At 38.9% G+C, this 1153433-nt stretch overlaps 1 protein-coding gene, 5 long non-coding RNA genes and 1 pseudogene across 15 annotated transcripts; 4 read left to right on the top strand and 3 right to left on the bottom strand.

Moving 5' to 3' along the window:
- Nucleotides 1-18274: 18274 nt before the first annotated feature.
- LOC143657877 (uncharacterized) lies at nucleotides 18275-28203 on the top strand. The gene is made up of 4 exons (XR_013163004.1): nucleotides 18275-18662; nucleotides 24243-24451; nucleotides 25316-25402; nucleotides 26085-28203. It is a non-coding gene; the product is annotated as an uncharacterized LOC143657877 (long non-coding RNA).
- Nucleotides 28204-203537: 175334 nt separating this feature from the next.
- Nucleotides 203538-235473, bottom strand: LOC143657875 (uncharacterized). The gene is made up of 3 exons (XR_013163003.1): nucleotides 235375-235473; nucleotides 205387-205491; nucleotides 203538-203639 (listed from the first exon to the last, which is right to left on the bottom strand). It is a non-coding gene; the product is annotated as an uncharacterized LOC143657875 (long non-coding RNA).
- Nucleotides 235474-334179: 98706 nt separating this feature from the next.
- LOC143657874 (uncharacterized) lies at nucleotides 334180-338627 on the top strand. Its single transcript, XR_013163002.1, has 3 exons — nucleotides 334180-334485; nucleotides 336998-337067; nucleotides 338519-338627. It is a non-coding gene; the product is annotated as an uncharacterized LOC143657874 (long non-coding RNA).
- An 84614-nt stretch (nucleotides 338628-423241) lies between these two features.
- Nucleotides 423242-1131639, bottom strand: MAGI1 (membrane associated guanylate kinase, WW and PDZ domain containing 1). 7 transcript variants are annotated; one of them, XM_077128773.1, is made up of 25 exons: nucleotides 1130724-1131639; nucleotides 677684-677800; nucleotides 558237-558356; nucleotides 544549-544755; nucleotides 533088-533289; nucleotides 523972-524054; nucleotides 519477-519512; nucleotides 511117-511174; nucleotides 508586-508698; nucleotides 506428-506520; nucleotides 500039-500221; nucleotides 498883-499503; nucleotides 465946-465977; nucleotides 456137-456353; nucleotides 452510-452593; nucleotides 449479-449570; nucleotides 447931-448123; nucleotides 445557-445850; nucleotides 441946-442149; nucleotides 433924-434017; nucleotides 433706-433766; nucleotides 432517-432660; nucleotides 429570-429708; nucleotides 427480-427568; nucleotides 425381-425543 (listed from the first exon to the last, which is right to left on the bottom strand). In XM_077128773.1, the coding sequence occupies exons 1-25, from the start codon at nucleotides 1131034-1131036 to the stop codon at nucleotides 425487-425489; spliced, it is 3846 nt and encodes a 1281-aa protein (XP_076984888.1). In that variant the 5' UTR covers nucleotides 1131037-1131639; the 3' UTR covers nucleotides 425381-425486. The 7 variants fall into 7 exon arrangements, with proteins under 7 accessions (XP_076984883.1, XP_076984884.1, XP_076984887.1 ...); XM_077128768.1 differs by lacking the exon at nucleotides 427480-427568 and having other exon boundaries at nucleotides 423242-425543; XM_077128769.1 differs by lacking the exon at nucleotides 427480-427568 and having other exon boundaries at nucleotides 423242-425543; nucleotides 441946-442113.
- On the top strand, nucleotides 499188-523695 carry LOC143656959 (uncharacterized). The gene is made up of 3 exons (XR_013162652.1): nucleotides 499188-499512; nucleotides 517552-517626; nucleotides 523617-523695. It is a non-coding gene; the product is annotated as an uncharacterized LOC143656959 (long non-coding RNA).
- LOC143656958 (uncharacterized) lies at nucleotides 932296-945821 on the top strand. 4 transcript variants are annotated; one of them, XR_013162650.1, is made up of 4 exons: nucleotides 932296-932371; nucleotides 934069-934245; nucleotides 937841-938020; nucleotides 945661-945821. It is a non-coding gene; the product is annotated as an uncharacterized LOC143656958 (long non-coding RNA). The 4 variants fall into 4 exon arrangements; XR_013162649.1 differs by lacking the exon at nucleotides 945661-945821 and adding an exon at nucleotides 941364-941509; XR_013162648.1 differs by lacking the exon at nucleotides 945661-945821 and adding an exon at nucleotides 940098-940601.
- On the bottom strand, nucleotides 993676-995899 carry LOC143656957 (rho GTPase-activating protein 28 pseudogene; annotated as a pseudogene).
- Nucleotides 1131640-1153433: the final 21794 nt, after the last annotated feature.

The raw sequence follows: 1153433 nt of genomic DNA, 5'->3' as shown, positions 1-1153433 counted from the left end.
ACCGAGACAGGAGAAGTGAAATGAACCTAACACAGGAAATGAAGGAGAAATTCAGATGCTATACTCCCAGTGCCCCATAATTGCTGGGGGTGGGACGTGCAGAGACAAAAAGGGCTTCAATCAGTGAATGTACCTGACTTCACTGTGGAGAAATACGCACTTGAAATCAAATGCTAGTGAGTGGGTAGAGAGGACTCCACAATCTGTACCCAAATATCCAAACAGCCCAAGGGGTTCACCCTAACATACCAGTTAGCTCATCAGGGTAGAATTCCCTAAATTGTAAGCCACGGTACACTATTTTTCCCCTACATTATTAATCTCCTCAGCACTCTGAGCTAGTGCTTCCAACAGCAAGAACCTTCAATTTATAGGATAAATTCACAGAAGAATATTTATTGCAGGTAAGGATAGTTAAAAAATATTAAATGGTAAAAAGAGATGTTAATAACCCATTATGAATATGCATGGCATACAGCTACTATAAATTTTACTCTACTTTTCCACATGTGCCATGACATAGAAAAGGTTGGAAAAGTATTTGGGCAACTGTAGATCATCCTCACATTAAAAGTAAAGTCCAAAGAAAAACGGGCTGAAGTGTGGCGGTGGAAGGCTAGTTATTGTAAATAGATGCGCTACAAAATAGGTGTGCTAGAAAATATGGCTCTATGAATTAGGGAAAAGTAAAGCTAAATAAAGATGTACATTGTATCAGCAGTTCCTTGGGTCATTAATTGATTAAAATGCATTGTGCCAGTTTTCCCAGCACCATTTGTGAAGAGACTATTCTTTTCCAATTGAGTGATCTTTGTCCCCTTGTCAAAATCAATTGACCAGAAATGTGAGGGTTGATTTCAGGGCTTTCAATTCAATTCCATAGGTCTTTATGTTTGTCTTTGTACCAGTACCATGCTGTTTTGATTACTGTGGCTTTGTAATAAATTTTAAGATTGGAAAGTATGAGTCCTCCAAATTCATTTTCTTTTTCAAGATGGTTTTAGCTATTGAGGGTCCCTTACCTGCCATATAAATTTGATGACTACTAGGTCATAGGGTAGTTCTACACTTAGTTTTCTGAGGAACCAGCAAACTGTCTTTCACAGTGGCTATACCATTTTACATTGCCACTAGCAATAACTGAGTATTCTTATTTCCCCACATCCTCTCCAACACTTATTTCCTTTTTCTTCTTTTCCTCTAATATCAGTCATCCAAATGAGTATAAAATGGTATCTCACTGAGTTTTTGTGTGTGTATGTGCTGTAGAGCGGGGTCATAGTTCATTATTTTTCCATGTAAGCATCCCATTATTACAGCACCATCTGTTGAATTTTTCTTTCTTTGTTTTGCTTGTTTATTTTTTTGGAAAGTACGTGGATGGGGGATTGAACCTGGGACTCCTACATGGTGGGTGAGAATTCTACCAATGAACTACTACCCTTGCACCCCCTCTCATTGGTTTTGATTTAAATCTCCCTGATGGCTAATGATGCTAAACATCTTTTCATGTGCATTCTGGCCATTTGTATATCTTCTTTGGAGAGATAATCTATTCAACCCTTTTGTTCATTTTTAATTGTGTTGTCCTTTTGTTGTTAAATTGAGAGATTTCTTTATATTTTCTGGATGTTAAACATTTATTGGATATACGGTTTTCCAATATTTTCTTCCATTATGAAGGTTTTCATTTTACTTTCATGATAAAGTCCTTTGAAGCACAAAAATTTTTAATTTCTATGAGGCCCCATTTATCTATTTCTTCTTTTGCTGCTTGTGTTTTGGGTGTAAAGTCCAAGAAACTATCACCTAACACAATGTCGTAAGATGCTTCCTTATGTTTTCTTCTGGAGTTTGAGAGCTCTGGCTCTTATATTTAGGTCTTTGGTCCATTTTGAGTTGATTTTTGTACAAGGTGTGAGGTGAGGGTCCTCCTTTCTTTTTTTTGGCAAATGGCAATGCTATTATGAGTATATACCCAAACTAACTGACAGCAGGGACTCCAGTAGATATTTGAACTCTGATGTTCATAGTGGCATTATTCACAATTGCCAAAAGATGGAAGCAACCCAAGTGTCCATCAACTGATGAATGAATAAATACAATGTGGTATATATATATATATATATATACACACACACACACACACACACAGTGGTGTATTATTCAGCCGTTAAAAAGAGAATGAAGTCTTGATTCATGTGACAACATGGACAAACCTTAAAGATATCACGTTGAATAAAATGAGCCAGAAAAATGGCAAATATTGTATGAGATAACTGATTTGAAACAATTAGAATAAGCAAACTCAGAGTCAGAATCTAGGTTACCAAGGGACAGGGTCAGGATAGGGAACGGGAAGGGAAGGCTTAAAATGTACAGGGTTCCTATTTGGAGTGATGAAAGTGTTTTGGTAATGGATGGTGGTGATGGTAGCACAACATTGTTACATAATTAACAGCAGTGAAATACGTATCTGAATGCGATTAAAAGGGAAAATGCTATATTGTACATATGATAACAAAGATTTAAGAAAAAAACCCATGGAACTATGCTACACAGTGAACCCGAACTTAAACCACAGACTATAGCTAATAGCACAATTGTAAAAATGTGCTATCAATTGTAACATTCCACACCAATGCAAAGTGTTAATAACAGAGTGGTATATGGGAATCCTGTATTTTACATGATTGTTCTGTAAAGCCATTACTTTTCTAGTAAAGAAAAAATGCATTGTGCCTCTCCAAAAGCAGAAATAGCATGAAGTTATTATGCAAAACTATCTGACCATAGAATATTATCTTTGGAAGGTGTTGCTGTAAAGTCATCCTTTCGCTTATTTAGCAACATAGGTGAGAAGCAAGATGCTATTCTTTCTAATGGACTTCTTTGAATGTGATAAAGAATGAGTTTGTCTCCACACAGCTGATCAGTCCTTTCCCATGTGATGATCTGGTTGTCTCCACACTGACTTTTCTTTGTGTTATGGCAAGTGATGAACCTGATAAAGCTGAAACTACTAGTGTGTATCAGGGGCTTTCATCAAACAGAAGGAATCTAGAGTCTTTGCAAAATGACCTCTCAGAACTTAGAACTGGGCCAGAGCTGGAGAAAAAAAGATAATGTATTTTCTCTTTTTCTCCCCAATGCATTTTCTTCCCCTGAAGAAAACAAATGGGCTCAAAGAAACGAATGAAGGATTGCGTAGAAATACCTTAATGGCATTTCCATGACTTGCCATATAAATGGGCAATAAGGCATAATTATGCATGCACATTTGTGCTGGCTTGAAAGGATGTATGTCCCCTAGAAAAGTCACGTTTTAATCAAAACCCCATTTCGTAAAGGCAGAATAATCCTTATTCAATACGGTATGTTTGAAACTGTAATTAGATCATCTCCCTGGAGATGTGATTTAATCAAAAGTGGTTGTTAAGCTGGATTAGGTGACAACATGTCTCGACCCATTTGGGTGGGTCTTGAGAAGTTTCTGGAGTCCTATAAAAGAGGAAACATTTTAGAGAATGAAGGAGACTCAGAGAGAGCAGAGCAGAACAACATAGCCACAAGAAGTAGAATCTACCAGCCAGCGACCTTTGGAGATGAAGAAGGAAAATGCCTCCCGGGGAGCTTCATGAAACAGGAAGCCAGGAGAAGAAGCTAGCAGATGATGCCATGTTCATCATGTGCTTTTCCAGATGAGACAGAAGCCCTGACTCGGTTCACCATGTGCCTTCTCACTTGAGAGAGAAGCCCTGAACTTCTTCGGCCTTCTTGGACCCGGTATCTTTCCCTGGATGCCTTAGATTGGACATTTCCATAGACTTGTTTTAATTGGGACATTTTCTCGGCCTTGGAACTGTAAACTAGCAACTTATTAAATTCCTGTTTTTGAAAGCCATTCCGTTTCTGGTATATTGCATTCCAGCAGCTAGCAAACTAGAACAGCATTTATATACTCATTACACATTACTGATTTTATACGGCCCTTGATTTTCTTTACAAATAATGGAATATAAATATTCAGTCCAAGGGGTTGTCTACAGATGTAGTTTAGTTGAATTGTAACAATGTCTAAATTGACTAAGAACATGGCTAAGAATTATGTAGCTTGCTTCCTTCACTTTTTCTAAACTTTTAGGTAGCCTTTTATTTTAGAGTAACGGAAACTCCAGCCATATGAGCAAAATTCAGTTGAAGATTGTGTGCCAAAAGAAATAAGAACTTAGCATTTTATTTTCTGTTCCTACTTCCACTTAGAAGGTTTATTTTTCCCCAAGAAACACATTTAAAAGGATATAAAAGTGGCTTTCTACTTTTGGCCAGAAACAGAAAATGAAAGACAATGGAGAAAAAATATTAACTCAGCTTTTCCAGAACTGAAATAATGTGTGATTTTTGCTACTTCTTCAGCTTTTAAGACCAGGTCTGGTAGAATGCTTAATCCATTCAGATGGTGAATCACCTTCCTCTGTGGGAATATTAATGCCAAGCTAAAATTTCTCCATATGAGTAAAGGTCAAAAATAATAAAATAAATACAGCAAAGATGGCTAATAGATTGGTAAACAAAATATTCCTTCTCTACTCCATTAATTCTTCATTCGTCATTTGGAGGTCCTGCGGCTATAGCAGTGTATCATTTAAATGTCACCTTCAGGTGTTTCACTGAAGCATAATTAAAATTGATGTTGTCATCTGGCATTTCCTTGTGCAATTTGTCTAACTCCTTGCAAATGGCAAAACAGAGCTCTTCATCATGTTGTCATCCTTCTTCAAGGAACTGCCCAAGGTTTCCTCAAGGTGCTCTCGAAAACTATTTGACTGACTGGAAGAGAACTTAAGGGTCACCAAGTTCACTGCAAGAATTTTTTTGGCAAGGTGTCCAAGTGGTCCATCTGAATGGCTCTCCTGTGACAGTGAATTCAGTACCTTCAAGAAATTCCATTCCATCGTTGGACAGCACTAATGAATTTTTTAGGAAGTTTTCCTAATATTTATTTAGACCCTCAAAAGATCATTAAGCATTGGAAATGAGGCTATGCATAGGCAATAAGGTACTATACCTTAGTGGAGTTCAGCGTAGCAGCAGGGAAGACACCAAACTAGTAAATAATGACATGGGATGAACACATCAAGAGGAAGTAACCAGTGCTGTGGATTTAACCTAGGGGTCAGGAAGGCTGCCCTCTTGAGGAAGTGACATTCAAGAGACACTTTCTGGAGGCTGCTGAGTGAAGATGGGACTGAACTAGGGAAGAGGTATGTGCTATAGACCACTGGAAGTAAGAGCTAAGCATCTGCTTTCCATCTTTCATACTATTGTCCAAATGTTGACGTTAGCTTTACTAACTTCGGTTTCCTTCTTGGAAGATTATTAAGATTCTGTTTTCTACTATTGTTGTTTCTTTAGAAGACAATGATTAAAAATAACAGCTAATGATTACTAAACATTCACTTTGTGCCAAATCCACTGAATTCTCATGCAATCTTTTATTTTATCCACATTTGAGGAAAACTGGGGTTCAGAAGATTAATTTTTGTCCAAGGTTACCTACCAGGCAATGGCTGAGCTGGGTCAAAACCTGATCTGAGACCCTCAAGTGCAGGATTCTAACCATTGTGTTGGAGTTTCTCCATGTTCAGATCTGTAAATCGTGTCATCAACATGGTAGGGAGAGGAGAGGTGGTATTTGTTAAAAAGACAGATTCCCACACATCACCCAGCTATTTTGAGTCTGAATCTCCAAGGATATGGTCTGAAAATCTGCATTTTAACAAGTTCCCTGGGTACTTTCCATGCATTTGAGAATCACTGAACTTCATCCCACTTCCATGCACGTGTCAAGAAAGGAAGGAAAGAAGGGGGTGGGGGGGATAGAAAAAGAAAAAGAAGAAGAAAAAGAAAAGACTACAGATTACTACAAATGCAATTTACAGTTTGTGTCTATGGTCTGGGTTTACTCTCCTGCCTGTTTGATAACATGCTGCAATGCGGGACAGATTTTCAAACTGCTAATAATTTAGCTTCGTGAGCTGGCAAAAGGTCTAGGAAGGGCTCAGAGAGCTGCTTATTCAGGCTTAGGCCAAGCTGTGAAAAGTGAGTCTTTTTCAGAGGAAGTGAGATAAGACAAAACTTACAAAAACATTCAAACATCCTGAGTGTTCAAAAGGCCACTGGCAAAATCTATAGTCTAATGTGAAGTGAGCTAAACAAACACATTACTGGGCCATCCAGGAAACGTGAAGCAGATGCCTGGAAGTGGGATGTGTGTTTTGCAACCTGGGTAGAAATATCCTGGGGAGTGATGATATGGAATCAGACACAAAGTTCAGATTAAAAACATCAAGGGGACAAAGGCAATGGACAGCATATCTAGGATGAACAGGAGGTGATGTGGTCAAGTGGCTCAGAGCAAGTTCAGGGTAGAAGAGAAATCTGTGCTCCCATCTCATTTAAAGGTATATGCCTCCGGTTTCCCCTCTTCATTGGATTATCTGATGGTAACTTTTTAACAACGGAAATGGTGATGGACACCCATCGACCAATTCCAGAGCTTTAGAGTTTTTGAATACTGAAAAGACTACGGTGCCACCTACCCCTCTCATTATGTAATTTTAAATGAAAACAATACCAATTCAAAATATGTACAAAGGAAGTTAAGTTCAGCAACGTTCCAAGTTTTCCTCTGAGACTCATTCAGTGCTTTTTTGGAAAATGCAAAACAGCAATTTCTCACACACACATAAGCACACACGCACACACACAAAGGTTTGGGGTGGCTTGCTGCAGCTCAACATGCAATCTCAATCCAGTAAGGCAGTAAGCAAAAAGTGTTTAGCACCAAAGCGGTACTCACTGTGTGCTAGTTATTATTATTCTTAATAACAGCAATGCACATTGATGATAGCATTTACTACAGTTTCTTTCCTTTTAAAAGAAAGTTAAAGCTCTCCCTTCTGCAGACACAGTTTTGTTAGCATTTTATTATTTGGCTGAAAACAGCTCTGCAGAGATGAGGAAGTTACCCCTAGCTTTCCAAGCAGTCCCTTCTCCTCAGAATCAGAGTCCAATTCTCTGACATCGTTTCCTATTTAGTTTTTTTCTTAGATCACTCCCTGGAATCTATACTTATTCCCCTAAAATATCACCCCAGAATCTATACTTTCCCCGTCACATCATGACATTTAGTTATCATTTTTGTTTGCTTTTAATTAAAGAAACACAGTTTACACTCATCCAGGAATCATTTGCTGAATGTCATCTGAACTCTTGACATTTATTTAGGAAACAGCATTTTGTGGAGTTTTTATGGCTTGAATAGTTGATGACTATCATCATTCAGGCCCTTCTGAAATGGGAGTTTATTCCTCTCCTTTGTAAGATGATACCAGTCAGGTTATCCTTTAACTTTGGTGTAGCTTTATCACACTGAGATTTCAACGACACTTTGGATTTATGTTATCAGTAATAATCAGGAAAAGTTATAGTATATTTTAGGATAACTACATTTATTTTTGTTATGCCATGAAAATTTACGTACATTTCCTCAACAAACGTTCCTTCTTGGGAAGTTATTGCTTTTGTTAACAGCAATTTTTAAAACATTGCTGTTGTCATAGAAATGTCTAGTTTTTATTATAAGTGAATTTTTCCAGATGTAGATTGGGGTACATGCAAGGTATCCTTTAAGGGGGAAATAAAAAGCAATGACAAAAACTCTCAGCCACTATTTCCTTTGTTAAAACGTTAAATCCAGGTAATTCAGTTCTACCCATGACATTAAAGGTGCCTATTTTTGTAAAAGCTCATTTAACAGCAGGAAAATTGGACCTTTCGTTATGATGCCTAATGATTCACAGTTATTAGGGAACTGTTTCACAGAATGAAGCAGATTTGATTTGTCGGGGAAGTTTGCAATGCACAGCGTGCATCTCTTAGGATCTCTAAGAGGGTGAGGGATTTCAGTCTTGAGAATTGTATTTGGGCTCCAAACCGTCAAGTCCCACTTTCTGACCACCTGTCAGGGCAACTGCAAAACTGGTAAAGAAGTAACCAATGTGAGCTGAAGCAAGACATCACTGCCCATGAAAAGACTGAGGGTCTGTCTGTCTGGAGCTCAGTTCCCAGAAACAGGGCAGAAAAGGAAAAGAAACACAGCAATAGTGAAAGGTAACTGTGACCAAAATGCACACAAAGCAGAGAACAGCTTAAAATGTTTTTAATTGCATAGGCACATTTTCTAGGTCTGTCTTGGGATGGCTGAGGTTTCTGGTCTCAGAGCATGTCACTGAGGGCTGTCAGAAGATTCACCTCTGTATGCAATTGTCCTTTCCACCCGAGTCTCTCTGATTCTTTCATCCAGATCTATACAAAGGGCTAGTTTTAAGAAATCTTGGAATGGATCATTCTTTAATAAACTTATATGGAGCACCTATTCTATTCTAGCCCTTGGCCTAGAATGATAAGTTCCATATTTTCTGAGTTTTAAAATACCATCCACTAATGCCTTTGGGGTGGAAGGGAGCACTATGGTGATACACTTATTTACTATCAGATGCATCCCCTTTTCAGAAATTCTAACATTTTTTTAGGGGAAAAAGTCTGTCTTAGAATAGGGTGCTTGTGGAATATTCAAGAAGACAGTGGGACTAAGAATATGACTTTTAGAATCAGACCGACTAAGTTTAAATCCTATCTTTGTCATTCATAGATGGGGGAACTTGAAAACGTTATTTTCCATCAGCCTCAGATTTCTCATTTTTAAATTTGGATGACAGCAATTACTGTAAACTTTTTCGGGGTCGGGGAATGGATGCTGAAAATAATCTCAGTAAAGAATCAATATCATCATCATCATTGTCATGTCATCATCACATAGTTTTTCTAAAATCCGGGCTGAAAGTACAAAATGTGAGGGTAGTCAGCATACTGGGACTAAATGAGCAAGCAAACAGTGATTAACAATATACGTTCTAGAACTCCAGACCTGGGTTTTAGTCTCAGCTCTGCTACTTCCTAGCTGCATGACCTTGAGCTTACTTAGCCTCTCTAGGCCTCAATTTTCTCACTGGTAAAATGGGCATAACAAGAGCACTGATTTCCAAGAGTTTATATGAGGATTAAATTAATATACCTAAAAACACTAGTCTAATGCTCGGCACACAGTAAATAATAAACATTAGCTCTCTCTGATGTTATTATCATACTATACTTATTAAAATATAGCATCAGAGAGACTAGGATAAAGCCCTAAAAAGCCCCAGCATTTAAAGGGCAGGCAAAGAAAGAATTACTCCTTTAGGAAAGTTAGATTTGTTTAAGTAGAGGGGGAGTTCGGTCTCTATTTGTGGCATGTTTGTAAAACATGTCGAGGGTCTGATGTAGGATGGTGGTATTGCAGAGGGATGAGAGAACATCTATTCAAAGGGATTTTTTACCAGGAGAGATCATACCCACCAGAATGGCCATAGTCAGAACTTAACAGCTCCTCTGAGGAGGATTTGCTGCCCTCGGGTACTTACAGGGTGCCTGGCACAGTGCTAAGCCCATTACATCGTGACTTTAATTCTCGCCACTATCTCCAAAAGCACCATCCACATTTAGCAGATAAGGAAACTGAGCATCAAAGGGTATGACTTCTGTAATTTCCCATAGGTAGCAAATGGCCAAACCAGCATTTCATTCCAGATCTGCCTTCTGCTAAAGCCTGGGTTCAAAAGCAACGTGCTATGTGCCAATCCTCAATGAGGCAAGAACCCAGTTCACATTCAGCAAAGACTTTTGTGAACCCCTATCTCTGGCCTGAAAAATCTCTTGGCAAATACCGCCTTTAAAATGTTTACAGAATCAAAGGGTTCTTTAATGTCTAATGGATTTGACACATTTATATTCATTTATTTTTAATTTGCCAAGGAGACCCAAATGATAGCTCAGCATCTGATTTCCCTGATCTTTTCTTTATCAAGTTTTCAAGTTATTATCAGTGTATCAAATCACAGTAAAATCCATACAAAATTAAGTCAGAGGCCAGGACTTTCCCTGACCTTAACCTCTCTCTGTTTCAGATTCTATTTTTTAAGAAAAGCCAATTCAAGTAAGAAAATCACCTCTAATATATTGCTTGCTGCCTTTCAAAAATATGGGTATGTATAAATCAAATGACTGCCACAACTGTGACATTGTATTCAATTTACCACTTCCACGGCAATCCCTAAACTCCATTTGCCTTTTGGGTGAATTCAGTCATGCCCAGTGGGAGAGACACAAGCAGTTCACACCCTGAATATTTCGTTCTGGAAATACTTGACATGTGACACACTTACTGTCGACTCCTTAATAATTAAGGTGTTATAGCAAGTTGAAATGCCATTTCAAGAGAGGCAATAGGCAAAAATAATTTCTTTTTATAAAATGGTTATCACGTCAACTGTAACTCTTTAATACAATGAAGTGATGATCAAAAGTGGTAATCTATGTGAATCTGTTTCACACTATATAAAGTACTTTATACATGTAAGGAATTATTTTTGTTACAAATGGACCTGCTTTACATTTGATGTTACAAACTTGAAAGAACCATGCATGAGAAAGCGATTCATGTACCATATTAAAATCTAAATTAAATTTTTGACTTTTTCTTTTAGCATACTTACAATCTCAGGAAATTGGCATATGTGATTATAAGTTTGAGGGAATGATCTAGAGCAGGGTTTCTCAACCTCAGCACTGCTAACATTTTGGGTCAGATAATTCTTTGATGTGTGGTACTGTTCTATGCATTGTTGAATATGTACCAGCAATCCTGGCATCTACTCACTGTATGCCAGTAGTACCTCTACCCGTTCCCCCACTGCCCCAGCCCCCAGGTCATGGCAATCAAAAAGTGTCTCAGACATTTCAAATGTCCCCTGGGGAACAAAACTGTCCCAGATTGAGGACCACCGATTCATAACCATGGGGTGGGAAAGATAAAGTCAGGCATATCAACATGGTAATAGATTGAAATTTCCCCATTATTTCACAAATCCGATCAATCAAATTTAAAGTTCTATAGAGAGCACACACTAATGTGGTTGACTGCTGAGGCTTTTGGGAAATTAGCCAAACTTGGCTAAATTCACACTTGGAATTATGTCAGTATGGGGACCCAGAAATGAATGAAAGTAAAGGCAAATGATAGGTGGCTTTGTTTCCTCTGTCCCAAATGTCTAATCATTTTAGTGTAAAAAAAGACAAATATCTAACATCACCCACACACAACCAAACATACTGCACACACAATCTCTAAAACTTCCAACCTCCCATCTTATGGATGACATAGCAAAAATTTACAGGAAATCAGACTCTTGAGCAGCAATTCTTGTTTCTTTTTCTTTGGGGAGCAGGAAACACCATCAAATTCTCAACCTCTGAGAAGAACTTTCATCAAAGTTATTTGCTTTTGCTACTTTTTAAATAAGACACCGAAATCATTTGGAGATTCAGAGATATGGGAAATATAAAATATGTGTCATGCCTGGCACTTGGATTGCATCTTTTTCCTAAAAGGCCACCAAAGACCCTATATTTTAATTAAGGCTTCAAATGTAGAGTGGGGAACAAAGACGTAGATTAAGTGATTCGCCAGAAGTCACACAGATGGAAAGTGACAGACTAGGAAATGAGGACCAAAGAGATTTTCGCGTCCTTTTTCCCAAGTTATTTTTCATCCCTCTCCTACCTAATTTGTCTTTTTTTTTTCCCCTCATTCTGCTTTCCTGAGCTTATTACTGAGGTTTCTGTCAACACAAGTGCTTGGCTCACACAGATGCTCTATAAATATTTATCACTCAATGAAAGAAAGACTAAAGCCACAGACACCAAGGAGAAGAATGAAAGGAACTTGCTCTCGTGGCTATTATTTGCTTTAGAAGAATTTGGCACTGTGAATCGTCCTTGTGTTTAAAGGTAAAAGCGCTGACTGGCATCACTTTAAATGCATGATTACAGATCTCAAATGGAGGCCGTCAGAGCCCAGCAATCCTACTCTAGGACATCCCATACCCTACATTCCCCAAAACGACTAGTTCATGAGTGAGTTTTGGAAACTCCACAGATATCTGTGGTAGGCAATCAGCACCTGAAATGAAAACAACTATACAGGTAGATGTCAGCACAGCACAGCTTTCAGTTTTTGCTTTTGATAAAGCGTATCTAAGGGCAATGGAACATGTGAAAGTCAGACAAAAATCTCCCCTGGAGTTTTAAAATTCACAACTCTTGAGACTCTACACATTGTCATTTGAAAAGAGATGCCATACCTTCCTTTCTTTTCAGATATTGCATGAGGATAAGCACAGAAAAAAATCAGAATCTCATTATGCTTGATATTCTCTGCCTTCTCCATTCAACCTCGTGTCAAGGAAAGGAAGAGACCAAAGGCACACGCCCCTCCTAATGTTCTTGCCTGAGAAGCTCACAACCATAGTAACGCTTGGACCGCTCAGCAATACAAACACACATGAATATCTGCTCATTGCTATATTCATCACAGATACAGGCGCTTTGGTCCCTCACAGTCTTTGACAACTGACAGCTCTGAACATCACGGTAATGTTCTTCCAGCCTCCCTAATTGTTATATCCCCTGAGAATGCTTAATGGAATTCATGCAATGCTATCGATTTATACAAACATTTCACATACGTGTCAGCTTTGATGGAGGTCCAAATGAGTACACGGGAACAGATAAGTAAATATATCTCACTTTCGCTCCTCTGTGCTGCTGCATTTCAACTATGGCAATTGCCCACTGTCTCAGTTCCCTGTTTCTCCTATAGTCCTTTCCCCAGTCTCTCTCCTTCCTCACACAGAGCATGCATTTTGCAGTTGGATAGTTAGTTCTAAAATGTAAATCAGACCATGTCACTCACTGCCTTGCTTAAAACTCCTGGGTGCCATTCCATTGTCTGGGATGATCTGGTTTGTTTCTCCCTTCCCAACCTCCACTTGAGCCACTCTCCCATTGCCCCAGGATCCTCTAGCCATCGCTTCCATTCAGCTCAAGCTCTTGGCTGTTTCAGGGTCTTCATGCCGGCCACCCTGCAAGCCTGAGTAGTTTCACTTGTCTCATTCTGCACATCTGTCTCCATTCAAACAGTAGCTCCTTAGACACAAATCCCCTGAGGACATTTTCTAAATAGGTCTCCCATATATTCTTCATGATGCTCTAATCACTTTCTTCCATAGCCACTATCTCAAGTGCAAATACTTGTTCATAGCCAGTTACTTTTAGTTATGCATTTCCTTTTCTCTCCTCTGTAGCCCCCAAAGATAAGAGATTGTGTCTATTCTGTGCCCTGATGTAGAGCCAAGCATCTAACTGGGCCTGACATGTAATAAGCACAGATTTTGGTTAAATGCACGAACACATATCATTTTCGAGAGAGGATGACAGCTTTAGAGGGACGTATTTGCTTGAGAGGAGACCAAATTTAAGCCATGATTATATATACTCACATAGTCCCTTGTGTCCTTCCTGCCCTGCCCTCCTGCCCTTAACCAAGTACAGGCTTTACAGTGTTTCCTAACGTGGTGAGGCTGGAGAAAGCCCCAAATCAGTCCATTGTTAAAGTTTCATCCACATATTTTGACCTTTGTATATTTTAAGTGAAATCTAACGTAATTCATTTATAGTCAGTGAAAATTATTTCATCTAATTGCCCTCAAATTATTTTTAAATAAAAACTTTACTTTGCTGACACAGGAAATTGTAGTTTGTTAAGAATAGATGGCCTCGAAGCCAGAGAGGTTTGAATTCTACTGCAACCTCAAAAGCCACAAAAATGGAAGAAATTCAGAAGTCAAATAGGCTCTTGTGTCTCATCTACAGGATCCCACATTTTGTTCATCTTGGGAAGATTTGTGTGCTACCAGCTCCACTCCGATGGTGTTTGCCTGGTACTGACGCGTAATGCGATGTGTAGAAGGCAGTTTTCACAGCCACCCCTTTTATAGCCTTTTGAGTTTCTAATGTAACCTTTGAAAACAACTGGTCCAAATTCCATCTTGTCCCAGACCCACTCAGACCTCCTCTGCATTATGTTCAGTTTGAGGACAAAGGAAGGTCAAGAAGGGGCATTGAGCAAGATGTGATTCGGCCAAGAGATTGCAGCTGCTTTGCAAGCAGCCATCCAGAATGGAGATTTTTATTGTTATTTCTATTTACCATTTAAAAAAAAAACTTTTAAAAACACTTATGGGCAACACCAATGTCGCTGCTTGGCAAAGCTGAGTCAGAAAATTTAATTTCCCTGCATACAATTTAACCCATTAAAATTAGCCCTCGACATTCATCAGGGATACCTCCTAATAACCTGGTTAGCCCTCAGATATGCAAAGACAACTACTGCCCTTAATTTGTTCCAATAAATACAGTAAGAATTTAATTGAATAATTTACATGATACCTTGACGCTGAATGAGAGTTGTATGCAGGTAATCTACGGTAAAAGAAAACAGACCTGTCCCTGGAGTCAGACCTAGCCTTCTATTTTAACGCTCTCATCTGCAAAAGGTTTTATCCTGACCTCAGTTTTCTCACCTGAAAAAAAAAAAAAGGAGATGATATTAACTTATAGTTAGAGGGCTACTGTGAGGCTCAAATAAATTAATAGGGATCAAATGCTTATCACAGTACCTGGCATATATTACATATACAATAAATAGAAGCCAGTATGACTATAGCTATTTTTTTGTCTCAATAAGGAAGAGGAAACAGCCAGCTATGTAAGATAAATTCTGGGTTTCAGGTTAGGCTCATATAATAGTTAGACACACACAGGTAATGCATCAGCCTCGATACACACAATTTAGCAAAACACTGAGCGCCTCCATGGCATGAATTTAGGGGCTACTTTCAAAGACACTAAACTGCAAATGTCAAGTGTCTACTATTGTTATTAACATTATGTACTAGAATTTGAGCTATAAAACTAATTAAAATTCAAATGCATACGACAATTTTTTCACCCGAATTGGCAGTTTCCCTTTGCTGATCTCCTGTTTGCTAAAATATGAGAAATGAGGTATTCCTGTGCATTTCTAGAGGGAATATAACGGTATAACCACTTTGGAAAATGGTAAAAAAAAAAAAAAAAAAAAGTATTTAATTTTAAAGCTTGTGCATCTCACAAGCCTTCACTGTTTTGTATTTACGAAAGAGAAACATCCACACTCAGGGAGACATGTACAAAACCTTCAGAACAGTATGCTATAGAATAGTGAGAAACTGAAAATAGCTAAAAGACTCTTTCCTTTAAGCAGGGAAGGTTAATTCCTATAAAGATGACTTTAAGGGTGGTGTGACAGTGGCTCAGCAGGCAGACTTCTCACCTGCCATGCCGGAGACCCAGATTCGATTTCCAGTGCCTGCCCATGCAAAAAATAATAATAATAACAATAATAATCTTAAATATTTCAACAGCTTAACCATTCAGTGTGAAGGGTCATAGAGAGCCCCCTGTGTGGTGATTCAGTGAGCGAGCTTTCTTTCATCGTGTGGCTCTGCTACCACCTAGGATCTTGGAATTATCTACTAGAACCTTTGCATCTCGCTGGCACAGGGGTAATAAGAAAGAACATGGAAGATTTCACGTGTTGTTTTTTTTTTGTTTGTTTTGTATGCTGTATGGTAGGGATCACATGTCCTTCTTTTTCCATGTAAGTATCCCATTATTGCAGCACCATTTGTTGAAATTTTTACTTTTTCTTTGTTTGTTCGTTTTTGGGGAAGTGTCTGGGCCTGGAATCGAACCCAGGTCTCCCGCATGGCAGGCAAGAAGTCTACCACTGAACTACACTGGTACCCCCCCTTTAGTGTGGTTCTTATTGATCAGATCTCTGCAATCTATTGGACAGAACTCAGTGACCTGGTCACACCACACCTAACTGCAGTGCAGTCAGACATAGGCTCAGGAAGAAAGCGAACCAGAGTTTGATGAAGAACTACCCAGTTTCTAACAAAAAACTCTACATAAACATTAAAAGAATGACATAGATGTATGTTTACTAGCAACTGAGATTTCTAAGACTTGCCAGTGAGTCAAAAAATAAGCAAGTGTCTTCCTGCATCATATAGGATGAGTTTCCTGGAAAGCAGACGCTGAGATGGGGTTTGTATTGCAGGATGTTTATTAGGAATATTCTTGGGATCAACACCTGAGGAAGCAGAACTCAGCAGCGGGAGAAGTTGAGCTGCAAGCAAACCCCAACAGCAGCAGCCTTACGGGGAACTCTAAATCTAGTGAGGCCATTCTAAGCTATCCTGAGTTGGGCCAAGATGGCAAATTACATTGATCAGTCACTGGAATGCTGGCTGCCTGTGAAGGGGTGAAGCTGAGGGTGAGGTGGAATTATGAGGTTGAGGCAGCCCCTGAAGAGGCTACAAGCTGAAGATGCTGCTGACAATATTTCCAGATGGAACAACCACTCCTTCACTCAAGTGGGATTTGGGCAACACAACACATAGCTAAATGCTACAGATAATATATTACTTACTGAAAAAAAAAACACAAGAACATGCTTGCTTCCTCTGACTAAATTTCTACATAAATACATAGAAAAAACCTGGACAGATTGAGCAACAGACATTTTATATATTAATAAAGTATCAGGGCGGTTGGGGCCCTTTTGAGACAAAGATCAAAGAACTCCAACCATGTGCCATTTTCCAATTTTTTAATTAAAAAAAGACGATGAATTAGTTTTTTACTTTAGGCAATTAGAATTTAATAAAATAAAATTGTATTTGAAATGTGCTTATTGTGCAAGCATCACATCAGCATGTGATGAAAATATTGATCAAAACAAGTACAAGTAGCAGGAACTGCCATCTCAGAAGGGTTTCCTTAAACTAGTTCTTATTTATTCATGGACTGATAGACTTTCCTTCTATTCTTTCTCCCACAGCTTTTTGGCCATTTCTTTGCTCACTAAAGTCTTCATGGAAGGGTGACTGGGGTTGCGGGCTCCAGGTGTGGGGAGGAGAGGAAGGAAACTAGAATCAGCAATTTCCATTACTTGCTAGCAACTCTGGTAAAGAGTTTTGGGGCGGGTGGTGGTGGGGATATTGAAAGTCAGTTATGTAGATTATCTGAGCCTGTCAACCATCCATGTTACACTCTCCTCCCATTAGCACAGACTCAAGAGAATTGACCATAATTGCATTTGCAGGGTTGGTGACTGAAACAAGATTGTTTTTGATGATTATGTGGCTCCAATTAAATTAATTCCTTTTTCTTCCAAACGGCATATCCTAACAGGGCATTGGAGGAAAGAGGCATTTCCTATTACATTATCACCTGTTACATACGCATACATCTTTCATGATCAGAGGGTTAATCTGGAAAAGCTAAGACAATTTCCTTGAATTTGAAGAGGGTATTTTCTCCTTTGTTTTGGTCTGGTAATAGAAGGGTTTATTTGAGATCTCTATGGAGAAAACTGGTATAATGTAATCAGTGGAGGGTCATTCAATAAATATTTCAATAAATATCTTTGGAACTAAAACTTCAATATTTTATAATATCAATGTTAAAACCCTACCCTTAAAATCTTTGCCTTAACTGTTCACACCGGGGTTTAACCAAACAATTCAACCCAATCCAAAGATGAACAGTTTTCTTTTGAAATTAAAATGCAGGATTGGAGTTTGGTCCATGCAAAAAAAAATTAAAAAAAAAATGCTGGGTTGGAAATGAAGCTTGGAATAAAATTCAGAAGACTGGGACTCTGATTCACATGGCCATTATTTCACTTTGGGATTTTGAGGCAAATCTGACAGTCTCTCTACCTCAATTTTTCCAGCTATAAAATGAATGGGCTAAGAAAAAATTAAGAACAATAGTTTGCATGTATTTTTGTATTCATGATTTTACCCTGATATTGATATTAATTAGCTATATTATAGAAAGGTTTCAGATAAACAATAGTTACTAACTAGCGAATTCTAGTCAGAAGAAACTGAATCTCAACTTCTTCATATTGTCAGTTTGATATCAGGGATGCTAAGTGAGCTCTCCAAGCTTCTGCTTCCTCATTTGTTCATTTCCCACTGGATCATCGTAAAGGCCAAAAGTGGTAAAAAGCATTTAAAGTACCTAGCACAATGACTAGGACATAGCAGATCCTCAATAAAAGAGAGCTATCACCGCATCTCAACTATCAGCTAACCAAAACTTTCTCTGTTTTTCTCCTTTTCATAGGAAAAACACACATTGTAAAATAGCATTCTTCAAAGACAATTTGAAGATGTCTGGGAATTCAAAAGGCCGAAAACTCCATGAGTTCATCGCAGCTTTCGTTAATTCACTGATCTAAAGACAAAAAGGAGAGACTCAACCGAGTGCCCAAACTCATTTCTGATGATTTCTTCCATCCTACCCTTACTGCTTCTCTGGGGGTGGTGTGTGCCTGTGAAAAACATCAAAGTTGTCAGGAGCAGACTCAACTTTCAAGATTGGAATGTCAGAGGAGAGTCTTTAATTCCCCAAACTAGAAAGGGCTTGGTGTGTAAGACTTTCCAGGTCTACAGGAAGATACAGCCAGGATAGAGGAACTGACAGGGATAGACAGAACAAACACCTTGGATGAATGATATATTCAGAGGGACCAAAGGATGGTAAGAACAGACGGTGACGCTAGATAAGAAGCCAAAAGGTACAGATGTGTGTTGCACCAGACACTAACTACATCCTAGAATGTCCTAAATTACAAACTGTAATAGGTCACGGGCACTTACACAAAAGCAAGAGATTTTCTTTCTTGTTTAGGGGTAAAGCTCAAAGCATGAGAAATAGCCCCATTAGAAAGTACGAAGTGTTATCATGTGAGTTGGCACCTTTTAGATCTGAATTTGGCTGATTTTACATAGAGCAAATACCACAGTTGTATACAGGTATTTCTACAGAGGGGTACAGGTATTAAAACATTTCGGAATTCCCTTCTGTTGTGAATAGGCTATTAAATAATATGTCACTGGATGTGGAATAAAAAAAAAAGGGTTCTATTGCTCACTAGACTATAAGCTCCAAAAGGGCAAGGATTTTTGTCTGTTTTGTTTGTTATTTTATTCCCAATTCCTAGAAGATTGCCTGGTCTTTAGGCAGACACTGATCACTAACTATATGTTGAATCAACTAATTGGCTGTGAGGCTTTGGGCAAGGACTAGTCCATCTATTGAAACTGTTTCCCCATCTGTGAAATTAAAAGGTGAAATTACTCTGTATGTTTTTTAACAGGTAAACAGGTGGTTTTTTTTTTAAACAGTTTTATGATTTTATGGGAAACTACAAATGAAAAGTGGTTATTGTATTTTTCATCTCCATTACCTATCATAATTCTTCATTCAGTCCTTGCTTCATCCAGTATTTTCTATTCTAGTAAGACCAAGAGGAGAAAAGTATCTCTGGTAGTATATAAGATGCCTTCAGTAGCCCAAAGATACATATTATTTCTTTTTTAAGAGTCATTTGTTTATTTTAATGTGCATTAGAAGAATATAATTAACTTCTAAAAGCTGTGTATGATAGTGTTGTAGAGTGTACTTTCCAAATAGATTTAAATTACAAGCAGGTCATCTTAAAATATTTAAGTAAATTATAATGAAGGTGGTTCCCATATACAACAGAACTCACAAACAGTCACCATCTGAAAAATAACATCTCCATCAGTGTTTCTGGCTTATATTACAAAGCTGATTTTGACTACTACTCTCAAAGGAAATAAATCACATCTAAAATGACCATACCATTTATTTGGGTGCTCTTTAGTGCTATATTCCTATTTGTGTTGAAATAACTGCCTTAGTTGTGCTTTAAAAACATACTTATACTGCTTCTGGTCTTAATGAGCTAAATGGTATTGAATGAGTGCACCCTCCCCCTCAAAACAAAAATTAGAAAAATGGATAAAAAATGTCAAACCATTGTTTTCAAACAATGAACAACAGGCAGTACAAGACTGTGATCCCCAAGAGAAGGTAAACAAATGACATGAGGCCTATACTAGCCTGAGTTTTTGCCCTGAGATACTTTTCAGACTACTGCTCAGAGAAGGGGAAATGAGACAGAACACGGGTCATTCTGAGTAGAAGAGACAGAGGTCAAATACTGAGGAAGCTGAAATGACTGCAAGTCAGAGTACTGGAGATTAGGGGGCTAAACTGAGAAATAACCTCTGAAATAAGCACAAAGTTCCCATTGAGTTGTTGTGTGAATAGTAACTGTGGGAGCAAACTCCACAGGCTGTACAAAGAACAACTACTGGAGAAATAACAATTTCTGGGGAACTATAAACTGAACAATAACGAGACCTCTCAATGGGCTGAGATACATTCAAGTTCCAACCAGCTAGAGTAGAGAAACATCACTGAATATATGTTACATTTAGTAGAGACACCAGAATGTCCATCATTGGTGAGGTGAAATTATTCCTAGAATCAAGACTAATCCATATCTGTACTAACAGAACTTAAAATGAGTCTCACAAGGATCAAATTAATCCATATGAAACAAATGCTTGCCAAAACAAAACCCAATACTCTTTAAAGGAAGACAACAAAATCCAGATACTTGATAATTTGTATTCATAATGCCCAGCATTCAATAAAAAATTACTAGACACGCAAAAGTTCAAGAAAAAAAACTTTTCTGCATAACCAAGAGAAAGATTAATCAACAGAAATAGACCCAGACATGACAAAGATGATATAGTTAGCAGACAAGGGCTTTAGAGCAGCTATTATAAATACATTCAAGTAAATCGGAAAATCTGAATGCAATGAGAGAAATGGAAACTTATGCATTTCAAAAGAACCATTAAAAAAAAGTTGTCACAAATTCAAAGAAGATATTCAAAATATAAAACAATGGAATCATATCCCGAATATAAAAACTCTTATGCCAATAATAAAAGGACAATGCACTTTCTTTTTAAATGAGCAGAAGATTTTAACCTACAGTTCACAAAAGAAATATGAATGGCCAGTAAACATTGGAAGATATGCAACATGATTAATCATCACAGAAATGCAAATTTGGACCACAATAAGATACCACTAAAATGGCTAAAATTTAACAGACTAACATTACCAAGGACTGATGAGGATGCAAAGCAACTGGAAAATCACACATAGGTGGTAAGAGTCTAAAATGGTATAGGGCACCTTAGAACACAGTTTGGTAGTTTCTTGTAAAATTAAAAATACACTTGCCATATATGATCCCATTAATTCCTCTCTAAAGTACGAACTCAAGAGAAATTAATATGTACATCCACATGTATATGATTGTTTACTGACACATACAATGATATAAATATATCTCAAAAACATTTTGCTAAGGGAGGGCCACAGTGGCTCAACAGGCAGACTTCTTGCCTGCCATGCCAGAGACCCAGGTTCAATTCCCAGTGCCTGCCCATGTGAAAACAACAACAACAATGAAAACATTTCACTGAGTAAAGAAGCCAAGCACAAAAGAGTACATTCTATACGATTATGTTTGTATGAAGATTTAAGCAGGTTAATCTGTACTGATAGAAAATGTAATGATGGCTGGCTGGGAATGGAGTGGAGGTTGACTAGAGGGGCCCAAAAGAACATTTTAGTATGTTGAAAATTGTATGTCTTGATTTAGGTTATGGTTAAATATACTCATGCATATATCAAAACTCTTCAAACTATACACTTAAATTGGGTACATTTGATTTGTTGTATGTAAATTATACTTCAATAAAGTTAACTGTATACAAAATACCATATACATAATCCTATATATGGGTATATACATTCAGAGGGTAAAGTTATTGTCAGTTTCCACCAACAGACAATCTTTTTTGGCATCAGGTAAATGCTATTCTATGCTTCTCCTTTTTTACTGCTGTTAAATTATGACTGTGCACATGGCACCTGCATCATGTTGCCTCACCAGCACAGATCAACATTACAAGTGACGGCTGTTGCTGTGACAAAGAATACTCTCCGTTGTACAAAAGGAACACTTTATAGACTGTTCCCAATTGGGCAGCACACCCGTGAAAGCTTGTGGCACAGCAGTGTCCATCCATACAATACCAGAGACCCCTGGGTCTACAATTTTCCAGCTCATATGAATGCCATAATGCATAAACTAATTGTTCCTCATGCAGATCTTTAAAAAAAAAATCTGCTTTTTAAATTCTTCTAAACAAAGCAAACTAAAGGGTGTCTTCCCAACCCTGTGCTCCTGAATGCCATGCATTGGTGAAGGGATGCAAGAGGAAATTTAGAGTATAGGGTCTACACAGCTTCTCAAGCAACAACTCTAACTATGCTTTTCATGATCTGAAAGCCTGTGCAGACCAAAAGTTGTGGGTTTTGGTGCCAAGAAAATCAGTTGTGGGGGTTCCAACCCATAATCCAGAAGCTGAAAGTGTGTCAACTTTGTAGTAGTAACCAGGAATAATTCAGTTCTAAAATCTTTGCAGAGTGCGAGGCAAAATGAATGTCAATAATATCAAACAGCCAGAAAACAAAAGTACTTCATGAGTTAGCAACAAGGAATAAGAGAATCTTAACAGATGTTATTTACAGCGTTATTGTTGATGAAGTTAGTAACCTTTAGCAAGGAGACATAGAATCAATAGCTGCCCGAGTGTTTGCAGCTGCAGAAATTTAAGTGGGAATTGACCAGGAAGTCAGGTGTAAGCGCCACTGGCAGAATATTTAAACCAGATGGAAAAATTTAAGGTTAATTTTAAACTTGACCAAAAATGTGGAAGAATAATGATTTCTTCAATTTCCTAGAAAAATTGGACCCATGCTTATGAAAAATATAGCAAATTTAGAGAATTGTACGTTGATGGATTCATGGAAAGGACATTTGGGTATTTGAACTGTGGCTTTCAAAGTGCACAATGCGAAAAATATTTTTAAAAATGTAATGCATGCTTTTCTATTTATCAATGTGCCATCTATTGCCCTGCTTAGATTTAACAGTGTTATTGTTGAGATGATTATCATACAGCCTCCCAATTGGAGCATGGTATATCAATGTGCAGACTTAATCAATAGACTAGATAAGTGATGAGGCCTAAGGGAAGAAGCACATTAAAGCTCAATCCCAGCACAATGAGTCATTAACACTCTTGGGAATGTATAGCTGTTAAACAAAACAAAGAGACCGTATTGCTCAGTGAATTCAATGGGATTTAATGGGAATTTCAGAGTAAATTTATTTTTAAGACGTGTAAGAAGCTTAATCATTCACAGAGCTTCTTCTACTCCATAGCAAATCAACCCACCACATCTTTTCATTTATACTGATCAGTTTGTATAAAGGATTAGGAAGTAAAAGAATGAACTTCAAGTAAAATGATCCTTCTTATCTTTGAATTTTGTATTTAAAACTCCTTTCACAGTCACCTATAAATCTATATTATCTCTGCTGTCACAACTTAATAGTGTATCCTTGTACTTCAGGAAAGTTTGGGGTGTTCAGGATGCTCGTATTTACAGCAGCAAAACACCTCTGAAAACAAAAGCTTTCACCAAAAGAAGAAGATGCTATTCAAGGACAAAATGATAATTTTGGGTAACTTAAGTTACTTAGTTCCACAGAATGCAGTCATATGTATATCCTCAAACATTGTATATTCCTGCTCCAAAATGTTTATTTAAAAAGCAATAGCAAATAAACCTTGATTTTTTACAATTTTTGCTATTTATCCCCTTACCTCCTCTTGCATGAACATCGACTTAATTCAGAGAGAGATTAGGATTGTGTGGATTTTAAAACCAGTACTATTTAATTTTAGACTCAAGCTCCAAATACAACAGCATCTGACTCAATGAATAATCAAATAACATTCCATAGTCTCTCACTTTTGATTCTCTTATTCAGAAATCACAAATAAAACAGTGCATTCAAACTAAATGAAATTAAGAGTGACTTTCATGAATGAGAGATAAAATTTTTATCAATGACTATTAGAGTAGGGAAAATTTGATTGAGAATTTGAATGCTCTGCTATGCACACTAGCTCATTCCACGAGACCATCTCTATTGTTGACTGCCTACATTTGACCCAATAATAATAATAGCAACCACAAGTACAACTAAGATTTTTTTAGCTGCTTTATCTGTTCAAGTCACTGTTCTAAATCCTTTGCATATAATTCTCTCAATAATCCTGTTAGTTATCATCATCTCTATTTTGTAGTTGAAGAAACCGAAGAACAGAGAAAAATTTATTTGCCCAAAGTCACAGAGCTAAGGAAGAGATGAAGCAGGAGTTTAAGCCTTTGCATACAACCCCCTCTGTAAATGCAACTAGCAGGGGTGGGTCCATGAAGTAAAACCTGTGGATGTCCTTCAACTGAAAATACCAGCCAGGCTGAAAGAGTGAAAACCTAGTCAACTGATGATGTGGTAATGTTAAAATCTTTCTATGTTCAACTGTAGCACTGAAAAAAACCTTTCTTAGGGTTAGTCTACATGAATTTGTGTTATGGGAACAAATCTCAAAAGCATGGTAGGGTAAGTTTTCAAACAAGAAAGAAGTTTTAGAATCACTTTCTGGTGGCCCCTCTTATTGCTGAAAAGCATTCTCCATCAGAAAGTAATTTTTGAAAACCACCAACAGTTTAAGACTGTGGCTCACTAATGAGTTTGCCCAAAGATAATGGATTTTCTGGCCTAGAATTATGGAGTAGGGGCATAATGAATGCTTGAACAGGGACCATGCTTGGTACTTTATATGTGGTATGACATATAAGGTCGGGAATGATGCCCTTTTTACAAATTTGGAACCAGTTAGGATTCAAACCCCTGGTCTAGCCAGTCACAAAGCTCCAGCTCCTTCCACTATTCTATGCTCCTAATCCTATCACAGAAGTTCTAAATTCAGAGTTATCACTGTCCAAGATGAGACAATTGTCAGTGTTCCAAGATAGACATTTGGGCTTTGGAAAAGAAAACTACCAGTTTTTCACCCTATTTGAATTTCTTCCTTTCAGCTTACAGATGATGTTTACTTTAAAATGTTAATGTTTGCAAACAAACTGAATCTAGTGATATCAGATTAACTATATTTTCCAAATAAACAAGGTGTAGGAGGACTGGGAAAATAACCTGATCTTGTTCTTGAGATCAGAGATGCTTAAAGGCATGTGTGAAATGTCCCCAAGAGGGAAATAGTCCCTATGTGGTTTTTGGTTTTTTTTTGCCAGTTCAATTCCATTTCTGTTGCCTAATCACTTTTCTTTTATCGCCAAATATTACATATTTACACAGGTGCTGATTTAATTGTTTGGAAGCAGTCACTGGAAGCAAAACTGTGTGTCTCAGCTTTGGCAATGCAGTCCAGCTGGGGTCTGACAGGTAAATAATTACCACTAATCAAAACCTAAATGAATCCAAGACTCTTCAAAGTCAGTTGTGGAAAGGGGGCAGGAGTTATAAATGAACTGTTAGGAATATCAGGAGAAATAAGAGCTGAGCAGTCTAGTCTTAGATGAAAACAACAAAGACAAGAGTTGAAAATCTGAAAGATGACTGCTGTCAAGTGTATTATGGTGCAAAGACCTCTGGCCCGGCCTGTTTTTCCCCCATTCTGGCAAAATTAGCTTGGGTGCCTTAGACGCCTACCTGGGTCTTTTAAACTGAGTTAGATGATAAGCTAGGTCCTTTTCTGTGCTCACAGCATATGATTTCATGATTCCATTATGAAGATTTCAGATTCTAGGTGTTAAAAGGAAAAAAAAATCTACTTTTTGCATCAGTAAATATATTTTGAAATAATAAAATTGAGAATAAACACATTTTCCCTTTAAAAGCAAATCATAGGTTCTGGGTGCTTATTAAGTGAACAGACTTAAACTGAGGGCCATCCACAGTCCAGGAGCCAGCAGAATTCAGTGGAGATTTCCATAGAGTATTATCAAGTATTCTGTCCCCCACGCCTGAGATTCTACATGGTGTACGCAGGAGCTTTGAGGACAGTTGTTTAAAAGTCAGCCTGGGCTAGCTATAGAAAGCTTTGTTTTTTTTTTTTTTTTTGCAGGTCATTTTTTTCAGACTCCTGGTAATGAAGAAAACAGGCCTGATAATTTTCAATAATATTCTCAGGAAATGCATGGTCTGGAACTGCAGCTTTCAAGCAGTTGACACAGAAATCCAGTTTAATCAGAGTTGATGGCGATGCCTGAAGACACCTTCCGTGTTTGGGGGCCAGCCGGGAAAGCTGGATCAGCCACAACAATGCTGTATTTTGACTGGTTTTCATCAATTTGACTCGGGTGGGATTTTTTTTCCTCTGCCTCTTGTAAAAGCATTTGGCTTCGAAGCAGAGAAAGAATTTTTTAGTTGTATCTCAAAGTACTCCCTTTCTCTCGTAAAATGTGGGTTGGAGGATTTACCTTTTGGTTTGGCTATCTGGCTAGAAGTAAGCAAAAGTCCAACGCATCCAGGGGAAATATAACATGACCCCTTGGTTTCTATTGTTCTCTCCTTTATCCTGATATCGTGTAGACCTCTTGGTGCTGAGCAGAATTCTCACCAGGGCCTTGAATGAGGGTTCTGGGAGCAACACATGTTCTCTTTTGTCAGAATGAGCACCCCTAATATCATAAGTCAAAGGGAAAATACCAACATCTTAAGAAAATGGTTCTAACTAACTGAGGTCTTCCAAGATGTGATGCTATGTGCTGACTCAGGAGAAACATACAGCAACATGCTGAAAACATTTGCAGGCTTGGGAAATAACTGGTTTAATAATTCAGGCTGCTTTTAAGTTACAAAAAAAAAAAATAATACATAAAAACAAATAGGCCTCCCTTTCCAAAAGAGATTTTGTATGGCAAGCTGCTCCCGAAATGGAAAACCCAGAGCTTGCAATCAGATGCAAATTCAGCTTTGTGAAACTCCTAATTGACAAAAATCCTCACCACCCCATATTCCAAATGGACAAATGGAACTCTTTTATGATTTCATAATATTTAGATGAAAAGTGAAATAGTCAAGACCCCAGAAGGATTTTCATCTGGGTGTTATACATCTCAGTACTTCCAAGGGAGTTTTCAAAGTATTCCACATTCCCAGATGATTTTAGGTTTTTTTTGTTGTTGTTGTTAATTATTATTACTTCTCACGGTAGGCACGACCTATAGCAGGGTTTTTCAGCCATGGCAATATTGACATTTTGAGTCAGAAAACTTTTTGCTGAGGGGCTGTCCTTGGGAGAGGAGGGACAAGATTGCCACCAGTTGAAAACACACCCACTTTTCCTTATTCAGTCTCAAATGCACTCTGAGAGGTAGGAACTATTATTAACCTCCTGGATCTTCCTAGTTTATAGATAATGAGGCTTAGAGTGGGTTAAAGTGACTTGTTCAATTTCATTATCCAGGAAGCAGCAAAGACAGGACTCTTCATCTTCTAACCCTATGAATACCCAGAATCTGAGTTGAGCAATTTTGTAGATGCTTCTTCTGTGGTCTAAGATTTCTCAAAATATAGAAATAACAAAAGCTTTCTTGGAAGAATCACAAAAGTGGGTCTAATTCAAATTTCCTCCCCATTCAGAGATGCTCACTGGAAGGCAGGAAAGGACCACATGGTTAGTTATACCTGGAGGCAGGCACCTGAGCCATACCTAATTGCTTCCAGTTGCTCCTTGAAACTTACTAGTCATTGCAGATACTTAAATGAATAGATAAATTTAAGGGCTGGCCAGACCTAACAAAAGGCAGACTGTCTTAACCCTGGTTGACCACAAACACATTGTGACAATGCAGAAAGAGAATGACCCTGGGAGTTAAGTACACATAAGAATTTGGAGAAATTGTATGACCTCCTTTAGCTTCCGATTCCTTATGTGCTAAAAGATAGTCTTAATTATCTTGCAAGGTGGTTATAAGAAGCTAATGTGTACAAAGCCCTGATTCAGTACTTGGTAGGTGATAGGCACTAGATATATGATAGCCATTATTCCTGTGATTCATTTAATGGCTGTGAGACACAAAAGGAGTCTTTTATTTTCATGAGGGGTGGGTTGAGAGAGGGACTTGGTAACATTTACTGAGTTTTCACTTGAATAAAAAGCCAGTAAATATTCGCGTAAAACACTTGGCACACATGAATTATTTCATTTCACCTGTGAAGTCCATTCCCTGCTGGTTATCCTAGGCACCCTTTGTTGGTTTACTTCATTATCTGTCTCCCTCACCTACAGAAGCACAAGGAAACATGTCTACTTTAATCACTGTTGCCGCTCCGGTGGTTCATATCCAATTGGTGTTCCATCAGTGTTTGCTGAATAAATGAATTCAGAATCAGTGAAAGAAAGATTCCACTAGGAATGATCTTTTACCTTTTTCTTCTATCAGGCCCTCTTCATTTTTTCATACAGCATCTCAGATTCATTCATTGCCTGTTATTCCTACAGCCACCAGCCTGTTCCGAGCCTCCTCACCTTCAGTTTGAACTACTGTTGCCACATCATAATTGTCATATGGCTTCTAGTCTCCTCTCACATCCATCCATGCCCTTTGCTGCTGCCACAGGAAACTGCCTTGCACAGCCCTGCCAAGGAAACTCAGATGGAGCATTATTGTTGACGGTCCAATCCAACCTTTTCCGACTCAGAGCCAAAGCCATTAATCATCAATCCCCTGCTTGCCATGACAAATCTCACCTTCAACTATTTACCAATATCACTGTCTATTCCAGGCAGACCATTATCTACTCGTACTGTTTGGCATGTGGATATCAATTCTTATTTAGCACATAGTTTACAAAATGTCTTCTATGTACAAGTTTACAAAATGTCTTCTATGTACAAGATATTGTGTTATGTACCAGAGCTATAATAGTGTGATGTTGAAACTGGTATGTACCCCAGCAGAGATCATGTTCTTCTCATTCATTCTTGTGAGTGTAGACCTATTGTGGGTCAGACCTTTCGATTAGGTTATTTCAGTTGAGGAGTGCCCCCAGGGCAGGTCCTAATCCTTTTATTGGAGCTCTTTATAAGAGGATAAAAGACTAAAAGACAAAGATTACACAGAAAAAGGCCCCAGAGAAGCTAAAAGAGATAAGCTAAAAGAGAGGGCACATAGAAACACTGTAGTCAGAAGTTGGAAGCAAGGAGATCCAGGAGAGAAGGGAGAGACCAGCAGATGTAACCATATGACAGGCCATGTGACAAAGGAACTGAGGATTCCCAGGAGATGGTGTTCAAGAGGAGGTACTGTCCTGTTGATGCCTTAATTTGGATACTTTTCACAGTCTCAGTACTGTATACGTGTAAGTTAAGAAATCCCCATTGTAAAAGCCAACCCATTTCTGGTATATTGCATTTTGTTAGTTTTAGCAAACCAAAAGAAACACAAAACACAGTTTCTGTCCATATTTGGAGCTTAAAATATAGTTAGGGTAAAAGCACTGAAACAATTACAATGCAAAGGCAATCAGTATGAAAGGTATTGTACACGGTACAAGTAGGGACACCTGGAAGGGTATGTGCCCCACATTTGGGGGACCAGAGAAAGCCTCCCAGGGGAGGTAGGATACAGTCTGAAACCCAAAAGATAAAGAGAGCTTTTCCAGGAAAAATGGCATGGGTACTTGGTGGTTAGGCTTGTTATAATTTGACATTCGTTCTCATTTTGTATGTAGTCACCTAGTTTTAAGAGCCTCACTGACTATCTCAAAGTTGATGGATTATATCCTGCAAAGATTTCTGAAGATGGATTGTTTGATGCATTTTATTTTGATCTTACCTACTACATGACATATCTGGATGGCAGGAGAGAGGTGAGAAATTGATTCCCTTGAACACATTCTCAAAGAGTGACATATTCTCAATCATATATTATGGTAATATATTGTCAAATACTTGTTATGGTTAAAATGAAAACATGTTGGGGAGGCAGCAGTAAAACAAAGGTCAGTCTGTTCAGTACGTGGTTGAAACATCAATGACCAGCCCATGGAAAACTAGAAAAGATAAAGTCTGTCACCATTTGTGACGCCTACTCATTACCAACAAATATCGCTGCCCTCCTTTCTCCATACATCTTATCTGCCCCTTAATATTGGAACCTGGTGATACTGTTCACCTGGCTTGTGCAGCTGGTCATGATTATTAGAGCACCTAATGAGTGTCAAATACTTGTCAAGGGGCAGGGCACATAGATTAAACCAATAGAGGTTATTTTTATTCTGTCCACTTCGATTACATTTGTTGATCCACTTTGATTTTGCCTCTGTGTTCTAAAGGTATAATTTGACTCTGCACACTAAACAAGAACTAAGGTCAAATTATAAACAAGCCTAACTACCAAGTACTCTTAAATGATGAAAAATGGAACAAGACGTGAATTTGATTTCACAGGTGAAGTGTGGATTCAGAATTAACCAAGATGATAGATATTAAGAAATCTTCCTTGGTATCACCACCAGAATGTTCATGGCATCCAGCAAGATGTCACAATAGCCTGGATAGGCTGGGTGTACAAAGCTTTTTAACAACATTCGCCTTGATTTCTAGTTTAAGTTCACTCATCATTCTGCTCCAAAACCTAGTTTCTAAAGGGAATTTATCCACCAACATCCAGTACCAATTATGCTGCCAGTGGAACTCCCATGGAGAAACAGCTCACATAACTAGATGGCAGGGTGGCTAAGTGGGACAGAGTAGTCTTCAGAGGGGGACAGACTGGATTTAAATCCTTGTCCCACCACTTTTGAGATGGTTTCAAAAAATTGTAAAACCTCTCAGGCCTCTGCTTCTCCATCTGTAATGGGAATAACCAGTACTGTGACGATGCATCATAAGGATGAGCGATCATGAGAGCTATATGCCTAGCACAAGCTTGGAAGAGAAGGCATTCCACAACAGTAACCATGACCAGGCAGCATTTGGGTGAATTCGTTTCCTTGAGCTGAATCACCATCTCCTCACCCCAACCAGGGGCCTATGAAAAACTGAGTTTTAACCTGGAAAGCTACGGATTATACCACCCCGACACACCACAGGGAAGGCTCAGCCAAATATAGGCCACCACTTTCTCTCCAACAATCTCCACTGCAATACAAAGCCTTCCTCACAGCTTGGCTGCAGCGAGTTTTATGCAGAGATTTTCAGCATTTTGACCACTGAAAATGTCATGAAATCATGTTTTGAAACTCCTATTTATCAAACAGATGACATTTAGCAAGTAATATATTACTTCTACAGACAAGAAAATGTGATGAAAATCCAGTGTATGAGCAATGAGAGGCAACTGCATAGGGGAGATGTGGGAGAGGCATTTAACTCTTACTTCAAGAGATAGGAATGGCTTTCTGGAGGAAGTACATCAATCCCAGGACCTAAAGGATGATTGAAAGACAACCAAGGAAGAAGCTGAAGGAAGAATGCTTTGGACAGAGGGAACAACATAGGCAAGTCTTACAGATGAGAGAGCAAGGTGAATTCCAATCAAGGAAAGGTTTGTGTATGGCTGGAGCATGATCTTCCTAGTGGATTTAGTCCTGTGATGCTTCATGTTTAGCAAATGTTTGAATTCAATTAGCCTTATTGAAAATATCTCCCAGATCACTATTGCCGTCACAGACCACTAAGCATTTGCAGAACCCCAGCTGAGAGTTGTAAAGGGTTCTGAGGTCAAACAAATCTGAGCTAGCTTCGCAACAACACAGTTGAATGTCTACACAACTATGTGCAAGTAACTTGTTACCTTTGAATCTTAATTTCCATAGCTATGATAGGAGAATAATAGATATCTCCATGTCAAGTAAGGTGACAATTAAATTAAGGGATGACTGCCTATTTAAGAAGCTACTATATGCCCTGATACATGGTAGGCACTCAATAAATGACAACATTAGCCATTGCTGACCCCTGAAGTCTGTAAACTTCCAACTGGCAAACACTCATATAGTGCCTATGGTCAGAAACTCAGGTGTATCAAATTTAGAGTTTTGTTTTGGACACCAACACCACTCCATTAACAATTTTACAGTGATAATACTTGCTACTTATTTATTGAGTACTTACTATGGACCAGGTACTGTAGGAAGCATTTATCTTAAAATTCTTATTTAACCTTTACAACATTCATCTGAGATTGCCTGTATTTAACAAACTACTGCTCATATTTTCTACAAAAGAAAAAAGTTCTTGAACTCCAATACATTTTGACATTTAGGGTTAAACAGGTTTATCTACAGAAGAGCTTACTAAATGCTTTAATCTGACAATATGCATCATCAAATCCAGGATAGAGGAAAATAGTCTAAAGAGTTTTCCAGGGATGGTCTAAAGAGTTTTCCAGGGAATTTGACCATGAAATCACTTTTTTGTTGGACACACACTGAAATCTGATTTAGGCACAATTTATGAAAGGCTAAAATAAGAACTACCAGCTTTGTTTTATACCTGAGAAAGCTAGGGCTCATAGAGCTTTAGTAAATTCCCTAAAGCCAAGTCACACAACTAGCAAGTAGAAGGGCCATGATTTGAAACCAGGTCTTTTCTAACACTGGAAACCACACTCTGCCAAAGGACAATTACTGTCCAGTTAGTGCCAATTCTTTGAAACCGTTTAGATGCAAAACATAGGCTGCTGTGCTAAAGCCCTGACAATTACGGGTGGAATGGCCTCCTGAGTTAAAACCAAAGAAAATCTCAGGGCACCAAGTCAGGAGCCTGAATCTTAAAGGATGATGGGGAGAAGAGAGAGAGAGAGGAACAGTCCAGCTTCCTGGATCCGCAGAGTTCATGTTCTCCCATTGTTCAAAGATACTAAGTCCTAGACAAAGAGCTCAACTACATACATACCTTATTATTGCTGTTTGAACTCTGAGCTGTTTCCCACAAGTCTCACAGCTCACGCCCGCCTACATAGCCCAATTCTTCTACATACCTCTCACTATTTCAGTGGTGCTTAGTGACAGCTTGCACCTGGCTGTTCCCTCAGCAAAGACAACTCCAGCCCACCGCTGAGCATATTGCTAAAGTAAATAACTCACTTAGCCTAAACCTAATAATCCCTCTACAAAACTCAGAGAATATGAAAAAGAATTACCCCCATCTAGTTCCCTTGGCATTGTGGGAACAGGCAAGATTTTCATTTATTCCAGCAGCCCATATGTCTGAAGGTCAAACAACACCTGGGCATTTCTTTGAAATAAACTAATTGAGCCTGGATGATTTAGAGTCAGTTTCGCTGAAAGATTCATTGGATCACCAATGGGAAGGCAAGACCTGCTTTTGAAAACTCTGGATCCTTCCAATTCCTGATTTATCAAATGGCAATGAATATCTGATGCTGGTCTAAGATCAAAACTGGACCAAACTGAGTAAAGAGAAAGAAGGGAAGATTTGCTTTCAAGCTGCTGTGGAAAGGAACATTGGTCCCAGGTGTTCAGGGTGGTAACAAAATCACAGCAGCCAAAGGTAAATCAGCAGAGGGAGGAAAATGAAGTAGTTTCCAGTCCTAAGTGTGCATACAAAGCACCTGGGAAGCTTGTTGGCAAAGCAGGCTTCCCAGCTGGGCTTTCTCTTTTGTTTCCCTTGTAGCTGCTTTTCATGAAACTGTTTGTAGGAGCAACATAGAATTAAAACATACAGCGATCAGTTTGATGAAAATCAGTTGGTTGATTTGGTGTGTGCACAGGAAGCTTCCACCTGAGAGCAAAAAGTGGGCCTAGGGATGGAAGACTCCCTCTAAGTTTAGGTTTGGCCTCTTGATTTCGTAAACCCATAGGCTCTCGTACCTTGTATTTCTATGTAGCATTTATTGGCATTGTGGTAAACCATCTGTCCACTGGGCCTTTACTATCTCCTTCCCGCCTATGCTGTCTGCTCCCTGAAAGCCAGGCCCATCTTGATCAGCACTGAGTCACCAGAACCTAGCATGGTGCCCAGGACATCTGGGTGTTCCCTAATTATGTGCTGAATAGATATATGAATGGCATTAGGAATCATTGACTAGGCTAAGAAGAAGTTTCTGGAGCAAATATGCTAGGAGATGAGTAAGTTTTGAAAAAAAAAAAATTGAGAATTGCCCAGGCCTTAATTTTCACCTAATAATTTAAACATGTTAATTCTTGTCAATAATTACCCTATTTCATTTCAGCTACACTCGACCATTATGACTGAGGGAGATTATGAAAACTGGAATAATTATAATAACAGTGCAGTAATAATAATGATGACTATTGAAGATAATGTTTATCGAGGCCTTGTCTGTCTGTCCTGTGCTAGGCTTTGTTCATATAATATCTCATTTAATTGGTTCAACCCTATGAGGAGGTATCCCCATTTCATAAAATGAAGGAACTTGGAGCTGACTTGAGATTTCCAGTCTGCCTATGCTCTTACAGTATGCTGGTCTGTAAGGGAAACTTAATTTACTCATGCATTCATCCAGTCAACAAATATTTGAGCACTTGCTCTGCTCTAGTATTAGACACTACATACAACAGCAAGCAAAAACAGACACTGGCCCAACTCTTTTGGAGTATACAGTCTAGTGGAAGAAACAGATGTTAATCATCCATATGAGTAAGAAAAAAATAGAGGTGTTGTAAGTGTTATGAAGAAACAATATATGATTTGGAGAAATTAGTCAGAGAAGGCTTTCTTAAGCTAAGACCTGAAGCAGGAGCAGGCATTAACAAGGGAAAGAGGAAAAGGAGAAGTATTCTTGGAAGAGAGAAGAAGCATGGTAGTATATGAGGGAATGAAATAAAGGCCATGAGGCTGGAATGGTGAGCGGTAGAAATGTTTTAGAGCAGTAGTATATGTGAAAATATATATCACACTCACCTGGATGGCACATTAAACTGCAATCTGCATGAGCTAATCTCCAGAGTTTCTGGCTTAGTAGACTAGGGGTAGAGCCCAAGAATTTGCATTTCTAATACACTCCCAAGCAATGCTGATGCACTGTAAGCCTACGCTTTGAGAATCATTATCCCAGATTATGCAGCACCTGATAGGCTCATGGGATGGAACTTTCACTTTGTTCTAAGAAGAATGAAGAATCATTGAAGGATTTTAAGCATGGGGTGACATGATCAAACTTATATTTTGAGTAAAAAATCATTCTGGATCCAGGGTGGAGAAAAGACGTTAGGGAGGCAAGCATGGGTCCAGGTAGGTCAATAAAAAGGTATGTTGCACAAGTCCAGAAAAGCAATGATAGTGACTTGGACTACGGTGCTGGCAGAAGTAGATGGTTACAAGAGAGATTTAGGGGTTGAAATCAATAGGTCTTAGTGATAAATAAGAAAGTTATGGGAAAGACTAGCTCCTTGGCCTCTGGCTTGAATGACTAGACAGATGGCGGTGCCATTCGCCGAGAAAGAAACTCTGGAAGAGAACCAGGCCTGGGGGAGTAGATCATGAGCTCAGTCCTGGACCTGCTGAGTGTGCGGTGCCTCCGAGGCATTCAAAAGATAGCAAGTAAACAGTTGATATATGGGTCTGAAGTTAAGTGGTGAGATCAAGATTGTAGATATCCATTGTGAGTCATCTCAGTACATGCAGGATATGGAATTATGGGTGTGGATGAGATCAGAGATCACCAGGGTAAAAAATTAGAAAAAGAAGAGGAGAGGGCCTAGGACCTCCAACATTTAATGGCTGAGTACAAGATGATGAACCTACAAAGGAGAGAGATAAGGTACAATAGGAAAAAATCAGGAAAGAATTGTGCCTAGCATTCAAGGGAAGGGAGAAAGCAGTAGATAACAAAGCCAAACGCTGCTCAGAAATCAGCTAAGATAAGGGCTGAGGAATGTTTTTTGGATTTAGCAATGCAGAGGCCATTGGCTACCATGATGAGAGCTAATATGCAAAGGGAGAGGGGAGATATTGGGAGTGGACTATAGTTGAAGGCGTGTGTTGGTGGGTGGGGGGAGCGTTGTTCATCCCCAACCTTCAGTTAGTATTGTTTTCTATTCCTTCCCTCTCCAGTGATAGCCCAAACCATTTTTTCCTCTCCCTTTCATTGCCAAATGAATCAAGAGCTCACCATTTCCATCCTCACCTCTAATTTATCCATCTACAACTTCAATTTGACTTCAGTTTTATCATGTTTTTATTAGACACCAAATCCATTTTGCGTTTGTTGTACCAAGCCACAGGAATAGTGGCAAAAGTTTACCTGCCTTTAACAAGAAATATTTCATCTCTTATCTTTCACTAAAGGAGATCTCAAGAAACAGGGTCCTATGTCCTGTTCTTATTGGACAATCATGGTGAGATTTATCGACTAGGCCAGTGGAAGGAAAAGGTAATATAAAGTTAGATGTCACACAAGTCTTTTAGTTACAAGAGGACTCTGTCTGCATGTCTAGGAGAGAAAATAAATATATTTTCTGGTCCAAATCACTCTCTGCTGAACAAGAAACTTAGAGTATGAAGTTCAGAGCCAGTTAAACTAAACCACAAATCTTGGCTTTGCAACTTACCAGCTGTGTAACCTTGGGCAAGATGCTCAGCCTCTCTGAAACTCATATTTTATTTGTGGATAAAATAAGCACAAGGTTTAGATATGGCAGTAAAGAGTGTGAACAGCACTTAACTCATAATATGCAATTAACACACAGGAATAGTGACTGGAGAGGTAGTTCTGCAACCATAAAGGAGAGAGACAGAGAACAACCCTATAGGACTGTACTGTTTTCCAACAGTTCTCCTTAAATCCTGAATATTTATTTTTTGGGCTTTTCTACACTAGCCCTTTTTGAAAACTTTTAACTCCACTCACCATGGATTAAAACTGCACACTTTCAGAAAGACCGTGTAGAAGTTACTTTTAAAGTAAAATAACCTCAAACTTATATTCTCTTGAATAAAAACAAGTAATTAGGTGGATTAAAGAGAAGGGGAAGTGGGTGCAGGAGTAGTTCAGTGGTAGAATTCTCATCTGCCATGCAGAAGGACAAGGTTCAATTCCTGGCCCATGCACCCCCCCCACCCAAAAAAATTCAACAAACAGTACTGCAATAATGGTGTAGTCACATGGAAAAAGAATGAAATGTGACCCCCACTATACAACATGCGAAAAAATAAAAGAAGGGGAAAATATATTCATTAAACTTGTAGGTTTTTTTAGGGTTATGCAGATAAAACAAACATGAGGGGAAAAAAAACAAGGCATGACCTAATAAATTTCTTTTGCACAAAAGAAGCAAAACAGATGATGAAAGTGTATACCGTTCATGTATTCGTTTAATAAGTCAGTTCTGAACACTTACTCGGTACAAGGTTCTGGACTATGATCAAAACCAAAAGTAAGAGATGTTGTTTTAAACTCTCATCCTGCCAGATACAACCTTGACGCATTACTTAGAGTAATCAGTAGGTGGGACGCCAATGGGAAGAGAAGAGGTGTACTTTATGCATGGATTTTCTGCAGTGGAACAAGGAAATCACATAACTGCATTGAGATTTCTACATCAATTCGCTTATGCGCTTCTGTCAGTCAATGGCAACAAAAAATGTTATTCAGAAAAAATTTTCTATTCAGTAACATCACTATTCAACTCATGAGAATAATATTACTAAGACTGACAGTAATAATAACAATGAGGAGGAGGAAGACGATGATGTGAGCCTCTACGTAGTATTTAAAAACAACACGCGTGCATTTACCTGCATTATCTGCTAGACCCTGGCAAAAACCTCCCAAGATAGAAACCATCATTTTCTCCATTTTCTAGACAAGAAAACTGAAGCTATGATGAATCAAGAAATGTGTCCAAAGTCTCATGGCTTAAGTAGCACACAACTAAAACGTAACAGCATGTGCTCTATGGTGTAACTGCCCTTTGAAAACTAATTTGCTTTGGGTTCCAAAAAAAAACCCAAACAAATAAAATGAAAACAAGTTCTAGATTTTTTAAATTCCACATCCTCATTTACCTCGTACAGTGACTTTTCAAAGGTCACAATGATCCCTACAAATCAAGTGTGAAATGTCATTTTTCCCTCTACCACCCTTAAAAAAATTTTTTTTAGCTGCTCTGCAAAGCTGCATTGATACCTAGCTCAATTTTCACCCTCCAAAACAAGCAGGGAGGCCCCCATCTAATTGGCCCTTGAGAGCATTCTGCAAATTAATCACTTTGAATCCTGAAGCTCAGCAAAGAAGTTTCTCAGTTTAACCCCAGAGCAACAAACATTTCTGGCACCAAAAGAAGACTCTCCCTCATTACAATAAAGGCCTCTGAAAATAGCTGAAAGGAAATGGTGAGCTCAGGTGCTCATCTAACACTTATGGCCCTGGAGATCTGAAGAAAAAGGATAGTCTTTCCTTAGGGTAAGGTTTTTCATGCCACAAAATTTGTTGTTTTATTGTATCCATTGTCGTTTTTCAAAGACAGTGCCCTCTCCCAAAGGAAATTTTTGCCTTTTATGGGCTATTTGGAATTTTTACAGAGATGCAACTCTGATTAGCTAAGCATTGGACTCCTGTACTATTTGGGAGTTTACTTATTTAATATAGGATCTAACCATTTCATGCTACTGCTTGTGAAGTTCTGACGTTCTCTAAAAGCACAAAGATCCTACTTTCCATTTAGCATACATTACAGTGTCTTTAAACCAAGGATATTCTTGGTTCAAATTTGAATAAACATTTGCCACATGCCAGGCTCTATGCCAAAGCTTATACATACTATTACTTTTATTATCCTTAGGGACTCTTGGAAGAGGGAATTAATGTTATTCCTGTTTTGCAGATGAGAAAATGGTTAAGTAACCTGCTCAAAAGGTTGACAAACTTTGAAGCTGGGTGATGGATATACGATGACTCATTAGACTATTTTCTCTAATTTTATGTTAAAAATTTTTTATAATAAATCATTGTCTAATGTGGTTGTTCCTACAGAAACTTCTAGGACCAGAGCTCATGAATGGAGCCTCTGGTTTCCAACCCTGTCAGCCTGCAAAGTCTAAGTTCAAAAGTATGACCATCCTGTTGAATACTGTCCAGTTGACAATTTTAATCAATGTCTACCTGATGCCAAAACAACTTCTTAGAAAAGCAAAACTCAAACCAAAAATGAGTCAATCCATTTGATGTGTGCAGCAGCAGGCAACCATCCTAAAATGACTCTTGGATTGAAATTCCTGGGGGTATCTAACAAAAAAAAGCATTTCCTGGTGAAAATGGCTGGCTTTGCAGACCTATCAAAGCTGAATGCTCACCATGAATAGGAGTTTTTTTTTCCCATAACATTTGTGGTATAAACAGCCCCTTCTTAATGGGTATTACAGGCCCAAGAACAGCAAACATGGCATCTGGCTACAGTCCCAGCATAAAATGAGCTCCACATTTCCTAGTTATTTATCCCTCAAGATAGAAACCCATATCAAATAATGAGTGGGGGATGTTTGAGACTGGGTCTAGATGATCCTTTTATTAAACACCTAACAACAATACATAATTCATGTTTCTATAACCAATCACTATTGATTTTATGACTTTCTTCTTCTTTTACTTAAAGAGACATATACAAATGTTTTTGTTTTCTAATTGAAAGGAATGAGTTTATTTTCTTTTGGTAGAATCTTGTAAGGCCCTGAGTTACATGCTGACATTTTCACATTTGGCAAACCACACCTGGCAACCCCTGGCCTCGGTGTACCCTGACATCATTCTCTAACAATTATGGACAACATCTAGCTGCAATTGTTAGAGACTTTATCCCCATGCATTGCCATTTCATTATATCCTTGAAGAAACATCAGGTTTCTCCTTCAAGGGGAGGACGAATTGCTTAGTTTGTACAAAAAAAAAAAGAAACCTCTCTGTACAGTTTAGGAACATAAATGGAAGTGGGGGGGGCGGGGAGCTGTTGGATTATGCTCTTTACTTATTGCAAAAATGGCTTATTCAAATTATCCTTCTCAATGGAGACCCCTCTGGCACTGTGGTCTCTGAACAAAAGGAAAACATTTTGATTCACTGAGGATGCTGCTAAATCAGCCATACAAAAGCCACTTTCTTGGTTGAGTCTGTTATTTCATAAAAATCCATCCTAGATATCAGTCATTTAAATGTTGCAAAGAAAGGATATTAAAAAGCCTGACTGACTCCTGTTAAAATAGATGACTAAAAATTGATATATTTGAGTGAACTGGTTATGTTGGCACTACGGAGGTAGAATCTAAAGCTGAGCAAAGATTTATCCTCCATCCTATCCCCACAAACAGTGAATTTAGTCAAACACGTCGGTGCAGTTGTCAGGCTTGATGTCTTAATCCAGGCGTTTTTCACTTATTAAATCCTACATCCCTTCCTACTACAGATATTCCATTACACAACTGACCTCTGCACACAATCTGAAAAATATTAACATGATGCCCCCACTACAATATAAAAGGGAAATAAGCAAAATTAGTTTATAATAAAATAACATGCTCAGGCATAGTTACACTAGAAGAAACACTGGTGCTTGCATCCACCTATGACATAACATTTTGGATTTCAGAAAAGTTGGGGCACTCAGAATATTGCCCAACCTTTTCCTTTCCGTTTGACGTTTTCAAATCATAACTAAATAAATTTGTTTATATATACATGTGCAGAATTACCATGAAGGTGACAACCACACTCTCAAGCTGATACATCTGTATTTTGTTGGCAACTCAAATTTGACCAGTGATATCATCCTAGGTGATAGTGGTGAAGCTTGGAAGGAAATCAGCCACAACCCACCCTGTCTAGCTGCATTCCTGGAATATACAATGACGTTACACCATTCAAACACACAACATGCATGCGTGCTCACACACAAACACATAAAGAAGAAAAACCTATCCAGATTTTTCAATCAAATGAATGTCTGGCAGGACATTTGGAAGTCTTACATGGTGCAGGAAAATTTCCCATTTTGTGTGTCCATCTCATACATTGCAGCATGACTAGAATTCCCAGCCTCTACCCACCAAATGCTAGTTGTATCCCCTCAATTGTGACAACCAAAATCCTTCTCACAAATTTTCAAAAAGTCTGTTGATGGTTGCATTCTCTTCAAGAACCAATGTCTTAATGGAAACCCCAAGCCCACACTCCATGATGCATTTCTGCACAATTCATGCTGTGATCTTCCCCAGCTACGCCCTATTTTCATCTTCTTCCTTGATAGATCCTTTATCCTTTTAGAAATCAGACAAGTTGGTCCTTCACCTTTGACCTGGCCGTTAACCCTATTAGCTAGACTAGAGCTTTGCCACTTCTGAATCCCCACTACATTTATTATTTCTTGGGTGCATCACAATTAATTGCCTATTAACCCATGCTAATATTTGAAAGTTTCATATGCACATGTTTTATGCCCCCAAATCAACTGTAAAGCCCCTAAAAGTACTGTTTTCAGTACACCTCTTAGCACTGTTTTGTGGAGACATATGTGAACCAAGGGTAAAGTAATAAAGATAAAAGTCTGGGGAGTGGGCTTGGATTTGAAATTTTTGGACATATGACAATGCAAATTTGTATCAATCCAGACTGTAAATCAAACTTTCAAATTATTATTTTTCCCAAATGTTATGGCTATGTACATTTGCACTGATCCCAATTCACCATGTCTGGTGGTCCCGCTCATACCCATTTTGACCTTTTTTCTACAACTCTTAGAAAGTAAACAATCTTTCTCTAAAGTAGTTATTTCTAAAAAGGAAGGCTGTGTATACTACCTGTGTCAGAAGCAACTTAGATATTCATTAAAAGCCAAGTAAAACAAAACAAAAGGAAAAAAACTGGGTGTTGTCTCTTGGAATCCATGTTTTAGAAAACACTGTGATGTGTAACATACATTCATTCAATCAAGTTCATCCCTTAAAAAACACAAATATAAAGGTATTTATCTATGAATCCTGGAAGTGAATGGGCCTTTTATATGAAATGGGGAATCTAGTCAGATGATAAGACAGCCTCTAAATCCAATCTTAGAATCATCCAGGCCACAAAGCTCCTGAAAACTAAGCCATGAGGAGTGGAATCATTTTGGCAGCTGATTTTAAGTGATGCTGCCTAATTTATTTCAAGACTTCAATTATTTGGTTTGTGCCCATTAGTTCATCATTTTTTTTGTATTTTTGATGCATCATTCTGCTAATTGAGACCTATATTTCACTCCCTGATGTATTTAAATTCAAACACACATTTGAAGAAAATAAGTCCGTGCCAAAAGTCCATCAGGAGACAGTTTCCTAGGGGATAAACGAGAATGGGATACTTTCCTGAATTGCATTTCTTCTGCTTAATTGGAAGCTACAGGAGAGCAATGACTTAATCTATTCTGAATGCAACAATGGGCCCCCACCCCACCCCTAAGGCCTGGCACAAATTGGGCAATTTATAAGTACATATCAAATGAATGAAACATTCATATAAAATATAAGGCCTGGAAGATACAACGTTAATGACTAGTGATCACCCACTCATTGGATAAATATTTGTACGTTGCCCAGCTCTGTGACGTCTCTGCCCCTGTCCCAGTGACCACAACAGCTACATGTACAGAGCATTTCATCTGTGTCAGGTGCTGTGCCGAGTGTTTCACAAACATTACCTCACTTAATTCTCATAGCAGCCGCAAGGAGGCAGGTATTGCTATTCCCAGCCCTGGCCTGTCTGCCTCCAAGGACTGTGCTCTTACTCATGGCCAACTCTGTTCCTGGTTGGGGTAACTGGAGATGTGGACACAATGAAAGACCATGATCAGCTTGCTGGAGGTCAGACAGGCAGGAGGAAGTGTCGAGACGCCAATGTTAGTTGTGTAAGGGTGAGTTCAGAACCAGGAGTGATGGTAGAAGGTACAACGGAAGTGTGGAGGTTGAGGTCAGTCCGGAAAGAGCTATGGGATATGTCAAGTAAGAGGAGGCATTCTGGAGATGGAGACTGAAGCTCACAGTTGGGGGTAAAAGCCCAAAGGGAGGAAAAAGACAGAATAGGTGACTCAGGGGCTTGTAGGGGATTCAGCTGAAACTGCACAACCCCCAGGAGGACCACATAATGCCTTATGAGTTCCCTGCAAAAAACTCACAGGTACCTCACATAAGCCTGTGTCCTTTGTTCTCTAGTTCAGCAGACCAAATCCTGTGAGTCATGCCCTGGCTCCGTCACATCTGTTTTCTTCACCCGCTGTCTGCAGATACCCAAAAGGAGGGTGGATGAAAGACGAAAATGCCTTTCAGGGCTTTACTACAGTAGGCTGGGCCAACTATACTAATTGATTAGGGAAACCTCTGGAATTCAGGCTCAGTTTGGAGAGTCACCAAGAAGTGGATTACAGCTCAAGGGAGCTCATTCGACACAATCTCTGCACTGTGGCAGGATCAGAGCTGGATCTGAGGCCAAAGCTAATGGAGGCACAGGCTCTAGGGGAATGCTGGAATGTTTACCTGGTAACCCCTGTCTTCTGCCTAAGTCTGCAGGATCATGGATGCCTTTCCTTCTGCCTCTCTCCCCACCATGAAGAAATGGCCTGCGGCCTCCCTGCTCAGGCCTGTGTAAGAAAGAGGAGTAGGAGACTCTGGGCATGGATGATGAGCGTGTAGGAGTGTATGCCTCTGTCAGGCTCTGGCAATAAGCTAAATCCCTTGCTCTCCAAGAAGTGACTCTCATCCTCTAATAAAAATCTCCAAATCAAATTTAACATAGAGTAGCCTAGAGAAAAGGGAATAGGGGCACCAAAGCTATGTGCCAGGTCCAGTGCTAAACATTTTACATGCACCATCTCATGTAATTATGAGTACAACAACCCCCACGACGCAAGCACCACTGTCATCCCCATTTATAGAGGACAGAACTGAGGCAGAGCAAGGGTAAGTACAGTAAGTTTTGCTATGCTTTAAAACTGCAAATTTGTTGCAACGTGATTGATAGTTTAGCAAACAATTTAAGCATACCATTAATTTCATGTTTGCTTATGCACAGTTCCCATTGGGCGAAAACCTAGGTGAGCACAGAAAATTGCACCATGCTGAAAGCTACGCAGGAATACACAAACACACACACTCACATCTGGTGCTACAACTTTCTGTCTGATTTCAGATGACCCTCCTTCTACCACTTCATGAAAACTCACAAGCTTGCCTCCCTTCCAATGCCCACTTCCACAAGAAAACTTCAGGTCTTTTCCAAGGTAAAGTGCCATATTTATTATAGTATTTTTGCATTTTTCAGCCATTTACCAGGTGGAAAATTGTACTGCCATCTATTAGTTTCCAATCTTTATTTTTTTATGTGTTACTGACAATGTTTTTGAGCCTCTTTACTCCATTTTTTTCGGAAGCCTTCTGAAGTATTTATTGCATGATTTTGCATAGTACAGTGATTCTTAGGAATGCATCTGCTGAGTCAGAGCATGACTGATTGTCATTTGCCAAAGGCCACGTGACTAGCTGAGATTTAAACATGGGTCGGCTAAGGGACCCAGTCCAGCTTTTTAACCCCCATATTTTTCTGCTTTGATATACATGATCTCTTTTAGTCCTCGTAGCAACTGTAAGAAGGTCTCATTATTCCCATTTTACAGTTGAAGAAATTAAGACTCAGAAAGTTGAGTAATTCACCCCAAGAAACCTGAGTTAATAAGTGGCAGCTCTGAAATTCACACTCGGGTCTATTTTCCTTGGAAGTACTTACACAGATCCAGATTCCAGCAAGCTGTGTAAAGGTTCTGGTGAAGATTCAGCTCTACATAGCTCAACTCAGCTTGACTTGCTATTGGCTAGGTCCTAATAATTTAGGGTCATGACCTAAACTATTTATTCATTCACTCACTTTCCTGGCTCTTTTGTTATTCTTTCCTTCCTTCATCTACTATTTATTGAGCAGATATTATGTTCCCTCTGTCTGGGATCTTTAATTCCAGTAATTAGCATTTAGGATGTACCTTACTCATGCCCAGGGATGCCTTTCGATTAATCTAGGTCCCTCTTGCACAGAGAGGAGGTTCCCTCATTAATAGCTCCCTCTGTCTCTTCTTCCAAACACTTACCACTAGCACTGGTTCTTTCTAAAGAGTCATTTGATATTCATCTTCCCCCATTTGATGTTAAGCTCAGTGAGAACAGATCACGTCCATTCTTTCTATATTTCCCAGTGCTGCTGCACTTGGCTCACAGTAAGTGCTCGAGACATATGTGAATGCTTTGCTCATAAGTGTGGATCCGGCACGGATATGAAAGACACTCAGAGTACTCAGAACACCTTCACCCTAGACAGGCGCCTCTTCAACAAATAAAGTTTTAAAGGTTCTTGAAATTCTCTAGCTGGAAGTATATATATCCCTGTAATGTGTGCACAGAAAGACTGTAAAGAAAAAATAGCTGACAGACAGAAAACTGATCCACAACAGCTTCTATAAACGGACCATGAAATAATCAGGTTCCTTTTATTTGTTTCTGGATGGAGTCCCAGGCAGGGAAGATAACCTTCGCCTCAGAACAATGTGGCGCATCATATGTAAATGTAATGAGATGATGAATTATTCCGGTGTCATTATGCCCATGATTTATGGGGAGACGTTATCTGCTAAAAGCCCAGACTGAAAGAATATTGATTTCACTTTTACTGAGACAGCCATTTAAAAGTTTTTAAAGACAGCAAAAGATTGTTTAAGAACTAACTTCAAAAAGGCCAGTTCCAGGCTATATGGGGGAAGGGAGGAAGCAGAAATTGTGATGTAGCTACTTTAAAAGCCATTTGGGCAAAATGAGGCCCTCTTGCTACACAGTCTGCTGTAACATCTTGTACTTCTGTGCAGCACTTACCTGCATTCTCAGAATTTTATACCAAATTCTGTATCAGGACCACTTCTAGGTTCAAAGCCGAGTTTTCTTTGTTTGCTGTTTTCTGGACAAACACTCTCTTTTATCTCATTCTCAAATTTAATTTGAAATCCAGAAGCAGTAGGATGATCTTGTTTGGTAGTAGTGGCAGAGGTGATGGTGTTAGGATGTCCTTCCCCTTTCAGCTCTAAATGAAACAACTCAATTTCCTAAATCACGTTTCTCATGCTGATTAGTAAATTAGGTTCTCCCTAGAATAATCAACTTTATTGAGATATAATTCTCATATGAGAATCATTCAAAGTGTACAATTCCGTGATTTCTTAGCATATTCACAGAGTTGTGCAATCATCACCGCAGTTCATTGTAGAAAATTTCCATCACCCCCCAAAAGAAACACCATACCCATGAGCAGTTGCTCCTCCAACCCCACACCCAAATCCCCCAGTGCTAGGCAACCACTAATCTAATGTCTGTCTCATGGAATTATGCAATGTAAAGTCTTTTGTGTCTGGCTTATTTTACTTGCATATTGTTTTCAAAGTTCATCCATGTTGTAGCATATGACAGAACTCCATCCCTTTTTATGGCTGAATAATATTCCATTGTATGGATATGCTCCATTTTATTTATTCATTTATCAGTTAATGGACATTTGGGTTGTTTCCACTTTCAGCTATTATAAATAATATGGCTATGAACATTCATGTACAAAGTTTTTATGTGGACATGTGCTTCATTATTCTTGGATATGGATCTAGGATTTGAACTCTATGCTTAACCTTTTGAAGAACAACCAGTTTTCCAAAACAGTTGCACCATTTTAGATTCCCATGAGAAATTTAAAAAGAGTTCCATTTTCTCCACATCCTTTCCAATCCTTGTTAAAATCTGTCTTCTTGATTATAGCTGTTCTAGTGGATATGAAGTGGTATCTCATTGTGGTTTTGATTTGCGTTTTTCTGGCACCTAAACACATTAAACATCTTTGTATGTTATTGCTCATTTATGTATCTTTTTGTAAGAAATTTCTTGAGATCCTTTGCCCATTTTTAAAGTGAGTTGTCTTTTTATTGATGAGTTGTAATAGTTCCTTATATATTCTAATTCAAGTCCCTTACAGATATATTTGCAAATATTTGTCTCATTCTGTGGACCATCTTTTACTTTCTTGATTATATCCTTTTGAGCACAAAAGTTTTTAATTTTTATCTATTTCCAATTTATCTATTTTTTCTTTTGTCATTTGTGCTTTTGGTCTCATATCTAAGGAACGATGCCTAACCCAAGATCACAAAGATTTACCTCTACATTTTCTTCTAAGAGTTTTTAGTTTATCTTTTCTATTTAGAATTATGTTTTGACTTAATTTTTATACATGATGGGATGTAGGGGCCAATTTTATTCTTTTGCATGTGGATATCAGGTTTTCCAGCACCACATATTGAAAAGACAGTTCTTTCCCCCACTGAATTATCTGCCAACCATTGAAATAGACTGCCATCCTTGTCAAACATCAACTGACTGTAAGTGCAAGGGTTTATTTCTGAACTCTCAATTCAATTTTATTGATCTATTTGTCTCTCTTTATGCCAGTACCTCACTGTTTTGTATAATAGCTGTGAATAAATTGTAAGTTAGGAAATATGAGTCCTCCAAGTTTGTTCTTTTTCAAAGTAGTTTTGGTTATTCTGAATCCTTTGAGCTTTCATATAAATATTAAGATCATCTTTATAATTTATGCAAATAGTCACCTTAGATTTTGAGAGTATTCCTTCTTTTTCTAGTTTTTGTAAGAGTTTGTGAAGAATTGGCATTAATTTTTATTTAAATATTAGGTAGAATTCATTAGTGAAGTCACCTGGTTTGGGCTTCTGTAGGAAATTTTTTACTTCCTATTTCAAACTCTTCATTTGTTATAGGTCTGATCAGATTTCCTATTTTTTTCTTGTATTTGTATCTTGATAGAAGTTTTTCCATTTAATTTAAATTATCTAATTTATTGGCACATAGTTGCTCAAAATATTCTCTTGTAATCATTTTTCTTTCTGTATAGTTGGTAGTAATATCCCCTCTTTCATTCCTTAACTAAGTAATTTGAGTCTCTCCTTCTTTTCTTGGTCAGCGCAGCTAAAATCTTGTCAATTTATTGTTCTTTTCTAAGAACCTTGGGCATGAGAAAAAAATTAGAAAAGTAATGATTTTAGCAAGACTCTCTTAGTCATCTCTTTCTCTTTCTCTCATCTTTCTGTTAAGCTGCCTGCCTCTGTTTGTATTGCCCCAAGCTGTTAGGCACAAATAATTGTTGGTTGATTGCTCTGTTATTTTCATCAATTCTCTGCGGCATAAATTGCTCCATAGTCTGATCCAATTAAATCTAGCCACCTATACAGGATAGTATTTCTTCTTCTTCTTCTTTCTGTTTTGGGGGGTGTATGGTCTGGGAATCAAACTCAGGTCTCCACATGGAAGGCGAGCATTTTACCACCGAACCACCCACGCACTCATGCAGGATAGTTTTTGAGTCTAGTCTTTGAGGTTTGTTCCAATCCTAGGAGAGCTCTTCTTTACTGCTTCTTCCCCTGGTTCTCTCAAATAAACTAGCCAGCCTATGGTTTGGCTTGCTATTTTCTTGCTGTCACAACCTTCTCATAATTCTTACCACCAAAATCTCCATGCTTTTGAGAGCATTCTTAAGCTTGATTTTCCCACGCTTTTTCCCAAATAAAGTCAGTTCCCTTGTGGAAGGTTTCAAAGCTCTCTGTTCTTATGGCCTGCCTTCCCCACTAGACAAAACATCTGTACCACTGCTTCAGACCACTGTGTGGACAATGGCCTGCTTCTCTCAGAGTCACATTTGCTTTATCAGAAGGCCCCTGGGTATGTGGGCGGAGTGGTGGTGGTGGTAGACACGGGTCTTCCTGGCTCGCCTTTGCTGGCATGAAACCTCTGCCTTTCAAGTAACTTGATAAAAGGATGATCAAGGCTCTGGTACTCTCAGCCTGCTGGACCTGGGTAGAAGAACGGAGCCCCTAACGTCTCAGTTATACATCCTGTAATTTATCCTCTGTAACGCATGTTTAGGGGGGTCAGAAATGCTGGCAGTCTTACCATTCATGGGGAGATATGCAGCCCATGAACAGAAGCTCTGGGACGGGAGTGCCCAGTGTCTTGGCCACATCCACCTGGAGTGGAGCTTCTGTTACGTTGAACTGGAGGTGGAGGAAGGAGAGAGTAGGCTATGTCTCAAACACCACAGATGCACTATTCTTACCAAGATTTAGCATTCTTACCAGATCCTTAAGATTTAATAGATTTTCTTAAATAAATGTTTCTTCATTTGCTGTATATCCTTAGGACAATTTCCAGAGACTTCAAATGGTTTTTAAATAATTTTTTCCATGGTTGTTTGACAGGGAAGAGGGTATACAGACCTCCACATGCTGCCATTCTGGAAGTCATTTCCAGCATATTCTATTTTAAGTTTGATTTCAAATGACTTTAGGCAAAACATGAACTGTTCAGTTCCCCATTCATCTTATTACTCTGTATTATCTTATAACAGGCTGTTTCTCATATTTTTCTAAAGTCCTTTCTAAAATTGCTACATGCTTCTCTACCACTATACTCTTACTCTATTTTTTCATTGCCTATATCACTATTCAACTGTATATTTTATATTTATATAAATATTCCCCCTTTAGAATATAAACTGCAAGAGAGCAGGAATCTGGTCTTCATTGTTTACCAATGTATACCTAGAGCCTAGAACAATGCCTGGTAACTGTTAGATGCTCAAAAAACACATGTTGAATGCACTTTGATTACCCTCCATCTGTCACAGGCACGGCTAGTTGTTTCCCAATATCATTCTCTTCTTCTTTAGGAGTTACTAATCACACCCAGCAAAAATAGTGTGGTTCTCATATTTAATGCACTTTGAATGGCCATGTGACAATATTTCGACCAGTCAATTAAAAATGGAAGTGTTGTGTGGAACTTCCAGTGAGCCTCTGTATTAGTTTCCCATGGCTGATACCAAAGTAACTTAAAACAATACACATTTACTCTCCTGCGGTTCTGGAGGTCAGAAGTCCAAAATCAATCTCACCAGGCTGAAATCAAGGGGACAGCAAGGCTGTGCTCTCTCTGGTAAGGGAATACCCATTCTTTGCCTGTTCTAGCTTCTAGAGCTGCATTCCTTGGCTCATGCCTCCTTCCTCCACCTTCAAAACCAGCAGTGTAGTAGAACCTTACTTTGGTCATCACATTGCTTTCCGTCTCTCCTATAGTCAAATCTCCCTCAGCCTTCCTCTATAAGGACACTTTTAAGGTTACACTGAAGACCTAGCTGGGTAAACCAGGTGTATTAGTTAGGGTTCTCTAGAGAAACAGAATCAACAGGGAACACTTGCAAATATAAAATTTATGAAAGTGTCTCACGTGACCGTAGAAACGCAGAGTCCAAAATCCACAGGGCAGGCTGCGAAGCCGATGACTCCAATGGATGGCCTGGATGAACTCCACAGGAGAGGTTCACCAGCCAAAGCAGGAATGGAACCTGTCTCCTCTGAGTCCTCCTTAAAAGGCTTCCCATGATTGCATTTAGCATCACTAATTGCAGAAGACACTCCCCTTTGGCTGATTACAAATGGAATCAGCTGTAGATGTAGCTGACGTGATCATGACCTAATCCTATGAAATGTCCTCATTGCAACAGACAGGCCAGCGCTTGCCCAATCAGATGAACAGGTACCATAACTTGGCCAAGTTGACACCTGTCCCTAACCATGACAGTCCACCCCTTGTCAACTTGGCACATATATATATATATATATATATATCACCTTAGACCATACTTAATTTCCAAATGAAAACAAATAAGCACACATTTTTTCTTTTACCTGACAATACTCAACTGTCCTGCATATAACTGGAAACACATTAAATCTCTCCAGAATAGCGTGCAAATCCTTGGGCAACATTCATTCTTAAACTTGATATCTTACAACTTAAATAGTATAACACAAACAAAACAGCATTACAGTCCTCGTTTCTGTAACTGATCACGTGGTCGAAGTTCATATTTATCACTACCTTCTTCCACTACCCATTCCATGTTCCCTTTCCCCTCAGCAAGCACTTCAGCTGGCCGTGGTTCTTTGCCTGGTGGGGTGACCCAAACTTTCATTCCTGAAGTCTCAGAGCCATTAGTGGTCCTGCCTGGATTGTGTTGTTGCAGTTTTCTATTGATTTTGTTCACAGGGCATGGTAGTACTAATAGACGCCCCAGGGGATCTCCTATATTCCAAGAAAACTCTTCTTTACCTCCATTATGTAGTTGCAGTCCTACTTCCTTCTGATAGTCAGGGTCAATTACCCCAGACAATAATGTAATCCCCTTCTTGGTGTGTTGATCCAGAGGCATAAGTAGCCCAAAGTGGCCAGGTGGCAATCTTAACTTCCAGTTCAGTGGTATCATTGTTGTTTCTCCTGGAGAAAGCACACCCCGTTTTGGAACTAAAACCTGTAGACCAGCAGAACTCAGGGTAGCAGGGACAGGAAGCAAAAATTTTCCTAGTGGATCACTAGGAGTAATAGTGAGTGGCACCACACCCATTTTTCAGGGTCCCACTCCTTTCCAATCAATGCCCTCACTTTAACGGCAGACACCATGCAAGACTGAGATTTCAGTTTACGTTGTAAAGTTGCTACTCTAGCAATAAGATTCTGAGTCTGATTTTCAGAGATCTCAAGTCTACGGCTACAGGAAATAAAATTTTCCTTCAGGATACTCATAGAAACCTCTTCATCTTTCAGACGGCACTTAAGCTTCTTGTTTGAAGCCTTAAGCCCATCCCTTTCACCCTTTAACGTAGACAGTGTATCTAACAACAACCAACCAACATCTCTATAGCTCTTATTTCTACAAAACTCTGTAAAGGTGTCAAAAACATTATCCCCCAGAGTCTGGCTTCGTATAAGCGAAGCATTAGGAGAATCGAATGATGATATTTTGACTATCTCCTTTGCCAACTCAGTCCATGGATTGGGAGTGTCATTCTGATTACGGGAATCAGAGTCCTTAGTGTCTCTGAGCCCAGTCAGAGTAGAAAACCATTCATAAAAACCCATTTTTAAGATTCTGTTCCTTAAGACCCCACTCCTGGTACCAAGATGTATTAGTTAGGGTTCTCTAGAGAAGCAGAATCAACAGGGAACACTTGCAAATATAAAATTTATGAAAGTGTCTCACGTGACCGTAGAAATGCAGAGTCCAAAATCCACAGGGCAGGCTCCGAAGCCGATGACTCCAATGGATGGCCTGGATGAACTCCACAGGAGAGGCTCACCAGCCAAAGCAGGAATGGAACCTGTCTCCTCCGAGTCCTCCTTAAAAGGCTTCCCATGATTGGATTTAGCATCACTAATTGCAGAAGACACTCCCCTTTGGCTGATTACAAATGGAATCAGCTATAGATGTAGCTGACGTGATCATGACCTAATCCTATGAAATGTCCTCATTGCAACAGACAGGCCAGCGCTTGCCCAATCAGATGAACAGGTACCATAACTTGGCCAAGTTGACACCTGTCCCTAACCATGACACCAGGTTAATCTCCTAATCTCGAAATACTTGATTTGATCATATCTGCAAAGTTCCTTCTGTCATATAAGGTGACATTCACAAGTTCCAGGATTAGGGCATGGGTACTTTGAAGGACCATAATTTAGCCTTAACATAGGCTCAATCAGCACCATGATTTTCTTTGTCTAATAAAATGTAGAGAAAAGTGAGACTGTTCCACTTTCCACCCTAGGCCTGAGAAGTCCTTGCCTCTTCTGTTTGTCTTGGATCTCCACCTTTGATATGGGAACAAATCCAGCAGAATCCAGCACAGCCTATTGGAAAATGAGGGGTACATGGTCCAGTCACCCCACTGCCCCAGACAAAAGCCTGACAATCACTGGAAATGAGAGTGAGACCAGCCTACATCAACCAACTGCAGCCAACCTGCAGTCAACCACAGATTCATGATCAAGCCCAGCCAAGATCAGCCAAATCAGCCCAGATCAGCAGAACGGCCCAGCTGACCCACAGACCCTTAGGCAATAAAGGATTATTGTTCTAAGACTCTGAGTTTTGGGGTCATGTGTAACACAGCAATAACTAATTGATAATGCTGCCTCAAAGAATAGCATCAAAATGTGTTATATACAGTCTTGGCATAACAAGTAATTTTGAACTATCTTTATTTTTCACTGCATCTAATTGTGATGTGTTCAAGCTGATAGTATGCTAGATAATTTTAAAAAATAGCATGAATGAACCTTTAAAATTTTGATACATAAGTATTCAGGTTAATATATATAAGAAAACATTAATTTTTCTATGAACAACAGTCCTATGAGGATTCACCCTAAATAGATTATTTAAATCAAATAAATACCCCAACTTAAAAATATTAAGGGAACAATGGTACAGGTAGTAAGGAGAAAAGTTAAATCTGTGAGGTGGGAACTGAATGCCTGAATTTTGGGAAAAACTATAGGAAGGCAGGTGACCTGAAGTTGGCTGTAGCATTTAACACTTAACCAGGGCTCCTTGCCCGAGTGCTTGGCAATCCTTGAAGAAATTATATCCTTAAGTCTGGGATAATAAAACTAGCACGAGGCATGTTAATGAGACGCAGCAAGCAATTGTGTCAGATAATTCGGTTTTCGTAGACCTAGACCTGTATCTGTACGTGGTGTGTGTACGCAGACATAGTACTTAGTATTTGCCCAAGGACTTATCAGAGGATCTCATTACCCTTCACAGGCTTTAATTAAACCCCACAATACCCCTGATGAAACAACTATTATTTTAGATGGGTAAATTGAGACACTCTTAATCAAGGCTCCTCAAACTGATGAGGCAATCTGCCTAAGGACAAACAGGAAATGATTATCTAAGTTGTGAACAGAAGCCTCTAGTTTTTCTCTCTGGTTTTGATTCCACCTTCCCGTAGAGCCTGAGGGAGGAGAAAATCACCTCCTTTTAACCACAGCGTGGGATTGTCTCTCTACCTGGACCTTTACTCTTATGAGAGTAGGAAAGAATTGTGGCCTGCCTTTTTGTTTTTCTTTGGTCACGGATAAGTAAGTTTCTTGTTCCTTCCCATAGAGATTATCCCAGACAAAGGCCTTTTTCAGTAATGTTTTGGAATGAGCTACCTGTTGAATTGAGGTGGGTACCACGACTCTGTTTTTAGGAGCATTTTTTTAAGCCCCGCTCTTAAAAGGTTTGTCGGTGTAAACAGACTAAAATCTGTGCGTATTCCTTGCCAGGGGTAATGATGCATAGCTAAGCATTATCTTTGTCTCATTCCAACTTCCCATAACCAAGGGTTCAAATCTGTTGGGTCAGCTTGGGATTTTGTCTTCCCATGTTAGATAAATAGAGCCTAAGACAGTTGACCACATTGGACTTCTTGGCTAAGACTTTGGAAAGGTCTCAGATGTTGGTTTTTAGAGAAAAGTTGTTGAGTTTACCTTGGATCACTACATCAAAGCTAAATACTGCTAGGTAAGCACCTCTTCAAAATGACAAATAATATTTTCTTTTTTGGAAGTTTTTGCCAGAATTTTTTTCTTTAAATAGAAGCTGTGCATGACTGTTTGTCTAGGATATCAGATTAACTTTTTGTGTTGTTCACCTTACACTGAAACACAGACACACACACACACATTTGAATTGTTCTTAATATACTCTATTACCTACTTACATCTTTTATTAAATTCTCATTCAAACCTGGAACTGGTGACTCACAGAAGCTCAGAACAAAATGTGACCAGGAGCCAATGGGAATGTTAGAAGGAAGATGGCTAAGATTCTAATCGTGATCTTTCACAACACTTTCCTTGACACTGGAGAAGTCTCTCAACCAATCTGTATCTTAGGTTTCCTTACATAAGCTGAGGCTAACCATCAAATCACTGCTCAGCTCATATGGCTAATGTGAGCAGACTGCATGTGAAACTCTTTTGTGAACTGTGGTGAGTTATGGAGACATAAAGGGTTATTTATACATGTAATGATTCTTGGTACATGTATTACTTAAATGTTAATGTATGCTGTCAAAGTTGATCCGAAAAAAATATGTGGATTCCTAAATAACTGAAACTCTTCCTCGAGCAACACTGCTTGGTTTCGAGTAACAGAAACTTCTTAAACTGTCTTAAACAGAAAAGGGGGATTAACTGGTTTGTGGCAGGGCTAGATTCAGTGGTCAAGGACATAGCTGTTACTTTTCTCTTTGGAGCAATGAAAATTGTCTAAAATTGAGAACAATGATGATTATACAACTAAGTGTGGATATTGTGAGATATTCTTTATTTTGGATAGAATATAGGCTATGTGAATTTATCTCAAAATCTGCAGATTCAAAATAAATGAAGAAACAGAAAGATTCAAGCACTAGAGAAAATGTGGAGATAGAGGTATACCTAGTCAATGTTTTAGGGTAGCAGAATGGTGCAGACTCTGCAGGGAATAAAGTAAGGATCCAAAGGAGGCTAAATAGAAGTTCATCATGTGTTTAGGTAATCCCATTACTAGGAATATATTTGGAAGAACTGAAAGCAAGGACTTGAATAGACATTTGCACACTGATGTTTACAGCAGCTTTATTCATGACACCCAATAGATGGAGGAGGCCAAAGGGTACATTGGCTAAGAAGCAGAAAGGTGAACTATGGTGTATACACATGAGGGAATATTGTGTGGCTACAGAAAGTAATGAAGTCATGAGGTACACAACAAAGTGAATGAATCCTAAGAACATTGTGTTGAGCAAAATAAGCCAGAAACAAAACAACAAATACTGTCTGGTATCTTTTAGAAAATAAGAAAATTGGGGCCTAGACCATAAGCTCTTATAGCAGTCACATTTATTCCTGAGCTTTAAATGTTATTTCTAAGTTCTGAGGTGCTGTACTCTTTGTGTATAATCTGGTATTTCCCTGGAACTTTGGGTACCTATGTGACATTTAAGACTAGATTACTGCAGCTCTGAAAGTCAGCATTACTCCATAAAGCAGCTGTTAAAGAAGCCAAAAAAGACATCAGACTTCAATTATTGATAAGAACAAATCTGATCTGGTTGGGGCTAAGGTAAATCAGAATACAGGATAAAGGATGATATTGTCTGTATTTTAGATCTTCCCCCTCTGTGTGAGAACAAAGGAAGAAATGTTTATTTTGTCCAAAATTTATATTTTCTATAGCACATAATCTAACTTAACCTGTCTGGCCAGTCCAGTTAAAAACTTAAATACATGGAGCCTAGAATAAGGAATGAGATCTTGTAAGTCTATGTAGCTTAATATAATATTCTGATACATTCCAGAGTATGCTGGGCAGATAAATTAAAAAGTATTTGCAAAATCCCTTAAGGGACTGGAGAGAATATATGGAATTATTAAACTTCCCAACCTGGGAAATTCCTAATACTCTCAAGCATTAGGGACTCACAAGTTGATAGGCTCAGCCCTAGATCTTGAGGCTTGCTCTATGAAACTTATTTCTGTGACAGGGATGCTAAGCCTAACTATAATTATGCCTAAGAGTCACCTTCAGAGAACCTCTTTTGTTGCTCATATGTGGCCTCAATCTCTCTAAGCCCAACTCTACAAGTAAAATCATTGCTTTCCCCACTACATGGGACATGACATCCAGGGGTGTGAGTCTCCCTGGCAATGTGGGTCATGACTCCCAGGGATGAGCCTGGCCCTGGCACCATGGGATCTACAAAGCCTTCCTAGCCTAAAGGGGGAAAAGAAATGTAACAAAATAAGGTATCAGTAATGAATAGATTTCAAAAAGAATTGAGAGGTCATTCTGGATGTTACTCTTATGCAAGTTTCAGCTAGATATTGCAAATTGACAAGGTTTGCCAAGTCCCAACCAATAGTGTTCCTGAAAACCTTAAAGAATACCCAGGGCCTTATCTGAGTCTCTATAAAAATACACTCACTAAATTTATTTTTCATAAACTTAAAATCTCCAGATTGTTCCTATGCTAGATAAGCTTTGGAATCCAGTGGTATCAGTCTCTCCAAGAACATCAACCAGTTGTATTCCGCTAACCCATGATATCAGCACCCCTTCTCAGCATGAAGAAATTAGAGCAGTTATTGCCCAAATATCCCTGAAGATTGGGAGAAGGATAAAATGAGAGTTAGAACCCTAACAGAGAAGATAGGATTTAACAAACGATTGTGACTACTGAATCATTGTATTGATATTTCTTGTTAGTCTTTAGTATATTAGAACAGCTAGAGGGAAATACCTGAAATTGTAGAACTGTAACCATTACCATACTTTGAAATTTGCTTTATACTACTTGCTAAACTGTACTTTGAAATGTATCACTTTTCTGCATATATACTTCACAATAAAAAATGTTAAAAAAAAGGAGATATCACTGGAATAATGGAGTTATTATTAATTTTGCTCTATGGGTTAATAGCATTGTAGTTATGCTTCTTTTAAGTCCTTATCTGTTGGAGATACAATCAGTAGCATTCATGGGAAAGTGAAATGATGTCTGAGATTTGCTTCATAACACTCCAGCAAGGGAAAACAAAATGAAAGAAGCATTGGTGACAGGAAAGTGATATATTGGTAACATACTGATAATTGCTAAACATGTGTGGTGGGTACAAGGTTGAGTGGGAAGTTCATTATGCTAACTCTGTAGTTTCATCTGTAATTGAAAATGTTCATAATAGTCCGTTGAAATATAGTATTTTAAAGTGCCACCATCACATGAGTCACTATTTCTGCATCCTTAGTGCTATCTTCCTCAGTTGGCCTTTCCTCTAAGGTGAGCTCTCTCCTATGTTGATAACATGGGATACTCTGGGCTGACATTGTCATTGTAGCTAAAGCTCTTTGGGAAACGATAAGGGCTTTTTTCCCATTATCTACAGCAAAATTCCCAGCAGGGTCTAATTGGGCAGACTTGCGTGACATGCCCATCTCTGAACTAATTACTGTGGCCAAGGGACAGAGCAGTTCTGATGTGGTGGCCTAGAAAACAGAGGACTGTATAGTAGAGGGGTTATATTGGGCTAGATGACCCGAGTTCAAATCCTGGCTCTGGCCTGTGACCTGAGCAAACTATTTAACTTCTCTGTGCCTCAGTTTTCTCATTTGTAAAATGAGGATAATATTAAAAGCACCTATCTCATGGTGTCACTTTGATGATCAGTTGTGCACATCAACTGATTAGAACAATGCTTGAATATAGGGAGCCCTCAATAACTATTAAGTAAATGCCACACTATACCATCTTCCAATTCCATTAGGAAGAAGAGTGACGGTACTCCCATGGTAAACACACTGAATGAGTATCTATGAGAAAAAGGAGCGTCAGATTCAGACAAGGGGGCTTGAGAAAGCATTCTGGACAGACTGTAGACTGCTATACTTTGCCATCATAGCCACATGCTTCCCTGGTGTAGCAAATTGTTTCTTCATCGAGAATTAAGAAATAAACTTCATTCTAATTCTGGGGAAATGCCCTCAAAATCCAAATTAGAAGGGTGTAAATGAGTGTCACTTTCTTAGATGACATTCACAACCTCTCCTAGGAATATTCATTTGCATTCAGGTAGAGCATTCATTAAAGTTAATCTTTTCTATTATTAAAGTGAACTTGGGAGGATTTTAACTCAACATCCCATTGGCTATTTAGTCCTTGACTGAAGGAAACTGAAACCTCAATTCTGCTCTAAAGCCATTTAATTCTGATATTTCATTAATTCTGATAGGTTCATTCTATCTTCTCTTAAGCCCTCATCCTAGGTTGTAAGTATATTAAGGGTGAGGCCTGCCTTAATCATCTTTTTCTTCTTTAGCATATCTGGCACAAAGTTTTTGCTTATTCAAGTGATGTTAATTGACTTGATGCCTCACTTTGGGGATGTAATGATAAATGAGAGAGAAACAGGCTCTGCCTTCCCTGGGTCATATTGTTTGGTGGATAAAGGGGGCGCTTTTGAAAAGTATTCAGAATCCAGTGATATGAATGTCAGGCTAGAAAAATTCAAGAGACAAGTGAAGCCATCTCCCTGAGTCTAGAAGTCAGTGATACTCTCCTATGGAGAGGTAGTTAAGGAGAAATGTAAAAGAACTGGCCTGGAGTAATGATTGGAAAACAGAGAAGACTCTCCAGGCAGAAGGAATGTATGTGTTCGAGGGATTCTGGGGATTGGGAAGATCTGAAAGTATATCAGTGAAGTGTGAGTGTACAGTATGGGAAGGAGAGTGGCCAGAAAGCATTCAGTGGGCTTCCTCTCAACAAACTAGTGTTTTACCAGGTCAGTCAAGGGACACTGCTTGTCTATGGCTCATAATGTAGGGACTCTGTCCTTTCCTACCAGGTCTGGGACATTTTAGGTATAACCCAGATGTGCTGGCCATGAATGAGAATGCCTCTCTCAGATCCCCACTGCAGGGAGCACAGTCGGTCATTGGCTGGAGGCTCTGAGCTTTGATTCATCACTTCCTTTATGCTGAGGCCATTCTTGTCACTGGCTCCCAACCAATGACAGAACGCAGCAGAGATGCTAAGGTAGACCTGATCCTGTGAGATGGGGCTCCTCTGATGGGGCTTTTTTGGCTCAAGCACTGCCCCTGGTCTTGCTGAAACATTATCAGAGGAACATTGCGGTCTAGACTCTCCCTACCAGCCTTCCTTCTTTTCTTTTTCTCTTCAAGGTTAGAGCTGCACTGCAGTCTGATGGCTTGCTCCACCTCCTCTAGCGCTCTCCCCACTTTACTTCATGGTTATTTTCCCAACAAAGTGCTCACATACCTAATCCTATCTTGGTGTCTGCTTCTTCAGAGGATCTGAACTAACACTTCAGACAACCACATATGTATCTTATCCTGTAAACGAGAGATGGCACAATCAGTTATAAATATTTTTCTCCTGTCAGTCAGTTAAGCATATACATGGAATCCCAAAAAATATTTAGTTAGGTTCTTTATGCTTGAGGTAAAATGATTCAGTTTGCAAAGGCCATGTAAACAAAGACAAGAAAAAGAAGAAGAAGAGGAACAGATAGGTAAAAGGAGATGAAGAGGGGAAGAAGGAGGTGAAGGAAGAGGAGGGGAGAAGGGAGAGAGGGAATAGTAGGGCAGGAAGATGGGGAGGCAAAGTAGAAGACAACTTAAACACAAAGAAAGTTTGTGCTTCTTTGGGGAAGGGGAAGGAAATATATAATGGTCTTATTAATTTGGTTGGAATGACAATCCTTTGTCTTTAGAAGGCCCAGTCTTCTCTTCTAGAGCCAGGTTCCACCTCTATAATATAAGGGAACATATATGGCCACTTAAATATAGGACAGTGGGAGGCACTCTTAAAAGAGCAAAATGATACATAGGGAGAAAGCCCATATATCATTACAGAGATGTTTAGAGAGGTTAATTTTGGGAGTTTAAAATATCTGATAATTTTATAGGAATTTCTTCTAGAAAAGATCACATGGGATTATCTTTCCCTATTTCGTCACTTAGGATCCAAATATCCCTCCCCAAAGATTCAGAACCAATATATGGGTGAGCTGAAAATGATGACAATGCATTCCTGACATCAGACACAAGACCAGGGAAGACTTGACCAGGGAAGGCAGGTGTGAAGATGCTAAATCTGCACTGCCCAATATGGTAGCCATTAGCCATTTACCTTAATTAAATAAAATTAAAAACAGTCCCCCAGCTGAGTAGACACAATGCAAGTGCTCAATAGCCACACGTGGCTAGCAGCTATTAGAGTGGAAAGTGCACACCTAGAATATGTCCATCATCACAGGAAGTTCTATTGGAGAGAGTTGCCCTAAAACCAACAAAGGAGCAGTGGGGAAAGGAGAGGAATGGGTGAGTGAGGGTCCAGGGAAAGCTTGTTTCCTGACAACTGAGGGGCTTGCCCTATGGTTGGCTCCATGCCAAGACGAAAGGTCAGGGACAGGTTAAATAGATTAGAAAATTCCCTCCCACATAGCTGCCCCGTCATGGGTTCTCTTTGGATGGGATTATATAATTTGAACCTTAAGTTTAAATGTGTTAAATATTCTTAGGTATTCTGTGTACATGCAAATAGAAAAAAAATTAACTGGCTGTGTCATCCTTTCATTCTAGAACAGGTTTTCTCAACCTGAACACTGACATTAGGGGCCAAGTAATTTTTTTGTTGGGATTACCACCCCTGCTCCAGTTGTGACAACAAAGAAATGTCTCCAAACACTGCCTGATGCCCCCTGGGGGGCATAATTACTCCAGGTTGAGAATGACTGTTCTAGAATACGATCTATGGTGTCTGTAATATATGAACCTACCTGGGCAGAAAAGTAAGTGTGACCTTCTATCCTCAACCGTAATCAAGCATTGGCCTGTGACTGACCTGGAAAAATGGCACTTTGCCCAGAGGAAGCTTAAAAAATACTTTGGTTCCTGGAGGATGAGCTAACCTCATAGCAGGTACTTGAAGAGGGAAACCACTACCACACCCCAAATGCCTGTTGTGTATCATGACTGAGACTGACTCCTCTAGGGTGAAGAAATCATATGATTTGCTGTGTCAGATGTGTAAATAACACAAATATGCATTTCCCTTTTTGGTGTCAAAGGATAAATTTAGAATAAAATTCATTGCCACAGTCATTTAAAAATGCATGCACACTGTCAAAAGTCTAAATAACTTACATTTTTCATTCCCCTCTAAAAATGAAAGGCACCAAATAATACAAACTCTCCTTTAACCTGAAGATTTTCATATTCAATTCTAACTTGAAAGTATACCTGCTGACATCCATGCTTCATGAAATAATTCCTGTATAGTAATTATGTACCTTGAGTAGAATTACCAATGGGTTCGTCTTGAAAACTTAATATATTCAATGGGAAGTACCTTGGGAATTTTCGATTTTGCTGCTGTCAAGAAAAAAAAAGTATTAACCATTCAGAATAGGACAGTCACATCAGATTTTCTGCATAAAGAAAATCACAACTAAGACATTAAGATTTAAATAGATTGCTCTCCAGAGCTGACAATATCACTTCCGTTGTCTTCCTCTCTCCTTGAAAAACTGTGTTCCTGGGGATAAGGAAGGTGTTCTCCCAGTACTTCTTATATTAGGTGCTCAATAAATTATTTGCTCCTGAATAAACTAGCTCAGCAGTAAGCTGCTGAGTATATTGCTATAAACTGGGACCAGAATAAATGAGTCTCTTGATTTCCAGCCTATGTCAATGTCTAACACAAAGCAGTATGGGAAGAATGATGGATAAAAAAACTGTGTCAATTTGTATTTAAGGGACCAAGCATATTTTTAGACTCCCTGTCTCCCTGGTTATGTCCGTGGTGACCTTGCAAATTCCCTAATTTTTCTGAGCTTCAATTTCCCCAACAATAATATCAGACTAATAATAATGCCATATTATTTTGCAGTGTAAATGAGAAAATCTAAACAAGGGTTTTAGTACACTGCTGTTGCAAAAAGTCAGTTATTATATTTACAATTTACTTTACCCATAGAACCAAAAATATTTTTTCATTCTTTTTTTAAAATGCCACTTTTTTTAACTGCTGCTTTTCTTCTTTTTTAAATCAAACTTTTCAACACAGTGTGAGAATTACAATGAATTGGGAGAACTAAAAAAGCAGTCTTTTCAAGAAATTTATATGTTATTTAGAGATAATTATAGTGGCCACTTTCTAAGTAACAATCTCTATATATCCTTGAAGAAACAAAAAAATCAACCCATGACAAGTATAGACTGATTTTTAAGAAGAGGTAAGGCATAAGTGGCAAAGCTGTATTTAGCAGCTGTTTTATAATACAAAGCTGTATTATTAGGAATGTAATAATCCTTTTTTAGTATTAAAATGATATTGCAAGGACAGTGCAATGGTGGCTCAGTGGCAAGAATCCTTGCCTGCCGAGCTGGAGACCCGGGTTCAATACCCGGGTTTGATTCCTCAAGTCTGCCCATGTCAAAAAAAAAACGTATTGCATTGAATTTATAGATCAATTTGAGGAGGATTAACATGCGGATGTTACAGAGTCTTCCCATTTAAGAACACATTTTCTTATTTAATTAGGATTTTCTTATATATTTCAAAAACTTTTAAAATTTTCTGCTTATTTCTCCTTAAAGGCCTTACAACTCTTTCCTTATGTTTGATTCTAGCTGCTGTGAAAATTTCTTTTTCTTTATTAGAGAAGCTGTGGGTTTACAGAACAATCATGCATAAACTACAGGATTCCCACATACCACCCTATTATTCAGACCTTGTATTGATGCGGATGATTTGTTAAAATTGATGAAAACACATTTTGCATTTGTGAGTGGGAAACTATTGTTATTGCTATGACATTTTCTAATTGGTTAAAGCAAGAACAGTATTGCTTTTATTGATCTGTATCCTGCAAACTTACTGAGCTCTCTAATAACTGCTAAATAGTTTACAGATTTTCTTGGATTTTTTTTTATGTTGATAATTACATGCAAATGAAAAATAAGTATGTTTCTTCCATTTTAATCTTTAAATATTTTCCTTTTCTTATCTTATTTAATTGGCTAGCATGCCCAATTAATATTAAATGCAAATGCTGGTAAAGGGCAATATTCATCTATATTTTTTCCTAAATTTTTAAAAGGAATGCTTCTAATATTTAATGTTTCTATTATGTTTACTAAAGTTTTTGATTTGTTAATAATATTATGTTGTTTTGTTACTGGTATAAATTAGGCTCCATTGCAACAATCAATGCCTCTTAATTAAAAGAAAAACATAAAAATAATAAAACATAAACTTGCAAGGATTTGTACAAACTTCCAAGTAACTGTCAGACACTTAGTGTGAGTCATGCCCACATCTGCTCACCAATCCTGTCCACCAGGTCCCTGAGTGTGGTGGTCTGTCCTGCATGTTCCGAGTTTAGTTCTCTTCCCTCTTTCACCTTCAAATGGACCCTCAGAGGTACATGGATGGTCCTTATTTTATTTGATTTTATTTTTTGTCTCTTTCTGATTTCCTGGCAGATATTCACAGATGCTGTCCAGGCATTCTTTCTTCTCAAGTTCCCAGTCCTGCCCTCACCTTCGAGCTCCAGCACACCCAATGTCTGGCTTCATACAGCTGGTCACCAGCAGCCTTGTCCACAGGTCAACCTGGTCGGCTCCTGCAGTAAGAAAGGACTTTCCTTTTCCTTTGTTGCCAAATGTAGGGCAGAAATGAACCTCCATGCTGGAGCCTTGAGGGAATGAACTCATCAGAAATCTTTCAGATGACTAATTGCTTCAAGAATGGCTAGACCTTCTGGGGCCACTCAATTCAAGAGCAAATCCTTCCAGTAGCACTTGCCAAGACATCAGTTTCTACGACTGAAAAACAAAGTGAGGCTTTGATGAGCTGTTCCACTTGCCATGCAGTTGGCCCACTCTCAGGGTAGGGCATTTTAGATGGTGTCCTAGAAGGCCTTTCTTTAAAAAAAGATATTTCTGAGATAAAAGTAATATGTGCTTATGCTAGAATTTCTTAATATAGAAGGTATAAAGATGATACTAAAATCAACAATAATAATAGTAATAGTGACAATAGGTAATGTTTACTGAACACTTACTATATGCTAAGTTCTCAGCTGAGTACTTTATAAGGAGCATCTTTTGCAATTTTCACAAGTGAGAGGTAACAGCAACTAACATCGGTATACTTCCTTCCAGTCTTTTCTTTTTAAAATAGACTTTATTTTTTAGAGTAGTTTTAGATTTACAGAAAAATTGAAAAAGATAGTACAAAATGTTCCTATAAACCCTGCCCTGTTTTTCCTGTTATTAATACTGTTCTAGTTTTGCTAGCTGCTGGAATGCAACACACCAGAGACAGACTGGCTTTTAATAAAAGGGGATTTATTTCATTAGTTCTTCAGAGGAAAGGCAGCTAACTTTCCTCTGAGGTTGTTTCTTACGTGGGAAGGCACAAAGCGATCTCTGCTGGCCTTCTCTCCAGGCCTCTGGGTTCCAACGTCTTTCTCTGGGGTGATTCCTTTCTACATCTCCAAAGGCCTGGGCTGAGCTGCGAGTGCTGAGATGAGGTATGCCCAGCTGCTTGGGCTCTGCTATGTTGCGCTTTCTCATTTAAGCACCAGCCAATTAAATAAAACATCATTCATTGCAGCAGGCACGCCTTCTAGCTGACTGCAGATGTAAATCAGCAACAGATGAGGTTCACTTACCATTGGCTCATGTCCGCAGCAACAGAACTAGGTGCCTTCACCTGGCCAAGTTGACAACTGAATCTAACTACCACAAACATTTTACATTAATACAATGCATTAATTGCAATTAGAGAATGGATATTGATATTTTATTACTAACTATGACCTATGGTCTATTTAGATTCCCTTAGTTTTAACTTAATGCCTTTTTTCATTTCTTGGATCCCATTCAAGACACAATATGACATTTAGGTGTCATGTCTTCCAAGGTATTAAGATGTCATGTCTTCCAAGGTAGTTTCTCAAACTTCCCTTGTTTTTGATGATCTTATCAGTTTCGAGGAGTATTGGTCAGGTATTTTGTGGGATGCCTCACTACTGGAATATGATTGAGGCTTATCTCATGATAAGACTGGGTTAAGATTTTTTTTTAATCATTAATTGAAATTGAATTGTTTGATTATTTTTCTGACAGTAAGATGATCATACATTCTCCTTAATTTGCTTTTGCAGTAAATTATATTATCAGATTTCAAATGTTGCACTGTTGGGAGTCCTTGATACTTTTACTTCATTATAATGTATTTTTAAAATTGGATCTATAATTTTCCTTTCTTATACTGTCCTTGCCTGGTTTTGTTCTTGCTTTTGATCATGTTCCCCAGGAAACAGACTCCGGGGTAGACATTTGTGTGCAAGACATTTACTGGAGAGGTTCTCAGGACCAATCTGTGTGGGGTATGAGGACAGAGAGAGGAGCAGGATGGTGATATGGCCACCATGGAGATTTCACCAGATGCAACTAGGATGCTCGGCGCTCTGGAACTACACTAGGTGATTCAAGAAGGCCAGGCTTCTTTGCGTTGTATCATTGCATCTGTCGGTATAATTGCATTTGTCAGTTATCAGATATGGGTTGTCCCCAGGAAGAGAATGTGATCTTGGCCAAGGCAGCTCCCTTTGGCCAAGAGTACTTTCAGGGAAGGGACAAAGCTGCAAGACCTCAGCTACTACCACTCCTAGCTGGAGAATGTATGTCTTGGCGCAAAGTGGGTCCTGGACACTTAGCCACGACATCCACTACAGTTACTGTCTTAGTTCACTGGGGCTCCTATACTAAATACACCCACTGGTTAGCTTAAACAATGAGAATTTATTGTCTGACAGCTTTTCAGGCTAGAAGTCCAAAATTAAGGTATTAACAGTCCATTTCTCCAAAGTCTGTAGCATTCCGGTGGTGACTTGCTGGCAATCGATCTCTGCCTCCATCACGTGGTGATCTGTCTTCCTCAGTCTCTCCTGCAGCTTCTATTCCTTCTGCTCAGTCATCCACCTCTGTCTAGATTCCCTCTCTTTATAAGGTCTCCAGTCATATTGGACCCTGATTCAATTTGGTCTCACCTTGATAGGACCTTCAAAAAGTCCATTTACAAATGAGTTCATACCCAAACGACTGGGGGTTAAGGTGAACATGTGTTATGGGGACATGATTCAATCCCCAGCAGTAATCAAGAATACACTTGTCTCAAAACAGGATTTGGGGAAGAGTCTCAATTCATAGAAGGGAAAAGTTATCTATTCTCTGCACGCATGGTAAAACCCTGCTTGAAACCATCTGGCCCGTGAGTATGAGGCTGTGTGTAAGGGGTTGGTAGTCGAGTAAGGCAGAATTAAGAGTGGGGAGATGTTCAGTCCTAGAAAGTACTTTAACAGCTTTATAAATTCTTTTTCCTCATCCAAGACAATTTTGGTCAATTGTATTTTTTCTTGGAAAAATAGCAGTTTTATCCAACTTATATTTATTAGCATAAACTTGTTCTTAATAACCCTAACAATATTTGAAGTCACTGTTCTATATTTAATGTTGTCCCCTTTTCTTTTCTCAATATTCTTTTTTGTGCCTTCTCTATCTTTGATTCTCAGTTTTGCCAGATAGTTGTCCATTTAATTAATTTGATCAAAGTACCACGCTTTATTTTTGTTGATCATCTCTATTACTTGTTTCTGCTTCATTAATGTTTGCTCTTATCTTTATTAGTTTCTTCTTTCTACATTCTTTGGGTTTACTCTGTTCTTTTTCCAACTCTTGAGTTGAGTTCTGAGTTCATTACCTTACAATTCTTCTTTTGAAATATTTACATAAGTTTAAGGTTTACAAAGTTTATCTCTGAGTACTAATTTAGCTGCATTGAATATGTTTGGATTAAATGCAGTAGAAAGTGTCAGTTGCTTTCCAGTTTCCATCGTGCTTTTTTTCCTTTCATAAAAAATCTCTCAAGCTTTACAAAGATGAGCATATGGCTACTCAGCTAGGGATAATATTTCACAGCCTCTCTTCAGCTAAGGTGGCCATATGCTGGGAACAGGTAGGGACCACATCCACCAAAGCTTTTGTCCCAGGAATCTCCGAGGACTAGGTCAAATTTGAAAGGATAAATGCATTGCAGAAACTCCAGTGTTGGCAAACCATACAGATTTGCCTAGTTTTGAGACCTATTTGTCAGGCCAGAAGAGTGAAGGAAAGGGTACTGGCTAGAGCCTACCACTGCTGCAAGGGAGCTTGGGAAATGTAAACTTTAGCCTGGAAGTCAAGTGTCCAGGTGAAATGTGGGGAGTCTACTATGGAAAAGAGAATGAATGGATATTTGAGAACCATTTACTATATCTGCCACAACAACACAACAACACAAATGCGATGTGACCATGTGACTTTGCTGAGGGTGATGGCATGTGAGCAGAAATGATGTAGGCATCTTTCACTTCATATCTTTAAAAGGAATGAGTAGCCGTTTCCTTCCCTTTTCATATTCCCTACTGGCCAAAAATCCCCATGATGGCAGAAGCAGGAAGTTATGCTGGGAACAGAAGATGAAAGGAGCATGTTGAGGATAGTAAAACAAGAAGCTGGGAATCGGAGAGAAACAGAACCTACTTAAAGTCCTCCTGGAGAATCAGCCTGTTAGACTTCCCCAGCCTGAGAAATGGGTGTCAAACATGACCACAGTGTACCCTCGGGTCTGGCCACCGCAGTGTCCCAGCAGAAAGGCAGGGAGGGAATAAGATGAGTGGTGCAGCCAAGCAAACTCTACTTTTAGACATAATGTCTTATTTTATTTTGTTTTTCTTTTATAGGAGTGCATTTACATATTTCCTGCAAATATTGCTTTTAAAAATCCAAAAGATAGTACCATCAAGGAAGGGAGGGGAAAAGGTGGGGAGGGAGGAAGAGGGGAGGGAAAAGAGCTCCCAAAGACTGCCTGACAAGCTATGGTTACAAAAGAGAAAAACGTAGCATCCTGGGTTGTGACATCCTGAGTGATAAGGATGACACCCAATAGCAGACACATACAGTTTAGCAGAGTTCCTAGGAGCTCTGACACACCTGAGTAGATCCTGCCACACCTCTTTCTAGCATTGAAACCCTAGGGAGGCCTCTGTTTTCCCCAGCCCATGGGGTTTTCTGACATTTTAATGATATTGTAATTATAAAGTGTTTATCATGCCTGGCACATAGTAAGTACTCAAGTAGCGACAGCTATTATTATTAACAGAACTTTATAGCCCTTTTTGGCACCTTCCTGAGTCTGGAATCTTTCTCTATTACTGTCTCAAGCCCCTTAGCCTCTATCGTCCTTTTTTTTCCCCCTCACTACATTTAAAGTCTTGACCTACAGCTGCCACCGAATTCTATCAGAATTTTACTATCAGAAGGTTCCTTAAGTTCAATGAATCAGCTTCTATAAAAAGAAATCAGTACCCAGTTTTATAGAAACTAAAGGCTCAAAATTCTGCAGAACAGCTTCACATTTGATAGCAAGTACCTGCGCTGTGAGCATGTCATGGTGAATATTTGTTTCTATGGTGATCTGCACTGAACAATAGGGTATTCAGACAAATAACAGGATGTCGTGGAAAAAAATATGCCTTTACTTATTAATTCTTAACTCCAGGTGCCCTCTGCACCTCTTGGCTCATCATTAGATCAGAGTAGTTATTATTATTACTGAAACATAAGGTTAACATTTCATCATCAGCGGGGTTAAAATTTGCATACTTCTGCATAATTCTTGTGCACAGCTGCTTGTGTGCTCCATCTTTCATCTTGATTTGCACAATTCATCTGGAATTTCTTAAAACTGGACTATTCATAATACCACTCTTGAAAGAACTTCAGGGGGAATGTTGAGTTCAACATTTTTGCAGCATCCTTCACGTAAATAAAAAACTTCAGAGCTGCTTAAAGACATGAACAGTTTTGACTGAAAAGTCTAATATTGACCACATGGGCTAAATGATTACAGAACAAATTTTTCATTGCATTATAAATCTGCCAGAAACAACAACAAAAAAAGCCATCAATCTCTCCTTTACTTTCCTTAGCTTTTCAAAATTACCCCTTTTCCTCCCTTGTTTCCAGATAACACCAGAATGCCCAACATTGTCACAAATTCTATTTGTCAATGACGTGTAGCTGATAAACCGGTGAAACTTGAAGGGAAATCACATAAAAACTCAAGCCATTTTTAAAAATCAGGATTGATTGCATGGCTAAATGACTTCCATTTTATAGTCGAATCAAAAGAACTAGGTCAACAGTCATTACATGAAATGAAGGAGAGGCAGCACAATAAAGTAGTTTAAAGGAAGAGGATCTGAATTCTAGCTCTGACTTTGACTATAACTTGATTTATTTCCTTCAGCAAAACACTCAAATTTGCATCAGTTCGGCCTCTGGGTTCTAAGTAACAAAACCCAACCTAACTGGAAAAAAAAAAAGCAGAGCGACTTACTGGCTCATATAAAAAGTCCAGGAATATATTCGGTTTGGGAGTAACTGGATCCAGGTCCTGAAATGATATTATAAAAAACATGCTTCTCTAGAGATGGGTGAACATTAGCTAATGGGGTTGGACTCCAATGTAAGGGAATAGATAGGAGCGAAGGTGGTTCTCTAGCGGGTCTAGAAGTAATATTACCATATTGAAAGTGAACAAGATTGAAAGGGGTTGTATAGACCTACGTGTCCCACTGACTTCCACTAGAAATATGAATGAGTTCTCGTAAGAATTACTTCAAAGACATGATTCTTGCATAAAGAGTGTTTGAGTCCAGGGTACAGGGGGAAAACTGCTATTGCACGCCATGAGCTATGTTCAAAAGGAAACCGTCAGCACTACCACAGCAACAGCAGAGGTAAATAATGGGGGGAGGGACAAGAGTTAAGAGGAGGTTTAGATTTCCTATTTGGCCAGGTGTGTTTATTGGTTTTCTGTCTCTTGGAAACAATGAAATTATCTAACATTGACAATGTTGATGGACTGTGGACTTTGGGCCCTCTATATGATGTCCAGTGAATACAGGTGGCTGAAGGATGCACTGATGGAGAAATGGATTGGTGAACGATGGTGTATACTTATGAATGAAGGTTGTACTGCTACAAAAAGGAACGATGTTGTGAGGCATGCAATGATGTGAATGAACACGTGGGACACTTGGTGAGACAAAATAAGCCAGGAACAAAAAAACAATAATGGTATGGTCACCTTTAGAAAATGCTTTTAAGAAAACAGGAGCCCAGATTGTACACTTTTAGAGCAGACATATTAAGTCCAGAGCAGTGATTATTATTTCTGGATTTTGAGAGGCTGTTTTATATATATAACCTGATATTTAGAGATAAGGATGAAGCTGAACAGGTTGGGGTTAAAGTAATGCAGAACATAGGGGTAAGGAAGACAGTGTCGATATTTTAGAACCTCACATACTCTTTGAGATCAATGGGAAAAAAGTTTATTTGGTCTGGAACTGAAATTTTCTGTAGTGCATAATATTATTCAACCTATCTGTAGAGCTCATTTGAACAACTGAAACACAGGGAGCACAGAATAAGAAAGAGGTCTTTTAATCCTGTATAGATTATTGTAGTGCCTGGAAACATCCTAGAGTATGGTAACTAGATAATCAAAAGTATTGACAAAGTTCCCTGAGGGAGGGAAATATTTATCCCCTGATGCTGTGTAAAACCTTTCGGATACCCAAATGAATAGGCCATGCCCTCGATCATGAGACTTACTCTTGTGAAACTTATGTAGGTAGTGGAGAAGCTTAGACTACCCATAGGCATGCCTTAAAGTTACTTCTGGAGGACCTCTGTTGTTGCTCAGATGTGGCCTCAGTCTCTCTAAGTCCAAATCTGCAAGTGAAATCTTTGCCCTCCCCCCTACATGGGATGTGACATCCAGACCTGAAAGTCTCCCCGGCGACGTGGGAGAGGAACTCCCAGGGATGAATACAGACCCGGCACCGTGGGATCAATAATTACATCCTGGCCAAAAAGGGGAAAAGAAGTGTAATTAATAAAGTATCTGTGGCAGAGAGCCTTCAAATAGAGTCGAGAGGTTACTCTGGAGGTTGCTCTTATGCAAGCTTCAGGTAGACCTTGCTACCTATCATAACCTGCCAACCCCCAACCAGGACCATTTCAGTCAATCCAAAAGAACACCAAGGGTAATATATAAGATTCCAGGGTTCCAGGCACTAGAGTAACTTTCCAGAAACTTATAACCTGCAAATGAGTCCCTGGTCCAGATAAGTCCTGAAATCTGGCACAGCCTCTCCAGAACATCAGATAGTTCCGTCTCCCTACCCCATATTAGGGACAGACCCTTCCAATATAAAAAAATTAGAATTGCTATAGCTCAAACACCCCCAGAGAGAAGTATAGAAAGATCAAAGGTGATGGTGGAATTATACATAGAAGATAGGACTTAACAAATGAATATGAATGCTGAATCATCAAATTGATATCTCTTTTAGTCTCCAGTATTTTAGAGTAGCTAGAAGTAAAAACCTAAAATTGCAGAATTTTAACCCATGTCAAGGTCTGAAATATGTTCTACAATTAATTGTGGTGCTGTGTTCTGAAATTTATAGCATTTTTGTATATATGTTATTGTTCACCTAAAAAAGAAGGGAAAAAAAAGTCAATTGTGATGATAAAAAAGTATTTAAACCCTCTAGCATCCTATATTCTGGAGCAGCTAGAAGGAAAATATGAGCAGATTGTATGGTAGCCATGACAAACTCTGGTATCTGTCCTGTAACCACTTTTTGAAGAATGCTTTGCAAATATTGCTTTTTTATTCTTTGCTTTGTATAGATGTTATAACATACAATAAAAAAGCTTAAAAAAAAAACATGCTTCTTCCCATCTGTCAGCTGCCTTTTTTATTACACTGGTTCCTCTCTCAGGCAGACTTTCCACCTGCCATAGGAAGATGATTATCAGCAGTTCTAGGGCATGTCTGTTAGCTCAGCAATCCCAGTGGACAGTATTGTCTTCCTAAGAGTTCTCATAAAAGTCCCAGTGTCTTTGGGGAACCCCTTTGTATCCCAAGCCCAACATCGAACCAATAGGAGGGTACAGATCAGCCAGGTTAGGCTACATCATCTGCATACCACATGGACTGAAATTTGGGTGGGGTTATTTGCCCAAAAGTAAATTTGGTCATCAGGATACTGTTACTCAAAGAAAGGGGAATGGGTGAATGGGCAGGGAAAATAACAGTCTTCCCCTCCAACCTCTCTTGACTCTCAAAGTACTCAAAACAATGAAGAAAATGGAGTTGATGTTTATACAGCTTTTTCCTCCACAGTTCAAAATACAATATTCTTAAGGTTCTTCTCGAGGAAGAGACAGGTGATTGAAACCCAATATCCATTCTCCCACTCTCCTTTTAGTGACAGGTGTACAGCTGCCTAGCAAGCAATTTTATTTCCCATACTCCTTTGTAGGTAAGTGTGGCTACATGACCGATGGGGTAGGTGGAACATCGGCCCTCAAAGACATCTGGACTTTGCAGATGTGGTTAAGTTAAAGATGCTGAGATGGGGAGATTATCCTGCCTTATTCAGGTGGATCCTAATGCAATCACAAGCATCCTTATAAGAGGAAGGTACAGAGAGATTACATACAGAAGAGGAGAAGAGCAAGTGACCACGGACGCAGAGACTGAAGTGATGCAACCACAACCATGGAATGCCGACAGCCATCAGAAGCTGGATGAGGGGAGCTACAGATTTTCCCCCAGAGCCTCCAGAGAGACCACCACTCTGCTGACACCTTGTCTTTCGCCAAGGGAAACTGATTTTGAACTTCTGGCCTTCAGAACTGTGAGAGAATTATTTCTGTTGTTTTAAGTCACTAAGTTTGTGGTAATTCATTTTAGCAGCTGCACAAACTAATACAACCGAATTCTGACCAATAAAATGTGTGCAGAGGAGAAATACCCAACTTCCAGCTCATGTCCATCAAGGGAAGGATGGTACCATCTCTTCCTTTCTCTCCTCTTTCCAGTTTGCTGCAATGCAGATGTGGTGCCTATCTGTCTTGGGCCACCACCCCTATGTGAATGACTGAAACATTCTAACATGGCAGAGCAACAAGACAGAAGGAGCTCAGGTCCCCTACACCCAGTCCAAACTGCCATTCTTTAGGGATAAAGAAAATTTCAGCCCTCATCTTCCAATGTAAGAGAGAAATAAAATTCTATCTTGCTTAAGCCACTTTATTTTGGGGTCTCTTATAACAGCCTGTTTTAGTTTGCAAGTTGCTGGAATGTGATATAACAGAACTAGAATGGCCTTTAAAAAGAGGGACTTAATAAGTTACAAGTTTACAGTTCTAAGCCTATAAAATGTCCAAACTAAGGCATCCAGGTAAAGATACCTTAATTCAAGGAAAGTTGATGGGTACAAAACACCTCTGTCAGCTGGCAAGTCAAATGGCTGGCATCTGCTGGTCCCTTGCTCCTGCGCTCCATTGCTTTCAACCTCTGTTCTTATGGGAGTTCCTCACTTTGCTTCTCTAGGGCTGGCTTTCATCTCTTGCCTTTGCTTGGCTCTCTCCAGGTTCTAGCTTGCTTAACATCTCATGGTAATATCTGCTGGGCATTAATCATCTCCAAAGATCTGTGACTCTATTGTCCAAGTATTAGCATCTGTATCAGCTCTGTGCTGAAGTTTTTGTCAACTCTGTCATTTCTGGTATTTCTCCAAAATGCTTCCCCTTTTAAAGATTCTAGTAAACTAATCAGACCCATGTGGAGTGGGTGGAGTCACATCTCCATCTAATCAAAAGATCACACCCACAATTGGGCATGTCACATCTCTGTGGATATAATCTAATCAAAAGTTTCCAACATACATTATTGAATCGGGATTAAAAGAAACGGCTGCCCCAAGATGGGATCAATATTAAAACATGGCTTTTCTGGGTACATAATACTTTCAAACCAGCACACAACCCCTCTATATCCTAACTCAATCATCATTTTTGTCAGTCATTAAGAGCACACCTCCATCTACAGGGAGTAAAGAACCAAGCGCCTTGCTCCTGCGCTCAGAAATCTATCACCACATTTAAACCAAGCCTGCTCTTCCACGAGCTGCTCTCTGACAGTGACTGGGCCTGGTGGGGAGACTGAGGCAGGCCCGTTCCTGGGAGACATGGAACTCACTAACAGCCATCTTTTGCTTAAGGACTCCCTAGTGGCCTTGTGGAAACTTCCTTAGACTACACAGTAGTCTAGGAATGTCCACCCAACCTTACTTCCCTCTTGCCTTCACTCAGGGTCAGACTTATTTCTCATTTGATGGTGCACCCAAACTTATCAGCTCCCACCTCGTCTTCTCTCACAGGTGTTTCTCCTAATAAAACCCTGAATCATGTAACCTCACATCGGCATCTGCTTCTCAGATTAGCACACTATCTTTTCTAAAAAATTCAAGAATAATGAGGTCCTCTTGGAAAGTAAGGGAAAATAACAATGATCTTACCATGCAGTAAAAATTAACTGCCTATAAACATATTTTGTAAACCCAAGATATATCTCTGTGAAACCATGAAGGAAGATCTGGCTGTCATATGCTACTTTTTCCAAAACAACTTCTTGATTACTTCTAAATTATTTCCTGCCACTTAGAAATAAATAGAAGGGCAGCAGAGTTTTTTCTCTTTAATATATGCAAGCTCTAATAATATAAAAGCTGCAGGTTATTGATTATTCTAAAAAACTAAACGAAAAGTGAAGTTTCATCAGTTATCCAACTGGTTAGTCTATACATCAAACACCAGGATTTGGGATGACTGACTTTTTCATTAATCCCCAGCCTGATTTAAACTAATGTAGCTGCAGTCCATTGGCTCCAAATCTCTGCACATCTGCATGTTTTTGTCTTGGTGGGTGCTAATCCCTCAGCCTTCATGTGTGAATGTCTACACCCCTGTGAAGCCTGGCTTAAGCTCCTCAATTAGACATCGTTCCACTCTGTTCCAACTGATGGTTTGCTCCTTCAGTTATAGTTTATTTTTTCTGATTAGTATGTCTGTCTCCTGGATTGTGATTTTTTTAATTCATTTTAATCATCTCATAAATATTCCTCACACCATGACTGTCTGCATCACACATTTGTTGGGCTGAAACAAACATGAAAGAATTGAGAAGTGGGGTGTGTTGATATTGCTGGAGACAGATACTTTTTGAAAAGAACTGGCACAAAGCTTGGAATCATCCCTCCAGAAGTGGTTATTGGAATGAGAAAAAACATCAATGAAAGGAATTCAAGAGAGGAAATTTCTGCTCTTGACACGAAACACAGCAGAGGGGATTGAGAATGATGAGTTCTAATCCTTCCACATGTGGCATAGTTACAACCATGCCAACGAGGGGGACACCCTCAGAAGCATGCCTGGATAGGGGGAGTATTCTGTAGGGGAGAGCTTTGACCTGGCTTTATGTGCTGTTTTTGGTCTGTTTTCAGAAATTAAAGCTTTTCCACTCCATTTCTGAAAGCAGGTTAGATATCCCTTTTAAATGATGGCAGTGGAGGACTGTTACTGACATAGCTCACAGATATGCATTCCTGAATATCACTGTGCTATGCAAAACCGTGCAATAAAAACCCCTGGGCTTATGGGGAAATTGAGATTAGAGGCACAACACGCAAAAACTGCATCTGTGGCACATTAAAAAAAGATAGGAACCTAGTAAAAATGGCTGACAGTGGCACACTTGTTAAATGGTTAAGAAATATATACAAGCAACCATAAATATGGCATTGTACCTTGTAAAAGGCCTCAAGTGTGCTGGATGCTGGAAGTGTTGCAGCTTGTGAGTTGAAATGAAGTGGCGGAAGGGGTATCATCTGAAATGGATGGAAAACCTTCGTTCCAGATGTGGACGGGTGTGCCTCATCACACGTGTGGCGAGCTGAAACTGAGGCTGGTGGAGGTTTTAGTTGTGAGCGTGTGTGAGCAGTTCACGCATTCCTGCGTGGCTTGGTTCAGCTAGGTGGAGTTTTCTGTGTTCGCCTAGTGTTTCCTAAGGATGAAATCACATGTGAGCAAACGTGAAATTATATTCAAATTGTTCCCAAATATATCAATGCGATTGGAACAAATCTGCACTTTCAAATCAAGCATTATAACAGAACTGAGTGGTCCTAGTTCATCTCCCTGTACCTAGTCTGTGACCTAAGAAATGACAGTCCCTTCACTAAACGCTCCTCGATTGTCTCTGTTTCCTATCAAGACATCTAGAGAGAGAATAAGCAGAATCTGGGGACAGAGAACTCCAGCAAATATGGTGGGGGTTGAGGAACTGAGGTGCTTGAATAGACTATAAGAAATACCTACTAGAAGTTACCAAGGAACTTTGGAAAACACTGATGTCTCAATACAATTTTAGTCCCTTCACGCTCCATACTATCTACCTTTGCAGTCCCTACCACACATTGCCTCCCCAGCCCATTACATCCAACAACTGTGTATTAATGGGGTACATGGTGGGCAGGGTATGAAACAGGAGGGGAGTGGCCTGTGGAGATGAAGTTGGGCAGAAAGGACAGGGGTCATGGTCGCTGAAATCAGAAACTGGGACACAAATCCCTTTCCCCAGAGTCAACCAAAAAAAAGGTGACCTTTGAAAGAAACCAGGCCATTCACTTTTTGCTAGTATGTGAATAGGGTCTATTACTTTCATCAGACAGTTGGGCTCCATATATGGGAAAAGCAAATACGGCTTTTACTTCCACATTTTCCAGCAAGAAAAGCTTCCCGACAACACTTTTCATTGCAAAAGCACTTGTTCTACAAGCCACAAAAATTTAGGAATGAAAATATTCAATTATTTCTCCCCTCAACAAGCTTTTTATTTTTAACGTGAGTCAGAACAGAAATACAAGCTACTCTTTGCCAATAATATTGCATTAGTTGAAGAAGCACACCTACATGAAGGGATTATTAATCCTCTAAAAAGCCTTGGCAGAATTTGATGAAAGCTAAGTGTGTTTTCACAGATGGCTGTGCTATGGTGCATTTGATTTGAAAAATATTAAACAAAGCAGTACACCATTTCTGTTTTATCCCCTGAAAACAATTATTGCTTGAAAAGGTAGACAGACAGGATACAGTTAACAAACAGAGACTAAAGAGTTGTCATCAGGTTAGAAATGTTCTGGGAAACAGGGCAGGCCATGGTGGCTCAGCAGGTAAGAATGCTTGCCTGCTATGCCAGAGGACCTGGGTTCGATCCCCCGTGCCTGCCCATGTAAAAAAAAAAAAAGATGTTCTGGGAAATAAATGAGGGCCACTTTCCAATAACATGACTAAAATGTAGAAATGAAAAATTTACATTGCAGACATACACATACTCATATCCCACATTTGATGAAGCAAGAGATAAATGGCCCAACATTGACTGTTTTTACAGAAATAGGACAAGCCCCAAAAGAAGAGAAACAGAACATATTTCCTTTCACATAAAGAGCAAATTACACATAAAAAAAAATTCACTGCTCTCAGTGCAAGATTCAATTAAAAAAAGATGTCTGGCTTTGACAGGGCAAATTCCAGGCATAGTATATTTTCACAGAAGTTCATCCTAAAAGAAAGATTTGAGTGCTACAGAAATCTATGGACTTTTTCACTGCTTGTCATAATTGCTCTGTAATACTAAACGTGGATTTCTACCTTCTTTGTGCATATTTTTCCCCTAATGGACCATGCAAGGAAGTACATTTTTGACAGAATATTTCCTTTCCTAAAATCACATTGTATAATAACTGCACTGTAACATGGAATAATAAATACTGCCTTACAGCAATACTGTACAGTACAGTGTTTACTGAGGGAAGAAGCAGGTAACGTTACTTGAGATTTCAGTGTGTGCGCGTGGCTAAATGGCAGGATGAACTATGGAAAGGAATGCCAGAGGCAGCTTGCCATGCCCCATGCAGTGTGGTAGGGATAGTGCAAATGGTACTATTTAAACAGAAACTAATTTTGACTCTGTAGCATCCATTTCTATCTTCAGAAACGTTAGGGGTGAGTTATTGTCTTCATTTTGTTCAAGGTTCAAGCTGACACAAAGAACCTGAGAAAGTTACACAATTTTTGAGCCAAAACCTCTGCACACATTTCCCTCCATCTTGCCACCTTTCATCTACTTTATACAGAATATCATTAAGGGTTTCTAGACATCATGTTCTGGATCTTGTTATAATGCTCAGAATGGCTGTCAGCGGACCGGAAAAGCACTCCAATAGCCAGGCCTGAACTGTGCAAATAAATACACTCATTTGGGTGTTATCAAGCTGTTCCATTTGTCTTATCATTTCATTCTTTAGTTGACATTGTGACCCTTGGAAAGCCAAAGACGGTATTTCTTCAGTTCTTTACTCCTGACCTCAGGGCAGTATGGCCTTTACGCTCTGTCCCCTCTTGCCCTTCAGAGATAATTGCTTACATTTTGGTGCCTCTATTACATGTGTTTCAACCTGTTCTCCAAACGTTAACTGTTTGGGATTAAAATAGTTTCTAAGAAGCATTTTCAGCCTGTCCTTGAACTCCTGCCAAATCTATGGCTCTCCACAGAAAGGAAAATGCTGAGCATAAAAAACAAAATGAGGATTAGTCAGAAAGAGATAATAAACAGCACATTATTGCATGTGGCAGAACCAAAGAAAAAAAAAAGTCTCTGTATTTTAATGGTTTCACCATGACAACCATTTGCGGTCTTAGTAAAAGTAATAGGAACATAGGCCTGTGTCAAGAAGCAAGAAAAGACTGGAAGGAAGCTTTACCATGTATATCATATCAGACCATTGATATCACTTATATAAGTAGAATAAGAGAGTTCACTTAAGTATTCCCACAATGCATTACTTGCAATGGGAATATTAATAGCAGTAATAAGTGATGTAAAAAATGATGATGGTGAGAGTAACAAAGCAAGGAGTTAGATTTGGGTCTTTGGAACTCCGGGTCTCTTAATATTATGATAATGAAGGGGCAGAACAAATGCTACCCAGACCTTAGTCAGTCCGGGCAGGTTTGAATGGAGACTGGCCTGGTTTCTACCTAGAAGGGGGAGGTGGTAGTAGAAGCACCGGGTAAAATAGTAACAAATGTCACTACCACCATACATTTAATCTTTCAAAAAACAACTCTCCAAGGTCAATGCACTCTTATCATCTTCATTTTACAGATGAGAAAATTGAGGGACAGAAAGAGAGACTAAGCAACTTGCTCAAGGTTACACAGTTGATCAATGGTGGGGCACAGATTTAAACCCAAGTGTTTTAGTTTGCTAATGATGCTGGAATGCAATATCCCAGAACTGGAATGGCTTTTTTAAAGGGGATTTATTAAGTTACAAGATTACAGTTCTAAGGACTTAAAAATGTCCAAACTAAGGCATGTACAGAAAGATACCTTAACCTCCAAGAAAGGCCAATGTCTGTCATATGGGAAGGTAACATGACTGGCCGCTGAGGTCCTTGCTCCAGTTTGTTGCTTCCAGCTTCTGATCCCAGCAGCTTTCTATCCAAGCCTCTGTGGGCCCTCACTTAGTTTCTCTGGGGCAAACTCTGGGTTTCACCTCTTCGCTGAGCATCTCCCAGGGTTAGAGATTTCTACTCTTCAAGCGTCTGTATCCTGTTTGCATATGGCTTTTCTAAGCATACTCCAAGCATCTCCAGATGTCTGCTTCTGAGCTTTCCCCAAAATGTTTCCCCTGTTAAGGACTCCAGTAAACTAAGAAGACCCACCTTGAATGGGCAGAGTCATACCTCCATCTAATCAAAATTTCCACCCTACTATATTTGATCAGGATTAAAAGCACATGGCTTTTCTGGGGGTACATAACAGTTTTAAACCAGCACACCAAGTAATAAGCCTCACAAGAATCCCTACTCAAGCACACTATCCTGGCCACAGGGATGGGCTGGGAGGCTTGCTCTTGTGCTCCATGCACAGGAGTCATGGAGAAGTAGGTATTTAGCCAGTCACTCAGACATTTTTTCATACATTCAATAAATACATATTGAGCAACTACTAGGTACCTGGCACCAATGCTAGAGGTTGGGGGTTTAATGATTAATAAGCAGATTAGTTTCCCGCTCTTTTGGAATTTACTGCCTGGTCGGGAAGGTTGGTGACAAAAACCAGGCAACTACAGAGATATGGAAGGAAAGACTCTCAAGTGGTTCTGAAACTTGGACATGCCTCAGAATCGCCTGGCAGGCTTATTAAAACACAAATTGCTGGGTTCCAACCCCCACAGTTTCTGAGTTAGTAAGTCTGGTTTGGGTGTCAGAATTTGCATTTCGAGCACACTCCTAGGTGATACTGATGCTGCTACGTTAGGACCACACTTTGAGAACCCCTTTTCCAAAAGTTATTTGGTTAGGGGAGACATTTCTTTTTACTGCACTGTGCGTATATTGGGGAGTAATCCTATGCTTTGGAATAGTCACTGGCCTAGAACATAAATCTGAGTCCTGTTAGGAAATAAATCTCCCATTTTGCCTTAAAATGTCAACATGTTCCTTGGGATGGCCAACACATCCAGCCTCCAACAGCCATTGACACGTATGGTCAGATGGAATGGGCAGCAGAATAGATAAGTTTCGATAACACAGAGTTGAAAAGAAAAGTAAAATATGAGTCCAGAGTGTGATGGCTTGAGCACATTATTGAATCATCTGCAGGTAGCATTAAAGACATCGACACCCTAAAGGGACAGGTGCTAAATGGAAAAGAGAAACCACTGCCGGGAAATTTTTTATTCATCAATCCAAGAAACATCTCATTCTTACAGGTAATGATACACCATATCATTGACAGGGCGATTAAAATCGTCTCCAATTTCCTGGGTCTAGTTCTAGCACATGCAGAAAAAGTATTATCTATAAAAGGGGGATTTTCCAGACTCACAGCCTTCTGTCTATAGGAAAGATATGTAGCAAGAGTGAAAGGAAGTATTGGGAAAGAGCCAATGTTTTCTGAAAACGATATGTAGATATAATGAGCAGCCTTATCTGTGAGGAGAAAGGTATGTGTACGTGTGTGCATACACATAATTTTCCTATCAAAAGCAAGTGGATGGATTAACTGCTACAGGAACAGGAAAGCTTGCAATGCTAAGTTACAAAATGGTAATTCGGGAAGGTGGGACAGCAGTGTTTGCATTTAGCTGGCCCACCTTCCTGGTCAAGTACAATGAATTTCTAACATCAAGATGCCATTTTGTTGTGCTCTGCAAATAGTCATACAAAAAAAGCCAAGAAAAAGCACAATTAGTTGGGCAAATAAAGACTAAGGCAAGTGATGCAGGGAATCATTTAGGAGTTGGTTATCTATAATATCAGCTATCTGGATCACCTACTCCTTGTTCTGATCCAGATAATTAAAAGTTAGCTACATTTGTCAGTAACCAAGTTTCTAAGCTGCCAACCCAAGGGCCAAACCTGATCCATAGATGGGCTTTGTTCGATTGGCTTATTTTGCTATTTCTTAGCATATATATTTTTTCTCCATAAATAAAGGCTTTTATTGACTACAATGGATTGCATCACTGTGGAAACAATAGGGAAACTTGGATTTTTTTCTTCTTAGCTTTCTTTTTCCTTATTAGAGAAGCTGTAGCTTTACAGAACAATCATGCATAAAATACAGGATTTCAATATTTCACTCTAGAATTAACAGGTTGGTGTGCTTTTTTAAAATGTCAACTTATTACTTTCTATAAAATCTTTTTATTTAAAAATAATTATATATTCACAGAAAGTTGCAAAAGTAGGATAGAGAGGGCCACCGCATCCTTTACCCATTTTCCCTCAATAGTTACAGCTTACATGATTTTAGCACTATATTAATGCCAGCAATTGACATTCGTTCAATTTGTGGACATAATTCTATGTCATTTCATCCGTGTATGTTTGTGCAACTACTATCAAGACACAGAACTCCTGTGTTACTACTAGGGTCCCCTGTCACCACTAGGATAACCCTCGTGCTATTGCTTTATACTCAACATAGCCCATGGCCCATGCTCTCCTCCCAAATACACACAACTGGCACTTTACAAGGACCAAAAACAATTCAGTGGAGGCAGGATATAATATTTTCACCGAATGGTGACTGAACAATGATACATCTATAGGCCAACAACAATAAAAGAAATACAAGAGAAATTTCACACGATAATACAAATATTAACTCAAAATGAATCATAAGCATACATGTAAAATGTAACTCAATAAGGGTATTTTAATAAAATATCGGAGAAAACCCCTAGAAACCAGAACTTGTTGAAGAGTTATTAGATATGACAATGCTGGTGTACTTTTTATTTTTTTGTACACCAACATATATTGCAACATCAGCCTTATAGTACTATTTCACTTTTTTAAAAACTTTTCTGTTATATAACATAACATATATACAAAGCAAAGAAAGAAAAGAAAAGCAATAGTTTTCAAAGCACTCTTTAACAAGTAGTTACAGGGCAGATCCCAGAGTTTGTGTCATGGGCTGCCATACAATTCTTTCCGATTTTTCCTTCCAGCCTCTCCAGGTTGATGCACTTTTAAATGTTGACTACAAGTAGCTTAGGTGGCACCCTTGATCTGGTGGAGCTGTACCCAATATTCTCTAATATATTTCGCCTGGACTGGGTGACAACTTTAAGCCACTGGGTGGTTCCCCGGAAAGGCCTGAATTTTCTGTCCCTGGATATAGTTTACAAAATCTACCTTCAGTTCCTTGGTTACTTTTCTACTAATTGTAACTGCCTCATATTTTCCCCCCTTTCACTACTGTAAAGGCCAGATTCCTGGGTAAATGAGATAATACGATCAGATAATATTATCATATCATATAATAGGGAGGAAATAATTTTCTCAGCAAAAATGCAGCATTACTGTGTTATATAGTTTGTGGAACGGTATGTACTTACGGCCTCTGTTGAATAGGCTGGAAAAATTTGAGCTGATAAAATTGGTCAAGATGAAACTGGCCAAAATCAGTCAGTCTCGATTTTATCACCACCAAACACAAATTAGCCAAGAGAATCTGTTGGGTTTTAGAAGGTACAGTAAGGACATTTAAAAAAAAAAAAATCAAGAAATGCCCTGAGGCATGTTCATTTTTATTCAGTAATGAATAAGAAATCTACTATAGTCAAAGCAGAATTAATGGTTTAAAAACAGCTGGAAATACTGAAACAAAAATCAGCCTACTTACTTAATCCTTAAAATGGTCAAAAGGGGAAGGTGGGTTTGAGAGCTGGCAGCTGAAGGGACGTGAAATGCTGATGTCAAGAATTTGTGACCAGTCACTTGTAGGCCATTCACACACAGCCACAGCAAAGCACACGTGGCAAGCCTCACTAATTAAGAATAACTGGGGTGAAGGCCACTGGGAATCACTGTAAAATCTGCAATGAGGACACTTTAAGGAGATATCTCAGTATTGCTTTCAAGAGCAAAGACTAACAGCAAACTACAAGGTCCCACTAGAATTGCTGCAAGATAAAAATCATTTGTATTTAGCAAGCTCATTATAAGTGAGGTTGTTTGGATCACTTTAAAGCACTTTGATTTTAAAAAGCTGAATACAACTCCTCCTATTGTTCATTTGGCCCTTTCCTTAAAGATGTTAGAAAAGTTTACTTTAGTCCAACCTGTGTTCTGCATGATAAATTTCTCATTAGCAGTGTCCAACTTATTTGTTCAGCTTATCGAAATTGTCCCATTGATCTTATAAGGTCTTACTGTTACAGTTAGGGAATGGTTGAAAATAGCAACATAGCACGTGTGTGTCAAATCTACTCTTGATATCATCTATATTTCTGTAAGTTTTTAAGATTGAATTAGCTGGAATCTAGGAGGTGAGTCCGGCCCTGAACTTTTCATTTCGTAGTTTTCCTCCTTGGGTGTGCTGAAGTTATAGACATCGTGACCGGGGTTGCTCTTCACTAATCAATTTGCTGGTGGCTTTTGAACTAATAGAGGATTTATCTGGCAGCTGGTTTACCATCATTTATGTAGCCAAACGTATTGCGGACAGGAAATCCGTGTGTATGTCCAAACACATTTTGACATCAGCTCTTAATCAAAAGGGGTCTTAATAGAATTTCCAAGTCCAAAGTATGTGTTTATTTCCCTACCCAGTGATTTTCAAGAGCGAGGTGCCTATGAAAGAACACACTCATTCCAGAATATTTGCAAACGTCCTTCTGTGTTTGTTTGGGGTCAAAGTATAAATGGTTTGCTCAGAGATCCCAGAGAACAAGACTGCCTGGGATTCTTTAAGGAGAAAGCAAAAGAACTTCCATCGAAAGTGTCTTTGCAGTACCAGGCTCTGGATGATGAGTTTTGTGTTTGTATTATGTGAAATGTCGCCTTTTCAATGAGCCTTTGCTGACCACTCTATTTAAAATCAAAGTCCCTCCTACTTAATTTCTTTCATTAGCGTATAATATAAACTCCAGTATAATATAAACTTTTTCTTCTTCCAATGGTAAAATCAACATGTAAGAGCTTCTAATAGTCCTTAGCATAGTTATTCTATAAGAACATGGGGAAATTCAAATAATTGTGCAATTTATGCATTTATTGTTTGTTTTTCCCAGCCAACAGCTGGCAGCATATGGTTATTTTGTACCCTCTTACCTCCTTTTGCTTCTCAGTCTTATTTGTGTAACAAATCAATGAAATATACTGCTGATCAGCTGTTACTTATATTTTAATGAAAGTAAAAATGCTGGCACCTTTATTCCCATACAGAAATCCTTTCTGATTGATGTGAATTTAGAGTTTTGCAGAGTGAGTTACTTTGTGATTTTTATAATGTTCAAAGCATAACAGAAAATGTCAATCTGATTCAAGAAAGAATCTCTGTGGTCATGAACCAAGGCTAAAAAGAAAAAGCCATGCTGTTTTAGTTTGGTTTTCCCAAACAAAGTCTGGAGGTAAACCGCAGCTTTTGACCAAGTATTAAAACATTTGGAAAACTGACCAAAACAGCTTACACGTAAACAGCAAGAGATTAATACTGTGCTTGTGAAAATGACTTTGAGTTCTGTGAGATTTCACTATACAAAAAATTAAAGTGATTTTTCCCAGAAATAAATAAAAGGAAAGTTTGTTACCAAATCCTTCATTTACCTTTTTCTTAACAACAAAAAGAAAAAGAAAAAGAGGCAGACAAAGCAATTTTTAAAAAAATAATGAAAGAACCTTTAAGGAAAGGAGTGGTAATGATGTCTAAAAATAGAGAAATAATGTGCTATGAAGCAGGAACTAAAATATTCCAGTGGAATGTAAGGAAAAAGCTGAATGAAAGATGAAATACAGTATGAAACAGAATCACGAAATGGTCAGGTACTGCATACAGAAGCACAGGAATCAAGCTTGAGTCAAACACTGCAATAATACAAATCTAATTCTACGTGAGTCTCATCTCTGCTATTTGTTTAATTTTATTCTCCTCTACAAATATGGAGACAGCTGTTTCCCGTTTGACACAATTATCTTTGTTTCAATGCTTTGGAAATGTTCTTTCAAAAGTTCTGCAGAACTGACCAGAAGCCTGAACATATTTTAAGTTGCAGAACTTCTGGATTTCTAGACAAGGAAAGCATTTCACTGGAGGCCTTGAATCTAAAACCTAGAGGACCTGAGAAGATGGAACAGAACACTCTGAGTTCCAAACTCAGGATGAGTAGCAGAAATCATATACCCTTGGAATTCAACAATCTGACCATTAGTTTAATTATAACATCAGAGAAAAATTCACCCAAGGCGTCAATCCACTCCCTGGCTAGCAGCCAATCAGACTGTGTTTCTGGATTGTTTGAACTAAGATATCCAGACTCTATAGTCAGATGTTGATAGGCACTAGCACATAAAGTTAGGTAGACTTCTGACTAGTGGCCACAGTAGGCCGCGTCAGTCAAGAGACAGAGAAAATTGAGGAAGTCAGTCAAAAAAGAGAAAGGTGAAAGGAAATAAAAAGGAAAGAGATAGAAGTGTCTTCCATTCCTAACAACTTTTCAGCTTCAATCTCCATGAAGACCCAGTGTCTGTGTTAATAGACAAACAATTGTCAGTATTATTGAGCAACAGCAATACACAGGGCTTTGTGTACACACTGTTTCATTTCCTCCTCAAACAGACCTCTGGAGTAGGAACTATTATTATGCCCATTTTACATAATATAAAACTGAGGCCTGGAAAGATTAAATAATTTGCCCACACAAGTCTCGTGGGCAGTGACTGGTAGTCATAGGACTCAAATTCATTTCTGTCTGATTCCAAAACTCACGCTTGCAAACCCGACTCTGCACTTTTCATTGTATCCTTAAATCACCATGCTCTTTACTTCAGCAAGCTTGAAAGTTGTTTTTTACAGACATCAGCCATCCCTGATTGAGACAGAAATGAAAGAGTTCAAGAAGCTGTACGAGGAGGGCACCCTCATTAGGTACTGAGGGTGTAAAGTGGAGGCAGTTTTGTGGCTTAAAACTCCATTATCTTTGGGTATAACGATTCAGTTTTAATATTTTTTCCACTTCCCTTTCCTGCATTCTAGATTTTTATATTAGGCATGCTGCTTGGTAAATATAGACTTGCTGCTAAACTTAGTGTTCTGTTAACTCTCCCCAACAGTGTTCTGACACTTTTTAAAATTTAATGCAGTTTTTTAAAGTGGATAGGAGAAAGACAAAAAGAGAGAGATTGTACTTGTAGTCATAAAGCAAATGATGCTGAGGAAGTTGGATGCCTATGTTTACTACCAGTAAATGTCAGAGGACATTTACATATGCCAAATTCTTTGGGTGTGTGTCCTTCAAACTGTCCAGATGCATTAGAGGAATCCAGCATGATGATGGTCACGCTCTCTGCTCTCTGCTTCCCTTCTGTCCATCACACTGCCTGAATATAAGCACCAGTTCAGTCATTTAAATGCAGTACTACATCTGCTTTTTGAACAAGCTATCTAAAAGATATTCCTTTCCACAGACTGGATTTCCAAATCTTTCCACTGGCTGTGCTGTTTTTCTGTCAGAGAGAAGTGAAGAGAAATTTGAAGGAAGCTTGGTAGATGAGAAAGAATATTGGATTTGTGCCGGGACTGGCCATGGCTAGCTATGCATCCTTGGGCCAGGACTCACCTGATGAAGTGTAAAAACATCAATTACCTCACAGGGTAAATGAGCTTCTAACTGTGATAGGAACATAATTGGTTATTATTAGAATCTTTAAATGTTTAATGGATTTGTTGGGTGATTGTTACAAATCTCATCAAAGAAGAGTCACTTTAAACTCCCTCTGAATTGAAGGAGCAAATGCAAGTATTCATCACGTGGCCACTGCGTGCCCGGCCCATGCTTTCCCATGTGACAGCCTCAACGATTCTACAGTAACCCTTTCAGTTTGCAACTTCTGATGCACAAAAGAAACAGACAAAAGGCAGGACATCAAGATCCGAAGCTGAATGCCGTGAAGGGTACCCCCACTCTCTCTGCCTCGGCATCCTCAGCTTCAGACCCCTGCGGGGAAGGGGAGCAGGTGGCGGATGGAGAGGCTGCCCCGGACTGCCAGCGGGTCCCGGCAGACACAGGTGGCGGTGGGGTGGGGGACCGTAACTCCTTTTGGTTAAAAATTATAATTTCATTGTCCTAATCTCACATTCTTCCATATTTTCTATAACATTAGAGCTAAGTGCTTCATAACATATTGATACACATATACATTTGTATGAAACGATATTTAATGAAAGAATAATTTTTAAACAATGAGACTTTCAACAGAGAATATCTGAGTATTCGATGCTCTCCTCCCTCCTGGCAGGTGAAGAGCCGATCTCTAGGGAAGGACACCCAGCTTGAGGACATTCGTCATAATTTAGGTTCATCACCTCCTCGTGAAGGGAAACAAAATTGCAGAGCCAAACCAAGGGAGATCAAAACCAAAGGAGGGGGTGGGCCACGGTGGCTCAGTGGCAGAGTTCTTGCCAGAGACCGGGGTTCGATTCCCCGTGCCTGCTCACGCAAAAACCAACCAACCAACAAACCAAAGGAGGGGATTTTCCAGAGGCAGAGGGTAAGGGTGTGAGGAGCTGAAGAGCAAATGCCAGAAACTGCATGTGGGTCATGGGGATGAAGTCAGGGTGGGCAGGGAAGCTCAAAGGAAGGTGCCATGGTGAGCAGTGGGCTATCATAGTCAGAGCCCTCACAGGTGCCAAGGCACAGGCGATGTGATGGGGCTCTGAGCCCGGGGGAGTAGTCACAAATGCATGTGTGAGGCCTAGTGAAAGATGGAGAGTAACTAAGACTATGGAAACCATAGAATTTATCACCCAAACAAGGTCAGGACCATTTCAGGAGTAAAAAGTGACACTCGTACAAATTGCAACTATCTCAGGCAACATGAGACATGGGGTTCTCTACTCCAAACAAATAGCCCTCTTAATGCTTTGGCTTAATGCTGGCCCTAAGCAAGCCACTAGAAGCAAAGAGTTAAGGATGTGGAGTCAAATGGCCTTGTTCAAACACAAACACAGCTGCTTACTGGCTGCATAACCTTGGGCAGATGGTTTAACTACTTTGTGCTAACATTCCCCCCCAGTAAAGTGAGGATACTGGTAGTACCTGCCTTCTAGGGTTGCAACGAGACTGATGGAATAGTTCACGTAAAAGGCAGAGCACAGTGCCTGACACACAGAAGTCACCCAATACTAAACATTACACCATTATCATCAGCATCATCATTATTATTGTAAATGTTATTATTATAATAAATTTGATAGATCATCCCATGCAGGTATACAGACACTACCTAGGATCTCAGCTGATGAGCATTTAACTCAAATGCCTGGGGAGAAGGAGGAAACAGGGGAAGGGAAAGTAGCAAAAGTTTCCTAGAAAAAAAGTGACATAACACTTTGAAGACATTTATCATAATTTGGGCTCATCAGCTCCTCACGAAGGGAAATGTTTGTGTATTAAATTTTATTCTACCATTTTATTAAAACAGGAAACTCTAGATGATGAGACAATCCTTTAGTTGGTTTCAGAGTTGTGACTATCCATGAAACTACATGAAATCTTCCTCTTTCATTTTGATGTTTCAGAAACTCAATCTGACCTCCCACCACTTTTTTTCTTTAGCTTCTACAATTTATGAGCATTCACCATGACAGCACAAGTGAAAATTCAGCCCTGATGATGGGTTGCAATTGTTAAGTACCAAATGGAATGCGAAATGCTTTGTGTAAAGTATTTCATTTACTCTTTGAGCAACTCTATTGGGTTGGTACTATTACCTTCCTCATTTTACAGGGAGAGCACCAAAACCCTAGAGAAGTTTAGTATGTCACTCTGGGTCACAGAGCAAGGAATCAAAATTTGGATTTAAACCAAACTCAAGCTCCTAAACCCTCCCATAGTGACAGAGTTACACAATTAGCTGCAGCCCCTGTGTTCTCAGATTAGTCACTACGAGTAACACTGACCAGTTGATCTGGGATCACAAACATGTATTTCCCCACTGAGGTAATGTCCTCAAGCCATACCCCCCCCACCCCCCCACCCACTCAAATGCCTCGTTTAATCTCACCATGGAAGGTTTTACTTAAAATCTGCTGTCCCCTCTATCAATAATTCCCCTGCCTTACAGGATGTTCTCTCCCTGGCCGCAGAAAGAAGATATCTGTTTGATTTGAATCTCTCTCTTTACAATCCCAGCTTAAGGGGATACAGGTGAAGACAAGAAAAGTAATCAGCTGAAAAGACAAAGTTCTTGGCTCCAAATTAAAAACAATTCTGAACACTCCATATCTGAAAAAAACGTGCAAATGATTCCTGGGAGGGACTCGGAAAGAGCTTGTCCTTTACAGTAATTTATCCATTGTCAGCCTTTAAACATCGGTGGTTTAAAGATGCATGCTGTTCTTTTTATGGAAAGCATGTTCCAGTGGGAACAGCCGCAGCAACTTATGACGACTCCAAAATCAATTGCAAATTTCATCTATGCCTGAAATCTGGCAATGGTGTGTGTTTTTTATATAAAATGATCTTAAATGAGATAATATGGATAAAAGCCAGTGGAAAGTTAAAAGCTGCTTATACATGCAAGGTACTATTATTATTGGAAGAACATTACTTATGTAATGCATGTCAACCTCTTATACAGTTTTCTTCTGGAGAAATGGGTTATGCCTTTAAAACTATTTCAGCAAATCTGACTTTAAATCAAATACAGATGGACATAATTTTCATACCTCTTGTTTTCATTCTCTGAGTGTTGACATATTTCAAATGGGTTAGTGAATCCATAAGGCGTTCAAATTAAGCAGTAGGGTCTTCTCACTCCAGAGCGCCATCACCAGCTCTGGCTCATGCAGTCAGCTAGGAAGAGAAATGCAGAAAACAACTCAATTATTACCTGCATAACCTTTTCAACTCAGATCCACCTAATCTGAAATTTCAATTGTTCTACTGAGAGTCTGTGCTGAAGTTTTCCTTTCTGTTGTCCCTGATCAAAAGATTTGCCAAACAAATCACAGAGTAAATAAAATGGGAATTAGGAAGAGAAAGTTAAAAATTCTTTTTAAGTTTTGAATGTACCCACATGCAAAAGAAAAGGAAATGTGCAGATTTAATATAGAAAATCACAGAGAACCTAAATTTAAACAATTTTTAGTGGTCATCCTAGAGTGCGTGTGTGTGTATACATATATACACACACACACATAAACACACAATTTGTCTACCTTCACATGACATGCAAACAACTGACAACAGTTTTCTTCCAATTTCTCTCTCCTCTCCTTCTATTGTTTTAGACATTTTACCCTTTCATATGCAATAAATAAAAAATCTATTAGTACTAGCTTTAGACAGTGAGTTATCTTTTATAGCAATTTGCAATAAGAAAACAAAAATTTGTATGTATCTTCATTATGCCATATCCAGTGTTCCTTATTTCTTCATGCAGATTGAATTTTTGTCTAGTATTTTATTCTTCTGCCTGAAGAATTTCCTTTAACATTTTTTGTGGCACAGGTTTGCCAGCAAATTAATTCTCTCCATTTTAATTCTTTGAAAAACCCCTTATTTCTTTTTCATTTTGGAAAGATGTAGAATCTTGGGATGATAGGTTGCTTTTTTTTTCTTTCAATATTTTAAAGCTGCCACTCCATTATCTTCTGGCTTGCAAAGTTTCTGATGAGATGTCTCTTGTAATTTGTATCTTTGTCCTCTGAATATATTCTGGCTATTTTCACTTCCTTCCTTCAAGAATTTCCTTTTAACTTTGATTTTTAGAAGTTTAAATATGATGTAGGCTAGGTTGTGTGTGCATTTGTTTTTAATTTATCCTGCTTGATGTTTTTCATATTTCTTAGATATGTACTTAGGTGTCCTTCCTTAGTTTTAGAAAATTCTCAGTCAGATATTTCAAATATTGCTTCTACCTGTTCTTTATCTCTTCTCTTTCTAGAGTTCCAATCATAAGATGTTAGACCATTTGATATATCCCACAGTGGTAGGATGCTCAGTTCTTTTTTATTATTCTTTTTTTCCATTTGTGTCATATTGGGTAATTCTATTGACCTATCTTCAACAACTTCACTGATACTTTCTTTTTTTCACCTCAGCTGTATTGAACCTATCAAAGACATTCTTCATCTGTTTTTCATGTCTCGCAATTCCGTTTGATTCTTTCTTATCTTTCCATCTCTCCACTGAAGTTCATCATCTGATATAGCATATTTTTTATTTTTTCCATTAGAGCCTTTAATCGTATTTATTTTAAATTCCTCATCTGATATTTCTGACAGAAGGACCTATATGGGGCTTCACACCTTCTCCACAGAGGTTATTACCCTCCTCCATGCCTGTATCACAAAGGAGGATTCTTCTGAACTCTGGCTCTGCCTCCAGGATTTCTCATGCGTAACTGGTGAGAGTCACGAAAAAAGCCTCTGAGTGGGCTTCAAATCCCCTTTTGTATGCACCTCTTGGGAGCTCTACATTCTCATATGAGCTTAAACTCTGACCCATTTCTTTAAAATTTTAGCTGAATTTGTTCCTATCACTCCTTGGTGGTTTCTCCATAGATTTCAGATCAGCTGGTTGCCCTGAGGCCTTTCAGGGAATCAAGGAAAGTTGTGTGTAGCCTCTGAGAAACTCCACCGCATTATCATGAAAGAATAGAAGTGCAAAAGCCAAATAGCATTTTAGTATTATTATATGAGTGGTTTTAACTTTGTGGACCCTCTAAAAGGGTACCAGGGCCTTCCATCAGCTTTCCAGGCCACACAATGTGACCAACTACCCTACGTGACCTGAGTTCCACCCGCCTTTCAGCCATCACTCCCAAAGCTGTCCAACCGTCCTCCCCACACTGTCACACTGGCCCTTCTGTTGCCAGCACACCATGCTGTCTGGTGACCTAAGCTTTGGCTCTCACTGTTTTTCCCACTTAGAATGATCTTCCCTTGGCTCTTTGACTTGCGCTTATTGTTCTCCAAGCTTCAGTTTGAAAGTACCTCCTCAAAGAGGTCTTCCCTAATCACCCTGGTCTAAATAAACCTATAGGCACATATTCACACTAAGACATTTTTTAACCCAGAACACTACATATTTTCTTCCATCAACATAATGGGGAATTTTGAGTTGTACATATATCAAGACAGTAGAAATTTATAAAAAATAAATTTAAAATATTTTTAAGTATGTGGATTCTCAATCTATTTACTTGCTCATTTTCTATCTCCTGACTTTTCTGCTTCTTTGCCACAAATTGTATGAAAATAAAATATCAAACTATTTTAATGATAGCATTGTATCAATCATTATCAAGCTAACAGTGCTACTTAAAATCATCAAAAAAAAAAAAAAAAGACCCCTACATGATTGATTTCTTGGCCAAGCATAGTTAACATCCCAGTTAAAGTGCTCTTTGAACTGGTTTTAAATCCAGGTCCAATTGAACTCACTTCAGAGACATGGAAACATGGCTGATAATCTAAGATATGATTTCAACACATGATAAAGCAAGGTTGTTTCAACAACGTGGGAGGTGTGAATACCTGAACAGCAAACATTGACTTTTTATATCATACTACCAGGCAATTTTTTTTTCAATAATCTTTGGCTTACCACCCTTAGGCAATGTGAAAAACTAAAAGGGAAGTTTCAAGCCAAGAGGCTGTTGGAAATCCCCTGGTTTTCAATACTGCTCTAGTTGGATCCCCAAAATGATATTTTGACAAATACGGATATCAGGAGTTAATGGAGACTCCAGAACTAAGCAAAATCCCATTATTAGGTGCCTGATTAATCTCATGGTGATTTTTCCTGTTTAAAAGTAGAAGGGAGAAGAATCACAGTTGTGTTTCTTTCCTAGCTACTAAAACATACATGACATAATGGGTTGGCTCAACAACAGGAATATATTACCTCATGGTTTCAGAGGCTAGAAGGCTTGGTTCCTCCAGGATCGGGGAGGCTGGCATCCTTGAGCTCCTTGTTTTTTCTGTCGCATGGCAATGCACATGGCGGCATCTTCTATTTGCTCTTCTAGGTTCCACTGACTTCTCACTTCTGGGTGCTACCCATGGCTTCATTTCTGTGTCCAATTTCCTTTGCTTATAAGGACTTCAGCTATATTAGATTAAGGTCCACACATTCAATTTTGGCACATCTTAACTAAAAACTTCTTCATCAAAGGCCCTATTTACAAATGGGTTCACACCTGTTTTGGTTTGATAAAGCTGCCAAAATGCATATACAAGGAATGGACTGGCTTTCACAATGGGGATTTATTAACTTACAATTTACAGTTTTTAGGCTGTGAAAATGTCCAACTCAAGGCATCAGCAGGATGATACGGGGACTATGAAGACAGACTGTTGCAATCTAGAACACTTCTATTTCATGGGAAGGTGCATGGCTTATGTCTGCTGGTCTTTCACTCCCAGATTTCATTGCTTTCAGCTTTTGGTTCCAGTGCTTCCCTCTCTGAGCTTCTGTGGGTCCTCTCTTAGCTTCTCCAGGGTTTTTCCTCTATGAGCTCCTCGTAATTTCATCTCTCTACCTCTTTATGTGTTTTATCCTCTAATAAAGAACTTCAGTAAGCAGATTAAGACCCACCTTGAGGCAACTCTTCAGTTGAAATAACTTAATCAAAAGGTCCCACCTACAATAGGTTTGCACCGACAGGAATGGATTAAAAGAACCTGGACTTTTCAGGGGTACATAACAAACCACCACACGGCCAGGGGGGGATCTGAGCATGCCTTTTGTGGGGAACACGATTCAGTCTCCCAACAACAGTTCTTTTTGCAAATTTGGGTTTTTGGTAAATTAAATGCTGATAATTTTTAGTTTGTTTTTCACAAATTGAGCTGATATTTTAGAAACAAACTTCTACACAACCAATGTTACTGATCACTTTTTTCTTCAGCTCTCTCATTTAAAATGTATGTTACCACATTGAACCTTCTCTCTAAGGCTTTGATAAGGGCATACATGGGGAAAAAGGAAGAGCAGTGATCCATGTCAGTCTTCAATGATATGAAAAATCTCTAAACTTAGTTCTAGAGAAAGGGCATAATATAGTGCAAGCTGAAAGGAAAAGACAGGAGAGAGGCTTGAGGGAGAGTATAGAAATGAAGGTTTAGAGTAAAGGTAACTAAAAGGGTAAAAAGAGAGACAAAAATAAGATATGACATATAGAAACCAAAGGATAAAATGGTTGAAGTAAGTACTGCCTTTGCAGTAATAACATCGAATGTTAATGGATTAAATTTCTCAATGACATAGATTGGTAGAATGGATGAAAAAGTATGATCCATCTATATGCTATCAACAAAAGACTCACCTTAGACTGAGACACAAATAGGTTGAAAGTGAAATGTTAGAAAAAGATATTGCACACAAACAATAACCTAAAAGAACTGAGGTAGCTATACCACTATCAAACAAAATAGACTTTAAATGCAAAACTGTAATAAGAGACAAAGAAGCACACCTTATATTTATAAAAGGGGTAATCTACCAAGAAAAAAGAACAGTCATAAATCTATATGCATTAACCATGGTGACCCAAAATACGTAAGGCAAACACTGGCAAAACTGAAGGAAGAACAGACATCTCTACAATAGTAGGTGGAGACTTCAATACACCACTCTCATCACTAGTAGAACATCTAGACAGAGGATCAACAAGGAGACAGAAAATTTGAATAATATGATATATAAACTAGACCTAAGAGACATATATAGAAACATTGCACCCCAAAACAGCAGGATATACATTCCTCTGAAGTGCCCACAGGTCATTCTCAAGGACAGAGCACATGTTGGGTCACAAAACAGGTCTTAATAAACTTTAAAAGATTGAAATTATACAAAGCACTTTCTCTGATGATAATGGGATGAAGCTGGAAATCAATAACAGGACGTGAATTTAAAAATACACAAATATAAGGAACTTAAAGAAAACACTCTTAAATAATCAGCGGGTCAAAAAAGAAATTGTAAGCCTAATCACAAGTAGCTCGAGACAAATGAAAACAAGAATACAACATAGCAAAACTTACCAGATTCAGGAAAGGTAGTGCTGAGAGGGAAACTTAAAGTTCTAAACACTGACATTAAAAGAGAAGAAAGAGCTAAAATCAAAGACCTAACTGAACGGCTGGAAGAACCAGAAAAAGAATAGGAAAATAATCCCAAAACAAACAGAAGGAAAGAAATTACAAAGATTTGAACACAAATAAATAAAATTAAAAACAAAACAGTAGGGGAGGTAGGGCAAGATGGCAGTGTAGTGAGATGTAGAGTTTAGTTTGTCCTCCAAAGCAGCTAGTAAATAGCCAAGAACTGTAAGGAACAACTGCTGGGGGGTGGGGGATACCAGTGACTGGACACATGTACACCAGTCTGGAATGGGTGAAATGACTGAGATCCCACAAAGAACTGTAAGTCTCTCAAGCCATGGAGGCTGGTGCACCTCTCCCAGAGGAATGGCAGCATGGTTCCCCAAGGGAAAAAGAAACAGACTCTATTAGGAGCAAGGAAGGTGGCTCAACCAAGCTCTAACAGTGGAATTCATTAACATATTTGGACTGCTGAGAACAGGCTCCGAGTCCAGATAAATCTGGAGTAGGCACTAAAAGTACTAGGAGTTTTTGCCCTGGCAGAGAAGGGGTGGGCTGATGGGGAACAAAAGAGGTTTTTTTCAGTTGGAAAGCACAGAATACTGGAAAAAGGCTGGGCTCCAAGAAAAAGTGGGCACACAGAACCTGGGGATGCACAGAGCCATATACCAACTCTAGTTCATTTGGCAAGCCCAGGGAGCTGGGGTCTGGCTCTGAAAAAGCTCTCTTTCTCTCTCTTTTTATTCTTCTTCTTAACAGCTCATTAGATAGAACTTCAAGCATTCTGAGGGCTATAGCACTGCTCCAGGCAAAGGTGGAATTAAGGCATGTCTGAGAGACAAAGTAAATAGTCAAGTGAATGGGGGTAGTTCCCTAACGTGTATATCTTCCCCAAGGAAAGGAAGGCAGGACCCAGCTCAGGAGACAGTCCTCCTTCAGGGAATTCAGGCACCAGGGGCTGAAAAACAAAACAGAAGCAACCAAAACCCCTCTTCTACCTCAGCCATCGGATCAAAACTATACCACTGGCAGGAGAGGCTGCTGAGAATTAAAGGCATCACATCATTTTAAGCTAATGGGAAGCTGCAGGCTGACAAGTGCCACATGTTGAGCAGCATAGGAAAAGCACAGAGTCTAGAGGCTTCATAGGAAAGTCTGAAAACCTGCTGGGTCTTGGCCTCAGGGAAACTTAATACTGGTTACACCATCCTCCTGAGACATGGGCCTTTCTGGTATGGAAAAATCTGACTTGGGTCAATCATATCTGAGGAGAACCTCCTCAAAAAAAGGTTCCATACTGGTAAGGTAAGAACAAGAAAAACAAGAGCTGAAAAATTCTGATCAGTTAAACAGAAGCTATGCTAGAGGTCTAGAATAAGCTTAACTGAATGCCAAAGAACAGATAGAGAAGGTATACTAGAGGTCTAGAACAAGTCGAACTGAATGCAAAGAACAGAATGTCAACCAACAAGAAAACCCTAGGTAAAAGAACACTAAATGCCTAGACAACAGCAAAAAAAAAAAAAAAAAGTATTTCTTGTAGAGCCAGTCTCTTAGTCATAAACTCTCCCATTGCCTATTTATCTGAAAATCTTCTAAATTCCCCTTGTTTTTCATCCTAAGAAAATTGAAGATATGACCCAGTCAAAGGAATAAACCAACATTTCAAATGAGATACAGGAGGTGAAACAACTAATTAAAGATGTTAGGAGACATGCAAAATCACAACAAAAATCAAGTCAATGAGTTGAGAGAAGATATGGCAAAAGAGATGAAGGATATAAAGAGGATATTGGGTGAACATAAAGAAGTACTCAAAAGTTTGAAAAAACAAATGGCAGAACTTCTGGGAATGAAAGGCACAACAGAAGAGATGAAAATAACAATGGAGACCTACAACAGCCAGTTTGAAGAAAGGATTAGTGAACTAGAGGACACAGCATCTGAAATCCTACACACAAAAGAACAGATAGAGGAAAAAAATGTAAAAAATATGAACACGGTCCCAGGGAACTGAATGGCAACATGAAACTCATGAATATACATGCGATGAGCATCCCAGAAGGAGAAGAGAATGGAAAGGGGCAGAAGGACTAATGGACGAAATAATCACTGAAAATTTCCCATCTCTTATGAAAGATATGAAATTTAAGATCCAAGAAGAGCAGCATATCCTAAACAGAACAGACCCAAATAGACCTACTACAAGACACTTACTAATCATGTTGTCAAATGTCAAAGAGAAAATTCTGAAAGCAGCAAGAGAAAAGCAATCCATCACATACAGGGGAAGCTTGATAAGATTATATGTGGATTTCTCAGTAGAAAGTATGGAGGTAAGAATGCAGTGGTATAATATATTTAAGATTCTGAAAAAGAAACACTGTCAACCAGTTAATTCTATACCCAGCAAAACTGTCCTTCAAAAACAAGGGGGAATTTAGAAGATTTTCAGATAAATATTCAATGGGAGAGTTTATGACTAAGAGACTGGCTCTACAAGAAATGCTAAAGGAAGCACTACAGGCAGATAGGAAAAGACAGGAGAGAGAGGTCTGGAGGAGACTGTAGAAATGAAGACTATCAGTAAAGGTAAAAAGAGGATAAAAATAAGACATGACATATAAAATCCAAAAGACAAAATGGTAGAAGAAAGTACTGCTTTTACAGGAATAACATTAAATGTTAATGGATTAAGGATACATGGGTGGTTCAGTGGCAGAATGTTTGCCTTCCATGCAGGAGACCCAGGTTCGATTTCTGGACCATGCACTCCCCCCCTCCTCCAAATGCTAGTGGATTAAACTCCTAAATCAAAAGACATTGACTGACAGAATGAATTGAAAAAACAGGACCCATCTCTATGCTGTCTACAAGAGACTCACTGTAGACCCAAGAACAAAAACAGATGGAAAGTTTTGAAACAACACAGCACAAACAACAACCAGTAAAGAGCAGCAGTAGTTACACAAAAATTTGACAAATTTGACTTCAAATATAAAATAATTAAAAGAGACAAAGAAGAACACTATGTATTAATAAAAGGAACAATAAATCAAGAAGACATGACAATCATAAATGTTATGCACTGAGCCAGAGTACCCTAAAATACATGAGGCAAACACCGATAAACTGAAGGGGAAATAGACACCTCTACAATAATAGTTGGAAACTTCAATTTACTGCTCTCATCAATGGATAGAACATCTATCCTATTGATCATAAGGAAACAGAGATTTTAAATAATATGATAAATGAACTAGACTTAACAGTCATTTACAGAGTATTGTACCCCACAACAGCAGTGTATACGTTTTTCTCAAGTGCTCATGGATCATTCTCAAGGACAGACCATACACTGGGTCACAAAGTAAGTCTCAATAAATTTTACAAGATTGATCATTTATTATTCCTGAATCATAATGAAATGAAGATGGAAATCAATAACAGGCAGAAGGCCAGAAAATTCAAAATATATGGAGGTTAAACAACACACTCTTAAACAACAAGTGGATCAAAGAAAAAATTACAAAATAAATCAGTAAATGTCTCGAGGCAAATGAAAGTGAAAACACAACATATCAAAACTTAACGGGATGCAACAAAGGTAGTACTGAGAAGGAAATTTATTGCCCTAAATGCCTATATTTAAAAAGTAGAAAGGACAAAAATTAAGGAATTAACTGTTCACCTGGAAGAACTAGAGAACAAACAGCAAATCAACCAACCCCAAAGCAAATAGAAGGAAAGAAATAATGAAGATTAGAGCAGAAATATATGAAATTGGGAATATGAACAGAATAGAGAAAATCAACAAAATCAGAGGTTGGATCTTTGAGAAAATCAATAAAATCGATGGACCCTTTAGCTAGGCTGACAAAAAAGAGAGAGAGAGGATGCAAATAGATAAAATAAGAAATGGGAGAGGTGACATAACCACTGACCCTGCAGATATAAAGAAGGTAATAAGGGCAACTATATGCCAATAAACTAGACAACCTAGATGAAATGGACAACTTCCTAGAAAAGCAGGAAGAAGTAGATGATCTCAGCAAATCAATCACAAGTAAAAAGATTGAATCAGTCATCAAGAAGCTCCCCAAAAAGAAAAATCCAGAACCAGATGGCTTCACATGTGAATTTTACCAAGAATTCAAGAAAGATTTATTGTCAATCTTGCTCAAACTCTTCAAAAAAGCTAAAGAGGCAGGACTGCTACCTAACTCATTCTATGAAGCCAACATCACCCTAATATCAAAGCCAGACAAAAAGATACTACAAGAAAGAAAAATTACAGGCCAATCTCTTTAATGAATATAGAGGCAAAAATCTTCAACAAAATACTTGAAATTGAATCCAACAGCACATTAAAATAATTATACTCCATGACCAAGTGGGTTTTATTCCAGGTTTGCAAGGCTGGTTCAACACAAGAAAATCAATTAATATAATACACCACATCAATAAATCAAAGCAAAAAATCACATGATCATTGCGATCAATTTAGAAAAGGCATTTGACAAAATTCAACACACTTACTTGATGAAAACACTTCAAAGGCTAGGAATAGAAGAGAACTTCCTCAACATGGGAAGAGAATATATGAAAATCCCACAGCTGATATCATACTCAATGGGAAAAGACTGAAAACATTCCCTCTAAGATCAGACAAGACAAGGATGCCTACTGTCAACACCATTATTCAACATTGTGCTGAAAGTTCTAGCCAGGGCAATAAGACAAGGAAAAGAAATAAAAGGCATCCAAACTGGAAAGGAAGAAGTAAAGCTCTCACTGTTTGCAGATGACATGATACTACATCTTGAAAAATCCCAAAAAATATACAGCAAAGCTACTAGAGCTAATAAATTAGTACAGCAATGTGGCAGGGTACAAGACCCATACCCCAAAATCAATGGTGTGTCTATATCTAATGAACAATCTGAGGAGGGAATCAAGAAAACAATCCATTCACAATAGCAACCAAAAGAATAAAATATTTAGTTATGAATTTAACTAAAGACACAAAAGACCAATACACAGACAACTACAAGAAATTGCAAAAAGAAATCATGGAAGACCTAAATAAATGGAAGGGCATGCTGAGTTCATGGACTGGAAGACTTATAAATATAGTGAAGATGTCAACTCTATCCAAATTGATTTATAGATTCAATGCAATATCAATATTTAAAAAAATAGCAGGCAGAGGGCCAGAAAATTAAAAAATATATATGGAGGCTAAACAACACACTCTTAAACAACCAGTGGGTCAAGAAAGAAATTACAACAGTTATGAGTAAATATATTATATATATATATAATATATGTATATTAGAGAAAATTAACAAACCAAAAGTTGGTTCCTTGAGAAGAGCAATAAAATTGACAAATCCTTAGCTAGACTGTAAAAGTAAAAGAGAATATGTAAATAAATAAAATCAGAAACCAGAGGGGGGCACTACTAGTAACCCTACAAAAATAAAAAAGGATCATAAAAGGATACTATAAAAAACAATGTGCTCCCTCCCCCTCTCTACATGGGACATAACTTCCAGGGGTGTGGACCTTCCTGGCAACATAGGACAGAAATCCTAGAATGAGCTGGGACTCAGCATCAAGGAAATGAGAAACCTTCTAGACCAAAAGGGGAAGGAGTGAAATGAAACAAAATAAAGTGTCAACGGCTGAGAGATTCCAGAGTCAAGAGGTTATCCTGGAGGTTATTCTTACTCATTAAATAGATATCACCTTTTTAGTTAAGGTATAATGGAGAGGCTGGAGGGAACTGCATGAAACTGTACAGCTGTGTTCCAGTAGCCATGTTTCTTGAAGATGATTGTATAAAGATATGGCTTTTGCAATGTGACTGTGTAATTGTGAAAAGCCTGTGTCTCATGCTCCTTTTAGCTATGGTATGGACAGATGAGTAGAACATATAGTTTAAAAATAAATAAATAATAGGGGGAACAAATGTTAAAATAAATTTAGTAGATTGAAATGCTAGTGATCAATGAAAGGGCAGGGTAAGGGGTACGGTATGTATGAATTTTTTTCTGTTTTCTTTTTATTTCTTTTTCTGAATTGATGCAAACGTTCTAAGAAATGATCATGATGAATATGTAAGTATGTGATGATATTGTGAATTACTGATTATATATGTAGAACAGAATGATCATAGGTTAAGAATGTTTGGTTTGTCGTTATATTTTTAAAAAATTAATAAATAATAAAAAATAAAATAAAATATAAAAATAGTATGCCAACACATTAGACTACTAGAGGAAATGGATAAATCCTAGAAACACTTAAATAAACTACAGTGACTCTAGAAGAAATAAAAGATCTCACAGGCCAGTTACAAGTAAAGAGATTGAATCAGTCATCAAAAACTTCTCAACAAAGAAAAGCCCAAGAGCAAAAAGGTTTACAGATGAATTCTATCAATCATTCTAAGAATAACTAATATCACCCTACTACCAGAGCCAGATGAAAATACTGTAAGAAAAGAACAGGCTAATTTCTCTAATGAATATGGATGCAAAAATCCTCAACAAAACATTAACAAATGGAATCCAGCAGCATATTAAAAGAATTACTCACTGTGATCAAATGGGCTTTATCCCAGATATTCAAAGATGATTCAATATGAGAAAATCAATTAATCTAATCTACCACATTAACAAAATGAAGGGTGAAAGCCACATGATCACCTTGAATGATGCAGAAAAGGCATCTGACAAAACCCAACATACTTTTTTGATAAAAGAAAATCAAAAGATAGGATAAAGGGCATATATAAAAAACCCACAGCTAACATCATACTGAACAGCAAAAGACTGAAAGGTTTCCCTCTAATATCTGAAACAAGAGAAGGATATCAACTGCTATGCTTTTATTCAAAATTGTTCTAGAAGTTCTAGCTAGGGCAGTTAGGCAAGAAAAGTAATAAAAGGCATCCACACTGGAAAGGAAGAAGTACAACTTTCAATATTTTCAGATAACCTGATCCTATATAAAGTTCAAAAAAACTACAACAAAGTTACAAGAACTAATAAAACAGTTCAGCAAAGCGTGCTAAGTGGTTCAGCAATGATTGTTAGTAATGACCAATCTGAGGAAGAAATTAAGAAAAAACTCCATCTACAATAGCAACCATAAGAATCAAATATCAAGGAATAAATTTAACCAAGGACGTGAAGGTACTAACATGCACAAAGAAAAGTACAAAACATTGCTAAAAGAAATCAAAGAAGACCTCCTAGATAAATGGAAGGGCATTCTGTGTACATGGATTTGAAGACTAAATATTGTTAAGATGTCAAGTCTACCCAAATTGATTTACAGATTCAATGCAACACCAATCAAAATTACAAAAGCCTACTTTGCAAATTTGGAAAAGCCAATTACCAAATTTAATTAGAAGGGTAAGGGGCCCCAAATAGCTAAGAACATCTTGAAAAGAAGAATGAACTTGGAAGACTCGCACATCCTGACCTTAAAGCATATTACAAAGCTACAGTGGTCAAAACAGCATGGTACTGGCATAAAAACAGATACATTGGCCAATGGAATCAAATTAAGAGTTCAGAAATAGACCCTCACTTCTATGGCCAGTTATCTGTTAAGACTCCAAGTCCACTCAACAGAGTGGTCTCTTCAACAAATTTGTGCTGTGAGAACTGGATATCCACATGCAAAATAATTAAAGAGGACCCCTGTATCACATCTTATACAACAACTATCTCAAAATGGATCAAAGAGCTAAATATAAGAGCTGAGAACATAAAACTCCTAGAAGAAAATGTTGGGAACATCTTCAAAAACTTGTGATAGGTGGTGATTACTCAGACTTTACACCCAGAGTGCAAGCAATGCAAGAAAAATAGATAAATGGGACCTCTTCAAAATTAAAACCTTTGGGGTTTCAAAGGACTTTCTGAAGAAAGTGAAAAGGCAGCCTGCTCAATGGGAGAAGATATTTGGAAACCACATATGTGATAAGAGTTGAATATCCAGAATATATAAAGAAATCCTACAACTCAACAGGAAAAAGACAAACAAACCAACTTAAAAGTGGGCAAAAGACTTGAATAGACATTTTTCCAAAAAGAAAATACAAATGGCCAAAAAGCACATGAAAAGATGCTCAATATCACTAGTAACTAGGAAAATGCAAATCAAAACCACAATGAGATATATCACACCTACTAGACTGGCCACTATTGAAAAAACAGAAAACTACAGTGTTGTAGAGGATGTGGAGAAATAGGAACACTCATTCACGCTGCTGGGAATGTCAAATGGGCAACTACTGTGAAGACAGTTTGACTTAGTTTGGGAAGCTAAGTAGAGAGTTTCCATATGATCCAACACCTATTCTAGGTATATACCACAAGAACTGAAAGCAGAGACTCGAACAGAAATGTGCATGCTGGTGCTCATCACAGCATTATTCACAAGTGCCAAAAGATGGAAGCAACCCAAGTGTCCCTCAACTGATGAACCGATAAATAAAATTTGATATATACATACAATGGAACATTATTTGTAAGAAGGAATGAAGTCCTGATGCATATGCCAACATGCATGAACCTTGAGGACACTATGTTGAGTGAAAATAAGCTAGATACAAAAGGATAAAGATTATATGATCTCACTGATATGAACTAATTAAGGTAACTCATAGAGTTATAATCTAGAATATAGGTTTTCATATTCTAGATTATAACTCTATGAATATACTCTAGAATGGGGGTGGAGAATCAGGAGCTGGTACTTAATTTGTGCAGAATGTCCATTTAGGTTCATTGTAAATGTTTGGAAATGGATAGCCGTGATGGTAGCACATTTTTGACAGTGTTACTAACTGTGCTGAATTATATTTGTGAATGTGGTTGAAAGGGGAAGTTTTGGGGCTAGTATGTTACTAGAAGGAAAGTTAGAAGTTAAAGCATGGGACTCTATAACACAGTGAACCCTGTTGGGACAATGGATTGTAATTAATAGTATAAATATAAGAATGTTCTTTCATGAACTAGAGCAAATGTACATCTCTATTATAAAGAGTTAAATAATAGAGTAGCATATGAGAAAAAATGCACCTATTGCAAACTGTAGACTATAATTTACAGCAATATTTTGATATTCTTTCATTAACTGTCATAAAGGAACGACACTGATGCAAGGCATCAATAATAGGGAGTGTATGGGAATTTTGTATTTTTCACATGACTTTTCTGTAAACCTAGAACTTCTCTAATTAAAAAAAATAGTATTAAAAAAACATTATGCTAAGTCAAAGAAACAGACAAAGTGCTACATAGTATGTTTCCATTTGTATAAAATCTAAATATAAATTTATAGAGAGAATTAGATTAGTAATTATGTAGGGCTGGGGAAGGGTATTAAGAGGTGACTGCTAATGGGTTGGAATTTTTCTTTCGGACTATTGAAAATGTTCTAAAATTTGTTGTGGTGATGAATGCACAGCTCTGATTTACTAAAAGCCAATGGTAGTACATTTTGAATGGATTGTATGGTATATGAATATTTCTCAATAAAACTGCTTTAAAAACAACAAAATTCAATTCCCAGATTGCCTTACATCTAGGATGCAGGCTCATGACCTGGCCTACGTCAATCAAAGCCCCCCACGCCCCCAACTCAGAAGTGAATCACCTAAGGAAACGGGTTCAGCACAGGCTTCTAAGAGGTCCAAGTTTCCAGTGGCAATAGTTACCAGGTCACAGAAGGGACAATGGTGGCAGGGAAGTTGTCTTTTTAGCATCTAGTTCAGTGGCAAGTGTGATAGTAGCAATCATTTCTCCTTCAAATTAATCTGAGACATAGTTCTGAAAATTTCTCCTGAAAGCCTACCCTAAAGTCTGATTTTCCTACCTTCCCAACGACTCTGTGCATTATCTAATATAATTCAATAAGTCCCATTTCTTCTTAAAAAGGGAAGAAAAGAGGTAAATGAAGAACCAGGAAAGAGCCATGCCACAGAAGCCAAGATGGCGATTTCAAGGAGTAGACAGCAGTGTCAAGCAGTGTTGAGAGGTGCAAAGAAATGGATGCTGAGTTAGACAACGTGGAGGTCATTAGTTACCTAAATAAGATCACTTTTATTCTGTAATAAAGGTAGAAACCAGATCAGAGTAAAGTTAAAGAATAAATGGTGATTTCTTGGATCAACTTGATGGACTAAACACACATCTAATTCACGTTTTCCCAAAACCTCAGTAAAACCACAATAAGGGAGATTTTTAAAAAGGCATAATCCTACAAGGATGGGAATAACAGAAGAAAAGACAATAGCAACAAAATTTTTGGAAGCTTGAAAGCAGATGGATGAATGGTGACTGTCTTAGCAGACTCGGGGAAACTAAATTCCAAGCTAGTCATAAAGAAACCTGAGCACAAGCAAATTTATACCACAGAATCCTCAAAATGCATAGGAATAGTAGCAGCAGCCAATAACTCAATAATTGGGTTTAGTGAAGATTACTCAAAGGAAAAGAACCTGGTGAAAGCTGAATTAAAAGCGGTTAGATTCCAACATTCTACACTAGACTTCCCCTACCCCACAGATGTCAAGGGTATCTTTTCTATAGAAAATAAAATAGAGATTCTTTGGATTGGAGGATGCAAGACATAGTTGAAAGAGTAAATGCTACACTGAAAATAAGGTAGATTAAATGACCATATGCATATTGAATGCTGCATACAGAGACTTAGTTACCCTTGCTTGGCTCCAAGATCACAGAGAACCAGATCCTTTTCCTCCAGACAGGAGATAGGAAGAAACTTCCCTGAGGAACCTGACCAGGTCAGGAAAAAGGACCTATGCATTCTGACACTGAGCATTCATCCAAAAATGACTCACTCATATCCCGTGAAGTTGAGAAATCCCATTTACATCCTCAAAGCATCCGATCAGTTCAGTCCCCAACTCTTAATAATGAAAACATGACCAAGAACACTGACATTTAGAAATTATCTAACACAGAAGACAGAGACCATTAAAATATAATGAAAAAGCTTGATTGAAGTCCTGTGTCTACCTACCATCAAGAAATGAGTTAGCCACAAAATTAAGCTTTTCTGCTTTGACTAGAATTATATCAACTGACAAAACTGAATATCTTATGATGATCAGGGACCACTGGGATCCTCAAGGGATGACTGATTAATCGAAATTAAGAATCCGAATCCAATGGTGATGGTAGCCAACACTGTGAATGCAGTAGGCACTACTGAATTGTAGGCTTGAAAGCTGAAAAAACAGAAACTAAGTGGTACACATGCTACCATAATAAATATTTTAAAAGAATAAATAAATATTTATATATATATATATATAAAGAAAAGAGACTTGGAGGGAACAGGCAATATACAAGGCAAATAAACTTTAAAAAGTTATCATTTTAATACCTTCAGAATAGTAAGAGAAAAACATGAGCGAGACAAATCCTCTTAAAAATGAAAAACAATAGCAAAAAAATGAAAAATTCCACAGAAGGACTGGAAGATTAAGGAAATTTCTCAGAAAGTAAAGCAATCCTAGAATGAGCTGGGACTCAGCATTAAAGAAATGAGAAAATCTTCTAGCCCAAAAGGGGGAAGAGAAATGAGATAAAGTCTCAATGGCTGAGAGACTTCAAACAGAGTTGAGAGGTTATCCTGGAAGTTATCCTTATACATTATATAGATATCACCTTTTTAGTTAAGGTATATTGGAGAGGATGGAGGGAAGTGCCTGAAAATGTAGAGCTGTGTTCCAGTAACTATGCTTCTTGAAGATGATTGTATAATGATATAGCTTTTGCAGTGTGACTGTGTGATTGTGAAAACCTTGTGTCTGATGCTCCTTTTATCTATGGTATGGACAGATGAGTAAAATATATGGATTAAAAATAAACAAATAATGGGGGAACAAATGTTAAAATAAATTTAGTAGACTGAAATGCTAGTGATCAATGAAAGGGAATGATGAGGGATATAGAAAAAAATAGGGGAAACAAAGGCTAACATATATTGGGTAGATGGAAATACTAGAAATCAGTGAGAGGGAGGGGGTAAGGGTAAAAAACAAAAAAGAAAGTAAAGCAAGAAATAAAAAGTGAAAAACAGAAGAGAAAAAAAAAGAAAAGTAGAAGGACAGTTCAGAAAGTCTGACTTTCAAGAAATAAGAGTTCCAAAAAGAAAACAAACAGATGGGTAGAAATTAATCAACAAAATAATTGAAGATTTCCTGAAGGATATGAGCTATCAGTCTGTAAACATACTCAATGTAAAAGATGAAAAGAAATATAACACTGGGGATAAAGTTAGATTCTACAACTTTTCAGAGGAAAATAAAGTAATAATAGCTCAGATTCAAAGCATCACAAAATCAGAATGGTTTTGGACTTCTCATGGCAGCACTGGAAGCAAGAAGAATGTGAGACCATTCCTTGAAAGTTCTGAAGAAAAATGACTTTCAACCTAAAATTCTATACCTAGTCAAACTATCAGTTAAGTCTGAGGGTCAGGGGATCATTTTTAGACATGCACATGCTCAAAATATGCACCCTTTCTACAAAAGCTACCAAAGGATATATTTCATCAAATATGAGAAAATAAACTAAGAAAGAGGAAGAAATGGAGTAGAGGAGATCCAATCACAGGACAAAGGCAAAGAGAAGAAACCTGGAAGTGCAGTGAATGGAGACCCTTGGGTGACAGTCATGTGCCAGAGACAGAGGACACAAGTCCAGATTGGACCAGTGTAATTCAGTAGATTAAAATTCTGAGGCTGTCATCACCAAGAACCCTGCTGCCAATGTATCGTGACCTACGGCGAAGGTTCGAACCCCATATTCTTAACTGTATTTGGCTAGAATGACCAAGGTGCTGATGAGTTCCTGTTCTCTTCTCTATCCTTGCTGCCTGGGTCAGCTGAAGACATTTTTTGCTCCACAAAACATTCTGCTGTGACAGACTCCTGAGAACCAGGAATCCATGATTCACTTAAAAATAGAAAATACATAACCAAATCCTTTGACCATATTTCTGCTGACATTAGAACCCCTTCCAAAATTCCCCTTTGTTTCCCTGACCCTCTCCTGTCCATGCCCACTGAATTCCCCAGGGAAGTCAAATGCAGTTAATGACCCAAAAGTGCTGCTGAATTTCTCTTTTTCCGAGCTCTTTCACTCACCTAGCAGTTTGTGTTTGTGCTCCAGTTTTTCAAAACCAAACAACAGGTTAAGAATACATGGGGACAGATGTGGAGCATGGTGTGCTCTCCTGACTGCATTACCCTCTCTTCTCCCCACTTCTTCTCTCCCTCCTTTCTCCCTTCTCATTTCCTCTCTCTCTTTCTTTCCCTATCTCTCTTCCTCTATTTCTCTTTTCTTCCTTCCTTCCCTAAAAAAATTAAATTAATTAAATAAAGAATGCAAATAAAGGTGCTAAATGCAGGTGAGCAAAGAGATGATTAATATGAAAGTCATAATACGCTTACTTTGGGGATGGGGATGGAGGTGGGGGAGCTTAATTGGGAAAGGAAGCACAAACGGGTACTGGTATGAATAATACATATGTCTTAAGTTGGAAAGTGGGTTCAAATGAAAATATTATTTTTATTTTTTAAGCTGTATAAATACAATTTGTACACTTTTGTATATGCAAAATATAATTGAAAAAATTTTAATACTTGTTTTATCACAAAAAAGGAAGGAAGAGAAATTAAGAATAGAAGTTACTATGATTTACTGATGAAGGGAAGCAAAGAAATGAGGTAGTAACCAGATGAGGACATTAAGTGAAGGGAAGATTTTATTATGATGATAAATTCAAAAATATGTTTCCATACTGAAGAGATTCATTCAACAGAGAGTTTAAAAACACTGAGGTCAGTAGGAGAACCCAAAGCCAAAGTCCATTTATACCAACCTTATTACCTATCGCTCCTTAGTACAAACCCTCAACTATAGCCACTTGTTCCATTGTATATAGTTTACTTGAAAATGCTTTTCAAAAATACATGCAATATATAGATACATGTAAATAAATTAAATCCAATCTAAACCAGGTGGTTGGTTATATGTGAAGAATGCTGATAAGGTCAGTTAGCATTTGAAAGGCTCTGATCAGGAGTCCATACTCCAGAAGCAGTTCCACAGCAAGCATTTCAAATACCTCTATCAATATCTACATCATAGGATTCATGAAATGATATGATAACTATTGGAAATAATTTTTTCACTGGTGAAGTAAATGGTATTTAAAACAGGTAGTAAATTTAAAAATTATATATAGGCTCTCTCCCCCTTACAAAAATGAGAGGTGTAAGGGTCTGGTGAGCACAGTAGCCTAGCAAAGTCATTGCAGTCGTGCCATGCAGTCACCTGCAGGCCTAGGTCATAGACATTTCTGCTGCATAATACAGTGAAGTTAGTGAATCCTACCACTAGAGCATTGCCACATTTGTCTCACAATAACCTTTTCATGCAGGATACTGGTTGGTGAACTTAACAGAGAACAGGATTAGCCACAGGATTACAGATATCTTGCCTGCTTGATCATAAATGTTTATACATGCAGCAGAAATTGACTTGAGACTTGCTCTCATTAATGACATGCCCTCTGGTAGAAAAAGTTGTTGGGGAAGAGACATCTACTTCCCACCTAGCTCTCATTGCCAGAACTTATCAATATTTCCTGAAAGATAAAGGTGAATGAAATATTTCCTTTGAAAGACAAAGGTGAATGAAGCTTAGGTCGGTCTGCAATTCTTGTCCAACTTATTCTCTGGATAAACCAATAGTTAAGTATATTGTCCAAACTGATTCAAACGCCATCCTTTTGGCCTCAGAACCCAAACTCTTAACCATTATTGTGGTAGGCAGGACAATGGTTCCCCAAAGACGTCTATCCCAGGAATTTGGGAATGTGATAGATTATGTGGCAAGGGGGAATTAAAGTGGCAAATGGAATTAAATTTGCTAATCAGGTGACCTTAAAAATAGGGAGATTATCTACAACTACTTGGGTGGATCCAATGTCATCACAAGGGTCCTTACAATGGAGGAGAAAGGCAAATGAGGAAGATGTGACTATGGAGGAAAAGCTAGAGAGATGAAATATTGCTGGCTCTGAAGAGGGAGGAAGGGACTACAAGCCAAAGATTACGGGAAGCCTCTAGAAGCTGGAAAAGGCAAGGAAATGAATCATTTCCTAGAGCCTCCAGAAGGAACACAGCCTGTCAACTTCTTGATTTTAGCCCCACTGATACCTGTGTCAAATCTCTGATCTAGAGAATTGTAAAGTATCTTGCTTAAAGTAACTAAACTTGTGATATCTGTTACAGCAACCATAGGAAACTAATACAACTACACTACTCCCAAACTCATTCAAACAATAAACACAATTCTCTGCATATAAAAAGCTTTAAAAAGTAAATGTGTGAATAAATATATATTTGTTGAATTTATCACAACTACCCTCATAGGTGGAGGGAGGAAGGAAAATATAAAAATATAATTATCATAAGGAAAAATTATTTAAAATTGGATTTTAAAAAGAAGTAGGAAAGCACCATTTTTAGAGACCAGGAAACCTGATACTAGATATTTTGTCTAGAAATGCATGTGTGACTTGGGCAATTCTTTTAATATCTCTTGGCCTCAGCTTTAATGTTGAAGAATAAAGGAATTGGACCAAGTCATCTTTGATTTCTTTCTGGTTTTAGACTACGTTGTTAGGTATATTTTTCTTTCAATTTATTTGGATCAAATAATGTACATAATATTTTCTGAGATAGCCAAAATATATCACTGTGAACTGTGCTAATAAACAGATCCATGATGGAATGCGTAATGAAATACTCAAAACCGATTCTAGCTTGAGATATCCTGAGGTATCGTCCTTTCATTTTAATTGCTCCTGCTTAGTGGCTTGCAATTCATCTCAGAAACTGATCACACATAATTCAAGGGCGTCGATCATATTTCTTGAGTCTATATGTTTGTATAACCTCAGTCTCTAATGAGTACGCAGAATAAAAATTTCTGACATCTCTTTCTCTGCTGAAAAATAATAGCCGTCTACCTAATAGTAATGATATTGGTCTTCTGATGGCTAGCTCAGTATTTTCCGGTTTCAAATAAAAATTGCTTTTATGTAGTATTTTGCTAACAGTACTGTTCCTATAAAATATAATGGGAGAGTGTGATGGGGAGAAGGGAAGGGATAGGGAAAGAGTAAGAGAGAGACAGTGGAAGCCACAGTTGAGGGGGCTGGAAGAGACTTGAAGCTATTTAGCCTTGTGTGTACAGTTGACAGAACCATTTCAATTTTTCTGAGTCATTTAGCTCCATCTTGAATTAGGTTGAGATGAAAAGAAAAGATGAAAATTAGATGCAGAGAAGTAAGCAAAGCAATCATTATGTGCAGAAGAGTGGTGGCCTCAGCATTAACCTTTGCTGCAAATGTTTGGGCAGACAACATAATCTGGGCACATCTACAGCCCTCAGAGCCAAACAGCATTGTCTATGATGAGAAGAACATGCAGAAAAAGGGAACCCCTGCAGAGTACATTTAATTGTTTTTTCAGCAAGCAATAGGATTACATCCAGTTAGATTTGTGGAAAGCACAGCCAAGAAAGTTTTCCTTCTTTGTATATCTTAAATAATGAAGAGATAAGGGTATGGGAGAGGGCAACTAGAAGGAGGAAACTTTATTACAGAAGGAAGCATCATTGAAAGACAAGATAAAAAAGAGGTATGGGATAATAGAGGTTTCCTAAAACAGATGCCTGAGCTTACAGTTGCCAAGAGATGTGGCAATATGTATTATTTAAGTATTTGTATGGTTCAGAGAATATAATAAGAATGAGGGGGGTTGGTGTACAAGAGAGGTAGGGATGGGGCGGTAAAGGAGAGGCTTCGAGTTGCATCTGAGTAAGCTGGACAAAAGATGAAAACTGACATAAATTCATTCACCTTTATCAAGATCTTTCAGGAAATATTGTTAGGTTTTGGGAATGAGAGCTGGATGGGAAGTAGATGTCTCTTCCCCAACTTTTCCTACCAGACGGCATGTCATTAATGGGGGGCAAAAGTATAGGCTAGGAAGAAAATGGAAAGAAAGATCAAGGAGAAAGGGAAATAGGAGGAATAAAAAGTGAGTTGTAGAGAGAAAGAAGCCTGAAAAACATTAAAAAGAAAATAAAAAAAGAAGAGAAAATGGAGGCTCGCTTTCTGTCCTTGCAGTGGCACACATTAGCACATTAATGATCTATCTTTACATGTCTGATTCATCATTGCCTCTACTTTCTCTTTCTTCTCAGGTTTTCCCACCCCAAAATAGGGAAAGAAATCTGACAGAAGAAGCCTCCAGTCTCCCCTTTAGTTCCATGATGCAAGGGATGCTGGTGTGTCCCACAAAGAAAGCAAATGTTGAATTCTCTACCTTAGGTTCTGTTACAATGCTGCATACAACTGGGTCCCCCAAAAGGAAATCAGGGTGCTGTTGTGAAAGATAATTTGGGGCACCAATGTCCACAACAGAACCGATGATCTCAGGTAGTCCTATCTTTAATTATACTCCAGCTACTCACAACTTAACTTGTGTCACAGATGTTTATTGCAAACTGGCTATCAATGGCTCTTCCTCATTTCCCAGTCTCTTGGAGCTCAGCTGGGCAATGAGACCACCTTAGGCCCAGATGCTAGTAATGGAAGTGATGTGCGTTGTTGCTCGGCTGATGGATTAATAGTAAGAACGAGACCTCCATGAACTTTCTTTTTTGTTGTTGAAAAGGCTGAGGAGGCTCTATGTTACAAATGATGCAGATACAAAACGGTGACACAAAAATGCAAGGAAAAAAAATCTCCCAGAGTAAAAACAATATATTTGGAGTGTGTCTGGGGAAGGGTATTACATTGGGTTAAAAAATAAAGGCAAATTTCACTCTTTATATTATGTGGTTTCAAATTTTTTGCATTTAAAAAATTAAAAGCAGATTTCAGATTTGCAATTGAATAAAAAATCTTTTAAAAACTATTAATTATGAGTTCTTCTGAGAAAATTCAGTTCAAATGAAATGGGGGAAATAAATGACTAAAAGCAATACACAAATAGTTTCCATCAACGGCTCACTGTCAAGAATGGGCATATTTTTCAGGGATCAGTCAGGCCTTTCTATGATTTAGTGGCTGTTGTTTGATCAATGGCTGAAATGATAGAGTAGAGAGCTTGCTGATTAAGTTCATGGATAAAGTTATGTTAACTAAAACTTTGGGAGCTGTGATTAAGAACCAAACTGGCCTGTCAGCAGTGAGCTATGGCCAAGTGTGGGGTGTGAGTGTACTTGAGAGCGAAGAATGAATCTCTCAAGGCTGCAAGGGTCAGACAAAAGCACATCAGTGCCTCTGGGTTCAGTGTAAATCACACGCCAGATGAATGTCTGGAATAAATGGTGCTGCTTCAACAAATGCAGCACCGCTTGGACATTTCAAGTGTAAAAGAAGACAGGAGTGGAAAGAAAGTAACATAAGCTCAGGTCTTGCTATGTACAAGGTCCTCAAGCCCCCAAAATATTTATCAAATATGATGGATTTTATATATCAGGAGCCCCATGCCACACGTGTCACTGTCCTCATGGAGTTTATATTCCAGCTACTACTTTTATTCTGATGTCTTATCTGTCTTGGTCTCTAATTTGACTGTTCTTTTAAATTCTTAGTATGAAAAGTTTGGTCCAGGGATTAATAGCAACAGACTCGCCTGGGAACTTAGAAGAAATGCAGAATCTAAGGCCCAATCCCAGACCTACAGAATCTGAATCTGCATTTTAACACATCCCCAGTGGTTCACATGCACATTCAAATATGGGAGGTGCTGCTCCCCTATACCATTTCTACCTAAGTAAGGAGCCACCTCTACCTAACTAAGGAGAAAGCCTCCTTACTTACTTTGTCAGTCCACCCACCTTTGTGTGCGTCTAAAAATAGACAGACAAGAGATATGAGAGGCTAAGCTGAAAGACACAATGAAGAGCATAGCAACAAGGGAAAATGCAAAGCAAAGAATCCAAGCAGGCAGATATTGTGGGTGACATTTAGAAAAAATGTAGAGTCAGGAAGGAGAGAGAGAAGAAGGGCAGTTGCAAGTAAATACAGAGAGATATGGGAAAAGCAAATTTGAAGTACTGCTATACACTGTTAGGTGGGACCTCATTGGCATTCTCTGAGGGACTTTGAAAAAAAAGTTTTAAGTTCTAACTATTTTAGGGTGTCATTACTTTTATACAAAACTGGAGCGATATGGAACACAATGGACCCTGGCTTTATATGGGTTACATATTTATAGGGTTTTTTTTTTAGGTGGGAGGGAGGGGAAGGCAATAAAAATATAAGACCACTCCTATAATGTAGAACCACGGGGTTACCATTCTATACAATTTCCAGAACAATGTTTTTCATTGTTTCACAATGTTTTTGTTGACTTTCACAGACCTTTACACTGAATTATTTAATGATACTCCACGGGAACTAGATACCTAAGTAGCTGTAATTTAAAATTTACCTTAGCGAGCGAGGGACAAAATAGATCCTTAAAGCTGATTTTAGCTCTGTATTCCTATGGCCAGTGTAAGTGAAAATAAGTGAAAACAATCCCCAACTTGTGGAAATAAAACAGTGATAAGACTATTTCAGTGTGGATTTCAAGCCAAATGAACTGTTTGGGCATCAACTGTCATTATTCTTTCTATGTACCCAACAAAGAGTATTGATTTTGAAGACTAAACAAGTAAAGGTGGCAGTGGAAAAAGAAATTCATATACCACTTTATAGACTATTATAATCCCAGCATTTGTAGTTGCTGTGCATAATCTGTGCACATCAAAAACTTATAAAACAAAAGGCTTGTCATGGAAAAAACCTAGGTAGGGAATTGGAGAAGTGATGGTCCTCCTGGGAAAACAACTCTCATTTATTTTAAAAACCATTTTCAGATAAGGAAAAAACAATCATAAAGAAACTCCTTGGCTCTTTTGCTCTTTTGGTGTTTGATTCGAACTCAAGTTGGGGGTTCTTATGCCAGCAAAAATAGAGGATGAACAGACATCTCTCAGAAGAGGAAATACAAATGGCCAAAAGGCACATGAAGAGATGCTCAATGTCCCTGGCCATTAGAGAAATGCAAATCAAAACCACAATGAGATATCATCTCACACCCACCAGAATGGCCATTATCAACAAAACAGAAAATGACAAGTGCTGGAGAGGATGCGGAGAAAGAGGCACACTTATCCACTGTTGGTGGGAATGTCAAATGGTGCAACCACTGTGGAAGGCAGTTTGGCGGTTCCTCAAAAAACTGAGTATAGAATTGCCATATGACCCAGCAATACCATTGCTAGGTATCTACTCAAAGGACTTAAGGGCAAAGACACAAGCGGACATTTGCACACCAATGTTTATAGCAGCGTTATTTACAATTGCAAAGAGATGGAAACAGCCAAAATGTCCATCAACAGACGAGTGGCTAAACAAACTGTGGTATATACATACGATGGAATATTATGCAGCTTTAAGACAGAATAAACTTATGAAGCATGTAATAACATGGATGGACCTAGAGAACATTATGCTGAGTGAGTCTAGCCAAAAACTAAAGGACAAATACTGTATGGTCCCACTGATGCGAACTGACATTCGAGAATAAACTTGGAATATGTCATTGGTAATAGAGACCAGCAGGAATTAGAAACAGGGTAAGATAATGGGTAATTGGAGCTGAAGGGATACAGACTGTGCAACAGGACTAGATACAAAAACTCAAAAATGGACAGCACAATAATACCTAATTGTAAAGTAATCATGTTAAAACACTGAATGAAGCTGCATCTGAGCTATAGGTTTTTTTGTTGTTGTTTGTCTGTTTGTTTGTGTCTTTTTTTTTAACTATTATTATTATTTTTATTTTTTTCTATATATAACATTCTATATCTTTTTCTGTTGTTTTGCTAGTTCTTTTCCTAAATCGATGCAAATGTACTAAGAAATGATGATCATGCATCTATGTGATGATGTTAAGAATTACTGATTGCATATGTAGAATGGAATGATTTCTAAATGTTGTGTTAATTTCTTTTTTCTTTAATTAATAAAAAAATGCTTATAAAAAAATAGAGGATTTTGTATTTACTTAAGTATAGGCGTTGCTGCTTCATTGCCTACGTGTAGTGACATGCAATCCTGCTTGACTCAGGTATATTACCATGGATTTAATTTCAAAACAATTCCAAAGACCTTCAAGGGACAAGGTGTACCTTCTCTGTAAGGTAGTGATCTAATTAGTCCACACCAAGAGGTCTTTGCACACACACACAAATGCTGGAGGGTGGTAAAAGTGGTGAACTTCATCAAACATGGTACATTTACTCACTTTTTATAGGAGTTTTTATCCTTAATTACTGGTGTGGATATCACTGAAGTCTTCCAGATTAAAAAACAGAGAGAGAGAGAGAGAGAGAGAAAGGGAGGGGTTACTGATCTCAATGTGCTTTCCCCAAACCTTACCTATCAAGGCTGCAATAGTTCAAGTGTTCACAGACTCCAATTTACACAGATGGTGAAGGTAAGAATTTGTGTTGGCTTGGATGCTGCTCCGAAAGCTCACCACATAAACCTCTAAGTCATGAGCACCTGCATCTTTAAGAAGACTTTTAAATCCTCAGGCCATGCTCCACTGTCGGGGTATTTCTCTGGCTCGGGGCATCAGAATATGAACTCTAATTACAGTTAAAACACTAATCCTAGCTACTGATCTCCAATCCCTCAGCTGCCAAATCCATTGCAGAAATTGGCCAAAAGTCAAGGTCAGGGAGTTTTAAGGGAAAATAAAATGCTGAGAGGTAAAAGATGCTGTCCATCTCCTGCTTAAATGGTTTCTCATAGCTCTTGGGATTAAGTTCAAAATGCCTGGCATGAGTTACACAATTCCACACACCCTGGGGTCTCCCAAAGCACCAGCTCACTTTGTACTGTCTTTCTCTGCTGCTCCCCCACCCCCCATGTAGGACATTTGCTAGTTAGTTCCTTTTGCCTAGATCACTTTCCCCTCCCCACTGCCTTTCTCACTTTTTCTCCTTCATCCTTCAAGTCACAGTTTAAATGCCAAGTCCTTGGGAAAAGCCCACCTGCAATATCCAACTAGGTAGTTTGCTTCTTCTGATTACAAGACCCCACAGGACCCCAAACTTTTCCATGATAACATGTCACAATTGCAGTCTTGCTGTTACACATGTGATTATTTTCTAACTGACTCCTCTCTTAGGCCTTAAACTCTTTATTCCCAGTAGTACAGCGTGCCTGGCATACAATGAGAGGCTCAATATCCATTATATGGGATGACTGAATAAAATGCAAAAGAGATATGAGTCAGCCACTTTAATATTTTTATCAGTACCACCCTTAGCACCCTTCTTATCAATATTGAAAATTCTTGTTTTTGAATCTGTCTTTCCCATTGGACTATATGATCTTCAGATAGAAGGCCCTTGTCTAACTCAGGGTCTGGCATATATAAAGTAGCTCAAAGATAAACTGCTTGGGGGAGAATGGGGGAAAGACATGAAGCCAGAAGAGGGGTGATAAGGAGGAAGGAGAAACGGTAGGAATGTGGTAAAGAAATTAATAATGGATAACATTTCCAAGGACTTAAAAGATAATCATAATCTAGATTATTTTAATAAATCTTTAAAACAAGTTAGATGAAACACAAATACAAGAAAAAATGCATTATTGAAACCTTCCTTTGAAAGAATAGGTGTCTGCAACCCATTCAGAGCTCATGACAAACAAATGTGGCATGCTGACATAATATATAAATAATACTGATTAAAAAATTGTTTTTCATGGAGTAAAGAGTGCTGTACATATTTATGAAGACAAACAGAAGGCACAAATTCCTGCTGGTAAGCCTCTATTAATAATTTTGATTTCAGGCTGATGCTTTTTTTGAGGAAAAAGACTGGACTCTTGAGGGTATCTAAAATAGCTGGAAACCAGTTTATTACCACTGGTAATAGGTTCTTCTGTGGGTAAACTTGTGTTGTCACTTGCTTTGAATAATATGAGGACCAGCTGTAAATGGTGCAAAATGCAGACTAATGACTAACTTTTCACATACAAAACTGAGACTTGCTGAAGGGAACTTCTTAGGTGGCACCAGATTGTTAGGCTAAATTATTAGCTGATTTTCATTAAAAGTGTGAAAAGATACTGTACTTTTGCAAGATGGTACCCAGAAAGCCACCTTGTCTTCCAAATTTTCTGCAGAAAATTTATTGCTGATATTCTGTACTTTTACAAGATGTGTGCAAAAATATATTTGGCTATGTTTAATAGATGGTCCATTATAGAAGGTCTTTAATCATCTTATGTATCTTACTGATGATTTCAATTTTCCAGGACAGTATATATTCACTGTCCTCAAGGAAGATGAACATCACTAATATTTCCCACCATCTTGTATTCTTATTCCCAGATTATATACTTTTATTGACGATCTTATGCTTTTTAGAAAGAAAATGGAAACTTGGTGAAATCTCTCCTTATTAAATACTCCATTCACTTTCAAGAAAAGATTTTGACTATCTTGGCTTGACAGTCTCTTAAATCATGCCCAATGGAATTCCAATGCAATTCATTAGTCAGATTTTTGCCAAAAACAGCCCAAAGCTAAATTCTACATGAAACAACAGTTGATGTCAATGATTTGAATTTAGACATGATTCTGAAAAGTGGCCACATTTGAACCCTATGTCATAGAAAGGATACATCACAGCAAAGCTGGTAACCCTAAATCAAACAAGATTCCTCCTTTTCTCTAGTCCCACCCCATATCTAGTCCAACACCTAGTCCCATTCATTTTACTTCCAAAATATATTTGCATCTGCCTAATTCCCACTATCCTGAGCCACCGCAATGGTCTCCCATCTGGCTTTAGAGCCTACATCCTTGCCCTATTTCATCTATCCTCCACATAGCAGCCAAAGGATCTTTAAAAGCACAAATCGGATCATATCACCCTTCTGCATATACCTTCAATGAGTTTCCTTCGCTTAGGATAAAGCATGACTGTTCACCCTTGCCCAAAATGCCTTGCCTACCTCTCCAAACTCATCTTGTAGTTACTCTCTCAGTTTTTTTTATATTTACTTTTAACTTTAAAAATTAAGATGTATTAATAGCAATGCACACACTTGCCCTGGCATGTTGTAGGGGCCCTGACCTACAGTAATAAAGGCATTCTGGGGGTGCGAGGGTAGCTCAGTGGTAGAATTTCTGCCTGCCATGCTGGAAACCCTGGTTCGATTCAGGGCCCATGTGCTACCCAAAAGCAAACAAACAAGCCAAACAAATGAAAAACCAAAAATAAACAAACAAAAAAAGCAACAAATAGTGCTGCAATAAGGGGATACTAACATGGAGAAAGAATGAAATGTGACTCCACCATACAGCATATGAAGAAAAAATAAAAGGAATTCTGCAAGAAAGGTACACAGAGATACCCTCCTGGGTTTCCACTGGTTTCTACATATTGCAGAGCATGTGTAACTTTCTATCTCAAATTGTAATTATGTTACCTACTGCTAACTAAATTAACTCAAACAAAATGGACAATGTAAGATAATTCTGAAAAAGAAACTGCAGTTTGAAGATAAAGCTAAAAAGGAAGTGCAAGCAACCAAAGAAAAAGGAAGAACTAACTCTTCATTCTCCAAATAGAAACTTTCATGTTCAAAACCATTATGACCTAATCAGATTTCCCAAGAAGACACTAAAGAAAAAGAAAATAAATTACCAACAGAAGCATTTGAAATTATTTTCAGGTTTGCTATTGTTAATGACGATGCTTTCCCAATATTGAACATTGAGATAGTAGTGATCATTATAAAGACAAAATACTTAACAGAACATTTAAAAACTAAGCATCTAAATTACTACTAATCATTTCGCTGTTAGCAAATAAAGAAGAATTATTTTTTAAATATTTATTTTTATCTTTCTTATCTTTTTAATATGTTTTTCTCTTTAAACTTTTTATTTTGAGATAACTTTAAACTTACAGGACCAGGACAGATGCAAAACTAATTCAAGCCCAATATAGAGAACCCCAACACATCCCTCCCCCACCCTCCATCCACCAATTTTAACATTTTGCAACATTTTCCATATTATTCTATTTCTATATCTGCTTTCTCTATCTATCTATCTGTCTACCTACCTATCTATCATCTATCTATCTATCTATATCTATCTATCTATCTATCATCTATCTATCTATCAATCTATCTTCTGAACATTGAAGAGTAGATTGTATACATTGGGTTCCTTGAACATATAATACTTCCATGTACATTTCTTAAGAACAAGATTACTCACTTATGCCCTTAGGTGCAGTGATGACTTACATATTTATATATTAGGGGCCCCAAACCATTGATTTATCATTATGTTTTTTGCATTTGCCTTTTAGATACTGCAGGAAGTAAAAAGTAGAGTTATCAACCAAAACTACAATAGCACTGGCATTTATATGACTTTATCTTTACTGGAGATCTTTATTTCCTTGAGCATCTTGGATATATATATATATATATATATATATATATATATATATATATATCTTTCACTAAAGTTGGGAAGTTTTCAGCCATTCTTTCTTCAAATATTCTCTCTGACCCTTTCTTTCTTCTCTGGTACTCCCACAGTATCAATATTGGTATACTTGATGGTGTCCCATAAGTTCCTCAGACTTTGTTCACTTTTCTTAATTTTTTTTTTTTTTTTTAGCTCCTCAGACTGAATTCAAGTGTCTTATCTTTAAGTTCATTGATTCTTTTTCCTGCCAGCTCCAACCTGTTACTGAATACTACTGGGGCTTTTTTTTTTTTTTTTTAATTCTGTTACTGGCATCTTCAGCTCTGTTTGGTTCTTTTCATAATCTCTATCTTCTTATTGATACTCTCTTTGTGTTCATCTATTGATTTCCTGATGTTGTTTAGTTCTTTCTCCATGCATTCCTTTAGCTCTCTGAAGATACTTCGGACTATTTCTTAAAAGTCTTTGTCTGCTCTGTCCCAGATCTGCTCCTCTTCACTGATGATTTCTGATGCCTTAATCTCTTCCTTTGCATGGGCAATTGCTTCTTATTTCTTTGTATGTTTTTTAGTCTTTTGTTCACACAATTTGATATTGTGTTAATTGCTAGAATTTAGACTCTGGGACATCTTTCCTTAAGCCTGAACCCAGCTAATGTTATGACAGATATTTCCTTGAATGACAGGAACTAACAAAAAATTTTTTAAAGGTTAAAAAAAAATAAAATATCTTTCCCAGACTTTCAAGACTGGCCTGTATCAAATAGTTTTATTACAAACATTTCCAGGAATGACAGGAATGAACGAAGAAATGAACGAACTAACTAACTGGATGGATGATTGGACAGATAAAAGAAAAGATCTTTTCCAGTCTTCTCAGATTGACCTGTATAAGTGCTCTCCTTCAGAGCTTAGTCATACAATGAGTTTAAAGGACAGCCTGAGGCAAAAGCATAGGGACTCCCCAGTCTTTTCTGCATATGTATCTTTTCCTAGGCACACATGCATGCATGGCCCTAGATACTTCACAAATTTACACAGATATGGATGTCACTATTCCCTTAGGAATCAGTGTTTCCTCATGACCCCAGGTGCTATCCTGTATGCCCCATAGCATGCACTCCTTTGACCCAGACAACTGTGATTTGACTGTTCCCCTATAGTTTTCTGTGGGAGAGCTCGGTGAGCCATCTCTAGACACAGAGAAAGTTTTTAGATGATGAGCCATTGATAAGCATCCTGGTTCAGTTCTTTAGTCTGCCCCCAAACAGACTGGCACAGATGTACACACACCTAGTACATACTCAAAGGTCACTCTGCTTCCTCTGGAACTAGGACTAAGAACCCACACTGAGAGCATGTCCTGGCTCTGTACTAAGCTGGCAAGGGGATGGGGAAGGGGCTAGCAAGAGCTCCAGAGATGAAGTTGTCATTTTCTTGATTCAGCACTTGCCCTATTACTGCAATCCTTTAACTGCGCCCTGGAGCTTTAAGAAAGGTATTTCTGCCAATATGTGCTGGTTGTTCAAAGCTTCCGTAGGTGGACAGAGTTCAGGTGTATTTCACTTCCATATCATTCTTTCTATTTCTGTCTCTATCTATCTTGATCAAGGAGGCTCTGCTCCCCAAGGAGGCACTGAAGCCCAAAGACAGAAAGAGTTTATCAGTACGCACAATGCAAGGGGCTAGATGGCCTAGGGGTCCAAAAATCTGTCTCCAGGAGTTTAGAGGCTTCAAGGTTTTTATGGATTCAGACAAGGGAAGAGGGAGTTGTTACCATTACCATAGTAAGTATACACAGGTCTAAGATTATGCTAGAATGGCCTTTAAAATAGTAGATATAAACAAGGATGAGACTAGGCTAGACTAACTATCACAATAGCAAGTATAAATAAGGTAAGACTAAAGACTAAGCTAAAATAATTATTACGAGTATGAAGAAGTGTGAGACTAGTTCAGTTTCAGGAATTTCAGGTATTAACTTTTTCAATAATATAGAAAATAAACATCTATATAATGATTCAGCAACCATGATTATCCCTTAAATCTTAATTTTCAGTTAAAACTCCCTCTTATTTGACAATTCTCTCTCAGGCTTGAGGGATATCTGGGGGATGACTCTTCTAATTTCTTCATGCCATAAATGGGCTTTGACATTATGGGGGAGAGGGTTAGAATTGGTTGTTGTTTTTAGAGAGACTTGTACTTCTAGGTTTTACAGCTTATCTGGCATTGGAACAATCTGGAAGCTTTAAGTCTCAGGGCTTAACTTCCCTGCAGTAAAGACAGAGGTGTAGGACTCTGGATATGCTTGCCTGTAGCACCTTACAACTTCCAGACCATTGACTGTGATGTCCTTGGCATCTCCCAGGCCCAAGATGATCAGGTAAAGCATTTCAAACTTCAGGGTAGAGAGACCATTGAGAAAATTACAGCTGTTTCCCAATCTTCCCCAAATTTCTAATTCATGTTTTCCCATAGAAGCAGTGGCCAAAGCTGCAGATCCACACTGAGCATGGACCTGTGCCACTGGCCTCATCTTCAATATATCTTTTTAATGCAATTTTATTGAGATATAGTCACACACCATATAATCCACGCAAAGTATACAATCAGTGGCTCACAGTATCATCATAGTTTTGCATTCATCACCACAATCAACTTTAGAACCTTGTCATTACTCAAAAAAATTAAAATTAAAAAACACCCAAAACTACCCAAATCCCTTATTTCCCCCATTATTTATTTATTTGTTTGTTTATTTATTTATTTTGTCTTATTTTATTACTCATTTGCCCAAACACTGGATAAAAAGAGGTTTTTATCACAAGGTTTTCACAATTACATGGTTACACCATAAAAGCTATATAGTTATACAATAATCACCAAGAATCAAGGCTACTGGATTAAAGTTCAACAGTTTCAGGTCTTTCCTTCTAGTAATTCTAATAAACTAGAAACTACAAAGATTATTTCTTAAAAAGTTATAAGAATAACTTCCAGAATGACCTCTCTACACAATTTGAAATCTTTTAGCTACTGAAACTTTGTTTCATTTCTTTTACTTCTTTTGGTCAAGAAGGCTTTCTCAATCCCACAATGCTGGGGCCAGGCTCATCCCTGGGAGATATATCCCACATTGCCAGGGAGTCTTATACCCTGGGAGTCATGCCCCACATAGTGGGGAGGGTAGTGAGTTTATTTGCAGAGCTGGCTTAGAGATAGAGACCACAACTGAGCAACAAAAGAAATTATCTTAAGCATAATTATAAGTAGCCTTAGCTTCTCCTTTGCAGGAATAAGTTTCATAAGTACAGCCCCAAGATTGAGGGCTTGACTTATGAGATTGTGAGTCAGGAATTCCCCAGGTAGGGAAGTTTAATATTTCCACATTTTCCCACAGTCCCTCAAGGGGATTTTGCAAATAATTCTTTTATTTTCTGCCCAAAATACTCTGGGATATATTGGGATATTATATTAACCTGTAAAGACTAACAAAATCTCATTACCTATTCTAGGTTCCATGTAATTATGTTGTTTAACTTTTTCATACAGATTAAATTAGACAGTGTGCTACAGAAAATATAAATTTTGTACCAAATAAACATCTCTTCTTTTGGTCTCACAGAGAAATTGAAATTTTAAAATACAGTCAATATTGTCCTTTATCCTGTTTCTGATTTACCTTAATCCTAACCAAGTCCATTTCATTCATATCTATAATTAAAGTCAGATCTCTTTTTCAGCTTCTTTAACAGTTGCTGTATGGTGTAATGTTGACCATCTGAACTGCAGAACTCTAATTCAGAGTCTTAAGTGTCACACAAATATCCAAAATTCCAAGGAACCATCAGAAAATACACAAAGAGCTCAGCATCTCAGAATTTAGAAATATCAGTTAAACTCAGGAATAGAAATGACTCCCACAAGAGCTTACAATCTAGGAACCTTTACAATCAGCCTTATTGAACTTTCTGTACTCCTTAATCTTTGATTGCTCAATTTCTGCCCATGTTCTATCCCCTGGTAGCCTATGCTCTTGACTTTAATTCTCAGTTTCCTCATTATAGTTAGTCCATATTAGTGAGGCCTTACAAAATTTGTCCTTTTGTTTCCAGCTTATTTCACTTAACGTAATGTCCTTAAATTCCATTCACCTAGTGCAGGCCTCACAACTGCATTCCTTCTTGCAGCTGCTCCATGTTCCATTCTACATATACACCACAGTTCACCCTTCTGTTCCTCAGTTTGATGTACCCTTAGGCCACCCCCATTCAGTATGCAATTTCCACACCAGCATGCAAATGACCAATTGATCCCTGCTTTCAGTTCTTCCAAACATGTACCTAATAATGGGGTTGCAGGGTCATTTGGCAACTCTATACTTAGCCTCCTATGGAACCACCTCATTGCCCTCCCGAGGGGCTGCACCACTCTATTTTTCCACCAGCAGTAAGTACATCTTTCTCTCTACATCTTCTTTAGCACTTGTATTTTTCTGTTTATTTTTTAATGTTTCATTCACACACCACACGATCTATCCTAAGTAAACAATCAATGGCTCCTGGTCTAATCACATAGTTATGCATTCACCACCACAATCTATATGAAAACATTTCTACTACTTTCTCAAAGAAAGAAGAGGAAAAGCATTTTTTAAATAAAGAATAAATAAAAAGGAGAAACAACAACAGCATCAAGAATCCCATATCCCTTCCTTATATCCTCTCTTATTGACATTTAGCTTTGGTATATTGCCTTTGTTACAATTAATGGAAGCATATTACAATGCTATTGCTAACTATAGACCCTAGTTTGCATTGATTGTATTTTTTCCATATGGCATCCCATTTTCAACACCTTGCAATGTTGACACTAATTTGTTCTCCCCCATGTAAAAACTTTCTTATATTTGTACATTTAATCACCATCATTGCCCACTCTAGGTTTCATTAAGTTTTACAGTCCCAGTTTTTATCCTCTATCTTTCCTTCTGGTGTCATACATACTTTCTTGTAGAGCAGGTCTCTTGTTCACAAACTCTTTCAATGTCTCTGAAAATATTTAACTCTCCCTCATCTTTGAAGGACAGTTTTGCCTGATACAGAATTTTTGGTTGGCAGTTTTTCTCTTTCAGTATCTTGAAGATATCACATCACTGCCTTCTCATCTACATGGTTTCTGCTGAGAAATCCACACACAATCTTGAGATTCCTTCTATGTGCTGGATTTCTTTTCTCTTGCTGCTCTCAGAATTCTCTCTGTCTTTGACATTTTACAATCTGATCAGTGAGTGCTTTGGAGTAGGTCTATTTGGGTCTATTCTGTTCTGAATATATTTTTGATAAATGTAGTAGCATATGTATATAACTTACAAATAAAATAAATGTGACTATATTAGGTTCCCCTTCCAAAAAACTTCTTCCATTGGGGAAGATCAAAAACATTTAGACACAATTGAGCTAGTTTATGCCAGAATCACTTCTGGAACTTTTAAAAGGAAAGATTCCTGAGATTCATATCTGACCTCCTCAATCAGAGTCTTAATTGTTGGATTCAGGAATCTGAATTTAAAAACAGATCCATAAGTGATTTTGATGTGTACCTAGGATTCATGAGTTCAACACAGATTTGATAAACACTTTTACGTGCCAAGCCCTTTCTGGATGGTGAGGAAGCAGAAGTGGACAAGACTAACAAGGTCACTGCTCCCGTAGTGTTTATATTTTAATAGGAGATAAAGAAAAGCAAACAAACAAGAAGATACTTGACATTGACAAGTGCTGTGAGGTATATAATAAATAAAGCAGGGTGTTATAAAAGTCACTTGGTTGTCAAGACATCTTGGGTGTCATGTCACGGATATGACATTCAAGCTGAGACTCAAATAACAAGAAGGAACCAGTTATGTAAAAATCTTGGGTAAGAGGATTGTAGCCAGAAGGAACAACCAGTCCAAAGTCCTTGGCTGTCAACAAACTTGGCAAATTTGAGGAAAAGAAAGAGGTCACATAAGCAGCAAGCATTGGGGACTATAATAAAAGATTAGGTCTGAGAGGAGAGGGGAGTTCTTGTCTGCTTTATAAGCCAGGCTAAAGAGTTTGGGTATTATTTTAAATGAGATGAGGAGCCATTGGAGGGTTTTGCTAAATTACGATACGATCAGATCTATGTTTTTTTAAAAAAAGGTGCCAAAATGACAGAAGATGAGAACCACTCTAAACTTTAAAACCCCAAGTCAAGCTCAGAACCAAAGAGAGAATAATATCTGGTTGTTAAATGAACTTATTAACAATGAAGACTCAATAAGCAAAGGAACAAAAGAATAAATTGACACCGGGGTGAATCATGGCCCATAGACACTCACTTCATATCCATTTGTGACCTTTCTAGACAGAAGTCAGGATGACTGACCACTCCTGCTCTGGATGCCGGCCAGCCTTGGGCTTGTGTTTCAGACAGAGTGCATTTTATGATTAATCTTAATCCTCCTACCTTCCGTGGAAGTAAATCATCTAAACGTTTTACTCAGGGGAGGAAAGATGGTAAATGATCTCTCCAAACATCCCCTTTAAACTTCTTTCAGTGAAAGCACATTTCCAAACCCACACATTTACGTGGAAACTAAATGGTGGCAACCCCTGTGTCCGTCATCACTGAGCAAAGGCTGTAGCCACAGACCAGCTCTCTACCTTTCCTTCATTTCCAACTCACTATAATCCAGAGCCTGAAGTTGGCCACCTTAACATATAAGATTGCTGTGGTCTCTTACTTGAGTTCTCAGGTACCTTCTTTTGCTTTTCTAGGCTTATTTTTTCATTCTTGACATGGATGTCTCTGTCTGACTTGCAGAGCTCCTCCCAGGGTCTGTCTAAATGGCAAGCTTCTTTGATCTATAGCCCAGTCAAAGGTAGGATCTCTATTTCACACATCTAGTGCAGGCTGTCTCCCTGTTGAAATGAATCTTTTGCCTTTGCCAGGTCTAGACAATGGGAGTTGGAGAGTGTTAATCTAAAGATTCACCAGACACCAAGTCGTAAATCTGCCCAGGGGTAGGCAGACTTGTGGCATTTTCTATTTGCTCCTAAGAAGACTCTAGGCTCTATTTGATCTTGCATTGCCTTTGCCCCTGAAGGACTGATTTACCCACAATGTTGAAATGTAGTTCCTTCAGAGGATCTCACCCCCCAGCAGAGGTAGGAGGGAGGAAAACAGCACTTATCTCAGGAATTGAGTCAGAAAATCCAAGGAGAGACCTTGTACGGAAATATATATCTAGTTGTTCTGAGGTGTTTTGTTCTGCAATAGAGTAAAGGAAAGGGACATTTCTCATTTTATAGTCATGTTCCCTAATGAAGTGTTACTGAGATTTCTCTAATCGCAGTATCCATGCGTGTTAGTTTTTGTTGTTTTTTTTTTAGTCTGAGGTAGGGTGAATGTTCTCAATAGGACCCAAACTACAAGGTGTTTACAAGAAAATGCTACTAATAAGCTAGATATCAGCAATACAGTTTCACAAAATCCAATTGTAAACTAGGAAACTGTAAAGTTTTCCTGTATACAAAATGATAGATGAGGCAATTGTGCCTGCAAAATCAAAGGCATCATTATATCTTGTCTGCAAGCACCATGGATAAATGATTTTCCTTGCTAAGTGATTTTGTATTTTTGTTTTGACTTTTGTTTCCCCTGAGATTAACTGGATTGTCAACGTGTGTGGCTATAGACTTAAAGGCCTCCTTCTCGCTCTCAGATAAATCTTGGCCATACGAAATAAGTTCCATCTCTTAACCCTTTCTACTTGTTCTGCCTTAAGAGAATGCCGATCTTAGGACGCTGGTCCTATGGACATGACTACCTAAGACAACTTTCAGTTCTAGAACTTGGTCACTAGTAGGCAATTCTCTGTATCAATCAAAGGAATTGTTTCTTGTAAAGCTCCAGCTAGACCCTGGACTCCTTTATATTCCTAGGTTCTTTCATGTGCTGTTATTTAAAATGGCACCCCAGAGTGTGCAGAAAGAAATGTTTTAAGTGGCAAAAATGAACTGGTAATGGCTTCTCAGAACTGTGTGTTTAGAAGGATTCTGAGGCTACATCCTGCCTTACCAAAAAACAGTGCCAAGGTCATCTGGTCTGACTTCTATGAGAATCGGAAGTGCACAGGGTTAACCTTTTGCAATCTGTCCTTAATGTTTGTTTTCTATTGACAGACTGTCCTGAATTAATGTCCATGCCCATCACTTGTTAGACTCTCTGAATCAAAGATTTTGCTCCCATTTTTTTTCAGCTTACCTCCACAACATGGGATGGACCCTGGACAGTCACTTCAACCTCAGTTTACCTGCAATATGGCTTAATGATAGTGGTCCAGATATCAGGCAAATTTTACAAGTAATTTGTATTGGGGTAAGCCAAAGTGAGAATGTCATCATGAATTATGCTTCCAAGGTAATCATTTACATTTTAACTCAAGGTTTGGGCTTTAATGGACACATGGAATAAACTTTCCCACACACATAAGCATGCAGAGTTTTGTGGCACATTACCTAATACAAAAATGGCCAGTTCTACCTTATTAAGTCGGCCCTGAAAATGCTTTCTGACTTCATCTTTGTTCATGAAAGCAATACTCAAGAAAGTCTTATAACCTCAGGATTAAAGTCTTAAAGAAGTGAGTTGTCAACCAGTGCCCAGAATAAAGCAGCATCTTTTAAGCACACAGAAAAGATTTGAATTTCAATGTTTACTGCAGTACAATTTGCCAATTAAATCTAATTCAACATTCCACATTAAACACTCATGAAGATTTCAGCTGTTTAAAAAATTGGTAACAAGAAATATAGCTTAAGAACTTAAACTCCTATACAAAAATACCTCGAGAGGAAGAGGAAATATCACATGTGGCAAATACACATCTGTATTCAGTACTGTAAATCATGAAACAGATTAGTTAATTATCCAGAAACATATAAATTTGTTCTCTAAATTTTTCTCCTCATGCACACTCCCTCCTCTGAGTCATTACTTTATTATTTTCCAGTGAATGAAATGTCTTTTCTTCAAACACTTTACCATCTGGGAGGAGTTGGCACTGAAGAAAAGCTTTCAGAAAGGAGAGAGTTTATATCTACCAATCCTAAATCAACTGGGTAAAGTTGAAAACTTCTGTTGAATCACAAACAAGTTTCCTTTTTGTGTAAACCAGTGGCTATTCGCCATTTTGCAACACCCTCTTTACTGTTCTAGAGCAGAATTCACAGATAAATTAATTTACTGTCATCGAATAAATAATCCCTGTGCTGGTTTGAAAGGATTATGTACTTTAGAAAAGCCATGTTTTAAGCCTAATCCATCATGTGGAGGCAGCAGTTTCTTTTAATCCCTATTCAGTACTGTAGGTTGGAAACAATTAGACTATCTCCACAGAGATGTGACTCATGCAAATGTGGGTATTATTCTTGGATTAGAGGGAGACGTGGCTCCACCCATTCCAGGTGAATCTTGATCAGTTTACTGGAATTCTTTAAAAGAGGAAGCATTTTGGAGAGAGGGCCAGAGTCTCCAGAAAGCCACAAGAACCAGGAGAGCCCACGTAGCCAGAGACCTTTGGAGATGAAGAAGAAAAATGCCCCTGGGGGAGCTTCATGAAAAAAGAGGTCTGGATGGAGAGGAAGCTAGCAGACATCGCCGTGTTCACCACATGCCTTTCCAGTTGAGAGGGAAACCCTGAACTCCACCAGCCTTTCTTGAGTGAAGGTAACCTCTTGTTGGTGACTTAATTTGGATATTTTATAGACTTGCTTTAATTGGGATATTTTCCTGGCCTTAGAACTGTAAAATTGCAACTTAATAAATTTCCCCTTTTAAAAGCCATTCTGTTTCTGCTATATTGCATTCTAGCAGCTAGCAAACTAGAACAAGCCCCAACTGAAATATCAAGAAAAATGAAAAGTAAAGAGCAGTTAACCATATTATACTATGCATTACAATATTTGCATGCTTGAGTACTCTACTAAAAATCATACTAAAACAATCAGGTGATTCCATCTGTCATAGGAACACAAAAGCTACAAATACCCCCAATTCTTGGGACAACCAATATTACACCCACAAATTTCCACACAGCCTTTAGGAGGAGTGCTGCTCTTACTCCAACCCATTGTTTCCACAACACTGACTAGTCAGTTTAATAGTGTCTGTCTGTCTCTCTCCCTGTTTTGGTCTTGTTTTCTGGCTTTAGTCATTCTTTGTCTAGCTAGTAGTGTCATAACCATTGATAAGACCTTGAGGCCACAATCCCTAAGTGTGGTAGTTAGATTCAGTTGTCAACTTGGCCAGGTGAAGGCACCTAGTTTTGTTGCTGTAGACATGAGCCAATGGTACGTGAACCTCATCTGTTGCTAATTACATCTGCAGTCGGCTAGGAGGCGTGTCTGCTGCAATGAATGATGTTTGACTTAACTGGCTGGTGCTTAAATGAGAGAGCGCAACGTAGCACAGCCCAAGCAGCTTGACATACCTCATCTCAGCACTTGCAGCTCAGCCCAGGCCTGTGGAGATGCAGAAAGGAATCACCCCGGGGAAAGTTGTTGGAACCCAGAGGCCTGGAGAGAAGGCCAGCAGAGATTACCCTGAGCCTTCCCATGTAAGAAAGAACCTCAGATGAAAGTTAGCTGCCTTTCCTCTGAAGAACTAATGAAATAAATCCCCTTTTATTAAAAGCCAGTCCGTCTCTGGTGTGTTGTGTTCCAGCAGCTAGCAAACTAGAACACTAAGTTTCTTCATCTCCATTTCTAAGTGCAATTCTCTGTAAGTACAATTCAAATGAACAGAGCTCAGAAACTTGCTCAATCCTATGGCCTCCCATATAATCTCATTTGTGAAGGAAAATGGCAAAGAACAAAGGAAAACAGAAAACAGCCTATGGCAGAGACATTCTGAAGTTTTGTTTTTCAGGCAGAAGTTACAAGGTTTCCTCCACTCCCCATGAACTGTGTCTCTGAAACCCCATAAGACATCTTTTTTATAATGTTTAAGTCTAGACTGCTGCTTGCTAGTGTCTAAACGGTCAGTATCTTTCCTTAGTTTCTACACTGGATTCGATTCCTCACTAGGAAGAAAAGATTCTGAACTGCTCATAGATCACCTGTGAAAGGAGGATCGGTATGGGTAGAAATGCTTTCATTTGCTCTGTAGAGGGATAAGTAAATTCGCTTCATGAGGCTTTACTAGGCTTAATGCTATCAAGAGAGGGTGGGATAAATGTTTATAGTAGCATTATTTATAAATGCCAAGAGATGGAAACAGTCCAAATGTCCATCAACAGATGAGTGGCTAAATAAGCTGTGGTATATACATATGATGGAATATTATGCAGCTGTAAGACAGAAGAAAGTCACGAAGCACATAATAACATGAATGGATCTTGAGGACATTATGCTGAGTGAAATTAGCCAGAAACAAAAGGACAAATGCTATATGGTCTCACTGATATGAACTAATGTTAATGAATGAACTTGGAGAATCTCAGTTAAGAACATAGGTTATCAGGAGATAGAAATAGCGGACAGATTGGGTCATTGGTGCTGAAGGAATACAGATTGTGCAACAGGACTGATTGTAATAATTCAGAACTGGATAGCACAATAATATAAGTACACTGAATGAAGTTAAATGCGAATATGATAGAGGGAGAAGGACCTGGGGCACGTATGAAACCAGAAGGAAAGGCAGAAAATAGAGACTGAGATGGCATAATTTAGGAATGCCTAGAGTATACAATGATGGTGATTAAATGTACAAATTAAAAAAAAAATGTTTTTGCATGAAGGAAAAAAAAGAGACAGGGTGGGATAAATTAATCTTTCTGGGTTGTTCTTAAATTACCCTGGAATAAAAAATCACTCTGAATTGCTTTTCTGGTGATTCATAAGTATAAAAGGAAAAAAAATCACAGCATGACTGAAATGTCAACAATATGCTCCCTTCTTAGCTGTAGATCTGTCATGAGATCTCGTCCTTCCTAATGGTATGGATGCTGTTTTACATTTCTATAGCATTTTCAAAGTGTCATTGGACATGCCATGTACATCACCTTACTTGATCCTTTAGAGCAAGGGGATAAGATGTAGGTATTATTAACATCACTTTAAAGATGATGACTCTGATGCTGAGAGAAAGGTGATTTCTCTAAAGCCTCTTGACTACTAAATGGCAGTTCAAAGGGAAGGATCCAGGTCTTCAGGCTACTAACACCTTTGTTATTTCTACTCCACCACTGATTTGCAAGATCCCTTCTATCCCTGGGATAGTTCACCTCCTGAAAAGAATGGAGAATTTACAAGACCCTCTAGCTGGCAATAGCTAAAAACAAGAGTGTAACCCACATTCCATAACTTCAATTTTGGACAAGCAGACATAGACATACGTGTGTGATACCAGGGCCCAAGTTTCACATAAGGTAGATTTCAGAAGGGTCAGTTAGTGTGTAAGAGTGTTGCCTGCATTAGAAAAGTCTTTGTCAATTATTTTTTATACTCCACTGTTGTCAGGCTAGGAGCTTTACTTCAGGCTAACTGTCCTCATGGTCACAAAATGACGGCTGCACACTTCATTTTATATGCAGATGAGAAGAGACCCAACAGAAGAGAGGCTGTTTCTTCCTGAGTTTAAGACCGAAATAGAACCTTGTTCTGGAGAAACTCTTTCTAAGAGGAACCCCCAGGCAAATTGTTCGCATTTTTCATTGGCTAGAACTGGATCTCATGCTGCCCTAAAAATAATTTATTGGCCAGAGCAGTAACATTGCTTGATTGGCTTAGATGAATTAGGATTTACTCTTTGGCTGGAGAGAGACTCCTCCTTCTGAAAGGTAGATATTAAAAAAAGTTGGGGTTCTATTAAAAAGGATAAGAGGAGGGGTTCACAGGTGGTTCAGTGGTAAAATGCTCACCTTTCATACTGGAGACCAGGGTTCAATTCCCGAACCATGTAGCCCCCTCACCACCACCCCCAATAAAAAAGGATAAGGGCAGTTTTTTCCCCTTCTTCCTTCCTTCCTTCCTTCCTCCCTCCCTCCCTCCCTCCCTCCCTCCCTCCTTCCTTCCTTCCATGTGGGAAGAAGGCAAACAACACTATTTGCTACACAGGACTTCTAGAAGCTAATAAGAAATTTTCATTTTCTAAGTTTTCTCCTTTTGAGAATTTCTCAAGCACTTCTTCCACACCCCCCACTTTCCAAATAGCGCAGCTTACTTCTCTTTTAAACTGCATTCTATTATACCTTTATTGTTTATACAGAATTTTCTCTTTAATTTCCTTTTCTTTGGGTCTGTCAACCTAAGTCATCCAGGGAATTTAAAAGTGCTCATTCCATTGCTAATTATTATCAATAGTATCAATAAATTTTAGAGCCGCCTTTTGTTGAGGATTTACTAAGTGCCAGGCATTGCTCTAAGTGCTCCACATTTATTTAACCATCCCAGTATCCTCAGAGGAAGGTGCCGTTTTGATGATTTTTCTTTGACAGATGAAGAAACGACTCTCTGAAAGGTTACCAGACTCCCACAGGGTCACACAGCTAAATGTAGGAAAGCAGATCCTTAAACCTGTGCTTACCTGAACTCCATAGTCCATATTATTAATCATTGTTTTGTTTTATATCATCTTTCAGGGTAGGGTCTATAGTGAATGACTTGGCATAGGTGTTTATCAGCTTTCATTTTTATAATTACTCACAGCCCCTGGCTTCCTAACAGTTCAGTAAGTATGATCATTATGACATTTTATCTACCCTGCATTCCTGAGAACTGGGGATGAGCTGGAATCTTACCACCAAGGCTAAAGGTTACCAGATGAGTGAATCAGAGGAAGACTGACTCCTAGGCCAGCGTTCTCAACAGTTGATCATGAAATGACTACCTTATCCAGGACACAAACCATTCTTCCATGAAATTTGGGGTTCTTAGCATCATCATCTCAGTAACCTCCTCACAGGTCCCTAGTAAAAATTAGACAATCACATCAACTTTGATATAAAGAAGTAGAGCCAATGAGGGAGGAGTATGGTGGTTTTTCCATGGTAAACAGACAAGTCAGAGCAAATGCACAGGTACCCTAGTCATAACTGTATCAAATGCCCCCTTCCAGATCCTGGTCACAAGGTCTTTATACTTTCTGCTGCTTCTGATAAGAGAGGAGTAAAGAATCTGAATTCACATTGATCACAGGACAAGAGAGCTTATGTCACATCTGATCCCCCAGATCTCAAAAGAGCTTCTGGTTAACTCAGTTCCACTAAATCAGACAAAATGATGCGGTGGTGCTGGGGAAGAAGATAAAGTCAGGAGAGGTAAACTATGTACCGACTGCTCTAAATGTGGCCAGAGGCTTGAGAAGAAAAGTATCCTTGCTGATGGGTGAGGTGGGTGAGGGCAGTTTCTCTGTGGGAAAGAGGTCCCCACACATAACAGTTTTCTCTCCCTAGGTATCTACTAGGCCCTTGCCAAAAAGTTAGCTTCATCACAGGATAACGCCAGTGTTCTAGGATAAGATCTATGATTTGCAAGTGGAGGTTGAAGGGTGAACCACAAGGTCTGTCACCAAACAAAACACAAATCCACTCACCCACTTCTTTTCATCGGTATCTCCTCTTATCTTGTCCCTTTCTTATCTCCAGTTCCTAGAAAGTACTGGGGATCTAGGAGATGCTCAAGAGCTACTTCTTGATTGACTGAACTTAAACATGTATTTCCCCAGGGCAGGCTCTCTGACTCAGAGTGCATGGAGTTCCCTAATATAACTTCCTATAGCCTTGTGGCACTCTGTGTCTTAAGATTATTTACTTAATTATTTAGATGTATTTACTGGATGCCTGTCACCCTCACTGGACAAAGACTCTGGAAAAACAAGGATCAGGTCAGTGTCACTCTCTGCTATATCCTCAGAGCCTAGAAATTGGTATGGCACATGCAGATGCTTCATAAATAACTGTTGACAATAGATGAGTGCCCTCATACATTGCGTAAACATAATATGAAGCTTTTGGTGATTCAATTCCTTATTCTCATAAGCTAATGGTCTTACAGAGACACATGGACATAAGTGCACTTTTAGGACAAAAAAAAACTACTGTGCAATAACAGCTGATTGGATTTGAAAAATTTAATGATACCTACTTTTTGCCAAATGAATAAAAGTACTGAGCCTCAGGGAACTGACAGTGCAATATGGAATATGGATCACTCATCATCTTGTGGTGTATATTTTTTACTTTCTCCCTTTAATAATAGAATCCAAGTGTTCACAGGACATAGGGCTACCTCACAGAAAGGTCTCCCTTTGTCCCTTTTGTCCAGTCTCCCTTTAGTCAAGTGTGAACACGTGACCAAGTCTGGTCAGCGGGATGTGAGCAGCATGCACCTGCTGACCATGTCTTTAAAAGGACGCTGTTTCCCTCTCCCCTTTGCCTCTCCACCCCTTCCAAAGGCTGGGAAATCACGGTAACTGCAGCTACTTCCTTAGGCCTGGAGAGGGTAGTCCCATAACAGCATGGCAACAGCACTCTGGACTGTTCATTGTTGGACTGTTTTGTGAGAAAAAAATAAAACCTCTATCTTATGTCATTATATGCTCGGGTCTCTCTTTGTTACTACAATTTGATATATATCCAAACAGTGGTAGTAAACTATTACAATACCCTATGTTAATTTCAAGAACAACAGCAATGACAAAAGTATAGAAGTAGCTTAATATTCCCAAAATATGAGGGTCTAAAGATGAAAACTACATATCATCGAAATGACCTCTAACTCTTCCAGAAAGCACAGTAAAAGGCAATATTCCACATGGCCTTTAAATGACCCCTCAGTTTATTCCTCCAAATGGTTGAGGAAATCTTAATTCCTCCTGAACAAGGTCTCTGGCTTCTCTGGGCATAATGGGGAAACCCTTGGCAATATTCATTCATTCTTCCTCTGTGCTTTGCCTTCACACTGGTTTAACTTCATCTACTGCCTACGTACTATGAGTGAAGCCAATAGAGTTCTTACCAAAGTGTGTATGGTTGAATTCATGTGAGTCAAAGGGCATACAATGGCCCTCCATCAAGATTGCCTAGAGGACTCAGTGCTTATTCTGTCTCTAGAAGCACATGCAGATTCCACATGGAAGAAAAAAATAGGTCTGTCCCTATTTATAGCATAACACATGATTCAAGAGGTTTAGATCACTGCATTTGCTAAGGCCTCCTATCTGATCCTGCCTTGGATAGTTTTGTATGTCCCATCACTCATAGGATTTCTTTGGAAGTTGTGATAAATCTCAGTAACCACAGTTGTGGGTGTGTCTGCGTTGATTGGGACCATGCATTTGGGGCATGTGTAACAGGCTGTGATACAAGATTTTTAAAATCACTGGCAGAAATTATTTCACATTGTTGACAATTAACCACCTACAAAAAAACCTTTGTAAACTCCTAATTTTAGGCAAGTGGACCTTATTTTGTGTAACACACTCATTCTGTTAATAATTTTTTTAAATGCTTATGGAAATCTAATTCTAATTTGGGCAATTATGGGGAAATTAGCTGTTCAAAAAAAGCATAATATGTCTGCTTTTGAAAGAAGCCATCACCTAAATGGCGGATATTTTAATTTTTTCTTTGTGCCTATTTAGTTGGCTTAGATGATGATTATTACCAGGGAATTCACACCCTGCTCTGAATCCACAGTGGTGAGCATTTCATCTCAAAGCAGAATCAAACATCTATAACTTAATTTTCTCCTGATAGCTCGTGAAGTTGTTGTCAGGAATAAGTTGAGACTATGAACTACCTAACCCAACAATCCTATTAGGAAGGAGCATTTCTCTTCCCTGTGGTAGATTGTCAGCACAAATGCATACCCCCTCCCCCACCACACACAATTCTGTTTCTCCTGTACTCACATAGCTTTCCTCCCACCGAGAGGAGAAGTCTATGGCCTTTTCCCTGAGTCTCAAATGGCCTGTTACTCCCTCTGACCCATAACAGCAGCAGAAGTGATGCTAGGTGACTCCTGGATCTACCTCGTAGGAGAGTTGATGTTTTCTGCTTTTGCCTTCCAGGAATCAGCTGCCATGTAAAGAAGCTTGGTCTAGATTGTTGTATGATGAGAGGCCACAAGAAGGAACAGAAAGAGAAGGTCAGTCTCCTGCTCTTCCAATTCCCCCAGTAGAGATGCCAGACATGAGTGAAGTCTTCTTGGATCCTCCAGCTCCAGGCACGTACCCCTAACTGGTACCACGTGGAGCAGAGACTTAGGCTGAGCTGGGGCCAACTTACAGAACTATGAGCAACGAAGTAGTTGTGTTTATTTGAAGCCACCAAGTTGCAGGGTGGTTTATTACCTATCCCAGCTAACTAAAACAGATGAGGAGGCCGAGGCACAAAAGGCCACACAGCTAGTTAACAGCGAAGCTAGGATTTGAACCTAGGTAACCAGGAATCAGAAGCTACATCTATGCTAGGCTGACTGCTTGAATATAAATAAAGAGCAAAGCAGAAGGAGAAGGCAAGTCAAAACCACAGCCTAAGAAGAAAGTACAAATAAAGGAAGGGAGGAAGAGAAAAAGACAATAAACAAAGCAAAAAAGTAGACTGGTTCAGGAATCAGATGTAATTGAGTCAAGAAAAGTATAAAGGGGTGGGCCGCGGTGGCTCAGCGGGCAAGAGTGCTTGCCTGCTATGCCGGAGGACCCCGGTTCGATTCCCGGCCCCAGCCCATGTAAAAAACAAACAAAAACAAACAAAATATAATAAAACAAGAAAATGTTTAAAGATGTTTCCCTTTCTTCCTCCCTTCCTTCCTTCCATCCTTCCTTCCTTCTCTCTGTCTTTCCTTCCCTTCCTCCCTTTCTCTTAAAAAAAAAAAAAAAAAAAAAAGAAAAGTATAAAGGAAACAGCAAGGTTTTCACCATGTATTTTTGCCCTTTAACCCCTACCTGAGGCAGGACACATATTTGCCTTGATCTTCTTGTACCTGTACTACCCCTTAGAGGTCCCTTAGGAAAGAAAGCAGTAAAAAGCTTGAGTTAAGTAGATCCAGATTCAAATCTCAACCTCCTTTATTTTAGCTGGGTGCTCTTGTCACATCATTTAACATCTCTCAGCTTCAGTCCATCATCTATAAAATGGACCCAATAATTCATCTAATTCATAATTCATTGTAAGAATTAAATCAGATAATATGTTTGCAGGGATTGGTACATGGTTAAATCTCAATAAGTGGAAGTTCTTATATTGATGGAAACCTACTCCCCATTGTGGCCCAGAAACATTCCTCCTTCCTTCTGGTGTATTTTGTTTGGTTTGGTTTAAAATCTTCTATCCACAAATCCATGTGCAGCACCAGCCACCAGAAGCCTGTCCTCCCACACAGCTGTAGGCTAGTCCCTCCTTGTACACACACTGCAAAACAGCAAACCTGCTTGGCCTATGCAGGGTAAAGAGACTCTATTTTAAGCCCCCAACTGATTGCTAAATCTGAAACTCCCCCTTCAACTCAAAAATCTCATTTCGCATCTCCTGCCATGTTAAACAGTAAATAAATTACCCCCTGATCAAGGCAAAAGCTCTTTCAAAGTTTCCTTCCCTTTTTTTCTTCTCTTATCATCAATCTTTGTTGCTAGCCAGGTCATTTTTTGTATAATGACATCTAAGCTCTCTGCTCCCATGGGCTTCTGACACAGTCTGTTCTCTCTTAGTCTGTAATGCTGCAGTCCTCCCTCTCTTTTCCCATTATCTCAAATTCCCAGACCTCTAGAGTGATACCAACAAGCCGACAACTCACTTGGCTGCCAGACCTCTTCCAAGTACTCATTAATTCCAAGGGGTAGAGAGGGGTATCACAGTGTACAAGAAAATGCATTTCCTTTCCTTTGCTTTTCATTTTCCAGACAAGATGCCTCCACCTTGGAGTGGTTGTGATGGATTGGATTTTACCTTCAGTTATTATTCCAGCATGCATACAGAAAGCATGAGGATCCCAACTCCCTTGATTAATGTATGCATTCACCCTGAGAGGGCTTTCGTTTTTTTGCTCCTAATCACTGAATCTTATGGAAACATTTGCACAATACTGTAAGAGACCATCTTCCATCCTGGGGTGCTAGTCTTCTCCTGAATCTTAGACTCAGCTTGGAGCGTCAACTTCTGAGCTGGAGGACTAGGAAGCCATCCTGCACCTTAAGTTTCACGATGAATTTTTCAGCTGGTTCTTGAGCTATCACCAGAAATGTGACTGGCCCAATCCAATGGTAACGTCTCATATTTCCAGTGCATAGAAACCATTCCTACCAAAAATACAAGTAGCAACTCCCAGGTGGTTTCCATAGAGATAGAAAGGGTATTTTACTCAGGCTAGAAAAGGAGAACAAAGTCCAATGACATTTGCTCACTCTCTAAAAAGTAGAAAAACAACAGATGTAAAGACAAATCAAAGCTCTCCTAACAAACCTATTTTCCTTAAATAGATGAGAGAGATGGAGTCCCAGATAGAACTAACCTAACCTTGCTAAATATTAGAGAAAAGCAGGGAGGTGAGATGAAAGTGTCAGAAAGAAATATGAAGATAATATTTTTGCTTCAAAGTCATTTTGCCATATTTTTATCACAAAGTATATAAAAATTATAGAGTAGGTCTAGGAAGGGGAGGAAGGGCTTTATTTGTTCCTTGAAAATCAGATCAAGCCAGCCAAAACAAAAAACTGAGGGCCTTCCTTTCTTTGGGATCTGAGGCACTGAGTATGGAAAAGTAAGGAATTCAAGTCAGGCCAGGACCAGGAAGCAAGAGATAGATGAGCTGCAGTCTCTCTCTAGCTGAAAAAAAAAAAAACAGACTCTTCTATCGGCAGCTTAATACCTGAGACACTCCCCTCAGGGGGTGTGATGGTTGGGTTCTGGTTTCAACTTGGCCAGGTGATGGTGCCCAGTGTCTGATTAGGCAAACACTGGCTTAACCATTACTGCAAGGATATTTCATGGCTAGTTAATAAGGCAGAGGGCTGGTTTATTAAATCATCAGTCAGTTGATTGCAGCTATAGCTGATAACATCTATGATCAACTAAGCATGTGTCCCCTGCAAGCGAAATTGAATTGGATTCAATCAGTTGAAGACTTTCACGGGAGAAGAGGGAATTTTCACTGCTTCTTCAGCCAGCCAGCCTCTCCTGTAGAGTCTGTCGAGACCCTTCATCAGAGTTGCCAGCCCTGCAGCCTGTCCTACGGATCTGGGACTCTTGCATTCCCACGGTTGCATGAGACACTTTTGTAAATCCTATATTTACAGATAGCTCTTGTTGGTTCTGTTTCTCTAGAGGACTCTGACTAGTGCACAGGGATTCCCATGTGTGCCTCCAGTCCCTTTCTCCTGGCCTACCCACATACAACTCCCCACTTTCCACACCACACTTTGATGCCTTGGGAACTCTGCTCACATTAGTTCCTTTTCTTGAATCCCCACATTCTACTACGCCAGTACTGTCTCAATCCCTTGAAATCCCATTGGTCCCACATGGCAGTTCAAAGGCAATCATCACCTCTTTGAAGGCTTCTCTGGTGCATCTGGCTACAGTGAACTGTTCCTGCTTTACATCCTATACCATCATCATCATCACCATCACTACCGTCATCACAGCTATCACTTATTGAATGCTGGTTTTTACTTTTTTTTCTTTGTGTTTGATTATGCAACAAACATTTATCATCTTGTAATTACCATCTGCTTCTTTGTGGACAAGAAGGTGGGTGTGAGGGATTAAAACAAAATAAAACTCTTACTCCCAAGGAAGCATCTATCAGGAATATTATTGCAGTCACCACCATCATTACTGTAGCCATAGTAATAGTGATAATTATTCATCTGTTACAGATACTTGATGGCAGAGACAGTTACCACCCACTGAAAATTCATGTGCTCTCCCACCTTTCCCTGACCTCTGTAGTTAGGCAGGGGGCTCTGTGACTAGCTTAGGCCAATGTGCTTTGAGCAGAGGCAACAAGTGTCCCTTTCAGCCTGAAGATTTAAGAGCTGGAGAATGATGAAGCCATCTTCCCTAGCTTTTTCTTTTTCTGGCAGCCATATTTTGAGTTGGCAATGTCACAAGATTGGGGTGATCTAGATCAAGGCAAAGTCACAGGGAGTCACCTGGCTCATATCACATTTTGAGTAAATGAAAAATAAACCTTTGTGGTGTTATATATCTGAGACTGGGTGGGGGGTGGCATTTTACTAGCATAGCAAACAGATGTAAAGATAGTGAAGCAATTTGCTCAAGGTGGGAACAGAACCAAATTCCCTCATTTGTTTGATCAGATAAAAATTAGAACAAAATACCTAATTGGACAAATGTAAAAACTAATCAATAAATTAAATGATTTCTGAGAGCAAGCAACTACTCTCATTGATATGGCGACTGAATTTACTATTAAGCTAAATCTAAATGAAACCAAAAAAGTCATGGTGGAAGGGCAAATTGGAATCTTTCATAAACACATTCACAAGGTTGCTTCTCTCTCACCTTTTTTTCTTTAATTATGAGTCACATTTGCACGTATGCCATTGAAGATACTAACTAGATAGAGAGTATTACCCTAGTGAAACAACAAATTCTTGATATTAAATTTTTGATATTAGGGTATTTTATTTATTAACATATCCATCCATTCATTCAACAAATATTTTACAAGTGCCCACTATAGGCTGAGGCAGTGTGAATATTTAATGAAAAAGATAGGTATGATCTCTGCCCTCAAGGAACTTGTAGCCTAGTGAATGAGGGAGACGGTGCCCAGATGACAGTATGAACGGGCGTATACCTGAGGTCACTGACCGATGTTCCGAAGAAAGGGATGTGACTCTATGAGAGTGTGTGACTACAGAACCTAACATGGACTGGGAGTCTGGGAAGAGTTCCTGGAGAAGGTGGCACATGAAGGAGGATCTAGAAGAAGAGTCAGAGTTTAGCATGGAGTAGGGGATGGGAGAGGAAGATAGCATTCTAGATAGAGGTCAAAGTATGGGTGAAGGCCTAATACTAGGAAGTCAGTCCACCCTGACACACAGCTGGACACAGAACTGGGCACTCCGCTGCTCAGTCCTCCCTCCACGGCATCATGCTACATGATGGTGTCACCACCCTTGCCACTTTCCTCCCGCCCCATGAGGACCACCCATCTTGCAATACCAGGTTTTCTTGGTATTTCTTGCAACCAACATGGATTCAAAGTCACACTGACTTCTGTCACCACCTTCCCCTTCCTTCTCCCGAATTCTAAGGAAGGGCTGTCCCCTAATACATTCTCTCTTCCTCCATCTTAACAATAAAGCATAGAAGGTAATAGTAAACCCTTCTTAGTTTGAAGTGATTAAATGAGTTAATTAAAAAAATAGACAAAGGATCTGAATAGATATTTCTCCAAAAAAAGAATATACAAATGACCAATAAGCACATGGAAAGATACTTGACATAATTAATAATCAGGGAAATGGAAATCAAAATCACAACAAGATACCACCTCACACTCATAAGGATGGCAGAGTGTTGGCAAGTCAACAAGCGTTGGCATGGTTGTGACAAAATTGGAATCCTGATACACCACAAGTGGGAACATAAAATGGTGCAGTTGCTTTAAAAAACAGGCTGGCAATTCTGCATATAATTAAACAGAGAGTTAACCAGATGACCCAGCAATTCCACTCCCAGGTATACACCCAAGAGAAATGAAAACATTATGTCCACATAAAACCTTGTACACAAATGTTCATAGACGTCTTATTCATATTAACCAAAAGGTAGAAACATTACAAATGTCCAGCAGCTGATGAATGGTCACACAAAATGTGGTATATTCATACAATGAAATATTATTTGGCCATAAAAAGAAATGAAATTCTGATATAGGCTACAACATGGATGAACATAATGAAAACATTATGTTATGTGAAAGAAGCCAGTCACAACACAGATATATTGTATGATTCATTCCATTCATATGAGAGTCCAGAATAGGCAGATCTACAGAGACAGAAAGTAGATCAGTGGTCGTTTAGGGCTTGGGGTGAGGGTGATAGGGGTGATAGCACAGGAGTATGGGGTTTCTGTGCAAGGTGAAGAAAATGTTCTAAAATAGACAGTAGTGATGGTTACACATATCTGTGACCATGATAAAAACCACTGAACTGTACACTTTAATGGCTTAATTATCTAGTGTGTGAATTATATCTCAATAAAGTTGTTCAAGAAAAAGAAAAATGATTAAATGTAATGTACGTAAAACATAGCACAGATAGCACATAGCATATAATAATGGTTCTGGAAATGTTATCATCACCACGTTTATTAATTTTTCAAGGCCAATTTAAACACAAGAAGAGTAATAAACTTTCTAGATGGCTCAACAATCAACTTTGTCCCATTCACAAATATTACAACCAAATAGTAGGTGAAATGGCTCTAGATCTGTGCTGCCCAATAAGGTAAGCTACTAGGAACACTGACAACTAAATTTAAATTAATAAGTGAAAAATTCAGTTCCTTAGGCACACTAGCCACATTTAGCACAGATTTAGAACCTTTCCATTATTGCAGGACATCCTACTGGACAGCCGTGTCTTCACCTTTAATGCTTCAAAGCCTAAAATGGAGACTTTCCAGAGACAAGGGCCAAGATGCCAGGGTTGTGTTATTTTCCTTTAAACTTATCACAAATCTCCAATGATGCACCAGTAAATAGACATTTAAAAAATCACTTTATCTGTGGTAAACATGAAAGTCAGATCTTATCACAACTTCAAGTAGAATAGCTACTGAGAATTTCTCATCTATAGCTGGAGATGTTAAAAGCCATAAAATGGAGTGTGTATTAACTATGAGAATACCAGAGTATGAATAGCTTTCTTAGCAGTATCCACAAAAATGGAAAGGGCTTTGGATTTTATAAAAAAAAGAATCAGTACAGCTATATGTAAACCCAGGCCCAGATTCCTTCCAGAGTAGGAAAAGACATTCTGGTATAACATGTTGACCACACAAAGACATTTTTAACATTCAGCACCTGGAATGGATTAAAAACTCATAGGGGATTGTAGCCAAATCAGGGAAAATAAAATAATAAGTGATAGAATAGAAATCAAAGTGGCAATATAGTTTTACAAGTCTCCAGTTAGATGTCACCTAGAATGCTTTGTTCCCTGTAATTGCCCTATTAAGAAGACATTACGCAACAAACAGCTCAAGAGACAGCCCATGATGTCTCCAATTTTGATGTAATTTCTGGAAGCGGAAAGAGTATAGTAAACAAGTCACCCCTGTTTCAATCAAGAGCGGGATATCACAGTTTGAGGAAAAGAAAATCAAAATAGAGAGAAAAGGTTCAGTTTTCTACTACCAGAGATGAAATTCAAAAGGACAATCTAATTTTGAAACAAAGTCAAAGCCTCACATACACAAAAAAAACTGTTTGGACCATAAAGTCATAGTGGTAGGAGCAGAGGGATAGATCAATGGGGTTTAGATCCCCCTGAGCCTTTTACAGCAAGAAAAAGGCCTGACAAGGAGAGATAAGGCACAGACACATGCTTGCTGTAAACCCAAAGGGGTTAGCATGGAAGCCCAGTGGCCTCTTCCTGCCTCAGGCACAGTCCACCAGCAAATGAGTGCTTTAAGGATAGAGAAAACCAGCCATGGTACCTGTGACAGTGGTCCTGTCAGGATTTCCCCAACCTTGGGAAATGATTCAATCACTTTACTCATTTGTACATCAACTTTTATGGACTTCAGGGTTATTTTCTTTCTGTCTTATAATGGCGTGGGGGGCAGGGGGCAGTCTGGAGAGCAGGCCTGAGTTAATTTGTTTTCTTTGATACCACCTTCCATAGAGCCCTCCCCTGGTAGAGGTAAAAATGTAAAAAGAAATCAATACAAGAAGTGTTCTGCACAAAGAGAGGGGTCAGAGAAAGACACTCAAAGAAAGTGCCTTCCTTTGAGGAGAAGCCCTCTCAATACAAATTCACTATTGCCTCTCCTACAGCTCAAAGAGAAGGTGCAGTGATTTCAATATCACGAAACCCACTTAAGTCTCCACATTCCTTTCCTATTATACCTGCCTCCCGCTTGGAAAGAAGCGCTCACTTTGTTTACAGAGAGGGTTTCTGTACATGGCAAGGGGACCTCAACTCAGTGGCATGAGGCAGTCAGGAAACATGCAGTACAACTCTGAAATATTTATGAAGTCAGATCCTGAACTGGTCCTATCACCATTGTATTGTACAGCAGCTATCATCCGCCTGCTGTCTGTACTTTTAAGAAACACTGTTAATATATTGCATGACTTGTTTCTGGATGCCCCCTTGCTACATAAAAGGGCTGGTTTCTCTATCTGAGCAATCAATTAAAAAGTATTTGTTTTAAGATGGCCTATGCAGGTTGCAAGATAATGAGCAAGTTCCAGGGGCCAAATTCAATGAGGAACCTGGAGGTTGCTGTGGTGTTAGAAAACAACTTTAAAGATATTATAACTTTTAAGTAGAAATCCTAAGAACATGCATAACCTAACTGATCACAAAGAGGTTGCCATTTCTAATGCATGTTGATACAAGATCAGAGTAAGTGACCATCTAGTGTAAAAGAGGTTCCAGGTTTAAATCAGCCAGGGCTCCTCTCCTGGAACTTCAGAAGCCACCTCTGGAGGGCCCCAACCCCCATTCCTTTCTAGGCTTTCTCTTTTTTTAATGTCTACATAGTCATACACCCAGGCCCCTGAGAATATCCAAATAAGGTTATGAGGTATTATGTTCTGCTACTCTTTGGCACTCATTTGTCTACATGTTGTAAAGAGCAGAGCACACAATCTTTGCTCAGTTGTGATCCACAGGAAGGACATGATCCACAGGTAAATTCAAAGATGAACAATTCAATACTAACAAGAACAATAATCCTAAAAATAGCAAAAATTACTGTTGTGTTTACTAGGTGCCTATCCTATGCACTTACAAACGTCAATCCCGGCAACAACTCTATGAAAAAATATGGTTCTTACCCCTATTTGAAACATGAAGAAACTGAGGTACAGAGAGATTAAGTAAGTTTCCCAAGGTCACGTATCCAGGCAGAAAGATTCCAGAGACTGTGCACTGACTGTGCACTGACTCAAAGGGACATAAATATAACTGCATTTCTTTCTCCCTCATCACTAAACCACCAAATGCAAAGCAGATAAGAGTAGAGAAAGAAATTTAAATTCATGCAAAGATATTTTTAAAAAGGAAACCATCTTCAGACATTGGTATAGAGATGACCTTTACTATCAAATGACTTGAGATACTTCTTTTACCAGTACTAAGTTCTGCAAAAGGTATACAGCAAAAATTGTCAATGAGAGCCTGCGAGCTGGCAGCTTCTGAATAAATATTCAATTTGGCCCATACAGTATTTTCAAGATTTTAAAATGTCCTGCCCAAATAGGAAAATTGAAAAATCTTACAAAAATATCCAAATTTCCAACTTCTCTAAAAGAAGCAGGTTTGCCAACATTGGACAATCCTTCCTCATGCAACACTTGGTGAGAATTAAGATGTGGCTTTGTCTTCAGATGCAGCACATACTCTAGTTTGCTATATTCATCCCAACTTCCTATCACATTATACCTAGCAAATTCACTCGTTTGCACTTTCTACTGGGACACTGTGAAGCATTTGAGCATGCAGACCCTGATTTAGAGGAAAGAAGAAGTTATAGAGAAAAGGACACTGAACCAAGAGGCTAAGAAGGGGCTGTAGTTCAAGCTCACCTCCCATGTACTCATTCCTGAGGCCAGGTTAGATACTGTGTAAGGTTGTCTAAGTTTTAAAGCTCAGATAGAGGATTACAGATTAGATGTGATGTCAGTGCAGTGAAAAGTGAACTTGTCCATGGTTTCAAAGTTGCCTAGAACAGACTCTCCCTGTGCACTCCCTGATAAGGAAAAAAACCGGCATGGACCTTGTAGTAGATAGAATAATGATCACCCAAAGTTATCAGATCCTAATCTGTGAAACTTGCAAACATTACGTTATTAGGAAAAGGGGTCTTTGTAGAAATTATTAAATTAATGCTCTTGAGATGAGGAGATGATCCTAGATCATCTAGGTGGGCCCTAAACCCACCTAGATGCAGGGGGAACTATGACACACACACACAGAGAGAGAAGAGGAGAAGGTTACCTGAAGACATAGGCAGAGATTGGAATGATGTGGCCACAAGTCAAGAGATGCTGGAATAGGCAAGGAACAGACTTTCCCCTAGAGCCTCCAGATGAAATGCAGCCCTGCCACACCTCTATTTTGGCTCCTAAAAGGGTGGTTTCAGACTTCAGGACTCCAGAACAGTAAAGGAATAAATTTCACTCTTTTAAGCCACCAAGTGCATGGTAACTTTTTGGAACAGCCCTAGAAAATTAATCCAGGGTTGCTAGATAGGATATTTGTACATTGCTGGGGCCTGAGAGGCAGTGCCCAACACATTACTTCTCACTGGTATATGTGGTAGATTGAATCATGTTCCCATCAACAACAATTTCAAATCCTAAGCCCAGTCCTGTGGGTGTGAAGCCATTTGTAAATAGGACCTTTGAAGATGTTATTAGTTCAGATGTGGTCAAAGTGAATGAGAGCCTTACTCCTATTACAGCTGAAGCCCTTATAAGCAAAGGAAACTGGACGTGGAAGTAGAAGTGAGAAAATGAGAGAGAGATCATTGTATGACAGAGGCAGAGATGCATCTACAAACCAGGGAATCCTAAGGACTGCTAACAAGCCGGCACCAGAAAGCTACAGACTCTGGGAGAAAGCAAGGCCTGTGGATACGTTGATGTTGGACTTCTAGCCTCCAAACTTTGAACTGATAAATTCCAGTTGGTTAAGCCAATTAGTGTGTGGTATTTGTCATAGCAGCCCTGGTAAACTGAGGAGTATTTCATGTACTCCTCAGGAAAGAGACATAACTCCTCTTTTCTTTCTGCAATGCGAATGAATTTTTTGTTTTCTATTTACTCACGTATATATGTACAAATTCATCAACTCATTAAACAGACACAGATGAAACTCTGGGCACTGTGCACACCTACAAAAGTGAAATAGGTAGGTGGGGACCTATAGTTTACTTTCCCAAGGACTGCCATTGTCAGCCCTGGATGACTGACTCATCCCTTCCCTGGACACCCCCAACTCTCCACGGAAATTACCATATGTTTCACAAAATACTGAAGGTGATGGACTTTTTTAGGGAGAAAGAAGAAGAGTTAGGACTTCATGTTAAGATCAGACATAAGACAAAACCTGGAAGGCAGAATAGATTCAAGAAGCAATCCTCTGAAATCACAGGGAAGTCTTACTTCCTTACTTCCTTGATCTGTGGAGGATTTGGACTGAATCTCATCAGGGCATCAAGAGCCCTTTGATGATTTAGCCCTGATTCCATTTTCTACACAGAATGACAGAACATCTGGATTATGCAACCTACATTCTGATTCCAATCTCACAATCCCAAACTGCCCAAGGCAAGGACCTGCATCCAAGAGGGCATAATAGGGGCATCTGCTCCATGCATCTGCCCCATTCCACAGACAGGAAAGCATGTGTCTCCATTCCACTTCAAGGTATCCCTCTGAAATTACAGGAGCTCTGTGGTAACCATGAGATTTTATTTGAAAGACTTTTTCTTAAAAACATTTGAAAACCACTTAGGTTTCAAATCCATCTTAGGAGGACAGCTCCTTAGATGAAGGGAGAGATTGAACTTGTGACTTGGGCCCAGTGTTCCTGCTAGATATGGAACCTAGAGTAGAAGGTAAAACATATGTTTCCCATGTGAGGAGTGGACTGTCAAATGACTAGAGCTCTTGGTTTAGGCCACATGAAGTGCCAAATTTCGTGGAGGTGAGCAGTGGGTTGATCAGTGTTCTATCCCAGGACTTCTTCTCAGGGCCGTCTCACCAAGCAGCTTCTAAACAGAGCCTATGCCCATTAAATCCCCTGTTTCCAGATCCCTGGGCTTAGGGTTCCCTTCTCTCTCCTTTTCTTCCCACGGACTAACTCTCAACTACCCACCATACCCCCAAACCTATTTTCTTTGTTTAGCCCAATAGGAAACTCCCATTGGCTCATTTAAAGCATAATTCAAATTCTACGTACAGAAATACTTGATTGTCATTCCCTGAGTACAAGGAATAGAATTCTTCAATGCCACTCCCCAGAAGCAAGAGGAAATATTTGCTTGCCAGTCTTCAGGAAGATACCGCATTCCTAGCTGGGCTAAATCACCTCTCCCAGAGCATCATCATCAACAGCCACAACAGCGCAAGACCTTCCAGATTGAAACAGGTTGAACCTTTACCTCCAACTGAACTTGGGCTGTTTATGTAACTCCACCCTCTGGCTAAGCCAATTGATTTAAATGAAAATATTACCTTTTTTCTTTTTTTTAAAAGTTCATTATTTTTGCTTAAATAAAGTTAAAATTTCAAACTGGACCAACAAGAACTTCCTCATAGATTAGCCTGTTCACAGGCCAGAGGACAATAAAGGCTATAGCAATACCTTGAATTCAGACACATTTGAATCCCAGTTCAGATGCCAGTTTAGATTCTTAATTGATTCTTAATCGGATGTTCTTGGGCAAGTAATTTAACTTCTAGAAGTCTCCACTTTCCAAACTAGAGAATGGGAGTGATAACCCCTATCTCCATGGCACGGCCTAGGCAATACATCAGAAGTGATTTATGCACCAGCACTAGCCCAGTGCCTAGCACGGAGCAGGGGTACATAAACAATAGTTGTGCTGTGGCATGGAAAGGGCAAAAGTTAAAGCAGGGAGAGGTAGCTGTCACCAACTGCATTATAGTTTACCAGAGAACCTGGGGAGACTGAAATTTCAGCTGTTGGCCTAGAGCATGTTTTAAAAAGATATTTGGGACAATAATACCACAGAAATATATCTTTTAAAATCCATTGTAAAAAACATTGATTCACTTGGCAAATCTATCTTGAGAACTACTTTATATCAGATAAAGCGTTAAGCATTGGGATTACGATGTTGAAAAAGATTCATTTGGTTTTTGTTATGGAATTACAGAGGAGCTCAAGTAATAATATTAAATTAGGGGAAATACTCAGGAGACTATAGGAAGCTCTGAAGTGGTTGCCTAACAAATTCCCTGGGGTGGAAAGAAATTTTTCCCAAAAGTAGGACCGTCTCAGCTGAGACGTGAACCACAAGGAAGAACTAGCAAGATGAAGGTGGTGGTGGGACATAGCAGGTAGAAAGGTCCAGGGGCAAAAGCAAACAGGGCCCTTTGAAAACACTGCAAGAAGCTGACAAGTTCCTAGAATGCAAGAAGGGAACAGATCAGAAGCAAGGCTGAGAGCTCAGCCTTATCTAGGCCAGGTGAAGTAAGGAAGACACAGTCATGAGTGAGGATTTGATCCCAACCAAGTGCAATGGAAAGCTATCAAGATGATTCCAGCAGAAAAGTGGTCTGTCTTTGGATGGTGGAACTATGGAATAGGTTTTTTACTCCTTAAACTTTCTAATTTAAAAATATCTCTGTAATGAGCAAGTACTATTTAGGTAATTAAATTTTGTTCAGCCCTTCACTTTAAAAAGAAACTACATATAAAATAAGCTCTTTATGGAGGGGAGGTCAATGATCTAAACATCCTTAGCATTGGCAAAAAAAAAAGCAAATCCACAGTATAAAATGGAGAAAATGAGTAAACAGCACTTTTGATCAATGTGTCGATAGGACCTAAAGGTGTGAGTCGAGACTTATCTCAGGTGAGATGCAGACTAGGCTCTAGCCGCTCGGGGAGATGTTCTCAGAGACCACTTACTTCAAGATGTCAGAGAAAAATAGCTGGAAGGAGGCTCAGAGACCACCTAAGTGGTTTTCAAATGTTTTTAAGAAAAAGTCTTTCAAATAAAATCTCAAATATAAAGCAGGTAGAAGATGATTTACAGTTGCACTGGGAGGGAAGAGTGGTAGGGAACCCAAATCTTGCTGACTTGATCTCCTCTGTTTCCTATAGTTAATTCCACCCCCATAACTTCAGAGTCCCTCAGAACAACTTGAAATTTATTAACTGATGAAACTGTGGCCCATACAGCAGTGGTCAGAGGCACAGAGCACAGGAAGGGATTTGCACATCATGGGTTAATGCAGAGCAGGGATGAGATACCACACCAAATACCATACCCAGCTTATCCTACATTCCTTCTGGCTTCCTTCACCCACAAAATGGGTAAAAACTTTAAATTTAAATTTAAAAATTGCCAGAAATTAGGGTATTCAAGTCAGCAAATAAGAGGGACAGCTAAAGTAGGGCATATCTTTATGGACCTCCCAGGCAAGTCTGCAGGAGGCCACATATCATTCAGAAATGAACATCTCCAACAGCTCTGTATTAGTTTGGCTCTCATAAAGTTAAGCAACGACAATTACCATGTAACAGGGGAAAGCTAAGGCCAGTTGTTTGTTGCATAACTAAGTTGCACAAAAGTTTTCATCCCTAGGCTCAACTCTTCTCTGGATAGCTTCTTCTTCTTCTTCTTTTTGATTGCTTCATTTTTAAGGCAAGTTCTTCCTATCTGGTTCAAAAAGTAGTCACTGGTGACTCTGAGTCTAAGTTTCTTAACATCTAAGATCCCAGGAAACAAATGTAATTCTTGCCTGATAATCCCAACAAAAATCCTCTGGAAGACTTTGATGGGCTAATTTTAGGACAGGGGCTCATCCATGAGACAATCAAGTGATTGGGGAAAATGTGATGCCTGATTAGCAAAGAGTCTTAAGCCCACAGATGGAGGCTCAAAGTGGAATTGTTCACACTTAGGGTGGGGGAAGGACTGGGAGTTGGAGAAAGGTAGTTCCCTAAATGGGAACAGGATGCTGTGCTCTAAGGAATGAAGAAGAGATGCTTGGTCAGCAAACACATGACGTATCTATGATATTTCATGCCTATTATAGGTCATTTCCTACTTGCTGAAAGTGGGACTTCTTGTGTAAATGGGTATATTAAACACTGCTCTTTATTGATATGAATAGTTAAATATTGCTTACAATCCTACTTGAATCAAGCTCCAACAAAACTAGGGTGTGTCAACTAGAACAGTAGTGAAGTGAAATCAGCTGAATTAAAAGTGTTTCATGTTTTGCTTAGATATCAGATAAATACCAAATTATTTCTGAACATGCATATCCTAAGCCTGATACTAGCATTTATTCCTTGTCCCTACAATGGGTAACCATAGCAAGAAGGAGCATTTTGATGCATATTGTTAGGTGTATCATGTCCATCTTTAGGATAAATAAAAGTGTGCAAAAGTTCTACACAGGTATGAATTTTTTAACATAAAATGGTATGGATTTTGACAAAGACGACCCATGGAAAGCGTGTGCATATCTATAATTATAGTAAGTTTAATTGTTAATTTTTTAAAGGAATATACTATTTTCCAAGCACAGGAAAACACTTAGCATCTGCCTTTGCCTTCTCAACCCATGGGTGTAAGTATAAGGATGAATGCATATTTCAGAACTAAAGACATTTCAAATTTTCTACTCCTTGGGTTTCCAAAATACTCTCAAATTTCTTCAAAGGTTTATTCACAAACAGAACTAAAACATAATCAGAAAAGGCTGAAAGAAAAGCTCTAACCCAGGGACATCAGGTGGCGTTTGAGAAGCACTTTAATGACAAAGCTGAAATCGACATCTGTTAGCACCTTTCATAATGCCCCCTGGAAAAATGCACTGAATCCATTCAACTCTTGGCATCCAGCAAGAATAGACTCTCAAGATTCAGCAACTATTCCATGACCTAAACAAAAGCCATGGAGTGGCTCTGATGAGGAAAAAGGAAAACAAAAAGAGCCAAGATGAAACTCACCTCTCATCTCTTTGCTTGTCCTGCCCTAAAGGGAAAAATGACAAAATTAAAGCAGGCTAAATCGCTACACCAGTGAACCATGGGTCAATTCAGGACAAGAGAATGACATCTGTTAATGTTTGGGGATGGTGACATTCCCCAGGGACTTTTAGAAACAATGCCAGCTTTGAAATAGTGCTGGTCACTTTTTCCTCCCAGATGCAAGCATAATCCTTCAAACTTTAATAATAGGAACCAAACCTCATGCCATACTTAACATGGCAATATATCCACCTATGCCTTTGCTAGGAAGAGAGTCCATTTTTAAAAAATAAAAGTTTCTCAGCCATGACAATAGAATACAACAGACTGAAAAATACTTACTGCAAGTAAATGCAGATACTGGATTGCCTGAAGCTTAAAATTATATCTTCCCGAACCCAGCCAGCTTAGCAGAATCTTTATTCACATTTGGAGTTCTCCTTCTATATAGAGCAATCCAAGTTAACCCAGAAGTACTTAAATATGTTTCCTTTCTCCTAATAAAGCACATATCTGTACCTCTCTATGGAAAATACACTCTAAGAGAATATTCTGGAATACCGTGGATGTTTGTACATTTGCCTCATGTCCTCTAGTCTTGCTTGTTTAGAGCACATTTACTGAGAGCCTAATGGATGCTTAGATATTTGTACAAAGATGAGCAAAAATTCCTAGGTGGGCAAGTTAGGGAGATAAACACATGAAGAAATGATTACAACCCTGGTAACTGTGGACAGCAGGGGATCAGAGAAGAAAGGGAGATTGATTTGGTCAGGCAAAGGTGGCATTATTAGGAAAGGGTCAATGGGCAGGTGACCTTTGACCTTAGTGAGTTTATTAAGAATTCACTAGGTAGAAAGTGGTGTTGAGTTGGAAGGGTCAGAACAAAGAGTAGGGAGTGTACTACAGACTAGAGAAGACAAGTGGACTTCATCTCAAATCCCAATTTTAATTGATTGGGAGTGACTGCTCAGAGTGTGGTGTTGAAAAAGGCTGTGAGGCTGTGTGATGGGCATAACTGAAGTCCCATCCATCATCCCTCAGCCATCCCTGAGTTCACCTGCAGCCTCAGTGAACAGTTGTTTTATATGCTGCCAGTTTTCCATTTCTCTGTCAGCTTTCTGTTTCTCTGGTTGTTTGAGAGCCCAAGGGAAGTACTGAAGATTGAACACCCCTCCCTTCCCCCAGGCAATCTTCACTCACTCCTACGAGGAGTAGGAGTCAGTGGATAAATACACAAGCTTCTTCATTCGTCAACGGGACAATTCTGAGGTGCCTCGTAAACAATCCTCATAAGCTCCCCAGCAGGATTGAATCCCAGTTACCTACAGCTGTAACCCACTAAATAAAATAAACTTCACTGTTTATCTCTCTTCCCTGATACATTTTCCTCACTCCCTCATTTATGCTTCCTGAGATCACTTTTCAAACATTATGTATTAGTTTTCCATTGCTGTGTAACAAATTATTCCCAAATTTTGCAGCTTAAGATAACAACAAAATTTATTATTTTCAATGCTTCCTACAGGTTAGAAAACTGAGAGTATTTGAGTTGAGTCAACGTGGCTCAGGGTTGCTCATGAAGTTGCAATCATTTGAAGTTATGAATGGAGCTGAAAGAGCCACTTCCGAGATGGCTCACTGGGATGACTGGCAACGTGGTGCTGGCTGTTAGCCGGCGGCCTCAGTTCTTACCACATGGGTCTGCCTGTAAGGCTGCCTGAGGGCCTTCACGCCAAAGCAGCTGGCTTCCCCCAGAGCGAGTGGTCCAGAGAGAGCAAGGCAGTAGTAATGATGTCTGTTATGACTTAGAGTCAGAAGTCACAGATGATCACTTCCACAGTATTCTACTGGTCAAACTGGTTAGCCTCATGCAGTTTGGGAGGGAATTATACAAAGGCACAGCATACAAGGAAGGCTAGGATCATGCATGCCCATCTCGGAAGCTGGCAATCACACTTTATTTTCGGGTTTAGCAGGAAAGGTTGTCCTGTTCCATTAGTCATATCCACCATGAAAGGGGATCTGGAAGTGCTGTCACGCCTGCTTGCTGGGGATCCATTATCCTGAAATTCCTGGATTTAATCCCAAAAATTTCAGAGAGTAATTGGATTCCGACCATAGCCTGAAAATGCACTTTCATTTGGGCACTAATTGTTTTAAAATTAATCCAACCCCAATTTCCTTCCTACTAATTTATTCCTCTTTTTGAGACTCTTTTGCTAAGCAGGAATAGAATAATACCTTTCTGTTTTACTCTGTAACATTTCCAGATCTTTCTGTTGTTTATGACAATAGTAGACAACTTCAGTCACTAATACAAATACAAAATTCTAAACACATGGTTCCTTCTAATTTGCAATTTATATGCGTTCTTTAGCAAAAACCAGTCACTAGGAAATAGGAACAGAAAATCTAAATTACCCTTCAAGATTACCATATTCATAGCCACATGGGAATACCACAGTATAAATCACATCTAAACAAACAAGTTCTTCCCCAGTTTCCTTCAGATGTATAAATTATAGCAGATAATTCAGTTTGCAGATGACAGTTCAAAGCCTTCCTTGCGGTCCTCTAGTGACAAACCTAAGATAAATATGTCCAACATAGAGTACCTGTCAAAAGGCCACAAGAGGTTCACCAGGGGGAAAGTTACACTTGATCTATATGTTTCAACCTCTCCCTAAAATGACTTGTCAATCCACAAAATGAACAATATCCTGAGTTTGCGACCAGGACACGTTTAAATCGCGATCCAGTTTCATCATTACATTTTCTCAGGTACCACCTCAATTTTATTAGCATCATAAATGTAAGCAAAAAAGCTAGTAAACGCAGAAGAAAATATAAATATTTATGTATATGGGCACCCCAAATTAAAATCTTGAAGTTCATGCCTGAAAATGTAGAGCTGTATTCCAGTAGTCATGTTTCTTGAAGATGATTGTATAATGATACAGCTTTCACAATGTGACTGTGTGATTGTGAAAACCTTGTGTCTGATGTTCCTTTTATCTACTTTATCGACAGATGAGTAAAACAGATGGATTAAAAATAAATAAATAATAGGGGGAACAAATGTCAAAATACATTTAGTAGATTGAAATGCTAGTGATCAATGAAAGGGAGGGATAATGGGTATGGTATGTACGAATTTTTTTCTGTTTTCTTTTTGTTTCTTTTTCTGAATCGATGCAAGTGTTCTAAGAAATTATCATGATGATGAATATACAACTATGTCATGATATTGTGGTTATGGATTATATAACAAGAATTGAACGATCATATGGTAAGAATGTTTGTATTTGTATGTTGAATAAAAAAATAATTAATTAAAAAAAAACCTCAAAAATAAAATCTTGAAGTTCAAATGTTGACATTTCCTACATGCCCCCTCTTTTTAATGATGCACCTGGTTGGTTTTTATGGTAATTAAAAGCACCTCAGCAGGATATTATCTACGTATAATATATTCTTGTGAGCCGCCAAGAGGATTAAAATGTGTTAAGAGTGTTAGAACAAAATGTGAGCATTAAATAAACAGAGATGTTTACCTGGATAGAAACAGACTGGGCCAACAAGAAATGCAACACAACAGTTTCAAGTTTAAAGCTATACCCGTTGCCCAAAGGCGCAACTCTTTTGGTGATTAACATCTTTTATTATGACACTAGCTGGAAGAGTCTAAGTTTTCCCTTTTCAACAAGACACTATTCTCCTTTTAACCATTCTCCAACTTCAGAAAAAAAAAAATAGCTTAACCTCTGAAAGGTATAGGCTTTATTGAATATGCCAAGAGAGACATATTTTAATTAATTTAACCACAGCAAAATCTCACAATCTAAAGCACAGCCAGTACCAGGCAAACAAACTATCATCTGTTGACGGTAATCCGTGGAAAGAACCAGGCTGGACAATTAAGGATCTTAGAAAAGCCTTTTTATTGCTGCTCAAGAGCAGAATCATCAGGCCTGGATTCTTCTGCCTTAACTTCCATTTCTCTTTGCTCTGTAAATCCCAGCAGGGTGTAAAATGGCCAAGGTGTTTCAGCTCTACTTAACGGTGAATCTCCATACGGTGCTTATGAAGAAATCTGTTTCCTTTGTCTGGCTTCTAACAGTGGTATACGATGATTACATTTTGTTTAATATATGTATGCTATGTTGCAAAACGTTTGGCTCTTTGAAAAACAAAAGTTATAAAGAACCCAGTTCTACTGAGTCATTCATCCACACAAGACTTGAGAACATTTCCTTGAGGATAGCTGGAGTAATGCCTTCTTTCACTTTTGTATAACAGCTTTGTTGAACTATAACTCATGTAGATAAAATCCACCCTTTTAAAGTGTACGAATCAGTGTTTCTAGTATGTTTACAAAGTTGTGCAACCATCATCACTGAATCTGAACCTTTTCATCTTCCCCAAAACATACTGATCAGCAGTCACTCACAACTTTCTCCTCCACCCAGTTCTTGGCAACCACTAATCTATTTCGTGTCTTTATAAATTTGCTACTTTGAAATTTTATAAATAGAATTCGATAGTGTATGGCCTTTGTGTCTGGCTTCTTTCGCTTAACATGATATTTCAGTGTTCATCCATGTTGTAGCATATACCAGTAGTTCATTCCCTTTTTTTTTTAGTAGTTTATTCCTTTTTATGTCTGAGTAAGATTCCATTGTATAGATATCACATTTTGTTTATCTATCCATCAACTGATGAACATTTGGGTTGTTCCACTTTTTGTCTATTATGAATAATGCTGCTATGAATAGCTGTGTTAAAGTATTTGTGTGGATATATGTTTTCAATTCTCTAGACCTAGAAGTGGAATTACTGGGTCATTTATTTAATTTTTGAGGCACTGCCCAATTATTTTGCAAAGTGAATGCACCATTTTGCATTTTCATCAGCAAAGTCTGAGGTTTCCAGTTTCTCCATATCCTTGCCAACACTTGTTATTATTTGTCTTTTTTGGTTATAGCCACCCTAGTGGAAGTTAAGTGGTGTCTCATGGTGTCTCATGTCTCATTTGCACTTCCCTAATGCAATGATGTTGAACATCTTTTCATGTACTTATTCACTATTATACATACCTTTTGGAAAAATGCCCATCTAAGTCTTCTGTTCATTTTTTAAATGGGTTGTCTATCATTCAACTGTAAGAATTCTTTATATATTTTAAATTGTAGACCCTTATCAAATATACGGTTTACAAATATTTCCTCCCATTTTCTGGGCTGTCTTTTTACTTTATTTACAGTGTCCTTTAAAGCACAAAAGTTTTTCATTGTGGTGATGTCCAATTTGTCCATTTTTTTCTTTTATTATTTGTGCTTTTGGTGTCTTATCTAAGAAACTATGCCTAGTCTGAGTCACAAAGATTTAGATGTATTTACATTTATGTCTATGACCCATTTTGGGTTCATTTTTGCTTATAGTGTGAGGAAGTGATATGACTTCACTCTAATGCATGGGTATCCCTTTGTCCCAGCATCAATTGTTATATTCCCCATTGAATTGTCTTGGCATCCTTGTCAGAAACTCAACTGACCATTTCTCTCTGAACACTTAATTCTATTTCACTGATTTATATATTTATCCTTATGCCAGTATCATATAGCCTTATTTACTATAGCTTTATAGTAAGATTTGAAATCATGAAGTATGAGTTCTTCAACATTCGTCCCTCTTTTCCATCATTGTTCTGGCTACATTCTGGGTCTCCTGGACTTCTTTATGAATTTTCAGATCAACTTTATAACTTCTACAAAAACAAGGTAGTTGGGATTTTGAAAAAACTGCACTGACACTATAGGTGAATTTAGGGAATATGGCCATCTTAACAATAGTAATTCTTCCAGTTGATGATATGGGTATTATTTTCCATTTATTTATACATCCTTTAAATTTGATGAATGATATTTTCTAGTTTTCTCTATAAAGTTCTTACATTTCTTTCAATAAGTTTATTGTTAATATTTTATTCTTCTTGGTGCTATTGTAAATAGAATTGTTTTCTTAATTTAATTCTCATATTTTTGAAAGTGTAGGGAAATACATTTGATTTTTGCATATTGATCTTGTGTTTTGCAACCTTGCTGAACTCCATTATTAGCTCTAATTGTGCATTGTTTGTTCTGGAAGATTCCTTTGATTTTATATGTAGAAGATCTTGTCATCTGTGACTAGATGTGGTTTTACTTCTTCCTTTCCAATTTGGAGGTCTTTTATTTCTTTTACTTGTTTAATTGCCCACACTAAAACCTCCAGTACAATGTTAAGTAGAAGTGACGTGAACAGACATCCTTAGCTTGTTCTGTCTGGTCATAGGGGAAAAGCATCAGTCTTTCATTAAGCATTATGTTAGCTTTAGGTTTTTAGATGGCCTTTATAAGGCTGAGGAAATTCGTTTCTGTTGCTAGTTTGTTGACTGTTTTTATCACATTAAGGTATTAGATATTGCCATATGCTTTTTCTACATGCACTGAGATGACTGTGTTTTTTTCCTTTATTAATATGATGTATTATATTCATTCATTTTTATATGATGAACCAATTTTGCATTCCTACAAATTCCTCTCTTAGTCATAGGTATAATTCTTCTTATATGTTACTGGATTTGGTTTTCTAGTTTTCTTTTATTGTAATGCCTTTGTCTGCTTTTGGTATATTACCCTTCTAAGAGGATAATACTGTCCTCTTAGAGTGAGTTGAAAAGTACTTCCTCCTTGCCTATTTTTAGGAGTTCAAGAAGAATTGGTGTTAATTCTTCTTGAACCTTTGGTAGAATTTAGCACTAAGGCAATCTGGTTCTGGACTTTGAGTTGGAGGTAGATTTTTGTGTTTTTATTACTAATTCTCTTTCCTCATTACAGATTTTGTACATTTCACCTAAGTTACCTAATTTGTTGACTCAGAATTGTTCATAGTATTCCCTTATAAATCCTTTTTATTTCATTTTCTTTTTATTCCTGATTTTAGTCATTAGAGTCTTCTCTCTTTTTTTTTTATCATAGTCAGTGTAGCTAAAGGTTTGTCAATTTTGTTGATCTTTTTAAAGAACTAACTAAAGATCCCAGAAGCTTTGGTGTGTGGTGTTTTTATTTTTATTCATCTAAAGTATTTTCTAATTTCCCTTATGACTTATTCTTTTATCCATTATGTGTTTATGAATGTGTTATTTCAATTCCACATATTTATGAAGTTTCCAGACTTACTTATGTTATTGATTTTTATGTCAACACATTATGGATTTCAATTCTTTTAAATTTATTGAGACTTGTTTTATTGTCACACATATGGTCTATCCTGGAAACTGTCCCACATGCACTTGAGAAAAACATGTATTCTCTTTTGCTATATGGAGTGTTCTATAGATTTCTGTTAGGCCTAGTTGGTTTATAAGTGTTGCTCAACTCTTCTATTTTTTGTTGCTCTTATTCTTAGTTGTTATATTCATTATTGAATGGAGAGTATTGAGGTTTTCAACTATTATTGCTGAATTGCCTCTATTTTTAAAATCTGTAAGAACTAACCCTACTTGAAATGCATATTAATGTTTTTCATCAAATTTGGGAAATTCACAACCATTATTTCTTAAAATATTCTTTCTCTATCTTTATCTCTTTCCTTTTTCTGGGATTGCAAAATGTGCATGTTTGTATGCTTTCCCACAGTCTCTGAGGCTCTTTTTTTTTCCTTCATTCTTTTATTCTTTCTATTCCTCAGATTGAATAATCTCAATTCACCTGTCTTCAAGTTTACTGATCTTTTCTTCTCCTACTTCATGTCTGCTTCTAAGCCATCTACTGAATTTTTCATTTCAGCTATTGTACTTTTCAACTCCAGAATTTCTATTTCATCCACTTTAATAATTTCTACTTACTGATTGATATTCTTTACTTGGTATGACATCATTCTCATACTTTCCTTTCATTCTTTAGACATCATTTCCTTTAATTCCTTGAACTTATTTACAACAGCAGGCTTAAAGTAAGTCCAATGTCTAAGCTTCCTCAGGAGCAATTTCCACTGACTGTTTTTTTCTCCCTGTGCATAAACCTCACTTTCCATTTCTTTTAATGTCTCTTAACTATTTTTGAAAATTAAAAATATTTAAAATACAATAATGTGGCAAATCTGGAAAGCAGAGCTCCTCTTCTCTCTAAGGTTTACAGTTGTTACTGGGTTTTCTTGTGGTAGCTGCTGCTGCTGTTGATATATGCTTGCTTAGTGACTTTCCTGGACTAATTCTGTAACGTCTGTGTCCTTTATCATATACAGCTACTGAAGTCTCTGCTAAGTTAGCTTAATGGTCAGCTGATAGGACAGATTTCTTTCAATGCCTTGAACCAATTAGTCTCCTGGCATTTGGCAAGGGTTCTGTTTGTATGTGTCAGGGGTCATCTTCAATTATCTCATGCGCAGTTTATAACTCTGCTTTAGCCTTCACTTCCTATTTGTGAAGAGCCTTAAGGTCAGCCACAGGTGGGAGATTAGGACCTTACCAGGTCTTTTTTAGTCATGGGCACAGATCTGAACATGTATATGGCCTTCTAGATTTCCAGGAATATGTCAAAATCTTTCAAAGTTCCCTAGGGCCCTCTGATTCCCCAGCTTTTCCTTTTAAATTTTTGGTCAACCCCTTATTAGACCCACTGGTAACGCCACCTGAGGAAGCTACAATATTAAACATTTAACAGTGATTGCTTTCAACAAGTACCTAGGGATAGTGCTGTTCAGTCAAAGTAAACTCTGAGTCAGGTCAAATAATAACAAGCCTGAGGAACAGAGCTTTTCAATAAGCTTCCAGAAAGGCCAAGTAGTGACAAATCTCTGGGGATGGGCTTTTAGGAAGCTCTAAACTCATTAAGTCCCCTCCATTGGCTTCTCAGCTGCTGGTTTTCAGAGCTATCATAGTGCATGGATTCTGTGGCTTCCAGATCTGGGGAAGGGACTAACAAATTAAAATGCCAAAAATCTCACTGTTCTTACCAAAATTGAGTTGTTTTCTTTGACTGTTGCAAGTCTAGTTAATTTCCAGAGTTGCCAAAAGTTGATTTTGATACTTTTCTGCTAGTGTTCTCATTTCTTTTGTGGAAAAGTGAATTTTTGGAAGTCCTTACTCTGCCATTCCAGAAGTTTGCCCAATGCCTTGTTTTCAAGGTTCCTACTCCAGAATTCTGAAAAGGGTTCTCAGGATAAGATTTGAGCCAGTTTCCTTGGGGGGGGAAAAGTATTCAACAGGAAGTAGGCAGGTGGAATAGTTGTCAATTCTAAGAAATAACAACAACAAAAAAATAATACTGTGCCATTTAGCCTAAACTATTGGAAAACTTTTTTGTTTGACTTGTACTTCTATGTTTTCACTTTGCTCACTATTAGTTGAAAACTTTGTACTTCTAAGCTTATTTTCCCTTTGCTTGATATTAGTTCAGAACCAAATGGAATTGGCAAATAAGAGTTCCAATATACTAAGCATGAAATTCCATAATTACATTTCTGCATGATATTCACTGGTGAAAGTGAGAAGTGGTTAATTATCTAATTTTGTTACTTTTTCCATGCTCAAAAGATGTCTCAACTGCTGTGCTACCAAAGTGAGGCATGTTGTGGCAGGTATCTGAGATGAAACAAGATGGTGAGAAAAATTAAACTTTCAGATCTGCCCTAAAACCCTTCACCCTTTATTCTGATGACAACATCTCAGTGAGTGCCTCCAAATTCACTAAACAGAGGAGGGGAAAAAAATCCCTGTGCTGGTATCTACACATATATTATTAGAGTCTGGATTTTGTAGGGATCAAGCCATTTTTTTTTCTTATTAAGAATAGGACTTGATTTCCAACTTCCAAGCTTATGTGGAATATAAACATTTATGGAAAGTGCTGTATGGAATAGCAATGTTTCAATACAATTACTAGATTTCATGATGTGTAATGCAGCAGCTGATGGCCTCCAGGGAACCCATCTTTATCACTTCTCAAATTAATTGGTAATGTTAACACAGAGCAGCAGATATTGATTCCCCTTCAGGTAAATCCAAATGGCAGCACTTCTTCTTCTATATTTGTGGCCCAGGCACCTTACCCAACAGCTGCTTTGGTGTAATGGGAACAAACCAAGATTCTCAACTTAGATATGGGTTGGCTCTGAGGCAGAATAAAGGTGTACTATGTTCCTTTTCTTTTTTTTTTTTTTGATTCAGCTAATTGCTGAATGACATTTTAATAAACACCTGAGGTAGGACAAACCCGCTATTTATAGAGCAGAGAAGCTGCAGAGAAGAATTTTGACCATAGAATCAAGCAGGAACACCCTGACACCAAGAATGGAGAAAAAAACACCCTGATCATGGCATATCTGAATTCCATAGCCAAAAGACAGCAAAAGTTCTACCCCTTCTTATAAAAGTCAATTCCAAAGTCTGGTGCAAGAATAATTCCCCCTTTGTGCTGCTAAATCCTAATTAAATACCTCAGTTAGAAGATTTTGATAGTTCTTTGCTCTCATTTTTTTGAACCAATATTTTAGACTGTTGAGTTGTGATCTTCCAGCAAACTTGTTTCAAGATAGGCCCTTTCATCTTTTGAATGGCTTTGGGGCATCTTTCTCAGTGCCAGAAACGCAGCCATCCGTTTCACAAATGAGGCCAAATGATGACATGACTTGGCCTTCCTTTCACAAACTTCCTTCCTATCAACAGCATAGCAGGGGATGTTTCAATTACATCCCATGCCTATAAACTGTCTCTGTAAATCTCAGCACACAAGAAAATCCATAGATGTTTCCAGAAAGTCATAGAGTTCCCCTATTTAATGATATGCTGAATACAGTGGGGAAAAGAAGTGTAGGCAGAATCTGCTTATATGCCAAGTGTCATTACATTCCATTGGCCTGTTCTCCTACCAAAGATTAAACCATGAGAGGAGACAATTTTCTTCTGAGCAGGAAGTCTTTCACCAATATGACCCTAAAAAAAATCACCCAAGCCTTCAGTCTCCTTATATGTAAACTGTAATAATAACAATACCTACCTCAAAGGGTTGTCAAATGGCATAAGTTAATATAAATTACCTTGGTGCCTGGTTCCTAGTTATTGCACAACAAATGGTAACTCTGAAAATAACGAGGATTAAACTAATGGTGGCACTAACTGATGATGCTAAGAAGATGATAACTGTCGGTTAACAGATAGAGAAATTTAGCTCAGAAACTCCCAAGCCTTCTGCTCATCTCCGTTCTCTCACCCTTAAAAATGTTCTTTCGTCAGCACTCAAAGAGTTCAAACCGATCCAGACAGAAAGAGAATATCAACAGTTTAATGAGTTGAAACATCTGTAATTTAAAGAAGACTGCAGCCAAACAATGAGTGAAGTACTCAGCAGGGTGAATTGAGGTGCTGGAGCATCTTTCCAGAGAAGCTTTTTATGGTAGCCAGGGAGAAAGGAGTGAATGAGACCAAGTGAAAAGTAGGAGAAACAGAGCCCAATTTAGAGCACACCTGGAGAGAGGTCTTTGTGAAGCCGGTTCATGAAAAGCACTACAATGAACACTTTTGTTGCAAGAGCTGAGCCACCGAGACGTTTGCCCATGTCAGGTTATTAAACCATGGCACAAAGCAGCATAAAAAAGGCAGCTTTCCCAAATCCTTCACCCTTCACCTTTCTCCTCTTAGTTTTGTAGATTGATTTCATTATTCAATTTAACTTTTCAGTCAATTAAGATATTTCTTCCCTGAACTAGGGTTATCCTACTTCATAGATGATACTAAAACTCATTTGAAAACTAAAGAGGAGCATTTAATTCCAATTCATATGGAAAAGTGCATTTATATATATTGTGAAATAAAGCAAGATTTGAATTTTTTAATTAAAATTCTGAGGTTTTGATGGTAGAGGTGGTGGGGTTTGTTTCCACTTGAGTTCAAAAGTGAGGGTCTTGAGACTTAAATCAACTATTTAAATGATTAGTTAACATAAGAAGGGCTAATCTGGTAGAAGAGGAATCAGAAAAAGTTTAAGGACTTGAATTCAAATCCCATCTCTGGCTCAAATAAGCTGTTACCTTAAGAAAGAATTTAATTTCTCCATGCTCAGTTCTCTGAGAGAGCTTGACAAAACATGTGGAAAGTTACTTTTAGCCATAATTTATTTTCTTTTATCCATGTACATGCTTAAATCCTTTTTTTTTTTTTTTTTTTTTTTGGTACTTTGTCCTGGAATCGAACCCGGGTCTCTGGCATGGAAGGCGAGCATTCTACCACTGAACCACCTGTGCACCCAACATGTTTAAATCTTGATACATACAAAATGCAGGAATATGTCAAGGTAACAGCAGAAGCCCCCATTCACTACCCACTAATCCCAAGGCTAATGTTTGCATGCATTCATATACACGAGATACAGGCATATTTGTTACCAAAAAAAAAAAAAAAAAGATTCCACTTGTCAACTGTTATGCAATTGCTTTTTTATGCATAATATTATTTCATGAGCTTCATATCAAGTGAGTCTAGGTAAATCTACCTTATTCCTACGTTGTAGGAAGTGGCATGGTTTATTTAACTTCTCATCTATTTGGAAATATAGATTATTTCTATCTCTGGTTTTTAACTGGTGCAAATAAGGCTTCAGTGAACATTCTAGGACAAGTCTTTTGTACATTTAGGCTTAAGTCATTGTAGACAATGGCCATTATTGAATACTTCTAAGAAATTTATATTTCTCCTCTAGACCCTATTTTTAGGTCAAATAATGTGTGGAAAGCATTAGCAAGTGACTGTGAATGCTATCTCCATTAAAAAAAAAAGGAAGAAGAAATAAGGATCCAAGTATAACAACATTTTATTAAAAATCTGACAGAAACCCCCAATAAGGCCTGCACAGGGGTCTGCAGAGGGTGATGATTTAATATCATCAACAATGGGATTTAACCTGTCAAATCCCTCAGAATTTTAAAGAAATGTTTAGATCTTGATGAATGGGAATAATAACAAAGTAATGGTGTAGGGGGGGAGGGGAGAGAGATGTTAATAACCTGAAGAACAAACGTGCAAAGCTCAGCTGAGCAGAAAAATCTTCTGAATGACAGAACTGAGCAAAGAGAATATTCAACTTCAAAGTCAAAACAACAAAAAATTAACTACTCACAAGAATTTAGAAGTAAAGATTGACAGTTTGCTACAAAAGTTAATCTCCTGATTCATGTTTAAAACACTGACTCAATAGAATATCATCACTTGCAGTAGTGCCTATAAGCTCATGAAATTTTGCTACTGGAGATTTCACAACTTCCTGCATTTATGACCAAAGGACCCTGAAAAATGAGATGTAATTTTAGTTGCTCATGAGCCTCCAACGCGAACACGGGGTTACATGATGTCCATGAAATATGATCATTAAAAACAGTAAAGTTTACTGCAAAGGAAATGGAGACTATGACGGACAGCATATTCACCTGTCTCTGAAGGTGGAATATCAACTTGAAGAAGAGAAAAAAGGGTTACAATGATATGAACACCATCGTATTTACTTCCAACAGTGTATTTTCCCAACAATGCCCATGTACCTTCCATTTTATTTACTTGTGCGCACCAGACTTCATCTCAAAATGACACATTTCCTAAGTATAAGGGAATATTTTCAAATGCATAAATTATTTCTGCATAAAAATTTTATGTGAGGGAGGAATAAGAAAAGTATGATGAGAAAATTACCAAACCCAGACCTTTGAAGTGACTCAACATATTCCATTGTTCTTGAAGAAACTTCTCTCACGTGGGGGTGACCAGGCTCCAAGAACCATTCTGGTCTCATCAGTCAGTCACCTCAACCAGAGTACTTCTTTCTTTATAGCAGCATCCTTGAAAAAGTTCTATAATGTGCCTGGCCAAAGAGCCCAGGGCTGATAGTTTCACAAAAATTATGGCATTTATAAGTCTGAAATGATTTTCCCTACTGCGCTCTGAAAAAAAATCCCACCTCTTAAAGAAGTCAAATAGAAGTAACTGAAACTGAAATCTTGAAGATTTCATAATATTCAATCCTTACTTTCTCAATATTATACTTGTGAACCAAAAATATTCTATAGGCTCTAAAATTTCCAATGTTTCAGATTTATATCTGTTAGTGTGAAATTTCCAAAGAGAGAAGCTGGTATATTTTCTATAAACATCACAGAAATGCTCACGTTAGGCAAAAAATATTTCACTTATGTCTTCAAAGGAGTTTGGATTCTACAGAGCACCTGCTTTAAAGAGTACTCTGGCCTGGACGTTTTCTATTTGGTTACCTGCCTGATTTTGCACCCTGGTTTTCCTTGTGGAACTGACACCTCCACAGTGTTTCCAAGAGGGGTGCTCCATCAACTCCACAGCTCCCGGGCAGGCATGTGATCCAAGATGGACCCATCACAGCATCACTGTCCCAGAACCATCATGATGGGATGGACAAAGGAACCCAATCCAGGCTGGTTATGGCCAATGATGTTCAATGCTAGGGTTATATTTAGGAAGAGAGAAGCTCTTTTTCCAAGGGGCTTGTTTTTTTTAATTGATGCACACCTTTCCAAGCAAAGTTTCCCCCACAAAAGACATGGTCAGTTCCCACCCCCGGTCCTGTGGGTGTGAACCCATTTGTAGGTAGGAACTTTGACATTATTAGTTAAGGTGTTTCCAAACTGAAGGTGGGGGACTTTCTTCAATATGGCTGAAATTCTTATATGCTAGGGAAATTGGACATGGAAGGAGAAGCCATGAGAATCTGGAAGCCAGAAGAGAGATGAGAGGACATCACCGTGTAAAGGAAAAGCCAAGGAACTCCAAGGATTGCAGCAGCCAGTCCCAAAACACCATAGTCTTTGGGGAGAAAGCATTGCCTCATTGATGCCTCAAATTTGGACTTCTAGCCTCAAAACTGTGAGCTAATAAATTCCAACTGTTTTTGCCAGCCCGCTTTACAGAATTTGTTTTAGCAGCTGAGAAACTAATAAGCAAGCCTTTCTCTATTGTGCTTTTGGCCTCCATTTGTGGGAAAGGTTGGAAAATGAAATCAACTTCAAACTTGGATACTTCACTTTTTTTTCTGCTTTGGTCATTTTCACCCTCTTCAGGTTCCTCGGCATTTTTTTTCCCTTTTAAATTTTACTCGTCTCCTCTTTCCATATCTTATGTTTTTTTAGACCCACAGTATCCAGGAACCACTGAGGGGGGGGATGCTTCAGAAGGGTGAGGATCTAGGTACCACATGAAATTCAGTTGGAGAGTTTCTCAGTTGTTTTTCATAAAAACAACAAAATGAAAAATAAATAAAACAACTACAGTCACAAAGCAGACAACCCAGCACTTACATTCTTTTTTCTGAAAGGCATCCTACAAAGCAAAGCAATTTATCAGCAACATGAGGTTTGTGTATCAGTTAAAACTTTTTCTGGTGCGTTAAACTGTACACTCAACTTGACCTGACTTATGCTAAAACAAAAGAGAAGCTATTGGTCCACGTATAAGAAATGTCCAGCTAGGGTTTGGCTTCAGGCACAGCTGTATCCAGGATTCAAATTATGCCATCAAAACACAGTTTCATCCCCTGTTCGCTCTTTCTTCCATTATGTTTTCTTTAAAATCAGGATCCTTGAGATGGCACCTAGAATGTCTGGGCTCAAGGAAAAGCATAATGCAAATTTTTCATTGTGCCCCACTGGCTTTGATTGAATTCATTCATTCATTCATTCTTTCTTTCTTTTATTCCTCTTTCTCTCCACATAATTGTTTTCTGCTTACAGGCGCATGGCTGATAACTGAAGATGGCCTCAGATCCCAAGTCTATATGATTTTCCTACTCATCTCTCCAATGTTAACTAATTCAATCACTATTGTCCTGATTCTAAAAACCCTAGAGAGGTTTTTTGGATAGGCCTCATCTTATATCTACCCCTGGTCCAATCAGATGTGGCTAGAGGAGGACTCATGAAGGCTTCTTCTTCCAGGCTGTGAGGCAGACTTCCTGAGAAAGGAGAGCAGCAAAAGAGGAACTGATCGGCCTCTCAAGCATAACATAGCACCTGTCACAAATGCACACACCTTTCAAAGCCATTTAACTTCCTTCTGTTACACCAATCTATTTTCACATGCAGTATAGAAGTGGAGAAGAGATTGCTCAACTCTCAATTCAGGCTGGGCACAATTCCCACTTCCAGCCTCTCCCATGTGCTCTAAAAGTTCAAACTTCCTCACAGACCACTGAAGAAGGGTCAGTAAACCTCTGAGAACGCTCTACATGCACATGAATCAAGTAAAAATCTTAGCCAACTCCAGCTTAATTTCTAACTGGTACCAAATATATCAGATACAATGAGTTCAAATCTTGGCGCCACCAAGTATTAGCTCTCTCACCTTGGGCAAGTCACTCAACTATCTCCTGGCCACATTTTCTTTGATGATGAAAGGTAACCCTCACGATCTTTGTGATCCTCTTCCATGATATTCTCTGTGCCATGCCTTTCCACACTAGATCTCTTGGGGGTATTTTCTTATACTTAAACGCCTACTAATACTCTAGGATTCCTACTACCTGGTAGCCCCCAAATGATGACATGGCAGAGCGAAGGGCATCAGCATGCAAATATAAACCTGAGTTCTCCACCCAGCCCTGATCCTAGTCCCAAAGTTGCCTTGAGAAAGCACTAAACTGTTGGATCCCCAGAATGTCACCTGTAAAGTGAGAGAATTGAAGTAATTGTCTTCATGTTTCCTCTCAGCTCTATTCTAAGAACACTCCTTAAGTGCAACAATTATTTTAAGACTGGATTTGAGGCAACTTAACTGTTACCGTCATGGAAAAATTAAGATGCCTTTGTTAGCTACGGGAAGTGCCAAAATACTGTCAAATATGGAATTCTCTTGCATAAATATGGCTGGAGGGAAAAAAAAGAGAGACCTACCTACTAGAAAAGCTTCTGATAAACTCTGTGAGGTAATATCCTGAGAGGACACAGTTCTCATTAAGACGTCCTGGCCAACACAGCAGGCGGAGGGAGCGTACATACGCCATTTTTCCTTATAATATGTTGCCGGTCTTTCATGGATCTGTGTTGTTTTCCCTCCCTTGTTTCCATTTATTGGTTAACTACTATTTGTCTCCTCGGCCTGGTAACAAGCCCATTTGTGATTCATAAAATGGATTCCCAAGCAATCTTTGTTTTGTTGGAGGTAGAGAAATTGGCTTGCTGTAACTATGGCCTTCTGGGTTCTGATGGAAGCTTACCTGAGCAGCACATTACGTCTGTGTAAGAAGCAGAGCAGCCCCTAAGTTGCCACAGCCGCATATCTGCAACAAATAGTAGGAAAATATGCTTTTGTTTAAGAATCATTTTCACGTCACTGCCCAGGCCTCTCCGCAGAAGCAAATGCCATTCTGTCACTGTTTTCTCCCTAACCAGTACTTGGGCATAAATACAGTTCCCCACTGCATCAATCACTGTTTTGTGGACACTGCATTCTCAAACTATCCTAGCAAAGAAAGGAGTGGAGATATAGAGTTTCAGCTCTGAACGAGTTTTGAATATGGGCCCTGTTTTTGAACCTAATCATGTCTTCCACGTAAAGAACAAAAAGCCAATCACAGGGTTTCCTTCTATAGCATTTTCATAGTACTCCAGAAACTAAAATTCTTCTCTGAAAGAAACTCCTAAAGAGAGTTCATTATCTCGGCTTACTTAAAAAGGCAGATTACCCCTAGCATTCAGAACAAAATAGTGCCCCCTGCAGTTTCTGCAACAGCCACATCCTCAGCTTTGGCAAATAACCCTAAGAACCACTTGTCAGTTGCAGGAAGGAGGAGGACTGCACATCTGCCCTCCATGGATGGAAGCCTTAGACAGGCTCAGCAGATGCTACTCATGACAAGGAAACGCCCTGCTTCCTTCAGGGTCTGCACAAATAACAATGTCAACTGCTAAGAGTCTTGTGCTGATTTTATCTGGCTCAGGGCTGTGAACCTCTGGAGGCCGAACTCCCATCTGACTTTCAGTGTATAGCTGGCAAAGGCAGCCACTGTCAGCCTTCCAAGTGCTGAGACTCCCCCGTGACTTCAGCAGTCTCAGATCGGCGCGGCGCCCGCCGCCTCCCCGGCACTGCTGGGAACCCTGCAGGCTGTGCGTCAGCAGCACCTCGGGGACGCAGCGCGACCCGCTGTCCCAGGGACTCGCGAGGCAGCAATGCCGCTGAGCAGGCCGGCAACTTCTCTAGTGTGTGAGGGACACTCAGTGGGCCTGGAGGGTCAAGAACCTGAACTGGCCTGATGTCATTTGCTTGCCTTGTTATCCCTTTCAACAACGAGCTGTTTCCACCCCCTGCTCCATTCAATTCCCACTCATTAGGTATTTCCCGGGGAATTTGGTGGGAGGCGAGAAGACCCTTCACGTTGTCCATCAACCTACCTAAGGGGATGAAGTAAGGTGGATGATAATCTGGTCCGTCTCTCTTGATAAGGCTGATTAAATAAAGACCTGAAAAGGGCTCTGTGAACTTTAAAATGCCATAGAAATAATGATCTCTATCATATATTACATTCTTCAAGGGGCTAGCCGCTGCTAACAACCTTGCATATAACATCTCATTTGATCCTCAAAACAGGCTATGAGGTCAGTGGCACTAGTAGACCCATTTTACAGAGGAGGAAACTGAGATTCCCAGACGGTAAATCACATCACCAAGGTCACACACACGTCAAGTTGCAGGGGCCTAACTGAACCTATGTCCATGTGATCCAAAACTCAGCAGTGCTGCTTCCCCAAAAACAGAAATCTGAGTTGTTAATTAGCAATTTATAACGAAAAGTACAATCAGATCTTAGAAATGATGCTCAGAACCCTGAGAAAACGGAGATTTTAAAATATGAGCATGACCTTTGCATCCATAAATTGTCTCTCACCTCGATGACTGGACATGGCCATTAACATATATAAAATGATTTACGATTTTGTCAGCGTTTCCACACAAGCTGCTTTGTTGGGCCTTTCCAATAATCCTGTGAAAACACGAGGCAGAATTATTATCCCGACATTCTAGAGAATGCAACTGAGGCTTAAAGAAGCTAACTGACATAGCAGGTCCGATAGTTTAGAAAGAAAAGTCTCCTGATTCTCAGTTCTCAGTGTTTCCAGCTTCCCTGAGCTGCCTGTCTTAGAGAGTGATGGTAACTTCAATCCTTCCACATTCTGCCTATGACAAACCTGCCCTGTCCTTAAGATCTGCCATCTTCCTTCCTGATTAATGACATACCTGTCCTTTCACTCAGGCATACATCCCAGGTACAGGGTTAGATCATGTGCTTGCAGTAATCCTCCCTGCTTACTCATATGTAACAAGTGGATTCTTCAGACCACACCCCAATTTTACTTAACCTGCTGAAAGTGATGGCCAGTGGAGAGAATTATAAGACAGAAGGGATGAATGAGAATTTGGCAGACCAAACATTTGGAATTGATCTCACCTAAATTGGTTAATTTATGTTTATGAAGTCACTTCAAGACATGGGTTAGCTCTCTCGCATGGCAGTGAAATGACTCCCTAACAATTTCTATGGCACCCAATCTGGCCACTCAGATGGATCCTTCATATGGAAGCCTGCATGAGCACACAAAAAAGCAAATCTCTCTCCTGCTTTAAGCCCTTCAAATGCTTCCCAAGCCTTTTAGGATTAAGACACCAAATCCTGACACTAACACATGTGACCCTGGCTTAACTATCCAACTCACTCAGGCCATCCCCCTACCCCTTTCAGTTTTTAAGTTTTCCTGGCCATTTTTCTGGTCTTCAGAGTCAGCATTCTGCCCATCCCCTCTAAGTCTGCATCCCATCCTGGGTTTAGACTACACCAACCCCAAAGGTGTATGGGAATAGTTGAGAAGAGGGATGACAAGATAAGACCAGGGGCAGCTACATGAAGGTTGGGGGTGGGGGACACAAATAAATAACGAGGGAAAAATCTGATGTAGTGCTGTCATTTGTGAGAGACTCTTACATGGCATTTGGAATTTTACATTTAGGGAACAAGAGAGAAGGCATCATATTATAAAGTCAACACATAAGAGTAAAAATAATATTACATCTTGCTAATGTAGAATTTCCTAATTTGGAAGTTTGTGTTGAGATTCCCAGAGGGCAGCAATTTTGCCTCTCTGCCTTGTCCCGAGGACATTTGGCAATGTCATCACAATTGGGGGATGGGGCGTTGCCACTGGCATCTAATGCACAGAAGCCAAGGATGCTATTAAACACCCTACAATGCATAGAATAGCCCCCCACAATAAAGCATGATCCAGCCCCAAATGTCAGTACGGCTGAGGTTGAGAAACTCTACCCAAAGTCCACCTTTTCATTGGCCAAGAACAAAAGCTTGCTAAAGAAATTAATAGCCTGAAAAGACTACAAATAGAATTCACACTTTCTCAAGTGCTTAAAGTTACAAGGCTTGCTTTCATCAAAGAGTGGTCTTAATTATTGTTATCATTATTCCACTCTGTAATCACCCAGAATGCTTTGCTCGTGTTAAGTGCTTGGCCAATTGGCGAATTGAATTGCTTAAATGCTTTCTCTTCTTAGGAATGCTTTTGTCTGTATTACAGGATAGAATGCAAATTCAATTCCCTAGTCATAGGACAAATATTTACCACAAACAATAACATTCCAACAGTTTGAATCTCTAGGAGCTAGAATGGTTTCTGCAAAAGAAATTGTAAGCACAAATGCTCAGCTAGTATCTAAAGACCCAATTGCTCATAAGTCAGACTGCATATGCACAAATTACCATTTTCTTCACTTGACAACTGCTGTTTTTATCTTGACACATCCACTTAAAAATTATTTCTGACAAGACTCTTTTAACAGCCTTAAATCAGTCTAATTAAAGGTAATACATTTTCACTAGAAAAGTGTCTGGAAATTATATAGTATTGCACAGTTCATTTTTTTAAGTCAAGTTACCGAGTGCATTAGCAAATGCCAAAAACACTTTCACTGGCAAATGGCCTCCTATCAAAGGAAAACATTTCTAATACTCTCATGGAAGTTCCTAACTGCAAAGTTGTAGGTGGGGGAAAAATGTTTGGAGAGGTTTCCTGTTGTATATTAGCACCATGGCTTCAAATATTACTTTATGAGGCTGGGGTAGGCAGCTTCTGATACCACCTCCTGGAATCCACACCCTGGTGTCACTCCTTCCCCTGAGAGTGGACTTAACTTAGTGACTAGCATTGAACAAACAGAATACAGCAAAGATGATGGGGTATCATTTCCGTGGTGAGGTTATGAGAGACTGTGACTTCCATCAGGCTAGTTCTCCTCTGTTGCTGGCACTTTCTCTTGCTTGCTGCCTGGCTGTGAGCTGTCCTATGGAGAGGAACACATGGTAAAGAACCGAAGATTACCTCTGGTCAATAGCTCATGAGGGGCCGAGTCTCAGTCCAATAGCCCAAGAGGACCTGAATGTTGCCAATGAACAGATGAGTTTGCTTGGATGCGAATCCTTCCCAGTCTTGAGATGACTGCAGCCTAGTGAGAGACTCAAAGGAGAGGACCCAGATAAGCTGCACCTAGATTCCTGACCCACACATTCTGGGAGATAATATATATGAAGTCAAATTAAGCTGCTGAACATTGGGGTAATTTCATGTGCCGTGATCTATCACTGACATAAGGCACAATCCCAAATCTTTCCCCTGATTTTAATCTCTTCATTTCATAACACACCCATATTTCCTATTCCTTGATGGATCTTTTTATTTTCCCACCATGCTCTTAAATGGTTCTGCATCTCTTTACCCTAACACTAACATTTCCCTCTATCAGTTACATTTTTTGAAAGCATGTTCCTTGACACTCTTTTTTTTCCCCTTTCCCAAAGCCTAAATGAGTGGAAACAGAAACATAATCCCAGCCATCTGGATTCAGAGCATTGCTATTTTTTTCTGCATTTACAATCCTACACTCAGACCTGATCCCCTCAAAGTGTCCCTGCATCCTTCTCAAAGACTCTCACATCCCTCCCCTTATTGCTGATTGCTTCCTTATGTCAGAACTACTGCAATTTTATATATATATATATCTTGTCCAGTCTACGTTGCACACACCAAAGCCAGATTACAATACCTAAAACACCCCTTTTCTCATTTTACATTAAATTTTTGTCTGAAAATGTATAGAATGCTCATTTGTGCTTGGAAAATCACCTTTGACCGGACAATTCAATCTGATGGCGCACCTGGCATGCCAGTTTCTGTCCCTTTTGTGCCCCTGACCTTAGGAAAACTTGACTTCTAAGGTTTAATTTTTCTGAGCCTCACAGCAAAGTAAAATAGCACGGCCAATTTGATACAATACATCCGTCAAGGCTGTTGGTGCAAGGCAGGTCCCTGGGTAGCAGACTCTAAGATGGAGAGTACCAGCATGAGAGAGTTTAGTAGGAAGTCCTTCAAGGTTAAAAGCTATGGTGGGGAGGGAAGGAAGCAGGATTACACAGCTAGCAGAGCTGGGCAAAGATGCAATCAGACAAAGGCCACAGCCTATTTATAACAGCATCTTTATTCAAAAGAGCCTAAAACCAGAAACAACCCAAATGGCTATTAACCAAATTGTGGTGCATTCAGTCAAGGAATAATATACAGCAATAAAAAAAAGAACAAACGACTCCTGACCTCAACAACATGGATGAATTTCACAGGCATAACATTGGCCGAAGAAAATCGGATACCAAAGAGTAATTACTGTAGGATTCTATTTATGAGCAGTTCAAGAACTGGCAAAACTAATTCGTGGTGAGAGAAGTCAGAACACTTGTTTCCTCTTAAAGGAAAAGGGTTAAGACTGGCAAGGGCCATAAAAGAACTTTTAAGGGGCTTAAAATTTTGTGTATCTTCTTCTTCTTGGTGGCAGTTATATAGGTGTATAGATGTGAAAAATTTTCAAACTGTACTCTGAACATTTGTGCAGTATATTGGATGCATGCTATACATTATAAGCAAACAGTAATTACCACAAACAGAAATATATCCATCCACCTCGTCCAACCAGCTGAAATGGCAGTCAAATTTAAAAAATAAATTTTCATAGCCATATAGCTATATACATACATGTACCCATGAAATATAGTGCATGAAAGAAACACACCAGTATATCAACACTGGTAATCTCTGGACAAAAATTGCAGGTAATTTTTATTTTCTCTTTTTTAATGATTTGACTTTCTAAAATGAACACTATTTTTTGTGTTAAAGGAAAGAGTGACCATTCTTTAAAAGTGTATTATAGTTCATGGAAGCATGGATTGTAAGAGAAAGGCAAGGTTGAAAGTGAGGAAGAGACATCAGAAAACCACTTAGAGGGTTTGCTAAGCATCAAGGGGAAGGAGCCATCTTTTTCAGACCAACATGAGAACGGACAGTGGTGCAGGATGCCAATGAGGAAAAGATGCCAGATTAAAAGCAAGCTGAAAATGACCCAACACAGAGGCCCTTCAAGCTGACAACACATCAGATGGCAACGTCCAATCTGAAGGAACACAGCCTACTGCTGACAAGTGCATAGGGATTTCTGGTAGGCAGAGACAGTGGGGCTGTCCCAGCAACATGGTGCCAATCTCCCAAAAGGCCGAAAGAGCGCCTGCTCGTCTGACAATAAGAGCCGCTTCCTGTGGTGGCAAACACGGCAGCCGCCCCCGGGGACAGGTGGGAGAGAAGCAAAGCAAGAAGGCCATTTAAGTCATTTTCAGATGCCAGAGCAAGCGGCATGTCAGCCACGCTGCCTGGGAATACCCGGAGCAAGCCGTAGTGAGAGGGAAAGAAAGGGTGTGAATTTGTCACATTCCAAAGGCTTCTAGCCACTCTGTCTACCGAAATCATTTCAGGATGGTCAGACTATTCCCAGACCCCTTTTTGGCCAGCATCATGTTCTCTGCCCGTGCAACTCAGGTTCCTGAATCCCCAGGGGCAGCCGAAGGAACACAGATACTTCAATAAAGAGTTTTTATAGTAGGAGGGAAAAGTTTCCTTTCTCACAAAGAGCATTGAAAGCCCAAAAAAAAAAGAGAACATTTAATTTCTTTCTTATTGAGTAGGAGGGGGAAAAAATTTTAAAGGATTTAAAGATTTATGTTTGGAAAAGGAAGAGAGAAGCATAGCAGCAGTCGTGAAAGAGGCTATTTGCCTTGTGTAAGCAAATACGGCCTTGTGATCTCAAGCACTAGTACTGGCTGTGACCTTGGACAATTTACTTCTCTGCACCTAAGCTTCCTCTTGTACAGAGTGGAGAGACTGAGAATACCCACTTCCAAGGATGTTGTGAGGAATAAATGGGAATAATGTATGTTGTGTGTACTAATGCAATGCTTGGCGCTTAGCAAGCACTCATTAATAATCTATTTTACATGGTACATGCTACTGTGATTATTGTCAGCAATTACCACTACGACCTCTTTCTCAATTCCATTCCAAGTGTAAAGTCTTCTTTTTATACCCCTTCTTGAAGACCCTTCTTCCAGAAATTGAGTCTAACCTTATAAACCTTACAAATACACACATGATAAGGGCTAGCTCAAGTCAACTGGCGCAGTAAGGTCAGAGTAAGTGGAGGTGGCGCAGCACACAGCAAACCCACAGAGACAGAAGCCTGGTTCAAATAAAACTATGTAAATCTGCCTGCTTGGTTTTTCCCACTGTGCTGTCATTGGCATCTGGACAAGTAAAGTCTGGTGTGACTGATACACCTGATCCAAGTACCTCAGTGTGAGGACACCCAGATGTGTTCTTTAATCACAAAACCCAAGAGGATGATAGAAAATTACTGAATCTATATTCTGCAAGGAGATCCACATTCTATAAAAACTGGTAATAAAAGACATGTAGTCTCTAGTCCCTCCTCACTGAGGAACTGATGGCAACATTTAAACAATGGAGTTCTCATACTGTGACTGGTAACAGAAACGATTCACTTTGTTTAGGCATCTTCTACATGTAAAGCATCATAGCTAAAGTAGACTGTTGGTGCCAGGCTGCCCGCAGTTCTACACCAACTCCAATATTTCTAGATGTGTGACTTTGCCACACATTTTTTTCAACAGGAAATGGGATCAATAGTAGTACCTATCTCGGAAGATTATTGTGAACAATAAGTAGACATTATAATAAGTGCCTTATTATTATAAGTAATATTAGTGCCTGGCATTCAGCATGTAAATATTTAGCTATTTTTATTAATTATTGCTCAATGGACTTCTATTACTTTTTAATTTATATATTTTTTGCAAATTGCAAAAAATATAGATAACTAAAAGAGAAGAAAATGTAAAATCTTGTTATTCAACCTCTTAGAGATAACCACTGTAAACATTTTAGAAAAGTTTTCTTCCTAAATATACAATTTCAAAATCAAGACCAAACAGTATGTGGTAATTGTAACCTAATTTTTCTTTTCACTTAACCATAGCTTATGAGGGAGAAATCTCATATTGTTCACTTAATTAGACTTTATGAAAAAGATACTCATCATTAAATATTATCTTACAATATTATTGTGCCTGAATGCAGAATACTGCAATGAATAGGAATATTTATTTAACCAATTTCTTATTGATGGATATGTAGAAGATTTTCTAATTTTTTAAATGGCTGAATATCCTAGAAGCTAAATGTTTATGCAGATTATGGTCGTATTTTTAAGATAGATTACTAGGAATGGAATTCCCAATATCCAAGGGAAATAAACACTGCTGAAGCTTTTGATCTGTTCAATAGGCCTCAATTGAAATGCATTATATCTCCCAAAATGGTCTTTAAAATTGCGGCTGAGCATATGTAATGCTATAGTTCTTTGTCTCTCCAGCCAACAGAGTTCTTTTTCAGTTCCATTATGAGACCAACGTTTTCTTCTGGGTGGCAGTGGGAAGAGATTTTAAAACTCATCCTGTAGAAAAGAATCCTTTTCTGTTGCCTTTGGAATTGGATCTTCTTCTATGCACAAACAAGAAGCCCACCATACTTATTGTGCAATTTCTGGCATTAGCATCCCTAGATGTTCACTTTTAATTATTGAGGCTCAGGATTTTGTGGGTTTTGCCATTTACCAGTTGCATGCTCCAAGAGAATGAAAAGCTTCAACTCTCCTCTTGACCATCACTCCATTTTCCATTTTCCAATTTCTAGACCGGTTTGCTACTTTTTTATAGGCACAAAAAATTAAACATGGAAACTTTTGAAACTCTAACCAATCTATAGACTGGTGCATGTGGAAAAAGTCCTCTACTGGCTTCCTCCTAAATTTAAATCTCAACTCCTTAAACCAACATGCAAAACCACAGAAGATCTAGACCCCTGCCAATCTCTCCTACTGCACCTTATGCCTTTCTCTCCTTTGCCTACCAATCTCCACTCTTACTAAATGTTCCTCAGGTCTTTGAAAACTTTAAGCACCTTCGACGCTAGAGCCTATGTATGCATGAGCTGCTCCTCTCTGCTTCTGGTCATTCAGATTGCAGCTGAAATAACAACGCCTTGCAGGCCTCCCCTGGCCACCCAATCTTAAGCTGCCTCTCATTTACTCCTTCTTATATCACCCAATTTAAGCCTCTGCTGTACACTTGTCACTCTGATCTTGTAAAATATCAGGGACCTTAGCTGTCTCATTCTCTGCTCTATCCCCAGGAATTAATGTCCAGCATATAGTAAGTGCTCAATAAATATTCTTAAATTTTTGTTGAATGTATTATGAAAAACATTGGTAATATTCTGCTTAATATTGCCAGAAAAAGTTTAAATTCTAGAAGGAGAGAATGCTATAATGAGAATAAGGTAAACCTCTGGAGGATCTATAGATATTGAATATGAAGAGAAGTATAGGGTTTTAAAAGCAGAAAAACTCCCTTCTGATTATCAAAAAGGGATGGTGAGAGAGTGGGAGCAGGAGCTAGAGAGGAAGAAAAAGGAAGGAAAGAAGGATAAAAAGGACAGAGGAAGGAAGAGAGGGAGGGAGAGAGAGACGAGAAAGGGAAGGAAAAGGGAGTGGGAGGAAAGAACGAGAGGAAGAAGAAGGAGTAGGATGAGGATGAGGAGGAGGAGAAAGAGTGAGAAAAGTCAAAATGGGTCTTTGAAAAGCTTTGCAGAGGCAATGAGCCACATCTAATGTTCCCACAGGAAAAAAAAAAAGAAGAAGGAAGTATTATAATGCCAGGCAACCAAGAAGAATTTTGAGGAGGAATTTGAACTGAGCTAGTAGAATTAGAAAATGATTTACTAATAAAAAGAGAAGGAAAAGAAAAAAACATAGCAAAGCTTGAACAAAGACAAGTAGAAATAAAAGTGCATGGCTGCTTCAGAGATATTGCAGGTCATTGTGTGGGGCAGGTACGGACGGAACGAAAGGCGACATGGAAGGAATCCTGATGGTTGAGCTTACATATTCAGCACACTCATTCCCCAACAGCAGTTCCAAGGCCGGCCAATTCTGATCTGTAGCAATAAGAGAGGTCAATCATGTAACACACATTTTTATTGATTTTTATTCCAGCTCTTCTCTCTTCTTTTATTTTTCTTAATATCTTTATTGAGCATGCAATTCACCCATTTAAAGTTTACAATCGATGGAGTCTAGTATATCTACAGTTATGCAACAATAACCACCATCTAATTCCAGAACATTTCATCACCCGCCTAAAAACCCCTGCACCCAGTAGTAATCGTTCCCCATTTCCCCCTCTTCCCAGGCACTGGCAACCACCAATCTACTTTCTACGTCTATGGATTTACCTGTTCTGAATATTTCATATAAAGGAATCCTACAAATGGAAGCCTTTTATGTCTGGCTTCTTTCACTTAGCACAATGTTTTCAAGGTTCATTCATGTTGTAGCATGCATCTGAACTGCAGTCCCTTTTATAGCTGAATAATATTCCACTGTATGGATATACCACATTTTATTTATCCATTCATCAACTGATGGGCATTTGAAATGTTTCCACCTTTTGCCCATTATAAATAACTATGCTATGTACATTCATGTACAAGTTGCTGTGAACAAAGTTTTCATTTCTCTGGTAGTAGAATTGCTTATTCACAAGGTAACTCTATGTTCAACGTTTTGAGGAATTTTCAAACTGTTTCCCAAAGCAGTTGCACCATTTTACATTCCGCCAGCAATGTATGAAAGTTCCAGTTCCTCACTTCCTTGCCAAAACCTATTATAGCTGTCATTTTGGCTATAGTCATCCTGGTGGGTATGAAGCGATATCTCATAGTGGCTTCTCATCACAGTTTTGATTTGCATTTCCCTAATGACTAATGAGGTTGAGTATCTTTTCTTGTGCTATTGTTCATGCCATCTGCCCAATCCATTCTTCATAGAAGCAAAATTATAGTCTTTAACCTAAGTCAGGTCTCAATACTCTCTTGCTTAAAATTTCTCAGAACCTACTCTATCACACTTAGATTAAAATTCAAAATCCCTCCTACATTATACAAGGCCTGCTTGATATTACAACTCACAATTATTTTACTAATTTGAATGTTTCATTTTGGGATGTGTCAGTCTTGCCCATTCAGAAGGGCAGAAATGATGTCTGCCTGTCTGCCATGAATCACCATGCCAAGAGCAATGCCTAGCATATGCCAAAGCAAATGCATAGAAAATTAGTAAATTAAAAAATAGATAATTCCCCCCAAATATAGCTAGAATATGCACAGTACTCTATTAATGAAAAGTGTCAAAACGTGTGTCCCTCATCTATTTAGATGAAATAATATTGGTGTATTAACTTCTCTCATGCAGAAAAAATATGCATTAGCCAATCTAGAATTAGGGAATGTAATGGAAGTAGACATACTGTGGTGAATTCAATTCACAGCCTCTAAAGAGTGTTGCCTGCTGCTGTGATATTTTCAACCAGCATAACTCGTGTATATATGCTGTTGATTCATAACTCAGCAACATAAAAAAGAGAATAAATTAGCCAGACAACAGGCCTATTATCACTATACAGATTTATAATGCAGGTTTTATTGCATAGATTGTGTTAAGGGACAGACTCACATTGGTAATGGCCAATGAAAGTGTCAGTACATACGATGTGAGTCTGTCCCTTAACACATTCATGGATATTGTGATTCTTCCATAAGTAAACCTGTTCAATAAAATGTAAAAGTCATTTTGAACCATACTACAACGTTTAAGGTTTTTTTGGGGGGGAAGGGGGTTGAGTTTGCTATTGCCATGCCCTAAGAAATTAGTTTAAAGTAATGGGAAGCTAATAGAGAAAAATCAGCCATGACATGTAACTTTAAAATAAAACATTATCAGTTTGAGGATTTGTAATCTTTTGCATGGAAAACAATTTTTCCCTTTGCCATTTTTTAACTTTTTAAATTGCAAAATATAACATATATACAAAGCAAAGAAAGAAAAAAGCAATAGTTTTCAAAGCACTCTTCAACAAGTAGTTAGAGGACAGATCCCAGAGTTTGTCATGGGCTACCATACCATCATCTCAGATTTTCCCTTCCAGCTGCTCCGAAATATAGGAGGCTAGAAGGAATAAATATTTTTTTTTATCATCACCATCAACTTTTTTTTCTTTTTTGTGAAAAATAACATATATACAAAAAAAGCATTAAATTTCAAAGCAGAGCACAACAATTAGTTGTAGAACAGATTTCAGAGTTTGGTATGGGTTACGATTCCACAATTTTAGGATTTTACTTCCAGCTGCTCTAAGATACTGGAGACTAAAATATCAATTTTTATGCTTCAGCAATTCATATTCAGCAATCATATTCAATCATTAAATCCTACCTTCTCTGTATAGCTCCACCATCACCTGTGATCTATCTATCCCACTCTTTAGGGTATTTGGGCTATGGCCATTCTAACTTTTTCAGGTTTAGCATGCATCTGAACTGCTGTCAATAATTTGGGGTAGGGAGATGGAACTAGCTGATGTTCTGGAGAGGCTGGGCCCTCTGGGTTTCAGCACTTATCTGGTCCAGGGACCAACCTGGAGGTTGTAGGTTTCTGGAAAGTTACCCTAGTGCATGAAACCTTTGTAGAATCTTATATATTGCCCTAGGTGTTCTTTAGGATTATCCCCTTGCCATCTTAAATATATAATTTTGAAGATTAAAAAACAAGAAACAGGAAATACCTCCAACCCAACCCTGATTGATCTGGTCCTTCTCAGAGCCTGCTATTCTATGTATTGGTCCCCAAGAATGTGCCTTGTTCTTTAATTGTTTAAACTTAAATTTTACCTCCCCTATAAAGATTCTAATCAGTCTGCTCTGTCTTATCTTGAATTCATCCACTTCCTTCCACCTTCTCTGTCACCCCTTATTTTTTGCCTGGACCATTGCAGCAGTCACTATACTTTCCTTCCACTTACCCTATCCCCATCCTATGCTCCCTTCCTCCTCTCGAACCCACTCTCTGCCTATCTAAATCTGTAGGATGGATCACTCATTCCCCATTGTTATTGAATGAACCAATGAATGAATTAATGATTAACCCATAAGGGGAGGAGCAGCAATTCTAATAATCTTCTTGCATGTATGAAGATCTGTTCATATCTTCAAAACAGTACTTTGATGAAGACGGGTGAGAATTATTATTATTTCCACTTTGCAGGTAAAGCAACTGAGGCTGGGACTGTAGGATGGTTTGCTCAGTGTTACATGGCTATTTGGAGGCTGACAGAGCCAAGATTCTAACTTGGATTTCCCATTTCCCTGTTTGTGCACTTTCTTTCCATGGCTCTGTGTTGCCCTTGCCTCCTTCAACTTAAACATACAAATACACACACACACACATAAAGAGCAATTCAAGTGAAACTAAGGTGCCTAATCTCTTTCGAACCGAATCTAAAAGCTTTTTATGTTTTTCTGTCTTCAGACAGAGAAGCTATTGCTTAAACAACTATGATAGCAAAAGGTTACAAGTAGAAGATTATTCCATTTTCTAAGCTACAACTAATCATGCTGTCGCCTGAACCAACCGAGAAGAAACTCCCAATCTTAGAACATGCATACAACTCAAATTATCAGGAAAGCTGTTGAGATAAGAAATCTATGATCTCCTTTCTAAACAGGTGATTCAAATTAATGTTCAGCTGAGTGTATCTAGAAAATGGGAAAGATTAAAAAGCTCCTTGTCATTTTTCTTCCTTTAGAGCAAGTTATTAAATGAGGCACAGCACTTTGTGAGGCCTGTTTTTCCTGCAGTTCACAGAAGAAGCTTACAACATGATGAAAGCACACTCTGATTAGGCAGGGCAAAGGAGACTAGAATTTAGAGAGGAGACTGGAGAAAATGCAGTAACAAATAAAATGGGGAGAATCACACGGTATCTCATACCAAAATACAGAATAGAAGGCAGCCAGGGTGTGCAGTGCAGCAAAACTATCTCTCTGTGGCATCTTATTTCTCATGAAACATCATAATGTCGTTCTCAGCCAGGATAAGAATGACACCTGCATCCTCTACACATGGCAGTTGCATAAGTACAAAGGAAAAAACACGTCCCTGTGTGGAGCTGGTTAGTATATGGAACAGTTTCTATAATTCTGGTCTAACAGAGAGCTCTGGAACTAATGGGAACTAAAGGGTAATTGAGTCAAATTATCCCAAGACAGAAAATAAAAATATCCCAGTACAGAAATTTTTCAAGTAGAGAAAATAAAAAGGATAAATCAAGGCTCGTGTCCAAAAAAACGAAGTAGAAAATTCTTCCTCTACACCACACTCCTTGTCCCAACCATAGTGGCATACCTTTCCATCTTATCTTTATAATTTCTGCTTTTTTTGGTACCACACCCCCCCACACTTCAATTCTTATTCTTTCTTGAAGCTCTAAGGAATGGGCAAAGAGGGTAAAAAGCAACTTCAGATGCCTAGGTAAGTAGAAATAATAGGAGTGCTGATATTCCAGGACCCTGTCTATGTCCCATTTCCATCATATGTCATTCTTCCCTGGAATCCTATCTTTCATCAGCTAGAAGGACCTCTATCAGTTCTTTTAAACATCTTGATTCCTTGGGAACTTTTAAAATGTTATCTCTAACAGGAAAACATCAAAGGCACCACAGCAACACCAGGGGTAAATAATGGAGGGAAGAACAAGAGTTAAGGGAGAGGTTTGGATTTTCTATTTGGTAAGGGTATGTTTATTGGTTATCTTTCTCGTGGGAACAATGGAATTATCTAAAATTACGAGTGTTGATGGATTGTCGACCTTGGACATTATACATGCAGCCCAATGAATGGAGGTGGCTGAAGGATGCACTGACTGAGAAGTAGATTGGCAAATGATGGTGTGTACATAGGGCCAATAGTGCGCTGATGCAAAAAGGAACGAAGTTGTGAGGCATGCAACATTGTGAATGAACCTGTGGGACATTTGGTGAAGCAAAATAAGCCAGAAACAAAAGAGCAAATGATGTATGATGTCATTTAGAAAATACTTATAAGAAAACAGGGGCCTAGATTGTAAGCTCTTATAGCAGTCACATTTAGTCTGGAGTGGTAATTGTTATTTCTCGATTTTGAGAGGCTGTTTTATATATGTATAACCTGGTATTTGGAAATAAGAACAAAGCCAATCAGGTCAGGATTAATGTAATTCAGAACACAGGGGTAGGGAAGACATTGTCTATATTTTAGAACCTCATCTACTCTTTGAGACCAAAGAAACAAAGGTTTATTTTGTCCAGAACCTACATGTACTACAGCACATAATCTAACTCAATCTGTCTAGATAGATCATTTAAACAATCAAACCACAGGGAGCCCAGAATAAGAATAAAGGCCTTTAATCCTATATAGCTTAATGTAATGCCTGGATACATCCCAGAGTATATTAAGCAGATAATCAAAAAGTAATGGCAAAGTCCCTTGAGAGATGGGAGAAAAAATATGAAACTATTAAACTTTACCACCAGGGAAACCCCTGAGACTGTGTCATATATTTGTGACACCCAAATTAATAGACCAAGCCCTTGATCTTGAGGCTTGCTCTTGTGAAGCTCATTTAGGTAGCTGAGAAACTTAGCCTACCTATAGGTATACCTAAGAGTTACTTCTGGAGGACCTCTTTTGTTGCTTAGAGTTGGACTCACTCTCTCTAAGCCAAACTCTGCAATTGAAATCATTGCCCTCCCTACTGTATGGGACATGACATCCAGGGGTGAAAATCTCCCTGGTGGCATGGGAGATGACCCACAGGTATGAGCATGGCCCTGGCACCGTGTGATCAACAATGCCATCCTGATCAAAATGGGGGAAAGAAGTGTAACAAATAAGGTATCAGTGGCTGAGAGAGTTCAAATAGAATCGAAAGGCCACTCTGGAGGTCACTCTAATGCATACTTCAGTTAGACATTGCTACCTATCATAACTTGACAGACCCCAACCAAAACCATTCCAGCCAATCCTAGAGCACACCTAGGACATTATGTAAGATTCAACAAAGGTTCCATGCACTAGGGTAACTTTCCAGAAACCTACAACCTCCAGATGGGGCCCTGGACCAGATAAGTCCTGAAATGGAGAACAGCCAGCCTGTCCAGATCATCAACTAGTTCCATCCCCCTATCCCATATTATCGACAGCCCCTTCCAACATGAAAAAGTTAGAATGGGCATAGCTCAAATACCACTAAAGAATGGGAGAAAGATCAAAGGTGATGGTGGAGTAATACAGAGAATTTAGGGTTTAACAAATGAATATGACTGCTGAATCATTACATTGATGTATCTTTTAGACTCCAGAATTTTAGGGCAGCTAGAGGTAAAAGCCTAAAATTGTAGAACTGTAACCCATACCAACCTCTGAAATCTGTTCTATCACTAATTGTTGTGATGTACTTTGAAATTTATTGCTTTTTTGTATATATGCTATTTTTCACAAAAGAAAAAAAGTTGATCGTGATGCTAAAAAGAAAAATAACATTAAAAAAAAATGTTATTTCCTCTTCCTGGCATGTTTTACTTCCCTTCTCATTCCTAGCTAGTCATTCAGGTCTTTGTTTCAACAGAGGTCTTCCTCAGCTGCCTGCCTCTAGCCTACCCCCCATCAGCACCCCACCCCGTTCCAACCAGACTTGATTAGTTTGCATCATCTTACTCTCATGGTACTTATCACAGAAAAAAAAATAATTGATGAAGTAATTATAATTATGTACTGTTTGTCTATTCTGTTTGGGCACTCCAAAAGGACAGGAATGGTCTACTTGTGTTTACTCCTGTATATCCAATATCTGGCACACAGTAAGCACTCAATAAAAATTTGTTGCTCTATTGGCTGTTTCCTTCAACATTTCCCAACTACATCATACCGAGTTGTAAGTTCTCTGTAGACTGACTTGAAAATGAAATACAGATGAACAGAGGGAGGCTGTTAGACACTCATGATCAAGATACAATAGGACTGGTCCTACACCATAAAAACCTGTCTTGCTGACCTGTACCACCATCCCTCCTATGGCATGGCTAGAAATCTAGGAATCATCTTCAACACCTGTGTTTCCCTCACCCTCATATCTCATCCATCACCCAGGAATGTTAACATTATCTCTTATCTATTGACTATGCCAACAGCTTCCCACTAGTCACCACACTAGTCCCAAGACACTACTTTGTTCCAGCAATACCTGTCACTCGCTGATCTCACCACTTCCCTTTTGCCCTCTTTCCCTTCACTCTCCACTTAGCAGCCAGGGTGTCTCTTGTGAAACAACTACCATGTCACAGTACTGCCTGCTACTCATACCCTTTCCTTGACTTCCTATTGTTCATAGATAAATAATAAAAGCCTTAACTGATTTATGCAGCCCTCCCAGAGCTACCACTGTGTGCTAAGCCCACCTCACCTGGAGCCAACTCCCCATGTGCTCAGCCACCTGCCATCTTACTGTCCCATGGGCATGCCTATCCCTTGGTGTGACATGGCCTTCTGATGCTGCTCCTCTCTGCTCTCTGAGTCTTCAGTGCTCTCACTCTCCCCTCCCTCATTAATCCCTATTCATTCTTCAGATTCCAGCTCAACTGTCCTATTGGGGAGCGTCTTCTCTTACCACATTGCCTCCCCCAATCTGGAGCCAGGAAGGAAAGAAGGGAGGAAGGAAGGGATAGAGGAAGGAAGAGAGGAAGGAAGAAATAGCCTGGGCACCCTTTGTGTATTCTCCAAAGCAAGGATGGCAAAATTCCAGGCAGGAGCCCAGCATCAATGTGTGAACTATGCTAGAAGGTTAATAAAATGGAGTAGGGAAGATTGCATTAAAAATTTTAAAGCATATGAAACTCCAGATTGGTCAAACAATATGTATGCCTACTTTTTTGTAGCTCATAATTTAGGCCTTTGAGGAGATTATTTTAGGAGGGTCATCATCCCAATCCCACCTATTTTTAAAAAGCTGGATACCAGAGAGAAAGGAGGGTATGGGGAGCTGACAGGACCCCCAAATCTCTCCTCCCAAGACCTCTGCTTTCAAAATGCAAGTAGCATTCACAGGGAGCAAAGAATATGGATATAACTCTAAGTAGACCCAAAGAGGGCTGTCCCATAACCCAGGGCCTGGAATGCCCACATCAACTTACTATTCTGACTCATTTCATGAGGTTGTAATGACTATAAGAGGTTTAAAAATTAAACATGTGGTATAACCCCAGAAATTCGTTTATTCAATTAAAAGTTTAACTTTGTAACAATAGTATGAACAAAAAAACATTTCCTAGGAGCACAAAGAGAATTGTGGCTTTGAAATTCCGTCTTTTATCTTCATGGGAAAAGCAAAGGCTTACAGGCTGAAAAAAAATGCTTCTTTTTGGTAAACTCACAGAACTTTGCCTATTACTTCCCCATGACCTCAACTGTTTTTTGCTAATCTATGCCTTGACCACATAGAAATGTTCAAATGAAAAATTAAGGTCATTTTCATTTATCTTGTTCTTTCCTGTGAAGAGTCCTGGGTTTGCATGTGATTTTGTTAGAATTTTGCCATTGCAAATCTCTGTTTTACTTTAACTCCAAATCACCTGATTTTGATTTTCCCTTGCCATAAATCTGAATTTTTATTACATTTTATCTGGGATTCACAACAGATGGGCTATGAACCAAGGAAAATAAAATGGAGGGAAAGAAAAGATAAAATTATTGGGCAACAAGTACACAGAAGAGGACAACTCTTGATTAGGAAATAAGGGATGGGGATAGGTAGTCCCGGTAAAACAAAACACGATCTGACAACTATTTTTAAATGGGGGAAAACATTTTCTTAATAAAACCATAGAAATGACTACAATTATCGCCATAATTGTATGGTAATTACGCAGTGTTGCAATCCTGGAAGAGAAAAGATTTCTTGGCATTATATCAACTATTTTTTATGCCCTGTCTTTCCACTGCTCTCCATATACTCCCTGGTAATAAACCAGGGCAGGCATTTTCAATGATGTTAAATCCACAAAGTTCCACGTACTCCAAAATCGCATTTTTTCCTGAAAAAAAAAAAAAAACTCAACCAGATACTTTTACCAGCTTTGCAATAGGGTTATATGAAAACCAAGGCCCTACCACCCCAAATCTGATTCTAACCCATCCAAACCTAGTGGAAGTACAGGGTAGCATAAGTCAGCTGACTGGGGAAATATGTGATAGATGGAATTATGTACTCCAGATGAAAACATGTCCTCAATCTTAATTCCATTCTTGTGGATGTGAACCCATTGTAAATAAAACCTTTTGAAGACGTTATTTTAGTTTAGTTAAGATATGGCCAGCTGAATCAGCATAGGCCTTAACCCAAATTATTAGGAAGACTCATAAAGAGGATGAGGAAGGACAGAAATCAGAAAGGAGAAAGCATTATCTTTGTGATGGGAGGTGGAGATACAAGCCCAAAGATTGCCAGCCACCAGGACCAGAATGCTACAGAATACAGAAAAAGCAAGCCCTGTCGATATCTTGATTTTGGATTTCTTCTAACCTCAAAACCGTGAGCTTATTGCTTGAGCCAAACAATTGTAGTAATAAATTGACAAACTAAGCCAAAGGAACCTACAGTTTTAAAAGTTGTGCTAAAAATTCACGACTAAAGGCAGAAGAGAAATCTATACTGCCATACAAAATATTTTAAAAGGAAAAGCTTAATTAATCATCTATGTATTATGCGTATATGGATGCCAAACAATTTACCTGACAGGTATACATTAAAATAGTTGTCTTATCCCAGAGTAAGCTGGGCAGAAATTAAAAAGCATTTGCAAAGTCCCCTGGAGGGAGTGGGGGAAAAGGCGGAAATATTAAACTTCTCCACCTAGGGAGGTCCTGATATTCTTGCAAGTATTGGTGACTGCCAATTTGATGCGATAGGCCCTAGATCTTGGGGACTGCCCTCATGAAACTTATTCCTGCAAAGAAAAAGCAAAGTCTATTTATGATTATACCTAAGAATCACCCCCAGAAAACCTCTTTGGTTGCTCAGATGTGGCCTCTACCTCTAAGCCAACTCCCCAGGTGAATGCACTGCCCTTCCCCCTCTACATGGGACATGACTCCCAGGGATGAGCCTGGTTCTGGCATTGTGAGAATGAGAAAGGCTTCATGACCACAAAAGGGGCAAGAGAAAGAAACAAAATAAAGTTTCAGTGGCTGAGAGATTTCAAATAGAGTTGAGAGGTCTTTCTGGAGGTTATTTTTATGCAGTATTTGATATCCCTTTTCAGTTTTTGGTGTATTAGAGTAGCTAGAGGGAAATACCTGAAACTGCTGAATTATAATCCAATAGCCTTGATTCTTGAAGATGAAGATTAACCATAGAGCTTTAAAGTGTTAACATGTGAGTATGAAAACCTTGTGACTGACACTCCCTTTATCCAGTGTATGGACAAATGAATAAGATAAAAAAAGACAAAAAATAAATAAATAAACAATGGGGGGTTCAGGGATCATGGGATATTTTGGGTGTTCCTTTTTACTTTTATTTTAATTTTTATTCTTATTTATATTGTTTATGGAGTAATGAAAATGTTCAAAAATCTATTGTAACGATGAATACACAGCTTTATGATGATAATGTGAACCACTGATTGTATACTTTAGATGATTTACATTTCAATTTAAAAATCATTGAAGAAAAAAATAGTTGTTTTCACATTAGGCAGCTGCTATCTAATTTCTATAAGATCCTGGTCCTGTAACAATTTTCTAAAGTATATTATTGTCTTATTTTTTTAATCCCTTAGCAGAAACTCAAGAATGGATATTTACTGCCCTTATCTGATAGAAGAAACCCATCTCTCATGAGAAAAGCAACTGATATAACTTGGCTTTCTAGCAAACCAAAACTTCATTTCCAAAAATGACTGGAATACAGGTTTCAACAAACAGAAAATGTTCAGATCAACAGCCAGTTGGGTTTTTTGTTGTTGATTTTTAGGAGAATGTGCCTCTTTTGTGTTAAAGGTTCATTTTGTCACAAGTAACAGAAATTCATTGAATTTTGCCGGAGGTTAGGGGATTTACAAGAATATATTGTAGCACTCAAGGGCAGGAAATGGCTCAGAAGGTATGGACATTAGCAAGCCAGTAAGAACCAAGACAGCCAATATCTGGAGCTCTTGACCTTGTTGCATGATGATGTGTCATTTCTGCCTCTCTACATTTTACTTCGATCTTCTCTCTAAAACAGCCTTCTCTGGCACTCCAGGCATACATGATAGAAATTGGCTACATGGCTTAAGAATGTGTGTCCCCAATTCAAATTATTAGACAGACCACCTGTGCTGGTTTGAAGCTATTATATACCCCAGAAAAAACATGTCCTTTAATATTCATGCAATATTGCTGGGTGGGCGCTTTCTGGTTGTTTCCATGGAGATGTGACCCACTCAATTGTAGGTGGTAACTTTTGATTAGATTGTTTCCATGGAGATGTGTCTCTACCCATTCAAGGTGGGGTTGCTTACTGGAGTCCTATAAGACGGAACCATATTGGAAAAAGCTTTAGAGTCACCAGAACCAACGGAGCCCACACAGCCAGAGAATTTGGAGCAGAAGGAAAATGCCCCTGGGAAGTCTTATGAAATGAGGAGAGAAAGATAGCAGGTGTCACCATGTGCCCTTTCTGCTGAGAGAGAAACCCCAGACTTCATCGGACCTTTCTTTGGAGTTAAGGTGTCTTTCCATTGATGGCTTAATATGGACATTTTCATGGCCTTAGAACTGTAAACTTGCAACCTATTAAATTCACCTTTTTAAAAGCCATTCCTGTTCTGATTTATCACATTCTGGCAGCTTACTTACTAATACACTACCTTTCCTGACTCTGGATTTCCCAATGGAATCCAGTCGGCTCAGCTTGGATCAGATGTCCACACCCAGAACAGATGCCCAGCTCCCCAGCTTTGGAAAGTGAGACAAGTTTTCATGCTAGACAACCTGGAACTACCCAGACAAATTATGTATACATATTTCCTATAAGCTAGTAATTCTGCTTCAGGGATAATATTGTACCGGTTCATAAAGGGATATGTATAAGAATATTCTTATACATTGATTGTCATCATGAGAAGTTGGGTGTCCATTACAGGTACATTTGGTTAAGTAAAATGTAGCAGATACATGTCATGCAGTATCGTAGCTAAAGTTAGAAGCAAAAGGGTTAGCTGTACGCATAGACACATGGGGGATATAGTTGAGTGCAGGGCTTTGTCACCTACCATGTAAGCCTCACGGGGTACAGACCAGAAGTCTCAGCGATCAGGGCTTGTCATGGTTAGGGACAGGTGTCAACTTGGCCAAGTTGTGGTACCTGTTCATCTGATTGGGCAAGCGCTGGCCTGTCTGTTGCAATGAGGACATTTCATAGGATTAGGTCATGATCATGTCAGCTACATCCACAGCTGATTCCATTTGTAATCAGTCAAAGGGGAGTGTCTTCTGCAATTAGTGATGCTAAATCCAATCATGGGAAGCCTTTTAAGGAGGACTCAGAGGAGACAGGTTGCATTCCTGCTTTGGCTGGTGAGCCTCTCCTGTGGAGTTCATCCAGGCCATCCATTGGAGTCATCGGCTTCACAGCCTGCCCTGTGGATTTTGGACTCTGCGTTCCTACGGTCATGTGAGACACTTTCATAAATTTTATATTTGCAAGTGTTCCCTGTTGATTCTGTTTCTCTAGAGAACCCTAACTAATACATCTTGGTACCAGGAGTGGTTCTTAAGGAACAGAATCTTAAAAATGGGTTTTTATGAATGGTTTTCTACTCTGACTGGGCTCAGGGACACTAAGGACTCTGATTCCTGTAATCAGAATGACACTCCCAATCCATGGACTGAGTTGGCAAAGGAGATAGTCAAAATATCATCATTTGATTCTCCTAATGCTTCGCTTGTACGAAGCCAGACTCTGGGGGATAATGTTTTTGACGCCTTTACAGAGTTTTGTAGAATAAGAGTTATAGAGATGTTGGTTGGTTGTTGTTAGATACACTGTCTACATTAAAGGGTGAAAGGGATGGGCTTAAGGCTTCAAACAAGAAGCTTAAGTGCCGTCTGAAAGATGTAGAGGTTTCTATGAGTATCCTGAAGGAAAATTTTATTTCCTGTAGCCGTAGACTTGAGATCTCTGAAAATCAGACTCAGAATCTTATTGTTAGAGTAGCAACTTTACAACGTAAACTGAAATCTCAGTCTTGCATGGTGTCTGCCGTTAAAGTGAGGGCATTGATTGGAAAGGAGTGGGACCCTGAAAAATGGGATGGTGACATATGGATTGATAATGATGTTGGGGGTGAGGTTGAAACCCTAGACCATGCTGAGCCTTCTTTAGATAACCCTGTAATTCTTTTCATGACCCACCCCCACCACCCCTCATTTCTTCTAGACCTATAACTAGACTAAAATCCCAACAGGCCCCTAAAGGTGAGGTACAAAGTATCACACATGAGGAGGTACGTTATACTCCAAAAGAACTGTGTGAGTTTTCCAATTTATATAGACAGAAATCAGAGGAATATGTGTGGCAATGGATTTAAAGAGTGTGGGATAATGGTGGGAGGAATATAAGGCTGGATCAGGCTGAATTTATTGATATGGGCCCACTAAGCAGAGATTCTGCATTCAATGTTATAGCTTGAGCAGTTAGAAAAAGTGTTAACAGCTTGTTTGGGTGGTTGGTTGAAACATGGATCAAAAGGTGGTCAACATTACCTGAGGTTGAAATGCCAGAACTGCCCTGGTATAATGTAGATGAGGGGATCCAGAGGCTTAGAGAGATTGGGATGTTAGAGTGGATTTATCATGCAAAGCCTGCTCTTACACCCCAGGAATGTCCAGAGGATGCACCTTTTACCAGAACAGTGAGAAATAAGTTTGTGAGACTAGCACCATCATCCCTCAAGAGCTCTGTGGTTGCACTTCTCTGTAGGTCAGATATTACTGTAGGAACTGCTGTCACTGAGCTGGAATCCTTAAACACAATGGGGATGACAGGATCCCGAGTTGGCAAAAGCCAGGTGGCAGCACTTAATCACCAAAGACAGGGTAGACGCAGGTATTATAATAGACAACAAACTCAAAGGAGGCATCAAAATTATATGACATGCAGAGATTTGTGGCATTGGCTAGTAAATCATGGGGTACCTAGAAATACAATAGAAGGGCAGTCTACTAAATTCTTGTTGGAGCTGTATAAACAAAAGAGTTCTATGTCAAGGGAACAGAAGGCTAACCTGAATTACAGAAACACAGAGTCACAGCCCCTTAATCAATTTCCAGACTTGAAACAGTTTACAGACCCTGAGCCCCTTGAATGAAGGGGAGGCCAGGTCCCTATGGGGGAGAAACATGTTACACTGCCACAAATTTATACTGTTAACCTTCCTCTAAGTCTTCCCCAAGGAGACCGACGGCCTTTTACCAGGGTAACTGTGCATTGGGGAAAAGGAAATGATCAGATATTTCGGGGATTATTAGACACTGGTTCAGAAGTGACATTAATTCCAGGGGACCCAAAACGTCACTCTGGACCACCAGTCAGAGTGGGGGCTTATGGAGGCCAGGTGATCAATGGAGTTTTAGCTCAGGTCCGTCTCACAGTGGGTCCAGTGGGCCCCGGACCCATCCTGTAGTTATTTCCCCAGTTCCGGAATGTATAATTGGCATAGACATACTGAGCAACTGGCAGAATCCCCACGTTGGTTCTCTAACTCGTGCAGTGAGGGCTATTATGGTGGGAAAGGCCAAGTGGAAGCCACTAGAACTGCCCCTATGAAGCAAAATAGTAAATCAAAAGCAATACCGTATTCCTGGAGGGATTGCAGAGATTACTGCCACTCTTAAGGACTTGAAAGATGCAGGGGTGGTGATTCCCACCACATCCCCGTTCAATTCTCCTATTTGGCCTGTGCAGAAAACAGATGGGTCTTGGAGAATGACAGTGGATTATCGTAAACTCAACCAGGTGGTAACTCCAATTGCAGCTGCTGTTCCAGATGTAGTATCATTGCTTGAGCAAATCAATACATCCCCTGGTACCTGGTATGCAGCTATTGATCTGGCAAATGCTTTTTTCTCAATAGCTATTAGTAAGGACCACCAGAAACAGTTTGCTTTCAACTGGTAAGGTCAGCAATATACTTTCACTGTCCTACCTCAGGGGTATATCAACTCTCCAGCCCTATGTCATAATCTTGTTCGCAGGGACCTTGATCGTTTCTGTCTCCCACAAGACATCACACTGGTCCATTATATTGATGATATCATGTTGATTGGACCTAGTGAGCAAGAAGTAGCAACTACTCTAGATTTACTGGTAAGGCATTTGCGTGTAGGAGGATGGGAGATAAATCCAACAAAATTACAGGGGCCTTCCACCTCAGTAAAATTTCTAGGTGTCCAGTGGTGTGGGGCATGTCGAGATATCCCTTCTAAGGTGAAGGATAAATTGCTGCATCTGGCCCCTCCTACAACCAAAAAAGAGGCACAACACCTAGTTGGTCTTTCTGGATTTTGGCGACAACATATTCCTCATTTGGGTGTGCTACTCCGGCCCATTTATCGAGTGACCAGAAAAGCTGCTAATTTTGAGTGGGGACCTGAACAAGAGGAGGCTCTGCGACAGGTCCAGGCTGCTGTGCAAGCTGCTCTGCCACTTGGGCCATATGATCCAGCAGATCCAATGGTGCTGGAAGTGTCAGTGGCAAATAGAGATGCTGTCTGGAGACTTTGGCAGGCCCCTGTAGGAGAATCACAATGCAGACCCTTAGGATTTTGGAGCAAAGCCTTACCATCTGCTGCAGATAACTACTCTCCTTTTGAGAAACAGCTTTTGGCCTGCTACTGGGCCTTAGTAGAGACTGAATGCTTAACCATGGGCCACCAAGTTACCATGAGACCTGAGTTGCCTATCATGGGTTGGGTGTTGTCTGACCCACCAAGCCATAAAGTTGGGCATGCACAGCAGCACTCTATTGTAAAATGGAAATGGTATATACAAGATAGAGCCAGAGCAGGTCCTGAAGGCATGAGTAAGTCACATGAAGAAGTGGCCCAAATGCCCATGGTTTCCACTACTGCTGCCACATTACCTTCTCTTTCCCAGTCCAGAGCTATGGCCTCTTGGGGAGTTCCTTACAGTGAATTGACTGAGGAAGAGAAAACTCTGGCCTGGTTGCCAGATGGTTCAGCACGATATGCAGGTACAACCTGAAAGTGGACAGCTGCAGCATTACAACCCCTTTCTGGGGTGTCCTTGAAGGACAGTGGTGAGGGGAAATCCTCCCAGTGGGCAGAACTTCGAGCAGTGCACCTGGTTGTTCATTTTGCTTGGAAGGAAAACTGGCCAGAGGTGCATTTGTATACTGACTCATGGGCTGTAGCTAATGGTTTGGCTGGATGGTCAGGGACTTGGAAAGACCATAATTGGAAAATTGGTGACAAAGAGGTCTGGGGAAGAAGTATGTGGATAGACCTTTCTGAGTGGGCTAAAAACATGAAGATATTTGTGTCCCATGTGAATGCACACCAGAGGGTGACTTCAGCAGAGGAAGATTTTAATAATCAAGTGGATAAGATGACCCATTCTATGGATACCAGTCAGCCTCTTTCCCCAGCAACTCCTGTCATTGCCCAATGGGCTCATGAACAAAGTGGTCATGGTGGTAGGGATGGAGGTTATGCATGGGCTCAGCAACATGGACTTCCCCTCACCAAGGCTGACCTGGCTACAGCCACTGCTAAGTGCCCAATCTGCCAGCAGCAGAGACTCACACTCAGCCCCCGATATGGCACCATTCCCCGAGGTGACCAGCCAGCTACATGGTGGCAGGTTGATTACATTAGACCACTCCCTTCATGGAAGGGGCAGCGATTTGTTCTAACTGGAATAGACACATACTCTGGACATGGGTTTGCTTTCCCTGCACGCAATGCTTCTGCCAAAACTACTATCCGTGGGCTTACAGAATGCCTTATCCATCGTCATGGTATTCCACATAGCATTGCTTCGGATCAAGGAACACACTTCACAGCAAATGAAATGTAGGAATGGGCACATGCTCATGGAATTCTCTGGTCTTACCATGTTCCCCATCATCCAGAAGCAGCTGGATTGATAGAACGGTGGAATGGCCTTTTGAAAACTCAATTACGGTGCCAACTAGGTGGCAAAAACTTGAAAGGCTAGGGTAATGTTCTCCAGGAAGCTGTGTATGCTCTGAATCAGCATCCGCTGTATGGTGCTGTTTCTCCCATAGCCAGGATCCATGGGTCCAGGAACTAAGGGGTGGAAATGGGTGTGGTGCCACTCACTATTACTCCTAGTGATCCACTAGGAAAATTTTTGCTTCCTGTCCCTGCTACCCTGAGTTCTGCTGGTCTACAGGTTTTAGTTCCAAAACGGGGTGTGCTTTCTCCAGGAGAAACAACAGTGATACCACTGAACTGGAAGTTAAGATTGCCACCTGGCCACTTTGGGCTACTTATGCCTCTGGATCAACACACCAAGAAGGGGATTACGTTATTGTCTGGGGTAATTGACCCTGACTGTCAGAAGGAAGTAAGACTGCAACTACATAATGGAGGTAAAGAAGAGTTTTCTTGGAATACAGGAGATCCCCTTGGGCGTCTATTAGTACTACCATGCCCTGTGATTAAAATCAATGGAAAACTGCAACAACACAATCCAGGCAGGACCACTAATGGCTCTGAGACTTCAGGAATGAAGGTTTGGGTCACCCCACCAGGCAAAGAACCACGGCCAGCTGAAGTGCTTGCTGAGAGGAAAGGGAACATGGAATGGGTAGTGGAAGAAGGTAGTGATAAATATGAACTTCAACCACGTGATCAGTTACAGAAACGAGGACTGTAATGCTGTTTTGTTTGTGTTATACTGTTTAAGTTGTAAGATATCAAGTTTAAGAATGAATGTTGCCTAAGGATTTGCACCCTATTCTGGAGAGATTTAATGTGTTTCCAGTTATATGCAGTACAGTTGAGTATTGTCAGGTAAAAGAAAAAATGTGTGCTTATTTGTTTTCATTTGGAAATTAAGTATGGTCTAAGGTGATATATATATATATCATATATATATATATATAGGTGCCAAGTTGACAAGGGCTGGACTGTCATGGTTATGGACAGGTGTCAACTTGGCCAAGTTGTGGTACCTGCTCATCTGATTGGGCAAGCGCTGGCCTGTCTGTTGCAATAAGGACATTTCATAGGATTAGGTCATGATCACGTCAGCTACATCCACAGCTGATTCCATTTGTAATCAGTCAAAGGGGAGTGTCTTCTGCAATTAGTGATGCTAAATGCAATCATGGGAAGCCTTTTAAGGAGGACTCAGAGGAGACAGTTGCATTCCTGCTTTGGCTGGTGAGCCTCTCCTGTGGAGTTCATCCAGGCCATCCATTGGAGTCATCGGCTTCGCAGCCTGCCCTGTGGATTTTGGACTCTGCGTTCCTACAATCACGTGAGACACTTTCATAAATTTTATATTTGCAAGTGTTCCCTGTTGATTCTGTTTCTCTAGAGAACCCTAACTAATACAGGGCTGCTGCAGGATATTGGACAATAGCTGATCTTTTTCAGCAACTCCTTTGAAGATTATCCTAGGGCCAGAGCACAGTTGGGTATGTCATGGCCTGTCCTCCTGGAAAAGGGCTACCCCTTTTTAAAGGATTCATGAGAGCTGCCATGCCAACAGGGACAAAATAGACTGTGCTTGGGTGCCAGCTGTTCAGGAGAGTCGCATGTACATAATGATAGCACCTGGAAAAACTGGTGGCTAACTATATGCAGCTCCTCCTGCTGGGGAGAGGGGAGGAGCTGCCAATGCCAGCCAGCTTATGACCTGTGAGCTAGAAGACAATGACTAGTTCATTAAGTAAACATCATAAGTAAACAGAGAAGGGATGAGTAGATAAGAGGGCATGAATGATGAACAAACAGAATGAAAGAAGCCCTCACATGAGGCAGTGATGATAATGTAGCAGAAACTGAGGGACACGATTATCTGTAGCCATTATATACAGACACATTTTAAAACAATAATAATAATAACAGCAGATAAATATGGCTGCAGTTGCTGAATGGCTAATGTTCTCAGGCAGGCTGAGAAGGCAACCTCAAAGCTATATGCAAAGACCCGTCACTAATCATTTGTAAGAACATTAAATCCTGATCGTGAACCAGGAGTGAAGGTTGTTTTACAGTGGAGGTGAATGACCTTTAAATAACAGCCCATCTTTACCACCAGGACATTTTTCATCTTCCAGTGGATTGCAAGGAAATGGGATTAACTCTTCTTTTCTTTCAGGGTGATAGTGACGGTGGGATCAAATATCCTCGTGACCTCAAAAATGATATAAGTAATACATAAGTAACTGCAAATGTAATGTTTTGCTGTTGTCAAGGAAAATCTTGTTCATAAGTATTTAAGCATTTGTAGAGAAGGGAGGCGGGGAGTATCTGGCAAGTGTTTTAATAAATCACCACAGCTTGGAAATGTGTCTGAAGGCACATGACATAAATTGATTTTTAGATTTCTTATCTTAAAGTTTTGAACATGCTCAAAATCTGTAAGAACATTTCTATTTCATTTCTCATCACTTCTTCAGATCAACTTGAAATTAGTCAAAGGTAGACTAACAGCAGACAGCATCTTTGACTAATGAGGAACAGGGCAAATTTCCCATGTCAGAGGACAATTACACACTTATTTTTAAGTATTAACTTTCAAATTTTACACCAGCTTATATATCCTACTGTTGGCTAGTATAAACAGACCAGGGTTGCTACAGGGAAGGCTCAGTGGTAAAAAAAAAAAAAACATGCTAATTGAAGCCAAGTTGGGGTTGGGGAAGCAGATAAAAAAAAAAGACTGCTTTTCTGCCTGGAACTTCAGGGGCTCTCAGAGAACAGAGATGACTGGATCTGCAGAACAGAGGCCCCCCACCCACCAACAGGCAAGTGAAAGGTCATCAGTTGAATGATGAATAATGTCATGGTGACCCTTCACTTGGGTCTCAAGACTCCACAATTTATAGTTTGGTTTTTATGTGACCTGTGGGAGTTTATAGAGAACTACTAGTTCTCATTAGAAGACTTCTCTTTTTTTAGCTCTAAGTTTTTTATAGGTCATCTCTAGCATTCCTGCGAATGGCACTATTTTTGTAAAACATCTCCACACCCAAGAACATGGCTGAACAAGGCAACCCTGGGTAGTAGGTACTATGTATTTCTGAATCCTAAATCTATTAGTCTTCTTGTCCAGTGCTCCTTTACCATTAAACCCTTCCCTCCCCAACTAGAAAGCCAGTCCCAAACCCTTCGCCTTTAGTCCCCAAATACGCAACTGTCTCTATTCTTCTCCTGATTTGGGCTTTAGAGCTTTGCTAGGGGACTGCTAATAGTAGCATGAATTAACAATGTGAAAGAGTCAAAAGGTGCCAAGATCTTAATGCAAATATTGTCAACATGACCGGCATACTGATGAGCAGACCTGGTACTAAGTAGCATCTGTTTTGCCACATCAGTGCCCATGTCACTTTGGTTGTTAAATATTTTAGCATCAGCCTGCACATGGCACTTGTTCAAGCTACATATGCCATTCTCACACTTCCTTGCCAGTTTCTCTCTTTCCCTATTCCAACCCAAAACTCCATGTCATGAATGAATCAAAGCCCAAGTGAGTCACTGTGATCAATGAAGGTGGGTGGTCACCTGCAGGACCTTACAGGAAAAAAAAAATACCCAAGGACCAGAGCTTAAATTGTCACTATCATAGTTCTCAACGCTTGTTGCACATTAGAAAGTTATGTGGGAGCTTTTCAAAAATACTGGTGCCCAGGTCCAACCCAAGACAATTAAGTTATATTTCCTGGTAGATACTGCCCAGTAGCAACTGACCTTTAAAGACTTTCTAAGTGATTCTAATGTACAGCCAAGATAAAGAAAAAAAACTGGTTACCCTTTCCAGATAGAATACCCTATCTGTGCTTTAGCTAAGATCTACAATGCTTAAATCAAAGGAAAATTATACAGAATAATTTCAGGTGCTCTAGGTGATGGGGAGAACTATTTTGGACCAGTGCATATCACATCATGTAATCAGTTTCTTCTTCCATCTAGGCATGTGTTGCCAGGATTGTGTCTTAAATTTTCATCTTACTTAACCAACAGGGAAATCAGACAGGCTGAAGACTCTGATGAGATGTATTCTTGTACACACTGGTGTGTATCTGATGACAGCCTTCTCTTGGCGGTTCTGTTCCTTCGTGGAAAAGCCAAATCCATGGCACTGTACAGCTAGACACTAAAATACAAAAGAGGCAAAGCCTATACCCTTAAGACTCTCTACCTTTTCATATTTGATTTACCCAACTTAAGTTTAGTTCATGCTGGTACTTTTCATATTAAATTGTTTTTCCCACAATCTTATATTTTAAAGTACTTTGAGAGGCCCAACATTAAGTTAGTCGCACAACAGAAAAATTGGGGGAAGCAGACTCCCTCTCCCAACATTTTGCTAACATAATTGTTTTTTATTAAGTCAAGTTCAAAATGAAAACCATAGGGGCTTTCCATTACAAACATCCATCATCAGCTACGTTGAAGGCATTCTCAGAATCCTAATAGAAGCCTTCCCATGTGAGAGCAGAGACACTTGCATGGAAATTAAGACATCTCAGAAACATTTCTGAGGAGCCAGGTTGAGGGGTGAAGGTATGGGCAAAGGGTCATTAGGCTAAATGGCTAAAGATGAGAGAAATGTCTCTCTAAAACAGCATTTCTTTTTTCTAATTTAAGTTTTTCTGCATATCACCAGGAAATTCAAACATTTGTTTAATTTTTTATGGCTTTGGCATTTCTTCTTTCAGTTACTTTTGTTTGTAATTGTGCATATTTTCTATATTGATATCTCTGCCTCCATGTCAAAGACCACACACCACACATAAAACAAAAGTTTTCCCCAGAGTGAATAGTGGTCAATGGGATCTTTCTTTGACACCAAAACTGCCATATATTTTCCTAACTACCTGCTATAAAACTAATAAATGCAGCAATCATTCATTCTACTTAGCACAGATACTTACTGGCAGTACCTGTTAAAAGGATGAGCTTATAGAGTCGAGCACTAGCTCTTCGCACAGCCATCACTTATCAAATGTTAACTATGGGCCAAGCAAAGTGTTCTTATTTTATCTTTTTTTTTTTGCATGGGCATGCACTGGGAATCAAACTCGGGTCTCCAGCACAGCAAGAGAGAACTCTACTTGCTGAGCCACTGTGGCCCGTCCAAGTGTTCTTATTTTAAATCTATTCTCTTGTTTAATCCTCACAACAGATATCATGCTCTTTATTTCACATCTGAAGACACCAAGGTTAGAGAGGTTAAGGCCATACCCAAAGAATGGAATCCCAATTTGTCTCACTCCAAAGCCTATTAGCTCTCCATAACAACTCTATATTCCTTAGTAGGGCAGAGACTATTAAAGAAAATCAGCAAGCAAATGCAAGCACATATTTTCTATCCTCAATCCTTCCAGGGCCATCCTGAAGGAAAATGGGGAAGAAGAACCATTCACATTGACCATGAGCTCTCAACCTAGTCACTACTGACATTTGGGGCAGGATAATTCTTTGCTGGGGTAGGATCCGGGACAGCAGGAAGACGGCAGAAGTTGCTATCCTGCGTAACGGCAGGATGTTCAGCAGCTCCCTTAGTCAGCAGCACACCCCATCAACCAAAATTGTCTCAAGATATTGTCAATGCACCCTGGGGGAAAATCACCCTTGAGAACCACTGACACTGAATACACTAAGACTACAGATTGTGCAAGGAGAGCAGCTCTGCTCTATCCCATCTGTTACCAAAAGGCTACAAATGAAAATCCAAACAGAGTGAGTCAAATCAAAGGCAAATGGATGCAACTGGGAGAATCAAGGGGTTTCGACCTCTTCTAAAGCCTTTGAGCACCCATTAGATTAACAGGGTCAGTGTACTCATTGCCCCCCAAAGTCAATTAATCATAACCACTTTACAGATAGCTGCTGCTCACATTCTTCTGAGAAGCAGTCCATTTGATGTCATCTTGCAACGCCTGGATAATGTCTCACTCTGGGCAATCCACTGTCCACTCTGTGCTGTGGTTTTCCTTCCCCATCTTTCAAAGGAGGAACAAGAATGGAGGCAGTAATAGAGAACCATTGGCAAGGGTGAAGTTTTGAGGTTGATGTACAAAGTCTTATGACTAGTCTGGTTTCCTTCACAACATAAAGATAAATCCTGTTGTACAAAATAATTTTGTATCATGTGTTCCAAGGACTTTTGACCAAGCATTATGCAAATCATTGATGCCCCCAAGGAAACTGGCAAAAATAAGCCATAAAAGGTAGCTTTTAAAATCTTGGAATGCTATGGCTCAAGTTGGAATTAAGATCCTGAGAGGATCTATGTAATGAATTTTAACCTGAGCACTAGGCTATGTTAACAAAACAGAGTAACCATGACACAGATTTAATTTATTTGTTGGTCTTGGCATACTCATCTTTTTATCTCCCCAAGTGTTGGTCCTGGTAGAACCACAGACACTTTCAATCCCAGTTCAAAGCAATACCTAGAATGAATGCAAGCCATTTCATTAACAGTTGATAACAAGTAAAGAAGGAGGGGGACAGGAATGTTCCAAGATTACAAAGGCATTTACTCAAGAGCAACTCTCCAGCAAATCCACCTGCAATTCGTTTTATTTCAAGCAGGCTCAGAATAGTGGGTTCTTCAAAATTACACACAACACTGAAAAGCTTCATAGCTTCACTTTTTCATGGTCCTTTTGCCTCTGGCTATTACTGTTCTGTCCTGGGAGGTTTGGTCCTCTTGTTGCCATACCAATGGGATGCTACTGGGTTGGCGGCCAGCCACTGTGGGCCTGGAAATGATATTCATGTACATGTACACCCTGACACTTTGGGGTCCCAAAAGAACCCAGATCCATAGTGCCCCTGCTAGAAACAATTCCAAGGGTTTTCCTTCAAATGAACTATAGCCTGGATGCTAGCTTGGGTTCAGAAGCTCTCCCTGCCACTGAATTGGCCCTATAGAATGAATTATTTCAGGCAGAAGAGCCTCCTTTGAGCTCAGGACCTCTCAGCTCCTGCCAGATGACTCAAAGGATGAATCTGATTTTTCCTCCTTCTTCCTAATCTTTCTTCTGATGTTCAGGTCATGTGCGTGTCTCACAAACATTTTTACAAGTAGAAAAGAAAAGACAAAGCTATCCATTCTCTTACCCTGCCCTTTAAAACAGTCTTCTGTTATAAATAAGATGCTTGGAACTAGAAAATAATCATTGGCCTATATAAGCACATCTGAAAACGTGCAGCTTTTCCTTATTCTATGGCCATGCCATCTGCTAGCTTCATTAATAGCTGTGGGTTGGCACGTTTTTACCCTTGTGCCTGGCATTTGTGGTTGATAGGTTGGGAGCACTCATGGCTCATGTAAACCAGAGAAATCTCACAGCCCAGTGTGACCAGTCTTGTGAGAGTGTGGCAGCCAACAGAATACAGTCCAGAAATCAAAAAGGAATTCACAATATTTGAACTCTCACCCATTCACCCAATGACATGCAGGAGGAGGAGCCCTGTACCTTGGTTTATCTGCTCATCCCTTCATCCTCTGCTATTTTCCACAAGCCACCAGAATGGCAAATGGAGGTCGGGCCATGGTATACCTCTGATTAGAACACTACATCTCACTCAGTAAAGCTAAACTTTTACCACGGCCTCCATGATTTGGCCCATGATCAGCTACATCACTGATTTCTCCTCCTACCATCCTTCCTTTGCCTTCTTGGTAACTCCAACTCAGCTTTCTGGCTTTCTTGATTTTATCTGAATGCACAGAACAAGCTCCTACCCTTATTTCCCTCAAATATCTACTTATCAGGTAGGCTTTTGCTGACCAGCCACTAAACCCCTCTCCAGCCCCCCAACCCAGATTATTCTGAGTTTTGTCATATTAACATTATATATTAATCTGTTTAATTCTTGGTATTCTCACAAGCAGTGGGGACAACCAAAGCAATAGGCTGAGCCCCCAATCTTGGGGTTTGTTCATATGAAACTTAACCTTGTAAAGGATAGGCTAAGCCTACTTAAAATTAGGCCTAAGAATCACCCCCAAGAGAACCTCTTTTGTTGCTCAGATGCGGCCTCTCTCTCTCAGTCAACACGACACACAAACCTACTGCCCTCTCCCTCTCTATGTGGGACATGACTCCCAGGGGTGTGGACATTCCTGGCAATGTGGGACAGAAATTATAGAATGAGCTGGGACTCAGCACCAAGGGATTGAGTAAATTTTCTTGACCAAAAGGGGGAAGAGAGAAATGAGACAAAATAAAGTGTCAATGGCTGAGAGATTCCAAACAGAGTCAAAAGGTTATCCTGGAGGTTATTCTTATGAATTAAATAAATATCACCTTTTTAGTTAAGGTGTAACAGAGAGGCTGGAAGGAACTGCCTGAAAATATAGAGCCATGTCCCAGTAGCCATGTTTCTTGAAGATGATTGTATAATGATATAGCTTTCTCAATGTGACTGTGTGATTGTGAAAACCTTGTGTCTGATGTTCCTTTTATCTAACTTATGGACAGACGAGTAAAACACACAGATTAAAAATAAATAATGGGGGAACAAATGTTAAAATTAAAAAAAAATACATATATTAATCTGTTTATCTTTCCCCCCTCTGAAAGGTAAGCTCTAGGAGAGTAAGGATTTTGTCATTTGGATGGTTAAGGAAGGCTTCTCTGTGGAGGTGACATTGAGAAGAGAGCTCAGTGGCCCCCTATGACATGGGGGATTGGGCTGGGGAAGAGATAGGCTAAGTCTACTTAAAATTAGGCCTAAGAATCACCCCCAAGAGAACTTCTTTAGTTGCTCAGATGTGGCCTCTCTCTCTCAGCCAACATGACATGTAAACTCACTGCCCTACCCCTTTCTACATGGGACACTATTGCTTCGGTTGTCCAGTCAGGAGGACAAACGTGTTACTGGACAAAGGGTGTTGATTCTTTTGCCTGACATGCTCAATAACCAATTCCTGAGACATCAGGGTTTCAAAGAGATAAAGTTATTACTAGGCACATAGTAGAGAGCAAATGGCCTAGTAGCTCAAAATCTGTCTCCACGAACTGTAGTAATTCTGATAGTTTTATTAAAGAAAAAGATGGACAGGGTTTAGGATAATGAGCACAGTGGCCCCAGACGAAGTAATGAGAGGTGATCTAATTACTGAGCATGTGCAGATTGATTACTTGCTTAGTCACAGAATATATGTAAGCAAATGGTGGAATGAGGTATAGGTGACTTTTGCACTAAAGTCCAAGCTACTGAGTATGTCAGGAGGGCCCGTTTTGGTTAGACTGATCTCAGCTATCAAGATAACTTTGGACTCGGGGTGTGTTAGTTCTGGGCTGACCCAAGACCCTTCATTAATAAACATGAGGGGCTGTCTTTAGTGATTACAAGACTCTAAAGTTGAAAAACTGGATAACTAGGTAAAAATGAAGGTTAGTCACAAGGTTTTTACTATCACAGAAGCATAAGAAAGGGCTATAGAATCATTATCAGAGATCAAGGCAGCTTGATTACAATTTAGAGTTCAGGAATTTCCCTCTGTCTACTCCAAAATACCAGAAAGCAAAAAGGAATATCTAGGTAATGATTCAGCAATCAAAACTATCCCTTAAATCCTGATTTCTCAGTTACAAACATACAGAGGCGATGGAGATAGGGCCACACTTGGCAATTCTGAGAAACAACAGGCAAAAAATTTCAATACATTTTTTGATATTTAAAAAATGTTGGCTTCTCGTCCCCCTTCCCCCCCCCCCAAAAAAAACCAATCTTCTCTTGCAGATGCCATTCATTATATTTGAAAGAGATAGATGAAGGCTTTGATTCATACGCGTTTACAAATTCCTCTGAGCCTGCATCCTCTATTGGGAGGTCTGTGAGACTCATAGGTATTTTGTGAAAGACAATATGTCTGGGGAAAAGAAAACCCAGACTACTAATTTGTCCCTCTTCTAGCCCCCAGGAAGATTCTTAGCTAGACATTAAAAATGTTTTCTCCCAGTTTAAATCGATTTCTAACCTTTTTAGAAAATTGGGATTACACAAATGAAGTGTCATCTTGACCAATAGGAAAAAGACTGTTTTATAGAGAAAATAGGCTAAGGCCAACTTCTCTGGAAAAGAAAAAAGCACAGGCCTTTCCTGGAACAGCTTCAGTACTAATTTGTGGTTATTTCAAATCTCTGCATTACTGGATGCATTTTCTTTTATAAGGGAGAGACAGGATTAGAGTTTTTGTGATTCTTAAAAATGTAAATGAACTACACATACCAAGTTTAGCTTGGAACAAGAAATTGTCCATCTACTTGATAATACCTTTGGCATGGATGGGAAGATTTAGGCCAGACCTCTGTGATTTGATTATGCCAAAAGATCTGGGCTGATCATGCTTTTAAGAAGCTTTGACCTTTCTCTGTACCTCTGAATAAGAAGCCCTGGGGAAAATCAGGCCCATCCATCACTCAATGTACAAGAAAGGATTTTATAAGCCATTTCACCCCAAGGTGATGGCAATTTAATCTGCCACCTCTCCCCCAGATGCTTGCGTTGCAATTTTTGTTTTGCTGAAAATCTTAAGCATCTGCTATGAACCATGCATTCTGCCCACTGATAAAACATGACTTATTGCAGAGACTTTCATTTCAATAGGGTGAAGTTATTAGGATAGAGCCGGGCAGGGGTGGGGGTGAGGTGGGGCTCATAAGTTTGAAAAAAATATTTGCAATCTAACTATTAAATAGAAATTATTTGTAAATCAACCTACATAAAGAAATTACAGCTGAACCAAAATCTATTTAGCTGGTGGCTTTGTGCCAGTTGAACCCAGATCCAGAAATCTAATGCTTCTGTCTCCTCTTGGTCCTTTAACCTTAAGAGTGATAATAACTTTCTGCTGTTGCTGTATCTGGATTGCCTCAATGACTCCTATTGATATCTCAGCCTCTACAACGAATTCTCTCCATTGCATTCCCTCCACTTTAAATATATAGAGTGATTTCTGTTTTTCTGGCTGGATCCGGGCAGATAGACCAAACATAACATTTCCAAGGTATAATGAGGTACAGCTGGTATTGAAAGTCAAGTCTGTCTCTATCCAATAGCCATACTCTTTTCTCTAGTTCTTAGTGCTTGCATAAATTAACTCATTCACTGTGAGCTAACTATTGCATGAAGAGGTAGATAAATACAGTTCTAAAGCAAAGGTTTACTGCTGACAAGGACCTCAGAGGTGCCCTCAGTTTGCACCCTGCATTTACAGATTAAAGATGTTAAGAGGATTCCCTTCACAAGAGTCAGCCTGGTTCTCTGCTCTCACTGCATTTGTGGTCATATAGTACAAAAGGCAATGCACTGAAGGGATGTCTCATGGCCTTCAAATCCAAAAAGTGAATCATGAGGCTCATCTAATTTTAGGAAATTATAATGCACATTTACTATAATATCAGGAGAGGGAAATGCTCTTGGAGATAGTCAGAGGGGCATCTAAACTCCATGATGGTCACTACCTTAATTTTCTTTTTTAATATTTTTATTGAGAAATCTTCATGCACAAACATGGTGTACAATCAATGGCTCGCAATGTCATCACACAGTTGTGTATTTATCACGATGATCACTTTCTAGAACATTTGCATCACTCTGTTAAAAGAAATAAAAAGCAAAAAGAGAAAATTCATACACACCATAACCCTTACCCCTCCTTCTCATTGACCACTAGTATTTCCATCTACCCAATACATTTTACCCTTTGTCCCCCCTATTATTTATTTATTTTTTATTCATATTCTTTTACTCATCTGTCCATACCCTGGATAAAAGGAACAACAGACACAAGGTTTTCACAATTCCACAGTCACATTGTAAAAGTTATATCGTTCTACAATCATCTTCAAGAATCAAGGCTACTGGAACACAGCTCAACAGTTTCAGGTACTTCCATCCAGCTACTCCAATACACCATAAACTAAAAATAGATATCTATATAATGCATAAGAATAACCTCCAGGATAACCTCTTGACTCTATTTGAAATCTCTCAGCCACTGAAACTTTATTTTGTCTCATTTCTCTCTTTCCCCTTTTGGTCAAGAAGGTTTTCTCAATCTCTCGATGCCAGGTCCTAGCTCATCCTGGGATTTCTGTCCCACATTGCCAGGGAGGTTTACACCCCTGGGAGTCATGTCCCATGTAGAAGGGAAGGCAGTGAGTTCACCTGACTAGTTGGCTTAGAAAGAGAGGCCACATCTGAGCAACAAAAGAGGTTCTCTGGGGATGACTCTTAGGCCTAATTTTAAGTAGGTTTAGCCTATCCTTTGCAGGAATAAGTTTCATAGGGCCAAAACCCCAAGATCAAGAGCTCAGCCTATTGATTTGGTTGTCCCCATTGCTTGCAAGAATATCAGAAATTCTCCAAATGGAGAAAATGAATATTACCTCCTTTCTCTCCAGTTCCCCAAGGGGACCCTGCAAATACTTCTTGATTCACTGCCCAAATTACTCTGGGATATACTGGGGCATCACACTAACCTGGACAAACTAACCTGCTTTTCTCCTTCTTCAGGACTGTTACTGTTCTTCAGTAGGGTAATAAAGATATCTATCATAAAATCCACCTTGCATCCTCCATATCTTCCTGTATCTTATCAGCAGAGGAAGAATGGAAGCATATGGTAGTGACACAGAGTACAGCAGGGAGTTAGTTGCTGGGAGAATGAGCATATTTGATTTTAAGACTTCTGGGGTTTAGATATACCTAGAAGGAATTTAGTGAGACACGCATAGAGCAGGGCTTTTGTTTTGTGTATGTGAAGCTGAGCTTGTCAGATTTTAAGGTTCTAGGGTTTTAGACATGTTCTCTTGAATATACTAAACTCCACATTTAACTGTGCCAAACAAAGAAACTGAGGTACAAAGAGAACATGTTCAAAGTTACACTCCAAATTTGTTGCAAATGGAGTTGATGAAATCGGCCATTCAAATTTTCTCAGATAGAAAAGAGATGACTACTTCACCAGGTTTTTGTTAATAAAACATTTTAACCATTTATTTACACACACATACACACATCCCTCATGACTGGCAATTTCAAAAGCCTTGAGAAATATACTGCAAATGATGGCATGAATGAGATTAGACAAATTAAGAACACAGAGCAATTCTATCCGTTGGAATATCTTCCCTAAGTAAAAATGATGACTTACACAAGAAAGAGAACCTCTGAAGATATACAAAATATACAAGACCTTGCTCTCAGAAGAAACAGCCTGGCCTGTAACTGAGCAAGTATACTGTTCTTCCAAATGAGTACCACCGAGTCAAAATAAGGAAACAAATCAGCAAATATCCCTATGTGTAATTTCTCAGTATTAAATCACATCTCACTGGGATTTTAACAAAATAAATTGATAAATCTATCTGGTTAGTCTAGAAATTTTTGGGGGGTGGGGTGGGGTGCATGGTCCAGGAATCAAACCTGGGTTTCCCATATGAAAATTCTAACCACTGAACTACCTGTGCACCCATTCTAGAAAATTAAAACCTCAAAACCTCAAGTATTGGACTTTGACTTTACCACCTTTCTGTCATGCACACTAGAGTCTCAGTCAAATCCTGATCCAACCTGAGAAGATTAATAACTAAGTGCTAAATAAATATACAGAACTTTTTAAAAATTCCCATGTGATGGCTTTAAAACTTGCCCAAAAATTCTTTGACAGTCCTCTCACCTGAGGTGAAGTCTTATTCCGCTCCCCCTAAATATGGCTTACTTCTAATGAAGAGAAGGCTGTAGCAGAAAAGCTGTGTGATTTCTGAGACTAGGTCCACAGAAGGCACTGGATCTCTCTTCCTCCCTCTGAGGACATGGGCCTCTGGAGCCATGGAGCCACTATGTAAGTCTGCTAATCCTACAACTGCTGTGGTGAAGAAATCTGGTGGCGGGACACCTAGAGAGAGAGATGTGCAAGGATTTCCACCCATTTGAGTCTTTCCAGTCCAGACACAAAATATACGTGCCTGAGTATAACTCTAGCTCTGTCACCCTCTGACTGCCACTGCTTTAGAGTTCCGAGTGAGAAAATCTAGCTTAGCCCAGTCAGCTCATGGGGTGTGAGCAAGAATAATAATAACGGTTGCTATTTTATGCCATTAACTTTAGAGTGGTTTGTTATGCCACAATAAATAACTGTATGGCCCTAAGAAATAAATTTTTGTCTTCCTAGTTAGTGGACATCTCTTACTTTTTAGGCCCATAGGATTTCCCTTCCCCCAATTGCGAATGCTTGAGCAGGAGCTGTCCACTAGGTAACCCTGAATCCTCTGCCTCAGGAGGTAGATGTGTGGTCCAACCTGGCTACTCCGATGATCCCACCCTGAATGCAGCCACAATCCAACACAAGGACACACGATCCAGCAGGACCAGGCAGACACCTTTGGGAAAACCAACACAGACTCTGGGGAAAAGACGTGTTGGCCTTTTCTCTCAATTCTCTAGCTTTGGTATGGCAGCTTTGCTGACAGGAGGAAGACATTCAGTCTGGGAACAAAGATAGGACAGGAGAAAGCAAATGTAGAGACAGAGGTATGGAAAGCAAGGGTGAGAGGAGGCAGAGAGGTAAGGAGAGTGATTGAGCCTTAGAACTAAACTCATAACTTAATAAATTCCCTTTATAAAAGCCAACCCATTTCTGTTATATTGCATTCCAACAGCATTAGCAAACTAAAACAATGCCAATATTTGAACCCCTGTATCTGGCCACACTCAAAACAGGACCCACCTCTTTGGACTTTTAATACTTACAAGTTCATAAAGTCTTTTTTCATTAAGCTAGATTGAATTTGGTTTCTGACACTTGAAAAAAGAGTTATGTCCAATTCAATGATTCTTTTAAGGGGAAAAAAGGGGGGCAGAATGAGCTAAGGAGATAGATACAATTGTAGTTGGAAACAAATTACAATTATAATTATTCATATAAATTCTACATGCTCATGCTGAAAAAGTAAATATGTATTTCATTTTTAATATACACAACACACTTAGTCCAACCAAAAACAAAAGAATAAAAAGTACAAAACTGGAGGATAAGGACAAAGAGTGGAATCTAACAATTAAATATTACTTTAGGATGCAAATATTACTTTAAGGCCCAACTGTGGCTAAAACTGCATTTTTTATCTTTGTGGGCTAGGTGTCCAAGAGCAGCTGAGGTGGGTTCCTTGTCTAAAAGTCTCTCAGGGGTGCCAATCAAGGACTTGGCCAGAGCTGAGGTCTTATCTGAAGGCTCAGTTGGAGACGGATCCCCTTCCAAGCTCACTCATGTAGTGGTTGGCAGGATTCATTTTCTCATGACAGTTGGACTCAGTTCCTTGCTGGATGCTGGCCAGAGGATTTCTTAATTCTTTGAAACTTCTCCAAATGGCAGCTCACTTCATGTCAGCTGGCTTCAATCAGGATGAGCAAATGAGAGCATGAAAGAATTACAGCAATCCCAGAAGTAATGCCCATCACTTTGCCCTAAGGCACATCATGGGCCCAACCCACCCTCAGAACAGAAGATGGGATTACACAAAGTATGAATACCAGAAGGTAGGGACCATAGAGAACCCTTTTAGGAACCATCTACCATGACCCTTCAGGGAAAGTCTCATTTCACAAAGGGCTTCCATACTGAGGCCAAACTTAGATTCACAATGTTATAGAGTTTCTGGTACAGCAACTAATGATGGTAGAAAAAGCTTCTTAGTAAAATGAAGGAAGGGGTTTCCAAAACTCCAGATTTTCTATATATTAGGGAATTTCTACCTCTATTTGGTGACAACGAGATTTGTCTTAAAGTGGTATTTATCTAAGAAGAACATTCTTTTTATTTAGCTTGTAGATGACCTGCTAGAATATGGATGAAAAGGAGATTATCACAGTGCTAGAGCTTGTCTAAGTCACAGGTGGACAGCACCAGAACGTTTTGAGTCATCACACAAAAGCCACAACCTTCTTGGTCTAATCAAAGACAAGCCTTGGACCTAGACCTTCCTTTCCAAGTCGCTGAGGCCACTCTTCCCTGGCACACCCACTGAGAAACATAAGTGCATTGGGGTCTGTAGGAGGAGCAATAGTTACAGCTAAGAGGGAATGAATTTGTTGGAAGCGGAAGAACATCACAAGGTATCTACTTATCAGAAGCATTTGGCCCCCTCTATTTCAAAAAACATTCATGCCTGCTTCTTTCAAGCCACTAATTACTCCATAAAATCCTGTTTGGCTATTGTAGACATGTTCCCCTAACTAAAGAAATCTGTAAAACCAAAACAACACCATTAGAACAGCTCTTTGTTACACTTTAGAAAAGACTATGATTATTCATATTTGGCATGAAGGAAAGAATGATTATTTGCATAAAAATTATTGAATGTAGAATTGTAAAAGAATCTTTAGACTTCTAGAAATGGTTTCACTTTTTTAAAAGAGGTATGGATAGAAGAAGATATTTACCATTTTTAAGTGATTTATCCCCACATAGAAGGATACATTCCGTATTGTGCATGTTTACGACTTATTCTTGAGTAAGTGCTTCCACTTTCCCATGTGTGAAAAGGCAGTTTGATTGCCCCTGAAGAACAATAGGCACTTGTCAGACCTTTTTTGTGATGTGTGTGCCTGTTCCCTGTGTGAGAAGACTAAGGGTGAGTGAGAGAATAAAGCAGCAATAAAGGATTGCTACTAGCAACATGAGAATTTGCTCAGCTTGATTCAAGTTCTGATGTATTATAACTGCTCAAAAAGTATACAGAGGGAGATGGAAGGGGGGAAAGTACACAGAAAATAACCTGCCATTGACTTATTAAACTAGAATATTTGATCTACAGAGAAATATTTGATTTTAGCAGGAGCTCTATTACAAAACTGTCTCCCATCACCAAAATACCAATGTAGGAATCAACAATTTCTGGTTGGTTCTGACATTCAAAGTTGTAACCAACCTTCCTTAATATTCCTTTCCAAGCTAGTTACTAACAATAGGAATACAAAGTCTAAGCAGTTTTAATGTTCCTCCCTCTTATCTTTCCCTTTGACTCAAAGAATGGAAGCAAGGCAGAAAGGGAAAAGTGTCTCTTCCCTGTTGTCTCACTCAGTTTTGTTCATGGGAAGCATCTGAGACTGGGTGGGTGACCACTGTAGTTAGAACAGCTGTCAAATTTTATAGCTAGACAGGGGGTGGGCCACGGTGGCTCAGCAGGTAAGAATGCTTGCCTGCCATGCCCGAGGACCCGGGTTCGATTCCCGGTACCTGCCCATGTAAAAAAAAAAAGCAAACCCACGGTAAATTTTATAGCTAGAAAAAAGACACTATGGGTCCACGCTTCCAGGAACTGCAAGATGGAAACAACTCTTGAAGACATTTTAAAGTAGCATGCTTGAATATATGCTTCAGTTGGATATAGTTGTGACAAAGGACATCATAGCCAAAAGCTTGGATTATTGGTCTTAACTGTCAGATCTTCCAACTAGGATAAGAGAATCTTATTCTCTCTACCTGTCGATAGGCATATCTTATTTGTCTTTTCTGTAGCCCGACCTCCTGTGTTGATAAATGGTGCTTAGTTACATACTACAGATAACTTCCTGTCTGGACTCAAATTATTCTCGCCAATTTTGCCCAAAGCCCCAGAGTATGCATTGTGGATATCTCCAAATCTTCCTTCTATTCCTTCCATGCTGGGGAGCAGACAAACAGGGTGAAAACCTAGACCCATTCCAGGTGAGTTGCACTGTGGTTTCCCAGTTTGACTTTTCACAGAAGGAAGCATGGCAGCTGAGTGCATAGGTCCTGACATTAGAGAGACTGGGTTCTAATTCCAGTTCTGCATGTTCCCCTCTCTGAACTTTATTTTTTCATCTGCATAATGGGGATAATGATGGCACCCACCTTATAGGTATGTTGAAAGGGTTAAATGAGACAAGCTACGTCAAGTGCCTTTTTTATTAGAGAAGATGTAGGTTTATGGAAAAAAAATCATGTAAGAAGTACAGAGTTCCTAAATACTCCCCTCCATACAAACAGTTTTCCCTATTACTCACATTTTGCATTAGTGTGGTAGCTTTATTACAATTGATGAAATAATATTATTAAAATTCTACTATTAACTGTAGTTTAGAGTTTACATTAGGGTTCACTCTTCGTAATGTTTAGTTCTGTGATGTTTAGTTTATTTGTTGTTTTTTTTTTAACTTTTTAAATTGTTTAAAATAACATATACAGAAAACAAAGAAAGAAAAAAGCAATAGTTTTCAAAGCACTCTTCAACAAGTAGTTTCAGGACAGATCCAAGATCTGTCATGGGCTACCATACCAGCACCTCAGATTTTTTGTTCTAGCTGCTCCAGAACATTGGAGGTGAGAAGAAATACATATTTTTTTTATCATTGCAATTGACTTTTTTTACTTTTTGTGAAAAATGGCATATATACAAAAAAGCAATAAATTTCAAAGCACAGTGCAACGATTAGTTACAGAAAAGATTTCAGAGTTTGGTATGGGTTACAATTCCATAAATTTAGGTTTTTACTTCTAGCTGCTCTAAGATACTGGAAACTAAAAGAAATATCAATATAATGATTCAGAAATCATACTCGTTTGTTAAACCCTAAATTCTCTGTATAACTTCACCATCACCTTTGATCTTTCTCCCACTCTTCAGAGATATTTGGGCTATGCCCATTCTAACCTTTCATGTTGGAAAGGGCTGTCAATAATATGGGGTAGGGAGATGGAACTAGCTGATGTTCTGGAGAGGCTAGCCCCTCTCCATTTCAGGGCTTGTCTAGTCCAGGGATTCATCGGGAAGTTGTAGGTTTCTGGAAAGTTACCCTAGTGACTTTGTAGAATCTTAGATATTGCCCTAGGTGTTCTTTAGGATCGGCTGGAATGGTTTTGGTTGGGGTTTGGCAAGATATGATAGGCAGTAATGTCTAACAGAAGCTTACATAAGAGTGACCTCCAGAGTAGCCTCTCAACTCTATTTGAACTCTTTCAGCCACTGATACCTTATTTGTTACACTTCTTTTCCCCCTTTTGGTCAGAATGGCATCGCTGGTCCCATGGAGTCAAGGAGAGACTCATCCCTGGGAATCATCTCCCATGCCACCAGGGAGACTTTCACCCCTGGATGTCATATCTCATGTAGGGGGAAGGACAATGATTTCACTTGCAGAGTTGAAGTTCTACAGTTTTTAAAAAATTTTTATTCTAGTAACATATATACAACCTAAAATTTCCCATTTCACCACTTTCAAATATAGAATTCAGGGGTATTAATTACTTTCACAACATCGTGCTATCATCACCACCATGTATTACCAAAACTTTTCCATCACCCCAAACAGAAGCTCTGAAACAATTAAGCATTAACTTCCCACTCTGTATTACCTGCTCCACACCTACTCCTCCAGCCCATGGTAATCTATATTCTAGTTTCTGGTTCTATAAATTGGCATATTCTAATTATTTCACATAACAAGCTCATACAGTACATACAGAAGACATTCAACACATGATATAACATTGAAATATAGTAGGTGCTCAAAGCAAGGCAGCAGGCATAATCATTAAATTGGTGTTTCAGGGCTAGTTGTGACTAAGATTCTGGGAAAACAGCATCTTTGTATTCAGAATCCAAAAGAAGAACTAGAGAATAACAAAGTTCAAGGCTTCAAATGGGAGTGCACAAATTGGCTGGAAAGAGAGCTTTGATGGGCAAGAGAGGAAAGAAGTGCCAAGCAGCCAAAGAGCTGAGCAAGTGTGCTGTGTGCCCAGTGGCTATAGTGCTTACAGGGCAAGGAAAAACCAGATTTCATGAGCCTGTTTAGTTATTCTTCTCCCAACCTCTGATGAGTCTGAGGAACTGATGAGGCCATAACAAAGTCATAAGGTCATAAAAACTTAGAGTATGTTGTATAAATTTCTTGTTTCAAAAATGGAAATAGAGCAAGATGAAATGACTTGCCAAGGTCAGGCAATGGTCGGTGGTAGAAGCACTGATGCAATAAAAATCTCCTGAGAGTCAGGTCAACATTTTTTTAATCTATCAACCAGTTGTCCAATTAGCTAGACTATAATCATTAAAGTATTCAAGGTAGCATTACCAGCATGTCAACTTTCATACAGAAACAAATCCCAATTTTAATCATTTTCTATTGAGAAGGGAAATGTGGCACCACAAGATCCTTTCCATGAATGAGAAAGATAGCAAGCAATTATTATTTTGCTAGAATTTCCAAACCAGTGAGTCATCGAATAGAATGTACTTATATTAGGGCATCAGGCTATCTGTAAAACATTCATAGAACACATACTGGACACAGGCAGAGTATGGAAGGGTGGGATGCTGGAATACTTAAGAAAAATGGTTCTAGCTAAACCTGAAGAACTAATAGGTGCTCTCACAGTCCCAAATTTGCCTTTTTGACCCTTATAACTGTCCCCAGAGCTAGGATCCAAAGACCTAAATTTCAACTCTTATGTTTACTAGCTGTGTGTCCAGGACCAGTTGCCTAAACTCCCAGGACTCCATATTTTGCTTCTGTCAATAGGAGATAATAATATTTGACTCACAGGGTTGTTTTCATGAAGCATGAGTCAGAAATTGCTGACAATGTCCAGCACAGTGCCTGGCCCAAGGTGTTTGACACTGCCTCTCCCCATCCAGATATATCCAAAGATACTCATTTTGTGGAAAAGTAGTAATTACCTGTTCTTCAGTAAGTCTTTCCTAATTGGGCTTTGTTTTGTTATAATGATTTTTCCAAATTAAACAGAGAGCAAAGAGCTGGTTTAGATTACAGAGTCACCACAAAATAGCTCAGCCTGTAGATATGACCTATTTTTAAGCTGCCACAGCATAATTGGGAATATTTTCTTTGTCTTGGGAAGGAGCCAGAGCTGAAAGCCTTGCCTCCTCGGCTTTGTTGGTCATTATCAGCAAAGGGAGGCACTCGGACAGTACAGACCCAAGTCCATGCTTGGAAGTTTCCTTTCCTCCTACCTTTCTGGGGTTCTTCCCCAGAAGATTTGCTTAGTACGTTGCCCAATATTACTGACATTTCCTCTACTTACAATTAAGGTCCCAAGCAAGGTCATCATAAGTGCTTTATGATCCTACTGATGGAACCGCTAATGTCATCTATTGGCAGTGAGGAAAGTTGGTATGCTTTTGATCCAGTGAACAGTTTTTTTGCATTCTCTAACAGTCTGTGGTAGATTGTCTCCAAAGATGGCCATTAACCCACATTATGAGAAATACTAAAGGAAGTTCTTTAGGATAAAAGCAAGTAAGCCCAGGCTGTAATTCAAATCCACACACACAAAAAAGAACGCCAGTAAAGATAATTATGTAATTACAAAAAAACATACGAATGCATATTTCTTCTCCTTTCTTCTTTTAATTGATTTTAATAGTAACTGTAAAAAACTATGTATATAATTATATTGTAGGCCTATAACATATAGAAGTGAACATGTTTAACAATGAAAGCACAAAAGATGTGGGTTGGAGCTAAGTTATACTGAAGTAAAGAAATGACACCAGATGGAAACTCAAATCCACAGAAACAACTAAAGAGAACCAGAAATGGTAAATAAGAATGCTAACATAATAAATTCTGTAAATATATACTTGCTTTTCTTCTTTTTCTTATTCCCCTTTAATAGATAAATAATTATATAAGCAATTTTTGTAACAATGTATTTCTGGGCTTGTAATATATATAGATGCAGTATGCAAAACACTAATAGCACAAAAAGGGGAAGAGGGAAAAGAGTTGTTTAGGAGTTATGTTTCTATGTCTCACTGGAATTAAACTTGTATAAATATAAAATAGATTCTAAGTTAAAATGTATAGAATGATAAGCCCCATGCCAACTACTAAGAAAATAATTCCATAAAGATCATTAAAATATTACACTAGAAAATATTCACTTAATACAAAAGAAACCAGTAAAGGAGGAGAGAGGGCGAAAAAAAGACATGAGACATATAGAAAACAAAAAGTAAAGTGGTAGACATAAATTTGAATGGACTGAACAATCCAGTCAAAAGACAGACTGTCAGACTAGATTTATTTAAAAGCCACAAGATCCAACTATATGGTGTCTACAGAAGACATACTTCAGGTTCAAAGATACATATAGGTTAAAAGTAAAAGGATGGAAAAGATATATTATGCATAAACCAACCATAAGAAGGTTGAAGTGGCTATAATAATAGACAAAACATACTTTAAAATAGAAAGTATTCCTAGAGATAAAGAGGTGTATTTTATAACAATAAAAAAGGTCAATCCATCAGGAAGATATAATAGCTATAAACATATAGGCACTTAACAACAGAACCTGAAAATACATGAAGCAAAAACTGACAGAATTGAAGGGAGAGATAGACAATTAAACAACAGTAACTGGAGACTTCAGTATTCTCATTTCAATATTGGATAGAACAAATATGTGAAAATTAAACAACACACTCCTAAATAAACTATGGATCAAAGAAGAAATCATAAATGAAATTAGAAAATTCATTATGATGAATGAAATAAAGACACAGAAAACCAAAACTTATGGGATGTGGCTAAAGTGGCACTTAGAGGTAAATTTATAGCCATAAATACCTACATTAAAAAAGAGGAAAGATCTCAAATCAATAACCTAATCTTCCACCTTAAGACACTGGAAAAAGAAGAATAAATTAAGTCCAAAGCAAGCAGAATGAAGTAAATAATATTAGAGCAGAAACTAATGACATAGAAAATATATAAATAATGTAGAAAATCAACCAAAGCCAAGATGGGAAAGGTTTCCCGGGGGAGGGGGGTGCAGGGCCCCTGGATGATAAAGGGATATGAGGTAGAGAACAATGACTTCCTAACCATAGCCAGCACTGAGACCTGAGACCTGTGAGACAGGTATCTCTGAGTCATCCAGCCTAGCCCAGTCAAAAGCTGATACAGGTTCATAAGAGATCCAATCCCACACCAAATGCAGCCAAATAACCATCCAGTCAACCTACAGAATTTTAAGAGGTAGCATACAGATGTGTTAAGCCATTAAGCAGTAAATAAATGAAAACAGTTTTAGATTGAAAGTTTATAAGTAGAGGAACAGCTGGTATAGTAAAGATTGGCTGAATCTCAATCTCATTCCTCTAGAGTGTTGAAGATGGAAGGCCCCTGATATTCTGATTCTGTGATCTTAAACCGCCAATGGACGAAACTAGATGAGAGTTAAGTTTCTCCAATTGAAATAAAGACGGTGGTAGAAAAGCACCCAGAAACCCATATATTTGGCCTCTCTAATCACCCCTCAGTGGTTTCTGGATCCCACTTCCAGAAAGTTTTGAATATCCAAACCATTCTTAACACCACTTGATGATCTGAGATTTAGGTCAATGCTGTAATTTGTTACAGAGGAGAAAGACAGATACCTAAATTGTATAAAAAGTTACTGGTTAAGTTGGAATCAAAGTCACATCTTCTGACTCTTATTCAGTACTTCATCATCAACACCAGTGTGTTTTTTTAAAAAAATGACATCATTTCCTGCTCTTCTTTTGGGCTACTCTTAATGGTTACAGGCCAGACAAAGTGGAGTCAGACTCTCTTACTAGCTCTGAAAACTGAGAGAAGAGTATCTAACCTCTCTATGCCTTCTATGTATTTCCTGTGAAATGGGGTAAATAATAGTACTTTATCTCATAAGCTTTTGTGAGGATTATGTGAGTTAATTCAAACAAAATTCTTAGAAAAGACAGAAGCACGCATAGGCTATTCTTTTTTTTTTTTTAACATGGGCAGGCACCAGGAATCAAACCCAGGTCCTCGGGCTTGGCAGGCAAGCATTCTTACCTGCTGAGCCACCGTGGCCCGCCTGGCTATTCTTATTATTACACAATTCAGACCATATTTGGGATGGCCTTATAAGCCATCTCAATTTTCTTTTAGACTATTTAAATCAATTCCTTTCCAAGGTACTCTTCAAATCACATTATAAGTATTAATTTCCCTCTACTAAAATGCTAGACTTTGATGGCCAAAAACTGTGTTTTATTCATCTTTATATACCCAGAGTATGGTGCAGCATCACCAAATAGCAGGTGCCTGATAAATATTTTCTGAATAAATAAATGAATAAACAAGTGAAAAAAAATCTGCTTTTTATAACAAACACAGAAGTCAACTTGCTCTTAGCTCCTATCTGATAAATATTCTCTTTCAATGTCACTGATGGCTAAGTTTTGGTTCACAAAAGGAAAGAAAGTTTGCAAGTCAATTATATTAGTGAAGAATCACTTATCATAGCATCCATAACTGATTTGCCATTCTTTAATTAACACCTATTAGCTAAATTTTCCAAAAAGCTCTGAACAGCAATGCAAAGAATCAATTAATTTCCAAATTACTAGAATATAAGCCATCTTCAAGCTAAAGGTGCTTAAGAAGTATCAGGGCATGCTTTGAAGAAATTTGAACAACCCAAGATTTCATGATTTGTCAAAACCAAAGAGCTGGAAAGAAGCCAGTGACAAATAACCCTGAGACAATCATCCTTCGTTAACTTGATGGCTGTAGAATCAGCTTGATGAGCACCTGGCAAACTACAATGGGGTTACCTATTCTTAGTAGCTTGTTCTATCTTCCAATTTTAGCATATTTGCTGAACTGATGCAAATGAGAAGATAAGCTGCATTTCTGGAACAATCAGCATAGACTCCCAAGGGCTAATGAGGTTCAGTTGCTGGACTTGCAACAGAAACAATCTTTTAATTATTACTATAATGACAATAATTAATAATTATAATGATAAGTCATTTTCTAACCATAGGGTAAAATCACTCAACACTTGGAACTGACACATATGCTTAGTTAGGACTACAGGCTCAACATTTTAGCTGCTTGAGTATCTGGTAGTTCTCCTATCACTTTGAGAAAATGAGCTTGATGATTTTGAAAATTCAGTTCATACTGAGTTATAGAATCCCAGAGTCAGAATATGAAAGCTAATAAAATCATCTATATTCAACATCTTTACAAGAGATTGATATGCATAGACATGGGAGTATGTCTGAGATCTATTATCAAGTTGAAAACAATAAATTGCAAGACAAGATCATAATATCAATTTTCTGCAAAAAATAACCACAAAAATAAAAATGAGTAGAAAAAATGTTTTCTGGAGAAACATGTAATCTAGAAAATAAATATTATGGAAAAACCCAGAAGAATGTACACTGAAATATTGGCTGTGATTATTTTTGAAAGAATGAAGTTACACCGTGATAAAAATAGTGCCAATCATTCCCCTTCCCTGTACCTATGCTACTTGCAATGTAATTTTTGCAACTCTTCCCATCAACATTTGGAGTTATTTCTCCCCTACTGAATAGGGCTTGGCCTGGTGGTTTGCTGTGTCCAATAGAACAAGCAGGAGTGAAGATGCGCCATACAAACTTAGGCCTGAAAAGGCTTCCACACACTCTCATAGGACACTATTTATTTACTTTGAGAACAAGCCTAGGCTAACCTGCTGGATGATGAAACACACTTATCAGAACCCCCATCATTCCACATGACAGCCAGGCAACCACTAGATATGTAAATAAGGCATCTTAGACCAGTCAGCTCCTAGCCAATACCAGTCAACCACAGACAAATTAAAAACCTCAAGTGAACGCCCCGCAGCAGCCGACCAGCCCGCCCTCCTTCTCCCCTCTCTTTCTCCGCCGGCCCGCCACGCGGCACCCACGCCCCGCAGCAGCCGACCCGCCCACCCTCCTTCTCCCCTCTCTTCCCCCTCCTGCTCCGGCGGCTCTCCAACCACCACGGTGCCCTCTTCCGCCTTCACCGGCTCCTCCGCCACCAGCCTCGACAGCCTTGCCGCCCTCACCTTTCCTCCTCCAGAACAGCTACTGGGGGAGTGGAGACAATACAGAGCAGCTCCCGGAGTCACAACGGAGATCAAAGGGACAGCGTACCCCATCCTGGAACGGCTGACTGTCTGGGAGAACCAGCTCCGGTGAGAACACCGAGGGACGCGGGCTTTCCTGGGCGGGACGGCAAGCGGCCGGAGTCCCTCCCTTCCTCCGTCCCAGGAGGAAGCTGGCAGAATTGGGCAGGCGGTCCCCTCAGGCCACGGCGGCTGGCGTCCCCACCACGTGAGGCCCCCCAGACCAACTGAAAGAGTTGGGTCAGAAATCCCCAGACTGCAGAGAACGGTGACCAGGGGGTCCCTTCCAAACACGTGACTCCCCGGTCCGCCTGGGAACAGTGCACTCTCCCGGGCTGCGACAGCTGGCGCCCTTCCGCCACGCTTGGCGCCCCGGGCCGACTGGGAAATTTGGTCGGGCGCTCTCACGTGTTGCGGCGGCCGGTGAACCTCCCCGCGTTCGGACCCCCGGGCCGGCTGGCACTCTTCCAAGACGCTTCGGCTGCCAAACCTCCCCTACGGCGAGAGTTTTCCAGAGTTAAAGGACCCACAGCAACTTTTACTGGTGGATCCTGTAGACAAACGTGTGCCACGAGCGCCACCTACTGGGCAGGATAAGAAAAACAGAACCCAGAGATTTCACAGAAAAATCTTACAACCTGTGGGGTCCAACACTCAGGGAAATCTGACTAAATGCCCAGACGCCAGCAGAAGATAACGGATCACGCTCAGAAAATTGAAAATATGGCCCAGTCAAAGGAACAAACCAATAGTTCAAATGAGATACAGGAGCTGAAACAACTAATGCTGAATATACGAACAGAAATGGAAAACCTCTTCAAAAACGAAATCGATAAATTGAGGGAGGACATGAAGAAGACATGGGCTGAACATAAAGAAGAAATAGAAAAACTGAAAAAACAAATCACAGAGCTTATGGAAGTGAAGGATAAAGTAGAAAAGATGGAAAAAACAATGGATACCTACAATGATAGATTTAAAGAGACAGAAGATAGAATTAGTGATTTGGAGGATACAACATCTGAATTCCAAAAAGAAATAGAAACTATCCGGAAAAGAATGGAAAAATTTGAACAGGGTATCAGGGAACTCAAGGACAATATGAACCGTACAAATATACGTGTTGTGGGTGTCCCAGAAGGAGAAGAGAAGGGAAAAGGAGGAGAAAAACTAATGGAAGAAATTATCACTGAAAATTTCCCAACTCTTATGAAAGACCTAAAATTACAGATCCAAGAAGTGCAGCGCACCCCAAAGAGATTAGACCCAAATAGGCGTTCCCCAAGACACTTATTAGTTAGAATGTCAGAGGTCAAAGAGAAAGAGAGGATCTTGAAAGCACTGAGAGAGAAGCAATCCATCACATACAAGGGAAACCCAATAAGACTATGTGTAGATTTCTCAGCAGAAACCATGGAAGCTAGAAGACAGTGGGATGATATATTTAAGTTACTAAAAGAGAAAAACTGCCAACCAAGACCCCTATATCCAGCAAAATTGTCCTTCAAAAATGAGGGAGAAATTAAAACATTTATAGACAAAAAGTCACTGAGAGAATTTGTGACCAAGAGACCAGCTCTGCAAGAAATACTAAAGGGAGCACTAGAGTCAGATACAAAAAGACAGAAGAGAAAGATATGGAGAAGAGTGTAGAAAGAAGGAAAATCAGATATGATATATATAATACAAAAGACAAAATGGTAGAGGAAAATATTATCCAAACAGTAATAACTCTAAATGTTAATGGACTGAATTCCCCAATCAAAAGACATAGACTGGCAGAATGGATTAAAAAACAGGATCCTTCTATATGCTGTCTACAGGAAACGCATCTTAGACCCAAAGATAAATATAGCTTGAAAGTGAGAGGTTGGGAAAAGATATTTCATGCAAATAACAATCAGAAAAGAGCAGGAGTGGCTATACTAATATCCAACAAATTAGACTTCAAATGTAAAACAGTTAAAAGAGACAAAGAAGGACACTATATACTAATAAAAGGAACAATTAAACAAGAAGACATAACAATCATAAATATTTACGCACTGAACCAGAATGCCCCAAAATATGTGAGGAATACACTGCAAACACTGAAAAGGGAAATAGACACATATACCATAATAGTTGGAGACTTCAATTCACCACTCTCATCAATGGACAGAACATCTAGACAGAGGATCAATAAAGAAATAGAGAATCTGAATATTACTATAAATGAGCTAGACTTAACAGACATCTATAGGACATTATATCCCACAACAGCAGGATACACCTTTTTTTCAAGTGCTCATGGATCATTCTCAAAGATAGACCATATGCTGGGTCACAAAGCAAGTCTTAACAAATTTAAAAAGATTGAAATCATACACAACACTTTCTCAGATCATAAAGGAATGAAGTTGGAAATCAATAATAGGCGGAGTGCCAGAAAATTCACAAATACATGGAGGCTCAACAACACACTCTTAAACAACAAATGGGTCAAAGAAGAAATTGCAAGAGAAATTAATAAATACCTAGAGGCGAATGAAAATGAAAACACAACATATCAAAACTTATGGGACGCAGCAAAGGCAGTGCTAAGAGGGAAATTTATTGCCCTAAATGCCTTTATCAGAAAAGAAGAAAAGGCAAAAATGCAGGAATTAACTGTCCACTTGGAAGAACTGGAGAAAGAACAGCAAACTAATCCCAAAGCAAGCAAAAGGAAAGAAATAACAAAGATTAGAGCAGAAATAAATGAAATTGAAAACATGAAAACAATAGAGAAAATCAATAAGACCAGAAGTTGGTTCTATGAGAAAATCAATAAGACTGATGGGCCCTTAGCAAGATTGACAAAAAGAAGAAGAGAGAGGATGCAAATAAATAAGATCAGAAATGGAAGAGGAGACATAACTACTGACCTCACAGAAATAAAGGAGGTAATAACAGGATACTATGAACAACTTTACGCTAATAAATACAACAATTTAGATGAAATGGACGGGTTCCTGGAAAGACATGAACAACCAACTTTGACTCAAGAAGAAATAGATGACCTCAACAAACCAATCACAAGTAAAGAGATTGAATTAGTCATTCAAAATCTCCCTAAAAAGAAAAGTCCAGGACCAGACGGCTTCACATATGAATTCTATCAAACATTCCAGAAGGAATTAGTACCAACTCTCCTCAAACTCTTCAAAATAATCGAAGTGGAGGGAAAACTACCTAATTCATTCTATGAAGCCAACATCACCCTCATACCAAAACCAGGCAAAGATATTACAAAAAAAGAAAACTACAGACCAATCTCTCTAATGAATATAGATGCAAAAATCCTCAATAAAATTCTAGCAAATTGTATCCAACAACACATTAAAAGAATTATACATCATGACCAAGTAGGATTCATCCCAGGTATGCAAGGATGGTTCAACATAAGAAAATCAATTAATGTAATACACCACATCAACAAATCAAAGCAGAAAAATCACATGATCATCTCAATTGATGCAGAGAAGGCATTTGACAAGATTCAACATCCTCTCCTGTTGAAAACACTTCAAAAGATAGGAATACAAGGGAACTTCCTTAAAATGATAGAGGGAATATATGAAAAACCCACAGCTAATATCATCCTCAAAGGGGAAAAACTGAAAACTTTCCCCCTAAGATCAGGAACAAGACAAGGATGTCCACTATCACCACTATTATTCAACATTGTGTTAGAAGTTCTAGCCAAAGCAATTAGACAAGAAAAAGAAATACAAGGCATCAAAATTGGAAAGGAAGAAGTAAAACTGTCACTGTTTGCAGACAATATGATACTATACATCGAAAATCCGGAAAAATCCACACCAAACTACTAGAGCTAATAAATGAGTACAGCAAAGTAGCAGGCTACAAGATCAACATTCAAAAATCTGTAGCTTTTCTATACACTAGTAATGAACAAGCTGAGGGGGAAATCAAGAAACGAATCCCATTTACAATCGCAACTAAAAGAATAAAATACCTAGGTATAAATTTAACCAAAGAGACAAAAAACCTATATAAAGAAAACTACAAAAAACTGCTAAAAGAAATCACAGAAGACCTAAATAGATGGAAGGGCATACCGTGTTCATGGATTGGAAGACTAAATATAATTAAGATGTCAATCCTACCTAAACTGATCTACAGATTCAATGCAATACCAATCAAAATCCCAACAACTTATTTTTCAGAATTAGAAAAACCAATAAGCAAATTTATCTGGAAGGGCAGGGTGCCCCGAATTGCTAAAAACATCTTGAGGAAAAAAAACGAAGCTGGAGGTCTCGCGATGCCGGACTTTAAGGCATATTATGAAGCCACAGTGGTCAAAACAGCATGGTATTGGCATAAAGATAGATATATCAACTAATGGAATCGAATAGAGTGCTCAGATATAGACCCTCTCATCTATGGACATTTGATCTTTGATAAGGCAGTCAAGCCAACTCACCTGGGACAGAACAGTCTCTTCAATAAATGGTGCCTAGAGAACTGGATATCCATATGTAAAAGAATGAAAGAAGACCCGCATCTCACACCTTATACAAAAGTTAACTCAAAATGGATCAAAGATCTAAACATTAGGTCTAAGACCATAAAACAGTTAGAGGAAAATGTAGGGAGATATCTGATGAATCTTACAACTGGAGGTGGTTTTATGGACCTTAAACCTAAAGAGCACTGAAGAAAGAAAGAAATAAATGGGAGCTCCTCAAAATTAAACACTTTTGTGCATCAAAGAACTTCATCAAGAAAGTAGAAAGACAGCCTACACAATGGGAGATAATATTTGGAAATGACATATCAGATAAAGGTCTAGTATCCAGAATATATAAAGAGATTGTTCAACTCAACAACAAAAAGACAGCCAACCCAATTACAAAATGGGAAAAAGACTTGAAAAGACACCTACCAGAAGAGGAAATACGGATGGCCAAGAGGCACATGAAGAAATGCTCAATGTCCCTGGCCATTAGAGAAATGCAAATCAAAACCACAATGAGATATCATCTCACACCCACCAAAATGGCCATTATCAACAAAACAGAAAAGGACAAGTGCTGGAGAGGATGCGGAGAAAGAGGCACACTTATCCACTGTTGGTGGGAATGTCAAATGGTGCAACCACTGTGGAAGGCAGTTTGGCGGTTCCTCAAAAAGCTGAATATAGAATTGCCATACGACCCAGCAATACCATTGCTAGGTATCTACTCAAAGGACTTAAGGGCAAAGACACAAATGGACATTTGCACACCAATGTTTATAGCAGCGTTATTTACAATTGCAAAGAGATGGAAACAGCCAAAAAGTCCATCAACAGAAGAATGGCTAAATAAACTGTGGTATATGCATACGATGGAATATTATGCAGCTTTAAGACAAGATAAACTTATGAAGCATGTAATAACATGGATGGACCTAGAGAATATTATGCTGAGTTAGTCCAGCCAAAAACTAAAGGACAAATACTGTATGGTCCCACTGATGTGAACGGACATTCGAGAATAAACTTGAAATATGTCATTGGTAACACAGTCCAGCAGGAGTTAGAAACCGGGTAAGATAATGGGTAATTGGAGCGGAAGGGATACAGACTGTGCAACAGGACTAGATACAAAAACTCAAAAATGGACAGCACAATAATACCTAATTGTAAAGTAATCGTGTTAAAACACTGAATGAAGCTGCATCTGAGCTATAGGGTTTTTTTGTTGTTGTTTTTTACTATTATTACTACTTTTATTTCTTTTCTCTATATTAACATTTTATATCTTTTTCTGTTGTGTTGCTAGTTCCTCTAAACCGATGCAAATGTACTAAGAAACGATGATCATGCATCTATGTGATGATGTTAAGAATTACTGAGTGCATATGTAGAACGGTATGATTTCTAAATGTTGTGTTAATTTCTTTTTTTTCTTTCTTTCCGTTAATAAAAAATAAAAAATTAAAAAAAAAAAAAGAAAGAAAAGAGAATACCAAGACCCAATTAAGTATACTTTCAGATGCTGAGCCAAACTTTATTCCTTCATGTGTGATCTTTACACTTTCATGATCATTCTCTCCATTTACTTCTGGGTCTTTTTCACTTGCAGCTCCATCTATCTGAAATATTTGAGCAGATTTTTTTTTTTGTTAATCAGGATACCAGGCCCAGTCACATTTAACCTCTTCAGAGAAGCAGTCTCTACCAATCTTCCTACATAGTCACCTCCTCATTACTCTATCCTCTTTCCATTTTGCATTTGTTTTAGTGCACCCATTGCAATATGGAATTATCTTAATTGTTTGTCTGTTTTCCTACTAGAATATGAGTTGTAGCATGCAAGAAAGTTGGCTGATGTAAACACCTGTGTTACTAATCTCTCGAATAATATCTAGATGCCCTTAGTAAACTGTTGGAAAAATTAGTATATTTTTCAAGTGAAATTAACATTGCCTTTCCTTCTTTATCAGAATGTCAGAGTGTCTTTGAACATTCTCAATGTTCTTGTTCTTCCAATAGATATGTGTTTCTAAAGATCTGTACAATTTTTTGTAATTAAAAAGAAATAAAACAAAATTGTAATTTTGAACTATGTAAGATCTGTAACTACTAATTAAGAGATCTATAAACCTTAAGCAAAAATAAAAATCTCTATATGTAGCAAAAAAAAGAAAAATTAAAAAACCTCAAGTCATATCTGCTAAGCCTGGGCCAGATCAGCAGAACTATCCAGTTAACAGGTAGAGTCAAGAGAAATAACAATGCTTATTATTTAAGCCACTGGATTTGAGTGGGATTTGTTACACAGCAACAGCTAAATGATACATATAAACACAACCTCATCTTTCTTTTCTGTAATTCTATAATTATACATGTTGTATTGCTTTTTAATCAGAAAACAAAGTAAAAATTTTAAAAAACATCTATCACTTTACAGAAAAGAAACCTGAAACCCGGAGAGGAAGGAACTTGCCCCCTGGTTAGAACTCTGACTGAAAGTGACAAAACCCTAATTCAGAGTTTACTATAACAAGCTAAGTTACTGATTCACAGTACCCTGAGACCCAGGGGATACATCTAGTTTCAGTAATGGTTGAATCTAGATGGTCAATCCATATTTTTCTGAAATACATTTTTCTCTTCTTTCATATCTCTTTTTTTTTTTTTTCTGGTTTGGCTTCATTCTCAGGCAGATGATTACATGGTCAACTGTAGTTTTAGCACTCTCCCATGAAAAAGAGAAATCTTTCCTAAAAGTTCTAGCAAAGTCTCAATATTCTCACTCCCTTTGGTGGAGTTTGGATCACACACTCATCTCTCATTCATTCCCTGCTGATGTGATTGTGCGAACCTGTCAATAAGCCCATCCCTCCACCAGCATCAAGACCTAATGGGTGGGAATGAGAAAAAGGGAGTTCCCCAAATGAAAACTGGGATACTGTTTCCCAACAGAGGGAGAAGTGAGAGCTTGGCAAGGAAGATGTACAGAGGATCATGATCCCCAAGAGCAAACATTTAGTAAGTGGCCAAGTTAAGACAAACACCCAGATCTTCTGATTTCCAGCACAGCACTGGAAAATGCCATCTTACATATTTACATGATGTGGTTGTCTTAGTTTCCCTAAGGATGCTGCAACAAAGTATGACAAAGTAGCATAATAGGGTCACTTAAAACATCAGAAAGCATTTTTTGGAGAATGGGAGATTCAGAGAGAGATTCAGAGAGAGCAGAGCAGAACGACATAACCATGAGAAGCAGAGTCCAGCAGCCATCGACCTTTGAAGATGAAGAAGGAAAATGTCTCCCGGGGAGCTTCATGAAACAGGAAGCCAGGAGAAGAAGCTAGCAGATGATGCGGTGTTCACTATGTGCCTTTCTAGCTGAGAGAGAAACTCTGACTGTGTTTGCCACATGCTTTCTCACTTGAGAGAGAAACCCTGAACTTCATTGGCCTTCTTGAACCAAGGTATCTTCCCTGGATGCCTTAAATTGGACATTTTTATAGACTTTTTTTTTAAATTGGGATATTTTCTCAGCCTTAGAACTGTAAACTAGCAACTTATTAAATTCCCCTTGTTAAAAGCCATTCCGTTTCTGGTATATTGCATTCCGGCAGCTAGCAAACTAGAACAGATTTTGGTAACAGAGAGTGGGGCTTGCAAATACCAAACATGTTGGAACAGCTTTTTAAATGGATAAGGGGAAGATTCTGGAAGAGTTGTGAGAAGCTTGATAGAGAAGGCCTAGAAAGTTTTGAAGAGACTGTCGGTAGAAATGTGGACTCTGAAGATACCTCTGACGAGGCCTTTGGCAGAAATAAGGCATGTGTTATTGCAAACTGGAAGGAAGGCGATCCTTGTTTTAAAATGGCAGATAATCTGGCAAAATTGACTAGTGGCTTTGACTGGAAGGCAGATTTTAAAAGCCATAATCTTGGATATTTAGCAGAAGAGATCCCCAAATTAAAACGCGGAAAGTGCAACCTGGTTTCTCCTCACAGCTTATAGTGAAATGTGACCGGAGAGAGATAAGCTGAAGACTGAACTCTTGAGTACAAAGAAACCAGAAATTGATGTCCTGGAAAATTCTGGGCCTCTAGAAATGGAGACCCTAGAGAATAGTGCTCCATGTGAGGATTTAACCAGATGTGGAACCAATCAGCCATCTCAGAGAAAGCCAGGACCAGACATGGAGTTATCCAGGAAGGATTTGTGGAAAATCCTTATGTCTGATGGGCATGATCCAAGGCTACTGCATAGAAAGCCAACGAGAGTGCTGTGGGACCTGGATAAACAGAGCTGCTGCCAGTCTGGACTGGGGGGTTCAGAGAAGGGACACATTGGAGGAAAAATAACTTCAGAGGCAAAACCTTGGAGACTGAGGTCTGAAGTCAAGAAGCCTTGGTTGAGGAGAGTGGACCCACCCAAGCCCGTGGAGAGGGTGAGTTTGCCCCGAAGGCAGAGGATGGGCCTTCCACCTCATTGCAGTGGAAGAGTCACGCCGCCTCAGGCCTTGGAGAGTGTGAAGCACATTCCTTGGTGTTTGGGGACAGCCTGGTTGCCACCATGTGGAGGGGTTGAGTGTGTGCCCCAGAGAAGGCAGAGAGCCCCAGTGCGGACCCAATGCTTGGAGAGGATGGAGCCGAGAAAATGGTGGTCTCCCCAATGTCCCCCAAGGTTGTGTTCGGAGAGAGGCAGACCTCTGCTTAGGGGCTTGGAAAGTGTGGGACTGTCACTTTGAGAAGCCCTGATGATAAATCAGGGCTTTATCCGACTTTGAAATCTAGTGGACTTTACCCTGTGAGTTTTCGAAACTGTATGGGTCTGGGGACCCCTGTGTTCTTTCCTCCCTATGGAAACATGTATATGTATCCCCTGACTGGTCCTCCTTTGTATGTTGGCAGCAAATAACTTGTTATAAGTTTTGAAAGGTTCAGAGCCAGAGAACTTTGCCTTAGAACAGATCATGCCTGTAACTAACTTTGATAGGAGTTTGTACTGTTAAAAAAAAAAAAAAATCAGAAAGTATACTGCTTCACAGTTCTGGAGACTAGAAGTCCACAACACAGTGTCAGCCATACTTCCTGTGAGGACTGGGTGGCTCTGGCAGGGACTTGTTGCAATCAATGATGTTCTTAGGCTTGTCCCATAACTCAGTCTCTGCCTCCATCACATAGCTGCCTCCTTTCTCTCTCTCTCAGTCTCTCTGCTACTGATTGTGCCTAAATTATCTCTTCTTAAAAGGACACCAGTGGGCAGGCAATGGTGGCGCAGTGTTAGAGTTCTCACCTGCCATGCCAGAGATCTGGGTTTGATTCCCAGTGCCTACCCATTCAAAAAAGAAAGAAAGAAAGAAAAGGGCACCAAATAGACTGGCTTAGGGCCCACCCTAATTTATTGTGGTCTCACCTTAATGAATAGCATCCTCAAAGGTCCTATTTCCAAACAGGATCACATTCACAGCAGGAATTAGGATATCTTATAGGGGGACACACTTCAATCCAGACACTGGTATATTCATCTCTGCCCTGCTTTCTTCTTATCTGGTGATCAGTAAAAAAATATTATGACATGTTCTGCAGCTGTGAAACCTCATAGCACAACACTGTGCTTTCACACATTAAAGTGAAATAGGCATAGCCCATTTTTGGGAAAAATTAACTACTGAATGAACGAAACTATTCATTCATCCAGGAACTATCTTGTGGCTCCAACCTTAGTCTGTTCCTTGACTGTATCCACCTATAAATGGAAAGTAATACAAACACCCCAAAGGGGGGTTACAGTTTAATTATCATCTCACAGTCCATCTGTATTGCAGACCCTCCCAAGTATAATGAAAGACATGTATTATCATAACAGAGGTATAGGGAGGCCCTAATTTGATAGATGGGATAAACTGAGTATGTGAAAATAAAAGACAGTTTTAAATAGGCTTTTTAAAATACTTGAATAACCTTCATGTCTTTCTCCTACAAAGTTTCAAAAATTGACATATTATTACATTTGCCACAATCTCTCATAGCAAAGCCTCTTAACTCTCTTTTAAGTAAAAGAAAATAAGACCCAGAGAGGCAAGGTGACTTGCTAAGTTTCACTGTTTAACTAGATATGTGTCAGCTCTGATTACCCAGCAGTGGAAAGGATTCTGGCACACAAGGTGAGAGGTATGGAGACATTTTTATGCCATATATTTTGATATCATATTGATAAAGTTGGTACATTTTGGATAATATGTTATGTTCTCATCTACCGAATAAACAGTCTCCTCTTCCACTTCATTTGGTAATTAATCATGGGCTGTCTTGATAGAATTTCTTCTTTGGTTATTTTAACTGGGAATGCAATCTTTTTACTCTAACTTTCTCAGGTTTTCTGAATCTCCCAACTAGACACAGTGCCTTGTGGACAGAGCCTCTGTATTATGCCAGCAAAGACCAACAGGTTATTCCCGGTGTGCCAGATCTAATCAACTGCTGGTAATTGATGGGGCGTTGGGAGGTTTGATGCCACAGCTCTGTGGGAAAGAGGGTTGAAGCCAACTGGCAATATCTGCCATGGGTTTCGTATGGCAGTGTGGGGTGACCCCAAGCCTGCCAGGCACCTGAACCCTTCTAACCCCAGACCCCAGCTACCTTCTCCTTCAACCCTACAGCATCATGTCTTTAAGGAAACACTGATTTGTATTCTTTATCCAGGATCTATACCTTTTTATGGGCATGGATGAATAAATGTTAGGTTCCTCGTATATAAACAGGTATCCTTTTAAAAAATCAATTTGTTTTCTTTTCTGATTAAAAAGTTATGTTTCGTGCCATAAATTTACAAAATGAAGGGAAACTATTATTATAAATATAATAAAATAAATAAAAGTTATTGTAATTATATTAGCCTGAGTTAATCACTTAGAATATTTTTGGAGTATTCCCTGCCAGTCTACATATTTTTTTCTATTCAGTTCCCCCCTCACCAAAATTCAGTTCCTGCCTATATGCATGTTTGTATGTATATATTATATGTGTGTGTGTGTTTTGTTTTAATCACTTAGTATTGTATTTTGAACATTTTAAATGTCATTCTTCAAAGAATGTGTTTTACTAAGTAATATTTCTTTATAAAGATTTCCTTGTGGTGATTTTCAAATTGAGGCTTAAATTATATTAAAGCAGATTGATTTTGATGATTTTGATAACTATTTATTACTTGAAATACAGAATTTTCCAAAGAGCAGTGGAACTTCTTGCTGCATCATTACTTTAAATGAAACATTTTCAAAGGGTTTGCTTCCAAATTGGAAAAACATATTTAATTCAAACCCAGTCTGTTAAGAGTCTTCCTTGCTTTTACTTTTGGAAAAACAAATGATCTTATAAGGAAAAGGATATTAATAGTTAGGTTTTGTCTGTTATTGGATTTATGATCTAGAAGCAGATTGTACCTTTTTTTCTCTCATTCAATTGAGAATTTACACTTAAGAAATCTGATTATCCCTTCCCAATCCCCCACCCCAGCTTCCCAGTTGCCTTTACAGCTTCCACATCCTTGAAGTCAGTGAAAAAGAGGCTATTTGTTATCAGTGGTGAATTTTACATTAACCTCGTGGCAGGCTACACTCTCCACCTTTTATCTGGGGCATGTCCCATAGAAGAGGCTCATTGAGGATAATGTTGGAGAGCAAGAGCTGGAACTTTCTAGTAATCATACCAGGTAGCTCACTTATAGGCAGAGGAATGGGGCTTTAGGAAACTCTTTAGTTTTAGACAGCAAGAAACCATTCCTATTGTTTCATGGACATAAAAAAAATAGTTAAACCCAGTATTGGTTGTTTTTTTAAAGGATGTGGAGGTATTTAAAGTTGATCTACATTAGTGGTTCCCAAATTTAACTGTGCATAATAATTGTATAGGGACTTGTTAAAAATTTGGATTTCCAGACCTGCTAAATCAGAATCTTGGAGTGAGGGTAGGAGGAAGCAGAGAATCTATATTTTTAAAGTTCCTCAGGTGACTTTGATGCAACCTATAGGAAACAAAACAATTATAATTGAAAATCTCCACAAATGACCTGCTATTTGGACTGCTTGATGACAAACAATTGAATAAATTATCTTGAAGAAATAAAGTGAGGTATTTTCCCCCAAGTCAGCTAGTATTTATTAAACATTGTGTTCAACTGTGTCCTAGACCAATGATTTGTAATTCTTTTACTTTCAAATGATGTGGCTCTGATAACTGGTCCTATACACAGATCCCAGAAATTTCTATAATGTCCTCAGCAACCAACTTTCACATTCAGTAAACAGGAAATAATCAGGGTTACCATCCTGATGACAGTTTCAGTCAAAAGCAAAGAAAATTGTCATTTTTGTTGGCCAAAAGCGCTTTAGACTGGGAAATGTACAACACCTGGTTGACATTTTGAAACACTAAGAATAGGTAAAGGATCTTCAGGCATTTTTCTACCCAAGAGAGTAGTGACTATCAGCCTGCAAGGCAAGAAAAGTAAATGGCATATGCTTACTTTAAGAAACTCATAGGAGACAAGAATTGTCTCAGGAAACAAGAAGGAAAGAATATAAGATACTGCCTGATCAAGGGCTAGTTTGGAAGGAAGGACCCTAAGTACCAGAAGAATTTGGTGAAAAGGAAAACTGTATGAGATTTGGTCTCTGTAATTACATCAGTCTTGCAGATAGGAACTTGCCTACAACTGAGTAATTTTTCATGATTTTTCTTTTAAATACCATCTCTGGAGCCCGGAAGGGTTAACATTTTTATTGGCTGATAAATTGGGGAAAACTTTTTGAAAGCTTGATTTAAACCATAAATCAATCAGTTAAAACTCTCAACATAAAATTCATTTTAAAAAGCAATTATAATTCACCTTCTCCTTTTGCCTAAGATAAATTTTCACCCCAGCAATCCAGTTGCAAATTGTCTATAAGATGTCACTTTCAGAGTAGTCTGTCACTTGTAATAAAGAGGAGATTTTGATAGTTGCCCAACATTGTTTCTCTATGCCATTTTAGAAGAAAAGTGGGATTAAATTTTATTTGACTATAATGGAATCATTCCCTACTCAATATTGCTGTGGTATAAATATATCTTAAAATTAAATATGACTTTAGAGGTCAGAGTCTCCACCATAGAAAAGGGCACCTAGGCGGGCCGCGGTGGCTCAGCGGGCAAGAGTGCTTGCCTGCCATGCCGGAGGACCCCGGTTCGATTCCCGGCCCCAGCCCATGTAAAAAACAAACAAACAAACAAAATATAATAAAATAAGAAAATGTTTAAAGATGTTTCCCTTTCTTCCTCCCTTCCTTCCTTCCATCCTTCCTTCCTTCTCTGTCTTTAAAAAAAAAAAAAAAAAAAAAAAAAAAAAAAAAAAAAAAAGAAAAGGGCACCTAATCTGAGCCTAAAGAAACCCTAGAAGTTTGTGAGTTAAACTAGCGGACAGAGGAAATACATTACAGTCAGAGGGAACAGATATGCAAAGACTCACAGGCTTGTGAGAGAATGGCACTGTTTTAGTTTGCAAGCTGCTGGAATGCAATATACTTGAAATAGAACAGCTTTCAAAAAGGGAATTTATTAAGTTGCAAGTTTCTAAGGTTGTGAAAATGTCCAAACTGAGGCATCAAGGGGAAGATACCTTAACTCCAAAGAAAGGGCCGATGAAGGTTGGAATTTCTCTCTCAGCTGGAAGTGCACATGGTGATGTCTGCTAGCTTTCTCTCCTCATTTCATTAGAGTCCTTCAATGGCTTCTCTGGGCCTCTGTCCATTCTGTTAGCTCTGTCAGTTCTGGTGGCTCTCATGGCTCTAAAACTTTTTCCAAAATGACTCCCTCTTGAAGGCCTCCAGTAAGCAATGCCACCTTCAATGGGTGGAGACACAACTCCATGGAAACCATCAAATAAAGTTACCACCCACAATTGGGTAGGTCATAACTCCATAAAAACAATCAAAAAGCTTCCACCCAGTAAGATTGAAAGAGGATTAAAGGACATGGCTTTTCTGTGGTACATAATAGCTTCAAACCAGCCCAGGCACATTCTGGGAAATAGCAAGTAAATTACAATTACAATGGGGAGAGCACAGGTAATGACAGGACATGAGAATGGAAATGTGGCCTGAGTCAGACTGCAAAGGCTGAAAAATACCTAGTGAGGACTCTGAACTTAAAGCTGCAGGGCACCAAAGACATGATCTCACTTGATCAAACAGACATTGAGTGGTTTTGGAGTCATCATAAAGGAGAGATAATAATATCTACCTCATAAGATTGTTGAGATGGTTAAGTAAGTTGGTGCTTTTTAAGAATTCAAGATGGTGCCTGAGCTACTCTATACACATAATATATGATAGATGTTGCAATAATAAGAATAATAAATAATTATTCATCATCATGGCAACTCTTTAAAGGAGGTGTTCTAGTTTGCTAGCTGCTGGAATGCAATATACCAGAAACAGAACGGCTTTTCAAAGGGGGAATTTATTAAGTTGCAAGTCTATAGTTCTAAGGCCATGAAAATGTCCCTGAGCTGGTTTGAAAGGATGTATGTAACCTAGAAAAGCCATGTTTTAATCCTAATCCCATTTTGTAAAGGCAGCCATTTCTTCTAATCCCTATTCAGCATTGTATATTTGAAACTGTAATTAGATCATCTCCCTGGAGAGGTGATATAATTGAGAGTGGTTGTTAAACTGGATTAGGTGATGATATGTCTCCACCCATTCAGGTGGGTCTTGATTAGTTTCTGAAGTCCTATAAAAGAGGAAACATTTTGGAGAATGAGAGAGTCAGAGAGCAGTGAATGATGCAGCACCATGAAGCAGAGAGTCCATCAGCCAGCACTTTGGAGATGAAGAAGGAAAACGCCTCCCGGGGAGCTTCATGAAACAGGAAGCCAGGAGAATAAGCTAGCAGATGATGCCGTGTTCATCATGTGCCCTTCCAGATGAGAGAGGAACCCTGACCATGTTTACCACATGCCTTTCCAGGTGAGAAAGAAACTCTGACTGTGTTCGCCAAATGTCTTTCCACTTGAGAGAGAAATCCTGAACTTCATCAGCCTTTTTGAATGAAGGTATCTTTCCCTGGATGCCTTAGATTGGACATTTTTCAGCTTTAGAACTGTAAACTAGCAACTTACTAAATACCCCTTTTTAAAAGTCACTCCGTTTCTGGTATATTGCATTCTGGCAGCTAGCAAACTAGAACAGTCCCAACTCTATAAAAATGTCCAATCTAAGGCATCCAGGGAAAAATACCTTGGTTCAAGAAGAGTGATGACATTCAGAGTTTCTTCTGAACTGGAAAGGCACATGGCAAACATGGTGGTGTCTGCTAGCTTTCTCTTCCAGTTTTTTGTTTCATGAAGTTCCCCCAGGGGGGTTTTCCTTCTTCATCTCCAAAGATCTCTGGCTGCATCAGGCTCTGTGGCTCTTTCCAAAATGGTTCCCTCTTAAAGGGCTCCAGTAAGCAATCCCACCTTGAATGGGTGGAGACACATCTCCATGGAAATCATCTAATCAAAAGTTACCACCCACCATTAGGTGGGTCGCATCTCCATGGGAAGAATGAAAAAGCTCCCAACCAGCAATATTGAATGAGGATTAAAGGACATGACTTTTCTGGGGTCCATAAATTCAAATCAGCACAGGAGGCAAGAGAGGAAAGGAAAATTTGAAAGGGCTTAAGGACTTGCCTAAATTCCATCAGATAGTTAGTAGAGAAGCTCTGAACACAACATCAAGTTTTGTGACTCTAATACCAGTACTCCCCCTCTTTTTGTTTTTTTTAACATCACAATGTGTTGCCTCCATAATGTCCTAAATAGCCAGTACCTTTTCTTCCTTACTTTAATGCAGACAGAAAAATACAACCCTCTAAAAGATACCCCCTCCAACCTCTCCGGGAAAACATTGCTAAAAGACAAGAGTCAGGTTAGTCATTAGGTTGGTTATAAATAACATCAAGGAAAATGCTAACAGCAGCAGTCTTAATAATGGTATTAACAACCACTAACTTTTATTGAACACTTGCTATGTGCTAGGCACTGTGCTAAACATGTTAGACGCATTATACCATTTAACAACTCCCCAGATTAAATACTCTTTTACAAAAGGATAAAAGAAGTTCAGAGAGGTTAGACAACTTGCTCAAAGGTACAAAGTCAGTAAGTGATAGGGCCAAATACAAGCCCACACCACTCCTAAGCCAATATTTTTAGCCTCCGTAAAGATTTTGTCCAAGTAATCCAGATAGGCAACCCTGACAAAAAAAGAAAATTCTACATTCTGATAAAAGTTATTATCAAGTATAACACAGACTTTGCTGAGAGCTGATACTTCAGTATTAGTCCGAAAAAACAATGACTTATTAGGGCACAGAGTAACCCAGGCATGTTGCAATTCAATCTCTTGCAGGATGATATTCTATTTAAAAGGCGACAGAGGGGAAAGTCTCTTCACCAATGTCACAGGCAGGTAGGAACCTCTGCAGCTGAGTATCACCACCCAGCAGTGTGTCTAAGGCTGGTGATGAACGGAAGGCAAGAGTGACATTTACTAAATCAGTCTACATCCTCCATGCAGAGGAGTGAGAAGCAATGGTAACCAAGAGAGATTCACTGAAACTGCTTCAGCAATCTGTGAAGACTTTGTTCCAGACTCACAGCGGGGGAAAACATACTTAAATCTTGCCTGCAGAGCACTCCAGGAATTAAATCTATCACATCACTGTAGGGGGAGAGAGAAAGAAATCAGCTCTGCAATTGCGTGCTGCATTGAGCGACCAGACACTGCTATCAATATTCAAACTTCCCCTGGATGTGTAATGAGATGCTATCAGCAATGCCTGGGCATGCAACACAGTACTGGCCAATGGGCAGGAGGCTCCATTGGGCAGTTAGCAGGATTTTTACAGTAGGAAACAGTATCAGTGCACAGGGGGCAAGAGGAGGATTTGGTTTAAAGTCTGCAAACTGTAAGAGGAATAAAAGCAGGATTCTAAGAGAGAGAATACATTGCATCCATCCTCCCTTGGGATCACCATTGCCTCCCTAAACTGAGAGTGAGCTTGCTCTGAGGTTCAGTCTCCTGTACAGTGGAGGTAGGAGAGATGTATGGTAGTATTGTGGGTAGGGGAAGATTTAAAACTTACCACCACCCCCTCTAATCTTTTAGCCTACATCATCATCATCATCATCATGATACATTCTAACATTTATTGAGCACTATGTGTCAGGCACTGTCTGAAGCCCTTTAAGCCTATCAGCTAATTTAATCCACAAAACAACCCTCTGCAGAGAGAGGAGACTATTAGTATCCCTATTTCACAGATGAGATTTTAAGGAACTTGCCCGGGGTCACCCAAGTTGCACATGGCCGTACAAGGGCTCTGCAGAGCTTTAGAACCACCAGACTAGACTAACTCAAGGGCCTAAACTTGGTTGTGCTCTCAAAGCTCTTTGCTAAGTTGCTATTTATCTATAAAGGGTGATATCAAAGCATTATTTTCCCAGGTCTTTACCTTCATAAAATTTATCACAATCTGGACGTAATCTTATTTTCTTCTTTGCTTACTTATTATTCCATTTTCTCCAATAGAGTGTAAGCACCAAAAAAGGAGGGATCTTGTCTGTCATGTTCACCAATTTCCATCAACATTTAACATCATGCCTGACATGTATACATATTCATTATCTCTTTGTTTAATCAATGTTTGCCATTGATACTCTGATATAATTGGGCATACAGGTCATGAATTTCTCATAGGTAGGAAACAGGTTTCATTTATCTACATGCCCTATGGTCTAATTCAGGACCTGGCCCATAGTGAGCAGGCAATGAATGCTTTCTGCTGCGTGGTATCATTTTAAGAGCAGACACCTGCTTTTTGGAACAGACAGACCTCAGCTCAGTCACACATTATCTATGTGACTTTGAGAAAGTTACTTGAACTCTGTGTGTCAAAACTGCTTCATCTATAAAATGGCAGGATTGTTGAGAGAACTAAATAGTCAAAATCCTGGCACATAGTGGCACCTTAAGATTATTAGCAACCCCTTTTGAATGGAAGAATAAATGGATAAATGACTTTGCATATCTAGTATGACCATGTGGCCAGCTTCTGTGGGTAATCAGCAGCAAAGATGAGGCAATAACTCTGGTGTGCAACAAGACAGCAAAATGGCACTTAACACCTTGAATTGGGCATGGAGTAGGGTTAGGGTATGGAGGTGGGGGAAGTGGTATAGTTAGGAAGGCTAGAGCAATAGACCAAGGTAGAGATATTGATCACAAAATATTCCTGCATCACATCTTTGTCCAATTGAAGCAATATCATATAACTAACATGCCCCGACACCTAGTCAGCATTCAATAAATGGTAACCATCATTAGGCCCAAGGGCAAATGCAGTCTTACTGTTTTCCACCAAATAGCAGCCTCTGCAGGAACCGGCTGCCCCATCTATTATAATCCCATTATTCTCCTTTTCTAAAGGAAATTACTTTAAGCTGGAAGCCAAGTCCTACCAGCCTTACCCACCCCATCCAAAGACACTATTTAAAAGATTATGAAATCTCTCTCCTAAAATTGTTCTCCCGTGTTCTTTTCTTTATCTTTCTAACATGATTTTTCAAATTGCTGTATTTTTTCATATATTTTAATTACACAAGAAATACATATTTATTGTGAAAATAGAATGAAAACAAATATAAACAAAGTTAAAGAAAACATAATATATATTTCCAACATTTTGTTGTCTCGGTTAGGTAATTGGCAATATATTACCACTATAAATAAAGCTGAGAGGACCATCTTGGAGTTTAATTCCTTGTGCATATCCTTTATTATTACATTAAGACACATTTTGAAGCAGAACCAACTGAGCTGTTTATTGCCAGTTTTGGTTGCGATCTCAAGAGAAGGCTGAGTTAGAAATCAGGTTGAACTAGAAGCTAAAAATGTAGGTCTACCATCAGGGAAGTGGCTAGATAAATAGAGAAAATTTGACCTTCCTGATTTACATCTAATTTCCCCTGAGACTGAATCTGTTCTGGGGTGTCTCAGCAGTAACATTTCAAAATAGTACTTGGGAAATTCATCTAATAAAAATGCCTGAGGAGTGCATTTCCGATTCCACAAATTGTTTTTCCCCAGGGTTTTTCTGCAGAGCTGCCTGTAGGTCTGAGGTCTGAAATGCCCATAGGAATCGTGATCTCTCTACTGAGCATAAATTCCTTCACTCTTTGAGAGAACTCAAGCTACTATTTTAGGTACCTTTTGCACAGCCTGAGTCCTGGGAAATTGTATCAATTTACCAACAAGGAAGGCAAACTAGTTCAAATTGGTAATTCCAGTGATTACAGAAAGCATCTCTATGGAAAGAGACCAGATCTAACTCAACTGACCACACCTATTTTAACAAAATATTTTCTCTAAAAGCAAAGTGAAAATTAGAAAGAAAATCAATACTGTATCATGACACAGAAGGACCTTGCAGGACTTGATGTTAGTAAAATCTTACCTCTTGTCTACCAAGAAAACGTGGCCACTGATGGATAAGTTCCCCAAAAGCTGAAAAAAGAGATGAGCATTTCGGGAGCTCTAAATCAACTCGGTTATAAAGGCACTGAATCATTTGTGCCGCATTCAAATTACTTATGATAAAGAAAAGAATGACGTGGGTGCTGACCTGGAACTAAAGGCGTAAAACGGTCTCCACCTGGCTCCAGGAGAGCCTCTACAGAGTGATTGTGACACTATCTCCAGTTTCCAGACCCAAAATGGAAGTCTGGGTTCAAGACTTCAACTGCCTTATGTTGTTCCAAGACTTTTGTCCAATAAACAGAGAAAAGGGGAAAAAGAGAACTCATGTTGTCATCCTCTTGTTTATAGTACTTGGTCTGCTAAAATGTTTATTAGGTGATTTCTCTGGGACACTTATGGGAGAAACCTGAAACTAAGAACATTTTAAAGACTGCAACCTAATTGTTTTTAAATGGGCAGAAGACATAAGTAGGGCACTTCACAGAAGAGGATAACCAATAGGTATTTGAAACGGTGTTGTGCATCATTAATCATTATGGAAATGCAAATTAAAACCACAATGAAATGCCACTACAAAACCAACCAATAGCTACAATTGGCTGTAACTAGTAAAGCTGAATATGTATATATCCAATGACCCAGTAATTCAGCACTAATATATCCTCCAAAGAAATGTGTTCAGATGTGCACAGAAAGGCATGCCCAAGAATGTTGCTAATTTTTAACACCCACGAAATAGAAATCAACCCAAATTTTGTCAAATTAGAGTGGATAAAGTGTGTAGAACAAACTACTACTACAGGCATCAATATGGATGAATCTCCCAGACATAAAGTTGGGTAAAACAAGCCAGATACAAGGGAGTAAACACTGGGTGATTCCATTATATAATAATCAAAGCAGGTAAAAATGACCTTGGAGGTCAAGATAGGGTTACCTTGGTGGGAGAGGGGTAATGACTCAGAAGGGGAAAGAGAGACGCTTCGGGGATGCTGGTCACATGCTGTTTCTTGACTGGTTACACATTCTATTTCATTGACCCATACTTAAATGTAGTGCCCTTTTCTGTGTATACATTACACTTTAATAAAAACACGTCTGACCTTTTGAAAAAGTTAGAAAGGGAGATGTTGATAAATAAACAGGCCATCTCATTTTATCAGGTGAAGAAAAAGACTGACTCAAGGACAGTGGTTTATTTTTGTTTTTGTTTTCATCAAGCAACCAGCTTTACTCTAAGAACTCAAAAACTGTGACCAGTTGATACGAGCATATGGCACAAAAAACTCAAAAAGTACGAATGGGAATAAGGTAAAAAGTAATTCTATTTTCCGGCCCTACATCTCAGCCACCGGTACCCTTCCCTGTCACAGACAGTCACGGTGACCTGTCTCTCAACTTACTAGGGCTGAAATTCAAACTCTTAGGAGAGCCCTTGTTTACAGGAAAGATCCTAGTTGCCCTGTTCAGCTTCATTCTCACCAGCGAAGGGGAGAAATGGCTTTTCCAGAAAGGCAGAGCAAACAGCCTCCTCTGCTTTAAAGATGCAGCTTGTAACTGGCAGTCGGTACCATGTTCATTAAAACGTGGCTCTTTAAAACTCCTTTTTAACTATTTACATTTTCACTTTAAAATGTTAAAAATACATTTTGTTAAATAACAGCATTTGGAAAGACTGAATTACAGAACCTGTTTCCCTCCCCATCCCCAGCAGAACCAGTCAGGGAAATTTTACGGCCCTGAGTGTAACATGCACAGCTTCTGACACCCAGAAGAGGCTGTGAGGTTGAGATCAAGGCTGAACTTTCATTTCTATGTTTCTCTACTAGGGGACGTTCTCTGAACCTGGTAAAGTGCTGAAAATCACAAGGAGGTGGCACAGTTTCTCTTTGAGCAGGAATCAGACCCGGTGCTGACCCATGACTGCCACTGATGGTTGACGATCACTCTTCCTTTGGGGAAGGAGGGACAGGACGCAGTCGGAGTGGTTTCTGACTTAATTTAGAAAAGTGAACATTTGGAGAGAGAATCTTTTTTTTTCTTCGAGATTTATTTTCCTTTTTCCAACTAGTTTTGCTTTTCTTGCTAATATCCACAGATCAGTTCTTCAAGTTTTTAGTTTTGTTTCCAATTCTTCTCCTTCTTCTTTGTAAATGTCTCTGTAAATGGCTGAATTATTTTTCCTGAAGTTCAATCAAGAATCAGTTGGGGGCGGGCCACGGTGGCTCAGCAGGCAGGAATGCTTGCCTGCGATGCCAGAGGACCCAGGTTCGATTCCTGGTGCCTGCCCACGTAAAAAAAAAAAAAAAAGAATCAGTTGGTTGCTCCATAGCTGTCTAGATCTTGCTTCCCAGTTTTGTTGTTGTCTCTATTTTGTGTGTATGTGTGTATCATAAAATGTGCTATTTTAATCACTTTTAAGTGTACATAAATGTGCTATTTTAACCATTTTTAAGTGTACGATTTAGTGGCATTAATTGCATCCTCAATGTTGTACAGCTGTCACCGAAACTGTTTTCATTACCTCAAACAGAAACTGCATCTTTTAAGTAATAGTTCCCCGTTCCTTCTCCTCAGCTCCTGATAACCTTTAACCTACCTTCTGTCTTTATGAGTCTGCTTATTCTAAATATTTTATATAGGTGGGATCACGCAATGTTTATTTTGATGTGGCAGGCTTATTTCATTCAGTATAATGTTTTCAAGGTTTATTCATGTTATAGCAGGTATCAGAACTTCATCCCTTTTTTATGGATGAAAAGTAAATATTCCATCCACATCTTATTCACCCATGCATTTGCTGATGGACACTTGGGTTTTTTCTATCTTTGTCCTACTATGAATAATGCTGCCATGATCATTTGTGTACAACTATATGTTTAAGACCTTGTTTTCAGTTCTTTTATATATCTAAGAATGTAATTGTCAGATCATATGGTAATTCTATAATTAACTTGGAATAATACCCAAACTGTTTCACAGGAGCTGCATTATTTTACATTCCCACCAACAATGCACTGAGTTCCAATTTCTCTACATCAACATCAGTTTTTATTTTCTGGGTTTTTGTTTTGTTTCGTAATAACAGAAATCTTTATGGGTGTGAACTGGTATCTCACGCTTTTCATTTTTATTTTCCTACTAAATTATGATGATGTTTTTCTTGTGGTTTTGGCCATTGGTTATTTCCTCTGGTGAAATTTCTATTCATGTCCTTTGCCAACTTTTTAATTAGGCTGTTTGTATTGTTGAATTTTAGCCACTCTTTATATGTTCTTAATATTAGACCTTTATCAGAGATATGATTTATAACTATTTTCTTCCATTCTAAAGGTTGTCTTTTTACTTTCTTGAGCATATCCTTTGATGTACAAAAGTTTTTAATTTTGAAGAAGAGAAGTTTATTTATTCCTTTGTGACCTGTTCTTTTGGCATCATATCTAAGAATCCATTGGCAAACCCAAGTCATGAAGATTTAACCCTATGTCATCTTCTAAGAGTTTTATGGTTTCACTCTTATATTAAGGTCATTGATCCATTGTGAATTAATTTTTTTAATATATCATGAGTTAGGGGTCTGTGGTAGTTAGGGTCAGGCGTCAACTTGGCCAGGTGATGATGCCTAGTTCCTGTCAACTTGAATCATTAGCATGTGAAATTCAGCTATGGCTGATTACATCTGCAGTCTGCTAAGGGGAGTGCTTTCCACTGTGAGTGATGCTTAATTTAATTAGCTGGAGGCTTAGAAGAGAGAAATCAGAAGAGAGCTTGTCATGATTGGGGACATGTGTCAACTTGGCCGGGTTGTGGTAGCTGTTTATCTGATTGGGCAAGTACTGGCCTGTCTGTTGCAATGAGGACATTTCATAGAATTAGGTCATGATCGCGTCAGCTGCATCCATAGCTGATTCCATTTGTAATCAGCCAAAGCGGAGTGTCTTCTACAATTAGTGATGCTAAATCTAATCACGGGAAGCCTTTTAAGGAGGACTCAGGAGACAGGCCCCATTCCTGCTTTGGCTGGTGAGCCTCCCCTGCAGAGTTCATCCAGACCATCCATCGGAGTCGTCAGCTTCACAGCCTGCTCTGTGGATTTGGACTCTGCATTCCTGCAGTCATGTGAGACACTTTTTATAAATTTTATATTTGCAAGTGTTCCCTGTTGATTCTGTTTCTCTAGAGAACCCTAACTAATACATCTTGGTACTGGGAGTGGTTCTTAAGAAACAGAATCTTAAAAATGGGTTTTTATGAATGGCTTTCTACTCTGACTGGACTCAGAGACACTAAGAACTCTGATTCCCGTAATCAGAATGACACTCCCAATCCATGGAATGAGTTGGCAAAGGGGATAGTCAAAATATCATCATTCGATTCTCCTAATGCTTCGCTTGTACGAAGCCAGACTCTGGGGGATAATGTTTTGGACACCTTTACAGAGTTTTGTAGAAATAAGAGTTATAGAGATGTTAGTTGGTTGTTGTTAGATACACTGTCTACATTAAAGGGTGAAAGGGATGGGCTTAAGGCTTCAAACGAGAAACTTAAGCGCCGTCTGAAAGATATAGAGGTTTCTATGAGTATCCTGAAGGAAAATCTTATTTCCTGTAGCCATAGACTTGAGATCTCTGAAAATCAGACTCAGAATCTTATTGTTAGAGTAGCAACTTTACAACATAAACTGAAATCTCAGTCTTGCATGGTGTCTGCCGTTAAAGTGAGGACATTGATTGGAAAGGAGTGGGACCCTGAAAAATGGGCTGGTGACATATGGATTGATAATGATGTTGGGGGCGAGGTTGAAACCCTAGGCCATGCTGAGTCTTCTCTAGATAACCCTGTAATAGTCTGCCCTGAGGACATAGCCACCCCACCTCCAGCCTGCCTTGAGGAATTGGCCACCCAACCTCCTCCTGAAGGGATTAGCCCTAAAGTGATTAATCCTGTTTCACCAGATGAAACTGCAAATGAAGGCCCTGAAGCAAATGGCTTGGAAGATATTTCTAATTCTTTTCATGACCCACCCCCACCACCCCTCATTTCTTCCAGACCTATAACTAGACTAAAGTCCTAACAGGCCCCTAAAGGTGAGGTTCAAAGTATCACACATGAGGAGGTACGTTATACTCCAAAAGAACTGTGAGAGTTTTCCAATTTATATAGACAGAAATCAGGGGAATATGTGTGGCAATGGATTTTAAGAGTGCGGGATAATGGTGGGAGGAATATAAGGCTGGATCAGGCTGAATTTATTGATATGGGCCCACTAAGCAGAGATTCTTCATACAATGTTATAGCTCAAGCAGTTAGAAAAGGTGTTAACAGCTTGTTCGGGTGGTTGGTTGAAACATGGATCAAAAGGTGGCCAACATTACCTGAGGTTGAAATGCCAGAACTGCCCTGGTATAATGTAGATCAGGGGATCCAGAGGCTTAGAGAGATTGGAATGTTAGATTGGATTTATCATGAAAAGCCTGCTCTTACACCCCAGGAATGTCCAGAGGATGCACCTTTTACCAGAACAGTGAGAAATAAATTTGTGAGACTAGCACCATCATTCCTAAAGATCTCTGTGGTTGCACTTCTCTGTAGGTCAGATATTACTGAAGGAACTGCTGTCACTGAGCTGGAATCCTTAAACATAATGGGGATGACAGGATCCTGAGTTGGCAGAAGCCAGATGGCAGCACTTAATCACCAAAGACAGGGTAGACATGGCTTTTATAATAGACAGCAAACTCAAAGGAGGCGTCAAAATTATATGACACGCAGAGATTTGTGGCATTGGCTAGTAAATCATGGGGTATCTAGAAATACAATAGCAGGGCAGTCTACTAAATTCTTGTTGGAGCTGCATAAACAAGAGTTCTAGGTCAAGTGAATGGAAGTCTAATCTGAATTACAAAAACACAGAGTCATGGCCCCTTAATCAGTTTCCAGACTTGAAACTGTTTACAGACCCAGAGCCCCTTGAATGAAGGGGAGGCCAGGTCCCTTTGGGGGAGAAACCTGTTACACTGCCACAAATTTATACTGTTAATCTTCCTCCAAGTCTTCCCCAAGGAGACCGACGGCCTTTTACCAGGGTAACTGTGCACTGGGGAAAAGGAAATGATCAGATATTTCGGGGATTATTAGACACTGGTTCAGAAGTGACATTAATTCCAGGGGACCCAAAACGTCACTCTGGACCACCAGTCAGAGTGGGGGCTTATGGAGGCCAGGTGATCAATGGAGTTTTAGCTCAGATTCATCTCACAGTGGGTCCAGTGGGCTCCCAGACCCATCCTGTAGTTATTTCCCCAGTTCCAGAATGTATAATTGGCATAGACATACTGAGAAACTAGCAGAATCCCCATGTTGGCTCTCTAACTCGTGCAGTGAGGGCTATTATGGTGGGAAAGGCCAAGTGGAGGCCACTAGAACTGCTCCATCAAGCTAAATAGTAAATCAGAAGCAATACCGTATTCCTGGAGGGATTGCAGAGATTACTGCCACTCTTAAGGACTTGAAAGATGCAGGGGTGGTGATTCCCACCATATCCCCATTCAACTCTCCTATTTGGCCTGTGCAGAAAACAGATGGGTCTTGGAGAATGACAGTGGATTATCGTAAACTCAACCAGGTGGTAACTCCAATTGCAGCTGCTGTTCCAGATGTAGTATCATTGCTTGAGCAAATCAATACATCCCCTGGTACCTGGTATGCAGCTATTGATCTGGCAAATGCTTTTTTCTCAATAGCTATTAGTAAGAAACAGTTTGCTTTCAGCTAGCAAGGTCAGCAATATACTTTCACTGTCCTACCTCAGGGGTATATCAACTCTCCAGCCCTATGTCATAATCTTGTTTGCAGAGACCTTGATCGTTTCTGTCTCCCACAAGACATCACACTGGTCCATTATATTGATGATATCATGTTGATTGGACCTACTGAGCAAGAAGTAGCAACTACTCTAGATTTACTGGTAAGGCATTTGAGTGTCAGAAGATGGGAGATAAATCCAACAAAAATACAGGGGCCTTCCACCTCAGTAAAATTTCTAGGTGTCCAGTGGTGTAGGGCATGTTGAAATATCCCTTCTAAGGTGAAGGATATGTTGATGCATCTGGCCCCTCCAACAACCAAAAGAGAGGCACAATGCCTAGTTGGTCTTTTTGGATTTTGGTGACAACATATTCCTCATTTGGGTGTGCTACTCCAGCCCATTTATCAAGTGACCAGAAAAGCTGCTAATTTTGAGTGGGAACCTGAACAAGAGGAGGCTCTGCGACAGGTCCAGGCTCCTGTACAAGCTGCTCTGCCACTTGGGCCTTATGATCCAGCAGATTCAATGGTGCTGGAAGTGTTGGTAGCAAATAGAGATCCTGTCTGGAGCCTTTGGCAGGCCCCTGTAGGAGAATCACAATACAGACCCTTAGGATTTTGGAGCAAAGCCTTACCATCTGCTGCAGATAACTACTCTCCTTTTGAGAAACACCTTTTGGCCTGCTACTGGGCCTTAGTAGAGACTGAATGCTTAATCATGGGCCACCAAGTTACCATGAGACCTGAGTTGCCTATCATGAGTTGGGTGTTGTCTGACCCACCAAGCCATAAAATTGGACGTGCACAGCAGCCCTCTATTGTAAAATGGAAATGGTATATACGAGATAGAGCCAGAGCAGGTCCTGAAGGCACGAGTAAGTCACATGAAGAAGTGGCACAAATGCCCATGGTTTCCACTCCTGTTGCCACATTACCTTCTCTTTCCCAGACCAGAGCTATGGCCTCTTGGGGAGTTCCTTACAGTGAATTGACTGAGGAAGATAAAACTCTGGCCTGGTTGCCAGATGGTTCAGCACGATATGCAGGTACCACCCAAAAGTGGACAGCTGCAGCATTACACCCCCTTTCTGGGGTGTCCATGAAGGACAGTGAGGGGAAACCCTCCCAGTGGGCAGAACTTTGAGCAGTGCACCTGGTTATTCATTTTGCTTGGAAGGAAAACTGGCCAGAGATGCATTTGTATACTGACTCATGGGTATGTTGCTAATGGTTTGGCTGGATGGTCAGGGACTTGGAAAGATCATAATTGGAAAATTAGTGACAAAGAGGTCTGGGGAAGAAGTATGTGGATAGACCTTTCTGAATGGGCTAAAAACATGAAGATATTTGTGTCCCATGTGAATGCACACCAGAGGGTGACTTCAGCAGAGGAAGATTTTAATAATCAAGTGGATAAGATGACCCGTTCTGTGGATACCAGTCAGCCTCTTTCCCCAGCAACTCCTGTCATTGCCCAATGGGCTCATGAACAAAGTGGTCACAGTGGTAGGGATGGAGGTTATGCATGGGCTCAGCAACATGGACTTCTACTCACCAAGGCTGACCTGGCTACAGCCACTGCTGAGTGCTCAATCTGCCAGCAGCAGAGACTCACACTCAGCCCCCGATATGGCACCATTCCCCGAGGTGACCAGCCAGCTACATGGTGGCAGGTTGATTACATTGGACCACTCCCTTCATGGAAGGGGCAGCGATTTGTTCTAACTGGAATAGACACATAATCTGGATATGGGTTTGCTTTCCCTGCATGCAATGCTTCTGCCAAAACTACTATCCGTGGGCTTACAGAATGCCTTATCCATCGTCATGGTATTCCACATAGCATTGCTTCGGATCAAGGAACACACTTCACAGCAAATGAAATGTAGGAATGGGCACATGCTCATGGAATTCTCTGGTCTTACCATGTTCCCCATCATCCAGAAGCAGCTGGATTGATAGAACGGTGGAATGGCTTTTTGAAAACTCAATTACGGTGCCAACTAGGTGGCAAAAACTTGAAAGGCTGGGGTAATGTTCTCCAGGAAGCTATGTATGCTCTGAATCAGCATCCACTCTATGGTGCTGTTTCTCCCATAGCCAGGATCCATGGGTCCAGGAACCAAGGGGTGGAAATAGGTGTGGTACCACTCACTATTACCCCTAGTGATCCACTAGGAAAATCTCTGCTTCCTGTCCCTGCTACCGTGAGTTCTGCTGGTCTACAGGTTTTAGTTCCAAAATGGGGTGTGCTTCCTCCAGGAACAACAATGATACCACTGAACTGGAAGTTAAGATTGCCACCTGGCCACTTTGGGCTACTTATGCCTCTGGATGAACACACCAAGAAGGGGATTACATTATTGTCTGGGGTAATTGACCCTGACTGTCAGAAAGAAGTAGGACTGCAACTACATAATGGAGGTAAAGAAGAGTTTTCTTGGAATATAGGAGTTCCCCTAGGGCATCTATTAGTACTACCATGCCCTGTGATTAAAATCAATGGAAAACTGCAACAACACAATCCAGGCAGGACTACTAATGGCTCTGAGACTTCAGGAATGAAGGTTTGGGTCACTCCACCAGGCAAAGAACCATGGCCAGCTGAAGTGCTTGCTGAGGGTAAAGGGAACATGGATTGGGTAGTGGAAGTAGGTAGTGATAAATATGAACTTCGACCACGTGATCAGTTACAGAAACAAGGACTGTAACGCTGTTTTTTTCATGCTATACTGTTTAAGTTGTAAGATATCAAGTTTAAGAATGAATGTTGCCTAAGGATTTGCACCCTATCCTGGAGAGATTTAATGTGTTTCCAGTTATATGCAGGACAGTTGAGTATTGTCAGGTAAAAGGAAAAAAAAAGTGTGCTTATTTGTTTTCATTTGGAAATTAAATATGGTTTAAGGTGATATATATATAGGTGCCAAGTTGACAAGGGGTGGACTGTCATGGTTGGGGACATGTGTCAACTTGGCCAAGTTATGGTAGCTGTTTATCTGATTGGGCAAGTACTGGCCTGTCTGTTGCAATGAGGACATTTCATAGAATTAGGTCATGATCACGTCAGCTGCATCCACAGCTGATTCCATTTGTAATCAGCCAAAGCCAGTGTCTTCTATAATTAGTGATGCTAAATCTAATCACGGGAAGCCTTTTAAGGAGGACTCAGAGGAGACAGGCCCCATTCCTGCTTCAGCTGGTGAGCCTCTCCTGTGGAGTTCATCCAGACCCTAGACCCTACATTGGAGTCGTCAGCTTCACAACCTGCCCTGTGGATTTGGACTCTGCGTTCCTGCAGTCACGTGAGACACTTTTATAAATTTTATATTTTCAAGTGTTTCCTGTTGATTCTGTTTCTCTAGAGAACCCTAACTAATACAGAGCTCAACACAGCACAGCCCAAACAGTTCAGCCCAGACTTGTGGAGATGAAGAAAGAAATAGCCCCAGGAAAGGCCGCTGGAATCCAGAAGCCGGGAGAGAAGGCCAGCAGACTTCACCATGTGCCTTCCCATGTTACGGAGACCCTCAGATGAAAGTTAGCTGCCTTTCCTCTGAAGAACTATAAATTTTTAACTAAATAAATCCCCTTTTATTAAAAGCCAATCCATCTCTTGTGTATTGAACCAGAGAGGGCAGCTTTGGTAGGTTAAAACAGGGTCCAACTTCATCCTCTTGCTGTGGACATCCAGTGTTCCCCACACCATTTGTTGAACAGGTTATTCTTTTCCTATGAAATACACTTGGCACCCTAGCTGATCATCAATTGCACATAGTTCAGTTTATCTCTGGACTCTCAATTCTATTCCATTAGGCTACTTGTCTATTCTTTTGGAAGAACCACACTGTTCTGATTGCTATAGCTTTGCAGTATATTTTGAAATCAGAAAGGATAAATCTTTCAACTTTGTTTTTCAAGATTGCTTTGGCCATTTGGGGCCCTTCACAATTCCATACGAATCTGAGGACTGACTTCAGTTTTTGCAAAAAATAAAAAAGCGCTGTTGAAATTTTAATGGGGATTTCATGTAATCTGTAGATCTCTTTGGGTAGTACTGACATCATGGCAATATTAAGTCATCCAATCCATGAAACAGAGAAGTCTTGTCATTTATTTAGTTCTTTTATTTCTTTCAGTAGTGTTTTGTAGTTTGTGTTTTTGTAGTTTTCAGTATATGTCTTTCACATGCTTTATAAATTTATTTCTAGATATTTTATTCTTTTAGATGCTACTGTAAATGGAGTTGTCTTCTTAATCCCCACCCCCCACTTTTCCCTTTTCATTGCTGATGTATAGAAACACAACTGATTTTTGCATGTTGATCTTTTACTCTACAACTTTAATGCATTTCTTTCTACTAGCTTTCTTATGGATTCAATGGGATTTCTATATATAGGTTTATATATTCAAATAGAGATCATTTTACTTCATCCTTTCCAACTTGGGTTCTTTTTATTTCTTTTCATTTCTTTTTCAAATTGCTCTGGTTTGAACTTCCAGTACAATGTTGAATGAAAGTGGTGACAGTGGACATCTATGTCTCTTCTTCCTGATCTCAGAGGCAAAGCTTTCAGTCTTTCAGCATTATGATACTAGCTGTGGGTTTTTCATATTTGCCCTTTATCAATATAAGGAAGTTCCCTTCTAATCCTGGATTACCAAGTGTTTTTATCCTTTTAACAAAATGCATCAGTTGAAATAATCATGTGGGGTTTTCCCTAGTTTATATTAATGTATTACATTAATTAACTTTCTTATGTTGAACGACTCTTACATTCCTAAGATAAATCCCACTTGGTCATGGTGTACAATCCTTTTAATATGCCATTGGATTTGACTTGCTAGTAGTCTGTTGGGAATTTTTGCATCTATAGTCAAAGGAGAAATCTGGTTTTGGTATCAGGGTAATGCTGATACCAAAGCATTACCTCATAGACAGTATTCCCTCTTTAGTTTTTGGAAGAGTTTGAGAAGGAGTGATATTAATTTCTTCTTTGAATGTAAAATTCATCAGTGAAGCTAAGTGGTAATGGACTTATTTTTGCTCGGAGATTTTTAATTGCTGGTTCAATCTCTTGTAATATTTCTGTTGTAATAGTTCTACTTGTAATTCTACTTGAAATAGTTCTGTTGAGATTTTCTATTTCTTGAGTCATCCATTTCATCTAAATTACCTAACTTGATGGCATACAATTGTTCATGGTATTCTCTTATAGTCCTTTGTATTTCTTTAAGGTCAGTAGTAATGTACCCACATTTTTTTATTTTATTTTGTGCAAACTCTTTTTTCTTTGTCTGTCTGGCTAAAGTTTTGTCAATTGTATTGATCTTTCCAAGGACCCAACTTTTTGTTTTGTTGATTCTCTTTTTTTCCTATTCTCTATTTCACTTATCTCTTCTCTAATTCCATTTTATAATTTCTATCTCTTTATAATTGCTACTCTTTTTTACATATATTATTTTATATATTATTTTCCTGATTTCCTACAGTTCTTTTTTTAAGAAAATGATTTAAGAAAATTTTTTTTTCAATTTTTTTAAGATTTAAGAAAATGATTTAAGAAAACTGACCAACATCTTTGATTCATAAGTCCAGTGCTGGGTTTCCTGAAGGATAGTTTCAGTCACATTCATTTTTTTACCTTGTAACTGGTCTTCTACTTCTCAGGGATTGCTGATTCTTACTTGTGGAGGACTGGAGCCATTCATTTGTGGCATTTCCAAACTATTTTTTCAAGGTGTGAATATCTTATTGTGTGTGGTCCCTGAAGTTTCTATTTCATATATTTTCACCATTTAAAAGAAAAAAGGTACAGTGGCTCTTTAAACCTTTCAATAGCTAGCCCTAGTGGGAACTGCTGCAACCCCAAAAATCCAAAACCAAAACCACAGCAAACAAGCCTCTGAGCTGGTTCCTCAAAAACATACCAGATCTACCAAGATATGCAACCCCAACCTTTTGGAGGACAATGTCCCCACTACCTGCCCTGGCACTATCCAGCAGCTCCAAGAATGGAGGTGGCCATTCCCAGAGCTACTACAGGGCTGATGAGTGGGGGGTGATTGCTGGTTCGTGCACACTCTCACCTGTGTAAGTCAGCAGTTCCCTTTGTGAAGCAGCCCCAAGGTTCTTTTAAGTTTCTGATCAAGTTCCAGGGTTGCAAAATAGTTTTCACCTTATTAATTTTTTGGCGGAGGAACTGACCACTATAACTCCCTGTTCTGCTATTTTGAATGACAACCCAAGGACAGCTGTTCTTCTAATTATATTTTATTTTGCTCACTAAGTGTGTGGGTAAACACATTGCTGGATCAAATCTTGTTCTTTAAAGAGATCCTGTGATTAATCACTTTGAAAAGGTCCTTGCTCTCTAATTTGCCTCATCTATGAACTAAGATCTTTGTTCACAAAGTTTGCTTACTAAGACATGCACCTGAACTGCTTCGGGTCTTTTGCTGTTGATCTAAGTTTTTATTTTTCTTTAAGTTAAGCTATATTTTCAAATAGTCTCTACATTTACTACCAACACTTAGCTGAGCCCTGCAATAGCCCTGCAGTGCATGCTCTTGGCCACAAAGACCCAGAGCTTCCAGGAGCCTCATCTCCTGGAACACTGGTTTTGCTCTCGAGTCAACAAATATTTTTAAGCCTCTACTATATGCTGGACATTACCCCAGACATAGGATACATAGAAATTAATCATTCATCAAACACTATTTAATATTAGAAAGTGCATATTAAGGAGACAGCATAGAAGAGTGCCCAATAATAATGATATAAATGGTAGATAAAAATTTTCTGAACACTCTTTGGCTCTGGCCAGTGTTAAATACTCTTTATGTACATCATGCCATTTAATCTTCACAACTCCAAGATTTGAGCACTATTAATATCTTGAGATAAAGATGAGGAAATTGGGCCATATAAAGGGCGGAGTTTACAAACCCACACACTCTATTATGACCATCTATAATTTTAAATCTATCCTCAACAACTTCTCCAAATAAAAAACTTTCCTTTCATGCCTGCCAACTACATGCGAAGCCCTTTCCCATGTAGTTTCTTACTTATTCTTCCCAGTAGTCTAATGGTCTGTTTAAGATCGTACTCCCCATTATACAGATTCGGATACTGAGACATAAATAGTCTAATTATCATGCCCAAGTCACACAGCTTTTCCACAGCTGAGTCAAGATCCAAACCCAGGCAGGCCTACTCTAGCATTATACTCTTTACCTCTCTGCTCCACTAGTTCTGTGTACACAAGCTTTGATTTACACAGACGTGGGTTCAAATCCCTGTGCTGTCGATTTCTAGTTCTAGGACCTTTAGAAGGTCATTTACCTCACTAGACCACATGGTCTTCATTGGTATAAATGAGTTTACTGATGGTACCTATTTCATAGGTTTATTGTGGGAGTAAAATTAAATAAGACAGTGTAGCAAAAGCTCTTGCACAAAGCTTGGCATGGCATAGAGACATATCTAATAAACAGTAGCTATTAGAATCAAACTAAAATATTGGCCCACCAAATCAGGTTTCTGAAAGAAAAATTTATTAAGTGTTAATGCAATATTTGGAAAGTGTATGAAAATGAACCAAGTAATAGAGTCATTTGGTAAGTACATAAACACAGAATTACTGTTAAGGTCAATTTGTCCCCAGTCAAACCCAATTTATCATATTACAAAGGGCTAATTGAGGGCTTCTGTTCTGTGACGTAAGCATGTCCTCTAGTCAATTTTTCTCTGACCTGCCTCTCTCTCTGAGGTATAATCTTCAGGCTTCCTTCATTCCTCCCAACAACATTTAAAATGGGAAATTATGTTATCACATTATACTAAAAAAATTTGGCAGTCTTTGAGAGAAGGAAGGACACTCTGAGATCATTCCATCTGGTGCTTCTCAATCTTTAATGGACAAACAAATAATCTGGGGACCTTGTTAAAATGCAGCTTCTGATTCAATGGGTCTGGGGTGGAAACTGAGATACTGCATTTCTAAGATGCTCCAGGGTGATGCTATGCTACTGGTGTATGGACCACACTTTGAGTAGCACCACCATGATAGAGCAATGGTTCTGAATGTCCCTATACAGTTGAATGACCTGCGACCCCTTAAAAATACTGATACCTGGTCCTCAACTCCAGCCCTGAGTTTCTGATTTCAGTGGTGTAGGGTGCAGCTTAAGCAGTGGAGAACTTTCTATTAGATGGAACAGGAGTACATTTTTAATGATGTATTCACAGATCACAAGTGCAAAGCATGTACTGTGATGCCGAGAAACAAGAGAAAAGATATTTACACGAAAAATAGAGTCCAAAGTGCTTTCTGCAAAGTGCTTTCTAAACTCTCTTAGCACAACTGCTTCTTATTGGGCATGTACTATGTACTTGGCTAGAAGATACATATATTTCACTTGACTCTTATGACAACCACTTGGGCTAGGTATTATACCTATTCCAGATGTGACACTCAAAAAATTAAGCAATTGCCTGAGCTAACATTGATAGAGAGAGACAAAGCTAGGATGCAAACTGATGGCTAAGGTCTAGTGTCAACTTGGCCAAGTGATGATGCCCAGTTGTCTGATCAGGCCAGCACTGGCCTGTTGCTGCAAGACTATTTTGTAGTTGGTTGATAAACTGGAAGGCTGGTGTATTAAATCATCAATCAGTTGACTGCAGCTGTGGCTGATTACATCTGTGATCAACTAAGGTGTGTCTCCCACAATGAAGATAATCCAATCAGTTGAAGGCTTTTAAAGAAGAAGAGAGAATTTTTCACTGCTTCTTCAACCAGCGATCCTCTCCTGTGGAGTTTGTCCAGACCTTTCATTGGATCTGCCAGCTTCACAGCCTGCCCAACAGATTCTGGGCTCTTCCATTCCCACAGTTGCATGAGACACCGTTATAAATCTTATATTTACAGATATCTCCTGTTGGTTATGTTTCTCTAGAGAATCCTGACCTATACACAAACCCATATCTATCTGATGGAAAAGTTTGGGGATGTGTAAACTCATATTTAAAGGGTATGATCTGATGAGTTTTGAAATATGCCAACATCTGTGAAATCACCACCACAATCAAGAAAATGATTTTATCTATCTGCCCCAAAAGTTTTCTCATGACCCTATGTCACACTTCCTTCCCTCTCCCCATCTTGTCCCCAGGCAACTATTGATTGTTCTGTCACTATACCTTAGTTTGCATTTTTTAGAATGTTATATAAATGGAATCATAGAGTACATATCATTTTTTTGGCTGCTTTCTTTTACTCAGCTTATTGAGTTTGAGATTATTCCAAGTTGTTGGATATATCAGTGGTTCATTCCTTTTTATTACTGGAGTAATAAATCCATTGTATGGATATCTCACCAGTATTTATCCATTTTCCTGTTGATGAGCATTTGGATTGTTTCCAGTTTAGGGCTCTTACAAATAAAGCTGCTATAAGCATCCATGTAATATCTTTGTGTAGACATACATTTTAATATCTCTTGGCTATACCTAGAAGTGTATTGGCTGGGTCATAAAGCAGCTCTATGTCTAACTTTTTGAGGAACTGCAAGACCATTTTCCATAGTGGCTACATCATTTTATACTCACCCAAGGCATATAAAGCTCCAGTTGCTGCACATCCTTGCCAGCACGGTATGGTTGGTCTTTTTGACTTTAGAAATTCTAATGGATGCATAGGGCTTTTCTCTTTTTCATTTTAATTTGCATTTCCCTAATGACTAATGCTGTTGAGCATCTTTTCATGTGCTTAAGATTTCATATTCACATTGCTGTTTCTCAAACAAATACCATGTGACCTTTTTTAAATGAAAAAGTAAAATCTCACCAATTCCCAAAATTTACTTAAATAACTTTTATAATGATATTTATTTTTGTTATATTAACAAAATACATTCCAGCATAAACCAGGCAAATATTTATTTTACTTATAAACTTGATACAACTATAAAAATACAAAATTAAATCCAAACAAAACTAAAAATTCACACTAATATAAATAGTAGGAGAGACAATAATGTTTGCTGACCTTAAATGACCACTTGCAAATTTACTTTGGTTGTACATATAGTATCCCCATGATATTAGGTGATCTTCCCTTGGCAGAATTTGATCAGTGTGTAAGGTCTTTCTTTACTCTTGAATCCTTGACTTGTGACAATCAAAGTAGTTCTTCTTGGCTCCAACACAGACATAAACACAAATGCAAATGTGAGCACTGACATTGCATGGCAGTGCTTGTTTATAAGGAAAACCAGATGATTCAGAATATGCTCATTTTGCTTTAGTTAGATTTTCATCAAAATGAAAGCACAATATTGAAACACCCTCAGAGCAAGCAAGTTACACAGACACACACACATCAGGACTATGAACTCATGCTTTGGCACACACCCTAATTAGGAAAGCTCCATTCTATGTTATGTTGTCCTACACCATCTTTATTTGACCACATACCCCCCCATCCTCCACTGGATATAGATCCAATACCCTTTGCACTGTTTCCAGTATTAATGACTCTTGAGCAATTTTCATTTCACAAAGCTTTCCAAGTACACTGTATTACTTAATTCCCCCAAAAAAATCCACAAGAAAGGCAGTGTCACTACTTAGCAGATGAGGCAAGTAGCCTCACAAATTTAGGTGACCTATCCCATGTGTACATAATAGAACTTGATGGAGTTAAGACTCACGCTAGAGCTTCCAAGTTCAAGTTAATCTCTTTTTCCTAAAGCACATGATTTCCCCAGCATTATTACTAGGAAGAAACATTCTGGAGAACATACAAACCTGGGGCTTTTTTATTAGCTCTTCTTGTGATCAAACAACCAAATGTTTTCCACCCATTTCATTTTCACTAATCCAAAACAGACCTCATACCCTTTTCCTTCCAATCCATGTCTATTTTTCTTTGGTAGACTCTTGGTCCTCTTCAATAGGAAACACAAAACCCCGAACACACAACTGCATATGACAAAACCCAGCTGCCACCCACCATGCAGCTACTGTTCATCACATAAAACCAGGACCCCTTTCTCCTCCATTCTCATAGACAAGACCTTGGCATATGTATAATCAGGTCAACTTTCAGTGTCTCCATCTCAGCATATTCACAAGTTTCATTAAAGATGACACATTTTTTTCCAGGTGGAACTTTTCAAATAATGCTCTAAAAACAATTACAATAAAACCACAACATCTGTCATTCATTGACCCTTTGTTTCATGCCAGGCACTGTCCTAAGGGTTTGCACGTGCCTCATCTCCATGCCACGAATACAATCTTACCCCCATTGTGCAGATAGTGAAATGAGTTTAGAGAGTTTAAAAAGATTGCCCAGTATCAGACAATTAATATAACTTGCAGAGCCAAGATTCAAACCCTGCCTTCCGTGCATCAATAAGACACATTTATCATTATGCTACATTATCTCTGAGGTGTCAGTGCTGATTCTCCTAAGCTATAGGGAATAGCTCCTTCCTCTGGAAATTTGTAGGCCTTTCAACTATATGTCTCTTATGCTACTTAGCATTGCTGACCTTGCACTATCATTATTTGTAAGTTCTGTGTACTCCTTAATGACAATATTTGTACCCAACTTTCCTTGGGACTCTCACACAGGGCTTAGCACACAGCCTTACCTATAATAACCTTTCAGTTAATGTCTTTTCAATTTTTTGGTTGATTGGCTGGTAGTCTAGCTGACTGGAGGATGGATGGATGGATGAGTAGATGGGTGGATGGATAACAGTCTGTTGCTGTCAACTGCCCAGCAACATTACCTCCTTCACGGAACCCACCCAACATCAGTATCTATTGATGTAGTTCTGTATGAAGCAGTCAACCATGGTGCCCACTCCACTCCCTGGTTATATGGACCAAATTAGTCCCTCATTTTCCTACAGTAGCAATTTTTTCTTGAATGGGTAGATGACCCAAGCAGATCCTTTCCCCATAGTCAGTATGGGAACAGATAGAGAGAAGTGCCTCTTACAGGTAAAATGGCTTAACTGGGATAATGTGATTCTGGAATGGTTAGAGATCATTTTTCTTATCTTGAAGAGAGAGCATGCAGGTAAGCTGAGGGAAACAAAGACCTAACAATATATTTCGAGTACCTGGATGCAGCCATATCTGAAGCGTGAATCCCCATCAAACTTACCAGTTAGTGAGCTCTGTTTGGCTTGTACTCAATTGGCTATAAGCCACTTACAACTTCAAATATCCTAAAAATACAAGAAAACAAAGACCTAGATAAGGACAATATTTTATTATAAATTATAACTCTTAGTGTTTTTACCATTATGAAATTCACGATGGTAGGAAAACTTTAAGAAGATAGACATACTATACATGAGCTTTATGCATCTTCTCCTTATTCACAGGTCAAATGACTCAACAAATCTAAGACATTAGGCACTCTCATGGGTCCTCCCCTCTCCCTTGTGTTATTCTCTTGTACATTCTTAAAATTTTTATTGTGAAATATAACACATATACAAAAAAATCAATAAATTTCAAAGTACATTTTGACAGGTAGTTATAGCACAGATTTCAAAGTTTGGTAAGTGTTACAGTTCCAATTTTCAGGTTTTTCTTTATAGCTGCTCCAAGATACTGGAGACTAAAAAGAAATATCAATATAATGATTCAGTGGTCATACTCATTTGTTAAATCCTAACTTCTCTACTATAATTCCTCCTTCTCCTTTGATCATTCTCCCAATCCTCAGGGAATTTGGGTTATGCCCATTCTAACTTTCTTCATGTTGAAAAGCAGTGTCAACAATATGGAATAGCGGGATGGAACTAGTTGATGTCCTTATAGAGGCTGGTACCTCTGGGTTTTAGCACTTATCTGGCATAGGAACTATTAGGTCAGGGGAATAAGGGAGGGCTCTATGGCTGGACTCATGAAGTCACTTCAGAACGGAAGGTGAATTGTTACAACCAAGGTCTTTACGCAGCAAACATCGGCTCACTCATTGCTCAACAGACATCTGACCACCCGCTGCTCAACCCACTAGCATAATAATCCTTTGTTTAATGTGCCACCCCTTTCATGCCATCACCTAACCCCTGCCCTTAAAAACTGCACTCACCAAAGCCCATGCGCAGACTCACCTCACTCCATCTTGGGTTTGGTGAGCTCTGCCCAGGAGCGCAGCCAAAATCATTTCCTCTACTTTCCTTTCTCTCAAATACCTCATATCTTAAAACCTTTCATTTTGGTGCCGAAACCCAGGAGAGGAGCGCGGGTGCTGCCCACCCAGCCAGGGGCACCCCAGCTTCCTCTTGCTCTTCCTCCACATAGCCAGAGATCAGGGGTCCTTCAGCCCACCGCTGCATCCATCACTGATTGGGTAAGTCCCTCCCCTCCTAGCTCAGCTGCTGGGTCTCGCAGTTCTGAGAAGAAGAGAGCCTGTCCATAAATTACTCTCCAAAAATCATGAATTCACGTCAGGTTCTCTCCCGAGGGCTGAGATGAACAGGGACACCTGCAAGCCTCACACCATTTTTCCAGGACTCGAAAAGTCGTGGGGACACCCTGCTTCTCGTTTCCCTCCCAAACTCAGGTCCAAATCCTGAATGGGACTTTAAACCCACTCATAAGAGCTTTCAGGACTCTCAGGGCGTTGGGACGCTGATGCCCCTGGGCCACTCCTTTGTTCTTAGAGTCATTTCTTTGTTCTGTGAGACCTCTCAGCCTGGGCAATAAATCTTCTAAAACCCAACCTCTTACGCCTCTAAGTTGCCTACTGGCAAACTCATCCACACTGAATTTGCTTCTAGACATTCGGACAAAGCACCTCTCTTACTTTTGTAAAAAGGCTTGGCCACAATACCAATTGGATAATGGTTCTCATTGGCCTGAGGGGGGGACTTTCGATTTTAAGGTCCTTAACAACCTCCGTAATTTCTGTCAAAAGAATGACAAGTGGGCCAAAATTCCTTATGTCCAGGCTTTTTTTCTCCTGCACTCCCAACCCTCTCTCTTTTTTTTTTTTTCCATTCTACACATATAATCAGTAATTCTTAGTATCATCACATGGTTGCATATTCATCACTTCTTAGAACATTTGCATCAATTTAGAAAAAGAAATAAAAAGACAACAGAAAAAGAAATAAAATGATGACAGAGAAAAAAAAAGATTATACATACCATACCCCTTACCCCTCGCTTTCATTTACCACTAGCATTTCAGACTAAATTTATTTTAACATTTGTTCCCCCTATTATTTATATTTATTCCATATGTTCTACTCTTCTGTTGATATAGTAGATAAAAGGAGCATCAGACCTAATGTTTTCACAGTCACAGAGTCTCATTGTGAAAGCTATATCATTGTTCAATCATCTTCAAGAAACATGGCTACTGGAACATAGCTCTACATTTTCAGGCAGTTCCCTCCAGCCTCTCCATTACATCTTTTTTCTTTTTTTTATTAATTAACGGAAAAAAAGAAATTAACCCAACATTTAGAAATCATACCATTCTACATATGCAATCAGTAATTCTTAACATCATCACATAGATGCATGATCGTCGTTTCTTAGTACATTTGCATCGGTTTAGAAGAACTAGCAACACAACCGAAAAAGATATAGAATGTTAATATAGAGAAAAAAAATAAAAGTAATAATAGTAAGAACAAAACAAAACAAAACAAAACAAAACAAAAACCTATAGCTCGGATGCAGCTTCATTCAGTGTTTTAACATGATTACTTTACAATTAGGTATTATTGTGCTGTCCATTTTTGAGTTTTTGTATCTAGTCCTGTTGCACAGTCTGTATCCCATCAGCTCCAATTACCCATTATCTTACCCTGTTTCTAACTCCTGCTGGACTCTGTTACCAATGACATATTCCAAGTTTATTCTCGAATGTCGATTCACATCATTGGGACCATACAGTATTTGTCTTTTAGTTTTTGGCTAGACTCACTCAGCATAATGTTCTCTAGGTCCATCCATGTTATTACATGCTTCATAATTTTATCCTGTCTTCTGACCCTCTCTTTGTACTCCTTGCTCCACAGCTCAGGTTGTCCTAGCCAAGGAAACTCTCAAACCCTCCTTCTCCTCTGACAAGACTTTCTCCTTTTCTAAACCCCTGACTCATCCTTTTTCAAGTGACCACTGTCTCCACGAAATCCTTCCACACAATCCCCTCCTCCCTCACTCTATCCCTCTCTCTCCGGTGGTGCCTCAGACGCCATCTTGCCCCTTGCCTTCTTCTTCTGGTCTGGTGGAGCCTCAGCCGCCATTTTCTCTCTTACTTCCTCCTTCTGCTCCAGCTGCACTTCACCTGCCATCTTATCTGTCCCCATCCTCACTTTCCACTGTGCCAGCAGCACTCCTGCCGCCATCTTATCCTCCCCTTTCATCCCCATCCAGTCCCCCACTGTCTTCAACAGCCTTGCCCTCCTCACCTATAAGCTCTCATACCTGCTCAAAGGACTCTTTACTCTGTCCACTATGGGAAGTTGCAGGACCTGAGAGATTAGTTCGAGTACACACCCCTTTCTCCCTAGCTGACCTCTCTAATATTGAGAAATAGCTAAGTTCATTCTCCAGCGACCCGACCACCTATACTAAGGAATTTCAATATCTAGCTAATGCCTACGATCTAACCTGGCATGACATTCATATAATCTGTTCTTCTTCCATAACCCCAAATGAAAGAGATTGTATTTTCAGTGCAGCCAGGGCCCATGCTGACCAGGTCCATATAACTAACCACACCATGCTGGTAGGAGCCAAGGCAGTGCCAGACCAAAAGCCAGGGTGGGAATATCAGCTTCACACTCTAGCAGGAAGGAATGGGCAAATGAGGCAAAATAAAATGCTCACCTGTCTCATAGTGGGTATGCAGAAAGCTTCACATAAAATAATAAACTTCCACAAACTAAGGGAAATCACCCAAGGTCCTGAGGAAAACCCGGCAGCATTTCTGCACCAACTCCCAGAAGCCCTCTCTCAATACACCCACTTAGACCCTGACTTGGAGGCTGGTAAAACTGTATTAGCCACACATTTTATATCAGCCCCAGACATAAGGCGCAAACTTAGAAGAATTGAGGATAGTCCTTAGGCCCCTATTCGCGACCTGGTAAATCTGGCCTTTAAAGTTTTCAATACACGTGATGAGTTGGAAAGGGCGGAAAAAAAGTCCCGAGACCGCCGAAAGGCAAACTTACAAACCCAATCCCTGACTGCGGCCCTGTGGCCTACCACAATGGAGAAGCTAGCTTGGTTATTACCCACCTCGTGCTCAAAAAGGGCTGTCTTTCTTCCTCTCCTAGTAGGCATCAGCCTAACTGCCTTGATCGCAGCCTCAGCCACAGCGGAAGGGGCACTAGGACACAATATTCTAATGTCTCAAAACTTTGAAACTCGACTACAGATAGCTCTAAAATCAACAGCCAAATCTCTCTCATCTCTAGAATGCCAACTCACTTCACTAGCTCAGGTAACTCTTCAAAATCGATGGGACTTAAACCTGCTGACAGCCGAAAAAGGCAGGACGTGTATATTCCTCCAAGAAGAATGTCACTGTTACATCAATGAATTGGGTCTGGTAGAGCAAAACATTCAAACCCTAAACAAGCTAAAGGAAGATTTCTATCACAGGAAACAAGAAACCTTCTCTGCCCTAAACTGGTTCTCCTCTCCACTAGCAGCATGGCTTCTCCCACTGCTAGGTCCAGTTATCTTAATTTGTCTCTTTTTTCTCCTAGCTCCTTGCCTCCTTAACTTCCTCAAGGGTTGTATAAGAGAACTATCCTGAGTAGCAGCCAACCAAATGCTTCTGCATCACCACCTGCCAACCTCACCAAACTCCTACAGCCAGCCTCTCCTCTCTCCCTGACCCTAACAATTTCAGCCCATAGCCCCACACCATCCCACTACAGCAGGAAGTAGCTAGAAAGATCTCAATGCCCTACTATCACAAAAAGGCTGGAATGTTAGGTTGGGGGAATAAGGGAGGGCTCTATGGCTGGACTCATGAAGTCACTTCGGAACGGGAGGTGAATTGTTACAACCAAGGTCAAACATTGGCTCACTCATTGCTCAACAGACATCTGACCACGTGCTGCTCAACCCACTAGCATAATAATCCTTTGTTTAATGTGCCGCCCCTTTCATGCCATCACCTAACCCCTGCCCTTAAAAATTGCACTCACCAAAGCCCATGCGCAGACTCACCTCACTCCATCTTGGGTTTGGTGAGCTCTGCCCGGGAGCACAGCCAATAAAGCACACTCACTTAAAATCATTTCGTTTACTTTCCTTTCTCTCAAATACCTCATATCTTAAAATCTTTCAGGAACCATCTGGACGTTTTAGGTTTCTGAAAAGAAAACTCAATGCATGTAACTTTGTCAGATCTCAGATAGAGTCCCGAGTGTTCTTTAGGGTTAACAGGAATGATGTTGGTTGGGAGTTGGCAAACCATGGCAATTAGCACTATCTAGCTGAAGCTTGCATGAATGTAGCCTCCAAAACAGCCTCTCTACTCTGTTTGAACTCTCTTAGTTTTTGTTGACTTATTTTGTTACATTTCTTTTCCCACTTTTGGTCAGGAAGGCATTGTCAACCCCACAGGGCCAGGGCCAGGCTAATCCCCGGGAGTCATGTCCCACATTGTCAGGGAGACTCACATCCCTGGATGTCATGTCCCACATAGTGGGAAGGGTAATGATTTTACTTGCAGAGTTGAGCTTAGAGACAGAGAGGCCAAATCTGAGCAACAAAAGAGGTTCTCAGAAAGAAAATCTTAGCCATAACGATAGGTAGACTTAGTTTCTCTGCTACAGAAATGAGTTTCATAACAGCAAGCCTCAAGATCCAGGGCTTGGCCTATTAATTTGGGAGTCCCTAATGTTTGAGACAGTATTAGGGATTTCCCTGGTGGTAAAGCTTAATAGTTCCAAATTTTTCCTCCTGTCCCTCAAGAGACTTTGCCAATACTTTTAAATTATCTGTTCAACATACTCAGGGATATAGCTGTGTATTACCTTAAGCTATACTGAATTACAAGCCCTCATCCCCATTCTGGGCTCCTTTTATTTGAATTTTTAAGTGAACTATCCAAACAGGTTGAATTAGATTATGTGCTATAGAAAATTTAGGTTTTGGACAAAATAAAACTCTCTTTCTGTGGTTTCATACAGTAGGTGAAATTCTAAAAAACAGACACTGTCATCCTTTACCCTGTATTCTGATTTACCTTAGTCCTGACAAGATCAGCTTCGTTCTCATCTCTGATTGAAACCTGATCTCTTTTTAGTTTATTTAACAGTTGCTGTATGTAGCAATGCTGATTTTCAGAGCTACAGAATTCCAACTCTGAGTTTTGGGTATCATATAGTTACCCAATGTTCCAGAGAAATTCCAGGTTATACACATATAGCACAACATCTCAGAATCCAGAAATAACACTTAAAGCTCAGTAATAAATGTGACTGCTATGACAGCTTACAATCTAGATCTCAGTCTTCTTATAATTATTTCCTAAAAGAAACCATACAATAATTTTCCTTTTGTTTCTGGCTTATTTTGCACAACATAATGTCCTCAAGCTTCATTCACCTTGTTGCATACCTCACAACCTCATGCCTTTCTATAGCCACACACTATTCCATCATATGTATACACCATAGTTCACCTTCCTGCTTCTCAGTCATTGTACCCTTCAGCCACCTCCATCCATTGGGCATGATGAATCATGTCCAAAATAAACATTCCATGTCTCACAGTATCCTCACTTAGTTGTACAATCATCATCACTCTCAATTTTAGATGATTTTCAACAATTTTCATGGCTCCAAAGAGAAAAATAACAGATAAACACACTCTCACCAAAGGGAAATTCCCAAACTCCCTTTAACTCTTGTCCCTCCCCCTCAATTATTTACCCCTACTTTTGCTGTGGTACTGGTGATAACCTTCCTGTTAAATATAGCCCATAACACGCAAAAGTAGTTTTCCCCCTATACTCCTCTACTATTGACTTTTTGTACAAGATTCATGCCTTTGAGGTAGTTCATGCAAGAAATTATTTACATTTGTAAATAACTGGTGAGATACATGGCTCTATGTAACCCCTTTCAATCATATTCACCTTCAATATGGCAATATGACTTTTAAACCCACTAATGACCTACCATCACTTCTATCCATTTCCATACATTTAAGTTCAACCTCATTAGGTAACCATTCACATATTTCTAACTTTGCTTATCTCTATATCCCCTATATTCTATATTATAAGACTAGAATTTACCTTTACCAGGGTCATATTAGAGAAATCATACAGTATCTAGCCTTTTGTGTCTGGCTGTATAAGGTCCTAGGGCAACTCAGTATTTAGTTTTCTCGTGAACCACCAAACTGTCTTCCACAGCTACTGTAACATTATAATTCCCAACAGCAGTGAATAACTGGTCCAATTTCTCCACATCCTCTCCAACATTTGTAGTTACCTATTGTTTGTTTAATAGCAACCATTCTTATAGGTGTGAGATGATATCACATTGAAGTTTTGATTCACATTTCCCTTATAGCTAATGAAGAGGAACATCTCTTCATGTGTTTTTTTTTTCTTTTTTCTTTTTTTTTTTGTTATTTGTATTTGTGCTTTGGAAAAATGTCTATTCATAAGTTTTTTCCACTTGATGACAGCGTTGTTTGTTTTTGCTATTGAGTTGTATGATTTCTTTATATATTCTGGATATCAAACACTTATCCAATATGTGGTTTCCACATATTTTCTCCGATTAAGTTGGCTGCCTCTTCACCTTTTTGACAATGTCCTTTGAGGGACAGAAGTATTTGATTGTGAGGAGTTCCCATTTATCTATATTTTCTTTCATTGCTTGTGTTTTGGGTTTACATTTAAGAAGCTACCTCCTATTAGTAGGTCTTGTTTCCCTATGTTTTCTTCAAAGAGTTTTACGGTAGTGGTTCTTCTATTGAGGTCTTTGATGCACTTTGAGTTAACGTTTGTATAGGGTATAAGGTAGGGGTCCTCTTTCATTCATTTGGCTATTGATATTCAGTTCTCCCAAGCACATTTATTGAAAAGACTATTCTGTCCCAGATTAGTGGATTTGGAGGCCTTGTTGAAGATCAACTGACCATACATTTATTGGTCTTTTTTCACATGTTCAATTCAATTCCACTGAACAATATGTCTATCTTTGTGCCATTACCATGCTATTTTGACTACTGTAGCTTTATAATAAACTTTAAAATCAGGAAATGTTAGACCTCCCACTTCATTCTTCTTTTTTATAATATTTTGGGTTATTTGAGTTTTCTTTCTCTTCCAAATAAATCTGTTAACTAGCTTTCCAAATAATCAAAGTAGGTTGTTGGAATTTTGATTGGTATTGCATCTATAGATCAATTTGCATAGCACTGACATGTTAATGACATTTTACCTTCCTAACCATGAGTATGGAATGTCATCCCACCTATTTAGATCTTCTTTGATTTATTTTAGCAATGTTTTGTAGTTTTCTGTGTACAGGCCCTATATACCCCTGGTTAAGTTTATTCCCAAATATTTGATTCTTTTAGTTGCTATTTTGAATGGAATTTTTTTCCTTAATTGTCTCTTCAGTTAGGTCATTACTTGTGTATAGAAACATTACTGATTTTTACACATTAATCTTGTCTCTTGCCACTTTGCTGAATTTGTTTATTAGCTTGAGTAGCTTTGTCATCATTTTCTCAGGATTTTCCAAGTACAGTATCATGTCATCTGCAAATAATGAAAGTTTTACTACTTTCTTTCCAACTTTGATGCCTTTTATTTCTTTTTCTTGCCTGATTGCTCTAGCTACAGCTTCTAGCACAATGCTGAATAATAGTGATGACAGTGAACATCTTTGTGTCATTCCTGATCTTAGGTGAAATACCTTCACTTTTTCACCATTAAGTATGGGATGCCAGCTGTGGGTTTTTTCATATATGCCCTTTATCATATTGAAGAAGTTTCCTTCAATTCCTATCTTTTGAAGTGTTTTCATCAGAAAAGGATGCTGAGTTTTGTCGAATGTTTTTTCAGCATCAATAGATATGTTCATGTGATTTTTCCCTTGGAATTTGTTAATGTGTTATTGTATTACATTGATTGATTTTCTTTTGTTGAACCACTTTTTGCATGCCTGGTATAAAGTCTACTCAGTAATAGTGTATAATTCATTTAATGTGTCATTAGATTTGATTTGCAAACATTTTGTTAAGAATTTTTGCTTCTATATCTATTAGGGAGATTGGCCTGTAGTTTTCATGTCTTGTAGCATCTTTACCCAGTTTTGATGTTAGAATGATGTTAGCTTCATAAAATGAGTTAGGTAGTGTTCCTTTTACCTCAATTTTTTGGAAGAGTTTGAGCAGGATTGGTGTTAGTTCTTTCTGAAATAGTTGATAAAACTCCACTGTGAATCCATCTGGCCCTGGGCTTTTCTTTGTAAGAAGATTTTTTGACAACTTATTGAATCTCCTTACTTGTGATTAGTTTGTTGAAATTTTCTATTTCTTCTTGAGTTAGTGTAGGTTGTTCATCTGTTTCTAGGACTTTGTCCATTTCATCTATGCTGTCTAGTTTGTTGGTGTATAGTTGTTCATAGTATCCTTTTTTTTTTTTTAACTTCTTCAGTGTCCCTGGTGATGACCCTTTCTCATTTCTGATTTTATTTGCACCCTATCTCTTTTTTTCTTTATCAACCTACCCAGGAGTCCATCAATTTTACTGATTTTCTCAAACAACCAACTTTTGGCTTTATTGATTCTTTCTATTGTTTTTTTGTTCTCTAATTCATTTATTTCTGCTTTGATATTTGTTTTATTTCTCATCTTCTATTTGCTTTGGGTTTAATTTGCTGTTCTTTCTCTAGTTCCTCCAGGTGAACAGCAAAATCCTCAAATTTTGCTCTATCTTCTTTTTTAATATAGGCATTTTGGGCAATAAATTTTCTTCTCAGTTTAGGTTCTCTGTTTCTTTATTGATCCTCTGTCTGGTTGTTCTATCTATAAATGAGGGTGGTGTATTGAAGAACTCCCACTATTATTTTTGAAATGTCTATTGCTCCCTTCAGTTTTGTCAACATTTGCCTCATGTACTTTGGAGCTCCTTGATTGGGAGCATAAACATTTATCGTTGTTACTTCTTCTTGGTGAATTGTCCCTTTTATTAATATGTAATGTCCTTCCTTGTCTCCTAGAACATCTTTACATTTAAAGTCTATTTTGTCTGATTGAGTATAGCTACTCCTGCTTTCTTTTATTCACAGCCTGCATGGAACATCTTTTTCCATCCTTTCACTTTCAATCTATTTGTATCCTTGGGTCTAAGATGAGTCTCTTGGAAGAAGCATATAGACTTATCATATTTTTAAACCCATTCTGCCAATCTGTATCTTTTAATTGGTCAGTTTAGTCTGTTAGCATTCAATGTTATTACTGTAAAGGCAATTCTACTATCTGAACCTTTGGTTTTTATTTGTCAGATCCATATATTCTTTTCCCTCTTTCTCTTTTTATCTTTTAAGTTACCCTTACTGATATTCTCCAGTTCTGTGCCCTCTTCCAGACCTCTCTCTCCTGCCTTTTTCTTTCAGCCTTCAGAACTCTCTTTAGTATTTCTTGTAGGGCAGGTCTCTTGCTAACAAATTCTCTCATTTGTTTGCCTGTGAAAAATTTAATCTCTCCTTCACATTTGAAGGGTAACTTTGCTGGATAAAGAATTCTTGGCTGAAGCCTTTCTCTTTCAGAATATTAAATATACCATGGCAGTGCCTTCTTGCCTCCATGGTGCCTGCTGAGTAGTCTAAACTTAGTCTTATGTGACTTCCTTTCTGTGTGGTGAGTCATCTTTCTCTTGCTGCTTTCAGGACTTTCTGCTTCTCTTCAGTATTTGAGAGTTTGATTAGTATGTGTCTTGGAATGGCCTATTTGGATTTTTTTCTATTTGGTGTTCTTTGGCCATCTTTGATTTCCATATTCATGTCTTTTATAAGGGTTGGGAAGTTTCCCCCCATTATCTCAACTAATCTTCCTAGACCTTTACTCATCTCTTCTCCTTCTAGGACATCGATGATTCCTATATTTGTGTGCTTCATGTTCTCCATCATTTCCCTGAGACCCAATTCCAATTTTTCCATCTTTTTTGCCACTTGCTTTTTTGTGCATACAGATTCAGTTGCGGTGTCCTCTAGTTCGCTTAATCTTTCTTCTGCCTCTTCAAATCGGCTGTTGTGTGTCCCTTGTATAGTTTTAATTTGTTCTATCGTATCTCTGTGAGATTTGATATTTTTCTATTTATTCTTTCAAATTCTTCTTGATGCTCTGCTAGTGTCTTCTTGATATTCTTTACATCATTAGCCAACCTACTGAATTTATTTAGGAGATTAGTTATTCCAAATTGTGTCTCCTCCAGTGTTTTAATTTGATCATTGGCTAGACCATATCTGCCTGAATCTTTATGTTCTTTGTATTTTCTGTTGGCTTTGAGGCATTTGATTATCTTAGTAAGGTTATTTTGAAAGTTGATTTCCTTTGCTTATCAACAGTTTTCATTTGCTTGGGTTTTCACTGAAGGTCTTTTTTTGCTTTTTGCTAAGCCAAGGCCCAGACCTCATGCAGAAGACACAACTCTACTTGAAGATCTGTTGAAAGCTAGATAGACAAGCAGTTTGCCAGGCTGCACTTTCTGCATCTTCCCAGCAGATTGCGCTCTTGGACTATTTATTCCCCTCAGGCACATCTCTTCCCAACTGCAGTAGCTGAAGAGCAGGACTCCAGCCAAGACACTGGTCTTGGTGTGTACTGAAAGCTGCCATCCCTGGGCTGGTGGCTAGGCAGTGTGCACCTCAGTGGAGTATCCATTTGTGGGCCTGATGAGTCTGGTGGTTCCAGGCTCCCATTTGAAATCACCTTGGACTGTGGGACAGAGTATTTCAACTGCCCCCGCCCTCAGCCAACCCAGAAAAGCCTGGCAGTGTGGCAGAGCTTGTCTTGTTTCCTTGCCTACACCTCTCTGCCTGTGCATGCTTGGGGGCTCCAGACCTCTGTGGGGAAGGGGAAGTAGTAGTGGGACCCAATGAGTCTCTTTTGCTCACCAATTGTCAGACTAGCTCTACTCTGCCTCCTCTCATCCTCCCAAAAGGAGGGCCTCCAGTCTCCACCAAAACAGGCACCCACAGCAGCCTGTCTCAGGGGTCAGAGGCAGGCACTGTGCACTTGCTAGAAGGTCTCTGTGCACAGATGAACCAAGTCTGCTGGCATCCTGGTTCCCCATGGGAGCTCCGAGCTGCAGAGCTGAGAGGGAACATCTTCTAAGCTAGCTGCAGAGACTAGCTGCACCCCGCTCCTTTGGAATCCACTCCTTCCTATGCACTGCCATTTGCCCCAGGTGAATTCATGACTTAGCTCACTCATCCTGCTCTTTCTACCCCAATTCCTCAGTGTTTTCATCCAGGACCTCCTTATGTAATGTAGACAGTCCTCTCTGGTCACTTGCACCCTGGAATTGCAGTCCCAATCATTCTTCTTTCACTTCATTAGTTGTTCCATGGAACAGGGGTGAACTCAGCCTATTCTATTCTGCCATCTTCCCAGAAGTACTCTCTCTTGTACATTTTTAAAAGGCAATTTATTTTCTCACCTAAATAAAAAGTCAAGAAATAAAAGTGATTTCAGGAAAAGCTTGATCAAACAATATCACCAAGGACCCAGCTACTCTCTCTCTTTTCAGTTGCCTTCCTCTATTGTTGCCTTTACCCTCAGACTTCCCATGGTGGGCTCTTCATAGCTACAAGCTTTGTATTCATGGATGCAAAATTGCTCCAGGTGTTTCAGAATCACCTCCTCATACCATAAGATCTAGAGAAGGAAGAAGAGTTCCTTGTGTCAGATTCCACAAGATAATTTGGTAGGGGGGATATTATCAATCTCCCAAAATTACATGCCTAAGTACAGAGAAGCTATTTTTTCCAAAACATTATCCATGTATTTTACCATAAGAGGGCAAGATACACACACACACACACACACACACACACACACACACACACAACACACACATAAAGGGAGAGAGGAAGGAACATGAGTAAGGCAAAAATTAACAGTTGTTGCACTAAGTGTGAATGGAACATGGATCCATGTGTATTATTTCTCAACTGTTCTATATGTCTGTAATTGTTATAATAAAAACTCTGTGGGAGAAAAGAACATGTGGATATCATTAGTGCTACTCGCCAAATGTTTTTAGCTCTCTGCTTTCCAGGCACATGAATCCTTCCCTACCTCTTTGGATCTAAATGTCAACAAGTGACTTGCCTTGGCCTATGAGATGTGAGCCAATGTCACTTTTGAAAGTGGTCTTATAGGCCTATTTGTGATGTTCTGTAAGGGAAGATGAACCCTCCCTCAACCTGGGTCTTATGTGAGACTACATAAGAACAGCCCCCAGAAAACACAATGGACAAGCGTATGAGCAAAAATAAACCTTCCTTGTTAAGCACCACTAAGAGTTTGAGATTGTTTATTACAGCAGCAAAACAGAGGTCCATCCTAACTGATATAGAATAGATACTGTACAGAAAAAAACAATATTCTACCATCTAAAAGCCAGGAAAGTTTAACCTTGAAGATTCAACCTCTAAAGACCATTCTCAAATAGGAGCTTTCAAGCACACACTCAGGGCAGGCTAAATATATTTTCTGTCTTTTTGGATGATTAATTAAATAGTGGCCCAACATCAAACAACCTGCTCACTCTTTTAAGATATTTGTGCTGTTAAATATTATCAGGGTCTGCAAAATGTGGCATATACATACGATGGAATATTATTCAGCAGTAAGAAGGAATAAATGCATTCCTGATGCATGCGACAACATGGATAAACCTGGAGGGCATTATATTGAGTGAAATAAGCCAAACGCAAATGAACAAATATTGTATGATCTCACTAATATAAACAAAGTATATAACAAGCAAACTCATAAAGTTAGAATCTAGAATATAGGTTACCAAGGAATAGAATGGGGGAAGAATGGAGAGTTGATGCTTAAATTGTGAAGAATTCCTATTTAGGTTGTTGTAAATGTTTAGAAATTAATGGAGGTGACAGTAGCACATTACTGTGAGTATAATCAACAGCACTAAATCATGAGTGTGGATGTGGATGAAAAGGCTGTATATGTTACTAGAAAGAAAGCTAGAGGACAAAACAAGAGACTGATAAGCCCAGTGAACCCTGTGGTAGACAATGCCTGTTGTGAACAATACAAAAATAAGAATGTTCTTTCACGAACTAGAATAAATATATGTCACTAGTACAAAGTGTTAGTAAGTGGGTAGTATACAGGGGAAAATATACCTAATGCAAACTATGGACTGTAGTTAATGGTAATATTTTAGTTTTCTTTAAATATAAATAAATCTATAGTGGTTAGTGGTTCTGTAGGGCTGGGGAAGGATAGAGGGATTGAGTGGTAACTACTTAGAGGTACCGAGTTTTTCTTTTTGGAGCAATGAAAATGTTCTAAAATTGACTGTGGCGGTGAATGTACAACTCTGTGATTATACTAAGACCCAATGGTTGCACACCTTAGGTGGATTGTATGATATGCGAATATATCTCAATAAAACTGCTTTAAATATATTGTTGGGAAAACTCTTTTAACTGCTGTATCTCTTTCTTTCCTAACCACCAAGAATGTATCCTAGATCAGTGTTGGGGCAGACATCAACCACTTTTACAAACTTCTAGAATCTGTCTTATTAGCTCGTTGCCTGGTGATTCAGCAATGGGGAAGAGCAGCCAGCTCACTAATAAGGCAGATGCTACCCATTAATTCTAACTGAGAGACGAAGAAAAGGGGAAATGTACTTGGCCCTTAGGAAGTTTCCAAGGAGAAGTTATAATAGGCAAGTGAAATTAAAGTGACTTTGCCAGCAATACTGACCAGAGAAATAAAATGACTTCTCTTTACTTCTTAAGAGGAAATCTTTCTTGCCACAAGCATTACTTGTGGTGGGAAGTGGCACTTGGTGGGCTACTATTGGATTTTTGTTAAGTGGTTCAAGCAAGCTCTCCAAAGACAGATCATTTAAATGTGGAGAACTCACCTAGAGTCCAGATTCAACCTAGAAAAAAGTTTCTCTGAGAACAGAGAAAGAACAAGTAGAAAGCGTGATGGATAGGTCTGTATTTTTTGGAAGGGAAGGATGACAGGGAGAATTCCTGGTCAATAATAGATCCAGGATAGCTGCAGCAACTAAGAAAGCCCTGACCCGTCTTTGAGACCCCACCCCCTGCTACCTCTCTGCAATTCTCTTAGCAGCTCTGTCTGAAACATTCAATATTCATCTGAACTGATCTGGCAGCTACAGGATCTAGGACAAGTTATCTTAAATCTCTAAGCCTCAATTTCCCATCGATAAAACAAGGATAAAACTAATGTAAAGATCAAATAGAATAAAAATGTACAGCTGCTTAACAAGATCTATCATATAATAAGAACTCAGCAAATGTTTACTGGTTATAATAATTTTTGTCTTCCTTAGAGGGGCCTCGTGTATCTTTACAAATGTGTTAGTTGGCCTTTTCCTTTATAATTCTTCAAGGGCTCAAGTCATTATTTTCTCTCCTCTTTAATTCAAGGACATTCAACTATGTTGCAGGCACTGTCCTCAGAAAAATATTGGTGACAATGATGAATGAGACAGTATCCTTGTCTATTGAGGAATAGACAATACACAGGATGTGATGCAATCTGTGCTAAAAGGGGCCATGACACCACAAAGGAGGGGCTCCTGTGTCTGCCTGGGTTCCAGCAGTTCTACTCTGAGTAATGGATAAATGAATGGCTTCCTCTTGTTAGGCGCAATAGGTCCTGCAAACAGCATTCCATAGGTATGAGGAAGCTAAAACAAAAGTCCCCCACCCAGATTTATGTGCTATAAAAACAGTCCTGAAGAAGAGATCACCAGGGGGCAGAGGTAAAACCTCAGCTCTAAGGCATTAGGACTGGGGGCGTGAGACAGGCATGTCTCCATGTTTTCTTGCTTGTGTATGGGAGCTACTCACACGGATAGGGCTTTTATTCTAATAGATGTTTTCTCAATGCATGCTCCTGTTATAAAGCTTCGTTTGTCAATCCCCCTGCATTTCAAATTTGAATTTATTGCTTCAGTAAAACCTGTATACTATATTAGCATGACCATACATCTTGATTCACCTGGGACAGTCCTGGTTTATGCATGTTGTCCCAGTGTAATTACTAATAGCCTTATCTTTCCTTCTCAAAAGTGTCCCAGTTAGAATGCTAAAATATTATTATAGGGACGTCCTAATGTTAGCAAAGTTCTAAAACGTAATAAGGTTTAAAGTCGTTATGCTAAAAGTGCCTTAAAATTATGAGAAGTTGAACCCATTTTCAATGTCATTCATGTCATAGATCGACAGAGTTGCAGAGGTAATACAGGTAAGTATTTACTGCTTACTGAAAAGCAATTATGTGCTAATGGCTTTCCCCATTTTATTTCATATGTAAACTTTAATTTCATTTTAAGTCAGTTTCTACAGTTATGGAAAGTGAAACACAAGGCAGGATAGTGACCTGCTGAAGAGTCAATCATCGGGGAGCAAGAGGAAGTATACTGTGAAGGGAAGACAAAGTCAGGGTATCCAGGAGGGAATGCGGAGGGCACCAGAGGAAGAAGGAAGGGCAGGTGAATAAATACAAAGTAAGACACTGAATTTTGCTGGATTCAAGGCTGATCATACTCCTGGGCTTGCACATGGCCAGAAACTGGAGCCCCGGAGGCTTTCTGACTCTGGAGCTTGACTCACACATTCAGCTTAGAGGCTTACACAAAGCCCTCAAGTTCACTGGTCCTAGAAGACTGACAGACAGATCTCTGCATTACTGAGCTTCTTCTCACCTCAACCACGTGTCCTCTCTTTTTCAGCTTTGGAATAACATCAAGTTATAAAAATATACAAGACTTCTAAATTCCAAGAGTCATTAAACATATATTCTAGAGTGGCCATGCCCTACAAAACACTGATATGACTCAGTTGCTGAGAGCTGACTTCCTATCCCTTCTACTTTGGGAGTCTACTCCTTAATAGCATGAGTCGTGGCCAGCAGATCTGAGCATTGGGTGGGTTCTAATCGTGCTCTTGTTCCCATTGCCAGTAGCACCAAACTCTCATTTCCAACATTATGGTTATTCTAATCCCTCCAGGTTTCCACAATTAATCACATCTTCATAAGGTTTAATTTAACGTAACACTGCCCTCTTGTGCCTCAGCACACAAGGGGCCTTTTGGAGAAAGATTTATCTTTAATTAAAAATAAAATTAATAACTTGAGCACACTAGGGTGTGGTATATTTCTTGCTTCTCTTCCTTCATCAGTTATTCCATCACTGATAACTACTGGCCAAAAAAATCAACTCTAAGGGCAAACTTCAACATAACTCCACATGTAATTATTTTAAAGTATTTTTAAAGTAGTATATGGATGGAAATAGCAGGAATCCAGGCTGTACAGAAATGAGGAGTACAGGAGAAACTGAGTAAGAAATCAGGAAATGAAAAGAAAGTTATTAAATAGACTTGCCACAGCTGGCTTAGTGATTTCAATAGACTTGGTTAATGGGAAAAACAATCAGAGAGAGCCCATTAATTGCTTTTCTGCTGAGTGCTTTTCCACATCTTCATGTTTGTGGGGATTAATTAGAAGTCCCAGTCAAAAACCTAAAACTAAACTCAGAAAGACAGATCAGAGAATTCAAAAAACATGGTGGCATGCTCTGGAGACTTCTGATTGTGTCTCATATAACTGATGGTCAATGGTTCTGATTTGGAAACATCATTTCCAAATTGTTGTTTATTTGGAATAAGTAATGTAAGGGCAGAATCCAACATCAAATATGCACAAATTGCCACTCTTTTGAGCTCGAAAGTTTGGTTTTAACAGTTTTCTCTTGATTAGCCAGTATTCAGGATTCTGGAAAAGAACTGACAGGGAGGAAAATGATGCAGAAAGTCTTGAAAATTTGAAGCAGAAGAGAGATGGCCTAGCTGACCTCTAAGACAAGGAGATAAAGACCAAGACTGCCTACGCTACATCTCTGGAGGTGTACATCTCACTGTCGCAGGAACAGAGCTTCTGAGAATTGTTCCATTTTCATTTAGTTTTCTATATCCAGCATCCATCTCTGTGATTATCTCAGAAGATGGACCTCTGGTCAATAATGGATGTCTGAGGATTGGGTACACAGTAGAGAGTGGCTAACATATACTCAATGTGCTTTTGTCCCCTTCCTTACTCTTAGATCATACTTTACTTTCCAACAAGATCCTTTTTATTACCAAGTCCAGAAATTTCAGCTTGGCCAAGGCTCTGGACATACCCATGTCCTGAACTACCTTTCCTTATGTTATCTTTTTAAAAAGTATTCCGCCCCCTGCTGGTCCATTGTTTCACATACAACTTCGTCAGGTGTTTCATTCCTCCTTGTCGGTTCCAGGACAGACATACATAAAGTGCTCCAAGAGTGTTTAATAGCTTAATCTTACCTAGTTTAGCAGGTGGGGATAGATGCCCCTGAGGAAGTGGATAGGGGAAAAGGAAGGGGTGGGATAGGAGAAATCATTTCTGTCCAAGGCACAGCAAGGGTGAAAATTAGAAAATACAAGACAGAGCTCAATTTTTTTGGAAGAATTTTAAACTTTGTTAAAAAGTGAATAAGAGGCGGGCCACGGTGGCTCAGTAGGCAGAGTTCTCACCTCCCATGCCAGAGACCCGGGTTCGATTCCCGGTGCCTCCCCATGCAAAAAAAAAAAGTGAATATGCAAGAGGGGAACAGTGTTATAAGATGAGTCTGGGAAGGTCTATTTTGTTCCCTTTTTCAGGAGTGACTAAGCATTTTCTCATCTTTATACTCTCAGCCTCCTTTTTCTTTACCCATCATAGGTCCCTTCTTGTGACCCAGAAAGTTCTGAGCCCTCAACTCACTCCACCCATTAAAACCACCTCAGTCACGCAGCCTACAGAACTCAGAAACATGCATTGAGGAGGAGTAGGAGACTGCAAAAGCTTGGTGAGGCAGCATAAGTTTCTGAAGCCTCGGCAGATTACAGAGCCAGGCGGCCCGAGTTCAAATCCATACCTCCACTGAGAGCTTCCATCCTCACCTGTAAAATAAAAACATTAACAGTACCTTCCTCCCAAGGCTTCTGTGAGGATAGAATGAGATAATAAAAGTAAGATACTTAATACAGTGCCCAGAGAGCAATAGCACAATAATCTTTGCTATTATAATAAAGTTCATGCTATTTGCATTTCATTCGTGGGACAAACCTTTAGACAGGAGGAATCAATTCAAGAGACAGTTCAGGTAAGTCTGAACTGGAAAAGGATATGCATTTTGTTCATATTGGAGTCATGAAGATCATCTAACCAGACACATTGAAAAATCAAGTTTACTATCTGATGGAGCAAAGCAGGACACTTTATAAGCCACGTAACCTACTGTGGACAAAAATGACAATGTTTATTTTGGAGGGGGCACTGAAAATATTTCTTTTTTCTTCTTCTAACTTGCTTATATTTTCTGTAACAGGCATGAAATGGTTTTGCAGTAAGAAAAACAAACATGTTTTTACAACTAAAAAGAAAAAAAACCAATCACCCTTCAGTGGATTTTTCATGGGCTTGGACACTCACAATTCTTTAAGAATTTTGTACCAAATTTGGATGTTAAAACCAACTTACTCCCTTTATCATATATAATGTACATTTTTCATTTGCAATAGTATCTATTACTAATAAACATAGAACAATCATATTCACCCCCCAAAAAAATTATTTATGATGTACCTATGTCCAGGTAAAAGATGATTTGGGAAAGGGGGCAGAGACTGATCAAATACAGAGATTCAAGCCCAGAAGAAGAAAAGAGTCATTTCCACCTCACAAGGAGGGAAGGGATGAGTGCCCTCAGAAAGTAGGGGTCAGCCAGCAGCTCTCAGCCTTCAAATGCGTAAGAGTAATGGAGAAAGCTTAAAATAAAACATGCAGATGGCTCTGTCCTACCCTTAGAGATCCTAATTCCTTTGATCTGGGGCTAGTATTTATGTTTTACTTAAAGGAAGCTGAGCTCATTCTAATGTGTGGCCAAAGTTGAGGACTACCGGTAGAGCTGGACAGATATGGAGATTTAGAAAAGTATATGGTTGTTTGCCTTGGGAAAGAATGAGAGGGTGGCTTCACAGAGAAGACAGCATTTTGTATGCATGTAGTTGTAAGACTAATGCTACTGTAACGTACATGTGATGTCAACCACATGCCCAGGGCCAGATAACCTCACAATTACTGGTCACTCTAAACTAAAGAAAGAAATAGACATGGCACCACCCAATGTAAGATTTTTAGAGATATTCAAGGACAATGACAAACTCAATACACAGGGAAGCATTCGATACTCCATTAACCAAGAGTAAAAACACTGCTTGATGGAAAATAAAGACTTAAACCTGTTGGAACTTTAGAATTTGCACAACTCTTTAGTTCTAGAACTACAAAATGGTAAAATGAAAAATCACATCCTATTGTTAGAGAAACATAATTTTCAGCCTTTCAGCAGAGTGTGATTCCACATGTCCAGCTTGCCATAGGGTCAGGAAATTCTCAGTTATTATTGGTGCTCCTCCCCTCCCAGGGTTATGGCAAGGTCCCGGGGTCTGACCCAACCCTAAGCATGACGGGGATTGGAAGGGGGCACTGGGAGGGTTACTCTGTTCATTAGACATGACCCACTTGGCTATGCTGCTTCTGAGGACAGAGGCTCCATAGCTGCCATACTCTGCTGGGGACATAGGAATCTGGAGCCACTGTGCTTATGGTCCCATACCTAGGGATGCTGGGTCCCTCCCCAGCCAGAGACAAGGCCTTAGACAGATCTCATCTCAGTGCCCCCTGACCTTCAAACATCTTCAGGCACTACCAAGTTCAAAGAAATACTCCATTTCTCTAGATCTTTGACCTCAAACATACTCCCTTTGCCCTACAAATTTAGATCCTTAGTTCCATTTCTTCTATGAGCTTAGAGGCTTCAAACAGGCAAGAATGAACTTGTCTTTGGGCAATTTTGACAGTCAATCCAGTGGGTTAAAAACCCGTTAAGGAAATATCAAGGCCCTACTTGCTTAGAACACAGAGACTGGGAAAATACAGGCAGAATACAGAACAACACCATTTTTAAAATATACCAAATTTAAAGAAGAAATCTTTTCAGTGACATGCCATACCCTGTTAGATAAAGTTAAAGACTTTGACCTTTACTGGCAAGACCCATTATGATGACACTCCTGCCTAATAAGTTGCATAGTAGTACTTTTCAAACTTTAATGTGCCTAAAATTGCCTGGTGTCTTATTAAAATACAAGATTCTGATTCAGTAGTTTTGAGCTGGGATCTGGGATTCTGCATTTCTAACATGCTCTCAGGTGATGCTGAGACTCCATAAATATGACCACACTTTGAGTAGCAAGGACCACAGCCTTCTCTTCAGAGAATCCCACACATAATCCCTCCCCACCACCACATCACACAATGCAATCAGTGCTCAGTGTGTAGTGGAGTTAACTGCCTCAGAACCACCTTAAAGCCTTTTATTTAAAATACTAGTCTCCTGGATCTCATCTCAGATTTACTGGATCAGAGTCTCGTAGCAGGCCCAGGAATCTGCCTTCTGATTCTTACCTTTAGTAGCTTTAAGATCCTTGGCACAATCGGGAGAATCTACCTCCAGTGTCCTTACCCAGCATCACTCCTCCACTGCACTCTATACTCTTTATCCAGATTATTCCTTCTAATTCTTCAGATGTCAGTTCAGGTGGCTTCCAGTAGCCTTCTTGACTCACAGTCAATCTAAAATGGGTACCCTTCTGTTCTAGTTTACTAGCTGCCAGAATGCAATATACCAGAAGCAGAGTGGCTTTTAAAAGGGGGAATTTAATAAGTTGCTAGTTTACAGTTCTAAGGCCAAGAAAATGTCCCAATTAAAACAAGTCTATCAAAATGTCCAATCAAAGGTATCCAGAGAAGGATATCTTGGTTCAGGAAGGCCGATGAAGTTCAGGGTTTCTCTCTCATCTAGAAAGACATGTGGTGAACATGGTGTCATCTGCTAGCTTCCTGTCCTGGCTTCCTGTTTCATGAAACCCCCCAGGAGGTGTTTTCCTTCTTCATCTCCAATGGTCGCTGGCTCGTGGACTCTGCTTTGTGGTGCTGCATCATTCTCTGCTTTCTCTGAATCTCCTTCATTCTCCAAAATGTTTCCTCTTTTATAGGACTCCAGAAACTAACCACGACCCACCCAAATGGGTGGAGACATGCCTCCCTTAATCCAGTTTAACAACCGCTCTTGATTTGGATACATTTCAAGGGAGATGATCTAATTATAGATTTAAACATACAGTTTTGAATAGGGATTATTCTGCCATTACGAAATGGGATTTTGATTAATACATGGCTTTTCTAGGGTCCATACATCCTTTCAAACCAGCACACCTTCTGTGCTGCTTTCAAGCATACTCTGTGAAGAAATGTGATCCTAATGTTCTATCTACTTGTATGTCTCCCTCACAACTTGTAAGCAACTTGACAGCAGCAAATTCTTTATCATTTATACATGACCACATAACCCAGTACTAGGGATAGCTAAATGATAGACATTGTAGATGTAGATATACATAAACACAAAACGTGTGTGTGTGTGTGTGAATATATATATATGATGAATAAACCAAGGACAGATAAAGCTTTTGATCTGCACACTTGTAGAAGTTTTACTTAAATGAAATTCTTCTCAGTTGTTTAAAATAATGTTTCACTAAATCTTGGCAAAGAACCCCAGCGAAATCACCATGCACATTCACCAACTTCACCAACAGTACTTCAGTGGTAGAATGCTCACCTGTCATGCGGGAGACCAGGGTTCAATTCCCCGCCCATGCACTCCAAGAAAAAATTCAACAAATGGTGCTACGATAAAGGGATATCCACATGGAAAAGAATGAAATGTGACTCTCACTGCACAGCATACAAAAAAGAAAACCACCTCACCAACAGATATCATACATCTCAAAAGTGGGATGCTTCCTCCTAAGGAGGATACTGAGCCCTCTAATCTAGCCTCCAATTGTTCTAGAGAGGTGACAATACTCTGCTCCAAAGTTTTGGAGACTATCTTCTGCAGTCCTGCACCTTCTCTCATTCACCCTTACATAGTCCACAAAGCACAGCTTGGTTTCAACCACCACAGCGACAGTGGTGTCACAGAGTAAAACTGCAGCCTCAGAACAGCTACACTTTATTAAGTATTATCTAAGATCCAAGAACTCTACTATTCACTTTTGCATTAAATAGCTCTTATACACTGCATAATAACCCTAATGTGTATTCCAGATGAGGAAACTGAGGTTAAAGAGGTTATGTCAGCTACCCAAGTCAGACATCTTGGAGGGAGAAGGACCTGGAAGCCCAGGGTGGTCATCCTCCAGAGGCGAGGCTCTTCACCTCTATGTCACGGTGTCCCCCGGCAACATGCTCTGGTTACCCACTGGCACACCGTTCACAGCCTTTGGGAAATTCATCTGGGTAGAACTCCGGATTTGCCACCATTTCACTGGATGACTGCTGGGAATTTCATCATAGAAAATTCTGACAGAAGAGTCTCTGTATTACTTCTTAGGGTGTAAATCACACTCCACTTAGCCCCAGCTCCCATCCAGACCTCTGGGATCGTCCCTCTACTGAGCAGCTTGGATTTCTTCACTTCCATGTCTCACTTTCTTAAAGCAGAGAGAAAAAGTCAACATGTGTTTTCATGGTCAACATATGGTATATTAATCTAACCAAAGAATTCTGAAAAGCCTACAGGGTCCCCAGTCTCAAGGTGTTTTTCCTAGTGTTATTTACAATTCTTGGAAGGATGATACTTTTAGGGGTGAAAATCCATGAAGACAGTGACCTTGTTCTCTTGCTGGGCAGCTGAGGGAAACCCACTCAAACACTGAGGCCCCCTCTCCACCTGAGATTTAGATTAACTTGGTTAAAATTCACAATTACGCTGGCCTCCCAGTTATTTCTATTGTTTCCCTGTTTCTACTCAAACCTCAGCTCTTGTATGTGTTCTGTTTCACTCCTCATCAACCCAGATGAGAAATTCAGCCTCTTTCCAGTTTCTGCAAAAGCAGTCCAAGTGTGAGGAAAACATATGGAAGGACTGGGGATTGACAGAGCAGTCACCGAGGAGAGCTGGCACATCATTGATCCTTCTCCTTACTGCTCTCACCACTTACTGCCCAGAGAATGTCAACGTAGTATTTCTCTGTTATGCCAAATAAATACCCCCAGAAACTGGTGCTTGGCTACCTGGCAATATTACCCACTTCTGATTCCTAACAAAACCCCGAAATTTTTAGGGATCCACCTATACAAGCAACTATGTGTTTCAGATGAGATACTCCCTCTCCAGCTCCAGGACAGGCCTGCCTTGGTAAAGTAAAAGAAATTCTCTTCTCAGTGTTGGGTACAAGGAAACGGCTTATGAGCCAATCCTGAGCAATGGCATGTGAAGGAAGGTTGGCTAGGGATCTACTGGGAAATGTTTACTCATTCATAGGAGGTAACAAAAAGAGAGATTGGCTCTTTCCTTCCCTCAGCCATGCTGGTTGAATATGACACCTGGAACTGCAACAACCAGCTTGTTGCCAGAAAGAGAAGGAAGGTCACTGAGAGGATGACAGGGCAGAAAAATGGAAAGAACTCATCTGAGAGAAATAATCGAGTGAATTCACCAAACCCATTTTCTTTTCCTCCTGGCACACAGTAAGTCACAACAGACCAGGATCGTGTGGGGGTAACACTCTGAAGACATGGTGAAGATGGGGGAGCAGGGCCCGGCAGGGGAGCCTACAACATGGAAGGAGCCAAGGTCCTCAAATATAATAGAGGCCTCTACTACCGTTGAAGGGGAGCCTGAGTTGCATGATGTTAAGCCACTGAGACAATGATCAGGATTGGCTTGTTAAAGCACACGGCATTACTTACTCTGACTAATACAACCAAATTCCTTGAGCACTGAACCACCCACCCCAAAGCCCTTCTACTTCTAGCCCTTCTATGATCCAGGAACTGTGCTAATCACTTTCACATTAAATATCTCTTATAAGCTGTATAATGATCCTAATGGATGTTCTAGATAAGGAAACAGAGGTCAACAAGATAATATTTAAGAGATAATACTCTCAAGAGATAATAACTTGCTTAATATTTAAGCCCATTTGGAGCAGGACATTTGTTATTTCCACCCCAAATCATCTGTATAGATGATCATCTTTCTGCAAATGCTACTTTAATATTTCTTAACATATAAACCCATCAAGATGTTCAAAGAACAACCAGGATCCACTCTGTTAAAGAAGGTCATTATGGTGGTTTGAAGATGTACATACCCCAGAAAAACGTGTTCGTAATTCTAATCCATTCCTGTGGGTATGAACCCATTCTTTGGATGAGGCTACTTTAGTTGGGTGTGACCCACCTTAATTAGGATGGTCTTAACTCTATTCCTGGAGTCCTTTGTATTCACAAACAGAATGAATACAGACAGAGAGAGACAAAAAAAAAAAAAAAAAAAAAAAAGCCATGGAAATAAGAAGCTGAAATCAACAAAACTTGGGAAGAGAAAGGGGAGAGAAGTAGATGTTGCTGGGTGCCTTGCCACGTGGCAGAGGGGTTAAGGACCACCAGCAGAGGGTTTTGGGGAAGAAAACATTGCCTTGATGATGCCTTGATTTAAACTTTTTCCCAGCCTAAAAACTGTAAGTAAATAAACTCCCATTGTTTAAAGCCCCACCCATTTCTTGATATATGCAAACTTACATAAAAGTACATACCATATTTTAAACACTGTCCAAGGTGGTCTACTTTCTAATCTTTACCACGTGATTGTCCAACTCCTATTGGCAATATCTGTATCTGTGGTTATTTCCGCTTGATGGGTCTGGTGACTTCTCTTCTAAACAGCATCCTCTTCCAGCTAGACAGGGAACCCATGGCAATGTAGGACTTAATAGAAAGAATCCTGGAATATTTCTCCAAAATAAACCCACTGATCAGAAGTCCTTCAGCAGTTCCCTCTGATCTAGTGATAAATTAGATTTTCTCCAAAGTCTTATCTTCTCTGGTCTTGATTCAATGGCTTCTCCTTAGGAAGGGGGTCTTTGAGTAATTCTCCCTGCCTTCCCTTGCAACTCACTTTTATCCACCCCTGGAGGAGGCTTTACGTGGCTTGGCTTTTTCCCCAAACAGGTGTTTCTTCCTTCTCCTCAGCCTGGGGCTCCTTTGTCTCACCTGGAGTTGATATAGCAAGGGGCTCACCCACATGCTACAGGCTACCGGACTACATCAAGTGGTCTTAATGCAACTCTCATGCCACTTTGGCACACATGAGGCTGATTCAGGACATGTAGAGAGGAAATAAAATATTTCTAACAAACACCTTATGATATTTTCCCTTATAAAATTCAACAAGATTTTCAGAGTTCCAGAGCCTGCACTGAAACTCTCCTTTCTTACTCAGTTCCCAGATCAGAGTTCACCACTTCCTCCTTTATGAATCCTATCATGGTACCTATTATCCTTGATATGCTCATTGAGGCAGCAGAGTGTAAATGTTAGGAGCTTGGACTCTGGAGCCAGGCTACCATGGCTGGATGCCTGGTCCTTCCATTTACTGACCGTGTAACCTTGGACAAAGTACCCTCTCTAGGCCTTAGTTTCCACATTTGTAAAGGGGATAATAATAATGATACCAAGTGCCTATGGTAGTGGTGAGCATCACTGAGGGAACACACTTAACTTGATTAGAAGACTGCTTGGAACAGAGTAAGTGCTTAGTAATTACATGTTGGCTGCTATGCCTATATTTGTCTCTGCTTTCCTCTTAGATTGTAAGCTCCTTGAGATGTCAGGAACAAAATATTTTCCATCTTTGTATTTCTGGTGCCATGCCCTAAGTAGATGCTCAATATGTGTTCAATGAATGAATGAGCAAATGCAAGAGGAATAACAAACTGAATACATTTCCAGGTGTATATATGGCCAAAAAGCAATTTTATTTCCTATCAAAAACCATAGCTTTAAAGTCAGAGAATTCTATTCCTTTTGTCTTCTGGCATACCCCGAGTTAAGCTTGGTTAAGTTTTCTCTGCACCTGTGAGCTTTCTAATGTCAAACTCGGTATTTCAGTCCTTTCCTGATCCTACTTCCTCCCCTCAGCCCTGTCCCTTAGCCCAAGTGAAAAAACCCTACCTCTCCAACCACAAGGGAGGGGTTAATTATAATCATATGCTGAGAACATTAAAAAGATAGTGTAGAGCTCATCTTGCTATGGAAGGATGTTTATCATAAACTGTTAAATGAGAAAATAAAGTTATACAACCACAGTATGCCCATTTTGGTAAAATACACATTGTATACACATAAATGTCGAAATCTGTGCTTCTCACCTGTGGCTGCATATTAGAGCTTAAAAACTTATCCATAATCAGGCCCACCCCAGACCACCTGAATCAGAATTTCTGGGGGTTGGGTGCAGGCATTGGTATTCCTTAAAAGCTCCCCAAGTGACTTTAAAGATATAAACCAATATGTTATCAGCAGCTGTTCCTGCCTGGTGAGATTGCCAGTGGCTTTGTTTTCTTCTCTATCCTCATCTTTTTGTTCCTACTACAAACATGTATTGCTTTTGTGATAAGAAAAAAAAAAGCATATGCAGGGGCAGGGGTGGGGGTGAGTTCAGGTGATTTTACACATTGGCGAGCCCTACTCCTGGAAGGGAGGGAGTTGGAACGCTTTCCAACCCTGCGCTGTTAAATTGTATTTCCACAGGGACTCAAGGGGTGGGGTGGGGGAAGGGCAGAAACATCACTGCACTGGAAATCAATGCCAATGAATTCAGAAAGAATTAAACAATACGCGGCTTGCTCGAAAATCCTGGACTCACTTTTGAAGTTTATTAACCTTCTTGCTAGCTAAAGACCAGCTTTAACTGTCAACTGCCGTCACCACCCGCACCAAAAGAAGGTATGGTAAGCCTGCAAGTCCCCTGACAGTCCACAGAGCCGCCTGACAATGAAGCAGATGCAGGGCTACTATTCAGACCAGCACATTAGATCCTGTCTGAAATACAGAGTTCGAAAATAATCTCTGAGTCATGTCTCTAGGGCTCAGGATACTCCTAAGTGTAGGCAGGCATATAGGTAGTAAGGTGGGCAGGGAAATCTGAGAGGCCCCACTCCTAACATCCATGGGGCCTGGAGCAAGAGAACAAATAGCACCCACACACTGTGGCCACTCAAGAGTCACCAATCAAATGAGCAAATACTTATGTAAAGTAGGTTCTATCCCCCTTCCCTGAGGAAGGAGGGACTATTTTACCAAATAGTCCTTTGGTAAAAACAAAATGGAAAATAGGTATAAAACCACGGATTTTAAGTGACAAGTCAGTGAACTATCAGAGATGATTAGATTTAAATATCATTGCATAGGACTGGGTGTTTTGTCAACAGGCCAGCATTGCTAGCATGAGAGGTAAAATAAAGATGTGTATTCATAAAATTATTTGGGGTCTATTTAATAAACAATTATTTTATCAAGATTTTCATATAATGTGTGCCCTATTGACAGTAATGCTATAAAGGACTAAAAATAAAATGTAAATTACATTCAAAGTACACATAATTGAGAATATTTCTGCCCAAAACTTATACTAATGTAAATGCAAAATGGCAAAAAAAATTAAATTTATTTATTTAAATAACTAATAATTATTTATTGTTTTGTTATTATGCCACTTATTTATTTATCATTAATTAGTAAATAAATTTAATATTATTTAAAAGGATTGTTTCAAATTTGTTTTTCTTCTAAAATATTTTAAATTATCTACTAAAATCAAAAGGCAAATTTTAAAGTGGTTAATGCCTATCCAAATTTTTAATCAAAACTATTTAAACAAAACAGAAATATTTAATTTTGTCACATCCAGTGAAATTTTATTAAATATTTGTATAAAATTACTCACCTGAAAATGCAAAGAATCAGTTATTTGCTTCACAAATGTTACATCTAGTGCTGCATATATACAAATTTAAGAGTAAAGCTCCTTGTTTAACGTTGTAAATTATTCCTTAGCTGCTTTATGTAACTGTTGTAAATCTGGAGCTAAATCATGAGTGACCCTAAAACAAGACCCTCATTATGCAAAACTTTATTATTGCATTTATGCTATCCAAAAGGAAGAATTTAACAAATAATTTATCTTTTCCCTTAGCTGAATGCTACTGTCATCTAAACCCTCCTACCCTGAGAAGTAAGATCCTGCTCTAATGTCAGCAACAACACAATCCTCAAAGCTGTGTGGCATTCCCACACACTCACCTTTAGTTTCAAGGACTTCAGCCAAAGAGATGTGGTAAAACTGTCCTATGAAGCTGAAAAGTGCTAGGCACAGAAGTGGATGTTTAGGGTTACAATTCTCCCTGTACCAGAGTTGAGACCTGGATCATGAGTGACAGATGTGCCCACATTCATTTTATTTGCTTTTTATCTTTTTTCTTTTTTTCTTTTTTTAACATGCACAGACACTGGGAAACGAACCAGGGTCTTCAGCATGGAAGGCAAGAGTTCTGCCACTGAGCCACCATGGCCCCCAAGTTCATTTCCATAAGTGATTTATGCATGTCTGAGTATGTGTTTGTGATATATAGGGCCATCCAAAGTGCAGGGCCAGGTCAAGAGACTTTTCTTGCCCAGCTCTAAAGGAGAAACTGCACCTGAGGTATGAATGAAATGTCAGGACGAATTATTTGCTCAAAAATATCCCCTTGATGAGGAATGGGATATTTATGTAGACTCAAACCGTCTCCTCACAAAAATACTTATAATTACAAAGAGGGAAAGAGAAACTATACAGTGGAGAAACTTAGAAGCTATCAACTCAATCCACTGATCGAAGTAAGAATGACTCATAAGAAGCAATAAGGAGGGCCAATGATATGCAAAGTGAATAGCATCAAGAGGAAACATCAGACAAACCCGAACCCAGGGAACTACACAAGATAACTAGCTGGTGATATTCAAGACTGTCAAGGTCATGAAAGCCAAAGAAAGATGAGGAACTGTTCCAGACTGAAGGAGATTAGAGACAGGACAACCAAATGTAACCTATGGTCCAGGATTGGAGCTAGAATGGAGCACATATATTTATTTATTTATTAAATGATTGTATATTTATTAAATGGTTGTCATTTTTATGTTAATTTCCTAATGTTGTCTGTTATATTGTGATTATATAGGAGACTGTCTGTGTTTAAATCAAACATATTCTAAAGTATTGGGAAGTAATTGGGAACAAAACCTGCAACTTAGTCTCAACTGGTTCAGGAAAAAAGTTCCCTATACTGTTTTCCAACTTTTCTGTAAGACTGTAATTTAAACATTGTTTTTAAATCACTCACTCAGGGTCTATAATGACTGAAATTATACTATTATTGGCTTCATTTAAAGAAGATTATCTTTCCTAGGTTCCTCTTTATAAACTATTAATATTTCTGAAAAGGATTAGCACTTTCTATTATTCATTCATTCCACAAAGATTGAATTCACCCATTCAATAAATATTTTTAGCACCTTCTATGTGTTGGACACTATTCTAGGCAGTAGGAATATATGGGAGAGCAAAATTAGTCATATCCTAACTATTTTAGCTTTTTGAACCAGTGGAGAACAATTTAATCCAAAAATCAAACAAATAACTATAAAATTCCAATCATGACAAATACTACAAAGAACTGTGAGAGTACCTGATAAACCCAGTTAATTTTTCTTAGGCTCTGAGGATAAAAGGATGAATGGGATACTACACTTGCTTTTAAGTAGCTTCCAGCATAAACGGTAAAAGAAAATATAAGTGTATAGTGATGTGACTAATAAGAGTGATGTGAAAAAATTACATTGGGAGCTCAAAAGAGAGGTTGGCCTTAACATAAAGATCAGATCATGAAATAATTGCTCTTGACTCAAATTTTGAAAAATGAGTTAGCAAATAAGTTCATCCCCATTCAAGATGTTCCAATGAGCAAAGGTATTGGAAGAATGAGCCCCAGCTCATTAAGACAGAGGTAAATATCACAGTGTGCCTGGCAAATATACGCATAAAAGAGTGGTAAGAGCCATGGCTGCAGAAGCAGGTTGGGACTGGATTGAAAAGTACCTAAAATGTAGCCTTTTTTCCAGGCACATGGAGCTACTTTAAGTTTGTAAACAGTATAAAATTGAGCCACCTCTTTATTTGAAAGGGATCTTTCAATTTGAAGGGATCTGCACTAATCCACAGAACTGAAATTTCACAATGTTGAATGAATAAATGATAACACCTTGCATCTCAAAAGTTAACTTGAAAAGACACCAGAGAAAAGTCTGAGCTATAATCTAAGCTTTATCGCTGATGCAGTTTTAAAGGATACCACTTCATTTACCCAAGACACACTCGATTACCAGAAAGGGCTGAATTGTCCTGACTCCCACCCCCCAAGGATATTCCATTTATGCCTGAAATTAGATCTTCCCAATCCTTTCCACAATCCTCTTACCAAGAAAATGTAGGTTTCTATGAGAAATAAGATACCACAATTTCTATGGTCATTTTTTATAAATGATGACAGTTTCTAGAAATCAATTCAAAAGGGGACACATCAAAGTAGGTTAATTTAGAAACACAACTCAAATTAGTATAAGCAAAAGGGCATTTGTAGGATCATATAAATAGAGAATTAAAAGGCTAACAGAGGGTGGGCCACGGTGGCTCAGCAGGCAAGAATGCCTGCCTGCCATGCCAGAGGACCTGGGTTCGATTCCCGGTGCCTGCCCATGTTAAAAAAAAAAAAAAGGCTAACAGACATCAGGCACAGTTTGATGCAGGGGTTCAATAAAAATTATAGGAATTCATCTCCCCCCATTTCTTCTAGCGTCCTAAATCTGCTTGGCTTCATTTTCAGACAGGCCTGCTCTTCCTCTTCAGAGTGGCAAATCACCAGAGGCAGCCCCACATTCACATCCTACATAGTCAAGATTCTCAGTAGTAAGAACAAGTCATTTCTCATAACACTGGTACAGAAGTCTTGGAAAAGACTCTTATAGAACTAAATTGGATCAAGTGCATATCTATAAACCAGTCACAGTGTCCAGGGGTACAGGTTAGTCTAATTAGAGTTTCTACCACTGACTAAATTGCTTCCTCACAGGAAAAAAAAAAGCTCTGTTTCCAGAAGGAGCAGGAGTATGCGGTGCCAGGCAAACAAAAGCAGCAGCTGCGGTACATGTTGCAATTTGCTCGTGCTCTCCATTCCAACCCCATTGTAGATGCCCTTCTGAATGTCAGTGGTTGGAAAGCTAAGAAGTATGCATGCAGACTCTCTCACAGCTCAGACTTTGCATGGCCTAGTTCCTGTCACCAGACATACTCGTTCAAAATTCAGTAGTTTACGTTGCTTATTCTGGCAGGTGCATTCATGGAAGCACTTGATGAGATACTTCAAGATGACCCCCAGCTTCAAAAGTAGCAAGAAATAGAGTACAGGGCATCTGTTTTGCTGGTGAGGGTCATAGATGAGGCCATCTGGTCTTAAAGCAACACTTCTGCAATACAGGTTTAGAGACATTTCAGGGAAGCCTAGCCCAGAGCCTCTTCCTCTAGTCCTTTCAATGATTTTTTAAGCCTCTAAGTCCTGTATATCTAGTTTCTTTTAAAATCAATAGATAACTTTCTGTTACCTGCATCTGAACTCTAACCAACATGGTTATCCATTACAATTTCTGAGCAATGCTCTACAACTGAAAATTTTCTCCTGAGTTCTTTACTTAAATGCCAACATTACAGAATCAGCCTTAATGGAATCATTCTGTACCCTCCATGAACTTATCCCGTCATCAATGGACTCCAGCAGCTTTAGAGGCATTTTATATTTGGACATCTCACAGTTCACTAATTCTCTTGTCATCTGTTAAAGTTATATGTTAAAAGATCTTTAATTTTGATTATTATTGTAGTTTTCAGTCTTGAGTATCTAGCTAGTTTTTAAAAAAAAATACATTGTGCTGACATCATCAACATGGAGAAGTAAAAACAGCTACTAAAATTCTCTCCCCAGAGACTCAGCCAAGAAAAAAAAAAAAGGACAATTCTTACTTGTCCAGGACTCTGGAGGAAAGTAAAGACTGAAGAAGGATCCCATAAACACTGAATCAAAGAAAGAGAAAAATATCAGTAAGAAACTTCTGTCCCAGATGGCTGGTCCTCTCCCTTCCTGCTCACTTGGTCGCACACAGCTTGAGAAGTGTCCAGAGGCAGCAGCCAGGAATCCTCCCACTTCCCCCTAGGGACACAAACTATAAAACATCTCACAGCAGCAAGACAGATTCCCACCTACATACAGACACACAGAACAAAGCCCCAGAGACTCACAACAAGACTTAAGTCATTGGGCAGGGCAGAATACAAAATGGCAAAAAGGAAGAATTTCCAAAATGAGGAATTAAGGAGGGAATGGCAGACACTGACATGTCAAGGCCCAGGTCAGTGAGGGATGAAGAGTCTGAGAAAATGTGAACAGAGTGTGTTATTCCAGCTCCAGGTCCCAGTGCCCATCCCCTACCCTTTAGGGAAAGAGCAGTAGGCAGCCTGATCTTGCTTGGGGGACAGCTGCAGATTGTAGTGTCTGGAAGAGTCCTCCACCACAAGCATAGTGGGGGACAGAGCTACACTGTGAGCCAGTTATTAGCCAGAGAAGTGAGAGCACAGGAACCCTGCAGTTTCGATCCCACCTAGTCAGATGCTGCAGAGCTCCAAGAAATAAAATAAAGACAGCCACCTGCTGGGCAGCCAGAAAATACACGGGAAGATCACAGGGTCTTCAGAGCCTTTCCAGACCCTATTCCAGGCCCATCAGAGCAGGTCTACACCCATTGCACAGGTACCCAGCCCTGCTTTGGCTAAGTAATATGGACAAACCAACTGTAAAGCAGTGCTCTAAGACAAACCCAGGCAACAACTAAATCCTAGACAAGAGAGAGAAACTGACCTTCAGAATAGCCCCTTAAGATAATCAGATGACCAGATATTAGCAAAAAAATCACAAGGCATTCTAAAATTCAAGGAATGGCTTGGTCAAAGGAACAGATCAAAAATTAATCAAAGATATGCAAACAAATCTACTGAATCAATCAAAGAAATGAAGGACACTGTGTATAAAGAGATACAGGATATTAAGAAGATGCTGGAATAACATAAAGAAGAATTTGAAAGAACACATGACAAATAACAGACCTTATGGAAATAAAGGACACTGTACATGAAATTTAAAATATATTAGAGACACACAACAGCAGATATGAAGCAGTAGCAGAAAGAAACAGCAAGCTAGAAGACAGTGAACAAATTCTAACAAGCAGAAGAACAAATGGAGAAAAAAATGGGAAATTTTGAGCAGGGTCTCAAGGAAATGGGTGAAACACAAAGAGCGCAGACACATTATGGCTGTCCTGGAAGGAGAAGAAAAGGGAAAAGGGCCAGGAAGAATATTTGTAGAAATAATGGCTGAAAATTTCCCAACCCTTATAAAAGACATAAATATGCAAGCCCAAGAAACCCATTCTAGTTTGCTAGCTGCTGGAATACAATATACCAGAAATGGAATGCTTTTTAAAAAGGAGAATTTAATAAGCTGCAAGTTTACAGTTCTAAGGCTGAGAAAAATGTCCCAATTACAAGTCTATAGAATCTAAGGCATCCAGGGAAAGATACCTTGGTTCAAGAAGGCCAATGAAGTTCAGGGTTTCTCTCTCAAGTGAGAAGGCACATGGCGAACATGGTCAGGGTTCCTCTCTCATCTGGAAAGACACGTGGCAAACACAGTGTCATCTGCTAGCTTTCTCTCCTGGTTTCCTATTTCATGAAGCGCCGCAGAAGGCACTTTCCTTCTTCCTCTCCAAAGGTCGCTGGCTGGTGGACTTTCTGCTTCTTGTGGCTATGTCATTCTCTGCTCTCTCAGAATCTCCTACTTTCTCCAAAAGGTTTCCTCTTTTATAGGATTCCAGTAAGCTAATCAAGACCCACCTGGAATGGGTGGAGGCATGTCTCCACGTACTCTAGCTTAAAAACCACTCTTGATTGAATCACATCTCCAGGGAGATGATCTAATTAAAGTTTCAAACATACAGTACTGAATAGGGATTAGAAGAAATGACTGCCTTTACAAAATGGGATTAGGATTAAAATATGACTTTTCTAGGATACATACATCCTTTCAAACAGGCACAAAGCCCAACATACTTCAAAAAGATAAAGATGAATAGACCCACTCCAAGACACATACTAATCATGCTTTCAAATACAAAGAGAAGGAGAAAATTATGAAAGCAGCAAGAGAAAAGTGATTCAGCACATATAAGGGAAGCAAAATAAGACTAAGTGCTGATTTCTTATCAGACACCATGGAGATGAGAAGGCAGTGGTACAATATATTTAAGATGGTTAAAGAGAAAAGTTGCCAGAAAAAATTCTATATCCAGCAAAGTTGTCCTTCAAAAGTATGGACAAGTTTAAAATATTCACAGATAAACAGAAGCTGAGAAAGTTCATTAATAAGAGACCAGCTCTACAAGAACTGCTAAAGGGAGTTCTGCTGGCTGAGAAGAAAAGATACAAGATAAGTCTGAAAGAGGGCAGAGAGTTGAAGAGGATTGGGGAAGGTAATGTAAAGGATAAAAATAAAAAGAAAAAATAGATCTGACAAATAAAAACCAAAAGCTAAGATGGTTGAACTAAGAACTGCATTTACAGTAATAACTTTGATTGTTAATGGATTCAAGTCCCCAATCAAAGGATGCAGATTGGCAGCACAGATTTTAAAATATGATCCATCTATAAGATGATAACAAGAGATTCATTTCATACCCAAAGATACAAAAAGGTTGAAATGAAAAGAAGGAAAAAGATACCTTTTCTTCCTAATCAAGCTGCCCAAATACAAGGTAAGCACTGGCAAAACCTACGGGAGAAACAGATGACTCTAACATAGTAGCGGGAGACTTCAAAACACCACTCTTTCCAGTAGGTAGAATATCTAAACAGAGGAACAAAATAGAAACAGAAAACTTAAATAATAGATAAATACACTAGACCTAGAAGACATATATAGAACCCCAAAACAACACTTCTCAACTGCTCATGGAATGTTCTCAAGGATAGGCCACATGCTGGGGCACAAAACAGGTCTTAATAAATTTAAAGAGATTGAAATTATACACAGCACTTTCTTTGATCATAATGGAATGAAGTTGGAAATAAAAAAACAACCAGAGAACCAGAAAATATACAAATATATGGAGGTTAAACAACATGCTCTTAAACAATCAGTGGGTCAAAGGAGAAATTGTAAGAGAGAATAGTAAATATCTTAGATGAATGAAAACAAGAACACAACATAACAAAATTTATGGGATGCAGCAAAGGCAGTGCTAAGAGGAAAATTTATAGCCCTAAAATGCCTACATTAAAAAGAAAGTACTAAAACCAACCACCTAACTGAACAACTGGAGAAACTAGAAAAAGAACAGCAAACTAATCCCAAGCAAGCAGAAGGAAAGATAATAACCAAAATTTGAGCAGAAATTAATGAAATGGAGAATAAAAAAAAAAAAGTCAGTTATTTGAGATGAGGAATAAAAATGGCAAACCCTTAGCTACACAGACAAAGACAAAAAGAGAGAAAATGCAAATAAATAAAATCAGAAATGAGAGGGGGGCATTACTATGGACCCCGAAGAAATAAAAAAGATTGTAAGTGGTTTCTATGAACAACATAATGCCAATAAACTAAATTTACATAAAATCGACAACTTCCTAGACACACAAATACTCACTCAAAATAACAGACCTCAACAAATCAATCACAAGTAAAGAGACTGAATCAGCCATCAAAACTTACGAGCAAAGAAAAGCCCAGGACCAGATGGCTTCATAGGCAAATTTTAGGAATCAAGGATTCCAAGAAAAATTAATACCATTCCTGCTCAAACTCCTCCAAGAAACTGAAGAAGAGAGAAGACTACCTAACTCATTCTATGAAGACAACATCGTCCTAATACCAAAGCCTCATAATGCTACTACAATAAAAGAAAACTTCAATCTCCTTAACAAATACAGATGCAAAAATCCTCAACAAAATTCTTGCAAATAGAATCCAATAGCATACTGTATTAGTTAGGGTTCTTTAGAGAAACAGAATCAACAGGGAGCACTCGCAAATATAAAATTTATAAAAGTGTCTCATGTGACCACGGGAAGAGAGTCCAAATCTGCAGGGCAGGCTGTGAAGCCAATGATTCTGATGGAGGGTCTGGACGAACTCCACAGGAGAGGTTCGCCAGGCGAAGCAGGAAGAGCCTGTCTCTTCTGAATCCTCCTTAAAAGGCTCCCAGTGATCAGATTAAGCATTACTCATTACAGAAGACAGTCCCCTTTGGCTGATTACAAATGGAATCAGCTGTGGACGCAGCTGATATGATCATGATTTAATTCTATGAAATGTCCTCATCGCAACAGCCAGACCAGTACTTGCCCAACCAGACAAACAGGTACCACCACTTGAACAAGTTGACACATGAACCTGACCATGACACATACTGTGGAGGGCCAGGAGCAATCAATCAGGCCCAAGCAGGGAAAGTCCCCACAACATTGGGGTGGAACGTCCCCAAGAGTTAAACAATAACCAATATTAGGAAACTAAGAGAACAGGATGCATTTTGGCAACGGCTAATGGTATTCTTCTGTTTCTATGATCCGCTTGCTTGCTAGCAACTGCAAAAACCACAACATGATTTTAGCCTTTATGAGCACACCTTGAAAACCTCTGAGGGCTGCTCTCTGAATCCTCTTTCTTGGAGGTTTCTGAGGCAGTCGCTGGCCAGCTAATAAAGACTCCAAATTGGCTTGCAGTTTTGAATTATGTGATCTCTCTTTTGGTGCGCCCCACAACAATACCAAAAGAATTATACACCATGACCAGGTAAGTTTTATTCCAGATATACAAGGGTGGTTCAACACAAGAAAATCAATAAATGTATTACACCACATTAACAATTAAAAGGCAAAAGCTACATGGTCATCTCAATTGACACAGAAAAGGCATTTGATAAAATTCAACATCCTTTCATGATTAAAAAAAAAAACACCTTGAAATGTAGGAATCAAAGGGAACTCCCTCAATATGATAAAGGACATATGTGAAAAACCCACTGCTAACATCATACTCAATGAAGAGAGACTAAAATATTTCCCTCTAAGAAGAGGAACAAGAATGATGTACACTATCAGGACTGCTATGCAACATTGTGCTAGAATTTCTAACTAGAGCAATCAGACAAGAAAAATAAATCGGAAAAGAAGAAGTAAAAGTGTCACTATTTGTAGATGACATGATCCTGTACTTAGAAAATCCAGAAAAAATGACAAAAAGTTACTTGAGCTAATAAACAAGTTCAGCAAAGTGGTGGGATACAAGATCAACATGAAAAAAAATCAATGCTGTTTTTAGATCTTAGTAATGAGCTATCTAAGGAGGTAATCAAGAAAAAATTCCATTTATAATAGCAAATAAAAGAATCAAATATCTAGGAATAAATTTAACCAAGGATGTAAAGGACATTTACACAGAAAACTATAAAACATTGCTAAAACAAATCAAAGAAGACCTGAATAAATGGAAAGACATTCTATGTTTATTGACTGGAAGGTCAAATGTCCTTAAGATGTTAATTCAACCACAATTGATCTACATATTCAATGCAATACCTTTTTCTGTTACTGTTACAAAGGCTGTAGATTCTTTTGCCTGATCTACTCAAATGACCAATTCCTGAGATACCAGGGTTTCAAAGAGAGAAAAAGTTTATTACTAGGTACATAACAGGAGATCAGATGGCCGATGAGCCCAAAATCTCTTCCCCAAACTGCAGTAATTCTGATAGTTTTATATCATTAAAAGATGGGCAGCCTTAAGGATAATGAGCACAGTGTGTCCAGATGATGTAATTAAGAGGTGATCTAATAACTGTGCATGCACGGACTGATTACATGCTTAGTAACAGAATGTTTGTAAGAAAAGGGGAGCCTTAATATGATGATGGGAGTGATTTTTAATATTATAATGAGGCATAGGTAACTTGTAGGTTAAGGTCTAAACTATTCTGCATGTCAGGTGGGTCCATTTTGGCTAGATCCCATCTCAGTTATCAAGATAACTTTGGACTTGTGGTGGGTCCTTGGCTGACCCAAGATCCTTCACTAAAAAACATTAGGGGCTGTCTTTAGTGATTACAAGACTCTAAGGTTGAAAAAGTGGATAACTGAGTACAAATGAAGGTTAATCACAAGGTTTTTACAATTACAGGGCCAGAAGATAAAGGCTATACAATCATTATCAGAGATCAAGGCAACTGGATTACAATTTAGAGATTTAACGTATTTCACTGTCTATGCCAATATATCAGAGAACAAAAAAGGAATCATACTAGTAACAATTCAGTAATCAAAATCATCCCTTAAATCCTAATTTCTCAGTTACAATTCCACAGACTACATGCAGAAATGGAAAAGCTAATTATTAATTTTATTTGGAAAGGTAAGTGGTCTTGAATAACCAAAAACATCTTGAAAAAGAAGAATGAAGTGAGAGGTATCACACTTCCTGACTTTAAAGAATATTATAAAGCCACAGTCAAAACATCATGGTACTGGCATAAAGATAGACATATTGATCAATGGAACTGAACTGAGGGTTCAGAAATATACCCTAAGGCCTATGGTCAAGTGATTTTTGATAAGGCTCCTACATCCACTCAACTGGGACAGAACAATCTCTTCAATAAATGTATTGGGACAACTAGATACCCATAACCAAAAGAAAGATAGAGGACCACTATCTCATACCTTATTCAAAAATTAACTCACACTGGATCAAAGACCTAAAAATAAGAGCCAGTACCATAAAACTCCTTGAAGAAAACTTAGGGAAACATCTTCAAGATCTAGTGATAGGCAGTGGTTTCTTAGATTTTATATCCAAAGCACAAGCAATGAAAAAAAAAATACCTCCTCAAATTTGAATACTTCACTGCTTCAAAGGTCTCTGTCAAAAGGGTGAAAAGGCAACTAACTCAGTGGGAGAAAATATTTGGAAATCACATATCTGATAAGGGCTTAATATGCAGAAAATACAAAGAAATCTTACAACTCAACAGTAAAAAGACAAACAACCCAACCCCAAAAAATGCGCAAAAGACATGAACAGACATTTTCCCAATGAGGAAAAGCAGATGGCCAAAAATCCCATGAAAAGATGCTCAACTGCACTATAGCTATAGGTAAATGCAAACCAAAACCACAATGACGTAACAACTCACACCTACTAGAATGGCTGCTATTAAATATTCAGGAAGCTACAAGTGTCGGAGAAGATGTGGAGAAATTGGAACACACATTCACTGCTGGTGGGAATGTAAAATGCACAGCCCACACTGTTGAAGATGGTTTGGCAGATCCTGAGGAAGTTAAGTTGAGAGTTTCCTTATGACCTGGTAATCCTGCTACTTGGGATACACCCAGAAGATCTGAAAGCAGGACGTGAATGGGTATTTGCACACTGATGTTCATATTGACATAATTCACAATTGCCAAAAGACAGAAACAACCCAAATATCCATCAACAGATGAATGGATAAACAAAATATGGCTTACACATACAATGGAATATTATTCAGCAGTAAGAAGGAATGAAGTCATGAACCTTGAGGACACTGTTAAGTAAAATAAGTGAGACACAAAAGGATAAATATTATATGATCTCATATTATAATACATAAACTCATAGACATAAAATATAGAACATAGGTTCCAGGACACAAAATGAGGCTAAAGAATGGGGAACGGTTGCTGAACATGTGCAGAATATTTAACTAGTTGAACTTAAACATTTGGAAATGGAAACTTAAACATTTGGGAGCCGACAGAGGTGACAGTAGCACATTATTGTGAGAATAATTAGCAGTGCTAAATGGTATGTGATTGTGGTGGATAAGGGAAGTTTAGAGTCATGTGTGTCACCAGAAGGAAAGCTGGAGGTCAAAACATGGGAATGTATAACACAGTGAATTTTGTGGTGGACAATGTTTGTGATTAACTGAACAAATATAAAAAAGTTCTTTCATGAACAAGAGCAAATTAACTTGTAACTCTGTTATAAGGAGTTAATGATAGAGGGATATATAGGAAAAACTATACCTATTGCAAATTATACACTATAGTTAAGAGTAATTTTTTTTTTTTTCCGCATGGGCAGACACCGGGAATCAGACCCAGGTCTCTAATATGGCAGGTGAGAACTCTGCCTACTGAGCCACAGTGGCCCACCCAATGGTAATATTTTGATACTCTTTCATCAACAGTAACAAATGTACCACTTCAATACTATGGATGAATAATAGGGGAAATGAAGGATATGAAAGGATATAGATTTCCTTTTTAACTTATTTTCTAGAGTAATGAAAATGTTCTAAAATTTTGTTCATGGGGATGTAGCATGTGCTAGTTTGAAAGGATTATATGTCCTAGAGAAGCCAAGTTTTAACCTTGATCTATCTTGTGGATCTTTTAATCCCTATTCAGCACTACAGGTTGGAAACTTCATTAGGTCATCTCCATGGAGATTTGACTCACCCAATTTTAAGTATTAAACTTTCATTAGAGAGAGATGTGACTCCTTCCATTCCAGGTGGGTCTTGATTAGTTTAATGGAATCCTTTAAAGAGGAAACATTTTGGAGAGTCCCTTTTTTTAGAGCTACAAAAACCACGAGAGCCCACCCAACCAGAGTCCTTTGGAAAATGTCCTGGGGGAAGCTTCCTGAAATAAGAAGCCTGGAGAGAAAGCTATCAGACATTACCATGTTCACCATGTGCCTTTCCAGTTGAGAAAAACCCTGAACTTCATCAGCCTTACTTGAATGAATATAACCTCTTATTGATGCTTTAATTTGGACATTTTTAAAGACTCACTTTAATTAGGACATTTCCATGGCCTTAGAATGGTAAACTTGCAACTTAATAAATTCCCCTTTTTAAGAAAGCCATTTTGGCAGCCAGCAAACTACAACAATGCATAATCATCTGATGATACTGTGAGCCACTGATTGTATACTTTGGATAGTTTGTATGGTGTGTGAATTTATTGCAATAAAACTGCATTTAAAAAATTGCACTAAAAAAAGAACATTGATTTGGATATTTAAAAAAGAAATAATTGTCATTTATCCAGTTTCCTGATTAAATTTTTAATTTTCCAAGCATAGCTGTTTAAAACTGTGTTTGATCTTTTCACACCAGGGTAGGGCCTAGCCCTATCATTTGTGGTTCTGTCTGTATTCCAATCATGTTGTCTAGCCTTCTTGCCTGCCTGACTATATGTGAATTATGTGGCTATAAATATATTAGAAAAAGTGTTTGTGGAAATAATTTGAGAACTCAAATCATGTTACGTTCCTCCAAAGAGGGTTTTTCACTTACTTTCATCAAGTTACTAGAGGGATGAGGAATCTACAATCACCTTAATCCAATTTTAGAAACCACCCAATAACTAAAAGATGGGTTGCAGACTCTAAGAGAGCAGTTTTACTTGTGGATCACCTCTCATTTCTGGGAGTAGCCCTTTGTGGTCCCAATCCAAAGCATAGGGATTTTCCTAGCAACTCTACTCTTAGTAGGTCCTGAACTCCAACATTTGTCCCCTTCATCCCATAAGCTTATCAAAAGCTTACCAGAAGCAACTCTCAGCACTCCAACTACCTCTTCCAGAATCACCAAGTGTAGCCAGAATAAGATTGGCCAAAAATGCTGGGTTCACTTCTCTGGATTCTTTTCTATCTCTTCTTTCTTAATCCAATGAGTCCTAATTATCTTGTTAGCTCTCTAAAACCTTAAAACAGATAGATTATATTTATATATATATATATATATATATATATATATATATATATATACACACATACATATATATATATATATATATATACACATACATATATATATATATATAATTTTGTTTAGCTTTTCTAGTTGTCATTAGTAGAAGGATTGTTTCAAACTTTTCAAACCCAGTCTAACTCAGATTAGTTAAAGATTCAACAGAAAGTTGGAAACTTGTATAGAATGATTCCATTATTGCACCCAAAGTGGTAGAAAACCAGCCTGAATACACTCCAGAGACAAAACAACCATTTCAAAGAATGTAATAACCAAGAACCTTTGTTTTCTCTCCAATGTTGATTGAAAACTCATGTCAAGGAGCACTTCTTTCATGGTGAGACAGACAGTTCTCACACGTAATAGGAATGACCCCATTCCTGACAACTGCTCTGCTTTTTCCTCACTCCTAACAAGCCAGAAGCTTCTGGAATGATTCTCCCTGGAAGTTTTTTGTGTCATTTCATTTTTAGTTTGGCAGGGCAGAAAAGACTTGTTTTTGGTGAAAGTAATTTCCCCTCAGTGAAGAACAATAAAAGTAAAAGTAAAGAGGGCACTTGACTCAAATGTGCTTTGCAAAGAATTTAAAATTTAAAAATATAAGAAACGTTATCATCTAATATATTTTGCTTTGGCATTTTGAAAGAAACGTTCCTCTAGTGGAACTTATACCTACTTTAAATATTCATTGAAAGTCAGACCTGGTCTCAGGCTAGATCTCTTAATAGTCACTTGAGAAGTTATTTGCTTCTGTCTTGCTACTGAGGGACAACAATCACAGAGCTTAAGGCCATTTGGATGGTGAAAAACCACAAAGTAGCACAGAAGAAAACCCCAGATTTTCTGGCTTTGCTTTATGGGCAAAATTTTTCATTCCATTCTACTAGAAACAGAGTCCCTCAAGGCAGTCCCTCTGGTAGATTCATTATTGCTGAGAAATCAGAGAGTGGTTCCCATGAACTGCTAAGGGCTGCAGCATTGACTGTATTTATTAAGCAATCAGGGATAAAATGTTCATTGTAATATTTCAAAATTCACAGGAAATGTTCCATGGAAGGCAATAACTTTTAACAAGTTGGGTGGAGTGCTGCTAGGGATGCTGGTCATCAGAGTTGCAGAGATAAAAGGTTACTTTTCTGCAGTGCATAATCTAATTCAACCTATCTGTATAGTTCATTTGAACAACTGAAACACAGGAAACACAGAATAATCTATAAATAAAGTATAGATTATTGTAATGCCTGGATGCATCTTAGAGTATATTAAGCAAATAATCAAAAGTATTGGCAAAGTCCTCTGACGGATGGGAGAAAGAATATGGAACTATTATTAAACCTTACCATCAGGGAATTCCCTGATACTCTGTCAAACTTTAGGGACACCCAAATTAATAGGCCAGGCCCTCAATCATGAGGCTTATACTTGTGAAGCTTAGGTAGGTAGTGGAGAAGCTTAGACTACCTATAGGCATGCTATAGAGTTACTTATGGAGGACCTCTGCTGTTGCTCAGATGTGGCCTCAGTCTCTCTAAGTCCAACTCTGCAAGTGAAATCATTGCCCTCCCCCTTACATGGGACATTACACCCAGGGGTGAAATTCTCCCTGGCAATGTGGGAGATGACTCCCAGGGATGAATCCAGACCTGGTACTGTGGGAGGAACAATTACATCCTGACCAAAAGGGGGAAAAGAAGTGTAATTAATAAAGTATCAGTGGCTGAGAGAATTCAAATAGTCGAGACACAACTCTGGAGGTTGCTCGTACACAATCTTCAGGTAGACCTTGCTACCTATCATACCCTGCCAACGCCCAACCAGGACCATTCCAGCCAATCCTAAAGAACACCTAGGGCAATATATAAGATTCCACAAGGGTTCCATGCACTAGAGTAACTTTCCAGAAACCTACATCCTCCAGATGGGTCCCTGGTCCAGATAAGTCCTGAAACTTAGAGGACCCACCTCTTCAGAACATCAGATAGCTTCATCTCCCTACCCCATATTAGTGACAGACCCTTCCAATATGAAAAATTCAGATCTGCCATAGCCCAAACACCCCTAAAGAGAGGGGTGGAAAGATCAAAGGTGCTGGTGGAGTTATACAGAGAAGAAAGGATTTAACAAATAAATATGAATGCTGAATTATTAAACTGATATCTCTAAGTCTGCAGTATTTTAGAGCAGCTAGAAGTAAAACCCTAAAATTGTGAAATTGTAACCCATGTCAAAGTCTGAAATATGTTCTACAACTAATTGTGGTGCTGTGCTTTGAAATTTATAGTTTTTTGTATATATGTTATTGTTCACAACAAAAAAAGGAAAAAAGTTGATGGTGATGATAAAAAAGTATTTAGCCCCTCTAGCCTCGAATATTCTGGAGCAGCTGGAAGGAAAAGTATGAAAGGATCATATGGTAGCCCATGACAAACTCTAGGATCTGTCCTGTAATTACTTGTTGAAGAGTGCTTTGAAAACTATTGCTTTTTTATTTCTTTGCTTTGTAGATATATTATACAATAAAAAAGAAGTTAAAAAAAAAGGTTACTATTTGTTTTTAATGAGAGATCTTGCAATCACTGACAGGGAAGTGTTAAGTAGAACAATGAGACCATAATTGAAGGACTGGAAAATTAAAAGTCAGATAAATGAATGTCAAAGAACATAAAAATCTAGGACTTCGAAGGTCAATTTTTCCAAATGGTTATCTGTTGGAAAAAATTTTTAATATTTTTCCCTAAAAAACTGGAATAAAAGCGAGTCCTATAACCAGCTTTCTCACTTACTGGTCGTATGAGTTCAGGTGCACGTTGCAGTCTTTATACACCTGTTTGCTCTTCCCTGCAATGGGGTTAATCACAGTTACCATCCTTACAGGGCAGCTGCTCATAAAGAGCTAAACAAGTCTTTGGCAACTAAACTGTTATTGTTGATATTATCAGATATTATGAAGTTAATTTGCCATGAAATCCAAAGTACAAATGACAAAATGAGGTGGTCCCTCGAGACACTTATGTTAGCCAAGGAGGAAGGATGCACAATATTTTGAGATAGGTTTGAAGGCAATATGATAAAACATCTTTCCATCAAAATCTACCACTTCAGAACCAGAGATGGGAAGGAAAATGCCTTGCTGACATTTCCCTTTGAACTGCTTTTTATAAAAAGTTTCTTTAAGCAAACAAAAGCATGAAAGCCAGATTATAGGAGCTGAATTTTATCAACTTCAACAGAATCCAGGATCTATGTTCCTGGATTCAGTACGCAAAGGTGATTTTGCTCTCAGACTTGCCTGAGAGAATAAACTATATTAAATGACTTAGCCTAGAGCGCTTTGTACAAGCAACTCTGGGTTCTCCTCCCATTTCTCTGACATTTATGTCTTCATATCCTTGGTGAAGTTCTCTACATCTACTCCCCTCTCAATCTTTGCACATGGCAGGACTTCATCTTGATTGGCTTAGACAGAAAAGTTGCTTGTATAACTGAAAAAAAAGTCCAAGTGGTGTATGAGCTTCAGCACAGTGGAATCCATCTGCTCAGATGATATCCATCAGGAATCTGCTCTTCGTCATGTCCCAAATCTCTTTTCTTAGATGGTGGTTAGCTCTCCTCACGGAAGCAAGTTTGCTACCAGATGCTGACGCACTTAGCAACCTGCACAGAATGAGAAAGTCCCTTTTCCCAGTACTTCCATCATATGCCTTAGAGCTGAATTTTATTAGATTGACTTCGGTTTTGTGCCCATCACTGAACCAATCACTATGCTAAGGGGGCTGAGCACACGTCTTAGCCAGACTTAAATTACATGTCTACCCCTGAGAACAGGAAGTGGGATCTTTCCAAACTATCTGAGAGTAAGGATACAGTACACCAAAAGAAATGCATTCTCTTAGTAGAAGGAATACTATAAAGACAAAGTAGCAATTACTACATAGACCAGGTCTTCCCTGGTCTAGCCTATACCTTCTTTTTCCATCCCTCTGGATACTTCCTGCCCATAAAAGCAAATGGATATGCTTCCTCATCTCCACCCATTTACAAGAGTAATCCCCACTCATCTTCTAAGATTCAAAATAGCTATTACTTCCACCAAAATGTCTTCCCTGATTGCTCACATTATGACCAACACATGGTACATTAGGAGCCTTCAATGATCCTACAATTTCTTTTGCATCACTCTGTCACTGCTCTTACAAATTTATGGAGTGTCCTGCTCCTGGACTAAACTCCTTGAGCACAGAGACTAAATACCTTTAGATCCCCTGAAATTAGCAGTATCTTACATATAGTAGGCACTCAATTAACCATCACTGAGTGAATGAACTGATTGAAGAAATTTCAACAAAAGGCAATCCCAAACCACAACTATATGCGCACACACACACACACACACAGGTGATGCTCAAAATAGCTAACGATCTGCAAATTCATGAACCAATCAGAACTGATGCTGACTGCAGAATAGGGGCAGAGACCTGGAGGCACTCAGCAACAGCCAAGTGTTGCCACTGTAGCTGGGAGATCCTGGTGGGATACAGGGATTCCAGGTAATAGTAAGAGCAGCACAGCTATTAATCAAATACTATGGAACTAGTTCAATAATTCATCAGCTGGTACAGTTGTACTGTTGGTTACTTGGTGATTACCAGCTATGTATGTGTCTGTATGCATTAGCTGTATTTAATATGCACATATAAGTATAAAATATAAGATTTCTATCAGTTTGCCCTTTATGCATTCTCTTATCCAAACTATTCTACCAATATCCAGGCAGACTTCTGGGAAATGTATCTTTGTCTGGAAAGATACAATAACTCCCTTTCCCATTATTATCTCCATCAAAGAAGCATTTTCTCTGATTTCAGCTCCCAAAGCAATAGCCTCAATAGATCCCTTGGAGATGACTCAAAGATGATGCCAGTCTCAATGGCGCTTGCTCCTCTTATAAGCTGTCTAGTCAAACTCATAGCTTTCCCCCAAACCAGCATTCATCTCCCAAGGGGATCCAAAACCCTCCTCTTAAAAAGACAGAACAAACATTAGGAGTCTTAAGTTACCTAATGGCTACCAGGGCTGGGGAAACATTCAGAGAAGCTAATTTTGCATTCACAAAGGAGGCAGCAGTGGTCAGATCCTGCCAGTGGGTAAATTCACAACATATAATTCTTTCAGAATGAGATATGCAAATTAAATCAATTAAATCCTGGCTGTGCTTGGCCATTCTAATATGCACACTCACCACCGCATTAATTGAAATGGCACTGAAGGAGTCTTAAATTCAGGGTAATAAGTTGTGTCTGAGATAATCAACAGGCAATGCATTCATATTAGGGCTGAGTAGGAAGCTCTCATTCTAAATCATATGAAAATCCAGCACTTTGGGGAGAGAGGCTAGTCATGTGGTGCTGACAACCAAAAAGGAACTCCATTTTTTCAATTCTCTTGACAAGATGCACAACTCACTCTAGAGAGGAGTTGCCTTTTTTTTCTCTCTTTCTTTTTTTCCAGGCAGGCAAGAGGAAGAGCAGTGGCTGAGATCCTGACTTAGGAAGAGCTAAAGGGAATGAAATTGAAGAGTACAACTGGGACAAAGTTGGAAGTCACCCAGAAAATGTCTCTACCACAAACCAGTACCTTATTTTATAAATCAAAATCTGATCAAGTAACTCTTTGTCTTAAAGCTCTTCTTTGACTTCCTGTTGCATTTTTAACAACATCCCAAACTTCATATCCCAATCTAGTTGGCCAAGCACAATGGTTCCCTTCCTGCCTCTCTGTGTCTGGGTGCCCAGTCTCCCCATTCAGCGTACACTCTCCTCCCCCACTTACTAATTCTAGTCACCCTGGCTACCTTTCAGTTACTCAAAGATACTGAGCTCTTTCCTCCCTCAGAGTATTTGCAATGTTGTTCCCTCTGCCTGAAACATTCTTCCCTTTTCTCTCCAGCCTCAATGCTAGCCTCTCTGTATGGCTGGCTCTTTCTCTCTCTTGCCCCCACCCCAGCCCTACCCTTTATTAGAGAAGTTGTAGGGTTACAGAGCAAGCACACATAAAATACAGGAGTCCCATATAACACCCAGCCGCCTCCTTCTGATCTCACTGATTCTACCCTAAACATGATCTCTTCATCAAGCCCTTCAATGACCATCTTACCCATAGAACGTTCCTTCCCTACTCAAAAGTTCAACTCATCTACACTGCATAATACCACCTCCTAAAAAAGAAAGTGTGATTGATACCTTCTTCTGGGTTGACTCAGTATCTTCTTTCGCTTTTTTTCATGAGATTAAGAAACAGAAACCCCTACTTTTACCTTGACCACTGCAGTAGCATGGAGACAGTAACTACTTGGAGATCTGATCCTGCTGGGATCCATTTCCTCTGTCAGCAGGCACACTCCAAAAGGGATAGCACTCAAATGGCAGGGGATCCACTTGAGCTGATTTGTCTTCAATCCAGTCAACAAGGTCAAGTAATTTAGCCTAATATTTAACACCACTTGTTTTGCTAAGTACAGTCTAACAGAGTTTAAATGGTCTAACCCAGGGAGCACTCTATGTAAATTGATTGGTTGAGAACTTTGATTTCTGCAATGAAGACCCCACTATTCCTACATGATTTATTGAGCCATTGGTCAAAGATTTCGACACCCTAAATGTGCTGGCATTAATATGTAAGCTATCTTCCTATCTCTCATCTTTCTGTTCTGCTTTTTGGAATTTTTTTTGTGGGCTACTACCTCTGGTTATCCCTTCCAAGTGCCCTAAGCATCCCGATCTCATTTCATGTTCTTTCCACACTTCTCAGCTTTAACCTCTGGATTATTCAAAGAGGCCTTCATAGAATTGCCACCTTACTCTTAACCAACTCTGCCTCCTAATCTGACTTCACCCATTTTAGCTTTGTGAATGTTCTTAATATGTCTGATGGCAGCTTCCCATTTTTCTCAGCTAACTAGCCTAACCCACTTAATCAGATCCACCTTTTGCAAACAGACTCACTTTTGCAAAATGCTTGAGAAAATGTTACAAAAGAATATGTATGTATAATGAATGCCACTATTCTACCAAATATAGTCATTAATGTGGTCATTTTGTGCAGTTGCCTTTTTTTTGCATGGGCAGGCATCAGGAATTGAACCCAGTCTCTGGCATAGCAGGTGAAAAATCTGCCCATCCTTGTGCAGATGCTTTTAAATGTATTTTTAAAACAAGAGTATTAACTTGTTTTTATTTTTAGCCTTCTCTGGGGTTAAAAAGTGAAGTTTGGAGGAAAATAATAATCTATTACTACTGTTGTCATATCCTATTAAAAAGATACATTCTCCATACTAACACTAACACACAACAATAAGTGCTATTCTAGAATTATCTTCCCCTCTTTCCTCTTTCTATTTTGCCATTTATTCCCTTTAACAGTCAGTGTTCCAGGCTTTAAGAAACTGAAACCAACTCTCAGTGTCTAAAGATTGAATGGAACCTATTGAAAAGAAAACAAGGACTCACAGAATCAACTGGAGATTCAAAAATCAGGACTGGAAAATGTTAAGGAATCACAGGACACTGAGAAGCTGAGTTTCAGGAATATTTTGGGCAGTTACTGCTGACACAAACCTTTACAGGCAACCATGCCTACTGATGCCACCACCACTGTAAGTGAAGGCTAGTGAGTTCCCCATCTATTGTGTCATTTGCTCAAGATTTAAAGTAGTCGTTGGTGAAGGTAATCAATGGGCTGAGACTAGCTCATGAGCACATACCCTGCCTGCCAGGCAAAAGCACCCAGGTGCTCATTTCCCAGGCTGTGGGGGTATTATCTGTCATCTCGCAGATAGAGCCCTCCCCAGGAATTGCCCTCCACTGAGGGGCGGCGCCTCTACTGGGGCAGCCTGCATTCCAGTGCCTGATTCATACAGAGATACAAAGCCTGGCCCCTGTGCCTCAATTATAAGGATCTTTGAAGGGCCATGCACAGCCTCAGAGCTCCTTGTGGGATGGGCTGACATCTCTCTGCAAACTTCATCACAGTTCAACTCCTCTCGTTGCCCAATCCTGCTTTCCTCACCCCTTACAGCTGTTGTGCCCAGGTGTATTCCCTCAGTGAATCACCTGTAGACAAATGTCTGCCTCAGTCTGTTTCCAAACTATGACAGCCCCTCTCAGTTTCCCCCAAAAGAAGGCCACCTAATAGGAGATTCAGTTGTAACTAAGACAGGACTTGCCCATGGACAACCAAATAAAATGGCAAATTTCCATTACATATGCAAACACTTTTCCATTTCCGATCAGACACCACACTTAACAAGCTAATAGAGTTCAATTTATACTTCTATTTAAAAAAATCTATCACATCAAATCCTTTTCTTTAGCCCCTCTCATCCTCTCCCTTCTATTATGAGAGAGAGACAGAGAAAGAAATGCTCAGAAGTGAGTTTACTTCTGTTTGTTCTCATGGTTTGTTCTCTTCTTGTAATTTCTTCTTCCTTTCTTTCTCTGCCTGTAAAAATCTTCCCTATTCTTATTTATTAAACCAAGCTCACATATTTGAAGAACACTTGAATAGTTCAGAGAGCTTCTATAGACTTCAACCTATTTGAGCTCACAAAACTGACAGGAAGAAAGCAGAGCAGATATTGTCATTCCCATTTTACAGATGGAGAGCCCTGTTTTGGAAGGTTCGATAACTCCTTCAGATACCTTCATATCTCCTCCATGATGTCCTCTGAGAATGTTCCAGTACACTGCAGACCACAGTGGTTCTAGCTGGAACACTAAGCGTAGTTCCCAGTGTTGGGTCTGGTTTTCCAGGTATTTCTAACATGGCTGTGTTTTGTTTCTGTCCAGCATGCCCATTTCCAACATGCCTCTCCTCTGCCCCAGGCTAGTTAAAAGCTTCCTGAGGGTCAGCGCTTTGCCTCTGCTCCTACCATGGAGTCTGTGGTTCCAATGGTAAAAGTTTAGAGATCCAGGGCCCAGTCCTGGCTTTGACACTTCCTTGCTGGTTGACTTTGAGCAGGTTATTGAACCTTTCAGAGCCTCTGACCCCTTATACCATTCATACACAAAAGGAGGAATACCCACTTTACAAAATCAATGAGATAATTAAACAGAATGAGGCAGATGGAGAAACTTATATTATCTGTCACACAGTGGCCACTGAATAAGGGATCATTTTTCCTTCATTTTTACTTGCACAGTGCTAAGCACACCTCAGTCATTTTAATGAATATTTTTTTAACTTACTATTATGAGAAATGATGGAAACGGTCATACTAAGGAGAAGGGATGGGCATTGGACTTGAAAACAGCCGCTAAAAATGTGTTTAGAACTTACTGCACACAAGCCCAAATTTAAGTTTCGGTTACATCACCTTTTACAAAGCACCACATAATCTCTTTGCCTTTCTCCTAACCATGCATCCCCAAAATGGCCTACTTTGTATGTCTGTTATTGTTACAGACTGTCACAGCCCATTAATACGTATTGCATTGTCCATGGTACTTAAACACAGTATTTTAAAAACCAAAAGCAACTCTCATTTTAAGGATGCTGTAACTTCAGCCCAGCACATAACTGATTGTCTAAAGCCACACAGTCAAAGAGTTGCAACATGGAAACTCCCAGGGAGATGGCCGAATAGAGTAGCTCAAGATTAGCCCTGCTCTGCAGAAAAGAGAAGGGACAGGAGGGCGACTAAGGCAGCAATTCGGGAGTGTGGCTGACCTGGGAGAGCCTTCTGCACCTCATGGGGCAGCCCTGGTTGCAGAGGCCAAGGAACTGAGAGGCAGAGGCCTGGAGCCTGGCAAGGAGGTGCAGAGCTGTGGAGCCCACAGGAGTGTATGGATGGGAGCCGGGGACTAGGAAGTAAGCCAGGCCATGCTCCTTGGGCATGCTACCAGTGCAGCCCCGTGACCGGCAATTCACCCCATACCCTATGCACCCAAACCCCATTACCTGCTCCCATTCCCTACACTCCAGCACCCCCACCCTACCAGCCCCCACTGCACGTAGCTGTCCCATACGCCCATCCCAAGTGCAGCCTAACCCACCTCTCCTGCACCCCTCCCAAGCACTGCTTTCCCCTCCCTGTTCCCAGAGGGCTGTTGCCAGCACATAAAGGTTGTGGGCACTAACCTTCATACCTAGGCTACCCCTGACCCCCGCCCATAGTGTTGCACGGCCTCACCCTGCCCTCCTGAGCTCTGCATATCAGTTTACGGCACTCCCAGGCCTATGCATGCACGTGGGCCCCCAATCACATCATTTAGCTCTGGGGACTGCACTTTACAGCAGTCCTAGAACCGTGCACGTGCATAGCCCTCAACCTCACTTCCCAGCTCTGAGAAGGTGCTGACCTGTGTAGCCAGGTCACATCTGCCCCAATCCAAAAAGGCATAACACCGACCTGCTGCCACAGCTCTATGCATGTGCACAAAGGGCCTCGTGCCTTAGACCAGCGCACACCAGGGTTACACCTCCCAGACCGGTGCACCTACATAGCTACATCCTCCCTGGCCTCTGGGCACACACATTCACAAGCATCAATGTAACATCAACAACCTGTGCCTATACCTGCCCTAAAATAAATCACCACACTGAATGCCCCACCCCATACCCTGCCCCCTGCTGTACCACCATCCCACAGACACAAGGCCTTAGACTACTGAAAGAAATCAACTCTCAAAGTAAATCAATCAAGATATTTAAATGCCATGAATACAGCAGAAGATCACTAAGCATATCACAATGCAGACAGATATAGCCCCACCTAATGACCAAATTAAAACACCAGAGGAGACACAACATTAGAACGAATCAAAGATGTTCATACAACTCTACTTAATAAAATAAGTGGAGCAGCAAATGACATTAAGGAGATTAAGAAGATAGTAGAAAAGCATAAAGAGGAATTTGAAAGAATAAATAGAAAAATTGCAGATATCACAGAGATTAAAGAATGGTTGACCAAATAAAAAACATACTAGAGGCACACAGCACCAGATTTGAAGAGACATAAGAAAGAATAGGTGATACAGAGGACAGGATAATTGACTTCAAAGACTCAAAACAGCAAATGGCAAAAAAGATGGAAAAAACTGAATTACATCTCAGGGAAATGTTAGACAAACAAAGCGCACAAATATGAGAATCATCAGTATCCGAGAAGGAGAAGAGAGGAGTAAAGGGCTAGGAAGAGTAGCTGAGGATATAATGGGGGGAAGCTTCCCAACCCTCATACAGGACATAAATACACAAGTCAAAGAAGCCCAATGAACTCCAAACAGAATAAATCCAAATAGGCCTTTCCCAAGGCACATACTAATCAATCTGTCAAATGTTGAAGAGAAGCAGAAAATCCTTAGAGCAGCAAGAGAAAACAATCTACTACATACAAGGGAAACAAAATAAGACTGAGTTCAGCCTACTCAAATAGCACCCTGGAGGCGAGAAGGCAGTGGTATGATATATTCAAGATCCTGAAACAGAAAGACTTCCAGTCAAGAATTCTGTACTCAGCCAAACTGTCCTTCAAAATTGAGGGAGAGATTAAAGTTTTCACAGACAAAGAAATGGTGAAAATATTTGTCAACAAGATACCAGCCCTACAAGAAATACTAAAAGGAGAAGGAGGTCTGGAGAAGGGCACAGAATTGAAGAGTACCACTAAGAGTAATTCAAAGAATGCAAAGAGAAAGAGGGAAAAGAATATATAGATCTGACAAATAAAATTAAAAAGATAAGATGGTGGAATCCAGAAACACCTTTTCAGTAATAACTTTGAATGCCAATGGGCTAAATTTACAAATTAAAAGATACAGATTGGCAGAATGGATTAAGAAACATAATCCAGCTATATGCTGCTTACAAGAGACTTATTTTAGACACAAGGATATGAATAGATTGAAAGTGAAAGGATAGAAAAAGATTCTCCATGCAAGCCGTAACTAAAAGACAGCAGGAATAGCCATACTAATATTGGACAAAACAGACTTTAAATGTAAAGACATCATAAGAGATAAAGAAGGACACTACTAACTAAAGGGTCAATTCATCAAGAAGATATAACAATCATAAATGTTTATGCTCCCAATCAAGGAGCTCCAAAGTACATGAGACAGACATTGGCAAAGCTGAAGGGAGCAATAGATGTTTCAACAATAATAGTTGGAGACTTCAATACAACACTTTCCTCTATAGGTAGAACAACAAGACAGAAGATTAACAAGGAAATAGAGAAGTTAAATAACTTGGTAAAATGAATTAGACCTAACAGACATATATAGGTCATTGCACCCCAAAGCACAAGGATATACATTCTTCTCTAGTGCTCATGGAACATTCTCCAGGATAGATCATATGCTGGGGCACAAAACAGGTCTTTATAAATTTAAAAATACTGAAACTATTTAAAGTACTTTCTCTGATCACAATGGGATAAAGTTGGAACTCAATAACCACCAAAGAATGAGAACATTCACAAATATATGGAGACAAAATAACACACTCTTAAACAACCAGTCGGTCAAAGAAGAAATTGCTAGAGAAATTAGTGGCTATCTGGAGATGAATGAAAATGAGAATACAACTTATTAGAACTTATGGGATGCAGCAAAGGCTGTGCTGAGAGGGAAATTCATTGCTCTAAATGTCTATATTAAAAAACAAGAGAGAGCAAAAATCAAGAACTTAACAGCACACCTGAAGGAACTTGAAAAAGAACAGCAAAATAACCCAAAGCAAATAGAAGAAGAGAAATAACAAAGATTAAAGCAGAGATAAATGAGTGAGAGAACAAAAGAACAACAGAAAGAATCAATAAAACCAAAAGTTGGTTCTGAGAAAATCAATAAAATTGATGGGCCTCTAGCAAAACTGACAAAGAAAAAGAGAGAGAGGATTCAAATAAACAAAATCAGAAATGAGAAGGGATAAGTTATCACAGACCCTGAAGATGTAAAAGAAATCATAAGAGGATACTATGAACAACTATATGCCAACAAACTAGACAATTTAAATGAAATGGACAGATTCCTGGAGACACACAATCAAGCTACACTGACTCAGGAAGAAATAGAAGATCTCAACAAACCAATCACAAGTAAAGAGATTCAATCAGTCATCAAAAATCTTCCTACAAAGAAAAGCCCAGGGCCAGATGGCTTCACAGGCAAATTTTATCAAACATTCCAAAAGAATTAACACCAATCCTGCTCAAAGTTTTCCAAAAACATGAGGATAAAGAAACTCTACCCAACTCATTTTATGAACTAATAATCAATTTAAAATCAAAACCAGGTAAAGATGCTATAAGAAAGGAAAACTACAGGCCAATCTCCCTAATAAACATAGATGTAAAAATCTCAATAAAATATTAGCAAATTGAATCCAACAACACATTAAAAGAATTATACACCATGACCAAGTGGGGTTTATACCAGAAATGCAAGGATGGTTCAACACAAGAAAATAAATTAATGTTATATAGTAGATTAAAAAACTGAAAGGGAAAAATCACATGATCATCTTGATTGATGCTGAAAAAGCATTTGACATAATTCAGCATCCTTTTCTGATAAAAACACTCCAAAAGATAAGAATCAAAGGTAACTACCTCAATATGATAAAGGATATATATGAAAACCCAACAGCCAGCATCATACTCAATGGAGAGATTGAAAGCTTTTCCCCTAAGATCAGGTACAAGACAAGGATGCTCAATGTCACCACTATTATTCAGCATCATACTAGAAGTTCTAGCTAGAGCAATCAGGCAGGAAAAAGAAATAAAAGGCATCCAGTCTGCAAAGGAAGAAGCAAAATTCTCATAATTTGCAGATATGATATAATACTTGGAAGATGCTGAGAAATCTACAGCAAAGTTACTTGAGCTAATAAACAAATTCAGCAAGGTGGCAGGATATAATTTTAATGTGCAAAAATCAGTAACGTTTCTATACACAAGAAATGACCTTGATGAGGAGTCAGTTAAGGGAAAGATTCCATACAAAATAGCAACTAAAAGAATCAAGTACTTAGGAATGAACTTAACTAGGAACATAAAGGACTTGTACACAGAAAACTACATAACACTCCTAAAAGAAATCAAAAGAGATATAAATATGTGGAAAGACATTTCCTGCTCATGGATAGGAAGGCTAAATATAGTTAAGATGTCAATTCTCCCCAAATTGATCTACAGATTCAACACAGTACCAGTCAAAATACCAACAATCTATTTTGAAGGTTTGGAAAAGCTAACTACCAAAGTCATCTGGAAGGGAAAGAGACCCAAAATAGCTAAAAGCATCCTAAAAAAGAAGAATGAAGTGGGAGAATTAACAGTTCCTGACTTTAAAACCTATTATAAAGCCACAGTGGTCAAAGATACTGGCACAAAGATAGAAACATTGACCAATGGAATTGAATCGAGAGTGCAGAAATAGACCACCAAATCTATGGTCAACTGATTTTTGACAAGACCCCAAATCCTCTGAACTGGGACAAAATAGTCTTTTCAATAATTGGGCATGGAAGAACTGGATATCAAATAGCCAAGAGAATGAAAGAGGACCTCTATGTTATACGCTACACAAAAATTAACTCAAAGTGGACCAAATACCTAAATATAAGAACTAGCACCATAAAGCTTCTAGAAGAAAATACAGGGAAACATCTTCAAGACTTAGTAATAGAAGGTAGCTTCCTAAACTTACACCCAAAGCACAAGCAACAAAAGAAAAAATAGATAAATGGGAGCTCCTCAAAATCAATGCTTCTATACCTCAAAAGACTTAGTCAAAAAGGTAAAGAGGGAGCCAAATCAATGGGAGATAATATTTGGAAATCACATATCAGACAAAGGTTTGATTTCCTATATATACAAAGAAATTTTACAACTCAACAACAAAAGAACAAAAAAAAACCCAATTATAAAATGGGCTAAAGATATGAATAGGCATTTTCCTGAAGAGCAAATACAGATGGCTCAAAAGCACATGAAAAGATGTCCATTTTCATTGGCTAGACGGGAAATGCAGTTTAAGACTACAATGAGATCCACATCACACCTATAAGCATGGCTGCTATTAAACAAACAGGAAATTATAAATGTTGAAGAGGATGTGGAGAAACTGGGACACTTATGCATTGCTGGCGGGAACCACAATGGAAGATGGTTTGGCAGTTCCTTAGGAGACTAAATATCAAGTTGCCCTATGACCCAGCAAAAGCACTACTTGGTATATACCCAGAAGAGCTGAAAGCAATGACACAAACAGACATTTACACACTGATGCTCATAGCAGCTTTATTCACAATCACCAAAGGATGGAGACAAACCAAATGTCCATCAGCAGACAAGTGGGTCCACAAACTGTGGTACATACATACAATGGAATATTATGTAGCAGTAAGACAAAATAACTTTCTGAAGCACATGACAAGATGGTTGAGCCTTGAGGACATAATGCTGAGTGAAATTAGCCAGAAACAAAAGAATAGACACTGTATGATTCCACTTTTATGACCAGCATAATCAGATAATCAGAGCCTTCTAATACAGAATATAGGGGACTTAGAGATACATAGTAGCTAGAGATGGGTGAACCGTTAGCTAATAAGGTTGAACTTCAATGTAAGGGAATAGATAGGAGTAAAGGTGGTTCTCTAGCAGGTTTATAGGTAATATTACCATATTGAGGAAGAACAAGATTGAAAGGTGTTGTATAGACCAACATGTCCCACAATTAACACTAGAAATATGAATCAGTTCTTGCAAGATTATTTCAAAGATATGATTCTTATACAAAGAGTGTTTAAGTCCAGGGTACAGGGAGAAAACAATTATTGCACACTATAAGCTATGTTCAAAAGGAAACCATCAGCACTACCACAGCAACAGCAGAGGTTGTTATAATGGGGGGAGGGTCAAGAGTCAAGAGGAGGTTTAGATTTCCTATTTGGTGAGGGTGTGTTTATTGGTTTTCTTTCTCGTGGGAACAATGAAATTATCTAAAATTGAGAATGCTGATGGACTGTGGACTTTGGGCCCTCTACATGATGCCCGATGAAGGCAGGTGGCTGAAGGATGCACTGATGGAGAAGAAAATTGGTGAACAATGGTGGATACTTATGAATGAAGGTTGTGCTGCTACAAAAAGGAGTGAAGTCATGAGGCATGCAACAATGTGAATGAACATGTGGGACATCTGGTGAGACAAAATAAGCTAGAAACAAAAGAACAAGAATGGTATGGTCTCCTTTAGAAAATGCTTATAAGAAAACAGAGGCCTAGTAGTAAGCTTTTAGAACAGACACATTAAGTCCAGAGCAGTAATTATAATTTCTGGATTTTGAGAGGCTGTTTTATATATATATATATATATAATCTGATATTTGGAGATAAGAATGAAGCTGAACAGGTTGAGTTAAAGTGATTTAGAACTTAGGGGTAAGGAAGACTGTGTCTATATTGTAGAACCAGAGATACTCTTTGAGACCAATGGAAGAAAGGTCTATTTTGTCTAGAACTGAAATTTTCTGTAGTGTATAATTTAATCCAACCTATCTGTATAGCTCATCTGAACTACTGAAACACAGAGAGCACAGAATAAGAAAGAGTTCCTTTAATCCTGTATAGATCATTGTAATGCCTGGATACATTCTAGAGTATATTAAGCAGATAATTAAAAAGTATTGGCAAAGTCCCCTGAGGGATGGGAGAAAGAATATGGAACTATTAAACCTTACCATCAGGGAATTCCCTGATATTCTGTAAAACTTTAGGGACACCCAAATCAATAGCCCATGCCCTCAATCATGAGGCTTACTCATGTGAAGCTTATGTAGGTAGTAGAGAAGCCTCGACTACCTATAGGCATGCCTATAGAGTTACTTCTGGAGGAACTACATCTGTTGCTCAGATGTGACCTCACTCTCTCTAAGCCCAACACTGCAAGCGAAATCATTGCCCTCCCCCCTACATGGGACATGACATCCAGGGGTGAAAGTTTCCCTGGTGACCTGGGAGATGATTCCGAGGGATGAATCCAGACCTGGCACTGTGGGATCAACAATGTCATCCTGACAAAAGGGGGAAAAGAAGTGTAATTAATAAAGTATCAGTGGCTAAGAGAGTTCAAATAGTCAAGAGGCTACTCTGGAGGTTCTCTTACAAAAGCTTCAGGTAGACCTTGATACCTATCATAACCTGCCAACCCCCAACCAGGACAATTCCAGCCAATCCTAAAGAACACCTAGGGCAATTTATAAGATTCCACAAGGGTTTCAGACAATAGAGCAACTTTCCAGAAACCTACAACCTCCAGATGGGCCCCTGGTCCATATAAGTCCTGAAACTTAGAGGGCCCACCTCTCCAGAACATCAGATAGTTCCATTTTCCTACCCCATATTCGTGACAGACCCTTCCAATATGAAAAATTAAGAATTGCCATAGCCCAAACACCCCTAAAGAGAGGGATGGAAAGATCAACGGTGATGGTGGAGTTATACAGAGAAGAAAGGATTTAACAAATGAATATGAATGCTGAATCATTAAATTGATATCTCTTTAAGTTTCCAGTATTTTAGAGCAGCTAGAAGTAAAAACCTAAAATTGTGAAATTGTAACCCATGTCAAAGTCTGAAATATGTTCTGTAATTAATTATGGAGCTGTGCTTTGAAATTTATAGCTTTTGTACATATGTTATTTTTCACAAAACAGAAGGAAAAACATCTATTGTGATGATAAAAAAGTATTTAAGCCCTCTAGCCTTGTATATTCTGGAGCAGCTAGAAGGAAAAATATGAGAGGATCATGTGGTAGGTAGCCCATGACAAACTCTAGAATGTTTGTCCTATAGCTACTTGTTGAAGAGTGCTTGGAAAATTACTGTTGTTTTTCTTTTTCATTTCTTTGCTTTTTATATATATTATACTATACAATTAAAACATTTTTAAAAAAAAGAGAAAAAGCAGCAGCATGAGAGCTAAAATTCAGATTTTGTGAGTTCAGAACCCATATCTATTCCTCTAGTATCCAAATAAACCATGTCACTCTCCATAATCAGATTATCCCTCAGAATGACGGTTAAGTCTGGTTGTGCCTGAAAAAGAAGAGATTCATATCAATTTCACTGTAGCAAAAGTTCCAAGTCATTTGGTCACCAGAAGTGGGAACTCCACTCAGGAGGAAATTTATTTAAATGAATCAGGAGTATCTTATGGAATCTCAAGGCTCTTGAGAAACTGAGAACTGGAAAGCTGACTGAAACAAAGGAAGTTATTTTCCGTTTCCTTTCCATTGTTTGGCATCACATTGTCTCCTGGTCTCACTTCTGCTTCTCTACCCACATGTACACATTCTTATTCCCGCCTCAAATCTAGCTTTCTTTGCTTCTTCATAATCATGATCAAACACATGTTTATCTGAAATCCCTTATACTGCTTCTAAGTTCTAATACCACCAACTAACTTTCTTCTTTGTGTCCCCATTCAGGTATCTACCCTGACCCAATCAGCTAGACTCACGGAGGAGCAGTTAGCTAATGCAAACATCGTTGCAGGATTTCACTTCTCTATGCATGGACAGGGGCAATTTCTTAGAGAAAAGGAAACCCAAAAGAAGCTACTAGAATAACTTTGGATATTAAAATGACTTCCTTGTCTCAAATATCTAACTTCTCCAAACATCTCAAAGATAACTATCTGCTTATGCATTATGGCAATCCATCCAAAATGAAATATGGACTCTTTTGTGCTGCAGGCTCGGGGGTGTGCAACTCGCATCTCCCTTCAAGAGAGACACTGACACAGAGAATGTAATTAGCTGACAGTCTCCAGCTTAAGGTGTCTCAGTATCTGCTCAAATTTTTGAGCCAAAGCCACCGGATTCCCCGCAGAGCCCAGCCAATGAGAGCACAGCAGTGATACAGATCTCAGCAGCACTGGATGTCTCAATAGGCAATCTTTGCACAGGAGCTCTCTGGCTAGCCAAGACTTTCTCAGAGCTAAACAGGCATACCCTGAAGATACTGCAGGTTCAGTTCAGGACCACTGCAATAAGGCAAATATCACAATAAAGTGAGTCACAAATTTTTCATTTCCCACTACATATAAAAATTATGTTTATACCAAATTATAGTCTATTTAGTATGGAATAACATTATGTCTAAAAAATGTGCATATCTTAATTAGAAAATTCTTTATTGCTAAAAAGTGCTAACTATCATCTGAGTCTTCAGCAAGTCATAATCTATTTGCTGGTGGGGGGTCTTGCCTCAGTGTTGATGGCTGTGGTTGCTGACTGATCAGAGTGGTGGATGCTGACGATTGGGCTGGCTGTGGCAGTTTGTAAAAAGACAAGAATGAAGTTGGCCACAGGGACTGATTCTCCTTTCACAAAAGATTTCTAGATAGCATGTGATGCTAACTGATAGCATTTTACCCAAGTAGAATTTCTTTCAAAATTGGAGTCAATCCTCTCAACTGCTGCCACTGCTTTATCAACTAAGTTTGCGTAATAAACTTTACCAGGAGCATGTGCCTTCTCAGGGAACCATTTCCTTTGCTCTTCCATAAGAAGAAGCTGAAGTGTTATTATGAGAGTGCAGTAATTCAGTCACACTTTCAGGCTGCACTTCTAATTCTAGGCCTCTTGCTATTTCTACCACATCTGCAGTTACTTCCTCGACTGAGTCTTGAACCCCTCAAAGACATCCAAGAGGGTTAGAATCAACTTCCTCCAAACCCTTGTAAATGATGATATTTTGGTCTCTGCCTATGAATCACGAATATTCTTAATGGTATCTAGACTGGTAAACCCCTCCCCAAAAGTTTTCATCTTACCTCACCCAGATCCATCCGAGTGAATCCCTATCTATGGCAGCTATAGCCTTACAAAAGTATTTCTTAAATAAGACTTGAAAGTCAAAATGACTCCTTGAACCATGGGCTACAGAATGGATGTTGTGTTAGCAGGCATAAAACTACCTTAATCTCATTGTAACTCCATCAGACCTAGCAGGTGACCAGGTGCACTGCCAACAAGCTGTAATATTTTGAAAGGAATCAGATTTTACTGAGCAGTAGGTCTCAACAGTGGGCTTCTAATAGTCAATAAACCACATCGTGTATATATATATGTGTTTGTATGTGTGTGTGTGTGTTTTCAGCCAGCCTTTTTTATTCCGTTTAAATTTATCTTCTGTCTGGCAGAGAGGATAAGTTCAGTAAATACTTGAGGAAGGGAAGAAAATAAATAAATAAATTTATTTTTATTCCATTTAAATTCTTAAGGGCCCTAGGATTTTCAGAATGGTAAATGAGCACTTCCTTCAACTGAAAGTCACCAGCTGCTTTAGCCCCTAACAAGAGAGTCAGCCTGCGGAAGCCTTGAAGCCAGGCACTGACTTCTCTTCTCTAGCTATGAGAGTCGTAGATGACATCTTCTTCCAACTGAAAGCTGTCTCATTTACACTGAAAATCTGTTGTTCAGTGCAGCCACCTTTGATTATTTTAGTTAAATCTTCTGGATAACTTGCTGTAGCTTCTGCATCAGAACTAGCTACTTCACTCTGCATTTTTATGTTATGGAGATGGCTTCTTTCCTTAAACCGCATGAACCAACCTCTGCTAGCTTCACCTTTTTCTTCTGCAACTTCCCTACCTCTCTCAGCCTTCCTAGAATTGAAGAGAGTTCAGGCCTTGCTATGAATTAGGGGTTGCCTTGAGAATGTTGTGGCTGGCTTGATCTTCTATTCAGACCACTGAAACTCTCTGTATCAGCAATAAAGCCATTTGACTCTCTTCTCATTGGTATGTTCACTGGAGTATCATTTTTAATTTCCTTCAATAACTTTTCCTTTGCATTCACAACTTTGCTAACTGCTCTGCTCAAGAAGCCTGTCTTTCAGCCTTTCCTACCTTTAGATTTCCTTACTAAGCTTAATCATTTCTAACTTTTGATTTAAAGTGAGAGATGTGTGACTCTTCCTTTCACTTGACTGCTTAGAGGCCACTGTAAGGTTATCAATTGGCCTAATTTCAACATTGCCATGTGGCAGAGAATACCTGAAGAGAGGAAGAGAGATGGGGGAACAGCTGGTTGGTAGAGCGGTCAGATACACACATTTATCAACTAAGTTCGCTGCCTTATATGGGCACAGTTTGTGGCACCCCAAAACAATTACAACAGTAACGTCAAAGATCACAGATCACCGTAACAGATACAGTGATAATGAAAAATTCTAAAATATTGAGAGAATTTCCAAAATGTGACAGAGCCATGAATTGAACAAATGCTGTTGGAAAAGTGTCACCAAAAGACTTGCTCAATGCAACGTTGTCACAAACTTTCAAATTGTAAAAAATGCAATTATCTGCAAAGTGCAATAAAACAAGGTACGCCTGTATTGTAATCTGAAGTTCATTCTCCTTCCTCTCCCCTCTTCTTTCATAGATGTCAGACCTATTTCATGGTCTCAAGGCTCTCCCTGCCTATTCCTGCTCCCTCTCTTCTTTACCTTTCATAGGTTCGACCCCCAATAAATCTCTTGCACTTCTAACTCCATCTTGGGATCTGCTTCCCAAGGAACTTGACATAAATAGCTCTAACTGTACACAAATGTGTTCCCCCATAATCCTCAAGAGAAAAGAGATACATGTATGTGTATATTCATGTGAATAAACCCCTCTGAAAGCTTCCTTGTCACCCCTAGACAATTTTAGCTCTTCTCTATCCCCACTGCAGCTCTTATGCCTCCATTATAACACTTAGCACGTTGTGTCATAGCTGTTTGCAAGTCCACGATCCCAGTACGAATACATTCTTTAGAGGCTAAGGGCATTCCCTTATTTATTTCTGTATCTCCAGTACTTCTCAAGATGTCTGGCAGAGAGGATAAGTTCAGTAAATACTTGAGGAAGGGATGAAGAAAGGGTAGAAGGGAGGGTTAAAAGATGGGAATCATGTTTGGCAAACCTCAGCACCTGGCTGATGTTCAAAAACACTCATCCACAGACTGCCTGTATTACAGTGGTCTGTCCCTTCCTGTAATCCACCCAACACTTACCATATGTATACGTGTGTGTGTGTGTGTGCGTGTCTGTGTGTGCATGGACAGGGAGGAGAGGAGAGCGAGTTTACTGTGTGCCAAATGAGGAGATAATGTGTGACTTATGCATTTTGTCTCCGTCCCGAGCATTGATTCACACAGGCATTTGATTCTGTTGTCCCCAGTTGGTCTGCATGTCTTCCTGGGCACTCACCCGTCAACAAAGCATCCCTTGCACACTGCAGAGTTTGGCAGATGTGCAGAGGGACGAGCATCATCACTCGGGAAAATGGACATTTCTGTCCCTGGCTGCTCTCCCAAGATGGCACAGGAAACACCCCACTTAATGACTCATTAGTCATTTTCAGGTATAGCCTGAGTTTTCTCTTCACTAATTATGTTGACCTTTCTGGAGGCAAAGATTTACACTGTGAATATATTATCTCTTTCCAAAAGCATCTGTTTGTAAATGAAATGGTGTTATGGTGCCTGGGGAGGTTTGCAGACGTGGTGGCACAAGCATTCTTTCCATTTGGAGGATTTTAATCACATTTAAGTCATTTAAGTCTTTATAAACAATTGTCCCAATCATTTCAAAACCATGGGACCTGCTTCAAGGACAAATACTACTAAATACAGCCCAATTTTACCTCAACCTTAAAAATTTGCTTTCTTACTCATACTTGCTTTGGACAGATTTTTGAGTCTCAGAGTGGAGTGACCAGTAAGTAATGGAGATTGCTTCAGTTCAGTGTCCCTTAGCAACCGTAATTTCACTTTCCTGTTGCCATAACAACTATAGCATGAACATCAAGGTCATCAAACCCACTGAGCCTCTTTCAGGAAGCTGAGGCTCTCACACGTTTTCCCAGCTTCTCCTCTCTGTCTGCTCTCACAGGAGATGTTTTATAGGAAATGACATTTCAGTCTCTCTTCTGGCACTCCACTTTACTTTAGAAAGCCATCTATTTAAATAAGCAAGACAATCCATAATGAAGTGGATAGAGAGACCTTCCCGCCGAGATCGATAGAGTCGCTATAATCTGGCGTTTGAACCCTGCTACGCCTTTAAATGGTTTTGTTTTAAAAGAACACAGAGACGCTGTGGGAAGGATTTTGAAATTCTGGAAGTGTTGGGTTCTGGGAGGACATTTGTCACAATTTTGATCATTTACTTGGGTCCTCAAGGTTGCAGTTTCTGGAAAAAGAGAGGGAAGCTGAATTTGATGATGTCTAACGTCCTTTTCAGTTTTCACATCCTGTAAATCTACATTTTCATCAACACAACACATTTTGCAAGGGGTGGCTTTCTTTTTTTTTTTTTTTTTTTTTGGTGCATGGTCGGGAATTGAACCTGATTCTCGTGTGAAAGGCGAGGATTCTATCACTGAATCACCCGCGCACCCTACAAGAGTTAGCTTTTAAGTGGTAAGCCAGAGCTGGTCCCAGCAGAAGGAAGCTTGACTACCTCTCATAAAACCACTGGCCTCACGGAACAAAGGCGAATGGCCCTTCTTGAGATGAGTTTTGTGTTTATTCCCTTGTGTGCATGCGAGAGTTGGCGCACCAGAAATGTTGAATCACCAGGAATAATTATGCAGCAGGGAAACTTTCCCTTCTTTGTGTTCTCTTGGGAAGTATAAATAGTCCACGTTAAAAATGGCTCATCACCTCAGCTGTCATTCCAAGTTCAGAAGAATTAGCTAGATAACATACTTGGAGATAGTATAAGTTCATAGTTCTATTAAGATAGATAAAGAAATCTCCCAGTAAAACTAGCTGTGCTTTTAACTGGGAAAGAGGCGTCTACTTAGACTAGCTACCAGAGATGGCTCTCTACCCTCACCAACATATAAACCTTGAGAGGCTGCCAGGGGGAAATGTGGTTCCAAAAAGGCCACTCACATAGACAAATATTTTATGTTTGGGGAAAGGGCAAGACAGGGAAGGCTACTTCCCAGTTGCCTCTATTTCACTCAGTGCCTTCTCAGGAAGACAAAAATGATTCTTGCAAATGAGGCAGGACACCTGGAAACTAGTCAACTGTCTCCTCCTGTAGGCAGAGAGATCTGAATACTGGGTATTGCAGAACTGGAAAAATGACAGATAGACAGCAAATGATAAATTCCTTATAAAAATGCTAATTAAAAACCAGTGCCTGGCACATAGTGGACTCTCAATAAATATCTCTACTATGAATACATGAATCCCAATATAAGTAATTAGTATGTGCTGAATGGAGGCAGAATATATTGACCACACTGAAGAATTAAACCAAATTCATTCACTCAGTGATGACCCGTACCATCATGTCCCACATTTATAACTGACACACCATTCTATGCTTCTGAGCGCTCTGCCTCCCTCTCCCACTGGCCTTTTAAGCAGAAAATTTTATAGGTGAAGAAACTGAGGCAGGCATTAAATAACTTGATGAAAATCAAATGACTAAATTCCCGACTCCCAGACCAGTGACTTCACCCTGCAGTGAAAGTTTTTCTCCAAATGGGGATGAACTTGAAAAGAGAATTCCTTACCTACAAAGTATTGTTAAAAAAAATACTTTTTTAACTGAGTGCATCAGTTAGGATTCTTGGCTGCAAGCAAGAGCAACAAGCTGTAAACACCTTTATTGAAAAGTTGTATGGGAAGGATACAAAAGGATCATTATTGATGGGTGGCTTAGGGAAGGTATAGACTCTGGGAGCCAGTTTGCTGGAAGCAGGAAACACAGTAACTCCTTCCTCTCAGTCTGGTCAGAACATTGGAGGTGACTCCACTATTATAGTGGCCATTGCCACCAATCACAATAAAAACTCCCCCATTTTCTCTATGCTTACAGCACCCATTCAAGAATTAAAGACCCAGAAGAGAGTATCTGATTGCCTGAGCTCAGGTCACATGTCTAACTCCTGGCCCTTCCAGAAGGCAAGTCAAGAAGGAATCTGCCCACCCCTTCCCCCATCCCATAGTTTCTGTAGCAAAATGCTGGTAGATGGACGCCCCACAACCAAAAGTTGAGAAGCAAGTCTAAAAAAAAGCTTTCAGCAAAAGGAAGGTGGATGATGACTGAGCTAATGAAAATCATCAGGTACCTGCAACTCCAAGTTACAGATATAATCTATTGTCCAAGAGAATTTTGCTGGGAAGTTAAAGCCTAAAAGTAGGCTTGAAAGCTGGGTCACCTACCATTACTGGAACCCTTCTGAGGATCCATTTGGTAACATGGTGAAAACAAAGGGTAGACACATAGAATCCTAAATTCTGGCTGATCTGAGATGTGTGAGCATTGCAGGAGAAGACATCTTAAAGCCTGCTTTAAGAAATAAGCTTCTACTAAGGTTAATGTTAAGTCCCACACCACACCACATTTTTCATAATGCCCTCTCAATTCAACCCACCTCGCATTGCCACAATAAGCTCCAGTTGACAAGGACAGAGGCGTTCTTATCAGGAAAGAAGAGTAAGCCAGCACAATTAACCTTTACCTCAAATTGGAATTTGTCATTGTGGGTCTCAACTAGCGAGCCCTTGGATGGCACAGTTAGTTGGCTCTTTTGGCTAAGGCTTGGTCTATGCCTTGGCTTCAAGAATACTTACCAGACCTAGAGGTATTTTGACACCACAGGGGATAACTTAGCTTTGCCTACCCAGCACCCTTTCTTCTTCCTTCTAGAAATGGTATCTTGGTCCCAGCTGGTGGGAACACCTCCTCTACTCTAAGACCACATTGCTCTGGGAGGGTTGACCACACCAGCCCTTGATCCAAGGGTGGGCATGACCAAAACCTGGACAACTCACATAATTCTTCCTCCAGACAACAGTTGGCTTAGGAAAGGGCGTGATAGCCAAGTACGGTCAAGGATATACAAGTTGGGACTTTTGATGGAAGAATTAAGAAAAATTACTTCTTTCTACTTTGATAACTAAACTATGAGGATGCAAGCCTGTAGCTAGTGGCAGTCTATTCACCACAAGGATACAGACAGCCTAAGAATGAAGACAACAGAGAGAAGCAGGGCTGAGAGAGAAAGAGGCAGATTTTGATCCTCACTGTTGGAGTACCTAGAGACAGTGTCTCCTGCGTTCATTTCTGAAGCTACACCTGCATTTCCAGGTATCTGAGTTGATAACTCCCCTTTAATGACTGAGCTGGTCTGAGGTGGATTTCTGTCCATGCTTGTTCACCACCATATGTGGACAGAAATATAAGAAAGATAAATCCATTCATTAATTCACAAGCTTTTACTGGTTACTTACCATGTTCCAGACAGTTTGATAAGTACTGGGAATGTTCAATGTGCAAAAACAGACATGGGGGTGGAAAGAGACATTAGTTAAGTCCAAACACACAAATACACATACACTGAAAAACTGGAAGAAGTGCTAAGCAGGGAAAAGAGTGCTATGAGGTCATAAAGAAGGCCGGTACAACTACTACCTAATCACAAAAGAAGACTATGAAACGTCTGAAGATGAAAGAGAGTGCTGATGTCGGAGAGCAATAAAGGATCACTTCCAGGGGACACCAAGGGGAGTAAAAAGCACATTAAACCTGCAAGCTGAAGCCATGTCACTCCAAATTCATTTGAGTATCCCTCTTTTTAAGGCTCCTCAAAACAGACTGTGGATATAGCTGAGAACAAGGAAATTTCCACCTTTTAGAGCAGGGAACATGTTCTGAACTCTGAACAAAGGCATTTCAGAGAGAAAATCCCTAATGGTCAGCTTGTTTTCAGTAAGGGTCTCAATGAGCATGTGCCCCGCAGTGTGATCATGAGGCCCAGCACCCGGCGAGGCCAATGGGAGTCAGAGGAGCACCATAAGGTACCGACTGTCATTGTCTTTATGATGCTCACAGCGTTTGTACAGAAGAAACAATGAAGGATTCAGCTTATCCAAGGGCACAGTTGTATACAACAGATAAATCATGTTCAGGGACAGTGATTCTCAGCAGAGTAGTAAGGAGATGCAGAGTATTTGAAAAAGCATTCAATAGTACAAACAAAACTAAAACTTTGTTAAAAATCTGGCTGGTGCAGATACACCGAAGACTGTGAAAAACATTGAGGGACTGTGGGTTTTAAAAAGGGTTAGAAATTCTTCATAAAGAGGCATAAGAAGATACAACAGTAATGGAAGTCCACACTGGCTGGGTACTAGTGTTTTGGGGTCATAAAGACCAGGTTTCAAATCTCAGCACTGCCACTCATTAGCTGGAAATGCTGGAAAACTAGGAAACTTGCTTCACTTCTCTGAACATCAGTAAACAATCAAGATAATAATAATGCCTAATTTAGACAGTAGCTGTGCTGACAAAATGATACAATCATTGGAAAGACTTTCATGTCACCTGGTGCACAATAAACGCTCAAGACATTTTACTTATTATCAGTGCAATTACTGTTCCGGACTTCAATGAATGGGGAAGGTATGGACAGATGTGATTCTTAGGTAGTAGTTACACTGCAATAACAGTAGTTAATTTGCATGGGAGTAATGATTTGTGGGCCAGGCATTATGTCAGCCTCAGTCAAAGCAAAATGCAGAGATGCTATTACTAACCCCATCTAGCAGATGATAGTGGTGATGTTCAGAGAGGTTAAGTTACTAGTGGAGGCTCACACAGCTGATAAGTAGCAAAGCAGGGACTAGTCCTAGATGGTGAGACTCAAAGTTTCAATGCTTTACCACGATGCTAAACAGTTTGAGGTGGGTGCTTCTCAAATCTGTCCATACTCAGAATCATCTGCAGAGATTTTTTTTAAAAAACACTTTATCGAGGGCCCACACTCAGAATTTCCCACTCAATAAGGCTGGGACTGGGAGTGGCGGGGTGGGGAGAGATGGGAATCAATATGTTTAAAGCTCTCCAGGTGATTCTGAAGATCTAATGGATTTAGAAACCCCAGTCTTAGAGGACTAGCAGGGGAGCTAATTGCAAGCCCCATGGCGTTTAAAGTAGATTGTCCCATGCCTTTCACCAATACCAAAGATTGTTTTCCTATGGTATTAACTTACTGGGCACAATAAATGTGGACTCATTCCAGTAGCCAACTCCCTGTATCAAACCCAAAAAAAATCGTTTTTTTCCCAGACTTAAGGGTCATTCAGATATCATTGTTGGTTCCATTATAAATCACAAGTTGCAGCTTGTGCTAACGGTCCTTTAAAATATTTGAGCTTCCTAGACTGATGAAGCCTGTGGCCTAGCGGGATTAATTTATCCCACCCCTTCCCAGAATGTTAGGCTGGGCATTAATAACCATTCCTGGTTCCCTGGATCATGGTCAGGTACTGGCTGTTGTTCACCCAGTCTCTCAGTCATTGCCAAGGAGATGATAAACATTCTCCATGTGATTCAAAGCAAAAATGTTCCTCCCCCAAGCCAGTTCAAGCAGCAGAGCTAACTACTTAAGTGGTCTTGCTGTGTGCCTGGCACAGACTCACTATAACAAGTAAAAGCTCTATGTGATTTTCTGGGAACACTGAGAATGAACTTTGCTCTCATGAAGCCGCCTAGCCAAGACTGGAGGTTGTTTCCTACAGTTTGTAAAAAACACACCAGGGCTGAGGGAAGCATGCATGTGCTGTCAGTTCAGTCCGAATGAAGCTATCATTTTCACCATAGGATTCCTGCAAGTCATTAAAGATGTGCTACCCAAACACAGAGATGAATAACTCAGGCAAATACATCCAACAGCATCCAGGTCTAAACTCCAAGTCAGGAAATTTACATGCGTGGAACCATTCAGCTGCTGAACTCTTTTTCCTCCTTTTCTACAATGACTTCCCAGCAATCATTGCTGCTGCCTACAGAGGCAATAAACCTTGTTTAGACAAGTGTTTGAAGCACATTGTTCATACAACAATGGAAAGAGAGACACTGAGCAAAAACTCTGTGCTTTGACTGATGTGAGATACAGCCTAAAGTGACATATTATAAAATATTTAGTTGAAACAATGCACATAGCTGGTTCTGTTATGCAAATACAAACACCAGCATCATCAAAGCAATTTTCTCATTATCTGCTTTTGTTGTGTTTTTTTGTTTGTTTGTTTCGTTTTGTTTTTACTATTGCTTTTGCTTCAGCTTTCCTGATAGGGTGCTTTTTGGGACTGCTTTCACTGGCTTCCATGTGTTTTTAATAAAGATGTTTAACTCTATTCAAGAAGTCTAGGGGTAATGCCCTTAGAAATTATTTTAAAAAACGGTTTTAAGCTCACTTTCTGCACAAAGGAAGGTCTGAAGAATGAGGCCGCGGAAGTAATGCTATTTTGGTGGCAATTTATTTCAACCTGCGAGACGGTCTTTCTACCATCTTTGGTGTTTCTACAGGATGTCTGTGGACAATCAGGAATGGGAATTGTCTTCCAGCTCCACCAACCACTCCCCTGCCCTGGAAAAGGTAGTTAAGACAAAGGCCCAACGTGTAAAATACCCCACCCCTGAATTTCAGATGAACAAACCAACCAAGAAAGTCAACGTAAGCAGGTGAACTTGAAGGGATACCATTTGAAGGCTTTTCTATCCATATTTTCAATTTCACTCCATGAACGTGTTGAATACAAGTACGTGATATTATTCATGTGTCCTCAAACTTTTATTTTTTGTGCCAGTGGGGAAAGGTATTTTCTTTTAGTAAGAGTTATTTCCATATTTTTACAATCTATTCCTTGCCTGTATTCTTCTGGATTAATAGCACAGTCAGGATTCACTTTGCAGGGCCTCTAATTCTCAGTGCTGCAGCAGTTAAACACATCCAAGTGACAAACATGTCTGGAGCACATGCTTTTTGAAGAGACGCTGCGGGGGTGGGGAGGGAGAGACCGAGGGTGGGGGGGAGGAAGGAAGGAAGGAAGAAAAGACATGCATTTCATCTCAAGCATGAATTTCGGTCTTCTTTCAAGCTTATAAAGGATAGGCATTCTGTTCACAGGAGTCACCAAATTATTTCAGTATCCCCGTTTTCCAAGATGTTGTGGCAACCTCCCAGTTTTTTGTTGTTGCTAGTCTGTTTGGGATATTTAAAGCCAACAACGGTCTCTGTGTTGCAGGCAAAGTTGGCACAGTTGTTAAAACCAGAATAAAAGAGGCAGAGAAAGGGAAAGAGAACGTAGTGAATGATAGTTGGCACTTACCTGTGCTTCCTCCTTCTCCTTTCTCAGCCACCGCCACCTACCTTTGGAGAGCCACGTGTTTCTGAAAAGCCGACTCCACCCCAAGCAGCAGCTGAGCCAATCAGCACATATCCTCCACCTGACCCTTGATTGGTTCGGCAGTGGGTATTTGTATTAAAAATGATACAGGCTTGGCTATGAATGGATCAGAGACCCTAAATTTACAGTGATTTCAACCAGATCCAAGTTGTATTTCTCTATCACAGAAAGCTCAAGCGAGCAGCATGGCTGTGCGCTGAGGAGTCATCAGAGGGCACGGGCTCCTTATATCTTGTTGCACTTTTATTCCTAGAGCACTGCTATTGTCTGCGTGGTCCCAAAACTGCTTGCACCTAGGAGAGCTTCTGTGTCCCTCTTCACTTTTCAGGCAAAACACCAAAATTGGACATCATGCTTTCACTTACCTGTCACTGGCTAAAACACAGTCCTATGGCCACATCTAGCAGCAAGGGAAAGTGGAAAATGGAGGCCTTATTCAGACTCTATTCCTAAGGAAAAAGGGAGAGTAGCTAATTGGAGTCAACTAGCATCTTTTTTTCTGAGATGTGACCCAAACTCTTCTGAACCTCATGATTTGGTTTGGAATCCAGAAAAACAGGTGCATATCTTCCCTCTCAATGCCTGGTTTGTCAAACCGAGAACTTGAGTGACACTAGCTATTTTTTTTTTTTTTTTGCAGTCATAAGTAAACCAATCTTGGGACAAAAATGAAACACAGAAGAAGGAAGAGTCAAGCAAATTCCAAAGAGAAGTATCTCCTGATGACAATGTAAACTTTTGGATTAAACCACATCTGATGCTCTCCCTATCTCAGGACTTTTCATTTACGTGAGCCAGTAAATTCTCCTTTTTTCTTTTTATTTATTTATTTTTTGAGGTAGTTTGAATTAGAACTTTTGTATTTTGTACATCCTAACATGTACGGATTGAGAAAGAGATGGGAGACTGAGATTGTGAGACAAACACTGGAAGATGCCAGATAGTCATTGACTCAAAAGCATGACAAAAGTTCCTCTTAGAGACATGAAGGCTGTACACTACTTAGAACATCTGAATATTAACAAAAGCAGGGAGTGACCCAAATATGATGCAAACTTCTTAGAACAAAGCCTAGATGACAAAGAATAGCTGATATTGAACAGCCAGGAAGTATAATGTTGTAAGTAATTCTTTCCAAAGCTGATAGTGTGGACTAAATTCTACTGTCAGGTCACCCTCTCCCCCTCTCTTTTTCTAGGAAAAAAAAATGTGTTGAATCAGATGATGCCCTGAATATAAAAGCATTATTAGCTTAGCAATTATTCAAGATCAAAGCCTTGGGTACATGCCCTTGGCCTTGATTCTTCAGCAAACTCTATTGCGTTGGTCAAAGTGAGACCTTGAAAACTAGCTTTGTAAACTTCCAAGTATGCAGTCTAAGGCTTCATCAACTCCTGGCCCTGAGGACAAGACCAAGCACTTATGATCCTTCTGCCCATTATTTTTCTCTAAGAACTTCATCAGGAATTTATAAGCAAAATTGACAGTATTCAGCAGTGCGACGGTGGCTCAATGGTAGAATTCTTGCCTGCCAGACCAGAGACCTGGGTTCAATTCCTGGTGCCTGCCCCTGAAAAAAAAAATTGACAGTATAAATTCAGTTTAAATAGGCACAAATTTTAGGAAACCACAAAAGTAGTTTATTTTTTCTATAAGGTAACTCAAAGTTAAGTAACACAACATGTTCAAGTAAAAAGTAAGATGTAAGAAAAAAATGAGATGGAAACTATTGTGTTCTTCACGGTTACAAATAAAACAGAGGTAGAGTTGGAATTTAAATTCACATCTACTTGTCCTAATAGACAGCCCACCTAAAATTCTTTCCATTTTGACTTCTATAATAAGAAGACATATGGTAGAGGTAGGTGTTGATAGAAGTATGGCTTAAAACTGATATTCTCCTACTCCAAAGGGTCGTTATTGGGTACCTTTTATGTATTTGATACTCCAGTAGATATTTTGATGCTTCTTTGTCTCATGATTCCAAGATCATTGCTGTAGCTTCTGGCATTATATCCACAGTGAAGAAAGGGGTAGGGGAAAGCACTGCTTTCCAAGTTGTCTTAGCAGGCTTCCCCTTATACCCTACTGGCCAGAAGTGTGTCAGTGGCTATCCTCCTGCAAGGGTAGGTGGTAAAGGCACAGCTTAAACCAACCATGATTTAGTGATTGACACTTTACTCCCCCTAATAAAATCTGGGTTTTGTTTTTCGAAGAAAGGGGTTTCTGTGTCTCTCCATAAGAAAGTTATAGGTTCTCCAATTTAGTTCCTACAGAAAAGCACCCATAAAGCACATTCCACACCCATCAGCATAAATAAAACTGTTCTAGTTGCTAGCTGCGGGAATGCAATACACCAGAAACGAAATGGCATTTAAAAAAGGGAATTTAATAATTTGCAAGTTTACAGTTCTAAGGCCGAGAACATGTCCCAGTTAAAACAAGTCCATAGAAATGTCCCATCAAAGGCATCCAGGGAAAGATACCTTGGTTCAAGAAGGCCGATGAAGTTCAGGGTTTCTCTCTCAAGTGAGAAGACACATGGCGAACACAGTCAGGGCTTCTCTCTCATCTGGAAGGGCACATGGCGAACACGGCATCATCTGCTAGCTTTCTCTCCTGGCTTCCTGTTTCATGAAGCTCCCCGGGAGACATTTTCCTTCTTCATCTCCAAAGGCTGCTGGCTGGTGGACTCTCTGTTTGGTGGCGCTGCAGCATCCTCTGCTCTCTCTGAGTCTCCTTCATTCTCCAAAATGTTTCCTCTTTTATAGGACTCCAATAAACCAATCAAGACCCACCCAAATGGCTGGAGACATGTCATTACCTAATCCAGCTTAACAACCACTCTTGATTAAATCACATCTCCAGGGAGATGATCTGATTACAGTTTCAAACATACGGTATTGAATAGGGATTATTCTACCTTTATGAAATGGGATTTTGATTAAAACGTGGCTTTTCTAGGGTCCACACATCCTTTCAAACCAGCACAGCATCCAAAGTGAAACACGGTCATGATAACTGACAACTGAGAAGAGTTACCATAATTGTCTAGTTTCCATCTCAGAAATAAAAAATTGCAAACGACCCACTGGACAAACATCCGCCTGCCCACTGGAAGACTCTAACCTTATTTACATCATTTCTCAGAGGCAGATGAGGGAAATTTGGCTTCGTCTTTATGAAGTCTCTTAAGAGACACCAACCAATAAAACCAGTTGGCAATCCAAAGCACACTGTCACTGCCCCACACACTTCTAACCTGACTTCACCCATCACATGACCGCACTGCCTGATGTTTTCTTCCATGGTAATTCAGCACCACAGGTTCTTATAATTCCAAACTACAGATATCAAGCACATCAAAACAGCATAATATTGAAGGTGGATTTGATTGAAAGGGGTTGTCTAAAGTCAATCTCACTGATTAACCTTACAAATGAAACTAAGTTCATGCCTGCACTACTACTAATACATGACACCTGTAGAAAGAGTTAATTAAAGAGTGGTATATGAGGTAAAATTACCTATTGCATGCTATGGACTATATTTAAGAGCAATACCTTACTAGTACCACAAAATATTAGGGGTAAATAATTGGAGGGGATAAGGGAGATGGGGTGTTTGGGATTTTCTTTTATTGTGTGTGTGTGTCTATCTTATTTTTCTCTTTGGAGCGATGAAACTTGTCTAAAATTGAGAGTGATGATGATTGCAACACTAAGTGAGGATATTGCAACACACTGTATAGTTTGGCCAGAATACATGGTATGTGAACATATTTCAATAAAATCTGCAGATTCAATAAATAAGTAAATAAGCAGAAAGTGCTGGAAAAGATGTGGAGAGAGGTAAAGCGATTCACTGTTAGTAGGGAAGTAGAAAGGCCACAGGAAGCTAAATAGAGGGTTGCCATATGATTATGCGATCCCATTACTAGGAATATACTTGGAAGAACTGAAAGCAGGGATGCAAATAGACATTTGCACATCGATGTTTATGTGGCATTATTCATAAGTACCACTGGATGGAGGGGGCCAAAGGGTTCATCGACAGATGAGCAGAGAGTGAACTATGGTGTATGCACATGATGTAATATGGTGCAGATAAAGAAAGGAATGAAGTCCTGAAGCATGCAAAGAGAGGAATGAACCTAGAGGACATTATGTTGAGTGAAGTAAAGCATAAACAAAAGGACAAATAGTCTATGGCCTCATTTAGAAAATGCTTATAAGAAAATTAGGATCTAGATTGTAAGTTTTATAGCACTTATTCCTGAGTTTTAATTCTTATTTCTAATTTCTGAGATGCTGTGCTCTCTGTGTATAATCTGGTATTTCCCTGGAACTTTGGGTATCAGTGAGACACCCGAGACTCAGAGTTAGAGGTCTGCAGCTCTGAAAGTCAGCATTCCTATATACAGCAACTGTTAAAGAAGCTGTAAAAAGATCAGACTTCAATTAGAGATATGAAGCCGATCTGGTTAGGATTAAGGTAAGGCAGGATACAGGGTAAAGGATGATATTGTCTAGATTTTAAATCTTCAACTTATATAAGAGCCCAAAGGGAGAGATTTTTATTTTGTCCAAAATTTAAATTTTCTGTAACACACTAACTTAACCAGGCTGAACAGATTATTTTTATAACTTAAATACATGAAGCCTAGAGTAGTAAATGAGATCTTGTTATCCTGTATAGCTTAATGTAATACCCTGATACATTCCAGAGTATTTCGGGCAGAAAATTTTTAAAAAATGCTTTGGGGGCCTGGAAAAATATATAGACCTATTAAATTTCCCCACTTGGGAAATTCCTGATATTTTCTCAAGCATTATGGACTCCTAATTTAATAAGCCATGCCCTCGATCTTGAGTCTTGCCCTTATGAAACATATTTTTGCAGTGGCAAAGCTAAATCTACCTATAATTATGCCTAAGAGTCACCCCCAGAGAACCTTTTTTGTTGCTAGGATGTGGCCTCTCTCTAAACCAAACTCTGCAAATAAACTCACTACCATTTCCCTTACATGGGGCATGACTTCCAGAGTTGTAAGTCTCCTTGGCAACATGGGACATGATTCCCAGAGATAGACCTGGCCCTGGTACCATGGGATTGGTAATGCCTTCTTTTTTTTTTTTTTTTTTATTAATTAAAAAAAGAATTAACAAAGCAATTAGAAATCATTCCATTCTACATGTACAATCAGTAATTCTTAATAACATCACATAGTTGCATATTCATCATTTCTTAGTACATTTGCATCGATTTAGAAAAAGAAATAAAAAGACAACAGAATAAGAATTAAAACATTAATAGAAAGAAAAAAAAAAAAACCTATACCTTACATGCAGCTTCATTCAGTGTTTTAACATAATTGCATTACAATTGAGTAGTATTGTGCTGTCCATTTCTGAGTTTTTATATCCAGTCCCGTTGTACAGTCTATATCCCTTCAGCTCCAATTACCCCTTCTCTTTTTTTTTTTTTTAATTAACGGAAAAAAAGAAATTAACCCAACATTTAGAAATCATACCATTCTACATATGCAATCAGTAATTCTTAACATCATCACATAGATGCATGATCATCATTTCTTACTACATTTGCATCGGTTTAGAAAAACTAGCAACATAACCGAAAAAGATATAGAATGTTAATATAGAGACAAAAATAAAAGTAATAATAGTAAAGTCAAAACAAAACAAAACAAAGCAAAACAAAAACCTATAGCTCAGATGCAGCTTCATTCAGTGTTTTAACCTGATTACTTTACAATTAGGTATTATTGTGCTGTCCATTTTTGAGTTTTTGTATCTAGTCCTGTTACACCGTCTGTATCCCTTCAACTCCAATTGGCCATTATCTTACCTTGTTTCTACCTCCTGCTGGACTCTGATATCAAGGACATATTCCAAATTTATTCTCGAATGTCTGTTCACATCAGTGGGACCATACAGTACTTGTCCTTTAGTTTTTGGCTAGACTCACTCAGCATAATGTTCTCTAGGTCCATCCATGTTATTACATGCTTCATAAGTTTATCCTGTCTTAAAGCTGCATAGTATTCCATCGTATGTATATACCACAGTTTGTTTAGCCACTCTTCTGTTGATGGAGATTTCGGCTGTTTCCATCTCTTTGCAATTGTAAATAACGCTGCTATAAACATTGGTGTGCAAATGTCCGTTTGTGTCTTTGCCCTTAAGTCCTTTGAGTATATTCCCAGCAATGGTATTGCTGGGTCGTATGGCAATTCTATATTCAGCTTTTTGAGGAACTGCCAAACTGCCTTCCACAGTGGTTGCACCATTTGACATTCCCACCAACAGTGGATAAGTGTGCCTCTTTCTCCGCATCCTCTCCAGCACTTGTCATTTTCTGTTTTGTTGATAATGGCCATTCTGGTGGGTGTGAGATGATATCTCATTGTGGTTTTGCTTTGCATTTCTCTAATGGCCAGGGACGTTTAGCATCTCTTCATGTGCCTTTTGGCCATTTGTATTTCCTCTTCTGATAGGTGTCTGTTCAAGTCTTTTTCCCATTTTGTAATTGGGTTGGCTGTCTTTTTGTTGTTGAGATGAACAATCTCTTTATAAATTCTGGATACTAGACCTTTATCTGATATATCATTTCCAAATATTGTCTCCCATTGTGTAGGCCGTCTTTCTACTTTCTTGATGAAGTTCTTTGATGCACAAAAGTGTTTAATTTTGAGGAGCTCCCATTTATTTATTTCCTACTTCAGTGTTCTTGCTTTAGGTTTAAGGTCCATAAAACCGCCTCCAGTTGTAAGATCCATAAGATATCTCCCTACATTTTCCTCTAACTGTTTTATGGTCTTCGACCTAATGTTTAGATCTTTGATCCATTTTGAGTTAACTTTTGTATAGGGTGTGAGAGATGGGTCTTCTTTCATTCTTTTGCATATGGATATCCAGTTCTCTAGGCACCATTTATTGAAGAGACTGTTCTGTCCCAGGTGAGTTGGCTTGACTGCCTTATCAAAGATCAAATGTCCATAGATGAGAGGGTCTATATCTGAGTACTCTATTCGATTCCATTGGTCGATATATCTATCTTTATGCCAATACCATGCTGTTTTGACCACTGTGGCTTCATAATATGCCTTAAAGTCAGGCAGCGCGAGACCTCCAGCTTCGTTTTTTTTCCTCAAGATGTTTTTAGCAATTCGGGGCACCCTGCCCTTCCAGATAAATTTGCTTATTGGTTTTTCTATTTCTGAAAAATAAGTTGTTGGGATTTTGATTGGTATTGCATTGAATCTGTAAATCAATTTAGGTAGGATTGACATCTTAACTATATTTAGTCTTCCAATCCATGAACACGGTATGCCCTTCCATCTATTTAGGTTTTCTGTGATTTCTTTTAGCAGTTTTTTGTAGTTTTCTTTATATAGGTTTTTTGTCTCTTTAGTTAAATTTATTCCTAGGTATTTTATTCTTTTAGTTGCAATTGTAAATGGGATTCGTTTCTTGATTTCCCCCTCAGCTTGTTCATTACTAGTGCATAGAAATGCTACAGATGTTTGAATGTTGATCTTGTAACCTGCTACTTTGCTGTACTCATTTATTAGCTCTAGTAGTTTTGTTGTGGATTTTTCCGGGTTTTCGACGTATAGTATCATATCGTCTGCAAACAGTGATAGTTTTACTTCTTCCTTTCCAATTTTGATGCCTTGTATTTCTTTCTCTTGTCTAATTGCTCTGGCTAGAACCTCCAACACAATGTTGAATAATAGTGGTGATAGTGGGCATCCTTGTCTTGTTCCTGATCTTAGGGGGAAAGTTTTCAATTTTTCCCCATTGAGGATGATATTAGCTGTGGGTTTTTCATATATTCCCTCTATCATTTTAAGGAAGTTCCCTTGTATTCCTATCTTTTGAAGTGTTTTCAACAGGAAAGGATGTTGAATCTTGTCGAATGCCTTCTCTGCATCAATTGAGATGATCATGTGATTTTTCTGCTTTGATTTGTTGATATGGTGTATTACATTAATTGATTTTCTTATGTTGAACCATCCTTGCATACCTGGGATGAATCCTACTTGGTCATGATGTATAATTCTTTTAATGTGTTGTTGGATACGATTTGCTAGAATTTTATTGAGGATTTTTGCATCTATATTCATTAGAGAGATTGGTCTGTAGTTTTCTTTTTTTGTAATATCTTTGCCTGGTTTTGGTATGAGGGTGATGTTGGCTTCATAGAATGAATTAGGCAGTTTTCCCTCCACTTCGATTTTTTTGAAGAGTTTGAGGAGAATTGGTACTAATTCTTTCTGGAACGTTTGGTAGAATTCACATGTGAAGCCATCTGGTCCTGGACTTTTCTTTTTAGGAAGCTTTTGAATGACTAATTCAATTTCTTTACTTGTGATTGGTTTGTTGAGGTCATCTATTTCTTCTTGAGTCAAAGTTGGTTGTTCTGGCGGGCCGCGGTGGCTCAGCGGGCAAGAGTGCTTGCCTGCCGTGCCGGAGGACCCCGGTTCGATTCCCGGCCCCAGCCCATGTAAAAAACAAACGGACAAACAGAGTATAATAAAACAAGAAAATGTTTAAAAATGTTTCCCTTTCTTCCTCCCTTCCTTCCTTCTCTGTCTTTCCTTCCCTTCCTCCCAAAAAAAAAAAAAAAAAAAAAAAAAAAAAAGTTGGTTGTTCATGTCTTTCCAGGAACCCGTCCATTTCATCTAAATTGTTGTATTTATTAGCGTAAAGTTGTTCTTAGTATCCTGTTATTACCTCCTTTATTTCTGTGAGGTCAGTAGTTATGTCTCCTCTTCCATTTCTGATCTTATTTATTTGCATCCTCTCTCTTCTTCTTTTTGTCAATCTTGATAAGGGCCCATCAATCTTATTGATTTTCTCATAGAACCAACTTCTGGTCTTATTGATTTTCTCTACTGTTTTCATATTTTCAATTTCAATTATTTCTGCTCTGATCTTTGTTATTTCTTTCTTTTTGCTTGCTTTGTGATTAGTTTGCTGTTCTTTCTCCAGTTCTTCCAAGTGAACAGTTAATTCCTGCATTTTTGCCTTTTCTTCTTTTCTGATATAGGCATTTAGGACAATAAATTTCCCTCTTAGCACTGCCTTTGCTGCATCCCATAAGTTTTGATATGTTGTGTTTTCATTTCATTCGCCTCGAGGTATTTACTAATTTCTCTTGCAATTTCTTCCTTGACCCACTGGTTGTTTAAGAGTGTGTTGTTGAGCCTCCACGTATTTGTGAATTTTCTGGGATTCTGCCTATTATTGATTTCCAGCTTCATTCCTTTATGATCTGAGAAAGTGTTGTGTATGATTTCAATCTTTTTAAATTTGTTAAGACTTGCTTTGTGACCCAGCATATGGTCTATATTTGAGAATGATCCATGAGCACTTGAGAAAAAGGTGTATCCTGCTGTTGTGGGATTTAATGTCCTATAAATGTCTGTTAAGTCTAGCTCCTTTATAGTAATATTCAGATTCTCTATTTCTTTATTGATCCTCTGTCTAGATGTTCTGTCCATTGATGAGAATGGGGAATTGAAGTCTCCAACTCTTATGGTATTTGTGTCTATTTCCCTTTTCAGTGTTTGCAGTGTATTCCTCACGTATTTTGGGGCATTCTGGTTCAGTGCGTAAATATTTATGATTGTTATGTCTTCTTGTTTAATTGTTCCTTTTATTAGTATATAGTGTCCTTCTTTGTCTCTTTTAACTGTTTTACATTTGAAGTCTAACTTGTTGGATATTAGTATAGCCACTCCTGCTCTTTTCTGGTTGTTATTTGCATGAAATATCTTTTCCCAACCTTTCACTTTCAACCTATGTTTATCTTTGGGTCTAAGATGTGTTTCCTGTAGACAGCATATAGAAGGATCCTGTTTTTTAATCCATTCTGCCATTCTATGTCTTTTGATTGGGGAATTCAGTCCATTAACATTTAGTGTTATTACTGTTTGGATAATATTTTCCTCTGCCATTTTGCCTTTTGTATTATATATATCATATCTGACTTTCCTTCTTTCTACACTCTTCTCCATACCTCTCTCTTCTGTCTTTTCGGTTCTGACTCTAGTGCTCCCTTTAGTATTTCTTGCAGAGCTGGTCTCTTGGTCACAAATTCTCTCAGTGACTTTTTGTCTATGAATGTTTTAATTTCTCCCTCATTTTTGAAGGACAATTTTGCTGGATATAGGAGTCTTGGTTGGCAGTTTTTCTCTTTTAGTAATTTAAATATATCATCCCACTGTCTTCTAGCCTCCATGGTTTCTGCTGAGAAATCTACACATAGTCTTATTGGGTTTCCCTTGTATGTGATGGATTGTTTTTCTCTTGCTGCTTTCAAGATCCTCTCTTTCTCTTTGAGCTCTGACATTCTAACTAGTAAGTGTCTTGGAGAACGCCTATTTGGGTCTAATCTCTTTGGGGTGCACTGCACTTCTTGGATCTGTAATTTTAGGTCTTTCATAAGAGTTGGGAAATTTTCAGTGATAATTTCTTCCATTAGTTTTTCTCCTCCTTTTCCCTTCTCTTCTCCTTCTGGGACACCCACAACACGTATATTTGTGCGCTTCATATTGTCCTTGAGTTCCCTGATACCCTGTTCAAATTTTTCCATTCTTTTCCCGATAGTTTCTGTTTGTTTTTGGAATTCAGATGTTCCATCCTCCAAATCACTAATCTATCTTCTGTCTCTTTGAATCTATCATTGTAGGTATCCATTGTTTTTTCTATCTTTTCTACTTTGTCCTTCACTTCCATAAGTTCTGTGATTTGTTTTTTCAGTTTTTCTATTTCTTCTTTATGTTCAGCCCATGTCTTCTTCATGTCCTCCCTCAATTTATCGATTTCGTTTTTGAAGAGGTTTTCCATTTCTGTTCGTATATTCAGCATTAGTTGTCTCAGCTCCTGTATCTCATTTGAACTATTGGTTTGTTCCTTTGACTGGGCCATATTTTCAATTATTTGAGCGTGATCCGTTATCTTCTGTTGGCGTCTGCGCATTTAGACACATTTCCCTGGGTATTGGATCCAAAAGTTTGGGAGATTTTTCTGTGAAATCTCTGGGTTCTGTTTTTCTTATCCTGCCCAATAGGTGGCGTTCGTGGCACACGTTTGTCTGCGGGTCCCACCAGTAAAAGGTGCTGTGGGACCTTAAACTTTGGAAAACTCTCGCCATCCGGGATGTTCACTGGCCGAAGCGGCTTGAGCCGGCCCGGGGTCCGAACGCAGGGAGGGTTGCTGGCCGCCGCAGCCTGGGAAAGAGCCCGTCCGAATTTCCTAGTCGGCCCGGGGCGACAAGCGTGGAGGGAGGGCGCCAGCGGCAGCGGCCCGCCCGGGAGAGTGCACGTTCCCGGGGAGTCACGGGTTTGGAAGGGGCCTCCCCCACCCGTCACCGTTCTCCCCGGCCTGGGGATTTCCGATCCAATTCTCTCAGTTGGTCCGGGGGGCCGCGTGTGGTGTGGGCGCCAGCCGCCGCGGTTTCAGGGGACCGCCTCTCCAATTCTCCCAGCTGGCCCGGGAAGGGGGAAGGGAGTGACTCCGGCCGCTTGCCGTCCCGCCCGGTGAAGCCCGCGCGCCTCGGCGATCTCACCCGAGCTGCTTCTCTCAGCCAGCCAGCCATTCCAGGATGGGGTACGCTGTCTTTTTTATCTCTGTTGTGGCTTTGGGTGCTTTCTGTATCGTTTCTACTCCCCTAGTAGCTGTCCTGGGGAAGAAACTAAGATCTGCGCGTCTTACTAAGCCGCCATCTTCTCCCTCTTCCTGATAATGCCTTCTTGACCAAAAGGGAGGAAATAAAGTAAACAAAATAAGGTTTCAGCGGCTAAGAAATTTCAAATAGAGTTGAGAGGTCATTCTGGAAGTTACTCTTAAGCAAGCTTCAGCCAGATATTGCAAATTGCCATGTATATCAAGCTCCAACCAACAAAACCCTAAGAAATACCTTGCGTTCTATCCAAGATTCCATAAAAGTTTTACTTTTTAAGTTTATTTTTTCAGAAACATAAAACCTCCAGATTGTTCCTATGCCAGATAAGACCTGGAACCCAAATATACTAGTCTCTCCACGTACCTTAACCAGCTGTATTCCTCAACCCCATAAAATCAACACTGCTTTTCAGCATGAAGAAGATAGAATGGTCATTGCCCAAATACCCCTGAAGATTGAGAGACTGATCAAATGAGAAGGAGGAGTTGTAACAGAGAAGTTGGGATTTAACAAATGATTGTCATTACTGAATCATTATAGAGATATTTCTTTTTAGTTTCTAAAGTATTAAACAGCCAGAGGAAATACCTGAAATTGTTGAACTGCAATCTAGTAGCCTTGATCTTTGCTGATGATTGTATAACTATATAGTTTTCATCTAGCAACCATGTGATTGTACAAACCTTGTGACTGATAATCCCTTTAGCCAGTGTATGGTTAGATGTGTAATAAAATACATACATGCATGGGAAAAATGTGGAATATAAGGTACTTGGAGATAGAATGAAGCTAGAGAAAGGGGTGTGGTTGCCTAATATGTACAGAATTGTTAACAAGGTTGAATGTAAATGTTTGGGAATGGATAGGGGTGAAAGTAGCTTGTTCTTGGGATTATAAGAAATAGTAATGTGTTGTAGGTGAATTTGATTGAAATGGGTTGTTTAAAGTCATAAATCACTGTAAATGTAAAAAAAAAACAATAGACAAGTATATGGGGTTGCAAACTACGGACTATCGTTAACAGCAATGTTTTAATAGCCTTTCATCAACAGTTACAAATTTACTACACCAACAGTATGGGTCAATGATAGGGCCAATAAAATTTACCATTATTTTAAAAAAAAAAAGAAAAACAAAAAAAGAGGATCCATATCTCACACCCTATACAAAAATTAACTCAAAATGCATTAAAGACCTAAACATTAGATCTAAGACCATAAAACTTTTAGAAGAAAATGCAAAGAAATATCTTATAAATCTTATAATAGGAGGCAGCTTCCTAGACCTTACACCCAAAGCACAAGCATTGAAGAAAAAAATAAATAAATGGGAACTCCTCAAAATTAAACACTTTTGTGCACCAAAGAACTTCATCAAGAAAGTAAAAAGACAGCCTACACAATGGGAGACAATATTTGGAAACAATATATCAGATAAAAGTCTAATATCCAGAATATATAAAGAGATTTTTCATCTCAACAATAAAAAGATAGCCAACCTAATCACAAAATGGGCAAAAGACATGAAAAGACACTTCTCAGAAGAGGAAATACAAATGGCCAAAAGGCACATGAAAAGATGCTGAACTTCCCTGGCTATTAGGGAAATGCAAATCAAAACCACAATGAAATATCATCTCTCACCCACCAGAATGGCCATTATCAATAAAACAGAAAACGACAAGTGCTGGAGAGGATGTGGAGAGAGAAGCACACTTATCCACTGTTGGTGGGAATGTCAAATGGTACAACCACTGTGGAAGGTAGTTTGGCAGTTCTTTAGGAAGCTAAGTATAGAATTGTCACATGACCTGGCAATACTAGTGCTAGGTATCTACTCAGAGGACATGAGGGCAAGGACACAAATGGATATTTGAACACCAATGTTTATAGCAACATTATTTATAATTGCAAAGAGATGGAAACAACCAAAATATCCATCAACAGAGGAGTGGCTAAACAAGCTGTGGTATATACATACAATGGAATATTAGGCAGCTGTAAAACAGAATGAAGTTATGAAGTATGTAACAACATGGATGGACTTTGAGGACATTATGCTGAGTGAGATTAGCCAGGAACAAAAGGACAAATATTGTATCATCTCACTGATACGAACTAACATTAATGAATAAACTTGGAGAATTTCAGTTAAGAACAGAAGTCATCAGGAGATAGAAATAGGATAGATATTGGGTAATTGAAGCTGAAGAGACACAGATTGTGCAACGGGACTGATTGTAAAAATTCAGAAGTGGATAGCACAATACCACCTGACTGTAGCACAATAATGTTAGAACACTGACTGAAGCTGAATGTGAGAATGATAGAGGGAGGAGGCCTGGGGGCACAAATGAAATCAGAAGGAAAGATAAATGATAAAGACTGAGATGGTATATTCTAGGAATGTCTAGAGTATATAATGATAGTGACTAAATGTACAAATTTAAAAATGTTTTTGCATGAGGGAGAACAAAGGAATGTCAATACTGCAGGGTGTTGAAAATAGAGGGAAATTAATATTTAAAAACTTTAACTTCTGTGTGAGACTAAAGCAAAAAAAGTTTATTGTGTACAAAATTTATATTTTGATTAGTGCATTTTCTAATATAACTTATGTAGACAGCTTAATTGAACACCATAAGTACATGGAACCTTGAGTAGGGCATGAAATTTTGAAGGTTTGTCCAGACTGATGCCCTGATAAGTCCCAGAGTGATTTGAACAGGGAATAAAAATGTATTTGCAAAGCCCCTTTGGGGGAATGGCAAGAAAGGGGGGAAGCTCAAAAAAAAATTAAAAATAAAAATAAATGGGGGATAAGGAATATGGGAGGATTTAGATTTTAATTTTTATTCTTATTTCTGTCCTGGAATAACGAATTTAAAATTGATCATGGGGATGTATGCACAACTATGTGATGATACTGTGAGCCAGTGATTGCATGCTTTGGATGGCTTATGTAGTGTGTGAACATAGCTCAGTAAAACTGAAGAAAAACAGCATATGATTTTAAAATGTTTTCATTATTCTTCAAATTTGATGATCTTTTGTAATGATTTTCCATTTTGTGTGAGCCAGAGAGTCTTTGGAGATGCACTCTATAACGACAATTTTTCACCAGTGAACAAAAGCACAAGACAGACATTAAAAACAATGAGTCTTCTTCTCAGATGATTCAACTGAAAGCACAACGCAGAGGACTTTTTAAGTTAATTCAGAGAAAGCAGATGCTTTTTAAAAATCCCCTTACCACTGAAGTCATGAGGCAATGTGGTGTATTTGAAAGGGCAGAGAGCATCAGAATTCTTGAATTCTAAGCCTTGTTTGTCCAGCTATAAGCTCTACACCTGAGCTGTTTTCTGCCAACACCACAGGTTTAGGTGGTGGGCACGAAGTTGACCAAAAAAAATCATGGTATGTTTGTGGAAAAACTTTCTAAATAGCCACACTTTATTGTTACTAGTATGTGAAATGCATTGCAGTGCACACTACACTTATCTCATTAGGGCTCAATTTACCTATCACATAGATTCTAAAATTTTTAGTTGTAAAAATGGTTTGTCTCCATTTTACAACTGAGGAGACTGCAGTCAGAGGAGCTAAAGTGATTTGGCCTTACTTCTGTCGACAGAAAATCATAGAGCTATGATTCAAATTTGGGTCTCTATGGCTCTTTCCTCTAAGGCGTTATTATTTTTGTTTCATCATGATAAGAAAAGAGAGAACAAAACGAAAGAATGAAAAAAATACAAGTCTCTGCATTTATGTTCTCTGTCTTGTCCCTTCCCAAAACACCTCACCATCCTTCAGATTCGCTCAAGGAAATATTTTACCCAGCAACTTGCCTCAGCACTTCTGCCCCCACCCCCAAATCAGTTATTTTAGAAACACACACATATGCACCCACCTACATACATACACAGATAGATAAATGCACATCTACAACACAGTCCATTTTAGATCTTAGAGTGTATGGTGAAATATCAGAAGGTAAATAAAATGGTTGAAACAAACAGGAATTGAAAGTATTACTTTTATTAAAGGATTTAAATTGCTGATGCTACACAACTTTTAGAAGCCCATGATTATGCGATAAAGAAGCTTATTGACATTTTTGGATAGATGTGGGAAATCAAAGAGTTGGGAATTACAAGGATAAAATTATGCAGCCTTTCTAAAAGTGAGGAGGCAGCAGGGAGAAAAGAGCACATAAGCTAGGGAAGTCATTATAGTAGGATACCTGTAGCCTCAGAAAGCGTTCTATGACTCTTATAACACCACATTATAAAGTTAGAGATTTAATACTCACAAGTCCATTACAGATAGGATCTTTACCATGCTGGAAGTAATTGAAAAACAGAGGCATTCAATTGACCGCTTTATAGCTGCTTTGATTACTCCAGGCTATTTGAAGAGCTGAATTCTGAAAGGATTTGAAAATAGAACATACCAATTCTGATCAACTAATTGCCAATGAAAAAGTATGAATTAACTCAGCAATTATATACCTGGTAAAAGAAGTCCCAAGAAACAATTCTGAAAAAAAAATGAAATGAATTTACATGGGGTAAAAGCTTCTTCAATGGTGACAGCCCTGACTATCAAGATTTTAAGCCTGAGTTTAAAAGGAGGACAAGAATAACTTTTAAGTTTGACAATCTTTAGACAAGTTTACCACTCTCTACAAAATAGATGTCAGCTTATTAAGATATGATATTCCACTGCATATATGCTTTCTTCACCTACCAAAACAATTGACATCAGATTTGTCTCACAATTTTTACCTAGATCTTCTCTTAAGGTTTGCATCCCATTCATTATCTTGGCCATTGTGATGGTTAGGTTCATACGTCAACTTGACCAGGTGACGGTGCCCAGTTGACTAGTCAAGGAAGCACTGCCTGGCTATTACTGCAAGGACATTTCTTGGATTTAAATCATCAGTAGGTTGATTGCGTCTATGACTGATTCCATCTACAGTCTACTTAGGAGAGTTTTTTTCATCAGTGCAAGATGTTTCAACCAATCAGTTGAAGGCTTTAAAAGGAGTAGTGATGATTTTAGTAGTCAGAAGAGGAAATTTTCATCTCTACTTCGACCAGCCAGCTTCTCCTGGGGAATTGGTCAAAACCTTCATCAGAGTTGCTAGAGAATTCAGACTCATGCATCCTCAAGTTGTGAGACACTTTTGTAAAATTTCATTATATTTATAGAAATCTCCTGTTGGTTCTGTTTCCCTAGAGAACCCTGACTAATACAGCCCTTGTCTGATGATTAATTTATGATAAAGCAGCATAGGTAGACTCATTCTTCTGGAGCTATAGGTAGCTGGTCACTTTATAGAACTTGTTAATCCAAGAAGCTGATAAAACTGAAAATAGAGATCAATTACAAATGGATTTTGATAATTCTTGATTAACAGATCTTAATGTGTTATTAAAGACAAAAGTCCAACAAGTATCTATTGAATCTCTATTAAGGTTGCCTACGTTAAATAAAGGAAACCCCATTAAATTTGAATTTCAGATAAGCAATGAAAAATATTTTAATTTAACTATGTCCCATGCAATATTTGAGACAATTTAGAATAAAAAAAGTTTTTGCTGTTTATATGAAATTCAAATTTAATCAACATAATGGTTGGTTTGTTTTTTATTTTTTTGTGTTTGCTAAATCTGGCAACTCTGCAATTGTTAGTGTCCCATCCTACCTTGGGATTAATTGCTGAGTGGATAAGTTACTAAAAAAATGGCTTGTTTTGAAAATTACCGTGGAAAGTCTTTTATATCACTTGAAGTCAAATCTACTTGATTTTATAGCACTGTAGCATCTCTCAATGAGTCCAAAACAGATCATTTTTCTTCAGTGCTGAAAAAAGTTCTAGGTTGAACACAAGATGAAATCTTTAGATTGTATTTAGGAGGCGTGTTGTATAAAAATACTTTATCTTTTTAAGATAATTTCCATCAAAATAATATAGGTACATAGTTTTAAATATCAATAGTACATTTAAAATAATGAAACATTTAAAAATAGCATTCCTCTGTCCAACCTCTCTGCATATTTCAGAACAATTCTCAACAAGCAGCAGCCCTTAACTCTTCTAATTGTTTTCCTCAATATTTGGCTCTATATTTATAAATAACATTCCTACACTATTTGTACTTAACTTACCATTTGCATATATCATCTCCAGATTCCGTGTTATTTCTGAGTCTATCTGTACACTATGATCATGCCTTCCTCCTTGGTCAATCCCTCATTATTCCTGGATTCAATCATTTTCATCACTCTCTCTCTTTTTTTTTAATTTTTCAGAGTTTTCTAAGCACAAACTATTAATATTTTCTGAATGCTTCAGTATTTCTGCCATATAACTATGAACAGTATTTACCATTTGCTCAAACACATCAATTTTATTTTTTTCCCTCCCCAAAGACCTCCCTCCCAGAGCTTTCATCTATTTTGCTGCATTCTGGCCCTTTCTTTCTAGACCTACTGTTCAAGTGACATTCTGGGTCTTTCCCTTTTCAGTTTTCCTGTGTAGGTGTGCTTATTCCCGAGTTCTGTTTGCTGTTGTTATTGCTCCTGTTTATTCCTTGCTTATTAGAGCATACTTTCTAGAACCTTCTTAGGAAAGGCTGCCCAGAAAGTAAATATTCTGGATCCTTGTAACTGTGACAATTCCATTCATATATTCATGACTGATAGACTGAGTAGGATTCTGAGAATTTTGTTGCTCTATTGGTCCTAGTCTCCAGAGTAGCTGATGTTGGGAAATCTGATGCCACCTGATACTCTGTTCATTTTTGCAGTCAGCTGTGGACATGCTCAGAATGGCAAAAAACATGAATCACCCAATGCACACATTCCCAGCTGCGGCTGAACAAGGCAATGCTCTGCCTTCTTGTTTCAGTTCTCATACTGTAAACAAGTACCTTTTGTGGTACATTTACTGCCACATTTTCACATGTTCATGCTTTTTATTGGTGATTTTGCCATTTAAAATGTCCTCTAGGGCGGGCCGCGGTGGCTCAGCGGGCAAGAGTGCTTGCCTGCCGTGCCGGAGGACCCCGGTTTGATTCCCGGCCCCAGCCCATGTAAAAAACAAACAAACAAACAAAATATAATAAAAACAAGAAAATGTTTAAAAATATTTCCCTTTCTTCCTTCCTTCCTTCCATCCTTCCTTCCTTCTCTGTCTTTCCTTCCCTTCCTCCCTCTCTAAAAAAAAAAATAAATAAAAAAAAAAAAATAAAATGTCCTCTAAGCATAGTGCTGAAGTACTATCTAGTGTTCCTAAACACAAAAATACTGTGATGTGCCTTATGGAGAAAATACATGTGTTAGATAAACTGCATTCAGACATGAATTCTAATACTGTTGGCCATGAGTTCAGTGTTAATGACTCAATAACAGATATGTCAAAAGATGTCTTTAAACAGAAACATATACATAAAGCAAAGTTATGTAACAATTGGTCAGTGGAAACGTGACCAGAGACTTGCAGATACCTAATGCGCTATTTCCCTAGGAGTGTTAATTAGTTAACACTAATAAGTGTTAGTGGTGATTTTATAGACTATAACTGGTGAATAATGAGAATCAACTGTATATAGATAATATTTTTTCAAACCTTTTCCCTATTTCTTAAACCCCTATTCTTCGCTTCTATCCTCGTGATAATTTAGTGGACAAGTACAGAGTAAGGAAAGACGGCTAATATTTAATAAAGGCTTAGTGTGTACCGGGCACTTGCAGCTGATTTAGGGGGCTACCATTTCTGACATCCAAGGCTGCCGTTACCCAAGTTCTTCTCAAATGCTGCTTTGTGAATGGATGATGAGAGTGACTCCAAATGTTCTACTTTATGTAATGTGAGTAGGAAGAGAAGGCTTTTGCTAATAGTCCATCAGAGCTGTATCAGAGACTTTGGAAAAAGCTTAAAGAGCCACAACAGTCCACACAGTCAGAGACTTTTGTAGATAAAGAAGGGAAACGCTCCCTGGAAGAGGCATTCTTGTTCGTGAAACAGGAAGCCTAGCTAGCACACGTCGCCATGTTCGCCATGTGCCTTTCCAGTTGAGAGAGAAACCCTGAACTTCATCAGCCTTCTTGGACAGAGGTTATTTTTTCCCAGATGCCTTATATTGGATATTTCTGTAACCTTGCTTTAATTTTGACGTTTTCACAGCCTTGGAACCGTGAACTTGCAACTTATTCAATTCCCCTTTTTAAAAGCCATTCAAAAAGCTGTATCAGAGAATTCTAGAGCATGTGTGGGGTGAGAATGCAGTAATAAATGGAGTTTAGAAGCTCCTAAATGGCTAGGGATGCAACACCAGTGGGGAAATAATATTGGTACTGGACTACAGCTCAAGGCATTGGCAGGAGGCATTGGGGAGGGGAAGGATGGAGGATGCTGATGGCGAAGAGCATGGAATTTGGTGTGCCAGGTCTGAGTTTGAGTTCCAGCTTGCATGTCTTCTCACCATCTCTGGCTCCAACTTCTATGTAATGCTGAATTCTCCATCACTGCTCTGGGGCTCACTTTTGCTTGTGCTTTTTCCTTCAGGCCACATTGGACACCACCCCAATACCTGCACTTCACAAAGTATCCTGGACAAAAGATAATATATGGGTTTCTCCATGGTTTTTTTAGAAGGAAGTGATGGGGCAACAGAGAGAAAAGGGGTACTTAAAGCACATCATAGAAATTGACTTAAGGTAGGATTTTGGCTCTCTATGTTTTCTTTAAAAATCCCTCTGCAACTACTGCTGGCCCTTTACTTCTTTCTAACCAATTTGTTGATTTTCTTTCTCCCAGAGAACCCGTTGCCTTCTTTCCACAGCTGCTCCTGAGTGTGCTATAGTTTTTACTTCATTAAGAGTAGACTTTAGCTCTCTTTGTTTTAATTTTCTATCCTAAGGAACTGTCAGAGACCATCATTTTAATGCCCTATTAATGTGTTTTGTTATATGAGAGATTATCCAATCCAAAAGAATTGCTGCCACCCCTTTAATAAAGAACCTTTTTGTTTTTCTCACACCTTCACGTAGTGTTTGCATTTGTCTAAATATTACACGCAGACATACATACAAGTATAGAAAGAAAGAGAAGTTTGGAAAGGTATTTGCTGGAACACTTAACAAAGATGAATGTAAGTTATCTCTGTAAAGTGTTTTTGGAGCAGAGCTTTAGTTTTCCACATTTTTAGAGAATGTATCACTCAAATAATGAGGGAAAAAACTATTTTCATTTGGGAAAAATAAGTAAGTTAGGTATGTGTCAGGTAAGTAATAAACAAAAAAAGTCTAAATAGTGGGTGGTTCAGTGGCAGAATGCTCACTTTCCATGTGGGAGACCCGGGTTCAATTCCTGGACCATGCATCTAAAAAAAAAAAAGTCTAAATAGAGCCATAGGGAATTTTAAAAGAAAGAACAGAAATTTATAATAGAGGGTGGGGAGTAAGTCATTATCTTGAAAAAAACCAACTCATTAAAGTAGTAACACATTTTACTTAACATTTCCATAACAACAAAACTGAGATACTTAGTGCCTTTCATGGAGCATGTATTAAAACAAAAACAAAACTAGCTTATGGTTAATGAAAAGACTGAAGGGGAGGAAGTTAACTCTAAGACCTGCAAAATCTATGCAGTCTGGAACTGCATTTGTTTAAGAAAATGGGTAGCATATATGTCCTTTCCCAGTTTACCTCCTCATGGACATCTCTGAATTTTCTGCCAGATTAATTCACCTCAGAGAACTTTCTTCTAGAAAAAAAATGTTAAATATATTAGCCAACTTGGTGAATTTTGCAGAAAATGATGATTATGTATGTAATCCCATATCCAGTATAGACTAGAATAAAGGCCAAGATTTCACTGCAGCAGTTGCCATATGCTCACCTCGTTTCTCCCATGTATGCTGAAGTTGATGGGGCCATGGGAAAAGCATATAGATCCTCCCAAAGTTAGAAATAACCTCAAAAGCTAAAAAAAGGGAAAAGAATAAGGTATAAGTCAAATAAAGGCAGAAAAATTCCTTAATTTCTTAGCTTTTTTTCTAACTATAAAAGACCAAAGTTATTAAAGATGATCCTTTTAAAAAGTTGATGAGATGACAATAACAGACCAGGTTATTTGAACTAATTCATCTACTGAAAACAACTGAAACCGCTGCATTAAATATTTTAAATCCTCTTAGCATCAAAGACTCACAAAACACGAAAGAATTACCAAAATAAGTCAGCAAATGGGAAATGTCAGAAACAATTTAGCTCTTGTGGTAGTTAGATTCAGTTGTCAACTTGGCCAGGTGAAGGTGCCTAGTTCTGTTGCTGTGGACATGAGCCAATGGTACGTGAACCTCATCTGTTGCTGATTACATCTGCAGTCGGCTAGGAGGTGTGCCTGCTGCAATGAATGATGTTTGACTTAATTGGCTGGTGCTTAAATGAGAGAGCACAGGTAGCACAGCCCAAGCAGCTTAGCATACCTCATCTCAGCACTCGCAGCTCAGCCCAGGCCTTTGGGGGTGCAGAAAGGAATCACCCCAGGGAAAGTTGTTGGAACAGAGAGACCTGGAGAGAAGGCCAGCTGAGACCACCCTGTACCTTTCCGCATAAGAAAGAACCTCAGTGGAAAGTTAGCTGCCTTTCCTTTGAAGAACTAACAAAATAAATCCCCCTTTATTAAAAGCCAATCCGTCTCTGTGTGTTGCATTCCGGCAGCTAGCAAACTAAAACAGCTCTGAAAACATTTGCCAATCTGGAAGAAACTGCACTGTCTTTCTAAGGCCTTGCTGGGTGGCAGAAACAAAAATTAAAGTCTGGGGCCCATTCAATGTTGTATGACTAGTACATCACCTCCCATACAAAGCTGATTTCAAAGGGCTCCAACATCAGGAAAAGGATAAACAGTGGTATATGTAAGTCCCTCTCCTTCCATCCCAGTGGTGCAGGAAGATTTGTTTGGCACTAAGCAGAGGAGGAGAAATTAAAGGAAGAATGGAGAAACAAAGAAAAATTGTTCTTTAGAGGATGTAAACTATTGGTGAACTCTCTCAAGGATCTACAGTCCCAATTTTATAGCACTTAAGTAGTCCAAAACATATTATAAACTGAGATTTTAATTTAAAATGGTTCTTTAGTTAAATGGGCAGCACATAGGCACAGACAACCAAGGACATAAGGAAATAATACACCATGCGTGTCAATCAGAGGAAACAGCAGACATCTAAATATTTCAGATATTGCACTGATCAGACATGGATTATTAAAAATATGGTCTTTCTATGTTCAAAGAAATCAAATAAATTTGGAAATAAGTGCAGAATTCAGGAAGTATTTTCAAAGTGAAGTAGCAGATTTGGAAAAGAATGAAATTGAATTTTTATAAATAAAATATACAATAAGGGCAGTGCGATGGTGGCTCAGTGGCAGAATTCTCGCCTTCCATGCCGGAGACCTGGGTTCGATTTCCAGTGCCTCCCCATGTTAAAAAAAAAAATTAAACTTACTGTATAGGTTAGGCAACAAATTGGGTGAAAATAGAATAAGTTAACTGGAAGAGAGAGTAGAAAACAATTATCCAAAATTCAGCACAGAGAACAAATAACTGGAAAGGAAATGGAGGCTCTGAATAAAAGGAGGATAGAATGAGAAAATCTAATACACACCTAATAAAATTTCAAGAAGGAAACGTAAAAGAGAACGGGACAGTTGCAACACTTGAAGAATTAATGAAGAGAAAATTTCCCAGAACTGGTGAAAGATATTAAACCACAGAATCAAGCCAAATAATTCCCAAATAGGACAGTAAATTTTAAAAATCCTCATGTGGACATATCAGAGTGAAAGTGCAAGAAACTCACATTAAAAAGAAAAATTTAAAAGCAAACGAATTTATTTAAAAAAAAAAAAGAAAAGCAATTAGACCGACACCTGATTTCTCAACATATCCTTAGTGTATTAAGTGCAAATAAATGTCAACATAGAATTCTATAGCCTGCCCCAACCAAAATCTTTCAAGAGCAAGGAGGAAATAAAGACATTTTTTTTAAAGAAACAAAAATCAATACCTTTCACAAAACAAAATTCTAAAAGACCTCAAGCAAAAGAAAAATGACCCCAGATGGAAAATATAAAAGCAAGAAGGAATGGAAGGCCACAGATGTATAAACAAACAAACAGAAATGTGAAGGTCTTTTTCTTTGAAAACAATCATATTTAAGATTCTTGGAAAAGATTAAGAACAGCAGCAAAACTTTAACTTCAAGTAATAGAGAGTTGTGTAGTTGATTTGGGACTTCCAAGCCTGGTTAAAGATAATTTTTAAAATTGTTTTTTAAAGCTTTGCAGAGAAAGAAGGGCAGGATTAAAATATATATTTTTGAGATTTAGCAAGAAAGATCTATCTATATTTTCCCCAAGATTTCTATTTTCTTAAATTTTATATTTTTCTTTTTTGATAATATTAGCATTCCACTAGAATACATTGACTTTACTGTTATAATAAGGATTTTGGTAGAAAAGTACTAATTAAAGATGCAAAAACACTTTTCTGCAAATTGGTCATGATTCCTTGAAGTTTAACTGTTTAAATTCCATGGCCGAAATTTTAAAAACACAAATCAGATCCTGTTACTTCCTAGCTCAAAATCCTCCAGGGTAAAAAAATTACTTTTGTCATTGTGTTAATTGTCCAAAATCGTGTGCTTCTAGCCATGTCCTACAAGGACATGTGCCGGCTCCTGCCTGTGTTTGCATCTTCATCTCCCAACACTCTCCCCACACCTCACTTTCCAGATGCACAGCTCGGTTTCTGGTGCTCACTGCAAGTGTGGGCCTGCTTGAGGACCTTTGCACATGCTTTGATTCGGCCAGGAATGCTCTTCTGATAGGGTTCTGATTGTGGCTGGCTTTTCCTCATCTTTCAGGTTTCATTTAATATCTTCTCCTTCAAGAGGCATTCCCTGTCAACCTGTCTAAAGCAGCCTCCCACGGTCCCCCTCATTTTACATTCCAAAAGTCCGTAGGGGGGTAGTGGAGTGTGAACATAATTAAGGGACTTGAGACTAGTGGTAGAAATCAGGCTCCTATGGCCTAAAATGCTAGCGAGCTCTTAAAGAATAGCAGGAGCAAAAGTCTTGGGAATAGGTAGTGAAAACACCACCAGCCCCTTCCCCGAGGAATCCTCCCTAATTGCTCCCAAAGGAACTTTGAAATCTCCTATGCTCAACCCAGCAAATGAGGTACTAGCACTGGCCCCAAGAGAACCATATACATCATCAGCATTCAGAAAGCTTTTATAGTATGAAATTCAACATTCTTTTTGATCATTTTCCCTGTAACTTTTAAAATTTGTGTCTAATAATCATGTAAAGCACAAACTTATTTATACATTAAAAGTGGTTTCATGAGCCCAAAGGAAAGGTCCTCATTTACATATGATGCTTGCTCAGTCATTCATTTACTTGTTGACTAAATTATTGTGTTCAAGTGTCAGACTCTGGGGACATGAAGCCAGGCACTTTGTTTAAGGCTTCAGCTCTGTCCTCTAATAGTTAATAATCTAATCTAATAGTAGCACTAATATACATGCAAATAACCTTATGGTGCAAAATAGAAGAATTAATCTAAGACAGTCTCTGAAAGTGCAGCATTTATTTCGCACACAAATTACCTTACTGTTGAAGTTAATGTTTGCAAATAAGCATAATTGGAAATTTGATGAAATGTGTTTCTGTGTATACCTCCATCCCCAGTCTAGCTGAGTGACCTTGGACAAGTTGCAGAGTCTCTGTCTGTGAATCTCATTTTCCTCATTAAAAAATGGAGATAATAATATCTAACAGTCTTAGTTCTTTAAATGCTGCTGGAGTACAACGTACCAAAAATGGAATGACTTTTAAAAAAAAGGAATTTATTAGGTTACAAGTTTACAGTTCTAAGACCATAAAAATGTCCAAACTAAGACATCCAAATAAAGATACCTTAACTCAAAAAAGGCTGATGTCTGCATATGGGAAGGCACGTGGCTGGCGTCTGCTAGTTCTTGTTCCCAGTTTCGTTGCTTCCAGCTTCTGATGCCAGTGGTTTCCTCTTTAAGCATCTGTGGGCCTTCACTTTGATCCTCTGGGACACAACTCTGGGTTCTGGTTTGCTTAACATCTCATGGGAAGACACGTAGCAAAGTCTGCTGTCTCTGCATCTCCAAATGTTCATATCTAGGCATCTACTCTCTCTGTTGGCACTCCAAGCATCTCCAAATGTCTGCATCTCCGTCAGCTCTGAAATAACTGTTCTCCAAGCATCTGAGCATCCTTCAAAATATCCCTTTTAAACGACCCCAGTAAACTAATCAAGACCCACCTTGAATGGGTGGAGTCACATCTCTAATCAAAAAGCCACATCCACAACAGCATGTGTCACATCTCCATGGAAACAATCCTATCAAAGTCTTTACCCTAAACAATAGGTCTGCTCCCACAAGATTGGATTAGGAAAGAAAGCATGGCTTTTCTAGGGTATATAATGACTTCAAAGTAGGACATTGCATAGCAGGATTCTTTTATGTTGAAAATGTAAATGCTTGTAACGCCCATTGCACAGTGCCCAGAACAGAGTAAGTGGAAAATGTTATTAGTTGCTGCTTCTGCAAAGACAACAGCTGCCCAAACAATATTAACCTCATGGGTAAAGTAAAGGGTTTGTATACTACAGGTATATTTGAACTTGGCAGGTTTATCTTTCTCCTTCCAAAGAGTCTGGATCCCTAAACTTTCCCTAATGACTCAATTCTCATCAAGGCAAAATGTTTTATGTAAGTAAATGCTATGGAGACTCACAGCATAAAAAGAAACCAAATTAAGTGATTCTTTAAATATTTTTGCCATTCATGGAATCAGCTACGTGTGTTTTGTATTATCAAGGTTGGTCTTCTAGAATCAAACTGTTACTGTACCTCCTTACTATGAACAATTCTCCAATGCTGAAGATTATTTTCTAGGTCCTTCTTTTTTTTTTTTTTTTGCATGGGCAGGCACTGGGAATCGAACCCAGGTCTCCGACATGGAAGACGAGGATTCTGCCACTCATCCACCATCACACAGCCCTCTAGGTCCTTCTTTTAATAGTCATATTTCTGTTTAGCATAACACTACTTGTATTCACGTGTTCATTCATTCATTAAAAAATATTTATGGAGCATCTATTAAGAGACAGACACTGTTCTCTGTTTAGTTTTACTAAGTTTCACCAAGATAGATACGGCTCCTCATTCCAGGTGACTTAGTCATGGCTACTGTTCCATTCAAAGTCCAAAATGTCTCCCCAGATCTTTCATATTATGCATCTTTATGGCCAATCATTGTAAAATCTCATTCCTTAAAGATGGCCTACATAAGAACCTAATAGACTTCCATCTATATTTATAGAATACAATTCCTTAAGATTATTTTGATTTCCACTTTTATTCTCTAATCCATAGTTCCTCAAATTAGTGGGCCCCAAGATGGTCAGAGGTATTAATGTTTAATTTTGGTGGTTGTAAATTGCCCATGTCAAAGTTTGACTGAACAGTAAGGCATTCCTCTGACACGAAAGAGGTCCTAGTGAAATGTGATGATGACACATGAAAAGCAAGCTTCCATGTAAATTCTCTAGAGTTTTCATCAACTCAGCATATAGGAGAAATTGAATATCTATACAAAGCACATGTTTATCTGAAACATATGCACTAACACATGAGCTATCATTTCACCAAGCAAGATTCTTAAGTATTTTCATGTTAGAAGACATTAGCAGCACTGAACATTCACTACATAAATTAAAGCCGTTTACTACATGGGAAAGCAGTGGGTAACTCTCTGCACATCTAAAGAAGTTGTCACCAAATTTCCCAGCTCTCTCTCACTGTTAACACTGGCCTTGGAGGATTCCCCTTGAAAGACTAGTATAAAGTCTTCTGTACATGATGGTTTTCCCTTATATAACATTCAAATACCAGGTATTCAGAAAAACCTTAGCGAATTTGTAGGAAGAGTTCAAAACATGTTCTGTTTTAGATGTTTACCCTCTTGTTCATGGAGAGATGAGATAAGTGCATTTTCAAAAGTTCAGTAATACTTTTTCAGAAGTTCCGCCCAAACTCCTGGAACGCTGAGGATTCTAGGAGAGATGTCAATTCCTTCCAGCCTAGCAACAATGAACTGCCTAATGTATACTCAGGAAGTCAATTACCCTTTAATCATCCACCATCAATTCACAGCCCTGCCATGTAGATAAAGCCTATCACTGTCACTCCACTACTTGTCAGCCAGTAGGGATGCCCTCGGATGCTCGCTGTTTGGAAATTCTCTTCCTCTCACTCTGGCTGTCTCTTAGGTTTGTCTGTCTCCTCAATAATCTGACTGAATGCTTGTCTTGTATCTATTTCTATTTCCACCTCTTTCCTTCACTGGGTCTGCCTCTCTCTGTCTTCATGTTCTTCTCCTCTCTCTCACTCTCCCTCCCTTTCTCATGCAGGTACGTGCATGCACACACTGTCCATGGAATTTTTAGCTTTTTTTATTAACCCCAACAGAATGATATATGTCACCCCAAATTTCTGTATGACAAATTTTTATATAGAAAAATTTCAAATTATTAGAAAACAAAATTCAAATACAACTACAAGGCAGTTTTCAGAATCCTCAGCACCCAGGATTTGATATGTGGACCCAAAACTATGATGAATGCTCCTTCTCATCACTTAGACCAGTGATCCAAAGTGTCCGTAGAGGGACCTTCAAGTCCACAGGTACACCTATCATTGGGTAGAGGCTAAATAAGTATATATTTGATATTCAAATTGCTATTATTTCCAAATATATGTAGGTCAAGGTTTTTAAAAATAGAATCCATGCCAGCCAAAAGTGCCAGCCAAAAATTTTTATCTGAAAAAATTGTCCTTCAAAAATGAGGGATGTTGCTCAGATGTGACCTCACTTTCTCTAAGTCCAACTCTGCAAATGAAATCATTACCCTCCCTACTATATGGGACATGACATCCACGGTGAAGGTCTCCATGGCAATGTGGGACATGACTCCCAGGGACGAGCCTGGTCCTGGCACCGGGGGATCAACAACATCAACCTGACCAAAAGGAGGAAAAGAAGTGTAACAAATAAGATATCAGTGGCTGAGAGAGTTCAAATAGAGCTGAGAGTCTACTCTGGAGGTCACTCTTATGCAAGCTTCATTTAGACATTGCTATTTATCATAACTTGCAAAACCCCAACCAAAATATTCCAGCCAATCCTAAAGGACACCTACGGCAATATATAAGTTCTACACAGGTTCCATGCATTAGGGTAATTTTCCAGCAATCTACAAACTCCAGATGGGTCCCTGAACCAGATAAGTCCTGAAATGGAGAGGGGCCAGCCTCTCCAGAACATCAGCTACTTCCATATCCCTACCCCATATTAGTGACAGACCCTTCCAACATAAAAAAGTTAGAATGGGCATAGTCCAAATACCCCTAAAGAGTGGGAGAAAGATCAAAGGTGATGGTGAATTATACAGAGAAGGTAGGATTTAACAAACAAGTATAATTGCTGAAACATTATGTTGATATTTCTTTTAGTTCCTAGTATCTTAGAGCAACTAGAAGAAAAAACCTAAAACTGTGCAGTTTGTAACCCATACCAAACTGTTCTACAACTAATTGTTGCACTGTGCTTTGAAATTAATTGCTTTTTTGTATATATGTTATTTTTCACAAAAAAGTTTTAACAGTCAATTGTGATGATAAGAAAGTGTATATTCCTTCTAGCCTCCAATGTTCTCGAGCAGCTAGAAGGAAAAATCTGAGGTGATCGTATGGTAGCCCATCACAAACTCTGGGATTTGTCCTAAAACTACTTGTTGAAGAGTGCTTTGAAACTATTGCATTTTTCTTTCTTTGCTTTGTATATATGTTATTTTATACAATAAAAAAGTTTTTTTTTAAATGAGGTAAAGTTTAAAATATTCACAGAGAAAAAGAAACAGAGGTTTTGTCTATAGGAGACCTGTCCTGGAAGAAATACTAAAGGGAGTTCTACAGTCTGAAAGGAAAAGACAGTAGAGAGTGCTTGTAGTGGAGTAAAGAAATGAAGATTATCAGTAAAGGTAACTAAAAGGGTAAAGAAAGAGATTCTACCCCCAAAAAAGATATGACATATAAGAACCAAAGTATAAAATGGCTGAAGAAGACTTCCGGAGAAGATGGCGGCTTAGTAAGATTCGCGGGTCTTGGTTCCTCCTCCAGAACAGCTACTAGGGAGGTGGAAACGATACAGGACAGCTCCCGGAGCCATGACAGAGACCAAGAGGACAGCGTACCCCATTCTGGAACGGCTGACTGGCTGGGAGAACCCGCTCCGGTGAGATTGCCCAGGGGCACGGGCTTCCCCGGGCCGCGGTGGCAGGCAGCCGGAGTCCCTCCCTCCCTCCTTCCCGGGCCGGCTGGGAGAATTGGACAGGCGGTCCCCTCAGGCCACGGCGGCTGGAGTCCCCCACCACACACGGCCCCCCGGACCAGCTGGGAGAATTGGATCGGAGATCCCCAAGCCGTGGAGAACGGCGACCGGGGTCCCTTCCAAACACGTGGCTTCCCGGTCCAGCTGGGAACGGTGGATAGACACTCCCCCAAGCCGCGGCAGCTGGTGCCCCCCCACCACGCTTGGCGCCCCGGGCCGGCTGGAAAATTTGGACAGGCGCTCCCCCAAGCCGCGGAGGCCGGCGCCCCCCCACCATGCTTGGCGCCCCGGGCCGGCTGGGAAATTTGGACAGGCACTCCCCCAAGCCACGGAGGCCAGAGACCCTCCCCACGTGCGGATCCCTGGGCCAGCTGGGAGATTCAGATTGGCACTACCCCAAGCCGCTTCGGCTGGCAACCCTCCCCTACAGCGAGAGTTTTCCAAAGTTAAAGGAGCCACAGCATCTTTTACTGGTGGGACCCGCAGAGAGACGAGCGCCATGAGCGCCACCTACTGGGCAGGATAAGAAAAACAGAGCCCAGAGATTTCACAGAAAAATCTGTCAACCTGCTGGGTCTCACACTCAGGGAAATCTGATTAAATGCCCAGACGCCAGCAGAAGATAACGGATCATGCTCAGAAAATTGAAGATATGGCCCAGTCAAAGGAACAAACCAATAGTTCAAATGAGATACAGGAGCTGAGACAACTAATGCTGAATATACGAACAGAAATGGAAAACCTCTTCAAAAACCAAATCAATAAATTGAGGGAGGACATGAAGAAGACATGGGCTGAACAAAAAGAAGAAATAGAAAAACTGAAAAAACAAATCACAAAACTTATGGGAGTGAAGGACAAAGTAGAAAAGATGGAAAAAACAATGGATACGTACAATGGTAGATTTAAAGAGACAGAAGCTAGAATTAGTGAATTGGAGGATGGAACATCTGAATTCCAAAAACAAACAGAAACTATAGGGAAAAGAATGGAAAAATTTGAACAGGGGATCAGGGAATTGAATGACAATATGAAGCGCACAAATATACATGTTGTGGGTGTCCCAGAAGGAAAAGAGAAGGGAAAAGGAGAAGAAAAACTAATGGAAGAAATTATCACTGAAAATTTCCCAACTCTTATGAAAGATCTAAAATTACAGATCCAAGAAGTGCAGCGCACCCCAAAGAGAATAGACCCAAATAGGCGTTCTCCAAGACACTTACTAGTTAGAATGTCAGAGGTCAAAGAGAAAGAGAGGATCTTGAAAGCAGCAAGAGAAAAACAATCCATCACATACAAGGGAAACCCAATAAGACTATGTGTAGATTTCTCAGCAGAAACCATGGAAGCTAGAAGACAGTGGGATGATATATTTAAATTACTAAAAGAGAAAAACTGCCAACCAAGTCTTCTATATCCAGCAAAATTGTCCTTCAAAAATGAGGGAGAAATTAAAACATTTTCAGACAAAAAGTCACTGAGAGAATTTGTGACCAAGAGACCAGCTCTGCAAGAAATACTAAAGGGAGCACTAGAGTCAGATACAAAAAGACAGAAGAGAGAGGTATGGAGAAGAGTGTAGAAAGAAGGAAAATCAGATATGATATATATAATACAAAAGGCAAAATGGTAGAGGAAAATATTATCCAAACAGTAATAACACTAAATGTTAATGGACTGAATTCTCCAATCAAAAGACATAGACTGGCAGAATGGATTAAAAAACAGGATCCTTCTATATGCTGTCTACAGGAAACACATCTTAGACCCAAAGATAAACATAGGTTGAAAGTGAAAGGTTGGGAAAAGATATTTCATGCAAATAACAACCAGAAAAGAGCAGGAGTGGCTATACTAATATCCAACAAATTAGACTTCAAATGTAAAACAGTTAAAAGAGACAAAGAAGGACAATATCTACTAATAAAAGGAACAATTAAACAAGAAGACATAACAATCACAAATATTTATGCACCGAACCAGAATGCCCCAAAATACATGAGGAATACACTGCAAACACTGAAAAGGGAAATAGACACATCTACCATAATAGTTGGACACTTCAATTCCCCACTCTCATCAATGGACAGAACATCTAGACAGAGGATCAATAAAGAAATAGAGAATCTGAATATTACTATAAATGAGCTAGACTTAACAGACATTTATAGGACATTATATCCCACAACAGCAGGATATACCTTTTTCTCAAGTGCTCATGGATCATTCTCAAAGATAGACCATATGCTAGGTCACAAAGCAAGTCTTAACAAATTTAAAAAGATTGAAATCATACACAACACTTTCTCGGATCATAAAGGAATGAAGCTGGAAATCAATAATAGGCGGAGTGCCAGAAAATTCACAAATACGTGGAGGCTCAACAACACACTCTTAAACAACGAGTGGGTCAAAGAAGAAATTGCAAGAGAAATTAGTAAATACCTCGAATGGAATGAAAATGAAAACACAACATATCAAAACCTATGGGACGCAGCAAAGGCAGTGCTAAGAGGGAAATCTATTGCCCTAAATGCCTATATCAGAAAAGAAGAAAAGGCAAAAATGCAGGAATTAACTGTCCACTTGGAAGAACTGGAGAAAGAACAGCAAACTAACACCAAAGCAAGCAAAAGGAAAGAAATAACAAAGATTAGAACAGAAATAAATGAAATTGAAAACAATAGAGAAAATCAGTAAGACCAGAAGTTGGTTCTATGAGAAAATCAATAAGATTGATGGGCCCTTAGCAAGATTGACAAAAAGAAGAAGAGAGAGGATGCAAATAAATAAGATCAGAAATGGAAGAGGAGACATAACCACTGTCCTCACAGAAATAAAGGAGATAATAACAGGATACCATGAACAACTTTACGCTAATAAATACAACAATTTAGATGAAATGGATGGGTTCCTGGAAAGACATGAACGACCAACTTTGACTCAAGAAGAAATAGATGACCTCAACAAACCAATCACAAGTAAAGAAATTGAATCAGTTATTCAAAAGATTCCTAAAAAGAAAAGTCCAGGACCAGACGGCTTCAAATGTGAATTCTACCAAACATTCCAGAAAGAATTAGTACCAACTCTCCTCAAACTCTTCAAAAAAATTGAAGTGGAGGGAAAGCTACCTAATTCATTCTATGAAGCCAACATCACCCTCATACCAAAACCAGGCAAAGATATTACAAAAAAAGAAAACTACAGACCAATCTCTCTAATGAATATAGATGCAAAAATCCTCAACAAAATTCTAGCAAATCGAATCCAACAACACATTAAAAGAATTATACATCTTGACCAAGTAGGATTCATCCCAGGTATGCAAGGATGGTTCAACATAAGAAAATCAATTAATGTAATACACCATATCAACAAATCAAAGCAGAAAAATCACATGATCATCTCAATTGATGCAGAGAAGGCATTTGACAAGATTCAACATCATTTCCTGTTGAAAACACTTCAAAAGATAGGAATACAAGGGAACTTCCTTAAAATGATAGAGGGAATATATGAAAAACCCACAGCTAATATCATCCTCAATGGGGAAAAATTGAAAACTTTCCCCCTAAGATCAGGAACAAGAAAAAGATGTCCATTATCACCACTATTATTCAACATCATGTTGGAGGTTCTAGCCAGAGCAATTAGACAAGAAAAAGAAATACGAGGCATCAAAATTGGAAAGGAAGAAGTAAAACTATCACTGTTTGCAGATGATATGATACTATACGTCGAAAACCCGGAAAAATCCACAACAAAACTACTAGAGCTAATAAATGAGTACAGCAAAGTAGCAGGTTACAAGATCAACATTCAAAAATCTGTAGCATTTCTATACACTAGTAATGAACAAGCTGAGGGGAAAATCAAGAAACGAATCCCATTTATAATTGCAACTAAAAGAATAAAATACCTAGGAATAAATTTAACTAAAGAGACAAAAAACCTATACAAAGAAAACTACAAAAAACTGTTAAAAGAAATCACAGAAGACCTAAATAGATGGAAGGGCATACCGTGTTCATGGATTGGAAGACTTAATATAGTTAAGATGTCAATCCTACCTAAATTGATTTACAGATCCAATGCAATACCAATCAAAATCCCAACAACTTATTTCTCAGAAATAGAAAAACCAATAAGCAAATTTATCTGGAAGGGCAGGGTGCCCCGAATTGCTAAAAGTATCTTGAGGAAAAAAAAAGAAGCTGGAGGTCTCACGCTGCCTGACTTTAAGGCATATTATGAAGCCACAGTGGTCAGAACAGCATGGTATTGGCATAAAGATAGATATATCAACCAATGGAATCGAATAGAGTGCTCAGATATAGACCCTCTCATCTATGGACATTTGATCTTTGATAAGGCAGTCAAGCCAACTCACCTGGGACAGAACAGTCTCTTCAGTAAACGGTGCCTAGAGAACTGGATATCCATATGCAAAAGAATGAAAAAAGACCCGTATCTCACACCCTATACAAAAGTTAACTCAAAATGGATCAAAGATCTAAACATTAGGTCTAAGACCATAAAACAGTTAGAGGAAAATGTAGGGAGATATCTTATGAAACTTACAATTGGAGGCGGTTTTATGGACCTTAAACCTAAAGAAAGAGCACTGAAGAAAGAAATAAATAAATGGGAGCTCCTCAAAATTAAACACTTTTGTGCATCAAAGAACTTCATCAAGAAAGTAGAAAGACAGCCTACACAATGGGAGACAATATTTGGAAATGACATATCAGATAAAGGTCTAGTATCCAGAATTGATAAACAGATTGTTCAACTCAACAACAAAAAGACAGCCAACCCAATTACAAAATGGGAAAAAGACTTGAACAGACACCTCTCAGAAGAGGAAATACAAATGGCCAAAAGGCACATGAAGACATGCTCAATGTCCCTGGCCATTAGAGAAATGCAAATCAAAACCACAATGAGATATCATCTCACACCCACAAGAATGGCCTTTATCAACAAAACAGAAAATGACAAGTGCTGGAGAGGATGCGGAGGAAGAGGCACACTTATCCACTGTTGGTGGGAATGTCAAATGGTGCAACCACTGTGGAAGGCAGTTTGGCGGTTCCTCAAAAAGCTGAATATAGAATTTCCATACGACCCAGCAATACCATTGCTGGGTATCTACTCAAAGGACTTAAGGGCAAAGACACAAACGGACATTTGCACACCAATGTTTATAGCAGCGTTATTTACAATTGCAAAGAGATGGAAACAGCCAAAATCTCCATCAACAGAAGAGTGGCTAAACAAACTGTGGCATATACATACGATGGAATATTATGCAGCTTTAAGACAGAATAAACTTATGAAGCATGTAATAACATGGATGGACCTAGAGAACATTATGCTGAGTGAGTCTAGCCAAAAACTAAAGGACAAATACTGTATGGTCCCACTGATGTGAACCGACATTCGAGAATAAACTTGGAATATGTCATTGGTAACAGAGACCAGCGGGAATTAGAAACAGGGTAAGATAATGGGTAATTGGAGCTGAAGGGATACAGACTGTGCAACAGGACTAGATACAAAAACTCAAAAATGGACAGCACAATAATACCTAATTGTAAAGTAACCATGTTAAAACACTGAATGAAGCTGCATCTGAGCTATAGGGTTCTTTTTGTTTGTCTGTTTGTTTGTTTGTTTGTGTCTTTTTTTTTTTGCTATTTTTATTTTTTTCTCTATATTAATATTCTATATCTTTTTCTGTTGTTTTGCTAGTTCTTTTCCTAAATCGATGCAAATGTACTAAGAAATGATGATCATGCATCTATGTGATGATGTTAAGAATTACTGATTGCATATGTAGAATGGAATGATTTCTAAATGTGCAAATTTCTTTTTTCTTTAATTAATAAAAAAAATGGCTGAAGAAAAAACTGCCTTTGCAATAATAACTGACTGTTAATGGATTAAATTCCCCAAGAAAAGACATGGATAGGTGGAATGGATTAAAAAAAAAAAAAAAGCATGATCTAACTGTATGTTGTTTACAAGAGACTCATCTTAGACTCAAAGATACAAGTAAATCAAAAGTAGAAGGTTGGAAAAAGATATTCCATACAAATAGTAACCAAAAAAAGAGCTGGGGTAGCTATACTAATATCAGAAAAAATAAATTTTAAATGCAAAACTGTTAAAATAGGGAAAGAAGGGCACTTCTAATAAAAGGGATAATCCAACAAGGAGAAATAAAAATCATAAATATTTATGCACCTAACCATGGCACCCCAAAATACACGAGGCAAACACTGACAAAACTGAAGGGAAAAAAATAATGAAGCCAGAAACAAACATCTCTACAATAATCATTGGAGCCTTCAATATACTACTCTTAACAGGAGAACATTTAGACAGAGGATCAATAAGGAAACACAGAATTTGAATGATATGATAAATAATCTAGACTTAACAGACATATAGAAAAATCTCACCCCCAAAAGTACATTCTCCTCGAGTGTGAATGATTCATTCTCCGGTTTAGACCACATGTTGGTCCACAAAAAGTCCCAATAAATTTAAAGAGATTGAAATCATGCAAAGCATTTTCTCTGATTATAATTAAATGAAGGTGGAAATCAATAACAGGCAGAGAACTGGAAAATTCAAATGTATATTAGTTAAATAATACACTCTTAAACAATCAGTAGGTCAAAGAAGAAATTGCAAAGAAAATCAATAAATACCTCGAGATGAATGAAAATGAGAATACAACATATTAAAACTTATAGGATGCAGCAAAGGCAGTGCTATGAGGGATATTTATAGCCCTAAACACATTAAAAAAGAAGAAAGAGCTAAAATCAAAGCCCTAACTGTAAACTTGGAAGAACTAGAAAAAGAACTGCAAAATAGTTCCAAAACAAGCAGAAGGAAATGATGATCAAATAGGCTTTATCCAAGGTATGAAAGGGTGTTCAACATTAAAAAATCAATTAATATAATACACTACATTGATGAAAAGAAGGAGGAAATCCACATAATCATCTTGATTGATGCAGGAAAGGCATTTGACAAAATTCAGCATCTTTTCTTGATAAGGACATTTTGAAAACAGGAATAAAAGGAAACTCCCTAAACATCACACAGGGCATACATGAAAAACTTATAGCTAACATCATACTCAATGGTGAAAGACTGAAAGCTTTCCTTCTAAGATCTGGAACAACACAAGGATGGCCACTGTCACCACTGTTATTGAACATTGTTTTGGAAGTTCTAGCTACAGCAGTTAGTTAAAAAAAAAAAGAAAGAAAGAAAAAAAAAAAAGAAATACTAGGCATCCAAACTGGAAGGGAAGAAGTAATACTTTCACTACTTGCAGATGACATGATCCTATATAGAGAAGTACAAAAAAATCTACAACAAAGCTACTAGAGCTAATAAATGAGTTCAGCAAAGTGGCAGGATACAAGATCAACACACAAAAATCACTAGTGTTTCTATACACTAGGAACAAATAATCTGAGGAGAAAATCAATTTAAAATTCCATTTATAATAGCAACTAAAAGAATCAACTATCTAGGAACAAACTTTACCAAGGATGTAAAGGATTTGCACACAAGAGAAAACCAAAGAAGACCTAAATAAATGGAAGGTCATTCAACATTCATAAATAGGAAAGCTAAATTTCATTGACATAGCACTTGTACCCAAATAGATTTACAGATGCAATGTAATCCCAATCAAAATGCCAACAGACTAGCTTGCAGAAATGGAAAACCCAATTATTAGATTTATTTGGAAAGATTTATTTGGGCTAATAGCCCAAAAATCTTTAAGAAGAATGAAGTAGGAAAACGCATACTTCCTGGCTTTAAAGTATATTACAAAGCCACAGTGGTGAAAACAGCATGGTGGTACTGGCATCAAGATAGTTATATTGACCAATGGAATCAAACTGAGAATTCAGAAATAGATCCTCACAATTGCAACCAACTGATTTTTGACAAGGCTGCCAAGTCAACTCAGCTGAGAAAGAATAGTCTCTTCAAAAAATGTTGTTTGGAGGATTGCTATCCATCTGCAAAAGAAGGAAAGAGGACTCCTATCTCATAAGATGTACAAAAATTAACTCAAAATGGAGCAATGACCTAAATATAAGAACAAGGACTATAAAGAAGAAAATGTAGGGAAGCATCTTTAAGATCTGATGGTAGGAGGGGATTTCTTAGACCTTACCCCCAAAGTACAAGCAACAATAGAAGAAATAGATAAGTGGTACTTTCACTACTTGCAGATGACATGATCCTACATATAGAAAGTACCAAAAAAAGTGAGAAGTATTACTTCTCAAAATTGAATACTTTTGTACTTCAAAGAACTTTGTCAATTAAACAAAAAAGGAGCCTACTCCATGAGAGAAAATAGTTGGAATCCACAGATCTGATTAGGGTTTAATATCCAGAATACATAAAGAAATCCTACAACTCAGTGATAAAAAGACAAGCAACACAATTAACAAATGGGTAAAAGAGTTGAATAGACATTTTCCAAGAGGTGATACAAATGACTACAAAGCACTTGAAACGATGCTCCACATCACTAGCTATTAGAGAAATGCAAATCAAAACCTCAATGAGATATCATTTCACATCCACTAGATTGGCCACTATTAAAAAAAAACAGAAAACTAAAAGTGTTGGAGAGGTTGTGGAGAAATAGGAACACTCATTCATTGCTGATGGGAATGTAAAACGGTGCAGCCACTGTAGATGACAGCTGGTCCATCAACAGGCACTAAGAATAGAATTACCATATGATCTAGCAATCCCACTACTAGGTACATGCCCAGAAGAATGAAAGTAGGGACTAAAACAGACATTTTCACACCAATGTTCATAGTGCCATTATTCACAACTGCAAAAAGATGGAAGCAATCCATGTGTCCACCAACTGATGAATGGATAAACAAAAGTGCAGTATATATATATATATATATATATATATATATATATATATATATATATATACAATGTAATACTATTCCACCACAAAAAGGAATGAAGTCCTGATGCATGCAAAAACATGTATGAACCTGGAGGAATTATGTTGAGTGAAATAAACCATACACAAAAGGGCAAATATCATATGATCTCACAGTTATGAACTAGTTGTAATACACCAACTCGAAGAGTTAGAATCTAGAATATAGGTTACTAGGAGATAGGCTGAGGTTAGAGAATGGGGACTTGATGTTTACTTTGTACAGAATTTCTATTTAGGCTGATGGAATAGGTCTGGAAATGAGTGGTGGTAATAGTAACACTTTATCATGAATGTAACCAACAGCACTGAACTTTAGAGGTGAATGTGGTTAAAAGGGGAAATTTTAGGATGTATATATTACTAGAATAAAAATTAAAAGATAAAATTTAGGACTGTACAACACACTGTATCCTATTTTAGGATTTATTTTTCCTATTATTTAGGATTTGTTTTTCATATATTATAACAAGGTGTTAATATTAGGGTGGTATATGGGGGAAAATACACCTAAGGTAAAGTATGGATGATAGATAATAGTATGATTTTAATAATCTTTCATCAATTGTAACAAAGGTAACAACTGTTAAAAATATATATAGTATTAAAGAAAAGTGCCGGCATCAACTCTAAATGTTCCACACAAATGCAAGCTGTTGGTAGTGGGAAGCCTGTATTTAATCATGATTGTTTTATAAACCCACATCTTATCTAATAAAAAATGTAAAAAGAGATGCTAATAGTCGCATACCCACTATAATATGGAAGCTCACAAAACATTTGATAATTAAAACAGTGCAAATCACTGTTTTAGAGGCTTATAAATTCCGCCTACAGGCAACTTGTTATTTTACACTGCTGTTATTTTTCAATCTTTTCTATAATATTTGAGGACTATTTCTGATATAGTCCAAATGAGCTCCGACTCCATGCATTTTTAACATTTTCATTGTGAAATGTATACACAAAAAAGTAATAAATTTGAAAGTACATTATAACAAGTGGTTATAGAACAGATTTCATAATTTGTATGGGTTACAGTTCCACGATTTTAGGTTTATCCTTCTAGCTGCTCCAAGACCCTGGAGACTGAAAGACATATCAATATAATGATTCAGCAGTCATACTCATTTGTTAACTCCTATCTTCTCATCACCATGCATTTTTATCTTCCTGAATATTACCACAAGAATCTCTTATTTTTCTAATATAGCCTATTAAACAAACACTCATAGGAGAGGATAAAGACATGATGTGTTTAGCAAATAGTTCATTTTATTCTCTATGATTTAGTCCCACAGAGGAGCTGTGTTAGAGAGAAGGTTGAAGAGGTTATCTATCGTTTGCTTCTCAATACAGGATGAATTGTGTTTGGATTCAACAACCCCCAAACAGCTAAAGTATAGGAAATAGTCAAGGTTAATTCAAAGTAAATACTTCACTTTTAAATGGAATTGCCATTTAAAACATTTCTAAAAACAAATGATTGCTTGGGAAATGAGTGCTTGAGCAGGGAGTAGAATGCACAAATGGGTTTATTATCAAGGATGTTGGCGTAAGAAAACAACACAAGACACTGGATGCAATTGTCCTTAAATTTCCCCAATGCCAAAAAGGCAAACCTCTCAAATTGCCCTTCTAGGCTTCCCAGAATGAGGCACCAAACTTTATATAAATCCTTATCTTCAATATTCTTCAACAGCCAGTTTATCTTTTCCCTTCTTCCCTCAAAACAAATATTATAATAACCTTCCACGCTTTTGCTACTATGACAGACAGAATTCAAAGTGATTCCCGTGATCCCCAGCCCGTGGTGTTCACATCTTTGTATAACCCTCTTCCTTTGAGAATGGGGGGAAACCGCAACTTGTTTCTAACCAACAGAATATGGCAAAGGCGATGGGATGCAGTCCTGTGATTATGTATTTCCTAAGCTTCCATATTGTTAACAGATTCACTCTGAAGTCTCTCTCCCTCTCTCCATTGTTGGCTTTGAAGAAACAGATTGCTGTGAACCCTCAGCTTCGAAGAAATAATTCTTTCAACAACCTAAGAGAACTTGGGAGCAGATCCTTCCCGAGTCAAATTTTGTGAGTTCTGAGCAGGAAACCCAGTTAAGCCGTGCCTGGACCCCTAACCTGCAAAACTAGAAGGCAATAAACATATGATGTGTTAAGTTGTTAAGTTTGTAGTAATTTGTAATACAACTAGGATTGAGATATCTTTGTTTAGAGTATATACACTTTTATTGATAGCCTGTCCCTTTGTCAAGGACCAGATCCTGCATCTATCCTTTGCCTTTTTGTCACCTAACAGATGATAAATAACCAAAGTTCTCCGTACCAGATTGTTTTTCAACCACTTCTTAGTGGCCTTTTCCCATAAGGGTCACTCTGAACCTTGAAGTCTCACAGAAAGCTCACTTTGCATGTTTCCACAAGGATTGCCATGACTTCAAATATGCACTTATGTATTTCACCACCTCTGGCTAATAAATCCTTCATGAACTTTTTGTCCTGCTTCCCTGGGCCTATGACTCAACTCCCCCCTTGTCTCCAAACAAAGACAATCTCTAGCATCTCTTTGAACTTTAGAAGACTCCTAGATTTAGACTTGTGACCTGGTGTCTTCTTGGCTCTGAACACAGACTAATTTTTCCAACTGACCAAACCCTCTCTCACAAACTTGAGGCTTGATTATGAATCTTCCTATCAGTAAGCAAAGTTCTCTAATCAATTCAAAAAGGCCATTGTCAATATACCCTGGAACAGGCAGCTGTGAAACCAGCCCCTCGTCAGACACTGGGCTGCCTTTTAAACAACTCAGTGCTCAGATGTGCAAAAAAAAAAAAAAAATGAACCTCAGTTTGAGTCCACATCCTGACTATGACAGAAATGTGATGCTCACACGTGAAAAGAGGGCTTTCTGGTAAATTCTTCAGTTTTTATCAACTTCGAAGATAGGAGATATTGAATATCTACTCAGAGACATATACAATATCACATGAACCAAACAAAAATACTGGAGCTGAAGATCAAAATAACTGAAATGAAAAATTCCCTAGAGGGCTTCAGTGGCATAACGGAGCTGGTAAAAGAATCAGTGAACTCAAAGACAAGACTATTGAAATTATTCAGGCTGAGAAGCATAAAGAACAAAGAATGAAAAAAAAAGTGAAAGAGGCTAAGAGACCTGTGGAACACCATAAAACATACCAATATGTGCATTATGGGAGTCCTAGAAGGAGAAGAGCAAGGCTGAAGGAATATTCAAAGAAGTAACGGCAGAAAACCTCCAAAAGTTTTCTTTGACATGAATATACACATTGTAAAAACCCAATAAAATACAAACAGGACAAAGATGAAGAGAACCACTCCTAGACACATGGTAGTCAAACTGTTAAATGCAAAGGACAAGGAAAGATCTCTGAAAGTTGCAAGAGGAAGGCAATTTGTTCTGCACAGGAAAGTCCTAATAAGATTAAGTGCCTATTCCTCATCAGAAACCACGGAGGAAAGAAGGCAATGCGATGAGATATTTTAAATACCGAAAGAAAACAATTGTCAACCAAGAATTTTATATCCAGCAAGACCATGCTTCAAAACTGAGGAAGAGATTAAGATGGTTCCAGATAAACAGAAGCTGAGGGAATACATCACCACTAGATCTGCTCTACAAGCAGTGCTGAAGGGGGTTCTTAGGCTGAAATGAAGTGGATTGAAGGGGCAAAAAGAAATAAAGATGTCCAGTAAAGGTAACCATATGGGTAATTACAAAAGCCAGTACTATTGTAATAGTATTTTTTGTATGTAACTCCACTTTTTACTTCTTACAAGTTCTAAAATGCAAATGAATAAAAATAATGATAAATCTATGGCTAATATATAAAGATATAATTTGTAACAAGTAAACAAAAATTGGGGATAAGAGGGGTAAAGAAACAGTGTTTTGTATGCTTTTGATGTTGTCAGTATCAAATCAAATGTAACTGTTATAGACTTAATATGTTAAATGAAAGCCTCATGGTAACTACAAAAATAATATCTGAAAAATATATGCAGAAGGAAATGTGAAGAGAATAAAAATGGTGCACTGCAAAAACAAATCAAATAAATACTAAAGTAGGTATTAATAGAGGAACTGAGAGACAACAAAGGTATGACTTACATAGACAAAAAAGCAAAATTGCAGAATAAAGTCCTACATTATCAGTAGTTAATTTAAATGTAAATGAATTAAACTTTCCAATCAAAATGCAGAGATTGCCAGAATGGGCGAGAAAGTATGACCCAACTATGTGCTGTTTACAAGAGACTCATCTTAAATTAAAAAACTCAAGTAAATAAAAAGTGAAAGGATGGAAAGAATATAGCATGCAAATAGTAACCAAAAGAGAGCTAAGGTAGATATACTAATATCAGATAAAATAGACTTTAAGTCAAAAACTTTTACAAGCTAAAAAGGAAGTTATTATATAATAATAAAGGGGTCAATTCAACAAGAAGACAATTACAAATATATATGCACCTAACAGCAGAGACCCTAAATATATGAAGCAAATATTGACAGATTTGAAGGGAGAGATAGTTTAAAATTAACAGTAGGAGATTTCCATATACCACTTTCAACTATGGATTACACATCTTATAAATTATCAATAAGTAAACAGAATACTTGAATGATACTGTAAACAACTAGACCTAACTGACCTAACATATATGGAATGTTTCACCCAAAAAGAGCAGAATACATATTATTTTCTACTGTATATGGGTCATTCTCCAGGATACACCATATTTTAGGACACAAAACAAGTGTTATTAGATTCAAAAATATTGAAACCATACAATGCATCTTCTCTGACCACAATGGAATGAAGCTAAAAGTCAATTACAGGGGGACAACTGGAAAATTCACAAATATGTGGAAATTAAACACATCACTTTTAAACAACTGATGGGCCAAAGGAAAAAAAAGCCCAAGAGTAATTAGGGAATAACTGGAAGCCAATGAAAAGGAAAACATAACATACCAAAACTTATGGGATACAGCCAAGGCAGTGCAGGGAGGGTAATATTTAGCTCTAAATGCAATGGACTGCATGACACAAACTGTGAAAACTGAACGTTAAACAAGAAAACAATGAAAGTTAAACAATGGACTATAGTTAAATGTTTACATTAAATAAGAAAGCTCTCAATTCAGAGACCTAACCTCACAAGTAGAGGATCTAAAAAAAGAAAAGCAAACTAAATTCAAAGCCAGCAGAAGGAAGGAAAAAAACAAATATTAGAGTGGAGCTAAATGAAATAAAGAGTGAAAAACAAGAGTGAGAAATCAACAAAGCCAAAGGTAGGTTCTTTGAAAAGATCCATAAAATTGACAAACCTTTACTTAGCTAGACCAACAAAGAAAAATAGAGGCTGCAAATAACTAAAATAAAAAATGCTATGGGGGACATCCCTACCAACCCCAAAGAAATAAAAAGGTTCGTAAGATGCTATAAACAATTGTATGTCAACAAATTAGATAGCCTAGATGGGCTAATTCCTAGAAACACACAAACTACCTACACTGACACAAGAAGAAATAGGTCTCAACAGACCAATAACAAGTGAAGATATCAAATCAGAAACCAAAAATGTCCCAACAAAGAAAATCTGAAGACCAGTGTCTTCCCTGCTGAATTTTGCCCAGAGACGAATTAACACTAATCCTGCTCAAATACTTCCAAATTTGAAGAGGAGGAAATATTCCCTAGCTTAGTCAATGAAGCCATAGCACCCTAATAAGAAAGCCAGATAAAGAAAATTACAGAAAAATATCCTTCAATTTCCTCAATAAAATCCTAGCAAACCAATTAATAACTTTGAAAAAGTAATTAATGTACCCAGAAGAGCTGAAAGCAACGAAACAGACACTTGCACACGGATGTTCATAGCAGCATTATTCACAATCGCCAAAAGATGGAAACAAACCAATGCCCATCAACAGATGAGCAAATCAACAAAATGTGGTATATGCATCTGACGGAATATTATGCAGTAGTAGGACAAAATGATATCCTGAAGCACATGACAAAATGGATGAGCTTTGAGGACATAATGCTGAGTGAAATTAGCCAGACAAAAAAGGACAGATGCTGTATGATTCCACTTTTAATACCAGCATAAAGGTATAATCAGAGACTTATAATACAGAATACAGGGGACTTAGAGATACATAGACGCTAGAGATGGGTGAACCATTAGCTAATGAGGTTGAACTCCAATGTAAGGGAATAGATAAGAGCAAAGGTGATTCTCTAGCAGGTCTAGAAGTAATATTACCATATTGACGATGAACAAGATTGAAAGGGGTTGTTTATAGACCTACGTGTCCCACTGACTCACACTAGAAATATGAATGAGTTCTTGTAAGAATTACTTCAAAGACAGTGATTCTTGTATAAAGAGTTTTTAAGTCCAGGGTACAGGGGGGAAACTGCTATTGCATGCTATGAGCTACGTTCAAAAGGAAACCATCAGCACTACCACAGCAACAGCAGAGGTAAATAATGGGGTGAGGAACAAGAGTTAAGAGGAGGTTTAGATTTCTATTTGGTGAGGGTGTGTCTATTGGTTTTCTTTCTTGTGGGAACAATGAAATTATCTACAATTGAGAATGTTGATGGACCATGGACTTTGGGCCCTCTACATGATGCTTGATGAATGCAGGTGGCTGAAGGATGCACTGATGGAGAAGTAGATTGGGAAAAATGGTGTATACTTATGAATGAAGGTTGTGCTGCTGCAAAAAGGAACAATACCGTGAGGCATGCAACGATGTGAATGAACATGTGGGACATTTGGTGAGACAAAATAAGCCAGAAATAAAAAACAAGAATGGTATGGTCTCCTTTAGAAGATTATTATTTCCGGATTTGAAAGGCTGTTATATATATATAACCTGATATTTAGAGATAAGAATGAAGCCAAACAGGTAGGGGTTAAAGTAATTCAGAACATAGGGGTAAGGAAGACAGGGTTGATATTTTAGAACCACACATACTCTTTGAGACCAATGGAAAAAGGTTTATTTGGTCTGGAACTGAAATTTTCTGTAGTGCATAATCTAATTCAATGTATCTGTATAGCTCATTTGAACAACTGAAACACAGGAAGCACAGAATAAGAAAGAGATCCTTTAATTCTCTATAGATTATTGTAATGCCTGGATACATCCTAGAGTATATTAAGCAGATAATCAAAAAGTATTGGCAAAGTCCCCTGAGGGATGGGAGACAGAATATAGAACTATTAAACCTTACTATCAGGGAATCCCCTGATACCCTGACTTTGGGACACTCAAGTCAATAGGCCATGCCCTTGATCATGAGGCTTTACTCTTGTGAAATTTATGAAAGTAGCATAGAAGCTTAGACTACCTGTAGGCATGCCTAAGAGTTACTTCTGGAGGACCTCTGTTGTTGCTCAGATGTGGCCTCAGTCTCTCTAAGCCCAACTCTGCAAATGAAATCATTGCCCTCTATCCTACGTGGGCTATGACATCCAGGGGTGAAAGTCTCCATGGAGACATTGGAGATGACTCCCAGGGATGAATCCAGACCTGGCACTGTGGGATCAACAAGTACATCCTGACAAAAGGGGGAAAAGAACTGTAATTAATAAAGTTTCAGTGACAAAAAGAGTTCAAATAGTCGAGAGGCTACCCTGGAGGTTGCCTTTACACAAGATTCAGGTAGACTTTGCTACCTATCATAACCTGCTAACCCCCAATCATGACCATTTCAGTCAATCCTAAAGAACATCTAGGGCAATTTATAAGATTCCACAAGGGTTCCAGGTACTAGAAGTAATTTTCCAGAAACCTGCAACCTCCAGATTGGTCCCTGGTCCAGATAAGTCCTGAAAACTAGCCCAGCCTCTCCTGAACATCAGAAGTTCAATATCCCTACCCCATATTAATGACAGACCCTTCCAATATCACAAATTTAGAATTGCCATAGCCCAAAGACCCCTAAAGACAGGGATGGAAAGATCAAAGGTGATGGTGGAATTATACATAGAAGATAGGACTTAACAAATGAATATGAATGCTGAATCATTACACTGATATTTCTTTTAGTCTACAGTATTTTAGATCTGCTAGAAGTAAAAATGTGAAATTGTAACCCATGTCAAAGTCTGAAATAAGTTCTATAACTAATTGTGGTGCTGTGCTTTGAAATTTATAGCTTTTTTGTATATATGTTATTATTCACAAAAAAAGAAGGAAAAAAAAGTCAATTGTGATGATAAAAATGTATTTAAGCCTTTAGCCTCCTATATTCTGGAGCAGCTAGAAGGAAAAATGTGAGAGGACCGTATGGTAGCCCCTCTGGGATCTAGCCTGTAACCACTTTTTGAAGAGTGCTTTGAAAACTATTGCTTTTTTATTTCTTTGCTTTGTACATATGTTACACTATACAATAAAAAAAGTTTTTAAAAAAGTAATTAATGTAACACACCACAATAATAGAATGATGGGGGGGGGGGCACAATTGTCTCAGTTGATGCAAAAATGGCATTTGACAAAATCCAGCACCCTTTCCTGACAAAACGTTTCCTGACAAGAACGTTTCCTGACAAGAACGTTTAGAAAACCAGGAAGAGAAGAAAACCCAGATGATAAAGGGCATATATGAATAACCTAGAATTAACATCCTACTCGATGAAAAACTGAAAGTTTCCTCTCTAAGATCAGGAATTAGACAAGGATGCCCACTGTCATCACTGTTATTCAACCTTGTACTGGAAGTTCCAGCCAGAGTAATTAGGCAAAAAATAATAAAGTATATAATAATATTAAATGAAATAAAATAAAAAGCATCCGAACTGTAAAGGAAGAAATAAAACTTTCCATGTTAGTATATGACATAATCCTATATAGAGAGAGTCCTGGAAAATTTACAATAAACCTTCTTGAGATAATGAATGATTTCAGAAAAGATCAACATGAAAAAATGAGTAGTGTTTCTCAATACTAGTAATGAACAAATTAAAGAGGAAAACAAGAAAAAGCCTATTTACGATAGCTACTAAAACAATCAAATATCTAAGAATAAATTTAACCAAGGATGTAAGAGACTTGTGCACAGAAAATGACCAAATATAGTTCAAAGAAACCAAAGAAGGTCATAATAAATAGAAGGACACTCTACATTCATGGATTAGAAAACTAAATATTGTTAAAATGCTAATTTTATCCAAAGCAACTTAAAGATTCAACACAATCCAATCAAAATTCTAACAGCCTTCTTTGCAAAAATGGAAAAAACTATCGTCAAATGGACGAGGGAAGGGAAAGAGACCCTGAATAGCGAAAATAATTTAGAAAAAGAAGAATGAAGTTGGAGGACTCGCATTTCTGATTGTCAAACATATTACACCTCAACTAACAGTATTCCTGGAAACCCTCTGGAGTTCTCTGGGCTCTATCTAAGCCTCTATAAGCACTTTTCTTAGTAAACTTTATTTTCTCAGAAATATAAGGACTCCAAATTGATCCTGGGCCAGATGGGTCCTGAGGCCAGGAGGTAACAATCTCTCCAGGAACAACAACCAGGAGCATTCCTCTGCTCCAAAAGGTCAACATCCTTCACCAGCAGGAAGAAGGTAGAAACGTCATTGCCCAGATATCCCTGAAGATTGAGAGAGAGTGATCAACTCAGAGGAAAGGGATGTAACTGAGAAATTGGAACTTAACTAATGACTCTGACTACTGACTCTTCATATAGATCATTCTTTTTAGAGTCTAGTGTTTTAGAAGAGCCAGAAGAAAGTATCCCTGAAGATTGAGAGAGAGTGAAAATTGGAACTTAACTAATGACTCTGACTACTGACTCTTCATATAGATCATTCTTTTTAGAGTCTAGTGTTTTAGAAGAGCCAGAAGAAAGTATCTGAAGTTGTTGAATTGTAATCCAGGAGCCCTGATCTTTGACAATGATTATATAACTATATTGAAAAAAAAAAAAAAGTCAGTTGCCCAGGTTTCTATGGGTCTACTTCTGGATGTTTTGTTTGGTTTTGATATATATCTGTCAATGTTACATGTCTTGGTTAACCCACGTCTATTCTAAGTCTTAAAATTTGGTAGACTGCAATACTAGTGGTCAGTAAGAGGGAGAGGTAAGGGGTATAGGTTGTTCTTTTTATTTCTTTTTCTGGTCAATACTGATGTTCTAACAATGATCATGGTGATGAATATACAACTGCGTGATGATATGGTAAACCATTGATTGTATACTTTGGATGGTTTGCATGGTGTGTGAAGATATCTCAATAAAAATGTATAAAAATTTTAAAAATGTATTACAAAGCTACAAAGAAAGCATGGTACTGGCACAAGGACAGACATATAGACTAATGGAATAAAACTGAGAGTTCAAAAATAGACCCTCACATCTATGGCCAATTGATTTTTGACAAGAATATATATATTACACTCAATGGAGAAAGAACAGTCCTTTGCACAAATGGGGCTGGGAAAACTGGATATGCATATGCAAAAAATAAGGGTGTTGTCCCCCACCTCACACCATATACAGAAATTAACTGAGAATGGATCAAAGGCTGAAATATAAGGCCCAGAAATATGAAAGTCCCAAAAGAGAATATAGAGAAGCATCTTTGGGACCTTATATTAGATGATGGCTTCTTAGACTCTAGACAAAAAGTATGAGCAACAAAAGAAAAAATATATAGATAAATGGGACCTCCTGAAAATTAAAAAACATACAAAACTTTTATGTACCAAAGGACTTCATCATGAAAGTAGAAAGACAACCTATAAAATGGGAAAAAAATATTTGGAAACCGCAGTTCTAAAAAGGTTTAATATCCAGAATGTGTAAGAAATCCTACAACTCAACAACAGAAAGACAAGCAAACCAATTTAAAAATGGGTAAAGGAATTGAATAGACATTTCTCCAAAGAAGATAAACAAATGGCCAAGAAGCACAAGAAAAGATGCTCGACATTATACAAGGAACTACAAATCAAAACCACAGCAAGATATCATTTCACACCTACTAAAATGGCCACTATTAAAAAAATTAATGTGTTGGAGAGAATGTGAGTAATAACATTCATTCATTGTTGATGGGAATAAAAATGGTGCAGCACCATGGAAAAGTTCTGCAGTTCCTTAGAAAGTTAAACATAGAATTATCATATGACCTGGCAATCTCACTTCTAGGTGTATACCCAAAAGAATTGGACACAGGGCCTCAAAGAGATATTTGCATGGCATTATTAACAATTGCCAAAGAATGGAAGCTACCCAAGTGCCCATCAACAGATGAATGGATAAACAGAATGCAGTATATACATAAAATGGGATATTATTCAGCCAAAAAAAGCAATGAAGTTGTGATACATGCGAAAACATGAATGAACCTTGAATACAGCACGTGGCATGAAATAAGCTAGACACAAAGAGGCAAATATTATAGGATTTCGCTGATACAAAATAATTAGAAAAGCAAATTCATAGAGTCGGAAATCAGAATGCAGGTTATCAGGGGCCTGGATAGGTGACGCGAATGGGGAGTTAATGCTTAATTGGTGCCGAGTTTCTTTCTGGGGCAATAGAAAGGTTTTTGTAGTAGATGTTGATGATGGCAGCACAACATTCTGAAAGTACTTAACGTCACTTATTTTTGAATGTGGTTGAAAGGAGGAAATTTTAGGCTGTACATATGTTATTAGAATAAAATTTTTAAAAAGCAAGCATAGGATTACACAGTAAAAAGAGTGAACCCCCATGTTAACTATGGACTCTACTTAATAGTATAGATTTAATAATATGCTTTCATTAACTATAACAAAGTTACCATACTAATACAAAGTGTTTATATTAGAAAAAACTGCATGCATAAGGGTGGTAGTATGGGAATTCTGGTTTTTTGCATGATTTTTCTGTAAGCCTACAACTTCTGTAATAAAAATAAACTTAAGTTCAATTCCTGGCCCATGCACTTCCCAAAACAACTAAACAATTTTTGTTGAAACAAAAATTCAACAAATGGTGCTGTAATAACTGGACACTCACATGGAAGAAGAATGAAATTTGACCCCGCCATACAGCATAAAAAAATAGATAAATAAATACATTTTAAAACAACTTATCCAAGTGGAATTAGTGATCCATTGCTGTATAACAAACTACCTCAAAACTTAGCAGCTTAATACAATAACATTATTATGTCACAGTTTCTGAGAGTCAGGAGTCTAGGCATGAGTGAGCCTGGCTCAGGGTCTCTCACACAGTTCAATTCATGCATTGGCCAAGGCTACTGTCATCTCCAGGAATGACAGGGAAAGGGTCCGCTTCCCAACTCTCGGTTGTTGGGAGGATTCAGAGCTGTTGGACTGAGGGTCTTGGCCCTCCACTGACTGTTAACTGGACACCGCAGTCAGTTCCTTGCTACATGGGCCTCTTTGTAGGAAACTCAGCAAAATGAACAATGAAAAAGAGCCAGATAGAGGGTGAGTAGGATAGAAGTCGTGGCCTTTTCAAACCTGATTTCACAAATGCCATCCCATCACTCTTGTCACATTTCACTCATGAAAGATGTCGCTAGGGTAGGGAATTACACAAGGGGGTGAATATCAGGAGACAGGCATCTTTAAGAGCCATTTTAGAAGTTACCCGTGGCTCAAGGTTACACTGCTGCCAAGGGACAGAACACAGATAAGTTCATCATTTCTAGTATCTCTTCTCTGCTCTACAGCATCTTTTATCTGCTGTGTGCCTGGCTAATATTCTCTCCTTTGCCATATATATCCATCTCATAGAAATTGGAGGCCTACCCTGTGTCAGGCACTGTCCTGGATGCTGAAGGACTGCAGCTAATGAAGTAGACAAGTTGGGGGAAACCAACTGCAAACAAGCCCCAAATTAGAAATTCTGTCAGGTGATCAAAACAGGGTAAGAAAATGGAGATGCTGAAGATCTCTCTGAAGATCTATGTACTATATCCTTCATACAGTACTATGTATGTATGTATATCCTTCAGGCACATGGGAATAGCAAATGCAAATGTCCTGAGCTGGCAGCATGCCGGGTGTGTCCAAACAACAAGGGGGTCATGAGATGAGAAAGGAGGGAGCAAGAGCAAGATAAGCTCAAAGAGGTTTGCAAGGCCTTACAGACCTTGGTAAAGATTTGCCTGTTTTCCTGTAAGTGTGATGAGAAACTATTGGAGGGTTAAAAGATTTCTTTTCAAGACCCAGACATGTATTGAAAGTCAAGTATTATGTAAGCCTCCTTCTGACCTTCACAGTTGTCCTGACTCTAACAGTTTTTCTTTTATCCCTTTGAAGGGAAGGAGATCTCGCAAGCACTTGACACCCAGCAGGGTTCACCATGACAAACCTAGTTTCCTTGCACCAAGGCTATCACCCCTTTTCTCTTCTTGGCCAGGATTCATTTGTGAAATCAATAGCAAGTTACCAACAAAAAAGCAAAGAGTATTTTTTTCATCTTTTCTTTTCTAAGCAAAGTCTTGTTTATTTCTCTGAACAAATACCATCCAGTTTGACCAAGAACACACAAACATTAGCTAAAACTAAGTCCAAAGCTCAGTAAGACAAAAACAAAGATGAAGCCACTCAGAGCACCTGTGTAAGCAAAACATTTCCACACTGTCGAGGATGCACACATAGGAAGTTCCTTATATTTTAGAGGCTAAATGTCACCATGTGTATGTGATGGTTTGAAGCTGGATGTACACAGAAAAGCATGTTCTTAAATCTAATCTGATTCAATTAGAGGCTATCCATTGTAAGTATGATCTTTTGATGAGGCTACTTCAGTTAAGGTGTGGCCCACCTCATTGAAGATGGGACTTAATTCTGTTACTGCAGTCCTTTATAAACAGAATGAATACAGAGAGAGGGAAAGAAAGACACAACGAAATAAGAGTCTGATAGCAATGAAACCTGGAAGAGAAAGGAGAGACTAGCAGATGCCACCATGTCTCATGCTATGTGTTGGAGGAGCCAAGGATTACCAGCAGCCAGTCTTTGGGAAGAAAGCATCACTTTGATGATGCCTTGATGTGGACACTTTCCAGCTTCAACTTTGAGTGAATAAATTCCCATTTTTTAACAACCCAGTCCATTTCCTGGTATTTGCTTTAAGCAGCCTAAGAAATAAAAACATTATGTTTCTAGAACCATATTTCTCACCTCATCCTCTCCTTTAGATTCAGAATAATTAGATCCAGAATTTTGATGCTCTTCAGGATAAGCATAAAGCAGGATTTACCAGCCTCAGTTCTACTGACATTTGGGGCTGGATAATTCTTTATTGTGGTGGCTGGTCTTGTGCAGTGTAGGATGATGCCAGTAGCATTTTCCAAGCTATGACAGTGAAAAATGTCTCCAAACATTGCCATATGACTCTTGGAGAGCCAAATTATCCCAGCTGAGATCTGCCAGCTGAGGTTTGTGCCCTCTCGGAAGTTACTGATCCTCTTTGGTCTCAGTTGCTTATCTGGAAAGCAGGTATAACATTATCCTACATGCTGAAGGATAGGAAGTTGGATGTTATAATTCTCCAAGATCCCTGTCCAAGATTCATGCTGAAGTGGATATGTGATACTACGTGAAAAGTTACATTAGATTGAGAACATCCTTATTAAATTCTGAACTGCTTAAAGTCAAGAAATGAATCGTATTCAGCTCTGTGTTCCAGTGTCTAGCCCAATGTGGGATACACAGCAGGTTCTCAATAAATATTGACTTCGCTATATTTAAATATCACCCATTCTATTCTTCTCATGATTGGCTCTCCTGGATCTCTTGTGCCTAACGCATAGTTGATAATAAATACTTAGTAGTGTTATTTAGTATAGAACTAAAATAAGTTCCTATGTTAATTCAAAAATTGTCAACTTAACCAACATTTATTGACCATCTACATTGGAGAGATGAGTACAAATGGAACACGGCCCCCATCCTTCAAAGAATTATACAACAGTGGTACAAGTCAACCTCACATTATCATATGAGATGCCACCACATGAGAAATGTTACAGATGAGTCGGTGGTAGAGGGTTCCAAGGATTACTCTGCATAGCTCTGTCAGTGTTCTCATGGTATTGATTCCCAGAGTAAAGTACTTGCAGAGAACTGAGGCAACTATACTGCATAGAGACACTATTTATATAGAGATATAGTTATTCTGGCCAGATCTATTCACAAAATGTATGCCATATTTCCCCACCTTCCTAGCTGTATTGCATGCTTAATTGAATGCACTGATAGTTTCATCTTGAGTGCCAACTTTGATGCATATAGATTTGATACATATAGATTACCAAGAGTAGCTAAAAAGGATTCAGAGGCTCCATTTACATACATACTCAGTTAGTGTTATCTGCCATGGACCAGCATGTAGATATTATGGGTTACTTTCAGGTATTGACCATCTATTCTTTAATCTTCGAGGTTTCATTATAAATATGGTTCACCTGCTCAGGAAAAGACAACACCATCATTCTACTTGCTTGGGCCAGAATCCTTGGAATCATCCTGGACTCCTCTTTCTTTTATGCAGCACATCTAAATTGTCAGAAAATACTAATGTCTCTGCCATCAAAATCTATTCCCTTTCACTGATTCCACCCTGGGGCAAGTTACTATCATCTGTTTTCACCCCGTACTACTCTCCTTTCCATTCGCTGTTCCCTGATCCTGCCAGGAACCTTCCCAACACAGGACTTCTTAATTTACAGTTCCCTCTAACTGGCATACTCTTTCCAGCTTGATCCCTCATCTCATTCACTTTCTCAGTGAGGCTTTCTCCGCCCACCTGCTAAGAGTGAAAAATCCCATACCCCCTTCTGCTTCCTATTCCTTTTCTATGGCTTGTGTGTGACACTTGTTACCAATTGTCATCTTGTATATTTTTATTATTTATTTGCTTAATGAGACATCCCCCCACTAAAATATAAGCTGCACAAGGGCAAGTATTTCTATCCATTTTGTTCACTGCTCTATCCCCAGCAACTAAAACAGTGCAGACACAAGAAAGTTACTTAATAAATATTTACCAAATAAAAGTGTGGCTAAGTAAATGAATTATCAGGGCTATAATTCCATGATACTCAGGGATTATTGAAGATTTAGCAAGCTCTTTGTCTCTACATTAAATGACCTCTATACTAAAGTGTTTTAGGCACATCACTATAGCCAATGAGTCAGTCTAGAGCTGCACTGTTCAATATAGCAGCCATTAACCATATGTGGCTATTTATATTTAAAATTTAACTGATTAAAATGAACTAAAATTGGAAATTCAGTTCCTAAGTCACACTAGCCCATTTCTGGTGCTCAATAGCCACCTGTTGCTAGTGGCTACTGTATTGAACAGCACGGGTATAGGATATTTCCATCATTGCAGAAAGTTCTGGAGCATTCACTCTAGAGCAAAGGTCTAGAGCAGTCACTCTCACTACCCCAAAATGATTACTTTATCTAATATGCTGATTTGAGAGATTACCTAAATCAGCTTTTAAAATCACACTCAACAAAAGCAAACTGAATATCAGTCAAGGCCCAAAGAATACTCCCATGAGATTTTGTACCTGGGCTTTCTGTCTGGCACTTTAACCATCAGGACCTTTTCTTCCTTAGATCTGGCTTTTCACTGATGTTCTAAGTGCTGAGTTTGTTGGGCGGATGAACTGAGGTTATGTGAAGTGCTACAGTGTTACCTCTACCACATAAAAATGTCCTCCTTTGCCCAAGAACTCTATTTTGCCATCCTTCAAAAACAAGAGACTCATGGCACACCTGTCAGAAGTAGAGGAAAGAATAGAAAAAGATTCTCTTTGTGGCTGGAGAGCATAAGAAGGGTAAAAAGATAGGAAGTAAACGAATTCTGAAGATAGATGGAAGGACAGAAATATTATAACTTAAAGGGTAATTGACACTGACATCGCGGGACTAATAAGTAAGAGGAATGTGGTGTATACTTAATACTTTACAAGCAAAGTATTCCTACCATCTTAGAAAGAAAAGACTCATCAATTTAAATGTTAGTAATGAGTTTTCACTTTAGTATGTATGAGACCCAAGTCTATTCCTTATTTGGCACCTCCCTTATATATTATCCCCATCAGTCTTTAAATAATCTAGCAAAGCCACATGCAGAAATCATGGTTGGCAACCCCCCTGGAAAGCAATATATTCCCCTGACTACCTTCAACTCTCTCTGCCCTCCTTAGGACAAACTGATCTATCACTGCTGAGGGAGTCCCCACTTCAGCATTTGTAACTGTCACCTTCAGGAACAACCTCAGTCTCTCTCCTTCTTCTTTGCTTTCAGATCTATCTAAGAAACTGTAACTATTTCCTGATTGACAAGTCTTACAAGGGTTCAAGGCTAATATCAGAGGTTGAGTTTGAATGAGCTCCCAGTACAATATGACCTACTTTTAACCCTACTAAATAACTGAAAGAAAAAATTAAGCAAACTTCTCAAAAAACAAACTCAAGATATCTTTTAATTTACAATTACACCACTATTTATTTTGGAAACATACCATGTTTTTCTGCTCCTCATTTTTCCAGTCTGAGGAACGCTTGTGTTATTTCACAGTCAAAATGTTTCTATCCTTTTCAGATGGCCAAATTTTAATATGGTGACTTTTCAATATTTAATGTTTGTTTCTCTAGTAACACTTATCTCCTAAATTCCATCCCATAATTGATTGGTTCTTCTGCTATCTATGCTCCAATTCTAAATTTTAGAAGGCTGATGAGTAGATCTTTGAGGATTGTCAATAAATAAGTCCTGTTCATCTTTTTATGTCCCACATGGTGCTTCATGCAGAATGTGACAGCGAATTGGTATGCAATTCCTGAGTGAATGACTGAATATCAGAGTAACTGCACGAAGAAGACCAGTCTTGGCCTGTGAGTCTTCACTTTGAGAATGCTCTCAGACCCTGCTGCCAGGACGCATTTGCTAACGGGACTTGGTTATTGTGTACCGGCTTGCCTCCGTGTAGTAGTAACTGGCAGCAGATGGAAGATAGGTACAATGGGAACACTGAGGTATAACAGATAAATGACATGTCCCTGAATAAGCAAAAAAACAAAAAAATAATGTCTCTCTGGACTTACCTCATTTCTTTCAAGCAAAAACCACTTGCAGTAAACGGCATGTACCTGAGCACAAAGAAACCTGGGGTGCTCCCTTTTAAGCCGCATATTGGCACCTGGATAATTCTGACCAGAAGTGGCTTTCAGTCACTCTTTTCTGCTGGTTCTTAGATAGCAGAGGGAAATGCAGTCCAAGATCTAACTTAGCAGGCCACTGTGCAAATGCAGATGCCGAAGTGGCTGTGTATCTGAGATCCTGGCAAAGCAGACAAGTGTTAGGGGTACAAGAACGGTGTCTGTGGTCAGATACTGGCCCTGCCACGTGCTAGCCATGTGACTAGGCCAAGCGATCTAACTCCTCTGCACTTCAGTTTTCTTTTGTGCAAAATAGGGTTGTGGTAAGGATGGCACAATTGATAGTGTAAAGCCCTAAGAATATAGTGCCTGGCATAAAATAAGCCATCAAAAAGTGACTGATGGGCGGACCACGGTGGCTCAGCAGGCAGAGTTCTCACGGGCCATGCCGGAGACCCGGGCTCAATTCCCAATGCCTGCCCATGCAAAAAAACAAAACAAAACTGATACTATTAGTATAATGACAATGATGATGATGATGATGACGTTGGGAAAACCATACTTTTGTTATTGATTCCCTTTCTAGAATATGGGTGTTTATTGCTCAGAGCTGGATTTGTTCATAATCCATGTGTCTTATTATGCAATAAAGATCAAGGAATTCCATAGCATTTCCACATATGCCCCCATGGGTGAGATGATTCTGTCTCACAGTTGTTCTGGGCTGCCAGCACCAAAGTGAGAGGCAGAGGAATATATTGCTTATGAGTCACATAGGTGTGAGCCTTTATCACTCATTATCTAGACAACGTGGACAAATTAGTCAACCTCACTGAACTTTGTTTTCTCTTCTACAAAATATATAGACAGAAAAACAGAGTCTGTTTTCACAGTGCTGATGTGAAGATGAAATAAAATGCTGTATATAAATATTTTAGCCTTTGGTACAGAGGAATTGTTCAATATAAGATAGATATCATAATTTATCTTCCTGGTTAAAATGCTGCTGGGACATCAGTCTGTTTCTATATTCATCAAATGACTTTAATTCAAATAATTATAGACTCTTTGAGCTGGAATGGATCACCAGGATCATTTATAATGATCATTTATAATGCTTCTTTCTTTACAGGTGAGAAAAGTGGGAAGTGACCTGCCCAAGATCATACAGCAGAGTAGAGACAGAACTGAGTATAAAAGCTCAATTTTTCTGCTCTGGGGCTCTTTAGTCAACACGGGACTGATGCCCTGCTAGAATACAGTCCTCCTCATTCTCAGGCACTTTTCTGCATCATAGCCCACTGTAGCAGACAGCTTCAGTGCCCTACTCATGGCCCCTTGGCATTTGCCTCTCAGTTGATGGCTTTTTGCTATAAACTCTTCAGATGGAGCATTTGATCTATATTCTACATTGTCTCCGAAGGGTCCCCCCTGGGATTGAGCTCCAGTTGCCCACAGAGGAAGCCTGCTCACTGAAATTCTTTGTACTGGCATCCTGCGTTTCCCTGTCTTGCTTCCTCATTACCTACCCAGTGTTTCTTAGGACCACCTTCCAAATAAACTCCTTGTACTCGGTTGCTTGCCTCATGGTTTGATTCTGGGGCAACAGAATCTAAGACACCCACAAATAGGATGATTGTTGGGGAGAGGGAAAAGTTGGAAGAAATAAATTACAAGGGAAAAAATAGTATAAAATGAAACACTTTGTTAAAAGGGTACATAGGTACACTCTGTGCACCAAAGATAGTTAAATCAGAAAGGGCAAACTGGTTGTTGGGAGCTTACCAGACTAGACAACCTCAAGTTCAAATACTCTCACATGTCTCTGGGTCAGACCTTCAGTCAACGGCAAAGCCACCCTACTCCTTCCATGGAAGTTTGGCAGCACAACATAGCACCTCTCTCCATCAACAAGTATCCACGTGCCTGTCATCCCATAAAATATCCTCTCCATTTCCCTTCTCCCCTAAAAATCTGCCTTCCTGCCATATAGTTTCTGCGCTGGTTTGAAAGGATGTATGTCCCCTAGAAAAACCATGTTTTAATCTAAATTACATTTCATAAAGACAGAATAATCCCTATTCAATACTGTATGTTTGAAACTGTAATCAGATCATTTCCCTGGAGATGTGATTTAATCGAGTGGTTGTAACATGTCTCCACCCATGTGGGTGGATCTTGATAAGTTTCTGGAGTCCTATAAAAGAGGAAACAGTTTGGAGAATGAAAGAGATTCAGAGAGAGCAGAGAATGCTGCAGCACCACGAGCAGAAAGTCCACCAGCCAGCAACCTTTGGAGATGAAGAAGGAAAACGCCTCCGGGGGAGCTCATGAAACCAGACCCAGGAGGGGAAGCTAGCAGATGTCATGTGCCCTTCCAGCTGAGAGAGAAACCCTGAACTTCATTGGCCTCCTTGAACCAAGGTATCTTTCCCTGGATGGAAGCCTTTGATTGGACATTTCTATAAACTTGTTTTAATTGGGACATTTTCTCAGCCTTAGAACTGTAAACTAGCAACTTATTAAATTCCCCTTTTTAAAAGCCATTCCATTTCGGGTATATTGCATTCCTGCAGCTAACAAACTAGAACAGTTTCCAAATGGAAATTCCTAACCTCAGGAAACTCAGTCCCCATTTGCCTTCCCCAACACACACCGGTGGTGAGAGATCTCAAGCTTTAGGGTCAGACATGCTGGTTTCAACTCCAGGCACCAGTGCTACTATTAACTAGAATAAACTATTTTACCTCTCTCAGCTTCAGTTTTTTTCATCTTAAAGTAGGGTAATAATACCTGCCTCAAGTAATGTGATGATTACACATCACTTGCAATATACCCAGGGGCATATGGAAAAGCTCAACAGGCAGCAACAACAATAATTGCTGTGGGTGTGCTGCTGCTGCTGTTACAGGATGACCCACTTGTTTCCACCAGCATGGCCTTTACAGCTCCTGGATGGCAAGCTGTCTTCAGGTAAAGGATTACAGAAGCTAGCCTGCCTCTCCTTTCATCAAGCTACTGAAGGAGAAGGGAAATAGAGTCCTCTTAAAATAGAAATAGCCTTAACAAACCTTCAGGGAATGGGGCCAAAACAAAACCAACGGCCTCAAGAAAAAAAGCTATTGTAACAAAGTTCAAACCTCCCTACAAAAAGGAAGCCTGGTTTCTGCTTCTCATTAAATTTCTCTGAGGTTGTCTAAAGATATTGACGAAATGATGTCATTTCTCCTCAGTTATAGTCATCATCAGGACAAAGCAAACTCAGACAAGAAATTCAACAGGCTGATGAACACATGATTTCTGTTTCAAAATATGACTGTCATTGAGTCTGAATTCCTCTCTTTTGCAGTGGGAGAAGTAAGTATTATTTTAATCCTACATAAGCCCAACTCACAGAATATGCAGGAGTAGTGGTGGTGGAGATGCCAAAACCTTCTTCTTGAGGGTAGGCTAACTGCCATAACAAGTAGACCCTAAGATGTATGATAGCGCAAACACATTAGAGGTTTATTTCTTGCATGGCTAAAAGTTTTAGTGGGTAAACAGGGTGGTAGAGGCTCTTTCCCTTGCAGTCATTCAGGAACCCAGGCTGGGGGGAAGCTCTACCATCTTCAGTACATGTCTTCCAAGGTTTCTTGGGAGTTGTCTCCATGTGAGCCACCAGGAAGTGAAGGAGTCTGGAGGAATATGTATGGAAGATTTACGGGCCAATACTGAAGTGGTGCACATGTGACTTCTGCCCATATTCATTGGCTAGAACTCTAGCTCATGGTCTCACATCACCAGATGGGAAAAAGAAGACATGGATACTGTGCAGTCAATAATTTCTTCCACAGAACCCCAACTTTTGATTTATAAGCCATGACTTCTAGACCTAGCCACCAACTAGCTCTGAAAAACCAACTCAACATCTTCGAGTCAAAATGAGAGGCTTGGACTATTTTTATAATGTTTTTCAACATGAATGAAGAATGTATGAAAGTCTCCTGAAGGAATTTCTCAAACTACACAGTTCCCTCTGGCCTGACTCAGCAAAGAAAATCCCAATATGGCTCCTACACAGGCATGTGTCACTGGTTGAGAAATACTTGAGTTGAGCTTCTGGCACTGATAGGGGTGTGGGACATCAGAGGCATGCTGAGGAGGAAATAAGCTGACAGTAGTTGATCTCTAAGGTTGCCTCCACCTCTGACTTTCAACAATTAATATTCATGTATATAAAAACAACACAGCAGTTTTTTTTTTCCCTAAAGGACTCTCATTTCTGCAGAGGAGAGTAGAAGCTGGAGGCTTTGCTTGTCCAGCATGCTCATCCCTCTGTCTTCTTCTGGTCACAGAATACTAAGATCTGAAATCAACACTGAATGCAAGAGATAGATCCCTGATGACATTATTCAAGATCCTGAATTCAGTTGTGCCTAAAGGCGGCAAATGTCTAGACTTCCCGGTGTTATAAGCCAATAGATTTTTTTTTTACTTGTACTATGTTGAATTTGATGTCTGTCATTGGCAATCAAGAGTACCAATACAGATTCTTTGGTTAGAAGCAAGCTTTGGCTAATAAAAGCATAAGTTGAATGTAAAATAAATTTAAATAAAAGGGTCTTAGGACAACGTGAAGAAGCAAAAGAAGAATGAAACAATCAGAGAAGCCTGGGGGCAGCAACGTGAGGTGCTCACTCACCTTTCCATTTTGTCAAATGACCATTTGGCTCCAGCACCTTCCATCAGTGAGTATCTCCATTTGAGGCTCCAAATTCCTTGAAGAAAAAAATCTGGTTGGCCCTACTTGAGTAAGGTGTCCTCTTAGATTGGGGCTGCTCAACCCTGGTACTGTTGACCCTCAAGGCTGGGTACTTCTTTGTTTAGGGGCCTGCTTTATCCATTGTGGAATGATTAGCAGCATCTTTGGCCTCTTTCAATTAGATGTCAATAGCACCTCCTACCCAGTTGTGTCAACCAGAAATGTCACCAGACATTGTCAGATATCCCATGGTAGGCAAAATAAGCTGTGACTGTGGTCAGATAGCACCAGTGCAGCCACTGGGAGAGATTTGGTGTGAAATGGGCAGCCTTGCCAGTTTGTGTCTACTAAAACTAGTTCTCCCTTGAACTTCAAACTCTCACTCTCAAATGCCTTCTGGATGTCACTACCTGGATATCATAATACCACAACAGATGCAGTATTTCCTCTTGAACCTGTTTCTTCTCCTGTTTGTACTATCTTGATGAATATTAACATCCATCTATCCCCAAGTAGAAGCATGAGTATCACTTTAGCATCTTCATCTACCTCACCCAACTTCTATATCAACAAATTCTGTCTAGAGTGTCTCAGAATTATCTCTTCATCCTAATTTCCACAGTCTTAGATCTTGCTCACATCATCTTATGCGGGACTTTGACAAGACTCTCCTAATGGGTCTCTCTTCTACCACTTCCCTTTGTTGACCGTCTTCCTGTCAATGGAGTGATCTCCCTAAATATGAATCTCATCCTAGCATTTCCCTGTTTAAAACATGGCTTGTTCCGAGTTCTTTTAATGACCGAACCAAATTGTGAATAACCCGTTCCCTGTCTTGCCTTAGATTGTTTTTTTCCATTTTATTCTCCTCTCTTCTCCCTTCCTTATTCCTTATGTTTCAGCCATACCAAGAAAAAAATGTTCCTTCAAATATTCTTGTTTCCCCTTCTAGTAAACTCATCCTCATTCTCATGTTACTCTGTGATACCATCCTTAACACTCTAGGGAGAGTTGTTTATTCCCTTCTCTCAGCTCCTACAGTCCTTCTTTAGAACATTCAGTTTGTAGAGGTGGAAGGAGTTGCTTTTCTACCTGCCCTTCCCACAATAGCTTCCTCAGGCAGCAGTGATATCTGGACATAGTACAGGGCATCTAGCAGGCAAAGAAAAGTTTTGCTGAATGAGTTTGTCCATTGAAAGTTGAAGCTATTACCACCAGACAGCACAGAATTTTTAAGAGCATGAGCTCTAGAATCAGAAAGGGTGAAGTTCCAATCCTGTTTTTTGCAACATACTTGCTATGTGAGACTGGACAAGTCACCCTGCCTCTCTAAGTCTGTTTTCCCATCTGTCACATGGGGGTGAACATGCTGATTTCTACATCAGATTGTTACGAAGCTTGTGAAAGGAAGTCAGCTCTTCTATGCACTACCCCAGTGCCTTCTTAGCCTTGAAGAAACATTAGCTGTTATTATTCTCATCAACACCATCATTATACACTTATGCTCTGTCAAAAGGCATTCAGGGCCTCTATTGAAAAACTACGACTGACTTTAAGCAGGAAGAACAACAGAAAAAAAAAGCTACTCAGACTGTAAAGGATGTGGCCTGTGGCGCGTTGCCCAGTAAGGGCTGTGCAGAGGGGACTTTAATGGAGGCTGAATGTCAGCACGATGCCAAGCTGATGTGAGGCTTGGGGATCAGGGCATTCCTCGATCAGAAAGTGAAGACAATCACGTGGGGATGAGAGATGCAGCTTTCCTCCCCTAACTGTCCAAACTTGGGTAATATCTTTCTAGGCCTCAAAGTTTTCTCATCTATAAAGTGAGGACAACATTACCATATATTCCTTCCAGGACTGTGGGGAATTATAAATAAGGCATTTTACTGTCATATCACTTTGCAAAGCTTTAAAACTCAATTCAAGGGGGTGCAAGGATGGTTCAGTGGTAGAATTCCCACCTGCCATGTGGGAGACCCGGGTTCAAGTCCCAGAGCCTGCCCAAGCCAGAAAAAAACAAAACAAAAAAACAACAAAAAAAATTCAATTCAAATGTAGAAGCTGTTGTATTTCAAAGTCAGTTGTAATTGCTCTTCAACAAGAATCTGGGAGATAGGACCGAGCTGAGGCAACTCAGCCACATACAGGACCAGAGTGCTCAGAGATTTAGGCTGGACACTCAATAATGTCACTCAAATAATTTACCATCAACAAGGTCAAAGGCTGATGGGACCCATTATCAGTACACCCATTAAAAGACATCTTAGATTCCTCTAAGTTTGCCATTTCAGAGCTCCAGGGAGAAGTGAGGGGCCTGAGGGTTACACAGGTAAATAGTGCCAGAAGCCTGATTAGAACTCAGTTGTGGGCTGTCTGTCCCCTGGAACTTGGGGCTGGGGTTTTCACAGACAACAGATATTCCATAGCTAAGGTTGTCATTAAAAACGCAACAGCCCCTACTATGTGTCAATCTCCTTATTAGGCACTTTACATATTTTATTCTTTTTTTATTAGAGCTGTTGTAGGTTTACAGAGAAGTCATACATAAAATTTACAGAGTTCCCTTATACCACCCTATTATTAACACCCTGAATTAGTGTGGTATAATTGTTACAATTCATGAAAGAATGTTTTTATAATTGTAATATTAACTACAGTCCATCGCTTACAATAGGGTTAACTGCCTGTGTTGTACTACATACACCATCCTTAATCTTCCCCAAAGTCTAAAATGTAGGTAGTATAAATCCCATTCTGTAGGAAAATTGAGCCCAGAGAGGCTCAGTGATTGTGAGCATAGTATAGAATTGGAACGGAAGCCTTGTTCTAAAACTCAAATTCTTTCCACTGTGTGACCTCATGTTCAATACATATGACCTCCTTGAAACATTCGTTGCCTTAGTCACTTTCTCATGGTCTTGGATAATTTAAATTTTGTAGCCAAAAATACAACAGTTGCTCAAATGTGATTCAAAGAGCTTCAGTACCTCCCACAAGCTGAAGTTCTCAGAGGGATTGTGGAGGGGGAATAAGTACAGCTTACCTCCTAAGAAAATGGTCATTGATACCAGGTGAGGCTGCAAAGAGGCTAGTCTGAAGGCAACTTTCTCAGCCAGGGCCCAGGTTGACAGGCAATCCCGAATAAAAAACTGAAGTGCTCATCTGCACACTGCGAGGGCTGCCAAACAACTAATTCATTAAGAACTAGACTTCGCATAGGGCAAAGCATGTGACTTTTGATTGGGGCCAAAGCCAACCCTGCAGCCAAAGCTCTGGAACCTTCTTCCAAGGAGAGAGCAGGGTCCTCTACTTTATAACCGTGGGAGTGTCCAGCTGGGCTCCCTTTGACAACCAGCCCTCCTCAGAGAAGATCATTTTCTTGGTAATAATGGCTATTCACTCAGCACCAGAAATAATAGTAAACGCATGGAGGGGAGGGGCTTGGGGAGCAGGGAAGGAACAGAGGAAAATCCATGGAAATGGGCAAAGCTAAAGAATGCCCAATGTTAAAATATAAAAATGCCAAGTCTTTGAAACATAAAATTTGAAGTCATTTTAAGGTACCAAAAAGTCAAGAAGGAAAAATAAATGGCTTTTTTTTTTTTAAGGTCATTGCTTTTGCAAGAACAAAGGACACTCACTATTTTCTGTTCATAAAAAAAAAAAAAGCACCAGGAATTCATGCTGTCTTTAAATTAGGATAATCATTTCAAGGCTTCCTCTGTTATTGCCAAGTTGGTGCTGAAGGAGACTGGTAATTTTGTCTTGGAGGGAAAAGCTACAGAGAACTGGAGGTTACGCAAGCAATTAATCCATTATTGACAATGGGGTTTGCTGATAGACTGACAGCTCAGGCTGCTTTGCATTTCCACCTCACTTATATTAACCATTTGGGGCTTAGAAAAAGAATCAGAGATGTATAAGAAATAAGTATTTGTTAAGGGATCAGAGAACCTGGGTTTTAATGGATCTAGAATTTCTACACAGGAAGGAATCTCAGTGTGTGTGGGCCAGTGGGAGGGGAGTGGAAAATTGGAAGGGGGAAACTAGGAAAAATGTCTTAAAGCCATATTTGCATAATCAGATTCACAGCTTTGCTTCTTACTAAGTCATGTGTGACCTTGGGCAAGTTATTTAACCTTGCCAAACCTCAGGGATCTATCAACTCTTATTGAAGGCTTACTATGTGCCAAGCATTGCTCTAGACACTGAAGAACCAGCTTCTACCTTCAGGGAGCTTACATTCAATGGGGGAGACAGACAAAAAACAAATATATACTCTAATGGCATAAGTAAGTTGTATGAGGGAATAAAGAGTGATGGGGAAGAAAAAGGGAAAGGTGGTTTTGGAAAGAAGCACCCATTGAGAAGAAAGTATCTGAGCAGAAAGCTGAAATAGATCAGAGTTTCTCAACCTATTAACACTATTAACAACATTTTGGCCTGGGTAACTCTTCATTGTGGGGACTGTCCTGTGCACTGCAGGGTGCTTAGCTGCCTCCCTGGCCTCCACCCACTAGATGCCAGTACCACCAGCTCCTTCCCCAGTTGTGTCAATCAAAAGTAGTTCCAGACATTTCAAATGTCCCCTGGGGGCAAAATCACTGTTGGCTGGGAAGCACTGGAGTACAGCAAGGAGAGAGTAATACAGTTATTTAAAGGGTCCTCCATGTAGAAGGAAGAGTAATGCAAAGGGACTTATATGGAAATAAGTGGTTCAGAAGAACTGGAAGAAGTCTGGAGTGATGAGACTGCTGAAGGAAGAGAAGAAGATGGGGGGCTGCAGATGAAGTCAGAGTAGTAGTGAGGGGCCAGATTGCAAAGGGCCTTTCAGTCAGTGATAAGAGGCTTGGATATATTCTGAGTGGCAAGAGGAGCTACTGGAAGATTTGGGCAGGAAAGGGTTTTGACCCAATTTATAGCCTGAAAGGCTCGCTCTGGCTTCTGTGGAGAGAACTGACCCTGGGGAATAGAATGGAAGCAGTGAGACCAGTTATAGAGGCGTGCATAGGCAGCTAAGCTAGAGATGAATTATCTTTCAGATTTGAATTAGATTTTAATGGAAGACCAGACCGAATGTGACAATGCATTGGAAAGGAGGAATAAGGGGAAGAAACCAAGTAAGTGCCCAGTTTAGAGCCTGAACAACCATGCCGGGCTGCTGGAACTCAACAGGGCTGGGGAAGACTCAGCAAAGCAGATTTGGGAGGAGGAACCAATCGTGTCGTCCTGGAGATGTTGATTTTTTGACATGGTTCTCCAACATTCCAGAGGGGGCTGTGCCCAAGACTTGGCACATGACAAGGTCTCAATTAATGGGGACAGGAAGAAGATGAAGAAAAACAGATACCCTTGGACAAAGGAAGCATAAAATAAATTCACTTTGCAAAGGTCTGTGAACTGTTCTTTTAAATTATGCATTTCCCTCATATGTTTCAATTAAGCAAATTTGGGAAGAAACTTTTATCTGTGCCATTCAACCATGCCTTTTTCTCCAATATTTTTAGGCTAAAATAGGATAAGAGATAAGAGGAATGTGTTGAGTATCTTAGATCCATGAGAAGCATGGTTAATCTTCACTGTACTCCCTCACTTTATTTATTAGACAGTAAATCAGTGGCAGAGTTAATTGGAACTAATCTGTTTACAATATTTTTATCTATGATTTCTTACATTCCAAGGATTACAGACTCTGACCTGTTGACTACAGAGACAAGTGATTTTCAAGGAGTTTAAGGGTGACATTTATATTTAGAACAAGCTGGGCCCCCTGTTGTTTAGAAGAGCAATTGCTCTTGGTCATTAATTAAATAAACCCATGCTGGTTCTCTCCATGCAGCATGCTGGATACATGTGTCCATATGCAAACCACCTCCATACCAATCGGTGCCTGCCATTTGGAGCATCTGCCCTTCCAGCTTCAGGTTTTCACTTTTAATTTGAAATTGTTTTCTTTGCACTTGCAGTCTTAATATATATGGCAAATCTCCTGCAAATATTAGAACGTGGACTTCTTGGTGAACCTTAGTTTTACATTCTCTGGAGCAGTGGTTGGCATTATTTTTCAGCAAAGGGCCAGTTAGTAAATATTTTAGGCTTTTCAGGCCATATGATTTCTGCACAATTATACAAATCTGCCTTTGCAGTGCAAAAACACCCATAGACAATACATGAACAGATGAGTGTGGTTGAGTTCCAATAAAACTTAACTCACAAAAATTGGGCATGCATGAGATTTGGCCCACAGTCCACAGTTTGCCAACCCCTGCTCTGGAGGGATAATCTCTTCCAGATGTCACCCATCTCTCTGTAGAGTAACTTTCATGCACACAACATAGGCCATGTTAAGACAATCATTTAGTGCATAGTCTTCTGATATGGTAAAACACTATAATCACATATGGGCAGAATCATAATACCTTTTCCTTTCAAGTTTCATGGTAGGGACTTGAGCATTTATAATTCCAATGGAAGATTTGGTACCAGTATCAACTGTATCTATGTATAAAGTACAATGATACTGCACACAAATCACTTCAAGACCTGGGAGCTTAAAACAACAGTCATTTATCACGTCTCTCAAGTCTACGGATTACCTGAATGGCTCTGCTGATCTGGGCCTGGTTTGCTGATCTTGGCTGGACCTGCTCATGTGTCTGGCAATCAGCAGGCAGATTGGCTGGGAACTTGCTTGTGTCAAATGGCCTTGAACCTATTGACTTGGCTCTGCTCCACATGCTCTCATATCCCCCAGCATACCAGCCAGGGTTGGTTTTCATGGCATGGATGGATTATAACCATAAGCAAGACCAACTGTGCAAGAAAGCAAATGCATGTTCAAGGCCTCTTGAGGTTTTGGCTTGCAACCTTCACTCCATCACTTCTGCTGCATTCTATTGGCTAAAGCGAGCCACAAGGCTAGCCCAGAGTCAAATGAAATGGAGTTATAAAGTTACAGGATAAATGGAATGAACACAGGGAGGCTATTAATTGGGATCACCAAGCAGTCAAACACTGGAGCTGCTCCAGTACAACTCATTACTGGCTCACTTCCTCAGGATTGGAAAATTTCACAGTATCATCCAGGGGGAGGGAAAGTGGGGGGGAAAGGGTAGAGAGGTATGGGAATAAGGGAAGAAATGGATTCAGATTCTTTGAAAACAGGTGCTCCAATAGATCAAAGTTTATAAAGTAGCTGAAAAGCTGGCATTGTTTATTTTGTTCCATTTAACTGTGTTTAAGAGAAGTGCTTTATAATTTCAAGGTTGACAGTCATAGGATATATTTTTCCCCCAAAGTTAGAACTTAACATAGAAGAGAAGTCTTAAGATGGCCTAAAATACAACAGTTGGATGGGCAAAGAGTTTTTGACAATAATTTAGCCTCGAGTTTAAAAACACACAGAGTGCTATGCTCCCCACATTTGTCCAGACAGCACCTTCTGTGGGCACATGATCCTTACTGTTTGGCCACCTCAGTGGTGTGGACAAAAGTCTTTCACCAGAAAAACACATCAGAGATGTTTCAGTTTCCTTCTAGAAAGCTCCATAGAAATTATATTCATTAGAACCCTTAGATTGCAAGTAATGAAACTAACTTGAGCTAACATTAAACAAACAAACAACAAAACATAAGGATTCAGGTTGTCTCTCACAAACTATGGACATGGATGCAGCTAAATTTTAAAAAGGGCAAGAAATCTTCCAGAAATCAACCAGGTACTCTCCTCTCATCTCTGTCTATCTTAATTCCACTCTCTGCATTTAGCTTTTTCTATTACTTTGCCCATGTGGTGGGAAATGGCTGTCCAATTGTTTCTATGTCTTATTTTTCTCAGCTCAAACTGAGCTAGAATATTTAACTCCTATTTCCATATTCCTGAGAGAGTCATTTGATTGGTCCAAGTTGGGTCAGATGGCCACTCCTGGTCCAATCACCTATAGCCATTGAATGGTACAGAATATAAATATGACTCCCAGGGACCCTTCTTTGTGGATGAAGGGTACACTTTAAGGGCTATTGAAAGTTATACAGGCATTCCTCCAAAATGCTTGTGATTGAAGTTCTCTCCACTTTTATGAATAGGTTGAAAAAAAGGAGGAAAAGAGGAAATCCATCTTGTGCTATCATAAGGCATTCCAAATTCTCTTGATTCTGTGCATCCTTCAATTCTTTATGGTTTTCTGTCCATCATGCACAAATGGCTGTTACTGATCTAGCACAGTGAGGAAAGACTATTAGGATTGAATACAGTCTTAGTTGGGGGCCCCCAGCAGCAGACCCTGAGTCAAGAATTTGAGTGCAAATAGCTTATTGGGGTTTGACTCCAGTACAGGATTGAAGAAGTTAGAGAATAGAAGGAGACCATGAATGGTGAGTTAAGCAAAGTACCACAGTGGGCAACTGGGGCCTAATCCTGCTGGGAACCTCTGAGAAACAGTACAGATCATATTCCCAGAGTGTGTGGAGGCTTGACAATCATTGGTTGAGGGCTGCTGGGGTTGGGGGTGCTTAATTCCTGGGCACTGCCATCCTGCTGCTTGCATGGGAAGAGCAGGGTGTGCCGGCCACCGGAAGCTCACAGGCACTGAAATTCAAGTCCTGGCAGTTGGAAGTCCAGCTGCTGTGCACTGAAACTTGCCTGCAATAATCATCAAAGGGAGTGGGTGTGATGAAATAGGGAGGGGCCGCAATGGCAGATGAGCTGATCTACTTTCTAAAAGACTCCCTCTTGGAGGCAGGCAAGCATAGAAGCAGTGAGACCAATTAGAAAGCAATTGTAGTAGTCCCAGCACAAGATGCTGATGTAAAAGGCCCTTAGTTGTGGAGATAGGGAAAAGTGGTTGGCTGTTGGAATGAATATAAGGAAGAGTCTACAGGAATTACTGATGGATTAGGCTTGGAAGAAAGAAGTGACAAGGATAACTCCAAGGTGAGTTTGCTTTTGCTTATTCTTTGTTTTGTTTTGTTTGGCCTTGAATGGAAAAAATTTTGTTAGGAATGGGAAGTTACTCAAGGCCAGGGAAATAGCAGAAGCCAATGGGTTTAGGGGAGTGCCATGATAAGCTGTCTCATAAGACAGGATGCCTGGAGTCTCTGGAGATGGGACCTGCTGGAAAGTTAGGTTGGGGTCGGTTGGGAGGGGCATACATTGCCCTTTTTTTTTGGCAATGTGTGGCCATCAGAGGCTTTTACATGGAAGAGCTCCACGATCTAATCTTTAATAAGGTTATTTTGACAAATTATGGAAATTGGATTATCTAAAGAACAACTACAGTAGCAAGGAGGTCCAGTTACAAATCTAATATAACCCTTAAAGAGTGAGATGATAAGGACAGGTTTAGGGGAAAAGCATCAGTAAAGGAGTGAGGAGGAGAGGTTTGAGAAGCATTTCAGGATTGCAGAAATAGAACCAACAGAGCCTGTGCTTGCTTCAATGTGAAGGTGGAAGGGAAAGAAGTGGGTCAAAGAAGGCTCTGAGTTTTACCACTGATTTGACAGAGGGGAAACATTTCCTGAACCAAGAGCCACAGGCACAGAGACAATTTGAGGAGAGCTCATTTTCTCTTAGACAGAGTTGCCAGATAAAATGCAGGAGTCCCAGTTATATTTCGATTTCAGACAAACAACAGATAATGTTTAGTATAAGGTAGATCCTACGCAATATTTGGGACATACTTATACTAAAAAATTATTCATAGTTTATTTGAAATTCAGATGTATTTTGGCATTGGGCATTGTGCATTTTGATTTGCTAAATCCATCAAACCCACTCTTTGGACATGCTGAGTGTGTAGTCTCTGTGGGACACAGCAAGCAGAGGGAGATGTAGGCAACTTATTTGAGGGAAGAGGTCACTGCTAGAATATGCACTTGAGAATGACATATAGAGAATGATCCATGTCATTGATTCTCACACTTAGTTCACTTTAGAATCACCTAGGGAGCTTTAAAAAATTCTAATGCCCAGAGATTCTGATCTAATTGGTTATGGTGCAGTCTGCATGCTGGGAATTTAAAAACAAACAAACCAACAAAAATAAACTCCCCCATGTGATTCTAATATACACCATCGCTTAGGAGTCACTGATCTAAGTCATGAAATAGATGAAATCATCAAAGTGGAAAAGAATGCCAAAATGGCTCCCTGGGGAGCACCAGGGTTCAAAAGGCAGATAGGGACAAGGAGACAACCAAAGGGTGATGGAAAGGACCTGTCAGAGAGGTTAAAAGGCAATAGCAAAGCCAAAGGGAGAGAGGCAAGGAAGGAGATGGTCAACTGTGCCCAGTGCTGTAGAAAGGAAAGGAAAGCTGGATTTGTCAAGTAGGACAGGTAGCCTCTGCAGAAGGGTTCAGTGTGGTTGCCCAATTGCAGAGGTTGAGCAGAGTATGAGAGGTGATGAAGCGGAACTCACCACCTGTCTTATTGGCATCCATAGGCATCCTTTAACTTTTATCTCTTCATCTGAAAAATGGTGAAAATGCTGCCTTCCTTTCTAGCTTCTCTGGGTGACTAAAGCCAGGTGGGAAAGAAAAAAACCAAAAATGTACAGTGAAATTTCTTTTTAGCTCAAGATTCTGGAAAAAATAAAACATTGACTTTGAAACAGTCCCGGCACCATCCCTTCCCAGCTCTGCAACCATGGCCATGATAAGTAGCCACTGTGAACCTCAGTTACCTCATCTATAAATTGGTGCTAATTGTACCTGTGTCAATAGATGTTGTGAGATTAGATAGGGAATGGACAGTGCTTGGTGAATAGCAGGTCTCTCTCTCTCACTTCCCCCCTCCCTTCTTCCCTCCTTCCTTCTTTTTTTTGGTGTTAATACTTTTCATTTATTTCCCAAATTAAAAAGGGCTGTGCAGATACAAGACAGTAGTGACAATAACAATGGGGATGGTTACAAGGGAAGAAGGAAGCAAACTCCAAAAGAGCTAAAAGATACAGTTGGCACAGAAAATAAAGATTTCCCTGACACTGGCTGTGCCCTACTTGAGAGACTGAACACAATTTTGTAAGTATGCTTTCCTCTTTGCAGGAGAGCAAGAGCGGGAGTGAGACAATATGAATGAAAAAATATGCCATTTCTCTAATTTTTTTATTCGTGTTTCAGAGCAGAGGTAATACCCTCAAGCCTTCCATTGCTACTAAGGGATTTTAATTTCCCCTGGGGATGTTTTTCTCCTCATCTCACCATTAAAGGAGAATCTCAAAATAGCCTTTACAAATGAGGTTTGCATTTTTCCACTGGCCACTACTGCTTGTAACACTATGCCTTCTCCTGGGTACTGCAGACAAGTGAGAAGGCAGGTGGATCAAAGCCACTAGTGATGGCTAAAAAGGGCCTAATTTGCCTCATTATTTAAGAGTTAGAACTCAAAGTGGACTTTTTAATCTTCAAAGACCCTTACAAAAGTTAACTAATTAATCCTCATAACACCTTGTGCAGCATGCATTACTATTTAATGCAAGGTGAAGTTTCAGTTGTTGACTGAAATTTAAATCAAGACCACTTAGTGCAAAGTAACTGTAACCAAATTTAGGATGGCTGTAGATGTCACAAGCTATCCTCCAAGAAATTTAACAGATTGCTTCAGCAGCCATCAGAAAAATAGAAATAAATAAAGGGAAATTGTCTACTGAGATACCCATTGTTTCAAAGAAACATTCAAATCAGCGTCTTTGGAAGGAATGCGGCCTGATCTAAAAGTACCACTTTTGCAAAGTTAAGGCATCCATATTCTTTGCAATAACTCCCCTAACTGCAAGACCCCAGCAATCTTTCATTTGGCTTAGAGCAGGGTTTCTCAGCCTCTGCATGGTTGGCATTTTGGGCAGATAATTCTTTTCTGTAGGGAGCTGTCCTGTGAATTGTAGAATGTTTAGCTGCTCCTTAGATGCCAGTAGCAAACCCACCTCCCACCCCAAATTGTGATAATCGAAATGTCTCCAGACCTTGCTAAATGTTCCCTGGGGGGGTAGGGGTGGGAGGGCAAAATTGCCCCAGTGAGAACCACTGACTTAAAGAAGAGATAAATATTTTGCTACAGAAATGCACATATCCAGATGACGCTTAAAGATTTACCAGGAAAAGTAATTTGTTTTGTTGTCTTCCCTGGGTCATTTATTCTTTCATCCAAATGAAGAAAAGCATTCCAGATTTTCCCAGGCATAAAGGATCTTGGGTGTGTATGCACACAGAGGGTTCTTTTTAAATGCTTGGAATGATGAACTCTGCATTTTGGTAACTGGATGCAAATCCCCCTGTACAGCTCTGGGTAGTGGCGTTGGGGTGGCTGTCTGTGGCCTGGAGCTTTTTAAACCTTCCCAGATTTCCCACTGACAATGCTAATTTTCATTGAGAGCTTGCAGCCCACACTGGACATTTCTGGCATCCTCCAACTTTATATCCTCAAATGCCAGATTCTCCCACTTTCTAGCTCAGCAGGGAGAGAAGCAGCTAAAAACTGTGGGCTAGTGAGAATGTGGAATTGGATACCAGCCTTTAAAAAATCAGTTTTCTCACCCCCTCATCCCTCTCCATGACAATTCCCTCTGACTTGATCCCTCCCTCCCCCTCATCCTCCTATTCCCCCTTCATCCTCTCGCCCCCAGAGAGGCGAAGGGAAAGCCTTGGACTCCTTTAAACTTTAAACCAAGGAGAAAGAAAACGCCTGTTCTAGTTAACCTAAAAACAAAACAAAGCAAAAAACACAATGACAAAACAACAAGAAGAAACTGTAAGGAATTATCCCATGCCAGACAAAGCTAAAGTAGATTAGGTGTGGCAGATGCAACTATAAAATAAAATTTGGCAGTAAAGAAAGCACAAGAATACTCAATGGCCTGGCAAGATCTCCAAGGTGTATTAAGTAGGAGAAAACAAATAACATTGTTCATCAATAAATACATTTTCGTGCACTTATCATTTTAGAAGCCCACAAACAAAAATATATACATGTATCTATGCTTTTAAGTTCTTGCACATGTACAAGCACATATGTCTGGAAGAATGAGCCACAATTTGAAAGTGGTGGCTAGCTCTGGGAGAAGACTCAGAGGGAAAAGGGAATCAAGAGAAGCTTTTGCTTTACTTGAATTTTTGTTTGAATTTGGTAACAGACCTAATGTAACAGCTATTACTTATATGAGAAAAGCAAATTTAAAAAATGAAGTTTTTGTGTCACCTGCTTTCTCCAGTCTTCTCAAAGCCACAATCCTGTTCTCAGGAATGCCTACACTGGGCCTCTCCTAAAAATACATAAAATCATAGAGACTATGGAATTCTTTCTGGTCTAAAATCTATACGAGGACAAGGCTATTTCCCAAAATTTGAGCATAACGATCCATGATAGAGTGGGAAGAGGGCACAAAAGAGCTGCATCTTCCTTAAAATTCAAATTGAAGTTTATTAATTGGAAGGCAAAATAAAAATGTTATCAGTCTCTGGGCAAGGACGTTTGAGGTTTCTCATTTGACTCATTTCAATGGAAACCATGAAGAAAGAATCAATTATTAATAGAAATGAGCAGTGAAACAAAGAACAATCCAAACAAAACACACCAAAGTGATAACCCCCCACAAAATAGATTTAAAATTAAAGCCAAAGGGCAGTGCAATGGTGGCTCAGTGGCAGAATTCTTGCCTGCCATGCCAAATACCAGGGCTTGATTCCCGGTACCCCATGCAAAAAATAAATAAATAAATAAATAAAAATAAAATAAAACCAAAATAGGTTGAGGGAACAGAACACCATAAACCAAACTGGGTGATTTCATGAGGTTCATTACAATTCTCAATAATCCTGCCCATCCACCTACAGGAAGTGTTTTCCTGTATTACAAGTTTCAATAAGACCCATTAAAGGAATATGACTGACAGCAAAAGATACTTCTAGCCTAAGAGTGTTTTCTATAACCCAAGAGTTACATACCTTTTGCTCCTTTGTAAAAACCAAACCAACAGATGCTATTCCCTTCACTTACTTGTGGTGATTCTAATAGATCTTAGGATTTTGAGATGTTAAATGCTGGCCATTTTCACTGTAATTGTTGTAGGAGCTACTTTAGCAAGGTGGGTCACTTGTCTTAGGTAAATTCCTTATATCTTTCTTTTCTCTTCTGTACTGGGTTGCATATGCCTCCATGCCACCCCCCAATTCATGTCACCTGGAACCTGAGACTGTGAATTGATTTGGAAATAGGGTCTTTGCAGATGTGAATAGTTAAGTTCAGATGAAGTCATACTGAAGTACTTGAGCCCTAATTTAACATTACTGGTGTCCTTATTAGAAAAGGGGAAATTGGGGACAGAGAGGCCAACACGCTGTGACGACAGACACACGCTTGGGAGAAGGCGATGTAAAGATGGAGGCAGAGGCTGAGGCTATGCAGCCACAAGCCAGGGAAGGGCTGCAGGCCACCCCTGGAAGCGAGGGAGAGGGCTCCTTTGGAGAGAGCATGACCCTGCTCACACCTTGATTACGGATTTCTGGCTTTCAGAACTGTAGGGGAGCCAATTTCTATTTTTGGAAGCCACGAACTTTGGGGTAATATGTTATGGCAGCCATAGGACATGGGTATAGGCAGCAGGTTTCTCTCTCTAAGGCTCACAGATACATTCCAGGCCTCGCTTTTCTCTCTCGTTTCAAATTGTGGAGATAAATATATATATATATATACAACATACAATTTCCCATCCCAACCAGCCCAAGCATACAATTCAGAGGGATTAATCACACTCACGACATTGTGCTACCATCACCGCCATCCATTACTAGAACTTCCTTATCACCCCTATACCCATTATGCATTACTTCCCCATTACCCCTCCTCCCTGCTCCTAGTAACCTATAACACACTTTCTGACTATGAGTTTGCATATTCTTATTATTTCATATAAGTATAATCATGCAGTAACTGTACCTTTGCATCTGATTTGTTTCACTCAACATGATGTCTTCAAGGTTCATTTATATTGTCATACGTATCAGAACTTCATTCCTTCTTAAGAACTTCATTCCTTTTTAAAGGCCTTTTAAAAATAATATTTCATTGTATGCATATATCACATTTTGTTTATTCACTCATTGGTTGATGGGCATTTGGGTTGTTTCCACCTTTTATCTAAGGTGATTAATACTGTTATGAACCTTGGTGACAAATATCTGAGTATTTCAATTCTTTTGGGTATAGATCTGAAGTGGGATTGCCAGGTCATATGGTAATTATATACTTAAATTTCTAAGGAAGCACCAAACTTTTCCACACAGCTGCACCATTTTACATTACCATCAACAATGTACACAAATTCCTATTTCACTGCATTCTCACCAACACTTGTTATTTTCAAGTTTTTAAAATAATAACCATTCTAGTGGATGTAAAGTGGTATCTCATTGTAGTTTTGATTAGCATTTTCCTAATGGCTAACCATGTTGAGCATCTTTTCTAGTGCTTGTTGGCCATTTGCATATCATCTTTGAAGGAATATCTATTTGAGTCCTTTGCCCATTTTCTAAACAGTTTTTATTGTGAAATATATATACACATAAAAAACAATAATTTTCAAAGTGCATTTTAACAAGTAGTTACTGAATAGATTTCAAAGTTTGCTATGGGTTACTGTCCCACAATTTCAGATTTTTCCTTCTGGCTGCTCCAAAATACTGGAAACTTAAAAAATACCAATATAGTGATTCAGCCATTATATTCATTTGTTAAATCCTATCATTTGTGTTATAGCGCTCCCTTCTCCTTTGAACCTTTTCCCAATCTATAAGGGTCTTTGAGCTATGCCCATTCTAACTTTCTCATGTTGAAAAAAGGCATCAACAATATATGATAGGGAGATGGAATTGGTTGATCTCTTGGAGAGGCTGGCCCCTCTGGGTTTCAGGACTTATCTGGTCTAGGAACCCTGTGGAGGTTATGGGTCTCTGAAAAGTAAACTTAGTGTATGAAACTTTTGTAGAGTCTCAGTTAAAGCCCAAGATGTTCTGTAGGGTTAACAGGAATGATATTGGTTGGGGTTTGACAAACCGTGGCAATTAGCAATATCTACTTAAAGCTTACATAAGGCTTACATAGCTTCTGGAATAGCCTCTTGACTCTATTTGAACTCTCAGCCATTGATACCGTACTTTGTTATATTTTTGCCCCTTTTGGTCCAGAAGGCAGTGTCAATCCCACAGTGCCAGGGCAAGGCTCATTTTCAGAAGTCATTTTCCATGTTGTCAGGGAGACTTTCACCCCAAATGCCATGTCCCATGTAGGGGGCGAGGATAATGATTTCCTTGCAGAGTTAGGTTCAGAGAGTGAGAGAATGGTCACATCTGAGCAACAGAAGATGTTTCCTGGAAGGAATTCTCTTAGGTAGGTTTAGCTTCTCTGCTACAGAGGTAAGTTTCAAATGGCCTTTGCCTATTTTTTAATTGGGAAACTTTTTCCTTGGAGAAATATCTATTCAAGTCCACTTTAAAAATTGGGTTGTCTCTTTTTGAGTTTTAGGAATTCTTTATATATTCCAGATATTAAATCCTTATCAGATATATAGTTTCAAAATACTTTCTACCATTCTTTTGGGTGACTTTTCATTTTCTTGATCATGTCTTTTGATGAGCAAAAGTTTTTTATTTTGATGAAGTCCCATTTATGTTTTTTCTTTCGTTGCTTATGCTTTTGGTGAAGGGTCTAAGAACCCATATACTAATGCAATGTTTGAAAGATATTTCCCTAAAAGTTTTATAGTTTAACTCATATATTTAGACTGTAGGTTCATTTTGAGTTAATTTTTGTATACAGTCTGAGTTAGAGGTCCACTTTCATTCGTTTGCATATGGATATCCAGCTTTCTCAGCACATTTTTTGAAGAGACTATTAATTGCCCACTGAGTGGACTTGGCATCCTTTTCAAAAATCAGTTGGCCATGAATATATTTGCTTCTCTCTTTTCCTCCCGGGCTATGTCAGATCTTTTGTTCCCTCCATTCCTGGAATAAACCACACTCCCTTTGCCATGAGGTCTTTGTCAAGGTCTTCCTTTCTTCTTGGAGACTCTTCTTTCTTGGCTACTTTCTTTGTGCCATCCAAGCCAGAGCAAGTTCCCCTTTTATAGTTACTTATGAGCACCACTCGCAACTCCATAGATCTTGTCACAATTTAACTCAATTATTTAATGTTTAGCTTTCTTGCCAAATGCTAAACTTAAGGGAGGATGGGGTTTTATTGCTTTTATTCATCAATGAGTGTCCAGCACGGTACCTGGAAAATAGTAGTTTCTTAATACACATTTGCTGCTGAAGTGCTTTGTACTGAGATTATTTTAAGGAAATAATGGAAAGAAAGAGCTTAAGTCAATTAAGGTATAATTTCCAAGGAGTAGTGGAGAACCTGCCTTAAAAAATTCTACAACGAAGGGATGGCTTTGGGGAGCATTGTGAAATCAGTGGGTTGGAGAGATGGATGAAATCCTCACTGGCCTTGCCAAATTCAGCAACCAAAGAAAGTACATTGCCTAGAGTTCTGGATTTTATGACTACTGCAGTAGTATCCTTGAGTTCCCCTCTTGTTCTGAATCAGGGCTAGTCATATCAATTTCTGTACTGCTGGCCTGGACCAATGTTAGTCTCTTGTTTTAATACCAGAGCTTCTAGGTAAATTGCAATTAATCCCAGAAGCATTTTCCAGGAATTTTGTTCACCTAACATTTTAAGGCTTATATGTCATTCTGGTCTAGGAATGTCACACTCCGTCCATTTTGCCAGAACCCACTTACTTTTTTCAGCCCCCAAGTTCGTTACTAAATAGTTGTGGAGAAAAAAAAAAAAGCATCATAAATGCTTTGGAAACTAAGAACACCCTAGAAAACAATCTTTCTTCCTCGTGACTGCTAATTGCTAATTATTCAATATTCTCTGATTCTTTGGTGAAGTTTTAACATACCATATGCTCTATTTAAAAAATGCATCAAAATATTTTTCAAACAAACTTAAGTGAAAGTACTCTGGCTAAACCTTAGTTTAAATAATAGTGTTCTGATCTCTTCTTGTTGAGAAGTAGTGGTCTCTCAATTACCCTCATTAATGAGTAGTTCACTGATGACAACAGTATAAAATAGAATCCACAATTAATACATATAAATTCATTATGTTTATATTTGGCTAATAACTTCCCGGAAATAGAAAAGGTTTTTAGGTGACTTTGGAAAGATAATCTCAAACCATCTTTCCTTTGAGTTGCTGCTAAGTTGCAAACTAAAAAATGGCAATAACAGACACCCCATGAAGAGAGAGAGGGGCAAAGCAGACACATTCAATCCCACTCAGGCTCTAAGTTTAAAGCAGATGGAGCATGTATTGGCTGACACTTAGAAACTCCTGGGACATTTCCAAAACCCAGGCCACACCCCAGACATCAGAATCTCTGGGGGCCAAGCATCAACGTTTTTTTTTATCCCACCCCCAAGGGGATTCCAGTGTGCAGCCAAAGATATGAACCACTGGTTTAACAGTGACACTGTGCTTGGTAATCTGATGGGAAATAAATCCTATAGTCTGCAGGCACTTTACTAAACACAGCTTGTTCCAATAAAAGCATGCCTATTCTCAGTACTATGTCATCAGAAATATAAAGAAGTAGGAGTCACAAGTAACACAATTTATCCCTTCCTAGGTATTTAAACCAAACCACTCAAAGACACCAAGTTCTGTGTAAAAGTTTGTTGCGGCATATTTTTGTAATAGAAAATGTGTTCATAGAGGACTAAATTAATTCAGTTAAATAAATTATGATTACCTTCAGAATATGCACTAAGGGCCAGCTGAACACTGCATGTACTGAGATTCTCCTATGAACATGTTCCTGTTCCAGGGACGTGGAATTCATTAGAGTTCAGAACAAACATCCCTGCCTTCATGGGACTTATATTCTAGACAAGGCTAACAACATAATGTGCAGGTCTCATAATATCATTTCGAAAAATTGAAACGTGGGGTCGCCCTGTTAAAAAATTGTTAAAATGTCAAAACGAGGACAGCAGAGCATTAAATGTGGGCCCTTCTGAGATGGGACCCGGTGTGACCGCACAGATGCCATGCCATGAAGCCGGGCCTTGATTCTATAGGAGGGAAACAGGCTATAAACACTAATGATAGATGAAGATGTAAATTGTACAGCATGTTAGAAGATGGTAAATGCTATAGAGGGGGAAATGAGTAGAGCCAAGAAGGGAACCAGTTTGCTTTTTAAATAGGGTGGGCAGGATAGGTTTCCTTGGAACAGTGAGATCTGAACAAACACTTGATTGAAGTGAGGGAGTCAGCCGTGGGATATGAGGGGATGAGCATTCAAGGGAAAAGGTCTACTAGAGCAAAGGTCCTAAGGCTGGAGTGAGGCTGGAGCACCCTCTGAGGAAGGGTCAGAGGAAAGGAGAGGCTGAACCACATAGGGCCCTATTGCCCATTAGGAGTACTTTAACCTTTAACTTGACATTCTAAAAGCTGCTGCTGGGAGAAGTCTGTGATTTGGCAAGGGTAGAAGCAGGAAGAACTGTGAGGAAAGCACTGTAGAAATCCAAGAGAGGGAAAAAGAAGACAGATGGAGAGACACTGAGAACACAAAAGGTACATGAAATAAATAACATGTTGCTATATAAATTGATTTCCTAAGATGAAAAAATGTCCGCAATATATGACAAAGGAACAGTCCATTAAATAGTACATGCTTAATGGCCCATTCATTTTGCATAAAAACAACCCCCCCCAAACTATATCTACACATGACACAATGTCATTCTTTCAATAAATAGCTGCTGAGAGAATGACTAGAGTATCAAGCCTTGCCTTATTATTCGTGTAGGAATTAGGGTTCTTCCTGAGCTATTTTTCCTTCAATTCTGTGATCCTAAGGGCTCAAAGATGAGAATTTACTCCCTGAGAGATACATGTACTTGAAACAACAGAGCTTATTGGTGGTGTTAAGTTCCAGGCTGTGTAGACTATGCCCTTCTATTTCCTTGAGGGACGGTGACAACGATGACTTTTCATACCGAGGGAAAGGTGGTAGAGTGTTAACAGTCTAATGAAATACTAGAGTTATTTTGTATAATGCTCTGGTTACTACAACCTTGATCAAATGCACTTACTTTTTGTTTTTGCATGGGCAGTCTCCAGGAATCGAACTTGGTCTATGGCATGGCAAGTGAGAATTCTGCCACTGTGCCACCATTGCACTGCCCTCAAATCCACTTACTTTTAAAGAAATTTTGTGCTTTGGATCCAGAACACCTAACACCTGAACTACTGACTTGAAACCACTCTACTCCCGCCCTGACGGAGACGGTAAAGCTTAAAAACATTGCTGTCCCAGACAGCCAAAGTGGAGCTGGCCAAAACGTCTTCACAGTAGACTCCCCCCTGCTAAAGAACCCCCTTTTGTCAGTTCCCTTCTTACAAGCCTGTCATGACAAAGCACTAGAATCCTCTTGTACTGCACACCCACAATGGTAGTAAGGAAAATCGCCTGGATGGACATGAAAGGGCTCTTCCTTTCCCGATTAATGCAGACCTCAGGTGGTCTTGGATTGACCACCAGCAGAAAAATCCTGACAGCTGTAAGAGTCTCCGTACATTATTTTTGGTGTGGTCATTTATGGCAGGCAAAGAACCTAGTGTGGCACCAGGGCTTATAAACAGTTTCAATTGTTTGGCCAGGGACTGTTGATCCATTCCTTCTTTAACAAAAGAGATCATGCGGAAGTGAGCTGTGTCCATGATTACCATGTTGGTGACAAAATAAAGCAACATATAGAAAAAGAGATGGGTTGTAGAAAGGTCTACTATTAAACACAATACACTTTTGAATGTCTGGGAGCTTAGGTTCTGTAGGAAAATCCTAACCACTAAGCTATGCTAAAGGACCAACCCCAAAACAATGTGAAAGAAACCTAAACATCATTAGTATATGACCAACAGGGACACAGATGAACTCATTCACTAACTGGTTAACTTTTCCGTCCAGTATGACTTAAGAGTATGCCTAACACCACATACATCTATCTCCAAAAATTATGCTTTCAGGGTATTTTTCTCTCAACTTCCACAGCATAGCCTTTTCCTTTCATGTTTTGAAACACTGGCAAGTGTAATAATACTGGTGAGGTAGCATGAGCCACATTGTTAACTTTATAGTTAAAACAGAAGACCTTCTTCCTCATTTTAATAGTGAAAAAATAATTATCTTTTTCATTTTGACTGGCCAAATAAAATTGCCAATAATAATAGCGATTTTACTAGGTCAATGGCAGGGGTAAATATCAATTGACATGCACAAAATTCTCCTTCAAACAAAATTCTCACTGCCAGAGGTGTGCAGAGCACTTTGCTTTGATTCTCATCAACTCTATGGGGGATCCCCTCTACAGATGAGGAAACTGAGGCTTATGCTGCAGTCAAGGAACTTGCCCAAGAGCACACAAGGAGGAAATGATGACACTCTTGGTTTCGCCAGGGTTGTTTTTTAATACCCGAGTCCTAAACTATACAGGGCTTCTCAAACTCCCATGTGTGTAAGAATTACCTGGGGGCCTTAATATGTGCACGTTCTGATTCAGGTCTGGGGTGGGGCTTGAGATTCTGCATTTCTAACAAGCTCCCCAGTGACGATAAGGCAGCTGGTTCTATGACCACACTTTTTGAGTATCAAGACCCTACAGCACTGCAAAGCCCAATGCACAGGCCTGGCTCTGTCAACAGAATAGTGTGATATTTCGTCATGTCAGGGTCAGGCACCCTCAAATGATTACTTACCCTGGTACACTTGAGACAATATGGAGACAAGAAAGATACAAATCCAGAAGCAACAGTGGTTATGGAATGCATACATTTCCATGTATTTTTACAGTAAAAATGCATTAAAAAACCTTTCACAAAAGAAACTTAAAAAATACAAGTAGGGTGTTGAGTTCTCCCCCATACCCCTAACATTCTTTCAGGCATCAACTGTGTAACAGGCAGAGGGGAATTCCTAAATGGTTTGATTTAATCATACAACATACTCATCCATCATCTTTCATCAAGACATTTACATGAAGTGGGGGTTAGGGAAAGTAGGTTCACAAGAATCAGTCTCCAATTTAAGGTTACAGTAGTTGAGAGAAAACTAAATCTTTCTGCTTAATGCATAGTCCCTGTACAGTACAGTATTTCCAAAACAAATCTGAAGTATGGAATTCAGGTGAAATTGCCATGCCAAAAGTCTTCAAGGACTGAGACAAGCCCTGGTGGGTAACACAACAAATTTAAAATGTCAAACATCACCTCTGACAACAAGTAAGACATCAAGATGTTAATCCCAGGATATACTCCAAAAATCCAGCTTGATTTCATTTATATAAAAATCTGGACCACAATTAAGAGCGTCAATCATTTACCATCACAGATTTTGCAAGAAGTAGTGAGGAAAACCCTAGCAGTGGCTCTTTTGGAATAAAATCTCCAAGTTGTTGGCAGGAAACTGAACACAGTTTAGCTGTATTCTTCCTCAACCTTACTACTACAGCTCAATGCACGCATTGTATGGAAAAGTTTTATTTGATAATAAAAATAGCATTCACAGACCTTTCCTTCCTTTTTAGCGACAGAATGTACATTGTGTCTGTTCCAGGAAACGAACTTGTTTTATGAAAGTCCATGTCTACAGCTACTCATTCTAATGTGATGTATAAAACCATAAGTCAAATAAAGCTATGAACAATGTAATATTTATATGTGCATAGTGTTTTATAAAAAGATTGGCCCACATACTGCTTTTCATCAACACAGAAAGAGCATTAAGTCCATAGCACACTATAAGATATAATGAATGAAAAACAGAAAATGCAAACAATTGCTTAATAATTCACAAGCAAGCTTACCATGGAGGGAATGATGATATTCAAACCAACCAAAGCTTTAGAGAATTACTTACACAGTCCCCCATTTTAAAACAGCTTTACATACCTGATTTAGCTTACATTAAAATATATTCCCATGAATCAATTTGTTCCATATTCAGAAATATAAACACATATCACATTCCTCACAGCTAAATTTTTGTCATAAATTCTCTTTTATACAAAAAAAAAGGCAACAGTTGTTTTTTTTTTTCAACAGGCTCTATTAATTACAATTTTTAACTCTGTACACACAATGATTGGCTGGCTTTCTTTTTTTTTTTTTTTTTTTTTTTTCCATTTTTTACAGTACCATGGGAACAACAGTGATTGACTTGCAAAGCTTTGTGGCTGTATGGAAAAATGCCAAACAACAGTACTATGGAAATACACAATGTACTGTAAGCAGCAGTTTGCCGTAGTGGCCCAACAGGTACAAGCAAACATTTTTGGCTCAGCTAGGCAGTAATCCATTTAAACCACACCCCAGGGCTACAGCAGACCCAATCACACCTCCTGCAGGATAGCAAAAGAATGGATGCTTTCAAAAAGAAAACTTATGTTTCGTTCTGCCATCCAAAGACAGGGTCATGAGGGCACAGGTTTCCCAACCAGATCTAGAACCATTGGGATCATTTCCCTTCTTCCTCGCCAATTATCCTGGAGACTTTTGTTTTTGCTCAAAGTGAAATCAATATTTTTAAGCATGAGTACCCCTCTGACTCTCACGTCTTTAAATACCAACAGAGAGAGGTTCCTTCCACCAAGGCTCATTCTCTCATCCCCCACTTGGTAAAGGGCAACCACTAGCTTGTGCTAAACAGAAGGAATGGACATTCCATATTGGAGAGTTCTATGCCCTGAAACTGGGCAACGGTGGCCCCATTGACTATTTGGCATCAAATCAGACAAGACAACACAGAAGAGTGTCTTTTGTCCAGTTCTTCTACAGGTGAGCTGCAGGGACCTGCCTTCAGGAGCTCTTATTAGACGTGGGTGATGTACCGAACCGGACATCTGTGCTGGGGCTGGGTGTAGGCCATGGCAGCCGACATTCTCGCTTCTGTGCCTTTCTAGGGTCAGGGTGAGTATAAACTGTTTTCTGAGCCAACTAAGAATCAAGAACATACAATTTCTTTGTGCTGTGTAGTTTTTCTATAAATATCCTTCATTTGCCATAGTAGTCTCTTCAAACAGTTTGCTTAACTTCAGTGTGGGTCATCGGCAATCCTCATGCATAACAGAGTCCTTCTCAGCTTTTACTGATTTAACTTTGCTATTCTGCTCGTAAGAAAAGTTCCTAACTACAGTATGGTACTAAATCGCTACATAACAATCTGTATTGAATTTATTAAACTTATTCAATAATTTCCCTTACTTAAGAGAACATTAACAACAGCCCCATTTAACCAGGAGAGAAAAAGACTGCCCCAAAAAGGGAACAAGTCTTGACAACTCTACAATTTACGTAGAAACAAAATTTATATCCCTTTGGGCCAGCATTTGGCAAATAATTTCCAAAAAAGTATGCATTTAAAAATACTTTCTTTAATATGATACATCAGGCACAACACTTTCATATATATTTTTTTCTTATAAGATTTCAAATGCATAAAACATTTGTTGCTATTCGTAAGATCATTAGGTGTCAGGTGCTTCATTAAGTAAGAAAACGAAATTATTTCAGGTTTGTGACCTTCCTCTTAGAACCTTTGACACGGTAAAGGCTGGAATGTGGTTCAGAGTCTCAGATACTGAGGTCGGTGCTGCATTCTTTGTAAGGTCGCCTCCTTGGCTCCGGGGGGTGTCTGGAGCTTCGGCCTCCATCCTGTCTCAGGCTCACTTCTTCCCTTTCGCGGTGGCTGACTTTGTCCTCTCTGTTCCTTTTCTCAAGTGACCGCTCTCTCCTTCTCTCGGGGGACCTGGTCCGCCTCCGGTCAGTCGATTTCGCCCTCCTTTCAGGCGAATTCCCTCTCCTTCGCTCTGGAGACCTTCTCTGATCCAAGAGTCTTTCGAGAGACCTCCTCCGACGGCCGGGTGAGCCATCCCTTCTGCGGGCTGGTGACCGCTCTTGCCTCCTCTCGGGAGAAATCTCTCTTCTCTTCTCATGCTTCTCCCGCCTTTCCAAAGTATTGTCAGCACTCCGGGTGCCTTCCTTCCGCTTCTCTGGAGATCTCCTCTTGGGCCCATTGGTCGCCATCGGCTCAGGTTGTGTTTCTCTCCGTCCCTCTGCGGCCCGGTCCTTGGGTCGACATGTCCCACTGTCGGGTTTTTTAGAAGTTCCATTCCAGGTGTGGTGTTCATTGGGTTGTCTGCTGTACTCTCTGCTGCTTTTCGGGTCTTTCACGTGTGCCCGCTTTTCCCCATGCTGTGATGATTTGTGAAGATCGGGTGGATAACTGGACTCCAATGATGAATGCTGTCGGCAGTGGGCTGGCACCGCTCTCATTTCCGGAACACCTTGTGGACCGGTGGAGGGGCCGTTCCGGTCGCTGCTGGGGTCTGCAAGGGAAAGAAATGAGAGCGACAGTTTGGTACCAAGGAATTTTGGCTCCTGTCACCAGACCCACACTTGAGATCCCATTAGTCACAACTAACAGAGAGCTGTTAAAGCAGTCAGAACCGAAGCCATCTGAATCTCGGTTAATTCAAGGATAACTGCAACTACTTAGGATCACAAACTAGTACAGACTAAGCTTTCAGCCCTGACCCTATTGTTCTCCATATTCAAGGCATAGATCATTAAAGAACTTAAAAAATCAGTCATAATTTTAGTCTTTAAAGGCATAACTCAAATAGCCTGTCTAGAAATATCAGAATTTCCCCATCTTAACTATCCATTGTTCTTCCTTCCCTACCCACCAACCCTCCTCCCTTGTTCACTGTCCCGCAAACCCCCCCACCCCCCACCTCCCACCCCAGACCCAATGAAAGAAAATAGCCTTTCAGGAACACCTGTCTTGATTCACTTAATGGTTATCTGGGGATACTGATCTGGAGGGACATAAGGGAACTTTCCGAGGGTATGGTAATAGACTAGACCTTGGGCTGGGTGGTGATTAAATGAATGTATATGGAGGTAAAAATTCACTGTGTTGCACACTCAGGATTTATGCATTCACTGTATGTAAAGTATATGTCAACTGAAAAAAATTAACCCAGGGTGGCAGGGAAAGGAACTTACAGAGGCAAAATGTTAGCCAGATGTTGATGCCTGGCAAATGTGAGTATAATGTACATGAAGGCCCATTAAATCATTCTACTTTTATGTATGTTACTAAACTATTTTCCCTATTTTTGTTTAAGCTTAAAGATACGGAACTGTTTTTTATAGAGTTTTCTGATAGCTAAAATGGAGGGGAAGAGAGGGTGTCAGGCACACATGGGCCACAGTTAGCATTTTTAAGTTTAGAGGCACTTTTCTTCCTGATATGCAAAGCAGCCATAATTGTATTTACAAGCTACAGAGCCACTTACAGCATCTTCTAACAGCAAGATGCCTGTGGAATTAAAATCAGGCAAGCCCAAGAGGGCACCTATTTATTGCTATGAAGCCATTTGAAACGACAATGCAAATATTACAGGTAACGCCTGGATTTACAAAGCAGGAATGCTTTGTTGCATTCCTGACCCAAGTCATCATTCCATTCCATTCCAGGCAAGGCACCCAGCAGTGAAATGCTGCAGTGTGGTGGAGGGCAGGCTAGTGTGACCGCCACAGAGAAGAGGTTACTGTGGGTCTCCTCTAAGGATCTTTCATGAGGCAACAAGGTCAATAGCAAACAATTAACATGTTTCCTGAATGTCCTTTACCATCACCTAGGGCAGGCTTACCAAAACCAGGAATATACTCTAGAGCAAGAGGTTGGCAAGCTTTATTCTGTAAAGGGCCAGATATAAAATACTTTTGTCCTTGTGGGTCATGGGTTCTCTGCCACAACTGTTCAACTCTGCCACTGCTGTGTGAAACCAGCTGTAGACACTATGTAAAATAAGTGGGCACGGATGGGTGAAAACTTTACTTACAAAAACAGGGTGGGACTAGATTTGGCCCGGGGGCTGTAGTTTGCTGACAGATAAATCATCAGCCAGGAAATCTCATCTTCCTGTCTAGCCAAGACTTATCAACCTAGGTGAGAGCTCTGTGACCTAAGGTTCTTTCTACATGTTGAGTGGGCTCCTAGAATTAAAGCCATTTTAAGATCTGGGTGCAGGAAGGTACTTGGACCACTATCATAGACCTAACCTTGGATTTTCTTACCCCTACTTTTAAGACAAGGGAGAGCAAGACTTTGACAGGGTCAGCAGTGTACTTACAATTCAAAGAACGCAGGGTGCTCAGAATGAATTGCCAAACATATCAAAATAGAGCTAAGCAGAAGCAATGAGGAAATTAGGCCACAGCACAGAAACACCTAGTATTGATTGAGCTACAAACCGTAGTTTGATTATGGCCCATAAGGTAGAAGCAAGCCTCCCCGAGCTTTTCATTTCTCATACATGCAGCGATATTAGGAGGTATCATCGCTGTGGAAGGGAGGGCCCAGCACCAAGAACAGTCAGAGAGAAAGAGAAAGAGAGAAAGAGAAAAAGTTGAACGTTTAGATTCCCTATAACAAAGAGGAAAGAAAAAATAATCTGCATTTGTTAACATAGGGCAAAGAGAGTTTATTTGTCCAATCAGTCTAAGGCAACACTCAATAAGGCTGCAGAGACTGCAATCAGAACAGTGACGTTTTTTAAACAGCCATAAAGTGACTCAAGAACCCAGACAATGGATGCATCCTTTGTTTTTTTTTCTTTTTCAAACACCTGGAACAATGACAGGCTGGCATAAGAGAGCATTAACAGTAAACAACAAAAGAACAAAGTTCCCTCCCTCCCCCACCCCAAGACCGCAGCAATTAAATTAAGTACAAAAAACTCATTACAAAAATAGCCTCACAGAGAAGCAGGTTCCAATCAAGAAAAATATTGGAACTTAACATATTATAACCCATTTGTGACTCTAATCAATAGAATTAGAGAGATTTAGTCCAAATGATACATGGAAACTTTACAGCAGCACAACCCTGGTGTGTTCAACCCTTCTTGGAAAACCATATATTTAAATGATCTTTATTTTTAGCCCAAAGAACATTTGTATAGCGTTGGATTTTCATCCTCAGTGCAACAGACACAGGTTTTGAGAAGGTACACAGGTTACGGACGATGACTCTCAAATGAAATATTACATCCACAGAAGCATAGGGAAGACAGAAAAGGGAGACAATGTTACACAGTTTCAGTGGCATCCATACACCTAACGGTCAGAAGTTTAGTACAGTGCAAAGTCATCGCATCTTAGTGTTGACAAAATACTTCCAGTGTGGTTGGCCATGTCTAAAGGGGCCTCACCTGATACCAGCCCCTCACCTTAGACTCCTTGCATTTTGCACCTGTATGCATGTCCAACACCTGGGAAAGCTGCCCTTCAGAGGAGCTCAACTATTCCTTGAGTTGCTTCAGAATGAAGCATCTCATCGAGTCCAAAAATGCAACTGGGAATTGTGCAGAGTGACTTTCAGAAAAGAGGGTGATGACAGATAAATCCCTAATAAAGGGGACCAACGTATATAGGGACCATTCAATCACAGTTTCTATAGAAACTTTTGTAGACCTTTGGTTGGGGAAAAAAAGCCCTACATCTAGGGCATACTTTTTTTTTTCCTTAATTTTAAACAAGAATCTCAAATAAATAGGACATGATTATTATAATATACAACATTTTCCCACTAGGATACTAAGCTATGTAAAGATCATTGCCACCTATTCAAATCATGTCTACAGATATGACAAAGGAACTCTATGTATAACCTGGCTTTCCTCAAAGGAAAGGTATAGAAACATGTTTCCCTCATGATGTGCACTGGGAATCTATTTCACCCTTTATCATTTAAAAACATATGGCTAATATATCAACAGTTTTTTATTCATAGTAGAGGGCTCACGTGGTCTGGTCTGGGGTGAGGGACAAGTTGGAGGGGACAGAGAGGAGTTGTATATAGAACATAAAGGAGGTGAGTGAAGCCCCCAGATCATCTCAAAATTGCACGTCTCTTAAATAAAGACATCAAGTAATCAAAAAAGAAACAAAAATTGTGCCTCAACATATCACCCAGGAAACCTGCTTTCCTGCTTCTTAAAAGGAGTATAGTCATTTTGTGCTAACAATTGTATCTGAGAAACAGTTTGGCACAGTTCAAACAAACATTCCTTCGCTCTTGGTCGGACTAGACAAAATGTTCTGATTATCAGTAAGGGGGCTCTAAAGATCTTGTCTTAGGCCATGCCCCAGTCCACGTAAGCAAGCAAAAGGATGAAATGTGTAGAGATTTCAGAACAAGCGAGGCAAATAATCACATGGTGGGAAGGCTGGTAAGACACTGGTGAATAGGGGAAACAAAAAGAATTTCCTGTTGCAGTTCTGAAGACAAATTCATGGAGTCATGCCAGGGAAGGAAGGAATGTTTTCATAGTTTGACCCACCATATTCTGGTACCGAGCCGTCTCCCCGCTTCAGAAACAGACGCACTCTGCGACCACCGTTCTTAATCAGCTCTATTGCTCGAGAATGCTTCATATTTTTGGTGGTCTCTCCATTGATCTCTAAGATTTCATCACCAATCTACCAAAGCAAGAAAGAACAAAGTGAGAAGGTCACAAAGGATTTCCACCAGTTACTGAGGTCCTTTACCATTAAAAATTCTTGCATTTATTGAGTTGTCAAATGTTTATTGAGCACCTATTATATTCAAGAAAATCTTCAATTGCTTAGGAAGTAAGAAAACACAAAATTCCTTGCCGTTATGGAGAGTACATATTAATGGGGAAAGACAATTAAAAGAAAATTAGAAAAATACATCTATGCTAGATAGTTATAAAGCTAGGGAGAAAAAATTAAAGCAGTAAAAGGGAATATTAATTGTTGAGGGAAGGAGGATGTGGTAAGTAACTTCTAAAATGACCTCCAACGATTCCCACTTTCTTGTATTCATGCCCTTGTTTAATCCCCTCTCTCTGAAGGGGGGTTGGAACTGTGACCTGTTTCTAACAAACGGAATAAGGCAACCATGATGGGATGTCAGTTCAGAGGTTCAGTTACAAATGATATTGGCTTCTGCCGTGCTTCGCCTCTGTGGCTCTCTCATTTCTTTGTACTGATAGAAGCCAGATGCTATTCTGTGAACTGTCCTATGGAGGCCCATGGTAAAGAATGGAGGGCAGCCTCCAGCCAACAGCCAGGGAGGAACTGAGTCCTGCAATAACCATGTGAGTAAGCTTAGAAGTGAATCCTTCCACAGGTGAGCCCTCAGATGAGACGGGGACCCCAGCAGACATACTGACTGCAGCATTCACTATGTGTCAGCCACTATTCTAGGCAGGGGAGGTAAAGCATTAAACAAGACAGGCCTGATCCCTGCTCCCATGAAGATTTTATTCTAGAAGGCAAGAGAGGAAAAGCACTGGCATTGGTGTCTAAAGCCTTGAATCTGAATCCTATCACCTCTTAGCTAAGTGATCTTGCTCAAGTCCCCTGATCTCCTGGAGTGTACTTTCTCTTCTGAATTAGGGGGTGATAACAACCCCCCTATGCCTACCAACCTGTAGGAATCAAACTGGGTAACACAAGTAAATGTGTCTTGTAGACTATATTGCATTATGCAAAAGATTACGATATGGTATTTCATTCCATCAATAATTTCTTAAAGTGATTAAATGGAAAGGAAAGCATATCCCACATGTTTGAAATTTAAATGAAGAATATATGCCACCGTATACCTTCAATGGTATATGCACAAATTATTTGAGGAAGTATATATATATATAAGAAACCAGTATACTACACTCTCTGACCATGGAAATTATATTTTTACTATATATCATTTTTCACTGTCTAATTTTTCAAAAATTGTATTCAGTCTACTTTCTCAGTTCAAAAAAAAAAACCAAACCAGTTAAAAAAAAATTCAGCCTGAAAAAACCTAAAAATTATGATTGTGCTTTAAGTACATAAATGCTTTAGTTCCTCATGCTATTGGTTACTTTTTTCCCCCTCTTTCCTCTCAGGCCCAACTTCTTTTGCTTTTTTTCCTTTCCTGATCCCAATGCCTTGATTTCTTTTAATTTTTTGCAGGCTATGGCCGCTGTCTGAATTTATGTGACCTATCTTTCATGAGATGATCTTTTCCTCCTTAATATCTAATTTGCCCAGGAGAGAGAAACATTCATACATAGTGACAGATATTAGACATCCAAATGGAAAGCCGAGTGGACTTTGGGTATTTGTGCATTTACGTTTCTCAGCTTTGACTGCTACAGAACAATCTTGAGTATTCACGCTCTGTAGCATGACTTTGCTGAGGCAGAGAGGCACTCTCCCTAAGGCTAGGGTAGGACACCTGATGACTGACTGGAGAAAGAACGGAGCTCCCTACCCAGCACCCACACGGCCATATGGCTCTCCTGCCTTCTGAACATCCTGGGGAACACAACAATTCCTGTGAGTTGATGTGCTACCTCACGAGATTCAGCACAAGAACCAGGGAAATGGTATTCAGAATGTAGCCAGCCATGCCAACATGTTCATAAGTGATTTTAATCCTTCATTTAACCTCAAAGTATTGGAAGGACTCATCTAACTGTAGGACTACAACTAAATGCTTTAGTGGAGACAGACATGTGAGGGTCAGCGTCATGTGCTCAGAGGATCTAGAAAGCTATAAAACAATGTAATTCTTGTGAACATAAAGGGTCTAATCATATATATCAAGAAGTCACTGAAAACAATGAAAAGACAAACAATTCCATTTAAAACAGGCAAAAGACTTGAACAGACGTTTCTCTAAAACGCATATATAAATGGCCAGTAAGTATATGAAGATGCTCAACATCATTAGGGGAATGCAAATCAAAATCACAATTAGATACTACCTCATTTCTACGAGGATAGCTATTATTAAAAAAAAAAGGGAAATAAAAAGGGTTTATGAAGATGTGGATCCTGGTAACCTGTAACCTACTTTCTGTCTCTGAATTTGCTTATTGTAGAATCCTACAGTATTTATACTTCAATGTCTGGCTTTTCTTGCTTAGCATAGTGATTTCTTGGCTCATTCAGACCGTAGCATTTATCAGTACTTCATTCTTTTTTATGGTTGAATTATATTCTACTGCATGTTACCAGGACCAGGAGCAATGGGGAATTATTGCTTAACGGGTATAGGGCTCATGTTAGAGGTCATGAAAAATTCTTGTTGATGGAACTTACCTGAAAATGCACATTTAAAACTGTGCATTTTCAGATAAAATACTGGAATGCACACCTAAAAATGGTTAGAATGGCAAATTTTGCATTATATGTTACTACTGCCAAGGGAAAAAAAAAGTCACTGTAGATGACTTATTTGCCCCCTACTCCAGACTCCCTACTTACCCTCATCTTTCCACACCTCTCTGCAGGACCGTCTTCTGCTAAGCGCAGAACATAGAGGTCCATGTTATACTCTCGGCCCCCTCGAAGGCTAAAGCCAAATCCTTTGGCTCCTCTTTCCAGTTCCACAGTGTAAAAATCTTGCTCCTGTTTAAAAATATTAAATTCAATGAAACTTTAGTAAACAAATAAAAATATTAAATGCAATCAAATATATTAAATGCACCCAGTGCCTCATGCCTGATGAATGCCAGTATAGTGCCCACCATTACGATGCCAACAGACCTCCTCCACACACAGTGCCCCGCCAGAAACACCAACGGACTTTAAAAGTTCTGAGAAGGCCAGAAAAAGTAACCTATTAACTTTGCATTACCTAATGTTTCCCAAATTTGTTTCACCTGCTATTTTTTGGAGTGGTCCCCAATTGCAATCCTGAGGGACATGCACTTAGCTTTATGGGTCTCACTTGCAATTCAAAAGTCTGAAACATACCTTATCAAAAAGACATTTTCTTGGCATATATAAGTGTAAGAACACTATGAGTAGACATTAGCTGTTCTGTTCTCTCTCTGAATGCCAATCCTTTTGATGACTATAGCTTTTCCTTTTGGTTTCTCCCTCCCCTTTCTGCCCCTCGCACCCCCCAAAAGGATATTTAGGATTATTTTTTCAAAGATAGTAAAATAAACTAACATTTCCTAGACAGCCAAATGTGAGTACATACCTGGCAAATCACCTTACAAAGGTTATTTATTTCAATTGACAGTGTCATTCAAAATAGATTTGGTAGCTCCTTATATCCAGGGTATGGGCAGATGAGTAAACAATATGGATAAAAATTAAAAAAAAAATGATGGGGGGACAAAGGGTAAAATAAATTGGGTAGCTGGACATACTAGTGGTCAATAAAAGGGAGAGGTAAGGGGTATGGTATGTATGGGTTTTTCTTTTTCTGGAGCGATGCAAATGTTCTAAAAAATGATCATGGTAATGAATACACAACTATGTGATGATACTGTGAGCCATCGATTGTACACCACGTATAGAACGTATGTGTGTAGTTTTCTCAATTAAAAAAAATAACAATAAGCTATCCTAGAAGGGAAAAAAGTAGATCTGGTAAAAACAGCTTTAGAGAGTTGGAAGGAAATGTGCAAAGCAAACAGAGGAGAAAAAGAGTAGGCCTCACCTGTGTAGCCTGGGGTGCTTTGAACTCAAACTGAGATTCCTGCTTTGCTTTGGTGGTACTCCTGCCAAAGCGAGAGAAAGAAATGTAAAGTACAACCCATGGGGAAATGGGGAAACAATCAGGAATAAGCCTAGTCATGCCAGGAGGCACTATTTCCCTCCCGCCCCCACCCCCCACCCCACTTTAAACTAAGAAAAGAAACCCCAGTCCTGCCTGACCTTGTCTCCTGCGCCCCTTGCTGAGCAGGGGTGTGTGTAGTGGTGATGGTGGCAATCTTCTCAGCATTCGTCAGCAAGGTAGCATTTGATGACTCTGCAGAGTGAGACAGAGCACAAGGACGTGGAAGCCCCAGAGAGCACACCTCAAAGCTCAGTGACAGGTGTGGCACCTCCGCAACTATTTCAAGCTGTTCTGACTCGAAATTCTAAGCAATTAGGAATTTAAAGAACCCTTCTGAGATCGTCTCTGATGTGGCCCACAGATACCTCCATTACCTTCTCCCAACCAGACATCCCTGCAGATGAAGCAGTGAGTTGGTGAAAGAGAATGCTTCTCTAAAAGTGTCACTCAGGTGGGTGTCTCTCACTCCTCCCATCACTTTAAAATGGCAGTCGCATCAAAACGCTGCACCTCACCAGAGTTTTACAGGCTGATAATAAATCTCTTTGCTAACATTTCCTGTAATTTATGAAAAAAATTTAGTGAGTCTGCTTGATTTCCTTGTGTGAATATTAAAATAGGAAGTGTGCTAACATCTTGTTAAATACACACACGCATAATATCCACTTTCTTCCCCATGGCTTTTAACAAGGCACAACTAAAAAATGGGAAATTCCTGACATCTCGTCTAGTATTGCTCATGAAAGATTAATAGAACTTGCATTAGTTGGAACCAGAGTTTGTAAATATAAGTTGTATAAATCATGAAGCCACCCTAATGTAATGAATATGATTATATTCTTATGTAAATTGACTTTCTTCCCCACTAACCACATTCATAAGCAACTTCATTAATCTCCAGAAATCTGGAGATCCAGAATTGGAAAATACCCCATGCGTGTGTCTATAAACTGAACACCAAGATGCATATATTAAAATGTAATCATTTCTATAGAACTGTAATGAGTTCTTTTATTATCTCTATATTAAGATGAAGGCATGATTCTTGAAGACGACTGTGTAACTATATAGATTTTACAGCAGGACCACATGATTGTGAAACCCTTGTGTCTGATGTTCCTTTTATCCAGGATTTTTTCACTTCTATGAGTGAAAAAAAACAAAAGGATAAAAAATAATAGGGGGCAATAAAGTGTAAAAATTGGATAGATTGAAATACCATGGATCAATGAGAGGGAGGGGCAAGGGATACAGGATGTATGAGTTCTTTTTTTTCTTTGTATTTCTTTTTCTGGAGTGATGCAAATGTTCTAAAAATGACCATGGTGGAGAATACACACCTATGTGATGATACTATGAGCCACTGACTTTATAATATGGTTGGACTGTATGTGTGTGGCTATTTCTCAATATAAATATTAAAGAAAAAAGATCAAGGCATGTGGCAATAAACTATGAGCAAGTCATACTTTGAATATTTTCAAATGTGATATAAATTTTCTAACCAAGAAATGCTAAACATGGTGGTTAGGTTCTCAGAGTAGCCTATAAATATCTATCTGATTCATAGCGTACCATGAAATCTAGAAGTTTCCAGAAGCCCTATAGCTCAAAGTTGCCCCTCCAACATTTGCTGAATACCTGTGTCTACCCATCTTATATAAGAAAATTTAAATGGGAAAATATGTTAAGTTTTCTTAACTAGGAGGCCTGGAATGCATCTCTCCCCACTGGAGTCCTGGTACAAAAGACTGCCTTTAAATTCAACTATTTGTGGCCTATCTTGCATTTTTATTTCCTCAGGATATTACTTAGCTTGGGTCTGGCTTCCTGCTATTTTAATTCCATTATACACAGTAGTTAAAAACATGAGCTAGAGATTCAGACCTCCTCACCTCACTCATTATTGTGTATATTATATTCCTCATTTGAGAAAAGAGGATGAAGATGATAATTTCCCTTTCACAGGTAAAAGGATATGAAATGTTTAGTACAGTGCCTAGCACAAGGTTAGCACCCAATACATGTTTACTGCTACTACCACCTTGCTACTTCTGCTATTTTTTAGTTTTTACTGTAGGAACTTGTGGACATTACTTAAACTCTCTGTAAAATCAGAAGATTGAAATAGGATTTAAGAGTTTATATTCCAGCCATAAAACCCATTATTCTTACAGCTAAGGCTCAACATTTTATTTTTTCAATGTAACTCGACCAAATGAGTTAAGCGAATCCTAGATATGCTTTAGGACAGTTTTCCCACAATCTGTCTTATCGAATGTTTCTACTGATTCTACGGTGAAAAGGAACTGATAGTCAATTAAGTTTAGGAAATGATGCATGAAACAAAGGTAACTGTTTTTATATGTCTGTGCTCTGTTTTTCCCGTGGGACTTCTCGGAGCCATTAATATGCCAATATGTCTTGTGACCCTCCAAATGGGGAATAAGCGTGTTTCTCACGCTTATTGAAGGACAGTTTAGCTTAGTGGTTACAGGTCAGATTCTGAGTCTGGCTATCTGGCTATCGAGCTCTGCATCCCAGGCTCTGCAAGTTTCTGGTAAAGAATTAAGCAAAGTTAAACTTTCCGGGTTTCAGTTTCTTCATCTGCACACTGGGGATAACAGACAGATCTAAGACTGGGTGCAAAAATTTCCTGAGAAGAAAGTATCTGAGATAGTGCCTGGCACATAAAAATGGCTCAACAAATGATTAGCACATTTTTTATTGGTTGCATATATTTATTACTGTCATTACAACATTAAAAGCAAACTATTAGTGCATCTTTTATGATTGTCATTATAATGTTGAAACTAGAAAATGTTTTTTTCAGAGCCTTTGGAAAGACACTAACTCCTTCATATCACTCCCATTCAAGGGCAGTTAACTGCAAAATCAAAGTAATAAATATAAATGGTATTTCATAAAGTGCACGCCACTGTACAAATAGGCTGTACAGCCTGTCAATATGGTTTGTCACAGCTTTCACAAGCACATGTATGGGTCCTTTAAGTGAACTTCATCTGCATATTTTCATCATAATTAATTTTATGGAGACTCTCTAGGAAATCACAAGAGTGCTTGGGCCATGGGGTAATCATAATCAGGATACCAGAAAGAAAAAAGTGACCATAATTATTGAATTGTACAGAAGTTTCCCTTTAGAGTTCTTGGGCACTTTTGGTAGCCAGAGTTTTCCAGGGAGATCACATCCCATGCTTAAACATTTTTATATTTCTACTGCTTACATGATTAGATGAGATATAATAGATAATCACTCTGTACAAAGAGAAATATATTCCTTTATCAATTTTCCCCATTTTGTTATTTTTTTCCATTGAGATTTCTATGCAAATCTTTTAGGGGTTGAAGCTTAACTTCAAGCACTTTTATTAACATTTAATATGGCCATGTCTACTTGAGCTCTCCTTTCATTGTTTTCCCTGGTTTATGAATCACTACCAGTTACTGAACATTTAAAATATGCCAAACACTGTACTAAGTGCATGACCGTATGTATTTTCATTTAATTCTTACAACACAATGAAATAGGTGCAATTATTATCCTCATCTTACAGATGGGGAACACTAAGGCTTAAAAAAGGTAAGTAACATGACCAAGAGAGCAGGTAGAGGTGCTAGGAATTAAACCAACAGCCAGACTCTACAGTTTCCACAATCAACTTTTAGTCTTTTACTGTTTACATGAGAATTATGTATCAGTATCATGGAAATCATACCTAATTGGTACATTCCTTTAAAGTAAGCAATGGTTTTATTACATTGCATAGAACTGTCAACTTCATTAAGCACAGTATCATAGATTAATTAAAATACAAAATTCCCTTCTCTGATTGCATGGGTCATTCTCAGAGCAGCAAAATAATTTTTAGCACAACCTAGATGTTCAGGAGACTTTTATACTACCAGTAAAGCCAGACTTACTTAAATGAACTTTTAAGTCTTCATGTGGAATAAGTCAAGATTGCATCTGCTACAAAGCTCTCTAGCCTTTTAAATGTAGAGATGAAAACGATTATCACAAATTTATAGTTCAATCTTAAAGCAAAATTTGCCCAACATAATAGAAAAAATATAAAATGAGGACCTGAAATGAAACAAGAATACAAGCACCCTGGCCTTCCAGCAGCAATATTAAATGGAGTTTCAACTGATTTTTTTTTGCATGGGCAGTACTGGGAATCGAACCTGGGTCTCTGGCACAGAAGGACAGAAGGCGAGAACTCTGCCACTGAGCCACCGTTGCCCTCATGGGTTTCACCTGATTTTTAAAACTCTAAAAAAGATGGATACACTGGGTATTTTTACCATAATTCCAGAAACTACCCTACATATTTTCTAAACAGTGTTTATACCTATTTTAGCTCTCCCAGAGAAATCAAAATGGATATATTACTACACTTTCCTTAGCAATCGTATATCAAGAAGAGCACATCCCAGCTCTGAAGGCATGATGGTGGTGATGCTGACATCAGGAGCAATTATCTTGGGTGTCAATATAGCTCTGTGACAAGCAATCACAATTCTAACCTTGTTCTCATGTTAACATCCTCAGCCTACTTTATGGGATCCACATTACAAAGCCAAGCAAATTAGCAAAGGATACAATCATTACTTTCATAAATATTTTAATGTACAACCACTTATATAAGAAATATTTGAAAGAAATAATATGTGAAAAGTTTTGGGAGACTTTTAAGACATGTCTTGTGGTAACCCTGATCCTTGGGTCTGAATATAAGCTAGCTATTGTAGCCACAGCACCTTCTATCAATGGATTTAAACTTACACTGTTCCATGCCTTTGCTGTGGAAACAGCAATATCTGTGTTGCCAAGCCCTATCTCTTTTATAAGCAAACACTTTGAATCTGAGTGCTCTGAAGTACAAATTTAAGGCCATAATTTAAGTAATATATTTTTAAGCTCATAAATATTTTCATTATTTTAATTTGATTCAACTTGATGGGTCTATGTTAGCCTGACTGGGTTAGGGTCTGCCTGGTCTGATTAAAGTCTCACTCTCAACCTGACTTCCTGGGGATTTCCATAAAATGCAAGTGTATGAGGCATGTGTGGTTTGACTTGACAAATTTCCAGTGCAGGTTCAATACTGTCACGCTTATCTGGGTCTTTTGAGGCTGCTGTTATATATGTAGTAACCCTTTGCTCTGTCTCAGAGAAGAAAAGATTCTGCTCCCCCCTCATCTTTGTCCCAGAGATTGTAAAAGCAGAGATGGGAAGGGTTCCCTTGCTCTTGGCAGTCCAGGACCTGTGAAGGCAGGCCTTCTGACAACACTTTTAGGCCAAATAAAGGGGAGACATGTTTCGGAGCTTTTGCTGGGGGAGCATGGCAGAGATAAGAGAGGTGAGCAAGGAATGGTGGAAATGGAGTCAGGGCAGTTAAATGACACTGGAGAAAGAGTAAGACGACTAGTGACAAGAAAAAGAATTAGGCAGCATGGGCTTGATGAAGAAGGGGATTCAGAGTGTGCATAAAGTAAGTGGACATCTGCTTAAAGCACCTCCCAGGGTTCCTGAGAACAGTATCTTAGACAAGACGCATTTCTAAGAGCTCAGAAATCGCTGTGAAGTTAAGAACTTCAGCTTCTTCATTAGTATCATGAAACAAGCTGGGTTTTGAGATAGTTGGTGAGGTAAGTTTTAGAGTGAAAGATATGACGGGAACCAGAGGCTTCCTAATCAAGGGGAGAGCACAGACGAGCTACAATGTCCACCCTCCTTTCACCAAGAGGAAGTGAATCTGGCAATATTTTCTCTACATCACACTATAACGGCCACTTGCTGACTTCTAGGTATTTGCAAAATCCTCTGGGACTGCTTCAGCGTCTCTTCAGAAATCTGCCTCTCCCTGCCCCACCCCACCCCCCATAACTCTAATTTCCAAGATGGCAGGCAATTTCTGGCCCCTTTTAAGAGATGAGCATCACAGCTTCACCCTTTGCCAGGCGTGATTCCCTTTCCCTGGCCTCAGACTTAACAAAGTAACTGATGATGAGTTTTATTATCATAGCAACCCACTCTTGAAATATCTTGAAATGAAATCACATCCTCAGCAGAACAAATGCACTGCCTTTAAATGTTTGTTTCTTCTGACCAAGGTAAAACATAACATGTCTATCTGAATTGTGCTTTTTTTTAAATACTGATGTTTAAAAAGTGCCCCTTTTTTGGTCAACTGTTGCTGGATGACCTCTTGTATTATATTCCTTGGTGTTCAGGTTTTCCAAAGATAGCTTCAATTGTACTTTATTAAATTGAATGAAAACATACTATGTGCACCATATTGTAAATCACTCCTTTGTGTTTGTCTTTCTTGATTTCAAACTCTTTAGCTAAACTCTTCCCTCAAGGAATGCTTTCTTTCCTTCCTTCCTTTCCCTGGGGCAGGGTGAGGGAGTGGGGGTTGTTACCATTCCTATATTAAGTCTGACCAGATCCAGCAAATGAATCCCTGTGCCCAGTTGTTTTGGATTAGTCTTTTGCAATCTCTCCATGGCATGTAGAAAAATGTGTCTAAATTTATTAACTACATTTGGCTCTCTTAACTATATGTCACTTTACTTCTCTGGCTTCCTTTATCCTTTCCATTAGGAGCCTAAGTTCTATCATCTTGTGATCACTTTCCTAAATTGTAATAGCATTTCAGAGTAGTGAATTGGTGGAATGGACTCCAGCCCAGATGGTAAATTACTAACCATGCATCTGAAGCAGAGTGAAGCAGACCATCATTCAAGGAGCTATTTTTTTCTCCACATTTGGTATGGGATATTTTTGGTTCAGAGAAAGTTGTCCATACTTGGAACCAATAATTTGTAAATATTTATTGTTCAGTTTTGGATTTACAGTCTCTGAAGGGTATGAAATACATCATGCAAATTTTCAACCATAAGACTTGCTTTCCAACCTTAAGTACATTTAAAATATGCGTTTGGTGAAATACTGTCAGGTAAAAGCTCTGATTTTCTAATTCTACAGATCTATATCATGGAACATTTATCACACTATCTTCATAAATCATATTTTTCTCTTGAGAGATGCTCATTGATTTTTAGAAGATATATTTTAATTTATAGTATTTATGGAAAGAATTTTAAAAAGGCATTAAAATATTTTGGGACAAGTATCATTTTCTTTCCAACAGCAAAACCTACTTAGTCAATATTCTGGACTTAATTCTCTACAGACTCTACCCTTATTAATATTAGTGTATCAAATACATTTTTATTAAATATGAATAACAAAATGAGTGTTGATATTTGTGCCAGGTAATTTTCTGTGGGAGGGGGCTGTCCTGTGGACTATAGGGTATTTGATGTGTCCCTGCCCTCTACCCACTAGATGACAATAGCACCCATTTCCAAATACTGCCAAATGTCCCCTGTGGGACAGATTCAGTCCCTCATTGAGAAGCACTGGTATAAAGGAACTAAAGATTTGACCTTAACCAGCCAAACAATCAACCAACCAAATGATCAAGCAACAGAAAAGACCTAACTTAATGTAAATATAGCCTATCAAAATTATAGAGATTTAATTTTTTCTTCATACACATCCCAAAATTAGGGACAAATCGATTAGGCATAAACACTAAGACTCTCCTATTGAATTAAAAACTTTGACACGTTCACTTATTCTGAAACAAACACAGCATTGGCTGTGCCTTGCCATTATGTAGGTTTTGCGTAGTTCAATTCATTTCAGTGACTGTTTAAAATAAAAAGTCATAATGAGCTCCAGATAGGATATCAGGAAATCTTTAGTGCCTATATTAAAACTATTATATGGTTTTAAAGACAAAGGTACCAAAAGAAAACAAACTGGGGAAAGTCGAAGATTTTATGAAATTTTATACCTGCAGCAAGACAGTGTCACACAAAGGATTAAGTCAAAAGGCAAGGTGTGGTTTAGTAACAATAGCTCATGTTTGACGGGTTCCTTCAGTTAGGGATGTGCCTACCTCTAAGTCAGCAATATTCAATTACATGAATACACTAATGAGAGAGAGAGTGTGCAAGATAGATAGATAGATGGATAGATGGATAGATAGGTAGATAGATAGATAATAGGTATACTTTACCATCCCCAGGAATGATGCGGAGGGTAACTGTGTTTCCCGCTTCCTTGATTAGGTTGACAATGTCTGAGTGGGATTTGTTGGTGATGGAACATCCATTTACTGCCAAGATCCGGTCTCCTACTTTCAGCTTGCCACAGCGGTCAGCAGGGCTCCCCTCAATAATCCGACCTATTTTGTGAGGCATAGCCACACATGCATTGCCTGCTTTGGTAGTGAGTTTAAATTTTTTTTAAGTTACGTGGGAATATAGTGCGGGGAGGAGAAAAAGGGTTGAAAAGGGAAAGAGAAGGTTAAGTGTTAATTAATTAAAGCATTAAGCAAATGTTATTAAAGGAAAGCTGTGCACCGATGGTCAAAACATTGGCAATAATCAGGGTGTCTGCGTTAAGAAGGTACTGCCCTGCAAGTATAGCTCACTGCTGCAGTCCTTTCCTAATTCAAAAGTAGGGGAAAACCCCAGCTTCCCTCCTTAAATCAATTACAAAATTCAGGATATTCAGCAACTTCAATGACTCTCAAGAGTCCAAAAATAACTTGCTGTTGGCTTATTTTGGGACTGCAAATGTGAAACCAAGAGCTGAGATGGATGCTTTTACTCATTCTGTGTTCATGTCACTTCATTTTTGCCAGCTGTTGTTCAAGCTTCTGCCAATGTTTTGTTCTTTCTCCATTTAGAAAAAAATAATCACTAGGTGTCTGGTGAGGCATAAGGGTCTGCTAGCACCAAAAATTCAATCTGAAAACACCTAATGGACACTTAGGCTTTCTGCTTTCCCTCCACAATGATGACAGTTTTAGACAAAAAAAAACAACAACAAAAAAAGGCATAATTATAAGAGATGAGTCAAGACAGCACCCAACCCTGCTTGCTACCTTTCTTTCCTTTTATGACCTTTGCTCATTCAGCCTATTTCGTGTGCTTTCAGAGTAGGGCCTAACTGTTCATTAGCTCTGAAAGCATCCTCTTTCCCCACAAAAATCCCCTTAAAGGAATATGAAAAGCTGGTACCTACTCAGGCTTAGTACATTGATCAAAAACTAGGTTCAAATAATTCCTCATCCTTTTTCCTTCCTCATTCTCAGTTACTTGACATCTACAATATTAAAAACCAGGAAAAGTCCATTTGAATAGGAAGATTTATCATGCACTTCCAAGTGCTCTACACTGCACTCAAGAGCACTGCTAACTTCTAGAGAGAGGTGGGAAACTGGTTCTGAAGCCCGACATGGGGTTTCTAGCTAACTGAGTCTCAAGTTTCTGATGCATATTTGCCTATCTTGAGACATCTTTCTGGAGACTCTGAAAATAGTTATGCAGTTGAGCCACCTTTTCAAACGGACAACAAAACTGATTTGGGAGACACAGAGACTGAGTAGGCTCTTCCATCATAACTGGACCATAAGATGGAATAAATATAAAACGTGTGGGAAAAATGCACTATAATCCCTTTGAATTTCAGCAAATTTGCCTGAAAACTGGTGTCACTGGATATAATGCCAAGGTTAAAGAAGAAAAATGAAGTAAACAGTCTATTGGAATCCAATAGGCAGCTGCAGTGGAAAGCTTCCATACTCAAGTTCAGGTCTTGATTAAGTTTAGCCCATCTCCAATGACATGTTGTCATGTTCCATGAGGAAGGCATAAAACAGCAGGTATGAGGCAAGCTCTGAATAGCTCAGAACAGAAATCTCATGCAAAGCATTAGGAAGTTTAATTTGTTCATTGTAAGAGCCAAAGGAAAACAATCAAAGACCAAATTGTGAGTGAAGACATTCAATATCCATTATACAACTCACAGCTTGTCACTTGACATAGTGGCTACTTTTCCCTAGAAAGAAAAACTGAGAATTCTGAAATCCTGAGAATATCACAGGATGCATGGGAACCGTCAAGTTGTAGACCTGAAAAAAATATCTTGGGATTTCTTTGTCCCCGCACTTTCTCTTTGTTTTTAAATTCAGCACAAAAAGTCTAGAAAAATGAATTTAAAGTGCACATATATACATACATACAAACATGCACACACATACAACCTTGCCTTGAGGTCAGGTCATCCATCCATGACATGCTTTGATATTATTAAATATCTTTATTAATGTAGTTCACAAAAGCACTGTTAGTAACGGGCATTTGTTACTGCAGCCACACATGCACAGACCCAGCTGACTCACTGTCTTCTAATTAACAAACCTTAGGGGTAAATAGCTTTAGCAGGAAGCAACTTCACATGGACTAAATAGAGGTTAAGTTAGTTCTACTGGATCAGAATGCTAAATAGCTGCTGCACCTCACTGACCCTAGCTTTCCAACTGGGGCCCTTCACTGGTCATCAGACTTCATGTGGGTAAGTAATTTTGGGATAGAACTGAGGTAAATTTTAAAGTCTGTGCAGGCCTTGCCCTCTCATATTTCACATTAACTCACTGATGTGCTTGGGAGCTAACAAATGACTTTTTATCTAATCAGGAAGGTGGATCTTTGGGGGGGGATTTATCCATCAATAATCCATGTTAATGGGAAACAGATTCATAGATTGCCAGTTTCTGGAATCATCTAGGTTCCTATATGTCTTCTTTGTTAATTAAACCTTCTGAGAAAGTGACAACTGTGTTTCCCATACTCTGTGGAAACTCCAACATTTGGAGGAGGTAAGAAAATCACTCTTACCCGAATTCAAGGGCAGCAAGTAAATGGTTCGTAATTCAGATTTTAACTAGATTCTTAACCAAACAAGAGTTCATAACAGTACTTAAAATGGGAAAAAAAATCAGCAGGGATAAAGCAGAGAAATGATAAAGATAAGGTAGGAAGGGCATTTCATGAATATTTTCACTACTTACTAGTTACACCTCTGTTTTATCAAGCCATTTTTATAACTATCTGCTCCTTTAAAAAATTCTTGGCCCTTCTGGGGCAACTGCTATCAACAAAACTCTACTCAGGACTTTCAAAAGTCATTCTCTGGACAGAATGATACTAAATTTGGCAAAATGCTAACAGGTGGTAGACCTAGTATCGGGGCAGGGGTTACTTAAAGTTCTATGTATTGTTTCTGTTATACTTTTGCAATTTTCCCATAAGTCTGAAATTATTTCAGAATAAAAAGTTAAAAAAAAAAAGTGCCTGCTGGAATTGGCAGTGAGAAGGTACCTGGTGTTTTACTGAGACCAATAGAGAGAGAAAGCCAGACTATATGATGTGGAAAGTCTTTATGAGCTACTTATATTCTCCTGTAGCCATCAAGCTTCTTTTTTATAGTTTTCTAATAAATAAATATCCACTTTTTTTAAAAAAAGTCACTCTCCGGCAAAAATTTGACATTTTTCACTGTCAAAGGGTTTCTTTGCAAATTTCACACCGATTTCATATATGTGTGAAAGCTATGTTGTGTAAAAACATTCAGAATGGAAGTTGAAGGGTTTAAAAAAAAAACCTCCAAAAGGGGGGAAAAACTACCAAATAAACTCCATCCCTAATCACGATTTCAATTACCTGAAGCAAAAAGCAACAGCATTTCTGTTAAGGAGGTTTTGGCCATCTTTCACTTGCAACAGAACCCCCGCCCCCGGCATCACGTGGAACACTGGGGAAAATAATTGTCAGCACTTACCAAAAGTTGTGCCCGCCTCAGGCCTGCTCACTGAGGACACGATGACGAAGCCGAAGCCCTCGTTCTCCCCGCGCCGGATCTCCACGTCGTAGGGCTGCACCACCGCGCTCACCACGCCGCTGCCCCTGCCGCCGCCGCTGCCGATCCCGCTGGTGCTGCCGCTGCCGGAGCTCACGGTGTTCAAGGAATTCTGGCTTCCCTGCGGGGTGCGTTTCTCTTCCGTCAGGGAAGCTGGCTGGTTGCTACTGTGATGAGATGAGGCTGGCGAGGGCACCTCATTGTCTGTTTTGGGGGCTGCAACAGAGGGATTCACCTCTGAATTACCTAACTTCACACAAAAACGCGCCCTTCCACCCCTTCGGCCTTCCTTCACCTCGGTAACATACAAGAAGTCAAAAGATGAATGGCGATAACAGGGCGTCTGGCTTCACAGAACTGAGATACAGGGATTTCAACCCACTTTTCCTTCATAGGTACCTACTGTTCAGTATCCACTGACACGGATCCCATGTAAGCATAAAAAGGACTCGCAAATACGGTATAATTTACAGCATGCTGCCTGTCAGTATCCACCCTCAGATTCCACTCTGCAGGAAGAGAAGCCCACTCTGAAATACTTTCTGCTGCACAAATCAAAGAAACACTTTAAGTGTAGTTGTGGGCCACATCAATGATGACCGCCCCTTTGCTTGGAAGTTAGGACCTTAGCTGCACAGTCATATTGTCATTACCCTCAAGTCACATTTTTGCCTGGATTTCCCAACAACTTTTCTTTTGCTTTTTCCATCAGGGAAGAGACTGCAAGTTGCCTGTACCATGAAGGCTGCAGTATTATAGGACTCATGATGTCACCACTGGTCAGACATATACTTGGTTTCTCTTCCTTACTTCCAGATGTCAGTTTCTATTCTGATCACACATGTGAACGCATGAGCCTTCTTCAGAATTAAGTCATCATCCCAGTTTTATTGCCGTTAGGTGACAATGAGCACTCCTAAACAATAGGAGCTGAAATTGACTTATGGTTTCATGCCAAAAACAAAATGGGTTTTGAATAAGATTGTATTTATTCCTGAGAGCTTCTCCCTTCACAGATTTAGCATGCCTCTCATACAAAGCCAAGTACCCCAAATACGTAAGATTTAAAATAAATCTGAAACAAACAAAAATCACATTGCCCTATTATATTCATTTGGGCCAGGGAAGTCCAACAGTTTTTATCTTATCTAAAAAGTCTATTCAAATTAATTGTTACTTGATGCCTGGAATATGACATTAATAAAGATTTTGAGACTAAAAATCAGCTCTACAAACATAATCCATGATTGATTAAAATTGTTTTCTATGAGTACAGAAGGGTAGACTCTCATACCCAATCTGATAACTTAATTCTGAAATTAATTATATACGATTTGAATCTAAGTAATACTAGTTTTTTTAAACAAGGGTGCCAATGAATTTTCTCTAAATATGTTTAATTAATATTAATGTCATAGAGAATTAATAATATTTCATGTCATACTTCTTCAGTAATTCAAATGATATGTTGATTCTGTCTCTTCTACATTTTCTAGGATCTGTTTCTTCTACATTTTCTACATCTGTCTTGAGTGCTTTGACATGGGGGCTGCAAAGATGAACCATCAAGGTGTGTGCTTTTGAGAAGCTGGTAAACCACTGGAAAGGACAGACACACAATTACCCATCTCAAAATGGTAGATTCTGATATACAGGTAAGTCACGAGTCACAATAATGGCAAGGAGGGAATGTTAAAGTCTGAGGGTGGTAGGAGGAGGGAATTTCAGAGGCTTCACAAAGAAGATTAGTTTGAGCTGGGCCTTAGAGGATATGTCATACTTTGAGAACTAGAGAAGTCTGTGGATTAAAGGGAGGAGGAAGGAATCAAAGATGACCTGAAGCTGGGCAGCTCTGTAACTTTCTTGCAGAGAAATGAAAATCTCACTTTAACATGAAGGATAGTCAGCACAGAGTAAAAAAAAAATCACAGCATGAACATGAATATTCTTCTAATTTGAAGCTACAGCTCTTGCGACTTTCATAATAATGTCTTTTGTTGAGAATTATCCTCAAACCAGAGGATGATTAATTATGGTTGAAATGGAGGTAAAATATGTTTCAACTTGTCGCCTTCTAGAAGCCTTTGCTGAATATGCATGAGTGACACCTTACAGCACTTTTGAATGACAGGGGTTTTACAGAGTTTGAGAGAAGCAAACCATCGGAAAGTTTGAGCTTGATCACATTTGCGAACATTTGTTAAAACAGATACTTGAGGAGGCAGAGAGAGGAAGAGGGCCTTTTCTGCGCATAAAATGACAAAGGGCTGTCTGAAGGAATGAATGAAAAACATACCTGCAAACACTGCTTTACGCCGCACTGTGAGGTTGACGTGGCCTTGCTTGGCGGCTTGTTGCATCAGCTGGACCACAAGCTGGTGTGATTTTCCAATTACTGGTGTTCCATCCACACAGATTAATTCATCCCCAGACCTCAGGCGGCCATCCGTATCAGCAGCACCCAGCGGTACTATGTGACCGATATAAATCTGTTGAGTAATTGGACAATGGATAAAACATTGCCCTTTTGGTTTACTATTACACCGATGGCCTTCACGTCTCCAAGAACAGTTCAATTCATTCATTAATGCCTGCATACATGCAACAAACACTTACCGCATGCCCACTTGTACAAGGCATCGTGCTAGTGGTACAATTTTTAAATGGTGGAAAAAACAACTATTTCTTGCTTGGTTCCTTGAAATATATCTGTTGTTTGCTGAATAACTCACTCTTTCTTTGTCCCCTTTCCAGAAAAAAAAAAATCAGTATACTACCTTCATTTGCAGAATCTTTTTTCCTTGTCTATTTATGTCAAAACTCTCCTTTCATAAAACTCTACTACTAATACTACTACTATTAATTTTCTTTAAGGTCCAGCACTGTGCCAAGAATGCTGTTGAATGAATGAATGAACCAAGAAACTCTGGTTTGACTTCTCCTCTTGTAGTCTTTAAGCATGCAGAGCTGATTTTAGTGTCCTGCTGTTTTACAGTGTTCACTGAACTTTAGCAAAGATATTTGTGTTTTCCTTGCCTTCCCCATAGACAATAATAGTACAACCACCTTTATATGACACTTACAGTTTACAAAAAACTTCAATAAAATAGTGGTTAAGAACATGGGCTTTAGAGTTATATGGCTTTCCAGATCTTCATTTACTAGCTGTGATCTTGGGCAAGTTAATTGGCCTTTCTGTGTCCATGAAATTGGTGGCATCAGGCCCTAATAAATAATAACTATTATTATTATGAGGGTGTTAGCAATACTTATCTTTAGTTCTCATTTTTCCTTTTAAAAGAATCCTGTGATGTTATATTATGCTTACTGCACAGCTGAGGAAATCAGGTATAAGGAGGTTCAATGTCTGGTACAAAAATGCATGTCTCCTGACCCTTGTTCAGGGTTCTTTCTTCATTTTTATAAAGACAGTTCTCTTGCTTTCTCTAATCTCTCACAATGCCTGGCAAGTGCTCTCTGTGTGCTAGCTACTCAATATACAAAGCTACTTTACTGTGGAAGCTTTAAGAGAATTGGCTAGAAGGAAGAGACCACTGTTTTTTTTAGTTGATGCCTATTCCTGTTTTGTTTCCTTAATCAGAGCTGCAGCTTTTGCAGCTGCATCTGTTCACAAACACTAACAGAAACTTTTAAGACAGGACCTTGTCCCTTCTTCCTCAGGACAAAACGAACTCCACGAAGTCCAATAACCCACACTCTACCTGAGATGAAAGAGTCACTGTTGTACCTAACTGGACTCAAATCCTGGTTACTTGTCATGGCTTCCAATTTATTTTGAAGGCTAAGGAAACAACACTAGGAGAAAGGCAGACAAAAGACTCACAGGTTCCCCTGGTTCATTTCCACCCAGAATCCTAAATCCAAATCCAGTCTCTTTTCTCCATAGGAAGATGTCCTGTTCTTGGTAATCTGGAACTGCAGAGAGGGGGAAAAGGAAGAGAGAGATTATTTGTCTAATGAAAGGCATCATACCCAGAAAGTTAACCCAATGACAGGACAGTACATGTGGTGCCTGGGCAGATGCAAACTTTCCAACACAGGCATGAAAACAAAATGACCTGGATGGGTGAAATAATGGAGGACAACAGGTGAAAACAAACAGGGTGAAAAGTCACTGAGCCCTAATTTTTTTGAAGGACTAATCACTGTTTGATAAGTCCAAATTAAGCCCAAGACATTTTCTCCGACTTAATTAGAAGTCAGTTTTGACCACTCTCCTCAGTAATATTGCAAGGGGGATTACATGAGTTAAAATTATACTGTGCTGCATCAGCAAGTGGGTAACCATGTCTAGGAAGAGAGTTCATGCTAAGTCCGAGTAACCCCTAATGCAGAGGCTAGTTCTAAGGATTTAGAATTCCTATTAAGTTACCCAATGCTTTATTAACCACAGGATGCAAGAAAGCAATTTGAGCTATAGAGAATTTCAAAATTTTTTTTAAGTCACTTAATCAAGACCAGTGATGCTACTAATTTAATTGGTTAGATTTTTTTTTCCAAAAAAATTACTTGCTAACGTCCTAATATTTCCAAATTCACAAAGTTTAGTATGATTTCAGCACTATTACCAAAAAGTAGCATTCCTTCCTTTTAAGATCAATAGTGACAAAAATGTTTTATAATAATGAACTCTATCATCATTAAAATGACTAATTGCTTTACTCCAGAATTTGCCTATAATCTTTCTACATTCTAAGTATTAATTTATTATCCAACTTGGTATTTCACTTTTAAATCTCAGCAGTGGACAAAGGGTTTTAAAAACGACTATCCCATTGTTAAAAAGAAAATTAATTTCCATAAGAAAATGTTTAATGTGCATAAAATTATTATATACCACTATATTAATAACTAAGGTAATCAGAAAGAATTTTTCTATTTAATTCTTTTCCAATCTTTTAACATGTATAAATAGTGTATTCTGGCCCATGAAAAGGTTTATCTTTTATTTAAAGAGAAAAAAAATAGAATTTAGCTGCAGTGAATTCCAAAGGAGATTTTCAGATAGTTTCCTACACACTTTCTGATTTATTTAATTAACTGGATTTTGGGCTGAAGGAGTGTTGAGGTCTGAGAATTTTGTTCTTGTTTTCCCCAATTCTGTACAGTGGGATAGGAAAGAAGGCAGTTGCTTAGACTTCAAGTTGCTGAGAGATGTCCCTTTTCAGTGACTCACTCCTGAGCTTAATTGTACAGTAAATGAATATGCCTGGAGAAAAGAAACTAAATGAGCAGGTAACTACAAGTCAGAGGTGCCTGCATCTGATATTTTTGCTTGAGCTATCTTAATACCGTGGTCTTAAATGGGTTCATTTTATCTAATGCTTTATTATAATTGCTGAGACTAAACTGCATAGTGCCATGGAATATGGAGCTGAGCTACATCATAGAAGTACCATAAATACAATTTGAGAATAATATTTTCTTGTGCACACTAAGGTAACAATATTTTTCTTCTGTTTGAGTAGCTAGCTAAAGGGTATTTGCTATAATAGCCTCATTGAAACAACAAATTAAATCAAGTTATGTCTCTGTCTTTGGTTCACTCAAGCAGGAGGATTATTGCCAAAATAGACCGTAGTGCTTTGCAGACATCACTAGGCTCCTTGCAAAATCTTCCTTAAGTCTTTCTGAGTGTGTGGCCTTTCTGTGGACAAGGAAGTAGCCTGTACAGAGACTTTCAGCTCACACCCATTTTTCTAAGCATCATTTAACACAGGAACATTTGCCCATCTCCCAGTGGCACAAATGTAGCAAGTTCCTGCCTTATGTTGCTCATTTAGGTGCAAGCCATAATGGTATGGGAGGCTGTAGGCAGAGACTTACTTTGGCTTATCACACAGTCTTAGTCCATAGGAAAAAAAAACTTACTTCTATCTGAGAATCATTGGTAAAATAGCAAACTTATTTACAGAGTTTTCTGTCGTAGAGGACAATGCCCAGTGGCACCAAGGATATTAAAGATGCCAACAAGTCAGGACACACAGACACAAACATGACATGCCAACACACGGACATGTTACCAAGAAAGTCTTTTGGCAATTTAACTCTGGTGTTTGAACAATTATACTCTTCCACCAACTAAATGCCATTTACCCAAAATAATAATCTTGGTGATAAATTTATGTTAAAACAGATTTGGGGACTACAGAATTCCTCTTTTCTGTTTCTTCTGGTGCCCACTTTTCACAAAGGTATTGAGGTTTCTAAACTACTTCCCCCAAACTCAACTTAGTTTCTGGCAGAGTTTTTTAGAAATAATTTTGAGGAAGCAGCAGGTTACAGCCATCTTTCTGATACTGGCATCATTTTTTTTTTTTTTTTTTTTTTTGAGTGGGACTAAATCAAATACAGCTAAGAAAATCTTGTCCAGTTCACTTTTTTTTTCTTTGCATGGGCAGGCACCGGCAATCGAACCTGGGTCTCCAGCATGGCAGGCGAGAACTCTGCCTGCTGAGCCACCGTGGCCCGCCCCCAGTCTACTTTTAATCCCTTGTGTAGGGAACCATATGAGCAGTTAAGTTCTTTTGGAAACACCAGTGACAATTCATTAAAGCAGTCAAAAGACTTCCTTTGATAACTGGAAGGAATGGAATTCCCAGGCTTGAAGAGAAACTTTCTGCTGACTCCATTTCTATAGATTAACAACAGATTTCTAAACTTGGCAAAGACACAGGTTACTTTTAATTTCATCTTGTCTTTGGTCTACACTTGGTCAACAAAAGACCAAAGCACCTTTCTTTGTGGCATTTATTTTTCTTCCCTCCCTTTTCTGAGCTTCTCCTCAGCTCCCAGTGGAACACTGAACAGGATGAATAATAATGGAGAAATAAAAGTTTCCAGCTGAGTCTTACTCTGACATTCTCCAAAATTCGTGGAACTGATTTCTCTCTCTCTCTCACCCTTGCTCAATCCTGATGCAGGCGAAGGTGACATAGCTGGAATATCAATTTCACAATTTTGCAAAGCTGAATGTATGTGCTTTTTCTTAGTTCACTTTAATTTAGTTTTGACTGATTAGGAATGTACAGTTTAGCTTTCACAGTAAAGGCCATGGCTGCTAAGATTAAGGTTTGATTCTGTTTTTTCTTTTATTTTGGTGTTTTTTTGCATGTAATTGTATAAGTGAGAATTTCATAAAACTACCATTACCATCTTAGACTCTTCATATTTCACTATACCTCCAAAGTACAGTGTAGTATGATTTTGTCTTTGGTCTATACTTAGTCAACATGCTTTAATCATGTCATGAACTTTAGGAAGTTTGTCTGAACATTTATTTCCTTAAAAAAAATTAAATATACTCATGTCAGTGCTACACTACAGCATTTATTTAAAAGAGTATCAAGCTTCTGATGGAATTCATACTTGTACATTCAGGAGACATCTAGGTAGTTTGAAGCAGCATAGTCTTATATTTAGAGACATAAATCATCAAATCTGTCAAAAGGTCAAACAAATGCACAAATAAGAACTGTCATAAAAGCTCTTAAAATATAGATGCACACGCAAACTACTTAATCTAATAAAGGAACCCATTCACCACTTCCAAATTTATAAGCCTCTTTCTCCCAAGCAGGACGGTTTTACAATATTGGTTTATTAGAGAGCTTTGAGTTTTTCTTTCCAAACTGTTTTGTGAACAAAGTTTCAATTGCAAGTTTATAGTTTTGAAGTAAACACTGGATACTAGCTGGTTTCACTGAACATTTACTAGTAAGAATGTATCAGTGTCATTTTTAATGGCATGCACAATTGTTACATTATCTAGAGAAAACAGAAAATAAGTGACATGACTTTTAAAGGACTTCAATGCTTGCCTTTGCTTTTAATTAAACATTTAAACCCTTCAAAGGATTCATTAACACCATCTTCAATTCAGACTGATTCATTTTGTCACTGCTGTTTTAACAGATGGCCATATTAAGAGGACGGTATTTTGCAAAGCATTTAGACTATGCAAAGGAATTTGATCAGAAACCGTAATATTTTTTTGCATTGCCTTTGACAGTAAAATGAAATAAAAGAAAAACATATTTTCAATGGAAAGGGGGATAGTATGGTACAGTGAAGGTGCTGTTGATGTCTTCAATTTTTCTGTTTTATCTGGAGTACCTTGCTCATTTGAATAGATGTTTTGGGGGAGGTGAGCATAGACTCAAACCTAAGAAGGCTACACGTTCTTTCCCTACTGCCCCAAAAGACAAGATACAAAACAACCTATGGGAATGGCAGAAACTGATCTGTGGATAGAGCAAAATAGTGATTAAAAGACAAGATTAACGTAAACTCATTTGTAGGTACTGAGTAAAGAAGGAAATCTGTGATAAATGCAGAATAATTACCATTGGGGGGAAAATTCTTATCATTATCCTCATTTAGTAGTGAGGAAGAAATCTATGTGAATCTTAATGTCAATTAGGTTGCTACTATCACTCAATTACGGAGCCTCCAAACACTGAAAAGAAATTGATCCTCATTTGTGCCGTTGCCATATCCTATACTTTAGATGGTAGAGAAAGTTAAAGGAACCAAACTGGCACCATTCCAAATATTTAGTGTGGCTCCCAGCTGAGCAATTTCAATGCTTAATGTAGCTGGGTGTGGCAAGATCATGTCCTGAAAACTTTCTGTAAAAACTGGACTAAATCCCAACTTCCTAGAAATTTTCTTCCATCAGGGTGAAAATGGCATTTGAGCTGGAGCCTTCTATTAAAGACACATTAGAATTATCTGTCAGTCCCTGATGCTCCCGTCTGCCCTTTGGATCATGATTTATCTCAAAAAAATTCCTAAATGGAAAACTCAATCATAAATGTGGACTGTATTGAGAAAAGCAGGGACACGGTCAATAAATCAATAGCTCAACATCCACTGGCGTTAGGCCTCGGTTTGGATGCACCACACAATCGGAGAAAAAGGTGAAGTGAATGTGAGAATGTTCTTCTTTGGAAAACACTCCTCCATTGGGCTTTCATCAATGAAGTCACTCCAGTGAGTGAGGACAGACGCCAGGTTCACACTTAGCGTCTCCTGTTTCTAAGGGATAGTCCAAGTGGAACATCATTTCCTTTGCTCAGGCCTCAGGGGTACACTAGAGGTGTCCGTCCAATCCAGGGACTAAATTAATCCTTCCTCATATCATCTGGCTTTGGTCACATACCGAACCCTTAGTCAAAACGGTCTATTGATTTAATTCCACGCACTAGTATAGAAAGAAGGCAATGGTATTTCCCCCTTAGGGTAAAGGGTAGTGGGAGCTCTGTCTGACTTCTCATAGGTGGTAATCGGCCAGCCTCCAAGATGTTGAGTCTGACCCAATAGTGTGGCAAACTTTCCTTCTCAGTCAGGTACGTTGACCTCACTCCCCCGTTTGGTTTGGAGCCCAGAGGAATGGAAGCCTCCCAATACGTGCCTCAGCCAGCAAAGGAAATGCCAGGTGGGTGGGTGAGAGGCTGAAGCACCTTACACAATCTGTGCGTCATCGCTCTCCATGGAGGCTCTGCCTAGAGGATGGGCAAAAAGATTCTCTTCTGTCTTCTAGTTTCTCTTAGACCCTTCACCAAACCTGGCCTCTTCCCTCGTTATACATTCTCTCCTACCCCATGCCAAAAAGGGAAAATGAGGTGTATGTACAGCTTAGTCACTACATCCTGATCAAATGTACTCACAGAAAGACATCAGCAATGGCAAAAGCTAAAGAAGGTTCAATTCAATCACCTAAAAGCATTTTAGGAACTTTAACTGGTAAGATAAATGAGTACTTATTAAAGTGACTATTTTTTTTAATCATCTTGCAGTAAAAAGTAGGAAATTAAACATACGAGAATGCTGTGTTTATAAAAGCCAAGAAGTTAGAGAATATACTTTCACGAGCTCATATTTATGAAAAAAGTAAAGCTAGGAAAACATATTTAACATCTATATAAATAATATAGCATAAATCTCTTACTGGTTTTTTTCCCCTTTTCTTTTTGGGGAGACTGTTTAGAAAGACTGATAATGCTAAGAAATTACCAGTATTTCTAAAAAAAGTCAAGAGCCCACTAAGAAAGCATTTACTTTCTTCTCATTACCCCGCAATCCAAACCGATCGCATCCACGCTCTATTGTACAGCAGAGCTCTTTCACAATGCATGAGCTCGGAGTGTGCCACCGTCTCCTCCCAGGGAAGAAATCATGGGACAGTACCTTTTATCTGCCACTTCTTCCAACTGGAGGGAGACAATAAATCCATTATTATCCAGGTCATTTATTTCACGACCTTCCACTTCTACCTCCATCCCAAACTGAAGCCATAATGGCATCTCCACGAATACCCAGCAGATCCTACTCGCTACTCTGAGGTGCTTTTGCCTCTCACTTGAAGATACCTATGTCTGGTTTACAAACTGAAAAATCTTGTATTTTAAAATAGCCTCAAAGGGAAAGGTGGAACCATGGGGAGGGGCCTGGGGAAGATAGGAGTCAGAGCTACTCACGGCGGTTTTCATACATGCTCCTGGACTGGGCCCAGATTTTAAAAGGATCTGGTTTCTTCTGCCCAGAAGTGTCGGTCTGATCTGGAGCCGGGCCCTCTGCGAGCGGGTAGTCGGGAAGCACCTGTGTGCTGTGGCTTGGGGATGCTGTGTGCAGGCTTCGGTGGCTGGAAACACTGTGCTGAGAACTGTTCTGGCTGTCTTTCCTTTCCAGTGGTTGCTGAAAGCAATAAGTGAAAGGGGCGAGAAGAGAAGATTATTATTATTTCTCTGAGTGGGTGTTTTCCACCAGCTTGTCTTGATTCAGCACTTCTGAACTCACATATGTAAATATATCAACAATAGTTTGGCTTCTACCTTTCTCCAGCTAATGCTGAATGCAGATAAATCCCTAGGTGATTGGCACACAGATAGATGGGCGGGCCAGATGGAAAGACATAATCACAAACCACACTGCTCTCTAGGCTGTGTCAGGAAACAAATCCAATTTTCATCATAGGTTGTTAGCTAAGACACTGAGCTCATCTATTACAAGATGCATCCATTTTAACACCGTCATTTTCTTGACAAAAATATGTGACACAAGATATCATGAGTGGTTTAAATGTAAGGCAATAATATCCAGACAGAATACAATAAGGGCTCAAAATGTTCCTTTGGCATTTTTCAAAATCTTTCAAAAATAAAACACCCAATTCCTCTTTATGAGTTTGCTATCAGTTTTTCTAGATTAGAAGAAACTCAAGGGCAGGGATCAGATCGTGAAAAAATCATGCCTAGCATTCTATATTCACTGGTACTTATAAGAACATAAATAATTATTATATGAATAGTTCATTAAGAATACTTCTTAATAGATTTGGCAGGAAAATTTCACCTTTTCAACTCTTGATGCTACTCTCACTTGAAAATCAAGATCAAACTTTTTATATGGGTTGACCTTAGGTGATCAACCTTCTGAGATACACATCTTGTCCAAAGTCCAAGCAGTATTTCAAATGAAAAGAGTTTCATTTAAATTTCAACTGAGAAAGCAAGTTCATGTTCATTAAAACCTGCTCATTAAAAACTCCTTCCATTTTATGTAATGCTGTTTGTTTGGATGAGGATTAAATGGAGAGCAAAACCTAGAGGGAGGTAAAAAATGGGCATGCAATGAAATCATCTTAGTTCTTATTTTTTCCAATAAAAGAATGTGGTAATCCTAGGTGCTTGGTTTCCCCCGTCCAAAAAAAAGGGATGGAGTGAGGGGAGGCAGGATATTCAATCCTGGAATCACAGCTCCTGCATAACAGATTATCATGTCACTATACTTGCCTGTGACATCCTTGACTCAGAGGTTCCATTTCTCTGCAGCACTTTAGAACACCAAAATCTTTCACCAGGTCCTACAATCAAGCCTATCGAGACAATTCTTCCTTATTCTTTCCCCAAGAATCCTCCATCTTTCTTTCCCCATCCTGCTGGAAATTTCCCTCTACTTTCTCCCCTTCTTTGCTTGAAAACAAATATTTGAAGACAGTCCAAGGACAAAAACTTCATTTGTTCTTGATCATTACAGATTACAGATTTGAATACATGTTTTGGCAAGGACTTGAAGTTGAGAAAAATTTGGCACATGGTTGATGAGGCTACGGTAGATCATTTAAAATTATAGTTTGTGTGTCAGTGGGGGAAACTGAAGAGCATATAAATTAGCGTAGAGATTGTGGTAAAATGCATGAGAGGTTTACGTCACTGAGATTGAAGAAGTCAACATGCTCTGGTGAAGATGCAAGGAAATACTCTGATGTCTGGGTGGGGCATAAACAACATCCATAACCTCATTTCCCACTGTTCTGAGATAATTTTAGCGATAAGGCACTCAACTCAGACCTGGATGGATTAGCATTCCAAACTGGGATAGAACCTGCCTTTGACAATTTAAAAAACAGTGTCTTCCCACAGGACCTGGGTTCAGCTCTCAGAGCAAGATATCCCATTTCTGTCCCCAGAAGGGCAATGCCTGCCTTCTTGCTTCTCCTGGAGATATGATGAAGATTTTCAGAATCAAAAAATTTTAATGATAAATATAATTCTTATTCTCTTTTGCTTGCACATGGGAATTCATTTTTCTCTTCAATATAATCTTTAAAAGCGTCCAGTTATCAAAGAGCAGGTATAGCATCAGTCCATTTTTGGTCTGCATACAAGTATAAGCAGAAAAAAAGTGGGATTACGGAAGTTTTTTTCTAAACCTTTAAATTTATACTTTCCTGTACTGCCTACATTTTATTTCTATAATGTACACAGAATACTTTCTATCATCAAGACAAAATTTACAACTGTTTTTATTTTGAAATGAATCTTGGTTAAGAGAATTAATGGAGACTGTGGCTTTCTATTTTTTACATTTTAGTAGTGTTTTATTTTTGTCCAACTCTCAGGAAGGCAAAGACATTTCAATGTAAAAGCAAATAAGTCACTAAATAAAGGACCTCAGGGCTTACCCTAAAACTGTGGGTAAACAACTTCCTTCAAATGCCCACACTCTCTTGGTTCCTCAAATGAGTAGCAGATTCCAGATTGCAGAGTTGGTCCAACAACACTGAATTTATTTTCCAGTTAGAATAAATCTAACTGTTGGAACTCAAGTCTCCTTTGTGTCGAGATTATAGTACATAAAGACTCACTGGGGAATGCAGAGTGAGCTGGCTGCAAGTTACAGAGGGAAACACTCCCATTTAGTGCCTTTTGTGGGGTAATTTAGCAGTTCTTGATCCATTGCCTCCAAAGTGGGAAAGGAGTGTATATATGCATCCTCTTGGACTATTACCTCTTGAAACCTAACTTGAACCTCTTTCACTGGATTCCTCTTCTGGAATTGGAGAAAAATACCTTTCTGGTAAAACTGCCCCACTGAGAGATCTGATTAAAGTGCTGGACCTTTGTCCTGCAGAAAATGCACATGCGCTTCTGTGCACACACATGCACACGGATTCTGAATGTTACATCATGGATTTCTCACACCAAAGATCTGGATTCCATCAGTTTAACCTAAGAGATGGCTCTGCCACAGAGAAAGTGGGCAAATGAAGTCTACTGGAAACACCTGGACTATTTATCAAATTATAACATCCTTTCCTACCTTCCCAATAAATGACTCTTTTATGTCCAATTTAACATAAAATAACAGATACAATCTGGAAAGAGCTTGGCACGACCATCTCAGTAAAACTGTATCTCTGTGGCCCCTTTAAATGCAATCTAAATTTTGTCCATGAATTGCAGAAAATAAAAGTAAAACAGCATCCTGAGAATGTGCTCTCAAAATTGCACTACCAGCAAACTATCACTAAGTGGCATATTCGAAGCCTCTACTAATAGGTTAAATATACAATACTTTAGAAGCTTGTTGGATTTTCTCCTTAATAATAGTTAACTTCATTTTAAGTTTCTTCTCCAATTTAATTATGAACACTACTTAATCTGAAGATGCACGCTATGTTTAATATCTTGTTGACATTCTGAGTCTTTTGAAGCTATGCTGTTTGTCTAGAGAAGTTCAAAATATTCTTTTTTATTTCCATAAGTATGCTAATTAGCTATGATGTTGTCCTTTACCTGGTTGGAGCCCAGAATTGCCCAGGAGAAAGGCTGTGATTATCTCTAAAATGAAAGTCAACTTGTTCACCTCTTCAACAGTTTGGATTACCTCCCAGAAGATTTGAGTATGGGAACAGATTAACTTTTGAACTAATTACTAATCTAATTGATCAGATTTGCATCTAATGTGATTGTCTTTTAGCTCATTTTTCAAGGTAAGAAAATGGTCCAAAGACAAGTATCTATAGGAAAATATTCACTTTCAAGTCTGTTAAAGTAACCCTAGTTATACTAAGAACATGGATAGGTAGTGAAGCACTTAATACACCTCTGGCAAAACATGCAGACTAGGCCCTCCTAACTGACAACTGCAATAAATTTAATCACTCATCTAATAAATACATATTGATTTTATGTATTGATTTATGTATGTACCACATGCTAAGGGATACAATGGGTGAATAAGAAGGCTATGCCTCTTAAGCTCTAGGAATTTATACTTGAGTGTGAATCTGGGTGGGGCACTCTGTCTGTCTGTAGATGGATATTTCTCAAATAGTCACTACAGACTGATAACATACTGCAGCATCTTTTAGATTAGGGGTAAGGAAAGGTCTCTGGAAGAACAATATTCCATTAACAGAAATAGCATGTGTCAAGTTTCTGAGGTAAAATTGAGCTTGGAATGTTTGAAGAAAAAAAGGTTTAGTGTGGCCTGAAATGAACTTGGAGACCAGATAATGCAAGAGCCTTGTGGGTCCCTGCAAGGCATTTGAGGGGGGACTCTATTAATGGGCTTAAAGTAAAGATGTATCATGATCCAATTTACTTCCAGAAAGCTCAGTGTGGCTACTGGGTGGTGAATGGGTTGGAAGGAGAGAGGCCAGACAGGAGGCTATTGCTGAAGTCCAGGTAAGGGACATGAGGTGGTTTATACTTGGGGAATAAATTGACTTTAGAGAAGAATAAGTAAAATAAAAAAAACATTCTGGTATCAATTCACTGGGTACTGCTGATGGACTGAATGGGGGAGAGGAAGAAGATGAGAACATCTTGGGAACAAGGATATCCACCTCCCAGGTTTCCAGCTTCAGCAACTGTAGGTATAGGGGTGTCACATATTGAGATGAATATTCCCATTGCTGACTACTGTCATTACTTTGATATTTCTGAAGCAAGAGTATTATTTCTGAATCTTAAATAAGGGCCAACTAGGGAGAAAGAAATAGGCTTGATCTTGAAAACTCCATAAAAGTCCTTGGTCACACACTAGTCATGAATATCTGTCACAAGGCTCCTTTATAATAAAAAGCTACCAACCTCCCCAGAATGAATGAGTCCCTTAACTGCAGGAAATCGGGAAGATGCAATGGTATTTACAAATGAAAATGGGGGAAAAATCAGCCAATCAGTATTTCACAGAATGATTTCACAATGGAGGTGCTTATAAAGTGAACTGAAAACATATGCTCAGAAGAGCAAATGAATACAGATAGCACTTAGGAGCTCAAATGAGGAAAAGAATTCATGTGGCTTAAAAATGTCAAATTGATCCATTTTAAAGCAAAATTATTTACAGTTCACTTATCTGCCAAGACTGAAGTCCAGTGCAGCAATTTTCATGGACAACAGGAAAAATTCCAAGTGCTGATGAAGTATTAGGCCAATGTCATTAAAGGTTGTGTAAAAATCAGAGACTCAAATCCAAGCCAAAGCAGAGGACAGTCTTTTTTGCCTCTTTCTTTCATCATTGATGGGTCTAAGTCAAATGATTTCTTCCCAAAAGGCATGCGAGAAGGGTTAATGGAGAAGAAAAAGAAGGTATTGATTGGATAGGAAAATGGATTTCAGTTCACACCAAATGTTTTAGAAAAATCTACAATGGCAAAATCTATTTCCTACAGCTCCAAAAGTTGGGAATATAGGTTGCTGTGGGAGGCAAGAGGTAAGGAGACTTGTTTAAGTAAACCTAGTCCTTCTCCCATCTACTTTCTTCAATTTTGGGGTGGGGGTGGGGGGTTGGTGAATGGTCCAGGAATCCGCATGAAAGGTGAGCATTCTACCACTGAACCACCCATGCATCCTTCTCCCATCTACTTTCTCCTTGTGTCTCACTGTAGCCTACAGGAGCTTTGAATGGTTCTATTATTATCCTGGTTGTCAAATAGGCAGCACTAGGTAAAAGAAAGAAGAGCGGTGCAGAGACAACCAGGCAAGTGTGAGAGAGAGGTAGTGTTCACAAAACTGAGTGATTCACGCCAGACTCACCATGCACATTATCTAGGTGTTTATATTTCTCTTCTACTTCTCTTCATGATTAGTTTTAGGCAATTTCCCTAGCTTCTCTTCCAGGAGAGAGACAGAGAGAAACAGAGGACAATGAAATGGAAACTGCCACTATTGCTAACTTTTGGCTTGCTACGTTTGCTACAAAGAGGCTGCTGAAGAGCTTGTCTTGCACACCATTTAGTATCCCTACATGAAAACTCTATGCGAGAAGATTTTTAGCAAATGGGGACATTTTGTCTCCTTAGTGAACATGGCATGCTTTTTCTTAAATCTGAAAATAATTCCAAGTAAATGATGTGTTTTCCTATATTGCCCAGACTGTTGGAGAATTCCATAGCTCATTTGTACCATCTAAGTTCATCTTGGATCTTTTTTTATGACACTTGTATGATTATTTAACTTAGGTTATTATAATTCAGACCTGAATGAATTTTATTATGTGTGCACTTGGCTCTATGTTATATTTCTGCTTTATTAACTCTTAAAAGTATACGCTCATTGGGGGCAGTGTGATGGTGGCTCAGTGGTAGAATCCTTGCCTGCCATGCCAGAGACCCAGGTTCAATTCCTGGTACCTGCCCAAGCCAAAAAACAAACCAAAAAAAAGGGAACACTCATTGGATTTTAAGCCTATCAGGTAGGGTCTGTATAGAGTTATCTACTTATTTGGCTATAGTCTGTCCCTCCAATGAGAGCAGGAATGTGTTCTGCTTTAGTTCCTGTTGTACATTGACACTGGGTCTGGCACACAGTAAATACTTGTTGACGGAATGAGTGCAAAAAATAATTCTGTTGACTTGTGACAATGAATACTTTTTTTGAAAGAAGCAATAAACAAATTGTAAGTTTCAAGAAGAAAGGTACCATAACCATCTTATTAGAATATTGCCAGAACCTCACATCAAACATTGACAGTTAGCAGTTCTGAATACTAGTTTGCTGAATTGATTGATGAACTGAGAGATGGGCAAATGGATATGGTTGGACAGTTGGACAGGTAGGAGGGTAGATGGATGGATGATGGATGAATAGGCTGATGGATGGACAGAGGGTTGGATAGATGAAGGGAAAGGGGAGGGAAGATTTGAGAAATGAACTAGTAGGGAAAGAGAGTGTATAGGTTGATGATGACTTAAAACTAAGGGTTTGGTGTGATATTTAGAGTTCTAAATTCTCACACACAAGATCCTTATGTGTGATTTAGACTGAGAGTCTCAGTTAAATTTTTCCAGGCAGGATAATTAAGTTGGGCCAAGAAAATCTGTTTCCCAGAGAGGTCTAAAATCTGACAGCAAATATGTCTTATTTTTGTCTCTGCCATTTGGCAGAAAAATCCCTGATGTTATGGAAGTACAGGTATTAAATTAATAAAATTTTATTAAGATACTGCCATTGTCCACAATGAGTATATAAACCACAAATTCAACATTTAAACTAAATCTAGTAGGTGAAATTGCTTATTAAGAGAAGCTCGAGGGACTATCCAGGAGGGGAAATCAGATATAAAGACAAGTCCTTCTGTTCTAATAAAAACCCAACTACTTAATTATTGAAAACATTTTTAAAAAAAAAAGGGCAAAAGGAAGCTGTCAGTAATGTGAGCCAACATTGTCAGGAGACTCTAAGAAAAAAAAAAGAGCGTGTTTCCTGGGTTGGATAGCATATTCACAGAAATACTGGTAAATCTAAGTGTATCACAACTCAGGCACAATCTGTGTGCATTTAACTACGCAGCCTGCGTAACTGACCCCGGCTGTCATTATGTGAATAGCTTTGTGGAACCATGACATCCAGCTTCCCCGTGGATTCTCTCTGACTCCAATAGAAAAATCCCATAATCATCTGTCTCTCTAGCAGGACATCAACACAATTCAAACTGGGAAAAGGAAACAGCTTTTAACCCACCTGTAAAGAGCTCCCACTGATCACAGATGTTAGGGATGCTTTACTGGCAATAGCAGGCTTTGGCTGATAGACCCCAAATTTTGTACAGCAGCTGCCAAGGTGTGCAGCAATACTGAGAAAACCATCGAACCTGTCCTGGCACAGAAAACAGGGGAGGACAAGCCCCAAGCTAGGGACTCATTCTTTTCAAACCCAGCAACACATCACTCTTTTTAGCTTGTGGTAATTAAGAGCCAGCAGACTGTAGGCAAAGCAGTTGAAAGCTTTTTTCCTAGGAATGCAGCCCAAGTAATTGGCTTGTTGCTTACTAATGACACAGCTTCTACAAAAATAAACTGTCATCGGGAATTCTCTTAAACTGACATGGTGAATGCAGGCTCTATCCCTGTTTGATACCATTTGAGTCAGCAGGTAATTCTGAAACACTTTTAGGGAAGAAGAGATGTGAAGGATCTAAAAAAAATCCTTTTGCACAGTATGTTTAAATAGGAAGCAACACAAAAAAGAACACCTTGCTAACTGATGTCATGTTACCTGTGTAAAACTCCTATTTCCCCCCTCAATATGCATTTTTGTCAAGGTTCCAAACCATGTGGGGTGTGTAAAATAAATTCAGGCATCAACATAGCATGCTTGGGGGAGGGTTCATGCTAATTCAAACTCATGAGACACATCTTCCAGATTTGCTTCTACTTTTCTGAAGGCTGAATGAGTTTCTGACAATGACCCAGTGACAGACAGACAGACCCCCCCCCCCCCCCACACACACACACACCAGCCACTGGCATCTCTGTGTCCCAATGTGGGGCACTAAACAGCACTTTTCTGCCTAGACACTGACACAACCTGACAATGGAGGCAGCCCTGAAATTACATGTTCCAATCACCACAGCAATATGCCATTGGAAGCACATTAATTATTGCAGGTTTTTCTCTTTAGAGAATTTAGGAGCTGGACTTAAGAATTCAGGAAGCTCCCTCTCTCACCTCCTTAATAAACTTCTGTCTCTTGCTGCCAAGCTGAGGGACAGGTGGAAGGAAATCAGCTGCAGCACCGTAAGCTGCGAAGTTTTATAGGTTTTCTTTACCCAGATGGCAGAAAGCTGCAAATTTCTCACACACCCCAAATCTTCTAAGCCACATGTAATCATCCCTTTTTATCCTAATGATAATAAATTGGGAAGCCCCATCCATGCAGATCAATTTCACATGCATCTGAGTTCTAGATCTTGAGTTTTTAAGTAGAATTTCAATTTGTTGTCAGTGCCCAAGGAGCAGAAACCCATACCACCAAGCAAAAGCACTATAGCCTCTAAGCTATTAGCTAACATGTCAACTAGGTAATGCATCTTCAGGGAAACCAGATTACAAAGGACAGCAAAACATTGATTTTTTTTTTTTTTAAGAATCCTATACCTGCAGCATAATGCTGCTAAAGCTTGCAAAACAACAAAGGACATTTCTACAGCAAGGGATTGTCTCATCTTAGTGCTGGGGCAGGGAACATTGTTGCATCTGTGAATAGACATATATATGCTGGCAAGACAAAATTTTTTAAACCCACAGGTTATTTACTTTATAAATAATTTGTTATTCGGTGCATAAGAAAAAGCTCAGGGAGAAAATATACCCATGTGAATGGCTGGGAACACCAGTTGAGAGGAATGCTACCCAGGAAGAAGGTGGAGCTTTTTTTTCCTCTCCTTCTCTCAAAGGACACAATACCATTTGTATCAAGTTAAAACACCTAAAACTCTTCATTAAAAAGAGAGCTGTGTTGCATTGACACAGATTCCAAATATGCATTCTTTATCCTGGCTCCTGCACCCTGCCCACAAATCACTCTACAGTTAAAGACAAGCCCCAATACCTTCTACACCAAATAGATCCCCAGAACTTAATAGAATGAGCCTTAGCTCCTGTTTCCCCATTCACTGTAACACACATTTAGTGAAGTCAAACTAGACAGCGTCCCCTCCCACTCCCAACCCCCAACCCCCAAAACAAGCACCAAGTAACTGACAAGTCCTTACCGACTTTGGGCTCTTCTTGGGAACTGGCAGCCCTGGAAAAAATGCAACAAGGAGGGGAGGGAAGGGGGAAGAAATCATTAGCATATAACTGTTACCTTTTCCTTAAAGAACAATCCCCAGGTGTTTCATGGCAACCTAGCCATCTGCAGAGTTATGTCAGATTTCTCCCCAGCATCGGAGTTACCAGGCTGTTCATATCGAATCAAAGCAGAGGGAGGAGGAGAGCGAGAGGCAGGAGATCTATCTGCATTAGCTATGCTGACTTGTACTGCAGCAGCCTGGAGGCTGGGAAAAGAAATTCACAGACCTCAGCGGCCTGGGAAATTGAACACTTGGACAGAATCTCAAATGCTCTTCTGGATTATGAGAGACTTAACTTACAATTAAGTCCAGGATATTTCCTTTCCACAGGATCCACTTGTCAATTGAAGCGGACCAATCAGGATCGTGGAAGGGGCATATATTTAGTTTCAAAGAGTACATGGTTAAAATTAATTATTTTTCCCTTTCTTTTCTTTTCTTCCTTTTAAAAAAATCTGCCTTTCATGGGAAGAAACACCTTCTTCATCTGGATGAGCTGAACACTAAAACAAAGAAGATGTTCTCTTGCCAGCACAAAAGGCTAAAATATGAGCACAAATCCAAGTTGGTCTTAGATACCCCCCGGATCACAGGCACATCTCTCCATGCCTGTCAGCCAGGCAATCTCTATTCAGCTTCTTGGAAAGGACTCCAGCCTGGACTGGCCCCTCAAGGGGAAAGCATGTAGTTCGGGACTGAAGGACAGAAATTTCACAGCACTAAAAAGAAAAGATAATAATGGAGAAAGAGAAAGGCAGAGGAAAGAAAGGTGGTCCCTGCACCCAGCTGGCTCTTCAAAAAGCCTGAACTCCGCAGGAGGACTCAGTCTGGAAGAGACCATTGATCTCTCACTTCTGGGAGAATCAGCAGCAATTAGGGGGCATATTTAAGGGAAATCTTCCACCAGGGTAGTGTAGGACAAGAAGGCTAGAAAGCAAAATAAAACACATATTGGATTGGTGTTTCAGAAGTAATAGTTTCTGCCAGCTGCCCTACCCTCCTTTTTGTTTGGGGGGGGGATTGAGCAGGGGTTAGAATGCAAAATTCAGTGTCTATCCGTATAAAGCGCAGGAGACGTACTTGGGAACTGATTATTTTGCAATGGAAATTTCAACCTTTTATAGAAGATGATTCTTGTGTAGCGTGATGATTTCAACTCTTTCGGAAATGACTTGTCAAACCATGAGTCCTGCTAAGTTCAGCGCAAATAATACAAGGGAGTGGAAGTGGGTGAGTAAGGAAGAAGCTGCCCAAATGAGCATGGCTAATGTGCCCACTGCAAGTGACGCATGACAAGAATGACTCATCCTAAAAGGGGTCTGGGGGCACTCTTCTGCCACTGCACATCACATCACCAGAACGTCCCTAGAGCACAAGGGCTCTCTCACTTCTCTGGCACAGGAACATGGGGGCTGCTTCTTAAAAATGCAGAGTCCCAGGCTCTACCCTCAGAGGTCCAGGAATCTGCAGTAGTAGCAACTATTCCAGAAGATTCTGATACAAGGGCTTTGAGAATCACAATTAGGGAAACTGTGATCGAGTACAAAGAATAGTTCTCTTCCAAGTCCGGTAAACTCAGGCAACCTTTAACAGGTCATATTAGAGCCCTCTCTGCCTCAGTTCCTCCACTTATGAAATGGAGATTATAAACCTCACTTTATGGGATTGGTATGATAATTAAATGAGACAAAATGCTTGAAAGCGTTGTACCTGGTACAATGTAGTCTCTCAAATGTCCACCCCTGTCACTTTCCTTTGGTAACTGAAATCATTCAAAAAAGATGTAGTTATGGTATCTTGTACTAAACTAATTTGCTATATATATTAAAATTAAAAAAAATTCTTGGGGAAATATTTTACCCATGGATAAGAATAAGTATCTTGAGCAATTTGGATATTTCATAATTCTTAGAAATAATTATTAGGTGGTTTTATTTGCTCATTAATTCAGTACCCTTAAGGCTTTTTATCAAATTATGTTACTGTGGGTCTACTGCATACACTTGAAAATGATATATTACATTTTTAAATTCTAATATTTTCCTAATTCAGATTGACCTTCTTGGTTAATTGGGAGGAGCAAAGTTTAACTGCATTTACTTTTTACTGGACTTGACTCTGCTTGGGATCCTGATGACCTCTACAAAAACCTGGAACAAATGTTCAACTAGCTAAGAGGCAGGGAAAATGGTGTCAATTCACATTTTGCTACTAATCATTTATACGACTCTGGGACAGTCTTAAATCCCCAGTCGTTAGAATTGTCATATATAAAATAAAGGGTGAATTTCAGTCTCTGTCAAAGAGAAAAATTCACACACACCTCAAAGGTGCATGTACAAGGGTGTTCTCTGCAGTGTTGTCTGCATAAAGGAAAGCTGGAAAGCACTAGAAGTTCTAAGTAAACTGTGGGAGAGGCAACTTACAAAGCAGTCTGCAGAGGTTAAAAGGAATGAGTTATCTTTACAGGTAATGACAGGGATGGTTTCTGAAATGTAATGTTGAGTGTAAATAGCATGCTACAAAATGGCAGGCATATTAAACATACACACATCCAAGTTTTCCTTCCTGTGGTATATAACAAATGGATAACAGAGTTATTTTGGGGGTATGGATGTGGGGTGGGGTGGGTGAGTAGAAGGGATGTTGAGCAAGGGCAGGGATTGGAGTGCTAGTTTAAAGAAACTTTAGCCTTAACTAGGATTCTTTTTAAAGACGATCATATTCACATCTCACTGAGATAATAAAATATTAATTTATAATAAGCATTAATTAATGACTCTTCTACTGTTAAATGCACAAAACCACCCAGACAGAAGGCTATATGGGTAAACAATTAAGGTCTGTCTCTTCTGGGGAATGAGTCTCTGGAATACTCCAAAAGGTCCCAGCTTAATTGCCGCAGTAAATTATCTTACAACGAAGAAGAAAATAATTTTTTAACGTAAAGAAGGATTTGTTCATCTCTGCTGTCGAGTTACAGAAAATCTTGGTTTTTAAAAGCCATACCTTTAACAGGAGCCAAAAGAAATGGGTTATGACCACAAATTAATATTTAAATAGTCAAAATCAAGAGACTCAACTTGATTGCTTTTTAAAAAAGAAATCAAAGGTTTGCTTTAGGTCCATATAGTCATTAAATCTTAAAATGTAATAAATAGGAATTCTAGAACAAACTTTAGTATTGCAATTTATAATTTATTTTAGTCAAAACCATTCAGATGGATTGAAAACAGCTAGGAGACCTAAGGGAACCCATTCAAAAGATCACCATTCCGCAGAATCCCCTAAGACGTAGAACTCATGAGATATAAGCATTGTCCAGCTAGAGTTAACTGTAGGCCACCCCATCCTTGATGTGTTATAAGCATTATCCCACAGTTCAAAGCATGCCACTGGCTTTCCGTAGACAAATATATGCTTTGTGTAGCCTGAGGCAGCAGGAAGTTGTATTAACTGTTACCTTTTACCCAGGAGGCATATGGGCAGAAATATCACCTGTCTTATGGGCTCATCTCAAGTTAGAAAGGGGAGTTTTCAGAAGAAGCAGAAAGAATTCACCATCTGCTCTTAGAACCCAGAAAGCAGCAAATGCTACTTCAAAGAGATCCCAGAAAACTTTTGCTGGGAAGTGTATATTGGAAGTGCCAATCTAAGCACGATCTACAGGGGTGAGAAAAAGCTTGGAAACTGAATCTCTAAAGTTCCCTACGAATAAGGTGTCCCCTTGGAAAAACAAATGGCAACTTCTCTGCTAGAAAACGGGACCTCAATTAACCAATTAGCCAATTAACACGAGGAGGAAGAATCTGTTTAAATATCAAGGCCATCAACTATGCTACAGAACATGTTCTCATAGAACTAAATGCTAGGATGTTATTCTTGACGAAATTTTATAATAGGTGTACACAAATAATTCATATGAGAAAAGTACAAATATAACACAACACATATACATTTGGAAAGGAAGTCTAGAAGGTTACACACCAAAACAGTGATTTCTTTAGTGAGATCATGGGTGATTTTATTACCTGTTTTGGTATAATCTACGATAAGAAAAGCTTCATTTATTTATAAACATACACATACATACAGATCCACACAGATAACACAAAACAAAATCTATATTACCATTTAAAGTAAGATGAATGTTACAAATTTCACTTTTTAAGTCTCAACAACCTTTTACATCCTCCAAGAGTTGCTTATTTTTTTCCTAAAATGAATATATACATAGAGTTCTTTTAAGCACCCTGTTAAGATGAGGACTTGTGCCAGTACTACAGAATAAATGGAAATAGGGAAGAAGTAGAAAGTTCAGCTGGGCTATCAGAAGAAGTCAAACAGAATCCAAGTGTTGTCATTTTAGCACTGAAATTAACAACACCTGAATTGCTGAAAAAGCAATCAGACTTATCTGAACCTAATTCCCCCCCACCCCCACCCCAAGTTTAAGAGAAGTGATAAACCAACCAACACCACTGAAAGAACTAGGAAAAATTGTGCCAAGAGCTTTGAAAGAGTGAATCCTAAAGCCATGTCATATACAAAGTAATCTATAAATAAGAAAGAGTGTGAGTTCTCCCCTCCACCTCCCATCATGGTACTGACTGGTACTGACTCTCCTTTGCACTTGGTCTCTGGAGTTGAACATTTTAATTGGAACATTTGGGTTTCCTCCTAAGCATGCTACCGAATGCTATGTCACCAATCTACATGCCACATGAGAGTCTTCAGAGTTTTGCAAAGCAAAATGCTGCATTAAAAATTATACTGAGCTGGATCAATATGATATGAGAGGAGGACAGATGGATGATGATGATGATGATGATGATGATGATGATGATGATGATGATGATGGATTGATGGATGGATGGATGAATGGATGGATGGATGGACGGGGAGGAGGATTTTTTTTTTCACAGAGACCACTGAAAGGGGAACTTGGTCAAGTCAAGGGTTAGTCTTACATACCAAAGAGGATACTACTACTCTAATACTAACCAAAAATTACAGCTAGCATTGACTTGGTTAACTCATCATTACTAGTTTGTACTAAGGAAATAATCAGAGACTCTTGCAAAAATTTATATAAAAAGATGTTCACCTTAGATTATTTAAAGAGGCTAAAAATGGGAAACAATATAAATTTCCAACAAAGAATGAGCAAATAATTGTATCAATAAGATGGAAAATTATGAAGCTATTAAAACTGAGTATACTACCATACTGCTGCTGAGGAATATTTAGTGATGTGGGAAAGTGATAATGTTATAATACATGAAAAGCAGGCCAAGAACTGCATATAGAATATAAACTCATTATTAATAAAACTATACACACACATATGCAACATATTGCAATACAAAATTCTAGAAGGAAATATATTAAAATATTGTTTCATAGTCTTTTAGTCAATATTTTTCATATTGTCTAGATTTACATATACTGCAGTTATAATCATAAATAGCTAAGCATTATTAAACATTGCAACCAATATTTACATATTGGCCTTAGAGTACTGCTCAATGAAACAACAACTGGAGCTTGTTCTAGCTATTTCTTGGCTCGATGACTACCAGTACTACTGCAGTGTCTGTGCTGCTAAATTACTGGGCCATGGTCTTGACTGAAAATGGGGTAAAAAGCTGTTATAGCCTCTCTCTAGCAAAACTGTCTAGAAGCACACAGTTTTGCATATAATTTTAGGAAGTCTTGAAAAGAGACTCGAAGAAGCCCATCTATTGGGGCTTATGGTCTCTAGATTAAATCATCCGTATCTGAGCACACTGGCATGGTGTTAGAAGGAATTCCTAGGATGACATTCACTTCAGCAGAGTTTTTTCCTGTATCAGAGCAGCATATAAAATACTATCTGCAGGGCGTGCAAGTGTTGCTCAGTGGTGGAATTCTCACTTGCCATGCGGGAGACCTAGGTTCGATTCCTGGGCCATGCACTTTCCCCCCCACCCCCCAAAAAAATTCCATGAATGGTACTACAACAATAAGATACCACATGGAAAAAGAATGAAATGTGACCCCCACCACACAGCATACAAAAAAAAAAAAATACTATCTGCAAATACAGAGAGGGGTCAATAAGAAGAATTAAGCAGAAGATCAGAAAAGGAAAGGTTCATTGCTTGCTTCTCCCTCTTCTTTGCTAGAGAGAGATAAAGAATATGTGCAAATAAAAAAAATTATGGGGAGAGAAATGTCATTAAAGAACACACTAGTACACTAATATGTATCAGCAAAACTGCTGCTGCATGAAAAAAATAATGATACTGGTAGGTAATGTTTTTTTTTTTTTTTTTTTACTTTTGGTTAACAGAGCAGTATGATGCTGAGACAAAAACATATGCAGTTCTTGGCCTGCTTTTCATGTATTATAACATTATCACTTTCCCACATCACTAAATATTCCTCAGCAGCAGTATCGTAGTATACTCAGTTTTAATAGCTTCATAATTTTCCATCTTATTGATATAATTATTTGCTCATTCCTTTTCAGAAATTTGTATTGTTTCCCATTTTTAGCCTCTTTAAATAATCTAAGATATAGCCTCTTTTAATAATCTCCACAGAGATGTGGAGAACTGTAGGAAAGAAGAAATGATACTAATCTGTGATTTCCCCAGGAAGGCAGAATTGACAGGCTGCTTTGGTATACCAATGGGTCTGAACAATTAACATTCATGGCAGTAACCCTCTGAAGAAAAAAAAGCCATCTGCATCATTCCTTGCCAAGTAGATTTTTTGCTTGTTTTGTTTAATACATAATATGTAAACCATGAAATAAATTTAAATTGCCCTCTTCTTACCAATAATATACCAAGAACAGTCCAAAGAACAGAAAAAAGAAGGCACAGCTGCCCTAACTTGTTCCACTGAGGGCAGGAAGGAAACGAGGGAAAATTCACTCACTTATTAAACCACATTGTGCTGAAGGGGTCTACTGCAGGCCAGGAGCTGGCATGAAATAAGGCAATGCCTGCTTTCATTGTGCCTACATTCTTTGGGGGAAACACATAAAAGACAACAACAACAAAACAATTTCAGAGAGTGGTAATGATGGTGATAAAAATGAAACAGGATAATGGAACAGCGGGCCTGGGATGCACAGTTGTTTTGTATCAGGTAGTCTAGCAAGTCTTTCTCCGGGAAACTATTTGAGCAGAGACGGAACTCACGAGAAGGATCCCATTCCGTGGCAATTCATTCGTGCTCTGCCTTATGTCTAGCAAAGCATTCCTGAGGAAATAAGGATAAATAAGATATGACCCCTGTTCTGGAGGCGTTCATAGTCTGTTTTGAAAGAGAAAGAAGCAAAGCAACAGTTATAATTCAGTGTGTTCAGTGCTAAGTGCCATGAGAGAAGGAAGCACTACTGCTCTTGGGAGCAGGAAGTAAAGAAATCTAATATGATATGAAGAAGAGGGCAGAGGGGATGAGTTGAACGCTGAAGGACACCCAGCCTTTAATCATGGGGTTGAGGAGCTGGAAACAACCTGCAATGACTGATGCTTGATTAAACAGTGATGATGATTTTTTTAAGGCTTTTTTTTTTTAAGCTAAATCACTGTGCTAGCATAAACTCAAGGCCATGTTTAAATCAGAGTACATTTTCATTGAAAGACCTTACAAACACTATCTACCATAAAATGGAATCCATAAAACAAGATAAAAAAATGGTCCTACTTTGGACATCTTTGATTTTTTTCCTTTTTCCTCTGGCCAAATACCATCACCAACTCTGCTTTGTAGTCTTTCGATGCAAATATAATACGAGCTGCCAAGAGCAGGAGCAACAGACCTAGTATCTCCACAAAGATGAAGGCATTCTTTCCTTTGAGGACCCAATAATGGTCATTATGAAATACTGTGGCATGTAATTTAGAGGGATGCTTGGATTTTAGACGCTTGGGAACAAGTAGCTCCCAATGCTGTGTCAGCTGGTATTTTGTTAAGAAGACTAAGAATATAATTGTACAGGGTTTTACAGATGGAGAAGTTTGCTTCAATTACCTAGTACCCTGGACCCACTGACCTTTAAGTTGTTGATGGTGGACCTCTAGTACTCCATGAAGCTGTATGCAAACTTTTCTGACCGCTTTTTTTGTATATTTGAACAATTGTAGTTTTCATTATTCATAGTGGGCTTTGATCCAAAATAAATTAAACATCTTTGAGTGAAACTGTACCGTTTATTGTTGAAAAGCACAGTTTTGGTATCCAAACAAGCCTCCTCTCAGTTCCTCACCTGACTGTGTAACTTTGGCCATCTTATCTAACTGATTCCTCAGTTTAGGTCCTGAGCAGGAATAGATGGCTTGCAAGGCAGGAGATTGCTAATGGTTTACAGAGCCTTTCGCGTCAAAGTCATAAGCCTTGGAAGGGCACAAGATGAGGAAAGACTCCAAGCCATCAATTCCTCGGGCTGCTCCAAGATCTGGGTAAGATGGATGATGGTCCTCATCCAATTCCTGAAAAATACATGTTCACTTCAGAAAAGGTGCCACTGAAATGAGTTGGACAGTCCTGTTACTATCAACAACTTGTAAGTTTACTTTACAAGGTGGAAGACTTGGCTTCCCTTAACAACAATAGGCCTTCAAAAGCAAGGGCTGAATGCAAAAATAAATAATTAGATCTTGCCATTGATGCACATTTGCTTCTCATAACTGTTCTCTGAGTTACATACTAATACTATCCCTATCTTACAGATGACAAAATTGAGGAATCAGTTAGATAAGATGGCCAAAGTTACACAGTCAGGTGAGGAACTGAGAGGAGGCTTGTTTGGATACCAAAACTGTGCTTTTCAACAATAAACGGTACAGTTTCACTCAAAGATGTTTAATTTATTTTGGATCAAAGCCCACTATGAATAATGAAAACTACAATTGTTCAAATATACAAAAAAAGCGGTCAGAAAAGTTTGCATACAGCTTCATGGAGTACTAGAGGTCCACCATCAACAACTTAAAGGTCAGTGGGTCCAGGGATCTCAGACCAATAATTACGATGTAATTTTAGGAAAAGAGTTTCCTTTCTACAGATAGTAAATATGCATTGTCAATTTCTAAAACATGTCCCTGATATTTTACTCCAGGTCACAGTTCCCAAATCAGTGTCCAATCAAGGCTACACATGCTAAAAACATAAGAAGAGTCTCTGACTTGGTGGTAATGAAGCAAGTCCTTAAAGCTACGCAACTAACAGGTTGGCTGGCTACCAAGCCCTATGAAGGAGAGTTTCAAAAAATGGGTAAGGAAATTTTCTAAGCTGCAAATGTATTCTGATACTACCTGATAACAAGATTTTTTTTTTACTGGAGGTAGGGAAAAGATGGAATGAGTCCGAGTAGAGTGAGTTACAGTGTCTTCTCTCCAGAGTGAGAGCGGGAGGCAGGGCTGCTGGGGGTAGGAACTGTCAACTTAAAAAAGACACTAATTTGGCATGATATACCAGGAGGCCAGGGAATAGTCCACCCAAGATCCACTTTTAAAGGGTGGAATTAAGCCAGTTTCTTACAAGGTTCCTTCTGCGTGGGTGAAACATTTGCTATTTTGGTGTGTAGGCGGAGGGTCCTGCTTCAGTCTATAAATGCCTCTACCTCTGAGGAAGATGCCTTCACTGCCAGGTTTAACAGCTTGATTCTTCTACCACCTGTATTTCAAGTCTGAACTGCTCTCTGTACAAATGCTTAAGGGTTGGCCCTGTTACCCATCTTTCTCATCAACAGTCACACAGGCCCCCTGGGATAGGAGAGACTCCTTATAGCCTGGCAGTTCTTTCAGAGTTTCAGTTTTGATTTCTAACTGCATAGGCTTTATTGGTGTGTGTGTATATATGCATATGTGAAACAATAGCTCAAAGTAGCTTGCAAGAAAAAAAAGACAAACTGAAAATGATTTCTCTTTCGGGTTTGAAAAAATAGGACATATGGACTCTTCCAACCCCACTCCTTATTTTAAGGTTACTGGCCCCAAAGGGAAACCTACTCCTGTAATTGGTGCCAAGAAGTTTCTAAGTAAAAAAATGCATGCCAGGACCCCTTTTCTTCAGGATTACTGACTTTTAGATCAGTTCTTATTCTGACTTTTTTTTTTTAAGCAATGTAAGTTAGGCGCAGGACAAAGAAACAGAACCAGAAGAGTATCCTTAACTTGATTTCTTTTCTTTTGGTGCATGGTCTGGGAATCAAACCCAGGTCTCCTGCGTGGCAGGAAAGCATTCTACCACTGAACCAGCCTGAGTACCCTTAATCTTATCCTTACAGAACAGATATCAAACTCCTGCAACTAGGACCCTTCTTGAGGTTTCTTTATTTCTCTCACTTTATCTGTCTCTTGAAATGTATCCTGAATCCATCTATATCTGCCCATCTCCACTGCCCCAAGAACCTAAAAACTGGTCTCCTTGCTTTTATCTTCATCCATTATCTGCAGGGAGACCAGAGACATCTTTGTACAGTATAAATCATATTACATTGTCTTCTGACTAAACACCCCTGGGCCTCCCAATACAGTTGCAATGAAATCCAAACTCTCCTGCATCTCACAAGGTCCTCCTTGATCTGTCCCTGCCTGTTTACCTTCATCTTCTATTACTTTTCCCCTGGTCCATACACTCCAGCCAGGCTGGCACCCTCCAGTCCCAGACTACTCTCTTTCCTTCTTCCAAGCATTTTCCGTGGGTTGTTCCCTCTGTCTGGAACACGGCAACTGCACATCTATGAGTGGCTGGCTCCTTCCTGCCACTCAGAAAACTCCCCTTAAATGTCACTTCTTCAGTCATGCCATCCCTGACCAGCAGAACTGAAGGGACCCATCTCAGACACATTTTATTCATAGTACCCAGTTTCTCTGTTTTTCATGGCCCCTATCATTCTCTAAATTACCTCATTTGCTTACTTGTTTGTTGTCTCTATTTCAGGGGCCTGGTCCACCTTACTAGCCTGTCCCTACCTCTAACTCACAATTCAATGAATGTGCTTTAAGTGAATGCATCAATGTGTAGCGCCTACGGAGGGAGTCTGTATCTTGAGGGCTGCAGGAAGAGCTGATGAGGCAAAGGGGAAGGGCTGCTTGGCCTTTCTTTCTATCACCATCATCTTTGCAGTGATTATTTAACAGCTCTGGATCCTGGATCTGCTCCGTGATTTACTGGTGAGCTGCCAGCTCAATTCGCAGCTGCCTCCCTCCGTATTGAGAACCAGGTTCTGCTATGCCACCTTGTGTCTCCACTTCCCATCACAGGGCTGGGGTCTGGTCGCAGAACTAACGGAAAGCTCAGAAGAAAACTGAAAACCCTGACAATTCTCAGCCCTAGCAAATGGATGTATTATCAGGGACTCCTGGAGAGTCTAAATCACATTTCAGTTAAAGACACCTTCGTGTCTTGCCTTATAAAAGCAACTTTTATTACAACACTGAATAAACGGTCCCAAATACCTCACCCTTCCCCACAAAAAAGCAAACAAACCCTTGATGAAAAAGAGTATTTCTGGTAATTTTCTTCAGGCAAATTCATGAATCTCTTGAGCAGTTATAACAGCCTCACTGGTGTGACAAATGCTTTCTTGTCACAATGTACTCTTTCAGAAAAGGAGTGGAAACTTCCAGCTTGCTCTGTAAGGGTGATTATCATTTGGCCATTTCAATTATCTTTATTACTGAACTGCTTAATTGCAATGGGGTCACCCCTGGCACCATATCAAACTCTACTCTGATAGCTTAGATTTTGGAAATCATATTAGCTTTAGGAAGCACAGGTCATCGTTGACAATGGCTAGGCAACCCCACTTCTGAGCTCTGCATCACTGCATTATTCAAAGTGTCTGGAAGTCAGACCTGAAGAGCCATTTACAGAAGGGTCAGGTTTTTCCAAAGATCAAAGGACATATGATGAGTAGCCCCATTTAGCTCCCATGGAGATATTAAATGTCTTCAAAATCCTCTTGCTGAAACAATATCTGAATGGGTCTCAGTGATTTTGTGAATTACAGAGGAAAGAAAGCTGTTTCCTTGACTGTCGAGTTGCAATGAATTGCTGCTCCATATAGCTATGGGAGGCAGGCAAAGCTTATGCTTTGTTCAGGTTTCAGTGAGTCAATTACTCTTTTGCCAACTGGACTTACTTAAAGGCAGAGTACAGGATTCAGCTTCCACCTCTCCTGTCTCTAACACATATGTTGTCTCACTTGGGACAAATCTCAGTAAGAAATAACTTTTACGGGTCAAATACATTTAAAGATGCAAAGAAAATCCAAGGACTGTGTGGCCACTTAATGAAACATTTTAGCTGGGAATGAGATGCACAACAGGATGCTCACTGTCCTGAAGGAGGTACACTGCTATTATGGCAGGGGAGAGAAAGTAGCAGAAATTCACATTGGAAATGAAATCCATGCTGACCCAGTAAGCATTTAAAGTGAAGAAGATATTCAAGTTTCTCACTGTAGAGATCAAGTGCCAGGATCCTTTTTGCTTCCTCTCCTGTTGGATTTTGTCTGTTTTCTGAGTCCCTAATCAGGCTTGGTGTTAAAGCAGATGGACACCCTAATATAAGCAAGCAATTTATTTAATTGAAAATGAATTTTTAAAAGCTGACATGAAGTTCCTGAGACTGCTTTTTATATCTAAGGAATCAGTCATAGATATTTTGGGGTGCTTCTTGCACAGTGGATATGCAGAGTTCACCCAGTTTTTCTCTTGTTTTTGGATTTAACATTCTCTGGGTTACCCCAATAACTTAGAACAAAGAGAATTTCATGAAGGGGTCTGACCAATAGATGCTGAGAAAATGCAGAAGCAACAACTAAGAAGAAATAGGGAATTTTCACATTAAATTTCTTCTATGCAAATTCGACAGAAAATAATCCATAATCTGATTTCATTTATGCATTAAAAAAAATAGAACACAGCATTTCCAATAAGCAAAAATAAGATGAGGAACAAAGGACTGAAAGCAATGGTTATCAATCAGGGTCGATTTTCGTTCCCCAGTGGACATTTGGCATTGTCTGAAGACATCTGCACTGTTACAATTTCTGGGGAGGGGAGGATGGCTGTAGACATGTAGTATGTAGAGAAAGGACAGGAATGCTGCAGCAAAGCAGAGGACAGCTCCTCACCCTCTGCCCCAAGCAAAGAACAATTTGGCCCATAATAAAAATAGTGCCAAGACTGAAAAACACTGAGCAAAAAGCAGACTTCCCTTCCACCTCTAATCGTAGTCAAGTGAAAGTTGCCCAGTTGGCTTAACAGGGGCATACAAACTACATAACCACAGAATCCCATGAATTCATAGGCAGCAATGCTCGTATTTTTTTAATGCATTCATCTGCCACTTTGGTGAGTGGTATCTATGACATAGGCAAGTACAGAGAACATAAGTCATTCCTAAATTTAGAAACAATGAAAATATCTAATGAGCACAGACGTAATTCCAACAATCTCTAGATGATTTTTAAAAAATGGATTAGTGTTTATACAACTGCAGGAAAACTTTTTCAAGCAGGTTTTTTTCACATAAGTTCATCATGTCAGGGTCCCCGAATATAACAAATGTCAAAATACAAACATAATAAAAACTCAGGTTACCGAATAAGGTGAGGTGACAGCGCACACCAGGGAAATAAAGGGATTCCTTCTATCACGCGTTCTTTTAACTGGCCTGGTGTTACAGCTCCCTAGCTGTCATTGCTACCTTATGATACCGTGCAAAAAGATCTTTTGACCAACTTTGCCTCAAATATTAAAATCATGAAAATGGTGTATTAAAATTTTTCACAGTAAAAATAATATACTGTATGAGATTTCAAGGAAAGATTTAAGCACAGGAAAATGGGGAGAATGTGATCCATTGCATTTTAAATGTTTATTTACATGTTGCTCATCTTGAATGAGACATCAGTACAGTGCTGAAGTTCTTTGAATGAAAAAGATTTATTGCATATGGTGAAAAAGAATTTTAAAGGTTGAGAACATCAGAAACATAAAAAGGAACAGTACTAAGGAGTTTGAAGGGAACTCAGGCGACAACTTGGCATGAAAAGGTGTATTCCATGTTGCCAGTAGAAACACAATATTCCTAAGGACCCAATGTTATATTCAAAGATGGTAAGAACCCACAAACCAGATTTCCAAACAGAAAGGATTACATTCACATATAGGTGGCATGATTAATATCTGAGCAGGATTACAAATAGAGGAGGTTACAAGGCATAAATTGATGAACATTTAAAAATCTGCAGGTGACAATGCAAATACGACTCACTAAGCACTATGGCAAATACTTAACTCCAGATGGTGGTGGAGAATATGTGATTTAACTGGAAGGGACTGAAGGAAGGTAGAAAAATAATAGACAGGGTCAATACTCTGCCTCAGATAACAGTTTTGAACAGTTCAAAACTGAAAAATGCTTAGAATAGAAGGTAGGAAGCTACCACTTGCAAAAAATATAAACTCAATGGAATAAGTTCTCAAAACTAATACAAGAGAAGGGAAAAGGTCACTGCAGAGACCTTCGACATGGGAGACACCATTCAAAGGATGTGGTAACTAGTCAATTAATTTTCATATAGAAGCAAAGGACAATACATTCCAGAGTTCAGACAATAACGTCTGAAGGTATCATTACACTTTTGTAAAATATGAGTGTTTTAGCCACATCAATGTATCTTATTGCTATCTAACTTAAATGCCTTCACACATACAGTTCTGAGGTCTCAAACTCAGCTGCCTGTGGGGCACAGGTAGGTAATACATAACAGTGCACAAGTCCAGAGGTAAGATAAAATGAAATGGTAGCCTGGGACAAATTGGAATTGTTGAACTCAACTAAATTCATCCAATTTAAAAATAATTTTTAAAGCGACTACTAAAAAATACATGAGTGGGTCATGCCAGCTACTTACTGCCCATGGACCACCAACTTGCAACTCTGAATTACTCACTCCTATACTTCTAAGCCTAGCTCTAGCCCTGAGGTTCTCATCTGGGGGGGAATTTTGCCCCAACCCTATGGTGCCAGTGGACAATGGGCAATGTCTGGAGACGCTGAGGATTTCACAATTGGGGGGAAGGTGCAAGTGGAATGTGAGTAGAGAGTGGAGATGCTGCTAAACATCCTACAATGTATAGGCAATGCCCACTATAAAGAATCATCTGACCCAAAATGTCAACAACACGTCCTGTCATTCAAAAGAGACTCCTGTGCCACGACTCTTCCTCCCTCATTCACCTCTCATCCATATCCGTACTGCACAGATTCTGACATTTTAAATACACATTTTTAGAAATAAATATAAAAATACTACCGTGTAACCTCAATTGATTCAACTGACAAGAGGCCTCAAATATATGGAAATTTCCAAAGTTTACTTTTAGGAGAAAAAATGATCAAATCCAGTCCCATTTTCGGTATATTTTATATACACTGCCTCCAAGGCCAGAATCCTCCTGTCATATGTTGTATCCCATCTCCTCTCGCCTTCTTTAAGACCTCAGTCATGCAACAATGCTTCTCTGTCTCTGCATCACTAGCTTCTCCTTCTCTTCTGAGTCAATCCTATTAGCACAGGAGAATGCAGCAATGTTTCCGATTTAAACTCAAAACCAAACAAAAACTCCTCCTTTGAGTCCACACTGCTCTCCAGTTCGTCCCACTTCACAGCAGCACATCTTGAATAACTTGTCTAAACCCACATCCCACTCGCTCACATCCATTCCAGGTAGACTGCATTCTCAGCACCCGGTGAGCCTGCGCTCCTAGAGGGTACCACACACAACGCCTCTATCCTCCTAAGACTCCCCCAGTCCTGCTACAACCTCCTCAAAATCTTTCCTTCTTCTCCATTCTCTGATAGCACATCCTCCAGTTTTCTGTCTGTACTGGCTGTTTTATCTTGGTCTCCTTCGCCTCCTCCTCGGCTGAATGGTGATGGGCTCTAGGGCTCCGTCCTGACCCCTTCTCTTCTCTTTCCTGCTTTTCACTAAGCAATCTCGTGCAGCCTGGTGGCTCTAAACACCACCTTGCTCAGCATTTTACAGACTTTTGTGAATATGGTCTACAACAAAAGATATATTTTATGATACACGTATACACACACATCTAAATATATGTGTATGTGGATGGATGGATATATACACATACACACAAGCAAGTTTTCATGAAAAAGTGCTTATAAAGCAGACACAAGAGGGCAGATATTACAAATTTCACTGAAATTAAATACTAAAATTTGAAAATTCACAGAGACAAAGTATACTACAGGTTACCGGGGTTGGGGGTGGGTAACGGGGTATTAATGCTTACCGGGCACAATTTCTGTTTGGGGTGATGGAATAGTTTTGGTAATGGATGGTGGTGATGGCAGTACAGCATTGGGGATATAATTAACACCAGTGAACCGTATACTTGAAAGTGACTGAAATAGGAGTGTGTATGTATAATCACAATATACGTTTTAAGTCCTTATCTTTACAGTTGTTATGCACTCTGACATTTTCTATTCTATTTCACTTTCAAGAAGAACACTGGTTATAACCCAGTACACTGACTTCACTCCCTAGTAATGGGTCATAGCCCACAGTTTGTGAAATACAGATTGATATATAATGACCCACAAATACATATCTCCTACCTCAACTTATCACCAAACACCAGACCCCAGTCATCTACCTATATTTCTGCTCCACCTGGATGTTAAATGGGTATTTCACCATGAACAGGTGAGAAAGTACCCTTGATTCCATAGCCCAGGCCCCACCCACGCCTATCCTAGTTCTCAAATCTTAGCGCATGGCCCCTGCGTCTACCCAACCACCAAGATCATAATCCCAGGTATTAACATTGGTTCTTCCCTTTTCCTTTCCTTCTTTAGCAGGGTGTCAGCAAATTACAACCCCTGGGCCAAATAAAGATTTCATAGACACAACCACACAGAGTTTTCTACGTAGTGTCTGCTAAAAAGTCCAAGTGGGGTGGTGATGACAGAAACCTTATGGCTCACACAGACGAAAATATTTACTATCTGGCCCTTTACAGAAAAAGTTTGCTGAGTCCTGATCTCCAGTCAACCTATCAAGTTCTGCTGATGCTTCTCAATACATCCCCAATCCATCACTACTCTCCACCTCCACTGTAAACACCCCAGACCCAACTGCCAACATCCTTGCTGGAACCACTGCAAGTTCCTAACAGGTCTCCCCCTTCTACTCCTGTTCCCCTAAGATACATTCTCTACATATATGCCAGAGATATTGTCTAACAAATGAGATCTTGTCTCTTCACTGCTTGGACATGGACATGATTCTGGAAATGAAATTCTAACCCCTGGTCCTGGTCCCCAGTCTCTGAACTCTATCACCACTCACAATTCTTCAGTCACCACAGTCTCCCTTCGTTTTTCTTTGTACCAACTGTTTGCTCTTCCTAGAATATTGCTCCCTTCACACTATAGCCCCCTTCCCTGGGGTCACTCAAGTTTTGCCATCTAATCCAAAGCGGTCCTCTCCCCTTGACAACAGCATGTCTGCTCACATCGTCCCCTTTTATTTTCTTACTGGCACTTTTCTCTGGCTGATATTTTGGTGTTCTTATGTTTATTTCTGCCCTTTCTACCTTTCCCTTAGAATAAAAGCTTCACGAGATCAGGATCCCTCTCTACTTCTATCACCTACACACTGCCTGGCACATGATGTTAATGAATGAATGTGTTCCCCCCAAAAACGGGAAAACAAAGCATCTTCTTTACATTCAAGTTCAACCCTAAAGGTGGAAACTCAGGGAGATAATTCTGTAGCCTGCTAGACATGCCCAGAATTCTAATTGGAAAGACCTACACTCTTCCAGAAACATGGAGGGGCTATCACGACTCCTTAATGAGAATTATAAATCACACACACATTTATAATAAATAATGCACAACAGCAAGTAACTTGGTGCATTACATCTACCTTCAAGGAGGATGAAACATTGTTTTACAGAAATAAAGTAGAAATTTTAGCTAGCTACTTTGAGAACAACTTTGCATTATGAATTAAATTTAGGAATAAAACTCAAGTCCTCCAATCAAGTCTAAAATACGTATAAAGGTTAGAACAAATAATGAAGCCTGCTTAGGCTTAAATACTGTAAGACCAAAACCATTAAAACAGAAAAAGTTTCTTAAGACAATGACAGTAAGGGCTAATTTATATGTACTATATAATGAAAGACAGAACCAAAATAGAGAGACATTTTTATAGTTATCATATCTCCTACTGTAACATATCATAAATATAAATGTGACCTAACATTCTATGAGGAATTCTCTTATAAAATCCTTGATAATTTCAAACAACGGCAATAATCAAAATAGCAACTTAAAAGTGATTGACCAGAAGGCTCTTCAATAGCAAATGCGAACACCATCCTATTTAGCACCCCGGAAGTACTAGGACGTTAGCTAATTTTAACTTGAACAACTTTTATCAACTAGGAAGATACTGGGCAACACACTGGATCTGGCAAGATGGCTCAATTTCCGATATTATTAGAAAAACTGAGCACTGTTTCTCAGAAGTTGGTTAGTTTGAGAAAGAAAAAAATGCACCAAGGTCTGACCTCAACATCTTCCCTGTAAATTGCTGATAGTTCAAGTAGCAGATTATACATAGTTTGTATAAGAATGTAAGTTGAGTTTTTCTTGTGTTTCAGTTTCTTTCCCTCTTTGGGTTAAAAGTATATTCCATTAATAGAATAATTTAAATTAAGCTCCTTAAGCAACATCAGCCCAGTGTAAAGGATGAGATGCCTCCCAGTTAGATAGAGGCCTGAAATTCCCCTCTGAAATTCTACGACACTGTCACAGAATAAGAGTGCAGACCAACGGGTGAGTTTAAACTTCGCAAGTCTTCTAAGCTCTCTGAGTCCCAATTTTTTGTGACCCCTTAACATCTAGTTAACACATGTAAAGACTTAGAACAGCGCCTACACATGGAAAGAATTTTAAAAATAGGACCTATTATCGTCTGTATAAAAAGAAATACTGTAATCATGAAGTTGTCTACAATTCCATATTTTTATTCTATTAAAAGGTTAAAAAAAAGGGAAAAGGTAAAATAAAGCATATTATTTTCTGAACAGGAAAAGAATAAAAATCTCTATAGCAGCACTGCCCAAATGTACCTTCTGTGATGACAGAAATGTTCTATAACTGCCGTTCAGTATGGTGGCCACTGTGCCTTTGAAATGTATTCTGTGGGACTAAAGAACTGAATTTTAAACTTTATTTAATTTTAGTTAATTTAAATTTAAAGCCACCCGAGGCTACTGGCTACTGGACAGGACACTGGAAAACATGCGTGATTCACTGATGCTCCTGTATCTTGGCCAAGTGCCATGCTCAGCAGTGTAGGCGCTTCTCATCTGGAGCAGCCTGGACCAGAGAGCCCAAGTCCGCACGCAGAATCCTGGCTTTGGATTTCAGGCTCTGCCACTTTTTAGCTGTGTGACTTTGGACCAATCTCCCACTACCTCTGCTTCCTCAGCTATAATGTTAATGCTCACCTCAGAAAGTGTCCTGCAGGATTAGCGCTTATTGAAAACAATGAATCTGCTATTAGTTAGTTTTTTCATTCAACATCTAGAAAGCTGAACACCTGCGAGGTGCTAGTACTGTTTTAAGTAAGGGGATAAGCAGTGGACAAGACCAGGTCTCTGCTAATGTGTAGATCACAATAAGTACAGATACCACAAGGAAGAGCAAAGGAGTAGAAAATAATGGTTGGGGATGCTATGTTATTTCATATTGCGTCTAATGAAGGGACATTCTAGCAGAGGCCTGAAGGAAGTGAGTGAGAGCGCCATGGGGCTATATGGAGGAAGAAAAATGCAGACATAGGGAAAAGCTCATACTAGAGCCAACACAAGACTAACTAAGAGTTTACTCTGTATGATGGAAGCCATTTTGAAGCAAGGAGTGACTTGATCCAATTCACTTTAAATCAACTCCAGCCACCAAGTGGAGAATGGACTGTAGGACGCAGTGAGACCCGCTGTGTGGCCGCCACATGTCTAGGGGCCAGATGCTGAATGACAGAGGCCATAGGATGCAGTCTGATCCTGCATGTACTTTGAAGCTAGAGCTGACAGTATTTGTTGATGTAAAGGCAGATGATGCCATGGCTATTAGGATATCACTGCAAGCCACCTGAATTCCACTGTTGGAGACCCTGCAGCTCAGTTTGGAACATTCTGACAGTCAAACACTTAAGTGGTGCAATTTGCAACTCATTCCAGAGTCCAAGACCAGAGGGCAAAGAGAAGAGAGCCTTTAACTCTCTGGTGTACAGCTCACTGTGGTTCTAATTATGATGTTTTTGCTTTATTTCAGAAGGAAAAATTCTAAAACCACACACATACAAAGAGGAGTGAACATGAATTATGTGCTTAGATGATGAGATTAGACATTGTTTTTCCTTTCCGGATCAATGATAATTTAACGAACTAAGTATCAGTAAATCTTGATGAGAATTAAGTGGCAGCATTTTGCCCCTGCACTTAAGATTTAATTCATTCGTTTATGTATAAGATACAATCCACAACAGTTATGAGGTGGATGCAGTTTCTTGTCTATAAGCCAAGAGACTGTGCAGAATAGTAGTTAAGAGTAGTCTCTGGAGCTATAATACCTAGTTTCAAATCCTAGCTTTGCCACTAACCAGCTGTGTGATTTTGGTTAAATTGCTGAACCTCTCTGTGCCCCACCTTCCTCTTCCTCCAAACTAAACTAATATCGTACTTGACTAAGAGGGACAAGAACTAATTCTAATTCTTAAGAATTATATAGGTAAAATGTTTAGAAGTATGACTGGCACATTATGCAAGTGTCAGTTGTTTTTATACTGGTGGTTTAAGCAAGAGGAGTTTTATACATGCTTTCCTAAACAAAACCTTTACTTCATACTTATCAAACTTATCTAAGGAGTTTCAACAACAAAACATGAATGTATCTTTCTCTTTTTGTTTTTCTGCCTAGCAACAGAATCAGCAGTTACTGCCTTTATTTCAAAGGATCCCACTCAGAATCACATTGCAAACTGGTGGTATTTCCAAAGAGACTACTACCGTGGGGTGTTGTGGGATTTTATTTTTACATGTGTGTTTGTGCAAATGCGAGTGTGCATGTGTATGTGGGGATATTGCTTGGCGCTACAGTAAAATGCCTGATGCATAAATAATTACTCAATAAATGCTAGCAGTTTACATAACATTATCATCACCATCATTTTCATATTTCATTTTACCTCTCTATCATGCTTCTAGAGTTTTGAAGTGTGACTATAAAACGATATGATTAATTTCTATTGTGACTTATGGATCATGTTTCATTTATTCAGCTAGTATTTACTGAGAGCTTATGACAAAGCGGGCTCCTCGTGGGGTGGCGGGGATACGGAACTGAAATCTGGACACAGTGCTACTCTCCATGGATGCTGATGTTTCATTAATTTATAATATGAATAGGAGATTACTTGGTGACACACCCTAAGCATCCTGTGTACAGTGTGTGCAAACTGGAAAGCAAAGCAGAACTTCCCACACTGTTGTGATGATCTCCAAAAAGCCACAGGGAGACTAATCAATGAGCATGCCCCAAATCAAGACCTCCTTTCTATTCTCTTTCTCTGATGCAGATAAATATAAAATAGAGGAGCTGAAGTGGACCTTAGTGAAACTGAAAAATCTGCTGCTTATATACTAGACTTTATAAAGAAGAATGTTATTCCCAACTGAAATGATTTTTATTTTATTTTTGCATGGGCAGGCACCGGGAATCGAACCTGGGTCTCTGGCATGGCAGGCAAGAAGTCTGCCACTGAGCCACTGTGGCCTGCCCTGAAATGATTTTTAGATTTAAAAACTTATTTCCCCCCAAGTTATAAACCACAGAATCAAAACTAGAAGGAACTGTGGAGCAGGAGCCTAAAAATGGTGGTGATTCTGGCTGTCCCTCGGAATTATCAGTGGAGTTCCTGAAGAAAACAGATGCCTGGACGTTAACCATTGAGAGTAAGATTTTGTAGGTCTGGGGTAGAGCTCTGTGGGCTCTTTTAAAAAAAAAAAAACTTTTTTTATTTTATAGTATAACATATATACAAAGCAAAGAAATAAAAAAAGCAACAGTTTCCAAAGCACTCTTCAAAAAGTAGTTACAGGACAGATCCCAGAGTTTGTCATGGCCATACGATCCTCTATATTTTTCCTTCTAGCTGCTCCAGAATATAGGAGGCTAGAGGACTTAAACACTTTTTTATCATCACAATCCACTTTTTTTTTTTCTGTGGGGTCCTTTTGCTTTTAAATAAAAAGCCTTCCCCACTCAGTTGCTTCTGAAGTTTGGCAGCACTAAAAAGCCCTGATTTTAAAAACTGGCATAATGTTGCCCTAATTAATTGACATTTGGAAAAATGCACACGCAAGGTAGCATTATTATTTCCAATGTTTTCAGAGGGTAAACTAAGCTCAGAGAAGGTAACTGACTTGCTGAAGGTCACACAATAAGTAAAAGAAGTAGCCAGGACTCAGACTTGCATCAATCTGGCTCCAAAATCTTGGGGATCTCTCCTCTATACAATAGTGAGATTATTTTTGGCATAAAGGGGCCCCTATAGATTATTTAATTCAAAATATCCATGATTTTGATAAAGAAATCAGCCTCAAGACTGGAGTAGTAATAACAAGCTCTAAGTTACACATCAGTTGAAGGGCAGATTTTGAATTATAGGCCAGCTGCTGGCACTAACAGATTCAGCTTCCTTTGTGTTACAAAGGGAAAACACATACTCTTCACTTTCACAGTTCAAAAACACAAACTTCTTTAAACAGTATTCTAATTAAACACAAAGTCATATCTTAAAGAGTGTCACATCTACTCATAGGTGTGACTTGGCGGAATTTTCAAATATTTTACCCAGAGAGTACAGGTAATATTACATATAAATAATAACTTCTAAAAAAATAAAAAGACCTTTATGTGGCAATTGATATATCTTTTGTAAATTAAAAAAAAAGTGTCTATTAAATAATCACTTTGCAGACTGATTTTTTTTAAACACCTCAAATAAGTCTCTAGACTTAACACATCAGTGTTAAGGGAAAAGCTTTCTGAATGCAAATGCCATGTAAAAATAAAATAAATAAAAAGCACTCTCTCAACTGGACAGCAGAGGGAGAAGGAGGAAATACACAGTAGATATACTGCAAGCTAGGCACAGGAAGAAGGCTGTCTTTTAGGAGCAGGGAGTGATGGCAGAGACATATGCACAAGGTAGGCTTCTAAACAGACCAGGGATGGCCCCAGATGCCTGGGTACAGGCACTCCCAGCAACTTCCAAGCCTGACCCAGGAACAGTTCTGTCCCCTGAAATGTCCAAGGCTATTTCAACCTCTGCTTGCTTTAGAGATGGGTAAAGAAAAGAGAGAGCAACTAAAAAATAATAAAGATGAAATGAACCAGATTTAGATATGAAAAAATATAAAAAAATGAGTTTGGGATATTAAGAATTAAAATAGAGGGACAAGGGCTGGGGGTTCTATGAAACCAGAAGGAAAGATAGAGGATGAAGACTGAGACAGTATAACTTAGGAATGTCTAGAGTGGACAATGATGGTGATTAAATGTACAAATTAAAAAATGTTTTTGCATGAGGGAGAACAAATGAAAGTCAACATTGCAAGGTGCTGAAAATGGATGGTATACAGGAAAAAGTAAAATAAATGTAAGCTAGGGTCTATAGTCAACAGTAACACTGTAACATGTTTCCACTGAATGTAACGAAGGCATTATGCCAAAACTAACTGTTGGGGGGGTGGCAAAGGGGAGGGTATGGATTCTTTGTGGAAGGAAAGGAAATGTCTTCATGTAGATTATGGTGGTGAAGGCATGTCGGATTGTATGATGTGCGAATAAAACTGTTTAAAAATGAATGAGAGAAACAAGTGATAGAGAAATGTGGAGAAAGAGATGTACCTATTCACTGTTGGTAGGGAAGCTGAGAGGTGCAGCCCCTTGGAGGGCAGTGTGGTGGTTCCATGGGAGGCTAGAGGTGGGGTTGCCACATGATCCTGCAACTCCACTGCTCCGTATATACCTGGAGGAACTGAGTGTAGGGACAGGAATGCACATTTGCACATTGGTGTGTCTGGCCGCAGCCTAAGGGTACAAGGGCTGAGGATGGAAGGGGGAACTATGGTGTAAACATACAATGGTCTACTGAGTGGCCACAAGAAGGAAGTTGTGAGGCATGCAACTAGGTGTTTGAGCCTTAAGGACTATGTGTTTCGAAATGTCAGGAACATAAAGACAAATATTATCATGCCTCACTCATATGGATTAACCATAATTTAAAAACTCAGTGAACCGAAGTCCAAGACCATGGGTTATTAGGTTGAGGCCTACTGTAAAGGGTCCTGGATTGTAAACTCTTACAGCAGTCACATATATTCAGGAGGTGTAACTGTTATCTCTAAATTCTGAGATACTGACTGTTTGTATATAACCTGGCTGTTTCCAGAAACGTTGGCTATTTATGTGACACCTGAGACTCAGAGTTAGAGCTCTGAAGCTTTGAAAGTTAGCAGTACCCCAGGAACTGTTCAAAAAGTTCAAAAAGGGATCAAACCTTGAGCAGAGATATGAAGGAAGCTGATCTGGATAGGTCTAAGGTAGAGCAGAATACAGGGTAAAGGATGACATTGTCCATATTTTAAAACTCCAACTTTCTGTGTGAGACCAAAAGGGAGAGATGTTTATTTGGTGCAACATTCATATTTTGGGTAGTGCATTACTTAATTTAACTTGTATAGTCAGTTTAGTTGAACACCATAAGTACATGGAATATTGACTAGGGCATGAAACTTAATTGGTTTGGTTTGCCCAGGTTAGTGTGATGTCCTAATATATCCCAGAGTAATTTGGGCAGAGAATAAAGAAGTGTTTCCAAAGTCCCCTTGTGGGGCTGGGGAGAAAGGAGGAAAGATTCAACTTCCCAATTTGGAGAATTTCTGATATTCCTGCAAGCAGTAGGGGACAACCAAGTCAACAGGCCGAGCCCTCAATCTTGAGGTTTGCCCTTATGAAACATATTCTGCAAAGGATAGGCTAAGCCTACTTAAAATTATGCCTAAGAGCCATGCCCAGAGAACCTCTTTCATTGCTCAGATGTGGCCTCTCTCTCTAAACCCTTCCCCCTACATGGGATATGACTCCCAGGGGTGTAAATCTCCTTAGCAATGAGGGACAGGACTCCCAGGATAAGCTGGGTCTCAGCATCATGGGTCTGAGAAAGACTTCTTGACCAAAATGGGGAAGAGAGAAATAAGACAAAATAAAGTTTCATGGCTAAGAGATTTCAAACAGTCAAGAGGTTATCCTGGAGGTTACTGTTATACATTACATAGATATCCCTTTTTAGTTTATGGTGTATTGGAGTGTATTGGAGTGGCTAGAGGGAATTACCTGAAATTGCTGAGCTGTGTCCCAATAGACTTGATTCTTGAAGAAGATTGTATAATGGTATAACTTTTACAATGTGACTGTGTGATTGTGAAAACCTTGTGTCTGATGCTCCTTTTATCCAGGGTATGAACAGATGAGTAAAAAAATATGGATAAAAAGTAAATAATGGGGGGATAAGGGTTAGAATAAATTGGGTGATGGAAATACTAGTGGTCACTGAGAAGGAGGGGTAACCATAATACGAGTCTTTTCTTTTTATTTCTTTTTCTAGAGTGATACAAATGTTCTTAAAAATGATCATGGTGATAAATATACAGCTTTGTGATGATACTGTGAGCTACTGATTGTACACCATGTATGGAATGTATATGTGTGAAGATTTATCAATAAAAACTTAAAAAAAAAAACAATTAAAATAAATGCTACATGCACTGCCAGTTCTGCCCAAAGTAGAAGTCTGTTGTCTAAAACATAGAAAACTTCATCCTAGAGATCTGAATTCCTGAGACTCATGGATGGAGTGGACTTAATGAGTTTATCAATTTCCTCACTTGGAGTTATGACAGAAATGAGATTCATTAAAAAGAATCATGGAAGTGGCTATTTACTTTCTCATTTAACCTAGCTGCTGTCTTTGTTCCTTCATCAAACATTCTCATTATACCACCACCACTAGGAGGGATAATTAAACTTCAGCCCTGTTTCAAATAACTAATATATGGCAGGAGCAAATATATTTATATGCTTTTGCAAAAGATTAATAGTAGCTGGTACTAGCCTGAAAAGTGCAGATGTACAAACTTTCTATACATAAATCAAACACAAGACATATGGTATATTTTAAAGACTGCTGATGTTAGAATGATTTTAAATTACTGGGGTTCTGGAATAAACTATGTCGATGTTGACTAATGTGGCAATATATTCTGGATTGTTCCATGCTAATTTAATGTTATAAAATGTAATGACTAACAAAAGGAAGGTCTTAGGAATTAAGAAGAGAGAATGCAGACATCCAAAATCAAGGAGTGTGCTTCTATTAGTTGTTTGCTCCTTTGGTTCCAGTAAACGTTGAAAATAAGTAAAACTGTAATGAGATTTTATTTTGCTGATTTTAATGGAATAGAAAAACTCAACATGTTGGTAACAAAAAATAAAGGAGCAACAAAATGAGCTAGGAAGGCAGAGTGGTTTGTGACTGTCAGATGAGCAGTGGCTGAATCAGAGCTGCTCTTGAGGTACCAAAAACTATTTATAAGTTTGCAAGTTGTTGGCCACACTAATCGGCCAATTATACGAAACCCAGAGTTATTCAGAGTTAAGTAGGGCATAGCACCAGAAAAAGTGAACTTCTTAGTCTTACAGTGGGCTGGGGCACCTACCTTAAGGGGAAGTGGTAGAGATGAGCCAGGTGTGAAGCTGATTTGCAGGATGTCTGCTCTTAAAGTAAGGGCTCTGATTGGAAAAGAATGGGATTCTGAAACTTGGGATGGGAACATATGGGTTGATAATGACAGTGGGGACATTGAAACCCTGGATTCTTCTGAGTCTCTGCTAGATTGACTTGTAAAGATCTGTCCTGAGGAAAGAGCCACCCCATCTCAAGCACGTCCTGAGGAAACAGCCCACCCAGTCTGGAGCCTGTCCTGAGGAGATAGCTACCCAACCTCCATCCTGAGCTGAGGAAAGAGCTTCGGGACCTCTAGGCTGCCTTGAGGAAACAGCTTCCCGGCCTCCAGTCTGCCCTGAGGAGTCTGCCATCCAACCTCCACCTAAAGAGATTAACGTTTCAGTGCCTGTTAAACCTGGGGAAACAGCCCTTACCCTCTGCCTGAAGAGATTAATCCTGCTTCACCTGCAAACGAATGAAGAATGAACTGCAAAAAAATGCCCTGAGGTAATTAGCTTGAAAGACACTTCTAATACTTTTCATGACCCCCCCCCCCCCCACTCTTTCTTCAAGACCTATAACTAGACTAAAATCCCAACAGACTCTGAAAGGAGAGGTACAAAGTGTGACCCATAACAAGGTACACTATACTCCAAAAGAATAGCCTGAGTTTTCCAAATGATATAGATAGAAATCATGGGAATATGTTGGGAATGGATATTAAGGGTGTGAGATAATGATTGAAGAAATATAAAGTTGGATTAAGTAGAATTTATTGATGTGGGCCCACTAATCTCTGCATTCAGTGTTGTAGCTCGAAGAGTTAGAAAGGGCATTAACAATTTGTTTGGGTGGCTGGCTGAAACATGGATCAAAAGGTGGCCAACATTGCCTGAGGTTGAAATGCCAGATCTGCCCTGATACAGTGTAGATAAGGGGATCCAGAGGCTTAGAAAGATTAGAATGTAAGGGTGGATTTATCATGGAAGACCTGTTCATACACCCCAGGAATGTCCAGAGGACACACCTTTTACCAGGATGTTTAGGAATAGATTTGTGAGACTAACTCCATCATCCCTGAAGAGCTCTGTAGTGTGCTTCTCTGTAGGGCAGCTATTACTGTGGGAACTGCTGTCATTGATCTGGAATCCATAAAAACAATGGGGATGATTGGATTCCAAGTTGGCAGAAGCCACGTGGCAAAAATCACCACACACAAGAATGGGCATGGCTACCATAATGGACAGCAGACTCAAAGCAGCAGTCAAAATAATCTGACCCACAGAGACTTACCACGTTGGCTAGTATATCGTGGGGTATCTAGAAGCAAAAAAGATGGGCAGTATACTAAATTCTTATTTGAGTTGTATAAGGAGAAGAATTCTAGGTCAAGTGATCAGAAGTCTAATTTGAATTACAAAGAGAGAGTCACATCCCTTAATCAGTTCCCAGACTTAAGACAGTTTACAGACTCAGAGCCCCTTTACTGAGGGGAAGGCCATATGCTCTTGGGGAAAGATCCTGTTTACACTATAAACCCTCCTTCCAGCCTTCTCCAAAGAGATCTATAGCCTTTTACCAGGTGATTGTCCATTGGGGAAAAGGAAATGCTCAGATATTTCATGTGTTATACTAGATACTGGTTCAGAAGTAACACTAATTCCAGGAGACCCAAAATGTCACACTGGTCCACCAGTCAGAGTAGGGGCTTATGTAGGTCAGCTGATTGATAGGAATTTTAGGTCAGGTCAATCTCACAGTGTGTCCAGTGGATCCATAAACCTATACTGTGGTTATTTCCCCAGTTACAGAATGAAAAATTGGAATTGACATACTCAGCAACTGGTAGAAACCCCACACTGGTTCCCTGACTCATAGAATGAGGACTATTGTGGTAGGAAAGGCCAGGTAGAAGCCACTAGAACCGGCCCTACCTAGCAAATAGGAAATCAGAGGGGATTGCAGAGATTAGTGTCACTCTTGAGGACCTGAAGGATGCAGGATGGTGATTCTCACCACATCCCCATTCAACTCTCCTATTTGGCTTGAGTAGAAAACAGATTGGTCTTGAAGGATGACAGTGGATTATCATAAAACTTAACCAGGTGGTGACTCCAATTGCAGCTGCTGTACCAGATGTGGTATCATTGCTTGAGCAAATCAACACATTACCTGATACCTGGTAAATAGCTATTGATCTGGAAAATGCTTTTTCTCTCAAAAGCAGTCAGTAAGGACCACCAGAAACAGTTTGTGTTCAGCTGGCAAGGCAAGCAGTATACTTTCACTGTCCCACCTCAGGGGTACATCAGCTTTCCAGCCTAAAATAATAATCTTGTCCACAGGGATCTTGACTGTTTCTCCTTCCCATAAAAGACATCACACTGGTTCATTATATTGATGAAATCATGTTGATTGGACCTAGTGAGCAAGAAGCAGCAACTACTCTTGACTTATTGTTAAGGCATTGCCTGTCAGGGGATGGGAGATAAATTCAACAAAATACAGGGGTTTTCCAGCGAAATTTCTAGGTGTCCAGTAGTGTGGGGCATGTCAAAATATGTCTTCTAAGGTAAAGGATAAGCTGTTGTATCTGGCCCCTCCTATGACCAAAAAGAGAGGCATAATGCCTAGCTGGCCTCTTTGGATTCTGGTGACAACATAATCCTCATTTGGGTGTGCTACTCTGGCCCATTTACTGAGTACCAGAAAAGTTTCTAGTTTCAAGTAAGGACCAGAACAAGAGGAGGCTTTGCAACAGGTCCAAGCTACTGTGCAAGCTGCTCTGCCACTTGGACCTATGATCAAGCAGATCCAATGGTGCTGGAAGTGTCAGTGGCAAATAACGCTGTCTGGAGCCTTTGTCAGGCCCCTGTATGAGAATCACAACACAAGTTCTTAGGATTTTGGAGTAAAGCCTTACCATTCTCTGGTAACTTCTCTCCTTTTGAGAAACAGCTTTATGCCTGCTATTGGACCTTAATAGAGAATGAACATTTAGCCATGGACCACCAAGGTATCATGAAACCTGAGTTGCCTATCAATGGGTATTACCTGCCCCACCAAGCCATACAGTTGGGTGTGCACAGCAGCACTCCATCATAAAATGGAAATGGGATATACGAGATAGGGATCTAACAGGTCACGAAGGCACAAGTAAGTTACATGAGGAAGTGGCCCAAATGCCCATGGCCCCTACTCCTGCCATATTACCTTTTCTTTCTCAGTCTAGAATTATGGCCTCTTGGGGAACTCCTTACAGTCAGTTGACTGAGGAAGAGAAAACTCAGGCCTCATTTACAGATGGTTCTGCATGATATGCAGGGACCACCTGAAAGTGGACAGCTGCAGCACAACAGCCCCCTTCTGGGATGTCCCTAAAGGACAGTGGTGAGAGGAAATCCTCCCAGTGGGTAGAACTTTGAACAGTGCACCTGGTTGTTCATTTTGCTTGGAAGGAGAACTGGCCAGAGGTGTGTTTATATACTGACTCACGGGCTGTTGCTAATAGTTTCACTGGATGGTCAGGGACTTGGAAGGGGCATGATTGGAAAATTGGTGACAAAGAGGTCTGGGGAAGACGCATGCAGATATACCTTTCAGAGTGGGCAAAAAACATGAAGATATTTGTGTCCCATATGAATGCGCACCAGAGGGTGACTTTGGCAGAGGGAGATTTTAATAATCGAGTGGATTATTAAAATCCACTATGGATACAAGCCATCCTCTTTTCCCAGCCACTCCTGCCATTGCCCAAGGGGCTCATGAACAAAGTGGGCATGGGGTAAAGGTGGAGGTTAAGCATGGGCTCAGCAACATGGACTTCTGATCACTAAGGCCAACACAGCTACAGTCGCTACTGAGTACCCAATCTGCCAGAACAGAAACCCACACTCGGTCACTGATACGGCACCATTCCCATGGTGATCAGGTTGGTACCTGGTGGCAGGTTGATTACATTGAACTGCTTACATTATGAAATGTGCAATGACCAGTTCGAACTGGAAGAAGCACAAACTGTGGATATGGGTATGCCTTCCTTGCACACAAAGCTTCTGCTAAAACTACCACTAGAAATACTTTTGCTTCCCTCCCTGAAACCTTAAGTTCTGATGGTCTACAGGTTTTAGTTTCAAAATGGAGGAGTACTCCTTCCAGGAAACACAGCAATGATTCTATCGAACTGGAAGTTAAGAATGCCACCTGGTCACACTGGGCTACTCATGTCTCTAAATCAACAGGCAAGGAAGGGGATTACTGTTCTGGTGGGGGTGACTGATTTTGACCATCAAGGGGAAATAGGACTGCAATTACACAATAGAAGTAAAGAAGAGTTTTCCTGAAATACAAAAGATCCTCTAGTGCATCTCTTAGTACTATCACGCTCTGTGATTAAAGTCAGTGGAAAACTGCAACAATTCAGTCCAGGCAGGACCAATGACCCAGAAACTTCAGGAATGAAGGTTTGCTTCAGCGCACCAGGCAAAGAACCAGTCAGCTGAAGTGCTTCTGAGGGTAAAGGGAACATGGATTGAGTAGTGGAAGAAGGTAGTGATAAATATGAACCATGGGACCAGTTACAGAAAGGAGCACTGTGATGGTTTGGATATTTCCTCCGTGTTTTGATATAAGTACGTTTGAATTTGTACATAAAGCAAATATTTTGTTTTCCTCTTATTAATGATATAAGTTGTTATTGTTCATGTTATAGTATTTAAGTTACAGGATATCAAGTTCAAGAGTGAATGTCACCTAAGGACTTGCACCCTATTCTAGAGAGATGTAGTGCGCTTCTGGTTGTACACAGGACAGCTGAGCATTGTTAGGTGAAACACATGTCTGTTATTATGTTCAAGTATGGTTTAAGGGGATGTATATAGCAGTCAAGCTGACAAGGGGTGGACTGTAATGGTTGGGTTCAAGCGTCAACTTGCCCAGGTAATGAATGCCTACTGGTCTGGTTAGGCAAGCACTGGCCTAACATTTTCTGCGAGGATATCTCCTTGCTGGTTAATATACCAGAGGCCTGGTTTATTAAATCATCAGTCAGATGATTGCATCTGTGATTGATTACATCTATGATCAGCTAAGAGTGTGCCTTCACAAGAGAACCCAATCTTAATCCAATCAGTCGAAGACTTTTAAGGAAGAAGAGAGAATTTTCACTTTTTTGTTCAGCCAGCCAGCCTTTCCTGTTGAAGTGATCAAGGAATTTCATTGGAGTTGCTAGCCTCATGGTAAACTCTACAGATTCTGGACTCTCACATATCATGGTTTCATGAGACACTTTTATAAATCTCATATTTACAGAGTGCTTCTATTTGTTTCTCTAGAGAACACTGACTAATACAAATAGATTAAATGGAAAAGTTGAGGGCTTACTTTAGATAAAGTGATCAGAGCAGCCCCCTCTCAGGGGAAAAATAAATGAAATTGAGTCAGTTGAGAGAATAGTTGGGGAAAGAGCTTTCCAAGGGGAAGGCCCAGGAAGTGCAATGCCCCTGAGATAGGAAAAGCCTTGGAGCATTGAAGAGACAGAAAACAGGCCAGTGTGGCTAGAACACAATAAGGAGGGGAAGAGAGTTGTGAAATGAAGTGGCAGAAGTGTCTGGAGCCATGTTATATAGGCTGTGTGGGCCAGGTTCAGAAGACTTAGAAGTTAAAGGTTTTAAAACCGTTAAAGTTCTTACAAGGCACAATTTGCTTAAATTCTGAAATAACACTCTGGTTGCATATGTGCAACATAATGTGTAAACTGCCTTCCTTATTCTAAAAAGGTTAACATTTGGAGAAATCAGAAGGCCCCTGAATGTGTTTCCAAATTTTTAAATAAAACAGTACCAAAGGAGTAGACATAAGAAAAGCCCTGAATTGCAATCTGAAGACCAGGATACTAAGGAACGGGTTTTGGATTTAAAAAAAATAATAATAAAACAAACCTACTTACCTCCTCGCTGTACCAATAGTGTGACCTCATTTCCCTTCGGACATTCAATCAGCATATCCACTACTTGGTTGTGAGTTAGGGCTTGCACATTCTTCTTATTAATTTCCACTATAAGATCCCCTTCTTTCAGGCCTCGGCACCTTGGACTGTCAACAATCTGTTTCACTCTTTGGCCGCCACCACCAGGACTGTCTGCGATAGTAAAGCCAAAGCCCATTGGCCCTTTGACTATATGAACAGTTATGAGCTCTGGCTGAGTGGCTATGGAGGAAGCCAATGAGACAGTATCATTAGGGTAACCATGGGAACCGTTTGAAGCCACATCAGCAGGGCTGCTGGGCCTGGCATCTTTCATGCCATTGACTTTGCCTGTTTTACTACTGTGGCTGGCTGGCGAATCGTAAGTCTCTTGCCCATTTACGATGATTGGTTCTTTATCCAAAATGGCCACTGAGGTCACCAAACTTGTATTGGGATCATCTGGGTCAAAAGGCAATGGATAACCTCGGCAGAGTTCAAGGTCCACGCTGGCACCAATGGGAATGGACTGGAAGATTTTCACAACTTGAGCATGTGTGTGTCCCAAAACACAGGTGTCATTTACACTGACGATTACATCCCCTGCAAAAGGTAAGAGTGTGTTGTCAAAAACTGCACTCGGAAAACTTACATCAGTATATGATATTATGTTCTTCCCATCTGAATCTGAATGGAAACTACATTTGGAGGTGGTACTGTAGCACTCAGAAGCTACTCTATTACTTAACTGCTAATAAGGCATTCTTTTAGCATTTAGTGTTTTCTCTGATAATGAGATATATAATCATTGAGAGAAAACTGGGATTTTTTCTAAAAAAACTCTTACTGAAGAAATCCAAGTTTAGAATTCACTTTAAAAAATCTATCTGTATTTTTAGTAAATTGCTACTTTACTATACTCAATATCACCCAATTGGTCTCCCAAAGTTAAAATAACTTCAGAGGTTTTAATCTATAGCAGGAGATAAAGTTATGTAATGGAGGAATCTGGCTCATTCTCAAAGTTTTTAATGAGTATTTATAAATCTATGAAACCATGAGGCTGTTTGGTTTTGTTTGGGTGCTGGGCATAAATCTCATCATCCAGGACAAGCCTGGGCCCAGGTGGTCAATCTACCTGTTTCCATCTTGCCATCCAATGCAGCAGGCCCATCTAGGACCAAGCTCTTGATCTGGAGAAACTCATCAGGCTCGTCCCCTCCAACGACTGTGAAGCCAAAGCCACGACTGCTTTTCCGTAGTTTTGTGTGAATGAATTTGCCTTTCAACTCAGAAGGGTTTCGTGTAAAAAAGGGTTTGCCTGGATTAAAACAAACAAAAAGAATCCACAGGGAATGACATCATGAGTGAAAAAGTGAATTAAAAAAAGAAATGGTACATAATAGAGATAACTCTCCAAGCTCATGTGCTGGGGCATTTGTACACCGGTGTCTTAAGAAACTCTTCTCTTGCTTTCAGTAAGAAGGGTGTTCCTAGGCCCCTTCAGTGAAGGAGGGGACACCGCACATGCTGCATGTCAGCTTGAAGGGCCAAGAAAAGACTCTAAACAAGAATGACAGAGGTAGCAATTGCCTGACAAACCTCCTTGGTTTCTGTTCATGTAGCTTGACAGCGATTGAACTGCCATGGGATTCTTCCCAGGAAATGGAGCAGGTCTTTGGTTTTGTTTTGATTTATATTTCACAAGCCTAATGTGCTGCCTAGGCTGGAATACCACTTGTGAAACTATTTGGAGCAAAACTACTTTTTAATCAAACAGAAAATTCATTCTGACGATGCAGAGATAAAACCAGGAAACATATGGTCACATATAATAATCTGACAAAAAATGTAGAATCACTACTTTTCAAAATTAAAAGAAACATAACTTTACAATTAAATTGAATCTGGATTCAATTGATTTTACTATGAATTTGCTTCTTTTAACAGTTTATAAAATAATTCGGCTATGTCCATTGTTAAAACTTACTGTTTAAAAAAAGCTTGGGACGAACATGAGTTAAGAGTGGGGCAGGAGTAGTACCCCAAGAAAAGTCAGGGGATGGTTTTCACAAAAAAAGTAGGGCAGGGAATGGATGCTGGAGAGTAAAAGAATAACAAAAGTTCGGTACAATAATAATAAAAAAAGGTTAGGTCTTGTGGCTCAGGATATTTTTAAAAAACAAACAGCTAAATAAACTAAATAGTTATAACAAGAGTCAGTTTCAAAATCAGCTGTTATTATTCAAAATAAATGAATAGATAGATTGCTAAATAACTTTCAAACCATCTACCTGAGGTCTGTTTCACTTTCTGGGCATATTAATGAATAACTATTTGGACACAAACCAAAAAGTTTTTATTAGTTGGAAATGTCTCTGTAATTAAGAAATGCAATGGAATTCCTCTGGTTATCTCAAATAGCAGACATAATTCCATGCTCATACTCTAGCTTTCATCCTCCTAATTTCACTTCCTATCTCCTGCCCCTTCCACAGCTTCCACATTTGCCCAGTTTCTTTCCTGCTGAAAATGGTATCAAGAAAAGAAAAAATAAAAAGGGAGAAAAAGTCCCCACACAGCCCTGCACTGAGAGGCTGGCACCCAGGCAGGAGAGTTATTTTTAGTTAGCTCTATCTAAAAGGCCTTAAAAGGTCTCTGGGCATACATACAAGTTTTAATTGCATATTTTAAAAGTTTCTGGCTTTAAAAAAGGCTCTTTTAAATTGCCTGTAGCACAGTGTTGCTCACTAACCTCTCTAGTGCAGTTGTGAGGCTGGCTGGGACCTGACAGATGAGAGCCCTGTGAGCGTGGCTGAGGACAGACCAGGCCCGTCAGCATCACTGAGGCGGGTCACCTGCCAAGGTTCCAGGAAGGTGATGTCAGCTGCAGGGGGGGGGCTTATGGGGAGGTAGTTGCCAAGGCAATTATCAGAGGGAAAATGAGAGTGATAACTCCCGAATTTCACTTTGGGAAGGGAAGACATGAGTGGGTTACATTCTTGAGGCAGAGGTAGCGAGGTAGCTCAAGGAGTTTGAAGGGAAGTACATTTCAGTTACACACAGACATGACTGCCTGTCACCAACCCAGTGAGACCTTCCCTGATTACCTTTTCTCAGCGAGTCCTTCTCTGACAACCTTATTAAAAACTGCAATACCTCCTCCAGTACCCATTTCCTGCTTTATTTTTCTTCTTAGCATTTATCATTATAGAACACACTATATGAATCTAACTTCTTGGTTTGTTTTGGTTTGTAGTCTGCCTGCTCCCACCAATATACGCACGGCAGGAATGTAAGGTCCATGAGGCCAGGGAGTTTTATTTTTAGAATATCGCCAAGTACATTTTATGTGTTCTGAAAATTTTTTGTTTCATTATTAAATGAATTAATGCACAAAGAAATGACATTTGATATGTCTTTAAGAAGTCTGAAAATAAATGATTGCTTGTTTAAGCTATTTACCCTTATTAGAGGCAAAATTAGAAAATGAGAAAATGTGCCTGGAATTTATCGGAATGATTTTTTAAAAACCATTCGCATATTTTGTGCTTAGAGTGTTTACCACTTAATAGAGACATAAGGGCAGTGTGATGGTAGCTCAGTGACGGAGTTCTCGCCTGCCATGACGGAGACCTGGGCCTGCCCATGTGAAAAAAGAAATACAGTCATGAGTAGAACTCTGAAACGATATGAGTGATTTCTTTTTCCAGTGCATAACTAAGGAGGGGAGAGCAGAGAGTTTCACATTTATGCACATTTTATTACTTTTCATGTATGGGTAAGTCATTAGTTAATACAGTTTTTGGAAAGAAATGCTTGACACACCCCAAGCAGAGTGTGGAGTTCTCTGCTGCAACTCAGCGGTATGTGGGAGTTTTAAAAGAGATCCTAACCTCTGTTGACTAGTCACCAGTTTTTCATTTTTAAATATTTTTATTGACAAATCTTCACACACATATAGTCCATACATGGCGTAAAATTGATGGCTCACAACATCATCACATAGCTGTGTATTCATCACCATGACCATTTTTAGAACATTTGCAACACTCCAGAAAAAGAAATAAGGAAAAAAGAAAACACTCATACATCCCGTACCTTTTACCCCTCCCTCTCATTAACCACCAGTATTTCAATCTATAGTTACTAATAACTGGCTGATTATGAAAATCACCTGAGTACCTTTTTAAAGTGTACTCATTTTGAGGTCTTACACCCTAGTCTCACTGAATCAGGATTTTCTGGGTCTTGGCCAAAAAATATCTATACTTAACCTGCAGATGCTTGTTTCCCCAACAAGGCTAGGACCATCCCTGGCACTAGTATCTGAATACCCTAAGCCAGTGCTGTCCAACAGCACTTACTGTGATGATGGTTTTGAAATGCTCTGTGTGCTGTCCAATATGGCAGCCTCTACTTGCACACGGCTATCAAGCCCTTGAAGTGTAGCTAGTGAGACCAAAGAGCAGAATTTCATTTAGAAAATGCTTACAAGAAAACCAGGGCCTAGATTGTAAGCTTTTATAGCAGACACATTTAGTCCGGAGTAGTAATTATTATTTCTGGATTTCGAGGTTATTTTATATATATATACATATATAACCTTATCACATTTAGTGATAAGAACAAAGCAGATCAAGTTGGGGCTCAAGTAATTCAGAACACAGGAGTAAAGAAGACAATGTCCATGTTTTAGGATCACACATACTCTTTGAGACCAAAGGAAGAAAGGTTTATTTGGTCTGGAACTGAAATTTTCTATAGCACATAATCTAACTCAACCTATCTGTATAGCTCATTTGAACGATTCAAACATAGGGAGCTCAGAATAAGAAAGAGGTCCTCTAATCCTGTATAGCTTAATGTAATGCCTGAAAGGAAGGAAGGAAAGGAAGGGAGAGAGGAAGAGAGAGAGGGAAGGAGAGTAAAAGAGAGAGAGAGAAAGAGGAAAGGAAGAAAGAAAAGGAGGAAAAGAAAGTAAAAAAACAGAAAAGACAAAAAAAATACAAAATGAAAAAGCTTAAATGGTCTGAGCCAGAAAAAACTATTACTAAGGACAACCGGAATTCAAATCTGTGTTCTATTACTTACTGACTGTGGCCTTGAACAAGTCACTGAATATCACTAAACCTTGTGTGTAAAACAGAGGTAATGATGATAACTACCTCACGTGACAGTTGTGAGGAATAACCATGACAATTAAGTGCTTAGGGAGCTGCCTAGAGCATAATAATAGCTCAATAAATTATTATTATTATTGTTTTGATGATGGTGGTGGAATAGATGCAATGAAGTGGTGGCTGCAAAAATCTCCCAGCTTGAACCTGGAGAGTTTTCATACAAGCCTATCTCTTTGAGGACCATCACTTACTGGGATGATAGGTATGCTCTTGATCAGGGGAGAGGTCAGTTAAGCTATGAACTCTGCAGAATCAAATTAGCTCTACAGTTCTTTTTCTTGACAGTACTATCAAGGATCTAGATCAAAACATGCACCCTGTAGGCAGATAACTGTGAGTTGTAACCAATGAGGCTGAAGTCCAAGGTGATGTTAACAAGAGAAACTAGAGTCAAAGGGTGTGGACTTCAACTGGTTTCCTGGATACAAATTACATTCCAAAGATAATGTTTGAATGAAGAGAATCAACATGGAAACTATCCAATAAAAGGACTGTGAGAATAAGTGAGAAGAGTCAGGGAGAGTTCAGTAAGTCTGAATTTTCCTACACCACCATTAGTTTCAAAAGAGACAAACAAACAAACAAACAAAACAAACAAAAACAAGGCCTGGGAGAAGGAAAAGAAATTATTGGAGACGAAGTTTCTGCGCACTAAGCATTTGGCATCTGGAGCATGATCCTTTAAAGCTTTATTCTCTACGGAAATTCTTTAAGGAAGCCTGGCTGGCTATCATGTTTGCATGCATACATGCAAGTATATATATCATTCTACTCAACAATAATTTCAGCAGCAACTAAATATCAAGGGATTATGCCTGGTTTAGGGCGTCCCACAGTGAAAATTACATAGTTTCCTGCCTCTAAGGGATATAAAGTCTGATGAGGAAACTATAGTTAAATAAATGGATGTGTAAAAAACCACTAATTATACACAGTTAAATTTCTATAGATGAGAAGTATAGGATTTTAGGAGTGAATGATAGAGTAATCTAGGAAAGACTAGGGTATAAGGCAAAATCACTCTGATATTTAAACTGCGACTGAAGAGGAGTAGGAGTTAGCAAATAAGAAATGAGGGAAAAGACAGAGGGAACAGCATATGCAAATGCTCTGATGTGACCCACAGATTTGCTGGTTCACGGAACCAAGAAGGCTGGTATAACCAACTTACGGTGAGTGAGGGGAGAGTAAGGTGAGAGGAGGCTGCAGAGGGAATTTTATATCTAAGCAGTCTTGAGGAGGCCACAATCATGTTAGTATTAATTAGTATTTTCCCTCTTTATTCAACTATTTTCACCATAAAAGCTGTGTCCAAGCCAGAAGAAATTATTTTACATAAATCAGTATCACTAATAATCTCTTGACAATAACAGCTAGCAGGGAAACAGTTTATTATGAAAGTTGTACTGGAGGAAGCAAAAACATAGAAGAATTATTCTATTTACCTCTTTTTATCTAAGAAAAATTGTCTTAAATTATGTCTTAAAACGTAGAGAGAAAGGAGACAAATTTTACAGTCTTTTCAATGTTCCTGTGTCAAACATTCCCCAACTTTTAACAAATACAATGCTAGTTCTACTCCTCTTATTTAAAAACAAAACTACTCTAAGAGTAATAAGGCCTGAAAGAAGCAAGATTCTGGAGCTTCCATTTTCAAAAAACAGTGTCTCTAGAGGACTCTCACCAATTGTGAATGTAAATAAGTGAGACCTGCTGAGACATCTTAAAGTATGCATAAATGCCAAAACTGGCAAAAACAGAGGATGAGAACTTAAAATATAATGATATCAAATAATTCACATTCACAGGAACATCTCAGTCAGAAGCAATCTTGAAATACTTAATGCTGAGTAATTTATGTTGATCTTTTTAATGTATTATTCAATATTTGCTGTCTCCAAATCAGTGTTTCTCACCCAGGGATGATTTTGCCCCCAAGGGGACATTTGACAATGTTTGGAGACATTTTTGGTTGTCACAGCTGGAGGTGGGAAGGGGTGGGCAGAGGCCAGGGAAGCTGCTAAACCGCCTCCCACAACAAAGAATTATTCCACTCAAAATGTCAGCAGGGCCATGGTCGAGAAACATAGGTTTAAGCAATTTCCAGTAAGTAGTTCTTATTTTTAGAAAGTTTTAGAAAGTTGAGGAAATGTATTTAGGAAAGCTTCTTTTCTTTTTTGGACAAGTCTGATTAACAATATTTTTGGAACTTTTTAAAAAATTACTTATGGTTTTCACTATCAAAGGAGTGACTTGTGAGTTATAAGACTCCACTTTTTAAAGTACCTTTAAAAAGTTTAGATTTTTGAGCTAAAACCATGACGCAATTATGAAAACACTTTACCCTGAAGTGGAGCTTCTCTGGCAGGCTCCGTGTTGCTTGGGGGGTGGTTTGGAATAACAGGAGGCACAAGGGATGAATGGTCTTCTGTCCAATCTATAAGAAAGAGAAGACACACTTTAATGTTTCCCTTCAAATGGCTGGTCAACTTACTCAGGACTACCTATTTCTTAATAAGAAAACTACCCAAACCAATAAAATTAGAGGCAACTACGTTAGATTAAAAAGGAAATTAGAATATGATCGCATCCTATGTTAAGGATATCAGGATCTCACTCCTCTTTCTGGTCCAAGAGCTTTGGGAAATGAAATACGATGGAAAAAACAACAACAAAAAATTATAGTTCTTCTGGCTGGAGAGTCCAATATGAGACCTAGTAAGAAATATCAGGAAAGGTGTAAAGTCAACTAAGGCCAGCCCAATAGGGGAGAAATGTCTCTGATCCAACTGGGAGTTGGACTGGGTTGCTGGTGTCTCTTGGATTTAGGTAGTAAAGGAGGAATTCAGTAGTTTTTCAAAGGTGCTGTCTTCTATCTTTTCAAGTGAAATTCATGTGGGATGATTATCGATACCCCTGGGTCCTACTGTAGCCTTATTCATCTTGGAGACCCAGAAGTAAATCACAGAGTAACCCCTGAGATTTACTTGAGTCACTTTCCATCTCAGCTAACTATGTTGAATTGTACACTCCCACTCCCCAAACTGCACTTTCTGATGTAACCAAGTTTCATCAGTTCAGGAAAAATAGAAAATATTTTTTGAAGTATAAAACAAATTTAAGTAGAGAGGAAAACTTTTTGAACGATTGGGCAAATACACACAGACCTGCATGCACAAATATTTTAGAATGGTCTATGGTGGTGGTTGGTGAACTATGCATGGCCCATGGACCAAATCTATCCTGCTGTCTGTTTTTATATAGTCTGTGGGCCAAGAATGTGCTTTACATTTTTTATGGTTGAAAAAAAATAAAAAGAATAAAATTTTGTGGCTCATGGAAATTAAATGAAATTCCAATTTCAGTCTCCACAACAAGTTTTATTGCAACATGGTCATAACATTCATTTTACATATTTTTCTGGCTGCTTTCATGCTACAATGTTAAGTTAAATAGTTGTGACAGAGACCCCATAGTCTGAAAAGCATAAAATATTCACAATCTGGCCCTTTACAGAAAAAAAAAAAGAGTTTAACAATCCTGGTCTGAGGTCTTTATTTAATAATCCAATAGTTTAATAAGGAGTAGTGTTTTATTTGATATTCACATATTAAACCTGTTTATTTTGGTACTAAGCCTATATTCTAAAAGCTGACAATGAAAAACTGGGAAGAATCTAAGCATCTATTAATAAAAGGATGTCTAAATAAACTAAGACATTCATAAAATATATCATGTAGTTATTAGAAGTTATAAGGTAAATCTATATTAACCAACATTGAAAATGTACATGAAATAAATTTAAGTTAAAAAGGTCTCAAAACTAATATATATTAGTATGATATATATAGAATCCTTATATAGAGAGAATATTATCTATATATTTATATTATATGACCTAATTTTTGTTGAAATAGTCATATTTGAATAACCATAGAAAATGCCGTACTCAGTCTATCACTGAGAATAGGATTGTCTTGAGCAGGGGAGAATTTAACATTTTACACCACTGAATTTTTTTTTTTTTTTTTTTAGTGAAGAATGAATTAACTTCTAATTTTTAAAAAGCACTTGAAAGCACCTAATATTTCTAAATTAAAAAATGTTCATGCCCAATAATTCTGCTTAAAATAAAAGTACAAAAGGTGGTTTGGAATTAGATACTGTGTGCTGGGTAAATGCTGCTGGGGCAAAAAGATTCTTTCACCTTCAGAAAGTTCTCCACTCTAACGACAGGGACCAAAGCTCCTTTGAATGAAAGTGGAGATGTGCTGCCGCCCCCACCCCCTCGGCGTGAGGCACTCTGGGTTTCCCGGATGGCCCTAGCTGAAGCTGCGTATTGCTCCCGGCAGGACGCCAACTGGCCTCCCAGACTTGGGCACTTCAGGAAATCCACTTGATCACCGAGGCAGGCTCTGGCCACACGGGGGTGTCAGCGCCCAGGCTCTGCCTGGCGCTCCTCGGCCCACATCTCCAGAGAAAGCCACGCAGGGGAAGCCAACCTTCTGGCGGCGGCTGCTGGGGGGGCGGCGGCTGCTGCTGCTGCTGCTCGATCTGCTTCTTCCGTTTGGCTTCCAGAACTGGGTTCTCATATTGTGTCTTCCTGTTGATGTGGCTGAGGAGAAAGGCAAACTGAATTCAGTTAGGAAACATTTCATCCCATGAGCAAAATGCCAGCAAGCCAAGTCCCTTGATTAGAATTAAACAAAATGAATGTTCTGAGATGGTTAGTCTTGTGCCAAAACCCCCTGCTAGGGAGAGGAAATAAAATTTAATAATTACTTTATACTCACTGCTTCTCTATCCCAGGTACTGTGTTATTTGTGCAAATCTTAAAATCTTCAATTAATGCCATGATATAGGTTCTATTTTTATTCATATTTCATGGGTAAGGAAAGCACATTTTTGAGCAGTAAGGTGTATAACTTGCCTACCATAACACAGCTAGTAGTGGTAAAACAGGCTCGCAAGCTTGGGTCTTCATGCTTTCAAATCCCAGATTTTAAGACTGACTTTCCCCAAAGGTCCAAAGTACCAATTGACCGTGGAAGCTGCTTTAATTCAACAGGAGGCAGATTATGGAATTGTGGAAAAAATGAGGTTAAAGCTGTACCAAACAATGTCAGAATAGCATAACTTTCCTACAGTCTGTTTCACAGAAGCAAAAGCTTTCACCCAAACAATTAAGCTAAAAGGACTCCACTGAAATCTGTCAGCTATTCTTATCAACAGACACAGAGGCAGGATTAAAAGTATAGGCCTGAGGCAAAAGACCCCAAATAAAGCTAACCCAAGCAGATATAATGTGTTTAAAGTGACAAAAACCCAGACAGATGTTCCCAAAACTAAGGTCATGGCAAAAAAGTACATACACACACACACACCCATATGAATACATACATATACTTATTTTTTACCAAGGTCTTATTTAGTGTCTGTGCATGTATATGCATGTATATAGGAATCTACAAATATAGACAAACTATGTAAAACATACACATACACAAATCTACACATATTCACATATGCTTATTTTCTAAAATCAAAATTACACTTTCTTAGCAGTTTGGCAACAAATCGGTTGTGCAATTATTTTGAACTTTATTTTTAAAGCTACATGAATGGATTAAATCAGGCTTGTAGAATAGGTAAGGCAACTGATTATCATAGTCCTACTTCATTATTTCCAAATTCCTTCTGTGCAATTTAATTCTAAGAAACAGTCTAACATTTATAGGCATGTGGATGTGAAAAGACCTAGGAAGGAGAATTGTATGTTAAGAATCATTCTCCCCTCACTTGGTTCTTCACACATCAACACTTTGTTACCTGGTCCTTTTCTCTCTCAGTGCACACACTAGTTGAGGGAGAACTCAAAATGAGACTCCAAATGAGCAGAAACTGCACTGTACACCTCGAGGAAGTTGATGCATAGGACATATGTGGAAATTTATGTTACGAGGGTCAAAGAAACAACCGAGCTTGTCTCTCTGATGCCCGGAGTCATCAATTCTTCTTGGTAGGTAAAGAGAAGGCAATGTTAGTGTTGTTCAAGCCCCCATGCTATATTGAACTCATGGTTTTTTACAGTAAGATGCTGAGCATTTTATGGACCAGGATTTTCACGTTTACATCACCATGGTATTACAAAAATGACTTTTCCTTGCCAGCCGCATGAGGGAGAGAGAGCATGCCAATTTATTATTGTGGCATGGTATGATTATGATTCCAGAACATTTATATGGCATTTGTTTCTTCCAAAGGACCTTTTATTAGCTGTTTCTCAGAGGTGATGATACAACGCATATTTTTCAAGTATTATCTGTTAGATTTCTTTTATATTCTGTTATTTCTTATATATATTCTATCAATAGAAAGTTCTGATGAGAGAATGAAGGGCACGCCCAATTCTGGAACAAGGCACACAGCCATGAGGAGATAATGAGGTTGTGAGAGTTTTAAAAATGGAAAATAGGAGCAACAATTATGGTCCTTAGACAAGCGGGTAAGAAAGGTCTTGTCGCTTAGGCTGGTTCACAAGTCCCTTCTTAATCTTGGCAACATTTCAGAAACTACTAAAATTCGTCTAACCCTTTTAGACAGTTTGACTGAATAATAATCACTTATTTAAAAGTTCAGAATTGGAAAGCACAAAAATTGGGAAAAACAGGCCCTCCTCTAGATAAACACCCCTGTTTCTTCGGTCTATTGAATCCTTGCTTTTCTCATTCATTCATTCAACTAATACTTATTAAGTATCTGCCATATGCCAGGATATGCTGTGCCCTGGCAAACAAAACAGACATGGATCTTGTCTTCATGAATTTTGTTTGTTTGTTTGTTTTCCTTCATGAATTTTATAGCATCATTGTTTTTAGATTTGCTGAATATTCTCTCATTCATTAAAATACACATATTTTCATTAAAAAGTTAATATTATATTCTTATTTACTTTCCTGCCTTACAATAATGGTAGGCTTTGTTTGGCATAAATATGCATAAACTGAAGTATGGCTTGTTAATAGATACTTACTCTACATAGTAGACACCATAGACAGGATCCTCAATCTTTTCCCAACCAGCAGGCAGTTCTGAAAAGTAAGAGGACATTTAGAGCGAGAACAACATATTGTTGAAGGGCCTGTGTATTTTCAACAAGTGAGTTAGGCATAAAGAGAAAGAATCTTAAAAAAGCCTTAAATACAATTAAAACATGCATCCTAGCCCTTTTTGTAGAGCCACGAAAAAGCCAGCAGATGCCACCATGTTCACCGCGTGCCCTTCCAGCTGAGAGAGAAACAGTGAATGTCATCAGCCTTCTTGAACCAAGTTATAAGAAAAAAAAATAAAAAGGCAGACTTCCACATTGATCTACAGCACTTTAAAGAGAAAAGTCATTGAGCAAAAGTGGATGTGGAATGCTCTCAAGATACAGTGGGATTCCAGAATGACAAGAATCCAATCTGGTCAGAGGTTCTGAGCAGAGAGACAGCCCTTGGTTCACAGCAGGGCAATGAGCAAGTTCAGAAAGACCCAAGACATCTCCTGGTCAATTGCAGGCAGAGCAGAGAGGCCCTACCCACTGCAGGTTCAGTGGATCAAGTGTGGTACTGGGAACAGAGACTGGGGAGCTGGATGGGAGCAAAAGCCTTGGGAATTAGCAAGGCTGAGTCAAAATAAGGCTCTAAAGAACTCCCTGGACCTCACATTCAAGTTGTATGCCACACCCAAGCGAAGCTTGGAAATCCCCGGGCTAGGAGGACTCCTGCTTTCATGGACCTCTTCTGGAACAGGTTCCACAGTCACCTGTGCACACCCACATCTGAAAGACACTTGTGTCTGATAATACAAGACTGGATTTTTTCCTTCTCTGTGGCCCAACCATTGCCTTAGGACTCTAGAAGCCATACCCATAGATACTGTCTAGTTCTGATAAGAAACCCTTAAAGTTAACCAAGATGGTTGGTACAGCAATGCTTAACCAAACCACCACAGAGAAGGTGAACTGTAAGGAAGGGTGGAAGTGAAACACACAGGTGTGCACCATGCCAGGCAAACTCCCGTTGGAAACATCCCAGTTTTAAAGTACAATGATTATTCCCTTTTCAAACAGATCCAACAAAAATCTCCCTTAAATAAGAATTGTCATGGGGCATGAGAATGAGATTATTTATGAAGAGTGCGCTGAGTCATAACTTTTCAGGAACATCTACCTAATTTGACTGTGACCCTCTCAACTTCCTTGGACCATTCTGTTCTTGGGCCAGTGATAGTGGGTTTGCCGGTTTGAAACTGTTGTATACCCCATAAAAGCCATGTTTTTAAATTGTTGATTTAATATTGCAGGGTGGAATCCTTTGATTAGATTGTCTCTGTAGAGACTCACCTACTCAATTGTGGGTTTGACCTTTTTGATTAGATGGAGATATGACTGCCCATTCAAGGTGAGTCTTGATTAGTTTACTACAGTCCTTTTAAAAGGGAGACATTTTTAAAAAGCACAGTACCTGAGAGCCAACAGAGATGCAGATGCTTGGAGTGCTAACAGAGAGAAAAGATGCCTAGACACGGATGTCTGGAGATGCAGAGCCCAGCAGATATCCCATGCCTTCCCATGAAATGCTAAGCAAGCCAGAATGCAGAGTTGTGTCCGGGAGGAGCTAAGTGAAGACCCACAGATGCTTAGAGAGGAAACCACTGGAAATAGAAGCTGGAAGCAACAGAACCAGGAACAAGGACTAGAAGACATCAGCCACATGCCTTCCCTTGTGGCAGACATTGGCCTTTCTTGAGTCAAGGTATTCTTCTCTGGATGCCTTAGTTTGGACATTTTCATAGCCTTAGAATTGTAAACTTGTAACTTTAAAAATTCCCTTTTAAAACTCATTCCACTCTGTCAGGCAACACAACAAGCAAACGCATCGCCCTCCCCCTCTCTATGTGGGACATGACTCCCAGGGGTGTAAACCTCCCTGGTAACATGGGACAGAAATCCTAGAATGAGCTGGTACTCAGCATCAAGGGATTGAGAAAACCCTCTTGACCGAAAAGGGGAAGAGAGAAATGACACAAAATAAAGTGCCAATAACTGAGAGATTTCAAACAGAGTCAAGAAGTTATCCTGGAGGTTATTCTTACGCATTTTATAGATATCCCCTTTTTAGTTTAAGGTGTATTAGAGAGGCCAGAGGGAAGTGCCTGAAACTGTAGAGCTGTGTTCCAGTAGCCATGTTTCTTGAAGATGATTGTACAACGATATAGCTTTCGCAATGTGACTGCGTGATTGTGAAAACCTTGTGTCTGATGTTCCTTTTATCTACAATATTGACAGATGAGTAAAAAATATGGATTAAAAATAAATAAATAATAGGGGGAACAAATGGTAAAATAAATTGGGTAGATGGAAATACTGGTGGTCTAAAGCGAGGGAGGGGTAAGGGATGTGGTATATATGAGTTTTTTTCTTTTTATTTCTTTTTCTGGAGTGATGCAAATGTTCTAAGAAATTATCATGGTGATGAATACACAACTATGTAATGATATTATGAGCCACTGATTGTATACCATGCATGGAATGTTTGTATGTTAAGAATGCTTGTGTTTGTATGTTGTTTGTCAATAAAAATATTTTTTAAAAAACCCCCCAAAAAATCCAAAAAAACCCCCTGCATCCTAACTCCTAAAAGTGTGCATTACTTTAATTTTATCAGTACATTTTTCTACATGAAGAGCAATTCTTTATTAACTAATATTGCACACAAGAAAATAAAGCTTAATAAAGGCAGTCCCAGATGCCTTCATTCTAAATCACCTATTATGTTAGGTTTTAGTGGAAATATAATTAAAAACTTCCCCTGAATGCCTCGTTCTTATTTAAATATTTAGTTTCTTTTTTATTTCTTGACTACCTTGCCAAGCAAGCAAAAATGGATGAAAATTAATGTTTCCTTTCATTTTCAATATGGTAGTGTTGTTTTGCTCTCCCTGAAATAAAATTAAATTTGCATCTACTTTGCTCCTTGTTCCTAATAAAATGAAATGGCCACACGAAGACAGGTTTTTGAATTGCACATATCTATCACTCAATCTATATTTGGATGGGCCCTCCTACTCCTTTATCAATGAGATAATACAGGCCCTTCTCTTCAAGCAGCGGGAAGATTTTGGTCTTTTAAGTGGTGGTAAGGATGACAACTTCCAAAAACTCAACCGTGCTCTATTAGAATACATCTCACTTTGTACCTTTATAACTTGCTAACAGTAAGTTCTGTTACAACAAGAATCTATTATGGGAAAGTCCATTGCAACAGATTATTTTACTTGGTGAAAGAAAGTAATAGGTTGTATTTTGTGTCATTAAGCAATCCTCTCAGGCACAGCAGCAATTATTCAACTAAGTTTCAAAGCCACCCAGGTACATATGCAGTTAAGGTAAGCTTATATAACACCATACACCAAAATGAATCATTATTCCTGAAGTAGCTATTAAGACCAACTTGACCAGAATACTAATACCACTTAAAATATCATTTATTTTTAAGTACTAGATATTTTTTAATTCAAATAGTGACCATTTCATCAGGGCACTGGACTTACATATGCCACGGACAGTTCCAGACTGAAATGGATGCATGTGTGTGTATACAAATAACAGACTAATTACTCAAAGTGTATGTTCTGTTCAGATTTGGCTGTATGTCAAGAGACATTAATTTCATGGTTTTTGCTCCACATGTTACTTGTTTGCAAACAAAGAGACAGGTTTCCCCCTTTTCTTCTAAATAAAAAAAAAACACTTAGCAGGTTTTAAAGAAGTCTTTGAATTCTGGATGACATAAGCTACTAGAAAATGCAGACAGGTCCAATTTGCAGATGTTGATACAACTTGGCATTTTTATATGCTGAGTCTTGGGGACCGATGCAAATGGGATGCCTGGCAAATGATTTCCCCTTACAAAGCTGGAAATTACCATTTAAATGAAAATGAACCAGGAAAATATTTCCAAAGAGTTGGAAAATAGAAGATTAAAAAGTGCAAATTGGTGCAGAGTCACACATTTGTTCTGGTATGGGGCAGAAGCATGGGTGACTGTGAGGGGAGCATACCATGTTTAATTGAACCAAACCTTTTGTCAAAATCTGCAACCTAAATATTTGACCTGATTATCTTTAGGTAATACAGAGAAAATATTAATAACTCAATTCATGCAATTATTAATTTGACATACATTTATTGTCTACTGTTTGCCTGAGTTTGTGTTAGGCACCAGACTACATAAAGATAACTAAAAGCGCACTGTCTAAGCAGACACTTCAAACAGTGTACAGTAAGAGCTTCGATGGAAGTATGAGGATACGAGAAAAGAAGCTACCCCTGGCTGTTGAACTGTTTCTGCCTCAAAATTTTCTAGAATTGAGAAGTGGGGTCAGTCAGCTGGTATTTCTGAATTTGTAAATTTAAACACATTTTCTGCAAGAGATTAGTACACTTCCGTTTTTCTAGCTAAAACATTTTAAATTGAAAAGATGGATTTCTCACTTCCAATGTGGTGATTATCTTAATAACAGGAATTAGTCTCCTAAAGCTTAAAAATAGAAATGGGTCATCAATTTAAAAAAGGAAGATGTTTGTCCTAGAATTTGCCATTGGATTCTAAAAAAACTGATAATAGCAGAAAATATTTAAGCCCAGGAAAGTATTGTGTTAAAATTTTTTTAAACAAATACTCTGAAGTTTAACGAAGAGCCACCCCCTATATCCAAAAACTATTAGGCAGGAAATGAAACTGATGAGACAGGAGGCAGCTAAGATGCTTTTGGGGGTTGCCCAGATCTGAGATTGAGCCATAACCCTACCACTTCATAACTCTGTGCCCTCAGACAAGTTACTTAACATTTCTGAACCATATTTTTCTCCTGGTCTTACTTCAAAGGTTGCCTGGAGATGAAATGAAGGATGCCTGTAAAACACTTAGCATAGTATCTGGCACATAGGAAGTGCTCAACAAATGGTGACTGTTGTAGAAAGAGCCAAGGGAAGAGAAAAGGTTTGTATGGCCCGCACACTTGCTATTCCTGTCTGAAAATCGTAAGCTGCATTATGGTGTCACCACAGAAGCAAATACTGAGCAGTCATATGTTATAAATTATTTTCGAAAAGATCTGTCAGCACACAGATTGAAAGGCACTTTCAAAATCAGAGCTAAGTTTCCAGACTGTATACTTAGTTTGTTGGGAAGTCTGGCTTGGTTCTTACTATGTCTCCTAGTTGATTTTACTATATAAACATCATCTAATTCCAAAAGAAGGTCCTGAAAGTGCTTTTTGAGTCTGGGGAGATGTCTGCAGACAACATGATGAATTCTGCAAACCAAAAATGCATTATGGAGCTACTGATCCAGCTCAAACAACAGAATTCAGAAATGACAACTCTATAATCAAATGATCTGTGTCCAACACCCAAGCCAACCACCCACGCCTCTCAGAGGCAGATTATAGACAGAGATTCATTGTCACATCTGGAAACACATTGTTCACAAAAAAAACTGACAGTTGCTATTGTTTGAAATTAGGACCTGCTTGTTAAGAAAATGGGCAAGAGCTTGCCAATATAATCCGGAGTGAACGCAACAGAAAATGGTGAGTGTGTCTGTGGGAGACACTCGTTACAGAAGACAGGTGTAGGCAAAAATCAAGGGTCATATTTTACCCTACTTACAAGGACAATCGAACCATTTCTATAGTGCAGAGCATATTCTTACCTTATCCCATAATAAAGGGGAAAAAAGAGGCACTGAAAAATCCAAAAAAAAAGGAATAAATAAATCATAAAACTGGTAATAGGAACAGCAGGTGCTCATCACAGGGATAAATTTTAAGACACACACTCATTAAATCTCCTCATAAGGATTATGTGATCTACTCTTTTGGCCTTTCTTTACAGACAAGAAAAGGGAAGTTAAAAGAAGTTGAATAACTTGGCCAAGGTCACCTAGGTAGAAAGTTGAGGCGGTGGCATGTGAAGCCAGGCAAACTGATTTGTCTCAGAGACAGCTCCACCACTGCACCAAACTGCAATTACAGCTATGGCTGAGAGCCAGGAAACCATGCAGATATAAAAGTTCATTGTTCATTACTTAATGGGTATGGAATTTTTGTTTGGAATGATGAAAAGTTTTGGTAATAGACAGTGGTACTGGTAGCACAATCTTGTAAATACAATTAATGCCAGTGAATTGTACACATAAAAATGGTTAAAATGCCAAATTGCAAGTTACCACAATAAAGTTCAAATAAATATATACATATGTGTGTATATATAGATATGGGGGGGGGGGGTTAATATGTCCATAAAAAAGACTTGTAGAAGGATGTTCCTAACAGTTTTATTTATTTGCCCCAAATTGGAAATAGTCCAGATGCCCATCGACAGGAGAATTAATAAACTGTGTGCATTTATACTTTATAGGAATTGCAGGGAATGACAACTGCTATACTCAACAAAATGGATAAAGCTCAAAGATGTTACACTGAGTGAACAAAGGTAAGAAACAAAGAGTATATATTGATTTATTTATATAGAAATCCAGGACAGACAGAATTTACAAGGTGGAAAACCGTTCTGGTGGGCAGTTTGAGGAAAGGGATTGACAAAGAAGGGGCACGAAGGAACTGTGTAGTGATGGTAAAGCTCTATATAGTCACGGAGATTTGGGCTACGCAGGTGTATGAATTTGTCAAAACTCATCAAATAGTACACTTAAGATCTGCACATTTAACTCTATGTAAAGTTTACTTAATAAATAAAATAATAAAGTCGTATTCAACTCTTGATTTTTTAGAGCCTTTAACAGTATAGGAAAATTTCCACAATATAAGTTATGTAGGGAAAAAAAGAAGCTTCTTTCCTTAAATGCTCCACAGTTGAATTTCCATAGGCATGAAAAAGGCTGTGTGCCCTCAAGCACAGCTGACATCTGCACTGTCTGCCCAGTGGCCACCCAGGGCCACCCACACATACTATTCTGGTTGCATGAGTGGTTTAAATTGGTTCAACAAATGATTAAGGCATGCATCTGGGGAACCCAGTTCCTTTTTCATGACTTTAAAATCACTGGATTAAGAAATTCTTTTTTTTGATAAAATTAGTTCAAATTGTTCTGCTACATAGGGTTCTCCTCAAGTCATTCCTACCATAATAGCATGAGGACAACTTATTAAATACCTTTAAATAGATCAATCAATAGTCACCACTCATTACGCTGGTAGAGCCATCAATTACAAGAGAATACGCTCCAGGCATTGAGAAAAACAGCACTAAATTCTATTATATCATAACTCTAGTCAACCATAATTAATTAACTTCATCTACATAAAAGAAAATAAATAAAGCTGAATGAAAGCAGTAATCAGTATTAAATATATAGTTTAGTTCTTAAGGCAATCTCAAAAATGCTGGGCAGATTCAATCATCTGAGGACAGTTATATTCATATTGATGCTAAACAATCTTCTACTTCAAAAAGAAATACTCAGATCAGTTTTCAGTTAGGCAAGGTTTTTATCTCCAGTTCAGTGGACCTTGTGCTTCCCCATCTAGCCTTCAGTGGATGCAGCAGATGGAATACAAACTAATTTTAAAATTGTTCTAAGCCGAACATAAAACATTTAACTTAGCAGGAAAAATAATTCAATATAGTCCAACAGCAAAGATAAAAGACTGGCATTATCTTCTAATGTAAATTATTTGTAATCTACAGCAGCTAGAGTAGTCAAAATTTGATTTACATTGATAGTATACTCTATGAAAATGGCGCACACAAACACAGCATCTCATGCTCATGCCATGCCATTCACAAAAGCAACCAGGTTAACTTGCGGCCCATGACTTAACACAATATTAATGCTTATTAATTATTCCATTAATCAGTGGAATTATTTTAATCCTGCTACTCCTACAACAATCCTTAATTTAGTCGAGTGAGGTTTTTGTTTGTTTTGCATTGTTTTTCTGTATCATCCATGTTATATAGCCATTCACACCAAACAAATACGAAATGAGGCTCAGCCAGATTTGATGAAAGTTCAGGCAGCACAGCAAACATTTCAGTTATCCTCCAATCCTCAATTTACAAGACTATCTATCACCAAATTGCTAACTTTCATTCTAGACCCAATTCATACAGACTTTTTCCTTGTAGACACAATTTATTGCAACTCTGCACGATGCCTGCAGTCAGACACATGGGTTTTAAGAGTGACCTTTCATGGATAAGCTAAAATGAAAATCAAAGCTGGAGAAGTACAAACTAAAGGAACGGAGGACCAAGCAATTCACTGGAGACAAGTCATGCAGGGCAAGTCATGCAGCAGCAGAAGGCCAGGGGGGGTTTACCTAGTTCACTGTCCAGCTCCTCGGTGTGTACCCCTTCTTCTCCAAAGGAAGAGCAGGAATGAGACAGAAAAGAGAAAGAAACATTCAGACACCAGCACCAAGAAAGAGACTCCCCGTGGAAAAAATAGCAGCAAATACATCACTTTACCTTGTCCTTACCTGCATGGTGGCTTATTTCATTGGCTTGGCTAGTAAACTCTTGCCCTCAGTGTAAATCACAAAATGGTAAGAGCTTATATTGGCAAAATAATTACATGGCTCATTTCCTTGCATGTCAAAATAGCATCTGATTGGTTGTAAAAGCTGGCAAACACTTTTGTGGTGTAAATGTTCGTAAACGGGAAGTCACTTATTACAGACCTTATTTCTAACAAAGAAAACCGTTAGGTCTTTGAACATCCGTCCTCCCAATCCTTCAACAATCTTCTAATTAGTGAGGCAATAGCACTTACAATTAAAGCATCATTTATAAGTAATAGTGCTGCCTATAAAATGAAAGGTGAGGTCAGATTGAGAAAGCTGATTGTAAAAGCAGTTGTACTTCAACGTCTTTCAAAAGGAAATAGAGGGTGGCCCATGATGGCTCAGCAGGCAGTTATCACCTGCCATGCTGGAGACCCGGGTTTGATTCCTGGTGCCTGCACATGCAAAAAAAAAAAGGGGGTGCAAGGGTGGTAGAATTCTTGCCTGCCATGCCGGAGGACCCGGGTTGGATTCCCGGCCCATATACTTACCAAACAAACAAGCAAACAAAAACAGAAACAAAAATTCAGCAAATGGTGCTGCAATAACGGAATACTCATATGGAAAAAGAATGAAATGTGATCCCGCCATACAGTATACAAAAAAAAAAAAAAGAAGCTAGAAAAATTAATTACATCGTGAAGATGCATTTCAAAGAAGCAAGTAAAACTCACTGAAGGCCGCCCTGAAGGTGCACTGGGAGGCAAAGTTTATGGATTTTGTGTTTGTGTATAAGAATTCTAAGCTAAACAACTTAGAAATATTAGAATGAAAATGTTCTCAGATATTTCAGTAAGCAAAACAAGTCAAGATTCTTTCCATTCTTGACCTCTTGCTATCAGTAAAACATTTTATTATTACTTAGAAGAGAACAAAGGACAGAATATAATAAAGTCTCCCCAGCTACAGAGCAGGTGGCTGTCACCTCCATGACAAACTCCACAAATACCAGGATGGAGCCTGTTTTCACCACTGCAGTACACCTGGGGACCAGTGTAGCCTCTGCTACATGGCAGGTGCTCACTAAATCTTTCTCAAATAAATGAAGGAAGGGGAAAAACAATTAAACATAGACCTGGTATCCAACATGACCCCACACACCCTACAAATTCTTGATTCATATGCAACAATAAATTATGTGCCACAGTAAGGGCAACAATGAGTTCAAACAATAAGGTTTAAAAACAGCACTGTTACTTACAAGGGGAATTAGATTCACAGAAAATCTTTCATAAAAATGTCCACTTGAATATTATCTCCTTTAGATAATATTAGATGTCTTTGGGCATTTTCTCATTTTCTTAATAATTATTTATTGAGACCTACTATGTGCCTAGACATTCTATGTGCCTAGAATGCCTAGAATGGCATATATAAAAGTCACTCAATAACTATTTGTGAAATGTAAGCTTTTCTAAGAAGAGGGAACAGCACAGTTAACTGCCATGGAGTAGAAACTCAATGAGGACCAGTGGGGTGAAGAGCAGTGAGGAGAAAAGAAAGTATGAGAAAGGGCTGGGAGAAGCATATTAAGAATTTGAACTCGGTCTGAGCAGACCAGAAAGCCACCAAACAGGATTTAAGGGGGTGGTTGGTGACAACATAATCAGGTTTACATTTTAAAAGATTGTTCTGGCTTCAATGTAAGAATGAAAGTGGGCAAGAGTCCAGGTAGAAGATGATATGACTGGTACAAGGGTGGTAGAAATCAGTGAATAGAGTCTAGAGAAATTTAGGAGGTAAAATGAACTCAAGTTGGTTGATAGGCTTGAAAGGGGTGCAAACAAAATTGATAGATCAAGGACTTTCTTAGTATGTATGACTCATAATCCTCAATTTATGTAGCTAACACCCAGAGATGACTAGATTATTTTGGTGGGGGAAGGGGCAGTTAGGGATGGGAGAAAGGAATCATTAGTTTACTTTCAATCAGACTGAGTTTGAAATGTCTTTGCGACAACCAGTTGGCATTATCATCAACCAGGCAGATTAAAATACTGGCCTGGAGTTCAAAAGCAACGTTAAAGATTTCTAATCAAACTAGACACCTAGCAATGACAACAGGAGCTGCAAACATCCCAAAGATCAATGCTTCAATTTCCTCACTTTTCTGAGAAAAGGTAGAGAAATATAAAATGTTTACAATATTTAAGTAGATGGGTTATATTTCATGTGCATATGACCCATAGTGAGTAGACAGAAATATGAGAACAAAATTGAGGGCCATAACGTAATTCTGCTTTTATGTCACGACATAAAAAAAATAAATAACACAAGATAGCTTCATATTAATTGGCAAAAGGAAATGAGGGCATGGAAACTTACACTTGTCATAGGGTATAATCTGATTGTATTTTAACATTGTTTATGTATAGATACACATAAAATTTAAACTAGAAATAGAATATATAAATTCTAATGTTGAAGTTGTAATTACTAAACAAACTGCATTTGGTGTGATATATACTTGCTACAAAGGAAATAATATTAACACAAATGACAGTTCTAAGAATTAAAAATTACTATATTTGTTAACAAAAGCATTCAATAATTTTATTAAAATATTTTTACTCCAGTAACAGTTTTTCTCAGTGAGAGCTACTATAGTCTCCATCACCTATAAAATTATATTAACAGGCATTTCCATACATTCCCAGTAAAATCATCATGGATATTGACACTGAAGGCCCCATGGTAATAAGAGTGCTTGAACTGTCTTAAAAATCATCAGGCATTAAATAAAGATTAAGTTTTGTTCCATGATATTTTATGAAGTTTTTTGAATGTATTGTAGTGTTCCTATCCTTTAAAAAAACTGGTCACCTACGTATTATATATGAAATAGAATGCTTGAATAATCAGGGCAGTCTATCAGCCCCTAAGTATGCAAAATGACCGAGGTGGCTACACCTATTCCACCTTCTTCAGGAATAGGACTGACCAATGAAAATAAAGTGAGCTTTTCAGTCCTGCCTTCTAACTCAGTAGGATTTGTATTTCCACTTGAAGTCACTCAGATAAATAAGAAGCAACAATTCTATGTTCATTTAACGTAACCTGCAAACCACATATAACGGAAGGATCTTGAGGTACAATGTTTCAACAGTACTACATTTTCAAATATTATATTACACTTTCAAATACTGTTTTATATTACACTTTAAAATAAAATAGTGGCTTGTTATTTTCAAACAAATATCAAATTTACATATATGACAATTCTGCTCCGTAGGACAAACTAATAAAGCTTTATCTTGCCATAAAATATGTTTTCAATAATTACACTACTATTTCAAATATAAGAATTGAATAATGAGCAGCAAAGCAAAATATTTCCCTTTTAATTCATTCATGTAATAAAGTAATTTCTGTGAGGATACTGTGAAACATTGATTGTTTCTTTTGGATAGAATATATGCTGTATAAGTAATTTTAAAAATTGCTTTAAAGTGATTCCATAGAACTTGGGGTAGACCTCAGTGTATGGAAAAGAAACATACTTGCTGTGTCTCAGTATTTTTATTTTGGGGAAATGACTGGAAATCCCAAAGTCTTGAAATAAATCTTTTTAACAGTCACTCTTACAGCCAATAAATTATTTTCTGAGATTAATTGGAGTAGGGTTGTGGATAGTACCTCAGCCTCTTTTTAGAATAAAATACTTTTCAGATATTTGGAATATATATCCTAAGTTTACAGTGAGTCTCAAACAAATCAAGATCTGCTTTCCTTACCCCTACACTGGGGAAATAACAGAATTATGAAACGTGGAGTTCCAAAAATGCTCCTGATTTTTTCCCTAAGACCTTCATAACATAGGGTTATGATCCTTTTTTTAAGGATCCTTTAAAAAGTAGGTGTAAGTGACCAGAACATCTTTGGTTTCTACATTCTTAGACCCTTTCTGGAATCTTCTCCAAATTCCTGAAGGCAGAGACTATATCTTCATTTGAACAGTTTCTGACTGTGCTAAAGGTATGTTTCTAATGGAGCTATATATATATATATATAATATATATGTATGTATGTATATACACATCTTCTTTTATGTATAAACATATTGTTCTTTTGAAAAATTCTACTGATTTTCCTACTGCTTTTGTAAACCAGCCTGTATTTACTAGAAATTAGATTGCAGAAAAACAAAAAAAATCATTGTTAAAACCTGGTTGACCTTGGCACAAACTCCTAAAAATCTGTACATGGGAACAGGCACCAACTTATTAAACCCAAGACATGCCTAGTCTCTTACCATCATCTTCACACTCTTCCAGAGGCTTCTGCTGCTTGTTCAGGCACCGAGGGTCTAACCAAGACGTAGTTTTAGTGTTATGGCTGCAAAACAGAACAACAAAACAGAACAAGAAATCTGTTTGAAAAGGAACAAAAAAAAAGCAAAAAGCTCAATGACAGAAAAATTACACACTGTTCCACATCTGTTCAACCAAAGCAAACATATTTTCCAATGGTAACCCCAAAACAAAAGATAGGTTGAGTTTAGACTGATAAAATGGCTTGAGGAAGATCCTCAAGCTTAAGGTTTTTTTAACCAGCTCAAAACATGCTAGATATAGTATATCTATATATTATATATTACTATATCTACCCCATATACTAAAATGCAACTTTTTTACTGAAAGCTAAAATACACGTTTTATTTTTATCCAGTGAATTTCAGATGACACCCCTTGTCTACACTGTGGGAAAAAAAAGGTCTTCACAATTTGCCAAAAAGTGAACTCCAATTTATTTTAAATTTGTCTATGGCCAAAATCCTGGATATTGGAATTCACAAGGAAGACAGCTATTTCACTCTTTATATTACATATACTACATAAGAATTCTCATGGCAGTGTGAACCTACTTTGATTCATTCAAGTGGTTCAAAGCTACTAACACATATCATTTAATCACAGAAACCCAAATTATGCCTTAGACATGGCAAAGGCAATCCAAAATTACTTATCATAAATAGGACCTGGGTCAAGAAGAAGCTTGGAGAAATTCAACATTTTGCAAGATGCATTCTGGTGGGAAGCGTCTTAGTAGACACTAGGGTCAGTGGAAGTTTGACAGTGTAAGAAACATTCCCAAGATCGCTCTTCATCATGTTAGAAATGTCCTAGGGATGACTGGAAGAATTCAGCTTTTGTGCTTCTCAAAGCAGATCACGGCACGGGGACAAGGTGCTGCTTAAGCCCCCAATTCCCTCTCTGCAAGCTAAGGGGACTGAGCAAAGAACTACATGTCCAGTAGTTCTGGCTACAGACCAGAAATGAACACCGAATTTGTTTGAAAAATAAAATTCTTTTGAAGTTTAGATTGTGACCAATTTTTTTTTAAGTTTGAATTATAGGGTATAAGCATGGGGAAAAATTACAAAAATTATTTTAGATTCAAATCTTATTAAAAACATATGGCTCAAGTGAAAAATGAAATGTACAAATGTATACCCACATTATCTAAACTGTGGTAAAAGAAGAAAAAAAAATAAAAGGCAATAATATTACAACCACCATTACCACTGTTTGTGAAGCTATTATTACCAGGATCTGTTTTAACCTTTTACATGTACGTTAAAAGTTAATTTAATCCTTATAATAAGCATGGGAGGGAAGTATTACTATTAAAATTACTCTCTATTCTACACATGAGAAAACTGACAAAGAGGTGAAGAAATCTGCCCAAGGACACCCTCCTGATAAGAGGCAGATCAGGGAATCAAACCCAGGGTGTCTGGTATCAGAACGCATGGTCTGTACAATTCCCACATACAAAGATAATAAAACTGGTCATTGCTGGAAGGGAAGATTATGCATGGATTTTTTTTAAGTTTTTTTTTTTTTATTTTGAGATAACTGTTAATCCACATGCAGTCATAAGAAAAATGTATAAAGAGATTCCACATGCTCTTTATCCAGATTCCACCAACAGTAGCATCTCACAACTACAGTACATCACAACTGAGATAGTGCCACTGACGTGTTCAAGGCGTAGAATACTTCCAGCGTTATAAGGATCCCTCATGTTGCCCACTTATAACCACACCTGGTTCCCTTGGGACACTTCCCCCATCCTCTTAAACCCTGGTAATAACTAATCTGCTCCCCATGTCTGCAACTTCGTCATTTAAGAATATTATATATAACTGGAGTCATCCAGCATGTAACGTTAATTAGTTCTGTACACTGCTGAGTGGTATGGTAGTCCTTGCTATGGACGTACCTGAGGACATCTGTGTTGTTCCTAGGATCTAGTTTTTGCAAATGAATTCGTGTACAGCTTTTTCTGTAATCACAAGGGTTCATTCCTCCGGGATAAATGACCAAATGTGCTATGTCTTATGGAAGTTGCACGGTTAGTTCCTCAGGAATCTGCCAAATTGTTTGCCACAGTGGCTGTCCCATTTTACATTCCCACCAGCAATATATGGACGATCCAGTTTTTCCACATCCTCATCATCATCTGGCCTTCTAACTTTTTATTTTAGACATTTTGAAATGTGCAGTGATTTCTCCGTTGCGGTTTTAATGTGCATCTTCCTAATGGCTATTGATGCACAAATTTTGATTTGCTTATTTGCCTTTTGCAGAACCTCTTTAGTAAAATGTCTACTTATGTCTTTGGCCCATTTTCTAATTGTATGGTTTGGTTTTTACTGTTGTGTTTTGAGATGTCTTCATATATCGTAAGATACAAGTCCTCTGTCAGACGCATGGTTTGCAAACATGTTCTCCCATCTGTAGCTTGTCTTTTCAACCTCTTACCAGGGTCCTTCACATGACATCAAATGTATTCATTTTCTCTTTAATACATTATCGTGCTTTAGATGTTAAATCTATCATGCTTTAGATGTTAAATCTAAGAATTTTGTCTAGCTCCAGATTCTCCAAAATTATAGCTCCATGTTTTACATTGAAGTCTGTAGCCTATTTTGAGTTAATTTTTATGTCAGACGTGAGGTTTGCTATGAATTATTTTCTTTTTGCCTCTAGCTTTGACACCATTTATTAGAAAGACTATCTTCTGTCACTGAATTGCTTCTGCACCTTTGTCAAAAAACAGTTGAGGCTGGGCCACAGTGGCTCAGTGGCAGAGAGATCTTGCCTGCCATGCCGGAGAACTGGGTTCGATTCCGGTGCTTGCCCATGCAAAAAAAAAAAAAAAAAATCAGTTGGCACATTTGTGCTTCTATTTCTAGGTTTTCTATTCTGTTCCATTGATCTATGTATCTATCCCTGCACCAATATTACAGTTTTGACCGTAATCTTTTTGCGTTTTTTCTTTTTTTGTTTTCTTTCTTTTTTTCATATACAATAAATTTGATATTTGGTAGACTTATTACTCCACATTTATTCTACTTTTTCAAAATTGTTTTGTTATTCTAGTTCCTCTACTTCCTATATAAATTTTAGAATACACTTGCATATATCTAAAAAAAGGCCACTGAGATTTTCAAAGGAATTCCACTAAGTCTATATATCAGTTTGGGGAGAACTGGCATCCTTACCATGTTGAATCATTCAGTGGTATGTCTCTCCATTTACGTCTTCTGTAAATTTATAGTTTTCAGCATAATTATGTACTTGTTACTTTAGATTTCTACTCAAGTATTTCTTTTTCTTTAACTGTAAATTATATTTTATTTTTAATTTCAGTATCCACATGTTTATTGCTTGTATATAAATATATACTTATATGCCAATTTGCTGAACTCACTTATTAGTTCTAAGAGTTTGTTTTTTGTATGTGTACATTCCTTGGGCTTTCCTACATAGGTAATCATATAATATGCAAATAGGGTTAGTTTTACTTTTTCCTTTCTAATCTGCATAGCTTTTATTTCCTTTTCTTGTCTATTATTAGCCTGGCTAGAACCTCTGACACCATAACTGTTGAGTAAGAGCTGTGAGAGTAGACATCCTTACCTTGTTCTAATACAAAAGAGGAAAGCATTCAGTTTTTCATCATGAAGAATAATGTTAACTGCGGGGGTTTTAAAGATGGTCTTTAGAAGTGAAGGAAATTTCCCTCTATTCTGATTTTTCTGAAAGTTTTCATCATGAATTGGTGTTGAATTTTGTCTAATGCTTTTTCTGTATCAGATTAGTATGTATGGCCTTAAGACGTACCTTCTTTAGCCAGTTAAGATGGTGGGACACATTGGCTGAATTTTTGAATACTGAACCAGCCTTACATTCTTGGAATAAACCCTACTTGGCCAAGGTGGGAAATTTCTTTTTTTATATATTGCTGAATTCTATTTGCCTGTATTTTGTTAAAGATTTTTTGCATCTGTATTTATGAGAGATATTGGTCTACAGTTTCCTGTTTTTTAACTGTCTTTACATGGTTTTGGTCTCTAAGTAATACCAGCTTTATGAAATGAATTGAGAAATGTTCCTTCTTCTATTTTCTGGAAGAGAGTATCTAGAAAAGGTGTTAATTCTTTAAGCAATTGGCAGAATTCTCTAGTGAAATCATTTGGGCCAAACGATTTCTTTTTCAGTATGTTTTTAAATTACAAATCCAATTTCCTTAATGGTGGTAGGTTCATTTAAATAATCTATTTCAGATGTGGTAGTATGTGCTTCTTTAAGGATTAGTCCATTTCATCTAAGCTGCAAAATTTATGTCTATAGAGTTGTTTGTAGCATTCTCTTATCCTTTTGATGTCTTCAGTGGCTGTTCCTAACATTAGTAATTTGCATCTTTTTATTTTTTTGTCAGCCTTGCTAGAGGTTTTTCAATTTTATTGATCTTTTGGAAGAACTAGCTTTTTATTTTATTGCTTTTCACCATTTTCTTTTCAATGTAACTGAATTATGTTCTTATCTTATTATTTCCTTCCTTCTGTTTATTTATAGTTTAATGTGCTCTTCTTTTTCTAGATTTTTGAGCTGGGAGTTAAAATTATTGACTTGAGACTTTTCCTCTTTTCTAAGGTGTATGGTGCTATAATTTTAACTCTCATCATAGCTTTGGCTATATCCCATAATATTTTGATATACTCTATTTTCATTTTCATTCAGTTCAGTGTATTTTTTTTCAATGCCCTTGAGACTTTCTCTTTAACCAATGCGTTATTTAGAAGTACGTTATTTAGTTTATAAGTTTGGACAGTTTCCTACTTTATGTGATGTTATAGTCATTCAATTTCTTCTGAATAATGTTGGCAAGCTATATTTTTCCATCCTCTTATTATCAACTTACCTATACTGTTATATTTAAAGTAAATTTTTATTTCAGAATATAGCAGGATCATGTTTTTTAAACTACTCTGCCATTCTCTACATTTAATTTAATTTAATGATGACATGTTGGAGCTTAAGTTTTGTTTTATTTTTGTTGTCTTCTGTTGTTCCGTCTGTTTTTACCCTGACTTCTTTTTCCTGCCACTGCGGGTTACCTGAACATTTTTTACAATTGTGCTTTAATTTATCTGTAGTTCTTTTGAGTGCATTTCTTTGTATAGCTTTTTGGGTAGTTGCTTAAGATATTACATTATATGCTTATATATATAACTGGTCACAACCTACTGGTATTATTTTACCAGTCCAGGTGAAGTAATGAAACCTTATTTCTCATCTGAATTATTTCACAAGGCAATACTGGCTTGTGAATAATGGCCCCCATGAAGTGTCTGCTGATGTCACTTTGACTAGGAGGGGCGCCACCCGCTGTGGCCTCCAGTGACACCACCGGTGGGTGTGAAGCCCTGTTCTCCAGCAAGCTTTCTTGACACCACCCCAATGTGGAGGTGCAGGGGCGCTGCCTTATAGCCAGTCTGGGGTGGAAATTCACAGGATTCCCATATAGTCTCCAATGGTTTGGGGGGAGGTGTGGGGTCCTAGGAGTTGCTTGAGAAAGCCTGGTGGCAATGAAAGCCCCAGTTCCCTCTGATACCACGCCTGTAGGGGGAGGGGCTGGTGTTGGGTACAGGCAGGCGAGGGTGTGGTCTAGGCTGCTTCTTGACCTCTGCTGGCTTGGATAGGGGTTGATGGCTACTGTTTTTACTGTGCTGTTTAGTTGGAGTGGAAAGATTGTTTTCTAAACCTTCTCTTTCCTGTTGGCTTCTTCTCACGGGTTCTTTTTTTTTGGGGGGGTGGGAGGGGCACATGGTCTGGGAATCGAACCCGGGTCTCCAGCATGGAAGGCAGGCATCCTAACCACTGAACCATCCATGCACCCCTCATTCGGTTCTTTAGTTGGAGAGAGGAGTTTTTTTGTTGGGGCTTTTTTTTTTTTTTTCTCTTTTCTGTGCCTGTTGTTGTTTCTGGGCTGCTGGAGTCAAGTCTGAAATATACGAGGTAAAAAGAAAACTCAGCAAATTCACCACTTTGTCATTCCCTTGAGCTCAAGACCCCTGGCCCATTTACTTTCCTCTCTCCTCCATTCAAGGTCTTCCTATATTTGTATTCTACATAGCATCTGGGGTTTGTAGAAAAGGTGTTAATTCTTTAAGCAATTGGCAGAATTCTGCAGTGAAATCATTTGGGACAAATGATTTCTTTTTCAGTAGGTTTTTAAATTACAAATCCGATTTCCTTAATGGTGGTAGGTCCATTTAAATCATCTATTTCATATGGGGTGGTATGTGCTTCTTTAAGAATTAGTCCGTTTCATCTAAATTGCAAACTTTATGTCTGTAGAGTTGTTTGTAGCATTCTCTTATCCTTTTGATGTCTTCAGTGGCTGTTCCTAACATTAGTAATTTGTTGTACTTCATGAGAGGAATAAGAAAGGTATGTTTCCTCCATCTCCTTGGTAGCAGCAGCCATGCTTGATCATTTAAATGTTAGTTTTCTTTTCCAGCTTTTCCTAGATTTTTCGACAAATGATAGAACTGAAATTTATATATATACAAGCATTGATGTATATACATCAGTATGTGAGAGCATTGTGTGTGTGAATGCAGTCCCATACTCATACTTGTATGTGTGCATTGTGCATATGTGTATATATAAAACCATTATTGTCCTGGCTCTGTAGAAACTTAATTTGCTATTCAATGTAAGAAGTTCTAAGACAAAGTTTTTGGAATGAAGGCCATCTAAACTCATTAACCAAAATAACATAATTTAGGCTAAAATATAAATGGGGTGTATCTAATCATTTAATGTCTACAGAATTTAATAGCTGCAGACCAAATCCCATTGCTGTCATAATCAGCGACATTTTGTATAATTTTCTGTTAAATATTAGGCTAGTGAAATATTTGCCAATCATCAGCTAAAAACTAATTTAAGTTTTGAAAGCTGGGCAAATCACCACACTCGGCTGTAACCCAGTCACTGTTTTGGGGATTAGTGTCTCACTGACCATCAAGACATCCAAACTTCTCTTTTCAAATTCAAGTCAGTTTTGAGCAAAATTATTATTACATTTTCCCCCAAATTTTGGCGTTTCACACATTATTCTGTATCAGGAAAGGCTCTATTTCACTTCCCTCTTCTTAGCACCACTCTTTTTTTACTAACTGACATAATTTCAAAGCAATTTATTGTAAAAAGTAAGCACAGCATCTTGCGTTTATAAGGGACATCCATTTTTATAACAATGATTAAATTCCTCTGGAATAAGCCAAAGATTATGAAGATGATAATGATAATGATAGTAGTCACTAATTAGTACTAGCCTAAGTGCTTTATATCCATTACTAATTCTCAGGACAATCTGACAAGATAGATGCCTTTCATAATATCCACATCCCTCACTGGGGAAACCTGAGAGGCAAAGAGTTCAACCCAAGTTCCCAAGGTCATACAACTAGTAAGTGGTGGAAGTAACATGACTTTAAAGGCAAGCGCTTAACCATTACCTGTCTCTTCCCCCCAGGAAAAGACTACACCTTCCACCCCTATCTTTAATAAATATTTGTCATTGACATGAAGACAGGGGCCCCTTTCCCCTGGTTGGAGAAAAACACAGAGGATCTAGTTTGCTTACACTAGTCTTCCCATAGTTTTGTAAAGAAGGTGTTTCAAGACCCAAGTCTTTTCTCTCTTTCTACGTCTTTAGGGAAATCATACTTTCTTATCTTCATTGTTTCTCCTAATTATAAAATATATGCTCAGTGTAAGGAATTCAAACCTCACAGAAATGCAGAATGAAGTTGAAAACAAATTCCTCATTTAACTCAAACCCAACTAAATTCTTTACTTAACTCAAACCTAACTGTTAAGATATACTTCCATATTTTTTTCTATATATAGAACTATATCTACATATTCATAGAAGCAAATGTACAGAGATAATACATATACCATATGTGTTTAAATTCATATATTTTACAAAAATGAGATACTACATGTATTCTTCTACAGTGCCCCCCTTTTTATTGTTCACTTAACAGTGTATCTTGAACTTCAACCTATGTCAATGTAGTAGATTTACCTTATGATTTTGTTTTTTCATAGTATAATTGGCCGTTTCATTTTTCTATTTCAGTAGCACATAAAATAATGATAAGTCTAAATGATAAAATACTAGTGTGAAAATACAGACTTTTAAAGAGCAATTACTGGTTAGAAAGCTCACATATTATAGGTTTTGCAGAAAGTTTTCAATTTTATATACATAAAACAGACACATGCACACACCTTTTCAGTCAAAGTTATACCTTAAATTTTTAACTACATGGGATTTATGTTGTGGCAGGCTTTTCAAATTTATGCATTTTCACACTTTAACCTGTACACCTTGCACCATGCATGTATAAAAAATTAAATTAAAATGGACCATAGTCCTAAAGATAAATTGCAAAATTATACCACTTCTAAAAGAAAACATGGCTGAAAATCTACATGACCATGGGTTAAGTGAAGTTTTATAAGCTACTACACCAAAAGTCCAATTGAAAATAGGCTACATCAAATTAAGAACTTCTGCTCTTTCAAAGACATAGCTAAGATAATGAAAAGAAAAGTGAGCCTTGGAGAAAATGCTTGCAAATCACAAATCTGATGAAGGAATAATTTGTGATCAAAATATATGAAGAACTGTTAAATCTCAATAATAAGAAATCTGCAACTCATCCAGAAAAAAAAAGAGCAAAAGATTTACTTATTTCTAATGACTTAATATATTCTCTACACACTATACCATAAATTATATATACCTTAAGTTAAGTATGTAATCCTTTTACGGAAATTATTAACCTTATGCTTCTTTAAGCTCTTCAGATTTAACAATTAAGATGATATGGCTTATTACCATTTTATGCAAAGCTTCTTAAACCATATTAAAAAATACCATTAGTATGTTATCAATCCTTTTAGATTTAATTTACATCTGCAGCTGCTAGAGGGATGGAGTGAAGGGGAAAAGAGAATGAAAGAATCATGTAGAAATAATAGTATACTTTACTCTATAAAATAGACTTCTCCATTTTCGGTATAGGCCATCTCCCAGTTCTCAGGTAGAGGACCTAAATTATCCTCTGCAGAAAGAGGTAGGTATTGAGGGAACTTCTGCGAAGGGTCCGTGATGGGAGCAGCAGTGATGCTACTATTTGCAGGTGGCACCGTTGGCTCTTGGAGAGTGCGCTCGTCTTGGTCACCAGAATCGGCTATTTAATCATACAGGAGAAAAAAAGAAAAAAAGTATTCATCAATCACACTTCAAAGCTTGGGAAGTATACTAATATACCCATTCTCTTAAAAGCCCTCATCTGTTCCTAATTGCTGGCCATTGACTATGACATCTGTTTTATTTGCATGGATATTCCTTTGACAGAAAGCATCAAAAAGATCCATAAAATTTATCTATAATGAAAGAGAAAACAAAATACATTGCTCAGAGATTCATAACTCAAACCCTAAAGTCTCAAACTCAGTAGGCCAACAAATCACATATCTGAATTGCACTCTCATTCCATAGGCATTATTTTGTTTCATCATATACAAGACTTTTGGGAGCAAGCATAAAGTACATACTAAAAACACAGATAAAGTGGCATTACTGTCTAATTTTACATAACTTATTTAAAATATTTTTGGCAAACACTGGTAAAGATCAAAGACTAACAAATCTGGAAAGTACATATAAGGTTAGACGAGAAGACAGCTACACCAGTGAGTCAGATTTGAGTCTCTTTTAGGAAAGTGAAAACCAAGACAGCCCCAGAACAGTGTCGTGTGGGCAGACTGATGCGACTTGGGTCTTACGAGAAGGCCTTAAGGATGCATCTTCCAGCCTTCTTAGTAACTAGAAACTAGAGGTGATGTCATCAAAGTATCCACAAATGGCGCTGTTGACATTCTGATTTGAGTTTTTATAGACGCCAATGATATTAAATGTCAGCCTCTATGGGGCTTTAAGACATAATAATCAGGGATGTAGTTATTTTCAATCTCCCAGAGTAATTCCCTTGTAGACATTTCAGACTTACAGCAGACTGAAGAACAATAAAAGACTGTTTTCAATTATTTTCTTGACGAGTAGCTCCAGATGGCACACACAAAAAAACTAAAGGTAACCCAAAAGTTCTTGGAAGATACGCAGAGCCTAATAAACAAACTTCACCAGAGCCCACCATCTTTAAAGAGGCTGTCTGTGGTCCTTCCCTGCCCCATATCCATTTTCTCTTGTTCTGGTACTACCTCTCAGCTCTCCCTTGGGGAATGCCTCCCTTTGCTGCAGGTCCAGGTGGGGACTGGCTCAAACCCAGCTCCACCTTCTGCGTGGGCCCATGCCGCACTCCTGCCAGTGAGCAGTTCCTCCCTCACTAGCCTTGGTGACTGCTGCAGCCGTAGGCAGGTGAGCCAAGGCAAGCAGCAAATGTCAACACTCAAAGTTTTGCTGTTAGGAACAAGCAAGCCTCCTGAAGGTGGGGTGTTAAATTGATAGTGCTGGTGCCCATCTTGACATGACATGGCAGGACCTGCCTGAGAATTAAGCCCACACAGAGAACAGCAGAGCCAACGCACAGACAGTTGCTTAATATCCCTGATGGAGCTTCTGATTTCATCCCTGAAATCAAGTTCACTCCTGGTTTCTTCAGTTCAGTTGCTTGATCCCCCAAATCCCCTTTCCTACTTAAACCATTTTGAGTTAGTTTTATAGACTGCATCTAGGTGTCCTGATTAATTAAAAAAACAAACAAGCAAACAAAAAACAGCTATAGATTTGAAGGAAGAAAAGGAAAGTAAGCCAACATAAAGGAGAGGAACATTATGACATTACTAATCAATAACAAAGTATATTTAATTGGGCAAGATTAAAAGATTGTCCCTGAATTCTCTAGGAGCAAACATGTATTCATTTCTTGCATATCTTTGGAAGGTACCCTTTTCAAATTTAAGTATATATAAGAATCACCTGGATAACTTATTAAAACGCAGACTTTTGGCTCACTACTCCAGAGATTAGGCTCGGGGTAAGATTTCAAAAGGTTCTTTTCTTTCTTTTTTTGAAACATTTTTTATTGTGAAATATAATATACATATAAAAAAGCAATAAATTTCAAAGTACATTGTAAGAGGTAGTTATACAAAAGATTTCCGAGTTTGGTACAGGTCACAGTTGCACAATTTTAGGTTTTTCTTTCTAGCTGCTTGGGGATACAGGAAACTGAAGGAAATTATCAATATAATGATTCAACTGTCATACTCATTTGTTAACTCCATCTCTCTGTTATAACTCCTCCTTCTCCTTTGATTCTTCTCCCAATACTTAGGGGTATTTGGGCTATGCCCATTCCATACTTTTCATGTTGGAAAGGGTGTCAATAACATGGTATAGGGGGATGGAACTAATTGATGTTCTGCAGAGGCCGGCCCCTCTGGATTTCAGGACTTATCTGTCTTAGGAACCCATCTGGAGGTTGTAGGCTCCTGGAAAGTTATTTTAGGGTGTGAAACTTTTATAGAATCTCAGATAAAGCTCCAGGTGTTCCTTAGGGTTGAAAGGAATGGTTCTGATTCCTTTCAACCCTAAGGCAATTAGCAATATCTAAGTGAACCTAGCATAAGAGTAGCTTCCAGAATTGTCTGACTCTGTTAGAACTCTCTCAGCCGCTGATACCTTATTTTGTTACATTTCTTTTTCCCTTTCTGGTCAGGAAGGTGTTGTCGATCCCACAGTGCCAGGGCCAGGCTCATCCCTGGGAGTCATGTCCTACGTAGAGGAGAGGGTAATAATTTTCCTTGCAGAGTTTGGCTCAGAGAGAGAGAGGTCACATCTGAGTGACAAAAGAGGTTTTCTGGAAGCAACTCTTACACATAACTATAGTTAGGCTTAGCTTCTCTACTACAGAAATAAGCTTCCTAAAAGCAACTCTCAAGGTGGAGGGCTTGTTCTCTCTCTAAGCCAACTTGGCAGGTGAACTCACTGCCCTTCCCCCTATGTGGGATATGACTCCAGGGGTGTAAATCTCCCTGGCAATGTGGGATCTGACTCCTGAGCTGGGACCTGGCATCACAGGAATGAGAGAGACTTCTTGACCAAAAGGAGAAGAAAGAAATGAGACCAAATAAATCCTCAGTGGCTGAGAGATTTCAGAGTCAAGAGGTTATCCTGGAGGTTATTCTTACGCATTGTATAGATAGCCTTTTTAGTTTATGATGTCTTGGAGTGCCTAGAGGTAAGAACCTGAAAACTGTGTTCCAGTAGCCTTGATTCTTAAAGAAGACTATATAACTATATAACTTTTACAAGACAACTATGTGATTGTGAAAACCTTGTGTCTGATGTACCTTTTATCCACCTTTTATCCTTTTATCTGTATGGACAGATGGGTAAAAAAATTAAGGATGAAAAATAAACAAATAAGGGAGGGAGATAAAAGGTAAAAACTGGGTAGATTGAAATACTGTGGGTCAGTGAGAGGGAGAGGTAAGGGGTATGGGATGTATGGGTTATTTTCTTCTTTTTCTTTATTTTTTTTTGAGTGATGCAAATGTTCTAAAAGTGATCATGGCGAAGAATATACAACTATGTGATGATATTGTGAGCCACTGTATAATATGGTTGGACTGCATGTGTGCAAATAGTTCTCAATAAAAAATTAAGAAAAAAAGGAAAAGAAAAAGATAAAGGGCTTAGCCTATTGATTTGGGAGTCTCTAATATTTGAGACAGTATCAGGGATTTCCCTGGTGGTAAAGCTTAATAGTTTCCAATTTTCTCTCCCATTCTTCAAGAGACTTTGCCAAAACTTTTAAATTATCTGCTCAATACTCTACTCTGGGATATATCCAGGCATTACATCAAGCTATACAGAATAAGGAGTCCTTATTCCCATTTTGGGCTCCTTGTTTGGGTTGTTTAAATGAGTTATCCAGACAGGAATGAGTTAGATTATGTGTTATAGAAAATTTAGGTTTGGACAAAATAAAACTCTCTTCTTTTGGTCTCATACAGTAGGTGAAGTTCTAAAATACCAACAATACCATCTTTACCTAAGGTAAATTCTGATTTACCTTAGTCCCATTCCAATCAGTTTTGTATCTCTATTCAAAGTGTGGTCTCTGTTTTGGTTTCTTAACAATTGTATGTAGCAACAATTGTATGTAGCAACGATGACTTTCAAAGCTGCAGAGCTACAATTCTGAGTCTCAGGTGTCACACCAATAGCCAAAGTTCCAGGGAGATACCAGATTATACATATATAACACGGCATCTCAAAATCTAGAAATACCATTTTCAGCTCCAGATTAAATGTGACTGCTGTAAGAGCTTATAATCTGGGCCCCAATTTTCTTAAAAGTGTTTTCTAAAAGAGACCATATAATATTTGCTGTTTCTGGCTTATTTTGCACCACATAACGTTCTCAGGTTTCATTCACCTTGCTGCAAGCCTCATGATTTTGTTTCTTTCTGTAGCAGCACAATATTCTATCCTATGTATTCACCACAGTTCACCATTCTACTTCTCGGTTAACATATGCTTCAGCCACCTCCTTCCATTGGGCACCATGGATAATGTCCAAAGTCAACAATCCATGTCCCACATTATCCTCATTTATTTGTACAGCCATCAACACTCTCCATTTTAGACAATTTTCATTGTTCCAAAGAGAAAAATAACAGATAAACACACTCTCACTGAAAAGAAAATCCAAACCTCCCCTTAACTCTTGTCCTTTGCCCCCAATTATTTACCCCTTGTAGTGTTGTGGTCCTGTTGATGTCTTCCTGTTAAATATAGGCCATAGCCTGCAATAGTAGTTTCCCCTATATCCATCTATTATTTACTCTTTGTACAAGATTCATACCTTTGAAGTAGTTCATGCAAGATCTAATTTATATTAACAGTGTTAATCGGTGGGATATATGGCTCTCTACAACCCCTTTCAATTATGTTCACCTTCAATATGGCAATATTACTTCTAGACCTATGAATGAACTGTCTTCACTTCTGTCCATTCCCCAAAAGGTTCATTTTAAAGCATTCAGGTGATGGAGACTCAAGAAGTCCTAGTTTCAGTCGGGGCTTACTCCCTTCTGGCTTTGAACCTGCTATGTTCCAGAATCCCCAGAACTCTGGTTTTCAGGAGGGGTTTTGCCTTGTGGCCAGTGGGGCAGTGTGGTGCAATCACAGGATACAAAATCCTGTGTCCACCTGTACCAGATCAGAGACCCAAATGAGCTGTGTCTTGTTGGAGCATGTGTGCCAGTCTGAAGGCAGCAGGGTACTCAGTGACACACAATTAGTGTACCAGAGAACAGTGGACCCAGAGATGCCGGATCACGGATTTTTTTCAAGAGAAGGCAGAAATTTGAATGTTCATATAAATTTCCCCATTTTTCTATCATGCTTCCTTTAAAATATAACACAGCCTGGCATAAGCAAACAATGAAAGGGAGTGACGACAAGCACTGACTCTGGAGCCAGACTGCCCAAGTTCAAATGCCGGCTCAACTATTTAGTAACTTGACAATTTAACCTCTACAAGCCTTAGTTTTTTCAACTGTAAAATGGGGATAATAACAGTACCTACCACATTGAGTTATGGGGAGGATTAAATTAGCTAATTTATGTAAAGCACTCAGAACAGTGTCCAGCACACTATTTAAGTGTTAGTCATCATCATGATGTCATCGAAATTATGATTGTTGATTGCATATTATTATCGATTACAAATAAGAGAAAAAGTATAGGTTTTTTGACATCAGACCACAAACCACGTCATAATTTTGTCTCTTTTTTAGCTACATGATTTTAGAAGGGACTTTGCCTTTCTGAGCATCAGCTTCCTCATCTGCAAAATGAGCACAAAATGCACATCATGAGAACTGAAGGAGGCTGGAAATGCTTGGAGAAGTCCTGATACCCAGCCTGTGCTCAGTGAGTGCTTGGTACCGACACCTGCTATGGGAATACAAAGGCCCAAAGTCAGTTATCATACTTTATACGATTCTGAAAGCCAACAAAACATCAAGCCCACAGTCGGCATTCAATAACTTTATTTTCTAATTTTAATTAACCCATTTTAGTAGAAACTAGGTTAAAAGGAGAATGGCAATGTCAACGGGTGGGCCATTACATATGAAATGAGAAATGACCATAGCTTAACATTGAGTAGGTACAATTCATGGTTAAAAAAAAATAAATTGTCCTGTCAGTGTTCAGAAAATTCACCTACATGTAGCTCCGTGGGAAGGTTTCCAAGTAGTTTTAATTTCCTGGAAGGGAAAGAAAAAAATCCCTCCAGCAAATAGACTTTATTTTAAATTATACAAATATTTGTTTTTATTTTAAGTGCCTTCAGTGTCTTCTTTCCAGTTCAACAGAAATTTAATCAATCCCATTCTCTGAAAGAAAACAGAAGGTCTGAAAATGAGAGGTCTGAAAACACAGGACAGACTCAAGAATTCACAGCCTCAATCATGGCTTTGACTTTGACACATATTTTGATTTCAATAAATCCTCTACTTAATTTACCAAACACTTGGGAGTGCTCCTACCAAACCACCTGCCCCCCCCCCCCCCACCAACTTATGAAAGGGTGCCCATGAATCCAAAGAGGACAGGTAGCTTGGAATACTGGAATGTGGACTGGAATGGGGTGACAGAAAGCCTGATTTTGCCATTGTCTGGTAGTATAACATGCATTGTGCCCTTTTAACCACCCCATGCCTCGGTGCTCTCATCTGAAAAATGGGAGTGGTAATACCTGGGTTACTTATCTATCAAGATTTCTAGGAGGTTTACTGGATACATGTGAAAATGGTTTGTAAACCATAAATAAAACAGACAACATTTTTATTCAGAGTAAATCAGAAGCTTCAAAGCATTTGCACATACACACACACCCATACATGCATACTCTTGGAGACTTCTGATGGTGACTTTAAGAACTTAAGCTCAAAACAGAAAACATTTCTGGAGCTTATTTTAACTTATAAAATGCTTTTAGATGATGTGCACCCTTCTCTCTGATGCGTCATAGAGCTGAGGAACTTGACTTAAAACACAAATGCCATACTGTATGAGCATACAGTGTCTAGAGGCAGACTTTGTGGGCTGAAATGACAGCTTTGACACTCAGTGGCTTTGTGGTATTATATATCTCTGGTATATGCATAAAGAGCTTAACAAATGCTTGCCATATAGTCAGCACCTGAGAAACATTAGCTGTGGCAATAACTATCATCAGTTGACATTCCAAAGCAACGCTTTATCACTGCCTGCCACTGCAAGGAACTGTCAGCAACCAGTGTTCCACAATGGGGGGAGAGAAGGTGCTGTTTGGAAAAAAGTCTACAAACACATGTAAATAATATTTTGATATTTCTTAGAAGAGGTTAATGGATGAACCAGCTGCTTTTTAGTTTGGTGATTTGCTATATATTTTCCAAGTAGCATATAATGAACAAAATGCTTTTACAAAACATTTTCTTATGTGTTTGTTTGTTTCAATAACTGTATGCTCTGAGTGTTCTCTCTCTCTCTCAAGGGTTGCCTTTAGGTCCAAAACTTGAAACTAAAATTTGTTGCAGTTTGGCCACAGTAGGAGACTGTCCTACTGTCTTGTGATCAGAAGTCACTGCTCAGCTTCTGCTTCAAGCATTGGCTGCAGGAAGCAAGTGCGGCACCTACCCAGGGGGCTCTGGCCATTAGGTTCCCTTTTTTTGTCTGCAGAGATTCCCAATGTAAGTATGCTATTTAAGCAAAAGACCCTAGCAGAAGAGAGCTAAGAAACTAGCAACCACATGTCATTAAAAATATTCTGGTAAATATAATTTTTAATGTCTCCATAGTGTTTCTACACTTGGATATGATGTGCATGCTTTTATCAGAGATGGCCAACCTGGAGCCAAGATCTCAGTATGCTATTTTCACTCTATGCTTCAAATGGATGGTAGAATGCTCCTTAAAATGGTTCAAAGTGCAAAATGCTTTGACAAAGATAGTTTCATATACATATCACAGGCTAGATGGGATCAGTTGTTTGAAAGAATTAGTATAAGTTAGTGTTTGGGAAATTGCTGGCTTTCATGATTATAGCTTTGCAAGGGAGGGGACATTCATTCAGCAATTACTCCTTTTATATTGAATGTCCCATCACATGTATATCTCAAGGACAGGTCTCTCAGTGTATCCTGTCGGCCTTCTTGGTGTTAAGACGGGAACCTGAGGGATTCTAGCAGGTGCCACCTGGCTTTATGTTGTGCAGATACTGCTGATTACACTGATTTTAGCAATGATGATTTTAGCAATGATGGCTCAGAAAGTGTTTCCTTGATGCCAAGGTTACAAGTGGAGATTTATGGGGTGAGATTTTCTGAGGCACACCTCCTAGGGAGAGACACTTGAGGAAATGCATCAAGCCCTACCTCTACTTTGTTCTTGCTTTCTACCAAAATGTTTACTTAAAAAAATAGGGGACAATTAAAGGCACATGTGCTTCTTCAGAACCACTGTCTGCTTGGAAGAACTGTCTCACTATAAATCACCCCAAGGTCTCCTGTTTCTGTTCCCACATCTATGTTTTAGATTATATAATGACTATCATGAATTGCTATTCTTATTTGTTGAAAGATAAAAATTAAAGTATTGCCTACTTTTTCTTAAAGAAATACAGAATTTTTTTTCCTAATTTGCTTTCATTTTGGTGAGGACTATTATAAATGGATGAACTAATTATTCCTAAGTGGATGAAATCAGCTCATTTCAATAAACATATAAGGAAGAAATGGTAAATTGCATCTAAATACTGCAACTATAAATTAGTCACTGGCCTAACCCACTGAGAAAATGGAAATTATCATGGAATCAAATTCTCAGAGCTAGAAGCGGGAACTTGGAAATGACGTAATCCCAACCAGTCATTTTACAGATGATACAGGTTAGATATTATGTTCAAAATAAGGCAGCTGCAACAGCCAAACCAGGACAGCAAACTGGGTCCTCTTCCTTCTTTATCTAATGCTTCTTGTAGAAGGGATGGGTTACTGTTACAACAGTAAAGCCATCAGAAAATTTTTTATTGTCACCTTGGAGAATTTTAGGCTTCTGAGATTAATGAATGAGAAAAATCTCAGAGAAGCCCATATAGGCTGCAGTCAGCAACCAACCAACATAAACTTTTTCCTAAATGTTCTAATTAGAATTTATATTATGGAAAGGAAAATGAAGAGTCCACTGGCCTCCCCCTTCACTGGACGCAGTCTAATAAAGGAATGACTGAAATGTGAGGATGACAGAAGGCCACTATGATGGAGAAAGATTTCATCTGCTGAAAATGGAGAAATTGCACATAGCTATAATGCCAGGATAGTATAAGGAAATATTTAAGTACAGGAAAAATAGAAGATAAAGGACGTTTTTTTAAGTCATCACATTATAGACTAGAGTTATTCATGTCTTACGCAGTTATTACATTTTGAGTTAATACATAAAGTTAAACCCTCCTACAGTGAAAAATATTCTTGATTGACGGTGCTTTACTGCAAGAACCCAGGGACCATACATCCCGGCCTCTGTGAACGTACTTCCTGCAGTTGTGCAATACCCACCGGTGTGGCCTTACTCGAAGGCTTTGTCCTTGACGAGCCCTTTATAAAATTCAGCACGTCTAAGTTAGGGATCAGATAGCCCTGAACGTAGATAAAGATATATAATACACGCAGTAATAAACGCTATCCAATATAGGACGTATATGTAAGAAACAATCTTAGAGTATTCATTATTTAACCCTTTTTTTTTTTTTTCCCTTTTAGGGCACATAGTAAAATCTGCATAAGTTCACTGGACATATGATCCATTTCTACCATATCTCCATTTACAAGGGTTATGAGATGGAAGGATGTTGCTAACCCTATCCATATAGCATCAACTGATATTAAGCTGTTAAATCTTCATATCTCTCTTAATAAGAAGTCACACACAATTATGCATATGCTTCAGGGCCAAAAAATAAAGAATCAAGTACAAACAGCTTTATATATATATAATTTTGAAGAGAAATTCTTCAACACTGATTACTCCTGACTTCTTTCTGCAGACATTTCCCCCTCACTAAGCCCATTTACAATATTTGGGTGAAGTTCGACTTTCTGTGAAGAAGCATGAAAAACAGACTAGGAAAAGGACAGCCTACTGTGTGTGGTCAGAGTAGGAATTTTGGTGATGCTACAGAATTCCCTGAGAATGGCAACCTTCTCATAATGCTTTGCAAAAACCTCCCTACCGACATGGCATCCGGGGTGAAAGTTTCCCAGGTGGTGTGGGAGATAACTCCCAGAGATGAGCCTGGCTGTGGCACTGTGGACTCAACAAGGTCATCCTGACCAAAAGGGAGAAAAGAAGTGTAACAAATAAGGTGTCAGTGGCTGAGAGAGTTTGAATGCAGTTGAGGGGCTCCTCTGGAGGTCACTCTTAGGCAAGCTTCAGTTAGACATTGCTACCTAACATAACTTGCCAAATCCCAACCCAAACCATTCCTGCCAACCCTAAAGAACACCTAGGGAGTTAAATAAGATTGTACAAAGGTTCCATGCAACAGGATAACTTTCCAGAAACTTACAACCTCCAGATGGGTCCCTGGACCAGATTTAAGTTCTGAAATGCAGAGGGACCAGCCTCTCTAGAACAACTAGTTCCATCCCCCATCCCATATTACCGATGATATTTCATATTATCCAACATGAAAGATTTAGAATGGGCACAGCTCAAATACCCCGAAGGAGTGGGAGAAAGATCAAAGCTGATGGTGGAGTTATGCAGAAAAAGTAGGGCTTAACAAATGAGTATAAGTGCTGAGTATACTTATACTGATGAGTATAATCAGTAAATGAGTATCATTATACTGATATTTCTTTCAGTCTCCAGTGTCTTAGAGCAGCTAGAATTAAAATCCTAAAATTGTTGTGATATGCTTTGAAATTTATTGCTGTTTTGTATATTTTTCACAAAAAATAAAAAAGTACATTGTGATGATAAATGCACAGCTCTATGACATTATTGTGAACCAATGATTGTACACGTTGGATAATTACATGTATGTGAATATATAATACATATCAATTTAAAAAATAAATAAATAAATAAGAGACTTAAGGAGAAAATGGAGTTTATAGAGAAGATAGGATTTAACAAATGTGTATGACTCCTGAATCATTATATTGACATTTCTTTTAGTCTCCAGTGTCTTGGAGCAGCTAGAAGGAAAAACCTAGAACTGTGGAACTGTAATCCATATCAAACTCTGAAATCTGTTCTATAATTAATTGTTGTGATATGCTTTGACATGTATTGCTTTTTTGTTTATATGTTATCACAATTAAAAAAAAAAAAAAAAACATGTTCAAAAAAGAAAACAACCTCCCCACCGTCGCCTTTTCCCAGGTCTGTTGAGGTGGGAGCACGGCCTGGCCTTTACCTGTAAAGCTACTGTTCATTTCAGGAACGTCATCCTCCTCCTCATTCTCTGCGTGGACTATGCCAGCATTTTGCATATCATTGTAGGACTTGGTTCGCTTCGGGGTCGACTGCTTGGAGCCAGACTGAAGGCTTTGCAAGGCATCCGTTGTGATCACTTTCCCACTGACTGGCTGGCTAGGAGGTTTGGGTGTCCCATAATAGTTTCCTAGGTGATGGAGAGACACATTTGCATGTATTAAAAAGAATACTTTTTTTGCCCCCAAGACTTCATATCAGAATGTCTCAGCACATAGAAAAAATTAAACTGGAAAACCAGAACAAACTGTATTTCATTTCTGGAATGCATTAGAAAAGATGTTTCCTATCCAGCTAGACACTGAATTAAGAGGCAGAGAGGAGAGCTGCATTGTTTTGGTACAAGAAGTCTACTAGAGCTAAAAACAAAGGCAGCAGCACTGAATAGCAAAACTACATCCTCATCACATTTGAATTTCAATTGGTCACTTTTTACATATTTGCATAGTATAATGCTGAATCCAATTTAGAGCGAGTCCCACAAAAAATAAAAAATTCATTACTGCCAGCACCCTTACGGGCCTAAAAAGTTGAGATCACCTTCCCTTAATAAGGGGCTCTTCAGGGAGGGAACCAGGGCAGGATTTAAAAAAGGAGGACAGTTAACACCACGTGGCACCTTTCTAACTGAATGGCAGGCTTGACTCCAGGGTCATGCAGGGTGGAAACAAACCTTTGCCAAGTTTTAACAGAAAATTCTGTGTCAGGGGTGGCACTCCTTATGGGTCACTATTTTAGGAATGGCCCATCTTTGCTTTCAGCTACTTTTTCCCAGAGTCTGGTTGGGGTCCTACTGTAGGTTGTAGAACCCACTCTGAGTGGTGCATGGATTTTTGCATTTTAACTTTTGTTTTTAATAGAGCTACAGATTTTTCACTGCACTAGAAAAATCTAACTAGCAAATGATGGCAGCAATATAAGGTTTCCTTTTAAAAACTAAATAGAAGAGTAATGCTGATTTTTAGCTTAAATAAGAAGGAAGATTTTTATAAGAAATTAATAATTGAAAAAATGTTAGTGATAATAGTACAACAGTTTCCTTTTGAAAACTTATGTTAAAAAGTATGCAAAGAAAACACTAAGTAAATAATAAATATTATATTCAGATGTGGACAAAATCATGAAGGTGATTCATGAATGACCAAAGTTTGAAATACTTAACTTATAATCAGTAATAGCCAGTGATTACATGATAAAAAAAAATCAACATTAGAATGCCAGTGATTCATTCGCTGTTTTTGCCTTTTAGAGTAAGGTTAGGAACATAAGAAATTATGCTGAATCCATCAATAAATTGTAAGCACTGTTTGTAATTCTATGCTTAGTAAACCAGATTTTAAAAATTATAATAACCTTGATTATGTTCTTTCTTCCCAAAGATCCATGCCCTCCACCCATTGACCTAGTAATGCATTAGTCTGCATCAAACACATAGGTGGTGAATAATTTGTTTCTACTAAACTTTAGACTTAGAATTAAAATTTCTTTTTTTAAGAGAAGAAGGCTTTATACTATTTCTTTAAAACACATTTTTAATGAATTGCCAAATTTATGAATATACACACACTGTGCCAGTTTAAAACTATTATGTACCCCAGAAAAGCTATATTTTAATCCTGATCCAATCTTCCCGGCCAGACCTACTGTTTAGGATGGAAACCTTTGATTACATTGTTTCTGTGGAGAATGATCCATTCAATTGTGGGTGTTACTTTTTGATTAGATGCAGATGTGATTCCACCATTCAAGGTGGGCCTTGATTGGTCTACTAGAGCCCTTAAGAGGGGAAAGATTTTGGAGAAACCTCAGCTGCAAATGCAGACACAGATGTCTAGAAATACAGAAGCCCTGGGAGATGCCAGGAGCTGAGAGAGCCAACAGAAGCGAGACAGGAACCAGAGGCCAGCAAACGTCGCCAAGTGCCTTTCCATGAGACACTAAGCTAAGAGATGAAACCCAGAGAGTTGCCTTGGAACAGCTAAGTCAGGACCCACAGACACCTAAAGAGGAACCCACTGGAATTAGAAGCTAAATGCAACAGAACCGGGAACAAGGACCAGCAGACACCAGTCATGTGCCTTCTCATGTGACAGCCAACAGCTTTTCTTGAGTCATAGTACCTTCCTTTGGACACCTTAGTTTGGGCATTTTTATGGCCTTAGAACTATAAACTTATTACTTAATAAATCCCCATCATAAAAGCCATTCCATTTCTGGTATCTTGCATTCCGACAGCATTTTAGCTAACTAAAACAGCTACTTTCTCTGACAGTGTGTAATGGTCTATGTCAGCAGGAAAATTCTCAATGCATAAATTCGAACACAATAGGCTAAAGGGTTTGAATTTGAAAGCGGCCAGGTAAAAATCTGATATGCTCACTCTAATGGCTTACACTCAACTCAATCACTATATGCACCAAGAAAGAGCAAGAAAGTATTAGCACACGTAAGAATCAAGATTCATCTTGCATCTCTAAAGAGGTTACACCAAAAAATGTGCCACGCTTCGGCAAAGTTGTAACTGGATCAAAGTGTTGACTTTTTATAAGGTAAAGATTATCTGTGACATTTAGGAAAGTAAAATGGCTTGAAAAAACAAAACAACAAAAAAATCAATCACTACGGTGAACACAAAAACACATACATAAAGCTATACTAAATTTAATTTTAGTTCCTTCCAATCACTATTATCTCAAAATATCAAGTATATTGTAGTGATTAAATTGAAGCTGATCGTCTACAAATAAAAATGCTCCACTCGAAGATGTGGCTAAACGGAAAGGGCCCTTTATTTACAATTTTGTTATTATAATTTTATGATCATATCATTCATTTTCAGTGCCATGAAACTGAACAAATTAACACAGTCTCAGTTTATGACAGAAATGAATATTTAGAAAATAAAATTTATACCTAATTTGATAAATATGTGTAGATTTCCTAACATCTACACATCTGTTAAGGAGGAAATTTTGTACCCTATGAAAGATGGATTCAAATCTTAATCCCAGGTTCCTGTGGATGTAAACCCATTTGTAAAGAGGAACTTTTAAAGATATTATTAGCTAAGATGTGGCCAAACATTATCAGGGTGGGCCTTAATCCTGAAGAGTGAAAGTTTATAAAGAGAAGAAATTCTGTTACAGTCAGTCAGAGAAAGCTACAGGAAGATGTCAGAAGGAGAAACCAAAAGCCAGAAATAGAAGCCTGAAGTCAGAAGAAGACAGAGACTGCTGTGTGACCAAAGCCGGCCATTACCAGAAAGCCATGGACCTGGGAGAATGCTGACATCTCGGTTTTAGACTTCAAGTCTCCAAATGTATGAGCCAAGAAATTCTTGTTGTTTAAGCCAATCACTGCATGGCTTTTGTCATAGCAGTCCTCGCAAGCTAAGACAGGACCCACCCTCAGTTTTCAAGTTCAGGGACTTTCTTAGGTTAATAGATGATTAGCAGATTTTTCAATAGCAACCATACACAGCTCAAAACAATCCATTTTTTCACAGTTTGCTCCTGTTTCTGGAAATGAGTTTAAGATTGATTGGAGATAGATAATGTACATACTAGGTTGAACCACATGAAACGGCTACTGTAGAAGACAAACTGTTGAACATCAGCAATTTCATGTGATTCCATCTAATGTGCAGGCATAAACAATACTGGGAGTCTCAGTACATGTAGTCAAAGAGCTTGGAAAAGACAGCAAGGGGTTCAAATCCCAGCTTCAACCACTAACTAGCCATGTGACATTGGCCAAGTCATTTAACCTTTTTTTTTTTAAAGTCTTTGTCCTCATCTGTAAAATAAGGATTCTAAGGGTCTGTCATCTACACAATTGCTATGAAGATAACATGAGATAGTCCATTTAAAGCTTTTACACCATGCTAGATTCTGGCACTAGACGATACATGCCGTGAAATGGTGATAGAGTTATGTTTCTAATCTTTAAAATGAGGCTAATTACACAAGGATTAATAAAATAATGTGTGTAAAGTTCCTGGCACATGATAACTGAATGCCATTCTTTTACTGATGCAAAGGGATAAGGCAAGTAAACCTGCCAAGGACCAAACAACCTTGGGCTTATACTCAGTACCGCTAGTAATTCCCTGTGAAATGGCCACGGTAGCACTAGCCCATACCATCTTACAGGATTATGGTGAAGATTAAACAATGAAAATTTTTTGAAGGCACTCTGTAAACTATAAGGTATGATTATTCAAATTTCTCCAACATGTTTTATTTCCCATATTGTAACAAATAAGCTTTCCAGCACAGTGAGTACAAACTCCTTCACTGATGGTTTTTTTCCCCACATATTGTTTAAAAATAATTTGGATTTGTGACCAACATTTAAAAATTATATGTTTCAGACTTGTCACTTGACAAACTATAAGCTTGGGTGCCCCATCCCTTATAGGCAGCACCAATGGGCAAGTATGTATCAAATCATACTAATGCCCCCCCCCCCCCCACAGTCACTAAATTCAGGACTTCTGCGAACAAGTTTTAGTTTTGCTCCAACCTTTGTTTCTGCCCCAGCCCCTTTCCATGCCAGACAAGCATCCTGGACTTAATCTGGAAATAGTGCCCTAAGGCTGCTGCAACCCAACAACCATGAGTGGATGCAGGGGCTTGGACAGAGGCAAAAGTAGGGAAACCAAAATCTTTAAAAACTTCCCAAGAATTTACACAATTGGCCTTTAAGTGAATTGATCTTTGCTGAATTTGTCTTTGGCCCCTGCGCTTTCCGCCAGAGGGTCCATGCTCTGAACAGATTTTACGGCAACAATGGACAACATGAGCCCAGCGCTCTCCTGTTTGCCACTGTCACTGCAGCTCTTCCTGGTGCCTCCCAGCACCTTTCACCCTCTATGCTACCTGCTTGGCTCCTCAGGCATTTGGGTTCATGACTCCCACCTTCCAGAAAACTCCCCACCTTATCAATAGTTTCTACTCGCTTTCAATCAAGCAAATTCTAGCCAAGGCAGAAATACATCCCTTACAGATTCTGTGTGCTGACTGTATCTATCACTTAATGGTATTAAATAAAATTCATCTGCAGAATTGCAAATGATTAAACATCTAATTTGGATCATCCCTTGGCAGGCTGCACAGTTCCTAGGAGACACAAGCCTGACGGCCCCACAATCTCCATGTTACCCAGTGCACACTTCCTGAGATGACCGGGCTCTCTCCCAAGTGGTAATGTGTGTGTGTGTGTGTCTGATACTATTTTCAGAACTGGTTCTACAATAAAACCCAATAGGGATGGTGGCAAGGGAGGGAAGGGGAAGGCAGGGGAAGATGTAAAAGGAAGCTACTGCTGGCCTTAATTACCAGGCACGCTCTCTAGCCAGGACCAAGCCAAAGAAAATATTTTCTGACAAAGACTTTCACTCCCAATAAGGCAAAAATTGAGGTTTTTTTTTTTTTTTGGGGGGGGGGCAAAGGAAAAGCAAAAAATCTTACTCTTTTTAAATGTGCAAGGCACAGACATGTACACAGGATATAAAGGCATGAACATAATAAAGCATATCTGCTTTTGCCTTGGCCTTAAGGCCAGGAATAATCTGACCCTTGCTAGCTCTCCAGGCACGCTTCACAGCTGCCCTCCCCTTGCTCTTTCTGTTCCACCGCCCCTGGTCTTCTTCCACCCCCCACATGCAAACAGGGCCCCCTGCAGCTCACAGCTTTTGCACAAGCTCTTCCCACTGCTCTCTGCCTCACTACTACCTGCTCATCCTCAGGGACAGTGAGTGCCACTGTCCCCAGAGGCTAGATCAAAGCCGCCTTTATGTGCTTCCATGGAACCATCCGTCTCCTACCCAAAGCCCCTTGCTATATTTGTGAGATTGTTTCATGAATCACTATCTACCATTTACCCTAGACTATGAACTTCATGAGAAAGGAACCACAGCTATTTCTGTGCACTATTACATCCCCAAGCCCTGACACATGCTATCACTTGGTAACTCTTTGCAGAATGAAGGAATGGACAAGTGGAGATACATGAATTCAAGCCTGGGATCCTCCTAAACACGTGTGCGTGGATCTGGTTTTTAATAGCATGACTCACAGCAGTTTCATTTCAGTCCATCAATTATATCTGGATTATCTTAGATCTGCATCACTTCACTTTGCCATTTGTTTGCTCAACCTAGGATGGTGTCATTCATAAAACTCCCATCACTTTCTCTTCACCCTTCTTTTTCCTACCTGCCCTACCCCATTAAAACATGATTTATATACACGCAAGGACAATAAACCAAAGTCTTACAATTAGATGTCTGCCCTTGCTAGTGTCATTTGGCTTCAAATATAAGACCATAAAAAGCAATATCAGTTAATAGTTTGTCACCCTGAGGTACGGACTCTCTCCTTCCAGTCTCAATTCCCATGGAGTAAAGTAAACATAATAGTAGTAAACATCTGTTTTAGTTTCCTGGCTGTGAAAACAAATAACATGCAATGTTTTGACTTAAACAATGGAAATCATTGCCTTATGATTTCAAGGCTAGGTGAAGTCTAAAATCAAGGTGCCATCTAGACAATGAAAGCTTTCTTCCAGAAGACTGATATTGTGATACTGGCTGCTGGTGGCTCCTTGGTCCTGGGCTTTCTGTCACCTGGCAATGTACATGGTGGCCTCTACTGGCTTCTCCTTTCCCTTCTGGCTGCTCCCTCTGGCTTTGTCTCTCACTGCACCCTTCCCTATAAGGCCTTCAGTCATAGGGTTAAGATCCCTCCTAATTCGGCTGGGCCACATCTTAACTGAGTAGCCGCATCAAAAGGTTCCATTTACAACCACACGTACCCACAGGAATGGATTAAATTTAAGAACATGTTTTCTTGGGGTACACAGCTCCAAGCCACCACAATACCATATAGGATTTTTATGAAGATTAAATTAGTGTTTGTAAGGTACTTAGCAGTGTACATAACATAATGTTAGCATAAAATAAATAGTAGCAATCTTAAACTGTGCCTGATGTTGTAGGCAGACAGTAGCTCTAGGATGCAGAAGAGGATATTATTATCAAAAGATATATTCAAAGAATATTATCAACAAGTAAGTTTAATCGTACACCCATACATTCACCAATTCCAATCTTTAAAATAATCCTAGAAGAGTAGGCATTGATATTCCCATTTTCAGATGAAGAAAGAAATTCACACAATAAGTGATAACTGGAATTGAAACACAAATTTGTATGCTCTGAACTCCAGGAATCTTTGGGGATCTCTGGGTAAGAAATTAAGCAAAACTTTCCTCACCCCTTCTCTTCCTCAGGTATGCAGAGGAATAGCCAATTAAGCAAAGATTCCATTTAGTTTCTTTCCTTATCAACAGAACATTCCATGGCATGGTTTGCCAACAGAGCTTATCACAACAGAAGGCTTCTAGGGACTGCCAAAGAATGAGACTCCAGACTGTCTCATTTTCCTCAATGACAAACAAGAACCCTCTTCACCCCTGCTTTATCTCTGTTCCCCAAAAAGTATACCCTTGGCAGCTGTGTTTCCAGACCTTCTAGGAAGCAAAACAGTAACATTATTGAATGTTGACATCCCTCTTCCTAATTAACATGCAGAAATATGCAACCCATAACTCCAATTTGAAATGTCACACTGGCATTGCACTTCCATGCTGAAGGAAAACCTTTACATTTACTCAAAGCATATAATCAGCCTCTTCTACCCAGAGGTATTTGTATAATGGGCATGTTTGGAGCCACCCCCCATTGAATAGTTCAGCCCTTGTAAACTCTCCCCTAGAGAAGTCCCAAGGGCTGGCTGAGGCAGCAACCTGTCTTGCTGAGCAAAAATGTCAACAGGAAAAAAAAAAAAAAAAAGAAAAGGAAGGCAAAAGGGAGATGGTTTGGTTGATTTATTTCAAGCACCATATCAAATAAATTAGCTCAGTGCCACAATTAGCAAGGAAGAAAGACATGCTTATTTCTTGCCTTTGCCTTGATGTGCACTGATGCTGATTCTGTTCAGTGATAAAATGAGGAGAATGCTCAAATTGCAAAGCAATGATCAATTACAAGACCCACTAGCAAATTCTATGCCCTGACCTCAAAAGAGTAGAGGAACGGCTTCTACTCTTTTGGAGCACAACTACCAGTGTTCTAGCTGGGGAATGGGAAGTCTCGTAATAAGAGTCTCTGGCCCATCACCACCACTTGATCCTGTTTCAGTGTTTCTTACCTTAGCAAATGGTACACCATCTATCCAGTTACACAAGAAAGAAACCAGGAGTTATCCTAGGAGGCTTATCATCACCTGCTGCTCCTATCCTCTTCTCACCATAGCCAATGCATCAAGTCCAACTTTTCAATCATGTTAATATTTCTAGTGTCAGTTGACTTTATTACAACCACCATCACTGTAGTCGAAAGCTAACTCCAACGAGGGTTGCCAGATTAAACACAGGACTGGGCATTCTGAATTTTTATGTATAAATCTAGTGACCCTAACTCCAACTCACCAACTCACCTAACTGAGATCTCATCTCAATTACTACTTCTCCAAGGAGGCTTTCCCAGCCTCTGTAGAGATCATATCTCCCCATCCTATGGAATTCTTCATAGAACTTCACAAACTTAAAGCTATATATTTATCTGTGTGATTATTTGAACAATGTGTCTCATCTACTAGACTCTAAGACCCATAAGGAAGGTGACCATATCTATCTATTCTATTTCTACTCACCATTTTATCTTTAATGAATAAATGGATAAATGAGAAAACTAGTGATCAGTCTACAAAAGAAATGCCAGTTTCCAAGCAGCAGATGTGGGAAAGACCTGCATCCACAGTGTGGCCCAGTTCACAGGGTCACAGCCCTGACTGCCACATGACCTGGATGGGGGCCTGTGGCTAGGTTTTTCCCCTAATTCTCTTCAGTGTTTTAGACCAGTCTCGCTCTCTGGACCTCAGCTTATTAATTAAAGAGATTATCTCAATTGCGTTTCCAAGTCTAAAACCCTACAGTCCTGAAAATAATCCTAAATCTCAACTATTGGGCCTGAAAGAAAATCCTATAGGTTACTGGGTCTTGAAGTTTTCTGGGATAACTTCCCCTGCCTGCCATATACAAGGCCACTGAACGTGCCCCAAAAAGAAAATCACCACCCTTGCACAGGGACATCTTTGTGAGGAAATGAAACTGTTCATTTTTAAAAGAACTTGACTCAAAGATCAGCTGCTCTGCTTTCTGAAGACTGTTGGGTGAGAAGGGAAGGATCTTCTTAAATAAAGGTCCTCACTCTTCCTTTCTGAAACTTTTATTTTATAACTATACAGCAAAATATGGCAGCCACCAGCAGTAAGTGACTTTTTTTTTACATTGTAAAAGTAAATGTAAAAAATTACAAAGTAATTTTACATTCAAGTTAGTTTAAACTGAATTTAATTTAAATTCTGTTTCTCAGTCTCAATAGCTACATGTGGCTAGTGGCTTCCATACTAGACAGCTCAGAATACTGAACATTTCCATCACTGCAGAAAGTTCTACCACACAGCACAGCTCTAAAGGAAGCAAGATGGGGTTCTTTCCCCTTACACTCTACTAGCCATCCTTCTGACCTCCTCTTGGTTTACCTTGTCCCTGCACTCTGGATTTCAAGCTTCTGGCCCATGCTGGCTTCTAAGGTAGAACACCTGCTATGATGAGCTTCTAAGGTGATTTGACATAATCTTCCGACAAGCGTCAGTTCAAATGCCACCTCCTCAAGGAGTCCTCCTCTGATGGTAGATTACACATAGGACCCTTGCTATAGGCTTTCCTGAGCATCCTGTAGTTCCCCTTTCAGAACATTCATGGCTTTTCTTGAAATTACTTAAATTTAATTTGCTTCACAAGACTGAGGAGTTATAGAGTACAGACCCTAGAGCCAGAGAGCCTGGGTTTGAATCCCAGCTCTTTCTCTGAGCCACATGAACTCTGGGCCCCTTCTTTACAATGGGGAAAACAGTATCCACCTCACAGGGTTGTTAGGAAGGTTAAATGAGAATTAGTGCATGTAGGGGCACCCAGAGCACAGCATGCATTGCACAGTGTTAGCAAAAATAAATGAATAAACAGCATAAGCTCCTTCAAAGGCAGAGCAGCTTTGATCTTCTATCCTATTTTTCAGCATAATGTCTAACCCAAAGTAAGTGCTCAATAAATACCTGTGGAAATGAACTATACGTGCTTAGAAAAGCTTACTTTAAAATTGCAGTGCTAGAAACTTACCTTATTGAAACTCATAATGGTCACAGAGATATTTGTTAAAGGAAGCTCACTGCAGCACTGCTTATAAAACCATCACCAAAAGGGGGTGGGGAGCAGGCAAGGGCATCCTAAATGCACATCAACAGGAAACTGCTTAAATAAAGTATGTCTACCCATACACAGGGTTACTGTGCAGCATTTATAAAGAACAAAGAAGAACTGTATAGGGAGAAGTGGAAGATCTCCAAGATATATTAAATGAGACGAACACGACTAGAGTGAAATAAACAAGATTACATATGCACATATTGCTTATGTTCAAGTTTTCGGAACACTAGATCCTTTAACAATGGTAACCTTTAGGGAAGGGGAAGGCAACTTTCCCTCAGTCTTAAATATTTTTTGGTTCTCATACTATTGAAATTATGCTACCATGTACATGTATTGCCTTTATTTAAGAAAATTTTAAAGTTTGTGTTGTAGCCGATTTTTGCTCCTTTGGTCCAGGACAGGCAGAGAAAAAGAAATTCAAGGTGGGGGGAAAGACGCTGAGTGGCTGGGAAGTAAATGAAGCTATTTTACTGGTAATCTGCTGCTGTACTGACTAAAAGAAGGGAGGGGAAATCCACTAAGGTGGCGACTGCAGACCAGTATGTGTACATCTAAGTGCTAATGCTGATGGAGAGCTTTTACGTGCTAAACCCTTCGCAATTATTGTCTCATTTAATCCTACCTTTGAGGAAGGCATGAACATTATCCTCATTTAACAAAGGGAAAATGGAGCCAGGGGGCAGTGAGGAACTTGCCTGAGGCACACAGCTCAGTAAGGGAAGGGGCTGACATTCAAACTCAAGCAGGCCCATTACAGAGCCTGTCCACAAACAACAGCAGCTGCCATGGTGGGGCTTGTCCAGGGGAGGCAAAGACAGAGGAAGCTCTCTAAAGAGCTCTCCAGCCCCATTTCTATGCCAGCACCTGGCATTTAATAAAAATTCCATTTGCTTTCAGCTTATACGAGTCAACATAATATACTCTGGTCACTTCCAACAAATTCTGAGTAGTCTCATATGGTAGGGAAATTATACTGCTAAAAGGTCAAAGGCTGAAAAACACTGTATAGTCAAATGGGTTAAAATAAAATAAAAAAAGGAATAGATAATCCTGGGCACAGGAAAATTTCAAGTCCAAAATAACAAAGTAACATTCACAGAACCAGTTTTAAATAAGACAATTAGAAATTCTCTGAAACTGTTTCCCTATGGCAACACACCAGGAAAATAGGCTGAAATACTAATGGGTAATTTTCCATGACTTTTTAGTTATATCCAGGATATTCTTGGTGTGTTCAGAGAAGTGTGTGGGATTTGAAAGTCAGAGATGGGTTTGGTTGCAGTTCCAGCATTCCATAACAAGCTATACAGCCTAGTAAAAGTTACTTAATGCCACTAGGTCTCCTCGGCATCTCCGTCTAACAACTGGGTGATAATTATAGCCATCTCTGTTGCAATGATGGCATTAAATGACTCCACCTCTCATATCACTTGTCACATAAACATTTCAATAAAATGAGTCTACTTTCCTTCCTTTTTTCTTAGACAATTGTTGCCTCTAAGTCACAGGCTTTTCCAGTTCAACCTGCTATTCTTTCTCTTTGCATAATCACTCCCACCCCTAACCCCTCCAAAAATGCAAATAGATGGCTTGTATATCAGGGAACTCAAGCTCCCCAGACAGACATAATGACTGATTTCAAATAAGAACAATCCATTTTCTGCTAATGAAAGACAGCACATATTTGCTCTAAAAAGGTTCACATCTAAAGGACAACATGTCGAAGAAGCTCCTGGTACATCCGCTTAGTCCTGCTCCCTTCCGTCGCTTTTTTCCTGGACCTTAATGCATCTCTCTCACTTTGGGCATTCTCAGATCCCCTCCCAGCCCACCAACCACTCATCACATTCCAGTGCCTCTAGGGCGCTAAGCAAATTGGTAATTGAGAATACTTGGAAATTACTCATGTGCACACAATAAGGAACTTCTTAACATCTCACCACTGTCCAATATCTATTCACAATTTGGAAAAGAGTATTAATAGGAGGAAGAAGATAACACCTTCACCCCTTTCCTCTGCAAATAATATCCAAACCAGGAGCAGTTTATCTAAGAGTCATGATCAGCATTTGACTGTTGGTCACTGCCCATAAGACCAGCTATGAACACGTGAAATTTAGAACGTGTGTAACAAAGTAACAGTCTTCTTTATATTTACTTTTTACGATCTAATCTTTAAAATACCCCTGTTGATTGTCCAAAATACCCAAAATCTGAAGAGTTTAGAAAAAGGTACACATAATCTAATAATGTGACCAAGTTAATAATTTGACCTAGCTAACTGATGTCCATATTACACCAAGTCTGTCTCAAATGATAACAACACTCCAAAAAGCAATTAAGCCATAATGTTGTTTTAAAAATATGTTAACTTTAATGTTTTCCCCACATTTGGCTTTGAGCAGGCAATCTATTTGGGGGAATCTCATCTTTTGGTATATTTTCACCTCTGTGAAATAATGTTTGTTCAAATACTCAAAGCAGTAGTATTTTGAAATATCAAAAACAGAAAACGACTATAATGTTTATCCAGCAAGAAGTTAAAAAATTTATGCTCTGCTAATACAAAGGAATTATATTATAACTAAAGGAAAACAAGAATTGCACTATCACTGAAGTGCAAAGACCTATAACATATATTGCTAAATAAAAAGAGCCAGGTATCAAATAAGAAATAAGAGCACAAGCTCATATGTGTACACACATACACATAGTTATTTATTTGTATTTATATAAAGAAGTCTCAAAAGAGAATAAAAGAAACTAATAAAATTAGTTGTAGTATTGGGGGAAAGGAGAATTAGGAACTGGGCAGGTGGGAGACAGGTGTACAAAGGAGATTTTGCTTTAGGAACCATGTCAATTATTGTCTACTCAAACAAGTACACTGGAAGCCCAAATAATGGTAAAAATTATTTCCTCAAGATAAAAACAATGAACACTACCCATAAGGTCATCTTTTGTGATTAACTATAATTCTTTCTTTTTCTTCTTTCTAACACCATACATATGGATATTAAAACATAGATACACCCATCTAAATTAAGAAATTCAGGAGAAAATTTCTGGAAGAAAAAAAAGAAGACACAATACTATTTTTAAAGAGCGCCACAAAGCCTCATCCCATTATTTTCTTATTATTAATCAGATTAAGGTAAACTGCAAACTCTTGTTTTTCATATCTCCCTAAACCACAGAATATTTTGCTTTACATTCTTTGGAATCCCTGATGTGCCCAGGACAGGGGCATCATTGGAGCTGTACAAGTAAGCTCACCTTCATAGGTGCCAACTTCCAAAAGAGTTCCGCTCTGCTCGAGGTCCAAGAACTCCTTCACAGTCAGAAAGTTATAGTCCACGCCAGGCACTTCTCCTTCTCTGGGAGATCGGGTTGTGCCTGCAGCAGAAAAGACAAGAGCACAAGACACTCTCAGTCAACCAAACCAGGAAGCGCCAAATCCAGGTGTAATTAAAATAACCTGTTCAGTAGGCTGGAGTACCCAAGACTCTGCCTGACTTCTTTGTCCAGACAGGGACCTGGTAAAGGGAATTTTTCCTTTCTAAGATAACAGCATTCTCACTTACACCCACCCAAAGCTTGGGACCCCCAATAGGAGAAATAAAATCAATTCAGATAGGTAACCCAGGAAAAGTTTCACCATTTGTTAAAATGCACTGAATTAAAAAAGTGAACCAGATTTTATATAGACAACATTCACAACCAGCAGCGTTTAGGACGCCAGTAAATACTAAAAAGTTATCTGCCTTAAGCTTATAAACTAAGGGGTTTATATTTTCATCACAGGCCTTGGAATTCTTGTGTTCGTCAATACATCTGGCAAGTTCTAGCATAATAAACCCTTTGAAGAAAATGACAAGCAGTGCATAAACATATCACTATAGAAATGTGATCACCCCAGATCTGTGGCTGGACATTTCCCAGGGATTAAAATGCTGCTGTTCTCCTTGTAATTAATATGTTTAGCAAAAAGGAGGCCACCCATAAACTCTGACTGGAGAGAAAGTACATTGCATTTGCTAGAAAATACCCCCACTGATTTAATCTGGCCATCTTCTTAATGATTAATATATAGAACAATTGCTCTTTTGAAATAATATAGAGTATTTAAGTCAACCAGCTCACGTGTTAGGCTGGGGCCTCAGCATTTTAGACCAATCTCAGCCAGAAGTTGTGGAAGCAATGGGGAGAATGCGGTTTACACACATACCAAGAAAATAAACCAAGAAGCAATCACATAGTGCATATTAAGAGAGTATGCTAAGTACTAAAGGGGGATGAAAAAAACCCCATGATTTCTCTTCCTACATGCAAATTAGGAGGCAGGAGCAACATGGCTCAGTTTGTAAGGCACCGTTACCTCTGTGCTTCTTTTTATTTCTTTGTATGCTGTATGGCGGGGGTCACATTTCATTCTTTTTCAATGTGAGTATTCACTTATTGCAGCACCATTCGTTGAATTTTTGTTTGGTTTGGTTTTTTGTTTGCTTGTTTGTTTGTTTTGGGGAAGTGCATCGGCTGGGAATCAAACCTGGGTCTCCTGCATGGCAGGCGGGAATTCCACCACTGAACTACCCTCGCACAACCCCACCTGGGTGCTTTAAGGTATATTTTCCTATCTAATAAGCAGGGATTTTTCCCTCTTCCTAGGATCTCTTCATTGAACTTTAAATGAACTAAATAAGCAACTTCTCTAATGACTACAAGGCTCCTAGCCCTAGGCTGTCTCTGATCGCTTGCTGATGTCAATGGCCATGGCCATGCACTGACACTGGATGTCAAAACACTCGATGTTGCGTACTTTACTCAGGCTAAATCAAACTTCAAATGAGCCCAATTTTCTATAATTTGAAATGGAAGTTTTAAAAGAGTAGCAAGTTGTCCACAGAGTGGTTCTGTTACAAATGTTTACTTATTGTATACTAGGTCTTTCCGATTAAAGAAGTCTGCTTACAAAATGTTGATAAATGTAATCAAACTTTCCTAATTTGTTCCCATTCCTGGTTCTCCTAGGAGACAATGATGAATCCCTTATGGTAGTTTATAATTGCTAAATTTACATCTCAAGTATCAGGTACACAGTATATGCTTGAGAAACAAAGACATTATTATATAGTGATGAAGAACAGAGGTCTGGATTAGGGCTGATGGATTTATGGACTGCTTCCTCCATTTGTTTTGGCCGTGTTCCTTGGATTCTGTTATTTCTCAGTTTCCTCATCTACAAAATAGGGATAACAATGGTGCCTTTAGGACTGTTGTATGTATTGAATAGATAACCCTTTTAGAGGGCTTAGCCCAATAACGGTTAGTAGATTAGAGTTTGTGCTATGGTTACAATGCACTGATAGAATCTTACAGTTAAAACCCCACTATAATAATAATCATCATCTCTGGTATTATATATGTGTATGTCATCATATAAACATCATTATATATTTTGCTTATTAAGAAATTATTTACTGAGGCTGCAATATGTGGCAGGCATTGATTTAGGTCCTGGGAAAACATGAGTGTACAACACAAAGCCCACAGACTATACAAGACAGAAAATAAATATGTATATGAATAAATACGGCATATAATTTCAGGTAGAGAGAATTCTGTACAAAAACATAGGTTAAAGGGTAACAGGTATCTCAGAGCAACACAGGTTAAAAAATGTCTTGCAGTAAGAGAGCAAGGTAGGGAGTGAATACAGGTGATGGGGAAAGTCCTGGCTAAGGACATGCCATTTAAACTGATGAGAAAAGCATCCTAGGCAGAAGGAATAGCAAAGGCTTTGATGTGGAAATAGACTGGTCACCTTAATTGCGCAAAAAGGTCAGCGCAATTGTAACAAACTGATGAGAAAGAGGATGGAAATGCAAGCAAGGGACCAGATTATGGAGCCACAGATTACACTTCAGGTTTTATTTCAGGGATGATGCGAAGCTAGTAGAAGGTTTTGGGCAAGGTTGTGCCATGATTCGCTTCTAATGTTTAAGAGACTATTCAGTGGTACAGAGAACAAGTTCTGGGCAGAATGGGGGTGGGGTGGGAAGGCAAAATCAGAAGCAGAAAAACAAGTCAGGTAGCTACTACTGCATCCAGGTGAGAGGGAATCAGAATGCAGACTAGAAGAGTGGGATGGAGGTGGTAGAAGCAGCCAGAGTTCTGTTATGAAAGGTCAATAACTTAGATAGCTGCAAAACAGTCCCCAGGATAGACGCAGTGTAAGTATGTCAGTTCATCACATCGCGCTAGGTCTATATCTCAAAGACGGACCTAACAGGACCTGCTGATGGGCAGGATGAGGTGTGCAGGAAAGACAGAAGAATAAAGTGGCTTCGTATTTTTTTAACCTAGGTAAATGGGTTAAATCATTTAGAGATCAAGACAACGGAGGGAAATGGTTTTACAAGGAAAACAGTCAAGAGTCCATTTCTGGACACGTTAGGTTTGCAATGCCTCTTAGACACGCGGGTGCAGAGAGACCTAGTAAATGTAACTATTTGGGCAGAGGTGGGAACATGAACTTAGAAGTGATCAGAAAACCACTGGCACTTGCAGGTAAGAGACAGAAAGAGGACATCTAAGGGAGAGCACGCAGAAAAAGAAGAGGTTTGGGTTGAATACTAAGATTCTCTGGTTTTAGAACCAGAAAAGGAGGAAGATCTCAGAGGAGACCAGGAAGGGGCAGTCAGCAAGACAGGAGTCAAGGAGGAGGGTGCGAAGTCTTGGAGCCAAGTGAAAAGGCTGCTCAGCTGGCTCCTTTCAAGACACAGTCATCATACTGTTTCTCATCATACTGAGAAATACCAGTGCAATGCAAGAATAGAAAGAACCTGCTTAAAACGACCTGTAAAAGAATCTGTCCTGAGTATGTTCTATATGGCATCTCTCATACTAACCACTACACCAATATTCCATTAACTTAATCCATTTTCCCTAAAAGAAGATAAGGATAAAACAAAACCAAACAAAAGATGTGCTGGTATTTTTAAGTCTTCCAAAACCAGACAAGACATTTTTTTTTCCTCTTTCTTTAGGCATCTTATCTTTGTCATTTCTTTCAACCATGTCTTCAGACCCAATCTGTCAGATTTACTTTAAAGACAAAAATCATTCCTGCATCTTAATTCCCTGAAAGGATTCTTAAGAATCAACAATGTTAAAAATGCAACAATTTAGAGGAAAAATTAAACCAGCAGATAACATTTTCCCATGTAAATAAATATGCTTAGAATGGCCTTGAAACTGCAGGCAAAGGGGGTAGGTGGGCTGATAAATCTCCACCTACAAAACCTTCAGGGTTTATTACCCAGACAGAACCTTCCCAAGACGCAAGGCTAGCAGGAGGTTGACTCCCAATTTTCCTGTGAGCAACCTGCCCAGGGTCTGGACCAACACGATCCGACTATTCAGCGGCGCTAGGGAGCAAAGGGCTGGGGGAGGAGACCCCGCCTCCTCTTTTCTTGTAACAGAATGACGGGCTGCCGGCTGGACACACGCCTGGCAGATGGTATTTCAAAGGGTTTTCAAGGAGCCATCTGGGGTGGGTACAATTATTACAAACCATGCTTCTAACAAAGCCAGAAGGGTTACTTCCTGACAGAAGAGGAGTAAAACAAATTCTGTCATGTTTCCCAGAGACAGCATATTAAAAAAAATTTTTTTTTAATCTCCAGGATGACAAAGCAGAGTTTTCTTTAGCTTTAACACTGCCTCTGCTTGTCTAGCTAGAAATCAGCCCAGCAATACTTTACAGCTTTAAGCTAATAAACATATTGCCGCCCCCCCGCCCCCCCCCCCAAACAAAACCCAGATCTAACACTAGAAAAAGAATAAGGTCTTTCCATTTACTGGACACAGCACTAGGCAAGGTATTACCATACTCAATTCTCACAAGAAACTCTGAAGAAAGGATTATTATACTCATGTTACTGATGAGGAAGGTGAGCTTTTGATGGCCAGAGAAGAGGGAAGCTGGGCAGAGCTATGATTCAAACCCAGATGGTCTGACTTTTCAGCACCCCTCATTCGAAATCCTCATTGTCCAAAGAACTTTCCGTGAGGATGAATGTTTTCCACCTCTGTGCTTTCTAACGCAGAGGCCACTAACCACACGTGGTTATTGAACACAATCTGAAAAGTGGCTAGACTGACTGGGGAACTGAATTTAAATTTTTATTTAATTTTAATTATTTGAAGTTGAAATAGCCATACGTGGCTGGTGGCTACCAGATTAGCCAGTGCTGCTCTCCACCATGAGGTTATTTTCTGTGCTGCCCAGCAATAAGCAAAGGCCCCAAAGCACTTCTGGCTCTCACAATAATAACAAGCAACCATTTATAGCCAACAGCAACATTCTTACTTGTACAGGGAACCCTTACTTTTAAAACTCATATATGTTTTGATAAAGGATCTAGTCAAACCCTATTTTGTCCTAGAAATTTTTGTTGGGTTCTCACAGGCTTGGTTCTTTCAGAAAAATTGTCTTAGAAATTTGGGGCAGCATGGTTTGAGGGGGAAAAAAAACTAAGTCCCAAACAAAAGCAGCTCTCCAAAACAACATTAGCAACGACAACAACAAAATGATTACTTATGAGTATAAGAATGCCTGAATGAAAAATGGTGGATTCACTCAGGAAAATTCTATGGCCATGTAAAAGAGCGCTTACATCTACATGCACTTACCAGAAGGAATGTCTGTGACATACAGGTAAGTGATCCAACCAAGCTACAGAATAAGGTATAAAATATCATGGCATCTTCTTAGAAAATAGAAAAGAAAGTCCTATATATATGCTGCATATTTTATGTGTTTATATTCACAAAGTTAAATAGCCAAATGTGTAGAAAAGTGCTAAAGCAGCAACAGTGGTAAGCTCAGAAGTGTGGAATCAGCAATGGGAAAAGATGAAATGAATATCTCTTTCTTTAAATTTCTTTCATACTCTGAATTGTATCAATGAACCTGTGGTTGTTTTGGAATTTTATAAAATAAATTAATTAAGAACTCTTGAAAGACCTGTGTCTTGGACTTCCTACTCAAATATCTTTGACATTCGAATATTTGAATAGTTCAATAGTCAGTCCCTCCAAAAGTGTTCAAAGGAATTACAGTTTCCAAATGAATCACACAAATATGCCCCAAGGTTCCCCATCTCATAGAAAACCAACATCAACACCAACACTTACCTTGAGCTATTATTTAGACTATACTACAAATAAAGTGGAGGAGAAATTGTTACTATTTTTCTACCTAATTTGTCTTTAAAAACCTCAAACTCTTCAGATACTTAAACAGAGTTCTTATTTAACAAAAAAAAGTGTCAAAGAACCTACTAGATTTGCACCAAATTAATGAAGACCATCGATACTTTCTGCCACCAGATCATAACTGAATTAATTAATTTTATCTATGCCCTACTGAATGGCACTGTATGCCTTAGCAATGTCCCCAAAAGTCTGTCCAGAAAAGGTTGAGTTGCTACTTGCTTCTTATGTACATTTTATGGTTCATAAACTTTTAATGTTTTTAACCTGGATTGAATGACCTTTGGGGGAAGAAAACCAAAAGTGACTTTTCTTATCAAATTCCATAAACCATGGCTACAGAAAGGAAAGTGTTCTCACAGCTCATTTAGTTCCCCTTCTTATTATGGAAATTCTCCTGTAATGTCCAGTTAGAACAGCAAAAATATCCTAATGGCAAGGCATGTATACGCCACTTCCCACTGTGCCATATTCCCAACACCACCAGGTTTAAAGACAAGCTGTCCACGTTAAGATCTCACTCAGCAATAAACCAAATGATCGCAAGGCCAGATTGTTAATACAAGAATCATTACTCCACCAGGCCCTAAAATTAAGTTATTAATACTCAATGATATCACCTGCAGTTAAATAAATCTGGATCCTGCATTGTACTCTAAGACCAAGACTTTAGAAAACGATAGCCACGTCTCAACTCCTCTGTGATAAGGAAAGACAATCATTTTCTATAATAAAACCATTGTTTATACTGCTTAAAATTGGTTAGATATCCAGGAGAACCTCAGCCTGTTCATTCTTAAGACAATGGAGATGGAGCATCGTAGTACATGTTATTCCTCCAAATTCACTCAGTCACCTACGATTGCCAATCAATTTTTGCTATATCTAGGAATCAGCAGCAGCATTTATTCAACATTTTCTTTTAAAATCAATCTGCTTTTTAAAAACAAAGATATTCGTGTAAAAAGGAAACATTTAATTACCACAAATTTATTAGAACAGCTTTTTTTAAAGAAAAAAAAAAACATGGGCAGGCACTGGGAATCAAACCCGGGTCTCTGGTATGGTGAATGAGAATTCTGCCTGCTGAGCCACCATCGCACTACCCTAGACTGGCTTTTTAAAAAAAATTTTTTATTGTATAGCATAACATATATACAAAGCTTAGACTGGCTTTTTTTTTTTTAAATCTATTTTATTTATTAAACATACCAACATACAAACACAAACATTCTTACCATATGCTTAGTAATTCACAATATCATCACATAGCTGTATATTTATCATCATGATCATTTCTTAGAACATTCGCATCAGTTTAGAAAGAGAAATTAAAAAAAACAGAAAAAAATTCATACATACCATATCTCTTACCCTGCCCTTCCACTGATTACTAGCATTTCAATCTACTAAATTCATTTTAACATTTGCTTCCCCTATTATTTATTTATTTTTAATTCATATGTTTTATTCATTTGTCTATAAGGTAGATAAAAAAGCATCAGACACAACGTTTTCACAATTGCACACTCACATTGCAAAAGCTATAGCATTATACAATCATATTCAAGAAACATGGCTACTGGAACACAGCTCTACATTTTCAAGCAGTTCCCACCAGCGTCTCCATTACACTTTAACTAAAAAGGTGATATCTATTTAATGCATAAGAATAACCTTCAGGCTAACCTCTCCACTCTGGAATCTCTCAGCCATTGATACTTCATTTTGTCTCATTTCTTGCTTCTCCCTTTTGGTTGAGAAGGTTTTCTCAATTCCTTGGTGCTGAGTCCCAGCTCATTCTAGGATTTCTGCCGCATGTTGCCAGGAAGGTCCAAACCCCTGGGAGTCATGTCCCAGGTAGAGAACGGGGAGGGCAGTGAGTTTGCTTGTTGTGTTGGCTGAGAGAGAGGGGCCACATCTGAGCAACAAAAGAGGTTCTCTTGGGGGTGACTCTTAGGCCTAATTTTAAGTAGTTTAGCCTATCCTTTGTGAGGTTAAGTTCATGTGAATAAATCCCAAGACTGGGTGGGGGCACAGTCTATTGCCTTGGCTGTCCCACTGCTTGTGAGAATATCAGGAATTCTTCACTTGGGGAAGTTGAATTTTCCCCCTTTCTCACCATTGCCCCAAGGAGACTTTGCAAATACTTTTTTATTCACTGTTCAAATCACTCTGGGATTTATTGGGGCATCACTCTGGAGAAACCTACAAAATCTCACGTCCTACTCAAGTTTCCATGTACTTACGGTGCTCAGTTAAGCGGTCCACATAAGTTATATTAGGAAATGCACTAGTCAAAATATAAATTTTGTACCAAATAAACATTTTTTGCTTTAGCCTCACACGTAAGTTGAAGTTTTATAATATTGATTACCTTCTATTTTTCAACACCCTGCAGTACTGACATTCCTTTGTTCTTCCTCATGCAAAAACATTTTTAAATTTGTACATTTAGTCACCATCATTATACACTCTAGACATTTCTAGATTATACCATCTCAGCTAGACTGGCTTTTAAAAACATTTTACAATACCAAATTTTGGCTAAAATGATGAGCAACTGAAACTCTCATCATACATTACTGGTAAAAATGCAAAATCATAAAGAAACTTGGGATAAGTCTGATAGTTGATACATATACCATACGACCCCAAATTTCCACACCTACCTATTTATCTCAAAGTAATGAAAATCTAGGTTCACAAACAAATCTGCATACAAATGTTTATAGCAGCCTTATGCACAATTGCCCCAAATTGGGAAACAATCTAAGGATACTTCAACTGGTAAATGGTTGAACTGTGGTACCTTCATACAATGAAATACCACTCAACAACGTTATAGATACAACTAAGATGGATCTCAAATGCCTTATGCTAAGTGAAAGATAAGCCAAATTCAAAATGCCTTGTACCACATGATTTCATTTATAAGATATTTTTCTATAAAAGACAAAACTATAGGGATGGAGAATAAGGTATTAGTTGCCAGATATGGGGGTAGGAGTTGACTATAAAGGGGAGCACGTGAGAATATTGGGGGTGACAGACTGTTCAGCATCCTGATCATGGTGGCAGTCAAATGATGCCGAACATTTGTCAAAATATAAATATAAAGCACAAAGAAGTGAATTTTATGCATACATAGGTTTTAAAAGGAAACTTATCTCAAATGGAGAATCAGTTTCATTTGCAGAAACAGAAAGTATCTTGAAAAATAAATGTAACAAAAATAAAATAATGCCACTTCCTTTTATTCGATACCTAAAGTTCTGAGACTGAGGTCTGCATTTCCTTATTACAATTAATGAGCACTAGACAGACTTTTAAGACCTTTAAGAATCAGAGATTCTTTCACATAATTATAAGGATTAAAAAGAAACTGTAAAGAAAATCTATTGCTCAGTATTGGCTTAGATATTCAAGTAGCATTTAAAACACCTCCTAAAATCATCTCACATCTTCCTAAGATCATCTTGAGAATACTAATCTAGGCCCCTAACTGGGAAAGCGTCAGCACAGAGGTTAGGAGCTTTAGTTTCAAACTCTGAAAAATCTAGTTTTGAAGTTCAATTCCATCCTAATCTCTGAAGAATTTAGATTGCTGAATGTCTGCAGGTCTCAGTTTCCTCACTTGTGCTATGTAAATAATAAAAATATCTACATCAGGGTTCCGAGTGAACACTTTATGAGACCAGACCTATGAAGCTCATATCACAGAGTCTAGAATGGAGCGAGCACCCTAAACTAGCACAAGGCTGAAATCCAGCTGGCTTTGACATGGCTAGCTTTGAAATTGATATGTGAATTTCAAAAATACTCTAGAGACATGCTGAAGGAGAAAAATCTCTATGCTTATGATTTAGGCATGTTACTTATTATTTCATATTCATGCAAAATATCACTGAAATCAACCATCCATCCTTCTTTGGATTCCAGGCTTCGGTTAATACAAATTTCTCTGCTGTGGCTGGACGTTCACCTACCTGTTTCCTATATCAATCCTCTCTGTTTCAAAATTAAAAAGGATGGATCGTATGTTCTACAACTAAGCAAGTTTGATGTTTTTAGCCAGTAGGAAAAAGTTAAGACTCCTTGGCTCTGAGTCTTGAAGAACTTGCCCTCTACTCATCGGTCCCCCAAGTATACATCTCAGAGGAGAGGCAATTGCAAACATGTTTCTTTGGGTATTTGCCTTTTTTAAATTGATTTTTTCATCTTAACCCCATAGCAAACACCCATAGGTGTTGCACACCAGAATGCATAATGCATGTTTATCTTCCTGTTTTTTAAGATTTTAATTAAAAAATCTCACTTCACGAAAGCTCTTCTTTTTAATTTTATTTTGTTTTATTGATACATATTATATATTCCCATAACACGTAATCATCCAAAGTATAGCATCCAATCAATGGTTCACAACATCATCATAGAGCTCTGCATTTATCATCACAATCAAGTTTTACTTCTTTTTTTGTGAAAAATAACATATATACAAAAAAGCAATAAATTTCAAAGCACATCACAGCAATTAGCTGTGGAAGAGATTTCAGAATTTGGTATGGGTTACAATTACGCAATTTTTGCTTTTTACTTCTAATTGCTCTAAGATCCTGGAGACTAAAGGAAATATCAATATACTGATTCAGCAATCATACTCATTTGTTAAAAATCCCACCTTCTCTGTATAACTCCACCATCACCTTTGGTCTTTCTCCCACTCCTTAGGGATATTTGGGCTATGCCAATTCTAAATTTTTCATGTCGGAAGGGGCTGTCGATAATATGGGATGTGGGGATGGAAATACTTGATGTTATGGAGAGGTTAGGCCCTCTGCATTTCAGGGGCCCATCTGGAGGTTGTAGGTTCTGAAAAGTTACCCTAGTGCATGGAACCTTTGTAGAATCTGATATAATGCCCTAGGTGTTCTTTAGGAATGGTTTTGGTTGGGGTTTGGCAAGTTATGATAGGTAGCAATGTCTAATTGAAGCTTGCGTAAGAGCAACCTCCAGAGTAGTCTCTTGACTCTATTAGAACTCTCTCAGCCACTAATAGCTTATTTGTTACACTTCTTTTCCCGCTTTTGGTCAGGATGGCGTTGTTGAGTTCACAGTGCCAAGGCCAGGCACATCCCTGGGAGTCATCTCCCATGCCACCAGGGAGACTTTCACCCTTGGATGTCATGACCCACGTAAGGGGAGGGAAATGATTTCACTTGCAGTCTTGGGCTTAGAGAGAGAGAGAGAGGCCATACCTGAGCAACAAAAGAGGTCCTTTGGGAGTAATTCTTAGTCATACCCACATACATAAGCTTCAAAAGAACCAGCCTTAAGACCAAGGGCTTGGCTATTGATTTGGGTGTCCCTAATCTTTGTCACAGTGAAACCTCTGTTTACCAAAGCCTTTCTATCAGTACTATTACTGGTTACCATTTGGTATCCTTACAGAACTAAGGTCAAAGACTAAAAGTCCTTTTGCTGTAAGCATATGTTCAAAGGATTATAACAAGTCCACTAAGTCCACCAGACCTGTGTCCTTTCAAATCTATATTCTTTGGGAACAAGGATTTGGGCATATCTTCCCAATATATATATGCCCCACTACCTTAGGGCATATCAGAAACAAACTGAGTATTAAAGGGAAGAGAAAGAAGAGATAGAGACAGAGGAAGCACAAGATTAGGCAATCATGTATGATGGCTGCAAGTAAAAAGTAACACAAAACCATAAAATTATTAATCGCTTCTAGTTAGTGAGCACTTACTATGCGCCAGGGAATCACTACATGCTTCCCACAGCATAGTATTCTGGTGCCTGGCTAAGAGCAAAGGTCTTTAGATTTACTACTCTAGCTAGCCCTTTCTACTGAATGCTTAAACTCTTTCATTCTTCCAATTGTTTCTAAGGTACCTAGTATGTGCCAAAAACTGTGTAAGGTGATGGGGTGAGCAAGACAAATATGACTCTCCTATCAGAAAGCCTAAGGTTTGTGGTGAAGATAAAAGCAAAGAATTCCAATAGTGAACAATAAGTGATATGAAGGTGAAATCAGAGAAGGGCAATCATATCTGAGACCTAAATGTGAGAAGACTTGAGAGAGAGAAAGATGTCTTAAAGAAGCAGAAGAAACTCCAGTGTGATAAGAGGAAAGTTGGAAAAGTTGGTCGTGATGCCACAGAAGTGAGTGAGAGAAATTCCGTGGCTCGTACAAATTGTTGAGGGGGTTAGAAAAAAGAAACAGTGGAGACAGGGTGCAAAAACCCAGCATACTGGTGATTCCAGATGTGAAAGTCTGGAGACTCAGAATATGCCTCAAACTGCCTGTCAATGTCAATGAGCATTAAAAAGAATCACACACAGCTGTGTTGTGCCTCTGCAGGACAGAGCTGAGAAGCCCTTGTCTTCAGAGAGCTTGGAACGGCTGGGCCTGTGTCCAATCTGAATTGATGCCTGGTTATAAATGGGAGAGAAAGTAAAAGAGACCTGACTGATATCAGCCTTATAGAACATTACAAAACAAACAGGAATAAAAAACAAAACCTAATCCTAGGAGGACAGAATCCAAGTTTTAAAGTTGTTGATAAGCTATATAATGTTCCATACATGGTGATCTACAAATTACCACTGTCTCATTCACTTCACAAGGAAACTTTAAGAGGGAAGAGGATCACAAAGGGCAAGGCTAAATTGATCATTTAGAGAAGCACAATTTTGACTAATTGGGCATTCCCACTCTCCAAACCTCCCAACCATGACATCAAAGGTCACAAACAGTACCCTCATCTTTCTAGTCCAGATTTAAGACAGAATGCACAGCAATTACATCCTGAGTGGAACACTGCCAGGCTGTTAGACAGCGGGTATATGCTGATGATTATTTTACTCCAGCAACTTCTAGGAAGCTGGGATCAGACCATTTCAGGTTCCATCTTACATGTATGAACTTTATGTGATGGAGACACAGGAATCTCATCACAAGACCACACCTAAACCTTTGAAATAAATAAGGGCTTGGCATTTGTTCCATTTTGCTGATGATTCAGAAAAGTGGCCTACATACTTGAGATGGGAAGAATCCAATCTGATTTTCATTACCCAATTTCTAGCTCTTCTCTGTCACCCACTGTGACTAAAGATAAGGGGGTGGAAGGAGACAGTTTGAGTGTCAGATCAAAGCGTTTAGGTACTTTGCCAATATATCCTTTTCCTGGAGGCCTGTGTACCCCAGTTATTATTTAGAAGTACCAAAATGTTATTGTGGGACAAAAGACAATGTGGACCCTGCAGACTGCCAAAGGAATTGCATTATGATACATAAAGAGGGTATCTATCTATGGGAGCCTTCAGCAAGAAAATGGCTTCCAATAATAAGTGAAAGCAGCAGCTCAGAATGGAAACAAGTAGTATAAGAAGAACAACATTCTGGTTTAGAACACTAAACTAGTTTCGTTTAGAACTAAAATTATGTGATTAACTTTGCACCATGCCTTTTGATGCACTCAATGTCCTTATCTACACGACAAGAAGGATATCAGCTACCCTGACTGCATCACAGAATGATTATGAGACATAAATCAGTTCATGTGCAAGGACACAAATTCTTTGGCGAATTTAAGACATTTAAAAATGTTGCTCAGAATAAAAATCTGTATCTAGGCCAACATTTATACCATACATGTATTATCTCATTTAATCCTTGCAACAACCCTATCAAGGAGGTAATATTATTATCCTCACTTCCTAGATTAAAAAAAACATGAACAGAGAGATTTCATGAGCTACCCCAAATTTACAGAGCTAGTAAGTGGAAAACCCAGGATTTTATAATCACAGAACAGTGAGTGACAGTGGGAGACCCTGGAGTGGGGTAGGGGGTGGAGAGTGTTAGAAGCTGCGTTTTCATGGCCCTTTAGTTAAGATTAAACCATCAACTGCCCTCAGTAAAGGCAAGGGGACCTGAGGGAGCTGGGGGCAGAGAGAAAAGTTGATAAACCTTCCCTTCCCCATGATGTCCTTGATCCCAAATGCAAGCTCTTAGGAACTGTCTTACTGCCTCTTAACCAGAGTAATGAGGCAAATTAAGACAGAATCTATTCACTAGGTAAGAAAACTAGTAATTGAATCTGAACATTAACCATTTTCCTCTTTGGTTAAAAGAGGAGTAGGAGGGAACTTTGGGACATACAACTCACAGAAACTCTGCATTCATTAAAGACTGCAAAGTGAAAATTCTCAGTCACTGATTCATTTCAAACTGTTAAAAAGCATTCAGGAAATAAAGGATAAAAGTCTTCAACACTAAATAAATGCTTATCAAAAATCAATTTTTGAGGATTATTTGGAGGCATTTATGCTCAGAAGGAATGTGGAAAATCAGTAATGTCACCTTCTAGCACAAGGTTTATGACACAAAGGGATTATATCACACAGATTTTCCCCATTACAACAGGTAATACTTTTACATTCTCTGAATTACAGCAATTGTTTGTATAAAATGGAATGAGCTTTTTTTAACAATTTCAACCAGATAATTTCAAAAGCATATGAAAGAAAAATGATTATTTTGGTGAAAAGCTGCGATTAAGAAAGAGTATCAAGTTTCCACAAATAAAGTGACTTTGCAAGCCCAGTGTTGAATGTTTCTGATATTTGGCAGCTTTCTTCTGTAGTTTCAAAGAAAAAAATTCAGGAGCAACTTCTAATGGGTCCATGTTTTTTGGGGGGGATAAGAAAAATATTCTAAAGTTAGATACTAGTGATGGTTGCACAATTCTGTGAATATACTAAAAACTCCGGAATTGCAGACTTTAAAAGGGAGAGTTATAGTATGCAAATTATATACCCAGAGCTGTTAAAAATCACATTACATTACATGAGGTGCACAGGTAAACACAAAGTACTTTCTGTCCTCAAGCATACTGTAATTTAGTGTAGGAACTATTAAAAATTTCTATAAATAATAATATAAAACATAATTCATTCTTCAACAATTTAACAATGGTTTCCATTAGTCCTCCCAATGTAGGAATTCAGAGGATGTGCAAAATCAGAAATCACTGACCATGTTTGGTTACTTTTCTAAAAGTTTCAGGGGTGTGGAGTTCTCCCAGGTTGGTCTATTGAGTGAGCTGAGATCACAGCTCTGGTATTCACAAACTATGGGTGGAACTGTAGCCAAGTTAAACCTTTTGGACCCTGGTTGCCACATCTCTCAAATGCGAACAATAATAATTTCTGCCTCCCAAAACTGTGTGAGGATGACAGAATATATGTAAAATGCTTAGCTTGGTCATAACATGCATTCAATAAACAGCCTAACAGCATCATCACTACTATACACTTTTTCAAGGGGAAGAAGTGAAAGAATGTAGCTTCTGAACCTGTATTATATTGCTGATACTGAGCACAGGCTTTCCCATAATATTACCTAGTTTTATTCTCCCAAGACAGGGGTTTTCCCTACCATTAAACGATATGCCACTGCCCTATTCTTTCATCCTTAATCACCAGTAGAACCACTTTTCAAAGTCTCTCACACAAATGTACACCACACCCAACCACAACTCTTTGGATTATTTACCAATAAGGAATCACACAGTCAAAATATTCTGTTAATATCAAAATTGTCATTAATCATTTGTCGTTAGGAGGGAGCACCCATCTTTAAGAAAATGACTATTCACCTGAATACAATATCTGAATTTGAAGACCTTGGTTTATTTCATGTCACCATAATATTCTTCATGTGATTAACTCATTCTAATTTAATGAAATGCAATATTTGTGGAGCAAGTGCTATTTGATTGGATATAAAGAGAGAAATCAATTTACGCTCTGCTCCACTGAGCACAGAACTACTGTAAGAGCAAATAGGATGGATAAAAGCACAAGGGAGTTTCTGTTGATCAGTGGTCTCGGCTGACCTGAGGCCAAATAGGTCTCAAAGGCTTCACCAGTGAACTGCCAAATATCCATCAATATGTACATTTCATTTTGGCTCCCAACAAGTATGCATACTGCTAAGTCAAAAAAGCAAAAGTGAATATCCTGTAGAGTGGGATAAAACATGCTGAATGAAATATGAGAGGGTGGGTACAACATTAAGCCTACACCAAAGAAAGACATACTACCATACTAGTTGTATTTTTCCCTACTACCTTTACAGCATAAATGCAATCATAGTAAGAACAGTATAGTTTCTTCCAAATGGCAGTACAGTGCTGAAGAGTTACCGATAGAACAGTATAAACTCTGCTAAGTTCTTTCAATTTGTTAGCACATGCTTTTCCCCTATTTTTTATACTGTATTCACCATGAATTTTAAGTTTGGCACCCAAAACATTTAGAAAGTATCTTGGGTGGTACAATGGTGGCCCAGTGGCAGAATTCTCACCTGCCATGCCGGAGACCTGGGTTCATTTCCCAGTGCCTGTCCATGCAAAAAAAAAAAAAAAAAAAATATATATATATATATATATATATATATATATATATATATATATATATCTTATGAGTAAAAACCTGAGCTTTTGAACATCACTTGAGTCCCAGGCAAAAGCTGAACTCAGTCCTGGGGCTCTGTCACTTAGGTTTTTCTCCATAAAAGATGACGGCAGCTCCCCAGAAAACTGAATTACAGCCTTGACCCTCTTCAATCCCCTACTACACATCACCTTACCTAGTACTTGTCAATTATCGTTGTAACTGTAAGTCACCATCCCACGCCCCCCATGCCCCCCCCCAAATATGGACTTGGAGCAACTACAAAATCATCCAGACCCAGATGATTATATCCTCATTTTGATTAGTTCATTTCTCATTGAGCAATTATATTCTCATATTCTTTACAGCTTCTCTGGCCTCAACTATGGCTCACTTTATGTATGGACTACACTTTCTAGATAGATGAGTCATATTAATCATTATTTTTCATTCTGGTGGTCAAGCCAAATTGAGCTTTTAGAGGTGAAACGAAAATTTTAAAAAAAATAACAAAAATCCAATTACTAATGCTTCTAAACATTTGCTTGGAGTATGCAGACAGTGAGGAAGAGAAGTTTGTGCTAATGTGACAAACCACAGTTCTAAAAAACTGATTTTTAAAATATTACTTCATTAGGATACTCCATGAGGTATTAAGGATGTTATTGGAAAATTAGTGGCCAGTTCTTAAAAAAAAAAAAAAAAAAAAAATCTTTATTATAGGTTACTTTGAATAATTATTACATAAAGAAAATATATTTCCCTCTACCTTCAAAGACACATCACTCCTTTTTAAACAGACCATATTTCACAGATATCAGGTGAGTGCTCTGCCTTCTAAGGTGGCTAAATCATTATTAACCTAAGAATGCAAATTATGCCCTCATCAACTGTACAAATTGGGCCTAATACGAGTCCAGGTGAGAGACAAATCAATGAATCTTTATTAGAGACAGAAATTTTTAAAGGATTGAGTAAATGCAATGACGTCTTAGTTGTGACATATGAATAAGCTATTCTTCTAGAAAAAAATTGAGGTGTTTTGTTTGTTTTACATCTGTTAACTGCCATGTCACACACTGCTTATTGGTTTTCACCCTTGGTTTTCATCTAATTTGTCATCCTTGTCAACAGTACTTGCTGATTAAGGGCAAAGAGAGGGTAGCGGCAATCTTCTTTCCTCCAGTTGGCGGTGGGGTGTGACCGCCGTTAGCCCCCTATCAGCGGGTGAGGACCTGGCAACGTGACAGACGGCCCTGCAGCTTTTATAGGGAGCTTTCACTAGACACCTGCCTTTCAACCCATTTACCTAGCAGTTACTCTCTCATCTTCTGGGAAACCCACATATTTGCCCCAAGGGGAGCGAAGAATTGAAGAACAATAAATCCAGAAACTCTTGCCACGGCCTTCACAAAGTTTCTGGGAGATGACCACTCAGAAATTAGCTCCCTCTACATGAGGTGAGGGGATCAGAATAGGAGAAATGATTAAAAACAACTTCTTACCCTAGGCTTTAAATTCTGGCTCATTAAGTAAGTATAATAATAATAATTAGCAATAGTAGCAGGAGATGTTGAATTAAAAATAGTGCTCTAGGACTTCCGGAGAAGATGGCGGCTTAGTAAGACGCGCGGGTCTTAGTTCCTCCTCCAGAAAAGCAACTAAAGAAACAGAAACAATACGAAACAGCTCCCGGAGTCACGACAGAGACCAAAAAAGACAGCGTACCCCATTCTGGAACGGCTGAACGGGTAGGGAGAATCTGCTGCGGTGAGATACCCGAGGGGTGCACGTTTTCCCGGCTGGGGTGGCTGGCGACTGGGGTCCCCTCCACGCACGTGGCTCCCCGGTCTGACTGGGAACATTGGATAGCGGAGCCCTCCTGTCACGCTTGGCGTCTCGGGCCAGCTGGGCAATTTGGACCGGCACTCCCCCAAGCCACGGCCAGCGACCCCCGCCTCCACGCGCGGTTTCCCGGGCCGACTGCCCCGCAGACAAACGACCGCCACGAGCGCCACCTACTGGGCAGGAAAAGAAAAACAGAGCCCAGAGATTCCACAGAAAAACCTTTCAACCAGCTGGGTCCCACACCCAGGGAGATCTGATCAAATGCCCAGACACCAGCAGAAAATAATGGATGACACTCGGAAAATTGAAGATATGGCCCAATCAAAGGAACAAACCAATAGTTCAAATGAGATACAGGAGCTGAGACAACTAATGCTGAATATACGAACAGAAATGGAAAAACTCTTCAAAAACCAAATCAATAAATTGAGGGAGGACATGAAGAAGATATGGGCTGAACAAAAAGAAGAAATAGAAAATCTGAAAAAACAAATCACAGAACTTGTGGGAGTGAAGGACAAAGAAGAAAAAATGGAAAAAACAATGGATACCTACAATGGTAGATCTAAAGAGACAGAAGCTACAATTAGTGAACTGGAGGATGGAACATCTGAATTCCAAAAAGAAACAGAAACTATAGGGAAAAGAATGGAAAAACTTGAGCAGGGGATCAGGGAACTGAATGACAATATGAAGCACACAAATATACGTGTTGTGGGTGTCCCAGAAGGAGAAGAGAAGGGAAAAGGAGGAGAAAAACTAATGGAAGAAATTATCACTGAAAATTTCCCAACTCTTATGAAAGACCTAAATATACAGATCCAAGAAGTGCAGCGCACCCCAAAGAGAATAGACCCAAATAGGCGTTCTCCAAGACATTTACTAGTTAGAATGTCAGAGGTCAAAGAGAAAGAGAAGATCTTGAAAGCAGCAAGAGAAAAACAATCTGTCACATACAAGGGAAACCCAATAAGACTATGTGTAGATTTCTCAGCAGAAACCATGGAAGCTAGAAGACAGTGGGTTGATATATTTAAATCACTAAAAGAGAAAAACTGCCAACCAAGACTCCTATATCCAGCAAAATTGTCCTTCAAAAATGAAGGAGAAATTAAAACATTTATAGACAAAAAGTCACTGAGAGAATTTGTGACCAAGAGACCAGCTCTGCAAGAAATACTAAAGGGAGCACTAGAGTCAGATATGAAAAGACAGAAGAGAGAGGTATGGAGTAAAGTGTAGAAAGAAGGAAAATCAGATATGATATATATAATACAAAAGTCAAAATGGTAGAGGAAAATATTATCCAAACAGTAATAACACTAAAAGTTAATGGACTGAATTTCCCAATCAAAAGACATAGAATGGCAGAATGGATTACGACCCAGCAATACCACTGCTAGGTATCTACTCAAAGGACTTAAGGGCAAAGACACAAACGGACATTTGCACACCAGTGTTTATAGCAGCATTATCTACAATTTCAAAGAGATGGAAACAGCCAAAATGCCCATCAACAGACGAGTGGCTAAACAAACTGTGGCATATACCTACGATGGAATATTATGCAGCTTTAAGACAGACTAAACTTATGAAGCATGTAATAACATAGATGGACCTAGAGAACATTATGCTGAGTGAGTCTAGCCAAAAACTAAAGGACAAATACTGTATGGTCCCACTGATGTGAACCGACATTCGAGAATCAGCTTGGAATATATCATTGGTAACAGAGACCAGCAGGAGTTAGAAACAGAGTAAGATAATGGGTAATTGGAGCTGAAGGGATACAGACTGTGCAACAGGACTAGATACAAAAACTCAAAAATGGACAGCACAATAATACCTAAGTGTAATGTAACTAGGTTGGAACACTGAATGAAGCTGCACCTGAAATATGGTTTTTTTGTTTGTTTGTTTGTGTGTTTGTATCTTTTGTTTTTGTTTTTTTCTTTTTCATTTTTATATATATATATTATTAGTATTATTATTTTAATTCTCTTCTCTATATTAACATTCTATATCTTTTTCTGCTGTTTTGCTACTTCTTTTCCTAAATCGATGCAAATGTACTAAGAAATGATGATCATACATCTATGTGATGATACTAAGAATTACTGAGTGCATGTGTAGAATGGAATGATTTCTAAATGTTGTGTTAATTTCTTTTCTTTTTTTTGATTAATAAAAAAAAATTTTTAAAAAAATAAAAAAAAAAATAGTGCTCTACTATTATCACTGCCACCAAATATTTATTAGGTACTCATTATATACCACACATTGTGCAAGTACTTTGCATCTCTTTTTCCCCTGAAACCTCGTGATGATAGAATTAATATTCCCACTTCTCAAATGAGGAAAGTAAGGATTGGAAAGGTCGTGGTACAACTAAAGAGGGAAGAGAATTAGGATTAAAAGTCATATTTTTCTGACCCTGGAGTCCAAGTCCTAAAGTTTTATACCACATGCTTCATGCTTCACTCACTCTACATTAAATATGTTCTTAAACTCTCCAGGCAGGATCCTGCCCCAGGGCCTTTGCACTTGCTATTACTCACACCTGCCACACTCTTTCCCCAGTAGCCACTCTTTCACCAGTCTTATGGATGCTCCCAAACTTTCTACAAGGCTTTGCTCAAACATCACCTTCTGGGTAAGGAGTCCCCTACCTTCTTATTTTAAGAAATGACCCTCTTCTTCCACCTCCCCCAAGCCCTGTTCTCCCTATCCTGTTTTATCTTTCTCAAAAGCATATATCAACATCTGTGCAGATTATTAGAGTCGTGTCTCAGCTCTAAATCTACCCTTCTGTACTCTGCCCATGATGCTGGTGGTAGGAGTATGCAAATTATATTCCCCAAGATTCTTGCTCAACAGGCAACTGAATTGAGGGAGTCTGGGAAGTGGGAGGAGTAGAGAAGAGACCTGCCTCTTAGTGCTTGCTGTCTGTTCCTGTCAGTGTGTTCCCAGCAGAAGCCCCTCACCCTGGCAGTAGCAATTGGTTACTGTGCACACTGCATGAGGACCAGTCTCATCACATCAAGAAGCATCTGCACCTAAGGGACAGGACCTCCTCCTCATGGATCTGATGTCTCAGCTGGGCCCCTCCTCTGATCTTCCAGAGTATAATTTCCACAACTTCTTCATTTCGATCCTCCTACCTTAAGACTGGAAGTTGCTTCCAGATGTTTTTGTGTGTATGTGACCTCTGCGTTGCCCTTTTGCTTTTTCAGATCTCCACAAGCAAGTCCCAATAAAAGATTCCATCTGTTGAAATACCTAGTGCAATTTCTGTTTCTTTGACTGGACCCTGCCAGACATACCTGATAAATATGTTATCATTTTACCTATAAACAAAGTTCAAAGTATCTTTCCTTTACATATGATGGAATATTGTGTGGCTAGAGAAAGGAACGAAGCCATGAGGCGTGCAATGAGGTCAAAAACCATGAAGGCATTATATTGAGCAAAATAAACAAAAACAAAAGAAAAAATATTTTATGGTTTCTTTTAGAAAATACTTATTAGAAAACTGGGTCCTAGATTATAAGCTCTTACATCAGTCACATTTAATCTGCAGCTTTAAGTGTTCTTTCTAAATTCTGAGATGCTGTGCTATATGTGTATAACCTAGTATTGTGTGATACCTAAGACAGAGCTGGAGCTCTGCAGCTCTGAAAGTCAGCATTCCTATATACAGCAACTGTTAAGCCAAAAAAAGAGATCGAGTTTTAATTAGAGATAAGAGTGAAGTTAATCTGGTTGGGAATAAGGGAAATCAGAATACAGGGTAAAGGCTGATATTGTCTATATTTTAGAACTTCACCTACTGTATGAAACAAATGGAAGAGCAGTTTATTTTGTCCAAAACCTACATTTTCTGTAGCACACACTCTAACGTAACCTGCCAGTCCAGTTCAGTTAAACAACCTAAACACATGGAGCCTAGAATTGGGAACAAGGTATTGCAATTCTGTATAGCTTAATGCAACACATAGATACATTTCAGAGTATGTTGGGCAGATAATTTTAAAGTATTGGTAAAGTTCCTTGTGGGACTGAAGAAAGTTCTGTATTGGAACTATTAAACTTTACCACCCAGAAAATCCCTGATAATCTCTCAAACATTAGGGATTCCCAAATTAATAGGCCAAGCCTTTGATCTTGAGGACTACTCTTACCAAACATTTCTGTAACAGAGAAGCGAAGATGGCCTAAATAATGCCTAAGAGTTACTTAGAGAATCTCTTCTGAGTAAATGAATTTCTTTTGCTCAAAGGTGGCCTCTCTTTCTCTAGGTCCAGTGCTGCAACACTTGTTCTCAGAATCCATCTACCGCACAAGAGAAAGCTGGAGGCACCCATGTGGAGAAGATCTGAGGCTTCTACATGAGAATCCCAGCTGAGCTTCCAGCAGGCAGCAAGCACCAACTTTTCAGCCACTTGAGTCAGCCACTTTTCTAGCTCTAATTGTACGACCCCAGCTTACTTTAGGAGAAGAGACATGGCGTTTCTCAATGAGTCCAAGCGAAATTGCAGATTCATAAACAAAATAAATGATGACTGATGTTTTAAGCCACTAAGTTTTGGAATGGTTTATTATACAGCAATAGATAACAAACAATTCATGGTGGCTTGGACATGAGAAATTCCTATGGACTTAACTGGGAGACATTATATTAACAAGGAAAAGAATTCGGACATAGGGGTCATGAGGACCTGTATTTGAACCCGGTTAATCAATTTAACAGATGACCTTGGGCAGCTTAACTGATTTTTCTGAACCCCAGTTCTCTTTTCTATAAATGGGAATGATAAGGACTAGTCCCTTGAGATAGTTACCCTGAGGTAATATATATATAGAATGCTGTGCTTGGTGTCTGATATTTAACGGGCTCTCTAAAGAAAACTGGGCTATTAATAGGAATGAATTTTCATCATTTTAAAGATGGGACCATACCAGTGATTCTCAAAATGGGCTTTTCTGTGGCAAGACTCCCTGATTCCAATTACTTTAAAAGCCCAGACGTGTGAAGACTTAGTACCAAGAAAATCAAGAACTATGGCTGACTAGCCACCTTCTAAGCATCAATACTGCTTATTAAGATACCATAAGATTATCTGCCAAATTGCCTTTCAGGATCCTCTTCTGCCTGGTAAAGTATGGCAGTGATGCAAAAGCACTAACTAAACAGTATCATTCTCAGCAAGACACTTTCCAAAAAATTCAAGACCATCACTTCTATTTTGGCAAAGACTTTTAGCCAACTTAGCAGAGAGCAAACAATTATGACACCAATTTATGAGAGTTTATACATGCACAAAGGAAAGGTCATGATTTTATCACACTACCCGAAATCTTGCTGATAATTAGTGCAAACTGTACTATAAAAACTCTAGATGTTAGATGTACTATCTACCAAAAAGAACAGAAGGGAATTCAAACAGAAGGCCCACTTCACAACTTTATTAACCTGTGCTTGATGACAGATCACTGCTCTAGATATTCACATCCCATTCACCCTTTATTACATAGATTACACTGAATGGAGAGCTGATTTTCAGAGCAAAAGTCTTTGTGGCATTTAGCCAGAAGCAATAAAATTCTGACCTAACAGTTATAGCAAAACAGAGAAATCTACTACCATCTATCTCTCTATTAAACAACCTGCCTTCAAGATACATTGATAGAAAGGACATTGGAAGGGAATGATGCATAAAAGCTGTCAATATAGCCCATGATTTAGGGGCAAGTAGGACAGATGTTTAGAATTGGCTTAATAAATATTTAAATATGTATGCCAACATGCCATTAGTCTGTGAAATATAGATTTCAGAAAATAGCGACTTAAGGACTGTATTTATTTACTGAATAAATACACAATACAGTGAATATTCATGAACAATGAAAAGTCACTATCTTAATGTAAATATGCATACCTGAGCCCGTGAGTGATTTAGCTTCCTATTTGGAGGTTGTGAGAACACGGTAAAGGCTGTATACCCTTCACCATATGTTAATGAGTAATTTAAGGCATAAGAGAATTGTAGAGAGTAAAGTTTTCATTTTAAACTGCAAAATAATGAAATGTATTAGAAAGTCATTACAAACAGTAGGAAAACTTCTTATTTTGCAAAGAGACCACCATTTACTCACTGAAGCATAAACCAAACCTTTCATTTCTTTTCTTTCCTTTATAAATGTGTAATGCCTTTATTCTTACTGCTTATTTCAAAAGGACCTAATGTATCTGGGATATGTTCCTCTGTCATTTCTTCCATTATTCTTCTTTATAGCTTCATAACTATAAGGTAGCAATGGGTTGCCAAACCCCTCTTTATTGCTACAGAGAGGTGGCTATAAAGAGAACATATTGTCATAGCGGAAGGAAAAACACAAATAGAATAAATAGAATCTCATCTCTCTCACTCTCACAATGGCCTTCACCCATAGCAATGTTTTCTCCCAGAGTGTGCTCTGTAAAAATATTAACATATTTTCAGCAATAAAGGGATCTGGGTCAAATAATTTTGGAAAACACAAGCTTCAACACAATTAAAATTCTTTACCACAAGACTTCTCAAAGACTTTAATATGCTGATATTCATTGGGAGGTTCTAAAAAGGATAAATTGTGCTGTGCTTAACCAACTCCTTTACTGACCACCTCAGAAGACTAGTGTTCCTTAGGGCACACGTTGAGCAGCACTAACAAAGGCTGATGAAGTTTGAGTACCACTTTCCCTAAACAGTAGCTTACATGCCCTAAAAGGTAGCTTACTCATAATTTATGAAATAAGGGAGACATTCTCAACCTAGGGGAAAAAACAACAAATATACACCTAATTCCATCAGTCACCTCTTTAACGCCCTCCAATGGTTTCCCAAAGCCTACAAGATACAACTCAAATTCTGTGCAGTTTTTCAAAGATTTTCCATGACCTCCAGATTAGCACCAAGAACCCCAGTTTGAGCACTCCAAGCCTCCCCACCTCCCCCACCCTTACTTCCCCAGGTAAATGCCCCCATGGCAGAGAATACCTGGCTAATTCCCCTGAATGTGCCATATAGTATGACTGTCTACATCTGGAGACCGCATACTGGCATTCCTCTACCAGAACACCTTTCTGTCACTAATCCCTGTAGGGCAAGATGGGAGAAGTCCCATATGTTCTTTTGGCTTTAAGTTAAGTTTCAATATCACTTCCTCCAGAACATCTTGCCTAATACACAAAGATGGGGTGCCATGACTATCAGTTTTCATTGTACCCACTCTTTTCCCACCCCTTAGGACTTACTGCTCCCCATTAAAATTACCTGTTTACTTATCTCCTGAACCAGAATGTATATTCCCTGGGGCAAAGGATGGGGTCTAGGTAACGTGTCATGTCTACCAAAGGGTCTTCTATATCACAGATACTCAATAAAGTACATGAGGTCACTCAATATGTATGACAGCCCATAACAGGCAGATAATAAACTGTTGCTGAACCAATACATGCCTGCCATTTTATCTCATGAGTAGCAAACGCTACTGCAGAGGCTAGGAAGGCTTAATGAGATAACGCTCTAGTCTACGCCATAGTGAAGTCCAAGAGAAGGTCAAAGTGAAGTCACTACAAACACTATTGATTGTAGCCAAATGGAACAATATGAGCTAGGTCAAAAAGGAGAAGAGAGAGGAAGGGAAGGAGAGAAAAAAACACATAAAAGAAAAAAGTAAGATAAAGAGTGTTATTGTTTTTCCATTTAAAGAGAAGTTCAGTAGGAGAGTAACCATGAGATGGGAGGAACTACTGAGTACTCTCCCACTGGTTCCTGCTCCACATGCATCTCAAAGCGAGTATTTTGCCCCACGGAATGTCAATAAGAGAATTTCAAGGGAAATCTAGGCCTTATGCAACCATTTTCCTATATGCGTGAAACCAATCCATATGTAGATAGAATGACGATGCAGCTAAGTCCTAAGAAAGAATTCTTCTGCTGTTGGCAAGAACTGGAAATAGCGGCTCTAAATGAAATCCAACACAAATTAGTCACAGGGGTTAATATATCCTTTCCATATATTTGTATCTTTCAAGATGACAAGCGTAAGTGCTTCTAGAATCCAAGTCCTGGGCAATTACACTATGGAAGATTTTATAATATTCTATTTTTCCTGACACGAACAGAAATTCATATCTAAAGATCATATAAAACACAGACATCAAGTTACTACATGGTCAGTTAAAAAGCAGATCATCAATGAAGCTTGAGAAAGGAAGGGGAGAATTGACAAAAGAAGAGATGGCAAGGGGGAAGGAAGAAAGGAAAGAGGGAGGCAGGGAAAGAAAAAGGTAAAAAGGAAAGAATGGTGGAGGGAAGAAAGGAAGGAAAGTTTGGTCCTGATCTTTGGAAAAGTTTTCTTATTCCACAGCAAAAAATTTAATCTATACCCTCAAACCAGAAAGCTTAGTGCACAATGGAAATAGACAATACTACACAATGGAAAACATATGTGTTCTATCTGGAATCAGTGGAGTCTCTTATGGATTACAGAAGAAAAGAACTGCCACACATAAAACACAAGTGCTTATTTCTAGTCAGAAGCTTATAATGAATAGAAGATTTCTCTTACAGGGTGCTTGGCACTACACAGGATTTAAGAAACAGTAGCCTCTGGTTGTATTTCTGTTTTTGCTGATAGAAAAGTGATAAGCAAATTTTCAAAGCAAATGCTGAGGCATTGTTCCATTCCATACTTGACTATGCTAGAATTCAAAAGGACCAAGCAGAACGAAGAAGTATAAAAACTGAACAAATGTGGCCCACTCCAGAAAGTGTCAACCCGTTCTGGTCTCCTGCCCTGCTATGTGTGCATGTGGAAACAATGAGTAATATCTAAGTATGTAACCCCTATTGCAGAACCAAGAAACTGAGCTGAACTAGAGTGTGCAACAGGTGGATATGTGATAAATCTGGCCATGTGCAGTCCCTTGTGGCCACTCAAGATCTAATTCTCAGCTGCATGGAGCCCTCTCTGGAGGTCAGAGCTCATCCACAACACTTTGGCCGTGATGAAGGGAAATGTAATAGGAAAACTGGCCAAACTCCAATCCCAGACCATTAATAATCTACAAACTGCACTGTTCAGAGCAAGCACTCAGGATCTCAGGTTTTGAAGGTGTAGCCTTACATATGTCTTCCAGAAATGATTACTTTACAATAGAGGTTCATTTGTGCTGTTTTCTACAAATGGTTTCTCTCTCCGTGAAGTCTCACCTCCCTCAGTCATAATTCTAAACGTCAGTTTGGAGCTCCATTCCTAGACTCAAATTTAAACATTCTCATCTCCCTACAATGCGTCTGTGGTCCCTTCCTACCTTCCTGCCATCAATCAGCAACCTCCCAGATGCTGACATCCTTTTACCTGAAGTTGAAGTTGGCTCACATGCAAATTACCTTCCCAGAAGAATTCTGAACCACCTCTCATAGATGGGCATGCACTGAAAACAAAAAAAACATACCTTCCTCAAATTTGCAGCTTCTGTCAATACTATTCTCACAAACCCCATTGACCCTCTGTAGATTTTTTTTCCTCTTCTCCCCTAGAGTATATTTTTGATTGGATATATTATCTATTGTATTGAGATGATCTGCAGAGAACAAGTGACTAACCTTTTGTAAACTCTTAGAATGTGTAAAATTAAGATAAGCATGTGATATACAAAGATTTCATTTTCACCAAAGGATAAGGAGTAATCTGAGAAATGTAAATGCTGTGCTTAGAATACTGATTTTTCAAATCCACTAAAGTAGCTTCTAGAAGGTAAAATATGCTAACTTTTCATGTATACTGCTCTGTGGAACATTCCCTTATCTTTTGTGATTACACTTACAGACAATCATCGTGTCACTAATATACAGTAGAAGAATATGCCTAAACCTTAACATCCTCAGGGTCAATGGTGAAAATCTGCTTATTCACTTTACAAATATTTACTGAGCACTAAACCCTGTGTCTTCTGTCAGGGATACAAACAGACATAGTCCTCTCCCCACCCCATGCTGACTTTTCTAGGGAGGAAATAGTTAAGGACTTCACTCAATCAGTCAGGGGGAGACCACACATTTTAGAAAATGTGCATTTAGAAAACAGCTTCCTAATCTTTGCAAAAACAACAAAGAATCTTATATATAGTTGTTTTTTCAAGAATCCATCTCTTATTCTCCATTTCCATCATAATTTACATTACCCTAATTAATTAGACCTCCAAGTGAGCTCTTTCTTCCAATAACAGAGTGGGATGTTTGATTATTTGTTTTCTTTCTTTTTCTCCTGCCGTCCTTGCAGTTCAGTTCACTGTGAAGGTGTTGTTGACATCTTTACTTTTTTTTTTTTTGCCAAAATAGCTGTTTGAATTAAGGTAAGTTGGGAAGTTATTGCCTGTAAAACAAATGGGGCGTCACTGAAATGGCTATTTCTTGCTTGTATATCATTTGAAATTTAACAAAGTCAGGGAGATAGATCCCCTGAGCATAGCTCTAGTAAAAGCTCCAGCTCTTACTAGCAATGTAATGATGCTACCAAGCTGTCCAGAATTCTTTATCTGCATGCAAATTAGTTCATATGTGCTACAGCTGCTATTACGACAGTATTAAAACATGAATTTGATAATGACACCGTCCTCTTTATGGAAACACGGTTCAATTACTCTAATAACACGCTGCACATACCTGCAATTGTTCACCAACTGAAAAGCCAAATTCTCTCCTTGTATGCTTAGACTCCTTACTTTATCCACGCTCTCTTTAAATAAATACAAGAATAACCAAGAGTGGAATTTCTAGACTACCGATTCCAGATCTGACTCTTACAGTGCTGTGATAGGAGTTCTCCCTCAACTGACAGTGTGGTTAATTGGGTGATTAAATATTCCCACAATTCTCTAAAGGTTGAAAAATTAAACCGCCATCAAACGTACAGCTGTTCACTCCCCGCTTTGTCTTCAATTGTTAACATTATGTCCTAGGACCTGCCATCAAAGGCCACCAGCAAGCAAGGGTGAGAAAGGAAAAAAAGAATTTCAATTCCTTAATTCTAGGCTTAAAATTTGTGCATAAAATCAAGAATGCAGACTTTTCAAACCTAAGAATGATCACAGTATTTCAGGAAGGCTAATATTCATGCATATTCTCCTCTCCCCCATTTGATTTTTTAGATCTCTCAAATAGCAGTTCGAAGTCATAGCTTTTAGCCTGAAATTAAAGAGGGAAAGCCATGCCTCTCTTCTCCTATCCCAGGCCTCCTTCCAGGAAGCTAAGCCCCAGCCCACCAGCCCCAGCGTTTCCATCACTTGCTGAGAGCTTGGGATGTTACCACAGGGCGACTTAGCCGGTCTCAATCACACATTGTAACTGTTTTCAAAGTTAATCATGTTTCAGGGAGATTCTAAATACCAACTGGTATCTTTAAAATAGGGGGAGTACTAATCTTTACATAAAGTTATTTTTAATAAACTGCCTTTTTTTGGGGGGGGGTTGACTGAACAAAAAGATTCAAAGATTTTAAGAGGATCATAAGTTAAAGTTCATTCAAAACTGCTTATAATTCCTCTTTTCTACTTCTATCATTCGCATCAAGGAAGAACTGAAATATCTTGAAAAAAACGGCCTGAAACTTGGACTGAGAGTAAGACTTACAGAAATACCACATTTTCACTTCACCTTTCCTTTACTCCATGTTAACCGATATACATTCATCAAAGCCCAAAATTCATCTAACCTATCCTTAGAACTAATTTTTTAGTGTAGTGCAATAAATGCCTATGCTACCTTACAAAGCTGAAGTCCTTCATCCATTCACCATACAGATTCGATATATACTCAGGTGCCAGGTCCCAAGGTCACCAAGGACAACAAGGAGATGTGGTACCTGTCCCAGGGAGAGAAAGATCCAGTGAGCCTGGCACTCACAGAGACTGCCCCTCTCTGTGTGAGACACTGGACTGGTTATTAAATCACCCTGTGCTTCAATTCCTGAATTTGTAACATGAAGAAAATGCTCCCCACCACAAAAGGGTATTGAGATCATTTAAATCTGGTAACCTAATAAAGAACTTTTGCACAGTGTCTCAGCAAATACTAACTCTTATTTCCCTCCTTCCTTCTCAAGAGAAAAATTCACCACTGTGCCAATACATCACTTTTAGCCATCCAAAGTATTGCCATCAATTAGTCCCTAATCTATCCAACTAGGATGCATTCATTTCTGAAAACAAAAAAGTGAAATGAAATAATGGAATTTTTGCCCCCATTTTAAAAGAGAAAGGTTTTGGCTATCTTTTAAATTGTAGTACAATACATAAGATGAAATTCACCAACTCAACCATTTTGATGTGTCCAATTCCATGGCATTTAGTAAATTCACAATGTACTGGAACCAGATGCATCACTACTGTTTAGTTTCAGAACATTTCATCACCCAAAATGAAATCCATACACATTAAATAGTCAATGCCCATTCCCCTCTCTCCTCAACTTTAGGCCACTACTAATCTACCTCTATAGATTAGTCTATTCTGGATATTTCATATCAATAAAATCATACAGTATGCGGACTTTTGTGTCTGGCTTCTTCCATTTGGCATGCTTTGAGTTTCATCATCTTGTAGCATACATCAGCATTTCGATTTTTTTCATGGCTGAATAACACTTCATTGTATGCGTATACAACAGTTTGCTTATGCACAGATCAGCTGATGGACATTTGGGTTGTTTCCACTTTGGGGTTATTACGAATATTTGTGTATAAGTTTTTATCTGAGTGCTTTTCCAGTTCCTTTGGATATATACATAGGAGTGGATACGTTTCAAATATGTTTAAATATATACAGAAATAGATAATTATAATTAGACACAAACATAAAACATACAAACACGTATTTATGCACATATATACATAATAATATATACACTAGAAACACACATATGTAAACACAGCAGCTAATTTCCAGAGTAGTAAACCTTTACTGTATGCTTGGTTAAGGCCTTTCCCTCTCCTTTCTCCATCATTAGCTGAATTGTTGAATCTTGACCCTCCTCCCACTTTCACATTTGTAATCTTTTAAATGACTTTAAGTGCTCTCTGTACCTTACCTGCTAATATATTATTCTTACCTATATCAGAGGGCTTCACTCATATTAAGCATTCAGTAAATGTTTGATGAATGAATGAACTGATGAAGCTGTTCCTTGCATATAGGAAAGATATAGTGAGTATGTGTGGTAAAATCAGCTCCATAATCCCATGCAGTGTTAAAATAGAGAAGGTCAACCTTTAGTGTCACTTACTGAATACGTGTCATCAGTGTTATGGATATCATTAAATTAGGTAATTGTTAGATTGACATTGATTTCTCTCTTTCATCACAAAACACTTCCAGAATGATCAAGCACGGTGGTTAAAAATACAGCTTTGAGGGTGCACGGGTAGTTTAATGGTTAGAATGCCTGCCTTTCATGCGGGAGAACTGGGTTCGATTCCTGGACCATGCACCCAAAAAAAAAAAAAAAAAAAAAAATACAGCTTTGGAATCTTCACTGACTATGTTACTCTTAGCATTTACTAAGTTTCTACTTCCCCCTCTGAAAAATAAGGGCAATAGTATGCATCCCTCCAAGTTGCTGTAAGAATTGAATTAGGTCAAAGAGACCATTGTTAGATTTTCTAAAAAAATAATTTTACTCTCAGTGGAAAACCACTGGAGAATTGAATGGAAACCATTGGAGCAGAAAATGAGGTGATTCGATTTAGATTTTAGAAATCTCCCTCTGGCCACTGTGGAAATGGACAGTAGAGGGGCTAGAGTAGGAACAGAGAGATATGATAGGAGGAAGTGCAGATTTATGGGAAGAGATGATGGTATACGTTTTAGAATTGTTGGTAGTTGAGAGAGTGCAAAGTGGTGAAGTGTTAAAGTGTCTGCCACATAAGTAATGTTCAATCAATGGTAGCTCTTACTGTTAGGTAGGTTCCAAGCAGGTATTAAATCTCCCTCTTCTTTCACTTAAATTCTCCCAAAGCACACAAAATATCTCTGGGAAAATCAATTCTAACTGATGCAATCTAAACCCGTGATTTTACATGTATATACTGATGAATCTCAAATGTATACTTCCAGCTAGGGTTGTTATCTGACATACAGACTTGTCTATTATCCAACCACCTATGCGAAATCTCCGTTTAGATCTCCAAGACATCTTCGAATAACCATGGCACATGCATAAGACAACACTGGGGGATGTGGCATATTATTTGGGATTGAAGCCTAGCAGTCCTTAAAAATTTTTAAATTTCACTCCCTATTCTTCTTACTTGCTGTCCTCTCCCCCTCTTGTCGTAGACCGCCCATTTCCATAGCCCACCACATAACCACTAACCTTTCCTGTTATGTTCAAACTCTATCCCTAACCTAACTTCTGCCCTAAGCCTGGCAACTGCTTCTTAGCTTGTGTGATTGGCCACCCTCCCCTGGAGTCCATGCCCTAACTCCACCTCTCCTCAAACTGTATATAATCCGGGGCTCACCGAGCCTCGGGGTCTTTTAGCTCTTGAGCAGCTATGGCCTAAGCTTAACCATTATAATAAAACAAGCTTTGTGCTACAATTGGTCTCTGCCTCAAGTCTTTGAGTCCCTCAGTGACTTCGGTCCTGAGCGCCAGCGCTTCCTCGGGCCCCACAGTCAAAGCTCGAGCAGTAACTCAGCAGCAGAGAGGTCCCCAGCTGTCACCATAAACAACGGTGACAGTCCCTTCAGGGGGAAGCTGGGTGAAGGAACCCTCCATTATTTTCACAGTCACATAAGTCAACTTATTTCACAATAGTTATTAATAATAATAATTTTTAAAAACTAACATGGTCCAAACTGAATGACTATAGGTTTCTTGTCCAATTCCAAGTTACTTTCCCATCTCAATAAATGGTGCCATCATTCACCCAACTGCTCAGGTGACAAGCTTAAGTTGTCATCCTCAAGTGGTACAAAGCAGTGTTAAGAGGATATGTCTTAGGGCCAGACTGCCTGGGTTTGAATCATAGCACCTCCAGTTTCCAGCCAAGTGACTTGGGGAGGTTGCTTGACCTTTCAGTACTTAAGTTCCTCATCTGTAAACTAAAAATAAGACACAGCAATTATAGCATAGATTTATTATAAGTGAGTCAATACAATAAAGTTTTTCAAGTGGTGCCCAGCCTACTGTGAGTGCTCAGAAGATATTAGCTATATTATTAATTCCCTTTGCCTTACATCTACATCCAACACGCATCCCAAACTTGACCACTTTGCACTCTCTCAACTACCAACAATTCTAAAACGTATACCATCATCTCTTCCCTAAATCTGCACTTCCTATCATATCTCTCTGTTCCTACTCTAGCCCTTCTACTGTCCATTTCCACAGTGGCCAGAGGGAGCTTTCTAAAATCTAAATCGAATCACCTCATTTTCTGCTCCAATGGTTTCCATTCAATGCTCCAATGGTTTTCCATTGAGAGTAAAATTAATTTTTTAGAAATTCTAACAATGGTCTCTTTGACCTCATCTCACTATACTCATGTATTTTCACTAATTTCCAGATATAATGGCCTTGAACAAATCAGGGGTTTTGTTCTCACTGTTTGTGAAAAGGACTGCAACTTGACCTCCAGTATTCACTCTCTCATTTTCCCATAGCAATAAAAATTCTGTATTTTCACAAGCACATGGTGTCCTGGAATACAAACTGTAGCCCAGCCTACCTTGTGGCTAACTATAACCAGGTGACTAACTTCTAACCAATATGATCTAAGTAGAAGTGTTGGCAGGAAAAGACTGTAAGTAGAGAAGGAGGCATGTCTCTCTTCAGCTCTTCCTTGGTCAGACTGGACACAATGCAAATATGGTGGCTCAGGCTTGGGAGGCCACTTTGGACCAACAGGTTAGAAAAATGCAAAGCAACAAGCTAGATGCAGCCAAAACTACACAAGGCAAAGAAACGATGTAGAAGGATTCTGCATCCAGATGACCATCAAGCTGCATTATTAGTTCTGAATTACTTAGCTTTGGACTGCTAGCTTGAGAGAAAAACACATACTGTACTTTTATCCTGTTTAGCTATTTTAATTTGACTTTTCTACCCGTTTCTCTGCAGAACAATTTTCCTCCCAGATCTCTGTGGCTTCCTCTTTCTCATTGTTCAAGTTTCCCCTCTAATGGCACCACCTCAGGGAGCCTTCCTGACCACTCTGGTTCTACAGGACCTTTCCTCCTCTCTCCAGCCAGTCACATGACTTTCTGATTTTTTTCTATGTGGCACTTGCAAGGAGAAGAAATTATCATATTTGTTTCTTTTTCTGTCTGACTCCGCATAAAAGTAAACGTTCTAGGAGTTTTCTGTACCTCCCAGGACTAACAGCTCCAGGCATGCAAAAGGAACGTAACACATGATCTTTGACCGACTGACTTACAATATTTGTGAATGGCTTGGTTTTGTGTTTCTCCAAATACTAGGTGGTTTTCTATCTCATCACAAACTAGCAGATTTGATGCATTTTAACATTTCTCGACCACTTTCTGGGTGGAAAACTGTGGTGACCTGGAGACACAAAGATAAATGAGGCTACCCTCAGGGCTCCACAGTGTGACAATACGGTATGCCACATTTCTCAACATAGCACCAAGGGATAAATACTAAGTTAAGTTAACATTTGCTCTGCTATACTTAGAAAGAGGTTCAGATTTTACCCATTATTTTCATGTTTGGACTCAGTTTTGAAACATACTGCAAGCATTCCTTTAATGTTTTGACTATCACAAAATATGAATATCTTCCAAAAATACAGTTTCAAAATGTCAATAAACACTCAATTGTTGAAAAATTCTGTCATTGCACCATCGTCCTTTCAAAATTACTTTTCAGAATGCAAACACTTCGTCTCCTTAGAATAGTGAGCAGTAAGATGCTATCAACATCATACGGAAAGCAAAATACAACATCTTTCTAACCAGACCAAACACTCCCACAAGAGGGAGCTCCTAAAAGATCTCCTCCATCAAAACATTCTCTGGGCATATAAATAAGGAATTATCCATATGGTTAAGGCCATGTCTTGGTTTAATTTTACCTAAAGTGGAACGGAAGTTTTGAAAATGAAGCCTTCAAAGCTAGTGAAACCATCATAAACACTACATCCATCCAATTCGAAAAGTATACACTACCCTCCAAGAGCACTTACGGAAGTTTGTATCACTTGTATAAATTCTTGACTTGGGGTCTTTTTTAAAAAAATATGATCAGTAGTATTCCTATTTCCAAATTACGTTATGATATGGAATACAGAACATATTTAAAAAACACAACTTACTATTCACTTTAGACAGTATTTCAGAAACGGAAGGCACTGCTGATTAAGAGAGGAGACCATGGAAAGAAAATGACCAAAATCTGAAATGGGCTGAGCCACATGACCTCGGGTAAGTGTCCAGCTAACCATCCCCAACCCTCAATTTCCTAAGAGCTGAGATCAGGAATCGAGGTCACAGTTGTGGGCATACAGTAAGCACTCACTGTGGTGGCAGTGAGAACAATGGAGATGAGGACAAGAACGAGCCAGGATTTGCTTCCAAAACTCAGGCTCATTTCACTATCTCTTGCTCAGTTTCCTCTTTCTTGGTTGCCAATCTCAATCATCTAGAGAAGGCTTCAGTTCTGATTCTTATGGGGCAGAAGCTGCAAAGCCTCTGGGGGAGTGAGTTTGTTCATCCCCACCACCAAGGCAGGTAATTTGGGCAGCAGAAAGGAAAGAGATTGAATGGAGGGGAAGTGCCAACTCTCTGAGTGGGGGACAAGGCACCATATGGCTCTGCAATTAGGGAGGAAGAAGACTGCCAAGGGCAAAAATAACCCTGGCAAAATCCAATACAGCTGATGGAGAAGTCAGCCCAGGTCAGCTCCTTCTTGTGTTGTTCTAGTTCCCTAAGAGACTGTACTGCCACTCCTTATCAAGAATCTGAAAAGGATTTGGAAGATCAAAAGAAAGTCTTGATGATAGCAGAAATTTCTAATACCGGGTCATTAAAACAATTTTTCCTTTTTCCTAAAAGCCTGGGGTACGAACAACTCTTCAAAGAGAAGATCAGCTTCAAGAGATGATCATCATTACTGGGGAGGCACCTAACAACCTCACTCTCTTCTATAAAAGAAAAGCGGCTGAACGAGATGAGATGCTTTGTCTCCTCCAGCTCTGAAATTTGAGGATTCCAAAATTATGAGTTTCTAACTGCAGTCAAGGAGCCCAGAGACAGCAACGGAAGAGGTGGAAGGAAGCCAGGTAGTAGAGTCACCATGAGCCGAGTCTATGCTCATGGAAAAGAAAAAGAACACTGAAATATTTATAAGGATGTAAGGGAATCTCAACTGAATTTCTAAGTATAAAGGTACATTTCACACCAGACAAAAAACAAACATGGCGATCTTTTAAATCCATAAGGCAATGCCAGCGCTAGATTTCTTTCTCTTTCAAGAATGAAACTATCAATGGCATTCACATAAAATCATTCATGCAGGTGAAATCTATTCTTACCCACTTGACTAAGGTGGAAGATTCAAATTTAAAAAGAAAAAAAAAGCCAAGGCTCGTCTTTGGCAAAATGAAGATTAAGGTTTCTTTAAATAGAGATCAGTTAGGAAATCTCTATCTTAATTATGACTCCTCTGTATTTTTCTGACAGCTTCTAGTCAAAATCACCCTCAACTGCTGCTGGTTTGGTTAAGAGCAGCTGAAGAAGCTGACTTGGATTCAAGGAAACTGTTGAATTAAAAACAAAACAAAAAAAAACACATCAGCACTAGAATCACACCAGGAGGGGAACAAGAGAACTGAAAACAAGCAGAAAAAGCCAATTTATGTCTCTCTGTCCTGCTCATTCTAGGACCTTTACCCAGTGTGTGGAAAGGAAGGTGGCATGGACTATATTATTTAAATGTTTTTCCCTGACCTTTAGTCAGTACATACTGCTGATTTTGTATACATTATATACAGATACACTGATGCTTCACTACTATCACTGTGTCCTAATCTTCTCTCTTTTACTAATCCATAAAACAGTGAAGGCAGAATTCATCTTTGTATGAGAAACAGCTCCTAGTACATAGTGGCTTCCTAGCTTCTAGCACTTTCCACATAAGAGATTCTAAGGAATTTTGTATGGGACAGTATGAGTGAGATGAAAAAACAAGTGATCCGTTGATGGAATGCTTGTTTTGGAAAAAAAAAAAGCCCTGAAAATTCTGCTACAGCTTCCCCTTCCCGGGGGATTCTACGAAAAGACAATGAACCTTCTGGCTGGCCCCTTTGCAACAGCTATAGAGGTAAAGTGAATAAAAAAGGACTTAAAAATCTTTCTGGAGCACTCAATCTTTTTAATAGTGTGGGAATGAATTTATCTTGGAAATGTACCATTTTTTTAAATCTAGCCTCCATTCCCCATTTTTCTGCAGCCTGTGCCAAGTTTCAGAGTCAGCAGGTGATCCTGATCTAACTATTCTCCCGCCAAAGTAATAATTTCAGGGATGGTCATATCACCCAGGTTAATCCAGTTAGACTCAATCTCAGGATTTTGGTTGCAACCATTGAGAAAAATAAATTCACTTTTCATGGAGGTTGCTAAGCTGCAAGGATGGAAATCTAGAACTGCTAGAAACAACTCTGTCCCTACCTATCACAGATGAGCCAGAGAATGACACTAACACAGCAGAGGCTAGAGCTGAGATACAGAGACAATAATACTTTGGGTATGAGAATCCACTATGCCTGAAACCAAATATACCTTAGGAGATTTCATTAGGTAAGGCAATTAATTCTCGTTTCTGCTTGAGTCGATTTGAGCTCAGATTCTGGCCCTGGCAGTGGAAGGAGTTCCAAGTGAAACACAAGAGTTACGAAGGAAAGGTTTGCAATGCCCTTTACAATATATTCCAACTGACTTCTATAACCTCATCTGCTCTCACCCCCCTCCCCCATTCCATGCATTTTATGTTCTAGGTGCAGTCCAATATATATGGTCTATGAATAGTCCATACATATTTATGCCAACATGCCCTTGCTCATGCTATTACCTCTCCCTATGGGATCACTGCTCCTTTCTCTGCCATGCAAACTTCTACTGTTACCACAAAGGTCATTTCTTCTGTGGAAGCTACCCCAAAACACAAAAGCAGAAACAACCAATCCTTCCTCCATGCTCCTATTTTGCTCATGATTCTCTTATGGCATTTGCCACAGTGGATTACTGTTACTTATTCATGTCTGTCTCTCCCTGTTTGATAGTTCCTACTCAAAAACTATCTTATTCACCTTTGTCTCCTCCAAGCTTAATATTCTCCTTGTGGGAAGGAGAAAGGGATGAAAGGGAGGCAGGGAAAAGGGATGGATCCTGAATATAAGTCTCCAAGATCTGGAGATACCTTGTATGAAAATGAAAATCAGTAAGTTCAGGATTAGATTCAAATATTTCCAAAAGAAACTTCCAACCTTTTGCCTTACTTTGAAGTATCACAAAATGATGAAGAGAATAAAAGGGGCCAATCATTGTTAAAATAATCATCAAATTAGGATTCTATACTCTCCTCAAAACTGTTGAAAAGTACATACTGAAAGAGACAGAGAATGAAGTTAATGATCTTTTAAATGCAATCACAATTGTTTCTTCCCCCTCTGCCTTCTTCTTAAACCTACAAGTTAAAGCATAAGATGAAACCAGAAGGTAGCATTACTGGGAGTCAACAGAGTAATGAACTTAAGGTCACTATATTCTCAACATGGTTAACAAAATACCACAACCAAGACTAATGTTTTAAGAGGACATACTCAAAGATAAATACGACGCTTTCAGGGCAGTGACGAAATACCGATCTCTTTCTCACCCAAAAATATTTTTGTCACATATTTTAAGCATTTGTGAAAGTAAAAACAAATAAACAAAAAAATGTATCCTGAAGGCTCCTACAGGTAGAATCATACATTAGCCTGGTAAATATTTGTAATATTGCCAAAACTCTTAGAAATCTAGAAAATAAAATCTTAGGGCCATCAAAAGAAGCATGTAATTGAGCTGAGGAATTAATTACAACCTCAACGTCATTCTCCTCACTGGGTAAGATCTTCCAGGCCTTGTGCTGTCACCGAACCCCACATGGAGCAAGATTCATGTCACAGCCAGATGCCGGCGGAGGGCAGCAGTCAGGCGCGAAGCTGCCACTTTCTCTCCATTCGGTCCTTGATATTTTTCTTTTATGAAACTAGACTCACAGGCCAGCTACCATCTGAGAGAAAACTCTCTTCGCAATATCGCTAAGGGGCCATCTGAAATGGACAACCCATTCTCTAGAGAACAAGGGCAACGACATAAAGCCGCCTGCGTCCTTTTAACCGGGGTCCACCTTTGTGATTGTGGGCCAAGGCACATGAGCAAGGAAACGCGCATTAAATAACTCATTACAGCTCAACTCCGACCAAAAGCAGAGCCAGCCTGTCCTTGCTATTCCCCCACACCGAGGACTGGATTCCTTGGCGCTCTGGCAGACCGTGCACAACTCGTCACGAAATGAAGAGGGACCCATGCCTGTACCTACTTTCTGGAAACCGAAGCAGTCTCTCCTAAATACAAATACAGTTTACATACCAACGGCATCTGATTAACCTCTCACCAGCAATTTTGACCACAAGTGCTTTTTCTTTCTTAGCGTCAGGAACCTAAGGGAGGAGCTCATCCTTGATAAGTTCCAAGGAGGCAGTGTGGTGAAATGGAGGGCTGGGAATGGTGAGGGGCTTTTGAACAAAATCCTGATTTGAGTATAAGCTCTAGCACTTATGAGCTATATGAATTCAGGCAAGCAATGTAGCCTCTCTTGGTTCCCCCACCTCCCAAAAAAGAGCATAGCAGCTATTTCATAAAATCAGTGGAATATTAAATAATATACAGAAAGTGCTTATCACAGAGGTGAGCTCAGAGGCAGAGCCACAAACCACAAACAGGAACAACTTTGTACTTAATAAAATGTAAGCTATGATGAATATTCTGGAGCAATTAACACAAGCGACAGGAGAGACTTCTTCAAACTTATTTGTCTTTCTGTACCACTTGATCTAAAATAGCAACAAACTCCTTTACCCTCTATCTTCTCACTCTGCATTTTATTATATCCTAGCATAATCACTTTTTGGCATTTTACATTTATTTGGGGTTCATTTTCTGTCTCTACTCTCTATCATATTAAGACATGGTTGAACACACTGCTATGTACTCAGTTCCTTAAAATATTGCCTGGAAAAAAGTAGGCCCTCAGTATATATATTTGTTGGATGTCAGAACTTATATTAAAAAAAACAGGGGTTTATAAATTTTTATATTGTTTCTTTATGGAGGGATGTATTTTATTAAGTGGATTTTTAATTCTGCAGGTTTGCTTCAAGTCTAAATAAGATTATCATCTACTTATTCTACAATTATTTACTGGACAGCACGTTTTATAAAGCTGCCTGCTAGAGGCTGAGAGAGGTAATTATTATTTGGAGTCTGTCTTTAAGAGATTTCAAGATAACACAGTTGATGTGCATTGGGTTGTATCCTCAATGCATAATTCCTCTGGTAACTGCCCCTTTCCCTCCTTCTACATGTGACAGCAGAAGCACCATGACCGGAGAATGTAATAACCAGTCATGTGAGAGGGAAGGAGGAAGCAGATGTGCAAAGAACAGCAGTTAGGCAGGGCAAGGACCTCAGAGACCCCTAGGGTTGGGTGAGCAATTCCTGATTACCAAATGTTACTCAATCTCTGGATATGTACAGCATACATATGTATGTACAGCAAAAAAAAAAAAACAATAATAATAATAAATAGACAATACAGAAAGAGAACTTTAAAAAAAGGGATATACTTTTGAGGGGACATCTAAACAAAATAGATCTGAACATATATTAAAACATGAAGATGTTTATCTCAGATATTTAAAAAAGAATAACTGATCAAAGACCACCAGGCAAACATGCAGTTAAACAAGTAGAGTTTATCACTCATTGCAGCGAGGGAGACTCAGTTCACCATGAGGAACTGAGCAGAGTCTCAGAAAGAGGGTCTGAGAATTTTTCTAGGTTTTGGCTTGTGTTGGGTGGTATTAGGTGATTTGGAGGAGGATTTGAGGAAGCAGGGCTTTGCTCTGGGCTGGAGGCTGCTAAGCAGAGGCAATTCAATGATCAGGTATCCTAATAAATCTTATCTAGAAGGAGGGAGAAATGAAACAATGTTACATCTGTGACTGGCAAGCTGCAGCAGTTACTCATATTAGCCAGGATGGTGGGATACGTTCTCCTATTTGTGGTCTGGACAATTTTCATTGTTTTGTCTGTCTTAAGACATGATTATGGAGTGATCTTGTTTTTCACCTGATCCATCACCAAAATATAAGCAACACCGAGGCGCACCTGACAGTATCAGTCTACTTCCTGAACGTTAGGGTGTATAGGCAGACAGACACAGACACACACACACACACACACACACACACACACAAGAGGCCTGCTGTCAGAAACATTCATAAAATACACTGTGATTAGTGTGATCTCTAACAACAAACATAGTGCAACTAGGATTGGGGTTATTTTGTGAATTAAGTAATACATAGGAATGTGACTTATAAGTTATAAATTGCCATTATGTGTTAACATGCTGCTAAAATCTTCAGCATCATTGTCATTTATACCAATCCCTTCTCGTACAGAAGGATCTGTGTCTTTTAGCGGCTGCAACAGAAACATGTGCATTCATTGCAATTTACCAAGATGGTCAAGGATGATGAAATTAAGACCCAAATCTTAGAAACAGACATATACTGAAGATTCACACGCAACTTTTAAAATATACAATGCTTCCTAACTCTACTGTGATGCACTTTATAAGTCCATAAGAAGGAAAAAAGTTTAATACCTATCCCAAAATACAGTAACTCAGAAAGACTTAGAATTGAAGGAAGAGCTCCCAATGGTCAAAGCTGGAACAATTTGAAGAACAAAATAAATAATACAGTACTGAATTATAATCCAAAGCATAAATACCCATGAATTCACACTGATATACGAATGAAAAAAATAAATAAATTTGTCTTAGAAATGAATTTTAAGTGATACAGGTAAATATTCCCCCCTCTAGGAGGTGAAAGTTAATTCCCCAAATGTCCTCTTCCCTTGAGTGTGGCTAAATCTAGTGACTTGTTTCCAAAGATAGGAACAGAGGTTGGAAACAGAAAAATAGTAACTGTACAATGGAAATACCTGGCAAGCATCAGATGTTAAGGTTAACATCATGAGGGACAAGTTTCTGTTGCTAGCATGTACTCCTGCTAGCACATGAAGAGAAGCAGACCTTATTTGTGTGGTATCCTTTCCAAAAACTCATAATCCCAAACTAACTACGAGAAAAACATCAGATGAAGACAAACCAAATACATGACCCCCCACCAAAATAAATAAATAAATAAAACCTGACCCATACTCTGCAAAACTGTCCAAGTCATGAAGAACAAGAAAAGACTCAGAAATTATCACTGATTGGAGGAAACTGGGAAGTCATGATTAAAGGCAATGTAGTATCTCAGAGGACTCTGGAACAACAACAAAAAAAGAGGACATTAGTGGAAACCTAAAGAAAACCAAATAAAAGTGTAATGTTTAATTAACAGTACCAATGCTGGTTCCATAGTTTTGACAAATGCAAAATGGTATTAAAACATATTATCATTAAGGGAACTGAGTGAGAGGTACACAGGAACTACGTACTCTCTTTGAACTTTTCTGTGAATCTAAAATTATTCTAAAATAAAAAGCTTATTTTTAAACCCCCCCCCAAAAATGAATTAAAGGAAAACATGGACAAAGGTAAAATGGCATATTGTTCTTAACTTACTTTCAATGGTTCAACCAAAACAAAACAAAAAAGATGGAGACAGAATGAAATAAATGAAATAATATTTACATTTGGGGTATACTGATATTAAAAAGATGATGTATTAAACATATACATACACAGAACTTTTAGTAGCTTCTTCTTGTATTCTGATAGGTTGTCATGTACACTGGGGAGCACATTTTGAAAGTATGTGTAAGATCCTTCTCAAAGGCCATCTTAAAGCAAAACTTACTTACATTAGGACTTGCCTTTATTGCTGTAACATTATAAATTCTTAAATGACTCAGAATCTAGCCATCCATTCATGCTAAAATAGCTATGGAGCACCTAAGAAGGAAGAAGCATTGTGTAAGGTGCCAGAGATCCATGAAGACTGCTCCAAAGAATTACAATAGAGTCTCCCCCAAAACATCTGATGAGCAAAATTCTCAGGCAGTTTGATACACCATTTATCATACAGTAAATTCCATCTAGTACATCTCCCCCCAAAACGCAGATATATATTCTTTTAAAAACTATGCTTCAATGTTCTAACAAATGATTGTGGTGATGAATATACAACTATGTGATGATACCGTGAGCCACTGATTGTATACCATGTATGGGATGTTAGTATGTTAAGAATGTTTGTGCTTGTATGTTGTTTCTCAATACAAATATTTTTAAAAATTTAATCATGGAGTTCATTCATTGTGGATTGTTATGATTATTATCATAAGCATAGGTTATGATTTCTATTGCAAACAACAGAATTCACTCGGGTTAGTTTAAGCGGATTTACTAGAGGATGTTAGGTTAGCTCATGAAACTATGCATAGAGCTAGAGAAAAAGACTCATTGTTAAACTTCTAGGAATAATATCCAGACTCACTCTCAGGATTGGTCTCTGCAAGAAAAGGGCCTTTCAGAGAATAAAAAAAGTGTTTGCAAAGTCCCCCTGGGAGACTGAGGAGAAAGGAGTAAATATTCAACTTCCCCATCTGGGGAATTCCACATATTCTTGCAAGCAGTGGGGACAACCAATTCAGTAAGACTGAGCCCTCAGTATTGGGGCTCGCCCCCATGAAGCTCATTCTTACAAAGGAGAGGGGAAGAGTCACCCCTGGAGAACCTCTTTTGTTGCTCAGTTGTGGCCTCTCTCTGTAAGACAACTAGGCAAATGAACTCACTGCCCTCCCCACTACATGAGACAACTCCCAGGAGTGTAAATCTCCCTGACAACAGGGGTCTGACTCCCAGGGATAAGTCTAGGCCCAGCATCATTGGAATGAGAAAGCCTTCCTGACCAAAAGGAGGAAGAGAGAAACAAAACAAAATAAAGTTTCAGTGGCAGAGAGATTTCACAGAATTGGGAGGTTAGCTGGGAAGGTATTCTTACGCATTTATAGATATCCCTATTTAGTTCATGGTGTAATGGAGTGGCTGGAGGAAAGTGCCTAAAACTGCTGAAGTGCGTTCCAGCAGCCCTGATTCTTGAAGAAGACTCTATAACTATATAGCTTTTACAGTGTGACTGTGTGATTGTGTAAATCTTGTGTCTGATGTTCCATTTAGCTAGGGTATGGAGAGAGGAGTAAGATAAATACATAAATAAAGACAAAGAATAAATAATAGGGGGAAATAAATAGTAAAGATTAATATACTATGGTCAATGAGAGGGAGGCGTAAGGGGTATGACATATATGAGTTCTTATTTTTTCTTTTCATTTCTTTTTCTGGAGTGATGCAGATGTTCTAAAAACGATCACGGTGAAAAAATGTGCAATGATGCTATTGTGAGCCACTGATTATATGACATGGTTGGACTGTACATGTGAGGATGTTTCGCAATAAAAATATTTTTTTAAATGCTTAAATGGCTAAAAGGCACATGAAAAGATGTTTACCTTCATTAGCTATTAGGGAAATGCAAATCAAAACCACAATGAGATATCATCTCACACCTAAAAGCACGGTCACTACTGAACAGGAAACTACAAATGCTTGAGAGGATGTTGAGAAATGGGAACACTTACTCACTGCTGATGGGAATGTAAAATGGTACAGCCACTGTGGAAGACAGTTTGGCGGTTCTTCAGACAACGAAATACTGAATTACCCCATGACCCAGCAACTCCACCACTCGGTATATACCCAAAAGATCTGAAAGCAGGGACATGGACAGACACTTGCACACTGATGTTCACAGCAGCAATTTCCACAATTGCCAAAAGATAGAAGAAATCCAAGTGCCCATCAACAGATGAATGGATAAACAAAATGTGATATATATATATATGATGGAATATCATGCAGCAATAAGAAGGAACGAGGTACTGATGCACGTGACAACGTGGATGAACCTTGAGGATATACTGCTGAGTGAAATAAGCCAGACACAAAAAGACATTTATTGTATGATTTCACTAATGTGCACAAACGAGAATATCTACTCTCAGAGTCTTAAAATGTAGACTATAGGGTACCTAGATACAAAAGCTAGAGAAGGGAAACCAGTTACCTAATATGTATAGAATTGTTACTGAGGTTTAACTTAAATGTTTGGGAATGGGTAGAGGTAACGGTAGCTCATTATTGGGATTATAAGTATTAGTACCATATTGAAAGTGGTTGTTAAAGTCATGTATGTCACTGATTAACACTTAAAATATAAATGAATTCTTGCATAAACTATTACAAATGTAAAGAAAACAATATATGGGTATGTGGAAAAAACACAGCTATCGCAAACTATGGATTACAGGTAACAGTATTATTTCAATATTCTTTCAATAACAGTAGAAAGTTTACCACACCAAAATTATGGGTCAACAATAGGGGGATGGGGGCATGGGAGGATTGGGTTTTAGTTTTTATTCTTATTTCTGTTCTGGAGTAATGAAAATGTTCTAAAATTGATCATGGGGACGTATGCACAACTATGTGAAGATACTGTGAGCCAGTGATTGTATACTTTGGATGGTCTGTGTAATGTATCAATATATCTCAATAAAATTAAAAACAAACAAACATATTTATCATTCCATCAAAGGGCTGTAGTACTTTACCAAGGCAAGGAAATTAAATAGCTTATAGTAAAGGGACAATGAGAAGGGTGAGTTACACAGAATAAAAATAAGGGCAAACTCAGGGAAACCAGATCCTCTGGAACATTTTTGTTCTTAGTTAGTGTAGTAATATGGTGGAGAATGGTGTAAAAACAGTCAAATAAAAACCCCAAAATTCCTTCCCACCTTTGCCCTCCAGTCCTTCCCTGGAGGATTTTTATATGCATGTACACACACACCCTCTAAAAAACATAGATAGCAACTAGTTATTGATACTGTTCAATACCGTGCTAAATATATTATAGAGATTCACTCATTCATTCAAGTATTTATTAAGCTACTACTATTTAGCAAGCACTGTTCTAGGAGCTGCTGAAGACAAATCACAAAATTCATCCCCTTGTGGAGTTGAGATCCTGGCAGTTCCCTACATACCAGCATATTAACAATGACCTCATTCTTTCTATAGCTGCACATTATCTGCTCCACTGTAAGCATATGCCACAACTCATTTAACCAGTCCCTCGTGATGTGCATTTAGGTCATTTTCGCGTTAACACATTCCCTTTTTTTTTTAATAAACATTGGTCTTATACCATCCTCTTAACTGATAAACAAATATTTTGGCCAAACCCTGAACAGTCGTTTAAGACATGGCAGTCTGTGCAACACTGTATTTTGAATGTTTCATTCAATGATCTATTTTCATTTAACTAACATCTAGAAAACTACATCAGGGAAGAGAGCAAAATTGTTTAACTAAGTTAAGATTCCAGTTGATTATTTGTAACAGTTTAGCAGACTATGTTACAGTTTTTAAGAGCCTATGAAGAAAGTAAATGTCATAGTCAATCCAGTTTTTTCCTTGCACATGCAACTGTTAGGTGCGGTGCTAACTCTTCCAGCTGGTTTTCAGACAGCTTTAAAATTATCTTTGAAGTTTCCCTAACCATTAAAAGTCAGAGTGATTGCTTTGCCAAGAGAAACAGCTCTTATTGAACAAGTCAGAATTCGCTGAGTCTTTATAATTTCAAATGTAGATGTAGATTGTGTGCGCACACACACATAAATGTGAGTGTACATGCAAACCTTTAAGCTAATATTTGTGGAGGGTCTACAACAGATTGCATGCAACGTAAAACTGAACCATCATTACACCAATCACAAATTCTGTAAAGGTTGGATCTAAGACTCAACATATATCTATTTGACTCCACAGTTATTACCTCAAGGTATTTCAGGTTTACTGCAAACCTTCTGAAGAGAGGCAGGCTTAAGTGCATGAGCTCTGGAGTGATACTGCCTGGATTCAAATCCCAGTACAGCCATGTGGTGGCTGTGGACACTGGAGAAATAATCATGCTGTGCTTATCTCTTAACTGGGAGTGATAATATCAGGTGGAGGTACGTATTAAAAGTGGCCCCTGATTAGGCACTCCATAAAGCTCCCTGTTACGATTATACTGCCCATAATAATTCCAAAACAGAACTGCAATGAACTGTTTCTAGCTGGCACACAAACCACCACCAGAAGATGGCAGGGCCGAGCCTGGGGTTGAAATACACTATGTGTTGTAGAAAAGACCAAACATGAAGTTTTATTAGAAGAAAGGACCAGGTTCAAATGTGCAGTAACTGTCATAATTGGCCACACCCAATACATCTTCAAGCAAAGGTCTTGAATAATGCCCCAGCCTAGGCTAGAACCCACTGGCTTGGATCCAGTTTGGTCCACATTGCTAGTTGCATTTTCTGTGAGTAGGCAGTGAAGCCAGAAAACTAAAGTCACAGGAAATTTGGGGGCATCCCGGGGAGCCCTCACAGCTTCACAGCAACCTTCTGTCCACAGATCAAGAATCCCCACGGGGAGTGAGGGAGCAGCCGGCAGACAGCTGGCCAGGTAGGTGTGGGGTACCCTCCTATCCCTCCTCCTGTGTTGGGGATCTCAGAGGCTGGGGGTCAGCAGGGAGAAAGATGTCTCCACAATAGGGCTCGCACAGAAGGGCCTCCCCCTTTCATTCTCTCTCCATTTTATCCAGCTGAAACCAGCTTTATGCAAACAACACTCTCAAAGAGGCTCAAAATACAGACTACTGGTGGGCCAGAGTGGGGAGTGGAGTGGAGGGGACGAGTCAACAGTTTAAGTGGCAGCAGGCAAGTGAAGTGGGGACAGCGGGAATGGGAGGCAGCCAGGGGGAAGAGACCCCAGCTCTTATTCACTAAAGCCAAACTAAACGAACCTTCGTCAGACCCCCAACCCTAAGGAGAGGGTGTCTGGAGGAAGCTGGCCGCTCCGGTCTCCTTCCACCTGACCGCATGTGGCAGCCACAGCTGGCCGACGAGCGGGTCTTGCCGCTCAGCTGTGCGGGCCAAGATGCTTGCCCAGAAAACATGGCTGGCTGGAGCATCCGCGACACGAGCGCGGCGCGCGGCAGCGGTTCGGGAAGGGATGCAGCCGGCACCCGCGGGCTGGGGAGGCCGGAGGCGGAGAACTTGAACGTCTCGGCTGGAGGCAAGTGCAGCGTGCTCCCAGCCGCTCCCAGACAGGGCTCCTTCCTCCTCCTTTCCCTCTGTTTTCCTTCCTTCTTCCTTTTCCTCCTTCCCCTTTCCTCATCCCTTCCTCGCCTTCTTCCTTTCTCCCTGACCTCCTCCCTTCCATCCGCTGTCACTTCTCAACCCAAGGACAAAACGCGCCCGCCCGCGCCCGCTCGAGGTTACCTGCGGGCCCAGAGCAGCCCCGAGGTCCGCCTCGGTCAGTGCCGGAGCCCAGGCGCGCACTCAGCCGCCGCCCGCCTCATCCCCGCGCGTCTGAGCGGCCCCGGCGGCAGCTGCTCCTTTTATGGGGCCCGCAGGCAGGAGGCTCAGCCCGGGCGGCCCGGCCCGCTCGGGCAAGCAGCGGCGTCAAAGCGCGCTATTCACACTCAGGGGCCGGGGCTGGGTCCCCCCGGGGGGTGCGCGTCTTCCCGCCCGCCCACGTCCACTTGGCCTGGGGCGAGGGGTGGGGGGTGGGGGACTATACACGGCTTTCAGGGCGCCTGCTGGGGGAGGGGTCACGTGGGCTGGCCCGGGGTGGCCAGGAAAATTTGGGCCCACTAAGAGTTGCTACAGTATGGGAAATCGACCTGCCATCCGGAGTCAGATGTGGAAATGGGGGTCAAATGGGAGAGTTGGGTTTATTTTTAAACAGGGCTTGAAAAGAGTTTTCTCGGCAGTAGGCAGAAAAAACCCAAAACTTCCATCATCATCATCAATAACACCATTATTTTACTTATAACAATTAATAAATAGCAACTGTCGTTTTATTAAGTAATTACTAAGAGACAAAAATATTTTCTTCCAGTGCATTTTGAAAATGTTGTGCTATTCCAGGCCACCACCCCCAGTTTCTTTAATACAAACCTAATCATATTTTTTGCTCAATTACATGGAAACCTGTTGGCTCTCATTGCATAGGATGAAGTCTAACCCCCTCAGCTTAGGCTGTAAGGCCCATAAAAACTATATTCACCTTACTGCCCAGAAGCCCTAGAAAGGGATAACTATTGTCTCTCACTTTGCATATGAAGAAGATGAGGCTTAGAGAGGTTAAGTAACTACTCAAGGTTGCTCAGCTGAGAAGTGCTGGAACAATGTTCCAGATCATTCCAAGTCCAAGTCCTAGATCTTGGCCTCCACATGCCTTTTGTAAACTTTTAAGGCCAAGTGTGTGTGCCCTGTTAAATACTGGAAGATATTTCACCTCTTCATTGCAAGGATAACAACTGAAAAAAATTTTGGACTCACAAGACCAAGGGAAAAAAGTTTCAAAGATCCCCCTTTGACTCTGTCATCTTAGGTCAGCTCTTCCTTTTGATTACACAGTTTTAGTTCCAATTTCAGGCTGACTGTGGCAGTAGTGAGTGGGGCACTCATGGGAAGTAATTTCACTAAACTGTGACTGGCCTCCAGCATGCTCTTATCCCTACATGTGACAGCAAATCATTACCGAAAGAGGAAGCCAAAAAGCAATTATTTGATATACTTTACCTAATATTAAGATGATTTTTCCATGTGAATTACAGAAACAGATGACAATAAAATCCACACTAAGGGTCTGATGCAGGCTTCCTTGCAAGGGTATGGGAATATATGAGCCAGAAGAGCGAAGAACAACAAACTTACTTCTGCATCTTTTTAAAAAAAAACAACCCCAGGAAGGATTTAAGGACATGAGGGTTTCCCCACAGCAAGGATATTACAGTTTTCCCATGTGGAGTTCATCAGAGGACCAGGCTACCCTGATTCTGATAAGATGCAGAAAATAAATGTCCAAGTGGTAACTCCAGAAGGGGGAGGGGAAGAGAAGAGATGAGATATTCCTGTTGGCGTGAAAGAGATCTTCAGTTCTGAACAATCACATTAGGTCATTCAGGAGTGTCCGTAGTAGGTGGTGTTCCTGCTGAGAGAGTTCTCAAGAGCTGAGTGCTAGGAGGCAGGAAGCCTGTAATTAGAAGCCCTGAAGCACGCATCCTCTGGTGAAGAGGACTGGAGAGCAGACAGCCCAGGTAATAAGTGTGTGTATGTAAGAGACAGTGGGGAGGGAGAGGAAAGGAGACATGGGAAGGAGTGTGGGGCTGTGCACTCTCATTTCTATTTCCCACCATTACCACATAACTTCTTGGTTGCCAACATGCCACGTCCTAGGTTGTGCTAACTTTCAGGGGATGGGAAAAGGGAATTGAAAGCAAAAGCAAACAACAAATCCACTTTACAGGACTCCAAAATATGTGAGTCAGAGAAAGAGATGTTTGACCCCACATCCAAAAGAAGCCTGTGTATTTCACACAGAGTGGGAGAGGGGCTTCTCCTTTGAAGCAGCCAGCAAAATTCCAAGCCACTCTTAGGTTCTGAGCTATGCAACTTTGTCCTTTCATTTGCACTTGTGGCTGATTTTCTTATGATGTCTTCTCAATACTGGGGGTAAACGCCACTGGGAGCAAGAAAATAAGGACTCTGTGGTGATGTCACCATTCTTTTGTCCATCTCTGCTCATATATATTAAAATAGGCTTTCTTTGAGCAAATCTAGTTTTTCTGGGGTCCTGAGCCTTTGAAACACTTACTTGGGGAGAAGTCTGTGAAAAATGACATTTGCATCTGACGGAAGGGGTTAGTATGGCAAATCTAACATAATCCTTTAGTCACTTGGCTTCTTGAAACGTGAACCTTCTGACACAGGCCACCACATCGGTGCCTGTGCTATGCCTTGGGAAGGGTTATAAGATGAATTCATAGATATATGTAATATATTGACCAATGGGTATCTTCTGTTCACAGATGGTAAACAAAATCTAATTCATCTAAGGTATGTTTAGTCCCCACATCAAACATAAATCGCTGTTCTGGAAGCTTAGTTAAAAAAAAAAAAAAAAAAGGAAGGAAAAAAGATGCCTTCATTATAGTTCATTCAATTGCATTATCACCATTCTACCTCAATCAAACCACTGGGGTTTCTTCTCAGCCTCTGAAGATGGATGGAAACATTAAGTCTGACATAATCTCTCGATCAGCTCTGCATGGTATAACAATATTAAGTCATAAGTTTAGAGTTTGAGTAGCTAGAGGCAGTTCTGACATCAAACTCAACTGGCCACCCAGAATTTATTTTCTCTGTGGTGGGTATGACTCTTGTCTTACATTTTGGTGGCCGGTATTTATTTTTTTTAAATGCAAACATTATGGCCCTAACAACAAACAGGATTAATTTGGTAGGGCTTTGAGGTTTTTTCTTAAAAATAACATCCTTTTCCTTTCATTCATTCAAAACATAATTTTTGAGCACTGCGTACAGGCTGCGTTATTCCAGGTACTGGGGATGCAACAGCGAACAGCCAAAGGCCCTGTCTTCATGGTAATTAATCCCTGTGCATGACTGGGCTCCTGACACCAATACTGCAAGCATATAGAGCTGACCCACAATTATTAGCCTTAATAATGGGTAGTATAACAGGAAATTCAAATGAAAGAAGAGCCCATAAAACTTTGTCCTTGCCTTCAGGATATGCTGTGTATATTTTTAATTGGATTTCTAATTGGTTTTTAATATGAATATAGTTACACATTTTTAGGGTGAACAAGGTTTAGATCTTAGACTTTGGAACTTGGCTGTTCCGTGTGGACAGCAACAGTACACATGAACCTGCTGACCTTGGGCAAATTACCAAAATTTCACAAATTCTCAGTTTTTTCATCTGTATTGTTTAATGGGGATAATAAGAATACTTTTCTCAAAGTATTACTGTAAAATTAAGTGAGATATAGGCAACTTTGGCTTAGTGCTATATTTCTCAAACTTTTTTTTCTCATTTCTTTCCCCACCCTTCCTCACAAGGGGACTCTGTAGATATCTTTTTCCTAACCGATACCCCCACCCCTTTGAAATTTTAATACCGAAGATACATGACACTGTCTGTTAAGGTGTGATATGTCCATCTGTGCTTTATATGTTAAAAAGGAAGATTACTTTTGAATCAGCAGCAAATAAAACAAGACAAAAATCCCTAAAATCACGGCTATAATCATATTCCAGGGATTTCTCTCCTTTTCAGAACAGCTAAGGGAGCAATACTGTAGGTGGCCTTATGTAGTACTGCCACGCTACACGCATATGCGCCCATCCTGCCCCACAGTGGATGCTGCTCGCGGACAGGGGATAACTCCTGTTCTCTCCCTTTCACTCTGGGAGCGGCTAGGGAAGCGAGCCTGGTACAGAGCAGATCTTCGATAGGTAAGATGAAGTGCCATTTAAAAAGTACGAATGCCCCTTACCACAGAGCCTAGCACAAAGCAGGTATTCATATAACATGCTTCTTGCCTAGAATTCAAGAATGATTAGCTGTTGGTCCTCTTGGACTCTCAAATGTTATCTGTTCCTAATATACCATACTTAATTCTGTGACAACTTAGAGTGTGTGTGTGTGTATTTGTATGTGTGGGTGGGTGGGTGAGAGTCTGTTAATTAGTTTTAGAGGTAGTGGGAAGGTGGAATAGAGCCTTCAAGTAATATATTCTAAAGGACCATAAAACTTCAAAAATAAATTAAGCTGAGATTTAAAAGATTTCATCAGCTTGCTTTAAAAGACAAGAATGATAATCAAGAGAGAAACACCAAGAATTCCCTTTCATACTTCAGCAGACTTCAGCTACTACTGCATGAATTAAAACAAAAAATCAAAACCTGTCATATGGTTCTAAAAATGCAGGATGCTTTTGTAAATCAGAGAGGAATTACGTTTTTTCCCCGGCAAAGACCTGTCCACTACTCCCGTTACCTGAGCCACGTGATACATTTACTCACTGCCTGCGCAATGATCTTTCTAATTTCAGGGTCATTTCTGTAACGGATTCCATAAATCTGATCCTCTTTCAGAGATGCCTGTATCAGTGAATGTCACCTCCATCCATCCCACTCTAGAAGCCAGAACCTTAGAAGTCATTGTGGACAATTCCTTCACTCCATCTCTAAGTTCTGACACATTTTCCTCCTAAATATATTTCAGGTCCCTAAACTACCATCTCTGTTGCCAATGCCCTTATCCTCCATGATCTTATGTTGGGACTACTGTAGTAGCTTCCAAGCTGGCTTCCCTACCTGTAATCCACTCTGCTCACAGCAGGCAGAGAGACCTTTAAAAATGAGAGCGTGTATATCTGATTATGTCATTACCTAGCTTTACTTTCCAAAGAACAAAATCCTTAATTTGACCCAAAAGGACATGAATGGTTGGGTCCCTCTCAACCTTTTTCAGCATCACTTCTCAGTACATGATCCAGACTCTTTCTGTTCTATCCACACTGGTCTTTATTTAGTTTCAAAACACACATACTCATGACCACCCAGGAAAGCCTCCCTACCAACATCACCCCTCTCTCCTCCTACTCATCCTAGCTCAGCCTCAACTGTACCTTCTCAGAAAAGCCGTCCACTAATCCCCCAGACTCAATGACCTGGTGACCTCCTGGATGGCCTCTACAATTCCCATTTTCTGGGATTCAGATTCTTGTGCAGTTCCCACCCACAGAGCATCAAGAGAGAGGTATGTGTGACCTCTAGAATATGGCAGAAGTGATGGTGTGTCACCTCTGAGATTAGGTAATAAGAGACAGTCACTTCCAGCTTGGTCAAGAGCACACTCTTTTTCCCTCTTTGCCCGTCTGTCATGGGTGAGCCGAGGCCACGTAGAAAGTAGCCCACAGGGAAGCACACGTCATGAGGACCTGAAGCCTCCCACCCACACACGCACATCAGGGAGTCTGTAAAGTGGTCCTTTGTCCCCAGTCAAGCCTTCAAGTGTGGCCACAGCTCCGGCCAACAGCTTGAGCCATGACCAACCAGTTACAGTGCTGCTGGAATCCTGATCCTTAGGAACTCCTGAGAGAATAAATATTTGCTGTTTTAAGTTGCTAAGTATTGGAATAATTTGTTACATAACAAAGGATAATCAGGATACTTGGTTAAATGCTCCTCTCATACCATCTCCTTTCTTGCACATTTCTCAATTAATAATTTTACATTTGGTGAATATCTGTCTCAAACATGTTGTCTCACCATCTCACCATGACAATTCCCAGAATTTCGTGCCAAGTACAAAGAACACCCTTGAAAACATTAGGTGACTGAATTAATTGTCACAGTCCTATGCCTGGATGACTTCTCTCCAATTATTTAATTACCTTGCTAAATTTCCTTTTGGTAGGGAGTCACTATAGGTAGTGTGAGTTCTAAAATTAGTCATTGATTAATGTGAGATGTCCAATGTCGACAAGTCCCCCAACCACAGCCTTATCTGCCATCAATTTCACTCTGCACTATGACATCAATAGGAAAACACCCAGAGCCAAACTGCCTTCCACCGGAGTCAATTAATAACAATAAATTAGTATCTGAGCTAGGTCTAGCCAGATTGTAGACTCTCTGCTATCACTGACTACAGATCTACTGAAATCCAGGGCACTAATCGGCTTTCTCACCCTTGAAGGGTAATTGTCATTTTTCTCCATGTTAAGTACAGTACAGTATCTTCCCAAGTGCTAGAGGTTGAAGTATCAACACCTCTCAAGGGGACCAAATGTTCCTCTCCGGGTCTAAAAGTTTTCATTTTTAATTGACTTTATTGCTCATGGATGATGGATATTTGTTGACCTGCCCTCTGCAATGTTATGACAGTGACCAGTAGTACTACAACCCAAAATTCTTAAAGCTGTAGATAGATTTTATTTTTTCCCTGCACCATAACCTCCTTGCCACCTTTCCCAACTCAAGCCTTGTGGTTAGAGAGAAAGCCCATGCTTCACTCCCAAAAACCATGGCTGTAGAGGGTGGTGTTTCCCGGTTTTGTGTGAATACACATTTTGAACTGGGGTGCCTGCTTTAAAAAATGCAAATTTAGGAGCACATTCTGGATCTATCGAGTCAAAATGTACAGAGGAGGAGCTTAGGTACCTACATTTTTCACAAGTATTTCAAGAAATGGACTATATTACGGGAAAAGGAACTCATGTGGAAAATCTAATACATGTTACAACATGGATAAACCCTGAAAACTTCATGGTAAATGAAATAATTCAGACACAAAAGGACAAATATTATATGATTCCACTTAACTGAACTATCCAGAATAAGAAAATCACAGGGACAGAAAATAGATTACAGGTTAACAGGGGATGGGGAGGGGCGTGGGGGATGAGTAATTATTACTGAATGGGTACACAGTTGTGTGGGGATGCCAAAATAGTTTTAGTAATGGATGATGGTGATGGCAGCATAACAGTGTGAATGTAATTAATACCACTGAACTGTACCTTTAAAAATGGTGAAAATGAAAAACTTCATGTTATCACTATAAAAATTGAAAAAAAAGGAAGAGGTAAGGGAAGGAACTTTTATCAATTTAAAAGTTGTGCTGCTATGATGAAAAAGATGATGAACGTAATAAACTAGAAAATTAAGAACCCCTCCCCTCCCCCCAAAAGTCACACGTGACCTAAAATCAGTTTGTAATGATCTCACGAATGCAAATATTTAATACACATGACAGAAAACTGAGGACAACAGTGAACCTTCTAAAGCATAAAATTTAGGAACTTCATTCTGAAGTACTGCTACTCTGCCAGATTAGGGTTCACACAAAGAATCAGAAAGGACAAAGTATAAAGGTGGGGGTGGAAAATGGCCGCACGATGAAAATAACAATACTCTGCTTTGAGTTATTTTCAAATAACTGACTTTACAAAGGAACTGACTTTACTATCTCCCAACACCTTGAGAAGGTGAACTTTTCAGGTAAATTACTAGAAAAGATAACATAAAAGATTTTTTTTCTAATGTCTCTTGTTATAATAAAAAAGAAACTCTGTTCCAAAGCAGAGGACTGAATAATCCTCTACTTTTCCCAGCCACTTTTATCATATCATTGGTCATGGTGAAGAAGATGTTTTGACCCCAGCTTCCAACTTATTTTGCATAAACTTACCTGAAAATTTGAGGGACCTTTCCATGTGATTGGCTAATTCTGCAATACTTTCTGTTTCCAAAATGCCAATTATATACATGAAAGTATTCATCTCCACGCTACTTAATTGTTTTTACTTTGCTCTCTGTTGAAACATATTTATCTCTAACATTCTTGTGGTGCTTAGTATGTGCTGAGCACTGCAATAAATGATTTAATCATTGCGTCTTTTAATCAGCCCCAAACCCCCATGAAGTAGGGATTATTATGCCCTTTTTATAGATAAGAAAATGGAGGCACTGAGAGATTATGAAATTTGTCTAAGTCCACAGCTCATGGGTGATGAACCAGGATTTGAAACAGATCCGACTTCAACGTTTGTTTTATTAGCTAAATACCAAACTCCATGTATACAGAATAAAAAATTAGTGTCTTCCTACTGCATATTAAAAATAGTTTTAATACAAAATATACAGCAGATTCTCTAGCATATATCAATGTTGATTACCTACCACTTCAGCAAAAGTGACACATCACTGCCACTAAATCAGTTTCTTTTAAATTAAAAGTATTAATCATGATGGTATAATGAAAATTGTACTCTTGTTACCTATTCTACTCTTTAACAAGAAAAGACTACACTGCTAGAGCAAATTCTAAAGACAGTTCTGGAGTCTAAAGCCTTGCCCAAATCCTCTGCTTATGGAAGATTTTCTGCCACAGTGCTCAATAAAGTTAATGAGAGACATGAAGCAAAAATCTGCGTACACCAGGGAAATTGGGGTGAAGACTGCTCAGTGATTTGTCCAGGTAAGAACTGCTAAATTAGCTAGTTTAAGCATCAAAGAAAGTGACCTATAGACATAAGTTTTTGCATCAGCACAAATGAAGCCTACCTTTTGAAAATGTTCATGCCTGAACAGCATTCCTTCTGTAATGCTTTATCAATACAAAACAACCAGTATGGCAGCAGATAGAGAGAAAAATTGAAAAAAAAAAAAAAAACCCTCTTCAAGACATTTAAGTGCAATATCTGGTGCTTTCCCCATTTCTTTAATATGCCTGAGGTTTTTTATTTTTTTTACTCTAGATTTGATAACTCCAGGTAGAAAAGGCTTGTATAAACCTACAAATACCACAAGAAAATCACAGAAAGTATTACAATGTTTTTTTCTACCAACAGTTCTTTACTTTTGGCAGAGTTTTGAGGTATAGAGATTATTTTAATAAAGTATTTTGAGACGTGATATCCCCCCCCCCCCCCGCCATACTTGTATTATCTTCCTTAACCTCAGAACCACCATGGCACCCAGTTAGAAGATCTATGTCTGGACAAATGGAAGAAAGGGCTCTCTGTCCCTTCTAGGGAGGGTATCAGCAAAGGTTTGAACCTTAAGGAACAATCCAAAAATTCAGACAAATTGAAAAAGTTCTAACTCAATTACATATTTTTACAAAGAAATACTACCACACAAAAACATCAAAACCCAAGAAGCAAAATTCAAGGAAATGGTTTTTAATCCGGGGCCAAAGGATGCGTGTTCAGGAACAAGTTCTAAAAGACCCATGAAACTTTGACATCAAAGACCCAACTCTGGGATATGCCCACATGGGTACAGGTTGGGAAAGAGGAATGATGACAGTCAACCTATTATAAAAGGCATCTGAGAACCCCCAAATCTGTTTTCCTCTAAAAAAAAAATCCAGAATGTTCAAGCTGAAAGGGATAAGAAATTATCTGGGCCAATTATCTTAAATTATACATGAGAAAACTGAGACATACAGATGTGATATTCATTACCTTCACTTAAAGAAAATCAACACGTTTCTAACTTTTGAAATGAAGCCACTGTTTTTTTTTTTAAAAAAAAACTTTAACAAATTTAGATAGATTCAGCCAAAACATAGTAGGGCAAATATCCTCACCTTAACTTCAACAAACCTGCATATATTTATCATATTTTCTATAAAATAAAATTATAAAATATACCATATTTCATCAAATCTAAGGCAATAATTATAATTTATGAAGCATTAAGACAGGAAAATACTACTAATTAAATTATGACATGCAATTTCAGTTTCTGAAATGCAAAATGTGGGAAAATTATACATCTTAGAATTGATAAAATATGGTACTGGGAAATATGTTGTGCCCTGATTTATGACTCTTCAAAAAACAAAATTTGGTAAACTTCCTTTTGTAATAGTTAATAGATAAGAAAGATTCTGTGGAATTTTTCATACAATAAAATCTCCCTTTCTAATACATTTAGGACCAGTGTATGTGAGTAAATCAAAAAAGATGCACAAAGTAAGAAATCATAAAAAATTATTCACACATACTTAAAACATTTTATTTTAACGAACACGTACACACACAATGTTCATTTTTCATCCATCTTTTAAGGCATAGTGAGAACTTTTTTTGAATGTAGATTTCCTGTTTGGGGCTCTATATGGTCTTTCTTGATATAAACCACATTTCATAATTCAGAGTCTATGATTTCCCAAATTTCGTTTCTTAGAAAATAGAGTGACAATGAAGAGAAACCTGCAAAGCAATTTGAGTACATTTAATTTTTTCTGATTTCCCCTTTATATTTTACAGTCCTTACCTATACCTAATTTAAGAGCAATTTTAAGAGACTGATCTTAATCAAAATGTTCCTAAAGCATTCAAATAAATTTTCAAGGAAATAGCAGCTTTCTTTTTTCCCCCACATATTTCATTGGTTTACATATTATTAAATGAAATTATTTTATTACAGTAACACTACAAATGGTATAAACAGGTTTGGGAACAAACAACAGGATGTTGGAAAGCATGCAACCCACAGTGGGTAGAGAAGTGTACAGGAATACACTGGATTCTTGTCCCCACGTATTCAAACTTCTGTGAAGTCTCCACACAGATTAAATAGGGTTCACCTGATACCATGGGAACTGTGATGTGTGGTTGCTGAGACTAAGTCATAAAAGACATTACATCTTTCTATTTGTTCTCTCTTTTTGGTTTCTTACTCTTGGAACATCAGCTGCCATGTCATGAGTTCACTCAAGAGCCCCATATGGAGACATCCACGTGGCCTCCTGCCAACAACCAACATTAATTAGCCACACATGTGAGTGAGGCCCCTTAAAAGGGACCATCAAACCTGGTGAAAACTTTAGCTGACTGCTGCAATCTGAGCTGACATCTTGACTGCAGTCTCATGAGAGACCTGGGCCGAGAACCAACCGGGCAAGCCACCCCCAGAGATAACACATGTTTACGTTTAAAACAACTAGTCTTGAGGATAAGCTGTCACAGAGAAGTAAATAACTAATACAATAGTTCACTAGCCACAGGCTGTGGGCACCTTTCAGAATGAAAAGCATATTGGTTAAATGGTGATGCCTTAAGAAAGCTCATCTTGAGTTCTTTACTACTGGAGGCTAAAAACTATCCCTCTATTTGTGATACTCTTTCCTTTTCTCCTAATGCCACAGTCAGCACTGAACCAAAGATTGTAAGAAGTTAAGGGACTGTGATAGCTGTACCAGCAAGAAGCAGGACTCAGTTGAAAATGAGTGAGACTTGTACCCAAGCGGAGATTGGGAGGAAAGGTGGATGTGGGAAAACCAAACCAACTCTTATTCTTGAGTTCATGATAACCAACTGGTGTTCACAGCCAACATTATTCCACCTCAGCCTCCTCAGCTTTCCTTTCTCCCTGTACTACATCACATCTTCAAAGGTCTACTCCAGGAAGGAATCAGCCCTTGGAAAAGTCAGGCTCAAAAGAGTGGGTCTCTGAAGCCCATATAGAAATCTGTTTCCCAACAGAACAAAATAGGGGCAGAAGAAACAAGGAAACAGCAATCCAGAAGATCCCTACATTTTAAAATATCCAATCCAGTCCATCTTTATATGCAAAAAAAAATCAATTATCAGAAACTATTGAGATGCTATTCAAATCCTGTGGTCAAGGTTTAGTTTAGTAAAACCATTTAGTGAAATGCAAAGTGGGCTAAGGCACTTCATGAGCATGCATTAGGGGAGCAGGCTTTCAGATCCTCAAAACTGTCACAAGGAGCATGAATGGGGTTTGAATGGTAATAACAGAAATTGATGCCATAGTTCTGATACGTCAGGTAAAAAAATGTATTTATTTGTTACAGTTACCCTGTAAAGGCAATATTATTATTCCAATTTTATAGTTAAAGAATTAGAAGTAAGAGAGATTAAACTCTTACCTCAAATCACATAGTCAGTCTGATTTCAGCGCACCCATTTTTTTCTGCAATACCCTACAAAGGAGTTGTCCTTCCCTTTGCATGGTTCTGGAGAAGAGGCATTCAAACTTCTCACTCCCTGGGATGCTGGTCAATTTCCTTTAACTACCTGCCAAGTCCTCATGTGACAAGGAGGGTAGAGAGAGGATTTCAGGCAAAACTGAAGAGGGAAATCAGAGCTGAACTCTCAAAATCAGGAGCCTAAGTTTGATTTTAAAAACATACATAACTCCCCCTTTACTTCTTTGGCCCAAGGGACTAAAATTCACTAAGGCAGCATAGAAGGTAGAGCAAAGAACTGAATTCAATACTCAACCCCACCTCTTTTAAGCCAAGTGACCTTATTGAATCAGCAACACCAACATATGGGGTTGTCATAAAGGTTAAATGCAAAATCTATAAAGTGGTTGCAAACAGCAAGCATCCATTACCCAAATGGCACCAATCACTATTATTATCAGTGCTTATGAGAACAAGTTTTGTAATCAGACTGACCTGGGTTTAAACTCAGAGACAGCCTCTTACCAGCTGGGTACCCTTGGGCAAGGCACTCTACTTTCTTAAGTCCCAATGTTCTCATCAGAAAATGGGACTGATGATTGTGCCTGTTTTATTGGGTTATTATGAGGAGCTGTTACAAATTCAATACAAATATTGCTAACAACTAATTCATTGCATGCTTATTTGTATCAGAATACTATGTCAAGTCCTTATATTCATATTCATTATCATAGTGATAAGCCTTCATAGTCATTATCTTCTCACCTGCTAAGGGCGGCATTAGTGCTTAGAACTTGGGAAATCGTTAATAAAGACAGCTCCCAGCAATAGCAGCACCTGGTAAGAACAAGTAAGCACTTTGCAGCTGAAGGCTCGGCTCCTGGGGAAGAAGACCCTGTCCTAGACCCCACCAGCCAAATGCACAAACCAAGGCCTGAGCACCTGCAAACTCTTTCATTTCCTTCCTTCCTATCAAAGCTGCCCCCAGACTAGGTGGGGAGAAATAATCTGGAATGGAGTGTAGGTTTGGCAAATGACCTCAGGAATCCTGGAACAGCTCCCCAGCTTTAGAGAGACTACAAAAATAGATAACAAATCTTTTAAGCAAAAAAAAACAAAAAGGCAGAACGAATCTATTTTAAAGATTTTTTCCTTCCTTTTTACATTCATAATGTGTTTCACAAGTGCCCTGATTTTGGTATTTCCACACTGCCATCTTCTGCCCTTGTTTTTGGCCTCCTTCCACTTCTAATTCTGATTTTTCTTGTTTGCTGAATAGATCTAGCCTAGGCAAAGAGACAATTAGATGGCACAAGAATGAATGAGATTTAAAAAAAAAAAAAAGACAACTTAGAAACTCCATGCACAAATCTTGAAATAACTGTGGACAGGAATTGTCATACAATTTATAATACTAATAATGTGAACAACATACATACATATACACACACACACTTAAATAAATAATAAAATAAAATTAATGAAATAATGAACCATACAATGGCTATTTCTGAATCCCTTAGGAAATTAAAAATAGGTATTGCCTCTTCTTATTTTCAATAGTAACCTATAGATTTATTTGCTTAACATTTTGATGGCCTATAATCGTCCAACCTGCAGTAGGAGCCTTTACCAGAGGGACCACTTGTCAAAAAATGACTTTAAAAGGCATCACTAATATTTTATTGTCTTTAAATGTCAATGAGAGATTAAATTTATTGGCTCCTCACTGCCAGCAAACTCACCACTAGTAGAAACACAATGTGTTTCCCAAGGCTTTACACCAAGTGAGGTGCCTAATTAAAAACACAGAAGAGCCACCAACTGCATAGCCATAATTGTAGTTCCACAAAGAATCATAAAAACAGTAGGACAAATGAACTGTTTAGATACTTGGGAGATCCTCAACTTCTTCCCAAACCTGGGAATTCACCACCTGGCACCAACACAAGCCTACACACACACACACACACACACGTGCATTTGCACTCACATACAGACACGCATGCACCAGAAACCCATTTAAGGGTCAAAACGCCACTAGTGACAAATCTGCAAAAGAGTAAAATGTGGACAATTTAAGACACTTTCCCCATTCTTTTTCCCTTATTATCCATGCTGTGGCCTGTATTATTAGGCAAATCTCTCCAAGAGGAAACAAATATTTTTATTAAGTGCCTATCATAGAACTTGCTATTAATCCAAAATATGCAACCAAATCTAGCACATCAATTACCAATTAGAAAGTCTGTAAGAACATTCAAGACAATGTTTCAAATTTTTCACAAATATTTACTATGGAACTCAGAAAAAGTGCAGTGGCCATTTGCATTCGTGGTTGTTAGGTCAAGGTGTTTTGGTTAGTTTAATGTCTTAGATCCTCACCTTCTCCATTCTGACCGCGTGGTTCAGTATGGGCAACACCACCCTCATTAAGAAACACTGTTTGGAACAACCTACAAAAATCGGCCTCATGGCAAGGACCTGAAAGTCTGTCACACAATGGACCTGGAGGAACCCATGTCGTAGTTATAAAAACTGGCAGAGAAGAATGTCTCAATATTTTATGTGGAAAAAAAGGATAAAAAGCAAGTTTGGCCAATATATAGCACTTGTTACAGATCTCTATCTCTATCACTGAATTGTAGAAAGTGGTTAAAACAGGACTTTTCCTGTTGTATATAGATTGCCACAGTAAAAAATTTAAAACCTTTCCTGGCAGTATGCAGAGTGAAGATTAGTCAACCAATTCACTATGCCACTTAAAAATAGTTCAAATTTTACATGTGATTTGAATTTGGCTTTAAGAGACATGCAGATATTCTTGGGATTTAGATGTTTTCAAAATGTTGTATGTTGGACTTAGAAAATTAAACCATAGCATAAAACAGAACTGTTTCCAAATAAAGTACATGAAAATGACCTTCAAAGGAAAAAAAAATGAGGGGAAGGATATCAATATCAATAGGGGGAATTAGGTGCCTTCTATGGTCCCCATTTTGCTTAGCTGTAATTTCTTTTCACAATCAACACAAATGGTCTCAGAAATAGTTGCACTGAGAGCAAACAGTAGTAAAGGCAAAGTACACATTTCCTACTAATAACCTGGAAAATCTGTTTCCAAAGTTGCTTAAGGTTTTGGTTAAAGTGACACATTAACTCAGAGGTCAGTTTTCTCAAGTCAATGCTACTACCTGGTTTTTTGACATGTGGGTCATACACTTGTGGCTCAGAAGTTTAGGCACTTAGCAAAATGCAGCCAGAGTACCATACAGCTGTTTTAATTAGTGGTGCTTCTCTAAAAACAGTCAAAGTTGGCAGAAGAGGTCCAAGACACTCAACGATTTTTGAGGCCTCTGGTACAAAATATCCAAAATAGGTTATTAAAAAATTTGGTATAATTTAAGATACATTAATAGAAATTGTATCTATGAATCCATGTGGTGTGCCATATACACTCATCCTTTGGAGATAATACCAGAAATCTAAATCTGAGGCCATTTGTGCTTTATACTCCTTCAACATCTACCCTGGCCCAGGACAAACCCTTACAGTATCATTAGAAACCTTGATTGTACCATCTCCCAAAAAAGTCAGGCTGGCAAGCTGATGGATAAAGAGGAGCAAATGCCTTTACAGAAGGACAACTACTAAAATTAAAAAAAAAAAACAAAGGCCTACTACTAAAAGCAGTGAGAGAAAGATGTATGATTGTGTCTCTAACTATTTCAACGAATCTAACAAAATAAGACTGGAAGGAGGAAGAGAAGGAAGAGGAGGAGCAGGGGAAGCAGCAAGTAATTTTCATACATTGCTATAACATATTCCACTGGCATGTTTTCACATTTAATTTAGACTGAACACAACCCGAGCTGATCTCTTTAGCAGCTGAATATCTCCTCTGAAGGGATGTCAGGATATAAATCCCCTCTCAGCATCCATGCCAACACCAACCTGGACACTTCCAAAAGCATCAACCTGGAAGGACCCTATTGACCAGAGGGGTAGTAGTTTATGTGAAAAAACTATTGAAGAAAGGGTCAAATATCCACCTGAAGCCCATTCTTCGTTAATTCTTTAAATATCTGGGTAACTAGGAGAAAACATACTTGTTAGCGAAACAGGACTTGTTTCCCCATCTCACTTCTCCTCACCTCCCCACTTCATATCTCAAGCTTTGCAGCAATGAAAATAAAATAATTTTGACTGGAAAAACAAGTTCTTTTTTCTTTTAAATGTTCATAGGAGCTTAGAGGGGCCTTATTATATGTATCCATGCAAACCACGTGATTCTGTCAGGTAAATCCTTAACCATAATCAAATATCGGCACATAATGGAATCATATTGGAGAAATGTCAAATCGGGAAGTCACTGCACATGAGCAGAGAACTTTGACTTGATTACACCCATGCTCTGCTCAGGTTGGCTGATCTGCCAAAAGATTTACCTTCTATAGGTAAAGTCTGAAATGTGTTATTCACTCATTCTGCGTCTGCATAGCGGCAGTCCTGTGTTAGATGCTCTATGTTGGCACCCCAAGGGAGAGGACTCATTACCAAGTGTGCTTTAATGTTTTAGGTATGTTGAGTATTAAATATAAGTGCAGGATCTCATGAAATATCCCCATTAATGCTCCATGAATTTCACTAGATAATTCGCCGGGTCTTCAAGTAGAAGGAAGCCTATCTGATTGGTATGGTTTCCAGGGTAAATTACCTCCTGCACTTTCAAGGTTTCCATGACCTATAGCAGTGATTTATATAATAATATCCATGTATATTTTTATTATCCATATGGGGCAGGTGACATAAAATGGCAGCTCGTGTGCTAAGTCCAGCCAGTTTAGAAATGTTCAGTTTGCCTCACATAATCCTTTAAATTCTTCTTTAAAATTAGGTGCCAATACTTAAAAATCGAGATGTTATTGAAAATAAAAATCCAAACGTGCAGTTTGTCTTAAAAAATTGGAAAGGTCTGACAGCATACGGCCTATTTGGCTGCCTGGCAATGGTTGCCTGAAGAGAGAAGTTATGCCCCTTTTACTTGCTCTCCAAAGGCCCCCATCCCCTACTGTCTATCCACATAACATGTTTCATTTATGTATGTCAGAAGATCCCAGCAAGAGGTGTGGAGATTGCTTGTGGGCATGAACTATGACTTTGAGGTCTCTTTTGAGTCAGAGCATCTTATCAGTACCTATAAAAGCTGCATACACTCAGGGAAGGACATGACATCTTATCAAGCTTAGGCTATTAGGGGTGGCCAATATATGGATGCATGAAGCATAGAGCTAGATGGGTAGAAGTAAGAAAGCCAGGCTGTATGATAATTATAACTAAGACCAACATATTGGGATTCATTACTATGAGAAGCCCTAAGTTTTCATAGCACAAAAAAGGCTCACTCTGGTTGCGTGGGTGATTGAAACCCTGTGCTCTCTTAACACTGGAATGTCCAATTTTTGAGCAGAAGTTCTGGACCTCTCTCAGGGCCTCCTACCAGAGCCACTTCTTAGGGATGGCCTCAGTGACAACTGGTAAAACAAAGATCCTCCTTCTCCAAGGCAACTAATGGATCTTCCCAGACAGCCACCTAGACATAATATCCTGTAGCTTTCTATCCTACCCCAAGGAATATGTGAGTGGCATATATTAATAGGAAAATTTAGTTAAGGAAGATTAGTTTTATGTTGGATATTCTTTTGTTCTACTGAATAATAAATAGAACTTCTGGTCAGTTTCCATATTATTTTACATCTAATCCAGGTGAATGAATGGAACGTAGTTCACGGCAGGTCTTAGATTGAATAGATTTTAGAGGGCACTGGGAGCGTACTACCTGTCCCACCAGGAAGAACTTGGAAAATATGTGGTATGATTGTGGATGGTAGATGCTGCTGGCATTTAACTTGTAGGGGCAGGGATGCTAAATGATCTCTGATACTTGAGATAAAATCACACAATGAAGAAATGTCGCAGCTAAATGGCAATAAGGCCCTCAATTAAAAGGGAAAAAAACAAATTATTAATTTATGTTAACTGGCACCTGTAGCTTGTAACCCCAGATATACAAGCCCATCAATGTCAGAGCATTAGACTTTGGGTCCCAAGACCTGTCTACAAATATAAACCCCTTGCCTCCACAGGCAAGCCTATAACCTGAGTCTGTTTCCACATCTGTAAAATGACATCAGCCACCCCTAAAGCCTGATGATCAAAGTGTTTTTTAAACTATAAAGCAAAGCACACACTTACAGAAATAATATTCTGTTTTTTTTTAATGAATATATGTTCACTGCTAAAATCAGAAAATACAGATAAAAGAAAATTCAAATCCTCTATAATTCAGAAATAACCACACTTTACAGAAATTAACAATATTCAAGAACACATTATATCTTTTTCAACTTTAAAAACTTTGAAAAAGGGATCAGACTTCAACTAAAGATATGAATGAAGCTGATCTGGATAGGAATAAGGTAAATCAGAATACAGGGTAAAGGATGATATGGTCCATATTTTAGAAGTTTAACTTCTGTGTGAGACCAAAGGGTGAGATGTTTATCTGGTGCAAAATTTATATTTTGGGTAGTACATTACCTAATTTAACTTGTATGGTCGGTCTAGTTGAACACCATCAGTATAGGGAATCTTGAATAGGGTGTGAGATTTTGTTGGTTTGTCCAGGTTAGTGTGATGCCATGATATATTCCAGAGTAATTTGAGCAGCGAATAAAGAAGTTTTTGCAAAGTCCCCTTGGGAGACTGGGGAGAAAAGAGGAAATATTCAACTTTCCCATCTGGGAAGTTCCATATATTCTCACAAGCAGTGTGGACAACCAATCCAATAGGCTGAGCCCTCCATCTTGGGTTTCACCCCTATGAAACTTATTCCTGCAAAGGATAGGTTAAGCCTACTTAAAATTAATCCTAAGAGTCACCTCCAGAGAACCTCTTTTGTTGCTCAGATGTGGTCTCTGTCTAAGCCAACGTGGCAGGTGAACTCACTGTATTACCCCCTACATGGGACATGACTCCCACGGGTATAAATTTCCCTGGCAATGTGCGACAAAACTCCCAGGATAAGCCAATAGTATCTATAGGAAAGTGGGTATACTTTTTAAAACTCTTAAAAATCATATTTACTTTTGTTACCTCAAAGAAAATAAATAGAAAGGTAATCTCTTTTTCCAGAAACCTATAAAGCAGTTTGCTTTTGATTGTTTTTTCATTGAAATTTTAAGCATGAATATGTTCCGGCAAATGAAAAACCCAAATGTAGTTACTCACAGTTGCCTGGGCAATTCCATTTAAAAAATTGCCATGGTTGAAACTAGGGGCATTTTTTCCCCTTCATTCAACTGGCTGCAAAATATTTCACATAACTTTATATTTGAAACTAGGGGCATTTTTCCCCCCTTCATTTGACTGGTTGCAAAATATTTTACTTTACTTTCTATCAAGGTAATACAAATGTATAATATGTATTTTTCCTCAAATTTTGTATTTTGGAAAGCATAGAAGAAAATAAGCGTTCTTTGAAAGGTTTTTAAAATCATTAATCTATATAATGAAGGCATATGACTCAAAGGAAATGTTACAAGGCTACTTATTAGAATATTCAGATGATTTTCAGTTGAATCCCTAGCCAAAACTTGAGAAGAATTATTAAACAGACCTTTTTATTTAGTAAATTTATTAGATGAACCTACCCTTCAAAAGCAAATGATGATAAAAAAAAATAAGCAAATGATGATTACTAGGATATACTATGGGTTTAGCAAGAAAAAGCTATTCTCAGCCAACTTCTTTAAGAAATTCTCAGGGTTATTCATTACAAGTGATAGGTCAAAGAATGTAGCAAATAGTATGCAGAGTTCAAAAAGGCGTTTGCTATGGTTTCTTCTTATATCCTTAGCAAAGGATAAGTCATGGTGACTGGACAATCACACCTAAGGGTACTTATTGGTGGATTGGTTTTGGGAGATCTCACAAGTCCCCATATTTAGCTTTATCCCATTTAAAGATGTTTGCATATCTTAAATAAAAAGACAAATGGCATGTTTACCAAATGTTGTTCTATGACAGTTCTGATTGTTTGATGCATAAAAGGAGTTTTTAAAATCATTTTCTCAGTTTGCATAAATATACCCAGCCTCATAAGAAAAGAGTTTTTTTTTAAAGCCTTATTCTTTGGGTGGGAATAAAGAAAAAATATATAATGCGTATACAAAGGAAGGGAAAATAAACTTTTGGGAAAGAGGGATAATAAAGGATTAACCTTAATAGAGAAGTAACATAAAAAAGAAGAATGGTACTATTCCCATTTAACTTTGACTAACAATATGAATGAAGCAGGTCAGGCTAGTTTATAATTTATTGAGCATTTGCTATATGCACCAATACTCAATACTCAATACTTTACCAGGAGGCACTCTGGTTATTCCCATTTTTATGGATAAGAAAATTAAGACAGATTAAGGTCGCATCATATTAAGTGACGAGAGCTGGATTTGAATCCCAGATAGAGAAAGCAGTTAATGCAACTACCAGAAGCTCTGAACAAACTAAGGACATTGGAGGGATGGAAAGAAAGTCAACATTTCTAGAGCACAGTGTGTGATGCAAAATGAGGGGAAGCAGCATGACCAGTTGGGGAGTTGGTGCTGTCCACCCCAGTGGAAGAAAGAAATTTCTGCCCCAAAAAGATGCCTCACAAGGTCATGAACATCTTTCCTTCAAAGCGGTCAAGCAGAGGCAAGAGGTCACCCGTCAACCATGGAGACAGGACTCAGTATTGAGCATAAAGCTGAACTAGGGACCTTGAATTTCTTTAATTCTGTAAGTAGCAGCAGTAGTGGTAGTAAAAATTATCATTTATTGAAAATGTGCTATATGCTAGTTTCCTTATATTATCTTTTATTCTTATAACAATCTTACCTTATAGATCATATTATACATGGGGAAACTAATGGCCCACAGCAGTCAGTTATAGGACTAGGATTCAAGGTCAGGTGTGTCTAGTGACAAAGCCCCATGCCCACTATACCATATCCTCCCAAAAGAGCAACAGGAACATTTGATTTGCTAAATGGTTTTAGTGAGGAGTGAACATTAGCAAAAAAAAAACGTCTTTTTTTCTCTAATTTACACAGTTCTCAGAGGTTTAGCCTATCCAGGATTTTTTATTTAGAGTTCTGTATTTTTCTCATTTAAAAAAATGTTACAGATAACATGAAATCAACTTAATCATTCTATCCCCATGCTCCCATCACATTCCTCAAAGAGCCAATACTGATTTTAATTCACACCTTTCATATGAAATAGACAAATAGATGTACATACACACACATATATATACGGTGTGTTTTTTTCATCAAAATATGATCAAATTGCACATACTGCTCAACAACTAATTTTTATAGTACAATTTTAGATTTAAACAAAAACTGAGCAGATAGATAGTATCAACAGTATCACACGCACACCCCCATGGCCAGCACTTCCTCTATTATTATCTTGTATTAGTGTAGTACACTTGATATAACTCATGAACTAATGTTGATGCACTATTATTAACTAAAGTCCATAATTTAAGTTTCACTCTTTGTGTTATACAGGTCTATGGTTTTGATAAATAGAGAATGATATTCAACAACTTATTTTTCACTTATTATTACAGATATCTTTAAAAGTCCTTTAGAAGAACAAGAATACAAGCATACCAAAATTTTGGTCTGGACATAGATGCAAAAACTCCAAAGAATATCTTAGCAAACTGAATCCAAGAATAAATAGAAAGGATAACTCATCATGACCAACTGGTGTTTATCCAAAAAAGCATGATAGTTTAACATCAGGAATCTATCAATATCATTCACCATAGTAATAAACTAAAAAAGAAAAAAATATATATGACCAAATCTCAACAGACACACAAAAAAGCATTTGACAAAATCCAAGGCCCTTTTCTGATAAAATTCTCAGCAACGTGTAGAAGGGAACTTCCTTAATCTGACAAAGAACATCTACGAGAAAACTACAGATAACATCATATTTAATGGTGAAAAGGTAAAAGCATTCCCCCTAAAATCAGGAACAAGACAAGGATATTTCCTCCCCCTAAATCTGTTCAAAATTGTGTTGAAGTTCTAGCCAGTGCAAGAAGGCAAGAAAAAAGTAATAAAAGGCATAAAAATTGGAAAAGGAATAAATAAAACAGTATTTTTTCTCCAGATGGCATGATTATTTATGGCAGAAGTTGGCTAACTACAGCCTGTGGACTGAGAGCTCACTGTTTTAAATAAAGTTTCATTGGGACAAAGCCATCCCATTCATTTATGGCTGCTTTCACCCTTCCATGAGGAGGTGAGTAGATGTGACAAGAGACCATATGGCCCACAAGCTTAAAATATTTAAGCTTCCTTAATAAAAATATCTAATTTCCTTGCAAAAAGTTTGTTAATACCTGATTTATGTAGTAAACCTGATAGACTCTACAACAAACAACCTACCAGAACTAATACAAGTGAGCTTAGTATCATTGTAGAATACAAGATCAACATGTCAAAACCAATTATAGTTCTACTTACTTGCAACCAGCAATCAGAAATTAAAACACAAAACAGTATCTAAAATAACACTTGGGATAAATCTGACAAGAATTGTGAATGAATATATAAAAGCTACAAAAAAAAATGCTCAGAGAAATTAAAAACTCAATTAGGGATCCATAACTTGTTCATGGATTGACAGGTTTTCTTCACAATGCCAATTCTCCCCAGATTGATCTACATATTTAATAAAATTCTAATCAAAATGTAAGCAGAGCTTTTTTGTAGAAATGGACAAACTGATTCTAACATTTATATGGAATGTCCAAGACCTAGAATAACCTGAACAAGTTTGAAAATGAAAAATGTTGGAGAACTCATAAAACTTGGTTTTAAGACTTATTATAAAGCTCCAAAAATTAAGGGAGTGTTGTACTGACATAAAGATAGACAAATAAATCAATGGAAGGAAGCACAGAAATAGACCAAGACATATTTGGAGAACTAGTTATTGACAAAGATGGAAAAGCAATTTAGCGGAGAAGGGAAAATCTCTTCAACAAACAGTGGTAGAACAATTGCATTTTCATATGAAAACAAAAAGAACTTTAACTCAAAATTAATCATAGAGGTAAAACTAAAATCTAAAACTACTCTCTTTATAGTAGGAAACATATGAGAAAATCTTTTTAACCTTGAGTTAGGTAGAAATTTCATGGATACAACATCAAAAAGGATGATCCATAAAAGAAAAAAGTGATAATTTGGATTGCATCAAAATTAGAACATCTTATCTTCAGAAGACACTATTAAGAGAATGAAAATATTTGCAAATCACATATCTAATAAAGGACTTTTCCAGAATATATAAATAATTTTTATGAATAAGAATTGTTACCCAATAAAAGAGAAACAAAATGTTTGAATAAGTATGTCACCAAAGAAGGCATCTAATTGATAAAGAAGTCCATAAAAAGTCTCCACACATTATTAGTCATTACAAAAATGCAAATTAAAATCACAATGAGACACCACTATGTATCATTACAAAGGCTAAAAATAAAAGAATGACCAAAGCAAGTGTTGGTCAAAATGTGGAGGAACTGGAGTGCTCATATACTGCTAGTGGGAATGTAAAATGATATAACCACTCCGGAAAATTTTTCAGTTTTCTTTAAAATTTGGAATGACCATATGAACTGGTCATTCCACTGCTAAGTATTTAATCAAGAAAAATGAAAGGATATGCACATACAAAGACTTACACACAAATGTTTATAGCAGATTTATGTGTAACTGCCCCAGCCTATGAACAACACAAAAGTGCATCGACAATGAGTAGACAAACTGTGGTATATCCATATAATGAGATACTACTCAGCAGTAAAAACTAATGAATTATTGCTATATACTACAACATAAACTGATCTCAAAAATTATGCTTGTGAAGGAAGCCAGAACCCACTTACCCACCCCCACTTGGAAAAAACAGCATATATTGTATTAAAAAATTCATATAAAATCTAGGAAAAGCAACTTAACATACAGGTACAGAAAAAAATATATCATTGGTCATAAAGAGATGAGTAGGTACAAGGAAGTATGTGAGGGAGGGACATCATAGATGCACAAGGAAACTTTGGGGATAATGGATATGTTCATTTTCTTGATTATGGTGATGTTTCCCTGCTTGAATACATATATGAAAACACCAAATTATACACATGTACAGTTTATTGTACATTAACTGTACATCAATAAATATATTTTGAAAAAGCCTTGAATGAATATCTAACTCTATTTGTTTTCCTATTTACTTTATACATATATACACATACCGATGATTTTATGAAACTGTATTTATAGCATAGATGCTCAATATTTTTGGCAGTCTTTTGTTTTATGCTTATTTTCCTCCCAACTCTCCCACGTATCAAGTTACAAATATTAATAACCCAGGCAAAAATAATTTTTAAGCATCTTAACACTAGTCCTCTGAAAAACTTAGCTGAAGATACTAGGACAATTAACAGAGTGAAACACCAGTGTCATGATGTGTGCCAAACTAGCATGAAATTAGAGAACACCCATGGCCAATACCATGCAGACAATGCTAATTAATCCCTGCACCCTTTTTCCCTGAGCCTGGAGGAGCTTAAGATAAGAGATGCCAGCTCTAATTGCTTGGAACTGGTACCAAAGATAACTCTCCTTGCCATTCCAGAGGACTGGGGAATTATGCTGATGAAGATGGATAAGTACTTTTCTATCCACAGCTGGCTTTCTCTGGACAATTTTATTGCTTCACTAAAATCAAGGAAAATGGGTTTTGTATTGCTGCCTACATTTAGTTTCGCATTTAAGAATGTTTATAAAATGGTTCCCTTTAAGAATCAATTTAGGACTCATATTCCAGGTAGCCTTCTATGAACTAAACCCAGTTCAATATAAACTTAGCCTTCTCTGAACCCTTTGGTACTAGACTGTGTGCAATACAATGCCACTCAGTTATGTGCTACTAAGATTATTCTCTGCACCTCACTTTTCTACAGAATAGTGGACCTGATACCTACATCTATATTGCAGAGTTATGAAGATGAGAAATGATATATGGTTACCACTTGGAAATAAGCTCTATGAACACAAGGCTTTTGCCTGTTTTGTGCATCAATGTACCTATCTTAACACCCAGAAGGGTGCCAGGCACACAGTAAGTGTTCAATAAAAAGCTATCAAATAAATGAATATGTAAGTAGCTGTTCACATAAAAAGGAGGTGACTCTATGCACATAGCTAATATTCTATAAGAAGTGAGCCACTTCTTATAGAAGACAGGCACCATGGATGCTATTTTTGTCCCCGAAATCATGTTTTACTCAGGGGCTCTAAAGTTAACGTCAAAACAAATATAATACGTTGGGCTGGAACTAGGGTGACGTGAGTGAAGCACTATCCTGGGGTGCAAAATTTAAGGGACAACCAAAAGAGAGAAATAATACCTTCATGCAATACCTTTTTTTTTTTTAGGTGCACGGTCCAGGAATTGAACCCGGGTCTCCCGCATGAAAGGCGAGCATTCTACCACTGAACCACCTGTGCAACCTACTTTCATGCAATACTTTTAACAATCAAAATTGATGCAAAAAAGTTTATGGTGAACAAAATATCCAAGTTTTAAATACAGACAGGATCAGTAATGGCACCACACAGCCATACCAGAACCCGAAGCAAAAAGAAAAGTCAGTAACCCTGATCCTGTGTTTGTTTAAAATTAAATTTGATTTTTAAAAATATTGCATTAAAATATTATTTATCTCAAGTACCAGACCTTTTTGGTACCCCTTAAATTTTATGCCCAACGTTAATATCTCATTCATTTCATCCTAATCCTAACCCTGCATGCCAATCAAAATTGCCCTTGAAAAATCCCTTGAGCTGTCACAAAATATAATCCTCTATTGTCAATAGAGTCAACAAGGCAGTTTGTCACCAATGTTGGAATAGATCACCATTTGTCCAGGTGAGCCCTGGGTGAAGAAGTTGCTCTATGTTCAAGGAGCCACGATGTAACCAAAGCAAGTGTGTGTATGTTTTTAAGCATATGTTTTTAAACATCAGAGTCACTCTCAGCTCAATGAGATTCTGATGCAATGGGAGGCTCCTGAGAACCACAGTATCGTGCCTTCCATTTCACCCTTAGTCCAGGGCACAACCTCTAAGGCAGATGGATTCAGCTACACTATTTCCTTTGTCCACGTACATCCTTCGTAGTGTTCCCTGTCTGCTCCTGTCTCTCCATGGCACCGCCCATCAGCCACATACACATGAGACATTTGCATTGTATCATTTGAATGCATAAAAAACGTGACTCTCCTGGAAACGGAAAACTGCCCTGCTGACCCTTGGCTGTGCGCCTGGCACACCTGCTCGTGGATTAACTGCTTCTGACTCTGTCCTCAGGAGACTCAACTCCAACAAATCGCTAGTGATTTTCTCAGGCCGCCAAGACAAAGGCGACTCTGGCAGCCAGGCTTATGTGTTCCTTTTGCTTTCACTAAGTACCCATACCATGTTGCTTCCCACAAATTCACAGTTTTAGCCTGAGATGAAATCGCACCATTTCTGCCAGGAATCATACACAGAAACATGGTTCTGTTTTGTTTCTGGACATACTGTATTTGATAAAATTAGAAGGAAGACACCATACCAACATTTTCACAGAAGAAAGAAAAAAAGGATAAAAAATTAACCAGCTATGGGGGGTTGGGGGGGTGCGTGGGTGGTTCAGTGGTTAGATGGCCCGCCTTCCATGTGGGAGACCCAGGTTCAATTCCCAGACCATGCACCTGCCTTCCCCCATACCCACCCCACCCCCCAAAATTAACCAGCTGTAGGAAAATATGAGAAAGCTTTTTTTGCAGATTCCAAATCTTGAGGTATAAAATATCCTTTCCTGTTTCTCTTTGTCCCTGCGGGTGGCATCTAGCCAATTACCTACTAATATAAGAGTTGAATGCAATTTCCATTAAATGTAGTTGTACCTGCATGAGACAGTCATGGGGAAGAATGAAATCTCCCTGGTTCAAGCCTTTCAGTGAATTTGAATGGATAGTCACTGCAAGCTCTTTTTTCTCAAATCAGTTCCATTTTTGGGGTCACTGATATAAAATTCGGCCTTGGCACTGAGCCTGCCACAGCAGAAAGGAGGATGGGTAATTATGTTCACGTAAATATACACGAGAGGGACATTCTCCTAGCAGCTTAGATTCCAGCAGTTCATCCTGGGTATTTTCCAGATGAGGAACAGAGGCTTAGAAAGACCAGATGACTTATCTTGGGGGGGGGGCACACTGAATAAATCCCCACCCAAGACATTTCTGCTCCCTATGGCGGGACCATTCAAGCCCAAGGCCCATGTCCGGCCTTATGTAATTCTTCCCAGTGGAGGGTGGAGTGGCACCCTACTACCCACTTCTTTAAGAAATGCTGTATTATACATGTTGCTTTAGAAACACAGCCAGGAGTCACAGAGTCATCAATGCCAGAACTTCTAAAAACATACAGAGAGAGACATGGACCGACAGTGATTCATAAAGAGCTCACTCAGTACAGGTACATAAAAAAAAACCCAGTGAAACTGGCCAAGTTCACTTACATTCTTTCTTAATTAATTAATGTCTCTTTTTACTAATTACAAAACTATAATGATCTCACAAGACCATTAGCTCCCCGAGGGCAGAGACTTTTTCTTTCAATGGCCCATCGCCAGTCCAGGTCTGAATTAAATATTGAACAAACATTTCCTGAACACATGGGAATAAAAAAAGGACAATAAATCGATTCATTGAGAAAGTCGTAAAAATAGGAAAAATATTTAAATGAAGCAAAATGGGCCCAACATTTCCCAACACAGAGGTAGAAACTGTTACAATTTTCAAAATGCTTTCTAGACTACATTCTGTTTATGTACATCAATGTTTTCAATATAATTTGAGATTGAGCCTATATAAAGAATTATATACCCTCCTCACAGCTTGCTTTTCACTTGAACCTGTCCTTCAGTTGTTTCTTCTTTAACTCAAATGCAGAGATAGATAAAGGTACCAGAAATGAGTAAGCTGATGCATAGTGGCCCAAAGTCAAACAAGCACCAGAAGTCTCTCCTAAACTTAAAACATTTTAATAGTATAAGAAGGATTCTTCCAAAGCAGTTCTTCTTTACTCCTTATATACAGGTCATTTTTTTCAAATAACAGGTCAAGAAAATAGTGGACTTTGTGGTATTCTGTGCACAGAAAGGGAAGCTATCTTTCCACCAAAGGAAAGACTGAGAAATGAAGGTAAGGACCAGGAACAAGATATGGCAGACAATTTTGGATATCAGATTATTTAAAAACCTCTCAATCTGACAAATGGTTTCTGTAAGAATGAGAGATTTTGTTTCAAACTGTTTCTCTCACACTGTGTGCACACAGTTTCTATATGCTAATTAATATATTGAAATTCAGCAGACTTCCCTGTCCATATTTCTACTTGGATAAATAATGGACATTTACGCTTAATATGCTCAAAGTTAACATTAATCTTCCCCCTTCAAGACTGTTCCATCTGTAACCTGCCCCTTCTCAATAAATGATGACTCCCTACTTCCTTCTGGCTCAGGGCAAAAACCATGAAGTCATCCTCTTTTCCTCTCTTTCATGCCTGACCCATCAAGCCTCTGCCTTTGGAAGAGACCAATAAATTGGACTACTTGTTACCCACTCCGAGCAAGCTCACCTTAATAATTGTACCAGCCTACTATTGGTCTTCCTGCATCCAATATTGGCTCCCTGCTGTCTAATCCCACAGAGCATCCAGAATCATCCTTTAAAAATGCTGCCCCAACACAAGGGCAGCACAAAAGAGTTTATTTGAGCGATGGGATGGCTCTGTATCTTGAGGGTGGTCGTACATATACAACTGCATGCATTTGTCCAAACTAAAAGAACAAAGCACCAATAGGGAATTTACTGTACGTAAAAAAAAATTTTTTTAAGTATATCTAAAAAATCAGACTGCAGAACTTAAACCTATTACCTCTTTGACATCATCTCCTTTGCTCACTTCAGCCAAGCCACACTGGCCTCCTTGCTGCTCTTTAAGTTGGGCATATCCCTCTCTTACTGACTGTGCACTGGCTGTTCCTCTACTTGAAGTGTGTTTCCTTCCCCCACATTGAGCCCCCACCCCCCACCCCGATATCTGCAAGGCTATAACCCTCCCCTCCAATTCCGGCTCAAATGTCACCTTTCCATTGAGGCCTTATTTAAAATAGCCATTCATCTCCCATCAGCACTCCCAATACTCCTTACCTCACTCTACTTTTCCTTTTCCTTTCAATGTATTTATCAATTACAGACAGACCATGTAACATATGTTGTGGTCACTGTCTGACTCCCTCTTGTCCAACCCCAGCTGGAATCTAAGCTCCTTAAGAGTAGCCATCTTTCTTCTATTCAACAATATATATCCCCAGCACTTGAAAGTGCCTGGGACATTGCAGATGTTGAATAAATATCTGCTGAGTACATAAACATGCACAATTGATGCTTGCTATATGTAAGACATTGCATGAGTCCCTATAGTAAATTCAAAATGTAAAATAATACTTATTATTCTGTTAAATAAATGGGTTGAGCTACATAACCCCAAGTGCCCCTCTAAGTCAGAAATTCATTCCAAGTGAATTTTTTTTTAACTGTTTTATAGGTTCCACCAGAATGCAAGCTCCATTAGGCAGGGGTTTTTGTGTACTTTGGTAATTGCTGCATTCCTCTCAGTCAGTGTACGGTACAGAATGGCTCTTCACATTAGTGAATAAGGAAGTTCCCTGTGGACAGGGAATAAAACCTGATTTTAACCAGAAAAGTGCAGGCATGCAGGAGAAATGGAGCACTGCCTAGTTTCCTTGATGCCAGCCTGAAAAGCACAGGTGGCAGCAGTACTCACACACCTCCTTCCATACTCTCAGGAATATCAGTGAAAGAGATGATTTTTAAATGCTAAATATGCTCTTGCCCTTTGGAATTCCTGTTCGGCGCATCACATCAAAGAGAGTCTCGCTGATGTTGACATGCAGGTGGATTCTGAGTATGAAAATTAGGTCAAAGAAGACTTTTGTGGAAAGCTAAGCTTCTCCAGAGAAATTACTGGGATTTTCTGTTGCATCCTGACCTTGTTACCTCATTTCTCTGCCTTGAACTTCACACCAAAGGCTGACATAAGCCCAAATGGAAGGGGCATCAGCCATCATCCACCCCAAGCCACACTTAACTGTCATAACTCTCAGAGGCTTTTCTGCAAAAGCTAGTTTTCTAATGGGTAGGCTAATCAGGAAATTGACACTGGCATGAAATAAGACTTCAACTTCTACAACCTTTAGAATTATGAATGGCATTGTCACAATCTTTTAGCACTGCTCAATAAAAAGACATAATGCGAATCACATGTAATTTAAAATTACGTACATTACATTAAAAAGAAGTAAATTAACTTCACATTGCATTCTATTTAACTCAACTTATCCAAACTACTATCATTTCTACCTGAAAATTAGTATAAATATTAGCAATGAGATAGTTTACCTTCTTTTTTCCATACAAAGTCTTAAAAATCTGTTTTACACAGACAGCACACCTCAATTCAGACTCATCATATTTGAAACGCTCAAGCTGTCACTTGTGCTAGTGGTTACCATCCCAGATAGCCCAGGTCTGGATGTTAGGTGCTATCCTTTGGGGATGCTACTGTTGGTCTCAGATTCATACTACTTAAAAATTTTAAACTGATTTTAAAACCTCCTCTCACCTATAAGCCATCTCTTTCAGTATCGTCAGCTCTGAAATACACTTCTTCCAGGCAGTTAAAGCAGCGTTACAAAAAGGAAGTGCTGCTAAGTATGAACGGGGTAGGTACCCTGTCTCTTTTATTTGCAAATAACATGTGTGTTTCTCTGACCCCCTAACTGGAACCCATTTCAATGAATTTCAATGATTTCCTTAAGTTTCTTATAGTGGTGTTTCTTATTGCTGACTGAAAGGTTTTTCGAAACAGCAAAACCAATGAAAAAAAGATAAACTAGATGAACAACAGAAAGGGGTTTGGAAACAGGAGAAAAAGTTCAAGTGCATTTACACTCTCATTATACTTGTACCCCTGTGGGCCAGATCTGTTCTAATAGGCAGAACAAAGATGAAGCTTAAGAAGAACAAGGCTCTTTAAGGACTCAAAGGAATGTTCTCACTGAGTTTTTAATGAAAAGGAACTAAGAATACATTCAGGTTAGGTGGTAATTCACCACGTGAGAGTTGCTTTGAAAATCTGTACCAAGAAAAGCTCTATCATTTTGTCCTTGAAGGTGAGATTATTGCTTCCACTAGCCTCTCTAAGGTGAAATGGATCACCAGAACATGAAAGACTGTTCAATTTGGAGAACTTTCCACAGCAACAGTGGTGTGAAGTTTTAGCTGGATGGAACATAAAATAACTAACACATCACAGGGCATTCAGATGCTCACATTCTCTACCCCTTTTTCCATCACTCATGGCCTCACAAAACTGCTTTTGTAAAAGAAAGCAAACTGGCTTAAAGTTAACATTCTCCCTTGCAGTGGAAGTCCAGTTTCAAGTAGTGCTCAGTCTTCAGAATGAAGAATCTGCCCTGATTCTAACAACTGACTCAGCAGAGAACAGCTGGAACAACGGTTTCCAGAAGGCCAAAATTAGAATTGGTGAGGTTCTGAAAGTAGCCTGGCCAAAGTTAGTGATTTCTTTAAAATTGGGTCAGGTCATATAAACACAATTGTTACATCTACTGGCCCTGCTTCTTGGAGAAAGGAAAAGACACACTCATGATCCTAGAAGCTGCCAGGAAACAACTGGCACCAGTCTCAACTGAACTGAGTGAGAAGTTTATAGGACACCGTTGATTTACTCTGCAATTGCTTAATATCACATTTATCCAGAAAAGAAACCTGAGAATGATTTGCAAGTCTTGGCCCCTTTGGTCTTTGAAAAAGCAGAGAAAAGATGAAGGAGAGCATATTACGTCCCTACAAATAAATTTTAAGTGTGTGGATAAAAAAGATACCAATGATTATATCACTAAAATAAACAGAAACATAATAAACACCCCTAGATTCTGGACAGCGCTTAACAAAACTATGTTTGTCATATTCTTGGTGAATCAAGCATGAACAGTTCTTATTCTTTCATTAATTGATTTATTAATTCACCCAATTCATTCAAGCCTTTCATTCACTAGCAAACTATGCTAAACAGCAATGCTACCATAGTAAATTAATCCAGCTCAGCAAGGACCTGCCTTCACGAACTTTCTCTATCCATCTGGGGGAGGCAGACATGGCTAAAAAAATTCACAGAAGTCAGCAATACTGATAATGTTTGTAATAAGAACTATTATTTAATGGGTTCCCACTGTGCGTCAAGTTCTAAGCAAGGGACTCATTTAATCCTTCAAACCATCAGCAACTAGATGTTAAAATCATTTTAAAGATGAGATAACTGATTCTTACAGAGGTCAAAGGAACTGCCAAAGTATTTCAGAAAGTCAATGTCAAAGTCAGGATGTAAGCCTAGATCTATCCAAATCTATCATAAATTTAATGTTTGAAAAAGATATCATTTGGTGTTTTTTTAAATCAGCAGGTAAACCAAGGTTTAGCAGGATTGCTTGATAGTTTGTGTATTCAATTAAAATTTATGATTGTAAACTACCCAATTAAAAAAAATGGGGAAAAGATTTGAATAGACACTTCACCAAAGAAGCTATACTGATGGCAATAAGGCATCAAGAGACATTTAACATCTTTAATCATTAGAGAAATGCCAATTAAATCACAATGGGATACCACTACAAATATTAGAAAGGCTAAATTTTTTCCCCTTTTTTTAATTGGCAATACCAAGTGATGATGACGAGGCAGAGCAACTGGAACTCTTTGACAATGCTGGTAAGGAATGGTTAAAAAAATGGTACAGACCCAGCAATCTCACTTCTAGGTATTTATCCAAGTGAAATGATCACAAACACATCTCCAGCACCCATTTGATTCTTTCCTTTTCTAAGCCTACTTCTTGCTCTCTTTGGAGGGTCCTTTAGTGACTTTATTCATAATTGCTAAAAACTGGGAATAATCAGCTGTCCTTCGGCTAGTAAGTAGATAAAAATACTGAGGTGCATTTATACAATGAAGTAATATGTAACAATATAAAGGCACAAACTATGATTTGTGCAAAAAGTGATGGATCATAAATTAATTTTACTAAGTGAAAGAGCCTAACTACAAAAGTCTCATACTATATCATTCCATTTATAAGAAATGTGGGAAAAGGCAAAATTATTAGGAACAGAAAAGAGATCAGTGGCTGCCTGGGAGTATGGAAGGGGTTGACTACAAAGGGGCAGCAGGAAAGAATTACTGGAGGTGATGGAACTGCTGTTATCTTGAATGAAGTGGTTACAAACTTTTGCATGTGTCAAAACTCAGGACTGTATATCAAAAAGAGTGAATTTTATTGTAAATAAATTTTAAAAGTGAATAAAATACTGACTCTAAAGCTTGTGGTTTTAACATTAAAAATTAAATGCCTCTCAAAGATACATTACAAATAATTTTAAAACTCACCTAAATTACATCCCAAATTACAAAAAGCGTTTGTAATGACAAAACGTTGGAACACATATATATTTTCAATCTGGCAAGTAACAGATTTTTTTTTTTTAACACCTCACTGGTTGGCAAGCAGAGCTATTCGCCCCAACACCTTTGTTGCAAATGCTGGAAAATGCAAACACAGTGCAGAGAGCTACTGGGATGAGGCGGCGGTGGGGGTTAGTGCTGGTTTCTCCTCAACCTATAATAAACCACAAAAGCTGCTCTCTACAGAGAGGAAAATGCCATGAAGCTGCAATTTTCCAGAGGCATGTTGGCTTTCCATGAAGGAAGACACACTATAAGAATACACCCTGGTCGACTGCCCCAGAGAGTTTCCATCCTAATCTACCACTGTGGAAGTGCTTTGCTATCAAGATCGTGGTTTCGCCTGTCTTTTGACATACCCAATAAGATCTTGCTGGGCCCCAAAGCCTCTCCTCATCTTGCTGCTTTTTTACTGTCACTGGCATATTAACTATGTCCTCCCCCCACTTCTTTGCATTACATATTACAACACAAAGAAACTAAACTAAAGCTCTCAATCAGCTAGTAATTTTACAAAGCATCTGGCAAGCCTGGGAGAAGCTCACCTTGGCAGTGCTGGGGGAGCAATATATCTGGATCTCAATTCACCAGCACACATTGTGTTCTTTCCCTGGGGCTCTAAGCCTATTCTTTCACTTTCCTTAGAGGCTCCTTTCCTGTGCAGCCCAAAAGCTCTGGCTCATCTGCCTACCAAAGACTTGCTAAAAACCCATATAACAAGCAATTCAAAGCATGAAATGAAAATTGATGCTTTCAACTCCAGTAACGATAAAAATGGGAAGCTGCCAGAGACTCTGTGTTCCTTCATCTTCAGCGTTAGTTTTCAAGAATACAAATACCAGCATGTTACAGGAGATAAGAATGGGGACTGGGGTGAAGCATTCCTCCCTGAACTTGACCTCATTAAGGCAAAGCTTTTGCAGTAAAAGACAAGTCTGGTAGGGTTGTATTAACAACAAAAAAGAAAAAGTACAACCTTCAGAATCGACATTCACCAGAGTAGAGCTGACAAGCAACACCACTATGCTAAAGACACACTGAAACAAAGAATTCATTTGAATCAAATCACATTGTTTGATCTGGACAACCCCGATGAAAGCCTGACCACTCTGAAGGAGAGATACACAGTTCAGACTTTTATCTTTATATAGTTTAAACATCTGTAAAATGAGATAGTTGAGCGAGAATAAAATTTCAGCAATCTCCAGCAAGCAGAAAAATAGAGGAGGTAATCTATTAGCCGTCTTCCTCCACTAAAATATAAGTTCCATCAGGGAAAAAAGTTGGCAATCCTTGTGCCCTTGGTACCCAGCAAAGAGCCTGGCCCATACAATGTGCTCACTGCATTTTTGTTGAATGAATGAATGCATAAGTGATAGCAGAGGACACAATAAATTTGCTTTGTTCCAACCCTTGACTACCAAGTTCTGTAAATTAAAAATAAATACTTCTACACCTACAATGTTATTTCCTCATAGACAAGGAAGGCCCACACACCCACACAAAATGTATGGGTCACCGAACTTATCTTTGAATTTATATTTTATATAGTGAATTAAGAAATGTTTGCCTGAAAAGAGAACCTTTAAGACAGTAAAGAGTTTCTGGTGATGCTATCTAAGAGTTCAGAGAAGGGATAGATCAGTGTGCAGGAAGCCTTCTGAAAAGTGTGGACATGAAGCAGAACCCTGAATGGCCAAAGATGAAAACTGGGAGAGATGAGGGTTCACTTCTAGGAAACGCTAATAGGCTGGGCAGTGGGATAAGGTGTTTCTGGACTTGCATGGATCAACAAGGTACCACGGAAACAGGTCCACACTTAAACGTGCCATTTGAACACCCATATCCTACGTGTAGGCCCGGATAGCCCACACTGCCCTTTCTCCACTTCAATGTCCCCTGTGACCTTCCAGTCTAAGTGGTCACCCTCTCCTGGAATGTGAGTGTCATCCTGGCCTCCTGTTTCCCCCTTACATCTCCAGCCCCTCACTAAGGCCTTCATGTTTTCTCTACTGTATACTCTTGGATCTTCCCCCTTTCTCCTCAGCTTTCATTTGGGTTCATGCTTTGGCCATTGCCTCCATATTGGCCTCCCTGCCTTAATTTCATCTCTCAGATCAAGGGATGACAAATGTTTTTGTGTAGGATCAGAGAGTAAATAGTTTTAACTGTGGAGGCCACATTCTCACTGCTACAACTATTCAATATTGCTATTGTAGTGCAAAGGCAGCCATAAATAATACATAAAGAAACGAGTGTGTTCCAATAAGAACTTTGTCTATAGAAAGAAAATAGGCCAGATTTGTCCTGAGGACCACAGCTGGCCAACCCCTACCTTAGATTACTGCCAGAACAGTTTTCAAGAAATACAAATAGGACAATGTTATTCTCGTGCCTATAATCTTACCTCAGGATAAAGTCCAGACTCTTTGGCAGAGAGGGCATATGAGACCTCCATGTCCCCTTCCTCTCACTGTCCCTCACAGTTTTTCAATTGCATATTCAACAATGAATGGCTGCTTCCCAGAAACACCAGACTCTCATGCCTCAATTTGAACCTGCTTAGTTTCCATTCCTTGAATGCCTCCACTTGTCCATCTGCCAGACTCCCATCTGTCCTTCAAAACCAACCACCTGTGGTTCCTCTCCATGATACCGTCCCTGAGTTCTAGACAAAGTCAGGCCAGGTTCTCTGCTGTCCAAGCATCACTGCATATTTCTTCTACAGTTCATGTGACATTGAACTGTTATTGGCCATATTTGTGTCTCCCATCACTACCAACTTCACTGGACCTTTTATGAGGGAAAAGGCTGTGTCTTGTACATTTTTGTACCCTCAGAACTGAGCACAATATCTGGCAATATCTGGAATAACAACTATTAGTTTGGTTAGCTTTAAAAAATCATAAAAATGCAAACATGGCACTCATTCAACTTTTTTTTTTTTTTTTTTTTTTTTTTTTTTTAAAGGAAAGACAGAGAGAAGGAAGGAAGGATAGAAGGAAGGAAGGGAAACATTTTCTTGTTTTATTGTATTCTGTTTCTCCGTTTTTGTTACATGGGCTGGGGCCGGGAATCGAACCGAGGTCCTCCGGCATAGCAGGCAAGCACTTTGCCCGCTGAGCCACCGCGGCCCGCCCACTCATTCAACTTTGTATAACTTTAAAGAAATCTGAATACACTGAACACTCTAACTACCTTGGTTGTGCCAACTATTTTAATTCAATACTTGCTATTAAAAGTTGTCCAAATGTCAGAATGAGCTGTTCTTTCTGAGGATGATATAATTCAAAATTCCCCCTTATAAAAGGAGAGGTGCTTTAAAACTGCTACTTAGCTATCTCCCCGTTAGTCTTTAATTAGTTGCTTGAACAATGCTGAATATATTACATCCTCTTGCAGAGAGCTAAATCCTCAAGCAATCAGTTTGTCCTACCAAATATGACTTCTGTGCCACAGTAGGCAAACCTGCAAAGAGCAGGGCAAATTCCTATGTCTTTCAGCAGCTGGACAGAGACTCTGAGGCCAGAGGACACATGAGCTCATAGTATAAAGACTGCGCAAATTGTAAAAAGCATAACTAAGTAGGAAAAATGGCTTTTTACTGATAATAGTAAAGACTGATAATATTCAGTTTTGGCAAAGATACAGGGAGACGAGTTCAGTTTTACACATTGATTATTCAGCTCTTTCAGAAGAGTAATTTGAAAGTACTTTCTAATCTTAAAATATACACACCTTTTAACACAGGAATGCCACTTTCAGGAGTTTAATCTACAGAAAGATTTTCAAATGGGCATAAAGCTGTGCAAGGATGTTCCTTCCATCATTGTTTCTAACAAACAAAAATTAGAAGCTATCTAGAAACCTCTAGGTTGGCCACAACTGGAGGAATGGTAACCTAAATTATGGTCTACCCATGTTCTCCATGAACTCCACACTCTAAAGCCCACTGCCTTTCTGACAACCTCTTGCAAGTCTAATAAATATCTTGAATACCTTATGCTCAAATAGAATTTCTAGTCTTATATGAAAACATGATCCACCCCCAGCTTTCCCCATCCAGCAAATGGCAACTCCATCCTTCCAGTTGTTCAGGTAAAAGAACACCTTGGAGTCATCCTTGACCCCCCTCTTTTGCTTAGCGCCGCCCCCCCACCCCCACCCCGTCTAATCCATCAGGAAATCTTGTTGGGTCTACTTTCAATATATATCTAATCTCTTCTTACTACTGTTCCTCTGGTCTGGCCACCATCATTTCAAGGCAGGATTATGACTATTCTTTCTACTTCCACCCCTTCATATATCCTCAACGCATTACTCAGTGTGTGCCTTTTCAAACGCTAATTGAAAGCCTGCCAGGACTCTGTTTAAAACCCTGTTACAGCTCCCCATTTCACTCTGAGTAAAACCAATGAGATTAAAATGGTAGAAAATGTTTGGCATGACCTGTCTGCTCTGCCTTATACTCTGATCTCTCCTCCCACATTCCCCCACCCCCACTCCCCGTGCTCTCTTATTCCAGGCACTCTAGTCTTTCAGTTAGTCTTCAGACAACACAAGTAAAATTTCTGCCTCAGGGCCTTTGCACTAGGTGAACTTTCACCCAGATATACACATGCTTTCCTTCCCTAAGTGTCTTCAAAGTTTCTGCTCAAATGTTATTTTTCCAGTAAGATCTGCCCTGACAATCCAATTTAAAGTCACAATATTCACTATCTCCCCACTTTTGACCCTCCTCATCCATTTTGCCTTTTCCTCCCATATCATTACCACCTTCTAATATACTAAAAAAAATTATGTGTTATGTGTACTGTTTACTGTTTGTCTTCCCTCACTAGAACCTAAACCCCATGAGGGATCTTTATCTGTTTTGGTCAATGATATTCCCAAACAAGCAGAACAGTTTCCAAACACATAAATATATCTTAGGGGTATGGTAAGGATGAAATAAGCCAGCCTAGAACAATGTGTGACATGTAGCAATCTAATAAATTTGGGTTCTCAGTTGATATTAGAAAGAAGTAAGCACACATGTACTGATGTGGAAAGTTGTCCAAATATTAAGGCAATAAGAAAAAGTAAGCTGAAAAAAAAAAACACATGTGTAAAGTCAAATATGCAGTATTGCTGATGACAATGTAAAAATGGAAAATGGTTAAATAGATAATACCACCCCTAACCCCATACTTTGGGACATGGGGTTTTGTCACAAAAATTAGGTAGGAATGCTTGTATTCTCATATTAAGATATCCATTTCAGGTGGGAAAAAAATAGTTTGCTGATTAAAAAGGATATAAAATGTGATGCCATTTTCTTTGAAAGAAAAAAAGCAAAGTTGTGTGTGTGTGTGTGCATATATAAATGCAGAAAGATGTGGAGTGAAACATCAAATTATATACATAATAGTTACTTTTGATGAGTGGGACTGAAGGGCGAGTGAGGGTTAGCATGTAATTTTACATTGAATTGCTCCATTGTGCTTGACTTTTTGCAAGCAATCAAGCCAACTTCAGCTTTTCCAACGACAGTAATTTTTAGGAACAAACGTCTCACAGCTGAAAGATTTCATTTTAACTAATCATTTCAACCATAGGCTCTATTCTCTGATCTTATTAGAACTATCTTAACTAAATTAATATGGGTTCTCACATAAGCTCCAAGAAGAGGAGAAGATTTTGTTTCATACACTGCTCCACTGCTGTGCCTAAGTGCCTAAGTGCCTGATATACGGTAGGCACTTAAATATTTACAGAATAAGTTAGTTCTAAAAAGAGATGATCTCCTGGTAAAAGTACAAGTATGAGCTGAATGATCTAAAAAAGCTAGGAAGAGAATAGTGAGGCCTCTACAAACTGGATTGTCTGGGCTTCATAAAAAGGAGTTGAATATTCTATCCTTTTTTGCTTCCCTTTCAGGTCTTCAGCTATAATAATTACATATTTTTTTTAAAGCAATTCTTTTTGGCATTGTTCCATGACTTAATTGGAAAATTACGGCACTAACTGTCTTATAGGCAAGAAATGTCATACAGTTGTTGTCAAATTTGTAGATCCCCACTGATCTAATCTTTATTCTAACAAAGAAATATACCCAGTGCAATAATTCAGACCCAAGACTACTACCATGTGAAAGGTTGCAGGAATTGGAGCTTCTTTCATCAGGGAAGCGCCACCAACTTTTAAAATTAATTAAACACTGCGCGGAGGTTTAAAGGCTTTTTATTTCCAAAGGAAGTATAGGATAAATTATCTAGTTTTGGAAAGGAGCATGTATGATTAAATAAAAAGGAAAAAGTGTTTCCTTTTTGCATTTTTAAACAGATTTTTTCATGTATTTGTACTTTTTGCTCTATTTTGGTAATAGCAGCTTCACTCTAAGAAATAATGCAAACAGCTTAACAATGATTTGTCAAAGTTCTTGATCATCCATTCATTCATTTATTGGTCACACTTCATGTGCCAAGCATTGTGCTTAGAACTGGGTATGTAGAAAAAGAAATGACAAATTTCCTCCACAACTTAAGAGTGCTAAACCACGCAAAATGAAGTTAGATGTACAACAGTTTTTTTTTGTTGGTGGTGGTTTTTAGATACCATTTCAGGCCTTTGTCTACAAACAGTAAAACTTTAAAAATCTTTACTCCCATGAATGTTCAGCCTAGAGATTCATTTTCAAGCCCAACACTACCCCTCATGTCTAAAATCTTCTCAAACATCTTTTTAAAAGTTAGGTAACACTTTCCCCCTTCCGTTTTTATTCTTCAATCTGACAGCCTATTGAAATTTGAGAGGTGCTAATCTCAATGGAAGATGGGATAAGAATAAGCAACAACAGCTCAAGGACTGTATTAGAAACAAATCCAGATATCTAGTTGCAATTCAGTTATCAACTATCAAGAATATTTGGGAGCAAATGGATTTAGTGCTATTTTTATCAACATGGGACCACAAGTTGAACAGAGTGGCACAACACACAACTCACTGTCTAAAAGCATCACAAATTAATTATGCAGATATGCTGAAGGCTAGCAATGGGCAGACAGTCAACGAGACTTGGTGAGCAAGGGAAGGCAGGAGCTTTGCATTTATTATTGATAACACTTCAAAAGCCTAAAAGTCATGGAGAACTTGCTGTCAGTCAAACACGGCCATCAAGAGAGTTGCAGAATTAACGGTGGGCATTATTGCCTTCTCTTCCCACCAATCTTTTCCAAAAATCCTATGACAGTTTTTCTGGTGCCAGTGGGTATCTATACTATAAGGATATGATTACACTCAAATATGTGAGGTCCCCATTAAAAAAGAAACCTTTTAAAAGGAAAAAGAAATGAATATGCTGAGAAAATGTTGATTACCAACTTATCTGATTTTGCCATGGTGGTGAAGAAACAAATAGTTAAAGAACATTGATTATTTTAAAGTTAGCTTTTTTTAGTATTATCATCTCTACTTTTATTTTTAACTGGAAATCCTTTAACCTTTAATTAGGGGCATCTCCCATATCCTTTCTCTATAGAAACTCTAATAAGCTAACATTATAAAAACATGAGTAAGGCCTACTTACTGGAATTATTAAATAGATAATCTTAGTTTGTGTCACATCACCTACTTTATGTGACATAGCATAGGATCAAACAAAAAGTACAATTCAATTTTTCAATACCTGGTGTCCATCACCATGCATGTCTCTTTTGCACACATGGAGATCACATTCTCTCTCCCACCCACATACATTGGTGAACACCTCATCAGAAACCTCTATGAGGTGCGTCTTGGCAATATCAGCTGTAGTCACCACCACTATGATACCTTTAACTCATGGTTAAGGTTTCTGTTCTTATACATAAGGATGCCAAAGAGCTATAACTGTTTATCACAAAAACAGTCCTAGGTACAGAAAAAAATAAAGTGGTTCAAGGAGACCCTTTCTGTTAATGAAAACACCATGAAACTGTTATCTGCAATGTTTTCAATAACCTGGGTTCAATGAATTCGTAGCTCCAGCAGACACACCACAGAACACATCACAGATTGCCTCTTTTGACCACAGTGAACTTAAAGGGCAGTGAGACTCTACCCTCTCCTGGAGAAGGGCATATAAGAAACACAACTGCCCATGCTTTTGCTTATCAAGCAGTAGCAGGTAAGCCTCAAATCAAAAGGTAATAACAGATGGCTTCAGGAGCCATAACTGCGTGAAAAGAACAGACAAATTCTTAACTCTACTACCAACACAACAAACCCAAACACCAAAACCCAACATTTTTTTTTTAAATGCTGCCACAAAATACAACTGGAAAGATGCCACCTAAGAAACTACTTAGAGATGCACATAGGAAGCCTTAGGCATCTTAACTAGGTGGGATAGGGTGGGATGGTTTAGACAGGAGTGTCCTCAGCAGGGATCCTTTCCCTCTTCACTACCCCCTTTCCCAGAGCCAGAAGAGGGAAGGCACAGGGAGGCAGAGCAGGCTGCTTCTGTTTGCTCGGTTGAGAAATGGAGGAATCAAGCCTCTGTTGATACCATTAATCTGCTAAAGCTTTCAACAGCACTAAAATTCATTGGCGAGAGATGAGCTGCTTCTTGTTGACGAGTTACTGTGCAAGTTAAATCATGAAAAGAATCCAAGAGCACATCCAATCAATGCAGACTTCCAAAGTTATCATAAGACACCAATTTTCAGAAGGCATTAGCCTTACAGATGATAAAAGAAAAGCTTTATTCAGCTAAGAAACACATTTTCCCAGAACCAGAAAGACAGTATGTTATTCTGTGGATTACCATGTGCATATACATTTAATGTTTTCAAAATTAAAACTCACAATGATCTCATACAAAAAGCTTTTAGTCATTTGAACCCCCAACAAATATGTCTGAACCGTCTGAAAGCACTGAGTACTTGTTCAAGAGGAACAATAAAAAACAAGCAAACCACCATAAACAGAAAGGGTTGCTGGACTAGTACACACTCAAAAACCGTCTTCTAAATGATTCTCAAAGGTTATAGCCCTGAGAATAGCAAACTCTAGGAAAGAGAAAAGGTACTACATCTCTCATCCCTATAAACAGACTACACACATCCTCTAATAATTCGGCTTAGGCAAAAACCCACTCCTCTTTTTTTTCTTTAAACCCACTCTTTTGTGTGTGAGGCAAAGTGTCTACCAACAGAGTGGAAAAAATACCTTCCTTGCACACTCCATGCCCCCTAGTAGCAAGGTCAGTTAGGCTTAGGACTCGGGAGGAGGAAGGGAAGGACTGCCCTCCTACCTCTTTAAAAATCCTCCATCCTTCTAGGCTTGGCACATTAATTTACAAGAAAATCACCAGGTATTCAACTCCCAAGCACTCTGCAAATCAGACTCTAGATTTCTCTATCTCTATTTTTTGGAGTTCCAGCAGACATGCATATCTTACCTAGATAAGACAGTGCTCTGATACATGCATGTTAATTTCCAGGAAGCAAACTTAAAAAGCCTTCTTATTTACATTCTTTCTGTAAAAAGTGGTAAAAGGGGGGAGGGAGGGAGGGAAATCGCAGTTCTGCTCTCCTTTATTTTCCAGGGAGCTTGCAAAGCCCACCAAATGTAAAGGCATTTGCCCACCGCAAGCGGGGAGAAGCAGATCTCCCTTTCCCGCGCCTTCCCCAGCCTGGGTGAAGGAACAATGCAGCAACATGCATTTGCCAACACCTGCTGGAGCCTATTAATATGCACGGGGACGTATTGATTTTTCCCCCCTCCCTTCCCCTGCCCTCCACACTGAGCAGGCTTTCATCTCCTCCTTTACCATCCATCAGGAACTCATTTCGCCGCCCCCCTCCCCCTCCCACCCCCAGTCCCCATTCAGCTGAGCCCTTCACTCCCAAACCCCAGGCTGACGAGCACACTTTGGAATGCACTTCATTAAGATTTAGCTGCCCGATTCCAACCTGCAATGCGGAGGAGGCAATACAAAGCGCGCGCCACACTTCCTCCAGCATCCCCTTCAAAAGCCCCATTGTTCGCCAGGCATCTGCTCCCGAGCCTGGCCTCTCCCTACCCACTGACCCCAGATTTTTTTTTTCTCCGCCCCCTCCCTCTCCGCGAGGCCAAACGGGCCTGCCCGGTGAATTAAAACGCAGCCCCAGCCATCTGGCCCTCCCGAGCTGGCCCGGTTTCACCCTGCCCCTCCTCCCTGGTACACACACTGCCTCTTCACCTCCATGCACGCTCCCACAGCCCCAGCGCAAACCTCCGCCTCTGTCGCCGCCTGCCTGACCTCAGGCTTCCTCCAGAGGCAGAGTCCAGAGGTGGCCAGGGGGCTGCGGGGGATGGGAAGGAGTAGCTCAGGGACCACTTATACTTGCCTGAAAACCCCAGCCCAATCGCCAAGATTAATCCTTCCCTTTGTGAGCCTGAAAGAGCCTCCCACAACGCTGGTCCTCGGCTCTGCAGCGCCTGTAAGGAGAGGCGGGGGTGGGGCTGGATGGGATCCGAACCCCTTCCTTGGCGAACTGGGGGCGCGTCCGCCACCTGACCACAGAGCGGTTTCGCGAGGGAAGAAGGCGCTGGCAGGAGGAGCAGCTGACAGTGCGAGAAGGGAGAGATGCCCAAGCTTGCGCCTTTTATATTACTGGCGACATTTCTAACACATGACAACAATTTCCATCTGTATTTAAGCCGGGAGTGTGAAAAAAAAAAAGAGCATTACATCACAGAGTCCGGGTTCCTAGAGGCTGTTGGATGGATATCTAGGCCAGAGGGATTAGGGCCGCACCTGCGGAGGGGGGCGGGGGCAGAGCAAGGCCCGCCCTGCCTCTCCCCGCTGGGACTGCCAGGTCCTCATCACCCGCGTGGGCCTGGGGCGGGGGTGAAAGGCGGGACATGGCATCGCACCGTGGGGAAAGATACTGAGGGTGCATGAATGGGTGTGTGGGTGGGGTAGATGCCGGCAGGAAGGAAAAGGATCCTCTTTCTTGGTTGGGAGTGTAAGGCTGACCTCCCAAAGGCAAGAAGCAGAAGGCTTCCTAGTCCCTTCTGGTGGGGCCAACTTTTACCTCTTCCCCGCATCCGTAGGGAATTTCAAAGATGCTAACTCTGATGTTTGGAATAATTGTTTTCCTTAGATCTAAAATAAAGGTGATGGGTAGGCATAGAATATGAACCTGAAGAAACCACTCTCAAGGAATTGAGACTTCAAGACTTAAGGGTAGAATTTTGGTTGGGAATCAAATAGTTTCTTCACCGATTTCTCTATTGCATTCCAAGTCACTTATATAAAAGAATCTCTATAATTTTTTTCTTAATTTATGAAGAAAAATTATGAAGAAAATTAACAAAAAAAAAATCTGTTATAGCCCAGCGGTATCATCTCTCTTCTGTTTCTTATGAGTCATCCCCTCATCTTCCCATTAGTGAGAAAACTACTGAGGGACTTCTGGCTTTGGAAAGGTAAGTGTACTTGATTGCTGAATGATCCATCATTGGCAATTACTGAAGCCACTCCTTGTAGTAGACAGAAAATGTCACAGGCTGAGTCTGCCTTTTTGGTAACTCAAGCATTCCACAGTCAAGTGCAAACATCCTTTATTAATTAGTTTCTACAATTTGGGCAGGAGGCAATAAAGGGGCCAGGAGATTCTCTGAGAGGAAGAGTGACAAGAAAATAGGGAAAGGGGGGGGGTAAAGGAAGCAAAGGTTTTCTTTTCTTCCTGAGATGGAGGGAGAATAGGGGCGAACAGAACCAAGATTTAAAATGGATGTAGGGCCAGATTTCAAGTGATGTAAAGCAGTTTTAAGGAGAAGGGGTGAAAGGTGACAAGGCACAGAGTCATTCAAATAACAGGGTAACAGCTCTTTCCCTGGAACGCAGTATCAGATGGGTATCGCAGCACGTGCACAAGTTCTCGAGCAATCCAGGGGCCTGGAAGCACTACATTCCTAATCTTCCTTGTCCTTTTGGTCACTCGCAGTGAGTGGTTAAAAGACTCAATTCTGGATTCTAACTCCATCGCTCCACTTTCCAGCTGTGTGGCTGTAGAAATGTTATTGCCAGGTGTAGCCCTGTTTACCCATCTAAAAAATATGGGGAAAAATTTGTGCAGATAATACACGCACAGTGCCTTGCTCGGTCTACAATACATAAAAGGTACTTAAAGGATGTCATCTAGTATTATTAACATTATTATTAGGGCTTTATTTCTACATAAAATGCCTCAACAAAATGAAAGCACCCATCCTCTACTTCTGAGGCAGACTGCAAACTGAGGCAGCTCCAAAGGCTTCAATTCGCGAAATGTATACACCAGAGCTCTGAACACAGAGAAAGTGAGAAAGACGCCTTGGAAAACATCCCACCTACACCAGCCTTTTAAGAGGCGTCTGCATTTAAAAAAGATTCCTTTGCATCATTCTCATTTCACATCTACTTTTAGGAATGTCAAAAGGCCTCAAGAGCTGAATGCAAATTATTTGTTTACATTTTTTAGAAAGACTAAATTTAAGGAATGGTTTCTTTTATCCCAGGTACATACCCATGTGAACACTGACATCATTTCCCCTCTCAGTCATCATCAAAAAAAGAAAGGAAAGCAGATTCTACATAAAACCTTCAAAAGCCCTTAGGTACAACCTAATGCTGAAAAATGGAATTTATATTATATTAGATTTCCACAAGAAAATGATTGTGAAGTACAAATTAAATTGCTCCTTCACAAGGAAGCTGCATAGAGACTACACCAAAGGGAACAAAAAATACAAAAGCCATCAGCTTTATGAAAGAAAGAAGGGAACTTTTATTCAATAAGCATTCAAGGATGTAGCTTTCCAATCTTCAAGAGGGGAAGAAAAATAGCCTTCATTTGGTTTGGAAATATGCCTAACAATAACAAATTATATTTAATCTGAGCTCCAAAGACTAGGTTTCTCTATGTACAAAGGAAGCACAAGGAAGACATTCCATGGAAATCTACTCCATTTTCAGCAGAGTATACATACTCAGTCTCAAAAACTAAGGTTCCCAGGGCTTGTGTGGTCTCCAGCAAACCTGCACTTCTATGACATGCAAAAAATTAAAAACAATAGGACCTAATTTAGCCTTCCTTCCTGGGTGACTGATTTCTAGAGCTCAAGGTCAAGAGCACAAAGTTCAGAGCAGGAATTTAAGGGCAGACACTTCTTTACCTGCAATTTTTCACAAACTGTGAGAAACAGGCTAAGGAATTCCTCTATTGAACATGTTCCAAGCCCATTAGAGAAATGATTTAGGAAACAGATCAATTAAGTGTTGAGGAAAAATTAGCTACTTGGAAGGCAGGAGAGCATCGTGGTTTCAAGGGTAAGATCTGGGGCAAGCTAAATGGGTCCAAAACCCACCTCTAGCTCTTATCTGGTGTGGCAACAGCCTTTATCTTGCAATGCCTCTGTTTCCTCATTTGTAAAATAGGAATAAAAAGAGTTCCTGCCTCTATAGGGCTGTTGTGAAGACTAAGTGAGTAAATATAAGGCAAGGCAGTTAGATGAGTGCCTGGAACAAAGTTCTCAGCATGTGTTAGTTATTATGGCCATGTCAATCACCTACTGGTACTTAGTTGTGGATTTTCTCTAAAAGCTCACGCTGTTTATGTTTTTTTATAAATATTTATTCAGCACATACCTAGCACCTAGCACTGTTGAATGTAATAAATAAGCATAATACATCTATAGTGTTGAAAAGAATGCTTTAGTTTTTTTTTGGTTTGTTTTAATAGAAACGTCCTTTTGATAAAGTTATGTTGAACTGATAAAATTCAGGAAACATTCACTCACTAAAATGTAATAATAATAGAAGTCAAAGTCAAAAAAAAAAAAGGGCAAACAGAAACACTATCTGCAGAATGTATCCAAACCCTACACAGAATTATAGCCTTAAATGCATTACAGAAGAAAGGCAAAAAAAAAAAGAACTATGCTTTCCACTCATGAAACTATAAAAATAAAAATGATACAAACTTAAAAGAGAGTAGAACCAGTGCTGGGACAATTGCATCACTACATGCAAAAGAATGAAGACAACTATCTCACATCATATGCAAAAAATAACTCAAAATGGACCATCAACCTAAATGTGAGATATAATTCCATAAAACTTTAGAAGAAAACATAGCAGTAAATCATCATGAACTTGGGTTAGGAAATGGTTTCTTTAGACATGACACCAAACTATAAAGCTACAAAAGAAAGATAAATTGAAATATATCAAAATTTAAAACTTCTGTGCTGTAAAATACACCACCAAGAAAATGAAAAAAACTCCTAGAAGGGGAGAGAATATTTGCAAACCATATAATGGACTTGTATCCAAAATATATAAGGAACACTTACATTTCAATTAACAAAAAGAAAAATCATGCAATTTTTAAAATGAGCATAGTATCACAACAGACATTTCTCCAAAGAAGATATACCAGGGGCCAATAATTACATGAAAAGATGCTAAATATCATTAATCATTAGAGAAATGCAAATCTCACCCATAATGAAATACCCCTCAAAACCACTAGGATAGCTAAAATAAAAGAACAAGTATTGGTGAGGCTGTGGAGAAACTGAAACCCTCATAAATGGTAATGTAAAAGGGTGTGTCCATTTTGGAGGACAGTTTAGTAGTTTCTCAAAAAACAAGCACAGAGTTATCAAATCACCGCAATTCCATTCCTAGGCATGTATCCAAAAGAAATGAAAACAAATGACCACCCAAAAATTTGTACACAGATGTTCACAGTATTAATCATAATAATGGTTGTGCAGGTTTGAAGCTATTATGGACCCCAGAGAAGCCATGTCCTTTAATCCTCATTCAATATTGCAGGGTGGGATCTTTTTTATTGTTTCCATAGAGATGTAACCCATCCAATTGTGGGTGGTAACTTTTGGTTAGATGGGTTCCATGAAGATGTGTCTCATTCATTCAAGGTAGGTTGCTTACTGGAGTCTTTTAAGAGGGAACCATTTTGGAAAAAGCTTCAGAACCAACAGAGCCCACACAGCCAGAGACCTTTGGAGATGCAGAAGGAAAATGGCCCCAGGGAAGCCTTATGAAACAAGAAGCCAGGAGAGAAAGCCAGCAGACATCACGCTTTACTAGCTGAGAGAGAAATCCCGAAAGTCATCAGCCTTCTTGAGCCAACATATCTTTCCCTGGACGCCTTAGTTTGGACATTATTATAATTTGCCTTAATTTGGTTATTTTCACAGCCTTGGAACTATAAACTTGCAACCTAATAAATTCCCCTTTTAAAAGACATAATTTCTGGTATATTGCATTCTGACAGCTTTAACAAACTAAAACACTGGTAAGGATCTATATTTCTCTTAAATGATGAATAGATAGATAAAGATGGTATAGTCATGCACTGGTATATTATTCAGCCAGCAAAATCACCAAAGCACTAATACATGCTACCACAATGATAAAACTTGAAAGTATTATGCTAAGTGAAAGAAGCTAGATACAAAAAGTCACAAGTTGTATGATTTCATTTACATGAAACGTCCACAATAGGCAAAATTCTAGAGGCAGAAAACAGATTAGAAGGATTGGCAGGGGGAGGGGAGAGGGATTGGAGTATGATAGCTAATGGATGCAGGCTTTCTTTTGGCAGTGATGAAGCTGTACATTCTAATTCTAAAGTTAGATTGTGGTGATGGTTGTAAAACTCTTGAATATACTAGAAAACACTGAATTGTATAGTGTAAATGGATAAATCGTAGAGTATATGAATCATATCTCAACAAAGCTATTTTGAAAAAAATGTAGAAGGAATAAATAATGAAAATAAGGCAGAGTATTGGTAGCAAACCATGTGCAATAAAGAAAAAAAGAAAAATTTTCTCTGAAAGGACTGACAAGATGCAAAAAACTGAAAAAAGAATAAATAAATAAAATTAGGAACAAAAAAGAGGAATTACAAATACAAAAGAGATTTATTTTTTCATACAAGAGAATACCATGTGCAATTTATACCAACTAATTTGGAAAATCTAGAAAGAAAGGATTATTTTCTAGAATAATAAATTAATGAAAGTATCTTAAGGAATATTAGAAAAGTATAACTAAAATGAAATGGAAGTCAAAGAACTATCCCTTCCCTACCTCTTCCCTGTTCCTACAAAGAAAAAAAATATATGCAGCAGGCCGGTATATCATGAATAGATTCAACCTATCTTTAAAGAAGAGTTTTGGCACTTCAAGAAAACCCAAAGAGATCGGAAATAGATCTCAAAAGAAAATGTTAAATCATGACCTATAGCTACTTCCAGGAAAAACTGAAGAAACCAGTATGGGAGCGGGATGGTCAAAGGCGTCACTAAACTTCACCGTGAAGTTTCTATTATTTTCATATAAAACAGGGTGGTGCGACGGTGGCTCAGGGGTAGAATTCTCGCCTGCCATGCCGAGACCCAGGTTCAATTCCTGGTGCCTGTCCATGGAAAAAAAAAAAAAAGTATGTGGATTGCTTGTATAATAAAAAGTTAATCTGACAACTATATGGAATGAAAAAATTAAGGTATTAATTTGCAACTTGGATTAAAGTTTATCTTTCAGGTTGATTGAACCATGGAATATGGATAAGAAGGAGGCATTGTTACCATCTTACGGGCAACTTATTCTAACTGTAGAACTAAAGCCTCTTAAATGCTGGACTGACGAGCCTAAAAAGAAAGTCAAACCACATGTAATTAAAAGGAATAGCATTGTAATGTTATAATACTAAATTATTCTTAGTTCTGAGGCACTATTATTATAAGATATAACTTTGAATTAATAGCTTTTCAGGGGGGGAAGAACTACCACTTAGATATATATCAGTTTTAAGATGCATCTTGTATTCAAACATATCCAAATTTGGGGGGGGGGAGTGCATTTAATGATGATGTATGACAAAGGGAGCCACTGGTAAAAACGAAAAAATAAACATTCTCAAACAATAACAATTTAGACTGTGTTCTTTGGATTTTGCAGCAACACTGTGCCTGGATAATGATATTTAGTTAGATACTGACATTAATTTATAATGGTTGTTTAAGGAATAACAAATATTGTTAGAAGAAGTGGAAGAAAACAAAATGTCTCAATATATCTAAAGCTTTAAATTTATCAACTAGACTGAATATAAGATTAGCATAAACAGAAAAATGATAATGAAGTTGGTATTAATGTTTTTTGCCTGCGTTATGGAATATGATGACTTTCTTATGATGTCAAAGACAAATGATAAATCATTTCAGTGATTTGTACACTCATGGAGATGGGCATTTTTCATATGATAACTTTGATTTTCACTATGAAATAAAAGACCAGCTTAAGACACTACTTTCCAGATGGATTTTAACTTGAATTGCTGCAAAAGTGTGATGAAGTGCCCCCCAAATAACTCCACTGACAACTCTCTGCCTTTTGTTAGTCAACTGGGAAACCAAAGAAAATGAGGAATAAACAGAATTCCTATAAATATAAATTTCAGCAAGAACTGGAGTGTGTGTCACTACTCTAACAGTACTTCCCTCCAGGATGCTAAAGACAACCATCTTGTTGGCTGGTACTTAACTAAGCATTTTATAGATTTTCCAAGTAAACACATAATAAGCAAATCTCCAGTTGTTATGCCAGAAAATGCTTCATGAAACATTAACTTAAGATAGTTAATGAGAGAATGATTATTCTTCAATGAGTCCATCAAAGATCAAAGTTCCAGAAAATTCAAACTTTCACTGTACAAGGGATGTGGTAAAGATGACTCTTTAAATTTGTATGATTAGTCCTCATCACAACTGGCCTCTTTTACAAGATCACATCTTTTCATCTTTAAAACTAGGCAACCTGCACTGGACCTACATTATCATCGTTCTTCTTTAGGGCTGTGATTCTCCGTGGCTTCAAAACACAACTTAGGACCCCCAACTGTATAATCACCATGTACATTAGAACTCTCAACTGTGGAACTTGGTGTTGTGTTCACACACTAGAAATGAGCTCCTGAATAAATCTACTACAATGAATGAAGGATGTACAAACTAGAGATTTGACATTTGCCAGGGGGTGTGTTGTGAAAGGCGGTTGTGCTTCTCAGAGGTCAGGCATCACTGTAAGAACTGTTCATTTTCCTGCAGATAAACAAAGACTCAGTGATGGGCCCAAGTGTTGGCAATAAAAGAAAAGTCACTGGTTCGTTTCCCAGTGCCTCCTCACGCAAAAATCAAAAACCGGCACTGGTAGACAAACCAGACCCTTCCTGAGGTACCTGCCCTACCTTTACAGTGTGGAAAAGGGCTTTCAACAGATCAGAGTTAATGAACAGGAGACGACAAATAGATCCACAATATTAAACTTACCATGTTAATGCTCTCATCAGAATTCCTTATGTTAGTAAATGATAAACTGTCCAATTTGGGCTTGGTGGTTGTTTAGTTATACAGACTTATCTCAGTAGCAATTGCTCTTGTAAGCGTCAAGCATTTTTGCAGCAGAATTACAGAGGTCAAACTGAATTAAAGCCAATTTTTATTCATAACACAGAGGTGAGGTCTAGCAAATCTTACTGTGTAGCAAGGAAAGTTATATTTAAAAGAACCCTTTGTCCTCCTCTGCTACTTCATTCTGCCCACTAAGTCGTCATCATTAAAACCGAATAGACTGTGCATTCCTACTTATTAAATACATTGATGTACTTCCACAGTTTGAGCACGTACTATATGCACCAGCCCCCTGTTAGTGCTACTCATTTCTTATGCCACTTAACCCTTCCCACAATGCAATGTGGATCATGTTATAGTCCTGATTTTATAAAGTAGAAAGCCTCAAAGAGGTAACTTAACCAAGATCACAAAGCCAGAGAAGGAAATGGTTAAACCCAGCCAGTTCTGCCCATACCCAAAACCCATATTTCCTCACCTACCATCACACTGTGCCTCCGAGAGCCCTCAAACCTGAGGGACCTGCTTCTCCTGACAGGTTTCCTCAAAACACATGTTCTGGGCAACACTGATGCAGGTGCTTAAGCCCAGTTCCAGTAACTGTGTGAGCCACTAGTTGTTTTCCATTCTGACTCCCCACCTCTGTTTTGGAAATCTATGCATCAATCACAGTAACATAACTCACTTCAAGATGGTTTGAGATCATCCCCAACATACATGAACCCAGCACAGACATGGACAGCTGGGAACCAGGCCTCACAGCAAACAGCCTGGTACCTACACTTGTTCCTTACACGGCAGAGGTGTCTTATCTCCTTCCTCACTTTCCTGAGACACTGTTCTATGAAACTGCTCATGCCTCCGGCCCTAATGCAGTTTCTCACTGGTCCAGGCAAAGGTAAAGGCAGACATTGTCTCCATTACCAGAAGTGATGTCCTCAGCATGTTCAGTACCATTAGCACCCTCACCATCACTGCCACCAGCATCACCTCTAACTCCCTGATGACCACTCAGCAAGCAGCCGCCACATATGACCTGCTCACAGAAGGTCCATCAGGGTGCTAGGCCTCACAACAACCTCGTAAGGAAGTGTGCTGGTTTGAAAAGATTTATATACCCTAGAAATTTGATAGGTTATCTCATCGGAGATGAGACTCATCCAAGTGTGGGTATTAACTTTTGAGTAGAGGGAGATGTGACCCCACACACCCCACGTGGTCTTGATTAGTTTACTGGAATCCTATAAAAAAGGAACCACTTTGGAGAGAGTCCTCCTAGAGAACGAAGAGAGAACTGCAGAACCACAGAAGAGCATGAGGCTGAGAGTCCATCAGCCAGAGACCTCTGGAGATGAAGAAGGAAAATGCCCCCAGGGGAGCTTCATGAAAAAAGACGCTGGGAGAGAAAGCTAGCAGACGTTGTCACCATGTTCCTCACGTGCCGTTCCAGTTAAGAGGGAAACCCTGAACTTCCTTAGCCTTTCTTGAGTGACGGTAACCTCTTGGTGCCTTAATTTGGACATTTTATAGACTTGCTTTAATTAGGACATTTTCTAGGCCTTAGAACTGTAAGCTAGCAACTTATTAAATTCCCCTTTTTAAAAGTCATTCATTTCTGGTATATTGCATTCCAGCAGCTAGAAAGCTAGAACAAGAAGGTATTGAGGAAACTGAGTCTACAAGAAGCTAACTGACAAGAGAGGAAGAGGAAATAAATAAATAAACCCAGTTACTATTCCTCCATGTTCTCCATCACTACCCAGCTGGGTAGATTCCTTTATGGAAAGGTATCGTTTATTTTATTCTGTCCTCAGAAACTCACATACGATTATCATTTGTCTCAGCTGTAAGGACAAAAAAAAAGGATTGATATGACCTCCAGAGTTCCTTTACAGCAAATCAGTCACTGGTCTAGTGTGTGTGTGTGAAGAACAACCAGTACTATGCATATGGCTACTATCTTTCCTTTTGTACTACAAATATAAAAAGAGAAAGAGGATATAGGGAAAGAGAAAGAAGGAAAAAATGTTAAAATATCTTAATGGCCTGTTTTCTGATAAAAGAATGGGTTAAAAAGTATTTGGGTATTATTCACTGATGCCATCCTTATGTTTGAAACCATGCTTAATGACTAACAAGCATTTCCTCAAGTCGTTCTCACTACAATCTATAAATCAGGTTATTACCAGACCCAGTCTATAGATGAAGCTCAAAGAGGTTAGATAACCTGCCCAAATGCAGCAAATAAGCAGCAACAAACCCCAGTTCTTTCTACAGATCAGCAAGAAAAAAACTAATTTTTAAAAAATGGGCAAAAGACTGGAACAGAAGCTTCACAGAAGAGTATATCTAAACAGACAATCAGCGTTTGAAAAAGTGCTTGATATCGAAAATCACAAGATACCCCTACACATCAGCAGGATGACTGATAGCCCACTGTTGGTGAGGATGAGTTGCTTTTGCGGCTCTCACAGTGCAGGCAGGAATGCAAATTGCTACAACCACTTTGTAATATAGCTTGGCCATATCTATTACAACTAAACATATGACTACACTGCGATGCCACAATTTTACTTCTAGGTGGAAACTGAGTACACACGTCCACTTGCATAAAAATATTCACAGTACTAGCCAAAAAAATGGAGTCAATTCAAATCCACAGAAAAATGTATAAGTGGTTTATGGTCGAGACATACAATGAAATACTATCCAAAAATACAAAAATTGAACCTTTGGTCTATGCAAATTACATGGATGGAGCCCACCAAGGTAATGCTGGCAAAAAAAAAAAAAAAAAAAAAAAAAGGCAGAGAAAGAGTATTGCATTATTCTATTTATATGAAATGCAAAATTAATCTAAGGTGATGGCAGAATTATGTTTACCTCTTGGAGGGAGAGGATGTATTTGATGGGAGGAGATAGGAAGGAAACTACTGTAATTCTGAAAGTATTTTTTATATTGAGTCAGATAATGGTTATATGGATATATATATATATGAATAAAAATTCATTGAGTTATCTACACTAAAGATTTGTATAACTTACTACATGTATTTTATAAATTAATTTTTTTAATGTGTGTACAAGAACCCAAGTGTACCTATAGCCCCAGTAATTGTCTGTAACTACCAAGCTGTACTGCCACAGTCCAGAATAAGGGAAAAATGGCTAATTTATGGTGGAAGGAAGGAAAGAGAGAAGGAGGGGGAAGAAAGAAAGAGCAAGGGAAGAAGAGGATGAGGGAGTGAAAATGTTGATGAGTTACATTAGAATAGGCTTCTGAAGCATACAATGTGAACTCAGAACAAAACGGCAAGTATTATTTTAACAAGCTAATTTGTTCAACTACTCCATGTTCCTTAGTGATGCCCTATTTTTTTGTTATCTCTGACAGTTTGTTTCTCAATTTGTAAATTATCGACATCTACAGTGAACTGAGAAAGTACAAAATCCCTCTACTGGATCCCACACTGCAGATTTGCATGGCGAATTTAATTCTGAAGTGATGCTCAGTGCTCACCTTTCAAACACTTGCTTTTGGGAGGACTAGAATTGAGCAATAAACATGAAACTCAATCAAACGTATATTAGCCACAACCTTTTATCTATTGGGCCAAAAACATTTAGATTCTGAGAGTTAGCTAAACTTCCGGCAGAATTTCATTCAGCTGAAGATTTCATATGTTGTTCTATTTTCAAGTCATATCATATATAACTTTTATCTACACCGCATGTGATGTTTTATCTCAAAATTCCAGTAAAACAGATATGGATTCCCTCCAAATCACTAATTAAATGATGTTAAGACCATGTAAAACCACTTAAAGATGGAAATAGGGAACTGTGGCCCTGAAATCAATTGATGAGGTAAACTAAGACTACAGAAATGTAACTCCAACAATCCTGTAAAATCTGTCCGCAATGATCTTATGAGATGGGAAAGGAGAAAGAGTCAAGTTCCTTCATGTATAGCAACTATGATTAGAAAGACAAAGTAATGAATCTTTACAGGTTAATTGCTTGCCAACTTTGAAAATAATTTCATTTCTACTATAACCAAATTCTGTCTCATTTTCAAACCAAAGTTCTTAAGACAATAATAGTCCTTCCATCTAATGGACTGTCCTCACATCTAATGGACTGTCACAGGAGTAGATAAGTCCCAATACTTCAAATGTGGTAACCTCTGAAGAAACGGTCCAAGGAATAAAGTGTTTCTTCTGATGAGAATGACAGGAAATACAATGAGTAGGTAAGTCCTGCTAATGGACTGGGCTTCTGGCAGTGCCCATCTTGCTTGCTCTAGATGGTCCTTAGAGACCTGTCTTTTAACCCCTTAGGCATCTTCCTTTAACAAGCAAATGAAACTGCATTTAGAAGCAGCCAGGCCTTGATCCAAAGGAAACATCCCACAGTATCCTATACCTATCAAGGGTTGGCAAAATGGGGCAGAGCAAGGGGTCATCTGTCTCAGCCCTACTATTCATGAATGTCCTCAAATTTAGACTTTTGTTTTTCTCTTCAAATAAAATTATATCTACTGCTACAAATACAAACTAAAATGAATGAAAGATAGTTAAACATGTGGCTTATTACCAGTTTATACTGCCTTCTGTGTGCTTTGAGTTGTATACATCCTGCAATTAGTAAATTGGACAACTATCCTGCATTACTGTGTGTATGGTAAAGCATTAATTAAACACTAATGTTAAAACCACACACTGACTTTGTTATAGGTGTGTTTGGTTTTAATGTTTGGGAGACTCAAAAATGGACATGATCTCTCGATCCTTAAGAGACCCATGAGGAAGAAGTGCTGGCCATAAAACTAGATTATCATGGGACTGGGCCTGGGGTATTAAAATACTTAAATGTATCTACTGTACCCCTAATAAACAGATTGCTTTTTAAAGAGAAAATAGACCTAGAGACGCTAAGAGGAGACACTTGCCCAAGCCCCTTAGGTAGATGTTTCCTGGTTCTCTTTAGGAAAGAGATTTTGCTGCTTATTCTTTTGGTTCTTCTTCGGTATTTATTTCACTCCCTATGTCTCTGTAATTAGCTGGTCCCAAGACTGAGCTTAGAGTCCCATCCTTGTATGTCATGTAGCCCTGAGTTTACCCCATCATGTGCTTACCATAAGCTCCCTGAGAGCAGAAAATGGGACCAGCATACAACATACCCCTAAATGCTGAGCACCTCACACTCACACTGTGATACGTTTGCTGAATGGAGAGACAAATGGAATAAATGTAGGACGGTTGTATGATTAGATGGATTAATGGAAGGATAAAAGGCACAGTCGTTGTCCAATAAGACCCAATTCTAAAACAATTTCCATCCATTACTTAGCTGCATTAAGAATGGCGAGATCATTTGATATTTCTGTTGGTCTCCAGTGTCTTAGAGCAGCTACAAGAAAAAACAAAAAATTGTGGAACTGTAATCCATCCCAAACTTTAAAATCTGCTCTATAACTACTTGTTAAAATGTACTTTGATGTTAAAATAAATTTAGTAGATTGAAACGCTAGTGATCGATGAAAGGGATATGGTATGTATGAACTTTTTTGTTTTCTTTTTCTGAATTGATGCAAATGTTCTAAGAAATGATCATGATGAATATACAACTACGTGATGAAATTGTGAGTTATAGATTATATATCAAGTATGAAATGATCATATGGTAAGAATGTGTTTGTATGTTTTATGTCGAATAAAAAAAAGACTTGAAAAAAATATACTTTCAAATTTGCCGCCTTTTTGTAAATATATTTCACAATTTTCAAAAAAATGTTTTAAAAAATGTAGAGATCTTATAATTAGATTGCAATTGGCTTCCAGTGATCAGTTATCTACTTGGATATTATCCCCAAAGAAGTAAGGCACCATATATCAACATATTTGGGGGATGGTATGAGACACGTACCTCCAAAATAAAATGGCAATTAAATTCTCATTCATTTTTCAGGCTTTATATCTAGCTGAGAGTATCTGCTACTGCATAAGGCCATGCAGTCCGACAGCTGACCAGAATCAAGAGTGCCATTCATATCCACTGCAAAATGAAGAGTGCCCCTGGAATGGTTTAATGTAGTGGCCTTGTTAGATCTAAGAAGAAAAGGTAATTATATTGGCATACCACAAGAACAGTACAAAGGACATGTTTAATTACCAGTTTTTTCCCTTTTTGCTTGTTCTTATGTTCTCTAGAGCTATAAATAACAGGCAGTATGAGCCACTGGTTAAAAGTGAAAGTTTTAGAACTACTGTATGGTTCAAATCCCAGTTCTACAACTTGTGAGCTGGGTGACCTGGAACAATTTATTTAACTTCTCTGTTCCCAGCTCTCTTTGAATGGAGAATAACAGCACCTATATCACAAGGAACATTATAAGGATTAAATGATTTACCATATGCTATTACAGAACAAAACTTAGCACATGGCAGGTGCTCAACATACGGTAACAATAATATATGCCTAGAATCCCATTAACAGATACTTAGTAGACATTTAAAATATATTTTCCCAACTTATTTTATAAATATATCTATCAATACCTGTAGTTGTACACATACATGGTCTGAGCAGAGAAAATATGGTAGTTACCAGTGGGAGTGCTAATGCTTGACAGCCTGGGTTCTAGTCCTATTCCACAGCTGTAAGGCCTAAGTAAGTCATTCAATCTTACTAAGCCTCAATTTCCTCATCTGTAAGATGAGGATAATAGTGGTACTTACTTCATATGATTTCCACAAGGATTAAATAAAAAACTGTAATAAAGCACTTAGTATATCCTTAGTATTCCATGTTAGATTATTTTCTTAACATTTTTTATTGTGAAATATAATATAAATACAAAACCCAAGAAATTTCCAAGTACATTTAACATGTAGTTATAGAACAAATTTTCAAGTTTGGTATGGATTATAGCTACACGATTTTTCGTTTTTTCTTCTGGCTGCTCCAAGACACTGGAGACCAACAGAAAAATTACCCAGTTTCATCTATTATTAATATTTTAACTTATTGGTTTGTCATTCGTCCATTCTTCTACAGAACGCCCACCACACCTCTTTCCATAAACACGTATAATTTATTTTTAACCATTTAAAAATTTTTTTAGCCATTTATGTTAGGTTGCATTCAGCTAAAAATAGGGATATATAATTGGTTAATTTTAAATACCAGAGGAAAATGTCACTGATTGGCTAATAAGATCACTTTATCCTGTTTATGCATGAAATAACACAAATGATATTTTCTTGCTGTTTAAATTTCTTGCTATTTTGGGTGGTTCATTCTACACAGACTTCAGATGAGACAATCAGAATGCAACCCATTAAGTATACTCAACTTGGACCTTAGCATAAATGCTGACAGTCTATTACAGAAGCCAGAAATTTTATTTGTACTTATTGAACATATCTGATACAAAGAGATCTATTTAAAAATACATTGTTCTGAATGAGGCGGATCTTATTAGGACTAAGATAAATCAGACTAAAAGGTAAAGGATTATACTGACTATGTTTTCAACATCAACTCCTGTGTGAGACCAGAGAAAGAGATGTTTATTTGGTGTAATATTTATATTTTCTATAGTTCACTATCTAATTTAACTTGTATGGTCAATTTATTCATACAGCATAACTACAGGTAAATTTGAGTAGGGAATGAGATCTTATTGGTTCCTAGAGGTTAGTGCAATGCCCCGATACATCCCAGAGTAATCTGGGCAGAAGACAAAGAAGTACTTGCAAAGTTCCCCTGACGGACTGGGAATAAACATGGAAATGTTTTCTGTAGTTCACTATCTAATTTAACTTGTATGGTCAATTTATTCATTTGTACAATTTATTAGTAATTGTAATTAGCAATTGTAAATTAGTAGGATTGTGAATGACTGATAGTGCTAGTCTCAAATCGTTCTTACATTTTATTATTTATCACGATATACATTTTGTTACTTTTCCAAAATTTTTCTATATTCCTCAGGCTCTACTTTTATTGGTTTTCTCTAAATTATTCCATGGACAGTGGAAATGAATATATATTCTGCAGTTATTAAATAAAGTCATCTATAAACCTACAAAAGTACATTCACTACATTCTTTAGACTTCATTGATTCTGGGGAAACTAAAATATGGCAAAAAAAAAAACCTTCTCTTAAAATAAAGAATAGATGGTAAGAATACTGAGAAAAGTTTCATGTACCTTCATAAATCGCTGTGCAAATTGCTTTATAATTGCAACAAATCTTGATGAAAAATGTCAGGGAAAATTATAAAGCAATTAAACAAATTAACATGACTGCCAAATGTATTAGTATCCTACACCCAGTCATGGACCAATCCATATGTTAAGGGAGGAATCTTTTTGAAATCTAATATGTTAACTTTTTTAAAAAAATGGTATTTAAGGTGACTACATTCACAAAAATAAACTGAGAGCTTGGGCTCTGGAGGCACACAGAACATGGTTTGAAACTGGGTTCCATCACTTAAAAGCTGTACAACCTAACCTCTCCATATCTCAATTGCCACACTCATTATAAGGTGTGCTAACATTACCTCTCTCAGAGTTTGAGAAGGTTAAAATAGATGGAGCTTGTAAATCAATTAGCATAGTGCCTGGTATATAGAGTAAGCACTCAATTAATGATAGATGTTATTATTAAGTGGTAAAACCTGGTCTAACATGTTTTTATAAGATTATAAATTATATCAACTCTAATTAAACTTAATCTAAACTCCTATGGCTTTCCCTCTTTGTACAATCCCTGAGAACGCAAGAATAAGGGACACCAGCCAAGCCACTTTTATTTGAATCTATTAATGGACAAATATAAATCAAATCTAGGATTATGAGCTTTTAAATTTACAATTTATCCTTTTCTTTTCCAATATGATTCCATCCGCTCAGCAAATATACAATGGTAATTAGGGTTAACAGCATATAATAAGAAATACAAAGAAAAAGAACACTGGGGAATCAGCTGATGCTGGGAATATGAAGAGAATGTGCTGTTTTAAGCACGCCTATTATTGGCTAAATCATCCAATTATTAATCTTCACTATGTTCTTACCTAGCATCTAGCATTAGCTTGATAGTGAACAAATGCTGAAAACTCTTTTTTTAAAAAACCACAGGTGGTTCGCTGGTAGGATGCTTGCCTGCCTTGTGGGAGATCCAGGTTCGACTCCAGGCCCATGCACCAGCCCCTCCAAAAGTAAACAAAAAAACAACTGAGCTTGTACCAAAACAAATGGAAGAAGAATCTTCATAAAAATAAGACCCAAAGCTGAAGATAACTTGAAAGTAGAAAAGGGAGAGTGCTAGCCTTGAGAAATCTTTGTGGAAAGGAAAGGGAAAGGGAGTACAGAAGCAAGAAGATAGATTTCAACAGAGGATCTACTATGAAATATGTTCACTGTTGGGTGATTAAGTACTTCTCATAAACTCCAATAAAGGTAATAAGAAAACGGAGTCACAGAAAGCCTCTGCAACCAGCTCAAGTCTACAAAGTGAGTGGTAGAGCTTGCCAGCCTCTGAAGTCCACCATAGCCAAATGCCCCATCATACCTGAGGGTTGGAGGGTTATACCTGCAAGTACCTCACACAGACATAGGCAGCAAATGAGCCCAAATTTCCTAAGCTCCTCAGTGGGGCATGGGGGTGATTTAACAATCTTTCTGGGTTGCTCCTTGCCATTCTATATGCCATTTTCCTAAAGTAAACTAAGAAGTAATACAAGTGGTAAAATGCAGTAGTTTAAGAAAAAGATTTTGGAATCTATCAAACTGGATTCAAACTCCAGGCCATAACTAAGCATAAGGCCTTGAGCCTCCAAGTCTTTTTTTCTTCATCTGGAAAAAAGAATATAATAAGAGTTGTACACTTAAAAGATTGTTGAGAGGATTAAAGGAAGTAATATAAATAACTAGTAAAGTTCTTGACACATTGGGAATACTCAAACAATACTTGTTGCATTTTTTATTATTATTATTACTATTTTAAAAATCACAAAGCATGATGTCAGGTGAGTTACTTGTCCTCTCTGTTCCTCCTTTATCTCTTTTATAAAAGAGGGGACAGTGATGCCTCCTACCAGCCCTGTTGGAGAACCAATGGAATGAATAATGCATGTAAATGTTTAGGCTCTTGAATGACACAGAGTGAACATTTATAAAATGACAGCTGCCTGTCTAGCATGGAATTCAGTATTCCAAATTAGATGTTGCAACTTAAAAAGAAAAATCGGTCAAGATAACTGCTAAGGTGAAGGAATGATAAGATATATAAGATGGGAAAATGAAATAAAAAGGAAAACAAGATAGCAGAGTATCACCAGAGGCTGCTGACATGGACGAGAATAAACAATGCTTTGTAACCAATCACATGATATTTCCAAAATCAAAACATCAATTTTATTATAGATAACAACTACAATGGAGGACATGGCTTTATGAGTTGTTAACAAATCACCCCCACATTAAACTTGCCCACTTATTCTCAGGCAGAGCTGAAAACCACAGGCTTCTCTATGGGTCCTGACCTGATAAAGCCTATAGTATGGAAGACCAGGACAAGCATGCTTCTCTGGGAGCAGGCAGAGTCCCAAGGAGAGGAAGAATTGTTTGATTCAAGAACATCCAGGGTCCATTATGCTGAGTGAGATAAGCCAGAAACAATATACTGTATGGTCTCACTGATATGTACTAACATTAATGAATGAACTTGGAGAATTTCAGTTAAGAACAGAGACCATCAGGAGATAGAAACAGGGTAGACATTGGGTAATTGGCGCTGACGGGATACAGATTGTGCAACGGGACTGATTGTAAAAATTCAGAAATGGATAACACAATACTACCTGATTGTAGCACAATAACGTTAGAACACTGAATGAAGCTGAATGTGAGAATGATAGAGGGAGGAAGCCTGGGGGCACAAATGAAATCAGAAGGAAAGATAAACGATAAAGACTGAGATGGTATAATCTAGGAATGCCTAGAATATATAAGGATAGTGACTAAATGTACAAATTTAAAAATGTGTTTGCATGAGGAAGAACAAAGGAATGTCAATATTGCAGGGTGTTAAAAAATGGATGGTAATTAATATTTTAAAACTTTAATTTATGTGTGAGACTAAAGTAAAAAATATTTATTTGGTACAAACAAAACAAAACAAAACAAAAAACAAACATCCAGGGCCTTCTCATCAACTCACTGATGGGATAACTCTTCTCTCCTGGCAAGGAGAACTATAGATTCCATCGTCAGGGTTTTCAATACTCCCTAAGGGGCACTTTGGAAATGTGAGATGGTGCTTTATTTTGGGTTGTCACAAAGATGTCATGTACTTCTGGTATTTATCAGGTGGTGCCAAGGACACAAAAAGTTCTTCAACGAGTGGGGGAGTCCAAAATAATGAAGAACCATCCTGCTTCCCTCACAACCTTTCAATGCCCCATCAGACATTCATGTGAATGAACATTTGTTTATAGTTATCTGAGTCCAGATAATAACTCCAAGTAACATCTAAATAAGAAGTACTTTTTCCTAATCTCGTGATTTTTTATTTTGGCCCCAGACTCCACACTAGACTATCAAGTTACTTTGTGAAATACAAACTGGATCCCACACTATACATGGTGGAATAGGAAACTCTATGTGAGAAGTCATATAGTAGGCAGAGGGGGAAAACCCCTTTGATATAAGCAATCACAGGTTTATTGAGTGTTTCCTGTGTCTACAGCTCTGGTCTAAGCACTATAAAGTACAAAAACAAAGCACAAGCATAAAAAACAGTCTCTACCCATGAATCTGCTTTGTTGCCAGGAGATCCCAATGTATAAGGCATCCCTAGCAGTACCACATCCAAAGTCATCTGTTAAAATATACAAATTATGTTGGACAGAGAACCTTATATTTCATTATGAACCATGCCTCTGTTCTAACTCCTGGCTTCCTGGAGGACAGTCTCAATGCAGAACTTAATTTGATGAAGAAGGAAGGTGCAGGCAGCAAGTGGGTATGCCCAGAAGGAGGCTCTGGGTCACTGAGGCCCCACTGTGGGAGGTTCTCATTGGTCAGAAACATATGGGATGGGTAGAAGGGAAGAGAAGACCGGAGAACGGATAGAGACGTGATAAGAAAAATATTGGTTGCATTATAGGCAACAAACAACTAAAACTGAACAGAAAACAGCCAGGGTTTAAGGGTTCAATGGACCTGGTTTAAATTATTAACAGTCTCTGTGTCCTTGATGATGAAGATTAGGGATGATATATATATAAGGATGACAACAGACTATCTATTAACTATCTTTTAACACTTAAAAGCCTCAAAGTTGGAGAGCCATTATCCTTGTTACTAGTTACAGTTTTGCCATGGACTAACTTGGCTTTGTGAAACCTAAAGCAATCCTTTAATTTTAGAGAATACTTAAATTTGGTTACAGAACAAGGATGGAAGGGTTACAGAACAAAAGTGAAAAAGCTCCCAGTGTCCTTTATCTGATCAATCCTGTGGAATCTTGTAGAACTGTTTCAAGTATGAATCACGACCTGAAGCATTCCACTAGTGTCAGACACAACCTGAGCACAGGGGAGGGAAGCTATTTTCCAACAGCCAGTTCTTCATCCTGGCCTGTTGCTCATAAACAGGTCTAGTTCATGTTTCAACACTAATTGTTAAATACCACAGCAGAATGCATTATTCCTGGCAAGCAGTACAGGAAACAAGTGCACTTCAGAGAAACCAATAGGTTCAAAGAGTCCCATGGATAACTTATGTCTTTAATACCACATTTGCATTCAAAATCATGAATAACACCAACCATTAGCAGATGCTAAAACGCCTGCTTGAAGATGGCACCTCTACAGATACAGACTTGAGGATCACCAGTGTTCACCACAGTGAACACAGAATTTAAACTGTCTGGTTGATCACACGTTTCTTACCTTCGTAGACTTCTTTACAATCAGCAATGCCTCCTATACCTGTTACAATAATGACAGAATCAGACAGGCTCTTGAGCAACAGAGGGTTAAGCTACAGAACAAACCCAGCTTATCCTTTCCTCTTTCAGATGACTTTTGCTTGAAAAGAAAGATGAGCTCCTGAGAGACGAGCCCAAAGAAATAAGGAGGAATGGGAGGGGCACTGTTCAGTACTCTAGAGAACCTGTAGGACTGGATGAGTTGTATCTCCTTTTGACAGTAGCAGTATAGTAAATGGCAAGCCCTGTCAGGTAATGCATTTATCTGCACAGGAAAAGAGGCCATCCCAAAGCAAGAATCTCAGATGTTGTCACATCAACCAGGAGATGTCATAAAACAGGAAGGCTATCAATGTGGGAGGTACAGAGATACACTGCAATTAAGGGGAGCTGTGAATGGGCACTTCAGCTCCCAACTCACTAGACCCTTGCCTTTTTCCCCTCTCGTCATGGATCACTAGGCCAGCAATCAGTGAAATCCTAATCAGCCTCTGAGCTGCCTTTTTATTCTGAGAGCCTTATGGCAAGAGCAGCTCTGCAGTTTCTCCCCAAACTGAAGCAACTAAGAAAAAAATAAAACAAGGGAAATGAAAAGCATCCTTTTTTTCTTCCTTCATTTGTTCACTCATTCAGCAAATATTTATCCTATATTTCTATGTTCTAGGCATTGAGCTAGGCGTGGGTTCATAACTAGGGTAGACACCATGCCTGATCTCAGGAAATTCAGATTCCAGCAGGGCCGACGGGCAGCGGGACGGGAATACCATCAGGGCAATCAGTGTCTGAAGGGTGTCAGGGAGGGTGGTTCTACAGCAACGAGGAGGGCAAGAGGCCCAGGCCACCGAGGCTGTGGAAACTTTCACAGAAGATGAGACACGGTGGCTCAGTGGCAGAACTTTTGCCTGCCATGCTGGAGACCCAGGTTTGATTCCCAGTGCCTGGCAGTTATATATAAATAAAAGAAGACTGAAAACTGGTTGAGTGGAAGGTAGGGTAAGAGGGGAAATATACTCAGCTGCAAGAAGGCATGTGGCATGCTCAGGGAATGGACTGCGGTTTGTGTGGCTGAATCGGAGTGGAGTGGGAATGTGATGAGCACTTGAGGGGAAGGAGACAGGGACGTGATTCAGATGGCTGTGCGGAAGGAGAGGCAGGAACAGCACTGATGCCATTTACACGCATTTCAAGCCTGCTTATTTAAGGGGGGGTTTTCATAAGGACACTAAGATGTCTAATAAAAAATAAGATAAACCCAGATATCACGAGAGATTCATGCAATGACCTCTAAAAAAAACTGAATTATCATTAAGTACTTATTAGGAGTCTATTCTTCATGCCTGTGAACTACTTGTAAATCAGAAGGAAGACATCTATTTTTAAGTTACTAGGTCTTATATTGCCCCCGCTCCCCAAGATATACAACACCATGATTTTAAAGAGTTAAAACCAAAAAATTCAGGGGGTGCCAGGGTAGTTTAGGGGTAGAATTCTCATCTGCCACGTGGGAGACCCGGGTTCGATTCCTGAGCCATGCGCTTCCTACCCCGCACGGCCTCCCCCCAAATCAACAAATTGTATTGGGATAATGGGAAGAATGCAGTGTGATCCCCACCACAGAGCACACACACACAAAACACCTATAAATTCAAAAGAAACTGTTCCTCGTTTTTCTTGCGCTATCAATGCTCTATTTCTGTATTAACTGTGACCACTGCTGTAATATTATGCTACTGTTAACCACATCCAACTGATTTAACCCCGAAGGTGCTACCTGCCAGCTGTGTAGCCCGAGGCAAGCTATTTAACTTCTCTGAGCCGAGGTTATTCTCAAAGAGCCACTGAGAGTATTTGGTGAGACAATGCCTGAGCTTCCTAATTACTATTTTCCTTTTGCCAGTTAACAGTCTCAGAAAGGTTACACAACTCGTGCCAGGCCATACTGTAAGCAACCAGTGTTCACGCTTGAAGCTAGAGCTTCTGACTTATCCTGCATCTAGTGCTAGTTTCTGTCATCAACTGCATTTGGGGGTGATTTTCAATGTTAAATATAATTAAATTTCAACTAAGATGACCTTTCTCATACTGTGAAAATAATAAAAGTTTTGAATAAATGAAAACATAAAAAGGAAGTGGAGAATAATAATAAACTGTAGCAGACACAGCTCTGGACAGATATTTTAAATGGGTGAATTATATGTATGCAAACTGTATTTCAACTAAGCTGTTAAAAGATTACAAAATAAAAATAAAAATAGCACTGGATGAATGAGTAATGTGGCATTTAGAAGGGGTATGGTTTTGAGGAAGCTAGATTTTGTTGCTTTGCTTTCTTACCTGGAGAATAAGGTTGGTACTGTCTGAACTGTCTTTCTCGGGGAATGAAGAGAAAACTGAATCCAAATGGTCAAGTCCACTAGGACTCACATAAGGCTCTACTACATTAAGACGACACTAAGAGCTTGAGAATAAAGGGGCTTTGTTTCTTCATTTCTAATGACGCGCAAGTTTTTCAAAATGTGCAGGAAAAGCAGCAGATCCCCACTCACAAGCACCTGTTCATGAAGTCACCCTTCTCAAAATACTGAAGTCACTGACATAGCAGCAGCAGGAAGTTTTATAATACACAGATGACACGCGTTTCCTTCCCTGCGGCACAGTTATAATCAGGAGGCTCTGTTCCCCAATTCTAAGGCTTCCTAAACCATTAGCACAACAGGTTGGCCCAAAGCTCGGCTTTAAAAGTCACATGGGTCAAAATGTACCCGAATGTGGCAGAATTCCAAATCATCCAGGTCTATTCACATTCAAAGATGCTGGGCTCAGAAACAGACCTCTCTGAACTACCTTCATGTTGTATGACAGGAATATAGAATGAAATGTTACCTCTTTCTCCTTCACGCAGTGAGACTATTGCCCCTCTCCAAATTCCTGATTTACTCATTTCACAGAAATGCAACATCAGTAACGAGGGCTTTAAACAAACAAAGACAAAACACGATTTCCCACTGTTTTTCAATGACTTAGGTCGTTTTTGCCCCAATTCCTACATAGTGGTAAGCTTAAAATCAAACCATTTAGCTCACAGTCAGGTCCAATAAATCAGCGGAAAAAATAAAACGGGAAAGCATTCCAAAATGTAACCATGGTAACACCACAGATGCGTCAAGAAATGGTGTGCTCGTTTGCCTCATTCCCTATTTCTTAAATTGGAATCTAAGTAGGGGAAAAATTACATAGAACAATCATGATTCTGCAATTACCAAATTCCACAAAGCTGCATTCATCCTGCTGTACTGTAACTTCAGAGGCAGCTATGGAACTCTTTCTACATGGCTTAAAAGTACAACAGAGCAGGACCTGCCGCTTGTCAGGTTACTTGATCTCCCTGAGACTCTGCTTCCTCCTCTGTAAAATGGATGTTAAAATCTCAGCTTCAAAGGGCTATTATAAAAGTAGAAATGACAGCACTGCAGAGATGGTGAGGACTCAGAAGACCTGAAGCCGAAGTCATCTTCAGAACTTGTTTTGATTGGCTTCCCTTAGTGCCTTGGTTTCTTGGTCTATGAAAAATAGAATGATAATACTTGCCCCACCCCAGTGATAAGAATGAGGAATTATGACTAATCCAGATGTAAGGAATTATTAGTGGGATTGTAATTTTCAACTCCAATGTTGAAGACCAAAAGAGCTGAGAAGCACAAATTCAGCCATGGAGAGGAAAGATGCAGTTTTGGGCCCTAAGTTTTGTGCATGAACTTCTTCCCCTCTCTGAGCTGCAGTTACCAGTAACATGTGGGGCAAAGACTTTCTAGAATCTCATCTCTAAGGGCCCCATCCTGTATTTACAGATTAAGTCGGTGTAAACCTGTGGCATGTCTTAGGTTTATTGTTGGTTTTTTATGTTCTAGTTATCAGGAAACATTAGCACTCTAGCATATCACTTATAAAATAATTTTTTTAAGGAAATAGCAATAAACAAGGTAACTTGTTCTTTTTTAAAAACAATTCCTTCTCTCTTTTACTGGTTAAAAAAACATTTCTAAAGAAATATTTCAAATATTGATAGACTGGATAACAGAGAGGAGAAAAGAAAACTTCTAACTACTAAAATCAGAATAATTCCTTCTTCTTATTGTGAATCAAAGTAAATAAATGAATGTCATCTCAGACTCATACCTCATGATTAGCTGTACAGGAACATAGTTTAATAGAGCATTGTAATATTTCACTATAATTCAGCCACTAAATTATTTCCCTGTAGCCTTTACCTAGGACCAAGGCTCTTGAAGGGAGAAATAAAGGAAGCAACACCAGAAGAGAGTAGAAAAGAAGAGCAGGATTTAAGACCAAATTTCCTCTCTGCCCCCTTTCTTTCTTCCACACAAAAACTCTGCTTTCAGAGTTCCTATGAGTTCTGTATCTTGCTTTTTCAGATTTGGTCCAATCTAATGGTTTTATGTTTTTTAATCCATGGAAACATTTTTTCAAACAAAATTACACATGCTGATATATAAACCCGGTAAAAGTCAGCTGAATGGAAGAGAGGCAGAGAGAGAAGGGAAAACTGGTCCAGCCATTTCCTTTCCTGGAAAGCCACCAGGGATCAGCTGGTCTCCAGAGAGGATGGGCCGAGGGCCTCTGGAGTCACCCTGATTTATGAGGATGAAATTTATGGAGGCTTACGGTGCCAGTACTTTACAAACCACCTATGCATTTCATCTCCTTTACTTCTCATACAAGTCTATGAAGTTATATCTTTACGATGCTCTTTTTATTGATGTGAAAATTGGGTCTTACAAAGGATAAATGATTTGCCCAGCACTGGAAACTAGTAAGAGACAGAGCTGGGACTGAGACACAGGCAAACCTGAAAGCCCACATAATTCACTCTAAAGTTGGGCTCTGTGCCTCACGTCAATTATGATTCTCTTGATTTATCAAGTCACTAAGTAGGTAAGTTGCCAAGAGTTCCAGAACCAGCTGCTGAACCCATCTTTCTCCCCTTGGCTTCTTGCACCCACCTGTAGGGAGATGCCAAGACAGGCTACTTACAAGGCACAGCATGGCGGTAAAGGTTATCTCTTATGGTCTGCTGGAGCTCGTGATCAGGAGACCCTTTCTGGAACCGCTGATTGAGAAAATGCCGCAGGTCCTTGTTCAGTCTGCCTCCTGCAGGAAATAAAGAACAGACAGAGCCCGTCAACAGTGGGACTTTATCTAGAAAGAGATCAGCCCGAGAGCAGTCTGCAGGTCAGCCAGGAAGGCGAGGGAAATCCATTCATCGGCCTTCAGTTATTAGGAAGACTTACTTTAGGTTTTTCCTCTGCAGGGGAAAAGGCAGTCAAGAATGTAATAAAGATAAAACATCACTGAAAAAGCATTAATTTGGGGTCCCATCTCACATAACACTAAAAGGCTAAAATAACAAAGAATTTAAACTAGGCTATCACATTTAAAATATGTGCCACAGATGCTCGCAGATGCTATAAGTGGGAGAGTAAATGACTGAAACCTTAAAGAGGACAATCTAGCAATTGCTACCAAATTATAAAATGTTCTTTGTCCAGAGATTCAATTGGTAGGAATTTACCCTATGGATATACTTGCAAACACCTGCCAAGATTTCCAGTCTTATTTACTGCAGTACTTTTATAACAGCAAATAAGCCAAAATAAAAACAAAACCTGGAAACAGCCAAAAGGGATCACTTAAGTAAAACACAATTCATCCATATAACTATTCTGTGTAAAGGAGCTCTTTATGTGCTAGTATTCTAGGAAAATATATGGAATACTGCATATGGGCTGATCCCTTTTGTATAAAAGGAAATAAAAAAGGGGAGCATGTGTTAATTGAAGATATAATAAGAAATGTTTAACAGTGATATCCTTTAGGGAAGAGGAGTTGGGCTGGGCAGCTAATGGAGGAATCTTCACTCTTTGTTATACTGACAGGTAGATATAGGTATATAGGTATAGAGATCTTTCTAGTTGTACGGTTTTCACTAGATCATATTGCTTTTTCATTATTGCTTTTTAAGTCATAGTTATGTGTACTTCTTAATAATTCTCTACAGAACAAATCAAATGCTAGAAAGTATTATATTCTTATTAAAATGTACTATAAAAGGAGAAATTAACTTAAAAAATCATAAACTGCAGTTTACAGGATCAACAGAAGGCTTATAGATAAATTTTGCTGACAGTCACTTTTTTTTTGGTATGCTGCATGGTGGGGTCACATTTCATTCTTTTCCCATGTGAGTATCACATTATTGCAGCAATATTTTGTCTGTTTTTGGTTTTTGTTCGTTTGTTTTTGGGGGAGGGGGGTAGTGCATGGGCCAGGAATTGAACCCAGGTCTCCTGCATGGCAAGCAAGAATTCTACCACTGAACTCCCTTCACACCCCTCACTTTCACTTTTGATGGAGAAAGACCCTTTATGGACAGCTAAGAATAACAAGGCTAAGATTGTCCTTCCACTTTTAGACAAGATAAAAATTAATTAAGAGCATTTCTAACCTTAGAGAAACAATGCATGGATCCAGGAATGGGGTAAGCCACAGAATTCATGTCGTCAGATGAAACTTCCCCATAGTCAAAAAAGAATAAATCATGGGGCTGATAACCATGATTGTCAAGAAGGTATCTCCTACCTATGTAGGAAACTACTAATCTTTATTTTAAATCATGTTAGAAATAAGATTCCTTGAAACGATTGCTCACTTCAGAATAGACTAACAAAACCCTATTTGAATTCTTTGAATTGAGTTGTATTAAACCTACAGTTTCAAATAGTCAAAAGGAAAATAAATGTATTGAAATTAATCTGCAATCATTTAGTAGATACTCAACTATTCATCACATTTTTATTGACTAAGACAATCACTCATCTACTCATACATCCCCCCAAAACAGGAACAGGGTTAGAACAGCTCATAAAAAATATATCATCAGCCATTAAAAAAGCACAAGAAAAGGTGTTCAACATCATTAGTAGTCAGCAGAAAAATAAAAATTAAAAACAGAGTGAGATTCCACTATCTAACCACTAGAATGGGAAATAAAAAGTGACAATATCAAGTTTTTGCTAGGTTGTGAGGCAAGAGGAACTCATCAGACACTTCAAGTAGGTGTATAAAATTGTTCATCCTCTTGGCAAAACAGTTTATCAGTATCTAGCAAAGTTAAACCTTCTCTAACTCAGGAATTACACTTACATTTATTCAAAAGAAAAGAAAATATGTTCACAAAAAAGACTTACGGATGAATATTTGCAGGAACAACATTCCTAAAGGCCAAAAATTGAAACAGTCCAAATGCCCATCAACAGGTGAAGGATAACCAAAATGTGGTATATTTGAGAAATGCTACACAGCAATGAAATGAACTACTAACATGTAATAATACTGATAAATCTCAAACACATAATACTGAGCAAAAGAAGCCACTCATAAAAGAATATAAACATATTCCTTATATATTTATATTAAGAAGTCATAAAAATACATACATATTCCATTTACATGAAGTTTTAGAACAGGCAAAAGTACTTTATAGTGACAGAAAGCAGATCAGTGGTTGGCTGGAGTTGAGTGTAGATAGCGATACTCTGTAAACGGCCACAAGGCAATAAGATTTAAGAATTGTATCAATGTTGATTTCTTGATTTTGAAATCAAGAAATAATTGTACTACAGTTATATAAGATGCTACCGTTGGAGGAAACTGGGTGACGGTTACTCCGGACTTCTCTGTACTATTTTTGGGGCTTTTTTTTTTGCATGGGCAGGAACCGGGAACCCAATCCGGGTCTTCGGCATGGCAGGCGCGTACTCTGCCTGCTGAGCCACTGTGGCCCACCCTTCTCCGTACTATTTTTATAATCCTTTGTGAACCCATAATAATTTCAAAATAAAAGGGTTTTAAATGGAGGGAGGGGACAAAAGGGAACTTCTTGAAGGAGATTTTAATATAATGTATCTTTTATGAATAGTAATAACATGGATTTATACATTTGTGGAAACTTATGGAACTGCACACTTACACTGGGTACTGTGCCAGTTTGAATCTGTTGCATACCCCAGAAAAGCCAAGTTCTTTAATCCTCATTCAATATTGCTGGGAAATTTTTGATGTTTCCATGGAGATGTGTCTCCACCCATTCAACGTGGAGTTGCTTAGTGGAACCCTTTAAGAGGGAACCATTTTGGGAAGAGCCAACAGAACCAACAGAGCCCACACAGCCAGAGACCTTTGGAGATGCAGAAGGAAGGTGCTCCCAGAGAAGCCTTATGAAATGAGAGAGAAAACTAGCAGAACTCGCTGTGTGCCTTCCCAGCTGAGATAAGTGTCCAGCATCCAAAGACCCCAGCAGATGTCAGCCATGAAACTGCCCAGCTGAAAGAGCTGTTCTGGAGGGCATCAGCCTGTGTTGAGTGAAGGTAATCTCTTGTTGGTACCTTAATTTGGACATTTTCACAGGTTTACAACTGTAAACTTGCAACTTATTAAATTCCCTTTTAAAAAGCCATTCTATTTCTGGCATACTGCATTCTGGCAGATTACAAACGAAAACAGGTACATTTCACTGTATGTAAATTATACTGCAATACATTTGATTTCAAAAGTTTAAAGTATATGTAACTATTGAATGCCTACTTTGTGTCAGGCACTGATTTAAATGCGTAGTTCTTGAACCGAAAGAAAAAAATAGAGTAAATCTTGGTAACTAAAGACAAATCTAGGCTTGAATCTTGGCTCCACAGTTTTTTGGCTGGTAAGCCTAAGCATAAGGCTTATTCTCTGAACTTAACTTTTCTCATGTGTAAAAAGAGAAACTCATATACAGTAGCTCTCTCACAGACTGTCTTGAGGGTTAAATGCTTGGGGCAGGATCTTCCTGTGAGACCCACGGAGGAGGCGCCCATAACTCGTGGAGTACTTAGGCCACGTGCAATTAGACTTCCGGAGAAGATGGCGGCTTAGTAAGACACGCGGGTCTTAGTTCCTCCTCCAGAACAGCTACTAAAGAAATAGAAACGATACAGAACAGCTCCCGGAGCCACGACAGCAACCAAAAAGACAGTGTACCCCATTCTGGAACGGCTGAATGGGCAGGGAGAATCCGCAGCGGTGAGATCACCGAGGGTGCGCGCTTTCCCGGGCCAGAGTCCCTCCCTCCCTCCTTCCCAGGCCAGCTGGGAGAATTGGACAGGCGGTCTCCTCAAGCCGCATCGGCTGGCACCCTCCCCATGCGCGGCCCCCCGGACCAGCTGGGAGAATTGGATCGGAGGTCCCCCAAGTCGCGGAGACTGGTGACTGGGGTCCCTTTCACACACGTGGCTTCCCAGTCCGGCTGGGAATGTTGGATCAGCACTCCCCAAAGCCGCGGCGGCCAGTGCCCCGCCGCCACGCTTGGCGTCCCAGGCCGGCTGTGAGATTTGAATCGGTACTCCCCCACGCCATGGAGGCCGGCGACCTTCCACACGCACGGATTCCCGGGCCGGCTGGGAGATTCGGATCAGCACTCCACCAAGCCGCTTTGGCTGGCAACTCTCCCTCACAGTGAGAGTTTTCCAAAGTTAAAGGAGCCACAGCATCTTTTACTGGTGGGACCCGCAGACAGATGAGCGCCACCTACTGGGCAGGATAAGAAAAACAGAGCCCAGAGATTTCACAGAAAAATCTTTAAACCTGCTGGGTCCCACATTCAGGGAAATCTGATTAAATGCCCAGACGCCAGCAGAAAATAACAGATCACACTCAGAAAACTGAAGATATGGCCCAGTCAAAGGAACAAACCAATACTTCAAATGAGATACAGGAGCTGAGACAACTAATGCTGAATATACGAACAGAAATGAAAAACCTCTTCAAAAACCAAATCGATAAATTGAGGGAGGACATGAAGAAGACATGGGCTGAACAAAAAGAAGAAATAGAAAAACTGAAAAAACAAATCACAGAACTTATGGGAGTGAAGGAAAAGTAGAAAATATGGAAAAAACAATGGATACCTACAATGATAGATTTAAAGAGACAGAAGCTAGAATTAGTGAACTGGAGGTTGGAACATCTGAATTCCAAAAAGAAACAGAAACTATAGGGAAAAGAATGGAAAAATTTGAGCAGGGGATCAGGGAACTGAATGACAATATGAAAAGCACAGATATACGTGTTGTGGGTGTCCCAGAAGGAGAAGAGAAGGGAAAAGGAGGAGAAAAACTAATGGAAGAAATTATCACTGAAAATTTCCCAACTCTTATGAAAGACCTAAAATTACAGATCCAAGAAGTGCCGCGCACCCCAAAGAGATTAGACCCAAATAGGTGTTCTCCAAGACACTTACCAGTTAGAACGTCAGAGGTCAAAGAGAAAGAGAGGATCTTGAAAGCAGCAAGAGAAAAACATTCCATCACATATAAGGGAAACCCAATAAGACTATGTGTAGATTTCTCAGCAGAAACCATGGAAGCTAGAAGACAGTGGGATGATATGATATATTTAAATTACTAAAAGAGAAAAATTGCCAACCAAGACTTCTATATCCAGCAAAATTCTCCCTCAAAAATGAGGGAGAAATTAAACCATTTTCAGACAAAATGTCACTGAGAGAATTTGTGACCAAGAGACCAGCTCTGCAAGAAATACTAAAGGGAGCACAAGAGTCAGATACGAAAAGACAGAAGGGAGGTATGGAGAAGAGTGTAGAAAGAAGGAAAATCAGATATGATATATATAAAACAAAAGGCAAAATGTTAGAGGAAAGTATCACCCAAACAGTAATAACACTAAATGTTAATGGACTGAATTCCCCAATCAAAAGACATAGACTGGCAGAATGGATTAAAAAACAGGATCCTTCTATATGCTGTCTACAGGGAACACATCTTAGACCCAAAGATAAACATAGGTTGAAAGTGAAAGGTTGGGAAAAGATATTTCATGCAAATAACAACCAGAAAAGAGCAAGAGTAGCTATACTAATATTCAACAAATTAGACTTCAAATGTAAAACAGTTAAAAGAGACAAAGAAGGACACTATATACTAATAAAAGGAACAATTAAACAAGAAGACATAACAATCATAAATATTTATGCACCGAACCAGAATGCCCCAAAATACGTGAGGAATACACTGCAAACACTGAAAAGGGAAATAGACACATATACCATAATAGTAGGAGACTTCAATTCACCACTCTCATCAATGGACAGAACATCTAGACAGAGGATCAATAAAGAAATAGAGAATCTGAATATTACTATAAATGAGCTAGACTTAACAGACATTTATAGGACATTACATCCCACAACAGCAGGATACACGTTTTTCTCAAGTGCTCATGGATCGTTCTCAAAGATAGACCATATGCTGGGTCACAAAGCAAGTCTCAACAAATTTAAAAAGATTGAAATCATACACAACACTTTCTCGGATCATAAAGGAATGAAGTTGGAAATCAATAATAGGCGGAGTGCCAGAAAATTCACAAATACGTGGAGACTCAACAACACACTCTTAAACAACCAGTGGGTCAAGGAAGAAATTGCAAGAGAAATTAGTAAATATCTCGAGGCGAATGAAAACGAAAACACAACATATCAAAACCTATGGGACGCAGCAAAGGCAGTGCTAAGAGGGAAATTTATTGCCCTAAATGCCTATATCAGAAAAGAAGAAAAGGTAAAAATTCAGGAATTAACTGTCTACTTGGAAGAACTGGAGAAAGAACAGCAAACTAACCCCAAAGCAAGCAAAAGGAAAGAAATAACAAAGATTAGAGCAGAAATAAATGAAATTGAAAACATGAAAACAATAGAGAAAATCAATAAGACCAGAAGTTGGTTCTATGAGAAAATCAATAAGATTGATGGGCCCTTATCAAGATTGACAAAAAGAAGAAGAGAGAGGATGCAAATAAATAAGATCAGAAATGGAAGAGGAGACATAACCACTGACCTCATAGAAATAAAGGAAGTAATAACAGGATACTATGAACAACTTGACGCTAATAAATACAACAATTTAGAGGAAATGGACGGGTTCCTGGAAAGGCATGAACAACCAACTTTGACTCAAGAAGAAATAGATGACCTCAACAAACCAATCACAAGTAAAGAAATTGAATCAGTCATTCAAAATTTTCCTAAAAAGAAAAGTCCAGGACCAGACGGCTTCACATGTGAATTGTACCAAACATTCCAGAAAGAATTAGTACCAACTCTCCTCAAACTCTTCAAAAAAATCGAAATGGAGGGAAAGCTACCTAATTCATTCTATGAAGCCAACATCACTCTCATACCAAAACCAGGCAAAGATATTACAAAAAAAGAAAACTACAGACCAATCTCTCTAATGAATATAGATGCAAAAATCCTCAACAAAATTCTAGCAAATCAAATCCAACAACACATTAAAAGAATTATACATCATGACCAAGTAGGATTCATCCCAGGTATGCAAGGATGGTTCAACATAAGAAAATCAATTAATGTAATATACCATATCAACAAATCAAAGCAGAAAAATCACATGATCATCTCAATTGATGCAGAGAAGGCATTTGACAAGATTCAACATCCTTTCCTGTTGAAAACACTTCAAAAGATAGGAATACAAGGGAACTTCCTTAAAATGATAGAGGGAATATATGAAAAACCCACAGCTAATATCATCCTCAATGGGGAAAAATTGAAAACTGTCCCCCTAAGATCAGGAACAAGACAAGGATGTCCATTATCACCACTGTTATTCAACATCGTGTTGGAGGTTCTAGCCAGAGCAATTAGACAAGAAAAAGAAATACAAGGCATCAATATTGGAAAGGAAGAATTAAAACTATCACTGTTTGCAGACGATATGATACTATACGTCGAAAACCCGGAAAAATCCACAACAAAACTACTAGAGCTAATAAATGCGTACAGCAAAGTAGCAGGTTACAAGATCAACATTCAAAAATCTGTAGCATTTCTATACATGAGCAATGAACAAGCTGAAGGGGAAATCAAGAAACGAATTCCATTTACAATTGCAACTAAAAGAATAAAATACCTAGGAATAAATTTAACTAAAGAGACAAAAAACCTATACAAAGAAAACTACAAAAAAATGTTAAAAGAAATCAGAGAAGACGTAAATAGATGGAAGGGCATACCGTGTTCATGGATTGGAAGACTAAATATAGTTAAGATGTCAAGTCTACCTAAATTGATTTGCAGATTCAATGCAATACCAATCAAAATCCCAACAACTTATTTTTCAGAAATAGAAAAACCAATAAGCAAATTTATCTGGAAGGGTAGGGTGCCCCGAATTGCTAAAAGTATCTTGAGGAAAAAAAACGAAGCTGGAGGTCTCATGCTGCCAGACTTTAAGGCATATTATGAAGCCACAGTGGTCAAAACAGCATGGTATTGGCATAAAGATAGATATATCGACCCATGGAATCAAATAGAGTGCTCAGATATAGACCCTCTCATCTATGGACATTTGATCTTTGATAAGGCAGGCAAGCCAACTCACCTGGGACAGAACAGTTTCTTCAATAAATAGTGCCTAGAGAACTGGATATCCATATGCAAAAGAATGAAAGAGGACCCGTATCTCACACCCTATACAAAAGTTAACTCAAAATGGATCAAAGATCTAAACATTAGGTTTAAGACCATAAAACAGTTAGAGGAAAATGTAGGAAGATATCTTATGAATCTTACAATTGGAGGCGGTTTTATGGACCTTAAACCTAAAGCAAGAGCACTGAAGAAAGAAATAAATAAATGGGAGCTCCTCAAAATTAAACACTTTTGTGCATCAAAGAACTTCATCAAGAAAGTAGAAAGACAGCCTACACAATGGGAGATAATATTTGGAAACGACATATCAGATAAAGGTCTAGTATCCAGAATTTATAAAGAGATTGTTCAACTCAACAACAAAAAGACAGCCAACCCAATTACAAAATGGGAAAAAGACTTGAACAGACACCTCTCAGAAGAGGAAATACAAATGGCCAAAAGGCACATGAAGAGATGCTCAATGTCCCTGGCCATTAGAGAAATGCAAATCAAAACCACAATGAGATATCATCTCACACCCACCTAATGGCCATTATCAACAAAACAGAAAATGACAAGTGCTGGAGAGGATGCGGAGAAAGAGGCACACTTATCCACTGTTGGTGGGAATGTCAAATGGTGCAAACACTGTGGAAGGCAGTTTGGCGGTTCCTCAAAAAACTGAATATAGAATTGCCATACGACCCAGCAATACCATTGCTGGGTATCTACTCAAAGGACTTAAGGGCAAAGACACAAACGGACATTTGCACACCAATGCTTATAGCAGCATTATTTCCAATTGCAAAGAGATGGAAACAGCCAAAATGTCCATCAACAGACAAGTGGCTAAACAAACTGTGGTATATAAATATGATGGAATATTATGCAGCTTTACGACAGAATAACCTTATGAAGCACGTAATAACATGGATGTTCCTAGAGAACATTATGCTGAGTGAGACTAGTCAAAAACTAAAGGACAAATACTGTATGGTCCCACTGATGTGAACCGACATTCGAGAATAAACTTGGAATATGTCATTGGTAACAGAGACCAACAGGACTTAGAAACAGGGTAAGATAATGGGTAATTGGAGCTGAAGGGATACAGACTGTGCAACAGGACTAGATACAAAAACTCAAAAATGGACAGCACAATAATACCTAATTGTAAAGTAATCATGTTAAAACACTGAATGAAGCTGCATCTGAGCTATAGGATTCTTTTTGTTTGTCTGTTTGTTTGTTGTTTGTGTCTTTTTTTCTTTTTCCTTTTTTTATATATATACTTTTTATTTTTTATTATTATTATTTTTATTTTTTCTCTATATTAACATTCTATATCTTTTTCTGTTGTTCTGCTAGTTCTTTTCCTAAATCGATGCAAATATACTAAGAAATGATGATCATACATCTATGTGATGATATTAAGAATTACTGATTGCATATGTAGAATGGAATGATTTCTAAATGTGTTAATTTCTTTTTTTTTAATTAATAAAAAAATGCTTGGGGCAGTACATGGCAAAGAGAATGAACTTAATGAAAGATGGACATTATTATTAATATTATTATGTAAAGTAGACAATCCTTGGGGTTAGTAGAAAAAGAATTGAGATCTGCCCAAACATCAAATGCTATTCTCTTTGAAAATGCACATTTTAGAGGAGTATAAATACAAAATCTATTCTACAGGCTTAGAAATAACAAGGAACAAAATACGAGCCTAAAGAAATTTGGATTAAAGGTTACTTGGAGAGTGTCTAAAAGGGAATAAAACTCTACTTGTGCTAATATGGTATGCACATATGTCAATTAGTTAAACATTTAGTGTGTGCTTAATATATTCCAGATACTGCGTTGGAACTAAAGTCCAAGAGATGAAAGCAATTGGTACATCACTGATATTTGACAGACTTGCTAACTTCACCTCTAGATAAAAGGCATTCTGGAATTTGACTAAAAGAATTACAATGGTCACCAGCAGAATATCCAATCTCTAGAATTCTAGGGTTTTATACTCCTCTTAGGAAAGCACAGCTCCCATAAGTAGATGCCATAAGTAGCAAAAAAGTCTGTGGGATCCATAGACAACCAGATGCATTGCCTGAGTCAAAAGCAAAAATATCCAGGGCTTGCAAGGGTAGTTCAGTGGTAGAATTCTCACCAGCCATGTGGGAGACCCAGGGTCAGTTCCCAGTCTATGCACTTCCCAAAAAACGAACAAGTAAAATAAACAAAAATTCAACAAAAGGTGCCATAAAGACGGGATACTGACATGGAAAAATAATGAAATGTGACCCGGCCATACAACATGCCAACAACAACAACAAAAATCCAAAGATGTAGTATCTCTTTACCCCATATATACCGCAGGTTCACACATCCTTATGGATCATATAAGGTAACTATCAAGATAAAACGGGGCGTATAGATTGGAGGACCTTCTTCAGATAGCCGCTCTTGATTTACACCTGAGAATTACATTAAGACTAGCCCGGCCAAAAAATTTTAAAAACGACTAGCCAAGCTAGCTAGAGTTTATGATCATCAAACTAAAACTCCTCTCTGCTACGGATGCACAAAAGGGCAGGGTTAACTATGCTGCTGGCTAACATTTACTCTGTGCTCTGTGACATTTGTAAGAGAAAAGCCTCCACCTTCACATTCCATTAAGAGTACTGTAATTTTGGGCATCTAATCTCAAATTAATTGCCAATTATTCAGGGGACATGTCCATAAATCTTCTCCTAATTGTCAAGGGCAGTGAGCCAATGAAATAATAAATTGCAAGAGTCTGTCATATCGTCTTCACTTTCTTTGAAATTCAAGATTTGTTTTGCAAATGGAAAAAAGAACATAGGTCAGTAATATGTAGAACTTTCTCCAAGAAAAGCTTAAAAATGGGAAAAACGGGATTTAGACTGGCCCTGGATTTGCCAGCACTTTATATTTTATCTGTATTTCTGGACTCTCTTCAAAATTTCCAAGAATGTATCCTATGCTTTCATTCATACTGTTTTATAAAAATTTAATCATGTCGATCAATGTAATTTTTGTTAGTTTTAATGTTACATAATATTCCATATAAGAAATGCAACCATATTTTATTTCTCCTTCATAGTAAATTAGGCTTATTCAAAAAATTTTTTTGCCATTATAAACACTACTACTACAAAACTTGTTATAGGGTGGGCCACGGTGGCTCAGCAGGTAAGAACGCTTGCCTGCCATGCCTGAGGACCTGGGTTTGATTCCCGGTGCCTGCCCACGTAAAAAAAAAAAAAAAAAAAACTTGTTATAAGTTTAAAAAATAAATGCATGAAGTTTTTTCCTCTGCACTGTCTAATCTGGAAAAAGGTATGCACATCTTCACCTTATCTGGCTATCTGCTAAATTCTCCCAAATAGTAGTACCAGTTTATCCTTCCAATTGCAAGTCTGGAGTTCCTGTTTCTCCACACCCAGTCAACTTTTGCTACTATCAGTCCCCAAGACTACCCCCTAGGTTCAGTGATTTGCTAGGAGGATTCAGAGGGCTCAACATTTGGTTGTATTCATGAGCATGATTTATTACAGCAAAAGTATTCAAAGTAAAATCAGCAAAGGGAGAGGCACATGGGACAATGTCCAGAGGAAACCAGGCACAAGCTTCAAGGGTCCTCTCCTAGGTGGCCTAATGGTACAACGACCGGCCAAGGAATGGAAGGGGGAACTGTGGTGTACACATACAATGGACCACTCAGTGGCCAAAGAAGGAAAAACTTGTGAGGCACGCAACTAGATGGATGACACTTGAGGACTGTATGTTGAATGAAATGTCAGGAACAAAAAGACAAATACCATCTTGCCTCAATCACATGGACCAACTATAATAAAAAAACTCAGTGAACAAAAGTCAAGAAGATGGATTATCAGGTGGGGGCCTATTGTAAAACATCCTAGATTGTAAGCTCTTATAGCAGTTACATATATTCAGGAGATGTAACTGTTAATTCTAAATTCTGAGATACTGAGCTGTTTGTATATAACAAGGTCATTCCCAGAAACTTTGGGTATTTATTTGACACCTGAGACTCAGAGTTAGAGTTCTGAAGCTATGAATGTCAGCAGCACCGCATAAAGGATCTGTTCAAAAAGTTGAAAAAGTGATTAGACCTTGAGTAGAGACATGAATGAAACTGATCTGGATAGGACTAAAGTATATCAGAATACAGGGTAAAGGATGATGTCATCCATATTTTAAAACTTCAACTTCTATATGAGACTAAAGGGAGAGATGTTTAACGGCACAAAATTTATACTTTGGGTAGTGCATTTCCTAATATAACTTATATGTATGGTCAGTTCAGTTGAACACCACAAATACATGGAATCTTGAATAGGGCATGAGATCTTGTTGGTTTGTCTAGGTTAGTGTAATGCCCAGATATATCTCAGAGTAATTGGGCAGTGAATAAAAAAGTATTTGCAAAGTCCCCTTGGGGGACTGAGGAGAATGAAGGAAATATTCAACTTCTCCATTTGGAGAATTTCTGATATTCTCACAAGCAGTGGGGAGAACCAATTCCACAGGTTGAGCCCTTGATCTTGGGGTTCACTCTTAAGAAACTTATTCCTGCAAAGGACAGGCTAAGCCTACTTAAAATTACGCCTAAGAGTTACCCCCAGAGAACGTATTTTGTTGCTTATATGTGGCCTCTCTCTCTAAGCCAATTGGGCAATTAAACTCACTTCCCTCCCTCCTATTTGGGACATGACTCCCAGGGGTGTAAATCTCCCTGGAAATGTGGGACAGAAATCTCAGGATAAGCCAGGACCCGGCATCAAGGGATTGAGAAAGCCTTCTTGGCCAAAAGACGAAAGAGGGAAATGAGACAAAAAATAAAGTTTGAGTGGCTGAGAGATTTCAGACAGAGTTGAGAAGTTATCCTGGAGGTTATTCTTATGCATTATATAGATATCCCTTTTTAGTTAATGGTGTATTGAAGTGGGTGGGGGGAAGTACCTGAAACTATTGAGCAGTGTTCCAGTCCTTGATTCTTGAAGACAATTGTATAAAGATTTAACATTTACAGTGTGACTGTGTGATTGTGAAAACCTTGTGTCTGATGCTCCTTATATCCAGGGTATGGACAGATAAGTAAAAAAATATGGATTTAAAAAAAAAAAAAAAGAGTACTCTTCCAGAGGCGTCCAACAAGACACACTTAATACCCCCAAAATGACTTGTACAACATGTGTGAAATGTTGCCAACCAGGGAAACTTGGAGACTAAATACCCAAGGATTTTTGGAGGTGCTGCTCACATAGCAGCCCTGTACCAAAACTTCAGACTCCCAGAGGAAAAACAGGTGTGCAGCAGAAACCAACTTGTTTGCACAAACCGTTGAGACACAATGAGATACTCCTATCAGTTCTGGGAATGATGGGGAGCCTCCAGACACCCATGTTTCCAGATATCCAAAGACTGACCTTGTAAGCAGCCCTTTCAAAGGATAGAAGTCAAGTCTGCTATATTATCTCTTTTCTGCACAGTCCTTCTTTCAAAATTCTTCCCAATATAATAAAAGTAAAATGGTATCTTGATGTGATACGAATTAACATTTAATGATTACTACTAAGTTGTAATTATCTTTTGTGTTTCCTCTTCTGCAACTTGCCTGTTCATAATCTTTGCGCATCTTCCTACTGGCCTGTAACCTAATTATTATCTTTGCTTTTAGTTTTTATTAGAGTAGGTGTATGTTTGCATAAAAATCATGTAGAAAATTCTATCAGGTTCTCTTACGCCCCCTGGCCATCACAGATGCAATTATTTTGATGAGAAGGCCTTCCTTATATATTCTGGACATGGAACCTTCATCAATTATTTATATTGCAAAATTTACACATCATTATTTAAACATGATATGAACCCCTAACATATCTGAGTTGTGTAACTTTTCTAATGTTGAAGGGGATAATTTTCTCCTCTTCAACCAGAAGCATCAATTTCAAAGCGTAGTCTTATGAGAGGACTCGAATGTTATGATCCATATACCCTAGGATACAGGCCCTAAGGCAGAATGCTATCAGTAGAAATCATTTCCATCATCAAGAAGCTAGATTTCCTGAGAGTACTCTTAACCTGTTCGTTTCAAAACAAGGGGCAAAACACATACAAAAGAATATCCACACACAAAAGGTCAAGGAACTGTGTTTCATTACAATTAGAATCTATACCTTAGTACATGTGGAGCTGTCACCCACAAGGAAAACTTGCATGAGGTTCTTTTTTGTTGTTGTTTATTTGGTTTTGTATTTTTAAATAAAGCGTATCCTCCAATGGCCACACTAAACAAAACTGCACTGAGAAAAACAGTTTTATAAATTAAAAGTGTTAGGAAGTTGAGGGAGAGAACCAGGTAAGATGAGAAGGAGCTTGCCGAACTTTTTGTACAGGTGCCTCGTGACACTTCCACCGGGCGGGCGCCAGGCCTGTGCGCATTTGTATAACAGCGCACAGTCATACAAATGAGTGATGACAGAAAGTCTGAGCATGAAAATAAGATTTTCTCTGAAAACACACTTTTGGCACTGATTTTAAAATGTATGTGGGGGAACGCGATTTTTCAAGTTAGTATTATGTATTTTTTATATATTATATATTTATATATACATGCATTCCAAGTGCTTGCATAAGGATCTTAAAACTAATCGCATTTCCATGTGGTTCTGCTTGGTACACAGTTTCTTGAAGGAATGATTACAGTTGTAGGAAAGGTACATTTATTAAGGCAACACAAGTGATTTATACCACAGTGGTGCTATTACAGGAAAAAAAAAAACTGTCAGGTCAGCACTTTAGATTTATAAAACATAGATGGTTTTTTAAATACAAAATTATAAACTGAAATGCGAACTAATTTTATAGACCCTCATACTTAAAATCCAAAGTATACTTAAATGAGCTTCTTCTGAAAAAGATGCTTGTTATTTGTTTCTTCTGAATACATTTTTCCTAACATTTTCTTATTATAAAAGTAAACTAAATTAAGGGAGGTGCTATTGCACCTCAGTGGCAGAATTTCCACCTGCCATGCCGGAAACTCGGGTTTGATTCCCGGTGCTTGCCCATGCAAAAAAAAAAAGTAAACTAAATTTACTATGATTCAAAAAATACACAAAAGCACAATAAAGAAAATTTAAATGACCTCTAATCTCATTTGCAGTACACCTTGGTACTATGTGTCCTGTGTATACACATAAATATATACATACCTAATCACTCACACATTTGGGGTTTTCATCTGTTCATGCAACAAATACTTACTAAGTGTTTACAGGCAGATACTCTGTGAACCCTGAGGACACAACAATGACAATCCAGAGACCTGAGCAGGGAGTGACACACCTGTTTAGGAAGGATGGACAGGGATGGCCTCTGGGTAAGGCAGCTGTTATGATAAGAACTAGTTAACTATGCAAAGAATGGGGTAAAGAGCTCTCCAGACAGAGGGAGCAGCCTGTATAATGGTTCTGAAGGAGAGATGAGGTTGCAGTGTTAGAGAAACAGCATGGAGTTCTGACAAGGAATGGTGCGGGTTGAGGTTAAAAGAGAAGTAGGGGCCAAATAATCTCTCAAGCCATGATAAACAGTATGCATTTTATTAAGTGCAGTAAGAATCAATGAAAGGGATTTCAGTCATGGGGTTGTAAAATCTGGTCTAAATTATGGCATTCCTTTTGCAGCTGTGTGAAGAATGGTTTACAGTGACTCACGTGCAGAGGTGGGGGGGCAGGAAGAGTGCCCAAGAAGCCAATGTTGGTGATCACAGGACACCTGAAGTGGTCTGGCCCAAGGAAATGGCAGGAAGAGGGGCAGGATGGATAGGATAAAGAATTCAGAACTGGAACTGGTAGGTTTGCTTGTGCAAGGGAGTAATAAAAAATGACTCAGTGTGTTTGGGCTTAACTGGCGATGAATAGGTTTGAGCAGAACAGAGTTCATTAAATAGGAGATTACAAATGAGAGTTCCTATTAAATACCAGATGTGTGGGATCTTGCCATATATACAGATTCATATCTGAAGCGTCTGTAATTTACTTGTGCTCAGAAATATAGTTTAGGTACTATTCAGCCTTTTATCTTATCAATTCATCACAACCTATTTAATCATTCCCAATTATTAACTATATAAACTGTTTATACTATGATTATCATTCTTGCACAAAATCTATTTACAGTTCTGAATATTTTCTTGGGTTCACTGAAGTGTAAATATTAGGACAAAAAAAATTAAAATGTTTAAGGCTCTGGATACAAATTTCCTCCTTTATAACGCAAACCTACAACTCCTTAAAAAAATTTTTTTAAAAACTTAAATGTCAAGATATCTGTTTCCCTTCATCCAGCATGATTTTAAATGACTCCAAAACAACTATGTGGATTCATCAAAGTATAAACAGTTTGGTGTTAAGGACATTTAGATTATTTCCCTTTCTAAAAAACTTGCTATTATACACAATACTGTAATGAAAAGGCTTAAACATAATTATTTGATTAAATTTCCTAGAAGTGGAATTACTAGATTAATGAACATGAACATTATTTTAAAGGTTCTTGCTACATATTGACAATTTGTTTTCCAGAAAGGTTACACCAGTTTCTACCACGTTCTCAAAGAAGTTCAACATCACTCATCTGACAAAGTGTCTAAATGAAAATTATTTTTCTCCTTTTAATTATGTGATTTTTAAATTTCCCACCAACAATGCACAAATGCCAATACCATATTAACAATGAAAGCAGAATAGATGGTGAAACTATGTTTCTTTTCATTTTGAGAAACTATTGGTTTAAGCAAGAAAATGAATTTGGGAAACTGCTTGTTGAGAAATAATGGTTTCCATCATCATATGTATTTAAGCTTAAAAAAAAAACAAAACCCTTATACCTAATAAACAGAAATCAGGAACACTCAGTTTGCCCATTCCTTAAGAATTACTTCAATCTCTTCCTACCTCCCACATGACATTGAAGCATTGGGCTAGATCAATGTTTTCTGTAAAGGGCCAAAGGCCAGATAGTACTAATTCTTCAAGTTTCAGAGCACATATAATCTCTATCCAACTAATCAACTCTGCCTTTGTACAGAGAAAGGGGTCACAAGCAATATGTAAACAAGGTTGGGTTCCAATAACACTTTATTTACAAAACAGACAATAGATTTGGCCCCTGGGCCATAGTTTGCCAATGCCTGGTCTAGATATTGGCCCTGCATCTCCAGGTGAGCCATTCTCCTAAAGCAGTTCTTGTGGGGGTAGAGCTGGAGGTTAATCTAGATCAGTGTTTCTCGGAGTGTGGTCCCCAGACCAGTAGTGACAGCATTACCCAGGAAAACTGTCTGAAATGAAAATTCCCAGGCTCTACCTCAGGCGTCATGAATTAAAAATTCTGAGGGTGGGGCTCTTTAATCTGTATTTTAACAAGCCCACCTTATATTTTAACAAGATGATCCTAATACACATTCAAGTTCGAGAACCGCTGGTCCAAGCCATCCCTAATAAAATGTTGGAAAGTTGGGTACTGAAAATGAGAATATTTACCTGTTTCTCACAAACATTTCCCATCTCTTGCAAGCCTCATATATGGCAATTCCATTCTGCTACTAGGCTAATGAGAACACCTTATGATAATGGGCACATCACACATGGGGATACCGAGGCAAATATGCAGAGATTGAGTCCATGCCCCACGTGGTAAAACAACAGTAAGACTGAAAAGGAAGGAAGAGAGGGAAGGAGGAAGGAAATAGGAAAAGAACAGTGTAGGGAATCTGTGATGTACAAGAGCGGATATAGGAGAGATTTACGTATGCTGACAAAGCTCTAGAAACCACTATTTACTTTTAAGTCCCCACAAGGACAAGCATGAAATATTTTGCTACTATTTCAGGAAATCTGCTATATTACTATATACTGCTTGACTTCTCTCATCTTTTTCTTCTGGAGAATCTTTTCAAACCAAATTTCATCCCACAGGGAGAAGAAACTTGAATTAAGCATGGGAAGAAAAGCAAGCTTAGGTTTAAATTTCATTACTTCTATTTTTCACTGTTTACAGTCTTTTGTGTTTCTTCTATTTCTTCCAGTTAAACAAAGCTAGAGGAATAGCAGTGATTTAGAAAAAAGTAAAGGATTTACAGCAGAAAGCTGAAAGACAATGTTCCTTTGCTGGCAGCGTAACATGGCTGTGGGACTTTGGGTCCAGTGCTCATTAGCGGCATGACTGCACCAAAAGTTGAAGTCGGGAGTCTCTACACTCAGAATCTAGAGCAGCAGCTGATGACATGCTCGCCTGTGCCCTTCAAGAAGACACTATATTCTTGAAAAGATACTCCACTGCCATCTAAGAAACTCCGCTCAGTTCACCTGCTGGACTAGAGTCATGACAATCAGCATGAGCCCAGGCGCGGTGCCAACTCATCACTTGACAGGCATGACCTCTTGAAGAGTCTCTCTAACACAGTTAGGTCGATTCCATGATACATTATGGTGCTGTATCAAATTTACTATGGGATTACAAATTTTCAAAATAAAAAAGAATAAAGTAAAATTAGTATATTTCTAAAGCGATTATACTCGTAATGCCACTAGAAAATATCCATTACCCTCCATATAAAAACAAAGACTGATCTTTCATGGAATCTGCCACACAGTAAAGTTGTCCCGACATCCCACCCAATGCCTATCATGGGAAGAAACCAAGAAAGTGAAATCTGACTTGCACTGGCTCCCACAGAGTCCTCTTCCAGGGAGTATAAAAGCTAGGTTCCTTCCTAGAAACCAGTACCCAGGATTTAAGCTCTTATACCCTTGGGGTTTAGGACTCTGCTGGCAAGTAAAATTTTTAGAATGTTTTATGCAGATGAAAACCCAGATCCCATTGGCATCCCATAGCCTTGAACATCCACAGTAATTAACACAGCTGTTCCTCTCCCCTCCCAGACCCACCCAATGTATTCTCTCAGACTGGCACAGATAATCTAGGTCACAAACTGCATTCTAAAAGAGTCTGATACAATTCACGCAACAGGAGGCTGGGGCCAGAGTCCGAGCACTCTGACCTACATTGGGAGATCTCATCCAAACAAGGTTTTCAGTAGAGCAGGTCACTTCAATGTCTGCTGGCTGGTGAGAACAGAGACTACTGGTAACACCCACTTGGTTTGATGGGTTTAAAACTGATGAAACCATTTCCCATCAGAGCATCTGTATGAGTCTATTCTTTGCAGAGCACCTGCCTTTAAATCAAAGCCAGAGACAAAAAAGAGTCACAAGCAGTTGCCATAGTCACAGACAGGTGAGATGGAAAGAAAAACATCTCAGGCCTGAGTGAGATTCCAGAGCAGACACCAACAACCTTTTTCTATTAAGGGTAGATGGTAAATATTTTAGGCCCTGCAGGCCATGAGGTCTCTGTCAGAGCTACTCAACTCCACTTTTTAAGCAAGGAAAGCACCTTATTGCTCAGGCAATATGTAAAAGAATGTGTTTGGCTGGGTTCTGATAAAACTTTATTTTCAAAGCCTGGCAGCCAGCTGGAATTGGACTGCAGGTCATAGTTTGCTGAACCCTTTTCTAAAGGACTGTGTTTCTCAAAAATGTGCTGTAATTTCCTAAAATTTCCAAGGATGGGCAAGTTTGTACATGAGGGTGCTCCTCGGTATACGGACTGTTCCCTTAGACAAGGAAAGGGAGCCATGGGTCTGCTCTAATGGGGTTTTTTAGCTAACAAGCTAAAAAAAGAAAACCCATCCTCAATTCCTGTAGAAAGTGGAATAAATTAATACATTAAAAGACCTAGATGACCTTTCAGAGAAATTTATTAAATGACCCCTAGAATAAAATCTAGTACAGGTATTAAGCTTTAGTTTATACAAACTTGCAGAACAGAAAAAACTTATAAATATATATTAGCCTTTGATTATGACTCTGATGTTTATCATAAATCACTTTTAGGAACATTATCTCATTCAATCCTTACAAAAATCAGTAAGAGAGGTGGCATTATCCGCACAGTAAAACAGATGAAAAAACTGAAATTCCCAACAACGAAAGGATTCAGGGGTAGAATCCAGATTCTCCAACTCTAAACTTCTGTGCTTTCCCCACTCCACCATTGTACCTCTAGAGAAGGTATTTGTCCAGCAACAAAGAGTGAAACTTTGTTTTCTTAAAATCATATGCTAATACTCTTTAAAACTTTCAAGTTCATAAAAACAAGGAAAGACTAAGAATCTTCTACAGACCAGAGGAGATTAAGGAGACATGACAACTAAATGCAGTGTAGTCCTTCTCTGCCCTGGATCCAGTAACAGAAAAAGGACATTAGTGAAAAACTGGTGAAGTTCAAATTAAAGTCTGGAACTTAGTCAATAAAAATGCGCCACTGTTAACTTTGTACTTTTGACAAACGTTCTGCAGTCACGCAAGATGCTAACATTAAGGCAAACTGGGTGAAGGATAGATAGGAACTCCCTGTACTTTTGCAATTTAAAAGTATTCAAAGTAAGAGTGGCATTATGTACTTTTTATCACATATATTAGTATGTGAATATGGCTGTGCATAGAGTTCTTCAGCTATTTTATGTGTTGTAAACTCATGAAGTTTAAAATTCTTAAAGAGATTCATCTCTCTGGATTGAACACAGCCATCAGTTTTAGAGTGTGGTGCATAGAGGATATGGTTAAAATAAAGTGGGGAGAGGCAGTTCTTAGAGGCTGACCATCAGATATTTCTAATTCCCATAACTCCATAAGCAATTATAATTGTCATACTCTACTATTTTCATTCCATTTCATTGTAGTCTTCCAGCTGCTGTTCAAAAGTGATTATAAATAATGGGGCTATAAAAGCCATTCAATAATTAGGACACTTACTGGCCATATGCCAACCTCAACAATGAAAGGTGATTTATGTCAGGTAACCCTGTCACATCTGCCAGCCTCTGATGGGCTCTCAGTTCCCGATTAACATTGCTCTTAACAGCTTTTTTCTTTTTCCTGAATAGAGAGCAGACAACCCAAAGCGCCACAACGTTTTAAATTTTACATACATGATAAGAAAAACAAACCCCCCAAAACATTTTCTGCTTTGCAATTTTACATAGCCAGAGAACAGGTAAAAAAGCGCAGAACACAAGAGACTGGATGGACTCAAAGATAAGCCCTTTGTCATAGAAGGGGAGAGGCCCAAATGAAATCCACAGAGAAAAGAACTTAGAGGAGCCAACAAAATTTCATCCCCTCAACACAAGACACTTCAATATACACAAGCTTCAGCAAATGTTTCTCAATGTTGGTATCCTAGGCGGGACAATTCTCTGTTGTTATGGGTTTGTCTTGCAACTCAGAATTTTCAGGATCCTGTTCTTAGAAGCTCCCAACTAAATGCCTGAAGTGCTCCTGTCATGGGGCATTCCTGCCCCAGCTGATAGGTAAAAATAGCAAGCAATCAGAGACAGGAGTTGTTTAATTGCCTGGTAAAATATATATTGGATTTTTTTTCCTTGTAGATTTTAAAGCATATAAGAAAAGAATATTTCAAAAGGACACATGTTGGGGGTGGTTCCATAATTACCAAGATAATGTTTAATGTGCCCATGCCTAAATATAGATATACATCTTCTATTATAGGGTATATGTAGCTGCTGGGATCATGGAGATAGTATTAGCGGTGGCTCAGTTGAGGACCTCTCTGCTGGCAAGTCTCTCTAAAGGAGAGCCCTCCATCAGTGTCTGTCATGCTGTCCTGGTTTACTGAGTTCCTAGCATTTGTCATTCTTTGAAATTAACCCGTTTTCCTTTTCCTTGCTTATTATCTGTCATCCCCCATCTTCTTGATTACGTACTGCTCTATTTCCAATTTCTAGATGAGAAATTGGCATAGACTTAGAGACTGATGGAGTGGATTAATGAAGGATGGCAGTACTAATTGGAATGCCAGCAGCAGCAGCAGCAGCAGCCAAACCGGAATCAGGTGGACCTATGCTCCCTCTCTGACTTTTATCATTTGCTACCCTGTGTTCTTGGTTAAATTCCTTCATCTCGCTGCATCTCAGTTTCCTCATCAGTACCTATCTCACAGGATCGAATACATGAGAACATGCAATGTAATGCTCAATGTTAGCTACCTTCTCCCTCATAGTCTGATTTGAAAGTAATATACTCCAAAGATATATCTTTAACAGAATTCTGTTTGTTCCCCAGGAGGGGAATTTTTTTTTTTTTAATATACTCATGACTAAGACAATGTATTAAACAAAGAAGTTAAGCAGGCCAACCTTTCCGTATCACTGCAAACTAATTAAGAACTACACTAAAATCAGACTGCTTTCATATGCCCAACTTCTATTTGTAGTATTCTGTGCAACGGAAGGTATGCAAGCAAAGAGACAGGATTCCAGGTTTGTGTGAACTGTGGTGATGCCGATATTCTCCTTTTTGGAAGTCAGACATCTGGCATTTGTTTTATTTCACAAGTTACTTACATGTTCTTTATCTGTGTATTGCATTTCCTTGATGACTAATGATATTGAGCACATATCATGTGCCTATGGAAGTGCCCAGTCCTTTGTAAGGTTTCTATTCAAACTGCTTGCCCATTTTTTTTTTTTACTAAGTTTTCTTTCTAATAGTGATTTGTAAGAGTTCCTTATATAGCCTGGATATCAATTCATTGTCAGAAATATATTTTGTAAATTCTGTCTCCTGGTTTCTAGCTTGCCTATTCATTTTCTTAATGATGACTTTTCAATGAGCACCAGCTTTCAGTTTTGATGAAGTCAAATTTATCAAGTCTTATGGTTATTCTTTTCCATATGATTCGTTTATTACAGATTAAAGAACAGCATAATGAAGTAGACAGATGAACTCTGGACAGGGATCAGGAGACCTGGATTTCAGACTAATTCTGCATGTATCTGTATTTGGGGAAAGTCATCTCACTCCTCTAGCTAGAACCCAGCATGGGCACTCTACTAGGTATTTAATGAATGTTGCTGGAATGTCTAATAAATTTACAGTATTTCACCTATCCGTAAGTGAATAGGTTGTGACAATCCCAGAAGTCTCTGCCATTCTAAATATCTCTGATACTTACACCTTGGTCTCACCTTTTCCTTCAACAACAGCTTCTCAGGCATCCCCTACCACAATTAATTCTGCTGTACCTCTCAGGAATAGCCACAAAGCACCCTTCTTGCTAGCCAACCCAGGAGTAATTCTAGCAGGCCCCTGCAACATATAAAAGGCCCCTACAATATATAAACCTGCTGTGGCTTGCTCACCCCCACTCTTTTCTAAAGCAATGCTAAAGAGTTCAAACAATTCAAAATTGTTTCAGTGTTTACTCACAACAGGCCTTGCAGCAGCCGCAGAACTGTCTCAGTTTCTCTTCTAAAATTAGTTACCACAGTATACTGCTTATATACAGACACACTGTCACAGTGCTAAAATAACATTTTAGTAATTTCAACAAAGATGCCAAATGAACCAACAAACCCCAGTTAATGAATGCCACAAATATGCAAGTTAGTACCTGACACTCCAGAGCTACCAAAACACAGAGAGAGAGATCAAACATTTGTCAGAGGAACAAACTGAAACATGTCAACGTTTCAGCCTTTGGGAACATGTGACACCCTCTTTTTCTTTACTTGATTCTAGGTCAGTCCTTATGAGAGGGATAATTATCTTTAGAAATTAAAGTGACTTTAAATAAAATTTGCAATGCCTTTTGAGACCAGCCCATACCCTCTGGAGGTACATAAACCATAGCAGAGAGTTCCTTCTTTAGAATAAGCCTTTATTAAAAGAAAAAAAAAATAGGTGATGGCAATAGTTACAGTGAGAACCTGAAGGGAATTCAATTTACTAGGATTTTCCCTGCATGGCCCAAAGAGTGAATGTACTGTGCCACTCTGCATAGATCCTAGAGTGTTCTATTAAGAAGACTTACTTAGAATTTAATTGGTAAAAGAACTTTACCTCTAAGACAGTGGGCTATACCTTGCTGAACATTAAAATCACATTTTTATGGGGCACATTTAAAATAATACCAGTGCCTGGGCCTGCACCTCAGACCAATTAAATAAGAATTTATAGGGTAACAGTAGGCATCAGTATTTTCTTAAATCTCCCCTCATGATTCTAATGTATATGTGGGGTTCCAAGCTTAGCCTATTTCTCAGATCCTGAATTCCCAGTGTATTCATTAACTGTCAGATTATTTTTGCAGAACCTTCTGTTTATACAAGATCCTGTAGAATCTTCTAAAATGAACTGCTCTAAGCTTCAAAGAAGAAATCTAAGACTCTGAACCATTTGCTGAGTGGAATGGAAGTGAAGAACATCAAGGGAAAAATGAAGTAAAAAAAATTCTAAGACCCTCAAGAGTTACAGCCCTGGGAACTTAAATTGGGTCTCTGCCTGCCCTGAGTAGCTCAAATTAGCTGGGTAGAAAAATCACCTCAAAAATACCTCAAAAGATCAGGGGATTTTGAGTGACCTGTGTTTTGATGTCTCTCACTGTGGCTCAGACACACTTTCCACTTTCACGACAATTCTTGAGAAAAATCTTAAGTTACTTATATTTAGTTTGGAGAACATCCATCCATTATAAAGGGTGGGATAGCAGTTAGAAGAACCAACATTTCCCCCTGGCTGTAATCAATGAAAAAAAGCAAGGTGAGAAAGAGCATGCTGCTAGCACCAATGCAGCCTTTCCACACTGAAATAACAATAATGGTGCCTTGCAAGGGCTGCCTTCTGAAGCTGAAGAAACACCAACACATTAAGGTAGAGCAAGGGAAGATGAAAGAACAAAGTAACAACAGGCTCCCCAAAGTCAAACAGACCTCAAATTTGACTGTATGACTTTGGTAATTATTCCATTGGTGGATTCTACTCTGAGGCTAATATTGGACCATGAGCTACCCCAAACATACAAGGTTCCTGAGTGCATCAACACCAAATTATGCTCACAGCCATTCCTATATCCTGATCAAGCCCTTGGAAAAATCAGTTTCCTTTAACGAGATATTATTTAACCAACAGCCAAAAATACATGTCATAGGCAATCCTGTGCTCTCTCCAAAAGACTCCCAGGAAATGCAAAAAATGTTGAAAAAAATTCAACAATTTCCCACCAGCAAGCTAAAAATATTTAAGCTTCAGAGAAAACCACCTTCTTCATCCAGATACCAACATTTTGCATGAAGTGTTCTTATACTGGCTCACCTAGAAATCTATACTATCTTTAACCTTAATATGCTGATTCTATTTATATATACTGAAGTCATTCTCACATCGAAAAAGTTTGTGCAAAACTAGATTATGAAAATAAACTAGTGACACTTCCATCCTTTTTCTTGATAAAAGAAGGCCAGCTTAACATTTGCTTTTCTCCCCATACTTAAAAAAATTCCAGAAAAAGAAAATGTAGTCAAACAGTCTTAAGCAGAAAATAAAACTGAAAAAGAAGTTTCATACATGTAAAAGAATAACAGTTAAAAAACAAAAGCTGCTTCTCTCATTTGACAGGTATTACCTGTCTGGAAATTAAAAAAACACACATGTCCTATCTCTAGAGAAGGCCATCATTCCAAAATGCAGGCTTAATGTTTGAGTTGTGCAAGCCAAATCAGCTTGAAGAAACAGAAGGCGCTGCTAAGCTTTAGCAGAATAAGCCCTAACATAATATGCCAAGGAACACGTTTGACAAAACAGAAGTAGAAAAATATTTTCAAAATCAGTTCTTGGCTTAAATATAGCATTTGGCACCTCAAGTAAATACAAAGAAGAAGAAATAACTTGGTGGTGTCAAGGGACTTTCTGAACTGCAGCAGCCCAGATGGTGGGTTTTGCTACTGATTTCTCAGCTCCTCCCCTTCTCTGCCTTTTCGTTAGTGACTTCCCAGTTTAGGGTCCCATAGAAGGAGTGGAAAGAAAAGAACTGGATAAATGTATACAACCAATTTTCCTAACAATCATTACCTCCTTTAAAAACACATTCAATTAACAAAAACCTCATGCCAATTCAAAAGCTCTCCTTAGTAAATTGTTCTGTATTATACAGCCAAATCAGTATCTGACCTGCTGTCTATACAAAGTAAAGAAGCAGGACTGCCTTTTCCAGGAAGATGGGTGTGGTAGTTAGATTCAGTTGTCAACTTGGCCAGGTCTATGTACCTAGTTCTGCTGCTGCGGACATGAGCCAATGGTACGTGGACCACATCTGCTGCTGATTACATCTGCAGTCGGCTAGGAGGCGTGCCTGCTGCAATGAATGACGTTTGACTTAATTGGCTGGTGCTTAAATGAGAGAACGCAACATAGCACAGCCTAAGCAGCTCGGCATACCTCATCTCAGCACTCGCAGCTCAGCCCAGGCCTTTGGAGATGCAAAAAGGAAATCACCCCGGGGAAAGACGCTGGAACCCAGAGGCCTGGAGAGAAGGCCAGCAGAGATCACTTTGTGCCTTGCCACGTAAGAAAGAACCTCAGATGAAAATTAACTGCCTTTCCTCTGAAGAACTAATGAAATAAATCTCCTTTATTAAAGTCAATCTGTTTCTGGTGTGTTGCATTCTGGCAGCTAGCAAACTAGAACAATGGGTTAGACATACATTTTTATATCCCCTCTGATAAGTGCTACCAAAGGTCCTGGAAATGATATATACATCAAACAATAAGACCCTAAAGAGTGGAGAGAAGACAGCAGAACAGCTAGGGTCTTTAGGATGGACCTTGACATGGAAGTGAGTTCCCTGGGTTTTCTTTCTACCTCATATATCCCAAAATTGGAGCTGGAGAATCTGATAACCTATAAATACGAAGGGGTGGAGGAAAGCAAAGACCCAACAAAAACCCGTACTCTGTAAGTCAAAGGACCAGAGAAGGGACAACACAGCAAGACAGAAAACTTCTGGACAATAACCACTCTACTCCAGACAAATATGTTCTCTGTAGAGGGGGAGGCGGAAACAAATACGGTACCACTACCACCCATGCCAACAACAGCTAAGTGTGGAGCCTACACCTCTACCTTTTCCAGGCTGTAATGGGGAATCCAACCCTCCCAGACCCTGCTGGATGGTACCAGCAAAAGCTGAGTAAGGGATCCAGAACCTTGCTTCCCACAGGGCTGTAACGAATCCCCTCTAAATCTCTCCTCTCCACAAAAGTAGAAACCTCCCTAGAAGCTAGAACTCCCACTCTACCCAGTAGTGTTAGGGAGTCAGTCCCTCCATAGTGTGTCAATGGAGGAAAAAAGGGGAACCTGGACTTACACTTCCATTGGCCAGTAATAAGGTGGCATCCCTACTTCTGCTGCCAGACAGGCACCAGACAAAGCCAGCTAAAACAGAAGACTTCAATAAGATCGAGAGCATCACAGCATAATACTCAAAAGGTCCACATATCAATAAAAAATCATAAGTCATCCAAGAACCAGAAAAATCTCAATCTGAATGAAAAAAAGATAATCAATAAATACCAACATCAAATGATGGAGATACTACATTTATCTGACAATAATTTAAAAATAGCCATTTTTAAAAATGTATTAACAAGCAATTACAAACTTGCATGAAACAAATGAAAAAATATAAAGTCTCAACCAAGAAACAGAAGATATAAAAAGGAAACAGATTAAAATTTTAGAACTTCAAAATACAATTAATGATATAAAACACTTAACGGATGGGCTTATATCTGTTAATGGACGGGATGAAGGAAAGAATAAGTACACTTGAAGAGAGAACATTAGAATGACCCATCTGAAAAAAAAAATAAGAAAATAGGCCAGAGAAACAAAATAAGCCAAAAGGTGGAAATAACCAAGATGTCCATCAATAGATGAATGAATAAGCAAATTGTGGTATAGACCTACAATGGAATATTATTCATCCATAAAAAGGAATGAAATACTGATACATGCTACAACATGGTTGAACCTAAAATACATTATGCTAAATGAAATAAGCCAGACACCAAATTTTGCATGATTTCATCTTTATTAAAAAGCCCAGAATAGGTAAATCCATAGAATCAAGGAAGATTAGCAGTTAGCAGGTCCTGAGGGAAGGGCAGAACGGGTAGAAACTTCTTAAGAGGTACAAGGCTTCTTTTAGAGTCATCAAAATGTTCTGGAACTAGAGAAAGTGGTAGTTATATGAAAGTGTTACTATACTAGATGCCACTGAATCATTTAAATTGTCAATTTAATGTTATGTGAATTTAGCCACAATAAATAAATAAATAAATAAATAAATAAATAAATAAATAAATAAATAATGGAGCCTCAGCAACCTATGGAACTAAAACAAAAGATCAAATATTTGTGTCACTGGATTCCTGAAGAAAAGGAGAAAGAGCGTAGAGCTGAAAAGTACTAAAAGAAATAACGACCAAAAATTTCCAAAATCTGACAAAAGATATAAACCTTGAGATACAAGAAGGTAAGAAAATTCTGACAGAATAAATAAATTTTTAAAAATCTACACCAAGATGAATACACAACTATATAATGACATTGTGAGTCATTGATTGTATACCATGCATGGGGAATGTTTGTATGTCAAGAATGTTTGTTAAGTTTTTACAACAAAAAATATTTTTTAAAAAATCTACTTGAAATGCATCATAGTCTAATTTATAAAATAAAACTAAAAGAAAAGGTTGAAAGTAGTGGGAAAAATGATACCATACCTATAAGGGAAAATAATTTAAATTAATGAATTTTTCATCAGAAACTATGGAGGCCAACAAGATGGGGGCACAGCATTTTTCAAGTGCTGACCGAAAAGAACTATCAACCCAGAATTCTATATCGAGTGAAAATATCCTTTAGGATTGGAGAATAAAAGTTGTCAGATAAAGGAAAATTAAGAGAATTTGTGAACATAAGGTCTACCGTAGAAGAATGGCTAAAGAAGTTCTCTAAATAGGAAATAACTAAACTATAAAAGTAGTCATTTGGAACATCAAGACGGAAGGAAAAAAAATGGCAAAAATAAAAGAATAGGAAAATACAATACATTTCTTGTCTGCTCTTGAGTTTCGTAAATTAGGTTTGACAGAAAAAACAAACAAAAATCTGTAGCACTGCCTTATATGGTTCTAAATGTACATGGAAGAAATATTTAAGACAATTATATTAAAACAAGGAGGGGTAAAGGGAAGTAAAAAGAGGTAAGATTCTATATTTCACTCAAACTGGTAAATGACACCACCAACAGACTGATGTTACGTATACCTAGACACAATACCTAGACAATAATAAAAAAGCTATAAAAAGAGATAAACAAACAAAAAAAAACACATAAATCAAAATGTGATGCTAAGTAACCCACAATAAGGGAGAATAAAGAAAAGAAATGAAAAGGAGAAAGAACAAGCAGAAAATAAAAAATAAAATAGCAAACTTAAGCATTACAGGACACTAATTACATCAAATACAAATGGTCTAAATATACTAAAAGATAAGATGGACTAATGGATTAAACAACATCACCCAACTCTTGTGTACAAGAAATTCACTTCAAATATAATGCTGTAGGCAGGATGAGAGTAAAAGCATGGAAAAAGGATAAATATATATATTTTTCTCATTAAGTGCTTATTCTTGACTTTTTTTAAGGATTCTGGGTGGAGTCATCATGATTATTTTTAGAACACTTGCATCACTACAGAGAAGTAATAAAAAGAAAAAACAAAAAAACCCATACATCCCATACCCATTCCCCTCCCTCTCATTGACTACTAGTATAACAATCTACCCAATTTTATAATACCCCTTATTGCCTCTCATTATTTATTTTTTCATCCTTATTTTTTCACTCTTCTGTCCATACCCTGGATAAAGGGATTGTCAGCCACAAGGTTTTCACAATCACATAATCACATTATAAAAGCTATATAGTTATACAGTCTTCTTCAAGAATCAAGGCTGGAACACAGTTCAACAGTTTTAGGTAATTCCCTCTAGAAACTCCAGTATACTATAAACTAAAAAGGAATATATATATAATGCATAAGAATAACCTCCAGGATAACCTCTTGACTCTATTTGAAATCTCTTAGCCACTAAAAACTTTATTTTGTCTTATTTCTCTCTTTCCCTTTCAGTCAAGAAAACTTTCTCAATGCCGCGATGCCAGGACCCGGCTCATCTCCAGGAGTCAGGTCCCACGTCATCAGGGAGGCTTAAATTTCTGGGAGTCATGTCCCACACAGTGAAGGAGGGCAGTGAGCTCACCTGCTGAGTTGGCTTAGAGAGAGAGGTCACATCTGAGCAACAAAAGAGGTTCCCTGGAGGTGACTGTTAGGCATAATTATAAGTAGGCTTAGCTTCTCCCTTGTAGGAAAAAGTTTCTTAGGGGCAAGCCCCAAGATGGAGGGCTCAGCCTATTGAATTGGTTGTTCCCACTGTTTGTAAGACTGTTAGGAATTCCCCAGGTGGGGAGGTTTAATATTTCTTCCTTCCTCCATAGCCCCTTTAGGAGGCATTGCAAATACTTTTTAATTCTCTGCCCAAATTGCTCTAGGATGTATCAGGGCATCACACCAACATGTACAAACAAACAAGATCTCACTCATTATTTAAGATAAAAGCATACATAAACTATGTTCCTACATTTCTCTGTCTCCTACTTTTATGTAATTGTAGTCACGAATTACATATTTCTTCATTAAGAGTACAAAACTTCTGTGTATTTGCCTTTTAAATCCTGTAGAAAGTTAAAAGTGGAGTTACAAATCAAAATCCAATAGTGGTGGGATTTTTATTTACTTATGTCATTATATTATTCGAGATTCCATGTAATTGGTGTTCGAATAAAGTGATCATACAAGTTTAATGAGACAGTGTGCTACCAAAAATATAAATTTTGCATTAACTAAATGTATCTTTCTTGGTCTCAAATAGAAGTTGAAATTTTAAAATATAAACCATACCATTCTTTACCCTGTTAACTGGAAACAGTGTTCATTAAGCAAACATAAATCAAGGGAAAGCTGCAGATTAGATGTTACCAAGGGCTGGAGGTGGGGGATGGAGAAGGTGAATTATTGCCTAATGGGTAGAGTTCATTTGGGATGATAAAGTTTCAGCAACAGAGAGAATTCCTATTCAGTGCAGAGCAGACCTGCAATCCCCAGCGTGCATCCCCAATCCTTATGTTCATACCAGGAGCATGTATGTCAGGCTCAATCCATCTGGTGATGGCCTGAAGGACTGGCTGTCTCAGAATCTGCCCTGCATGAAGAAGAGCTCACAGAGCTCCGTGGGAGAGCAGTTAAGTGGCAACCTGGGGCAAGGGAATGTTGACTGTAGGACATACAGTGTAGTACTCAGGATCATGAGAAAACTGATTCTGAGGGAAGAGGAGACATCTGTACTAGTGTAAACAGGGGGATTCCTAGGGCCATAGGCACATGACCCTGACAAGACACAGGTGCAGAAAGGATCAGGGAGGCCTCTATGCTTACTAAATGATTGCAATGCAAAAGAGAAAATGTTTCAAATCAGTAATCTCAGTTATCACCTCAAGAACAACAAAAAGATAATAAAATAAACCCAGAGCTAAAAGGAAGGAAATAATAAAGAGAAGAAATCAATGAAATAAAAAAAAAAGAGAACAATCAATAAAACAAAGAGCTAGTACCTTGAAAAGACTGACTGACAAACTTCTAGGAAGACTGACAAAGAAAGAGAAAAAATACGATTACCAATATCAGAAGTGAAACAGGATAAACACAAAGACCTTGCACACATCAAAAGGATAAGGGAATATCATGAACAGCTCTTTAAACACACATTTGATGACTTCGATGAAATGGACCAAGTCCTCAAAAAGCAAATTACCACAACTCAACCAGTATGAAACATATCATTTGATAGTCCCATAACTATTACAGAAATAGAATTTGCAATTTAAAGCTTCCCTCCAAAGACATTCCCTGATCCACACAGTGTCACTGCAGAATTCTACAAAATGTTTAAAGAATTAACATCAATTCTATGTAATTTCTTCTAGGAAACAGGAGAAAATACTTCTCAATTAATTTATGAAGCTAGTGTTACCCTGATATGAAAAACATATAAAGACAGTACGAAAAAAACAAAAAACCCAAAACTACGGACCAATACCTCTCAAGAGCTTAGATGTAAAAATCCTCAACAAATGTAAGTAAACTGAGTCCAGCAACATCTAAAAAGAAGAGAAGATGGAGCTAGGAAGAAGTGTGTTTGGCTAAGACGAGCCTGCATGAGGATCTCTGCGATGATAGCAATGCTCCCCCATCATGACTGTACCAATGTCAGTATCCTGGTTGTGATACTGTAGTACAGTTTTGCAAGACGTTACCACAAGGTGACACTTGGGAAAGGGTACACAAGATCTCACTCTATATTCTTTTTTTTTTCAAAAATGGGAACTTATAATTTTCTAATTTTTCAGTTAAATTGAGTGCCCAGTTTTGTTTTGTTTTTTGCCTGACAAATTTTGACAGAAACAGAGGCAAAAGAATATCGCAGAGCTCACTGATCCTTGTTAGAACAGGACACATGTACTGATGGAGCAACAACTCCCCTGGACCCCTTGCCATTAAAACCCCACAGAAAATCTGCCATGTGACCTCCTGTAAGAGTCCCTGACTCTTAGGCATAATCATAAGTGACTTAGGTTCTCCTCTGCAGGAGTAAGCTTCATGGGGGGAGCCCCAAGACCCAGGGCTCAGCCTATTGAATTGGTTGTCCCCACTGCTTGCAAGAATAGGTCAAGCAGTACAAGTTCAAGTAGCGTAAGTTTTTTTGCTTCTTCCATTTTTACATAAAATGGCACAAATATGATTTCAGGGCCTGACTATACCATGAATCCTAAACCCTGTGTAACCAAACAAATTTAAAGCTCACACTATATCTGATTTTTTTTAATCCATAGAAATTTCTTTTCACAATATCACCGTATGGTTCTGTATTCATCATCATCATGAACATTTTAAGAACACTTGCATCACTACAGAAAAAGAAATAAAAAGAAAAAGGGAAAAAAACATATATCCCATACCCCTTACCCCTCCCTCTTTTTGACCACTAGTATTGCAATCTACCCTCTTTTTTTTTTTTTTACCCCTTATCCCCTCCCATTTATTTATTTATTTACTTACTTATTTACTCATCTGTCCATACCCTGGATAAAGTGCTTTCACAATCACAGTCACATTATAAAAGCTATATAGTCATACAATTGTCTTCAAGAATCAAGTTTCAGGGAAGAACCAGGTTATACACAAATAGCTCAGCCTCTCAGAACTTAGAAAAAAACGTTTTAACGCTGGAATTGATGTGAGTGCCGTAAAAGCCTACAATCTAGGACCCTTTACAGTGGGCTCCAACCTGATAGCCAATGCTCTCGACTTCAACTCTCCGAGTCTGTATATTATAGTTAGTCCATATGAGCAAGGCACAATATTTGTCTTTTTGCTTCTGACATTTCATTTAGTATACTGTCTGCAAGGTTCATTCACCTAGCGCTCTGTATTATTTCTTACAACTACATGGGAATCGATAACGATCTGAAAATGAAATGTTTAATTTTATACAAATCAGTTGTGCGGACCTGTGCCCTTGCAAGTGAAAATGGTCTTTTGTGGGCTGTTTCAGTTAAGTTCATACAACCACTGCCTCTGGAGCCAAATGATCAGGCCTTGAGTCCCTGCCCCACCTTGGGTGACCATGGGCAAGTTACTTAAGTTCTTTGTGCCTCCTCTCTTCATCTCCAAGGGGAGTAATTATAGCACGAATTTCACAGAGTACTGGGAACATCCAATGTCAATATATAGATGAAGTGACTGCAACGGTGTCTGGCACATGATACTATGTAAGTACTGGTTGGTATTATAGCCATTATTACTGTAGCATTCCAGAGATTCTTTATTATGATTTTGTTTCATTTTATTCCTGTCTCCAGATCCCTGGTTTTCCAACAGGGGAAGAGAAACTATCACACATGAGCCAAACCCCTGCCACCAGTTTTCATAAATGGTGGTTGTCTGTTCACATGGAGAGAGTCTCCTGGACAGGGCAGCTTATTTATGTGTACATTAAGCCACCAAGAATTAGCATCCCCCAGTGAAAAAAGGTGCCTGCTCATTAGTGAGTCAACTGCTAAATTCTTTGCATCTTTCTCTTTTTCACTGCAGGCAGACATCCCCGGCATGCCAAAACTTCATCTCACATATCCCGGCATGAAGAAGACAGCACCAGATTTTCAGAGGATCTAAGAGATCATCTTTTTCACATGTTTGAAAGACACATTATGCTTCACTCAACCACAAAGTTAACTTTTCAAATGATTTGTACTAAGAGCCAAATCCCCACTCCCCCTGCTCCACCTAAAATGACAGCATTTAGGTTAACTTTTCAGTTCATCTTTAGACAAGGTGATGTTCCAGTTCAGACATGTTCTGGGAATATTTATATATAAACATTGAAAAACCTACCTTAATCAGCTATTGAACAAAGAAGAAAAATCTTTAATTAAAAGGATAATGCTAAGTTAGGTGATCAAAACGATATTCACTTCCAAGTTTCAACAATTATTTATTCACTATCTAAAATGGTAACTAAATTAGAAGTGGTTAAAATGAGTTTTATCATTGCTTCTATACTAGTCGCATTCAGGCTATGAAGTCACTATTTAAATATTTTTTAACTCTGCACATCAAGGGATGGATAAATAATTCATCTAGGAAAATCTGCTTTTATTCCTAAATGATGTTGTCACTTGCCTTTATTTAAAGATTTCAAGAAGAAAGTAGGATCCATAGTCATTCAAAGTAAGTAACAAGGGAAAAAATAATACTGGAAATAACCTAGAAGAAATAAAAAGTTACTTTAACTCAGAGTTTCTCAATCTTGGCATTATAACACTGGGGACAGATAATTCTTTGCTGTGGGGAGCTGTCCCATGCATTATAGGATGTTTAGCAGCGTTCCTGGCCTCTACCCACTAGATACACTCCCCCACCAGCTGAGACAACCATAAACATTCCAAACATCGCCAAATACTTCCTGGGGGATAAAATCATCCTCCACTGAGAACCACTACTTTTATTTACGGACAAGCACCGTCTAGCTGAATCCTGAGCTCTCCTCTGGCCCTCCATGGGTTTGCTGGTTTGCCAACTGTGCTGGTTTGAAAAGATTATGTACCCTAGAAAAACCATGTTTTCAGCCATATTTTAATCCTGATCCATTTTGTAGAGGTAACCTTTCCTATTAACCCCTATTCAGTAACATAGGTTGTAAACTTGATTAGATTATCCCACAGAGGTGTGACGCAGCCAACTGTAGGTATTAACCTTTGATTAGAGGAAGATGTGACTCCACCCATTCCAGGTGGGTCTTGATTAGTTTACTGGACTCCTTTAAAAGAAAAAACAGTTCGGAGAAAACTCAAAAACATCAAAGCTTAGAGAAACGACAGAAGCTTCAGAGCCAAGAGAAACTTCACAGCAGGGCTGACGTGGATCCAGACATGTGGAGAACAAAGACACGGATGTTTGGAGATGCTTGGAGCCCAGCAGACGTAGCCATGAGATGTTAAGCAAGCCAGAACCTGGAGAGAGCCAAGGGAGCCCAAGAGATGAAAGCCAGCCCTGGAGAAGCAAAGTGAGGAACCACCAAACAGAGAGAGACTGAAAGCAATGGAGCCCAGTGACTACCCAGCTGACAGGGGTGTTCCTGACCCATCGGCCTTCCTTCAGTGAAGGTAACCTCTTGTTTGTGCCTAATTTGGATGCTTTCACTTCCTTGGAACTGTAAACTTGTAACTTATTAATTCCCCTTTATAAAAGCCATTTCATTTCTGGTACATCACATTCTGACAGCTAGCAAACTAACACATCAACTCAATAGGGTGATTGCCACCTATTAAACTTCCCACAGATTTTAGGAATCATCCAAGTACTGGTAGATGACACGCAAGGCCAGGCTTATGAAGAGGACCAAGGCTTCAACATAACAGAAACTGAATAATACTCATGTTAACTGGCTGTTGCTTCTCCACAGACTGATGGTTTAATTCTGAAGGCTACAATCAAGGGCCAGAGCTACTATGGGGCACAGCCAGGAAAACATCATGATGCTCAAAATTATGGGCAAGCAGGTTGTAGAACTAGGCTACATTACCACGTGATTTAAAAGACCTTCTCCACCCCCCACCCCCTATATTAACCTCAAATGCTGGAGTCCAGGAAATTTGTGTAGTCAGAAGTACAGCAGGTTACCTGACTCACCAGGCAAGCATCCAGACGCCACCTACGATTTACGAATACCCTCAAAGGAGTAAGCAACCTTATATATATTTTTTATTTTGTTCCCAGTGGAAATCTACATTAAACTCGTAACTGAAAAGAAGGAACGAGCATGCTCTCTTACCTGAAAGCCCTTCTTGGCTCCCTCCATCTCCCACATACATTTTATCAATTACCCAGTTCTCTCAATTCCACTTCCTGTGTCTCTTTAGAATGCGTCCACTTCTTCCCATCACAGCTTTAATTGCTAAACTATTACAGAAACCTCCTAAGCAGTCATCTACTTTCCAGTATAGGTCTCTTTCACTTGACATCAAGGTAATCTTTCAAAAGCACAAATCTGCCTTTCCGTAGCTCTTATTTCTTCATGGGATTCCCAAAGCCCTTAGTATGAAATCCAAATACTTGCAAGCTGCTGTGTCATCTGAGCTACAACTGAATGTAAAGAGGGGAATTCGCTCCATTCTTTATACAGGGTCTGGTACTAAAGCAATTTAAGAAGCCAGTATCATTGATAATCAAATAACAAGTAAAACCTCCTAAACTTCCAGGACCTGGACTCCGGGAAACTCAAAAGCTAACAGTCAACCTTTATTGTTTCTCATCACATTTCAGTTGTGGCATTTCTTTCCCTGAGATGTGAGAGGGAAGTAGGCTAAGGTTAGCTTTCTAGATTTCTAGAAGGTGTGGGAACTGGGGAAAGAGACTTCATTTTCTCTTCCTTTTTAAAACGTATTTTGTTACAAATGTACTCATGACTCCAGTATGTATAACACAACTCCAAACATGTTGAAAACATGAATACACACATGCATTATATTTTTGTGGGGGGAGGAAGTGAGAAGGGTATATTACTAGAAATTACTACAGATGGACTAGAGAGAAATACAGTCACATGTTAAAAGGAATATCTCTAAATAGAGTCATATGTTAAAAGAAATATCTCTAAATATAGAAGATCTCTAAATCTATATTACTAGAAATCACTATAAATGAAATAGAAATACAGTCATATGTTAAAAGGAATATTTCTAAATCTGTTAAAAGGAATATTTTCATGTATTTTCTATGATCAATAATGTAATAATAATAATAATAAAACTTCTAAACAGTTACTTATTTTTTTTAAGTATTTATATATAGACCTAGATAGAGAACAGATGGCAAATGTAGAATCCATTTGTTTTAGAATGGAATTGTTTATCACTTAACATTATTCTTTTAAGCTGCAGATCTTTTTGTCCAAGTAACTGGACATAGTATGGAAACTGTTCTTATTTGATGCTTTTACAAGTTACCCCCCAAATCAATCACCATTGGATTTTTAATACATATGCAGATATATATAACAAGAAGGCAAAGAAATTTCCAGTAAAATTATTAAACGGATACACTATAGTTTTAGCAAATGAGGATAAGGTAAAGAGAAGACTGAGGAATACTCACATATCTTGAATGTAAATATAGGGAAAAATATAGCTCTGATATATGGCAGCCTTATAAAAATCAGCAAAAAGTTCTCCCTGCCAGCACTTTGAAATCAAAGGCTCCACTAGTGTTAAAAGTTTCAATACATACTCAATACATATTCAATACATATAAATTCAATACATACTATGCAATACATACTATTTAAATACATATTCAATAATACTAACTGAGTTGCTTTCCATGTGCTAGTGACATTGAAAAATACCTTTTTTTTAAATTTCATGATTGAATATATACCCTTTTATTAAATTTTATATACTTTCTTCTCTAGGTATGAAAACACGACAGTATGAATCTTGGTTAGGGCTGGAAACATTTATATAGGGATCACTGTTCTTTCTCCTTCTTCCCACTGCACTTATTTTTCTAAATTTCAGAGTGTTGAATCTCAAGTGTGTAAGAATGCAAGCTACACTGACTTCAACACTGTTATTTTAGAAATGCAAATTAAGAATAAACTGCATATAGAGTGAGAATATGTAGTTTGCAAATGTCAAATACAGAAATTTGGACGTGAAAGTGCCTCTTGTCATTATCCCATTTCTTTCTTATCATTTTCAAAAAGCGAAAATCATCTTCTGCATTGCACAGCAAACCTAGTTGTAATCGTTCCAAGAGACTTTATAAACTAAATTATCTGCTGCGTTAGAACATCAAGCCCAGTTGTAATCGTTCCAGGATACTTTATAAGCTTCCTTTATTACACACAGTGCATTTTCTTACAAGTGTGGAGGTCGGTGGAGTGGGGTAGGGGGTAGGGGGGCGTGCATTTCACTCTACAGTTCAGCTCCCTGGCATTCTAAAAGTATGTTGGCTGGGAGTAGAGATGCAGAGGGTGAAGAGGGGAGAAAGAAGAGCATTTCGCCACCTGTGGTCCCAGATGGTATGGGAACACACTTTACTGTAATCCATAAAGGCTTAAATAACATATAAAAACAAATGCATTAATTAAAAGAAGAAAAAATCCATATCTAATTACATACAGTTATCGTACTGATTATTACACACATTCAACTGTGACTTATGAAACACAACTGATTCAAAGCGAAACACAGAAGAGAAAGACGGAATTTCCTCCGCTTTTTACTGAGGTACAAGAGAATTCAGACTTATTGATTCAAACATTTTTCCTACTTTGCTGACTTAGACAATAAAGAGGAGAATTGTTAAGTTTGATCCCGCACCATGATGGTTAACAATTTATAGAGGGACTGTGCTAAATGTTTACATCTGTTATTTAGTTCAATCCACAGCTCTCTTTGAAGCGGTAATTAACATTATTCTGTTTTATTATTTTTTTATTTTTTGAATAGTTTTATTAAGATATCTTCACACACCATCCAATCTATCCAAAGCATACAATCAATGGTGCTCAATATCAAAACCTAGTTGAGTATTTATCACCATGATCAATTTTTAAAACATTTACATCACTCCAGAAAAAGAAAAAAAGAGAAAAAAACATATATGGCATGCCCCTTAGCCCTCCCTCTCACCGACCACTAGTATTGCAATTTACTCAATTATTTTTTACCCCTTACCCACCCCTATTATTTATTTATTTTTTTGCCCCTATATATATATTTTTTTACTCACATGTCCATCCCTGGATAAAACGGAGCATTAGCCACAAGATTTTCACAATCACATGGTCACACTGTACAAGCTATGTAGTTATACAATCACATTCAAGAATCAAGGCTACTAGAATACAGTTTAACGGTTTCAGGTGCTTTCCTCTAGCTATTCCAATACACTATAAACTAAAAAGGGATATCTATATAATACATAAGAATAACTTCCAGAATAACCTCTCGACTCTGCTTAATATATCTCAGCCACTGAAACTTTATTTTGTCTCATTTCACTCTTCTACTTTTGGTCAAGAAGGCTTTCTCAATCCCATGATGCCGGGTCCCGGCTCATCCCTGGGAGTCATGTCCCACATTGCCAGAGAGATTTACACTCTCTGGGAGTCATGTCCAACATAGTAGGGAGGGCAGTGAGGTCACCTGCCAAGTTGATTTAGAGAGAGAGAGAGAGGCCACATCCAGGCAATAAAAGACGTTCTCTAAGGGTAACTTTTAGGCATAATTATAATTAGGTTTAGGTTTAGTTTCTCCTTTGCAGGAATAAGTTTCATAGGGATGAGCCCTAAGATTGAGGGCTCAACCCATTGAATTGGTTGTCCCCACTGCTTGTGAGAATATTAGGAATTCCTCAAATGGAGTAGTTTAATGCTTCTTCCTTTCTCTCCAGCCCCCCAAGGGGACTTTGCAAATACCTTTTTATTCTCTGCCCAAATTACTCTGGACTGTATCAGGGCATCTTACTAACCTATACAAACCAACAAGATTTCATTACCTATTAAAAATTCCATGTAATTATGCTGTTCAAATAAACTGACCATACTAGTTAAATTAGATAATGCATTATCCAAAATAAAGATTTTGCACCAAAAAAACTCTTTTCCTTGGCCTCACACAGAAGTTGTAGTTTTAAAATATAGACCATATTACCCTTTACCCTGTATTCTGATTTAGTTTACTCTTATGCTTCATTCATATCTCAAGTTGAAGTCTGATCACTTTTTCAACTTTTTAAATAGTTTCTATATGGGGTAATGCTGACTTTCATAGCTTCAGAGCTCTAAATCTGAGACTCATGTATCACACAAATACCCGAAGATTCAGGGAATGATCAGGTTACATACAAATAGCTCAGCTTCTCAGAATTTAGAAGTAACAGTTATAGCTCCAGAACAGATGTGATTGCTGTAAGATCTTACATTCTAGGACCCTTTACATTAGGCCCCAACTAGATAATCCACGCTATCAACTTTAATTCTCCAAGTTTGTATATTATACCTAGTCCATATGAATGGTGCATGATTATATTTGACTTTTTATTTCTACCATTTCATTCAACATACTGTCCTCAAAGTTCATTCACCTAGTGTCATCCCTCACAATTTCCTTCCTTCTTGCAGCCACTCAGTAGTCCTTTGTTGGTATATATATCATAGTTCCCCCTTCCATTTCTCAGTTGATGTACCCTTAGGCCACCTGCGTCCACTGAAAATCGTTAACACTGCTGCTATAAGAACCACTGTGCAAATGTCCATGTATGTCTCTACTCTCAGTTCCTCCACGTATACACCTAGCAGAATCATATGGAATCATACGCAGAATCATATGGAAACCTCACCGCAGCAGCCGCCTGTGGAACTATCACCCTGCCCTTGAGAGGGGCTTCACCACTATGCTTTCCAACCAAGAGTGAATAGATAATCTCTTTTTTCCACATTTTCTTCAACACTTGTATCTCTCTGTTCACTTTTAAACAGTTTTATTTACATATCATACAATCCAACCTAAGTAAACAGTCAACGGTTACCAGAATAATCAAACAGCCATGCCTCTGCCACCACAATCTATATAAGGACATTTCTTTTTCCTCTGCAAAGAATCCATATCCCTTCCCCATCTCCCCCACTAACTGATATTTAGTTTTGGCATATTACCTTTGTTATATTCAATGGAAGCATATTACAATGTTACTGTTAACACTATAACCTAGTTTGCATTGACTGTATTTTTTCCTGTATATCATCCTATTTTCAACACCCTGCAATGTTGACATTAATTTTTTCTCCCTCAAGCAAAAACATTCTTTTATTTGTACATTTAATCACCATCTAGTCTACTCGAGGCATTCTTAAGTCATACCATCTCAGTCTTTGTCTCTATATTTCCTTCTGGTGTCATACATACCCCCAGCCCTTCTCCCTTAACCATACTCACAATCAGTTTCATTTAGTGCACTTACATTACTGTGCTATCATCGGATAGTACTGTACTATCCATTTCTGAATCTTTACAATCAGTCCTGCTGCACACCAAATGCTCAATCTCTGCCCTATTTCTATCTCTTGATAATCTGCGTTCTTCACTTTACCTCTCAAAGTTCACTAAGTAATATTAGTTCATATTAGTGAGACCATTTAGTATTCGTCCTTTTGTTTCTGGTTAATTTCACTCAGGGTGTCATGTCCTCAAGGTTCATTCATGTTTTCACATCCTTCATGACTTTATTCTGTCTTACAGCTGCATAAAATTCCATCGTATGTATATACACACAGCTTGTTTAGCCACTTGACCACTGATGGACATTTGGGCCATTTCCATCTCTTGGCAATCATAAACAATGCTGCTATAAACATTGGTATGCAAATGTCAGTTTGTGCCCTTGCCTTCAGTTTCTCTGAATACCTAGTAATGGGATTGCTAGATCATATGTCAATTCTATACTTAGTTTCCTCAGGAACCACCAAACTGCTTCCCTGACTGGTTGCACCATTTGCATTCCCATCAACAGTGAAAAAATGTGCCTCATTCTCCACTTCCTCTCCAGCACTTGTCATTTACAGTTTTTTTTTTTATAATGGCCATTCAAGTGGGTGTGAGGTATCTCACTGCGGTTTTTAAATTGGGCTGCCCTTTTGTTGTTGAGCTGTAGAATTTCTTCTTATGATTTAGATACTAAACCCTTACCTGATATGTGGTTTCCAAATATTGTCTCCCATTGCATAGGCTGCTGTATTACTTTCCTGACAAAGTACTTCGATGCACAGAAGTACTTCATTTTGAGGAGATCCCATTTATCTTTGTCTTTTGTCATTGCTCATACTTAGGGTGTAAGGTCTAGGAAACCACCTCCTATCACAAGATTTATAAGATATTACCTTACATTTTCTTCTAAAAGTTTTATAGCCTTAGCTCTACTGTTTAGGTCTTTGAGTTAATTTCTGCATAGGGTGTGAAATATGGGTCCTCTTTCATTCTTTTGCATATGGATATCCAGTTCTCCAAATACCACTGATTGAAGACACTCCCAGTTGCGTTGGCTTGACCATCTTATCAAAGATCAACTGACTGTAGATGAGAGGGTCTATTACTGCACACTCAATTCTAATCCATTAGTCAGTATATCTCTCCTATGACAGTATCATGATGTTTTGAACACTGGAGCTTTGTAATTTGTAAGTAGTGTGAGACTTCCACTGCATTTTTCTTTCTCAAGATATTTTTAGCTATATATGCAGAGTACCCTGTCCCTCCAAATAAATTTTGTTATTGCTTTTTCTAATTCTGCAAAGTAAGCTGCTGGGATTTTAACTGGTATTGCAGTGAATCTATAAGTCAATTTGGGTAGAGATGACATCTTCACTATATTTAATCTTCAAAACCATGAGAATGGTATGCCCCTCCTTCTATTTAGGTCTTCCATGATTTTTTAAGGAATTTCTTATATTTTTCTGTGTATAGGTCTTTTGTGTCCTTAGTAAAATTTATTCCTAAATATTTGATTCTTTTGGTAGCTATAGTAAATGGGTTTTTTTCTTGATTTCCTCCTCAGATTGTTCATTACTAATGTATAGAAATATTACTAATTTGGGGGTGTTGATCTTGTATGCTGTCAATTGCCTGCACTCATTTATAGGCTGTAGTAACTTGGCTGTAGAGTTTTTAGGATTTCAACAATTGCTATAGATTTTTTTTATTATCAACATTTGCTGTAGATTGGTCAAGATTTCCAACATAGAATATCATGTCATCTGCAAACAATGAGAGTTTTACTTCTTCCTTTCCACTTTGGATGCTTTTTATTTCTTTTTCTTACCTAATTGCTCTTGCTAGAACTTTCAGCACAATGTAGTATAACAATGGTGACAGTGGGATTCCCTGTCTTGCTTCTGATCTTAGAGAGGGAAACCTTTCAGTCTTTCCCCATTGAGGATGATGTTAGCTGTGGGTTTTTCATATATTCCCTTCTATTCCTATTATTTCCTATCCTTTATAAGGAAGATACCTTCTAGTATGCTTTGAAGTGTTTTCTTTAAGAAGGGATATTGAATTTTATCATGTACCTTTTCTGGGCAATCAAGGTGATCATGAGGTTTTTCTGCTTTGATTTACTGATGTGATGTATTACATTAATCGATTTCTTTGTGTTGAACCAGCCTTGCAAACCTGGAATAAATTCCATTTGGTCAGGTGTATAATTCTTTTAATGTAGTACTAGATTCAATTTGCAAGTATTTTGTTTTTACATCTACATTCATTAAAGAGATTGGTCTCTAACTTTCTTTTCTTGTAGTATCTCTATCTGGCTTGGTATTAGGGTGATGTTGACTTCATATAATGAGTTAGGTAGCTCTCTCTCCAGGTTTTTTGAAGTGTTTAAGTAGGATTAGTACTAATTATTTCTTGAATACTTGGTAGAATTCATATATGAAGCCATCTGGTTCTGGACTTTTCATTTTGGGGAGTTTCTTGATGACTGATTTAATCTCTCTACTTGTAATTGGTTTGTTGAAGTCATCTCTTTCTTCTCAAGTCAATATTGTTTGTTCTTGCTTTTCTAGGAAGTTGTCCATTCCATCTGTGTTGTCAAGTTTACTAGCATGTATTGCTCTTACTATTCTCCCATTACCTCTATTTCTGCAGGCTCAGTGGTTATGGCCCCTTTCCCATTTCTGATTTTATTTATTTACATCATTTCTCTCTCTCTCCCCCTCCCTCCCTCCCTCACTTCCTCTCACTCTGTCACTCCCTCCCTCCTTCCTCCCCTTTTTTTATTTGTCAGCCTAGCTAAGGGTCCATTAAGTTTTTAAAATTTTCTCATAGAACCACCTTATGGATTTGTTAATTTTCTCTATTGTTTTCATATTCTCAATTTCATTTATTTCTGCTCTAATTTTCACTATTTCTTTCCTTCTATTTGCTGTGGGGTTAGTTTGATGCTCTCCCTCTAGTTCTTCCAGATGAACAATTAATTCCTCAATATTTGCTCTTTCTTCTTTTTTAATATAGACAACTCCGCTTGCCTTCTATTTTATATAAATTTCACCTCAAAGTTGATTTACAAAGAAAAAAAAATCTATAGAAAACACAAGAATGTATTAATTTTGACAATGTCAGAGTGAAAATAAGGTTGACAGAGACAAGAATCTGGTTGACAATTGGAGGAGTTGAACAAGGACATCTTTTACATATATATATTTTTTATTTTAATGTTTTTATTGTAAAAACTTAACATACAAACATGGCTGACATACAAACATTCCATACATGGTATACAATCAATGGCTCACAATATCATCACACAGTTGTGTATTCTTCACCATGATAATTTCTGTTTAACATTTGCATCACGCCAGCAAAAGAAATAAAAAAGAAAAAAGAAAACTCATACATCCATACCCCTTACCCCTCCCCCTCATTGACTACTAGTATTTCATCTACTCAATTTATTTTAACATTTGTTCCCCTTATTATTTATTTTTTAATCCATATTTTTTTACTCATCTGTCCACACTCTAGATAAAAGGAGCATCTGACACAAGGTTTTCACAATCACACAGTCATACTGAAAAAACTATATCGTTATACAATCATCTTCAAGAAACAAGGCTACTGGAACACAGTTCAACAGTTTCAGGTACTTCCCTCTAGCCATTCCAATACACTATAAACTAAAAAGGATATATTTACATAATGCATAAGAATAACCTCCAGGATAACCTCTCAATTCTAACTGTTTGAAATCTCTAAGCCACTGAAACTTTCTTTTGTCTTCTTTCTCTCTTCCCCCTTTTGGTTGAGAAGGTTTTCTCAATCCCTTGATGCCAGGTCCCATCTCATCCCAGGATTTCTGCCCCATGTTTCCACGGAGATTTACACCCCTGGGAGTCACGTCCCACACAGTGGAAGAGGGCAGTGAGTTCACTTACTGTGTTGGCTGAGCGAGAGAGGCCACATCTGAGCAACATGAGGTGCTCTAGGGGTGACTCTTAGGCCTAATTTTAAGTAGGCTAATCTTATCCTTTGCAGGAGTAAGTTTCACAGGGGCAAACCCCAAGATTGAGGGCTCAGCCTATTGATTTGGTTGTCCCCACTGCTTCTGAGAATATCAAAAATTCTCCAAATGGGAAAAAAAAAAATCCCCCTTTCTCCCCATTCCCCCCAAAGGGGACTTTGCAAATACCTCTTTATTCACTGTCCAAATCACTTTGGGATCTATTGGGGCATCACATTAACCTGGACAAAATCTCATGCCCCATTCAAGACTTCATGAACTTATGGTATTCAATTAAACACAGGAAATACACTACCCCAAATACAAATTTTGCACCAAATAAACATCTCTCCCTTTAGTCTCACACAGAAGTTGAAGTTTTAAAATACAGATGATCGCATCTTTTACCCAGTCTTCTGATACACCGTAGTCCTATATAGATCAGTTTCATTCATATCTCTACCCAATGTCTGATCACTTTTTCAACTTTTTAAACAGTTCCTATATGGGGTACTGCTGACTTCCACAGTTTCAGAGCTCTAACTCTGAGTCCTAGGTGTTACATAGATAGCTGAAGTTTCTGGGAATGATGATGTTATATACAAACAGCTCAGAATCTAAGAATTTAGAATTAAAAGTTATACCTCCTGAATATATATGACTTCTATAAGAGCTTACAATCCAGGATTGTAATATGCATCCCATAAGTTTTTATATGTTTTGTTTTCATTTTCATTTGCCACGAGACATTTACTGATTTCTCTTATAATTTCTTCCTTGATTCATTGGTTGTTTAAGAATGTGTTATTTAGCCTCCATATATTTGTGAATTTTCTGGCCCTCTACCTGTTATTGATTTCCAACTTCATTCCGTTATGAGCCAAGAAAGTGTTTTGTATAATTTAAATCTTTTTAAATTTATTGAGACTTGCTTTGTGTCCCAGCATATGGTCTATCTTTGAGAATGATCCATGAACACTTGAGAAAAAATGTGTACCCTGCTGTTGTGGGGTGTAATGTTCTGTAAATGTCTGTTAAGTCTAGCTCATTTATCATATTATTCAAAATCTCTGCTTCCTTATTGACCCTCTGTCTAGATGCTCTACCCATTGATGAGAGTGGGGAAGGAAGTCTCCAACTATTATTGTAGAGGTGTCTACTTCTCCCTTCAGTGTTGTCAATGTGTGCCTTATGTATTCTGGGGGCACTCTGGCTCGGTGCATAAATATTTATGATTATTATGTCTTCCTGATGAATTGTCCCTTTCATTAATATGTAGCATCCGTCTGTCTCTTTTAATTGTTTTACCTTTGAAGTCTAATTTGTCAGATATTAGTATAGCTACCCCTGCTCTTTTGTGGTTGTTGTTTGCATGAAATATCTTTTGCCAACCTTTCACTTTCAATCTGTTTTTGTCCTTGGGTCTAAAGTGAGTCTCTTGTAGACAACATACAGATGAGTCCTGTTTTTTAATCCATTCAGCCAGTCTATGTCTTTTGATTGGTGAATTTAATCCAATAACACTTATGTTATTACTGTAAAGGCAGTGCTTTCTTGTACCATGTTGTCTTTTGGATTTTATATGTCATAACTTTTTTTTTTCTCCTTATACCTTTACTGATAGTCTTTATTTCTACACTCTTCTCCAGACCTCTCTCTCTCCTGTTTTTTCCCATCTGCTTGTAGTGCTCCCTTTAGTATTTCTTGTAGACCTGATCTCTTAGTCACAAACTCTCTCAGTGACTGTTAATCTAAAAATATTTTAAACTCCCCCTCATCCCTCCCCACCATGGGCAGGCACTGGGAATCAAATCCCTCTCATTTTTGAAGGACAGTTTTGTTGGTATGGAATTCTTGGTTGGCAGTTTTTCTCTTTCAGAATTGTAAATATTATCATATACCACTGCTTTCTTGTCTCCATGGTTTCCATGGAGAAACCCATGCATAGTCTTATAGATCTTCCCCTGTATATGATGGAATAATTTTCTCTTGCTGCTTTCAGAATTCTCTCTTTGTCTTTGACATTTGATAATCTGATTAGTAAAGAGTCTTACTGTCGGTCTATTTGAATTTATTATGTTTGGTGTATACTGTGCTTCTTGGATCTGTAATTTTATGTCTTTCATAAGAGATGGGAAATTTTCAATGATTATTTCATCCATTAGTCTTTCTGCCCCCCTTTCCCTTCTCTTCTCCTTTTGGGATACCCATCACATGTATATTTGTGAACTTCATATTGTCACCCAATTCCTTAAGACCCTGCTCATATTTTCCAATCTCTTTTCTTGTGTGTAAGATTTTATATGTTCTGTCCTCTAGCTCATTAGTCCTTTCTTCTGCCTCTTCAAACTGCTGTTGTAGGTCTCCATTGTTTTTTATTTTTTTTAATAATATGAACATTTATTAAAATTTAGTCATGGAAACATGCTCAGGTTTATTAAATGCCATAGAGTTCCCAAATTGGTGACAAATCTTTTTCCAAAAAAGGAAACAATTCATTTGATCATACAGTGTGTTCTAGTTTGCTAGCTGCCAGAATGCAAATACCAGAAACAGAATGGCTTTTAAAAAGGGGAATTGAATATGTTACAAGTTTACAGTTCTAAGGCTGAGAAAATGTCCCCAATAAAACAAGTCTATAGAAATGTCCAATTTAAGGCATCCAGGGAAAGATACCTCGGTTCAAGAAGGCCAACGATATTCAATGCTTCTCTCTCAGCTGGAAGGGGACATGGGCATCTGCTAGCTTTTTTGCGGCTCTACAAAAAGGGATGCTCTCCAAAATGTTTCCTCTTTTAAAGGACTCCAGTAAAAAACTCCACCTTCAATGGGTGGAGACACACCTTCATGGAAATCATCTAATCAAAAGTTACTACCCACAATTGGGTGGGTCACATCTCCTTGGGGACATTCAAAACACTCCCACCCAGCAATATTGAATGAGGATTAAAGGACATGACTTTTCTGGGGTCTACCACAGATTCAAACCAGCACATTCCACCCTTAGGACCTCCAAAAGACATGCTCTTTCCAAATGCAAAATACATTCATTTCATAACAATATTAGAAAGTCTTAAACCATTTCAGTAACAATACAAATAAAATACAAAGTTAGAACACTATAAAATCTCATCAAGTCAGTTACACACATGGTCTGTCCTAAGGCAAAATTCTCCTCTGGCTCTGGACCTGTATAACTCAGAACACATTATTTGCTGCCAACATATAAAAGAGGAGCATTCATAGGATACATATACCCATTTCCATAGGGAGGAAGGAACACAGGGATCACCATACCCATATAATTTTGAAAACCCGCAGGGCAAAGTCCATTAGATTTCAAACTCTGAGAGTCATTTATTTTAGGGGCTTTAGAAAGCAGCAGTCCCACCCTTTCCAAGGTCCTACGTAGAGGCTTGTCTCTCTTTGAATGCAACCTTGGGAGACATTGTGGAGACCTTTTTCTCGGCTCCGTCTTCTCCATGCATCGGGGCTGCACCCGAGCTCTCTGCCATCTCTGGGGCAAATGCTCAACCCCTCCATGTGGTGGCAGCCAGGCTCTCCCCAAATCCCAAGGAATGTGCTCCACCTTCTCCAAGGCCTAAGGAGGCATGACTCTTCCACTGCAACAAGGTGGAAGGCCCATCCTCTGCCTGTGGGGCAAACTCACACTCTCCATGTGCATGGGTAGGTCCACTCTCCCAGCCCAAGGTTTCTTGACTTCAGAGCCCAGCCTCCATGGCTTTCCCTCTGAAGTTATTTTTCCTCCAATGGATCCCTTCTCTGTCCGTCTCAGTCCAGACGGGCAATGGTTCTCTTTATAAAGATCCCGCAACACTCTTGCTGGCTTTCTATGCAGTAGCCTCAGAGCATACCCATCAGACATGAGAAGTTTCCACAAATCCTTCCCAGATAACTCCATGTCTGATCCTGGTTTTCTCTGAAATGGCTGGCTGGTTATACATTTGGCCAAATCCTCACATGGGGCACCAATCTCTGGGGGTTCCCCTCCCGGAAGCCCTGAATTTTCCAGAACATCAATTTCTGGATTTGGCCAAATCCTCACATGGGGCACCAATCTCTGGGGGTTCCCCTCCTGGAAGCCCTGAATTTTCCAGAACATCGATTTCTGGATTTGGCCAAATCCTCACATGGGGCACCATTCTCTGGGGTCTCCCCTCCTGGAAGCCCTGAATTTTTCCGAACATCAATTTCTGGTTTCTTTGTACCCAGGAGTTCAGCTCTCAGCTTATCTCTTTCCTGCCGCATTTCACTATAAGGTGTGAGGAGAAACCAGGCTGCGCTTTCCACATCTAATTTGGAGATCTCTTCTGCTAAATATCCAAGTTCATGGCTTTTAAAATCTGTCTTCCAGCCAAAGTCACTAGTCAACTTTGCCAGATTATCTGCCATTTTAAAACAAGGATCACCTTCCTTCAGTCTGTAATGACATGCATCTCATTTCTGTCTACAGCCTGATCAGAGGTATCTTTAGAGTTCACATTTCTATCAAGATTCTCTTCAAAACATTCAAGGCCTTCTCTATCAAGTTCCTCACAACTCCTCTAGATTCTTCCCCTTATGCATTTAAAAAGCCGTTCCAATACATCTGGTATTTGCAAACCATAGCAGCAAACCACAGAAGCACCCCACTCCTCAGGTACCAAAATCTGTTCTAGTTTGATAGCTGGTGGAATGCAACATACCAGAAATGGAATGGCTTTTAAGAGGGGGAATTTATTAAGTTAGAAGTTTACAGTTCTAAGGCTGAGAAAATGTCCCAATTAAAACAAGTCTACAGAAATGTCCAATCTAAGATATCCAGGGAAAGATACCTTGGTTCAAGAAGGCCAATGATATTCAATGTTTTCTCTCAGCTAGAAGGGCACATGGCAAACATAGTGGCATCTGCTGGCTTTCTCGTGGCCCTACAAAAAGGCTCCATTGCTTTTTTATCTCCTCTATTGTGCCTTTTATTCCCGTAAATTCTGCCATTTGTGTTTTCAAACTCTTGAGTACTTTATGTTCACCCAATGGCTTCTTTATATCCTTCATCTCTTTTCCCGTATCTTCCCTCAACTCTTTGATTTGATTTTGCATGACTATGAACATCCATAATTAGTCGCTGCAATTCCTGTTTCTCATTTGAAATTCTGGTTTGTTCCTTTGACTGGGCCATATCTTTGATCTTCCTATTACGACTCATTATTTTTTACTGGTGGTCTAAGCATTTGATTTCCTTAATTAGTTTATTCTGGAGATCTTTTCAATCTTACCTAGGGTTTTCTTGCTTTGTTCTCTCTCTGTTGTTTGGCATTCAGTTTTACTTATTCCAGACTTCTAGCACAGCTTCTGTTTAACTGATCAGAATTCTTCAGCTCTTGCTTTTCTTGTTCTTGTCCTGCCTATGTGGAAACTTTTCCTGAGGAGGGTCTCCTAAGACTCCAGCCAGATTTTCCCTGAGCAGACAGGCCTACGTCTCAGAAAGAGAGTGTAACCAGTTTCAAGTTTCCCTGAGGATAAGATAAGATCCAGCAGGTTATTAGCCTTTCCTATGAAGTCTCTAGACTCTGTGCTTTTCCTATCCTGCCCAGCACTTGCTGCTTGTCAGTTTGCAGCTTCCTATAAGTATAAAGGGATGTGGTGACTTTAATTCTCAGCAGACTCTCTCTGTCAGTGGTATGGTTGAGAGAGAGGCTGAAGTAGAAAGTGGGCTTAGGTTGCTTAGGTTACTTCTGTTTTCCAGGCACTGGAGCCTGAATTCCTTGAAGGATGGCTGCCACTTGAGCTGGGCCCTGTCCCCATCTTCTTGCGGAAGATACACCCTTTAGGGAATTATCTCCATTCACCCAACAGTTACTTTGCCTCTCAAACATGTCTTAATTCCACCCTTGCTTGGGACAGTGCTGGAGCCTGAGGAAGCTTGCAGTTCTATCTAATGAGCTGTTAAGAAGCGTGTGTGTGTTGGGGGGGGGGGGGGTGTCCTCTGGCCTCCACATCTTGTAAGACTTACTGCCTTATTTACTGAAACCCATTCCAGACTGGTGTATGATGTCTGTCCAGTCACTGACCTCCCCCCAACAGCTATTCCATATAGCTCCTGGCTATCTACTGGCTGCCCTGGAGGATGAACTAAATTCCACACCTCACTACTTTGCCATTTTGCCCTGCCTCTTATCTCTATTTTAGAGGTGAGAAACTGAAGCAAAGACAAGTTGAGAAAGTTACTCAAGTTCACTCAACTTAGTAAATGGTAGAGATTAGATTTGAAGTTGGGCAGTTGGATTCCAGTATTCAGAGTCGTAATGTCAATGCTATTAAATATATCTTCTCATTCTATGAAAAATTTTGCTATTTATCACAGAAATAATATTCCAAGGTTTTGCTTTGAGTCTTTTCCCAAAGTTTGGCTATACCTAGAGTTCTCTGATAAACCAGCAAGCCCATGTGCCCAAGTTATTAGTGCCGTCTATCCACAAAGGTGGGGGTCTCCTCACTGATCATTCTAGATTCCAGTTTTGTAATAAAAAATAGAGACTGCATCAGAAAAAGAGAAATGAAGTTTCAGTAGAACTAAATTTTTTTTAAGTTCTCTTCCATATGGTCAAGGAAATTTTGGATCATATATTGAGAAAATTCATTCTTTTTAACTAAAAGTTGGAAAACATATCCATCACAAAGTCCCCTTGTCTTAGACACATCTTATCGTCTCTTAAACTACATAGGACACTGTGCCACAAGAATGTGTTCTCCATTTGGTCTCCAGGAAGGCTTAATATTGGAAATGAGATGAGGTCTGGTTCAGTTTTCAAAATGTATCTTAGATTCAAAGGATTTGAAATTCTATACTCTAAGTCATCATTAAACCTACAACAATAGACACTTTTTAAATTATTTTCCAATTTAAAATCACTATGTGTATGAAATGTTATGGAATGTAAAAGAGGCTGATGGAATATATCAAGAAAATAAGATATTTGGATCTTTTAGGACAAACTTTTTATTCTGGGGCTGTGGTAGGGTGGCAGGATGAAGGATAATGCTACCAACTGCTGGTGTATATGGAGTGCTACCATGCCAAGTATTGCGCTAAGAACCTCATATCCATCCCCACCTGACCCTGAATTCCCCACATTACCCCTAGGAGGTAAGTTCTATTGTTATTCTCAATTTAAAGATAAGGAAACAGAGGCAGAAGCCAGGTAAGTATAAGGTGACACTATGACAAGGTGACAAAGTAAGTGGTGGAGCTGGGATTCAAACTCAAGTGTCTGTGTTCTGACACTGCCTGCCAGAGAAATATATTCTAGAATTAGGAAGGGCCAAAGTGCTCTCTATTTTGTACACACAAGAGCAGACAACTTGGAAAGCCACACCTGGCTATTTAATGAGGGAGCCAATTGTACTTATTTCTTAAAAGAGCACCTGTGTTAAAGGTGAAGTAAGTTGGACCTCCAAGCAATTAGGAGATGACAGTTCAGTGAAACCCACTCTGCTTCACCAGCCTAGCTGAACACTGGCTTTTGTTAAAGTCTCTACTTGGCCTATTCTAATTAACTTGAACTTTGTGCAACCAAAGTCTTGGTAGCAAGGAAACTTACTTCCAAGTTTGTGGCAAAGTCTAATAAAAATCAAACCCCTCTGCATAACTACCCCAATGAAAATGGTAGAGCACAGACCTTGGATTAAATTCTGGGTCTACCATTAAAGAGCTATGTGATGCTAGGAAAGTCACTTATATTCTATGAGGTTAAATTCCTCATGTGTCAAACTAGCATAATAATACCTTCCTTACAGTCCTTTTTACCTGAGACAATTCATGTGAAATTCTTAGCACAGTGTCTGATCTATTTATCAATGAATCATTAAATAATAATTTTCATCAGCTCAAAAGCCACTTTTTGCCTTTCTCCCTCAAAGGAAGTTTCTGTGCGATGCCAAAACCAAAAACAAATACCTGCAAAGCACAAAACTCTGCAGGCCTAAATTTGGGGGTTGTCATGCCCTAATACTTCAAAATACTCACACCACAATGAAGTAAGATACAATGAATAGTAGAAATCAACCAGAATTGGCATTCGCACCTCCTTTCCTTAGGGATTAATGATAATTGCTTCCTTTTACATGCTACATCCTAGTCCTTAAATGGGATTATCTAATTTAATCCCAGCAATGGCCAGGTAGATGCTACTTTATCCCTATTTTGCAGAACAGGAAAGGAGGCTCACCCAGATTAACTAACTTGCCTAAATTCACCAGGATAGTGAGTACAGACTCTACCAACTCCAAAATCCATGCTCTTAACCACCATGCTGTAATGTACAATTATCCCACAACTTCCAAGACTCCTGTGGAGAAAAAGGGCCCCACACCACTTGCTGTGTCAGGCCCAGGTTCTATGAGTTGATGGTCAATGGACCTGGTTCCCACATTTTGGCTGAGAATCTCTGTGTTAGATCAAGCCCATGGTTTATCAGTACAAGACATGACTTCTAAGTTAGCCACATAGAAATCACTCAAATTTTGAATTTAACTGGGATTTACAACATGACTCTTCTATGCCAACTGTTACAAGCTGTGGGGAAAACACAAGAAAGGAAAGGCATAGTTTCAGCTTCTGGGGAAACCAATATTTTAGGTGAGGTAAGACTTGATTCACTCTTTCATTCAGTGATTCACTCATTCCACTAATATTCCCTGAGTGACTGCCCCATGTCAGACAGATTAGGGACATGGAGATAAAGAAGTCAGATGCAGGCTTCACCTTCCCTTAGTTTATGGTCAAGCAGTGCAGCTGGACATGAAATGAATAATTATACAAATGACTGTAATTGTGGTGAGTGCTACAAAGGTCAAGTAGAAGATACCCTGAGGAACTCGGCCTTGTCAAGGGCAGAGACAAAACATCCTAGAAAACTCAGATGAGATAAATACTCAAACTTCTATATTTAGAAATTTCATGGGCTGTTTTTTATCTTTTTGTCTAGTTATACAACCAAAGTGACTGTCCCCTGACAACTGTGAAGTCAGTGCATTCACTGGGAACATAGAAATGGTTTGCCTTTTGATAAAGGTTCCTGATCTTAGAAGAGAATAGGCCAGATATCTATCCTTATCACATGAATACTTCAAGCCATAGTTAAAATCATAGAAAGCCAAAGTGTCAGAGACATTCCTAACATCTGTCTCTGAGTGATTCTTTCCACTTTCAGATTAAACAAATTTTGCTATAATGAAACAAGATGAACAGGGGCCATCCTCTCCTGGGGAGGCCCCCGGGTCTAGTCTTTCATAATAACCTATTGCAACATGTTGGAATCATCTATGCCATGCCAAAGGACCAATTATTATCAGAATCTTAATTCTGGGAATAAGATTGCAAGGAGAAAAGCATCAAGTTCAAATAAATCTACACTCATCAAACTGGCACCTCATAGGCACATCAAACAAAACACTAAACTTCACCCCTGGACTTCAAAATAAATACCCACTTTCTGAAGTAAATTAGGCACTCTAATTTACATTCACAGAACCATATTTCCTGACATCAATTTAGAGCTCATGAAAATAAAATATAAATGGAGAATCCCAAATACATATTCTTGGGCACACTTGCCCACTGGATGGTTTGCAACTTGATTAACTGTGAGTATGAATCCCCCCAGGGGTAGAACATGCCTTTTGGTTCCCTAGACTAGGATCTAAAATGAGCGGGAAGAAAAGCAAATGTCAAGTGATACCCTGATTATCATATGTAAATTACAGAATAAATGATTTCCTGTCAACAAAATGAATTTTGGGTGCTGTTATGGAAGTGGCATCTTATTAAACATACAAGTCATATTCATAATTAAACAAGGACAAATTCAGAGGGAAAAAGCCAATTAAAATGACACCCTGGTTTTCAGAAAAGAGCCTGATAATTAACATGAAAAAATATATGGTCCAAATTAAATCTCAGCTAAACATGGATAATCAACAGGCTCTATGACAAAATGGTTAAACCTCAGAGTGCAACATTTGAGCCGGAATCCTGGCTCTATCCTTCTAAGCTGAGAGATCTTGGGTAAGCTACTTCTCATTCCTGACCCTCAGTTCCTCACTTGAAAAATGGGGATGATAGATGGCCATGAGGTGAGGCCTTTAAGATGCACAGCCTGGCACCTCACTCTAGTGTCATTTGTTACTAATCTGAGGATATTGTCTTTGTATTTTTTTATTATTGCCACCGAGAAAGCAGGATCACTGACATAATAAAACAGGAACAATTGCCAAGCGCTCTACTAACAAATTCAGGCGAGAAGTTGTGGTTGAGTTGTTGGTATTTATTTATACATTCTGGATTTTTACCGCCCCCGTGTTACATAATATTTAAGTCATCTAAATGAGGGTTCAGAAAGTTTTTTCTGTAAAGGACCAGGTAGAAATCACATTAGGCTTTGCAGACTATATGGTCTCTATAGCAACTACTCAGCTTTGCCCTTTGGTGTGAACTCAGCCATAAGACAGTAAGAAACAAATAGGCATGCTGTGTTCTGGTAAATTTTACTAAATTGAGTTAAATTGAAGTTTGAGAGGTCAATATGGTGGGCATTGGTGTCACTTGTTTTCTAACCATTGGTTCTGTCCTTTGCCTGAAGTCCCTCTTAGTTGAAGGGCAGAGTGGTAGGATGTTGGGTGTACACTGAAGGCTCTATTCCAAGGGTACAGCATGTGCCAGAGCCTAGCACAACATGAGAGCTCAAGAAATAGCTCCACTGAAGGGATACAGACTGTGCAACAGGACTAGATACAAAAACTCAAAAATGGACAGCACAATACTACCTAATTGTAATGTAATTATGTTAAAACACTGAATGAAGCTGCATCTGAGCTATAGTTTTTGTTTGTTTGTTTGTTTTTATATATATTTTTTGTATTTTTTATTTTTATTTTTTCTCTATATTATCATTTTATTTCTTTTTCTGTTGTCTTGCTATTTCTTTTTCTAAATCGATGCAAATGTACTAAGAAATGATGATCATACATCTATGTGATGATATTAAGAATTACTGATGGCATATGTAGAATGGAATGATTTCTAAATGTTGTGTTAGCTAATCTTTTTTTTTAATAAATAAATAAATAAATAAATAAATAAATAAATAAATAATAAGGGGAACAAACGTTAAAATAAATTTAGTTTGAAATGCTAGTGGTAAATGAAGGTGAGGGGTAAGGGGTATGGTATGTATAATCTTTTTTTTTTCTCTGTTATCATTTTATTTCTTTTTCTGTTGTCTTTTTATTTCTTTTTCTAAATTGATGCAAATGTTCTAAGAAATGATGAATATGCAACTATGTGATGATATTAAGAATTATGATTGTATATGTAGAATGGAAAGATATCTTAATGTTTTGTTTGTTAATTTTTTTTAATTAATAAAAAAAGTTAAAAAAAAAAAGAAATAGCTCCATAACATTTATTTTTATTAGAGAAGTTGCAGTCTTACAGAAAAATCATGCAGAAAGTTCCCACGTACCTCCCCTCACACACACAGCTTTCCCTATTATTAACAATTTGCATTAGTGTGGTATCTTTGTTATAATTAATGAGCAATATTATAATTACATTTGTAACTGTAGTCCATAGTTAACGTTAGGATTCAATGTCTATTTTGTACAATTCTATGCTTTTAAAAATTTTGGTATATTATACACAATCTAAAATTTCCCTTTTTAACCACATTCAAATATATAATTCAGTAGTGTTAATTACACTCACGTTGTGCTACCATAACCACCATCCATTACCAAAACTCTTTCATTACCCTAATAAGAAAACTTGGTATCAATCAAGCATTAACTCTCCATTCCCCACCCCTACCTCAGTCCCTGGTAATCTGTTCTCTAGTTCCTCACTCTTTGAATTTGCATACACTAATTATTTCATGTAAGAGAGATCACACAATATCTGTCCTTGTGTTTCTGGCTTAATATACTCAACATGATGCCTTTGAGGTCCAAACAAGTTGTCACAAGTATCATTCCGCTTTACAGCTGAACAGTACTATTGTAGGTATATACAATATTTTGTTTATCCATTCATCTGTTTGATGGGCTTTTCGGTTGCTTCCATTTTTTTGACTTTTGTGAATAATTTTGCGAACATTGGCATGAAAATATCTGTCTGAGGTCTTGCTTTCAAATTATGTTTTTGGTATCTACATAAAAGAGGGATTCTCAGATCATATGGTAGGTCTATACTTAACTTTCTGAAATACTGCCAAACTCTTTTCTACAATGACCGCACCATTTTACATTCCCACTAACAATGAATGAGTGTTTCTATTGCTCCAAAACCTCCCCTTATTTTCTTTTCCTTTTTATAGTAGCCATTCTAGTGGGTGTGAAATGGTATCTCATTGTGGTTTTGATTCATATTTTCCAAATGGCTAATGATACGGAACATATTTTCACATGCACATTGGCCACTTGTATATCTTCTTTTGGGGAAAGGTCTATTCAAATCTTTTTCCCACTTTTTAATTAGGTTGTTTGTTTTTGTTGTGGTTGAGTTGTTGGTATTTATTTATATATTCTGGATAGTAAGTCCTTATCGTACATGTGGTTTCCAAATATTTTCTCCCATTCTGTAGGCCAGCTTCCTTATATTTTCATGATAAAGTCCTTTGATGTGTAAAAATTTTTAATTTTGATGATATCCCATTTATCTACCTTTTCTTTTTTGCTTGTGCTTTTGTTAAAGTCTAAGAAACCACTATCTAACACAAGGTCCTGAAAAAGTTTTTTCCTTATGCTTTTTTCTAGGAGTTTTATAGTTTGGGCTCTTATATTTAGGTCTTTGGTCCACTTTCAGTTAATGTTTCTATATGATAAGAGGTAGGGTTCACCTTCATACTTTAATATATGACTATCTAGCTTTCCCAGCTCCATGTATTGAAGAGACAACTCTTTCCTTATGAAGCGGACTTGGCACCCTTAGCAAAAATCAATTTGGGGTACACACACATGGATCAGTACTAGAATGCTCACGGGCCATGAGAGAGACATGGGTTCAATTCCTGGCCCATATATTCCCCATACCCCCCAGAAATCAACTGAAGGTCTCTTTTTTAAAATCTCAGTTTGATTCCATTGATCTGTACGTCTATCCTTGTGCCAGGACCATGCTGTTTTTCTTTGTTTCTTTACAAGAGAAGTTATGGGTTTACAGAATTATCATGCATATAAAATAGAATTCCCATATAATATAACCTATTATTAACACCTTGCATTGGTGAGGTATATTTGTTACAGCTGATGAAAGCACATTTTATAAATGTACTGTAATTACAGCCCATGATTTAACTGAGGGTTCACTAAAAAGAATGAAGTTATTCAACAACATGAATGAACCCTGAAGACATCACATTGAGTGAAATAAGCCAGACACAAAAGGACAATTACTGTATGATCTCACCAATATATAATAATTAGAATAAACAAACTCATGGAGTCAGAATCTAGAACATAGGTTTATCATGGAATGAGGTGGGGAGAGGGACTGGGGAGTGAAGGCTTAAAATGTACAGAGTTCCCATTTAGAACAATGGAAATGTTTTGGTAATGGACGGTGCTGACGATAGCACAACATTGCGAACATCATTAAAGACACTGAAATATATAGTGGAATGTGGTTAAAGGGGGAAATGTTCAGTTGTAAATATGGTAACAGTACCACACTGTTTTAATTACTGTAGCTTTGTAAAAAGTTTTAAAACAGGGAAGTATGAGTCCTGTCCTAGGCTTATGCGCCCTTCATTTAAGGGAATCCAAATGTCCCCTTTACACCATATCCTGGTGCTCTACTGCTTGCCTTAAAGCCAGCTATCCTGAGCCACAGAATGCTTTAACTAATTGCTTCTTACCTCTGCTTTAGCTGTTCCCAAGCTGCTTCTGCCTGCGGACCAAGTTCTGGGAGGGTGAGCCAAGAGGAGTTTCCTGGATCAGTCTTTAGGCTGCCACCTGATACATGGGTACCAGCATACAGGCACCCCAGTAAGCACACAGGCACTACTCAACTTCTTCTAGGACAGGATCAGGGACACTCAGCGGGTGTGCAGGATGGCTCCGCACTGCACCAGGGAGGCAGTGGGGCAGAAACCAGTAAGTGTGCCATGAGCGTCTCCTACCAGTTTTTTGTTTTTTGGAGGGTGCATGTCTGGGAATTGAACCTGGGTCTCCCGCCTGAAGGGCAAGCATTCTGCCACTGAACCACCACTGCACTCTTCTCCTACCAGTTTTAAGTTCCATTTTCTTGACTCAGCACTCACCCAGTTACTGTTGCCCTTTACCTGTTTACCAGAGTTTCGAGGAAGATGGCTCTGCCAGTTTTTAGTAGTTGTTCAAAGATTCTGTGGGGGAACAGAACCCTGGGGTGTCTTATGCTGCCAACTGGGTCGACCATGATGATAACATTTTATATATTTAAAACAGGGCAAGAAGGTGACAGAGTAAAAGTGAGTTAGAGTTACAAATTTAAAGATAATATAGCAAAATGTTAACATCTGTGAAAACAGGAACTGGTAGTTTGGGAGGTGTTTATCTGTGTTTCTCAAACTACCTGATGTAAACCAGTGTTGTAAATTCCCTCACTGCTGCAGACCAACACTTTGGTATATACAACAGAAATGTCACGACATTGGCAATTTGCTATAAATGTCTAAACTCTTACTCTCATTTTCTGTTTTGGCCTGTTTGCACACAAGCACCAATCCATAGACTATGCTACGAGCATTGGTTGTATTGTTTTCTATTTATTTCTTCTGTTTGAAAAACAGCACAATTAAAATTTTAAAAATACCCATGCACTTCCCTCCCCCCCCACTCCCAAAATTCAACAAATAGTGCTGCAATAATAGGATACTCAGATGGAAAAAGAAGGAAATGTGACTCCCACCATACAGCACACACACATGCAAAAATCTTTTTAAATAATAAAAAAAGAAGCAAGGACATAAGCCAATGACTGAATGTGACTGGAGATCATGAAGCCAATCCATGGAGATGCCAAACCAAAGGGCTAACAGTGTTAGTACGTTCTTTCATTTAAGATATCATAGTTGAGGGCCCAATGGGTATCTCTTTTTGTGCCAGGATTCAGGAGTGAGCAAGTCATAGCACCTGCCCTCAGTGAGCTTTTAGCCTAGTTCAGTGCTCCTCAGTCTCTGCATTTTTGACATTTTGGGCCAGATAGTATTTTTGGTGGGTGCTGCCCCATGTACTGCAGGATGTTTAGCCCATCCCTGGCTTCTACCCATTGGATGCCAGTGGCACCTTTCCTCCCCAGTTGTGACAACCAAAAATGTCTCCAAACATTGCAAAATTACCCCAAGACGAAAAATATCACCCAAATGGAGAACCACTAGCCTACAGCAAAGGAGTAATAATTATGGTTACCAAGAACCACAACGTGCCAAATGCTGTGGAAGAGGCTTTCACCCTAAAATGTCAAATCCTGGGAAAATAATGTCCATCATAAAGTGTAAATTCCTACTATGTGATAGTTATGATGATTGAAAAATGGGAGACTACATTCACACCTTTCCATGAAATGCTGAATTTAAGGCACTGCAACTGCTGTCAATGTATCAGGGTCCAGAGTTGAACAATTTCTATCCTCTTTTGTTATATCATAGAATGCTTACAACAGCCCTGCCAAATAATTACTAAATTATGTATTTCATAGAAGAGATAACAGATATACAGAGAAATCAAGTTATTTGTATAATTTAGTCCAGGTAAATACAGTCCCCATGTTTCCTGTCCAAGACTAATATTTTTACCATCACTAATAATAATAAAGGGCAACAACATTTATTGAACATATACATGTGTCAGCTGTTGTTCTAAGATTTATCTCATTTAATGCTCATTATGACAGTATAAAGCAGCATCTGTTATTATCCTATTTTAAAGAAGAAAAACTGAGGTGCAGAGAAATTAAACAATTTATCCAACTTCATGTCACTACTGAGTAGGGAAGGTAAACTCTACCATACTAGTGACTCCCCAGTCTGGCTTCACATAGAGAAATACCTGGATTGCTCTTATAAAATACACATTTCTGGGACTTACCAGAAAGCTTCTGAACTAAAATTTTCAACAGTGTTGTTGTGCTGGTTTGAAACTGATATATATCCCAGAAAAGCCATACACTTCTTAATGTTTTTATTGTGAAATCTTCACACACATACAATCCATACATGACATACATCAGTGGCTGACAATATCACATAGGTGTGTATTCACCACCATGATCATTTTTAGAACATTTTCATTACTTCAGAAAAAGAAATTAAAAAAAAAAAAAGAAAAACTCATATATCCCATACACCTTACTACTTCCTCTCATTGACCACTAGTATTTCAATCTACCCAATTTATATGGTCAGTTTAGTTAAAACCATAAGTACGTGGAATCTGGAATAGGGTGTGAGATCTCGTTGGTTTGTATAGGTTAGCGTGATGGCCCGATACATCGCAGAGTAATTTGGGCAGAGATTTGCAAAGTATTTGCAAAGTCCCCTTGGGAGACTGGGAAGAAAGGAGGAAATATTCAACTTTCCCATTTGGAGAATTCCTGACATTCTCCCAAGCAGGGGAGATAACCAATTCAATAGGCTGAACCCTTGATCTTGGGGTTTGCCCCTATGAAATTTATTCTGCAAGTGAGAAGCTAAGCCTGCTTATAGTTATGTGTAAGAGTCACCCCCAGAGAACCTCTTTTGTTGCTCAGATGTGGCCTCTTTCTCTAAGCCAACTTGGCAGGTGAACTCACTGCCCTCCCCACTGCATGGGACGTGACTCCCAGGGGTGTAAATCTCCCTGGCAACGTGGGACAGAACTCCTGGGGTGAGCCAGGACCCAGCATCATGGCACTGGGAAAGCCTTTTGGATCAAAAGGGGGAAGGGAGAAATGAGACAAAATAAAGTTTCAGTGGCTAAGAGATTTCAGAGTTGAGAGGTTATCCTGGAGGTTATTCTTAGGCATTATATAGATATCCCTTTTTGGTTTATGGTATATTGGAATGGCTGGAGGGAAGTACCTGAAACTGTTGAGCTACGTTCCAGTAGCCATTATTCTTGAAGATGATTGTATAAAGATATCATGGTTACAATATGACCATGTAATTGTGAACACCTTGACTCTGATGCTGGGTATAGACAGATGAATAAAAAAATATGGATAATAAATAACTAAATAAATAATAGGGGGGAGATAGAGGATAGAAAGCCTTGTTCTTTTAATCCAATCTTGTGGGTGCAGGCTTATCGTGGGTGGGATCATTGGATTAGATTATTTCCATGTAGCTAGGCCTTGCCCATTAAAGATGGGTCTTAATTAGTTCACTGGTGTCCTTAAAAGAGTTCAGAGGTGATATATAGAGACCAGACATCTAGATAGAGATGTTAAAAGATGAAGGAGGGGTGCACGGGTGGTTCAGCGGTAGATTTCTTGCCTTCCATGCAGAAGACTGAGGTTCAATTCCTGGACCATGCACCCCCTCCACCCCACCTCGCAAAAAAAAGGAGGACACGCCAGGAGAAGTCAGAAAGATCCACAGGAGCTGAGAGAGCCATTTGAAACCAGAAGCTGGGAGAGAAGGACATAACCACGTGCCTTCCCATGAGACCGAGAAACCCCAGCACAATCGGCCTTTCTTGAGTGAAGGTATCCTCTTGTTGATGCCTTAATTTGGACATACTCATGGTCTTAGAACTGAAAACTTGTAACTTAATTAATCCCCTCTGTAAAAGCCAATCCATTACTGGATTACTGAATTCTGCAGCATTAGCAAACCAAAAACAGCGGTCCAGAAATGTGAATGTTTCCAAAGCTCCTCATCCACACACCTATGTTAATGAATCACTGATACATTATGCTCTCCAACAAAACCTAACTATTCACCCTAACTTCCACATCATCCTGAATTTGAGTTGTATGGCAGAGAGAGTGCTCTACAGTTATGCAAGGCTCATGCTGTGAAAATGGACAATGTCTTTGCTTCCAGGCAACATGCTCCTTAAACTGTAAGGGAAAAAAATCAAACGCCATGTACATGGTCATTCAGAAAGGAATCCCATCCAGAATTGTAGCCAAGTCCACCTGCAGAGGAAGAAGCCTTTCTGTTCAACTGCGGACACTTCGACCCTGGTGTGAATCGGTAACAGCAGGGGTTTGTCATCAACTCCTTGTCACTCTCAGCAAACCTAAAATTCCCATTGCTTTAAAATTTTCCATTTGTTTGTGTGCTTACCATGTACAACTATGATAGTAACTTGATTAACGTATATTCAAATAGCATTAAAAGATAATCAGATACATAACTGTATGATGATACGGCTGCTGCAGTATGACTGTGTGGTTGTGAGAGCCTTGTGTCTGATGCTCTTTTTGTCTACCTTATTGATGGACAAGTAAAACATATGGATCAAAAATAAATCAATAATAGGGGGAACAAATGTTAAAATAAATTTAGTAGATTGAAATGCTGGTGATCGGTGAAGGGGAGGGGTAAGAGGTATGGTATGTATGAATTTTTTTCTGTTTTCTCTTTATTGCTTTTTCTGAATTGATACATTCTAAGAAATGATCATGATGATGAATATACAACTATGTGATGACAGTGTGAGTTATTGATTATATAACAAGAACGGAATGATCATAAGAAAGTTTGTGTTTGTATGTGGTTATGTATCATAAATTTAAAAAAGCAAATGATAGTGTTATACTGTTGATACACATCTGATTCGTCATTGTATTTTTATGAGGAAAATAAAAATGGATGTCACTCAAAAAAAAAAAGGATAATCAGATATAGATACTCATCCATCAACATGGCAGGCTACTTCTTAAGGATGGGCTATGTATAATGACTTCCATCCAAAAAAGTACATACAGCTTGGTCAGGGGAAAAAGAGTAACTTTACATTGGTGAAACCACATAAAACTTTAGCCAGGCAATAAAGGTAAACATCAGCAGGGATAAGTCATCTTGAGAGTCTGAACACTTGACATGGAGTGATGAGAAAGGCTCCTTATCACTCCAGTCTTCAACCCAAACACCATCTCAGCATAATTATGAGAAAAGTGCCTGGTAAGCTCAATTGGAGGACAGTTCACAAAATTCCTGACCAGGAAAAGAAAAAGATAAAACTAAGGAAACTTGGAGAAAGAATAGACTGTAATTAATAATAATATATCTATATTGGCCTATTAATTCTAACAAATGGAGCATGCTAATATAAAATGATAAGACAGAAAAGTGAATCTTGGTTACATGATAAATCTCTGTACTATCTGCATAATTTTTCTGTAAATATTAAATTATTCCAAGATAAAAATTTATTAAACAACATTGCTATAGCTTTCCTAACATAATTTTTTTAATCATTCCTCCTATTAATTATTATTAATTCCCTCTAGCTAGTCCTATTGTTCTGTTTTGTTTTTTTGGTTTGGGCAGGCTCTGGGAATCAAACCCAGGTCTCCAGCTCTCTATTGTTTTTTAAATAGTATCTGTGACACAGAAAATAAACAATCCAGGATAATGTGTATCATCAAATAAGTCTATTATACACATTAAAAAAAAAAAGACAATGAGAGACACTGACGTGACTACAGTAAGGTGGTGGAAATATATTTTTTTTAAGAGAAAAATTATTTCCTCCTGCTCAGGGAACTATCCCAATTGTCCAATAGTCTTTATCTGTAATACAGAATTCCCGAGAGGATGTTCTGCTTCATAGTAGCAGCATAAAAGCACTAAGAAGTCCTGAAGGGAAGACAGGAATGAATTCTGTCTAAAATATGTTAAAATGGGCAGTTTCCAGACTTATTTAATCATAAATTTTTAAAAAACCTATACATTTCAGGGAACAACGTTGAGAAATATTGTTTTAATATCTTGGTGGCAGAGGCCACAGAGAAAGGTGGAACAATCCCCCTGGCCCCCCCCATAGACCCTTCAATGCTTGGCTGCCAGCTCTGGGTCCTCTATTACTCCACACGGTGCTTCAACAGACTTACCACAGACCCACCCCGCACACAACTTCAGGCCCCTTCAGAAACTCAACAGCTGCGCCATTTGGTGCCCAGCTACAGTGCAACACATTAGCAGCTGAGCATGAGCTTTACCACCCTCTTCTCCATGACAACAACCGTTCCAAACCAGACATGATGCAGGTTAAACCTTTTAGAAATACCTACAAATTATCGCATTGTGAAAGAAGAGCATGAGAAAACAATGTTCTCATATAAGAAAAATGGCAGTCTCGTTGGTTCACAGAGAGTGAAAATGACATTCCTTTGGCCTAGGAGAACGGAGGAGAAAGACCTTCAAATTAGGACACTTCGCTTTTACGAATGTCTTTATTGAAGTCACCTGGTGATATCAGGAGGACGTTCATGAGGAAAAGAGCCATGGGCTGGACCTTGATGGACAGTTCAAACATGGACAAGTGGTACGAGAGTATGTGGGTAAATGCGACACAGTGGGGTAGGGTAGGAGGTAAGGTTTCAAAGTGGTTAAAATAGAATGAACGAGAGTAATGCAGCAAAGAGTTTGGTTGACCAGGATTTCACGGCGGCAAATTCCTTTGAGAAAAGCAGCCAGAAGAAGTAAAACTTAATCATGTTATCCGAGGCCAGTGCAGATATTCAGGCTGGGGAAGGGAACACTGCATGGGTGAGAGAAAAGAGACAGAGAGCCAGGAAGAACAAATCTAGAATACCGAAGAAAGAACTGAAGTTTGTTTGTTTGCTTTAACTCCCCCACTTGCAATTGGCATGTGCATGAGATGGTGCAAGAGATTTTAATCAGGTTTAACCACGATTACAAGAGGTTTTTTCTTGCTAATGCAAGAGATTTTAAACAGGCTTATCTGTGTACTACGCTGTGTGACTTTTTTAAAAACTTAGGGAAATTTTAAATTAACAACAACAGAATTTTCTAAGAGCTAACAGTGCAACATTGAGGCTGAAGAACATGAACTCTGAACCCAGGCTCCCGGGTCCCCTTCTAGGGTGAACTGAATTGAAGAACCTATATTGAACTTCTAGCCTCAAAACCGTGAGCCAATAATTCCCTTGTTTTAGCCCATGGCATGGTATTGCAGCTGGGAAACGAAAACACCATCTCAACTGTTCTACTTACCAGCTATGTGACCTTGGCCTAGTTGTTTAAATGCTCTGTGCCTCAGTTCCCTCATCTATAAAATGGAGACAGTACTCTACCTTAAAAGGGTTGAGATGTGGTTTATATGAGCTAGTATGCCTAAAGCACTTAGCATAGTGCCTGGCACACAAGCGCTATTAAACAGTAGTATACTGGGGCTGGCATGATTCGAGAGTCGAATATGATCATCTCTTCTCTTCTCTGCGTTTAATGACAATAGGCCCCACTCTCTAGAGACAGGGTCAGTTGTCAAGAAGTTACCACACACCACTTTACATGTAACTGTTTGTCATTGCCACTATTCTTGTCGTTAGCATTATTTAGATTTTGTAATGTGATACAAGCAGAGACTGGGTCATGGGAATTCTTTGCTTTTACAAAAGGTCTAGAGATTGTCCCAAAAGCCATCAAATCCACAACAAATATTTACGGAGCATCAGCAACATCTCTGGCACAGGCCTAGCCATTATGGGCTACAAAAGATATATAACAGAGTCCTTGTCCATAAGAAGTTCACAATCTAGCCAGAATTTTTTACAAACTTAGTGCCAGAGTAAGAAGTAAATCCACTACACCTCCCTGATCCCATCACCATTTAAACACCTTTCACTGGGATTAAAGGAAGAACAAGTGATAGAATCTGGCAGCAAATAGCTAGTAAGCATCACTTCCTCATTTTTAGCATCACTGAATGCTGTCCCCTTTTACTCCGTCACCCAGGAATCTCAGCTATCTCCACAGTTAATACAAATAAATATGGCAATTGCCCTAAGAGTGCTTATATTTGTTACACATCACTTCTAATGGATATATACATACACACACACACACACACACACAAACTGGCACTATGGACAGGTACATGGATGACACACACAATCACATTCATATTCTTCACTCCAATAAAAATCAACAAGTATGTACCAAATGTACTTTTTATAACTTTCTATTTTTGGAGGCTATTCATTCACCATTTTTAGCTACGTCTCACGGTGACGTTTCATTACTAAAAGCCATACGGTATAATGCTGGCTAATTATAACACCAAATGTTCATTGGGAATTTAGTACGTGCCATGCATTCTTCTAAACACTTTATACATCTTACTTTAATTACTCCTGATTGTGACCCTGTGAGCTTTCTTGTTAATACTGCCATTTCACAGAAGGCAGAACTGAGTTTAAGAGATTAAGTATCCTCTCCAGGATCTCAGTGCTGGCAAGTGGTGAAACTAAAATTCAGTCCCAGGTCTGGCCAACTCAAGAACCTGTGTAAGGAATCACTGTAAATCAGGTGTTTCTCCACCTCGGCATGATTGGCATTGAGCCGGGGAGTTCTTAGCTGCTCACTGCTATGTATTGTGATAAGTTTAACAGCATCCCTGGCCTGTACTGCCTAGATGCCAGTAGCAATACCTATTTGTGACTATTAAAGATGTCTCCAAACATTGCCAAATATTCCCTGGGGACCAAAATCACCATCGATTGAGACCCAATGCTGTAAAAAGAAAAGAGAATTCCTCAACCTGGTTGATATGTTAGAAATGCCCAAGGGAAGTTTTCAAAACTAAGATTAAAATGCAGATACCTGGCCCTAATGCTGACCCAGAATCTTTAGGGGTACAGTCCAAGAAAAAGTATCAGAGTAGATGACTTTCACTAATTAGTGATGTCATCTCGGGGAAATTATTTGCCCTCTCTGTGACTCAATTCCCTCATCTGTTTATTGAGTAGATAGAGCTAAACCATGTGTGATCCGTTTCTACAGCCAACAAGACATTCTGTGAAATCACCCAGATATCTATCTCTTAGCTTCTTGACAGGTTTCCATTCCACTCTGCACATAGTGGTTCAAAGTCCCAGAGGGAAAAAGTTCATACAATTCCATTCTTATAACTATGAGGAAATCTGGCTGAAGACAGGCCCCTAGAAATACAATCTACTTATTATAGACACAAAACTAGGGCAGAATCGTCGCTAGAAAAACGATTCATAATTGAAAGAGTTAAAACTTTAATCCCAAATTATATATGCATTTTTACATTATGCAAAGTGGCTACTCCTTACTTGAGGGGGTGTGGGTGGGGGGTACCCCAAACTAGTATGGCCCTAACTGCATTCACCAGAAATCTTCACTCAAAGTGACAGTGGGAAACTTGCTCATGATTATGGATTCACAAATGCTTCCATGTCATTTATTTAGTAAAATGCAAAAGAAAAAAAGGGGGATTATTTACAACATAGATGTGTAGGTTTTAGTCTAAAAATTCTTGATCCTATCCTCAACCCCATAAAATTCATTCCATGCCAAGAAAGTAACTTAGGAACTCCAATAGTTATCGGTGTATCTGTGCGTGCTAGCTAAGGCAAAATGAGAAAATTGCAGATGCACCAAAAGTTTAAAAATAAGCCATTTTTCTTTGCTTTTACCAATTTGTGGATAATCTGTAGGTTTTGTCAATATAGGTCACTTATGTTATAGGCCAATACGGAAAAATGGAATGAAAATGGTTACATTTGCAAGTGTCTGGGACTGTTAAAATAAAAATGAGAGAAACTATAGTTCAGCTGGGATGGGGAAAAGATTCCTTCAATGACGCTGATTAGAAGAATGTCTGTAAGGAGTAGAGCGGCAGAGGGAGATGACCTGAATTATGAGACCATGATACAGTCTCCGTCTGCCCAGAAATAGCACGCTATCAATTTATCAAGAGACACCAGATACTGTTAAGTCAATTTACTAAAAACTGAAACAAATATGTAGACATAATTTGAACCCAATCCTTTAAAATATGCACTATGAGGATCTGTTATCAAGGGCATGCCCTTCTCAGTACTGACGTGCTAAAGACATTCTTCCAATTTTCTTGGTTGAGTATGGAATGAGAGAAGATGGGAATCAATTGGTCTTAAGTAATATGCCACCAGGCCAACGTGAAGTATGACACATTGTCCTCTTCTATCCCAGTTCCTCAAATTACCTCTCGGGGAGATTTCAAAAAGGTGAACCAAAAGGGCAACGCACAAACAACCACTACCGCCATCTGTTGGTGGCATGCAGAGTTGCTGTACTTTAGCTTGACTTGCACATTTCTTTCTTTACCAGCATCCAAGTTCCTTAACTGAAGTTTTATATGTGGAAGAGTGTGATTTACGATTTTAAACAGTGTAGTACAGAAGCTCTTAAATACATCTCCTAATGCACCCCTTCACATCCTCCCAGAGTGAATGATAATTTCTTCTAGTGATCTAGAGGTGAAGTCTAAAGTAACTAACTGCCTCAAATTTCCTGATGTCTCATATTTTATCTTAAAATTTCATATGAATTTTGCATTATACACCAGAGTAACCCATCTCTGGTTTTAGGTTAAAATATTTTAATGCATTTAGATTTTAACTGCTTCATTTCTCTCACCAAATATTCCAGCTAAACTGACAACTCATGTAGGTGTCCTATATTTAGCCCCTGCTTTCTCATAACCCTGGATACCTAACAACTGACAGAAATACCATCACCCATTGGGAGAAGATCAAGTATGAACTCGAGCCCAGCTCTGCCATAGCCTGCCATGTGCCCACTCTGAGCCTCAATGCCCTTATCTGCAAAGTAAGAATTTTGGAAAGGATCTCGAAGGATACTTCCAGCTCTGTCAGTTGTGGAAACGGCATTTCATGTCTCTGGATTCAAGGCTCACTCCTCTCTCCCTACTGGTGAGCCTCACTCTTATGAAATATGAGCCCAGACAAAGGTAATGAGTCTACTATTTTACACAATAGATAACTAAAGTGAGACATATTGAAAATAGAATTTTCCATTTCATCTAAATTCCTAAAACCTTATGTGTTCACTATTTGCAAACCAAAATTTCTTCCCCCTATTTTCTCATTAGCAAAATGGGAAATGTTTTGCAGGTAGGATCACCTCGTGTTTAGGCACACACGGGCACTCAGGCAGGGCCCGTGTCAAATTCACAGAGTCAGAAACCAAAGCCCCAGTCCCCAAGGCCCGGCACGGGTGGGAATGGAGAGTTACTGGGTAAGTGGTACGGAGCTTCTATTTGGGGTGATGGACAATTGGTGGTAATGGATGGCGGTGATGGTAGTACCACATTGTGAATGTAATTAACACCACTGAATTATATATTTGAATGTGGCTAAAAGGGGAAATTTTAGGTTGTACACGTTACTAAAATTTTTTAAAACCGTAGAACCGTACAACAGTGAAGCCCAATGTCAACCATGGATTATATCACTAGTGTAATTAAAATAATATTCTTTCTTCAATTGTAACAAATGTATCAAGCTAACTCAAGATGTTTATAATAAGGGGAGTCTATGGGAACTCTGTATCTTCTGAATGATCTTTCTGTAAAGCTACAGCTATTCTAAAAAAAAAAAAAAAAAAGAGGCCTCAAAATGATGTTAACTGCTTCAGATTTCCTCACCTGGTGGCCTATGGATTTTGCTCATTCTGACAAGCTCAGCAAGTTCTGGCCACATCAGTGCAGAGAAGCCAATTACCTACCCATCAGCATAAGGCCTTTGGTTTCTTGCAAACACTGAAGAATCCAAACCCTCACATGTATTTCCGAGAATAAAACCAGCGCTGGGTGGTGCAACGGTGGCTCAATGACAGAATTTTCACCTGCCATGCCAGAGACCCAGGTTTAATTCCCAGAGTCTGCCCATGCTAAAAGAAAGAAAGGAAAAATCAAAACAACCCAGCCCTATCTACTAACAGTCATCTTATTTTTCTCTGCCATTGCAGACTTTGCCAACACTATGAGGTGTCTACGCAACTCTACACATGCAATTTACTTTCAGGAAAGGGGTCAGGGTATCAGAGACGGCACAGTACAAGAATAACTCCTTCTCTCCTTTTTTTTCTCTTGACATAATTAGGATCTCTTTAGTTTCTAGCAGCAGCTATTTCCAAGGCTGTACTTTCTCAGATGTTTCATCACTGCCTTCCCTCTGCAGTTACCATCACTACCAAAAATAAAATAAAATTTCCAATGCGCCCTCACCTAGGCATTCCCACTGCAGCCTGGCTCCAGATGTTCTGTGGTTGGAAGGTTGCCCACTACGCACCCTGCTCTATAATTCAGAGCCTGGTACATTCCCCAGTCACATCAGTAGTCTAAATGTGTACTACAAGGTAGGTTTCAAGCGATTAATCGGTCTCAAAAATCAAATACTAAAAATGAGGATTAATCTCATCACGGTACCTAGACAGAAGTGTTTAGCATTAATAAATAAACCTCAAACTTCCTGTGGACACTGTCAAGTGCAGCCCCAATTTGTTTTTCTCCTGGTTCATAGAGAGGAGGGGGAAGGCGCCATTGAAATTCTAGCACCGTACTATCCAAGTATTCAAGCAGCCGCTCTGCTATTTCTCTTAAGATAAAAGAATCAGAAATTAGAAGGGGAAGCAATTCTGGCCTGATGCTCTCTGGTGTACCTAATAAACGTTCAATTCAATCACTGTCAGTTCAATCACAACATGCGGGCATGGAGATTCATGGGGCCAAATAAAAATAAAATTACAATATTCATTTGTATGTGATGGAAGGGTGGCTGAAGAAGCTCCATATGTTTGGAATTTTAAGTATAATTTAAAACAGCAATGTATCAGCCTTAAAAAAGGGAATCCCCATGGCCTTTAAACTTAAAGGAAAGTAGAAGATGTTTGCTTAGAATAAATCAGTTGGAAAGTTGCTCATCAATCTCAGAGTAATTTCTGCCAAACTATAAATGGCAATTTAAGAACAGGAAAAGAAAAAGTACCAGAAAAATACTACTTAAAAGTTTCTGAATTACACATTATTTAACACATACAAAAGTTACTTATTGTGAAAAATATACAAAGATAAACTCATATGAACTCCTACATGAAATGGCAGCACGTTGAATTCAACATGATATTAAAAATAAAAACAACCAAACCCACCATGGACCAAATGTGGTTTAATGCAAAAATTTAAGAAAAGTAAATAAAAAATCTTGTAAGATAGTTTATTGCAATGGTACAGCATCATACACAACTGAAATTTACACATTTTAACTGCACAGGCTGAACTAAAAACAAAAAATAAAATAATGATAATAAAACAGTGAACATGTCTTTCATAAAAGACGGTTCCGTATCACAAGCCAACTGCTTCATATGGGTTCAACCAAATAAACAATGATTTGTTCCAAAATTGGAAAATAATTTGGCAGAGCTGATGTCACTGAGAAATTCAGGAATCTCTAGAGCAGGGATTGGGATGATTTAACAGCTTTTCAAAGGGAATTATAGCAGGACTCAATTTTCACTTTGTTTGATGACTTAAAATTTTTTTTTAACTTTTTTTTATTAATTAAAAAAAAATTAACAAACAAAACATTTAGATATCATCCCATTCTACATATACAATCAGTAATTCTTAATATCATCACATAGTTGCATATTCATCATTTCTTAGTACATTTGCATCGATTTAGAAAAAGAAATAAAAAGACAACAGAAAAAGAAATAAAATGATAATAGAGAAAAAAAAAAACTATACGTACCATACCCCTTACCGCTTTCATTTACCACTATTTCAAACTGAATTTATTTTAACATTTGTTCCCCCTATTATTTATTTTTATTCCATATGTTCTACTCTTCTGTTGATATAGTAGCTAAAAGGAGCATCAGACATAAGGTTTTCACATTCACAGAGTCTCATTGTGAGAGCTATGTCATTGTTCAATCATCATCAAGAAACATGGCTACTGGAACACAGCACTACATTTTCAGGCAATTCCCTCCAGCCTCTCCACTACATCTTGAACAACAAGGTGATATCTACTTAATGCGTAAGAATAACCTCCAGGATAACCTCTCGACTCTGTTTGGAATCTCTCAGCCATTGACACTTAGTCTCATTTCACTCTTCCCCCCATCAAGGTTCTCTCAATCCCTTGATGTTAATTCTCAGCTCATTCTAGGGTTTTTCTCAGTTCTTTGATGCTGAGTCTCGGCTCATTCCAGGATCTTTGTCCCACATTGCCAGGAAGGTCCACACCCCTGGGAGTCATGTCCCACGCAGAGAGGGGGAGGGTGGTGAGACTGCTCGTCATGTTGGCTGGAGAGAGAGGCCACATCTGAGCAACAAAAGAGGCTCTCTTGGGGGTGACTTTTAGGCCTAAATTTTAAGTAGACTTGACCTATCCTTTGTGGGGTTAAGTTTCATGTGGACAAACCCCAAGACTGGGGGCTCAGCCTATAGCATTGGTTGTCCACACTGCTTGTGAGAATATCAAGAATTCAACCTGGGGAAGTTGAATTTCTCCCCACTCTCACCATTCCCCAAAGGGGGCTTGCAAATACTTTTCCAGTCACTGATCAATCATTCTGGGGATTCATCGGGGGATCACTCTGGACAAACCAACAAAATCTCATGTGCTACCTGAGATTCCAAGTACTTATGACATTCAATCAAACTATCTACATGAGTTATATTAGGAAATGCTCTAGTCAAAATCTAAATTTTGTAACAAATAAACATTTTTTGCTTTAGTGATGACTTTAAATTTTAATAACCTCTGCAAATCAATATTTTAGGGAGAAAAACCACATGGCTATCTCAGCAGATAGTGTAAAAGCATTTGATAAAATTGAGCATATATACTTGGCAAGCTTTTATTAAAGCATAATGATGATTATAGTCCTATTTCTAAGAGTAAAATTTTGAAAACAATCTAAATGTTCATCTATTTGAGAACAGTTACAAAACGATGGGGCATCCATATAGAGAAATTCTATATAGCCATTACAAAGAATGAACTCTCACATACCATAAGGACAAAATGTGAACTAAAGAATGGAAACTATTCATCACATTTTTATAAAATCCATGCCATGTACACACATATATATAGGTTTCTAAACTTGAAGTAAAAAGCATGAAAAGACATACATCAAACCATTAATAGCAGCTGGCTCTGGGGAAAGAAAGAGGAGCAGGGGCTTTCACTTATCACTTTAAAAATTTCTGAAATCTTGGATTTTTTTTAAACAAACATTTATTAATTTCGTGATTGAAATGAAATTTGAAACATACAAAACAAGAACAGTAAACTTGAATTAAAAGCAAAGAATTGATAGACATTCCTACATTTCATAACTTGCCAAACCCCAACCAGGACCATTCCAATCGATTCTAAAGAACACCTAGGGCAATATATAAGATTCCACAAGGGTTCCATGTACTAGTGTAACTTTCTAGAAACCTACAACCTCCAGATGGGTCTCTGGACAAGATAAGTCCTGAAACCTAGAGGACCCAGCCTCTCCAAAACATCAGATAATTCCATCTCCCTAGCCCATATAACTGACAAACTCTTCAAACACAAAAAAATTAGAACAGCCATAGCCCAAACACCCCTAAAGAGAGGGATAGAAAGATTAAAAGTGATGGTGGAGTTATACAGAGAAGATAGGATTTAACAAAGGAATATGAATGCTGAGTCATTAAATGTGATATCTCTTTTAGTCTCCAGTATCATAGAGCAGCTAGAAGTAAAAACCTAAAATTGTGGGATTGTAACCCATGCCAAACTCAAAATACGTTCTACAACTAATTGTGGTGTTGTGCTTTCAAATTTGCTGCTTTTTGTATATATGTTATTTTTCATAAAAAAGAAAAAAAGTTGATTATGATGTCAAAAAAATGTTTCTGCCTTCTAGCCTCCTATATTCTGGAGCAATCAGAAGGAAAAATCTGAGATGATGGTATGGTAGCACATGACAAACTCTGAGATCTGTCCTATGCTACTTTTACAGGACAGTGCTTTGAAAACTATTGCTTTTTTCTTTCTTTGCTTTGTATATATGTTTTATTATACAATAAAAAATTTAAAAAGCAAAACATTGAAACCAGTCCAGAGAGGTCATGTAGAAAAGGCTTCCGTCAAAAATACTTCTTTTTATTTAAAAAAAAAAAAAAAATCCAGGGAAGGAGACAATAAGGGATAATCCAGTCAATTGTTAAACAATCTGAACATGAAAAAATTATTCTTTTTATCTACCCCTTCACCTCACTCCCAGCTCAGAACCCAGCCCTTTTGTTCTTTCCTCAGGAGATATAGAAAACAGATGGTCACACCATCCTTTGAGTTTGTCAGTGAATCACACAAAACCAACTGTTTTTCTGAAGGGACAGTGTTATATACGACATGACAGAATGACATATCCCAGTTTGCTCCTCACACACAAACACAGAAGACTTCATTATTAATGAGACAGTCAGAGGGATTTCACCAGATGTATTTAATTCAACAATTATTTATTGAATGCCTCCCATATGCTTGGTATTTTATTATGAGCTGCTGAGGGCCCTTAAGAAGCTAAAAATTTCATGGTGCTTGGGGGAAGATATTGGATAAGAAAGAAATAAACAATGTAGGACAGTTTAAGATTAATTAGCAAAATGTACTCATAAATTATTATTACATAAGCACTAACAAGATCCTTTTAAAATTCAGACAACAGCTAAACAAGGTAAAAAGAAAGAACTTTCCTGACGTATTGAGTGCTTACTCCTTGTCAACAAGGTCACATGAGCTCTGAGAAGAGTACTGAGGTTCGTTCCCGCCAGGAGCATGCATCAAGCAGATGCAGGAACATTAAGAAAGAAGTTTCCACAGTGACGACAAGGGGGCTGAGGGAAGTGACCCAGGCATACAGAGTAAGTCCTGACCAGGTTTGATGACAGACTGGCAAGGCTTGATGCAATGATAAAAGGGCCTGTTCATATAAATGACAGAAACAGTGAAAAATTTTATATCTGACAGGGTGTTTAGATTGAGAAAACCATGTCAGTACAGGGAAACTGGAAGGCAGACAGTTTCAAAAGTCTAAATTGGACCCAGGTTCATCAGTTAGAAGAGGAAATCACCAATTCATGTTTCCAATTCTATATTTTTTATTATTTTTAAATTTCCTACGCAGTATAGCTTTTGATAGTCAGCATGAAAATGTGGTGGCAACTTCTCCACATTCTCTTATTCTTTTTTTATCCACGTCAAAGGTAAAACTCTTCACGTGTCAAGTGACCCACTGTTAACTGAGAAGTTCGGATTTCAGGGATGATTATGACTACTGAGTCATTACATAGAAATTCCTTTTTACTTTCTGGTGTATTAGGATAGACAGAGGGAAATACCTGAAATCTCTGATCTGTAATCCAGCTGCCTTGACTTCTGATAATGATTGCACAGCCTTTCTCTTGTGCCCTGGTATCTTCACATATACCCAGTTATCCAGTTTTTCAACTTTGGAATCTTGTGATCACTAAAGACAGCCCCTAATGTTTACTAATAAAGGGTTCCAGGTCAGCCCAGAACTAACCCATCCCAAGTTCAAAGTTATCTTGATAACCAAAGTTGAATCTAACCAAAATTGGCCCACTTGACATGTAAAGCAGCTTACACTTTAACCTATAACGATTATAATGACGCATTATAATGCTGGAAATCATGCCCATCATCATATTATGGCTGCTACTTTCTTACATACGTTCTGTGACTAAACATTTAATCAATCTGTGCATGCTCAATAAGATCACATCTAATCACATCATATGAGGCCATTGTGCTCATTATCCTAAAACCTGCCCATCTTTTAATACTATAAAACTATAGGTTTGGGGGCTTATAGGCCATCTGCTCTCCTGTTCTGCATCTAACAGGATGCAACAGGATCTCTCTTTGTAACCTTGATGTCTCAGGAATTGATCCTTGAGTGCATAGGGCAAAGAACCCGCCACTTTCATCTAGTAACACCACCTCTGCCAATCCAAATCCAAAAAGGAATGACAGACCACGTCACATGCTGACTATGAGGCCAAAATTCAACACTCCATTACTCTTACATAGGCTATGGGTATTTCTTCCTATTAAAAAGTTACTCATACTGCAAAGTGCTATTATTTTTGCCTTTTCCATAAGTGTTTTAGTTTACCAAACCTGCCGGGATTCAACATACCAAAATTGGGTTGGTTTTTTTAATGGGGTTTTAAATTACAAATTTACACTTCTAAAGCCATGAAAATATCCAAATTAAGGCATCACAAGGAAGATACATTCTCTGAAGAAAGGTCAATGGCATCGGACTTCCTTTGTCACAAGGGAAGGTATATGGCAATGCCTGCTGGTCCTTCGCTTATGGATTTTGTTACAAAATGGCTCTCTCGGCTCCTGTGGGACCCTCTAGCTTCTCCCAGGGCGTTTTCTCTCTTAGCTTCTCCAGGGCAAACTCTGAATTTCCTCTCTTAACTTTTCTCAGCTCTCTCCAAAATGTCTCTGCCTTTTATCCTCCTTTAAAGGGGATTAATGACCCACCTTGAACAGGCTGGGTCACATCTCCATGGAAACAACCTAAGCAAAAGTTCCCACACACAATAGGTCTGTCCCCACAGGGATGGATGAAAAGAGCGTAGGCTTTTCTTGGACACATAAGAGATAAAAACCAGCACCCTGCACTCTCCGGACCCCAAAAGACATTTTCTTTCCATATACAAAATACATTTATCCCATCATAAAGTCACAAAAGCCTTAAATCATTTCAGAAACAATAAAAAAAGTACACAGTTATTATCAAAATCAGTTACAGGCATGGTTTGACCTAAGACAAAATTTTTCTCTGGCTGTTGACCTGTGAAACTTAGAACAAGTTATCTGCTTCCAATATACAAAGTAAGGATAGTCATAGGATAAATGATCCCATTGCCATAGGGAAAACAGGGGTCAAAGTTCCCAAATAGTTCCAAAAACCTGCAGGGCATAATCCATCAGCTTTCAAAGTCTGAGAGACATCTACAGAAAAACATTTTATTCTTGGGGCTTGAGAGAGCAGTAGTCTCACCCTCTCCAAGGGCTAATGCAGCTGCCCCTTCTGTCTCCAAGCACCAGCGTGAGGGTTCACTTAGGAGAGACGACCTTGCTCTCAGCTCCACTCTCTTCAAGCATCTGGGTGGTATGTGGACACTCTGCCATCTCTGGATCACATGTTCAACCCCTTCAGAATAGTGGGACAGAGGCCGGGCTGGCCCCAATCCCTGAGGAATGTGCTCCACCCTCTCTGAGGCCTGAGGCAGCATTCTTCCTGAACACTGGGGTGGAAGGCCTACCCTCTGCAAATTCCAGGACAAACTCACCCTTTCCACATGCCTGGAGGGGTCCACACTCCTAGCCCAAAGTTTTTTGGCTCCAGACCTCAGTTTTCATGGTTCTACCTTTGAAATTGTTGTTTCTCCAATCTGTCCCTTTTAGTCCAGGCTGGTAGTTGCTCTGTTCATATAGATCTTGCAAAAAAATTTGCTGGTTTGGTTTGCAAGATACAGGGTTCCCAACCATCAGACAATAGGAACTTGCACAAATCCTTCCTGAACAACTGCATTTACAATCCTAGCTTTTCTTGAAACAGCTGACTTGTTCCATTTGGAGTCACAGCCTCACATGGGGCACTATTCACTGGGGACTCCTTTTCTGAAAGCTCAGAATTTTCCAAACTATCAGTTTCTGGTTTCTTTGACCTAAGAGTTCAGTTCTCAGCTTATCCTTTTCCTCTGACATTTTACCATAAGCCACAAAGAAAAGCCAGGTTGCATTTTCCATATTTAGTTTGGAAATTAACTCAGATGGGGATCCAAACTTGTTGCTTTCAATTTTTCCCTTCCATCCAATACTAGTACTCAATTTTGCCCAATTATCTGCTACTGTAAAACAAAGATTGCCTTTCTTCCAGTTGCCAATGCAATTTTATCATTTCTAAAGTTTTATCAGAAGTATCTTCAGTGTCTATATTTCTAGCAATAGTCTCTTCAAAGCAATCTAGGCATTTCCTATCAATCTCCTCACAACTCTTCCAGAATTTTCCCCTTACCAATATGCAAAGCCATGCCAGCACTTTTGGTATTTTCAAATTGCAGCACCTCACTTCTCTGGTACCAAAATCCATTTCAGTTTGCTAAAACTGATGGGTTGCAATATACCAGAAATGGGTTGGCTTTTTCAATGGAGTTTCATCAGGCTATAAATCTACAGTTCTAAGTCCATGAAAATGTCCACATTAAGGAATCAAGAGGGAGATAAATTCTCTGAAGAAAGACCAATGGCATCTGGGCGTCCTCTGTCCCATGGAAAGGCACATAGGTCCTTCTCCTCTGGATTCGGTGGCAGAATGGTTCTCTCAGCTCCTGTGGGTCTGTCTTTCTTCTCCCAGGGCATTTCCTCTCTTAGGTTCCCTGAGGCAAACCCTGAATTTCATCTCTTAGCTTCTCTTAGCTCTCTCCAAAACATCTCTGGCTTTTATCCTCTCATAAAGGACTCCAGCAAGGGGATTAAGATGTGACCCACCTTGAATGGGCGGCAAAAGATTCCGCCCACAATAGGTCTGCCCCCACAGGGGTGGGTTAAAAGAACATGGGCTTTTCTTGAGTACACACAGATTCAAACTAACTGAATAAGTATCCAATTTGCAGATCAAGCTTCCCTGTTAACAAAATATAGCCATGCTTGAAATCAATTAAAAACATAATAAATATAAGGGAAATGTTTAGTCCTAAGTAGAGGGAACAGACATACAGCAGGGAGTAGATAATCAACACTTCCTTGTATCCACTCTATCGTCTTCAGGTTTATGAAGATGCTGGGAAGCACAACAATAATTTATTACACTGACACTAACTCATGGCTTATCTTATTAAATAGAAGAAGTCCAGAGACATCGTTCCCCCTTTTGTTTATCAGTGGCATTTTAAATTTTTGTTATACTTTTGTGCTCACACTCCTTGAAAAAGAACACTGTTGAAGGGTGTTAACATCTCTTCTAACCTGAAACGGCTCCTAAAAATCTGTAAAATTCCACACACTCTTTGTCTGTGGATTGAGAATTTTTTCCTTTATCCATTTCACTTCTAAGATAGCTATTTTCTATCCTTAACACCCAAATGAATAAGTAAAATCCATCCAGTCTTCCAACTTGATAATGGGCCTAAGTAATGAAAAAACTTTTCTATATTTCTGTGTTATACTTCTTCAGCTTTTCCTCCTTAATCATGTTGTTCAATTTCTCATCAGCTAAGCATATCTTCAGACTAACAAAGCAATTTTCCTCTAGAATGCGCCATTTCTGCAGGAAAGATTTTTCCTTCACCTACCTACATCCTTCAGCAACAAAACATGGTTGTGCTGTACTTAACTGTCACAAAAAACTGTACTTTCATTCAGTGTCAAACATGATAACTGAATTACCCAGAGTGGGTCAGGTCTTAAAATCCAGCACTTATTCATTAGTTAAATTAGAACCCCACACTTTTTTAGGTATCCATGGCAATAAGAATGGTAGTTGATATTTGCTGGGGATTCTTTGATTAATCTAAACATTTCCTTAACAGCAATCCCATACCTATTGAAAGCCCAATTGGTCCAATCAGAAAACCCAGCGAGAAGAAAGAATAAGTTCAAAGCAGAGGAACCATACAGAAGGAGCATCCTTCAGAAACCTTTGCCTATTACTCCTACTGGTGACTATGGCATGAGGTCTAAAATTAAGGCCCAACATTATACACTGCTTTGACATCTGGTGAAACCAGAAGGGCCCCATCCAACATAACTCCAAGTTACCATCCCCACTCTGTCTCTGTAGATAAGGCTCCCTACCTGTGATGGTTTAAAACTGTTATGTACCTGTTCTAGTTTGCTAGCTGCCGGGATGCAATATACCAGAAATGGAATGGCTTTTAAAAGGGGGAATTTAACGAGTTGCTAGTTTACCGTTCTAAGGCCGAGAAAATGTCCCAATTAAAACAAGTCTATAGAGACGTATTATCTAAGGCATCCATCCAGGGAAAGCTACCTTGGTTCAAGAAGGCCGATGAAGTTCAGGGTTTCTCTCTCAAGTGAGAAGGCACATAGCAAACACAGTCAGGGCTTCTCTCTCAGCTGGAAGGGCACATGGCGAAGACGGTTTCATCTGCTAACTCTCTCTCCTAGCTTCCGGTTTCATGAAGTTCCCTGGGAGGCATTTTCCTTCTTCATCTCCAAAGGTCTCTGGCTGGTGGACTCTGCTTCGTGGTGCTGCAGCATTCTCTGCTTTCTCTAAATCTCCCATTCTCCAAAACGTTTCCTCTTTTGTAGGACTCCAGTAAACCAATCAAGACCCACCGAATGGGTGGAGACATGTTGTCACCTAATCCAGCTTACCAACCACTCTTGACTAAATCACATCATCTAAGGAGATGATCTGATTACAGTTTCAAACATACAGTATTGAATAGGGATTATTCTACCTTTATGAAATGGGATTTTGATTAAAACATGGCTTTTCTAGGGGGCATACATACTTTCAAACCAGCACAGTACCCTAGAAAAGTCACATTCTTTTAATCTAATCCTGTGGGGGCAGACCTGTTGTTAGGTGGGACACTTTGATTAAATTGTTTTCATGATATGTGACCCACCCAAATCAAGGTGGGATTTAATCCTTTTACTGGAGCCCTGTATGAAGAAATAAAAGGCAAAAAGCAGAGAGAGAGCTGACACAGAGAACAGAGAGATGAAACCAAGACACAGATGTTTGGAGATGCAGAAGGGAAATGCCCAGGAGACATCAGAAGGACCCACAGGAATGGAAAGAGCCGTATGAAACCAGAAGCCGGGAGAGGACAGCAGATGTCACCACGACCCTTCCCATGTGACAGACAAACTCAAGATGTAATCAGCCTTTGTTGAATCAAAGGCCTTACTTTACAAATTAATTTGGACTCTTGTTGATGCTGTAATTTGGATATTCTCATGGCCTTAGCACTGTAAATCTGCAACCCAATAAATTCCCTTTGTCAAAGCCAATCCATTTCTGGTATACTGTACCCTGGCACTATTAGCAAACCAAAACACTACCCAAACAACCCACCTTACCAAGAGGACCAACTATTCCTGTGTGGTGGGTTTCAATTCCCTCCCAGCATGTGGAATTCAAACAAGGCAATCACATCCTCCCACAAGAACCAAGGAGCATCTTATTCTTCTGAAACTACAAAGCCTGCTTCCCCACAACTCCTCATTATTAACACTCTTTCCAAATGCAACCCCACATGGACCTGCATGGCATGTGGTGTCCTCCTCATGGGGTTCTGGGGACGGCAACTCATCCGTCCAGTGTTGGGAAGGACTAAACACACATCAACCCTAAGGCAGGAATCCTCCTTCACCAGGGGGAAGAACAGGAGGCAATTAAAACAGTGGCTCAAGGCCCACAGCTGGCTAATGTCTTCTCTCTGGATCAGTACTTCAGAATGCTATAAGAAATGACTAGTAATCAAGTGTTGAGGTTTGAAAATGATTTCCTACTTTTCTTATAAGCTGGATGACTTGGGGCTGGTTTATTTAAAAAAATGCTACTTTCAGTGAATTTCCTTCTAATATCCCTCTTTGAGTAAATGAGAAATGCATGAATTTGTAACGAAAATTTCAAATATCACACATAGCCCTCATCTGTACTGGAAACAATAACAAATACTTTCTAATGGAATTTTTAAAAACTCATTCAATAATTTAATTTTCTTCTAAAATGACATTTAGGGATATTTCAATCACTGGTATCATTTCTTATATATTTGAAAGCACTGCTAAAAACATCACACCAAAAAAGGGGGTAGCTATGATGCTACCCTAATCTTGTTTTGCTCTTAGGAATCACATCATACATCATTATGTCATTCCTTACAGGCAAAAGAAGAACCACAGCTCCAGGGCTATTTACCAGAAGGAGGAGGGTAGATGTGGCCTTTAAGAAAATCCCGCATTTCTCTCACCATCCCTAGCCCCCAGGAAGAATATTGCTATGGCTGCAGGGTAAAGAACATTTAGTTGCCTCCATGAATGCATTTGAGAAGTTGAATGGATGGGGAGGTAGCATCTTTCGCATCTCTCTAGCTTCCCTGCGGATGGCTTGGGCTGCGGCAAGGACTAAGGCTGCTCTAAGATGAGCACCTGCCCAGACAACCTTCATCCTCTGGCCCTCTTTTATACCCCTTCAAAAAGTGGGACGAAGTCAGACAAAATACTTTACTTGGAAGGCAGATCAGCTAGTTCTCCCCTTGATTCTCCAGCTTTCTTCCTTCTAAGTACTAAGGTAAGACGGCCAAAATGACATCCTATAGGAAAAGGCTTTACATCTCACACTTTGTTCTTTTTCACACTTTCTGTTCTTCCAGGAAACTAGTGCAGTTGGTCTGCAGACACCTCTCTTGAATTCCCATGCCCTGCCCCCTCCTCACCTCACCTCAGCCAAGACATGCCTGAGAACTGCCAGCAATCAAGGAAAGTGCTTCTCCAGGCATTCAGGCACAGCTCTTGCTGCCATTCCTTCCCTCTTGACTTGTCTCTACTTTGGCTGTGCTAAAAAGCTAAGGTGACCATGTAATTTAGCATTTGGACAGGGACAATCTTGAGAGTGAAAGAGGACAATTTTAATAATTACATTGGGACAACCAGGCATAAACTGGAATTTCCCCCAAACTGGGACAAACAATATGAGTTTGTCATAACCGAGTGGAAAGACAAGATACTCAAATGTGGGCTTTGGGAAGGATGAAGGCTTAGTTTTAGCTTAGTTTGGCTTTTGTGCAATTTTGGCTGAAGGGGCTCATGAAAGTTCTCCACAGGTACTTATCTGCTGAATAAAGATCTACAGTGAAGCTTAGGGACAAAGTATCCATGTTCTTTCACTATGCTTTATTCTTGCTTCATCATCTGTACATACATGTCTCAAAAACTTTAAGGACAGGATTTAGGTATCCCTTGTTCTATTGGCTAAAGTATGATTAGAGACACTTAAGAATACACATTCCATCATTCACCACAACAAGAATAATTCTAAATCCTTTCTCCCTCAATTAATTCCCTGTTTTACTGTTCCAGATGCTAAAGCAAATACCATACAATGGGTTGGCTTAATGGAAATTTATTGGCTCATGGTCTCAAGCTAGAAAGCTTGCTTCCTCCTAGGGTTGGTATGTTCTGGCTGGCTGGAAGTCTTTGAGGGTTCCTTGACCTTTCTGTCATATAGCAATACACTTGGGAGCATCTTTTCCTTTCTCTTACAGGGTCCGCTGACTTCCAGCTCCTGGCTGTTCAATGTGGCTTCTCTTCTGTGTCCAATTTCCTTTTTATAAGAACTTTAGCCATATTGGATTAAGGCCCACCCTCGTTCATTGGGTACACCTTAACTAATAATATCCATTTACAAATGAGCTCACATCCACAGGAACAAGGGTTAGGACCTGAACATGCCTTTTGTGGGGACATGGCTTAATTCTCTCTCTCCTAAAAGCCAGGTCGCATTCAAAGACCACAATGTAGAAACCTTAGCCCCCAAACAAGCTACTCCCTCAATAACCTCATTATTTTATACTGACCTTACTTTAGAATAAAAGTTTTATCATTTTTGCCCTAAATGAACAACCCCAACACTTTTAAGAAAATGACTCTCCATATGTTTATACGTCCATCTGGGAGAGACTTGAAGTTTACATGATCACATTGCTTTCACATTGTTGGGAAACATTTTCCAAAGAAGATAACCCCAACAAACTTTATGTTTAAATAAAGACTGGCAGACTCTCTGCACTTATATTTATGCTCAGGTTCACTGCAATCCCCCATCTTGCTTTTGAACAGAGCACTGTTAGATAAAGTAATTTCCATCTTTTCATCTTTGTTCTCAATCCCATATATAAACATGAACAGAATGAAAAGAACTCAAGAACTAGATGTTCAAGTGAGCAAACGATGAAAAAGAAAAAAACAGAACAAGTCCACAGCAAGGTTTTTAAGTTAGGAGTGGTTAGGGGACATAAATAAAATCATTGATACCCACAATTTTAATACTTAGGGCACTAAGAAAAAAAGGAAGTCACACTCATTTATTTTTCTTCCCCCAAATGACCTCCATTTGTTTCAGATTCTTCATGGGCCTCCATTTAACACCCTGTAATAACACGGTGTAAAACAAATCTGTCAGTTGCAAATGTGGTCACAGCAACTTTTCCCCCAATTACCAGGGTAGCAAACTGATCAGCAGAGAAAACACCTCCAAAAAGAATGCAGCTTTGCTGTCATGTGCTGTACAATGAGTGTGACTCTTGTAGATCAAACCTCATTTTTTTCAGACTGACTTTATTTTCTTTGGAGCCCAACTTGTGGGACAATTTGTCCAAATCGACTATGGGTAGTCACATCACACCTAGGTACCTCTTTGTGACCCTGTCCCAGCTATTGGCCTTTGGGCTCAGAGGTTCTCGACAGATGGCACAGTCTCTTTGGGACATGGGAAATCTGTGGGGGTGTTTTGTGAATGCAGAAGGGAAAAGTGTTGTCATAGCAATTGGGAAGCAAAACTGGGATTTGGTGAGCAGTCTCTCAAAGAATTATGCTCTGGTGTTCATAAATTAGGACCATCTCAGTGGACCGAAAACAAAACACCCAGCTTCTGAGTCTTGAACCTTTTTTCGTTTCACATATAAATGCAAAGTGATTTTTTCACAGTTTTAATACACACCACCAGCAAATATTATACAATTACTCTGTTTTGTTTGGAACTTTACCAGAGGTTGTTTGCCATTTGAGAAAATCTCATCTCCAACAGCGAAACTGTGTCTCGTGTTCAACAGGCACTTCAACACACTGAATTGGTTTTATAGCTGATGCAGTCATGGTGATTCTACCTACAAGTGCAAGCATTTGACTATTTCATTATTTCCTCTAGAGCCTTGTTACTGAAAGTGTGGTCCATGGGCCAGCAGTACTAGCATCAACCGAGAGCTTCTTAGAAATATGGAACTATAGGTCCCACCCCAGACTCACTGATTTAGAATCTGCATTTTTAACAAGGTACAGGAGAAGTACTGCTCTGGCAAATTTGTACCCAAACATATACACACAGAAATATGCATCATTTAAAATTATAAATTGCCCTTCCTTATATTTTTATTTTCTATTATGTAGATCATTACATATTTTTGAAATCAGGTGCACTAATAGGATACATTAGCTATTAACTTCATTTTAGGATAACAAAGGGAGGACTAAAAACATTTATTATGAAACAGGGAGGTATCATGTCTGACAGGGTTGAGAACTTGTGGGTAAGAAATTACTGACACATTGCAAACTCCGTCTGTATTAATATTTTTTTTTTACACTATCTCTAACTGGAAAAATAGTTGAACAGCAAGTGATTGGTTCAAAAACAAACTGGAATTTTCCTTTACTCTGATTTTTCAGGGGCCAAAAATTGTCCTCAATGAGTCAATGCGATGTTATATCACTAATATTTGGCATCTAATGGATTTTGCTACCCATAAATGGAAACATTTGAAACACGTAAGACCTGAGACCCAGACATCAGTGTCTTCAAGAGAAAACAAATGTTTTGTTAACATTTCCCTTGAAGAATGCTTTATTTTACTCGATAAAGCATTTCCACTTACATTTTCTCATGAGGAAATATGCTTTCATTTTTATCAGAGAAAGTCTTCTTCAGAAAAAGACAATGTGGTTGAATTTTCCCAGGATACTGTAACTGAGAAATCAGGATTTAAGGGATGATTTTCATTACTGAACTATTACATAGATGCTCTTTTTTGCTTTCTGGTATACTGGAGCAGACTGAAGGAAATGCCTGCAATCTCTAAATTGTAACCCAGCTGTCCTGATCTCTCATAATGATTGCACAGCCTTTATCTCCTGCCCCTGTGATTGTAAAAACCTTGTGACTAACCTTCTTTTGCACCCAGTTAACCAATTTTTCAACTTTAGAGTTTTGTAATCACTAAAGACAGCCCCCAGGGCTTATTAATGAAGGCTCTTGGGTCAGCCCAGAACTAACCCACCCTAAGTCCAAAGTTATCTCAATAACTGAAACTGGACCTAACCAAAGTGGGCCTTTCTGACATTTGCGGTAGTTTAGACTCAAATCTACAAGTCACCTATCCCCCATTCCGCTATTTTCTTACATATGTTCTGTAATAAGCATGTACTCAGTCTGTGCATGCTCAACAATCAGATCACCTCTAATCACATCATCTGGAGCCATTGTGCTCATTATCCTAAACCCTGCCCTTTTTCTTTTTTTTTGCATGGGCAGGCACCAGGAATCAAACCCAGGTCACTGGCTTGGTGGCCAGAGCTCTGCCTGCTGAGCCATGATGATCTGCCCCCCTGCCCATCTTGTTCTCTAATAAAACTTTCAGAATTACTGTACTTTGGGGAAACAGATTTTGGGCCTCTAGGCAACCTGCACCAGCAGCTCAAATGCATTCAACTTCACGCTCAGCATCTTTTCCCCTAAATCTGACGTTTTCCTTTTACTTTTTTTAACTGTTACCACCTACCACAAATGGCTACCTCAATCTATTATTTCTACAACAATTAATAAAAATATATTGAGAACTAATTATGTACCAAACTGTGGTAAAACCTAGATGAAAGAGACATAGTTTCTGGTCAAGAAGCTCACAGACGAGGAGACTCCAGAGTCAGGTTCTCCAGTTTGAAAGATTTAAAGTCATCCTTGAATCTCCCCTCTCCATTGCTTCCCACATGTAATCAATTATCAGGACCTGCTGGTTTTATATTCATAATATGGCTACAGTTTGTTTACTCCTTCAGCACCTAATCATCTAACAAATTTAATCAGCTGCAGCTTAACTAACTAGAAGCTCAATTAACTGAAATCTCTTTTTGTTCTACTTACAGGAAAAGAGGTTTTCACAAGCCATATCCTATGTCTTCTCCTTGGCCAGTGCATCTTGTTCAAAAGCTGCCGACCCTTGGCTCAGGGGATGGCACCCAACCAGCTCCCAGATGTGCTTACCACAGGGACAGATGAGTGGGGGGAGGGGACCTGGCACAAACCAGGTCAATGAGACCTAAATCTGGGACTTGGAAGAATGGAAAAGTTCAATTTCCACTGCAGAAGCTAAATGAGTAGACCTGGTACAGGCCGTTTGATTACCACAGGAACCACACACCACCACCCCTCACGAGAATCAAAGCAATACAGAGACAGGGAGGGGTGAAGTCTTGAGGACATACTTTGAGGCTATAAATCCCTCCCCCTACACCTTCACAATATTTTTTGCTAAAGCCAGTTGGAATTGGCTGTTTGACATCTGCAACAAAAGGCTTTTATTTTTAATTGCTTAAGTAAGCTAAAACTTTTATCCCAATGTAAAAAACTTCATCATTATTTATGTTTAAAACTAATATTGGAAATGATGGCTGTGAAATGCCATGATGTAATACTAAATGGCATTAGTATGAATAGTAGATAATATTCTGATAAATATACCCACTTCTTATCAAGCCAGTAAAATGTATGAACTACTTTTAAATTGTTGGGCGGACCACGGTGGCTCAGCAGATAAGAGTGCTTGCCTGCCATGCCCAAGGACCCGGTTCGATTCCCGGTGCCTGCCCATGTAAAAAAAAAATGAAAAAAAATTGTTTAGGGAGACAGTTCTCAAAGAGTGCTTCTCAGGACACTAGCGACGTAAGAAAAAAATTTTAGGAGCAAATGTGTGCTAAAATAAAAGTCTGCAATTCAGATTCCCAACTCATAAACCCAATATTCACAATGTATACTAGCAATTAAAGGCTCAGTGAAGTCCTACGATTAAGAAATCTATTTTCTAGTCCTCTTTTACTGCATTACTTTATTCTGTAATTATTATTTTAATTTTTACTTTGCAATACTTAGCAACATCCAGAGAACCTCGTCTTGGGAGAACACTAGACTCAAGACTTCATCAGTTCTGTTTCAAGCACTTAGCTGTGGTTGTTCTCCCCAGTTTGAGGCTGGGCTGATAAAAACGTTAAGAACCTTGATTTTCAAAATCTAACTATTTAAATCCCACAAACCTGGCATATCTCAAGATAACATACTTTCAGAAGTTATATGTCAGCATCACAATGTTTCTCAATTTTATTTTCGTAGCTACCTATGTTTATATCAGAGCAAAAAGAAAAGGCATACATAACTGGACTGAAAATATCCTAGAAAATAGGCATTTTAATGAATTCCAACCTAATTACCTTCTCCTAGAAAACCCTCTTTTATGTGACCAAATGGCAATTATTAAATCAGAGTCAAAGCCCCACATTTCAGAACAGAATAAAGTCCAAGTTGTAACTCATCATTACAGAGTCAAAATTTAAACATGCTACAATTGTAACATAACTGCAATTGCTCTTAAATTACTTGTGGTAATCAAGTAGACCTAAGCATAGGGTCCTGAGATTTTTTAAAGAGGGTGATGTGGACATTCTAGATCAGATGCACTAACAGAGGCACAGTGAAAAAGTAAAGCAAAAGGAACAGGTAGGGTGCACAGGTGGTTCAGTGGTAGAACGTTTGCCTTTCATGAGGGAGACCCAAGGTTTGATTCCGGGAGAGACAGGTTCGATTCCCAGAGCACGCACCCCAAAAACAGGCAACCTCTGAGAACTGTGTAATGTCACAACATGGGTTACAAATACATGTTTTCCATGTTTCAATAACCGACAAAGTATAATATAATACATTCATTCACTTATGTTTGCATGCAACCAATGACACACTTAGATACTTATTGATGGCCTACTCTGGGTTTAAGTGCCATGAAAGGTACTGGGAATAGAGCAGTGAGCAAAACCATCATAAAGCTTAAAATCTATCTGGAGAGACAGATCTTGACAAAAAGATCACAAATAAATACAGCCCTCTAGCTCTCACTCAGTGCCCTGAGAGCCAACAAGAGGTAATGGAAAGGAGGAGAGTAACCGATAGGGGAGAGGCAGAAGGAAACTCTTCTCAGGGAAAGTGATGCTTGAACTAAGATGGGAAGGAGAGGAGTTAACAAGGTGAGAAGGGACAGGAAGACCAGGCAGAGGAACCAGCATAATCAAAGGCCCCTGAGAGGAGAATATTAGGACCCAAAGGAACTAAGTACATTTGGGCGGGGGGGGGGGGGGGGGGGATGTAGCTGGCTAGACAGTCAGATTCCAGGCCAAAGCATTTAGGACAAGGAAAGGGTTATTAACCTGGAGTTAATAGCAAATTCCAAAAGTCTGAAAACATAGATGGAAAAAGAAAATTCTTATTCACGAACCTTTTTTTGGTTGTTGTTGTTTTTTGTTTTTTATTAATTAAAAAAAAATTAACAACAAACAAAACATTAAGATATCATTCCACGGTGAGAGTGGGGAGAAATTCAAGTTCCCCAAGTTGAATTCTTGGTATTCTCACAAGCAGTGTGGACAACCAAAGCTATAGGCTGAGCCCCCAGGCTTGGGGTTTGTTCACATGAAACTTAACCCCACAAAGGATAGGTCAAGTCTACTTAAAATTTAGGCCTAAGAGTCACCCCCAAGAGAGCCTCTTTTGTTGCTCAGATGAGGCCCTTCTCTCCAGCCAACATGATGAGCAGTCTCACCACCCTCCCCTTCTCTGCGTGGGACATGACTCCCAGGGGTGTGGACCTTCCTGGCAACGTGGGACAAAGATCCTGGAATGAGCTGAGACTCAGCATCAAAGGACTGAGAAAAACCCTAGAATGAGCTGAGAATTAACATCAAGGGATTGAGAGAACCTTCTCGACCAACAGGGGGAAGAGTAAAATGAGACAAAGTGTCAATGGCTGAGAGATTCCAAACAGAGTCGAGAGGTTATCCTGGAGTTATTCTTATGCATTAAGTAGATATCACCTTGTTGTTCAAGATGTAGTGGAGAGGCTGGAGGGAATTGCCTGAAAATGTAGTGCTGTGTTCCAGTAGCCATGTTTCTTGATGATGACTGAACAATGACATAGCTCTCACAATGAGACTCTGTGAATGTGAAAACCTTATGTCTGATGCTCCTTTTAGCTACTATATCAACAGAAGAGTAGAACATATGGAATAAAAATAAATAATAGGGGGAACAAATGTTAAAATAAATTCAGTTTGAAATGCTAGTGATCAATGAAAGGGAGGGGTAAGGGGTACGGTACATATAAACTTATTTTCTGTTTTCGTTTTATTTCTTTTTCTGAATAGATGCAAATGTTCCAAGAAATGATTATGATGATGATGAATATGCAACTATGTGATGATATTGTGAATTACTGATTATACATGTAGAACGGAATGACCAAAATAGGAATGTTTGCATTTTCTTTGTGTTTTTTTTGGTATTTAAAAAAATAAAATAAAAAGATTTTTTTTAAAAAAAGAGAAAGCTCAGAACTGATGCAAGCATCAGCCCCTCAAATGATACAGAGACTGGCAAATTCCATCTCAGGAAGAGAGCAGCGATCATACTGATGGATGTTGAATGTAAGGATATATTTGAATGAAAGGAAGACAGGAAATGTGTTCTAGGCTTCCTCATCTTCAGTCCATCTTACCTCAGGGACCCTATAGCTCCTGTTCCACCTGTTTAAAATGCCCTTTGCCTGTTTTATTTAAGTGGTCAACTCCTCATTTTTCAAATTTCAATTAGATCATTCTTCTTCATTTCACTTATGGCCTGAATTTATTAAGTGCATTTATTTATGAACTTAGGATACTTTATTATGAGCTCCTAATGTTTAACAAATTATCTGTTAATAGATGAACGAATTGAGAGCAGATTCTTAGACCTCCTCATAGGGACAGAGAAGGCATTGGAAAGGCATTTAATACACGAACTCTTGGGACGGATACATAAACATTTTGTTTCAGCGCAGTCGTCTCCACTGATGAATTCTGGCTGCATGCTGTGCAGGGAAGTCATCTCAATCAACATCAGGCCACTGGGAAAGGGCTCTGTGACTGATCTGTGATATCTGCCATGAATGTGGCAACAAGTGTATTGGTGTCTCACTCACCCTGCGTAGGAGCAGAATGTTTTCCATGCTTTTATGCTCCCTAATCAGCCAGGCTGATCATTCCAAAAAGTAGGTCATAACCGACCCCTCAAAAATCTCCAAAGTCTCCAGTGGAGCCCCTTCTCACTCACACTAAAATCCAACAGCCATTCATCACCCACTCCCACTCCTGCCCAGGGGGTGGCCCGATCTCCTTGCAGTTCTACACATACAGCAAGGGCACTCCTGTCTCCTAGTCTCAGGAGAAACCTCCTCCATAAATATCACCCTGCCCCACAATACCCATGTGCACAGACCCCTTGCTTTCTGTAGGTAGCTGTTGAACACTTACTTTCTCAGAGAGGCCTTCCCTGCCCACCCTCTGAAAAACAGGCCTCCCTTACCATCACTTTCTATCATTTCATCCTGCTGCACTCTTCCTTGTAACAGCTTCTGCCTGACATATATTTATTGTGGGTTTCCTCCCTCCAGCAGCCTCTCTCCAATATCTAAATACATTAGGGAAGGAACTGTCTATTCATGAAGCTCCCTCAGCAATTAGAACGGTACTTGGTATATATGGAGTTCCTGATAAATATTTGTTGAATGAATGAACAAATGAATGAATGCCCACTGACAGTCATAATGATTAAGGCCTATTTTCATCTAAAAAAAACCCAGCATATCCATCCATTAAAATAGGCCCATGAACCTCTTATTATTCTCCTGCCAGATACTATAAAACCCAATTTCCTAACTTGAAACAATCGTAAAGAGCCAAATTGAAATATATATTTGACTTGCCAACGAAAAGCAATGTATCTCCCCACAAAACATATGTACTAAAGATACAAGAGAAGGGGAAATATTCTCCAACATAACCACTTAAAAAGTTTCCCTAAAGCAGTTGGTCTCGAAATACAGTCCCTGGACTCAGTATCAGAATCCCCTGAGGACACGTAGGGAAAAAATGCAGATTCTCAGGGTCTAACCCCAGACCTCCTGAACCAGACACTTCAAAGGTGGGATCCCACCTGTTTTCACAAGCCCTGCATGGGATTCTGAAACACACTCAAATTTGAGAATTTCAGATAAGAGATTTTAGAAGTTTATTTAATTTTAATTTTAAACTAGGAACAATTTTTCTCTTTGGGTTTGGAATTTCAAAACATAATTCCTTGTAAGAAGGGTGAGCTGAGCCTTAAATAATAAACAGCAAATTACATACCATCATCTTAACAGAACTGTCATTTTGGGTAGCAATTATATACTAATGTACCCAGCATTTTAAGTATTTTTTTAAAAATCAAGCATTGTATTCCATGGCTGCCATGGATCTACTTGTAAATAAAAGTGAAAAACCACATCTAATTTCATCCTAATGTTGTGATTCTTTCAGGTAGCAGTTCTGATAATTAACAGGAATCAACAAATTTAAAAATGACTGTAAAACACTATAAGAAACCCTCAAAGGATAGAAAACGTGACTGCCTAACAGCCCCACGTCCAGAAATTTCACAAAATGTCTTTACCTGAAGCTGTTTCTTTAATTGCTTTTAATGAAGTCAGTGCATGTGTTACTTAAATATTAAGTGCAAATATGAGCACTTACAAACTGCAGCACAGCTCTCCAGATCTCCAACGTGTTCTATAGTCAACCTGAGAGAACATGGTGGGGGAGAGGGGAGGAAGCATGCCCAAACCCCTCCATCAACAGCTCAGGCCACTATCAAGGGACTCATTACCAACTTGGAGAGACAAATATTATGACCATAGTGCATATAAACAGGTTAGCAATATTAATTGCTGCCACTTGACTAAGTGCTAAATGCATATTATTTAATTTTCACAACAACCTTATGAGATTTGTAATTATTGTCAATTTACAAATGAAGAAACTTGAGGTTCAGATAGATAAACTTATCTAAAGTTGCAGAATTCACAAGAAAAAAGCCAGAACCTGAATCCAAAGTAGCTTCCTATGCAAGTTCACTTTGCCCCCCTATCACATATATGGCTTTCTTGAACTTCCAAGACTGGGCCCAAATAAAGGCACTTCAGTATAGGACTGAGAAAGATGTGACTAGGATGAGCTTGAATGAAAACTTCATTTGCCAAGGAATGGTCTCTTGTGGACCCACTTTTTTCTCTCTTTTCTTCTCTAATCCACAGCTGTAAATTTCTAACAAAAGATAAATAAATCACAGACAGTCCATGGGAGCAAAAGAATAAAACAGAGGGGAAAAAAATTTAAGAAATAGCTGCACTGGTAGCCATGATAAAATGTTAATTCGAACTTTGCCGACAGCAGATTTCAGCTCACCGAGTGCTACACAATGCCTCCCTATTACCCCCTCCTCCGCCCCGGATGTGGCTCTTGGGAAAATCCAAGTAGGAACAATGGAGCTCTGATTGCCCTCTTGGCTCAGTGCTCAGGATGGAACATTTGCAGTAGTGAAGATGACAAATCTGCTGGAGGTTTCTGATCAGTATTCGGGACATAGGTTTACAAGCGAGCCCACTGGTCACCTACAATGGCTGCATTAAACCCAAATGTCAAGAAGAATTTATATACATATATATCTTAAGTGCTCTGTTAAAAGGCCTCAGCCTAGTTAAAGGCAGACTTCCGCCACTCTGCTTCTTTAAAAATCAACACACAAATACAACAAACCACCTCTAGGACATACTCATTAGGTGGAAAGGTTCTTATCATTGAACCCAGTGCCTTTGAAATGAGGGCTATAGGAGAAGGAAAGTCCTGCCACAGTAGCCTTTTTTTTTTTTTTTTTTTTGGCGGGAAGAAGGGGTGCGAGGGGTAACAGATATATCACTCAAAATTTCCCATTTTAACCATTTTCATATGCACAATTAAGTGATATCAATTACACTCACAACGTTGTGCTACCATCACCACAAAGAGAAACTCTGTCCACCTTAAGCAATAACTCCCCATCTCTCTTCAACCTCTCCTCCTAGGCCCTGGTGACCTATAATCTATTTTTTGTTAATATTATTTTGTTTATTCTAGGCATTTCATATAAGGGGAATCGTACAATATCTTTTCTTTTGTGTCTGGCTTATTTCAGTCAACACTACGTCCTCAAGGTTCAAGCATGTTGTAGCATGTATCAGAATCTCATTTCTTTTAATGGTTGAATAGTATTCCATTGCATGTATATACCATATTTTGGCTATCCATTCTTCTGCGTTGAACCCTTGACACAATAACCTTCTGGGTCATGCTTGTGATCTGTCATAGGGCAATTTGCAGGTTACCCTAGGAAACATCTCACATAACACATTTCAGATACACGACAGTAATACGTAATTGAAACATACACGCAAAATTCAGGCAGACGCTGTAAGCAGTTTCACTAGCCTCTCCTCACATCACTGAATTGCCAAGCCCTCTGCTGTCTAACACAGTATTTTCAACACTAGTTATTATTTTATTTATTTATCTCTTCCAGAACCTAAACTCCTTGAAAGCAGGGATGTTATCTTGTCAACCATAAATCTCTAAAGCCTAACCTATGCTTGGTGCTTAATGCATACTTCTTAAATAAATGAATAAATAATCAGTTCATTTCTTACCCCACCCTGTCCCCCAGTCTAAAAGCTTGGCTTCAACATACGGCAGTGAGAAACTTTCTTCTGTAGATCTCTGAGATCCTTAGCTAAGAAAGACGGAAGGCACCTGCCTTCATGAAATACATTCAAGCAGAATCTGAAGGAGAGACTCTGAGAGGACTGGCCTGGGAGAGGTGGCCCACCTGAAAGTTCAGAGGCTCTACACTGCACTTGAAAATCTGTCTGATTGGGGGTTCCAGGTATGCGGTGCCATTTCCTAGTGTTTTGGCAAGGGGAGGCTATGCTCATTCCTTACAGCTTATTCTAGTTTGCTAGCTGCCAGAATGCAATATACCAGAAACAAAATGGCTTTTAAAAAGGGGAATTTAATTAGTTGCTCGTTTACAGTTCCAAGGCTGAGAAAATGTCCCAATTAAAACAAGTATATAGAAATGTCCAATCTAAGGCATCCAGGGAGAGATACCTTAGTTCAAGTAGGCCAATGAATTTCAGGGTTTTTCTCTCAAGTGAGAAGGCACATGGCGAGAGTTTCTCTCTCATCTGGAAAGGCACATGGCGAACACGGCGTCATCTGCTAGCTTCTTCTGGCTTTCCATTTCATGAAGCTCCCTGGGAGGCATTTTCCTTCTTCATCGCCAAAGGTTGCTGGCTGGTGGACTCTGCTTCTTGTGGCTGTCATCATTCTGCTCTGCTCTCTCTGAATTTCTTACATTCTCCAAAATGTTCTCTCTTTTATAGGACTCCAGAAACTTATCAAGACCCACCCAAATGGGTGGAGACATGTTGTCACCTAATCCAGTTTAACAACCACGCTTGATTACATCACATCTCCAGGGAGATGATCTGATTATAGTTTCAAACATACAGTATTGAATAGGGATTATTCTATCTCTATGAAATGGGATTTTGATTAAAACATGGCTTTTCTAAGGGACACACATCCTTTCAAACCACCACACAGCTATACAAGCTGCTCAATTACTGAATCTGAAGATGAGCAAAACTGGCAACTGCTCCAATGCTGAGTGAGTTTAATTAGAGTAACAATAACTGCCATGGCATTGAGTTGACTCAGATAAGGGTTACAGTGAGGACCCATGACAGCGAGTTAAGTATCTACTGTAATGCCAGACTGCCCCGGAACAACTTTTCTCATTGACTTGAATAAAGGCCCAATCAGTACTTGTATTAATTTTTCAATGCTGCTAGAATGTAATACAACAGAAATGAAACAGCTTTTTAAAAGGGAATTTATTAAGTTACAAGTTTACAGTTCTAAGGCCATAAAAATGTCCAAACTAAAGCATCCAGAGAAAGATACCTTGATTCAAAAAAGGCCAATGTCCGTCACCTGGGAAGGCATGTGGCTGGCATCTGCTGGTCCTTGCTCCCGGTTCCATTGCTTCCAGCTTCTGATGCCAGTGGTTTCCTCTCTAAGCATCTGTGGGTCTTCACTTAGCTCCTCTAAGACACAACTCTGGGTTCTGGCTTACTTAGCATCTCATGGGAAGGCACATGGAGACATCCGCTGGGCTCTGCATCTCCAAATGTCCATGTCTAAGCATTTGTTCTCTTTGTCGGCACTTCAAGCATCTCCAGATGTCTGTCTCTGTCAGCTCTGAGCTTTTTCTCCAAGATGCTTCCTCTTTTAAAGGACTCAGATAAACTAATCAAGACCCACCTTAAATGGGTCGAATCACATCATCTAATCAAAGTCACAACCACATTTGGTTATGTCACATCTCTGTGAAAATAATCCAATCAAAGTTTCCATCCCACACTACTGAATCAGCATTAAAAGAAACATGGATGCCTCTACAAGACTGGATCAGGAGAAAGGACATGGCTTTTTGGGGTACACAGCATTTTCAAAGTGGCACATCACCTATCTAAGAAAATTTAAATACACTCCTGGTGACCTCCCTCATTTCACTACACAGTCTTTTAGACAGTTCTATCCAAGCCCAAGGCTTCAATTACCATCTCCATGCTAATGAGTCTTCCAGTTTAGACCTTTCTCCTAAGTTCCTCCCATATACCCAACTGCCTCTTAGGATGCTGCTGCTTGGATATCTTGCATGCACCTGCACAGTCAAAAGGTGCAAAGCTTGCCCAAGGTCATACTCACAGAAAATTGCAGATTAATTTCAGGTTTAGATGGCACTGAGGAATATACCAAGTCTTTCCAGTGTACCAGATTGCTGCTCCCTCCTCTTTAATAGGGATTCCTGTGTGGGTGTGGGCGTGTCTGCACTGATTTGCTTGGGTAAATGAAAATGGCAGTGAAGACAGTTAATAAAATGCTACCCAATATCCCATTAGCCCTGAGAATTCTTAACTTCATGGTAAGCTGCAGATTTCTTTGAAACTGATAGACTTAAAGTTATTCCAAGAAATCCACTTACCTGGAATTCAGTGTTTTGGGAGGGAAGCTAGTACAATTTGAAAAGCCTTTCATTGCTTACTTTGCTTTTTACAAGTCTCATTTAATGAAGTGTCTTTCAGCTCCGGGGTGAGAAAAAGGAAGGGGATCACTGATTCATTGTTCCCCTTTGATTATCCTCTTAAGAAAACACCATTTCTTGAGCAACAGTCTACAAGTCCAGCTGGCTATCTGTTCTGCCTCATTTCTTTTATGTTTTAGTTCACCAACATGAATAGGCTTAGTTATCCCTATCCCTGAATAGAGCTCTGTTGTTCTTAGGAGACATTTCATTTGCAGTTTGTTTCCAAGCTTCAACTCCTTCCATTTTTCTCATACACAGTTGTGAACAAATGAGTACCAGGCTCCAGGTATTAAGTCAGCCAACTTGTCTAGAGATGACCGTCCATCCTTCCCAGTATGAAGCTCAAATCAGACCGTCTATCCTAATTTTCACGTTTCCCTGGGATTTTTTAGACACTACTACTTGCCAAGTTTCTCCTGCCCTTGATTTTCTCTGTTTCTGATTATCTGTACAGAGACCGCTTATTTTGAATAGATTTTTTTTTTGTTGTTTTTATCATCTGACCTGGCACCCAGAACTTGTACATTTGACACAAGAGTCAATGGGACTTAGATGGTTTTTAAAGTTAAGAATGCTATTGTAGGTCACTTCAATTTTCTTTTCAACACCCATTTTAATCAATTCATGAGAATATCTGTAAATGTAGCGCATGCACAAACAAATTTTAAAAGAAATGGCACAAGCAGCATTAAAGCATCAGTGCTTTATGGAAATGTACCTATGTGGTGAGCCTTATTATTCCTTCTCTTTTTCAGTCAAACACTAGTCCTCATCTCATCCCATTTTGCAGTAGATGTACACTGTGCACCATTTCTCAAAGTTACTCACCCTTCCCAATAATCCCTATTTTCTTTCCAGGCTTTTGATTGCAACACAAACTCCTCAGGGCTTTCTCAAATCCCCAATCAATTAAAAATGGATCTGTCTGGCTGAAATTTTGGAGCCCTTTGCTGAGGTTAAGGATCAGTCATGATTCATATTATATTACTTTTACACAAAGAATAGGTAGGATTGACACAGAGAATTTCAGATTTTATAAAAACTTTCACTCTCATGGTTTTAAGTAAAGCCATGTTCTTATTAAGGTCTATTTGAAGTAAGAAAAAATGATTTCTAAGTTTACATACGGATAATAAAGTATTGTTTTAAGTAATTTAGTGTTTTTTAGAGTGTTTTAGATTAACTGGGTATTTTCTTTCTGCCCTATGAAATTTCACAAAGCAGTTAGTATTCATTGGCATAGAGACCAGTTATGAGGTGCTTTTGGTATTTGTCAAAACTCTAAAGAGAAAGAAAGAGAGTGAATCTTGGTAAACCCCTAGGAGGAGCAGTATTTGAGAAAAAATTTATAACAACAATATACGCAATCCCTTTAAGCAACGGGATAAGGTGTAGGTTTCAGTCTAAACTACCCTTAGCAGTCTTCTTCATTTGTACAACGATCAGCTTTATGCCTACATATTCAATCACAGGGCCTCCATTTTATGGCCTTGAATAATTTCCCAAAGCTAAATCATAACATCTTGGGCATGTTCACCTTTCCGCCAAATGATGAGCTAGAACCTCATCACATTCCAAAGACTAGTTGAGTCTTGTCTAAGTAAGTGAATTTCAAAATCAAATGACTGCTGAACTTTGAGCTCACTGATGTGGGGCAAAACTTGTTTAGACACACCTGATGTATAGGTTTGGAATTGCATTTCAATAAAAAAATCTAAAGGGATGTTGGTGTTGATATTCTTATTAATAAAGGAAAATTCTTACAGTGGAGAGAGAGTTCCTTTTCTGTATTATATTTCTGTAGACGAACTATAATTTCAGTATGAACTCCTATCCTGAATCTACAAATAACAAATCTACAAGCTCATTTTCTTACTAATACTTACTATATTTGTAAGGATATGTCTTTAACACTTCCTATTCAACAGCTCAGCAAATCCAGACTAAGTTCTCCGATTATTATCTTTTCTAACCTATCTAATGAAAATATTAGCACTTTTGTTATGTTTTGTTGGGTAAATCATTAGTACCCAGGCAAGTTTGAAAATAGCAAACCACGGCAAACATTGACATCAACGAGCAAAATCTAGGCAGAACTTTTAAAAACATCCCTGGAATATTTAACAACAGTTCCAGAAAGAATAAGGAGCCATGCCCAAAGCCTCTATATTCCTTGAAATCATCCAGGTTTCATTCAGAGTCCTTCCTACTTATCACGCACAGCCCTGCGGATGAGAATACTACCAAAAATAAACAAAGGCAGATGAGAATACTACCAAAAATAAACAAAGGTCCCACGTCTCCAGGAACTCAAGGTCTGGAGGGAAAAACAGACAGGACCACAACAGAATCTGCCAAGTGATAAGGACAGAGGGAAGCCTGAGGTGTTAGAAGGCAGCCGGGATAAGCCTGGGGGTGGAATGAAAGATGAGGAGGATCCAGGCACGTGTAGAGAAGGAAAAGATTCAGGAAAAGGAAAGCATACATACGTGCTAAGGTCCTGAGACTCACCAAAGTGAGCCTGGTGTGTGCTGTGGACTTCCTGTTGACCACAGTTGAATTTACGGGGTGTGTCATGTAACTGTAGCTGTTGTAACAAACCAAAAAGGGTCTGAAATTGAAAGCAAATTTAGCATTTGAAAGCAGATTCCTTATGACTACAGTTTGAATGCTCAATGTAATTTATTTGCTTGCTTCATTGCAGCCTCCAATATGACCAAAGGACAATAACAACCAGGTCAGGGCACACAACACATTACAGGGAGAGGATATCAGTCCCTTGGCCTGAGAGCTGCTGGACTACAGGCAACTCGGGAGGCAGATCCAATGTGACAGTGTAGGAGGTCCAACAGCAGAGGCACCTTCAAAAGCAGAGGGCTTTTGAAAGAAGCCCCCATTTGGCTGACATTAAGCCAGTCCACATCATTTCTTTACATAAATGTCTGATTATCACTTATTTAAAAACACATTTTTTTCTCAATTTGTTTACATTCTATTTGTAGTCAACATGGTTATAGTATTTTGGTATGTATTTTTAAAATTAGTTTAAATTCTATGTTGCAGTCAACATGTTTGCAAGTTATTGATGTTTTTTTCAAGTTGGTTATATTTTAATAGTAAACAACATGTTTACAATGTTTAGAATTCAAGGTCATTAATATCATGTCGCTATACAACAAGGGGTGGAATGAAGTGACCTGGGATGGAACTGAAAGAGAAAGCAAGGGCCAGACACCACAGGCCCTACATTGTATTTTAATTGCATCAGGAAGACACTGAAAGCCTTTGTATGGGATGATCAATTTGCTTAAAATATAGTCCTATAATCTCATCCTCACGAAGTATAAACAAAAAATTTTCATGCCCAAACGACCTGTAGGTTTCATTTATCATTTCCAATGAAGCATCATGTCAGCATGGCAGTAGGATAGACTAAAGACTTGGCCAACGATTGGGGGGATGACAGCTCATTGATCAAACATAGATGTGTCTGCCCCAGTTATCGCGGAGGGTATAGGAACTTTTATTTCTAGCGTCTGACCAACCCTTAGATGTAGGCAACTTCATTAATACTGATTGGCAGGGCTCCTAAGGTGAAACTTGCAAACAAAATCTGCCATTTCAAACTTCCCAAATTAAATATTTCATTATTCAGATGCTTCAAGGTTGATGCTATGCCACATGGAAGCACTTTGTAAATAATCAAAACATGCCATCAAGATGGCAAACGCACCCCAGGAGAAGAGAGTTATTAAGCCCACAAAGATAAAAGGCATTTCACCAGCCATGAATTTCAAACTTCTCTCTCAAGTTTCTTTCTCCGTAAAGCCTTTAAGCTACATCAATAGCTGAAGCAGAGGAAAGCAAGTCAATAAAATATTGACAATTAGGAGACCTTTAAAACTAAGTCATAGCCATGACATTCCAACCTGGGACTTGTAACTATGTGAAAAATATAAAACCAAATAGAACTAAGGGCGGGCCGCGGTGGCTCAGCGGGCAAAGTGCTTGCCTGCTATGCCGGAGGACCTCGGTTCGATTCCCGGCCCCAGCCCATGTAACAAAAAACGGAAAAACAAAATACAATAAAACAAGAAAATGTTTAAAGATGTTTCCCTTTCTTCCTTCCTTCCTTCCTTCTATCCTTCCTTCCTTCTCTCTGTCTTTCCTTTAAAAAAAAAAAAAAAAAAAAAAAACCAAATAGAACTAAGCATCATATGATGGCACATCAATGTAGACATATAAAAAGAGTTTCATTATCAGAGTATGAAATTGGAAAAAGTTCTTCATATGTTCACTTTGCCAAAATACTCAGCCCTATAAATGTAACAACCCTATAAATGCAACCTACTTTCTATAAATTGAAAAATAATCTTTCACATCAGTTTGACAAGACCAATGCATCTCCAACAACTAAATGTTCTTCTATCTAAAGTACAAGATTGTTCCAAAGACAGAGAAGAGATCTAACCTAGCTTTACTATCACCACCACACACTTAAAAATTTAATCCCATTTCAACGTGGAAGTGGTTTAAAAAAAAAAAAAAAAAGCCAAAAAGAGAAGACGGTAAGGGTCAGGGAAGGAAGAAGAAGGCCAGCTGTGTTTGGGTTAAATATTCTCTAACCACCTGGCAATTAAAGGAAGGAGTCTGGGCTGAGCTTTTCTACCCCTATGGAAAGACAGATGAGGCACTCGCTGAACAGTTGCCTCACTCACTGGTGGAAGTGAGAGGACTATCACAGATGGGGAAAAAGTCTGACTTGGAGAGGCCATTTCCCCATTAATCCATAAAAGTTTAACTTCTTGAAACTGAATTTTGGGATAAAATTCTCAATCAATTATATCTTCTAATTAAGGCTTAGGTAAACAGTATTGGTAGTGAAAAGGACACAGGAAGAGAGAAAAAGAAGGAAGATAATGTGAGAGAAGATGAAGGGAAAGAAGAAGAGAGGAAGGCAAAATAAAAGAAAAAAACAGAAAGAGGGAAGCAAAGGGAAAGAACAGAAAGGAGCTAAAATTCCATTTCTCTTGGCAGCTTTCAAAAAAACCTTGTCATTCTCAATTAGTTTTGTCCTTATTTTCAAGCAGAGAAGAATAATTTCCAACCATATCTCTCAGCCCCCCAATACTCTACAGGTTCAGAGCCTTAAAGGTAGAAATCTGAAGTTTTAGAAAGATTAACAAATTGCTCTAGTTTAATTAGACTCCAAAAGTGGACAGAGTCACAAATCCAAATTTGCATAATTGAAATTAAACTTCAAACTAGTCAGACATTTTCAAATGGTTACCTTTCAGGTGACAGAAAGGTGCTTTGTATTCACAACACTATCTTTCAGTTATTTTCAAGTATGAAAAGGGTTGAAGAAAAAAATGCGTAGGCGACATATTTCTGAAACCAATCTCTGAAGTTGAAGTTAGTGACAGAGCAGAATCGAAGTTCTTCTATCTCTTTGTTTCCAGTGCAATGTGTCGCACACTGGATTACAAGGTCCTCAAAAGTTTCAAGAAAATTTATGTTGGAAGCCATGTCTTTTGCTGTGTCTGTCTTTGAAATCAGATGATTCACCAACCTCTATTAATACTTTTGAAGTTTGTTTCCACTATTAAGAGCCCCTCAAAGAATGAGATTGGCGGATGAAATAGTTAAACCCCTTTTAGAAATACCATAGATGAGTTTTGGGAAAACAAAGATGCAAAATTGGAGACAAAGGAAAAACATCAGCAATCTTATGCCATTTCTTCACCACCATGAACTTTTAGCAGTATTTGCCTTTCTGTTGTCTCACCCATTAGAGATGTGTTTAAGTACAATGAAGCCTGATTTTGCCAGCTTATAAAAAAATTGCTCATTTCACTTGTTCTGTTTGAAAGGTTAAAAATCCAAGATGTGAAGATGGCGGCTTAGTAAGACGCGCGGATCTTAGTTTCTTCTCCAGGACACCTACTAGGGGAGTAGAAACGATACAGAAAGCGCCCAAAGCCACAACAGAGATAAAAAAGACAGCGTACCCCATCCTGGAATGGCTGGCTGGCTGAGAGAAGCAGCTCAGGTGAGATCGCCGAGGCGCGCGGGCCTTACCGGGCGGGGTGGCAAGCAGCCGGAGTTACTCCCTTCCCCCTTCCCGGGCCGGCTGGGAGAATTGGAGAGGCGGTCCCCTGAAACAAAGACGGCTGGCGCCCACACCACGCGCAGCCCCCGGACCAACTGAGAGAATTGGATCGGAAACCCCCAGGCCACGGAGAACGGTGACGGGTGGGGGAGGCCCCTTCCAAACCCGTGACTCCCGGGGAACGTGCACTCTCTCGGGCGGGCCGCTGCCGCAGGCGCCCTCCCGCCACGCTTGTTGCCCAGGGCCGACTAGGAAATTCGGACGGGCTCTTTCCCTGGCTGCGGCGACCAGCAACCCTCCCTGCGTTCGGACCCCGGGCCGGCTTAAGCCGTTTCGGCTAGCGAATCCCCAGGACGGCGAGAGTTTTCCAAAGTTTAAGGTCCCACAGCACCTTTTACTGGTGGGACCCGCAGACAAACGGGTGCCACGAGCGCCACCTACTGGGCAGGATAAGAAAAACAGAACCCAGAGATTTCACAGAAAAATATTACAACCTTGCTGAGTCCAACACCAAGAGAAATCTGAATAAATGCCCAGACGCCAGCAGCAGAAGATAACCGTCCACGCTCAAAAGATTGAGAATATGGCTCAGTCAAAGGAACAAACCAATAGCTCAAATGAGACACAAGAGCTGAGACAACTAATGCTGAATATACGAACAGAAATGGAAAACCTCTTCAAAAATGAAATCGATAAATTGAGGGAGGACATGAAGAGGACATGGGCTGAACATAAAGAAGAAATAGAAAAACTGAAAAAACAAATCGCAGAACTTATGGAAGTGAAGGATAAAGTAGCAAACATAGAAAAAATAATGGATAGCTACAATGATAGATTTAAAGAGACAGAAGATAGAATTAGTGATTTGGAGGATGGAACATCTGAATCCCAAAAAGAAACAGAAACTATAGGGAAAAGAATGGAAAAATTTGAACAGGGTATCAGGGAACTCAAGGACAATATGAACCGCACAAATATACGTGTTGTGGGTGTCCCAGAAGGAGAAGAGAAGGGAAAAGGAGGAGAAAAACTAATGGAAGAAATTATCACTGAAAATTTCCCAACTCTTATGAAAGACCTAAAATTACAGATCCAAGAAGTGCAGCGCACCCCAAAGAGATTAGACCCAAATAGGCGTTCTCCAAGACACTTACTAGTTAGAATGTCAGAGGTCAAAGAGAAAGAGAAGATCTTGAAAGCAGCAAGAGAAAAACAACCCATTACATACAAGGGAAACCCAATAAGACTATGTGTAGATTTCTCAGCAGAAACCATGGAAGCTAGAAGACAGTGGGATGATATATTTAAAATACTAAAAGAGAAAAACTGCCAACCAAGACTCCTATATCCAGCAAAATTATCCTTCAAAAATGAGGGAGAAATTAAAACATTCTCAGACAAAAAGTCACTGAAAGAATTTGTGACCAAGAGACCAGCTCTGCAAGAAATACTAAAGGGAGCACTAGAGTCAGATACAAAAAGACAGAAGAGAGAGATATGGAAAAGAGTGTAGAAAGAAGGAAAATCAGATATGATATATATAATACAAAAGGCAAAATGTTAGAGGAAAATATTATCCAAACAGTAATAACACTAAATGTCAATGGACTGAATTCCCCAATCAAAAGACATAGATTGGCAGAATGGATTAAAAAACAGGATCCTTCTATATGCTGTCTACAGGAAACACATCTTAGACCCAAAGATAAACATAGGTTGAAAGTGAAAGGTTGGGAAAAGATATTTCATGCAAATAACAACCAGAAAAGAGCAGGAGTGGCTATACTAATATCCAACAAATTAGACTTCAAATGTAAAACAGTTAAAAGAGACAAAGAAGGACACTATATACTAATAAAAGGAACAATTAAACAAGAAGACATAACAATCATAAATATTTACGCACCGAATCAGAATGCCCCAAAATACGTGAGGAATATACTGCAAACACTGAAAAGGGAAATAGACTCATATACCATAATAGTTGGAGACTTCAACTCACCACTCTCATCAAGGGACAGAACATCTAGACAGAGGATCAACAAAGAAATAGAGAATCTGAATATTACTATAAATGAACTAGACTTAATAGACATTTATAGGACATTACATCCCACAACAGCAGGATACACCTTTTTCTCAAGTGCTCATGGATCATTCTCAAAGATAGACCATATGCTGGGTCACAAAGCAAGTCTTAACAAATTTAAAAAGATTGAAATCTTACACAACACTTTCTCGGACCATAAAGGAATGATGTTGGAAATCAATAATAGGCAGAGCGCCAGAAAATTCACAAATACGTGGAGGCTCAACAACACACTCCTAAACAACGACTGGGTCAAAGAAGAAATTGCAAGGGAAATTAGCAAATACCTCGAGGCGAATGAAAATGAAAACACAACATATCAAAACTTATGGGACGCAGCAAAGGCAGTGCTAAGAGGGAAATTTATTGCTCTAAATGCCTATATCAGAAAAGAAGAAAAGGCAAAAATTCAGGAATTAACTATCCATTTGGAAGAACTGGAGAAAGAACAGCAAGCTAACCCCAAAGCAAGCAAAAGGAAAGAAATAACAAAGATTAGAGCACAAATAAATGAAATTGAAAACATGAAAACAATAGAGAATATCAATAAGGCCAGAAGTTGGTTCTATGAGAAAATCAATAAGATTGATGGGCCCTTAGCAAGATTGACAAAAAGAAGAAGAGAGAGGATGCAAATAAATAAGATCAGAAATGGAAGAGGAGACATAACTACTGATCTCACAGAAATAAAGGAGGTAATAACAGGATACTATGAACAACTTTACGCTAATAAATACAACAATTTAGAGGAAATGGACGGGTTCCTGGAAAGACATGAACAACCAACTTTGACTCAAGAAGACATAGATGACCTCAACAAACCAATCACAAGTAAAGAAATTGAATCTGTCATTCAAAAGCTTCCTAAAAAGAAAAGTCCAGGACCAGATGGCTTCACATGTGAATTCTACCAAACGTTCCAGAAAGAATTAGTACCAATTCTCTTCAAACTCTTCAAAAAAATCGAAGTGGAGGGAAAACTACCTAATTCATTCTATGAAGCCAACATCACCCTCATACCAAAACCAGGCAAAGATATTACAAAAAAAGAAAACTACAGACCAATCTCTCTAATGAATACAGATGCAAAAATCCTCAATAAAATTCTAGCAAATCGTATCCAACAGCACATTAAAAGAATTATACATCATGACCAAGTAGGATTCATCCCAGGTATGCAAGGATGGTTCAACATAAGAAAATCAATTAATGTAATACACCATATCAACAAATCAAAGCAGAAAAATCACATGATCATCTCAATGGATGCAGAGAAGGCATTCGACAAGATTCAACATCCTTTCCTGTTGAAAACACTTCAAAGGATAGGAATACAAGGGAACTTCCTTAAAATGATAGAGGGAATATATGAAAAACCCACAGCTAATATCATCCTCAATGGGGAAAAATTGAAAACTTTCCCCCTAAGATCAGGAACAAGACAAGGATGTCCACTATCACCACTATTATTCAACATTGTGTTGGAGGTTCTAGCCAGAGCAATTAGACAAGAAAAAGAAATACAAGGCATCAAAATTGGAAAGGAAGAAGTAAAACTATCACTGTTTGCAGACGATATGATACTATACGTCGAAAACCCGGAAAAATCCACAACAAAACTACTAGAGCTAATAAATGAGTACAGCAAAGTAGCAGGTTACAAGATCAACATTCAAAAATCTGTAGCATTTCTATACACTAGTAATGAACAAGCTGAGGGGGAAATCAAGAAACGAATCCCATTTACAATTGCAACTAAAAGAATAAAATACCTAGGAATAAATTTAACTAAAGAGACAAAAAACCTATATAAAGAAAACTACAAAAAACTGCTAAAAGAAATCACAGAAGACCTAAATAGATGGAAGGGCATACCGTGTTCATGGATTGGAAGACTAAATATAGTTAAGATGTCAATCCTACCTAAATTGATTTACAGATTCAATGCAATACCAATCAAAATCCCAACAACTTATTTTTCAGAAATAGAAAAACCAATAAGCAAATTTATCTGGAAGGGCAGGGTGCCCCGAATTGCTAAAAACATCTTGAGGAAAAAAAACGAAGCTGGAGGTCTCGCGCTGCCTGACTTTAAGGCATATTATGAAGCCACAGTGGTCAAAACAGCATGGTATTGGCATAAAGATAGATATATCGACCAATGGAATCGAATAGAGTGCTCAGATATAGACCCTCTCATCTATGGACATTTGATCTTTGATAAGGCAGTCAAGCCAACTCACCTGGGACAGAGCAGTCTCTTCAATAAATGGTGCCTAGAGAACTGGATATCCATATGCAAAAGAATGAAAGAAGACCCATCTCTCACACCCTATACAAAAGTTAACTCAAAATGGATCAAAGATCTAAACATTAGGTCTAAGACCATAAAACAGTTAGAGGAAAATGTTGGGAGATATCTTATGGATCTTACAACTGGAGGCTGTTTTATGGACCTTAAACCTAAAGCAAGAGCACTGAAGAAGGAAATAAATAAATGGGAACTCCTCAAAATTAAACACTTTTGTGCATCAAAGAACTTCATCAAGAAAGTAGAAAGACAGCCTTCACAATGGGAGACAATATTTGGAAATGATATATCAGATAAAGGTCTAGTATCCAGAATTTATAAAGAGATTGTTCATCTCAACAACAAAAAGACAGCCAACCCAATTACAAAATGGGAAAAAGACTTGAACAGACACCTCTCAGAAGAGGAAATACGGATGGCCAAGAGGCACATGAAGAGATGCTCAATGTCCCTGGCCATTAGAGAAATGCAAATCAAAACCACAATGAGATATCATCTCACACCCACCAGAATGGCCATTATCAACAAAACAGAAAATGACAAGTGCTGGAGAGGATGCGGAGAAAGAGGCACACTTATCCACTGTTGGTGGGAATGTCAAAGGGTGCAACCACTGTGGAAGGCAGTTTGGCGGTTCCTCAAAAAGCTGAATATAGAATTGCCATACGACCCAGCAATACCATTGCTAGGTATCTACTCAAAGGACTTAAGGGCAAAGACACAAACGGACATTTGCACACCAATGTTTATAGCAGCATTATTTACAATTGCAAAGAGATGGAAACAGCCAAAATCTCCATCAACAGAAGAGTGGCTAAACAAACTGTGGTATATACATACGATGGAATATTATGCAGCTTTAAGACAAGATAAACTTATGAACCATGTAATAACATGGATGGACCTAGAGAATATTATGCTGAGTGCATCCAGCCAAAAACTAAAGGACAAATACTGTATGGTCCCACTGATGTGAACGGACATTCGAGAATAAACTTGAAATATGTCATTGGTAACAGAGTTCAGCAGGAGTTAGAAACAGGGTAAGACAATGGGTAATTGAAGCTGAAGGGATACAGACTGTGCAACAGGACTAGATACAAAAACTCAAAAATGGACAGCACAATAATACCTAATTGTAAAGTAATCATGTTAAAACACTGAATGAAGCTGCATCTGAGCTATAGGTTTTTGTTTTGTTTTGTGTTGTTTTGTTTTGATTTTACTATTATTACTTTTATTTTTTTCTCTATATTAACATTCTATATCTTTTTCGGTTATGTTGCTAGTTCTTCTAAACCGATGCAAATGTACTAAGAAATGATGATCATGCATCTATGTGATGATGTTAAGAATTAATGATTGCATGTGTAGAATGGTATGATCTCTAAATGTTGGGTTAATTTCTTTTTTTCCGTTAATTAAAAAAAAAAAAAAAAAAAGAGAAGGGATAATTGGAGATGAAGGGATACAGACTGTACAACGGGACTGGATATAAAAACTCAGAAATGGACAGCACAATACTACCCAATTGTAATGCAATTATGTTAAAACACTGAATGAAGCTGCATGTGAGGTATAGGTTTTTTGTTTTTGTTTTTTTTGTTTTTTTTCTTTCTATTATTGTTTTAATTCTTATTCTGTTGTCTTTTTATTTCTTTTTCTAAATCGATGCAAATGTACTAAGAAATGATGAATATGCAACTATGTGATGTTATTAAGAATTACTGATTGTACATGTAGATTGGAATGATTTCTAATTGTTTTGTTAATTCTTTTTTTAATTAATAAAAAAAAAATAATAAAAATAAAAAAAATAAAAAAAATAAAAAAAAATAAAAATCCAAGATGAATGTTTGCAAGCTACCTGAAAATATTTAGAAGATTCTTGATTTTGAGTTATCATACCATTGCCTTTTATTGGTACAATGAAATATGTGGTTGAGATTTTTATTTCTTTACCCTTCTAGAGCACTCAGTGGTTTCTAGATTTCTCTCAATACTACTGTCTCTTTTGAAGCCCCTGCACCCTATGCAGTAGACAAGGCAGACATATACAATTATTTCATCTCACATGGAGCGAAAGTGATTTTCAGAACACTGATTTGCCGCACAGTTACACAACTGATAAACAGTAGAAGCAAATTTTGAACCAACATCTTCTAACTTCCAAATTTGTGCTTTTCAACCATGCAATGCTTGACTCCATAGCTCCATCTTGAAAATGCTCTGCCAGGATGGCTGTTAACACAAACTTTCTTGAAGACCCAACTCCCCGCCACTTTTCTAACTACTCCTCTTTCTCTTTGCATACTTTTCTTACTCTATCCACTAAATATGGGCAGTTTGCCCTTTTCTTTTCTTTTTGTTAATTGTGAAATATAATATACATAAAAAAAAGCAATATATTTCAAAGTACATTTTAAAAAGTAGTTATGGAACAGATTTCAAAGTTTGGTACAGGTCACAGTTTCACAATTTCAGTTGAAAAGAAATATCAATATAGTGATAAAGCAGTCACACTCTTGTTAAATCCTAACTTCTCTGTTATAATTCTTCCTTCTCCTTTGATCCTTCTCCCAATCTTAGGGATACCTGTGCTATGCCCATTTTAACTTTTTTCATGTAGAAAAGAGGTATCAGCAATATGGGAGGGGGGCATGGAACTGGTTAACATTCTTGGAGATCCTGGAACCTCTGGGTTTCAGGACTTAATTAGCCTAGGAACCATATGAAGGTTTCAAGTTTCTAAAAAGTAATCTAAGTGTGTGTAACTTTTGTAGGATCTCTGATAGAGCCCTGGGTATTCTTTAGGATTAACAGGAATGATGTTGGTTGGGACTTGGCAAACCATGGCAATTAGCAATATCTAGAGGAAGCTTGCATGAGAACCTCCAGAATAAGCCCTTAGACTCTATTTGAACTCTATTAGCCACTGATACCTTAGTTTGCTGCATTTCTTTTCCCCTTTTTGGTCAGGAAGGCACTGTCAGTCCCATGTTACCAGGACCAGGCTTATCCCTGGAGTCATGCCTCACGTTGCCAGGGAGACTCACACCCCTGAATGTCAGGTCCCACATAGGGGGTAGGGTAATGATTTTAGTTACAGAGCTGGGCTTAGAAAGAGAAAGAGGCGACATCTGAGCAACAAAAGAGGGCCTCTGAAAATAACTCTTCGGCATCATTATAGGCATTGCCCTTTTTCTTTTATACTTATTCCACTTGATATTCCCTTCCATTTTCATGCCCTGTAAATGATTCACAAATCTATTGGTTCCAATCTATATTATGAGCTCCAGCATATGTTTATAAAACTGATATTCACCAAATACAAATGGCATTCTATATACAGTTTTAGTTCTCAGGGATAAAGTTAAGAATGAGAGAATAAAAGCTTCTGTTCTCATGGAGCTTGACATCTATCAGGAAAGACACAATCACAGTGAGAAATTATTACTACAAAGTCTGTTATGCCATGCTCACTGGAAGTAATACACGCTTTATTAGTTTGTCACCAGGAACATTCAGATAATGATTTCCAGAGGAAATGAGGTTGAAGTTTGGAGCTACACTTCTTTGAATACACTTTTACACTGTAGATTTGATTTTGGAACCATGTAAATATTTTATTTAAACATAAAACAAAATTAAATTAAAGAGCAATCCCTAATCAATTAAAAGATCTAAGAAATGATCCTCAGTGGCTCCAAACAATACAAATATGAAGTAGTCCCGTGAAAAGTAAACAAAGATAAATATGATTGAGCATTTATCTCTCAAAATCTATTAATAGGAAATATAGGGGAGAGGGGAACATTTGAAACGGCACGCAGGGGTAGAATCCAAAACATGTGGAATTCCTCAGATAAAAACCTGCTTCCTTTCAACAAGACTCTAGCAAAAGAGATGAAAGGGGGACCTATAGATTAAAACACACAGGAGCTATCAAGCAATCACAATGTATGGATCTTTTTGGATCCTAATTCAAACAAATAATTTCTTAAAAGAATAACAAAATTAGGGAATGTGATTATTTTAAGGAATTTTTAAAAATAGTATAGTAATGACATTGTGTTATTCAAAAACATCGAGTTTTAGCCTATTGCCATCTGCACCAGACCCTACTGCTTGTGGTCATAAAGATTCTGGGTTCTTCAATGATGCAACCTCACTCTGTCTTCTGTTTCCTTTCCCCTGCTGCACCAGCCCTATTAAAGCTGCAGCCATCACCATGGAAACAAGCCCATGAAGAAACCAATATTCTTGGTCAAACCTTCTATGTCACCCACAGGGAGTTCTGGAAACAGAACCTTGTATTTCAGTAAAAATGGATATTTCAGATTCTGGGAGACACCTATTATCTTTGCCCTATCAAGCTGTGGAGATATTTAAAAAAATAAAAGTACATGAAACTCTTTCATGGCTGTCATTCAAAATAATGTAAGGCATGCCTATCTTGTGGGAACTACTGAAACAAGTCAGACAGAATGCTGAGCATCAAGGATTTTTGAGCATTAAGCAGATTTTACTACTAAATTGGAAGGATAGAGAATAATAATACCTAAAAATGAGGTTTAAGAGCCAACTGAACATCAGTTCAAGTCTTGGCTCCATCACTTTGTACCTAAGCAAGTTCATTCATTCATTTATTTATTTATTCAACAAATATTACTCGTGCACCTACTGGGTCATAGGCACTTGCTAAGCACAAAGAAAATCCTGGGTACAAAATAAACACAGTGCCTAAATATTTACTCAGTACCTACAATATACTACCAGATACTAATCTAGCTGCTGGAAATAAAGGTGAACAAAATAAAGTCCTTGACTTTAAATAACTTTCATTCTAGTGGAGAAACAGGGAAAAGCAAATTTTAAATAAAATTATATTGTTATAAGAACCATAAAGAGACATAAAAAGGGTTAAAAGAGAAAATAAGAGAAAGAATCATGCTTTAGGAAAGTGATTAGAGTAGTCAACAGTGTTTAAAGTTTTTACTCTGTTTCCCTATCTGTAAAATAGGTGTACTCCTACATTTGGTGTAAGGATTAAAAACATATGTATGCGTGTGCACAGTGCTAACTTAGCATGCAGTCATGCTCAATAAGTGGCAGCTATTGTTATTATCACCATGACATATGAAGTAATAATATTGGGTGACTACTGGGAGAGGCAATCACCATGGGATCTGAGCTCATACTTAGTAAGCACGCAAAGAATGCCAGGCCCTGACTGCTCTTTGCTCAGGGCAATATTTGTTGTGAGCAATCTTGAAGGATGAGGCAATGTCTCCCTCCAGGACAAAAAAGAAGCTTGTACCAAAAGATACTGATTCTCCAAGCTCAGGGTTCCTCAACTATGATGTAAACCCACTGTGAACACAGCATACATCTGGGAAGACTTCACATCATCCCCCTTGAGACTTGGGGGTTATGTGGAGCCAGCACAAAATGCTGCTTATGCTGCTGGTTGTGTTGTCAGTGATAACGTACTTTGTCTCTGACCCAAGAGTCTCATGGTTTCTGCCAACATCCATCAAACAGTAGTAGGCTAACTCACTAGCTGATAAGTAGAGTGAAATCCAAATCCCAGATCCTGGCTGTACCCTTCAAGAATCACCAGTCAGAAGCAAAAAAATATTTATTTGGTACAAAATTTATAATTTGACTAGTGCATTTCTTAGTATAATTTATGTGGACAGTTTAATTGAACACCATAAGTACATGGAACCTTGAGTACGACATGAGATTTTGTAGGTTTGTCCAGAGGGATGCCCCGAAAATCCCAGAGTGATTTGAACAGTGAATAAAAAAGTATTTGCAAAGTCTCCAGAAATTCTCACAAGCAGTGGGATCAGCTAAAGCAAAAGGCAGAGCCCTCAATCTTGAGGTTGTTCACATGAAATTTATTTCCACAAAGGATAGGCTAAGCCTACTTAAAATTAGGTCTAAGAGTCACCCCCAGAGAACCTCTTTTGTTGCTCACATTTGGCCTCTCTCTCTCAGCCAACACAACAAGCAAACTCACTGCCCTCCCCCTTCTCTATGTGGGACGTGACTCCCAGAGGTGTAAACCTTCCTGGCAACAATGGGACAGAAATCCTAGAATGAGCTGGGACTCAGCATCAAGGGATTGACAAAACTTTCTAGACCAAAAGGGGGAAGAGAGAAATGAGACAAAATAAAGTATCAATGGCTGAGAGATTTCAAACAGTCGAGAGGTTATCCTGGAGGTTATTCTTACACATTATATGGATATCACATTTTTAGTCAAGATATACTGGAGAGGCTGGAGGGAAGTGTCTGAAAATGTAGAGCTGTGTTCAGTAGCCATGTTTCTTGCAGATGATTGTACAAGATAAAGCTTTTGCAATGTGACTGTGTGATAGTGAAAACCTTGTGTCTGATGCTCCTTTTATCTACAGTATGGACAGATGATTAAAACATATGGATTAAAAATCAATAAATAATAGGGGGAACAAATGCTAAAATAAATTTAGTAGATTGAGATGCCAGTGACCAATGAAAGGGAGAGGTAAGGGGTATAGAAGAAAAACAGGAGAAACAAAGGCTAAAATATATTGGGTAGATGGAAATACTAGCAGTCAGTGAGAGGGAGGGGTAAGGGGTATGGTATGTATGAGTTTTTTTCTTTGTATTTCTTTTTCTGAATTGATGCAAATCTTCTAAGAAATGATCACAGTGATGAAAATACAACTATGTGATGATACTGTGAGTTATTGATTATATACCAAGAATGGAATGATCATATGGTAAGAATGTTTGTGTTTGTATGTTGCTGTGTTTAAAAAAAATTTTTTTTAATTAAAAAAATATATATATCACCAGTCATCCTTAACTTAGGTTTCTACAGTAGCCATATAAGTCAAGCCCTCACTCCTTGACATAGCAGTCTCTTTCAATGGGATTTTGTCCTCTTAGAGAGAGGAAAAGAGGTCACAGACTCAACTTTAGAATCAGCACAAGTACAGTGACAAAGAAATAAGAGGACAAAGAAAAGAGATGATGTCAAAGAATTATAAAAACAAAGAAAACAAAATTTGCAAATATGATAAAGTATACAGATTTGCTCTCAAAATGGAGGCCTACCTAGGAAGAAAGAGGATCTCAGATATATATTTTAGCCAGCAATGCTTTGCAAGAAGGCATTTTGCCAAGGGCATATCAATTTTATCAGATGGTAAAAATGCTGTGTAGCAATCTTCTGTATCCCAAGTAAAAGTAAGAAGTACACAGACAGGAGTTATAATTTTTGCAGGGTTATAAAGCTTTTCTTGGCCCCCTTAAAGCATTTTCTTTCTTCTCTCCATGCCAATCATTTTCTTTTTTTTTAATATAAAGAGCAAAGGTGAAGCTGAATGTGCTAACTCTGGTTATAAATGCCCCAAATCTCACAAACTGAAACACATTCATAATTAAGTATACTGCTGGGACTTTGGGAATTCCAATTGGACTAGCACTTGTCTATTTCACCTTGACTGCAAAAAGTAATGCTGCTTTCCTCTTTCATCAGCACACTTACTCCTAGGAGTCACATGCTATACTGAAAGAATGAAATGGCAGGTACAGACACCAGACATGTATACACAAAAACCACAGTTTTAACTCTCATTTTGTGTTTAAAAAAGAAATCACTTGGGGAAAGAAAGCAGATTTATCACTTCTCCCAGGCACTAACCAAGCTGCAGAATTATTTCACGTCAAAGATAATTGCACCAATGAAATATTTATGTGCACTCATTATGGGAAAATACTCTGTTTTCTAACCAAAATTTTGTGCTCCTTAGGAAATCAGGAAGGAGAGTTGAGGTTGTGGAATTCATTCTGTTTTGGATCTGTAAATTTAGTAAACTAAAGCCAGGGCAACTGCCAATCCCAGTGAGATGTCGCTTAGAGCTCCCCAAGGTGATGGAAACAGGTTTGCTAGAGCAGGGCTTCCAAAAAGTTCCCTGTAACAATGGAAGATACATCCGATTCAGGTCTCCCTGCTCTCTAAAGCCTTCGAAAATAAAAAGATTCCAGGAGCGCATTTATTATTAAACTAAAACATTAAGCGCCCCCTTGATTTGTTTTAAATTAAAGGCTTCCTCTCATCTTTGGGGCCGATATTTCAGATATTGTCTACACAGGTGTGAGGCACTACATCAGATGCAGAACTGTAGCCCTAAGAAACTAGGGTGGTTTCTGAAGAGACAGAAGGCATTCGTAGGGACAGCTGCATGTGTTATGGCCCACTAAACTGTAAATCCCCAGGGGTAATCCCCCTATTAGGAAAATCACAGAGCCCAGAACATACCAAGCTGAGAACATACACACAATTCAACTTGAGAAATTGCACTGAGAAGGAAAATAAGAATACTACATTCCCTTCCACCTAGGATTGATTTATCAGTCACTTATCTCAATGTGCAGTGCCCAAAAACATGAAGGGAAAGGGAGAGTAGCAATTAGGCCAACACAAAGACAGACTATCTCATTTCCCAGAGTGGTAGGAAGAGTGGGAAGCTGCAATTTGTTCTTTGCTACCTGACTCTGAGATCCCCAGTTATTTAAAATCATTTAATTGCTTATCTTTGCAGGGAATATTTACTTTCTCTCTCCCCATTCTCTCTCCCAGAGCCCTAACAATTCATGTGACAAAATTTCTAATAACTCTTCTTCTTTGTGACACCCAAGATAAATGATCCTCTGCATGCAGTGAGAACACAGAACAGGTCTACTATATACCAGGCTTTGAGTTAGTTGCTAGGGATCACAAAAATCTGATTCTAAGGACTATAGTATGATTTAGAAAGAAGTTTCCCACACTATGCCTCACACAGTTTATTGTTAACTCTTGGGCAGTAACTGAAAGTCAAGTTAAACTAGCTCAAGTGAAAAAAAAAAAGGAATTTATTGGTACATGTGGTAGGGAGAATAATGGTCCCCAAAGGACGTCCAAATTCTAATACTCCAAATTTGTGAATATGTTACCTTCTGTGGCAAAAGGGATGTGATGAGATTAAGTAAAGAGATGTGATTAAGTAAAGAGCCTTGGGATGGGAGACTATCCTGGGTTATTCGGATGTGCCTAATCTAATCACATGGATTCTTTAGTCAGAGAGAGGCAAGTGTGGACAGAGGCAGGATGATATTGATGGTCACAACAGAGAATCATTACAACAGTATGATAACTTAAAAAATCTAAGAGTTACCTTCAAGTATTGTTAGACCTAGTCAGTTCAGCCAGTGGTTCCCAACTGGGGAGGACTGCAACCCTCAGGGGACATTTGGCATGTCTGGAGATACTTTCTGATGATCACAATGAAGTGTGCTACAGACATCAAATGTATAGAGGCCAGGGATGCTGTTTAAATATCCAACAAGGCAGGCAAGAGCCCCCCCACAAGAAACAATTACCTGACCCAAAATAACAATTACGCTGTCTTATGTAATAATAATCAGGAGGCCTCTCTCCATATACAGTATTAGCTTTGCTTGCCTTTATTCCCAGACAGATCTCTCCAGCCCAAGCTTCAAACTCAAACTTTCAATCCCCAGAATCCCTTCCTGCTGAGTCTAGCAAAAGTTCTTAGGTTGATCCTGATTGGCCCACCTTGGAGTATGCTCCATCCCTGGACCAATCACAGGGCCATGAAGATAGCACTATTATCCTGACTGGCTCAGCTCCCTCATATGCCCTCTCCGTGGGCCAAAAGGACAGAGACTGTTCTAGCACCACAGAAGCCATGATGAAATAGTAGAGGGTGTTCTCCAAAAGAAAACGATGTAAAAAATATCTTTTTCTACTTTTTGTCTTTAAGCATCTGCTACGCTAATATATTTTATCTAACCAAGGGGATGAAGCATTATTTTGAAGGGTTTTATGACCATTATATACGGTCTCTACACCTCCACTCATGATTTGGGATGGACTGTTCTGTGAAGCTAATCTTCATCAAGGTGTTTTTCAAGAGGTTAAAATGACACATGACAGAGGCTGTATTGTCTGTGGCTAATGTGAGAGCACAATGACCAATGTAGACTTTTCTTAAGGAAGCCAGTGACTAGGCACTGTCACAGAGAAGCAAGTATTACAGTACTGCCGGAAGCATTCTGGCTGGACCTAAGAGATACCTTCTGAAGATGATAAGAAATGGATTACTGAGAGAACTCACTACAATTCTCATCACAATACATGATTCTAAAAGAAGCTGGAGATGAACCAATCCATGATAGTCACATCAATAGACAGGAGAAACAGAAGTGACCTCAGAAATCCTGTCCAACTCCTGCAATGCTGTCTTTACTTTATTGACCTTTCCAAATCTACGTCTCCTTTATAGATTCTTTTCTCCACAAAGAAGAGGTGGTTTGCTTTACTTAATTAAGCAGTAGAAATGTAGCTTGCCTTAAAATTCCTTCATGTTTTCATAACTTAGGCACAAATAGTCAAAATGGTCTATGATGGGATGTTTAGGTTTCTGAGCACAAACTGAGGTCAGATTATTATAGGAATCACATACAAATATGGTAGATGAGCCTAGAAACTGATATAATTTTGAGGAGGACAACATAAAAAATTAGATAAATAAAATCTTCTCTCTTTTTATTTTTTCACAGGAATCACCCAGAAATGTTTGGATAAAGGTTTCTCAAGTCAGATATTACTAGGCCATCCTTTACAAATTTCCATCTGTTCTTTCAAACTGGGCCATGGTATTTTTCCCTCTTCTGTTTACTTTCTTGCCTTCTTTCCTTCCTGCCTCATTGTTTTCCTTCATTTTAAAAAGCACTAAGTGGCACTGTCAACTCCTTCTCCCTGCCCGCTCCCTACTTCTCAGCCCACCCTACATATTGCTTTTCAGAATTTCAGCCCAGTGGCATACAGCCCCACAAAGAAAAGGACATAAAGCAAATGCCCAAACTTGTTAGATACTAAAATTAAAAGAAAGTGTGAAAAATAACTTCTTAACCAAAACATTACATATTCATAATACAGAAACACTGGCAAACAGATAAAATACAGAGATCCACAAATAGCAACATCTGTGTACATAAAAATAACCAGTATAAATACATTACTATAGATCTGCTCAAACTTGCATTACATATGCAATTCATATAATATATACATACATATCTGGACTTAATATAGAATTCTATTTTTTTTCAAAATACAGATATTATACTATACTTAATGTATATATTATATTTCATTAGAAGTGCAATGCTATTTGCTGCTTTACAATCTGCACAATTTATATTACACATTATAAACACTGTACTATCTCAACTAATATTCATCTAGGACATCATTATTAATACATAGTTTTGTATTACAGGTACACCATGATTCACCCACTCAATCCCTCATTTTTGTGTATTTACATTTTTGCTAATTTTATGATCCCAATGGAAAAGCAAGGTTCTATACAGATGGGCAAACTAAACGCAGCTTCTGAATTTTCTGTTGTCTTCTTGACCTTTGCCCTGCATCCTCCTTTACCAACTCAATCCTATCTTAACTCTCTGAAGATCTGGTAGATTATCTAAGCTCAGGTTCATCCTCCATCTAGCCCTGACTCTGACTATCTAATCTGATGCCCTAGGGCTCTGGCACACCACAGTGTCCCCTGGCAAGACTCTCTCCTTAGGACCTTATACACCCCTGCAATAGACAGAAGCAAACATTCCTTTCACGCTAGGTGAGATCTGGGGAAACTCAGGACTGATTCCTCAGGTCTCTCTGCTGAGCCCTGCTAGGCTGAGTTTCTTTATTGTCATCGCTGTGAGTTGTCATAGCACGGGGCTACCAGGCACTGCACCCTTCCTAGAGCGCCAAGGGTAGTGAGGCTGAGACCTACTCTCAGCTAATACGCCCACTCCCCTTCCCAGAGTGCACACACGCACACAGGAATTCTGACTCTGGGGAACAGAACAGCACACACATGCATCCTGACTTCCCTCTCCCTCCCTCGTTCTGCTTCTTCCCACTCTCCACAGGCCCAGCTGGTCCCTTCTCATTCATGCTCCCCCATGGGCGGAACAGCCCTCACAATATAAGTTATCATCTAACCAGGACACTTTGGAGAGTAAAATGGGTACTACTGGTAATGAGGCCAGGACAGCATGCGTAAGCTGGGGCTGTCCCAGGCAAGCTGGCAAGTGTGGTCACCCTAGCTATATTAAACCTGACATTCAAGCCACTAGGCCTGGTTCTTGATATGCTAATGGAGGCTCAAGGGATTTAGGAAGTCTTATTTTAGTAGACAAAAGCTGAACACTGATTCTTCCTTTACCTTCCAGCTTCAATCCCTTGAGGAAAATGGATGCCTCTGGGTGGTCAAAAGAAGGTCACATTTCCAGAAATGTAAAAAACAAAGTATTACCCCTCTCAACGCTATTCTAATCAATGTAGCAATCAACCTCAATTATTTTCTTATTATCTTCTTCTTCTTTTTTTTTTTTTTTTTAAGAAATTGATGTACAAACACTTGAAAATTACTGAGGAGGCATCTTATTTTCCCACAGAGCTTGAGGTTAAAAAAAAATGCCGGAGGTCTACTTGCCACTGTGTTTCCTCAACTCTGGGTTTCTGTCCACGTTGTTTTTACTTTCTGGCAGGTCCTACCTTCTCACTTTTCCCTTCAAACTCTGGCACTTTTGGTAGACTGCATCTCCTATCCAACTGCTACTCACAGTCAGTTGCTCCTGCTTTGGTACTCCTATATGGTTCTATATAATGAGAGCAATGCTGCTACAAAATGCAGAGTACTTTCCATGGGTAAGAAAACAAGTCCATCAATTTGAGTAAAATATGCTGAGGTAGGTAAAGTGCCCTCATTTTGCAAATAAGGAAATTTAACTCTGTAAATTATGGTACAATTTTATAACCAAGGTTTAATCATCATCTCCCAATACAGGGTTTTTTTTTTTTTGGTATTAAATGAACTATCGAAAGTGAAAGCTCTTTGAAAAAGCTGAAGAGCTAAACAAATTTAAGGAATTACCGTGAGCTGAGCTTCTTTCCACCCGGATGTAAAGTTTTTGGTAATAAAGAACAGATTTTACCTATATTCCAAAACCTTAGCAAGGTTCCAAAACCTTAGCAAGTGTTTTAGTTTGCTAAAGCTGCTGGAATGCAATATACCAGAAATTGGTTAGCTTTTAATCAAGGCTTTTTTAAGTTTAGAGTTCTAAAGCCATAAAAATGTCCAAACTAAGGTATCCAGATAAAGATTCCTTAACCCATGACAGGCCAGTGGTGTCTGGGACACCTCAGTCACAGGGAAGGCACACAGCAGGCTGCATGGACGGGTCCTTGATTCTGGTTCCACTGCCTTTAGCTTCAGATTCCAGTGGCTTCCTCTTAGGGGTCTGGGGGTCCTGACTTCGGTGCTCTGGAGCAAAACACTGGGTTCCATCTCTTAGCTTTAGCATCTCACATAAAGGCACATGGCGATGTCTGCTGGGCTGTTTCCTTTCTAGCTTCATCAACTCCCTCAGCTTCTGGCTTCTCCTGGGGCTTCTGCATTTTCAAATGTCTAATTCTAAGCTTTCTCCATCAGCATTCCAAGCATCTTCAAATGTCTGTGTCTCTGTCAGCTCTGAAGTAACTATGTTTTCTCCAAAATATCTTCCCTTTTGAAGAACCCAGTAAACTAATCAAGACCCAGGCAATTACTCCTCCATCTAATCAAGACATCCCACCCCCAACTGGGCCGCTACATCCCTGTGGGCATAATCTAATCAGAAAGCTACACCCTTTTGAGTGGGTCAGTCTCCATGGAAACCATCTAATCATGGTTCCATCCTAAACGATATGTCTAGCTCCAGGAGACTAGAAAGAAAATGGCTTTTCTGAGGTACCGAAAAGTTTCAAATCAGCACAGCAAGATTTATTAAAAGTATCAAGAAATTCTTAATAAATGCTCCAAAGCTGTTATATGAGAAAATAGAATTCAGTCTTCCATATGCCCACAATTTGGGAAAGAAACAAGGCAAGACTCTAGCCCCTTCTATTTTTAGAACTGGATACTTGAGGGTAAAAATAAATATGAACATAATCTTTTATTTTTTTATAGATGTGAGAAGTAGATACCCATTGTTCTGGAGGAAGATCGAAACTGAGCATTTGGAGCTTAAAGATCACTGAGAAGGAACAATGAAATTAGGACCTCATTGATGGAGTGAGGTGGTTTGACTATGCTCATGGTCAGGAAAGGATGAAAAGCAGCCTCCAAGGGAAAACCCACCTTGGAGTCTATAACCAGTGACTAGAGCTCAACAAAGTCCAGATGAACTGAGAGGAAGGCCAGTTCAGGATACAGCATATGGTTGCTACTGAAAACCCTTGTGAAACTGTGGACATGCCTTTGGGAAGAAATGTCTGCACATGTCTGTATATTTAAAAGAGTTATGCCACCAAAACTCTTTAATATTGGCCCATTCCTGTAAAAAACTCCAGCATCTGAAAAGGGTTAAGAGTTCCCCCACCTCCAAGTGGCTCCAGAAGAAAGCTGCGAGACTCCAAGTGGCAGAAACCACAGGAAGGGGGCATACCTTAGAACCCCAAGCATCCAGGACTGGCTGCAGAATCTATCTGAGCAGCAGTTTTCAAAATTTCAGGACCTCTTTATACCCTTCAAAAATATTACTTCAAGCTATTTTCCCTGCTCATTGTATTTCTCATAAAGAGGACTGGATTCTACGACTTCAGCCAGCATAAATATCACAGATCATAAACTGGAATCTGTGACACTTCAACACATACCCTCCTTTTTCAACTGAACTTTAGCATTAATGTTATGAAGTTAACAACAAAAAATAAAGATGATAAAAGTAGTAATTCTGACATGTAAAATACACATCATAATCACAGTTTCGGTGAAGAATTTATGTTAAAGTGAAATCTTAATCACGTAGGAGGCCCTCATTAGAGCCTCGAGTATTTAATCTTTAGTGAGACACAGTGTGAGTGTCAGAAAAGACTGTGTGAAAATTAGTGTGTTTTTGGATAGGAAAAAGTGAGAATGTGCTAGGTGTTCCTGTGAACATATATATTTTTAAACTCCCATCACTTGTACACACACCAACATTTCAAACAAAGCAATTTGATACTTCAAGCAGAGTCCTGATTTTTATCAGACCTGCACAGGTTTAATTAGCTGAGCAACGAGTATCTTAAATAAGAAAATACCTGTATTAGAGCTTTCTCATACACCCAACCAGACTTGATAAAAGCATATGTGTGGGGTGGTGCGAGAGTGGCTCAGCAGGTAGAGTTCTCGCCTGCTATGCCGGAGACCTGGGTTCAATGCCTGGTGCCTGCCCATGAAAAAAAAAAAAAAACATATATGCATGTACACAAACTCATACACAATGCTCTCTCAAAATGACGATGCAGTGATGGAAAGGGATGCTAAGAGAAGTGGTTACCATAGCAACAAAACCCACCACACTGAAGATGTCTGAGTGATTCTGTTTCATCTCTCAACTTCTTGCCAGAATGACTTGACCAAGTCATCCTACAGCTGTGCAGAGGAAAGTCCTTTAGACACAGGTTTCTGATTACTCTGAAACACCTGAGCATAGCTATGCCTATAAAGTCTGTGTGCTGAAAATTTCACTGCATACCTGGCTCAAAAGATCAGTCAGGAGGGAGCCAAGATGGCGGCTTAGTAAGGTACGCGTGTCTTAGTTCCTCCTCCAGAGCAACTACATAGATGACCAGAAACAGTGCAGAACAGCTCCCGGGGCCACGGCAGGGACCGGACACACAGCGTACCCCAGTCTGGACTGGCTGGACCGGCTGCGAGACTCCGCTGCGGTGAGCTCCCCGAGCGGCGCGCGCTTCCCTGGGGCGCAGCGGTTGGCGGCCAGTGCCCCTACCTACCTCCTTCCGGACCGGCTGAGAGTCTCGGAGAGGCAAGTTTCCCAAGCTGTGGTGGCCTGCGTCCCTCTTTCGCAGGTGGCTTCCCGGACCAGCTACGAGTCTCGGATCAGTGGGCTCCCCAAGTCGCGGCGGCTGGGGACTGGTGCCCCTCCCCGCGGGCGGCTTCCTGGTCCAGCAGTGGGTCTCGGATTGGCGAGTTCCCCAGGCCGTGGCAACCGGCGACTGGCGCCCCTCCCTGACAGGCGGCTACCCGGAGGGAGAGGAGGGAGTTTCCAACAGTGGCAGGGACTGGGTCCAACCAAACACCAATAGTGGCATTAATAAAGGAGCCACAACATCTTTTGCAGGTGGGACCCACAGACAGACAAGTGCCACCTACTGGGCAGGATAAAAAAAACAGAGCCCAGAAACTTCACAGGAAAATCTTTCAACCTGCTGGGTCTCACAATCAGGGAAATCTGCCTAAATGTCCAGATGCCAGCAAAAAATAACAAATCACACCAGGAAAATTGAAGATACAGCCCAGTCAAAGGAACACACCAATAGTTCAAATGAGATACAGGAGCTGAGACAACTAATTCTGAACATACGAACAGAAATGGAAAACCTCTTCAAAAACCAAATCAATAAATTGAGGGAGGACATGAAGAAGGCAAGGGATGACCAAAAAGAAGAAATGGAAAGTCTGAAAAAACAAATCACAGAACTTATGGGAATGAAAGATACAGTAGAAGAGATGAAAAAAACAATAGAAACCTACAATGGTAGATTTCAAGAGACAGAGGTTAGAATTAGTGAACTGGAGGATGGAACATCTGAAATCCAAAAAGAAACAGAAACTATAGGGAAAAGAATGGAAAAATTTGAGCAGGGGCTCAGGGAATTGAATGATAATATGACGCACACAAATATACGTGTTGTGGGTATCCCAGAAGGAGAAGAGAAGGGAAAAGGAGGAGAAAAACTAATGGAAGAAATTATCACTGAAAATTTCCCAACTCTTATGAAAGACCTAAAATTACAGATCCAAGAAGTGCAGCGCACCCCAAAGAGAATAGACCCAAATAGGCATTCTCCAAGACACTTACTAGTTAGAATGTCAGAGGTCAAAGAGAAAGAGAGGATCTCGAAAGCAGCAAGAGAAAAACAATCCATCACATACAAGGGAAACCCAATAAGACTATGTGTAGATTTCTCAGCAGAAACCATGGAGGCAAGAAGACAATGGGATGATATATTTAAATTACTAAAAGAGAAAAACTGCCAACCAAGACTTCTATATCCAGCAAAATTGTCCTTCAAACATGAGGGAGAAATTAAACCATTTTCAGACAAAAAGTCACTGAGAGAATTTGTGACCAAGAGACCAACTCTGCAAGAAATACTAAAGGGAGCATTAGAGACAGATACAAAAACACAGAAGAGAGAGGTGTGGAGAAGAGTGTAGAAAGAAGGAAAATTAGATATGATATATATAATACAAAAGGCAAAATGGTAGAGGAAAGTATTACTCAAACAGTAATAACACTAAATGTTAATGGACTGAATTCCCAAATCAAAAGACATAGACTGGCAGAATGGATTAAAAAACAGGATCCTTCTATATGCTGTCTACAGGAAACACATCTTAGACCCAAAGATAAACATAGGCTGAAAGTGAAAGGTTGGGAAAAGATATTTCATGCAAATAACAACCAGAAAAGAGCAGGAGTAGCTAAACTAATATCCAACAAATTAGACTTCAAATGTAAAACAGTTAAAAGAGACAAAGAAGGATATTATCTACTAACAAAAGGAACAATTAAACAAGAAGACATAACAATCATACATATTTACGCACTGAATCAGAATGCCCCAAAATACGTGAGGAATACACTGCAATCACTGAAAAGGGAAATAGACACATCTACCATAATAGTTGGAGACTTCAATTCCCCACTCTCCTCAATGGACAGAACATCTAGACAGAGGATCAATAAAGAAACAGAGAATTTGAATATTACAATAAATGAGCTAGACTTAATAGACATTTATAGGACATTACACCCCACAACAGTAGGATACACCTTTTTCTCAAGTGCTCATGGATCATTCTCAAAGATAGACCATATGCTGGGTCACAAAGCAAGTCTCAACAAATTTAAAAAGATTGAAATCATACACAACACTTTCTCAGATCATAAAGGAATGAAGTTGGAAATCAAAATAGGTAGAGTGCCAGAAAATTCACAAATACGTGGAGGCTCAACGACACACTCTTAAACAACCAGTGGGTCAAGGAAGAAATTACAAGAGAAATTAGTAAATATCTCGAGGCGAATGAAAATGAAAACACAACATATCAAAACCTATGGGACGCAGCAAAGGCAGTGCTAAGAGGGAAATTTATTGCCCTAAATGCCTATATCAAAAAAGAAGAAAGGGCAAAAATTGGGGAATTAACTGTCCACTTGGAAGAACTGGAGAAAGAACAGCAAACTAACCCCAAAGCAAGCAAAAGGAAAGAACAAAGATTAGAGCAGAAATTAATGAAACTGAGAACACGAAAACAATAGAGAAAATCAATAAGACCGTTGTTCTTTGAGAAAATCAACAAGATTGATGGGCCCTTAGCAAGACTGACAAAAAGAAGAAGAGAGAGGATGCAAATAAATAGGATCAGAAATGGAAGAGGAGACATAACCACTGACCTCACAGAAATAAAGGAGGTAATAACAGGATACTATGAACAACTTTACGCTAATAAATACAACAATTTAGAAGAAATGGACGGGTTCCTGGAAAGACATGAACAACCAACTTTGACTCAAGAAGAAATAGATGACCTCAACAAACCAATCACAAGTAAAGAAATTGAATTAGTCATTCAAAAGCTTCCTAAAAAGAAAAGTCCAGGACCAGACAGCTTCACATCTGAATTCTATCAAACATTCCAGAAAGAATTAGTACCAACTCTCCTCAAACTCTTCAAAATAATCGAAGTGGAGGGAAAACTACCTAATTCATTCTACGAAGCCAACATCACCCTCATACCAAAACCAGGCAAAGATATTACAAAAAAAGAAAACTACAGACCAATCTCTCTAATGAATATAGATGCAAAAATCCTCAATAAAATTCTAGCAAATCGAATCCAGCAACACATTAAAAGAATTATACATCATGACCAAGTAGGATTCATCCCAGGTATGCAAGGATGGTTCAACATAAGAAAATCAATTAATGTAATATACCATATCAACAAATGAAAGCAGAAAAATCACATGATCATCTCCATGGATGCAGAGAAGGCATCTGACAAGATTTAACATCCTTTCCTGTTGAAAACACTTCAAAGGATAGAAATACAAGGGAACCTCCTTAAAATGATAGAGGGAATATATGAAAAACCCATAGCTAATATCATCCTCAATGGGGAAAAAACTGAAAACCTTCCCCCTAATTCAGGAACAAGACAAGGATGTCCATTATCACCACTATTATTCAACATTGTGTTGGAGGTTCTAGCCAGAGCAATTAGACAAGAAAAAGAAATACAAGGCATCAAAATTGGAAAGGAAGAAGTAAAACTATCACTGTTTGCAGACGATATGATACTATACGTCGAAAACCCAGAAAAATCCACAACAAAACTACTAGAGCTAATAAATGAGTACAGCAAAGTAGCAGGTTACAAGACCAACATTCAAAAATCTGTAGTGTTTCTATACACTAGCAATGAACAAGCTGAGGGGGAAATCAAGAAACGAATTCCATTTACAATTGCAACTAAAAGAATAAAATACTTAGGAATAAATTTAACTAAAGAGACAAAAGACCTATACAAAGAAAACTACAAAAAAGTGTTAAATGAAATCACAGAAGACCTAAATAGATGGAAGGGCATACCGTGTTCATAAATTGGAAGCCTAAATATAGTTAAGATGTCAATTCTACCTAAATTGATTTACAGATTCAACACAATACCAATCAAAATCCCAACAACTTATTTTTCAGAAATAGAAAAACCAATAAGCGAATTTATCTGGAAGGGCAGGGTGCCCCGAATTGCTAAAAATATCTTGAGGAAAAAAAACGAAGCTGGAGGTCTCACGCTGCCGGACTTTAAGGCATATTATGAAGCCACAGTGGTCAAAACAGCATGGTACTGGCATAAAGATAGATATATCGACCAATGGAATCGAATAAAGTGCTCAGATATAGACCCTCTCATCTATGGACATTTGATCTTTGATAAGGCAGTCAAGCCAACTCACCTGGGACAGAACAGTCTCTTCAATAAATGGTGCCTAGAGAACTGGATATCCATATGCAAAAGAATGAAAGAGGACCCGTATCTCACACCCTTTACAAAAGTTAACTCAAAATGGATCAAAGATCTAAACATTAGGTCTAAGACCATAAAACAGTTAGAGGAAAATGTAGGGAGATATCTTATGAAACTTACATTGGAGGCAGTTTTATAGACCTTAAACCTAAAGCAAGAGCACTGAAGAAAGAAATAAATAAATGGGAGCTCCTCAAAATTAAACACTTGTGCGCATCAAAGAACTTCATCAAGAAAGTAGAAAGACAGCCTACACAATGGGAGACAATATTTGGAATGACATATCGGATAAAGGTCTAGTATCCAGAATTTATAAAGAGATTGTTCAACTCAACAATAAAAAGACAGCCAATCCAATTACAAAATGGGAAAAAGACTTGAACAGACACCTCTCAGAAGAAGAAATACAAATGGCCAAAAAGCACATGAAGAGATGCTCAATGTCCCTGGTCATTAGAGAAATGCAAACCAAAACCACAATGAGATATCATCTCACACCCACCAGAATGGCCATTATCAACAAAACAGAAAATGACAAGTGCTGGAGAGAATGTGGAGAAAGAGGCGCACTTATCCACTGTTGGTGGGAATGTCAAATGGTGCAACCACTGTGGAAGGCAGTTTGGTGGTTCCTCAAAAAGCTGAATATAGAATTGCCATACGACCCAGCAATACCATTGCTAGGTATCTACTCAGAGGACTTAAGGGCAAAGATACAAATGGACATTTGCACACCAATTTTTACAGCAGCATTACTTACAATTGCAAAGAGATGGAAACAGCCAAAATGTCCATCAACAGAAGAGTGGCTAAACAAACTGTGGTATATACATACGATGTAATATTATGCAGCTTTAAGACAGAATAAATTTATGAAGTATGTAATAACATGGATGGACCTAGAGAACATTATGCTGAGTGAGTCTAGCCAAAAACTAAAAGACAAATACTGTATGGTCCCACTGATGTGAACCGACATTAGAGAGTAAACTTGGAATATGTCATTGGTAACAGAGACCATCAGAAGATAGAAATAGGGTAAGATAATGGGTAATTGGAGCTGAAGGGATACAGACTGTGCAACAAGACTGGATACAAAAACTCAGAAATGGACAGCACAATACTACCTAATTGTAATGTAATTATGTTAAAACACTGAATGAGGCTGCATCTGAGATACAGTTTTTAATTTTTTTTTGTTAATTTTTTTCTCTCTATTATCGTTTTATTTCTTTTTCTGTTGTCCTTCTATTTCTTTTTCTAAATCGATGCAAATGTACTAAGAAACGAATCTGCATCTATGTGATGATATTAAGAATTACTGATTGTATATGTAGAATGGTATGATTTCTAAACGTTTTGTCAGTTAATTTTTTTAATTAATAATAAAAAAAAAGTAGTTGCCAAGCCCTTTGAAGGATGGGGTTCAGGGGGGGATGTGGAAATACCAAACTTCCCCACTATGTGAATTCCTGATACTCTCACAAGCATTGGGGACTGCCAATTTAACAGGCCAAACCCTCAATTTTAGGGCTTGCCCTAATGAAACTTACAAAACAAAAGAACCTCTTTTGTTGCTCAGATGTGGCCTCTTTTTTAAGCCAACTCACCAGATAAACTCATTGCCCTCCCCCACTTTGTGGGATGTGACTCCTGAGGATGAGCCTGGCCCTGGTATCACAGGATTAAGAAAGATTTCTTGACTAAAAGGGGAAGGAAAAATTAAAGAAAATAAAGCTTCAGTGGCTGAGAGATTTAAAGGAGTTGAGAGGTCATTCTGGAGGCCACTCTCATGCATTATTAAGATAACCCTTTTCTGTTTTTAGCATATTGGAATAGCTAGAAGGAAATACCTAAAACTCAAATTGTATTCCAGTAGCCTTGATTCTTGAAGACAACTGTATAACTGTATCTTTTACCATGTGAACATGTGGTTGTGAAACCTTGTGCATTATAGTCACTTTATCTAGTGTATGGACAGAGGAGTATAAAAATAAGGACAAAAATAAATAAATAATAAGGGGAATTAAGGGATCTGGGATGTTTTGGATGGTCTTTTCCAGTTCTGTCTTGTTTTTAAATTTTTATGCTTATATGTATTTTTTTGGAGTAATGAAAATGTTCAAAAAGTGATTGCAGTCATGAATGCACAACTATATAATGATACCGTGGCCCACTGATCATACAGTTTGGATGATCATATGGTATGTGAATATATTTCCAGAAAATGCATAAAAAAAAACAGCAGGAGGAAAGGCTAAGGAAAGAAATCGGAGTAATTCACACCTACAAATGGGAGGTCAACTCCTCAGACTACAGAATCTAAAACTTCAAATGCAGGAGGAAGGAGTCTTGATATTCATCAGTTAAGTAATATACAGACGCTGTGCTGCAAAACAGATCTTCTACCCTTCACACTGTATTCTCAGAAGAGACACAATCATCATAAAGAAATGATGCAAAGGAAAAACACATTTGCTTTAATATATGTTATCAAGGATACTATTACTCTTAACAACCTCCTTTTGAGTTTTAACTTCAAGAAAAAAGAACTAGAGGATAAAACGTTTTTACCACATAAGCAATATCCCTCGAGTAGAACGCAGGTGTATCAAAACTATTAATTTTTAAAATATAAGGCTTTACCTTGAATCTGAAACAATATCCATGTCACCTCCTCATAAAATAATACCTTACTATATTTAATAACTGTGGAAATAAAAAAGAAATGCTATACATTAAAAACCGATTAATTCTGATCTTATTAATTCAGACTATATAAAAATTTGGACCTGGGATAGTCTAATTTGTGCTCTGCTTTACCCATTAAAAAAATTCTGATCCACAAATTAGCAATTAATAAAGAATGGAGTGGGAAGGAGCGTTCACTCTAAAGACAGTAAGCTACACAGAAATATACTTAAACAGAACCAACATGCTGATTACGAACTGCTTATTTATTCATTGCAGCAGGCCACCTAATGATCTCTAATGCATTATGTTAGCCTACTATAAGGTTGCTTGCACCTACGTATTAGTAAACAAACTATTTTACAATATTTCCCAGCTGAAATTTTTCAATGATTCTAGCTCTCCTTACAATAGAATTAGTACAAACGTTTTGAGTTTGGTTCATATCACATAAACTGAGCATCTATTAACATTCTGGCCACATCACCGAGCACAATATAAAAACAGAGCTATTTTGTACAAACCCTTGTACATTTAGTTGTATCTGAATTTATAAGTGGATTAGCCTCCAGCCAAAGGTTTAGAAATAATGCTGAATCTAACTCAGAAGGGAGCAAGTAATTGGTAATCTTTCTTTATCTAGACACTACACTACATGGCCCAGCAAGGCTAAATTCCTCCGGCAAACCTGTGCTTACTGACCCTGGAACCCACCAGCAGGCCTCCCTATCACTAACTAAGCTGATCTCTCTCTCCTGACCTTTTCAGCTACTCTGGGTACCCAGCCATCACCACAGCCTCTGCAGAGCACCTGTGGGTCAGACTACTGTAAATACAGTACTGCAGTCTAAGAAGCAGACAAGATTTTAAAACAAATGGTCTGCAACAAAAGCCAGCAACACTAACATTGCCATATCATACAATCCGGCTACCTGTGATCTCTGGCTATACAGTAGTAAAGAATAACTAAAGCTAGAAACATGGCTTATTTTCTTTCTGCTGCCAAGCTCCTCTAGGCCTTGCGTAATTAAAAATTAAAAGTTAGTCATGTATACCAACGGGGTAATTACATTTCTAACCTCTTTCTCTGCAGATCCCACCAAATATTTACAGAATAGCAGAATGAGACAAAATATACTGCTGTCTTTTCATCTAGTTGAATTGGTGCACATCTCCATTCCATAATTTGCCTTTTAGGTAGAATATCTGTTAGGAATGCTTTTGGATGCATATAACAGAACCCCTGAAGAACAGTGGCTTAAATAATTAGTGATTTGTTTTCCTCACAGAAATCTGGGGAGAGGCGGTTCCTGGGATTGATTTAGCTATTCAACAATGCTGTCAAGGAAACAGCTTTATCCTTCTATTCCACCATTCTCAGCATGTTCGCTTTCTTCTTCAAGCTTGTCACCTAATAATTACAAGATGGCTGCTGTCTTCCAAGCAGCCTATCCTCATTCAAAGCAAAAAGCAGGAGACAAGGGCAAAGGGATTTATCTCCAAAGTAGGCTGTCATTTTTATTCAGGAAAGGAATCCTTCCCAGGTACTTCCCCTTATGTCTCATGGGCCAGAGCTGGGTCACACATCTGCCTCTAGAGGCAGAACAGCCTGGCCATGGCTGGCTTAGACCAGTCAGGATTTGTCATGGGGAAGGGGGCGGGGGCAGGCCTGCTTTGCCTAAGATGAAGGAAGGGTGCTGACCATTCAAACACGATATAAGGGTTCTGTACGCAGGAAGAGAAGGGTAGCTGCTGGTAGGCAATGAACAGTAGTATATCCACAGAGGTATGTTGAATGGAAGACTCTATGAATAAAGAAATGAACAAATAGCTATTAAAAGAGAAGGCCAGGGCAGGCCACAGTAGTTCAGTGGCAGAGTTCTCACCTGCCATGCCAGAGACCCAGGTTCGTTTCCCAGTGCCTGCCCATGCAAAAAACGAGAGAGAGAAGGCTGAACTGTTGTCAGACAATGTCAGAGAATGACTCCTGCCTCACGTTCCTCCTTGGATTGTGTGTTTGTTTAGTAAGAGTGATGTTTACCTCCATGACAAGCTTTAAAGAAGCAGAATGAATAAAGTCACCACTGTAAATACTTTCCAGCCCTAAAATTCAGTGATTGGGTAACTCAAATAGCAATCCATGCAACAGGTTCTTTTTTCCCAGTTTCCATGAAGGGTGATTTAAATGTCTATTTTAAGCTTATAAACCATGCTCCAGAGATGTAACATGCAGTATATAGAAACGGGAGAACTTACAAATATTCCTAGGAAGGAAATCTTGTCCTCATAGAGTATTAAAGCTCCAGAGCAACTACGAGGATGTTTGTTAGCCAGCTCAGATTTACACACAAGTAATTTCCATCTTATGGGTAAAAACACCATTGCACAGCCAGTCTTAACATTTGGCTGCAGTCTGGCTAAAATTGAATTCTAGGAGTAAATAAAGCAATTTGCATCATCATGCATAAATTGGCAATTTTTAGTGCATTAAATAATAAATGGTGCTTCTTAAAATTTAGCCAATAAGCAAACTGTGTATATCTATCCCCAGGTTCAAGAACTGAAACTAGGATGAACTTAAATGAAGAGAGTGGCCAGAATAGAACTGTAAGGTCTAATAACCAATCTTGCTAAGTTTACAAGAACAAGGAAGAATGAGTCTCTAAATTTTAGAAACTGCCAAAAGTAATATTGTTGGTGACAATTATTTGGGGCTCAGATATAATATTAAAATGATAATAAAGTGGCACAATTAAACAATTACAGAAGTCTTGAGGACAATTTTCCCCTTTATATCTACATCACTTTTAATCACGTTGCTTCCTGGTAGAAAATACCCATTTAAATCAATTAAGCAAATTAGTTCTTGCTAACCTGTTCAACAATAAAATGAATTCATTTTATTGCCACAAAACTATTGGAAGCAACACAGTCTAGGCAGGAAAAACTCCTGCCCATTCTTTGAATGTCTGTGTGCTAAGGTTACAGCCCAGGGGGTTGGCATTTAGCAGTCAAACAAAACGCACAGAGGTTGGCTGGTTTGCAACTGCTGATGTAAAAGACATAAAGTTGTGGATACTTTGTACACAGACACTTCTCATTCATTGATTGCTGGGGATATTCAAAAGCAATACCTCATAGAGAATATAACACATCTCCCAAGAACTCCCCGTACTTCCCAAATCCCTTGGGATTTGCCTTCAAGGGACACCAGGAAAAGAAGGGGTTTCTGAATAATTCTGAACCAGCATCCCTTCTCCATACCCTCTAACATCAAGCTGTTCTTTATTGCCATCTGCAGGATCTCAATATTTCAGAAGAAATGAAATCACACTGCCAAAGCTTCACACTTCGTATACTTATTATTCACTTATTTCCAGTGACTTAGAAAACGAGAATGTGAACTTGATTTTTTTTTAATTTCTTAAATACAGCCTGTAAATTATTTTGATACTTATGTTTTTACATTTCTTCTACCATAAGTCATGCAAAATTCTTGTCAAAGGTTGTACATCACAATAAAGTATAATTAACCCATATCTCCCTCTCCACCCAGGTCTGACCTACTTTGTAGAATTTAAACGTGTACTGAATTGAAGATGTTAGACTATATGTTCTCTAAGAAGTCTCTTTCCATTCTAAAAATCTGTGACAGATTTTTGAATTCGATGATCAGAAACTCAAATGAAAAAAATTACTCAGGTCTTACAGGGACTGGTGTGGCTTGGCAAACTTGAAATCTCAGACCTTATTAAAGGGGTGAGGATGTACTTAGTTCTTACTGATTATGTAGGCCCAGGGTTGCATGATGACCTGACTTTTTTTTTTTAAGAAAAGCTGAAAAGATGACTGTGGCAGCCTGGGCTATGTACCCCAGAACAACATGTTCCCAAATTTGATCCATTTCTGTAGGTAAGGACCCACTGCACATAAGATCTCTTCAAGATGTTACTTCTCTTATGGCATGGTCCAAATGAATCAGGTTGGGTTTTAATCTGGATTGCTAGAGTTCTGTATACGTAGAATGAAAGTCCGAGAGAGAAAAAATAGGCAGAAGGAGCAACCAGAAGTTCAAAGCCAAAAGAACCTAGAAGAGAAGTGAAAAGCCAGGAGAGGCCACCATGTGAACAGAAAAGCCAAGGACGAAGGATAGCTGGCAGCCAGCCACAGAAAGCTACAGTCTTCTGGGAGCAGGCACCTCCTTGCAGATGCCTTCATTTGGGACTTCTTCTACCCTCAAAACTATGAGCCAATAAATTCCCATGTTTAAGCCAATCCATTGTATGATATTGGTCCAGCAGCCAGAAAACCAAAACAATGGTTTTATGTAAAACCTCCCTATTTTACATGTTTAAATTGCTTCAAAATTCTGTATTGGGAAAAAGAAACCATGACAATAGATTGAAATTAGCCCACCTGAGCAGACATCTCTGCCATAGGATCATCTGAGGATAGCAACTACAAACTCAGAGAAAACTCATCTGTCTCTTACACAATGAGATTCATCCCATCCAAAAAACATCTGGTTAATAGGGACAGATGTAGCATATGTGGTAATTTGAAGACTGCTTAAATCTTCAGTCAGTCCCTTCCTTGGGTGTTTCATCTTAATTTTGAAACAAAAGTGGCCATATATGGTATATTAAGGCATAAATAAATCACTCCAACCATGTGGCCTATTTGTTCTGTCCAGAAACTCAGAAGACACATAGTCAGATGCACACCCCTGAGAAGGAAGTGGAGACAAAGGACCTGCCTCCACACGCCTGCAGGAGGTCACGTCACTGCTCCTGTTATTAACCCTCTTCCAGGAAAGGGCAATGCATGTTTGCTGTTTTGCACAGAAATCCCAGTCTTAATTCTTAGTTACTTTTTCTCCATCTTAGGGATGATTTAAACTCCAATCTACTTTTCCTATCAGCATAATGACCTCTCCCTGGATCCATTTATCTTTTTCAAAAATAAGTACATACTCAGTCCATTTTCTCTACAGCCAGCAGAAAAGAGATGGAGAATAGATTTAGCCCAAATGAGGAAGAGCTGGCGTGACGCCAACTTATTTTCATTTGCAGGTTAAATATATTGTCTTATCTATATAACCTTTACTATCATAGGTCAAATCTCTATTTCACCAACATTGAAAACTCCTTAGTGACAGTACCCAACTCAAATATATGACCTTAGAAGATGCCTGAAAGAAGCAGACTTCCTAAAACCTAATAAAGGGATCCAACACTGTTTATAAATGTAATGTATTTATGCATAAGAAACTCTAAATTCCGAGGGGCATTCAATTCAATACCATATCTGGAGTAACAGTTCTGGGAAAAAAAAAAGACAGGAAACAAATACTAAAATTACCCTACTGATAAAGTGCAATTGACATGGAAGTTTATATATATTTAGAAATGTATGTCTTTTTAAATGTATGTATCTGTGCAAATAAGTAAATTACGTTATAATCTGGCAAAACCATATTGATTACTTAATAATGAATTATTCTTTATATTTAGCTTTCTATCTCTTTCAAAATCGATAAATGAGAAAAAAAATTTATGAGTGTCACTTAACCTCCAAAGATTTCTTTAAATCCCTATTGGATTTGTGCTATATTTTAAGCAATTAATTTTTTCCTTGGGAATGAATGAATGAGAGCCAGGCAGATGGCTTTGTTTAAACTGTCGCTTTATTGACTGTTGTCTGTAACTGTTCTAATGGATTCCATGGGCTTGAAATACCCTGTGGGCAGCATAAATTATATAATTAGTAATGCTGTCAAAGGGTTAAGGGCAATCTACAGTCCCCACTGATGGTAAGATAGCACTCAGTTTGGTATCCATAGCTCACGCTAGGGATCATTCCAACCCAGCAGCAGTTCCCTGAGCTCGAGCAGCAAATCAATGTCACCATTATTCAAAAACATTATTAAAACAGCTTCCTAAAGACAAAAGAATATCTGCTGGCCAATGAGGCTCCAAACTTAAAGATCACCCCCCACTCCCATCTTTAATGCTTGTTTACACCAGAATAAATTAAATATTTCAATAAAAACATTTTAACCATTCATTAAATGTTCAGAACATGCCAGGCACTATGTCAATTAATCTCATGAGATTTTTGGTGAGGTACTGTTCTCATCACCAACCATAAGATGTCAGGGAGGGGGCAGGCCACGGTGGCTCAGCAGGTAAGAGTGCTTGCCTGCCATGCCCGAGGACCCGGGTTCGATTCCCAGTGCCTGCCCATGTGAAAAAAAAAAAAAAAAGATGTCAGGGAGGCCCACAGAGATGAGATGAATTGATCAAAGTCACACGGTCAGTGAGGGCCCAAGTTGCCTCCACAGCCACTTTTCTTACCTAAGATACTCCAGCAATTTAAAACTCTCAAACATAGAGTTTTCAGGAATAACACTGCAATTTTTAAAGTGAATTCAGAAAAGAAATTGGTTGACCATTCATCCCCTATTCTATGGTCCCATCATTCTACTCTCCCATGGTTTTTACATGGTTCTCATCACGTTTTAGATTCCTGAGCTGCTCAAGCAAATATCATGAAATAGGTGGTTAAATAATGGAAACTTATTTGCTTATGGTTTTGAGGCTAAAAGAAAGTTCAAATCAGGGCATCATCAAGGTGATGCTTTTTCCCCGAGGGCTGTGACATTCTGGGGCTGGCTGCCAGCCTTCCTTGGTCCTTAGTGTGTCATATGGCAAGGTACATGGAGGCATCTCCTGACTTTTCCCTTCTCTTATGAGTTCCACTGTTTTCAGCTTCTGTCTGCTTCCTCTGTGGCTTTCTCTTCATTTGTCTGAACTTCACACCACTTATGAAGGATCCAGTAACAGGATTAAGGCCCATCCTGACTGAGGTGGGCCACACCTTCACTGAAGTGGCCCAATGAAAACGTCCTACTTACAATGGCTTCACATTCACAGGAATGGGTTAAATTTAAGAACATGCTTTTCTGGGGTATATACAGCTTCAAACCACCATTCACCACAAAAAAAACTCCATGTCTTTCATTCTATCTCAAACCCATAAGAAACATCCCCAGCAACTGCAGCAGCCTCACCTATCTGGGATCTGCCAGTGGAATTTATACATCAATGGAACTCCAGGCAGCAAGAACAGAGCTTCAGCTGAATAGAATACTATTAATTTCAAAGAAAACTTCATTTTCCAAATGTTGCAAACACCTGTCTGCCCAACATCCGGAACTGATGATTATTACCACTGTCACACATGCTTCAAGCATTTTGAGAAGTGGGAGCACATGAATGAATAAATGAATAAACAAATGATCGCATGAATAAATGAATAGACATATAAATTCACCTCCCCAAAAAATAAATAAAAGCTACTTCTTCAGATAAGGAACAAGTCAATCTTTGGAACTAATTCCTTTATTTGCAAAGTATGCCTTGGGAACCCAGCATTGTGCTAGGGAACGAGACAATTGTGGGATAATTGCTCTGATTTGGGAAGCAAAGGGTGCTGTGGAAGCAGGAGAAGGGGGCGCCATAACCCACCAAGGGCACCTTCCTTCACAGACTGCAATGACCACCGACTGTAGGGCCAGGCAGGTTACATCAATGAGCCAAAGGACCTGAATACCTGGTCTAAAAACTTCAGCCTCTGCTTAGACCCAACCACTTGCTGCCACCAGGTGACCCATCTTCCAATTCTTCTGAGGGGCAGGAAATGAAGATTTCATATAGGTGGGAGCCTGGGTCACATCATAAAGATGTTGGTAAGTCACGTCAAATTAAAACCAATGGAAAGTTTCAAATAAGGGAGTGAGATAATTAGATTCCACTTTATCAACATCACCCTGGCTACATGTGGGAAATGTGTTGTAAATTTGAAGTTTCACTTAACCAATTATTGAAAACACACAACTCTCTCTCTCTCACACATACACATCATTAGCTCACAAAATCAGTCTCACCTGGCCTCCTAAAATTAGACTCCACATTCCCTAACAATGTTCTGACTTAAAAGAAGAAAAAAATCACTCTATGCAATTAATTGTTCTAAAGGATCCCCAGTTTTCTTTCCTCTTTGAGCTGACAGTTTCAGGCCCTATCTTCTCACTACAGTACCAAACGGTTTATGCCACAAACATGCGTGAAACTAGTTCTAATTCCATCAACGTCGTTCCAGAGGCCTTATAAGGGCTTCATGTGCTGGTTTATGTGAAGCATCTGATGGGGATATACACTCAGGACTCACGGTTACTTCCACGTGTGCACACTCAACTACAGACACACAGAAAACCAGCAACTTGTATCTGCAGTTCTGCCAGGAAAAAACATGGATGAGCTTCAACTAGGAGGGTGTCTTATAGGTTTTTTATGCCAATCACCTAGGCTGATTATAATATTTTATGGGTGCCAGACATTATTAAGAGACACTATATATTACACTATTTAATTTGTCCTTGCATAACTCCTAGGAGGTTAGTGCAACTGTTATCCCCATTTTAAAGAGGAAGAAACTAGTACTTAGGAACCAATGCTTAAAGATAAGATCTGATGCTAGAGCACCTGAATCCACACCAGGTATTTCTAATTGCCACACCCACTGCTTCTTCCATGGAAGGTGTGATGGACAATAAAAGGCAGACATGAAGGAATGCAGCCTGGTTATAGGACAACTCATTTTTTTTCTATTTACTGTTACTATAAAAACATATTTTCAGGGTCCCAGGAGAGTCTTTGATATACGGGGAGAGGGTACAGAAAAATGAATTATTGTTCCTTAGCAGCAATTAAGAAGCAATCTGCTCTCAACCATTACCAATAGACCATATGAAAACCTCAGCAAACTTGTGCTTCTGTGTTACCACTCTTTTCATACACTAAAAGTCAAGTTGTAAAAGAATCCTTACTGGTATAGGAAAATTGTGGACTATATTACTAAGTAAACAAAAATCCAATTAAAGAATATGTGATCCCATCTTTGCATGCATATATTCACATACACTAGAAAGAATACACAAAAATGTTCAGAATTTTTACTTTTCCCCATACTTTATGCTTTACGATCTTTTCTGATGGTTCCAGATTCACTCTTTTTGCAATGGGGGAAATATGTTTTAATGGCAGCTTTGGGGGCATCCTGAAGACTTTGATGCCATTTTAGTTGATTCTGAAAAGCACATTTTAGTGCTCCCTCTTTAATGATGCAGACAAAATCAAAGACTGTGATTACAACCACACAGGATTTTATTACTGGTTAACTGTGGTACCCACAGTTCTACTAAAATAAAAGAGGTCACTACCTTTGCTTCATTTATAAAGGCAAGGCATTTGAGAAGCTGAAGTACAAAGCACTTGTCATCAGCATCATCAGTTGCCATGCCAATAATTAAAATGGGCAAAATAACTTCAAAATCTGCTATGAAGTAATTCTATCTTCCTAGCAACTGCACTTTCAAGTGTTTTCATGAAGATTCTGGCAAGACTATTTTCAATAGTGTCTCTGGACTGAGTCAAAGTTGATAGCTTTAATGCTGAAGAACATACTCTAGAATCCTTCCACGCCACAGAAATCAGAGGGCACGTTTCATTTGTGGATAGCATTTATTACACATAGGCAGAAAGTTTTTACCAAGAAGATTCAGACTCCAGAAAATCTATAAACATAAAAATCCTTTCCAGGTTTTAGGCAGTTAACACCTATAAACTACATCAACTACCCAATTACTCAAAAACCTTTACTAAGTATCAGGCCCTGAACTAGGTACAGACCAGTGGACTCAGCATAGAGGAAGTACCACGTGGACAGAGCGGGACTTCAGATCTCTTGGAATAAAGTCTAGAAAATGGATAACAAGATTACATTATGTGACTTCTGATATCTTTGCTCATTCATGTACCATGAAGCCCAGAGGTTGTGCGCCATTTAAATATGTACGTTTCATATTCAATACCTGAGAATATTTAACACTGTATCAAGTAAAGAAGAGAAAAGGTCACTTCAGTATCGAGAACAAAAGCAACAGCAGAAGCAAGCACTGCTTAGGACATACCAGGGTCCTATGCCAAATATTTTATTTGTATCATTATCTAAAATAGTTTTAGGAGAGGATTCTCAGGATTCTGGGACTTGTGCTCTGAAATACTGCATGCATTTGTCCTTTTACACAAATCCAGCAATCACTATTTCTGGAAGCTGTATGCCCACAGCCCAAACCCTTCCATAGAGAGCAAGTAAGGGCTTTGGAACCTGACAGGCGTGACTCGTGTCCCCACCGTGAATGTGTCACATGGACTTTCGTGAGTCGCCTTGTCTCTGAGCCTCTCTGCTCTCACTCATGAAATGAAGATTCTAGTTGCTTTTTCAGAACCTTTCAAAGAATTAAATTAAGAAAGCATGTGTGAGTGAATGTGTGCACGTGTATATACAGACTGCCCAGTACCAGCACGTGTACAATAGTTGATCAATATCTTATTCAACACTAGACCTACAACCACAATGTCTCATGGGCTTTCCCACTTTTCCTGAATTCCATTTTCAAAAGAATTGTCTGAACAATGATGTCCACCGGATTGTGCTGCGTTGGTAAAATTCTCTATCCTAGCATCTAAGAAAACCGATAGTATTTATCTACATCAATATGTAGAAAACGAGCTTAAGAAACTGCAGTTAATTGAAGAAACCTACCGATCAATAGTACGTCTGGGAAACATTTGTAAATAAACTCTGAAACATCTGCCCACATAAAAATCTGACAACAGATATGAAAATTGACCCCTGAAGAAAGGTAGGATTGGAAAGTTGAGTAAAATAAGCCCCATTTCATCAATGAAAAAACATCCTATATGTTTTCTTTATTCAGTTTATCTGCACATACTCCTAGACACGAGACACACAGACCTTCAAACATTATGAACCACACCATCTCATTATTACCCCTCCATGTTCTCATGGTCACATGCTAAAATAAGTAATCAACACACCTTTAGCCTCATGGTGACAGTGTTTATATTCTAGAATAAAAAGTACTAGCCTTTAAAAACTCATTCATTCATTCAACTATATATATACCAAGCTATTACTATGTGCTTGGTACTGTACAATGAAGGGACAGTCTAGAAAATCCCTAAGAATTTGTCCATCCAGTTCTTCAAATTCTACCATTCTCCTACTAAATCATCCCCAGAAAAATGTCTCTGAAGCAGTCCTAGTCTTTGCCAGTCTTAAAAGAAAATTAAAACATTTCCATCAGTTTCATTAATGCTTTTGTTAAAATAAGGATTTTTTTTACATAATATACATTTACATTTTACTTTACAGTTATAAATACATATTCTTTTTTCTTGTGTCAGTTCGCAAATCTTGAATGGGTTGCATTTTAATATAAGAAAAGTCTGGAAAGAAATAATTCACACATAAGGGAGACACACACAAGACAAATTTATTATGCATGGGCTTTGTCCTCCTACTTCTTTTTAAAAAAAAGTGACTGCACAGTCCTTCATAAGAATTCAATTAAGGAGATGCATTTAGATTTTTCCCTTTAAATGCATCTTTTGTTCAAATTGTTCATTACGTTACAGATCAGTTTTTAGGAGAGGCAGAAAGCATCAAGGGTATTCACTGACAGAGGAAAGGAGAATTGGCTTCGGAAAATGCTTACAAAAGTGAGTTTCCTAACTAGTTCACTTGCAGATAGTTTTCAGATATCAAAACTAGAGGCCCTGGGTCAGAGAATTTTAGGCTCAGAAGGAACGGTATAGAATCAGTTGATCCTATAATCTAGTGCTTCTGAAAATACAAGCCACAGAATACTAGTTTGCATAACAGATCTTGAGGCTCTACTGCTCAAACCCAGTTACTGGCTCCTATTGGTTCGCAGGCCCAGAAGAGTGACTGGCACACGGTAAGTGCTCAATAAACATGTGCTGAATGAACGAAACGAAGAAATCAGCACCCACAGTAATAGGCTGAGAAAGTTCAGGGTGGAACTTGGTCTTTGTGAATCAATCTGATTAGACTGAGACCTTTAAGCAACTGACAGCGTTGACATAACAGTTCCAATAGTATGGAAAACCATTTATGAAAGATTGTTGAGTTAAAATAAGATGCATAATATCATCTGAACTTCAATAATAAACAAGATGGTCAAGAAATATGTTAAAAAAAAAAAAGGAAAAATTTAAATAAGGAAAAGGTACCAAAGTACATCTGGTAAAAAGTAGGTGCATATTTTGTTTTTGTTTTTAAATATTTTTATACATTAGCTAATTTCTTACAATGGAAATGTTATAAGGAGGGAATCAGAAGGCTCTGTATTTTAAACAATGAGTAAGGTCTAAGCAGAAGAGAAAAGAAGTTATCCCCTAGAGGAGGGCCGCAGGGCCCAGGCAGGGGTGAGGTTGCAGGCTCCGTGTAGTACGGGCAGCACCTCCGGAAAGGGTGGGCAGCGGTGCTGCTGACCAGGGCCAGGAACTCAGGCTGCAACTCTGAAACACGCTGAACAGAGAACATGTTCAGATACCACACAGAGCATCTTGCACACCTCTTACCTCAAAATCCACTCCGCTGACAAAAGCACAGATTGCATTACTTACAATTGGAAGCCCTCATTTCGCAGGCAAGCCTATTTTGCATGATTTGGCAGGTTACAAACGAACATGAGAAGACAGCATCTGTCAAGTCCCCTAGGAAACCAGGCAGAACCAAATGTAATTCCTTACCTGAAAAACATAAACACATAACACATATTAAAATTCAATTGGCATAGTTTTATGTCTTTCTTAGTAGTTTCAGCCACATGTTTAATCAATTATTTCCTCTCATGGCAGGCTGGCGATGGCAGGTGGGTATGGGATTCCTAATTCAAGGCACATTTTTCCCTGATTCAAGACCATTTTTTGAAGTAAACATTTCTATTCAGGGCATATATTTGATAAATGTACCTAATGCAAATGCAAATGTATGAAATCAGTGTATCGAATATAACTCAGAATTGACAGCAGTTATTAAAAGTGCAATTAATCATTTCCAGAATCACAGAATCAACGCTCACTCTAAATCCTATCCAACCACTGAAGCCAAGATCACTTGTTGCATATCCGTCCGTCCCATCATCTACTAAGCACACACCATGTTGATGCTGTAGAGAATAACACATGATTCCAGCCATTAGGGACAATTTAGTGCAGAAATAAATGAGCTCTCAGCTTCTTCCCTTTTAAGGAGACCGTCCCTGGAAAACAATTACATTAGCTTCCACTAGTCGCCTGCCAGGCCGACCACGTCCCTGTCACAGGTGCAGCAGAACTACAACCGGAACTCAGGGGCCTCTGTCCCCGTCACAGGTGCAGCAGAACTACAACCGGAACTCAGGGGCCTCTGCCAACCACCAGACACATCTGGAGCCCTATGCCTCTTACGTCCACCTGCCAAGGTCTTACGGCCATCGCTGCCAGAACCAGGGCTCTCTTAAAATAATGAGTTACGAGGGACAAAGAAAACACGAAAGTCTCAGAGACAATAAGCTACATGCAACAACCAAATAAATCAAATCGTGGCACTAAGACATTAAGATTTAGGTTTACTCTTAAGATGAGGAGAACTATGGTTTGTTGTTATGTGTATACAGATAACTCGAAAACCGAGAGGAGAGGAACAACTTAGACCCATGTCCACTGGAGTTACTTTGTTCTGTGTCAAGGCGAAGAAGGAAATTAAAACTTTGAGCACAAAGATTTTCTCCAATCTCTTGGGATAATTATTGCAAAGCCCAGATGAGGACAGGAGCCCTCAGATCCTCCCACTCTCCTCTGGGCTAAAATTTTTAATCACTGAGCAGTAACCTCCAGGGAGGCCAAGAGGCGAGGGAAATGCAATTATGTATCTGTTCAAACACAGGATAATAGGAATTGGTAACTGCTGCTTTGTTTTACCAGTGAAAAGCAAGCAGGCCTTATAGGAAGGGCACATATATTCAACTGGCCTCAATCAATGAAAAAAATTACTTGGCATTTTTAGCAGCAAAAGAAAGAATTTTGCAATCATTGGTGTCAATAGATGATGAAATTAATTACTAAAGGAGCTTATAAAAATCTCTGAACCTTCTCTACATCAGATGTAACGGCAAGTGATTTTTACCTCTCTGAGCCTCAGTCTCCTCCTCATCTTTAAAATGGGAATTAAGAAGAGTTTCATAAAATTTCCATGAAGATTAGTGCAGCTAATATAACACATTCACTATGGGCACTGGTACAGAGACAGTGCTGATGGGTGCAAGCTCTAAATATCTGGATGAAGTAACTGATTTCAATGATATAACTAGTCCCGCCTTGGAAAGAAAAAGAGTGTCGAGATCTTTTCTTGCCCTTAAATTTCATTCCTCTAATTCAGAGACTCAGAAATAAATGTAAAGATGCTTCAGCAGGCGGCTTCTCATGAAGCGAGAAACAAACCATCTTGCCCCCTGGCGGGCAATGAAGCATTAACAGAGAGAAGAATAAGAACCGTCTGCAGCATCAGGGCGAGGCTGACGGGTTCACACTGCCTGGCAGGGTCAGCCTCAAAGAGTACATAGTGTTTAACTCGGTCTAGTCTGATGTCTCTTTTCAATCTAACATTATGATGTCGCGCTGACCTTTGGAGAAAGGGCACTGTTCTACATGGTTCTGATAAGCTGCTTTCTGAAAAACACTTCCCAGACGCAAGCAGTATTTCTTACCAAGAGGACAAGATGATGACCGTGTCATTTTAGTAGGTGCCTTAGGAAAGAGACATGACAAAGGCAGTTTCCAAATGTCGCTGAAAAATAGTCATTGCAGGCACCACTGAGTCAAATATGGACAGTATGCTTGTAAGTATGTATGTGGGTATTGGTACATATGTATGTGCACATATTTCATATTTTTTTCTCTCCCTAATTCAAATACATAAAAATTCTACACCCAGATTCATGTAACAACTTTACAGTTTAGAAAAAAATCTGTGGTATTTGGAGTCCAAAAGCATGGCTTTTAACAGATTCTTTTTATTTTCTTCTTTATTCTGTTCAGCCTTTTACAAATACAGAATTCTTACGGAAGAAGAATTTATGGTCCAAATTCAAAACTTTTTTTTTTAAAAAGGATCCCATCCCATCTGCTTTAGGATGATCTTAGACAAGTTTCCTAATCTCTCTGTGCTTTAATTTTCTCATTCTATAAGATGGAAGGAAATTCCTACCTAGGTATGTTGTGAGCAGTATCTGAAATAATGGGTGGGGAAAGTGCTTTATAAATGGCAACTAAACACAGATATATAGATGAAATCAATAGCATAATCAAAATGATTGCTCTCTATGAAGTTTTAGAAATGATCTTGCAAAGTTATAACCAAAACCCCCAGAGGTCCAATTCCCCTGCTCAGAGTGCACATGCCCGGCGTGGGATCAGGCAGGCATGTATTTCTGATTGAGGACGAGGCCTTGGCATGTATGTGGGGGTGGGGGGTGGGGGTGGGGGCATGTAAAAGAGAAATAGGAAAAGAAAGCACAAGCTTACTAGCAGAAACCAGTGAAAGGCAGTATATCCTGAACTGAAATTGAGAGCCTGGGATATGCAGAGAAGCCTTTGCAAACACTCTCAGTTGAGTTTGTGAAGCTTAAGTTGGCCCACCCATCCAAATTCAAGCGGATCAGAACAGGTAACATGTCAGACACACCGCCATCATCACCTGATGAGAAAAACCAAGGACAGATCACTAATATGAACCACTTCTACGTGCATTATCTCACTGAATCTTCATCAGAAGCCTATAAACACGGTATGATTAGTATACCCATTTTATCTGGGTAGTAACTAAAAATTAGAAAAGTATATTGTACAAAGCTATGCAGCCAGCAAGTGACAAACCCGAGTCAAGCCCAGATAGGCTGACTATCTCATTCTTTAAACCATATACAGGAGAAAGGAGAGAAGTACAATTCAAATTCCAAGAAAAGCAGAGGGGCTCAGAACTTGACAATCACACAATTCCAACCTTGCAGGCTTGGGAACAAACAGATCCCAGGGAATGCAGGCATTGGATGCAGACAATCTCTGAGTGGACACAATGTTAAAATGAATGTGAGAAACTTAGCTACCCACCACATCAGTTTTAATCACATAAAATATTCCTCATCGAACTTATGAATATTCCTTCCAGAGAACTTTCTTTTCCTCCCCACCCCATTTACTATTGTGATAAAACAGAAGTGTTTTTTTTTAATCAATTATTTTAAAGCAAAATGCACAATTCTTACTTACTGTCAAGAGACAGAATTTTGATCACTACCATAGAGAGTAAGTCAACCAAATATGCCAGGAATCTGATCTAAAAACAATGGCACATTAAAAATTAATTTCCACACCCATTCAAGTGACAGTTGCAGAGGGAAACAAATAAAGAGTTAATTAGTGACTGCACCAGTTTGAAATTATTGTGTACCCCCACAAGAGCCGCGTTCTTTTATCCTTATTCAATATTGTTGGATGCAATCTTTTTTAAGTTGTTTCCATGGCAATGTGACCCCTCAATTACAGGTGAGATCTTTTGATTAGGTGGTTTCCATGGAAATGTGTCTCCACCCATTTAAGGTGGGATGCTTACTGGACTCCTTTAAAAGGAAACCATTTTGAAAAAAATCTTCAGAGCTGACACAGGCAGGGACGTTTGGAAATGCAAAAAAGAAAATAACCCCAAGGAAAGTGTTTGAAACGACAAGCAAAAGGACTGGCAGATGCCAGCCACATGCCTTCCCAGATCGACCTTCCTTGAGCTAAAGCTCTGGATGCCTTAGTTTGAACATTTTTATGTTCTTAGAACAATAAACTTCTAACTTAATAAATTCCCTTTATAAAAGCCAACCCATTTCTGGTATACTATATTTCCAGCAACGTTAACAAAGTAAAACAGTGACTAAGTGAAAAGATTTGACCACTCAAAATATCTATCAAGTGCTTATTAATATTCAGGATACACAAAGACACATTTACCCAACTTTATGCTCATTCACTTGTTTTGGTCCCAATATTTTTTACACTTATCATCATTTTTAAGGACATGAAAGTTATTTTCAAGCTTTTTGAAATGAGTACTTTATTAGGGGTATTTAATGATGCTGTTTTTTTACGTTTTTTGAGCCTGCCTTTTAATCAGTGCCATTCTGAAAAGAAATGTCTCGAGGAGAAGAGTTTTGTATATAGTTTTTACTCTCCCCCAAAAGCAGTGCCAGTTCCAGGCAGCTGAAAGAAGTAACATTTTGGAGAAGACTCACTGGGCCTTTAAGTACTATATTCTCTTTATTTCAAACTAAATATACCAAATTATAGATAAATATGTTTCAAGTTCTAGTCAACCAATTTGGACAGTAAATAACTTCGGGGCCAGACCTATTTGATGCAAACACATCAGCTGATTGCTCTTTTCCATGTTTAAAGGAGATTATCTGTCATATAAAGAGAAGGGAACAGGGAGCTGCCAGTGAAACACCTATTACACCTTGCATTATCCCAATTAATACTTAAAACAGTTTAACCAAGGAAGGAATGATCTCCATTTTACATTTTTTTTAAAAAGGAGCTTAGAAATGTTAAGCATTTGGTTGGGTTGATGTTCTTATCTGGCCAGGCCCAGGCCATAGTCATTGTCTAAGGAAACTGTGGTTCCAATACTGACATATTCACCCAAGCCTGGAGAGTTTATTTGAAATAAAAATCACCATTTTGTGTAGAGTGGTGCAGGGGGCTGTGAAAGAGTTTGGCGGTATTAGAATTAGTTTCTTCTAGACAGTCAGTGAGGGGATTCAACTTGCGGTGGTAGGAATTTACACATATGCATACAAAATGAATGTCTTCTAAGAAAATGTAAATGAGGACCCAAGGACACAAATACATATATTTACGACCAACAGGAAGGTCAGCATAATGCTTTAATATTTCCTCACATGAATAATGAAATTAACTTACCTGTAATCAAGAAATCCGAAAAAAAATACTAAGGCGACAGCCATCTGCAAAGTTACCATAATTGTTAAAATATCTCATTAGCCCTGTGCCAACTTATTTCAAGTAGTGCCAATTCGAGAAAAGTATTACCCTTAGGCAACATGATGCATTTTTAAGCTGTAATATAAACACTGAATGCCCTGAACCTGGATACTGCAAAATTTGTCATTTTTTATCTCTTATATTTCAAATTCGCATGATTTTGCCATGATCACTGCTCGACCACACGTGAATAAGCGCGCCCTTAAGTCTGAAGAATAATATCAACTTTCACAGTGAAAGATTCCAAAGCTATATGGGAACGATTTTTCAATATTCATGAAGCTAAAACAAAACAGTCAGGTGAAGCACGGGTCTCCCTGAACTTGTTCCTCTCTCCCAACTTACTTTCATATCTGGATCCACTTACTGAAAAGAAAAAGACAGTCTGAAATGCATTCAAATGTTAAAGCATTTCAATTAAAAAAAAAATTCTAAAACCACATTGAAATAAGTTTCTTTCAGACACTTAGGAAGATATACTTCAGAATCACAAAAGCTTTGAGTTGTTATCTTTCTGCATGCAAAGTTAACAAAATCATGTAAGAGCCCTTCTCAAATTATGTGTCTTTACATTTCCTACTTTTTAACAGTATTGTGGAGAGAGAAACATACATGATTATGCTGCCTCTTTCAATCTTCACTGAGTTACAAGCACTGACTTATAACCATGATAGAGAACCCAACCGAGGGCAAGGAAAGGACATTTATGGAAAAGAGATTTCCTCAAATTTGATAACAGGGACTCCACTGCAGCTAGGTAATCAGTAGATATGTTTCTTGGGGGAAAAAAAATAGTGTAAATTAAATTTCTGTAAATAAAACCATTCCCTCCTATTGAAGTAAACATCTTCTCAGAAGTTTTTCACATACGTGGGGGCAACTAACTGCTTTAAGTTTTAGGTTTCTCTGGCAATTTCTCTGCTACCTGTTCTTAAAAAAGAAAAAATCCGTAAAATGAATTAGTTCAGAAATAGAAAAAAAATCAAATACTCTTTTCTGCTTTCTCTGGTTTATCAGTGGAGATTTTCATCTTCAGAGGTACTTCAGGGCAGTTCTTCTCATGCCAGAAACTTCTCTCAGACTCAGTCAACCTGACAGCCCCAACCGCTCGCTGGGAAAGCTGTCACCTCGTACACAGAGTTCTAAGGCCCCTGAAATCCTACAGCCCAATTAAGTGGGTTCTAATAGAAAAAACTACACTTGCTGACTTCAAGAATTAATGACTCTCAAGGAGATAAATCTCCCATTCCTAGATGAGTCTTTTCAGAGAGACAGATAGGACAACCTAAATAGAATTGTTGAAGCAACCACCTTCCTATGGGGTGGGCTGGGGGGAGCAGAGCATCTGGGAGAAAACAAAACTCTTAGGGAGATAGAAAAATCGCTAGTCCTTTTAAAAGATGATTACTGGTCTGGTTTTATTCTATTCAAAACTTTCCAAGTATTAGATCCAGTCGATCTCACTGACTTCATTTAATCACCTGAAACTCATATTTGAGAATGAAACTACTGAAATAACAAAATAAACAAACAAAAAGAAATCTTCCATCAGCAGTGGGTTAGATTTTGCAAACTGTCCACACGGGCTCACTATCACATTTTACCCAGACTGCAGTATTTTTTTTTTCTTAGTATATTTATTTTTAAATGAATTCATTGTCAATATATAATCTCAGATCAGTTCTCAACCAGGAATGATACTGCCCCCTAGTGGACATTTGGCAACATCTGCAGGCATTTTTGGTTGTCACAACTGGGGCAAGGGGTTGGTTGCTGCTACAGGCATCAAATGGTAGAAGCCAAGGACACTGCTTAACATTCCACTAACATATCCCAGCAAGAAGTCCAATCTAAAATGTCTACTGTGCCGCGGTTAAGAAACCCCTGACCCGGAGAAATCAATGATAACATTTGTATTGTCTTCACTTCTCAAAGTTCAGTGTTTTCCACATTTTCTGACAAATTCTACATTGGCTCCAACACACACAAAGAATTCTGAACTCAAAGAACTCCGAGCAGGTAAACATTTATACTTACATCCTCCATTGACAAAATAAGATGCTCAATGAACACATATGCTTATGAATGTTTGCAGAATACAAATTTAGAATCCATGTAACATTTGAGAATTTTCTCACAATTACCTTTTTGATGTTTTATCACAGCCTCACAAAGGAAAACTCATCCCCATTATGCAAACTGAGCTTCAGGGAAGAGAAGAGACTTATCTGTAATTACCCAACTGGTAAACATGATACCAGAGCTCTGAACTAAATCTCTAATTTTGGTGTTCTTCCTCTTACTACATAGTGTCCCCCTCCAAGATGGGTTTATAAATATGGAACAGAGCTGCTAAAATGGTGATTGTCTCCATTAAAACAAAACCTTCATAGATGGTACCTGAGCTGTCCAACTCTCGGTTTTCTTGCCGGTAAAATGGGGATGTGTTGTGAGGAGTGAATGAGAGGATGCTGCTCAAGTCCTTAAGTCTGTGCTTGGCATTACATAAGCTCTCAATAAGAGCAAGTGGATATTCTTACTACTGAGTGCCCAGATCAATGCATGTAATTATAACAGAATGAACTCTGAGCAAGCAACCAAAAACTTGGGATAGGAAACCCAACAAGAGAAGCATCTTTTTTTTTTTTTTTTTTTTAAACATGGGCAGGCACCGGGAATCGAACCCGGGTCCTTGGGCATGGCAGGCAAGCACTCTTACCTTCTGAGCCACCATGGCCTGCCAGAGAAGAATCTATTAAAAAACTACTAGCAGAGTATGTGGCAGAAGGGAATAAGGGGAAGAGGCTGCTTTCAGGTTATACGCAACACAAGATCAAGCAAAGAGAAGTCTTGATCATTTTCTTTATTTCCTGTTCCTAATTAAGAAACAAAAGGTAGAAAGGCTTTTATGTCAAAGTCTGGGGTCAAAGCTACAGCTAATTGACAAAGGAGTTTTCTTATTTAAAGTGATTCCGAATAGGTGAAATAGACTCAAAACTGAGCTCCCTTTTATATGAGTTCTATGGCAGAGAAATTAAAATAAGAGCTCTAGAATTGCATGGCCTGGATTCAAATCCTGACTCTATCACTTACTAGATTTGACCAGTGGGAAAGTTACACAACCTTTCTAACCCTCAGTTGCCTGGGCAAAAGTGGAGATTACAACAGCACCTCCTCCAAAACACCATTTTGAGAATCAAATGAGAGATAATACATAGCAAACTCTTAACTCGAGGTCTGGCTTACTGAGCATACAGGCTAACTGTTAACTATGACTACTGCTAACTTCAACGTCTTCATCACCTGTGATAGCCAGTGCTCCAACTAGCTCTCACAGCAGGCCTGCAGTAACTGCTGATTAATAATGATTGTTAATGTATAATAATTGTTCACTATGTGCCAGGCATTGTTCTAGAAGGGAATTTCCTATTATTAAGCCCTTTTTAGAAAGGATTTTTCCTTTCAGGTCACAGAAAGTTTGAGAACTTGTCCAAGGTCACACAGCAGGGCTGAAATTTGAACCTAAGCTGTCTTACCACAGAACCCAGGCCCTTAGCTACCAATCACGCTGCGTTATAATGGAACAATAAGTGAGAGGGAGGTTGAGAAATTTCTCAGAAACATCAGAATCTCCACACTTAATCCACCTCAAAATGAGGGGGGAAAAACTCATCTTGAGCTGACCTGACAGACAGAAGACTCTTGAAAACAATTCTTAGAAACAAAGGATAGAGATATTTAGGAAACTGCCTTGGAGTGTAGTGAGCTTGTTTGCCATATTAAACACATTTAGTGTATAGGCCTGAAAACAGAATCAGGGATCCTAACCACTGAAACTAGCAGATATTCAAGGATGAAAAGTCAGAGCCTTTTCCCATGAAAGATGCAGCAACTTAATGAAAATAAACTATGTGATTTGAAACCAAGTCATCTTGACTTTCCCTGGGCAAGCCTAATTTTCAGCACATCCCAAAAGATAGTATGTTTTATGGAAAACAGCTTTTAGACATCACAACTTCACAGCCGTACAATTTCACCATCTGACCACAAACTAAATTACAAAGGCAAAATTACTGGCTATGAGATTGAGACATGAGTCCTGTACAGCTGGAGAAAGCAGATGGAGTCGAATGAGGAGCACAAACATTTTCATTAAGAATAAATCATATTTCCAAAAGACCTAGGAGTGGGTCTTGTCCAGTAAGGACCCTTCAGAACCACAGCAAAATCTCAAATTCCAACATTGTTAAGCCATTTTCTGCAGTAATTACCCGAGGTTTCATTACTAACCTCTCAAAATGCTCTTATGTTTGTCTCCTTTCTAGTGGCAAAAGCAGGGAGGTTAAGAGGAACAAGCCATTTAGTTCCTACATGCCACACACCGAATGCACAATGCTGCAAAGGAAGTCTTAATTCTGTCATCTAGCCCGCCCCTCATTAAACAGCCAAGGACGAGCCTGGAACGTACAATTTAGTGGCAATCCCTGAAAACCGATGCCCATGATAGCTGCAGGTAAAACTGATTGTTTTTGCCTCTCAGTGTCATTTGATAGGGAATGTGATCAGTTTCATCTCCACTGTACTCCCAAGTACTTGTGAAAACAAGGCAGGTGTGCAAGAAATGAAAGATGGCCCTGACATGGTAAAGAACTACATTTTCCACCTCTTTCTTAAAAGGGCCTACCTAGGGAGACATAAAATCAGGACCATGCCCCAATTGAGGAGAAGGCCCAGAGGGCAAGAAAGTTTCTGGGATATCAACAGGGCATTTGTGGGAACTGCCCCCTTTTTTCTTTACAGTAACTCACTATCACTCATCCAGTGCTTATAATACCCCAAAATGATTGCATTTCAATGGGTAAAAGCCACTTCAAATACCCCGGTCCTTTGAGGCAGTCAATCCATGAACAATCAGAGCTCAAGTGGTTCCTTCTCCCTCTTCAACAAGAATCACAAATGTATCCTGGGAGGGGGCTGCCACTGGCAGCTCCTCAAGCATCCATTTCCCCCTCTCAGAATTTGAAATTCTGGGCAGCAGTTGGGGACGGCTAATAAACGGAGAGACACAAACAGCAGCGGTGACTTCGAGGGCATCTATTCATTCTCCAAAAACCGCATCTCCTAAGAATTCTCATTCCCGTAATGGACAGGTGATGTACAGAGAGTAGAGGAAAATACCCCAGGTAGTGAAAATGCACAGCTCTCTGAAGAACTCCATCATTATTTTACTTTTGACTCCAAGGAAAGAATAAACGACTCTGTGTTCATTTATTTATTCAATGGGGACTCATAAGCAGGGCTCTGGGGAAACAGAAATAATAATTACTTTGCTTCTGTTTGTTTCCTCTCTTACATCATGTGCAGTGTGGTTCATGCCCCAGTCACAGTGCTAAGTGCTTTAACTACTTTTCTCATTTAACCTTTATAACCACCAACTGAAGCAGGTACTATTATTCCTCCCATTTTACAGATAAAGAAACTGAGGCCCAGGAACATTGACTATCTCACCCTACCGTGGTTAGTTAGGCTCACTGTTAACTTGGCCAGGTGACGGTGGCCAGCTGTCTGGTCAAGAATGCACGGGCCTACCCCTTACTGCAAGGATATTTTGCGGACTTAAACCATCCGTTAAGCTTATTGCATCTATGACAGATTACACCTACAATCAACTGAAGAGGGTGTCTTCAGCAATGAGAGATGTTGAATGCAATCAGGTAGGAAGGCTTTCAAAGGAGAAGTGCTGGCTTCAGCAGTTAGATGAGAGAATTTTTGTCTCGACTTCAGCCAGCCAGCCTCTCCTGGGGAATTCATTGAAGACCTTCATTGCAGTTGCCGGCTTGCAGCCTGCCCTACAGAATTTGGACTTGCGCATCCCCACAGCTGCATGAGACACTTTTATAAAATCTCATATTTAGAGATATCTCCTGCTAGTTCTGTTTCCCTAGAGAACCCTGACTAATACGCTAGATCACACAGCTAGAAAGTGACTAAGGTTTAAAACTGTAGTCTATGGTTAGAAAAAGAAATAGAGCGGCACTCCCCACATGGTAATACATATATATATATATTTAAAGCCAGTCCAATTGTGGTATATTGCATTCCGCCAGCTTCTGCAATGCAAAACACCCCCAGACGGGGATGGCTCAATCAGTGATGGCACAGCCATCCAACAGGGTCTAGGTAGCCACTACAAAGGGGGATGGCAGCAACTGGAGCAGCAGCATTTATACAGCACTCACTACTGCCAGCCTTTTTCATATCTTAACTCATTTAATCCTCACAACAATCCCAGTCATCTGAGGCACAGAGAGCAAAGTAACTTGCCCAAGCTGCTGCTAAGTGTAAAACCTGGGTTTCCAACGCAGGCCGTTTGGCTTCAGGGTCTACCCTCTCACAGGCTGCCCTAATGGCAACAAACCAGCACAGCTTCCTTCCTACTGAGGGCACACATATTCATACTGTAATTTCCTTATAAAAAGCGTAACAAGCACCATGATATTAATAGGAGTTACAGTTGGATCTAAACTATAACTAAAACTTGGTCTTTCTTTTTTCTTCATGATGACCATGAAATACTTTTTTAAAATATATATACGATGCACTTTCCCAAAAAAATAAACAAACAAAAATATTCAACAAACAGCACTACAATAACTGGATATTCACATGGAAAAAGAATGAAATGTGAGCCCCGCCATACAGCATATAAATATGTATATATATGTTTAGTTTAATTTCTAGGGCCCCTCCCCACCATAAAAAGATATAGATGTGAAAATGGCATGGTACTGAATTCCTAAGAGATTCTCAGGTAAAGTTAATGTAAGCCCAGCCAGCATTATTTATTGTTAGGATTCTCTCTCTGTAGTCTCTTTCTCACTCTCTCTTTCAAAAAGGAAAGGAAAATCTCAAAATCTAGCTCTGCTAGGCCAAGGTTTTATTTTACTACATTTATTATGCTTCCAAAACAAATGACAGTTCAAAAAAAAGGGGGGGGACATCAGTCTTCTTTATTTTGGTAATTCACTTTTACTCTAAATCAAAATTCAACTTTCCTTAAAGTTATAAAGAAGACCTGACAACTGGGTATTTTGGAAAGCCCACCCAACTCAACAGAACACTGAAGGAAAAAAATTCATCAAAAGCCCTACACTTTGCAGACAGTAGACCCGTACCAGCCATTGCACTTTTTAAAGTATCCTCTTTAGGATTCGGTGAGAAAATAATGTCATTTAACAGGACTTTCTGAAAGGAATATTGGAAATTAACTTAAGTGTCTAGAGGAAGCATACACATTCTCACACAGTGTCAGCATATGCCGTTGGGCCTGCTGATTTCTTCTAGTCATTTTAAAACAGCGCTTTTCATTCTGTCCATTTTCACATCTTTTTCCCTGGGCTCACAAAGTGACACGGCAACAGGCTTTTCTGGTACTGAGCCAAGAACATGTGGGGGAAAAAAATAGGCACTTAATCATCACAGAATTTACAGGAACTAAGTTAAGTCAACCAGGCAGTAAACTAGGTTTTCATAAAGGAGCTGTGCTTTAGGGAACGTAGGTACACTTCCCATAATGAGATCAACAGACAGCCCTCAATGCAGGTGTCCTGAGTGCTCAAGAATTTAGCAACTAACACTATCTGACTTATCTGCTCTCCTTAAAAAGTATAACAGACATAATCCACAGGATTGCTGTTAGGAGAACTTGATTTTTTCACTTGTGATAGAGTCAAATAATCCATGGTGGTGAGAATGGAGATGGGAACAACTATAAATATAACAATTTCTGAGTGCTTAAGCATCATATTCTAAAGAATTCTTTTAACCTTATAGGTACATATTACTAATTCTGTTTTATATAATAATATAGAGAAAGTTGAGTTAAAATATTTAAGTAATTTACTCGAAGTCATTCAGCTAAAGAATGGAATTGTCAGGATTCAAGTCCAGGACAGCCTAATAGTAAATCTGTTAAGCACATGCTCCTTTTCTTCCTACCTTAAATTGCCTAGAAAAGTTTTTAGCTCCTGATCTGGGAGAATATTCAACCAGAAGAAGTATGTATAGCCTTTTGGAATCAACTTTATAGAGTGAATTTACGCACTGGCTACTGAGGAATGCAAGTGGTTCGTTCCCTATGAAATCAATTTGTTTTTTTCATTATGCAAGTCGATGGATAATATTCAACATGGGTTGACAGACCTTTCTGTCATTCTCAACCTTGTTTCAGAGCAAGGCAATGATTCTTCCAAAACAATGCTCACATTTCTGTAATATCTGCCTAAACTGATAATATACATGAGAATCCTGCTAATAGAATGAAAATATTTGGTACCCTTAACTAAATCATTTGCTTTCACCACCCCATCCCTTAGTTCCACATAGGACTAAAGTTCTCTGGGACATGTCTATTAAATTGAGATGAACAGGCAGAAATGTACTGTGCCTAAAATTTTCCTGCCTGTTTAATTAACAGCTACGGATATTTGCAATTGCCTTTCTAACATATTTAGTACTAATTAAACCTCTGTGGAGAGCCGCCTCCCGGGTCAGGCCTAGTGGACGCGCTGCAGCCTGCTCTAGAGTTACCCCCGCCCATCGAGTGAGCCAAGATGGCGCCCGCATCCTGCCTCCGCGTATGACGTACGCGCCCGCCAACCCAATCCTCCAATCACCCTTGTAGACGTGGCGATAGCCTATTGGGCTTGAATCATGTATATAAGATGTTACCCGGACGGAGCGGGTGGAGACGACCCACAGGGAGCCGTACCTGACGGCCGCATAGAGGTTGCTCCCCCGCGGGGTATCCTGTCCCGCGCGGAACCTGTAACAGAGAATGCAAGCTTAACTCCAGTAAAGGTCTGTGCTCACAACCGCTGCGTGTCTCGAACCCGTGTTTGTCGCTCGAGTCGGTTTGCCCGTGTCCGTCTCTCTCTCCCCCCTGTTCCCTTCGCCGGCCGGGGATCAGAAGCCGAACGAGAAGTCGCGGACAAACCTCACAGATTTAGCACAGCTTTTTCTGAGTGGCACAGCACAACTTAGCAAATTAGTTGTCAGAAAACTTCATTTGGGTAAGTGGAGGATACCTGGTTCAACACAGGAAAATGGAGTTGGGTGGCATTCAGTGTCACATACTATCTTGCTCTGGTGGGCAGCTGGAGTACACTCAAGCTATTGTGGTTTACCCAGGTTTCCTTATTTTAAGAGTTACACAAACTGGATTGTATCCGAAGGAGATACGGATGAAAGAGATTTGAAAATTGATAGAAAGAAATTCTGTAGCTTCCTCAAATACCCAACTTCAAGGAGTAGCGTATTAGGTAACTATTTAAAGGCATGTTCTCTAAACTAGCCCAAAACATGAGTGTCATGGGATGTGCCCCCCAAAAAACATGCATGGAGGAGTGCCCTAAAGTCAAACAATTTTGAAAGGATATATTACACATCATATCTTCCTCTTGCAGTTTAAAAATAAGCTAGAAAAAAATTTTTTTAAATAAGCTGGAATTCTAATGAATATAGTTAGGGAACAGATACTAAAGGTTTGATCTGTTAGAGCTATGGTCTAACACCAGTTACACCAAAGCCGAGAACTACTGACTCCAGGCAAAAGCTTCGAGATATCAGAAAATGACACACCAGAGGTTCTCTTGATGAAATGGAAAGGATGGAGAATGTGACCTTCGAAAGTGAAAGAAAGATCTCAGTCAGCCATCACCGGGCCAGAGCAACAGAAAACAGACTAGCAGACGCGCCAGGCTGGCAAGTTACATATTCCTTTCCAAGTTTCAGTTTCTCACCCGCTTTCTCTTCCGTGAGTGTTTGATCTAGAATATCTTAACAGGGACTGCAGAATTATGGCATGACAAGTCAACCTGCAGACAGGGTCTGTTTTTGCCAGGACGACCTCCCCAGATCACCAGAGATTTTCAAACAATCTCACATTTAACTTGCCTGATAATCACAGAAAGTACGTGATCCCTGAATTTTACACTATTTCTTCCAGATCCACAAATGTATATGTATATGCTTTCTCTTCTTGAACCTCCCATAATGGATTTTTTAAAAAAATAGGATTCTGCTTAAATCATTTTCAAAATTATTATCCTGAATTGTAGAATATTCTTATAGCATTTGGGAAGCACAAAGCCATCTACTCTTTGACTCAAGTAAAAATTCTCCAAAATAAAGCTTTAGCAACAGAATTTGGTAAGCATCCTTTCCCTCCAGGAAACCCTTTAAACAAGTTATAGGGGGAGAAAAATGATTTTAAAGATACTGGTTCCACCATATCAAATTCAACAATGAAAACAAAGGTTACTTGCCTCAATAAAGTTTTCATATCATGTTTTGCTCTACTAGAGCACCAAAGAAACTACTAAAATCAAACAGCAGAGTGTTAGGAAGCTTTCCAAAAACCTAATCACTCCTGCAGGTTCACATAATACAGCCAGCTATGGGACAGAACGACTTCATTCACATCTATTAAATAAATGACAAAGATGAAACGTTTCATTTTCCCAGTTCTATAGAAGGGAGATCTGTATTTTCCAAGTAAGGTCTGTGATTTTGTATCCCCCTGGAGTTTAATATCCTCCTGGAATTTAATATTCTTCCTGGAATTTTTAATATCTCTAAGCAATACTACAGTGACATTACTTTTTTTAAAAAAACAAGATTTTTTGGAAAATCTGAGAGGGGAATCTGTTTAAAACAATAAAAACTGCACTAGGTAGAGAATAATCATTTTCCCCCTTAAATCTCCAGGGACAAGGCAAATTTCCCAGTGTCAGTTTACTGCAGCTGGGATTCTGACAAAGCATTTATATCCAAAGTTAGTGCTAAGAGCTTCTTGAAACTTAAAACAAACAAACAGCCATTTGTTAACTTAAACAGATGTACTTCAGCTTTAAAGCCAACAACTGCTTAACAATAAACAGTATCTTGGGCAAAAAAAAATTTGCAAAACTTGAATGCAATGTTTGAGTTATCACTGAAGAAAAGGAATAAGAAAATACTCAAATTGTCTCCTTTCTTATCTGATGGCAAAGCTAAGGCAATTCGTAGGTCTGTAAATGGTCTCTCCTTCTCCGTGCACTTTGTCCTCCCTGGTCCAGGTGTGGTCAGCCTACCAGCAGCACCCCTGGGGTTTTATTAGAAATACACAATCTCAGGCCCCAATCCAGCTACAATCTGCATTTCAACAAGTGATTTAACAGGTGATTTGTATGCAAAGAAAGTTTAAAGAGCCTTGGGCTGTAGAGCATATTATAAATTGCTATTCCTTATTCTACTTTGCAGGAAGATACAGGTCCACATGCTGATTACATACATCTAGGGACAACAAAGGATGAAGTATCTGCATTATTTTTATATGCACTTACTGGCTCTAAAAAACAGTGCCTTAAAAAAAAAACATATTATGCTTTTTTCAAAGCACATCCACAGATGATGATAACCTGTTTTATTTACCTGGCATTGTTGTGAAAACAAAAGCACTTTTAAAAGACCGTGTGCCAGCGTGGGACAGAAATCCTAGAATGAGCTGGGACTCAGCATCAACGGACTGAGAAAAATTTCTTGACCAAAAGGGGTAAGAGCGAAATGAGACGAAATAAAGTGTCAATGGCTGAGAGATTCCAAACAGAGTCAAGAGGTTATCCTAGAGGTTATTCTTCTGCATTAAATAGATATCACCTTGTTAGTCAAGATGCAATGGAGAGACTGGAGGGAACTGCCTGAAAATGTAGAGCTGTGATCCAGTAGCCATGTTTATTGAAGATGATTATATAATGATACAGCTTCTGCAGTGTGACTATGTGATTGTGAAAACCTTGTGTATGATGCTCCTTTTATCAACCTTATCAACAGACGAGTAAAACATACGGAATAAAAATAAATAATAGGGGGAAAGACTGTGTGCCCAACCAGTTTAATTGGCACTGGTTTCAAGTTAGACAGTCTAAAAATTCAGTCAAAAAAACTGTCCATCTCATTTGATCTGCGATGAGTATCCCTGTTTAACTTGAGGAAACTGAATTGAACAAGATTAAAAGGTCCCTTCAAGTTCAGGTTTTGGGGATGGAGGGTGGCAGGGAGGAGCAGCCCCATTTAACTCACTTTTCCTATAAAATCACGCAGCTTGAACATCACTGACAAAATGGCCCCTCCTGTCCCAATTTCTAACTAAAGTCCTGGACCCAACAGGGACCTTGGGCAAAGATGTTCATATCCAAAACTCACCATGAAAGTTCAATCTGCAGATTTATGGAACCACCTGGAGAGTGACATCATGGGCTGTTAAACACTACAGCACTCAATTACTTTATTCCTGAGGATACAGGGAAGGTGAAGGTGGCAGAAGGAAATATATACAGCTAGATTAAGCTTTTTCAGCTTACCATTGGGACCAGATCTATCGTCAACTTAACTTTTCCCAGTGACTCTATACCATCCTCCAATTTCAAAAAAAGCATGGCCTGCTAGAAAAAACGGAATCAGGATTTCCAATCCTTATATCAAAACTGGTCAAGCATTTCCGGAGAAGATGGCGGCTTAGTAAGGAGCGCGCGTCTTAGTTCCTCCTCCAGAACAACTACTAAAGGACTAGAAACAGTACAGAACAGCTCCCGGAGCCACGACAGAGACCAGACACACAGTGTACCCCATTCTGGAACGGCTGGACCGGCTAAGAGACTCCGCTGCGGTGAGGTCCCCGAGAGGCGCGCGCTTCCCCGGGCCGCGGCGGCTGGCGGCCGGAGCCCCTCCCTCCCTCCTTCCTGGGCTGGCTGGGAGCTTTGGATCGGTGGTTCCTCAAGCCACGGCAGCTGGCGCCTTTCCCCCACGCGCGGCTTCCCGGGCCAGCTGGGAGCCTCGGATCGGCGATTCCCCAAGCCGTGGCGGCCGGCAACCAGAGCCCCTACCACGCACAGCTTTCCAGGCTAGCTGGGAGCCTCGGAACAGCGGTTCCCCAGGCTGCTGCGACCCTCCCACATGCAGCTTCCCGGCCGGCTGGGAGCCTTGATTCGGCGGTTCCCCAAACCGCGGCGGCCGGCAACCAGAGCCCCTCCCGCGCGCGGCTTCCTGGGCCAGCTGGGAGCCTCGGATCGGCGGTTCCCCAAGCCGCGGCGGCCAGCGACCGAAGCCCCTTCCACACACGCGGCTTCCCGGGTCAGCTGGGAGCCTCGGATCGGCGGTTCCAAAAGCCGCGGCGGCCCTCCCACACGCGGCTTTCCAGGCCGGCTGGGAGCCTCAGATTGGTGGTTACCCAAGCCGTGGCGGCCGGCGACTGAAGCCCCTTCCACACATACAGCTTCCCGGGCCAGCTGGGAGACTCGGATCGGTGGTTCCCCAAGCCGCGGCGGCCGGCAACCTGAGGCCCTTCCACACACGTGGCTTCCCGGGCCGGCTAGGAGCCTTGGATCAGCGGTTCTCCAAGCCACAGCGGCCAGCGCCCCTCCCCCACAGGCGACTTTCCGGAGGGAAAGGAAAGAGTCTCCAACAGTAGTAGAGACTGAGCCCAACCTAACACCAATAGTGGCATTAATGAACAACTTCTGACTACTAAAAATAGGTCCCCAGCTCAGGCGAAACTGATGAAGGCAGAAGTCCCCAATTGAGCTAACTGAAAAAGAGGAAAGGGGGCGAAACAGAGGCTTCTGCAGCTGTTTCTACGGAGGCTTGGTTACCTCTGGGCTCAGTGCTGGGATTATACAGGTTGCAACTGCCCCGAATGCAGAAACAGGCTGCTTGCAGGGCTCTCTACCACCTGAACCTTCCCTGCAGGAGGGGTGAAACGCAACTCAGGTGGAATCCCTCTCTCAAGGAATTCAGATCCCAGGACTTCACAATTTGAAGCCATTAAAACCAACCTACAACCTTTCCTCTGTCTCCACCACACACCCAGCAGCGAGAGTCTTCCAAAGTTAAAGGAGCCACAACATCTTTTGCTGGTGGGACTCGCAGACAGACAAGCACCACATACTGGGCAGGATAAGAAAAACAGAGCCCAGAGACTTCAAAGGAAAGTCTTTCAACCTGCTGGGTCGCACATTCAGGGAAATCTGATTAAATGCCCAGATACCAGCAAAAAATAATATATCACACCAGGAAAATTGAAGATATGGCCCAGTCAAAGGAACAAACCAATAGCTCAAATGAGATACAGGAGCTGAGACAACTATTTCTGAATATACGAACAGAAATGGAAAACCTCTTCAAAAACTAAATCAATAAATTGAGGGAGGACATGAAGAAGGCATGGGGTGAACAAAAAGAAGAAATGGAAAATCTGAAAAAACAAATCAGAACTTATGGGAATGAAAGATACAGTAGAAGAGATGAAAAAAACAATGGAAACCTACAATGGTAGATTTCAAGAGACAGAGGCTAGAATTAGTGAACTGGAGGTTGGAACATCTGAAATCCAAAAAGAAACAGAAACTATAGGGAAAAGAATGGAAAAATTTGAGCAGGGGCTCAGGGAATTGAATGATAATATAAAAGGTACAAATATATGTGTTGTGGGTGTCCCAGAAGGAGAAGAGAAGGGAAAAGGAGGAGAGAAACTAATGGAAGAAATTATCACTGAAAATTTCCCAAATCTTATGAAAGACCTAAAATGACAGATCCAAGAAGTGCAGCGTATCCCAAAGAGAATAGATCCAAATAGGCGTTCTCCAAGACACTTACTAGTTAGAATGTCAGAGATCAAAGAGAAAGAGAGGATCTTGAAAATAGCAAGAGAAAAACAATCCATCACATACAAGGGAAACCCAATAAGACTATGTGTAGATTTCTCAGCAGAAACCATGGAAGCTAGAAGACAGTGGGATGATATATTTAAATTACTAAAAGAGAAAAACTGCCAACCAAGACTTCTATATCCAGCAAAATTGTCCTTCAAAACTGAGGGAGAAATTAAAACATTTTCAGACAAAAAGTCACTGAGAGAATTTGTGACCAAGAGACCAGCTCTGCAAGAAATACTAAAGGGAGCACTAGAGTCAGATACGAAAAGACAGAAGAGAGAGGTATGGAGAAGAGTGTAGAAAGAAGGAAAATCAGATATGATATATATAATACAAAAGGTAAAATGGTAGAGGAAAGTATTACCCAAACAGTAATAACTCTAAATGTTAATGGACTGAATTCCCCAATCAAAAGACATAGACTGGCAGAATGGATTAAAAAACAGGATCCTTCTATATGCTGTCTACAGGAAACACATCTTAGACCCAAAGATAAACATAGGTTGAAAGTGAAAGCTTGGGAAAAGATATTTCATGCAAATAACAACCAGAAAAGAGCAGGAGTAGCTATACTAATATCCAACAAATTAGACTTCAAATGTAAAACAGTTAAAAGAGACAAAGAAGGATACTATCTACTAACAAAAGGAACCATTAAACAAGAAAACATAACAATCATAAATATTTATGCACCGAATCAGAATGCCCCAAAATACGTGAGGAATACACTGCAATCACTGAAAAGGGAAATAGACACATATACCATAATAGTTGGAGACTTCAATTCGCCACTCTCCTCAATGGACAGAACATCTAGACAGAGGATCAATAAAGAAACAGAGAATTTGAATATTACAATAAATGAGCTAGACTTAACAGACATTTATAGGACATTACATCCCACAACAGCAGGATACACCTTTTTCTCAAGTGCTCATGGATCATTCTCAAAGATAGACCATATGCTGGGTCACAAAGCAAGTCTCAACAAATTTAAAAAGATTCAAATCATACACAACACTTTCTCAGATCATAAAGGAATGAAGTTGGAAATCAATAATAGGCAGAGTGCCGGAAAATTCACAAATACATGGAGGCTCAACGACACACTCTTAAACAACCAGTGGGTCAAGGAAGAAATTACAAGAGAAATTAGTAAATATCTCAAGGTGAATGAAAATGAAAACACAACATTATCAAAACCTATGGGATGCAGCAAAGGCAGTGCTAAGAGGGAAATTTATTGCCCTAAATGCCTATATCAGAAAAGAAGGCAAAAATTCGGGAAAAAACTGTCCACTTGGAAGAACTGGAGAAAGAACAGCAAACTAACCCCAAAGCAAGCAAAAGGAAAGAAATAACAAAGATTAGAGCAGAAATAAATGAAATTGAGAACATGAAAACAATAAAGAAAATCAATAAGACCAGAAGTTGGTTCTATGAGAAAATCAACAAGATTGATGGGTGTTATAGTTTGCTAGCTGCCAGAATGCAATATACCAAAAACGGAATGGCTTTTGAAAGGGGTGATTTAATGAGTTGCTAGTTTACAGTTCTAAGGCCGAGAAAATGTCCCAATTACAACAAGTCTATAGTAATGTCCAATCAAAAGCATCCAGGGAAAGATACCTTGGTTCAAGAAGGCCGATGAAGTTCAGGGTTTCTCTCTCAAGTGAGATGGCACATGGGAAACACAGTCAGGGCTTCTCTCTCAGCTGGAAGGGCACATGGCAAATACGGCGTCATCTGCTAGCTTTCTCTCCTGGCTTCCTATTTCATGACGCTCCCCGGGAGGCGTTTTCCTTCTTCATCTCCAAAGGTCACTGGCTGGTGGACTCTGCTTCGTGGTGCTGCAGCATTCTCTGCCCTCTCTGAGTTTCTCTCTACAAAATGTTTCCTTTTTTATAGGACTCCAATAAACCAATCAAGACCACTCAAATGGATGGAGACATGTCATCCCCTAATCCAGTTAAACAACCATTCTTGACTAAATCACATCACCTAGGGAGATGATGTCATTACAGTTTCAAACATACAATATTGAATAGGGAGTATTCTACCTTTAAGAAATGGGCTTTATATCAAAATATGGCTTTTCTTAGGGGGCATACTTCCTTTCAAACCAGCACAATGGGCCCTTATCAAGATTGACAAAAAGAAGAAGAGAGAGGATGCAAATAAATAAGATCAGAAATGGAAGAGGAGACATAACCACTGACCTCACAGAAATAAAGGAGGTAATAACAGGATACTATGAACAACTTGACGCTAATAAATACAACAATGTAGATGAAATGGACAAGTTCCTAGAAAGACATGAACAACCAACTTTGACTCAAGAAGACATAGATGACCTCAACAAACCAATCACAAGTAAAGAAATTGAATTAGTCATTCAAAAGCTTCCCAAAAAGAAAAGTCCAGGACCAGACGGCTTCACATGTGAATTCTACCAAACATTCCAGAAAGAATTAGTACCAACTCTGCTCAAAGTCTTCAAAAAAATCGAAGTGGAGGGAAAGCTACCTAATTCATTCTATGAAGCCAACATCACCCTCATACCAGAACCAGGCAAGGATATTACAAAAAAAGAAAACTACAGTCAATCTCTCTAATGAATATAGATGCAAAAATCCTCCACAAAATTCTAGCAAATCGAATCCAGTAACACATTAAAAGAATTATACATCATGACCAAGTAGGATTCATCCCAGGTATGCAAGGATGGTTCAACATAAGAAAATCAATTAATGTAATACACCATATCAACAAATCAAAGCAGAAAAATCACATGATCATCTCAATGGATGCAGGGAAGGCATTTTACAAGATGCAACATCCCTTCCTGTTGAAAACACTTCAAAGGATAGGAATACAAGGGAACTTCCTTAAAATGATAGAGGGAATATATGAAAAACCCACAGCTAATATCATCCTCAATGGGGAAAAATGGAAAACTTTCCCCCTAAGATCAAGAACAAGACAAAGATGTTCATTATCACCACTATTATTCAACATCGTGTTGGAGGTTCTAGCCAGAGCAATTAGACAAGAAAAAGAAATACAAGGCATCAAAATTGGAAAGGAAGAAGTAAAACTATCACTGTTTGCAGACGATATGATACTATACATCGAAAACCCGGAAAAATCCACAACAAAACTACTACAGCTAATAAATGAGTACAGCAAAGTAGCAGGTTACAAGACCAACATTCAAAAATCTGTAGTGTTTCTATACACTAGCAATGAACAAGCTGAGGGGGAAATCAAGAAACGAATTCCATTTACAATTGCAACTAAAAGAATAAAATACTTAGGAATAAATTTAACTAAAGAGACAAAAGACCTATACAAAGAAAACTACAAAAAACTGTTAAAAGAAATCACAGAAGACCTAAATAGATGGAAGGGCATACCGTGTTCATAAACTGGAAGACTAAATATAGTTAAGATGTCAATTCTACCTAAATTGATTTACAGATTCAATGCAATACCAATCAAAATCCCAACAACTTATTTTTCAGAAATAGAAAAACCAATAAGCAAATTTATCTGGAAGGGCAGGGTGCCCCGAATTGCTAAAAGTATCTTGAGGACAAAAAACGAAGCTGGAGGTCTCATGCTGCCAGACTTTAAGGCATATTATGAAGCCACAGTGGTCAAAACAGCATGGTATTGGCATAAAGATAGATATATCGACCAATGGAATCGAATAGAGTGCTCAGATATAGACCCTCTCATCTATGGACATTTGATCTTTGATAAGGCAGTCAAGCCAACTCACCTGGGACAGAACAGTCTCTTCAATAAATGCTGCCTAGAGAACTGGATTTCTATATGCAAAAGAATGAAAGAGGACCTGTATCTCACACCCTATACAAAAGTTAACTCAAAATGGATCAAAGATCTAAACATTAGGTCTAAGACCATAAAACAGTTAGAGGAAAATGTAGGGAGCTATCTTATGAAACTTACAATTGGAGGCGGTTTTATGGGCCTTAAACCTAAAGCAAGAGCACTGAAGAAAGAAATAAATAAATGGGAGCTTCTCAAAATTAAAGACTTTTGTGCATCAAAGAACTTCATCAAGAAAGTAGAAAGACAGCCTACACAATGGGAGACAATATTTGGAAATGACATATCAGATAAAGGTCTAGTATCCAGAATTTATAAAGAGATTGTTCAACTCAACAACAAAAAGACAGCCAACCCAATTACAAAATGGGAAAAAGACTTGAACAGACACCTCTCAGAAGAGGAAATACAAATGGCCAAAAGGCACATGAAGAGATGCTCAATGTCCCTGGCCATTAGAGAAATACAAATCAAAACCACAATCAGATATCATCTCACACCCACTAGAATGGCCATTATCAACAAAACAGAAAATGACAAGTGCTGGAGAGGATGCGGAGAAAGAGGCACACTTATCCACTGTTGGTGGGAATGTCAAATGGTGCAACCACTGTGGAAGGCAGTTTGGCGGTTCCTCAAAAAACTAAATATAGAATTGCCATACGACCCAGCTATACCATTGCTAGGTATCTACTCAGAGGACTTAAGGGCAAAGACACAAACGGACATTTGCACACCAATGTTTATAGCAGCATTATTTACATTGCAAAGAGATGGAAACAGCCAAAATGTCCATCAACAGACGAGTGGCTAAACAAACTGTGGTATATACATACGATGGAATATTATGTAGCTTTAAGACAGAATAAACTTATGAAGCATGTAATAACATGGATGGACCTAGAGAACATTATGCTGAGTGAGGCTAGCCAAAAACTAAAGGACAAATAATGTATGGTCCCACTGATGTGAACCGACATTAGAGAATAAACTCGGAATATGTCACTGGTAACAGAGACCATCAGGAGTTAGAAATAGGGTAAGATAATGGGTAACTGGAGCTGAAGGGATATAGACTGTGCAACAGGACTGGATACAAAAACTCAAAAATGGACAGCACAATACTACCTAATTGTAATGTAATTATGTTAAAACACTGAATGAAGCTGCATCTGAGCTATAGTTTTTTTTTGTTTTGTTTTATATATATTTTTTATATTTTTTATTTTTATTTTTTTCTCTATATTATCATTTTATTTCTTTTTCTGTTGTCTTGCTATTTCTTTTTCTAAATCGATGCAAATGTACTAAGAAATGATGATCATACATCTATGTGATGATATTAAGAATTACTGATTGCATATGTAGAATGGAATGATTTCTAAATGTTGTCTTAGTTAATTTTTTTTTAATTAATAAAAAATAAAATAAAAAACTGGTCAAGCATCCTTAACTGCAAAATGCTTCCGTGTGTTCCTCTCTGCTCTTCTGATTACCCACAGAACTAACGTTGGGTAAATTTAATCTCAGAATCATCTTGCCAGGCACAAATAGAAACAGCACTGGGAGAAAGTCTGTCGTCAGCCCTTGTTCTGACCATACCTGGCAATCCTAACAGACACAGGTAAGTCCACGTGCCCCAGTGAGCTCTTCTCTGAATGAGGTCTGTTTGCCCTGAGCACTTCTCAAAGCGTGGATCACTTTCCACAGGCAGCAAGGAGGTGGGGATGAGAGACGGTTTTATGACACACACTGAAAACTGTTTGAAGATTTTATAATTATTTGAATTAGCATTAGAAAACTAGTGTTGTTTTTTTTAAATTTATATACGAGTGTTTTGTTTTTTTTTTAGTTTTTTAATAAATTCTTTTACTTTTAAGGGTGTCAATTTAAGGAACATTAAGCAAATATTAGTTCAGATATGTAAAGGTGGGGGAAAAAAATCATGAAGGTGTCCTCAATCTTTTCAGCTGACAAACTTCTTGGAGTTGAGCATTTCTTTGAAATGATGGGGAAAATACTGGTATATTTCATCTCACAATAATTATAAGGAACAATTTTACAAGTATGTAATATGAAATCATAATTACCAATTTGAATGTAAGCACATTTTTTTAATACTTGCTTTCAAAATAAGGTATGACCAAGCCTTCTTCAAATGTATTGGATAATAGTCATTTGTCATTTGCTCGAAGAGCTGTTGGCATTCAAAAGCAAGCTATACAGTTAGCAACAAAAATTTTAAGAAACTTTGATAAGACAAAAAGCTTTAAGGATTTAACTTTTTATTCAGCAAGAATAAGACTGCCATTGCTTCACTTCAGTCTAAGTCATGAATCCCCAGCTCTGTTTGGAGCATGCTATGAGAACCAGGGTGCCAGATGTGAACCATTTACGACTTACGGTTGTAAATATTTTAATAGAATGTAACCTATCTGGCCTGACCCCTTCCCCCTAAAGGTGAATTTCCCCTTACCTTATCAAAATAGAGACTCTGTAATTCTACTTTATGATTCTACACTCAAGGGTCTACTCATTAGCAACATCAGACTTGCAGGGAAACCCATTTCTTCTTTCTCTTGAGAAGAGTCATCCATCACAGGGCATGGGACCCAGGCTTGCCGATCAGCCCTGATGCAAGCATGTGTGTGACCTGACAGCGCCAACTGCGTTCTATTCACAGAATGATGATGATGATGCTAGAAAGTAGGGGCTGCTCCTTCTTTGGAATCATTAGCTGTGAGAATGCAGTAGGCCAGGAACTGCCATGTGGACGAAACCTTCCAGAAACTGAAGCAAACCCAGAGAAACAGGGAACAAGAAAAGAGAAGAGAGGCAGAATGCTAAATCCTGGGTAAAGCCTCGCAATCCATAAGCTAACAAACTACAGACAAACTAGGGTAGTGTTTATCAGTCTATGTTTGGGACAGGATATTTCCCAGGGACCTACTTTTGTATCCAGTTCCTGATTTCTGAACATTCTAATGAGGATTTCTTGCCTTCACAGAAGAAAGAAAAAAAAACACACAGACAGCAGTTATAACATGAGAACTTCAGGAGGTCACAAAGCATGACAGAGCAGGAGGAAGCGGACTACTAGAGCAAAGCGTTAAAGGACTTAAGGAACGGGATCTGCAGAAGTGATGAAGCGCTTCCCTCTGCCTGATACCAGGTGCTGCCTCCTTACTTTGAAAAAGTTATTTGAGCTCTCAGGGCACAGTTTTCTCAACTATTACATGAAGACATCTACTAGCAGTCTTGTTCTATGAAATAGATGAAATTGTGTGTATATTTGAAAGTACCTGACACACAGTTGTTCTCAATAAATAGGAGTTATCATTTTTTTCTCCATGAAATGGAACATTAAGAACAAAAACTGAATACCCAAGTTCCCTCAAACCGAGGCACTATGACCCAAACAGTAAAACCACCACCATCATCCCCCAAAGATTAATGACTTAAGGGGAATGGAAGGATCATCGCCAGATAAAGGGGGTCTATCCACATCATTCCAATGGCATTAAGGCCACTGGACTGTAAAGCTCTGTGTAGTAGGATGCCGGTAGGCCTTGGAACTGTCACTTATAGTCGACTTGGAACCTGCTGTATGATCTAGATGTTCCAAAACTGCCTTCTGGAAAATATGATTAATTCAGGAGGAAAATGTAACTATGCTTTCATTTCCATTTCTCAGGTCTCAGACTGACTCAACTAGGCTGGTTATGCCTTAACTATACTTAAGTCATTAACTTTAATGATATTTTTGCAATTAGATACAAAGATTAGAATGTTCATATTCCATTGTACTTTCCTTCTAATGCGAATTACTTGTGTTCTCTAAATGAATTACAAATTAGAATAATTTCTTCCAAAGAACAAACATGAAGAACTCACACTAAGAGAAAATTCCATAGGATAAGTAACATCTGCGACAGAAATTACATGCTAAATAACCCCATAAGGCTAACCAACCTAATAATTAAGTGGCCCATGGATATTTTCATAATCCCAGATTCTCAAGCTAGTATTTTTAAAAAGTGAATTAATAAGTCAGTATATCATGAACTCTTATTCTTTTTCTGACATATAATTCCATCAGAGCCAAGATGCAGTTTCAGACTAGCCTGGGAATCCTAGGTGGGTGACACTGTGGTTATCTTTAATGTTGGACTCCAAGGCATGGAAGACATTTGTCACAATACCATTGGTAAGCTCTATTAGCAACCTAATGTTTCATCCATGAGTTTACTGAAAACATGTTCAAAATTAGTACAGTTTTTGGACAGCAATGTCTCTAGGGTAACAAGTTGCTAAAAATTTGCCCTGCATTTAAACTCTTCTTGGGGCAAAGGGTTCCCTCTAACTTTGAATAGCCAGGTCTGGGTGAAACAAGGACCCATAAGGGCTCATAGACTCTCATCATAACCCCCTGGCATTCATCCCCTAAAACCTTATCACAGGTCAAACTTTTGTTCGCACAGACTAAGATGCATGTGGGTCTCTCCTTTACTACGGATGCACTGTGGGCCCATCTCCACTAAAACAAATAGCACGCCACAGTATTTTCCCATTCAGTAATGAACATGTAGGTAGAAAATCAAAATCACGAGTGACTTTAAATAAGAGACAGCAAAAAAATTCAGCGAAAGGAACTGCTATGTTTTGTGCCTCTCACAGGACTCCGGATACACTTGGACAGAAGGGTGACGTTGCTAAGAATGGTCTCTGGACCTGAATCGACCTGATTTCAATTTTAGCTCTAACGAGCCAGCCTTCCTAAGTTTCAGTTTCCTAATCTACAAAATCAAGATGAAAATAAATATTAGCAGCGTCACAGGACAGCAATGAAAATTTAATGAGATGATGTATACATAATAAGGGCTCAGTAAATATTAGCTGTACTTTTTCTTATGATTTTCGCTGTTATTATCCAGAGAGAGCCACATTAATATAATATAAAGATTTCTTTATCAGAAACACACTTTTTCCTTCCAAATTTGATGAAACAATTATGTGTCTTCTGATCCATGCACATATTTCATACAATGTGCCCCCACCCCAAAAAGCAAAAAGCAGCTGTTTACTTAAGTGAACAATGATATACATTACATAGATGGGGTCTTGAGTAAAGAAAGTATGTAATATATGTGAATGGATATGCATAGAGAAAACCTATAATTATACACACCAAAGGGCTAATTGTGATTACAAGTAATAGGACTACAGGTTTTTGAAAAAGAACACTTTATAATCTGCTATGTTTGAACACATATTACTTATGAAATAAACCAACAAAATTGATATACTTGGAGAAAAAGAAAATAACATAAAATTTCAACTTACAGTGTAACCAAAATCTAGTCAAGAAAATTACATGACTATGGTATGACAGTGGCTCAGTGGCAGAATTCTCACCTGCCATGCCAGGGACCCGGGTTTGATTCCTAGTGCCTGCCCAGGCAAAAAAAATTACCTGGGGCGATGATTTAGAGGTTACAATAAGTTTCAGTGAATAGGTGAATTTGCAGATCAATTGCGTATGATTGTAATCTATGCATGTACAAAGTAGAACATTTGCATTTACAAATGAAGTAATTTTAGAATCAGGAAAGTTTTCGGTTTTCCAAGTTTGCCTTTTAGTCATACGTTCTTTATTCATTCCTACACTCATTCACCCTCTCACTGTCTACCCACAGCTTTTTGTTGAGTTTCTCCTATGTTTTTGGCACTATATTCTGCTCTGCATGCCCTTTAGGGACTGTGGGCAGATTAAAAATGAAGAGATGCTATCTAATTTTTACCAATCTCCTTGAAATAGAAATACTTATTCCATGTCTTCTCCATAGGTGGTACAAAGGAAGTAAAAGAAATTAATGCAGCATCCTTCATTACATGCTGCATGAAATATTACTGAGTTAGCTGAACATTTTATGGTTTCTGAATGTTTTAACTTCCATTAATTAAAATCTTACTTTTATTTTTTTAAAAAAGCCATAAAAACATTAATATGAAACAAATGATGGGGTGAGAGAGCAATGGAAGATGTATTTCCAATTATTTTTCATGGTCTCTTAGTCACAAGAAACACACTATTTTTTTTTAATGGTAAACCTTACTTTAAAAATAAATTAAAGATCTCCTTGTTAAACATATGAAATTAAAAATTGGACCTCAAGTTTGTAAAGGTTGATTTCTAACTATAATAGAACACATCTGGGCAATTTTCTGACTCTCCACTAATATTTGGTTTTCTTGGCAGCTGCAGGAAACCTCTAGGCAGACACGCTGCTACAGTAATTAATGCCAGCTTTCAAGCATCACCATGAAAAAAAAAAAAAAGAATCATGACAGTAACAAAAAAAGGTGGCCCCCCAAAAACAAAATAACCAAAGATTTAATGTAAAACATGCATTCAGGGGGCCTCCAACCTGGAGCAGCTGAAAGACATTTGTGTGCTTCATGAATAAAAAGTTATTCAATCTCTTCCATCAGGCTTTCTCTGCTTTGAAGCTGCTTTGGCTTCCACCCATACTGCTTCATTCACGCCCCGGCTCTCTCTGTGCTGTACAGCACTCATGATTTCTATAACAGCAACTAACAAGGCCTTCTAACATCTTTTTATTTTTTTTTATTCAGGCGTGAGCTACAGTGCTGTCAGTTATGAGTCTAGTGGTAACAAATCAGCAATATATATTAAATAAGGAACCTTTTCAGACAAACTAATAAAACAAGGGTATGAACGGATGAGTTAACACAAATACTGTGACCAGAGGTTCACAGGAACTTAATTCTGGATCTCCTCTAGGAACGAGGGTTCATTATTTGCTAATTCAGTGTTCAGGTGACTGTATAGACCATAACTACTGCAATAATGAGAACTAAGCGTATACCACATGCTCACTAACTCTGTAACCTTAGGGAACAACTTTAGACTTACTGTACCTCAGTTTCCTGATCTGTAAAACTTCAATAGTAATAGTACCTGCCTCAGAGGATTGTTGCAAGAGTAAAAGTACCATTTTTAGAGTACTCAGAAGAGTTACTAGCACAAAATAAATGCTCCATGTCAAGAAAAAACTGAAAATTGAACTTGAACACATAAAAGAAAATGACAAGAAAGATGGGGGAAAATGGAACTAGATTTCAGGGAAATGATTGATAACACAAAGCACGCAAATATAAGAATTCTCAGCACTCCAGAAGGAGAAGAGTAGAGTAAAGGGATGGAAGAGAACTTCCCAACTATTATAAAATACGTAACTATGCAAATCAAAGACGTACAATGAACCCCAAAAAGAATTAATTCAAATAGGCCAACTCTAAGACACATAACTGATCAGATTATCAAATATTGAAAAGAAGTAAAAAGTCAGGAAAGCAGCAAGGGAAAAGCAATCCACTACCTATAAGGGAAACCATGCAAGACTGAGCTCAGACTACTCAAAAACCACCATGGAGGGGAGAAGGCGGTGGTATGATGTATCTGAGATTCCAAATGAGAATGATTTACAGCCAAGAATGCTTTATCCTGCCAAGGTGTCCTTCAAAATTCAGTGAAAGATTAAAATATTCACTGACAAACACAAGCTAAGAAAATTTGCCAACAAGAGACCAGCTCTACAAGAAACACTAAAGGGAGTTTTTTCCTACTGAAAAAAAAAGACAGAAGAAGGAGATCTAGAGGAGAATAACAGTAAGAGTAACTTAAAGGAATATGAGAAAGATGGAAAAGGATATATAGATCTGATAAATAAACATTAAAGGATAAGATGGTAGATTCAAGAACTCCCTTTAAAGTAATAACTCAGAATGTTAATGGGCTAAAATTACCAATTAAAAACATACAGATTGGTAGAATGAATTTAAAAATATGATCCATCTATATGCTGCTTACAATAAACTCATCTTAGATCTAAGGATAGCAATAGATTGAAAGTGAAAGGATGGAAAACAACATTCTGTGACAGCTCTAAACAAAAGAAAGCAGGGATATCTATATTAGTATCAGCTAAAATAGACTTCATATGTAAAGATGCCATGAGACAAGAAAGGACACTGTATATTAATAAAAGGGATAATTCACCAAGAAAAAATAACAATCATAAGTATTTATGTTCCCAATCAAGGAGCTCCAAAGTACATGAGCAAATACTGGTTAAATTCAAGGGAGCAACTGACAGTTCCACTATAATAGGGAAGATTTCAATACACCACTTTCCTCTACTGACAGAAGACAGGAGATCAATAAGGAAATAGAGAATTTAAACAATGGGATAAATGAAATAGACCTAAATGATATATATAGATTGTCACACTCTAAAACACCAGCATATACCCACAGAACATTCTCCAGGATAGATCATAAGCTGGGATGCAAATCAGGTCTTAATAAATTTAGTAAGATTGAAATTATTCAAAACACTTTATCTGACCACAAAGGAATTAAGTTGGAAATTAACAATCATCAAAGAGGCAGAATTTTTAAAAATATGTGGAAATTAAACAACACATGAATGAAAATCAAAATATAAGAACTTGCATAATGCAGCAATGGCATTGTTGAGAGGGAAATTTACCACCATACATGCCTACATTAAAAAAAGATGAGGGCAGGCCATGCTGTTTCAGCAGGCAGTTTTTGCCTGCCATGCTGGAGACTTGGGTTTGATTCCTGGTGCCTGCCCATGCAAAAAAAAAAAACGAAGAATGGACAAAAAATAGGGGACTTAACTGTTCCCCTGGAGAGACTAGAGAAAGAATAGCAAACTCATCCCAAAGTAAGTAGAAGAAGAGAAATAACAAAGATTATATCAGAAATAAATGAACTGGAGAAAAACACAAACAAGAGAAAGAATCAACAAAACTAAAAGTTGGTTCTTTAATAAAATCAATAAAATTGATGGACCCCTAGCTAGATTGACAAAAAAAAAAAGAGGGGGGTCAAATAAACAAAATAGGAAATGAGAAGGGAGTTGTTACTATGGATCTTGAAGAAAATTTTCAAAATCATAAGAAGATAATACGAACAACTGTATGCCAATCAACTACACAACTTAGATGAAATGAACAAATTTCTAGAAACATGAATTACCAACACTGTCTTGAGAAGAAATAGATTTTAAATCAATTAAAAGTGAAGAGATTCAATTAGTTACCAAAAATCTTTCCACAAAGAAAAGCCCAGGACCAGACAGCTTCACAGGGAAATTTTATCAAACATTCCAAAAAGAGTAATACCAATCCTGCTCAAATACTTTCAAAAGCTTGAGGAGAAAGGATTATTACCTAACTCATTTTACGAAGCTAACATCACTTTCATACCAAAACTGGATGGAGAAGTTACAAGAAACAAAAACTACAGACCAATTTCTCTAATGAACACAGATGCAAAAATTCTCAACAAAATTCTAGCAAATAGAATCCAATGATACATTAAAATAATTATACATCACAACCAAATGGATTTTTATCAGGTATGCAAGGGTGGTTGAACATAAGAAACGAGATTTTTTTGCCATATAACATATTAATAAATTCAATGGGAAAAATCATATGACCATATCAACTGATGCTGAAAAAAGCATTCAACAAAATTTACCATCCTTTTTTGGTAAAAACACTTCAAAAGGCAGGAATCATAGGAAACTTTCTCAACAACATAATGGGCATATATGAAAAACCCATAGCCAGTATTATTCTCAATGGTGAGAGACTGAAAGCATGCCCCTTAAGATCAGAACAATTCAAGGATGCCCATTGTCACCACTATTATTCCACATTGTACTAGAAATCCTAGCTAGAGCAATTAGGAAGGAAAAAATAAATAAATAAAAGGCATCTAAATAGGTAAAGAAGCAGTAAAACTTCCATTCTTCACAGATGACATGATCCTACGATTGGAAAATCTTGAGAAATCCACAACAAAGCTACTTGAGCTATAAACAAATTTAGTATAGTTGGAACACTTAACCACTGCTGGTGGGATTGTGTAGCGGTGCAGCCGCTGTGGAGGACTGTTTGTTGATTCCTCAGAAAACTTAATATTGAGTCACCCTATGACCCGGCAATATACCCAGAAGAGCTGAAAAAAGTGACATGAACAGACATTTGCACACAGATGTTCACAACAGCATTATTCACAATCACTAAAAAATGAAAGCAATCCAAGTGTTCATCAACAGAAGAGTGGATAAACAAAATGTGTTCTATACACACAATGGAGTATTATGCAGCAATAAGACAAAACGAGGAGCTGAGGCATACAACAACACGGATGAACCTTGAGGACATAAACCTCAGCAATATAAGCCAGACACAAAAGGATAGATACTGTATGCTCTTGATAATATGACTCTGGCAAAGATGATGTCAGCGCTCAGATGAGCCAAATGAGCTGCTCTGAAGAACAGGCCAAGAAGTGATAAACTCCCAGCGGGAAAGTCAGTGCAACTCCCTCCGACACGGGGCACTCGTGTGATCTGGATGAAGATGGTGGGGACATGTGGGGACCGTGGAGCTCTCCTGACCACACGGCCTTCCTTGCTCCACCATTCTTCTCTCCCTCCTCTTTCCCTTCTCCTTCCCTCTCTTTTTCTTTCTCTCTTTCTCTCTTTCTGTTTCTCTAGTTCTCTTTTTCTTCCCTCCTCCCTTCCCTTAGAATAAAACAAAAATTAAAAAAAAGAAATGAAAAAATTAAATAAAGAAAATAAACTTTAAGTTCATGATCATTAGGTTATTAAAACACAGAGACCTGGCTAAACAAACTGTGGTATATACATACGATGGAATATTATGCAGCTTTAAGACAGGATAAACTTATGAAGCATGTAATAACATGGATGGACCTAGAGAACATTATGCTGAGTGAGTCTAGCCAAAAACTAAAAGACAAATACTGTATGGTCCCACTGATGTGAACCGACATTCGAGAATAAACTTGGAATATGTCATTGGTAACAGAGTCCAGCAGGAGTTAGAAACAAGGTAAGATAATGGGTAATTGGAGCTGAAGGGATACAGACTGTGCAACAGGACTAGATACAAAAACTCAAAAATGGACAGCACAATAATACCTAATTGTAAAGTAATCATGTTAAAACACTGAATGAAGCTGCATCTGAGCTATAGGTTTTTGTTTCTGTTTTTTTTGTTTGTTTGTTTGTTTTGTTTTGTTTTTTTGTTTTGTTTTTGTCTGTCTGGTTATTTGTTTGTTTTTTTACTATTATTATTACTTTTATTTTTTTTTCTCTACATTAACATTCTATATCTTTTTCTGGTGTGTTGCTAGTTCTTCTAAACCAATGCAAATGTACTAAGAAACGATGATCATGCATCTATGTGATGATGTTAAGAATTAGTGATTGCATATGTAGAATGGTATGATTTCTAAATGTTGGGTTAATTAAAAAAAAAAAAAAACTGAGGGGGGGACTCTCTGCGTGGGACATGACTCCCAGGGGTGTGGACCTTCCTGGCAACGTGGGACAGAGATCCTGGAAGGAGCTGAGACTCAGCATCAAGGGACTGAGAAAAACCGTAGAATGAGCTAAGAATTAACATCAAGGGATTGAGAGAAACTTCTCGACCAAAAGGGGGAAGAGTAAAATGAGACAGTGTCAATGGCTGAGAGATTCCAGAGTCGAGAGGTTGTCCTGGAGGTTATTCTTACGCATTAAGTAGATATCACCTTGTTGTTCAAGATGTAGTGGAGAGGCTGGAGGGAATTGCCTGAAAATGTAGTGCTGAATTCCAGTAGCCATGTTTCTTAATGATGATTGAACAATGATATAGCTTTCACAATGAGACTCTGTGAATGTGAAAACCTTATGTCTGATGCTCCCTTTAGCTACTATATCAACAGAAGAGTAGAACATATGGAATAAAAATAAATAATAGGGGGAACGAATGTTAAAATAAATTCAGTTTGAAATAGTGGTAAATGAAAGCGAGGGGTAAGTGGTATGGTATGTATAGTCTTTTTTTTTCTCTATTATCATTTTATTTCTTTTTCTGTTGTCTTTTTATTTCTTTTTCTAAATCGATGCAAATGTACTAAGAAATGATGAATATGCAACTATGTGATGATACTAAGAATTACTGATTGTATATGTAGAATGGAATGATACCTAAATGTTTTGTTTGTTAATTTTTTTTAATTAATAAAAAAAGTTAAAAAACAAACACAGAGACCATACATGGAATAAATACCAGGCAGATTTGAAAATTATGTCCAGTTGCCTAAAAGACCGGGCACAAATGTACACCGCTGGCACCAAACCCATCTGTTTGACTGGGATTTATGTAATCTCTGGGCCTCTGTGTAGTATTTTTTAAATGGAGATGATAATAATAGTTCCCATCCCTGGGGATTTTGGTGAAGGACACATTAAATAATATATATATTATTATATACATTAGCAAAATACCTGCCACATTGTAAACAATCAATATATTTAAACTAACATTAGTATAGCATTATTTGAACAAATTTGGTAATACCATGATTAAATAGGTAGGCACAGTCATTTATATGGTGAGATCATTTATTCATGCATCTAATACTTATTGAGCCCTTAAGACAAATAAAGCACTTTTACACACAATATTCTTTAAAGACTTAAAATAGCCATACGAAACACAGTTTATAGCATTAACTTTATAAAGAAGCCATCAATTTAAAAAGAAAAATGTTTTGAGAAACGTAGGAAGCGATAAACGAGCAATGTCAAGTTGAATACCTACCACCCTCCAAGCATATGAAATCTCATGAATCCTCACTTCAAACCTGGAAGACTGACAACATTCCCTCAATTTTACAAATCAGTAAACGTGGCAATTACTTTGCCCAACGCCACTCAAGTCCGGGAGCTAGAACACACTCAGAGCTATGTGACCCTATGACTGAGTGTGGATTTGTGGCAATCTCTTTAAAAGTTGCTTAACAGAGAAATACAAAGATGAATAAAGCCAACAGGTCAAAACTGATCTTCACTTTTAATAATTTCTAAAAAGGTAAACATCTCTCATCTCAGTGAACATTCCTATTAACAAGGTCTCAAAGATTCCGATGTCTTCTAGTGGCCCTCAACACCCAGGGGATATTTGTCAATGCATGGAGACATTTTTGGCGGTCACATAGGAGAAGGTGCTACTGGCATACAGAGGGTAGAGGCCAGAGGTACTCAACATCCTGCAAGGCACTGGACACCCTTGCAAAAAAGAATTCTCTAATCCAAAAAATGTCAATGGTGCCAAGGTTCTGAAATCTGGTATTAACCAATATAGGTTAATTTCTTGACTTTTCAGAAAGTTGCACAGTACTGAGTCATGCTGTAGAATTACAGAGCAATAACCACTTAACCTCTTTCATTTTCCTTCCTCTATGAAGTTTATGCTTCAGCACACATTCCTTCTGATAAGATCTCTTCCATCACATTCTGGGCTTGGCCAGCATTAATGTGGATGGTCTCTTCTTCACGTAATGTGAACAAATGGACCAATGCTAGTTTCAAGTTGACACAAGAAGGACCCAATTATCTTCTAGAAGGGCTCAGCCCAGGCAAGGAAGGGGATGCACACAATGAGCCAGTCAGCATTGCTCCACAACACATCTTTAATCCAGCCGTCTTTTTTTTTTTACCTGTATTTTCTGGCATAAGGAACCGTGAGATGATTTAAAATTAAACTTTGGAAAGAAAAAGTTGCATCTGCTTTCTAACACCAGGAATTGCATAGTTGATAAATTTATCCCTAAACAGCCTCTACCCCTTCCCAGAAAATCCCACTTAAGATTTATGGTTCTACTTAAATGAACAGTTCTCCTGTAGGAACACAAGCCCTTTTTTTATTCTTTTCATATTTGTACAGTCACAGTCTAATGAATTTTACTCACACCAGAGAGGAAAAATTCTTGATTCCTTATGGTGTCCAAAACAGATCTATCTTTTAAAAGTGACAAGTATGTTGCTAAGTCAAAGCAGGCAGGCACAAGCAATTCTAATCTTTTTCTTACTAGTTAGACCTGTTACTGATTACATGTGAAGAAAGCATGAATTATCATGCAAATCAAAGAGCTAAGAAGGTGTTAGAAGTAAATAACATTCCCCCATAAAACACATGTTTAAGCCTTCATCCCTGTCCCTGCGTGTATAAACCCATTTGAAAATAAGACCTTTGAAGCTGTTCTTATTAGTTAGGTATGGCCAAACTGAACAAAGGTAGGACTTAATCCAATATGGCTGAAGCCCTTATAAGCAAAGGAAATTAGAGATAGAAACAGAAGACAGAAACTAAACGGTGGCAGAGAATGAGGCATATCCCCCTGTGACGGGGGCAGAGACACATGCTAACGAACCCCAAGGTCTGCCAGCAAGCTACCACCAGAGCACTACAGACTTTGGAGAAAGTACAATCTTACTGATACCACAATTTTGAACTTCTAGCCTCCAAAACTGTGAGCCAATTGATTCTTGTTGCTTAAGCCAACTAGTGTGTGTGACACAAATACTGTTGTATTTGCCACACAACAGCCTCAAAAGTTTACACAATTTTGGTTCTGAAGAGTGGGGTGCTGCTATTAAACTATGGAGAAGTAAGGCAGTGGCTTTGGATTGTGTAATGGGTGGAAGCTGGAAGGACCTTGAGATGCCTGATTAAAATAAACCTAGATTGCTGGGAGAAGAGCTGGAGAGAAAATGTCCATTACCTTAGAGAATACGTATATCATCATGAGCAGAGTGTGGGTAGAAATATGGATGCTAAAGGTGCTTCCACTGCAGCCTTAGGAGGAAATGATGAATGTGCTGTTAGAAACTGGAAGAAAGCCAATCCTTGTTATAAAGTGCAGAGAACTTGTAAAATTGTGCTCTGATGTCAGAGAGAAGGCAGAACTTGTAAGTGATAAACTTGGATACTGAGCTGAGGCGATTTCCAAGCAAAGGTGGAAATCACAGCTCACTTTCTCCTCACTGCTTATAGCAAAAATAAGTGCATGAGGAAAAAGACAACTGAGGACTGAACTATTAAGCACAAAGGAATCAGCAAATGATGATTTAGCAGATTCTCTGCATATCCAGACAGTGTACGGTGACATTAGGGCCTGAAGTGGCTCTATCGGGGCCCTCCCTGAGCTCCAGGAAGTTAAATTCCCAGAGAACAGACCTTTGGACAAGGGTGTGGATGAATACCTCTTTGCTAAGGATATTAAGCATATGAGTTGTGGCTCTAATCACTCATTTCAAGGAAGTCAGGATTAGAATACAATTATCCAGATGGCTTGGGTACCCTTAACTTGGGAAAGCTGACATGGCTTTTGAGAATTCTTTATGAACAGAAACACTGCCAGCCTGAACTGAGAGGGACAGAGATAGGATGAAATGAAAGAAAATGATTACAAGGGCAGAACCCTGGAAGTAGAGGTCTAGACAGAAGAGATTTCCACAGGGCAAGAGAGAGGGGCTTTCACCTCAGCCTTTGGACAAGGCTGGTTTGGTAGGTTTCTGCCTTGGCATTTAGAGGGAGCTGGCCTTCTGCCCTGTGTCTGGGGAGAGAGTGCAGCCATTGTCCCGGCAGTTGGCAAGGATGAAACTACCACGGCACAGATGACAAAGCTTCATCAGGTGACTCTCAGAATTTGGAATCTAATGGAATTTGCCCTGCTAGGTTTCAGGGCTTTTATTCCTTCCCACTTCTTCCTTCTGGGACAGGAGATGTTTATCCTATACTTGTCCCACCATTGTATTTTGGAATCAGGGAACTTGCTTTCTAGGTTTCACAGGTCCACAGACAGAGAGGAATTTTGCCAGAGGACAGACCATATCCAGAACCGATTCTGATGAGACTTTGAACTTGAGAGTTGTCCCTGAAATGACTTAAAGCCTTTGAGTATTGTAACGGTGAATGCATTTTACAGGGGGGGGAAGAACATATCTTTTGGGTCCAGAGGGCAGACTGTCGGGGGTTGAATCACGACCCCACAGAAAACATGTTTAAGTCTTACTTTGTATTTCCATGCATGTGAACCCATGGTGTTTGTAAATAGGACCTATGAAGATATTATTAGTTAAGGTATAGCCAAACTAAATGAGGGCAGATCTTAACCCAATATGGCTGAAGTCCTTATAAGCAAAGGAAACTGGACTTGGAAGGAGAAGCCAGAAATCAGAAAAAGCCAGAGAATGAGACTGATCATCACTGATGGAGGCAGAAATGCAAGCCAAGGAACCCCAAGAATTGCCAGCAAAATACCACTGGAATATTACAGGCTTTGGGAGAAAGCAAGCCCGGTCTTTATACTGACATTGCACTTCTAGCATCTAAAACTGTGAGCCAATAGTTTCCTATTGTTCAAGTCATTATGTGCTATTTGTCATAGAAGCTGCGGCAAACTAAGAGAGAAGGGGTAGATTGGCAGTTGTAACTCAGTCTTTGTTTCCTAACACATCTGACAAATTTGAAAAAGGTATGGCATTAGTGTTTGAGAATCTATCATCATCTTAATGTGTAATAAGAAGAGGCAGGAAGAAGGAAAGCCTGGTTATTCAGGCTACGGTCACCAAATGTACAATCGTGGAGACCAAAATATTTCCCCTGTGTAACACATACTGATTAATTTAAATCAAATAAAATAAAACGCAGAAAATAAGTTTTGGTGAGGACATGGATAAACTAGACCCTCTGACACTGCTGGTGAGAATGTAAAATGGCGCAGCTGTGATGGAAAACAATTTGGAACATCTCCAAAACATTAAACATAGACTTACCAGTCAATCCAGCAATTCCATTTCTCAGGTATGTGCCCAAAAGGATTGAGAATAGGGACTCAGATTCGGGAATACGATGTAAACAACAGCACCATTCACAACAGATAAAAGGTGGAAATCATCCAAGTGTCCAACAACAGATAAATGGCTGAACAGAATGTGGTACATAAGTACAATGAAGAATTTTATTCAGTCATAAAAAGGACAGAAGTTCTAATAGGAGCTACAACATGGATGACCCTTGAAAACATGAGGCTGTTCAAACACAAAAGTCAAATACCGAGTGATTCCACTTATATGAAACATCTAGTCTAGAGAAATCTATAGAAAAAGAAAGGAGGTTAGTGGTTACCTGGCACTGGTGGAAAGGCAGAATAACTACTCAATGGGTATGCAACTTTATTTTGGAATGATGGTAAAATTTTGGAACTAGGCAGAGGCAGTGGTTGCAAAACATTATAATTGTAGAAAACATCACTGAACTGTTCATTTTTAAGTGTTTAGCTTTTAAGCCATGTGGCTTTCACCTCATAATATGATCATTACTTTGACGAACTAGATGTATAAGCTCACAGCCCATATGCAGACCTGTGTGTAAAAGTTTAGAAAAATTAAGGAAGGATAGGTCCAAATTATTAACAGTGGTTCTCAGAAAGGGAGCTGGTAAGAGAAGAAGAGAAGACTCTGGCTCAGTTGGGGCAGAGGACAGATTTACATTGATTATTTTATACCTTATGAGAACTGCAATTACGGGTACTTTTGCAACTTCTTTGTTTTGGTACTCTCTCTTTGGGAGGTGACTGCAAGGAGCATCCTCAAAATCAGACAATGGTGTATAATGACATGTTTCAGATCATGCAGTGACTATGTATTTCTATGTCCCAAGCTTCATTTGATCAAATGAACATTTGAATACTTCACCTTCACCACTACCTTATCTACCTGGGATTTTTCTTAATTAAATAGCATGATACCATTCGTTAAAAGAATTATTATACAAATTACATAGCAATCAGTACTTTTCAAAGACCTAAGGATATAACAAAAATTGGCTTGACATTAAACTCCAAGTAAAGATAATTCTGTTTTCATGTCATGATTGAGAAGCTGTAAGAGGATAATAAGCAGCTTTAGGGCTGATACTGGTGGTGTCCATAATAATGACTACCTGGAACGGGCTTGGTAAAGGTTATATCTTAACTCTTTCCTTACTCTCCATCACGTTACCACTCGGAGGCTGACTCATCAGACAGGAGGGTTCCTACCTGTAAACATAGACTATCCCATAAAAACAGAGACACGAATGAACAGAAGGTTCTCCTGGTCAGGTTGTTAGAGTTCACTGCCTTGTAGAGTTTGGGGGTGAGAAGCATTTCATGTCAGTTCGTACATCCCCAAGCCTAGAAATACTTTTCACTCATAGCTGGCAGAATTAGGATTAGGAAGTATGGGTGGCAGAACGACAGCTTCTCCAAAGATGCCCACAGCCTAATCTTTGGAATTTACAGACATGTTGCCAGGCAAAGGGGAATTATGGTTGCAGATGGAATTAAGTTCTGAATCAGGTGATCTGAAAATAAAGGGGGTATTAGGATTATTCAGAAGGGCCCAGTGTAAACACAAGCGTCCTTAAAAGTGGAAAAGGGAGGCAGATGGGAAAGTCAGAGGGAAATGTGACTATAGAAATAAGACACAAAAAGATGCAACGCTGCCCACTTTAAAGATGGAAAAACTGGAAGCTGGAGGATTCTAGAAGCTGGAAAAGTCAAGGAAACAGAGGCTCCAGAAAGGAATACACCTTGATTTTAGCCCAAGGAGACCCATGTCAGAATTCTATCCTACAGAATGTAAGATAATAGATTTACATTTTTTAAGCCCTGAAGTTATGGCAATTTGTTATAGCAGCAAATGGAAGAATACAGGAAATAACTACTGAAGGTTTTTTCCCAAGCATTTGGGAACAAGGGAAAGATAAACCATTTTAAAAAGAATTACATGGAATTTACCTTTTGCTTTAAAAGTTAGATGAAGGGTTCACTATATTATCCCTTTTCCTCAAATACTACAATTGCTAGGGCCAATGGTAAAAAGTGACATCATGGATCATAGATCTAACTATAAGAGTCAAAACCATAAAACTCTTAAAACACAGGGTTAAATCTTCATGACCTTGTGCGCCGATTTGAAAGTATTACATACCCTAGAAAAGCCACGTTTTAATCTTGATTCAATTTTGTGGGGAAAGCCATTTCTTTTCATCTTGATTCAACACTGTAGGCTGAAACTTAATTTTTTTTTCACAACCACACAGTCACATTGCGAAAGCTATACCATTATACAATCATCTTCAATAAACATGGCTACTGGAACACAGCTCCACATTTTTAGGCAGTTCCCTCCAGTCTCTCCATTATATCTTGACTAACAAGGTGATATTTATTTAATGCTTAAGAATAACCTCCAGGATAACCTCTCAACTCTATTTGGAATCTCTCAGCCATTGACATTTCATTTTGTCTCATTTCGCTCTTTCCCCTTTCAGTCGAGAAGGTTTTCTCAACCCCTCGATGCTGAGTCCCAGCTAACTCTAGGGTTTCTGTCCACGTTGCCAGGAAGGTTTACACCACTGCGAGTCATGTCCCACATAGAGAGGGGGAGGGCAGTGAGTTTGCTTGTTCTGTTGGCTGAGAGAGAGAGGCCACATCTGAGCAACAGAAGAAGTTCTCGTGGGGGTGACTCTTAGGCCTAATTTTAAGTAGGCTTAGCCTATCCTTTGCAGAGTTAAGTTTCTTATGAACGAACCCCAAGATTGGGGGCTCAGACTATTGCTTTGCTTGTCCCCACTGCTTGTGAGAATATCAAGAATTCTCCACTTGGGGAAGTTGAATTTTCCCCCTTTCTCACCATTCCCCCAAGGGGACTTTGCAAATACTTTTTTCATTCACTGTTTAAATCACTCTGGGATTTATCGGGGCATCATTCTGGACAAACCAACAAAATCTCATGTTCTACTCAAGGTTCTAAGTATTATGATATTCAATTAAGCTGTCCACATAAGTTATATTAGGAAATACACTAGTTAAAATATAAATTTTGCACCAAATAAATATTTTTTTTGCTTTAGTCTCACACATAAGTTAAAGTTTTAAAACATTAATTTCCATCTATTTTCAACACCCTGCAGTACTGACATTTCTTTGTTCTTCCTCATGCAAAAACATTTTTAGATTTGTACATTTAGTCACTATCATTATACACTCTAGGCATTCCTAGATTATACCATCTCAGTCTTTATCGTCTATCTTTCCTTCTGATTTCATTTGTGCCCCCAGGCCTCCTCCCTCTATCATTCTCACATTTAGTTTCATTCAGTGTTCTAACATCATTGTATAACAGTTAAGTAATATTGTGCTATCCATTTCTGTTTTACAATCAGTCCTGTTGCACAATCTGTATCCCTTCCGCTCCAATCACCTAATATCTACCCTATTTCTATCTCCTGATGGTCTCTGATACCAACTGAAATTCTCCAAGTTCATTCACTAATGTCAGTTCATATCAGTGAGACCATACAGTATTCGTCCTTTTGTTTCTGGCTAATCTCACTCAGCATAATGCCCGTAAGGTCTATCCATGTTATTACATACTTCGTAATTTTATTCTGTTTTATGGCTACATAATATTCCATTGTATGTATATACCACAGCTTGTTTAGCCACTCGTCTGTTGATGGACATTTGGGCTGTTTCCATCTCTTGGCAATTGTAAATAATGCTGCTATAAACATTGGTGTGCAAATGTCCATTTGTATCCTTGCCCTTATGTCTGTAGGCTGGAACTTTTGATTAGATTATCTCCACAGAGATGTGGTGCGCCCAACTGTGACATTTTCATTAGATGGAGATATGACTTCACCCATTCTGGTTGGGTCTTGATTAGTTTACCAGAATCTTTAAAAGGTGAAACATTTTGGAGAGAGTTAGAAATGACAGAGCTGACAGAAACTTCAGAGCAGAGCTCATACAGATGCTGACATATGGAGAACAGAGACACAGATGTTTGGAGATGCTTGGAGCCCCTGCAGATGTCATCATGAGATGTTAAGCAAGCCAGAATCTTGAGAGAGCCAAGGGAAGTTAAGAGATGAAAGTCAGCCCTGGAGAAGTAAACTGAGGAACTCCACAGGAATGGAGGCTGAAAGCAACAGAGCCCAGATGCAAGGAACCAGCAGATACCAGCCACATGACTTTCCAGCTGACAGAAGTGTTCTAGACCCACTGACCTTCCTTGAATTAAAGTATCTTTTCTTGGATGTCTTGGTTTGGACATTTTTATAGGCTTAGAACAAAGACATAACTTATTAAATTCCCCTTTTTAAAAGTTGTTCCAATTCTGGTTTATCACATTTTGGCAGTTTGCCAACTAAAACATCTTGGGTCAGAAAATAATTTCTTAGATAAGACATCAAAAAATACAAGAAGGGTGCACGGGTGGTTCAGCAGTAAAATGCTCGTCTGCTATGCAAGAGGTCCAGGTTCAATTCCCAACCCATGTACCCTATCTCACCCCCCCAAAACAGGCATGAGCAATTGAAGAAAACAGATAAATCGGACTACATCAAAATTAAAATTTTTATTGCTGCTAACCATACCATCAAGAAAGTAAAAAGACAACCCACAGCATGGGAGAAAATACTTGCAAATCCATATATAAATAATTTACAATTCAATAAAAAATCAAATAATCCAATTTAAAATAGGCAAAGGATTTGAATAGGCAATTTTTCAAAGAGGATAGACAAGTGGCCAATAACCACATAAGAAGACGCTCATCATGTGTCATTAAGGAAATGCACATCAACCATAATGAGATACCACTTTACACACATAAAGACAGCTAAAATAGAAAAGACAGATAACAACATGTGAGGATGTGGAGAAACCAGAACCCTCAGACAAAGCTGGTAGGAATATAAAACGGTATAGTGATTTTAAAAGACATTCTGGCGGCTTCTCTAAGTGTTAAATATGGAGTTACCATATGAATCAGTAATTTCACTCCTAACTATATACCAGAGGAAATGAAGACAAACTTTCTCACCAAACTTTTTACATATGTATACGAATGTACATAGCAGCATCATTCACAACATTTGAAAAGTGGAAACAACTCAAATATCCATTAACAGATGAATGGACAAAAAAAATGTGGCATAGACATACAACGGAATATGACTCAGCCTTAAAAAGGAATGAAGTTCTGACACATGCTAAAATGTGGATGAACACTGTATGTGAAAGAAGCCAGGCACAAAAGACCACAAACTGTATGATTCCACTCATATGAAATGTCTAGAAAAAGCAAATCTATAAGACAGAAAAGCAGATTCGTGGCTGCCTAGGACTGAGGCAGGAGGAAGTGACTTCTAATGGGTCTGGGGTTCTTTTTGGAGGGGACAAAATTTTCTAAAATTAGATCTTGGTAATGTTGTGTAACCTGTAAATCTATTTAAAAACACTGGACTTTAAATGGGTGAAGTGTATGGTATATCAAATATATACCAGTGAATCTGTTTAAAATGCAATTTAACTTCTGTATCCATATGTATTTATTAATTACTTTAATTTTTAATTGAGGAAGCATATATTTTGAAATAATTGTAAGACAACCACAGACAACCACAAGAGGGTGCTTTCTTCTTATCTACAGAAATAGGAGCATCTAAATAACCTGGGTAAAATTTACCAACCTGATTTCATTCTCTCTTTTTCGATATTAGTGTGTTTGCATCCAATGCATTCAAGTGTGACCAGACTTGGTGGTAGACTGAGAAAATTATTACTTAAACAAGACATAAAGGAAATTTTTAAACTAAATCTCAATAATAGATGGAGGAACTATGAATTATACACATTTTCTTCCCTTCTAAAGTTATATAACAGATTATACAAAAACATTTATTTAGCATAAAAACTTGAGATAATATAAATCATTACAAGAAATGAAACATGTTATAAATATTTGGTCTCTGGTTCTCTGCTTTATTCACCACCCCTGGAACAATGCCTAGAATAACTGGCTCTCGATAAATATTTATTAAATAAATGAAATGAAGGACTGAGTAAAATCCGCTTTTCTTAAATTTCAGAGGAAATTTCACCTACCATGCCTTAGAAACCAGATCAAAATATTTTCCGTTACCCATGCTACAGAAAGAATAAAACCTCAGAGTCATTTCATAAAGAAGTACCTCTCAAAAAGTTTACAGATACAGTCCATAGTACTGAGTATAATTCCTTTCACTCAAGAATCCTTTAACACTTCTTTTTCAATACCATATCTTTGGTCTTCCTACTTAAGGCTCTTTAATCAAAGTCCCTCTCAATAAACCACAACCACAAAATGTTTCCTTAGAGGAAACCGGCTTTCTCTCTGCCCACCTCATATTCTAAAGGGTTGATCATAAAAAGAGCATCTACAGGAGCAATAATATCGACCCCACTTCTTCCCCCAGGGGCCACATTCATACACAAAAATGTTTTATCGCTCTAAGCTCAGTCACAATAAAATTTCTGCATGGACAGGCAATCTCAGGTAGACACTTCATTTGAGATGTAGCATGTGAGTGAAGAATGAGATACAGTCAGGATGAGATGCTGCAGACACAGGTCCCAGCTATCTTAAAGGCGTCTTGAGTTTATCAGCCACGGAAGCATTTTCATAACACACACTGCGAAAAACCGGATCACCAAACGATAAACTCAACTTGAAAGATTTTCCTCCACCATTTTTTAAGGAACAGTCTACTGTCAAAACAAAAATGCTATGTTTAGCTGGTTCTAAGCAGCCCAGAAACTTTAAATAGAATGCCAAAACATAGTGTACTTGAGATTCAAGGGAACTAACTCTTGCACATCATTCGTTTATACATCTGAAAAAAAAATTCCACATAACTAGGGACTAAATGAAGTACTGGAGAAATGAGAGCAAACAAGGTATGTTCTCGGCCCTTAGGAGCTCAGAGGCCGGTAGACAAGATGGACAAAAGAGCATACAGCACTACAGGAATGAATGCAGGCACAAAACATCCAACTTTTAGCCTTGGGTAGTGAAAACAATAACTTAGAAGGAGTCATAATATAGCTGAAAGTTATGAGCAGGAGTAAGCCATAGAAATATGGGCAGAAACAGCACTCAAGGCAGAAGGAATACGCGTGAAAAGGCTTGGAAGCAGGATAGCTTAGCAAATCCAAGAAAGAAGAGGGAACTTGGGGTGGTGTGATGCTGGCTCAGCAGGCAGAGTTCTCACCTATGAGGACGGAGACCCAGGTTCAATGCCCAGTGCCTACACAGGTGGAAAAAAAAAACTAAGAAAGAGGTAATTTGGTATGGTTAAAATAGTGTGGAACAGAAACTAATGGAGGCTAAGGAGGTAAGCATGGGCCAGGCATGACCTACCTTTTATGACATGAAAAAAATTCAGGCTTGATCTTTAGGGAGCAAACCCTGAAAAGGCTTACAAGTCTGGAGGTGACATTTTTCATTTCCCCACATTTCCTAGAACCTTCTAAATGTCCTTGAGGTCAAACCAGAAAACTAAGAAATAATTAACATGTTCTAACTCCACCAGGGCCCAAATAAGTTTTCAGGAAACAATCATGAAAAATTCTCTAAAATCCAGTTTGGGTCAGACCAACAGGTTGTATGTAAGTAAAAGCTTTACATATGTGTCAAATTTTAAGGTTTAACAATGAATTTTCAAACACAGTTTATCCTGGGAATACCACAACACTCCCATAAGGTAGGTGTTCTCACCCCCACTGCACAATAATGTTACTGAGGTTCAATGGAAAAAGGACTAACTAGTGCAACATCGTGAACTCCATAACAGGACTTAAACACCAACCCCAGTCCGCCTTATTTCAAATATCATTTATTTGCCACTGAAACAGCTACTTTCTTCTGGAAGCAAGCTGCTAGTATGTATTTAAATTATGAGCACTTCTCCCTACGCATTTTAAATGATTCACTTAAAGCTATTTTAGGGAAGCCCTTTTCAGTTTACTCTGCCCAAGTTCACTTCTCATAGGCCCTATCACCCATTTATATTACAGAGGTTTATGGATTGCTAAGACAGACAGATTTTCATGTTTGGTTTACATTCAATAAAATGAAATAAAAAGGAAAGGAAATGGAATGAAATAAAACTTCTGCAATAAAATCAACTCTACAATAGTTTTTACTAAATTACTTTAAATTTGCATTTTGCCTTGTATGTCTAAGCACACCAAATTAAGGGGTGTCAGAAGGTAAACCATATTCAGAAAGATGGGGCATCCTCAAAGAAAAATGACATTAGCCCAAGAATGGCTTCTATAAATAATCATGTGGGAGTTGTTCAGTGAGAATAAAAGAATTTTACAAAATTTATTTATCCCCACAGAGGTTAAAATAAATTGGGTAGATGGAAATACTAGTGGTTAACGAGAGGGAAGGGTAAGGGGTATACTGTGTATGAGTTTTTTCTTTTTCTTTTTTATTGCTTTTTCTGGAGTGATGCAAATGTTCAAAAAAACGATCATGGTGATGACTACATAACTATATGATGATATTGTGAGCCACTGATTGTACACCATGTATGGAATGCTTGTACGTTAAGAATGTTTGTGTGATTGTATGTTGTTTTATCAATAAACTTTTTTAAGTTTATTTCTCCCTAAGGCACTAAACTCATACAACAAAAATAAACAAAATAACAACAAATTTCCTATTAGCAGGGGAGAAAACAAGTAGATAGAGCAGTGAAGCTGCACCCAGAACTGGGGTGTTTTTTCTGTTACTTCGCAACACCACCACCACCCACCCACTCCCATCCCCTTAAAGATGCTTAATCTTTCACAGTTAGGAGCTCCTGCAGACTTGAAAGTCATCTTGGGGTGGTCAAGAGACTGGCACAGGTCACCAAGCATTCTGCCTGTTCTGAGGCTCCACAATTCTGCAAATTAGGGTCATTTAATCCCTCAGTCAACCCTGCGCAGTTTAAGAACTTTACACTTTACAGTTGAGGCAGATGATTACCAAAGAGAATAGGTAACTAGCCAATCAGCTACTCTGAGGAAAATTCAAACTTAAAACCCAAGTCTCTGAGTCCAAATTTACTAAGCCACTTCAATAAAGCATCTCTCTTCTCTTAACTCTCTTACGTAACTACAAAAAAAACTTTTTCTTACATGGTCAGGAAAGCACCCTGTGGGCATGAAAGATAAATGATAGAACAGAGGCGCCTCAAAAGGCTCATTTTTCCTGGGTCTCCCTCTGTCAAGGTCTACTGCTACAACTAGAAACTCAAAATTCATGAGAATTATGGCAGATTTAGAGTACTTTCCAAATGACTCCTCTCTCTACCACCCAAATCATGAAGTTTGCTTTTAAAAATCCATAAACAATGTTCAACATCAATAATTTAAATGAATTTTCCTGTTTTTGTCCTACTTTTTTGCAACAAGGAAGTATTTTGCACACAAACAAAAATCTTCAAGTACTTGCAATGACAGTTGTACCCAGAGCACTGCAAACAAATAAACTATTGTACACGTAATCATATGTAATCATTATTAATATAATAAACACAGCACACGCCTTTCATTTAAAAACTTGCAGGCCAAAAACATGACCAACAAACAGGAAGATTATTCTTCTTAAAAAAGCAAACAAGTATTTGAGACTAGCTCTATATTTTTCCCAAGAGCCAAAACAAGCTTATATGTACCTCAATGTCACCAAACAACCCTAACATTTAAAAACAAAGATGCAATATTCAAGAACACTGGACCATACTAAAAAAAGCAAAGAAAAACAAAAAAAATAAAATGTTTTTTTTGACCTTTTAACCTAATGCCTTCTTAATTTCAGCAGTCCATATAACTGGAAAGGGAATGAGGGAAAGGACAAGGAAGTTCATTGAAGCTTCCACACAAAAACGTTTCCACAGCAGAGCTCTGCCTAAATCAGTCTTCAGTAATGGTTCTTTCAACTAAAAGTCAAACTGAGGGACTATCTTAAAGGCTAATAGCCTTGACTGCTTAGGTAAAAGACATAAAGAACGTTAGACAAAAACAGCCTCTTTTTCCCACAAAAGATAAGAGTTAGATCTTGATAAGACAGCATTTAATTAGCCCAATTAAATCAGCCATAGTATGAAAAAACTTTAAGCTTAAACTATGAAAGTGGGAAAATAGTAGTCTGGACTTAAGGAATCATGACATTTAAACCTAACATCCTTAGCTGCTGGGGCAACACTGGTAGCCTTTCAATTCCAAGTGGTGAGAGACTGGTACGATAAAGAACATTCAAACCGACATGCTTTAGATACAGGCAATCCTTCAGCACTGGGCACCCCCAAAGTGCTTGCCATCCATGCCTCCCTTACTGTCAACTTCTTACTCCAGGCCCTGCTGATTGACAAAGACCAAGCGTCCATGTGAGGAACCCAGAATGTCCTCCCCACAAAGTCTACTGACCCGAGCTAGGTCTATCAGAGACTCTCGCCCAGTACTTAGAGCAAAAACTAACTAAATATTTTGTTGTGGTCCTGTTACTGAAACATCCCATAAAGCCAAGGCTGATACAATAGCCATTTTTCCATTGTGTACATGTGAAAACAGAGAAAGCTGATTTGCAGGAAAAGGCAAATGAACTAGAAATGGAAGAAACTTAGAAAAACCAAAGAAAGAGAACATGGGACTGGTTAATGAATTTCTACCAACAGTCGAAGTACCCTGTGAGGGTCAGCCTATTTCTTGCTTTTAGGTTCTAGAAGACATCCTTGAGTCCTTCCATCAATTTCCTTGTGGGCTTCAGTTAATTTGAATAGACATCTTTTCTTATTAAAGCACACTTTAGCCAGATACTTTTACCTCATCATAGAATTCCAACTTGAGGTAGAATTTTCTAAGGAAAATGGCTGAATAGACATGCAAATACATACACACACACACACACACAACACACACACATTCACAGGGCTATTACAATAATAAAAAACTGGGGAGGAAAATAACCTCAAATGACAAAACTATACAGGATTGATTAAATAAATTATGAGTCAAATCTTCTGATATGAGTCAACAAACATTTATTTACCATCTCATATGAGGACTGTTGCAGCCATTGGGTTCAACTGTGAACAAAATAAAGTCCCTGTCTTCATGGATCCTACATTCTATTTATATAATAATAAACAGCGATCAGAATCATTTTTTAAAAAAACATTAATATCAAAAATATTTAAAGGGTATTAAGAGGAAGAAATTTACAAAACAATTTCTACAGATTGTATCAGTGGAGACATAATTACATATATCTTGAATATATATGGGGGAAAGAAAAACAAAGAAAGAAATGGGAAGAGGGGGGAGAGCGATGATTCACCATCCCCCCACCCTCAAATTAAATTAATAACAAGGTAAATATTCCTATAGGGAATTATGAGTAGTGTTTACTCTCTTATGTGTTTGCCAAGTTTTTTATATTGAAGATGGCTATAGTATTTTCATTGTAAGAAAGGTAATTAAAAAAATACATATTCTTGATGTTTAAGACCTTTGTCAATATAACAGTGTCAGCTGGGACCACATGCAACAAAACTGCTCATAGGTGCCTTTCCTGAATAGACTTCTTAGCCTAAATCAAACCTCTGAGAATCAGAGGCCCAGGAATTTGCATTTTCAGTCTCTTTGGGTGATTCTCAAAGCAATGTGAATCAAAGAAGGAGCATCTGCATTTGAGTTTGAATAACTGGTTAATAACAGAAATAAATTCTGACTCTAATGATTTGTTTTGGCCACCAGTTAAGTTGGATAGGTTTCTTTTCTCGCTAGAAAACTTTTTGAAAACTGTATCTAGGGGAATGAAGCTAGGTACAACAGGGACTTTGGAAGACAAGAACAGGGACTCAAAGTTGCAACTGCTCCCAGGGCTTAATCACACTCAATTGACCATTTACTAGGTGCTCTTTGGGGTTAGTTGAGAGGAAGAAACCAGTTTAGCTAGCATAAGTGAAATACGGATGAATTCATCCATGACAATCTTTAATAATATAATAATTCCAGCTCTGGTATGGGATCAAATGATTAATACATAAATTGGTCAGTTATAGACAATGGTAGCTAGTGGAAAAAGCTTTCACCAACATCGTAAGCCTACAATGAAAGCTTGGAGAATTAAGTTAAATGCCTTCCAATGCAAATCCCAGAATCCCAGAATGCTATAGATAGAAGAGGCCTTAGAAATCATCCTAACAACAACCTTTGACTGATAAGAAAAGCACTGCCACAGAGGCATGGAGTTATGAGCTCTACTTTTTGAAGGATTTATTAGCAGTGTTAAACTGTGGATAGTATAGGGAAACAGTGTGTCCATTCAGCTAACTTCAGGTCTTAGCCTAAGAATCTTGGGTGGTACCTGGAAGGGACAATGAAGAAATAACTGGTGAACCAGGTAGAGAGGTTTATCTGTCTGGGAGAGATTCCATCTCTATAGGACTCTGTCCCTGGCACCTGCCCTCAGCATGCCCTCTCTAATCTGTGAAGAAGAATCCAGAAGTTATGGGAAATATAAATATAACACATGGATATATTTTGCAGAGATACCATGCAGACAAAAACAACTCTATTTGCAGCCATTCAATGCTGATCTTTTGTAGACACAGCTATTGCTTACAATTCCTGTTGGCTGAGAAGTTATCCTTTTCATACTGATGACTCATCACTGTGAACCCACTGACCTCCTCAATTCAAACCCATTCTCTTCCTTTCACCTTGGAGCAAAATGGCCACAGTATCTGGAATTGATGACACTTCCACAATACAACACATGAGTTGGTTCCCAAGTCTTTCCCTTTCATAAGGCTAGAAAATAGCAATAACAGTAAAAGGTTGGCGTCAAAGCTATGGCCAGAGATCTGCAATGTTCTCCTCTCCTTCTCAATCTCTGCAAGTGATTCTAATAAAAATGCTGAGCATAATTCAGCCTTCTCAAGTTGCCGGTGGCCCTGAGCTACAGCTACTTAGAATAAAAACGTTCAAACCAATGTAAAAGTGGACAGACTTTGAGTAACCGTGTGGTCTAACTCCATCCTTTTATAAAAGAAAGCTGTCACTCATTCACAGCTAGTTCATAAACTGCGTGTAATCCCAGCTCTTCTGTTTCATGTTTAGGACTAAATTTATTTTGTTTACATTGAAGGGTTTTATTGTATATTTCTTTGGCTGTTTCTTTATTAACACTTCAGAATGCTTTTTTCAAGCTGACTTTTTTGTCAGTTTGAACTTACAGGTGTAAACGTTAGAAATCTCATATGAAAATCAGAGCCCAGAGTATACTTTTGGGAAGATGTGTAGCCTCAGATCTATACTCTACATGCTGTCCACACAGGGGGAGTGAACTGGCTCCCTAAATCACATCTAACAAATAATCCACTATGTGAATGAAAGACAGAAAGATAATACATATGGAGCATACAATGAATATTAAAATTAATGTTTTTAGAGAAATAATGAACAACATACAGGTATTTATTACCCTTCAATAACTCATCATATGATTACTCAAATCCATCTAAAAAAATAACAAATGGGGCAGGTGTTTCATCTATACCTAAAGAAGTAGGAATATTCAGACTTCAAAAGTATAGGCAATCCTGTTTCCAGGAGAATATAAATCACTGACCAATTTTTCGTGGGTTTTCTAAGCAGTTCTTTACAATGGTACTGTGCTGGTTTGAAATGATGCATATCCCCTAGAAAAACCATGTTCAATCCTAATCCCATTTTGTGAAGGCAGCTGCTTCTTCTAATCCCTATTCAGCACTGGATGCTTGAAACGGTAATTAGGTCATCTCCCTGGAGGTGTGATTTAATCAAGAGTGGTTATTAAGCTGGATTAGGTAGAGGCATGTCTCCACCCATTTGGGTGGGTCTTGATTAGTTTCTGAAGTCCTATAAAAGAGGAAACATTTTGGAGAATGAGAGAGAATGAGAGAGAGCATAGAATGCTGCAGCACCACGAAGTAGAGAGTTCATCAGCCAGTGCTATGGGGATGAAGGGGGAAAACGCCTCCCGGGGAGCTTCATGAAACAGGAAGACAGGAGAAGAAACTAGCAGATGACACCGTGTTTGCCATGTGCCCTTCCAGATGACAGAGGAACCCTGACCGTGTTCACCATGTGCCTTTCCACTTGAGAGAGAAACCCTGGACTTCACTGGCCTTCTTGAACCAACGTATCTTTCCCTGGATGCCTTAGATTGGACATTTCTATAGACTTGTTTTAATTGGGACATTTTTGAGGCCTTAGAACTGTAAACTAGCAACTTATTAGATGCCCCTTTTTAAAAGCCATTCTGTTTCTGGTATATTGCATTCCAGCAGCTAGAAAACTAGAACAGGTACATTGAAGGGTCAGGCAATTTCCGCTGGAACAATCTAAGAAGCACCTACACCTGTAAGAGACTAGGAAACTTCTACTTTCAGAAGTAGACGTACTTTTCCCAACTCCCCATGCTAAGTAAAACTGAACTCTTTATATTACAAAATAAAACAAACACAGAAAGGCTCTGAAAGCGTAAAGAAGGCAGCCTGCCTGGGACCATGAGACCCAAGGAACAATGCTGGTGAGTTGCTTGAGTTTTCTTTCGCCTCATATATAATAGGTTTGGAGCTGAAAAACAGCCAGTATGCTGGGAACACCAATGGGCACAGGCACAAAGTCCCACAAAGTCTCTCTACCTGCTACTGTCTCTAGGCAAATGACCAAGAATGGGGCAGCAAGACAGGCAACTTTTAGACAATAACCACTTTACTGCAGGCAACCACCACAGAAAACACTGTGGCTCCACTCTAAACCAAGAGACAAAGGCCAAGTGAAGACCTAGACTCCCACCCTTTCCAGGCTGCAGGAGCCAGTTCAACCAAAAAAACAAGTGGGGTCAACAGAAGGCTGAATAAGGAGCTGCGACATCAGGACACCCAGATTTGATTCCCGGTGCCTGCCCATGCAAAAGAATTTAAAAAATAAAATAAGAGGTTGGGACATTCACCCTAGCCAAATGGCAACAAGTCCACCCTTCCCCTCCACAAAATCTGTGGCAACCACATGGGAGCAATACAAAGGCATTTCTACTCCTGCTCACCTGGGAACTGTCAGTGGAGGCTTATGGGAGCAAGAACTCCTATAACTTGCCCTTTCTTTCATCCCCTGCACATGTTAACAAAGTACATAAACCAAATTTCTACCCCCGAACTGCCATAATGAGAAAATTTCTGGGATCTAGGGCTAGGACTAAGCCAAGAGTCCTTAGCCTTGACATTGAAAGCAGCATCCATAAAAGGAGAAACTGATAAACTGGACCTAAACAAAATTTAAAATTTTGTTCTGTGAAAGCCCACATGAAAAGGATAAAAGGACAAGATATATCCAACTATGGACTGGCAACTAGAATATATAAAGAACTCTCAAAGCACAAAAGTAAAAAACAAATAAACCAACCATTTAGAAAATGGGCAAAAAACATGAGTAGACATCCTAAGAGGATACACAGATGGCAAATAACCACAGGAAAAGATGTTCAACATCATTAGCCATCAGGGAAATGCAAATTTAAACCACAATGAGATACTACACAACTATCAGGAGGGCTAAAATAGAAATGCCATATGCTGACAAAGATATTGGTCATAATTACTGGTGGGAATGTAAAATGGTAGTCACTCTGGAAAACGGTTTGGCATTTTCTTGTGATATTAAACATGCCACTACTACATGACACAGAAATTGCACCCTGTGATTTCATTCCAGAGAAAAAGCATTTATATTCACCAACACCAAAAAACAAACAAACAAACAAACAAAAAACCATGAATGTCCATGGCCGTTTATTTGTAGCATCCTTAAACTAGAATCAGCCCAGATGTGTTTTAACAGCTGAGCCATTGAACAAACTATGGTATATGCATCCCCTGAAATTCCACTCAACAGTAAAAAGGAATGAACTATTGACGCCTGCAACAATCTGGATGAATCTCTAAAAATTATGCTTCGTAAAAAAAATTAAATAAGTAAATGCCTGATCCCAAAGCTGATATAACATACCTGAAATAAAATCAAAGAAATGGAGAACAGATCAGTGGTAGCCACGGTTCAAGGAGGGGCTGGAGGCAGGAAGGAAAGGGATCCTTACGGTAATGCAAATGTTCTATACCTTGACTTTATCAATGTCAATATCCTGATTATGATCTTGTGCTATAGGTTTGCAAGCTGTTGTCACTAGAGAAAAGAATATAGAGGACATAAATCTCTCTGCATTATTTCTTATGATTACATGTGGATCTATCATTATTTCAAAATAAAGAGTTTAACTAAAAAGAAGGCTTCTGTTTCATCCTTTTCCTTTGCACTTACACTTGCAAAAAGAGAACCTAGAGGGGCATGTTGGCTTAAATAGGTGTGGGGTTGGTCTTTGACTTCATTGATATCTTTATGGGGCAAGTCGGGCTATTAGTAAGTTAAGCTTTACCAAGAAATGGAATTGAGAGTATTTTCCTCATTCAGTTTAAATGTTTTAGAGTACCTAAACATTCTGAATAAGAAACAGCTGATTCAGTTCCCTAACCAAGGGATCACCATGTTTTATCTTTAAAGGGCCAGTTAGGAAATACTTTGGGTAAAAATCTGCCACAATTATTCAACTTCGCCATTGTAGTGGGAAAACAGCCTTAGAATACATATAAACAAAAGGGTGTAGCTGTGTTCTCATAAATTAGTATTTACAAAAACAGACTATGGGCCAGATCTGGCCTGAGAGTAATAGTCTGAGGACCTTTACTCTTGCTGAGGCCAACAAATGTTTCAGGAATTTTTCATTCTTCCTTCCGTTTTTTTAAGGTTGAGATCTTGGAGTGAAACCAATCATTTATGTGTCCTCTTTTTTTTTAAAAACACCACTTGTTATATTTACTCAGAAAACTTTGACTATGTCCCACAAGTCATGATTATATTTTATGGACTGAGGCTGAAATAATTATTTGCTGCTAATATTTTAACTTCAGGGGGAAAAAAAATTAAAGCATCAGTCTTGGAGATACAAGCCAAGTCTAATTAGTGTGGACAATACAGCTCATTTCCCAACTTCAACAGCCTCTTCAGCTTTCAAAAGAGAAAGCGGAAACAAGCACTATAACCCAGCAAATACTAAGGAGGCTCCCTGGTAAGCTTTAATAGGGACAAGGTGAGTCTTATGACTCTCTTCTAGCAAAGTATTTTGGGGTGGGGGGGAGCATTGCATGCTCCAGGAATCGAACCTGGGTCTCCTGCATGGAAGGCAAGCATTCTACCACTGAACCATCCATGTACCCTCTAGCAAAGCTTTCTAATTACTGTGATATATGTTTGGCAACTGCCACTTCTGATTAAACAGACTTAAAATGAAAAACAAAGAAAACAGAAACTCAGTTTCTATAAATATTAACATTTTAATCAAGTTTAAACAATATAAACACTTAGCAACTATGAAGAGTCCAGAGCAAAGACAGGGAAAAAGACACAGGTTTCTTTTGGAAATTATTGAGCATGTTGGGAGGTTTTTTTTAGCACCACAGTGCTATAGTCCCAGTGTATTCTTGGATCTAAGCTATATTGTTTACGGGCAGTATAGCTATGAAGCTATAGCTCTTGAAAAAGAGTACAGGATGTGTCAATTTGTGGAACATATCTTTAATTCTTCTCTTGAAAGTATAGCTACAGACGTTTCGAAGAATGATCCCCTCCTCTAAGAGCACCATTCCTCCATGGCCTTCTTACTCATGGGAAACATAAGCCATCAAAACCCGTGGAGCAGATAATCATTCTGAAATGTACATCACAGACACTACTCTGAACTTCCAAAGACCTCAGTGGTAAGCCCTGAAACCCAGAGGTACCAGTCTCTCCCAGAACATCAACCAACTGCATTTCTCTACCCCATAACTTGACACCCCTTTTCAACACGAGGAAGTTAGAACAATCATGGCCCAAACATCCCTGAAGATTGAGAGAATGATCAAATGAGAGGGAGGAGTTGTAACAGAGAAGTTAGGATTTAACAAAGGATTATGACTTCTGAATCACTATATAGCTATTTCTTTTTAGTGTCTAGAGAATTAGAATAGTCAGAATGAAATATATGAAATAGTGGGACAGTAACCCATACTATACTTTGAAATTTGTTCTATAGCTACTTCTTAAAGTGTACTTTGAAATTTATCACTTTTTTGTATGTAAGTTATATTTTACAACACAATATATTATAAAAGAAAAAAAAAAAAAGACCTCAGTGGCAGAATACATGTCCAGAAGGGTGCAGAGTCCCTTTAACATGGCTTCAGAAGGATGCTTCTGGTTTCTTTAAACTCTACAAACTGATTTCTAGAAATGCTACAGTTATTCTCAAAGGGTGGTTCACAAGTCAGTTAGTTGTACTTTTAAATGAATATGAAAACACACATTTATATCTTTTTTAAAGTATACTATATCCTTTTGGGCAGTGTTTTCAGAATTTTTTTTCCCACATTACAACTGCATCCAATGCTAAATTTAAAGATTCTTCAACTGAAAAAACTGTTTGGTAGTTGAAGAAAAACACTGAGATACTATTTGAACATACAACATAGTACTTAAAAATAATGTCATGCTATGTTTCCCTACTTTTCAGATACCCTGAAATTGGAACTGGCTAATTTGAGATATACCACCCAGCAGAATGATCTTGGGTATGTTGCTTGATCTTCCCGTGCCTTAGTCTCCTCACCCATAAATGAGAACACTAATTATACCTGCTCCTTGACACTAATCATACTAATGTTTTAGGGTTCTAATAAAGTTTACATGAGTTCATGCATATAAAGCATTCAGAAAATGCCTGTCACACAGCAAGCATCAATAAGTGCTAGTCATCTTCTCAATTTGTGGTGCTCACATTTAAAGCTTTCGTAGCAATTCACGTATAAGTAGGTAAGATTTAGGAGTAGAAAATTAAGTTTTAAATAAAATCAACCCTACATTATCGCAGAGTATTTTATCTGAACTGCAGAATATCCTTCAGTAATTTTAGGTTTTTACTTCTACCTGCTCTAAGATTCTGGAGACTAAAAGAAATATCAATATAATTCAGCAGTCATATACGTTTGTTAAACCCTATGTTCTCACATAACCCCACCATCACCTTTGATCTTTCTCCCACTCTTCAGGGGTTTTTGGGCTATGCCCATTCTAACTTTTTCATGTTGGAAGGGGTTGTCCATAACATGGGATAGGAGGATGGAACTAGTTAATGCCCCTCTGCATTTCAGGATTTCTCTGATCCAGGGACCCATCTGGAGACTGTAGGTTTCTGGAAAGTTATGCTAGTGCATGGAACCTTTGTAGAATCTTACATAATGCTCCAGGTCTTCCTTATGATTGGCTGGAATTGTTTTGGTTGGAATTTGGCAAGTTATGGTAGGTAGAAATGTCTAACTGAAGCTTGTGTAAGAGTGACTTCCAGAATAGCCTCTCAACTCTACTTGAACTCTCTCAGGCACTGACACCTTATTTGTTACACTTCTTTCCCCCTTTTGATCAGGAAAGCATTGTTGATCCCATGGTGCCAGGACCAGGGCCAGACTCATCCCTGGGGGTCCTCCCTCAAGCCGCCAGGGAGACTTTCACTCCTGAATGTCATGTCCCAGTGATTTCATTTGCACATGAAATGAGAGAGAGGCCACATCTGAGCAACAAGAGATGTCCTCTGGAAGTAACTCTTAGGCATAGCTACAGATAGGATAAGCTTCTCTGCTATATACACCAGCTTCAAAAGAGCAAGCCTCAAGATCAATCGCTTGGACTATTGATTTAAGCATCCCTAATGTTTGGCAGGATTTTTTTCTCCCATCTCTCAAGGGACTTTGCCAATACTTTTTGATTATCTGCTTAATATACTCCAGATGTATCCAGGCATTACATTAAGCTATACAGAATTAAAGACCCTGATTCTTATTCTGGGCTCCCTGTGTTTGGATTGTTTAAATGATCTATCCAGACAGGTTGAGTTAGAGTATATGCTACAGAAAACTTAGATTCTGGACAAAAGAAATCTTTCTTCCTTTGGTGTCAAAGAGTAACTGAGGTTCTAAAATACAAAAAAGATCAAAGGTGATGGTGGAGTTATACAGAGAAGGTCAGGTTTGACAAATGAGTATGATTGTTGAATCAGTATATTGCTATGTCTTTTAGTCTCCAGAATCTTAGAGCAGAGACAAATAAAAATCTAAAATTGTGGAATGGTAACCCATACAAAACTCTGAATTCTGTCTACAACAGAATTGTTGCAATGTACTTTGAAATTTACTGCTTTTTGTATATATATTTTTCACAAAAAAAAGAAAAGGAAGACTATAATAGAGAAGATAGGATTTAACAAATGAATATGACTGCTGAATCAATATATTGATATTTACTTTAGTCTCCAATGTTTTGGAGCAGCTCAAAGAAAAAATGAAAGATCATGGAACTATAACCCATACCAAACTTTAAGATCTGTCCTATAACCAAATGTAATTGGAAATTTATTGCTTTTTTGTATACATGTTATATTTAACAATAAAAAGAAAAAAGAAACCTGGGAAGGGAAACAGAATGAAAGTATCATAGATTTTACAAAAGGACAAACCTTAAATGTCAACTAGTCCAATTCACTACTTAGAAGTATAGTCTCTTTCATACAACCCAATGATATACCCAGTAAACAAGAGCTCAGCTGGGCAAATCATAAACTGTTTTAAATTATTAGAAATGCATCTATTATGATATAAACACCCACCACGGGAAACATGAATGTTGTATATGTGCATTTAATTAGGGGAAAAAATCATTTCTATACAAGAAACCAGCAAAATGGTTGCTTCTGGGAAAGGGAAATGGATAGCTGAAAGAAAGGGGGGGGGGGGGGGCATTTTTCCCCTTGTGCCCACTATTAAAATCTATTGAATTTTGTACAATCTCCTACTGAAAACAAATTTTAAAAATCAATTTTTAAAACTTTAAAATCAGTTCATTACGGTTAAGTAAGAAAAGTTTCTAGTTTTTACTGATTCTTAACAGAAGTATGCACTAGATAAAATGTAATGAGTTTGAATTTTCTTAATTTCTAGTAACAATATTTCAAAAGAAAATCAGATGAAGCAAATGTCACAAAACATCAATGAATGTTAACAAGTCTATGGGTGTTTATTGTGCTATTTTTCTATGTATTTAAAATTTTCATAAAGAAAACTAATAATAATAATAACCACCACCATTCCTCTGGTTTCCAAGTATTTCAATGTCCTTCTACAAAGAACTTCCTGATGTTTTACTCATGTATTTACTTCCTTTTTTCTTAGAATGAATCAATTTGTTATATAGTTCCTGTTTTTTCCTAGGATGCAAAAGTTTTGGCTAGATATGGTGAATATAGGCATATCTCTCTGGAAGTTCTTACATTGCTCTTTTCCTCCCTTGCCTTTGCATTTATTTGTAAACTGTCAGGTCCCACTGGTTTATATTTTAGTTATTTAAGAAAAGGACACGAGACAGAACAGCTCTTGGTAAACTCTTCTCAGCTGACAGCAAGGATCTAATATTTCCAACAGAATATTCAGTTTTAAAATGTCAAGGAATAATAACAAAAAGCCAGGAAAAAAACAGATTTCAAAAACCCCAGGTGTTTAGCTTCCAGTTAAGCACAAATATTGATACACACATTATCACGGCTTGAGTGCTTCCAGATCTAATACAGTACATTGAAAGGTCTGGGGAGAAAACTAACAAACACACACATCTGAAACTTTGAATTGGTAAAAGTAGCTAGGTCTTGAGATCAGACGCAAAGATACAACATTCTAGAAAAACTACCAAGTCACTTAGAAATCTGACAGATTCCATGAGGACTACCATCAAACTTGTAGTAAAACTTTTGCTCTTGAATCACTTAGCTGAAATAGTATCTTAGGAATACATGGCTGGAGAAAACAGGAAGACTGGAACAAATCTGTGTGTTCATTCAGCTGGATCCTGCCTCACTTTCCAACAAATCCCCACCCACCATTTGTCCTATACTCTAATATCGTGGCTCACATCTTTTAAAAATATGAAGGTAGGTTTTAAATTTTAGTGGGACCCAACATGACAGTAATTAACATTTTTACTGTCAAACTGCTTAAGAAAATGGATATAAATAAAAACTCTCAAGAAATTCTATTAGAGTTTCTACTGGATTGACCCCAATCGCATTTACATTTATTTTAATAAGACTCATTCCATTAAAATTTATTTAAGCTTATGCATGTGCCAGACATCATTCTCAGCACTTAGGGTCCAAATTTTACCCTGGAGAACTAACTTTCCCTCTGTCCTTCCATTTCTCGCCCCCTTTCTCCCCAGCCCCCTTCAGAAAAGGTCTAAACACAATGGTTACCTCAGACAAGGAATTCTAAATTCTACTTGATTGAGGGAAGACTGAGGAAGATATGGAGATCAAGGAAATTTTCCTTTGTCTTCAGGGCTTTGACTATGTGAACATGTTTGTGAATTACTTATGCAATTAAAAACAAAGAGTTTGATTGAGGATGATTACTGAATCATTATACCGATATTTCTCTTGAAGTCTCCAGTATCTTAGAGCAGTTAGAAGTAAAAACCTACAATTGTGGGATTGTAACCCATACTAAACTCTGAAATCTATTCTACAACTAATTGTTGTGATGTGCTTTGAAATTTATTGCTTTTTTTGTATATATGTTATTTTCCACACACAAAAAAATTGATTGTGATGATAAAACGTATATATTTATTCCTTATTGCCTCCAATGTTATGGAGTAACAAGAAGGAAAAATCTGAGATGATGGAATGGTAGCCCATGACAAACTCTGAGATCTGTCCTGTAACTACTTGTCAAAGAGTGTTTTGAAAATTATTGCTTTTTTCTCTCTTTTCTTTGTATATGTTATATTACACAATAATAAAAGTTAAAAAATAAAATTAAAAACAAAGAGGAGAGGGGTAAAGCACTAGCTTGAGAGATGTCTATAAGAATGAAAAATCCTTTGCAATTACTTTAAGGTTCCCTATGAATCTGCTGCCACCCAACTCCACACTGTTTCTTGGGGTAAAAAAACAGTCCTCTAACTACTTGCTCATATCAACATGAATTAGATAACATGACGGCAGCTCAGGCTGGAACCATCTTTCTTTTGTTCAACTTCTGGCACCTACACGATGACTAGAACACAACAGAAATTCATTTAGATAATTACTGAAAGGCTGATTCAATAACCGAATGACTGAATGATGAAGAACCCTTACTCTCATGCTTCTAGTATTGAATGTCTGGGCATGTTTTCTTCCTTAGTGACACAAGTCACCTCCAAGACCAAGTCAATCATCCAAGATTTCAAAGGACTGCCTCTTCTGTGTGTGTGCAAGCATGCATGTGTGCATCTAGTCTGTTGACCTTGAACTTACCCATAGTGAAGAACACAAATCTTTGAGCTACTGTTCCATGTTTTCTGCAGATACATACACCCTGTGTTACCACTACTATGCAGGTCAAGTTGTGAAGACAGCAATTCCAGTGTCCCTGCAGACTCTCTCAATATCACCTCTGTGTTAGTTTGTAAGCTGCCAGAATGTGATACACCAGAACTGGAATGACTTTCAAAAGGGAAATTTAATAAGTTACAAGTTCACAGTTCTAAAGAAGTGAAGGGGTCCAAATTAAGGCACTAACAAGAAATTACCTTCACTCAAGTAAGGCCGATGGGTCAGGAACACCTCTGTCAGCTGGGTAGTCACATGGCTGGCATCTGCTGGTCCCTGGCTGCTGGGCTCCGTTACTTTCAGTCTCTGTTCGTGTGAGGATTCCTCACTTTGCTTCTCTGGGGCTGGCTTTTATCTCTTGGTTTCCCTTGGCTCTGTCCAGGTTCTGGCTTTAGCATCTCATGGCTATGACTGCTGGGCTCCAAGCATCTCTAAACATCTGTGTCTTTGTTCTCTGAAGCAACTATTCTCCAAGCATCTACATCTGCTCTCTCTGTCTATTCTGAGGCTTCTGCCATTTCTCCAAAATGTTTCCTCTTTTAAAGGATTCCAGTAAGCTAATCAAGACCCACCTGGAATGGGTGGATTCACATATCCATCTAATCAAAGGTCACATCTACAACTGGCTGTGTCATAGCTCCATGGAGATAATCTAATCAAAAGTTTCCAACCTGCAGTGCTGAATAGGGATTAAAAGAAACGGCTACTCCCACAGGATTTAGTCAGGATTAAAACATGCCTTTCCTAGGGTACATAAATAATACTTTCAAACAAGCACAGCTTTCTTTCATACTTTTAATGAAATCCTTGCCCATTTTGTTTTGCTTTCTACTACCTGAAAACTAAAAGAAGTTTTGAATAAGACAATGGTTAAACAGGCTGATCTTTCTTTTTTTAGAGAGAGCTCAGATGTCTTTAATTCAGTTAAATGATCCATCCTAAAAATAGTATTATGAATCTAGCAGTATTCTGTTTGCAGATGACAATTTAACATTGCGGAGACTAAAATTATATAATGACATATACTGTAACAGGCATTATGCATATGGGAATATATTAAAGGTTTCCAATTTTTACACATTCTCTTTCAATGCCCAGTGCTTAAATAAGTTATCTCTACATATTTATTGATTATAAATAAGATATACTAAGGGAATGTTCACATGTGATATTAAGGGAATATTCACATGTGATATTAAGGGAATATTCACATGTGACATGTGCCTCCTCAAAATTATCACCCTAAAATTATTCCCTTTATGAAACTTTGTTCAGTCCATCACTTGAAATGTCAGGAGGTAAAATAAGTTGCTAAAAGGATTTTGCAAAGGATGAAATACCTCATCCCTTCTCTTACACAAGAACAACAGCATAAGTGCTATATTTGTGTCTACATAACGGCATGCGTCTACTCAAAGGTTTAATAACATACTACTTAAACCTTTTATATAATAATGATGATGAATAAACAAAAACCTAGCAGGAACTACTTGAGGCATTCCTAAAGTCTGCTCTCCTTCCCTAAATTTCTTTCCTAAACTCTACTCTCCATCTCTCTCTGGGAGAATTTCAAGAACATTTAAGTCCCATTTATCACATTCAACAAGTCTGGAAGCCAAATATTTGTCTTATTGATGTAGAAGCCCATCAATAAGAAGTCATCGACTGAGGCTGGCACTGACTCAGCTTAGCACAGGACATAAATAAGAACAGCAGAAAGTTAGGGGTAACTAGAGATAAGTGACATGGGTTAAATACCCTTGGGTCCCATTCCATGGAGACCAAGGCCTTTTTAAGACGAACAGAATTCCAGCCATCTCGCAAGGTGGAGATATTTCTGCTCTCCTGTCACTCAAATGAAATGTTCCGGACTCACTTAGGTCCTGTATGGGTCTCAGTTTTTCACATCTCATTTTAAGTAGAACCAGATTTTTCTTTTTCCAAGTGTACTCTCCCCTTACAAGAACATATTAACTGCACTGCTGAAGCTCAGCTGGAACATGTGAGGTATAGCAATGATATGTCTCATGGATAATCCAAATGGGAAAGAAAAGAAACAAAGGGAGATTTATGCCAGGAAAATGAGAGTCGTTACCCAGGGTGGGTATAATCTAAAGTACAGATATTTAATCTGAGGGAAATATTTGAATATTGGGAATTCCAAAAGAGACCTGAGCCCATGATTATGGCCAGGACAGGCTCATGGGCAAGTCATTAAGACATACATTTACATTGAAATACTACACTCTACACACACATACACACAGCAGAGCAGTAAAAATATTGTTTGAGGTTTCACACAGCACTTCCATCACAGACAGTGATGATATGTTCTAATAGCTGGGATAATTAACCACACTGGGACCCTAAGTTTGTTTCCGGACACGTCAGCAGCTCAAATGTAAAAGATAAATTTAAGGCAATTAGGATACAGAAACAATTGTCACCATTTCCAAAGGAAGGTTGAATAACTAGGTGAGAGAGTTTTATGGAAACCTTTACCAGGATCACAGAAGTTCAGTTCTGAGACTTTAAGTTCCCTCACAAATGGAAATACCAGCTTCTGCAAATCAGACAAATGGAGGCAGTAAAGGTGGTAAAGAAGACCTATCATAAGATGTGAAAGAACCACTTCAATTACTTGTCCTCCAGAAACACTCTGCACTGGGTTTCTTCTCAGTGTCACCATCCCATAAAAATCTGGAATAAACAGGACTCTTCTAGCTCTGATGGAAAACCCAACTCAAATGGTTGGGTTGGGGGGGGCGGGGTTACTCTCATTTGCTGGTCTAGTCACATGCCCACGGGAAATGGATGCTACAGGGGCAAAAACACGTACTAGACATTCAGCTCAGTCCTGTCATGTGCATAGAATGGTGAATATTGCACAAGTCCCTCTTTCTAGACGAACTCACAGTCAGGCTTCAGAACTCAACTGGGCTCCTTTCTTTATCATTCCTTCATCTCAAGGTCTTCTATTCTACTGTGTTTCTTACATAGGCAGAAACACGAGGCTGCACAAATGATGCTACCATCATCATCCTGCTTGTAGTTTCACATTTTAGTTAAAGATATTTTAGCCCAAAGGATTTCAGATAGTGTGGCCCTTTCGGGGGAGAACAAGGGCTATTTCTCCCCAATATCCTTTAAACTATTACAACCCCCCCCCCCACACACAAAAACAGACTTTGGACTCTAGCCAGCAGGACTTCTCGCTTTTATACAATCCCCTTCCCCATGTACCTAAAAAGCCAATTAGGATGGCAGTAATGCCTCTACCCAGAAAAGTAATACTTCCAAAAGTTAATTTCAAGATGGACCATTAAATTAAATATGAGTAATTCCATTACACTGTTGATTAGTAACAGAAGTTAGAAACTGCTCCAGACAAGAAACCACAACAACCAAAGGAAATTGGTTTCCTAGAGAAAACTGAATGTACTGATGGGTATTTCCCTTCTCTAAATTCCAAAGACCCAGCGAAGGTTCCATCTCTGTGGTGGCTGGGAATCAATCTCTGGGGAAGAAGAAGGCAAGGCAGCCCTCTCTTGGAGCTGCTGCATTTTTGCAATCAGCCAAGGGGAAACCCCAACCTCAACACACATCAAGGAGTGAATTCTCTGTTTCCAGGAAATATAAGTTCAAATCCCACCATTCTGCTACTTACAAATACACACATATACATATATGTTCAATAACACAGAAGAAGTAGTATTTAAACCACAGAAAAAACTCAAACATAACAGTTACCACAGGAAGGACATATTTTCTTCTTAGTAATTTCACTAAATATTCCTTAAATGTATAGCCTTAGGTCATACAGATTTAAGGAAAAATAATGTCTACCCCCAATTCTGTTCTGCAGCTGTAATAGTATTCTTTGTGCAGGGACCTTCTCAACCTACATCTCCAAATGTATTGACAAGACATTACTGCCCATATCCTTTAGATGAAGTTCAAACCCTGGTATCAAGAACTTAAAACACTTGAAATACTCATCATCCAGCCTGACACCATCAGATACTTTCCCTGCTTTGCTTCTTCCCTCTATAGAAAGTATGATGCTGCCTTCTCTGTGATCCGGCAAGCCCCTGTGGGCATATTGCTATATCTCTCATATGCAGCTGTATTTACTTGTTGCCATTATCTGACATGTATTCTACAATGGACTATGAACCACGTGGATTTTGGAGAAAAAAAATACAGACTCATCATCAACCAGAACTTCATAACTCAGGCTCATTCATGCCCACAGTCTGCCATGCTCATCACCATCCAGCAATGTATTTGCCTTTCTCTCTACCAGGCAAGTGCTCTGTCCTATTCTTTCTATCTATCTGATCTTTCTCCTAAATGTCACCCCATGAGAGAAGTCTTTTTACTGACAATGATATGGAAAATAACCCTACTCCCTCTCTTGGTCTATTGATTCTCAACTTCAGTACCCAATTTAAGTCCTTCATGGTACTCAACTAGCTTGTAATTTGTAATTGTTTACTATTATTAACCAGACTATATACATTGCAGAAAAGCTGCAAGCAGCATCCTCATTACTTTGCAAGTACCTGACATATAGTAGGCACTTAATATATATTTGATGAAAAAAATTAATCCGCTGGTTTTAAACAAAGGGTTGATGAATAACTGAATGAATGGCTACAGGCGGACAAAAGAAAGAAATCTTTGCTTCTCAATGGCTAATTGATTTTTAGCTTCTGGGAACCCACCATAAAGAACGTTCAACAACACCAATGTATGGATACTGGAAAGCAAAAATTACTGTATATACTTCATTGTTTTTCTCCATGCAATTTCATAGAATAATCTTTACATCTTGGCTCCTCAACATTTGTTAAGCATCTACTCTTACAGCAAAGTTTTCCCTCAGTTTTATCATTCACCCCCTATTGATACAAACAAACAATGAAGACTACATTTATGACATTTTCTGGTAAGAGGCTAGGAGATCAATGTCTAAAACGGGTTGCTTTTTTTTCTCATTATACTGGACATCTTTTCGATTGTCTGCCAAGCCCAGTACCAACCCTCTTTTGGGAAGCTTCCTGCCAAATCCTCCGGGGGGACCTTAGCAGCCATGCTTGGACTGGGAACCCAAGTCCTTCTGACTGGCCAAGGGCAGTCAGCCGAGCTGTGCTTGGCAAAGCAGATCTCTTTCCAGAGAATGTGAACCTGTGACCAAGAGCCAACCAGTCAATCTCAGTGGGTGGTAAGAACTGCAGAAGGAGCTAAGAGTCACTCATGTTTTCTTCCACAAGAAAGCTATGAGGCAGAAAAGAAGAGAACGCAGCACATACAAAAAAGCAGAGATAAGAGGGAGAGATTAATACCTAATGGGTGTCCAAGTCCAGATTCCAGCCCATTCTCAAATACCAGCACACTCCTGCTGTTGAATGCCCTGCATCCTTATAATAAAGACTCTACTTTCATCTCTTGTTCAAGTTAGCTTCAGATATTCTGTTGCTTATAATCTAATACATTTATTTAAATTTCCTCATATTTATACACACACACCAGCGTAAAGTTAAAACTTCGTGTGTGTGTGTGTGTGTGTGTGTGTGTGCAAACTCTCACAGAAACTCTGGGGCAAGAGAAGTTATCTCCTGACCTCTGAATTAATCTAGACTATAACTGATCTGTGTATCTCTGTAACTCAAAGCAAGCTATCTAGGAAATATTTCTTCTAAAACACTAAACACGCCATAAATAATTTTTTTAACTGAGGGAAAAGCAGTAACGTATCACCAAGCAAGCCTATTTCATCACGTTTCTGACTCAAGGCGGATGTGATGTAAAAACCAGCACCTGGCAAGTGCTCTGTTAGTGTCAGCAGCTGTTACTGCTGATATTATCATCATCACTCATCTGCTCCTGACCTAACGTCCCCAGTGGGGCTGCTAAGGTGGTGGCACACATGGCCGTGGCCCTAAATTCTTAAGAACATCTTCTCTAAGCTAATATGAAATAAAATTACAGAATAATTATAAGAACAAGTAATGTCATGAACTAGTAATGTCATTTAGCTTTCTACATTCCAAAGGAATTTGAGGTCACATAAAATTAAAGACACAAACGGGTTAAAATTGATTCATATTTTTGAAAAAGGAAAACTGTAAATTTACATTTATTAAAAAAATAAACATTTACTTAAAAAAAAGCATGTAAAATAACACACAGTGGATTCAAGGAAACAAAAGTATCTTCATTCTCCAGGACATGTGTGGACGCAATATGGCATTTGTCCATATACCAGGACTGCTTTCTAAGCTGTCCCCTCGCACCAATCCTTCTATTCCCAGCTTTTTCATGGATCAAGCACTGGGCTGGGTGGGATCTAGAATAGCTGAGGGCCCTTTTACTACTCACTACCTTCATAACTGCTCCAAAGAATCCTACAGGGAGATAACACCACCCTCTACCAATTTGGGATAAAGGGGGAAACAAGAAAATAGAAAGATGGCCAAGTATATAAACTTGATCACCTTCACCAGCAATCAAACAAATCAAATGGTAACAACGAGATTCTATTTGGGGCCTATCAAACTGGCAGCAATTTGGGAAGAAAAAAAAATATATATATATACATATATATTATATATATACATTACACAGCAATGGTGGGGATGTAGAAAAAGAACACTCTTTGAGTTCTCTGCTGTGAGGGTTTCAACCTGTCTGGGGAGAGTTTTGGTAATGTGTATGTCTTTATAACATGCATCATTGTTGATCCAGCAATTCTGCTTCGAGAAGTTTATCCTACAGAAATAATCAGAGAGATGCAGACTGCATAGGATACAGAGGTATTCAGAACCATGAAGACCCAAAAATGGCATTTTTACTAGGGAGGAAAAAAAGGAACAATCTAAAAGACCTGCAATACAGGAATGGTTCTCTGAAATATACCACTTTTAATTCCAGGGTTCTTCAAACTTTCTTCCAAAAACCTTAAGGAGCAGCTCTCATGGGAGGGGTGACCAAATTCCAGTAGGCAGCTCTCTGCCCCCTTCATGCCAGTTTACCCAGACAGAGACCGCATTACATATGAGCCATCCTCCTAGAATTATGTTTAATGAAACGGTCCTTCTGTTTAAGAAACAAACAAAATGTTTGGAGAATTCTATGCAGCTGTTACACATCGTGTTATAGAAAAATAAAAACCAGTAAAAAATAATGGCCAGCTCCCAAGTATCTAGCAGCCACCAGCTGAGGGCAGTCACACTAGTTAACAGCATAAGATTTTCCTGTCAGAAACCAGGGTTCTCATCCCTAAAAATTCTTAATACTGGTGCAACCTTTTTGAAATTTCATCTGTATAAGGCAATAATGTTAATATGTGCCTCTTATGATGGTGAGGAAAATTGAGATAATGAATGTATTCCATATTTTCACTGTGGTATTCTATAGTGAAAGATCTTTTGATATATATATATCAACTTTACAGTTTAGGATTTCACAGTTAGCCACTATTCAGAACTTACCTCCCTTTCAGCAAACACTTGAGATGATCATCAGCTGAAACTCCCTGGAAGGCATCCATGAAATCACATTTTTTTTATGGTCAACATTTACTTCTCAAGCCCAAATTCCACCTCTGCTATGTTATGTTTTCTTAAAACAAAGCATACCTGGCTTTATTTAATTAAAAATAAAAACCTTATGAGAACTCTAGTCTTTGAGCTGTATAGCTTTTCTGCAGCTTAAGCAACTAAATACCCTCACTACCAACCCCATTGGGGCAGTTTTCCCCAAACAACAGGACTACTCAAAGAACGTTTGGAGCATCATGGAATGTTACAGAAGCCTTTTATAAAAGAAAATATGGCTTTGTGTTTTTATGTCTTTGAGAAATGATGACAATACAGGTTAAATTTCTATAGTAATTTGATTTGGTATTTTAAAACACAGACAAAAAAATGGTTTATTTATACAACCAGTTGCTAAGAATCTTGACATTTTAATAGGTGGCTTATTAAAACATACCTTTTTAAAGAAAACACTAATGTCTACGAATACGAAAAGGATGGACGTAGCTCATAAACTTAACTGCATTTAGTTTAGTTTTAATCTGGAAAAGCTGCAAAACCATCCACTTGGGAAACAATCCATAGAGCCACTGATATATTTCTACATCCTACCTGCTACAGCAGTTCTCAGCCTGCTGGAGCCATGAAAGCTGCTTCTTTGACAGGCAAGCAGGTAATACCAGAGTTCATATCTGTCTCACCATCACAACCTCTTTCCAAACCTGTGGAAATCTCAAGGATTTAAAGAACTGGAAAGCAGTACTTCTCCTCAAAAACTGACAATGTTAGGCCCGGATGCCTGGGAAACAAATGGTTTGTCCTAATCCAGGAATGTGGTTTACAATTGCCTGTTGATTTCTCTACAAAACGATGGTTCAACCAACCCTAGTCTGCGAAGTTTCCAAAGAAAGAGTACCTGTTAAGTAAGAGCACTGAAATTCATTCCTGCTTAAAGTGTCAACCAAGAAAGCAGAGCGAGCAACTTCTGGTGGATACACCAGATTCTAAAGACTTCCTGATCTAAAATATCTCCCCACTCAGCTGACAAGGGTGTCTAGAATTCCCACATTAATCTGCCATTGAACCCATTCCATAAAATATTTAAAAGTTCCCTGACAGGGAAAGGGAAAATTCATGAAAGCAAATTATGTTCTTATTGCAAGAAGAATTTGTTAAACTGAAATTTATTAAGAGCTTATGTACCAGGGACAGCAGGGTTTTATGTACCTTATTTTAATTAATCTTCACAATCCTTTAAAGTAGGTACTATTATCATTCACATTTTATGGATGAAGTAAGGAAAGCTTAGACTGGTTAACCGAAGTAAGGAAAGACTTATTAACTGGTCATTCAGCTCATAAGGGAAAAACAGGGTTCATCCAACTTCCAAAGCTGAGCCCTACCATTATACTCTACTGCCTCCTTCCCTGAGCAGCTTCCAAAGGAGGCTAGACTAAAATAAAAGAGTTCCGGGGATGCTGATTTGTATATTTAAAAACAAAGTTTTACCATCTAGCACAGCAGTTCTAAATTTCGGCTGCTCACTGGAATAATTAGGGGGATTTTAAAATCACTGATGCCTGGGTCCCCTGCTCCCCCAATTTTCACTTTTTTCTAGTTGGTCCAAGTGTTGGAATTTTTTAACACTCCCCAGGTGATTTTAATGTAGACTCAAGGTTAGTAACCACCATCTAAAAGGATTTGGGGGAGAACTGAAATGTTGATAGAAGAAGCTAAGCTTCCAAATGAGGTTTGGGAAATCTTTAGAGAACTGCTTTCCCAAAAATAAGTGCTGTGATGATGGAAATGTTCCATAAGCTGTACTGTGCAATAGGGTAGCCACTAGCTTTAATGGCTACTGTGACTGAGGAATGACATTTTTTATTTAATTTGATTTCAATTAATTTAAATATAAATGCCCACAGGTGGATAGTGACTACTGTATTCAACAGTGCAGCTCAAAGAGCCTCAGCTCCACTGGTTCTGAACTGGTCAAAAGGGGTACTGACGTCAAGCAAAAGGGCAAAGTTGATGAGCTCTCACTGTTTCTATCAATTATCTGCCATAACTGCTTTTCCAAAATGAAGTCTTGTTTCAACAATGCAGATGCTCTGAGCAGCTAGTAGGGGGAGGAAAAATAATGCCAATGAAAACACGTCAAATGTGTTCAGCCAAATATGAGCTGAGGACAATTCCTTAGGGGCAGTCTTAATTTGCTTTGTATAATGCAAGTATTGTCTGTTGGCTGTAGTCTTCATAAATACCATTTCATAACAATAATAAAAAGAAATGAACAGAATTTAGGGGTGTGAGAAATTGTGCTGAGTTTTACTTTTTATTATATATCAGAACTGTATTTTATCTTCATATACTCCAGTGCTTTAATATATATATTCAGTGACTTAATTAATAACGTATAATTAATGATAGAGCAACATATCCTGAAAATATTCATCCAATAGGGTGAATATTTTAATCATACCTAAGAAATAAGGCCCAAAAGACATAAGTTACAATCTACAAAACTTACCAATTCATCTCATTTTTGTTTCAATAAGAATTCTTAAATTAATTCTTCGATATATGCCATGATTGCCTGCCAAGATATTAAACATTTCTTAATTTGAACTACAAGACTACAAGTCAGTGGTCTAATTCCAGTGATGTGTACATTCCCTTAAATTTATGCCATAAAATGATAATTATGCTTTTAAAAACACATGGATTATTTGAATTTTGCATATCAGATGATGACATATTTTATATCTGAATTTAATTTAGAAGTACTCTGCAGTAATTATACTTAGCTAATTGTATGTGCGAATGTTTCCATAGTTAAAAATGATACATTATATTCTGAATTGAGTCTGCAAAAAAGAAACATCATCTATGGCTTTACATTTACCTTTTTCAGTACAGCAACCTGGGCATGATACCAATCTAAAAGAAAATAAGGGCTTAATCTGGTAAATTAAATTATTTGGAGGCAAAAACAAAACAATGTATTGATACACTTCTCAACAGCCCATTAATACACTTGTACTTCCTCCCATTTTCAAAAATGAAGGCAGGTTAAGAACTGAGCAGCTCGTAGAAGAGAGAGAGAGCCAGCACGAGCACTGAAAACCTGTCAAGCATATCCAGCACACAGGGGCTGGGAGGACAAAACTCTTCCAGCCACTCCAGTTTGCTCTGTAGCATCTAAGGAACAACTACTGCCCATGACCTTGGCAAATACCATTTTTATGACTGCAATGAAGAGAGAGAATTTGTTTGTGTTTTTAAGCTAACAACATAGCAAATGTAATAGAACAGGACACAATGGTCTAATAAAAGAGAAAAGCAAACCCGAAAAGAAATTTGGTCTGCGGTAATGGGCTAAAACAGTCAATTCCAATGTTAGAGATCATGATTTCTCCTAATTGTTCCTTTTTAGTTACACGGTGAAAGCCAAAAGTAAAATATTAACTGTAGTTATGGAACAGCTAAGTGAAATGATTAATCTCTGTATTTCTTTTCATTTTCCTTTTTCAAATAGACTAACAGTAATAAAATCTGCAGCCTTTTATTTGAAAAAAAAAAACTATTATCTGTATTATTTAAACACTGCTAGGGTTTAGAAAACATTGGCTTATTAGTCCTTTGTGGATTGCCATACACATTTTTTTTCTGCCAAAGCATTCATTGTACTATTTTGTGTTATTTTGCACCACCATCTCAATTTAACTCAACAAATATTTACTGAGGCGCCATTTGGCACCAATCAGGTGTGGGAGATCCAATAATGAACATGATATAGAACATTCTGGTGGAACAAAACAACTGACAGTTGAATTAAGGTGCAATCAGAGCATACAGAAGGGGGACTCAACCCAGGTGAGGACCTGAGGGAAGGCTTCTGGGAGGTAATGATCTAGGGAGCGAATCCAAGTTAGCCAACAGAAGCAGTGGAGGGGCAGAGAGTAAAGAAGTTAAGTGTTGCTGACCCTAGAAACGGCACAACAGCTCAGTGGTAGACAAATGCACAGAGAAGGAGCCCAGTGTGCAGTGTGGAGAGGAGTAAGTTCAAGGGGAGAAAGAGAGGGATTCAAAATGAGGCCACAGACTGAGCAGAAGGCAATCACCGAAGGACTGTTCATCTTGTTAAGTTTTTATTTTTATCTTGACAGCATTGTAGAGCCAGATTTGAGCTTTAGGAGACAAAAGTCCTGGCACATTGGAGAGAGGAAATCAGAGTGTAGAAGCAGCTAGAATGCAGACTACTTCCACAATGGAGTTAACATGGTTCAGTGCAGGATCAATAATATTGATCGACCTTAATTCTTGCTGGAAAACACAGCCATATACCTGTTCACTTAGAAAAATTTGTATTTGTATCATGCTTTGTTGACAATATGTATGTTCTCCCAGTCACAGAACAAAGGATTGATATTGTTTTATACTGAATTAGCTTGCCCTCAATTTCATAAGCCACACCCCAACCCTCAGGAACCAATGGTTTAGGACAGAGCAATCCTCCCCTGAACCAAGTTAACTGATGCTTTATGATTGATTTCATAAACTTAAATGAGATGAGTCCACCTCAGCATGAAGACAATAAATGGCAAAGTTGAGGAATGAAGGCTGCTTAGGTTGACAAAGCTTTCCTATTCAAAAATATTTGAGCAATATTATACATATTAAGCAAATGTATTGCATTCACATCGGTATGTATCTCAAGAAACATTCCATTGCAGCATTCTGGGCATCGTTCAGCAATTTATAATTAGTTGACTGACCTTTAAACAGACTTACTAGAATATCTAACAAGTAGCACCCAAACAGAAACAAATCTTTACAGATGCACAAGCAAGCATTTCAACGTGACCAAAAAAAAAAAAAAAAAAAAACCCACCCTTAAAGGTAGTGTTATTTACTGCAGCATTTTTTTTTTTCTGCCTTTTAGTTTGAACTGCATAAAATTACCATCTTCTGGGAGATCCTCAGAGATGAGCCTGTGGTGCTTCTGGCACAAAAGGGAATAGTTTTAGAAGCCTGTTCATTATTATTTGAAATGCATCCAGGTTATTCCTGCTGTTTACAGCCAGTCTGTGGTGATCACATCACATTTGGGGTAAAGCAAGCAGCAGTCATCACCCATATTTGGGGTCCTACGTATAGAACTGCAGTGGTCGGAGACAAGTAACCTATCTCTTCCGTTCAAGTCAAAGAATAGCTGCCTCCTCGAATTTGGAAACATCTACACCAGGGACTTTTAATCTTTTGCAACATTGAGCGCGTTGAAGAATTTGTTTTAAAAATAGCTGCTAAGTGCCTCCGAGTGTCAAAAATCTTTAATGCAACTTCTAAAGTCTATTCATGGATCCCCAGTGCATCCCCAATCCAAAGGTGACTTAGGATTCTTTTGGTAGCATCAAACAAGAAATCTAAGTCAAACTAATTCAAGGTGCTTGTTCTAGTTTGCTAGTTGCCAGAAGGCAATATACCAGAAACAGGATGGCTTTTAAAAAGGGGAAACTAAGGCCGAGAAAATGTCCAATTAAAACAAGTCTATAGAAATGTCCAATCAAAGGTATCCAGGGAAAGATACCTTGGTTCAAGAAGGCTGATGAAGTTCAGGGTTTCTCTCTCAAGTGAGAAGGCACATGGCGAACGCAGTCATGGTTTCTCCCTCAGCTAGAAGGGCACATGGCAAGCACAGCGTCATCTGCTAGCTTTCTCTCCTCACTTCCTGTTTCATGAAGCTTCCCGGGAGGCATGTTCCCTCTTCACCTCCAAAGTGCTGGCTGATAGACTCTGCTTCATGGTGCTGCACCATTCTCTGCTCTCTCTGAATCTCCTTCATTCTCCAAAATGTTTCCTCTTTTATAGGACTCCAGAAACTTATCAAGACCCACCCAAATGAGTGGAGATAAGTTTTCACCTAATCTAGTTTAACAACCACTCTTGATTAAATCACATCTCCAGGGAGATGATCAGATTACAGTTTGAAACACAGAGTATTGAATAGGGATTATTCTGCCTTTATGAAATGGGATTTAGATTAACACATGGCTTGTCTAGGGGACATACATCCTTTCAAACCAGCACAGTGCTCCATCCCCTATAGACGCTATTGTCTTACATTAATAATAGCATGATTTCAGGCACAGTTTGAACCAGGAGGTATACTTTGCCTCATTCAGATTTTCACCTCTCTTGGCTTCAATCTTAGAATTCATTAAGTAGGAAGTTGGGACTAGCCACTCCAGGCCAGGTTCAAGTCCAAAGAAAAGGAAAGGGTACCCTTTTCCCTGCTGTACCAGCAAAAGTCCCAAGATTAGCTCTAACTGCTTCTGATTGGGTCATATGTCCATACCGAATTAATCACAGTAGTCAAAGGGGCCCGAGTCTCTAGTCACTACGTCACATGCCCACCACAGAAGTTGGCAGTCAAATCATCTAAGAAAGGGGTAGGGATAGTTCAAAGTCTGGGGTGCTCTCACTGGGAGACAGGGAAATTCATGTTGAGCAAACAGGAAAAGTTTTGATGGGGTGCTGGGTTACAAATTTTAAATAGACTAATCCTCTGCAGCAGATTCTCAGAGTCACCCAATCTCAGGGGTCATGGAAAAAGACACAGTATTTTTGCCCAACAGTTCTCAAAGTATGGTCTGGGGGCCTTGGGGGATCCTGAGACTCTTCCAGGGGACTGCAAGCTAAAAACTATTTTCATAATAATACTAAGGTGTCATTTGGCTTTTTATTTTTTAACACTCATCAATACGATTTAAAATTTCAAACTACAACTATCCTTTACGGAACTACCTACCACTTGTCAAATATTGATGTAGAATCGCAGAAAAACAGTCAAACTTATCTGAAAAGGCGACTAAAATATTCCTTCCTTTTCCAATAACCTATCTGTATGAAGCTAGACATTCTTCATAGACTTCAATCAAACAACATAACAACACAGACTAAATACAGAAGCACAAATGAGAATCGCAAGTGTAAAACAGGCATGAAATTAAGGCTGTGGTGAGGATCAAATGAGAAAATGCTCTGTAAACACAGAAGTGTTAATAAACTGTGAGTGTTGATGATACGGATGATGGAGGCAGTGATGGAAGGTAAAGAGCCGAGCCCACAAGTATTCATCCTGGCCAAAATGGAGTCAGAAAACCATTGGTGAAAATGACCTTGGAACAGAGTGGGTTCTCTTGGATTATTGACCTGCTATTACTGCCCGCAGATTTAAAAATCAAATCTGATTATAAACCTTCCCTGCTTAAAAGCCACGAGTATATTTCCACTGCACTTAAAATAAAAGTCAAGCTCTTTGCCTTGGACCAAAAACCGATGTGCCCCTGGGCTAGCAGTCCTGCCTCATCTCACTCCACACTCCTCTGACCACACCCTCTCCTGCTGGGGGGGGGGGGGGGGGAGAGCACTGCACTGGAAGGCTCAGCCCCCGTGTGCTCCCTTTCCACACTCTGCATCCCAATGATCCCTGCCGAACCAGTTAAAATTCATGGGGGGGAGGGGAGAGGAGCCTCTCTCAGCTCCCCAGGATTGTGTCACCCCCCTGCACTCCTTTAGGCACTGAGGGCTCCTGTACTTGGCCATAGTAATAGATACGTATGTAACTGACAGTTCTATGAGGGCAATACCATGTCTGTACACTCCCCACTCTTTGCCTAGCACCTGCCATGCTTCCTCGCAGTCAATGAATTTTTCCTAAAGGAGAAACTGAAATGAATTGCAACATAACCATAACACCTTGATATTTCATTAGATTCTCTATTTGCAAATGTTCTTTCTCACCAAGTGAACTACTAATCTCAGAGGTCAGAGGCCTGATGCCTGTCTACTGGCATGGAGTTCAAACAGCCAGCACTACGATGAACGGAAACCATCAACAACCTACAAAATGCCATGCCAAAGGAGCAAAATAATCACAATACAGTATATCTTCAATTTACCTGGGCAAAGGGCTTTCACTGTGCCCTATGACTTAATGTATTTAAATGGGGGCAACATTTAAGTAAGTCCCGAGAGATCATAAAGAGATGGCATGTAATGGTAAGGAAATTCAAACCCTAAGGAGGTGTCCTTTAGTGGAATGATGGCTTGGATAGGCTATAAATCCTGAAACAAATATTCTTTTTGCAAATTCTTTTCTACATTTCCAAGTGACTATCTCAAAACAATCAAATCTAGGATAGCACATTATCTCATTTAACTTGTAGGATCGCTTTATTTGAACACCACAATTATACGAAATCTTGTAGTTTGTACAGGTTAGTGTCATGCCATGATATATCCCAGAGTAATTTAGGCAGAGAATTTGAAAAGTATTTGCAAAGTCCGTTTGAGCTTGGGGTAGCGGGGAGGAAGGGAGGCGTGTGGGTAATGGCAGTTTATTGAGACTCTACTATGCTCCAGACAGTTCTAGGTACTGAGGATGCTTCCTCAAGCTTTCAATTTTAAAGAAGGACACACATGCGTGGCATGCCTCTTCCCCAATTTCACCATATGAGTGACAGTAGTGCACACTGGATTCTAGAATTTAAGAGAATGGATATGAACACTGGTTTTGCAACTTACCAGCTGGTGGGAGATTGGAAGAATTATTTAAACTCTTTTGTTCTCAGTGTCCTCACTGGTAATATGGAGAAAATTTTAAAATCTATTTTCTCTATAGTTGTTGCTAAAATTAAACATAATGTACTTAGCACAGTGTCCAGCCCATAAGAATCAATAAAGCTGTACATCATCACTGTCATACCAACTTTTTACCATTGGAAAATTTTAAAACTTTTCTTTTTTAATTAAAAGAGAATTAAAAGTCATTTGGTAAAGCCACCCACACCTACCCATCAATATCCCTGTCTCTTCAAATTTAGAACTTGGCCATAATTTCTGGAACACCTGCCCTGCCTTATCCCTAAGCTCTTCTGAGTTCTTGGAGGACAGATGTAACTGACTGCTAGAGATGCTTATGGCAAATAGTGGGATTTGTTTGCACATCACATCTGTCCTGCTTTCCAACTCTTTTGTGACCAAGAACTCATCACACATTCCAAAGCAATGCATTTCATCTGTGTTTTGCTGCATGAAGTAAATGAGTATATACCACTACATGGATGTAAGAAAACAAATGGCCTGGCCAGTTCAAAGACTCTAGATTAATTCCCAAACCACAGCTGTAAAAAAACACAGGTAAGTCACTGGAGACCTTAAGAAAGCAATATGGACAAGCTCAATAGGTTATAGAAAGAACTTTGCACAAAGTTCCTTATCTTCTAAAATAAATCTCTCTTTGACCCCTAGCATATCCAACTTTAATGGATTCGAGAACAGAGAAACAGAATAGCCTTCAGTTTCCTTACCAAAATGACTGCTTAATCCTTTTCACATTTGATGTAGCATTCAAAGCTTTGGATTTTTATTCAGGAAGGTAATGCTATAAAAATCCATATCTTTTCTCCTGCTTATCAATAATTTAACCTCTTACTAAGTTATAGGAAATACCCCCTTACTGAAAAATGGCATGTTTCTTTACATTTTATCTTTCTTTGCTCACAGACACCAAAGCACCATGGGAACATTCAAAGGCATTTTAAGATTAAATGCATACTAAATATTTAAAGATGCTCTTCCAGAGAAGCTTGAGCTGCACTCCCTGCCCCTAATAACCAAACATATGGGCAAAAACGGCTTCAGGTAGGATATACAAAAAATAAAGAAGAGGGGAGAGTAACATCTTCAAAAGCACTATGCATAAAAGACACAGAAAATATGTTAACAACTTTTAAAGAGCATATTCATAAAAGATGTTTTAAAAGTATATCTTTGAAAATCTACGCCTGAGGCTACTTTTGGGAAAACTGAGAAGAAGCAATGAAATGAAATGAGCCTATAACTTATCAATTAAACATTCTGGCTAACGGCAAGTTTTTTATTCTCCCTAGCCGAGAAGTCTTCTTAGCACCTTTCGAAAATGTCTATCATTTAAACAATTCTTCTCTTACATAACTATCTCTCAAATCTTAGTTTAAAATGTTAACCTAAGCAGTGGTATGCCTAAACTGGCTCAGATCTCTTCCCATCTCCGAATACAGTGACTTCATATTGATAACGTGAAACCAACCACCGTGGGAGTGTTTGCATTACAGAAATTGACAAGTGCTACAAATCATGGCCCTTTTTATCTCCAAAAAGCCCCATGCTGAGCCCTTACTAGCCAGGATTAGTATCAGGCCAGATCCCACAAGTTATGCCAGACAATCCTTCAGGCATAAGGTGCAAGTTCAAGTTCTATTTCTGACCAACTGGCTACAAATTGGGGGATTCCCACCAACCCCTTGGGTTCAATAATTCACTAGGACAGCTCACAGAATTCCCTGAAATTGCTATATTTACAATTAAAGTTTTATTAGAGTAAAAAGATATAAATAAGAAGAGTTACAAATGGTGAAGTCTGGGAGGGTCTCAAATGCAGCATCCTTGTCTTCTCCACCTGCAGAAGACATCATCCTCTGGGAAAAGCATTAATCAATCTTCTCAAACATGGACATCCACCGTGGAAGTTCCCAAGTTTAGGGGTCTCATTACGTAGTCATGATTAATAGGATCATAGTCCACATTGTTGAGCTCAATCCATAGCCTCCTTCCCCTCCTAGAGGTCAAGAAGGTGGGGCTGATAGGACAGGGTTCAAAGCCCCAAACTTCTAGTAACAGGGTTGGTCTCTCAGGTAGGGCAGCGCCCACCCTACAGGTATGGTTGGCCCCTCCCTGCCACCTCATTAGCATATAAACTATCAGGCATGATCCAACAAGAGGAACAAAAGACACTCCTAACACAGGAAAGTTCCAAAATCGGTGTAATAGCTTCCAAGAAATAAAGACAAAGACCAGCCAAGTTTTTCATAATACCATATCACTCAACCTAAACGTCCATCAAAAGGGGACTGGTTAAATAAATTATGGCACAATCATACAATGGACTTCAAAAAAGTCTTGAAATGTAATATTGAGCAACATGTAGAAAAAAAACTCTAGAAAAATACACACCAAATCAGTAAAACACACTATCAGTGGTGACAGGATTATGAATATAGGTTCTATTTTCTTCATTCTATTTTTTCTCAATTTTCCAAAGTTTGTGGAATCAGCAGTTATTATTTGACAATGGATAGGTAGATGACAATGAGATTTAAATAAAAAGAAATTAATATTATTATATTAGCATAAGCATTGAGTTTCAAGGCTAGTATTACACTATAAAGAGCTACTTATATATGACCACGATTGTGGTAAGCAGAAGGGAGTACTATTTTTTAAACTTATGTTGAAATGAATGGGATATCAGAGCTCTGCCTAAATTCCCACCAGTTGTTTTTGCCTAAATCACCCTTCATTTGCTTCTTGGCTAATTAAGTATGGCTACTTAGGGTGGTGAAACTTTGAAAAAAAAATTAATATATAATTGAGAAGAATCTTTTTCTTAGTGACCTTTTCTAGTACTACATGCACTGGTCCACATCATTCAATACTTGGTACATTTTGTGCCCAACTCAAAGGAGCAGACCAACCTGACCTTTATCAGCTTTGGTTTCTGAAAATTCTCACTCTTCCTCTAATTATATTAAGGGCACTGTATTGAGACTTCAACAGTTTTACAATTAGGATACTCTAATGATCTCAGATCCACCAGAAGCCCTTTTCAGTAGGTTTTGAAGATAGAAAGCATAAACCAACTTGAGATTTCAAATGATTTTTCTTTCCAACTACTTTAAAAATTATTAGGAATAGTAACAATAATTAGAGGAATGAAAACACCTTCTAAATTGAGGAAATCAATCCATTCTATTAGCACTGTCCTTCCCCACATTCTTCAATTTCTACTCAAATTACCGGATTTGATCTAACGTGAATTAGTGTCAGCATCCCTGTTACCCAGTCCCAAGAAACCCAGGTGGTTGGTGATAAACATAAATTATCACCACCCACTGTGGGGAGCTCTCCTTTCTTCCTTTCTATATTCCGTTATTCTCCCTGATATAAGGAATAATGAACAATATCCAAGACCAAAAGCCTAAAAGAGTTGTCATACTTTAGAAAGTTAATGCAGACTTGGAAGGCAAGGGAGAAGAGAGAGGACAAGAAACAACCATGTCCACTTACTGATCAATTTACAACATGCTGGGCATAGTGCAAAGAATATATTTTTCTTTGGCATATATTTTAAAGTCTCTCAGTCGTAAGACTTCAGGAACTTAATCTGCAGAATAAAGTAATGCCAAAGTCATGCACAACTAGTTAACTACAGAGCCAAATAGCCCTTGCTCTAAAACCCTCTGTTAAGAACTCTAGTCTCTGTGAGGCATGCAACTAGATGTGTCAAACTTAAGGACAGTATGTTGAATAAAATGTCAGAAACATAAAGACAAATATTAGCATGGCTCACTCATATGGATTAATTATAATATACAAACCCAGAGAATTGAAGTTGAGAGCATGGGTCAACAGGTTGGGGCCTATTGTAAGGTTTGGATTGTAAGCCCCTACAGCAGTCACACATATTTAGGAGTTGTAACTGATATTTCTAAATTCTGAGATACTGAGCTATCTGTATATAACTTGGTCATTCCCTGAAACTTTGGGTCTATATTTGACACCTCAGACTCAGAGTTAGAGCACTGAAGCTATTAAAGTCAGCATTACACCATTCAGCAACTGTTAAAAAAAAAAAGCTGAGAAAGTGATCAGACTTCATCTAGAGATAAGATAGGACAAAAGCAAATCAGAATTCTGGGTAAAGGATGATATGGCCCCATATTTTCAAATTTCAACCTCTGTGCGAAATCAAAGGGAGAGATGTTTATTTGGTGCAAAATTTATATTTTGGGTAGCACACTATCTAATGTCACTTGTCTGGTCAGTTTACTTGAATATCATAATTACATTTTTTTCAATATTTTTACTGACAAATCTTCATACACACATACAGTCCATACAAAGTGTACAATCAATGGCTCACAACATCATCACTTAGATGTCTATTAATCACCATGATCTTTCTTTCTCTTTTTTTTTTTTTTTTTTTGCATGGGCAAGCACCAGGAATCAAACCCAGTTCTCTGGCATGGCATGGCAGGCAAGAACTTTGCCACTGAGCCACCGCTGCCCACCCACCATGATCATTTTTAGAACATTTGCATCACTCCAAAAAATAAAAAATAAAAAGAGAAAAGAAAAACTTATATATTCCATACCCATTACCCCTCAATTTCATTGACCACTAGTATTTCAATCTACCCAATTTATTTTACCCCTTATCCCCCTTATGGTTTATTTAATTTTTATCCTTTTTTTTTTTAACTCATCTGTCTATACCCTGGATAAAAGGAACATCAGACACAAGGTTTTCACAATCTCATAGTCACACTGTAAAAGCTCTGTCTTTATACAATCATTTTCAAGAATCAAGGTTACTGGAAAACAGCTCAACAGTTTCAGATACTTCCCTCTAGCCACTCCAATACACCATAAATTAAATAAGGGATATCTATATAATGCATAAGAAAAACCTCCAGGATAACTTCTCGACTCCATTCAAAAATCTCTCAGCCGCTGAAACTTTACTTTGTCTCATTTCTTTCTTCCCCCTTTTGGTCAAGAAGGCTTTCTCAATCCCACGACGCTGGATCCCGGCTTATTCCGGGAGTTCTATCCCACATTGCCAAGGAGATTTACACCTCTGGGAGTCATTACATGGAATCTTGAATAGGGCATGGGATCTTTTTGGTTTATACAGGTTAGTGTTATGCCCTATTTTATCCAAGAGTAAGTAGGGCAGAGAATAAAAAAAATATTTGCAAAGTCCCTATGGGGGGCTGAGGAGAAAGGAGGAAATATTAAACTTCCCCACCTGGGGAATTCCTGATACTCTCGCAAGCAGTGGGACAACCAATTCAATAGGCTGAGCCTTAGATCTTGGGGTTTGCCCCTATGAAACATTCCTGCAAAAGACAAGCTAAGCCTATGTTCTAGTTTGCTAGCTGCCGGAATGCAAAACACCAGAGACAAATTGGCTTTTAATAAAAGGGGATTTATTTTGTTGGTTCTTCAGAGGAAAGGCAGCTAACTTTCCACTGAGGTTCTTTCTTATGTGGAAGGCACAAGATGGTCTCTGCTGGTCTTCTCTCCAGGCCCCTGGGTTCCAACAACTTTCCCCGGGGTGACTTCTTTCTGCATCTCCAAAGGCCTGGGCTGAGCTGCTAGTACCGAGATGAGGAATGCCGAGCTGCTTGAACTGTGCTACATTGCGTTCTCTCATTTAAGCACAAGCAAATTAAGTCAAACGTGACTCATTGCAGCAGACACACCTCCTAGCCAACTGCAGAGGTAATTAGCAACAGATGAGATTCACCTACCATTGGCTCATGTCCACAGCAAAAGAACTAGGTGCCTTCACCTGGCCAAGTTGACAACTGAATCTAACTACCACAGCCTACTTATAGTTATGCCTAAGAGTCAGTCCTAGAGAACTCCTCCTGAAGTCAACTTGGCAGGTGAACTCACTGTTCTCCCCTGTACATGGAACATGACTCCCAGGGATATAAATCTCCTTGGCAAAGTGAGACCGACTTCCAGGGATGACCCTAGGACCTGGCATCATGGGATTGAGAAAGTCTTCTTGACCATAAGGGGGAAGAGAGAAATGAGACAAAATAAAGTGTCAATGGCCAAGAGATTATAGAGTTGGCAGGTTAACCTAGTTATTCTTACAAATTACATAAATAAACTTTATAGCTTATGGTGTATTGGAGTGGCTTGGGGGAAATATTTAGAACTGCTGAACTGTTCCAATAGCCTTGATTCTTGAAGAAGACTGTATAATTGCATAGCTTTTACAATGTGAATGTGTGATTGTGAAAACCTTGCATCTGTTGCTTTTATTCACGGTATGAACAGATGAGTTAAAAAAAAAAGGATAAAAAATAACAAATGGGGGAGATGAAGAGTAAAAATTGGGTAGACTGAAATACTGTGGGTCAATAACAGGGAGGTAAAGGGTATGGGATATGTTTCTTTTTATTTACCTATTTTTTCTTGAGTGATACAAATGCTCTAAAAATGATCATGGTGAAGAATATGCAACTATATGATGATATTATGAACCACTGATGGTATAAAATGGTTGGACTGCATGTGTGTGGATATTTCTCAGTAAAAATATTTTTAAATAAATAAACAAAAAAACTATACTTTCCTACGTCCAAGCAGGCGGGGTCTAAACCTTAAAATGCATTCGACCTAGGAAGGGTAAGTCAAGAGAATCAAGTACAGAGGCATCAGGTTCACCTTTACTTCAACTCCTACTCACCTCCATTCTGTCCACCACACACTAAGTTTCTAATTCCCAAGCTGTGTACTCTTGGTGTGGAGGGATTTATGTAAGATTGCTGAGACAATCACAATGGAGAGAGATAACTTTTCTCTTGCCTCCTTTCAATACTCAGAAGTTCATCTTTACTTTTTTTGTAACATTTAAGTTATTTTCTGTGCTGGTTTGAAAGGATGTATGTCCCCTAGAAAAGCCATGTTTTAATCAAAATCCCATTCCCTATTCAATACTATATGCTTGAAACTATAATCAGATCATCTCCCTGGATGATGTGATTTAGTCAAGAGTGGTAGTTAAGATGGATTAGGTGACGACATGTCTCCACCTATTTGGGTGGGTCTTGATAAGTTTCTGGAGTCCTATAAAAGAGGAAACATTTTGGAGAATGTAAGAGATTCAGAGAGAGCAGAAAATGCTGCAGCACCATGAAGCAGAGAGTCCACGAGTCAGCAACCTTCTGTGATAAAGAAGGAAAATGCCTCCCAGGGCGCTTCATGAAACAGGAAGCCAGGAGAGAAAGCTAGCAGATGACGCCATGTTCACCATGTGTCCTGCCAGCTGAGAGAGAAGTCCTGACTGTGTTCGCCATGTGCCTTTTCACTTGAGAAAGAAATCCTGAACTTTATCGGCCTTCTTGAACCAAGGTATCTTTCCCTGGATGATGCCTTTGATTGGACATTTCTATAGAATTGTTTTAATTGGGACATTTTCTCGGCCTTGGAACTGTAAATTAACAACTTATTAAATTCCCCTTTTTAAAAGCCATTCCATTTCTGGTATATTGCATTCCGGCAGCTAGCAAACTAGAACATTTTCCCACAGAATCCTCTTAATTGCTTGCAGTACAATTAAGAAAAAGTTATGTGCAAAAATAAACATCATCTTTATGCCTATCATGACAATTGTGAGACTTAAATCCATCCAAAAAATTCCCTGAGCACCTCCTTCCAGATAAACCAATAGCAACTCACTCACACAAAGGACATGTTAACTAGAGTCGGTTTCATAATATATTAATTAACAAAGTTTCATTCTTAAATGACAAGAAACCATCTGTTCTCTTGGCACCAGTGAAAAGATGGATTTCAAGTCAGTTTAAGCAGGATTTGAGCCTGCACATTAAATTCAAAGTTCTTATCCAGTCCTACTTTTGACTGTTTCAGTTCATCTCATCAGACTTCTTCAATCAGCTGAAGAGGCCCATTTATTCATCAAGTATTGTTCTAAGCCCAGACACCATCAAGTGTCAGAATCACAGACTAACATGGAAATAATTTCCACTGTAGGAAGGAAAACATCCACCCTACAATGACAAAATTTTTACTACCCAACTAAAAGTAAACAATTCTCTATAGCCAGACGGGGTCTCTGCTTTTTTGTGGCTCTTCAGAGTGGTGCAATCTCAACACTATGGCTGGATTAGCATTAATGGCTTAGTCAGCACTAAAATGAGGGGTGGGACTGGATGAAGTGAGCAAGCCCCATTGATATTACTGTATGGCTAATGCTTAATGCTGTACTCTCCAAATCTTTAAGGCAGAAAGCTAAGCAAAATAACATGGTTTCAAATTCTAAAGTCAAGTAATAAGTAGACCATTGTGCCAGTTGGAATCTGTTGGGTACCCCAGAAAAGCCAAGTTCTTTAACCCTCATTCAATATTGCCGGGTGGGATATTCTTTATTGTTTCCATGGAGATGTGACAGACTCAATTGTGGGTGGTAAATTCTGAGTAGATGGTTTCCATGGAGATGTGTCTCCACCCAGTAGGGTTGTTTACTAGAGTCCTTCAAGAGGGAACCATTTTGGGAAAAGCTTTCGAGCCAACACAGCCCACACAGCAGAGACCTTTGGAGATGAAAGAAAACGCCTCAGGGGAAGCGATTTGAAGAAGCTGGGAGAGAAAGTTAGCAGACATCACCATGCACCTTTCCAGCTGACAGAAGTGCTCTAGACCCATAGGCCTTTCTTGAATCAAGGTATCTGTGCCAGTTTGAAAAAGTTTATGTACCCTAGAAAAGCCATATTTTAATCCTAACCAACTTTGAGGAAGCAACAGTTTCGTCTAATCCCTATTCAGTACTGTATGTTGGAAATTTTAATTAGTTTATCTCCATGGAGATGTGACTCAATCAGTGTGCGTATTAAACTTGATTAGGCGGAGATGTCTCTCCACCCATTCCAGGCAGGTCTTGATTAGTTTTACTGGACTCCTTTAAAAGAAGAGGCACTTTGGAAAAAGCTAGAAAAACAGTAAGAGAGAAAACTATGAAATTCTGAGAGAGCAGAGAATGCCGCAGAACCATGAACCAGAGCATTCACCAGCCAGCAACTTTTGGAGAGGAAGAAGGAAAATGCCTTCTGGGAGCTTCATGAAACAAGAAGCCAGAAGAGAAAGCTAGCATATTTCCCCATGTGCCCTTCCAGCCAAGAGAAAAACCCTGAACTCCATCGGACTCTTGAACCAAGGTAATTTTCCCTGGATGCCTTGGATTGGACATTTCTATAGACTTGTTTTAATTGGGACAATTTTACAGCCTTAGAACTGCAAACTTGTAACTTATTAAATTCCCCCTTTTAAAAGCCATTCCATTTCTGGTATATTGTATTCCAGTAGCTAGCAAACTAGAACAGTATCTTTCCCTGGATGCCATAGTTTGGACAATTTCATGGCCTTAGAACTGTAAACCTGTAACTTATCAAATTCCTTTTTTAAAAGACATTCCATTTCTGGTATATCACATTCCAGCAGCTTGCAAATTAATACAGTCATGTTATGCAGAATAAAAGTCTCCCAAAGATGCCCATGACTTAATTCCTAAAATAAGTGAATATGCCACTAGGCATAGCAAAATAGACTCTACAGATATGATCAAGAATATAGACTTTGAGATGGTGAGATTATCCTGCATTATCTGAGTGGGATCCATCTAATAACATGAGTCCTTAAAACCAAAGAATCTGTCTCAGTTGAGCCAGAGAAGAAGGAGATATTTGAAGAGTGAAAACTACTCAATCCACTGATGATGGCTTTGAAGATGGTGGAAGGAAGGCAAAGGCCAAGGAACGTGGGTGGCCTCTAGAAGCTGGGAATGTTTCTCAGCTGACAGATGGCAAGAAAAAGGGGCTGGGGTGCTCAGTTTCCACAAGGAACTGAATTCTGCCAAGAACTCAAAGGGCAAGGAAACAGATCTTCCCCTACAGCCTCCAGAAAGGAACAGTGCTCTGCAGACCCCTTGATGTTAGCCCAGTGAGACCCATGCAGGACTTTTGACCTTCAGAAGAGTAAAATAATAAATTGCGTTGTTTTAAGGTACAAAGCTTGTGGCAATTTGTTACAATGAACAAAAAACTAGTATGTAGGCTCAGGCAAAATGAACTTCCTTTCTGAACATCTTCTTAGGAGCTCAGTCTTTACAATTAAAAGAAACTACTTACATGGTATATTTTTTACTAACACTCTTTAGTAAGTGTAAGAGTTGCCAAGGAACCACGTTTGCAATGACAGAGACAGCTGTTGATGTGGGGCAGAGTGTTTGGGAGATTACCACCACCACAGATATTAAATCATTCCAGGTCACTCTGCAAAGCAAAGATAATTTACTTTCATCAGTAATTCCAAGTTTTTCAAGTATGCGGCACTTTCATAGTAGAGGAGAAAAGAATAAAAAAGACAACAACCACCTACATGAACAGTTGGGCTTTCTGTATGTGTTGACTGATAAAACAGATTCCCTCTTAAATCTATGCTGAATCCATGAATGCATGTAAATGAACTGAAACTTTATTAATCACAGCAATACCAATGTGTATGTGAAAAATTATATTTCATGCACGTGTTGGAGAATTTATGCAGACAAAGCCTGATAAACATATGGATACAAAGACCTTTCTGGATTCTGACCACCCATGCTCAGATCCATAAAATGAAACCAGTGTCAGAGACCAAACAACTCCAAGAGGGCCTTGGCACATTCTGTGTCAGAGGATACCTCTACTCACAGCATTACAGTTTTCCTAATTTCCATTTTAAGACATCTGATTTTTCCTGAACATAAAAATCCTCCGAAAGCTATTTGTGTACCTGCTAAAGCCACACCCGGAAAAACTAGTAAAAAGGGAATAACTAACTTAAAAGTAAAAATGGTCACTTCCAAATAAAGACCCGGAGTAGCTGTGGTCAGCACGGTTCAGGGTATCACTGACCCATGACTGGTTCAACCATGGCTCTAATGAAAGCTCACATAGAAAATGTAAAACAAGTTTTAACAAGTGAGATGGACTCAATTATTTTTCTAAATAGTAAACTATTGATAGCCAATACTTAGCAAATGGGCTACTACAGTATGTCTTCTCTCAAGAAACATTACTTTTCTGACAAATTCTTATACCCCGAACTTCCTGACTGCCACCACCAAATGTAAACTAGGCTGTGCCAGATTAAATTGTCGTGGACCCCAGAAAAGTCATGCTCTTCAATCTTTATTCAATATTGCTGAGTGGGATCATTTTTTTACTGTTTCCATGGAGATGGGACCCAGCCAATTGTGGGCAGTAACTTCTGATTAGATGGTTTCCATGGAGATGTATCTCCACCCATTCAAGGTGGGGTTGTTTACTGGGGCCCTTTAAGAGGGAACCATTTTGGAAAAAAGCTTTAGTGCTGACAAAGCCCACCCAGCCAAGACCTGTGGAGCTACAGAAGAAAAATGCCCCTGGCGGAGCCTTAGAAAATGAGGAGAGAAAGCTAGTGGATGTTGTCATGTGCCTTTCCAGCTGAGAGAGGTGTTCAGACATCAGAGACCACAGCAGACACCAGCCACGTGCCTTCCTAGCTGACAGAGGGGTTCCAGACCCATCCACCTTTCTTGAATCATGCTTTCCATGGATGCCTTAGTTTGGGCATTTTTATAGCTTTAGAACGGTAAACTTGCAACTTAATAAATTCCCTTTTTAAAAACCATCCTGCTTCTGGTATATTGCATTCCAGCAGCTTTAACAAAGTAAAACAAAGGCTTACTTATACTTGCAATTTTCAAAATGGTTTATGAAAATACACAATCTATCAAAAATAATAAGATGTGTGCATGTGATTAAATATTAGAATGCCTGTCCAAAGCTTATCAAGGTTGCCACCCTCTCAGTTCATTTCAATGGGTTAGTAAAATACAAAGAGATGACCCCTCTATGGTATACAAAAAAATCACCTGTGACTTCTGTTGATACAAATTAATTCAGTACTAAATTAAAGCAAACAAACATGCATAATTAGGAAAGAGGTGACACTGGGTGGCTTTAGGAAGGTTACATAGTATCTGTTAAAAAATAAACATTAGTATGGCATTTAGACTGCCAATAACCAGTAGTGGCAAGTAAGTGGAACGCTCTGAACTTAAGGGATTTTCTCCAGCATTTGTGAAATGACAGGACCGGACTGCGTTTTCTTCAGCTCTCTACAGTAATGAATGCTGCATAACCTAGCAGTGCCCCTACGGGCTTTCAGTGCCCCATGCTGTCCTCACAGCGAGCACCGAGCCAGACCTCAGCCCACTCATCTGAACCTGACGGACAACCTCCCGTGTCACTGCCCCAGGTAGTCTCAGCTTCTCTTTTACTAAAAGCATCCTCATCCAATTATGAGGAAGAACAAAAAAGTTATCAGGGAAGAAAAATTTTAAACCTGCCAGAAGGAAGTTTCTATTTAATTCAAGTCATATTGCTACTTATGAAAACTGAAACAAGTATGGACTAAAGCCAACAGTTGTGAGTTGTAACTCCTCTATGCCCATAAGAATGGGGGTGTGAAGGGGAGAAGTGTAGAGAGAAAGTACTTCGCTGTAAGCAAGTACACTGCCAGAACATTCTTCTTCCAAAGTACACAAAATAGGACCCTTAATCCATAAAACAGATTTCAAGATTGGTCTCTGACCCAACACAGTTGGCATGCAACCACAACAAAGAGTGCCAAGTTTCAGAACAACAAAAAAGGCAAAGGACTAAATGACTCCTGGTCTTAAGTTCTGCACAGGAAACACAAGAAGTTTAAAAAATAAAAGTTGCTCCAAGATTTTTGCCAAGGGAGAATTTTAAAAACACCTAATGGAGAACGCCTACTTGCATGAATGGGCGTTTTAGATGAAATGCTCATTTAAAACCACAAAGGTTTTCCTGCTGTTTCAAAAAAGGTAATGTAAAACCTGCCACCACATATATGAGACCATTGGAGTTGCAATTTGTGTACTTCACCCACTTGTGGACCTACGGAAGCAGAGAAATAATCATGAGCACTTGCTTTTAATATTGTGCCAATACCAACTTGAGAGCTCTTCAAGCTGTCATTCATCACAGGCCTTTAATATTTTATTGTCATCTTTCCAGAGTGCCTTTTTGTCTCTGATTTTTCCAACCATCCCTCTTTTTGAGAACACCTCTCTCATTTCCCCAGACACAAATATTAAATAGTGCTTGGAAAGAGAGCAACAGCACAGCCATCAGCATAAATCACACTGCGAACCCACTAACCAGCAAATTTAATTGATATGACTGATGTCTCCCAAATCACCGCCTGCAAATGCAGCTGGTTCTCTGTGGTCCTTGTGCCTTATAATTGGGTTAAGCCCTTTAGAAATTATGCTAAAGGAGGAGTTAAGAGAAATTCTCCAAAATAATAGTGAAGACCTTTAGTGTACTTTTAGCCCATACAATAAAAACCCTTCACAAAGACAGGAACTAAACACAATTGAAAATAAAATTCCTCAGAATAGGAAATAAAAAAAACAAAAAACTTAGAGGCAAGTCTTTGAAACCAAACTGCTTACACTTCTCTGAATGAGACATGCTCTCCCATGCATGTCATCTTTGTAAGTAGTCTGCAACCAGAATTCCTCTGCTCCCACCAGTTGGACATTCACTTATGCTTCAAGTCTCCTGGTAGAGGCAGGTCCCTCGGTCTTCCTGCTTCAGAAGTACCCAGCCCAATTTTTCTCTACCATCAATTACCATGTAGTTTTGTAGCTTCGCATTTTTTGACCATCTTGCTCAGAAGACCTGAGCTCCTGGTTCATTTCTAGACCTCCACAGCCTAGCCAGCTTCAGACATACAAGAAATACTTACTATATTTTCACTAAAATGACTACCAAGCTGGCAAAGCATCGGCCTTAAATTGTAAGCATCTGGTCTCTAGCCACTTTGATGAAAACAGCACACTTTTATGGATATTGTTGGTTTTCAAGTCTGATTACTGCTTTGAAGTTGCTTTAAACCAGAATATGATTGTGTTAAGGGCAACAAGTTGAATACGCATGTTTTTTTGCTACTATCACTCCCATTCTTATGGGTGAGGAGACTATACCTTGGAAGGGTAAATGGCTTTTCCAACATTTCTCAGCATGTACATAAGTGAAAAAGCCAGGATGGGAACCTGGAAAGACCAAATTTCCAATGGTCATGCTTTGAATCACCATGCTACACAAACACTGCAACTTACTCAAAAGCATATATACAACCCCAATTCAAAACAGAAAGAATTAAAAAAAACAAAACAAAACCTTGAGGATACCCTTTTATTGAATGTGCATGTATATGTTCAAATATCTGTTTATTAGGATTACTGTTGATGACACACATATTTGCAAGTTTGATTGTGCTTTATAAAAAAGAGAAAGTTCATTTAAAAATTCCAGGCTTCAAGAGATTTTTATTTCATGATAACAGATTTGAGGAAAAGAATAGCTTTATCCACAAGTTAGGTGGGTAGGCTTCTGAACAACCTATTGTAATCTGTGAGCTCCCTATGAGTTTCCTTAGTTGGGTAAATATATGAAATTAAGGGTTAGCTGGCTAGTTCACTTCGGTTCATTTGCATGCAGGAAAGCTGTTTTTTTTTTTTTAATTTTGACAAGATCTCGAGGGGCCTCCAGTGGCAGTGAGAACGTCTTTAGACCATCAGCACACCTGGCCAGTTAGACAGTAGGAATCTACAAGTTATTCAACAAATTTTTACTCAGTACCAATTGCCCTAGAGGCTGAGGATGATGTGGTGAATAAGGTAGATGTCAGGTTTATTTTTCTAAAGCAAAGCACTCTTTTGAGGGTCACCACTTGATAAACAAGTACATAAAGAAAAAAGATAGATTCAAATTTAAGTGCTAAGAAGAAAATAAGGAGATAATATGATTATGAAGGAGGGGAGGAGAGAGGAGGTCAAGGATGTGAGGAGGGTATGCAGCAGTTACTCTATATGGGATAATTACAGAAGTTTCTGAGATGGTGTTGAATTTAGAGCTCAGAAGAATAAAAAAACAAGCCACGAGAAAATCTGGGGGAAGAGCTTTCCAGAATGAAACCTCAAATAGTGGGAATGCTCAAAAAACGTATGAAGGAAGTCCAAGCAGCTGGAGCTATCTTCCTCTAACTGATTTCCAGTGTGAGTCCACACACGCTATGGTTTCAACTCTTCTAAACTGGGCGAGGTGTGTGTTATGGCACAGGGTACGGTCTCTCTCGGGATATGTTCTGTGAGTGCCTAAGAAGAACATATATTCTGCTGGTGTTGGTTGGAATGTTCTATAAATGCCGATTAGATCCTGTTGGTTGATGGTGTGTTGCTGATTGCTTCAATATCTGCGCTGATTTTCTAATTGTTCTGTCAATTGAAGTCCCTAACTATAATTATGGATTTTTCTATTTCTCCTTTCCATTCTACCAGTTTCTGCTTCACACAGTTTGCATCTATATTAATTTGGTGCACACACATTTAGAACTGCTATGTCTTTTAAGTCACATGATCCTTTGATCATATATTATCCCTCTCTGTCTCCAGTAATTTCCTTTGCTCTGAAACCTACATTATTTGATATCAATTTAACCACTCCTGTTTTCTTTGACATTAACCTTTTTCCATCCTTTTACTTTCAAAGGGCCTATACCATTAGAGTTGAAGTAAGTTTCTTGAAGACAGCAAACAACTGGGACATATTTCTAATCAACTCTGCTAATCTCTTCTTTTTTTCCTTTAAAAAATAATTTTTTAACAAGCTGGTTGTAAAATTTTTAGAAAATACAGGAATGTGCAAGAGTTGAACTAAAACGCACCCAGAAATAACCAGGTTGAAACGTCAGTGTCTATCCTCCCAATCTTTTTCTATCAATCATATACATCTACATTACTGTTCCCCCAAATCAGATCGGACTGTACACACCACTGTCTAAGCTGCTTGTTTTTACCATTTAACTATAAATTACAAACATTTTACCCTACCACTACATTTTTTGTGTGTACCGTCAGTTTTAGAGTATGAAATATTGCATTAACCATAAACTGTTTAATCAATCCCCTGCAGATTAAGTTAGGGTATTTTTAGTTTCTCAGTATAACAGTGCTATATAATATCTTTATTATCTTAGTGTAGCTTCCTATAAGCAGAAGTACCAAGTCATAAGGTATACACATTTTTTAAGGCAATCTATACATAATACCAAACTGGACTCCAGAGAAGTTACATCAATTTACATTCCTACTATATTGTCCAAGAGGGTTAATTTATGCTAATCTCTTTGAAACAATGCACTTAGACCATGTGCATTTAATGTAATTATTGACCTATTACGGCTTAAGTCTATCATTTTATTTTTATTTTGTTTTCCTTTTGCTCTCTGTTTCCCTTTTCTCTCTTTTCTTTTTCCTGCCTTCCTGAAGGTTACCTGAACATTTTTTAGAATTCCATTTTTATTATCTATAGTATTGTTTGGTGTACATAATTAAAACAATATTTTATTATATCATTTTATGTTATTCAGGAGCTTATTATGTACTCTATATTATACAACTACTTTATTCGTATCGAGGAAGAAACTATAGTTACATCATGAGAATATAAAAAAAATTCATTGTCTGTCAGGAAGAGAAAACAGTTTCAGAAAATCTTCTTAACAGCAACGACAAATGTACCAGCAAGTTAATTTATATCAACTAATTGGAAAAAAGATTTGCATTCACCCCAAAGTCTGCATTTTCTACTTCCATGAATCTGCATTTGTTGGGTTTCTGATTCTTACAACTTTAACAAACAGAACTCATAAGTATCATAAAGGCCATTCATGGTAAGTCAATATTTGAAAATAGATGGCTGTGCACCAGAAATTAATAACTCTGTCCACTGCACTTACTTTCATTGCCAAATAATAGTCGCATTAATATTACATTTTTATAGTGAAATCTATGAACGCTAAACTATTTAAATGTAAATGAGTACCTTCTCATATTATACTAAGTATTTATAGATTATTTGGAAGATTAAAGCATTTGTGTTTATAGTTTTAGCACCCACTGCACCACATACAGACTCTGCCCCCCTCCTTGTGCTTGAAACCAGAACACAGCCCTTCTGTTTCTCCCCCGAAAATTACATTATGCTTCTTGTTTATTCCTGCTTTAATTACACAATTGAGATCATAGAGAATAGATGAGAGCAGAACTGAAGGCTACATCACTGCAGGCAGGCTGCCAGGATCAGGGCACGAGTTTGGTAGCTTTCGCCATGTCATCCACATTAGCTCAGGAACAAATGCTGTGGCATCATCTACCAGCCCGATGCTGCATTAAGCAGGTGTGGGACCCAGGACACAGGTAAGGCACAACTACTGCCAGGTATAGCATAACATTATAATGCCAAAGGAAGATGATGCTTTCACTGGAAAATCTGAAAAGCTTGCTCCATGAATATGTAAAAAGACTGCAGTCGGGAGAATAAACAGCTCTACTCAGTGATAAGCAGGGTGGTGACAAAGTAATCTAATTCTACAGATACGCGGTGCTCCCTCAGTTTCTCCAGTTTTTTAAAGGATCCCTTTAACACAAAGAGGTTGAGACTCACTAGCTTAGTGATGGGCATGGAGGAAAAAGGGACAAAGGAAATTCAAAACGAGTGTCAAGATAGGTATCAGAAGTAAACGGGGGTGGGGGGTGGGGGGAGACGACTACTGTCTGAGGAAGGAGAAAGAGTTGTTCCTTCTATGGAATCTTCGCTTTTGTAAATGTCACTTGCTACAAACATCATACCTACAGTTGCCCCACTCTCCTTTCTGTCAGTTTTTCTCTCTTTGAAATTATTTAATTGCACTATGGGCATGAGGTATTACAATGACAAAATAATGCCACCTCTTTTCATTAATATAATGATGGACAGTTTGTACACTTGTCACCTTTGCTCCCAGATGGGAACTAAATGTGCCACCTTTCAGAAGAAGTTCCTAAGAAACTTACACCATCAATGAAGGAAAAGTAAAGACAGTCTTTTTGCAATTAAAAAATTTAAATAAAAATCAGAGGATCTGGTTCCTCATGCATGATTTCTCATGCAATGTTATATCTCAGCTCCAAGGATATGCATGGGGGATCTGACAGCCACTTCCTACTAGGAATAATCCTAGACACCATGCAGTTTCCAGGTAGCATGCACCTACCTTCCTGGCCCTGCCCACTTCCATCCTGAGCCCTGCCTTCTATGTCCACAGCAGCTGGGCCAACAGCCCCACGGGTCAACATCAGTGGGAGCCACAACACGTCTCAAATACTGACTGCTACAGCAAGAGAGCACAACACTAAGACAGGCAGAGGGTATAACCTACCAGAAGTTGGACAGGCTGCTTGGAGATTCCCCAGCCACATTTTCCAAACTCCACACACCTGGGAAGTCGCATCCCTCCAGCTCATCATGAGGGGAATGGACACACCAGCCAGTAGGTGCCCTCATTCTTTGCTTGTATAAAATATGCAGCCACCACAATCAGCTATTTACCCAAGATGCCAACCTCCAAAGGTTCGGTAAGAGTGAGCACATTACCTACGATATAAAAACCATAGATGGATTCAAAACACAAACGAACTCAAATTTCTGTTCTTAATCTTTACTGTTTTCTTGCTTCTGCTTGCTGTTCTTTTTCTAGTGTGTCAAGGTGGGAACTTCGATTATTGATTTAAGATCTCTTCTCTAATGTAAACATTTAGTGCTAACAATTTCCCTCTACCGGCTACGTTGAACCAGAATAAAGTTCACACTGTCCCTAACTGTATACTCATATCCCTTGGCACGAGGTCCCCAAACATGGGGAACAAAAGACCATGTTACATCTGGCCTGAAATGAGCCAACTCAAAATGCCTGAGGGTTGGCTGGGCTTCCGTCCAAAAACAGGATTATTATCTGGTTTGAAAATACAGACACAAGGGAAGTCAACCCCAGTTCTGCAAGATTTCAGTAATTAAATATTTAAATATCACTGTGAGCATTTTTATCATTCTACCTTTCCATTCCTGCTCCAGACCTCCCCTATACAAAGGTTTTGCATTAGTCAAAATTTTATAGCTACTTCTCAAACATCAAAACAGATGTCACAGCCCTAAGTTATGGAGCTATTTCCTAGAGAGCAGGAAACAGCTGATTTTCCCTCCTAGTTATGTTAAGAGATGGCAAGTAAACACCACCACCTTTTTGTGACACTATAATTTACACTCGTGAAAGAAGAGGGAGAAAAAAAATGACTTAATCAGGTAAACCAATTCACACCTGTGTTCTCCACAATTTTCTTTTCTTTTTTTTTAAGTTCTGTCTCTTTAAATTTTATAAATGCATAGTTTCAACTTAAATTGTTTCCTGCTGGAAGAAATATTTGGACCACAGCAAAATATTTCTCTGTAATTCCTTCCTTCCTTCTAGAATGCTTCAGAGCCCACAGAGTTTGCGGGGGCAAAGTCATGGTGACCAACTGTTCTTTGCTCGGTTCCACATGTACCTTACTTGTCTCCGCTTACTCAGATAATGGGAAATACGATGCTCACAATTAGAAATGGAAGCCTTTTTGGAAAACGGTTCTGTTTCCTCACAACAGATGAAAACTGAAAGTAGGTCTCCTCTACCAGGAAACCTCTGTCCCTTTTTCCTCTTCTGTGACAGGCAGTCCATAGGTGCCCTCAACAAGAACCACCTCCTGGAATTCAGGCCTGGCAGAGTCCCCTCCCCATGAGTCTGGGCTGTATTTATCGAGTTGCTTTTACATCAGAACTGGGCAGGCATGAGGAGACATCACTTCCAAGATGAGGTTATAAAAAGACGTCTTCTTAGCTGCACTCTCTCACTGTCTCCTAGATTCTTCACTGTAGGAGAAGCCAGACGCTGTGACCCAAGGCAGTCCTGCAGAGGTGCCTACATGGCAAGGGACCAAGGCCTGCCAGTCATGTGAGTGACTTTGGAAGGAGATTCCACTGCCCCAGTCAAGCCTTCAGATGAGGCAACAGCTCCATGTGACAGTTTGACTGCAACCTCATGAGAAAAAACCTGGAATAGTCAAGCCACGCTCAGACTGTAGAAACAAAGAAACAGTGATATATGAAACATTTGTAATTCTAAGCTGGTAACTTTGAGGATAATTTATTAGGCAAAGTGGTAAATTTCATGCAACAACTTGGCTAGGTTATGGTGTCCAGTTGTTTAGTGAAGCACTGCCCTGCTTGTTATTCAGAGGCTATTTTCTCATTGGATTTGAACCTATTAACAGATTGTTGCATCTACAATCAGTTGTTTGCATCTACAGTGAACAAAGGTGTGTGCTGTCAACAATATGGATAGTCCTATCATCCAGTCAATTAGAGGTTTCAAAAACCCAAACTGACAGTTTCAGAAATCAGAGGAAGAATTTCTGCCTCCACTTCAGCACTGGCTCTTGCTGATGCCAGCTGGTTTCCCTTTTGGAATTCAAACTAAGGACTTCAACACCACTTTTATGAAAGTTTGCAACCCGCAGCCTACCCTATGGAGTTCAGGCTTGCCAGTTCCCATGTTTGTGTGAGCCAGTTCCTTATTATAAAACTCCTTTATAAATATCCTTCTGGTTCTGTTCCTCTTGAGAACCCTAACACAGATTTTAGTACTGAGTTGAAAGCCTGCTGATAACTAATGTGCCTTCTTAGCTAGTGACCCAGTTGTTATCTAATATACCTTCCCAGTTTGCCTCAACAGCAAACGTTTCCGTTATTTACCTCACCCATTTCCAAAGAGCCTCTGGAAGCAGAGGCCTCTTCATTCCAGCTCTCCTCATTAGGTTCCTGGTGTAGGGGAGTAAGTCATCACCATGATATTACACTGTGTGAATTTTTTTTTTTAACTTTGTAAAGTGAGGTTCCAACTTTTGGGCTCTTTTCAATACTTGTCTCAGAGGAGTACAAAGAAAGGGAGTTTCATGTCAAAATTGTTTGGAAAACACTGAAAGATAACGTCCTCTTCTAAGAGAACCCAAACAGTTCTAAGCAGATTGAAAGCTCTGTGAAGTCCTGCAAAAGGAACTCTATTTTACCTTTCTTTTGTGTATGCATGGGCTGGGGGGAAGGGGGGCGGAGATGCATGGGCCAGGAATCAAACCCAGGTATCACACATGGCATGGGAGCAGTCTACCACTGAACCACCCATGTACCCCCAGAACTCTTTTTCACTATAACCTACACACACGCAAATACCTCCTACCCAAACCCACTGAACTAGCATCCTGAATAACGTACTTTGGGGGGGAAGGGTCCAGAGCAAAGGTTCTCAAAGTGCAGTGTGAAAAGTAATTCACACAAATCCTTGGGTTTTGTTTCAGAGTCTCTCTGAAACAAAAGAGTAGGCAGATCAGATTCTACTCTAAAAACATGAAAATTAAATTCTGAATGAAATGATACTTATTATTATTTAACAGTTTCTTTCTAAAGTAGAGGTCAGGGAGGAGGTACATGAGTCCACTCTTACTTCAGTTTTAAAGGTTAAGTAAACATCGGCACACTTTGTGGCCAATCATAAATTTGCTCAACCATTTCTTTCTTTCATTTAAGTATTTCTTCCACTATGTGAATTCCTTGGGAGCTTGTAGGTCGGCGTTCAGATGATGGGTCTGGAGTAACTTTAAGCTTGATTTCTGGTTCCAACACTTACTAAACGTGTCAATTAATCTTGTTAAGCTTCACTATCTTCATCTGTAAAATAGGGACTATTAGATGTATCTCATTGGATTAAACTATTTAATCCATGCAGCACTGACACATCGCTGGGCACAGAGTAGGCACTCAATAAATGCCAGCCATGTTGCTGTTGTTTTCATCACCCAAGACAGCAGGTCATAAATTAACCAATTCAAGTTTCTAACAGAGTCCAAATATCTCAACATGTTCCAACCACCTCATTTAAAACATTAAAAGTTTGAAGTCCTTCTATTGTTAAGCGAAAGAATCCTGAACTGTCATGTAGCAGCTTTTAGCTCTTCACCCCTGTTCTAGCTACACCAGTCTACACCTTCTCTGGTACCAACTGCAGACGGTACCATAAATACAACCTCAACTTTAGAACTTTCACAGGCTTTAACAAAAGGCAAGTTTTACTGTTTTGCTTCCAATACCCTTTATGATGCCACCAAATACTTTATTGGCCTTGTGGTCGACAGAAAGGTTAACTGGCAAAGCCTGTCGGGTCTTTTCCCATCCTTAGCTACTGAACGACAAGAAGAATGCAGACACCCAGGCTAAAAAGAGCTTAAATGTTCCTATCATAACATTTGGGAATCGGAACTAAAAACCATTAGTGACACTGCCACACTCAGCACCTTGGATTCTTCCTTTGCCAAGTTCAGGGCCTACAGAAACTGACTTGTGTGCAGGGACACACACAAGAGCCAAGAAATGGGGGCCTCAGCAGTTACAGCCTCTGCCAGCCTCATCATAACACTAAGAGAGGGCAGCTGCTATGTAAACTTCTATTTACCAGATGCTTACAAGAATCTATTTAAAAAGGCTCCTAAAATTGACTAGGGTCTGACTTAACACGAGTCTCATTCTGGGATGCAAGCCCTGATGTGAGCACTTGTAGTCTCAAGTGAGTGATGGCCACAGAGGGAAATCTGAGGCAGTCCTGTAAGGCTGGATGCAGCTCGGCCTCTGGTGACTTTATTAGCTACTTAACCACTGTACACAACACTTTCCTCAGTTGTAAAATGGAGGTCATGGACTAAATCTTCTAGATTGCTGAGTTAAATGGGGTTAAAAGGGATGTTCCCCAACTGTTCACCACCACCACCCCTCCCAACCATTGGTTCTCGGCCATGTAACTTTGCAGTACTTTCCCACTCTGGACTTAGCCTTGAAATCTGCTTTGGTCAACAGGATGTTAGAATACGTGATTAAACAGATGCTTGAAAAAAGGGCCTGCCTATTTCTGTGCTGAATCTTTGTACCTCATCAGTGCCATAAGAAGGTCTGGGATAACCTGCTAGAGGATGAACCCTCAACTGTCCCAGCTAAGGGCAACCAGCTGCCTCCAGACATGTGAGCCAACTTAGCCAAGAATATCAAAGTGCACAGACAACCACCACAGGTTATGTGAATGCCTTAGTTTCCAGGCTGCAATGACATATACTACACAATGAGTTGTACAAACAACAGGAATTTATTACCTCACCATTTTGAAGGCTGGAAGTCTTGCTTGTTCCACAGTCAGTAACATAACTCCAGCAATCCTTGGAGTTCTTGGCTTTCCCATTACATGACAATATCCTCTCCTTTCATCTCTGTGTTCCCCCTTTCTGCTTCCAGTTCCTCCCCGGAACCTCTAGAACCTCCAATAATGGGATTAAGTCTCATCCCAATTCAGTTGGCTGTACCTTACAACTGAAAAAAGGTCCTATTTACAATGGGTTTAGACCCAAAGGAATGGACTAAGATTAAGACATTGTTCCTCTTCTTCCCCCAGGGTACATAACTCAATCTGCCACAGTTATCAAGAGTTGCTTATTGTTATATGCAACCAAGGTCTGGTGGTTATTTATTATGCAGCATTATCAGGGCAATGCACAAATGAGACAGGAAGTAAAGTGTCTCATTATGGATAACTAGGTAACAGTCTTTACCCTCTTCCAACTGCCCAATGATAACTACCCTGACCACCTTGTTTACAACTTCAAATATCACCCCCCACCTCTGTATTATGCCCAATCCCCCACCCCCACCCCAGAGAGGTCACTTTTTTCCCATAGCACTAATCAATTTCAACATACTATTTAAGTTATTTAATTATTATGATTACTGTTTATCATCTTTTTTCCTTCATCCCACTAGAATGTAAATTCCATGAAGGCAAGGTTTTCCCACTGCTTTATTGATTCATGCACACCCCACAACAGAGTCTAGATGAGTTTCAAGTACAAAGACAATGCTTAATATTCAATTATAATTAAGGAATGGTAGAAAATGGTAGAGCTAGAATTCAATTATTGAACAGATGAATAAATGAGTGAATGAACAAACACCTTTTGATATACTGTGTAGGAGAGAGGATCTGCTCAACAAAATGTTATATTTACATATACTAGTATATAATCATACCAGTATAATTATCACTTTCTCAAATTCCACCCGACCTGCTCATGAAATATTTAATGCGAGGCCTCCGTGCGCTTGCGCTACCAAACCCCGACACTATCACTTATTAGCTTGTGACCTGGGGCCAGCTGCTTGGCTTCCCTCTGTTTCATTTTCCTCATCTCTAAACTGGGGATAATAAGAATAACTACTTCCTAGGGTTGGTTTGAGAATGAAATGGGGTAATCCATATAAAGTGCTTAAAACAGTACCTGGCGCTTAGAAAGGGAATAGAAAGGTCAACAAATATTGTCATATCCTATCCAAGGTATTCACAACCTGGGTTGGTTAGTGCAACGCACAAGTGAGTTCTAGGTCACATGGAGTAAGTCCACGGAGATACAGACTAAGGCCTCTCAACCAAATGCTACAGATGAACCACAAACCACAGACTAAGACATCAAAACCAAACTCTGACTCATAAGGAATATCAGAGCTCATTTATCCTACCAGTAGATAAACCAGCCAAAGCGCGTGCTCTGCCATGGATGGCACAGGAGGCCGGACCAGTGTACCTGGGTTGGAGCCTCTAACTCTTTGAAGATTCATATACTAAACCTCAGTATCAACCGGCTTAAAGGACCAACATTCATAATCACTAATAAATCTGAAACATTTATTCTGTAAAAATATGTTTTCCATGCTTATCGCCTCCTAACAACCCCAAAGTAGGTTCTGTTATTATCCCCATTACAGATGGATAACTAGTCCTGAGAGGTTAAGTAATTTATTCAAAGCAGCTAGGCAATGGTAGAGCTAGAATTCGAAGCCAAGCAGTCTGACTCCAGGGTGTAAGCTCTTGGCCTTTATACTACATTGCCTCCTTGAAGAAGGATTTAATACATATTTGAACAGATGATAGACAAAAACAGAGCTGTCTGGTGTTTTTTCAAACTCTGAATTTTTGAGCATGTGTTTTTGTTTTATCTTTGGCTTTTTCAAAGAGGGAAAACATTTAGTTGTTGTCCTTGTAGCAGTAAGAGTAGCAGCATCTTACTAAACATCAAGCATTTTTGTTTATACTGATTTTAAGACAATTATTTCCTGGACCAAATTTTTACCACCCTAAGGGTAAATAATTAAACACTGTTACATAATGAAATGACTGTTCAAAAAGCAACAACTAATAACTACAGACAATGTTTTCCTTTGTAAATACAAAACTCCTACCAGCTAAAAGAGCGCAGCATGAGAAATCACAAATCAGAGACATGGTTTCCTACATGAACATCTGAAGTTCAAGAAGCTCAAAGTGCTTGATAACATTAAATCTGAGGCAAATAGCTCAATACCTTAAGAAATCCCAAATTGTTACGGATATCCCAGATGGAAATTTCTTAGCTGTTTGTATGTCTTCTCTTCAAATCAGGAAATGCTGGCACCACCTTGTGGTTCTCTTTTCTCTAAAATCAAAGTCCACGAGATATGGACGGCATTCGTACTTGCAGAGAATCCATGTAAGAACGCTGGGATTCATAGAATCCTAGCTGAAGTGAGGAACAAATTTGTTTTCTATCAATCTGGAGTTATTTTCATCTCTAGAACATTCTCTTAAATATAGAGGTTATGTTCAGAATCCCCAAGATTCACCCCCAGAACAGTGAACATTCCTGAACTTACATAGCATCGGGGAATCACCCACATCATTTAATTGTCATTCATTCATTCATGCTGAGAAGATGATTTTGTGTAAGATAAAGGTGCTTTTGATGATACAACTCCACTGGGTACCGGATTCTCTACAATTTACAGACGAGGGCAGTGAGGCTCAGTCAAATGTACTTGATTCAGGTACCTGTTTAAGGTCACTGTACTAGTAAACAGAGAGCTGAGATGCGATTCTGCCTGATCCCATAGTCCCCATTGCCATCCTCTTATTTCCTTCATCACCATGAGGAACAAGATGGTAAATGATCCTAACATATTTGCATGAAAATGGAAAACTTCTAAGAAGTCCTAAATCCTAAACTAATCAAAGTGGTGCTGAAATTTTCCTTCATCAGCAATCCGAGTTAGACCGGGCACATTCTAGGAGCTCAAACATTTGCTGATTAGTCAAAAGTTCAGTTGACCTTGGGAAGTTCTAAAGGACTAAATATCTTTTCCCACAGAAACATAAAAGAGATAACCAGAAGATAAGCATTAGTCAAAGGATAGGGATTGCATTTTTCAAATTTCTAATCAGCATCAAGAAGGGGAAACAAGAAATCCACTTCCTCAGATCACATGTTTCTTCTTGGGTTGCTGGAAATATGATGCACTTGGGAACTGCATGTTAGCCTGAATGATATTTTTAAAAAAAGAAAACTCAATGGAAAACATATGGGAGAGCTAAAGAGGCAGGATAAGCAAAGCAAAGTGAAATGACCTAGAATGCTTCACACCCCATGTATGTTCTGGAAAGTCTTAATAAGACACTCAGATTCACCTCCTATGGAATGAGAATTTGCTTCAGAACTTAAGTACATTTACTCCTCACCCCATGGACCTATTCCTGTTCAGCTGATGATAATGTGATACTTTCAGAAAGTTGATGGGCACTTTTTAATTAAAATGAATTGAATATAAGTGTAGACACACTTTGCACAAAGACGACTGTTTTCTTAGTAAAGTTACTCAACTTACGTTGTATCTGATTTTATTTTTTTAATTTTCCTTCAAAGCTGAGAGTTTTCACTACAGGGAAGAAACTGAACTTATAATTTATTAAGAGAGGAAAAACCCAGAAGGTAGGAAATGTCAACAGTGTGGCTCAGTGGTTAAAACCCAAATATAGTCTCTGTGTTTGAGACCAGCCACCTGCAAGCTGAATTTTCTTGGTGATGGTACAAGACCCTCTTTATTAAGGGCTCCAATTCCTCATCTTTGCTGTAGGAGACAGCAGGGCAGTTCTGAGACTGAGGGGGACATGAACAGGTTATATCAATGGCCTCCATATTAGTTTTGTCTGAGTGGGGGCATGTGATTAGTCCTGGTTGACGAGATGCATGCAGAAGTGAGGTGTATCCAGGGTATTCAGTAAGCAGAGAAGCACAGGGGTGCAGGCCCTCCAGAGGGCACTATGGTGGTTTCACAGGATGCTAGAGGTGGGCTGCCATATGATTCTGCAACCCCACTGCTACGTATATACTTGGAGGAACTGGGAATGGGAACACAAATGGACATTTGCACACTGGTGTTTATAGCATCCATGTTCGTGATCTGCAATGGATGGAGGTGGCCTAAGGGTACACTGACTGGGGACTGGAAGGTGGAACTGTGGTGTATACAACAATGGACTACTGAGTGGCTGCAAGAAAGAATGAAGTCGTAAGGCATGCAACTAAGTGAACGAACCCTGAGGACAATATGTTGAATGAAATGTCAGAAACAAAAAGGCAAATATTACCATGTCTCAATCATATGGACTAACTATAATATACAAACTCAGAGAACTGGTCAAGAACATGGATTATCAGGTGGATACCTATTGTAAAAGTTCTTAGATTTTAAGCTCTTACAGCAGTCACATCTATTCCAGAGGTATAACTGTTTTTTCTAAATTCTGAGATGCTGAGGTATTTGAGTATAACCTGATCATTCCCTGGAACTTTGGGTATTTGGGTGACATCTGAGACTCAGAGTTAGAGCTCTAAAGCTATGAAGGTCAACATTATCCCGTACAGCAAATGTTTAAAAAGTTGAAAAAGTGATCATACTTCAACTACAGATATGAATGAAGCTGATCTGGATAGGACAAAGGTAAATCAGAACACAGGATAAACGATGATATGGTCTATACTTTAAAACTTCAAACTACTGCACGAAACCAAGAGAAGAGATGTTTATTTGGTGTGAAATTTATATTTTGGTAGCAGAGTATCTGATTTGGCTTGTAAGGACAGTCTATTCAAACAGCATGATGGCATGGTATCTTGAATAGAGAGTGATATCTTGTTGGTTTGTACAGGTTACTGTGATGCTCTGATAAATCCCAGAGTAACTGGGGCAGAGAATCAAAAAGATTTTGCAAAGTCCCCTTATGGGAGAAAAGAGGAAGCATTAAATTCCCCCACCTGGGAAATTCCCGATATCCTCACAAGTAGTGGGGACAACCAATTTAATAGGCCAAGCCCTCAGTGTTGGGGCTCACCCTTATAAAACTTATTCTTGCAAAGGAGAAGCTAAGCCTACTTATGCCTGTCACTCCCAGAGAACCTCTTTTGCTGCTCAGATATGGTGTCTCTTTCTAAGTCAATGTAGCAGGTGACCTCACTGCCCTCCCTGCTATGACATGACTCCCAGAGGTGTAAATCTCCCTGGCAACATGAGACAGGACACTGGGACTGACCCAGGAGCCAGCACCATGCGAGTGAAAAAGCGTTCTTGACCAAAAGGGGTAAGAAAGAAATGAAATAACATAAAGTTTCAACATCTGAGAAATTTTAAACAGAGTCAGGAGGTTATTTTTATGTACTATATAGATATTCCCTTTTAATTTATGGTGTATTGGAGTGGCTCAAGAGAACTATCTGAAACTGTTGAACTGTGTTCCAGTAGCCTTGATTCCTGAAGGAAATTATTTAGCCATACAGCTTTTACAATGAGAGGGAGGGACAAGGGGTATGGGATGTAGGAGTTTTTCTTTGTGGTTCCTCTTTGGAATGATACAAATGTTCTAAAAATGATCATGGTAATGAATAACAACTTTGTGATGATAAAAAAAAAAAACTCAATGTGGTGATGAACTATGTGATGATATTATAAGCTTTCAATTGTATACTTTGGATGGATTGTATACTGTGTGAGTAATGTCAATAATGTTGCATCAAAAAAAAAAATTTAGGGTGGGCCACAGTGGCTCAGCAGGTAGAGTTCTCGCCTGCTGTGCTGGAAATCCGGGTTCAATTCCCAGTGCCTGCCCATGCAAAAGAAAAAAAAAATTCTATTGATTCTAGGTCAAGCATTTAACTGTCAATTAAAAACCACCCAGGATCTTCTTTTCTCTTTTACACAGAAGCCAACCATGCTGGAATGGTGGCCTCTCTGTCAAATGGCCCTGGAGTGCCTACGATGAGCAGAGCTGCTGCCACCACCATGCGTTTGCCCAGTGGGAGACCTGTATTCTGAGCTAGAGGCAAACATCCCTATTTGTTTTCTTTTTTACAACACTGGGATTTGGGGATTGTCTGTTACTGTCTTCATTAGGTGGCTTTGAATGCTAAATGAAGTAATGTCTGTTAAGCTGACTTTAAGTGCTAAATAAAGGGCTTAAAAATGAAAAGAACAAGCATTTCTTCTAAACACGTACAAACTGTTGTACTGTGATTTTTTCTTCACACCAAATGGTGAAGGAATGGAACTAAAATACAAGACAATGAATATTTTCTCCTTTCCTTCTTTCCAGGTTCCAATAAAGAGTTAATATTGGGATTTGGGAACCCATAAAAATTTAACCTCAAAGAAACCACCTCTCTCTCCACAGATTCAAACTAGAGAATTTCTCTGCAATGTTTTAAATAAGCTACTTCGCTACTTTGGTGTGAAGCATGACTACGTACCTGAAATTCATTCTGAGGCACTTACGTGGTTTGGGTCATACCATATTTTTCTTCTGAATAGCTAACTAACATTAAAAGTAAAACAGAATGTTATCAGTCAACGTAATTTGGATATTCAGCGTCTTTATAAAAATAACACTAACATGTTGGAGCTGTGTGCTTGTGTCCTGCTTCAAGCAGTCGGCACAGCCACCTCCCACTTCCAGTCTGCAAACTATGATGACAACCAGTCTCAATCCAGCTGGATTGACCCAGCTTTAAAATGGGAATCCCAGCATCCCAGGGACCTCCTCAGTCCAGGCAAACCAGGACAGTTGGCTGCCCTAACACAGAGACAGCCTTCAAGCATCAGGATAAGCAAGACACATCTTCCTGGAGGTCAAAGATAAAAGGGAGGGCTATTACATCATGTAAAGCAGTTTTACATTAAAACAGACAAAGACGTAATAAAAATTCTATGTAAACTCTGAATGAACTTTTCAGATAAAATCCAAACTGTCCAAGTAATGCTGAGCTTTTTGTCCTGTTTTTATAGGGGGACATTAGAGAAAAGGTGGATAAGCAATGGACTGCAGAAGAAAAGCTACTGACAGAAACACCTAGGGTGCAGGGTTTATTTCCTCCCTTATTTGCAGCATGAGCTTAGACCAATTAGTAACCTCTCCAGGCATCAATCAGGATTCCTGTATTAAAATGCACTCCCCACAAGAAGGTAGGGAATTTCTTTTGTTCATTATTGTATCCCTGACACCCAAAACTATGCCTGGTGTAGGCTTATTACATAGTGCTTGACTAAATGAGTGCGTGAATGCCTAAGATAGGGATAATACTATTATCCATGTTAGGATCACTGAAACTATCAAAGAGATCATATATGTGAAAGTGCTTTGCATATTAACAAGGGCTTTAATGAAAAATATTTTCTATTATTTATAGAAATCTCTTAATATCCTTATTTTCTCCCATTCGGTATGGATATCACATTGGGTGTAAATCTGCTGTATTAAATTGGGAAAAATCTTTGAGGTGAAGTAATATATATATATTTAGATATTGCCACATATATTTGGGAATATTCTCTTAAATATATTCCATTGACAGAAATGCAAGGTATATATTCAGCAATACTAAACAAAGCTTAAGTCAAAATATGTTGAAAACATATGCATGATAAAGAGGAAAAAGTGGCAGTTTTGGCAGCCTTGTAGTCTATGAGAGAAGGAGGCATCAGAGAAGAACTTGAGAGGAATGTGTACGAAGGGAAGGTCAGGTCGGAAGCTGAGATTATCTGGGGAAGGTTTTATGTGAGAATAAAACAGAATGCTTTGAAGAGTTCAGGGTGGGGAGTGAAGGGGAAAGGGGACGGGCAAACCCTAAAGCATCTTGAGTCCAATGCCATGTCATTTTTCCACCTGGTGGGGTTATGACAGCCAAAAAGCAAATGTCCATGGGGCCAGTGTTATCTACACTTTCCCTCTTGTTTGACCCTTAAGGAAGGAACCCCAACCAAGGCTATCCTCCTGGCGCTCGCAGGAGGTGGCACAGGCAGCTGGGGACAGACAGGAAGCAGCATCCTGTCTGAGACAGGCTCCTGTTTCCTGGCCCAGACAGAAAGAGGAGAGGACAAGGGGCAAACAGTTTACTTTTTCCAAATGCCCTAAAATTGCATTTAGGATGGTGGCTCAAAATGCGAAACTCAATCTAACAGGTAAAAGCAAACAAACCCTACAGATAAGCGTGTGTACACACTGCTATCCACCCCCCCCAAAAACAAACAAACAGCAACAACAATAAAACAGTGGTGAAAGAAATACCTGAGACTGAAATTTTAACCAATTGGAAAAGTATTCGAAAATATTTGTGGTTGCTACTTTTAGAGACAACACCAGGATCCTGTGTAGGTTCAACCTAAGGTTTAAAAAGAAGTCCTTTGTTAGAAGGGTCATTGTCCAAATATCCCTAAAGAGTGGGAGAAAGCTCAAAGGAAAAGGAGAAGTTGTATCAAAGAAGATAGGATTTAACAAATGAGTATGACCACTGAATCATTATATTGATTTCTTCTTAGTCTCCAGTGTTTTAGAGCTGCTAGAAGAAAACACCTGATATGGTGGAACTGAAACCCATACCATACTTTGAAATTTGCTCTAAAACTACTTGTTAAAATATACTACGGAATTTATCACTTTTGTGTACATATGTTATATTTCAAAATTTAAAGAAGATATTTATGACAATCTCTAGAAAGCCCAACCGAGTGTAGATGCAGTAAACACCTCAATGGAAACTAAAAACCTTACCTTGATTGTGAGATTATGAAAGCTCATGTTTAATGCATTAATAAGTGAATTCCTGGCAGGGACAAAATCTTAGCATACTATGTGCTAATAAAATATTTTAACACAAGTTCTATCCTTCAAATACTTCAATACCAAAAGTCTAAAATACCCATCTCACTTTCTCAGCAGGTGGAGAATCTCCAATGTATCATATCCTTATTCATTTCTCTTCCCTGTCCACACTGCTCTTCCTGCCAACTACGTATGAAGAGAAACATACAATTAATATCTGGATCAATAAATATGCCTTATTTATTGTGTCCAAAAAGGCAAGTGGTTGACAGGGATACAAAAACATTCTTTATCTACCTAAGGCTATATTTTACGAGATTGTATGAAAAGGCTTCCTTCTGCCCAATGCATTTTGTTGTTATCACAAAAAGCAGAAAGCTTCCCGGAAGAAAAATGGTCTTCTGAATCACGAACCTTTGAAAGGCCTCTGACAAAATATGGTGCCTTTGTGAAAATTCTGATGTTTTATTTTTTTTTTAGTCTTTTTTTTTTTAAGGAAGAAACAAGGAAATATAAATAAATACAACACACTTTCCCCCTTTCACTCAAGGATTTTGCCATCCCAGTAACCTAGTGCTATGCACATAAAGAACACTGGACCTGCAAATGAATTAATAAATGTGCTGGTTTGAAAGAATTACATACCTTAGAGAAGCCATGTTTTAATCCTGACCCATCCTGTGATGCCAGTGGTTTCTTTTAATCCCTATTCAGAACTGCAGGTTAGAAATTTGATTAGATTATCTCCATGGAAATGTGGCTCTCCCAATTGTGGGTATTAACCTTTGATTAGAGGGAGATGTGACTCCACCTATTCCACATGGGTCTTGATTTGTTTACTGGAATCCTTTAAAAGAGGAAGTATTTTGAAAAAGCGCCAGAGCCACAACAGCCCATGCAGCCAGAGACCTTTAGAGATGAAGGAGGAAAACACCCCCAGAGGGGCTTCATGAAACAAGAAGCCTGAAGAGAAAGCTAGCAGATGTCACCATGTTCACCATGTGCCCTTCCAGTTGAGTGAGAAACCTGGAATGTTATCGGCATTCTTGAGTGAAGGCCTTAATTTAGACATTTTTACAGACTCGCTTTAATTGGGACATTTTCAAGGCCTTAGAAATGTAAACTTGCAACTTAATAAATTCTCCCTTTTAAAAGCAATTCTGTTTCTGATATATCACATTCTGGCAGCTAGCAAACTAGAACAATGAATAAGTGAGCAAATGAGCCAATAGTATCAATTACCATCATTTCCAAGTTATTCAAATAACAGACTATCAGATAAATAAAAGGGATTCCAAAGGCCAGGCCTAGAAGAATTATCCTTTCTGCAAAGTGGGTAAACTCCTATATTCACAGAGAAGCTCAAAACTACCTTTGCAAACAACACTGGCATAAATTCTGTTGGGAGGAATCTGCATAAACAGTCTTACCAGAGGGTGCTTATGCAGTGAGTTTAGCAAATGAGGTGCTCACCTAAAAATAAAGCCAGTCTCTGCCAACTATTTAGTTGGGTTGCCAAGCTGCCTGGCTCGTGTGGTCCAGCCACAACCCACAGTCACCCTACACCTCCCAGGATGTCAAGCCATGACAGATGGTACTACTGAACAGGGAAATGCCTATCAAATGTTCACAAGGAAAGGGAGGGGTGTGGCACCTCAGAGATGAGAACAGCATCCTTTCATCAGCAACTGTGGACTCAAATACCTTCAGAGGCCAGAAGGTAACACAAATAAATACAATATCAGTTGGTTACTGTACAAGAGGGGATGGTAGAGACTGCAGCTGAAGAGAGTATGCTAGACCAGAAGGCTAAAATCAAATATCTAAAACCCTGGGCTAATTAAACCATAGTTGTCTAAAATTTGACCCTTGGGATATGAATTTACAACCTCTAAAATGGAAATATAAATCTGAGGTTGTGACAAACAATATTAATTCTCCCCTCTTCTTTGTTGATAGAACTCTGATTTCATAAAGAATCAGCACCCAACTAAAAGTCTGAATCTCCTAGACTCCCTTGCAGTGAGAGGATGACAATGAGTATCACTAGAAGTCACAGGGTGGGATTTCCAGAAGAGTTCCTTAAAAGACAGACACCGATGCTCCTTTCATCCAGGATATGGACAGATGAGTAAAAAAGTAAGGATAAAAAATAAGTAAATAATAGGGGGGAATAGAGGGTAAAAACATGGGTAGACTGAAATACTACGGGCCAATGAGAGGGAGGGGGAAGGAGTGTGGGATGTATGAGTTTTTTCTTTTTTCTTTTTCTGGAGTGATGCAAATATTCTAAAAATGATCATGGTGATGAATACACAACTGTGCGATGACATTGTGAGCCACTGATTGTATACTACATATGGGCTGTACGTGTGTGAAGATTTCTCAATAAAATTATTAAAAAAAAAAAAAAAAAGAGGACAGACAGCTATCATTTGCCCTTATATCTCCCTTCTTCTCCTTTTCCCTGCCTTGAATTTAATCCAGGGGCACTATCTTTTCTGGTAGCCATTAGCTACATGTGTTTTTTGAGCACTTGAAATAAGGGTATTGTGAATGAGAGACTGAATTTTTTATTGTATTTCATTTTAATTAATTTAAGTACACTTAAATGTAAATAGTCACTTGTGGTTAATGGCTCTCATATTGAATAGTACAGGTTTAGGTGGGGTATCCCAGGTTGGAGAGAAGAGAAAGAAAAAGCAAGTATACATGTCTTACCTGAAGGCTTTCCCAAATACTCATAAATTTTTAGTCCAATGAAATATCTTTCATGTTTTCCTGTTCCATTTCTACCTTCCCCAACATAACCTCCTAGGTGGCAGAAGTTAAAAATGAATGGCAGATATTGACAAACACTCAAGCTCCTGTTCAATAAAGTATGTACCAAAGCACTGAGTCGATGAATTCAGCTGCCTTATCCAATTTAGTCCAAACTACATGCTGCCTGATGCTGTTTCCTTCCCACACATCTCTAAACACAGAAAATGACAAGGTCACCTTGGTGTCAAGTGACAGAGATGCTACAATACAGTAGAAAACAAGAACTCTGAGACCCACCAGGCTTTCCTCCTCTCCATTCTGATATACTTCAGATGAACAAGTGAGGATACCAAATGCTATACCTCAATGTCAACAGCACTTTCTAAAAGTTTGCAAGGAAAACTTGAATTTGAGAGTGGAGTCCATTTACTTAGAGGTTAATTTGTCTCCTCTATATAGATGCCTAGAATAGATATGCTGAGAGCTCATGGTCTCAATTCCCTCTACAAAGCAGGAATGGTTTCTCCACCCCAGCCAGCAGCACAAAGGAACAGTACCTTGCCCTTTGCATGGGAGCCTCTGTGCGTGCTCCAGTTCATGGGGAACTGAAGGGGAACTCCAATGGCCCGTGGTGCCAGACTTCCTTTTCTCTCAACCCAGTGATGTATTAAAAATGGTTAACCAAAAACTAAGGAAGCACATGAAAACCAGTATCACCCTTTTCCCTTGACAGCCCAAACAGAGGTAATGGGGCATAAGGGGACTCATGCATAGGCTCCACCTGGCAGAAAGACAGCCCTTATTTCTCAATCAGAGCTGGCCTTTACTCACAGGGTCAGTGGCTAGACACACAGTCAGCAGCATTCAGAACAGGAAAGACAACAGGCCTGTGTAACATTTAAATGTTCTAAATTTCATGAACCATCAAAAACCAATATGCTGCCAAGTAATCTATGATTTTGGATACGTTCTATTTTTCACATTTTAACAACTTAAAAATTGATGAAATTTAGTAATTATCACTCTGTGGTTGTTTGCAAATCAACACACTTCCATAGCTATTCTCTAATTTACACCTCTTAATCCTCACATAACTATGACAATAGCAGATATTACAGTCCCCAGACCACAGATGAGAAAAGAGCAGAGGGGCCTGCCTAGGACACACAGTTCAAAACCAAGGCACAGGCTGGCCTAGTAGAGAAATTTACCTTATCATATTTGGGGGAGGTAAGCAGTAAGGCTGGGATTTCTTGTTCTTTCATCCAGTATGTCCATCAAGGAAAGCAATAAAAAGGCATAAACCAGGATTTCACTGCCTTTGGTGAAATCCTGAAAACAGCTAGGCACAAAGAATCTAGTTAGATGGTACTGACGTCTGCCACCCAGAGAGATTAAACAGTTACAGGCAGGTCCTGCTTTGGGTTTTTTGTTTTGTTTTGTTTTTTTTCAGGGAGACATGCTGAAAACATCCCTCAGGCATTCAAAAGGAGATGGGCAGAAGATAAGCTGTGAAACCCAGAGGTACCAGGCTCTTCAAGAACATCAATCAGTTTCATTCCTCAACCCCATCAGGACAGCACCTCTTTCCAGCAGGAAGAAATTAAAATAGTCATTGCCCAGACATCCATGAAGAGTGAGAGAATGATCAAATGACAGGGAGGAAGTGTAACTGAGAAAATAGAATTTAACAAATGATTATGGCAGCCGACTCATCATGGATATTTCTTTAAAGTTCCTAGTATATTAGAATAGCTAGAAGGAAATACCTGAAATCGTTGAACTGTAATCCAGCAGTCCTGACCTTTGATAGTGATTGTATAACTACACAGCTTTCATCCTGTGAACATGTGATTGTAAAAATCTTGTGACTGACACTCCCTTCAGCCAGTGTATGGGTAGATGAGTAATAAAATAAAGACAAATAATAATAATAATAGTAACAAGAATAACAATAATGGGGGGGTGAGGGGCATGTTTTGTTTTAGTTTTTATTTTCTATTTTTATTTATTTTCGTTCTAAAATTGATTGTAGTGATGAATGCACAATTAAATAATGGTACTGTGAGCACTGACTGTACACTTTGGATGGATTATACGGTGTGTGAATACATCTCAAAATTGCATAAAAAATGAAAAAAAGGAGGTAAGTAGAGAAAGACAGACCAGAAACAAACTGATCTAGGTACACAATATTTGGGTGATTAGTAGAGATGTATAAATATAGTGTTTTCAACAGTTTTAATTCTAAAATCATGGTAAGTATAGCATTTTAATAATGACAAGCATAAATGCGATCATTACCATCAAACAAAAATTCATGACAAATGGAAGGCTCCAAATGACTTTAGAAAGAACTCATTCCTTAATATTGACATAAAAGGAAGTGATGTTATAATCTATAAAACTAAATAATGTGATTAGGTAAAAGTGTCATGCCTCACATCAACGATACAAGCCAGTTGTTATGCAGACAATATATCAATGGGTCTCTGTGGCTTTCAACTAATTTTTCACCTTGTGGATATGTGACTCTGCTTGGCTGGGTAATGGTATTAATAAATTTCAAAAACTGAGAACCAAGATTTTCAAAGTTCTAAAAAGAGATATCTAAATCAGTGCCTTCTTCATAGCAGAAATTAAAAACCTATTAACATCTAACTTTGTCTCCCCCTTTATCACTTCATAGGATATAATTGTGAATATGTCTTTCTTTTAGGAAGAGGAAAGAGAGGGGGCATAGCCTTGTGACCTTAAACTGTTGCTTTTTTAAAACAACCAAGGAATCAGTCTTACCATCTCTGTAAGAAACCACTATCTGTAATGATATGGAGTGAAACAATTCTGCAATCTTCAAGAATTATTTAATGCAAATATATATGCTCTAATGGCATATAAATTAAAGGACTAAAATATCAAAACCTATTTTTTTTACTTATTATTTAGAGCTAATTCATCTTCATTTGTGAATGAGTTGACACAAAACTGTTCTGCATGCACCATAAATACAAACACCAAATGATGGCACCCTCAGGTTGGAAAGGAGTTTCTGAGCTGACAGTTTGCAACTTTCCATATGAAGTAACAACTGCTTATTCTGAGAATCAAAGTTCTCCATGACCAGACAGTTTCCAACCCTACAGCTTTATCTTCTGCTCCTCTGTGGTCCTTTAAAATGTACCACAACATTTCTGGCCATTGGGAAGGCTCTTTGCTCCCTTCTCACTTGCTGCACCATGAGTTATCATCAGCAGTTAATGGTTTTCCTACTGTTCAACTAGATTGTGAGCTTTCTGAGGACAGGAGCTGAGATCTTTCAACTTCAAGTCTTCAGCACTTTGCAAAGTCACAGCACATAGTTCATGCACACACCAGTTTGTTGGGTACAGATATATCCTCAAATGTATTTGAAGATATAAAAGCTCCAAGCATTATTGTACCAAATGAGTTAAGTAAACTATAAGATTTTGCAAACTTTAAAGAACCTTATGGAGACATTATGGCTCTATGTGCTCTTGGGTTCTTTCAAAATGAGGCACACGTAGAGTTAGACTAACATATAATTTCTACATACTTGCAAACCTCCATGGGCCAGTGAGTAAAATGTTCTTCAGTGACAAGAACAACTGGAGCATTTACACTTACAGAGTAAGAAATTCTTACTATTCGAGGGACAGGATGAGAAAAAGGGATCAATTACAGGTTGAATGCCTGCTACATGCCAGCTAAAGTGCTTTAAATACATGATTTTCTTTTATTCTACTATCAGAATTGTAGACTTACATATTGATAAAGTCATCTTTACTGATGAAGACACTGAGGTTCAAAGTGGATCAGGGATAATTTGTCAGAATTCACAGATCTGGTTTGCTGTGAGTGCCAATGCATATGGTTCCACAGCCCATATGCTTCCACTCTCTCCAAGCTAACTCTAAAGAGGGAGAAATCCTTGGAGAAGGCTGCAGGGATCTCTGGGTATGTTGCTAACAGGAGCTATGGGGACTTGCCATGGTGATGGCATCCTCAACTAAATTCCATGGGGAAGGTCCCTCTAGGATTGCACTGTAAGCCTGCCCTCCCTACAGTAACTCGTATCATTAAATAGGATCCTTAGGGGAAAAAAGCAGGATGTGTGGTAGGCTTACAGTGAGTAATTTTCCCTCTTCTTCCCTTTCTGCCAGCTCCTTAGAGAAAGGTGACCGTCCTTCTTGAATTTAAAACTGCTTTTGACTTTCAGATATATTATTTGAGCCATTTCAAAGTGTCTTAGTTTTCTATGGCTGCCATAACAAAATACCACATATTGAATGGCTTAAAGCAACAGAAATGTATTGTCTCACAGTTCTGAAGGCTGGAAGTCTAAAATGGTGTCAGTGGTTTATCCACAATCCACGGCATTCTTTGGTTTGTGGTATGACTCAATCTCTGCTTCTATCACATTTCTCTTCTCTGTCTGTCAGTGTCCAAATTTCCTGTCCTTATAATGACACCAGTCACATTGGGTTAGGGTCTATCGTAGTCCAGTTTGTCCACATCTTTTATTTTTCATTTGAGAAATTTCCATAAACATACAGTCCATATATGGAATACAATCAGTGGCTCATAATACGTTTACATAGTTGTGTATTCATCACCATGATCATTTTTAGAATGTTTCTATCACTCCAGCAAAGAAAAGTAAAAAAAATAAATAACTCATATATACCATACCCCGTGTCCCTCCCTCTCATTGACCACTACTACTATCTCAATCTACCCAATCTTTTACCCTTTATACACCCCTATTATTTATTATTTATCCATATTTTTTTACTCATCTGTCCATACCCGAGATAAAAGGAGCATCAGACACAAGGTTTTCACAATCACACAGTCACATTGTAATAGCTATATCTTTATACAGTCATCTTCAAGAATCAAGGCTACAGGAACATAGTTCAGCAGTTTCAAGTTTTTCCCTCCACCACTCCAATATACCACAAACTAAAAAAGGATATCTATATAATGCATAAGAATAACCTCCAGGATAAGTTCTTAACTCTGTTTGAAATCTCTTAACAAGTGAAACTTTTCTTTGCCTCATTTCTTTCTTCCCCCTTTTGGTCAAGAAGGTTTTCTCAATCCTATGATGCCAGGTCCCAGCTCATCCCAAGAGTCCTGTTCCATGTTGCCAGGGAGATTTACACCCCTGGGAGTCATGCCCCATATAGGAGGGGAGGGCAGTGAGTTCACCTGCCGAGCTGGCTTAGATATTGAGACCACATCTGAGCAACAAAAGAGGTCCTCAGGGGGTGACTCTAAGGCATAATTATAAGTAGGCTAAGCTTCTCCTTCACAGGAATAAGTTTCGTAAGGGCAGACCCCAAGATCAAGGGCTCAGCTTATTGAATTGGTTGTCCCCTGGCCTCCTCTTAACTGATAACATTTTCAAAGACACTATTTCTAAATAGGTTCACATTCATGAGACCAGGGGTCAGGACCTGAACTTATCTTTTGGAGAACACAAGTCAATCCATAACACAAAATAACAAACAATAATCATTATTTTCTTTCAATCACTTCTAAAATGATGTCCAGTGGATAAGGAGTATAAAGCACAAAGCAAATTACACCCTGAGACCCTGGGCCATGGTCTCAAGTTTAAGAGTGGCAGAAAGCAAAGTCTCCTCACACTACTTTTCAGCTGGGGGAAGGCAGGCAATCTGGCTCCTCAGTCTTTACATTTTATAAGTTTTCTTGAATGAGCTGTATTCTTTAACACAATGCAGAAAACTGGGGGCTTAACAGGCCATCATGAGGATTTTGTTTGCTTGTTTTTATTGAGTTTGCAGTAGTTAGACCAAGTATGCGCTATCTGACCACTGCCCACCAGTTCTGACTGTCTCAGCCAGGCCAGTGTCACTCTTATGTCACCTCTCTAACCCCTGAAAACTTTGCTTTTGCATCTCCAGCTTTATATATACAGGCAGAAAATAGCAAAACACTTCGTCCTTACAAAAATTATTCCACTCCCCACTCCCTACAACACTAAGCCCTCTCGTGTATTTAACCTCTGAAACTGGAGAATGTTAATATTCTGGTAGAGGAAATGGACTCAGGAACAGATTATTATAAATAAAGAGCAAATGAACAGAGAAGAGGGGCATGCACCTCTCCCAAGGAAGTTAAAGGCGATTAGGAGAGGAAAGGGGAGGCAGAGGTGAAGGAGAGGGGAGGGGAAGGAGAGGGGAGAGGCATTCTGAGCCGAAGACCTTCTTAACGATGAAGAGCTATGACTGAATGGCTGAATCACAGGCTATGTGCCTCCACTGTCGGATCTAAAATGTGATTCTAACTTTCCTTTGCCAACAAATTCGAAGCACAAGGCAGTCCATGACATAAATCAGGCCAGGCATGTGAAATAGCAGATCTCATACAAAAAAGTCACACAGAACATGTCCTGTCCCTCTAATTGGTACTACCAGGCTCCCAAGTGTGACATTTTGTTCATTTTCAATTCCTCTCTTTTCCTTATGTCTAATGAGACACTGTCCACCACATCTCAGACACGTTTCTTTTATCCTTCTCCTTTCTGCATTTTTTGAGAGATATTTTGCTATAGCAAGAGGTAGCGAGCAGCGGTGCAAAGTTCAGGTGCTGGACCAAGACCTAAGTCTGAATCTGGTTCTTCCATTTCCCAGCATGGTACCTCCTAGGCTCATTTTTCCCTCTGTAAAATTAGGAAACAGCAGTACTATCTTAAAGGGCTGACACTTATGAAGTGCTTAACAGCTCCTGGCACGGAGTGAGTACTTAATAAATGTACTAAATAATATGACACACACATATCTGTGCAGTAGTGAAATCAATAAGCACACATATATGACCTATGCATAATATAAAAAATATAAGACATATTGAAAAATAAGTAGAGAAAGAGTAGTCGCGGTAGAAAGGGACTGTTGGGACTTGCTGTCTTTATTTTTTCCCTCTATTTCCTATATTTTTTAATAAAAATGTTGCATCTTTTTTTTAAGGGAAGGAACAAGAAAAATATACTCTAAAGGGAAGATAAACCCTAGGCTGGGCTTTAGAAGAAGAGCCCGTGGAGTCTAAGAACACAACAAGAGACCTTGACAACCCTTCCACAATCCTCCCCCCCAAAAAGACCAAGTAATTACAGAATGACCTGGGTGAGTCTGGCTCTGGAATAAAATAACTAAAGATATGCAGGGTTTTGGTGATGTGTGTATAGAGCCAAAGTACTACTTCCACCATAGGCACTGCCCACTAAAACCTTCCTGCCACTCCCAATCCCTCCCTTTCCCCAAAGGGTCTAATCGTGAAGAGCATTTACTGCTTCCTAAGGTTAATTGTTTTCTAACACTGGAGTGCTGCAAGGTTTGCCAGTTAAACCAGAAAAACAACCTAACTACTCAGGGAAAGTGAAGGCAGAGGTAGCCAGGCTGTCAACACAGACAAGATGGCCAAACATTAGGGAACAGTCGGCAATGGGGATTATGGCCAACCAGCACCTGTGCATCAACAGCTGCCAGCTGTCAGGAGGCAGGAGGGCAGCCCAGCAGTGTCTTTTCCATCTTCAGATATTTTTAAAGAGAAACTGAAAGTCCAGGCATCATGGGAAACCTCCCAGTTTTTTAAGTGTTCATTACTATATGAGGGTGCCCCTGGATGAGTCACTTAGCCTTTCTCTTCTTTAGTTTCCACATCTATAAATTGGGAATAACAATATCTATGTACAGGGTTGTTGAGAGGGTTTAAAATGCATTAATCCATAAAAGGGGCTTAGAAAGTTACCCGACCCACAGGAAAAGCTCAGTGCCCATCATCCTCATCCAACTAACACGACCACCCCTCACCCCCAGGCCTTCCAACCTGAAGACTAGAAGTTCCCTGAGGACAGGGACTGAGACTCAGCTCCCTTTGTATTCCCAACACCTGGCACGCTGCTGGTAGCAGTGTTTTCTGGTTACAAGACTTTCTAAAGAGCTTCACCCACTCAGGCTCCTTGTGGCCTCAAAGGGAGTGAGTTGGCTATCCAGCAAGCATACCGCGTTGTAAAGCAGGATCCCAAAGACCTCTGCCATTTATTTGTGTTTTCTATATTCCTCTGTATGAGGCAGATTTGGAATAGTCATGTCTGGAGAGGATGGGAGCAGATGGCTGTCCCAGAAGTGACAACTTGCAACTGCAGATCTATGAGGAATGCACCAGCCACTCCTCCCTGCCCTGTCATTTGCTTACACGTCTGCCTGCTGAGAGAAATCCCCGTGAGTTCTTTTGGTCCATATGCTATTCCGGAAAGTTGGCCCTGTGTTGGAAGAAGGAAGTAAGAAGCGCCAGCGCCTCCCAACCACAAGCCTCTCACCCAACCCAGGCCCAGTACCAGATGCCTTTGAGAGACTAATTGTGTCCAGTCACTTTGCCAGCAAGCCCTCTCTTGGGGCAAAACCTTAAATGATTCTGCAGACCAAGGATGGTTGCTGTATAGGGAATCCCCAACATGTATCAGACTCCAGATAATGTACATTTACTGCATCAATCCTGTCACTACGCCTTTGAGCTAAGTACTAACACTCAGATTTTACAGAGGAAGAAAGCAAATCTTAGAGCAGTGAAGGAGCACACAACTGTGGAATAGAAAGTGCTCTGATTCAAAGGAAGGCCTGTGGGACCCTGAAGACAGGGACTGAGACGACTTCACCACTCAGAGGCTCTGAGCTGCAAGGGGAACACCTGAGTCTCTCTCTGACACATGGCCCTGCATATAACCTGTGCTCAGCACACATCTCTGGAGGAATGACTACTGATAGTCAGCCCATTCTTCTCTGGATGTTCTAGATGTCTATTGGCACAACTCCCTTTACCACCTAATTATCTCACCTTCAAAAAACTATGAGCAAAAAAAAAAAAACAAAAAAACAAAAAAACACGAGCAATTAGGAGCAAGGGTGAACTCTTTCACCGTCCTGCATTATCTAGCTTAACAAAGACTTGTTTGGTGAGTTCTTAAACCCTTTCAGCTAGATTATAGGGCAGAGTAGACTTTTCTAATATTCTGCACAATTTACTGAATACTCTGCTCTATGAAGCCCACCCTGACCATTCCAGTGAATACTATAACCAGCTAACACCCTGGGTATTTTCAATGCCCTGATCTTGCTCTGCTTCTTCTTTGATTCACAGCCTTTATCATCTTCTAATATACATTATAATTTGCTAATTTATTATGTTTATAGTTTGTTATCTAGTCTAGCCTCCTTGCACACCCCATTAGAATGTACACTACTGAAGGGCAAGGCTCTTTGTTTATTAACTTATGTATTCCAAGTGCTTATAACACACTTGACACACAGTAGGTGCTCATTAAATATTTCTAATGGAACTGAAGATCCTCATGGTTTGCAGACACCTCTGTGCCTCATGGTTTATTGTCTGCAATTAAATGGTTCTAGAGCCACCTACTCCATTGGCTGTCATGAGAATAAGACTAAGCCGGCAGGAGAAACATGTGAAGTACATGATATAATGCCTGGCACAGAATACGTGTTTAGTATGCCTTCCCTGTCCTTCAACCCAGAAAATGAAATCTGCATTGCATTCTGTACCTGGCATCATGCCTTGAACCATTGATTGCCACCTTTGTAATGGATGAAGTTGGTTCTGAAGCTGGGAAAGTCATTCTTCATTAAGTGCAATTCCTCTTAGAAAGAGCTATTTATTCTACTAAGGATGCTGAGCATTTATTTTTACTGTGGACAGGAGCCAATAATGTTGACAAATACCTGTAATGATTGGTAAACAAACATGGGAAAGGTAGGGATTGTACTTAATTTAGTACACTGCTAAGCACTAGGATACATCTTTTTTTAATCCCTAGGACCCAAGGTCAATTCAACATTGGTGTAACAGGCCTGGGCCACCAATGACCCTTCCTTCAGTTTCATGTTAAGCAAATGAGAAGAACTGTCCAAATAGTAGGGAAAAACTTTCTGGCACATTCTGATCTCACCCCTACAGGACGTTCATTTCCTCTCCCAGGGGACAAGGGCAATATCTTATGCATTTTGATTGTACCCTAGCACAATAATTGGACCAAGACAGGAACTAACTGAAATGAGAAAGGGAGGGGGAAGGAGGAAAGGAAAAAAAGACAAAGGGACAGAGAGCAAAATAGGACTATGCATAGTATGATTATATCAATTTAGTTTTTTAAAAAAAAAGATTAAGGAAGACATGGTCCTTATGCTTTTATATGTTTCTAAAAGTGTGAAAAGATTATTCATCCAACTAATAACATCTGATATCTCAGGGTGCAAATGGGACTGAACTGAGATTGGAGGGAGGAAAGGAGAATGTGTTAGTTTTTCTTCAGGCACTTCTATAATGTTTGACTTGCTCCAATACTGGATATGCGTAGAGTGGGTTTGCTTATCAGCATGACTGCAGCAGAGTCAGAAAGCTGAGAGGACAATACTGAGAGAACAGAACTTGGGAACTGCTGGGGGGAAAGAGGAGAAAAATTACTGTGGAATTCCTAGTACTTCCTGGAGCCAGGAGGTAGTGTGAGGCCAGTACAGCTGGACACATGTCAGGTGGAGAGAGGAGGAGAGAAAGGAACAAAGAAAGCATTTTTATCTAGGACCAGACCCAAGGATAAGCATTCAGAAAGAGCAGGCTGGATGACTTAAGGCAAAAAGATGTGTAATATACAGCATCATCACGATGCAAAGTTCTGTATTCATAGACTGTTGGGAAAGGAACTCAAAACCTTGCTCTGGAGATGAGGTTAAATATTTCAGAAACAGGTCTGCCAACTTTCCTTTCTCTTTCCCCACAAACAATCATTGTCCCATCTTGGATGACTGCATGTATTTTATCCTGTTCTGTACAGCTAGTTCTCCTGTTCTTTGTGTCTATAAATAAGAACATTCTCTTTCACATCTGTCTGCCTCTCATAGTCTCCTGCAATCACTGCCTATTAGAAAGCCTGGGGTATGAGTTTTCGCTCTGCTAACTTACCAGTTGTGGGACCTGGGGCGTGCTCTCCAAGTTCTCTGATCTTTTACTTCCTAACTGGAAAATAACTGTATGTAGCTCATAAAGGTTATGAATACTAAACTAGATGCTTACATTAGCACAGTGGCTTGTACATGTTAGCTGATACTTTTAGGGAATACTTCATATTCAGCTTACAGTCATCCTGGGATAGGAGGGCTAGTTTCAACCCCATTTTATAAGTGAGGTATCTCAGAGGTGAAGTGAGTTTCCCAAAGCTAAATAGCTGGTAAACAGCAGAGGTAGAATTTGAATACAGGTTGAAAGCTTGTACTACCAAATGCATAATTACACTACCTCCGACTTTTTCCATGTTCTTCCCTATCTTTCATTAATTCACATTACCCCACAGTCTGCCATCTTAAATTTCTCTTCCACTTTTCCTGTCTCTAAGCTAGATATATCTGAGGCCACAAACACATAGTATGAGCCACAGAGCTCTGAGAGAGCCATAAAAAGGAGAAGAGAATTAAAACTTAGAACTCATGTAATTTCTAAAGCAAAAATATATTGCTGTAATGCCCAACTCTTCCATTCTTATAATAATACACAAAAGAAACAACTGTTAATGTCCACAAAAAAATATGGATAAGAATGAACAGAACTATTTTGCTGTTAATAGCTCCACAATGCAAACTACCCAGATACCCATGAATAGAAGGATAGATAAATACAGTATGGTATGTTTTAATAGACTATTACACAAGCAATAAAAAATGAACTATTTACACCGAACAAAATGGATGTATCTCACAGACATTATACTGAACAAATTAAGTCAGCATAAAAGAGTACATAATACAGATATCATTTATTTGAAATACAAAAGCAACGTATGGCAAAAGAAACCAGAGCAGCAGCGACCTCTTGGGGAAAGGAATACCAAGCAGGGAAGGGTCCAAAGGAGTCTTCAGGGAGCCTTGCAGTGTTTCAAATCCTGTTTGGGTGATAGCTACATAAGTGGATACGTAGATAAAAAGCCACAAAGCTTATTTAAGATGCGTATACTTTATGTGCTTTATGTATTGTAAATGTCAATAAAAAACAACAAACAGAACTTAAATGCCAGAACCCACTTCACTGCAGAGGAATGCAGGGTTCTGGGGCAGCGGGCAAGATGGTGGGCTATGGCGCTGTCCACAAGCAAAGTGCTGACTGATATCTTGGCTGAAGCACAAGACAACCCTGTGTGTGGGAATGGGGAGGAGGGTAGATCAGGACACAACCAATGGAGTCCCAGCCAAGTGCATCTGCTGCTCTCAGCATGTTCTGGCCCTACAGCAAACTCTAAGGCCAGCAGAGGTCTGCAACAAAAGCTGAAGTACAGCTTGTCCACAGCTGGGCTGTTTGTGTTTATTTTACATGCTGTTCTTCTAGTAACATATTCAATTTCTACTGCATATTTTCTGGCAATTTTTATTTTTTTATATTGGTACATTATGACACTTTGATACTCTATTGTCTCCTTACCTAATCTTGAATGTATCCCTCCAGGATGTCTATTTCTTCCAGGCTCAAAGGTTTCAGACAAAGGGGATTGTTGGAACAGATCCACTTTATGCTCAGCCATATATCATGTTACCCACACTTTAGGGGAGAGAAAGATACATGTGCTGATACTGGGCAGTGATAGTGTGACAATACATCTGCAGGTTTGATTTTTGATAAGGGTGTCAAGACAATTCAATAGGAAAAGAACAGTCTTTTAGACAGATGGTGCTAGGATTACTAGATATTCACATTCACGCAAAAGAATGAAGTTGGATCCCTTCCTCACACCATACACATACACATGCAAAAATAACCCCTCAAAATGGGCTACAAACCCATTTACATAAGAGCTCCTATACTTATATAGGAGCTAAAACTATAAAACTCTTAGAAGAACATATAGGAATACATTTTTGCCACCTTGGGTTAGACAAAGCCTTTTTATATATGAACCAAAAGTGCAAGCAGCAGAAGAAAAAACAGGTTAGGTTTCAACAAAATTTAAAATTTTAGTGCTACAAGCAATGCTAATAAGAAAGTGAAAAGACAACCTACATAATGGGAAAAACTACTTGCAAATCATAAAAATAAAAGACTTGTTTCCATAATATATAAAAAGTACTTTTAATAATAAAAAGAGAACACAATTTAAAAATGATCAAAGCATCTGAATAGATGTTTTCCAAAGAAAATACACAAATGGCCAATAAGCACATGAAAAGATGTGCTTATTAAGATGCTCAACATCATTAGCCCTCAGAGAAATGCAAATCAAAACCACAACAACATACCACCACTTCACACACCTTACAATGCCTATAATAATTTCAAAAAGACAGATAACAGGTTTTGACAAGGATGTAGAGAAAACGGATCTCTCACACATTGCTGGTGGGAATGTTAAATCATGCAGTTGCTTTGAAAGACAGTCTGGCAGTTCCTCAAAAAGTTAAATGTAAAGTTTCCATATGATCCAGCAACTACATTCCTAGGAATATACCCAAGAGATATGAAGACATATGTCTACACATTATCATAACAGCAAAAAAATGAAAACAATCCAAATTGTTTAACTGATGAATGGGTATATAAAACATGATGCATCCATATAACAGAGTATTTTTCAGTCATTGAAAGGACTGAAGTACTGACACATGTTACAACATGGATGAAACTTGAAAACACCAAGTTAAGGAAGACACTCACAAGAGACCTTCTATTGTATGACTGCATTAATTAAAATGCCTAGAATAGGCAAATCTATAGAAACAGAAAGTAGATTAATGGGGCTGGGGGATGCAGAATGGAAGGTGATTCCTCATGTGTATGGGGTGTCATTTTGTGATGAAAAAAATGTTCCAGAATTGACTGGGGTGATGGTTGCACAACTCTATGAATACACTAAAGACTAGTAAACTGTAAACTTTAAATTAGTAAATAATATGTTATTTGAATTATATTTTGATAAAACATTTTTTTTAATTAGGAAAAGGGAGAACTATCTGAGACTTTTTTTTTCTTTAATCCTGAAGGCTACCAAGGTTGCCTGAAGAAGTAGAAAGAACACATGACTATGAATAAAATTAGAGATACAGGGACCTAGTTCTGGCTCTATCTCTCTTTACTGACTAGACACATGACCTTGGTAAAGGCATGTATCTCTTTTAAGCCTCACTCAAAAATGAAGGATTAGAATAGATTGTATCTCACTTTTCTTCTCGCTCTGACACCTCTTGATTCTTAAAGGTGCATTACAGATTAGCCACCAGAGTATGAAATAGTAAGGAAAAGGAGGATGATGACGAACAACCATAATACCACTAGCACTGAGTGAGCTCTTATTACATGCCAGCAAGACTACACATGGGTTAGTCCACTGTTCTGGCTTGTTAAAGCTGTCAGAATCCAAGCTACCAGAAATGGGATGGCTTTTAAAAAGGGAATTTATTAAGTTATAAGTTTACAAGTTTAAGGCTATAAAAGTTCAAACTAAGGCATCCAGGAAAAGATACCTTGACTTCCCGAAAGGCTGATGGGTCGAGAACACCTCTATCAGCTGGGAGGGCATATGGCTGGCATTTGCTGGGGTCTTTGGCTTCAAATAGCTTCCCTGGGGGCATTTTCCTTCTGCATCTCCAAATGTCTGGGTTTATGTTGACCCTGGATGCTCTGTTGGCTCTGAACTTTTTCCAAAATGGTTCGCTCTTAAAAGATACCCATAAATGACCCATCGTGAATGGGTGGAGACATCTCCATGGAAACCACCAAAGCAAAAATCTCACCCTACAATACTGAATGAGGATTAAAGAACACAGCTTTTCTGGGGTACACAACAGTTTCGAACCCATTAAATTCTCACGCTAACTCCTTGAGATAGACAGTATAACTCTATAGCACAGATGAGGCTGAGAGGGATAAGGAAAAATAATTTCCTTTCGAGGACATTATTAAGGGCAATTCCAGGACCACAGCTATAATAAGAGCAGAAAACATGAGGAGGGACTGCACGAATTTTTTTAAACAATAAAACTGAAGGATACCACAATTGGTTTGGCTGTGCCTAGAGGAATTTTTCAGGTTTGCTGAAGAACTTAGGGAAGAACAATAAATGGTAGCAACAACAACAAAAAAAATGACAATTATTAAGATCATTTTAAAAGCGCAATATGATTTTAGTATGTTATGTGGCTTGGCCATGGATATTTACAACAACAAAAAAAAGGACATCAAGAACATATGAGAAGAAATGTATTGGTTTTAGGGTATTTGAGAAAACTAAATCCTCAACTTTCCTACTAACAAGTCAATAGATAACACTTAAAATTCAAACTGCAAGAAATAGAGAGTGAATACCTAGAAAAAACAGCTTACAGAATTAAAGGTGCTACCTCCTGAGGAGCTGCATTGATGGATGGGGAGGAGGGCACTGGAGATTGCTATGTTTTGTAACAAATCTTTCTTAAAATTATCGACATGTACTTTTCTGGTTTTGAACAGAAATTAAATTAAAACAAAACAAAAACCTTATCCAAATATAAGCTGGGACTATAATGCAGGTCTGAATGCAAAATTCATGCCATGATGAACACACTCTGGGACCTCACCAACAGGACATTTGTTTATTTGGGATTTATATAAAATGCTCCTGGAGCTGTCTTAGAAAGCATCTTCACAAAATTAAGAATTTGTTTGCATAATCACTGATAAGTCAATTCATTCCACAGAGGAGATGACATGCTTCAAGGTACAACTCTCTCCTCTACCACGCAACTGGAGTTAACACTGGCTACTAAGTCAAGGCCATAAATGTTGGGAGACTCCTTATAAGTACAAGCAGCTCTCAAATGCCTGGAGATATTTTGATGTGTTTTTCCCCACTTCCACCCATGGGAACAGGGTCCCCAGAGAGGACCTCAGCTTAAATTCAGCTGCAGAGAACAGGCTGTCTCCTTGGAGAAAGTGTCTTAGTTCTCGGATGCAGAATCAATAAGGTGAAGAAAAGGTGGAGAAAATATTTTCCCACCAAAACAATAACCAGGATTTTAAGTTAACTAATATTCAAAAACTTTCTGATCATCAGAAAAGAACATCTCCTCTAAGAATAGTTGAACACCCATAACAAAACAGGAACATGGGACATCACACAACTACTCTGGCTTTTGATAAAAACCTCACTTCAGGGTATTCAGGCTTCAAGTCAGAAGTTTGCATGTACGAAGGCAGGGCCATTCTTTATTTGCCCAAATAAAGAAAAAAAGGAATTATCATTCTCTCCACTGCTTAAATAACTAATAATTATCCCACAAGATTAGAAGGAAGATATAAAAGACAAAGCACACCAGAGACAAAATGGATGGGTTTCCCACCATGATAGCATATTACTTTTCTGATAGTTTAAATATTGCATTTTGCTACAATGCTGTCAGCCTGTATACAAACAGCCCAAAGCTCTGCTCCTGATCACCTCCAAAGAACAGCTCCTTGGATTGATTTAATGCCCAGGTTAGACCAAAAGCTGCCTCCAATTCATCACTGAAAAAGATAGGGGGTGGGGGAGGAGATGGAAGTGAGGACTGTTTTTTGCACTGGAAGGTTTCCTTCTCTGCGTCCTCCCCTCATTCACCTAGTCCCATCTCCTTTCACCTTTCCCAGTTGCCTGCTCACAGTAGGCAAGGGCTCCAACTGCAAATTGCAGTCATCAAAGTCAACACAGGCCTCACTCCATGCCATCAATCTACTTTTAGAATAAAAATAAAACTCCTCAGTAAACAAAAGTATCCCCACCAGGCAGGCCCACAGCCTAATTGGAGGTAAGTCAGCATATCAATGCACAGGAGACTTTGGCTGAAACACTCCTCGAACATTTCTCAACTTGTTGATGCAAAGCCAGAATTTAATGTGGAGGCTAAGAGCAAACAGAAGAAACTTAAATTTACTGGGGCTCCCAGGCAATGACAGCTAGGCAACCCCTACTGACACAAGAGAAACAATCATTTCAAGTTTACCCTAAAGGAAAAAGAAAAACAGGCCCACCTACATCAGCAGAAGAGAGAATTTGAAAGGGGAATAAAAGCTCACTGCAGACAGAAATCAGGGCTACTTCCTTAAGGAAAGAAGCAGGTCTCTGACATTTCATGCCTACTTTGTGTTAATGATACGCTTTAAATAAAGGACCTTACAGTGTATTAAGTGACATCATACCCAAAGCTTCACATATTATAACAGTGCTGAACAATGAGAAAGCCGTGTCCCAATCCCAGCTCCCCTATAAACTCGCTGTATGTCCCCAGGCAAAGTTCTTAACTTTCTTGTTCTCAGAATCATCTGTAAATGGAGAATGATGATTTCTAAAACTATAGGGGTAATATAAGAGTTGAAGTAAATAGTTGAGGTAAAACTCCCGGTGCACAGATAAATCAGATATCAAGCTCAGAAAGGATGAGAAATCTATCTAAAGTCACACAGCCAACAAGTGGCAGAATTGAGTGTGATGAACTCCAAAGCTCACACTCTTTATTACTACCACTCCTCTCCCTTATACTTCCCTCATTATCACTAACAGATACATGACATCAGCACACACTGAGCACTTGGTAAGTGAAGACGTTTTGAAGAAAGTCTCCATGTAGTAACAATAATAGTGGTAGTAGTAGTTTGTGTCGCAGTAATAACAGTAGTTACCGACCCTTACGTGTGCCAACGTGGGCTAGGTGTGTACAACTCATTCCCGTCAGGAGAGACTCCATGCTTCACAGCACAGCTGAAACATCGGGACTTGGAAGTGGTGGACAGGGAAGGAAAACTGAGTGTTGGCAGAAGAGTTACGAAGAGGATATATTGCTGAATTGTCCTCAAACAAGTATCATTATGACAGATGGGATGAGAGGATAAGCATATCAAAAGCTTGCATCATAAGAGGAGATGGAGGATGGCTGACAACTGCAGATCACAGGGAGATGTCGCATTTTAAACCGTCAGAGCAGCTAAAACAGGGAAGACATGGCCTTATTTTTTATGCACCTCAAAAAAAATAAATAAACAGCTAAGTCACTGCAAAACTGGAAGAAATAGCTGAAATCTCCTAAATTAAAGAAAAGATTAATATAATCCTATCAGCCTGGGATATATCTCTACAATCCCTCATCACTTTCATCCTTTTCCATCCAGTTTCATGGGAAATGAAAGGCCCCTGAGCATCAGGCCTCTTCTACACCCTCATCTCTACAAGGGCAGGGACCAGGTCTTGTTCGTTGCTATGCTGCCAGTATCTAGTCCCTAGTGCACAGCAGAGATAGACAATATATTGGTGCTTCATGCATAAATGACATATCAAAATCTCTTAACAGACATATACTAAGCTCTCATCAAATAAATGGTAACATCACTAAGAAAACCTTAAATACAATGTCAGCACTCACAAAATATTTGATGAATACACAAAGAAAAAGGATGCGCAAGTTGAACACTTGTCACTAACCATTTCACAAGCAGGTCCCTGCTATCATAAATGAAGACTTAATTTAACTACAAACAGGAACACACAGACATGTCCAATAATTAATTGCATGTATACTGAACATTTTCTTCCCAGAGAAGATGGAAACCACAGAACACAAAAAGCGATCAACCAGACAACACTAATTTTTTGCCATACGAGGGAGGTTATCATTATTGATTCTTTTCTAACAACCAGAAAGCAAACTCCTTGAGGACAGAAATCAAAGAAGACTGCTACCTCCACTTGGCCAGACAGAGAGAGAGAGAGAGACAGGTGAACTCTGAGGATGAGATACAGATTTCAAAGTTTATTGCAAACTTCTTTTGAAGGGAGGAATAATGATGCTTTTGTTGTTCTTGTTAGTTTTTATTTACAACAAAAACTCCCTCTTCCTGACTTTCCCATCTTCTGGTAACCTCTAATCTACTATCTATCTGTGAAATTGCTAATTCTAAATATTTCATAAAAGTGATATCATAAAATCTTTTTCCTTCTGTGCCTTGCTTATTTCACAGTGCATCATGTTTTCAAGGTTCATCCATGTTGCAGCATGTTTCAGAACTTTAATCTTTCTTTTGGAAACATAATATTCCATTGTGAATTTGTGCCACATTTTGTTTATCTATTCATTTGTGGATGGAGGGATAATAATGTCTGCATAAAACAGAGATGCTTCTCCAGCCCTAATTTTTTCTGGTAATTATTCACCCCCCCCCCCCACTACCTTCGTTTAAAAATTCGTAGCATTTTATAACTGAAAGAAATAGCAAAGATTATCTACTGAGCAAACCCCTCATTTTACTGATGGAGAGAGGAATGTGACAATTTCATGAGAAAACCAAATTATACTCAGGACTTACACTGTTCTTAAAATACAATATAAGTAATAGAAACTCACTTCAGTTTTGTGAAAGCCACTAACAGCACTGTGAATTTTTGTAATTTTATCCAAATTTCTTTCATCCTTTCTTCATATCCTAATTTCCAGTTTTATTTATAATTCAACATTTCTCCTAAAAACACATGGACAAGAAAGTCTTTCAGCAGCTAGTGTCCAAAGAAGAAGAGGAAACTGGGGCACAAAGACAGACTCAAAAGGAAAACACCACATGAAGAACCAGGCAGAGTTAGAAGCGCTGCAGCTATAATCCATGGACACCAAAGATTGACAGCAAAAACCAGAAGCTACAAGGAAGGTGTGCTGGTTTGAAACTATTCCGTATCCGAGAAAAGCCTTGTTCTTCCAATCCTGACTCGGTATTGTAGGGTGTGAGCCTTTGATTAGGTTGTTTCCATGAAGATGTGACACACCCAATTGTGGGTGTGACCTATAGATTAGATGGAGACTCCACCCATTAAAGGCGGGTCCTGATTAGTTTACTAGAGTCCTTAAAAGAGCACAGGGGAACAGTTAGAAGAAAGCTTAGATACAGACGTTTGGAAATATAAAAGTTCTAGGAGATGCCGGTAGCTGAGAGAGTCAACAGAAGCTAGACAGAAACCAGAGCCCAGCAGATGTCATCAAGTACCTTTCCATGAGATGCTAAGCTAAGAGATAAAATTCATAGTTCTGCCCTGGAACAGCTAAGTCAGGACCCCCAGATGCCTAAAGAGGAAGCCACTGGAATCAGAACTTAAAGGCAACAGAAGTGGGAAAAGGACCAGCAGAGGCCAGCTACGTGCCTTCCCATGTGGCTGACACTGGCCTTTCTTCAGAGTCAAGGTATCTTTACCTGGATGCCTTAGTTTAGACATTTTTAAGGCCTCAGAACTATAAACTTATAACTTAATAAATCCCCTTTATAAAGGCTAAGTCATTTCTGGTAAACTGCATTTTGGCAGCTTTAATATACTAAAACTGAAGGATTCTCCCATACAGGTCTCAGAGTGCGTGTGGCTCTGCCAACACCTTCATTTCAAAATCTAGTCTCCAGAATTGTGAGATGATAAATTTCTGTTTTAAGACACCAAGTTTGTAGTAGACTGTTGTAGCAGTGCTAGGAAACTAAGACACTAGTTACTAAATTACTGGGTAGGCAATTCACCAGAGGGAACAACTCATCCAAATCAGGCAAAAGTATTCAGAGCCTGTCCTCATGAACACCATGCTATGCCGCCCCTTACAGAAACAAGGAGCACCTAATATTCTCGAGCATGCGAATACTATGATCAAGGTAATTTCTTAGGAAGATTATTATGACTATACTGACAAAGTACATTGAAAGGAGGTGCCTAAAAGCAGGGAAATTAGGGAAGCCCCTCAGAGTCATACAGAGGAAATGATCGGCAGTATGCAAAGAAAATAAACAGCAACAGTGTCAACTTGCCTAAGACTCACCAGACTCAAGCACATGAAGTAAACTTCTGGAGAGAAGCCTGGCTATCTTTCTGGGAAAGCTGGATCCTTTGACCAGCCTCTGACCAAAAGGAAAGCTGGATCCTTTGACCAACCTCTGATCCTCTGACCAACAGACATATATTATCAGGATTACTCTTCTTGGTGGTGGTGGTGGTGATGGGGACACGACCAAGTAAGGTGGGGGAGAGTAAGATTGTTCCTCTAGGTCAATGGCTATGAATAGCACTTTAAATGTGAATATCAGATTGTGACTAATGCACAATAAAGAATTCCTACATTCCCAAAGTCTAATCTACATGATCCAGTAATGATTCTAGAAAGTTAGTACCTGTATGTAGGTGTATAAGCTTATTTTCGCTTCCCTGGCCGCTCAAGCAAATACCTGGCAATGGATCAGCTTTAATAATGGGGATTGAGTCACTCACAGTTTTGTGACTGGGAAAAAGTCCAAAGCAAGGTGTCTTCAAGGTGATACTTTCTTCTCAAAGACTGTGGCATTCTGAGGCTGGCTGCTGGTACTCTTTGGTCCTTAGTTTATCACATGGAAATGCATATGGCAGTGTCTCCTGTTCTCTCCCTTCTCTTCCAGGTTCCACTGATGTTCAGCTTCTGGCTGCTCCCTCTGTGGCTTTCTCTCTTCGTCTGTTTGAATTGCATTGTCTTTTAAAGGACTTCAGTACTAGGATGAGACCCATCCTGACTTACACGGTTCACACTGTAACTGAACTAGTCTCATCAACGGCCCTACTTTCAATGGGTTCTCACCCACAGGAATGGATTAAATTTAAGAACATTTTTTCTAGGTGCATATAACTTCAAGCCACCACAAAACTCAGCACACATTTGTAGGAAGCACAACAAATGATGTGCACTTTAGCCCTACAAAAGTCTAGGATATAGAAGTCTGTGTTCTCAAATTCATAGTGGAGGGCTCAGCTCCTAGTATCTCTCCAAATTCATCCAAGTATTAGCAAGTGGGCTGGTGGAAGAAGAGGCCCAGAATTCTTTTTGCTCACCACTGCATGAGGTCAAAAATACATGAGAACCTGTACAAATCTAACACAGGTTAGCAGTAGCACTGTGAAGAGGAGATCAGATTTCTATCTTGGATGATACAACTAACTCCTACTCTTCACCAAGCAACATTGTGTTTGGGAACTCCTGAGCTTCCCAGGTGGCTTGCCAACATGATACAAGAATATTAAAATACTAACATAAGCATTCTATCTTGACAGTTGATTTTCTTTTAATAAATAGATGATCATTCTGATTTAATTACCATTTTCTGTGAGGTGGGTCATTTTGAGTTTGCTTCTGGCCGCTGGGCAAATACCCCTGTGTATGGAATACCTGGACTGCGCACGAGCTACTACTGAAGCATCCTGAGACACACAATATATCAGACAAGCTTCTTTAGTTGTAAGCAACAGAAATTAACTACGGCTAAATTAAGAGAAAAATGGATTAGTTAGAAGTTTATGATGGCCATAAAAGAAAAGAAGACAAAACAGCCTTGGGAATGAAAGCAACCAAAATAAATCAAAGAATTTAGGCAGCGGTAGCTAGCAATCTCTTCTGATCGCTTCTGGATGAATAGCTATGCCCCATCCCTCAGTGCTATATTCAAATTCAGGAAGAGTATATCTCATTGGCTTAGCTTAAGTCACAAATGTCTCCCATCCAGGAGAGAGCATGGAACCTTGGTTGACTGGCCCATCAAGACTGTCAAAGTAAGAAGGAAGTATTCCCCAGTGGAGAAAGAAAAGGGGAAAAGGGCAGGGAAGGAAACATAACAAAAAATGTCCACTAAAACCCTCCATGCGGGAAACTGACAGGTTCTTACAGCACTTGCATATTTATTTATCTTCCAGATTTCTGTAACATCCGAGATATCTAATGGCCCAAACTATACTAAAGAGCTTCAAGCCACAGGTCTGAAAATACAATGGTTAGTCATGAAAAGAGCACAGCTAAGAGACATTGATATAAAAAGGGCTCAAAAGCCAGTGAATACCATTTTTTTAAAAAGGATATTTTTGGTATTTCATTACACAACAAATGCATTGAAGTTAGATTTTGTGTTACTCAAACAAGTTGGCAAGACTATTTCAGAAACTCCACCCATGCAGAATTCATTAGCAATTTCTAATGTAAAAGAAGTAAAATTTTAAAATTCTGAAATGTGACCTTCAAGAATGAATGAAAGTACCTATTTTACAGGTGGGTTACAGTAAGGAAGAATTTAATACTCGTTAAATGAACAATCACTTGCCAAAATTATACCAAATACAGATTTCTGGAATTCCAGTGAAACTCTGGCAATTTGCTATAAGACTCTACTGCTGGAAGACCACACAGTTTAAATGGAATGTGTCAATTACTGAATTACTAACACTCACAGATTTCAAAAAATGTTTCTGAAAGAGGTTTGCTGCTTTAAACACTGGCATGAGAATATCTAGTTGTGAGATAAGACACTCCTGAATTGTCACTGCCTCTCCCACCACTCTAACCCTGTCCAGTCTTTATTTTCCCTGTCTCCCACTCTCAGACAGAAGGAGAAAAGAAGGCTACAACAATAACAACTGTACCTCTTGGCTTGTGCATACCCAAGAATTGCCTGGGGCACTTGGTAAAATGTGATTCCTCAAATAAACTTCAGTGGCCGGTATATTACCTGTTTATCAGGAAGTAATAAGTTTTAAAGCCTTCATTACCTAATCTACCAAGAAGAAAAGAGAATGGAATTCTTCCTTTATTGTTCCCTAAATAGGCCAAAAATAAAAAAAAATTCAGAAACGAAGTAGTTGTAATAGAAAAGCAAAATAAAATATACCCATTTTGGAGGGGGAAAAAAAATATGAAAAGAGGGAGATAGTAGAAGAAGCTAACCAAAGGTTATATTAAAGGATCTAAAGGTAATGGTCAATAATTAGAACACTAAATTCACAATAAAAGAGGAAGAAATACATGCCAGAATAAAGCCTACAAAATCCTTATTCCACCCCTGCTTACTGACTGTCTCTCTTTAGATACAAAAGGAAGTTAATGACAGTGTACGCAGACTGAGAGGTATCTAAGTGTAGACTCACTAGGAGTAGACTGCCAATATGAAAAGAAAAATTGTGCAAAATGGATTAGAAGAATGAAGAAAGAATTTGACAAAAGCATATTCTAGAACTACAGAAAAGGGGTGAAAAATGGGCAAAAACTACTTCCCTCAAATACAAAATTTCATAAAACAAGATAAAATTAAGGAAGAGAAAACTTAAGACAACTTAGATTAATTTCCCTACTATTAAAATACTGAACCACCAAACAATTGTTCTTGCTCTCAGGTTCAAAGATTTAAGAGGATGATAAAAAAACCCCAAGGCTGGGGGAAGTGAGGTCTTCAAGATGGCAGCATAAGACATGTCTGGGACTGGTTCCCCTAGAGCTAAATAAAATGCAGGTGCAACTCACTGGAAACTCTGCAGGATAAAAGAGACTGGAGAAAGACTCCACAAATGCATAACAGAAGGGGGAAAAAAGCTACACACATGTAAAAAAATTTTAAAAAGAGGTAGGAGAAGTTAAGTCAGACTTGCCAGTCCAGCCCCCTCCCACCTTTTCTAACCTACGTGGTTTCAGAGACATACAGGAAAAGCACTCCTGTGCAGGCACCTCCTTCTAAGAACGCTGACCACAGAGACACCCACAGCAGCAACGTAGAAACATCCCAGGCACATTCAGGCACAGGGATCCAAGGCCACATAGTCCCAAGATGGGGTCCTAGTATTCAGATGTTCAAGAATAAAAAAAAAAAAGGTCCTCTGGAAATTCACAATAGAACTTCTGGCAAGCTGTACACACTACCACCCCAATCCCAAATTGTTGGTGCACCTAAACAAAAAACAGGGTGTTTTTGAGCAATGACCACACCTGGATCCAGGATCAGAATCCCCCAATGTAGAAGTTAAGAGAGGCAGAAAGGACATGGGAAAAAAGATGAAACGGAATTGCTGTAAAGCAGGGAAGACCCAGGGCTGAACGCTGTAGTGAAAAGATCACCCAGACCACAGAAAAGGAGATGAGTAAATCATTGATACTAAGAGGAAAATTTATACAAAAACAAAGAACAATCCAGGACTCCTGGAGGGGAAACAGTTACATATAAAAGGACAGTTGCTACATATGCCAAGGACAAGAGGCAGGTACAAAAAGACCTGATAAATCTGAACTGTTAAACACAGGCTGTTCTAAAGCTTCAGTATAAACTGGACCAGGTACTGAAAAAGAGTCTTAACACACACCCAATCTATGCTAAGTCCCTAGGCAAGAGGGAGAAACTGACTACCAGACTGAGTACATCAAAACAATCAAATGCCCAGGCATCAACAAAAGATCACAATCCATGCAAAGGAACTGAAGAGATAGCATAGTCAAGGAAAAAAATTAATTTTTTTTAGGAAACACAAACAGTGGAATAACTTAATCAAAGCTTTGCAGTGAAATCAGCTAAATCTTTTAAATAAGCTAAAGGAAAACAGGGACAGAAATAGACTAGATTCAGATATAGATCTAAAGGATGATATGGAAGACTGCGTGGAAAAAAAGGAAGTTTAAAAAGGAACATAAAAACATTTATGAGAATGAAAACACAATAATGGATATTAAAAATATTAGTCATTCAATAGCAGATCTGAACAGACAGAAGAAAGAATTAGCAAACTAGAAGACAAGAAAATTGAAATCATACATTCAGAAGAGCAGAGTAAGGAAAGAATAAAAAGAAAGCGAGCTGAGTCTAAGGGGCCTGTAGGATAACATGAAGTTTATCAACATACATATCATGGAGTCCCAGTAGGAGAGGAAAAGGAGAAAGGGTAGAATGAACGCTTGAGAAGATAATGGCCAAAAATTTCTCAACTCTTACAAAAGGTATCTAATAAATATATATGTATATCCAAGCATTGCAACAAATTCCAAACAGGAAAAACTGTAATAGACCTACTCCAAGACATATGCTGTTCAAAATGTCAAATGCCAAAGATAGAAGAGAGAAGCGATTCATCACCTACAAGGCATCCTCAATAAGATTAAGTGCAGATTTTTCACCAGAATCCATGGAGAAAAGAAAGCAGTGGTATGACATATTTCCAGCACAGAAAGAGAAAAACTGCTGGCCAAAAATTATTTATCCAGCAAAACTGTTCTTCAGAAATGAAGGAGAGTTTAAGGTATTCATGGATAAATAAAACTGTGCAAATTCATCACAAGAGACCTGTCCTACAAGAAATGCTAAAAGAAATTGTTCTGGTTGAAAGGAAATGCCAGGAGATAGTAACTTGTGGTAATATAAAGAAATGAAGATCTCCACTAATGATAACTACATGGGTAAATTCAAAACCAAATAGTATGGCATCCTCACTATGTAACTCTCCTCTTTATTTCTTAAAAGAGTTAGAATACAAGTGAATAAGGAATAATCATATCTCCATGTTGTGGACATACAAAATATAAAGAGGTAACGTGTGATTAAGCTACATAGAGGAGAAACAAAGGGTTCCAGGAGCAGACACTGTGCATGCTATTTAAATTACACTGGCATCTTTTCAAAGTAAAATATTATAGAATATGTCATTTAGTACAAACACCAGGGTAACCACAAAGAAAGTTTATTTAAATTATATACAGAAATGGAAATGAGAAAGGCATTAACCCAGTTACGTCACAAAAGATCACCTATACCCAAAAGAAGGCTGAGAAAAAGGAAAAAACGGACAAAAAGATAAAACCTAAAGTAACCTTAAAAGTTGGAAAGTACTGGGCAAAACCAGGATGAATTGGTCACCTTAATTACTAGTAAAGTTAAACATCTTTTGTTTGTGACAGTCTTTGTTCATTTTATTCCCCTATTGATAAAAAGCTTTTGCTGTCTTCTTTTATTTCTCACTGTTACATTATTTTGCAAACACTATTTCATGTATTTTTATTATAGTAATAAAATATAAAATTTGTCATCTTAAAAAACTTTTTTCTACATATAACATTTGTCTCAAGGAAATATTCAAACAAATATATGCGATATTATGTATAAAAATGTTCATCACAGCATTATTTAAACAGCAGAAATTCAGAAACAACTTCAATGCTCAACAATAGAAGACAGATTAGATAAATTAAGACTCACATAACATGGATGCATGGATAGTCAAGAAAAATGGTATGAACATCATTCCCTATCATAGACAGATAGATAAAGAGGGAGGGAGGAAGGAAGGAAGGAAGGAAGGAAGGAGTAAAGAAAGAAAAAAGTCAGGCTGTACAACAAAAACTACGCAACATATTTTCATGTATGGTAGGAGATATATATACGTTTGCATACATACATTTACGTATACATTGCCATTTTTATAAATCAGATTATGGTGATTATCTTTGAGTGGAGATATCATGGTTTTCATATATATTTTCTGACAATAATGAACAATTTTACACACATAAAGTAAAATTAGCTTTACATGTTCTATGCTTAATCAAAGATTTGCATTATAATGGGCCAACCTCTCCTTCGATTGAAAATAGACTATTTCATTCCAAGTCCCCCTACAGACAAATTATTTCATTATCCAACAAAATCTTGCTTCACACCTATTCTCCAGGGAATATTCATATGTAAAATTCCTATTTTTAGCACAATTATATATAAATTTTTTGACACACAAACTTAAGGGATGAGTACACAGCCAAAAATGCAAAACAGCAAAAAAATATATTTTTTAATTGACACTTGGTACATTAAGTGGGATTTTCAATTAGTCTCAAGTGTTTGTATCTCAACATTCACTTTAAACAAAATGATAAGGCTACAGTCCTTAGCAAAGACTGAGCTGCCTCCCAAAATGATTTCTGTCTTTTCTCCAAATTCCTAAATTGAGCATATGGCTGCTCAGATTAAAGGCTTCCCTTGCATCTTGTTATGGTCACATGAGCAAGGTCATGGTTAATGAGATGTGAGCAAAAAGTCAAGTGTCTAAATTCCAAGTTATGCCAGTAAAGAGAAAAGACCTGCCCTCTCCTTGCTCATTTCCCCCTTTCTCACTGGCTAGAATGCAGACTATGGAATATTTTAGTGAGAGCAGAACAATAAATAAGATGGAACATGGGCCCCCATTCCTGTGGAACCACCTCTCTAGCCCTAGACTATTACATGGCTGGACAGTTACAAGAAGTAGAAATAAACTTCTATCATACTGAAGTCACTATAATTTTGCATATCTATTAAAGAAGCCAACCTACTTCTAGGCTGATGTACAAAAACAAATACAACGGAACTCGAAGGCTATTTAATTTTTCCAGCCTGATCTCTGTACTTCCTCAAAAACCATTTCAGTCTTACTTACATATACTTCACCACAATAATTTTAAAAAATTACATATATACCACCTATGACTGTACTGACTTAAGAAAATAGACTACTCTGGTTAATGCTAAAAGGCTTCTGTTAAACACGTGAAATACAAGTGCAGTTATAATAAAATATTTATTAGGAATAATATAGTCTTGTCCATTCCAGGACCAGAATGAAAATAAATATATACGCCACCTAAATAAAAGTTTCCAAAGATCACATGCATGTTTTCATATGCACAGAATAAAAAGCAGAAAAAAGCATATCCCAAACTGCATACCTCTGGAGAATTGGAATTTGGATGTACAAGGAAACAACAGGGAAAATTTAATTTTCTCATATATATACTTTGTTTTATTTGCATTTTAATAACATGTATTACATCAATAATAAAAACTACAAAAGTAAAGCAAATATTAGAACTTAACAAAGTACATAAAATAAAATCATGGCCTTCCAATTCAATGAAGTTCACAAACCTGTAATGTCTATTGTGCATAAAAAATGATAACATACCATAATATTTGAATCTATTTCTTTAGTTTCCTTGCCTTTAATGGATAATACAATTTCTCTTAGACAAAGACATTAAACAGAAAAACAAAACTCATGAAAATTTACAGGGAGAGAGAAGTAAATATTCTATGTCTGGTTAAGACATTCATAAGCTCACAAAACAGGATGCCGCTGTCATCTAAAACACAGTGTTTTCAAATTGATGTCAAGTCAGTTTATCATTGTGCTTCAATCAATGTCTTAAGACTATCAAGACCTTATGATGGTATTTAGGGCGTCTGCCCTTTATCAAACTTAGGCGCTGATGCAATATTCCCAGCAAAGTGCCTATTCCCATATAAGAACAGCACATGGGAATGTGCTGGACTGGACACTCTACACTGAATGATACACACATCAAGCACACATAAACATCATATACCTGGGATGGTAGCAACTCTTAGAATAATAGATAAATAATACAGTTATCAAAAACCAACTATATCACTCAGGCTGCCATGAGCGCCACATGGTATACTATAATTTAGAAAGAATCCATCACCCAACTAATGTTTTCTGAAATCTGCAAGACCCAAATCTCTATCAAAACGTTTCTATTTGTGAGCTAGATTCCATTTGCCTTGCTGAAAAAAAAAAACAGTTTCCACTATTGAACCTTACGGTAAGAGAGCAGCCACATAATAATATATAAAGACCAAGAACTTTTTTTTTTTTTTTTGAAATTTAGAGATAGTATCTTTATTTTCCCCCTTTCTGGTAGGAGCAAAAATGGTTTGGAAAATTACGAACTGATAGCACCAGACTTCAATAAACAAGAATCAGATATCCTTGAGTGGGAGAATTTTATTTCCAGAGTTACCACAACATAATACTCAGAATGCACAGTTCTAAAAAAAAATTACAAGACAGACAAAGAAACAAGAAATGATGGCCCATTCACAGGATAAAATTAATTGACAAAAAATTGTCCTTAAGAAACCTCATACATTGGAGCTATTAGTCAAAATACTAAATCAACTGCTGTAAATGTGATTAATGAACTAAAAGAAACCATGGGCAAAGAAACTGGGAAAACCAAACATACTAGAGAAATTATAAAAAGGAATCAAACAGAAAGTTTGGAGCTAAAAAGTACAATAATGGAAATGAAAAACTCATTAGAGGTGTTCAAGACAAAGAACTTTTTAACACTCCTACAGGGATTGCTCCTGATCTTTATGAGATTTAGAATATAAGGAATCATATTAAGAATCCAGAAACTATTTCAATAACTTTACAAAAATACAAGGATCTTCAAAGAGAGGTTGAGAAAAGAACTATTTCTTTCATCTCCAGGACAAGAATGAAAGTAAGTGTCCAACATATCCAGGGGCTTATGGTGGCAACCAAGCCCACATATTCAAAAAGTTCATCATAGCCTCAATATCCAAATGAGTTATGAGGCTAAAGTGAGAAAAAACTTTTACAGTAATTGCAAGTAACCAGTGGCAAAGGGTAAGAACAAAAAAGCAAAATATTTAAGTAGTAAATGAGATAAAATTTCCAATTTCAATGAAAGCAGGTTCAGAACCTACCAAAACTGGAAACTTGATTCCCAATAGTCCCAAAGACACACACACACATGCACACACATACACACAGAGGAGGATACGAAGCACATCCTTGTGCACTGAACTTAATTTAGTTCTATAAAACTGATGATGGTATTCTCATTTTTCTTTATCTTGTGTTTGAACAAGGCCCAGAAGTGATACAAATACGAATATTTGAAAACCAACTGTCCAAATAATTTGCAAGAACAATTCTAAACTTAACACCACATCCAACACTAACTTTTAAAGTTAGTTCAATCATATAGCCAAAACTGAAGAGTTGAAAGAATCATGAGAGATTGGCCCATCAATTCATTCATGTATAAAATGAGGAGAGAGATGGTTTAAGGACCTTGCCCAAGGTCCTTATCTTATCTCATTTACTACTTAAATATTTTGCTTTTTTGTTCTTACCCTTTGCCACTGGTAGCTTGCAATTACTGTAAAAGTTTTTTCTCACTTTAGCCTCGTAACTCATTTGGATATTGAGGCTATGATGAGCTTTTTGAATATGTGGGCTTGGTTGCCACCATAAGCCCCTGGATATGTTGGACACTTACTTTCATTCTTGTCCTGGAGATGAAAGAAATAGTTCTTTTCTCAACCTCTCTTTGAAGATCCTCGTATTTTTGTAAAGTTATTGAAATAGTTTCTGGATTCTTAAAGAACGTATACCCAGATTTCAATTTTAGAACTCTCCCAATAAGCTACACCAACTGAATTCCTTCCACTATACTTCAAAGGCATTTAGTACAGCATGAAAACTTAACTAAAAAATACAATGAAAGTGATCACTGATTTGCTTAGACAACAAAAGTATTATAATGTGTTTCCAACTTAGACAATAACTTGTTGTATATAAAAGATGAGGCAGATAATTAAAATGACAACAAATAATTTACTGAACACCACTGCAAATCTGTAAATACAATAGGCCCTAGCAACCACCACTGGCCAAACACTGAAGAAGGCCTTATGTAAGTACAATCAATAAGGCCATTATAGTAAATTTTAAAGACATACAAGTGAATTAAAATAAACATAAAAGAAGCCTAGGTTACTAGAGCATGAAGAGCCAATAAATTAAAAAGTTGGGTTAAAAGGCAGAAGTATTCATTTCTTTATAGGTTAACTACATAATATAAGGGTTACAATTCTGTATTAAGTAGCAGGAGACAGGTGATACATAATGTAACCAAGGACAAAAGCAATCATATTTCAAAGTATACAAATACAAGATATCTCATGCACAACAGCCCTATGAGGTTGGAAGGCTTCCACACAAAACCATGTTGCTCTAAATCAAATGTGTGTCAAGGAATCAGTCATCACAGAATCATGCTGGACGTGGGCATGTGATGAGATTCACAAACACATGAGTTGTTCTAAATCGATATTTTAGCATCATCGTATAGAAAACACTGTCTTTAATTAGAATCACCAACATGGTTAATCTCAATCCCTAATTATCATGTAATACACAACAGGAAGACTTTCAGTTATAATCAGATGGGAAGCCAGTGGGAAAACTCCCTCCAGGTTCAGTGACCCTAACTGCAAAGGTAATTTTTCTTTAATTACATTATAGAAAATCATGTCTCAACTCATGATCCTCCTTATGCCTCAAGAGGCTTCACTGGTTGGGAAGAAACTCATTAACTTGGTTATGATCGTCAGTACACCAGCAAGGAAAGAAAAAAGCCAACACATACATAACTTATTGATGAAGGTAAAATTAACAGCAGAAACAGATTTTACTTAACTGGTTTACTAACAATTGTAGGTACTCTCTAATTTATTTTCCAGGAGTTGCCAAAAAACGTAGGAGTAAATTTAAAGAACACAGTAACTCAAAAGAACTTATCTAGAATAATAAATTAGTTATAACTACAATAGTAGCAAACATTCTAGTTTAAACTAATGGGCTTGACTTGTGCCTTCTTAGTGACTTATAATTAAAACAAAACAAAACAACAACAACAAAAAAACACAGAAGCCCTGGTGTTTCTGATTCAGTAGCCCCAAGATGGGTCTCGGTGTTTGAACAAATGCAATAGGGAAATTCTCATCTTCAGGCAAGGTTGGAAAACGGTATATTATCTCATGGAAACAGCCTAACAACCCTAGGAAGTTAAGTCTCATTAAGACCCACTCTGACAGCAAAGAAAATCAAGGCTTAGAGAAGTCACAAAGCTACCCAAGGGCAGAGGCAGAAACAATCCCAGATGTGTAAGTTCCCACCAGTATCTTTTAGCAAGAAGACTAAGCTCTTTTTTCCCATGTAATAGTGGGACACTAACAAACTCAATTTCATGGACGAAGATTCAGTAAAAAGCCATTCTTTTCCTCTTATCTGCCTCAGAGTATCTAAGAAGACTACACTGGTAAAAGCTGATAGCCCAGCTCCTGGTACATCATATGTGCAACATAGGATTTCAACCCTACTGCCATCCTTCAACTCTTCGTCTGTTGACTTCCTAAATAGAAGTTATCATGCCTCTTTCTACCAAGCGAAGCCAAAGGTTCCCAGACATATACAACCTCAACAAAAATGTAAAATAGATGTTTGGAGGATATAAGTAACAGATTTATATTTAATTTTTCTTTCATTTTTTTCATTTATGAAAATCACTTTCAAACTTTGATATCCAGAGGCCCCAACGGTTTTTTGCCAGGAGAAAGGCATTTCAACAAAATGTATAAAACTGCTTTTAAAATTATAATACTAGCTTTTGCAATGTGACTATATAATTGTGAAAACCTTGTGTCTGATGCTCCTTCTATCTACAATATTGACAGAGTAAAAAAAATGGATTAAAAATAATAATGGGGGAACAAATGTTAAAATAAATTGAGTTGATTGAAATACTAGTGAACAATGAAAGGGACTGGTAAGAGATACAGAAAAAAATAAGGGGAACAAAGGTTAAAATCTATTGAGTAGATGGAAATACTAGTGGTCAATGAGAGGAAAGGGTAAGGGGTATGTTATGTGCGAGTTTTTTTTTCTTTTTATTTCTTTTTCTGGAGTGATGCAAATGTTCTAAAAAATGATCACGGTGATGAATATACTACTGTGTGATGATATTGTGAGCCATTGATTGTATACCATACACGGAATGTTTGTATGTTAAGAATGCTCATGTCCATATATTATTTTAGTTTGATTATATAAAATAAATTGAACTTAAAAAAAAGTCAAAATATAATTCACATAAACCTCTGTACACATTATCAAACTGCAATAATAAACTTCAATAGAAAATAATGACACTAATATTTATTGAGCATCTCACAAATATTAAATCATTAATTCTCATTAATTCAAATCTAGAAGCAGTTAGGTCACAGTTAAGGAAACAAACACAAAGGAGTTAAATATCTTGCCCAAGATCACACAGCTAATAAGCGGTGGAAACAATAGTCAAACCTAGAAAGTAGCTTGTGTCATTTGACTCTCACACTGTAGTTGTTCCAGTTTATCTACTGCTGCATGACAAACCATCCCAAACCATAAAAAACATAATGGTCTAAAACAACACCAGTAATTTTATTATTTCTCCGGAGTCAGGAATTCATGGAGAGCATGGCGGGGTGGGGGGGAGACATGGGGACTTGTCTCTGTAACTCAGAGTCTGGTGCTTCCACTGGGAAGAAGGAGGATGTCTCAATGGCGAGGAGTTAAAATCATCTAGCACTTCAGCTGGTGCTGTCCATTGAACACCCAGATATGGCCTCCCCATGTGGCTGCTTGAGGTTACTCGTGACCTGCTAGCAGGATTTCAAAATCAAGTGTCCCAAGAGAATTAGATGGAAGTCATATCATTGCCTTTTTTGACTTGTCTCAGATGTCTCAGAGCACTGCCTCTGCCATAATCACAAGCCCATCCTGATTCAAGGAGAAGGAACATAGGCCGCCATGATCACCACCTCCCCATGGGAGGACTGTCACACCCCCACTGTAAAAAGAGCATGTGGAATGGGAGGTACTAAAGGCCACTTCCTGACACAATACCTAAAGAATGCTATTGTCCCTAGTGAGAAAACTGAATTTCAGAGAGGCTACATGACTTGGCCAAGGCCACTCAATTAATATAAATGATGATACCAAGATGCTAGCACAGGCCTGTGATCTTATACCGTTTTCATTACACTATAGCTGTAAAACATTCTATTAAACTGGTGTTGTTCATTGGCTGCTTAAGAGATCACAAAGAAGGACGTGTTTAGGTTAAAAATAAATTAAAAAAAGAAAAGAAACCATCCCCCCAAAAGTATGCTAAAAAGATATATCCAAATGTGAATCACCAGATTTTGGAAAGATAACAACTGGAATCAAATTATTAAGTGTTCTTAGCCTTATCAAAAATGTTGAATGCAAGTTTTTTAGATTGGTTTGGCTTTTGTTTTTGCTCTTTTTCTTTTTCCTGAGGATGAGTGTAAGAAAAGAGAAATGAAATACCAAGAGTACTGTGCAAAAAGAGTCCTCAGAAGCACTGGAACGACCTAGGACAGTGGTGCAAACAATTCAATTAAGCCTAAGTAGGACATACCCAGGCAACATAATGAACCCAATGAGCCACTAAGTCTATCTGATGCCAAGTCCAAAAGGAGAGTCCTCCGTCATAACCTTCAACAGCCTTGAAAGTGCCAATCCCAGCTATGAGTGTTTCTTCTGGCATGGGAAATTTCATAACACATCTTTATTGCCGGCTGAGGTCGCTTGCATCATCCAGATTTATTGCCTCATGAAAACCTGCAATGTGAATGTTTACTGTTGTCATGGAATATTCACATCAGGTCAAAACAACACATGCCCATCACTGTGGCATTTCCGAATAGAGCGGAACAATAGAGAAGATATGGAGGTGCTAAATAATGTTATTCATTAAAACAAATCAAGACTTCCCTTTTTTAGATTTCTGTCATTTTCATTGGAGATTTAGTAATATATACATGGTCTTGCACAACTTAACAATAAATCCATCAGTCAACCATTGGGTTGAGTAAAACACCAAGCATAAAACTGACTGTATCTCTTCAACAAATGTGTCTTAATTATAAGTGGGCAGCATCAGCACTTTCTCCCTAGATGGATTCATAACAAGTACAAAAGACAGAATGTCTCAAAAAGATGCAGCACGTCTTTCTCAGTCCCTTTTCTCTCCAATGTCTTGGCCAAGGACATTAACGAACATAATATGTGAAATACACAGGTCATTTTCGGGTCTGAGTTAGCGACACCTTGAGGTTTAAAAATCACACTAATCATCTCAGAATCAGAGGCCAGAATCTCAAAATTACTCTAATCCATTCCAGAAAGCATGGCACAGCAGGTATTACCTTTGTCTTCAAACACGAACCAACTTCTTTCTTTTGAAATTTCTACAAAGACTCTTGATATGATTAATGACCATCTAGCCTGCAGCTTTTTTTTCCATAAAAGTGAATAAGTTAACCTAAATTCATCATAGTTTTAAGTACCAAGTGCCTAGTTAACAGCTACATTCAAAGCAAAGTCATTTAGATGGTGAAGCTTCATCCAAACTAATGCCTACTGAGAAACAGTGTCTATCTCTGATATTTAAACACTTTTCTCCTCTGAAATGGTTCTCCAATAATCAAATTATAATGTGCATTAAGCCCCAAATAATGTCCAACCACAGACATTAACATCTCCCTGGAAATCTATTAATTATTCAGCAATACTTTAGCTGCTTAAAAGCCCACAGATACCTGGATTTTCTATACTGCAAACATTCACTGCTCTTTCCAGCATGAACCTATTACCATTCTATCACAGCAACACCCAAAAAGGGATGCTCAAAGAGGACTAGACCAACAACACTCAACAGTATGGCTGATGTGAGAAAGCACCACACAGATCATATCTCTACCAGTTGTGGTATTTCTCTCTCAGCGGTCAAAGGACAAATGTTGCAAATGACCTCTAATTCAGGCCAGGTAACAGAATTTGGCAGAGAAGAAAACTGATGACCCAGGAAAGACTGAAACTACCAGGATATTAAATAATAGCAATAATAATTATTATAATAATAATTATTATTTCAACTAACAATACTTACGACAATAATTGCACAACCATGCCCATTGCTGACAGGAGAGTTATCAATAGAGAACAATCTGATATGATATGTATGTATATAAAACAAAAAGAAAAGAAAAATACTTAGAAACTACAAAACCTTAGGTTCAGCAATTCTACACAGGGAAACTCTTCCCAAAAAATCATCAATCACATGGACAAGGATTTAGCTACAAGGATGTGAAATACTAGACATACAACAATCAGAAACAGTTATATATACTATAATATGTTCATACAATGGAATTCTAAGCAAACCCTTAAAATTATAGTATAAAATTAGGTTTTGGGTTTATTTGTTTATTTTGACATGGCAACATGTTCATGATTTACAAGGCAGTGAGAAAGCAAATAAAAAATAAATAGTATACTTTACTATAAAAGGTACTATGCTCACAGTACCTTTAAGTGAACATAGCCTGAAAGGATAACACTGGTACATTTGATTGGTGGGATTAACAAGTGATATTTTTATCTATTCTTTCTAATATTAATAATTAACATGCACCACTTTTTGATATTAAAAAATAATGGAAAACATTTAATTATTTCACCTACATTCTACTATATATGCCACTTTTAAAGGTATATGCTTTTCAGAGAATGCAGATATTTGCTCCTAAAATGAACTTAAATGACCTAGATCCAAATATTTAGCTCAAGTTATAGCCATAAAGAAGCTCTTTCTACAGAATACTTAAGAATAAATGCTTGAGATAAGGCTGATCATAAGCCAGAGTTTGATATGCCAGCCAGTTTAATGATTTTTTCCCTATAGAATCCCTGTTCAAAAGTACTTTTCTTGATTTATCTATTTCTGCCAGGCATTTTGCCCAGGAAATCCAAACTCAAACATCACTTTATTTCGTCAAACAACAGTCCATTGAAAACTTGAAAAAAAATTTTTTTTAAAAAAGGAGGGGAGTGGGGAATACAATTTTATGATAGCCTAGTGAAAAGCAACAAAATAGAAAATTTAGTGTCACATCATGTAAATTAGGCATTATTTTAAAAAATTCGGTATGCATATGTTTGCATTGTATCTACACATGTGTGCATGCATAATTATACTTACATACCCACACATACAACAAAAACAAAAGAAGAACCTGAAATCTGCATTGTTGTAAGTATTGAAAATAGGAGTAAATTGATGGCTCATTCATTTGTAAGCGCTTCATTTTAGCAAAATGGTAATCGTTTCTATTACTATTTTGAAAAGCTTACTATACAAATTCCTTCAAAATATATTGACACAAAACAACAAATAAGACCAACAGCAACCAATGACAAAAGAATATGTCTCAAAAAGATTTCTTTCACAAATAGAAAATGCGTTTACACTGTAAAACAAAAACCACGAAGATACAAGTCCATGAAAACAATTTTCAGAGGCAGGAAGTTCATAGTTACTCAGGTCATATTGTTTCTCTCTCTAATTCTTACTAATAACATGTACCTTTATGATCATCTATCTGAAGAGATGAGGCGTATCATGAAATGAAAACTGATGACAGAAAGGCACGGGAGGAATGTCAACCTCCGGAAAAGATGAGATGCTTTCAGAGGCACTGACAGGTAGTGGAAATGACACCCAGGCCAAAACACTGCCTGCCCTTTCATATGACCGGGTTAAAACCCGTCACGGGCAACAATACCAGAGGGATAAATAAAGAGGGCTGGATACTGAGCAACTACGATTTGTCTCTATTTTTAATGCTGGAAAATTCATTTATACAAGGACCTCGGCATCAAGGTTAATTCTCCACATGTACGACAAAGACCTCACAGAGATTTTTTAAAAATATAATTTCTAATACACTTTCAGCTAACTTGTTTACAGTTTGAATTAGACTTGCAAACGTGGATTAAAGTTAAAACTGGATTAGGGAATACAACTTAAACAAACCTCTCTCTGATGCATTAATTTTCCAGATACCATGGAAGTTTCAAGCCCAAAGTGAGAGCATTAAATGGTCTTAAGCCACAGAAATCCACATCTTGCTTCCAAAGAACTGGAGGAAGGAATATTTTTCACTTATCTCATGAAACATATCTTGTAAGCTTAGATCAAAGAGAATAATTAAGTAAAGTTCCAAAAAAAATTTCACATCAGTTTCCACATTATCATGAGTTCCATGAATGAGCATTCTATCCTTCTGGGAAATTATGCTTCTTTGTATGTCTATGAGGACAGGCTATGGGGCAGTCTATACACAACTGTCACATGTTGGACATTACTGCAAGGAAACAAGGAGTCCGTTACATTTCTTATCTTTCTATGTCATGCCTCCTTGAATTCATTAACATTCTAAAATCTCAGCCACCGCCCAGGACATGAAAAGTACTCAGGAATAATTCACATCATAAACTAAACTTCAAACTTGCTACAGTGATATGAAGGGTAAGAGGCGTACAGAAAACACAGGGATTGCGTGCGCAAGGGTAGTTCAGTAGTAGAATTCTCCAGGTTCAATTCCTGGCCTTTGCTCTTCCCTCTCACAAAAAAATTCAACAAATGGTGTTGCAATAACAGGATACTCACATAGAAAAAGAATGAAATATGACCCCCCCCACCACACACACACAGCAGACAAAAAAAAAGAAAGAAAGGAAAAAACACAGGAATATAGAGAGAGAGCAACACTACAAAGCAGAGAGTCCACCAGCCAGCGACCTTTGGAGATGAAGAAGGAAGACACCTCCCAGGGAGCTTCATGAAACCAGAAGCCAGGAGAGAAAGCTAGAAGACGACGCTGTATTCGCCATGTGCCCTTCCAGCCGAGAGAGAAGCCCTGATTGTGTTTACCATGTGCCTTCTCACTTGAGAGAGAAACCCTGAACTTCATCAGCCTTTTTGAACCAAGGTATTTTTCCCTGGATGCCTTAGACTGGACATTTCTATAAACTTGTTTTAATTGGGACATTTTCTCAGCCTCAGAACGGTAAACTAGCAACTCATTAAATTCCCCTTTTTAAAAGCCAAAAAAAAAAAAAAACAAAAACAAAACACAGGGATATAATTGTGAAGAGGTAATAAAGGTGTGGGTGAGGTTAAATATGTCAGTATTAACTGTCTAGTATTAAACATGAATCAGGGTTTAGTATAGAACAGACATGCAATAAATGCTCACTTAGTAATAACAGCACCCATTTACTTTGTCATATCTGTCCAACTCCGTGCACATAAATATTCAGCATCATTTGAATTTGGAATCATGGTGGAAAGTTATAAAGAGATCAAACAATCATAAAAAACCAACTGTGGTGAAAACTATTGGGTTGTCAGCCAACACTGCCTCCCTAATATTCTAGTGATTGTCCTACCCCTATCTACTGGTTACAACAGACACCCTTCCCACCACCAAGTTTGTATCTAACTCCCCAGCACTGGCCACAGTTTTTGGGCCCATGGGAAGATAACCTGTCGATTCAAGACCCATCTAAGTTTCTCTCCATAAAATTTGCGGTAAGGACTATTAGCCCTTGAGAGGAAGAAATGTATATATCTAAGAGCAGCAGACAGCTATGCTCAGGGCTGGGAAGTGGGCAGGTCCACTGTGAGATAAGAATAGAAAAACAAAGCAAGGGTGTATTAAGGGGAAGACACAGAAAAAACTAATATTCAAAATCTTTAGTCTCAATGTTTCTAAGTTTTGGCTATGTCCCTTACCCACTTTTATTTTTACTCAAAATTCTTCTACCATTTGCAACTCAGAGTTCTACATACTCTAACCAAAATAATCAATGGTCAAAAAAGAAAAATATGAGGCCACAGAAAGGGAAGGACGAATAGCCCCATGTGACCCTTGAAGAGATGACGAGTCTACCACAGGAGCCCAGAACAAGGATGCGGGAATCGCGGGGAAGTATATGGACGACATTTCTGTTCATCCTTGGTGGCCAAATCAGCCGGCGTTACGGGTGCTTTTCCACAGTGTTTTCAGTGTCTGTACATACCTCCTTCTTTTCCTTTCCTGTACAGTCTTGTTTGAAACTCTGGCAAAATGCTCTTCAGAGGAAGCAACTAAAAGTTTGGCTAAGCTGAGGTTCTGTGATTTCAGTTAAAAACATTCTTTCACTTACTGCTTGCTACCACTGTGGAAAATAAAGAATTGCAATGGCAAGGTTTTTTGCTTTTTTTTTTTCCTATTGAAAAATATTTCTGCTGAGCTTCAGAATGGTAAAAATGGTTTATCTACATACACAAATAACTTCTGTTCAAGCTATACCAGGGCTCTGGTCCAATCCCCAGTTTCTGGGAAAACAGCAAATTATGTATAGACTATTTCTACTGTTCTCATTTCCTAAGCAACCTCCATGAATTTGCATTTATACAACCAAGAATGTCTAAAAACTCTCACAAGTGCCTGTTATCCCACAGTGTTTCAATAATCACCACTTTTACTAGTACATACTCATTCTGCTTTGGAAAATACTCACCAGGTTTTAAATTTTCATTATTTTATTTAAAAAGCACCACTTTCATCATTTGATCAGAACTACCATGGTCTCCAAAGGACAACACATACTTCTTAATTTTCCCCCATGATGCTTAACACTAAAGAATGCAAAAAATATCATTGGTCTCTGATCTAAATTAATGACAATTTTTAATATAGCAATAGCAGGGAATAACTATCTGTATTTGCTTGTTTTACTGAACAATAATCTCAAAAGGTGGTATTTTAGTACTTCACAAATAGAAGGCGGCAAACAAAATTCAAGGGGAGAGAGAGAGAGCCCTCTTGCCTCTCTTGAGCTGTAACCTTCCAGAAAATCATTTTCTAGATTTGTGCTCCTACTTCCAGGATGTCTGACAAGGATAGACTCCACAGACTGCCATCAATCTGAACGGACGCCCATTTCAAAAAGGACAAAAACAAAAAGAGCCAAGATGGCTCCTTAACAATGAAATTCCAAGCAATACAGGAAGACAAGGACCAATAGACACCAAGTTCAGCAGGCAAGGATCACCCTAGCCCTTAGAAGAGGAAAAGTAAGGAAACCCCCACATGGAGTCATTCATTCCTGCAGGAAGCACCTGGGGCCCTCATGAAGCCACAAGGAGAAGGGCTGTTACAGCTGTGGGGAGCAGGCGTTCTTACCTGTACCAGCCTGCGACTCCCTCCCCCTTATTCCAATTTCAGATCAGTAGCCAGGGATCTTTCAGCAACTCAGTAAATGGGGCGGGACGGCCTAAGTGTCTGCCCTCACCTGAGTGCAGGAAACTGAGCATGCTCTCCCATCAGGGAGCCAACAGGAAGGTAAGGACACAGGCTCTCTGCCCAAGCTTAAGAATAAGAGGGATTTTTCAACATTACTGATAATATCAGGCAACACAAAGGAAATCTAAAGTTATGGTAATGCCTGAAAATCAGACATTAAGGATCAAAAGGAGGAGCGTGAAAGGTGATCAGTGTCACTAAATGGCTGGAACAAGACCACCAGACCACGGGGACTAAACAGGTAAAAAGAAGCCACCGACGAAGTCCACACATGGCTGGAGCTTCTCAGCTTGAAGTCTTACAGTAGTGCAGGAGCAGGGAGTAAGAGCTTAGCCTGTGGGCTGCCTTTTCCTAATTGGCTGTGACCTTGGACAAGTCATTTCTCCTCTTTAAGGCTCAGTTTCCTCATCTACAAAATAGGAGCAAGAGCAGTGCCTCCCTCACACGGTGGTGGTGAGAATTAAATTCGTAGCACATAGTAATCACTCATAAAACGACTTATCAATCATAATATAACCCAGAAGAGCCTTCACATGTGCACACATGTGTATGCACAAAACCACAAAACACACACACATGTGCCCCCTCCCCACAGATTAGCTTTCTTATCAGAGGGAAAGCAGGTACGTCCTAAAAGATTTTTGGTTTTCATTCTTTACCAGTTTGTTTTCATCAAAGTTCCTAAGTGCATTTTAAAAATGACTCCGTTTTTTGACTGACTAAAATCAGACACAGAAAATAATCTAAATCCTTTAAAACCATAAAAACCTAGGGAATTAGAAAAGGACCCAAATAACTTAATTTGGGGGTAAGTTGTCTGAGTATAAAATAATTTTATGATTCAGCTGTCATCTTTCCAACTTTTGGGGAAAGTAAAGAACACTGCCACAACGAGAGCTGATCTTTCTACCAAACAGGCAACAAGGAGAATCAGCCGCTTTGTTTCCTATTTTAGCCACTTGACCTGAATCACAGTCTCAGGATTACAAAGGCCCATAAAGTCCCCTAATCTCAGGCCCCTTCTTGTCTACCACATCTCCAAAGAGTTATTCAATCTCTGAGAAATCAGCCTGGGTGAGAGGAAGTTCACTGCCTGTTTTAATCCCTCCAACGATTTGCCACTGTCCTTTGGAACAAACTCCAAACTCCACCTGGCTTTCAAGGCCCTGTGGCCTGGCCTCTGCTCCTCTCCCCAAACCAGTTCCCAATTCCCACAACTCTCCCTTGACTTAGCCTCATTTGACACTTTCAGCTCCACCCACTTCTAGACCTTTGTTCACACCACCCCTTAGCCCAGAATCTCCTCTTCTCTGTTTTTCCATCTGGGCTCTCTCTCATTCTCCATATCTCAAACCACCCTGCCTAATATACATCACCTACACATTTAGTTCATATCACTGCCAAAATATTTAACGAGGGCAACGGTGGTTCAGTGGCAGAGTTCTTGCCTGCCATGCTGGAGACCTGGGTTCAGTTCCCGGTGCCTGCCCATGGGGAAAAAATATATATATATATATTTATATATATAAAATATATATATATATATATATATATATATACAGACTTAACTAGGCATTCATTTTACATTATACCTTATCTTGGTTTGCCAGGGCTGCTGTAACAAAATATCACAAACTAGTTAGCTTTAAACATTAGAAAGGTATTGTCTCATAGTTCTAGAACTCAGAAGTTCAAAATCAAGGTTTTGGCAGGACCATGCTTCCCATGAAATCTGTAGTGTTCTGAAAGCAGTCCGTGATGTTTCTTGGCTTGTGGCATAACTCAGTCTCTGCCTCCATCACATGCCTCCCTTCTGTCTGTGTCCAAATTTCTTCTACCTATAAGGATAGCACTCATATTGAATTTAAGAGTCCGCTCTAATCCAGATCAGCCTATCTAAACTGACAATATCTTGAAAGATCCTGTTTCTACATATGTTCACATTTACAAGACCAGGAATTAAGAACTGGGAGGCACGATTCAATCCATAACACATTCTATCTCCCAAGCCCCATTTGTCAGGAAGCTCCACGAGGAAAGGCCACGAATTTGCAAGAACCTGGCATGGTAAGAACTGAACAGCTAAGGAAGACAGGGAATACATCCCCAGGTTGCCCATCTCCAGCAACATTGTGAGGCAGAGCTTAAGCAAGCAACAGGACAAGAAAAGGCCCCACCGTGAAGACTTTAAATCTTTTATGGAAATCAGCAAGCATTCAGGTACATCTCTGCAAAATGCTCTGTGCTCTACACAGGGCATCTCAACCACGGCACTCATTACAATAACAGAATGGGCTTTAAAACAACACTCATGGCTGCGCCACCCCACCCCCAAGATTTTGATTTAACTGATATGCATTATGGCCCCCAGGATTTTTAGAAAGCTCCTCCAGGTGAGTCTACTGGGCAACTAGGGTTGAAAACCACTGCTTTAGAGTGCTGCTTCTCGAACTACTTGTGGGGAAAGACTACAGGTTTCTGGTTACAAATGTATTAAGATATAATAAAAATTACTAGTAAAACAAAAAGAAAACACATCACAGACATAATGTTACTCTGGGAAATTGCTATAAAATCTTCTAAATGCTTACTCTCAATTTCTGCACATATGTCCCTGTGGACACATAACGAAAAAGAGGGTTTGCAGACCAGCACAGTACTGGGGGTAACACTTATCAGAAGGTACGGAAAAGGAAGAAAATGTAGTTGAGGACTCTATGCCATTCACACTACCAGGCAGTAAAAGATGACATACCTAAAAAGAAACTTTCCATCAAAGATCAGGAGTCGTCATCTGACAGATTTTTTAGTCACTTCTGCAGGTAACAAAGAGTTTTCTGAGTGTTATTCAAATGCTGGAATAATGGAATTTCTGGGCTGGGTTTTGCACAATTAACATATTCCCTTTGTAGAAACATAACCTTGCATATGTTCATTTTTTTTTTTAACATGTCTATATTTGAGCATGTGTTTTGCATTACCTAATAACATAGAAGCGTGTCATTTTTCTTCCTGAAAATGCTATTATCCTAAAGGTGCATCTTGAAAATGACAGCATCTAACAATAAAGAGAATACATTACATCAAAGAGGGCTAAACTAGGAAAGGAAGAGCATGGTCTTAAATGAATTCAGGGATGGGAGAGATCAAGGTGAGTTACAATAGGAAGTGAAGGTTTCAATAAGGATGCATCAGAGCTTAAAGGGGGCTCAGATAGAAGCAAGCAAATTTTCAGCCTATTCTGAAGAAGAATAGTTTAGTCATGGCATAAGGGTTGTGCTGCAGTGTAGACAGAGGTTGTGGATAGGCTTCTTTCCAGAGTGGACGGTTACCCCAGGCTTCCAAGTCCATTCCTACCCTACGCAGAATCTACAAAAAGTCAACGCTTCCATTAAACCCTAAAAGGAAATATCAAAGACAAAGAAAAATTGAAATACATTCTAAGCCAAAGCCCACAGTCATCCTAGCAGGTTTAAACTACCTGAACAGCGGTGAGAAAAACGAGATTTCCCATTGAATCTAGCATTGATCCACAAATTCATTGAGAAGAGACTTGTCTCTCATTTACTTAAATAACAAAAACACTGGAATTAGCTCTCCTTAAAACTTAGGGATAAAAATAATGATATAAATAACGTTTAGTTCTACTCTACTGCCTAATCCTTCATTAGATTATTCCATTTTCTAAGAATATTTCTTCTGAGCTCTTTGGTTTCAAATATGATACAAAACATTATTTATTTATTAATAAGTATGTTATTAATAATAGACATTTCATATTTTATTCCTTCCAGTAACTCTAGCAAATGGATATAGTCATCTTTTTACAGACTGAGGCTTTTGAGGTTATGTTACTAACCCAAAATCCTACAGCTTGTCAGTGATAGAATCAAGACTTGAACCCAGGTCTCTGGTGCTAAATTACTTGAAAGTTACCACATGTCTAGTGCTTTCACCACTGTCTTCTTGTATCTTCTAACAGCTCAGCCAATCAACCCATCATTATTTAAATATAAGCAAATTTCAAAGCAAAGAGAGCGCTTAAAGCCAAAAGCACATATGTACTCGATATCTAGGAATTCTCTGCCCTCCAAAATCACTTTATCAAAGGGCTTCAACAGTTCTCAGACTGAAAGCTTCAGCAGATCTGGTGTTTCACATTGCTCAGACGTGAATCTCCTTAGAGTCACCACTAATCTTTCTAGAGAACTTTGCTTTAATACTACTGAACCTGCTCAATCTATTCCTTCCCACCCACTTCACCCCCTGCAATTACTTTCCTCAAACATCCTGTGGCTTTTCTAGACTTCTTCCTGCCTCAGAGCCTCGACACTTGCTGTTCTCACTGCCAGAAACATTTTCGTCTCCAGGTATCCACATCCCTGCCTTAGTCGTATATCAGATGTCATCACCTCTAAGGGGTCTACCAGGAATACCCTATCACATGTTATCCCCCTTTCGTCACTCTCTATCAAAGTCTCCTGAATAGTGGGTTGAATAGTGTCCCCCAAAATTCATGTACACCTGGAACCTCAGAGCATGACCTTATTTTGAAATGAGGTCTTTGCAGATGTAATTATTTAAAGGTCTTGAGAGGAAATCATCTTGGATTTAGGATGAACCCTAAATCCAGTGATTTGTGTTCTGCTCTGGTTTTTTTCTTTTAAGAGAAAGGAGAGAGACATTTGGACACTGAAAGACACAACGAAGGTGGCCATGTGAATGTGAAGGCAGAGACTGGAGTTATGCTGCCACAAGGCCAAGGAATGCCAGCAGGCCCCCATAAGCTAGGACACAGGCTTGGAACAGATTCTCCTTCAGAGATTCCAGAAGGAACCAACATTTGGATTCCAGAACAGCATGAAAGACTTCTGCAAGAGAACATATTTCTGTTGTTTTCTGTGCCCCGTTTGTGGTACTTTGTTATGGCAGCCCTGGGAAACTAATACACCCTGGTTTACTTTCTCTCTAGTGCTTATCACTACCTGATATTTTGGGACATGTAAACTCCCTGAAAGTACAACTTACAAAGAAAGAGAGAAAGAGAATGAAAGTTAACGTAGGATAAATATACCAGATGCCATGCATGCCATATACACAAACATACCCTGAAGAAAAAGTTCTCCTAAATAAATACAAAATAACAGAAGAGACCAGATATTGGATATTTTGCTAAGTCACATACAGCACACAAAAAAAGTGATATACAAAGAAAATGATCAATGCACAAAACACTAACTTTTTTTACCTGCCGTTAACATTCTTCCCTCTACAAACACTGCCCATAACTGTCCTTTATGTTTCTAAAATGAACAACTTTCACTAGGCCTCCAAATCATCCCCTATCATCCTCTATGAAGCAGGTTAGGATGCAAAAATCTGAAATCTAAGCTGTCCAATTTAAAGCACATTAGGACTCCCTGACCAACTTCCCCCTCTCCAGGCTCACTCTTTCCAACAAACTCTTCAGGGCAGCTTTTCAATCTGCCTTATCATTAGGGATTCTCTTGGTCTTTAAAAATAAGGCCAGCTGACAGTGCTCTCCTTTCCTTCTGCAGCACTGCGGGGCTGGAACTCGGAAGTCTGCTTATTCACAGCATGTCATGATGATGCAGATCAATTTCAACATACACGTGTTAAGTTTATGGTTTTAAAATATGGAGGATGAATTCTAGCTATTTAAAAATAGGGTTCTTCTAGGGATGCCCTTTTATAATGCCAACCTGTGCGCAGTTGGGAATCGAGTTTTAGGGCGTCTATTTTGGAGTAGAGTTGAGAGGGTTTTTTTAACCATTTAATCCCATTATTTATTCTTTACAGTCCACTAATACATTGTGAAATATGATTGAAAGAAAAGACATTTTTATCTCATATCACTTTTCAGTCAAGTGTAGCATGTGGAAAAGAACTGAAAAATGTCTGAAAGAAAAGATGACTATTAATTCCTACACTTGAAAACGTGCATCTGAACATGGTTAAAAACACATGACTGATTTAGGGACACAAATTCTCTCAGAGTACATTAAAGATCACAGTTACAGAAAATTTTGGTTTGAAAGCTTTAGTTAAAACTACCTTACAGGGAGTTCCGGGTCAAGATGGCGGCTTAACAACGTGTGCGTTATAGTTTGTCCTCCAGAACAACTGCTAAATAACCAGAAACAGTACAGAACAGCTCCTGGGGCCACGTCAGTGATCAGACACACAGCATACCCCAGTCTGGACCAGCCGGACCGGCTGCGAGCAGCCCCCCCCCCCCGAACCGTGAGTTCCCAAAGCTGCGGCGGCCAGTGCCCCTCCCCCACAGGTCACTTCCCAGAGGGGAAAGGAAAGGACTTTACCAGCAGCAGTGACTGGGCACAATCAAACGCCAACTGTGGAACTAATTAACAAATTCTGACTACTAAAAATAGGCCCCCAGCTTAGGTGAACCTGATCAAAGCGGAGGTTGCTCATTTTTACCCCGGCACCAAGGGGGCAGGACTGACAGAAAAAGGGGGAAAAAAAGAAGGAAACAGGTTTTTGTGGCTGTGTATCTACAAAGGCTTGACTGCCTCTGGATACAGCAGCAGGACTTTTCAGGCTGCAACTGCCCCAGGCATAGGCAGAAGTGAGCTCTTTTGGGGGCTTATCTGGAGCCTGTGCCTTCCCCAGGGGAGGGGTGAAGGCCCACCCAGGTGGAATCCCTCCATCAAGGAATTCAGACACCAGGGCTTGGTAATTTGAAACCATTAAAACCAGCCTACAACCTCTCCTCTGTCTCCAACAACCCCCCAGCCAAAGTTACTCATCATCTTATGCTGGTGGGACCTGCAGTCAGACAAGTGCCACATACTGGGCAGGATAAGAAAAACAGAGTCCAGAGACTTCACAGAAAAGTCTTTCAATCTGCTGGGTCTCATGCTCAGGGAAAACTGACGCAGGTGACTCTTTTCTCCTGATAGGAGGCCAGTTTGGTCTGGGAAAATCTGGCTGGGGTCTATAATATCTAAGCAGACCCTCCTAAGTGAGTGTGAGGGAAAGGTACCACACAAGCAGGGCAAGAAACAAGAAAACAAGAACTGAAAAATTCTCCTCTGTTAAACAAAATTTAAGCTTAAGGTTCAGATAAAGCTGAACAGAATGTCAAAGAACAGATAGACAACAAATTCATCCAGCAAGAAAACCCTAGATAAAAGAAGTGAAAGCAATCTCCAGAATAAACTAATTAAGGTAATTAAATGCCTAGACGCCAGCAAAAAAACAACAAATCACACTAAGGAAATTGAAGATATGGCCCAGTCAAAGGAACAAACCAACAATTCAAATGACATACAGGAGCTGAAACAACTAATTCAGAATATACAAGCAGACATGGAAAACCTCATCAAAAACCAAATCAATGAATAGAGGGAGGATATAAAAAAGGCAAGGAAGGAACAAAAAGAAGAAACTGAAAGTCTGAAAAAACAAATCACAGAACTTATGGGGATGAAAGACACAGTAGAAGAGATGAAAAAAACAATGGAAACCTACAATGGTAGATTTCGAGAGGCACAACATAGGATTAATGAACCAGAGGACAGAACATCTGAAATCCAACAAGAAACAGAAACTATAGGGAAAAAAATGGAAAAATATGAGCAGGGACTCAGGTAATTGAAAGACAATATGAAGCGCATGAATATACGTGTTGTGGGTATCCCAGAAGGAGAAGAGAATGGAAAAGGAGGAGAAAAACTAATGGAGGATATTATCACTGAAAATTTCCCTACTCTTATGAAAGACTTAAAATTACAGATCCAAGAACTGCAGCATACCCCAAAGAGAACAGATCCAAATAGACATACTCCAAGACATTTAATAATCAGAATGTCAGAGGTCAAAGAGAAAGAGAAGATCTTGAAAGCAGCAAGAGAAAAGCAATCCATCACATACAAGGGAAGCCAAATAAGACTATGCGCAGATCTCTCAGCAGAAACCATGGAGGCGAGAAGACAGTGGGATAATATATTTAAATTATTAAAAGAGAAAAACTGCCAATCAAGAATTCTATATCCAGTGAAACTGTCCTTCAAAAATGAGGGAGAAATGAAAACATTTTCAGACAAAAAATCACTGAGAGAATTTGTGACCAAGAGACCAGCTCTGCAAGAAATACTAAAGGGAACACTAGAGACAGATATGAAGACAGAAGAGAGAGGTGTGGAGAAGAGTGTAGAAAGGAAGTCTATGAGTAAAGGTAAAAGGAAGGAAAATTAGATATGAGATATAAAATCCAGAAGGCAAAAATAGTAGAAGAAAGTACTACCCATACAGTAATAACACTGAATGTAATGGCTTAAACTCTCCAATCAAAAGACATAGTCTGGCCAGAATGGTTTAAAAAACAGGACCCATGTATATGCTGTCTCTACTCAAAGGTCGCGAGGCCAAGGACACAAATGGACATTTACATGTTTATAGCAGCATTATTAACAATTACCAAGTGATGGAAACAGCCAAAATGTCCATCAACAGACAGTTGACTAAACAAACTGTGACATTTACATAAGATGGAATATTATGCAGCTGTAAGACAGAATAAAGTTATGAAGTATGTAACAACATGAATGGACCTTAAGGACATTATGCTGAGTGTGATTAGCCAGAAACAAAAGGACAAATACTGTATGGTCTCACTGACATGAACTGACGTTAGTGAATAAACTTAGAATATTTCCTTGGTAACAGAGACCATCAGGAGATAGAAATAGGGTGAGATATTGGGTGATTGGAGCTGAAGGGATACAGATTGTGCAACAGGACTGAATATAAAAACTCAGATATGGACAGCACAATACTACCTAACAGTAATGTAATTATGTTAAAACACTGAATGAACCTGCATGTGAGAATGATAGAGGGAGGAGGACTGGGGACATAAATGAAATCAGAAAGAAAGATAGATGGTAAAGATCGAGATGGTATAATCTAGGAATGCCTAGAGTGTATAATAATAGTGAAATGTACAATGTACGAATTTTAAAAATGTTCTTGCATGAGGAAGAACAAAGGAATGTCATTATTGCAGGGTGCTGAAAATAGATGATAATTAATACTTTAAAATGTCACCTTATGTGTGAGACTAAAGCAAAAATTGTTTATTTGTTACAAAATTTATATTTTGACTAGAGCATTTCCTAATATAACTCATGTAGATAGTTTGATTGAATGTCATAAGTACTTGGAATCTCAGGTAGCACATGAGATTTTGTTGGTTTGTCCAGAGTGATGCCCCGATGAATCCCAGAGTGATTTGATCAGTGACTGGAAAAGTATTTGCAAGCCCCCTTCGGGGAATGGTGAGAGTGGGAGAAATTCAACTTTCCCAAGTTGAATTCTTGATATTCTCACAAGCAGTGTGGACAACCAAAGCTATAGGCTGAGCCCCCAGGTTTGGGGTTTGTTCACATGAAACTTAACCCCACAAAGGATAGGTCAAGTCTACTTAAAATTTAGGCCTAAGAGTCACCCCCAAGAGAGCCTCTTTTGTTGCTCAGATGTGGCCTCTCTCTCCAGCCAACACAACGAGCAGTCTCACCACCCTCCCCCCTCTGCGTGGGACATGACTCCCAGGGGTGTGGACCTTCCTGGCAATGTGGGACGGGAATCCTGGAATGGGCTGAGACTCAGCTTCAAGGGACTGAGAAAAACCCTAGAATGAGCTGAGAATTAACATCAAGGGATTGAGAGAACCTTCTCGACCAAAAGGGGGAAGAGTAAAATGAGACAAAGTGTCAATGGCTGAGAGATTCCAAACAGAGTCGAGAGGTCATCCTGGAGGTTATTCTTATGCATTAAGTAGATATCACCTTGTTGTTCAAGATGTAGTGGAGAGGCTGGAGGGAATTGCCTGAAAATGTAGAGCTGTGTTCAAGTAGCCATGTTTCTTGATGATGATTGAAGAATGATAAAGCTTTCACAATGAGACTCTGCGAATGTGAAAACCTTGTGTCTGATGCTCCTTTTAGCTACTATATCAGCAGAAGAGTAGAACATATGGAATAAAAGTAAATAATAGGGGGAACAAATGTTAAAATAAATTTAGTTTGAAATGCTAGTGGTAAATGAAAGCGAGGGGTAAAGGGTATGGTATGTATAATCTTGTTTTTCTCTGTTATCGTTTTATTTCTTTTTCTGTTGTCTTTTTATTTATTTTTCTAAATTGATGCAAATGTTCTAAGAAATGATGAATATGCAACTATGTGATGATATTAAGAATTACCGATTGTATATATAGAAAGGAATGATCTCAATGTTCTGTTTGTTAATTTTTTTAATTAATAAAAAAAGTTAAAATAAATAAATAAATAAATAAAAACTACCTTACATCATTGAATGTATACTATTAAATGTACATTGAAAGCTAAATGAAGTAAAAACAATGAGACTCAGGGCCAGTGTGTAACAAGTTTTTTAAGTCCATTAATTTTTTCCTAAGAAATACAAGTGAGGTAGTTTGTACCATATATACATTTTTTAAAAATTAATGCTTCAAAAAATACAGAACGTCAAAAAAAATTTTTTTTTAAATAGAGGTCAAAAATTAATGTTTTAGTTTGTACAAAATTCAATGATTACAAAGATTATATCCCCAGGTGAGTTGCTTAACAAAGGGATCTATTTTTCTCCCCAGAGTGAAAGAAAAAATACCAGGTCCAAGATTTTTTTTTCTAAAAAAAAAAACACTTTTTCTAAAAACTGTTCCTAAAATGTTGACTTCCTCTAATACTTTCTTCATCAACAGTATTTTTCCCAAGAGTACTTGGGTGGGAAGCTATTAAGAACAGAATTCTGAAACCCAGGATACTGACCCTTCTTCAGTTTGCAAATATGGTATTCATTTTTACAGTTTAGGTAATTAACTATTTTGGACAACTTTAATGAGGCAAAGATAGTTCTTTTGATACTTAAGTGACACCTTTTAATTTTAACTGCAAGGATTTGTTTATTCTTTGAAAATAAAATAAGTCAAAAATCTCTTCAGCCATGAAAATATTAGCCTGCGCTAATAATGTGCTAAAAACTCCTCTCTAATCAGCTAGATAAGTAAAACAACTAAAAATAAAACTTGGATCCCATGATACTGGTATTGACAAGGTGCCTTCTATATTAAACAGCTATTTAAAAGTAGACAAACATCCTTGATAAAGTAAAATGGTTAAAACCATTGATTCTGCTGAAATCTTTGACATCTATAACTACATAAGAAATAAAAAATTCAGAAACAATGTAATTTACATGTCAGCAAGTGGTGAGTAACTGATGACAATCTGGAGTAAATCTTAAACCTTTAGAATTTATGGATAGGTTCTAATGTGTTTCCAGTCATAGAAAATGAAAATTTGCAAATTAAAAAAAAAAAACTAGGTCTCAGAATTTTCGATATAAACACAAAAGAATTTGGTTATTCTACTGAGAGGAAATGCAATGAGAAGACTTGGTCATTGTTTCCATATATACAAAGAAGTGAAAGGCGGCTGTTTTGAAGATTTTCTTCTGTGTGAGCACACATTTCGACCATATTATGTCATGAATCTTAGACACTATATAAAACATTTCCTGCATTTTTGCCTGTTGTTTGAACCACAAAAAAAGGACAAAGGCATTTCTTCAGACTCTCCAAATTCATTATTTAAACTCACATGCCAGTTAGCCACACATTGAAAACTGATCAAATGTAGTAATAAATGTAAAGCTACACAATGAATGTTTACCACACAATGGGTTTTCAGGCTAAGGAAATAAAAAATTTCACATAATCTAACCCAATTTACAGATCTCTGCGTTTTCTATGAAAACATAAAAAAATTCTAATGGACAGAAATGTAACTATCTACATGTTGAATATAAGCAACGTTTCTATAAACATCAATGCTACAATACAGCATGCTAAAGATTTCTTGAATTTATGGGCTTAAATTATTGTCACCTGATGTCCTGAGATTTGTCACATACATTAAAAACGCCTTTTGTATTTATGCGCAACTTTTTTGTCTGTTCTTTGGAACAGGGAGAGAATCATTTGGGCCTTAAATCTCATTCAAACTGTTCAAATCCATCAAAATCTCAATCTTTGTATTTCAATCCAAAGTACGATTCTGGGATAAATGAGAATTCTATCTCCATCTCTAGCAAACCCTAGAAGGACTATGTCTGCTCTCTCAGGACAGAGGGCAGAGCTGTTCAATTCCCAGCAAGTTTTAGATTTTCACTAGATTCGAACCAGGGGTCTCTGTTCTGGCCAACTAAAGGTCTGGAAAACGGATCCCCAGGATCTCCACAGTGAGACAGTTTCCAGTTGGCCAAACAGGAATCTCTTGCTACAGCCTGATGCTGATCCATAGTGCTGGGTCACATATGTGATTAACAAACAAAAATTCTGCCCTTCCATCATACAAAACCTGTATTTTCCAGCATTCTTGGATAAAAGCATTCTTAAAATTGTGGCCGTAAAGTGAGTACCTTCAGTTGTAAAATAGAGAAAATGATATGTTTGATCAGAAATGGAATCTGTGCCTGGCACATGGGAAAACATTCACTGAGCACCAAAATAATGACAAGAAAATAGAAGGTGAGTGGCTGTTAACTGCAAAAAAGAGTAAGAACATCCTTTGATGAACTAAGCCTTGTCATGAGGACCGATGCACATGAAAAGAAGCTTTAAAGGTATCAGTGTCCAATAGTCAATGAAAGAGAGATACTCATTTGCACCAGGATATGAACAGTCATAATAGAATACAACACAACGCAAACAACAGAGTTTTCTTCAGACGGAATTTCTTCTCCCTTCAATTCAGGAGTGAGTTGGGAAGCATAAACATTGCATATTTAACTTTAGAAATGGTTTCCCTTTGAAAAGTAGATCTGGACTGTTTTGCTGAGCAAAATTATTGTTATTTCTGGCTTCTTGCTTTAAAAGGTCAATAGATCCAAATAACATAAGTATTTAAAAGGTCTGTTTACCTCTTATGTTTGGAAGCCTTGAACACCTAAAAAAAATGTATTCCTTATCCCCAGGAATAGGACCAAGTTTATATCTGCTCTGAAGTCAAAATACTAGAAATGATGAAAGTCCCCATTTTCAATTATCTTTCCTTTTGGAAGGATCGTATCCCTCTTTCCTCCACTTTCAAGGAGCCAGCATGGGAAAGCTTCTGTTCTTATTGACAATGCCAGAAGACACTGCCACTTTGGTTCAGCAAACATCAAGAAGATTTTAGGAACAAACATGTTGAAAACCGTTTTTTGTTTGTTTGTTTTTTTACCAAAAGCAGAATTATCTTGGCAGATAATGCATAACAATAATGATTTTGGAGATTATTTTAAAAATCTGGGTGGGGTTTAAACACCCACTCAGCTTAGAAGTTTACACAATGTACATCCAGCATATAAGCATCTAGATATATGCAATGCTGCCCTCAAAGAGGAAATCAGAGGATGTTTTCAACAAAGCATGCTCTATTTCTCCTAATTTCATATAACCTTGGGTTCTGGACCTTAATGCATTCCTATGAAACATGACCGTTCTCGTCATGATATTTTGCCAGTATGTCTTTGGCTTTGGTTTGATTATTGAGTTGAATGGCCACAGACAGCTTGGAGAGAAGTGGGGCGTGAACCCTCTACAACTCCTTCTGGTACGTCGGACATTCTTCTTGAAGAGGGTGTTTCTTACAGTGTCTTCGAAGTCTTGAGGCTTATACTCCCCTGTTCTGTGGTCTTCTGCCTTAGCAGCTTTTTACACTCGGGAGCTACTTCTCTAACAGCATACTGGATTCATTCATTCTTCTTACTCAAGTGATTAGTAAAGACAGACACTTCCAGTGAATCTTCTGGCACTTAAGCATAAGGCAGATGATGTGGGCCGTGGTGTTTGCTAACAGTAACAATAACCAGAATGTTTGCTTCTGGTGAAGAAAAGGTTTGATGCCATAACAGCAGAAATGTTCCACACACTCATTTGGTTTTTGCCTTCATTGGCAAATGAAGAATGTCAAGAGGGTATGGGCCAATCATCTGTTGGCATCAGGCACAGCCATGATCATGAGATGTAAGACTTGAAATTGCTTTTTGATGTGAAGCCCTCTTTCTATTAACCTGCTGAAGGCAGGTATACATCCCATAGGGAAAAGAAAGGTGGGTAGTTCCCTGAAAAATGCTTTCAACCTTACTGCAGCTTCTCTATGGCACATTTTATCTCATTTAAATTAATCAGCATTAAACTTGGCATCCAGTTCTCAGTATTGCTTGACTTTGGCAGTAAACCCTAAAAGTCAAAAAATTCCTTCAGATTCCAGATCCGATTCTTTAACTCTCTCAAAAAATTTCTGCAATACAAAAGGAACTTTTGCTCCAAGGTCTTTCTTTCAATCACTGTCCAATAGGACTGTAAGTGGAACACCAAAAATGCCACTGTCTCGTTCTTTTACTTTTTCCAAATTGTTTCTTTTCAGTAGAATTCCAAAGGTATCAAAAAAGGCAGTCAATTCAATTAGAGGAAAATGGTGGATGTTCTTTATGTCCTCGACAGACAGATCCCCTACTTCAGTTAAGCCAAATCTGGTTTTCTGAATAATAAATTCAAAGCATTATTTTCTTTCTTAATATCTGACTTAAATTTATTTCTTTTGGGACCTCTGCAACCATTTCTGAATAAGATACTTCAAAGAACAGTTCTTCCACGTGTTGTGGAATGTTCTTTTACAAATAGTCGTCACTCTTTGCATTCTGAGCAAGCTTCTGTGACCCACCGGGATGAACTGGTATGTCTGGAAGTCTTGAGTACGGACATGGAGCCCACACTGGGAACTGCACATGTCTCTTCATCATGAAACCGTCTGCCAGAGGTACTGTGAGAGAAGCACCATCCCGCACAGGACTTCTGGTTCAAATAACTGGTGCCACCTCTTCCTCTTTCTGGGTGACATCCAATTCAGCAGTGTACTTGTCATCACTGTCACCCGGAGGAGACTCATTGACTCCAAAGATATCTCTGACATCCATGACAGACTGCTTATTCTTTTTCTCATGTTTTGAGTATATGCATTGTACCTCTTTTTTTAGCACAGCTGCTTGGGTTCAAGTCAATGTAGAGAGCAAAGCTTTGCCATCCTCCTCTTCATTACCTGAGATCGGAGTTGATAAGCCCACATCTTGCAACCACTGTGCTTCAAGTTCCCCTCATCTAGTGCCTTGGCCTCCGTGGGCGTGTGCTCCTCCTGCCCTCCCATGCTGTGTGTCCTCTTTTACTTTCTATTTCACGCCAGGAATCCTCCACATAGGCACTGTCTACGGAGGTTTGAGTTGGAACAGTAAATGCAGGAGAATATAGGAATTCATTGGAGAGCATCCTTCTAATTCTTCAGCGACGAGGAATGCATTTTCTTATGTTTTTAAAGCTCCCACTGTTGAGAAACATTGTCGTATGTGAAGGCAGCCTTCCCCCCTTGTGGATCAGAGTGTCTGCAGATCACTTCAGATGTCCTAAGGCCTGCTAGGCTGAAGAGTGAGGCCAATCTCTGCTTACTGATGTGAAGTGGTGATTCTGCTGCAGGGCTGGCTGGCGGCACCCTGGGGCCTGTCGTGTGGCTGCATCCTGGTCCCCGGGCTCTGGGCAGGCACACGCAGTGGGATCAAAGGAGTGGCCGGCTGTCCACACTACACAGCCAGGGTCCCTGACCTCCATCATCCTAGGCACATGCCTGCCCTCCGCCTGGGAACAAAGGCAGCCACCCTCATCTACCAGCTCATCAACTCATCAGCCCTAGCATTCCTGTTCCCAAAGTCAGGCATGACCAGGCCCCAGCTTGCTGCTCTCCCCTCCAGCTGTCAGCAGTGAGTTCTTATTATGGAAAGCTTTCTGCTCACAGCACCTCCTAAAGAGACTGCTCTCAAATTGTATTTACACATATAAAATCTCTCTTCTTGCTCTGACAACATCAGTGAAGTTCTGGTACCAAAATTATTTTCTGTCACCCAGCTCTTCTTAAAGTAGCACGAATTGGCGGGCCGCGGTGGCTCAGCGGGCAAAGTGCTTGCCTGCTATGCCGGAGGACCTCGGTTCGATTCCCGGCCCCAGCCCATGTAACAAAAACGGAGAAACAGAATACAATAAAACAAGAAAATGTTTAAAAATGTTTCCCTTTCTTCCTTCCTTCCTTCCTTCTATCCTTCCTTCCTTCCTTCTCTCTGTCTTTCCTTTAAAAAAAAAAAAAAAAAAAGTAGCACGAATAAAGCTACCACAGTAAACTGCAAACATTTTTGGTTCTCTGCTGCCAGCTTTATTTCAGGGATCTGGGAATTCAGAGCAAAATAAACAGATGCAGATAATGCCTATACAATGCTAGTTCATAACCATATGTCCATGTTTGGATGAAATTACATTGAATGATTGAATATAAAACAATAAATACTTTTCACATAGTTTTGACTGTGAAAGTAAAGCCTCAAGTAACACCTTTATTAAGAGATAGATATAACTGGGGATGTCAAATTGGGGGGGAGAGGGTGTGTGTAATTCCTCCCTGAAAAGAAAATGCCATTTCTTTCAAATAAAAAATGCTTGGGGGACAAAAAAAAAGATAAATGCAATGTGGCCTGTACTTTCAGAGGAAAAATTAATATCCTCAAAAAAAAAAACAGCGAAAAACAACCCATACAGTATGCTACCATCTTGAGTGACTTGTTTATATACTAATCAAATTGGTTATTTATTATTGGTTAAATAATGGGGACATGGCAATATGGAATAGGTAGGAAACATGATAAGCTAATTTGAGAAAAGAGTTAGTGTTGGTTTTTAAAGAACTAATTATCAAAAATAGCTTGCTGGAAAACCAAGCAGTAACCTTCCACCTCCACCAAAAGACTACAGTGGGCTGCGGTTACCCACAGAGCATAATCACAAAGGACTTCTTCAACTTTACTCCCCAACTTCAGACAAAAAGTCCTAATCCAGTCAAGTCTCCCTACTCATCAACTACCACCATCACGGATGGATTTCTACCTTCAGGCCTCTGCCCGCCATGATAGACGTGTGTTATCCACACTCATTCCCCCTTCTCCTGGTGAGAACAATCCAGCATTACCGCAGGAAACCACCAAAGCCCCATTCCTGATTACTTTCACTCAAAGCCACTACTCCAGCACCACGATCTCTCTTCTTCATCTCATCAAAACTTTTATAAATCCTAACTACTACATATTTTTATTTTTTCATGTACCCTATTTCTCCAAATAAATTATAAAACCATGGTCTTACAGTCCATTTAATTATTTCTCAGCATTGTAACTGGCATGAAGGAGATAATAAATTAATCTACCATTACTGAGTACTTATTATACCACTTTACTAAGTGGTTGCCCATTCACTACTGAATTCAATCCCCACAATATAGACAGTGCTATCTCATTTCACAGACAAGTACATCGAGGCTGAATATAGGGGATGTACAGCTAGCAAAGGAACAGATTTAATCCAAACTTGTCTTCCACGGTCTAAGTTTTCAAGCACTGATGATGATAATACTTGAAAGCAGGGAGGGGGGAAGTGCATGTGAAAATAATGATTTCTGGGAATGTTTATTTTGTTGACCGGCTACTGATGGCCAAACCCTTACCTTCTCTCTGTGCATGAGGTTCTGATCATTTGAGAGTCCCTGAATCCAGGCTTGAAATCTACTTAGAGCTAAATGGAACAAACCATGACTTCAGCTAAACAGAAGAAATTTAGGCCTATCCTCTTTTTTTAAAAAAGTTCTGTTGCTCAACCATAAATACCATGTATATAAAATTTGGAGTTTGTGCCTAACCTGCTCTGACCAAAATAAGGCAGGGGTGGGGAATGCGTGGGTGAGCAGCAGGCTAAGAGAGGCAACGAGGATTTGGGGAGTAAAGTTACAAAGGGATAATTCACATATGGATCATTAAGATCTCAGCATGGTTAAAAAGAAGCTCATATCTTGGGTTCCCTGTTTCGTCCAAAAATTAAGTGCCAAGAAGTAGGAAATTCTGACTTTTGGTTAAAAAAAAAAAGGTTATTTAGCAATAATTTGTTAATAATAATAATAATAGGTTAATAATTTAACCTATTTAAAAGGTTAAATTAAAAATTATTTAACAATAATTTGTTAAAATTAGGTAACAAAAAGGTATTTTTCAAGTCACATACAAAGTAGGGTTAATTTCAGGAATGGAGGTCAGCACTTTGGAAACAATTCACTTACTAAACTTGCCACAAGACCCTGGCCAAAGAGTTAATCTCTTAGGACCAGCTTCCTTAATAAAATGGGAAAACATGTTTGTTTTTCGTAGCTACCTCACAGAATTATTATGAGAATCAAAAGGAAGTATATATGGCAAGATATTAACCAATATGCCCAGATGAGGCAGTGCGGGCCCATCCAAGTCTCCATTCAGACAAGTCTATCCAACATGATAGAATTGCCGCATCAGTTACAAATCACCAAAAAACAAAAAGGAGATGCAATCCTTATATTGCCAAGAATATTCACCAGATATTGTGAAAAAACCCTTAGGCTTTTATTTAAACACTACCAAGCCAGGAAGTTCAATTCTTCTTTAGGTATTTCATATTTGACACACTTGCATTTCACAAAATAAAGCCATTTAATTTTAGAATTAAGATTATACCTAAATAAATAACTTCAAGACACAGTCCAATACTTTTAGGCAATTTCTACAGTGGGGCAAACCCCAAAGTACGTTTCTGTAGAAAGTTAATAGGTACAGGTTGTTTCTTGTTTAGTTTTGGGTTTTTTTGGAGGGGAGGGGTGCGAGGGGAGAGCAGTGTACAAAAGGGCAGGTAGTGGAGAGGTTGTGTGGTCAACTAAGCTTGGGAAATGCTGTACTACGTAAAACAACATATAAGTTCCTTGAATACAGTACTGCTCAGAGACTTTAACATGTTATGCATTTCAAATCCCTAAGTAGGTACTGGAATAAAAAGCATTTTCTAAGCTTATTTACATAGAGCCTGTGTTCCATGGGAAAGACACTGGAAAATGTAACAGAAGATAGTTTAAAAAGGAAATACATGTAGCAGAAGCTCCTTCAGAATATATTGCATTTTTAGAGGGTAATGAACAGGGGAGCGGGATAACCGCACAACAGACTGAAGGTCCCAGGCTTTCTCAGTTCTATTCAAAGGGCATAATGCTCCTGAAAAAGTTCTTGATTCCTTAGAAGACACTCATGTGGGGCCAGAAAGCAATCCATCTAAAGTTGGAGAGTTATTTTTTTTTAATATTTCATATCAAACCAAATATATATATTTAAAAATAAGAAACAGAGAGACACCGAAGAAGGAGAAAGAAAATCATAGCCCTTTGCTTCCTTTTTTGCTTCCTTTTTTTTTTTTCATTTCATTTAGCCTTGATAAAAATCACCTCAGGGAATTCTATAATCAACCACATCAGTTTTCAGGAGATGTATCATATGGCTGGAACCACAGGTCAGCAGACAGATATTCAGCAAAAAGGAACAAAGCAGGGAATTCTACCCACAGAGGTCCTCCTGTGGAAATGTGAAAAGTGAATTAGTAATAAGAAAAAAACAAAAATAAAAAAAGTGAAGTGATATAAAGTTGCCTCATTGTTTTATATTGAGTAATGTAAATATCAGTAAGTCTTCTTGAGGCAGAAATCGACTTGTTCATGTTAATAAATGTGAATCCACAAATGAATACGTTCTAACTGGGACACTTCCATTTAATGGTTTCTGTGATCACAAATTAAAATACCATCAGGTATTTGATGCACGTAACAAAGAACCTTGAAGAATGAAGCAGGCAGGGCCTAAGAATATAGGGATTTACTGGGGACTAGGGGAATTTGACAGTACAAGCCAAGCCTCAAGGCATTCATGCTCAATTTAATTAAAACACAATGCTGACCAAAGAGAACAACAACAAAACTGCAAACAGGAAAAAAAAATGAAGGAAACAGGTGCTGTCCAAAGTCAGCCCGTGGGCTGCCAGTTTGAGATACCGGGGTAAACTATCATCCTTAAGAGGATTTGAACTTAATGCACTACAAATTTCTAATGAGCACATTAAATTTACAAATTAGGAAGTTAAGAATCGCATGTCAAACCAGAGCTGCTAAATAAATTTGCTATCATTGATGGATATTTGCAGGGTTTATATATAAATACAAAAGGCTTTTAGCACCGTACCCTGAATTTAAAGCCTTATAATGACCTGCTGAGTGACTCGGACTAGGTATGTCACCTCTGAGCCTCGGTTTCTCCATCTAATAAATGAAGATGATGACACCTGCCCCTTGGTATTGTAGTACAGGTTACACGTGATTTGTAAAGCTCTTAGCATATAGTAGGCACTCAAGTAAATGGCAGTTAATAATTTTTATCACAAAGCATATTCAGGTTAGTATTACAATTAGAACAATTCACTTGAGGACAGAGTGAATCTCAGAAGCAAACTGCTAAATAAATGATAAACTAGTCCCTTGGAGCACGCTGCAAACAGTTTGACCAGTCTCAGCCTCTTTCCAGAAGTCATGAAAAGTTGCAGGTTCTATCTCACAGAAATGCTCAGAGCCTGGGAGATAAATACACTGGTACTGCTCAAACCTGAACAACGGCTTATACACATTTAGCATTAATTCTGATAAATATTTCTTAAACACTCAATTTAAACCCCAAACACACACAGGATGCTCATACATAGCTCCCTGCCAAACACTTTGCACTGTGAACAGTCATTTGCCCCCCATAATTCACATGCATGAATGTGACCATTCTCACGTCACCTGCCAGCAGATGATGTGTATACTTGCTTTTTAAACACTGAACGCTATCCCCTGCAGAAAACTTAAATTACACTTTTTTTTTTTGGTTCATCTCTGAAGAGGTTGGAATGGGAAGAGGAAAAATGATGAAGAACACACAGGTGCTTCCTACCTAATTAAAAGAGAAGTTTACAGCTGCACTGGTAGTGAATCATTGCGGCACGTAGCTCCGTCAAGAGCCATATTCCATATGCCTTCCCGAAAACTGCCTTCTCTTAGCTCGGTAAAAATGATGACTATCAAGTAACTAATGGTATACTCTGTTTCCTGGTTTTCCTCCCCATGGACATGCCAGTTCATTTGTGTTTCCTTAATTCTAAAAATAATTAATAACCTTGAAACAAGAGGGTCAGAGCTTAGTGAATGAAGCTTTGATTTATATTGAATCAAAGTGTACTGTCAGGAAAAATAAAAAGCAAGATGCAAAACTATGTATAACGGTTAGTTACCGTTTATGTAAGAAATACACACACACTACCTATGACTGCCTCTACAAAAGCCAAGGGACTGGGGGTTGATGGGGTAATATAGACAGGATCTTGGAAATGGGACTGTAGAGTCTTTTGTATCTTTAAAAAACTGCATACCTGATGCGGTGTTCCTAAAAGGTTAACTTCGACATTTTAAAAAATGTATGTGGTCCACTAGTGTTTTATTATATTTTAAATATGTAATGTCTAAAGTGTTTACATTAACCTGTTTTTAACTTTTTAATTATCCATAGGCATTTGCATTTTTGTATATAAATAGAAAAATGAGAAAAATCTACACCAGATCACTAACTTTAAGGAAGAGGAGTTACCTGGGACTGGAGGTATTACATTTTCCTCTACCTTTCTGCATTGTTTGTATCACTTTTAAATTTAAAAATAAAATTAAAAGATGTGCGGAAAAATAAAGGAATGGGACTGAATTAATTCTTTGGTTACAAAGAGGTGGCTACATGCTGAGGTAGGATGAGAATCTTGCAAATAAATTCCTATCTAAATCAAACCTTTTATTACATCTCCTGAAGGACACTGGCAAATGTGGAAGCCATCTCATTAAAACAGGAGCTTAAATAATTATATCAGGGTAATTTTCTGCACTCCAGCTTATCTTGATTAAAAACCTGGGATTGAAAATTGTTCACCTGTGCACTGGACTCTACTGCGGCACTGTAATCTTGCTCTATAACATTCTCAAGCTGATCACTTTGGGGAGCAAATCCTATTTTCGTCCTATTGCTTGGTAGTTAAACATATCAACTTAAAATTATTGTTTGCAAAAAAAAAAACAATTTTTAAAAAAATTATTGTTTGCTTCTGTTCAGAGAACTTAAGATACTCTTCTACTCTTCAAAAGTACCTAGCAACGAAGAAAGGTGAATGCTTATAAACAAGAAGAGAGCACTGTTTTACTTAAGGAAGGGTAATGATCCTCATTTAAAAAAAAATCAAACAAAACAAAAACTAGCTGAAAGGGTATAAAATGTATCATTGTGGCAAACAACAGTGGTGTTGTCTCTATCCCACAGGAAAAGGGATTAAAATAAAAAACAAGGTAGTGATTTGACAAAACCATCAGTTTTCATGATCCATACTCAACAGAATGTCATCAGCTTTTCCTTCGGAGAAAAGTGAATTAATTTCACTGAATGTGTATGAGGGTTTTCCCCCCACCGGGAGAGGAAATGCTACCTTCTCATTCCGAAATTTTAAATGCAATTGATTTTCCATTTCTTACGCCTCAAAGCGCTATACAAGAGGAGGTCTCTGAGGGCAATTTGGATATATTCTCTCCCTCTCTTGTTGCGCCAACTTAAAAAAGGCACTTTTCTCCCATTTAGAGGTTCTGTGAACAATGACCATCAAATACCTCCGGAGCAATTTTCCTCACACGTTTTTACCCTGCTCGGCAATATCAAGCGACTTCTTGATAAACTGAAGCTTACGTTTAGCTCAGAACTTCAATCACCTTTCCTCTTTTAACATTTTTGAATCTTATGCTATTTCTTGCTCATCAACGTGGGATTGCTGGAGCCTCAGCAATAACAGGAATCTAAGTCGACACCTAGTCCAACATAATTTTTTTACTCTAATCAACACACCTCCTTGGGCTGATCCAGACTGGGCTCAGAGAGTTCAAATTCATGAACCAATCCCCTTTCCAAGTAGCCAGGTCTCACTTTAGGGAGATCTTCCTGTCACAATTTACTTAGAAAGTCCCAGGCACACAGCTCAGGACCTCACAGAGCAAACTGAACCTCATTTCTATATTTAGCCCTTCATTCACTTCAAGTGTTTGTCTCTGCCTGTCCTCGTCTAACATGCCCCACTGTCAACCCCTTAAATAGCTGGTGATAAAACTGGACTTAAGAGACCCATCTTCTATCAATTAAAGAAACAATCAGAAGAATATGGTATTAAGCAGGGTTGACCAGAGCAAATAAACAAATGTGGCTTTAGCTTTTTTAAAATTGTATATTTCTACCCTAATAAGGCATTCTTTGGGGTAGAACTACTGATGGGGCTTCAGTAAGGGCTAGGCACTGTGTTAAGCTTTATCTCATTTAATCCCTTCTATACCCGATGAGCTAGGGGCTATTCTGACTAGTTTTCAGAAGAGGAAAGTGAGACCCATTAAGTTAAGGTTGTATCATTTAGACAAAAGGCCCGCAGTTAGTAAGTACCAGAGCTTGAACACAAACCCAACAAACCCAAGCACTCTGACTTTTAACCATTATGTTCTGCTTCCATTCTCAGAGTCTGCTTCAGCTCTCTCATTCTCAGTAGGACCTTATGAATTTGTCTTCAACCCTGTCAGTTAGAGTTGTAACAGTATTTAAATTACCAGTGTTTAAATTAAGATCCTAGAATAACACTCAATGGTCACAGGAAGTAAGCCAGTAGAAAGAGAAGAGGCTGAGGCAGATACCTAGGAGCATATCTGGAGCACTGGGAAGGCAGAGAGAACAGGAAGAAAGGGAAAGGGACAACACAGACTCAGCTGCAGGTCCCATGATGCCTGATTTCCTTTAGTCTTGTTCTTTGGATCTCTTTCAGTTGACTTAATTTGAGTGTGTTTCAATTCATTATAACCAAAAGAGTCCGCCATGCCAGAGACCCGGGTTCAATTCCCGGTGCCTGCCTGTGCAAAAAACAGACAGCAATGCTGAAGAACAAATGGTTCTAAAATTGCCATCTCTTTTGTTTTAAATCATGCAGAAAAAACATATTGGACCCTGAATTAAATTGTGACAGTCACATACAAACACCATATGAATTTTGAATCCCAAATCATCTCTTTTTAAGGTTATAATACATTTGTCAAGTGAAAACCTTATCCCTCTTTATCTTCAATCAGCTCAAGGCTTTCCATGTCTATAAGCTTCATTCTCTCCTGGGACTTAAGAAATATTTTTAAAGTAATACAGTGTAATTAAATTTAGCCTATTCACGCCCCCTTCCAAAGATCTTCTAAACAAAATTTACTCAATTTCACATTTCAGAAGAAAAGGAAAATTAACATTAAAGCATTTATCCTCCACCACTATTTATGCAAAGGTTTTAATTTATACATTCACATTTGCTAAATACAAAACAGAATTGGACTGCAACTGTACAATCCTAATCCACTCCACTGCTAAACTAAATTCATTTCAGATAATTGAACAGAAGATGCAAATATTTGACTTTGATTTTTTTTTACCATTTCAACCCACAGAATTATTTAACATAGTTTCCCACATTAGTAGAACCCTCCCACATGATATTTGTTTAACTCAAGCCAATACTGCCATCAGAAAAATTTGATTAAAAAGGAAATTTTCTTAATTCAGCCTATATTTTTAGCATGAGCATGATTTTCTTCAACACTTTACCACCGTACCAGAATAACCTCTTATCCACACAGGCTCTTACTATTGACATTCATATAAATATACCAAAACTCATCTGATACACATGCACACAGATGCACATACAGATACACAAATAAATCAGATATTTCATAAGGAGCCAGTACCTTTGATAAGCACACAATCATTGATCTTTACACTTTTTTAAGTGTATATCGCAGTGCATACCTGACTACATATGAGGAAGGAAACAAACATCCTCTGGAGAATTTACTGATTTGAGATAGTTTATTAACCTGACAAATATTTGCCATTCTTTATCAAGAAGCTTGAAGTCAGATAATTCTCGGTTCGAATCTTGGCGCCAACACTTAACATTTGTAAATCACAGACCTATTAATTATCAATTCCTCACTTTCTCAACTATAAATAGATATAAGCACAGCACTGATTTGAAAATGAAATAAAATAATCCATTTGAGCACAGTGCCTGGTACACATAATCTGAGTTCAATAAATATTACTACAACTTACAACAAATGCAGGATGATTATGGAATTGCAGCATTTAATCCACAGCAAGCCACTAGCAACAAGCTAATGTAATGTGAAACTCAACCCCCAAAAACTGATCATGTTCAGCAAATAGCAAAATATCTATCAAAATACTAGAAAACCTCTCTTGTAAGCCATGCCTCCTCAAGAAGAGATAGATTCAGGCAAAGAAGAATCAATCAAAATGATTGGTAATTGGTTGCAATCAACTAATAAAAGTTAAAGGAAACAAAAAACAATCAGAATTGTTTTGGGAAAAAAATCAGGAAAAGGAAATTTGGAAAATATATTTAGGTTCAGTTTGAGAGAAAGCAATGATCATAATGAGAGTATATCAAGTGCTTACCATGTGCCAGCTCTGTATTATATGGTTTATCAGTGCCATCTTATCAATCCTGCAAGCCTTGTAAAACATAGGTATAATTTAGCTCCCTTTTACAGAAACTCAGACTCTACGAGGTAAAATGCACAAGTTCCCACAAAGACCAGCAGGGGCCTAGACCTAAACCCATGGACTGGCAGCCAAGGAAAGAGTTGAAACCTAGAGAACTGGGTTGAATAGTGTCTCCTGCTCCCCCATCCCCCTACCCCTCAATTTCATTTCCACTAGGAACCTCAAAATATGACATCATTTGGAAACAGTCTTTGCAGATGTAAGAAGTTAAAATGAGGTCATGTGGGATTAGGGCATACCCTAAATCCTATCTTGGGTGTCTTACTTTGCCAGAGCTGCTGTAAAAAGAACCACAGATTCACTGGTTTAAACAGGAACTTACTGTCTCACAGTGTGAGACAAAGTCCAAAATTAAGGCGTCAGTGGGATCATGCTTTCTTCTCTGAGGTCTATAGCATTCTGGTGGTGGCTTACTGGCAATCCATAAATCAAAACTCAGCCTCCACCTCTCTCTCTAAGCCAACTGGGGAGGTGTCCTCACTGCCCTCCCCACTACATGGGACATGACTCCTAGGGGTGTAAATCTCCCTGGCAACATGGGACAGAAATCTCGGGATAACAGGGACCCAGCATCACAGGATTGCGACAACCTTCTTGACCAAAACGAGGAAGAGAGAAATGAGACAAAATAAAGTTTCAGTGGCTGAGAGATTTCAAGCAGAGTCGAGAGGTTATCCTTAGGCACCGTATAGATATCGCTTTCTAGTTCATGGCATATTGCAGCAGCTACAGGGAAGTACCTTAAACTGTTAAATTGTGTTCCGTAGCCTTGGCTCTTAAAGATGATTGTATAACTACATAGCTCTTACAATGTGACCATGTGATTGTAAAAACCTTGTGGCTGACAGAGTATGGACAGATGAGTAAGAAAATAAGGATTAAAAATAAATAAATAATGGAGGGTGAGAAGAGTTAAAAAAATTTTTGGATAGATTGCAATATTAGTGGTCAATGAGAGACAGAGGTAAGGTGCATGGGATGTTTGGGTTTTTTTTTTAAATTCCTCTTTCTGGAGTGATGCAAACGTTCTAAAAATGATCATGGTGATGGATCCACAACTATGTGATGATACTGCAAGCCACTGTTTGTATACTCTTTCTGGAGTGATGCAAACGTTCTAAAAATGATCATGGTGATGGATCCACAACTATGTGATGATACTGCAAGCCACTGTTTGTATACTTTGAATAGACTGTATGGTGCATGAAGCTATCTTAATAAAAATTAAAAAAACAAAAGAAAACTCTACCTCCATCACATGACCATTCTTCTCTCCATTTATCTTCTCCTGTGTCCAAATGTCCTCTACTTACAAGGTCTCAGTCAAACTGGAGTAAGGCCTCACCCTAATTGATAACATCTTCAAAGATCCTATTTATAAAAGAGTTCATATCTGCAGGACTGGGGGTTAAGACTTGATGAGGTCTTTGTGGGGGACATAGTTCAATTCATAGCAACTGGTACCTCATCAGCAGAGGAGACGGCACACAGAAACACAGAACCATACCAAGAAAAGATGGCCATGTGAAGACAGAGGCAGAAATTGGAGCCATATATACAACTTTAAACCAAGGAACACCAAGGACTACTGGCAAGGAGAGATTCTTCCCAAGAGCTGCCAGAGGAACCTGTTGACACAGTGATTTGGACTTCTAGCATCCAGAACCATGAAAGAAAGAATAAATTTCTGTTGTTTTAAGCCAACCAGTCTGTGAGTGTCATTATGGCATTCCTAAGAAACTAACACACCTAGGAAGATAATACAATGATTCATTGTAGCCTTGCAATGTTGACACCTCATCCCAAAAGAAAATCCGTGAACTGAGAGGAGACACAGTATTTGAAACCAACCATTCAGAAGATCACCAGACTAGTGTCAAATAACACCACTGTGTGTTTCCAGTCCTTTCAAAAGCCAGTGTAGGCCCTAATTTGCAAGGAGGTCTGTGACAAGCTCCAGCAGCACTGCACATAATAAGAAAACATAACATTTTTTCTTGATAACAGGAACATCTGGTTATGCCAAACACCAGAGACTCACAACAGAAGAGATTTTCAAATTATAGCCTCTCTAAAGGCTGAGAAGTACTTAGATAAAATTTGATTATTCCATACCAGCCTGTAAGCTTGATTCTAAGAAAACAGGATCAAGAACCCTAAGCAAAAGATGTCTGATGCTCATATGTAAGACCTACGTTTGCTCTATCCATTCCTTATGTCCATCTACCCATTCATACATGAAAAAACATTTTATGAAGACCCTACTAGGTGCCGGTCATTTTGCAGCGACAAAAGTAAACATGAGAAATGTATGTCCATAACCCCAGGAAGTTCATCTTCAGCAACGATGAGAAAATTCAACAAGTAATTTGAAGTATGATGAGAATTACCAAGGGGACATGAAAACTGTTATGAAGAATATGAGATGAGGCTGGCCAGGGTGGTTATGCACAGCTATACATATGTACCGTGCAAGGGTATACAATGAACAAATGATGGCTGAAGTGTAGCCCTCTCTGTGGGTACATAACTGCCCAGAAGAATATCACTTTCTAACTAGCACAAAGAAGACATTTGGAGTAGCATCAACCCTGAAGCTGTAGAGGACAGGGGCTAAATCTTGCAGGTCATGTCAATGAATTTGGATTTCATATTAAGAGTAACAGGAAATATTTGAAGACATTTTCAAGAATTAGTCTCAGCATTGCTACCTATTATAACTTGCCAAAGCCCAACCAAAATCATTCCAGCCAATCCTAAAGAATACCTAGAGCAATATATAAGATTCTACAAAGCTTCCATGCACTAGGGTAACTTTCCAGAAACCTACAATAACCAGATGGGTCCCTGGACCAGATAAGTCCTGAAATCTAGGGGGGTCAGTCTGTCCAGAACATCAACTAGTTTCATCTACCTACCCATGTTACTGACAGCCCCTTTCAACATGAAAAAGTTAGAATGGGAATAGCCCAAATACCCCTAAAGAGTGGGACAGAAAGATCAAAGGTGATGGTGGAATTATACAGAGAAGGTAGGGTTTAGCAAATGAGTATGACTGCTGAATCATTATATTCATATTTCTTTTAGTCTCCAGTACCTTAGAGCAGCTAGAAGTAAAAACCTAAAATTGTGGAACTGTAACCCATACCAAACTCTAAAATCTGTTCTACAACTAATTGTTGCACTGTGCTTTGAAGTTTATTGCTTTTTTGTATATGTTATTCTTCACAAAAAATAAAAAAAAATGATGATAAAAAATATGTATTCTTTCTAGCCTCCAATGTTCTGGAGCAGCTAGAAGGAAAAATCTGAGAAGACGGTACGGTAACCCATGACAAACTCTCGGATCTGCACTGTAACTACTTGTTGTGCTTTTTTCTTTCTTTGCTTTGTATATATGCTATATTATACAATAAAAAAGTTATTAAAGAAAAAAAGAATTAGTCTCAGCTGTCTAGGGGAGAAAAGACAATAACTCACCCAACATTCTTTTCCTTACCTATGTAACACTAAAATAATTCAGGAAGATGTATAAATAATTGAAGCTAAGACCATCTGTAAAAATGCCATTTTGGCTCTTTACCAATTGATGTGCATTTAAAACCTTGATAATAAATGTAGCTTTTTTCACTCTTTTAACTTCAGGAAGATTGAAATGGTTTATTAATCAAGTGCATTTTCACTAGATTCAGTAGGATTACAGACCCTTTTCAAGCCTTTCTTCTCTTTCACATATCAAACTCTTGCCCTCAAGAGATGTCACTACCGTGCCTAAATTAAGAAGGGTTAGTCTGTAGAAATGGGATCAGTTCTCCCCATCCAGTATATTGTGATACTGCAAACATGGAAAATAAAACCTACTACTTTAAGATATATGAGTCCTGCTTCAGGAATTTCTAGTTTCAAATCAAGCAAGAATAGCTCTGTGAGACAAAGCTATATAACATGAGGATTAAAAAAAAAAAAAAAACATTATTTCCTGGGCAGAAACCAGGATGCTCAATAACATGGGGTCAGAATAAGGCCATCCTAAACCCAAAATTATCTATGTGTGAGTCAGAGTACTTGAGAGCTTTAGAGCAGACTTCCCAGAGTGGTTTGGTGGGCCCCAAATACTACAAGATGCATCACAAAACCTGTCTCTACTCAGATAAATTTAGGAAAACCCACACACTGCTTCCCTGCCCTGTGCTTCAGTTTCCTAACGTATCAAATGGGAATAAACAGACATATCTACCTCACAGGTTTGAGGGGAAGAATGGCACATAGGAAATGCTAAATAAATAAACTAATATTGCCATTATTAACTTTTGGAGCATCATGGAGATTTTCCACAGGTAAGACCCCCTGAGAATTCATGCAAACAAATAACGCCACTGAGTTTTATGTATTCCAGTCTTTTCCAACCTTAGCTGGCCACAGGATCCTTTTATCTCCCCTTAAAGCACAGACTTACCCTGTGGACCACTGCAGAGCTCACTGGGGAGTTGCTACTCCTCATCTTGTTGTCTCCGCCTCACTTCTTTCTATTTCTCATGGGTGAGCCAGAAGATTTGATGTATAACTTAAGCCATGAAAAGGCAGAAAAAGAAAAACCAGTACCATGGTGAAGAAGCCTTTAAATTTCCAGCTCCTCATCTCTCAATCTGTCCTTGATATTTCCTTTGGAATTTAATTCCAAGGTAATAAAAGGGGGCTTTCATTCCAGGTGGTGTTTTTATGTATAATTTTTAAATTAAAAAATTGGCTGAAAGGTCAAATGAAATGACAATAAAGGGCATCGTGCCCAGACTTGGCATAAAAATGCACACCCTGATTCAACAAGGATAACTATAAACAACCCAGGGCCAGTAAGAACTTAATTTCCCAGTGCAGAACTGGAGGAAACAATGGGAAAGTTTGTTGACAATGTTAACATAGCTCAGATTATTTCTTTTTTCTATTTAGATAGCCTAGAACACTAATCTATACTTACTAATATTCTAGAACAACTAGGTTAGACTGGTAAAAATGAAGAACCCATCCTCTTAAAAAATAACAACTCACATTTACAGCCCTAACTATCCTGAATGCATCACTCACTACCCTTTGAGGAAGTGGGTTCTTTCCCATTTTTTTGAAGACTAAACTGAAGCACCAAGCATTAAGTAACTTGCCCAAGATCACACAGCTAGTAAAAAAGGAATTCGTTTTTCCATTTTTTAAATGTTACTTACTTTATGACCTAGCTTTTAAAAAGTTTGAATGAAGTCTACTTCTGACCCCAAAGCACTGTGTAGACAAGAATTAACCAAACTTCAAACAATCAAGAACCACCTTCATAATTTGTCATAATTGAAATACCACCTGTTATTTATTTAATATTTTAAATGAACTAACTTTTTAACTTGAATAAATTTACCTTGAAAGGAAGCATTATTCCATTACCATGAGAGTCAAAAATCAGTATCTCCCAACTGTAAATAAAAGGTAGCCTGGGAAATAAATGTAATGCAAATAAAAGAATGTTATTAATTTCTAGCTTAAAACTGTTATGTACAGAAGGTTCAAGGCTGAGCTCTGTATGTTGTCTGTCTATCTCTCTAAAAAGGAGCTCAGCAAGTGCTAAAAGATATTAAAGACTCACTAGCACCAAAATGAGATTTTCTCCTCAACATAATCACATACATTGAAAGAAGAGAACTGCAAAGGGAGTAGCTGTCTCGCTTTAAGATTCAAAACTACTTAATGTCATGAGGGTGGACCACCTCCAATCCCCTCACCTATCATGGGTGACTCCACACTTTGAAAAACACTACTTGGAACTAGGGATGTCACAAATGGAAATTTATGTCCCAATAAATCAAGTTTCCTCCTGCAGGTTTTTTATATAATGAGAAACCACACAGATAAATGGAAAGTACTGCTTCTAGGTTCAATCCATCAATGTTGAAATGATACGATAAGGGAAATCTGGGTTGGCTGGCAAGTACTCTATAGAAAGCAACTTGTGGTTGTAGCTGACCACAGGATCAACACCAGCCAAGAGGGGGACACAGGTCCTAGGAGAGGGAAGAGACTATTAGGCTGCATTCCTAACCCATTAAGGGCCATCCAGAGAAGGAAGGGGAGCCTTGTCTGCATGATGAGCCAAAGACTACTCCTGACACTCAAACAGTACAACTACTAACAGGGCATGTCCTATTCAGAAAAGATAATCAGGAATGGTGAAACGTCTGAATATTAAGCCATTTGAGGGATATGATTACCCTATTTAAAACTGCAACTTGAGTCCCTCATACTGATCAAAGGCAGGATTCTCTGTAGGATGTGGGCAAAAGCCAATTTATGACACTGGGGTTTCAAAGGGATAGTTGATTGCAAAGCAAAGCAAGGAGATCAGATATGGCCTATGGACCTAAAAGCAGTCTCCCAGAGTCTAAAAAGTTTAGGGTTTCTATGGATTCAAACAAGGGAGATTGGAGTTGTTACCATTACAATAATAGGTATGAACAACTACAATTTACAAATATAAAGGAGCAGAGGTAAGCTAGTACTAAGCTAGAATAACCATAATAATAACAACTATAGTCATTTGTTAGTTCTGGGCTGACTCAAGTTCCTTCATTATTATTAGGTGATTGTCTTTGTGATAGTAAGACCCTAAAGCGGTAAATCAGGATAAGGCTGTACAAGTGGGGCCAGTAAGGAGGTTTTCACAATTGGCAATTCAGTGGGTTTCACTAATCTCAGTACTTCCTTTTGGCTATTCTACAATATACCAGAAAGTAAGAAAAAGGCATCTATATAATGATTCAATCAACATAGATGTTTTGTTAAATCTTAATTTCTTGGTTACCCAGAAATTCCTGGTTAAAACTGCAACCTGAGTCCCTCATACTGATCAAAGGCAGGTTTCTCTGCAGGATGTGGGTAAAAGCCAATTTATGACACTGGGGTTTCAAAGGGATAGTTGATTGCAAAGCAAAGCAAGGAGATCAGATATGGCCTATGGATCTAAAAGCAGTCTCAGAATATGCAACCCTTACTATGTTCTTGTTTTGTTTTCCATAGAATTGTCATCTCCTACTATGCAATGCAAAGTCTTTTTATATGAATTTATTGTCTATCTCCCTCAATGAAGGCAAGCAACTTTTACAGAATGGTTCATTGGTATATGTCCAGTGCTAGAACACTGCTTGACATATAACAGAGGCCCAGTAAACTAAATGATTAATCAATTATTTTAAAAGAATTGTGATGCTTACAACTGGAAAAGAGAAAGCTTAGGTGAAATGCAATAAACTTTTAAACATGTGAATGATGATTTATATTTCGTAGTGAAAAAAGTGCAGGCTCTGGTATCAGAAAGACATAGGTTTGAATTTGCACATCTGACACTTATCAAGAACTGCACTCTGAACAAGTAAGCAGCCTACCTCTCAGTTTTCAGAGATAACTTAGAATCCAAGAGAATCCAAGCATTTTGGAATAGAAAGAGACTGTATTTATTAAAATAGGAATAATAACAGCACTCATTTCCCTACGTGACTGTGGTAGTTAAATAAGATGATGCATGTAAGAGCTTTTAAAAATCCTGATCTATAATAAGGTCCAAATGAGGTAGGCTAGAACAGGGAGAGGGGGGAGAGAGAACACTGAAGGAGCCCTTGAACAAGCACAGTTAATCAAGGTCAGAAAGGTCCTGTCCAGCACAAACACCCTGCCCGGGGGGCACTATCCACTTATGGGAAACACCTGGTGATAGTCCACCCATCTGGAACCAAGCAACACCCACCTGTGTCCAGCACAGAAACCCTGCCGGTGGGGCTACCCACTTACAGGAAATACCAGACAGCGGCTAATCCATCAGAAGCCAAAAGACCCCCACCTGAGTAAGTCATCTACAGAGAAGGGTGAAACCAACCAATCGACCCACCGAAACGCACTGTCTACCACCGAGCATCGCCCCAGGAAGAGGGGAGACAGAAGAAACGCCCCTGAACAAAGAACTGGGAGGAGGATTAAGTAAACTAATCAACAAAAGCAAATGGCCCCAGGCCCTCCATCTTCCTTTACTGGCAAGAGTGCCCCATGCTTCTTTCTCTGCATGTGTACTTAACAAATTTCTTACCTACTTGCTCTATCTGGGCTGTGCCTCTGAGTTCTTTCTTATGGCACAGCCAAGAACCTGGAAATTGAAATCCAATAGCACAAACACAACATTATTCATCTACATTTAAATGCTTCATATTGATGGTCATGATTAGTTGCTGTGTATGGCACTCAGTGGTGGCAGGAGTCAGCTCCTATTGGTGCCAGATAACTGTGTGTAACCTTTCAGAACTCTGTGTTCAGTGACTTTATACTGGCCTCTTGAAACTGGCCATGATGGGAATATTTATACAATGGAAACTGGCAAACACTACAAATCAGGGTAGCCTATATAATGGTTGTTAATCATTAACCAGCATTCCATGATAACACTTGAGAGCAGAAATAGGGACAATACCAAGATGAGAATGAACTTAATTACAAGTAGTTCAGATTAGAACCAGCTGTATTAAAGGTTTAAGTAGAAGCTGGATGACATCGTTTGTCAGGAGCACATAAGATGTAATCATTGCATTATTTTCCTGTGCAGGCAGGAATCTCAACTGTTCACACCTCTGTATTTCCCAACACTGCCACAGTGCCCACACATGGCACAGTGTTGCAGTAGTCAATTGTTTCCTTCCAACTCAAAGATATTCAAATTCTATAATATATGTCTAATCACACTAGATCTAATTTCCAAGGTTTTAATCTCTAGAGAAAATGGGGCAATGTTCTTTCAAATACGAAGAGTAGGGTTCCTCCTTTTAAAATCTGCCTTTTCAAATAAAAATGCAACAACAATGGAAACGTTACATAAGGAAAATCACACCATGCAGTTGTACCTATCATTCAAGGTAAAACAATGTGATCTTTTGTGTTCTCCAAAAGGAACCTGAAAACTGAACTAATTTTAGCTAAAAATGCAATTTACATGAATTTTTTGAAATATTGTAATAATTGATGGGACATAAGAGGTTATCATAATAACATATTCAACATGAAAAAACAATGACTATGGACCTTTTTATAGGGCATCTGCCATCCAGTCTATACTTCATTCATCCTTTCCCCTTGGAAATTCATTTCATGCAATAACCTCTCACAAACTGACCAAAACCAGCCATCACACAGGCAAAGAAGAGCATGGAATCAAAACATTTTACTATCAAGAATCCAGTGCAATTCACACAAGGTAATTAACAGGTACTGGATAATTCTATCTCAAGACAGAATCTAACTGTGATACTTGCACGCTGCAAAATCTATAAAAGTGGAAGCCTGAAACAAATCCCCATAAAAAAAGATACCATAAACCACAACGGGGCTTCACAAAGCAAATCAACTGAGGGTAAGAATTTGGGGTAAGAAGCTCACAGGCACCAAAGGGCTATAGAATGGGGAAGTGGGCTGGGTCAGAAACCCTGGGTTCTAGTACTTTCTTTGATTTCTAAAAGTAATGTGACCTTGAACAAATTACTTAAAGTTATAGTTTCCTTTATCAGAAAAAGGAAAAAATCATTCCCTTGTGTATCTTACACTTTGCAAGAACGGTAAATCATATCATGTATGTCAAAGCAAGTTCTTTGCAAACAAAATTTGAATAACAGAAAATTAAATTCATTCTAAAGTAAGAATCAGGTCCTTTTATTTTGTATTTAGGATTTTACTACTAGTTCTTCAAGTCAGGCAGGAATGTATTTATCAAAAAAACCACTTACACTCTCGAGTTGTCTTCAACTTCTTTTCAAGTTATATTTCAGGGCAAAATACAGGTTATGCATTATTTCCCCAGGGCACATAAAAAACTGCCACTGTGCATGGATTTACTCAATTCTCGGTATAGTGCAGTGAAAATGCCCACCTAAAATCTCTCACAGCTAACTTTCTATTGAATAACTAGGATAAAATGTCTACATACACTCTATGGAGTGCCTCATGACACTAATTAAATCATATGTCTTATACTTCTTCCTCCTTGAAATCATCATTATATGTTAAATACTTCACTAAAACCTGACATTGCCAAATAACCCAGTAAATAAACTAAAGATAACTCAGAAGACTGAGAATCCAACCATTTTGGAATAGAAAGAAACTATATTAAATTATCTACATTTATGTGCACACAAATGCTCACAAACATTCCAAACCCGTCACTGATTTGATCTTGCACTTTTGTGACTTGATTTGTATATCATTTTCTTGTTTATTTTTCCTCTACTCTGCTTTAAAAAAATGCAAAGACACCTATGTAGGAGGCTTGGAGATTATACTCCATTCCAAGTACATCATTATACTGTTCAAGGAGAAATTATTTCAGAAATCCTGACCTTATGATGTAGGTGGCAAATAAAGCTATTAGAATTATCAACCTTATTCAGTCCCAAATTCCAAAAAAGTGCTTCAGTTTACACTCATCTGAGAAGGATATTTGTTCATACTCCATATACTTATTCCAAACGCATGTTTACAGGTGATAATGTGGAGTAGCCAGGAACACTGTATTTCCTTATACAAGATGTCATAAAAGTACATTATCACAGTATTCTTTGTTTCTGTTTTTTTGGGGTGTACAATAAGCTTATTAGTTTACCCAAAAACACTAAGGCTCTTGATGCTAAAAGATAAAAGCACCAAGTGGGAAAGAGTGAGAGGAAGGAAAATACATTCAGGATATTATTACTATTTTTGCTTTATAGAACAATATGCAGAGAATGTGCCACCTTATAAAACTTGGATAAAACATTAAACTTTCTAAAATTGGCTCTTTCCATGAAGGAGACAGATCTGCTTCTTTGGAACATAATCTCTACCTTCAAGGTATCCTACCCTCAATTTGCATATACCATTCACAGGATACACGCCTGGCAGCCCTCAAGCTCCACCCTTGCAGGCAACTGCTGATTAGTTTAGGAGTAGACACCAGACCAAATCTGTACCAATAAAATTTTCTCTTTTGGGGAACCTAAAACACAGAAAGAAATTCTGTCTGACTAAAATGACACATTAAGAAGCTGTGAGATATCTAAATTCCACCTTGAAGATGGGAAATCAGAGAAACACCATCTGGGAACAAAGACACTCAGAGAATAGAAGAAATGAAGGGAATGTGGGAAGATGGCAGAATAGGAAACTCCAAGAACATTTGTTCTCCCTCCAGAACAAATTTTAAACAGGTAGAACCTGTCTGAATCAACTATTTCAAAACTCTAGATTCTAGTAGAACAATGAAGAACATCCAGGTAAGAGCAACAGGAAGAGGCTGCTAAATTACAGCGAATATCAGTAAATTGCTTTCTATCACCCAGACCCCACTCTCCTGTCAGGGAGCAATGGAGTTTGGCCCCTGGTGTATCATGCTAGCGTCAGAAAGGGACATAAGAATCCACATCCCAAAGATCTGTGTTAGGCAAAGGCCAATAACTGATTACAACTTTTAATAATCTACTTTGGATCACTGAGAGACAGCTCTGAGGGTGACCACTGTTCCAACTCATCCTGGACAAAGGCAGCAAAAAAGAAACTTAAAAAAGGAACACATCCCCAGAGCTGTGGAGGACAGCTGAAGCACCATATTTTCTGGGCAGGTCAAGAAAGCACAGCTTTGAAGAGCCATGGAAAAAGCTCAGAGTTAACATTTTTAAATATTAAAATGCAGCAAAGGATTACAAGACAAAGAAACAAGAAATGGTGGCCCATCCAAATGAAGAGGATAAAAATCCAGAAGACACTGTAGAAAACCAGACTGTGTACATATCAGTCAAGGATTTTTAAAATAATAATCTACAATATATGCAAGGAAATAAAGGAAAATAGAGAAAAGAACTAAAGGATTTCTGGGAAACCTGAATGAACAATATGAGAATCTCATTAAAGAAATAGACATTTTAAAAAGGAACCAAACAGAACTACTGGAATTGAACACCACAATAACAGAAATGAAAAATTCCCAGGAGAATTTCAACAACAGACTAGAGAAGGCAGAAGAAAGAATCAGAGAATTCAAAGTCAAAACAATTGAAATGAGTCCATTGAGGAGAAGGAAAAAGAATTATACAAAGTGAAAATAGCCTAAGAGAGCTCTGGGACATCATCAAGCACACCAATATATACATTATGGGAGTCACAGAAGAAGAAAGAAAGGCAAGGAAGGAATACACAAGAAATAGACAGAAAACTTTAGGAAAAAACATGAATATCCACAGACAAGAAGCCCAGAGAAGACCAAACTTGAAGAACTAATATGCCCATCACATACTGATCCCACTGTAGAATACAAGTAATGTATTCCCAATTTTTAATGAGGGATACAAGTAAAAGGAGATTGGGATAGGATACTATCCCAATTTTTAATGAGGGATACAAGTAAAAGGAGAGTTCTGAATGCTACAAGAGAAATGTATTATGTACAAGGGAGTCCCAATTATATTCTATTTCTCATCAAAAACAACAGAGGCAAGAAGGTAGTGGGATAAAATACATAAAGTACTGAAAGACTAAGAAATGATGAATATGCAACTATGTGATGATATTAAGAATTACTGATTGTATATGTAGAATGGAATGATATCTAAATGTTTTGTTTGTTAATTTTTTTTACTTAATAAAAAAGTTTTAAAAAAATAAATAAAGTACTGAAAGAAAACAACTGCCAACCAAGACTTTTACATGCAGTGAGACTGTCTTTCAAAAATGAGGCAGCCATGAGCACCCATGGGAAGCCATGCCTGAACTTCACTTCTACAGAGATCCTGAAGTAATTGAAAAGGAAAGAGCAGGCCACTGCTGAAAAGGCTGCTCAGGGCAAATGGACTGCTCCAGAGCCTGAATTTACTGCTACTCCATCCAAGGTGGAAGACTGGTCTGAACACATACAGACCCCCTCTGTGCCTGTTCAGCAGTTCCCTACTGAAGGCTGGAGTGTTTGGCCTGCAGCTGAAGACTGGTCTGCAGCCCCACTGCTCAGGCCGCTGAGTGGGTAGGAGCAACCACTGAATGGTCACAAGCTGTTCTTCCACAGGTTCTTAAAGGAAAGTGGAAATAAGGTGGCCAGAAAATAAACAACAGTTTCTTTTAAAAAAATTTTTTTAATTAGGGACAGATTAAGATATTGCAAGACAAAGAAAAGCTGAGGGAGTTCATTACTATTAGCTCTGCCCTACCAGCAAAGATAAAGGGAGTTGTTCAGACTGAAATGAAAGTATATTTGACAGTGGTTCATATCAGCATAAAGAAATAAAAGCTTCTAGTAAACGTAACCATTTGGGTAATTATAAATGCCAGAACTATTATATTGTATGTTCTGATATGGAACACCATATCTTATTTCCTGCAGTAGTTAAAATACAAATGCATAAAAGGTAGTGAAAAAATCTGTGGGTTGAACACATGATATGCAAAGATATAATTTGTAACAAGTACCAGAAAAAGGTGGGGAGATGGAGAGGTATAAGAACAATGTATGTGTATGCTATTGAAGTTAAATTGGTATCAAATCTAATATGATTCTTAAATATTTAGATTTTAATTCCATGGTAACTACAAGTAACATAGATGAAAACTATACACAGATGGAAACGAGAAGGGGCTCAACAGGGTACAATACATAAAAATATCAAAAAATATGACAGAAAGCAATAATGGAAGAACTGAAGGGCAAAAAAAGTATATGATTTACAAAGACTAAACAGCAAAATGGTAGAAGAAAGTCCTGCAATGATGACTTTAAATGTAGAGTTGGTGGGAATGGTTCTGGTTGGGATTCGGCAAACCATAATAAGTAGCAATGCCTAGCTGAAGCTTGCATAAGAGTAGTGTCTGGACTCTATTTGAACCTTCTCAGCCACTGATACCTTATCTGTTACGATTCTATTTCCTTCTTTGGTCAGAAAACCATTGTCAATCCACAATGCCAGGGCCAGGCTCATCCCTGGGAGTTATATGCCATGTTGCCAGGGAGACTTTCACCCCTGATGTCGTGTCCCATGTAGTGAGGACAGTAATGATTTCCCTTGCAATTGGGCTTACGAAAGGGCGAGGTCACATTTGAGCAACAAAAGAGGTCCTCTGGAAGTAACTCTTAGGCATAACAATGGGTAGGCTAAGATTCTCCGCTAAATATGAACAATGTATTCTTAAACAACCAATGAGTTAAAGAGGAAATCATAAGGGAAATTAGGAAATATCTCGAGGAGAATGAAAATGACAACACAACATAGTACAACTTGTAGAAGGTAGCAAAGGCAGTGCTGAGAGGGAAATGCATAGCTTCAGATGCTTAGGTTAAAAGAGATGAGACTTCCGGGTCAAGATGGCAGCTTAACAACATGCGCGTTTTAGTTCGTCCTCCAGAACAACTACTAAAAAACCAGAAACAGTACAGAACAGCTCCCGGGGCCACGTCAGTGACCGGACACACAGCATACCCAAGTCTGGACCAGCTGGACCGGCTGCAAGCACCCCCCCTAACTGTGAGTTCCCAAAGCTGCGGCAGCCAGCGCCCCTCCCCCACAGGCCACTTCCCAGGGGGGAAAGGAAAGGACTTTATCAGCAGTAGGGACTGGTAAATTGGCATTCCACAATCAAATGCCAATTGTGAAACTAATTAACAAATTCTGGCTACTAAAAATAGGCCCCCAGCTCAGGTGAACCTGGTCAAAGCGGAGGTTGCTCATTTTTGCCCTGGCGCCAAGGGGGCAGGACTGACAGAAAAAGGAGGAAAAAAAAAGAAGGCAACAGAAGTTTTTGTGGCTGTGTATCTACAAAGGCTTGACTGCCTCTGGATACAGCGGCAAGACTTTTCAGGCTGCAACTGCCCCAGGCATAGGCAGAAATGAGCTCTTTGGGGGGGCTTCTCTGGAGCCTGTGCCTTCCCCAAGGGAGGGGTGAAGCCCAACTCAGGTGGAATCCCTCCATCAAGGAATTCAGACACCAGGCCTTGGTAATTTGAAGCCATTAAAACCAGCCTACAACCTCTACTCTGTCTCCACCACGCCCCGAGCAGGGAGAATCTGCCAAAGTTAAAGTTACCACATCATTTTATGCTGGTGGGACCTGCAGGCAGACAAGCGCCACACACAAGGCAGGAAAAGAAAAACAGAGGCCAGAGACTGAACAGGAAAGTCTTTCAACCTGCTGGGTCTCACCCTCAGGGAAAACCAACACAGGTGACTTTTTCCTCCTGATAGGAGGCCAGTTTGGTCTGGGAAAATCTGGCTGGGGTCTATAATATCTGAGTAGACCCTCCTAAGTGTGTGTGCGGGGGAAAAGGCACCACACAGGCAGGGCAAGAAACAAAAAAACAAGAACTGAAAAATTCTCCTCTGTTAAACAAAACTTAAGCTAAAGGTCCAGATAAAGCTGAACTGAATGTCAAAGAACAGATAGACAACAAATTCATCCAGCAAGAAAACCCTAGATAAAAGAAGTGAAAGCAATCTCCAGAATAAACTAATTAAGGTAATTAAATGCCTAGATGCCAGCAAAAAATAACAAATCACACTAGGAAAATTGAAGATATGGCCCAGTCAAAGGAACAAACCAACAATTCAAATGACACACAGGAGCTGAAACAATTAATTCAGAATGTACGAACAAACATGGAAAACCTCATCAAAAACCAAATCAGTGAATTGAGGTAGGATATAAAGAAGGTAAGGAAAGAACAAAAAGAAGAAACTGAAAGTCGGAAAAAACAAATCACAGAACTTATGGGGATGAAAGACACAGTAGAAGAGATGAAAAAAACAATGGAAACCTACAATGGTAGATTTCGAGAGACAGAACATAGGATTTCAAAACTGGAGGACAGAACATCTGAAATCTGACAAGAAACAGAAACTATAGGGAAAAAAATGGGAAAATATGAGCAGGGACTCAGGGAATTGAAAGACAATATGAAGTGCACGAATATACGTGTTGTGGGTGTCCCAGAAGGAGAACAGAAGGAAAAAGGAGGAGAAAAACTAATGGAGGAAATTATCACTGAAAATTTCCCAACTCTTATGAAAGACTTAAAATTACAGATCCAAGAAGTGCAGTGCACCCCAAAGAAAACAGATCCAAATAGACATACTCCAAGACATTTAATAATCAGAATGTCAGAGGTCAAAGAGAAAGAGAGGATCTTGAAAGCAGCAAGAGAAAAGCAATCCATCACATACAAGGGAAGCCCAATAAGACTATGTGCAGATCTCTCAGCAGAAACCACGGAGGCGAGAAGACAGTGGGATAATATATTTAAATTATTAAAAGAGAAAAACTACCAACCAAGAATTCTATATCCAGCAAAACTATCCTTCAAAAATGAGGGAGAAATTAAAACATTTTCAGACAAAAAATCACTGAGAGAATTTGTGACCAAGAGACCAGCTCTGCAAGAAATACTAAAGGGAACACTAGAGACAGATACGAAGACAGAAGAGAGAGGTGTGGAGAAGAGTGTAGAAAAGAAGACTATGAGTAAAGGTAAAAAGAAGGAAAAATAGATATGAGATATAAAATCCAGAAGGCAAAATAGTAGAAGAAAGTACTACCCATGCAGTAATAACACTGAATGTTAATGGATTAAACTCTCCAATCAAAAGACATAGTCTGGCAGAATGGATTAAAAAACAGGACCCATGTATATGCTGTCTCTACTCAAAGGTCGCGAGGCCAAGGACACAGATGGACATTTACACACCAATATTTATAGCAGCATTATTAACAATTACCAAGAGATGGAAACAGCCAAAATGTCCATCAACAAACAGTTGGCTAAACAAACTGTGACATTTACATAAGATGGAATATTATGCAACTGTAAGACAGAATAAAGTTATGAAGTATATAACAACATGAATAGACCTTAAGGACATTATGCTGAGTGTGACTAGCCAGAAACAAAAGGACAAATACTGTATGGTCTCACTGATATGAACTGACATTAGAGAATAAACTTGGAATATTTCCTTGGTAACAGAGACCATCAGGAGACAGAAATAGGGTGAGATATTGGGTAATTGGAGCTGAAGGGATACAGATTGTGCAACAGGACTGAATATAAAAACTCAGAAATGGACAGCACAATACTACCTAACTAATGTAATTATGTTAAAACACTGAATGAAGCTGCATGTGAGAATGATAGAGGGAGGAGGGCTGGGGACATAAATGAAATCAGAAAGAAAGATAGATGGTAAATATAGAGATGGTATAATCTAGGAATGCCTAGAGTGTATAATAATAGTGAAATGTACTACAATGTACAAATTTTAAAAATGTTCTTGCATGAGGAAGAACAAAGGAATGTCATTACTGCAGGGTGCTGAAAATAGATGATAATTAATACTTTAAAATGTCACCTTATGTGTGAGACTAAAGCAAAAATTGTTTATTTGTTACAAAATTTATATTTTGAGTAGAGCATTTCCTAATATAACTCATGTAGATAGTTTGATTGAATATAATGAGTACTTGGAATCTCAGGGAGGACATGAGATTTTGTTGGTTTGTCCAGAGTGATGTCCCGATGAGTCCCAGAGTGATTTGATCAGTGACTGGAAAAGTATTTGCAAGCCCCCTTCGGGGAATGGTGAGAGTGGGAGAAATTCAACTTCCCCAAGTTGAATTCTTGATATTCTCACAAGAAGTGTGGACAACCAAAGCTATAGGCTGAGCCCCCAGGCTTGGGGTTTGTTCATATGAAACTTAACCCCACAAAGGATAGGTCAAGTCTACTTAAAATTCAGGCCTAAGAGTCACCCCCAAGAGAGCCTCTTTTGTTGCTCAGATGTGGCCTCTCTCTCCAGCCAACATGACGAGCAGTCTCACCATCCTCCCCCTCTCTGCGTGGGACATGACTTCCAGGGGTGTGGACCTTCCTGGCAACGTGGGAGAAAGATCCTGGAATGAGCTGAAACTCAGCATCAAGGGACTGAGAAAAACCCTAGAATGAGCTGAGAATTAACATCAAGGGATTGAGAGAACCTTCTTGACCAAAGGGGGAAGAGTGAAATGAGACTAAGTGTCAATGGCTGAGAGATTCCAAACAGAGTTGAGAGGTTATCCTGGAGGTTATTCTTATGCATTAAGTAGATATCACCTTGTTGTTCAAGATGTAGCGGAGAGGCTGGAGGGAACTGCCTGAAAATGTAGAGCTGTGTTTAGTAGCCATGTTTCTTGATGATGATTGAACAATGATATAGCTTTCACAATGAGACTCTGTGAATGTGAAAACCTTGTGTCTGATGCTCCTTTTAGCTACTATATCAATAGAAGAGTAGAACATATGGAATAAAAATAAATAATAGGGGGAACAAATGTTAAAGTAAATTTAGTTTGAAATGCTAGTGGTAAATGAAAGCGAGGGGTAAGGGGTATGGTATGTATAATCTTTTTTTTCCTCTGTTATCGTTTTATTTCTTTTTCTGTTGTCTTTTTATTTCTTTTTCTAAATCGATGCAAATGTTCTAAGAAATGATGAATATGCAACTATGTGATGATATTAAGAATTACTGTTTATATATGTAGAATGGAATGCTATCTTAATGTTTTGTTTGTTAATTTTTTCATTAATAAAAAAAGTAAAAAAATAAAATAAAATAAAATTTAAAAAAAAGAGAGATGAACTATTTCACAGGGTATAAGGGTAAGTCAGTGGTAGAATTCTTACCTGCCATGCAAGAAACCTGGATTCAATTCCTGGCTCATGCACTTCCCCAAAACAAAACAAACAAAAATTCAAAACAATGCTGCAATAACAGGACATTCATATGGACAAAGAATGAAAAACGAAAAAAAAAAAGAGGGAGATTAAACACTTCAAACCAGAGGCCCAACCTCAAAACTGAAATGACTACAAAAAGAGAAAAGTAAACGTAAAGCAACCAGAAGGAAAGAAATAACAAAGATTAGAACAGAGATAAATTAAATACAGGATAAAAACTTGGAGAATAAACAAAAGCTAAAGTTGATTCTTTGTAAAGATGAATAAAAATGATCAATCATTAGCTAGACTCTCAAAGAAAAAACTAGAGGACTTAAAAGAATGAGATAAAAAAATGAAAAGGGAGATATTACAACCGACCCACTGAAATAAAAAACACTGTAAGATGATTCTAAGAACAACTGTATGCTAACAAATTAGATAACCTAGAAGAAACGGATTGATTCTTAGAAACACACAAACTACCTATATTGATTCAAGGAGAAACAGAAGAGCTCAACAAACAAATAACCGGTAAACACTTGAATCAGTAATCAGAAACTCCCAACATAGAAAAGCCCAGGATCTGATGACTTCACAGGGGTATTGTTCTAGTTTGCTAGCTGCTGGAATGCAACATACCAGAGATGGAATGGCTTTTAATAAGGGGAATTTAATGAGTTGCTAGTTTACAGTTCTAAGGCCGAGAAAATGTCCCAATTAAAACAAGTCTATAGAAATGTCCAATCAAAGGCATCCAGGGAAAGATACCTTGTTTCTAGAAGGCTGATGAAGTTCAGGGTTTCTCTTTCAAGTGAGAAGGCACATGGTGAACACAGTCAGGTCTTCTCTCTCGGCTGGAAGGGCCTGTGGCAAATACAGCGTCATCTCCTAGCTTTGTCTCCTGGCTTCCAGCTTCATGAAGCTCTCCAGGAGGTGTTTTCCTTCTTCATCTCCAAAGGTTGCTGGCTGATGGACTCTCTGCTTTGTAGTGTTCCTCTCTCTGAATCTCTCTCTCCAAAATGTTTCCTCTTTTATAGGACTTCAGAAACTAATCAAGACCCACTCAAATGGGTGGAGACATGTCATCACCTAATCCAACTTAACAATCACTCTTGACCAAATCACATCAACCAGGGAGATGATCTCATTACAGTTTCAAATATACAGTATTGAATAGGGATTATTCTACCTTTATGAAATGAGATTTATATTAAAACATGGCTTTTCTTAGGGGACATGCTTCCTTTCAAACCAGCACAGGTATTTTACCAAAAATTCCAAGAAGAATTAAAACAATGCTGCTCAAGCTATTCTGAAAAGTTCAAGAGAAGAGAACATTCTACAATATCAATATTACTCTCATACCAAAGCTAGATAAAAATACCACATACCAAAGCTGGATAAAAACACCACAAGAAAAGAAAATTAGAGACCAATATACCTTATGAATATAGATGCAAAAATTCTCAACAAAATACTAGCAAACTGAATTTAAAAGAATATTAAAATAAATTAATTAATATAATATACCACTTTAAAAGGATGAAGGAGAAAAAAACACACATGATTATTTCAATTGATGCGGAAAAGGCATTTGATAAAATCCAGTCCATTTCCTGATAGAAAACACTTGGAACACTAGGAGTAGAAGGCAACTTCCTCAAAATTACAAAGGGTATATATGAAAAATCCACAGCTAACATCAAACTCAATAGTGAAAGACTGAAATCTTTCCCTCTACTATTAGGAACATGACAAGTATACACACTCTCACCATTGTTGTTTCAACATTGTATTAGAAGTTCTAGCCAGAACAAGAAGGAGGAGGAGGAGAGGGAGGGAGGAAAGGAAGAAAGAAAGCGAGAAAGAGAAAAAGAAAAAGAGAGAGAGAAAGGAAGGAAGAGAAGGAAAAGAGGAAAGAGAGAGAGAGATGACATGATCCTATATACAGAAAATCCTGAAATATTCACAGCAAAACTCCTAGAGCTAAAAAATGAATTCAGCAAAGTGGCAGGGTACAAGATCAACACTCAGAAATCAAGAAAAAACTTCCCCTCACAATGGCAACTAAAAGAATCAAATACCTAAGAATAAATCCAAGCAAGAATATAAAGGATTTGTACACAGAAAGCTACAAAACACTGTTAAAAGAATTTTAAAGACCTGAATAAATGGAAGGATATTCTGTGACATAGATTGGAATACTAAATATTGTACATCCGAAACAATGTACAGATTCAACACAATCCCAAACAAAATTTCAACAACCTTCTTTGGAGAAATGGAAAGGCCAATTACCAAATTTATATGCAAGGGTAAAGAGACCTGAATAAAAAAAATTAAAATAACAATGAAATTATAAGACTCATACTTCCTGATCTTAAAACTTAATACATACAAAGTTACAATAATCAAAACAGTATGCTACTGGCACAGAAGAGACAAAGACCAATGCAACTGAATTGAGAGCTCATAAATCACCCTTCATAGTTAACGCCAACTAATTTTGACAAGGGGGCAAAGACCACTTAATTGGAAAAGAATAGTCTCTCTTCAAATGATGCTGGGAAAACTGAATTTACATTTGCAAAACAATGAAGGACGCCTACCTCACAACATATACAACAATCAATTTGAAATGGATCAAGGACCATACATGTGAACCAAAATTATAAAACTGCTAGAAGAAAAATGGACTATAGGAAAGCACCTATAGGACCATGTGTTAGACATTGATTTCTGTGTTAGACATTGATTTCTTAGACTTTACACCCAAAGTACAAGCAATAAAAGAAAAAATAGATAAATGGGGCCTCCTCAAAATTAAAAACTTTTGTGCATCAAAGGACCTCATCATGTAAATAAGATGACAACCTATAGTATGGAAGAAATTTTTCAGAAACCACATATTCCATAAGGGTTTAATTTCCTAAATATATAAAGATATCTTTCAACTCAACAGCCTTTTAAAAAATGGTCAAAGGCTTGAACAGACATTTCTCCAAAGAAACATACAGAACAATTATGTATAAAATGCAGGATTCCTGTACGCTACCCTGTTATTAACATTTTACATTGGTTATAATCTGTAACAATTAATAAAAGTATATTTTATAATTGTTCTAATAACCATAGTCCATGGTTTAACTTAGGATATATTATTATTTATGTCATATAGTTCCATGGATTTAAAAAAAAATTTATTCCAGTAAATGGCCAAAATACCCATGAAAAAATGCTCCATATAATCAGTCAATAGGGAAATGTAAATCAAAACCACAGTGTGATAACGTTTCATACCCACTAAATTGCCTACTATTTATTTAAAAAGTGGAAAATCACAAGTGTTGGAGAAAATTTGGAAAAATAAGGACACATTAATTGCTGGTGGGAATGTAAAATTGTGCAGCCACTGTGGAAGACAGTTTGGCAGTTCCTCAAAAGTTACGTACAAAATTACCATATGACACAGCAATCCTACTTCTAGGTATATACCCAAAAGAATTGAAAGAAGGTGTCAGAGCAGATATTTGTACACTAATGTTCATGGCAGCATTATTCACAACTGTCAAAAGATGGAAACAACCCAAGAATTCATCAACTAATGAATGAATGGGTAAACAAAATGTGGTAAATCAGCCATAAAAAGAATGAAGTCATATGGCATTTTAGCCATAAAAAAGAATGGAAATCCTGATACATATGACAACATGGATGAATCTTGAAGACATTATGCTGAGAGAATTAAGCCAGGCACAAAAGGACAAATATTCTGTAATTCCACTGATAGAATAAGCAAACTCAAAGAACCAGAATTTAGAATGCAGGTAACCAGGTGACAGGTTTGGGGTAAAGAATAGAGAGTTAAGGCGTATAATGATAGTTGGAATTTGCGACGATGGAAAAGTTTCAGTGACGATGCTGGTGATGGTAGCACAACATTCTGAACATAATTAACAGCACTGAATTAAATATTTGAATTTAATTAAAACTGGAATTTATATGTTACTGGAATAAATTTTTTTTTAAATCCATGGAACTATACAACACAAATAATAATATATCCTACGTTAAACCATGGACTATGGTTATTAGAACAATTATAAAAATGTACTTTCATTAATTGTTATAAATTATAACCAATGCCAGATGTTAATAGGGTGGTATACAGGAATCCTGCATTTTATACGAGATTGTTCTGCAAAACCACAACTTCCCTAATTAAAAGAAAATAGAAAAAAATATAGATAAAGAGATACCTCACAATTTTCTGTTCCCAGTTGCCAACAATTCATGAAGCCTACTCCATCCTTACCCTTGGGTTTGATTGCACAATCCTTTCTCCATGTAATATTCCTTCCTTCTTCCTGCCAAAGCTAACCAATAATCACAACCAAAGTTTGGGTAAAGCGAGACTATTCTATACTTGACTGCATTTACTTACCAGTTCTATTTTCTCAAAGTTTTATTTTTAATCTCATGAAGAATAAATAATCTGAAAGATAAGTCAATCCTACCTGCCTCTTAGAGTCATCTAACTAAATGCACCATTGTAAATTTGGAATCCAGGAAAAGATATCAGAAAACTTTCCTCAAGAGCTAGTTATATTGCTTAACAATATGTATGGCTAGGAGAACCTTTCCCAGGGATACTCAGACAATCCAGTTGTAGACAAAGACTATATCCTTTTCTGGGAGTACACAGGGAATATAAAATGGTTGATGTATTAGCTATCTATTGCTGTTCCACAGCATAGAAGCCTAAAACATCAATGAACATTTATTACCTTACACAATTTCTGTGGGTCAGGAATTGAAGAGCAGTTTTGCCTCATGATCAAGATATTGGCTGGGACTGCAGTCTTGATCTGAGGGCTTGAGCAAAGTCAAAAGTTCTGCTTCTCCAATGGCCCACTCACAAGATTGTTGGCAAAAGACCTTGGTTCCTTGCTGGTGACTTGCAGGAGACCTCAGGTGCTTACACATGGGTCTTTCTAAAGGCCTATTTGCATGTACTCACAACATGGCAGCTGGTCTTCCCCATAGCAATTAATCCAAGAAAGCAAGGTGGTAGCTACAATGTCTTTTAAGATCTAGCTTTGGGAGTAGCACCCTCATTCCCACTATATCCTGTTGGCAAAATGCCTGTCCTATTCATGGACAGGGGAATGAATACAAGGAGGTGAGAATCACTGGGGGAGGGCTTGGTCTCAGAGGCTAGTGACTTAGTTTTGCTTGGTTACTTTGGCATACTACACAATGGGTTGGCTTAAAAAACAAGCATTTATTGGTTCACAGTTTTTGCAGCTAGAAGTCCAAATCAAGGTGTTAATAAGACCATGCTATATCCTCAAAGACTAGCATTCTGCTGGCTCACGCAATCTTGAGGCTCCTAGGCTTGCAACTTGCCTCTCACCTCCTATCACATGGTGATGTCCTCTCCTTTCTGGTTCTCTGTATAAAACTTCCAGGAATTCAGATTTTGGCTCACCTTGCTACAGGTAGCCACACCTTAACTAAAAATAACTACTTTAAAAGGTCCTACTTACAATTGGTTCACTCCTACAATAATGTAGATTAAGAATAAGAACACATGCTTGTTAGGGTACATAATCCAGCTATCATAGCACACTAGATTAGAATATACACTCACCAGGAATATTAAATTAATACTAAAATTAGTGTTTGGAGTAAAAAAATATGGAGGGAAAATCTTAGATAAAACCAGGGCTTATTAATTGCTTATGGTAATATGTACTGTTGAGAAAATAAATGGGATATAAAACATACTCCTATTACTTCAAACAGTTGAGTTTAGGCAAGAAACTGAGACTTGCACATGGAATAATTAGAAAGCAATTAGAGTGATAAACTGACTTTAAATACAATAGAGGCTCAGAACAAGAGGAAATAACTGGTCAGATTAATTTGCAGAAAGTGTCCATTTTTTTAAAAAAAGACCACACCTCATTCTCAGTCCCTGTGTACTTTTACTGAAGACTTGGGTTAAGGTAGCATCTTTAAACGCCTATTGTTGACTAAGGTAGGATTTCTTCCAAACATTCATTTGAATTTTGCAAGCAACTGAACAGGACAAAGGGCCCTGTAAGTCTAAGAAAAAGGCTTACAAACTAATTATAAAACCCCCAGTACCAAAGCCCCCTTTTCTTTGGGGCTATTCTATTGATGTCAGATTACTGAACTGAGCAGAAAAGGACAAAAAAGGGGAGGAAATTCCAAAGGCAAAACATCCAAATTATATTGTGAGCAAGCATCAACAAATGATCTGAAAAAATGTGATTGGCATTCCACAAGAATTAAATTTATCACTAGCTAGTATGGGCCAGGCACCATGCTGGGAGGTAGGAACACAGAGAGAGCAGAAAGATACCATCTGTGCCCTCCTAGACTTTTCAGTTTATCAGAAAACATAAAAATTTGTAAATTCTACTAAAGGTATGATGAATATTATGATAAGGAATATTAGATCACAGAGGAGGATTAACATTATCCCCAAATCGAGGGTTTTAGAAAAGAAAGAGCACCCTTAGTAAATGACATTGAAGATAAAAATATGAAGTGTATATAGGAATTAGGTCAAAAAAAAAAATAGGCAAAGAATATTCCAGATAGAAAAAAAGCATGTTTTCAGGCCAAAAGCCGGAGAGTGAGGTGACTTAAAGAATGGAAAGAAGTTTACAAACTAGAATGTTGAGTGAAATGGGGCAAGTGGGAAACAGTGGAAAGAAATGGGGGGAAAGACTGACTTTTCTGCAGCTCCTCCCAATAAGAGTCTATGTTATGCCCTCACCCTTTGAATACTGGCACCTGAGTTGGGTTCAGCCATCCCTTTAGTTGAACATACCCAAATGAGTGAATCCAGGGGAAAACAGTCCAGCAACTATTTGGGCACCCCCCAGAATCATGAGAAATAATCCTTTTGGTCAAAGTAGCAAAGGGAAAGAGATCATATCACACAAGCCCAAGTTAAGGACTCTGACCTGCATCCTGAAATCAGTGGAGTGCCCCGAAGAGTTTTAAGTAGTGGGTAACATAACCTACTAGTACCACAAACACAATGTGTAGGTCAACAAGCTTTCCTAGGGGCTAAAAACATCATACAGCTTTCAAGAAGCAAGGAACTGACTACAAAATACAAAAAGAATATGGAAAAATCAAAATCCATAGGTGTTTCATTAGATGTTGGCAATCTGTAACATCTCAACTATAATTCAATTCTTATATAGTTACATATATTGGTTTTCAATTGAGAAGTGGGTTCATTTTCATTTATTTGATGTGTCCTGGAACGGGGGGCACTCTTCAAAGTACTTTGTACCTTGACCAGGCAAAGATGGGAATAGAAGGAAGGGCTCAGAAGTGAGGGAAGCAAGTCACAGACTAAAAGGCATACTGTACCAAGGTGCTGTCCCATCAATATGGCAAGGAAGAAATTATATTTGTCTTGTTAGTTAAAAATAACCTAAAGAAAATTTCAGCAACATTTGAGACAAAGAATGCCAAAAACAAATCTCCTAACTTTCTCTACAGCTAGCACCTTTTGCCCTGATGAACAAATTTATGCAGCTTACCCGAAGCAAAGCCTATAACAGAGAGAAAATCTCATCAGGAAACTAGCAAAAAAAGAGGGAGTTCTACGTTGTGGAATCTAAATTCCAACAGCAAGTTACTTCTGTGTGAGATGTGAAAGATTTGTCAGAAGAAGGACAGCCTGACAACTATCTTGAAAATGCTATAAACCTATTTGCAGACCTCAGCCTGCCCCTCCCTGTCACTTCTCACTTGCCCTTTTCCCCCAGATTTCCAAGGTTCGCCAGCTTCGTCTGTTTTGAATGGCAGTGTGCCGTGTTCAGCTGAGGAAATCCACTCCTTCCCCAGCTGGCTCACAAGGAAATTGTTTGGAAGTCAGCTTTTTCCCGGAGGTGGCCGGACTATCCACAGTGAGAAAGAGGTTTTCTCAGGGGTAAGAGCCCTCCCCTCCAGCTGATGGATGATAATCAGGCACAAAACCCCAGGAAGCCTCTGCCACGTGTGGCACCTGGGTGCATATGTGTTTGCCACATGGCTTGCTTTGGGTAAGTACAACTCACACTCACTTTCCCTCCTCTGCTAAACAAAAATTTTAAGCCACACCTTATTGTGTTTAATTTCCAACTTAATCGACTTCTGAGCAACAGGAGAATCACAGCAAAGGGTGATTCAAAGAAGGGGGAAGAGAAAGATAATAAAATTACATCAAAGTTAAATATAATTTTTACCTAGAGGATATTCTTTTATTAGAAGATTACTCCCAAAAAAAGAAAGACTGCTTCAACGCAGAGAAGTTATAAACAAGAGAATGGCAATTCTTCTATTTTTTAACTTAATTTTATTCACTTTTTTGAAAAAGAGCAGTTGTCAGAATCAAGAGAATCTGGACAAAATAATGCTCTAATAGGGAGGAAATGTTGGACTAGATACCTATATTCTGTATTATATGTCAATACGATCATGCTTCCTATCAAGTTAAAATACATACAAAGGAGAGAAACTTCAAGCTACTGAGAACTTCTTCAATTATCCAAGACACAAAAACTAGAGCTGCCGTGAAAAATAGCTTGATTGGTAGAAACAATTTCTTTCAATTTAGGTTAGTTAACTAAAGTGACAGTCATAGAAAACAAAAATTGAAATGTGCTTTTTAAAGTACCTTAAACAATAGGCTTCTGTTGGGATGATTCAAAGACCATAGTAAGACTCAGAGGTAGGGGGCACAGTGACCTCCAGTTGTCCCCTGAGGTCTTATGATGACATTAAAAATCACAACCTCCCCACTAGTCACATGCCGGACTTGATACTCAGTTGTTTTTTGCATTTAGACAGAACCATTTCAACTGCAAAATAAAATAAAGTAAAAGGAGGAAGAGTACAACAGAGAATCAGGATTTAATAAACGAGTATGACTGCTGAATCATTATATTGATAATTCTTTTGGTCTGCAGTGTCCTGGAGCAGTTGGAGAAAAAAAAAATTGTGGGACTGTAATCCATACCAAACTTTAAAATCTGTTCTATAACTACTTGTTAAAATGTACTTGGAAATTTATTGCTTTTTTGTATATACGTAATATTACACAATTTTTTTAAAAAGTTAAAAAAAATAAAGTATCCAACATCCTTTTGATTGGAGACCACTTCTAATGAACATCCATGTTCATCCACCCTAATTATCAAAAGCCTGAAGATGTATTTGTTCTTTGGGGTAACAATGACATAAGATTTATTTATAGTTTTCCCAAGACTCATTAAACATTTCCTGAAATGAGACCACATCACTAAAATAATTTTATTGTGAAAGGCTGGCAGAATGCAAGGGAAAACAGTCTTCAAAGACAAAAGAACCAGGTTCTGTCCACTGTCTTTGTAGCGGAGGGTGGGGGTATATTTTTTACGGAGAATGCAACCATTGTAGGTAAACAGCAGGAACTCTCTCCTGATGTTATATCCTGTCGTGTTTAACTCATTAATTTCGTAGACCCTAAGCTACTTGAATAAACACTAGCATTAGTCATTCTTTTGTGACCCTTCCCCCAACTCATTTTATTATGACTATGTAGCTCAAGAGAAAAAAAACAAACCAGTCTTCTTTTCATAGATCAAACATTGAGTGGGCTACTCAGAATAACCCTCTTTCGAACTTGTGTCTCCCCAGTTGTGCATTAAGAGTCTTTTTATTTATTTCCCTTTTTAAATGCCTTCTGCAAATCCTACAAGTTTCCATATTTGTATGACTATGGAGAGGAAGACCAATATAGCAAATGTATAAACTTTATTACTAAAAAAAATACACAAACTACATTTACCATCAAGATCATAATTTCATAGTCTCTCAAGTTTACACTGGGTGGGGGAAGGGAGGGTGTGTGTAATCAATAGCAGACAAGTTGGCAATGCTAATTATGTTCTCCAAATAATTAAATGTATACAACTATAGCTGATCTTGAATTACTCGTAGACAGACTGAACAATGTAAGAGCACCCCAAAGAGATATCATCAAATGGCCTTAAGCATGCCTCATTATCTAAATTCAGAGAAAATATTCCAATGTGGAAAATTAAATTATGAGCCCATCTAAATCATTAAGGAGGAGTAACACAGCCTATATAAAATACTAACTCCTACTTCTGTATCACTCAGATCAGCCCCCAGTCTGGATTATCTCCATCGAAGACCTTTCAAGAAGAGAAAGGGTAATTGACTTGAGTTAAAGATAAAAACAGTCATGCCATGGGATCAAGTAGTGTGGGTAAAACGAAGATTTGGAAGCAAAGCTGACACTCCCCATATTCTTTGGGCATCAGAAAGTGCATTGTGGCAACTTGATAAATGGTTGTTCATAATATTACTAAGTTTCTGAGTTATTTTATAGTCTCTAGAGATAAAGAAAGAATAAATTGAGAAAGAAGAATATTTTTCCCCGAACCATAAAATGTTTTGTTAATGGAAAATGGAATGTCTTAACAGATGTTTTAGTTAACAGAAACCTTGTCTTTAAAATGTCAGAAAAAGAACACATTGAGCTACAACACACTAGAGGAATTTGTTTTTGCTTTTTAATCAATTCTACAAGTTCAAGGTCACTCTAGCTAACAGGTTCACTGGTGCTTCTGCCTCCTGAAAATGCAGTGTGTGGGATTTAGTAGTGGGTAAGGGGAGGGTGCAGGTAGGGTGGGGGTGAGAGACACTGCTCTCCGGGTCTTGGCCAGCGTGTCCTCCAACTTCCAGTCTGCTTGCACCTGGCACTTCATAGCGTGGTCCTGGGAATGTCCGCACCCACCCACCAACTCCCATGCAAAGTCACCTCGCCCCGACATCCCATCAAGGCCGCTGGCCCTAAGGGGCCATACAATCCTCTCTCACCCCGCATCTTAAGTGGCTAAAATAATACATCAAATAAGAATGTTGAAATGATCAGTGTGATCGAGGCTGAGTCGCCTACCTGTTGTCTATCCTGCCCCTGTCCTTTAATAAGAGACCAAGTGCCAGGAGCTGGGCTAGGAGACCATTGAGGCAGGAAGGCCTTAAAGTGCCAGACTGACATAAGAGAGGGAACTCCCCAAACTCCATTTCTCCTTATTCCAAGCAGAGCACAGCTCACAAGGAAAGCCGCAAGAATGGCTAATCAAAGATTTACTATTTTTGCCATAGTTCAACAAAGGATTAGGTACTCTTGTTATCCTATCTCTGAAAGTGTTTCCTCATCTTAACATTTTGAATTTTTTGGAGTACTACGAGGAACAAACAAGATATTGTTTGAAAAGCATTTATCACACTGCCCAGACCTGTCACAACCACAATATATTAACCACGATTTATTTTGTTTCTAGTAAGTTTCAACCTTCAATTCCCCACAAACACCAAAACTAGAATGCCAACACCTTATTCCAGAGCTCAAAGATTATACACACCCTAAGAAATGCCACGATTTTCCTGGCAATCGTTACCATCCATCACCCATTCTCTCTACTGCACCCCCATGCCCCAAATTTGTAACTGGATGTATACAGAATCCAAGGGAAAAAATGTCTGTAGAATCAATGTGCAAAGAATTAGAATACAGATTTCAGAGTTTGGTATGGGTTACAATACCACAATTTTAGGTTCTTCCTTCTGTTCTACAACTAATCATTGTGGTGTCCTTTGAGAGTTATCGCTTTTTCACGTATATGTTATTTTTCACAATAAAAAAATTTTTAAAAAAAGAATTAGAATACCATTACACTTAGCAATAACCAAAGACATTTCACTAAAGCAAAGCTGCATCAAATTGTTTCAAAGCAGAGTTTTCAATCACAACGCTATTGACATTTTGGATCAGATAAGTTTTTGTTGTGGGCAACAGTTCTGTGCAATGTAGGCTATTTAGCAGCATCCCAGGCCTCTACCCACTAGATACCAGTAGCACCAATCCAGAGTGACAACAAAACACACGTCTAAACATGGCCAAATGCCCCCATTTAGGGCGGGCAGCATCAGCCTGCTGAGAACCACTGTGCTACCCTAAAAATGGAAGTGAGAACAAGTCTGAAGCTCTTTGGGGAGCTTCTCTCACAAGTGAACAAATTAACCTCTTCAAGAATAATTATTACTTCCCAATGGAAGTGAAAAAAGAGTATTAACTTTCAAGAGGAACGCCACTTTCCCTCCTCACCTGTGACCAACAGCCAACAGACAGCACACTGCCACATACACAGTGCGGTTTGTGAGAAACATTACTTTGACAAATGCCTAATGCCATCTGTGGGAAAAGCGGGTAGCAAGCCAACAAATGGAGTAACCTTGACACTAGTGAAATATTCAGTTACAAAACAAAAAATTCTTTATTGAGGGTCGCTGGCCACAATAAGCTGTTACCAGAAGCTGGTAAGCAATATCTGAAGAAGTTTTATCTTTGCTCTGGAGAACTGTTATTTTTTAATAGGCCTCAAATAGACCATTCATAGTTCTGCAGTTTGAACATAATTTTCTTTGTCCTCTGAACATCATTTCTGAAGAGTCACCATTACTGGGGAGTTAGAAAGAAATGTGGCATGATCCCAAATCACTAATAAATATGGTTGGCTTCTTATCTTGATTGAGTTTTTAAATATGAGGTCAAAGTGATACAAACTGGAGTGATAATTACTGCTACTTTCTGAATTTACAGCTAAATATACCACATAGAATGTTAGCGATTCCCTCACTTTCCTCATCTATAAACTGGGGATTAGAAAAATAGCACCTACTTATTATAGGGTTGTTATGAAGCACAAATTATTTAATATTTGTAAAATGCTTACAAAGATGCTAGAATGTGTTTGTTAAATAAATATAACATTAACAAAGCTCTTTATTGATGGTGAAATTATAATGTTTATGCTTGCATTCTTCATAACAAAATGGCTGTAGTATTTTGCTGTTCTTTTCAGGGAGGGGCTGCATAAACAAAGTCTTTTGAACTGTTACTTTCTGTCTTAGGACTCTCTATATATCACAAAACACACTCATGGGGGTGGGGAACAGCATTTCAGGAAACAATACCCTACTGTGTGTGCATGTGTGTGTGTGTGTGTGTGTGTGAGAGAGAAAGAGAGACAGACAGATATTATTTGTATGTAAATTCTGGTTGTGACCCACTACTCACAGTCCTGAAACTTGATTTTGAAAAACACTGCTTTAGAAAGTATTTCTCCAAAGCGTTCTTTAGAAAAGTAATATTACAACATGCTAAAGAATGGGTTTCATGGTCAAATAGGTGGAAAACACCTCATTTTCTATACCTTAACAACAGTGCAAACTTTAAGGAATTTTGAAATCAAGAAATCTATTAATTCTATAGAACTCAAAAGGCCCCAAACTTATCTATAAATTGAGCACTTTTTTCTCTTTTGTAACAGATTAGCATCATGGTTTGAGGATTCTTGGGCTAATTTTTATATTTCTCAAATGAGAGGGGAAAAAAAAACTAGCTTCCAGGGAGAAACATTCTTCTCAACATAGTTAAAAGTGCCTTACCCCTGTGCCTAATACCTAGTAAGTGTTTAGGAATCCTTATTCAACTCCACTGAAGCACATTCACAATTTCTTATTAAATTTAATGAAAAGTGGCCCCTGCACTGTTTTTCCTTTTAAAAAGAATATTCGTTAAGCAAGTAGAATGGCAGAAATTGAAAGTGCTATATAAATGCTATTAATTTTTGAATGCTTTTTTGAAAAGGACCATGAAGAATTCTTTCCAACTACTAACCAAGTGACAAAAACAAATCTACTACTCCTTAGGATCTGAAGGGAACATCTTCTCTTTACAAGAAATTTCTAGAAAGAAGTATAACTGCCTACAGTCAGCTCACCAAGCAAATAGTTCAAAAAGAAAAGCTATATGCATAAATTATCATTTGCAGGAGAATAGTAGAAAACGAAGGGATGGTGCTATATATACAACAACAGGAAATGGTGAGATAATAGAGCATGTCAATTTTGTTAGATAGCGATTAAAATGTCTAATAACTTAATAGACCCATTGGGGATATTCACTATATTTTGCTGAGTTGGGAATGGGGGAATGGGGTGTATAGAATGGAAACTAAACTCTACGTGTTACAAGTCATATGAAATGCAACAGGGAAACTGAAAATAGCTGGTGTGTTAGGACCATGGTTCTGAAATTTGAGGGCAAAAACAAATCTGTCAAATCTATTTTAAAATACAAATTATTTAGCCTCTTCCCCAAACAAATGCCCAAGAATCTACATTTCTAATGAAGGGGATTCTGAGGCTAGTGGTCAGTGAACCATACATTTGTTCAGTGACTATTCACTTGGCACCTATCATGTGCCAAATTTTGTTCTAGATGCTGGAGTTTACCGCAGTGAATAAAGCCACATGGCAGAAACAAGCATTAGGCCAATAACATATTTCTAATTCTTTAATATTAAAATCCTGTTTCTCAAATAATCTTTTTAAAATTAAGAACCAACATTTCCCTGCTCGCTGCCTTATTTTTGTACCAAAGAGGAAAAACACATTAGGCAGCTCGCTGGGTTTGACCCTAAGGTCAGCCTATGATGTGGACAGTGGAAGAGAGTGGAATTAACTGGCCAGAGAAGGAATACAGCCACTAGGGAGGTGCTACCATTGAAGCCTTAGCATTCCCTGCTGTTCCTATGTCTCCACACAGCTCTACCCTCCCAGAGAATTAAGCAGAATGACTGGAAAGCAGCAAAGGTAGAATACAAAAATGTGCTACTTCATTTCTCAAGAAGCACAAATTAGGGAATGAGGAACAGGGAGTGAACTTTTAGAATCTGTGAGTCATCCTCTAACTCTTTCTGATTGTCTGAAGTTGACCTCTGAACTCTGTACCAGTTAGAATTTCCCTCCCTGCCTTTATGGCATTTCATCTTTATTTCCTGATTGGAATATGAAAAATATACTACATCCCTGTTTGGTCCTTTTAACTTTGGGTATAAATTACAGCAAGCTTCTCCAAGTTAGAGAAAGGAAGAGCGAAAGGTGAAATGAAACTCAGCACAGAGGGAGCACCCAACCAACAGGACAAACTAACTCTATTTGTCTTGGCAAGGCATTCAGTAAACTGCTGGTTATGTCATCTGCTCACAAGCAGGCAGACCTCACAGCTTGCAGTCATCGTTTCCCAAAATGGTATCACAACTAGACACACACATACACACACACACACACACACACACACACACAGATCCAGTAGTGCGCCACACAGCCCAATCTGACTCCAGAGAAAAGGGGTGAAAAGCAGAAAGGATTCATCCCACACAGAACACAAAACATGAATTTTAAATATTAAAAAGTGTTTCTCACCTTGAGTAAAGTGAGAAAGTATTAGGAAAAAGTAGAAAGCTGGAGAATTTTATTCAGCTAAAGAGTTTATACAACAGTATACTTCTAATTACATCTAAAATCACAAAACAACAAAGGAAAAGCAGTGTCCAATATTTCACTGCTAGGGTGTTTCATCTTAGGAATTTATAAAAATTAATTTCAACATACAGCTAAATGTCAAGGAAAGTTGTTCATTTTCTATAGTGTCCAAGGCCTTGTCCTGAGTAACTCATAAATAGGAAACGTTTTTCTGATTGTTATGTAAAATAATTCACTCAGCTTTTGCTTCCTACAGGCCCTAAAGGAAATGGAATCCTAAGATTGCAAGAGAATTAGAGCAGTAAGCCATAACAGAGAGTTCCTGAAAGCTGAACAACAAAATGCTAAGATAACAAGCCTCCCTCCTCAAATATTTATGGTCTTATCCATAGTAGTTCAAGGATAAGCATGTGTAAAACCCCAAACAGAACATAAATATAATTAACAACCTGGAAAATCATGCCATTAGGCATAAATGGGAGAGCAGAGAGAATGAATAAGTGTTTCTCAAAATTGTGTAAAGATAAAAAAATCATCAAATGAATACACAGAAAAAAGTTATAATGAAATTATAATGAATGCTTGAATTACACTAATTATAAACTGCCCATTTCTGATGAACTGTTGAGGCTTTCAAGTGAAAGCTTTAATCGGCACAGGAAAGGAGCATCTATAAAAAAGACCCCTCTTTTTTATAACTCTTCAGAAAAGGGCTAACAGAAAGGACCGCTCTACCCTCAGATATTTCAAGGTAAGGCCCACTCTATCCTCGTTTTATAAAATACCAACTTTTCTCCTTCTTCTTTGAAACTTTCTTCATAATCATCTCCTATTTGTCTGGTGGTTTTTCAAACTGCTCAAATTGAGCTTATGGTAACTTTCAAAAAGGATTAAAAGTGACATGACTAACCTCACTAAACTATAGTTTGTGGCAAGCACGGGAGCCTGAAAGTTCTTGGAAAGTGCAGTGGGCCAGCCCTAAAAAACATCTAATCCCATGTTTAAATGTTGGAAATCATCCTTTTAAAAGATAAGGACCCAGTTCAAACTGGCTCAGCTTATTAAGTATATGTGTAAAACAACAGTATGTCATAAGCAGAGGCATCTAATTTTGGCCCAGACATTTTTAAAGACTATATGCCTAGAAATAATAATTAAGCAACTGCTGAAATGTTTTGATTTTAGCATAAGATCTCTTAGGAGACATCTAAAAAACAAATTATACAGTGCATGAAGCCCATGTTACAGATAAGGTATCCATGAATCATGCAGCTCAGTTTTATATTCCAAAGTAAAATAACTGAACTGAGTCACCCAAGGTTCTTTCTTAGTCGTTTCCAAATGTCTAGTAACAAATGCAAGAAAGTGACAAGAACATAAGGAATGAAGCAGAGAGAAACTATGCAAGGAAGGCAACTGTCAGTCTTTGAAATTATTCACATCAGATGTAGTACTCTGTCTTCTTCAAACTGTTTAACACTTTCTGAGCTTATTGTCATCACAGCCAACGATGACACTGAGTGATAAATATTTATTCTCTCAACTATTTAAAATTAGCAAACTATGGTGTATACATACAATGGACTGCTGAGCGACTGGAAGAAGGAATGAGGTGTGAAGCGTGCAACTAGGCAAACAAACCTTGAGGACAGCATGTTGAATGAAATACGAAAGAAACAAAAAGACAAATACTATAATGCCTCATTAATATGGACTACCTATAATGCACAAACTCTGAGAATTGAATTCGAGAGCATAGGATGAAGTGAAGGCCTTGTAAAGGTTCCTAGATTGTAAACTCTTACAGCAGTCACATCTACTCCGGAGGTGTAAATGTTATTTCTAAATTCTGAGATGCTCCGCTATTGTGTATAACCTGGTCATTCCCTGGAAGTTCAGGTACCTTTGTGACACCTGAAACTCAGAGCTAGAGTTCTGCAGTTATGAAAGTCAGCATAACCACATACAGCAACTGTTAAAAACACTGAAAAAGTGATCAGACTTCAATTAGAGATATGAATAAAGTTGATCTGGGTAGGACTAAGGTAAATCAGATGAAAGGGTAAAGGATGATATTGGTTGTATTTTAAAACTTCAACTTGTGTGTGAGACCAAAGGAAAAGATGCTTATTTGGTACAAAATTTATATTTTCTGTGGCACATTATCTAATTTAACTTCTATGGTGAGCTTATTCAAACACCCTAACTGCATGGACCTTGAATAGGAAGGGAGAACTTTTTAGTTTGTACAAGTTGGTGTGATGTCCGGATACATCCTAGAGAAAGTCAGGCAGAAAATTAAAAACTATTTCCAAAGTTCCCTTGAGGGACTGGGGAAGAAGGAGAAAATACTGAACTTTCACAGCTTAGGAAGTCCTGATATTCTCCCAATCATTAGGGAGTGCCAATTTGATGAACCAGGCACTCGATCTTGGGATTTGCCCTTATGAAACTCATGCCTGCAAAGAAGAAGCTAAGTCTATTTATGATTATGTCTAAGAGTAACCCCCAGAGAACCTCTTTTGTTGCTCAGATATGGCCTTTCTCTCTCTAAGCCAACTCAGCAGGTGAACTCACTGCTCTCCTTCTCTATGTGGGACATGACTCCCAGGGGTGTGAACTTCCCTAGCAATAGGACAGAACTCCTGGGGATGAGCTGGCCCTGGCATCATGGTATTAAGAAAGACTTCTTGATCAAGAGGGGGCAAAGAAATGAACCAAAACAAAGTTTCAGTACATGGGACATAACTCCCACAGTGGTGTGAACCTTCCTAGCAACGTCAGACAGAAATCCTAGAATGAGCTAGGACTCGGTATCAAGGGATTGAGAAAACCTTCTCGTCCAAAAGGGGGAAGAGTGAAATGAGACAGAATAAAGAGTCAATGGCTGAGAGATTCTGTTCTAGTTTGCTAGCTGCCAGAATGCAACACACCAGAGATGGATTGGCTTTTAATAAAAGGGGATCTATTTTGTTAGTTCTTCAGAGGAAAGGCAGCTAACTTTCCACTGAGGTTCTTTCTTACGTGGAAGGCACAGGATGGTCTCTGCTGGTCTTCTCTCCAGGCCCTGGGTTCCAACAACTTTCCCCGGGGTGACTTCTTTCTGCATCTCCAAAGGCCTGGGTTGAGCTGCGAGCGCTGAGATGAGGAATGCTGAGCTGCTTAGGCTGTGCTAGGTTGCATTCAATCATTTAAGCACCAGCCAATTAAGTCAAACGTCACTCATTGCAGCAGACATGCCTCATAGCCGACTGTAATTAGCAACAGATGAGGTTCACGTACCATTGGCTTATGTCCGCAGCAACATAACTAGGTATGCTCACCTGGCCAAGTTGACAATTGAATCTAAGTAACACAGATTCCAAACAGTCAAGAGGTTATCCTGGAGGTTATTCTTACGCATTAAATAGATATCACCTTTTTAGTTAAGGTGTAATGGAGAGGCTGGAGGGAACTGCCTGAAAATGTAGAGCTGTGTTTCAGTAGCCATGTTTCTTGCAGATGATTGTATAATGATATAGCTTTCCCAGTGTGACTGTGTGATTGTGAAAACCTTGTGTCTGATGCTCCTTTTATCTACCGTATCAACAGATGAGTAAAACATATGGATTAAAAATAAGTAAACAATAAGGGAAATAAACGTTAAAATAAATTTGGTACATTGAAATGCTAGTGATGAATGAAAGGGAGGAGTAAGGGGTACGGTATGCATGAATTTTTTTGTTTTCTTTTTATTTCTTTTTCTGAATTGATGCAAATGTTCTAAGAAATGATCATGATGATGAATATACAACTATGTGATGATACTGTGAATTACTGATTATTTATGTAGAATGGGATGATCACATGGTAAGAACGTTTGTGTTTGAATGTTGGTATGTTTAATAAATAAAATAAATTTAAAAAAATAAATAAACTTTCAGTGGCTGAGAGGTTTCAAATAGAATTGAGAGGTCATTTTGAAGGTTATTCTTATGCAGTACATAGATATTCCTTTTCAGTTTTTGGTGTACTGGAGTAGCTAGAGGGAAATAACTTAAACTGTAGAACTGTAATCCAATAACCTTGGTTCTTGAAGACCACTGAATAACTATAGAGCTTTTTTTGGAGCAATGAAAATATTCAAAAATCTATTTTGATGACAAATGCAGAGCTATATAATGCTACTGTGAACCACCGATTATACAATTTGGGTGATTATATGGTATGTGAATGTGTATCTCAATAAAATTGGATTTAAAAAAAAAAAAATGGAAATGCCTTCATCTAGAGCATGTGCCCTATCAGATCCGCCCCTGGCACCTACAGAATAAACCTAAATCCCTTGTGTTTCTTGCAATATCCTAGAATAGTGCTTGGCACATAGTAAGCACCCGCTATGTGCTTATTAAAAAAAATAAGTGTCGGCAACTGTTTCTGTTGTTATTACTTGACAAGAAATTGCTAGGTTTCTGTTAAATGTAGCGTTAAAAAACAAAACTTCAGAGATGAACTCTTAGTAGGGAAAAGACATTTCTAACAATTGTAGCCAGGATCTGGATGGGGCTTCGCTAAACCTTCACGATAAAAGTCCTCCACCTACATCTGCAGGTCTTCCTCAGTCCCACTAAAAGGTGAGCCTTGCACCCACCCTACCTGTTAAATGACAAAAGAAGACTGTGAATCCATGAAGTAAGGACTAACAGAAAAGATTAAATTGAGTCCTGCAACTCAAGTCTTCTAGAGGGCACTATCGATAGAGTGAAAAAAACAGAAAGTACAAGAACTAAAAATCCATACGTAAATTAAACTCCATTATCATGCCAAAGGATTGCTCAAGGAGAAAAAGAAATTAGAGTCTTTCCTCTCAGAATTTGTAAACCTCTCTTCAATTGGTTAGAATGGAATTTATAAAATTCCACCCCCCACTGATATGTAAAATCCATCACTTAAACCGAAGTGTCCCCCGCACTGAGCTGCACAAAGCTCCGGACGGGGCTCTTCATGGTCTCTGTATCATGAGAACACCCACTCAGCACCAGGCAGCCACTAGGGACACCTTACAGAGCACAACGGAGCACATGTGACACGAAAACAAAGCAAAGAAACAAGAGCACATGTGGCAAGTTTTAATGAAATCTCCCCCAATGTCCCCTCACCACTATTTTCTCCTCCCAGGGGGCTCTGTGTCAAGTCAGGCTCTACGCTTGAGCTATCCAATATGGCAGCCGTGACCCACTTGTAATGTGGCCACTGACCACTCGTAACGTGGCCAGTGTACCTGAGGCCCGGAACCTCCTATCTTATTTAATCTTAACTCATTTAAATTTAAGTTACTCCTGCAGTTTTTGGAAACTTTTATTTGTGTTTGGGACCATCTGAATCTACTTTCCAACTCCATTTTGTTAAATGTAAATACAAATGAAGTATTTCCCACGAGCATTCAAATTGAGATGTACTCAATTCAAATTGAGATGTACTCAAGTGCAAACTACACACCTGACTTCGAAGACTTCGAATGAACAAAAAAGAATGTAAAATATCTCATTAGCAACTTTTTTTGGGTAACTTTTAATGTTGAAAGTATTTTTAATGAAGTCACTTAAAATACATTATTAAAATCATCTATTTCTTTTTTACTGTTTTTAAAGCAGTTAGTAGAAAATTCAAAATTACATCTGGTTCACATTTTATTTCTCTTGGCTAGTGCTACTCCAGAGACTGAAATTAGCCTAAACCTTCAGCTTTAAAACTCCTTCAGTCTTCTCTGTGACTGGACTCTTGGCAGTCTGGTGAACCTATGAGCCCTTTCTCATATAATGTTTATAAATATAAAATAAAATCTGTAAGAGTATAAAGGAAACCAATTACATTGAAATACAGTTCAGAAAATATTTTTAAGATAAACTTGTAATATAATTAAGCTTTTTCTTCCTTAAGGCACTGAATAACAAAGAATTAAGTAAATGGTGGCAAGTCTATTAACTACTTGGAATTTCTAAGTAGTGATAAGTATAAACAAAACTATAATCTGATATTAAAATATCTGTGATTTTTATTGATGACACAGCCACGGGTGTTGTTTGTACCACTGTGGTTTGTTGCCTATATTCATAATCAAAGGAAATGCTCAAGTTCAGGCAAAAGTGAAAACGTAGCTGAAAATTTTATCCCATACAAGTGTATGGACACTCCACCCTGCTTCACTCTGATTTCTATCCAGACTCTTTAGTGGCCCATGGATCCCAGGTTAAGAATGCTATTTTAATATCAAGAGTATTTGTGCATATCTGGTTTTCAAGAGCAATGCCCACCTTTTAGGACATAATTTTACCTTGGCTCATTTCTGCTAATGTGGAGTTCAGACTCATGATTCCTGTTTTCCAATAAAATGAAACCCAATATTATAAGGACACTCTTGCACTTGTTTTTTCCCAATTCCTTTGTCCTGCAAAGGGAACAGGAAGAGCAGTAAGGAATGTACATTTAAAAGCAAAAAACTTAGCCAAATACCAAAAACAATTCTCTTGATCCAAGGATTAATTTTTGTGTGTCAGAATACTCAACCACCAGAAAGACCACATTAAATATCAGTGGGACCTCATAATTGTACAAAGTACTTACCATCATTGATTTTCTTTTACAAAACACCTCTATAACACATGCCAGGTACTATTCCAAGGGTTACGAACATCAACTCCTTAATCCTTACTGCAACTCCATGCGTTTGCATCATCCCGTTCTTTAGAGATGAAAAAATGGAGGCTCAGGGAGGTTAAGTAATTTGTCCAAGGCCACTTAGCAGCTGGGATCCCAACAGAGACAAGCACCTGTGCAAAACAGCATAAGGAGAGCGCACTACCACACAGATGCATGAAACCTCCACACTCTCCTCACTGCAAAGTGACCAATGGTTATGATCACCTCCATTCCATGCTTCTAACTCACTTTCTATAAATTAAAACTTCAGAAACTGAGGCCACCTTTATACCTTTTGGGCTATTCAGAAGCAGGTTTCAAAAGTAAACCAAACTCCTTGTTTATCTATGAAGTAAAATAAAGCTCCTCAGTATCTTGGGGCAGTTCGGCCTGGCAATGGTTCTACTCTTATCTAAAATATGCTCGGGGAGAATCTAGGCCCAGGGATGAAGCCAAGTTTCGACTTCAGCACACCAGCTTAACAGAGATTACATGCACACTCAGGACTTCAGCGGCAGCAAAGGACACAGAAACCTCCTGTCCTCAGAGGCTGCTCAGTGTTTACACCCTGTTGCCAGGACCCAGCAAGCTCGCCTGTGTCAAGGGCTCAGCAGTGAAGTTTCATCAGCGAAACTGGCCTACAGGTGTATCCAGGGAGCCAGTACAGCACCACCTTCTTTCCTCGGGTGAACAAACAGAGGTTTGTCTCACTGCCGTGCTGGCCTGGCAGGGTTAGCCAGGTAAGAGATAATCACCTCAACACAGAAACATTTTAGTTTGCTGCCACTTCATAATACCCTAAGCAAAACAGTTTCCGGAATGCCAGCCTCTAAAAGAAAGAAGCAGATAATGTTACAATAACATTTCTCTAGAAAGACAATGTACATTAGGTAAAATTTAACTACAGCAAGAAATTTTAGGACAGATACAACTCAATAAAATATTTGCACCTTTAAAAACCTAGTGTTTCCTTTCAAAAGGTCTCCTGGACTCAATTAAAAGCTTCGGCTTGGCTGTGTGAATGGGCATCCCCTTTGTGAAATGATAGAGCCCCAGTGGTAGCTATAACATTAAATAAAATGACTTCATTACCTCCGGAGAGACATTTTTACCTCGACCCCCTCACCCAGCACTCACATACACAAGGCTCCAATACCAGGGGGCAAAAAGTCAGGCCCAATAGGCCTGGATCATTCTCAGATTAACAACCTTGGGGGAATAATCCTATAAGAAAATATTTTCAAGATTTGGGGTAATAACATTTTTGGACCTGATGAAATTTGTTGGAGTTTGCACTTTTGTTTCTAAAAACCTCTGAAGTCATTTGTTTCCCACAGTTTCTCTCAGAAGCTACTTTGTGGGAAAGAAGGCAGGAACCCAGGCAGCGAGCCAGTGAGAACTGGGCTGCTCTGAAAGAAATCCGGGCCCCGCCAGGCTGGGCTCCATGGCCATCACTCGGCAAGGGTGGCTCCTTCTTCACCTAGGTAAACCTGTATGTGCCAACGTGGGGAAATATTCATGACATATTTCATGAAACAAGCAAGAGGCACCATAGAGAGATCCCAGTTTTACTGTTTGAAATGATACAGAAATGCTTAAGCCAAACTGTTAAATGGTTATCTCTAGAGAGAAGAATGTGGGGGGAAGGGGTGGCGGGTTTTGCAAAGTGGGAGAGTGGTGAAAATGGCAGTGTTATGATAGAGGACACAGATTCTAGAACTAGACTTTTGTCTCATTCAAATCCTTGACTCTGCTACGTATTAGCCAAGTCATCTTATCAAGTTACATAAACATTCTAGTCTCAGTTTTCTTCCCTGTAAAATACAGCACACGACCCATTGGGCTGCTGTAAGGACTACCTGAATTGATAGGTGCCACGTATTTACAACAGTGCCTGTCACTGGGTAAGTGTTAGGTAAGTCCTGCTGTTGTTATGTTTATAATTTTCATGTTTACAATATGAGACATTTGTTGTTACTAACATAAGGCTCATAAAAGGGATACAATTATTGTCTACAATTAGAGAGGAAAGACCTGAAGGTTAGAGCAATTAAGGAACTGGCCCCAAATCAGGCAGCTAATAAATTAGAGTCTCCATAAAGAGCTCCATCCTTGGTATCTGAATTCAGAGCCCAGCAGTTTCACCCTTTCTCCTACCCCACTTAGCCGTTCTTTCCTTATATTCTCTTAAAAAGAAAGGAAGGAAGGAAAAGAGAGAAAGAGAAGTAAAGAAAGATTTTACATACATAATTTTTTCAAACTAATAAAAATAACCTTAAACCTTGACTTATTAAAGTTTCAACTAGGTGAAACTCTCAGCGACCAAGTGAAGAGAGGCATCTGCACTCTAACCTCCTGGTCTCACTGCACCTCCATTCAAACACCTTCACCAGGCAGGGCAAATAAACCAGGGCAGGGCAATGCTCAGAGGGAAGGTATCAAATAACCCACCTGAAAGAACACCTACTATCTTTGAAGAGCATATTCTAAGCCTCAGGAGTGGTGACATGATAAATCTGGATACCTGGGAGAAGAAATGCAAACAACCCACATAACCCTTTCCCATCGTTTCCTCCTTAAAATGCCTCACAATCCCCCTCAAAAGAGAAAAAAAATGATTTTGTGGTTCTTAGTTTTCTTAATATCATTTTCTCATTTCTGGAATCACTAAAGTTCTCTTTCAAATATCAGGCTGACAGTCAACCAACCTTTTAAAACGCCCCTTCGGTCACTGTGCAAATGCACAAAAGGAAGGAAAAAAACAAGACACCGGGGCTGCCAGTCACAGTATCGACCAGTGCTGAAGCGTTTTGTTTGTTTTCCGTGGAGGATGCAGAGAGTTGATAAAGGAAAAACACAAATCCTCTGTGTCAAGCACAAGCTAAAGATGATTTCCTCCTCTGCTGCCCTTGTGTCAAATGCACACAAATCCAGAGCAACCCCTGGGCTCAGAGTGTTTATGGTTCTGCCGAGCCATAAACATGCCATCCTTCAACACAGCACACAGCCGCACAGACTTCAAACAAACGAGGTAGTGCCAGAAAGGATATATCGGGATTTGACGTCTAATGCTCTGGGTGAAATGACTTTGTTTCCCCTAAAAATAGATGAACTAAAATAAATAGAGGAGTGTTCCAAAGCAAAGGAACCAGACATTTCTTCCTGTGACTCAGAGGCATTTTATAACTTTTTTTTTTTTAATGACCATAAGCCAGGCACTAAGTGTTTTTTTTTGAGTTGACTCATAATAGTCTTCATACCACCCCTAGGAGGTATTTTAAATTATTCCCCTTTTGCAGATGAGGAGACTGAGGCACAGAGGTTAAACAACTGTGTAGGCTCACGTAGCTTTCTATTGGCACTTGGCCGGGAACTGTCAGATTCCAGAGGCTGGGGTCTAAGAATAGTGCCTCGAGTTTAGTTAGGGCCTCAAATGGTCAGCCAGTGGCCCTTCAGCAAGTAGCCCTGCAGCCCTGCATTTCACCTCAGTAGCATTTTCAATTTGTTTGTATGCAAAAAAAACCCCTGCTTATTGTGTTAGCAAAAAAATATGCATGCAATCCATCCCAGGAAGGGATCTGTAAGCTGTGCTTACACGCACAGCTCACGACCAAGATTTGAAAGTATAATTCTCTTGCTGCAATGGCAAACTCATTCATTCAGTGTGTTGCCACAAAATACCCTGAGCTTGTGTAAATACTCATTCAGGAGTTCAGGGCTCCAAACCTCAGCCTCATTTTGTTTCGACAAAACACCCAGACACCATAGTGATGCATTAAGTTTTTTGAAAGTAGGTATGCTTTTAAACGGCTAAAGTTTAAAAATTCACAATACGAAGTGCTGACAAGGATGTTAAGCAATGGAAATACTCATATAATGCTGGTGGGAATATAAACTGGCACAACCACCTGCGCGCACAGTTTGGAATTATGTACTGGAGTTAGATAAATGCATACTCTAGGACCAAAGCATAAAATTCCAAGCTGGGGTATACCCTAGAGAAACGAAGGTAAACATGTATCAAAAAGACATGTACAGCCATAATTATAGTAACATTATTCACAATAGTCTCGAACTACAAGCACTGCAAATGTCATCAATAAAACAAATGAGTAAGTGTTGATACACCAGACTATAGTACTATACAGAAATGAAAAGAAATCAGCAGCAACTATACGTAACAACTGGACAAACCTCAATAAAATGTTGAGGAAATGAAATCAGACACAAAAGAACATATAATTCCCTTTGGGGAGGAGGGAGTGGGCTCAGGTGAAATGTTCTAGTTCTTGATTCAGCTGATGTTACCCGAGCGTGCTGACTTTCTGATAATTCATCCAGGAGCACACTTAAGATCTGTGTGATTCTCATCAGGTCACCACCCCACTTCGCCCCCAAAAATACAAGAAAGAAAATGTATAGAGCCTTGAAAGCCAAACCAAATTTTTGAGACCTGCACAAGAAAAATAAGTACAATATAGGATATTATAAACCTGTCTTAATATTCTGAACACGCAAAGGCAGCTCCACAAAAAATCCCTCCAGCCTCCAAAGTTCACCTCAGCAGCATTTTAAATTTGTTTGTATTCAAAAAAGATCTACTTATTGTGGTATCAAAGAAATACACATGCAATCCATCGCAGGAAGGAGCTTACATGCGGAACGCCCAGGGTTTGAATGTATAATTCTCTTGCCACAAAGGCAAAAATCATTCGGTGTTTTGCCACAAAATACCCTGAGCTTGGGTAAAAACTGAACATTCTATGCAGTGGCTACTAAGAGCAGCAGGGGTTAGCTTCACAGCTTAAATGTCCCCAACAGTGAGGGCAGCCTTAGCTCCCTACACTCCTACAGAAGACAGCAGGATTCTGGGCAACACGGCCCATCCCTCAGAGTAAAAAACTGATGCCCATCTGGCTCAGCAGTAAAAAAATTTTGTCCGTAAGCTGGTGTAGAAAGAAGCCTAGTGCTTCTCACAATGCTCCAAGTTCAAATGAGGTTTCCAACTCACCCAGAAACCTCTATGCGGCATGGCAGCTCCAAAAAGTATGGGCCATGGGACCCTGAACCAGCGGTGCTCTCCACATCCTCCAGTCCCTTCATTAGGTTAGCTCAAAAATATTTCAGACTCACCTCAAGCCACTGCTTTTGAGTTTTTCTTAACCTGCTTTTCCTCTGCATTGAGCCCCTTTATCATTTGTTCCCACCGAATGCTGTCCCTTTCTTACCAGCCTTTTATTCAAAGGGTCATTTAGCCTTTATTGGCACAACCATCTGACTCAATAAAAGACCACAACTATTTTGCCCATCACTGATTCCCTAGGTAAAGCGGAATGACTATACATAATAGTTGCTTAATAAAATCTTAATGGACAAATGAGTAAATTTTCTTTTGACATCAACAGTAACAACAAAGTTGAATCTTTCCATTGTTCTAGAAACAGCAACCACAATCTTGTATGTTTCTGGAAGGATCTAAACTCAAACCAGATGGGTTTTAGCCAGTTAAGCTGCTGATTCTTCTTTGAGCTGGGTTCCCCAACATGGAAAAACTCCCAGTAAGGCTTGCCTAGATAAGGAGAAAGTGATGTCTAGACAATTTTGCTTCAGCCTTCTGCTGGGAAAACCTCCAGCTATTTCACTGAACCTCACATAACCAAGCCATAGTTCACATTTCCCAGATTCCTCAGCAGCATTTTGACATCTTTGGAGCAGAGAGCTGGGAGAAGAACTGGCAGACATTTGTCTTTGGGGTAGTTTCTAACAAACCAATAAGTATAAACAATTCCACAGGGGAATGTAATTTCAAGAAGACTAGGATGCCACTAGCCACTGTGACCACCCAACAATAACAAAAAAAAAGAGGTCTCGCTGTCCTATATAACGACTCCAAATGGTAGAAAAAAATAGTAATAATAATTATAATTATAATTTAATTATAATATTTCATGCTGAAATCAGAGAAGGGAAAATCGCCCAGAAACTGAATTATACTTCTCACACAAATGTACAAGCCCTTGGCAGGTCTGTCTGGGGAAGTGAGCTCTCTGTACCCTACACCCATTTTGATTCTCCCACATCTCCCTGCAATATCCCCACATTGGCTTCCATGTAATTTGCCCATCCTTGCTCCTATGTGGCCACAAGGAAAAACGTGAAAAATGAGTGCAAGTGCCCCAGTTACACGCACTGCTCACTTGCCTATTAATAACACATCATTCTTCTGGAGTTTCTGTACCTCCTCTCTAAGCTACAAACTCTTGGTGTGCGAAAGGCAGCACACAGCACAGGCCAGCCTGATAGGACAGGCATGCGAAGACCAATATGCTAAATGGATGTATAAGTGAATGAGTTTCCCTTCTTGCTTTCCCAGAACAGCCTTTCAACGTCCATGACGCCACACTTCCAGGGGTAAGGTATTATATCCCTGTTTCTACTTGGTGTACCCCTGAATCAGTCTATCTTTCATGTGCTGAAATGCAGCAGTAGTAGAACAGACAGACAGGAAAACAATTCCTCTGTGTCCAGTCAAAGAACTTTTTGAATCATATCTATGGAAATAAAAGTCACTTTGAGCTTGGAACTACCTGCTCACCACACATTTCCCCTTAAGTCTCTCCTACCAGGGCCTGCAATTCATTGAGTTATCCATCCCATGCCCTCCACTCTGGGAGGTGGTTTCTATTGTTATTTCAAATTGATGTTCCTTAAGCAACACTGAACATGCACAAGCTAACAGTAGAGTTAGCAATGAGTAAGGTTCTGGACATTTAAGATTCCTTACATAAGTGAAGAAAAACACGTAAAACTCAAAAATTCCACTGAAAAATAAATTTTGCATTGAACATGACTAGCTATAACAGCAGAAATACCTTTGTATACATTGCTATGCTGGGTGTCTTGAGGCATAATATTAGAGATACCACTTAGATATGGAAGGTTTAATGCCTAGATAGTGTCTCACAAAGGCAGAATGCGGGGGGAGAGACAGTAACTACACAGTCAGCAGCTGAACTGATACTACAGATGTACATCCATTCACAAGGTTTTACAAGTTACAAAAAAACAAGTTTTCCAACTCAGGCGGCCTCCGCTCCTCTTACCACTGATCCTCCTGCCAGGTTTCCCTTAATACAGTTTGTGTCTGATAAACATCATGAATGCTCCATTGTACTCAGAAGAAAGAAGCTGACTCTAAATTACTTGGTAGAGCTAAGAGCTTGGGAGCCACCTGAGCAATCAGCTACGTTATGCAGAAAAATTATTTCTCCAGTTAAGGACACTATCCATTAAAAAGTTGTTTTCCTTCCACTACCTTTCTTATGTAAGTAGTGTACATTTGCTAGTTTCTTCTCATAGACATTACTCTGAACTATATTCTTCAAGTGTTTTCCAAGTTCGTCTAGGAGCAAGACACTAAGCAAGCTGGCATGCACACAGACAGACAGACACACACATAAACACACGAAACCAATGTACTTTCCAGCTTAGTTAATTAGGAATAAGAGCTGTTATATCAAAATGCCCATCAGAAAGTCATGATACAGTGGGCAGAAAAGTTAGGCAAACATCAGAAAGAGAGAAGGAAAGGTTAAAAGAAGCTAAGTAAAAGAAAAAAAAGTACTGTATTTGAATGATGAAGTAATCGTTTAAAGAGCTCTTTTGTTAAAAATAATGACAATGAAATAAAGAATGGGCAATTCATAATTTTCCAAATAATTCAAGAAGAGCTCTATGCCAAGCCCTTCCTCATGCACTATTTTATTTAAACCCTGTAACAATCCTAAAAGGGGGGGGAGGGAATGTTTCATAAGGGCAGAGACCTCTGCCTACTTTGTTTATCCATTAATCTCAAGATCTGGCACAGTGCCAGGCATACAGTAAGCACTTAATATAATTTTATAGCTGAAGGGCAGTATTTTTTTCAACATTAGACAAATGCAGCTCATAGAAATTAGGTAACTTGCTCCAAATCACAAGGCCTGCAAGTGGTGAGTCGGACTTTCATTAAAGGGTTGGCCCCCTGAGTCCTGGCATGTTACCACTCTGTGAGACTGGTCCTTCTAATATTATTTTTAAGAGCATCAACACTAACCCTTATTACATCATAACTCTGCCAGACAGCTTGAGACACATTCCTTCAGACAGAAAAATAAACGCAATTTTAACTCATGAAGCAGAGTAATTGCCCTGCCCATGTCTTTCAATATCCTTTACTGTCTCAAGTAATTACCCTAATGTTGGAGCTCCATGGGGGAATGTCAAGACCATCATGATTTGAGAGTGTCCAACCAGAAACCGGCTGAGGTATGGCAGTCCCTAACTGTTGGAGGAAGGTACCTCACCCTCAGGTCAAAATCAGATCTTGGGGGGTGGGCCATGATGGCTCAGCAGGCAGAGTTCTCACCCAAAAAAATCAGACCCTGCAAGCAGGAAGAAGAGAAAGGGGAAGGAGGGTTTACAAGAATTCACCTGGACCTTTCAAATAGGAAATCTTATCCCTGGGTCAAGGAGTGAATAGAGCCATGAGTCCTCTTGTATGAAGAGCTACAAAGAAAGGAGTCTCTTGTACACACCTGAAAATTTTACCTAAGTCCAACTCTCTCAATCCCTCCCTTCCTTCTCCTTCTCTCTCTCTCTTTCCCACCTCCCCCAACTGTGTCCTCAACTCCACGAATTGCTAATTGTCAACCACTGAGCATCAGGTTCTTTTCCAACGTAAGGGTGACAACACCTTTCCCACTTTTCCAACTTCAGGTTGTTAAACATTCACTGGGCTCAGACAGATTTTTTAAGCAATTCCACACCTTCATCTCCCTGAACAGAATCCCGAAGAATGATGCAAATCTTCAGGCTTATTCTGGATCCACTTTCAGTGGGTTCCCTGAGGATCCCTTCTTCTGGTATTCCTCTGCTTATGAAGCCACCCCACACCCAGAAGAGCTACAGTGCCCATTTCCAGGAAGTTGGAACCACAGAAGAAATAGAAAGACTCAACTTGCCTACTTCTCATTGTTGATGATATCAAGGCCCATTTCATGATGAAAAGCCCAAGGGCACAATTACCCTTGATCTAAAACCATTCAGAGGCCAGAACTTACTGCCTATATTTCTCTTAGCTAAGAAACAGATGTAGATTGTAACCGATTTTCTGCTGAGCATCTTGGGAAAGGATATAACCATCTGATAAATGTTCCTTCTTAACAGAGCATCTATTGCCAATGGAGACAGACAAACTCTAAGAATCATTTAATTCAGTATTTTTTAAACTTTCAACATTTGCTTTCTACATCTCATGACTTCAGCCATATATAAGTACCACTTCTATTTCACCTTAGCTTTCTTTTATATACAAACCAGTGTTGCTGTTTAAAATACATTTTTATGTACAAAAATGTATTTTAAATGGAACTTTGTCACCTCTAGAAGTAGACATACAGAATCATATGCCAAAAAATAAAGTGATTCTTGAAGAAATACAATAAAAACAAAATTATGTCATTAAAAATGCTTCCTAGTTTATAATGGCCCACTGGAAGCTGCTATGCCTGTGGCCCTTGAATTAAAAAGGGTGATTAGCATATGTTAGGGATTTGTTAAAGACAAAAGAGACTTCTTTGATATAATTACAAGTATTGAGGAAGAATAAGAGAGGAAGACAAAAGCTGAGGGCTTCACTTCACCCTCTGTTTTATTGCCCCAGTTATACCAGCAACATTGCCCAGTGTGGGTACAGGAGTATACTCTTCAGAGGTATAAGATACCAAATAAAGGTTTAACAAACAAGTATGATTGTGGAATCATTACACTGATATTTCTTTTAGTCTCCAGTATCTTAGAGCAGCTAGAAGTGAAAACCTAAAATTGTGGAATTGTGACCCATATTAAACTCTGAAATCTGTTCTACAACTAATTTATGTGATGTGTTTTGAAATTTATTGCTTTTTTGTATATGTGTTATTTTTCACAAAAAAGAAAGAAAAAAATGAAGAATTATGTTTTATAGGATGTTGGCTTGAAGACTGATTTCAAGAACTTTTGGGGTAATTTAAATATGTGAAGTATGCAGGAAGTATTTTTGTTAAGGAAAAGGAGAGTACTTTTTCCCCTAAAGTAAAATAACCAATTGTTACAGAATGAGAAACAGGAATGTGTAGGACAAAATGGATGGATACAGAAAGTTGTAGAAGTCTTGGTGGGAGTGAATTTTATTGGTTGTGGTTAAGTTTAGCTAAGATTTTATAATTTTAATAGGTTTCTTATCAGATATACATCTCATGCAAACCAAGAATTTGGTTGTTGTCTTTTTTTTTTTTAAGAATTTGGTTTTTACTCTGTTAAAAAAGACAATGTTTTCTTGGATTATTTGTTTGTTCTTAGTAAGAAACTATAAAAGGTTTTTTAACCATCTGAGTAATCTGCCTAGATGTCGAAAATTCTATGCCTTATCAGACCAATATACTTATAGATATGTATATTGACCATCTCCTTCCTTATTATTTTATACAATGCTTCCTCATCTAAAAAAAATTACTTCTTTTAAAAATCACATTAACACTTCTATTTACTTTCAAACTTTCGTATCACCTTGATTAAATAAAAAACAACAATAACAACAACAACAAAATATTACCAAATAGTACACTATTTCATTTAACTTTTTATGGTCAGCTTATTCGAATATCATAACTACATGGAACCTTGAAAAGGGAGTGAGATCTTGTTGGTTTGTACAGTTTGGTGTGATGCCCTGGTACATCCCAGAGTAATCTGAATAGAAAGATTAAAAAGTACTTGCAACGTCCTGTAAAGGGAATGGGGAAAAGGGCGGAAATATTAAACTTCTACACCTGGGGAAGACTTGATACCTCTCACAAGCATTGGGGATTGTAAATTGATGGGCCAGGCCCTCAATCTTGGGGTCTGCCCTTATGAAACTTATTCCTGCAGAGGAGAAGCTAAGTCTACTTATAATTATGCCTAAGAGTCACTCCAGAGAACCTCTTTTGTTGCTCAGATGTGGCCTCTCTCTCTAAATCAACTCTGCACAGAAACTCACTGCCCAGCCCCTTACGTGGGACATGACTCCCAGGGGTGTAAACCTCCCTGGCAACATGGGACATGACTCCCAGGGATGAGCCTAGCCCTGGCAACACGGATTTGAGAAAGCTTTCTTGACCAAAAGGGGAAAGAGAAATTAAACAAAATAAAGTTTCAGTGGTTGAGAGATTTCAAATACAGTTGAGAGGTCAATCTGGAGGTTATTCTTATGCATATCCCTTTTCAGTTTTTGGTGTATTGGAGTAGCTAGAGGGAAAAATCTGAAACTGCTGAACTGTAATCTAATAGCCTTAATTCTTGAAGATAAGTATATATAACTATAGAGCTTTTAAGATGTAGCTGTGTGACTGTGAAAAACTTGCAGCTCACACACTCCCTTTATCCAGTGTTTGGACAGATGAGGAAAAAAAAAGACAAAATAGATTAGGATGACAAATGCACAGCAATATGACGATACCGCAACCATGGATTGAACACTTTGGATGATTAGATGGTATGTGAATATATACTATATCTCAATAAAAAGAAAGAAAAAAAAGTTACAACAAAAGCCACAAGTTTCACCCTAAAGTGATCAAATAGGGAGGGGGGGTGGGGTGGCTTCTCCTAAAAATGTCCGTGTGTAGGATAGAATTAGCAATCATATTTGATTTTTATACCAAACATTTAAGATAGCACACTAGGAATAATTTTCTAGCATCTGAGATTTTAAATAGTTGACAAATGATGGCTGTTGCCAAAACAGTCCTAGGTGATTCCTATTCAGTCAGGTCTGCTGGAGCTCCAGCAGCAAAGCAGATCCTGAAACAAAACTGCCTACTGAAAGGAAAAGTATTTTTATACAACACAAGAAATAGCCAGGCATTCTCTCTTCTGCAAAATCTACCTCCCATAGCTTAAAGTCACACCAAAGTAATAAAAGCTTCGGTGCTTTTACTTGTTTTGCAGAATTCAGGTAAAGATTTTTTGGAACCACAGAAATCTCTTCCAACTTAGAGAATCCTGAAATTTTTCAGTTTTGTAATTAAAAGAGAAAAGTCACTGTGGTGTTGAAGAAACAGAAAGAGTAAAGCTTTACCTTCAGAAAAAGACAGATTTGTGATTAAATCTCATTGCTGCCACTTACTAGGCCTCAATTTGTTAGTCTACAAATGGGGATAATCTGCTTAAGTTGGCTTGAGAAGCAAATGAGGACGTATACATAAAATGCCTGGCACAGACCTGTCCAGTTTCTTCTACCTAAAATCCACAGAACTCACGATGAAATTAATAATATTTAACACTTATAATCTGGCAGGTACTAAATGTTATATTTAGTGAGTAGCCCCTGTTCTAAATGTGGTACGTGACATGACAATCTCACAAAAAACCCTATAAAGTAGGGACTATTATTATTTCCATTTTACTTATGAGAACACTGAGTCACAAAGAGGAACAGAAATTTGCCCAAGGTCGCAGGGTTAGTAAGGAGCAGAGATAAGATTCAAATCCAGACAAGTTGGCTCCTTAGCTCTCACTCTTAACCACCATGGTGCCCTGAAACTTCAGAGACACATCACTAAAAGAGCCTAAAATGAGGGCGAAGGGGATGGATAGATGGATTGCTAAATGAAAACATGTATAGTGAAATGTTAATGGTGGAATCTACATTGTGGGCATACAGGGGTTCTATAAATTCTTTCAACTTTGTTGTGCTTTTGAAATTTTTCATAATAGAAAGCTGGGTGGAAAAAGCCCAGAATGTGGTTCCCTGCTCAAAAATAGCAGAGCACTGAAGAGAAGATATGCCAATAATGCAAGGTGAAAAAGATAAAAAAAAAAACAAACAAACAAAAAACTGTCCCTGTTAACCTCTGTAGACCACAGAAAACAAGTTATAGTTTGCAAAACAGAGGAACAGATGGGCTACAAAACTGGGTCCTCAGCCAACTTAGCTAGAGAAACCATCTTAGTCACTGAAAGTGTTAATGGAAAAGCCAGGCCAAAGCACTCAATGGGAAAGTGTTTCTTGACACTGTGCATACAAAAAGATACTGCTCCTTCTAAAATGGCAAAAAAATGCAGTGGTTCAACCATGCCTATCTTGTAAGGCCTGGCGAGCATCCAAAACAAGTGAACCGATTTCTACTTCTCAGCCACTACAGATAAGTTTCAGCTCATAAAAGCTGCCCAGAGAATGAAAAGAGGAAAGCTCCAGAGGGAAAAGAATTTTTTCAGATGAAGCTGAATCAGCAATAAAAGTGGTATGGAGGCGAGTCTCCAGGGACAATGTGTACCCCAGTGGAGAGGAAAGTCAGGCAGTGCTCTTACAAGGAATGGGTTTGTGTCTTTCAAGCATGCTCCTATAATTGTGTTCTACATACATGGATGAGATAAACTCTTCAACTGAACCACTGCCAGTCTGTAGACTCTGTCAAGGAGTAGGAAGAGAAGTTGGAGACAGCAATGGAAAGGCGAAGACGGTAAGAAAGTAAGGGGTGGCTCAGCAGGCAGGAATGCTTGCCTGCGATGCCAGAGGGCCCGGGTTCAGTTCCCGGTGCCTGCCCATGTAAAAAGAAAGTAAGGGGATTAAATGCTAGGCTTGGTCATAGTAAAGTGGAAAATGGTACATCGTTTTGGAATGGCAATTTGGCAATGTGTAATTGAGAAAGTCCATTACTAGGATTTTAGTCTATAAATACAATTATATGTGCATAAAGATCACGGTACAGGATATCACTCATTGCAGGGCTATTTATAAAAACAAAAGACTGGGCAGGCCACGGTGGCTCAGCAGGCAAGAATGCTTGCCTGGAATGCCAGAGGACCCAGGTTCGAATTCCAGTGCCTGCCCATGTATTAAAAAAAAAAAAAAGACTGACAAGGAGCTTAAAGTTCATCAGCCGGGACTGGTTAAATGAACTATGGAACTTTGAAATGAGGGTGAACTCTAAGTCATTTAAAGGAATGAGTCAATCTTAGGGCTAATGAGAAAAAAGCTCCAAAACATAGGTGCAAATGTTAAATGAAAACAAACCAAAAAAGAGTGGACAGTGATAGATATAGCTATATAGATAGTCTATTTATAGAACTTTTTAACAGAAGTGAGGGAGGGAGGGAAAAACAATATGTTTATATATGCATAAAGAATTCTGGAACAAGAAATGGTTAAACATCGTTCCACCTGGGGAGAACTGAAGCCATCAGGGGTTTAAAGACTTTTTACTTTTACTCTTTTTTGCTGTTTGAATATCTTAATTCCACATTCACATTCCTTTTACATTTTAATTAATTTGCATGTGGATATTCTAAATCAGACCACATACAATAATATTTAATTCATAGGGAATATAATAATTTATTTGAAATTTAATCATATCTGTGAAATGATTGCAATTAAATACCTTTTGAATGTCAGATATCTTACAGGGTTACCTAAAATGTAAGAGGCAGGGTACATTTTTGTACCCCCATTTTTCACAGAATATAACTAGAGGAAAGAATTACTAAATAATTTGCTGTATTAGGAACATTTGGATGGAAAAGCTAAAACCATCTCAAAATAATTCAAGTCAAAGAGTAGTATCACCATACTGAGGTCTTTCATAGAACCAATGGGAAAGAATGAGGCTGGTCTCAGGACAAGGGAACTGGAGACACGAACCCCATCAGGATTCTCTCTCCATCTCTGTAGATCCATTCTTCTCTCACTGCACACCAGCTTTTTAACATGGCAGAGAGTCTGGCTGTCAACATTTCCCAGTGCTTATCTACAAACATCTCACGAGGACAGGGTTTCTCGAACCTGAAATTACTAACAAAGAATTCTTTGTTACAGAGGGCTGTTCTGTAAATTGTAGGATACTTAGCAGGCTCCCACACCTCTATGCACCAGCTGCCAGTAGGACCCTGCCCCCAAATTATAACAACCAAAAAAAGTCTCCATCATGGTCAAATGTTCCCTGAGCAGTAAAAGTTGCCCTCAGTGGAAAGACAACTACCCTAAGGAGACTGAGTCACTTTTCAGTTTACCTTCCTAACCGCAGGGGAAAGATTCTGATTAGCTGGCAAATTTGCATTCACAAGATGAATGATTTAGGAGGATGTTTCCAAAAGGATTGAAATGTAGCTCTTATCACTGCTATATGGATTTCCTCAAACTCTCTCTGTCAGCATCGTACAATAGAACTTTCTGCCACAGTGGAAAAGTTCTGTATCTGTGCCATACAATACAGTAGGACCTAGCCACAGAAGACTAATTAACCACTTGAGATACGGCTACAGCGAATGAGGAATTGCATTCTTAATTGTATTTTACTTTAATTAATTTAAATACTTAATAGCCATATGTTACCAGTGGTTCCCGAAAGGGACAGCACAGCTCTAAGTATTGAGAAAAGTTAAGTCTCCCTAAAACAGTTGCTGGTTTGTTGAATAACTGAATAAATGAATGGACAAGGTTGGATCCAGGGTCTCAGACAAAGTCAGATGGCTGCAGCCACAGGGAAAGGAGGAACTCAGTGGCAAAGAATCAAGGAAGTCTAATAGGCTACAATAGACTGAATCATTGTTCCCAATTCTTCACGCGCTCTAAGTATTAAAATTATATATCCATGCCCTTTGCCTTATAACTCTGCAGTTCTTTCCAGTATGGATGGAGTATACTTCCCTGCCCCATTACTGCTGGTTTTGCTTTGGTCAATGAAATGTTACCAGATATAACATGAGCAGACACCTTCAATATTCTGGTCCAGCTTGCCACCTTACACTCTCGTTGGAGTAGAGCATTGCTGGTCAGAGAAGAGAAGAAAGAGACCCTTTCACCCAGGGAAGAAATAAAATCTGCATCCTAGTTAGACACATGGTTTTTACGCAGTTCATAGAAACAAAACCCTGAACAAACAGGGCTCATGGGAGCCCTGTAATCAAGGTACAAGAAGTACATGAAGCAGACTCGAGCACATCACCATCTCTATAAGAAACGGATGCCTGTCCTCTTCCTACAGAGAGGAAGACTTTCCAGCTTCTGCCCTGATGAGCTTCCTTGGGCTTTAACCAGTTCCACTTCACTAATTCTGCTTCTGTTCACCTCTATACCAAGAGACCAAGATGAGGGAAAGGTTTGGACTTTTTTCCCCAAGGAACAAACTTCTGACCCTGTGTGCTTGGTTTGAAATGATGTATCTACCCTAGAAAAGCCATGTTTTAATCCTAATCCCATTTTGTAAAGGCAGCCATTTCTTCTAATCCCTATTCAGTATTGTATTTTTGAAACTGTAATTAGAACATCGCCCTGGAGATGAGATTTAGTAGTCAAGAGTGGTTGTTAAGCTGGAGTAGGTAGAGGCATGTCTCCACCCATTTGGGTGGGTCTTGATTAGTTTCTGAAGTCCTACAAAAGAAGAAACATTTTGGATAATGAGAGATTCAGAGAGAATAGAGCAGAAGGACATAGCCATAAGAAGCAGAGTCCACCAACCAGCATCCTTTGGAGATGAAGAAGGAAAATGCCTCCCGGGGAGCTTCATGAAACAGGAAGCCAGGAGAAGAAGCTAGCAGATGATGCCGTGTTCACCATGTGCCCTTCCAGATGAGAGAGGAACCCTGACCATGTTCACCATGTGCCTTTCCAGATGAGAGAGAAACTCTGAACTTTATTGGCCTTCTTGAACCAAGGTATCTTTCCCTGGATGCCTAAGATTGGACATTTCTACAGACTTGTTTTAACGGGGACATTTTCTCAGCCTTAGAACTGTAAACTAGCAACTTATTAAACTCCCCTTTTTAAAAGCCATTCTGTTTCTGGTGTATTGCATTCCGGCAGCTAGCAAACTAGAACATCTTGCTATGCCCCAAATTCATCACAGCATCCCCCTTGAGCACATTTAATAATCATGCTGCACTCCAGCAAGAAGGGCAGAAGGCTGAAAGCAGGGACTTGAAAAGATATTTGCACACTGATGTTCATAGCGGCATTATTTACAATTGCCAAAAGATGGAAGCAACTCGAGTGTCCATCAGCTGATGCACAGATAAACAGAATGTGGTGTATACATACAGTGGAATAGTATTCAGTCATAAAAAGGAATGAAGTCCTGATGCACACAACAACATGAACGAACCCTGAAGACATCATGTTGAGTGAAATGAGCCAGACACAAACGGACAAATGCTGTAGGATCTCACTGACATGAAATAATTAAAGCAAGCAAATTCATAGCATCAGAAGCCAGAACACAGGTAACCCGGGGCTGGGTGGAGGGGAGGGAGTTAAGGCTTAATTGATACATAATTTCTCTTTGGGGCAATGGAAAAGTTTTAATAATGGATAGTGGTGATGGTAGCAAAACATTGTGAATGTAATGAACACCAAGGAAATATATCTCTAAATGTGGTTAAAAGGGAAAATTTTAGGTTGTATGGGTTACTAGAATAAAAGCTAAAAAAAAAAACCACATGGTACTTTACAACTTAAACAGTGAACCCTGATATAAACTATGGACTATGGTTAATAGTACAATTATAATAATTCTCTCAAAAAAATTGCAACACAGGTACCATACTAATGCAAAATGTTAATAGTGGAGGTGGGTAAATGGGAACTCTGTATTTTCTACAGGATTTTTTCATAAACTTATAATGTCTCTAATAAAAAATAAAAGAAGAAGGCGCAGGAGGGAAAATCGGATGGCAAATGGGAAAATATCCTAGCCAGGGAATGAGAGGAATGGCAAATGGGAAAAGACTGATTCTAGGGGATACAAGGAAAGGATTCCATCAAGGCTCTCTCAGGCCTACCCTTTCCAACTAAGTGGTCCCTCATTCTGCCACATCACAAGGCAAAGTCGTTCTCATCCCTCATTTGGGAAACTGACAGGGTCATTAGGCAGATAAAGGAGAAACACACACTAGAGCAATAGAGAAAGAAGTGGAAAGGAAAAGACCATTACAAGAGAGATTTATGATATAAAACTTCTGTTTTAAATTCAAATTAACTGTTGTAAAAAGTAGCAGAGAATAAAATACTTCAGACAGATATTCACCAAAAGATGAAATTTTGCAGCTTTAACTGATTACACTTTGGCAATTTCAAACATTTTCTGATGTAGTAATGTTTCATTGCCAAAGACATAGAGACATGACATGCACACATTTCTTTCTTTCCTTTATTTAAAGCACTAGTTAATTAATTGATTAATTAGGTATTCCTTTTCTTGTCCTTTTAAATTCTATTATATAACCTTCTCCTGGACAGTAAGCACCTTCTGATCTTGATTTGGCTGAAACCACTTTGAGCTCTGATTTTTATTTGCTGTTTCTATTTAGCCTGAAATCTCATAAACTACCACTAAAATCACCGTGATTTCTCTGAAGAGTTAGCAGTGGGTGAGAGAGGCTGCTATGATGAGAAGGATGAAGAAGAGGAGGAGAAAGAGGAAAAAACTCACCACGAAAAGCCACTATATGTTCAACTATTAATTAATGGCCAGCAGTTATTAAGCATACACATGCAGGATTAAACTCAAGTAATCCTCAGAACAACACAAAACCATATTAGTACTCTTATTTTATAAATGGCTAAATAGGATCAAAAGAGCTTTGGCAACATGACCTGAGGTCACACATGTGCTCAACAGTGTCAAAAAGGGGTGCTAGGATTCATACCCCAGGCCAGTTAACTCAAGTCCTATTAATCCGAACCCCTTCACTAGTGGGCTGCCTGCTGGTGGGTGCCCAACACCCTTGAGGAGGACAAAAAGTAAGGTGACTTATTTTCCTCCAGTCACTCAAAATTCTATAGAGAAGTGAAGTAAATTTTCATAAGAACCCTAAGCTGGCATTCTTTAATCTTTTTTTTTTTTTTTCATCTTCAGCACCTTTAAAAGGGAAGTATGAAAAAGTTAAGTAATCGGACTTGGTAAGAAACTCATTTAAAGTTCTGACTGTTGGAGCCACCATGATACTCTGATACCAATTTGGCCAGATCATGTTTTAAGGCCCCTTTGCTATGTTTAAACATAGCAAAGAGTACAACCGAATGTCTTCTAGCAAAATTATAAACTCCTCGAAGCATATAGGGCAGTTTTGTGTATCGGTACATGAATACACATACTCACATACATAGAGCAGATAGCTTGAGACGTGGATTCCAAGCTTACTTTCAATTGGTACTAATTTTGGACTTTGGACTAATGAACTGTTTTACATCTTGGTTTCATTCTCCATAAAAAAAGGAATAATGTTAATACCTTGATAAGGCTGTTGGGAGGATTAACTGGAGAAATACACATAAATTGCTTAGCACAAAATATGGCATAGAGAAAGCACTCAATCAATATTAGTATTTATGATTGCATATTGATTTGGCTTCAAGTCTCATTTTCTTTCTCAACTCATCAGTACCTTTTCAATTTTGGAACAAGTCATACAATCTGGGGGAAAACTGCAAACAATGAAGATCTTAAAAGTGCACTTAAAGCATTATACACCTTATAATTATTGATGTCATAAAATATATTTTGCATTAATTTCATCTAAAATTCATTTTTACAGTGTAAACCAAATGTGGTTTAAATCGAAATTCATTGTTCTTTGTTCCAAATTTGCATAAAGAATATGAAGAAAGAAAGGTACAAAAAAAATAAGAACTTCTTTAAATATTTAGTTACTTTTAAAATTCAAATTTAATTCTAGGAAAGTGACAAAGTGGAACTCAACTATAGTTTTGCTGGTCAGCGTGTGCTGTGGCATTCTTAGCATTCTAATCGCTAAGCACAGACCCTCAAACATTTGGTGGAAACATCAGAGATGGACAGATGAAGTGGATGGAGAGAGAGGTGGATGAATGGATAAATTAACCAACCTTATGTATTAATTATCTATTGCTGTGTACCAAAATATCCAAATTTAGAAGTTTAGAATACTTATCTCACAGTGTCTGTGGGTCAGGAATCCAGGAGTGACTTAGCTGGGTAGTTCTAGCTCAAAATTTCTCATACCTTTGTAATCAAAATGTCATTGGGACTACAGCCATCTGCCACCTGACTATGTCTGGAGGATATTCTGCCAAGTTCACTCATGGCATAGGCAGGATGCTTCAACTCCAAATCATGTACATAGGCTGCTCACAACATGGCTTTCACAGGAGCAAATAATCCAAAAAAAGAGATAGAGATGGAAGTTATAATGTTTTATAACATGTTGGAGTTTGAATCATATACTCTATAAGAGATATGTTCAAATCTTAATCTGTACTCTTGTGGGTGTGAGCCCATGTGTAAAAAGGACCTCTTAAAAATGCTGTTATTAGTTAAGGTATGGCAAGTTAGGGTAGGTCTTGAGCCATACAACTGGAAGCTAATAAAGAGAAGAAATTTAGATGCAGTCAGTCAGGAAAGCCATACGAAGAAGTCAAAATCAGAAGAAGCCAGAAAGGAGACAGAGAACCCACCATGTAACAGAAGACTGTCACTACCACATCATTACTGATTCTGGGACAAAGCATGCATGGCCTTGCCAACATCTTGATTTTGGACTTCTGGCCTCCAAAATTATGAGATAATAAATTCTCGTTGCTTAAGCCAGCCAATTGTGTGGCATTTGTCATAGCAGGCTTGGCAAACTAAGACATTACTAAGAATGCTCAAGGCAGTGAATAGCACAGCAGGGAACGCTGGGGCCATCTTGGAGGCTCGACAGTTTGAAATCATCAAATCTTCTAAATCCTGAAACCAAATTCAGACAGTGATGGCCTGACGCAGCACCACAGGCAGGGTTATTTTTGCACAGTTGCAAAAACTTAAACAAATTAGTTATACTATGTTGCAAAGATAAAAAGAGAACTTATCTCTAAAAAAGAAGAAGTTACTGTCCCTCAGAAATAGCAGTGTGAATTTTTTTACTGACCCCAGAAGGATGGAGATACTAGTGCTACCAAACTTTTGGTACATGGCAATAGGAATTTTCATTTTAAAAAGCCAGGACTTGACTTACCAAGCACATCAAGGCAAACTTCCAAAATCGCATCTTTCTCTTTCAGGAGCTATGGCTAAGCCAAAATGGAAATGAGTTTAGACCACAGAATGTCCTTTCTAGCCCTCCTATGACTACGTTAGAATAAGAGAGCCATCCACAATTTATGTAAGGCATAAAACAGAAGGAAAGAATCCTTCTCTGGCATGCCTTATTAACCAAGTCTGAATTGGAAAATAGCTTTTACATCACCAAAAGCTTTGCACTGATTTTTCTCTGCTTTTTCATCTGTAATCATGTGTCACTCAGACTTGAACTAAAACAAGTCATAAGTGATGGATGTTGACTCTCCTGAGTTTGAATTCTTCTCCAACTGCATCAAACTCTTGAGTACCCTTATTTAACTTATTTGTCTTCATTTTAAATGATGTTTCTAGAGAATGGTGGCAGTGGCCAGCATGTATTAATATAAGGTACTTCAATTATATTTTTATTGTAGGAACTCAGGAGAAAAAAATGCCAGAATGAAATCAGTTTCTACTGAATAAATGGGGAAGAATTCCATCCCAAAATGTAGTGTTTATTTATGGCCACTTCTTATACTGGTGCCTTTAAATTTGCCCCTCGCAAGTGCTTTATCTCTTTTCTTCTGAGTGCGAGGAAGCCAAAAGCATTTGGGGAATTCACCCATGCCTCTCCATGTACCTTTGCTAATACGTCCAGCCAGTTCTTCTGGGACACTAAGTGATACTGTAAGAACCTCTGAGAAATGAGATATCAACAAAAAAGGCAAACCCTCACTAACATCTTCAAATGATGGAACTTATTATATAAAACTATTTTTAAAAACAGAATGGGGAGATGGTTAAAATGTAGGACATGCACAATGTATTTCAAAGATCTTTCTTACAAAGTTTATTGATGGCAAGACTGTTTTGGTCATATTTTAAAGTCAATTATTAAAAATCTCCTGGGGTACATAAGTAGTTCAGTGGTAGAATGTTTGCCAGGAAGAAGGAAAACCAGGTTCAATTCCCGGCCCATGCACCCAAAATGTATGTGTATATATTGCATTTGATCGTGTTACTCTTTTGAATCAAACTCAATTACACAAAGACTCAGTCAAAACACACTTAGCTGGGCAGGCCACAGTGGCTCAGCAGACAAGAATGCTTGCCTGCCATGCCAGAGGACCCGGGTTCGATTCGCGATGACTGCTCATGTTAAAAAAAACATATACACACACACACACACAGCTTAAAACACAGGTAAACCATGAAGGGACATGAGAAGTTAGCATGGTGGTAAAGTAGAAGCTTTACTACCTGCCCCAACTCAAATTAGACACTTCCACAGGTGTTTATTCAAAAGGCAGAAGGCATTCTCAGATGACACATCTATCTCATTCTCTCATAGGTATTTCCAAGCAGAAATCATTTGAATATGTTTCCAGTTCACACCAAAAGGAAATCTCCCCAGCGGGCAATCTTTCAAATCCTCCCCAGCAGGCAATCTTCCAAATCCTAATTCCAGAAAACCAAAATGTCAATTAAAGTACTTAACCCTGGACAATGTTTACTGATGCTCAATACCTATTAATAGAGATGGTGGCTTTGGAGGGTTTCCTTCTGTTTAATTTGTGCTTTAGGCATCTCAAGGTTGGAAAGGAGATCAGAAGTCACCGAAGAGTCTGATGCTGGCTGGAGCCTCTGGACCCAGTCCCTCCTACAATCGATACCTGGAATGTTGTCAACATCAACATTTCAGTGTTCTCATCACCTTCAGCCTGCCTGCACTTCACTTGACTTCATCTTGAGGGCAGAGTCAGGGAAGCTAGAGCAGCCTTGTCAAAACCAGATCAACCCCTCCTCCGCTTAAAAAGCACTGCCTCTGCAATGAAATCCAAACTCATCTGCATGGCCTACGGGCCCATTGGGATTGGGCCCCGCCTCACTTACACCCACCTTCCTCTTCCTGCAGCTTCAGCCACACTTATATTCTAGCCCTTCCTCAAACTCATCAAGTTCTTTCCTGCTTCAGGGCCTTAGCTTGCACTGTTCCCTCCATCTGACACTCTGGTGAGATCACCACCAGGCAAACTCCTGCCCAACATCCAGATCTTGACTCAAATATCAACTTCTCAGAAAGCCCTTCCCTGACCAGTCTACCTAATATTCCATCCCCTATTATGTCTTATGACTAGCTGCCATTTTCGTTTGCATTTGTCTAATATACCTATTATCTGTCACATGTACATATAAGAAAGTAAGCTCTATAATAACACCAGTTAATATAAAACTAAAGTGTATATTATATATAACACTTAGTAGGCGCCAAGCACAGTTCTAAGTGCTTTAATACAAGAACTTCACAAGGCAGGTAATACTATCGTCATCTTACAAATGAGAAAACTAACAGACTAATCAAGTAATCTGCTCAAGACACACAGCTAGTGAGTGGTGAAAACAGGATTCAAACTCCAGAATCCATGCTCTTAACCATTAGGAAGGGGGATGACTCTTCTCCAAATACATTTATCTCAGGAATCCTATCCCCCACTCCCACCAACGCACTCCATTTCCTCACTGCAAGCATTATTTAAAATCATATCACAGGGGTAACTCATTTCTGAATTTCTTCATTTACAGAACAACAATTTTAAGGGATCCAGGAAACATCACTTGCTTCATTCAATGAGCCCAAATCTACATTCTCACTCATGTTTTAAATTTAATTCCAGAAAAAGGAGTCAAGTTAGAGAGAACAGCCAGTTTTTACCACAGCTACACACAGAGATCTGGAACAATGAATAAGAACTGAACATTAAAACCAGTCCAATTTTTTTGCAGCAATTTATCAAACAAGGCCCAACCTCCATGTACAAGTCCTTCCTGCTAGCCCAGCTTCAATCTGGGACAGAAAATTTTGATCTCCAAGAGATCACTTCCCAGGGCTGGGGAGCAGCCTGATCATAATGCCATCCAACAAAAACCATTCTAGTGGTTAAATTCGGTTTCCTTCAGGAGCAGTTGGCTGAAAGCACCCTGGGACATGCGGTTTTAGCTATTCTTACTCTTCAGGGTTGTGCTATTTTTCCTCAAAACAATGTAGCCCAGCAACCCCAAGGAAACCTGATTAACTTCAATGGGGATAGGGCTGTGAAACTCATGGTTCTCTTCACTTTAGGGAATCTGAATGGCACCACCTCTGTTTCACAGAAACTACCAGAGAAGTATGAGGAAAAATTGATGCCTATTTTGGATATTCTTTTTCTTTTTCTTATTTTGTTTGCAGAATGCAGATCACGATTAGGAATTGGGGAAGATGCCTTAGCCCTCCAAAGAATAGCTACGTTAATAAACTTAAATGGTTTGGAGTCCAAAGGAGATCTTAACAAGTGAATAGCTTATGTGTTCATAGGATATGCTTCAGGGTCTCAGGCTGCATAGCTCAGATGGCTTCAGCTAAGCCAGGCCATAAGGCCAAGAATATAGAACCAGTATCCTCATAAACTGTGAGCTCACCAATACTCCAGACTTAAGTTGCACCCTTGACCCCAGACAGAGTCATCTTCAAAGTATTTGCTGGTGATTCAAGAGGAACTGGTCCACAAAGTGGGTCAGGACAAACTGATCACCATTCCTGGAAAAGCTGCTGGGTTCTTGGCGCTCAGAGAGCACATTCCTGAGCACCCGCCACCGCCTGGGTGAGGGTGAGGCAAGTGAGGCATAGCAAGGGCAGGGTAGTATCCCGTCTTCATTTAAAATGTTGACTTTATTCATCATGGATTTTTTTCATTAATTCAATTTTTTAAAGATACTACATTAAAATGCTGTTTTATTTTATCTCCAAGGAGGAGCCTGATCCTAGCACAGTGAGATCTACAATGCCATCCTGACCAAAGGAGACAAAGAAGTGTAACAAATAAGGTATCAGTGGCCAAGAGAGTTCAAATGGAGTCGAGAGGCTACTCTGGAGGTTGCTCTTACACAAGCTTCACTTAGATATTGCTACACCTATCACAACCTGCCAACCCCCAACCAGGACCATTCCAGCCAATCCTAAAGAATACTCAGGGCAATATATAAGATTCCACAAAGGTTCCATGCACTAGGGTGACTTTCCAGAAACCTACAACCTCCAGATGGGTCCCTGGACCAGATAAGTCCTGAAATGCAGAAGGCCTAGCATCTCCAGAACCTCAGCTAGTTCCATCTCTCTATCCCGTATTAGGGACAGCCCCTACCAACACAAAAAAGCTAGAATGGGCATAGCCCAAATACCCTAAAAAGTGGGGGAAAGATTAAAGGTCATGGGTGGAGTTACACAGAGAAGGTAGGTTTTAACAAATGAGTATGACTGCTGAATCACTATAGTGATACTTCTTTTAGATGCTAGTACCTTAGAGCAGCTAGAGGTAAAAACCTAAAATGGTAGAATTGTAACCCATACCAAACTCTGAAATCTGTCCTAAAACTAACAGTGCTTTGAAATTTATTGCTTTTTTGTATATGTTATTTTTCACAAAAAAAGTCGATTGTGATGATAAATGCATAGCTATATGATGATATTGTAAACCACTGATTGTGCACTTTGGATGATTGCATGGGATGTGAATATATAATACATATCAATAATTTTTTAATGTTATTTATCTTTATTATTTATTACTGAGGTTTTTGGCACCACCTTAAAATTGGCACCCGAGGCAAGTGCCTCACCTGGCTACAGCCCTTGCCCTGTCATTCCTTTTCTACTGAGTAATTGCATATATCTCTTAAGTTCATGTGCCAGGCACTATGCCAGTTGATTTAAACATGTCTTTGATTTAATCCTCATAAAAACTCTATGAGATAAGCACCATTCTACTCAAGATACCACAGCACGAGGCAGGTGGCATAACTTGCCCAAGACTGCACAGCAGTAACAGCAAAACAAACTCTCCAGCCTACCAGTAGCCAGAGTAGAATTTGTACCTATACTGGTGGCATCCCTTGACTGGTAGGCTTAAAACCCCTTCTCTAATTCCATTACCTACCTTCATCTTAAAAGAAAGCGCAGCTAACACATACAACATAATTCTCAAACTACCTGCCCCCAAAGAGCCTGAAAGCAGACTGCTAGACTATCTCAGGCTAAAGATAAGTAATGTAACCTCTGTCCTTAAAAGAACATACAAACAAAACAAGCTTCTGAGGTTCCCATCAACATTTCAAATGTTATTAATGTACCACAGGAGAAAACGATCTCAGCTCCCCACACTGAGCCAGATCCAAAGTTGATAAAATCCAGGTAAGGTCTGCACACACCTTAGAAACACAAATCAAGTGCATCAGGGGTGAAAGGACGAGGGGCATGTGCATTTGCACCTGGGGAACATCAAAGCAAGAGCTAATTTTAGGACCGGCTGGCTGGTCCAATCCCTTTAACTTAATTACATACTTCAGCTGACAGAATTTAGAGATTGGCCTTGATTCAGGCATAAGAGACAAATTCAGGTGCACAACCCTACCCATCCACGGATAAAATTAGTATAGATTGTAAATGTATTTTTAGAATCTATTTCTTCAAATGAGCTTAAGGAACTCTGCAAATATCAACTTGTCCTCAACTAAGATAAGGCAATAAAGTTTTTAGAAGTTAAATCAAAGGATATGGCATTGTGGAAAAGGCAAAACCATGAAACAGTTTAGATCAGTAGTTATCATAGGTTCAGAGGGTGGGGAGTTGGGGGCAGGGGAGTTCAGTGGTGGAGCAATGGGCATTTTTAGGGCAGGAAAACCGTTCATATGATGCTGTAATGGTGGACACGTGACATCATGCATTTGTCAATATTCATAAAACTGCACACACAGGGTGAACCCTAACGTAAACCAGGTACTTTCAATTACCAATAATGTATCAGTATTGGTTTATCAATTGCAACAAATATATCATTCCTGTATATAATACAAGATGCTAATAATAGGGGAAACTATGCATGTGTGGGAAGGTATATGAGAACTCTACTTTCTGTGTAATTTTTTGTAAACCTGAAACTGCTCAAAAATAACTTTATTATTTAAAAATATATAAAATAAAATAGGTAAAATGTTGACCACATCAACAGAAAAAACAATGTCCTATATAAGGAACGATACGCAGGTTTCATTTCATGTGCCAATTTCAATAAATTGAGAATGACTTTGCAGCCACATCTACATTTGGCAGGAAAGGGTGCCATGATCAGCTGGCTCTCCTGCCAGGTACCTGGAGGGGAAATGACCATACACATCTAATCTGTTTGCTCCCCCTATCCTATATCCCTACCTTCAAATTGATTACCCAAAGGCTAATGAAGACTAGAGAATCTATCAATAATGACACAGCAATCTTTACAAGAATGTACAGCATGGAACTGTAATCCATACCAAACTCTGAAATCTGCTCTATAACTATTTGTTACAATGTACTTTGAAATGTATTGCTTTTTGTTTTGTATACATATTTCACAATAAAAAATAAAAAAAAGAATTTGCAGCACTTAATACCTTCTTCACTAAGGATTCTAAATCGAGCTATTAAGTTTGTTCAAAATGGGCAACATTTTTAATCGCTTAAGTTTTCGTGTCTTGATTTCCATTTCCAGTATTCTTGGGTTTTCTGCAATGCCACTATCCTTTTCATATAAACAAAGAGATGAAAAAAATTTGAATCAAACTGGGTCAGTCCCAACTCACAGAACTCTCCACCCCACCTCATCACCCCCCCACTCCCTCCCTCCTATGACCACAGCTCCCATTGTTCTGAGACAATGTGACATTTCCTCCAAACAGGTAGCTAGTAAATAAACAATAAAATGCTGGAAACGAAGTTTATTTTAGCCTCTCAAAGCAGGGAGGGGGTAGGGTGACACAGGAATAAAAGGTCTACTACTATCAAGTTAAAATTCATACTTACTTCAATTATCTTCAATTCCATATAACCCTGTGGAATGTGGTATCTGAAGGAACTTTCAATGAGACTGGGACAGATATGCCTTTTCAACTTTTCCCAATCATCTGTCATTTAGTTTTCTAACAAGGAGGAGACTGTATACCAACTAACACCAACTAGTCATTGAGAATATCCTTGCATGTGACCAAACTGATCAGGTTAGCAAGGTGGCCTCTTATTGTGGTTATTCTTTTTGTTTGGGGGGAAGCATGGTCCGGGAATTGAACCCAGGTCTCCTGCATGCAAGGTGAGCATTCTACCACTGAATCCCCATGCACCCATTGTGGCTATTCTTAATAAGGAAAAAGTAAATTCAAGAACAAAGTGTTAGCTTAAATGCCAACTCCACCAAGAAGCCTTCCTTGACCTACCTGCATATTCAGATGATGTTAAGAATAATTTGTCCTGCTCTGGAAACACAATGAGTTTCTCCAGCCTACTTCTAGTTATATGCTCAGGATGACAGAGGGTGGCTACTTCATTCATCATAAATTCAAGTGGCCAACAGAGCCACTCAAAAGCCACACATACACACACTCAACAACAGAGGAAACGTTGGGTTGCCATCAGTTCCTCAGGGGGGCTGCTTAGGGCTATTGCAGAGAACTAGTCCAGAGCTGAGGGCTAAGAGTAGTTAGGGAGAACCTCAACTCCGATTTCAAGTTGCTTTATCTGCAAAACAAAAGTAAAATCTCCCCTCTTCTTCATTTCATAAAATTAATCTGAGAATAAAAAGGTATTTTATTTTGAAAAGAAAAAAACTTTAAAAATTGTAAAAGAAAAAAAGATATAAGCATGGAGACAGACCATCACAGTTCCATTAAGCTGCAAAATCCCAGAATAAACAGAATTTATAAAGAAAAAATAAACTCGCAGTTCTAGTCTCCATGAATACAAAACTATATCCTTCTATTAACCTATTAACCTTCTAAATTCCCTGTACCCAGCACACTTCCATTTAAGAAGGCATTCAATTAATATTTGATGAATGAGGGCGTAAGTGAAAGGAGGTGGAGGAGGAGGAGAACATATTAAACACTTCGTAGGTGCCAGGTTATTACCATAGCACCTTGTATGCATAACTTATTCAAACCTCCCACCAACCCTATGAGTTGCACCCTACAGTACTTAGGGACTTTGTACCATTACAGCTGCCATTTTATATATCCAGAAAGACAGAGAGGTTAAGGAGTCTGCAAAGTTACCCAGAGAGGAGGCGGCTACTCCCTACTGCTTCCACGCACTGGAGGAGTGCCAAGTGATGAGTGTGAGTGTGTGAGGGCATGAGTGAGCATGTGAGTGAGTAGCTAGTCCTGGGGTAAGGGAGTTTGGGGCGCTTGTAGAAAGAAGGTCAGAGAAATGACTTTTTAAAAGACTGCTCAACAAACTCCTCAACTTGATTTTATTAAACATGGTGTTTTTTAATAAACTCAGTAAATTCCCTATTAAATTACATTCTCTAAACAGGAGATACCAATATACTCCAAGGAATGGTTGGCATGTGTATTTTCCCGTTCTCAGATTTCTACTTTCCGCAATTTCTGTAGGTCTCCTCTCCTCTCCCCATTTTCTCTTGGTCATACCATCATTTCTTGAATGAAAAAATCCTTTGCCTAATATTGTAAGATCTGTGCAATTCTCCTACATCAGATTTTAACTTGAAGACTCAATCATTTATCATTATATCCACTTTATCTATAAGGGAAATGTGACCAGGTCATGTTTATACAAATGAAACGGATGAAATTAGTGGAACCCAAACACATACCAAGAAATAGTGGAGAAAACTTTTAAACTAATTTGTTTGCTATCCATAGTTTTAATAAATGACAATCTATGATCACTACTAAATTTCAAATACTATATATGTTACAGTACAATTTTAATATTTTATGAGAAATAAAAATTTTGAAAAGTATAGAATCACATTTATCTGTTCTGCTAATCTTTACTCTTCTCTGTGTCAATTCTTCCTCTCTTGCCAAATTATGAGACATTAAAAGATTCACCTACTTTGAATAAATGAGAATCTTTAAAACTAAAAAAAAATATGATGTTTATCTAAAAAAGAAAATGTATTTAGAGAAAAGCATTCAAATTGCGAATCACGTTATCTAAATCCCATTGCATGTACAAAGTCTTTTAATCCAAACTATGCAAGCAAATTTAAAAAAAACCGAAAAGTCCAGAGTTGAAACGCTCACCAGTGGTTTGAATGTCGTTCCTCAGAGAAAGACTCTGCAAGAACTTCATCGTATTCTGCATTATTTGGATAAAAGACTTGGCTTGATTTTCACAGCTTCAAAGGGGAGCACGAGTAAACAATGACCCATAAATCAGTAACTACTGAAGCAGAAAGCAAGATGAGAGAAATAAATAATAACTTCACATAATAAAGAAAAGAGAGGAAAACATTTATGTTGGGAAGCAAGTTTTACTTTATGATTTATCCCAGATTTTTCTCTTCTCTCCAAAACACCATATGTTAAAATATCCATGCTCCTCACAGAGAGCAAAATAAACAAAAAATTGGGAGGTACTCCTCACCCCCAGCCTGCTATTGGCATTCTGAGCTATCAAGGGGGCCTCCGGGAGCTTTTAGACCTGTGGTTTCACAAGGGGGTTTCACAGAGGGTTTCCACTGTGGACTTTGACATGGTCTCATACTGAGCTTAGATATACGATCACTATAATCTATGGATTAGATTGAAATTCCACTACAATCAACTTTAAGCCCGAATCCCATTACTAGACCACACACCCTAAGACATTGATAATTAATATTTTTTATGAATTTATAATTATCTCATAATAGCAGTCACTCCACACAGCATACTATATAAGCATTAAAAGCACTGGACTTTATGTAGACATCCCTTTTTTACTTTCTGGTACGCTGGAGAGGCTGGAAGGTAGTACTTGAAACTGCCGAACTGTGTTACAGTAGCCCTGATTCTTGAAGACAGTTATATAACTATATAGTGTTTACAACTCAACCATGCCTCTGATGTTCCTTTTATTCAGGGTATGGACAGAGAAGTAAAAAAAATAAGGACAAAAATAAATAAATAATAGAGAGGGATAAGGGGTAAAAGAAGTTGGGAAGATTGAAATACTCGTGGTCAATGAGAAGGAGGGGTAAGGAGTTTGGGCTTTCAGTGGATTGATGCGAATGTTCTAAAAATGATCACGGTGATGAATATATAACTATGTAATGATATTGTGAGCCATTATAGTATACTTTGGATGGACTGTACGTATGCGAATTTTCTCTCAATAAAAAATGTTTTTTAAAAAAGATTAGTAGAAAATAAACAACCAAAAAAAAAAAGTACTGCACAGACATATTAAGTAAACATTTAAAAAATATATAACATAATTTTTACAGCCCTGTTTTGGCATTTATTCCCTTTTTCAATTTACCAAGTTGCCCCACTTTGCCCTGGACCTCTGCCCATGCCTCAGGACAGATCATCTTCACGGGCAGAAGAAAAGGTAACAAGTCAGGGACCTGCCTTTTTTCTTTAAGCTGCACCGTGAATATGAATACCCGGCACCCTAAGAGAAGGCATGTGTGGGTGGTCCAAGCTTGGCCCGAAAGATAAGCAGAGCCTGGTGTCTGGGAGTTTGCTGAGCCTCCAGCCCACACATTGGAGGCCGGGCTGAAGCGGTCACTGAAACCAAGACTTCTTCCTAAAGCGACTGGGAAAGAGCCAGACATCCAGGCCCAAGTGGTGCAGGCACTTGTCTTCACATTCTATCTAGCTCTGATCAAAATAGTACTGCAGGAAAAAAATGAAAGAACTTCACTTTTTAAAGTTACCTAATTAATGGGTCTACCAAACAAGTCAGGAATTGGAGGCGTGTTGCATTGCTGTAGTTTTTTAAGAGGGGCTCTGGCAGCAGGAAGAGGCCCGGGGGACAAGTCCTGGGACAAGTGATAGCTATATGTAAAATACATATACACCACCTCTTGAACACTTAGTACTAAGCACTTACATAAATACCACATAATACCTCATACAATAATACAAGTCTGTAAGGGGCTCTTACTGGCCTGATTCACAGATGAGAAAACCTAAGCTCAACAAGGCTGGTTAGTTTCCCCATGTCAGTCAGCTAATTAGCAGAAAAGTCAAGATTAAAACCCCAAGTCAGGATGTCTCCAAAGTTCATGCTCCTCCCCACCAAAACAGGGGGATGTGGAAGCTAAAGGGTTCACCCACCTTTTAGCAGCACTGTCTAAGACAACTTTAAGCAATGAGCTGCCCTGGTCAGTAGCCAATAGCCAAATGTGGCTACTGAGCACCTGAAATGCAGCTAGTATCACTAAGGAATTAAATTTATAATTTTATTTCATTGTAATTAACTTAACTGTAATTGTTTAAATTAAAATAGCACAAAAATTGGACAACATAAACTCTAGAGTATACGGATGATCCATAGCAGGGCTGGCACTAAAAAGCTAGCCTTCCAACCCACAGGCCAGGGATCTTTCCATAAAACAGTATTTCAAAGGTCCTGTTCATTAACTAGGTCTTGGGCTCCTGCCATCATTTATTTAGTCTGAATCTCACATACTGATTAGCAATATCATGCTAAGTCACAAGGGCTTCCACATGTTATCCATTTATTCTTCATACAGCCATGTATTTACAGGCTATGAAAGTATGGCTCAGAAAGGCTAAGTAATTTGCCCAATGCCACACAGCTAATAAGTGGCAGGTGTACAAAACATCTATCTTCTGACTCCAGCTTCTCTAAAGCTGGACCTTATTTGCTTGTCAAATGAGAAAAATCCCTTTCCCAATTACCTCACAGCTAAAAGGTAAAACAAGATCATGAATCTGAAAATGCGTTGAAGGTATAGGTAATCATCTAGATACTTTTCCATTAAAAACAAAACCAAAAAGACCTCTCAGCTTTTCAGAGCCTATTAATAGGGGCTTATAACATTCCAATCAAATAAGAAAACTAAGTAACTGTAAGCATTCGTGAACTTCTCCAAGTCACTCAAATCTACACTTGTCCTGAAATTCTGAGTATCAAATTTATGCGTGTGAGATTCTATTTTTTTCACCCTACAATTCTGAAAAGGTAGACCAGCCTGCAATTTTTGAGTTAAAGTTTAAAGAAGGCAAGACTGTGTTTTTGCCAATGTCAGTAACTATCCTCAGGAAAGGGGGGAACCCATACAGCACCCTGAGTCCAGCAGAAGACTGGAGGGCAGATGTGTCCTCCCCACTCTTATGCCTCCATCTGAGCCAAGCACAATTTCTACCAATAACATGGGAATATGCAACTTCCAGGACTTTGCTGGCTAATGAGGGCAGGTCCAGAGCTAACCCACTATGGCAAAGACAAAATAAAAAACAGATGAGATACAGTGAAAGCAAGTCTAACATCTAGCCACTGTAATCAAACCAGCCTGTCTTTAATGTTTTAGCTGTAATTAGCAGCTGCTGTTCAACTCAAGCATTAAGAGGAGCCCAGCTGTCCCATTATGAGGACAATCAACAGTCCAACAGTGAAAATGTGGGCCAGGTTCTATAATTGTAAGAAGTCATTTTTGAAAGCCATTGCCACTGACATGAAATATTTTCTCCTCCAACTCTTCCTACCCTATTTTTGATATTTCCCAGACTTATTAATAATAATTATATGCCATGATACCCTTAAGACAGCAGACAGAGCATTTTTAAAATACATCTCATTTGACCCTATTCAAGATATGCATGGCAAGGATTTGTCTCTCTATATGACAGCTGACTTAACTAAGGCTCAGAGAGATGTAGTCACTTGACTGCAATCCCCAATTAATAAGTGAGAGGAGTGAGACTAGAGCCTAGTTTGCTCACTTTGACTCCAATGCTGGATCTCAAAATTATTATATATTTAAAATATTCCCTATGCTGACTCTATGTGGAGCCCTTAATTATTTCCGTATAATCAGTAAGTCTCTAAAATGGCAGATTTAAGAGGATTAATCTAGAATTAATGTAAAATATGGATTAAAACAGGTAGAGACAAGAGATATTAAGGACATTTAAGCATATTCTAGGCTCAGTGTTTTTCCATTTTGGCTGAACAATTGACTTGCCCAAGTAACATTAAAAAAAAAAAAAAAAACCTATACCTGGATCCCATTTCCACAGACTTTATTTAATTAGTAAATCTTGAGCACCAGTACTTTTACTAAGAACCACTGCTATACATCATAGCATTGCACAAACAGCAAATGGTAGTACATGAAATTATTTTGTGGTTCAAGGTACAATTTTTTTTTAAATGTTAAGAGTATGTTGTTCATTTTAATAAATATTAAGAAAAAGTTAACAGTCATATAAATTCCATGATTTTACACACTGAACTTTAAAAGTGATTTGTGGGTGCATGGGTGGTTCAGTGGTAGAATGCTCACCCACCATGCGGGAGACCCAGGTTGGATTCCCAGCCCATACATCCCCCAAAAAGCAGGTAGCCAAGTTCTATTTCTTGAACTGGGTAGTGATTACAAGGACATTTACCTTCTAATAATTCACTAAGCCATACATTTGAATTATATGATCTTATGTATCTCTGTTTTATTTTCAATAAAAACATGGAAAAATGTCCCCAAAAATGAAGTATCTGATCAAAAGAAAAACGTAAGTTAAAAATAGATCAGGTATGGGGTGGGCAACAGTGGTTCAGTGGCAGAGTTCTGACCCATCATGCCGGAAACCCAAGTTCGATTCCTGGAGCCTGCCCATGCCAAAAAAAAAATAGATCACATATGACTCCTAGGGATGAGTCTGGTCCTGGCACCACAGGATCAACAATTCCATTCCGACCAAAATGGGGAAAGAAGTGTAACTAATAAAGTATCAGTGGCTGAGAGAGTTCAAGTAGAGCTGAGAGGCTACTCTGGAGGTCACTCTTACACAAGTTTCAGTTAAATATTGCTACCTAGCATAACCTGCCAAACCCCAACTAAAACCATTTCAGCCAATCTTAAAAAACACCTAGGGCAATATATAAGATTCTACAAAGGTTCTATACACTAGGGTAACTTTCCAGAAACCTACAACCTCCAGATGGGTCCCTGCACCAGATAAGTCCAGAAACCTAGAGGGTCCAGCCTCTCCCTAATGAGTGGGATAGAAAAATCAAAGGTCATGGTGGAATTATACAGAGAAGGTAGGTTTTAACAAGTGAGTATGACTGCTAAATCATTATATTGATATTTCTTTTAGACTCCAGAGCCTTAAGAGCAGCTAGAAGTAAAAACCTACAAATTGTAGAATTATAACCCATACCAAACTCTGAGATCTGTTCTACAACTAATTGTTGTGCTGTGATTTGAAATTTATTGCTTTTTCGTGTGTATGTCATTTTTCACAAATAAAAATAAATAGGTCATACAGTACACAGATATTGAAAAAATTATGACGGTGGTCAAAGAATGACTGCTGTTGGGTAATACTAGCCTAGATATGAAGATGAAAGCTGCCGAGGGGTGGGGGTAACTGACACAAGAGGAAGAACTGGCAGGACTGACCTAAGGCAGGGGAAAGGCTGAAAGAGTTAACAAGAGTTAAACTTGACAAAGTGCAGGAAAATGATGTCAAGTTTTACATCTTGCTCCAAGTACTATAAATAGTGGTAGGTTCTCAATAAGCATGTCACCATTGGCAGAAACAGAAAGGTTAAATATTTAGGAGGCTATTGATGGAAGACCAGCATCTAAACCAACTGCTCAGGCATGTTCGCTTAGAAGAATCTACAAGTCCCTTGAGGATGGGTGCCACTCACCATGGTGCCAAAGAGTGACCCCTGGTAAGGGAGGCTCTCCTTATTTGGCCAAAGCTTCTAAAAACTTATGAGCATAGCTGTTAGTCCACTCTCAAGCAGTGCTTCAAGTTTCATTCTTCAAATTTCAGTCTCTGCCATGGTGCTACATTCCTTTGTGTCAGTTTACCTCCTAAGACAGGGTAACGCTCTTAAGTATGTGTTTAGTGTAATATAATGTTCCTGAAGTCAAGTATTATAAATTCTGTACCACTTGCTCAGAGATGTCTCTGGAAGGATAATCTTAGCTATAAAAACTGATATACCTTCAGCAAGTATTTATTTGCCAATGTGTAGAATAAAAATTTAGGTGATATACAAACACAGAAGTAATGAATCACGTTTTGACAAAATTATTTCCTTTCCAACTCTCTTTCAACCTTTCTGAATTTTAATCACAGAAAGTCTCACACAAGAGCTATTGAGGCAAATTTTCTACCTCTCTAACAATGGATAACTGTACTCTTTCAGGAAAGGACAAAAGGACTGAAACTCATAAGCTTGCATGTAAACTTGTATGTATTTGTGTGTTATATTCATGGTAAATGGTACAAGTTTCCCATTTATAATTGTATATAAATTTGTTTTTAAATAAGATTTAATTTTTTTAAGTGATCCAGTTATAGAAAAACAGGTCAACAGTGTAGTAATAATACATGAATGTGGAAAAAAATTGTGTAGGGAGTTTCCAAGTGACTCACATTTGAGGACTTCTGGTCTAGATCCTGTGTTTCCATGTTCTTCCTCAATGGCATTATAAAAGCATTTCTCCTACAGTCTGAGCGCATTTATAAATTGGAGGCATACACGTTGGACCTGTAGAGCTAGACATCACTTTTTCTTGTTCCCAGGAATCTGGGGAAATAACTTGGGTGAGCTAACCACAGCAGGTTAACTCCTGATCTGCTTTCATACAATGGAATTCAAATATTTACCGACCACGGCTACATTTAAGACTTTAGTCTGAGTGACCAAATAGGAGTCTCAGTGTAGACATTTTAATTTCTTTTTTATATATTTTTATTGTAAAAACTTAACACACAAACATACATTCTTGACATACATTCCATACATGGTGTACAATCAATAGCTCACAATATCATCATATAGTTGTATATTCATCACTATGATCATTTTTTGAACATTTGCATCACTCTAGCAAAAGAAATAAAAAGAAAAAAACTCATACATACCATAGTCCTTACCCCTCCCTCTCACTGACTACTAATTTTTCCATCTACCCAATTATTTTACCCTTTGCCCGCCCCATTATTTATTTATTAATTTTTATCCATATTTTTTACTCATCTGTCCAGACCCTGGGTATAAGGAACATCAGACACAAGGTTCTCACAATCACACAGTTCCACTGTAAACGTTATGTCTTTATACAATTGTCTTCAAGAATCTAGGCTACGGAACACAGCTCAACAATTTCAGGTACTTTCCTGTAGCCACTCCAATACACCATAAACTTTTTAAAAACAGATATCTATATAGTGTATAAGAATAACCTCCTGGATAACCTCTTGACTTTGTTTGAAATTTCTCAGTCAATGAAACTTTACTCTGTCTCATTTCTCTCTTCCCTCTTTTGGTCAAGAAGGCTTTCTCCATCTCTTGATGCCAGGTCCTGGCTTATCCCAGGCTTTCTGTCCCACTTTGCCAGGGAGATTTACACCCTTGGAAATCATGTCCCATGTAGAGGTGAAGACAGTGAGTTCACATGCTGAGTTGGCTTAGAGGGAGAGGTCACATTTGAGCAACAAAAGAGGTTCTCTGGGGGTGACTCTTAGCCTTAATTTTTAGTAGGCTTAGCCTGTCCTCTGCAGGAATAAGTTTCATAGGGGCAAACTTCAAGATTAAGAGCTCAGTCTATTGATACGGTTGTCTCCATTGCTGGCGAGAATATCAGGAATTCTCCAAATGAGGAAGTTGAATTTTCCCCCTTTCTCCCCATTTCCTCCAGGGGACTTTGCAAATACTTCTTTATTTACTATCCAAATCACTCTGGGATTTATCGGGGCATCACACTAACCTGGACAAACGTACAAAATCTCATGCCCTATTCCAAGTTTCAGGTACTTACGGTGTTCAATTAAACTGTTCATATATGTTAAATTAGGAAATGCACTAGTCAAAATATAAATTTTGTACCAAAATAAACATTTCTTACTTTAGTCTCTTACAGAAATTGAAGTTTTAAAATACAAATTACCATCTACTTTCAACACCTTGCAGTAGTGACATTTCTTCCTCAGGCAAAAACATTTTTTTATTTGTACACTTAGTCATTATCATTGTACACACTAGACATTCCTAGATTATACCATCTCAGTCTTTATAGTTTATCTTTCCTTCTGGTATCATATGTATCACTTTTCTTGTTTAGAGTCTGTTCTTAACAGCATTTGGATATCAGTTTAAAAGATAAACCAATGCCATGAGAAAGAAGTCTGGCGGGGTGATCGTGTGGGGAGCTTAGGTGCCAGAGAGATATGGAATCAGACCCTGAGACTGCCACTTCCAAACACTGTGACCGTGGGTAAGTTAATTAGCTTCACAGAACCTCAATATCCTCACGAAGTTGTAAGAAGATTAAGTGAAATAATGCCCAGAAGGTGCTTTGTACACTGACATAATAGACACTTCATAAATGTCAGCTCTTTCCCTTGCTTGAATAACACAGCCAGTTACACATTTAAGGAAACAGTACTGCACTAATGCCTTGTCAAGAAAGTTCATTCCATAAATAATTTAGTATTCACTCTCCTTCCCCAGGTCCTTAAGCACTATCCATCACTCTCTGTAATGAAATAACCTGGATAAAGTGCAATTTGTACTGAAGAAAACCTGAGAAAAAAATGAGAAACACCTTTACAGTAGTTATGTCTTGTCTGCCTAAAAATAGCACATTTCCTTTCATTCCCATCCCTTTGCCTTACCTTCAATACCAGGGCCATCTAACTCAAACTTGCCAACCGCTCTCTCAAACTCTAGTTGAACATGCCAACAAATGCAGATTATAATCTAACTGGTCTGGGGTAGGGAAGAGAGAAATGAGACCACATTCTGAGTAGCAACACACTCAGCACCAGATTCAGGGAAATGAACAAGGGAGAGAGAGAGGCATATACATTATTAGGTTTCCACAAATTCCCTTCCCTTTCTAAGAGCCTGGCTATCATTTTACTTTATTTCCAGGTGCTCTAGACAGAGAATGAGATGTCTTACAGAACACTCCATTTAACCAAGAGCCACTTCAACAGGCCTCATGGAGTTGGTTATAATGACACGTTTCTCATTTGCTTATTTCACATGATTATTACAACAAACTATCTAATACCATCTTACCCCACAGATGCTTCAAACTGACAGCTCTGCCTCAGTTATTCCACAGGTGTGGAGCTATGCTGCCAGAACAGGAGCCCATTAGCTAGAGGATAATAAGTGGCTGCAGGAATTCCCTCCCCAGGCAGTAAGAAGAGCCAACGAGCCCTTTCTGAACACCTACTGTGCAATAATAACTTACATCCAAGTAGATGCCACACATCAGTCATTCATGCAACAAATATGTCTGGGATACCAATTGTGAGCCAAGCACTATTCTACATAGTGGCATGACTCCAAAACCTTGCTCATCAAGATAGCTTTTAAGGCCTTGGTAGACGTGGCTTTTTATTTTGTTTTTTTTGTGTGTGTGTGAGTTATTTTTTTTTAATCAAGTTGAATGAAATGTGATCACAAAGCCTGTGGGTTAAAAAGTTCAAATATGATCTCACCAGACACTGGGCTAATCACCTTATATAATTTTGAGTAAATTTCATGAGGCTAAATAAACGTTTCCCAGGTAACACAACTAGTAAATGCCAAAACCCTGGAAATGGAACAAAATCCCATCGGATTATAAAATCTATCCTCTTAGGCACTAGTCTGTGCCTCCTCCTCAGAGCCGAAGAGAGATTCCCTGCCTGCCCTCAAGGAGATTATCATCTAGTGAAGGAGAGAGGAGAGCCACAGTCTGCAAGGCAGTTGAACATATACAACTGAAAATAAGCACCAAAATAAGGACAACATAAATTGCTCTAGAATTTATAGCATGCACTGAGAAACTGCCCTTTTCAAAATGCATTCAACTTGGAAATACCTATTAAATGTCTTTCTTATTTCCTATACTCTCAGCAACCTGAGACAGAGAGATCAGCCGAATGAACAGCTCACACTAGATGCTGAGTAAAATAGTGTTCTTGAATACAATTGTTCAATTATCTCGTTTTATACCAAATTACCTAAAACTTAGTAGCTTAGAACAATCATCATCTTACTATTTCTCAAAACTCTGTGCTCTAGTTTGCTAGCTGCTGGAATGCAACATATGAGAAATGGAATGACTTAATAAGGGGGAACTTAATAAGTTACTAATTTACAGTTCTAAGGCCATGAAAATGTCCCAATTAAAGCATATCTATAAAACTGTCCAAAGTAAGGCACCAACAAGAGTTTACCTACACTCACGAAAGGCTGATGATGTGGAATGATCATATGGTAAGAATGTTTGTGTTTATATGTGGTTAAGTTTAATTAAAAAAAAAAAAGGCCGATGAAGTTCAGGGCTTCTCTCTCAACTGGAAAGGCCCGTGTCAAACATGGCGTCCTCTGCTAGTTTTCTCTCCAGGCTTCTTGCTTCATGAAGCTCCCCCAGGGATGTTTCCCTTCTTCATCTCCAAAGGTCCCTGGAGGCTCGGGCTCTCAGCCTCGTGGCTCTCTCTCTCTTTCCAAAATGGTTCCTCTTTTAAAGGATTCCAGTAAAGTAATCAAGACCCACCTGGAATGGGTGGAGTCGCATTTCCACCTAATCAAGGTTAATATCCACAAATGGGCAGCTCACATCTCTTTGGAGGTAATCCAATCAAGTTCTCAGCATATAACAGTAAATAGGGATTAAAAGAAGTGTTGTTCCCACAAGATTGGATCAGGATTAAAACATGGCTTTTCTAGGGTACATAATCTCTTCAAGCCAGCACACTCCACCAGTTCAGAATTTGGACACGGAATATAACAGGCTGCCCCAACTCGGTCCTTCGTGATGATGTCTCCTGCAGGGCTGGAGCATTCAAGATGCCTCCACACTCACCTGCAGGAGCTGCAGCTGGAATGGTTCGATTTGCTGGAGATTCATTCAACTGAAGTCATACATCTAGGACCTCAGTTTTGTGTTTTATTTTTCTTTTAAATTTTTTAATTGTGATAACATATATACAACACAAAATTCCTCATTTTAACCACTTTTAAGAGTACACCTCAGTGGTCCTAATTACACTCACAATGTTGTGCTGCCTAAATTACTACCTTCCACTACTAAGATGTTTGCATGACCCCAAACAGAAATTCCATCTCAAAGTAGTAAATCCCTATGACCCCATAATCCCAGGTCCTGGTGACTCTCTGAATTTCCATACTGTAGGTATTTCACATAAGTGGAACCTTACAATATTTGTCCTTTTGTGTCAATTTTTTTCCACTGAACATAATGTTTTCAAGGCTCTTCCATGCTATAGCATGTTAGAACTTCATTTCTTTTTATATTTGAATAATATTCCATTATATGTATATACCACATTTTATTCACCCATTCATCCAAACAATTCCAGTTGTTTCCACTTTTTGACAATTGTGAATAACGCTGCTATGAACACTGAGGTTCAAGCATCTGTTTGAGTCCCTGTTTTCAATTTTGGGGGGTATATACCCAGACATAGCCACATGGTAATTATATGTTTATATGAAGAAATGGCAAACTGTTTTCCACAGAAGCTGCACCATTTTACAACCCACCAACAGTGTAGAAGGGATCCAATTTCTCCATATCCTGGTCAACACTTGTTATTTTTAAATTTTTTAAGTAATAGCCATTCTACTAGGTATGAGATATTATCTCATTGTGGTTTTGACTGGCTTTTCCCTAGTGATTTACGAAGTTGAACATCTTTTCATGTTCTTATTAGCTACTTGTGTTTCTTCTTTGGAGAAATGTCTATTCAAGTCCATTTTTAAATCAGATTGTCTTTCTGTTGTTCATTATAAGAGTTCTTTATATATTCTGGACACTAAACCCTTCTCAGATGTATGATTGACCAAATATTTTCTCACTCTCTGTAGGATGTCTTTTCACTTTCTTAACAATGTCCCTTAATGTGCAAAAGTTTTTAATTTTGATGAAGTCCATTTTGTCTATTTTTTCTTTGGTTCCTCGTGCAGCATCTCAGTGAACTGGGCTCCTCAGGATCTCAGGGCCTTGTGCTCTCCATGCGGTCTTAGGACAAGTAGGACAACTACATTCTAAAAGGGAAAGTCAGAGCTCCCAACACCACAAAAGCGGAAGCTATCAGGCATTCTAAGGCTTTGGCCCCAAAGGGGTACAGTATCACTCCTACTTCCTTCTACTATCTAAAGCAATTTGCAAGCCCTACCTAGATTCAAGGGGAAAGTACTGTACGTGAGGGAACACTCAGATGTGGTATTCATTGGGGGCCACCAATGTTACGACATATAGTAACCCACACGAATGAATGAATTAAATGACCAAATGCACAAATTCAACTATCTGGCCTGTTCATCTTTCCTCTGGCTTCCAGAAGGATGAATCATTTGCACAGGGAGGGAAGTAACTTGTTATTTCCCTTGACTGCTTGGGTCACAGGAAAGAAACAAAAGGTTAGTCAGGTGCTAAAAGTGGGCGGCAGGGAATCCTTCAACAGGAAGCTTCTCCACAACATAAAAGTTTTCAGGGGTAGGAACACTGTTCTGTTCCATGATACCCAATCCCAGTATCCCCAGCATACTGCACCCCTATGTAAACAGGGAAGGGTACACAGAGGGTCTCAGTGACAGCCAATAATTACCATGAGCCATCAGTAGGTAAGTGGCTCGCACTGACCCAAGGGGGATACCAGAAATAATAAGAGACAGACAGATATAGTGCAATCGAAAGCTCGAGCTTTTGATAAAAATAAAATATTCTTTAAACACTACAGCTGATAGAGGCAAGAGGACATATTATTTTCACCCGCTTTCCCTAGGGGGATTTGCAGCTCCTTAATGGTGTTTTCCAGATACAGATCATATCCGAAACCTATCATCAGACCCAAAACAATGAATTCAAATCCTGCTCAGGCTATAGTCAGGGGAGGAGGGGAAACGAGGGAACCAACCAGCACATTCCTGAAGCAGCAAATTTAACAACCTCCATAATCTTTTCCAGCTGAGAGTGCAATGCTCAGATGGGCCTTGTATTCCCATTTGTAATTATTCAGGTGCGTTCGTTTCCATAGTACCCAATGCCTACCTAAGTCCCTGCTTTAGGAATACATACTTTCAGACAAAAGTTTGCCTACCAGTTAAAAAGGATCTTTTCCTGCTTTCTAGAAAAACAGTCCAAGTTCTAAGAAATCGGACCGCAGAGCATACAGATGTGGAGTGGAATCTAAGACCACCCTCATTCACTAGGTAACCTGGGGGAAACTATTCAACCTCTGTGAGCCTCAGTTTCCTCATTTATAACATGGTTATAGTTGATAGTACCTGCCTTGTGGGGGGGGGGGGGTCAAGGGGATAAAATGATATCCTATAGGTGAAGTGCTTCACCCTGGACATGGCACCCAGTAAGCACTCAATAACTGCTAGCAACTATTATTACTTTTTATAATGCACCTAACCCTAAATTACCAGACACACCATTTTTTTTTTTTTGGTCTTTTAATTCCACCCCATTCAAGCCTAACTGAATTTAAAATACACACCAAAAACTAAAAAAGAGATACAGACACAGCTGCCAAATGGCAAGTAAAAAGCTGTAATTTTCCATCATTGGAATATATTTAGTGATAACTATAAATGAAAAACTAAGAAAAAAAAAGTCCTCAACTTAAAGTCACCCTCCCAGTCTGACAGTCTGAGAACCAAAAATGAAGATAGACTTCCGCTAGCTTTGCTCCTTTCCACTCCCGTCTGTTAAGGTTGGGTGGAGAACTCCCACATTTCCTGTTCTGAGCCCGGAGCTCTCTGCCAGGTAAAGCAAGAGACACTCCAACTTGTGTCGGACAGCTGGGACAGTCGGAGAGCTGGGAACTCAGGAAGATGTCTACCATTCTTTCTAGGTTATTTCTGATGATATCAGCACCCTGAACTGTGAGCAGCTCTTAGCCAGCCAGAGTAAAAGGATAAGTCATCAATTAAACTTGCATCTTAAGTGTTTTGTAGCACATACCATCAAATGACATCATCTCCAACACATACTTTGCTAGGTGTTCTACTCACAATTTTCTCATAAGGCTGAAAAGAAATTAACCTGCTGGCTCCTCAATTTGCTTGCTAAATGCAGAAATTTAATTGGGATATATAGGGTTCCTTAGATTTTCTTCCGCAGATTCAGTTGGAGCCAGCATTTTACACTTCCTAGAGAACAGTTTCTGTTCTAGGGGGTACTTAAAAATATGTATTTGTACACAATCTCTGCCTTGACGGTCATGGTCTGGCAGCAGACGTCTTCCTTTATACAGTTTAAAACTTCATACAAGATCCAAACCTCCAAACCTCTAAAACTTCCACCAACGTGTCCGCAGAACAAAGTTTAGATTTGCCAAGATTTATAACAACCAGAGCAATGTCAAAATAAAAGAGAATCACAGCCCCCAAAGAACACAATAAAAATGAGAAAATACATGTGATGAAACTGCACGGGGTCACATGCTACCATGTCACACTGCCCACTATCTGAAACTACCTTGTTCAACATTTGTTTCTTGCATTTATCGACATTTCCCTCCACCCCCTAGTAAAAATGTAAGATCCATGAAAGGGAGGATTTTATCACTTGTCCATGGCGAGATCTCCAGCCTCACAATATCTGGCTAAAAGTAACTGTGGGAGATGATTTTGGGACAAAAATTCACTCCCTCCCTCTGCCCCAACCTCCTTGCTTTGGCCATCAGATATAGGCTGAAATGACAGTGAATTATGTCAGTTCCAAGACTAGACTTGAGAGTCTTTGTTTCTGCTTGCCCCTCTGGGGAGCTTTGATCTTCTCCATGAAAAGAACTTGTCCCAGACAGCCACTGCCACTGCAGCCTGGGGCAGAGCTCTTGAGCTAATCTGCAGACTTGGGAGGGTGAGAATAAATATTTAATGTTGAATGCCACAGAGTTCGGGGTGATTTGTTAAGCAATATTTTTGTGCCAATAGATGACTGACACAAGAGGCTCTCAATAAAAATCTGTTGAATTAACAAATGAAAAACTTTCATTATAGTTGGTATTTCCAAAAACCCACTAAATGTGACAATTTTACAACGCATCAAGTTTTAACTTGATTCCTCCTTTGAAATATGTTTCTTTGAGTAACAATGAATACATTACACAGAAACCAAGATTTAAGAAGCCAACAGCGATCTTTTAGGCCTTCCTTATTTAAGAAGAGCCAAACGATAATGACCACTTTCCCACTTGTAGATTCTACTCTGAAGCCATTTGCTGTTTCTCCCCCACCCCTCTTTTCCCAAAACGCTGGTGAAAGCTTCAAGCTCATGAGATACCAATTTTTATAGAGTAGTATTCCTTTCATCTAGTGCAAAAAGCCTTGAAGCTCATAAAATTGAGGCTATAAACTTTTAACACATATAGCTTCGTAGGATTACTGTTGATGCATTTCCATTACTCAAAACATGTAATGGAAGTAGTTTTACAGTTTTACATATTGTATTTACAATTACTTCATTTCTTAGCAGAGAATCACATCTAAATGGGAGTAAAACCACATGCTACATTTTATAAGAACATTTTCATTCTGGCCCTTATCACTCTGAAGATAATGGCTCAAAATGGATCCTTTCCCAGTGAAATTACATCTTTTTTGAGGGAACAGATAAACAGACAGACAGGGATACAAACAATAAAGACATATTTCCACATCTATAGTACTGATATGCTTAATTTGAATATGGTAAACATATTACAAAAAAATAAAAGTCCATGTGCAGATTACTTTATTCTACCAGTGCCTTATTTTCTCCAAAGTTTGGAAAAAAATAAAGGAAAGTAAAAAAAATAGTGCCCAAGCCTTATGGTGACTGCACGGTGAAATACTCAGTGCATAATAAGACAAGTCTATTTCAATGTATATTTTGATGACCTAAAATTCAGATTAATTTAAAATGCTGTTTAGGTCACTTCGGGAAGTCCATTGTTTTCTCTATGTCAGAGAGCTCAAATCACTTACTGACATGTGGTATTAAAATTGGTTTATTCCTTTCTTTATCATCTTTATCATATAGCCATAATAAGATATATCAGTGATCTACAACCTTTTTGCCATCAAGAACCAACTGTATTAAGTTTCTTAAATATAACCTAGGTTATGAGAAGTCTGTTCCCCTTAACTGTACTTATGAACTAATGAGTAACTTATCTGTCCCTGAGATAACTGGTATAACCACACAGAGCTAAGATAATTCCTCTAAAAGTAAAGAAACATGACATTTTTAGTTAACTTAGGTTAACTACCTTTAGAAAATGTACACTTGTCTTTTGGTTCTTGTTCTTTTTTAATAGTGAAAATAGCTTGAGGTCCTTTCCCCAAATGCCTTGTAAAGACTCTAAGAGGTTCAGGCAGTTAAACTGGAAATTCTATGTTCAGTTTAAATCCCTATTTCTGCTTCTGTTTCATCCTACCCCAATTAAATTTACTTTTCTGATATAAAGGTAGATATTTAAAATTCTAATATGAATAGGCAAAAATGCCAATACACATACTCTGAAGCTTCTACTCAGGTTATTTATCAAGAGTAAGTGATGATATGTAGCGGACCTTATGGCGAATAAAACCTAAAACTATCCAAAGATGCCAGACAAGAAGAAAGGAATTTCAAACTGGAGTATTTCAATAAGGAAGCAAGTGTGCTGAGAACTCTGCTTAACCTCATGTCCTCTTTGGTGGGGAAGGACTTAGCACAAGGGGCATGGCCCACAACGGGCATTTAAACAATTATTTTTTTATTTTTTATTTTTTTTATTTTTTACATGGGCAGGCACCGGGAATCGAACCCGGGTCCTCGGGCTTGGCAGGCAAGCATTCTTACCTGCTGAGCCACCGTGGCCCGCCCGCACAACGGGCATTTAATAAACATTGATTCTTTGCTCAAGGACAAGGCAATATTCTGCATCAGGGCTAAACCTTCCATTATCGGATTTTTACACAAGGACTGTAACCATTTGTGCTGATTTGAAAGGATGTATGGACCCTAGAAAAGCCATGTTTTAATCAAAATCCCGTTTCATAATGGCAGAATAACCCCTATTCAATACTGTATGTTTGAATCTGTAGTTAGATAATCTCCCTGGAGATGTGATTTAATCAAGAGTGGTTGTTAAACTGGATTAGGTGATGACGTGTCTCCATCCATTTGGGTGGGTGGTGATTAGTTTCTGGAGTCCAACAAAAGAGGAAACATTTTGGAGAATGAGAGATTCAGAGAGAGCAGAGAATGCTGCAGCACCGTGAAGCAGAGTCCACGAGCCAGCGACCTTTGGAGATGAAGAAGGAAGACGCCTCCCGGGGAGCTTCATGAAACAGGAAGCCAGGAGAGAAAGCTAGCAGATGACACCATGCTCGCCATGTGCCCTTCCAGCCAAGAGAGAAGCCCTGGCTCTGTTCGCCATGCGCCTTCTCATTTGAGAGAGAAGCCCTGAACTCCATCAGTCTTCTTGAGCCAAGGTATCTTTCTCTGAATGGATGCCTTTGATTGGACATTTCTATAGACTTGTTTTAATTGGGACATTTTCTCAGCCTTAGAACTGTAAATTAGCAACTTATTAAACTCCCCTTTTTACATGGGCAGGCAATAAATTCCCCTTTTTAAAAGCCATTCTGTTTCTGGTATATTGCATTCCAGCAGCTAGCAAACCAGAACACCATTTCTTCTCACAGTACAACAACCTTAATGAGAACCCACTGCATGCCAAGTTCTGTCTAAGGTGCTTCACACCCACTATTTCATTTAAACTTCACAATGACCCAGCAAGTGGTGAGGAAATAGAATCTCAAAGAGTTGCAAACAACATGTATTAAGATATTAAAAAGACATCCTAAAAATAATTAAATAATAGAGGGCATAAGGGGTAAAAAAAAAAAAAACTGGGTAGATTGCAGTACTAGTGATCAACGAGAGGGATGAAGGGGAGGGGTAAGGGGTATGGGACATGTTTTTTTTCATTTCTTTTTCTGAAGTGATGCAAATGTTCTAAAAGTGATCATGCTGATGAATTCACAACTACGTGATAATTAAAAAAGAAACCAAACGTGGTGATAAACTATTTAATGATACTGTGAGCTATACTTTGAATGGACAGTATGCTGTGTGAGTATATTTCAGTAAAACTGCATTTAAGAGACAAAAAAAAAAGATGTCTTCTTCTGGTGCTAGAGATAGAAAAATAACGAAGAGGGAAGTATTTTCCTCTGCAATCTAAGAGAGACAAAAATGTTTGCAGACAATATTACAGAGTGTGTAAGGAACTAAAATTGAAGCAAGTCCATGGGTACTGGCAGCATGACCCTAAGCTGGTATTTGAGGTTAGAGGTGCCCAAGGTGATGGCTGTTTGACCTCAGTGACAAAAAAAAAAGTTGTGGCTGGTTTGACAGGGGCAGAAGGAGACAGGGGCAGGAAGACATTCCAGGAAGAAAGAAAAACTTGCATGGGGCTTTCAAAAGAAAATCTGGAAACAAACTTTGATCATTCAACAGCAACAAAAAATTATTGTGATTATTATGTACCAGGCATTGCCATAAGTGCTTCACAGGTATGATCTCTCTTAATCCTCACACAACTGGAAGAGATGGGTCCAGTAATTATCCCTATTTTAGGGAGGGGGTGGGGTGGGGTGGAAGTAGAGGCTTAGAGAGGTTAAGCAGCATGCCACAGGCCATAAGGCTCCACTCCTATACCACAAAGAAACTTACACAATGGCAGCCCTACCTAGCCTTAAAGATTGCTCCTTTGCCTTTCTGATTTTTCTTCCGGCCTGGTTCCCTAATAAAGTGACTGCCTAATCAAAAACAAGTACCCTGAAGAACAATGGAAAACCCTGAACATCTTGCCAATTTTAACTTTAAAAAAACTGCTGCCCAACAGATGAAGCTGTTAAAGCCTTTAGAAAAAAATGGAAGTTGAAAGCCTAGATGTATACAAAATTATAAAGTCACCCCACAGGGTGACCGTCAAGGTCTAAGTCTTCCCCCGGCCTCTGTACTTGCTCCCAAAACAGCAAGTGTAGTTTGGTAAAACCACTTTCCTTCTTGACTCGTAGAAGCCCTAAATGTGCTCAGACCCTCTGCAGCTATTTGATAGGGCTTGCTGCCTCTATTTTACAGAAAGAGGCTCGTAAACAGAAACAAATGCCCAGCACAGAAATCTCCTCTAGCCAGTAAAGGGAATTGTATTAATTCTCAGACAAAACATTAGCTTCAATATTTAATTTAGAAAATAACACAATTCTAATTAGCATTTTTGAAAACAAAAGGCATATCTGCAAAAAGAACATAAATATGTGGGGATGGTGGATAAAGTTCATCTCAGGTGCAAGCATCAGTAAATGTAAACAGTAAAGCAGGATTTCTATTTCATCCAATACGAGGTAAAAGAAAATCCTGTGTCTAGTGAAAGGCCTGGCACACAGTATGCCTTCCAGAAATACTTCCGGGATGGATAAAAAAACAATTAAATTAATGAAATAATTTTGGCCAATAAAGTATTATGAGGGCAACTTAATTGCCAAAATAATTTTTTTTCAATTACGTTTTTTAAAAGGAGTGCTCCTTTTAAAAAACTACACTTCAAGTATAGAGGAGTATATTCACTACACTTCATCCTCCGTGATAACTGGCATGAGAAGGGCCATTTGTCCAGGTAGGTAAAATGCTTCTGATTAAAGGAATAAAAGGGGAATTTAATTAGTAAACAGTTGTAATTAATAATAACCATCACACATACATTGAAAAATCCCCAAGCAGTATAATATTTAAATTTATACACTTAAGCAAATACTTCCCCTTAAACTTCTTAAACCTGTCTGCCATGAACATATGAAAGAAAATCATATTTGTTTTTCTCACTCACAGATGGACACAATCTTTTTTAAACAGTATTTATTTATTTATGTTCTAGGAAAGAAATTAATATAATAGTTTCCAGGGTATCAATGAATGCAAAGAATCTTCATGACAAGTCCAGCTTTAGACCAGCTGCCTGAAGGACAGTATGATGACCCAGATAAATGCCAACCTGAGACCCAAGAGGCCAGAATCCGAGTCTTAGTTCTAACCACATACTAACTGCAAGACCTCTGGCAAGTCACTGCTTCTCTATGGGTTTCTGTAATAAATTGGCTACCTCCAAGGCCACTTTTAACACCAAGCTTCCTAATTTGTTCTTCTACTGAATAATCAGCAAATCTGGGGTAGAAAAGTCACGATGGATAGTAAGCTATGAAAACTGTAATCATTCAAAACCAAGAATACAACAGGTCTTAGCATCAAGAGAGCAAATGCTTTTCAACTTCCATGTTATGAAGAAGCTTTACTTTTTTTTAAGGCAAACCCGATAACTGCTTGTAGCAAATTCTCATTCTTTTGTTTGTTTCCAATAACAAAGCAGTACAAACAGAAGATGAGTATATCACAAATAATCTGCATTCACCCCGCTTTTAAGATGTTGGCTAACAATTCTCCTTTATACCTGGGAAACTAGTTAAATCAATTCATAAAATGATGCTAAAAAAAAAAAGCCAATCAGATTTCATTTGAAGGTAAGATCTTTACCCAGTCTCTTCCTCCAGTTAATAAAGGCTACAAAACAAAGCACTCTAAAACAACCATTCTATTATGCTCATGAGCTCTGTGGTTCAGGAATTCAAACAAAGCATAGTAGAGATGGTTTGACTTTGCACCACTATGTCTGGAGCCTCAACCGGGGGTGACTTAACAGCTGGGGGCTGGAATCGTCACTCACATGTGTGCAGTTTGACAATGGCTGCAGCCGGAATGCACACATGTGGCCTCTCCATGTCCTCTCTGTGTAGGCTAATTTGAGCTTCCTCACAGCATGCTGGCTCATTCCAAGAGCAAGTATTCCAAGGGAGCAAGGCAGAAGTGAACGGTATTTTTACGGTACAGCCTCAAAACTCACATGGTGCCACTTCTGGCATTCTCTGTTGGTCGAGGTAGTCACAAAAATCTGCACAGATTCAAGGTGCTTGGGGGGTCTAGTCCTTCTGGCCCCACTCCACACGAGGAGACCCAAGGTCACACTGTAGATGAGCATGTGTGCTGGGAGACAGTTTTGAAGCCATCTTTGAAAAATGAAATCCACCACAGTGACAGATTACTGAGAGGAGAATCCATCAAACAAGACAAGTACAAAAACTTTGGGTCTCAGGCATCCTTGACCATTGCTGATGTAAAACAAACACGTTGAGAGGCAAAAGATCACAGTAGAGAGCCAGAGGAATGAGAATTTTAGCCACAGAAGTCCAGCAAGTTGCCTCTGAAACCATGAAGACAAACACTACTAGTAACAATGAGAAGGGACCTCAAGCTATTTTATACACCTTTACTGTTTTATTGCAGTTTGGTTTCTTCTGTATCCCAATGACAATTGATTGAAATATATGAGTATTAAAACATCAGCTGAATTATAATTCCAAAGTTCGGAAAACATTAAGATTAAATCTATAGGGTGCAAGGGTAGTTCAATGGTTAGAACGCCCACCTTTCATGCAGGAGACCCAGGTTCAATTTCTGGACCATGCACTACCACCACCACCCCAAAAAACAGATTAAATCCATGAAATTATGAATTTACCATATTAAATTACTTTTTATCTTAATGGAACACAGAGAACAGCTGTTTATAAAGTAACCCCATATGCAAAGAGGAAGAATGGGTTTAATTGAATGTTAATGTAACCTACAGATCTTTGGACATATTGTCAAAGCAGAGCTCAGGCTTCAGAAACATGGAATCTCACAGCCATCCTGCTCTAGAGGAGATCAGGTAAAGTGGAAGAAAATCAAATACCTGGATTTTCGGCATCCCTTTTCCTTCTTATATCCAAAATTCATACTCTTTCTCTGTTTTAGGATGAAACAGGCCTATCAAGTTTCTGGTCATATCACAAACTAAAACCCACATCACCACCAGATACTAGGTTAATACTCTTACTTTATATATAACAGCCATTCCCAAACTATTCATTTTTCTTTTTCTTTCCCCAAACTATTTAATAATCAGTATTCACTGCCTCTTTGCCTCTGTTCACCTGCTAAGAAAATCTTCGGCATTTCTCACTCAGTTCTAGCCCCATTCCTAAGTCCCCTACCCTTTCCCCTTGTGTCTTACTGTATACATTGAGCTAATCAATGTGTATGAGTGGAGGAGAGGGAGGAGAATCAACAGGAGATAAGAAAATAGCAGCCAAAGGAGAAATAAAAAGAGGAGAGAGGAAGAGGGAAGGGGGTGTTAAAGAGAGATTTGGTGCAGAAAAAAGAACATACATTGAAGAGACCTTCAAAGCATCTAGTAGGCACCCAGATTTGGATTGAAGACAAACTGGGAGGGAAGGAAAGGGGATCTGAAAAAGTGTTGAAGAAGGTAATCACCTTCCTTTAAATGTTCTTCAACAAGATTGGAATCATGTCTACTGTTAGCTCCTGGGCCATTCTTTGAAGGAGATAATGCTCCAAGAGAGTCTCTAGATCTACATGGGTTGTAACCAGTTCATAAAAATTAGGCTTAGAGCTGGAAAAAAGCTTCAGGAACAGATGCCTCAGAGTCTAAATTCCAGTGATAATACATTAAAATATCAAGATGCTCAGATTTCAACAAAAAATTACAAAACATACAAGGAATCAAGAAGCAATGGCCCAGGCAAAGGAGAAAACTCTTCAAGGAAGACAAGAAGAGAGAAAGAGGCAGAAAGAATATCCAAAGAAATAAATGACTGAAAACTTCCCAAATTTAATGTAAGGCATGAATACACACATCCAAGATACTCAATAAACTGCAAACAGGATAAACCCAAACAGATTGACACCACACCTTGTTATAAACAAATCGTCAAATACCAAGGATAAAAAGAGAATTCTGAAAGCCACAAGTGATGCAACCTGTCACACACAAGAAAGCCTCAATAAAACAAGTGCCAATTTCTCATCAGAAATGATGGAGGCAAGAAAGCAGTAGGAAGATAAATTTAAACTATTGAAAGCAAAAAATTGCCAACCAAGAACTGTATATCTGGCAAAGCTGTTTTTCAAATACAAGTGAGAGATTAAGACATTCCTGGATTTAAAAAAGAAAAAAATTTATCAACACTGACTAACCCTAGAAGGAATGCTAAAGGGAGTTCTACAAGTTGAAAGGAAAGGACAATGGATAATTGACTGAAGCAACATGAAGAAATAAAGACTGAAGTCACATGAAGGATGCAAAGATGACAGGGTAAATATCAATGCCAGTACTACTGTATTTTTAATTTATACCTTCACTGTTTACATCCTGCATCTAAAAGGTAAATGCATAAAATGTAATGATAAAGCAATGGTTTTGGACTTATAATGTATAAATATGTAATTTGTGACAAAGGTGGGGAGGCAGAAAAGTAGAGGAACCTAGTTCATGTGTGCTATTGAAGTAAAGTTGGTGTCAAGACAGACAATTGTTTGATTCAGGATGTAAAATTTAAGCCTCATGGAAATCATTAAAAACAAAAAATCAGAGAATATGCCAATTCATAAAGACAGAAAGTAGAGTACAGGATGGATAACAAGCAAGAGGGGAAGAGGCAATGGATATGTAATGCAAAATGAGTATAGGGTTTCTGTTTAGAGTGAAAGCAAAGTTCTAGCAATGGATGGTGACAAGGGTAGTTCAACACTTTGAATGTGATAAATTCCACTGAATGGTACACTTGGTGGCAGCAGGGGCTGGGATAGGAAGATCCATGTTGTATGTACATTTCTACAATTTAAAAAAAAAAAAAGAAAGAAAGAAAACCTAAAAAGATAATGACAATTAAATGCAATACATGATACTAGATGAGAAGTAAGAATGGAGGAGAAAAGGGCTCAAAAGGACATTATTGAGACATTGGAAAATAGACAGCAAACTCTATATCGATGCTAAATTTCTTGAACTTGATAGCTGCCCTTAAGGTTGTTACACAAGTGAATCACCCTTGCTCATAGGAAATGTACAAGGAAATATAATGTGTTCAAGGAATATGATGTATGCAACCTGCTCTGAAACGTGCAGAAGATAAAGACATAGATATAATAGAGACAGAGAGAATGATACAGCAAGGCTTACAAAATGCTAATTTGGTAGATCTGGTAACTGGGGGTTGTCAGTATGCTGCAGTTCTCTGTATGGGGTTGTATTAATTTTGCAGCTGTCCTATAAGTATGAAATTATTTCAAAATAAAGAATTAAATTGCTTTCACACAAAAAAATAAAAATAAAAAAACAAGGCTTACAGGGATCAGTAAGTTGGAAAGTAACAACTCACTTGCGTCTGTCACTAATATCTGTGACTTTTACCACCATACACTAGGCTGCCAGGGAAATGGAAATCTATACAGATTAGTTTAGCCTTTATCCTAAATTGCTCATGAAAATTAGCAGTCAGTACTGAAGCTTGCTTGTCCTTGCTATACAAATAATCTCAGCAAATGTGAATTAACTTGTGAAAGGCTGAAAATTTATCCTTGTCAGTGCTGGAGGAGAAATACAATTAATCTCCACCTCCAGAGACAGAAAATTGCCCAATTTTATTTCAAGTTGTAAAGTCTTCAAAAACTTCTCAGAAAGTCAGACAAATAATTTTTTACTTGTTAATTAATTTATTTACATGTATGTTTGTGCATGTATGCCTAAAACATGCTGAATGATTTATTTTCAGCAAATGTGAAACCCAAGGCAACGCCGAAATAAAGACTTCCATTTATGTAGACACTGAACATCCTATTGTCTCAGAACTTGAAGGAAGTTTCTAATGATGTTGCTTATTGTTGTTTAAAAAGGGTATGACACAAAAACATCTGAACACACAGACATCTAAATATTATCACTGGGGAATAGGATTTTGAGTTGTTAAATTGCGTTTTGGTTTATTTTAGCAGTCTAAACTTTAAGGCTCTAAGGCTTCTGTGGAAGTGCATATGCTGTCCACCATGCAGAACTTTCTCAGTTCTGATCATCTCAATAAAGATACAAGCCATCATGCCATTTCCATGTTCCCTCTGATACACTTTCACTTTCCCCATATCATTAAGTAATAAGAAAAATGAAGTTACCAACAACAGAATTAGGAAAACAAGAAGCAGAGAGTTGGGCAACACACACAAAAGCTAATCAATGCCTGAGAGAAATCAGGAGGTGGCCCTAAACCCTTTGGCACAGCCTGTTACCAACACAGCCCATCTTTGGCAGGGAGGAGTGGGGGGCTGAGGAAACATAATTGCATAAATGGACATAGTGAGATAAGAGAAATGATGCAATTGCTGAGGAGAAATTCCTGAACTGCATCCTAAGCAGCTGCTGTCAGTAAGCTCAGTTTCAGGACCATTTATCAAGGGCTCTGGGACACTAATATGGATGGGCTCGTTACAGATGAAAAATTATACTACAGACAAGAAGGAAAATAAGAACCCCTAAATGTGACAAGCCAACCAGAGGTTAGCAGTAACCATTTCATTATATTTGCTACTTTCCTCAAATATAGGAGAGGGAAAAAGAAGGCACAAAGTTGGAAGGGCTGTTTTCTGTGCCAGTCAAGCCCATTCTCTGATTTTATCAAGTTTCATACATGCCTGCTATTCAAAGTGTGGTGACAAGACCAGCACTAGTGTCTCCGGGGAGCTTCTCACAGATACATTTTAACTAAATCCCCAGTGATTCACAGGCACGTTAAAGCTGTGGATTTACTATGCTTGGGGCTATACGATATGGTGAGCGCATTCTTTACTTCACCTCCTCCTTTATTTAGTTTCCAAAGTTAGCACATGTGATGTGCAGGCACTGTGGATACAGTGGGAAAGTAACAAACAGTGACATTCCTGACCCTCACCCAGCTTAGAGTGGAGCCCTGGAGAGGACACACATGGCTCATACAACCACACGGATATGCATGAACATCAAACAGTGGTAAGAGCTGCAAAAGGAAGACACATGGTCTTGGCTAGCCTAAAACAAAATCAAACTGTCAGGGAAGGCTCCTGGAGCAACTGATGATAGAACTGAGATCTGCAAGGTGTGGAGGGGAGGGAAAAGCACCCAAGCAAGGAGGAAAGACATATGGGAGGGCCCCATGACATGAAGGAGCACAGCATATTAGAGGAACTACAAGAGAACAGCATGGCCAGTGTTCTGGGTAAGGAGGAGCATGTGCAAAAAGGCACTGGTGGGGTGGTGCACAGGTAGTTACGCAGTGGTAGAATGCTCGCTGTTCTAGTTTGCTAGCTGCCAGAACACAATATACCAGAAACGGAATGGCTTTTAAAAAGGGGAATTTAATAAGTTGCTAGTTTACAGTTCTAAGGCTGAGAAAACGTCTCAACTAAAGCAAGTCTATGGAAGCGCCCACTCTAAGGCATCCAGGGAAAGATACCTTGGTTCAAGCCAAAGGGTACATGGCAAGCATGGCGCCATCTCCTAGCTTTCTCTCCTGGCTTCCTGTTTCATGAAGCTCCCCGGGAGGCATTTTTCTTCTTCATCTCCAAAGGTCACTGGCTGCTGGACTCTGCTTCATTGTGCTACAGCACACTCTGCTCTCTCCAAATCTCTCATTCTCCAAAATGCTTCCTCTAGGACTCCAGAAAACCAATCAAGACCCATCCAAATGGGTGGAGATACATCTCCCCTGATCCAGCTTAACAACCACTCTTGATTGGGTTACATTTCCAGGGAGATGATCTAATTACATGCAGTATTGAATAGGGATCATTCTGCCTTTACGAAATGGGATTTTGATTAAAACATGGCTTTTCTAGGATCCATACATCTTTTCAAACCAACAGACTCACCTTTCATGGGGGGAGACCCAGGTTCAATTTCTAGACCATGCACTCAAAAAAAAAGGCACCGGTGAGGGACATGGGGACAGATCATGCAGGTGCAAGTAGACCCATGAAGAATCTGTGGTCAATATTATAAAAACAGAGGGAGTTCTGACAGGTTATATCAGATGGGGGGGGGGGTGATGAGAAGTGGGCAGATCCTAACGATTTTACTGAGGAAGCAAGTCTCAGCCCTCAGACATTGCATCTGAAAGGATAATTTACCTTTCTTCCCTTTTGACCGCACTCTGCACCCTGTCTGCCACCAATACCAGAAGACACAGTGAGCAGTTTTTCCTACCAAAGAAATAGGTAAAAAGTGCCCCAATGCCAAAGCAAAGGAAGAACATACAAAGAGCTAGTGCTTGAGCCTAGGTGGCTGCCCCAGGATGTTGGAGGGAGCCTTGAGGGTAGTTAAGATTCTTTGAAGAAAGGAATTTTTAAATTCACAACCCAGCTCTACCACTACCTGGACTAAGTAACTACTCAGATCCTTTATTTATTAAAAGAACATAATAATTGTCTACATCACAAGGCTCCTTTGAGGACTGAACTAGGTAGTCTGCAAAGCCTTGAGCACAGCATTAGAAACACATTAGGAATTCAATAAAAGAAACATTATCTTTACACAGCACTGTGGTTCTTCACCTGCCCTCATGATTACATTAACTTTAAAGCTAAAAAACTATGTTTCTTTATTAAAAACTAATAAAGTAGCATTTTTTGGCATGTAGCAAATGCTCAGACACAACGCTTCCGCCTCACCTCACATACATTATTTCACTAGGTCATCACAATAGCTCTATAAACTGGGCACTGCCATTATCCCATTTTACAATGAAGCGATAAGAGGATAAGTAGCTTGCTCCAGTGTTACGTGTGAACACAGGCTCCAAAGAGCCTCCACCATCCTGAGGACTCCCAAAGTGCATAATCCTGTGCAGTATTTTAGCAAATCACAAAGGGCTCCAGCTCTCACCCTTTAGCTACTTGGACCCTGAGAGCCTCTGAGTCAGCCTGATAACTTCTGCTGCCCAGCAGGGCCGGGCACACAGGAGATACTCAAACTCCCATGAGTGAATGGTTGAATGAAGGGAGCTGACTTCTACAGTTATCATATCCTTTAACCAGGGCTAGAAGCAGATACACGCCCAGACAAGGCTTACAACAGGTGTACTTCCTTAGGAGTGCACTCAAGTGCAAACCCCCCACTTGCACCTTCTAGTTAAGAGAGGCTTTCTCTGGCTTGGCTGAATTTCAACATCATTAGTAGGTCAGCCACCTGAAAATCCCTAAGGGTAAGTTTTGGTAAAATGTAACTTCCTTTTCAGAATGTTCTGTTTGGGGTAATTGGAAGAGGAGTTACATAACCCCTGTTTTATTTCAACCATGAACTGAGCTGCCTTCATTTCCCAGTCTTTTTACACACACAGCCACCAACAACCTGGTGCTTACAAAGCACCTTTTCCCCCTCAGGATTTCCAGGCAGTGCGAAAAGCACAGAGCAAATATTTTATGGCTTGTCCGATATTAGTGCTGTAAGGGGTCTGCAGAATGCCAGTGAGCTGTAAGCAAAGACCCCTGACCTGAAAGATTTCTTAGAGGAAGTGTTACCTGTGGGATTTAAATGCTAAAAGGCCTGTAGGGTCAAGTGTCTCTCCAGGGAACTGGAGGGACATCAATTTGCTCAAAGTGACCCCCGGCTGGAATAGAGGGTTAAGAGTTCAGACTTTTATTCCAGCTGATGATTCATTTAGGACAAATGACTTTAACTTTCTTTTCCACCCCTGTGACAAAAGGTACCCTGGAGAAAGCCAATTCAGCCAACTTCAAGGGTGTCCCCACACTGCAGCAGATATACAACCCCTGGGAAAATGAAAGGGACTGCCCTAGACATTTTCTTGTAGCAACTTACATCTTACCACGTGTGGAGCAGCAAAAGGATTGGTTTAGGAACCACTCAAACATGAGTCCAAATCCAAGCTCACCAGGATGTGTGTCTTTGGTCAAGTTACTGACTAAAATGGAATTTACTAAATGAATACACATACATGCTCATACACAGTGAATCCCGTGCTATGTCTGCCTCCCTCACAGAACGTCCTCAGGACTTGTCTTGACTAAACAGAGCCACCTTCCCAAGGTCACATCCCTTCCTGGAACAGCTTGCATTTGATATCTGGTGCACATGGAAGAATAAAGGCTTAGCCTCTCACCCCATCTCAGGACAACTCTGAGGGACTATCTCAAATTCAGAGCTTCACGCGGGTCAGCTGAGGCGTTCATGGAGATGACGTCACAGCCCAACCTCTCCCTCAGCCCAATGCTTCACCAGGGTTTAATGCCAAAAACACTCCCTAACAAATATCCTGTACAGTAATCTCTATCTCTGAGTTTACTTTCGAGGGAGCCAAACGATAAACTTCATACACATACATACACACACACACACAGGAATGATAGATAGTGAACTAAGACTAGTTAATAGGAATATATAATATGTAGTTTGCCATTCTCCCAGAGTTAAGTAAAATGCAAATCAGAAAAAAAAAACTGAGTTAACTTTTTTTTAAAAAGGCTGATATGATAACCAAAGTTATTCTTTCTCTTAGCACTAACTCTACCTATATCACACAAACTTGTCTACATCAGAGAGAAGATTCACTTTTTGTTCATTTTAATTATGATGAGCAGCAAGTAGGTATTTGAAGTTTCTATCATTTAAATTAGAAACAATGATAAGCTATTGAAATATTTGGGAATTCACATCTTCAGCTAACTGAAAACGCCCAACTTTAAAAACAAATACACAGGTGATTCAGTGGTAGAATGCTCGCCTTCCACACAGGAGACCCAGGTTCAATTCTCGGACCATGCATGCCCCCCCGCACCCCCCCCCAAAAAAAAACAAATACAGGCTTTAATCTGTCAAACATTTAAATAATACTTTCTTGGGCAAATAATTACATAATCACATCTTGGATATTAGCAGAGGGCAAAGGAAAACCATTATACCAGGAACCACTAAATTCGGATAATAAAAACTATACTTCATCCAGTAAACATGGTTCAAGTTTTTCTTATGAATAGAAATATGAAAAGATATTAATGGAAGTCCTATATCATCAGCCTTACCTTGAAAGACAAAACAAAGATATTAAAGCTCAATAAAAACGAGCTAATTAGAAAAAGCAGAAGTGGAAATGGAAAAGAGATAAAAGCAGATTGTGAGAGACTTTGTTAACACACTAAAAGGGGTCCCCCAGGAATGAACTATTAATTGGCTAAACAATAGTCTGGTATAGTCTTTAAGGGGAAATGCATGGCATGGGGTCAAATACCACTGAGTGATTTCACCAAGTGCAGTGTTAAAAAGCCTCCTGCTACAGCTCTGAATGAAGTCATATGGAATTAGTAATGTGAGCCTTCATGGTTATAGCTCACCCCTGATTGATCAGGACAAGGAGGAAGAGAGGATGAGTAAGATTGATAAACTAAGTGATTTCTCCTCAGTCCAATATTTTCAACCTCTACCACACGTTGACCAGAGCCTACTGTTAATTGACTGATATGATTTTTAACTACTTTTTTCAGGGTCCCCAAGTAATAAAAAAGAGAAAAATGAAATGCAAAGAAGAGTGAAGAAAATTAAACTTGAAAGTTTAATAAACTGCTAAAAGTCTCTAATTTTGCTTGCCTATTCTTAACCTTAGATTTGTCCCGAATGAATGATGTTCCCTAATTTTAGTGTGGTACAGTCATTCTCAACCATGGATGATTCTTCCCCTAGGGGACTTCTGGAAATGTTGGAAGATATATTTATTACCACCTGGGGAGGGGGTGCTACTGGCATCTAGTAGGTAGAGGATATGGATGCTGCTCAGCATCCTACAATGCACGGCACTGCCTTCCCCAACCCACCAAACAAAATGAATTATCTTAGTCAAAATGTCAATAGTGCTGAAGTTGAAAAACTCTAGTATAATGAGATAAGCATGTAAATTCCAAATCCAAGGAGCCCAATTTAAATTCCAAGTACCTTAGGCAAGGTACTTCACTTTTCTGAGCCTCTGTTTCCACATGTACAAAATGGTAAAGAATAAGTGGGATGATAAATGAGAAAGCACCTAGTACAGTGTGTGGCACATCAAAGATACCCTATGATGTCTGGTGAACTGGAATCACTACTATTTTGGAACTGCAGCTATTTCCCACCCATCGCCATTTCCTCTAGGATCTTACTGGGAAGCAAAGAAAAGAGGAACCCAGCCAACTCTGAAAGCCCACTCTAGGTCAATAGTCTGCATGAAGCTCATTTAATAATTTCAACCCCTATTGTGTCTAAATTTATGTTTGAGGAACCTGGGATGTGGAAGGTCACAATTTAACTTTTTTTTTTTAATGTGTGCTGTTTTTCTAAAGGAGAATTTCAATTCAGTGACCTAGGAGCCAAATGAAAAAAGGAAATGCAAAAATTTCCCACTCACATTTTTTTTTTGTTAATTTTAGTGACAAATGCTTTTCTCAGACAATCGTGAATATCTTCAGTGATTTAACTGGAGACCTATTTAAGTAGAACAAAGAAGGTGTTTGAATATCTGACCAAAAAAAAGTTATTTTTCCCTTGCTAATGACCATGCAGTGAACCAACACATAATGTATTAGGGCTGTAATCCTTAATTCACTTATAAAAATAATACTTACCCACTGTAAACTACACCAACTCACATGCCTAACAGCCAGTTTCCCATTACTCTTGCCCCAATTCCAATCCTCAAAGGAACGTTATAATTCTTCAGCCAAGCCAGGACACTAAAGTCTGTAAAGAGGCACTAATAATAACTACACCAGGACAAGAGATATGAACTGGATACATTCCAAGCAAACAGGGACATCTGGTCAACCTACTCAGAGGCAGTCAGGTTTAACAGTTCTACACCATTCCAGATCTTTTTATTTCTAAGGTACACACAAACACATCCATCCAGGTAGTTATAAATGTGTTAAATGAATGGGATCATATTATAGATAATTGTTTCTGTCACTTGCTTTTTTTTCACTGAATATATCATAATGTGTTTACATGTCAGGTCACAAAGATCTGTCTCATTTTTTTAACTGGCTACAGAATATGCCATTGCAGGGAGTTATAGTTTTCTTACCACCTACAACACATATAAGTCAATTTCAAATTGTTGTCATTACAAGCAGTGCTACCGAGAAGACATACAACTTTCATGTGTTTGAGTATTTGTAGAGAATAGGTTAAAAACATTTCTGATGGGTTCTTCTCAAATGCTCTACAAAAGGGCTTTATCAAATCAAATGAAGACCCACAGTTAATGAACAATTTTGAATTTCTGCCACCAGGGTAGTAGAGGGAACATACTATCTTATTCTATTATTTTCTCACATGTTCCCTCACACTGGGTCTTGGGCGCATTTGGAATTTCCTGACCTCTAGGCCTTTGCTCCTGTCGTTCCTTTTTTTCCTCCTGCCCTAATATGAATTAGAGGGCACTGACTGATTCAACTGCGAGTCTTATGGAATCTAGCACATTATCTTGCACATAGAGATTAGACGATACATGTATTTGTTGAATGGAATCTTAAGCCACTGTTGCTCAGTCAAATAATAATAACAGTATTGTTATTATTGTTAATAATATGTTAATATTGGGTCAAATAATAATAACAGTAGCTCTGATTTACTGAGTGCTTACTATGTGCTAGGCAGTCTGATAAATATTTCTCACAAACTATCTCCATTTAATCCTCATAACGCAATGAAGTAATATGTTACAGATAAGAAGACTGAGGTTTAAAGGAGTTATAAAGCTCATCCACCGCCAGGGATGGATAGGGCATTCAGGCCCAGGCCTGCGTCCTTACATGTTCCCCCACGCACACACACTGCTTCAAATACCACAGCAGAGAGAGATAAAGTCATAAAATCCACCCCTAGTCCTACACACATGCAAATTCTTTCATAGAATATAAAGATGGTTTTATATCTGTGAGGCCTGGATTCTTAGGGGATCTGGGGGGTGGGATGCTGCTTAGTCCCACCCACCCTTACTGCTTAGCACAATGACTACTCAGCCACCACTATCCCTACCTACCAACCCCCACCAATTCTTACTTCCAGTGATAAAAATAAATAAAATGAGCACAGGAGGCAGGGATAGGTGACACAATCATGTAGAGGGGAATACCATGTCTTCCAGGCAAGGTTCAACCCAGGCCCCTTCTAATCAATGGATCCTGCACCTGACACTCGCTGGGGCCATCAGTTCTAAACACATATTCATACAGTTCTGGCACAGAGCTCCATCCCTGACACGGGAAACTGGCCAGGCATGCAATGATGTCTGGAAGAACTAAAAAGTGGGCCATACACACCACTGCCATGTTGGGAACTTCTAGCCCTACAGGACATTACTACAAATCCGCAGCCCAGAAAACCCTCACAGGCACGGGCTCACCCTTGGGGTAGACACAATGTCTTCATTCCAGCCGCCTAGATGCAGTAGCCAGGCAATGAATAACTGTTCACTGAATTCCAAAGGTTTGTCTTCACATCTATAAACATGACACTCTACTTCTTCTACGGACCAAGAAAACAAGCACAGCCCTTATCAAAAGGCAGGTCCTGGATCACTTAGAAAAACAGAAATAAAACAGGACAGGCAGTAAGTACTATGTGTTCCCCATAACAGCCATGCTGACCTATCATAACATTCACAGGACCTCTTGTAGCTGTCCCTGTCAAATGTCAAAGGTCTTTCTTGATTTGGAAAAATTGTGAATGAAAGGCAGAATGCAAGTGTATTAACTGATAAATTAAAGTGCTGTGATAAGTCAAAAACAGCTCAGGATATGGCATGAAAAACCTTACCATAGAAAAGGCCCTTAAAACTGTGAGCTTGTAAGAGCACCCATCATTCCTGCACCCAGAGAAAACCTGGTTTGCATCCCAGCTAGGGCATTAACAACAGTGTCTGAAGATACCTTAACCTCTCTGATCCTCAATTTCCTCTTCTGTAAAATGGGAATTATCCTACCTACATTTCATAAAGGTGTTTGAGGATTAAATGACTTAATACAGACCACTTACAGCAAAGTGCATACAAAGTAAAGGCTATATAAATGTACAGCTATTACTTTCAATAAGGACTTGATGAAATAAAAGTATGCAAAGATTTTTATAAGTTATAAATGTCTAGTGGCTTAATTCTGAGACCATTCACAGCTGGAATAATGAACAGAAATCAAAACAGATCAAACCAGGCAACTGTCTGAGCATAAAGTTTATTTGAAAATATCTATATGCACAACAATGACATACTTCTATCTTTACATCAATCATTCTAGAATACTGAAGATCCAGGATTCATTTAATTGCTCTATAATCATTTGTAGCTTCCTGCAGAGAGTGGTAACTAAATTCAGACTTCAAGTAAGAGATCTAAGGGAAACATAAAGATAGTATACTTAGAACGTGTTGCTATCAAATCTGCTCCATATAATCTGGTCCAACAAATTCAGCTCTATAAAATCTAAGAGGAGGTGGTAGTGCCAGGAAAGATAAAACCCCAGAGTGTTAAACAGAAGTGTTTTGAGTCAATTACACAGTCAATTCAGCGCCTCCACAAGCCTAAAATCAAAAGTATCAGATTCAAAAGAGGAAAACTGACAAACTTAATATAATAATAACTAGCATTTATTCAATGCTGTCTTTGCTCTGGATTCCATACCAAGAGCTTTAATGCATCCTTCAGTTAATCTTTGCAGTAAACCTAAAAGGTGTGTGTGCTTATTATCCCCACCTCAAAGAAGTAAAAAAAGAAGTAAAATCACACACCCAAGCCCACTTAGCAAGTAAGCAGTGGGCCTGGGTTTGAACACTGTCTGAAATCCAAAACCTGTGCGTTTAACAGCTGAGCAGACAACTTCCAAGCCAGAAAAGAGGAGGCACTAACCAGGTCAAAGAAGAAAGGGGGATTAATGGCCATAAGACCAGATGATCAGTATGCACACCCTTCACAAACTACTCCATGTGCCAAAGACACGATGAGGCAGTGATGCTGGCAAGGCTTTATCCTGGCAATATGCTCTCCCATAGGAGCTATAGTCACCAGGCAGGTGACATTCCCAATGGTGCTGGGAAAGTCGGGCAAAACTATGAGAAAGGAAGAAAAGCAGAAGGGAGGAGGCAAGAAAATCTAATTGCACCTGCTTTCTAAGGAGGGTGAGAGGACAAAACTCACAGAGGTCCCTGCCACATCTGTGATGGACAAGTTTCACTGCTTGGAACCTGCAGTGACCCTGCTCCAGGCCTACGTATTTGAGGATGGAGATGGTGTTAGTCAGTGCTGGAAGATGCAGGCACTTGTGTCTGGACACGTGCAGGGTGCGGCTGCAGACAGACAAACAGAGAGGCTCTGTGCAGTTGCTGAGCCCGGCTCCTATAAACCCACCTCAGGAGGCACAAACAGCTCCTTCCCTGTGGAAGGCAGAGGGACTGAAAGCAAGGGAAGGTGTCCAGCCCTGGGCTTCCTCACACATCTCCGGGAGGTTTCCCATCCTGAACCGACACAATGGTGCGGGGTGCTGTCTTCCTGCTGCAATGCCATGAAGAATAACACAGCTGCCTGGTGAGCCCTGGAGGGCTTCCAAGCTGAAAGAAACCCATCACTGTCACCTGATTAGCTGGGTATATGTGGACAAGTAACAGCTTCTCCAGCCTCAGTCCCCTGACCTCTAAAACGGGGAGGGTGACAGACATGCTCCCAGCAACTCCTGGGGATTAAGCGGTTATGCTCATGGGGGCCTCCGAAGGAAGCCTGATCAGTACCGCTGTTATCATCCTTGGTCCTTCTCTTCTCTCCTCAGTTTTGACTCCCATACTTTAAGCAGACAGGCAGCCTGATGGGCCAAGGTGGGGAGGTGAGAGCTGGAAGGCTTCCCAGCACTGAATAAAGACTGTTAGGCAAACACACTCAAAGAGGAGAAACCCTTAAAGGAGGCAAACTTTGAGAATGCCAGGGAACCAACATGATAAAAGAAAAAGCAAATGTCTTTATTCTATGGAAGTTAATATCTGTAAATTGCTTTATTTTTGGACTCATTTATTTTTCCTCCTTTTATCTTGGTTCTTAGACAGGGTTCCTAATCATTGCAGCTGTACTTCACACATACAACACACACACACACACACACACACAAGCAGTGTCTGTACATTTCGACAACAGTAACTTTACTCTACCACCCCTCATGATAAGTAAAAGCAGACTATTTTCCCACAAAGACTTATGCCTGCTTAACAGTACTTGACTATGCTCCCTTCCCCAAAGATGACATTCCTCTCCCCAACTTCTAAGGTATTCAGAAACAGGATTTGAACCCAATCTATTCCAAAACTCTTACTCACGGAGCTGTCTCCATCCAGGCACTGAGTAAGCCCTAATAAAACAGAGGAAGTGTCCCTGTCCTCACCTGCTAACAGAAAAGCTCAAAACATAGTAATAACAATGGTAGCAGTTGGCACTTTTCTAATACACTCTTTACATGGTTAACATTTAATTTTCAAAATAACCCAATAAGGTGTTATTATTGATATATTTTACAGAAGAGGAAAGTGATACATAGAAAGGTTAAGTCAAGTGCCCAGGGACACACAGCTGGCAAAGGGTGGATCTAAAATTGAAACCATAGAAGCTCCTCCTAAACTCTATGCTTTGTGGCCAAGGAGTCCCTGCTGCTACAGCCTTTAGTGGCCAGGGATAGGATCACTAGCCCTCTTTCCATCCCCCCTAGGTTCTAGGTGCTCAACGTCTTACTCAGCCACCCCAAGCTCAGCCTCTCACCTCACTCAGCATAATACAGGTTGGTCCCAGTTACTTATCTCCCATTCTCTTTCAAGTTCTTGCTTGTCTAGCTTTGCCACCAGCCAGGGAACTTGCCGTTGGCTCATTTCTAGTTCTGCCCTTTGGGAATCCACAATGTGTCTCTATAGCTCTTCGGCACTGTCTAAAGTTTCTAGTTAGTTCTCATCTCTTCTCTGAGCCATTTCCATATCTAAAAGCCCCACTCACTCAGAGAAGGCAGCCATTTTGGGTGGTTGGTTGTTTGGGTCAGTCATTCATTCAACAACTACTTAACCTGTGCACCCGACTCCAGTTCCAGGCACTGCCTAACCAGAAGGATAGTAAAATATCTAAGCCAAATTCCAGTTCTCAAGCTAATTACATCCCAGATGGTGATGACTACGTAGGATAAAACAAAGTTTGGTGATGAAGTAGTGAGTGATTGGTGGCAGGAGGTAGGGGAGATGTCCTATGAGAAGGTAATATTTGAGTCTTACCCCGGGTTTCTTAAACACGACACTAATGACATTCTGGGCTGGATAATTCTGTATTGTTGGGGCTGCCCACATCTACAGTATGTTTTTAACCTTTCCTCAACCCAGCAGAAGCCAACAGCATCTCCCTAGTTGCAACAGCCAAAACTTTCTTCAGACATTGACAAATGTCCTCTGAGGTGTGACGGGGCAAAATCACCCCCAGCTGAAGACCACTGGTCTTGAATGATATTTAACAGCACAAGCTCTGGAGTTAGAAATTGGTTAGAACTGCTGCTTTACCAGCTGTTGAGTTAAGGAAAATTACTTAACCTCTCTAAAACTCAGTTTCTTCATCGATAAAATGGATGAAAATAATATCTACCTCAAAATAATGTAAGACCTACAGAGCTTGACACAGGGCTAGGATAACAAAGGGTCAATAAATGAGAGCTATTATTTTTTATTATTATTTTTAGAGCAGTTGTAGGTTTACAGAAACATCTTGCAGGAAGTTGAATTCCCATATACCTCCCTCTCATGCAAAAACACAGTTTTCCCAATTATTAACATTTTGTATTAGTGTGGCACTTTTGTTAAAATCCATGAAACAATGTTATTTAATTATGCTTTTAATTTTAGCCCACCATTTACATTAAGTTTCACTTTTTGTGTACAGTTCTAGGGATTTGTGTGTGTGTGTGTGATATTTATATACAACCTAAAATTTCCCTTTTTATCTCTTTCGACTATACAGTTCAGTGGTGTTAATTACATATATAAGTTGTATCTCTACCCCATCATCCATTGCCCAAACATTTCCATTAGGAGCTGTTTTTTTTTTCAACCTATCAAGTACAGAGCTCATAACCAAGGAATCCTCTTTTGCCTCTCTTTACAATTGAATTTCTCATGGCACCTGTCCAATCTGATCCCCTCTAAATTCACCATCACACTGGGGATAGTTGTGGGAAATGGGTACTGGCTACCTACTGTACCTCAGCATCTGTTCCACGGCTTCCCCCTTCTTAACGGTAACTGCCTGTTCCTTAGGGAAATCAAGTCTCAACTTCCCCCATGGTGCAACCCTTCCTGGATGAGAAGTGACCCTACCCATTCCAAGGCAGGCACACATTTGCACAAGCCTCAGTGACTAGTTTAGGGATTACAGACCTATTATCACTCAGCACACAGCATTCCTCTGGCTTCCCGATTTGTGGATAATAAGGCAAAGGGATAAGAAAACTCATTTTGCCATGGTCACTCATCTGCAAATGAGAGCAGCCATCCTGAAGCCAAAGCCAGCACAGTGGAAAGGGCATCCCAGAAAAATCCGGCCCATACTCTGCTCTCCAGGCCATTCTGGACTGTGTCTTCCCAGAAGAGATTTATTTTTCTAGTTTGAACAAAGACACCATATGGGCTAATGGCAGTTCTAAAGCACATCACAGAGAAAGAGCACCCAAAACCTCCTCCAACCCTATCAAAAGCTCCTTCCTTCTACTGAAATTCTTAGTTATATGAATCAACTAATCCCTTCGTTGTTTAAGCCATTAGAGTTGAGCTTTTGATTACTTATAGCCAAAAGCATCAAGGTGATGCAACTGTTTAACCATGCAACCTTAATGTAACTTAGGGCCTCTCACTCAGCATAAAATATCCAAGTTGAAATCATTTAATCAACCATCCATTATTGCAGGTGCTGGAGACAAAGCACTCAGCCAGAGAAATGGCATCCCTAGCCTCATGGAACATAACTTTCTGTACAGACTACTTCTTTGGGGAGAAGAGCCACATTGCCATATGCAGGGCATCTTTATGAAAACTGTCATTGGTAAATGCAATAATAAAAAAGGCCAGAAGGACACTAAAACACGGCCTATCTCGAACTTTCACATTTAACAAACATCAACCCAGGATGTTATTCCAGTTTCCTCTTGATGATGCAGCTGGACATGACAACAAAAATTTGCAACAGTCCTCACCCTATGTAACAGCATTATCTTCCATGCTGTTCAACATGCTGTGGGAGACATTACCCACATAAAGTTAGATTTAAATTTAAATTAATTATATTTAAATCAAATAAAAATTCAGTTCCTCAGCCACAGGAGCCATATTTCAAGTACACAATTATCACGTATGGCTAGTGGTAAAATATTGTACAGGGTAGACTGAGAATATTTCCATTACACACCAACTTCTATTGAGCAGCACTGTCTTAGAAAATAAAATTCTTTCCTACAGAGTTCTCTTTCTATTTTAAAAAGCCAAGCATGGTGCTGCAGAAAGGTCCCTCTAAGTTACCAGACTATTGCTAGGACTCCAAAGAGAGAAAATGACTTTCCACATAAACACTCATCTGTTTATGCACACACTCATCTGTTACTGCAAGTGCTAGAGACGGCACCCTAGAAGAACTAGTAACTCAAATAACTCAATTTGTCATTCTGTTCCTGACCCTTTTCCCCATTCAATATCCATTCCAGTGTACAGTGCTGTCTCTTTCCATCATTTATTAGGCAACTGGAATTGAAAATGCCAGTTGGAGCTTAGAGCTTCAAATTTGGACTTCCCACAATCAGCCACAACTTTCTAAAGCAATGTGGGTTCTCAGGGTCTGCCCCCTCGAGTTCTAATTCTGTAGCTCCAGTGTGAGACCTAGTCACCCCCACATTGAACTAATACCCTGGATGACTCTGGATCAGTGGCTATTTCTTGGGCCACTCTTTGGAATTAGGGTCCCAGGACTTAGCTGGGCAGGGAGATACAAGTAAGAATCATTAATTAAGCAACTGCCAGCCCCACACTGACACCCCAGCTTGAAAATGTTCCCAGATAACTGTGATGCACTTTCCATTTACCCAAACCCAATTTGTGAGCCACCATTTCCAAAGCTGATCATATATATATATGCTGCTCTACCTGCAAGCTGTTAGCAGCCATCAGGTGAAAATAAGCAGCCGGTAACAGATGCACAGGGCCGCAAATTTCCCCTGTAGTCTCTTCGACTCCAGGAATTCAGGTATCAGGGCAACTTATTTATTAAACCCCATAGATAGGCTCTTTCGACTAAAAATGACTCCAATAGTAAACAACCAGCCATGTTATTTCCATTAATGCCTTCCTCTCACAATCGTCTTTGAGATAATTTATTTCACATAGAATAGTTCAAGATTACATTTTTAGCTCAAATGTCACAGAAGCATCTTCAAATTGCTTAAGAAAGCCAGTGCCTTTCATCCTGTAGCAGTATTTTCTCATCGAGTTAGAGAGACATAAATAGGCAACAGCTACATGGACTTTTCTTTCTTGGATCTTCTACTTCCCTGACTTTTCTCTTTCAAAAAATGACATATTAAAAATATATCAATATTGAGATAACATTTTGTGCTCTAAAAAGAGTTTTCATATACACAGTGGAAATGCTGAACTGTGGGTTTGCACTATGGCAGGGCTAACCTATTCTCTGAAAAAGGAAGAGCAAAGGGCAGGAATGTTATCAAAGATCACCTGCCCTAAAAAAAACTATGGAATACTTGCTTTTCCTGCTGCATCTTGAATATTTTCAAAGTAGCAAACAGAAGCCAAATTCCATGGTATTTTAGGGGGCTTCCATGCACCCCCAAAGTAGTTACCACAATGAAGGAAGGATTTCAGAGCACAGAGCAGTCTGAACTTGTAAACGTAGCTTTGTTTTTGCTCAGATCCAAAGTCCTGGATTACACATGGAATATCTAAATGTAAGATTTGAATTCCCAGACAGTCTATTAGAATGTTCTTATTCCGATATGTGTACAGAAGGGAGAAAAGGGGACTAAAGAAGGAGAGAAAAGAAACCCATTCCAAATCCAAACCAAGAAAAACTTAAACTCCACCTTGGGCTTTTGCTGCCAACTTTCTAGTTTAAATTTCGTAAGGAGCCCTTTGTTGCTTTGACCCTTGATAGAAAAATTGCACTGACTGAACTTCTAATCTGAATTACCTGAGTCCCTTTGCTCGTGCCTTGTGCAGCAAACCTGGTACTGAACATGAATTATGCAAGGCAGAACAATCAGTTATGCAACCAAGAAAGCAAAAAGCGCTGCACTGCTTTTCAAAAAAACAAAATTCTACCACATAAGTATTGAGGAACAGATGCCCACCAGTCTTAGAGGTGAATCGTGCTCTGAAGCATCTACTCTTGGAGGAATGGTTTGGGTTCTGATTTATCTGCAGAATGTCCAAACAGTTTTGTTATTAGGGACTTTCCTGCCTTATTAAAGCCTCCCTAAGTAAGCTCATTCATTCTTTTATTTAAGATCACACAAATAGGCTTACCTTAGACCAGAAAATACATACTACTACTAGTAAAAAGTCACATAAGTGCCAATTTCAAGATGATATTTTGCACCCAGTTCTAAGACTCAGCAGACTAGTGTTCTGAAAAAATATTCTAAGATTTATGATCAGCTATCAGAATATACCCCCTCCCCAGCTCCTCAAAACTAAAAGTCTGGCACTGTCATGGGCCTCAAATGAACTTATCTGGACTAGAGTGACAGACTGGACCACTTTAACAAATATTTATTGGCCCTGACTGTTATTTGGTCACTACCTGGGCCCTGAAAATATAGACATGAGTAAGAAATGATTACTGCTCTTGCAGAGATGAAGTGTGAGAAAGACAAATATACAAACAAGATATTGCAAGCCGCGCAAGGACCAAATATGGCTCCCAGATGTGTTCTGTTTGGTTCACCCATGCTTTCAAAAGAACTCTGAACCAACATTTTAAAACTGGCATAGTTCTTTTTTGTGTGTAAATCAAAACTTCTGGATTCTCGTGAAAACTTGAAAGCTCTGACAACATTGGGCCAACGTTCCTACATGGCAGTAATAGGCTGAAACTGAGTGGTGACTAACCCCTTTGAACAAGGCAAGCCCTTCCCAGTTTACCCCAGTCCCCACTGCTCCCTAATGTTCTTTAAAATATCTACTTGGCATATGAGTTTTGCGATGCTGGCTAAAAACAATTGCATTAGTAGATTTTATCTGCTATTAAGTGAAAAATGACCGGTCTCTCAAACACAGGTAGCAGAGATACAAGTTAATATACTCTTTGGAGGCCTTCCTGATGGTAGATATTAAAATCTTTAACATAAAATCCACATGAGCCAATGTTCCTCTTCTAAACATCTGTCCAAAGAAAATATCTGAAGTCCACTGAAAGTTATAAACGAAGATATTCATCAACATGCAATTTTAGTAACCTAATGAAAACCTAAATATTCGTCCTCAAAGAATGATTTAACTAGAAAAGATTCTGTAGCCACCAAAAATGGTAAAAGAGATACGTATGTTCTGTAGGAAAAATCCTTGATAGACTGTTAGACACAAAGAAAAGTCCCACCAAAATAGCATGTATTATATGGTCCCATTTTTACAGCAAAAAAGCTCCTTACCCCTCACCCACATAATCTACAATTATATACACATACAGTGGAAAAAATCTGAATAAAAATATACTGTTAACACACAGATTTCTCTGGGGATGGGATTATGGGCATTATGGATACATTTTTTTTTTTATATTCACATTTTTCCATATTGTACATATTTTTTTTTTTTTTTTTTAAAGGAAAGACAGAGAGAAGGAAGGAAGGATAGAAGGAAGGAAGGAAGGAAGAAAGGGAAACATCTTTAAACATTTTCTTGTTTTATTGTATTCTGTTTCTCCGTATTTGTTACATGGGCTGGGGCCGGGAATCGAACCGAGGTCCTCCGGCATAGCAGGCAAGCACTTTGCCCGCTGAGCCACCGCGGCCCGCCATATTGTACATATTTTTATATGAGAAACAATTAAATCTCACTAGGAAAAAAAAAACCATAAGGTGTGGAAGTACAAACCAACTATGGCCAGCGATTAATATTCAAGGTCACAATACTAATGGCTTTCTTTAAAAGGTTAAAAACCAAATTCTAGATGCTAAGCTTCAGAAAAAAAAAAGCACATGAGCCAACAACAGGAAGTTATTTTTTAACAACTTGATCTGGAGTTCTGAATTCTTAACCAAGTCACACAGACTTAAACAAGCTGATGGTTGGAGAAGGGAATGAATATGCTCTCCCTATCAGACAAAAATCCTAACGCCTGGCCAAGAATCCAGGTGGTAAAATCCTGATTTTACTTAAATCAGGCCAAAATAGTACCTCCCATGGCCACATTTATATAAGCAACAGGCTCAACGACTGCACACATCTGGTCAGAATAAGGCCCTCTAAGACCTTCAGCACAATTAATTCAACATTTTCTCTACAGTTCAAAATGCTACAACCACTGGCAGACAACCATCTTAAATCATCACAGAAAAGTCAGACATATGGCTAAGTATATTTAATATGCCTTAAAAATAAGCCACGGATATTCTAGCCAACAAGATCTTAAGCAAGAATTTCCTTTATTTAAAAATTATGCCTACTCGTTACCCCCAAAGGAATTCAATTTAATAGATATTTCTTGAACACCTGTAGAGGGTAGAGATTACAAGGATACCTAAGACAGGGAATGCTGCTTTCAAGAAACAATAATTTGGTACAGGAGATAGGCAAATACACAACTTCAAGACATTATTGTGACTTTTACTGATGTGCATGAAAAATATAAAGAGAGCACCAACGAGGAAGGAATTAACCATGCCAATGAGGGAGACCAAGGAAAACAGAAAAGGGTGAAAAAGCAGAAATCACTCGAAAATGTGAAAATCTGGAATTCCATTTTTTATTTCTAGGACTATCTTCAGAGGGGATACCAGGCATGCTGTGCTGTCTCTGGCAGCAATGGGTACAGCCGAAAAGAGGTGTGTTCATATATTCCCCCACAGAAAAAGGACGTGGGGTCCAAGGCCATTGACACAAGACTTTTTTTTTTTTTTTTTTTAGAAATCATACCGTTCTACATATGCACTCAGTAATTCTTAACATCATCACATAGATGCATGATCATCGTTTCTTAGTACATTTGCATCGGTTTAGAGGAACTAGCAACACAACAGAAAAAGATATAAAATGTTAATATAGAGAAAAAAAATAAAAGTAGTAATAATAGTAAAAAACAACAACAAAAAAAACCCTATAGCTCAGATGCAGTTTCATTCAGTGTTTTAACATGATTACTTTACAATTAGGTATTATTGTGCTGTCCATTTTTGAGTTTTTGTATCTAGTCCTGTTGCACAGTCTGTATCCCTTCAGCTTTATGTCTTACCCTGTTTCTAACTCCTGCTGAACTCTGTTACCAATGACATATTTCAAGTTTATTCTCGAATGTCCATTCACATCAGTGGGACCATACAGTATTTGTCCTTTAGTTTTTGGCTGGATTCACTCAGCATAATATTCTCTAGGTCCATCCATGTTATTACATGCTTCATAAGTTTATCTTGTCTTAAAGCTGCATAATATTCCATCGTATGTATATACCACAGTTTGTTTAGCCATTCTTCTGTTGATGGACATTTTGGCTGTTTCCATCTCTTTGCAATTGTAAATAACGCTGCTATAAACATTGGTGTGCAAATGTCCGTTTGTGTCTTTGCCCTTAAGTCCTCTGAGTAGATACCTAGCAATGGTATTCTGGGTCGTATGGCAATTCTATATTCAGCTTTTTGAGGAACCGCCAAACTGCCTTCCACAGTGGTTGCACCCTTTGACATTCCCACCAACAGTGGATAAGTGTGCCTCTTTCTCTGCATCCTCTTTAGCACTTGTCATTTTTTGTTTTGTTGATAATGGCCATTCTGGTGGGTGTGAGATGATATCTCATTGTGGTTTTGATTTGCATTTCTCTAAAGGCCAGGGACATTGAGGACACAAGACATTTTTAATGTGGAAACCTAGGTTAGGATTGTGGAGACAGGGTTTGAATCTCAGGTGCCAGGGTGAACTACTTAATCTCTTAAACTCATCTGTAAAATGGGAATAAGATCACCTTCCTACCCAAGCAAAACCTAAGGGTCTCAGCAAGTGGAATGATAAATAATAGCTATTATTATTAGTTTGTCATCCCTAATTCTGACTGTCAGTCTCAACCTTCAAGTTAGACCTTAGATCAGGGTTTCTCCACCTTGGCACTACTGACGTTTGGGGGCTGGATAAATCTTTGCTGAGGGGGCTGTCCTGTGCACTGTAGGATGTTTCATAGCATCCCTGGTCTCCACCCACTAGATGCCAATGGCACACCTCTCTCCAGCTGTGACAACTAAAAATGTCTCCACACATTGCAAATGTCCTGAGGGGCAGATGACCACAGGTGAGAGGTGCTGCCTTAGTGGACCTCACTGATGAGTCTCCATTTCTCAATCACCTCAGCTGCTTTTATGTAGCTATTAAGGTAAGGGCTACACATGTGTCATGCATAGTGCTGAGGTTTCTACACATATTTTCCCATTTAATCCTCAGGATAACCCCCTGAGGTAGGTATCATTATCATTTTCAACTAGGGAGAAAGGAAGGTCTGGGAGGTTAACTGGCCCATAAGTCATTCAGCTAGATGGTAGGTAAGGCCAGATTTGAACCAATCTGTTGAAACACTTATAACCACTGCCACTACTTCCTCAGTCATTTCTGATAGGGAGAGTCCAGACATTGCACCAGGATGATCAGAGGACCTCAGTGTCAATTTCTCAAGGATCATCCTTGCTGATACTGTTCCCCCCCCACCCCGGGACCCCCAGGAAATGCTTACAACAGCCTAGAACCTGACGAGCATTAGAATCAATTCACCATCAAGGACAATGTAAGCATGAGGAGGCGCCAAACAGCACAATGTGAGCTAGAAGTTTCCTTCCTACTTGTGTGAACAAATCTAGCCATGGCCTTTTAAACAAGCAGTATCAGCATCACGCAGATAAATCAAGGCTTCTTCTAGACTTGAAAAGCTCTCCAGGGAACTGCGTCCTACAATCTCCATCTCTTGAGAAGATTTTTCCATCTCTCCCAAGTGCTTTCAAAGGGGAACATTCAAACAGTTCAAACAGAAGTCAACATTTACTGAGCAGTATGTGCCAGACCTGTACCGTGCTGTTTACTTAAATCTCATTTTATTCCCATCGACCCCATTTTTCAGAAGGAGAAATCCAGGCACAAAAAGGTGAGGTATCCCATTCAGCTGGTCAGTGGAAAAGGCTGGCTTCTAAACCCAGGCCAGCCTGAATCCAAAACCTGCAGATCTACAACAATTGATGAGCTGATATTTGAGGACTATTTTATGGGCAGCACTGCTTCCCTGTTAACATTATATATAGCAATAATTTTGAAGCATGGCTTAGAATCAAGGCATAATTGCCTTTTAATTGCACCATCATGCCACTACCCATAAACAGAACCTCCAGTCTTGTCCCATAAAGGACTAAAAGATGAACCTTACTGTGAAAATCAAAACCAAGGCCCATTACAGATGCACACAAATAACTCCATCTGCAATAATGGTGGGGTTGATACCTTAGCCGTGAGAATGTGACTCTCTTAAGTAAACTCATCCTCACCACACTGGAGGATCATTACAAAAAGTCTCCAGCACCCCCTGGCAAGGCCCAGAAGAACCACTCACAGGCCATTTGTGGGTAAGAGAGTTTGCCCAGCTCCCTGATACTCTCAGCATGGTACTGCCCTCAACTTGTAAATAGTAGGACCAACTGAGGCAGGCCAGCAATACTCACTGTCTTCCAGAATATTCCTGGATCAATTAGCTTAGCTCTATGTAGCCCCAGCCATCAGACTAACTTCAAATGCTTACCAAGCATAATGTGATCCAATATTAATTACCTCTTATTTTCAGAGGCAACTGAGCTTGAGAGAGACTTATTCCAATTCTAAATTTGGCAGAGGGTCTTTCCTTAGGTAACACCTAAATGCCAAACGCTGTTCTGGGTACAGGGAATGCTGTGGGGAAGAAAACAAACAACATCCCTGCCCTCTCCAAGCTTATATACTAAAGGGGAATAAAACAAAAATAAGTAATCTATACACTACAGAGGAGTGGGAGGGGATGAAAAGGGAAAACAAAGAGGGAAGGGAGTTGTGACAGAGTGACATCTTTAAATAATGTGGTCCGGGAAAAGGTGATATTTGAAAAAAGACTTGAAGTCCATGAGGGAACAAGCCTGTGTCTGTGTGGAACTAGTAGGCAGTGGACAGGCAGAGAAGTAACATCACAGTGGATCATGGGGGGAATGTGGGGCATCTGTGAGTGTCTGAAAAGATTTTGGCTTTTACTCTGAGATAGGGACTATAGAAATGGTTATAAATAATGAATTAAGTCCATTATCTAATTACTTAGCTAGAAAAAGAAAAGATTATTATTTAATCACAAAAGACATTCTTCAAATTACATTTTCTAACTTTGGTACATGCCTTCAGAAAAGACAGGCAAAACAAAGTTGGCATCCAGACACACTGGCCCTTCCATAGGACACTTGACAGCAGAAGTCAATGGACAGCCTGCAGGTTCAGTCATGGAAACACCAAAAGGACTTCACAAGAAATACCGTGAGACATCCATAGGTGTGCATTATAGCGGAGCTCCAGTGTTAACTGGGGAATTTTCAAGGTCATGGATCTCACATGGGAACTACATAAAGAAAGGCAGTAACCTACTATTTTAGGACGTGAATATCAACACTTAACGAATTTGACAGCCTTCATTCTCAATGTACACAAAATCAGTATATCCTGTTATACATATATATAAACCCAAGGAAAGGACCACTAGCATGAGAGAATAGTGTTTTGCATTAACTAACCATCATTTATAAAGCAGCATCCTTCATGTAAACCCTTGTGGTAAGGAGATGTCAGAATGTTTTCTCTTATAAACCACTTAATTCCCCTTGGTGGATATCATCAATTCTGCCATGCGAAACTTAGCTGGGTAACAAATGCCAGCACATGCAGTAAGCCAACTGTATGTCATTGCATTATAAGGTCAAGTTAATCTATTTTTAAATAATACAGCCAATGGCATGGGTGGACACTGGAAACAATGGACAAGTAAAGCTATTGCTTGTCCTTGCATCATTTTTTGTAGTGTTCTACAAGTATAAACTAAAAATATCCCTCAGAGAGTGGTCTCTTGGCACAAGAACTAAACTATTAATTTATGAAAGTTAAAGGTAAAAAAAAAAAAAGGCATAAAATTACAAGGCACCACTTAAGAAAAAGGACTGAAATCAGACTATTTCCTATAGCAAAGACCTGATTTGCCAGTGGCCAAAAAAATTGTACACAGGAACAATGCTGCAAGAAAGCGGATGTAAAGTGTCATTCTTAGGGATTCTGACACAGAGCAGGTCCCACATCTACAGAAACCAGAAAAGTCCCTCATCATTCTGTCGGGTGAACTCAGTATCTGAAATTTCACATTTAGAGACTTCCTCCTTAAACTTCAGTTAAAGTGAACAGGCAGAAATATTTAAATAACTCATTAAACCTTGTCAGTCATTTATCCTTCAGTATATATCATCAGACACACGGCATTGCTGACTTGGAAGACCTGGTGATGAGAAAATGAACACATTAGAACCCCAAACAAGATGATGGAAAAAGTGAGCAGGGAGAGAGGGGAAAGATGTTGTATATAGTCTAGACCGCACTTATCTGAACAAGAACCACAATGGAAAATAAAGTACCTAAGCCCCCAAATTAATTTATTCACTCCAACAGATGTTAGTGAGCTTTTCCCATGTTTTAAATCATGGGAAAAGAGAAGTGAACAAGTAACAAGATTCTGGTTTTCAGGGAGGGAAGAAGATAATAGGAGATTGTACTGAGGCTACAAAGACATGAAACAGGGGCATGTGACAGCAGATGACTTGGGGAGTTATTTTGGATGGGTTCAGTGGTATGCTGGGGCCAGCTAACACAGATTCAGGAGAACCCATTATATATATCTCCTCCCAACTCCACTGATGCTACAAGTTAGGGTTCCACCCACCAAGCCAGATATGAAGCATTCAGTAGCACACCACTGGAGGAGGTGATCAGTGACAGTCTCTACATCTCTACTAAGAAGAGTCAACTCTGTGACTGTCTGGCGAGAAAGTGCTTAGGTAAAGCAAGTAAACAGAGACCCCTTGAAGTGGTCACTTATAGGAAACCAAGAAGGAGAAAGTAACAGCATTCTAAAGTAAGAGCAGAATTATTTCATTCCAGAGCTGTTGTAATATATTCTAATTGGTCAAAACAAACACACAACATCAAAAGGAAACAAATAAACAAAAAAACCCCACAAAGAACGATATTTACATATACATAATCAAAATTCCCTCGTTACAGTGAGGGGAAAGGCTGGTGGTGCTGTTTTGGTTTTTAAATTGTGCCTTATTTATTGTCTCTATCTATGGAAAAAGAAAGTAGAGGGATAGTGTCCATTCTTGGTATTTGCAAAACCACAGAATGCACCTACAAAAAAATTTAAGCATGACCTATAAATACCAATTTGGGAAACCACAATCACATCATTTTAAACCTTTGGATTCAGGGTTATTCATGGAACTGCAGCAGTTCAGGAGCACAAAGGACCTGAAGTGGTGCAGCCATTTCTTTGGGGGAATGAAGAAATCAAGCCTCAAGAGAGTGACTTGCCAGAGATGACAGCACTTGCAGGAGGAGTTTGCTCTGGAACCCAGGTCACCTGGTTCATGTGACGTCATACTACAATTTTAGTCTATACTCTAGAGCAGAGGTTCTCAAAATTAGCATGCATCAGGACCACCTGAAGATTAAACCACTCGCTCCACTCCCCACAGTTTCTGAATCACTAGGTGGGCCCCGGAATCGGCATTTCTAACAAGTTCCTAGGTGACACTAATGCCACTGGCCTGGGTAACCACATGTTTGAGACCCACTGTCCCAGGAGTCAGAAGCATGGGCTTTAGAATCAGAAACACCTGGATTCCAGCTCTACTTCTACCGCTTACTTAGCAAAGGGCCTCGCACATCCTAAGACTTAATAAATACTGGCTACATCCTACTTCTAAGTTTCCTTAATTACCTTTCGCTTTCTTTTTCCACATCACACCTACAAGAATGGCTAAAATTTAAAAGGCTGATAATGATAAAGATGTGGAGCAACTGGAGTGTGTGTAACAGCCTTAGCCATGACAGCCGACAACTGTAAACAGCCCAAATGCCCACCAACAAGCAAACAAACAAACAAAAAAAAGTATATATCTATACAATGGAATTCTACTCAACAATAAAAAGGAACAAACCAATGTCAGACATGGCATGAAGAAATCGACAAGCAAAAAATGCTAGATAGAAGAGTACGTCCTGCATTATTTCATTTATATGAAGTTAAAGAACAGACAAAACTATCCCTTGGTGAAAGAAATCACAACAGCACTTGCCTCTGGAGGGGTGGAGGAAAATGACTCAAGGGATATGAGGGAAAATTGCTGAGGTGAGGGAAATGTTTTATATCTTGATATAAAATGATAACATGAGTATATACATTTATCAAAGCTCATCAAATATATTAAGATCTGTGCATTTTACTGTAGGTTAGTTAATGAGACCTCAATAAAGTATATGAATATATTTTTTGGTCTATTTTAGGCACCTTCTGAAAAAAGAAAGTCTGTCTTCTCCATCTAAAATGAACCAACTCCAACCCTGCAGATCCATTTAGCTTGTTTCCTGCACAACTCAGTCCTGCTTCTAATACCATTTGCTACAGACTATTTTGGTCCTGCCATGAAATAGAAATAGCAGAATCTTCTCCCACAAGAGCATGGCATTTCCAAACAGACAGCCTTGAGAGTGACCCACGTCCCAGGGAGTAGCTAACTCAGGTGTAGACAACACAGAAATAACATTGTCCTTTGCCATGAACCAAGTATGAGTCTATTCTAATATGATGAAGATGCAATAATGAAGACATAGTAAGAGTGATTCTGTCATGCCATTTAAATCATATTCTCAGTATGCAAGAAGGAATAGACGACTTAAGTGGTTCTAGTGCCATCTTTACTGGCAATGAAGACTTTAGAAAAGTTATGGCTCACATTAATTATTACATTAAATAGTAGCTCTCATATTGTAACGGATTTCAGGTCATTCGGATTTCCCCATCAACATCTTCATTCTATTCCAATACAAGTAGATGTACATAGACACACACCTGCTATTAACATTCACGCACACAAAGAATGGTCCTGGATGAAGAGAAATAACACTTGAAGACACTGTAGTTTCCTTTGAAACCAGATGTGTCCGACTTTAAATCCACTTGATTATCCCACCAACCCTTCCTGAAAACTCTATGATGAGGTAGCCCTGGACAATATCTCCTAGCTCTTTGCTCACTGGGAGAAAGAGGAGGCTTAGCCATATACATGATCTTGCACACTGCAAAGAAGGCCCCATACAGGACCACTGGACACTGCTAGACACCCTCCAGATGGCGCAGGTAACCCTGCCCATCATCTGTTCTCCAGATCTTTCTCCAACATGCTCCTTAACTGAGACCTGCAGGGCACTCCCATCCAATGCTTCACGCAGTATTTTCTCTACAACGCTATTAAGCCTTAATAATCCAGGCTTCTGGCATAGGTTTCTGACATTAAAAGGTAGTCTTAAAAATAAGAAACAGTTAAAATTAAATTTAAACTTATTCATAGTTCATTTTTACTGAGCACTTACTAAATGCCAGGCAGGTACTGTTCTGCATACTAAATTAGCTTACATAATATCCACAAGAAAACCATTTTACAGATGAGGAAACATTTTCAGTGGTGATGGACCTCAAGAAAAAGCCTGGGGAGGTATATGATGTATGACGTAGGGTCTCTTGCCTCAATGAGGTGCCAAATGGTATGGGAGATGAGAGGAGGAAGTTCTGAGGAAGTTAATAACTACAAGGTACATCACATTAAGGGAACCTAGTAAAGTAAGGATTTGTTCAGGATGCTGGAGGGCTTCAGGAGGAGGCATACAAGGGGAGGTGAGGATAAATGCATGAATTTTCCATAACTAAGCTCCAGCCCTCAGCTCCCAAAGCTCCCAAAAGTTCTGGCAATTCCCTCTGCCCCCTCCTCCATTTCACCCAGTACAAGCCTGATTCCAAGAGAGAATCAGCCCAGACCTTCTTTCCCTTGACACATTCTTCCAGCAGCTGCCCACCCTGCCAACCCAACAGGCACATGTAGGAGCTTTTCACCATGCTCAACTTTGCCACCTCCTTGGCACTTTCATGGGGGAGAATATGCATCATGCTGTCTGATCCCACGCAAGCCACTGGGATCCCCTTAAGACGACTCCAGTCGTTTTCTGTTGGGTTAATATATATGCCCCAAACCAAGAAGATTAAGGGACACTCCACCCACCGCCACCCCTCAAAAGCTTCTTCCATCCTTTTAGTGGTCCACCCCTCCTTTATGGGCTTCTAAGGGAAGAATCTGTGTCCTCCCTGTCTGAAATCAGCCCCTGCAGTTCCTCAGGACCATCCTCCCAGCCTCCAGAACCCTTCCTCCCCAATGCTTAAGGTTCAAATCCTGGGATGTGGTAGCTGTGTGACCTTGGGCAAGTCACTTAACCATTGTCAGTTCCCATTTACTTATCTGTAATATAGGGTTTATAAAAATAACTCGGCCTTAGAATTGTGACTCAAAGCAGGATCTTGCAGGTAAAGCATTTTACACAGAGCCTTGCATGTAGTAAGTGATAAATGAATGGCTGCTATTGTTTTCATCATTACTAATGATGTTGGTGGTGATGGTGTTAGCCTAAAACTTGGGCTTGATCTGAGGTTTGAAGGACGTGCTCCCTCCTCCCTCCTTCCCCCCCCCCCCGTCCCAGCCCCCACTGGGCCACCCGGTGGAGACACATGCGTCATCCAGCTGTAGGGTGAATGCAGGATCTTCAGAGGCTGACTTAGACTCTGCCAGGCGGTCAAGCCCAGTCCACCTGGAGGGGCTGCGAGATGAAAACCGATTTTCTGATGGAAGGGATCCAGCAAACCGGAGACCCTCTCCTGCCTCACACCCACTCTCCAGGTCTGGAAACAAGTCAAGTAGCAGAAAAACGCCAGCAGCTGCGCCCGCTGCATTCCTCCCCCAAGGAGCCGGGAGAGTGCCCACCTTTGCCCTTGTCTCAGCTCTCTAACTCTTCTCCAGACACGGGAGAGGTTGAGCTGCGCTCGGCGGCTAAAATAAGCTAGCACATTAGGCCTAGGAAATGTGTCCTTTCTTTCCTGCGCAAACCCTGGACGCCTCTAACAAACGCAGGTAGGCAAACAATCCAACAACTTTGAGTATCTCTCCACCATAGAGCGCACCGCCTCAACTTCCCCGTTAGCTTCACTGCGAGAAGAGTAGCGGAAATCAAAGTTAGGGGGTCAGGTCGTAGGCCGCCCCCATCGGGGGAGGGCGCCACCGTGAGGTACGCCCCATCTTACCTTGTCTGACGGCTTTGAAGGTGACGGCCTCCTTGCAGCTGTCGATGACTCCCAGCACGTCATAGCGGGGCAAGCCGGACACCCGGATCCCCTGCACCTCCAGAAGCAGCTCCCCTTCGCCCAGCCTCGGGCCCTCGCTGCCGCCGGGAAGCCCCGGCGTCTCCGCCGCCGCCACCGTTCCGACATACGGAAACTCCCCATTCTCAGCGCCCCCCAGCACCGTCACCCCCAGCTCGCCCTGGGGTCCCCGCTTCACGGTGCATTCGTGAACCCTGCTAGTCCAGTGGTTCTTCTTTTGGATCACTTTCGACATGATGAGGTACACCCCTCCTCCAAAAAATAAATAAATGAGAGACAGGTGGCCCCCAAGCACAAGCCCCCAGAGCTCCGCTGGTTCATAGGAGAGAGATCTCCCTCCAAATAACGCCACTCGAGAGCGAAAGTTGGCAGCCTCGCTTCCCTGCACACACTCGTGCACTCAAGCCATCATAAAACAAACTTTCTCGGCTCCCCCGCGAGCCCTGCACAGGCACCCGCGAGCTTTGTTTGCATTCCGGTGCCTCTTGGTTCGCGTTCCGGCGCCCGACCCGGCTCTCCAGGACCAGAGTCCACTCTGCGCCGCTTGGGTTATTTTTTTTTTTCCTTCCTTCCTTCCTTTCTTTCTTGCCGTTTAGAAATGCGGTGCCTCCTCTAACGCCTCCCGCCTGGCTCGCCTTTCCTCGCTGCTGGGTTGTTCTTGCGGTTGAGGGAAGCCCTTCCAGCCCAGTTGCTTGGAGCCCTGGAGACGCGGTCGCGGAGCGGGGGTGGGGGAAACTGGAGGGAAGTGCGGGCGGCCCCTTTAAGCAGATACAAAGGCTCAGCTTGTTTTGTTACATTTCATTCTATTCCGCGCCGCGGAGCGCTGCGACCGGCGAAAGCAGACGCGCGCGCATGCGCCCCGCCGCCGCCGGCCGGCCAGCCCGCCCCACCCCTCCTTCCCGGAGAGAAAGATTCCAGTGTGCTTCCCGTTGGGTCCTAAAACCGACCTGTCTGGAGACACCCACTTACCTTCCCTCTTCACAACCCCCCTGCTTTCTCCTCTTTTTTCAATGGCCGGAGATTCAGCAAAACCCTTCAGGGGTGAGAGGACACTCAGATGTTTTGGCCAAACTGTTTGCAACTTCTGAAACACGGACAATCCGGCTTTGGGAGTTCAAAATCATTTCAAACAGGTGGGGGTTGGGAGGCTCATACACTCACCCTCGCGCTCGAACTTGCACTCACGCACACACGCACGCACTCACGCCGGCCCTAAGCCTCCTAACTGCTCTCGGCCGGTGACTGGCCAAGCTATAGGTCCTCTAAACCCCTGAGACCGACCCGGAGGCGCGATCCTGCTGCTGCCTGCTCGGCGGGATCGGGTCCTGGTGTAGGTCTGCTGCACTCTCTGCCACCCGGGGGAGGAGGGCGGTGGGGTCTCCTGGGCCTCCCCAGTGTCCCTTGAGAATCACGCGCCCCCCTCCCACGCACCCACCAGAACCTTTAAACTTTGGAGCCAACTTTTTAGAACAGACAGAAAAAGGCGCGCTAGAGAAGCTAAAGGGTGAGCGGAGATTCGCATCTCCGCAGTTAGATAGGAACTAGATTTTGAACCGTACTTCCATCAAAGACTTCGGAAGCCAGCCACCTGCCCCGGGCTCAAGCTCCCGGAGGAGGCAGGAAGCCTTCGGGGGACAGGAGATAAGGATCGCTACCAGGTCTGGGAACGACTCCCGCGTCCTGGCGCCCGCGGCTTCGGTGCGGCCACCGCCTCTCGGAATTTGCAGCCGCCGGGTCGCTGCTGCCTGCGGCGCCGCGGCGGGGGTGGTGGGGGTAGGGTGAGAGCTCGGAACGAGCTTGGTGGCCTCGAACAGAAAGAATACCCACCGCCCGGAAAGCTGCTCTCTCCAAATACCACCTGGGAGGCAGTACCCCAAGCAATTTCTTCCCCCCCTTGGAGATTTGTAACCTGTTTATTCATCTTTGGTCACAGGAGAGATTCTCGGTGCTAAATATGGATGGTGAGTTGAAGGGACAGAGAGCTGCTCTCTGGAGTTTATTTAGGTTCCCAATGGTCCGCTCTCTCTATGACTTTGGAGGAGCTCCTTGACTTCTCTGAGCCTCCCCTTTCTACTCTGTAAACCAAGAGTTCTGGAGAGCATTACATGGGAGAATACTTGTAAAGTGCTAAGCTTGTAAAGTGAATACTTGTAAAACGGCATTTAATTAAAGTTCTTTATATTTATTGGTATTATTATTTGGAAAGGGAATTACGAAAGCATTTGGGGTTCCAAGTTAGGCGATAATCATACCCTCCTTTCTAGAGCTTAAAAATATGTAGGCATATATTTAAATAATGTTAAAGCCTGTTTGTATGGTGCTATTCTAAGCTAATAATAATAAGGGAAGAATGTTGATGCATCTCTCTTGGGATATCCAAGACTGAAAATCCCATTTTTCGATAGTGTTTCTGAAAGATTTTCCGTGGCCCTCCTTGGTAAGCAGAATTTCATTTCCAGCCTCTTTTCTGGGAAACAACTGCCTCAAATCTGACTGTATATAAAAAATCAGCAGGGAGCTTCAAAATGCAGATTTCCAAGCCCAACTCCAGATTCATTCAATCAGAATCTCAGGAATGGACTCTAGCATCTGGGTTTTTAAGGATTCCCTCAAATGATTCTGGTACACAACACTGAAGGCCACAGTTTCAATATCATGATTCCTAAGCATTTTTTTGTGTCACTGACCCTTTTTGAGAATATACCTGTGGTCCATCTCTCTCTAGAATGTAAGCTACAGGAGGGCAGGGAACTGTGGCAGTAAACTTTGGTTTTACTGATATATCCCCATTTCCTAGAATAGTGCCCAGTGCCTGGTAAATGTACTAGGAAACTAGTATGTAAATCTGTTTTGAAATTGAGTGATACACTTGCTCCATTGACTTCCATGCACTTGAGTGAAATACCCCATTTTCACAGAGCATTCACCTAGTGTTCTACAAAACTAGTGTGTAACTCACTTTAAAAAAAGTATTTGTTGAATAAGTCTTCCCAGAAAAATGTGCTTTTGGCATAGCATATTGAAAGGCAAATCACTAGGAAGTATTGACCTTGCATGCTTTCCTACTTCCTCATTCCATATTTTAGTCAAGTCTGCTAGCCAGGAATTCCCCCACCTGTCTGGAATCAGTGTTAAGGGGAAAGTTCTTAGAATTAGGGTACTTCAGATTTTAGATGTGGAATAGCCCCAAGAGAAGGGGTACCTGCAAGTACAGAAGGCAGGATAAGTGGAATAATCCAAGAAAATAAAAAGAAATCATTTGAAACTCCAAAGCAACCAAAGCTGCCTATTTCCAGGCATGTTCAACCTCTCTGCCCCTCCTCTTACCCCTTCTGTTCTGTCCTGTTTCTCCTGGTCTAGTTCCTTTGTCCCAGACAGGAAACTCCTTCAGGACAGAAATCCTTTGAATCATCAGCACCTAAACCATGCCTCCATGCACATACTGAATGAATGAATGGATAGATGAAGTGTGACATTAAGCTGTATAATATGTGGCCTTGGACCCAAAGTCAATTTAGATTTGGTAGCTAGAGGAAAAGTACTTGTAGATTATTTTCTTCATAGAGTGTATAGTTATCTCGTTTTGAAGTACATTTCCCTTGAATAAATGTAAAGTAGCATCCTACCGTCCCAATGTTTCTCATTGTTGCTATGACTTTAGCAATATATTCTGATGAGGAAATAATACCATAAGGTACTTAACCTTGGGGTTTACCATGTATGGCAGGATTTTTGCCTGTATTATTTTACTTAATCCTCACAACAACATCATGAGGTAGGTATTATGATGAATGACCCTGCTTTTGCAACTGAGGCAAATGAAACTGGGGATGTGAAGGAATTTGCCTAAGGTCAGAGTTTGGAAGTGACAAAGCCAGCATGTGAAACCAGAGACATGCCCAAAACCCATGCCCATAACCACCGCACCACTGGAGTACAGGGAGTGGGCATTCATCCCCCTTGAACATATTTGGTAACTACATCTTCTTGCTTCTTGAGTCTGCCATATAGTGTGTGCATAATAATTGTCACCCTCTTCTCCATTGTCTCCATTCCTTCCCTTTAATCCGAAGGGATACAGTGTTCCATTCAGGAATCCAGTCTCCTGTATCCCATCTGTGGGCTTTGACAATGGAATAATTTACTGGAATGTAAAGAGGATTAACTTGCAAACATTTCTAAAGTGTTTGTAGATTTGTGGGCTGCAGTATAGGTAAAGTGCCAAACATTTTTATATTGTTAATGCACAAGCATTTCAACAAAAAAACTCTTAATATAAAACACCATGGATTCAGATGAGAAATAAAACTATGGCACCCAATATACTCTCAACAAATTAAGATCATGTTTTCCTATGATCTACTAGAGGGAGGAAAAAACCCTGTGGATAGGAAATGTGTATTTCTCCTTCTTGTCCCATTCCATTTCTTCCCACAGTTTTCCAGGGGTAATTAAAGAAACATATCATTGCAGTTTGAAGTGGTGCTTCACCTTATTTTGATGAAAATGTGAGGATGGGAAGTAAGTGGTTCATCTGTGGAGCAAAGTAGCAAACATAAATTTGTTATCCTTCAGTTTCTGAAGAATGCAGCCAGGGGCTACCTTAGAGATAGGAATTTAAGTACTTTGTTCCCAGTAAGGTAGCTGACTCCATGATGGTGGCCTAGAGCAGAAGACCTACCGGGGAGGGCAAAGCCAGCATTTCAGGTAGAGAGTAAATGGCAGACGGTGCCATTTTCCTAGTCACCTCTGGAGGCTTCTCTGATTCCCATAATACCTGTTCTGTCCCTCACCAGGGTGGCAGATGGGCAGTTTCCTCTGCCCCTAGTATTCCTACCTTTAGTTATTTCAACTAAACTATAAATAAAATACTAATTTTTGTGACCTTTCAAGACATCACATGTGAACTATTATTTTAATACCCCAGAAGAGGAACTCTGGGAATACGGTTTAAATAGGGTTTAAATCCTGGCTAATGTTCATGTTCGCCATTTTCTGGTTCAATATCAAAAAAGGAATATTGATAACTGGAAGATCTGGAATTAGATGTAAGGTCTAATCTATTTAGGAACTAAGAGAAACCCAAGAATTTATCTGGGGAATCACTCCTAAAATTCCCCCAAATTGTCCAGCCGTCTAAAACATTAGGTATCCCAAGTTAAAAAGATCATCCTGCCTAATTCTGCTGAAAATATGTCTGATGATATTGCTAATTTCTTTCAGAACAGTAAATCAGCATTTTCTTGTGAACAGACATTTGTAGCTCTTACTCTCCTGCCCCACTTCTGTAAAAATATGGTAATTTGGACAAGGTAGATGCTTAAATAAGATTTTATTATCAAGGGTGTTTGCTCCCTGATATTTCTTCCTCTTTCTTCTTGTGTATCTTTATTAATTTACCGCACTCAAAGCAGAACTCAAAGAGTGATGAGGAAAATGCATATTGAAACCAAAGGTAGAAGGGCCATATTTGTAACATATCTGTGTAATATAGATATTAGAACAAGTGAAATAAAATTAGGACAAATTTAAAAATAGATAAGTAAAAATCAACATTAAGACATCCAAAATATTATTACCAGCAAATAACTGTTTTTGGTATCAGGGTCTATCTTCTCCTGGACTTTGGCAATGCACACACACACACACACACACACTCTTTATCCTCTAGTGTTTTTTCTCTCTTTTGTTCCCATTTAGGATTTATAGTTAAATTATAGAGTGAAGTGATCCTTTCTCACTCATCAATATACCATCAATTTCCTATTTGCTAACATAGACCTACATGTATCACTTTCAATAGATGAATAATATTCCCTTGTTTACCTGTTCCCAAAAGATTTAACCAGTGCCCCCATGAATAAGCATCCCAAGATTCTGAATAGAGCTAAAATAACAATTTCTGTCAGGATATATTTGGTTGCCAGTGACAGAAACCCAGTTCAACTAGCTTAAGCAGGAAAAAAAAAAAGTAATTACCCCATTTGACCAGAGGTGAAACTAATTTACAGCATGGCTGAATGAAGAGACTCAAGCTTTCTGTCAGGTTTCTCTCTCTCCATCTCTGCTTTTTTGGGTACGATGCCCTCAGGATCTCCTACAGATTGGCTTTCTCCGTGCAACTGGAAGAGAGAGCCAACAGCCAGCAGAGATCTTTTTCACTAACAGGGAGAGTGACCAGAAAAACTTCAGTCTGTGTATATTAAAGCGATTGCAATTTTTGAAAGTAAAAGTAGAGACTGTCTTCTTTTTGGTGGCTTAGATAATAAACACAAGGGTAAAACATCATCAATCAGCTGCCTCATCTAACCTGAATGAGGATACATGGACTTGGGCTACTCAGGGAAAACTCAAACTCCTCTGCAGTCTCTTATCAATGCCTTCTCTGCAGTTATCTAAAAGTTCCAGGAACTCAAATGCAAATCAAAGCTGCAGTGGCTGGCCCACATTTTTGTAGATATTTTGAAGCTGGCAGCACTGCAGGATTGAACCCTTTGCAAAGGAAGCCAGTTGAGTACTATACTCATTTAATACATATGGTTTGTTAAACCACATAATGTCCATTTCGAATGTTCTAAAATGAGTGTTAAGTTTCTCTAAGGCTAAGCTGAAAAAGAGAATTAAATAATTCAAAATGGCACAGAGAGTTGGTGGGTTGTTTTCATTAATTCATTCATCCAATAAATATTGATTGAATAATTATTCTATCAATCTCTGTTAGGCACTAATGACACAGAACTAAAAGATTTTTTTTTCTTTTCTTGAGGAAGCCTACCTTTTAATTGGATAGTCAGATAAGAAATCAGACCAGTATAATACTGCTTTATAAATTCAATGAAAGGAAGCCCAGGATGATACTAGAGGACATCTCATTAGGGAGAATTATAATTTGCAAACATGGTTTTAGAAATTAAAGGTGCTATTGTTAACAGAAATGCTTGCCTTCTCCCCCTCTACTTTATTTAATGGAATGTTAAGAAGTGAAAGATGAAGGCCAGTTTTATGATCACATTATGGTACTCAAACATTGTTTTATGGAGCCATTCATAGAGTTCTCAGGTGTTTAAAGTAATCCACAGTGTGAATATATGTTTCCATAAAGCACAACTCTGTCTTCCCACAAAATTGATCTAGCAAACGCTGGGTGGACTCTGCCCATAAATGTAATGAAGCAAATTGAAGGAAAAGGATAATGAAGCAAACTGGAGTCTAAGCAACCTTGTTCCTTGAACTGTACCATCTTTGAAAAATTCATTCTCTACCAAGTCTTAAAGAAAGATGCATGAAAACAAAAACAAATAAATAAATATATTACTATTATTCATTTTTCAGATTTAGCACATTCCTAGAATTTCAGACTCCTTTTTTTGGACTGTTCCCAGGTGAGGGTTGGTTTAGCCATACCCTAAATAGTTCTGTGTAGCAACCCTCAGGGAACCAGTGCCCAAATTTGGAGTCCCTGTTTCCTGAATATTTCTGAAACTCCTGGTTGGTAAATTCAGCATACCTGAGTTTAGATACCCTAAGGATTTTAGATACAGCAGAGAACTGCTGAACTAAGCTAAGCGTTGGAAGCCACTGCAGTTTCAGTTATTAAGTTAGGCTTCTGCTTTAGTGACTGCTGAAGCTGGCATATGCTTGGGAATGTTTCTGCTTCTAAACTCTCAGCATCTGCATTTTTCAGATTTTTGACCTTGATCTTGCGACCCTGCCTCTGGAACTCTGTGAGTGCTGGGAATACTCACAGCTGAGTGATAGGAGCAAAAACTAGACAGATAGCAAGTCCTTTTTCCTCTTTTTTTATTTTAAGTAAATCATGGTTTATGAAAGCTGCTTTTAGTTATTTTTTATTTGTTTATTTATTTTTTTGCATGGGCAGATACCAGGAATCCAACCCAGGTTTCAGCATGGCAGGTGAGAACTCTGCTTGCTGAGCCACTGTGGACTGCCCCTTTAGGTATTAATTTTGTTTTAACTTACAGTCTTGGTATGACTTTACGGTAGCCATCCTTTTGAACCAACACCATGAAAGCCTAAAACTATTAAAGCGTGCAATCCACTTGCTAAATTAAGCTGGCATTTGCTGATACCCCTCAAGAGATAGCTGAGTCCCTTCTCTAAGTTAATGTTTATCAAACTTTTTTGGTTGCCATTCGCAGCAAAAATATATATATTTTTATCACCAAAAGCACACATATACATTGTGTATATATGGTTGAAATAAAAGTTTCATGAAACAATACTTACCTATACTGTATATGATGCATTATGCCAGGGGTTGGCAAACTGCAGCCCACAAGCCAAATTCAGCCCCCTGCCTCTTCCTGTATGACCCATGAGCTAAGCATGGTCTTACATTTTCAAATCATTGAAAAACAAATCAAAAGAAGAATAACATTTATATTAGTACTTTCAATGTCATGCTCTATTCCATATCTTTGCATTTATTAGCTTTCTAATCTTTACAATAATTTGTCTTTGTCTTCATCAAAATCAGGACCGTAAATAGTAAAGGAGGACATTTTTTTGAGTGAGTACTCAATGTGCCAGACACCTTGGAAAATGTTCTATATGATGCATTTAGGTAATCCCCTCCTCTCTGTGAGGCAGGGAATATTAGTAGCCCCATCAAGTAGAGGTTTGACAAGGCTCTGCAACTTGCCCAGCGTCTCACAGCTAGGACATGACAGAGTTGGGGTTAGAGCCTACATTTCTGTTTCCAGAGCCAATGTTCTTCATCACTATTCACCTCTGCAGCTCCTTGATCACTACTTGCCACGGCTCAATGCATATTTGTGGAATGAATGAATCCACATATGAATAAATGAAAGAAATGAAAGCCCCTAAAATACAATGACGTCCCATGGATCCTGACCATCGATGGGAACGCATATTAGGTGATTGCACACTGCCTTAAAAAATCAAACAAACAAAATAAACTTCTCATTTAGAGCGCTTACTATGTATTTTCCATGTGTTTTCTCATTTGATCTTCAGAACCCTGTGAAGGAGCTGCTATCTCTATTTTATAGATGAAGAGACTGATGTTCAGAGGTGCTGAGTACCTTGCCTAAGATGGCACAATCAATATTAAGCATTGTGTATCTAAGACTAAGGCCATGCTCTTAACCATTGTGCCATGTGCTTCCATTTATTAATTTCTGATGTTGTGATAACACATCTACCCTATGGTTTTATAGGTAAAATAAACAACATAGCAGAGCCTTTCTTAATAATAGTAATACACTTCAATGACATATTTTTCTATCAAAAAGTTCATTACCCAAAGTGGAAAAAGTAGAAAAGGCAAAGATAGGCCTTCTAATACATGTAATATGGCAACTGTATTATTTAACAATTGTTATATAATCTTTGCCAATTGTCTGTAAATCTAAAACTATTCTAAAATAAAAATTTACTCTTAAAAAGCTGACTCCATTAAAAATGCATGATATACTAAAATAATATAGAATGTATGAAATATATAGTAAAACTTACAAAGAAAAACATGTTTAGTTACCTGAAATACCATTGCTCAACATAGCCTCTGTAGACTCCCTTTAGAGCGTGGGCTTTTCTCTAGCCCTAGAACCAAGGCCCAATACCTTAAAATAATAGCTGGGTGTCCTTAGGCAAATTTTTTAAGTGTCCGAGCCTGCCTGTCCTCAGCCATAACATTTTTATGATTGCTCTTAGTTATAATGAAATACTTTTTATATATCCTGCCATTTAACCTAAAACAATGATGATGATGAATATATACTTCCATGTATATATATGAATTGAGTTGCTTATCTTTCAGTGATCATTACTTTTAAAGTAAAGTGATCTGGTTCTGGGGAGCATTTTCGCTTCCCTGCCACTAAAACAAAGTCCATACAATGTGTTGGCTTCACAACAAGAATGTATTGGCTCACTGGTTCAGGCCTGGGGTTGGTATCTTCTGGCTGGCCAGCAATCTTTGGGGTTCCCTGGTTTTACTGTCACATGGCAATGCACATGGTGGCATCTTTCCCTCTCTCTCCTGGTCCTGTTGACTTCCAGCTTCTGGTTGCTCCTGTGGCCTTTCTCTGTATGTCCTTTTCTGTAAGGCTCTACTAGACCCATCCTGATTCAATCAAGCCGTACTTAAACTGGAGTGACTCACCTAAAGGTCCTATTTACAATGGGGTTTCACTCTCAGAAATGGTTCACTCTCAGGAATGGGTTAAGATTAAGAACATGTTTTTCTGGGGTACATAACCCCAGGTCACCACAGGAAGGTAACATATATAGTTTTGAATGGTTTTTATCTCCATAAGCATCTTCCTAGAAGCCAGAAAAAGTAGCCTGTTAACAGGTCTTTAAATTAGTTTCCAAAAGAGGATCAGCCCACTGTAACCATTATGTAGGATTATGTTGACATTTAGGTTAAATTGCTGTTAGTAAAATTCCAAGGCTGATCCTAAGCTGTTACCAAGCAAGAATAGTCAAAGGATCTAGGAGTTGAGTTTATTAAGGAAAAGATACCTATTTCTCCTTCCCTTCCCCTTGAGGGTAACTAAACTGCCACCATAACTATCTTGACTGCTATTTCTTCTTGTATTTGCAAATGGCATCCTCCCTGGTAACTTATGGAGCAAATCCTGACACGGCTCCTGAAGAAATAATGTACCTCCTTTAGTCATATTAGTAACTAACAGAGCAAAACATCTAAAGAGGCAGAAGAAATTTATCTCCATATTGTTCAGCACGGGAGCTTCTGCACTCAACAGTATACATTCCCTACAACCACACAACTCAGCTGTCAGACATAAGAGAATGACACCGTTAGAGCCCTGATCGCTAATCTCTGCTTCTTTTCCTCTCTGTGTTTCCTGGGAATGCCGGAAAATAGCTTCAGGATTTGGCTTCTAGTTGGTCAACCTTGATGCTAATTTCGCTATGGGACATTTTCAATCTTCCTTCTTGGCAAGAAACTGCAGAACAACAGCCACCAGCTGAGTGAATATATGACACAGAGCCAGATGGATATCAGTGGGAAGTGAAGGCTTTTACAGTGTTCCCATCCCTGCCTATACATTCTAGTCTTAGCAACAACTGTAAGAAAGTATGACTGACATTTGTTCTATTGGATTCACACAATCAAAAGGACTGAACCCCTCTACTCTAAAATTTTATATGGCTCCTTCAACTAGGATAAATACCCTGTTTTAGAGTACTTGTACTTCTTCATTTAGACATTTGTTCAAAAATGTTTACCAGATGCCTACTATGTGCCAGACAATTTGCTAATAAGCACTAGGTACTGATTAATCCTTTCATTCAATGAATACTTTTTTTTTAATGCTGTAAGGCAGAGTCACATTTCATTATTTTTCCATGTGAGTATCCCGTTATTATCCCATTATTGCAGCACCAATTGTTGAATTTTTTTTTGTTTTTTACTTGTTTTGCTTGCTTGTTTGTTTTTTGGGGAATGCATGGACCGGAAATTGAACCCACGTCCCCCACATGGCAGGTGAGAATTCTACCATTGAACTACCCTCACACCGGCAACGAATACTTTTTGAGTGCCTCCTATGTGTCAGACACTGTTCAAGGTTCTGAGGAAGAAATAGTCAACTAAATGGTCAAAGCCTCTGTTCTCATGGAGTTTACATTCTAGTGGGGCAATAAACAAATGTATAAGTAAAGAATCCTTGACGGTGGAGATTGTTGTTGTATACAAGGTGATCAGGGAAGTCCCCACTGAAAAGTTCATGCTTGAACAGAGAACTGAAGGAATGAGAAAGTAGACCAAATAGCTGTCTGGGAGACAGTGTTCCAGGCAGAGGGTATGACAAGGGCAAAGGCCTCGAAGTGTGCTTGGTGTGGCATGGACACACAAAGGTGAAAATAATAGATGGGGCTCTTACCCTTGTAGAGCACAAAGTCTGGTTGGAAAGACAGGTAATAATCAAATATCTCCCAAATAGGTATTTAATTCTCAATGGGTTGTGTGCCAAGGAGGAAACAGAGATGGGGCTGGAAGATGATTGAATCCAAGGGAAGGGTTCCCTTAGGAAGTGGAAACCCAGAGAAAGGGTGGGAAGGACATTTCTGTATAAAATGCGGACTGTAATTAAAGGGGTGGAAGGAAACAAGGCTAGTTCTAGGAAATGGAAAAAAAAAAATCCAGGTAGCTGGATTGTGCAGAAAGAGGGAGGAAAACATCCTTGGTGAGCTGGAAGACACAACAGGGGACAAATCACACAAGGTTTTTGTGCCTTATACGTTTTACAGTTTGTCCTCTCTGCTGGACCAAGCTCCAAAGAGGATGGGACATTGTCTTGTTCATAGCTGTGCCCTGAGCACACAATAAGAGCACAGTTTGTATTTGTCGAAGGGCTGACTGGCTGACAACTCAACATCTCAAGCAATCTGACATAACCATCTGAAAGCCTCAATAGTGACACTGCAGCTTGCGTTTTGTGAGTGATTGGCTCTGACAGATTCTGGGTGTAGAAAGGCCAGCAGACTCAGCAGTATTCAAAACTCTAATTTTGGTTTCAAAACCATTGGTAAAGCTGACTGTGACCATGGAGAACTCCTCCTGCTGAGCAGCAGAATCCAAATGGCTACTTTATACCTTAGTTATACTGAGATGAGGCAGTATTCTCATCTAGATGTGGCTTCTTGAAGTGGTGTTCATTTGCACAGTATTAAAGGGCATGAAATTTTGTAGGTCCGTCCAGAGGGATGCCTTGATAAATCCCAGAGTGATCTGCGCAGTGAATAAAAAAGTATTTGCAAAGTCCCCTTGGGGGAATGGCGAGAAAGGGGGAAAAGTCAACTTCCCCATTTGGAGAACCCTTGATATTCTTGCAAGCAGTGGGGACAACCAAATCAATAAGCTGAGCCCTCAATCCTGGGGTTTGTTCCTATGAAACTTATCCCTGCAAAGGATGGACTAAGCCTACCTGAAATTAGGCCTAAGAGTCACCCCCAGAGAACCTCTTTTGTTGGTCAGATGTGGCCTGTCTCTCTTTCAGCCAACATGGCAAGCAAACTCACCACCCTCCCCTCTCTACCTGGTACATGACTACAGAAGTGTAAACCTCCCTGGCAACGTGGGAGAGAAATCCTAGAACGAGCTGGGACTCAGCATCAAGGGATTGAGAAAACCTTCTCGACCAAAGGGGGAAGAGCAAAATCTCCCTGGCAATGTGAGATGGAACTTCCAGGATGAGCCGGGACCCAGCATCATGGGATTGAGAAAAACTTCTTGGCCACAAGAGGGAATGAGACATGAGACTTGAGAGAGATAAGACAAAGTAAAGTGTCAGTGGCTGAGAGACTTCAGAGTCGAGAGATTATCCTGGAGGTTATTCTTACACATTATATAGATATCCCTTTTTTAGATTAAGGTTTATTAGGCTAGAGGGAAGTGCCTGAAACTGTAGAGCTGTGAAAAAAAAGGGGGGTGGATAAAGGTCAGATACAAGAAGAAAACTGTTCTTTTACTTTTAGAACACAGAATGAGAAACTATGTGGTGGTGTTATCTAAGATACCTATTACCCACCTTGTAGACTGTTGCCAAAACATCTTCACTGTGAAGAAAAAAAAAGTAACATAACATGACACTTTGGAACGAATTGCAGGGATTTAACCCAAGACCTCATTATTGGTGAGCCTGAAGATCAACCTTTTAAAAACAATTCCTTATATTTGTCTTTTGAGACTGGCAGAAGAGTCTTGATGCTAGCTTCCCCAGCTCCACTTTCCCCTTTACCAATAACCCTCATTTTCCATTTGAGGACACCTGTGTCTCTGGGTAAGCACATTCTATTCTCCCAAGGCTGAGCAGGCAACACAGGTAAAACCAACAGTCACATTGATTCCACCTGGTCACAGGCGTGGACTTGAGGGTTGCACCTGTGACCTCGGCTGGGTCTAATGCAGTGAATCGCAGGCGTTGTGCTTGAAATGCTGTGACAGGCGCTCCCTCCCTTCTTCTGGACAGTGTGGATGCTTTTCCCCTGCTAAGAGAGGACAACAGCCTGGGGCTGGAGCTAGCTGGAAGTAGGCCAGAGTTGGAAGAATTGAAAGGAAGCAGAGGATGAACCCCGAAGACATTGTGAACCTTAGATTTAAATTGCACCTGAAGCATGCTCTGCTTCCGGACTCTTCCATTAGGTAAGTCCATAACATTCCCTATATTGTCTACATTGGGACTTTTTTGGTGGCCAAATAGAACTATCTGGTAAAGGTGTTGGAAATCTAGAAACAATTTTCTGCCCCTACACATTTGGCAGCATGCATAGGAAATTGAAATGAAGAGGAAACTACCGTAAGGTCCATATTCTCTTAAGAATTTTTAAATGTGAAATCATTCTCTTTTTTTTTTTTGGAAAAATTTAAGTTTCAATATTTCATTTACATTAAAAACAGAATTTTTAAAAGAATTTTACATTCCTGGATTTATAGACGCAAACTCATCAATAATATTTTCAAAATCAACTTCTTTGCTTATCTTCTTTTCAATTCAGAAAATTGCCATGCTTAACAATTTCTCTTGACCCAGTGATGACCTTAAGTAATTTTTTATTAACTTTAGCTTATGATCCTGTCTTTGAGTAAATTTTGCTTCTTTTTCATCATGGATTTTTCTCGTCTTATTTATTTATTTTTTTAACATTTTTTGTTGTGAAATACAACCTATATACAAAAAAGCAATAAATTTCAAAGTATGTTATAGCAAATAGTTATAGAACAGATTTTAGAATTTGGTATGGTTTACAGTTCCACAATTTTAGGTTTTTCATTCTAGCTACTACAAGACATTGGAGACTAAAAGAAATATCAATATAATGATTCAGCAGTCATGCTAATTTGTTAAATCCTAACTTCTCTGTTATAACTCCTCCTCCTCTGATTCTTCTCAATCTTCGGGAGCATTTGTGCTATGTCCATTCTAACTTTTTCATGTTGGGAAGGGGAGTCGTTATATGGTATAGGGGGATGGAACTAGTTGATGTTCTTGGAGAGCCTACTGCCTCTGGGTTTCAGGACTTATCTGGCCTATGAACCCATCTAAAGCTTGTAGGTTTCTGGAAAATAAACTTAGTGCGTGAAACTCTTAGAATCTCAGATAGAGCCCTAGCTGTTCTTTAGGGTTAACGGGAATGGCTTTGGTTGGGGGTTGGCAAACCCTGGTAATTAGCAATTTCTAGCTGAAACTTGGGTAAGAATAGCCTCCAGAATAGCCTCTTAATTCTGTTTGAACACTCTTAGCCAGTGATACCTTAATTTGTTACATTTTTCTTCCCCTGTTGGTCAGGAAGGTGTTGTCAATCCCCTGGTGCCAGGGCCAGGCTCGTTCCTGGGAGTCATGTCACACATTGCCAGAAAGACTTTCATTCCTGAATGTTAGCATGGATTTTTTCTGCATTGATTTAGATGTTTTAAAATATTGCATTGAGTTTGTGCATGAGGAAGAACAAAGGAGTGTCATTACTGCAGGGTGCTGAAAATAGATGGTAATTAATATTTTAAAATTTCATCTTATGTGTGAGAGTAAAGCAAAAAATGTTTATTTGGTATAAAATTCATATTTTGATTAGTGCATTTCCTAATATAACTTTAGATAGCTTGATTGAACACCATAAGTACTTGGAATCTTGGGTAGGACATGAGATTTTGTTGGTTTGTCCAGAGTGATGCCCCGATGAATCCCAGAGTGATTCAATCAGTGAGTGGAAAAGTATTTGCAAAGTCCCCTTTGGGGAATGGTGAGAACGGGGAGAAATTCAGCTTCCCCATGTTGAATTCTTGATATTCTCACAAGCAATGTGGACAACCAAGGCTATAGGCTGAGCCCCCAGTCTTGGGGTTTGTTCATATGAAACTTAACCCCACAAAGGATAGGTCAAGTCTACTTAAAATTTAGGCCTAAGAGTCACCCCCAAGAGAGCCTCTTTTGTTGCTCAGATGTGGCCTCTCTCTCCAGCCAACACAACAAGCAGACTCACCACCCTCCCCCTGTCTATGTGGGACATGACTCCCAGGGATGTGGACCTTCCAGGTAACGTGGGACAGAAATCCTGGAATGAGCTGAAACTCAGCATCAAGGGATTGAGAAAAACCCTAGAATGAGCTGAGACTCAGCATCAAGGGATTGAGAAAACCTTCTCGACCAAAAGGGGGAAATGAGACAAAGTTCTGCCCAGCAAGGAAGCCGTGTGAAGTGTGACAATTCATTAGCATGTGAGGCTCTGTTACACGGTATGTGTGTTTGTTTCTTCATCTTTGTTGGCTCCCCTTGTGTTGCTCAGAATCTTTTAATCTCTTCAACCAATCCCAGTGTTTTACAATGTGTCTCAAACATATAGAGACAAAGAACCCCCATACCAGATGATTTCCAAGGTGACTTTTGATGCCAAAACTTTGATTTATACCAAATGTTTTTGCTGTTGATGATGCTTTATAATTTGGATGAAGCTACATAGGGCAAAACAGTTGCCAGGTTGGTTTCAACCTGGTCATTGGGGCCACAGCTCAGAGATGATCACAGTCAATATCTCTATCGTTTTTCAAATATCTGTCTGGGGCTCTCAGAACAGCAGCAGCCAGGCAGCTCTCATCCCTGTGAGTAACTGAGTTACTCGGTTAACAGAGTAACAAACTGGGTAGCTGGAGCTGTGACCAGTCCCAACCCTGATCTCAGGTGCCTGGTACTGCGTGGCACACGAAGCCTGCTTCTTTTCCTTTTCTAGCCTTAGGAATTCCTTGGTATTTAACCACAATTTATCAGCCTCATCCTCTCGCTTTCCCTTGGATGGCACTGTGTTCCTCTAGATTGCACAGTTTCAAAATAGTTGATTCAGACAGTTGTTACTAGTTCAATATTTATGGTGATAGAGGGACTGATTTCTTGGAGATTTTACTCCACCGTCTTCCCCAAAATCTTCCAATGTTAATGGAAATTTGGTGGTTAGATTCAGGTGTCAACTTGGCCAGGTGAAGGTGCCTAGTTTTATTGCTGTGGCTATTAGCCAATGGCATGTGAACCTCATCTGTTGCTGATTACATCTGCAGTTGGCTAGGAGGTGTGCCTGCTGCAATGAATGATGTTTGACTTAATTGGCTGGTGCTTAAATGAGAGCACGCAAGGCAGCGCAGCCCAAGCAGCTTGGCATACCTTGTCTCAGCACTCGCAGCTCAGCGCAGGCCTTTGGAGATACAGAAAGGAATCACCCCAGGGAAAGTTGTTGGAACCCAGAGGCCTGGAGAGAAGTCCAGCAGAGATCACCCTGTGCCTTCCCATGTAAGAAAGAACCTCAGTTGAAAGTTGGCTGCCTTTCCTCTGAAGAACTATACAGTTTTAATGAAAAGAATCCCCTTTTATTAAAAGCCAATCCATCTCTGGTGTGTTGCATTCCAGCAGCTAGCAAACTACAATATAGGAAGTTAGTGCCTTATATATTATAATGAAATTTTGAATATGCAACACATACACATATAGTTTTAAAAAAACACAAACAGTACAGAGGTATATTCAGTGAGAAGAGTGTCTCCAACCCACTTTTCTCAGCTCTGCTCCACAAAGACATCATTTTAATAACCATTACACAATTCCTTGCATATTCTGAGATACTCTTCATAGATTTCCCTTTTAATTTACACAAATGGTACTATACATTGTCAGTTCCTTGCTTTTTTCACTTAGAAATATATCCTAGAGGTTGTTTCATATCAGAGCATATTTAAATTGTTTCTTAAATGTGGAAACATGGCTAAGCCTTTTGCATTCTTCATTTCATTGCTACAAATAATATGTATAACCTGGAGGAAGTAAATTAGTTTATGTATCTGTAAAATGTAAGTAACAGCAACAAACCTTCATAGGCTTCTTAAGAAATGCATCTAAAATTATTAAACTGCTGCTATTTTAAATTTTGATTCTGCCATTTATTTAACGAGACTTCTATAGAGGGTCATTTAGGCTGTAACTTCTAGTGATTTTATACAAACCTGTAAAGAATTTTATTGTGGTATGCTACTTTGTTTGAAAGCTGTATTAAATGTTCTAAACAATAGCCTATGCAAATATAAGCTCTTGAATCAAAAGTTTTAAATTTAGGGCCCTGAGTAAAACAATTCAAAAATTGTGTTTTGTTTGTTTCTGGCATCTAACCCTCTTTTTCCTACAAATAGGCAGGTTCCTTTTATCATTCATTATTTATTGAGTACTCACTGTGGACCAGGGACTATGTTGGATCCTGATTCTTAAGGGCCTAGCATCTACCCATTCATTCATTTGAGAAGCAGATAATAGGTCCAATAAATGTCTAGTCCTCTGAGGCTATTTAGGCTAATATCCAAGAAATCTGGGTTGTAAAAGCTCTGTTGCTATTTCAGTATGAAAACCAGCTCAATCGTGTACCTGGATCAAAAAAGGTTGTTTCTATATGAGATCAGTCAATCTTGGGGCCTGTCAGAATGATAGTCTCTATCCAGCAGAGCCTTTCCCCATACTCCCCTATACAAAAAACAGCTCCAGACCATTGCATAAGCATAAATGCCAATGTGTTTCCCTGAATTTCTGACCCTTCAGCCATGGCTGATTGGACCAGCAGTGAGTAAGTGACCCAGGGGCAGCCACTTTATAGGTTGACAAGTGGCCTATGACTTGGCCTGGCTCCAGAGTTATGTCCAGTAAGAGTGATGGTGACATCATTACACCAACCAGATCCTCTCTTGGCAGCAATGTGAATTGAGATACAGAGAAAACGGAGTAAATGTTAACTGAGGAAGCAGAAACCCAAACTAGCTGAGGCACGTAATTGTTGAGCTACTGGAGTCAGGTTTTCAAACCTAGTTGGTCTCTAGGGCAACCAGGGCAGGGCTGCCTTACCTCTAGGGCAGTGGTGCTCCAACTTAATCAACGGCCACCTGCAGGGTCTGTTAAAACACAGGCTGATTCCCACCAGCAGAGTTTCTAATTTAGTAAATCTAGAGTGAAGCCAAGAAAGTACATGTCTGACAGGTTCCCAGGCAATGCTGCTGCTGGTCCAGGGACCACACTTTGAGAACCACTGATCTAGAGTAAGCTTCCATCCATTCCGTCTTTCCAAAGAGCTGATCTTAGTCTAGGCCGAGTGTTCCATTTCCTGGGTCCCTGTGAGATCATGTTCGACAGAACTGAGATTCCTGATTGCCTTATTTTTCTGCACGTTCTTATGACATCTCCCTGTGATTTGAAATAATTTGAGTGAGACCTTAGTGCAGAATGAACTCAATAAATAAAACATAATGATAAGTGTTATTTATTAAGTCCTTACTGTGTACAGGTAGAAAGTGTTCAATAAATTATAACTAAATATTATCCCCAAAACTGCAATGTCATAAATACTTTGTCCCTAAATTCATTACTGTGGTATTGCTTGTTTTGTACTTTTCTTCATAAATGTGTTTAATTTCCTGATTTTTACCATCAAGTACATAAGAACCAATTTTGGCTCAGCATTTGCAGTTTTTTCTATAGTTCTAATGTTTCATTTCATCATCTAATCCTCAAAAATATTGAAACTCTGAGAATATAAGAACTGTTGCTGACAAAATGATGCTGAACTCTTCCTGTGGCCTAGATACACTGTTTCTGACAAATTAATGTGTTACTAAAATATTTTTACCAATGAGAAAATCTGTGATTACTTCCATTATAGACAGAACTGGCAAGGTCTATTAGAAGTTCATTTATATCAGGCATATCAGAATAATCTCAGATCTTGTTCTTTCTTTCATGTCTGCTTGTCTAACTTTAAAATGAAATATTTATTATGTTCTTATTTATTGTGTTTCTCCCAAATAGACTGAGTTTCATAAGATCAACAAGTGGGTCTTTTCACCAATTTTCTTTCAATACCTGACACATCATAGATGTTCAATAAATATTGATGGGCTTGACTTGTTCGGGCCATTATTTATTATAAAAATGTACTGAGATATGGAAATGAATTTTTGTAGCTTCATCTTGCACTCTTAACCATACTGAACTCATTCAATAGCTCCAGGAATCTTTTTCTTTCTTTCTCTCTTTTTTTGTTTAACTTTTTTTTATTGTGTAGTAAATATATATAAAGCAAAGAAATAAAAAAGCTATCCTTCTCAAAGCACTCTTCAAAAAGTAGTTACAGGATAGATCCCAGAGTTTGTCCTGGGCTACCATACGATCCTCTCAGATTTTTTCCTTCTAGCTGCTTCAGAGTATAGGAGGCTAGAGGGCTTAAATATTTTATCATCACAGTCAACTTTTTTTTACTTCTTTTTTGTGAACAATAACATATATACAAAAAAGCTATAAATTTCCCAGCACCACACCACAATTAGTTGTAGAACATATTTCAGACTTTGACATGGGTTACAGTTTCACAATTTAAAATACTGGAGACTAAAAGAGATATCAATTTAATGATTTAGCATTCACATCATTTTTTTTTCTTAAATATTAAAGTCATTGACTGAGGGTAGCAGATGAATTCCATAAATACTTATCTGTTCTGTGCCCAGTATCATCCCAGCTGAGGGAGACTCAGATGTAAATAACACAGGCAGTAAGTATCCCTGCTTTCACCTGACATTGTGCAGCATTAGAAAATTAAAGGAACCTGGAATATGCAGCCCTACAAAAAGAACGAAATATTTGAGAGTGGTGAAGTTAAGAAAATGAATAAAAAACTTCACGAGTATCACTATATAACTTTTTTTTTTATTAACGGAAAGAGAAAAAAAAGAAATTAACACAACATTTAGAAATCATACCAGTCTACATATGCACTCAGTAATTCTTAACATCATCACATAGATGCATGGTCATCGTTTCTTAGTACATTTGCATCGGTTTAGAGGAACTAGCAACACAACAGAAAAAGATATAAAATGTTAATATACAGAAAAGAAATAAAAGTAGTAAGATAGTAAAAAACAATAACAAAAAAAAACCCTAGAGCTCAGATGCAGCTTCATTCAGTGTTTTAACATGATTACTTTACAATTAGGTATTATTGTGCTGTCCATTTTTGAGTTTTTGTATCTAGTCCTGTTGCACAGTCTGTATCCCTTCAGCTTCAATTACCCATTATCTTACCCTGTTTCTAACTCCTGCTGGACTCTGTTACCAATGACATATTTCAAGTTTATTCTTGAATGTCCGTTCACATCAGTGGGACCATACAGTATTTGTCCTTTAGTTTTTGTCTGGACTCACTCAGCATAATATTCTCTAGGTCCATCCATGTTATTACATGCTTCATAAGTTTATCTTGTCTTAAAGCTGCATAATATTCCATCATATGTATATACCACAGTTTGTTTAGCCATTCTTCTGTTGATGGACATTTTGGCTGTTTCCATCTCTTTGCAATTGTAAATAACGCTGCTATAAACATTGGTGTGCAAATGTCTGTTTGTGTCTTTGCCCTTAAGTCCTTTGAGTAGATACCTAGCAATGGTATTGCTGGGTCATATGGCAATTCTATATTCAGCTTTTTGAGGAAATGCCAAACTGCCTTCCACAGTGGTTGCACCATTTGACATTCCCACCAACAGTGGATAAGTGTGCCTCTTTCTCCGCATCCTCTCCAGCACTTGTCCTTTTCTGTTTTGTTGATAATGGCCATTCTGGTGGGTGTGAGATGATATCTCATTGTGGTTTTGATTTGCATTTCTCTAATGGCCAGGGACATTGAGCATCTCTTCATGTGCCTCTTGGCCATCTGTATTTCCTCTTCTGGTAGGTGTCTGTTCAAGTCTTTTTCCCATTTTGTAATTGGGTTGGCTGTCTTTTTGTTGTTGAGTTGAGCAATCTCTTTATAAATTCTGGATACTAGACCTTTATCTGATATGTCATTTCCAAATATTATCTCCCATTGTGTAGGCTATCTTTCTACTTTCTTGATGAAGTTCTTTGATGCACAAAAGTGATTAATTTTGAGGAGCTCCCATTTATTTATTTCTTTCTTCAGTGCTCTTGCTTTAGGTTTAAGGTCCATAAAACCGCCTCCAGTTGTAAGATTCATAAGATATCTCCCTACATTTTCCTCTAACTGTTTTATGGTCTTAGACCTAATGTTTAGATCTTTGATCCATTTTGAGTTAACTTTTGTATAAGGTGTGAAATACGGGTCTTCTTTCATTCTTTTACATATGGATATCCAGTTCTCTAGGCACCATTTATTGAAGAGACTGTTCTGTCCCAGGTGAGTTGGCTTGACTGCCTTATCAAAGATCAAATGTCCATAGATGAGAGGGTCTATATCTGAGCACTCTATTCGATTCCATTGGTCGATATATCTATCTTTATGCCAATACCATGCTGTTTTGACCACTGTGGCTTCATAATATGCCTTAAAGTCCGCATCGCGAGACCTCCTTGTTAGGTCCTATCTTCTGTGTATAATTCCACCATCACCTTTGATCTTTCCATACCTCTCATTGGGGTTGTTTGGCCTATAGAAATTCTAAATTTTTGATATTGGAAGGGTCTGTCACTAATATGGGGTAGGGAGATGGAACTATCTGATGTTCTGAAGAAGCTGGGCTAGGTTTCGGGACTTATCTGAACCAGGGACCCATCCGGAGATTGCAGGTTTCTGGAAAGTTACTCTAGT

This window comes from Tamandua tetradactyla, chromosome 15, assembly GCF_023851605.1.
Source record: "Tamandua tetradactyla isolate mTamTet1 chromosome 15, mTamTet1.pri, whole genome shotgun sequence".
In the NCBI taxonomy this organism is placed as follows: domain Eukaryota; kingdom Metazoa; phylum Chordata; class Mammalia; order Pilosa; family Myrmecophagidae; genus Tamandua; species Tamandua tetradactyla.
The sequence above is the reverse complement of the archived record's forward strand: the minus strand, read 5'-3'. Positions and strand labels throughout refer to the sequence as shown.

Bases quoted from the DNA above. Each gene is read 5' to 3' on its own strand.
- MAGI1 (XM_077128768.1), bottom strand. From the start codon at position 1,131,036: ATGTCGAAAGTGATCCAAAAGAAGAACCACTGGACTAGCAGGGTTCAC. The intron at 511,175-519,476 runs GTAAACCCCCCC...CTTACTTTTCAG, and splicing joins GGAGCTGGACAGTGAACTAG to AACTGCCTGCTGGTTGGGAA. The intron at 452,594-456,136 runs GTGAGTAGCTCT...TTGATATTCCAG, and splicing joins GAGCATGTATGAAAACCGCC to CTATGTCACCTTCGCCTGCA.